A 1131299-nucleotide genomic window follows, 5' to 3' on the forward strand; every position below is an offset into this window, starting at 1 on the left:
ATTTAACAGACAGCAGCCTGCTACACTGGACATATGCACGTCATAATGTAGAGAATTTACTTAAACTCCACCCCTCTCCCCCCACCACACATATGATCAATCTGCACTCTGAGCCAACTTTAAATACAGAATAACGAACCAACAATTATCTTGTAAGTGAACCAACACTAGTTTGTATTCTTCCCTGAATAACACTTTTTTGCAGAAGGAAAATAAAAAGGACTGCTACAGAAACACAGCAACATTCAAACCCTTTAAAACAAAAGGTAGATTATTTAATGCATTAACGATGTTAATCTGAAGATAAATAAATCCACAACAGACTTTTAAGTTTCTTTTGAGATTTCCTTTTTCTTTGCAGAGAATATTTCTGATATTATACAGTACTGAGAGGGTGTTCTTTTATTTTCTTAATGTCCAGGTGAAAAGCAAAGCTCAGTTCTCTCTGCTCTCTTCGTGGAACTCCTCAATGCCCTATTCCAGGCGTGATTCTTTCATAAGCTTTTACTTGAAAGCGGAGTGGTGAGCAACATTCATTTCAAGAATAACTGGATGGTTTGGTCCCTGAGTCATCTTCTTGAGAGCCCATACTCTGGAAAGGAGAGAATTATTTCTTTTCAAAAACAGGTCTGAAGGCTTATCTTTGAGACAGACAGTTCTTTGAAGCTAACAGGTATGAAAATAAAGTGCATATGAAATAACGTGCACTTCCTTTTTGTTTTTAAGCACGATGTTTATGCATGTATTAATAGTATGTAATTAACACTGTAAATACTGACATTCAGTGCAACATACTCACTGCACTGAATCTCTTACATACTCTTACATAATACTAAATCAATTACCTTCTGCACAAACTGAGGGTTCACAGTGATCTCTTGATCCATGGCTTTCAGTCGTTCATCAAGCTCTATACATTTCAGCATCTTAAAATAAATATATAAGTTGATTATTTTGTCCAGCTTGTACACGATCTTCAAGATATTTTATGGCTGTGCTATGCAGAATCAACAACTTTTCCCATCACAAAAGTTCCATGTCAAAATGTTCTCATCCGTCATCTCCCAAACAAAAGCAGCAGACCATTTTTTATTCTCTTTATTTTAATCCATGTCTTCCTAACAAACCCTTTCAAGGCCACTGACAGACAGTCCCATTAGGGTCAACCATCTCAACCTATAGGCAGGCTATTGACAGCCAGAGGAAGTGGCTTGAAATCTAAAGCTCTAGAAACAATCTTTATAATCTATTCAATTCAAGGAATTTCACATCACCAACATTAAGCTGTCAGTCTTCTGAAACTTCTCAAACTGTACAAAAAATACAACAGGGAACACACTGACAGTAACTGACTTACCAATCTAAAACCTTTAAATGCCAGTACTTTGGAGGTGTGAAATTGTCAAATAGTGATTCAAGGTCCTCAATCTCTGCGTGTAAATTACCTACACTGGCTTCTCCCAGCAGTTCTCTGATTACAGACTAAGATTCTTCAGTAGGAATTGCAAAAGCAGTTACTATTTTAAAGATTTACCTCCTGATCAATGTTATGAAGCATAGCAGGATTGTTATATTTTTCAGGATTATCATGGAAACAGACCATACCATCTTTCTGATTAATACTTGCAAAGATTTCACCATCTTCTATCTGAAATGAGAGAGGGTTTAATGTAAGGTATCACTAAGAACAGAATTTCAGGTAACTACAACACACAGACTCCTTGTGGAATCATCTTTAACTTGTTTAGTTTTTATTTCCTAACAGCTTCCTGAAGACAAATGATACTTTCTGCCTAAGATAGGGCATGCATCTTTTAAGACTTAAGTCTTAAAAGAACACTCTAAATGCCACAGCAGACTGACAGTATTTGCTTCACTCTGAAAAATAACGGTTCTTCAGCCATTCAGCACACACACAGCCAATCTAAACACTTAAAGACTTCTTACGTTGGATCAATTTTTAAATTAGGATAGTTTAGCCAAGTCACAAGACTTACCATGTGGAGGACGTATTTTTCTGCTTCTTGGGGCCCTGACAACTGCACTCGACTTGCCATGTCTTGTAACGACAATGTTAAAAAAGTCTGAAATTCAGAAAGTATCAAACCATTAAAACAAGATGTTAAGAACTTTCCCTATCCATCCTCCACGGCCTATGCAATCTTATTTTTGAAGTCCAATGGGAACCAACAAGTGGAACACCTAGTTATTACTTATAAAAGCACCATGAGAGCGGAGTCAGTTCTTCCTCCAAAGACTTTAATTTGTTAGTTTAGTCTGTACACATGCACAGTGCAATGGGAGTCACGACTCCATCTCAGCAATTCCTTTTTACCCCAGACACAGTCCTGACATGTCCAACCTCTTCCCTCACCTTTTTACATGAATAAGGTGACCTTCCATCCCTTGAATTTCCTTCAAGAGATGCGCACATTGCATTCCTTCCGAGGTTAGTTCTACTGCAACAGGCATCATTTGAGCTTGCCAAAAGAGAGCTTTCCCCTGATCATCTTTAAGGATTAATCTGATCTCTCAGCTGAAGGAGCATATCACTCCACTGCTTCTGTTTTTTCTTTTACTTCAGACACTTCCAAAATCTGTCCTATTCACTCACTCTTCTCTAATGAAGTAGCCTGTGAAGTTCAGTTTTCCTATTTTTCAAATAGAGATGCAGGTCATTGGGTAGCAGTGCTTAAAACTTTTTTGATTATGTATGAAAATCTCATGATGGGCAAACACCTCTGACAGACATACTGAATCACCTTTTAAATAGTACGTAAGTAGCCAAATTAATTGGTTTTTCTATACAGAACATTTTAGTCTCATTTTTTTCAGAGACACAAATCTTATTTTTAGTCATTTCTGTGACATTACAACATTATCATTTTGCTGTGAATTTAATACATTTCAGAAATACACTCTGAGAAAAACTATTCACAACTTCTCAGCAAAACAAAGCCCCTACATCTTACCTTGGTTAGCCTCTGAATATTCTTTTTGTAGAGAGATGACAAGCATTGCTTAACCAGCCCCATATTGTTATCCCTTGTGAATGTTTCACTGTGTTTGTTCACGAGATTTCGAAGCTCCGAGGGTTTATTGGTTGAATAAACTTGCGCTAATTCATGGTAAGCATTGCTAAGGGGCTGCAATTAGAAAAGTGAGAGAACCCTCCTTAAAGAACAGCATGTTCAACCAGCTTCACAAAATCTATTCGCTCCTTCAACATTAGCAGCCATGCAGTCATAGAACTAAATTTAAGTAGGTCAAGAATCTCGTAAAAATACACAATGCCCATACATGGCTTCATGGCAGTGATAGATCCTCATACACTAAATCTGTACTACTGCAATATAAGATGTAGTAAACATCACTCAAGGAACTCTGTGTAACAGTACTAGTTACGGCACTGCAAGGAAGAGTCCATGAGCTGACCAGCATACGAAGTAAGCTGAATTCAAGGCAAGTAGCATATTGACTAGTCACAGCCCATTATATTTGTTCTATCCCCTAATACACAGTCATCCTTGACCACAACACATCACAGCATGGACAACACAAACTTAGACAGCGAAGACTAGTTCACCTGAATTACTTTAAAATGGCAATTGTTTGAGCTTGCTTATTAGTATCTGAAGTTAGAAGATGATCTTTGGAACTCTAAAAGTTTGGTCACAAATCAACAAAGTATTAAATAAAACCTAACTTTTTAAAGTGTGTTATTTACCTAGAATCAGAACTCTCTTGCTAGCAGTTTTGTCCTCCACCCTACACCTCCTAATCAGAATGCTTATGGACTCCAAACTTGCAGGTTTTTCAGAAGCTTTTACTCTTTATAAAGCTGGAGTTTTGGAACAAACCATTTAGCATTTCATACTTTAGCTGGATGAAGTTACAGGTTGAATGTTTTTACAAGGACACTGCATATTGAAAGCCAAGTGAAATTTGAGTCTTGCTTGAGTTCTAACACAAAACACTATCAAGGGATGTGCAGTATCAGTGAAGAGAACATTGGTAAGTACTGCTCAACCCTGAAGTTTTTTTTAAAGTTAAGTTTAAAAACCTGTATCGCCAATATGAAAAATACAGTTTGTAACAGATGTTGAAGTTGCCAGACAATCTTCAGCTACCATACGCTAGAAAGGCAGCAAGAGGTTGTACTCCAGCACATTGCGCATTATTTCCCGTGATCTGCGGTGTTAAAGTAGTACCATCAAGTGAGGGTAGGAAAAGAAGTAATTTACAAATTCAGATTTTTTTATTCTATTATTTAGCTGTATTCACAAGACTTACCTTAATGAATCTACCAACTATCTGGGAAGTATATTTTGGTAGCTGCTGAACTTTGCCAAGTAGTATCAAAGAAACTAGAATATACTTTTTATACGATTCCAACATAATATGACTGACTGCCATGGCTGGAGTAGTTATTGCCTAAGCAAGAAAGAAAGAAATGGAACAGAAATTTAGGATACTTACTGGTAAATCCTGGTAGCTACCACATTAACAAAAATCTCAGTTTAAAGCTGCGTGCAGAAAGGATACAGTGACATATGAAATTCACCTTTGAGCACTAAAGCTTAAGAAACTTCTGTCAAAATTATCAAAAAATGCCCTAAAAAGTAAATTCTATACAAACTACTCAAAACATAGCACATTACAGTGATGCCTACCTTAAAATAACCCTGTTTAGATATAGACCAAGGAAAGAAGCTTGGATTTGATCTTAAATTGTACTAGAAACCACCTGTAGCTACTTGTTACCAGGAGTGATTATACGGTTCCTGTAGAACCTGGATTTACAAAGATCCTTAACAAGGTTTTATAAACCTATTAAACCATCAGAGCTCCTATTTAAGTATGCTGAAAGAGGTCTGCAGAATAGGGAAAAGGAATTTTAGTTTACTGTGATACTGCTAGCTACTCAAGAGCTGACCCTTGTTTACAGAAAAGAAAAATGCCACACCAGTTTATTTTGCACATTTGACAACATTTCCCTCTTGTACACACAGAAAGTTTTCCCAATTTTGTGATTTTCTCCTCTTTCACAGAAAAAGTAAAAACATAAAATACTGTAATAGCCTTGAAGAAGTGTAACTCCCCTCATAAAATTAGCAAGGTCTTAGCAAAACCACTAGGCTATTTTTTCTTTAAGAACACACAATTCTGACTGTTAGCCTGTGAACTGTTTCTATGCTAGCAGTAATAAGCAGGCATCTGACAAATATTTATAGGGAGATAAATTTAACATCAACCTTTGAGTTGCATAGTTCTATGGTGGAATGGTTACTTGGCTGTAAGAGACCTTCTTAAAGGAAAACACCCCTAAAGACTTAGTTTGTTACTTCACTTCATATGCTGAAGAGTACAGAAGAGCTAATAGTGAATACTAACCCAAATCAGTTTTTACGTATCGCTATGACGAACACATGCTAAACCAAAACCTATGTGAATGATGAACAACGGTATAGATCTGTTAGCAGAATTATATCCTTAAGGTTAAATATGAAAATAAGTGGAGGCTGCTTGTACATTGTCAGGTTTACAGCTTTTATTACTATCCTCGGTGGCAGTTCAAAGATGATACGTTCTCTCAGCACTATTACACATGCTACTTTTGCCTTTCAATTGATCACACTTTAGACTTACCATTTTATTTAAAGTTACCTGTTCATAAAAGTAGAGTGCTCTTTCAAAGTTCTTTAGCCCAGTGTATATCATCCCACCATAGTAGTAGTAACATAAAAAGTGCTTCGCATCATATGCCCCATTCTCTTTACAAATATCCATCATGTCCACATCTAGATACGGGAGGGCAGGTTTAAAGCATTTTGCTAACAAACAGAGCTACAAGAAAATAAATCAAGTTTTCGTAAATTAGCCATTTCCATTCAAATTTCCATAAGGAAGAAGTTGAAACCAAGTTCATAGAATCACAGAATGGTAGAGGTTGTACTATTTAATAAAGCTCACTCCTCCAAGAGTGGAAAAACAGTGCACGTCAGTAGTGCTGTTGCACAAATTATTCATGATACCCTTAACACTGATTGTGAACTGTTATAAATTATATGAATCCTTAAGAAATTAGACTTTGACAAAGTTGCTTGTAACTCCAGGCCTTCCAGACTACCGTGTTGGCAACACTAAATATTGCACTAAACATTCCTGTCCAACCCTAAATCCCAGGAGCCAAGAATGAGACACAAGTGCAAATTCAGGCCAAAGACACAGAGACAAACATGCCTTCTGTCAAACTTGAGCAAACAGTAACTGGATGTTACACTTATACCGCCTGAGACAAGCTGTGTGTGACTTTCAGCTCAGAGAGAAGGGATGCCAAAGAACTTTCAGAAGTTACAAACAAAACCAAAGGATCTGGGGACATGCGCTGAACATTTAAAACAGAAGGGATTTTTTTTTCCAGTATATTATATTATTTATTACTTGGGGGAAAAAAACAGTTAAAAGCCATTTTTACATTGCAATATGTGAACATGCATTTCCTCAAAGGGTTATAGGTATTTTTTAAGCATTTACTTTCATAAAAAGCCCTTACGCATCCCTTACCTGGCAGAGATCTGCATGTATTGAGGTCAGCTGGTTTGTGTTCATCTGCATCTTGTCTATGGCTTGTCTGAGAATGCTAATTCCTCGCAGGGGCTGTCAGAAATTACATCTCTTTCAGATAATTTCTCATAGATGGCAGCACATTGGATCTTATGTTGACACTTACAAATGAAAAATAACACTAATTGACAGGTTCCATTAAGTAATACTTAACTTGAGGTTCCCTTTTTGTAGGATACTGCAGTCTCCCAGAAAATAAAATTAACCTTGGCTATACAACTTCTCCTGATAAACTAAATAAAGTGATCAATTCTGATCCACAAAGCCAGCCTCATCAGAAGTACAGTAATTCGTAACAATAAGAAAACCTTTCTTGACTCCATGGCACCATCTAAACTCCCACCAAGTAACAAAGGCAAGGCTCTCGCCTTACTCCACTTAGACCAGACTTGATCTCTACTTCTATTTCAGGCTAGATTTCACTGAAGTGGCCTGAAAACATCAGTATCTTAGCAACAAAAACACTGGTCAAAACCCAAGTTTCCTTTACATTTTAAAGCATTTCATTAAGAGCATTATATAACACTGGTGAGAATAACACTGAAACTAGCATCACTGACTCACCAACGCTAATAATTTTTACAACTCTCTCCTACTCACGCACACACTGTCTGAAGAACATTCTTGGTACTACACACCTCCTAGTTTGCATGACAGCACGTGTTTTCAGGTGACTCTTCCCCCCAAGATTTATCTTCCTTACGCTTTTCTTAAAGTAATGTTAAAATCTTGGTTAAGGTTCATTACCTCTCAGTAAACTTAACAAGTAAGGAACTGCACAAAAATATTTAATGTGAAGTTAGTGGCAAATCTTTATGAATTGAATAAGAGACTGCTAACATTCCCTTTAAGAGCCTGGATGTGTAAGTAGTTTATTTGTACTAGATGACACTTGCTTACCTGTTTTCTCTCCACAAGGGCATTTGTTAACTGGTGGCACAGGCCAGCAACTAAATACAGTAAAAAGCAAACAAAAAAAACGAACACAGTGAAAAAACAGTAACACCAAACTATCCAAAAACACACAAAGTCCAAAAGTAAGCTTAACTTACAAGTGTCTGTTGCATATCTAATGTGTTCCCCGTTGCAAGTGCTGATAAAAAGCTGCACCTGTGAGAATAACGTTTCGAAGTCAGGGATGCTGGGCATAGAAAACTTGACAAACCTAAAACAAGCAAACAAACAAGAAGTTTAGCACTTAACAATGAAGATGAAGCTTTTTTATTAACCTCCAAATGTCAAGTCTCTGTAAGATACATGTAGATGCTTGCAAACAGATCTGAAGTGTGTATGACAGATGGCATACCATTTCCTCGGGAGCTGCACAACATTTGAAAATACACTTTCCACACACACCCCCATTCTCAGTCTCGTGCAAGTCACAATTTAGAACAAACTATGGTGAACAAAGATCACTTTATCTGGCACAATAGTTACAATCATAATAGAAACACTGGCTAAGGATGGTGAATTGTAATACTCGGCCACACAACTTCTCTGGACACTTCTGCCTATCCTACATCCACCTCTTCCTTGAATGTGCTCAACTATTCTCAACTATTAAATTATTAGATGTGTATCTCTTGTTAGGAGCTCTTTCTCTTCACTTCCAGTTCCTCTCCATCTCCAGCGGTTGCGTAGCACCCTGCCACCTTGCACATTGCTTCTTCTGTAAGGTGAACTATGATTACACTCATCTGAGGACAATGAAAACTCTAGCTATGCCTCCCAGAAACATCATAAAAACATACAGAAAAAACTCTGTTTAATGCTGTTGGAAGGTACACAACCCTGCCCATACTGCCGTTGCTATACACTGTAATATGCAATTCAAACCTACCTAGATCACGACCTATCCTTCCCCACAAGGTTTATTATGACTGTCCAGGTTACCCGCTGTCTCTGTCTCCCTTCCAAGCCTTATTCTACCAGCACAGGAGTTTGCCATGCCACACTTCCTGCCAGCAGAGCTTTCCTATATGCTCCACTGATACCATCCCTTCAAATAATATATTTTAAATATTATTTCTTATGAACAGTTATGTTCTTCCTCCACCTGTTTTAACGACTGCTTTCATATACTCTACAATACAATTATTCTGCTAACACAGTACTAACGCCCTGCTTTTTGCAAATTCCATAATGCATTTTCCTGAGATGCTAGCGAATTGTCGTATTAAGTGCATTATCTCTATGTATTACAGTCATTTTGTTTCAAAAGGATAATAGAATGAATGTCTTTAGAAGAGAACTTTAAAATAATAGTAGAACCTGTAGATGCTTCACTTGTGGTTAGGTATAGCTAGAAACAATAGTTTGAGCTTCAGGGCCAAATATCTTTACCCCTTACCTCAGCATCACCAAGACAATTCAAGTATTATCTTAAATTACAGACAGCAACAAGACCCTCAATGCTGTCTACAGACAAATACCCAAGAACTATGATAAGAACCTAGGCTTCGCTGGAGAAGAAAAAAAAACCCACCAGAAAAAACAAACAGGGTTGCTTCATGCTTACAGTTCAGCACATTTATGCCCTGCCAATCAAGTTTCAAAAGTTAGTTTTATACCTTTTTGCAGAACACATATAAAAAAATACTTAAAGACATAAATAAGAGAAATAGATACAGCCTTAAGGAAAACAACCCCTCAATATTACCATTTGACAGTAATGGCATTTACAAGCTCCAGAGGGGTTTTTTTTCCTTTTGGAAATACAAATTTGCCTTGGTATTTTTACTAACAAAACATGCATCATTGAAGGAAACTAAGCACCATTCTAAGAAATGCAAGGCACACTTACAAGACAGCAAGAACACCTAATGAGTGTTCCTGCACATCCAGGGCACCAAGCACCGTATCCAGATGGGAAAGATTTTTTGCTAGCAGTTCTCCGCTTTTATTGATCAGTTCACAAAGCTGGGTCATTTGCCCTGAAATACAAAACATCATTGTCAAACTCTAATTAGAGAGCACTCATGCATTCCCATACTTCTGGCTTACACCATCCTTCCCTATATAACCTGAGGAAAAAGTAGCACCACCCAGAGAATTTACTTTTCTTTAATACAACAAGCATTCATTTTCAACATGAGGTACCCACCACATGTTTTTTTACCAGGTGACAGCTAAGCTTCTGGCCTTTGGGATTGCAAAGGAAGGCCCCAGAACACAAACACAACATGAAAAGTGGCATCAGCTCACCTCGTTAGAGATGGGGCTTCAGGGTCTTGTATTAACGCCAGGCTCTCTCTATGCCAAGTCTACAAAACTTTGACCAGTGTACCGTGATGCCAAATTCTGCCTCATGTGGGTAAATCTATCTGCACTTGTGCCTTCTAGGCATTATGGGAAGAAACAAAACCAAAACAGTACAAAAAATAGTGTCCTCCTCTTTCTAAACCATCCAGTACCAGAGCTTGTTCCTTGCTGCTTCTCAAGCGCCCTATCCACTTTTCACGTCTGCTCATAAGCATTTTTTTTTGGAAGTAGACATTAAAGTTACAACTAGAGCACCTACAACAAAAGAACTTAAATATCTGTTCTTAAATTTACTTTGCATACTAAAATCTACAATGTCATTTTATTTGCTGTGAGCTACGAGCACAGCATGAAAGGCAACTATTTTGTATTAGGAAGGTACAGCACGCCTGAAAAACCTTACAAAGGAAGCAGATCAATTACGATGAACTGATTTCAAACTCTTCCTCCCCCCACAATTACTTGAATCAAAACCAGGCCTTTCTGAAGCGGAGTATTGTTTCAACGTTCAATCCATGCAGATTAGGGAGAGAAAATAGGTTCTCTCACCCTCACAAAAATCTTTGTGAAATGAAGAATAGTGCCTCTATTTACAGAGATTTATGCTATCCTCGGTGCTCTGGCCTTTTCCTTTGAAAAAGAAAACCTGGGAAGCCCTAGCAATGAAATGTTATCTTTGAAGTAAGAGGGATCAGAAGTTCCAAATGGGGGACCAGAGTCCAGGAACTCCAGAAACGCATCCCCAAGACCACGCTCTCCATACATAATTAACACTCCAGGCATAAGCATGGAAAGGAAAGGAATAGGGCTTCTAAAAGGCTCTGTGGTTTGATAACGGTATTCAGGCATTGCAAAACTTGAGTTCTGCTGTCCTCCCTAGTAGAGAAATCCACCCATTCTACAGTTATCATCTATCATTCCACTAAAAAACAAAGCAAAAACCCACCCCAACAACCTTCTACCCACAAACACACTTTGAAGAACTTACAGAGTAAGTAGAAATACCCATACCAGGCCCAACTAAATGTCCATTGATAACCACAAACCAACACATGCACACAGACCTCTGCGTGCTCTCAGAACCTCCAGCTGCCTGTCTGGTGCCTGGATTTACTTTCTCACAGAGAATGTCTACCCAGCGAGCGCCCATAAGGTGAGCCAGCCCCCCTTGAACCTTCTGCATCCATAAAACCTCGTAATAAAAAGTTCTCCAGCTAAATTACACGTGTACAAAGAAATCGCCTTTCATCTGGTTTGTACCTGCACCTTGCGGGTATAATGTGCCGCTTGTATCCGATATCCCCTGTAAAAACGCTCTGTATTTAATAAGTTAAACCAAAGTATGAGAAAGATGAAGCTCCACCCAAAAGTAAAGCCTGGGGCCACAGCGGAAAGCATCAATTTTTGATCAGTTCCAGGGAGCAAACATCCCACACACAGAGCAAGGGTCAGACAAAAAGTTCAAGAACTAGGAAACGCTGTGCCCACACACTGGAAAATGAGGAGCGTGGCAATGAAACCCCAGAATTCCAGCCAGGGTTATTGAAGCATTTTCTGAACACTTGCTCATGGCAACCCTGACGGGCCGCCTGTCACACACCTCTGTGGCCAGGCGGGACTCTCCCGTCCTGCTCTACCTTGTCCCCAGGAGCCAACGCTCCTGAGATGTGTTCTGACACCCATGCCAGCACCCGCACGCTCCCCAGTTAGGGGACAGGCCGGGCTGTACAATCCCAGTTACATCCCTGCGCTGCCCGCTGCTCCCCCCTGATTTTCCACCGCCGGTGCCGGTTCACGCCGCTCACCCAGGCCCTCCAGCCACCCAAAAGTGGTACCGTGCCGCTGCCCGGGAGAGGCGCGGGGAGCGCCGCGGAGCGCACGGCCACCCCCCCGCAGGCCCCGGCGGCTAAACGGCGCCGGGCTCTCCCCGCTGCATGCGGCCAGGGAGCCCCGAATCACAGCCCGGCACGGGCCCCGCCGCAGCCAGCGGCCCCCGGGAGCGGCCCCGCGCCGAGGGAGAGACAAGAGAGTGGGCAGGCCCCGGCCCGCCGCCCTCTCGGGGCCCGGCAGGCTCCACCGGCCGCCGCCCCCTCCTCGGGCCCCCTCTTCCCGCCGCCACCAGCCGGGCCCACACGCGGCTTCCCTCCCCCCTCACGGTCACCTTGGGCCGAGAGCTGCCGGACGCTGTTGACGAACTGCTCCAGGGCCGACGCCATCTTGGCGGCTGGCGGCGCGGCCGCGCGCGCTGCGGGCGGGCCGGGCGGGGCGGGGCGGGGGGAGGAGGGGGCGGCGCGGGCCGGGAGCGGCGGGGGGAAGCGGGAAGGAGCCACCGCTACGGGCGCCGCCGCCGCCAGCCAATCAGCCGCCGATGCGGGGGCCGCGCGACGCCCGCCGCCGCGCGTCACTTCCGCCGCTTCGCCACCTCTCGCGAGAACCGCGGTCGTTATGGCAACCACCGCCTTCCCTCCACCCGCCCGGAAGCGGCGGCCCCGCGTCATGCGCAAGGGAGGCCCCTTGGGCGCGAGAAGCCGTGACTCAGCAGAGCCGGGGGGGCGGGGGGAGGCGGGCATCGTGACGCCATCGTGGCGTCACCCCTGCGCGACGCGGGCCCCGCCGTTGGGGCGTGCTCCCGGGGCCTGATCCCGGGGCAGCGGGCGCTGGGAGGCTGGATTCCATGTGGATCCCCCTTGGCGGGGGAGCGTGGTTGGTGCGGGAGGTGGCTGCCGTCACGTTCCGTAACGCTCGCCCTGATCACCGGGGACCGTCATGTCCCGTGTAACACTCGCTCTGATCACCGGGGACATGGTCCGAGTTCTTGATGCGGGTTAATTCGGTTTATGGCCGCGTGTTTTCCGTACCTGCAGGAGCATGGATGTTGAGGTGACGCGGCCCTGAGGTAACGCGGCCAGGGAGCGTGTCGGTCCCATGCCCTCCCCTCACGAAGCAGGAGGCCTTCCCCCTGCTGCGCAATGTGTGCGTATTGTTTCGCCGCTTAGTCAGAAACATCAAGTTGTGCTGAAATCCCCTTGTAATAAACAACGTGCTCCCTGTGTGAGTGAAAGCGGGATACAGATGGACACACCACAGATTCTCCCGCCTAACCTCGCTGTGGCATTTACCATCGCATACAGCCTGGCTGGCAGTTCTCCTTCCTTCATGCTGTGACCTTCCCCAAATCACCTGATCTCTACAGCCTGTTTGCCCTTTCTGTGAAACAAGGACAATATATTCCACTGGAAAACACTCTGGAATTGAAAGATGAAATAGTTTGGAACCGCTAAAGCCGTATTATTGCCGTCAACCAAAATCTTTTCTTTCCCAGCTCAGCGGTTGCCTAATCCTGTTAGTCACCCTCGGAAGCCTCCCCCTTCTTCAGCAGCTTTAATCCCCACAGTGTTTTTCGACCAGAGTGATCTTTGGTCCCGTGTCAGAACATATCAGAAACATACAGACTTTCGCGGTGTGCTCTCACTTCTTTTGGGTCGCAGACTTTCATGGTGTGCTCTCATCACTTCTTTTGGGGCCCCAGACCTTCATGGTGTGCTCTCAGCACTTCTTTGGGGTCCCAGCAGTATCTCTTAAGGGTTCCCGTCACCCGTGGGGACAGACCTGCACTACATCCAGTGAGACCCTGGGCAGAGCGTGCCCCCTCCCCATGAACTGGGAGAAACGGGGGTATTTTACGTCAAGGCTTAGCTGCACACTCACCACCTTACACAAGCCCCCACACCGTGCAAGTGCCCCCGAAGCCATACCCACATCCCGCTGCGGGCAGAGGGGGGTGTCGGCAGGGGACCGGGGGGCAGAGGGTCCGCAGGGGGAGGTGGGGCGGGGGCGCGGGGTGCCCCCGAGGCTGGGAGCCGGGGAAGCGAGGCAGGGGCGGGGGGAGCGGGCGGGGGCACCGCGCCGTCGCAGGGCGCCGGTGCCGCTTTAAGGCGGTGCCGCCGCGCCGGGCTCGGCCAGGCACCGGGAAGAGGAACTGGGCTTTGCACTGCCGGGTCGGGGCAGCACAGCGCCGGGCACCGGGCGGCACCGGGCCCCCCGCCGGGAGGGATGGGGCGGGGGAGAGGCGCTGGGGGCGAGGACGGGCCTTTGCATCCCCCCCGCACCCCTCTTGCGGCCCCTCTGCTCCCCGCTGCGTCCCCCCCCGCATCCCCCCCGCTCCTTCCTGCTGCTGCAAGGGGACGTGCTTGCCAGGGCTGCCTGCTTGCGGGGTGCTTGCGGGGTGCGTGCTTGAAATAAAGGCCCCCCTCCCTGCCCGCAGAGCCCCCCATCCCCTGCCCCGAGCCCCCCCCTCCACCATGATTTTGCTGAGCAGCTTCTTGCACCTGCGGCCTCGGCGCTGCGGCCCCTGGGCAGGGCTGGGCAGGGGGCTCGGCCCCACAGCGGGGTCCCGCAGGGCTCTGCGGGTGCTGGTGGACATGGACGGGGTGCTGGCCGACTTCGAGGGAGGCTTCCTCAAGAAGTTCAGGGCCAGGTACCCCGACAAGCCCTACATTGCCCTGGAGGACCGGAGGGGCTTCTGGGTGTCGGAGCAATACGGGCGCCTGGGACCTGAGCTGAGTGTGAGTCTGTGCATCCCCTGGCTCTGCGCGTGTTGGCTCCGCACCCTGCGGCTGGAGCTCCGGCCCCACGGGACCCACTGGCTCCCCACTTGTGGGTGCTGTGCTGGGGAGGGCTGTGGGTTCTGGCCAGAGGTCCCACCCAAACACAAGTACAGGTCGGCACACAGGAGGGCTTCCAGTAGTGCCTTTTTTCCCAGAAATCCCGCATTTTTCATGCACATCAGTCTTCCCCCCCTCCTCCTTTGCATGCATGGATACAGATAGATGTAAAGAAAGGAGATCTTTCCAAACATCTGTTTTTAAATACCCCAAGTTGCATAGCTGGGGTTTTCTAGCTTGGATTTGGCCAAGCTGCATGGATTGGTACTGCTCCTAGATGGATTATTTCGTTCCTCAACAGCAATGTGAGGGGTGGGTTGCAGCAGAGAAGTTGAGAGCAAGCCATGCAATTGATGCTTCATGTGAGGGCTTACTTAAAACAACTTCAAGCCCTCCCATGCCTGAAAATTATTGTATTCATTTTAATAATTAAAGCCTAGAAGCAGTTTTCTTTATGTTGTGCTTTATCATCCAGCGAAGGGCTGAGTGCTGTAGAAAGTCAGTTTCTGCCTCTACAAGTTCCCATCTCGATGGGATGTCTGCAGTCTCATCTGTGGATTGCAGTTGCGCTAGTTGAAAAGTGTTACAGCAAATGCAAGTATTCTTGTTGTTACTGGTATGATGGCTCCAAGGAAGGGAACGTGAATAAGGTCTGCGGCTCTCCCACTGGCCAAGTCCTAAATAGCTTGATGAGCTGAAGGAGTACTGAGTCCTTTCTAGTTGGGATTGCTGAAGGGGAAATGGAGGACATCATTCATGCAGTGAGGCAGATGCTGAAAGTTTGGCAGAGGAATGCATGATAACTACGTGGCTGGGGTTTTTTTTTTCCCTTGATCTTAACTACTTTGGATGTGTTAAATTAAGGGAGCTTGTCATGTGTCTGCTGTGATCACGTAAAACCACCAAAACCTTGGGCTTAAACAAGTAGCAAAACTTCCACAGGCTGACCTCGGGTCAGCCCTGATTTCACCTGTGGTTTCAGACCAGGGATAATGAGAGTTAGGAGGCACTCTGTGGCTACAGGCACGTGGGCTGTTCCAGTCTCCTCTCATCAGAGAGCACTATCAACCAGCTGTAGGACACCAGAAAGTAGGAGCCAAGGAGTCCAACGAGCTGTAGGTCCCAGCTCTGAGAGGGACAACAACAGCTCAGCAATACACTGAGCACACAGACCTGGAAGGATGGGGAGCCCTGGACGGGCAAGGAAGTTGCTCATTGATAGAGATAAGAAGAAGGAAATCGAGGGTCTGTCCTGCCTGGCACATGGTGGGATTCCCAGCCTGGGGGATTTTTCCATCTGCCAGGCAGCTTGCCGGGTGCAGTGCCTCAGGGAGTTATTCTGGCTCTGGGAGCCAAGCGGGTCTTTTCTTCAAGACGAGCTTAGTTCTTCCCTCATCAAGCTTGATTGCAAAATCCTTTTTGACATAAGTAGAAGCAGAATAGCTATGGAAGTCCTTGCTGCAGGAGAACACTTCAGCACGGTTTGAAGTGCTTTGCTGCATCAGGCCACGTTTCTCAGATGTCTCTTGTGCAACTACAGTCAGTATCTTAAAAATAAACCATCTTTTCTCACCGGTCTAAAGCAGAGCAACAGGAGTTTGAATGCTTGCCTTGCCCCATGGCAAACTGTTAAGGTAGCTGCTCTTGTCATGGTGCCAGGAGGCATTTCTGCTGGCTCTCTTGCACCGAATCAGTGTGTTCCATTATGACCATGTGTGAAGAAAGCTTTTCTTCCCTCCTCTGAATGACCAATGTTTGCTGCTGCTCAGGCAAAAGGAAAGAATGCAACAGCTGATCTGAGTAGTCTCTCCTTTTAAGTTGGGTGTCTGCTCTTCACATGTTATCTGGGATCTTTTGAGAAATACAGGGTTTGATCCTGGCTCGTCATGTTAAATGCTTGGTGCCCAAATAACGTAATGGCTTCATGCATTCATCTTCCTGAGAGCAGGCAAGGTGTGCAGCCAGCATCCCGGCATGGGCAGCCAGCAGGATGAAGACTGTGACTCCCTGAGTGAGCCCTGCGTTTACTCTGGGGCATTGCTGCCCCGAGCCTGGAGTTTCCAGCGAAGACCCCGTTGCTCATGGCTGCCTGCTTTCTTCCCCCAGTACCAGTGTAGTAAAGGCAAAACCTGGTGGTTACCCACTAGATTCCTACTCATCAGGCAGGAGGGAGTTGCAAGTCTAGCTGGCATGTCCAGCCAGCCTGTTTGTTGCCGTGAGCTGTAAGAACCAGCATCTAAGTGCCACCGAGGCTGCTCTCTCCTGCCCTGACACTCTGCCGGCTCCTCCCTACCCTTGCAATACAAGAAAGCTGGAATGGGCTTAGAGTTCCTTTTGTCCCAATTTCCCTACCTCAAATACAGAAACAGGGGTGCTCAAAATGAAGGTCAATCCTTCAGGGCAGGGCTTCCTTCAAAACTGCTCCCAGCTGCAGCTACTTGGCAGCATTGCAACACTGGCATGAGGCTGCTTCCACTGCCCGCAGCCACGTTGCAGCACTCCCAGGCTCTCCTCCCCGAGGACACAGCGTCTGTGCAAAATAATTGCTTTGCTTGGCAGCTGACAAGCTGTTACCTGTTTGAGGGAGTGCAGGGAATGCTGTTCCTTAGAGCTGTGTCGGACCCATCACAGGCAGCCCTTGGACTCTGCCCTTGTCCCGAGGTTTTGCTCCCTGTGGTCTCTCTGCTCCGCTCTCCCTCTGTGCCATACCGGTGCACTTGGGATGCCGACCTGGGTGTTAAGCGTTTCAAACCCTGCCTGGAGATGCTCTATTTGCCTGGTAGACCTTGCCCAGGCATCTCTGAAGAGGAGCATCTGCATTCATCCTGACATTAATTCATCCCATAATACACTTTCTCCTATGAGAGTGGTCTGGCTGTGAATTTCAGTGATCTGACGGAGACAAATAGGCCAGACAGCATCCGTGGCTGAACAGCATCACGTTACAGCAGGGCTACCAGGGCTCGTCGCTGGACCACGTGGAGGTGCCCCTCCAGATGCAGACCCAGGGTTTGGTTTGATTTTGGACAATCTCTTGTGTTTTGCCTTGAAGGACCGTGCCATGCCCTCTGTGTCTGGGGCTGCACAGGCAAAACCAAGCCGGCTCCAGGGCATCTCTCATCTAAATTGCATGGGACGGGTGCAGGCTGGAAGATGGGGAGCAGAGGCACCCACAGAGGCAGGGCAGGTTAGCAGGAGGGGACCAGAGCCAGCACTCCTGCCTTTCTCACCATCACCATCCTCTCTGTCCTAGCAAAGGGTGGGGAAGATGCACATGCAAGAAGAAAAGTAGCAAGAAGCCCCGTGCGCTAATTGCTCTCTTTCCCCTCACAGGAGAAAGCCATCAGCATCTGGGAATCCAAGAACTTCTTCATCGAGCTGGACCCACTCCCCGGAGCTGTGGAAGCTGTAAAGCAAATGGCAAATTTGGCAGAGTGAGTAGGAACATGCCCACGGGATTTAGGGATGGATGGGGGAGCAGCCGTGGCTTTGCAGGCTCATCCACCTCCTGGCAGAAGCACTGAATACATCAGCATTAAAAATACCTCCCGGCCTGCCGAACGTGGAAGGAAAGCAAGGGCTTTGACTCTGGGGGCAGTCGCCAAGAAAATCAGCCCCTTGCCTTCATCTCTGCTCCCATAAGGGTAGTCAAAGGGGGAACATGCTTGTCCTGCAGGTGTGGGTGCACATCCTGGGGTTAGGATCCTGCGAGATGGAGGACTAACACTTTAAATCACCCTGGTTTGATCTGTGTGTTGTGGGGGGTCTGCTTTGGGCGCCTGCCTGCCCAGGCACACAGTGGGGTCCTGCAGAAGCACCCAGGTGTATCTCAAGGGGGAGCAGGGTCTGATCAGCATGTTTGGCCACCGAGTGACACTCTGCCCCTGTTTTTCTCCTCGTGGCAGCACCGACGTGTTCATCTGCACAAGCCCGATCAAGAAGTACCGCTACTGCCCTTACGAGAAGGTGAGCAGCTGTGAATCCCAGCTCCCTGTCCCCTACTGCGCTGCTCAGCGCATGCCAGCTGACCCCTCGTGCCTCTGGCTGTAAAGCAGCAGTGATATTGCCCTGCCCCACAAGTTTTGTTCCTAAGCATCTTGGCAGAGCAGCGGCTCTGCCATCAGCTGACCCCTGCCACTGGCATGTACTGAGACGCTTGAGCTGAGTATTTCATCACGTCAAAAGCTGCTTGGCTTTAAAAGCACTTGTGCTCCAGCAGCATCCAAATCCTTCCCACTAATGAACTTAATTAAGAGAGATGTGCGCCTGTATGGGGGCTGTAGCTCGTGCCGTGCCCTCCTGCTGCTCCACTGAGCAGCCCCTGCCCCATCCATCAGCCTTCCCCAAGCTCACCGCTCGCCTCCTGCCTTCCAGTACGCCTGGGTGGAGAAGCACTTCGGCCCCGAGTTTCTTGAGCAGATCGTTTTGACGCGAGACAAGACGGTGGTTTCTGCTGACCTGCTTATAGACGATAGACCTGATATAACAGGTAAGAGGGTGGCAGGAGTGGCCAGAGGCAGCCCTGAGGGCAGATGGCACCTGGGGGTGATGGGTGCTGATTTCTCCCTGTTTAATCAGGCTCTCATCAGGGGGTTGTATCCGCAGGCTCCTCATGTTGGAGTAGGGACAACCTCTGCGTCTCATGGAGTTGTCTAGAGAACTGACCTCTCCACTTGCTTTGCAGGGGCTGAGCTGAACCCCAGCTGGGAGCATGTGCTCTTCACGGCCTGCCACAACAAGCACCTGCAGCTGAAGCCTCCCAGCCGCCGGCTGCAGTCCTGGACCGACGACTGGAAGGCCATTCTGGACAGCAAACGCCTGCCACCTGGCCAGGCCACCTAAACACCAGCCTCCCACAGCCAGCCCAGGCTGCAGCCAGCCGTTCGTGTCCATGTGGAGTCCTGCTGAAGGCTGAAACCACAGACAGACAGACAGACACTGTGCCTACTACAGAGAGGAAGAGGAGGGTGAGCTGAAGAGCCACAGCCACCCAGACCCAGAGAGCAGACCCCAGCCTGGCCATGCCACAAGGGACCAGCAGCAGGATTGCCCCTGTGGACCTGGCAGCTCAGCTGGGGGGGCATTTTCCACTGGCTCCTGGGGTCTCAGTGCTGCATCTGCACCCCCTGCAAGGCCACCCTGGCATTTCTGATGGACAAGGTCACCCCCAGCATGTCACTGCCCTTGTCAGTGCACTGCATGGCACAGACCAGCTCTCCATCCTCCTCTCCGCATTATGTTGGGGATCATCTGCATGGTTTGTTTTGCCCTCGCAGGGCTTCATACAGAGGAGACATCCCCCCGGCCTGTGCTGGGTCTGGGGAGAGGGGCAGCTGGAAGGGCAGGGGGAGCAGGTGGACACTGCCCAGACTCTCTGCACGGACTCAGCTGCACTGTTCCTTGCAGCTGATGAAACCCGACAGCTACATGCTTCCCCGCAGGAAGTCCCTGCAGCAGGATACAGGGACAGTACCACTCCTCCCGTGGATCTGGCTGTGGAGAGCAAGCCCTGAGGCAATGTCACACCCAAGATATAGCCATCTTCCAATTGGCAGGAGGAATCCCCACTTGCCCTCATCCCTGAGGAGCTGCCGCAGCTTTAGAGCTGAGACTTTATGAAGAGAGGGGCTCTTCTCCCGTGCTCATTACTCCTGGGCTGCTTGCCCAGGGCATCTCTGGGGCAGCAAGCAGGCAGTGGCGGCACCAGCCTTTCCTAGGAGCCAGGTAGTCCCTGGGGGTGCTTATGGCTCACCCTGCCAGCCAGCGATCGGACAGTTGCTCCTTGGATTTGAAAAGCAGGAAGGTCTGCACAGACAGGCTGCATGGTCACATCACCTCATCTCCCTCCTCCTGGTAGCATCTGACATCAGCCTGCCGGGAAAGCTCTGGGTGTGCATCTGCCAGGCACCCTGCTTCCACACAGAAGGTCCTGGGTGCTGCATCCCACCAGGGTCTGGCACAGAGATGGTCAGTGTCACAGAGCTGCCTGAGAAGATGCTGCTGTGTGGGGATGTGGGGCTGGTGGAGGAGCTACAGAGTTGCTGAGAAGTGGGTAAAGCAGACATACCGTGGGTGTCCAGAGGGCAGGCTGAGGGTTGTGTTGGTGGAGGATTGTCACGGCTGCAGCCGTGGATGCTGGTTTCAGTCCTCACGTACTGTAAGGGAAGAAGCAGAGGGGATGTTGCTCTTGAAGGCTGGGGAAGCCCAGCAGAGGGGCCTATGAGGCTGTAGCATTGGGTTTGTTCTGCAGATGCCTGCCACTGTCACTGTCCCAGCTCTGGATGTCTGGGGACGGAGCGTGCTGCTGGCCCTGCTTGCCTTCTGCTGGGACCCCTGTGGCCGAGGTGTTTGGCCACCTGGCTGGTGTGAAGGGGCTGCAGCATGTGGCTGTCAGAGCCAGCCACCACTGCCAGATGGCTCTGCTGGGGCTGCTGAGCTCTGGGAGCAGCCAGCACTGCTGGGGAGCTGCAGCTGGACACTGAAAAGGGAGCATTTGGACCAAGAGACAGCTCCAAGAGGAATGCTTTTTGCATAGCTGTGCCCACAGCCTCTTCCTGCCCTGCCTGGCCTGTTCCTGCCTCCCCGAGCCCACACCAGTCCTGCCCTGAACTGCAGCTCTGCCTGGCCCCAGAGAAGAGACATCCCAGCTGCTGGGGAGAGCCGGTGTCCCCCCGCTGCCCGTGGCACTGCCGTAAGGCAGGTATAGCCTGGCTGTTCCAAGCAGGAGCCAGTGCTGGGCTGCCAGCAAAACCCCAGGGATGTGCTGGGTGCATCAGAGCTGGCATGCAGCACTGCTGGCACCACAGAGGCTCTGTGGCCCCTGCTCCTGCCATGATGTCTGGGATCCCACTGCATGTCTCTGCTCTTCTTGCCCAAGGACTTGCTGGCTGCAGGAGAAGAATTCCCCACTGAGACATGTAGCCCCATGGGCAGCGGCGGTAGCCAGGGTTAGCCACCCCATGCTGCTTGCTCCTGCCTTTGGTTTGCCTCTCTCTCCTATGGGCCCCCATCAGCACAGCAAAAAAACTGTGTGAGCTTAAAGCTACATAGCCAACAAATAGCCTATTTCAGCAGTGGCAGCGGCCTCCCACCATGTCCAGGACACAGAGGGGCTACTGAAGGTGGTGCTTTTGAACCTGTGCCTTCCCCGGCTGCTGCAGCACCAGGGATGGAGCCTGCATCATCTCCCATCTTTCTGAAAACCATCCTGTCTCTTGGGATGGGACGTGTCTGTAAAGACAGCATGGTTGGCCCATGGTGCTGGGAGTGACATACCACAAGTTTTTTTTGTTGTTTTTTTTTTTTTTTTTTTTTTTTTTTTTACACCACCACCCCTGTTTAAAGCACTGTGTACATTGCTGAGTGGTGGGCTTGGTTTGGGGGTGTATTTGGGAGGGATGTTTGCAATATGCAGCCCCCTGGCCAAGAGCCACCTTGGCTGGAGGGTTTGCAAGCAGGGAGCTGAGATGCTACACGAGAACCATGGGCAACCACTATGGCTGCTGAGCATCACACACCCCTGGGCTCTGCTGGAGCCCCACCAGCTACCAGCCCCTTCATGCAGCTAGGATGGCCTCATGGGGTCCAAGCTGTTTCTTTTCCCAGCAGCACCATGTAAAAACAACTTGCCAAAGCTCTCCAGAGCCTTCTTGCTGCCCATCCTCAAGCCAAAACTGGAGCTGGTACATTGCTACAGCAGCTGCTTCTTCCCCCAAGGCTGGGGCAGAGCTGAGGGATGCGGGTCTTTGGGGGCCAGCAGGTATTTCCCCCTTGGTGGGACATGTGATACCAGAGAGACCATGTGAGTTCATGCCAAATGTACTTCAAAGCAGAGCTGGAGTTTCTCATGCGTGAGGCTCTGACTCGATGCACAGAAATCCCGAGCAGGTAGCTGGCCTGTTTGCTCCCACCAAGCTCAGGACTGGGAGATGGCTCTCCATCGCCCAAAGGATCAGCCCTTTCAGTGTTCAAGCCCTTCTGTGGCCAGCTAAGATGTGCAGAGCTTTTATTTTTAAATGCACATCTAAAAACTGAGGCTGATGAGGAGATTGCAATAAACACTGGATTTTATTGGCATCCAGCTTCTTAGAAATGAAATTTGGGTCTTGCAGTTTCCCACCTGTGGCTCTGCCCTCAGCATGGGGATGGAGGGGTTCACCTCCATGCTTGGGAAACTCCCCTTGCTCAAAAAGCCTGGACCCAGCCCTGCTGCCCTGGCAGTGCCGGTCCCCTGTTAGATGCTCTGTGGGCAGAAGTAAAGCTGAGGGATGGTTTTGGTAGCAATCAGCTTCCTAAAGATCTTTTGTAATAAACAAAGTTGTGAGGTGTCTCCTGTTGGGCTACAGAGCAGATGCTATAAAAGGGACTGGAACCGTCATGGGCTGGCTCTCCCCAGGGTTTCCTACCTTGTCCATCACTGCAGGCTGCTCCACGCAAGGCCGCAGGGCATCCACAGGTTTCTCCTGCCACTGTGGGGCCATGCCACAAGGACCCCTGCACTTGACCAGTGCCTGTATGCTGTGAGCAGGGAGGGAGGGCTGCAGGGCTGGGAAAATCCCCATTTCTGGATCAGGCTGCGGGTAGTGGTGCTCCAGTGGCCTGCCCTGGACTCTTCTTGCCCTGAGCACAGTAGCTGGGATCAGCACAGCATGGAGGAGGTGAGTGCTGATGCTGGGACAAAGCATAGGAATTGTTTTTTTCCCCCCCAGGTATTCAATGCAGCACTAACTCACTACCACGTGCAGCTTTAAGAACAGTTTGGTTTGCCTCTTCCAGCTCAGAGCACTGCATTAGATAAGTTACAAGTCCTTGGAGGTTCAATTTGCCCATTTACTGGTGAGTCCAATCCTGCCATAGCTCAGCCCCTGCCTAGATGCTACAGCAAGGAAAAACGTGGTCTGTGCCATAGCCCATGCCAGAGATGTGCGTTTCTGGGCCTGAGCCGTGCTTGGCGGAGACAGGACAGCGCAAGGACTGACTCTGCTGCCCCGATGCTGAGGTCAGGAGTGTCCCGCAGGAGGCAGTGACCTGCCCTGCTGTACCATGAGACAGCAGGGAGGACTGGGCATTTGCACTGGGGCTGGGGTACACTGTCCTCACACTGGTGAGACTCCAGGACACGACGCGAGGTGTGAGCAGGATTGCATCCGTGAGCTGGAGGTGCAGCCCTGCTGGAGCTGGGACACCCCAGGGGCTCCTGGCCAGCATGGGGACAGGGTGGTTTGGCTGCCAGCTCAGGCAGCACAGCCTGGACTGGGTGTGCATCCCCCCAGGATCCTGCTGTGGGGCACACAAAGCTGCCCTGGGGCTGGTTTGGGCAGCAAGCACCTCTCTGCCCTTGCAGCTGCTTCCTGGGGCTGCCTCCGAAGCCTGGCAGCAAGCACCGGGCCCCAGCTGCTTCTCATCCCCCACTACCCCTGCACCATGCTGGAGGTCCCAGCTCCCCAGAGGAGACACGGTCCTTTCCCTGGTGCAGGGACAGAGGCAGCGGGTTTGACACCAGCTCTGCTAGGAGCCACCAGCCAGGCTGGCACCAGGGCCACATGTTTCCCAGTAAAAGATGGAGCAAGGTGGAGGAACCGCATCCCTACCAGTCATCACAAACTGCTGGTGTACAGTTGACCCACGGGTCCGCGGCTGCATCTGCTCCTCCACACTCTCCTGCATACCTTTTTTCTCCTTGAAAAGCCTCAGGTTGTAGTTATCACATATCTTCCGGTGACAAGCACAGTTTCCAAGGCAAGCAGAGAGGAGCAGGAAGGTGTTGCAGTTCAAGTTACGGCGGTCAGGCTCCCTTCTCTTTGTCCTCAACTGCTCACCTTTCCCAGTGAATCGCAGGCTTTCCCCACCTGTCTCAGGTACATCGGGGACTGCCATCACCACCTCACACAGGGCACCAATTGTCACCACACAGGCAAACTAGCAAGCTGCAGCAAGGCTTTACCATGGGTGAGATTCTACTGTCCATAAATCCAGCTGCTACTACAGGTTATTCCTCGCTGTCCACATTGCTTCTCCAGGCTTCCAGAGGTCACACCACACCCTTCCTACTCTCTGCTTCATCCAAACCTCTTTCATCCCCAACTCCCCTCTCTCACCCTCCTCAGAGCTATTTAACTATTTTGTGGGAACAAGCCACAGCTGTACATCAGCCAACCCACCGCCCCTGAAGCAAGGCTACAGCTGTATATTATCAATGTTCATTAACCCACTACCTTCATTCCTCTACAGATTGGAGGTGGTGGTGACCTGGCCCTGGTCACCCTCAGCACAGGGGAGCATTCTGGGATGGTGCCAACAGGAGCCTTCGCACCCTTCCCATGGCCAGGGGTTGCAGTGGAGCAGCACTGCCATGGGGAAAAGGCTGTCAATAGCAAATATGCCATCCCTAACGTGTAAGCACTGCCCTCGGCTGGATGCTGAATTTGGGCATTGCACTGGAAAAGTCCTAGGTGGAAAAGTTCACAGCCATGGTGTGAAGCCCCTTACCTGCCGGGAGTGCGGTGCCGAGGGAATTCGCCCCAAGAGCCACCCGCTTCACCCCGGTCCGAGCTGGCCTGAGCCTGCAGTACCCAGCAGCGTGGGAGCAAGCGACGCTCACACCTGGATCCCTCGGACGCTGGCGCCATGCGGGTGTTCGTTAGCTCTTTCTCATGTTGGCCAGTGCCCAACTAACTCTGACCTGGTGCAACACCCGGCGAAGCGGGAGAGCAAGGGCTGCGGGGCCAGCTGGGGCCAGCCCTGACGCAAGGGCGGTGGGTGTCGTGGGACGCAGCCAGGGCAGGGGGCAGCGGGGGGATGAGTCACCCCCATGCCCAGGAGGGGAAGGAGCACTGATGGCTCAGCCCACGGCAACCACTGGACAGAGTTTTGCTCGGCCACCGGGACCGGTGTTGGGAGGGGAGCAGGATGGTGCCCCGGGGTCACTGCTCAGGGCCAGGGTCTGGAGCCCGGCGGTGCCCGCGCACCGTAGGCAGGATGAACATGGAGATGAAGGAGAAATATCCACTAGAGGGGACTGTACGATCGTGTGTGGGAGCGCAGCTGCCAGCCGGGCTGCGGAGCAGGATTGGGCTCCTCCAGCAGCAGGGTCAGTCCTCCCTCCGGCCCCCAGCCCTCCTGGTTATCCCAGCCCGGGCTCCCAACGCCCTCCACATCCCTCCGGGTGGGCACAGCAGCACAGTGTGCCGGGGCCATCCGGAGCACCGTGGGGTTCCGAGGAAGCAGCTGCAGGCGCTGGGGAAAGGTGCTGGGCTGGCCCCTGCCAGCAGCCAAGCCCCCCCCTCGCTCACCTGCTGCCGCGTGGCATGGGGCAGGGAATGAGGTGAGCAAAAGCATGGGAAACGTGTGGGTTAGGAGAGGAGCTAGGGGTCTATAGGGTCCAGATAGAAAATATCCTGGAAAAAATACCCCCCTTCTCCATGCCTCCCTGCTTAGCTCTGTCCCTGCGCCCCCCCGGGACCCCCCAACACTCCCAGAGCTGAGACTGTTCAACCTGCCCCTGCAAACCTGAAATCCCCCAAGGACCCAGGGCCATTACTTTGCTTTTTCTTCCCGCTCACCCTGAAGCCAGAGCCCGTTGTGGGGGGCAGAGGAGGGCAGTGCCATGGGTGGCAAGGGCAAGCGGAACCGGGATGGTTTCTGGTGGTTTCCTCTCTCCTTCCCCTTCTCCCCCAGCATCACGATCATTTCCATCCTGGTAGGATTAATGAGCTTTGCTTCTCTATTTGTGCACGAGGGCTTAAGTAACGCACTCCCTGGAGAGGAATAAAACTTCCCTTACCCCAGAAGTGCTGGGGAGGCCAGATCAGAACCCACGGTGATGGGCTGCATCAGCTTTCTCATGTCCTTCAAGGCTCCACACACGTTATGCCCGACATCCTGGCAAAGATCCTGTGAAATGTTTATTTGCGACTGTGTTAACAAACATGCTTGTGGAACATGTTGTGTTTAGACGTGAGCATGCCACCTTCTCCCTGCCTCCCCGGGGCCAGGCTTGTGGGCAGCGTGGGGCCAGAGCTCACAGCAGCTGGAAACCGACTGCTGATGCTGCTGACGCTGCACTCATGAGCACCGCCGGGACCGGCAACCCCAAGCACGAGGCCACCTCGCCTCCTGTTCCCACCAACCACCAAACCTGCTGGCGACATCCCACCAGTGGCTCTTTCCTGGAGGTTCCCACCCCACGCTCCTGGAGCAGGGATACAGCTGGGGGAAGGGTCTGACCAAGAGCTTGTACAGCCCTGGTGTGCAGCCGCTGGCATGTGGACACGAGGGCTCCAGGGTTCCATCCAGCTCCATAAATACCCGTCACAGGGGAGGGCTCTGGCCTCGGGCCACCCTGTGGGCAGACTCCCATGGAGCTGGGCTTGCACATCCTGCTCCCACGACCACCCTCGATGGGTCTGAGCTTGTCCCCATCCCCAGCTCCCTCGCCCACATGCTTCTCCTTGGCTGGCGGGTGCCAAACTGTTCCCCAGGTGGAGAGGGTGCCTTGGGGAAATGGTGCTGCTCCCTTCCCAGAACAGACTTGCCCTGAATATACAACTGTTTTGAACTTCAACTTGCCAGCTTTTCAGGGAAACTTGCCTTGGCTGTGTCTAGGTCCAATCCCCCATGTCCCAGAGTGTGTGTTCAGCATCCCCAAGTAGCTGGAACTGAAACTGCATCTGGTCTCTTGAGATCCAGGGAATGGAGATTAAGAGCAACAACTGAAAGGCTGTTAGCGGGTGAAAGCACTTGAGGGTCTATGGAAATACAGGGACTGTCCCCAAGCCCTGCAAGTCCCCTGTGACCTGCTTGGTGCCTGTGGCTTGTTTCCATCATGCCAACCCAGTGGGAGCCCCAGCCGGGCAGCACCTGCACTGCTTTCAATGCTTGCACGTCCGCCAGCGATGGTGGTGATTCATCCAACATCTCCTGGGGATGTGGGGACGGCTCCAAAATGCCGGCAGACTTGGGGAAACTCCCAAAGGTGCTGGGAGATGCAGCGGGGGCAGCTGTGGATGCCAGGAACCAGCATCTACTCAGTAAAGGGGAGGCAAGGGGGCCCCATCGCATGTGCCAGGGGATGTCCTAGGACAAGGCGCAGCTTGTGCTGCACGGAGCGAGTCCTTCCAAGGTGGAGGGATGGGAAAGGCAGGGACCTGCTACACTTGGTGCTGCAAAGCCACCTGTGCACAGTGCTGGTGCCACCCACACGAGGCTCAGTGCCATCACTGTTGTGTCACTGCGGAAGGCGCTGGCCAGGAGTGGGCAGCAGCCGGTGCCTGTCCTCAGCCAGCTCTCCGTCTCAGTGGGACTGGGATTGCTGGTGCCCATGTTACCTTTTGTGGCACTGTGCTCACCTGCACGAGGCTTTTGGCCAGGCACCAGCTGGGAACCACCTGGCTCATCACCCCAGCCCGGGGGGCTGCTGGGGCAAGCCGTGCCCCGTCCTGCCGGAGGACCGTGCTTCCTTCCCATCCCAGTTACAGCTGCGCCAGCTGATGATTCCATCAGCCCTGAGGCAGCATTGCAGGGAGCAGGTCCCCGCAGCTTTTCAGGTGTTACCACCCCCTCCTCTTGCAGGCACTGCCTTTGCTTTCAGTCCCAGACCCCTTCTAACCCCCTGCAGCCTCTGGAAAAACGAACTGGTGCCTTGGATGCCTGTTTTATAACAGATTTTCCCTTTCTAGTCCAGCAGCATGGTCTCACCGCTGTGCTGCCTGCTCATACATCTTGTACATTGTTTATGGCAGGGCGAGTGCTCCCGGCTGGGCTCCTGGGGACAAGCACTGGGGCAAAGTGGCAGCCACAGCCTGCCTGGGCACAGCCCCTCGCTGCAGCAGGGACACAAGCGCTGCCGTGCTGGGGCTGCTTCGCCCGTGCAATGGGCTCCTCTTTGCAGATGCCGCTTGATTCTCTGCAAGACATATCAGTCTGCAAGGAAGCACATCTGGCTATAAACCGTGCTGATCTGGCAACAGCTGGTCCAAAATCAATCTCTGGGCTGCCCACAAATTTTCAGATTATGAAAATGGTGGCACAAAATATGTTATAGTTCCTTCACATGTAGCGGGGTTGGGGCTGCCCACACCTATGGGTGGCAGGAAAATAGGGAGGTTAGTGTCCCACCCCCATTGGCATGGGTCAGAGACCGGCTCTGTGAGGGGGTCCCTGCTTTTGAGTGCACATAAATAGAGACCAGAGAGTCCACAAAAAAGGGCAAAGCTTTATATCTGCTCTGCCTGGTGTGGCCTTGGGGCATGATGCCCGATTGTAGCATCCCCCTTTCATCAGACCCCCGTGCACGAGGACTGTAGCATCCTCCTTTCATTGGACCCCCATGCACAGGGACCGTAGTATCCCCCTTTCATCAGACCCCCATGCACGGGGCTTTTTCAGCAGCGCTTGTTGGCTAAAAGGGTTTCAGAAATTCCCAAACATTTAGGGCTGCCTATTCCCAAGAAAACAGAAACCCTTCTGCATCTCTCCCCCCGGATCTGCAGCACTGCAGCCCCAGCAATAGCCCAGCACCCATCCAGCCCTCAAGACCGCTGCTTTCTGAGCCACCCAGCTTTGTGACATGCCTGTCAAACACGCTGAACATGCTGGCAGGAGGGTTTCTGGTACAGCACCTGCTCTCACCACGCAGCATTGTTCCCTCAGAGCCCGGAGAACAGCAGCAACTCGACGCAGTCTGACCCCCGTCAGACCCAACCGGCTCCATCCTGCTCCGAGGTGGTTGCTTCATCCCAAACTAGCTAATTCTTGCTGCTTTTTGTATTCTAGCTTTTGAAGGAAGGAGGGGAGAACAAAACAGCCCTCGGGGTGAAGTTACCTTCTTAATTAACAAGGCTGAGAGCTTTGCTGATACTGTGCAGAAGGAGAGAAAAATAAGGAAAACTGGGCAAAACCGGAAAGGATTGGGTTCAATTGTCAAACCAATTAACCTAGATCCGCGCTCTCCCTCTGGATAAATAGCTCGTTATTATGTAATTGGTTGGGCCCAGCTCCTGATTGAGTGAAATTAAAATCAGACACTTAACAAGGCAACCTGGTGTGGAGACGGGACACAGGAGCTGCCTGGGGAAGCCATCCTCGAGGCAAACCCGAGTGAGAGCCCAAGCTGTGCAGGGAGAGCTGGAGCCTGAGCTCAGAGGATGTTGCTGAAATCAGCGTTATCTGGACCATTGCACCATCCTGGACCCAAAATGTGGCCGGGATGGGGGATAATTTGGAAAGGCTCTGGAGACGGTGAGCAGGTGGGGGGCCCTGACTTAGCCAAACACTTAAGCATCTGCATAATTGCAATGTAGCTGCAAGTCTGGCTCAGCTCAGCGAGGGTTTTAAGCGAGATATGTGGTGTGCTCAGTCAGGGACAAAGTGATTCAGGAGCTCTTTTGTCTGCAGAAGAAATAAAATTCATTGTAAACCCTACCTGACCTTTTCCTTCATGCTCTGTGTTAGGACCCATCTGCCCAGAGAGGAGGAAAAATTCCCTCATTACAGACTTTTAAATCTATACCTAATAAAAAAAAAAAGCCACTAATCCTAATAAATCAACCTGAGAAAACTAGCCAGCACTGTAGCTGAGCAGGCTTTTCCATCTGTAGGATTGATGAGTTTGTATGTAGTGGGAAATTTAAACATAGTGTTTAGGAAAGGGCCGCGGGTTTCAATTAGCTTAAGACCAGACAAACATGTTTTTCTGCTGCTGAAATGGAAGAGGATCTCCTTGCGGGAGGGCTGGCCTTTCCCATCCCCTGTGTTTTCATCTACCCCTTTTCCTGCCTGGAAATTATCCATGGAGAGAGTGAAATCTGCAGAAAACCACCATGCACAGCTGCACACCGTTTGTGCTGCCGTCTCAAGGTGCGATAGCAGCTTTGCTTCCAACCGAGCCATGCCAGCGCCGGCCGGCTGTGCCCGCAGCTGCTCGCTCTCCTGGCGCGATCCCCTGCAATATCTGCGGTTCCGCCCAGAATTTTTGGGGTGCTGCCCTGCGTCCGGCTCATGCTGGTGGTAAACTTGTTTCCAGCCCCTTGGCCGAGCCCCCAGCCCTGACCCCCATCCTTAGCAAAAACCCGCTGCAGCGCATGTTGCAGGGATGTTGCTTGCTGTGCAATGCAATGCAGGTATCTTTAAAGAAACAAACACCCTAAATTATGCAGCTTTTGCTTATCCTGCTACCAGGCACCCTCGGCTGCTGTGTCTGGTGCCTACAGTGCCAGCCACGCATGTTCCCAGGGTTGGGACAGCCACCCCCTGAGGCAGAACCCCAGGTACAGCTTTAACTCACCTGATCATTCTTGCCAGCTACTTTAATTCTTGCTAATGAACTGAGTGTCCCGAGAGGTCCTAAAAACTGCCACAGGTCAAACAGAGACCAACAAAGGGCGAGAGCAGCCCAAACAAACCCTCCACCCCCAGCTGGCAAAAGGCTCCAGCAACACAACGTGTCTTCAGGGAAACCACCCGCACTCTGGCTGTGCCACGTGTGTTTATTGACACGGAAAACAACCGCCCTGTGTTCTCCAGCTCTGTTCCCCAGGCACAGCCCACAGCCACCAACACCCTTCCAAACATCCCTCTCCCGAGACGCTTGGTGTCTGCCGCACTCTGAGAGGGTCTGAAGGGTCCGTCCGCGCTCGGGCAGCTTCATCCGATGCTGAAACAGGCTCAGGATTTTCCTACGAATGCCCCAGGATTAAATTAAAGAGGATTTAAGCAGATGGTCGGTTCTCTGCTCTTCATAGTTGGCAAAATGGGAACCATATCGCTGAATTGTCTACCAGCACTAATTAATGTTTGTAAAGCGCTCTGCTCTGCAAACTGCTGCCTACGTGCTAAGTGCTATCATTAGTATTATTACTAAGCTATTTATGCCTGTTCCAGTGCTTTCTCTTCCTTGTCCCAAAGGGCTTTCCCTCTTCCCTGTGCAGATGTACTGGGGCTAGAAAGAGGAATCAGCCCTCCCAGGCTCTGGCTGTCTCTAGCCCAGGCTCAGATCCCCAGTTTGCTGGCAAAACCCTCCGGCTATGCCAGCACCACTGGGCTGGAGCCACCGGCTCCACCGTGTGAGGGCAGGAGCAGCCAGAGACCCAGAGGGTCTGCCCAGAGATGGGGTTTAGCATCATCATGCCCAACCATGGGCGAGATGGTTGTCTCACTGCCTCTCCTGACTGCAAAAGGGACATGATGCTGCTTCTTTGCCTCCTTCATGCTCCTGCAGGGAAAAGCTTTCTTGTGCTTAAGGCGCTGTTTGCATCCCTCTCTCTGTCACTGCATGGCAAAAGGTTTTGCAAGAGAAGGAAAGGATCACTCGTCCTTCCTAATGACCTAAGAGGAAGAGTGAGGCACGGAGAAGGTTCAGTGATGGATGAGCTCAGCCGTGCTCCGTTAAGAGGCCCTTTTCCCCATGCAACAGCCAGGCAGTGACGTCTGCTGCCACCGTCAGATGGGACGACACATTCCCTACAAATAGTATTCTGCAAAACTGCAGGATGGCTTCTCCCTTCCCTGCTCGGTGAAGCCTTCATCAGAGAAGCACCTGACAAGAAATCGCCGGTGCTGCCTCTGGAAAGCAGTGAGAGCGCAACGATCCACCCATGGGAACCGCTACATGGAGCAGCCGATGCTCCCCACAGCCCGTGCCAACACACCAGAGCACAAGATCTTTACCCTGATCAACGTCCCTGAGACCCTGCTTTGAACTCCTTTGCTCAATTAACCTAACCAGACAGAACAGTCCTGAACATCCCTGCTGGCATCTTTTTGATACCAGAGTGGCTTTCATGACTCGGTTGGAAAAGATGTTGCCCAAGATAAGAAACTGGGGCAGCACCTGAGCGGGAGCAACTGAAATACAGAATGCACCGAGCCAGGTTCCCAGTCTGCTACAGGGACCCAGCAGGCAGCATCCACAGCCCTGCTAATTCAGGGTGGGGAAGGCATCTGCACAAACAGCAAAACAACTGGGCTGAGGACTGATGCTGTGCTGCTGACAGGAGGTTTACGGCATGAAGCATCCTTTTTTTTCCCCCCCATAGCAAATGCGTGAGATGAAATGAGACTCAGAAAGCTGGATGTGGGATGCAGGCAGAGCAGGCAGCTCCTGGAGTGGGAGCAGAGCTCGCTCCGGCCAGGGCAGGAGCTGGCACAGGTAACGCCAACCCCACTGCCCTGGGCCGGGGGTGCATTTGTTCTGCCGAGGTTGTTTGGCCCAAACAAAGAGTAGCAGAAAAACACAGCTCCAGCAAGCGTGCGAACAACATTTTCTACGTGGTTTGAATTATCCATGACTTTTGACCCAAGATTAAATCTAGTGTGTAACTGGTGGTTATATATTGAGTCATATGAACAGGCTATTTGCGGGAACCCCATGTTCTCCAAACAGCCTGCGCCCCGCCGGGGCCGACTGCAAACCGCTCACGTTTTCTAGCCACAGCACCCTGCGGCTTTTGCATCATCCTTTTAATTCAATACTTACAAAGCATTCTTTTTGCCCAACCAGTATCTCAAGTCCAGAACAAAACAAACCCAGCAACACCGTGAGTGGCCAGCCCAAGGATGCCAGATTCCCTGTGAAGTTTTGCTGCTTGGTGGCTGCTCTGGTGTCTAGTAAAGGGCTGGGCTCACGCTGCAGCATTTTTCTCAGCAGGAGCTGTCTCTCCATCAGCAATTCCCCTGGCACGCATAGAAATAGCCTTTTGACTTCTACCTCTGTGTGCAATTTAGGTGAAAATGAGCACTGGAGTCAGAAAGTATTAGCAGGGGGTAAGTGGCAGGTAAATGGGCTCTCCCAGGGTGCGATGCCCGCCTCGGTACCCGCTGGGAAGGCAAAAGAGTTTGGCACAGCCTGGCCCTGGCTCTCCCCAAACTCATTTTTAGCTCTTTGCACCTCTGTTCCCTCTCCTTAGGGCTGTGGGAGGCTGAACCAATCCACCTTTCTCAGCCAGCCTGGGTAAGAGCGGTAAAAGACTGTTATCAGCAACAGCGATCGGGTAATACTCCTGCGAGTACAGTCCTGCGGGCTCACCCAGGTGTTTCCCAGTGCCAGTGACTGGGATGGTGCTGGCACAGCCCGTGTGTCCCAGAGCCCTTTGCCTTCCCTCTGCCCGGACAGCCTGGGCACCCAGGGAGGGCCCAAAACGGTGCTGATCCAGGGGCTGCCCAAGTCCCTGAAAGGCTCCGGTGAGCGGGACGTGTGTTGGAAGAAGTTTGCATCATGCAGGGGGTCCCCACGGTCCTCTGCACACCGGGCTGGCAGCGGGGACCTCGCAGGAGCAAGGCAGCGAGGCGTGCATGAGGGGCGCGGGGGGTGTGGGTCCCACCGCCCTGGATCCATGCAGGCTGCTGGGGAGAGATGCCTGGATCTTTCCAGCAAGGATAAATTAAGGCTAAATCATCTCTTTCCTCCTGCAATAACTCACTGGCTGGTAGAAGCCCAGTGAGAAGAGCGTGACCTCGGTGTGGGCTGGTTGTGTGTCTGGCTGCACTGGTACAGAGCTGCTCAAGAGGCATTTCGTCACCAAAAGCTCTTTGGAAAGCCAGCCACTGTCCCCAACTGTCCCAGGAGGGATGCTGGTGACATGGGAGGTGAGGAACACTCCAGCCCCGGGTTCAGAAGGGGGACAGCACCATCCTGACGGCCCCAGGGCCCTCCTGAGGTCCCCTGAGGATGGTGGTCCCCAGCAGTCCCCCCACCAGCGCTGGCTTTGCTGTGACCCCACGTGCCCCACCACCCCAGGTGTCCCCCAACCCTGCACACCCGACCCTGCCTCCCCATGTCCCCTCGTGTTCTATCCCACCTGCCGGCAGGATGCCGGCTCCTTGCTGGTCTGAACTGGTGCAGGCATCAGTGTTGGGCTTTCACCTGCTCCCTGCCAAGGTGGTTCTGCATCGCTTTGCAGTGAAATAAAGGAACAGCTGGAGGGAAAAATCCACGGTTAGTAAACAGAGCCGAGCAACTGCAGACCTCTCACCCAGGAGAGGAGGGCAGGGAAAGTGGAGCTGCTCGAGGGCACCCAGGGTTGGATTTCAACACCCTGCAGAAGACAAGATGCTGTTATTTAATCGTCTGAGTCCCAGCTCTCCCTGTGCTGCCTCGTGTGTGACGGTGCTTGGTGTGGCCGCAGAGCCCCGCGCTGGTGGGGGGAGCTGGGTGGGAAGGGGGTGGTGGGGGCCCAGGGAAGAGGCTGGGATTTGGGGTCGGCTCTCGGGGCTTGCTTTGCCCTCTCCCCTCCCCACTCCTGCACAGAGGAGGGTGATGGTACAAGGAGAAGAGGTGCCTGGGGGTGCCCCCAGGGCCTGGTTACCTGGCAGCCCCTTATTTCCACAGCCCCTCTGCTTTGCTTTGTTGCTCAGCTGATTGCCCTGCCGCCTGCCCCAGCCTGCACTGCCTTCGGGTCACCTGCTGTCCCTCCTGGCAGTGCCAGGTCCCACTGTGTCCCTCCTGGACTGGGGCAGAGGATTAAACCCCTGAACCACAGGCAAAAATGTACATTTTAAAATCTCCCATCTGTTTTTTTCCAGGAGGGGGATGGGTGACTCTAAACATGCACCCTGTCACCCATCCTGTGGATGCCACTGCAGTTGTCAGGGGATGCTTGTCCATCCCCAGGGCTTTGCCCTGCATCACCAGGTAAGGTCATGCCGGGACAATCCTGATGCCAAGGTTTCTTCAGCGCCAGCTGCGATGGCTCCATCCTGCTCCACCTCCAGCACAAATCACAGCAAGCTATAAATCCCTGCCAGCCCTCAGGGACTCATCCCCAGGGAGGGCAACAGTTCAGCCCTGAGGCAGCAAAACCAAAGATCATGTTTTTCACAGGGACAATATCACCCACAGGCACAAACAAGAGCTGGGAGCAGGGGGGTGCTGGCATCACAGCACCTCAGGGTGGCACCAATCCTGCCAGACTGGTGCAGGGATGACTTGGGGCACAAACCTCTGGCAGGGCAGATGCTTCCAGCTGGACTCAGCTCCTGACGCAGCTCCTGTGTAAATTCTTATGCCAGCACAAGGAAAAGGGACTGGCCAGTGCAATGGGGGTGCAGGGCAGGAATACTCAGTGTTGGGGGGTTCAAGGAGGTGCCGGGTGTTACTGCACTGCGGAGGGGCTGTGGCCAAAGGGGACAGGGATGGGGCTGCCCCGGCAGGTCCCCACTCCTTCCCCAGCCCCACACTCTACAAACCCTCCTGTTTCTCCAGTGCCTTCTGGCCCATGGGGACCTGTCCCCACCAGCCCTGGCTGAGCTCTGCCAGCAGAAGGATTTGGAATATTTGGGGAGACGTTGGACCAACCACCACAGGACGCACCAACAGCCCCACACCAGCTTTCCATGGCATCGGCAGCTGAGAACGGGCTTGATTTTTTCTAGTGAACTCTTCAAGTCCCTGCTACTCAGGTGACTTGGGAATCTTGATTTTCTTTGAAAATGACGTGTTTCCCTGCTGTGGCGGCTGCAGCAGAAAGCCTGAGCCTGCGAAGGGTGGCATGAATTTGTCACTCAACAAGATTAAAGGGGCTCTTGGCACACAAGTGGCAGGCAACCCCGTGGGTGAGCACGAATGGCTCCCAGGGAGTTATCGGGCACATCCCAGGGATCTGCCAGGAGGCCTCCATGGGGGTTATCAGGCACATTCCAGGGATCTGCCAGGAAGCCTCCATGGGGGGTTATCGGGCACATCCCAGGGATCTGCCAGGAAGCCTCCATGCTGCCGGTGACTGCCACATGCACCGACGTGACAGGGCCCATGTTATTCCCCATCACAGGCCAGCTCCGCAATCTCCTGCACAGGGAGCCGGCAGGTTATTTCTCTGTTTGTGGGTGGGGGAGGTTGATAAGGAGCGGGGCCAGGAAGCAGAGAGCCACTAAGCTTTTTGTCCTTGGGGCTGCGCCATGGCAGGCAGTGGGTGACAGCGAAGTGCCAGATCCCCACTGGTGATCAGAGGGATGTGGTGATTTGCCTGTTCTTCTAGATAGAGCCCTTGTCACACTAGAGATAAAACACTCTTGTCATCTACTGCCTGTCTCATGGCCGATGTATCAAACAGCAAATTGGTGCCAGCTCCGTGCAGGGAGAGGCTGCCAAGGAGCATCTTCCTAATTATGGTGGTGCCGCGTCACGCTGTCCCCAATTTCTGTGACTTGAAGGTCTCCAGGTCTTGGATAAGGACCACTGACCTTGCTCGTGGCTGGATGCTGGGCTCATGTGATGGGCATAAGCATGGCCCTGCTGCAAGCCACAGCCACTCCCTGCCCTCCTGTCCCTGGCTGCATCCCCACAGCACGGTCTGAGGTCACTGGCCAGCGGCTGCTTGGTGGCCATGAGCTGGGTTTTAAGGGTCATACAAGCTAGGGGCACCCACATTCCTCGTACGCTGGTTTTCTAGTTCAGTGCCCTGCGCCACTGAGGGCAACAGTCACGTTTTGCATTGAGCAGCGGCACAAACTCCCTGACCTCCTTGGGGCTCACTGGGCACAGGAGCTGCAGCGAGAGCCAGTGGGGGTTTCCAGCTGAAGGCTGGTCCTTTGGAGAGCTGCTTGTCCCCGCCGGTGGCCCTTGGGGGAGCACCCCCAGGGAGCCTGGCTGCAGGAGAGGACAGGGAGAGCTTTGGGCTCTGTCACTGAAGGACACCATGGGAACAACACAAGGGTGCAGGCAAGGCTGCCTAGGGTGTCAGAGCGCAGTCCCTGCCCCCACGGCAGTTGGGATGCCGTAACATCCCAGGAACAGCCCGAAGGTCCCGTTCCAGCTCCCAAAATGAAAACAAAAGTCCGTCTTGTTCCCGTCCTGTTTTCAAAGCCAGAAAGGTCAGGGCTGCGAAAGCCCTGCCAGGCTGGGCAGCACTGCCAGCTGCCATTGCCTGCTCCGACCTCGGCACATGAGGGGACTGGTGCGTGCTGCCGCTCCTGCCCGGCTACACGGCTCCTCGCAGGCTGTGCCTGGCTGGCGAGAACCACAGGCTGCCCCAAAAGCCTGTGTTTGGAGAATCTTGCACCTGAGTTCACACTCCTGTTCCTGCTCCCTGTGCTGCATGGAGAGAGGGAAGGGGAGATGCGTGGGAGAGAATGCTGCATCCAGGAGGACCACACCAAGGACCCCCTGTGCCTAGCACAGCCTCGAAGCCTCCAAACCCTGCTGCAAAACACCATCAGCTCCCAGCATCTGCCCTGCCACCACAAAGGGATTTCCTAATTCACCTGCAAATCCCCTAAGCCCAAACAAGGCTTCGTTCTCATTAGAAGGGGGCCATCAGAGGGGCTGGTGCTGCCAGCATCAAGGGCTTCACAGGCAGCCATCCTGCTGGGATGGCTGGGGGAGAAATGCAAAGAATCTGTATGTCAGGAACAGCAGCGTGGCCCTGCCATCACCACGTCAAGCTCCAAACAATCCCCCTCGTCCCTGTGCTCGGTGCCTGCATGTGCTGCTGCCTGCTCAGCAGAGATTATTAGCAGAGAAAATCGTTAAGCACAGGGCCAAGAGCTCAAGGGACACACGAGCGCCTCTGTCACTTGGAAATCAATCCCAGGCATCCGCCTAAGCCGAGTTTCCTCCAGCCCAGCTCAAAGCGACAGCAGTTTCTCTCCATTAGGGAGGAGGAGGTGGAGGTCTGGCCGGGGTGGATGCTGGTCCTGCTCCAGCCTTGAGCCCCGGGCGGCTGCTCCCAGCGTGGGCTGGGAGGATGTTGTGGAGCAGCATCACATCCTGCTTCCCCCCTCACTATCCAGGGGTGGAAAAGGTGTACAGGGGACCTCCAGGAGCAGGCAAAGCTGTTTGCACAGCATTATATTGTTATTATTAGGGATAGCCACCCTGCCCGACCCTGCAGCAAGCAGAACTCTTTCAGGGACCCCATGCCTGTTGCGCGCAGAGCAGCACACCCAGCAGCCACCACTGACCCTCTGAGCACCCTGTGTCCCCAGGGCAGCTTTGGCATTCTTGCTGACTCAAGCCAACGGGGTATTGACATTCGTTTTGACCTTTTGAATCACAAGGATGTTCTGTCCTTCCGAGCCAAGTACAGCCTGGATACCCTGTGGGTGGATTATACTGTATATACAGTGGCTGCAAATATGGAGTTGGCAGAAAAGAAATGTGTTTGTGTGCTTGCAGGGGTGCGGTGGTGGTGGGACGAGATCGAGGAACTGCTGCCAGCACCTGGATTTCCTCCCAGGATGGCCAAGCGGATGCAGCACACCAAGGGAGAAGGACTGTGATGGTGGCAGGAGAAATGCCAGCGGCTGGTTTGCTGGTGGGGAGAAGGGATCCTGCAGAAGCTGAGCGGCAGCCCAGCCCTCCGGCAGCCACCCCTGTGCCGCCAGCTCCGGAGGCTGCTCCCAGCTCCCTGCCTTTCCTGTCCTCTAGCTAATTATGCTTTTTGCTTTGAGAGAACTTGAAGAACTGCAATTAGAAGACAACATGCAAAATCAGCCATGAGGGCCCAGCTGGCTCCCGAGGATGCTGCCTTCCCTCTTGGCCACCCAAAACCCCCACCTGGGCAGTGGCAGAGGCTGTTTCGGTACAAAACCTCCCCCAGCCCCAAAAGCTCAAGCTGATACGAAAGGCAGCACGCTGCAGTTCTCAAAGGTGTAACATACAGTCACCGACAGAACGAGCTCATGGCACTAAATCAGCATTTCCCTGCTGTGAGCGTGGCCCATGCCCTGGCATGTACCAGACCCCGTGCCCTGCAACAGCAGCCCTGGCAGGAAGCGGGACAGAGAGTGGGGTGCAGGTTGCATGGGACTGGGGGAAGCCATCCCCATCACCCTTTCCTCTCACAGCCCTCGGGAGCCGGAGCAGGTTCCTGGATGGGGCTGCCTCCCCTCTGCAGCCAGAGGGTTTTGGCAGGGGGCTCCCACATGGTCTCCCCAAGCCCTGCCGCATGGCCGGCTCCATCCAAGGCTGTCGCAGCCCAGATCTGGCTGCCCTGCAGCCCCACGGCGCCAGGGAGGCCGACAGCTTCATGCTCCCGGCCCAGATGCACCACTTATCTCTCCCCTCTCTTGCCCTGACACATTTTTTCCTCTCTCTCCATTCCCAGCTGGCTCGTAGGACTCTTATCTCAAGCCCTGAATCACCCTTTCCCAAGACACTCAGCAGCATCCTTCGCAAACCCATTTCCAGGGGCTTGCGCACAACATTAGGGGCACAAGTGACAAGCTGGCAGCAAAACCCTTTTGCCTTACATCTTTAATGCCACATTGATGTCCTCAAACCCCTTCCAGCAGCCGAAAGTAGCTGGCAAAAGCAGCTTGGTCCATCACAGGGCACAGGCAGCCAAGCGTGGACCCCAATGCCCAGCATTGCCTCCTCACTGCTCGGCTGTGGCCATGAAATCTCTGGAGCAGAGGGGAAAACTGTGTTTGAAAGCTTCTGCAAGCCCGAAGAGCCCAGAGGGTTAATTCAAGGCATGCTGCTCCGAGGACAAGGTTCACACTCGAGTCAGCTGCAGCCTTATGTTTTGTAGAGAATAAAAAGCAAGTGAGGTGCAGAGCGCAGGGCTGGGAGCTGTGGGATGGAATGGGATGGGACAGGAAGGACGGGATGGACAGCCTCTGCTGATGCTGCCCTAAAACCACATTTGTGAGCATGAGTGGAGCAGCAATCCCACAGCTGGCTGCTCAATACATCCTGCAGCACTGAGCAATGACCAGCAGCCATGCCAGGTGCTGGACAGGGCGCAGGGAACCAAGCACCACAGTCTTACCTTGCTCAAATGCTTGCCCTGCTGCCAAGCAAGGCTCATGCACTAGAGCTGCCCCAGTTGTGGTCAGCCCTGCCTGGGAGGTGGCAGGTTCCTGCATCTTGCAGAGTACTTGGTGGAGAAGAAATCAGTACCTCATCAGGTGTTTCCACCACGTGGCTGGTTCCTCCACCCAGTCACTCAGAGGAAAGGGGTGATGTTTGCTGTGGTCACAGCCTAGGCCACATGTCTTGCCAGCGTGGAGCAGTGTCACAGCACTAGCAAAACCAGCCAACTACAACAAGGCTTTAACCATCACATACCAAGTTAATTTCAACAAGCAGTTCCCTCACCTTGCCGTAGCACAGCCACAAAGTCCCCACAAGGTTGCAAAAGTACATCTACCATCTAGGCTGCTTCTTCAACCTCTTCAGGCCCGTCCACCCTGCTTCTTGCCTCTGCTGCATCCACCTCCAGGCCCCCTGCTTCTCCCAGGACCTCTTCTTAGCTCTCCTACACCCAGGGCACACTCCCCCTCCTCCTCCTGCTTCTTCTAGACCTCTCTTTACCCACTCCTTCAGCTATTTAACTGCTTAGCAGGAACCAGCCACAGCTGCACATTATCCACGTCAGCCAACCCACCGCCCCTGAAGCCAGCCCACAGCTGTATATTATCAATGTTAATTAACCCAGCTTCATTCCTCTATAATTCCTCTACAGAGCAGGTCTGCCTGGTCTAACAGCATGGTGAGGCTGTGGCCAGCCCTGCTGTCTGCAACAGCATCGCCTGAAAAAAGGGGCACCACTAGACAAGAGCAATGTGATGTGTTTGAGAACACACACAGCTCTTTACACTGAGCAGTGACTGCACTGTAAAGACAATTCCTTGTGTTTTAAGGGGTGGAGGTTTCTGTTTGCTCATCTGCTGGGTTCCCCCTGCAATTGCCCAGTTCATGAGCCTGTTAGCTAGTTTAAAACACCATAAAATTTAGCACAGGGAATAAAAGAGGGGTCTCCCTCTGGAGCATATGGACACCAGCACCTGTGTGGAGAGGTTCAAACAGGGTGAAGGCTGGAGCAGGAACCCACCAGGCTGGCAAGGAAATGTGCCCGCAGGTTCCCACCGTGGGAGTAGCTCTGTGCACATACACATGCGTGTTCATGTGGATGTGCATGCCTGCATGTGTGTATGCTTGTGTGCATCCATATACGTGCATATGCACATGCATTTCCAGCCCTCTGCATCCCACAGGGACAATGTTGTGTCTAGGTGGGAGAAGCCTGGCTGGAGACACTAATCCCTGGGGATTTGGCTGGGTTTCATCAGCACAATGAAAATCACACATTTGCACACCCTCGTGTCCAGGCTGCCTCTTGGGAATAGCCCCTGGCCCGCACCTTGTCCCAAAGCATGCCTGCAAACTGGCACTGCTGTCACGGGGGCTCGGCACAGGGGCTTTGCTTCGGGTGGCCAGATCCAGCCTGGCTCAGCCTTTCCTGGCTCAGAGGAGCCGCTTTCCGCCCCTGAAATAGCAACTCAGATGATGTTCACAGCAGCTGGAGATGATGATGCAAAATGCTCGTTATCCAGCAGGAACAATTAAGACTTATGGCAATTATCTCCGCAGTACTGAGAGACGCTGGAACGGGCCGGCCGGCAGCCAGCTCCCGGTGTAATCCCCGGGTGGGAGAGACACAGGGGCCAGCCTTGCCAGGAGCTGCCATCGCCATGGGAGGAAGAGCAAAACGCAGCAGCAGCAGCAGCATCCGAAGGGCCTCCTGCAGTGCTGGGAGCACTGGTTTGGGGCAGGAGTGAGAGCAAGGACAGGCAAGAGTTTATCTGACAGCCAAACGCCCCTCTCTAATGACATTTGTTTGCATGATGAAGTGGGCACGAGGAACTGATGAAATGGGCTGAGCCACGCTGGGTTTAGAGGATGGTGTTACGGACTGAATTGCTTCACATGATGCTCCGGCCTCCCTCCCTGCCGGCTGCCATTGCGGGAGAAGCCAGGCTGGGCTCAGCGTTATCTGTAAGGTAGAAAAGGGCAAAAGCTGGCTCCAGGCTGGATCGAGCCATAGGCATCCGATGGTCACCAGGCTGGGCAGCAGCTGCTGAGCTGGGCTTTAGGGCACGTGCCTTTAGGGGGAAAAGTCAGTCTTCTAGCTGAGAAATGCCCATGGGGTAAAGGCACAACAGACAACTTCACTCATTTCTCAAGTCAGAACAACAAGGAGGGTTTTTCTTTTCCCCCTTGACATTGTTTGAAAACCTTATTTTGACATTGCTAGCATGAAGCAAGCCCTGCTCCCCGACAGCTGCTCGGAGCCAAAACCGCAGACCGATCCCAGCCTGATAAACAACTCCTCCTCAGATAAATCAGAGCATGGCCAGGATGGCGAGAAAGCTTTTGGGCCGGATGGGATGTGGCTGAGCAAAAGATGCCCTGATGCCCAGGGGGTGGCCAGGAGTGAGCGAGTGGGAGCTGGAGGGAAGCAAGGAGCCTGCTCTAGGAAAATCCAGGCCATTTTCCATTGAAAACTTTATCTGAGGCAAACATGCCGTCACATCCTGGCCTTGCTTGTGCTGGAAGAGCCAGCAGAATTCCCGGGAAAGCTTCACTACCTGGTTAGCAAAACCTCTCTGATATGCTTTGTTTATTAGCAGCTAAACATTAACCCCTTGGCAAACAGGGCTCCTTGGGGCCGCAGCCGTGTGACCGTGACAAGCCCCATGGGCTGCCAGCCCCAAAAACAGGCGAGAGCTGCCAGCACTGCTGAGGAGGGGGACAGGCTGCCCCAGGCAGGGTGACAGGAGCACCCGGGGGTCCGGGCTTGGCTGTGGTTGCGAAAGGGAGCCCAGGGCCGGGGAAGAAGGCCATGGCCTTGGTCCTGCAGAAATGCACCTTTCCCCAGATCGGGAGAAGGATTAAATGGTTTCTCAGTGGAGGTGGATGGAGACTTTGCCGTTTCCCAGTGCCTGGATTTGCAAGGGAGATGTGTCTCCCACAATGCCAAGCGCTGCCCCAGAAACCCACTCACTGCTCTGGCATATAAAACTGCAATTCCTCAAGGACACCTGATTAATCTTCCAAAGCCCACGTAAAATTTGTCTGTTTTCAGTAATTAGGCCAATTATCGTGAAACTGTATTTGCAATTAGAGCAAAGGACAGGCTAAAATCTGAACCTGATGCCTTTTCAGTGGTGCCAAAAAAAAGTCTGAACAACGCTTCTTTCCTCTCCCCCTGCATTAAATAACCAAAGAGCAACACTTTTAAGTGCTCAAACATAAGGTAATGGCTTTTGCTGCCACACTTGAAGGGAACCTGACAAACACACAAACAAAGCCTGACCCACTTTAGCAGAATAAGAACTGCACCAAGAAATGGAGCAGGGATTTCACTAATGTCCTTAAAGCAGCCCTATTAGCAAGTCTTTGCTACAAGCATCCAGATAAATTTATCTTGACAAATGTGTCCTCTGAACAGAGGGAGCTGTGAAACCCACCCTGTGCCCACGCGCAGGGCAGTGCTGCTCTGGGACCCAGGGATGCACGAGCGCAGGGGATGCACACACACACAGGGATGCACGCACACATATGGATGCACGCACACATATGGATACACGCACACATATGGATACACGCTCACTTGCAGGGATGCATGCACACGCAGGGATGCACGCTCACACGCAGGGATGCACGCTCACTTGCAGGGATGCACGCACACACAGGGATCCACGCACACACAGGGATCCACGCACACACAGGGGTGACACTCACTCGCAGGGATGCACACAGGGATGTCTGTGTCCAGGGACACACAGGTAGGTGCTGTCCCGCTTCATCACCTGCCCAACATGCAGGGTGTGCATCCAGCAGGTCAGAGATGCCCTAGGCTGGGCACTGGGCACTGGTGCAGGCTCTTGCAGCATTGCTTCAAGGCCACGAGTACATATCAAGAGCGCAAACACCGCTGCCTCGTGTTTTGCAGCACGTGTTGTGTGGCAAACTCATTATTTGTAAATAAAGGCAGGGACATGGCTGAGTCACTGCGCCGCAGGAGAGAGCCAGCTGGGAGACGGAGCTAGTTTTGCCCGGTGGTAACAAGGGCACATCCCCCCCGCAGGGGTAGGTTTCCTCAGGGACACCCCAAATTCACAATCCAAGCTCCTGCCTTGCTTCTGCGAGGTGACTTTCACCCCTTTGCACTGGGTGGAAGCTGAGGCTGGGAGTCTCAAGCCCGACTCTGGGATGACCTGGTGGGACCCTGCCAGGACTGGTGGCTCCCAGGACCCCCCGCCCCGGGATACCCCAGCGCTGCCCAACGGAGACAGTGAGCTTCAGAAACGCTTGCACCCAGAGATGGGCCAGGCTGGGGGCTGCGGCTGATCCAGCGTGTTTTCCCGGATCCACGTTTCTGCGTAGCTGGCGTTGCGCAAGCAGCCCTTGGTGCCAGCCTTGCCCACGCACTGGCATGGGTGCCTCCCCATGGTGGCACACAGCCTGGGCCAGCCTCCCTGTTTGCTCAGCGATGGGGTGGCACCAGTGAACGAACGTCACAAGATCGCCGGGCACTCCCTGTGCCCTTGAACCATCCCCATGCTCCCTCCGAGGCTCGGTGCACCAAAGCGTTGGCCTTCCCGGCCAGGCCAATGCGCTGCAGCTCCGACACCCAACCCCGAGCTACAAGCAGCTTGGCCAAACCTCCTGTGCCACCTCTTGTCCCAGGCTCTGTCCTCTGTACTGGGCTGCCTGGGAGAAGCAGCCACTCTCCTCAAGGACAGCATCTCCTGGGCCATGGGATGACAGCCCTCCTCCCCACGGCAGCCCTGGGACGGGGCACTGCGGTTTTCCCAGCAGCAAGCGGCTGTGCCAAAGCACGGTGAGCTCCCGGAGGCACCAAGGTGCTTGGGACACGTTTGGTGCTGCTTGTTGATACCAGCTGGATCTTAAACACCAACAGCACCTGGGGCACCAGCAGCTCTGGGAGCGCGTGGTGATGCAGGGCTGCATGTCCCGGGGCAGCCAGACCTCCAGGGCCTAAATCTCTTTGGCTAAAACATTACTTCAACGGATGAAGCTTGACTTACGACCTCCCCAGTTCCCATCAGCACCCCCCAAGAAGTCTGGGACACCAGGGTCCTGAACGACATCAGGACTCAGAACAGAGCCCAAGACCAAATTCCCATCTGGTCAAAATTAGGGGGATCTTGGCCAGGAACCTGAGCAGTTGCAGGATCACAGCCACGACCTAAAGAAAAGGTTCAGCGTTTCTGTGCTGCTGACCACAGCCAAGGACTGGAGCTGGAACTTCTCATTCTTATCACCCCATCCCAGGTGGCCACAACCCTGACAACACCTTCCCGACTTAGCAATACAGACTTATCCCAGCACGGCAGCACAGCAAGACTTAAATAGAAAATCAGGCTGACGATGCAGTGCAGCAGCAGGAGGAAGAGATAAAGTTCAACCTGGTGATAGCCACACAGTAAAAAATTTTAACAGAGCTGGTGGCAACAGCACAACAAGCTCCAGATGGTCCGGCAGCAAGAAGTGGAGCCCAGTGAAATGCCAGACCATCAATATAAAAATGTGAAGTCATTGTAAGGAAACAGTGAAAGGCACAGTCACCTGGTGCTGGATTAAGTAACTGGTGGTAAATCCCTCAAAAGTTACCTCTGGAAGCAGACAAGAGGTGCAATTTGTACAGAAATGACAAAAAAAAAAAAAAAAAAGAAAAAAAAAAAGAGTAACACTGGTATCGTAAAGGAAACAGGCAATAACAAAAGAGGGTCTGGATATAGAATATTTGATCAGCTGGTTTTCAGGATAATGGGTTAACCAAATGTCTGGGTGAGCAGCAAGTATGCATGATGGTTTTAAGATGCCGAGATCAGATGGTTTGGAGACATTTGCACATTTCAGAAACTGGCTGTCCAGCAAGTGAATTATACAAAGAGCCACAATCAAATGCGAGGAATGGGTTGATCATTTGCACTTCAGGTTTATTACCAAATCCAGGGGGAAATTACTCTTTTCATTCAACACTAAGCAATTTTGTTCATGTTTTAGCTGCCTCACTAGTTTTCATAGGTTGCTCATTCAAACCCTTCTGCTGAGGAACTGACAGAGGGTAAAAATAATACAGACTGAAAATGAGGTAGAACTGCAGACCAACACCAGCTCCACAGAACAGCAGATGGTCACACAGCCCTTCCGTTCGAGATGGAGACCCGACAGGCCTGCAAAGTGACATGGATGAAGAAGACCACACTGTGGGCAATATCTAATAGGAACTGCATTGCAAGGAAACAACCCAGGCCATCAGTCACCCTGTGAGGACAAGGGTCTCACAACTTGGAGCTCCACAAGGGCAGGTGAAGATTAGGGCACACCAGCACTGCTCCTCGCCTGAGGTCAACACTTGTCAGCATGTCAGCTGGGTCTCACATCCCCCTGCAGTCCTCACCAGGGATCGGGATACACCATCATGGTACAGACAACAGCTCTACTGTGCCCCTCATACAAGCTGACACTCAAATGGTGACCACACAGTCTCACCCAGCCAATTCACCAGCATCTTCAGTGATGGAGGAGCCTGTCAAACCACAACCCTACCACAAAACATCTTCACTCTCCCCTGGGCTTGCCACAAGATGTGACAAGCCCCAAAGGAGGGAGATGGGTCACCTGAGGGAGCTGGAGGAGCTGTTCCCACAAGACAGGGAAGGTGAGAGGCAGGGACAAGGAGGCACACTAACTAGATAAAGCTGTGTGTTTCAGTTGCTGTGGAAACACATGACCCAAAATGGGAACTGAATGACACAAAGAAATGCTGATTGACAGGGCTTTAGGTACGGCTGAATGGTATCTGCATGTTGTCACCTGCTCTGACGACTGCCTCACTCACCCACAAGAGGCAGGCGCCCAGCAGCCTAGCAATTATCTGCCCTCCTCCATCAAGCCAAGGGGAGAGTTTAAGATGGCACAGTACAGAGAAAAGCATCCCCCACAGAGCCTGAACGAAGCCTTGCTTTAGAAACAGCCCATAAAAAGTGACAGAAATGAACCTCTCAGCTCAGCTCCATACAAAGGACACGGCATCCTGTACCTCCTGCTTGGCTCAGTCAAGGAGCATAAATACCACCAGCCTCCCCGCAGGGATCTGCCCAGCAGGACCTGGGCTCCCCCGGGCTCCTTCCTCCTTCGCACATTCCAGCATCAGCGCCTGAGCCAGGCTCTATTCCTGACAGTAGGAACAAAGTGAGCGATTACATCTGCTATATTTAGAACAAACAGTCAATACTCCACATGTTTAAATGGTTACCAGCATTTTCATTTGATATATAAATAGCTTCTGTTTGCTTTTTCAAAAGAAATTGGTTTAAACAAGAAAATTGCCTTCCCAGTCATCCTCGGCTCATAACTGAGCAGAGGGGCCTATTTCAAATGAAAAATTAAATTATGCATTTTCTCTAGGCCAACTCAGGAAGAAAAACTCATGACTGTGGCTGGTATTATTAGTGCTGCAATCCTTTGTGTTGACAGAGGGGTTTAAAGACAGCCACAGCCATTTGCTGAAGCGAACTCTTGAGGCCGTTTGGTGCAGAGAGGCATCACCCTCCATCTCCCAACCTTGACCACACGCCATCTCAAGCCGCCTCTTCCACCCACAGGTCAGTCACCCCAGAGCCCCATTTCTTCCCCGTCTCCCAGCTTCACAGCAGCCCCAGCCCTGACACCAGATTTGTGTCTCTCTCCCTCCAGATTCCTCCAGCTTCCAGCTCAGGCTCTCAGCCAACGCTCCAGCTTGCTTCCCCTCCGACTGATGTCAGCTGTGCCTCCTCTCTTGGGCAGAAAGCCTGGTCACACATAAGTATCCATCTTTAAGGCATTACAAAGACCACGTCCCTGTCACTCAGCCCCCTCGACATATTGTCCCCAGTTGCATTAAAGTCAAACTAAGGACACCAACTAATGAAAAACCACAGCAGAAAGCTGGGATCTAAAAGCAACAGCAAAACCCTGCAGTGTTACTGATTTAACACAGAATATGTGATTTTTCCCCTAAGATTTGGCTCAAAAAGGAGGGATGCACACAGGCTCAGCTCACTGATCTGCGTGCAATGAGGGGCTGGGAGCCCTTCTCCTTGCCCTGCCCTCGGGGTGCAGGACCCTGCGCTCTGCCCTTTCTCCAGCCTCCCACCTCCGCGCAAAGCTCAGTCCTGTGCAGAGCAACGCGCCAGCGGGGTGCGAGGGGCCTGGCTGGGAGCGGGGACTGCTGGGGGGCACAGGGGCACGGCCCAGGCTCAGCCCCAGGCCCAGCTGTCCCTGGCCCAGGCCCAGATCCCGGCACAGGCCCAGGCCCAGGCCCAGGCCCAAGCTCAAGCTCAAGTTCAGGGGAAGGCCCTGCCCACACCCCGGCCCAAGCTCAGGGGAGGCCTGCCCAGACCCCGGCCCAGGTTCAGGGGGAGGGAGGCCTGCCAGACCCCGGCCCAAGCTCAGGGGAGGCCTGCCCAGACCCCAGCCCAGGTTCAGGGGGAGGGAGGCCTGCCAGACCCCGGCCCAAGCTCAGGGGAGGCCTGCCCAGACCCCAGCCCAGGTTCAGGGGGAGGGAGGCCTGCCAGACCCCGGCCCAAGCTCAGGGGAGGCCTGCCCAGACCCCAGCCCAGGTTCAGGGGGAGGGAGGCCTGCCAGACCCCGGCCCAAGCTCAGGGGAGGCCTGCCCAGACCCCAGCCCAGGTTCAGGGGGAGGGAGGCCTGCCAGACCCCGGCCCAAGCTCAGGGGAGGCCTGCCCAGACCCCAGCCCAGGTTCAGGGGGAGGGAGGCCTGCCAGACCCCGGCCCAAGCTCAGGGGAGGCCTGCCCAGACCCCAGCCCAGGTTCAGGCGGAGGGAGGCCTGCCCAGACCGCAGTGCTGGCCCAGCCGAACCCCAGCCCAGGCGCAGGCCAAGCTCAGGAGAACGCCCAGCCCAAACCCCGGGCCAGGCCCAGGGCCAGGCTCGGCCCACCTCCCGGCGCAGGCCCGGGCCCGGCGCAGGCCGCAGCCCGGGGAAGGCGCAGCGCAGGCGTCCGGCGGGGCGGGAAGGGCGGTGCGGCCGAGCTCCGCCCCGCTCCGTCACTGCGCGGCGCCGCGGCCCGGCCGGGGTCCGCCATGGCCTCGGGGGGCGCCGCCGCCCGCGCCGCCGAGGAGCCGCCGCCGCCCGAGCCGCCCGCCGAGCAGAAGCCGCCGCCGCCGCCGCCCGCGCAGGAGGAGTTCTCCTTCCTGCCGCTCGTCCACGACATCATCAAATGGTAACGGCGGCCGCGGCCACCGGGCCCCCCGCCCCGAGCCGGGCACCGCGGTGCGGGGTTGCCCTGCCCCGGGCCCGCTGATGACACCCTCGGAGTGCCCTGGACGGGGAGCAGCGCCGTGCGGTCCCCCCTCGAATGATGCTGTGCCACCCTCGGCATCCTCAGGGTGCCCTGGGTCCCGGGGGGGCAATGGGATCCTCCTCTGGGGGTGTCCTCCAACCCCCAGCATCTTCAGGGTGCCCTGGATGGGGAGCAGGGCTACACCCCCCCCCCCCAAAAAAAAAAAATGATGCTGTCCCACCCTAAGCATCCTCAGGCATCCCCTGAGTGGGAAGTGGGGTTATGGGGCTTCCTTTAATGATGCTGCCCCACCCTCAGCGTCCTCAGGGTACCCTGGCTCCCAGTGGGGCAATGGGATCCCCCTCTGGGGATGTTCTCCAGCCCCCAACATCCACAGGGTGCCCTGGGTGGGGAGCAGGGCTGTGGGGTCCCCCCCTCAAATGATGCTCTCCCACCCCCAGCATCCTCAGGCATGCCCTGAGTGGGGAGCAGGGCAGTGTGGTCCCCCCTTTAATGATGCTTTCCCACCCTCAGCATCCTCAGGGTGCCCTGGACAGGGAGTGGGGCAATGGAATCCCCCTCTAGTAATGTTCTCCAGCCCCCAGCATCCCTGGGATGCTCTGGATGGGGAGCTGGACAGTGGGTTCCTCCTTCTGATCACGCTTTCCAACTGCCAGCATCCTCAGGGTGCCCCAGGTGGGTAGCAGGGCAATGAGGTCCCCCCTCTAGTAATGCTCTCCAACCTCCCAGCATCTCCTTGGCCCTTTTTCTCCCAGCTGGAATTCCTGGGAATAGTGTTAGAGGGAGCTGGCGCAGCCCCAAGTGCATCTCCCTCTGAGTCACACCAGTACCTCGGTTGGTGTTTGGGTCACCTGGGCGGTGCAGGTGCTCCCATGTCCCAGGGACAATGCCCCACCGGTAACAGCCAGGAAGCAGGAGTGTTGTACTTGTGCTGGGTTATCACTCCGGATAACTGTACTGTTTGGCTGATAACAGCCTCAAAAAGTACAGGCATTGCTGGAGCAGGAATGCAGCTGGTTTCTGGGGACCTGCAAAAGGGAGGATGGCTTCTGCAGTAGTACAAGTTAAATTGGTCTCTTCCCAGTTCAAGATAAGTACTGTAGGGGTAACAGATCCTGAGAACTGTGACATTTCTGGCTCAGGATAACCCCTTTAGAGATGCTTGTGTGAGGTCCCATTAGGGTCATGGCTGTGCCATGAAAAGCCATCCAGGCCAGCTCTGTGCTCTCACCTGGGCAGCCTGCAGGGTGAGGTGGAGGGCATGGGAAGCATGAATTCCCTTGTTACTGGTTGTGGGCCTGGCTGCCCTTTCCCTGTGTGCTTATTTAGGAGCTGAGGCTGGTTTGTGTCCCGCTGATGTTTCACTCGTATCAAGGATGTGTGAAAGGTCAGAGAATTTCACCCTTAACAGCTCTGCAGCGTGAGCCATGGCAAGGAAAGACTGAATATCCCCAGACAGATTGGTCCAGAGGCAAAACATGAGGGCATGAGAACGCAAACTGTCTGATTTCCCTCTGTTGCCCCATTGTGCTGGGGGAACTTGTCCCCGACCTTGCTTCTGCCTGATCTGTGCAGACCACAGAAGTGAGGTTAAGCCCATTGCCAGGTACGCACATGTACATAAGCAAAGTGGGCAGTAGCCATGGGCTGAGACCTCCCAGATTCCTATACGTCACTGAGCAGGTCACGGTGACCCACAGATGACAGTCCCTGGGATATCTTGTGCCCTGTCCCACTGAGCCACCCACTCCTGCTACCGTGCTACCTCCCTTGGCTTCATACACGGCATTTTCTGGGCAGCTTGAGCAGATGTAGGTACGCTGAGCAGTGCTGCAGACGTGTAGGACCACAGAGGCAAGTGGTGGGATGTGTTGCCTCATGTCCCTGACAGATGGCAAATGTATTATCCTTTAACACTGCCACTAGTCACAGAGCCCAGCCCTGCTGTTTTGACACTGACTCAGCCATGAAGACACATCTCCAAGGTGACTCTGTGCTCAGGAGCCGCGTAAATTTGCTTACATTCAAGGACATGTGCTCTTTCCTGTTGTTTGGGTCTGGGGAAAGTTTTCCTAAGCAGGGCTTGCTGATATTTTCAACCTTGTACAGTCAAACAGCATTGCCGCTGAGGTCCCAGTGCGTGGCTCCGCTGGCAGCTGGTTGTGCTGGTAGAACGATGAACACTGTCCCTAAAGGCAGGTCTTACACACAGTCGGTCAGCACTGCCTGTGGCTGGACGTTGCGTTGAATCCTGCTTTATTGCAGGCAGCTGCAGTCTCTTCCCACATCTCCTTACCCCTGCCTGTCCGTGCCCTCAAAGAGGGAGTTGCTTCAGTGGCTTGATCCAGCAGGAAAACCACCCATCAGAGAAAAAAACAAGCCAACGAAAAATGAAATAATTATTCCTTTGGATCAACCAGCCGGACAGTCAGCTGTCAATTCTCTATGTGTGGTGAAAGGAACAAGACTTGGGGAGACGTGGAGCAGGGAGGACATCCCTCTCAAAGCCAGCCTGCAGCTACGGGGGATTAAAGACGGTGTCAGCCCATGCCTCCCCAGACGTGCCATGGGGTTGTGTGTGCGCCTGTATTTTTCCATTGCTGACCTGACCGTGAATGCCTGCATAATGGGGATACATTATAGTACCAGCTGCATTTTTATTTAGAAGAGAGTAATGAATATTTTGTTCCAACAGGCTTTTGAAACAAACGGCGACCATCTGGTTAAAAGTTTCGTTCTCAGCCGTGTCATGATTCCCCAAAGTTATGATCGAGCACCTCTCTGCCCTGGTCATGCCAAGCAGATTTATTTTTAGGTCTGGCTATTGAACAGGCTCCCAATTTTCAAAGACCATTAGAATCCCGCTCTTGTTATTAATAGGTGTCCTGGAAGCAGGGGCTCGTATTTGCCTGGAATCGGTAAAACGTCTTGCTGGTGCTAACAAAGCTGAGGCAGATACTAATGAGGGTTTGAGGGCAGACATTGCCTCAGACAACACTGAGCCTTGAAAAGCACAGAGCTGGCTGCTGAACCAATTGTGCTGCTCTTAAAAAAAAAAAAGCTGTCGCTTCTCTTTTATTAGGTATACATCCCCAGAGAGTCGTTTTAAAGCTCCAAAGTACCATTTTCTCTGCCATTGGATACTCTCTGATACTTTGGGGAACAGTTTCTATTTTCTGCTGTCAAGCTGTTTGACTGCATTGATTTATTTTTTTTATTTTTGTATTACAGCAGCAACGGGTCATGGGTGAGACTGAGATCTTTTTTTCCAGGTGCCTACACACAACACACATATGTAATCTTAACTTCCCCAAAAAGAGATATGGGAGTTCAAACAAGAGGAAGAATTTAGCCTGCTCCGTGGTAATGTTTTAGAACTGCAGGCCAGCTCCTAACACGATCGATGGGTCCCGAAGTAACCGGATTCTGTGCTGGAGATCAGCAGGAAACCAGTTTGCCCCAGAGGCTACCCAGGCTGTATATCTGTCTGTGTCCATTTTATTGGGATAGGTGAATTACCAAGGGCAAAAGTTTCCCAGTAAATTCCAGTTTAAGCCCTGGTTGTACTGGAAATTACAGTCACCCCCGTGGGCTAAAGGGGTGTTTCCAATAGGAGAATTTAACAATATCTCAATTTCCTCTCTGCAGCATGGACAAGGACAGCCAGGATGTTCACCAGGTGCTGAATGAGCTCAAGAACAAGTTCCAGGAGATGAGGAAGCTGATCAGCTCCATGCCTGGCATCGGTGTGAGCCCAGAGCAGCAGCAGCAGCAGCTGCAGAACCTGCGGGAGCAGGTCCGGACCAAAAATGAACTGCTGCAGAAGTACAAGAGCCTTTGCATGTTTGAAATTCCCAAAGAATAGGAAGGGCACAGCTCTGCTCTCCGGGTCTGAGATACCTCCTATCTTGGCTGAACAGGAGAGAAAGAGGTGGAAGAAGTTTGCTTTTCTTTCTTGTATGCTTTTTCGGTCATGTTGCTCTGAAGTTGTGTCTGAGTGGATCACAGGCACGTCACGCTGAACCAGAACACTGTGTGCTTCACATATGGTGATTACAGCAGTATGTTCACTTAGATCTGCTGCAGGACTGTGCATTTATATATGCATCTGTTTCCTCTCGGGGTGGGGTTATTTTTTGTACATGCAAGCAGGAGACATTATGTTTTCTCCTTGCTAAGGGTCAAAGTACCTGGTGGTTAACTTCAACAAGAAAAAAGGGGGCATTTTCTGCATTTTTTCCCCTTAAAAGTGGACAAATATAAAGAGAGCATAAGACAGAAGCATGAGCTCTTTGGCCCTGCTCCTGGAAAGGGTCTCTGGGACACTTTCCAGTCTCTGTGTGTTGAAAGAGGAATGATTGCTTTCAATTACTTCTGTATTTCTCTCCGTTTTTTTAAACAAGTGATGATTGTGTCTGAGATGAGCCAAGTAAAGATTTAGAAATCCCAGACTGCCCCTCTTGTGTATTCACTGAGTGGATGTGGGCTGAGCAGGGGCAGGATTTTGGCAGCACAGAGGATGTGCATAGCCTGGGCACAGCTCCTGTGTCTTTACATCACTTTTTTGGAAGCAGGGACTGCCAAGGAAGTGGATTTTGGTAGGCTTTGGGTGTGTAAGTCTCCTTGGGTGAGTGTGTCTTGTAGGCAATACGTTGTGTATCTTGTTAAAACACAGGAGGGCAAGCAGAATCAAAACAAAGGGCTTAAATGATAAGAGCTTTCAGTTATTCCATATGAGAAAGCAGTCGAGCTCAACACGATGGGTCAGTTGCACATCCAGAGTGCCCCAGGGGCTTCCCACAAGCACAAGCATTTGTGTGGCTTGAACGTTTGCCAGTGGCTGATGGAAAGCTCTTGAATGTTGTATCACACTCGGATGGATCCCGGGGCTCCCTGCCTGCTGTCCTGCTGATAGCTCTTACGGTGACAGATGACAACCTGGTAAGCAGCGCTGCATCTCACTGACTAACGAAGGTGTGACAGGACCTTGAGTCTCATGGTTCTCTCAATTATCTTGAAAGAGGGTGCAGGTCGGTAGCAGAAGAGGTGAAAAACCAGCTAGTGAAATAGAGTGTCTGTTGAGAACCAGCACCAGAGGGTGCCTTCAAAAGAAGAGAAGTGAGGTCTGGGTTGGGTTTTCCTTTCCTAAACCAAAAGGCAAGTAATTCTGCTTGTTGATAGCGGGGATGGTTGTGACTCACCTGTAGCCTAAGGATTGCTCTGTCCCGCTGGAATACTTTACTAGTACTTTCTTTGGGAAGGTGCCAGTGTGTAAACACTGAGAAAAGCAGAACACCAAGATAAACAAAGCACAATGTACACTCTTTTTATTACTGAAATTACCTTTCTGCCAGCCATTGCCTGTCCCAGCTCAATAAATTCTTGTGTCTCATGCCTGGATGGTGGTTTCCCTTTTTTTGCCAGTTGCTGTTCCTGTGAAATCGGGGCATATGCAGAGCTGGAAGAAACAACATGTTTCCAAAGAAATGTCTGGCACTTAGCACAGGAACAAGTTAAGTCTGTCAACTTGAATCCAAGTTTCAAACAAAACTGAAGTGGTTTGGTTTGCAGTCTCACTCACCCACCTTAGTTTTTGTGGCTTCAATAGATTTTTTTTTTGCCATTAATGTGTATTAAATGTAGATCTGATCTGCCAATTAAGGGGAGAGCAGGGACTGAAAATGAACTGAAAGACAAGCTGGAGCCAGAAAGAGCTCTTCCCCCTTTCCCTTTCACTTCTAGCAATGATTACTGTGACTTGTTATTGGGAAGAGATTAGAAACCATCAGATGCAAAGGTGACCTTCTGAGCAAAGTACTTCCTTTACTCATGTTGCAAAATAAAAACAATATCCCAGACTGGGTGCAAATGAATCACTCTCTGTTGACATCATTAAAGTGTGCTTAGTTGATCGGGAAAAAGCATGAAACACAATCAGCTCTTTATAACGAAGTGATGTCAGTTAGCTTGGTCTCTGCAGTGAATGGCGTGCCAATGCCCGGCGTGTCATGGGGCTGGCAGGATCGTCACTCAGCGTTAGTGAAGTGAGGAAAGAGTCCTGGCTCGGTCACCCGTTTGAGTAACTAACTGTGCGTGGCCCCTCGTTACCCTGTGTGGCAAGAAATCTGCTGCTTGCAGAGGCGGAAACCTTTGCACTGGGAGTCGAAGAAAATGGGGTAATAAAGGGATTGAGCTGAGGGGCTGTTTTTAGCAGCTTGGAGTGGGGCTTAGGTCTTTGTTCAGCAGGATCGGGTTTTGCTAGGGGGCAGGGTGAGGAAGCAAAGGCAAACCCACAGGTGTCATTTTAAAAAGATTTTATTAATTTGTAGAAAAAATAAAACATCAAGTTTCACCCACAGTAGAAACACTTGAAGATTTTTTTGTTCATGTCAATGACAAGCAATACCTACATAAAGTGCCTATTATTTTCTTATTTTAAAAAACCCTTCCTCCTCCCCCCACCTTCCCCAAATCTTGCAAATCAGACAAGACAAATGTAAACAAGAATCAGTTTTTTGGTCCATCAGGGCTGTAACTATGCAATGTCTTTGCAACAGCTTAGGAGTGTCTTCTGCACGTGTTTTGCAGACACAGACGAACACACGACACAGAGCCAGAGGCCGTGCACAGCTTCTCAAGTTAAAAAACAACAAACAAACAACAAAAAACCAATCCCAGAGCCCCAGGCAGGTGCTGGCAGACCCCTGCCCTCCCACCTGAAGGCAGTGCCCGAGGCTGGGTGGTTTGGGAGGGAAAGAAACACCAAGGTCCGTGCCCTCCACGCTCAGCCCCCCAGCTGGCTGCCCAGCAGCTCACTCTTCCCTGTCTCTCTGCCCAGGAGGCTGGTCCCAGCGACACCCCCCTCCTGCCCCCCAAAGCCTCCCCCTTTGCATCCCTCGCTCCCAAAATGCCCCCCTGGGGGAGGGAGCCGATGAAAGTGATCCCTGGGGAGGAGGGAGGCTGGGGAAGAGGCGACCCCTTCTTTGCCTGGGGGGGCACCTGCCCACCCTGAGTCAGTTCAGAAACGAGCATCTTTCCCCCCTCCTTTCTTTCCTTCTTTCCTTCCCGTCACAGGGTGAGCGGAGGCTCCTAGCTGATCACGCAGCGGTCCTTCTCCTTGCTGTGCCCACCACCGATGGCCTTCTCTCTGATGTACATGAGGTCGCTGTGGACGCTGGGCCGCCGGGCGAAGGGGGCCACGATGCCGTACGCCTCCTCTGTGCTGCCCCGGCCCCCCTCCTTCAGCAGCTTTTTGCCTTTCAGCGCCTTCTTATGCAGGATGTCGCAGTACTGGACCGAGACCTTGCGGTGTAGGTCAGGGCTCATCTCGCTGGGCAACTTGGCCATGGCGAAGAGCGCCTGGAACATCTGGTCCAGGCTGCTGTTCTTCTTGGCCGAGATCTCGAAGTAGGCGCATTTTTTGGGGTCCCCTCCCACCAGCTGCTCAATCTCCCTGGGTTGCACCTCCCGGTAAAAGTCCCGGTCGCCCTTGTTGCCGCAGATGACCAGGGGCACCTCTATGTTCTCCTTGGTTTTGTTCTTCAGGCACGACTTGGTCTCCAGGATTTGCTGCTTCAGGCGCTGCACCTCCTCAAAGGAGTCCCGGTTGTCCAGGCTGAACACAAGGATGAACACGTCTCCTGGGGACAAAGAGGGAACGTGAGATGGTTCCAGGGGTGGGGACACACAGAGACCCACTGCCTAAGCCACACGGCGACTTGGGGAGGGAAGGACCAGGCAGCACCCGGGTCCTGCATCCTCCTGTCCACCCCGTGCAGGGTGCAAAGTTGCCCACTCCCTGCACACACAAAATCCCACCTCCCGGGACTGGAGAAACATCCCCAAACTGGGCAAGAACCCCTGAAAGCTGGCAAGGGACACCCCCCCCTTTCTCCTGGCACTCCCCAGCCAAGTACCTGTGAGGATGGAGAGGCGGCGCATGGCTGGGAAGGGGTGGTTGCCTGATGTGTCCAGGATGTCGAGCTGGTAGACCTCCCCGCGGATGCTGTAGAACTTGCGGTGGAAGTCCTCGATGGTGGGCGTGTATTGCTCCTCGAAGCGGCCGGTGAGGAAGCGCGAGACGATGGCCGTCTTGCCCACCTTGGAGGAGCCCAGGATGACCATGCGGTAGCAGTTCTTGGCAGGGATGCTCAGCTCGGCCTCGCTGGGACACATCTTCTTGATCATCGCTGCCAGTTTCATTGAAGCCGGTGAAAGTGCAGCTTGTGCGGAGAGGAAGGAGGAGGAGGAGGAGGAGGAGGAGCGGGAGGAAGGCGACGGCTGCCCGGCTGCTCAGCCCCTCTCCCCTCGCAGGAAAGGCCGGTGTGAGCTCTGCACGGCCGCCGCCGCCGCGTTATATGGAGGCAGCAGCGACCGCCCCTCGGCGCGTCACGGCCCGGGGCGGCGGCGGCTGAGTCAGTGCACGGCCCCGCGCGCGGCCCGCCGCCCCCCGCCCCCCGCTCCCGGCGCTGCCCAGCCCGGGCCCGTTCGCAGCCCCGTTCGCGCTCCCGGTCCCGTTTGCCAGCCGACCCCTTCGCAGCTCAGCCCGGGGCCCCGGTGCGTTGCAGCGGCCCCGCGGGCAGCCCGGCGAGGGGCTCCGCACCCCTGCAGTGGGACCCCCGGCCGCAGGGACCCGGGGCGGGGGCTCCCGGGAGGTCCCAGCCCGCCCCCCGCTCCGGTGAACGCTGCCCGTGCCGGGGCGGGAGTGCAGCCACCTGCCCCGCAGAAAGACCAGAGAAAAGATCCTGGTCGGGGCGGGGCCGGGGCGGGGGCCGAGAGCGGCCTCGGTGTCCCCTGAAGGGGGCTGCTGGCCCCGACCCCAGCCCCGGGTGCCCAGCGCAGTGTCGCTGCAGCGCCCGCTCCGCCGCTAGGGGGCAGGCGAGGGCGCGGGCAGGGCGGGCAGCGCGGGCAGGGCGGGCAGGGCGGGCAGCGCGGGCAGCGCGGGCAGCGCACCTGCAGTACCGCTCCGAGCAGGGCTGGGGATGCTTGGCCTGGGGGCATGAGCCACGGCACAGGGCCCAGCGGGGGCCGTGGGGAGGCAGAAGAGGAGGAAGGTTGCTGGAAGGGATGCAGGCGCAGTGCAGGCAGCCGCGCTGCTGCCGGGGCAGGCAGGGTGCATGGCTGCAGCCGCGCTGCTCCCGGGGCAGGCAGGGTGCATGGCTGCAGCTGCGCCGCTTGATCTTGGGTGCTGAGTTCTTGGTTGCACTGGAGCGGGATGCAAGGGCCAGCCCCGGCAGCCGCCCAGGGCTGCGGGATGCTTGCAGAGGTGCTGAGCTGAACCAGCACCTCCCTGACCAGCAAGATGCAGGCGATAGTCCTGGGAAAGTGGGAATGTTGCTGCTCTGAGGGATCTCTGCACCATCGATGAGTGAGAGACAGAGCCCAAGGAAAGCCAAGCTCTTCTTTCACATCAAGCTGATGTGAAAGTCAATTAAAAACACCTGTGAGGATCTATTAGGAAAAAACCCAAAAACCCCAAACCCCCAAAACCCCAAAAGGTGACACTTAAATAAGGTTCAGGATAGCAGAAGCCTTACCTACACACCAAGACAGATGTCAGGGACAGGTAGAACACACAAATTTGTGCAGCACGGTGTATTTCATCAGCACTGCTTGGGAAACGGATGGTGCTGAGCTTTCCATCTCCCCCAGGTGTGGTCTTACACTTGGATATTAATTTAAACACTGTCCAAAGGTTTACAGAGGAGTTGGAGTTGTTGTTGGGGGGGGGGGGGGGGGGAAGGGAGGGGTGGTTCAAACAGCCCCTCACGGCCCCATCCCTGCCTGCAGGGAAGCATCCAGCCTGGCAGCAAAGGCACAAGGACACTTTGGGGAGAGAAAGTGGGACAGCTTCCTATGTTTATTGATCTGTGTGTGAGACAGCGAAGGAGTTTAACAGCCGATTGCAAAGCACAAATGTATCACCCCAAAATAACGACAAGATCATTTAATTGAAGCAGTTGATGGAAAACAACAGGGGGAATAGGAAGCGCCAACCTCTGGGGGGACAGACAAATCAAATCTCTCGACTGGCGTTTATTGCTAACCGTACAACTATTAATAGTGCCAGAACAGGTAAAAATAGCCAGCTTGAAGTCTGCTCCTTGGTTAACAGACTTCAGCCACGGAAAATCCATTTGCTGCCTCCAAAAGGCTCATTGGCGACAGCAAAGGCAGAGCACACCACAAGGCAAATGTGCCGCCAGGATCCCGTGGGCTCGGCTCAGGGGTGCCATCCTGATGGGGACACCCCAAAAGCAATGGCAGGGACCCTGGGCAGACGGAGGAGAGCTGATGGCTGCGGGAGCTCCGGGGGAGGGAATATGGGCACTGCCTGTGCTATTCCAGAGCCCAGCTCCTTGCAGTCACACAGAGCTTAAGGAGAGGAGCATTACAAGGCATTAGGCTGAGTCCCCCCAAGATCATCTAGAAACGTGTCTCATGGTGGAAGCAGAGCACATTTGCCGGGAGCTGGCTGCCAGTGACTGATGATGCAGGACCCACCTCGCTGTGAGGCAAAGCCTTCCCACGGTTATGACTCTGCTAAAAATCACCACCTATTTCTGACCTGACTGCAAACAGCCTGAGTCTTAAGCAGGGGCAGGCAAAATAGCATTTTCCCCACGGCTGCCATACCGCCTGCACAGTCTGACCCTGCCCTTTGCGGGGTGTTTTGCTCCTCACCCAGTTTTGGAGGATACAGGATCTTTCACAAAGGTGCTCGGTACAGCAAGAGCTGCAGGCAGACTGCTGTGCGCAAAACCCAGTGGCTGCAGACACCTTTAATGGAATCAAACACCTTCAGCACACATCAGCCCCCCTTTTCTTGCTGTTCCTCTCCCTACCTGCACCCTCCTGGGGTTTACCAGCCACCTGCTGAGGGACAAAACCCACCCAGTGACCACGAGCAAGTGGCTGAGGGAGGGAGATTCCATGAAAGTCACACAAACATCCCAGTGACAGAACATGCAACTCCTCAGGGTCTGGCTTGGACGAACTGTGCAAGAGGCAAAATAGAGCTCACAGCAGCATCAGCCTCGCAAAAATGTAGGAAGCAAGATGTACCAGGAGGCAGGAGTGTGCACCACGCCGCCTGGCCCAGGGACAGGCGAGCGGGGGGATACTTGGAAAAGAACAATGACATCAGAACATGGCTTTGATTTCCGAGTGTGCTGCAGAGCTGGGAAGTATCGTCACCCCGGGGTTGAGCTGGCCTCGGCTCACAGCTGGGTCCTACGGGTGCAAGCGGTGAAAAAACCCAGGCTGGAAGGGCTGTTCCTGCCTCTCCCGCCCCGGCACACGCAGACCCCGCAGCCTCTCCCAAGCTATGGAGAGGAGCACATCCGACTCGAGCTCCTTACCGTTGCTCTTAGGTTGCTTCGCATCCTACCAGGGGTTTGTCCCCTGCACAGCAGCACACAGCATCCCTGGGCTCTGGACCAGGGCTTTGGGAGCACGCACACAGAGCCAAGCCTGCCCCCCAATTCCTGTTTTTCCACTCCCAGACAGGGACCTGGTCTTCAGACAGGCCCCCCCTCCCAGTTTGTGTACAGCACCCCGGCGTGCTGCTTGTTAGCCCGCTCACAAATAACCAACATGGGCTGTGCGTTTCCCAGCGGCTACTGGGGAACAGTGGGGTCTTGTGGGACCCCAAATCCTGCCTTGGCTGCTCTCCTGGGACGAGAGAAGGAGCAAGGGGCTGGAGGAAGAGTGGAGCAGCTGGGTATGGAAGGGAAAGGAGGCTTTAGCTATAGCTCTTGCTTGTCCCCCTGGGAAAAAGCATCTGATTAAATCAAGATGCAACATCCAGGGTTGCTATTCATTCCCTATATTATTAGCTTGTCTCATTTTATTAAATCTCCTTTAAGGCTTTTCAGAAGAAGCACGTAATTCACAACATATAATTTTTCCCAGATGAGATATGATGCAGAAGTGGGCTGCTTTGTCGCTGGGGACCAGGGGGGTGGGTTTATTTGTTTCCTTCCCCCACCCCCTACTTCTTTAGCAACACTTTCATGTCTCTTGATTCCTTTTAGCATTTGGGATTTGATTAAAAGAGAACCTGAAAGCCTGAGACATGCCTTAAATCCCCAGTTCCTTGAGTCATCCAGGCAAGGGGTGGTGAGAGCTCCCTTGGAGACACCATCCCTGTGCCCAGCACGATGCAGCTCCCGGAGCAGCCTTGTGCTGTGCCGTGGTCTCCGGACTTTCTGCATCAGCTCCCCTTCTCCCATCTTTGGTGTGTGTTTGCTGCAATAAACTCACCAGAGTCCCAGGGATGGGGCTGCAATGCCGGTATCGCAGTGCAAAGCCAGGGAAGTGGTGTTATCCAGGGGCTCACTCGGTGCCACTGCTTTCCTTACCGGCAGCACAAACACGTGCTGGATGACCAAGCATGTGGTGAGCGCTGGATTTCTGCTGGCACCACACCGCAGGGGGCTTGGTTCCACTGCCTCACACCCCAGGGACAGTGCTCTGCTCTCCAGCAGAGGCTGTGGAACCATCTCCACTCTGAGTGCACCCAGGTGACATGAACCCATTGTCAATAACCATGAGGCACAGCTGGGCCAAGAGCTCCATACAGAGCAGAACTGGGGTTCCCCAAGCCAGGGGCAGCCTGGGAATCCTCTGCTCCCAGTTTCCATCCCACCTCATGCCAGCCTTTTGCCCACAGTTTGCTCCAAGGCAGCAGCATGCTGCCAGCATCCAGCATGGACAAAAGGCGTTTGCATGTCCTGGATGTGTCCCCAAACTCGAGTGCCTTCTGCTCCCTTCCAGAGAGCAGCAGCCTCCCTGGGATTAGAGAGAAATGTCACCTGTAACTGGAGATGGGCAGCGACAGGGCCCCGAATATGAGGCACGGCGGAGAGGGAGGCTCTGTGACCCCAGCGGTCGCATTGCTACAGATTTCAGGTGGGTTCCCTCCAGCTGCCAGGGTAGGACAAAACTCAAAGCCCAAGAGGAGGTGCGGAGCCAGCTGGGCAGCAACGGATGGAACCAGCAGAGGGATGCGCAGCCAGTGCCGAGGGCTTGGAGCCTGGAGGTGCTTTGCGTCTCGGTCCTGCATGTGCCCCCACTCCTCCGGCGGCGGGGTCCAGAGGGGGCTGAGGGCAGCGCAGGGCTTGAGGCTGGGGGTGGAGGTGTGGGGCGGGGGGGCTTGAGCTGGGTGAGGGCTGAGCCCAACACGAGGACCCTCGAGGCTTCTCTCAGCCTTGGTGCAGCCCAAAGCAGGACACAGGCAGAGCTTGGCCCCGACATTGCCTTCCTGGGGGGCTCTGGCTGCTCTGCCTCCCCCCTGCAACCCTGATTCAGAAAGGAACCGCTCGGTAAACAGTTCCCCTCTGAAGAAAACGCAACATGGGAAAAGCAGCACATTCCTAGGATTTTTTTTTTTTTTTTTTGAAATAAGATCCAAGGAGGATGCAGCACAGCGTGGCCAGCTCACTGGCTGTCCCGGGGTGGCTTTTTAGTGTGGAAATTAAAGAAAACAGCCTTGTAACTTGTCCTCTGGCACATGGCGGGAGCTCCATGCGTAAAGACCCCTGGGGTGGAGGGCGGAGGTGGGCCGGGGTGGGGTGGATGGTGTCTCCACACCGTCCCTCAGGGGTGATGAGAAGGGCAGGGGGAATGGTGGGTATGGGGCGCTGCCCTCCCTGGGCTGGGGGTCATATTGAAGCATCCCCTGGGCACTGGTGAGGCGGGGGCTGCCTGCATCCACAGACCCCAGAGCAGGAGCCTGCCAGCAGTGACTGTGAGGCTCAACCCTCGCTCTACTGAGGCAGGACGGATCCTGGTCCTGCCACAGGCATTTGTTTAGGCTCCAACACTGGTTGTTTCCCACCGGGAAATAGCTTCCCACCAGGGCGCTCTCCCATTGCATTTCTCTGTGACCATTTAAAACCCAGACTTCCTTCCCTGCACAGCAGGGACAGAGGGGACTGATTTATTCCCCCGTAAAGGTAAGTCCTGCTGTGTCTGCCTTCCCTGGATTAAGGGGTCCCTGATAAAGCACTCAGTGCCCACACTACCCCGAAAGCCCCCATACCACCTGCACTCAAAGCTCATCTTTGCTTTTGCATCAAATCCCAACCGCTGGCAGACCAGGCAGTCCCCCCTGCCCACGAGCGGCTGTGCAGGGACTCAGCCCCAGCGTCAGGATGGGTGCGGGAGCCACTGCCAGGGTCCTGAGCCCCCGTTTCCTTCCCTAGCCAAGCGTGACCAGCAATCCAAGCCTGGCAGGAGCCCAGGGACATGGTGACTTCTCCATCGCTCCACCAATGCGACACACGCTGCATCAATTGCACCATGTGTTTACTCTCCGTTCCCGGCTAAGCATGTTTGTTTGCCACCGAAGGGCCAGTGGCCGTTCTGTGAAGGCAGTGCAGCAGCGCTGGGTGAAAGCAAACAGGGGTGTGGGTTATGGGTGGTCACAACGGAGAGCAGGGCCTTTGGGGAAGTGTCCCCTGTTCTGGAGGTCCCCACCATCAGGTTGCCTTCAGGGAAAAGACCACAGGACACAGCCTCCATCTCCCAAGGTGTCCCTGGATGAAGCATCCCACGAATGTGGAGCTGGGCCCACATCACGTGCCCGTCACTGGGGCTGTTTGGGTTCGTATGGGTGATCCCCCCTCCCCAAAAAAACCCACACGCCATTTTGGGAAGGGGAGACACGTCCTGGGGAGCCATGCAAGTGGCCACGTGGAGAAAACCCGTGTGGAGCACGAGGGTGGGCACAGCCACTGTCGGGGGCTGTGCACCAGGATGGGGTGAGCCGAGGCAGTGCGGCGTGATGGACGTGGTGATCCAGCCGTCCCTGCCAGGCAGGAGTTGTGATTTAACTAGTTTCCCCTTTCCTGGTGTTTGCTCTGGAGAAATGTCCCGAACATCAAGGGAGGCGTTATCTGCAGTATCTGCACACAGCCTCCTGTGCAGCATTTCCCAAGGCTACAAACAAACCTCCTTGCCAAGCTCAGATGGGCCCAGCAAGCCCCACACTGGATTTTGAAGCTGTGAAGTTACAAAACCAGACCCATGACCACATTTCCAGGGACTCTGACTGGTGCTCGATGCCTCCCCAAGAGCTGGAGGGATGCACCTACCCATGCCAGCATGGCACCAAGGCTGCAAGCGGATGGTCCTGGGGGTCTGACAGCGCAGGTCTCTCCTTTGGAAGCAGAAGCAATCTCATCCTGACCTGGAGGCCATGAGGTCCACCCCTGCATCCATGCAGGATGTGGCCCAGCTGCAGCCAGGTGCTGGCCCTGAGGATGGGAAGGAGGGAAATAGCTGCGACAACCCCAATGCTTCATGCTCAACCTGAAGGTTTCATCCCCACCCTCTGTAAACTCCAATTCTTAGAAATATTAGGTGATTGGAGAGGAATCAAATATTTTCCCTTGTAAGCAAGGACAGCCCCCCAATACTGTTAAACAATATAACTAATGATCTGTGTTCTCCTCCCCGCAGCCCAGGCGAGCAGCACAGCACCACTGGGGACTGGCCCTGGCCAGAGCCCAACCCCCTGCCCGAGGGACAAAGGTAGGCTTGGACCCTGTGAGATGGGCTTGAACTTCACCTTCCCTTCAGGAAGAGAGCAGATGCCTCTGAAACGTCGAACTCCAGCTCCACAGCAGCCAGAAGCAGCTCTGCGAAGGCTTGTTAATCCGTGCTGGCTGCTGTGGCAAGAGCTACTAAAAACGGGGATCTGGCATAGTCCCACAACAAACCCTGTACAATGCAAAGCCAACACGGAGCGGCTGGGAAGTGGGAAGGGTTGGGCTGGAAAGAGCAGGTCAAGGGGGATGGAGTCCGTGAAGCCAGCCCCGGCGCAGCACCAAACTCCTGCGCCTTTGGGATGCTGTGAGCACAGGAGGGAAAGCAGCTCCGTCACCGGGGTTTATGGTGACAGACACCCATTTTGGTGGGGCTGATGCTGGCTGGGGATGGGAATGGTACCACTGGTGTCCCCCTGACCTTGCAGAGGGGACAGGGAAAAGTGTACACAGTCCCCAGACTGGGAACAAGACAGCAAAAATACAGCCCTCGCTGACTTCTTGTTAAGAGCAATCCTTCCCGCAGCAGCACGTGTCTCTTCGGTAAATACTGATTTCACCTCTCAACAAATCTGAATTTATTTACATCAGAGACTTTGAGCCAGGACTGGCAACTCTGACATAAATTGTCTGAATAATGCAACGTGTCCTCTCCTTGCTGGTTGCTATGGGTACTGGGCTGTTTTAGCCTCCATCTAAAAACATTAACTGTGAAGGGGATGTGGAAACTTATCTAAAAATACACTACTATGCCCAAGTCTTTAAAAGGAAGGTCATTAAGTTGGTGAAAAACAAAAAAAGTCGTTCTGAAGCGGTGCCACACAGCGTCCGTGTGCCTGGCCGAAGGAAACAGGCTGAACTGAAAAGAAACCAGCACTTTTAATTCCTGCTGAGTGATGCCCGAAGGGTGAATTACAACATGCAAAGCAAAAGGAAATCGAACCGTTTCACGGAGATGACACTGAGAAAAGGGAGGACCCTCTGCGGAGGGGACATGACATTGAGATGTGGCACCGCGTCCTGGTGCCTGCGCAGGATTCGGCAGCAGCACAGCTCCCTTCTCAGCACCACTGCCGGGGGCTTTATGCTGCTTTTTTTTTTGGTCATTTACAGCTTATTTCTCAAACTGTTCTGGGAATTTGTAAACACTGAGCCTGGGTCTGGAGCATCACCCCTGGGATGTTCCCATTCAGGGCAGGATCCAGCACCGGGCTCTTTGGGACTGGCCGAGGCTGGTGGCAGGGCTGGAGGGGCAGATCCGTACCCGGCTGCTGCACAGCGCAGAAGGCAGAAGCAGCCCTATCCCTCCCTCCCACCCACCGCCCCTGCAAGGCAGTGAACAATAGCTGGAAGGCACTGCATGGTGGGGAAGGCAGGCAGGACCCCCACCTGGCTCCCAGGGAAAAGAAAGGGGCTGGGTGGGTGTGGAGCGGGTCAGGGCACCGACACGGCCAGGGATGGGATATCTGCAGGGCACGGACAGCGACTGACTCTTCCTCTTGGTCTTCTCCAGGCTGGGGTTTTCCCGTGGGATGGCTGCCATCCCTCCATCCCCCTTGGGTGGCGATTTAAATCATACATTTACTTCTACACGTTTTTCAGTCACTTTTCTCGGAGACTTTGCAAATAGTGCGGCGATGCTACAAGGCTCCGCACAGGTGGGAAACGCTCTAGACGGGGAGGTTTCCCTCTCCCAGAAAAGAGGGGGTTTGTTGCTGGGTTGGCAGCAGTTTCCCCTCTTCCAGCCATGTTTGAATGCCTCAGGGGCTCCTGAGCCCTCGCTGTTGCTTCGCCCGAGCTTTTGTTTGCTTCCCGTGGCTCTTCAGCAGCACCTTCAGATGATCTTCAGGATCAGCCAGAGCTGGTGCTTCCCTGCGCTCAGAGCTCACTTGCCAAAGGTCCCCAGTGTCTCCATCATTACTCTGCTTGCCCTCCAGTCCAGGGCTGGCACTGAACTGCTTTTTCCCCTGCAATCTTTGCTAATCAGTGTGGGAGAAGAGGCCAGGAGGTCCTGAGCTGTGTGGTTCCTGGGAGAGCATCGCCTTCACGGCGGGAGCTGCGGTGACCCAGCAATGGGGACAGAGACCTGGGGACAGGGACCTCCAGCTCCTGTGGGCTGCAGCGAGGAGGTGCCGCCACGCTCGGGCTGCTCCTCTGATTGCTTCCAATACCGCAGGGTGCTCAGTTGGCTCATTAAGGGTTGCTGGGCTAATTAGTAGGATACATCTCAGTAGGAAAACGGGCAAATCGGACAGCGTGGGGACCAGAGGCACGCTGCACCAAGGTATCCGAGACACTGCTTTGCAAAAGACAAAGAGACAAGAGCATGTTAGGGACCTCACCGGTGCTACACCATCTGTGCCGGGGTAGAGGCTACGGGGCTGCCAAAACCTCGGCAGCGCTGTGTGCTTGTCCAGCCTCTCCAGCCACCAGCAGGCAGAGGCACTGGGAGCTTCCAGGGTGGCATTTAACCCCCGGCAAAGGAGCCTGGGCAGGGACTTGCGCTTTTGCAGAAGCCTTTGGCTCCAGAAGCAAGCCCCTGCTGGGTTACTGGGGTGAGCTGGTGCAAGCCCCCGTGCAGAAACACTCCTGGCTCAGGCAAGGAGAAGCCTGGGGCAGGGATGCTCGATTTCCGTGTGGGGTGGGGGGGCACGCTTGCCCTCTTGCACCATCGCTGGAGCACCTGCCATGGCCAATAGCTGCTTTTTTCTGCCTGATTTAGACTAAGCCTAGAGCCTTGAAGCTCCCCAGCAATTTTCCCTCATACCGACTCTCAAGTCTATAATCAAAACAATTTGGGGGCTGCTGGCTGGGTGCCAAGAGGCGGACACAACCGCTGCTGTGCAAAGCCTTCCCACCTGAGTTTTTGCGGAGGTTTGAAGCTCAAATCCCTTGAGAAGTGCAGGAAGGGCTCTGGAGGAGCCGGGGGAGGCAGGGCTGGGCAGGGGGGCACTGGGAGAGTGGATGCTGCTCCCGTCCCCATCTAACACGCTCGTAGGCGGGGGAGCCCGGCAAAGCAGCCCCTCTTGCTGAAACACTGATCAGCAAACATACCTGTTGCTACTTGTTCTTCACTCCCTTCTGTTTCTGCCGATATATTTCCTCTGTGAAAGGCCTGTAGTCGGGAGGATAGGAATTTGGGGAGAGAGGGGCAAAAGAAGGGGTGAAGAATTAAAATCAGGACTACTGCGTGCTCTCCTTTGCACCCAGAAACTCTGCCCTTCGCAGGCTGGCACAGCCTGACTATTCCTGTGCCATGGCAATCCTCGGCTCGGTCTCTCTGACTGTGAAGCAGCTCCAAGCTGCTCCCATCCCCGTGTCAGGTGGGATGAGGCTCCGAACACGCTCAGACTCCCCCTGCATGCAGAGCAGCCTCAGCTCTCCGCATCTCCGCTCTCTTGCAAATACTAAAGACTTTTCACTGCTGAAGTACAACCACTGCTTCTGGGAACAATTCTGGGCTGCTCTGTCCTGGGCTGCCGGCTATTGTGGTGCAAAACCTCAGAGAAGCCCATCCAAGGAACTATGAAAAGCAAGCTCTTCTTGCAGGGTCTCTTCAGATGACACAATGAGTCCTCTCCCTGCCTGCCTTATTGTTCTTGTACAGACGGAATCAGGCACCCGAAAGAAAAAAAGCTCTCATTTTGATAAAAATAAACAAACGCATAAATGTTCCTAGAACTCAGCAAATAGTTTCAGAGAGGAATCTGCCCATTATCAAAACAACTGAAAAACAATCCTCTGTTTTCCTTCTTCCTCGCTGAATTAATTGGAAAAAACATCTCTACTTCTGCAGTTCCCCAAAACCTCAGGAGTTAAAACTGGTAGAAATAATTAGAAGCTCTCCAGTTTTGCAGAGCTACTCACCCCTCATACAGCATTGCGATTGTGTAGGAAATTGCCACTACAGCTGTCAGCAAAAGGCCAGCTGGGCTTGCGTGCCTGTTTTGAAAGAGAAGGAAAAGATCAGGTAAGTACATGGGCTTATGCAAGACCTGGTTTAGAAAGTGAAATGAGACGCTGGGCTCCATGAGAGCGCTCTCTTGCTCATTAAACAGAAGTGAACAAAAGGGTAAGTTTTTTTCTACTTAATGTTAACGGTCTTAGACAGATGTTACTTGGCAAAGACTCTTCCCCAGCCTACTTCGGCGACTTCTTTTAAGTCTGATCCCTGCACGTCTCTGCTAAGAGAGCTTCTGCTTTGATGCTAAGTCCTGAGATTGTAAGGCTGTTTAATAGCTGAGCAGCTGCTTACGTACGGCTGTGGCTCCCAGCCAGCACGCTATAAGGGAAATGCCTGATGTGCATGGAAAGATGGGCCACCCAGGGTGCAGGAGACACCTGGCAGACAGAGCAGCATATGGTACCTATACATCAAAACGGTGACTGAGGCATTGTAGGGCTGGGGATGGAAAGGTCCCTGCCTGCCCTGTGACAGGTGCCATGGTGGGGCTGGGTGCAGGGGTGCTGGGGGCTCAGTTCACATTTAAACCCAGTTCAAGATGTTTTAAGAACACACCATATCACCCCCAAGGTCCAGCTGAATGGTGTCCTTCAGCAGGAGGTCACCAGGCACAGCACTGGGGACTGACGTCACCCATGGCACCGCACTGTCTGGTTATGGGCAGAGGCGCTTGAGGGCTGTGGATGCAATGTGGATGGCCGTTCCTTTTAGCACCAAGGCCAAAGAATCAGGACCAAAAGATCTGCATCCCGTGCTCTAAAGAGAGATGTCAATGTAGGCTGTAATCCTGCATCACCCACCTGAGGACACTTCTTTGATGCTTGGCCCAAAAGTGTCTGATGCAGATGCCGGTGAAGGCAGTGGGGGCTTTGCTAAGGCACCAGGATTTCAGCTGGTGGGTTACAGTCCCCAAACCAGGTGCCAACACCATCCTGCAGTGTGTGAATTCCCCGAGGTGAGAGCAGCCACCCCAGGAGCCGTTCCCCACTTACTAATCCAGCACCTTTGAGGTCCAAGCCCCACCTCTCCCCAGCAAGGAGCACGGCTGTGTCCAGCTCACCACAGGCACCAGCCCCTACAAAACACCCTTCCTGCACCTCCAGCTAATGGCTGCAAGTGTTACCCTTAATTAGCACACTGCTGATTGCCTTTAATTGCCGGCTGTAGCTCAGCACTGAGCAGGATGAGAGCTGGCTGTCAGCAAAAAAAAGGACTCAGCTGGTCCTTGATGAGGATAAACATCCTGCGAGCCCTGTGCAAGGCGACTGGTGCTGCTGGGAAAACATCCCTTCAGAGGAGAGACCGAAGTACCCAAACCTCCCACTGAACCCGCTTTCAGGTACCGCCTGGCCTCATCAGTTCCTGGAGAGACGCACACAGATTTTCACCTTTTCACTGTTTCCATTTTGCAATAAGTTTTTCCCTCCCTAGGAAGCATTGGGCAACTTCTTCCTCTCCCAACCCCCTGCTATTACATGCTTAGTCATGTCTCCTCCTTGATTCCTATCAGAGAGAACAAATTTGCATGATTGTTTGTTGACAGCAAGACCTCTAATTGCATCATTTGGCTGCAGCTCCAGCTCTGATTTACACAGCCTGTTGCCATGAGTTAAAACACTTCCCTACCAGAGATACACAAAGCTGTCCCCAAACAGCTAATGCTCCATTTGTCTTTCGGGAGAAGGGAGGCTGCTCCGTGCGCACGGGCGATGGGAAGCAGTTGGGTGAGTTGTTTCTCTCTTAGGAGCTCGACCTACTTATTGGGCAACGGCTTGTGTTGTAGCAGCATTGATGATAAGTCAGCCAGGAAGGTTTCATGGTCCTGGTAGGAGGTTTTTTTTTTGCAAGAAATCCGTTTGTCCCCAGCCCGTGCCGCAGCTCCCCATGGCTGCGGGTGGTCTGCAAGAGCAATAGTGGGGGCTCGAATCCTTCTGTGCCGGCGCGCTGGTCCTGGGTACTGGATGTGGAACACCTGCTTTGCCCTTTCCTCCTGGTGCTCTTCATCTTCTGAAAGCCCTGGGACTCATCTTCTGAAAGCCCAGAAGAGTGCTGGGACTCCCCAAAAAAAACTCAGCAGCCTGAGCTGGAGCGTGTCCAAAGGCCAACAAAGCTGGCAAAAGAGTCTAGAGCACGAGCCCTGTGAGGAGCTCCTCCTGGGGGAGCTGGAGGGGTTCAGCCTGGAGAAAAGGAGGCTCTGGGGGGACCTTATCGCTCTCTCAACTGCCTGACAGGGGCTGTAGCCAGGTGGGGTCGGTCTATTCTCCCAGGTAACAAGCGACAGGACAAGAGGAAACAGCCTCAAGTTGCACCAGGGAGGTTTAGATGGGATATTAGGGGAAATGTCTTCACCGAAAGGGTGGTCAGGCACTGGGACAGGCTGCCCAGGGAGGTGGTGGAGTCACCATCCATGGAAGTGTTCAAAGAACATGTAGATGTGGCACCTGGGGACATGGTTTAGTGGCATATTTGGCAGTGCTAGGTTAACAGTTGGAGTCTATGACCTTAAAAGTCTTTTCCAACCTAAACGATTCTATGAGCTGAGATCCCAAGGAAGAGAAACAGCCCAAATCACCGCACTGAGGGCTGTGCAGAGCCTCCCCAGGGCAGGCGGGCGGGCTCCTGGTGCCACTTTGCACAGCTCCAGCAATTTGTTAAGAGCAATTATTTGTCATGCTTCGCTGCCCTTTACAGTGGCAGCTTTTTAATGAGAAAAAGGAGGCAATCACGCTGTTATCCCGAGCCACTTGGAGCTGCCTTTGCCCAGGATTGTGGTGGAAGACCAGGCAACATGCACCTGGTGTGAAGCTGCTCTCTCGCAGGGGCGAAGAAGGGATTTCTGTGACAGAAACGGCTCAGGAGGGTTCAGCTGATTCTGCAAAGGTTCTAGGAAACAGTTCGATGCTCATCTTAGAACAAATAAAAATCTCATTATTCCTCCTTCCGTGCTGTTGCAGGGGTGGTGGTGCTGGTCATTTCTGCTTGCGGTGTGGTATGGGGGGGCTCATCCTGCCCCAGCTCTGCCCCACTCCCCCCAGCAATATCTGTCTGCCGTTGTGCCACTGCTGACCCCACGGCTGGCCCTCCTGCCCGGCACTGCTGCAGCCCCAGCAGCGAGCCCGCTCTGGCTCTCGTGCACCGTTCCCCAGGGTTCAGACCCCGTCCAGCACTGTGGGTCTGCCAGGCAGCAAACAGCCTCATGCAGCCAGCCCCGATGGCGCTCGGGGCAGGGGGGGGGCAGGGATTTCAAGTGCAGAACGAACAGCAGCAGCGTTCAGTGGAGAGAAGAGAGAAACCATCAGCTTTACTTATTACCAGGGGCCTGAAAGTACTGCACACGTGGCTGAAAAAGTGACCAGAAAGTGACAAAGCACTTCATTTTTTCCACCGAAGTAGAAAAGAGGTGCTCACACTGAGGAGCACCAGTGCAAAATATCTAGTGATAACGGCCTGCAACGCTCTACAGGCTCCTGGTGTAACGCAGCCAGGGGTTTTTTCTCCTGGGCAAATAAATAAAATGTGATATTAAATGAAAACCACATAAAACTTGTTACACTGAATAGAGTATATTGCTCATTTGCTGCTAAATTACAGCCTATTCATTTCCTCCTAAGCAGGCTATTAAGCTGTGTTGTATCACATGAGGAGTGTTTCGGAAGTGTTATCACCGTGCAGTGGGGGAAAGGGTGTGTGGGCTTGTTTTGCTTTTTTCGGAGGTAATTACAGGGTCACGCTGATCCCCCATATCAGTACCCTGCCCCTGCTGAGTGACACCCGGCATGAATTCGGCCCTGACTGTTGATTTTTCCACATGCAGAGCCTGCCAAGGACCTCGTTCAGCTGCAGAGCATTTGCTGATGCTTCCTCTCTCTCCCCAGCACTTGGCCGTTATTTATTTTTCTACAATTAATGCTGCAAGTCTTTTATGACAGCAGAAGACTTTGCACGCACAAAAATAGTGAGGAAGCACAAGTCAGGGCGTGTTGCGCTTTCCCTGCCATTTTATTGCTGACTGCCATCACCGAGGGTCCCTGTGGGCCCTGGCGCAGCCTGGCCCCGCGCGCCCTGCCACGCACAGACCCCACGGGCACCCTGCAACCGGTGGCGTTTGCGGGGTGCGTACTCACATGAGGGCCCAGCCCAGGTAGACAGCTGTGCTGCCCCAGTACATGGGGTTATCCAGGATGCTGAAGGGGAAGCTGGTCACTTTTGCCTCCATCAGGATGCCGAAGTAATCCCCTACGGAGCAAACAAAGGGTTTCTGGTTAGGCTCCGTGAAGCTGGGAGTCATGGGGGGGGCTTTGGCACGCTGATGCCCTGTGCCACGGGGCATCCCTGCCAGGGATACAGAGCGAAGGCAAAAAGGGGTTTAGCTACTGACTTCCAGGCTGAGAAAACAGCAACAGATAGGTTGGCTGTTTACTCTGTGTCTATCGGCTTTTCCAGGAATGGCCCATGAGGAAGGTCTGTGCATTGCAACGAGGCTACGGCAGCCACGTCCCTCATCGGGGAGCAGCTCTTGAGGTCCCAGCTGATTCTGGCATTCTCATTTGAACACTGCCCATCTGATGCCACTTGATGAGGAAGCACGTGGAACCACAGGACCAAATCCATTTAATGGGGAAAGAAGCCCAGCGCACTGTAATGGTGTTTTGAGATGTTATAATCACGACTGCCACCACCAAATGCCCTCATTCAATGTCACCCTTATCTCATAGTTCAGAGAATTTCTCAGAATTTCAGAAAATAGCACCTCTACCTACAAAACACTCAATTATCAGCATGATGGTGATAATAGGTGATTGTCATCTGTAATGAGGAAAGCTTTCAGAACTGTCAGCACCCAACCAGCCTCCTATCTACCTCAGAGTCATCCTTCCAGCCTCCTGAAAGGATCTTGGAAAAGAAATGACAAGCAAGTAGATGTTATGCAGCTTGTGAGCAGCATTTCAGGGGGAGAAAGGGCCAGGATGCAGATCGCTGACTTCTGTTGGTCTTACAAGCGAGGCCACAAAGCCCAGCAAGGACTTTGCTCCAAGTCCACTGTACAAGACACAGCATCCATCAGCAAGAAGCAGTGCAGGTCCATCAGCCCAGGGAGCTGCCACCGCCCTGGGTCGCGTTCTCAGCTTTGCTGCCAGCCTGTTCCCTGACCTTGGGCAAGTCTCCTCCATCCCTCCCGGTGCTATTGTGCACCGATCATAATAACAGTCTTTCTTATAGCACCGAGGGTGGTGAGGATTAATGTATGGTGAGAAAGTGCTTGGATATCCAGATAAAAGGCATTACAGGAGTGCAAACTATTCAAGATTATTATTATTACCTGGATCGTAGTGTAATTTCTTTGACCTCACACAGTGCAAAAACATTTATTTCTAAGGATAAACAGCACCTGCCCAATTAGACAATACTTTTGGGCTTTAACTACAGGCCACTAAGTGAGATAATTGCCTGGTATTCATACTATATGTTCTCACAGTTACTTGGCAATGCATTTCTGAGATTGTTCTAGTAGAAAGAACACATCACCCCCTGCCACAGCCCATTTCCGTGTGTTCTTATGTGTCAAAATGCTTCATTATACCCTGCCCGCCCTCGCCTTTGGGTTGAACACCTCGCTCTCCAAATGGCATTTGCACAAAGCCCTGGGTCCGTGCAGTGGCAGTGGCTTATCCGTGCCTGGCACCGGGGGGGGGCCTGGGACCCTCTGGCAGGCTCCCTGCCAGCAGAGCACACAGCAGCTGGGAAGAGCAGGCAGCTCCCCCAGGACACGAGCTTTTCCAGTTTAAACCCTGCCTCTAGACCCACACAGTTAAACGGACATGACCACCAGAGAGGACCTGCAGTTTTTCTGCTCAGGCAGGTGCGAAGGGAAAGGACTGCGCGTCGCGTGGCACAGCATCAGCCTGGCACATCTCCGGTGCCCCCGTTAAGCTCTCAAATCAGGAACCAGCTCCTTGTCAGGCTGAGGGACTTTGGTACCTAGTTTGAATTATTTTTTGCTGGAGGTCAGCCTAACTCTCGTGGCACAGGGTAGACACTTTGGATCACAGCAGCAAAAAGCCATCTAATGCACTCCACAAGGTCCCCCCCGTCCCTGGAGCCTGACCTGGGCTGAAGCACCACCTCCACTTCTCTCCACAGAGCCTCTGGCTTCACCATAGCCCAGTAACAGACTTTGGCCAAGTCAGATTTACTTGAAATCTTAGTCAGTGCTGGAAGGAACTGCGCTCGGGTGCGAGACAGATAGGCTCAGACAGGTAGAGCCACCTCTTGGTGCCATTGGCTTCCAGGAAGCCAAACCCTTGTTCCTACGTTTGTCGGGAAATAGGGCAAACGGTGAGGCAGACGGTGCTGAACTGATGCCTGAATCCCTGCCAGGGCACGGTGCGGAGACAGGGGCCCAGGAGGATGGCTGTGCTGGGGAGAAAGCTGCCGGGGCAAGGGGCCGCATCCAGCCGCCGCAGAGGCTGGGGTCGGTGCTGCTGTGCGGGAGATGGGGTGGCACAGAAAGGCTTGTTGTAGAGGGGTGACTCTCTGCACTGCTCTCTCGCTGCACTGTTTAGCCCACCTGCAAGAGACAAAGTGCTCTGCAGCCACTCCAAAGCTTAAATGTGCTGTTAAAGAGGAATCTGCCGGGCAGCCCCAACGTGGTCTCTTCTGCCCTGCCTGGTTCAGCCCTCACTGCTGTAGGAAAACCCCGAAGGAAAGGGTCAAATGTTATTCCAGTAAGTTTTTGAAGTGCTTGGGTGTCAGAGGCTCTCTCAAAACTTCTCTTGAGCTCAGATATCAACTGGAAGAAGCAGCTGGACACCCCCTTCTTGCCAAAGCAGTGCGGCCCTTTGCTACCTGCAGTCAGAAGTGCTATCACCAAGGAGGACCCTGCTCCTCCTGCAGCACCAGCACATCACTAAAACCCTGCATGCAGGAGGACGTTGGAAGTACTAGTCCAAAGGGATCCCCAAAGACCTGCAGACCCCTTGTCTTCCCCAAGGCTGAACAACATTCTCCATTAAGAGTCTGCTGACTTGGAGTCATGGGGGCTTGCACGGAGCTGAGAAGCTGTTATCGGTCCAAGGACGGATGCTACATGGGGCTCCAGCTGCACCATGCCTCTGTGGCACAGAGGTCCCGAGCCAGCCCAGCTGCACTAGCCCATGGTCTTGGCCTCTCCCCATCCCAGCTCAGCTCTGCCCCAGTGCCCGTCATGCCCCGGCTAGCAGAGAGTGCTGGCCTCACGCCCTGCTTGCATCATGCAAGGCTCGGAGCTGTGCAGCCGCAGCCCGGTACACTGGTAGCACAGAGACCTCCGCCGGCCGAGAGGATGGAGCAGAAGTGCCCGATACAGCCACTGACCCCTGCCTCCTCTGTGCCCCGGGGGATACGGGAGCCACTGGTCATGCAGAGCAGAGGGGGACAGGGCCACTCTCACTGCTTATGCTGAGCCTGACTCACTTGTTTGCCTTCCCCCAGCAGTTCAAGTCCTGTGGATCCTCCTGGTCGGATGAATCAGGCTTACATAAACAACCCTAGACCTGGCTGAACTTCAGGAGCATTCAAGCAGCTCTTGCTGGCGGGTACTCCTGTGCCCAGCCTCCCTGGACATGTAGGCACAGTGTCACTCCTACAGGCTGTGGCTGATTTTGGAGGACAGGGGTGCGCGGTAGCTGGGGGACAGGGGTGTAACATGGGGCCAGGAGTGGGGCTGCACAGATGAAGGGTAAGGGCATGTATTCGGGAGTGCTGAGCTCTATTTCTGGTGGCAGGATCTTGGCCAACTCAACACATTTCTTTGCAACTTCACTTGAAACCTGGAAGGCTTATTACCTCCCTCTCTTCTTCCTGGCGACGCTGCAGGAGCTAATTGAATTTGGTTTGTAAAGCACTTGCAAAAGCACAGCCTAAATGCAGTGTCAAAGCTGGGGCTGTGATTATTTCAGCCAGCGGGAGCTGCCCCTTTCCTTAGATATTTATTGTTCCTGTCTCTATTTTATTTTTATGAATTCCACACATACTGGCATGTTTTTAAAGTCAACAATGCTAATAGAATTACTCTCTAAATGTGAAAGCAGGCGCGGTGGAAAATGCCTTCTCCCATAAAGCGGCAGATAAAAGAATCTGTCAACGAACATCGGGTTTATTGCAGAGGGAAAAGCAAACGAGATCTTGCATCTGCCTGTGTGTCGAGTGGGTGGGGGCATAGAGCACAGCTGCCGGACAGCTCGCACCCGCTGCGCTGTGCCGACCTGGTTGTGGGGTCTGCACTTGGGGTCCCTTTTCTGGAGGGCATTTGGACTGTCAGATTATCAGGTGCTTTCCAAAATTTCAGACTTGACATGGAAGGTGATGGGACTCATTGTATAAAACCACTGCCAGGTAAGGACATGGTGAGATCGTGCTTTGGTATCATAAAGCCAAGAGAAAATCTAACAGCCCCAAGGACAGGGACAAGGAAATTCTTACAGGACTCTGCCCTAGCAAAAGACCCTTGCAAGAATTAAATGCACATTCTGCTTAAGCTGTTGAATTTTTGGTGCTTACCTAGGAACGTCCCAGTGAATCCCAGTGCTAAGAAGCTGGAGATGACGAACAGGGTCCCTACAGCCAAGATGGCCAAGCCCGAGTAATAGCCCCAGCGGCAGTCCAAGCCCTCCAGCTTCGGCTGGCTCTTCATGGCTTCTGTAAAGCTGTCAGAGAGACAACAAGGGCTGTTAAAAGCGGCGACTCATTACTAACATCACCTACCTCTCCCTGGGAGATACGGAGCTTTGGGAGAGGATGCTGCTGAGAAGGACCCTTCCCCAGGTCCCTTTTTTCCTCTAGACCTACTCAGCCTCCCAAGGAGAGAAGCAAGGAGCCGCAGCCCCATGAGCAGCCAGGGCTTGCTGGGGCAGCCCTTTCTACTTGCAAGCCTTGCTCACTTCTGGAAATACCAGCCTCACCGAGCAATATCAAAAGCTTTGCCTTGCTCACTAACCCCAGATTTCATCGTGACTGGGAGCTCTGGGAAAGCCACCCTTGCAAACACTGGAGGCTGCCATGCCTCAGCACAGGGCTTGAAGGGTTGGGAACGATCGATCGGCTGGGTTATCTCGTGCTCCCACCCCCGTTCCTCTCCATCAAAATATTTTGCAGTGTTCATGTGTTAGCCACGTGCCCAGGAGTGATTCACGGCTGAAGCCTGACAGTGAGGGGGAGGACTGGGACGGCGAAAGGAAAATACTAGAGACGCGCATTTTCAAGTGTGAACACAGCTTCTCAGCTCCCAGCTTGTTCAGGCATTGCAGGTCTGACCTTCCAAATAACTCGTTTGTGAGTGGAATAATTGTGACCCTTCCCTTCAGCCCCCTGAACTTTGCCCAGAGCAGGGCTTGACAGGCCCAGCACCTCACATAGCTCCGACACAAATGGATGACTACAAAGAAGACAACACTGTGATTAAAAAAATGCCCATTAATAATAATGAGAGGAGATAACAGACCCGCAGAGCTGTGCACAGTGTTTCTCCACATGCTGCTGACACATGAGGCAGGAAACTTTGAGCCTTTTTTTAATGAGCACCCTGGAGGCTGAAATTCAAGTGGAATCGCAGCTCTCCCACGCCTCCGGCCACCGATGCCTGCCAGGGCTGGGCCAGGAGAGCTGCTCCTGCCCGCACTCCCAGGCGCCTCAGCTGGAAAGGGCTGCCGTGACGTTACTTGCAAGGCTCGGGATAGTTTTTTTTCCCCATGATGTCCAGCCTCCCCAAGCCCTGGAAATCCCTGGATTTTCTCTGTTGCCCAAATGAAAGCTGAGAGGGACAGCCCTGCCTGCCTGGCTGACAGACAAGCGGCTGGAGATGCTCCTTTCGAAGTCTCAAAGACCAGACAGGAAGTTACATGCACCAAGCAAAGTCCAGGATGATATTTAAACCCCATAGTTTAGGGACCTGGATAATTTTTTTTTTTTTTTTTTGAGCTCGTTCCCACTAGGTTTTCTATTGTCAGAAGTTTTTAGGACCCCGGAGCAAGCCATTTAATCTTCACTTTGGACTGGAGCAAGGAAACAAAACAGAGAACAAATGTGATGTGCTTGGGAGCGAGCAAGAACACAGCATCTTGGTGATTTACACTCCCCACGCTGGAAATCACAGGGAAATTCTCTTTTCCAGGGAGCTGAGCACAGGCAGAGGAATGACAGCGTGGCCCCAGGTGATGTAAATGCACACGTCCCCAGGGCTGGCCCTCCTCCAGCACCCAGCACACCTCCTCGAGCTCACCAGGCTCACACTGGTTTAGCTTCAAATCCTTACTGATGGGAACACACAAATCTGGATGCAACGTGAAGCAGCAGCAGCTGCACAACCCTTTGCATCATTTCCCTGGTATTTATTTTTAAATTACACAAGTCTCCCCTATGAGAAAGCCCAAATACACACCCCTGCTACCAGCACTGCCTGGGTTTGGGAGGAAAGCAGTCCCCCTGCGGGGATGTGCCTGTCCCCCTGAGCCACCCTGGCCTGGCCGTGCTCTCAAAGCACAACGTGAGGTCCCTGGGGATGCTCTGGAGCTCTCTTCTCCCACAGAGGAAGATGCTAATGCCTTTTCACAGCACTGGGGGTTTGACTGTGTGTCCGGCCAGGACTTCTCTACAGGGCACCAGCACTGGGAAGGGATCTCACAGTGATCAAAAAACGCTGCTGCTGATCCCTGGGGAGGCAGGTCTGGGAGAGCAGCACTAAGCTGGCCCCAGCTGCCTGGATTCCAGCCCCCAGTAAAGAGACAGCCAAGCAGAGAGAGGTACAGCTACAGCAAAGCACTCAGAGGCTGCTTCTTGCTCTAGATGAACTGCATTCAGGCTATCTTACATCCTTGAGGCTCCTCCATCCTATGCTAGTGACCCGACTTGGCCTCAGAGCATAAGAAGGACAAAGGTGGCTTCAAGAGCATGAACTGGTTGACTGCAGACCAGCCTTGAAGGTTTTGCAGTCAGCACGTGATGCGGTTTGTTTTGGCAAAGCAGTCTCCCCTGCTCCAGATGATCCCATCCTTCCTTTTCATGGTTGGATAGACCTGCATTAGTTATCCTCATCAGCATGTCTTGCTCGGTCCCCTGCTGTTTGGCTTACAGCTAGAGAGGGAGGTGTTTGCATGGAGATAATGGACTGCCTTTCCCTCTAGTAATGTTTTATATCTTCCTAAACACACTCTCTATTTGCATTAAACATGATGCGTGCAGGAGTTTTCAGAATTGGTAAATAAACCTTTTAAGCATTTATGATGCTGGGCCATGACAAGCAGCACGGAGTCGTCAATTATTCTGGCATCCACGACTGCTCCTTGGTGGCGAGGGAGCCTCACCGCACTGCATTTCACCCTCCCTGGCAGGGGGAGGACAAGGTGTTGGCCATCTCCCTTGCTAGGGGAGCTAGTCATGCAGCCAATCTGTCATGAAACCAGTCCCTTTCACCATGTGCCTCTGAGTCACGTTTGTTACAGCATTTATTTCTGGCTGCATGACAAGGCAGCGGCCCAGCTCGGCACCCGAGAGGACACCAATTAAAACCACGCTTTTTCCCAGTACCTGGAAATGCTTTATGTGCCGAGTGGAGCGATTGCCATGGTGAGGAGCATCCCTCTTACCAACACAGGGGAGGGGTGGGTGGGCTGTGACCTACTTTAATCACATACCTGGCTGCTGGCACGAGGATGTCTGGCACTGGGGGGGCAGGAGGGGGGTCTGGAAGGTGCCCCCAGCTTTGGCAAACAGCAACTGGGGAAATGGGGCTTCCCCTGACATCTCCCCATGCTTGTCAGCACGAAGCACGACACCGGAGGTACCCATTCTCCACCCCACCAGGGAAAAGACCAAATCCATCAGCTCCACTCTGGCCAAACTGGCAGATTTGGCCAATTCCTGGCAGAGTGGGAGCAGCTGTGGCGGCTGCAGTTGGGCTGCACAATGGCCACGGCGTGCCGCAGGGTTCTGCAGGGGGGAAGCCAAGGCAGCAGGCACTGTTCTGCCCACCCTTCCCAAAACAGGGCACACTGGCTCACTCAGCCACTTCTACGTGCACATCGCTCCTTTGTGGGAATCACAGACTGGTTTGGGATGGTTGGGACCTTCACAGGTCACCTAGTGCAACCCCCCTGCCATGGGCAGGGACACCTTCTACCAGCTCAGGTTGCTCAGAGCCCCATCCAAGCTGGACTCTAATATTTCCAGGGATGGGGCATCTACCACCGCTCCTGGCAAGCTGTTCCAGTGTTTTACCATGCTCATCATAAAAAATTCATCCTTACATCTAGTCTGAACCTCCCCTCTTTTAGATTACCGCATAATAAACCACAAAAACTGGAAAACCACTCAAAATGGTACCGAAGCACAGGGACAGAGATGTCATGCCGGTGGGCTTGCAGGAAGAACATCGGAGCAAGGGAACCTGGCTGCAGGTCCTCCTGCTGGGACACAGAGGACACGCAGGCAGGTTTGCACCAACAAACACCAATTTATCCCCCCAGACTATGGCAACTGAAACACCGGAAAACTTAATCAAACCCACAGCCCCAAATACATCCCAATGGCTGCATGTTGCACAAAGCAAACCTGAGAACACCGTGCTAAGAGACAAGCTGAGCTTTTAGGTTTCTGGGCCTCTTGGTGGCCCACAGCGAGCATATTTTGTCAGCCCTTTTCTGCAGAGGAGTGTGGAGACCTCATCCAGCAAACTGGGTCGCTGCTGGGCTGCTCCCAGCAGCGCTCCCTTTGCCTGATCCCAAAAACCAGCCTGGAAACTGGGGCTGGCAAATGCAATTGGGGCAGAACTGGGCCAGGGGCCGGCAGGCAGTGAGGAAGCAGCAGCGATGCCTGCATCCAGGGCTTCCGAGGCAGCAGCCACCGCTGCAAGGTGCCGCACTCGCCACACAGGACGTCGGTCCATCCCCCACACCTGAGGTTTTGTTCCTCTCAGCAAAAGGAGGCAACGGGGGTAAAACCATCCAGTGGTGCCCAGGCAGTACACACTGCAACAAAAGATCTCGTTCATTTGAAAAAAGCAACTCCAACAACACTAAAATTGTCCTGCCGATACCAGCGGCAATTGTTACCCTGGTCATCATCTTCACAGCTTCTTTTGCCAATAATGACTCTGCTTTTCTGCCAGTGCCAGTGTGCGTGTTATTTAGGTCAGCTGGGGGCTATGGCAGCTTCTCCCCCTGCCTCGCTTCTCAGCTGCCCTGTTTCCTCATCCAGATGCCCAGCAGCCAGGCCGACAGGAGCAGGAGGTGCTACTAGCTGCCTGGGGCTTTCCGCACACAGCCATCGGAGATTGCTGGCAGCGCAGCTCAGAGGGGACATCAGCTCCTTTGGGCCACACTCGATTCCCAGCATCAAACTTGGTCACTTCTGCACAAGAGGCCACGCAGTTCTCTGATCAATACTGTTTACACCGTGCTCGTTCATGGTACTAACTTATAAAATTAAATGAGCATAAAGCCGAGAGGCTCTACCAGGCAATGACAAACAACCCGTTCCCTGTGCAAAATCCCAACCCAGGGTGGATGCATTTTCTTGAAATCCCAGTGCCAAGCAAGAAGCCCACCCATGCAGGAGGCAACACCCAGCGGGTGGCATCGACGAAGGACTCCATGCCAGCCAGCAGCGTGGTACCCACCGAGCACATTGCCAAAGGCGCTGCCCTCGCTCAGGGGGTCATTCCCACAGGAGGCACCATAGCCCTGGGCACCCCAGGACCCTCACATCTGCAAGCCCCCCCCCTTCAGGGTGTGCACGTGGGTGTTGCCTTTACAGCTCAGGCAAACACCCCAAGGACCCTTAAGGTGGGAAGTTCATCAGCTCCCTGCACACAAAGACACCTGCACACACCTGCCCCGAGATGGGGAGTTTGCCAGGGTGTGCAAAGGGAGCACGGGAGGGTGTGCAGGCAGTGCCAGTGGCAGTTTCCTGCACAGAGCTAATGCAGGGAAAAATATCAACAACACCGTAAGGCAGGAAAGAGAGGCACTGGCTCTATGTCTGGAGGACAGCAAAGGTTGTCACGTCCCACATCACACCGATAACAGTCATAAACCACTGGGGTAGTGCACACAGTGTGGGTAGTTCAAAAGTTCAGGCATTGTTTTCACAGATAAGAGCCTCAGTGATGGAAGTTCCCTTCTTCTTGCAGGATGCACACGGCTATAATGAAAATAATCATTGCACCAAAGCAATTAACGATGCTTGTCTTGTGCAGTTGACTAAGCAGGTCCCCCCTGGTCACAGGTCATTCTGGATTGCTTCTCAGAAGCAAGCCAAAACTGATAATGAAGCGCAGAGCTGGGAAGCACCTAATTGCTTAATTGAGCACAAGATTCTCCTTACACCCAACGTATCCCTTTGGAGCAAACCTTGCACGAGAGCATCACAGCACTGAACTGGGGACAGGACGACGGCACAGTGTCCCACACCACGTCACCTTGTGTGGGGTGGGTGATGAAGCAGCCATACAGCCCAGCTCCCGGGTGCTTTCAGCCACGATGCCAACCCACTCGCAAAGTTTCTGTCCGCTCTGCCCTCCCCTCCTCTGCCCCCAGCATGAAGCCTTTCAAAAATTCAGCTGCAAAAAGGAAGCAGTTTTAAAAACAAAAAGAGTCATCCTGTAGGCTCCTCAATCACTCCCTGGCATCCCCCAGTCACATAAAAAGTCCCCAAAGCACAAAGAGAGGATTTTTAAAGGCTGGATTACAGCACTAGGGGTGGAGGGACCCCCCGGGGCTGCCTCTTCTTGCTTGCTATCAGCAGCCTGCACGCTCTGTGCAAGCGATCCTGACCGCCGCGCACAGCCGAAGCATGAGGCACAGCTTATGCTTTGCCAGGTAGGTTGCCTCTGCAGGGCTGAGGAGCAGAAAACCAGCTTTCATCAGCGCACTCGAGTACCAGTGAGTCAGAAAATAAAGGGAAAAGTAAAATAGCAAGAGCAGGTGAGACATCCCTCCTGGCATCACTGGCCACTGAGAAGACAGTGCCCGTGTCGTACAAACCATGAACCCTCTCTGGGCAGCTAAACCCTCGGCTGGACCTGGCTGGTACCTTCATGCAAGGGCAAGGGGCAGGATGAATCCCTCCCAAACAGCCCAACCTCTCCAGGCTTGAGCAAGAAGCTTTGGACAGCCCTGGAGGGCTCGCTGGGGTGGGGATGGAGGCAGTGAGTCTCCCAGTTGTGTTTCAGGGCAACTCCAGCAGTTGCTGCTCTGATGACCGCCCCGAAACCATCCCGTCACTCCCACAGTTAAGGGCTTGCCTTGCCTGAACAGCCCAAAGCCTGCTAGCTGTCACTCGGGCCAACGTCAGTGCCCAGGAGAGCAAGGGAATAACCAAACCATGTTGAAACACCTGGGTAAAATAAACAGCACACTGCAATCATCTGAAACGGCCTTGGCCCACCAGGGTGGGCTAGTGTCTCATCTGTCTTCGGTTGGTGGTGAGCTGCCCCATCTGCTAGAGCCTCTCCTCCAAAACCAAGGTCCAAATGGGGCTTTTCCAGCCTCCTGGGTTGATCCTGCTGTTTCCTTCAAGGCGCAGTTCATGGGCTGCGCAGGCAGAGCCACCCCCAATGAGCCTCACAGCACCCACAAACTCATGACACAGAGCAGAGCCAGCAGAGCCAGCGATGCTAGCCCTGGCAGGGCACCGGGAGGTCTGCAGGTGGAAGGCGTGATGTGGTGCTGGGAAAGATGAAGCCCCTTTGGCTCTCCCAGCAGTTCCCCACCAGTGCCTTGCTCTGACCCAGCAAGCCTCACTGACCCAGCAAGCAGCAGGACCACTGGGAACAGAGACTGCCCCTCCATCAGCTGTGGTTTTAATTAAAGGCAGGCACAAAGCTTTGCACTGCTTCCCAGACAACAAGTGACTGTGTCATTTGTGCAAGAGACTGCCGAGACATTCCCCAGTGAAATCCAAGCCTGCTATGTCGCTAAGACATCAGCAGAACACACACACACAACCTCTGTACTGCCTGCATTCAATTATGGCCCCATTCATTGCAAGCCTTCTTATGGTTTCTGCAATAAGCAGTAGCTGGGACAAACGCAGAAGGGCAAGGGCAGGTCTTGGTGTCACTTCCAGGAAGGCAAAGCTCTTAAATACATGTGCAAATTCCAACCTGAGATCTCTGCACCTGGGAAATTACCCAGAGTACTAAACAACCCATTAGCTCTGACCCTGGCATAATTGAATTTGGGAATTTAGTAAGAGAGTCTGTCTCTCCTAACAGCATTGAAGATAAAGCCTACCAGATCGCAGATAAATTGCTGGCATTGAGGAAGTCTTCTGCAGTAAACCTCTCTGCTGCACTCAGAACGTCAAAGGACGTATCCCCATGGTGTATGGTGTATCAGTCATACAATACTATTAGCTAGCACAGGTAGTATTTAAAGAGATTGCAGATAAGAGTTTAAAGAGACTGCTTGCTAAGTGCACAGATAATCCCACTCTTCTATGTGGGAAACTGCACCTTCTTACAAACAGGTTTAACTTTGTTTATGGTTTTTATAAGAAAATTAAAAAAATTCTGCTGTTACATATGATCCATCCTGTGCAAACAGCCCTCCCGTCACCTGGGCTGCTCACAGGGCATGGGAAACCACCCCCAGAGAGTGGAGCAAGGAAACCTGCGACACTCAACAGCGGTTGATACTGATGGGTTTTGCCATACTGCTGCATCCCTCATCTTTATCACAAACCCTGCAATCAATCTGCTGCTGGCTGAAGGTATCCCACCACGTAAAAGCAATATGCTGGGGCTGGATCCAGCACTGCAGAGCAAATATCCCCCGTCCCCACCCCCACCCCCCCCCCGTCGGGGCATTTCTATGCCTCGATACATAGCAGTAGAGTTAGCGCCTTACCAATGGCTCCGCACACAATTAAGCATCAGGATAACAGCGCCCAGGCAGTAGCAGGCAGCGTGTGGAGAGCCGAAGACTCGGCTGAGCGCTCGCGTTTTGTGCTCCCATCTGGCAACCTGAAGAGACAACAGAAAACAAAGTGGGTGGTTGGAGGAGCCTGGGCACTGCCTGCCCCAGCAGCGGGAATCCCACAGCCTCAGCCCGATGCAAGGGCAGACACCGTCTCTGTGGCTTTGTGCAAAAAGCAAGCAAAGGCCACTGGCGGGACATGGCTTAAACCAAGCCTGGGGATGAAACCTCCTTCTCCTACCCATCCCCTGCTGATGCTTGCATTGCATATGCCCTAGTGCACCAGGCCAGCTGGCAGCACTGAGGCACAGGACCACGATAAAAAAACCCACACAAAATCCAAACCAAACAAAAAACAAAAACCTCACAAAACCCCAAAACATCCTACCCATCAGGTTTTGGGGAACATGTGGCTTGGACAACATGTGTCTAACAAGGCTGAGAGTGTTGCTAAGGCTGTCCCCAGGCCACCAAAGCCAAGAGGCCCCTGCCATGGAGCCAAGTGTTGCTCTCCAAAGAAACCAGATCCCTGAGTAGGGGATGGACAACAGAAACACCCAGCTCTCATCCCTGGGCTCTATCATCTCCTACAGCCAGACTTAAGGATCACACCTGGCAGGAACAACTCCTCCCTGTACACATCCAGAAAAGTCTACAAGCACTCCCCCTAAACAAGAGCTGCCAGCTTTGCCTGGAGAACTGCTTCCACTTGTACAGGCTGAACCAGCTGGCCTTCATTAGCACTCAGAATTGTGGCCATTAAGGGCTCATCTGCACTCCTCGCCCATCCCTGCACGGCCGTCTCAGTGCAACCCATACAGCACATCAGTGACAGCCCAGGACTCACACGTACGAAGGCAGCATCTCTGGGGAGGCATTAGCATCCTTTGCAGCACATTTATTTCTTTTCTGGTTGCAACGTGAAGCTTCATGTTCTGCAGAAGCTGATGGGCCCCTGCCCAAAATGCCTCACAGCTGAGGAGGTGCCCTCTCACCCTGGGAGGCTGCTGCACGCAGGTGGCTGGAGCTGCTCCCAAAATCTGCAGGAATGGATCCACCCAAGTCACCAAATCCAGGGCCCTCACTCCCAAGCTGGTGAAAATCCTTACAGCTGCTCTGTCTTCTACCTTTCCTGTACCTCTCGGAAAGCTGTCGCTGTACTTATTGCCTCTTTTAGGCTCCACTTTCAGGCACCAAGCCTGGGGTTGGGATCAGACCCTGAATTCGAGCCAAGCCGAGCACACCTGGGCAACGAAGCGGGAGGTGGGAGTCAGCAGAACATCTCGGCACCAATTTGCTTCTCAGACACGGCTGGCACTTCATTAGCTTCAAATGCACTTCACTCCCTCACATGGAGCCTGGGCAGCTTTTAGGGGGCACCTGCAACCCAGCTATTCATCCACTCTGAATGTATTTGGTAATTTATTGGCTCTATTTGAGCGGAAAAGGCAGCTTTGCAGGTCCCGCTTTCTTCCCAGGCTGATGCAGAAGCACAAAGTACTGCTGGTGGCGGGGGACTGTTGGCTTCAGGAGGGGAGAACGATGAAAACCTCCAATAAGCAGGGCACTGATTTCACATGCTGAGAGCTGATTCAATTAGTTATGCAATGATTGCTCTGAAATTACAAATCCACTCATGACAGAGAGAGCTGCTTCACTGCCTTTTTCTGGCTGGTATAAATAGTTTGTATTCTAAATTGAATTTAAAACACTGTGCGTCACACTACTGCTAAAATGGGAGCTGCTGTTTGAGTGCTGAGAGAGTGGAAAAAGAAATATGGGGTGAGTTACCACCTTTGGAAAGTAAAAAGAAGTGACCATACAGGTGACTGAGTCACAGAGGGAAAAATGCAGCCACATGCCAGTTATCTGTACCAACTTCCTAATTCCCTGGAAATTATTCTGGCGGGGTTTGCATGGATGGCAGCTCCTGGCTCACTTAAGAGAGCTTTCAAAGCATCTCAGCCGGCAGCAGAGCTGAAGCTGAAAGAGAAGGCAGCACTGCCGGGATCAGAGGGAGAGCCCATGTGCTGCCGGCAGCCTCGTCGCTGCCCTCGCCTTTGGAAAGGCACATCTGAGCAGCGAGGGGCCGTCCCTAAGCCCTCCCTAAGCCCTTCGGGGCAGCAGCTGGATCGCCCCCAGCACAGCCCAGCTCCTGCGGCATTGTGCTGCTGCTAACTCCCCAGCTGGGACTCAGACACCAACTTTTATTTAGCTGTCACAGCCTTCCAATGGGACCCCCGGCTCCTTTCCGAGGCCCTGCGAGAGCCATCCCGAGCAAAGCAGAGTGGGAGCCGGCACGGGGCTGGAAGCACCGGTGCCTGCCAAGCCTTGCAGCGGTATTTCAGTAACAATTTGTTCCGGTTCTGGTTCTATTCCTTGAATGACTAATTAGTTCTGGCTCGGTTCTAATTTTCTAATTTTAGTCATTTCTAACTAATATTAGCTCTTGTCTGACCCATGGCTACGCAGCTGGCTTCAGGGTTTTACAAAATCATGATTCGACGTGTTATTATTTACTGCATGATGGATGCAAAATGCTTTCAGCATCCTCCGTGGCCGTGTGTGGGGCACAGCAGGGCTGTGACTGGCAGCCTCCCAGGAGGGCTGCCTCCATCCCGGTGTGCCGTCCGCTCTCCCAGCCTTCCGCACTGTGCTGCCTGCAGGAGAGCACAACATAGGGGAGGGAAAAGCCCCCCACCATGGCTGTGCACCCCGGTGAGGGACGGAAAGGAGCATTTTTCTCTTTCTTCCGACCTCCAGGTTTGGAAACCGAGTTAATACAAAGTTTCCTGACTTACCCAAGGGTCAAAGCAATAGAAAAATTCAAGGCTCCTTTTCTAAAGCTCCCAGCCCTCTGCTTTCACTTTAGGATACTTGGTGAGGGCTGTAAGTAATTTTTTTAATGTTTCCCCCAATGCTCGTTATTGAAATAAATCAACGAGCGGATGTGGCTGCAAAGCCGGGGAGTGCTCCTGGGTCCCATGTTCTGCCTTTGGCAGGCCGTTCGGCACTCGTCGGGGGCAGGCGCAGCTGGCTGATATTCCCAGGGAATATCCTCTTCCCGACGTAAATTCAGGGCTGATTTCTACGTAACTGAACCCAGCCATCTCCCCAACCGCTCAGGCAAGTGCGTAAACAAAAATGAAAGCACCAACACGCATCCCCAGTGGCTGCCCTGATGCAAAATGGAAACGCTCTGAGTTTTCTTTTCTTTTTTCGGGCAGGCAAACCTTCCCGAGCCACCTCGAGAAGGGCCACAAATAACCATTTGAAAAGCAATTTCATCTCACGAACCTGTCTCTGCAGCTGATCAACAGGAAACACTCTTTACAGCTCTGTGTGTATGGCAGACCATCGCCTCTCATTAATATTTAGTAATTGTTTCAAGGAAATTGATTATTTTTGTCTGCCATCCAGGGAAGCTGGCTGTTGAACACGCTACGTTTTAACTTGCTCGACCCCAGCTCTGAAGCAGGGACTTTGTGCTGTTTCGCCCGAGTCCAGGTCTACATCTGGCTCACCCAGAGATGGGGAACAAACTCACACAGCCCAAAGGCTCAGGTCTAAGCGACATTTTGCAGCTCAGTGCTATCCAGCCGCTCTATGCCCTCGCTGCCCCATCGCCACAGCATCTGATGGCGGTGTGGCCACTGGTGAATTTATCCTTGCGGCATGCCTGGGAGCTGGGATGGATCAGCAGCTCCCTTCAACCCAAGAGCAACTGAGGCACTCGAGGGCTGAGGCCAGTGGCTGCTCCCAGCTCTCCAGGGAGCAGGGTGGAGGGGCTGTGCTCCTGCATTCCAGGAATTCCTGGACCCTTTGCCCCCCCCCCCCCCCCCCCCGGGGAGATGCTCTGCCCACTTTTAGGGATGCTTCTTGCCCTGGCCAAACTGTTGGCATAAAAATATTCGGTGCCCAAGTCTGGGCTGGAGAAAAGATGACAGTGAATAGGATATGCTACCTTCACTGTACCTGCCTTGCAGTATTTGCCAGCATGAAGGATTTTGCCCCATCACGTGGCGTCTAGGAAGCAGCCTGCCAAGGGATCCAAAAGTCAGAAATTCCACAAAAATCTCAGAGGAAGAATAAACAGCTCCCCAGGGCACATCTGAACCCCGGTCCCAAGGGGATACATGTCCATAGGGTGAGCCCTGGATACACGGACGGTTCAGCCCTGACTCAAAAAAACCCTTCAGACAAAACCAACCTGAGCAAATTTTTTAACTTTCTCCTTCTGTCTGACCTCTCCTAGACGAGCCGTGGGGACACGTCCTCCTGTGGGTGCTGGGGCAGGAGGAACCCTGACTCTGGATGGGAGCATCTCCCGTTGGGGCAGACGTGCCCTGGCTAGCTTGTAACCCAAGGAAAGGGTGGGAAACCTGACGTTACCATTATTGCACGTATGGAGACCAGAGGCACCAACCTGTTCCCATTATGAAAAATACATTTTTCCTTTCTGTTTCCCTGGAATCCTTCATTAAAGCATAACAACATTCTCTGCCCTCTGTCACTTCTTGGATGCTGGAAAGTGACCCTGCTTGCAGCTGTTACATTTGTCGAAAAGACAGGCAGGAAGAAGTTACACCTGAGCACCCAAAGTCTGACTGCGGTGCTGCCAGGAGCGAGCAGGGAAGCAGAGCCAACACAGCGCGCAACAGCAGAGCAGGCTGCAATATAAATGCACATCCACCGCCCGCCTGCGAGCACTGGGGCTGGCTGACCTTTGCTGAATGCCAGAGGAGCCAGCCTTTCTGGCTGTCCCAAGTGACCGCAGAGGAAATGAGTGTGGCCTGACCTTATCCCTCCTAACAAACCCCGCTCGAGCCCCTCTGCAGTTGGCAGCGCTTAGTGCAGATGGTTTATTGCCCACGTGCCGGTAGGGAAGCGCTGATGGTGCTGGTTGAACACCGTGGCCAGGCTGAAAGCTCCAGCCTGGGCTCTTGCAGCCACTCAAGGCAAATGTCCCGAGTGCTTGTGCCGCTCCTAGGTGAGAAGAATTCTCCTTCTCTAGGAGACTGCAAACCTCAGGAGAGAGAGGAGGGGAAACCGCAGGGCTGGTCCTGGGGAGGATTGTGCCTGGCAGCCCCGAGGGATATTGGGGGGCAGCTCGGGCAGTTTGCCGGCACAGGAACACCACCAGCCGAGGCTGGCATGTGCCCATGTGCAGCCTCATCCAAAATACCAGCCTGCTGAGCACCTGCTCTGGCATGGGACACCGGCACGGGCTTTCCGAAGGCATGTGCAGAAAACACCCGGGGGACCAGCGTGCCACTGGCAGCAAGAACATGATTAGCAGGAGCTCTGGGCAGCGAAGGCAGGAGAAAAAGAACAGAACAAACCACGGTTTAATTTGTACAAGCTGGTAATTATAGTTGCTATCTGTCTGAAATCTCTATTGAGTTTATTTAAATATGTTCTCCGTGAAGGCCATTCAGACAGGAATTATCAAGGTGTTGCAGCAGAGGAGATAATGCCATGCAGTTTTCAACAGATCAAGGGCTGATTAGGAGGAATTAATTAGCTGCTTAAACAGTCCTTGACTCGCTGCAGCAATTAGCCGTCACCTCCCCGCAGTCACGTTCCCGGTGCAGCAGTGGTGGCGATACCAAGCGCCCACCAGCAGAACTGCCTTCCCCGTGCCGCTGCTGAGCTCCGGGCCAGCCCCAAGTGGGCGCAGGGCCCTGGGAAGGTAGCCTAAACCCCCCAGGCGTAGCCCATGGCCAGGCCTTGGCAGACGGGCGTTGGGCTGCTGTGACTCCCCTGCACCCACTGTGAAGCCCGTTGGCGGTCGGTACACGTGCATCGGCTGTGGCTCCCTGCATGAAGCAGACAACGGGTGTCTTTCCTCCCCCAGCCCTTGGCGAGCCAGTCCCTTGTGCATCCTCCATCCACCATCCCTTATATGCTATGAGCCACCAGTTCTCAGCTGCGCTCCACCACCGGGGCCAGCTGAGCATCCAGCAGCCTTAATCCCATGTGCCGTCATTTGCCCTCCCTTTGGCAGGGCAGGAGCATTGCCCTCCCCTCTGCCCATCCCAGCTATCACCCAGCCTCCCTGAAGTCCCCATCCCACCCAGCCCTGCTTGCCGCAGCCCCTCCGTTCTGCCGCAGCGCTGCTCAGGGTCCCCTGCTGCTCATCCCTGTTCTTCCCAGCACAGAATCCATCTGAAGGGCGCAGCTGAGGTGGGCACCAGCTCCAGACCTGGCTGGCAGCAGGTGCCACAGGGCAAGCATGGAAAGCTGGTGTTGCCGAGCTGCCTGAGGAAAGCAGGCTGACCCATCCCCAGCTGGACACTTGCCAGAGACAGGAGGAGAAGCCGGCACTCGGGGTGACCATGAGATTGCCTTCTGTCCCTCCTGCCAGCACAGCTCCCTGGGGGACCCAGCGGCAGGCTGCCAGCTCCTGCCAGCACCCTAATGGGCTCCACTTTGTTTAATTGCTTCCCGCCTGCACTGGGAAAAGCCACGGTGGCTCCGGACTACCCAATCCAGAGCCCGAGTTATTTCTCTGAAGGCTTCTTGACTCACAGGCACTCAATTAGAGAGAGCCACGAGATGGTAATGGAGCCCGAAAGCTTTTTAGCAAATGATTAAAGCCCTGTGAAGTTCCCCCACTAAGTACTGGAGCAGCAGCTTCCAGTTCGTGCAATTAAATCACTGAAGCGATATTAGAAGAGACAGGCACCATCTTAATGGCTTCATGCAAGCTGTAAGGCAACGCAGGCTGGAGGCTTTGCCCACAAAAAGTCTTGTAAAGGTCTTTTTATGGTAATGCACCAAGAAAAGATGCACCCAGAGATGGACTGCTGATGAGCAATGGGCACTGGGGACAACGGGTGACATTCTGTGCCCATGCACATGGAAGCAGAGCAAGGCAGGGACTCCTGTCAGAGCCTGGAGGCTCCGGGCAACCCAGTGTGACGGGCACAGACCTGACATGTGCCCCAAGAGATGGGGACAGGCCAGCTCAGCCACAAAAGGTCTCCCCCCCAGGAGGCTACACCAGTTAGTTTTTCCCCTTTCCCATTCCCCCACTGGTACGATGGCAATAACAGCTGTCAGCAAGCCACAGCCAAGCAGGATAGCTTAGCTCATCCGTGTCTGCCAAGGGCTTTCAGTTTGGAAAGTAAGGCATCAATGTGACGCAAGGAAGACTTTTCCATTGCCTCTGACAAGCTCTGGATGGGGGGGCTGTTGTTTATTCCAGCCAAAAGCAACAGCAGCGGGGTTTTGGAGAGACAAGGCGGTGTGTAGACTGGCTATGCAACGACAGTGCGGTGTGGAACAGCCAGCTGGAATGATGGGGCCGCACACCCAGGTGACGGTTTCACAGAGGGAAAAAACACATTTGCAGGCTCTCACAGTGGAATCGGAGGCTTGGAAAGCACAAAGGGCTGCAAAAAAAATGAGAATATCCAAGGGGTTGAAGAAGAGAACTATCTACAAGCAGAAAGCAGGGCGAGCTCCTCTCGAAAACCAAGGGGCTGGCTGTGGAGCTGCAGCACTGAGATGAGCCAGTGTGACAAGCCCTCGCTGCTCGCAATGCCCATCGCCCAAACAAGCGAGTTAAGAGGACAAAACACAAGCTGGAGTGCCTCTTCTAGTGACTCTTTCCCAACAAATGCTGCGTTGAGGGGGTCAATAGGGTCCAGTCTGAGCACTTTGACACAGGGAGAAGAGTAAAGTGACTCAACTTCTTCAGAATCAGAAAGATGCCTATTAAAAAAACCCAGCCTGCCTCTATCATTTACGAGCTTAGCCTAAAAGATAAACCCTGCTGGATCCATCCTCAGTCAAAGTAATTGGACTGAAATGGCACAGATCACCTCAGCTAACAGTCGTGAGTTGGGGAAACAAAATAAGCCAGCAGGTAAACAGATAAGGGTTTCATAAGGACTAGGTACGCTTTACCTCAAAGCCATCCCTTGAGATTACCTCCACACGAGCCTTTACCTTGAATCTACTCATGATAAACAGCTTGATAATAAATTTCATTTCTCTAATAGTGCTTATGTGATTTGTCAAAGTACGATCTCATTAGCTGGCTGCAATGAAAACAAGCCCCTGCTTAACATACGCCAAGGCAGCCGGGTCTGTCAATGTTCCATGAGCCACATCCTCACCTCTTCAATAAAAACAAAAATGACACGGAATATGGGCTGTATTTGCTAGCAATTTCCAACACAAAATCTGAACAGTTTCTCCTCAAGGCTAGGAGCTCATGATTTATGTCCGACGAGCTGGAAGCTGAAGGCAGGTGATTTCAAGTAACCCAGAATGAGCTGTGTTAATTAATTTTGAGAGTGAGCGTAGGGAACCCTTACTAGCAGCTCCCCAAGAGTGAAGGGGAAGGGCGACGCGCTCCAGCCACAGGGAATCAGGCTGCACGGTGCAAACCCACTCTCCCGGCCAACAAAACCCATGGAAAAAGTATCTGTGAAATAATGATTTCTCCAGAGCGCAGCATGGGATGGGGAAGGACCTTTCCAGTCCCTGTCTGGGACATGATGGGGATGGCCAAGCACCAGGAGAGACACAGGCTGCATGGGGGAACGGTGAGCAGTCGGGATCCACCCAGCTCCTCTAAACCACTAATACAACCAAATAAAACAACCTCCCAAGATTAGAGAAAGGCAGAGGCTGCCCTTACACAAGTATTTGGGGCTCTGCTAGAGCCCAGACGCAAGGCAAGTGCTGCCAGACGAGCATCTAGTGTGCAGGACAGTGAAGCATTTTGCCCAATGTTTTGTTGGATTTTTTTTCATCTTCCATGCCCAGATGACTTGGCCCACACCTTCCCATTGCACACAGTTCCCATCCAGAAAACCCCAAACCTCGTATTTTCATACTTTTTTCCTGATGCTCAGAGCATTTTCTCTGAGCAAAAACAGGTCTGATTTTGCCCAGGCAGTCCACAGCAGGCACCTTCCCAAACCAACCATAAGTAAAGGTGTGGGTCGTCTCTCAAGTGACTGAGAATATTCTGCCCACCTCACATCCTGTATTTGCCTTTTTTTCCCCCTGTTGATCATACTCATGCAACACTAAAAAAAGCAAAACCGGGGAAAGTGCCTGAAGTGTTATACACACAGCTGCTTTACCCGAACAGGCCGTCTACCCAAAAGACCCATTTTCAAACAAAGCGATCCAACAATAGCACTGACAATGTTTGAACTGGCATCGATTTAGAAAGACAAGCTCTTTGCTGCACCACACTGTCAGCAAGTGCTCAGTACAAATGCCACGTTACAAGACAAACACCTCTATTTTATTTTTTTTAAGACTTCCCTTCTATTTTTGTGCCTCCACTCCATTGCGTTATTTCTAAATCAGGCTCTGGATCTCAGTGGATCCACAGGGCTGAGGTCAGGCCCCTCCAAATTTGCTGCAGACTTCAGTGCCTTGGGTTTTGTTTCAAATGTGGGGACAAAGCTTTCTACGTTTGTCACAAAGCATCTATCCTGCTCTTCAAAGCTTCCCAACGATTGCTGCAAACCTCTAGCTGAAACCGCTATTGCTGTTGCAAATAAGGTCAGCCTGATTAAAAAACAGTCATTCTGGCTGGAATAAAAACGGACAGTCTTCAGCAAGCGCATCCTGTGTAAGACACGTCCTCTCACCGAGCTGCGACAAGCCTGCACTTGCTTCAGGTAAAAGGAAACTGAGGTCACCTAAAGACTCTGGCATTTCTGGCAGCCTCTGATTCACTGCAAAGAGACCATATAGAGCTATGCCAGAGATATCAGCTAACTCAAGTGCCTTTTTGCTCTCCTGTACGACCTGTATTTAGTTGCAGATATGCGTTTGGGTACCAGTGTGAGCTCTGTCACTGTGTCCCTAACCAGCTGGACTTACAGATGTGTCACTGCCTGCGACCGAAAACCAGGGCTGGATACTGCAGTATTTCAAGTTGGGCAATTCTTCAAGCAGATGTGGCCCATGGGAGTGGAAATACTTTGGCTCTGTTGTCTTGAAGATTAAATAAGCTCCAGTTCACCCAGTGTATGAGTAAGAAGGAGCTGACAGGAGAGAAGGGGACGGAGGAAAGCTGAGGGTGATCAGCAAGCAGAAGCCTCTCGAGATGCAAACACATCAGCACACAGCCACACAGCCCCACGCGGAGGAAGAAAAAGCAGCCGAGCCATCCCAGCACTGCCTGGGATCTTGTGTTTGATGTGAGGCTTTCCAGACCCAGGCATCATCCTTGCAGTTTGCTCTCATTAATAGGTTTGCTTGGATTCCAGCTCAGCCCAGCTCATTAGCCACACCACCAAATCCGACACTAATTCTGCATCACTTCTAATGCTACAAATAAATAATAAAATTGCCTCCACGCAGGGGTTGTTTTCTTCCTCTCTCCCCCTAATGCAGGTCTGGTAGCATCTCATGTATCCGTTAATGAAGTCCATTATATCCAGAGTTTCTCAGCAAGTAAAAATTACAGTCATTAGCCAGTGACTGATGAGAGACAGAAACACCATTTCTGCCCGGGCTGGCAGTAACAGTACACCAAGTACAAGTCCCAGCAAGTCGAGCCTTACTCTCCTGTAATATGGTACCCAATGTTCTTCATTAGCATCTCTCTTTTTAATAGAGCAAGACAGCGTCCTGTGGCAGGTCGCAATTACACACAACAATTAATTCGGGGAGAAACAATGACGGGTGTCACAGAGGCATATTTTGCAGTGGGGTTGTCAAAAGGTGAAGTGCAAGATGACTAGGAACATTTTCAAGCCTAAAACCGAAAACAAAACAAGTGGATGCACAAGTGACAGCATGGTAGAGGAGACATGGCTGGTTTCCTTGTACACTGCTTTGTAAATTCTGTTTTAAATAGTAAAGAAACTCAACAATTGTTCTTTTGGTTGTAATACCCCAATGACCAGGACCGGCAGTCTTGGATCAGGACTTCTTGTGCCATTTGCAAACAACACACAAAGCCAGCTTGGCTTCTCCCAGAGCTGCAGTCGCTCTCTTGCTGCCCTTTTGTGAAATCAGGGTTTAATTCTCTGGAATAAGTCTGCTAATAAGGACTCCCAATACACCCATCCTCTGGACAGCGTGTACTCGCTCATCGCTCCCCCAGGGGCTGTGATGGGAGGGGGGACGGGGAAGGGGGGAGAAAAGAAATAATAAATCCGCCTCACAGAGCACAACATGCAAGAGAAATCTAATACCCCTTCACAGAGTAGTGAGAGTTCGCTGGAAAAGAGGTACTGGTTGCACTGGCCGCGCTCGGTGGAGTGCTGATTTCGGCTGGAGGGCCTCCCGTCCTCTCACCGCTTGACATATCACGTTCCACGCTCCGTGTTAAGCCTCCCCTGGGAACATTTCCCACGGCACCGAGGACGCACGTGTTTGCAATGCTGCTGCTGTCCCAGTGGCCAACAATAGAGAGGGACAATTTGATCTTTATGTAAGGCGGGCAGCCGCGCACGCTGTTCCCCTCTCCTCAGGGATAAGATGTTCAAACCGCGCGGCACAACAAGTAATAACGACCTGAAGGGTTAAACACAATCACTAAACTCCTCAGGCTCGCTGGTGTTACCACTGGGGTGTCGATGGGTGTACCCACACGCCCCGCGGGTCTTGTTCAATGCAAGAAGCGTAACCCAAAAGCCGAACGAGCACTCAACCCCAGACCCGGTGATCTGAACCCCAGAGGAGATCCCTTCTCCTTTTGCAGCCTCAAAGCCCAACGCCAAGACACACGTACGAGCCTGGCATGCAGTGCTCAAACCTTCTTATGGTCTTCTGCACCATGCATTTCTACCAGAGCCCTGTGTGAAAGTGGATGGGGAAGGCTGATCAAACCCTTCCAGCTAAGGATCCCCACACATCCCCACCAGGGACCAAAGCCTAACTGGTACAGGCAGGAAAGTAAGGTTCCTCCATTGGGCAATGCACTCGCTTTGGCTTCCAAGTACATCAGTCTCTGGAAAACAATTGCACGACAAAGCCTCAAAATGAAATTCATTGCTGCTCTCCAGCCTTGGGAATCAAATGAGTAACTCTGCAGTGATTAACACAATGTCCTGGTAAAAATAAACAGGAAAGGGCACTTAATAGGAATGCTTCAGAGTTAAAAATACTGTATCTCGTCTAAGGTCATTCAGTTTTTAATAGGAACAGCCATGTATGCCCCAAGGTGATCTGATCTGGTACTACTCCAGTCCTGTTAAGGGTGCATGCTGTAGTCACAGACGGAGGGATTTTTTTTTTTATCCCAGTTCAAAATCGTTCCTGGGATTCTGTAGATTGAGCATCTGCTGTTGGACTCACCGCAGAAAACACAGCGCTGAAGGAAGAGACAGGAATAGGAACACCTGACTACATGAGGGGATTTGGGGTCCCTCCTCTCTTCACCCAACAAGACTGATGAGGAAGATGCTCAACTTCTTTCTAAAAGGGGCATTTCGATAGCAAAGGAGAGGCTTGAGCCAGAGGAGATCACGCTGAGCACCAGGCAGGCACAGAGCTGATGCTGCAGGAAGGGCAGCAGGCGAAAAAAGTAGGCAGAAGGAGTACTGTAAAGGATCATAAAAGCCGCATGTACATTTTCCTTCCCTGAAAATGTCTTTGTGCTTTTATGGCAAGGAGCTGCTACAATTACAGCTTCTTTTATAACTGAAGCACAAACCAGATAATGAGCAAACCTCCCACCACACAAAGGAGGCGACGAAGGCGTTCTGTGAGCCCTGATGGTCAGGCTTCCCTGCAACAGCCAAAGGCAGAGAAAATTGCTAAAACCCATCTCCATTTCACCCACTTCAGGGGTGTGAGCTGCTCGCAGCCCGCTTTTTCTTTCCAAAAGAGCAAAAAGGATCACACCAAAAATGATTGCGCCTACACAGACAGTGTGTGAAAACCCTTCAGCCAGACAAAGCAGCAGCTTGCACGTCCCAGCCTGCAGAACAAGCGCATGGCTGCATCATCCCTGGTCTGGAGGAAAAAGAGGGAATAAAAAAGGTTTTGCAAGGAAAAAACGCAAGCAAGTATTGCCAAATACAGACGACTTGGTAATGTACTGTGGAGATTCGTGATTTCAGTGACACACAGGAAAATCAAGAGCTCCTGCCAGCCTTCCTCTCCCCGACCCCAACATTCGCTGGGAGATCAGGGGAGTTTGATGAAGCCACATGCAGGTGCAGAAGCCTGCGGCTTCCAGCTTTTCTGGCAACCAAATTCATAATTTTCTAAGAGAGTTGCCCCTCTTCCCTGCACATGAGCAAGCGTGGAGGCTCGGATAGCTTGGCAGGGAAAAGGAAAATCAGGCAGCGGCTTTCTGGATAGGGCTATTTCATCCCAGTCCACAGACCTTCCCCTGGGTTGGGGCCACCTTCCAAAATCAAAACCCTTTGCTCTGAACAGCCAGTGCACCGCTGCTCGCAGCCCTCTGCAACGTATCAACCAAAGCCGCTGCCCAAGCATGCTCTATTGTCCACAGCTCCGGCACTGTAATGCATCAGCACCAGCTTCCAAAAATCGACTATTTCTTCCTGGGTTGGGGTTCAGGAGTTTTAAAGCTTTGTCAGGATACCTTAGAAAGGGGAATGTAAGGGAGCCAACACAGGCAGGCAGCCCTGGGGGGGAGTGCAGATGCTTGTTTGCTTTAACTGAGACAAGGCTCCTAATATTTACCAGGAACTGGTGTCTGCCAAGTGCTGCTGTGATTGGGCTGCTGAACTATCTGGTTTCACACTCAAGAGGGCAAGGATGTGGGATGCTCCTGCCAAGTCCCACTTCCAGTGACTCGTATCATTGGGAACACAATATAAGTGGAAAAGAGAAGGAGGGTTTTGCTTTACTGATTTACTAATCTGCTTTACTACTCATTTGCTACTGTCACATGAGCAACTGGAGATAAGTGTCCCCTCAGAGTTCATGAAAGGGGATGAAAATAGAGGAATGGAGGAAGCGTTTTCTTTGGCGTGACAACCCTGTGTGCCACCAGCCTGCTGCAAGCCTGATCCAGCATCCCCACCATGAAACCCCAACGCCTGCCTCTCCATCATGAGTCTCCAGGCATGCAGAAGATGCAATTGCATCATGATGGAAGCCAGGCAATGGTTCTTACGGAAATAACCTCCCAAGAGCAGCCAGCACACTGCGTGTTTCTGCATTTCTTCGTCAAAGCAGCCTATTTTGGGAGATCCCATCCTTCTGGGAACTGGGCAGGCTTCTGCTAAATGGTCTGTGCCATGGCACAGCTGGAGCACACCCAGCTCACATCGTGATTGCGGCAGGCACACAACCCAGGAAGCTCCCGCCCGGTGCCTGGACAGCCCGTGTCCCGGGGGAAGCAATGGGTTTCCCTGCTCGGGGCTCCAGCAGCTCCCAGCCCCAGGGCTACACACAAACACTGCCAAAGCCCAGCGCCACGGGGAGGGGGGGACGGGACCCACTGTCTTCCACACTTCCCGGTCTGGGTAGATCATACTACCTTCTTTTTTGCCTTCAGCTGCATTTTTTGCCTTGTCCCACAGGATGCAGGTGGTTACAGACTCGCCTTTTCACAGACTAACATCTTTGAGCAGCACCTCATCCGCAGGAGAGTGTTCAGCAGCAGCATGGCACGGTAGGGAAGGAGTGGTACAGGAAAGAGCCTCTCCCTACGTCAAGGGTCTACAAGCTAAGCCTCTGATGCAAATGGAAACAAGACTCTTGGCTTAAACATATTTTTTCATCTTTTAATGTGTATGCTGACTTACTCTAGCAGGGCTCCCAGCAGCCCAGTTTATTTTTAAAACACTAAACCAGAGAAGTTCAGTACATATAACAAACACCCTGGGTTTCCAGAGACGCATTCTGCACAGAAGCTAAAAAACAGGAGGTTGTTTTCTGGGTCAGCTTGGCCATGATCTATAAGGACTGTGAGGTGAGAGACAGATTCTGACCTCAGTTTAGAGAAATGCTGAGCAGGCATATTGCACACTAGCTGGATCCCAAATTCATGCTAAGAACAGGCACGGAAACAGCTCAGCCACCCAAGCACACCCTGCTTTGGCAGGTACCTGTGCTCAAATGATTGCCACTGCCTTGCCTGGAGCCCTGAGGGCTGAGAACTTGCCTGGCTTGACACACAGATGAAGCATCTCAGCTCACAGCTGCTCAGCCAGGCTGGGGCTCTGCGTTTCCCCCCCGCCGCGGGCAGCACAGCCTGCAAGAACATCATAAAAAGACATTGCATAGCTTCTTAAAGCAGATGGAGATGAAACCACCACCACCCCTCGCTGGGAGGCTGCAGGGAAGCAGCGCTGGGATGACCGATGTGGCTTTCCCTCAAGGTGACAGCACTCCTAATTGTGTCGCTCCAGCCAGCAAGCTGGAGGATGCGACCCAGTTTTGGTGCCTGTTATGTGGCTTGCAGCGGTGCTGACACACTGGAAAAGCTAAAATTAGGAGCCAAACAGGCGCAGTGTTACACACCCAGCCAGGACTCGCTCTGTTATGAGATGGCCAGAGAATCGACGCTGTCCGCTCACCACGCGCGTTACAGCATCGCTGCAAAGCCCTCACCGCCTGAGTGGGAAGCATTACCAAGTCACTTGGAATAAAATTGCCACTAAATGCTGTTTGGGGAGGGGGGGAAGCAAATTCTCACTCTTTCTCAGGCATTGTAGGAAATGAAAACGGCTATTGCTGCCTGGTAGAGAGTCCAATTACGAATTATGTGCGTTCTCTCCCTGCACAAAGGATGAAAGGCATCAGAGCTGGTGGTGACATTTTAAGACCGGAGATGTAAGAGCGAATCCGAGCCTCATTGCAAGCCCAGCCTTACCCCAATAAAGAAACACTTTGTGCAGTCAATTGCCTTGCAGCGTAGCTTGAAGCCCTGCTATTGATCTAGCATCTGTTATAAGCAGATAATCATCGTCGCTGTGCCATGGCTTCTACAACGGGATCTAAAAGCACTTTCCAGAAGATGGTTGAGGCTGTTTTTCTGCTCTCACCCGCGGCTGCAGGCAGGCAGAGGTTTGTGGGAAAGCCCATGAAACTCTCGCAGGTTGGCAAATTCTGAAGGTCAGAAAAGATTAAATCACTGGGACTCATTCATCTCCCGACCCTGTAAACTTGAGCTAACCGAGGTGTGCTCGCCACAAGGCTCTGCCTGCTGCTCCAGCCCCAGCCCTTGCACAGCCATCTCATACCCTGCAATTATCATACCCTTTCCCCAGTCAGGTGCTAACACACTGCCCTTAAGCCACTGCTCAATCCTGCCCTTCTGTAAGACAGCGAGAGCTGCTGAAATCCCCCAGCATCAGGCATTTTTGTCTTGTCCCCAAAAGGCTTCTTGGAGTTTGGCTCACTGAGCCTCCCGGCCAGTTCCCAGCAGCCTGGGGAGGTTCTGGGCTAGGCACCTTCCTCTGAGTTTAGCAAGAAGTGGTAAAAGGTAGGTGAAATTGGGCTGCCGGCACCTGCAAAGTTCCCCCTCCTCAGCAGCACAAGCATTTCTGATCCACTTGGCAGATTCCTCCAGTCTCCAAAGAAGGAGAAAAGGATGGGAAATTAAAAATAAATGAACCAAGAGATATACATCCATCAGGAGCCAGGCGTTGTCAGCCCAGGTCCCTGTGCAACTACTTCTTTAATCAAAACCTCATGCAGTTTAAACACTTGACAGAAGTCTAGAACAGAGATCTTGTTACTCTGAACAGGAAAAGCTGCAACCTTGAAAAATAAAATCACATTTGTCTGACGGGGTCTATTTTCTTTAAAATCATGCTAAATTACACTAAGCCCATTCCTAACCGTGACATCTGAGGTTTCACCTCGCAGATTCCGGCGAGATGCATGGGTGTCTCGAGGGGGCCACTCGAGGTGACGGGAGGAGCAAGCTCCTGGGCAGCAGCTGAAGATGTGCCATTTCTAAATCGGTCCACGACACCAGGCATAAATTTTTAAGAGGCTCAAATCAAGAAAAAGATTGCTGATAGATGCGCTCCCCACTTGAAGCTTACTTGCGTGGTGATGGACGTCAGACCACCTGGCTCACAGCTGTGCCACTTGCCCGTTCGCTATTGAGTGTCAGAAACCTTCCAACTTTCTAGAAACTCCCTGTGTGCCAAGGCTCAGCGAGCTCTTTAAAGGCTCCAGCACGCAGGTTATCTGCCCCTCCTCACTTGAAAATGTTTGTCCCTGAGGAGCTGTTATTTAATACTTTCCTTAGTTACCAAGGGATGGGAAGTTTCTCCCATCGTTCTGAGGCTTTCCAAACACAGATGGGATTTATTGAAGTTTCTGCCACTCTGACCTTGTTAATGTTTTATGGCACGGCTCCGGTGACGCGCCTACTCCTCACTGGATGCCCCTCTACAGCCCCACAGCGGCTCAGGTCTCCCAGCTGCATTGAGCATCTTTGGGGAGTTTTAAGTGACTTCATCCCCCAAACCAGCTCCGCTGCTGCCTTTCGGAGCCTCACCTGCACCCAGCCTCATGCGGGACCACGGCTCCCAGCAGCTCCTTTCATAACAGCCACAGCGGGTGGGAAAGCAGAGACAGCATGAGGAGGAGAGACAAAAAAGAAAAAAGGAAAACATCCAAGAATAGTGCAGGAACACACACAAGCTGTGCCATGGACAACATAACCTGGGAGCAACCTGGGGACAGGCAGGATTTTAATTGGCATGGAGGGGTGGAAGCAGATGGGGTGCGAGCCCTGGGTTTGATGGGGAAACGCAGCAGGCGATGTTCATGGTATCCTCTGGCACATGCCTGCAGGGAGGAGGGTGGGAACTGGGAGTCCCGAGGCCTTTTTTGGAGGGCTTTTCTCCCCTGCGGAGAACAGGAGAGAGCACCAGCACAGCCTGGCTGGAGTCCTGCAAATTGCCCCACTTAGGCTCTGGTCCTCTAAATTGCTCTCCTAACCGAACTGCATAAATCGACCCGATGAGGATCAGGGTTTTCTCCAGAGCCACACTCCCCCACAGCCTCCAGATTTCATGCTTTGTCCCCAAACCCTGCAGGTTCTGCCCCAGTGAAACATGCCCAGGGCTTACCAGGGCAAATGCCTTGCTATGCTCAAGGCCAAGCACCACACGGAGCCAGGGTTTCCCCACCACATATTTATTCAGCGGCACTGCACAGCAAGGACAGCCCGGCGCCAAACTTTGCAAGAGGCAGACCTGGCCAGAGTTCAGCAGAAACGGGGAATTAAGACACTGAACCAAATCAATGCATCCCCACCCAATTTCTACCCAAATCAGGAATTTCACGCACAGGAGGGTTTTTGATCAGGGTCCCACATTACTTATTAAGCACAGAGAGCAGAGAGTGCTTGGCACTGCACAGAAATCCAGTGTTTGCACTAAAGCTTTTGCAAGCCCAAAGTAATTCAGATGCAGAAGCAATCTCAGCTGCCAGGAAGGAACTCAAATAGCAAAAGACAAAGGGAGCCTGTGCAGGGATGCAGAGGAGGAAAGAACTGCTGTCTGGGTGCAGGCAGGGGACGCAGATCACATGGAAGAAAGGATGGGGAGGAGGTAAAGGAAACAGGTCAGGAAAAACTCAGGGATGGCTGGGGCCACTCCTGCTAAAATGCACCTGACAGCGGGGGCTTGCTTACATGCGACAGCCCCCCTGCTAGAGCCTTCCAGCAATGCCTGGTGTGAGCCACACACCGGGACTGGCAGAGCCTGAAAACGCCAGTCATGTGCTCGGGAGCCTGGACAGAGCAAGCGATGGCCAGAGGCACATGGACTGTGAGAGCCACCCGGGCCGTTAGAGCCGGGGAAACGTCTAGTGCCACGCTCACCTCCCCAGAGCTTCCCACCAACACACCAGCTCAGGTTGCTCACTGCAAACCCATGCAGCGATGCCTTCTGCTCCCAGACGCAGGCCCTGCACGTCTTGCTTGCAGTGCCACCTGCCGCCAACGGCAAAGCTCTTCAGACACTGGAAGGGGACAACAGCAACGCAGAGCAATGAACTTCCTGCTGTTACATCAGCTTTCCCTGTCCTTTAACAGCAGCCAAACTCTTGATCCAAAAACAACGCTATTTCCCAAGCTGCAGGCATCCCACGAGTCGCAGGCGTAGCAGCAGACGCTAATAAAGTACTTTTTTCTTTCCCTTTTATGCAGTTTCTCGCTGGAGCCAGTCTCTCCCCTGAGAGACCACATCCTGAATCTTCTTGTTCATTGATTCTTTATGCTAAATGATGACTCCACTATTGAAATAATGTGGCACATTCTAGTTCGCATTTCAGACACCGTGAGATTTTTTAATAACAAGTTGCATGAAAAATTAGGGAGGCTGCAACAAAGAGCTCCAACAGAGGTTTCCAAAGTGACTCACAGCCAGGAGAGCCTCGCTTTTCCAAAGCCCAGCGTGAGACAATCTCAAGAGCCCCCGCACTCAGAGAGCGCCGAGCCCTCCCCCTCTGGAAAAATAAGGCCTCTATAAGGAGACTTCCCCAGGGTGAGAATCCCTGCAGGGAGGTTTGGCAGGTGGTTTTGGGAATCTTAGCTGAGACAACATCCCATTTCCACGAGTGCTCGCAAGGAGAAGGTTTCACCCCATACCTCAGCCGTGCTGCTGAGGGTGCTTGCAGGGTGGGAGTCACCTGGTGCTGCAGCCCACCTAGGCTCCCTGCTTGGCACATTGGCCCTGCAGTGCTCCAAACCAGGGCCAGCAACGACTCTCACTGCTCTTGCAGGGAGGTAGCAAACCGCAGCGGTGAAGGGCAGCAGAGACTCTTCCAGTCTCGGCTCCCAGAGTGCTACGGCACCCACAGAGACAGCGAGCATCATCCACGCACAGGTATCCTTGCTCCTGCTTAGGGAGGGCTTGCTGCCAGCTCTGCAGCTCTTTGCCAGGCTTTGCAGCATGATGGAGGGGGAATTTCTTCAGGTTAACTTTTGGCTGACTGTTTTTGCTTCTTGTCATCCACACAACCGGCTGCCAACATATTTCAAGGGGAAGCAGCAAGCAACGCATCCAGTGCAGCCCCTTGCCGGGGCTTAATGCCATTTATGCTCAGTCCCAGTGGTGACAAGTGCCTGGCTGCTGGGGTGGGAGGTGCTGCAGGAGGTGGCTGAACGATGAGTTTCATTGCTGTGCCCCCTCTCCCACGCCCAGTTTCTAATTCCTTCTGCATCCCATGCTGGCTCCCGCCTTCACCTCCCCTGTGACACCCATCACAGCCACCCCCAGCGCCAGTTCTCTCTGCAGCACAGCTCCCTGCTCACCCACTTCTAATGCCTAATAACTCGGCACCGCTCGCCCCACCCAGCCCAGCAGATTTTCCCAAAAAGGGGTTTTTCCTCCAGCATGGCCCAAGGGAGATGCCCCTGTAGCTGGGAAAGGAAGGCTAAAAACGACAGGGCAGCCGGCGTGCAGGCAGCTCTTACCATGTTCCAGAAGAGCGGGTTGAAGGCGATGGAGAGGACGGCCACAATGAAGCCAGAGTCGGTCACATCCACATAGCCGAAGAGCCGCGCCATGGCTGTCACATCCACCTGGGGAGGGAGAGCCAGTTACTGGGGGTGCAGGTTCCTGCAGGGGCACTGGGCAATTCATCTCAAACCGAACACTTCAGCTGCCCCCCAAGAGCGGACACATCTTTTAATGGCCCCAAGCAAAGCGCGATGTCAGGGTGCAAAGCCAAAAGGAAGGATGAGGGCTCCTCCAAGCCATCACCCCCCACACCTGAGGGGCACCAGGCTCTCGGGGAGCCCCACGTTTGCAGCAGTGCCCAGAAGGACAGAGGCACTGCAAGGACACTGCTGCTGTGAGGACAAGCACCAGTCCTACAGGGCAGCTGCCAACCCAAGCAGCGTTTCCAAGCTGCAGGCAAGGGAGCATCGTTTCACAGCGCTTCGGCATCCCCGGGGAACGAGGACGTCCCAGGGATGCTGGTCTGCATGAAAACTCCAAGCAAGAAACTGTGTCAGCCTCAAGTTTGCCTTCCATAAAGTAAGTGATGCAAACCCCCTCCACAGTGAGGGCTGCAAGGGTTTCCTGTCGTACTTAATGACAACAAATAGCCTTAAAGCTCAGTTTTCTCCCCTTTCTCCTTTTAAGAAAGAGGTATTTTTCCCAGGATGGCTCCCTGACATTGTCAGCGTTTTTACGTGCAATAAACCATGCTGCTTCTCCCTCCCCGCCCCCTCTCCCTGCAGTGGTATTTGGATGAAACACAGCCAATGCCTTTTTTTTTTTTCCCAAAAAACTTTGAAAAACAAAAGACAAAATAGCCCAGCCCAAGCCCTTCCCTCTCTTGAATCAGAATCAAGACAACACTCAGACGTAGAGGCCTTTTGCTTCCTAAACACAGCTGTGTTTGCAAGTCCTTTGGATGCCAGGGGACAGGAAAGGCTCAAACAGGCATCAGCTCCACCTTGCCTGTCCGGGACAGAAATTCCCACCGGCTCTTCACAAGTTCTTCAAAGCAACCAGAGCCTCAGTGGGATTCATGGAGAGGGGCTGCTAAACGCAGCACCTCTCGTAGCCAAAAGCAAAGGCCCTGGGAACGGCTCCCGCACTGTCCCGGGGCATGTCCAGCCGCTCCAGGTGCCTCCTGCACAGCTGCCACTGCCCGCGGTGCAAAGCACAAGAGCAAAGGCCGTGCTGCCCCAGGGACACGGGGGGATCCTCACAGGGGTCACGGCTGCCTTCAAACTGCTACCACCCCAGCTCCCACGGGCTCCTCCATCCAAGCCCTTGGGACACGGGTGCTGGTAAGGAATGATGGGAACAGCCCCTCGGGCCTGATCCTGACCCACCTTCCCCTACTGCCACCCTCCCCAGTCTCTCCTCCCCTCCCTTCATACCCGAGCAGCCCTTCGCCATCAGACCTCGCCTCTTCAGACCCAGCACAGTCAAGACACAACCCGGGCACCCAGACAGCCTCTGGCGCCGGGGCCGAACTGTCTGGTCTCGCTTCAATTGCAATCCCGTGGGACCAGGACAGCTTCTTTCCTCTCATTTTGTACGGTGCTGAGCACACCGCCAGCACAGGCTGAACAAAAGCTTCTTGACCTACTAACTCCTGGCTGGCAACAACCTTAACATTGCACTCCTTTTCTTCTCCTCAACAACCAAATTCGCTGCTGCCAGCGGGAGGCAGATTGGCCTGTGCCTACTATATGCTTTTAGGGATAAAGGGGGGCCCATTAGGATGAGCTGTCTTGGCAAGCTGCTGGGACAGCCACGTAACAGGCACAGAACATTCAACTTTGCCCCGTCCTCCCTGGCGGGTGAGCAATAATGGTGGCAAACACCACCTGCTTGCCTGCAGCCCCAACGTCAGGGAAGGCGAGAGCTGCACAGGCCCAGGGGAGAGCTGAGGGGCTGCACAGACAGGTGGGTGGGAGCTGGATGGGCACCCCGAGGAGAGTTGCAGGGGCACCCGGGTGGGAGCTGCAAGGACAGCCAGGTGGGAGCTGCACGGACAGCCAGGTGGGAGCTGCATGGGCACCCCGGGGAGAGCTGCAGGGGCATCCAGGGGAGAGCTGCAGGGGCACCTGGGTGGGAGCTGCATGGGCACCCCGGGGAGAGCTGCATGGGCACCCAGGTGGGAGCTGCACAGACAGCTTGGTAGGAGCTGCCCGGGCATCCTGGGTAGAGCTGCATGGGCACCCGGGTGGGAGCTGCAGGGGCACCTGAGCAGGAGCTGCAGGGGCACCCGGGGTGGGAGCTGCAGGGGCTACACGGACAGCCAGGTGGGAGCTGCAAGGGGCACCCAGGCAAGCTGGTGGCAGCACCCATGGGCCTCCGTGCGGTGCCGGCGGCGCCCTGCCGTGTCCCAGAGCCAGCCATCGTGGCTCGGGTGGAAAATGTGCCGGGGAGGGCAGCGGGTCCCTCGGGCCCCGAGCGGGCACCTGCAGGCACAGCCGGGGGGGCGGCCACCAGCGCTGCGCAGCCCCGCCAAGGCACCGGGAGAGGCCGGGGCCGGGGGGGATCCGGCCCCGGGCCGCCCCCCGCTGCCGAGCGGCAGCGCCCCGGGCCGGGCCCTTCCCCGGGGCCGCCCCGAGCCCGGCGCTCCCCGCCCGCCCCCCGGCCCCGCCGGTACCTGGCCGTACTCCAGGCCGCCCAGCCCTTCGCAGCACTCCCGCGGGAAGGGCCGGCCCCCGCCCGCCTCCGCCGCCCGCCGCCCCGCGCCCGGCCCGGGCCGCCCCGCCATGGGTTGGGGCCGGGGGCCCGGGGTCGCCCCGCCGCCGCCGCCTCCCCCCGCCCGAGGCCGGCCGAGCGCGGAGCCCCGCGGTGGCGCTGCCGGGAAGCCTGGGCCCGCCTCCGCCGGCAGGGCCGCGGCGCGGCGCGGGGGGAGCGGGGCCTGGCGGCCGGGCCTAGCGCGCCCCCGGGAAGCACTGACCTCGCCGCGGGCCCGGCCGGCTCCGTCGCGGGCTGCGCGAGTGTGTCCGGCCGCGGCGGCGGGGGGGCGGCCCGTGCTGCCGGCGCCTGGACTTCGGCCCTGCCGGTGAAGCAACCGGGCCGCGGCGCGGGGCGGCCCCCCCTCCCCGCGGCGGGCGGGACGGGCCCCCGGGCCGGGGATGCGCCCCACCGGGCGGCTGGCGGGGCCGAGCGGGGCTGGCGGCGGACAGCCCGGAGGGGGCAGTGGGCGCGAAACGGGGGGCTGCAGGGCAGAGACCCGGCCCTGCCTGTGCCCCTGCCTGGCCCCGGACCCCTGCCTGTCCTCCTGCCTGCCTGGCCCAGCCCCCCCTACTTGTCTCTGTCCCCCTGCCAGTCCTCCTGCCTGTCCTCCTGCCTGCCTCCCCTGCCTGCCCCCGCTGCCTGGCCCTGGCCCCCTGCCTGCCTCCCCTGCCTGTCCTCCTGCCTGCTTCCCCTGCCTGGCCCTGGCCCCCTGCCTGGCCCTGGTCCCCCTCATTGTCTCTGTCCCCCTGCTGGGCCCCGTCCCCCTGCCTGTCCCCCCGCCTGTCCTCCTACCTGGCCCCAACTCCCTGCCTGGCCCCAGCCCCTCTGCCTGTTCCCATCCTCCTGCCTGACCCCCTGCCTGGCCCCGGCCCTCCTAATTTTCTCTGTCCCCCTGCCTGTCCCTGTCCCCCCTACCTGTCCCCCTGCCAGTCCCTGTCTCTCTGCCCGTGCTGCCCGTGTTCAGTGCTCGCACCAGGGCCAGAGGGAGGGAAACGGCACCAGTGGCTTTCTGGTGCTGGAAAGGCTGTGGAAATTAAATGTTGCTTGCCCAGTATTACTCACTCCAGGGAAAAATGTAAAGCCATCAAGTCTGGATGTATTTTAAGGACAATTCATTGCAGCCTACTCCCTTCAGCAGGTGTAGTATTTATTTTTATTGCTGTTATTATTACTACTAATATTTCTCTTCTTCACTCCTTTCAAAGATGTTTCTGGTTGATGCACATCGTGGGCGGCAGTCCTCGCCCTGCCTGTGCATAGGAAATCAGGTAGCACCATTGCTGCAGACCTCTGAGGGTCCCTGCATGGACCATCTGCTTTTGCAGACCCTCCTTTGAGGGGAAATAAATTTTCTTCAGAAAGGAGTTTGATGTGAGGGAAGCCTCATGAATAAGCTGCAAGTGTCCCTCCCAGAGGTCTCACGGGAGTGTCTGAGTGCTCCTGCCCTGGCAGGCACCAAAAATGTGCGTGAGTGATGGCTCACGCAAAGCCCTCCCCAGTAAAATGCCATCCTTGGAGGATGCACTTCAGCAGACCCAGGGGGGCCCAGCTACAGCTCTCAGCTCCACAGGAAACCGGCTTTCCTTAGTTCTGCCGCTCCAAACCCCTCGCTACCCCTCGCTGCACCAGCACATCCCCACCTCCCGCCAGCAGGGTCAGCTCCTGCACTCGGGGGTGCTTGCACAGGGCTGGACCCCACCCCACCAGGGCCCGAGGAGCACATTCACGGTATAAATTGCAGCACCGGGCCCGTTTGGGGTGAGACGCGCATGACGGCGCCGTGGGTGGGAGCAACGTTCCCCATGGTGGATGATTTCCAGCTGCTTCCGGCCTCTTCTCCCTCACGCTGGATAATTTTGCTGTGCCGAGTGTGTAATTATCACCTCTGTCATCTCCCAGGCTGGGGCGCGGGAGCAGATGGGAGGATGTTTATTTTGTGAGTCCCACCAGCTGGGTGCTTGGGGCAGCGGGAAAGGCGAAAGGGACGGAGTGGGAAAAGCACGATGGCTGCGTTCAGAGAGGAGGAAACATTCCCCCAGGGAGGGAATTAACACAGAGGAACCTTCTCCAAACCATCCTCCCTGCTGCAAGGGGAGAACATTCCGGTGCTGCCAATGCTGCCAGCTGGGAAAGGACAAGGATGTGGTGGCAGGGGCCAGGGAATGGAGTGAGGGATGGATGGTGAGGAGGTGCAGTGGGGTGAGCTGTCTCGCTGGCTCCTCGCTCGAGGCCAGCAGAGCTGGGCTGTCGTGGACATGTCTGTCCTGTTACCCCATGTTGGGGAGCACCCAGTGAGGGCATGTGCTGCAGGACCCGAATGCCCTACCACCAGCTTGGCTGCGTTTTGAGTGGGGAATCACACTGGAACCCCCACGCTGTTCCCACTGCCAAGTCTCCTGTCCAGGGAACATTTTCCACATAAGAGGAACAGGGGGTGTTTGCAGTGGTGGGGCCCCTCCGCACCAGCCTCCATCCCACTTCAGAAACATCCCAGCAGCTGTGAAGGAGACAAAGAGGGCTTTCTGCAGGGTTGGATTTTTCTTTGTGTCCCCATCCCTCCCCTTCTCCCCATGGCGTGCCTTTTATCCAGCTCTCTGTTTCTGAGCACTGAGCTAAGGAAGAGGGCATTGCCCTCGGCTTTCCCAAGTCCCTTGTCAGCTTGAACCCCTCCAGCGCCCTTTGAAATCCCACCACAACCCCAAGAGGTCACCGATGAATATGGAGTTGCAAATGCCTCCGTGGGCAGAAAGCACTTAAACGAGGCCGTTCGTAACAGCGGGGATGAGCTGCCCTGTCGGAGGGAGGGTTGGAGCCGGCTCGCTGGTTGACAGCTGTTAACAGCACACAGGGATGGTGCAGCCGCCGTTGCTTCTGCTGGCATCTGCTGCAGCAGCACTGGAGGGTTTCCATGTGTTTGACATGTTCATTGCGCGCAGCTCAGCAATGCATGTGTGCGTCAGGCTGGTGAAGGATGCTCGCTGCCTGCACGTTAGCAGGTCACTGTGGCTCAGCAAGCTGCAGTTTGTTCAGGAGCATTTCAAACACAAGGAGACCCGGGGGACTCCCAGCATGTGGAAATCCAGGGCAAGGAGTGCCATCGGGTGGATTTCCCTTAGAAATGGGGCACTGGCTGGGAAGCTGCAGCCAGGTCAACTTAAGCACAGAGAGACGTCTCCCCTTACAAGCCCAGGAGAAAGCTTCCAGGCCAAAGGATTGGTTTCCTTGCTGAGAAAAAGGAAGAAAGGGGATATAAAGCACCCGCAGCTTCCACTCGCCAATGGTGGCTCTTGCTGTCATCCTCCACAAAGCGGGACAAGCTCATGACCCCTCCTGCTTGCTGGCAGCTCCCATAACTGCTCTCTTGCCTATTGCTCCAGCCAGGCAGACCAGACTTTATCATGGTCCCCAGCAAGCCGTTGGGGTCCCTGGGAAGGGCTACTTTCTGCTGGCAGTCTTGGTTTCTCATATCTGAGCTTGCAATCCAGCTGGTTCCACCCCAGCTTCATCCCTTGCTGATACAGAGGTCCCATGGGCACAGTGTGGGGCTGGGACCTTTTTCCCAATCCTTTGTGTCCCCTTTCCTGAGGGCTGTGTCATGGTCCTGGTGTTCTGGCCTGACCTGAAATAAAGCTGATCCCTGTGGGTTTAACCCTTGCAAGCCTGCAAGAGCTTGTACTGATGGGTCGCGGAGATCAAGGACAGAGCATCAAAACACATGGTAAAGGACAGCATTGCCAGCCTAGAGGGAAGCAAATAACACGGGAGCACAGAGCTGAAACCTTGGGCAGAAGCTGCAAAATTGCAGGTACTCTTCTGTCTTCCATCAGATAACACGTTGTCACCAGCGGTGCAATGCTGCAATCCAGACCTGCAATCCTATTGGAAATCCTGTAGTGTTTGTGCTGGAGGTTAGCTCTATTTATATTCTGATGAATGATTTACAGTTTATGAGTAATTGGCACACAGCTCCCCTATTACAGATCATAAAGAATTAATCACGAGATTTTCAATGCTCCCCTATCAATTTTATTAGGCTTGATTGAACGCAGTGGATTGGGAACATATGGTATGTGAGTCAGACTCTGCTCCCTGTTACACCCTGGTTAATGCCGGGGACTCACTCGGCTGCTGATCCCTGTAAATCCAGAGAGACAGCTGCTCCTTTCCCTCTCTTCGTGCCCTGACTGCTTCTTGCGTTCCCTTGGACGCAGGCAGCAACCAAGATCAACTCCATGTTCCTAAATTCTCCAAAAGACTGAGATGCTCCTAAACTGAAAGCCAGGCCGGAAAGAGGTTGCTTTGCTTTCATTCCTCTGTGTATCAGCATGAGCCAGAAACCAGAGCCAAACACTTGGGAGCTCGAGATCTGCCCCTGGAGCAGTTGCGGAACAGCCCCTGCGAAGGGGACGTGCCACGGCGTGGGAGGCTTGTTGCTGTTGCAAGCTGAGGATGCCTGTGTTGGCGTCAGGGCGTCCTGCCAGGCAGGTTTGCCCACGGGAGATGTTTTCTTTCTTGAAAGAATTAGCAACAAGAAGTCCTAACACCCGCAGGAGCAGGATGACACATCCCTGCCCCGAACCGGCAGCATAGCTTGATTCTCTGGAGCAGAAACCTTCTTAAAAGCCGTCGTGTATCCTGTGCTCCCCTCATGCAGAGAACCAGGAAAACCTCCAAAATTTCCATGTCGAAGGCTCGCAGTCCTTGCCTTGCTTTTTCACTTGTGGGTGTTGTTACCGTGCTAGTTATGTGCAGAGTCGTGATGCAGGGAAGGGGACGGTACAGGGCCCTGCTCCAGCTCGTGGGCAACGCTCACCCCTGGTGAAACCGTTCCCGCTGTGCTCCCAGTAACTACACCAGGCTCTCAATGCATATTTACAGGAGGGAATAGGAACTTTGGGTGTAGATGGAGCTACTTGCATAAGCCCAGCAGAGCAACCAGTCTGGCACAGCTACAGCCCACGTCCCCATCTGCTGTCTTGAGCAGCTGCACTGAAGGGCACCGAGAAGTTATTGCCAGTAACTCTTGGCAGGAGCCAGCGAGGAAAACTCCCTCCGGGGAGAGCTGATCTGCGGAGGGCAAATCAGAAATGTAACAGAGGACAGAGCAGGATCTGTCCTTCCTGCAGGCAAAGGGGAATAACAACAGTCCCCTTGCCTTTACAGTCAAAACATTTTGCGTACACGAGGTCCTGGTTCGGGAGCAGAGCGGGCAGGACCTTGCACAAGGATCTTGCCAAGCATCAGTGTGTCCTGATCACCTGGGGCTGCCTCTTCTCTGCCCTGCCCATGCTGCCTGCACCTGAACCAGCTCTCCAGTGCTGTGTCCATGCTTCTAGGGGAACATCCCTCACAAATAGCCCAGGCGCTGGGAACCCCCCAGCTGACTCCAGGTACACCTTATGTCAGCAGCGTGGGGCTGGGGACCTCCCCTGCAGGTCTCGCCTCTGTGTTCTGCCCTGGCCACAGCTTGCATTGCTTTAACCCAGGGCATTGTGCCCTCACCACGCATCGGTGGGGAGAACCGCGGAGGGAGGGGGCAGACCCAGAGGCACTGAGCTGCATCTTTCCAGCCTCAGCCTATTCCCAGGGAGCTCGGTGCCCAGGGAGCCACGCGTGCAATGAGTGCTGAGGGAAGGGGCAGGCTCCCTCAGAAGGAAGCCATGCTGTCGGAGAAGCTTCCTGGCATCTGTGCTGAGCCTGGTGGAGACAACATTTAGGGAAGGATTCACAACAGCTTCTCCACTCCCTGAGGCCACGTTCATCACCAGCATGTCTCTAATGAAGCGGAGGCTTTACTTTCTGGGATCAATGAATCCACCGATCGTGACCTGTTTGCTAAGTAGGAAATCAGGTCTCTCCCTCCCTGAACTCATCTGAGCTTGGCTCAAACAGCAACTCTGTCCCCAGGGTACTCCATGTCACTTAATTGCAAACCCCGTGTCTGATTAGAGAGTAGCAGCGAGGGTGTGCAGAAGCACTTGCTAGCGTAGCCCACAGAGCAGCGGCTGCTCACCCAGCCTGGGAGGTGGCTGCAAGGAGGGAGGAGGTTTCGGGGCTCCAGGAGGGTGGAAATCCTCCTGGCTTTCTCTTCTCCAGAAGGTCCTGACTCTTCCCAGCTGGCTGGAGTGTTTATTGCCAATCTGCTCTCCCCCAAAGCCCTAAATCCCCCAAACCATTGAAATCCCTCCAAAGTACCTTTCATGAGGACAGATGCTTTAAAAGAAGCTGAGGCTTCCCAAAGCAGAGGGCAGCTGAAAAGGTCGCTGTTACCACATCCCTGGGCCACAAGCATGTCCCATGCCAGAGGTGGGAAACAAACCCCATTGCCCCCTGGGTCCATCCAAAGAGGCCAGGCAGCTTTCCCTAACGCTACCTGCGCCTCCCAGTCCTCTCTGCACCTACAAACCACCCTGTGCAGCCCCAGCATGTTTGCCCATATGGTGCAAGCTGCAGAGGGCTGAACCTGCCCCCAAAACAATTCCCTACATATCATCAGCCCAAAGATATGGGGCATTGCTCCAGATACATAGAATTACGGTGTCCTTGTTAGCCAAGCAGCCAGGTGTCGGATGCCAAGCCATCCAGATGCTCACCTAATGCTTGTCGCAGCAGGCAGCAGAGATGATGGAGGGGGTGATGGAGGAAGCTGAGTCACAGTGCCCAGCATCAACCTCCACGGCCATCTCTCATCCCTCGCTCCGCTGGCGGCCAGCTTTTCCCCAGCAATCAGCCTTGCTATCTGATGTGACACCCAGGAGGGCTGTGGAGAGAAAAATCCTCTCTTCGAGGACTTGGCGGGGGGGGGGGTGGGGGGCAAAGCCTGCCAGTGGGGGCTGCTTCGTGCTGCACGTGACAGCCCCCGCAGCAGGCACCCGGCCCTGGTGCTCAGCGCCGCGGGGAGCTGGGCTCGGAACCTATTTGGGGCACCAGCCCTTCCCCGAGTGGCCTCTAAAAGCTGCAGAGATGTGCTGTGCCTCCAGACTTACACCGCCGGGGAGCTCCTTCGGAAGGGGTAACCTGCAGGTCTCGGACACAGACATGCGCTCGCAGGGGCCAGGGAAGAGGCTTCCATGGGGCAGGCAGGTTTATCCTGAGGAAGAGCAGAGCCGGCTATAAATACCTCCTCAGAGTGTCACTCCCCCTCCTCTTTGATGTTTTGCTTTTATTTACTTCAAACCCACTCCTGCTGCTGTTATTTTTATCTTCTCTTCTTTCCCCTCCGCTTTTGCGGCTGTTTATGGGCTGCATCACAGAAGCATCTCAAAAGGAAGGCGGAAAGAAGGTCGGGGATCCTGGGAGGAAGGTTGGGGACCACGGCAGGGCAGAAGCCCTGTGGCCAGCAAGCTCCCTGGCTCCCAGCAGTGCCCTCCCGGTAGCGCGCAGTGGGCGATAGCTCTGCCCTCGTGTCCCACTGGCAAGGGGCACGGCACTGGCCAGGGCATTGCGCTCACCCTGGGCTGGACAGATACTAAGAGCAGAAGGGATGTAGAAGCCCAGCAGAGCCTTTCCCACCTTCTCCCCAGTGCATCCCAGGGGCTTTCTGTCCCACTTCCACCCAGCCTTTGGCCAGACGCTTTTTTCTGCCAGGATGAACTGGTCCTGCTCAGCTGCTGCCCCGTACCAGTGCTGCCAGCTCCCAGCAAGGCCAGGTCCCTGTGCCAGCCCTGAATCAGTGGCTGGTCACGAGGCAGAAGGTCCCTGTAGGACTGACGTGGAGGGTGACCAAAAGTACCCCCCACTACAAGGACGCTACTAAAGAGGTCTCCTGCTGCTCTCCAGCCACAGGCGTGTTGAATTTGCAGGAAATTGGTCTCCCTGCGATGCCAAACCCCTGCCAGAGCCAAAGGAAACCAGGCGAGCAGCTCAGAAATTAATGAAAGTGGAGGCGATGTGAGCAGTCAGACACAGACGAGCTTAATTCCCTTAAATGAATTAAAAATACATCGCTCCTCACCACCATGAGCCTGAAGCCCTGAATTGCAGCGGCAGGAGGGGAGGGCGAGCTGTGAGCACCAGCTGCCCCACTGACCCCTCCTCACCCAGCCATGGGGCAGGGGGTGCTCCTGCCTCAGCCCTCGGAACCCCCAAATCCAGCAACCAGGTTTTGCTGCCATGACCCTCCCCACAGGCAGACTGGGAGCTGGGGGGCATTGCTGGCTGCCGATGCAAGGCACTTCAGCAAAAGGAAGCTGCTGGAACCAACTTTTTTGTTCTCTTCCTTCACCCTTCCAGCAAGACGAAGAGCACCAAGCACAAACTGATCTTTGCATTGTAGAAAACAGGGTCTGAAACAAAAGGTCTGGGGCTTTCCCCACCTAAACCAAAAGCAGACTGTTTACCTTGTTTAAAGTTTAAGGCATTGAATCCCCTTATTGCTAAAGACAAGATGCTGTCCCTGCTCCCTCCTCCACACATCCTTCCTTCTTCCCACACCAGGAGAAGCCAGAAACCACCTGGAATCACCAAAACCCAGATGGCCCCTTTGCCAGAGTCTCTGCCTGCAGCATCACCCACTTGCCAAGAACTGGGTTTTTTTGCAGCTCCCCGTTAAAAGGGCAACTGGCTGGGCTGCTGCTTGCCGCCCGGGCAGGGGTGCAGCGGCTCCGTGCCAGCCCCCACCATCGGGATGGATGTTTTCTTCTGTGGTTTGTTGCCCCTGGGACCCCATTTGGACATCGGCTGCTGGGGGGAGAAATTGAATCCAAAGGGCAGAGGGGGAAGGAGGAGAGGCTGGAGAGGGGCTGGGAGCACAGAGCGGACCCGGCATCCCCCAGCCGCGGCATCCCCCAGCCGCCGCATCCCCGTGGCAGGGCACAGGACATGGGCACGGCAGCAGCGGGAGGAGGACAGCCCAGCTGGAAGCGTGGCTGGAGCAGGAGTAAGGAGGCTTTGCCAGCAGATGGGTTTAGTGGGGGCTGCCATGAATTCTTCAGTATGGGGAAAACTTTAAATCCCAACAGGCTCTCCAAGGTCTGCTCCAGCCCAGACGGGCAGGCGTCCAGGGAGGTCTCCTGGCCTGGATTGTGCAGGAGGTCATGGCTGTCCCTGCGGGCTCTGCAACTGGAGCCCAGTGAGGATGGATGCCAGCTGATGGAAAACCATGCTCGGGGACAGCTCCGTGCCAGGGCATGGGGACCCCCTGTGGGGGCACCCAGGGACCTGCTCCCCTCACTGCCAAGGATGCTGTGATGGGAAGCAGCTGCCCTGGGCTGGGAAAATGCTGGGTCACCCTTGTGGACAGGCTGCCCCTGTGCTACCAGAGACCCTGCTGCTGGCACCAGCCCTGATTTCCAGGGCAGAGCTCAGAGCAGTCGTGTCTCCTCCTCCCTCGGGTGTCTGACCCTGCACCAGCTGCTGGGGATTGGCACTGGGCTGCAAGCTTGTCTCAGCTGTACGGAGAGTGGGCATGTCCCACAGCTGGTAGGGGCATGCAGGGCAACACTGACTGGGGAAAGAAATTACCTCCATCTCCTTGTGCCTCTCATTAAAGCCAGGCCTGGCAGCCTGTGCTTTTTCTCCCAGGCAGGTGCTCAGTGGGGATGGGTGCCCCCTTGGCCAGGGGACATGGGTGCATGTGGGGAAGGAGGCAGGATCCAGCCACTTTGCAGCACATCAATGCATGGCACATAGGCATTGCCTCTGTGGCGTTGGGCAGGACTCTGAGGCCTCTGCACCCACTGCAAGCCTACTCCAGCATTCTTTAAACATTGCCTTTCACCCCACAACACATTGGATATTCCCCATGCAGTCGCATCCAGATGCTTTTCCTCTGCTCCATCAGCTTACAGCATGATGGAGCAACCCAAGCAGGCTCACAAAGCACTGGGTGCTGGACCCAGGGATGCAGTGGGTGCAGGGATGGGGCATGAGGTCACAGCAGCACTCCAGCTGCGAGAAGCGTCTTGGGATTTTATGATCAGCCCCAGATCCAGACCTGCCAGGTCCTGGTGGAGGGAAGCTGCCTGCAAGCTATCACCTCTCCACCCAGCACACGGAGAGGAAAATAGGCTTGAGGGCATGCGGTATGGGTTCAGGGCGTGCTCTCTCTGCTTGGCTAAAATGACACTAATTAAGCCCCTTGCAGCGTGCAAAAGCTATTCCTACAGGGCAGACAATTAACCTTGAAACTTGGCTTTTAGTGCTTGGAGGGGAGTGAATTTTTCATCCTGTTATTTCCCCGTGCTATTAAGCTAATCCTAGAGACCACGAGGGAGAAGCAGTGTTACATGTCTGCAGCTCCCAGCCTTGCCAGGAGCACAGTGTGTGGCCAGCAGTCTCATGCTCCATCTCTCCATCATGCTTATATTTTCACCAATGGTCTCCAACATCGTCATCGCTGGGGAGTGCTGGAAACAAGAGATGTGACCAAGGGCGCACGGCAAGGCTGTGGTATTACATGATTATTATGGTCAGCAGTAAATCCAGCCTCTTCTGAGCACACTGGACATGGTGCCAGCCTGGCTTTGGCTTTTCAGGGAGTTTCCCTGGAGGGACGGCATGTCCTTGGCTCTCCAAGGCTGTGGTTGCTGGCACGGCATCACGCCAGCCCAAGCTCTGTGGGAGATGAGCCACCAAAATTTTGCTTTCCTGGAGGAGGAAGGGAAAGATCAGGGAGGTGGAGAAAGGAGAAGGATTTGGATCATGGAGGTCAAACCCTACCCTGGGGGCTGCACGTCCTGGGATACCCTGCATCCTCTCCAGAGCTCACAGCCCCTCTTCCCCCCAGCTTCCCTCTTGCCCCCCCAAAATGCAGCTGATGACAGGGCTGAGCTTGGGGACACCCAGGAGAGGAGCTGGCAGCTCAGCCTAATCCTGCCGACAGCAGAGGTGAGGAGAAAGGGGGGATGGATAACTCACAGAACCCCACCGCTGGCTGCCATGCAGGCACACCATCACACATATGAAATATTTAAGCACTAAAAAACAGAACCTGAGGACATTTGTTACAACAAGCTGCAAAAAGGAATAGAAATGTTGCTAAACTGCCCCAAGAAGAGAGCGCTGAGAGGGCACTGCCATGGGGCAGGGACCCACAGCCACCCCGGCACCGGGCAGGGCTCTGGCAGCACCGCAGATCTGAGCCAGGGCAGCCTGGGGAAGGGAGATGGGGGACCCCAAAGCCATGAGACGCAGCAGGCAGAAGCCGAGGGGAGGGCTGGGGAAGCAAACTACTCTGCCCAGAAGACACGTCTACCTGGCAACAGTCTTGGGAGTCTTTGGGACAGGGGAAATGGGTGAAAGCCACGGGAAAGGGAAACAGGAGCAGGTTTTGGGGTACACCACCAGGAAAGCTCAATGCTAGCCACGTGCCCAGGTCAAGTATTGATGAGCAGCAGGGGATTGATTTGGCAAATACAAATAATTTCCCTGTGGCTCAATTAATCTCAAGTAACACTTCCACAGGAAAGCCTTTTTCCCTGTGGTCAACCTTGGGTTAAAACCCCCTTTTCCCCCATCAGCTGTCCCTGAGCAGCTCTTCTTCAGGCACAAGGTGAGCAGTGGTGGGGAAGGGGTGGCCCCGTGGGTCGCCCACCTCAGGGGTGAGGGCAGGGCATCCTGGTGATGTTGCTGCCAAGAAGTAAGGGAAGATGTGCAAGATGTGCTGCTCCTGGCAACAATGGTGCCATGAGGTTGTAAACCAGCCTTTGGGGCTGCCCAAGCAAGGCAGGAGAGGCTGTGCTTGATGGAGCCGGGCTGTTCGCTGGGGTGCTGCAGCAGGAACCTTCCCCCAGAAAATGCATGGAGAAGCTCACAACATTGAAGCCACTGCTGAGATGAACAAGGCAGAGGCGGAAAGCTGGCCAAGCCAGGGCAGAGACAGGTTTTGCCTGTGGAAAGTTTAACATCCTTCTGCTTGCTGGGCTGCTGCTATCTGTGTCAGCCCAAGCCACCCAGATGTTTTCCAGGTGCTCCTTCAAGTAGACCACTCGGCACCCAGCCCAGGAGCTGCAGCTGATGTTCGTTGCCCCCAGGTGCATCCTCAAGAGGTCTTCCTCATCTTCAGAAACCCCTTCCCAGCAGTGGGACCTGCAAACCTCCCCCTGACCCCCACACTGATCTCAGTGCCTGCTCCCAGCCTCAGCGCCCCAAAATAGTGGCAAACCTCCTACCTGAGCACTGCTTTAAGTGCTCTCCCAGCTTGTTGCGCTAATTGCCTGGCCTTTAAATCCGAGTATGGCAGGCTGCAGCAGCCCTTCAGGAACCATTTCGTATGTGGGTGCTGTTTCTCTGAAATGGCCTGTTTTTTAAACTGCTTTCCTCTTTTTTTCTTGAGGGGGTGGTATGTTATGGAGGCTGGGTAAAGCGATGGAAGGGAGAGCGGCACTGTAAAAGCCACTCTGCTGCTAAATCTGTTGAAAAAATGATGCTGCAAAGTGCCTTTGCAGTTGTTTAGTCATTTGTTAGCCTGGCCGAAGGGTGATTTGTGTGGCTGTGCTCTGCTTGTGTGCACAAGCACCATCTGCAGAGCATCATGTAGAGTAAAATGCACTCAGTGTGGATGGGGACCAGAGGAAGAATTCGGAAAGGAGGATAAGAGAGCTTTGAGAGGAGATTTTCTTTTTTCTGGGTGACATTTTTGGCTTGTCTGCCCCACTCTCCCTTACGCAAAATAATGCTCATCTTCTCCAGGGCTCCCGCGGAGGTAAATTCAGCTCCCACCGCTTTGCAGCTTTTTCCTCCCCAAGAACCATGCCCATGAAAGACACTTTTCCTGCAGCTCTGTTGTTTCTCGCAGTTAGGTTTCATGCTTTAATAAAAAAAAAAAAAAAAAAAAAAAAAAAGTAGGTGCCTGGGGTAGCAGATGGGACTGGCTTCTCCTGCCTGCTATAAATCACAGAAGAGGTTTTACCTTCCCGGGATGAAGCTGTGTTCTCAGAGCACTGATCCTGCCGGAGTCAGCCAGGGAGCAGCAGCATGGCCAGCTGCCAGTGCCATCACTGCTCATCGCTGCATCTTTCTCTTCAGAAGAAGACAAACCGACCTGCTGCACCTCTTCTGCAGAAGTGGCAACGTCCTAATGGGATTGCTAAATCATGGCTGTACTTTGGAGCGTCCTTCTGCCAGTGTAAATCAGCCCTGCTGAAATTGCCTGCGTTGTGTTGATTTACACCAGGGAGGCAGGGGAGAAGCTGGATGGTTCATCTGAGCATCCCTGTCCTCTGAGCGGTGGCAGGCAGCCACAAATTGTCCATCGGCAATGGAAATAACTCAGCAGCCTGAGCTCGGGCACGGGGATGAGGGAGATATGTAAAGTTAAAGGGGTTTTGAGGTGGCTGTGGGAATGAGTTTCAAAATACAGAATAGAATATTTTCAGTTGGAAGGGCCCTACAAGGATCACCTATTCCCACTGCCTGACTACTTCACAGCTGACCAAAAGGTAAAGCATGTTATTAAGGGCATTGTCCAGATGCCTCTTAAACACTGACAGGCTTGGGGCACCGACCGCCTCTCCAGGAAGCCTGTCCCAGGGTTTGACCACCCTCTCAGTAAAGAAATGCTTCCTCATGTCCAGCCTGAAGCTCCCCTGGTGCAGCTCTGAACCATTCCCACGAGTGCTATCACTGGATACCAGGAAGAAGGGATCTCCCCAGAGACCTCCCGGGCCTGCTGCAGGCTGGGTTTCTCCAGGATTTTGGTGGGTTTAGCATGTATCTCATTTAGCTTGCAGGAGATGCAGCCTTCCCAAGTGTGGGTGGCGCAGGACAGAGCGAGCAGGCACTGAGCTCAGCCCCGGGCTGTTTGCAGTAGGGTGAATGGTTATGAGCGGCTGGTTGCTCCAAAACTGGAAGGGAGAAATGTGGAATGGAATTCATGCCAGCCAACTCGGCTGTGTTAAACCCGGCGTGAGTGCTTAGCTGTGACAAAGCATCAGCATTGAGGGGCTTACACGTGTGTGAGCTGGCAGCCAGGCCGTGCTTTATCGGCATTCACAGCTGTGGAGTGGTGGCACCGGCTCCTGGGAGCAGGGCTGGCTGGGGACCTTCCAAAGCCAGCACGTCCTCAGGTGACCATCAGCTCTACCTGTCCCCAGCCCAGCGGAAAAACTGTCCCCAGCCCTGCAGGTTGCACTTACCCTTCTAGATGACTACAGAGCTGAGATGCATATATCATACAGCCTGCTCTGGCTGTTCTAGAAGGTCTGTGCAGGATTTTATTACCTGCACCTGCTGGAGTAGACCACGGCTGGGGAGATCCTGACTTCCCACGCAGAATTTTGTGCCCCAATGGCACAGGAAAGGCTGTGGAACCAGCAGCAGCTTGGTGTGGGAGCACGAGTTTCTGCTCTGCACATCACTATCTTGATAAGCTGGGTGCAATTCCCCATGATAAATTCTGGTATTGTGCCAAGGGCAACACCTGGGAGGGAGCAGGGGCTGCCCTGTGTCACGCTGCCTGTCTCTCTGATCTCTCACACTGGGCTGAACTGGTGGCTTCCACCACCCCCAGTGATTTTTATTCCTCTCCCCCCTGTCCCCATTCTGTGATGCAGAGAATCCAGAGCAGAATTTCCCCAAAGCATCAGCACTTTATACAGCACAAGACCCAACGTGCTTCCATAGGCATGGACACACGGACACGCATATGGGCAGGATACATCTCCCAGGATTCATTTGTATCCCTGCGCTTCTTTACAGCATTGCAAATCTCCACGGTGGGTTACCAGGTCATAGCAATACCTGCAGCAGAAATACCTCCTTGCCTTAAGCAGCACGTTTTTATCCCAAGACACTATTTGTTTAGTGCATTGTGATTCTAATTCAGCAGATGGTACCAACAGCTGCCAACCCTGCTTCTTATCTCCCTCCTAGCAGGCAGCATTGACCCGATCTGACCCCAAGCAGGGCTCAGCCTGAACACCCATGGCTGTGTGGGTGAGGACATCCCCAGGCAGGACCCCCAGCATGATCTGCACCCAGGCAGGTCTCAGCCAGGCTGGGAGCCCAGGCACCCAGGCGATGCTGCAGCCGCCCCCTCCCCGAGGCTGCCCCTGCCCGGGGGCTGCCCCAAAGCCGGGCAGAGGCTGCCACTTAGTGTTGGGAAGGCAGCAAGACTGCTGCAGGGACCTGGTAGAGCACCTGCAGCTGGGGAGAGACCACCCCTCTGCTCCCCAGGCTCCTGCTCACACCCCGGGGTGCCTGAGCTCCCCTGGGCAGAGCCCTGCCTGCCCTGGGTGCGGGTGGTCCCACCTAACCATGGTCGGGCTGGTTCCTACTAATGGGGCTTGTGGGGTTCGTGCTCCTCCACTCCGCTGCCCTGTCCCTTGGGGTGCTGGCAGACCTCACCCAGCTGCCTTCGCCGCTGCGTAATCCTCTGCCAGCCCTGCACCCCCGAGGCAACTGACAAACATCCTCGTCCCTTGCCAGGCACTGCCCACATCAGCCGGCATCGTGTTTTCCAGCATCAATCAAGGCAGCCCCCCGCAGCAACACCGGCAGCCCCCAGCCTGTGTTGCTCCCCAGCTCCTGCTAGCCAGCTGGCACAGGCACCCCAAATCCCGCAGTCTGGGTGACCCCCAGTTCCAGCTGCCCTCCTCGACATGTTTCTATTTAAGCAAGGTGCCTCATACACCTCACATGGCACCAAGCAACCCACGGGGTGCAGGATCCTGCTGCCGTCCTTGATTTTGCTGCCCCTTGGTCACATGGGGAAACCGAGGCAGGGCACAGCAAAGCGGGACTGGGTGAGCCTGAGCTGGTCTGTTGTCCCACCACCCCAAGCACACCGGCTGCTCTCATCTCCTGCTCCTTCCCTTCATTACAGCCCAAATCCCTGGAGGCCGTGGTGGCAGGACATCCTTCCCCTGTGGTGTTATATTAGCTTAATAGCATTTTTCCACTCCATTTGAGAGGGGAATTTACGATGACGTTCAGTTAGGACAGCCTTGGCATTGCCATACGTCTGCCCACTTGGGCCAGCCACCTGGGCTCACCCTGCCCTGCTCTGGGTTCAAGGGCCGTGGGTGCCAACTGGCCTCTGGCCACTCATCACCCTATGGTGCGAAAGCCTCCAGCTCCCTGCACCCCATTTCTTACCCACTAAAGAGCTGGGAGCAGGAGGCACAGCTGTTCCCATGGCTCTTCTTGCCCATGCATCTCACCCTGGCGGTGTCTGCAGAGCTGGCTGGGCACCAGGGAAGGGAGATCTTGCACACCCTGCTCATGCTCTTGCTTGCAAACCCAGCTCACGGTCCTGCCTGCAATCCCCGCCGGCAGCCCAGCGGGCAGCCCCCACGCCGGGCAGGCAGAGCCCCTGCTGCAGGCAGCCCCAGCCCTTGCTCCGGGCAGCCCCAGCTCCGGCAGCCCCTGCCCTCCAGAGCGCTGCGGGCAGCACAGCCCTGGCCCCCTCCTCGCCCGAAGCTGCCGCTGCTCTTCCCTCACCTCTGCCACAGACGGTTCTGGGATCACTTACCAATTAGTGTGGCCTGCTCATTAAAGCTCATTATCTGCCAGTGTGAACTTGGACGGGATTGTGTGGTCTTGGCGGGGGATCAAAATCTTCCTTTTTTCCAATTGCATCCCGCTCAGCCCCCCTGCTCCGGGAGCAGCCCTGCGGCCGCACCAGAAGGCTGGGGGATGTGATGCCGCCTTTTAGAAGGAAAAAAACCTGTCCAACAAATTAAGCCGACCCCTCCCCACAGCAGGGACCAGTCACTGCACTGCACCGACGCTGCGATGGAGCAGGATGACGACTGGGCTTGTCATCTTTCATGGCTTTCCAGGAAGCTGGGGACACACAGGGGGAAACAGCTGGACTTTTTGTCAAACTCTAAATCTCAGAGTCAAGCTTACAGCCCAGCAAGTCCAGACTAGTGATTCTGGAGGCTGGGAGGCAGCTGCAGGTACCGGCATGCCTGCAAGGTCACACTTGCCAACTGGCAGTGGCTCAGCCCAGTGATGGCCTCCTGTGTGCCCAGGGAAATGGCCAGGCAGGTCCTGGTCTGGCAGCCCCAGCTGCCCCCGGGCGATGCCCAAGCCCCTGGCTGTGCCCACGGAGTTTTGGGCAGCCCTCAGCACTGTGCGACAGTGAGCTCAGCTCGGCTCCAGGGCACAGAGCCGGCAGTGAGAGGGAAACACCAGCTGCCAACCACAGAAATTAGGTTTGTTCTCCATGTGCTATGTTGTCGAAGGGTCTGGTCTCAGAGGTGTCTTGGCTCTTTTCTGCTTCTAATTGCAAGCATAGAGGGGAAAACACAAAACTCTGACAAAAATATTCTTCTCTCACCACCTCCGTGCGTGTTTGAGTTAAATAGGTGCTAGAAAACCTAACAGATTACATGGGCTGGAAGGAAACGTCTCCACTCATGAAAGGAGACTTCACTGCATGGGGACCCCTGACTGTGGTCTGAGCTGGAGGGCAAAGCCCTGCACCTCTGTCCTGCCCTGCTGTACCCCATTGCCATCAGTCAGGGCCTGGCTTTGCTGTCATCGCACTTGTCCCAGCCTCTGCCTGACACTGGGATGTCGGTGCCTGGGGGGTGACGGGTGACATGGACCCAGGTCCCTGGGCAGGGATGGGGCCGTTGCTTCACTGCCATGAGGGCCAGTCCTGGGCATCCTGCACTCACAAGGCAAATAAGCCAAAGCTTATTCTGTGCTGGGAAAATCAATCCCAAATGCAGCCTGGTTTCATAAGAACAAGGAGTATGGGAGAGGGAGCCCTGGCTTTCCCATTGCCTCATTCCCAGCTTTCCCAAAGCCGTCCCTCCCTGGGGAGTCACCAGGTCTGGCTTTCATTAGCAAATGAGCCTGTTTTGGTGAATGGCTCTTGTCAATATTCATTAAATTCCATCTTCCCATATGCAGAGAAACCCTCTTGCGGTACCTTCAGAGCTACCATCTTAAAATAACTGAGTAACAAGACCCGGTTTAACCCTTCCTTCCTCCTCCAAAAACAACCCCGCAGGGTGAAATCACCCACTAACTGCTCCTTTGTTCATCTCCCACACAGAGCCACCCAGTAACAAGACAAAAATCCACCAGCCAGTGGAAAGCAGCTGGTCTAAGTTCAAGCCAAACAGCCTGAGCTTGTGCGAGCCAGGGCTTTAGCACAGGCCAAGCTGGGAAGGCTGTGCCTGCATCATTAACAAAATCCCCAGCAAATGCTCCCCGTGGCACCCAACCAGCTCTCCAGGGCTGCAGATTGTGCCCAGGAGCGTATTCTTCCCCAGGTCCTCCTTGCCAGGGTGCCTTTCACCGCAGACATCAATGTGCCTGCGTCCCACGCTGGCCTGGATTAACTGCCTCTTTTATTGCTGCCAATTACTGGCAGCAAAGATGCCGTGGGGATGGAGCATGCAAGATGGGTTACCACCTTCCCAGCCCTAATGACATGAGGCTTTCCAGGCTGCAGCAGCAGCCTCAGCTCCCCACAGAGAGGGTGGATCCACCCACAGCCCCCCACTCTGCTTCCCTGCACACCCATCCTCTGCACCCCACTGCTGGATGCTACAAACGGGATCATGGGGAGAGCTGTATCCCCGAGCTCCAGTGTGGATCAGGGGATGTGAAGCGGTGCCCATCCATGGTGACCCAGTACCTTCCAGCGCGGGCGGGAGCAGAGGCAGCACAGGGCTGCAGGCATCAGACCACACTCGGCTGCTGCTGAATGCTCTGAGGCTTCACACTGCGAGAAGAATGAGCAGATAATAGGATTTTCCATCTCTTCAAAGGGCTTGCAAGCCAGGCCCCAGCGCTGTGCAGCACCCTGGGAAGAGCCTCCAGGAAGATCCCACACCTCCCGGCCGACGCTGCAGCCGCAGGGATGCTCCCAGCTGCAGAGCAGCCGCCTGCGTGCAGATGGGGACTGGGGACCCGAGTCCTGCGAGGGCACAAGGCTGGCAGGCACCACAGGGTGTATCACTGCCGCTACCAAGGGGAGGCAGGAGGGTGCCAAACCCCAGCAATGCCATGCCAGGAGCCAAGGGAAAGTTCAACCGCCTCTGCTGGCCGCCCTGACAAGGCATGTTTTTGCCAGGAACAGCTGCTCTGCAGCAAAAGCAAATGGGAGAGCGGACAGCGGGCTTCCCACTGCGTGCTTGTAACAGCCAGGGCACGCACACATCGCCACACCGAAGGCATGAAGCACTCACACCTCCTCTTCTGCACACATACACTGGCACCAGCTCGGGGCAGAGCCGCCGCCCCCAGTGAGCCTGGGGTCCCTCAGCCCCCGACCGTCGTGCAGGGGCAGACGAGGGACCATCTGGAGGCTCATTTAAAGAGCTCCCACATCCCTGCGTCCCTGCTCCATTTCTCCTCGGATGGCTTATCAGCAGTGACTTTCCCGACAGCAATCGATAGAAAACATTTTATCGCCTTCCCAGGCGGCAGGATCCTTGGAGTGGGTCTGATTTCTGTTTCTATGGTGACATCTTCCGGGCTTGTGAAAGATCTTGCCTTTCTTGGTTGTTGTTGGGGGGTGGAGATGGGGGGTGGAGGGGGGCTGGTGCTATATTTTTTGTTATTGTAGGTTTTGCTTTTTTATTTTTTTGCTTTTTTTTTTAATACCATTTTCAGCGTAACAAGGAAGTCGCCAGCCAGACAAACGCGATGCCCGCAGCTTACTTGCAGCGCTGCTGCTTGCTGGGAGGGGCCCCAGGGCAGCTTTCATCCCCGAAACATGCTGCAGCCTCTGAAACCTATTGAGGCTCAAATGCACGTTTGCTCTGCTCGGCCGGGGCCACCTCCCTCCTTCCCTCACACCCGTCTCCCTTCCCACCCCTCCGGGCTTCTCCTGCCAGGTCTGGAAAAAGCCACTCGGCCACACAGCAAGGATGGCCTCAAGCACAAGTTACTGCTCGAGGCGTTTTGTAGCACAGCTTATTTTGCTACTCAGCTCTGCTCCCTCCTCCTTCTCCTTCCTTTTTTCTTCCCACCACCCGCTTTAGTGGAGGAGGAGGAGGGGGTTTGCCATGCAGCCCGCTACCGCCAGCCCCTGCCCTGCCGGCTGCGGTGGCCCTGGGACCCGACCAAAGGGGCAAGGAGGGATGCTGGTGTGTTCACTTCATGTCTCTGGGACATGATCGCTTGCCATCTCCTGCATGCAAATGGCCCAGTGCTTTTGCTGAGTTATCTGCACCTGAGGATCTCACTGACTGCCTAATTAACGTCTGCATGATTCCCTCTCATTAGAGCTCCCTTTACCCCACAAATGGCATCGCCTCCTGCTGCCTGCCCCTGCTGAAACAGCCCACGTGGTCCAGCTGGAAGTCACCCTCCTCTGGGAGCTGGCTGGCTGGCTGGCTGGCTGGCTGACCTCTCATGTCTGGAGGTGCCTTGTGCTGATGCATTAGCAAGTAGCCCCCAGCTCCTTGGCCCTTGTGGCTTGGGGACCCAAAGGGGAGCCCCTCTCTACTGCTGAGTCCCCAAGGCCATTGAGCCCATGTCCTTACTGCAAAGGGAACAGATGCCCGGCTGAGGTGTACATACCCCAGGCTCCAGCTTCCCAAAAGCCTGGCTGCATTCAGCATGCAGCAACCGGGAAAGGTTGAGCAATGCAAGGGAGCCAAGAGCCCTGTCACCTCCCGGCGTGACACCGGCTGTGCCGCCCGACCCAGGATGTGCTGCGAGGGCTGGCGCAAGGGCAGGGGACGGTGCTGAGCATGGGAAGGCCGAGGTGCTGCTGATGGCTTCAGTCGAGGCTGCCAGAGGTGGGTTTGAAAGGCATTGCTGGCTTGGCAACACTCTGCCCGCACCTTTCCCGTAATGATTGAGCCGCACTGCTTTATTTAGTTAATGTTTCTTAGTGGCACAGCCTTCTGCCTGCACAAAAATAAAATAAAAGAGAGGTTTCTTCTTCTTTTCTTTTTTTTTTTTTTTTTTTTTTAATAATGGGAAACTCCAATGCTCAGAAAGTTGGAACTGCATCCTGGCATTAAGTGACAGTGGGGGATTACTCCTTGCATCGGGCACCGACCCAAAGCACTTAAAAGCAAGGGCAGGAATGGCTAATGCGGGCCTGCCATCACCTTACCCAGCAAAGAGAAATGCACCGCCTGTGACACTGATCAAAAACCCTGCATATTTCATCTCAACACAATGCCCTTATCTTTGACCCAAAATAAAAATTATTCCTTGCTCAGCAATCTCAAAATACAAAATTATCTACGTGTGCATTAATGCCATGTATCAATCAACTTCAAATGCAAATCCACCAAGCGTTTATCCCTAATTTTACCATAAAAGGATGGTTACACGCCAAGCACCTCGTTCAACATTATTCTAGGGAACGGCAGTTATGATCAGCAAATCTTCTCCTGGCCATTGACAAATACTTGGATCCTCAGCTTCTCCTAATGGAAACAATCTGGCTGGTTCCTGAGAAAGGGCAAAGCGCAGAGGCCAGGAAGGAGAGCAGCATGTCCTCTGCTCTCCTGCTTTTTGCAGCCTCCCACCCAAGAAAACACTTTCAGATCAGGATGCCAGTGCAGGGACGGTTGTTGCGGGGAAGGAGAGTGGAGCTGGCTGGGAGCTCGGGTGGGAGCAGTGAGGCAAACGCCTCTGCTCCCCCTGCGAGGGCAGCAGGGAGGACCAGCTGCTTTGGGGAGAGCCTGCAACCCGTCCCTGCTGACAGCAGCGCTGCTCAAAGGGGGCCTGTTTGCTAGGACCTGCAGAGGGTAATTGGGGATTTGCAAGGCTGGGCATATTCAGCAAGCCTTCTTCTTCCTTTTTAGAGAAACAGGGGAGCACTGGTGGTAAAAGGCGCTGTACAAGTGAATGGAAAACACCAGGGAGTGCTTAAAGAAATGGCAAAGTGCGGATCAAAACCAGACCACACTAAATGTCTTTCCAGGTTACTGCAAAGCTGCTGGCGGGGGTGCAGGCGCACAGGCAGCAGCACTACTGCAGGGCCACGACAAAGATCAGTCGGAGCTCTGGAAAAGCTAAAAGTCCTTGGGCATGTGCCATGCTCCAGCTGCGAGGAGCAAGAGCCCCCTCGAGCGGGTTGCCCCCACCAGGGCCTTCCCACTGCCGCCGCCAGCGGCTCAACCACCAGACACAGGGTTTAACAATTTCCCAGCCCCATCCACTTCGGCAGCTCCTGGGTCCCACTCACAGCCCGGGCTCAGTCCCTGGCAGGGCTGGGAGGGCAGCACACAACGGGCCCATCCAAATTTCCGCCCCACGCGCTCAAGGAACAATGGCCCGTGTGTCCCTTGGAGGCTCCTCCTGCCGCATGCGGCCGCAGCCGCCCTCCAAACACTCTCCCTCTTGTTCGCTTTGGCCAGGGAAGCGGCGGAGCAGCAGGTATTTCCTGCCATCATCCGCCATCCCTGCCTGGCCAGCCCCACGGGGGGACATGCTGCTCCAGCCCGCATCCCTGGGACCCCCAAGGGACCTGGCACCCCTCAGGGACTAAGCAGGGACCTGCTGATGTTGCTGTCCCTTGGCAGGCAGGTGGCCCTGCTCCAAAGGGACACCAGCAGCTTGACGCACCCCCCTGCTGTGCACATCCTGCTGGAAAAGATTTCCCTTCTGCAGTTCCAAGTCCCGGATAAAATGAGGCTAAAAAACGTGCAAAACGCTGTTTTCGCTTCGTTTCCTTTGTGCGTTTCACAGTGTGTTCTGCAAACAGGGCACTTCCTCATAGTTTCGCTTTGGCTCTCATGTTCAGGAATAAGAGAGAGGCTTTTATTTTCATAGAAAACCAGGATTTTAAATTAGCAGCTGGGCTGTGACAGCCCAATCTTCCCGTTAAAATACCTGCAAGCGTCGCTGTGGCCAAGGCTGGGTGTCAGCACCAGGGACACAAGCCAGGAGGGGTCCTGGGTGCCACCCCTCTTGGTGCAGAGCGGGTGCCGGTGGCTGGTGGCACATCTGAGATGCAAGCGGTTAACCAGCTGCAACCGCTGAGCAGCGAGAGCTTATACCAAATACCTGATGGAGAGGAAAATCCGAAGCGAGCATTAGGCAGCAGTGCTGGCTGCAGCCAATTTTCCTCGCTTAATATGTTTCCTGCACTCATCCCCCTCCCTGACCTCAGCTCCTCCTTGGAGCACGTTCAGCCCCAGACGCACCACTGAGCAACAGCCAAGGCCAGCGGGACCGCTGCCATTTTGTCCCTCCCCTCGGCTCAGAGGCCAGGGCTCCTGCCACGGCTGCTGCAGACCTCAGCTGCCCCCCCCCCGGGGCTCCCCAGGCTCCCCGGGGCAGGGTAAGGGGGCAGCACCCATGGGGGCTGAGCACCTCCTGGCACAGCTGGTGGTGGGATGGCTAAGGGTTAGGCATGGCACCTCCATCCTTTGGATGCGTATTCCAGACTCAGATGCAGATGCAGATCCAGATGAGGATCTGAATCCAGCTCCAAATGCAAATCCAGATGTGGATCCAAATCTTGATCTACATCCAGTCCTAGATCCAAGTGCAGACCCACACAGTGGTCCAATCCTCATCCAAATGTGGATCCAAACCCAGAGACAGACCCAGCTCCAAATCCGGATCTGAGCCCTGACCCAGACCCAGCTCCGAATCCGGATCTGCGCCCTGACCCAGGCTCCGGTGCGTGGCCCCCGGTGCGTGGCCCCCGGTGCATGGCCCCCAGTGCACGGCAGCTGGGAGCTCACCCTGCGCCCAGCGCCGCTGCCCACCGCCCCGTGCCCGGTACCCGGTTGCCCAGCACGTGCCGCCCGGTAGCCGCCGCACGATGCCTACTGCCGGCCCGCCGCAGGCTCCCGGTGCGGCCGGACCCAAGGCCCGGCACGGGGTCCCCGGTGAACGCGGTCCGTGGGCCGGCGATGCCAGGCGCCCGTGGCACCAGCTCCCCGCGGCGGTGCCCGGTGCTGGCGGCGGCGCGCGCGGAGGGCCCGTTCCCGGCGGCGCGCGGCGCGGCCGGCAGGTGTCGCCGCCGTCGCGGGCAGGGCGGCGGGCGCGCGTGCACTTCCGACGGCGCTCGGTCATGCCCCCGACTTTCCTCCCCTCCCTCCCGGCGCCGCGCGGGGCTCCCGCCCGCTGACACCGCTGAGGCGGCTCGCACGGCGCGGCGCGGCGCGGCGGAGAGCGGCGCGGCCGCCCGGGGATGGCCGCCGGGGCCGCCCCCGCCCAGCGCCGCCGCTGAGACGCAGGGGGCACGGCCCGCCAGGTAAGCAGGCTCCGGCGGCGGCTCCGGGGCGGGCGGGGGGGGCCGGGCGGGCCCCGGGGCTGCGCCGCTGAGGCCGGGCCGCGGGAGGCCGGCGGCCCGGGGAGGGCGGAGGGGAGGGGGGGACACAGCCGTGGTGTGGCGGGGGGGAGAGGGGCTGGCCGAGAGGGGCGGGGGCCGCGGTGCCCGTGTCTTGCCGGTGTGGGGGGGCCCTGCCCGCCGCCCCGCGTTCCCAGCCCGTTCGCTTCGCTTGGCAACGGCGGCGGCAGCTCCCGCCGGGCCCGCTGCGTTCCGGCTGCCGCTGGAGTGGCGGCGGCACCGCGTCCCCCGCCGCGCTGCCGGCATCTTCCCTTCCCTTCCCTTCCCTTCCCTTCCCTTCCCTTCCCTTCCCTTCCCTTCCTTCCCTTCCCTTCCCTTCCCTTCCCTTCCCTTCCCGCTGCCCGCCGCATTCCGCCCGCGCTCCCATCGCACCGCACTCGCATTTGTAACCGCAGCCCGTTCCGGCCTCCCCCCCCCCCCCCCCCCCCCCCCGCCTCGCCCCGGCCTTGACCCCCACCCCGAGCCCGAGCCTGGCCCCAGCCCGGTGACGTCACGGGGGGGGGGGTGCGCAGCGAGGGGCTCCCCGGCCCCCCCGGTCCCCCGGGTGAGCGCAGCCCGCGGTGCTCCCGGCTGGCAGCGCCGAGATGTGGAGGGGGGGACCTGGTGCATCTGAACCCCCGCTGGAGGAAGGCGCTCCCCCCCTCCCCCCCGGCGAGCCCTTCTGCTGCAGCTGCTAAATTCCAGCTAAATTCCAGTGTGCGCCCCCCCTTCCCCCCCACCCCCTGGAAATGTGCAGCTGGAGCAGCAGCCTGAGCACGGTGGTGCTGGCACCCCCGGGGATCCCAGCGGAGATGCTGCCCAGCTCGTCCCCCCGCCCAGGGGTCCACATCCCGAGGGCTCTCTGGCCGGTGCCGAAGCCTCGAGGCTGACGTCACAGACCTGCCAGAGGTTTTCATTGACGTCAGAGCGGGGGGCTGCTGGGGTGTGTGTTTGTTCCCCGCCACCTTTGATGGAGTGCAATGCCGTCCCTTAGATGTGAGCAAATTTGGCGTGGTAAAAGCTCTTGTGGCCACTGGTTCCTGCTTGTGCTCCCCATGGCTGCGAGCGCTGCCTGGGCTGGCTGCCCTCAGGTGACCTCCCAAAGCGATGTTTTGGAGGAGCAAAATCAGCAGTGGGTGTATTGCATGGGAGAGCGCGCCTAGGGCCCCGTGCAAGCGGAGTGGAGGCATCTCTGGAGGTGCCAGCACCTTCTGAGGGCTCTGCCAGCTCAGCGCCAGCTGCTCCAGCCTATGGGCATCACTGGAGCCTCCTTGAGGGTCCAGAAATGGTTTTCTGCTGGGTGCCAGGGCTTTGCAGAGCACTTCTACCCCACGGCCACCTTCCCTGGGGTGGCAGCTCATGTACCCCAGGTGGGCAAGCAGCACCGTGGTGGTTCTGCAGGTGTGGGTGCTGTCACCCCTGCGTCGGTGGGAGAGGGTGCGGGGACCCATGGGGGCGAGGCGGAGGCTGGCTGTGTGTGGCGCCCCGGTGCTGAGTGGTCAGGTGCACAGCCGGTGCTGAGACCGCATCTTCTGGTGTCTGTCACTGGCTGATGAAAATGGACCTTGAGCTGCTAGGGGATGGAGTGGAGAAGGATGGGAAGAAGCCAAGTGAGATGGAGAAAAGGACATGTTCCCCCCGAGTGCTTTTCCCTCCCCGTTCCTCATGGGAGCAAGGTGTGCCTCGAAGCATGGCAAGAGTGATGGGGGGGGGGGTTCAGTGTGGGTCTGCTCATGGGGCTCAGAGCCTGGGCTGGGGGCATCTGCACCCTGAGCTCTGCAGCCCAGGGCCGGGAGCTGTGTGAAGTTCAAGGCAGGAAGTGAGAAATAAAAAAACAATAATAATAAAAAAATATCACGACGGGTAGAAACCACCGGGCAGATTTAGGGAAGCGGCATGGCTGTGCCGTGGAGCCTAGAAGAAGCGTGCATCCTTGTCTGATGAGGAGCTGCCCGTGCCAGGGACCGCAGACCCACCTCTCCTCTCCCGGCTCTGTCTCCTCTGCAAGCCCCAGGGAACAATTGCATACAGAGTGCTTCGTTTCAGAGCCACCACAGTCATTTCAGAGACCTTTTAGGCAGGAAAAGTGCTCTGTAGCGTGTAATTTGAAGGCTCTGCTCTGAACCTTCACTGTCGCTCTGCTAAATGATCCTCTGCTCTTCCAAACCTTTGCTGCCTGGAAACCAGCAGCAGTGACCTGGTTCCTGGCCTCGCTTGGTCCCTGCTCTCCTTTCGGCCCCGTGCTAAGGTGAGAGGAGTTGCAGGTTGCAAGGAGCAGCCTGGAGTGTTTCTCTGTCATGCATGTGGCCCCTCAGATGTCAGAGTCCTGTGAGATTTCAGCCAGTCTTAATCATCTCTCGCCTCTGCCTGAGCTGCAGAGGTTGTCACAGCTCACTAAGGATTTTCCAGCCCGGAGGGTCGACTCTTATGAGGGCTCTGTGGGAAAATCTCGGGGACCCAGACTGATTTCCTCCGAAATGGGGGAGCTGCAGAATTCTTTTCTGTGGCATCCCTCTGACTTGGCAGCTCATGGCGAGAAAGAACGGTTTGTTCTGCCATCAGAGGAAATGGCACAACTTTGGTTTAACTGATGGAGCCGCGCTGCAGCCTTGCTGCGGGCATGGTGAGCGGAGCCCGGAGGTGATGGGCCATCAGTTAGCCAGGGAGTGTGAGATCACTGGGGGTTTCCTCATCCTCATCTTTCTTCTCCTGCCCATCCTGGCGTGAGTTGCCCCAAAACTTTTGTCGGTTGGAGGCACACCTGCAGGAACAGAGTGAACTGTGGGTTTCCTCTCACTGTGGGCGCTGCCTGCCCTGCCAGATGCAGGCAGGGCTTTGAGTTCCCGGCAGCCAAGGTGTGCAAGCAGCTTTGCAGCTGGGTGCAGGCAAAGGGAGAAGGATGGAGGGAAGGAGAATCACTTGCATGTGAAAGGTTTGGCTGTCACCCTTCAGCCTGTTCTCCGCTGATCCAGTCCCGTGCTGCAGCACAGGGCTGAGCACTGGGCTGGTGTGGCAGCAGCACGCCGGCTGGCACCACGCAGGCACACGCACGTCTCCTCTTGCCTTGTGTGGCTTCGCTCTGCTTTGGATTCGCTCCTGGTTTCTGCCGAGGCAGGGAGAGTCCCAGTGACGGTGGATTTATGCATGTCACCGAATCAGACACACGGCCAGGGCAGGAGGGAGCTGTCTTGAGTCCATCCTAGCAGGCTGGATCAGCTGTGCCAGGCAGATACGTGGGTCTAACCTGCTCTTTAAAAACTGCTGGTGCTGGGAACCCCACCCTGTCCCCAGGTGACTGCTGCCACTCACTAATGACTTCCAGCAATGCGACTTGGCTTCTGCTCACATCCTATCCCCCACAGCAGGGCACGAGGCAGAAGAAAGGCAGTTTCCCTTTCTCTTCTTCACCTCTCAGAGGGATGCGTTGCAGCTACAGCTCTTCCAAAGACCGGGTAGGATGCATCCCAGCTGAGGTGGAGCAGGCAGACCCGTGCATCGTCCTGCCGACATCCTGTCCCACTGCCTGCTCAGAAACACGCTCAAAATCCACCTGCTCAGCATTGCATGGATTTGGGATTTCCCCGAGGAGGCTCGTACAGCTGCTCGGGGCAGGCAGAAGGAAGGCTTTCACCCTGGGCCTGGTGCAGAGGAGGAGGAGGGAGGCAGGTGCAGGCACTGGGGAGCTGGCGTCACAGCCGAGCGCAAAGAGCCAGTTCCAAGCAGCGGTCACCACCTGCGCCCAGCCGGCAAAAAAACTACACGTCCCAGCAAGCCAAGGGCCACCAACAGCGGTGCAAGATGGAGAGCAGCTTCCTAGGGCTGGCGGTCACCCCCGGTCCCGGCGGGAGGGTGGGTGTCACTGCGGGGAGGCCGCTTTGCTGCGGGAAGACAGCCGCTTGGGTTTTGCTTCGGTTGCACGGCCTAGTTTTGAGAGCTGGAATATGCTCCAAGATGGGCTTTCTGAGTTGCTTTTTTTGGTTTTGTTTTGTTTTAAGTGACAGCATTTCCCCTTTAAATTTACATCTCTAGCTGGGGAACACAGCCTGGTGAGAGAGGGAGTGTGAGACTTTTATAAAAAGAATGAGTCGGGTTTTATTATCCCTTTGAGACGAGCAGGGAAAATCTATACTGAAGGCATGAAATAGCAATAAAAATGGACTTTTTGCCAAAGCAAAATTAATTGAGTGAATCTCAGTCCTCAAGCCTGAGCTCCGAGAGGCTTATGAGTTGGATATGAACCATGCTGCCCCCTTCCAGGCTCTCATCCCCCGAGGAGGGGAGGCAGAACCTCCCTGCAGTCATCAGCACTGAACAACGAAGCACGATGTGATCACACAGGAGGAAAGGACTCATGCTTGGGATACAGGCATCCCCACCGCTGCGAGGCTGGGGTTGTCTGCAGCCCTGATGGTTCTTGGAGCAATTACCTTCTCCAGGTCCATTGGCTTGGGGACCTGCTCTGATGGCATGAATGGGATGCTGACTATCACGCAGTGGTCATCACGCCAGCATTTCCATCACCATGAGTCATGGCATCCCACCTGGACTGCGGATTTGGGGGAGTCCAACAAGAGAAAGGAAGAAGACTGGACACAGGCTCCTTGAATCCATTGTGGAAACCAGGAGAGGAACCTGTCTTATCCTGGCCTCGGCTTGCTTTAATTAACCATTTTCCTCCCTCATCTCTGCTTCCTGCTCCTGCCCACGCTGGGGTCTGGCTCCTCAAGACACTTTCTGGGCAAAACCATCACAGGAGACACCCCCCCACTCCTGGGTCCTGGGTTTTGTTCGTCTGGACGTACACGTGCAGTGGCACCAGCTCCGCTTTCCCCCTTTTTTGGGGGGAAGGATGGCAGGAGAAGCCACCGGACAGACCAGCAAGGGGAAAGATGATTCTTTTCAGCAGATGGTGTGAAGAAGGCGAAGCTGTGTAAACCTCCTGAGTCCACCAGAGAGACAGAGATTAAATAGCGAGAGGACTGAGTGGCACTTCCAGGCGGGAGAAGGAAGGAGAAGAAAGGAAAATGGGGGTGGAAATAGGATTGGAGAGTGGAGCTGGGGAGAGGAGTGTTGGTTTGAACAGGAATCTCCTCCCACTTGATGTCTCCCCTCCAATTTGGAGGGCCTAGATTCAGTGCCATAAAAATATAGCCCTTTTCAATCCCTTATCTTGCAGGAGCAGAAACAATTGGCCTGCAAAGAAGGAGAAAACAATCTGTTTGACTGACAAACAAAAACACATTTCTGCACAAAAGGAGGAGGAGGAAGAGGCAGCTGTCTGGCTGCTGCTTCGGCTTTTTTCCTTTCCCCTCCCTCTCCTGTCCCCTCGCTGATGGTGTCAGAGCAGAGCCGCTACCCTTGCCAGCAAAACACCCACCGTTCTGACTGGCTGGGTTCAATGTCAGGCTCCTGCAGCAAATGTCATTGTCTGCCCCGCTGTCACCAGCCACAGCGGAGATGCGCAAGACCCTCTGTGATGCGCTCCTGGGGATGGTGGGGAAAGGTGGTACCCTGAGCATCAGTGGGGCAGAGCCCAGCTCCCGGGAGAGGCAACACCAGGTGCCAGCGACAGAAACTGATGCTCAGGAGACAGGGACCAAGGTCAGCGGCTCACAGGGCTGAGCTGGGGACAGAGGGGATGCAGGAGGTCCCTCACTGGGGGACCTTCGGGAAGTTCAGCCAGGTTGTGGATGATACGCTGATATTGCAGCACATGGGCAGCATCGTTGGAGCACCAAAGTGCTGCCGTTTGTGATACTGCTGGAGCCTCGGCCATCTTCAGAGTCAGCTCTGTGCCTTGGTTTCCCTGTCTGCAAAGTCAACAAGATAAGATGCAAATGCTGTAAAGAGAGCTGGGGCAGAGAAGGGCCCTGTGTGCCTTGAGTCATTATCCTGGCAAGTTGTTATCCCAACAAATAGTTATCCCTAAGAAATCTGTATGGCAACCACCATACTGGCCAAATTGGTGCTGGGGGGAATCTGTCAGCTAGGCAGGAGAAGAGCTTGTGGGATCTCAGCAGTTCTTCGCCTCTCCAGAACAAACTCCTCATTTGGAGGCTTTTATAAAAGCAAGAGAAACTCATTTTCCCCACACGATTCCCTGACTAGGAGCAGTGGCAGTTTCCTGCCTGGAATGGCCCACCGAGGGGACTCTGCTCCATGGGGACACGTGAAGCAAACAGCCACACTCCAAAAACAGGCACATGCAATAGCCGGTGCCTGCCCAAACCTGGAAAAGCAGGAGGCTGGAGCAGGGCAATTGCTGCAGGGGCGTGTTAGTGCTACCACAGAGGGAGTCTACGGTAAATAAAGGGGCACAAGAAGAAAACCTTGAAGCTACTAGGACAGTCTTAGTTGCTTTTGATCCAGTTGCTGGTGACCTGCTAGAGCTCACTGGAAAGATGATCCCGCATTGGTGCATGGTTCACGTTTTCTTTTTTTTTTAAGGAGCTGTTTCACTCTGCAGCCACGTAGCAAAATAACATGTAAGAAATCACAGATTCCAGGTGGGCTAATAACATATAATGACTCTCAGTTCCTGCGTGGTTCTCTTGATGCCTCAGTCCAGGCGTGTAACAGCCAGGCTTGCCTGTGCATCCTCAGCCAGGCTTGTTGAAATGCTGGTATGAATTGATAGAAATATCCTGAATTCAAGTGAATTCAAGAGTCTCTGCTTTCTTAGAGTACCGCAACAGAAGCTTTGGGGAATATTTGGCCTGAAGCATTAGAAGAATTTGATTTATCATTTTTTTAATTCCTGCACCTAAAATGCAAGAATTTTCTGCATTTTCCTTTCCTCTTTCATTTCAATCATTTCAATAGAAGATGAGAGGAACCATCTCTCCACACATCAAACTGCAGGCAAAAGAAAATACAAAAGATGACTGGACTCCTTTTACAACTTTGGCACTTGACTTTCCTCCCCAGAAGGGGAAGATGCATTGTCAGCCTGTCTTGTGATCGGGCTGTATCCTTTTGTTACCCTGATAAATGTCAGCTGACCAGGCTGGGATGTAAAAAGCTCCATCTCTACCAGACCGTTGCTGCGCTGCCTTGCACACAGTATTTGGGCAGGAAGAGGCCCAGCGTCTCCCCGCCTGAGCCGTGCTTGCAGGTTTTGCCTGGCGCAGGGGCAGTTGTATGCTCTACAGGGAAGCACAGGCAGCGACTACAAGAGCAGGTTTTGCCTGTGTCGAAGTGGGTGGCACCACCCTTCAGGGACTGTGGTTCTCAGCATGCAGTGATCCAGTCTGGGATGAAGGCACCTTCGACGGAACGGGTGGTCTGTGGGGGTCTGTGCACCAGAGAAGAAAAACGTGGTTTTATTGAAGTGGCGTGGCTGGACCCTGTCAGTGCTGCTCGGGGGCACTTGTTCCCTTCCATCTCAGCCATGTCACAATCATGCTGCGTCCTCTACAGGCACCTGCCCAGCTCCCCTGTGTTGGTACCTTCTCCCAACTCCTGCATGCCCTGCTGTGGCCCCCCAAGGTCCTCCAGCATCCTCTCTGCTTCTTTACTTAGTACTGCCCCCCAAATTCTCCCTGCCTTCTCACTTCAGCTCCTCCCTCCCTGAACCCTGCCGGGAGAAAAGCTAGCCTGGTGAGGGTTTATCCTCCATGCTCAGTGCCAGTAGATGCAATGCAAAGCTGATGCTGTGATAAAGTAAATCTAACAAAGACGTGGAGTTTGGTTCCCAGGCAAGAAAGACCGTTCAAGGTTTTAGCAGATGCCTGCTGGCATCTGGTCCTGCGTGCTCTGAGCATCAAAGGTGGCCATGGGAGTAGCTCTTGGGGTGAAGCCAGAGTTTGGCTTAGCCCACGGCTTGGGGAGAGGTGGCCGAGACTGAGTGGGATCTGGTGAAGCCCTGGCTCTCGGCTTCAGGCCTGCAGATGTCTGGGTGCTCACAGTCTCTGGCCGGTGGGCTGGTATTTCCCATCGCAGACCCAGCATTTGTTGAGCAGCATCCACTCTTGTTCTATCCAGGACTACCTGGAGCCTCTTCTTTCCCTGCTGACACCTTGCTCGCTGGCCACGCGCAGGAGGGGAGCAGGCATCGCTCACCCCTTCTACCAGCCGCAATCACACAGCAGAAGCTCGTCCTCAATGTTACTCTGTGCTAGCGCCTCTTGGGATTTGGCCAGTGTGTGTCAGGGCTCTGCGCCTCTTCCTCTACAGCTGCTCTCCGCTCAGCTGTGTCACCCAGAGCATCCCTTCCTCCTGCCTCAGGTTGCTTTGTACATCCCGTTTCCCGAGTTATTTTGCCCTGATTTATACTAGGTCACGGACATGTGGGTCCCTTACTTGGCTGTGGTAGCACAGCCTCTTCGATTAGGTGTATTTCCAAGCATGACTTCCATCTGTCCATCAGTCGCTATAGCTAATTTCTGCAGCGTTTACAGCCATACAGGGGCATCGTTTGTATGTAATAATTGCTGATGGTGGTAGAACTGCGATAAATGATCTATTCCATGCATTTCACCTCTTTTCTATTCACAAATTGTTTGTGATTTTTTGTAGTTGCATTAAGTATTCAAAGTGACTGTGATTTCCCCCATCGTATTCATTACTCAAAATTGTTCTCCAGATAATTTCTGCAAATAATTCGCAGTCTTCGATCTTTTGTGAATACTCAGTCTCAAGAATGAGAGTTGTTTTAATTGGGAACTTGCATCACATGATGGATTTCAGCTTCCCGATTGGGCAGACTTAATTTTTAGACTTAAGGTTTGGGGAGGGAACTGTTGCAATTAAGAATTTGAAATTCACTTTCTTCCAATATATTCAGTTGCCACTTAAAATAACAGTCTGTCTTCTCTTTTTTTTTTTTTTTTTCCCCCCCCCCCCCCCCCCTTCCTGGCCAAAAATCCCTGCCGGTAACTTGTTGGCAAGAAACACTTGGAGAATATAAACAAAAAGGTGCCACCAAAACAGCTAAATTTAACATATCTAAAAACTGGAGTGATGATTCACGGTGGTTTGTTTTGTATTATTCGCCTCGCTCTGGTAAAAATAATGATCAAAATAATTTAGAAACATAAAAAGTCACATAGCGAGGGGACATTTATAGCACTAGGTTTCATAAAATCTTCCATCGATGGCTCTCTGCGTGCCTGAGAAACATCCTGTGGGCTGGCTGGTGTGCAGCGGTGAGTTGATACCCTGGCCTTGCTCAGCACTCCGGCCCTGGGCTGAGGTTGCTGCTGGCTCGGTGGAGGCGGAGGGAAGGAACGTGCAACCAGCCTGGCTCCCCATACTGCCTTGATCTGCACCCGCAGCAGACAAGACTCCGGTTGTCTCGCGCAGAGCTCGACTCCAGGCAGAGGGTGACCGTAAGTGACTTGCCCAAGGTCACACTCCAGCTCCCTGGTTCAGCTGGAAATAGCTCCAAGGTCTGATTCCCGCCCACCGCCTCCCAGTAGCCCCCTCCTGCCAGGAGGTGAGATGGAAAGGCGCAGAGTTCAGAGTTTTCTCTAAACGACAGCCTGGCTCCCGCCACCTCTCGTAAAACCTCCTTGGCTCTGTTTTCTGCCCCCCACCATTGGGCTGAGTCAATATGACCCCACCCGTCCCCCCTTAATAGCACGGGCTCCTGTGGCATATTTATGCCTCTGAAGTGGAGCGTTGCGCCAGCATTCGTGTTCGTGCAGCACCCGCACATCCCGGCTGCTCGCTTCCACCAGCTGCTGCTGCCGATTTCCCTTAAAAATAAAACCCCTCTAAAGGTACAGCAGGGACACCTTAAATGCAGAGCTGTGGCGTGCAGTTAATCATATCCTCTTAACGGGTTTATTCGCTCATTAAATATTTAAGACTCGTTTCTCTTTATCAATAGTGTGGAGGCGTGCAGGCCCCGGTGCAAAGATTTATGCACACAATAGGATCGGTGCATTTAGATTTGTTTGAAGGGATCCGAGAACCATTTAAAACTCGACCGAGGGGGACGGTTTCTGCTGCTGCTGTTTTCCTCCGGTGAGGTTTCTGCCTCCTGACTGTGGTTGGAAGGCAGCAGGAGGAGAGGCTGGGGGTTGTGGGATGAACGGCTGCCTCCAATAACCCCCCGGTTGCTTTTGAAATAGCTGTGCTGCTTTTTGAGGGATGCTGAGGTCTCGGAGGGGGGCCCTGCTTGTGCCTGGCATGAGTGTCCTGTAGTGATGAAGATGTGCTGTGGAAAACGTGGCGCGTGCAGGCAGGACCTGGTGCTGGGAGCGTGGTTGTGGAAGTGGCATTTTGATCCCTGCTTCCTGCCGCTGTCTGTGGGAAGAGCTTTGCTGTCGCAGCTCAGATGTGAATTCCAGCTCGTCTGGCGCTGTTCGGGAGCCGTCATGCAGGTGCAACATCTGTTGTTCTCCTGTTATTACCTGGGCTCTGCTCTTCACGCAGGTGTAAGAGCAGTGGTGGCCTTTTTGGTTCATAGCATGCAGGGAGGACCAAACCCAAGCCATCACCTTGATCCTGCCTCCCATCCTTCCCATCGTCTACCCTACCCCCCTGCCCAGCGCGGCTCACCAGCCCAGCCCACCACCCAGAGCATACAGTCTTCATCCAGTACCCACCATTTCCCCCCCTGCCCCATGCCTGGCCCCCAGTCCCTACATGGAGCTCCGTGGCGTGCCAGCTGCTGCCAGATGTGTTGCCCACTCTCAGTGCGGGGAGGTGATTTCTCCTGCCAAAGTGCACCCTGTGAGCATGTGTACTCCTGTTCCCCCATCTCTGAGGGCTGTGGGTCGCAACCTGGTGCTGGAGCGATGGGGGTATTGTGATGGGGCCGGGAGCCTGACTGCGCGTCCGATGCAGTTGCACAACGTGACCAGCACCCGTCCTTCCATTGAGCGCGTTGCCGGGGCTTGCAGGGACAGCAGGTCCCAGCACGCAGGACTCTATCACCATCTCAGCGGCCTCTGTTTAGATCAGGAGGGAACATCTCATGCCAAGACCTGTCCTCCCCAGGCTGCAGCTTGGAGTCGGAGATGGCAGCAGCTGACTCCCGGTTTTTTTGGCCCCCTGTGGCATCCCGGCAGGTTCTTCTCACAGCTTTGCATGCAGCTAGACATGCCCCTTCCAAAAACTCCTCTCCGGGAGCTGCTGGGGTGGGTAGGGAGGATGAGTGGCTGCTGTGGCAATGGACAGAGTTGGCAGCTCCCTCCTGGGGCTATGAGAAATACCCTGGCTGGATTATTGACAGCCCAGAGCACGGGAAGAGTGTGCATGCGTCAGATATTTACCCAAACCTCTCCTGCTTTGCAACGTGCCCACCGAAAAAAAGAATCTGACAGCAATAAAACTGTCGGGCGGCTGCTGCTGCTTTTTTTTAAAGTTCTATGATAGCTTCTCCCCCCCCTTTTTTTTAATAGCTAATGCATCTGTCACTACTTTCCTAATGAGCTTTCCGAAAGGGCCTTGGGGACCTCTACCTATCCATGTGGGCTTGGATAGGAGCTTACTCAGGGGATGCAGAAAGAATTCAGCTCCCTATTTCACCCCCATCTCCTCTCCACCGCCCTCCCAAACTCCTCTCCGAGGGCAGGTTGTCCAGAGGGAGGGGAAGACAGCAATATCTCAGCACTCGGCAAGCTGGCGTGCACCCCCTGCAATCACAGCCAATAATGACAAAAAGACGGGGCTGCTGCCAGAGATAGAGAGCTGAGCTCCAAGCGTTACAGCAATGTCACAGCCTTGGGACTGCTGCTGGCTGCTACTGGAAAGAAATTTCCTCACAACAGGCAGAGTTATAGGAAGGAGCCATTGATTGCATTAAAAAACACCCTCCCCACCTCTTTTTTTTGGCATGGATTTTCAAGGCTTTTTTTTTTTCCTACCCCCCCCTCCTCCATTTGCCATTGAAGTTGCGTTCAATAAAACCCATCGCCCGAGAGCGTCTGTTCGCATGTTCTCAGCAGTACAATGGGCAGAGGACTGCAGTGTGCAGAGGCTCAGCCAGCCTCATGCAGACAATGAGGGGGTTGGAGCGGGGCGGGGGGGGGGGGCTTTTATTTTATTTTATTTTATTTTTCCCCCACCTGCCAGCCCCCACTACTAATTGTAATCACAAAAGGCAAGTGGGAAGGGACTGGGAGAGCAAGGCTGTGGTTCACTGGGGTCATGGTCTCCATCAGTCATTCTTCCAGCCTGTTGCTGGGTAAAAGCCTGGCTCCTTGTTTTATCTAAATGACTGTGCAGTAAAAGCCTCTTCGCCCAAAAAACCACCCCAAAAAAAGCTGTTTCAACTGACTCAAAAAGCATGAACTTCCCATTGCCATCCATGAGAGACTTTCCGTTGACTTCTCTAGGCACAGAAGGGGAAAACAGTGGGCTTGGTGACTCAGGCACAGACCTGGGATCTCTTCTTGTCTCTGACGCTGTTGGCAAATCGTTTAGGGCCGATTCAGCAAGGGGTTGAACGCTGCCATCCCTGTGCCATTCGATAGGGCACGAGAGGATGCACCACTTGGCAGGACTGAATCCCTAATCGTGCTGTGCCCGAATTCCCCTCAGCTGTAAAATGTAACGGTGCTAACCCTACGTTGTGTGATGGTGGAGAAGCTAATAACTATTAATGCCAGGGAGATGCTTCCAGATCTCTAGATAAAAGGTGCTCAAGGAGGGAAAATTATTATCATTGTGGGCCAAATAGCTACAGGGGATTCGAAATCTGTTTGTATTTGTAGGATGTAACCACTAAGGAGGGAGAGACTGGGACAATGGAGCATGCACAGCACTAATGGAATGAGCATAGGAAAGAGGATATCTCTGGAGACCCTTAAAAACCATTTCCCAGTGGTAAGATCTGCTTGGGTTGTTTGTTCTCCTTCCCAGATGAGAGCTGCATTCATGACGCTTTTATCACTTACAAAGTGGACTAGACAGAGGGCCAGAGTGTGTACTGTAGGGACCAGCCTGCGTGTCTCTCCAGTGGGTGGGTCTGTGGATTTAACAGGTCTCAGCTTCCATTTCTATCTTCTGGAGCTGTGCTTTGGAACAGAGGGAGCTGGACTGGATGTTTCAGACCTGGTTTTCAAGCTTATGGGATCTGGGTTTGGCCTCTGATAGAGATGCAAGGGCATGATGGGCATCTTGAGGCTGCAGCTGCAGCAGGAGGGTAGTTCAGGGTGGGTACATCCCTTGTCCCATCCAGGGATGGAGCCTTGGGATATGGTTTGAGCTGAGGTGTGGATTTGGAACAGCCTCATGGTAGCACGTGAGCGTGGTGGTTTCTTGAAGCAATTTCATTTGGAGATTCATCTTTTCCAGCTGATTCATGTTCCCGGTGCAAGCGGGTTTCTTGCTGTGGTGACAGTAAAGCTCTCTGAGGCTCTGCATACTAACACGCCGTGGTCCAGACTATGGTCTCTTAGTGGGCTCTGAGCCCGGTGGTGCCAGGAGCTGTACAAACACAGGTTGTTCTCTTGAGATTAAAACCAAGTTAGACAAGCTGTTTGTTGTCTGTGGTCAGGCAGTGCCGAGAGACCTGTGCATTGCTGTGCAAAGCACTGGGCAAGTGTGTGAGGGAGAGAGAGACAAGGCAGGTTCCATCCCGGCTCCCCTGGAGAGTCCTCCTTGCTTACCCACAGTTCCTTGCTTGCAGTGGCGTGCACTGCTCCGAAATCACGAAGTCGCCTTGCCTTTGCACCCTGACACAGCCCCATTTTGTGCTCTGGGGAGCTGCAGCCTTTCTCACTGAAGACCTGCAGCACACCATGATCTATTTTTTTTTTTTTTTTTCTTCTCTCCTGGACACTTTACTTAGGTTCTTTCTTCCCTCTCATTTTCTCTACCATCAAATGAAAGCCATTCAGACCAAAACGGTTCAGTCTGCTCTTTGTGTCTGGAAAACAGAACACCAAAGACAGCTGGACCTACCCGAGATGGCCACGGCCGTGGCAACAGTGGCTCTTTGTTAGCGCTGTTGTCTCTGCCCCTATCTCCAGTGTCTGGGGCCCTGTCTCTTTAAAGCTTTAGTGTGCTGTGTCAAAGCCAACAGAGAGTTCAGCTTATTAATGGATTCGCTAGGTTAATATCCCAACAGTTTGGTGTGGTGTGTTTTTTTTTTTTTTCTTTCCCCCACCAGCATAATTTAGAAAGGGGGGGAGGGGGAGAGAAAGATAACCCAGTCCCATTTCTGGGGAGGAGGGCACGCCATGGCTCATTGCTTTGGAGAAATGGAGCTGGAATGGTTGGTCGGGGCCACGAGGAGGTGGTGGCCCAGCCCTTCGCCTTCCTGTCTGTATGTACATTTCTCTCTATCTCCTTCTCCTGCGGGGTTCCCTGCATCAAAGCTTCTTCCAGTTCTTATGCTAATGAGGTGCATTAATGCTTAATGACTGTGAACAGGCTTGTTTAATTGCACCTATCTGAGCAGGAGGCACGTTGCTGTATAAGAGGGAACGACCATGTAAGCAGCTGCATGCCCTCCTGGACAGTCTTAATTACATGTAAAACTGATGTGATCTAAACCACCAGGCTGGTGATTAGTTTAGTGAGGCAGGTGGTACTTTGCAATTCAGTGCCTCAGAAACTCTAGAGCAAGTGAGATCAGATTCTTTCGTAGGCTATGGAGGATAAGGCAAGCCCTGATCATCCTTGAATTTGATGTTGGGTGGGGACAAGCACAGCATAGTAGATTAATTTAATTAATTTATTGCAGTTAGTTTGCAAAGACATTATCCGCGAGCGTCTGTGCAGAATACTGAGCAGTCCCATTAATGCAATGCTATTTTGCCTGTAAATCCTCTCCCCCCGCCCCTTACAGGAGGAATGAGCTGCGATGGTCTCAGCTTTCTGCAGTGTTATCTCGCGCTGTTTGAATACGACTGATTGTCTGAACTACAAAGGGGCCCGGCGCTAATGCAAAGCCATCCCTATTGGCACTAGACCTAGATTAATGACTCTGCATGCATTGCCTTGGCTCTAAACTGGATTTCCCTAAAGCAGCTCACGGTGCTGCTGTCTGCGCTCCCGTTTCAGTGCCTCAAGCCGGGCTGCAATTGTTCAGCTGGCGCGAGCAGCGGGTCTGGGAGCACCTCCAAGTGCGAAGGCTGTTAAGTAGGGGTGCACAGGTATGAAGGTACCTGTTATCGTGAGCCATCTGCTGCTAATTACCCGGCCTCGCTTCTTGTGATTATTTGTTTTGCTTTTATTCACCAGAGGGGGGATTTAAAAAAACAAAAAACAAAAAACAAAAACACAAAAAAAGCAACCTTTTTTAGAAATCGCTTTGGGCAGGGGAATAAACGGAATCCAGCAGTATCCTGGGGTTGGTTGAGCACCCAGGACCTGCATCTCCCAGGACAGGCACCTCCCAGCACACTGCTGCCAGGGGTGAGCCCCCTTCCCCATCCCCGCAGCGGACCCTTCCCTCGGCCTCCTCTCCCTCCAGCGCTTCCTCGCCGTCCCCGTCCCATGAACTCTCAGATCTTCCCTCTCCCTGCCCGCCCGGGCCCCAGCGGCGGCTCTTCCTGACGTTACTCCCACAACAACCACTTCCTTCCCGTCCCGGCAGCCCCTGGCTCCGCAACCGTCCCTGCCTGGCCCCGGCCAGCCCTGGCCCCTTGCTATCTCCCCAAGACCCCTCTTCAGCTTCTCCACTCCAGCCACCGCTATTTATTTTGTAAAAGGGCTTATCTCAGACACAGAGGCTCTTTCTGCTTGAGGTGAAACCCCCGGCCGCAGGGCTGCTGGGTGGGAGGCGACTCAGGGCCCTGCTCCTGACATCAAAGCTCGCTCCCGCTGTCCGCAACACCCTTGGGGTTTTGGGGTTAGAAACCCACCATGTGGGACATGTTTTAGCCAATCCACAGGGACCAGCTCCCCGGAATTAAGCATTCCCTCAACCGTGCCATGCTTCAGGCTTGCTGGCAGGGCAGGAGGGCCCGGCCATGGCAGCCGCCTGCTTGTGGCGGGAAGGCAGCAGAGCAGGAGCTGCGGAAGAGGCAGGCTAGGTGTGTGGTGGTGCGATGAGAGTGCTGCAGCATCTTCCTCGGCATCTTCCTCCCAGTCAGTGTATTTCCAGGCAGGAGAAGGCGTGCAGCCATGGCAGGGGCAGCAGAGGGAGGGCAGCAGCTGAGGAGAGGAGGCAGCAGGGGGAGACACAAGATGGCGGCTACCCTGAGGGGAGAGCAGGGCCCTGTCTGGTTTCGGGTGGGAGCTCTCCCTCCATGGGAGTGAGCCCCACTCCAGCGGGATGCAGCTGCCTGGCTCTCCATGGGGGAAGACGGAGGCCCCACCACCATCTGTCTTCTCCTTGCCCACCCCATCAAGGCTTTTCCCAGCCTGGTTCCACCACGGCATATTTTGCTGCACCAGCCCTTGGCCTTAAAGTGGCCCCAAGGCAGACTTTGAGTGGAAAAGAAGACTTTTCCTCTCAGAAAAGCCACCCTAAGCACAGCCCCATGGTGGCGGCGGCACCATGGCAGCCGCTGAGCCTCATGCCATTGCCGCTCCCAGGGGCCCTGCCCCAGCATAACGCCTCCAGATGAGACCTCGCCGCCCCAGCGGGCATGGCCACCCGCAGTGCTGTCCTCTCGAGGGGGCTGAGCACCTTGAGACACTCCATCACTGAGAAGACAGGAGTGTTTTGCAGAGAGATGCTGTGAAACCAGTGCGGCGGCGGCGGGGTGCTTCTGCCCGGGGGGGGCTCAGCCCTGCCTCATCTGCGGGCGAAACACCCTCGCGCCGAACCCAAGCCCGAGCGAAACCTTTTTTTAGCACTCCCCTATTTGCCAAGCGTACTTCCTTTCTTTTGATTCTTACCACCTACATACAGTCTGACTGCAACGGCAAAAAAGAAAAAAAAAAAGAAAAAAAAAAAAGAATTGCAACATTCAGTAGAAGGCTTTTCTGTCTAATGACGTTAAATTTATTAACCAAAACTCCAGCTGCACCAGGCTGGGATCTAATAATATTCAGGCTATGGAGACATCAAGTAGAAAGAAGCTTAAAGCCCTTTTTATTTCACAGTAAAACTGTCAGTAAATAACTGGATTGTCTTGAGACTGAGAAAATGGGGATTTATCTTCCTGAACATGAAAAGTGTGCTTATTTTTTTTTATCAGCTTCAAAAGGCCCCAGCAACCTTGATTTTCCTTCCACACCGTTCTCAGCAGCTCTGCCAAGCCCCAAAACCACACAAATCAAGAGACAGGCTCTAAAGATATTTTTAATTAAATTAATTCCTTTTCCTTCCTTCCCCATTTCTCCCTTGTCCCCTCCTCCATCCTCTCTTTCTCTCTCCCTGTGTCCCCAGCTAATGACTTCTAAGCACTGTGACATTTCAGCACTGGCTGTCACTAACACCACACCTCCGTGCTGGTTATAAATTGGGCACAGAGACATAAAATTCCCTGCAGAAGGTCCCCGTTTGATGATATTCTCCGAGGTAAATCTCCAATAGCTCCCTGTTTTCTTTAATAACGCTAATAGGCATAGATTAATTAAACTGTTATATTACTTCCTTCTTTCTACCAGTACCAGTTAGAAATCTTATTACCTGCTCCTCTCCGCTCGCCTTTTCCCCAAGGTGGTTATATTCCAACCAGTTACCAAGGTTTCTGAGAGGCTGTAGCACAAGGTGAAACGGCAGACAGTGTCTCCACAAGGCTGGATCCTGCCCCCAGCCCTTGGCTCCGAAACCCCACCGACCTCGGCAGAGCCCGGGCGGGCGTAAGCGGGGTCAGGATTAAGCCCGGTTTGTCTGAAGAGGTTCTGTCTTGAAAGCAACAGCGGGGCTATTGTTGAGTCTGGATGCCCCCTCTAAAAGGGACCACAGCTGTAGGAAAGGGAATTGTATACATCCATCAACTCCTCCAGGGCCCCAGGATGTATTAGTTAAGATTGCGGGATAGCATGTCTCGGCTCCACTGAAGGGGTCCTTTGAATGACATGTTGGATATACTGTTGCACATCTGGCTGCTGTATTATTGAATTGCTCTATGGTTGTATTTTCCAGACCGCGGGAATGTGTTGGTCTGGAGAGGGGGGTGAGGAATGAAGGGGACGACATGTGGGAAAATTAGAGGGATGCGTCCTGTGGGGTGGGGTGGGTTTGGATGGAGCTGCGTTGTGAAGGCGGGGAGGGAAGGGGGGGAGCAAGGCGATGCTTTCACACAAAATGCCGTGTTGCCATTTGAAATCCACTCCAGAGCTTCCTGCTCTAATTAAATTTGTCACCATCGTTACTATAATGCCTGCCATTCCTCTGGTGCTTTTTGTTCTTAGGGATCCCAAAACATGACAGAGGCAAGGGCAGAATCTCCAGGTTCTCTGTGTTTCCTCTGCGGGAGCTTTTTCTGAGCAAACCCAGGAAAATGCTTTGGGGCAGGAGCGCAGCCACTTCTGCTTTGGGGACACTGGACCAAGGAACACTGAGGCCGGGGGATCTGGGCAGTTCCTGCACTCACACATAAGGTACCTCCTGGGACTGCTAATTTGCAGGAGCTTGGGCGAGCACCCTGGAAGGCCCACTGCAGCAAAGAGCCCTTCTTGGGCTCTTACATGGCTCGTCCCATTCCCAGTCCCTCCAGACCTGCACGGGAGCCCAGCATCCCCACAGCCACTGCTGCACCTCCACTCTTGGCACCGCGGAGGGCCGGCCAGCCACCACCAGCCTGCCACGAGGTGCTGCGTACGGCTGCTTCGCGCCGCACTGGGGCGGGAGGAATTCACTAATTACTCGCGGCTCTTAATATGGCCCCTGAACGCTGCCAGAGTGGCGTGAAGGGCTCAGAGCAGAAGACACAACCTGCTCCATCGTGTCTTCTGTGTCAGCTTGCAACGAACTGAATGCAAAAAGGCTGTCTGAGCTGCAAACAGCGGAGCCCTTGGAAATTTAAAGGTGCAGAGCACAGAAAACAAAGGCGAGGCGATCTCGCGCTGCTGAATATTCATCTTGGTGCCTGATCCTGCCAGGAGCAAAGCCTGCACAGCTCCTGTGAAAGCTGATGGGAGGGAACATTGGTCTGAACCACATCTTGGGCTCCAGCCCAAATCTGAGGGGGGGGGGGAGCAAATTAGTCCTTAATGCACATATATCTTAGACTAAAACCTGATAAGGGAACTCTCCTATGTTAATTTACCTGAGTTATTTACTATACTGATTGCTGAAGGTACTCTGATTAGCGCATGAAATATTTCTATACCTTCGGTCTGATTAACCCATATCTGCAAAATAAATATTTGTCTCATTATAGTTATGCGATCGTGCAATCAAAGACCCTATCATAATGGGAAAGGGAGAGAGTATCCGTGTGAAAAAGGCAGGGAATGGCGACGCAGAACGAGTGGGTTTGAGAGCAGGGAGATGAAAGGCGGGGGCATAGCTCGAGGGGGAGGCTTAGTGGTCACAGCCTGTGGCCAGAGGGGTTGAAATGCCGGGGAGGGCACAATTCTCCTCCCGTTTCACGGGTTCTAATTGGGACTAATTCCGTTTGACTCAGCAGTGTTGCGCCAGTCCCAGTGAGAGGAGGGTCAGACCTTGGGAATCACAGGGGTGAGTCCCAGCAGGCTCCCAGCCTCCAGCTTTTTTGAAACAGAAGCAGGGAGTTCCCGGCAGCGCGGTGTGTGTGCCAGTCTCCCAGACAAGCTCTTAAAATAGCCCAGCGCACCAGGCTGTGGCACCGGGGGAGAGCGCAGAGGATGAAGCGTTCAGTCTTTCTGGCCCAGATCCGGGAAGAGTGGGGGCTGGCAGCTCCCAGCCCAAGGCGAAGGTGGCTTAAAGCACGGTCTGGGGAGGAGGGCAGTCGGCACCCCACGACCAGGTGGCAGGGAGCAGAGGAGTCGGCAGCCGGTGATGCCAGCACTGCCATGCGTGCTGGACATCCTCCCTCCCTTGGCGAGGGGAGCTGTAAGTCATCTGGAGGAGGGGATCCCCCCTCTGCCATTACAGGGCTGTTTTGCATATGCTCCGTTAGGAAGAGAGAAGAGTTTTATTGTGGCTGTACAGAAGAGCTAAGTCAAGAGGTTGCTTTATGGCTCGTGGATCCCAGCGTAGAGAGGAAGGCGTCCCAGATGCAGCATATAGTAAGCCTGGCAGCATTGTATAGCACTGCTGCATCGCAGAGTGGCTGCAAGCACTGCTCTGCAAAAGAGCTGAAGTCATTTTTCTTCTAAGGGCAGGGGGTAGTGGGGAGGAAATATGAAGGCAGCCCTGTTGCTAAGGAAATCTGCTCTTTGTATGGTCGTACATTTAGGTAATGCTAATGAAAGGCCATATAGTAGCGAGGTGCAGATGTCAGCACTGTGCACTCCTGGATATTTGATTAGCATTTCTTTGACTTTGCCTCCTCTAACAGAAATACCTGAGTGCATGGATATTAGGAAAATAAAATCCCCCTTTCCTCTGCCAACAGCCCAACAGTGCACGTTACGCAGAGAAAGGAAAAGCCTTACCAAAATAAGACACTCCATAATGAATGTGTGTTTTTTTCCCCCCTACACACACCCTGGAGAGGATGAGAGCAGACATGTGATGAGAACAGAAATAGTCACATCACTTAATGCATTGCTGGACGGTACCCAGCCGGCACAGTGATGAACCTGGCGTAAGACCCGATAGCAGCAAACCAGCATAGCATCCTATTTAATGGCTGGTGGCCCACAGATGTTTTAAACCTCGAGACTGCATCTCAGGTTTCCCTTTCGACTTGAGCATCAGCAGGCTGCTTTTGGAAGCAAAGGCTACGGGTGCTCTACCCAGGGGCCCAGCGCATCCACAGATTAGCTGGTGTGTGTGTGTACGTGTGTAGTGTCCAAGCCCAGATCCGGTGATCTGGCTTACGAAGCAGGAGAGGACCCGTGCTGCTGCTACAGAGCGTTGTGTCCTGTTCTCGAGCATCACTGGAAGAATGAGTCAGCCGTTTTCCTTTGCGCGGGGGTCGAGTGGATGCCCCTGTCTGAGTGTCACTAATAAAAGCACCCAGAAATGTAACAGCTCTGTGCTTGCATGTCGTGCTTGCAACTGTCTTAAAGACCAGCTGCTCTGCGTGAGACTTCCAGAGAGCGAGAGCGCTTGAATGAAGCCCTTATATCTCTTTTCCTTTTGCCTTTTTTTTTTTTTTTTTTTTTTTTTTTTTTTTTTTGCCACACAGTGCAACGTGGGCTCTGTTCCTCTTCGCCTTTTGCTCTTGCACCCTGGGGCAGCCCGCTATGTCTCAGAGGCATGAGGAGTGAGTCCTCCCAGGAGTCCTCCAGCTTGTGTGAGGAATGGCCCCTCAGGGGCTAAATCCAGCAGCGGGCCGAGGTGGCAGAGACATCTGTGCGGCAACACTGAGCGTCTCCTCGATGGCAGCAGTGCCTGGGACTGAGGTTTGCAAGCCTTTTGGTGCAGCAGCCGGGGACGCCTCCCTCCCTGCCCACCCTGCCAGCACCTGCCCCTCCCTCTCGCCGTTGTGCAACATCCCAAGGGCAATTACAGCAATGCTTACGTGGAGGAGTGATATTGGGAAAGTATTTAGTCATTTTAACTGTTCTGCTGGCGTCTCCCCTCCCTTAAGGTGGTTCCTATTTCTTTCCCTCTCCCAGTGTTTTATAGCAACTCCTTGCAGCAGCCCCTGGCCCAGTGACTCTTCTTAGTGCATCCGTGGGTACCAAGGGCTCCTCTTGGTGAGGGGGAGCCCACTCTCACAGAAGTGCCAAGAGCCGCATTCCCATCAAATGACTCTTCCTTCCTTTTCCTCATCCTCCGGTTCTTACTACTGTGATTTTAAAGCTTCTATGCCTGGACATTGATGTGTGTGGGGGTGGTTTTGAAAGCAAAAGTAAGAGTCAGGAGGATGCAAAGCTGCTTCTGCTCTCAGAGGCTTCTGGACACTTCTCCGTCTCCATCCCCAGAGTGATTCTCTCTGGGCCCAGTGTAAACAAGACAATCCGTTATAGCAGTTTGAGCCGTTACTCTACAAACACGCTGTCAGCCCCTGCCCCCACCGCAGGCTCCCTCTGCTCCTTCTCTTCCTGCTGCCATGCTGCGTGGCTAGCATTGGTGTGGCGCAGGGGATATCTGTCGGGTACTCATCCACACACGGGAGCAACCTCCAAGCATCGGCGGTGGAGGAAAGCTCCAGCAGGAGCTGAAGTTGAGTCTGCAACAGCCCCATCGGCTCACCCTGGTTCAGAGGGCCAATTGCAAAACTGAGCAGCGTTCAGGGAAGTTTAGGGACGCTGATGCACTCCCAAGGAGGAACATGGAAGAGTCCCGGCATTGTTTACCCCAGAAAGCCATTGAAAAAAAGAGACCACGGTAAAAGAAGATAAGCTCATGTGCGCACAAAAACAACACTGAAAAATACATGATTAAGGTTACAAAGTCAGGCACTGAGCGTGTAAGAAATCCCAGTATTAAAAACACCTGAGCAGCTTATGTCCGGCAGAGTGGCATGCATTCATGAGGGTGCAGTCTTAATTCTGTGGTCACAAGCTATTTCTTCTGCAGAGACTGCCTCAGGGAGTGTGTGGGAGGGATGTAGCTCGGTTAACAGCAGCTCAGTGTCCAGTATGTGGCTGTCCCCCCACTATTTGGTCTGCAGCCCCAGTGCCTCGCTTGCTGTGCGTCACACACATCCTGCTTGGAGAACAAAATTGTTCCTCCTGGACTATCCTAAAACACTAAGTCTGCTCTCACCTCTTGTTTTCCCTTCCTTCCCTCTGTCCCTTCCACCTCCATGCTGCTCGGTGGTTAGCAAGGGGGAGTAGCAAGACCCTCCCCAGCAATAACACTTACAGGGAAGGCTGGCTTTGCCCTGGGACCCTGGAGCAGGAGGAAATATACTCTGCAGCTTCAGGAGGGCTGATGCAAGTGCAGCCCACATGCTTCACACTGCCAGCATTTGATTTTTCCATCTGTTTTTTGTTTTGGTTCAGTTAAAGGCAGAGAGGAGAGGTGGATTTTGGTGTGAACCTCCTGTCTGTCTGCATGCAGTGTGCGGGACAAAGGCAGCTTAGCATGGAGAGCCCCAGAAGCACCCAGGAGTGGGCTGGGGGACTTAGAAGACATCATTTCTTCTGAAGCTGTGGGAGAAGCATACATTTAGGAGAAGCAGCCTTGCAGCCTGCTGTATGTATCCACCATCTGAGAGCCAAGCCAGCCAGAGCCTGGAGGGGACAGATGGAGGAATTAAGGACATCTCAGCTGGGCAGTAGAACCAAGGGATGCTTGCAGGGAAGCTGGCTCCCATACCTGAACCACTTTGGAGACAAGGCTGGGAGTTATCACAGCTTTTCTTAGCAAGAGAGCCCTCCACCGGAATAATGTGTTGTGGACATAAAAGGAGATCTGGAGAGGGAATATTTTCACCCTGGAAGGTGCTAAGAAACTTGCATTTAGCTGCTAGCAATCTGTTTCAAACTGGGTTTCTGTCCCAGGAAAGAGAAAGCAGAGCAATCTTGCTGTGCTGACCGACTGTAAATTCTTTCCTGGCTTTGCTGGGGAAAAACAATGCACTCTCAGTGAAAACCTCCCAGAAATCCAGGACATGGGTATTTTATATGTCAGCCCTTTACCACTGCGGAGAGAGCAGCTAAGGAGACCAGTCAACTAGATCCCCTGACTTTTATTTACTGACAAGTCTGGAGTGTCTGGTGAAGCCTCCCTCCCTGAGCTGGGCAGGTCACGGTGACACACGTGTGATCGCAGGAGAGAGGCCAAGAAACCATTCCTGAGAGAAGAGATTCAAGAGGGATATGTGTAGCAGAGCACAAAATGCAAAAGCCATGTTGAAACTTTGCATTTAGATGCCTGCAGCAGCAAACCAAGGAGCTTTCCACGAGGACCGATTGATTTCCCGCCTCACAGCATTTGCTTAAAATGTATTCATAAATATACCCACCACTACTAACCATCATTTTCTGCTGGGAATTGCCATTAGCAGCTAAATTCAGTGTTTTACATATAAAAAGCACTGAGACTTAATTCTATGTGATGCTTTCTTCAAAGTCCTTATAGAAGAGAAAACTCCAAGCTGGATTTTGGCTAAGAGTTACAGCAGGGTGTGGGGAAGCAGGGTTTGTAATGCTGCTTAACATAAAATTGCAGCACTCGGGAGGTGCACATGGTGCGGTTAAGATGAGATGCCACAAAGGATGGGGTGTACTCCCCAAAGATGTACCCTTCAGACCTGTGAATTGCTGCAAATGGAAGTAGCCCCCATAGAGCATGCACAAACTTGGAGGCCCAAAGTGCACAGGTTTTGGTGGATGCAGCAGGAAGTGCATCCCTGATGCTAATTATCCCATCGAGTTGCAAATCCCTGCTGCAGCACAGGGGGCTGCATGAGATGTTTGGCCTTTTGAATTTCTGTTCCCTCGGCTGCTTTCTCAGAAGTACCTGGTCTTCCCCAGCTGAGGTTATATCCATGCCAAAATGAGCCCAAAGTGAAAGTCCCTGTGGAGTCACTGTTTTGGAAGGGGGATGCTGTCTTGTGCTGTGGTCTGTGGAGGAGTTTCCAAACATGGGGAATTAGGATGGGATTTCATTGGAAGCGGATTATCCCATTTCTCTCTCCTCTGAGCACATTTCTTCCTGCGAAGCAGCACATGACAGGCAAGGCAGCCAAGGTGGCTGGCAGGGCAGGTCCTGTGCGTGCTGGAGGGGACCAAGCCCAGAGCTCTGGAGGGTTCCCTGTGTTCCCGGTGTGGCTGGAGCAGGAGCGGGGATGGCAGGAGCAGGATGGAGGGGGAGCAGACGGTGGGCATGGAACTGCGGTGCTGAACGGGCGGCACAAAGCGCTGTCAGAACAGCAGGGGCTCGTGCTGGCGACGGCTGCAAATGGAGATGGAAGGGGCTGGAGAGGAAAGGACGCGACACAGCTGGTCCCCTTCAGCTTTGATCTAGAAAGCAGAGGGGTGTTGGCCACAGAGCAGGAGGGGGGAAGAAGGGGAGTGACTCATAAAAATATTGGTGTTTCCATGAAGATGCTGTTACCTGAGGACAGGAAGGAGGAGGGAACTTCCTTGCAAACATGGGGGGAGCTGGAAGAAAAAGTCCCACTTGTGTAGAAATCGCCAGCCCGCTTAGGAACACAAAGCTGTTTGCTTTGGAGCCACCGGGTTGGTTATTTGCTGTGAGTTGCTGGTTATGTGCAGAGCAGAAGGTGGTTTGTGTGCTTGTTGCTCCAGGGCAAAAAAAGGGAGAAGGGGGAAAAAAAAAAGGAAGAGCTCATTTTCTTGGAGGCCTGTGTGGTGGAGGTGTCTTTGGAAGAGAAAAGAGAGATCTCCTTCCCGCTGCCGGTCGAGGCGGGTAATCCAACCCCAGCTAGCTGGGGAGAACTCAAGAGCACCCCAAGATCTTCATTCGGAGGCTCTGGCCACAGCGGTGCTGGAGGTTTCGCCTTTCTGACCACCATGGGGTTTGGGCTGGGTTTGTGCTTACCCATCCCTTCCCCTCCCAAGCTGAGGGAGGTGCCCTGTCCTGCACAGAAGGACACGAGAAGGATGGGTGGATGCGGCAGCCACCTGCCCTGCACCAAAGCAAGCTCAAACTTTCTCTTGCTAGCCCCTCCATGAGCCCTTGGGGGATTCCAGCTCACAGAAGCCTTATATGCAGTGTAGGACCAGCTCTAATTTTTATCCTGGAGGCAGAAATCACTGGAAATAATGCTTCACCACTCTGAAGGTCCTGACACCACCCTTAACCACCACATCACGAACCTCCTGTCGCAATTGTGATCTGCGTATGTGTCAAATCTTGCCTCGCAGATAAAAGCTGCTCCGCAGGCACCTTTTGTACTAAAATACGGAGCCTTTAAAATGTGAAAGAAACAACAAAATGTAGGACGCCACACAAAGCTGACCCACTGGGGACTGGGGGGAAAAAAAACCGCAAGAAGGAGGGCTTGACACACAAAAATTGTTTTGTTAACAAAGCATCATTGTTCCACTCTGAATCGGTTTGACTGGAGTGGTAGAAACACCCCATCTGGAGACAGATGGAGAGTTTTCTGGCTAAAGAGACGGCGGGAGGAGGGACGGCTGACAACCCAGCAGATAGCATTGTCTGCTGCTACCTTGGCAATGGAGAGGAGAAAGGGCGGGTGGCAGATTAGGCGTCCCCTTTGCAACCCGCCCATCATGCCGGCTCCTTCTGCGCCCTGGACCCTGTGCTCAGAGAGAGGTGTGCGCCTAGTTGGCAGCTCACACCCTGAGATAATCCTGCCTCTCTTCTTGCAGGGCTGGTTGGGTGCTGGTGGGGACCGGTGAGGTGTCTGGGGAGGCTATGAGCAGGTGCATCCCCTGTCCAAGGTGCTTTTAGTGCATGCCACACCGCCGGAGTCCGGCGCGGTGAGATGGTACCGTACCACTTGTATGCTGTGCCAGAGCTTTGTGTGATGTGGTTTTAGCAGCACTGCAGGACCAAAGTGGAAGCAGCTTCCTGAAGCGAGCACAGAAGGCTTGCTCCTGCTCTCACATCGGTTTTGCCACTAACTTCCAGGAGAGCAGGATTTGGGCTGCTGGAAGGATGCTGTGTGGAAACCAGCATGGTCAGAGCTGCAGGATGTAAAACTGGTGACAGCAGCAAGAGTTAACGCAACACTGAAACGCCCAGGCACAGGATATGCACTGGGGTGCTCAGGCGACCCAGCAGGCCTGTGGGACACCTGAGGACCAGCAGTTTGAATTGCCGTGGCCACCTTGCTGAGGTTGGGAATGAGTGAGGAAAAATCTATGCTTGAATGCCTGGGGCCTCTTAGCTACAGCACACACAACGTGAGATGGTTTATGGCAGCAGGCACTGCTGGCACAGTGTCTGCTCTGCTCGCCGAGAGCTCACCAACAGCCCCTGTTCCCTCTGCTGCCTTCCATGCCTGATGGGAAACTCCAGGGTGGGTTTCGCTCCTGCCAGAGCTTTGAGGGATCATATCCTGCCCACCCTATCTGAATTCCTGATTACTTGCTAATTGCTTGACACACTCTACTTGCAATGCAAGAGACAGGCTCACGTCATCCTCTGTGGTTTGCCAGGGGAGAGTGTGAACCTCTTTTTGACTTGCCTTGAAATAGATGAAAAAGAATAGAGCTCGATATGATTAATGTGAAAACTTAGCTTGGTTTCCTGCCTTGGCCTCTGGGCCTTGGTCGTCGTAGCATCACCATGCCTTGTTTTTTGAGGGTTGGGTGCACATTGGGGCATCTGAGAGCTGATGGTGGAGGCTGCGGTGGACTGGGGGCTCCCCTGCAAAGTCTGTCCGTAATCCTCAGCCACTAGAGACATTTCGGGTTTATGCAGCAGTCACAGAAGGATTCAGGTGGTTGCCTTGAGGCACTGCTGAGATAATACCTCCAGGGTTCCTATTCAAACCCACTGGGGCCTTTACAGTTGCACGGTGGAAATCTATTCAGATACACCATGGCTTTTCACTGAGCCGAGATGAGCAGGCCAGCTCACCCCACTCGGTTAGGGGCAGGTGGTTGCCCATGCAGAGGGGATCAGGGGACCAGCACAGCTTAGATACAGCCCTGAAAAAAAAAAGTAGGTAATAAAGTAAAAGGTGGGTTTGGTTTTTGAGCCTTGGGGCTGCAGATGCAGCAGCAGGATGATGGCAAGGGGTGTCCTGCTGAAGCCCTGGTGTCCCCAGACCCATCTGGTGGGTGCCCATGAGCTTGCAGAGTTGGATGCAATATTGGCTTCCCTGCCTGGCTCGCCAGGTTTACCTCCTGCATCACCTGCTCTGGGTTGGACCCTGCCTGGTCCGAGCAGTGCTGACTGGCCCAGAGGAACACAGCATGGGGTGGAGTGTGAAGGTGACAGGAAGGTCTGTGTCACATAGTGCTGTTCAGTGCATGAGGTCATCCCTCACTACACCGCAGGTGCCTTTGGGATGAAGCATGGCCTTAGGGAGGAGAAGTGAAGGGGGTCGCTGAATGTGACTGAACATGCAGGATGGAGTAAAACAGGTTGGATCTGTTTACCTGAGCTCTTCTGCAGGGTGTTGTGGATGTCCCAGAGGGAAAGGAGCTGGACTTCAGAGAAGCAAGATGCTTGGACAGCTGGCCCCTGCTTTTGGAGCCATTTGCTGGCCCCGGGCTGCTGGGAAAACCGTCTGCACAGCTTGCCCTGAAAAAGCATCGTTTTGCTGTTCTCCGATTTCAGGCCTGCTGTGGGCAGGGATCGCACCAGATGCACTGCGCTGGCAGGAATGAGGAGGTGAGGCAGGGCGGGCAGGTTCAGCTCATGCTGACTGCTGTCACAGCGCAGCGCCCTTGACATGGCTTTTGATGCCAGGAGGGCAGCTGGGGTGCAGGCTCCACTGCCAGGTGCTGGCTGCCGTGGAAGGAGGAGATGGGACCCGGATTGCAGCAAAGCATCCACCAACAAGGACTCTGACACATGCATGGCAGTAGGTCAGGGTGCTGTTTGCTTTGGTCTACCACTTGGAAAGCAAAATACTCCCCTGGGAACCCATGTGCCACCTACCCCACCTCCTGCACTGCTCCATCGTCGCTGTCCCCATCCCAGCTATCCCAGCATTTTGCTGCGTGGTGCTGGGCACATGGCATGAAATCTTTTGCCTTGTCTCCCCCTGTGCAGAAAGGGGGAAAAAATCAGCGTGCAAACTTTCCTGGGGAGCCAGGGGAGACGGATTCGCCTTGCTGAGAGGTGAGGGAGTCACTGGGTAAGAGGTGCTGGAATGAGCGCAGAGCGGATTAATCTGCAGCGACTTCGTTGTTGCTAATCACCCGGGGTGTAAAAAGCACCCGGGGAGGTTGGGTGCTTTTGGGTGGTGTTGTGCAGAGGCAGCACTGCCTGCGCAGGCAGCAGCAGCCAGGTCGCTCCTCTCTCTGCCTCCCAAATGCCTCCTGCGCCGGGCTCTGTGAATCAGCATTTCTGCAGTCGAAACGAGACAGCGGGGAAAGGCGGGAGGCTGTCGGGGCGCAGGGAGCCTGGCAGGGAGGAGACTGGGGGGACCTCGTTAAAAAGGGGCAGCCTGTGGGTTGGGGGTGGTCTCATGCCACAGATCTGCAATCTGCTCCCTCTAGGTTTTTGCTCATTACCACTGTACACCCCTCGTGCGCGGCAGTGAGGTAAACAAGCACTGTGGGCAATGCCTCCCCTCTTGCTCGTCCCCTCCCCGACGTCGTCGACAGGGAAATGTGACAAGCTGGCACCGGGAGAAGGCATGAAAGCGATGTGATCCGCTGTGGCTCCTGAGCCGAGAACCTGGGGAGATCCAGTTACAGCAAAGGGGTTAGAACAAAAGAGATTTGCCTCCAGGATCAATTCCTCTCCATTTTCCGGGCTGTGCACGTGCCTGTGCGTGCACGCGCCTAACAGGCTCTGTCTCCGGTGGTTAGCGCTGCTGGCTCTGCAGCACGAGCAGCCCAAGGCCCAGCCAAGCACCAGCCAGGCCCTTCTCTGAAGGGCTCCAGTGCTCTGAAATGTTTCTTTTTCCCAAAACAGGGAGAGCAGGGGGATCCCCTGGGACAGCTTTAGAAATAGCAAGGCCAAGCCAGGCTTTGCTGTGCTTGAAAACCAGGAGCAAAGCTGGGTGGTTGGCGGTTGCCGGAGCTCCAGCCTCTCCTCTGCCAAGGGCTGACCTGATGTGGGGCTGAGCTCCAGGTCTGGGGCCGAGAGTGCTCGTGGCCCCCACGGATTGCTCCCTACTGCCCAGGCATTTTGAGCTGACACCTTCTCCCCTCTATCCTCCATCACAAGGCTGGCCAGCGAGCATAAACCTAACCCGTAAAAAGCCTCTTCTGTGACATAATGGCTGTGCCAACACCGCATTAACCGAGATGCCTTTAACCGCAGCTGTGGCGGGGCTGGGGGCACAGCAAGTGTTCCACACGTGCCGCAGGACCAGCTTGAGGAGTTAGTGGGGTCCTGCACACTGGGATGCTTGTAGCTCGTTTGGGGGGGGATTTGGCTTATTTGGGGTTGGTTTTTTTTTGGCATATTGCCTTCTCTGAAATGCCACTGGGGATGAGATGTGGAGAGCACAGATGTGCATCCCGAGCATACTGCAACGAGATTCCTGATTTAAGGACTGTGATTAACCTCTTTCCGACAGTTGCTAACCAGGTGCAGAATTGTAACAGGAAGAGGAGAAAGCTCAGTGAAACAGCCAGTTTTCCTCTGTCACCTGGAAATGCACACGGATGCCATTTTCTGTGTGGAGATTAGGCAGAGTTTAGGATTTATAAAAGGCGCAGGGACACCCTGTTTGTATCAGCGCTGCCCTGTAGCTGCTCTCTGGAGCCCATCTCCTCCTTTCTGGTTTAGGATCCTGCAAAGAAGGCATTGATGCAGTGTGAATCGAGTGCAAGGCATGCTGGTGTACAGGATGATGGGCTGCGCAGTGTGTCCCACTCGGGGCTGTGCATGAGCTGGAAAAGCACTTTCCTTTGGGCAGAAAAAGCCATGGCCTCTCCCAGGCATTCCTGCATGGGATGCGTGCAGGAGCCATGACCTGCACACATGGTTGTGCATGCAGATTTGCCCGGTCCAGGTTTCCGTGGGACCTTGCTCTTTGAAAAGCTGGGAGGAGAAAAGTGGGTACCCATGGTTAGGCATGAAAAGGGGGAGCCATTGCGGTTTGTGTATTGCCCTCAAGGGTTAAACGAGGAGCTGCCAAACGGCTGTTTTTCAGGAGATCTGGCATCTGTGGGACTCAGAGCACCTCTGCCCTGCAGTGTCACTGGCCTCCCAGGTCTGGTTTTCATGTGTGACACTCACAAGTGCTGTATGTCACCCCCAACGCCGCTCTGGCATCATGGTCATTTATAGATTGACTTTGAAGTTGCCTGCCGGCTGGCCAAGCACTACAACGTGTGTGCGTGCGTGGGCTTCTGCACCTTGTTTTTCAGAGGGCTGGATTCTTACTCATGTTCCAGCCACTGGCTGAATGGTTTTAGGACCCCCTCATCGTACCTCTTCCCCTTTCCGTCTCCCCATCTCTAACTCGAGCCAAATCCCTCTATGTTCCCCCCCAGAGGAAGCTACAGGCTGTATTTCACACCGGGTCACCCCTGGGCAGGGAGCAGCAGTCACCAGGCTCCAAACACTTTGCAGATTCAAGAGCCGTCGTGTCCCTTGGGGGAACTGCAGGGCAAGAGTGGGGTGGGGGACCGGGAAAGAGGGGAGCCCCCAAAGTGGGTGAATAGAAGGTGGGCTTGGGAAATGTGAAGAGACAGAAAAATTTATTAAAAACAATTAATAGCTGCTACAACCAAGGATTTAAACTGAAACCAAAGCCTTAGGGAGGGAGGAAATGAAGTGGCTTACGATTGTTATTTTATTGCTTAATTTTTTTAAAAAAATATGATATGCTAAATGCAAATAAGCATTCTTACTGAGCAGGAGAGGGAGGGGATGGAAGACATGCCGGGAAAAGTGAGTGGGATCTAGGTTTTGCATCGTTCGCTGAATTACTGGCAGGTCTTTTGTAACATCTGTTAAAAATAAAACAAACATTCATTTCCATTTCTCGCTGCCTGAGATGGCTTCTGCAAAAAATTTCAACCTGTCCAGGAATTTGTCTTGAAAGTTGCCCTCCCTCTCCTCACGCCTCCTCTTCTCCAGGGGAGATTTCCTTCCTGGACTTCCCAGGGGCTCCATTAGCCCCACATTAAAGCCTTTTTACTTTGCTCTAAAACTCTCCATCGAAGTAAAAGGAATTCTAATAAACCGCTGGGAAGACTCTGCTATTCACTCTTTCCATGGAAACACGGCGCTGCCTCGGAGCAGAGCTCCTCTCGACGGAGCCTGGGTCACGGCAGGAGGAGACCAAGGAGGGATGGAGAGATGGTTTCCATTATAAGAGACCTTTTGAGAGAAATAATCGCTGCTCTCCCACCAAGGAAAGCCTTCGAGACGATGGGGGCCTCGGTACGCCACGGGAGCAGGGCCGGCTCGGTGGGGGTGGTAGCATGAAGTGGTGATGTGCCGGGCACTGAGAAACTCATTAAAACATCTGATTAGTGGAAACGAAGGCACCCAGGACCAATTCCTCTCTCCCAGTGGAAAGGAATGAGTCCAGGAGGGTTGATGGACCCGGCGCTGTGGGCAGAGGCTGCACGGGGGGCTTGGGGCTGGAGGTGTGGGGTGCGGTGAGGGATGGGGTCATGGGAGGACGTCAGTGGCTCTGTGCCCAGGGCCATGCTGCACCGGCTGAACATCACACCAGGCAAAGACATTTTTCCAGGCCAAAAAAAGCTTTTTTGCTCTGGGAGGGGGTTTCTGGCTGTTCTCTGGGTGCCAGGCAGCAGCTGGTCTGAGGAGGTCAGTGCGATGGCCCCCCTACCTAAAGTGGCTGCGATATAATTAATTTTGAGCCTCCTTGCAGGCACAATCGTCCCAAGTGTTGCTGCTCCGACACCACGCTGCAAGATGAAGGATTTATTATTTTTTTTTAAGCGTAAGGAAGCTCGTTAGAAATAGCCCGAAGGGCAAAGTTAGGAAATGAAAATCCATCGGATCCGCTCGGAGCTGGTGCATGGAGCTTGATGAGAGCTGAGGCAGGGCTGCCTGCTCCCTGCCGGCAAGGAGGTGCAAGCGTGGGGTGTGCAGCTGGGTGTGAGGTGTCACCCGGGCCAGGGGATGAGAGCAATCCATTGGGATCATGAGGAGCTGGGCTGGGGGCAGTTCAGCCAGGAGGAGTGATGAAGAGGAGGAAGAATGAGGAAGAGCCAGCTTAGAGCATCCCACAGAGGTGCCAGGGAACCCAGTGGGGCTGCGTGGAAGGTGGTGGGGAAAAGCTCATTTTTCTCAGCACTGAGGAGGATGCCTTATCTTTGTAGGTCACAGTGGCGAGACACTGAGGGAGCTGGAGTGCCTTTGTTTTAGCAGCTTTAGAAATGACGAGTCATTATTTTTTAGCCCCCCGGGGCAGGAGGTGGGGGGGTTACTTCCAGGGAAGCCTCCGACTTTGATCAGCAAAGTGAGCCCTGCTCCCACAGTGGGGAAGATGGGAAGAGGCTTTTTGGTGCTGGTCATGCTGGGTTTGCGGTAGCTCGGGGTGAGATCTGCTCCATGCAGGCAGCCGGTGAATGCAAGGGGCACGGGGGCATGGCTGCAGCCATGGCAGGGGGCTGTGTGCCATCCACGGGGATGCTTTGCAGCCAGGTTTCATCAAGAGGATGGAAACTTCCCCATCCACACAACTGCGCAGCAGTATCCTCTATGAGCTTGGAGGCATTAACAAGTAGAGTTAATTGCGATAGACGATGGTCTCCCACCCAGCCAGCAGTTGGGCTGAGACAGACATGGCCATGTCACACAAATGGAGGTGATGTGGGTGCTGGCACCTCTGAATTGTCGAGAAGTCATGAAATCGGCCTTTGTGAACCCGTAAATCGCAGTGGCAGAACTATAGAGCTGCTGGAAAAATCACAGCGTTTAATAAACAAAGCGTTTGGTGGTGGTTTCATTTGCATATGGAGCTCTCAGGGGCGTGTGGTTTCAACCTTTCTGCTCACCACAGTGAGGTCAGAGTTTAAGGAGAACAGGGCTGAGGTTCCTGTGAAATCACAGGACTCCTGGAGCTGGGGATTTCAAACACAGCAGAGCCAGGAAACAGCCCAGATGGACTAGGTTGCTGAATTTGTGGGATTGTAGTATAAAGATAACAAATCCTTTAGGCTTCTCAGTCCCTGAGGAGGAGCTGGGGGCGATGTCCTTTGGGTATGTCCCACCTTGGCTTTACTAGGGCAGCAGTTGCAGCCCGTGGTGCCAAACGGTGGAGGAGCTCTTCCATGCGAAGGGCAGGGGGGAGTCGGTGGTTGTGGGGGATAAATACCGAGTCCCCAGAGAGCCGCGAGGTCCCAGCTCGGTTTACTGTCCTGCAAAGAGGCACATGTGAAATTGGAGGTGGCTGGGAGCGTGCTGTGGTGTATTAGCTATAAACAGCCAGTCTGGGGCTGGAATGGGGCTGGGGATGAGGATGGGGAGAAAGGGGACAGGGGAGATGAGAGCGAGCGGTCTGCTTTGGCAGATGCTGCGTCCTCTTAGGAGGTTTGGTCTGTTTTGCAGCTTGATGCCTCCTATCTCAAGTAATTAACAGGGAAAAGAGAGGGCCTGGTTATCCATCCTTCAAGAGCAAGGGGTTGAATTGAAAGGCAGCGCCTTGGAAGTGGATCAAATAGCTCTCCAGCCCCCCGCGTATGGCTTGGAAACTTGCTGCCGTGCTGCGTTATCAAGGTGAACAGCTTTAGTTCAATTAAAGAGAAGCTCAGAGCGGAGCCGTGTGAGGAGGCAGGGCTGGGCGTTTGCACCCTTCGGGCAGGAGCCAGCACGCACAGAGTTGCACGGCAGTGACCCTGGCCAGCCCACACGGGCACTGGGGCCACCAAAGCTCTCTGCGCTGGATTTTATTTACCCCTTGGAAAAAGCTGTGTGTGGGGAAGGATTCCTCTTTGTTACTGTTTCCTTTCCCCCCCTCCTAAATGAACCGCCCCCCCAAAGCAATCGCTGCCAGCTACCGTCAGGCACCTAAATCCCCGCAGATGCACGGTGCTGGGAGCCCGCGCGCCTGTATTTTTCCTGCCGGTCCCTGCCTGGGCTGCAGCTGGCTACAGCGCGCAGAAAGCTGCAGGTGTGATTTGTTCATTTGCCTCCACCTCCCTGCACTGCCTCCCTCTTGCTTTCCTTCCCCGCTGCCGCCAGAGCCCACCTAGCTCATCCCACCGAACCCAGCTAGCTCATCCCACCCAGCTCATCACGGCAGTGAGACCCGCATCCCACCCCACGTCGACTCCAGCATCTCTCCGGTGCACTGGGATCTCTGGGGCTGGCGTGTGTGTGTCTGTGTCTGTGTGTCTCTGTGTGTGTGTGTGTGTGTGTGTGTGTGCGCGCACGCGGAGGGGAGGGGGGGGTTAATCTGATCCTACGAGGCTGAAAGAGGAAAAAAATCAAAACTATAAAGAAGGCAGCAGCCTCCTCCTTTTCCCTCTCCCCCGCTCCAGAGGATTAAGCCTAAAAAAAAAAAAAAAAAAGAAAAAAAAATGTCTGCAGCTTTCTGTTGACCCTGCATGATGGCATTTTTGCGCTCTGTGTGCTGCCTCTGCTGATTGCTATTCCTGGCACAAACACACACACACACCGCACACACACACACACGTAGCCCCAGCACGGCTCACACGGGCACGGCGAGCCCACTCCAAAACAAAAAAAAAATCCAAAAAAAATCCCCAACCAACAAACCCCAAAACCCCAGCCATCCCCAAACCCAAACCAAACCAGTGCCGCTGCCCCTCGGCATCCCTGGCCACCCCTGGTCTCTGCAGGGAGGGCCACCAGCACTGGGTGCTGCTCGCCCTCTCCTCCACCCCACTTCTCACCTCGTCCCCAGCTCCACCGAGCACTTTCTGCCGGAGCCGCCCGCAGCCAGAGCCCTCCACCACTCCTACCGCTGGCATTACATTTTCAGGCTGGATGCTATAGGGCCGTTTCTAATTACCTTATATCCCCTAGTGGTCTATGAATAATGGTTAGTGAAGGAGCTCAGAAGGGCTGCTGAGAAGGGAAGAAAAAAAAAAAAAAAAAAAAAAAAAAGGGAGAATTGTGCTATTTCTCACATTTTTTTTTTCTAAGGATCTAATCTGGCTACTGTGCTCTGGAAGAGGAGGAGAGCGAGCCAGCAGGAGAGAGAGGATGAGAGAGCGAGGACCATCGCAGGTATTGTTTGCAAGCTACATCTTTGTGCTTTTTTTTTTTCCTTTTTTTCCGTCTTTTTTTTTTTTAATTGAAGCTGCAGCAGAATTGAGAGGGGGGGGGCGGTTTAGTGTGGCGGACAGAGCTTTTTCTGGATTTATTTTTCTCCTGTGCAACTCGTGTGCCGCTGCAATTGAATGGATGCGACGGCACCGGCATCGCGGAGTTTGGGGGGGGGGGGGGGTGTACGTACGTGTGTGTGTGTGTGTGTCCGTGTTGTCCTATTTCCAGCAGCGGCAGAGGAGGAGGGGGGGTTGTTTTGCTTTTCTGGAAGTAATAAAGAAATTTGCAACCGGTCCAAAAATCCTCCTGACTTGCCGATTGATGGGTATCTGAACAAAGATACAGCTGAGACTTGGAATATTTGTGTGTGTAAGGGATGGATTCATTTTGCTTGTCCTGACTCCTACTTTTCCAAAGTTAAAATAATAACGGGCACGGGGCTGCGAAAGCCTCTGCAGAGGGAAATCTTCCAGGGAGGCTTATTTAATTTAGGAGTTGTCGATGTGCGTGGTTTTATACTTAAAAAAGTTGCGGCGGTGCCGCGGTCGGGCGCCTGGCTATCCTTGCCGTTGTCTGCACGTGAGAACGCTGACTTGATGGATTTTCTTTCTTTTATTCGGTGGCTGGCGGGGCAGGAAAAAAATGGATCTAGCAGATAACCCAAGGAATCGCGGGGTTTGCACATCTGGCTGCGCCTTTGGAAAGCCCCTTGGTGGGACTTTCACCTCCTGCTCCCTTTCTCCCACGGCAAATTTTGCCCCAAAATCCTCCGTTGACATTAATAAACAAACAAACCAGGGAATAACCAAGGAGCCCAGCAAGGGGGCTTGGAGCCTGCTGCGGGGGGTGGGGGGGGTGTGGGGGGGGTGGGGGGGTGGCAGGGGGGCGTGTGCTTTTGTTTTAAATAACGAAACGGCGATGATTGAAAACATATGAATAGGATGCAATGCAGAGCGGGTTGTGTTACGGGGGGGTAAGAGCTTGGAAAACTGCTTATACGACAGAAGCGGAGCTTGAATGAGTGTGGTGAGATGAAAGGCGAGGGGTCTGTCCCTCACCCGGCTGTGGGGGCTGCGGGGGGGGCAATTCCCAAAGGCAGAGGAACAATCTTGGGGTGGAGAAAATCGCTGGGGGGAAAAAAAAAACCAACCCACAACCTGGAGTGAAGTATGTGATTATATCCCATCCAACTTTGCCGACTGCAGCATTAATGGAGCTAATTGTACTCAAAAATAATAAAATCAGGAGAAAATATGCCTGTGCATGGAGGGGGGAGATGTGCGGGGAGCAGAAAGCAGGTCCCGAAATCCTGTCGGCCCCCCAAAAGCGCCGCCGAGGTGGGTGATATTGAGGTGGTATGGAAACGTGGCCGGATTGTGTTTATTTGGGTGGAAATAAAGATCGAGCAACTGCCCTGGGGAGGGCTGTAGTCCCCCGGGAAGGGCTCCGAAACCGCCGGTGCTGCCCTTCGCTGCCTGCCCTTCGCTGCCCGCCCTGCCTGGCCTTGCTTTTGTGTTTGTTTGCTTCCAAGGAGGGGGGAGAAGGGAGCTGGGGGGGGGGGGGGGGGGGGCGCGAAGGCGGGGAGAAGCCGTGAGGGCGGAGAGCCGATTTAAATTGGACTTAATGGATTCCCAGGGCAGCTCTTTTAGATGAAAGTCAAAATAAGAGCCAAAGTGAATCTCAGCAGACCTGTCTGTTGCATTAGAGATGCAGCCTTCCTCTCCCTCCCTCCCTCCCTTTATTCTTTAAAAGAGAGGGGGAAAAAAGTGTTATCCGTACAGAAGACAGCATGGAGTTTCTCGTTCCTATAATGCGAGCTCTAATTGAAGAACTTGCAGCCTCTTGGGAGAGTCTTTACTGATCGCTGCTTTTGTTATTCATGCTGTGCTCTGCTTCCTTGGGGTTTTTTGGGGGGGCTGGCGCAAATCTGGCTGTGCCGGGGTCAGGGTGAGATGCTGTGTCCCCCCCAAGCTGGTTCCATGGGTTGCCAGCAGGTAAGACCCCCCTGGTCTGCCCCGGGGGGGCCATGCTGGGCTCCCCCAGGTAGGCTGGGCAGCTGCTGCTGGCTGTGCCGTGCTCAAGGAGGAGATGCGTGGCTAAAGCCCCCCGGCAGCTGGCGGGGCGAGACGCTGCAGTCTGGCTGCGGGTGGCTCTCGTCCTCGCAGGACCCCCTGGGCCGCGGGATGGATCCTGCCTGGCATGGCACATGGGAACGGCCAGCAGTGTGGGGGCAAAGCCGGGCTTGTGCCTCCTGCCTGGTCTTACTGCAGTAGCGGGGAACCCCATGTGGCTTTGGGGTGCCGTGGGGTGCCGTGGGGTGCCACAGGTCCACTTGGTGCAGCGGGCACAATACAGCCCTGCTGTCATGGCTCTCCTGGCCCACAGGGGTTTGGGGTGGCTCTGCAGCCAGTGTCACCTACAGGGGACAGGCATCATGTGGAAGCCACATAGATCCTCAGCCCACCCAGGATGTAGAGTAGGTTGCAGTGACTGGGGTGGCTCTCTGCAGCCAGTGTCACCTGCAGGGGACAGGCATCGTGCCAAAGCCACATAGATCCTCAGCCCACCCAGGATGTAGAGTAGGTTGCAGTGACTGAGCCAGCAGGACCTGTGCTGGGCAGGAGAGGTGAGGTTCCCCCCTCTCCTGCCTTTTCCATTGCTCAGTACTTTGGGATGGGGATGGGCAGGGGTCTGGCAGATGGAGCTCCTCCCTACAAGGCTCTTGTCACCCCCACTTCCCCTCCCAGGCCCCCTTGGGTGGCCAGTGTCTCTGTGACCACGGGGAGGTGGTGGTTGTCCCCAAGCCCCATGTCCCCACAGCAATGCTGTGTGTGGCAGCGGACTGGTTCGGTGCAGCCAAAAGCTCTTGGGGTGCAAGTTCTTATTGCCCCCGTGTCCCTCTTCCAGCCCTGGACACCTTTTGCGGCGACACTTGATCTCTTCGTGGATGAAAACAAGAGCCACAAGCCCCAGGGATGCTCTCAGGGGCGTTTGGTGGCTACAGGGCTGAGTCTCTGGCCAGGGCAGGGGCATGAGCAGGACAGGGCTCCACCAGCCCATTGGCTTAGTGCAGAGGCAAAGCAGTTAACCCAGCCATCTCATCTCCCCAAGAATTGTGTATTGACCCTGACAGTGATGCATCAGGAGCGGCAGACTCTCCATCATCGATCCCTCTCCTCCCATCACCAGGTGTTGACACCAACGGTCATGGAGCTGGCTTTAATTTCAGGCCTCTGGCTCCAGCGTGTAACGCTTAGCTGCAGTCCCAAGGTGCTGCCAGGCTTTGCAAACAAACACCTCTGCGGGCAGATTGCTGTCCCCATTTTGTGGCAGGGATGGCACTTGCCAGGGGTGACCAGCTGAGCCTGGGATGGGGCTTGTGGAGGAGCCAGGAACCCTGACTCCCAGAGCCATTGGGCAGGGTGACCTCCCAAGGCGGCATCACAGCCCTGGGTGGAGGACCCAGGGGGGCACCTGGAGCTCCTGCTTTGCTGGTCTTTGCGAGGAAAACCCTCTGGTCTGGGTCCCCCATGTCATCGGTGCCAAGCAGCAGAGGATGTGCCTGGACTGGGAGAGTCCTGGTCCTTCTGCAGCCTTTGCCGGGTGACCTCATCTAGCCAGGATGCCACTTGCCCTCCCTGCCTCTGAAATGGCCACTGCCAAATCTGATGGGCATGTGATCATGTGTGTGTGCCACCCCACGGAGACCTGGTGGGGAGGGGATGTTTTTCTTGGGTGCCTTGATTTTGGGCAGGATGAAGCCGCTGGCGGGGGCCGGCTGGCACGCCGCCTCTCCTCCTTCCCAGCATCTTGAGATTTCCGAGACGCGCACAGCCAAGCTGAGGCTGAAAAAGCTGCTTGTGGTTCAAGAGCATCTCCTCGACGGAGGAGAGAGGAAGGCTTTTCATTCCTCCCTTTCTTTCGGAGCTAGCCGAGCTCCCCTCGCCAGTGCAGGGGCTCTTCCCGCTCCCCCCTGCAAGGGAACATTAAAAGCCAGGGGCAGCTGATATCTTGACACCCCGTCAATCTGAGCCTTTTACAGCAGCAGTCTCTGAAGGCTGGCACTCTGCTGCACAGAAGAAAACAAGTGAGAAGAGGGGGGGAGGCGAGAGCAAGCCTTTGCAGCCGGCAATCGATAATTGTAGTGTCAGTCACTGCCTAGGAAGTTCCCGCATCCCCACTGTCGCTGTCGGAGGGGGGTCGAAGGGGAGGGAGAGAGCTCAGCTCTGCCCCACACAGCATCGGGCATGGGGCAGCAAAGCAATCGCTGAGGGCGAGAGCCCGGCCCCGAGCAGGAGCCTCCCGCTGCATTACTCACCACTTGATGTAGCTTGAACCTTTCAACTCCCTCCCCTTGGGGATGGAGCGGGCTGGGCAGAAGGTGTCGACAGAAAACACTCTGCTTTCTTAGGTTTGAGGGTTTTTTCTTTTCCCCTTTCCTTCTTTTTTTTCCTTCCCCACCCCACTCTGTGTGCGCTTTGGGCTCTAATATTCTCCAAAAAATAGAAAAGAAACCCCCAAAACCCCAAGCCAGCTCCCCCTCGTGTGTGTCTCCGTCTTAGCAAAAGCTGAGGCAAAAGATCAAGGAATTCTTCCTTTTGTGCAGCTTTCAAGACCAAAGATGCGCCGGTGAAAAGGGGAGGCTCAGAGTACCAGGCACACACAAGTGTTAAAGGAGAGGCTTCCCTTTTGTCTCCAAGGCAATCAGCCGGCGAAGGGATCCACAAATTAATTAAAAATTGCTCTGTCTTGATTGAGTTATTCCTGCTCGCATCCCACCTGCCTATCAAAAGACTGGGAATGGCAGGAGGAAATTCCTATTTCTTTCCCAAACATCTCAGACATGTACTACAGACCGTCTCGCTTGCCTTTTATCCCAGACAGTAAAGGAAATAAAAAAGGAAGGGCTGGCATGGTATCCAAAGAGATCTCTCCCGGAGGATGCATCCCTCTCCTATGCTAACAAATGCTGCGGTATTTGGACGATTCAGAAGAAAAATGAACAGATTTACATGTCACACGTGGGCCAAATTGTGGTTGTAATTCCATGAAGTTGATGGAGATCCATTGGAGATTAATTTGGCCCAAGGTCTGGTGCTTGCTCCGCGGGGAATAGGCTGGATCTCTGCCTTGGTTGAAACAAGAGGTATTCAAATGGGTTTGTTGTGGCTGCACTATGCCCAAGTGGTAGAGGCGAGCAAAAATCCCAACTGGTTGTATCCCTTGTGCCAAAGCACCATAAATACACCTTGATATGTCAAGTCGTGCATGATCTCTACCGCGTTTACCACCCGGAACATTTTAAGGGGAAAGATTTATATGTAGAGGCTGTACAGAAGTCTCCCTGTGTGCTTTGCTAAGAGGCTTGAACTCCGTCCCAGCATCCTGATGTGGGGAAGCCTTTCTCCCCTCCTGTTCATGGGATTTCCACCCAAACCGAGCCTGCGCCAGGGCCAAGCTCAGCCTGAGCTTAGAAGAGCCCAGCTCCTCATCGCTGGCTGGGCTTGTGCCCGTGCAGGGCTTGGGCTCCGTTCTGGTTTGTGGAAGCATTGTCAGTCAGTGCCTCCAAGCTGGATTTGGGGGGTTGGTTTGCTGCTTTGCAGTCAGACCTTGCTTCCTCCGCTTTATTGTCATCTCCGCTCTTAGTCACCGCTCAATGCCTCACCAGGGGACACCGCTCCTGCTGCATTTATGGCAGCCACTAAAATTGGCGCTCGGTGCTTGTGCTCCGACGGGGAGAGACACTGAGCATCAGGGAGGCTCTGCCCAGCTCTGCTATGGTCCTCAGTGTGGTGTGGGGCATGCAGAGGAGCTGCAGGGCAGACCAGTCACTGGGTGGGTCCCCTGTGCCAGGGATGGACCTCTGGCTCCGCTGGGTCCCATCCGGCTCATGTTGGGAGGTGATATGGGAGCAGTGCTGAAAAGGAGCAGCACTGGCCATGCTCTCAGGTGGAGGTGGCCAGCACGTAAATGAAAATGAGATGCTCGATAAAGTAGGAAAGAATAATTAAAAACATTCACGGCTGCTGGCTCGCAAAGGCGCGGACTCTCACTGATCCAGCGAGGCACAGCCGTTCCCCCCCCCCAGACACCACGTCTTTCAGCTTGGCTGTTGCTGACTAAACCCCCGCACCGCCTTGTCCTGTAATAGCGTGTCCTTCACCATGCCTGTCGCTATATGATCTATAGGACAGCGTTGGCCTGTTCATACCACTGCCTTTCACCAGGCCGGCGACTGGATTCTCTGGAGGAGACTCTAGTCCTATCATAGCATGTCCTTCACCGTGACTGCTGCTGCGCGAGAGACACGGCAGCACGGGGCTCTAATACCTTGTAATTCACTGTGACTGCTGTGGCAGGACCTGCACCGTGCTGCGCTGCGGCAGCCCTTCAGACCCTTTGGCTTTTGCATCTGCTCTCTGGCTTCGGAGCAAGGGCTGGGTGGGAGGGGACACGTAGTGGGGGGACCTTGAAGGTGCCCTGGGCTGACAGCCTGCTGTCCAGCTCCCGGTGGGTGCAGGGAAGGTGCTGAGCATCCCTGGGACACGGTCCCATGCTGCCTTCTGGGTGGTGTGCAGGGTGAGGTCCCCATGGAGAGCAGGTGCTGGGGGCCAGACCCTGCCTGGGCAGGGGAGAAATCCCTGTCTGAGTGTGCCAGGGTGAGAAATGGCCCTTAGATGTAAGAGAGGCATCATTCCTCTGGGTGGTTCTCGGGCAGTGTAATAAATGTCAAAAGCCGGGTGCACACAAAGGAGAAGGGGACATTTGGCTACTGAGCACGTTTGTTCCAGGAGCTGATTTACTTTGAAGACTTAGAGGGTTCTCCGATGCTTCCCTCTTCGCTGGTTAACCCTGTTCCTTTGCCAGTTAAATAGAAATGCAGTTGCTGTCAATAAAGCCCTTCTGGAGGCTCCGCCGTGGACATTTGCCATGTCATTCTCTTCCCCACGGAGGTGCTGTGCCAGGTATCACGCCCTCTTCCACCAATCCAGTTTGGCTCCTCTGGGCAGGAGGTGACTGTACCCATGAGCTTTTGCTGCTGTGATAAAGCGAGGGTCCCCACGAGGGGCGAGGGTTTGCTGGTCAGGCAATGGAGATCCCCACTGCTCACCACTTTCCCTCGGTGCACGGAAGAGCCAGGAGCTGCGGTGCCGCGGCTGTGCACGGCGCAGGGTGTGGGCGACCGCGGCTCAGCCAGGAACCGGATTCGGGGCTGTTGCTTTGTGTTGCTGGGTTTTCTTTGCAGGGGAGGCGATGCAAAGCCGTGCCAGCAGGCTGGAGCTTGTGGGAAGAGCGAGGATGAAGGAGAATATCCTCGGAGGGCTCCTGGGCTGGGAGAAGGGCACATTCGGTGATGATTCAGGCAAGGGGGCAGATTTTTGGAGCCAGCGCTTCCCTGCAGCACGATGCTTAGCAGCAAGCACCAGTGTGCGGCATTGCCAGAGGAGCCGTTAGCCTGGCGATGGGAGCCTGCACTCTGGTTTTCTGAAAGATAGGGGTTTGCGTCTCCCATTTTGCTCCTGTGCAAATTGGCAGCGAAGCTGCTGCTCCTGCTTGTACTGGGGGAGGAGAAATTTGGCCCAGTGGCTTTTCTTCCTCCCGTTTCCCCAGCAGCCTGGGCTACATATCTGCAAACAGCTGTAAGAAGAGCAGAGATCATTAGCTGGAAGGATCAGATGAGATAGTTTCTTAAAAGGATTGTCTGATTTCTCTATTGATCAGCCTGATTTAAAAGGGGGAGTTGGGTCAGAGGGCATAAATTATCATTGAAGGAGGGGTGAAGGCCTCAAAGGCTGTGCTGCACTTAGCTGCAGTGCTGAGGAATGTGTCTCTCAGTAGGGACGTGCATAGCTGAGCACCGTGGCTGCCGGCCAAGTTGGGTCTCCTCTACGCTGAACTGGGAACCGAGTCAAGGGAAGTGCATTTAAACTTGGTTAAAGATCCTCTCTTCGCCAAACTGGTTTCTGCAGCCCCTGCCGGTATTGCAGGGGTGGGTGTCTGGAGTCATAGGGGCAGGGGGTGCAGCGTGTGGCCCCATGTGAAGTTTGGGGTGCGGTGATGGGTCAGGGGATCCGCGGGGTCCCGCTGGCTGCAAGCTGCCTCCCTCCCTGAGGAGAGGATGCTCTCACCCCACAAAGACCTGCGACCTCTCCCTGGCTTTCCCCAGGCTCCCTGTGTGGTCTCCGACGAGATGTTGAACCATGGGAGGTTTCTGCCTCCCTGCCTATAAAATGAAGCTAATCTGCAACCTGAGGTTGCTGCTTTCGCCGTTCTTGTGATCGCTGCCCAGGGCTCCCGCATCTTCCTGCCGCTGGAGTCACAGGACTCACAGCCTTTGCTGTGGCCCCCCCGACCCGGCCCTCTGGCTTACGGGAAGAGGAATGGGAAAACATCCAGAGAAAATAAGACACTGTCCCTGTTGATTGCCAAGGGTCCGGTTTGGGGAACGCACCACATCGCCCACAGCAGCTTGTTCTGCAGCAGCGTGGATCCTTGCTGCACCTGTGGAGCTCCCTGGACGGCCGGGGCTGTAGGAGCGTAATTACTATTCACTCAAGGTACAGCTCCCGTAGCACACGGTGCCACAAGCTGATTACAGCGGTGGCGCTGGGCAGGGAGCGCCCATTCCACCACCACCCCCAGCTCCTGGAGCTCTGTCTCAGCCCTCACCACCTGCACGGCATCTCCCCAGCCAAGCCCGGTGTGAGCCGATAGGTGCTTCTTGCTGGTTTGGTGCCCAGTGGAGGTTTTGGCAGAAGCAGGAGGGGCTCAAGCCTGGGGCAGTTCTGCAAGGTGCGTGAAACACATGGCCAGCCCTGTGCGTCATGCTTCTTCTTTCCTTACCTTCATCCTCATCCTCATCTTCAGGATGGCAAGGCCTCCTGTGCTCAGGTGGGCATCTGTCTCTGCCTTCTCCTGGGGTTTGCATCTCACACCTCTGGCTGCACTGGCCAGGGATGGTCGGTGGGGATCGGTGACAGAGTTGTGCCACCCCAGCAGGACATGAGCTAGAGCCAGAACAGGCTGGCTGGTGAGGTGAAGCTGCAGGGGCAGTTGTGGGATGCCACAACATCCTCTGATCAGGGTTTGCGCCCTTTCCAGCCCCAATGGGGTTTGTTTCTCTTTTATTTCTAGCTGTGCTAAAATAAAACGATGCAAGAAATGTGGTTTCTGGAACATCATCAGGGTGAACACAAGCAGAGCCATTCCCAGGGGCTGTGGGCAGGTCGGAGGTGTGCCCGGAGCAGTGCTGTGGGGAGGCTGACACAGCCACACTGCCGGTGTGCCCAAGCTGGGGACATGTCCCAAAGGTGGGTCCATCTGCCCTTTCCCGCTGCTGCTCCACATGCCAGCAGTGCCGCCGGTGCGGCCAAGGCTGCTGCCCACCCTGGTGCTGCCCATCCTTTCACTCCTGGCCTCCCGTGTGCCTCGTCCCCACGCACAGGAGCTGTTGGGGGTGGCAGCGTGGCGGTTCCCCGCGGTGTGCGGCTTGGGGCCCAGAGTGGGTGAGCCAAATTGTTACCATGGGTCACCTCTGCTAGGCAGAGAGTAGGGAACTGGCACCCCAGCCCGTGGCATGGCTGGATGCGGGCAGTGCTGGGCAGAGGGATCGGACCCAGTGCCAGGTCAAGCCGGGTGGTGGGGGCTTGTGGCAGCCCCGCTCCTGCCGAGGAAGCAAGCATCTCTTCCAAGCATCTGCTTGGCGTTGGCCTCCTGGCATGACTGCGGTAGTGGCCACCGGTGAGTGGCGGCTGGGCTGGCATTATCCTGGAAATGTCAGCTGAACGCCAGCCCGTCGGTGAAGCGCCAGGACGCGGCGGGAGGCGGTGACTCGGCTTGCTGGCATTGGCTACCATTTTAGAGGAAATGTGGAGCGGCGGGTAATTATTTCTCTTTCTTAATTGAAATTTCAGCCTCAGTGGTTTGCGAGAGCGGGCGGGAGAAGGAGCACAGGCGAGCGTGACACGAACACGGGGCTCATCGTGGGACAAGGGGAGGACGAGCGTGCTGAGCCCATGGGTTGGCAAAGCGTCTCACAGCTCGCACAGGGTCCGGCACCACCGGGAAGGGATTCCCACAGCCTGCGGCATGGCCTGCTAATGGCTGCAAAATAAAACCAACCCCCAAAATGCAGAGCTTTTAATTTTTTTAAGGGGGAGGATGCTTTATTGTTTCTTTATTCCTCTATTTCTGTTTTGCTTCGGATGGAGGGCCAATTAAATGAAATTACGCGCTGCAGTCTGGCACCCCGCGTCGGCTCGGAGCAATCAGGTGTAACGCAGCATGGCTGATGAGAGCCAATCAAGATGTATAAATGAGGTGTTGACATTCAAACAGCAGGTACTCGCGCCGCCCAGCCGCAGCCGCGCTCGCGGGCTGTCGAGCCCGCACCACGGATTCAGGCACAGGGCTGTGACAGGCAGCAAAAGGGCTGGTGCCCGATGGGGCAGCCGCGCTCTGCTTTGGCTCCACAGCCGTGGTGCATGAAACGTGGTGGCAGGGACATGCCGAGCAGCCCGTGCTGGGGTTGGTGGGGGCGAAGGTGGGTGGTGGGCATCCCTGCCAGGGTCTGTTTGCTGACAGCCCCTCTGCCCGGTGCCAAAGCATCAACGCATCCCATGGTCAAGGAGATGCAGCAGCCACCAAGCCCTTAGCACTGCTCCAGGGTGGTCAGCAAAGGAAACTGCTGTTGCTTTGGGGAAACTGAGGCACGGGGCAAGCCGGTGGAGAGGGGCCACAACACCAGGGCCTGGCTTGGCCCTCTGGGTTTTGTGTTTCCGTTGCTGAGGTCAGCTTTGCTTCTGCAAGTCCCCGGGATGGAATGGCAGCGGGACGCATCCGTCCTGCATGGAGATCGGCACTGCCCAGGGACCGTGGACAGGGACCTCGCTGTGACCGCTGTGCTGGCAGGTGCGGGGCCAGCACCCTCCAACGGTTTGTCACCTGTGGTGACAAAATCTCTCAGGCTTGCCATAGCTGCCACCGCAGGATGCGGTCCCCTCACTGGGAGGTGGGGGGCGGGAAGCTGCTGGCATGGCAGCACCACACAGATCGGAGGAGTTTGGAGGCCGTCCGGGGAGGATAAAGCAGCTCCGTGGCGAGCAACCTCATCAGCGTTTCCTGTCTCACGATGAAGAAATCGCATGTGGTGAGAGGCTCTAAAAATAGGCTCAGCAAACTTTTAACCACATTTGCAGATGTTAAAGGTAAAGCCAGAGCAGCCCCAGGGGAGAAAACATCCCCGGCCGTGCCTCCCCGGCGTTAACCCTCAGCACCGCCAGCCATGGCTTGGAGCTGGCACGGCTACGGAGGAGCCAAACCGGAGGGCAGCAGCCCCCGGATGGGCAGTGGGGCTGAGCCACCGTCTCGTCTCTCCTCCGCGTCCCCATTAAGCGTGCCGGGGAGGACATTAGGAGCAGGAGCACGTAGCAGCAGGCTCTGTCTAACAGCACTGCCGCCTGACCCTGATTTGTAGCAGGGCTGAGCGGGGAGGTTTGCTGTAGCGTTACAGCTCTTCCTGTGGTAATAGCCGGCGAGGCGTCGCACGCGCGGCACTGCCAGCGGCACGGCGAGGCCACAGCCGCCGGGGCTGCCGGGGTGGCAAGGGGAAGCTGCCGTCTCTGGGTCGTGGCACACGTGCTCGCCAGGGGAAGGAGGGGGCATGCAGGGATGCACGCTTCGGTGGCACAAGTGAGGTTGCCACCGGGGCTGCTTCTCCCCATGGAAGCGGTGCAGTGGCAGGGAGATGGCTGGATGCTGCCTGTCCCTGTCCCCACTGGTTCCGTGGCCCCGTGTCTGGTGGCTTGTCCCACACACTGCAGCGGGTGCATGCCAGCGGTGCTGCCAGCCCCTCACTGCCTGCCCCTGTGTCACATCACCAGGAATGGAGTCACCTGGGGACAGCGGCCAAGGCTGCCGGGTCCTCCCCCAGCTGAGGCACCAGCTCCCTGATGGCACCCAGGGGACGTTGTTTCACCTCCCCAGTCTCTGCCATGCCAAGGGTGGCAATCTGTCGGAGGGTGCCATCCCCGTGCCTGCCAGTGCGGTGGTCATGGCAGGGTCCCTGTGCACCATCCCAGGCTTTCGTGATCTCTGTGTGGGGACAGATGTGTCCCACTGCCGCTCATCCCCAGCTGCTTGTCCCCAGGGGCTTGCAGAGTCAAAACTGACCCTGGAAACGGAATGGAGATACCAAACCCAGAGGGTTGTGCCAGGCCCTGGCATTGTCCTTGTCTGTGGAGGGCTGGTGAGGGGCGTTCTGCCCACGGGAGGTGGAAGAGGCAGCACTGCCTGTGAGCATCGCTCCATGGTGCCCCGGTCCCCTGTGCCAGCCCCTCCAGCCCAAGCAGGCGAGAATGAGAAACCTTTAACCCTGCAGACCTGGAAGGTTGGCTCAGACCATTGGAAAGATGAAAAAGCCAGAGAGAGGGAACAATTCAAGGGAAGAAAACAAGATTCCTCACATTACCTTAGTTGCCTGATGCCTGATGCCAGCAACTTGCAGGCCCTTGGCACCTCTCGCATGCAGCTCGGTGCTGGCACACGGGTGGCGTGGCTTCATCCTCAGGAGGGGGCTCCCTGGGAGGTTTTTAATAGCTGCTGTTTGTGCAGTGGCTGGGGGGAATCCATCGCTTTCTGTCTGCCATTGCCTGGCTTCACCTCTCCTTCTGCCTGCACCTGCTGCATCCTCATGGCTGGGTTTGGGATGATGGTTTGGATCGTCATCAGCCTTTACCTGCAACCCTGAAGTGGAAAAGCTGCCCCTCAGCGTTTTATTTAGCTAAAAAAACCCAAACCCCAAACCAACCCTCAAGCAGGCACAAGCTGCATGGTGCCTCACGGCCGGATGGCCAGGGTGCCGGGGGTCCCCAGGGGTCTTTGCAGGTGAGAGCCAGCCAAGTTTTGGTGTTTTGGCAAAAGGCATCACCTTGCTGGTAGGAATAGTAACCAGGAGGGGGAGGGGGCCAGGGCAGGCAGACAAGCAAATCCGTTTTATCAGACGTCGCATATTTTATGAAAGCACATTTCAGCTCTTCAGCCTCGGAAAGCTTTTCATACCCTTTAATTTTCTAATAAAAAGGAATTACGTTTGCTGAAAAGCCAGTAACAAGATTCACTGTCATTGTCTTTTGTACAGACCATAATTCCTGGCTTGGGCTCCTGCCTGCAGCCCTGTGGTGTGGTCCTAGGTGTGGGTCTGGGGTGCTGGCAAGGGGGTGCGGGGGGCCACGGCCATGCCAGCAGTGGGCAGGGGAAAGTGTTGCCGGCAAGAGTTTGTGGCAAGCACCCGGGGATGAAGGGAGCGAAGGCAAGCATCGCATTTGGCTGCAACTGCGGCGATGCCTTTTGGTGCCGTACACTGAATGTGGCTCCCTGCGAAAGCAGTGTCTGGTCTCAAGGCGCACTGAGGTGGTTCCCGCTGGCTGCACGTGGCTGAGAGCGTGGCAGGTGGGACGGCTCTTTAACCAAAAACCAGTGAATTTAATGGCCTGGTCCCTGGCCTTGTAACCACGAGCTCAAGAGTGGTGTGAGGGCCCGGCTAGGCTGGTGGCTGGAGGACAGCTTTCCTGGTGTTCGATGTGGATGGGGCAGGTCGTGGTTACACGTGTGTCAGAGCGACTGGGTCTACAGGTGGCTGAGGACAGCGAGCCACGTCTCCCGGCTCTGTGCTGGCAGCGTGGACCTGGCAGGTGAAGAGGCTTGGTGGGCAGCCGGTGCTTCCCAGTCATGCCCTGCCTGCCCGGAGCATCCCTCCTGCGGGGTGCAGGATCCAGCCTGCAAACAGCAGCCATGGCATGTCAGAGCTCGGCAGGACCCAGCTTCCCAGGGCGCCTCTGAGATCCCACTGACCACGGGCAGTGCCAGCAGGCGAAGTATGCCTGGGTGCCAGTTGTGGCATGGCGAGCAGCAGCGGGGTGGCTGGGTCCAGTACCAAGAGCCACCAGGCCCCCGGCGCATCCTGACAGCACTTGCTGCCTCCGGAGAAGGGCTCCCTTGCTACCCACTTTCCTCTGGGTGTGCATCTCCCTCCAAGCGCTCGAGTTGCAGCTCTGCCTTGGCCGCGCAGGCTCCCGGCTGGCTGCCACGTGGCGCCAGAGCCACGATGCCGCAGCCGCCGGCGCTCCGTCTCCCTCCGAGTTGCTCATTTGAAGTTTCAGCTTGCTGGCTGTTTTCATGCAGGGAGGACGCAAAACCAGCCCGCAAACACCAGTAAATATCTTCTACCTCCTCCCCCCCTCCAATTCTCATTTTCATTCTTACTTCCCAGCTGGTTTTGGGGGGGAAACGGGTTTTCAAAGCTTTCCGTAAACGTGTGTAACAATAGGAAGCGTTGCCTTTTAGCCTGCGGCCGGCACAGTTTTAAATGAGGTCCCAGGTAGTCATGGTTACCTCTCCTCTTCAGTAAGAGATGACTTTTATTTCCTGCCTTTTGTATTTGCACATCTCAGATATACATTCTCCTAAACCATAATTGGTATTCACCGATAGACGGGGACGCAGGAGCGAGCTGCCACAAGAGGGGATGAGCCAGATGGACGCAGGGGGTGTCGAGGTCTCCAAGCCCCCAAACATCAGGAAATCTTAATTTCAAGTCATTTTTCCTCCCCTGGCAAGGGCGGAGAGGCAGACCTGCCTCTCTGCAGCCTCAGGGCTTGTCCTGATCCCACCTCCCTCGCAGCATCCTGCTTAGCCTGGATGCTGCCCTGGGATTCGGGATTCACCCTGCCCGTGAGCAGCGGTTCCTGCAAGGCTCTCCTTGCAGAAGGGCTCCCCAGCATCTGCTCCCAAGCATCCTTCTGTGGTGCTGGGCTGGGAGGGTGGCAGAGGGGCTGCCCTGTGCCCTCCGGCCCTGGGCAGGGTCCTGGCCTCACAGGCACGGGGAGGGGACCAACGCTACACCCTTTGATTTTTGGAGGTGAGGAGGGCAAGCTGAACGGTGGGGCTGTACACTCACTGGGCACAGCCCGGGGAGTGGGCGCGAGAGGGATAAGCGCTCGGCAATGATTGATGAAAGATCATAGCCTCATTCCACAGGATCATTGCTCAGAGTGTGGGCAAAGCTGCGCGTCCCAGGGGGACCATCCCCGGGATGTGTGCAAGCCTGTGTTTCAGGGCAGAGGGGATGGAAAGCCACATATTTTATGCCTTTTTTTTTTTTTTTTCCCTCTCTCTAAAGCACCAGGAAAACAAAAACCCAAGCTGTCTAATCAGAGACAAGCAGATTCCACCCACTTCCTTGGAAAACTTGCATTTGCTAGGAAATCATCTAGCTGCATTTACAGCAAGCAGAGTGCCCCAGCGGTAGCTCGTGCCTTTCTGGCAGGATGATAACCAGCGCTGAACAATTATTGCGCTGGAGCGGGAGCAGCAGACATATTGGCTTTTCTCAGCCAGCAGGAAGGAATTTGCAAAACTAAGCAGGCGACTGGAGCAGCTCAGATTTGCAGTGCTGGATGCGCGGTGCCGGGGATTCGCAGCTCACCAGATTTGCTGGTGGCAGCATATCAGGGACTTGCACACCGCACGCACCTGGGCTCCTATTTACGTGTTTGGGGGTTTTTTGGGTTTTTTTTTTTGCAAGGGAAGGGTCTGGTTTTGCTGCCTGGGAAATGCCTTTGGTTGCCAGCTCCCCCTGCAGACACTCAGCCCCCCAGGTGTGCACTAGGGCTGGTGGGGAGAAGTTGTTTGCTTCTTTATTCCCCCCCCCCCTTTAATGAGAAAAACGTGTTCTTTTCGAGGAGGTTGTCCTTAAAAAATCCAGCGCTGGGAAGAAAGGCAGCTGGCTCTGTGACATTTACCTCTGTGGGGCTGCGATTGATGTGCAGCACCTGGGAGCCTGTCCTGTGCGAGCCCGGCCGCCCGCAGCATCGCCGGGAGGAGCAGGGTCAGTCTCAGGGTTCCTGGGGGAAACCCTCCTGAGGCACAACCCCCAATCCCCACTCGGGGCAAAGCTCCTTTGCTCAGTTTTAACTCCAGGCAGGGATGTATGGGATTGCTGGAGCAACTCCCATCCCGCACATGCTTTTGGTCCTTCCCCAAACAAAACTCTCCCTGACTGCAGGTCCCGCGGCTGCATTCGGCTGCTGTGTGGACTGGGACCAGGGGAAGCAAGGACATCGCATCCCTATGGCGTTGTTGGGTTGGGAGCCGGGCTCTGGTCCCGTTCCCCTCTGCCTGCTCACAGCGATCCCCCTCCCAGGTAGAGCGTTTCCGAATGGGATGCTCCAATGCGGCAAAGTGGCACGGCAGGCTTTTGGCATGGATATGAACCCCGCTCCCACTGCAGGTGCCACCTGGTAAGGACATTGGGGCAGAGCCTGGCCCAGGACACCCTACCCAGCCCCGCTTTGGATGTAAACTGCACATCAGTTGCAACAGCAGCTGATGGAGACTCCAGTATATTAGCAGCATTAATTAAGTTACAAAAATTATGCATGTTATCAGTTATGAGACGACCTTTCATAAACTCAGTTATTAAAGCAATAAAGCATGACCCGCTGGTCCTAACCAGTTTAATGGCTGGCTAAGAGCGCGGTTTTTCACATAATACTTTTAGCAGGTCATTAGCTGAGCAATAAGATAACACAAGAGCCTAAGTGATGCGTGCGAATGGCAGCAGAGGCAGACACATTGCTCGGTGGGGGGATGCAGGGCTGGGGGTCACCCATCCTCCCATGCCACTTGCACGGGTGTGCACGGACCCTGGTGGTGGCTGCAGCGGGCGATGGCGGTGTGGCAGGTGCTGCCAGGGCTGCTGCCAGCCCACCTGTGCTGTGCCAAATCCCGGCGTTGTGGGGCAAACCCATCCCTGGGCTGCTGTGGGGCAGGTTTGGGGCTGGCATCATTCCCTCTGCAGCCCCAGCGTCGCTGCCCAAGCCCGCACTGCGGAAGGGAGATGGGATGTCGTAACATGGCCACCCCGGGGCTCACGGCTGCAGCCCCGGTGCTGCTGTAGGACAGGAGACACGGATCTTCTGCGGGGCTGGGGCAGGGATGGAGGGGACCCAGGCTCCTCCACCTGGCTGGTCTTGGTGTGTGGATGATGCCGGTCTCGGTGCACGGACGGTGTTGGTCCCTCTGGGCTGAGACCCTGATCTGGGGGGGCAGGTTGGTCTCTGTCTCCCCGCCCTGCCCACCGCAGCACCCTGGGGATGCACCACGTGTCCAGGGCCATCCAGAGGAAGCCACTGAGCCCGGGCCACCAGGTCCTGCTGCCGTTACCGAGCACATCCCAGCCAGGTGCCAATAACCCTCCCTACCCATGGCTACGCCATGATACCGAGACGTGCTGAGAGCTGCACCAGCGCCACCAACACCCCCAGCACCCCCAAAGCGCCTTCCCCCATCCCCACCAGCCGTTTCCAAGCACTGACCCTCTCCATAAACAAAGGAGAGGGAGAGGGAGGGTGGCTGGCATGTTAATATACTCTCCCCCCCTCTTTTCCTCCCTTCATCCCTCTGGGAAAGGCCTTTGCAGATATAAGCAAACCTTGATTAAAAGCTGCCTGACAGGCAACGGCAGCAGCAAGCAGCAGGCAAGGAAGCTCTCCAAGTCCAAAGGGAGCTGCTTCTGCTGCTGCCGCTGCTGCCTCCATTCTCAGATGTCCCTGATCCTTTAATCAATCACAGCCGCGGAAGAGAAGAGCAAACACCCGTGCCGGGGCAGAGGTATGTGCATGCATTCGTTCCAGCCGCAGCTGAGGCAGCAGGGCGGCTGCACGCCTTCAGCTGGAGGCACGGAGCCGTCCCCGAGCTTGGAGCAGCTCTTTCATCTTCCGGAGACAGCAGGGGCTGTGTCCCCGCTGGTCCCTCTTGACGTCCCCACAGGACCTGGCATGGAGGATGGTACCCCACGAGGTGGGGGCAGCAGGATGGGTGCCAGCAGCAGGATGGGTGCAGGCAGCCTCTTGCCCCTGTCTGCCCCCTCTCCAGGTTCTCCAGGGCAAAATGCATCCCTGGAGGGGAGGATGCTCCTGGCCTCCATCCCATGGGCTGTGCCGTGCAGGTGCTCACACGCCTGGGGAGCAGCGAGCAGGGAAAATGGGGTGTTTGCAGATGGGTACCCCTCTGGGGAGCTGCCGGGATGGGGACAGCCGTGGGGCACCAGCCTGGGCATTGCATCTAACACAGGGCTGGCCAAACCCCAGCCATCCTTCAACAGCAAAGCGTGGCTGGGCACGTGGTGCTGCGCCCGTGGCTCCAGCTCAGCAGAGCCACATCCTGAGCTGGGGGGGGGGGGGGGCGGGGGTCAGGGATCCACTGCGGCCCCGGGGAGGGCACAGCACCACACACCAGCCATGGCCATGCCCTGAACCAGTGGCACGCAGGGAAACTGGGATGATTTGTCACCGAGCCCCGTGTGTCACTGTGGGCCTCGCTGCTCAGTGAGGCTGGACAGGGGGGTGGAGGGAAGGGGGGAAACGTGTCGTTTTAATAAAACCCAGCAAAATCCGCTCTTTCCTGACGCGCTTCCCCAGCTCGCGGGCAGCAGCGGGGGCTCTGCCTGTGCCAGGCCGGCAGGGGCAGGCAGGGACTGCGATTTCCTTGCTTATTTTTGCCGTGGCTTATTTTTAGCGCCGTGTCTTAATATATTGTGACAGTGCCCTGGGACGTACTGCGCCTCTGGTCGTATGAGAAGGTGTCTGGGGCAGAGCCGCTTGACGCCGCAAACAAGTCACAGCCAATCGCCAGCATCGCGCTGGCTAACGAGGCACCCGCCGCTAACGGGGGTCCCTGGGGGGGCGGCGGGGCTGAACCCCTGCACCGAATGTGTCGGGGCTCGGCAGGGTGGGACTTGCTCTTGGGGGAGTCCCGGGTTTTAAAGCCCTTTGGTGTTTTTTAATAAGGTGGTGCTGGTAATGATGGGCTGATCGCTGGCAGCTGGCACGGTGGTGCCTGGCGGGAGCGGTGACTTCGGTTGGGGCCGTGGCAGGGAGGGACATCAAGGGTTTGGTGTGTCGAGCGGGGACTTAGTGGCTACTGGGGGACACCGGTGCCGCGCTGGCCTCAATCTTTCTTCCTGGAGCTGCTTTTTGGGAAGGGTTGAATGGTTTCCACGCCAAGAAGCACATCACGGTTGTTTTTGGACCTCCAAGCGGTTCTTGCTGTAAGGCAGGGAGGCAGTGGCAGAGGTGCAGGGACATCGGGGTCTTGCCAGGACCAGGGTGGGAGCCCACCAAGCTGGAGGTTACCACCACCAGCCCAGCCGTGGGTGCAAAGCCAGTGGGGACCCTGTAGCCGGGGAAGAGCCGAGCGCATTGTGGCGCTGGTTTTGGCAGCAGGCGTCTGTGCACGGGCACTGCCTACCCCCAAGCCCATTAGTAACGGATCTTTGTGGAATAACCCTCCTCATTAAGGCAAGCTACCCTGTGTGTCAAAGCCGCTTTATAAAGAAATTATACTCGGCTCCAGCCAGGCTGTGCATATGTAAATGGGGCGATGCACAAGCCCTGATTGAGACATCATGGGGCAGCTCAGCCCAGGACCCCCGGGAATCCCCAATCCTGGCGGGGGGCTGGGGGCTCTGGAGGGTGCCAGTGGTGGGGGACACACCTCAGCCACCTCCCAGGGACTGGCAGCCCCTGTGTCCGCCTGGGGCCTTAGCAGGAGCCATGGAGCTGTTTAGGGCTGGGATGTTGCCGGAGGTTGGAGGCTCCAGCATCCCAGCTCCAGCCCCCACATCCTCTCTGCTTCAGGTCCTCCCGACAGCACCGCGATGTGGCTCCTGCCCTCTGCACTGCAGCACCTCTCTTGGTCTGGGGGAGCAGAAGGGGACCCCCCTCTCATCCATCCTCCCCCCTCAATTTTACCAATATGTCGCTGTGTGCCCCGTGCTGGTAGCGGAGGTCTGGGGTCCCCCTCTGGTCCCCACCTCGTGCCTGCCCCGAAGCCCTGCTGAGCTGGGATTAGAGCTGCCTGATCAGACACATCTGGGGTACTGGGATGCTCCACACACACATTCAGCATGCTGGGATGCTCCAGGGTTTGGGAGAAGCCGGAACAAGGTGCTGGAGCTGAAGCCATCCTGCGCGCTGGGCAGCTTTGGAGCCTGTCAAGGTCCACTGAGGGACAGCAAGGGATGCTGAAGGACATCGAGGGACACCAAGGTCCTTCACACGGCACTGGCACCTGTGCTCTCTGCCGCTTTCCAGGAAGGAGAGCTCAGGCTGGGAGTGGACACAACAAGACCAGCGCCCTCGGATCCGGCTGCAGCATCCTCATGTGCCAGGGCATCGGCACCTTTTTGTGCAAGCACAGCGGCAGCTCGGCGGGGAAATAAGACCCTTCTTTTTTTTGGCAGCGTGTTGCTAATCAGCACGACCTAGCGCGCACCGCCGCGGGCGCACAGCTCGCTGCTATTTAAGGAGCCTACTTGAAATACACCTGCAAGAGGGGAGAGGAGAGCCAGCAAGTAAATAACCCAGCAACCCGCCGGAATAAAAACACCGGCAGGGGCGGGCAGGCAGAATGAGAAGAGGTGCAGCGATTTCAGGAAAAAAAGAAATTTAAGTGCAATCTGGCAATTGAGGGGCTCAATTCCAGTCACGCCCCGGTTTTCCTCAGGGATGCTCCCTGGTCCCGGTGCTTGGTGGGGAGATCTCATCCCAGTGGCTGTGGTGGGGGGTCTCACCTGCATCCCTGGCATGGGCAGGGGGGATGAATGGAGCCCCTGCCCACCTCCCCGCTCAGCGTGTTTACCACGAGCTGCTGTTCGGCTCCTGCCTTTCCCCCCCTCCTTTTCTGAAACATTATAAATCAAACAGCTTAAAATGTAAAGCATCAAAAATTCTAAAACCTTCATCTATTATTAACTGTGACAGTAAATTCCACCTCTGAATGTTTCACATAGCAACTGTTACCAGGACTCAGCATCCGAAGCTGATGTTCCAGCAACTTTCCATCACGCCACTGCCATTCTGGCGATGCTGAGACCAGCCTGGTGAGACGTGCTGCCGCTCCCGACACCTTTCCATGGGATTGGGATGCCAGCAGAGAAACCCAGCTCTGATCTAGTGAGCGCAGCCTGGCCACACTGCCAGGATAGGAAAGGAGCTTGGCACCTGCGTGTTGGTGTGGGAGCCAGCGGGGGGTCCCCTCCGTTATGGTCCTACCTCTGTGACAGTCACGTAACCCCCAAACCTCATTACTTTCACCGTTACATTATGAATCGTAAATAATGGGGATGGGAATGGGGTAGTTAAATGGATAGAGAGCTGTTTTTGCAGGGGATGGTGGTTGCTTTTCTACTGGTGCTTTGCCTTGGTGCTGGTTGTGGTGGTGACCCCCTCCCCGTCATGGGCAGTGAGTCTCACTGCTCTGAGCATCATGCTCGTGGTCTGCCGGGTGCCCGTGGAAACTGGGAGTTGGGTGTTCACCACTGGTGCTTGTTCGCCTTCCCCACGTGACATCATGGCTCCGCTCTGTGTTGTGCCCCCTTGCCTGGAGGCTGGGACAGCTCTGGCTGCCGCCAGCTCAGGTGGAGCCAGGTTGGGGTGGTTTGGGTCGGATTTGGCTGTGTGACAGCACCAGGAGCCTGGTTGGAGGTGGGGAGAGCCCCGGCTCTGCAGCCCTGTGGAATGCTGAGCCTGGTCCAGTGAGAGCCTGGCCACCACACCAGCATCCCCGGTGCTGTGCCATGACCATGGCAAGGTTCACACATGCATCCCCAAGCTCCCAAAACTGCCCAAACCCCACCAGCAGCATCCACCAGGCTATGCCTGGTGCCCCACACCCTGGCACAGGCATCCCCACCTTGCCATCACCCCGGCTGTGCCGCCATCCCTCAGATCCCAGGATCTCTGCCGTGCCGTGCTGGCTGTGGGGCCAGGCAGCAGCGGCTGCTCTGCCACCTCCCCAGGGACAGGCAGCAATTTTCCTGCTCTGAAGAAGCTTGTGAAGGTTTGAGTGAATCTGGGAAGCAAATCTAATTGGCAACCTGGTAATTCCTCGGGGGGACATGTACTTTGGTCATATCTAAGTACATTCCAGCCAGTGTTTAAGACACGCTGAATCCAAACTTGGACAGTCAAATACCGGCAGCTCTAAGCTCCTTATCTATTTCAGGCAGATTAACTCCTTAATCATCCCTTTTGGAAGTTCCCTGCCCCAAATTCTTCTCCTCTCCTCTTTTCCCCCCACCGGGTTTTCAGCAGGAACAAAAGGAGCAGATTTTGCGGTGCGAAAGGTTGGGACGGTGCCCACGGTGATTGACAGAGTCAATAACCGGGAACCAGGAGAAGGCCTTTGGAAATCTGCTTCCCTACTTCACCTGCCCCAGTATTTGTCTTTGGGATTTAGAGACAGGGAATGTATAATGCTGAAATAATTTATCACACAACACTGAACGTCAATTGATTATTTTCAACCCCCTTTTATATTCTGTTTTTTTAACCTAGATTTATTTTTTTTTCCAGCCCCTTTTTATTCTTATTTTTCCTTTTCCCCAGAGGATTCCTGCTCAGCATCCCCAAGCAGAGAGCCAGCCGGGGTAGCAGCTCCCACTGTGCGGGCTGGGGAGACACGCTGCTCTGCCACCCGCAGCCCTGCTCATGGCAAGGAGATGCTCATTTTTCCCCCTCTTCCCTGGGATGCTCATTTTTCCCCCTCTTTCCCCTCCTGGCAAGCAGGGGAGGCCGTGCTGAGCTGCTGGGACGCAGCCGGTGCTGGCCACTGTCACTCAGGGGAGTGCCGGAGCATTACGCTTCATTACCGAGCTGTCTGCTGCTGGCGGGAGATGACTTAGAGGGCAGAGCCTGGCAGCGGCACAGCCGAATTCGTCTCCAGCGGACAGACCGGTCTGCAGGCAGATGCCAAAGCGCAGCATCCGCAGGGTGCCTGTGGCCGAGGGGGTTTGCTGTGCTGGCGGTGGGGAGCTGGCGGTCGCTGGGTCTCCAGCTTGGGCGATGCGATTCGGCATGGCGGGGTGGCTGCCCCAAAGGCAGGCAGTGCCATGGGAAGGCAAAGAAGGGATGGGGTGATGCCCCTCGGAACCATGTCCCAGTGAGGGTCCCAGTGAGGGGGTCTCAATGGCACTGGGACCACTGCTAATATTTAACAGTGTTCATCTACAACAGGGGTCCTCAAACTACAGCCCGCGGGCCAGATACAGCCCCCCAGGGTCCTCAATCCGATCCCTGGTATTTACAGAACCCCCCGGCCCCCCCAGCTGGGGGTTGCGGGGGGGAACCAAGCAGCCACAGATGACTGCCTGCCACTGCATCCGCACACCGGCCCCCTGGTTAAGAAGTTTGAGGACCCCTGATCTACAACATGGGCATGAATGTTCCTGTGTGCCAGCCAGTGGGTATACGTGTCCCCCCGAGGAATTACCAGGACGTGGTGGGGACATGGGGGCATGGGTGGCAAAGCCCCGTCACCTCCTGGAGAGGAAGGTGAGTGTGGAAGGGGGACAGGACACAGCTCGGTGCCAAGGTCTGTCCTTTGCCTGTCAGCGGCCATCTGGCAGCAGCCAAGTACCTCCTCGTTTTGGACACCACAGGGTGAATTTGCTGAACGTTTTCCCGGTAGATAAACTGGCTGTGGCCGGGGCAGAGACCAACCCACTGAAGCTGGAGGGGATGGACCCAGTGGCACGTGCAGGAGAGTTGGAAATGTCCTGGGGGTGACAGCCACCCCATTGTCCTCTGGGGTCTCCAGTCCTGCTGGGGATGGAGACACCTGCTGGGGAGAAGGTCCAGGGCCCTGGCACAGGGCTGGGACACAATTCTGCTCCATCCCCGTGCTCCTGGGCCGGCATTTCCCAGGCTGGCAGTGTTGGCTGGGAATGGGAGCACCAACACTGTGCACAAACCTGGATCACTCCAGAAGTGGGAAAACTGAGGCAGGGCTGGAGAGTGGTCCCACTCGGGTTGCACGCTGGCTCTGAGCTGCGGTCCTGGGCGGGTGTCAGGTCCTGCCGCGGGGTTTGGTGTGGTTTTGCGGGGCCAGAGGGCTCAGCGGGTGCCTGTGGGCCAGCACAGCCTGGGGCCCATGAGCCACCTCCATGGCATTCCCAGGGAGTGCAGCCTCACGCGTTCGACTGCATCCGCTTGCAGCATCCGTGAGCAACCAGCTCATGAGACAGGTGTGTGCAGAGTGGATCTGGGACCAGGATGAGGATCCACTCGCTCTCCCATTTTTTTTTTTGCTTTTATTTTTGTTGCAAGCAGCATGAACCCCATGGGGCCTCAGCACCACCAAGGAGGATGCCATGGGACATTCTGCTTTCCTTGCCCAGCAAGGGGGGTCCAGCAGCGCCTCGAGGGTCTGGCACCTGCTTCCCTCCCAGTAATGAACCAGCATCTTCTGTCTGTAGTTCAGCAAAACAGCTTGTCCAGCAGCCGTGCCGATGAGCAAGCGGTGGGGAGGCTGCTCCGCAGGGAGGGTCTCGCCGGTGATTTGCATATCAGCCACGCACGAAATATTGCGAGCGATCAGCTGGCGTCAGCCCTGGGCAGCACAGCTGACGGGCCGCATCCGGAGACCGCAGAGCAGCGCTTCGTCACCGGCAGCGATCACCAGCATTGCTCCGGTTGCTCTGCTTCTCCTCCTTTCCTTGCAGGGAGGCGGTTTCTGTCCTGCTTCAAGGGGAAACTGAGGCAGGGGGCAAAACAGGGTGGGGGAGAGGGAGGGAGGTTAGTATTAGCTGTCTCAATATTGATTGGAATGGTTAATTATTATTGTAATTGAAGTGAGCCAGGCTGAGAGCAGGAGGGGAAGGAGGAAGCGAGGGAGGAAGGAAGAAGGATCTCGACCTGTCAGGCAGAAAATGAGTAAAGAAGAAAAACGGGAGCGTGCGGAGAGCCGGCCAGGCTGTCGCTTTGCACCGACGCTGTGCCAGCACCGCGCTGGTGCTTGTTTTGAGGCTGGTGGGTTGGCTGAAGGTCACCACCATGGTGAGTGGCTGCCCCACGGCTGCCCCACAGCTGCCCCACGGCCGTGGTGGTGCCTGTCCGTGCCCTGGCACAGGCTCGTGTCGCCCGTCCTTGCCACGCCAGCAGCTGCAGGCAGGTCTGCAGCAGGATTTAGGTGCGGAGGCTGGGAGAGCCAGGTCCCTCCTTAACCCCAGCCGTATTTCCAGCCTCATGACAGGCTTGTTTTCCTCTCCCTGCCAGCGCCTCAAGGTTGATGTCAATCCCCTTGCTGGGGAGCGAGAACACGCGACGCCCTCCCTCCATGTTACGTCCGCGATGAATTTTGATCCGGAGCGCACTTCCCTGCCAGAGAGGGAATTTGCCCAGGAAGGCTCAGACTGAGCATCTGCTTTGCTGTGAGCCTTCCAGCCTATTTTTTTTCCTTTTTTTTCTTTTTTTCTTTTTTCCCCTTTTTGCTTTTTTCCTTTTCCTTCTTTTTTCCTTTTTTTCTCCTTTTTCCCTTTTTTCTTTTTCTTTTTTCCTTGTTTTTTCTTTTTTCATTTTTTCCCCTTTTTTTCTTTTTTCCTTTTTTCTTCTCCCTTTTTCCCCCTTTCTTTTTCTTCTTTTTCTTATTTTTTCTCCCTTTTCCCCCCTTTTTTCTATTCCTCCCTTCCTTTTCAAATCCTTTCTTGCCAGCTCGCATTTTCCAGTAGCAAGAAAAAAAGACAGCAACTTGCTGTGACTCTCTGAGCCTCCCTGCATCCTCCCCAGCCCAACCCTCAAACCTCCCAGCCCTGACATCAAGGACCCAACCCCTCCCCCCCTCCAAAATAAAGGAGGAAGATCCAAGGGGAGAGGATGGAGCTGGTGGATGAGCCAGATTTCCATGCGAGGGGATGAGGTTGGGGAGGCCACGGGCTTCCCCTGGCAAGCAACGGAGAAACCGAGGCCAGCAGAAACGTTGAGTCATGAGTGCGGTTCGCAGGCGATGTTTTTTTCCCAAGTAAAATTCCCCGCTGGGGAGGAGCAGGGCTGGGGGGGGGCGGGGCGGGGGCAGGCAGGGATGAAGGACTGTGCCCCCAAACGAAGTGCTGCTCTGTCGATGGAGATGCACCCCACTGCAATGGGAATTCCCTGGGCAGGAGCCCCCCATCCCAGAGGAGGGGTTGCAGGGGGAACGGGACCTGCCCAGGGAATTCCCCAGCAGCTGGATGGGAGGAGCAGCGTGATCTGGGGGGGCTGCAGGAGATGGGGACCCCAATCCCTCCTCCTCCTCCTCGCTACCCGCATCCGCCCACCCCCGCGCAATGGGCGGCGCAGCCCCAGCTCCATTTATCATCATCTGCGGGCAAGTGAAGTGTGCAGGGAACAGCTGCTCCGGTCGGCTGAGCGCCGAAATCAGGGGAGGGGGGGGGGCGCGGTGATGGGGGGAAAGCAGGGGGCTGGGGGCTGTCCTGTGGGTACCATCCTCCCCCCCCCAGTCACTGCACTGGGATGGAGGGCTGGTATTGCGGGAGATGGTGGTGCTGATGGGGGGGAACTGGGGAGACGGTACGTTAATGGGGTGCTGTTGGTGAGAGGGTGTGTTCGAGGTGTGCCTTGGGGCGAGGGGATTCACTGCGGGGGGGTGTATTGGGTTCACTGGGGGGAGGGTGCCTAAGCAGGGTGCACTGGAGAGAAGGTGCATTAACATGGAGCATGAGAGGGTGCGTTGCAGGGGGGGTGCACTGACAGCGGGTGCACCCAGAGGGGGTGCTGACCCCCCTGAGCTAGGTGGCAGGCACCGCCAGGGCACCCGTGGGGTGTGGGGACAGACGGACGGGTGGCAGCTCCACAACTGCCTGCCCAGGCAGGTTCCTCCGAACTGCCGGGGGGGTTGATCTGTCTGTGTCCCCCCAGTTCCTCTCATTCCCAGCTCCTGGGCCAGGATGCCCTATCCTGGGCTGTCCCACATACCCCGACCCCCCTGGCTCCCCCCCCCACCTCCCCATTTCTCTCCTCCCTTAATAATCAAATTCTCCGGAGCAGTTTGCGGTGTGGCAGCCGGCCAGAAAGGGTTTCTTTAACTCCACCAGCTCACAATTAAACAAATCCGGGGCTGACGCTCCTTGATAGGCGCTTATCCCCCCCCAGCTCCCCCCCCCCCCCGAGAGCCACCGAGGGGGGCCAGGGAGGGTTCCTATCCCTTCCCTCCCCACTCCAATGCTGCCTCAGCATGTGGGGCTGCACCCCTGTGGGGAGGGATGAGGGCTGGGACGGGTTTGGGGTGGGGAGCAGGGGAGTCCGCGATGCCAGCTCTGCTGCGATGGCGAAGCATCCCCCCGCGAGAGCGCGCAGCTATTTTTAGTCATTGAGTCCTTGTTGATGGCGCAGCAGCAAAGGCGAGGGAGCAGCCGGAGGAGCAGCAGGGCTGGGGGACGCTGGATCAGGCCCCGCGGGATGAGCAGCAGCTGGGAAGCGAGGCTGGGATGCAGGGGGCTGGGGGATGCCCGCTGCCTCCCGGGGCTGAGATGTTGGGGGTCTTGGGTGCTTACCGAGGGTCCCCTGCCACGGAAGGTCCTGGGCTGCCTTCAGAGGGCTCCGGATCCGGCCCTGCCATGTCCCTGCCAGCCAAGGGGAAGGGGGAGGAAAGGGGAGAAGGCAGGGAAGGAAGAAGGGATGTAGGGGAGAGGAAAATAACACCAAACCCAGCCACGCAGCACAAATCCTCCTGAGCAGCAGGCAGGCTGTGAGCCACCGCGTGAGCAGGCGTCTGCAGCGGCGGGGCTGTGCTGGCCTGACGGTACAGCACGGTGCCCTGGCTCAGCTCCCGGCATCAGCCCCATGCACCGCATCAGCCCCTGGCACGGTATCAGCCCCGTGCACCGCGTCAGCCCCATGCACCGCATCAGTCCCTGGTGCCACATCAGCCCCATGCACAGTGTCAGCCCCGTGTACCACACCAGCCCCGTGCACAGCATCAGCCTCGTGCACCACGTCAGCCCCATGCACCGCGTCAGCCCCATGCGCCGCGTCAGCCCTGTGCACTGTGTCAACCCCATGCACTGTGTCAGCTGCAGCATGGGCTCATGCACCACAGCATGACCCCAAGTCATGCACTGGTGCTGGGAGGTGCAGTGGGTCCTTGCGTGTCCCTGAAGGGTGATGCTGGGGCTGTGCTGGGAGCTTTGGGGCTGGCTGGGCTGTCCATGCATCCCTGAGGATGGAGGGGACAGGGTGCTCAGGGGTGCCAGAGGTGAGCTTGGCTTCTTGTGTTGCGGGCACAGGGTCATGGTGGCTCTGGGCACTGTGATGGCCCCCAGGGCCCTGCCTCCTCCAACAGATGCCCTGGGGACCCCATCGTGCAGACCCACACTGTGGCTGCAGCCGCAGTGGCTTTGACAGGCCACTGAGGGCAGGTGACCAGCTGCAGCTGAGCACCAGCAGCCCCCTATTGATCCCCATTGCAGGGGCAGCAGGAGCCGGGCTGGAAACTTCTTTGGGGCAGGAGAGCACATGGTGGGGGGAGGGAGTGTGCAGGGCCCCCCGGGCCATGGCCGCAGCCATCTCCCCCTCCCGGGAAGGGCCATAACCTCGCTGCTGTCAACAGCTTGATTTGATGCCATTAAAGCGTTTGCTCGGAAACAGCCTACATCAGGCAGCAACATCTGTTACAGCCCTTCTCCGGCAAAGCTGCGGCAGAGCTGAGGGCAGAGCTCGCCTCCGGCTCTGCCGACAGCTCTGGGTGCTGTGGGCGATGCGTGTGTCACCTCCTGGCCCTGAATGGCAGCATCTGACCACCAGCAGAGCCCGGTGCCTGGGTGGTCTGCAGGGAGATGGGACTGTGGCTGCGGGCAAGGCACCTCACTCGGCATGGGATTTCGGCTCGTCTCAGGTGGGGAAGCAACGGGCAGCCCCTGCATCTCCTGCCTGGCGGGCCTCATCCAGCCCCTCATACCATGCAAGAAGACACCCAGGGGTGCAGGATGAGCGCCAGCCCTTGCCAGGCATCTCATGGCTGAGGCTGGCTGTCCTACAGGCACAGCCATGGCCTGATCCTGCCCGAGGGCTTCCTCCCACCCACACACATGCACACACTGCTCGAGTGCACAGCAAACCTGTGGGTTTGCATACTCTGCACGCATGTACGTCCTGAGAGCATGCAGACCCTGCAAGCGGGCAAACCCTGTATGCATGCACACCCTGCACACCCTTCATGCATGCAGACCCTGCATGCGTGCAAACTCTTGTGTACATGCTCACCCTGCACACGTGCACACCCTGTATGCATGCTCACCCTGCACACGTGCACATCCTGCACATGTGCCCCCTCTGCGTATCCCCACCTCTGCATGCCAGCGAGTGACCTGTCCCCTTGCACCGGGTGCTTTTGCTCAGCCTGGCATTGTCCCAGCTGTTTGAAAGATTAACAATAATTAATTAATAACAATAATTAATAATAAAAGAGAAAGAGGAGGAAAAAGCTCCCCTTAAAGCACCAGCCCAGGGTCTTCTCAAGCCGATCTAATTTTTCAAACCTGCTTCCACGTGGAGCGTGAGGGGCCCTTTTCTTCCTTTAATTTTCTTGCTGCCGCCCAGGGCTGCCCCAAAGGCCTGGCTTTGATTTTGCTGCCTTTGTTCCGGCAGCCCCAGCACAGGACAGAGCAGCACCGTGCCCGCACTGTGGTAGGGGATTTTGCACTGGCCTTACCAGATTTTCAATTGACCCATCTTTTCCCCGGGATCTAGGCTTTAACCGCATCCAGTTGCCCACCCAGCCTGCGATATGCAGCTGCCATACAGGGCAGCGAAACGGCAAGCATTCAAAAAGGGAATGGGGGGACGGGGTGCTGGGTGGGCACGGGTGGCACCGAGCCTGGCTCCTGTAGTGCCGGAGGGCACTGTGTGATCCATGCATCCCTGAGCTGCCAGCGGTTACGGAAATATCACTAAATAAAGGCCCACATGTGTACGTGGACCCCAAAAAGGTGCTGAGACATAGCCGGTGTCCACAGGGCACTGCAAGGAAAGAGGCTGAGCTGGGACTGATCAAACCAGCGGTGCAGTTTTTGCGGCTACAGCAAAGCCACCAACAAAGGGACCATCTGGAGCCACACGCTGTTTGGCATGTGGTGGTGGCACGAGGGTGGCAGGGGGGACACATGGACACACACACATCCCTGCCTGGGCTCAGGGCACAGGTACACTGTGGGGCTGGGCTGGGCTGGGCTCTGCCAGCCGGTGTTGGGTGCCACAAACTGCTAGCACCCTGTCCCTCGTTACACTCATTGCCTTAATCATGGCAGAAGGGACAGCACTGGGGTCACTGCCACAGCCTGGTGCCGAGGGAGCAGCACTGGGGCAGGCCCTGGGGAGCTGCAGACCCTTGGGGCTGCCCCTAAATGGGGACTCCCAAATCTCAAGCCACTGCCGAACAGGCTCCCGCTCACCCCAGCGCCTCCAACCCACTGGTGCTGGGGACGGGCAGGACATGTCCCCGCCACCACCAAGCCCTTCATTACCCTCCGTAAGCCACTCAGCTGCCTCTGAGATCAAACCGGTGACCCAGGTGCTTCCCTGCACCTAACGCAAGCGGGACTAGGAAATGGGGAGGTTCAGTGATGACGGTGGCAAGGCGCTCGGCTAATAGACGTCTGCTGGCAGGAGCAGACAGCTTCCAGATGGTATCGCGCCGGGGCAGGGGGATCGGCTGGGGCCGGGGGGGGCTGCAGGAGGCAGCAGCAGGCAGAGACAGGCAGAGCCAGCAAGTTGAAATGACTTTTTTTGCAGCAGAGCCTGCGGTTCTGGCCCTCCGCGCTGCTGCTTCCAGTAATTAGCCCAATAATTAAAAAGAGTGGTGATAAGCGGGGTGTTCGGAGGGGCTCGCAGGATCCCGGCATCCCTGGGGAGGATGTGCAAGGAGGGGGGTAAGTGATTTGCAGTGGTGAGGGGCAGTGGGTGCATTGGGGGACCCCAACACGGTGCAGGGGTGTCACTGCACCGTGCGGGGCAGGCACGGAGAGGGGTTGTTTGCCCTGCAAAGCTGGGGTGGGCAGCAGAGATGGGGAAGGCTCCCAGCAGCAGGGTCAGGAGGGCTGGCTGAGCATGCTGCAGGCATGGGGGAGGCAGCCGGACCCCAGCCACACCCCCTGCTCAGGGGCACCGTGCTGCGAAGCGGGGCGATGCAGTGTGGAGCGATGAGAGATGTGATAGAGGCTGATGCAGGGCGATGCAAGGTGAGGTGATGCAATGCCAAGCGATGTGATGTGGGGCGACACGATGCGATGCAGAGCGTTGCGAGGTGATGCAAAGCCAGCTGCTGCGATCTAGGGCAATACAGGGCGGTGCAATGCAAGGTGATGTGATGTGATGTGATGCAAGGCAGGACAATGTGATGCAGGGCGATGCAAGGCAGGGTGATACAATGCAGGGTGATACGATGCAAGGCAATACAATGCAGGGAGATGAAATGCAAGGTGATGTGATGCAGGGCAATGTGAGGTCATGCAGGGCAATGCAATGCAAGGCAGCGTGATGCAGGGAAATGAAGTGCAAGGCGATGTGATGCCGGGCAATTTAAGGTGATGCAGGGTGAGGCGATGTGAAGTGATGCACTGCAGGGCGATGCAAGGCAATGCAGGGCGATGCGAGGTGATGCAGGGCTAGGTGCTGTGCTCCAGGGTGGCAGCGAGGCGATGCAGCGCCAGTGGGGCGATGCCACGGCAGGCGAGGTGATGCCCCTGCAGCGCACGCAACGCTGCCCTTCTCTGCGCGCGGCCGCGCTTCCCGGCCCGCCACGGTGGTGGTGGCGATGCTTCATTTGAATTCTCGCCTCTCTCTCTTCGCAGATAACGAGCCCGCGCCATGCAGTCCTTTCGAGAAAGGTGTGGTTTCCATGGCAACCAGCAGAGCTACCAGCCGACTTCACAAGATACATCACGCCTGGAGAATTACAGGCATCAAAGTCAGGCAGGGCCGAACTGCGAGCGGCAGAGGCTGGTGGCGAAGGAGTACTACAGTCAGCAGCAACTGCCGTACTCAGGCTACGAGAACAGCGCCGTGGAGAAATACCACCGGGGAAACAAGCAATTAGCGGGGCAGCAGCTGCAAGGCAGGCCGGCCTTTTCTAATTACGCAGTGCAGGAGAACAGCCCCTATCCGGCCCGTTATTCAGGGGACGAGAGCCTGCAGGCGTGGGGCGGGCAGCCGCAGGCGCTGCCCGGCGGCGTGGCCAAGTATGAGGACAGCCTGATGAAGAAGACGGCTGCGCTGGCGGGTGGCCGGCCATACCACGAGCCAGCGGCTGCCTCACTGCCCTTCCGGACTCACTTTCAGCAGCAGCAGCAGCAGCAGCAACAGCAGCAGCAGCAGCAGCAGCAGCCTCCCGCACTCCCCTACCCCAAACTGCAGCGGCAGAAGCTGCCGAATGACGTCTCCTCACCCATGCCCTTCTCACAGAGCCCCCACTTCGGGCAGCACTCACAGTCCTTCCCTGCCTCCTCCACCTACTCCTCAGTGCCGGGCAGCAGCCAGCCAGCACACTCCTACAAGAGCTGCACAGCACCCTCGGGGCAGCCACCGCTGGAGCGGCCCCTGGGCAGCGCCGCCAGCCTGGCCCCTGGCCCCCGCGTGCCCAACCTGCACGGCTACCAGCCCAACCGCATTGGCTACGAGCAGCCCCCACAGCCCCCGCCGCAGCCCCCGCAACCGCCACCACCGCAGCCCCCACAGCCACCGCAGCCGCCGCAGCCACCGCAGCCCTTGCAGGGGCGGCATCATGCCCCGGAGACCCTCCACTACCAAAACTTGGCCAAGTACCAACATTACAACCAGCCAGGCCAGACCTATTGCCAGGGCGATGCGCCGCCCGTCCGGACGCCAGAGCAGTACTACCAGACCTTCAGCCCCAGCGCCAGCCACTCGCCGGCTCGCTCTGTCGGCAGGTCCCCATCCTACAGCTCCACTCCCTCCCCGCTGATGCCCAACCTGGAGAACTTCCAGTACAGCCAGCAGCCGCTGAGTGCTGGCGCCTTCCCAGCCGGCATTTCCGACCACAGCCATTTCATGCCGCTGCTGAACCCTTCTCCCACTGACGGGACGAGCCCCGACACTCAATCTGGGAACTGCAAAAACTTGCAGAAGGAGAAGCTGCCTGAAAACTTGCTGTCGGACCTGAGCCTGCAGAGCCTGACAGCGCTCACCTCCCAGGTGGAGAACATCTCCAACACCGTCCAGCAGCTGCTGCTCTCCAAAGCAGCCGTGCCCCAGAAAAAGGGCATCAAGACCCCAGCGAGGACCCCTGAGCAGCTCAAGGGGCAGCACTGCAGCCCCGAGAGCAGCACTTACTCGGCGGAGCAGGTGGGGACCCCCCTGTCCGACCCACTGAGCACCCCCCAGTCCGTCCATGCCGAGACGCAGGACGCCGACTATCTCAGCGGGTCGGAGGACCAGCTGGAGAGGAGCTTCCTGTACTGCAACCAGAACCGCAGCCCTGCCCGCGTCAATAGCAACTCTAAGGCAAAGCCCGAGTCGGTGTCCACCTGCTCCGTGACCTCCCCGGATGACATGTCCACCAAATCGGATGACTCCTTCCAGAGCATCCACGCCAGCCTTCCCCTGGAGACCTTCACCAAATATGTGACCAACGAACGGGACTGTCCCCGGCTGCTCCTCAGTGCCCTGTCCCAGGAGGAGCTGGCTTCCGAGATCATCGTCCTGCAGGACGCCATCAGTGAGAAGGCGGACAAAGCCTGGGCCAACTTGCCCATGCTGAGCAAGGAGGCCACCAAGTCCCCTTTCCAGCTGGAGAACCACCGGCCCTGCCTGGACTCCATGGTGAAGGGCACCTGGCCCAGCCAGGGTGACTCCAGCACGCTCACTGAGCCCCTCAAGCTGGATAAGGCTTCGGGGGCCAGCGCGGGGAAGGACTTCAGTGAGGAGGTGTACGAGGGTCCCCAGGTGGAGTTCACAGCTGCTGAAACCAAGGATGCACTGAAGGATGCTGCCCCGCTGGCCTTCAACTCCAAGCCCAGCATCCCAGCAGCGACATCAAGCGCAGGAGCCGCTGGCTACAGCTGCTACTCAAACACCACCGCCAACTCGGTGGGGTCCGAGAACACCATGGAGCACTTCGAGTGGCCGGAGGAGAGCCTGGGAGAGGTGTGCCTGCGGTGGAAGGAGCTGCAAGCCACCGACCTCCCCAAGGGCTTGTTCCCCAGCAAATTGGTGGGCTCCTGCAAGGAGAAAAAAAATGCCTGCAGCTTGGATCTGTGTGATGGTGAGCAGTCGGCCAAGGGCGAGCCGGCCCAGGACTTTGGCCAGCAGGCGATGGAGGAGGAGGAGGAGGAGACGCTGACCTACGATGAAGCGGCAAAGGCAGACAGCGAGAGGTGGCTGCAGGACACCCGGCACTGCTGCTCAGCTGGGGACTTCAGCGAGATCCCCATCATCTCCTCGCCAGAGCTGAAGGAGTCGGACCTGGAGGCGGAGGAGTACTCCTCGCTCTGCGAGCTGGCTGGCTCGGAGCAGAAGTTGGTGACATATGACACCTCATCACCCAAGCCCCCGGAGATACCCCCTGTGCTGTCCTCCAGCGAGGTGCCTGTGTCCGCTGAGGAGACCGTCAGCACAATGGAGAAGGAGAGCTCGGGTCCTGCCACACGCCTCTCTGGCCAGTCCGTCATCCTGCTGGGCCCTGCTGTGGGCACGGAAACTAAGGTGAAGAGCTGGTTCAAGTCCTCCCTGCCCCACATCCAGCCTGAGGAGGAGAGCGGTGAAGGGGAGGCGTCCCACCCGGAGGCAGCCGATGCCGAATCCGCCCCATCGATCGCAGTGAAGCAGCAGGTTGGCCCTGAAAATGTGCTGGGGAAGACGGAGCCTGTCTCGAGAGGCAAGAGCCTCCGCAACAAGAAGGTCCACTGCCGGCTGCCAGAGGGGGACGGCCCCGGCAGCGCCGTGCTGAGCCCCTTCGATGACCTGCCAGCAGCTGGTGGCATGGCCAGCGCCTGCCTCGGGCCAGACGGCCAGGCGGAGGTACTGAGCAAGAACGCCCACAGCCAAACACCCCGGTTCCCTGCTGAGGGTCTGCCGGCACGCATGTGCACCCGCTCCTTCACCGCCCTCGCTGAGCCCCGCGCCCCGGCCCCACTGGAGGGGCTGAAGGCCCCCCCGCACCAGGAGAAGCTGGGGAAGAAGCCCGCCTGTGGCATCAAGCAGCGGGTGGCTTTCAAAGCCAGGAAGCGCAGCAGCCGGCCAGCCCCCAGGGTGGTCCAAAACGCCAGCGACGCAGCCCTCCTGGTGCCCGGCTTGGTGGTGGCAGAGGAGATGGCAGGGCCGACGCCGCCAGAGGGGGACGTGGTGGAGGCGGGGGACAGGGACCAGCGGTCGATGATCCTGCGCTCCCGGACGAAGACGCAGGAGGTTTTCTACACCAAGCGGCAGCGGGGCAAGCGGGCGGCTGACGTCCGGCTGAAGAACTGCAAGGCGCCCAAGAAGCTCATCTCCAACAACCACCTCTCGCCCGCCTTCAAGCTGGTGGCCCCAGGCAGCCCCCACAAGGAGGGCAAGGTGGGTCCCCGGATGAAGCTGCCCAAAGCAGGGCCAGGCATGGGGGGCAAGATGTCCGAGCGGCCCCTGCACTCGCTGAAGAGGAAGTCCACCTTCATCTCCCCCATCCCCGCCAAGAAGAGGAATCTGGTCCTGCGGAGCAACAGTGGCAGCGTGAAGGAGGAGAAGCCGGAGGCTCCCCCCAGCCTCTTCAAGAAGATGCCTGTGGCCAAGAAGGTGAAAGCCAAGCTGCCTCCCAAGAGCTCCGGCGAAGCTGTTCCAAAGCCCCCCCCGCCAAAGGAGGCCCCCGATGTCTGCATTAAGATCACCTCCCGGGCGGCCTTCCAGGAGGCCACCAAGACCAAAGTGCTGCCTCCCCGCAAGGGCCGCGGCCTCAAGCTTGAGGCCATCGTCCAGAAGATCACCTCACCCAACCTGAAGAAGTTCGCCTGCAAACCATCGGCCACGGCGGCGGCGGTGGCAGCCACAGCAGCTGCCTACGGCACCTCCCTGAGCCCGGCAGCGGCGGAGAGGGAGCGGGCAGTGAAGCACAGCGGGGCAGCCCTGGTGGCGGGCGATATGCGGCTGCCCAAGCCAGCAGCGGCACAGAAGGTGCCCACCATGCCAGCAGCTGAGCAGCTCTGCCGAAACCCCAACAGCCGAGCACCGAAGGGGAAGCTGGGTGGCGGGAAGAAGCTCTCTGCTGATGGCTGCCCGGGCGAGGCCTGCGCGCCAGCCCTGGGGCCCCAGCCCAGCTCCAACATGGCAGCCAAGAGCCTGGGGCTCCTGCCCAAGAAGAGGAACCGCAAGGGCAAAGCAGCGGCGCTGGGCATGGCCAAGGAGCCCCTGGGCCCTGCACCACTGCCACTGCCGCGGGAGCGGGTGTCTGGCCCGGGTGGTGGCGGGGAGGAGGCACCAAGGGAGGGCAAGAAACCAAAGAGCGAGGAGAAGGAGGTGGGGGGCAGCGAGGGCCCTCCCGAGGGACGCCCCACTGCCGGGCCAGCGCGAGGGCCAAAGCCACGGGCCAACCACTCCAACTACAATGGCTACTCCAAGCGGCAGCGGAAGCGCCTGGCCCACGGCAAGGCCAAGGCGGTACCGGCGCGGTGCAAGAGCCGCGGCAAGCGGCGGCGGCAGGCCCAGCAGGCCCCGCTGCTGCACCCCGCTGAGCCCGAGATCCGGCTGAAGTACATCTCCTGCAAGCGGCTGCGGACGGACAGCCGGGCCCCCCCCTTTGCCCCCTACGTCCGTGTGGAACGGCATGGCGAGTTCACCACTGCCTGCACCGTCATCAACTCGCCCGGTGAGGAGGCCCGGCTGCAACGGGGACCAGCTGGGCCAGCGCCACGGCCGCGGGCAGCCCTGCCCGCCTCCTCCACCATGCACATGGGGCCGGTGGTGTCAAAGGCTCTGAGCGCTGCCTGCCTGGTCTGCTGCCTGTGCCGCAACCCTGCCAACTACAAGGACCTGGGGGACCTCTGCGGGCCCTACTACCCCGAGGACTGCCTGCCCAAGAAGAAGTCGCGGCTGAAGGAGAAGGCACGGGCAGAGGGGCCGGGCGAGGATGCCATCCCGCCCGCCGTGGCCGAGCGGGCACCCCGAGGGACGGAGGGCGGCTGTGGTGCTAGTGGCAAGGCAGCGCGGCCGGAGGGTGCCGCCGAGGCGGCCAAGCAGAGCACGCTGCGCTCCAGCCCACGGGGCATGTTTCGTAGGCTGCAGAGCTGCTACTGCTGTGACGAGAGGACAGAGGGCGAGGAGGCGGCCGAAAAGCCCCGGCGGCACGAATGTCACAAGGCCGAGTCCCCGCCGCAGGAACCGGCGGGTGACACGCAAGAGCACTGGCTGCATGAGGCCTGTGCCGTATGGACCGCTGGGGTTTTCCTGGTGGCAGGGAAGCTCTACGGGCTGCAGGAGGCTGTCAAGGCGGCTGCCGACCTGGTAAGAGCTCAGCTGCCCGCCCAGCACGGCACGGCACCGCATCCCGAGGCGGCATCTCCTGCCGGCCTCCTTCAGCTGAAGCGATTCCCGCGGTTGTGCCTCCGGCCGGGATGGAAATTAACAGGGTTGGCCCTGATGAGTCGCCCTGGGAGAGTGGGGCAGGGGGTTCAGGCACTGTGAACCCCACTGGCTTCCCACAGGATTTGTGCTGCCGCATCTCTGATAGCACCTCATCCCCCTCCCCCTTTTAGGCGCAGAAGTGTATTTCTGTTGTTACGTTTTGGGGGGGCAGCAGAGCCCCCCCGGGACCATGAGGGTGCTGAGCCTGGTGGGTCGCATCCCACGGCCCAGCCGTGCATCACATGGGGCAGCTCGGAGTGGGACAGATACAGGCTGGTGAAGACAGGATGGGAGACACAGATGGGCATGACTTGGCCTGATGCCACAGTGATGGGCGGGAGGGCAAGGGGAGCTGGATGGGATGGCCCTGCCGTGCTGCTCTCCCACAGCGAGAGGAGCATGGGAACATCGAGCGAGCAAAATAAGGAGGATGGTGCTGGGAGACTGCCAAGGGAACATGGGGTTTGTGTGCTGGGGAGAGGGAGGGGACAGCCACCTGGCAGAGCCCAGGCAGGTGGTCTCCAGCAAGCCCCCCAGTGCCAGGTTTGGGGCTGGCCACACTCCCAGGCCTGCATGCTTGCAGCATGGCTGGCTGGAGGCTGCTGCCCCCTCCCTGCCCACGCCGTGGGGCCGGGTGCTCCCATCCCGGCAGCACCCCCTGGGGATGGGGCAGGAGATGGGGAATACCACAGTCCTCTGCCACCAAGCCGTGGCACGGCCCAGGCCATGTCCCTTCACCGCCGCGCTCCTCCTGCCCCAGGAAGGGTGGCAGCAGGCTCGGTGCTGTCCAGGGCAGCGGTACGGCGGGTAGAAATGTCGTGCATGGCTGCAGATGGCTGAGTGAGGGGCAACGGTGTCGCCTGTGATGTGCCGGCACAGGAGGAGGGATGCTGCCTGGGTGGAGGTAGCGTGGGGCTGGAGAGGTGCGGGGATGCTGGTGCATTCCCCTCGCAGCCGTGGCCATCGGGGTGCTTTGCTCCTGCGCTGGGCTCTGACGGCGTCTCTCTGTCTCTCCACATCTCTCCTTCCTTGCTCCGAATTCCCGGGTGCGTTTAAAGAAGTGCTCGAGCTGCCAGCAAGCGGGAGCCACCGTGGGCTGCTGCCAGAAGGGGTGTCCCCACACCTACCACTACGCGTGTGCAGTTGACACAGGTGAGCCCGGCTGCGGGGATGGGGGCACAGGGTCCCCTGGCACTCTCCGACCCGGCTGGCCGAGGGGCTGGCTGCTCGGTGATGCTCAAGCCCACCCAAGGTCAGGGTGGGCTCCTGGCTCCCTGCCTGCCGGGGTGGTGGTGCCCCCTGCACCAGTGCCAGCCGGTGTCCCCAGTTTGGCCGGCCTCAGCTGAACCCTTCATGCCAACGCTGCGGCTGGTCAGGACGGTGGCAGGGGGACGCTGAGTCCCTGGTGCTTGGGGACAGGGACTCCCCTTACACAGCCCTCCCTCTCCTCGCAGGTTGCTTATTAACCGAAGAGAGCTTCACCCTGAAATGCCCCAAACATAAGGTAAGCCCCGAGCCCCCCCCCCCGGTGCCCCACAAAGCTCTGCAGCCCCGGGGATAGGGGGGGCCTGCCTTCGGACTGCACCCCCCAGGGACACGCTGCTCAGGGCACCCCGTGGGGCATGGGGGCCCTGGGGTACAGGTCACCCATGCGCCAGCGGGCACCGGGTCCGGGACCCCCGGGCGGGTCGTCCCCCCCTTCCCTCGGCACTGATGAGCTGGTGGGGGGTTGAGCCCGTGCTAAAAGCACTGCACGGGGGGGGGGGCGATGACTCGCGGGTGGGCAGGGTGGCTGCTGGTGCGGGCATGCCCCCCCCTTCGGGGAGCAGACCCCGGGGCCAGCCCCGCGGCGGGACCCCCGGGCTGACCCCCCCTTCTCCCCGCAGAGGCAGCCGCTGTAGCGCCCCGCGGCACCCGCCCCGCCGCCAGCGAGGGACCGGCGGAGGAGGCAGCGCCCCGGGAGCGGAGCGGGGCCGTACCGGGCCGTACCGGGAGCCGCCCCGCTGCGGGGGTCGCGGCGCCGCCGCCCTGGCCGTGCCCCCCACCCCGAGCCCGCTCCGGGCAGAGCCAGCGTCGGGCTTTACCCCGCACCGGGCCCCGGCAAAACCCGGCCTGGCCCGGGCGGGAGGCGGAACGGGACCCCCCCGGCCGCCGTCGCTGCACAGGGGGGAGGGGGGGGGGGCCCTGTACGAGGGGGGTCCCGGCGATGTTGTCTTACTGTGGGGCCGCCGGACCCCCCCGCGGGTCCCGGCTCTCCATATCTCACACTGATCTGATCTGAGATGTTGCCTTCAGCAAACCTCACGGTGTCTGTCTGTATATACGTGTGGCGGAGAAAAGGAAAAAAAAAAAAGACAAAAAAAAGCAAAAAAAAAAAAGAGGAAAAAAAGGAGGAAAAAAAAAAAAAGACAAACAACGGCCTGCTGTTTGAAACACCACTCTGCTTTTTCGGTTTTGTTCTTCCATCTCCTGTCTGCTCCCATCCTGCCTGTCCCGGGGTGCCAGCCCCTACGCCGGGTGGCCGGGTCCCCACCAGGGCAAAGGGTGCTGGGCTGGGCCGGTGGGTGCCCACTGGGGTGCCCCAGCCCCGCTCCCTCCCTCCCAACCCTGGCCCGTTGCACCCGTCCCCCTCCCGCTCCATGGGGTGCTGGCACTGCTGGGCTGGGACACCTAGTCCTGTGCCCCGGGACCCCCAAAACCCACCCTGGTCCCTCTGCTTGGCCCCACCAGCACTTCTGCGGCTCCTGTTGCTGGGGACGGGCTTTGCTCCCTGTGCTTCTGCAAACCCCAGGGCTCTGGGTGCTGAACTCCGGGCTCTGGGTGCAAACGCCAAGGCTCTGGGTGCTGAACCCTAGTGCTTTGCGTGCTGAACCCCAAAACTCTGGATGCTGAACCCTGGGGTTTTAGCCTGGGGCAAGAAGGTGGAAGCAGCCCACAAACGGCTTCCAGCGGGCAGCAGGGTCCTTGCTTGAGGAGGAGGAGGAGGCATTTGCTTCCTCCCACTGCATGGCCCTGGCTGGTCCCTGGGTGCTGGGTTTGCTCAGCTCCCTCAGCTTTTGCTTCCCTTCCCGGCCGCTGTGGTGGAGCTGGGGGCTGCCCAGCGCTGGGACGGCCCCTGCCCGTGTCCCAGCGGGGTGCCCCGCATGACGCCCCCGTCTCTGCACCCCCCAGCCTTGCACCCCCCCGCAGGTAGCAAATAACCACCCCAGGGTGACCACCCCAGATCCCAGCCTACAAACAGAGCCGCCAGCCGCCCCCGCACCTGCAAAGCATCCTGCAGAGGAGGGGCACGGTGCTGGCCCCATCTGTGTCCCCCCCAGCCCTGCAGAGCCAGCGCCCCATGTCCCCACCGGCTGTCGCGTCCCCTCCGTCCCACCCAGCCCTCACCCTCAAGGTTTGCTGGCCACAAAATGTCTGTCATTTCAGCAGCTTGCCTCGGACACAGGAGCGAAAAACACAAAAAAGGAGGGGAGGGAGGGTGGGGGGAAAGATGATAATAATAAAAATAATTAATTTAAAAAAATAAAAATCCCAGTGTCCCTGGCAGTGTTGCCTGAAATCTGGCTATTTTTAGTGACATCTTGTACATATGACTGTAAAATGGTAAACCGTGTGTATTATATATTGCCTCATTATATAGTGTATATATATGTATACATATACATATATATAATATATATGAAGACTGTAAATGTTAAGACTAGTGTTCTTATTAGTATATTGCTTCACACTGAAGATTGTGTGTAACAAGCTGTTTCTAAAAGATGTTTATTTTCCTTAAGAGTAAAAAACAGGTCATTGCATTCAGAGCGTCAATAAAGATACAACGATTGTTTTGGAAGTACGTGGCGCCCAGCTTGTGGCCTCTCCTTCTGCCGGGGGGCTGCCGGGGGTCCCCTGGGCTGTTCCAGCTCCTGGCTGGCCCTTTGTCCCCAGGTGCCACCTGCACCAAGGGTCTCACTGGAGGGCTGGGCTGGAGGGGACGCTGCAGTGGGGCTGGGGTGTGGGCGGGGGGCAGCACCCCTAGCACATCTTGGGGTAAGGAGGGTGTGGTTGGGGTCCCTTAGCACCCAGTGTCCCCATCCCTGTCACCTTTGTCTCCCTGCCATCCTAGGCAGCCCTCCCCTGCTGGGACAAGGCAGGACCCGCAGCCAAGGATGCCCAGTGGGGGTGGGGGGGGTCCCTTTCCCCAGCCAGGTGCTGTGTGTCCCCCAAGTTCGGTGTCTGTCTGTCCCCATCCCCTCCTCCCCCCGAGTCCAGCACACACCGGTATAAATAATCAGCTTTAATTGTCTGTACAAAACTCTCAAACTATGAAAATACCGTTTAAAAAGGCAAGGCGGGGCAGGGGGCTATGTACAAGAGGGGTGCAGCAGGGGGAGGGGGGCACCCACCAGCCACCCGGGAGCCCCGTGCCCCCCTGCTGCCCCTTCTGCGACAGCGCTGGGGCCCGGCCGTGCTCGGGCGGGGGGGCAGCTGCTAACAGGGGGGGCTGTTCAGTGCTGGGGGGCGAGGGGCTGGGCTGGGGGGCCCTCCTGCCTGTCATGGGCATGACTGAGGGGAGGGCCCTGAGCCATCCCCACAGGGCAAACCTCCCTTCCCCCCCCCCCGGGGCCAAAGCCGAGGTCCCCAAGCCCCCCGTGCAGCAGCGGGACCCCAGGAGAGGGGGGCGAGAACGCCCCCCCGCTGCGCGCCAGGGCACGGGGGGGCCAGGCTGGCCGCGCAGCCCAGTGCCCTGCAATGCTGGGACAGTGCCACTAGAGGTCCCCACGTCCCAGCACCCACGCAGGCTGGGGACAGCGACAGAGCCAGGAGGTGGTGGGGGTGCCACAGCGGGACCCCCCGCACCCACCGCCGGTGGCAGGGGGCATCACCCTGCCCTCCCCACCCTCCCCACCCCCCACCTTAAAAACTGCTCCCCAACACCGTCCCGCAGAAGGGGCTCCCATCCCGGGGGGAAACGGGTACACGCCACCCCCTTCCCCCTGTCCCAGACCCAGAGGGGCTAGCGGGGGGGCTAGCAGGGGGGGGCTAGTAGCATGCCCCCCTCCCCCCCCCAGCCAGCTAGCCCGATGTGACGGTGGTGCCGCTGCCCAGCTTGATGATCATCTGCTGGCAGTCGTGCAGCGTCCGTCTGTCCCCCAGCTTCTCCAGCGTGCGGGCGGCCTCGGCCAGCATGCCCACCCGCTGCCCGGGCCCCGAGAGGAAGCTGGGGGGCAGGTAGCAGCAGGCCAGCAGCAGGGCCTCGGCGTGCTCCCGCGGCGTAGGGTGGCTCTCGGGTTCACCGGCTGCGAGGGGAGGGGGAGAATAAGTGTCAGCCCCAGGGGTGCTGATGGAAGCCACCCACCCTCCCTTGGGTGCTCTGGCAGGATGATGGAGCCATCTGCCCACCCCAGGGCAGGTACCACCAACCAAAGCATCGGCAAGAAGCCCCCCCCCCGAGCCCCATCACATGGGGTGCTGCGGGTGGGGAGGGGGTGTCCCACCCCGTGTCCCACCTGTCTTGCTGCCCTGCACCCCTCTCCTCCGCAGGCTGCGGTCCAGCAGCTGGTGGGTACGGGTGGGGCTGGCGCGGGCCATCAGCCTGGCGGTGGCTTCGTGCAGGAACACCTGGACAAGGCAGGGGGGACACGGTGAGGACAGCCGGGTGCAGGGGACAAGGGGAGTGGGCAGGATGAGGGGCGAGGGGCTCACCCGGCGCATGGCAGGGCGGAGGGTCTGGGCCAGGCGTCGCAGGCTGCTGAGGTCCTGCTGGAAGCCGCGGAGCTCCAGGGCGGACGCCTGGTAGAGGCAGCTGCGCTGTTGGCTGGCACTCATCTGCTGCTGCCACAGGTTGGTGCGGGTGACCAGGAGCAGGTCACACAGCAGGAGCTGGACCGCCTGGGGGGGCGAAGGGAGCTGGGTGAGTGAGGGGGAGGGGTGGACAGCAGAGGGGGGGCCGAGGAGGACCCTGCGGGCAGGCGTTGCTGTGCGGGGCCCCCGCCGGGCTGCATGGCAGGGGCATTGCACTCCCAGTCTGACACATGCAATGCAACTACAATGCACCCCTGCGAGGACCGGGGGCACCTCCCGCGAGGGCCGGGGGCTCCCCCCAGGGTGGGTGGCCACCTTACCCCCCTCCAGCCCAGCTCACCTTGTCAATGGTGCCCTTGGGGGGGCTGCTGAGCTCCAGGCTCTCCCGCAGGCAGCTGCTGGCCTTCTCGCAGTGGCTCAGGCTGGCTTGGCTCCCATCCTGCTTGCTCAGCATGGCCCGGACGGCTCTGAAGGAGTGCAGGGCGGCGCGGGGCAGGGGCTTCCTGCAAGTGGGGGGGACACAGTCACTGCAGGCCCCTCGCTGGGCAAAGCTGTGCCCCCCTCCAGCAGACACCGGGCAGCACAGCCACGGTGCTCCGAGAGTGTTAGCAGGGGCTGTGCCAACACAAAAAGGTGAGGAGGTGCGGGATGAGCTGCCGCCCCCGCTGTTCCCAATGTCCCCCAGCACTCACTCTGAGCTCTGTAGCACCCGGGGCATGGTCTCCACCAGCGGGTAGAGGCGCTCGGCCCCCTCCTCATCTCCCTGCAGCCAGTGAATAACTGTGCCAATGATGGACGCCCACCACTTGGACACGGGGTCGGTGCCTGTGGGGTGGGAGGGACATAGGAGCAGGGCGTTCGCCACTCCGGTGGCCCCCCACGTGAAGTATCCCTTGCTGGGGGGGGACACTGGCCTCACCTGTGACGGCCGCCAAGCCGGAGCTGATGGAAGGTGCGGGGCCGGGCGTGCTGCTGGCATCAGAGCAGCCATTGAGCAGCTGGAGGTACTCGAGGGCATCGGAGAACCGCCTGCTGGGAGAGGGGCCGTGAGCGGGGCCATCCCCGCACCGGGCAGAGGGAGAGGATGACCCGGGGGGGGAACCCACCCTGGCACATACCCCTCTCCCTGGGCAGCAGGGCGGCTGGGCTCAGGCATGGCCACACAGGACAGTGCCTTCTCCAGGAGGTGCTCGCGGAACAGCTGGGTCACCTGCGCCAGCGGGTCCACTGCGGCACAGAGGAGCAGTGAGTGGCCACGGTGCCTGCTCCCCGAAACAGGGGGCTTGGGGGTGGTGGGTTACCTGGGTTGCCAGCAGAGCTGTAGATGGTCTCCCTCGGGACACCCTTGACAGCCCAGTCCCCATCAACGAAGAACCGGTGACCCAAAGGGTGACAGAGCCACTGCATGGCAGGGGGCACAGCCCCGCCATGGGACAGGGCCACACGCCGGGCGCTGCAGAGGAAGGGGCGCTGCGGGGAGAGCGGGGGATCAGGGAGGGGACCCAAGACTGGGTCCCAGGGGACACAGGGGGACCCCCCACCCACGGTAGAGGGGGCTGCCCCGCACTCACAGCCAAGAAGTGGAAGCAGCGGTGCAGGCTGGCCTTGACCCGCAGGGCAGCCGCCACGTAGATCTCAGCCAGGGCAGCCACGGAGACGGCATCGCCAGCACACTCGGCCAGGTTGACGGCACTCAGCGCCAGGTTGATGGCCAGCAGGTGCCCGCCAGCCTGCTTCCCTGCGAGGATGGGGACAGGGGGACTCAGGGGGGATGCGGGGCACAGGGGTCCCATCCCTCAGCTCCCCCCATGGCGTGGGGCCATACCGGCAAGGTGGAGCTGGTGCAGGCGGTGGTAAGCCATGGCGGCATCGCGGGCGCTCTGTCGGACGTGGGCGGGGGGCGGGGGGTCGGGGCGCAGCCCCCCAGCGCGGGCGGCCAGCCAGCGGCCCACCCAGAGGCGCTGGAGCAGGTGGCGCAGCAGGCTCCAGAGCAGGCTGCACGCCAGGTCCCCGTGGGAGGCGGGCAGGGGCCGCCCCAGTGCCCCCAGTGCCGTCCGCAGGTGCTGGGCCCCCTGGGCAAAGTCCCCCTGCACCCCCAGAGCAGGGCAGGTCAGCAAGGGGTGGGGACGGGGCAGGTGGGGCAGGTGCCATCAGGCAGGGTGGGCAAAGGCTGGGGCTTACCCGGTCAAGGTCAAGGTCGGCCTGCCGGCGGTGCCGCCAGAAGAGGATGGAGGGCTCGGAGTGGGGGCGGGTGACGGGCTCCCCGCAGACGAAGAGCCGCACCACCGCCCCCAGCACCAGCGCCGTGTTCAGTGCCCAGAAGGCCAGTGTGGGCCACAGCCACTGCGCCCACCCCCACGGCTCCTCTGCATGGGGAAGGGGTCAGAGCCGCCCCACCACCTCTGCCCCGTGCCCACCCCAGAGTCTCCATCCCAGTGGCCTGCACCCCGTGCCCACCCTGAGAGCCTCCACTCCAGCAGCACCTACCCCAGGAGCCTCCAAGCCAACCATCTCCTACCTCGGACCTACCCTAAGACCCCCCCGTCCTGACAGCCTTCACCCCCCTCCACCATGACTGCCTCCACTCTGACGGCCTCCATCCTGACAGCCTTCACCCCATGCCCACCCCAACAGCCTCCACCCTGATCAGCTCTACCCCAACAGCCTCGACCCAGGTAGCCCCTACCATGCACCCCCCCAACACCCTGCACCCTGATGGTCTTCACCTCGACAGCCTCTAGCCCTCTCCCACCCCAGCAGCCTCCATCCCAACCACCTCTGCCCCACGCCCACCACCCTGGCAGCCCCTACCCCAGACACCCCAAGAACCTCCATCCCAGTGGCCTCCACCTGTGCCCACCCCAATCACACCCCCCCCAGAGCCTCCATCCCAGTGGCCTCCACCTGTGCCCACCTCAACCACCCCCCCTGAAAGCCTCCATCCCAGTGGCTTCCACCCCGTGCCAGAGCTTACCCACAGTGCCAGCCTCAGCCATGATGCTCCTGCCGGGGCCAGCGGTACCCGGGCTCCCCACAGGAGCGGGAGCACCAGAGCCACGGAGGAGGGAGGCCAGGGGGTTGAAGGAGAGGCAGAGGAAGACGAAGGCGCAGAGGGCCATGCGGGAGCGGTCCAGCATGCCCTGGCTGCTGGGTGAGGGCGGCAGGTGCTCCTGCTTCACCTGCGCGGGCAGAGCTGCTGTGAGCCCCGGGGGCACAGGCATGGGGTGTGCGGACGGGGCACAGGCACGGGGCACAGGGCACATTTTGGGGTACAGAGCACAGGTGCAGCAGCCCACTGCACCCCAGAATGCCCCCACACCCCTCCCTCCAGCCCCAGATGGGGTGAGGAGCAGCCTCAGAGAGCAAGACCAGGGCTCACAGCTCCTTTCCCCATGCCGACAGCTGGCATGCTTTGCTCCTGGCACCCCCAGTGTGATGTAGAGGACTGGGGCAGGGGGATCCCCCTCACAGCCCCCACACACACCTTGCCATGGTCGCAGAGGGGGCTGTCGGGCTCTGAGTCGCTGCTGCTGTTGCTGCTGCCCCCGCTGAGCGAGAGTGGGCTGCTGTGGGACGGCGAGCCCACGTCCGAGTGTGGCGGCGTCAGCATCTCCATCACCTCTGCCTTCACAACCTCCATGGGGGCCTCTGCCTTGGCCCCCCCACTGCAGGAGGCCACCAGGTCCTTCAGGGACTCTGTGGGGAGCAGGGTGGGTTGAGAGGTGCTGGGGGTACGGCAGCCCTGGGGCTGAGCCCCCCCCGCCCCCGAGAGCTGTCTTTCCACTCACGGTTCTTCTGCATGGCCATCTTCAGGGAGAGGTTCTCCTGCTTCAGCTTCTGGTTGCTCTGCTGCAGGAAGCGGATGTACTCGATCGCCTTCCTCAGGATCGCTGACTTGTTGAGCTACCGGCGGGCAGGGACGGCTCAGCCCAGACATTGGGCAGAGCCTCCCCTTACCCACCACTGCCCCACCACCCCCAGGCTCCTACCTTGGCTTCGGTGCCCACCACCAGGTCCTTGAGCTCCACGATCTTGTCGTTGATGGAGGAGCGGTAGCGTTTCTCAATGGCATTGTGCGCCGTGCGCTTCTCCCCCCTGCTCTGCACCAGTGCCGGCTTCCCGCTGGGCGCCAGCCTGTTGATGGGCAGCTTCTCGGTGTCCACCACCAGCGGCACCGTGGCCAGGATGGTCCCTCCGCTCACCAGTGCCTGTGGGGATGTGGGGAGGCATTGGTGGGGGTCTCAGAGCATCCCACCGGCCCCGGAGCGGCACGGCGGTGGGACCTACCGGCACCTGCAGCGGGGTGGCAGAGCTGCAGGCACTGGTGGTCAGGGAGGTGATGCTGGAGGTCTTGGCGCTGCCAGCATCTGTCTTGACGGCCGTCAGCAGCAGGGAGTCAGCCTTGATGAAATGGGACTGCAGCAGGACCTGAGGGGCGGGGGGGTCAGTGGGGCTGGGAAGGCCACTGGGACCCCCCACCCCTGGCTCTGGGCTTACCGGCACTGGCTGGATCTGCGGTGTGACGGGCTGGGCAGCCGGGGCAGTGGTGGCAAGGAGCTGCTGGGGTGCCACGCTCTGCACGGGGCCGGACAGTGCCACAGGCTGGCTTGGCTGTGGGGCGGGCAGGGGGCTGGGCAGAGCCTGGCCTGCACCCCCCGGCTGCAGGGCTGGGCACGGAGCAGAGCACAGTATTACTGGACCCCCCCAGGGCAGCCCCATCCCACAGGGATGCATCCCCCCTCCAGCAAGAGACCCTCGCAACCAGCCCCCACGCAGGGGGCCCCGACCTCCCCTGGACCCCAGATCCTCACCGGAGAAGCTGTGCTGGTTCTGGTAGCCCACCAGGGGCTGGGGGCTGAACTGGCCAGGGGACGCAGGGACGAAGCTGGGGGCCAGCATCACACTGGGCTGGGGCTGGCTGCTGGGCACGGCCGCCGGCTCCTCCTTGACACCCGGGGCTGGCGCTGGCAGGAGCGGGGCTGGGGGCTGGGGGGTGAAGGTTGCCATGCCGGTGGGCCCCGGGTAGACGCTGCCGGTGGGGGTGGCGGGGGGAGGATTGCTGGGACCCAGGTAGGTGCTGAGGGTGCCTGGGGTAGGGGGAAGCCCCGGGGGCACGGCACTGTCAGGGGCACTGAACGGTGAGTCAAACAGCCCCGAGAAGTCATTGTCCGGCGTGCCGATCAGCTGGAGCATGTCTGCAAAACAGCCCCCCCCCCAGTACCGTCAGTGGCTGCCATGGCCCCACATCTCCCGGGTTGACCCCATGCTGCCCACCCCACAGCTCAGCACTTTGGGGACAGATCCTCGTAACTCAGGGGCAAAATTCCCCGAGAGCCCAGGAATCTGCTGCGCCCTGCTCCTCACAGCCTGCTGGCCACCCTGCCAATGGGGAAACTGAGGCACGGTGCTTGCAATGGGGGTGCTGGGCCCTGGCCACCAGCAGTCAGAGGGTTCCATCCCGGTCTGGGGTGGCAGGGAAAATCTCAGCCTGTTTGTGAGGTCGAGCGGGGCAGAGACAGGCTTGTGCACTGGAAACCCCAACAACCCCACAAGAAGCCCCTGCATCAAGGGGAGGGGGTGCTCAGGCTGGGACAGAGGGGTGGCACACCTGGGATGTGCCAGACCCCTGCGCCAGGCGTGCCTGCCCACGACGCCCCCCAGGAGGGAGCTGGGCAAGCACAGGGGTAAATACCCTCAGGGGTCTGCCCAGCTCAGTGGGAACTAGGTGCCCCAGGGTGGCACCATTGACACACCCCGACAGCCACACATCAGGCTGTCCAGAGATGCCCCCGCTGAGATGTCCTGGGGTGCTCCCACCGAAGCACCCTGGGATGCCCCCGCAGCGGTACCCCCAGGCAGACACCCCCTGGGATGCCCCCAGCACAGTACCCCCAGGTACACACCCCCTGGGATGCCCCTGCAGTGGTACCCCAGGCACACACACACCCCCCCGGGATGTCCCCACGGTGGTACCCCAGGCACACCCCCCAGAATGCCTCCGCGGTGGTACCCCCAGGCATGCACCCCCTGGGATGCCCCCACAGCAGTACCCCCCATGCACACACACCCCAGGATGCCCCCTCAGTGGTACCCCAGGCACACACACTGAGATGCCTCTGCGGTGGTACCCCCAGGCACAGACCCCCCCCCAGGATGCCCCCGCAGTGGTTCCCCAGGCACACACACCCTGGGATGCCCCCACCACAGTACCCCCAGGTACAAACCCCCCAAGATGCCCCCGCCGTGTTACCCCAGGCACACACACCCCAGGATGCCCCTGTGGTGGTACCCCCAGACAGACCCCCCCGGGATGCCCCCCTGGCGGTACCCCAGGCACACAGACCCCGGGACGCCCCCACGGTGGTACCCCAGGCACACCCCGCCAGGATAGCCTGGGGTACCACCGCAGGGGCCAGACCCCCCCGGGATGCCCCCACCACGGTACCCCAGGCACACACACCCCAGGATGCCCCTGCGGTGGTACCCCCAGGCACAGACCCCCCGCGGGATGCCCTCACAGCAGTACCCCAGGCACATCCCACCTGGGATGCCCCCGCGGCAGTACCCCAGGCACACACCCCCTGGGACGTCCCCACCACAGTACCCCAGGCACACACACCCCGGGATGCCCCCGCAGCCGCACGCCCAGTCGCAGCCCCCCTGCAATGCCCCACCAACATGCACAGCCCCCGGACGCCCCCCCATGGGGTGCAGCACCCCAAGAGGGACCACAGCAGTGACCGCGCCAGGCAGGGAGGAGGAGGGTGGCACGGAGGGGGGGTACCTTCGAAGGCATACTCCATGCCAGTGGGCACACGGGGGTCCGGGGGTCCCCAGGAGCAGGCTGCAGCCCCTGCTCAGCCCCGTGCTGGGGCACCACGAGGCACCAGGATATTTTCTCCCATGTTCTCCCTCCTCCCTGCCGCTGCCCGCGCCAGGCCTGGAGCGAGGCCGGCGATGGGGTGATGTGACTCCGCCAATCGCCGCCCCGCGCGCCCGCCGGCCGCCCGCCACCCCCAGACAGCCCCGCCGTGCCAAGGTGAGCCCGGTGGCGGGTTACTACCGGGCACCCTGCCACCACCCGCCCGCGGTTACTCGGGGTCAGCCACCGTTAACCCCTTCGCCCCGTGTCCCATCCATCACTCCCCACTGCCGGCCAGCCCAACGCGATGCTCCTCGCTTGATACCCAGCGCCTGGAGGGGACACCCCAAGGACAGGGGTCTCTGCGCAGCCCCATTTCCCCCACAAAGACATCCAGCTCTCAGCACCCATCTCTGCGCAGGTGGGCTTCCATCCAGAGGGGCTCCCGCCCTCCCCTCCTCAAAAGACCCCCCAAGGCTCCCCATGCTCCAGTGGCAAGAGAGCAATGTCTGGGGTTGCAGAGAGGGGGTGCTCCCTCCCGGCACCCCCTTTCCTACCACTCAGCCCTAGGGGTGGGCACGGTTCTCCCAGCCGCCCAACACCTACCAGATATTTCTGTCCCATACATTGCACCCGCTGCCACCCACGCCATCACATGGGCACCCAGCGGTGCCACGGGTACCTCCACCGCTGATTCAGGAGCCCGTGGGGCAGAGCCACATGGCTGTGGGTCCTGGCAAGTCCCAGCAGGTGCAGGGTACCCACATCCCTGAGTGCACATCCCATGGTCACCCCAGGATGGGCATGGGGACAGCCTGTAGCCACCTGAGGACCAGTGGCAAACCTGCAGCTCATGGAGGGACACGGTCACATGGGGCACAGGGTGGTCCAGATGGCTAAAGAAGTGTGGCAAAACCCCACAGTATGACACCCTCACCCTCTAGTGCTGGGCACCGCTCAGCCCTGAATGGGTCCCAGGGGACCCAAGGGGACACCAGGATGGCTCCTGCCTGCTTGCCTGCAGCTACCATCCTTCCCAAAGCCAAAACCTCATCAGGGGAGGCATGTGGCACCTGGATCTGCCCCAATTGCCGTTGGGATGTGCCTTCAGCCCTGGGGATGTCACTTCCAACCTGGGTCCCGGAGGAGAGACTCCCCCTGGACCCTGCAGTGGGGCAGGCGTCGCAGAGCTCGCCGCATGCTCCACCGGCTCTGCCAGACTGGCAGAGCCGGTGGAGCATGCGGCGAGGTGAGCGCAGGGCTGGCCAAAAGCCGGGAAACCCCATTCTTTTTTTTACTAAAGCCAGAATGTTACACCCAGCAGTGGAAAGTCCTGGGTGCCACGGTGGTGGACAGCAGGTCCCCTTGGCACCGGGTCCCCTCGGGGAATGGGACCCCTGGGCAGCATCCCCATCCCACAGAGCCCCGGCTGGGCGGGGAGGTGGGTGCTGCTGGCTCCCAGCCCCAGGGATGCTCCGTTCAGCCCCCCCATCCCGTCCCCGTGGGGTGGCTCAGGGAACCCAGGCGTCCTAGAGGGAATGACCGGGAGTAACCCCGCCGGTGACGTCACGGGGGGGCGGGGCTAGAGGCGACACGATGCTGCGGTCGGTGGGGGGGCGCCCGTCGCGGCTGTCCCGGCACCGGCACCTCCAGCCTGGGGGTCCCGGTGTCGTGCCCCCCCCTCCCAGCCCTGAGGACCATGCTCCTCTTCGAGCCCCCCCGCCGTGGCCCGGTAACGGAGCCAGCGCGGCCGGCCCTGCTCCGGCAGCTCGGCGTGTCCCCCACGCCGGGCCCGGTACCGACCCCGGTCTCCCGGCTGTGTCCCGGTCGTGCACCAAGCCCGATCCTTCGGCCACGCACCGAGTCCCGGTGATGCACCGACCCCGCTCACGCCGTCATGTGCCGGTTCTCTGACCGCGCACCGAGCCTGCTCTCCCCAGCCCCGGCCATGCACCTAGCCCGGTCCCGGTCCCGCACCGAGCCCCGGTATCGCACCGAGCCCAACCCCTCGGCCATGCACCGAGCACCGGTTGTACCCCAGCCCGGTCCCGGCCACGCACCGAGCCCCGGTTACAGCCCAGCCCGGTCCCGGCCATGCACCGAGCCCCGGTTACAGCCCAGCCCGGTCCCGGCCACGCACCGAGCCCCGGTTACAGCCCAGCCCGGTCCCGGCCATGCACCGAGCCCGGCCCCGCTCGCCGCTGCCCGGCTCGGGACGCACCGTCGATGTCGCTCAGCAGGGCCGTGTCGATGTCGCTGCCCCCGGAGAGGCCGAGGGTCGGCGCCAGCCCCTCCAGGGCCGTGTCGTCGAAGGCGAGGGCGCTCATCGCGGCGGCGGCGGCGGCTCCCGGGCAGCGGCGGCTCTAGGAGCGGCGGGGCCGCCCGCTCGCCATGGCCGCGCTGGCCCGGGGAGACGGAGGAAGGCGACGAGCCGCCAAGTTGCTCCCGCGAACCGTGCCCAGACCTGCTACCGGGGGGAGGGGGCGGGGCCGCCGCCGCGCCCCGCCCCGCCACTGCCCGCCCCGCCACTGCCCGCCCCGCGGCACCGGCACCGGGACCCCGCGGCACCGGGCGGGCAGCTGGTGCGGCAGGGCTGGGGCGGGCAGCAAGGCAGGCAGCAGCCCCCTGGGCACAGGCACCCGGACCTGGGGACAGGCTCACTGCCCTGGGGACAGGCACTCAGACCTGGGGACAGGCACCCAGACATGGGGACAGGCACCCAGCCCTGGCAACAGGCACCCAGCCCTGGTGACAGGCACACTGCTCTGGCGACAGGCACCCAGACACGGGGACAGGCACCCAGCCCTGGGGACAGGCACCGAATACCTGGGCTGGGCATTCGGTGCCGCCCAGCCCCAGCCCTGGGGGAGCAGCCAGGGGGGCTGGCGGGGGTGGGGGTGGTGGCGGTGGCAGCACCCCGTGGAGGCCACGTGCCGGGGTGCGCTTGGGCCACCATGTCACCCCTCGAGGCTCCTGAGGTTGCCGGCACAGAGGCTGGCGGTGACATCTGCCACCCTCCCCCCAGCCCCGGGGCCCGGAGCAGGTCCCGGCACCGCTGCCCGACCCCGGCACGGCCCAGGCTGGGAGAAGCCCCGGTGATCCCGGTCAGGGGCCGCGGAAGGACCGACGCTGTCCTGTGACCCCGGCGGGTGTGACCCCGCTGCCACGAGCTGTGGGAACTGGGAAAACCACTGGTGCCACTGGGGTCAGCACCGTGGCCGCCCACGGGTGGGGGGTCTCAGTGGGGGGTCTCAGTGGGGCAGGGCTGTGCGCTGCGCCCTGCGTGTCCTGCTGCTGGGGGGTAATTTAGGAAAAGAAAATGCTACATCGGCCCCCTGAACGTCGGCCCTCGCTTCTGCGCCACTGAGCGCAGTCTGGGGCTACCTGTGATTAATTAAACATGGCAGCACCCTGAACCCACCCCCCCACCCCACCCCCAGCCCCACTGGCTGCCATGTGGCGGCACGCTGGGCGCCCCTGTACAACACAGGGAGCCCCTGCACAGCGTGGTGCAACACGGGGACCAGGCAGAGCACCCTGGGCGTGCACATGGTGATGGCAGAGCTGTGGGTGCGCAGCCCTGCTGAACCCCTCTGCACCCTCCCCCCCCTCCCCCCCTCCGGCTGGGGACACCAGCCCTTGCCCCAGCTGGGGACAAGCCCTGGCTCAGCTCCACGCTGGCGGCTGGGGCAGTGTCACCTGCACACAGGCCACTGCAGCCGCTCGCTCGTCTCCGTCCGGGGATCCACCGCCCGCCATGGGGCGTGCAGGGGGACCGGGTTCTCCCCCCAGCCCCCCGTTTTTATGTGGATCACCGGGGAGAAGCCGGGCTCTGTGGCAGCGGGAGGTTTCCCTTGGGTTTCAGGAAAGCCCTGGCAGCAGCCGGCGCGCAGCAGGAGGGAGGGCAGGTTTCCAGCGCTGGGGGGATGGATGCACCGTGGTCCCACGAGGATCTAGGGCAGCCTTGTGCAAACACGAGGGGCACACACCTTTAACAACCCAAGCGAGACCCGGGACACAGCCTTCCCCGTGAGGCGTGGAGAAGGGAGATCACACGTGTAAACACGGCTTTATTTTTGCATAAGCTGGAAGAAAAGACGGATTTTACTGGGACCCTTCCCCGACTCCACCCCCCCCCCGGAGCCGGAGCGTCTGTGCCCCCGTGGACACACACACGATGCTCTCCCCCGCTCTGGAGGACCAAAGCAAACAAGCAGCATCTTCTGTGCAGCGGAGGAGGAGGAAGCAACGGCGGCTGGGTGGGATGGGTGGGTTTTGAGGGCGATGGATGCCACACGGGGTGGGGCTCCCCGGGGTAAGCGTGGATGCGGGGTAGGGAAAACCCCGCCTGTAGGACCAGGGCCACGCAGCCAATAAGCGCAGCGGCCCGGAGTGGAGTGATTCTGCATCACGGCTCAGGGCCTGCGATTACATCATGTCGGTCCTGCGGGGATGGTGGTGGGGCCACGTGGTTGCTCCGGAGTCGCTGAGACGTTTTCCTGAGCGCAGGCTGGGAGGAAACCACAGGGATGAGACAGAAAAGAAACCAGCCCCGAGATGGTTGGGCTCTGGCCGCAGAGCTGGCCGGGCAGGCTGGCGCGGCCACAGTGGGCTCGGACAGCCGCGTAGGGTTTGCCGGCGGCATGGAGCATCGCTCCGAGCCACACTGGCAGCAGTGATGGGCTCTGGGATGCGCTGTGCTGCAAAGTCCAAACGCAGCAGCCCCGGGGACCCTGCATGAAACATCCCCCATCCTGCTGCCCCCTCGCTCAGCCGGACGGGCTCTCCCAAAACGCTGTGCCCTGCCAGGTGCCAGCCCTGGATGTCTGCTGCATGCCAGCACACCTTAACCCTGCGCTGAAAGCAGCACTGCCCGCCCTGGGCCCCGCTGTCATGCCTCACTCCCGGCCCTCACACGCTGGGGGTTTTGCTGTGGCAGAGCGTGGCGTTAATCATTAATTCATGTCACAAACAGATTCAAAGCCTCTTCTCTCCTTCACTACCTGTGACCCTGCTTTGACAACTCTCCCTTCCTGAGCCATGGCTTGGGTAAACATGCAGCCGCGCCTGGCAGCCCTCCAGCACACTCTGCAGCCCCAGCTCGGGGTTTGTTTACCCCAAAGTGAAATAGGAAAAGGCAAATGAACGTGTGGTCGTTTCCCATTTATGCCAGGATGCAAACTCGGTGCCCAATAGTGAAAAGCAGCGACAGGCACACTATGTGAGGCTCAGCCCATGCTGGCTTCTGTGGCGTGACCCATGCCGGGGCTCAGCAGCCTGTGGTGGAGGGCAGTGATTTGTGCAAGACCCCAGCCTGTCCTGGGAACTTGCATGGCCTCTGTGGGAGCCCAGGCAGGTTTGGAGATGAGAGGCCCATCAGGGTTCACAAACCTGTGCTCGGTTTGGGGAGGCAGGTATCACCAGCAGCTGGAGGGACACACACGCAAAATGTCCCTGCAAGCTCGTCCTGCTCTTACACTTTTCCCTTTGCACCCACTTTGGCCCCTGTTGGAGACGGAATTTGGGATTAGAGGGATCTTTGCTTCTCATGTTTAAGCGTGGCACTGCAGAAGACAGTGTGGTGCAGCCCCCTGGAAGGCAGCAGCCCCCCGCTCCGGCAGCCCTCCTCCTGCACAGTGCTGGAACTTTACGACCCAGCGCTTTTTGTGTGATTTCTGCTCTGTCAGAGCAGTGGTAGCTCTGCACCTTTCTCAGCAGAGCTGGGCCATGAACCTACCCGAATATATCCCACAGAGTCAGGCACATAATCAGCGTGACGGTAAACAAGCTGGGGCAGAGCTGGATTTAATGCATGCTAATCTGCAGCTCCAAGGAGGGGAAACCCATCTTTCAAGCTGTTCCACGCACAGCCCTTCCCCAGAGCAGCTTTTAAACCACAGGCCATTAATTTTGAACTCTATGTGCAAGATGGAGGGCACTATTCTGACAGATCGGTTCATATTTGGCCAGGGTAACACGTCACTTCTCCAGGGTTCCTAGATGGCTGCTCTTCTTTCTCTGCCCATCAAAACCCCCATCATAAATGAGGATGTTGGAACAAATTCTTGGCCCGTGAGTCAGGAAGTCACCCATGGGCTGAGAACATCACCTGTATTGCAGTGCACAACAACTCCTTACCCGCCACTTTCTAGGTCACTAAGGCAGGTGATCCCAAGTTACCCTCAAGGACCATCTGGCAAGCCCTGCAAGGTGGGCAGGTGTCCCACCAAGCACCAAGGCTGTCACCTGCGCGCCTGTCTGATGTTAGCCTCAAAAGATGAGCCAAAGATTTAGCGGGGAATGAATTTATCAGCAGTGGCAACACACCACTGTGCACAGCAAGACCCATGTAAAGACACAAAGAGCATCTTCTGCTGGGGACAATCCTTTTCCCGGTGAGAATCCCCAGGCCTCTGTCATGTAGAGGAAACCGAGGATTCCCCAAAGCCTGTGTCACGTTTTGACATCTGATGGGCACCCAATGGCAGCCACAGACCGTGTGTGTTTCCCCCACACTCGTACCGTGTGTTCAGGCTGGGCAGTGAAGCAGAGCGAGACATCCCCTGAGAGACAGACGGACACGTCCTCCTGGTCACACTAGTAGTGTATTTATTGGAGTATCTCACATGCAGGAACCAAAGTAGAGATGATTTCTGGAGCAAGTTAAACAATGGCAGATTAATACGGTTGTATTGTCCTTAACGTAAACACTTCCTACATGAATACAATGACATTTTAGTGTTGGGTTTCTTTGAGTATTTTGTTTCTCTTTACATAGTCAACCTCTTTAAACAGTTATGTCCCCCTTCTCCCCCTACCCCATTCCCAAACAAAAAAATATCCAATATTTTCAGTAAATAAATATTATCCACTTTTATCTGGAAAGCCTACAGCTGTAATATACAGAGAAGCTATTACACAGGTTACATGTGTAGGGTTAACGACAGCTCATAGTAACATGTACAGAATGAGGAGCTTGTACTCATAAAAACACAGAGCAGGGTGGGAAGTTTGGCATAGGTTTGCCACGGGCTAAAGAGAACCAGCACCAGAGCTCAGCGCCACTCGAAAGCCAGGGGGATCTCGGTGAAACACAGCCTGGCCTCTCTCCTGGATGGAGGAGCAACCTGGTGCCACGGTGCGGGGGGCTGGGGCTGGCAGCCTGGGGACGGAGCAGGCAGGCACAGCCCGCTCCAGAGGCTGCGCTTTGGGAGGGATTAGTGGAAGGTGCTGAGTGGGCACCAGCAACACCTCTGGCAACCTGGCAAGGGGACTCCTGCGTCCTCTCCTCTGCTGGTGGGCAAGTGGGTGCTCCCAGCAGCTGAAGGGTTACCTCCCAGAAGGCTAGAAATCCACTCACTGCCTGCTTCATTATTTCCATAAAAATAACTCTCCTGAGCTGGTTTTTTCCAGGGTAGGCTCCACGAGCCTTGTGGTTAACATTCAGGAGGTAAACAATGACTGAGCTGGATGAGGCTGGCCTGGGGATGGAGATAGCACAAGCAGTTCCCACTCCACAGGACTCCCAGCAGCCGCAGGAGAGTTGACAACTCATTGGATGAAAAAGACTGTTGAAAACGCTGCGGTGTTTGCTCTCCTGGTCTGCATGTCCTGTCCTCATGGGTGAAAGCAGGAGGGCATCAAATAGAGAGGAACAGGAACAGGCTGCCTTGTCCGGGGTACGGGGGAGCGTGGGCCCACCTCCTGCAGCAGCTTGCGAAGGGGGCCCATCACCCCTGCCCTGGGTCTGCAGCCACCACCCGGATCTGTTCTTCCACCACTGGAGGGAAACATCTCGCCACCACAGCCAGCTCTGCCCAGTCCTCCATTTGAAAGTGGAAACGGCCAACGTACCCCATTTAAAAAAAACCAAGCCAAACCAAGTCAAACAAACGGAAACCCCCAGGAAAATCCTTCTTCAGCTTGGTGGTGCAAAACCAGCCCTGGAAATGGCAGAACTGACTTGATCAGCACATTTCAGGGACAGAGGCTGTGATCATCGGAAGGGGAAAGGTATGTTGGAGGCTACGTGACGGTCCCAGTAAGGACCAGTCTCTGCATTTACGCTGTTCCCTTTAAGAGACACCGTGCTACGTTTTTATGAGCAATTCTCCTATGAGCCTTACCTACATACTAAACACCCTAAATGTCTGTACAGCACATTGTTATCTATTACACCTGCCAAAGATGCAGCTGAAATCTACACGAAACAATTAAAAACCCCAAAAGGATATATTTAAATAGAAACCATTCATTTCTTACATCTCAGCACATGAAGGGTTAACAGAAGAGGTTAAAAAACACACTGGAAAGAAAATACATTGACAAAATAAATATTTTAACCTAGAATAGGGTATGATTAGAACTTACAAAGGACCCCAATAATAATTTAGTGTCATTGAGTCTCAAGCTGTGGCTCCTAATATGCCTAGAAAGTGTTGGGATGTTATTTCTTACGGAAAGTGGGTCAGGCTGCAGCTCCATCCCTCTTCTTGCAAGTGGCGGAGCCATGCAAGTCCTCTGCCCACTTGCACAGAGGAAGCACTTAGAGTGAAAGCGAAGGAAGAATAAATGGAGAGGTCAGTCTTCTGAAGTGAAAACCCCCTTCCCTTTCCCTCAAACAGTTTCCACCGCTCAGGTTTTCTGCAGACCACAAGAGGACGGGTGAGATGAGAGATCCTGATACAGGACATTAGGGAAGCTCTAGCGTAGCTCTTACCTGGGCTAAACCACCCGCTCTGCCGCACGCTCTGTCCCCTTTGGTGCTTCCAGCCCCAGCGTGCTCAGCCCTCAAGAGCCAGGTCTGGTGGATTCAGGCTCCAAATTTAACTCGCAGCAGGGCTGAGCTTTAATCAGACCCATCGAGGGTCCCACCAAAAGGATGTTTAGCTGCTGCCCCAGGCTGAGCACCTGCCTCCCAAGGAAGGCATCTCCTGGGGACTGCCCTACTTCCAGCAAAGCCACTGCTTGTGCTGACAGCACCTGCCACCCCCTGCAAACAGTGCCCTTGCTTTCCAGCGAATAACGTGGGGCGTCAGCGGGGACCACGGAGTGCCTGAGGTTGCAAGCACAGAAGAGAGTCCCTTGAGTTGTGCCAACACATGCTCCTGATCTCCCCTCAGCCCCAGCCTTCTTGTTTCATCAGTTTTCCTCCCCAGCCAGAGTGAGCAACCACTGACAGCTCTGTAAAATCTTCCAGAAAGGGACCAGATTCTCTCTAAAGCAACAACTTGGAAGTCCCAGGACAGGTTTAGTATGACAGAAAGAAGCAGTGTTAACAGACCCCCCACCTGCGTTTTCCTTAGGGGTGGGGGAAGAAAGCCCAGCAAATCCGCAGCAGTGGGACTCTGCAGGGGGGCTTGGTGACAGCACTGGTGATATCCCTGCCACTCAGCATCATTTGACAATGTCCCCATGCTTCAGCAATGCGATTATCTCCTCTGGCTTGGCAGGGAAGCTGGATTAACATGCTTAGAATCACCTGATGTGGCCATTTACAGGGTCAATGTGTTTCAAGGATTTAGAAGAGAAAATACACACTTAAAACGCCCACGGAGCTTTTTGCATTGACAGGAATACCAACAATTCATTCTGTGCTGGCAAGACTGCTCAGGCAATCACCAGACACTGTCTGAAATCAAATCAGCGTCACAACACAAGTTCCCTCAGGTTTCTAGGAGCTGGTGGCCACATCTGACGTACTGCAGCAAGGCAGGGTCTGGCAGGAGCTGGCAGCGGGATGTCTGGCAGCCAGTATCTAAGCATTGGGCTCACCTTGTGTGAAACAGCAAGGGCAGTGGGCGAGAGCAGCAGTGCGTATATACATGCAGCCAAGGCAGACTGTCCTGGCACTTTCCATTAGCCACAGAGAAGATGAAATGGAGAGAAACCCTCTGCAGACCCACGTAGGAGGGATTCAGCTGGGGAGAGGGCCAGCAAGTAGCAAGAAGAGGCAGCTTGATGCCCAGGCTATCTCCATCCTTACCCTGATTTCCCCCATCCACTTGCAAGCCACACTACTTTCTGCACAGCGCAGAGCTGACAGGGAGCAGTGAGCTACAGAGCAGTGACGAGGTGCAAAGTCAGGTTGGGGGGTGGCAGGGCAGCCTTGCCTGGGCCCAGCTACATATGGAGGTATCTTGGAAGAAGATGCAGGCAGGGCAGGACAGAGGAGATGAGCAGGGACAGCGCAGAGTGCCATCGGACCTGGGACGCCTGGAAACCTTGCATGAAACAATGCTTCCCTCCAAAAATTAGTGTGACCGCTCCCAAAGCCCATCAGTGCTGCAATCAGGCCATTTGGTAAAAGGTTTTGTGTGTCACAACCTATCAAAGCACAGCATACCCTAGAGAGCATGTCATGAACCGCAACAACTGTGCTCAGATAAAAGCTTCTATCACTTTCACATCAGCTGTCTGTAGCACAGCTTCTTGGTCTAGAACAACTTCTGTGAGAGCTCGACACACATCAGCATCCAGGGAAGCTCAGACATGCCAAGTCAGAGCAAAGTGGCTGGTTGCCTAAGACGACGGGTGCCCTGAGGAAGAGGGGCTGAGGCACTGCTGCCTGCACGGGTGTTCATCTGATAAAGTGCCTCTCTGTCAGGACAGGAGATTCTCCTGCCATGCAGCGTTCGGCTCTCTCTTTGATCCTGCCATCTTGTGCCACTGGCTTCCTACCAAGGAACATGCTGGGGGACGCGGTGATGGCTGGAGCTGCCCACTCCAGCTCTGCTCGTCAGCCCAGCAAGGCAGGCACACAGGCTGGAATCCCTCCTGGCAGCTCCAGGAAGAGCAGCTCTCTCAGCCATGCCCCTGGCAAGCAAGGGAATATGCTTGTTTGCACAGACAGGAGGGAGACTGCAGCCCTGTAGGAGCTGGGAGTTAATAAAGGGGCAGAGGTATCAAAGGACACGCCAAAAATTACAAGTAGCGTGGCCACAATCATTCAACACTTCCTCAGGCCCAAACCTAGAAGGAAATGAGGAGTTTCACCTCCAGGACAGGCAGGCATGGCTAATCCCTCCATGGTAACAGTCTCCCTCAGCATTTTCATGCAAGCCTCTGTGAGTTTTGCCTCTTTTTCTCATACCTACCACCAAGAACCAGCATGTCTATCCTACCAGGCACGGCAGGGAATCCAAGAACCTCAGTTCACACCCAGTCCATAAGCAAGTCCCATCCATCTGCATGGACATTATTTACAACAGCTGAGACAAACGCAGAGCTCTACGGTCACTGAGGAAGGAATCTAAGGTAAGGAAAAAATAACCTAGCTATTTTAAAAGGCAAATACACTAGAAAAAATCCTCATGTGAGAATGCTCTCCCAAAGAGCAAAATGCTTCGTGCGCTAATGTTACAGCATCCATTTAGCTCAGCGTTTTTCTTTCTCGGCAACTGCCAGAGCTACTGGACATGGCCAACAGACTGCTTTCAAATTAGAGTAAGCCCAGATAAAACACAAGGGAAAAAAATACCCTGTGAGATTTAGAATATGAAGCGCCACACAAAGTGGGGAAAAGCGACCACCATATGGTACCAGGAGATGCGTGAGTGGGAGAGTAAAGGATTTTAACTTGTGAAGCACATGTTGAAAGGGGAACAGTTGTTCCTTGCTGTCGAATCCGACACGAAAGCCAATACATTAACATTTTATCTAAAAATAAAGACACACTCCTCCTGAACATTCCAGCTCAGTCAATTACATGCTGATCGACAGAGCAGTCTACTTGGCAGGACCTGCCTACAGAAGAGGATGATCCCTACATAAATTGAAGGGCAAGGCTGCTCTCTCCCCTCTGGGCTTTTGTTTCAACACAGTGTGACGTACTCATGCATTCTAAAGGGGTTTTCAGCATCGAGAGCCAGTTTTCTGCAGCTGGGATAGGAAGGATGGGATTAAGCAAGTGCTGGAGAACTGTGGTCTGGCAGGAATAGTGTCAGACTTAAATAGAAAGAGTCAGCTTGTCAGGTGGATTGTTTGGGGAGGGGGGGAAGGAGAAGCAATCTATGAAATCAGGGGGAAGGGGGTCGTCATTAGCAGAGTACTGTGGGAGGACAAAGTGGCTGTACAGCGACATTTGCCTGCAGAGCACGGGGGTGGGAGGGCGGCTAAGAGCGATCTTCACAGTGCAAAGAGGGCATCCTCAGAGCGCTCTTGCTTTTTCCTGCTGGAAGGATTTGTCGGAGGGGTGGGGGCTTCCAGAGGAGGGGATGGCAGATTGGGAACCATCTCCGCTGCTTTGGCTCGCTCTTCTAAAAATTTGTCAAACTCTGCAATGCAAAAAAAAGAAGGAGGACAAGTAAGAACTGGGGCTACACATTTAGCCCTGGGGACAGAGGTTAGCAGGGTCTGAAATTCCAGCGCCTGGAGTCCTGTCGGGCTGCATTTGCAGGCACACATACTTGCACAGCCCGACTTCCTCAGGAAAGGGTACAGATGTCCTCTGAGACACCCGAGCTCAGGCAATCAAGCCCACGCTATGCCATCGGCTGCGACAGAAGCAGGGAAACATCATTCCAAAGGGCTGAGCAGCTTGGGGACACATTCCTGCTGGCACAAACAAAGTGCACAGCCAAGGAAGATGGCAGGAAAGCACTTACAGCCGGGAGGGCTCCTCACACCATAAATATATAGTTTTTGCTCCGAAACGCTCGCCTCCTGCCTTTCCAAGTGCAGAAGCATTTGCTGGGGAACATCAGGCTGGGATAAGTCAGCATCTCAGCAGGGATCAAAGCAGATAATTCAGTTTGCGCACGAACCTGAGAATGGCTCATAGCCACAGGCATCTCTGCTTACCTTCGCTGGTCACTCCCTCTTCCAGTTCGTTTCCTTTCTGCAATTGGAACAAAAAGGCGCGTGAACACACAGGCAGTGCTTCACCTTCACTACTATCCTCTACACATGTTTAATGCAACTGGACAACTTCCACCACTTGTTTCCACACGCTAACTATTTGAGTAGGGTAACCTGGGGAAATTGCATGGCTCCCACATCAGGAGGCCAACGGTGACTGACATTTCAGTGTGCTGCAGAGCAAGAGAATGAACACTAGAGATGCTTCTGAAGATTGCTGGTGGATGGTTAAACTTTCCCCATTGGACCTGAATGGTAGTCCAGCGCTGTTTCCAACTTCAGACAGCAGGCCTGGGCAAAAACTGAGCTGAGTGAGTCACACAAACACTGTACAAGATGCCATCTTTTCTGTCACACGGTCCTTTAAAAAGTCAGGGCTGCGGTTTGCATTGCATCTTGAAATAAAATGCACTTTTAGCTGACAAAGGACACATGCTGCAAAAATAGTTTGGGGCCAACGCTCCTCCTGCGGGAGTTCATTTTAGATTTCATATGAAAATATAGCAGCTTTCCTGGCATCCACGCCGTACAAAGACAAGAGTGGGCTGGATGAAGGATACTGATGGGCAGTTAGCATCTGTCCATGACATATGAAGGCTGGGATGCCAGGGGGTCAGTGCATTTCTACCAGCTGTGTGCATTTTAACATGTGAATTTCCAACTGTGCTTCAATAAGGAAGTTAAAAGTCCAAGGATGTGGCATCCTCGGCAATCTATCAAGATGTTGAAGATGGACAAAAATACTACTTGAAAACCTCATGTTGAACCTGCTTTGAAAAAGACAAGTATTTGTCCATACCCTCCTCTGCCAGGAGAGTGGGAACATAGGGATCAGCCTCATGAAATTTTAATGCCTGATAAAGACACCTAGCACCTATTAGCTTTCTACTGCACAGAGGTTTCCAAAGGTACACACAGCAGCCCCTGTTTCACATTCAGAGGTACTGTTTGTTCCACTGTACCCCCAAAAAGGGTAGGGAAATAAATAACAATTAGTTACCCTAATCTGTAATTTGCTCAGCTGGGAAGCAGAGAACTGAAATGAACCATTAACAAAACAAAGGAGAGGGGGAACCTGGAGTGAAAACCAAAAATCCAGTCCAAACTTTCTCAGAGGGCATCTCTACGCTGCACCCACACAGGGTCAGGATGGGGACCTAGGTACCCAGGAGAAGGGAAGCCAGTACAGTCGTGGCTGCAGCATATGTGATCCACAGGCTTGTTCAGGCATTCACATGGCACTTCCCTGCTTTCCTCTTTTTGAGCAAGACTATCTAGAGGATAACAGATGTGCAGAGCTACCTCGATATTTCTCCGTAAGATCTTATCTCCTCATAAGTTAATTTAAATGGCAAAGACAAAAGTTTATTGTTTAAGCAGAGTAGACATGCTACACTTACTGTCTTTCTTTAACAAAATGAGACCAGTTTGTAATTAAATTTGAAAATGACTGCCTGTACTGAGGCCTGAAAAAACTACCTGCAGCTGAAAAGCAGTGACATTTCAAAGACAGCCAGTCAGTCTGCCAAACTCGAACACTGAAACCCAGAATCTGTTTAAGCACTTCAGGCGGCTTTGGAGAGCACGAGCGTTTTCTTCCTTTCAGTACAGTCAGCTCCTCTGGTGCTGGAGCGGAGGGCTGACGTGCTGGAGCATGCCTGCAGCGCTGCTGCCGGAGCCAGGGAGCACAGCCCGAACCCCGCAGCTCCCAGCTAGGAGCCAAGCAGGCAATAGCAAGGGGCTGGGGGAGACCTTAAGGAGCAGAAAGTTACCTAGGAACAATATCTGAAGTTGGAAGAATGGAAGGAGACGATCCTTAGGGATATGGTGACCACAAGGAAACTGTTCAGTTCACTAAAACCACGTTTAAAAGAACAGTCTGAAACACAACCCACCACCTGTCCTCAAACTGCACTTGGTTAATTTGAGTCAGATGGTTACACTAAAAAAAAAAAAAAAAAAAAAAAGACTGGAATAAATGCGTACTAGCTGTACCACTGCTTAAACCAGATGTGTATTGGTACAGCAACACAAACCCCAGAATGAAGGAAAAGCTACTTTTAGTTCCATCTTCTCTTTGTTTAATAATTACCAGACAATAATCATTTAGGAGAAACTGGAAGTTATAAACATTGGAGAGAGACTGTTATAAAGTTTTATTATCGCTATTATGAAACATGTCAAGATTGCTTGCCAATTTAACAAAGACATCTCGATTTGAAAGGAACTAAGCCCTGATCCAGCATCTCTTAAAAGCATGCCTCAACGTATGCATGCACTTGGACCCCGTCAAAGCTAACACTGCCTTAAGCATGTGCTTTAAGTCCAGTGGAGAACACTGGTAAACTTCAGCACATGTTTAAATGCTTTCCTACACAGAGACCAGAAACGTAGGATTTCTGGAACACATGCTATTCTGTGCTGTTAACATGGAGAAGTGAAAATAAAACAACTCAGAAAAAAACATTTTGATTGAATCGCTGAACATGACCCTATCTCCTGCTTAGATACTCCCTTCAAAAGGGAAATAAGCTATACAATTCGGAAGTTTCTCTGCCTCCTGTTGTGAGAAGTATCAGTAACTCAGCAATGCATTGAAAATTATCCATACAAGTGCTATTGCCCCTGTGAAAAATGAAAATATAAAGAGTCTCACCAAGTCGGTACTGAGCCACTCCTCAATGTCATCCATGACAGAGGACTGTGCAACAGGGATCTAGGGAGTGCAGCGAGAGAACAGCAAGGCAGGCAAAAACCAAAACACATCCACAATCATGGCCACAGAGCGATGGAAAACACCAGAAATAAGATTAAAAACAAAACAAAAACAAAGATGTAAGATGTGCTGGAAAAAAAAGGCAACAAAATATAAATGGCATTTCAAATAAAGAAACACTTGGAAAGGAAATTATGAACAAGAAGGCTAAAAAAACCAAGAGAAAGGTTATGGGGAATGACGTGACTTCATGCCAGTGTAAGATGGGTAACTTCTCGACCACATATTAAAACCATCAAGATGGACTGATGATTCTAATCTTGATCGTGAAAAGCTTTTAAGGGTAGAATACTGGATATCAGTTAGGTTTTGAAATGTTAAATTTACACCTTGTATTTTTTAAAATGGGTATTAGCCACAGTGAAGGGTTAGCAAAAAGAGGAGCTCAAAGTCTTCAGGCAACACTCCTGTGAAAAGTTTGATTTTCTCCACCGGTGGAAGCAGTCAGAGCCCAGGGTACACTGTCATGTTTTCTTCCAGATCCTCCTCCCACCACACCACCGAGCCTTGACAAACCTTGGCACACCAATCTGAAGGAAAACTGTCCCAGCTCCCTGTTGCCACTCCTCTGTCAAAGGTGACCCTGTTGCAGCGCAGACAGCAGAACCCAAGGTGTGCCAGTGTGAAGTCTCAAAGGCAAAGGTGGGGAGGAGGATGGGGCAGCAGCTCCAAGAGCGAGCAGAGGAGGAGAGCACGGCACACACCTCCCAGCTCCTGCTCCAGCACCACCTTGCACTGCTGCAGCGAGGCTCGCGGAGGCTCGCCCATCAGGCCTCCACAGATGGTTTAACAAAAAAGCATGGAAGGTTTGCCTCTCCTCCTGCAATAAAACCGCTCACATTATGCTCTGCAATTGCAACAGGCGGTGCAGATGCAGCGTGCCGAGCACTGAAGTGCAGCTATTTCACAAAGCACTACAGGCAACTGGGTCAGCGAAGGGAAATTACTGCGTATTAGGTGTAGAATTTCCTGACTTAACTACACTGCTTAAATACAACAGAGGGCTGCAGAAGTAAACAGGAAAATGCCACAATAGATCTTGTAAGGGCAGCTTGAAAAACACTTGGAAAGCAATGTCAGACACGCAGGTTCCAGGCCAGAGCACGGCAGCTGAGCAGCGGGACTGACAGGCGAGAGACCTCACGGTGCTGGAGAGGCTCTCCTTAAAGAAAAGGTGCCAGGGGCTGTCCACAGCTTTGCCTGAAGCCTCTTGCAGGAAGAAGAGCTGAAAGAGGCTCTGCAGATGAATTTGCTGGGAGATGTAGTTTTCTCAGGGACTTCTAGCAGAGTCAGGCGCTGAACTAGAGGCAGCAGCACAGGCTGACGCTGTTTAGCAGAGCTCCTCAAAAACTGTTCCGTATAATCAAGTGGCCCTTTGCACTGAGGTCGGTTAAGCCCTTGCCTGAGGCAAGATCTGCTAAGGTGGGTTAGCTGTGCCAAAGGACTGGAAATCCAGGGCTCAATCCAAAGCATCTCCCACCAAGAGACGCACCAGGAAGATGGCTTGGCTCCGACTCTGCAGGTTGCACATACCAGATCCAAGAAGGGTCGGAGGTGCAAGTGGCCATTGTGCTTTCAGCAAATACATGAAGATCCCAAACAGAAAAGACGTTCCTGCAGTTTCCTTTTGGAACGGGCCACATTTAGAGTAATTGCCCCTTTTTAATTTGCAATACAGAGCTGAATCATGCACTTACAACGCTAAAACCGTGTGCTGAAGCTGCTTTGAGCTGGCCCAGATGGCCATTAATAAGAGGAGGGCTCTGGAACATCTTCCAACATGTTCCTTCCCAAGGACAAGTTGCAGCTTGTAGAACTGGCTCATTAGTTTAACAGCTTTGGAAAATACTAGCTTCCGAGATACAAAACAATGAATTTATTCAGCCTACAGCAACCTAAAACCTACTGCAGAAGTTTCACTGCTGTCTCTCTCCTGTATTGCTTAACACCACACACAATAAGTAACACTTTGGAAGATGTAGCCTTCAGAGCTGTTGGCTAGTTTGCAGCTCAGAAAGGTACTTATGTTTAAGGATAAGAAAGCGTGTATGGAGGGAAGGAGGAAAATAGCAGGGTGGGGTGGTTTTTTGGTTTTTTGTTTGTTTGTTCTTTTCTGTAAATAAAATAGGAGCAGCTGTTCTGAAAAGCGTGGTGGTACCGCAGTCCCTGTATTAGAAAGAACAGCAGTTCAAATCCTGGTTATCCTGAAAACATGACAGATGACTGAGCAAGTAATGGATTCCTGAGAATTGCAGGACTCTTGCGTTTGCAGTCCTCCTCAAAGAACAGCTCAGCAGTATAGAAGAGTCTGTGCTGTTGTGCTTTGTAAGATTAAAAAACAAACAACAAAAAAGGAATTCTACTTTCAGATAGACCTACTTCACATAACAAAACAAAAACCCTCAGAAGCGCAAGAACACTTCTCACAGGTCATACATAAGAAGCAGAGAGAGCTGTAAGATAAACATTTGAGCTGTCAGCTGTTTGCTATTCAGCACTGACCTTTTAAAAAGCTTCCCCCATCCTCCAGCACATTCACAAAAGAGTCAGGGGTTTGTATCTATCCCTCCTTCCATGCTCGAACTTCCCATTTCCTTTCCTCAGACTCTGAGCCCCATTTTCCCCATAAAACACGGGCTAAATGTATCAGGTTTACTTTGTTCAAGAATAAAGAGGCGGGGAAACTCTCAAGAGTAACTGGAAGTTTTAAAGTATTTTAACATAGTACCAATTTATATTTCATTTGAGACTGACCACACACAGAAGTTCATTTTTTGCTAGTCAGTTGTGAATTTGGCAAGTCTCCCCCTTCCAGAAGCCCTAAACTGAAAAAATCCAGAGGGGAGTTTTGTTAAAACTAATCCCCTAAAACACAACAGAAGCAATGCAAGAATAAATTAGCTAGTTTACACATTAAAAAAGACAACAGTTTCTGGGAACAAACAGCAGTGGCAGCCACAGACTACACGGAAATGGCTCCAGAATGGGATACCGTCTTGTTAATACTTTGATTATGCAAACATACACGGTCTAGTGAAGCTCTCAGTCTTGGCAAGAGAGCTCCCCAGATAGTCAGAATTGGCTGCAAGAGCTGTTTTTATAACGATACTGTGATTTCTTTTTTAAAAGTCTATAATCCAAGTAAACAGAAATTAAGTCACACAATATTTTGGGGTACTTTAAGTAACTGGCTTTAATTAAAAGTTGGGCTCATTTTTCAAATTCCTTTTTTATTTAGTCTTTGGAAAATCCTACAAATGGGATCATCTCAACAGTCCTGAAAGGGAAATGGAAAAGGAGGGCTGGGAGAACAAAAGCAAGCGTTCAATCCCACAAAACCCACAGGAACCTGGAATTCAAGTTCATACTTATCTAAGCTAGATATTGTTGCTGTTCTCACTAGCAATCAAAAGCCAAAGAGTATTGCCAATGTATTTCCTCAGAAGTCACAAAATCCAATATTCTACCCTTAAAAAGACAGTTTAAGGTTATTATTATCACATTTTATTTCTATTAAAAATGATCCCGCTGGAAAAGAAGCAGGTATGAAATGACAATTCAGGTCTCTGGGTGAGCTCATTAATGCTCTTAAAATGTTTAACAAGGTTCATACTAATTGTTGCTAGACTACTGTCTTGTAGTAGCTCAGTTAATTCCACTTCTTTCTAGATGTTTAACAAAGCTGACACCAATACCTGGTTAGCTGCTGTTCACTCCCCTGTGTTGGTTAGCAATAGTAAAGAAAGCTCTGTCATTCCTACAGCAGCAGAATGACAGCACTAAGGTGCACGCTAGCAGTCTACTCCAGCTTACTACTACAGTTTTACCATCTATTGAAAGCTGTTGTGATCTTGAAATAGCTGCCTGGCCTCAATATTAGAACACATTTGACTTGCATATAAGGATTGAATAAGCTACTTGATTACTTGTAACTGCGTTGACATCACATAAGGGGGAAGGCAAGAGCTCAGGTACAGCATGTTCCCCACCACAGCCTGTTGTGCCCCTACAACCACCAGGCAATCTGGATCTGATAGGCATGTCCAGACAGCAAAAGCGTTTGTTCACACGGGGAATCAGACTGTCCCTGTAGAGTGCTCCATAAAAGGCCATGGCTGGCCAGGTAATGAAACCCACATGCTCTCCCGAACAAGGGAGCGTGCACGCTTGCCTTCAAAAGGGGGAGGGGTCCTACCACACAAAAGAAATGAGAGCTTCGTACCTTTATTTCTCACAGTTTGGCCACAATTCAAGCACGTTTGTTGAAATACAGCATCTTTTTGGAGACTGTCTCATGTTACCCAAGTAATTTCCACATCTTCGATCCTATCTCTCTATTGAAGGCATACACAGCAGCATCCCAATTTGTTACTAATTAACAACATCTCAGCAAAGATTTCATTTAATCTTTGCTCACATACCTTCACTACAGAGAGGAATTGCCACTCTAGCAAGGCATGCTGCTGGTGGCCAAGATGCAATGCTGAAAGCATTTGTATCACTTTCTGTGAATTCTAGTTCATTCTTCTGCTACTGTCCCAAATAATGTCTGTCCTGACATGGCAGCTTAAGCCAACACCTGCTTCTCACTTTTGTAACAAATATCCATTTGGCACGTGAGTGGGATGACAGATTATTCTAACAAATGGATATATTCACGCAGATCTCAAGAGCTGGCCAAACTCATGAGAGGGGAACTGGAATTACCTGGCAGCCTTATGCTAAAGTCTGTGCCTACGAGCTGCTGATGCAGACCCTGTATGACACCTGCATGGCCGAACTTGCAAGAGCCCAGACCTTACACTGCGAACAGATCTGGTACTGAACAGCTCAGCTAGCACGCCTAAGTCACATCTGAACCAGGAACAGTTTCTGCAGATACCATTTTGTCTACGTTAGTTTTGTAGGCATAACTGGAATGGATAAAGTTTTGTGATTCCATGGCCCTGGCATCACCTTACCACCAGAACTGAGCGGTAGATTAAGCTGAAACGGAAACTGGGAGAGTTCACTGGGAGAGTACACATGGAGTCCCAAAGAAGCCTCCCTCTGCAAAGGTGTTTTGGTGAACTGGGATGCACAGAAATAGAGTGGGAAGAACTCAACCCTAAGCTTAACTGTATCACAGTTTGGACAGAACGTCAGATCACAAGGGATGTGAGTGGCACTCTGGCAGGTGGAGAACACCCTTTCAGTGGTCTCAGTGTTGTACAGGCACAGGTAACGGCCATGTCGACTCACCCCTTTTCTTTCCCCCTTCATCTCAGAAGTACTAAAAGTTACCAAAAAACAAATTACAGAAATCAAGTTCATACCTGGGATACTAGTTATTCCACTGGTACTGCAAATGCTACAAAGTCGTATTAATAAATACGGTTAAAGAACTACAGCCAGTTAAGAGAGAAACTGAGTTAAAGATTAGTTTAGTTTTATTTTAGGTATTTCTCTCATATTTAGCATACAAACAAGGTGACAGGCTTGTAAGAGCCAGCCAGACCCCCTTCCCTCCCCAAATCCATATGCCTCCATGAATGCTGCAGTATCCTTTTTCCAGACTGAATAACCACAAGCCAATGAATGAATATTGTGTTTGGTTTTTTAATAAAGCAGTGGTGCGAGTTGTGTGAATAGCAGGGTGCCGATTTCATGCTTCCCTGCTCTTGTAAACAGTGGAAAGGCAAAGAAGAGGAACTAACTCAATCACTGGATTACTCATTATGGATGAACATCTATCAGTGACATAATACATCTCTGGCTGCAACAGAGCCACCAAACAGCAAGAGCCTCTGTGAACCACAGTATCAGGGGCAAAGCAAGCACTGCTCACTTTACAGCTTTTCACTCTCATGTTACAAGCTGTGTGTCTCTGACAAGCACCAAAAGGCAGCTCTGGCTCCCAGGGGTAGGTACCTACAGTTGGGCTTACCCACGCGTGCTAGCAGGCAAAGAACTGCTTTTGGGTGCTTGCATGGGCAGGCAGATAAAACCATATATATGCACGAGTCCAATCACTGTGCATTCGCCAGCCATGCAAACTTCTGACAAATTTGCAAGATGGCCCTCAGAAATAATCTGGATTAGCCCTAGGTCTAGAAGAATAAACACAAAGTGTTTCCCAGAGTTGGTGCACTTGGATATTGCACACACTGGTATTTCTCAACCTTAACTCTCTGGGATGTTTCCCTTTTTTCAGTCTGGGACATGCAAGGCTCTCCCTGGAGCGAGGTATTCCTGCTCCATGGGCTTCCTGATGCCCAGCCCCACATGCTGCACTGCAGGCACACCCCAGCCCAAAGGGAATTCTGCCCTGCACCTTTCTGAACAATGCTGCAGTCAGGACTGTCTCAGAAGGACTTTGTACAGTTAGGTCACATTACTGGTACTAATCTCAAATACTTAGAGTGATAGATTACGTTCTCCAAAAATACAAAGTTGGTCTTAGAACTTGGCTTTAAGGCATAGCTGAGGCTATTTTTTACCTGCCTCTGACTTCTGCACTTAAAGCAGGCTTTTGAACTTCTCTCTGCAAGCTTGTTGATGAAGGACAACTTCAAACAAGGTCAAAACGTGCAGAGATTCAGTGATCTTCAGAAGCTTGGTTTTATCAGAGGACTGGCATCACTAGACATGGGAATTAAATCCTTAAAGCCAGAAACACTATCATACCTTTTGGAATCTGAATCCTAACGCCAGTGGGGTGGAAGATGTCAGGCTGGGTAGCAGTTCCCCCATTCCCTTGCTTTCATAAAGGACTATCCCTACATTACCCAATTCAATTAGGTATGAACCTAAAACTTCCATATGTTTATTCCAGACCATGAAATTAAGCACTACCAGAAAAAGGCTGCTTTAAAGACACACAGAAAGCATCCTCTTTAAGAACAAGATCCATGAGACTTGTGTTTATCCCTCGAAAAGTGGATACTGCAGAAATAAATCAAGACAGTATAAGGAACCAATTGGACCTCCAGACCACTTCTGAAGGTGATGTGGGATCCTACGTATGATTCAGTTGGTTACAGGCCTTTGTCCTGTATAAACCAGAAATTGGTGCAAATCTTTCCCCTTGCCCCAGGTAATGATGTAGGTGGGAAATAAACTCCTTGTACTGTCCGATTTCAAGCAGTTCAGTAGGGCAGGACAAGAGGTGAATGTAGGATGGTTATTCTAGGTAAAGGGACTGGGGTGGGCAGTAGGAATCGCTTCACTGGTGAAGTCCTCACCATTCCTTGTGTAATTAGCCACTTGTCTATGGGCTCCATGTCTGAGTTCCCACCTTTACCTCTCCTCTGTGTTGAGAACAGAAAGGTCCATAAAGAGAAGCCACAGCAACAACCCATGATAAAGTAATGTAACAATAGCAAGTTTAAAAAATTCACATGTACATACATACACACACACACCCCCCGTTGCCTATGGTAGCTTCTGGCAGCAGCTGCATTCTCCTCTGCTGCCTGTCAGCTCTGCCCGTGGAGGAACAGACCCTACACCGACCTCTGCACTTCCTACAGACAGTTCACAGAATTTTAGTGCTTCCCCCATTGCTGATATTAAAAGAGAAAAAACCCACAAATAAAATCACTAACTAGTAGTGAGGCTGATGTTTGTCATCTTAGAAGAAGAAGTAGTGTAGGTTATACAACCTACTAAAATCAGTCAGGCTTTACTGGAAACACTATTACACACTGTGGAGTTTCCCCGTGTTTATGAAGCTGCGAGTTGCAGCACACCCCAGTTACCTCCCCGATCTCAGCAGACAGACTCTGCCCCTGCCTCTACAACAGCTCTAATAATGGTCTTGAGCAGCAGGGTAAGTAATGGCATTTGCTGCAGTGTTCTGGCAGTCTTTCAAACTGCCCCTCTCGATGAGCGGCAGAGGTTAAAAGGAACACTCATGCATCCAGTTCCTCGGAGCAGGTTGCAGACTGCATGGCACAGCAACAAAACAGCTCTCAAGATGGCTCCTTGTCCTTCAGCATCCCACGCCTGAGCCAGGGCCCGGATGCAGAGTCACCTCTAGCTCTGGAGGGGTTGCTCAGCCGCAGCAGACCGCAGCAGTTCCAGCCCACCAGCCCTGCCAGAACTGGGCTGGCTCAGCAGAGAGCCACCGCTGTGTTTACGTCTGTCCATCAAGATACCCATATACGTGGGATACTTCTGTCCCCATTACCACAGGTAAAGGATTACAGCTGATATCCCTGTTAAGTCTCATTTCAGTACTTGTGCTGAGGACACACACACAAAAAAAAAAAAAGAGGGGGAAATCACTCCAACTTCATCTACTATCTGTGTAACACTAGAGAATTGTTTCTTGGACACCTCTCCTCCCAGTTGTGATCATGCTACAGCTCTGTGGCAACAAAAGCAATTCCCAACATGGAAAAGCAATATCAAGAAAACAGTGTATTTTTAGCTCATCTTGTTTCCAGCTGCTAAATCATATTAAGACAGCTAATGCCACGTGATCAGCCATCTCTCTACAGACCATTCTGAGAATGACTACATTAGAAATGTCGGATGTGCTGAATTTTACCACTGGACAACTGTGCTGGAACAAGATGTGTGTGAAGAATGTGCTGCAAAGCTTTTGGCTCCTCCCTAGAGCTGTTCTTAAATTAGCTCTCTACCCAAATTAACACGTGTGTTTCATTTACTGAGCACTGCCAGTTTTTTTGCTACACATGCTGCGGCTGGTAACTTTAGGAGAGTTTAATTTTTATTTCCTTTAAGAAGAGACACCCAGAAGCCTCACAACACTTGACAAAATAGCATTCAGTTGACTACTGAAAGACTGTGTTGCAAAACAAGCTATTCTGATTACATGATATAGTCATCAGGACCTTTGAAAAGAAGATGAAAGTCTCTCCAACATCTCCGAGCCCAAAGTTCCACAACCCATAAAGCATTTGCCCCAAAAAAACTTTGACCGTCAGATTAGCTTAGACACAGCCCTTTGAACTGACAACACTTCGGGCAGAGCAGCAGCTACGCGGGTGTGAATGACACGTCGCACTGGCGCCTCAAGCAGAATTGGCTGAGAACAAAAGTGTTAATAAATAAGGACATGACCCCGTGGCCACCAGGGAATACAGCCCCCTTGACCAGGAGCTAAATGCACGCCTCTTGCGTTTGATTAGCCACGAACAAAAAGCAGAATCTCAAATCCTTTCCCAGGTCCTGCCAATAACACAGCTCAGTGGTACTGGGGGCTTGGGTTGTCACACTGGCCTCAGGAATTGCTCTTGCACCCCCCTTAACATATTTCTGCCCCTGCCTCCCCACGCTTCCCCCTTTTCCCTCAGTACTGCTGCCATGAGCTGCTGTGGGGTTAAGCTTGAAACTGGTCACGGGGCTGACCTGGGTTACAAAATGCCCTTTTTGCAAGAGGACAGGGACAGGAATAAGCAGATAGATTTGTGGGTCAGAGGGATGCTCCATAAAAAAAAAAAAAAAAAAAAAAAAAAAATCATTGCTGAAGCCCTGCTACCACTGAACTATGGCCCAGGCAGGCAGGCAGCTGTGATCTGACCCCAGCTGGCTCTGAATGCAAATTCTCCCTGGCTCAGAGCACAAGCTGCCAGGCATGCCAGCTGCCCTGAGCACTCCCATTTCAACTTATGAAAGAACCAGGGCGGGATCAGCCAAGGCATGGGGAGCTAATTCTCCATGGAGGAGGGAGGCATGTACATGCTCGGCTGGCTCTGCCATGCTCTCTAGTGGTCAGCACAGACCGAAGTCAGGCTGGGAAAAGGCTCTAAACTTGCTCTGTCATCTAAAAACTTAGACACAGCTGAGTACAAAAAAAAGCAGGACAGTTTTAAACAGCAGTGTGGGTAGAAAGGGGTTGACGGATGATCTGAAAGCTCTTTTCACTTCTGCCTTCATCAAGATATGCAGACAAAGCTGGCCAAGCTCACTCTCTCAAACATATTTCTAGCATCAGCTGCTGTGAGGTGACAGCACATGGGCATCTTCTGCCCACACAAGATAGCAGGAGCCTGCCCTGGGACAGACAGAACAGACTACGTGCAAGGCGAGTTATGGCAAAGCCTGTGAAGCATTAAAAGTCTACGTAATTTTTTTTCCCCCTGTAACTTGCTTGTGTATCCATGCACTTAGAGCAAAGTCTAGTAGATTAAGACTGCATCAACTTTCATAAGCAAAACCAAACCAAACAAATGCATACTAGTGTTCACAAGGTGTTCCCCACATTCTTTTCAGCAGTGATTCCAGTCAAAGAGCTGGACCCCCCAGGCAAGCTGCAAGAACACAGGAGAATCTACCCACTATGATTCTAAAGTCTTTTAGGCTGATGTGCTAAGTAGCAGCTCTTTAGAGATCATTACTGAGCAAGTACTTGCTCCTAGATATCAATTTGAAAATCGCCAGTACTAGCGTGTTGCTGGAATACAGAATGAGAAGTCTTGGTCAAAGCAGCTGCCTACAGCTTGGATCCCACGCATGGCTTCAGATAACAAAACACAGAGCAACGACCTACCCCTCCTGTGTTCTGTTTTCGAACATCCAGGGCAGATGCTAGTCCTTTGACAGCCTGTGGATCCTCATACGTTACGCTGAAAGAAAGGAACAAACCACAGAACTAGAAGGAAGTCCAGCAGTCACCCATGCAGAACACACTTGCTACTCTGATTTACTCCCCTGGAAATCAGAAAGCACATTTTTTTTTCTTAACCAGACTTCAAGTGTACTAATGTATTCCAAGAGGAGGAGCGTGCTCTATTATATAAAGACCATCCATCAGTTTCAGTAAACATGTTGAAGCAAGAAGAGTAACATCAGCATTATGAAAGGTAGGCAAATAGGTTACGAGACACCATAAGCATGTCCAAGAGCTAGCAGGGGACTATGAAAAGAGGCCTGAGCACAGATTACATTTTGCAAAGCTCTGAAGATGACATTTGGAAGCCTGACCTTGATGCATGCATGGGGGAAGGCAGAGGGAGACTCAAAGACAGATGAAACATAACTAAGCAACTACAGCGAAGCATACAAAGAAACGCATTATTTACAGAGGTTGAATTTTTTAAAAGCTTCTTCACTTGCTATGCAAGAGGGACATGCAGCAGTCAGGTGACAGAGGCAACAGCATCATTTCTCAGAGCACTGTGGTGAACCATGAGCTGAAGCAGATGCCAACACTTGCCCATAAATCAACCCCTGGGAGGAGCTGTATGTCTGAGCAGGAGCAGCACCTTCTCTTCCAGGGTGCTGGCTTCTCCCAGGCTCTGAGCACAGCTCCCAGAGACTCTCACCTACGCACCACGGTAAGTCACACTCACATCTTTACTGCCTTGCTGCTGCTCCATTTATACAGCGTACAATCCAAGGAAGATATAGCAATCCTCTCTTGTGAAATCATGGACTGATATGTGCTCCTTGCTCCATTAGCTCACAGAAGGAGATAGAGGTGCAGTGTGGGAAGACTAGTTTCATGCTTCATTTAGCACAAGAGACAGAGGGACCTCTATTAGATCTCTCTGCAATGATTCTCCTTTCTGACTATACGTTAGGGCTTTCAGCCTGAAATCTCCAGTGGTAACGTATGCCTCAACAGTAGAGCATGTCTCCTGAACACTGCTGAGGCAGTACCAATAGCTATATTGATAATGGCAAACAAAAGATCCTAAATAAATGAGCTGGCTTGAGTTTTCCAGGACTGGTAAGTTTAGCTTGGACCTTAGCAAATTATCAAAAACTATTTAACAAAATTTCTTAGTCTGAAACAAGACACTGATGATGTGCCAACTGCTGGTAGCCACTGCATCTGAAACCAGGAGGAGGCAAGAAATAATATATGAAAGAAAAATACCTAAGTGTATCTTTCAGTGAATCTCACTTGACAGGTATCAAAGGATTTCTTAATAAGTGCATAATTTATTTTACATTAAAATAATTTGGTCTTTTAAATGCCCTTGAAAGTTTCAGATTTGCAGCTCTAGAGATGCAAGCCCTATGCATATAAACAAGTTAGGGATAGCATGGCAGCTGGATGAGCTGCACTGCCTTGACAGCCTGCAAGAGCCTGACTGCTGGGCCAAAGGGAGAGTTTAACTGGATGGTAACTCTGTTTCCTAGCCCTTGATGACAGTAATTCAGTCACCAAAGCATATCCATGACCTTCAGGTGAAGGAACCTTATGCTCCGGTATCTCAAGCACGGGCCAGGTGGATAGGATGACAAACCTCTAAGAAAGGAAGCATCTACAGAAGTAAAGGCAAGTGCATTTTCAAGTTTCCAGTGAGCTCGTTATCCGAGACAGTCAAATACCATTACTCAGTAAGCCTGCTCTGGCCAGCACTTCTCCACTGGCTCATACTGATAATGACCAAGAGGATAGGGATTGCATTAAAAGCACAAAAACATACATCAAAACTACTTTTTTAGTCTGGAATGAAGTCAAGAAGTTTCAGATTTATGCTTTTAGAAAACAGCAATATCGTGACTCAACCAGCACTAAAGACAAACTCCAACATACTTCTTTCGCTGCTCAGCCAAGGAACTGCCTCTTGTCTGTGCAAACATGTCGAAGTCATCACGAGGATTACAGTGTTGTAGAGAGCTGAGCGTACCACTGACGCTGTTCGTACCCAAGTCTGCAACCAGAGGCAAAAAAGCAAACCAATGAAATAGCAAATCACATGCAAGCACCGCTGCCATGACTATGTAGGTTACAGAGAAAGTCATTAACAACCACAGGACAGCTATAGATATCTAGTCAACAGTTGCAGCACTGAGCACAGTTCTGGCCAGAAGAGGCTGGAGGCTGCTAATCGTGCATTTCTTAAAAGACAAGCATAGAGATTGTCTTACTCCTCCTGGAAGCACCACACCATAAGTACTCCTCATCAAGAAACCAGCATTTGGTAATTGGTGAGCACCCGCTGCCATCTCATTCTGAGATATTTACTATTCACTAACATGGTCCAAAATTTTGGGCAGGGATACCAGTCCTCCCCACAACGTTGTCTCTCAGCTACTGACTGTGAAACCAACAGTTTCAAATCAAGCGGTATGATATTGGCACCATGCTAAAAGAGGTGAAGAACCTTCAGTCAAATCAAGTGATCCTATCAAACTGCTTTGGTTTGATTTAATGTAGAACAGCTAACAATTTCATAATACTTTTCATCCAAAGATTTGAAATATTATCTGTAGAAGGGGAATCAAGAATGTTCACCAGACTGATTTCATGGAGAGCTATACCTCAGAAGAAATAAAAGTAGTAGTACAAATTTTACCATGAACAAGAACTTGCACCCTTTCCTTCCATTTCCCCTTTGGTTAATAAATCCCTCCCTCTGTGCCAGCCTAGTTCCCAGTTACAGATCATTCCAGTGCGGAGGAGTGGGAAAGCCTTCCTAATCCTGTAAGTCACACACCCAAACCTTCCAAAGGCTACCGACACGACTGCATTAACCAGGCAGTGGAGAGCCAAAGGGAGCCAGAACTCCCTGACCCACAAGTGAAAAATGGCTCCTTGTAAATCCCCACAGCCCACTGTGATAAGGGCTTGTACTGGGCACTCAGATTGGTCACAGGGACCTCAGCAACCGCGCAGACTTGCTCCCACAACCACACACCTGGATTGCCTAGCAGCCCCTGTATGCTGTTCAAGATCCACATGCTGGTTAGGCTTGAAAAAGTCCATGCATCGCAGCCTCACGTTCATCAGCACTGTTTGATCAGGTACTCACCAAGCCCTGCAAGCTGTGAAGAAAGTGAAGATGGGGGTGCTGAGTTTCCAACCATTGGGCTCACTACAGCTGGAGAGCCAGGACCCAAATCTATTAAATTATCTTCTGTCACCTCATTCAGTACCTGTTGGGACACAAGAAACCCAGCAAGTTACACATGCCAGACAATTCCTGTTGCAGTGCAACATTAGCCAAAAAATAATGGGTACTTCCTAAAAAGATATCTCTTGCATATTGCCAAATGGACCAGTCTCTCAGATACTACTGTGATAAGCACAGGACAAAAAGGGTCAGGCACCAAAAAACCATCAAGTTCGACTGCTCAGCACCACAGGAAGCTCTCCTGGAGGTCACTGATATCTCTCCAGATTTAGCTAATGTGTCTGTGTTCTCCACCTTTTAACACTGGACCAACAGACCATCAGATCCAAGTCAAACTGAATTTGCTACCATCTTCCACATTAGGCATAAACTGTTTTCAGAAACAAAACTTCTTTGTTTTGACTAAAGTTACAATGCAGAGCCAGTGCTGAGGTTTGCATCACACTGGCAGTAGAAGTGGTAATCAAACAGGCAAAGCAGAGAGGAAATGGTTAGAAGAATGCAGAACAGAAAATGTAATAGTCCTACATATGAATTCATTATGAACTCAGATCTTGAACATTATGAAACGACTATAAAATAGTTTTCACTGTAAGAGTAATTAAAACTGTGACTTTTCAGCTTGGAAAGGGGTTGCTGAAAAAGGAGATGAAAGGGCTTCCTAAAATTATGAGTGGCATGAAGAAAATTAACCTGAACAGTGGTTAGGTAAGACACGGTGAAGAAGGTGGAGCAAATAAAAGTCATTAAGTGACTTGCTCAAATACGAACAAAATATTTATTACATATAAATACTCACATAAGTGTGTGCACACATAGTGAAACTGTGGAACTCACTGCTCAAGGACACTGTGAATTCCTAAAGCTCACATGGACTCAAAATCAATCAAAAAAGTTAAAGGAAAGAAAATCCATCATGGATTGTAAACACAGATAGATGTTTCAGTGTAGTGTCTTCCGAGCTAAAGCTGTCATTTGCTGTTTGCCACATTCTTACACTCTTTTCCTGGTATGCACTATTAGCTGCTACAGGCAGGACACAGGGCTAAACAGGTAGAAGGTCTGATACTAGTGATATTAGTCCAGCTAGTACAGTGTACCTGCTGATATAATAAATGGAATTTGGTACTTACTCCATTGCTGGCATTTTGTGTTGAACGTCCCGATCTGTATCGTTCAAATCTGTTTAAACAAAAACAAAAAAACCACCCAACATGGGCTATCAAAGCCACCAAAAACCAATGAAAACCACAAGTTTACAACAAAGCCACGACATGCTTGCCACTGAAGATTTTGTTGGCTCAAGGGGGAACCCTGAAAGTTTTAATTCCAAGCCAGGACAAAGAAAGGATAGTTGCAGAAGTTGCATTCTTGGCAAATGTAGATATCAAGTTGACTAATCTGATCCTGCAGCACACACATGCCTGAAAAACACTGTAGTTTTTGTCTTTGGGTTGTTTTGTGGTTGGGTTTCGGGTTTGGGTTTGGTGTTTTTTGTTGGTTTTTTGTTTGGTTTTTTTTTTTTGTTTTTGTTTTGTTTTGTTTTTTTATTAAGTGCTTTGTGATAAGACTATTCTGTTAGCCAAGGGACAGGAGGAACTGTGGCAAGATTGATGGTCCCAGCTAAATAAGCTGAGCACCGCAGCAACTCTTACTCCCACTTAACAGCTCCCTCTTGCTGCAATACACGTAAATTAGAAGCCATATGCACGCTAGCACAGCCCTACCCAGGCAGCACATGGCAAGGGAAACAACGATTAGCAGATTCATTTCTTAAAACATTCTGGGTCAACACAAAGATCGCCAGAACCTATGTTCAAATAGGTTGGTACTTTCCAAGAATGAAAAGTAATGACAGTGGATCAAAATTCTCATACTTCTTAGGGGAAGAAGCCTGGTTAGTTGAGATGCTGTCTCTACTCCTTCCCCGAACGCATGTGCATCTGGGACTGCAAACCTACACCCAGCTTTCAGGAACTCAAAAGGGCAGGGGGAACTACCTCCTCCCAATGCCTGTCTGAGGTCAGTCCAACCTCCTCCCTCATGAAGAAAATCACCGTCATTTCTCTGAGGTTAGAATTTCTCCTCATTTAAAAGTAGTTTCACATGTAACCTCTCTTTTCAGTAAAAAGCCCATAATATTCATATGACCCTGTGGGTTTTCTCCCATATGGACAAAATACAACAGGGAATCTCAAGCGAACTAAAATGTTTTCTTAATGTAACAGAGAAAAATGCAGACTTAAAAGGCAGCAAAACCAAATTCAGGCCCAAATTTCAATTTTAGGAAACTGTGGGTGTCTACTATTATTGGAAATCCAGCTCCTTTAGCTGGAAACCTAAGACACCTCCCACCTCATATTTCTCACCAAAAGGCTTATGAACCACACGTTCATTTCCATCCAAAGCTTCACAGTGAAGGCCAGAGCTCCTGCTTGAGTCACTGACAGAGCTCGGCACCCATACGAGAGACGGGCGTGATGAATGTGGAGCTTTTAGAATAGCAGAGGAGGAATGGAATTTATGGAAATGCTCAGACCAGTGCAGTTATTCTACCACAAATTGCTTGCTAACATCACTCAGCTCACCTTTCAGGGTATAACGACTACAAATACATTAGCTCGAGTCAGCAAAGTTGCAGATGGAGGAAAACAGAAAAAATATTAAGGGTGGCCAGACTAAGCCCTAGTGACAGTTACACTCTGCTACTTGTAGAATCATGCTCGTGCATGAAACATTTCACATGAAAAGCCAGCATTTGTTTCAAAGTTTGCCCCAATCTTCTCTGAAGAACTAAATCAAAGGCAAAATCGAGGCCACTGAGCCTTCTTTCCAGCCTGTGCCATGACAGCACAGATTCACAGATCTAGAGTCTAATTTATTTTTAAAAGCTTGAGAAACAAAGCCCTGTGCTAAGAGCAAGGAACAAAGGGTACTCTTAGTGCCTCACTCCCCAGGCCTGTCATTAAGGGGAAGATTAAACTTTCCCAAGACTCTGTATCACGTGTCACCTACTGCAGCAGATGTGGCTGACAGCGCCTTTGTCTAACATGTCGAAAGTCCTATGACCCAAGTCCCACCCCTGGGGATGATTCCCGCAGACCAGCTCTTCAAAACCTCAGCTCAGTGCAAGACAGGCTTTTTTCAAGATTTTATGTGTTGCTTACAAACAAAACCCTTAGGTGCACAAAGGTCACGCCCACCTCAGACAGCTTCTCTCGCACCAGTACTGGAACTAGAAAGCTCAGATACCAGAAGACAGAGAGAGCTCATGGGAGCCTGCTTAAGTAAGGCAGGAAGCAGCACAAGCACGTGTGCAGAGCCCAAGCTACCAAGCAGAACTAGTGACCGTGGCTGTGCTATTTTTGGTCCCAAGTCCCTACATCTGTACAGCACCGCATACCAGGGACTTGCAGACTCAAGCCTCTGCTAGTTCAGAGGGTTTTGCACAAGGTTGCCCTGCATTTTAGGGATAAGCCCCACAAAAAAAATCAATGGCTAGGACACACACAAAAAAAAAATATTAAAATCACAGTATTAAAGGAAACCACTGAAACAGGAATGTTACCATAAAAACCATAGAAAGACTTTGTAAATGCTTTCTGTGGTTTGGTTCTCTGCACTTTGTTACACAGGACCACTGGCCCAGATGACCAACTCTTGTCAACTGACCTGTTTTACACTTAAGCGAAAACCCAGAACGAACGTAAATAGTTAATGGAAAAGGTGCCCCACCTTTCATATCGGAGGAAGACATTGTTTAAATCATCGTTCACATGCAGCAGTTCCTCTGTGACTTCTTCATTGGACACTCGTGAGATAAGCTCCACAATTCTCTGCTGCATAGCTCTACAGGTTCGGTTCAGTTCCTAGGGGGAATGCATTGTGCACACACATTCTGATAAGCAGCTAGCAATAAGTAGATCTTAGTTGAGCCCTGTTCACAGTCAAACACCGTCCCCCAGCTGAGAAATACTAAGACAAGTTTATCTTTGCATGATTAAATGTCACCCAAAAGCACATCTAATCAAACACCCTTCAAGAGACGATGGCATAAAACCTTGAGAGCCTATTTACAATTCAACATCCTGATTCTTCTTTAACTCCGAGTACTTCAAAAAATAAATACCTGTATTTTAGTGATCTGTTTTAAGAATAAAACATGTTAATACAACAGCTTTCCAGAAGAGAGCTTTCAAGGAAAATTCAATCTGCTCTTTTTGGCAGTATCATCCTTGAAAACTAAAAGCAGAACAAGTTGGGGCCGGGGGGGGGGGCATAGTTCATCAGGGCTACCACAAGTAGCTGAGCGTGTGCTAGGAAGAGAAATGTTGGAGACACAGAACTTACTAACTACTGAGAGCATGAGGGTGAACACAAAAGACTGAGCAGGAGCATGAAAAGATGGGGACTCCACACACACTTCAGTACTGAACTACACACACAAACATTCTCTTCAACTGATCAAGTCCACAGACAACAGACTGCAAAAAGGCAGTGGGAAGTTTCAGAAGAAAATTGTAAACAACATAGGGTAAGGACTTTTGTTTTAGAAATCTCTCATGCTGAGAAATCTAGATTTGAGTTTGCCTAAACCAGGAGTTCTCATGATTCCAGGACATCTCTTACACCAAATTACTTAGCAGAATTCTTTACTCCTGAAAGGCCTCAAGACCAAAGGTCAAAACTAGTCTGCTGAGGAGGAACTACAAGAAATGTGACATATGGCATGGTGCCACTGATTAGGCCCACGGTTTTACTTCAATAAGCACTGACATTCCAACTAAAGCACGTCCCTCTGTCATCTTCTACAGCCCCCCTTCCCCCAGCTCCACTTCAGAGCAAAAATTCAGCGCTAAACAAGGATGACTTGTTGGTACACAACCTTGGGGATGAAAGCAAAAATGTGTTTGTTTTCCTTGCTTGGTCTGACAACCTAAGCTCTGGATAAATTTCACCTAGTGCAATCCAGCTGCCTTAACAGCTTGAGGAATGTGTTCTCCAATGTCAGTTTTGATCCCATCACTTTAGAAGCAGATTGTGACATTTCAGAGGTTTGTTTGCTGCCTTTCCGAGAGGGCTGACAGTACCTATCTATTCTGCTCAGAGCTGGCTCTCTAGCAAGCTGTTTACATTTGACTGTTGGAGAAAATGTCAGGAATTATTTAAGGAGAAGGCCTATATAAACCTCAAAGCAAGGAGTTCTTGCATGCAGCACTCAGCTCACAGCTTTCAAAAGACTAACCATCCTTTGTGATCAAAAAACGGGTTCTCCCCAGCTCTTGTAATTCAGATTTAAGATGCATCAGTCAAAGAAGGGAACCAGTTGGAACAAAGAATCGTTGCTGTCACTCCATTTTATGATCAAGTTCTTTCACCTTAAAGCTTATGCTGTAAGGTTACGCTGTCAAGATGTTAGTATTTGTTTCTGAATGTAAGCAAACTGTTCTACGCTATTCTAGTCTGTCATGGTTTCCTGGAAGCTTCTTTTGTTTTCAGCAGTCTGACCCAAATGGGCAGTAACTGAAAGGCTCTTTATTGCAAAGCCTCTCATCAGCTGCCATGATGGCTCTGAGACAAACACAACACCGCTGCATGGGAGAGACCAGTTTTTGGATGGATTTCAAACTCTGATGTATCAGAGAGCAATTCCCTGTCTTCCTCCAAATGTACTGCTGTGGGAGCCCATCCTCCCTGCTGGAGGATCAAAACAGAAGCCTTTTTCTGAAGCTGTGGAAAGGCAAATACCATGTTAAGGGCAGCAGCTGGAATGCTAGATCACACTATTCCTCATCTGTGTTGCATGTGGTACTGTATTACCTTCCTCAGCCAAAAGGCCACCCTGCTATCGCTAGCTTAGAGAACCAGCTATGAAGCCTGAGACACGAGCTCAACTTACATCATTTTCCCTCTGGAGATAGAAAATGCTGCACAGGACTGAGACTTTCTAGCAAAGAAATCCCTTCTGATTACCCAGTCTAACCCTCCAGACTGCACAAAACTTAGTCTGAGCATCTGCCTTAAAACACAGCCTTCAGGAGAAGCTACAGCACATCTTCTGGAAAGCCAGTTCATATATAATTAACATTTCAAGTGGCAGAGAATCCACAGACCCTTGGCAATATTTAGTCCAGCTGGAGACATGGACTGTTTTTTTCCAGCATGGTGACTGGGAATGTTTTGACACTGTACGAGTGATGATGGAGGATGTAAAAGAAGCAGAAATGCTCAGGGCTTACAGAGCCTATAGCAATTCTAAGCTGCTTTGTGGTAAAGGAGACCTTACATTCGACGTTGGGAAAAATTTCTAGCTACACTGAGAAGAAAGCACTGGAACAAGTTTCAAGGAGTGTTAGGAAACCCTTGTTACTGGAAGCTTTAACAAATGAAGAAAATCAAGTGATGAGACTAACCAGGATCAAGCACAGCCCACATTCATTACATAAACCGAGCAAACCAAAGCAGTGAACCAGAACAAACACCACCCCCTGCCCCCCGCTGACAAACTCAAGCACAGAAAGGATCAGAATCATACTGGCTAGGAAGCTGTTACCTGGAGTAACTCAAGGTCTGAGGAATCCTCTTGTCCGGGTACCATTTCTGTCAGCATTTCAGACATCACTTTTGTATTCCCACGAACAATGTCCAATTCACTGCGCAGCCGGGCAATCTAGATTCAGATAAAAAGAAAGCAAAATACTGCATAATCTTTTGGTTTTGCAGATCATTTTCAAGAGCTGATGTTGTGATACTTCTGGTTCTGTCTGACTTGATATTTGAGGCTCCAGACATTCAGGGCGGGTGGGGGTGGGAAGCAAAGATAAAAAAGTTTACCCAGGAGAGAATTTTAGAAAAGCAACAGCAAAAAGAAAAGAACTTTGTAGAACCATTCACTGTCACTGCAAACCCAGATGTGCTGTGCTTGTATGGAAGCGAAGCAATTTAACAGCAGCTAAAAACAGACCTCAGTTCCAGTATACCTTGTGTGTCTCACTCAAGCGTGGAGAAATATGTATAAGTTTTGAGTAGGATCTTCAGCTCTGAAGTTATTATTTTTGCAGAGGGAAAAGAAGATCCTATATTAGAGCAATTGCAAAGGTCTTAGAAATGCAGACTTAACTCCCTGTTACGACTTCCTGCATCTGCTGGACATTCTGTGCCTTTAAAGGAGGGAGGCTAACAAGAATAACTGTCAACCTACTGCATAACCACCGAGTGGACTGGTATATCAGATAGGGATGGCCAGGAAACCTCACAAATTGTTGAAGGCCTAGATTTCAGCGTATAATAAAAGGAAAGATTACCAAGCAAAACCAGACCGAGGAGGCAATCAAAGTCAAAAGAGTTAAAGCGAAATTTCCTCTGCAATTTGTTTTCTAATTTCATCTGCTGAAGGAGTCTAACTCAAAAAAAAAACCAACAAAAAACCAAACCAAAAACACCATCACCCCAATACCTGTTCAGAATTAGCAGTGATGGGACCAGTCACATTCAAAGCTGGAGCCTGAGGAGCAGAATACGTCGTCGGAGAAGTTGAAGAATAGGAACTGGTGCTCATCCTTTGCTGAGACTGTGAATTGTGCATATTTGCTGCAGGATCAACTTCAGGAACACTCTGCCACATCAGAAAGACAGGAGTTCAAAAGCTGAACTGTGACAACACTTGCTTTGTAAGCAACCTCAAGCCAAATGTGCTCAAATATAGAACATAATTGCACCTTGTGGAAAAGGTCAGTGTCGTTACGAGAACAGACTGGCAGGCCAGCCCATAAACGGACAGCTGCAACAGAAAATGCATGCCCATGTCTTTCGACCCAACCCACGTGCATTTTAGTCAATTTACAAGAAAAGCAAGAAGAAAAATAAAAACAAGATCCAAAGATAAATAATTATAAATTATTTTAAACCAGGAATTAAGTTGCACGCTTACAAAAAATGATGTTACGCAGTTACCAAATTTAATTAATCTTGACACAAGAATTGTAAACTTTCAGACCTTCATCACTTGCATTTACCACTTCAAAGATTCATTAACTTCAGTTCTCAGAGTAAATAATCAGAACACCTGCAATCATTAAGTTACTTCCTAGCAGCAGTTCTGTCAACCTTCTAGATCTAACTGTTCAGAGGTGTAAAAACCTCACATTACTATGGGATCAGTGGGAGGTTTAGACTCTACACCTTTAAAAAGATGGGCAGGCCTTGGTTTAGGGTTATCACCAACTCAACCAACCATACTTTTGAGCAAAAGAATTAAGTCTCAACCATATATCCTGATGGACTCTCTTTGAACAAGTTAGCTGCATTTGCCTGGTATTTTTGTGGTACAAGACAAGCATACAAATCTCCTCCAAACTTTTTTCTCTGCTCACTGATGTTTAGCTCAAGGAAGGAGAGACCATTAGCTTATCAGCCTGTCAAATGCAGCTGTATTATTCTTCTCCTACATGCCCTTTCACTATTAAAAATGTCCTTCCAGGAGTGAGACAATGAGCCAAATTCAGAGAAACAGGAGGAGAAAGAAGAGCAGTTATCCAACTACTTGGACATCTTGGGAAAATACCCCTGGAACTGCAAATGCTGCAGCTTACCCTCTGCGGTGTGTGTATTGGAGACAGAGCATCAAGATCTGCCATGGGAAACTCTATACCTTTCCTCTTGAGTTCTTCATAAATATGCACTACTCCAGTTAAATCAGGGCTACTTCGGAAGGCATCAGCCCAAGCCTGGAAAACATAAGGGATTATCCATGAACCTTCCAAATGAAGTTCCAGATCCATCCTGACTTCAGATACTGACTACAAAAGCTTTCATATATTTCAGCTTCAAAGAGAAGCTATAATCATTAGACCTGGTCTAAAATATCTTGCAAGTATTATTAAGACAGTCACACACACATTTTAATGAAATATAAAGTAGACAGGAGCTCAGTGCACAGTAGCTATGTCTAGTCCCTGACATCATCAAAATCTGTAAATGCAAATGAAAGCCACTTCCAATCTCCTCTACTTAGCGGTGATCACATGCTGATCTTTTCTTCCACATTGTATGGCAGTGACCCACCAGAAATAGTCTGTGTGAAATTAAATTGATCTAAGCAAAATTCATAAAGTCATACAATAATCTTAAATAATCTCAATTTAATTTGTGAAATATCCTCACTTGCTGCCAAAGAAAAAAACACAGCTGTCAAGTTTTCTTCAGTATTTCATTTGGACCAAACTTAAATAAAAAAGGTAGTTTCTAAGGTTCTTACGTAGTGAAACATGCAGTCCCATGAGCAGCAAAACTAACGAAGCCTGGGTGCTTACAGAGCGTATCCAACACTTAAGACACCCTGGTGTGTCAGAAAGAACAAGTTTAGAGGGAGAATTTCCCACAGGTAGAACACTCATATCTCTCCTGCATGACTTCTCTGGTGTCTGAGGAGACTTCAGTTCACATTTGAGCTTTCCCTTCAGTGGGAGTACTAAGTGTTTCTCTTTGCTAGCCAGCCTCCCGTACTCATGAAGCTGCTAGGAGCCCAGTATCTTCAAAGCCTCTACCCACTTTAACTTTTACTGGCAATTAGCCAAGTAAAATTAGCCAATAAAAATTTAGAGGAAGGAAAAATTGAAATATTATGACTCAATTAAAAATGAAGCATTCCACAAACCCCCACATATGTGAGGTAGAGTATCAGTGTGCTGGATTCATAAGTACTGTGAGACGCATGTGTGGGCTCTGAACTTAATTCATTTAGTCACCATCTTTACACTCGTTCTTTGACTATTTTTACTTTAAAAGCTGTTTTTAACCACTTTTTATATTTGAGAGGAGAGACATCAAAGATAGAAAAGCAAGATAAGAAATAATATTAATATTTAACTTACATTCCTGTTCTGTTCAATCCTAAGAAAAAGCATTTCCTACCCTACATGCCCAGGAGACCATCCATTATCAGCTGCAAAGTAGCAATTCTGGGTTTGCTACTCAGCTTTGTTAAATGTAAATTAACAGTAAAAAACGGTTCTGATGTAGTACAAGTCCAAACAGCCCTATCTGAGCGAGAGAAAACAGCTCCAACTGCAAACAGCCATTCTGTTTCCCTGAAACTGACCTTCCAAACCACCCCCAACTCTGATGGATATTGACTTTACAAGTAACTCTACCCTTGCGCTTTCTCTGCGTTTTCAATTTACGTAAGTAGTCATCTGAATGATGCTTCTACATAATGGGTGCTCCCCACTTCAATTCTATTTGCCAGTAAGAGCGTAAAGTGTTAGGCAAAGGATGTTTTAATAATCACTCAAAAGAAACTTTAGAGGCAAAAGTATGCCCCCAACTTCCAAGGAGCCTTGTTTGTCCAGGGAGATGTACTAATGCATCTTCTCTTTTACTGGATTCCTATAGATTTTGTTGTAGGCACTAATGACAGTGAACTCACTTCATTAGCACTCCACCTTTTTAATATATTCTCTCTTCTGCAATTCTCTTCCCTGGAAAAAAGGAGACACTCATTTAGAGATTTCTTTGCCTGAGCTGGAAGCATTGTCCCTGCCCATGGCAGGGGGATTTGAACCAGGTGATCTTTAAGGTCCCTTCTGACCCAAACCATTCTATGGTTCTATCTGTGTTACTGTGCATCTCAGAGGTCACAAGCAGGACAAAGTGCTCTTGTCCTAAGTGCTGTCTACACACATTGTAAGACAATCCCTGTCCTAGACAGCTTACAATTCAACTAGGCAACAGTAACATTAGCTCGACTTTATGGATAAGGAGCTACACACAGAGCTTAAAGAGACTTGCCCGCTGCGCAAATGAGCGCACACAGAGGGGAGATGGAATTCAAATCTTGTAAGACTTCGGGCCAGACTATCAAAGGTAGATACTGAAGGGTGCTGCTGTATAAATCCCACTGGGCACCTCAGTGTGCCCAAACAGGTTAATGAAATACCATTGCAAATCTGGCCCCTAAATCAGTGCTCATCCCAAGACAACTTTTCCAGTGTCAGACACTTTCTAACAGATGTACCCTTCACCTCAAAAGAATCTGCCATGCCACTAAAAGCCTCCCCATGCTTCATCTTTGATGACAGTGCTCAGCTATTGGGCAGCAAGGTGGTACAAACTCTGATGCAATACAGTTCTTACCAGAGGTGCAGCAGTAAGGAGTATTTCCAAGGCCTTTTAGCAAGGTGAAGAAGGAAGCAATATGTAATACGTGCTAATTCATATACGCTGGGAAATAGGCTGAGAAAGCGAGACACAAGATGCTCAACATCTCAAAACAGTCAAGTCTCTAGACAAGGCATTGGATGGCAGCTTTATCTCCCCTTGCTACGGAAAGGCACAGGAGTACAAGATCTGTAGGGCTGAAGACACATGCTGTTTGTACAGCTCTCTTCCCATTCTTCCAAGTCTGCACTATTAATCCTCTCATTCCTGTTCTTATTAGTTCCCCAAAATCAAATTGTAAAAAGCCTACAGAAGGGGATAAACGCAATGTTAGTGGAGCAGAGCTGAGAAGACATCAGCCCCCTGGAACAGGGTTAATGCCAACTGCAGGGAGCTCTAAAGAGCAAAGTCTAAGCTGAGCAAAGTGGTCATGACGTACGGGGTATTTTGGGTGAGCCTGTCCATAGGGCACCTGAAATGAGTGGCTGCAATCAGTTTTCCAAACTCGTTAGGCAATCTGGAAAACAAAGTCTCCTACCACCTCCAGCTAAAGAGACACTAACAGAACCCACCCACAGGCAACTTTCATAATTCTCAGGCTTTTTATACCAAAAGGCAGTTAGTACCCAGAGTAAGGCTTTTAGTTCTACTGCATTAAGTCTACTCAGATAAATCTGTTTAATACACTGAGGCAATGGCTACACTTTTTGGTTATGTTACAAACACTTCCATCTTGGTTACACCGATGACTGGGAATCCACTTAAATTGAGGACCCAGCGTAACCAATGTTCTCTAAAACACTGCAGCAGGGCAAACAGTATGGAAACACACATAGTTTCTCTTTATGGGACAGTATTTAACCTCATCTGCTGGTCACTGCATGCATCAGCTTTCCCACCAAAACAGACACCTGAGGGCTCAGTCAGATGCACAAGAATTGCTTTTAATAATTTCACTGATTAAAAAAAAAAATAAAATTAAAAAGGCCTTGAGACCAGAAATAAAGGGACCCCACAGACCCCAATGCAATGCCCACCTAATTCCCCCACCCAGCCTATCTCCTGTTTGGAAATCACTTACTTTGTCACATTCTAACAATGTCCTATCTGTGTATCCAAATAACAAACAAACCGGCAGAAATTCAAATGCATGCTTTGCCACAAAAATCAGAAGTATATTGTGAAAACTATACTGCGCATTTGTAAATACTTTCCCACAAGAAACACTAGAGCAGGTTTATATCATTTTAAATACACAGTGTCTTTTAGTCTCTGGTGTATGCAATAGCCTGTAGGAGCTTCGTGATAAAGCTTCCTATAATTGTCAGCTTTCCTCCAGGCAGGCACCAATGTTTCCTCATGTGTTGCTAATGGTTTGTGGAATTAACATGGCTGTTTATTGTTATGCTGCACAGAAGGAGAAGTGGCTGTCAGGCCTATGTCTGAACTTCCTCACTGCAGACGAGGATCTGACAGTGTACTTTTACTGCACAATAACCAGAAAAAAGAGGCACCAAAAACATTTTAATCCAATAGGGTCATTTACTTTCTATAGCCATCTTTAAAAGGAATCAGAATGCTTTCTAATGGAGGGAAACAGCTCCATTTTATGGTCAGAGAAACAGGCACAGAAAGTTAAGCGTTCTGCAACTGACAGCAAAAGCACAATCCTCTAAAATTTCCTGGCCTCAGCTGACAAGCCCATCACAGAAGCAGGTCTCCAGCTTCTAGATGTGACTGTTAAATTGCAAAGCCATTCATTTAAGTCCTCTTGCTTTACAGTAGAGTGGTACCTTTCTAACTAGAATCCAGACATTTATCCCTGGATGAAATATCTATGCGTGTGCATGTCTGCTCTTCCCTGCCAATCTGGATATATTGTTTGTTTTTACATATAAAAAACTTGCCACATTTGTAATGATGACAGCATGTTTAGCGATGCGTAGCACTGAAGCAGACAGTCCTTATTTCAGGCAGCAACATATGGAAGCAGAGACAAGCTGTGTACCTGAATCAGTGCTAGTACTTTATCCTGTACAATAGTGGGGGGATTATTCTTGGGCGAGATGATTTTCACCAGAACACCATCTATGAAGTCACGGTTTGCCACTAAGACATGAAAGCGATGGCCACAGTTCTTCACACAGGTCTCCAACACCTACACACACAAAAAAAAACATTCATTGTTGGAGCAAAGCTTGATCACACACAGAACACCAATGTGGTTGATTTCCAATTTTGTGGGGGATTTTGTGGGGTTTTTTTGTTTTGTTTTGGTTTTTTTAATTTTAAAACTTTTGATGGGAGGGAGAGAAGATAAAGATGTTACATTTGTATTTCAATTCTTCTTTTCTTCCCCAGTTTTAGCAAAAAGCTTCCCTTCTGCACATACATTTAGATGTACCTCACCCACCACATTAACATACTGGGCACTTTTGTCATCTACCTTTGCCTGTTTTCAAGGTAAAGAAATACAAAGTTTCTTCCTCTTCGATGCAGAGCTTTCCAACCTGCACAGCTGAACAGCTAAGTACACAGCATCACATCAAGAGCAGGTAAGACAGAGGACATCCTGTCACAGTGAGATATTATCATGCTGTGGCACTCTACTTTCTATGTACCTGGAACACAGCTGGAGCCAGTTGCTCTGAGCTGTATGCCATGTTTTAGAGCTGGGAATTCAGGTGAATGATCTTCACTCATTCAAAACACTCCCTTGTGAATGCCCTGACAGGTTATACTTTGACACATTTTCCCCCTGCAACCTAGCTAGAGGCACCTTCCACTTGCCATTCAACTGCCATGGAAGAACAGCTGTTGATTTTTCTCTGAAGAACATGATTAGCATGGAGATAAATCCAATGCGTCACTTCTCCTTACAGCCATGCCTAATAACCACTGTGACTCTGTATCTGAGGAGCCTGTAATTACTCTTCTACTCCAGCTACCTTCATCAGCCATGATGACACAGACACATTCCTGATGAATTTCACTCTTTCCTGCACAATGGATAATCTCATGGTTTGGTCTTTGGTAATCTGTCAAAATGACAATCCAGGATAGGAAACGGCAAGAAGACAGAAAGTACAGTTATGCTTCGTCAGGGAGATGCAACAAGAGCTCTGGGAAAGAAACCTACAGATCACCTACCCACAGCAGTATAACTCGATCTAGCTGCTACTGCTCATTCCTCAGACTGCTGTGGTGCAGAGCCTGCCCAGCACCACGTCTTCAGGAGTGCTGCATTACCCAGGAAACCCCTAGCTAAAGTCATCAGGAGGAAAGGTCACTGGCAAATTATCTCACACCTTAGCAGTGCTGCCTAAATGCACAGAATATAATTTATACTTTATTGAATTAAAATAGATCAGCATAAGTTAATGTGACTCTCCTACAGAGATCTATTCACATGGGAATTTGTGCATCAGTTACTTATGAAGCTGAAAATACGGCAAGTTCATCATCCTCGCTTGCAGATATGCCCACAACTGTTGTCCTGGGGGCGAGAAATGGCTGGACACATGGCAATGAGAACAGAAGGGAAAGTCCCAAAGGGTACACAGCCTCATTTGGGCTACTTTAACTTTCCTCAGTCAGTAGCTGGGATGAATAAGAGTCCCAGAATAAGCAGGAATCAATTGAGTCAGGAAAAAAAATCTATGCAAAGCTTCCAGCAACTCTCTCCAAGGAAGCAAAGAGGCAACTGGAGAGAAGAAAAGGGCAGAACAGTGGCTGTTAAAACAAGTACCATGTACATTCAGGAGAGTGCCAGGAAAAGGAAAACGACAAAAGAAAAGGGTTCTGCCCTTTTGAGGAATTCCAGCCTGCCCCCACTCACCGTCAGTGCCAGCATGACCTCTCTGTAATTTTTGTTTCCATTCAGCCTCTTCTTCAGTGCTCGAATGGCATCCTTTGGACTGAAGGAGAAACAGATCATTTTTAAAAGATGCCCAGACATGCTTTTCACATGCCATATACTGTGGGAAAAGGAAACCTTTACAATTTCCAGCTGGACATAAGTATGCATGTTAAGTTCAGAGCACTTGACTACAACCAAACTAGGGTCACGTAGAATTATGTGAGGAGACAAGGTATCACAGAAGTCAAGACCAGAGCAACGCCCGAGGCCTTTCAAAAAGGCAGGATGTTGATCAAGCAGGAGAGATTGACAGCCACTCAGAAAAAAGCCCAGGGTGTAAGACCAGTGATCAGCTCTCCAGCAAACTGCAAGCAGCACAGCTTTTCTGATGCTGAAGGAAATGTATCAGAGAAGCTCTCTATTCAAATGGCTGAAATTAATAGTATTGCAGCACTGCAAAGAGATACACCTGCTGAAAACAAGAACCCCAGAAATACAAATTCGGTACCCTCTCCAAAAATATGTTTTTCAGGCCAGCCCTCCAAGCAGAGACTGACCACAGAAAGTGCTGTATCATATAGCATTTTCTGAAATGTCTAAGGAGCAGGAAAACAAAGCAACCCATATGCAAACTGCATTCGAAGTATGAGCATCTGCCCCTAGACTCACTGCCCCTCCTCACATGCTGAGTACAACTGGGTGATTATTGTGTTCAAGAACCTTTCAAAGTCTGCTGAAATAGCACATACCCTTCTTCTGTCTCGTTGATAATGTCACAGATCTCCATGTTAAGTGTCCAGTCTTCACTCTGCAGAGAGCCATCTGTGGCCTTTTCTGTAAAGTAAAGAAAAATAAATCTTTTCACATCTTCCTGATTAGGTGCTACACTTCAATCCATCTTCAGTTACTCTGAGCTGAAACTATCCAGTAAAAGAAAGACACACACAAAGAAAGTCCCCACTGATTGTAAGCAATGTCAAACATTCCCTCCTGGTTTTAGGGATCAGCACAGAGGTTTCCAGACAGAATCAATTATCACTCAAGCTCACTATCTTCAGCCCACATAGATGGGCCATTCTTCAAAGATTCCTGAATTCCTGGGAGAGTAGGAAAATGTCAGCTAATTCCAATTTAAACTTCTCAGCTGCTGCACTGTTGGCAAGCTATGAGGTAGGAAAATCTCCCCAAAATGAACATGACCTCCTTGTTTTAGGAGATAATACCTCCACATGAATTGAGGGAGGAAAGAGAGCAACTTGGAGGTGGAATTCAAGGAAGTCCAGAATTTCAGCTTGAAAAGAACCACCAGCACGTGAAAGCATTTAGCACGTGACAGTTCAGGTCACAGTATCATCTACAGGCACCCCTTTTTGCCCAGGACTCATACTCCTATACCACAGTCCCTCAGTATCTGCTTGCCAGGGGCTGGGCACTGCTTCCCTCTGTCCCACACCATGTCCCCCATCTCCTCTCCACACGGGGGCTATGTACACATCTTCCCAAGCACCATCTGCCTTCCTCCTGACTCCTAAATACTCCCTCACTATTTGCGTGGCAGGTAAGTCACGCCAGCATCAGACTAAATCCTACAGCATGGATGACCTATAGCACTATGACAGCGGTAGATGCCAACTGCTGGCAGTTTAATTTACAGACATCTGCAAGAGTAGCATAACCATAACTTCAAGTAATCAGTTGACAAGAACTATTTCCTCCTTGGGATTTCCTCCTAAATCAATATAGTTCTGTCTAGCGGTGCCTAGAACACCCCCTGTATTTTTCACACTTCTCACTTGCAGCATTCAAACCCTAGCTGCGTTACACTACCCACAGTCAGAAATGCTATCGTCTACCACCAGAAAGACCTAAAAAGGGCAACCTGGAGCCCAACCACGACCTTCTCCTCTAAATTAGTCCTGGTTCTTCCTACAGATCCCTGGCATCCAATGTTGGAAGGCAAACAGGGTAAACAAAGCATTTTAAAAACATAAAATAAACCAAGAAAAAAGCCAACTTTTAAACATTTTAAAGCAGAAACAAAGACACAGGTACCATTTTCACCAATCATTCTTCTGTCTTTACATCAGTCATCAATCTGGCCCCCAGAACAAGGCAGTTTTTGTTTGAGAACACTAGGCTCCAAGGACTTCACACATCTCTGTTTACCAACAATGTCTTTCCCATTAACATTTCTATCGCTGTGACTAAGGACACAGATTCCCACAGGCCATAATTATAGGACATTATTTGGAAAAAGACTATGTGCCTGGGTAATTCAAGTTTCAGTGATCTGTCTACACCAGAATCATGGCTAATGCAGCTCCACCAAGGACAGTAACTACAGAAGTCTACGACAAACCAAACAGCTAGGCAAAACCCAAGCAGAAAGTGCTGACAAGCAGCCATGTCTCTCCAGAATGGAGAGGACGCCATGGAAAAGGAGATTACAGAACAGGAGATCATTCTTTGCAGGCCTTGTTTCCCATTCAGAGAGGCAGTGCTGCAAAGCACACAGACCACTGCGCAGGGTCTCACCCACCGAGGAGGACATGGAGGCTGCAGAACTCCCTGATGTGCCACCTTCACTGCGGGGTCTTTCTCAGCCATCACCGCATCACGGTAGAGTTCACTTTGGCAATAAAAACTCCTTCCATTTGAGAAGGAGCCTCAGAGAGATGCATGGCTTCCAGAATGTCCAATCAATACTGGACAGGTTATGGAACATTTTTAATTTATTGCATTTAGGCTATATTAGACAGGGATTTTCTTAAGGAAGAGTGCAGGCAGAGCTGTTTGATGTTTTCTGGGATACAGGAACTCATCTTTGTGCACAGCGACTTGCAACAATCACTTTTATTAGTTGCATTTTGTTCTTATACTGTACATAAGGCCTTATTACTATAGAATGTGATATATAGAATGTATAGAATGCCTTCACCTCCACATAGTCCTTGTTGCTTAGGAAAACATTTTATTTAACATTAGAAAAAAACCCTTAATATTCAGAGCTATTAAAAAAAAGAAAATCACTACATCTGCTCTGCTGGATAAGGTGATACCCAAAGCTGCAAAGGATTTATAAGCACAGTATTGAAAAATGAGGGATTACACCTTAAATACAGGGTATTCCTTAAGCTGGGCATATGATTTGGTTTCTTAATCTAAAACTATATTAACCAATTTGTGTGTTCTGGACAGCATTTGGCATCAGGCAGCACCTTAGCAGCGCTCATACACTTTGGTCTGCTATAATCACTTCTTATAAATGATTGTGGAAAATGCTGACCCTGCACAAAAGTTGTGCTACCAGCCAATTCATTCATTGGTCTTGTAAAATCCATTTAGTTAAGGTTTATTTTGACAAAATGAGTGTATGGCAGTACTCCACAGTTAAAAAGTGGTATTTTGGAGATTACGGTGAAGAGATGCTGCTGCTGCTGCACTGTATGGAGGGTAGCACAGGAATATTCGTCCACAGTCCCCAATAACCTCACTTGTATTTTCCTTCTGAGATACACTAGGGAAAACAAAATCCCCTTTCTTCCACAAAGTTTGGTTCCTGCCTTTTCAGTTTTGCATTTCTGTTCTTACGTTGGAGTAATATGTGGTTGAGAATGTGTAGGTTTAAGACGTAACAGTTGTCTTTTTGAGAATTAGTTCTTTTCCCCTTGGGTAATTTTTAATTCAAATAAAGAGTTGGAAGCTAATTTTAGTCTCTTCTTCAGCAAAAGAGAGCACACAAGACTTGTAATCTGTAGTCGTTTGTCCTTTGTAGGGTGTGTGACCCAGATTTGCTGCTGCAGTGCTCTTTCAACTGTGACAAAAGAGTAGACTGACTGCAGAGAAGGCACATGAGTTTGTGTGGATTTGTTTAAAAAACAGTATCACACCACAATAAATTGAAAGCCTGTAGAGCTCCTCTAGAACCAAAACACAGCAGGATGTAGTTCTGGATTTCTGGTGAAACACTTCTGCCTGCACTCTTCCTTAAGAGAATCCCTGCCCAACACATCAAAAATGTAGTAAATTAAAAACGCTCAATAACCTGTCCAGTATTTATTGGACATTTTGGAAGCCATGCATCTCTCTGAGGCACCTCTTCAAACAACAAATAGATATGCTTGACAAAATTAAACAGATTTTGCAAACTACCACAGAATTGCAAAGGAATGGCATGTAAATACCTTTTAAAAAGTGTCACTAGTTCCTCAGTCCCTTTCAAGCTCATTAGAAGGCATTTAAATGGCACTAGTCCACACAAGGACTCTGGAACACGACCAAAGGATTCCAGGGTGACATAAGAAATGTTACATCAGACAAGGAAAAAGGCAATGAGTAGAAGTCCCTCCTGCCCCTCCCCTCACTGAACTGAAGGGTTTATGCTATAGTTTAATCGCGTAACAAGGACTGGCAACTCCCAGCCTGGGTGCCGAGGGTGCCTTGCACGAATTCTGACCTGAAAGCAACTCCCAGTGCTGTGTTATTGCCGAGTTTGTCACTGCAGCAGGGCCAGGAGTTAGTGTCTCACACAGAGACACAGTACCACCAGTAAGATGATCAGAAAGTCTCTCTCAGAAACAAGATGCTATCAGTTCCCACCACGTTTCCTAATTTAAAGCATCAGTGTTCTGGTAGAAAGGAAGACAATCTGGCACTCCACACTTGACATGCTGCAGACCTTGGACACTGCATATGCACACAAGCATTAGCTTATCTCTGGTCTGCAAAGAAAAGGAGAAAAAATTGTGCTATTTTTTCATTCACACCTTCTCTCTGAGACCTAACTCTTCTGGCCGCATTTCCACACTCTGCCAAATGGCAATATCAGTATTTCCCTGTTCACATTGAATTTGTGTATGTTTTATGGCATTCATAAGGCACTGTTCAGTAGCATAAAGTTTTCAGTCTAAAAAGCCTCAGTGCACACACACACCCAGCCAAGCCTCTTCCCAAGCAAGCTGCTCTGACCAGAGAGATGTCACCACAAGGAAATCAAGTCAGAAATGCCCATGTAAACTGCCACATAATAAACAGGCTCTGCCAGGCAGGACAGGAATGCCGTTTTAAATGAAGGAAAAAAACGGAACAACCTTTACAAGCCATCCTGAACCCAGCTCAAAAGTTACCTAACAAAGAAATGCTAACACTGGTTGTCCTCAAGAAACCACTTCCACAGCCCTTTTCAGTCCATACTACTTTTGCTTCAAAGTTACAGTTCAACGTTGATGACGCTCTTAAAATTCGACTTTGTTCACATACAGATATGACAACAACCTCCTTCCAACGTGCATCTCTGCCCATTATACTGAACCTGCTGATGGGGACTCTGCCCATTATACTGAACCGCAAGCCTGGAGACTTGCGTTAGGATTGTGACTGCACAAGTTCAAGGCTATAATGCTACTGAACTCACATGCAGTGTGCGTGTTTATGCAGCCGAGACTGAAAAACTGACTGCTAGAGGCACAGAGAACAGCTACTCTAACTGAATGATGACAGCAGGCATGACAGGGTAAAAATCTCCCTGAAAGGTCTATCTAAGTACCAATAAGTGATTGTCATGCTGCATAATGTTCTTGGAAGACACGGGAAAAGGGAAAGTTAAATCTTGCACTAGCTAGAAATCACATGAAGTAAAAATGGGAGGAGAGCTGCACTGTTTTCTGTCTGAATACCAAAATCTTGTGAATGAACAGATCTTTGTGTTCAGAGAAATCAGTTTTTCTCTCTTGGGACTTCTCCACATGTTGCTTCAGAGACTCTTGATTCATACATTTGGGAAGAATTATGCAGGAAAAAAAATAATCACCTTCTGTTTATGCAAGAAGCATACACATCAGTGTACCGTATTAGACACAAAAGCAAGAAAGGTCCAGTTGCAAATTTCTCCCCTTCCCTCCAATAATGTTTGGTGTTCCAACAGCATAAAACTCCCCCCCCCTCCCCCCCTTGGAAGTTCAGAGGATTGTGGATCTTAGATCTTTGTCTTGCCTCTTAACAGTCCACCTGCCTACCAGCTGTGCTCCAAGACCAAAATTAGCAAATCAAACAGTCAGATGTGTTATATTTCACTCTGCATAAATTGTGACAGGGAACAAAAGCCACAGTATTAGCAAGCTTTTACTTCCATCCTACTGGTCCTCCTCCCTTCTGCACGGTGAAGCCTTCTCAGAAGCAAGGGCTATCAGCTGAGGTCAAATGCAAAATGCTTTTACAGAATGGACAAAGGTCTTTCAGGAAAATAAAAGAAAGAGTTCTGCAAGGCAATGCAAAACAGACAAGATAGTTCACAAGGGAAGATAAGCCACTGAATGAGACTATAACATCTCTCCTCCAAGCTGCTGCTTATAGAATTGTTTAGCTTTAAAGCATCATGTTTTGTGACTGTCTCTCTTGGATTCAACAAATCATCAGTGACCTGCATGGGACCATCAATAAGATCTGGGGAAAGACCATACAGAGGCCACGGAAACATATTTCAGCTGTCCAAGCAAAATGAATATAAGACTAAAGATCCTCAGCATTCACGTAGCTGCTGAGTTCAAGACATCTCACTTGCAAGACGGAGATACACCAGAATAACACACTTGGATATGTCTGGACCTAATAGTCTATTCTTGCTTTCTTTAGATTATCTTTTAAAAAGACAGTCACAGACACTTAGACATTATGGTAACCAACAGGAGGCTTTTTATTTTTTAATAGCAGCATTTTGATAAAAAGGAAATGGGACTCATTCAAAATTCAAGATCAAAACTCAACTCTGAAGTGACTTCCTCATAAAAACCTGCCAGTTTCTTTGTTAGAAAGCACAGCTCCAATAGCATTTTTCAATTAGCCACCTCACTGCTCCAAGTCCTTTTTCTACATTCCTTATTTCACACTGCTCTGAAAATGCTGAGCTTCACACTTCCAAAGAAAAAGGCAGTCAGCTAGAACAAACGGGCTCAATCTGAACTGCAAGGCATCACAGAAAAACGTGATTTGGGTTGCACTGCTGCAGCACTGGTCATCCATTTTGACCGTTGTAATTTCTCAACTGATTTTAGCTATGCTTACACTGAAACTCTTTGGGATGAAGTAATTTATCCTCCACTCATTGTTTTGCTAAAGTTTCTGGTGCTGAATAAATCAGTAATCATAGTTTGTACTGACCATGGAGTCTACATTAAAATAACAAGAGAAGCTGTGGACACACACAGGTGCAATCATAACTAGTATTTAGCTCAAATGCTGCTTGAAGGCACAGTGGTTGAACTGGGAGCTGCCTTTTTTTCCACCTAACTTCCAGGTCTTTTTGAAGGTGCTACCCAAGTGCCAAACTTCTGCAAAGCTGCCTTCCAGATCATACTTACCTGCAATCATGAATATGTCATATGCAATTATCGTGTCTTTTTAAGGACCACATGGTATTCAGAATTATGCTACAATGTTCCTGTGATTTAGACATGCCACAGAAAAGACATCACCCAACATCTCCCACAAATTCAGCCTCTCAGGAGCCGGAAACGACAGCTGGTTAACTGAGCATAGCTGTGCAGCAGTTTCCGAAGCAGAGCAAGGTGAATGGATTAATACATATTAAACAAGAATTAACAGCTGTACAACAAAGATTTTTCTTGCTTCTCCTAAACAAAAAGAAGAACAAAACAGAAATCCTTATAATAATACCAGAGTAGGCAAGAGAGCATATCAGCCTGACTCAGTTTAATCACATCTCATAGCTCTGGATGCATTTGCAGGTTGTAAAACCAGATGGACCTTCCAGTACTATGCTATTGTATTGTACAGAAATGGCCTGACAGGATAACCTAGTCCAGGCAGTTTCTGTACTCAGATGTCATTCATCTCAGGCACAAATGATGGTTTAGTCATTGTCCTTAAAAGCATTTGAAATCTGGATCCCAAGCAGAACGGTGTGTTTCTATACCATAAAGACTTTACTCATGAATCTTCTCACTGAAGTTCCCCCGTCAGCAGAAATTGTTGCTGCGGACAGCATGCTCCACTGAATGACAGGTGTATATAAGTTACTCCCTTTCAAAACAGATGGCAGAAAGACTACTGCTTCTTTAAAACAAAGTGATATCCCTCCGACTTCTTCATTCTACACAGCTTTAAAAACAAAACGCAAAAAATCTCCTTCCTCCTATGCGCTGTACACTCATTAAAGCTAACGTGTTGACCCATGTTCTGTAAATAGCTGTCCTTCAGAGCTAGGTCATACAGCAGCAGCTCCCAGCTCACCAACCCATTTGCATGATTCTGAGGCACTTATCATCCCTAAAACTCGGCCTGCACCGCACATTTCTTCGCCTCTTTCAGTGGTGACTTTGGCTCGATTCCCATCTCACTGCAAACCCACAATATTCCAAGTATGGTGCTACTTTACAATTGACAGACAAAAACCTGCTCACATCAGAAATCAATATGCTAAAGCTGCAATCAGAAATGTCAAGGCAGTTTTTAAATATACATCCTGTATTAATGGATTTGAATGGAGATGTTTACAGTGTGATTTACTGTAGGGGAGCAACAAATCAATGTTCCTTTATGACACATCACATCTTCATGACACTGTCCCTTGTACAGTTGTATTGGCAGAGACAATGGCTCACCGCTTTGCAAACATCTGTGATCTATTAGGCAACACTTTCAGTAGTCTAATATTATCACACTCTGAGTGTCCATCTTTCTTCTCTAGATGAGAGGCACAAAAGCATAAATTAAAACCTTCTGGGTGACAAAACGTTCTCCCTCAGATCTGCCTTTTCTGAATTTGACTGTGACTGCTATGACTTGCCCATAAGACTCTGCATGGGAGAATTTATCAGCACAGCATCACTTTGCAAGGTCAGTGCATTGGGATCGTTACCCAAATCTCCTCCTCCTTTGACCACAGTAAGGCAGCTAGTGCTGTATACCGAATCACACTGACATTTAGTCATTTCCATAGGCAGAACTTGACTTGTAGTCTCCTACTTGCCAAAGAGGTTTTATATTGTTTTAATTTCTCCAAGGAACTTGGATAATTTGGGGAGTGCTACCTTGTTCCTTAACTGAGAAACTCAGGTACTAAAACACTGGCATACTGGATGAATAATGCTTGTTCACCCACACTAGAAATACAAAATTTCTTAATAGCTGAGTCTTTGGCTCTCCTTCACCCAAAAAAAGCACCCCAGACAAAGAAACTAGCCAAAGAAGCTGGAGAAATAATCTGAACACCCCTTAGCAGCCAAGAAGCTTTTATCACCAGAAAGATTTCACAACAGACAACCCCAATATGCCAAAAAAAGCTCTTAAACTAATACAAACACATGAATTTGTCCTAATGCCAAAAAAAAACCTGAGAAAAAAAGCACACTCCATTAATTTTATCAGCCTTAACTTACAAATCTGAGAGAAGAGGCAGCTGGAAGTAGTGATTTATTTCTCAACTTCTTCATTAACAAGTATGCCTAAAACCTCTATTACAGTGGATTTGATATTTATAAGTCACACAGAACCAGTATGACAGTTCCTTAAATAAATTGTTGCAAATTGCTTTTTAAAACATTCCCTCCAAAATGCAGAAAAAAAATATCACCGTACAAAGCAGAAGAATGTATATAACCAGTAAGATACTACTAGGAGGTAGGGGAGAGAGAGAGAGGAATATTCTATGCATCCAGATGCAGTTTTACCACCCAGAACTACAGGCAGAATGGTATTACAATTTGATATCCCAGCTGCACAGGATGTTGCAAGCACCATCAAGAGCAAGAAGGCATCCCAATCTAGCTGCCCCATTCAGGACTTCAAAGGCATCCAGTAATTACAGGTGAGACAGAAAAATTGCCTTTATGAAAAGTTATGGATGATCAGTGTGTCAGTGAGCTATATTTGAAATCTATCAGCTCTTGATGGCTAATTTTGTACTACATGAGTAAAGCAAGTTCTAATAACTCACTTGGGACTTCACTCCAGTACTTACAAGCTACGTGCTTTTCATATTCATAAAACAAAACTAATTGCCTTTCATGGATGAAATGGTCTAAGAATCTTTAATCCAAGTCAGCTGCAAACTCTAAAAATCCATCCCCATGTATTTAAGACTCCCCCTCCCATCCACTCACTTGTACCACTGTGTTTGCTGCAAACAAACTATAAGGCAATGATGATCTATCAGGCTCCTACATTAGTTTAGGCTTTTTTGTTGTTTTTGTTTGTTTTGGTGTTTGGTGGGGCTTTATTTTTTTTTTTAAAGGTTACTCCTAAAGTCAATTGCCCACATTCACACATGCTTAAAATAAACTGAAAAGACTAATTGCATTGGGGGGGGGCACAGGGAAGGCAAAAATCTTTAATTCCTACAGTTACAAGAACAAGTTTACTCCTTAGCTGCAACAGGCTACAACAGATTTTTAAGTAAATGTTCATACATGATAATTAAAACGTGTTACAAACGAAATGAAACAACACTTGCAGTAGGCTATTTCCTGCGCGTGTTCCCACACCCAGCTCTCCTATGTATCTGCAACTACAAAGACGAGAGCTGTGTCCTCTAGAAAACCACGATTATCCTACACGCAGCAGCGAACTAGACAGCGAGGAGTCTGCAGCTTTTGAGGGCTGACAGCTCACGTTTTCTAGTGTGAAATGCTTCAGTTTGCTTTTCAATTTTGCAGCCTTCCCTCACACCGCTCTACAAGATGACAGCAGGCCTGCGCAAGAGGCAGCTAGCTCTGATCCCATTCAAGTTCTCCAGTACCTCCACGGCTTGAAGATCAGTGTCTGGAAAACACTAAGCGTTTTCACCACGGGAAGAGGAGAGAGCTGGCTCCTGTTCCACTAGGTAACAGCAATTACTTTTGCCAACGCTGCTGTCATTGAAGGACTCTACTGCCAGCTGCCCGTTCCAACAAGCCAAGCTTACTATGCCTTCAAAAGCTTAGTGGCTAAACACTTCCAAACAATCTTCTCAGGAAACCTGAGGGCAAATTAGGCAACAATAATAACAAGACACATGTGCAATTCTGTCTTGTATGGGCTAAGAAGTGCAGATTTCCTGGTGTCCCATAACCCTACTAAAAATTCTGCTTGATTTCTTCAGCCCTGTTTCTCACGTGCCACTGCCATAGATAAGCCCAAAAAAGACTGATAAATAGAAAATGTAAATACTAGAAGCTTAGATCAAGTATGCAAATGTTTATTTCTGAGACTGGCATTTTAATTTTCCCATAAACCCTCCTCATTCACCAACTTGCGTTACCTGGTCATCTGACTTTGTACATTCTTCAGGTCAGCAACTGCACCAATAAATTTCACATTCCACTGCAATCACCTACATTACATGATACTATTACTGTGGTAAAATTAAAAACAATATAAATGTATCAGGGGATTGCAGCGTACTTTTGGAAAATAACTATATTGGTCCTTGGACAGTTAAAATTCCAACTAGAACACAGATTCTGAGCATGGCTTACAGTTTGGCTTATTTACCATAGGTAGAAGGGAGGCAAATCCCAGCAAATGAAAGGGGCCGATCTAGCGCATTCCAAGAACTGCAGAGTATGGATGGGAAGGTAATTTTCCTAGTGTGAGCTTATACAATCTTATGGAATCTACAGAGAACCAGCTCTCCAGTCTTTGCTGCTTACAGCTTGTTAATCAACAACACAGGAGACGTCACAGGATACCAAATAACAAACAACAAACACAAAACGTACTGAAGCCTTTTTGGCAACATGACACTAATATATGGTAGCGTCACTGCTTCTGCTTGGGAAAGCAGAATCAGCAATAGCACTAGCCTGGCCCCATTCACTGGTGGCCAGCTCAATGACTTGACTTCACCAGCTCCAGCTGAGGTTAGCCTCTCCTGGGCGTTCCCTTCTATTTCTGGGTGAATCTAGACTTTTTCTACTTCTATTGCATTTAATGTTCATGTACACTGTGCACGTCCTTCCTCTGAGCCCAGCAGCAGCTTCCTAAGCAGCCAACAGGAGTATAATGATGCCTTTTATGAAAGAGTGCCCTTTAGAGGTGTAAAGCTTGCCTGAGCAGGGCTGCACTATTTCAGCTCTCTCCTGGTGATCGTCAACAGCCTGGAGATGATTCTGTAAGTCGGCATGCAAAGTAAGGTTTGTGTTAGGGGATGCTACACATGAAATACCTCATTATCTGCAGCAAGACTCAAGCCCAATACCCTTTAAGGAACCTGATAGGAAGAGGGATTTTTCATTACTGACTGACTATGCCAAGTTATTGGCATAGATGGGGATTTTAAAGGCATTTTTAATTATAGTAGGTAAAACTCACACATGATCAAGCTGCGGTGTCAGAAACCCACCAGAACTGAACACTGACCCATTTGGGTTGTTTGCTGAACTTTAATCACTTTCCAAGTCTGACAGCTGCTCAAACTTAATTGCTCATTACACTTGTAAATAAAAACTGATCTCACTCTCTGATTAGCCAGCCATCTTATAGTTGCCATAACAACTTCTGGTCTAATAAGTGATTTCAGATTTACCATTATTTGCACTAGCAGAAAATTTCACAAAGGTCTGAGATCGCTCTTTTCACTAAAATACCCTTCTAATTAGAAGAACCAAAACTCAGTAGAGAAAGGGCAGCTCAAAGATAATGAAAAAACAAGCTATTTACTACAACAGCTTAAACATGAGATAAGGGTACCCCAAACCCAAATATATGCTGTACCCTGTTTAACCCCTACCTTTCACTGTCAATCATCTCATTATCATACCTATACACCACAACAACTGCTCAGAAAAACACTGGACAACATTTGGGTAATAACTGGTGACAATGCAGAGACCAATTTCAAGACTCGCTCCAGATGAAATATTCCAATAAAGTTTGCATATTCTCCCTCCTAATCTTAAATTAGGGACTAACTAACTAGTTATATTCCTTAACACTGTTAATCGATCAGAGCGGTTTTTGGTGAACACCCTTGATCCTTGACAGTTTAACATAAAAAAAGGAAAACCGTTTGTACTGAGCCCAACAGATGTCCATTGCACCAACTGCAATGAAAGACGTTTTAGAAGTAAGTGCCATAATGTAGTATCTCGTCTCTGGATCACCTCAGTCAAAAACTTACTTCAGGCTTGACTTTTTGAACAGAATTATTTATTAAAGCCTTGCAGATGTCTAGAAAAAAAATAATCTGTATTTCAGTATTTGGTCATCACAGCTTAAGCAAAATGCCTCTATTAAAACATACAGACGTATTTGCTGGTCTCAAAAGACAAAGTGATTGGAACCTATGAAATACTGCTAGTCTATGGGCCTAGTACAGCACAGAGACCTAAAATTTGCTGGCAAAGCTGCTGAAGCTTGCAATTTGTTTAATCTGCTCAAGGTAGCTTTTTGTGTGTATAGGCAAGGAAGGATGCCCTTTTCCTTCCGCAAGGAAAATGCATGCGGAAAGCAATAATTAAGACAAAACTATTAAAGAAAATAATAATAATCAGGAAATATGAGACTTTCTGGTTTTACTCAGCTATGCAAGAAATGTGAGGGTTTTGTTATCTGGGTCAAATACAAAGCTGGTCACACTTCTTGCAATAGATGTAGCCAAGAAGTACAGAGGATGCAACATGTCCAAGTTCACAATATCCTCAACATTCCTGACTGCATTTGGGATGCAACAAAGTCTTGCCTTAAGAAAGCAATGTTCTCCAAAGTTCTTGGGGTTCAAACACAGTTTATAACACCAATCTGTGCCTTCACTTTATGTACATTTCCTTTGATCTGAATTTGAACAAAGAATTTCTTCCCAAAGTAATCTAACCCAGGCAGCTTTTGAGGACCAGCTGGGGAACAGACTGGCTTACTTTCAAAGAATAAGCAGGCTTATGAACTAATCAAATTATTCAACAGGTTTCTTCTGAATATCTTCTCATTTCTGAGTCTCCTGATGCTCTCTGAGACTACAGTGCAAACACTGAGCTGCCAAAGGGTTTAGGTGAACTGAGAGATACAGAAGCACAGGTAAACATCTAAATATAGCCATGCCAGGAATTGCCCAAACACTGACAGGGTATATACATACATGGGACTTTTTTTCCTTCCTTAATCCTTGATTTTGAAATTACTACTACATTGTGGGACCTACCTTCTAATTCTGGCAGGTACAGAACAATCATAGAGTGTATATTTAAATCTAAAGACACTGCTGCCAATAACAGCCAGGCTGAATTTATTTGTTTTTCCCCTTCTTGAGCAACAGGAAGAGTACCCACATATTGGCAGACCTGGCTTAACGAGTTATGTGAAGACATGTTTACCTGTAGCGATGGACCTCCTCCTAAGGGAAGAGAGACCAGTTTTTAGCAAAGCCTTTAGATCAGTGTCGTTTGTGCTCAAGAATCATCAATTTTAGAAGAGCCTTTTCCCATTGACAATAACTGAAACAAATGAGCAAAACAATTGTGGAGAACCATCAGCAGAATGACTAAGCAAATAGAGAAAATGAGGCCTACCTATCCTAGATAGGATTTTTATATCTGCAACGAGTGTTTTTACATAGAAAACTAGTAATTCCCCTAGTTCTGGATGATCTGTGGAGACTCATGGACAGGCTGGCCTTCTAGGTCACTTCCTAACTTCTCAGGGCTCCTACACGACTTCTTTCTTCCCTGTGTTCTCCAAACACTTGTGTTTTCCATTGCCTATACTTTGCACAGATTTTGAAACCAAAACACAAATTATTTACCCAGAGAAAAGCACCAGCCCTGCAGTACTATGCAGCATCCTTCCCCATGAAGGATCATCTCACCAAAACTTCTGCAAAAATGGCTGGTTGTTCCTCCACCGACCATTATCACCAAGGATACTACCCAACGCCTTGATCACCTTCAAAGAATACTTAATTAAAAACGCAACATAGTTTACAAAATCAAAGGGAAGTCTAATTTAAAACTGTTCTTAATTCAACTAAGGAAAACACACAATACTTTTTTTTGGTGAAAATGGTTTTGGATGAAACAAAATTAGTTGGAAGGGTCTGTGAGGATTTTCTAACTGTTTTTAGTCAAGCAAATTTTAAACACTCAGTTTAAAAAAAAAAATCTGCTGAGTACATGAACAGAGCAGTTTGAAACTGGGAACGAGCTGTCCTCACACTGCAACCTCTCACATATAGTTTTATATTAGAAGCATATGGAGTATACATTTAAGCGTACTGTGTTGGAAGAGATAAAACTGCCTTACTCAAAAATACATGCTATAATACCTTCATGAACTACAATCTGCTTTTGTGCCTGTAAAATAAATCCAGTCTTAGAAACCTAGTATTAAACGGTATTATACTAATTATCCAGCTTCACACATATATGTAGTTTCTCCAAGTTGCCAGATTCACGACTCAGTATTTATTTGCTCCTTTAAAAGCAAAGATACCCATTTTCATACTTCATGGAGATTTTCCTTACAACATAATCCATTGTCATGAAGTGAAAGCAGATCCAAATAATCTTATAAAACTAGAAGCACTTTATCAGACTCTCTTTTGCATGACTAGCACAATTCTATATGAACAGTGGAGGGTGGATTTTTAACTGACCAGCTACAGGAGTACCTATAAAAGTACTTAAACTCTGAGGAAAGCACTTCTTGTGCCCTCTTCACTGCAGGCAAATACAAAATTAATCTTTCTGATATAGCAAGAAAAGTTACTGTTACCTTGTACTGGGAAAAACTTCCCTTAGAACAGGGTACAATACTTCAGTGGTTATGGGTAAATGCAAAGGACTTTTTATTTCATTAGAATGCAATGAATGAAAAGAGAGATGATTCAGACCACAACAGCATGCTGCAAACATGTAATTTTATTGGTAGCAGATCCTAAGATTACAGTGTGCGCTTTGAACACTGACTTCTGGTTTTGGGAAAAGGTTTGTCGTTAAAAAAATGTTTGAATTAGAGCACAGCAAAGTAGTAAGTTTATTCTGAAGGGAACTTAGGCAAATTGTGTATGTGAACAAGAAAGCCTGGGTTAATTCATCCTGCAGGATTACCATGGACTGCTCACTGTAATGTACTTCTATTCCTGTGTAGGGCCATCAACTCATCTATTTAGGAACCATTTTTATTCAGAGACTCAAAAATCTTAAGATATAAGAAACCTGAAGAATGTTATTAAGTGCTTCTTGTGGAAAGAAAATAAAGAGGTGTTTATACACCCCGAAGCTGAGGCACTTTGTTACTTAAAAAAAAAAAAAGAAAAAGAAAGGGGGGGGGGGGGGGGGGGGAGAGGGAGGAACAAACAGCAGCTCTGGAAACAGACTCTGTCCACCATATTTATTATCAATTTAACAGCCTTGAATGGAAACTGCGAGTGCTTTGATAAAATCAATTGAAAAGCTGTCTGCCTCACTGTTGCTTCAATAAAGTGCCTCCATATCTTTTGCTGAAACCTTGTTTTTGTAGTCTCCTTAAAGAATACTCTGTATTAAATCATCCTACTGTTCCTCCTCCAAAACCAGACTTCGCAGCCAGTGCCCAGACCGGCACCCCTCATTCAAACCTTCCTTCATCAACAGGGACCAGGGACATAAACCAGCATCACCTGATCAACACCCCCACCTCCAGTTATGCAGGACACCTTGATTTCTACTATATTGTTAAAAATTAACTTGCAGGTCTCTGTGCATTCTGGACCTCACTCCCCCGAGGTCTTTGACTCCAAGCCAAGCAAACTTCAGGCTGCAGCAAGAAAGGATGACCTCAACACACTTAGGCTCTGACCATAGCCCTTACCAAAATGGACCTCGATGCTCCCATCACCACCCCAGGAGGAGCCCATTTCACACATCACTGCCCTGACCCAGCCTTTCACACCTGAGGGAGCTTGGGGGTGGCGGTGGTGTCAGCAGCATTGGATTCAAACACACACACACTCTCCTGAAAGCCTTTGCAAAATCTCCAGAGTAACAAAAATCCCAAACAAAACCACTACAAAATGTAACTGGTTTTCCTGTGTAAGCCATATGGCCTATATCAAATAAGCAGAAAGAGCAAAAAAAGTCACCAGTACTCCACATTCTTGTAATTCAATCAGCTTTAATCATCCAAGATGTTTTCACTAACCTACAGTAAGGGTATTTGTTCTAATAACCTTGACTAGAGTGGTGACACTTTAAAGATGGCTCCCTTGAACAAAGAAAGATAAAAATGCAATTTATGGCAGGATGTTGAATCTCAAGGCAAATTCCCACTACTGTGAATTGCGGCTTTTTCCGCAGGCCAGCCCCTCTCCAGACAGCAACCAGTCTGCCTCCACCATTTTACTACACATCTTCCTGTATTTTTCCTCCTCACTGGTCAGGAGTATTCTTCAAAACAGTCCCCTAAGGATCTGTTCTATCATATATACAGTATTAACTGGAAAAACTAGACAGTTCAATTGTAAGAACCAGACCAACACCCAATGCCACAAAGGCTCCTGCCAGCCCCGACATACTTGGCAGCCTCTGAAACCTGTGGCACCCAGTTCCACCCTCTAGACTCTTGCCAGCTTTCACAAAGACCTTCTCCAGGGCTGGTGGCATGACCCTCAGCTGGCCAGAGCCACGCAGCACAAGCCAGCACTGAAAGCTCCAGTGGCCTCACTGGGCTCCTCATCCAGTGTTGCTGACAGCTGCTGAATTTGCAGGGTGCTGAGCAGGCAGCACCAGTTAAAAACACCAGAAGCACACCAGCCGCAACACACAAACCTTTGCCTAGGGATCTTCCCAAGGACGCCTGCTAGGAAGCGCTGACCACCAACAAAAGCGACATTGTGAAGGGCTGAAGGCACTGTGAAGGCTTCTTCCAAGTCCCATGGGATGCTGAAAAGCACCATTTGCTCACAAAGCCTTTGGGAAGTATTGGATTCTGCCACAAAATCCTGGGTGAGATTTTATTTAGTTTATATGTAAAATGGTGCTATTACCTCCCTTCACTGCAACCTCCAGGTAAAAAGCAATACGGAATGAATAAAAAGTTCAGGAGTCATAGGCACACTGCAGCAGCTGACTGCCTTCCACACAACAGCCTTGTCAAAAACTACCCGCTCTGCTCAGGAGAGGGACTTGCTAGAGACACAAGGACAGTTCACCGTCCACAGGTCAATCAAAGCATTAAAGAAAAATTAAGTGAGGTATGTAATTAGTAGTCATGGTGATGGCTTATACAGTTTCTCTTATGCCACCACTGGAAACTAACTATAGGCTACCGTGTAAGCCAGTCCAAAAAACAGGTAGCTTTCAACAGTGAGGAACCTGGCTGCCATTTAAACTGGCACTTTAGATGCAGGAGACTCTATCCATCTCCATTACAAATCCTCTGAGCTCATCCTAGCATTACTTTCCCACGTTAAGCAAAAGAGTTAACATAAAAAGCCTGTCTAGCTTCAGACATTATCCAGATAAAGAGGAGAAAAGAGAAAATCCCTTGTATTACCTCTCTGAGCTCTCCCCAAACCTTCTCTGATATCTTTGTTCTTTCAGACCTGGCATTTATCTGAAGACATTGTCTAGCCCTAATTAAATCTTCATGTGAACCACTGCTACTTCCTGGCAGTGAACATGCATTCTTGGTGTGCTGATGGACCTACATAATTTTCTGCACTTCTCCCTTATGGTGAGTGTTAGGCCTTGCTTGAAAACATCACAACTGTGTTCAACACAATATGTTTACGCAGAAATACAAAATTATTCAGTTCCTTTTAAAGAATGAAGATAAACATAAGTGAGAATTTTATTCTACAAGCTCATGGAAAAAAAAACCAACTGTGGAAACACTGGGCAAATAACACCGTCTGAGAACAAGGCATGCTTTTGTTTTACTGTTAGAAAGAGGTAACTGGCAGTGATATGAGAAGCAGAAAAAAAAAATTCTTCCAAAATAAAATCTGCAGCTATCTCTTTGCCCTGGGAATAAAAAAACATTCTTAAACTGCAGCTGAACTGTGCATGAAGGGAAGTTGCATTATAAGCCCCTCACATACACCTAACCTTATCTGATGAAAGCAGCTCCTTCAGAGCTTTGTGTTCAAAGCCTCTAAGTTGGCAGCAACTGCTCATTCAAAGAGAGCAAGGGGATGTAAAGCTGTGAAAATCTTTGCACTCCTGAGCTAGAAAGGCAGAAGGGTAGAAAAGCAGATTTTACTGCTAACCCCTGCAACAATTCTTACGTTCTTAAGGAAGCCCCTTTAAACCATGTACTGATGCTAACAGAAAGTGACAGTAAATAGATGAGAAATTATTGCCTTCCCTTAACAGTGCTCATTTGTAGAAGGCTTGTCCAAGCAGCAAAGCAGCCAGCTGTCCTGGCAGATGTGGTCAGATGGCCAAACACAACAAAGCAAATTCACTTTAAAATCATGTTTAGCTTTCACTGTTCTCGTTATTATCCTCCAACTCTCGACACTTCTCTCCCTGAGCAGAAGAAATAAACACCCCAGATGGCTAAAGAAAAACAGCAAGCTATACATATGCTCCATATAGTCTGACAAAGCAAGAGTCCAGCCATCTTCAAAGCACAGTATGAGACTTACCCATTTAAGGGCCTTTTACCTCTGCACGTGTGGGTGAGGATACAACTATAAAAGAAATTCTGCAGTTTGAGGCCATGACCAGGTACTCTGCAAAATTTTTTCCACTTTAATTTCCGAAGACACAAGTCTTTTGTCATTCCATAAATTAATGTAGAATAGCTATAGACGAGACTATACATAGCTATACGTTATACTATACATAAACCCTAAAAATAGCATTAGAATTACTGCCATTTATGAAACAAGTCAACAAAACTAAGAGCACGGTTTCACTGGAAAGGGATGCTAGCCTAAGTGCATTCAACTGAACATCAACTTGGCTTCTGGGACCACAGGCCACAGCCCCCAAACTGCAGGAGCCTGAGCCACTCTGTTCTTCCCCACCGCAATGGGGGAGATCTTGTATCTCCTTCAGGGCTTAAGAGAAGCAAGCAGGAGGCAATACCAGCCCACCCAACTGTGGGCAAGTTACCAAACTCTGCAGAAATGGCACTCGGGCTTTCTCCCATGACCCTGGCCACGGCAACCCAGGCTGAAATCACACTTGCCACAATTAAGAGAGAACACACCTGCAGGAATGAGGGAGTAGACACAGCAACCCAGGAAGGCCTTGGCTAGCCACGCAATGAAAGTGCGCTCAAAATAACCTGCCTAATGTCACCAAAACATTAGCAAAACCACAATTCAAGCTCTGGGCTAAAGACTGAGCACATACGTGTATCTCTACACCACGTCACCCTCCCTGCATACGCACAGGCCCTGGGGGGTTCAGCACTTCGGGAAAAAGGTGGCTGGACGACAGGGTTGCCCTGTTAACAGGCCGCTCACACGTGGGAAAAGGAGCTGGGAGATACAACAACTTTCCTTCATCCGTCAACCATCTTGGAGTTGCCCCCTCCTCATGGCAAACAGCTTGCCCAAAGCCACCACTGTCCCCACAGAGACCACCACGACCCACGCTAACCCCCCGAGACCCCACTAAGGCTACAGCACCCCCAAACTCTGAAATACCACCACCACCCCAGACCCCCCACCAACCCTGAAATCCCTGCTACCTCCAGAGGCCCTCCTTCACCTCCAGAGCCCCCCACAGATGCCTCACCACCTCCAGAGCCCCCCACGAACCTCCAGAGATCCTCACAGCCCCCAAGGGCCTCCACTATGCCCCCTCCCACCGGCTCCAGAGCCCCCCGCGGGCCCTCACAGAGCCCCCGCTGTATCTCACCGACCCCCAGAGCACTCCCCTGTCTCCCAAGCCCCCCGTGCCTGGAGGCCCCCGCTCCCTCCAGAAGCCCCGCTAGCTCTCCAGCCCACCCGGAGCCCCCTACACCCGCTGGGCCTCCTTACCGAGGCTCTGCCCCACCGGGGTGCTGAACGGGTTCCCCAGCAGAAACTCCATCTTGGGATGACAACAAACAGCGGCCCGGCGGCCGCCCCCCCCCTCCCCCACGCCGCCCTGACGGGCAGCCACACGCACCAACCGCAACTTGTTTTGCCAAGCGTGACCCGCCTCCTTGCATTCGATTGGGCGGCAGCGGGACGCCCCAAGGAGTTATAGGTTAAAGAGCGTGCCCATCACTGTCAAGTGAGGGGCCCGCCTCCGCGGTAATCCCGGCCCTTTCCACGCCCTCCGGTTGATGGATAGCAGAGACACCACTAGTGCCATTCTCCATTGGGCAACAGCCAAACCATTCGCTAATATTATTGGGCAAAAGAAACGTCGATCATACGAGCCTCCTCCCGCCCCGAGGGCACTGTGCCGGAGCTGATTGGCTGACACGGATTTCTCGCGCTCTGATTAGTCGCCAGCCTTCCCACCCACTCCCTGACCATTGGCGGTTGAACCTGTCACGTGGTCTCCCTTAGCAACGTGCCTGGGCTTCCTTAGCAGCCGGCGCCGAGCCGCGAGTGGAGGCAGGGCCGGAGGAGCGGAGCGGGCCTGGAGCCTCGGGGACCCGGGGGTGAGAGGCCTGAGGGGCCGGGATCTGGGCCTGGATGGGTCCCGGGGGGAGGGCGGCAGCCCACCCAGGTCAGAGTCAGGGTCCCCGCCCCTGGCCCGGCAGCGCCCAGGGGTGTCGGGGACGTGGCGCTGCTGCCCGGGCCTGGGCCGCGGCTCGCTCTCAGCGGCGACTTCTGGTCCCGGTGGCCGAGCCGCTGTCGCACCGAGGGCCGCGCTGTGGCCACCGCGGGGTGCTGACCTCGCCCTGTGATTTGCTCTGTGCAACCGGCACTGGCTCAGGAAAGGATGGACAAATACAAGGAAAGCAGAAAATCCGGCAGATCACGGATGAATAAACCCAGAACCTGCTACTCCTCGGTCTGTCCTGCACGCAGGCAGAGAGAGGTTGCGTTTGTAAATTAAAAGCCATGACAAAGAAAGAACGCTCTAAACCCAGATGTTTATCCTTACTGTCCTCCTGTGCAAAAAAGTCAGCAGAACTTCCATAATTACAGCCATCTCATGCAACCAAAAGTTTGACAATTCCTGTCCTTCATACTGATTCATTATCTGTGCACAATTTCAGAAAGATGAGTAGTCTCATTGCCTCCTGGGCAACCTTAAGGGATATTTAAATGACAAAGCCAGGACAGAAAGTTTTGACTGATAGAATTGTATGTTTCTCAAAACGAATGTGTTTGTGTGCAGTGCTGTGTATTGACTGAACTAGACAGCCTTTGCTATGGATCTGCCTTAAGTGCTTCATCAGAAAATTGCTGTTATTGTTTATAAATTTTCCTCCTTCCTCAAATTTGTTTTCACTTTTATTATGATGTTGGTGTTTAAAATTTAGTGACCTGCTCTTGTGTTATATATATATATGTATATATGCTGTTACTGCGCTAAAAATACATGCCTCTTACTCTATAAATCAAACTTGCTTATAATGACAAATTTACATTTTAAAACTAGATTACATGGTGCACAGGGCCTTGAACATGCCCTCTTCATGAAGGTGGGTTTCAGCAGCAGGTGATTGCCATGCGATGGACCAGTGCTGTTCATAGGTGCTGCACAGGGCCTCGTTTCCTGGTCTATTTCTCTGGCCAAATTCTGGCATTTTTCATGGCAAACACTCAAATGTGGTGTGGAGCATGCCTGGCCATTTTACAGTGCTGCGGGTGTAAAGCTGTGCTTAAAGTTGAATCAATGATGTCATGATAAAAGTCAAGGTTTTGATAGCAGCTGTGAGGTATTAATCTTCCTGATGCTCAGCTGCGCTCTTAATACCTTGGAATTGTCATGCCTGTTCAATGGATGTTGGAAATAGTAGCCAGGCAGTCATTTTATTTATTTTTCTTTTCTGTCCTTTAAGGCTGTTACCATCTGAAAATGAGTCACTTATACAATAGCATTGAGCCAAACGTTATTGATGATGAAATGGTTCAGAAAGCCATTGAAGAACAGTACCCAGAGGACAAAAGAAAGCTTGCCAAAAGGGAAGATATTAACTTTAAGAATGTGACGGAGCTACAGCTTAGTTTTAGAAGTGAGTAGCAGAATATATACTTACCTCTTCTTTTGTTAGAGGGTAATAGAATTAAGCATGAAGTGGCTAACTGGCAATTAAACAATCATGATTAGCTTGGATTTATTACATGAAAAGTGACGTCTGAACTTACATTTTTAGTCATACCTGTATGAAGTAGTTTCATTACAGAGAGCTGGGTGCTTTTGCTGATGGGTAACTTAAAGCTGCTTAACTTTGCGCTATTACTGTCACTGCTATTCTTATTTAACATTTATATTGTGGTGACACCTACAGGCCACAGGCCTATTGGGCCCTTCTCTACGTGGACAAATCAAACCCTGGGCAGGCTCCGTCATAGCCAGCGATTATGTGAGAGCTATTTGGTAGATTGTGGTGATTACAGTCCAATTCAGTGGCTTCCTCTGGTCATCTGTAGCATTATCGCAGCTTGCCTCTTGCTGTCAAACCAGTCGTAAACTTGCATTCAGAAAATGAAAAGGAAGAACATTTGGGTCAATATTTGAATATTTTGAGGATATGTAATTTCATGGGCAAAAATCTGCTTTTGATTATTCATTGTGTACTCCAGTAAAATAGTAAGTGTATTAGTTCAATTCCTTAGGAGAGACTCCCTGTTACCTGATCCTGCATGTGTGTGTTTGCAAATAGAAAATACAGAACTCTGTGAGTGTTTTGGATGTGCAATTCCTTGCTTTACTCTGAACTCACTAAACAATGATAGCAGCAGAGCAGCTAATGAAGTCTTCTGGGAAGCCATTGAGGGGGTAAAGAGAATGTTCTGTATTTTCTGTCACCTTGGTGCTAATGTTTTGCTGTTGTGCCAAACTGCCTGCCCTTGTGATTCTGTTTTTGGAGAAAGCTAAATGCGGGGATATTGATTAGTTCTAAACTGCAGCCTTCACAGAAAGAGTAGACCCCAACTTACTCTCCTGTGATGAAAATCCCAGGAGCAGGGGAGTAATTTACAAAAGCAGTAGCTGGCCAACACTAGCCTGCAAATGCGGAGAAAAGCACTCATCCCAAACCTCCCTCTTGGAGCTGGAAAGGAAAATGAAGGTCAAGACCTCCTAGTAGTGGATTCATAAAGCCACTCTTGACTGCTGGGCCGTAGTCAGCATCCCCTCAGTGACTCATTGGCATTGCTGATGAGCAGTGTGTGCTGGAGCAGGACACTGAGGTTAACTAGGCTGTTTCATTGAAATCTTGTCCAGCCAGTGGACCTCTCAGCTCTCTAGGGCAGTCATCACATGCTATCATAATCTGCTGGAAATCATTTCTGAGGTAAAACTGGACGTGTTTTCCTTGTGCAAGATAGTGTGTCTGCTAAACTGAAAGCACATGAAAAACAGTTTTCTTTTACTTTTTTTCTGTGGCTTTAGATATCCTACAGATTGATAATCTGTGGCAGTTTGAGAATCTGACTAAACTGCAGCTGGACAACAATGTCATTGAGAAGATAGAAGCTCTGGACAGTCTGGTTCACCTTGTATGGCTCGGTAAGATACAGGCATATGAGGCTGGATGCCTTCGCAGGTATAAAGTAATCTGCAATAAAGCCAGGGTGTTGCATTCCTCCTCAAACACAACTTATAGGAGCTTTCCCATGGAAGGCTGTCGGCTGCCTGTGTGTTTCCTCATTTGACTGTCAGCTATCAAAATGCTTGAATATCAGAGCTGCAAAACAATCCTTCAAATGTTTACAAGCTGGTTTTAATCCATTTGGTGTGGCAGGAACAGGAAGTTGAGATTTCAAGGTTGTTTCCAGGGTTTGTACTTGTATTTGGAGGTGACTTCCAGAAATATTTACAGAAACACATCTGTGATTTAGAAGCTGGTATTCTGTTTTCAAAGTTAACACAGGCATTTCAGAGCCTAGAATCCACTGCCTCTATCCCTATATGCTTAAGGGCTCGTCATCATTGTTGTCCCAAGAAGTGACCATCCTTGTAGTCTTAGGTGAGTACTTTCAACTAAAAACTCAGAATGCTGATAGCAACATCCCACAGTGGTGCAGGTTTTGATGCTAGGCAGATTGGTGAGCTTGCTGCTATGGATGTGGGAACTGCAGCCACGTTGCTGGCTGGCAGTATAAATATATCCAGCCGTCTTTGAAAATGGCATGCAGGGCTTCAGTTCATAAGCACATCTTGAAATGTCTAAAGGGTTCTTCCGCCCAGTTGTCTGCACTGTTCTGCTGCACGGATGACATGCACTTGTGAATCAACAGCTGATCACCACAATGTAAGCAGAGTGTTTTGAAGCACACTCATGGGTTTCGTTTGCCCAAAGGCTGTGGGGTTCAGCAGCTGCTGCATGAATGTCTTGGCCATCCAGGGGCTGGGGTGGTGCAGACAGCTGGCAACCTCATCAACTGTCTTTGGACTCCTGAATTACTCAGTACTGGCCTGAGGGCAATGAATGTAGGTCTTAGGATAGATGTTCTGGCAGGATAAGAGGAAATTTCAGTGTGTGAAATCACTAAAGTGAGTATATGCCTTTGCATGCCTCCATTGACAACAGGGTGGTTGCAAGTGTGGAACTGGCATATGTTAGTCCTGTGGGAATGACCATGACAGTGGGCATTGGTGTGGCAGGCAAGAGTCTGCAAGAAACAAGGCAAAGAGTGTCAAATTTGTCACAGAATTATCACCCTTTTAGGGCAGTTCTCCACCTCCTTTCTGGTATTTTGGGTTTCCCCATAAAGGTAGAAATCACTTTCAGGTTGCGTATGTGGACTCTGCATGGAATACCAACTGTTCCTCTCATTTAAAAGTTGCATGGACAGTTGCAAGGAGGAGATGTGAATGAATGATGATTTAATGCCAAGCCTTTCCTGTGGGACACTGAATGCACCTGAGGAAAATACGTATTACGTAAACTTCTAAATTGAGAGCCAGGCTAAATCTGAATCGGGGTGTTCTGCTAGAAATAGTTAAACTTTTTCTTGTTAAAACTTTGGATCTCTGGACTCTTCCCTAGACCTGTCCTTCAACAATATTGAAGTAATTGAGGGCCTGGATACCCTTGTCAAACTGCAAGACCTCAGTCTCTACAATAACAGAATATCTAAAATAGAGCACATGGACATGTTGCAAGAGCTACAGATTTTCTCCATAGGAAAGAATAACCTGACCACTCTGCAAGATGTGAGTGCTCCCTGTCTTTGCAAATGTTCCCTGTCAAGGGATCAAATATTCTAAAACTGATATTTGCCACTGTGTCCGAGCCCCTCCTTAGAGTAGAAAATTCTGCTTAGGATTTCACTGCCTCTGTAGTCTAAGTTATTGTTTTGGTAAGCTGTCCTGGTGTTAAAGTACATACTACAGCTAATTCTCTTGTTAGATTATTGACTCATGGGGGCCTGGTTCTGTTACTGCCATCAGCTGTGGCAAAACTCCTATTGGTTCCCATGAAAGCTAGAAAAGGAGTAAGTAGCAACATCTGAGAAAAGGAGGGAGTGAAGAGTAGGATTTATTTGGGGTTCTTTTGAGGGCCGTTTCCCAATCTAAGACCCATGATTTGTCCACCCTATCTGCCTTCTCTCTACACTTTTCATTTATATATTCACAATGTAAATTTAAGCATTTCCTTTCCAGAAAGCATTAGAAACTGATTTAATGATGCCTGCTGTTTCGCAGCAGGGCAGGATATATATTGTAACATAATTGTAGTAAGAGCAATGAATTTTAAGGCTGTGGTTTCCCCAGCTCTAGGAAGTACAGTGTCTCTTTCCCTATGGCATAGGTGATCTATCTCAGGAGGTTTAAAAACTTACGGACACTGAATCTCATTGGGAACCCTCTCTGTGATGATGAGCAGTATACGCTATTTGTTGTTGCACACCTTCCAGACCTAGTATACTTGGACTTCAGGCTCGTGTGTGACACCATGGTAAGCATTTCTGCATTCCCTGCTTGTGAAAATGGGCAACAGCATCTTACAGAGCGTTTGCTTTGTTGGTATGCCAGCAATATTCTAGCATTTGGGGCAGGTTCTCTGCAGAAATTAGGCTTACAGAAACACACAGTGTTTATTCTGCCTCCACCTAACAGCTGTGAACCTGTAGGCCAAATTCTATCAAATCTGACAGCGGGGTAGAGGTGTCAGAGGCATGATGTCTTCACAGATTTTGTGAAAATCAGCAGCTGTGTGTGGGAGAGGGGCCTGGTTAATGTTGCCACAGAGAGGCTGCAGTGTAAGTGCAAGCCTTCTTAGAGATCAGAAAATCTCAGAGGAGATCAGTCTCGAGATATAGATCCAGGGGAAAGGAAGCTTGGTGGTCCTGCTGCTTGCTGAGCAATCTGTTTCAGTAGCAGGCTGACAGGCTCTCCAGGCAAGCAGGTGTCATCAAATGCACTTCCTGCTCTTGATTCCTGAGAACAGGACAGTGCATCTGCACTGGTGACACATGGGACTGCTTTTTGATCCCAGGGCTCAAAGGAACAAAGAAGGGTTTTTTTGTTTGGGTTTGGTTTTTTTTAGTAACCAAAGAACATGATTGATTGTAAATTTGCTTGGCACGGAGAAGAGCTGTACTTGGAATACACATTACTCCTACCATAGGGCTGATAGGGCTGTCCAGGTCATTGAGGCCAGTCCCTGCTCATACAGACAGTACATCATAGAATTGCATACTTAAATTTGTCAGGCTTCAGTTTCAAGCTAATTAGGTTCATGTCCCTGCTACTATCTTGCCATCCACTCCTCCAAAGAGCTGTCTTCTCCCTAGTAAGTGTGTTAAACACGCTAGCTGATCATATCAAAGTTCAAATTTTAGAAGTTAAACATGGCCTTCTGCTAAAAAAATAAAAACAACCCTAAAGATGAGGAAATGGGGAGAGAAAATTTTCCTGGGACTGTATCAGTTCAGATCTATTGAATGCAGAGTAATATGCCAACAAAAAATGGGATGAGGAATGGATCAGAAACTTTCTAAGTAGTTTAATAAAAAGCCCACAAAGAAATGGAGATGCAGATGTCACTCAAGTGCATGTTCTGAAAAGATCAAATGCTTATGCCCAGATTTGTAAAGCGATGCTTGATAATCTAATAAAAATATTTTCTCTGTTTGCATTTCTCAGCGAGAAGTCGCAGTTTTAAAGTATCAAGATCTTACTGAGCTGTTGGAAAGTGAGGAGGCTCAGGCCCTGGCTCAGCTGAAGGAAAAACAGGCAAAGCAGAAAGAGCTGGAGTACCACAAGGTATGTTTTCTTTGGCTGGTTGTATATTGTCTCAGGAGAAAGCAGCGCAACACATATTGACTTCTCTTTTTACCTGCTTGAAGATTTAATGAGAGATTAACATAAACTGTGCTAAAACTAAGGCTAGGATTAATCTCTGTGATCTCTGAATCTCATCTCTTGAATGAAAACAGCAACTTCTGTGGAATACCTACGACATGGGGGAACGTAGTTCTGGCTGAACAATGAAACTACAGATACAGATCCTGTGAAGCCAAATAGTAAATCATAGCCGAGGATTTTATCAGCCTGACATGAGATTTAGACATGAGAATTAAGAAAATTAGAGGTCTGAGGGAACTGTTAGCATTTTCATGGGCAGTGACTTTTTATTTTCTCCTTCACACAAAGTTAATGCTTTCCATTATTTTTATGGTTAAACTGTTCAGGGCTTTCTGAGACCACTGTAGCCCTGTGAACAGACTGAAAACAAGACCAGGCAGAATGATGCTTGCAGTTATGGTCTGGCTGTCTATTCCAGACCTCCAGAAGATCAGACTGACTGAAGAGCAGGAGGAGGTTCAGTGACAGGGAGGACACCTGCAGCTCTTACCTCCATCCCTCCGCACAGTCCACTGACTCCTTATCTGAAAGGCCTAATAGCCTTGCAATATGCAGTTGTATGTAAGATTAAACAGTGGTTTCTATCCTTAGGCTAGAGAGTTCTAGAAGCAAAGCCACCAGGATGCTTTTCAATCCAGTTTCAGGGTCCTCTTGTGACTCATGTTGGTGTAACTGTACCTGCAGCAGTGTCCCTCCACTGGTAAAGTGCTTAGAAGAGAGACACATCCTGAGGACTGGCAGCCTGTTGGGAGTCTTTATTTTACTTATTTTGCTCTGATTCTCTTCAAAGACAGCCTTTGTTGAGTACCTGAATGGATCATTCCTGTTTGACAGTATGTATGCAGAGGATACAGAAGCTGCCAAACTGACTTGCCTCCCTGGAGTGGGTGAACTGCTGCAGGCATATCCTTCCTGGGTTTAGAATACCTACAGCTAAAACGTAATGCCTTGAGAAAAGAAGGAGGTGCATCCAGAGGGACTCTTCATCCGTTGCTTTTGTCCAGGGCACATTGATCTAAGATCTGAGATGGTCTGTGTTCAATTTTGGAATGGTACCAAAAAAACCACTGCAAGACCGTGAGACCACTGACAGCTGTAATGCTTGATATCTCATGAAATATGAGGGTTACAAACAAATGGTTTATATTACTGGCAAGCTGGCCAGCCCAGCTTGAAATATCCCATTTGTAAAACCACTCGTTTCTGTCACCAATAGGTCATGAGATTCCAGTGTTTTAAATTCTCACCATTGTAATTACCATATTCTTTTTCCTTCGCTTGAATCAAACACAATTTCGGTAGCTGCCTTTCCTGACCCTTCAAGAATCAAGGCTTTGTACTTTCCTTAAGTCTGCAATCCACTTAAAGTTTAAAATGAGCTATAAGATAAATCTCTGTCAGTTAGATTGTGAGAGCGCAGTTGCTAAACTCGTGTTGAAATTGAAGTGGTAGGAGATAGGAACAGACTAATCAGAATGATATGAGCCGCATATCTCATAACCTGCCAAAGCTGGCAACTTGAAGTTTTCAGGCCAGCACTTCTTTGTGATCATTGCTCCTACACGGGAGATCAGAAAGCAGACACTTTTTTTTCTTTTTTCTTTTCTCATTCAGATTAATAGAGCATTGTCAAGGCCAGTAACTTGACCTTCCTTAAAATTGCATTACACTGTTGGGGAAAAATGCATCACAGCTTAACTACAATAGACTCCAGAAACAATTCCATTGCCAAGATAATAGCAGAAGAAAAATTGACGTTATTTTTGTGATGCTACCAAGTCAGTAGTTTATTCTGTGCTCTGGCTGTAGGCTCCAGAGCTGTATTTATTAACTATGCAGGCATTGTATTCACACTTGTGAAGACAGATAGGGTTGTATGCTTTATTCCTCTGTTATGTCAGAAAAGTCAGAGAAGGATATGTATTTCCTTCTCTTCCTCAAGGCCTTTTCTCCCTCAAGTTGCTATAGCTTTCTCCATACCCTTAAGGTAGCAAAATCCTATGCCTAAAATGTGAATGGGTGACCCAGGCCTGCCACAGACAGAACACTTGGCAGGCTGCTCCCGGTGAGAAACCACAGAGGTTACCAAACAGTAGCTTGTAACTCTTGTTGCTCAGATTTGCAGAGGTAGAAGGAACATAGCATGTTGCTCCACTGAACAAGCAAAATACCTTGACTCTGGTGTCACGTACAGGAAGGAGTTTGTCTCAGTTTGTGAGAACCTTTTCAACTACGGTCTGAAAGAGTATGAAAACCGAGAAGCTGAAGTCTCTGATTTCTACAAAAGCCTTCATGAAGCATTAACAGCCAACCAGCAAGAAGGCAGGAAAATAATCCTAGACTTTGAAAATCGGAAGAAAAGGGTAATGTTATACTTTTGTTTGTTTGAGACATGATTTCTCTACATCATATCCCAGCTTTTAATTTCACTGAAAGTAATGGTAACTCAAGTAAAATTAGGAAAACGATTCTGGATTTACACTGCTGTAATAGGAATCAGTACTTGGTCCCTAATGGCAGAATCAGAGAGGCTGAGGTTGGAAGGGACTAGACAGTCACCTGGTCCAACCCCCCTGCTCAAGCAGGGCCACCCACAGCAGGCTGCCCAGGACCACATTCAGCCAGCTACGGAATACCTCCAAGGTTGGAGACTCCACAACCCCTCTGGGCAGCCTCTTCCAGTGCTCATTCACTTTCTTTGCATGTTTCTTAGAATATAAACCTATACGAAGAAAAACTGTTGTGTTAGCTAATATAATGTCATTAACTAACATAATGTTGAAAGAGTTTTAGTACTTTATGTAGGAAAAGAATTTGGGGATTGACATCTCAAGCCTTTGGGTAAACCATAACCAGCTAACACTGACAGCCCTTTTCTATACTGGAAATTCAGTGCAGGACAAAACTAACATGTCATAGTGTTATCTTACTGTCCACAAAGGTAGGAAAAAAGTGGTTAAATGTGGTGGGGGTTTTGTTGGTTTTTTTTTGCCATCCAGAAAAATTACCAATCTTTAAGAAAATGGAAATGCTCAACCTTTCTTTTAGTTTAAATATTTCTGCTGAAGTCGATTTAAAATACATAAATAGATTTATTAGATTTAATGCCACTCTCCTTCTTTTTGAGGCCTCCAATAGCTCTTCCTTCGTTGAAAAATGGGGAAGAAAGGAAGGAGATTGCAGGGTATTCAGTTTGTTTCCAAGTAATTTTCTGCTTCAGTTCATTTTGTCATCAACAGCTCAAAGAACTTTAACAAAAAAATTAGATAAAGTTATTGTAATGTATTTCTAGTCTTTTTAAAGTAGAAACTATCTTTTTTCATTCCGCTCAACTACAGCCACCCATTGTGGCTGCTAAGGGCGTAGCTTCTAGCTGGATCCCTTTCTAACCATGTATAATAGCTGGATCATTATTTTGTTTTCACAGAAAAAATAAGGGGGAGGGGGGAGTGGGGGAAGGGGGCTAAAGCCTGGTAACACTTTCAGCTGAGCAGAGCAAGTCCCTGACAACTGACACCAGGCAGTCACGAGCGCTGGCTCCCTTTGAAAACCAGGTCACTTTTATTTAGGTGCCTTGTCACATGCTGGCAGCCTGCTGAGTCACTCTGCTCCCAGGTCCTTGAACCTTGCTGACTCATGTTGGCAAATTAACTCCATCAACTCCAGTCAGACACGAATTTGCAGCCTTACCAGAAGGCAACTTAGAAAGATGGTGATGCACATTCGGTTAACTTGCACTTGAATTCCCAATACATCTCACATTAAAAAAACAAAACAATCAAACAAACAAAACAACCCCCCAAAACCCCACTAAAACAAACAAAAAACCCCAACAAAACCCCCCAAAAATCAAACCCAAAGAAACATGGCTGAGGCCAGATTTTGGCCTTTCGTCTTTGAGGACCTGCAGGCTCAGCTATGGATTGAGCTGCAAGAACAGGACACAGCGGTCACCTTAACAGTTTTCATATAAATACTGGAGAAATTGGTGTCAAAACTGAACAGTGTATTTTAACAGCATTTCCCCATTCATTTAAAATTACCGGAGGAGTTCTAGAGGTGCAGAGGTCCCAGCAGGCTGACTGTAAGCCATCCTTAGGGGCTGCTTGTGTCACTGTAATCCTTTCACGTAAGCTTGGGTAACCTGTAAAATAACTCTGCTCTCTGAAGTTGGTTAAGGAACGAAGAAGCATTAAAGGCCTTGAAGTTTGAAGTTACTGCTCCCAGCAGCATGGCTTGAACGGCTGTGGAGCTTTTTGAGCCTTCTAGCTTGTTTAGATTAGAAAAGAAGATGCCTTGCTTTCCGCTTCCCTCCTGTTAACTCTGCAAAGTTTGGGTAATCTAGTCCATTTTCAGACACAAGTCTTGGCAATGGTTTTCATCAGAATTCTCAATTCTAGCTCATTCCATTCACTCTCAGAAGTGGATTAGACATCTTTAAATGCATATTTTTTCCCCTCCTTTTAACACTTGACTGTTAACTTATTTTGAACAGACTTGAAAATAATATATTGCTCAGCACAAGAGGATTTTTTTATCCAAGAAATCATAAAACTTGCCTGATACAAACCTGACGTCAATATTTAATTCTGAAGGGCAATAAATCCTTGCTGTAAGAGGAAGGCAGGCAATGATAGGTATTCCATATTCAGAATACTAACTCCCAACCCTATGGAAGTCAATCAAGATTCTCCTTGACATGAAGGGGATCAGGATTTAGCCCTGCATTTCTTTCTATGAAGTAATAGTTAATCTCTTCTTCACGGCCAGCGATGTCAAGAATCAAATATTTTTTTTTTTTTTTTACTTGAAATGTGTTAGAAGGGGAACCAAAGTTGGAAGCATAGAAGGGGCACAGTCTTCTGCTGACTGGAGGATGAGGAAACGTTTTCACCAATTCCACTGCATTGCCTCTGGATCGTTAGTGCAGTAGCACACCTCAGCACTGTTGACTACCCAGTATGTAAATCTGGAGACTTCCTGAATCATCACATTTCATTTCAGCTAATCATCAGCAGGAACTTTTCTCAAATATGTAACAAGTTAATTAAATTGCAATGGAATGCTGAACACAAACTATAAGTAATTTATGTATCTCTGTGTTTAGAGGCTGGATGAGATTCATAATGCCAGTAGTTATGATATTGCTGAGTCTAAACGAGCCAAGTACAAGGAGGACATACTTCAGCTGTCAGAAGCACTCATGACCTTGGAAATGCTGATAGCTGACCATCTGGAGGTAAGGGTCAAGCACATACCTGTGAGACCTCACATCCAGAATGTGAGGGGGTCACTCTTCTGCTGCTGCAGCCCTCTGTTTCGTAGCTCATTGCACAAAGAGGGGGCTCCTGTCAGGCTGATGTTTTGTCTCCATCTTATTCTTTCTCTGTTCAAAGTTGATCTTGGGTGAGATCAAGCCCCATTGATACGTTGCAACAGATTTCTGTTTCTCAGAGCAGAGCAGGGTATGTCCCTCACATCTATCCAAGCTGACTGCTTCGACTTTAGAGAAAGGGACTTGAAGTCATTCAGTTGTTTTATAGGTCTGCATACAGAAGTCGCTGCATAACATGGAATATGCATTTGGGATTCTAAAGGTGTAACTCTTTGAAGCTGATCTTTGCTATGAATAAGATTACACACATTCCTGCTCAGCTTACTGCATTTGCTTGCATAATAGCTGCCTTTTTTCTCCCCAGACTTTTCCTCAAAAACTAGGGCAGGGCTGCTAATGTGCATCTTCATTAAAAAAATAAAATAAAAATTAAAAATTAGCAGGCAGGAGCTGTGGCCTGTGTGCAAGCAGATGCAGCAGTTTACTTTTGTGAATGTGCATGACAGAAAGCAGCAGCTTAAAATGGATTCCTCACAGCATTAGGATCTTGCCTTTTCTGAATTGGTCCTCACATATCTGCAGTCACTGATGGACTGAGCAGAAGCATTTCTCCCTGCGTGCCTTTCTGGATTTGCAGGATTCGGGTGGCTGTATTTGAACTGTTGTTATCGAGACATCTAAGGGCAACACTTCACAGATTCTCCATCAGCCATCTTTGAGAGAGGTAATAGGCAGCAGCAATTTTAATTTCTGAGGACTAAAAGAAAAGCAGCAGTGAGCCCAGGCATTGGTTATGCTTCTGACAAGAGGCTCTTCATGCACACAAGGAGACTGCAGCATGGCAGTACACGGGAGTACAGCCCTCTCCATGCATTGCTTAGGTGAGGGTACAAAAGGGTCAGCTGGCTTGCTCCGGACACCAGTTAAAGGTATAATTCAGTCAGCTTCCCTCCAATAAATTGATTCTGATTTTCTCTCCCTGAAGGAGGAAAGAAAATCTTGTAGCACTTTCAAAATGCTTCAAATGTTTGAGACAGTTGTTTCTGAATGTGCTAATAACAGGAGTGAGCCCAAATTATAATCAATTGTAGACCCCTCCTAGACTCCCTGAGTCCCTTTTATGTTTATGCAAGTTTTCATTGTAATATTTCCTCTTTTTCCCTCTCTTAAGGAACAAATAAAGGATTTTAAAGGAAACATTGCTGTCACAGCATCAACATTGATTGAAAATGTTAAAGGGATATATCCTTTTGATACGTTGGCCTGGACTTCCCAGTGACGTACGTATACCTTGCTTCTAAATCCAGAAATGAGCCATCAGTTTAGAATTTGATGGTGGTTTGTTGGGTTTTTTTAATCAACGGAAAATGTCTTCTCCCAGCTTTCTAGGAATGGTCATTTAAGGTGCCCAGCTTCTTTCTGTGGATACTCTGGAGAGCACAAAAGGATCTAAGTTCTTCTGTGCTAGAAGTCTGTAGGACTTTACCAGCTTTCTCCCACTTGGGAATCTTGAATCTCCCTTTCTTCTCCATACAGCCATGACAAAACCCTGGGAAGATCTGGTTAGTCTGTCTCCTATATATATTGCCGCAGCAGCCAATGGAATACCTACAATTCTTATTAAAGTTTCTGTAAATGGCCTTCGTTTTTGTGTTGTTGAAGTTTTCTCAAACATAGTGAGATGAGAATACCAAAGTGCTTCAGTGACAGGCTACACTAAATACAGAAATCTGTTAGCCTGGTGCAAATAATTGCACCGTATTCAGAGCTTAGCTTATATCCTGGGAAGCCGCCTTCAATTTCCTTTGCAAACCTTGGCCCCCTCTCAGTTCTGTATAATATATGGCAGTAAGGATGAGACCCGGTGTGTGATTAAGAGCAGAAAGTGCATATCCTGACATCACAGCAGCTTCTGGCAGCAGCCAGGCTTTTTCCTGCGGGGGCCCACTGGGTGCACACTCGGTCTCTAGTTACAGGAGATCATTTAATCAATTTAAGTGAGTGGTGTGGTCAGCTTTTTGCCTTAACCATCTTCTGTACGATGACCCAGTGCCGGGACCTGGAAAACCGTCACCATGAAAAGCTGCTGGAGATCTGCATCATGACACTGGAGAAATCAGTCAAGAATGAGCTTGATAAGGATTTGCCAGCTGATGTTCAAATGGTGAGGGCACCAAAAAAGTCCATCTCTGCTAGACAGTCAGCAAGGCCACAGTCTCTCTCTGAAGGGACATGATTTCCAGGAGGCTTAGTACTGGTAGAGCCATGCCTAAACCAGAGCATAACCTCCTCCCAAGAGGCTCCAGCCACTTGGCTGAATTGCAGTGCCACCGGACATCTCTGCTGACTAGAACAGAGGCTAGCTGCACTGCAGGTTTCCCTGGGTGCTGCCAGAGCTGGTGGCAGCAACCCAGAAGAGGTGCTGAGCAAGTCTCTCTCCTGCCTCCAGCACAACTCACTTCCCTGGCTGATTTCCAGACAGCCCCAACCCAGTCGGCACTTAAGCAGCATCTTTGCTACACTCACAGCTGGTTTTCTTCCGATTGTCCCTGCTCCCCCAGGAGAATCCAAGCACCACTCTGACTTTCTTGCATTGGGGCTCTGTTTGCCTCCGTGATTTCAAAAGCCCTTCCTAGAGCTCCCCAGCCCATGAGCTGATCTGAAGGCAGGACATGACATTTTATACGGAGCCTTCCGCTGAGCCCTCGGTCTTGCTGTGATAGCAAAGATCCCAGGAGCCTTTCAGAAAGCACAAAAGATTGTTGCAGTGCTCCAGTCAGCAACACTGCTGACCTTTTCGCCTCTGTTATTCCTTCATTTAGTGACTAAATGACTCGAGTTTTGCATTCACAGTGGTTTTACTCTTGTCCAGATTATCCCAGCCCCCCGTTACTCCAGGTAATCAAGAGCTGACAGACACAAAACAGACCCCTCAGCCCCCTCCCTGGGGGACCTCCCTGCTTTATGGCCTGTGCAGATGGCTGCAGTTACGCACCGTTGCTGTGCACCCATTTTGCCTCACTGCCATCCATTTCCAGGGAGAAGCAATCTTCATTTGTTCAGCAGCAGCACTTGGCTGCAGGAGGAGAGTCATTATGGTTTAGCGAAGCCACCCTCTATTGAGAGCCGCAGGGGGAAGTTACTGCTTCGATTAGGAGCTGGGACTTTCCAAAAATGAAGATTTACAGCCAGCACCACCAGTGCAAGAGACCTTTCCAAGTGCAATTTTCCACTTCCCACACATGCTGGCCCAGGCGTGCTGGAGCATATGCAGCCTTGCTTCAGCACCAGCTGCCCACAGGACCCTGACATGTGCTGCAAGGCAGCACTGCCTGCAGCGGGGCACTCAGCAGCAGGCATTTGCTCCCAGTTCTAGCAGGTGAGGCCGAGGGTGCTGCCTCAGTTTCCCCCACCTGTACTAGGGATAATACTCCATTACTCCCTAGGGAGGCCCAGACACATCCTTGTGAAAGGTAAAGCACTGGATTCATCCCAATGACTGGGGCTTTGTCAGTCAAACAGAGGGCTGATTTTCTCCCCCTGAGCACTGCCGTTACTGTGCTGCTAGTTCTGAGCTCTGCTGCTTTCGCTGCACGCCCACCCCCTCCTCTCATCCTGTCACGTTACCTCCTAGCTTCTTGTGGACAAAACCACCATTGTCGATGCAGTCAACGCGTCCCATGGCATCCGCCTGCTGAAGATTGATAAGCGAGAGAGCAACATCCTCAGCAATACCTACCGCTGGCAGGCCTCTGTGACAGAGAAGGTAAGAGACCCTCATGCTCAGGGGGATGGGGCACAGATGGATCTGGCCCAGGTGGTGGGGACACTGCTAGGAAGGATGCTCTGTAGCCTTTGCTGGAGCCCTCTGTGCGCCAGGGACCCTGACAAACCTGCAGGTTCACTGCTTGGCTTCAATCTGTTCAGGCTTTCCAAAACGAGATTGACAGAAACCGCAACCGTGTCAAAGAGATCATTCAATACATTGACCGTCTCCAGGAGGAGCTGGATAACTTAGAGATCCTGGAGCCGATGCAGGCATGCAAGACATCCCCTGACAGGGATGGCTGCCTCTTTATGCCTGAGCTGCCTGGGATACTTCAGGTCGAAGGCATTACTTCTTCCATCCCACCATGAACTGCAAATAAAAGATACTACTTGACTCTGGAAAAGCGTACAAAGCTCTGCCTCTTCCATCATGTTGGCATGACGCCCCTGCAGACAGAGCTCAGACCTGGTCACAAGGGGTTATGGATCAGCTGTGAACTGATTGAACCAAATCATCATCGTAGCAGATCATGCCTGAGAGCTTTGGTACCTGCAAGCACAGTGGCAGGAACCTGTGAGCTGAGGGCACGTGGCAGCAGCCTGGGAGAGGAGTGCTCTCCATCAAAACACCCCCAAGATAACAGCAGGTTTCCAGCTCAGCAAGCACAGGGCTGGTGGGGGCTCTGCGTGCCCAGGAGCCTTGTCTGCTCACCGCCTCTCGCAAAAGCAGCTTTCTGCAGCGTGAACAGAGCAGCCCCCAGCTAGCAGGAAGGGAAATCAATGGTTCCACAGGAGCTCACACACTGCCGCTCGCAACAGCCAGATGAGGAGTCATTAATTCCCTTCCTTGCTCAGTGACAGCAGCTGCTACGCTCACTTGTGGGCAGCTTCTGAGGAATAATGCTGGCCGGGGCGGTACTGCTGGAGGCAAGCAGAGAGTAGAAAGGTGGGAAGGTTAAACGAGAGGGTGGCTGCATACGCGCTCTGGGGAGACCGGGTCTCTCAGAAAGCCCTGTGGCTGGTGCTGCCCATCATACACAGATTTAGCTCATAGTGCTCTGTGCTTTTGAAGATGGCTGGAGCCCAGGTTCCCCCATTCTTGCTCCAGGACCGCACTGTTGTCTCCCTGCTACTCCCTGGCTACAAGGACAGAGCACCTGGCACGGCGAGGCTCACACAGAGATGTGGAGGGAGCAGATCTGTTTGGTAGTTATTGTCTGCTCTGCTCCATCATATTTTTCTGCCTGTAGCCAACCCAGCACCTGCCTAGAGCCTGGCAGCTCAGGACCTAGACCACAGCTTGATGATTAAAACAAAGAAATACTCAGCAGCATTGGCTTTCAGAATCTAGCAGGGATGTGCCTTTAATCAGACAGAGAGACCCTGGTGTTACATACAGGCACACTGAGGGATGAAGAACAGATGCAATGGAGTCTGTTTTCAGATTTCCATAACAAGTGTGTGTCAGGAGCTGGCAGCTATGAAGACATGTGGCATATGCTGGGTATGTCTGTGCCGCGCCCTGCCCAGGAAGCTGTTTCTTTCGTGAGAGCTCCTCTGATGAGTTACAGACACCAGTAATGGACAGAGCTGCTGTCTTGGGGATGCAGAGGAAGCTCACCTTGACCATTCCTCCTTGTGGGCTCAAAACTGCTGGTGCTGCGCTGTGGCAGTCAGTCCAAGCGAGGAGTTGCCCACAAAGTCGCAGCTTCTCAGCGCGAGGCTGATGCCAGGAAAGACACGGTGGAAGGAGGGTGGTTACCATCTGCTGGGTCATGCCAGCAATTCACAGCTGGGCACTTTCCTCCTGTGCCCAGCCGTCTCAGTCCTGCAACAGCTTGTGCTTTACAGTCGAGCTCTCTGAACAGAGGTGAACAAAGAGAGTCCCAGCTGCTGCGCGAGCACGCAGCTCACACAGATCGTAGTCATGGGCCCACTCCACGCTGCCCCACCGCTGAATCTGGAAAGGAGGAACAGTCGGTTCAGAACTGGATTATACATAGAGCTGCTCAGCAACTCTCAGCCTGCCTTTTCATGTTTATGAAACATGGGTAGCCCCCCAGGAGCTGTGCTGATCACTGATTACTGGGGCAGGGGGATCTCCGGACGAGTTCAGTGGAATGACATGCTTCATCTGTACTGGGGTCTGAGGCAGCGTCCCTTAAAGGGAGGATGAAAAGATTCTCATCAACTTCAGCCACTTTGAGGTCAGGGAGAGCTTCACGCCAGGCCAATTTCCAGCAAGCAAGTTATTAGCTTGGTGTCTACTAAGGCCTCCAGGCTGGATAACCCACAGCAAGAGAAGCCAGCCACGACTTTGCAGTTCAGATCAGAGAGGAAGAAAAGTAGCCATTTGGGTTCTGCAGAAAGAAACTGGCAGCCCCAGGAGCACACTGGGCTGCTGCACCCGTGACGTTACTCTACAGCGGCACACTCCAAACTCTCTCAAATGGGGAGACTGGCAGAGTGGAACCTCTCCTGCAATACACTTCCCTTGCCAGTTACTTGTGGTGGGAGATGCATTTGTCATGCTGAGATTATTGCTATTTGAATTATAGGGCTGTTTTGTAATAAAATTTACCTGGTATTCTTCCTCCAGGCGAGACAGAAGCACAGCTTTCTCTACTGTAATGTGCCTGTCAATCAGACCCATGGACAGAATCAGAGATTTCAGCTGGGTGATTACATATTCTATACCTGGAAGGGAATAACCCAAAACAAACAAGATTCATGGTTGTTTTCTGCAGCATTACAGCAGCATCTTCACATGCTCTGAAGAGCCAGTCAGGGTGTGGTGCCTCCTTAGGGAGGTCACGGGGCCAGTGATCCTCACACTTGCATCTGGGCACTTACACGTCAGATCTGCAGTTAACAGCAAACACAAAGCACTGTTCTGGCCACCGTCACTGCAGTGACAAAGGTTACGCCTTGGAAACCGCCTCCTTTTATTCCACAAACCTTCCTTGTGCAAAGGGAAGAGATACACATCCAGGCCCGAATATTCTGGAGCTCAGCTCAAAGTCCAGGGTGAGAGGGACTTGTACACACTTGGTGCTAAAAGAGCTGTCCACATCTATAACCACTCCTAGAAAAACACTGTGCAAATGTGTGTGGTGTGCCGTGCCCTGGGAGAACTGTGCCAGCAAAGGACACAGCTGCTGGGCTCAGCTGATAAAACAGAGCTCTTTTCTGCCATACCACCAGCTACTGGCTTGCAAGACACCCGTCTTCAGGGAAGAAAAGCAAGTGCCTGATGGCTGAGAGACCTGAGCAAATCCCACAGGCACACACAGCCAGGAGGAGGAAAGGGCTCAAAACTCTGAGCTGCTGAGTACTCATGGTTCAGCTCAAGCTGACATGGAGATGCCCGCACATGGACAGGGTCTAAGGAAGGAACGAACTGAAATCAGACTTGCTTGACACTACCGGTCTAGGCCAGACCCTGGATTTCAGGTTTAAAGTCAACGAGCTGCCCAGAGGCTCCCCTTCCCCAGGGAGGCATATGCCTTTCCCTTCCAGCCTGCCTGAGCATTATAAATCATGAGGAAAAAAAAAAAGGGGTTTTGCAAGCCCTGTCCCAGGAATCAACACTTAATTTCCCATAGCTGCAGAGCCAGGGGGGTTTATGAGTTTCACTGTCTGCTGCTCATTCAAGCCTTGCATTTAAGGACTTGAGCAAAGCAAGCATTACTTCATTTCTTTCAGTGTCATTCACCAGTATCAGATAAGATCAAGTGGGCTACAAGGGTGAAAGAGTGAGGACACTGCACAGAACCATGAGCACCTGGAGTACTAAAGCCCATTTCTTTTCCTGGTAAGAAAGCTGGGGATGAAGTCACTAGAAGGTTTGGCATTAAGGAATTTATTTGTGCTAGGGCAGAGCAAACAGCTTGCGAGCCAGCGCAGTCAGATCCTGAACTGACTGTGAACTTAGTGGCACTAAAAGGAGAACCCCTACCCATGACAAATACAGCCGAGGGACTGGCCTGCAGATTTAAAACGTAAACCTCAACACTCTGATTATCTCAGCACATCATCTGGAGAGGAAAACCAGTAGTCACTCTTTGGCCCGGTGGAGAGGAACCGCTTCTTCCACTGGCACAGCCCAAGCAGATGGCTCCCCAGCCCAGCCCCTCTCACCTTGCAGGGCCCACATGTTGTAGGATGCCAGATGGCTGACAAAGGTCTCCTTGGTGCTGGCTGGGATGTTGGGCCCCAGGATGCTGGTTGAGGAGCCAATTGACACATTGTACCTGGAACGATCACCCAGCCCCTCAGAAAAGCACAGGGCTCATGGACCTTGCGGCTCTGACAGGCACAAGCACTATAGCTCCTGGCCTCAGCAGGGCAGGGTACAAGCAGACAGAAACATCTCTGATTTCTTACCTTTTCTCAGCCCAGGTGACAATGGGATCCCATTCATTCTTCTGCAGCTCTGCCAAGGCGGCTGGCTCCTCCACACGATAGCTAGGACATTGCAGGACAAAACCACTCTGGATATTCGCTCCCAGGCTGCTCCCTATCAGGCTGGGGGACACCTCTGGGATGGAAGCTGCCTGCCACCAGACCACAGCAAGAGGAACAAAGGCAGTGGCAGCAGTGACTGGGAACAATCCCCTCACTCTTCCCCAGATTAAGTAATCTGAGCTGCCTGAACTCAGGCAAAGGAGCATTGGGGACTGGGCTGACAGATCCCCTGAGCCCTTTCAAAGATATTTTCTTTTCCCCAAGGAGATCTTCATTTCCTGCTGCTCCTGCCCTTGCCCAGCATGGAGGCATCCAAAATAGTTCAACAGAACCCCATTCTCCCTCGTGGGTGCATGGACTTCTACTAGGTTTGCAAATGTAGGACTGTCCTAAAGTAATTCAAATCCTCAGGCCAAAATGAGAACAGATCAGGCTCCTGCCATAGCTGGGTTACAGTAGACATTTTCCTTCACTTCCCCCAACCACCTTTCTGAAAACAACACTGCAACAAGACAACCTCGCCTTTGTGCCAGTGGGGCCCCCATCTCGTACCAGACAGTGTCAGTCTCCAGGAACTTCACAGCTGCACGGATCAGCTGCATTTTGTTTCGCTGCGTGGGATTGTCCAGCGCTGTGTTGCACAGTGTGGTCTGCAGGATAAAGGCAGTTTAAACCGCTGTTACTCAAGGTTTGGGGAAGCAGTAGCTCCCATTGCACAATGCCAGGAAGAAGCAGAGGAATTTGTGGCAGACAAAGAACCGAGGGGTGCAACTAAAGCAAGGTGCAGGACCAGAACATGGCTTGTGTAACAGGAATCTTCTCACTGGTTTCAGAAGCCTCAAGAGCTGGCGTATCAAGCGCCAGGAAAGAGGGCTCACAGACTGCTCCAGAGCTCATAGTTTCCTCTTGCCCCTTGCTATCCCAAATAACACTGTCCAGCCTCTTCTAAAGTCCTCCCAGTGACACAGATTCCCCCTAGACAGTCACCCAGCCAGTATCTAACTGCCCTCACAACTGCAAGGTTCTCCCCAGTGGCCAGCAGAAGTCCCGACCTCTTGGGCCTGTTTCCCTGGGCATTAGGACAACCATGCTCTCACCATGTTCTCCGTTTGGAGACTGTTCTCACATCTACACAGTCACGCTTATTTTAGAGTAAGCCATGCCAACTCTACTGCAAGTACTCAGGAGAGCTGGCTTGGGGGCACGATGCAGAAGGAAGCATTCTCAGGAGAATCTCATCTCATGCATCCCAGTGCAAGGCTTACACCCCAAAGCTGTTCTCAACCCTTGCTCTGGAATCCATTCTGCCAGCTGGAAAAGCCCTCACCAGGTGGCAGTGGCCTGCAAACCCACCTTTAGCCCCCAGTATTTCTATTCCCAGTCTTTAATCCTGATTTCCTTGACCTGACTGCTCCCAGCACACTGCATTCTGCCCTGCCAAGGCCTTGGTGTCCCAACCTGCCATGCTCACCAGGTGCATAGTGTAGAACTTGATGGTGTCTTTCTGGGAGTCCCACTCTGTTGCCACTGCAATGGCCAAGGCCTCACTGGGGACAGTGAAGAGCTTGGCCTGGGGTGTTTTCAGCTTTCGGTGGTCCAGGTTTATTTCAAAGCCTCCTGGGGAATCAGAGTAGAAATCCTGGGGGATCAAAGAGGAGCAGGCACTAAGGAACAACAGACAACCCCACAGTGGGAGCAGATTCAGAGCTGGAGCTGATGGGAGCCAGGGACCAGAGATACTCAAGTTTTCCACCATGATTTGGACATACTTGGTCTTGGAAGCTGTTTCCCACCACACAGCTTTGCTACAGATGAGGAAAGAGCACAGCAGTCTGGTGACAAATACCCAACTCGCACAGCCTGGGTTACAGGTGTTGCTCCTGCTGAAGCAGTGTGGGGGTGGTAACGCCCATCTGGGGGACCAGCCCCTCCATCCTCTCCTGGCAGCCATACTCACCTTCTCCTTGCGAGATGCTCACATTCTGGTAAAACCGTTTCCTCTCTGGGGACAAAAACAGAGCCAGTCAGAGGGCAGTCAGAGGAGGTTTGGTCCCTTCCCCTGCTCCCCATCACAGCCCAGAGCACATGGAGCCCTTGGTGCTGTTGAGGTGCAAAAATCCAGCCCAGTCCAAGCACTACACCACTGCAGTGAGCTCCCACCGTACAGGGGAAGCGTCATGAAACTGGTGAAAACCACAGTGCTGCTGTGCACAATCAGCAAGTGAACGGGACCAGCTTGCCTTCTGCCAGGCTGGGGTCTCAGCTTCCTGTGAACTGGGCTGCACCAAGTTTCTACAGCCTGGCAGGAGCGGTTTCCAGAGCGGACCTGCCCTAGCACTCCTGGAGTTTTGCTTTGCAGTCAGTCTTTCAAGATTCTCCCACTGTACTCACGTTTGACAAATTAATCTTTGTACTGCCTTGGCTAACTCTCTCTCTGCTTGTTCCATTTCAGAGCAGTAAGAAATCCAGCAGAGCCAAGTTAGAGGCAGGGCAGGGCACAGCAACCTCTTTCCACCCCCGATGATGACAAACCCACCCTGTGCCAGCCCACACGCTCTCCCTCAGTGCATCTCACTCATTCTCTGCTTTGACCTGCAGCTAATGCACCCACTGAAAGAATCACAGCTGCCAGCTCAGTGTGTGCAGGGGCAGGACCAGGATGCCATTCCCTCCACCGTGACTGCCCACAGAGGCAAGTTCATTGCCGGCACACACAGTAACAGCTGGATGGTGTTGGGGACATGGTGCACACACTGCAGCATGCCACTGAGTCACCAGGGCAGGAATCACCTCCTGCAGCTGCCTCCAGCCCACACATCCCAGCTCCAGCTGGGGAGTATGCCTGCTCCACCAGCAAGGTGAGCCTGAGGGAACCGCAGGTCTCTGTTTTAAGAGCAGCCTCCTTTCCTACCAGCACTGTTGCGTGCACTCCCAACACCTGAGAGCCAGACTACACGTGATGCGAAGGCTCGTATCCCTCACACAAGGCAGGAAGAATCTACAAGCCATTCCCCTGACAACAGCCACCAGATCATAAATCCTGAACCCATAAATCTGCCTCGCGAAGGGTGAGGCAAGCAGGCCAGGCTGCAGGTCTGTTATTCTAGGCTAAAAAAAGCACATTCCCCCTGGAGAAATGGAAGAGGATTTGCTCAGGCTCAAAGACCTGCAAGCTTCAGGGCCTCAGAAAACACCACGCTGTTAAGGAACAGCTCTAAAAAAAGATTAATGTATGCGTACCCCAGAGGAGTCCTGAGTCACATTGGTGGGCTCCCAATACCCCGTGATGAGTCACTGCGACTCTGCAGCCTCACCTCAGAGAGAACCAGCCTAATTTTACTGTCCTCAAACCCACACGTTTCCAGCAATATCTGTGGAAGGGATACGTGGCCCAGAACGTGCCTGAACCGCCCTGGCTGGGTCCCATCCCCCCCAATCCCTGAAAAGCAGCAAAACACAAAAGCAAGTACAGCCAACCGCCACGCTGCGGGCTGGGCCGTGCCGCCAGCGAGCCCCGACGCTGAGCACCCGCCAAGGCCGGGAGAAGGGGGCGCGGGGGGGGCGGACCCAGCCACCCAAAGCGCTGACGGGCCTGGGGGCGCCGGGCCCCGCGGGGCTGCGCTGGAACGGCTGCCCGCCCGCCTCCCGCGCTCCCACCCGCCCCCAGGGCGCTCAGCCCAGCCCCTCCCCGGCCCGGGGTGACCTTGGGAGGTGTCACCGCCGCGGAGGGGTCCCCAACGGGACAGGGGCAGGGCCCCCCGAAGGGGGCTGGAGTCGCCCCAACGCTCCCTCACCTCCCAGCGGGGCGTAGGCCCGGCCCCCACCCGGCCCCAGCGGGCCGCTCCCGACAGCGGTAGGAAGCGGGCGGGGGAGCGGGGAGCGGCCCCGCAGCAGCCGGCAGCAGCCGCGCCACATCGCACCGAGGAACGAGGAACCGCCACCCTCCCTGCCCGCCTCAGCGCGGCTCGGCGGGCGCCGCCATGTTACCGCGGCAGCAGCCAATCCGCGCCGCGAACGCGTTTTGCCCCTTCGCCCGCCCCGTCCCATCCTCGGCGGGGCGGGCCACAAAACTGCGCTTCCCAGCAGCGCCCGCGGCCGCGCCTGCCGGGAGGAAGCGCGTGCCCTGCGCCGACGGCCAATCGGCGCTCGGTACCGCCCCTCCGCGGCGCCCGCGAGGGCCAATGGGAGCGCGCGGAGGCGCTGCCGGGAGGCCCTGAGCCAGGCGGCGGCGGCGGCGGCCTCGGCGTGCGCGGAGCCGAGCGGAGCCGAGCGGGCGGCGCCCCCGGCCGCGCTCGGCCCCGGCCACGCTGGCGCCCGGGGACCCTCCCGAGATGCCGGTGCGGAGCGAGCGGTGCCGTGCGGGCGGTGCGGCGGGCTCGGCCTCCTCGGCGTCCTCCGGGGCGGCCGCCAGCAGTCTGGTGCCGCCGCCCCCCATCAACACGGCGCAGCCCGGCGTGGCCACCTCGTTGCTCTACAGCGGCGCCAAGTTCCGCGGGCAGCAGCGCAGCAAGGGCAATGCCTACGAGGTGGAGGTCGTCATGCAGGTGAGGGGCCGGCCGGCGGCCGCCCACACCCCCCGGGGCCCGACGGGGCCCCGCTCTCCTCAGGCCGCGGTCGCCGGGTCCGTCCCGCCGGGCCCCTCAGGCCGCGGTCGCCTCGCCGGTTCCCTCCCAGGCCCTAAAACTGTCCGCCGCCCGGTTTCCCAGCCCCTCAGGTCCGGGCGCTGGTTCTCTTCCCTCGGCTGCCGCCGGCCTCCCTGCGCTCCTTCCCTTCAGGCCCCAGTTGTGCCCCCCTTCCCCCGGCGCGGGTCGCTGCCAGCCCTCCGCCGGTTCCCTCAGGACCAGCGCCTGGTGTGTGTCCCATCCCCAGCGTCCTAGCGAGGCCTGTGGAGGAGGTGGGGAGACCCCTTTCCTTTAGTCCCAGCATCCCACTTCCCCACAGCCCCAGCAAGGTGGGACCGGGGTGGCGGAGGCCTCAGCAGGAGGCTTCCCCCAGGCTTGGAATGGCCTGTAGTACCTGCCCCGCTCGCCTCTGACCTGGCAGTGCCTCCCTGCAATACCTCTGGTTCCATCAAGCCCAGTAATGACTGCGGGTCCTCAGGCTCTGGCGATATCTCTGCCCCCCGTGCACTCTGCCTTCCTTTCATCACTGGGGAGAAGACCCTGTCTTTTTCCCTTCAGACCCCAGGAGAGACTCCTTTCTCTCAGACCCAGTGAAGTCCAAGGCCACGCCCTTGCTCCCTTCCCCTCAAACCCTGCGAAGGGCCCACTGCACTCAAGCTGTTCCCCCTCATCTTTTTTCCCTGTTCCCACTGGGCCTGGCAAGGTTTGTAACCTGGGATTCCTCCCTCATTCCCTTCGGGCTATGGAGTGGCCGTGCACCTCCATGCCACAGGGTGGAAGGGTAAGAGCCCAGCTTAAGAGTGGGTGGTGTCCGGGGATGTCTCTACCAGCGGGACAGCCTGCATTTCAGTCCTGGCTGGAAATCAGCAGGGATCCCAGTCCCTGGCTGGCTGGCAGAGCATGGCTCAGCTGGCCCAGGGACCCAGGGTTCCCTATCCCTGGGGTGCTGGAGGCTGCCCTAGGCTGAGCAGGGAACCTGGGACAAAGTGCAGTGGTTTGTCTGTGGCAGGAATGCAGCCAGACAGCTGTTGTGCCCAGCTGTGGTGGGGAGTCGGGATGCTGGCTTGTGTGGCTTTTCCATTCCTCCCTGTAGTCATTGTCACACTGTGTGCTTTATTTTTAGTCCTAGGCATTGGCACAATAACTTTGGGCAGAGCTGGCGAGGTGTGGAGTCATTAGTATGCGGGCAAGCCAGACATCTGATACATGCTTTCCTATAGAGCACCCTGCGAGTCACAGCTTTGTTCCCAGTTTGGTGGCATGGGATCTGGGGAACCGTGGTTGAGCATGTAGCGAGTGCAGTGATGAAGCTTGACACATGTGCTGCTGTTGTGGAGTAGTGTCAGAGCCCCAGGGTCAGCAGATGGGGCAGCATTTGAACCGGACTGTGTTTTCATGTCCAGTCCTGCACTTGTCAACAGCACAAGCATACCTGGTTTGCTGTGGTGGGGACATCCTATGGCTGATCAGTTTCACTGCACGCTGCCTTCTCACAGGGGCTGGCGGTGGCTTTGTGCTTTGTGCTAAAAATGCTGCTGTTTCATGGGTGTCAGCTGAGAAGAGGTGGCTGCCCTCTCTCCCTGTGCTGAGCGCAGAGAAATGTTGCTTTTCTTTGATCACAGGTGGGGAAGATCCATCTTTTCATAGTTGATGTTTGTGCTTCCCCAAATAAGTCACTTCTTGTTTTGATAATGGATCTGGAGATGTCGGGGAAAAGCTTGGAAAATCCCCTGGTTTTAAATTCCCTGCTTGGAACAGACACAGCCCCCTGTTTAGTTTCTGCACAACAGAAGCAGCGAGATGCAGCCCTGTAACTCTTTCAAGGGTGTCATAAAAGCGTTCGATCTGGGCTTCCTTCAGAATATATGAGACATCGTCTGGCTTCTGAGCAGGCTTTGGCATGTGCTGTGCCGCCAGACTGGGTTCTAGGCAGAGCGTACAGGTAGCATGTTAGAGAGGCATGGGTCAGGCCTGTTAAATAAGCAGATGGCAAAGCTTAGGGCCTTGCTTCCTTTAGCCTGAATTATCTCCAGTAAATAGATGCTTTTTACTCTTTTTCTCACCTGAACACCAGTTTGCTGGTGGCAGTTGACTGGTAAGTGTGAGGGCTGGGCTTATGTGTGATTCTGCCAGTGGTGCTTTCATTTGGAGAAAGCTGAGTCTGCTTCCTTGTGAGTGGGGAGCCGGGGGTTGTTACTGTTGGGGACTTCTGGGCAGAGGGTGCTGCCTCGGTGTGCTGGAGCTGGAAGCAGGCAGGGTGTTGTCAGGCCTGGGATGTGGGGGCTTTCAGAGGTGAGCTGACCTGTAAATGATCTTTCTGAGTGGTTCCCAGGTGTGGGGAAGGGCTGCCCCTGTGAGCATTGGGCAGTAAGCTGCACTGTCTGTACTGGCTGAAGCTGAAATCAGCCTTGGAGGGGTTAGAAACTGTTTTGGATCAGTGGGGTGCCTTTATGCTCATGGTTGGACTTTGCGCTCTTTTCTAGCATGTGGATATGGAAAATTCCTATCTCTGTGGATACTTGAAGATTAAAGGCCTTACAGAGGTGAGTGTTAACTGCAAAACAACAAGAAAAGGTGCTGTGTAAAGGCTTTTCTTTTTCCTGGTGGGGTGGGAGAAGCTGCCACCAGAAATAGGAAGTGGAGGGATTGAGCGTACAGTAGATTTAACCACTAAATTGTTTAATAGCTTCAGTCTGTTGTTCTTGGCATGTCAAGCAAGTACGGTGGGCCTTGATGGGAGTCCTGAACAAGGAAGGCTTATCTGGCATACCTTAAGGTCTGAGCAGAACCAAATCTGACCCTGCAGTCAGCTTTAGGCACTCTACCAGTGGTGGTGTGTTGCTGAAAGTAAATAAACCAGGACCTGAACAGTCAGATCTTTGCATACTTCCTTCGCTATCCATTCTCTAAGATTGCTGGTAATGTCAGACAGTCAGTGAGAACTGTCTCCCAGGGGTGATGATGCTTTCAGCTGTAGCGCACCACATGTCTGTCGTTACATGGGAGTGCTTGGAGAGGTTTGCTCTCTCCAGCTGAGTCTGCTGTTCCCTGCCTGTGTTCTCCTAATTCGGTGCCAATGTGAAGCACCTTTTCCTGTGGTGGGGTGGCTTAATCCAGCTCTTGAGCTTTGTAGCACTTGTGCAGCAATGGCTGAGGGGCAGTGCTGGCTGTAAATGGTCACTTGTGATTGTCCAGCTGGGAGCTTCCCTGCAGTCCAGCTCTGGTGCGGCTCCTGCTGGTTTCATGAACGTGAATAGAGAGGCTGGAATAAGAGGGTGGAGGCTGTGCATGCGAGTCAGACTTTTAAAAGGTGTGGGGCAGGACGAGTCAGTGTGCTGCTTGGAGGCATGGGAGCACTGGCCTGGGATTGCCTGAAGCTCTCGCTCTGAGATGCTGCTTTTTGCTGAGCGCATGCACCTCATCTGCATTTGAGTTTCTGTCTCTAGATGACAAACCTTCTGACCTCTCATTTGTGTGTCTCTTCTCTCCTAGGAGTACCCAACCCTCACCACTTTCTTTGAAGGCGAAATAATCAGTAAAAAGCATCCTTTCTTAACGCGCAAGTGGGATGCTGATGAAGATGTGGATCGTAAACACTGGGTAAATAAATCTGGGGGGCAGATAGGTGTCTGCAGTTCTGGCTGAGCAGCTGGTTTGGAGGTGAGGTGCAGCGTGTGCCCATGCAAGAGCTGCCAGAAGGGCCTGGAAACCTCTCCTTTTTGGGTGTCTCCCTCCTTCCACCGCTGGGATCTTTGCAGCACCCTTCAGGAGGCTGTTGGCTGTGATCCGTGATGAGGGAGGGGGCATCTTGTTTTCCACTTGCTGGCCCTGGGGCTGGAAGGGAGCAGGAGCAATCCCCATCTCTTGACCCCCTTAGGAGAATGTGCTCAGGATCAGGGCTGCAGCAGCCAGCTGGTTGCCTGGCTGCCTTGACCTTTACTGTTTTTTGCCAGACTTTGATGTTTATTATGTTTCCGTCAAAATATCTTCCTCTGGAAGTGTAGGAACTTCTCTAGCTGGGCTGGATATGGCTGTGGGTGACTGGCAGTCCTTTGAGCTGCCCTGTGCTAGTCCTGGGTGTGCGTTTAGCACTGCTCTGAGGGAAGAGCAACCCCTTTGGTGAGGATGGTCCTTTTCTGTAGCAGTTTTTCCCTCCTAAATAGCAGCTGGCACTAGTGAGCTCTACTGGTATAAGCATCCTGGTTTTTTCTTTTCTTTTTTGTTTCAGGGGAAGTTCCAGGCTTTTTACCAGTATGCAAAAACATTTAACTCTGATGACTTTGATTATGAGGATCTGAAAAATGGGGACTATGTCTTCATGAGATGGAAGGTAAACTCCACATGACTCCTTCTCTGATGTGCTGCTTACAAACGACTGACAGAGGCTTGTGGTGCCTGAAAGCTTTTTCAGCAATGATGGTTTAATGACACATCTCACCCTACCAACCTCGTAACCCACCATAGTTGCAAATTCCAATGTGACTCCTGTCTAGCCAGCTAATTGCATCCTTAAGGGCTGCAGTTGTGGCTAAAAACACAACAGGAAAATCTGGCTTGGTGGTGATCCAGAGGATGAGAGAATTGGTGTCTCCAGTCCCTGTGCAGGGCCTGGGTGTTTGATGCAAACTGGACAGTCTGCACATTTCTGTACTGTAGCTGGATTGGTTCCTCCCTCTTTATGTGAGCCTTGTGCAGCTGCCAGGGGAGGAAGTTGTAGGGTCACAGAATGGTTTGTGTTGGAAGAGATGGCTGAAGATTGTCTAGTACAGCTGCTCCACCATGAGCAGGGACATCTTTCACTAGACCAGGTTGTTCAGAGCCCTGTCCAACCTGGCCTTGAATATTTTCAGGGGCAGGGCATCTGCCACCTCTCTGGGCAATGTGTGCCAGTGCCTCACCACTCTCACAGTAAAGAATTTCTTCCTTACATCTAATCTAAATCTGCCCTCTTTTAGTTTAAAACTGTTACCCCTTGTCCTGTTGCTACAGGCTCTGGTAAAAAGTCTCTCTGCACCCTTCTCATAAGCCCCCTATAAGTAAGTACTGAAAGGCTGCAATAAGGTCTCCCTGGAGCCTTCTCTTCGTCATCAGGCAGCTCCAATTCCTGATTTTGCAATTGGCTTCTGATTTGCAGGGGGAAGGTATTGAACTGAAATTGATCCTGTGCACTCTTAAAACTGGTTCTGTTCTCAGTTGTCTGTTTCCCTGTAAGATGCCTACAGTGGCAGGTGGTGAAAGAACATGCTGGTCTGTGGTTTGGGCTGCTGCGAGTGCAGGGAGTGCTGGGGCAGGAATGCCTTCGTGTTAACGGGTGCCAGTAGTCAGTTTGGGAGGGCAGGGCAGGGGGGTTGTATTTGACCGACATTTTAAAATGCAGTCTGTTTTGTGTACAGGAACAGTTCCTAGTCCCAGATCACACTATCAAAGACATCAGCGGTGCTTCCTTTGCTGGTTTCTATTACATCTGCTTCCAGAAGTCAGCAGCATCTATAGAGGGCTATTACTACCATAGGAGTTCAGAATGGTAAGGAAGCTTTCCTTCCTCCTGCGGACTGAAGGGTGGCTCCTCAAACCAAGCCGTGACTCCTCTTCTGTTTGTCTGCAGCCTTGGGAGTGTCCAGGCAGTGCTTCTCTGGGCTGGGAAGGAGATTCAGTCTGGTGGCTGGACCTCGGGGCAGAAGGGAGGGCTTTTGTGCCACGCTTGGCCAGAGCAGTCTAGTGCAGTCCATTTGTGTGCTCTGAAGTGCTGCCCTTTTTACATGGCGGGGAATAATTGGGCTGGCAAGGTGGAGCAGGAGAGATGCAAGGTCTGGAGGTGCGTTGTGGCCCAGCGAAGCAATGGTCTGGTGCAGCAGTGAGGTACGTTGGGAGGCAGACACCAGCTGTGGTTCACTAGAAGCATCCCTCCAGAAGCCTTGTCTCCAGTGCAAACACTCGCAGGGCTTGCCTGCTTCTGCCCTCCTGTGAGGATAGGCAAGTGTAGGGCAGCTTGATATAGTGAGCAGGGTTGCACTCCCTCAGCTTATGCTCTGCTCAGTGATTCAAGCTTCAAGCTTCTCCATGACTTGGCCCTCACATGTAACAGCTTGGCTGTTGTTCCCTTCAGGCAGAAATCTTGTTAGGCCAGTGCTTTGTAGTCCAAGGTCCTTGGGGTGTTGCTGTAAGACAAGGGAATGGTCCAAGTTAATTGGTTGATTTCTTGTTAGAACCAGCCATCTGACAAGTAGCTGTGGAAAGCTCTTTTCCCTCTGACAGCCTTGGATATTTGTCTTACACAGCAAGTGAATCTGTGGGGTGGCTAGAAGCTCTCGGGGGTGGGGGTGGGGGGGGCGGGGAGGGAAGCTACCTGGGAGGCTTTCAGACGCATCCCCTCAAGCTAAGCTTTGAAAGACCTGAGTGCAATTTGCAGTTGTAGCAAACACTGTTTGAACATGAAAGTCATTGAACTTCAAAAGGTGTCCAAAAACCACAGTCAGCCCACCTCAAACACAGCCTGGCTGCAAGTAGCTCAGAGGCACGGGAATGGAAATGAGGAGCGATGCCAAGTCCTCACAGGGTTTTGGCACTGTGGGTAAGTGGGTGTTGGGTGCATGAACACGTCCGAGGTTTGACTCTTGAGACTGTATAGGGGGAGAGAAGAGCCAGCCACCAGGATGTCTGCACTGTGGCCTGCCAAACAGGAGCCATTAGTGCTAGGGGAGTTCTCTTGCTCTATGTAATCCTCTTATCCATATTTTCCTTCCGTCCCAGGTATCAGTCATTGAATTTAACTCACGTTCCTGAGCACAGTGCTCCTATCTACGAATTCCGATGACAGCTGTCCAGAACTGATACTGCACAGAAGAAAACCGGGCAGGAGAGCATGGCCTGCCAGGAGAACTGTGTCCCTGCTGGAGCACGGGAATGCACGCTTCTCTCCTGCCCCTCGGACTCACGAGAGAGAGCCTGAATGTTAACTCACTCAGCCCGAGGAGTGTGGCTGCTGGAGCTTGATTCTCCCTCCTGTCGAGTGGCGATTTGATCTTTAATCTGGTTTTAAGCTACCTTTAAATGCACTTTCTTATTGCACAGCTAGTTTCTCTATCACTGAAGTTTCTCCCGGCTCTCCTCTGGAAGCTGTTTCTCAGTAGCTGGAATCAGTGGTCTGTCCTCCAAGTAATAAGAAAATATAAGCTCGGTGCTTATATTTTCATTGTTACGGCCTGATAATGGGTTGAAATCGCCAGGACTCAGGTTTGTGGCCCAGATTGCCAGCTCTGATGCTCCCAGAGCCGGGACCCATGTGTGAGGCTCTGCTTGGCAGAGAGCTGCTCGGCTGCAGAGTCTGTTGGGGGAGTGTTGGCTGAGACAGATAAGGCTTGAATGAGTCTTTGCTTTGCGCTGGCTAATGAGGTTAGCCAGAGCTGCAGATCTTTCAGGAACGCCAGCCCTTTGGAGCTGGGAGCTGTTCCGGTGTCTGGATACGCCACTGGGAATTAATTTGACGTATGGACTTCCAGGCTCTCAGTAAAGTGGATCTGAACTCTGCTTATAGGTGTATATTTGCTCTTTACTTAAGTTAAGGGTAAAAAAGAAAAAAAAAAAAAGAAAAAAAAAAGACTTTTATTAAAAAAAATATATATTTTTATGGTTCCTTTTCCAAAGGACCCTATGGCAAGTGCACAAGTACTCGACTACATTTTACCGTTTTCACATTGAAAACCAGGAATGTCTGTGTTAGTTTTTATATACATGTATGTAATCAGCTAGCCGCTTTGGGAAAGTAATGGGAGTGCAAGTGTTGAGCAGCATTGCAGGGACAAGCTCTGGGAATGTTCAGCATTTGTACTTGCTCTTCATACTTCACCAACACCACTGCTTGATACCTTTCTACAAGGCAGAAAAAAAAAAAACCGGAAAAAACCCAACAACCGACAACCCCCGCCCTCCCCCTCCCCCCCCCAGTAGCTCTCCTCTGACTTTGAAACGTTTCAATGGATATAACTTAAGGCTTGTGTGCCAAAGTGTGTGTGTATGGCCGTGTGGTTTTTTTTTTTAAAGACATTTTAAAAATTGGCCTTGGTTGTATATTTAATGTGACAGTCCCACCTGCAGGGCTTTTGTGAAGAGTTTAGTTTGCATTTTCCTGGCTGTTTTAAAAAGAACCCCATTGAAGCTGGCTTGTTGTCATGCGCTAACCTGGTGGGTGTTGAGGGCGGGTTTGCTGCCTGGGAGAGGAAAGCGAAGCCTCTGCCTGCCTAGCGCCAAGGTGGTTTGGGTTTTCTTCTTTTTAACTAACTTTTCTTCCTATCTGCATAGTGTCTGTCTGGTTTATTGCAGCAGCTGAATTGCTAGTTTAAGCCTTAACAAGAAAGTATTCAGGTCTCGGTGAGCCCATTTCTTCTATTCCGAGTAAGTAAGGATCTTGCACGATCGGAGAAGCGGCAGGGCTGGTCTCAGGAGGTGATGTGGAAGTCACCTGCCTTGTGTGCTGTTTGCTGCAGATGAATCCTTTTCCCCAGCACAAACGGAGAGACACCTGCTACAGCAGATGGGGGACACCTGGCCCTTGGTGGCCCCCTGCAATGAGGGAAGCATGTGTCATTGCCCTGGCCGTGGCAGGTAGATTTGTAGAGTAGTGTGAAGGCAAGTGGGGTTGCGATTCGAGGTGTGGAGGGAGAGCAGCTACGAGCACAGCAGTTGGGAAGCAGATTCCCGTTTTATTCAGCTCTTCTTGGAGAAACTCTCCCTTTGGCAGTGGGGAGAGGAGCTTCCTTGCGGGGGTGCTGGGAGACATCCTGGTTTTAGTGGTGAAAGCTGGTGGTGCTGCTCTGCTGTGACCAAGTGTGGGGGCAAAGCCTCCTCCCAGGTGCTGTGTGGGCGCAGGGACCCAGCTCCCAGCGGCTCTTCACAGCCCTCCGGAGCCGTCTGTGTGCAATATTGGTGGCGGCACTGGTCTCCTTGGCTCCCCAGGGCTGTCAATGCCAGTGTGACACTTGGGTTTCTGACGTGATTTAGTTGAATTAACACTGTGGTCGTTGGCAGAAGCTGGGTTAGGAAGGGTCCTGGGGTTGTTTAATGTGTATAACTACTCCAAACCCTCTGACGTTTTTCTTTTGAGACTTGATATGTTGCGAGAAGGGTGGGGAAGGAGCATCCTGCTCTCTGCCTGTCTCCTTCCCACCATTCCAAAGCCAATTTTGGCTGAAATCCAAAACTGCCGGGGTGATGCCGCCCCGTGGGATGTGTCTGGTGGGTGCAGAGCAGGTCGTGGAGCAGAGAGGTTTGCCGGGGCTGGTGTTCAGAGCTTTCCTCCTCTAAGGCTTTTGTTTTGGTTTTTGTTTTCTTTTGACCTGTTGTTTGAGCTAAGGAGAGATGTTACGTATGTCGTGGTGTGGTGAGAGAGAGCCGACCGGGGGAGGATCTGGGGTGCGGAGGTAAGAGATGGGGTGTTTGGCCTTGGAATAGGCTGCGATGTCTCTTTTGACCCGCGCTGGCTGCAGAAGGGGGGGTACCGTGGGCAGGCAGAGCAGGGGCTGAGGAGGCGTTTTGTGGAGCGATCGATGTCCAAATTAAACATGAAATGTATTTAAGAGATCTGTGTCTGCCTGTGTTTGTCGAGCAAAGCGCGTCTTGATTCTGGGGGGGAGAGCTGTGCTTCATCTCCCTCAAGGACTTCTCCAGGAATCCATTAAGCTGCTGATTGCCTTCACTGCAGGATCCGGCCTTAATTAGAGGAGCAGGAGGGGGGGCAAGGCCTGTGTGGGGGGGCTCCCTCTGAAGCCTGCCTGGTTCCTTATAGCTTTCCCTCTCAGCAGCTCCCGTTAGCCCCTTCCCCGGCAGCTGGCGTTACCAGCCGCCCCCCCGCGACCCCGTTCCGAGACGCCGGGCCGTGCCCGGGGCTGGCGGCGGGCGGAACCCGGAAGGCGGGCGCGGGAGGCGGCCGGACGGCGCGGCGGGAGCGCAGCGCCGGGCGCCTGAGGGGGACGGACGGAGGGGCCGGCGGCGCTTCCGGCGTGCGGCGTGCGGGGCCTGGGGAGCGGGCCCGGCCGGCCCCGCCATGGGTATCCTGGAGAAGATCTCCGAGATCGAGAAGGAGATCGCACGCACGCAGAAGAACAAAGGTCCGGGGGGGGCCGGGGTACCCGGGGATGCCGGCCGGGGGGCTGAGGGGCGGCCGGGGGGGGCTGAGGTACCTGGGGATGCCGGCCGGGGGGGGCTGAGGGGGGGCCGGGGTACCTGGGGATGCCGGCCGGGGGGCTGAGGGGCGGCTGGGGGGGCTGAGGCACCTGGGGATGCCGGCCGGGGCAGAGCCCCTGGCGGGGGAAGAGGTGGTCGGGGGTGTGAGGGGCAGCGGGGGTATGGCTGCCAGGTTATGGGGGCGCTGGGAGGAAACCGGGGGAAGAGAGGATGGCCTGGGCTGTGGGGAGGTTTGTGAAGCTGGGGGACGTGAGGGGGTACAAGGGGCTGGATCGGGGGGCTTGAGCGGCTTGGGGGGGAGGCTGGGGCAGGCTGGGGAGCAGGGTGGGCCGAGAGGCTGGGGAGCAGGGTGGGCCGAGAGGCTGGGGAGGGGGGGCAGTATGGGGGAGAAGGGTGTCTGCGCAGAGGTGGGTATGGGGAAGAAGGGTACCTGGGATGGGGCATGTTTATGGGGGAGAAGGGGGCGGGGGGCTGTATGGGGGAGAAGGGTGTCTGGGGCGGGGGGGGCTGTGGGGGAGAAAGGTACTTGGAGGGGATTGTATGGGGGAGAAGGGTGTCTGTATGGGGCAGAAGAGTGCTTGGGGGGGGGGGCTGTATGGGGCAGAAGAGTACATGGCAGAGGGGTGTATGGGGGAGAAGGGTGCCTGGGAGGGGGTGTGGAGGGCTGCCCCTCTTGCCAGCCGCCCCCTTTCCATGCTGTTGATGCCCTGGCCTGTGTGGGTGGGAAGCCTCGGGCCACATGCCTGGAGGAGGGGCGGGCTGCAGCCCTGGTGGCACCCCTGACTCCTCAGAGCTGGGCTGAGGACCCCAAGTGCTACTGGTGCAAAGGGCCCGGCGCTGTCTGCTGCAGGGTCCCCAAGCTGGTGTTTGAATGCCTTAACCTAAAGGGGGGACTGGGGAGCAGAGCTCCCCACAAGTTCTGCTGGTGGTGCCCAGCACCTCACTCCTTCTGGAGGCTTTAGGCGTGGTAAATAATGGAAAGTGTAAAAACAGTAAATGCCATAAATGCTTGGGTTTCTTGCCCTTCTCTGTTACAAAGAGAGCTTCTACAGAAATAAGTACCTTCTTTCTTTTTTTTCCCCTCTATCGTGTAAATTCAGGTGTTTTGTTAAGAATAAGTCAATAAAGTACTTTTACGCATGTGAGGTCCCAGTTGAACATGTCTTTAAAACTTGACATGAGCAGAGGGAAAAAACCTTGTGGTTTCAGAGTGCTGGATGCGACCGGGTGTAAGGAGGGACCTTTGCTGAGGAGTGGCCGCTCCCCCTGTGTTTTCTCCCTTCTCAGCTGGCTCCCTTCACCTGTTCATTCCTTCACCTGCTCTCCCTCTGGCTCGCTCCTTTTACTTGGGAGGTTTTTGGCTGCTTACTTCTTTTGAGTCTGACTTTCTGTGCAGGTCCCTAGAAGCTTTGCTTTCCATGGCCAGTATTTTAAAAGGTTACGGAACAGCAGGGGGGTAGCTCGTGCATGTGACAGTGGTTAAGACGTTGACCGAAAAGTTCTTATTTCTAGAAGTGAGTTATCGGCAATATTCTGTCAACCAGTTGTTGTGTTTGTCTTATTCCAGCCACTGAGTACCACCTCGGCCTGCTGAAGGCGAAGCTTGCAAAATACAGAGCTCAGTTGCTAGAACCCTCCAAGTCCTCAGCTGCTAAAGGAGAAGGCTTTGATGTGATGAAATCTGGAGATGCCCGGGTGGCACTGATCGGTTTTCCTTCTGTGGGTAAGGTCAGTGAGTGTCTATGTTAACTGCGTGGCATGTGTGTTTCCAGTTTGTGGTTAGCAGTGGCTGTAAAGTGGATATCCACCCTCTCCTCATCTTTCATCTTCTTGCCATGAGTTAGCAGAAGGTTATTGTATGCTGAGGGGTGAAAGTTAGAGCTGGGGAAGACACTCCTTCATCTTGTGTGCGGTGTGCTGTGGTAACAGTCTGAAACCTGGGCTTGCTCAGCCATGGCACTGCTGAGGAAATAGGTGGGAGGATGAGATTTACCTTTGTTTGGTGGAGTTGCTGGCTGTCCCATCACTGCTTCAGTCTCTGTGCCTGGAACAGCCACAACACGACTTTTAAAAGCTGAGGAACACACTGGTGTTACTTGTGTTGCTGAACATTCACTGGTGCTTTCATTAGTGTATCTTTAGTGATGCTGATCTCTTGCATTTCAGTCCACGTTTTTGAGTTTAATGACCTCAACTGCCAGCGAAGCTGCATCTTACGAGTTCACAACCCTGACGTGTATCCCAGGAGTCATAGAAGTAAGTAGGATTCTCCTCCCTTTGGCATAGCAGTGGTAAGAAAGCCAGACATATAAATGTGTCTGTTTGCACCAGATACACTTGTGCTGCTGTTAAGAAGCACTGTTACCCAAAGGTCTCTGCTGACTTCTGCTTTAAACTTTGGGAAGTCTTGAGTGCTTGTGGTATCAGGTCTTCTGCAGCCTGCAGTGCTGATTTAGCACTTCCCTGGGCTGCATAACTCATCAGGCAGTCAATCCTGAACAGGGTTTCGTATGTTGCCGTTCGACTGACCAGAGCAATACGACAATTCTCAGCTGAATTTTTTATAACCGCTATTGGCGCCATTGACCAGATGGCTGGAAACCTTGACAGATTTGTTTTTAATGAAGCTTTAAAAGAGGCAATCTGTACTGTGATCAGTTTTGAAAGAAAATACAACTACTCCTGTCCTTGAGGAGTTTTATTAGTGGTGGCCTAAGCATCCATCAGTAAAGCAAATGATAAAGGGCATCAAACTGAAAAGTGTCCAAGAGTAATGAGAAAATCTGGGTCAGAATTGAAAGCGGAGTTAAATAATGGCAGTAACTGTGTTGGTGTTAGAAAGAACACAAATATTGTAATGCATCCAAATGCAGCTGTGAGCTGCAGTCAGTCGCTAAAGCTGTCACTGAGGACTTTGCTGCAACAATAGCTTGAAAACTAATGCCCCTGCAGATGTGCTGGATGAAAGTCCCCTGTTATTTCCTGGTAAGACCCGCAACACGTCTGAATAGTTCTGATCCATCTCAGTAAGAGATGGTGGCGCTTGCCTGTTACTGTGCTTTCTTGTTAGACCAAGAAAGTAAGGTGGTTTTTTTCTTTCCATTTCACCCACCCAGGATAACGTGCTGTTTTCCTGGTGCTTTCTCACACTGCAATCATGTGATGCTTTAGGAGGTCAGGACCTAACGTACTGCAGTATGTGGTGTTTAATGCAGCTTCATAGGAAACACACTGGAGGTTGCCTTGACAAAACAGCCACCAGCTTTGTGCAAAATTGTCCTGCTCTGTCAGGTTCATTCAGTTCCACTCTCTGCAGGCTTTGGACCCCAGCGCATGCTTGGGGCTTTTGAGGCAGCTCAGATGCCCTGCACAAGGCTTTCAACTTCCCATCCTTCTGTTTCCTTTTCAGTACAAAGGAGCCAATATTCAGCTGCTGGATCTGCCTGGAATCATCGAAGGAGCGGCACAAGGTTGACTGATCTCTGTGTTCATGTAAAGTAGGCATTTGCCCTCAATAGTGTACCTGGGTGTCTCAAACATTAGCAGGTTTCCTGGGCCAATAGTTCCCACATTGGTTTTCCAAATTTTAGAGTCCTTGATCTTATGTGAGGCACGATTCTTATCCCTGAGCCCACATAAGGTTCTATATGTAGCAGAAAGATGCTTTTCTGGAGGTGGGAGCCAAAGCAAGCCAGTCACTTCTCACCTTCTTGCGTGAGTGTTATCTTGCTCATCTGTTTTCTGGTACTGAGGAAATCTAAAGAAAGATGCTGGAGAGGCGGAGGGGGAAATTACAGCTAAACAGTAACCTCTTTTGACTAATTTCCTGGGTTCCTGCCAGTCCTCCCATGACTTCTGATTCTGGGAAGAGGTGTTGGCTTTGTCCTTCTGCTTCATCCTTGTCCTGATTGGCTGGTCATGTCAGAAGATGCCTTATGAAGCTTAGGAAAATCATGTCAGATTCCATAATCCTTGGGAAACTTAGGAAAATCTCCTAATGGTCTATTCTTGGAGGAACATGGCCTGGCATCTCTCTCCTTTTTGGCCAGAAAGTTTATGGAACGCCTCTGCACAGCGGCCCTAGACCCACATCACTGATCTGGGTAAGCTGTCTCTGCTGCCTAGAGCTGCTACTGTTGCACATGTCTGGGGATGTCTGGCCTGATGGCAGAGATGTCATTTCCACCCATGCAGCCGTACTCAGCTTTACACACAAGAGTTCGTGTAACCTGTGGTGGAGGAGCAGCAGCAAAGAGTATTTGTGCTGGACATAAGACAATATGGGTGGACCAGATGTGCTTGCTCAGGGCCGTTGAGCAGCTGACTACAGCCAGTACAGCACTGCGGGATCTTTTTCCTTGCTTCCAAGCAGCTGAGCAGTGCAGGAGTCCCTGTCTGTCGCAGAACTCGTAGCTGGTTTCTCTTGCTGATGTATGGCCGTCTCCTCTCTTCTCAGGGAAGGGCAGAGGTCGGCAGGTGATAGCTGTGGCCAGGACGGCAGACGTTGTTATTATGATGCTGGATGCCACAAAGGGTGAAGTACAGAGGTGAGCGTGTGCTTGTGGGCATGTGGAACTGTGGTGTGGTGGGCCAGGTTCAGGGGGTCCCTCGTGCCCAGAAAACATGCCAGCTCCCTGAAGTGTTATGTCCTGTACACATTGGGGTACCAGTACTTAAGCTGTTGAGCATAAGATGGAGGTTGTACTCCGTTAGAAGCATGCTAGCTAACTGGCTTGGGCTTCTCAGCTGAAGGATCATTCCCACAGGATGGCTGTTCAGAGATGGGGATTTCAACCTAGATTTCCACTGCAGACTGTCCTGCGTTAGCTGTGGTGTTCAGGTTGCAGTGAAAGCTTACGGCGAGGCTCTATCGATATGATAGTCAGAAAGGAAAGGGCATGGGTGTCACCTAACTGCGCTCAGTCTCACAGGTGCTAATGTGCAGTGTCCCTGCAGGGCCTTGCTGGAGAAAGAACTGGAATCTGTAGGAATCCGGCTGAACAAAAGTAAACCAAATATCTACTTCAAGGTGAGGTTTCCTGGACTGCTGCAAGCACAGCTTGTGTCCCCCTGTGTGCTCAAAGATGAAGGTCACTGAAGGGGAGTCTGTAGATTTTGCAGGCTGTTCTTAAGTTGCTTTGTTGCCTCCCTGCAGCCGAAGAAGGGTGGAGGTATCTCCTTCAACTCAACTGTCACGTTGACTCAGTGCTCCGAGAAGTTGGTGCAGCTCATCCTCCACGAATACAGTATCCTTTCCTAAAACGGGAGACCCTTAAGCCAGCAGCAGCTCAGGAGTTGAGTGGTACCTGCTGTGGGACAGCCTGGTGTCTTGGGCGCTCGCTGGGTTGACAGCAGGCATTCACAAGCAAGCTCAGCCCGTTGGCTCACCGTGGTGTGTAGGTGTGTTGGGGTTTGGGCCTTGACAGTGCTCACCTCAGAAATCTTCAACGCTGAGGTCCTCTTCAGAGAGGATTGTTCCCCTGATGAGTTCATTGATGTGATTGTAGGCAACAGGGTCTACATGCCGTGCCTCTACGTGAGTATTTCGGAAACAGCCTGCCTTCTGCCGCGCCGAGCATCTCCGTCCTTTGCTGAAGGAGAACTGGGCTCCTGGTTCCTCGGGCAGTAATGCTTTGGGGTTTAAGAGCTGGAAAGCACAACTCGACAGGGAGATTTTTATAAGCTTTTCGGTGCGGCAGTACTGTGTGCGTGTTCCCTGTGCCATCTTGTGGCTGCCTGCGTGCGCTGCTGTCCTGGTGGCATGGGGTTTGCTCCCCCGGCCTGGAGCCTTCGGGTCCTGCGCTGCCAGCTCTGCACTTGGGTTTTCATCACTGGTCCCTTGTGCCAAAGGTCACTTAAGATTTGTGTTTGATAGTGACTGGGTGTGAAATCAAAGGTCCTGGAGAATGTGTTGCAAGTCATCCCAAAGGGAGAACTTTAAAAGGCCCAAACTTACCTTTGGGCTTCTGAATTTTAACTTTGTTTTACTAAGAGCCTTGGTTGGTCCTCTGGCTGACAGGATCTGAGTTTCTGTTTCAGAAGCTGGAACTACCTTGTTATACCTACATGACCTGTCTGTTTTTCTTGTGGTGCTGCTGAACTGACTTCCTAAAGGGTATGTTGTTTTTCCTTTGACTTAGGTTTATAACAAGATTGACCAGATATCTATGGAGGAAGTGGATCGTCTCGCTCGGAGACCTCACAGCGTTGTAATCAGGTAGGAGCCTCTCACGCTGCCTGATGTGCTGGGCCAGATGGTGTGGTGGTTTATTTCATACCCCTTTTACCAGCTTCTCCCAAGAAGGGGCTTCTCACAGTGCTGTCTGCAGCTGCTGGGGTGAGAAGCGGAGCCGCTGTGTGGCTTTTTCCAGGCTTCCTTCCCCTGACACAGCAGGCTGTTTGGCTTTTCCACGCTGTCTGCAGGCCAGAGTAAGCCAGTCTAGCTTGTTTCCTTGGAAGTGCTGATATATCTGACTGGGGCTTTGCTGCTTCAAAGCTGCTTGTGTTTTTCCTTTGCCAGCCTTGTTAAAAGACTTTTCTCCTTGTTCCCTGGTACTTTAATAAGAGGTTTAACCTTGTTCTTCTGGATCTCTAAATCACAACAGCAGTAACCATGGAGATGTTCCTGGTGTTTTGCAGCTGTGGCATGAAACTGAACCTGGACTACTTGTTGGAGAAGCTCTGGGAATACCTGGCACTTACCTGCATCTACACCAAAAAACGAGGACGTAAGTGACCGTTAGCTGAACAGAAGGTTTGAAAGGCACAAAGGGCTGCTGCTCATCGAAGGCAGACAGGCTGCCAGCAGGGCTTGGATGCCTGGCTGTCAGCGGTCTCTTGTGTCCTGGAAAGCTGCAGTTGTGCTCTCCCTAACCAGCTTTCTGCTCTTGGGAAATGCTTTCTGTTCCATCTGATCCAGCCATGCATGTATCCCGCCACAGCCCTCCCATTCTCTTGGCACTAGAAGAGCTGAATTTTCATAAGACTTTTCAGGATGATATAAGGAAATAAAGTGTGCACGTTCGCAACATTTTTCCTTATTATGCATGCTCTCTGATGAACTGTTCAGCCCATCACTACCCAGAATAGGTCTCTGGTTCCTACTGCAAGAGGTTTGGTGATTCCCATGCCAGGCTCCTGAAGGCTCAGGAGTGCCTTTGATCCTCCTTTTGCTTTATAATTCACTTGCAGCTTCTCTCAGTGATGAAGGCATGTCTATAACTTGTGCCTGTTTGGTTGTGCACAGCTGTGACTGAACTTGGGTGGATGTGAGGAGGTTAAGGAGCTTTCTATGAGCTTGTTAAGCTGTGAAATCATGGGGATTTTACAGAAAAATGCAGAGTGGCTTGGTTTTACTTGAGCAGGTGTGTTTTGACTTGGGTGGTTTTGTTTGTCATAAGTCGAGTATTTGGAATGGCATTGGAGGAGGTGGATTGTGAGGAAGCTGTTGACTGTGTGGCGTGGGTAACTGTGCTTGTGGGTACTGGAGTGTCTACAGAACTGATTTGGTGTTCTCAAGTACATGGATACCTGTTCTGTCTGGGAGCTGGCAAGTGTAACGGGAGGAGGAATTTGGGACTAGTAAGCACAAGGCAATGTGAGATGGTGTCAGCATATTAGAACACACTTGATGGAAATCCAATGCTTTTCCCCCCCCTCCTGCTTCTCCACAGAGAGACCAGACTTTACAGATGCCATTATTCTACGGAAAGGGGCCTCTGTGGAGCATGTGGTAATTTCTCTGCATCTTTTATGTTTCCTTGTCTGTAGAAGGCAAGTTCCTCTTGGAGCCTGCTATGATTTGTGCTTCATAAAGCTTGGGACATGTCAGTGTTTACTTGGGCTTCTCCTTTTGTTACCTTTACTGATTCTGTCTGCTTTAGGTTGCTTTCTTAGCTGCTATAAAAGGTTAAAAAAAATTTACTTAATGCAGTCCAGTGAAAAAGCGCATGGAAGCAGTGGAATGGGGCTTTATGTGGACTGGTGATTCCTGTGTCTGTTCTGTATTCTTTCAAGTGCTGTTAACTGGCTCCTAAAGTCACTTTTGTAATTTCTAACATAGGCCTGAGTTTTTCCTAGTTCCTGAATATTGAGCCAGTTGTTTGCAAAGCAGCGCCACTGAACTGCCTCACACGCTGTCTGTCTGTCTGTCTTGCAGTGCCATCGGATTCACAGATCGTTAGCCAGCCAGTTCAAATATGCCTTGGTGTGGGTAAGTGTTTAAAGCAAATGAAATCTGTCCTCAGGTGTCTCTGAGTGATCTTCTCCTAACCTTTCTCCCCATTTTGCTTTAAAGGGGACAAGCACAAAATACAGCCCTCAAAGAGTGGGCTTAACTCATATGATGGAGCATGAAGATGTCATTCAGATCGTAAAGAAGTAACCCTCTTTGCTGGTGCCTGGCCTTGTCTTTAATCACTAGAATTGGAACTGACCACATAAAAGCAAAACAAAACAAAAAAAAAAGAGTAAAAAAAGAAAATGAAAAAGAAAAAGGGAGATGTGTTCTACAGCCAAGAAAGCAAGAAAGCTTCCATGAAGTTCCTTCTCTTGGAGAAAGGCAGAAAATGAGGCTACTGTACTTGCAGGTGGGGATGGGGAAGATGAGTTTCCATCTTGCAGCATTTCAGGCAAAGTAATGTTTCTTAAAAATAGAGGAGCCAGTTTTTCTAGGACACAGTTCCCACAGCCAGCAAAATCCTGCCTCGTAGGGTTTGCATACAGATCCATGTGTTAACCTACCAGTGGCTTGCTTAACCAGTGGGCCGTTTATGGGTTTGTGTGAACAAATATGGCCCTGTGCTTGAGGACAGGGAAGCCAGGGCTGAGAGAACATTGCTGATGCTTTGCTGCTGATCCATTCACTTAATTTAAGTATTGATCTGAAACAGGTTCTCCCTCCCCTGCTCACTGGACACGTCTTTGCAGCTTTCACCATTGGAGATGTTGGTCTCTGCATCTGAGACAACCCCTGGTGAACTTATAATGGTCCCACCTCAATTAACGCTAAAATGTGGCACTCTGTGCCTCTCCTTAGCTCTGCAGTAGGGTTTGTGGGACATCCTGGTCCAACTGGTACTGAGAGAGATGAGAAATGAAATTTTTAGTGAGTGATTAACCTGGCCGAACTGCAGCAGGTTACGATGAACAAGCCGTAGTCTGCAGTGAAGATTTCCTTCTGGCATATCACTCGTCGAGGAGCTACCGTGGGAGTTTTCTCCTTTGCTCTCATCCTTCCCATTAGTCCCCAAGAGTATCGCTTGGGATCTCCTTTCTCAATCATGCCCCTAAATTCCAGTAACAGCTCTTTGAGCTCCAGGTACCATCCCATGCCGTGGGTTTTAGCCCAGCCCTGTTAAACATTGTTGCTTGTCTGGATATTTTTCATCAGAAATCTGGGATTTTTCTAATCATGCTTTTTCATTGAATACTGATGCTAAAAAAATTCAGAGTGCCTGATAGAGAACAGCTCTTTCCTTCTGGGATCAAGAGTTGCCAATAGCTTTTATTTTCTTTCATTGAAAAAGGGTTCGATCTGATGTGGATTCTTAACTGTGAGGACAGGTCTGATGGCAAACTTGTCTGAGCAGGGCTCCTTCCCTCTCCTTTGTGTTCCTCCCCACCCCTCACAAACTGATCGAGCAGAAATGGAAGGATTATTTTATTTGAGAAAATAAAAGTTGCTATTTCATGTGAACTGTAGCTGTCTGCCTGCAGTGGGTAAATGGTTTGGTGTGTTTTCGAACTCTCTTTTTTACCTTTGGCTGCCGGAGGAGGGCTGGATGCTGTTGCAGGAGGTTGTAGCGCGGAATAGATTGTGAAGGGAATGGCTGCAAAGCAGGGCTCTGTGGCTGGAGGGGACTTGATGAGGTGCGATGGGAGATAAATAGATGCTATGCACAGTACCCAAGCTAAGAAGGTGACTTTGAACTCTGTAAGTTCCCTTCCCTGTTCCTGGCTTTGTTCACAGCTGGAGTGCAGAGCAAATCTCGACCGCGGAGGCAGCTAGCGGAGAATGAGCTCCAAATTAGCCGCATTATGCCTGAGCTGGCTGCGGAAAGCAGGCACTTCTCTGTGTGAATTGGGTGGGATGCCGTTCCAGCACATTAACTTGCCCTTTAGATTTCCTGTGAAGGTTGCACAGGCAGGGTTGCCCGCACAAAGAGGTCTTTTAGTTTCATTTTGTCCCTGAGTTTCTGACTTTTCACTTCAAACCCAGAGGCCTGCCAAGCCGTGGCACATGGACGGGCAGCCAGAACTGCTGACTGGGCTTGGTCCTTGGGCCAGGTAGTGTGTGGGGCCGGGGAAGTGGCTGGTGCTGTGTGAGGCCGAAGTGCACAGTATTGCCTGCTAAAGCATGTCCTCGGTCAGTGAGTGCCTACCTCTCAATGCGTTCAGGTTGCAAATTGTCTAGTCTAGTCTGCCATCGTTCAAAAAACCCTCTGCCTAATTAGCCTTACTCTTCATTTAGGAAACTGGACATTTTATCCTGTTTAAAATGAACTGATACATGATTAAATTTGGAATAGGGATGAAGTAAAAATAGTTAAGCCAGAAGAAGCTAACTTCTTTTTTTTAGTGAGAGCAGCTTTTTTGCAAGCGAGTTTATAGCTGTATTTGAAAATGCATGCATTTAATTGCAGTATTCATTCTTCCAGACGGCTTCCCTAATTGTTCTGCACTGACGTTAAAAGCTGCAAACATTGCAGTTTGGAGCAGGTTTGCCTGAAGATCTCTCTGAATCCTGAGAAAGCAAGATCATAAGGGCAGGGGGGAAATCTACTGCAGCATTAGGATTGTGCCGGAGCCTCCTGTGGTTTATAGAATTGGTCAGACCCCTTGTTAGCTCCGTGGAGGAGCTCCCGAAGGGGGATGGGCTCAGAGCCTCCTTGCTGAGCACATTTGGAGAAAGGCAGGTGTTGCCTCTGGTTTGCAGGCAGGAGCTGTGGGTTTGCCCCGCAAAGAGCAGCACGCTGCATTTTCTCCGCTGTACGAGGGAAGGCTTGGCTGGGTGATGCTCGGAGAAAGCTGCTCTCGGCAGCCTGGCTGGCGGTCTGCTCTTCTGCTCTGCAGCCCCCTGCCATTCCTCTGCTCTTTCAGCTGACTCGGGTTCCATTAGCGCCGTACCCCGCTCCCAGAGGGCTGCACGGATCCTGCCCTGTCCCACTTTGCTGGCGGAGTGCGGCCGTGCGTCGCTCCTGGGCGGCACTCCAGGTGTGAAGCGGGGTGGATCGGCTGCGATGCAGCCCATCAGCCACCCTCCATCTAGCCCTGGAAACGGTGATGGCCCGAGGCGTGCTCTGTTTAAAATGCCTGTTCCAGGCAATCAAGCAGGTTTGATTGGCTGAACACTCCTTTTATAATTTAATTTAGTCAGGAATCGTTTGCAAGGTAATAAAAAGAGACTCTGACTCCAAATACATTCATTTAATTCAATGAGAGACAGTTACTGCGGCGGGCTCGCCTCAGCCAGCTTCCCTCACCCCATCACGCTGACATCTCAAAGTGCTGCTCAGGGCTGTATATAAGAGTCACGATCCGCAGTGACAGCTTAATTGTTTCAAATGCTGACAAGGGTCACCCCAACCAGCCATCGCGTGTTGTGCGGGGCTGGCTGGGGAGGCTGCGGCGAGGAGGATTTATGGCTGGCAAATAGTTTTGAATTCCTCTGGTTGCGCCTGCTAAATGATGAACCTGCCCCTTGGGGATGGGGGGTATTGATTGTAATTTGCAGTTAAGCCCTTGCTTTCTGAGGAATCAGCATAATAAATACCCACCGCATTACAGCAGGGACGTGTCTGCACGGAGGAGAAGGAAGCGGAGGTTTTCCCGGGTCGGGTGGCGCAGCGCCTGCGGCAGGATGCTCTCACTGCCCCTGGCTTTGGGAGAGCCGTGGGCTCCATCGCTGCTGGAAAACGGTCCCCGGGTTGGGGTGGGGTGGGAACACCGTGCTGGGGAGGAGGAAGCTTCGAGGCACTCGGATGCTTTGTGAAGGCAGGCGGGGATGCCCTGCACATCCGAGGAGGAGAGGGCAGTCCGGTGGTGTTGGGATGGAGGGTGTCTAGGTCCCTTCTCTGTGCCTGGCCTCAGGACCACTTGGTCCCAGCCCTACTTTGGAGGGGGGGTGTCTGTGTGTCCACCCCCATGTCCCTGTGAGTTCTTCTCCTAAACTTGCACCCGTTTGAGGGCAGGAATGGGTCAGGGCCATTCACCAGCTGCTCACATCGAGGGCTCGTGACGCTGCGAGGTGGCACAGCTCTACCTCCTGGGAGGAAAGGGGCTGCAGGGCTGTCCAGCCGCATCACCAAGGGATGAGGATCAGGCTGGGGGGCACCAGAGCTGGCTGCCCCTCCAGCCGCTCCCTCCCTGATGCTTCCTGGCTCTGCAGAGGGAAGATTAGCTCTCATCCCTCCGCTCATGAGTGGAGATGAGAATAATAGCAGTCATCAAATATGCATTGGATGGCAGCAGCCTGCAGCTGCCACGCAGCAAATATGGTCCCGTGGCTGCCGGGGGAGTGACGGTCCCTGGTAGAGAGCGAGGCCGAGAGCACGGCGCTGGCAGAGCGGGGGGCTTTGGGCAGCGCCGAGCTGAGCCGGTGCCATGCGGGTGAGCTAGGGTACCCCAGGTGAGTGGCTGTGAGCCCCCCAGCTGGGCGGCACGTTGTCTCTTGGGCTCGTGGAGGCTGTGATGGGAAGGACCAGGGAGGGACCTTGGTGTGCAGGGTTGGTCCTTACGGAGACACTGGCGTGGGGCTTGGTCCTCTGGGTGTGAGTGTATGGTGTCCTCATCTCTGCTTCTCCCTGCCTGTCTGCTCGCTGCCTTTAGGTCCCTTATCTCACCTTCTGACTTGCACCTTCCTGACAGTCCCCGCATTCCCACTGCCCTCCAGAGCAAAGCTTCCCGCCCTAAACACCCCTTTTTCCCCAGGAGCCTCTGCCCCACGTGTTCTACCACCCTGTCCCCAAATTCCTTTTACCTTGGGGCTCTTTTACCCCAGGACAGCTGCCTGGCCCCGCAGCTGAGCTTCTGCAGGACCCCTGGGCTTGGCTCCGGGGCCAAGGTGGTGGCATGGGGCTGTGACCTGGCTCCGGGGCTGTCAGCCAGCGTTCCTGGGTGCACGCCAGCACTGAGCCCAGGACGCGTCATGCCCAGCTGGTCTCTGCTTCCAGCATCTGCTCCATCCTCTCTCCTTTCCACAACACCTCCCTTGCGGGCAGCTCTCGGTGTCGGGCAGCAGCTGGTAGGCAGGGACGTGGTGTGCATCACTGGGAGGTGCTGGGTCCCTGTCCTTGGTGTGGAGGGTGGAAATTGGCCAGTTCAGGGGGGTGATGGGTGCTCGGGGAGGGGCAAGGGGAGACACCCTGCAGTGCCTCGGGGGCTTGGAGGGCCACGCTGCTGTCATACTGCCCATTGCTGGAGGTGTCCAGCCTGTCCACGTGCTCCCAGTGTCCCAGCGGCTCATGGCTGGAGCAGCGAGAGCTGTGGTGGGGCTGCCCGCTGGGCACGTGGGTGCTTGGAGGTGGGTGCACAGCAATGCAGAACTGGTGGGTGCACAGCAATGCAGAACTGGTGACGGGAAGGGGATGTGATGAGAGGTGCCGCAGCTGGGAGGTGCCTGGCCAACTGGGCTGGCTCCTTGGGGCTGGGATGCAGAGTTCTCGTGAGACACAGCAGTGGTGAGGTGGCATGGTGTGATGTGGCTGGCATGGCACGATGTGGTGGCACAGAGCCCTGCTCTAGCTGTAACTGGAAACAGGATGTAAGCGGACCCGGGGCTGGCTGGTGACCGCAGACCTGCCTGGAGACGGCAGAGCTGCCACCCTGGGAGCTCTGCCTGCCGATGCCGGTGTTCCAAAGGTACAGTCCCAGGCAGCTGTGCCAGGCTGGGGCGAGCGAAGCAGAACGCTGGTGGCCAGTGTCCCTCCCCTTTCTGCACCCAGCTGTGGCACAGCCCTGAGCTGCGATGGTGGGACAGGGGCTGCCCTGGACCACATCCCTGGGACGAGGGGCTTTCCTGGCTCATCCATGTGGCTGGAGCTGTTCAGGGGTGACTGGATCAGAGGATGTTCTAGGCACCTTCTCCCAGAGTCTTGGTCCCCATCACCACCCCAGGGAAGTGCCCTTACTGCCAGGTTTTGCACCCAGGGTCCCTCCCCTGTCCCGCTGCTGGATGCAGCTGTGCCCAGACACCCTGCAAACAGCTGCCAAGTGTGGGTACCCCACGGTCTGTGGTTCATGGTCGTGGGTTCCCCCACCAACCCCCAGCATCTGCCACCATGCCACTGTGCCTGGGCACGAATGCCCCTTCCCCAGCTCTGCCAAGGCAAAAACAGGTGATCGCTGTGCCCATGGATGAAGAACCTGGGGAGGTGTGTGTGGGGGTCCAGTATGGGGACTGGGACCATGGCAGGCAGCCCCTGCGTGGGTGAAGCGCTGGGCAGACGCCAGGCTGCCCCCTCGCTCTTGCTCTCCCTGGAGAGCCCTGATCACAGGCAGGCACAGCCATGGCAACGGCACGGAGAGCCATGCCAGTGGCGCAGGGCATGGAGAGCACTGCCAGACCCTCCTTTGCCCTGCCCAGCTTGGCTGAAGATGGCGGGGACCAAGGTAGGGACCACTGAGGGCAGTAGGATGGAGATGGGGATGGTATGGGTGGTGGGACAGAGGTGGGGACTTGCAGCAGCTTCTCATCAGCTGGGTACCCCTGTGCTCCAAGGGAGGGACTGTGTCCGTGTCCGAGGTGGTTCCTCGCCACATCGTGGTGCCCAGGTGTTGCTCTGGGCATCCATGCTGGGAGGAGGGATGGTGTGGTGGCGTGGGCAGAGCAGGTGGCATCAGCCCCGCAAGGCACAGTGGTGATGGCAGACCTGTGTGTGGCCCATGCTGGTGCTGTGGTGGGGCTTCTGCGAGGCAACGCTCCCCGCACGGCTCAGGCTCTGCTGATGCTCTGTCCCACTGATCCCATGTTTGCGTCACCTCATAGACCCTCTCCTGGGACCTGCTGGGTGCCTCTCCTCCTGCTCCGTCCGTCTGCTCTCCTTGCAGCTCCAGGGCAGCCCTCCTCCGTGCAGACCGTGCTGGGGTGTTTCCAGCCCAGAAATTAATGCAGGGAGGGGGCCGAAACCATCAGATCATGGTGATACCCCACCCCCACTGCAAATGTGGCAGGGAGGGACCAGGCTCAGAGGAGACATTGCCACAGGGTGCCAGCCAGGGGGCTCTCCTGGTCCTGGAGAGGGCCAGTGGGTTCAGTCCAACAACTGCTGCTGATTCTTGGGTTCCCCAGCTGCTGCACAGCTGGATGCTGCTGCTGCTCCTCCCCTGTGTCTCCCCAAATACCCCCTGCAAGGGAGTGAAGCGGGTGCTGCCCCTGCCTGCTGGCAGCCCCTGCCCGCAGCCGTCCTGCTGCTGCCCACAGGTGCTGCGTGCAGGGCAGCAGTTCCCACCGCTTCTGCTTAAACTTTTATGAACCTGCAGCAGCAGGAATCCAGCCCTGGCATTAACATTTGATGCGGTCACCCCACGCCTGGGCACGTGTGTGTGCAAACACGCTGCTGGCACTGCCACGGGGGACACGTGTGGCACATGCGACTCCCCTTGCCGGCTGCATGTGGGCATGTGTGGCATCCTGCACGCATACGCAACGTGTGTGGCTTGGCATGGGGGGGACCCCTGTGGGCTCCCAGCTCCTCTCCACTTCCCAGTGCGGCTGTGGGATTTGCTGTGGTGTTGGGCTCCTCCCCAGTGGTGCTCCCCTTGGCCATGCTCCCGGTGCTGGGGCAGCGCATGCCTTGGGCTCTGCAAAATTGTCTCCTCTCCCTTGATGCTTGGTGTGTCCTTGGCTTCATCCTCCTCTGCGCTGACCAGAGGAAGAGGCTGATTCTCCAGAGGAGAGCACAGGGAGCACCATGGTGCGGGGAGGTGGCAGGGTCTGGTTTTGGGGTGTGATGGTACCGTGTGCTGTCCCCCTGGGGGATGCTCCCAGCAGCAGAGGCCCCTTTCTGCTGCTTCGGAAAAGTCTCCGGCCGGTGTGGCGCATCCCTTACATTATTCATGCTGCCGCGAGCCCCGGCGGTTGGGTTACAGACAGAGCCCAGCTGCCAGCACTGCGCTGCCCAACTCGCGGGGTGCCGCGGGAGCAGGAGGCAGCTCCCGCCGGGCTGCACCAGGGCTGCCGTCCCGCCGCCCCAGCGCCATGCCAAGCTGGGGGCTGCCAGTGGCCGAAGGAGCCACGCACGGGCATGTGCCTCGCCACAACCCAGTGCAGGTAAATACCCTCCTGGGGCAGGCTGCGGGGTCGGGAGCCAGCCGGTGTGCCGGGAGCTGCCTCGTGCCGGCGCGGGGCATCATCTCCCAGGGCCCCGCCGGGGCTGGAGCATGAGCACCCACCACCACCAGGATGGCTGGCAAGAAGGGGGAACCCAAAAAGGATGCGGGGGGCAAAGGGAAAGGGAGGAAGGGCAAGAAGGAGGCACCCAGCGAGTCGGAGGAGACCTCGGATGCGGAGCTGCTGAAGGTGGAGGAGAACGGGGAGACAGAAGCGGTGGAGGAGAAGGAGGATGAGGAGGTGGCGGCTGTGGAGGAGGTGGTGGCTGCAGAGGAGGCAGCTGCAGAGGACCCCAAGAAGGGCAAGGGCAAGGGGAAGGAGAAGGGGAAGGAGAAGGGGAAGGAGAAGGAGAAGGAGAAGGAGAAGGAGAAGGAGAAGAAAGGGGTGCTCAAGGGCATGGCAAAGAAGCCAGGCCGGGGTAAGAAGGTGCAGCTGGAGCCAGAGGCGGAGGAAAGCGAGAGCGATGCTGCACCAGCCAAGAAGAACCTGAAGGGCACCTCCAAGCTGCTGATGGGGCTGGCGCCCAACAAGAAGAAAGGGGCCAAGGGCCAGCCCAAAGAATCTGTAGAGCCCGACCTGGTCAAGGAGGAGGCGGCGGCGGCAGCACCAAAGGCTCCGATTCACCCGGGTCTCCGCAGCACCTCGAAGCTCTTCATGGGCTTCAAGAAGCTGGGGCTGCGTGGGCCCAAGAAAGGGCAGTTCAAGAACACGTCCCGCTTCTTCTGGGGGCTGCAGAAGCACAGCACCAAGGGGCGGCGGAAGAAGAAGAACAAGGCGGTGCTCAAGTCCACATCCAACCTGATGGTTCGCTTCAAGCGCGTGGGCAAGAAGAGGAAGGAGGCAGCCAGCGATGCCCCACTGGCGAAGCCATCCTTCCTGCTGCTGCGGCGGGGCGGGCAGGCGGCCGAGGACGGCGTGTCCCTCTTCCGCCGGCGCCCGGAAAGGAAATTCAAGCCGCGGGCGCAGGTGCTGAGCAAGGCGGCTGCCGCCACGGGCTGGCTGGCCAGGAAGGTGCTGTCCCGGCGCGGACGGCTGGTGGGGGGTGGCCGGGCAGCCGATGCAGCCTGGCTTTCCCGTATCGGTGCCAGAAAGCTGCCGTTCCCTGCAGAAGACGAGATCCTTAGGCACCGGGCCAACATGAAGCGGATCCCCAGCGGCAGCGGGCTGTCAGCCCCCGGTGCTGCGCGGCACGTCCAGGAGAGACGCAGCAGCACAGTGCAGCGTCCATCCCGGCGGCGTTCCCGGCACGCGCCTGCGGAGCCACCGGTGCCGCGCTACGGGTGGGCTGAGGAGGAGGATGGAGCCTACAGCCGCCGGCGAGGCTGTGCCAAGGAGGAGGATGGAGACTACAGCTCCCGCCGCAGCTATTGCAAGAAGGAAGATGGAGACTATGGCCCCCGGCGTGGCTATGCCAAGGAGGAGAGCAGAGCCTATGGCCCCCAGCATGGCTACGCTGAGGAGGATGGAGCCTACAGCCCCTGGCGTGGCTACACTGAGGAGGAGGATGGAGCCTACGGCCCCCAGCATGGCTACACTGAGGAGGAGGAAGGCTACATCCAAACCCCAGCCTATCCACCAGGGTACGGCTTTGAGGATGCAGTGCTGACCCCCTACGCTGACTACCCCGGCTACGAGGCAGATGAGGAGTACGGCTTCTACAGGGGGGTTTGGGAGGAGGATGACCCCCTGGGGCACCCCTACAGCTACGCGGAGCTCGAGGATGAGGGACCGTTTGGCGGTGGGTACCCCGTCACCCTTTACGACCCTTACAGCAGTGACCCAGAGTATGGCGAGGAGGTGGCGGGGCCCTTCGGCTACAGGGAGGACCCCTATGAGGACTTTGGGGAGCCCCTCACTGGGGGGTACCCTGGGGGCGAATACCCCGAGCATCGCATCCAGTACAGCGAGGGGGGGTGGGCACCGCATGCCCAGTCCTCCTGCAACCCCTACGCTCTGGCCCTGGAGGAGATCGCTGAGGCCGAGGAGCCCGAGGAGTGGGAAGAAGAGGAGGAGGAAGACAAGGAGTATCCCCTCTCCATCCTCAGTGCCTCCTCCCTCCGGGGCATGCGGGAGACGCTCTCCTCCAAGCTCTCCCTCAATAGGAAATTCAGGCTCTTCCCCAGGCCCCAGGTCAAGATCTTTGGCAAGGACCGCCTGGATGTCCCCCTCCTTCCGTCTCCCCACCTGCCTGCCGCCCACGATGAGGATGACTACGATGAGTACGAGCCACCGCCAGCAGCCCCCAGCCCCACGGCACCCTCAGGCCGCTGGGTTTCAGCAGCGCGGGCGTGCGGGAGCCCTCTGGGGCAGTTCCTCCAGCGCTCCCTCTCGCAGTCGCGCAGCCGCCCGCCACGGGGTGTGGGGGCACTCCGGGACCCCCACGCCCCCCAGCCCTCCTACAAGCGCTCTGCCCGCAGGCTGGCGGGAATGGAGAGCGCTGGCTCGGGGGGCCGGGATCCCCTGCCACGAGCATCTCCAGCTGGTGGCATGGCCGCGCAGCGGCTGTCGCTCCGTAACCCCTTTGCCAACCCTGGGCGCTCCCCATCGCTGCCGCCAGCCCGGCAGCGCCCCAGCAGTGTGCGGGGCAAGGGGCTGCGGCGATCCCCCTCCCTCGGTACCAGCCTCAGGCAGCTTGGCCCCGAGCCCCCTACCCCGCCGCCAGCCTCCCCCCGCTCCCCGGGACCGGTGGGGAGGCGTTTGGGGGTGCCGGCGGCGGGGTCGGGGAGGCCTCTGTCATCGCGGCGGAGCAGTCCCCCCGGGCTGCCGCTCCCCCAGGCCTGGCCCCGGCTCCCTGAGCCCCCCACCAAGGCTGTGAAGCCGCTGCAGAGGAGTCCCTTCCTGGCACCCAGCCCCCGGCCCGGCAGCCGCCGCCTCAGCCCCCCAGGCCTCTCCTGGGACCAGGACCTGCCCCCCTGGCAGGGTGCTGCACGGGGTCGTGCCAGGGTGCCGCCCCCCCCCAGCCCCGCTCCTAGCACCCCTAAAAGCTTCATCCAGCGCATTGGGCAGCCCCTTGCTGGGATGGCCCCCCGCTCCCCCCCGGTGAGGCCATCTGCTGCTGAAGCGGGGGGCCACAGCCACTCCGTGGGGCAGTCCTTGGCATCACTGCTGGTGGAGAGCATGGCCCCTGCTGAAAGCCCTGCGTCCCCCCCACCTGCCCGCCGACCTTCCTCCCGCTCGCCCTCCCTGCCCCGGCACCCGTCCCAGAGGAATGGCAGCTCTGGCAGATCACCAAGCCCACCGCTGGGGCGCCAGGGCTGGGCTGACACTGGGCGTTCCACCCTCCCCTCCATCCCGTGCAGTGACCGGAGCCCCTCACCCCAGCGTCGCCCCACTTTCCTAGCACCCCGTGGCCAAGCCCCTGGCTCGCCGGCCACCCACCGCCACGGTGCCCGCGGCCTGGGGCCAGCGGAGGCCATCGAGGGCGATGGGGCAGCCGGGGAGGAGGGCGCGGGGCGCTACGCGGTGGTGACGCCGCAGGTGCAGAGGTTGGGCTCCTTCCGCCGGGCGTCCCGCATGTACAAGCAGCACTGGTCCACGCAGCACGTCGTGCGGGTGCGGGAGATGCCGGACGCCTGGACGGCTGAGCAGGGTTCCCCCCGGCAGCCCTCCCAGCGCAGCCAGCGGTGGGCGAGCCAGCGGGGAGCCGGCATCACCCGGTACCTGAGCCAGGCGGCGGGCGGCTGGCGGGACAGGCACCCCTGGGCAGACGGGTACCTGGGCACCAAGCAGCCCTGGCACAGCAAGGTAATGCTGGCGGGGAGGGGAGCCCACTGTGGGGGCCGGCGGTGGGACGGGGACGGGGGGCGAGCCAGCAGCTGGTGGGACCCAGGGTGAGTGGCATGTTGATGTAGCTGCTGGCTCGCTGCGGCACAAGACCACCAGTGCTGGGGGGTTGGCAGCACCCGCGGTGGGGGGTAAGTGGGTATGGGTGCACTGGGTGCTGTTGGGGGTCCTGCCGCAGGAGGTAGGCTGGGGGGGGACGGTCATCGCCCATTGTGTGTCCCCCCCATGCACGGCCCCCTTGGGGACACTTGACTCTCACATATGGAAATGCTGAGACCCGATCCCTGGCTGGGGCGGGCGCAGGTGGCACGCTGACCCGACGGGTGTCCGCTTTCCTGCCGGCTGCCTGGCCACCTGCCAGCATGGGCTCCTGCATGCCACCCACCCGGCATCCCCCCCTGCACGCCACCCACCCGGTGTCCCCCCTGCACATGGCTGTGGGGCACGGTCGTGAGGAGCAGCTCCCAGCCCTACAGCTCAGCCTCCTTCTGTCATCTCCCCTAGAGGTGCCACCCTGCTCAGGGGTCTCCATCACCCACCTCTCGCAGCACCCTGTGGGGGTAGGGGTGAACTGTGGCGTGTTGCGGTGGGGGGTGGCACAGCCGCCTCTGCCTGTTCCCACCTGCCCATGGTGAGTGGGACTGGGGGTCTCTGGGACCAGCCTTTCCCAGGACAGTCCCCACAGATGCCTTGGTGGCCCCACGTCCCCCCTTTCAGCACTGCTGCTCTCCCCTAACACACAATACTCTCGGTGGGGAACCTGTTTAGGGGCCGTGTGATACTTGCTCAGGGTCCCTGCCGTCACTGGCCGTGGGATCCCTGGCTTTGTCACAGATGGTGGTTTTGGGGTGGTGACGGTGACGGGGTGGGATGCCAGAGGGTGTTGGCACAGCCCTGCCGTGACGAAGCTGGGCTGGGTTGCTCTGTGCAGATGCAGTCGCTGTGCAGCCTGCCCATCGTGCGGTACCAGGAGGCACAGGAGGAGGATGGGCTGGAGGACATGACCCAGCTGGAGTGAGTGTCCCCATCCCCTTTGCCCACCCACCGTGACCCAGTGCCACGGGGACCAGCAGGGCTGTGCCCTTTGCCCAGGCACCCTACAGCCCCCACTGCTCCCACCCTATCTGGTCCCAACACAGAGTCTGCTCTGGCCTTGTGGGGCTGGGGACATGCCTGGGGACAGAAGACACCTCCTGTCCCCCTGCCACCCCCTAAGGCAGCCTCTGCTCCATGCCAGGGACCTCCAGGAGGCCGCGGTGCTGAGCAACATCCGGACGCGGTTCGAGCGCCAGCTCATCTATGTAAGCTTAGGGGTGCACAGCATCCCCTGAAGACCCTGGGCGTAGGGACTTTGGGGGGGTCATCGCACTCCAAGAGCTCACAGCCCCAACCCCCGCTGTCCCACAGACCTACATCGGCAGCATCCTGGTGTCAGTGAACCCGTACCGTCTCTACAACATCTACGGGACGGAGCAGGTGCTGCAGTATGAAGGCAGAGCCCTGGGCGAGAACCCGCCGTGAGTACCAGGCTGTCCCCAAATGCTCTGTGGGGACAAGGGCACCCCTACCCACCATCACCCACCCCTGGGTCCTACAGCAGCCCCCCGGGTGGTCCCAGGCCCTCGAGGACCCTGGGCTGCAGGGTGCTGGATCATCTGTGTCCATGCACAGGGATGCTCGGGGCGCAGTAGTGGTCCCTGTGCTGGGGTGACGTGGCACCACCCCCCCCACCTCTGCTTCCCCCCCCCCAGGCACCTCTTTGCCATCGCGAACGTCGCCTACTCCAAAGTGATGGATGCCAAACACAACCAGTGTATCGTCATCAGGTGGGACAGGGCTGTCCCCACACACAGCGCTCAGCTCTCCCTGGGGTGGCCCCAACCAGAGCTGCCCTAATGGCCGGTTGCAGGATGCTGCTGCCACCCTGGGGCCGACGGGTGGCCCTGGGATGGGGCGCTGGGTGGGTTTGGGGTAGGTGCACCCTGCTCAGCTGGTGGTGGCCCCGGCCATGCTCCTGCTCTGCATTTCAGTGGGGAGAGCGGCTCAGGGAAGACTGAAGCCACCAAGCTGATCCTGCGTTACCTGGCGGCTGTCAGCCAGAAACGCAGCACAGCCCCACAGGTAGGGTGCTGTCCTGGGGATGTCACTGTCCCCATCCCCTTGTCCCACCTCCCTGCACTCTCCTTCACCCCCTGCTCATGGTCTTGCTCTCTCTTTGTCCCCACGCTTCCACCCGGACCATGGCAGATAGAGGTACCGGGGGGGACACGTGGGCTGGGACGGTTCAAGGGGACTGAGCATCATGATGGCATCTCTGTCACGTCACCCCAGCTGCGGGGGGATGGCAGGGATGGACAGCAGGAGCTCGGTGCATGCACGTGCATGGGGTCCTTGCGCTCTCCCACATCCTTGTGCATCCTGGCTGCAGTGCACACCTCGAATTTTGGCAGCCATGGGTGTCTGCATGGGGCAGGGGGTGGCAGGGAGGGTGGCAGGGTCACAAGGGGGGCTCATCTGCCATGGGGACAGCCCGTGGTGCGTTGGGGTGGCTGGGCTGACCTCCTGGCTCTCCCCATCACTGCGGCAGATCCTGGAGGCGACCCCCTTGCTGGAATCCTTCGGCAATGCCAAAACCGTGAGGAACAACAATTCCAGCAGGTTTGGGAAATTTGTGGAAATCTTTCTGGAGGAGTAAGTAATGCTGAACGACACCCGCGTGCAGCCGGCCCCCACCCCCTGTGTGTGTCCCCTGCCCCAGGGGTGCCCAACCCAGCCCCAGCCCTGCTGCCAGGCTGCCCCTCGGCTCTGGGGTGGGACACACGTGGGGACACTTGGGGACAAACCTTGGTGGTTGAAAAGCGACATCACCTGAAGATGGGCAGCGTTTGCTGTCCCTGGGGCAGGGGTGCTGTGCCCTGGGCTGACAGCCTGACCACTCCCAGTCCCTGTCCCCATGGCCTGTCCCACCCTCACTCAGCCCCACTGATCCCAGTTTAGGGGGGTGCCCAATTTCACGCTGGGGTGCAGCAGCTCCAGCCCTTGCTTGGGACCTGGGTGCAGGCACCTCTCCCTGTCCTCCCATCCCTAGTGCGGGGCACCTGGGGACCAGCACTGACCCCAGAGTTCCAGGGGGAGCATCGGGGCAGGGGTGGGCACCATGACAGCGGGCACAGACCCTGCCCGTGCCAAGGTTGCCAGCTGGGTGCCTGCTCTTGCTCCCGCAGTGGCTTGATATGCGGTGCCATAACCTCGCAGTACCTGCTGGAGAAGTCCCGTGTGGTCTTCCAGGTGGGTGGAGAGAGGGGTCCCAGGCTTTGCCCCCCACCACTGCCCCCTCTGCTGCCCCCGCCCCAGCTTGGTCCTCTGCTCCCCAGGCCAAGAGCGAGCGCAACTACCACATCTTCTACGAGATGCTGGCAGGGCTGCCCGCCCAGCAGCGGCAGCGGTACTGCCTGCAGGGCGCCGAGACCTACTACTACCTTAACCAGGTAGCAAGCCCCCTGCCCAATCCCCCCCCTGCTGCCTCCTCTTTGGAGGGGCTGGCCAAGCTCAGGGTGCCAGTGGGTTCCTGAGTTCTCCTGGATTCTGTGTGCGGATGGGGAGGGTGCTCAGGGTGGGGTGTCCCCCCACCACCTCTGGGTGCTGCCCCTGGGTGCTGCTCCCCGGGACCCACTGATGCTCCGAGGGGGCCATGCCAGGGTGGGAACTGTGAGATCCCCGGCAAGGACGACGCGGAAGATTTCCGTCGGCTGCTCAACACCATGGAGGTGCTGAGCTTCAGCGTGGAGGAGCAGAACAGCATCTTCCGCATCCTCTCATCTGTCCTTCACCTGGGCAATGTCTACTTTGAAAAATACGAGGTACCCTATGGGGAGCCAAGCCACGTTCCTCGGGCCTGATTTGGGATGTGGTGGAGGGGGGTCACTGCATCCCACCGCCTCACCATCTCCTGCAGACCGACTGCCAGGAGATCGCCACAGTGGTGAGCGCCACAGAGATTGGGACAGTAGCTGAGCTGCTGCAGGTCTCCCCTGAGGGCCTGCAGAAAGCTATCACTTTCAAGGTGACGGTGAGTGCAGGGGGGGCACAGGTGGTGGTGGTGGGGGTCCCTGGCCCCTAGGGACCATGGCTGGTGTTGCCAAAACTCCATTGTGCCGTTGGTTTTGTGTGCTCCAAACAGGAAACGCTGCGGGAGAAGATTTTTACCCCTCTGACTGTGGAAAGTGCCGTGGATGCCAGGTAGAGGGGAAGGGGGCTGTGCTGGGGGTGGGGCGCCCCTGGGAAATGGTTGGGAGGGGCAATGCCAGGCTGGGAAAAGGGATGGTCAGGTCCCCCAGTGCAGATTAGGCTCTCTAGTGATTAAAACTGCAGCTCTAAGGGCTGCCCCATGCACTACATGGGGCTGTGATGAGTGCTGGCCACGGAGGGTGGGGGTGTATGTGGTGCCGTGCCATGCTGTGCCACGCCGGAGCTCCGGCACTCTGCTCATCCCGCCTCTTCCCAGGGATGCCATTGCCAAGACCCTCTATGCCCTGCTCTTCGGCTGGCTCACAGACCGCATCAACAAGCTGGTGTACCCACGTCAGGAGGCCCTCTCCATCGCCATCCTGGACATCTACGGCTTCGAGGTGAGCAGGATCCATCCCTGCTCCATCCCCCCGGCTGCCAGCCCCAGGACTGTGGGCTCTTGGGCTCCACGGACCTTCCTTCTCGCAGGACCTCAACTTCAACAGCTTTGAGCAACTGTGCATCAATTATGCCAATGAGTACCTGCAGTTCTTCTTCAACAAGATCGTCTTCCAGGAGGAGCAGGTGAGCCAGCAAGCAGTGCTGGGCTCTGCCCCCACGCTGAGCATCTCCACGGGGCCAGGGGCATGGGGCTGACTGGGTGCTGGCCCCGCAGGAGGAATATATCCGGGAGCAGATCGAGTGGAAGGAGATCCCTTTCAGCGACAACCAGCCCTGCATCGACCTCATCTCCCAGAAGCCCTACGGCATCCTCCGGATCCTCGATGACCAGAGCTGCTTCCCCCAGGTGAGGGGCTGCTGGTGGTGAGGTGGTGAGGATGGCAGCACTAGGCAGTCACTGTGGTTGGGGAATCGCTATGGACAAGGGCTGCTCTGCTCCTGTGCTGTCCTGGACAACCTGGGAGATGCTCTGGGTTTCTCTAGGCTGGACAAGCCCTGAGAGGTCCCAGGTTGGTGCCACAGGAGCAGCATCCCCCAGAGGACTTGCTTTTGCAGGAATTAATGAAAAAAGCCCTCTCAGCTGCCCTGTAAAAGAGGGAAGGGTGGTTGCACCCTCTCTGACAATGGGGAAACTGAGGCACAGAGCAGCAGATACCCATGACTGTGCAGCTTCTGGGTGGCAGAGCTGACAGCAGGGTCTGGACAGTTGTCCAGGCATCCCCATCCCGGTGCTTACATTCCCAAGGCTGCTGAACTGCTTGAGCCATGTCTCACCCCTGTGCCCGTCCCCAGGCCACCGACCACACGTTCCTCCAGAAGTGTCACTACCACCATGGGATGAACCCGCTGTACACCAAGCCGAAGATGCCACTGCCTGAGTTCACCATCAAGCACTACGCAGGGAAGGTGACCTACCAGGTATGTGGCAGTGGGGTACCCAGCTGGGGTTTTAAGGAGGCTTAAAAAGAGCTTTATGGGGTTGATCCCTGGGGCAGGTGGTCCAGCTGGGGCCCCTTATCCTGGCCTGGAGCTCCTTGCCTCCCCCCACCACGCCACCCGGCTCCTCACCATGAGGTTTTGCTCTTTGCCAGGTTCACAAGTTTTTGGATAAAAACTATGACCAGGTCCGTCAGGACGTGCTGGACCTGTTCATCAGCAGCAGGACCAAGGTAGGGCCCTGCCTGGTGGTGGCTCTGCTGATGGGACACCAGGCACTGATAGCCCCCTGCCGTACACATCCCTTTTTATGTCCCCAGGCATGTGCCCCATGGCCAGTGAAGCCCAGGGGGACCAGAAGCAGGGGATGCCTCCAGCTTCACCCTGTGCCCTTTTCCCACAGGGTCTTCTAGGCTTGACCCCTCAAGCATTGGCACCAAATGGGCACATGGGCTGCCCTTGTGCTCCCCCATCCCTATCCCCATCCCTGTTCGGGGAATCCAGCCACAAATAGGGGATACAACTCGCTCAGGGCTGGGCAAAAAGGCAGCAGCTGGTCTGGGAAGCCAGGAGAGCTGCACCATCCTGGTCACCTTCCTCCTCCCTAACCCTCGCCATCTCCCCAAGGTGGTGGCCAACCTCTTCTTCGGCCATGCCCAGGTGTTAGCCCGGCAGAGGAGCCTGGTCAGGAGGAGCAGCACCAGGACGCGGCGGTACAAGGCCCCCACCGTGGCTGCTCGGTTCCAGCAGTCACTCCTGGACCTGGTAGAAAAGATGGAGAGGTCAGGGCAGGCAGGGTGGGCAGTGCGGGCAGGCTGGGCAGCCAGGCCATGCACTGGAGCTGGCAGGAGCAGGGTGGACAGCCAAACCCAAGCCCGAGGTGGCCAGGCTGGCTTTGTCCCCTGTCCCTGATGGCTGATGGGGTGGGTACCTTTGACACAGGTGTAACCCCTTCTTCGTGCGCTGTCTCAAACCCAACAACAAGAAGGTGAGAGCTGCCAGTGGCAATGCCAGTGCTGCCTGCCCTTGCTGGCACTGGGGGTGTGTGGTGGGCAGGGGTCTGCCTGCACGGCTGCCGATGCTTCTCCCCATCTTCTCCCCAGGAGCCAGGGCTCTTTGAGGCAGACGTGGTCAGCAGCCAGCTGCGGTACTCGGGTATCCTGGAGACCATCCGCATCCGCAAAGAGGGCTTCCCCATCCGCATCCCTTTCCTCGTCTTCATCGACAGGTGCCTGGGGGATGTGGGTCGGGTACCACCATCCTGGCATGGGGACACCACAGAGCTTGTGGATGTTTTATGGGGCGGTGTTTGGCCCAGGGTTCCCCCATGGTGGGAACTGGGAGCCGCCTGTTTTGGTGCACAGCACTGGGAGAAGGTGCTTTCCCAGGCGTGGTGCTCATCACTGCAGGGAGGGTCCATGCCGGTGTCCCAGGGGGGATCCCGTGTGGTGATGGTGACAGTGTCATGGGCTCGCCCAGGTACCGCTGCCTCGTTGATATGTGGTCCAGCGTTATTCCCAATGGGGCCAACTGCGTGGAGATGCTGAGGAACCTTTGCCCCGTCAGCCCTAGCATGTACTATGTTGGTGTCACCAAGGTACTGTCCCACGCTTGGCTCTGGTGATGCCCAAGGAGAGGGCAGCTGAAGTGGAGGGCTCACAGCATCACCCCCCCCCACCTTCCCAGCTCTTCCTGAAGGAGCAGCTGTACCAGGCGCTGGAGAGCAAGCGAGCCCGTGCCCATCACCTGGCCGCACTCACACTCCAGCGCTACGCTCGCACCTTCTTCATCAAGAGACGCTTTCGCTCCCTCCGCCGAAAGATCATCCTCCTGCAGAGCCGGGCACGAGGCTACCTGGCCAGGTGGGGGTCCTGGGGGGGCAGTGGGTGGGCACTGGTGGGTGGCAGAGGGTGATGAGTGCCCTCCCACAGGCGGCGGTACCGGCGCATGCGGCGCACGCTCATCAAGTTCAGGTCGCTGGTGCACATCTATGTCAACCGCCGGCGGTACCTCAAGGTGAGGTGGGGAGCTGGCACATCCCAGGGGGGTCCCGGACACCCAGTCCCACCCTGCTGCATGTGTGGTGGTGTGTCTGGAGAGGGCACAGTGGCACCCCCAGACCCTGAGGCCCCCCAGACACCATCCCCACCACCTCCTCCATGCCCCATGGGGCATGGGCAGTGCCTCTTTGGGGTGAAAGCCTGGCAATGCTGGAGGGGGCAATGGCACCCAGGGGGGTCCTGCTGCCTCTGGGTCTCCCTCCTTTGCTCCCATCTGGGGCTCAGTGTGGCTGTTCTGCTTGCAGAGGAAGGAGGACGCCCGCCGGCGGGCAGAGGAGGAGAAGGAGAGGATGAAGCAGGTAATGGGGTGCAGGTGGGCAGCATGGGGGTGAGCACACGTGTGATGTACATTGCAAACCGTGTTGCTGTGCTCTGGTCCCTGCCATGTGCTCGCCCATCCCTATGCTGCCAGCTGAGGCACCTATGGGTGCTGGGGCAGGGAGCAGCGTGGCAGTGGGTACATCCCTGCGCTGTGCCACCAGGAGCTGACGAGGAGGGAGGTGGTGGATGTCACCCACCTGGAGATCCCAGCCGAGCTGATGGGGCTGCTGGAAGCCGCTGCAGGTGAGTGTGTCCTGCACTGCCGCCGGCACCACTCCCAGCCCCTTGTCCCCATCCCTGCGGCCGTGCCATAGCTGCCCGCTGTGCCGTAGCTGCCCGGGAGGTGAATGCCGGCTGTGTGGTCCTGGTGCCACCACCGGCGCTGCAGCCCGACTCCCAGCTCACCCTCCCACTCGACATCAACGACTACCCCATGGCCAAGTACGTGCGGGGCCACTTCCAGGTAAGGTGGGCGCCGCGGGCTGGCGGCGGGGAGCCTGCCCCAAGGGGCAGCCAGCTTTCGGGGGGTCCTCGATGCCTCGGTCGTGGCTGAGCGGTTAGGTTCAAGGTCCCCGCAGTGGCTCTGCCCGGCGGCTCCCCGCACCATCCCACTGTTCTCTGCCCCGGCTGCGGCCCCAGGGATGCCGCGGGGTGTGAGAGGGGCCGGATCCGGGGCGGCTGTGGTGCTGCAGGGAGCCGGCCGCCGCCTCCCTCCCTCCCCGTGGGTTCCTGTCGTCTCCAGAGGCCGGGGGGACCCCGCTGAGGTTATCGGAGAGAGACCCGCCGAGCCCTCCTGGACGCCCGACGCGGGGCAGATCTTGAAACGCTGGGGCGGGAGACCAGGTCGCTTTGCTCCTGGGACCCCGGCCCCATCAACGATCGCTTTACCCCCTTCCTCCTCCTTGCCCCCTATTTTTTGCCGTGTGTTTCCCAGTCCCTGGCATCCCCAATGCCAGCACTGGGGCCGGATCCTGCTCTCAGCCTCGCCGAGGTGCTGGCACCTGTGGTGCTGGCAGCACAGCTAGAGCCCGTCCCCGTCCTGCTGCCAGGAGGCTGCCGGCCCCATCCTGCACCCCAGCCCTTTTGCAGCCCCATAGTCCCCATTCGGCACCAACGCCATGCTCAGCGCCATGGGGCCGGCCCCTCGTTTCCTGGGGCTGTCCCCGGGGCCTGGGTAGCCACGGGTGCGGGTGTCACCGCAGGAACCGGCGTTCGGGATGCTGACGGCCCCACTGGCAGCCCCCCTCACCCGGCTGGACGAGGAGCTGCGCCACGAGGCGCTTAGCCTCTTCCAACTGGTAGGTAGGGTCCAGCGCAGGATCCGGGGCTGTGGTCCCCTGCCCGCTCCCTGGCCGGGACTGGAGGGAGGACCTCGCTGTCCCCGCGGCAGATCCTGCGGTTCATGGGGGACCCGGGGCTGGGCGGCCCACAGGAGACCCTCTTCGGCAACTACATCGTGCAGAAGGGGCTGTCGGTGCCGGGGCTGCGGGATGAGCTCCTGGCACAAGCCGCCAACCAGGTCTGGCGGAACACCAACGTCAACAATGAGGAGCGGGGCTGGCTGCTGCTGGCCGCCTGCCTCAGCGCCTTCCCCCCGTCCGCCACCTTCGAGAAGTACCTCCTCAAGTGAGCTGGGGCTCGGGACAGGGACGGGGACCGGGGCTGGCTGGGACTCTCAGGGACAGCCTGGCACTCTTGCCTGGGGATGCTGTGGGGGCTCTCCAGGGGCTCCCCGGGCCAGCCTGGCACATGTGCCTGAGGATGCTGCCCAGGTCCCTCCAGGTTCCCTTGGGTCAGCGTGGCACACGTACCCAGGGATGCTACCCAGGTCCTGCTGGGGATGCTCTGAGCTCCTCCGTGGGCCCCAGGGCCAGCCTGGCACATGCAGCCAGGGATTATGCTCAGGTCCCTCCACGATTCCTCTGGCCAGCCTGGCACAAGTGCCCAGGATGCTGCTGAGGTCCCTCCAAGGATGCTCTTAGTCTCTCTGTGGTCCCCTGACCTGGCCTGGCACACGTGCCTGTGAGTGCCACCCATGTCCCTCCTGCAGCATTCTTCCTTCCCCACAGGTTTGTCTCCGACTACGCCTTTGCTGGCTACAAGCCAGTGTGCCAGCGCAAGCTGATGCACGCCATGGCACAGTCGCAGCTGGGTGCTGCGGCTGCCCGTGCCTTCCCCCCCTCACTGCTGGAGTGGACGGCGAACCGGCAGCAAGCCAGCATGGCACTCGACCTCCACTGCTTCAACGGTGCGGGGTGGCACGGGGCTGAGGGCACGGTGGCAGCAAGGGTCGGTCCCAGCTTGACCACCCTGCCGCTGTCATGGGCAGAAGGGGACTGGTGGGACTGGCTCGTCACCTGTCCCTCCACAGGTGACCAGTTCTCCTGCCCCATCCACTCCTGGAGCACGGGCGAAGACCTGGCAGGGCATGTCCTGAAGCACAGGTACGCGCTGGCTCAGCACCCACCCAGCCAGCACAGTGAGCACCGGGCACAGCATCACCCTGGGGCTCTTTCAGGACCTGGGAGCCGGGATGCCCAGCTCATGGGCAGGGTGTCCCCCCAGAGCCAGGGCACCGCTGGCAGCCCGTGCCTGTCCCCAGCGTCCCGCTGTTGGCAGGGGGCTGACAGAAGGCTGGCGTGGCTGGTCCGTGGCCATGAAGGCGGGTGCCCAGTGGGCCGAGCTGGCCGGCCACGACTATGTCCTGGACCTCATCTCTGACCTTGAGCTGCTCCGGGGCTTCCCCAAACAGAAGTCCTGCTTTCTCATCGCATGGGAGGGGGCCGAGAGCCACGGCGGGGACAGCTGGGCGTAGGTACCCGGGAAGGGACTGGTCCTCTGCTGCGGGGCTGTTGAGGGAAACACCAGCACCAGGCTGGATGGGTGCTGGCAGAGGTGTGGGGCAGGGTCCAGGGGGGTCTGGCACCCAGTGGGTGCGCAATGAGCGCATCCTCCCTCTCTGCAGGGTGCTGGGACACAGCCTGGACTTGGATGATGTGCCTCCTCCCCCAGCTGTGAAAGCCCCCACGCTGCCATCCACGGAAGCATACCAGCCCCATGGTAAGGGATCACCCTGCCGGCCCCTCGGAGCTGCTGGCAGGGCTCTGCCGGTGAAGCCCTGCTGCCGGCAGCTCATCACTCCTCGTCCCCCAGCAGACGGGGAATTTGGGGAGCCACGCAGCCAGAAGGGTCTGGACCGGTATCTGGACAGCCTCTTCGACCCCGTGCTCTCCTGCGGCAATGGGGTGAGGGGGACATCCCTCTGCCTTAGGCAGAGGGAGCCCAGCGTTTTGGGGGTGCAAGGGGCTTGGCCTCCATCCCCTGACACCTGCCCCCCAGGAGCTGGAGAAGCCGGCTGCCCTCTCACAGAGGATGAAGGGAAGAGGTGGCGTGGGAGGTGGGGACAGCAGTGGTGATGCCAAGCGGAGCGGACCCCCCGTGCCTGTGGAGATGCGTCAGCCGAGGGGTCAGCACCTTGATCACTTCTGCATCCCGACGCAGCTCCCTGCCTCAGTTTCCCCACCTGGTCCCTGGTGTGAGGCACAGCCCTGCACCCAGCACCCCACAGCTGTGATATGGGGCTGCAGGACGCCCCGGCTGAGCTCTCCTCCTTTGCTGTCGCAGCCCCGGAGCCAGCCCCATCCCCGCAGCGCCGGGTAGATGCCAACCAGCTGCCTGGGCCCTCGGTCAGTGGGGCAGGCAGGGTGTGTGTGTGTCAAGTCTTGCAGTCTCCACTGCAGGGCAGCTCCCTAGGGATGGGGGCATCTGGGGGGTGCCAGATGCTGACAGCGCAGTGTCCCTTGCAGGGAAGAGCAGCGGAGGGGACGCCAGCCCGTGCCCCCCAGCCCCGGCCCTACTTGCAGAAAGCTGGTAAGGGGTCCCAGCTCAACAGGGTGGCAATGGGGACTTGTGGCACTGAGCCAGGCCCCAGGCATGCCTGGCCCCTGCCCAAGATGTGTGCTTGGCCCCACAGTGCCCGTGGGCCGACAGTGGCCGGGTGAGTTGGTGCAGCATTCCCGGCTCAACTCTGAGCACTTCCCACGGCCCACGCATGACATCCGCAACATCATCCGGCAGTGCCAGCCAGCCCCGCGTGGATCTCAGCCCCCCAGGTACCCACCCCAGCCCCCAGCTGAGCCACCGGCCTCTCCTGCCTGTGGGTGCGTGTGCTGGGGTACAGGTGATGCCAGGTCACAGGTGATGCTGGGGATGCAGGTGATGCCAGGCACAGGTGATGCCAGGGTGCAAGTGATGCCAGGGTGCAGGCAACATCAGGATGCAGGTGATGCTGGAGGTGCAAGCGATGGTGGGGTTGCAGGGGTTGCCAGGTACAGGCAATGTCAGGGTGCAGGTGATGATGGAGTTCAAGTGATGCCAGGATGCAGGCAATAGTGGGGTGCGCGCAATGCCAGGGTGCAGGTGATGCTGGGGGTGCAGGTGGTGCCAGGATGCAGGCAATGTGGGGTGCTGTCTTTGCAGCAAGCTCTTTGGGAAGAAGCTGGACCCCCACGAGGAAGCCATGCAGATCCTGAAGGAGCAGCTCTCTGCAGCCCGGGTCCCGGCAGCTGTGGTAGGGATGTGACCACCCTCGTGTCCCCTGTGCTGGGCTGGGGGAGTCACCGGCCCTGGTGGCAGCCAGCTCTCTGCCTCGCAGGGGCCCAAGGAGCCGGTGGCTGCGGTGAAGCCGGTCACCAGCGGCAGGTACCAGCTGCGAGCACCAACAGGGCGTCTGGCAGCCACCCGGCCCCCAGGTATTGCAGGGCAGAGCTGCAGCACTGGGCGGGGCGGGCAGGGCAAACTGATGCCCCTCATCCTCCCCAACAGCACCGGGCGATGCCTGATGCAGCCAGATGTGGGTCTGGCTCTACAGCATCCTCATGGGATAACTGCTGTGTCCAGCTAAACCCTCCCTGCCCCACAGCTGGACCCTGTGTCTGTTTACCCTGGTGGAGGGGGGCTGTTCGTGGTCCCCCCCAGGGATGTGCAGGGTTTTCTGTCCCTTCACAGTCTCTGTCTCGCGGGAGCTCCCATCTGAGGCACAGCAGGTCCAGACCCAGCTGCACCGCAGCTGCAGCGAGGACTTCTACACCTACCACAATGTGCCCTGGAAAATATACATCCGCAAGGAGGTGCGGGGTGCGGGGAGGACAGGCTGGTGTCCAAGGGGGATAAAAGAGGCTTTTCGCCAAGCCTGAGCCCCTGCAGAGTGGGTAACGCCAGTAATGCTGCACTGGTCTCGCTCCTGGCAGGTTTTCTACCCCAAGGACAACATTAACAACCCATTGCTGCTCGACCTCATCTTCCGGCAGGTGAGGCACCGAGCTGGCCCCAAAGCCCCCCCTGGGGTCCCCCGGGAGCTGGGGGGTCCCCCCACCAGGGTGATGGTTTACTCATCCCACTATGGCTGTCCTGTCTTCCCCTGCTGAGCTGCGGTGGAGGAGCAGAGGGTGTCCCTGTCGGCTGTCCCAAGCTGGGGGCGGGGGGGAGGCCAGGCAGGGCAGAGGGGCTGGAGGGCACACTGCTCCCCCCACACTGCCCCACTGCTCCTCACCCCCTTCCCTAGATCTTCAATGACACGCTCTCCGGCACCTGCATCCGCATCAGCCAGGAGGAACGGCTCCGCTTGAAAGCCCTCTTTGGTAACCCTCGCCTGCTGCTCCTGGGCTGGGGGCTCACACCTGGGGACCCCAAACCTGGGGGACTCACACCCAGCTCCCCCGCCTGCCCATCCTCACCTCCTGCGTATCTCCAAGCCACAGCTGGCTCTGCTGTTTTGGGGTAGTTTTGCCTCCAAATACAACGAGCCCTCTGTGGTTTAGTGCTCCACAACAGCATGAGTTGTGTCAGGTCTCAGCCAGGCTTGCTGCACTGAGGGGGACACCTGGCTCTCCATCATGGTCCTGCCAGGCTTGGGAAGGGGATGAGCATCCCTGCTCTCACTGTGAACCCTGTGTCTGCATCCCTCCTGGGGAGGGGGGATGCTCACGAAGTGGGTATTTCTCCCCACAGCGGAAAACAAACTGGACTCCTTCAGCCCCGTGGCCACTGAGAGCGTCAAGAGGGAGATCATCGCTGCAGCCCGGGACAGCTGTGAGGTGTATTTCTCGCGCCTCTTCCCCGCCACGGTGAGGGTCCAGCTACAGAGCAGGGCAGGGTGGGGGGCACCGCAGCCCCGAGCCCGCAGCTGAGGCAGCGTGCCGGCCCGCAGGGCAGCGTGGGGACAGGCGTGCAGATCCTGGCTGTGTCCCACGCTGGCATCAAGCTGCTGCGGCTGGTGAAGGGCACCAATGTCCCTGGGGAGCAGCTGCGGGTGCTGCGGGTGTACAGGTAGGGATGAGGAGCCTGGGTGGTCAGGGTAGGATGGGTGCTGTGGGTGCTGGGATGGGTGCTGTGGGTGCCAGGTGTTACAGCCTCCCCTCACCCTGCCCCAGCTATGCCGACGTGCTGTTCGTGACCACCCCGTCCAGGAACATGCTGGAGCTGAACCTGCGCAGCGAGAAGCTCATCCTCTTCTCCCCCAAAGCCCCCCAGGTCAAGGCCATGGTTGACCACTTCATCACGGAGCTCAGGAAGGTGGGGAGGGGCTGCCCCAGGGCCAGGGGGCTGGCGGGGGGCACGTCCTGGGGGCTGTACCCTGCCTGTGTGCCCACATTTGGGGGGCTGCGGTGAGCAGTAAAGGCACCCTGCCAGTGGGACTGTCTGGGGTGGGCATGGGCACCCTGGGGTGGTCCTGCAGCCATGGGTGCTTGAAACCCCAGTGCTGGTGGGATGCAGGCGTGCGTGGGTGTGCATGCATGTGCCCGCGTGCACGGGCTGTGCCAGCCCCTGCTGTGCCCAGGACTCCCAGTACGTGGTGGCCGTGAGGAACTACAGCCCGGAGGACGGGCGCCAGCTCAGCTTCCACAAAGGGGACATCATCCACCTGCAGCCACTGGAGCACCCAGAGAGAGGTGAGCAGCCCTGCCACAGCCCCCTGTGCCAAAACACCCTTGATGAGGGGCACAGGGGCAGCAGGACTGGTGGCTTCCCCAGCCCCCAAGGTGGCTGTGCCCTGGCCTCGCATCCTGGGACACCCTGTGTCCCCATGATGTCCCAACAGACCACTACTATGGCTGTGTGGTCCGCAAGAAGGTGATGTACCTGGAGGAGCTGAAGACAGGCACCCAGGATTTTGGTGGGTGTCACGCTGTCCCTGCGTGTGTCCCTGGTCCATCTACACTGCCCGCAGGCATGTCCCTTCCTGGGGCTGGGGCATGTGGCAGTATCCTGTTTCTGTCACCCCTCAGCAGGATGATTTGGGCTCCTTTTGGTACCAATCCAATGCAGAGGGATGTTCCCCTGCCATCCCCACCCTGGGTGGCACCGGGTGCTGCCCCACGTGCCTGCAGGCAAAGGGCTTTGTGGCCCCTGGTCTGCACCTTTACCTCGAGCAATGCTCAACCGCAGCCGTCTGCAGCCAAAACCTGCAGCCAGACCCCTGGAAAGGGCTCGGGGAGCAGAGGCTTTTTAGGGGGTGACCCACGGGGCTGCCAGCCTGGGGCCATCCTCACCACCTGCCTGGAACAGGGTGGAAGTTCGGAGCCATCCATGGCAGGTCAGGGCTCTTCCCTACTGAGTATGTCCAGCCCGTCGCGGCCCCTGACTTCGTCCATTTGCCGGTGGAGAGGAAAGAGGAGCCCAGGGACAAGCAGGGCAAAGTGGCAGCTTCGGCGGCCGTGGCCGTGGCCGTGGCTTCCACCGCCGTGGCCCAGGAGCTGGACCGGAAAACCGAGGTGGGTGCTGGCCTGGGGCGGTTGCCAACACGGTGCCGGCTGTGCCTGGCGCCCACGGCCCCGCTTCACAGGCATCCCAGGCCAGCACCGCCTTCGTGGAGGGTCCAGGGGGAGATGGGGGCGAGCAGCTCAGGGATGCCGCAGGGACCCGGCCCATGCTGGCTTTTGCCCGGCAGTATTTCCGCGTGGCACAGCACGGGACCACGTGAGTGCCCAGTAGTGGGATGGGGACACCCCGAGGTGGGGACACCCGTGCCCAGCTGCTCCCTTGTCCCTCTCCTAGGGACTTGGGCGAGATGAAGGCCAGGAGAGACGTGCCAGGTGTGCTGGAGATGCTGACATTCACCAAGGTATGGGGAAGCAGGGGACCTCGGGGTGCCCCTGCCCTGCTGTCACCTGCAAGTCCCCCTGAGGTCCCAGCGTGCTCGAGAGCTCCCCGAACGCCACCCCAACAGCCAGCCCATCCCTCTGGCTGCTCCCAGGAGCTGACCCTCTTGCCCCATCCCCAGATCCCCATCCAGGAGTCGCTCATTGAATTTGTGGATGGTGGCATCAACAAACTGGCCACTGAGGCTTTCCAAGGTAGGCGGGGGCACGAGTGCCCCGACCCCCTGTCCCACAGCCACCCCCAGCCCCGTCCTTGGAGAAGGGTGGGGACAGGACCAGGGTGGGCAGATGGGGTGGCCTGGGGGGGGTTTAGCTCCTCTGATCCCACGCCCTATGTGGCCGAGTTGTTGCCCCCACTCAGAGGACCATGTCCCTGGGGAAGTAACAGGGTGAGCTGTGTCACCGTGTGGCTTTGTTGTCCCCAGCCGTGATGAAGTTTATGGGTGACCACCCTCTGCGGGGACAGACGGAGCTGGATGCTGTCTGCACCATCCTCAAGGTAAATCCGCCACTGGGGCGGTGCGCCTGGGGGTGGCTTGGGCAGGGGGTGGCAGCCATGTGGCAGCCATGCCTGTCCCCCAGTTGTGTGCAGAGCACGAGGTCCTGCGGGATGAGGCGTACTGCCAGATCATCAAGCAGATCACCAACAACACCAGCTCCAAGCCGTGAGTCCCTGCACCCGTGCCATCCACCCCAGCTGGGACAGCAGAGGCTGGCACTTGTGTCCCTGGCCAGGCTGAGCTGCCCCAGCGTGGGGGGAGACCAGAGACCCCCATCCTGGCAGCAGGCTGTGCTGCTCCCTGGGGCGATGGGTGCTGTTGCAGCCCACCGCAGGCACCCTTGCCCTCCCTGGGGGCTCAGCCTCAGCTCTTCCCGGCAGGGACAGCTGCCAGAAGGGCTGGAGGCTGCTCTACATCCTCGCTGCCTACTACAAGTGCTCCGAGGTGTTCAGGCCCTTCCTCTTGGCCTTCCTGCAGGATGCCAGCAAGCACCCGGAGCTGCCTTTCCATGGTAGGGGCTGTGCATGCCCCAGGGTGCTGGGTGCATGATGGAGGAGGACACCCAGGGCTGTCATGGGGCTCAGGACGTGCTTTAGCAGAGCCAGCATCACAGCTCTTCCCCGTCCTTCACCCTGGTCCCTGTCCCTGCCAGGCATCGCCAAAGCCTGTGAGCAAAACCTGCGGAAAACCCTGCAGTTCGGTGGCCGCAGCATCTTCCCCAGCAGCATGGAGCTCAGGGCCATGGTGGTGAGGCTGGGTGCTCATGGGTGCCCATGGGCGTGGGGCAGGGCTGATGCCAGCTTCGGATCCCCTCGGAGGTTCTGGATCCCCCCATGGGCTCAGGATCCCCCTGGGACAGCGCCCTGGAGCTGAGCTTGCTGGCACGGGGAGCACAGTCCTTTTTGGGGTCTGCTTTCCAGGAACACCGCTTTGGGGGTGCCCTGAGCTTTCTGGGGTCCCCAGTGGGGATGCAGCTCTAGGCACATGGGGTGTGGGGTATGATGGCTCACTCGAGCAGGGTGGGCAAGATACAGGATGATCCCCATGGGATGGTCCCCACGGGATAGCTTAGGGGCTCGGGGTGTCCTCTGGGGTCTTGCTGTGTAAGGGCCCCCCTGCACCCCAGCGTGTCCTCCCCACGCAGGCTGGACGCAGTGCCAAGCGCCAGCTCTTCCTCCTGCCCGGTGGCATCGAGAGGCACCTCAAGATCAAGACGTGCTCGGTGAGTCAGAGGGAGCAAGAGGCTCGATGCACCTGGTGACCCCTGGCTGTGGGCGCCCCGAGGGTGTGGATGCTGGGGGGCTGCACCCCTTGGCTGTCCCTGAGCTGGGGGACTTTGTTCTCTGGGAATGGGAGATCCCTCCCTGGGGACCTGCATGGCATGAGCTGCAATGCAGGACCCGTTGGTGGCCCTGAGCGTGGCAGGGGGATGTGGCCACGTCCCAGCTGCCTGTCCCCGTGCCCAGGTGGCTCTGGACGTGATCGAGGAGCTGTGCTATGAGATGGGGCTGCAGCACCCCGAGGCTTTTGATGAGTACATCCTCTTCGTGGTGACCGACAGAGGTGAGGGGCTGGTGGGGACGGGATGGCCATGCCACTGTTGGGTTCCATGTATGGCAGCCGTGCTCAGGCTCCCGGGTGGCGCAGGGCAGAGCGTGCGGCCACTGACCCGCCGGGAGTACGTCCTGGATGTGGCCGCCGAGACGGAGCGCCGGGATGCCACCTACACCTTCTGGTGCCGCCGGGTGGTCTGGAGCCAACCCCTCAAGTTTGACAATGAGCTCTACGTCACCGTCCACTACAACCAGGTCGGGCCACCCCTCCAGACTCCCCCGGAGCCACCTCCCTGGGTCCCCCCCCAGAGCGTGCCCCATCCCCAAGCCGTGTCGCTGTGCTCTGCCTCCCTCAGGTGCTCCCCGACTACCTCAAGGGGCTGTTCACTGTCCTGCCGCCTGCGAGGCCGGGAGAGCAGCACTTCCCGCACGTGGCCAAGCTGGCTGCCCTCCAGCACCGCGCCAAGGACCACCACCAGCTCCCCACTGCGTATGGCTAGGGTCCGGGGGGGCATATCCCATGGGGTGTGGGACCCACTGGCCGGCGCCGGCCCTGACCCCTGGCTCCCTGCAGGCGGGAGGTGCAGGACTACGTCCCCCCGCAGCTCTTCCGCCTGCTGAAGGCCCAATCCTGGCTCCAAATGGTGACCCAGCACATGCAGCAAGCCCAGGCGCTCAGCACCCATCAGGCCAGGGCACAGTTCCTGGGTGAGTGGGGATGGGACGGGGACAGGGAAGTGATGCTGCCGGCGAAGCGATGCTGCTGAGGATGCAGTCCTGCCAGGGATGCAAGGCTGCTGGGGATGTGGTGCTGCCCAGGAGGCAATGCTAACGAAGACGAGATGCTGCCTGGGGTGTGATGCTGCTGGGTGGCTCCTCCGTGGGGAGCCTGGGACAGGCAGACCTTGGCCCCATGTGGAGCCTGGGTCGCTGCATGGCCAGGGGAATGCTGCACACGGAGGACAGGACTGCAGGGGCAGGACAGGGCAGGCAGCTCCCAGGACCCCTCGACTGCTCCTGGGTCCAATCCTGTCCCTGATCCAGAGCCTGAAGTGGTGCAAGGCTCTGGGGGCTGACCCAGCTGCTGCCAGGCATAGGGATGGCAAGGACCCTTGGCAGAGCCCCCATGACGGGGCCCGGGCAGGAGGGGGTGGCAGCAGGTGCTGAGCCCCCATCCTCCACCTCGCAGGGCTGCTGAGCGCCTACCCCATGTTTGGCTCGTCCTTCTTCTACATCCAGAGCTGCAGCAACAACGCCATCGTCTCACCCTGCATCCTGGCCGTCAACCAGAACGGCCTCCACTTCCTCAGCAAGGAGACCCATGTAGGTGGGGGCTGTGTCGGGGATGGGGTCCCGTGGGCACCACCTGGCCAGGGCACCCCCCGCTCCTGCCCCCACCCCGATCTCACTGCGGGGACAGAGCCAGGCACCCCGTGGGGTGTGACAGCAGGTGGGGGAGTGCTGTCCCTCGCCAAAGCGGGCAGGGGTCCCAGGTCTGGCCCCAGCTGGCCAGCTTTGCCTGCCCGCGCCCACCCTGTGCACGGGGCTGCAGCACCAGCACCCTCCATCCTGCCTCCATCCGCACCCGCTCCCATCTTCAGTTCCCTCGCTGGGGTCCCTGGGGCACTCGGGCCACCCCTCCTGTCCCCCCATCCCCAGGAGCCCATCACCAAGTTCTCGCTGAAGGAGATCCAGTCGACGCGGACGCAGCGGCCGACAGCTGGATCCAGCTACCCCTACGTGGAGATCACGCTGGGTGACCTGCTGGCCCAGGGCATCACCCAGCTGCAGCTGGAGCAGGTGGGGGGGACCCATGGGGGACCCCCTGCCGGGAAGCCCACAGCGGTTGCCCGGCCACCAACAGTGTGTCCCCTCGGCAGGGCCTGGAGCTGTGCCGCGTGGTGGCCGCGCACATGGAGATGCTGCTGGGTGCCCGGGAGAAGAGGCTGACACTGCCGCCCAGCGAGATCACCCTGCTCTGAGCCTGCCGCGGGGCACGGCGATGGCGGCCATCCTGGGGTGGCCCCAGCTGGGCCGGTGGCTGCCGTCCCCCGTCCCCTCGGCGCGGCTCACCCCGCGCTGTTGTTCTTGGCTTTTATACACCCGTCAGCCCAGCCCGGGGCGGCCTTGGTGGTTCTGTGCTGTGCTTGCTGCTGGGGGGGGGCTGCTGTCCGCTGTGCCTCAGTGTCCCCGTGCCTCAGTGTCCCTGTGTCCCCAGACCTCGGTGTATCTCTGTCCCTGCACCTCAGGGTCCCCATGACTGTGTCCCTATGTCACATACCTCAGTGTCCCCATGCCTCAGTGTCCCTGTGTCCCCAGACCTCAGTGTCTGTGTCCCTGCGCCTCAGTGTCCCCATGACTGTATCCCTATGTCACCATGACTCAGTGTCCCCATGTCCCTATGCCTCAATGTTCCTATGTCACCATACCTCAGTGTCCCCATGTCCCCGTGCCTGTGTCCCCACGCCTCAGTGTCCCTGCACCTCAGTGTCCCCGTGTCCCCATGCCTCAGTGTCCCCATGTTCCTGCGCCTCAGTTTCTCCTGCCTCAGTGTCCCTAAGTCCCTGTGTCCCCGTGCCTCAGTGTCCCCGTGCCCCAGCCCCTGCAGTGCCCCGTCTCCCCGCCCGGGGTCTCGGTACCGGCGGTGACTCCCAACCGGTTGTGCTGCACCTCCCGCCCGCCAGGGGGCGCTGGCGCCCCGCCTCCGCGCTCCCGCCGGCACCTCAGCGGCCACCCCGACCCCTCGCCGCCCCCCGCCCCTCCCGTTAGGCCCCCGCGCCGACCAATCAGCCGCCGTCTCGTGCCGCTCGCGCTCGCCCCTTCGGCCAATGAGCGCCGCGCCGGGAGGCGGGGCGGGGCGGCGCTGCCGGTACCCGTTAACGGCGTGAGGCGAGGGCGGAGGTGGCGGCAGCCGGGTGGGGCGGGGCGGGGACGTACGCTACGTCCGGGGGGCGGGACCGAGGGGGGCAGCGGCGGCGGCGGCGGGGCGCGTGCGCGGCGGGGCGGGGCGGTCGCGGTGGGCGGCCCCGCGGCGATCCGGGATGTCGGGCTGGCTCCTGGTGACGTAGCGCGCCGCGGGAAGGGCCGCGCGAGACCCCCGGCAGCCGCCGCCCGGGCCGGCCCCCTCCCCCTCTCCGTACCCTCCCTCGCCCCCGCCATGGGCAGCGCCGCGGCGGCGGGAGCGGGCAGGGTGCCGCGCAGCGCCGGGGCCGCCGCTGGGCATGTGCCAGGCCCGGCCGCCGCGTGAGCGCCACCGCCGGCACCGGCAGCATTGTCCGCGCCCGCCCCGGGCGAAGCCGTGAGTGTGGCGTCCGCCGGGCCGCCCCCAGCCCCACGGGAGAGGCGTCGCGGCGGGAGGGAGGGGGCGGGCGGGAGCCGTGCCGCCGGGAGGGGGGTCCCGTTTCCGCGGGGGTGGGGGGGGTAGGCGAGCGGAGCTCCCGCGGGCCGGGTCGCGGTGCCGGTGGTGGGGGGGGTCCGGTCCTCACCTCCCCGCTCCTCCGGGGTTCTCCCAGCAGGGCGGCGGGTGCCATGAATAGCAGCTGCGCGTCCCCCGCCGCCGCCCGCCGCCGCCTGCAGCGCCGGGATCGATAGAGGCGGGGGCTGCGGACGCACTATGGCCGGCAGCGGCTACACGGACCTGCGGGAGAAGCTCAAGTCCATGATGCCCTACCGGGACGGCCACAAAGGCGGCGGCGGCGGCAGCCTCCCGCGGGAGCCCCCCGAGCCCCCCTACGATCGCAAGCGCCGGCACCAGGAGGACTCCGGTTCCGAGCCCAGCGACTACGAGGAGCAGAAGGAGGAGGAGGAAGCTCGGAAAGTCAAAAGCGGCATCCGCCAGCTTCGCCTCTTCAGCGCCGAGGAGTGCGCCAAGATCGAAGCTCGGATCGAGGACGTGGTGTCCCGGGCGGAGAAGGGGCTCTACAAGGAGCACACGGTGGACCGGGCGCCTCTGCGGAACAAGTATTTTTTCGGGGAGGGCTACACCTACGGGTCCCAGCTGCAGAGACGAGGCCCTGGCCAGGAGCGCCTGTACCCACGGGGAGAGGTGGACGCCATCCCCGAGTGGGTGCACGACCTGGTGATCAGGAAGCTGGTGGAGCACCGGGTGATTCCCGAGGGCTTTGTGAACAGTGCCGTCATCAACGACTACCAGCCGGGAGGCTGCATTGTCTCCCACGTGGACCCCATCCATATCTTTGAGAGGCCCATCGTCTCCGTCTCCTTCTTCAGCGACTCGGCGCTCTGCTTCGGGTGTAAATTCCAGTTCAAACCCATCAGGGTCTCGGAGCCCGTTCTCTTCTTGCCGGTGAAGAGGGGAAGCGTCACGGTGCTCAGGTAACTCACCCGCATCGCCAAGGCCTCGGCCAACGTGCCGGGGCTCGGTTGTGTAACGCTGGTTGTGAGGCACGCGGCTGCACACCCCGACGGTGGCTCGGGCTTGATCTCACCCGCCTGTAGGCGTGCAGGGTCTTGCTGCAGCAGAAGGGGTGAAGGAGGGATTGGCGGGGGGAGTCGTGCCGCTGCGGTGGATGGCGATTTGGGTGGATGATTGATTCTGGGGGGGTGCCCGCTCCATGTGGCTCAAGGCGAGTCTGGCGGGAGCGTGGCCACTTGCGGAGCCGGGCTTTGCCATAGTTCCCATAAACAGTTAAAATAACGCATTGAGACACAAAATGGATCCTCTGCCCAGGAGTGGTCAGAGCGGAGCAGCTGGTTGGGACGGGGCTCCTGGGTCTATTCTTAGCTCGGCCGGTGCCTCCACGACCTGACCTTAAGCGTGGAGAGGAGGTGTGAATGGCCTCGTCTTCCCAGTCTGTAAACTGGGAATACTAAACCTTCCCCTGCCCGACGCTGCTAGGGAGACCAGAGTGCAGAGCCCTGCGGGACTGTCACTTGGAAGCATGGCGGGTCACAGGCACGAGAAAGGACTTGACATGTATTCTCGCAAGCGGGGAAAGAGCTGTGGAGGTGAAATGACCTGCCCAAGGTCATGCAGCTGGTCGGTGGCAAAGCTAGGATTGGCACTGGGAAACGCCTGCTTCCTAATCCCGGCTGCCTCCCGATATGCACTGGGCAGGCAGAGCAGGCAGGTAAGGGGGCAGGCAGGGTGCGCGCAGCCCGGTACACACGGACCCACCGGCGTCCGGCTCTTGGGGAGGCAGCTCGAAGCCCAGCGCTGGCGCTGCCCGGTTCGGTGAGCACCAGTCCCTCGTGTCCCTGAAGGTCAGAGTGCTGCCTGCCAGGCATGGGGATCGGCTGGACTCTGCCAGCAGTGCTCTGCACTACCAACTGTATCCTCATTTGGGGTTTTATTTTTTGGATCGGTGAAGTTCCAGGCTGGTTTTCAGGGCTCCCAGGCCGTAACACAATCCCCTGCTTTGGCTTGTAAAGTGATCGCCGCAGGGTTCGGGAAGGAATTTTTTCCCCCCACATACACACAGCCTCACACCGTTGACTAGTGCATCAATAATAAATGCTGAGATCTCGCGTAGCTTTTATCTTGGAAAAGCTGCACAAACATTAACTAATCCTTGCCGTACCCCCGGCGTTAGGTAACTTCTGTGGATTAGCGAGGGGTGAGGGAGGCTGCGGAGGGAAACGGCAGCGGCACTGAGGACGTTTTCTTGTTCTCTGATGGCTTGGCTGGGGCAGGGAGTGTGTCGGGGTGTCGGGGTCAGGGTGATTTTGTGAAATGGGACCGGGTGGGACCTGTCCTGCCCTGTGTCCTTTTACTGCAGAGCAAGCTCCGTCCCCAGGGATGAAGACTGCTGGGAGGGAGCCGCTCGCTGACTTTCCTTAATCGCCAGGAGAGAAACTTTCTACCCTAATTTTCCTGCTGGTGATGTGAACCCCTGTGCTGCCTTTCCGTGGCAGGCCTGGAGTAAATAGTTGTGCTTCCTTTCACAGCCAGAGGTCTTTTTCTTTTTTTCTTTTTTTCTTTTTTTTTTTTTTTTCTTTCAGGACTGAGAGTTTTTGCTTGTTCAGAAGCATGGTGGCAGAGCCCTTAATGCAGGGTCAGCCTGAAGTCTTGTAGTCAAAGCCAGTAGGAGAACTTGTGGCCTTATGTCTGAAGGAGGATTGGGACTTTGCAGTGGAGGATGGTGGGAGGAGGGAGAGAGGGAGAGGTGAGAATGATGTTCTCTCGTCTCAGACACTCACTCTTCCCTCAAAACTGCCGGGAAGACGTGGGTGGCTCAGGGCTCCGGGAATCGCAGTGGGGTGTCTCTTGGGCCTGTGCATTTGGGTTGTTGGCCGGCATCACCTGGGTGCAGTAGTCGGTTTATTAATGTGGCTGAAGCAATCATACGAAGTAATCCTACAAATCAAACGAAGATACCTTTCCCCTCCAAATAGAAGGGTTGCATTCTGACTGACCTGCCCCAGGCATTTTCTAGCTTAATCCACGGTTAGATGTTCTGCTTTCTAGCAGATAATGGACTTTAAAACGGGGATTATTTCAGTTTTGGTACAGCAGTTAGCAGATACTTAGCACTTGCTTAAGAGAGATTCTGCCGAAGCGATTGTTCTGTGATGATAGGATGCTGGCTGGATTCTAGTTCCTCGACTCCACTTTGCAGATCTCCTGGGAGGAGCAGGGAGAGGTGCAGACTTTGGTAGGCCCTCAGGGATGTACCTCCAAAATCCAGCCCTTGGTCATGTTTAAGTTAACTCCCCAAACTTGCCTTTTTCTCCTCTCAGTAAACAGTTGCTGAAGGCAGTTGCCCTGGAGATAGGGAAACGGCGCAGATAGAACCAGCATGCTTGCAACGTCTGTGATTCAAATATTGCTGGGTCAGTGGCTGCTGCTGGCGTGCTGCCTTTCTGGGGAAGTCAGGGGAGCTGCGTGTGTTTGGTTACCTTGGGGAAATCGTGAGGACCTGAAGAAAGCTGTTGGATCTCCCTCTTTGCCCCCACGTTGTTCTTGGGTTGTCCCCAGATCACACGTGTCCTGTTCCTGCTCTCAGCAGCCTGTTCCACATTGTCCTCCCGGTTTTGTAACCACCTACCCAGCAGGGAGTTTGCAGAGGGGCTTTCCCCATGTCCTCCGCTTGATTTCATTGCCTACCGTGAAGCAGGCTGTGGTGTTTGCAAACACTGAACCCACCTCGAATTCACTGGAAAATACTCAGACCTCAAAGGACACAGGTTAGTGTTTAAAAGGTGGAATGGAGATTCTCCTGGCTGGGCTGTGCGCCTCTGCCAGCAGGACAGAGGCTGAGCCACCCTGTGGCCTGATGATGAGCCCTTCGGTTTTCAAGCCAGGCACTTACTCCTCTCCTTATGCATCTGCGGTGAAGATCTGGCCTTGGAGGTTTTGACCTCCTCTGGTCCCCTCTTCTGCTGCAGCCCCGGCAGGTGGGTGCTCCTGCAGGTTTGTCCTGCTTGCCAGCCCGGCCAGGAGAAAGCAGCCGCAGCACCTCAGTCTGTGCTGCTCCTCTCAGGCACTTGGCGTTAAGCTGGATTTCAGTCCTGTGGGCCAGCAGCTCTCTGTTGGGGGCTGCTGGCTGGACCGTGCTCATGGGGTTTCTTTTTTTAACAGTAATTTGATAAGCATCAATCGATAGAAGCAGCAGGGAGGAGAGGGAGGAATTTGCCCATTCAGCTGGGGAATACGTGCTGTGACAAATGCTTAGGCTGGAAAAAAGGGAGGGAGCTGAGGGGGGGTGCAGAGCTAGCCAGGGCAGACCCCTGCAGCTTACTGTGCCCCACAGGCGCTGTCGTAGGTAGCAAATCTCAGCACCGAGCCAGCTTTGTATAACTGCCGGGTGCTACGTCTCAGCACCATCGTTGGAAATTTGGAAATAGTGCAGCTGCAGGTAGCCAGAGGAGCGAATGACCAAAGGGAACGTTTCCCAGGTTCTGAGAGCTTGCATGCTCTACGGGCATCCCTTCTGCAGCTGGTGAGTGCTCCAGGTTGTCCCCCCATTGTTTGTAACAGCAGTGGAAACATCGTGATGTTTGTCTCTCCTGTTGTCTCGAGGCATGCCCGATGGTAGCATAATCTGAGCTGGCTGGAGTCTCTGGAGGGTGAACCTGCTTTCTTCCCAGCTGGAGGAATCTCTCTGCAGCTGCCTGAATTAGATGCTTTTCCAGAAGAGCCTGGTCCTTCAGAACAGGCCGTTGGTGCAGAGGAAGTTCTGCATGTGCGTGCCAGTGGTGATGAGGCAAATGGATTTTTTCAAGCTCTGCTTGAACTGGTCGGTGTCACATCCGTGGTTTGTGGCAGCAGCTTTCCTGAACAAGTAAAGCCTCGAGCTGCTCAAACCCTGTTTGAGAGATGGGCTCTCTGCCTCTGAGCTGGCCTGGCTGTCGTCAACCCCTAGAAATATTTCTCATCAGAGACTCTGCAGAACTTCAGGGCCTCCTTTCTGGGTGATGTTTGTACAAAAACATCTACTTTCATCTTCACGTGCATCGGTTATGTTATGGCTCAGCAGCAGCTCTTCTGGACTGAGGAAGAGACTTGGGGAGGAGATGGGGGTGTAAGATCCCACAGGTTAGTTAGGAGTTGGGGTGTTAGTTTGAGGAGTGTGTGGGTAGCATCTGCACCTCCCTGTGTTCTTCTGGAAAATACTCTAAGGTGGAGACATGCTCAGGTGTTCTCTCAGGCAGGAATTTAGGATTTTGTTTACCAAGTTAGCTGTCGCCTCCTGTTTTGGGTTTGTTCTCTGGGCAAGAAATCTCTGGGGTAGACCCTTGGTACCATTACGGGTGTTTTGTTCCAGCCTCTGCCCCATCACCCATCATCAGGATGCGGCAAGGCCAGGCAGTGGGCAAGAAGTTCATGCTGGCATGAAGTGGAACAAGCGTGACACAACCAAATTATCTTTTTCTTCCATTTCTCTGCCTGGTGTCTGTGCACACCCTTTTGCTGGAGGGCCCTGCATAACTATATCTGATGTGGTGCATGCTAAATTTTTCCACACCAGCATGGCACTGGTGCAGACCAGTGGGTCCCCATTAGGGCCCCAGACTGGAGTACTGGGGCTGTTGCTGTGGTGCTGCCCGTGTGCTCTGCCTCTTGCCGCTCTGCAGGTGAGCCAGAAGGCAGGTTCTTGCCTGGGGAATGGGAATGAGTGGCCACGCTGACATCTCGTGATGGAGAGCGCAGGTCTGGAAGCAGACCTCGTCCTGATGTTCAGGGTGTTGCTGAGGATGTGCTGAGTTGAATGTTAACAAGTGGGTGATACTAATGAATTTGCTGGAGCTTGACACGGAGATTCCTGCAACATAATAGAGCATCATTATAAACCCCTTAGCATAACACTGTCTTGTTCTGCAGTGCCCCGGGGGGTGGTGGTGGACATCAGCCCCTGTTTTAACTGATCAGGTCTTAGACTCTTACCTCTTCTCAAAGCAGTAAATCTGTCTTTGAGAGGTGTGCATTTCTCAGCGAGTGGGTGGGTTATCTAACCAGATAAAGGAAACCCGGTCCCCTCCCCAGAGAAGACTTGCATGTGAGCGATCTGTTCTCTGCTCTGAGTGTCCTGAATAACCAGCAAGCCGGTGACCCGGGCTGTGCCCCGGGAGGGCTGGCTGGCAGCTGGCATGGTGGTAGCTTCACGGTAAAGCCTCGTGGGGAGAGTGGGCTCAGTGATCTCCACTTCAGGTTAAACCAGCGTGGGGGTGTGCTAGCTTTGTGTGGCTTGACCAGCCTTCCCCCAAGTCCCTTCAAAGGTATTCCTGTCTTTGTCAGCTGTTTCAGGAGGCTCTGAAGGTGTTTAACTTCTCTTTTCCCCATACTGGACTCTAGAAGGCTCTTTTGTGAACAGACACTCTCCAAACAGCAGGTAGAGGGCAGGACCACCTCTCGGACCTGCTCAGATGTGCTCCTGGCAGGGTGGTTTCTGTGTTGGAGCAGCTGTGATAGCAGCTCTCCACGGACCCGCCGTGACCTCATGTGCTGCACTGGACCCCAGGAGTTGTGCTGAACAACAGAAGCAGCCACAAGAAAACCACTCCTGTGTTTTGTGGGCAGCTGGGGCCCTCATTGGTGTGGCTTTTCTGCTGGGAACTTGGGGTGGGTGAAGTCATCTCATAGAATGAAACACTCCTGCCGAGAACAGCTGCTGTGTGGCTGTGTAGCTGCTCAAGCCTGGTGTGGTTTTCCTTGGCCCAGGTGGCTGTCTCGCCTTGTGAGCCCTGTGGCAGGGAGGTTTTAGGGGTGCAGCTTGGTTTGCAGGTCTGAATGTGAAGGTTACCCCGCATGCATTGTGTTGGGGTTGGGCTGTGCCGGGGGGTGATGTTTGTGTGGTGGCTGAGGACGTGCCACGTGGGGGGTGGCAGGGAGGGTGAGCATGCTGAGATGGCAGCATCTGTGCCCAGGTGAGGGGGGCGACACACTCAACTCTTACCTCCGCTAGCCCCCTCCTCAACTAACAAGTTTCATCGATCCTGGTACATGTTTGTATCTGGGTATCTCAGCCATGAGAGATGGTTTTTGTCAAGAACACGCATGAAAAGATGCTTTGGTGCAATGTGCTGATTTTTTTTCCCCTGTTGCTCTCTAATTTCTTGATAAGTGAACCGGCTGAATTTACATTTCATAAACTTATTTCCTAGAGGTCTTATTTCACGGTGTTGTGGCAGGTGGCAGTTTCCTCTGGTGTATGTTAAAAAATTGAGTAAAAAAAAAAAAAAAAAAAAGTCCTGATTGTCCTCATTCTTTGTGAAGCTTCTTCTTTCCTATAAGTCTAGCTCCCGTGTGCCTGGGGAACAGTGTTTGGAGGAGGAATTCCTGGTGGAAGTTAGGAGGTGACTGGCCAAACTGAGTTGTTGAGGATGGCAACCACTTTCTACTTCTGCCTGTCATCTTTCTCACAGTGGCTTTTTGTTTTTGTTGTCAGTGGATATGCAGCCGATGAAATTACACACTGTATTCGACCACAGGACATAAAGGAGAGAAGAGCTGTCATCATCCTTCGAAAGTAAGTGTTGAAGCCCTCCAGACAGTAAGATAACCTTGGATGTGGCATTGTGGTGTTTCCCAATGTGCTTCTGAAGAAACACTTCAAAACTGCCTTGCTTGTTAATTTGCTGGCTCGATCTTCTATCTTGATTTAGGTGTCATTCTGATGCTTACTTGTGTCTTGCCGTGGAAATAGAAGGAACTTGTTACTGCAGAGTTAATCACTTCTTGGCTCTGTGCAGCAGCATTTCATTGTAATGTCTGGGTTTGCAAGCCCTGTTCATGTCCAAACACCTGGCTTTCACTGCCTGCCGAACTCCAAACGTCTAGGGTTTCAAACTGTCTTGTTTTGGGCTGTGTATTCAGGTGTCATGATCATATGATCATATGATACCCACATGCTGCGTGAGTTACCTGGACAGTCCTTTGAAGCTGATGCTTATGATGAAGAATCTCCTATAAAGCAGATAGTTTTCTTTGTAGCATGGCTTTTGTCTCCTGGGGAGGGAGAGGAAGATGCTGGCTTCGAAGGGAAGCGAATGCAGTGAATTTAGCGATCACTTTACAGAGCATGTCCTTCAAGTTGGTGTTGGGATGTCAAGCTCTGTGAGCTGTTTTAAAAGATTACGCTGTCTTGATGGCGTCTTACCAGCTAGTGCTTGTTCCTAAAGCTCTTAAGAAAATGGAGAAAAAGATAAACTAACCCCATCCCAAACTCCCTCAGTGTTTTTGTTTGCTGAGAGACAGCCTCTCTCATCAGTTCCTTCTACTAGGCTACCAAAAACTGTGACTACCACACGTTGACCCATGTCGATTGCTAACACTTTCTGAGGCACAGTAATTCTGCTGTCAAGAAACCTTTTTGCAAGTGAAATCACACAACTTGAGTCCTGTAAACCCAGCCGAAAGCATGGGCATTGGTGGTAGGGCTGAAGGTGTGGCCCAGGCTGGCATAAGGCTAGCAGGCAAGCGGTCTAAATTCAGATTTGCTGAGCTTTCAGGTGGCTTAGTTCGTTTCAAAACAAGTCTGGCAACGTTACGAAGATACGGCACAAAGCCAGTGGAGTGGAGTTGGACATCTGGTTAGAGAGACCCATGAAATGAAGGTAGCAAAACCAGCAGCCCTGAGGCGTTAGCCAGGCAAAATCAGCTCAGACCCAGGGAGCCAGGATGAGATGTGGCAGGTGATAGAGTGGGATGAAAGAAAGATTATAACCAAACCACCCAGTCACTGGTTATTGCCACGTGAGGCTTAAGGTGAGAGTTGTGATAAGAACTAAAAGGCGGTTACATTCACATTGTTGTTTACTGCAGCCAACAAAAAGCAGCGTGGGCACTGACGAGCATGAGTGGAAGGCATTTCCAAGTCCTGTAGCTGCTTTAGTTGGGCTTTGGGGTAGAGAAGCTGCCTGTCCTAGGCTGTGGAGGAGTTTCCTAGGAAAGACAGACTTGGCTAAATAAGCCAAAGTTGCCCAGACTGGTGCAGATGTCTAACATACTCCTTTAAACTGGCTATATCTCTTGCTTTTGCCAGCCTCTGTAAGCTGAGGCTGTTGAGTTATTTCAGCCTAGCCCATCTGCCCTCAAAATGCAACTGGGCAAGCACCTAGCTCTGGCTCAGATGCACCTGGCTGACCTGGTGCATCACTGCTGAAGAGACAAAGCCTGTTAGCTCCTAGCAGAGTTGCATTGGCTGTTTGCTTAGCCATCCTTTTGTGGCAGCGTGTCCTTCTGTCTTCCCCTGATTTTAGGGGCCGGATTTGCTTAGTGTTTGAGCCGAAGTGTCTCTGCCCAGTCATATGCAGACAGCAATGGGCTGACTTGACTGGCAGGCTGAATGAAACCACAACAGGATTTTTTTCTCTTGAGCAAAGTGGAAACCCCCTGGTAATTATTTTTGTGTAATCTCCGTAGAGCTTAGCAGCCCTGGTGAATACATGGCAATTGCCCGTTTGCCAAAGGGTGCACTCTGCTGCCAAATAGAGCTTATTAATTGCTGCTTATCCCTTGTGACGGCAGCCATCTCCTTGCCGAGTCCCATGTGCATGCATGCATGCACAGCAGGGCTGCGGTGACCTTTGTCTGTGCTTGCATCCCCGCGGCATGTATTGCTGCAGCCAATGCCATTCCCTAGCCCTGTATCATGCGACTTTGTGTAGTCTGAAATAGTGTGTTATGCAACCAGGAAAACAGCTCCTTCCGCTGGTAGCCTGCTAGCACGAGAGGCTTGGGAGCAGCCAGCGGCCGTGTAAAACCCCGCTTCCTCATCTTCGTGGTAAGGCTCAGCCCTGAGCTTTCCAGCAGGATCAGATCAGCTGGGTCATAGAGCAGCCTAAACTTTGCTGCAGCTTGGAGCTGAGATATTCAGCTCTGAACAGGCTGCCAGAGCCTGCTGAGTCCCAGACGTTTGAATCTGCTCTTGCCTCTACTCTGTGTGATTCTAGAGACAGTTTTTGCTGGCAGCGGCAGGAGAACAAAGCTGGGCGAGCTGGAGAAGTGGCTGGGTTTCGCAGGATGCTTGAGAGCGGCGTGGTTACCAAGTAGGTCATAAACACTTCAGTGTTGTAGCGTGGCGATATTTACAGTGTTTCCTGCGTATCGGAGTGCAGGACTGCGGGGAGCCAGCAAGGTTTGGAAGCGCTTGGAGCAAGAGGCTGGGAGGGGGGAAGAATGGTGCTCTCGATTTCATGAGATGCTGAAAGAGGTGGGAGGTGGGGACAGAAATGAGACCTATTGAAGCGGGTCTTGAAAGTCATTTTAGAGGGCTTGTGCTGCCATTTGTAAGCACGTCTTTGTAAGCAGTTACATCAGGGAGTTACTCTATTGAACTTGAACTTTGATAGGTAATCGGCTTTCCATTTTAGTAGAGCCTCTCCTCGTACCTGCTCCTGCAGCTCATACCTGCGTTGCTCTGTGGACAGAGTGAGTGTGGCTTGTGTTCCCTTGCCCTTGCAGTATATTTGGTGGTTTGTTTGTTCTAATTGCAGGCCTGTAGTTGCTGTTGTATTTGAGAGGTGTTTAAACCACCTAACTTGTCCAGGGCAGGATCCACAATGCCTTCGGTGTTGTAGCTGGACTGGGTCCAGTCCTGGAGCTGAGAACAGCTCAGGACAACAGCACTGTGGACTTGTGCAGCCTCCAGCCTGGTATCTGCCTGTGGAAGTTCCTTGTTTCTGGCACGCTGGGCAGACTTTGGCTGCCCTGCCCAGCTTCGCGTGTGCCAGCCTGGCATTGTCCTGATTAACTGAAGAGGTGGTGGTGGAGAGGAGGAAGCCTGGCAGCTGGGTCTGCTTCCTAATGGGAGTTTAGGTTGGGATTCTCCTGTGGAAACCTCCCTCAGGAGTTCAGTGCTAGAGAGCAAGCAGTGATTCTTCCCTTTCTTTCACCCAGACCGCTTTCATATTCACCCATGATCCCAAGGACGGAGACAGGCTGCAGCAACAATGTCAGGGTGCCTTTCCTTCTGGGAAGTGGCTTGAATCCTCCTGAGATCAGCAGCTCTGGAGCACCGGCACCACCTTTTAGCATGTTTTGCCCATTCTTAGGCTTCAGTCTGTGTTTTAAAATAGACATTTAGCAGAGCTTGTAAGTTGAGACTGGTAACTGTGCTGTGCTTGGAGATGGTGATAGCACTGCGATAAGATGCTGTGCTGTTGAGTTTTCGTTGCTGCTGCTCAGCCTGCTGCCTCCCTCCACGTGTGCATGGCTACAGTTGTGCCTGGGCCAGTGACAGTTCTGCTCTGGGACATGCTGTGCTTGCTCTCTGGTGTACCTTGAGTGTGTGCTGCACTGCTGGAAGGGATGTGGTACAGCTTCGGTTTGCCAGACCTTCTGACTCGTACTTCAACTCTTTAAACCTCTTAGTCAAGTTGAGAAATGCTTGACCCCGTGAGATCTCTAGGCAGTAGGGAGTTTCCAGATAGAAGCAGTTGTTACTGTTGTAGGTGATGATGGATTTTGCAGGGCATCTCCCAGGTGGCTTAACTGGAGCTACGAGTTACTGACGAGTCACCGTGATTTCATAGGATTTCACAGGTGCTCAGTGCCTCTACTCTGTATCCCATAACTGGCATTGCAGTGAGCCTAGCGCCGTTTGCGGTTGCCTCATGACTACCTATGTCCCTAAACCTTCCTCTTCCCTCTAACTGAGGCAGCAAAGGTTAAAGCTGAAGCTTCAGGTACCAGAAAAGCTGCAGTTTGTTCTGCTGTTGAGTGTAATAGTCCTGACCTGCTTCCTGAGCTGTGTGGCTGGGATTGAGGGTTCTGCTTCAGCACATCTAGGACAGACGTCTGCTGCAGCATGCTAATAGTTCTGTCGAAACTCCTTGCAAATTCTTTTCTCTTTAAATATTTGCAGAACAAGACTAGATGCACCTCGATTGGAAACAAAATCCCTGAGTAGCTCTGTGTTGCCACCAGGTTATAACTCTGACCGTCTATCAGGAAGCAACCGGGACCAGATCCTGAAACCGAAGCGGTCCCATCGCAAAGCAGACCCTGATGCTGCTCACAGGTAGGATGGATGATCTCTCCAAAGAGCCATGTTTTGGATGGTATTTCTAGGTCAGTGTGTATCTGAGGTTCCTGGCCTCTGACAAGAGGCTGCACAGCACACTTAAAAACACATTAGCTTGCACCTCTGAGGTGCTTTCTGTGGGGTACAGATCTGTTTTATCAGAATGAGGTTCCTTATATATTCCTCCTAGGCTTGTGGAGGCTAATCTCTGGCTGTAAGCAGCTTACATTGTTTATCCTGTGAGTGGCATAATGAAGAAGCAATAGATTTGGCTGGCTTTTGATAATGCAGTCATTCAGAACAATAGTTTCCCTGCAGCTAATTATTTTTGACCTCTATTGCCAAGCAACCTGTGCAGCTGCGTTAAACTATATTATGAAAACAGTCTTGGGAAGGAACGTGAGGTTTTGCTATCTGGGAAAGGTGAAGGCCGCCTTGGGAAGCTTCTTAGACCTGTTTTGGTTCCAGAGCTGCCTGTGTATATTTTTGTGTGTGTAACCAGACCATGTGAATGTGTAAGCGTGACCTTCAGGGTTGCTCCTTGCTGGGGTTTCGGACAGCTTGAGCTCTGCAGCAAGGCTTCCCTTAAACACCACCTTGCTCTGTGTGAACGTACTGATAGCTGTCAGCGATAGCCAGCCTGCCAGCTGTCATGCAGCGTTGCTGGTATTCTCCAATTCCAAAGCTTCCCAAGGATCAAGACTGTTCTCTGCACATCATGTAAAAACCAGAAGTTGGCTTGGTCCTGGGGCTTGGCTGCAGTGCGGTCCCAGCCCGTGTTTCAACCTGTCCTGGAGGGAGGAGGGTGGGGATGGCTTGTTTATGAGCAGTGTTCATTCACCTGGACTCGGGCTGGCTGGGAGGATAGATAGAGAAGGGAAGGTAGCCTGCAAATGGAAGCTGACCTCTGAGCACGCAGTGGGCTGGTGTCTGAGTAGAGAAGCGATCATGCAGGACAAATTTGCAGATCTGAGAGAGCTGTTTTTCAGCTTGATGTGACCTTACAGGGGTGGGGGAAATCGCATAGACTCCTGCAGCAGATAGGTATCAAAACCACGGTTTTTTCTTCCTTTGGCCTCAAAGACTCCAGTATAACATAGGCAAACAGCTTTAGAGGAACTTGGCAGTTGCCACCTAGGATAAAATAAGTGGTCTGTGCAGCCCACCAGCCCAGTCCTGCGAAGGGATCACAGGTGTGGGCAGAGGCAGCTTTGCAGAAGTAACAATTGCAGTGTGCTCATGTTTGAGAGAACTAGCGAGAGGACAAAGGAGTTGGGAGCTGTGGTTTGATCCTGCACCGCAAGCACCTCAGCAGCTTCAAGAGGAGCTCAGCTCTGTGCTGCAAATTCTGCTGTAGGAGAGACAGACCTCTCTGCCCAAGGGATGTTTCTTGGGGCCACCAGCTGCACTTAGAAATAGGTGACTGGGCTGTTAGGAAGTGTTCCTGGTGGAGGTAAAGACCAAAGCTTGCACTGGTAAGGGGAAGGACTTGCGCCATGGAAAGCAAAGTTCTCAGCCTCCTCATGGGAGGTGCAGCTTGGTGATCTGTTCCTGCTCTGCTGAGTGCCCAGCACTGGGAAAGCAATGTGGAAGCAGTTGGTCATATTGCTCAAAGTAGGCAAAACTACAGATATTGTCCATACAAGGAAGGTCTAAATCCTGCTGTGAATGTACTCTCACTCCCTCTTTCTCCCTCTCCTTAGGCCACGGATTCTGGAAATGGATAAAGAGGAGAACAGGCGCTCAGTCCTCTTACCAAAACATAGGAGACGGAGCAACTTCAGCTCCGAGAACTATTGGCGAAGGTCTTATGAGTACACAGAGGACTGTGACGAGGAAGAGGAGGATGGCAGCCCAGCCAGGAAAGTTAAAATGAGGCGACACTGAGGATTGCACTTTCCAGGATCGTGGAGCTGATGAGATTGGCCTCCAGTCTGTGAAGACTTTCTCCTCCCTCTGGCTATCTTCCATCTAGCTTCAGTTTTGGTTTTTCCTTTCAGGCTGAAGAGTAAACAGGAAGGATCTAGCGATTTGTTTTTATGAATGGAGGAATGCTGAGACATATGTAAGGATGGAACATGTCCAGTGCACATGGTGTCCTGAGTCATGGGTCAAACGGGCATCTCTCCCTTAGGAAGCAGATAAAGTTATGCCAGGCTGTCTGTTGGGATTTCTTTTAAGAACACCAAAAAGTTTAACTGTTTCATTGCGCAAGGTTCAAGAATTGTATTTTTGTTTTTTTTGCTTTAACTTTCTTCCTTTCCAAATGTTCTAAATATGATGTTTGACCCCAGGAGCTGAAACTTTGTGGTGGCCTCATATTCCTTGTTTCACCAAAGGGCTCCTTGGTCTGTTCTTACCTAGTTGTTGTTGGGTTTGTTTTAAGGGTGCCCTGCAGTAACTGGAAGTCTAAAGCTTTGCAGACCCCTCTTACTGCGATTGATTTCAAATGATTTAGGACGTTTTTGTTGCACTTTAGTACCAGTTTTAAATGCCGTAGGTTTCCTTTCCAGTCCCTTTTCCCAACCCAGCGTGGGCTCGCAGGCTTGTGTCCCTGTGCTGCCCTCTCCGAAAAGAATGTACTTGAGCTGAGCTCTGGTTTCTCAGTGCTGATCTGGCCAGGCACGTGTTTTGGTTGAGGAGGGAGGAAATGTGACTGGCTTCAGAGGCTGGCCCAGCATCCACCCGAGGTCCATACTGGAGCCTCAGGGCTGCCGAGTGAGCGATCGCATTGAGTACGTGCTGCTTCCCAGAGCTGGAGGTAGCAAAGAGGAGTAGGAGTGATGCTGTTCTTGTGAGGATGCTTGCCTTGGGACCCCCTGAGAAGAGCCGGGGGGACTGGCTTTTGGCCGCTGCCCTTTCTAGGTATAGAGATTTGAGACTGCGCAGCATCCCGGCACAGCATGCCATCCGAGGGACTTGGCTGCACTCCGCCAGAGCAGGAACGGATGCTGCCGTGGCCTTGGGGGAGCCGGGCAGCCAGTCCCCTCCGAGGCTGGCTCTGGGAGTGGGGACACTGCAAGGGTCTAGTGTGGCCCCAGTGCAGTGCATTCAGCAGCTAGTGCTGCAGTGGTTGCCGCCTCCTCCTGGCTTTTTCCTGCCCACGTTCCTGGGGTAAGGAGTTTTCTGGTTGCTACAGAAAATGCTGAGAAGAATTGGGCGTTCGGCCTTGTGGAGCTAGTGTTAGAAAGCCTGCCTTCTTCCTCCTCTTCTCCCACCCGGTTTGCATTAGCCCAGACCAAAGCCTCGGCATTTTCAAAGTTTGGGGCCCAACAGCATATTTAGAACCATACTTTTAGGAAAGTTCCTCCAATTGATACTTTGAACCCAAGTGTTGGCAGTTGTAAGGAGTAGTTCTTATTTTAAAATTTTTACTGCTTTGCCCTCCCTCAAAGTGTAGTTTTTCTTAGTGTTGTGTCCCCCACACACTTCATAGTCTGCACGCTTGGCAATAAAAAGATGTAATATATTTTGAAACCCATTTGCTGCTGTCTTGGGGGGCTCCTGGTCAAAAAAACCCCAACAAAACAACAAAAAAACCCCCCAACCTCAGGCATTGTTCCCTGGAGCGCCATTCCTTGGTGACTGAGCACGTTTGTTGACATCTGGGTCTCAATGTACTTTTCCTTCACCACCAACTTATGCAGCTCCCACCACTCGTCTGTTGTTGGGGTTACTGCTCAGGCTGGATCTAGCGGTCGCATCAGTACAAAGGAAATGACAGTCACCTTCAGAACAGCGTTGGCTGTGGGGGGTCGTAGGTGAGGTCCCCCAGTACCTGTCTGTGATTATCCAGTTGCTTTCCTGGTGAGAGCTGCTCGTTGGCTCTGTGCGGAAGTACAGGCACAGCCTCCCGGCCAGGCTTCAAAGGAACCTCTTGTCTGCCCAGAAATCTGAAAGTTCATGCTTCTGTTGCTTCTGAAACCTTTAAAAAGCCATTTTCAGATCACACTTAGCATTTGAAGTGCTGTTCCTCACTCTCCCAGCGTTTTGCAGATTCCGGGCCAGCTCTTAGCCTCAAACCCCCTGTTTGGGAAGGCTTGGCATTCCCCTAATAGCAAAACCTGGTGCAGGGAGCAGCGATCCCTCTTCCTCCTCCTTAAGGCTGGTGCAGACATCTCCAGCAAGCTAGAGACCTGCTAGCAGGATGCCTAGCAATGGCTGTTTCTAATTGTCTTTCTGGATTCATCCTGGACATGCCCCGTGCCCTCCATGGTGTCGGGCTCTGCTGTGGATGCTGCTGATGGTGGCAGTGGTCACTGCCAGAGGTCTCAGCTCTGCGCAGCCTGCTCTCCCCCTCTCCCCTGCCAGCTCCCAATGTTACGCCTACCTCTGCAATACGGATACCGTACCCTGCTATCAACTCAAAATGAAGCTGGAGGCAGGCTCCAGGGCTGCTTCCCAGAGCAGGACTCCCATGGGACAAGGTGTTGGCCCTATCTCCACTGAAGGCTGAACAAAGCATCATGAGGTCTTATCTCTAGCCTGGTACCAACCATCATCTCATTCTGGTCCTTGTGCGGTCTGTATGTGTGCCAGTATCCTTCCTCTCCTAGTTTATTTTGGTATTCTTGCATGCCATGGTTGGGAGCTCTCCCCTCCTGCCTTCCTGCCTGCCCTGCATCGGTGCAGTGTGTCTGAGCTGGCAGCCATGGCTGGAGAGGCAGGAGGAGCTCCTCACCAGAGCCGCTCTCCAGTCACTGTCTGTTCTTGCGTGCAGTTGGTTTTTAACCTGACTGGTTGGGGCTTGACACTTTGGAGAGTGAGTGGGACGCAACCGGTCTGACCCATGGCATCTCTTGGGTGAGGAGTCCCCAGCATGTAGGCAGGCCATCTCCCCCACTTGTACAGACATTTTCTATAGACACGGATGTATATGTGTAGATAACATGGTTTTTTAACTCTTTTGCACTGAACAACATCGGAGTGAAACCTTGATTTGAAACCAGAAGACACATTTTACATGTGGATCCAGATGTCTAGATCCCTTACTGTAACCTGTCTGGTGAAACTGTGGCACAAAAATACTGGCAATGCCTGTACCTGTTCTCTGTCACCGGCCGCACTGGGCTGCCTGCAGGCTTCGGGTCAGGCTGGTGGCATGGGCCTGGTGCAGAGGATGGAGAGTGGTGAGCTCTGGTTCGGAGGCAGAACTCCCCATCCGCTCCATGGGATGGGCTCATGCACAAACCTGACCCTGTCGGCTTTGTCGTGTCTGGTCCAGTGGTGCGGTCCGACCTCCTCTCCATCCACCCCACCGGCTTTGTTCGTGTAACCTGCTCAGCCCAAAACTGGGAATAAGGCTATGTCCGACGTGACGATCCCATGCATCCAGACCCACAGCCCAGACCATGAGAACTATCTTTCCTAAGGAAGCAGGAGGAAGGGTCAGCCCTGCTTTGGTGGGATTTGTCCCTGCTTTTCTGCCAAGAGCAGGAGGAGTTTGGGTTTGTTACTGTTGCCCGTATCTCAGGAAGGCTCAGTGATTGAACTAAAGCTCTTGCATCAGTCCTGTGGGCTCAATAAATCCGTAGGAAGAGAAGGAAAGGCTGATTGCTGGCGGTGAGAGGTGAGCTGGCCTAGGGAGGGGCTGCTGGTCTGCGAGCAGGTCGGTGCCCGGCTGGGCTTGGCAGGCCAGCTGCCCGCAGCAGGGGAGCACGGGTTGCCACATCTGGTTCCACGCAGCTCTCATCTTGCTGTTTAGTCAGGCAGGAGCCGTGGTGCCTGGGAGCTGTGATCCCGATACTGAGGCTTGGCTCATCGCAGAGGTCGGGGGGTTTGCTGGGGCGCGGCGCTGCCAACCTGCTCTCCGGGTGAGCCGGCATCAGCATGAGCCGGCTTCTGCCGGGGTGAGAGCTCAGGCCTTTGGCTTTCAGTGCTGTTAGTACCTAGCGCTCGCCACTACCTGGTCCGAGGCCCATGGGTGGAAATGGCTGCCATGCTTTGAGGGGGGCCGGGGTCTGAACCCCTGCCAGTGGCAAATAGTCTTTTATCTGCCGAAAGCGTTCCCTTTCCCAGTCAGGAGAAATGTTCAGCCTAGAAGTGTGTCTCTGCTCCTTCCCGTGCCCCTGCCCACACTTACAAGTTCCGGCTGACTTCAATTTTGTTTTTTAAAGATTCTAATTTTTTTTTTGTTACGAATAAAAATAAAAAAATAAGAAAGTGGCAATATTTTTTTCTGTAAGCTTTTCCTAGGAAAAAGCGTGGTTTGTAACAAAGTTGTACAGTTCTGAAGTTTGAGATACGAGAAGTACTGTGTGAAACGCTGTAAATGGGGCAGAGATTATTTTATGTACAGTCTGACATGGGGGGAATCTTTTAATTCTGGTTGATTCTTAGGAAGAATTTGGTTCTTCACTGTCAGGGTTTGGAATTTCATGGTTTCATTATTATTATTTTTTTTTCTTGTATAGATTGCTGCATTAATTGAATAAAAGCAGAAAGCATCACTCTGCCTGCCTGTGTGGTGGTGCTGGTGGCTGGGATGTGTGCCTCGCTTCACTGCTGGCAGAAATGAGGTTGCGGGGAGTGGGGAACAGCTTCTAAATAAAGGGAGTCTCTGACTCCCTGGGGACAGGGTGGCCAAATGCAATGTCTGTTCCTCCTGCACTGCCCTAGAAAGCGGGGACGGGGCTCGCTGCTGGCTCTTCTCCTTTTCTCTCCCTCCCCAGGGGCTGGGGAGCAAATGTGGATATTTGCCGTAGCTGGTGCCTAAGTGCCCCAACGGCCCCAGTTCGCTGAGGGGGGACTGCACCCCGTGCTTTGATCCCATGTGGAGCTCCTTGCCCTCCCTGCCCTGCACCTTCCTCCTGCAAGAGGGAGATGGCAGTGGATGGGTGCCAGAGAGGGGATGCCATGGCTGGATGGCATCTGCTGACCTGGCATGGTGGCCTTCTGTTTGCCAGCAATGAGCTCCTGTCCTGGAGCCCTAGTGCTGCATGTGGGGTTAGCCCCCTACCCTCCATCCATCTGGAAGCCCATTGCTAGGGCATCCCCTGCTCCCCCCAGGCTCTTTTCCCACCCCAAAGGCTGCGTCACCCCAGTGTGGCATCTTCCCTGGGGCTGGGGTTAGTCAGCAGGGAGGGGAAGCCCTGCCCTGCCTGGGGTGACTCACCCCAAACCCGGGCGCAGGGCAGGGTGCTCCCCCACCCTGGGCCACTGCTGTGGGAGAGCAGGGCATGGCGGTGCCAGCCGCTGTGGTGGGAACAAGCAGGTGCCAGCCGGGGGACAGGGCCCGAATACTAATGGTGGGAGCCGGCAGGGTGCTGAGCACGGCCCCGCTCAGCACGTCTGCTGGCACAGGGCCCCGTAGCCAGGGTGCCGCCATGTCACTGAGGCGCCCCATGGCGTTGGGGCCCATGGGGCAGGATGAGGCCCTGAATCCCCGACACCTCATGGCTGTGCAGGCCCTGTGGCTGGGAGCGATGGCCTGGGGGTGCCCTCGCTGTTCTGGCCCGCCCCACCCCGTACGTCAACACCATCCCGGAGAGAAAAAAAAAACGGAAAAAAGAGCTAACAACAACAACAACAACAACAACAACAACAACAACAACAAAAAAAAAAAAGCGCCCACAGAGGGCGCCTCAGGGTGGGAACTACATATCCCATCGTCCCCCGCGGCGGGGCATGCGCAGCGCCGGAGGGTGGGGCTACGCCGCGCGGTGTGCGTAGTCCTACGCTGATTGGTGGTTCGATCTGTCAATCAAGATCGTGCCCCGCCCCGCCGCGGCGGTGCCTGCCCGGGCTCGGCGCGCGGCGCTCGGCGCTCGGCGCGCGCACCGGGACCCCGCAGCGGGAGCGGGACCCGCACCGGGACCGCCCGGCCCCGCCCCCCGCCCCGGCCCCGCCCGTCCCGGGAGCGGCCCCGCCCGTCCCGGGAGCGGCCCCGCCACTGCACCGCCCCGGCACCGGCCCCGGGATCGCCGGCCCCGCCCGCCCCGCCCGGTACCGCGCCGCCACCGGCCCCACCATGATGAAGTTTCGGTTCCGGCGGCAGGGTGCCGACCCGCACCGCGACCGCCTCCGCCACGACCTCTTCGCCTTCAGCAAGGTGCGTCCGGGGCGGGGGGGCACGGTGCCGGAGCCCGGGCTGCGGGACACACACGCCCCCCCCCACCGAGAGCCACCGGGGGGGTCGGGCAGGGTCCCGGGAGCGGGGTGCGGGCAGCTCCCTGGTGGTGCAGGCTCCGGTACCCGGGGAGGGGAGCAGCGCACGGGGCACCGCCCCCCCCGGTACCGGGGTGCAGCGCCGGGAGGGGGGCGCGGCGCACCGGGCCCCCAGCTCCCCCGGGAGCAGCTCTGAGGCCGGGCAGCGGCCACCCCCTGGAGGGGCAGCGCCCCGGCTGCGGGGGACCCCCGGCTGCAGGCTGGAGGGGCGCCCCGCGGGGGATGCACCCCCCCGGAGGGGTACCGGGACCCCCGGGGGGGCGCGCTGGGGGGCTGCCCTCCTCCTCTGGGGCGCAGTGGGCACCCCCGCTGCAGGGTGCAGCCCCTCCTGCACCCGGGGGGCTCCCAGGGGCAGGATGTGACCCCTTCACTGGCACAGCACCCCCCTTCTCCAGCCCCCCCGGGGCGGGGGCTCCCCTGAGCACCCCAGTGCCCGCACTGCCCCTGCCCCGGGGCTTCCCCAGGCATCGTTCGCCGGCAGCAGTGTTTTGGGGTGCCCCACGGCCCCCCGCCCTGTCTGGCCCCGGAACACCCCGGGCTGCAACCCCTATGGGAGGGGGGCTCAGCCCCTCACCACAGCCCTTCCAGGGGTGGGATATGGTGGGGCTGGACCCTTGGTGCCAGAGGAGGGGCTGTGGTGATGGGGCCTGGGGCTGGGGCGTCCCCTTGCACCCCAAAGATGTGTCTCTGGGGGGCTGGAGGCATTGAGAGCCCAGAGCTTGGCCCCCCCTTGCCGCTGGCACTGGGGACGTTTCCTGCTCAAGTCCCATGATGTGTTTTGGGGACCCCCCCGGGATTGTCAAACAACCAGGGAGGGACCCTGTGAGCCCTCGGGTGCCGGACCCTTCCCTCGGCGCCTTGGCACAGCGGTGGGTGCCCCCCTGGGGCTGGGTGCGCCCCGTCCCGGGAGCCCCGCGGTGTTGGGACCACCCTCCTGCCCTGGCCCCGGGGCAGAGGAACTGGCCGCGGCCCCGGCTGAGCCCAGCCCGTGTCCGTCCATCCTTCGGCAGCATCCTGGCACCGGCGTCGGGCGCTTGCCCAAACTCACGGTGGGAACTGTGGCATGCACCGGAGGGACCCCCGGATCCCCTGCAGCGCAGCCGGGCCGGGAGATGTTCGGGTGTGCCGGGGGTGGGTGGGGGGTCAGAGCCGGCACCCACTGCCTCAGCACAGCCCTGCCCCCCCACACTCACCGCTGTGGGCAAGGGTCCAGCTGCGGTGCGATGCTCAGCCCAGCCGGAGCCCCCCCTTGCTTTTGGGGACCAGGGTCCCACGGTTGGATCCTGCCTGAGCGGGCACTCTGGGGGGTCTGCACCCTGGGGGGCATCCCGGGGGGGCCGGGAAGCAGCCCAGCTCCGGCCGGCCCAGCTCTGGGGCCGCTGGCTGCCCACCTGCCTCCCATTAACAGTTGTTTTTCCTCCCGAGCTCCAGATCTGCCTGGGATTTGCTGTAATTTGGCCGGCAGCGCGCCTTGGCTGGGCCGGCACAGCCTGCCGGATGCGGCCCCGCTGCCGGGCGGAGGAAGGGCTGCGTGTGGGGGGCTGCCAGCCAGCTCCCCGCTCCAGGCTGGGGGTGCAGGGCAGTGGGGAAGATGCTTTTAGGGGAGTGCTGCTGGGTCTTCGCCATCATCGGCGTGTTGGTCCCCAGCCTAAAGCATCACCAGGGCGTCCCCACGCTGCTGCTGCTGTCCCAGCTCCCGCCGCCATCCTGTGGCGCAGCGTGCATCCCCGGGGGGATTCGGGGTGACCCTGTGTGGGGCTGCCACAGGGATCGGCACCCACAAGCATCCACTGACTTGCCCCCCAGCCTGGCTGGGATCCCCTGGATGGGCTGGGGATGTTGGCACGCTCCTGAAGGTGGCCCTTCGGAGGGGACCGGGGAGCCACAAGGGTGATGGTGGCTGTGCCGGCGGGTGTGAAAAGCCACCCCGCTGCGCCTCTCAGCCGCCCCAGACAAAGGGAGCGGGTCAGGATCCGGCCAGTCTGGCTCCAGCGGCCTCCGTATCGTCTGATCGCGCCGCGGCTGCTCAGCGTAGCTGCCCCCGGGAGCCCCGCGGTCCCCTCGCCGCGGGCCAGGGCGGTGGGTGCCCCCCGCGTCCCCCTGCTGCCAGGCGGGCAGCCCTTCCCCAGCCGGCAAGCCCGGGCACGCCGTCACCGGCCGGGACTTCCTTGGGAAGGTGCCTGCGGGCCGCATGCGGCTCCGGCGGGGATGTCCCTGGCGCTGGTGGGTCCCGCTTGCCTGGTTCTGCCACCCTGCACTGCGGACCCCTGGGGATGTGTGCAGTGGGGTCCTGCCTGCTTGTGGGGGGCAGCTGGACCCTGCTAACCGCGTCCTGGGGCACCCGTGCCTGGGGCAGGGGGTTTGGAGTAGGGGGTCCCTTCTGCAAAGTGGCAGCATGTGCTCGCGGTGTGGCTGTTGGGTTTGGTCTGGTTTGGGGTGTCAGGTGGAAAGTGGGGGAGGAGTGATGTCCCCCCCTCCCCGTGGTCCCCCTTGGTGGCAGTGGGGCACGAGGCAGCATCCTCAGGGTTATCCACCGCAGGGGTGAAGCTCAGGCTGGTGCAGGATTGGGGCCGGGGGGGCTTGGGGGGGGGTCAGGGGTTGGGGGTCCCGGCTCTGACGTGCCTGTCCCCGCGGCAGACGGTGGAGCACGGCTTCCCCAGCCAGCCCAGCGCCCTGGCCTACGACCCTGTCCTGCGTGTGATGGCCATTGGCACCAAGGCGGGAGCCGTGAAGCTGTATCCTTTTCCCCCTGCCAGGGCAGGCGGTAAGGACCCCCCCCCCAGATCCCCCCATCCTGGGGGATGCCGGGAGATGTGGCCATGCTCCTGCCGGCCCATCCAGCAGCGCCGTCCCCCAACTCTGCTGGCTGCTGTCCCTCCGTCCAGCTGGGCTGCAGCTGGGGAGGGGGTGGCCAGTGGAAACCCCAAAACGCCGGGGGAGCAAAGGGGCTCGGCCACCCCGGGGGGCATCCTAGGTGGCGGGTGCTTCCCACTGTCACCCCCCTTTTCCCACCAGACTCGTGTCCATCCTGGCCTCCTCCGTGCAGCCTTTGGGGAGCGGGGCGGGGGGAGCAGCGGGGCCTCTGGCCAGCCTGGCGCCGGGGTGGGGGGCTGTGGTGGGCGCAGAGCCTGGTCCCGGGTGGGGGGTTCGGGGGGGCTGGACGACGACGACACAGGGCCCGGCTGGGCTTTGTTGCCGGCGGCGTGCAGGGAGACTTCAGAGGGCTGCTGGCGGGCGGCCAGGGCTGGATGCGGCCGTGCTCGGGGGCCCCGCGCCGCAGGAATGCGGGGTGGGCGTGCGGGGGGGCGCGGGGGCGGCTGTGCCCGGGTTGGGGTCAGGGTAGGGGGGGGCCCGCTGCGCTCCCCCTCCCCCAGGCCAGCAGCTCGCCGCCTTCTGAGCACAAAGATGGCGATTTTTTTTTTTTTTCTTCCCCCTGCCTGGGCCGCCCCAGTGCCAGTCCGGCCGCGATGTCGCCGGCTGCTCCGCTTGGCCGCCTCGCCGTGGGACGCTGGCTCCAGCCACCGCCCCCCCCCACCGTTAAACCCCCTCGGGGGTTGCGGAGCCGCTGTTTTGGGGAGCTACGTGCCCTGAGCATCCTCTGCGGGGATGCTTTTTGGGGTGGTACCCGGCTCGGGGCTGGCAGTGGGGTGGCACTGTCCTGCCCGTGGCACTGCAGCTGGTGCCCACCTGGCCCCATGCCGGCTGCTACTAAGAAGATGCTTCTGGAGGCTCATGGTGCCGGGGCCAGACGAGGCAGCAGCTGGAGCTGGCTTGACTGGTGCTACTGGTTAGTGGGGGCACCCATGGGTGCTCCCTAGCCGGGCTGGGTGGATCTGGCTGCAGACAACCTGGCATCACAGGGCTGCCAGCGCCTGAGGCATCTCCTGCAGCATCTGGGGGTCCCTGGGCTTGGACCCACATTGCAGTGAGCTGGTGCCACCAGCATTCCCTGGCCACTTGCCCTGAGGGCTGCCTGCCTTTTGGCCTGTGGCACCGTTTTGGGTGGGGAAGGACCCCAGGGCGAGCGAGGCTGGGTGGCATCCCCTGCCCCCATAGTGCCCAGAGCCCCCTGTGCACTCCCCCTCAGGTGCTCTGTATCTGGCCTTCCCAAAGCCTCTGTGGCTCTGGCCCGGCACGGCCAGCCAGCTCCTGCTTGTTGGTCTGGGCAGAGCTGCCGGGCTGGTTCCCTGCGCCGAGGGCACCGGGGTGGCTCTTGGTGGCGAGGACCACAGGGGCTGGCTGGCATGGCTGGCAGAAGCCCCCGGCACACTGTGTGCCGAGCCATAGCTGTGCAGTGCACCGGCGACGCCGGGCTGGGTGAAATAGCTGGCTAGACCTGGGGGTGTCGGGGGGGTGACAGGTTGGGGTGCACGGTGGGGTGCTGGAGCTGCTGCACGGGTCCTGCCCCAGTTCCTGCTGAGCAGCGTTGCCGGCGGAGGAGCTGGGACCAGTCGGGTGAGTGAGGCTGTGCCGGTGCATGCCGAACCCCACCCTGCTGCCCGTGTGCCGGGCTGGCCGGGGCTGCTGGCGCCTTTGCACAGCCATGGCCCCGCGGCCGGGAAGAAGGAGTTGGCAGAGGGCAGGAGCCAGCTTGGCCTTGCACACCCACCCCGGCCACGTGTCGGCCGCATCCTGACCCGGGGCGTCGCGCTCGGAGGTGCTGGGTGGATCCCAGCTTGGGATGGTGGTACCAAAGCCGGCTCCGGCGTGGCATGCCGCCAGGGATGCTCTAGCCCTGCCTCTCCCGAGGGCCATGGGGCTGAACTGGTGCCTGCTGGCAGAGCTGTGTCCTGGGGGAATTTTGGGGGGGTCTGGGGGTTTGCTGAGGGTTGGGGGGTGGGGTGGGCTCTACCTTCGTTATTTCTTTGACGGCCCCCCCAGATACGGTGCGCCGGGCGTGGAGCTGACGGGTTTGCACAAGGAGACGGCCACCGTCACCCAGCTGCATTTCCTCCATGGCCAGGTAGGTGGGTGTCCCTGGGGGGGCCTAGCAGCAGCCCCCCAACTCCCCCACCCACCCCACTGTTGTGTGTCCCCCCCCCCACCCCCAGGGCTGGCTCCTCTCGCTGCTGGACGACAACACGTTGCACCTCTGGGAGGTCTGCCAGAAGGAGGGCTGCTCCCACCTGCAAGAGACCCGCAGCTTCGGCCTCCCGGGACGCCCAGGGTCCGACAGCGCTGAGTACTTGCCTGGGGGGGTCCCCACCGCTCCCCCGCGGGGCTGCGGCTGGGAGCGATACTGATGCCGGCTGGGAATGGCGCGTGGGAGCAGCCGTGGGATGGTGGCCAAGGTCCCTTTGGTGGCGGTAGTTTCCTCACCGGGACGCTCCTCTGATCCTGACTGGGATGCTGCGGGGGGCGGGGGAACACAGCCCCGGGACTGTTATAGGTGCTGGCAGGGCCTGAGGGTGATTAATGGCTCTAATTGCTATTAGCGCTGAGGCTGTCCCTGTCCTCCTGGGGCAGGGGGGTTGGGGATGCAGCATCGGGGCAGGGGAGGTTTGGGGTCTCTCTGCCCTGCCCCAGACCCAACTTGGGGCTGACGCAGCCCCCCGCTCCCCCTTCCAGCTGCTCCCCCGGCATCACTCGTGTGACGGTGGTCCTGCCGATGTCCACGGGCGCAGTGGCCTGCCTGGGCACCGAAGGCGGTGCAGTGTACTTCCTCGCCCTGCCTGCCCTGACGCTGCTGGAGGACAAAACCCTCTTCCCAGATGAGATCCTGCAGAGGTGAGCCCTGCCAGCCCCACACCCCCTCCTCACCACCCCCAGCGCCCCCTCACCTCCTTGCGTTGCCCCCCCTTCAGTGTTCCTGATGACTACCGCTGCGGGAAGGCGCTGGGGCCGGTGGAGTCCATCCAGGAGCACCCACGCGACTGTAGTCAGCTCCTCATCGGGTACAGCCGGGGGCTGGTGGTCCTCTGGGAGCAGAGCACGCGCGCCGTCCAGCACGTCTTCCTGGGGAACCAGGTACCGGGGCTGGCAGGGGGCTGGCAGGGACACGGCCTCGTGTCTGTGTCCCCCATCCTGGGTATCGAGCCCCCTGTCTGCCCCCGCAGCAGCTGGAGAGCCTGGCCTGGGAGCAGAGCGGGAAGAGCATCGTCAGCTCCCACAGCGACGGTGGGTACATGGTCTGGGCGGTGAGCGGTGCCGGCCAGAGGACCCAGCAGCCCGTCATGTCCACCATCCCCTATGGTACGGGGGTCAGCTAGGGGAGTCGTGGGGTTGGGGGCCGGTTGCCCTGTCCTGGTGCTGTAACACAGGGTGGATGTTTTCGTTTCAGGTCCGTTCCCTTGCAAAGCCATCAGCAAAATCCTCTGGTGGACCTGCGAGTCGGGGTATGTCCCTGAAGCATGGGGGGGATGCTCTGGTGGGCACCTCCCCAGCAGCCAGGGTGGGCTGGTGATGGACATGGGGACGGGGGGCACGTGGGCTGCAGAGAAAGTGCCGTGTGAGGTCTGGAGTCTGATGGAAGCTGCTTCATCCCACCCAGGAACCCCTTCATCATCTTCAGCGGGGGGATGCCGCGGGCCAGCTACGGCGACCGGCACTGTGTCAGCGTGCTGCAGGGCCAGACCCTGGCCACGCTTGACTTCACCTCCCGTGTCATCGACTTCTTCACCGTGCAGAGTGCCGAGGTGCCCGAGGGAGGTACGTCCCGCTGGGGCGGCCCTGGGGAGCGAGCGGTGCAGGGGGGTCTCTGCTAGCAGCAGCTGTCTCCCCCTTGACCAGGCTTTGAGAACCCCCGTGCCCTCGTGGTGCTGGTGGAGGAAGAGCTGGTGGCCATCGACCTCCAGACACCGGGCTGGCCCACCATCCCTGCCCCGTACCTGGCGCCGCTCCACTCCTCTGCCATCACCTGCTCCTGCCACGTCTCCAACGTGCCCCTCAAGCTCTGGGAGAGGATCATCAGTGCTGGCGAGCAGCAGAGCCCCCGGCTCTCCTCCGCCGTGAGTGATGGGCATGGCGGGGAGGGGGGATCCCCAAGCCCCCCAGGACAGGCTGACTGGTGAATCCCTCCCTCCAGGCTTGGCCTATCGATGGGGGGAAGAACCTGGCCCAGGAGCCCACACAGAGGGGGCTTCTCCTCACTGGGTGAGTGACCTGGCAGTGGGGAAGGGGCCTGGGAAGCCCAAAATGTGCCGGGGAGGTGGGGGGATGCACATCCTCAGCCCCTTCCTGCGGTGGGGAGTGGGATGGGGTTGGGGGGGGGTGTGTGTGTCCAGCCACTCGTGCTGGGTGGGCTGACCCGCTCTTGTTCAGCTTGATGGCTGGGCAGGAGTGTGTCATCCACTGCGTTATCCCCCTTGTCCCCCTCCCTTCTGGCACGGTGGCCGCCAGCACACAGGCGGCTCTTGTTAGCTGGGCAGATGTCAGGGCCCTGCGCTCACAGGGCCTCCCCCCCGCCCCAGGCACGAGGATGGCACGGTGCGGTTCTGGGACGCCTCGGGGGTCTCCCTGAAGCCCCTCTACAAGCTGGGCACCGCCAGCATCTTCCAGATGGACTGTGAGCACAATGACAGCCTCAACCAAGCGGGCGAGGAGGAGTGGCCGCCTTTCCGCAAGGTGAGGTCCCTGGGGGGACACTGCTGTGGACCCCAGCATCCCCCTGCCTCTGCCGTCACCGGGAGGGGGGCACAAGCCCGGAGGCGGGCACAGAGGATGCACCTGCCGGAGCCATCCCGGCTGGGCCCCGGGGACGTGTCCTGGGGCTCGGGGCACAGCTGCTGTGTGATGCCCCGTGGGGACACAAGGGACACTTGTTCCACATGCCCTGTCCTGCCGGGTCTGCCCCGGCACGGGGGGAGAGCTGGGGGACACATGGGGACAGACCTTTCCTGGGTGCGATGCCCGGAGCAGCCCGTGCGCCACAGCCGGTACTTGCCAGCTGGTGGGGGGATGTGGGGGTGCACCGGGGGGTTGCCCCACAGCTCTGTGAAGGTGCCAACGCCCCCCCCCCCCCCCCCATCCCTTCCGCAGGTGGGCTGCTTTGATCCCTACAGTGACGACCCACGCCTGGGCGTGCAGAAGATCGCGCTCTGCAAGTACACAGCCAAGATGGTGGTGGCCGGCACGGCAGGGCAGGTAGGGTGCTGGGACGCAGAGCAGGGGGGCTGCTGGGCACCTCCTGGCTCCCCACCTTGGGACCCACAGGACAACGGGGGGCTACAGACCCTGCAGAACCCCACGCCGGTCCACGAAGGGCTCCTCCCTGCTGGGTTTAGCCCCTGGCTTGCAGTGGAGTGGCTGTCCTGGGTGGGTCTGGCATGTGTCCCCCGCTATCCGTGCTTGTCCCCTGCAGGTGCTGGTGATGGAGCTGAGTGACGAGAAGTCAGAGCATGCGGTCAGCGTGGCCACGGTGGACCTGCTGCAGGACCGCGAGGGCTTCACCTGGAAGGGCCATGACCGGCTGGCCCCCAGGAACGGCCCCCTGCCCTTTGCCCCCGGCTTCCAGCCCAGCGTGCTGGTGCAGTGCGTGCCCCCCGCCGCTGTCACCGCCGTCACCCTCCACTCCGAGTGGAACCTCGTGGCCTTTGGCACCAGCCACGGCTTTGGACTCTTCGACTATTACCGGCGCAACCCCGTGCTGGCCAGGTAAGGGGGGATCTCGGTGCCGGGGGGCGACGTGGTGGGGGTCCGGGTGCTGAGTGGTGTCGGTGCCTGCAGGTGTACTCTGCACCCCAATGACTCGCTGGCCATGGAGGGGCCCCTGTCCCGCGTGAAGTCCCTCAAGAAGTCCCTGCGCCAGTCCTTCCGCCGCATCCGCAAGAGCCGGGTGTCGGGCAAGAAGAGGCTCAACGCCAGCAGCCCCTCCAGCAAGGTGGGCAGTCAGTGGGGGCCGCCACGGCTGACCCCCATCCCCGCTGGGCAGGGGCTGACCCCCGTGTCCCCCTCCCCAGGTGCAGGAGGCCAACGCGCAGCTGGCAGAGCAGGCAGGACCCCCTGAGGTGGAGATGACACCTGTGCAGCGGCGGATCGAGCCTCGCTCAGCTGACGACTCGCTCTCAGGGGTGGTGCGGTGCCTCTACTTCGCCGACACCTTCCTCCGAGACGGTGAGGCTCCCCCCTCCCCGGGAAAAGCCCCCAGGCTGTGTCTGGCCGGTGCCACGCTGTGGGGAGGGGGCTCTGACGCCGCTCCTGTCGCTGCAGCCGCGCACCACGGCCCCACGATGTGGGCAGGCACCAACTCCGGCTCAGTGTTCGCCTACGCCCTGGAGGTGCCGTCGCAGGAGAAGTTTTCGGAGCGGGCGGTGGAGGCGGTGCTAGGGAAGGAGATCCAGCTGATGCACCGGGCACCGGTGGTGGCCATCGCGGTGCTGGATGGGCGAGGGAACCCCCTGCCCGAGCCCTACGAGGTCTCACGGGACCTGGCCAAGGCCCCCGACATGCAGGGCAGCCACTCCATGCTCATCTCCTCTGAGGAGCAGTTCAAGGTGAGCGTGGGGCTCAGTGCCGTGCCATGGCAGGGATAGGGCCCACCACACACACGTGTCCCATGTCCTCTCTGGGTGTCCTCTGGGTGCAGCAATGGGGCTGGAGGTGACTGGCCAGGTCCCGGGCACCCCTGTGCCTGTCCCCAGGGTGCTGCCCTTTGCCAAGGGTTTCCACTGCGGGAGGCTGCTCGGGTGTCCCCCAGAACCAGAACTCTGCAGGTTCCTGTTCACGCCAGCACCTGGCTCCTCCTGCCCCCCCAGGTCTTCACGCTGCCCAAAGTGAGTGCCAAGACCAAGTTCAAGCTGACGGCGCACGAGGGCTGCCGGGTGCGGAAGGTGGCCCTGGTGAGCCTGGCCAGCGCCGGCTCCGAGGAGCGGCTGGAGAACTGCCTGGCCTGTCTCACCAACCTGGGTGACATCCACATCTTCACCGTGCCCAGCCTGCGGCCCCAGGTCCACTACGGCTGCATCCGCAAGGAGGACATCAGCGGCATCGCCTCCTGCGTCTTCACCAAGCATGGCCAGGGTGAGGGCACCAGCCCGGCGCTGGGGGTGATATCCCTTGTAGATGGGACGTTGTCTCCAGCTGCAGCCCCACGAGGGGGTCCCTGAGGCTCTTTGTTGTCCCTGTTCCTTAGGTTTCTACTTAATTTCACCGTCTGAGTTTGAGCGCTTCTCGCTGAGTGCCAGGAACGTGACGGAGCCGCTGTGCCGGCTGGAGATCGCCCGGCTCCAGGACACCTCCTGCTTCAGGTGGGACGTGCCGTGGTGGCATGGGGGCTTTGCTGTGGCAGCACCCCTGTGCACCCGCCCTGCAGCACCGGCTCCAGCAGTAACTTCTCCCTGTCTTTCCTTCCAGCAACAGCTTGACCGTCACACCGAAGCTGCCGCAGGCGAATGGCACCCACGTCCCACGCAGCCCTGAGGGCCAGCACTCCCCCACCGACAGTGACCGTGAGTGACCACCCTGTCCCAGCCATGCACGCTGCATCCCCGTGGGCCCTGCTCCAGGGGTTGCCCCATGTCGTGGCTGCCCCGCAACACTTCTGTCCCTGTGGCTCCCCAGGGTCCCCCGAGGAGCACCCAGACACCTTCTCGCCTGGCCCCATCGACTCTCCCAACAGCAGCATGGAGAACCCGCTGGACACCACCGGGGACATCACTGTGGAGGAAGTGAAGGATTTCCTGGCGTGAGTGGGGGTGGAATGGTGGGACCAGTGCCCGCGGCAAGGGGCTGCAGCGGTGTCCCCGGCTGCCTCTCACCCTGCTCTGCCCCAGGTCCTCAGAGGAAGCGGAGAGGAACCTGAGGAACGCCAGCGAGGATGAAGCCCGGCTCACGGGGATTCTCATCAAGTGAGGTGTGTGAGGGGCTGGTGGTCCCCAGGGTGGGCACAGGGCGGGGACATGGCTCTGGCTGCAAACCCTGGGGCACGTTGGGGTTCGGAGCTGGGACCCCAATGCAGCGCCCCGGCATCCCCGTCCATCACAGGGAGGATGGGGCGGTGGTCCCTGGGACTCGTAGAGGAAGGGGGAGCGGGGGGGGATTATACCCTGGGGCCCCCCAGCCCCTTCTTAAGGGCTGTGTCACCCGCAGGCATTGCTGGCCTCCCCGACCCATCTCAGTGCTCGGATTCCCGGGACGCGCGACTCGACTGGACCCCCCCCACGCCCCCTCCCCATGTAACGTAGACGCGCCTCTTGTCTAACATCCACGCTGGCTGCCGGCTCGCCCCGGCTCTGGCTCACTCCCCCTGCGCCCCCCTGCCCGGCCGCCGGCCCCGGCCCCCCTGCTGGCCCCGAGCCGAGGGTCGTGATGCACAAACTCTTCCCGGGGAAGATAATTTTCTTTTTTATACGTGGTCGAGTGTCACTGTCCCCTGCTCCAGAACCCCCTTCCCGCGGGATGCTGCTGCTTCCCTGGCTCCGTGAGGAGGGCTGGGGCTCGAGGACCCTCCTTGTCCCCTGATTCTGGTCCCTCGGGGAGGTGGGGGGCTGGGAGCCCCCAGGCACGGCCCCCCACTACCCTGGTCTGTGTTTACATGCCCGGCTCCCTGCAGTTTACAGCCCCGTCCCTGCCCGCCGGGAGGCTCTGGCTGCTGCACAGGGACTGTCCCCTTCCCAGGGGAGCCCAGCGTGGTCCCCCTGGCTCCCAGGTGGGCACTGGAGGGCTTGAGCAGCCCGGGGAGGGGCACGGTGGGGGGTCACAGGTGGCCTTTTTCTCAGTGGCTTCTCCAAGGGCTATTCTCCAGGTTGGGCTCCGTGCCTGCTGCTCCTTTCTGACACTAATTCCTGCCACGGGTGGGTTTGGGATGGGACGGTGCTGCGGGGGACGTGCCGGCTCCTGCCCCTGGACCGTGCTGGTGCTGGGGGGTGTGTGGATGGGGCATGGGGCTGCCCCAGGCCGGGCTGCCCGCCCCCCCCCCCCCCCTTACCCCAGGGTGTCACTGTGCCAAATCCCCCCTGGGCTCCCCTCACAGGGGGCTGTGGTGATGCCAGCTGTCCCCCAACCCATGGCGGCTGTCCCTATGTGGCTCTGGGGCTCAGCCTGGCACCTGCCCCTCTCCTTTTTGGGGACCTGTGGTCATTCTGGACCCCCCAGGCTCTCTTGCGGTACGTGTGTGGCGGGGGGTGGGGGCCAGGCAAGGCAGTGCTGCCCTGGGTGCAGGCGCTGCCTGCTGAGGCCGGGGCTGTAGTGTCCCTGGTAGAACCCCCCCCCCACCTCATCCATTTTTTTTGGTAAGATGAATTTAGCATTGTTTAGATATTAAAAATACTGGTTTTTAATATTGAAAATAAAGCATTTAATATCAACTGCCCGGGCTGCAGCTGTTCGGGGAGCCTGGGCGGTGGGCCAGGAGCGGGGTGGGCGCCAGTGCCCCCTGAGCTGTGGAGGGGCAGGATTGAGGTGGGGGAACCCCCACTTCGGAGCGAGACAGGCGCAGTCAGAGCTTGGCACGGCCTCAGCGTGAGAAGTGCAGCCTTTATTGATATGATACTGACAGGCTGGGCCCCTCCTTGGGGGTCTGTGCCCCCGCAGGACAGCAGGGCCAGCTGTAAGGCCCAGGGCTGAGCCCCCTTCGCCCCCCCCAGTGCTCTTTAGCAAAGCATCCTCCCACCCAAACTGGGAAACACTCCTGTCCCCCAGTTGTAGGGGGAGCTCAGCACTAGCCTGGGGCAGCATCATCCCAGCAAGGTGTAACAGGGGCCCACACCACCATGTATGCGCCCCCAGGAAGGGAAGGGGCTGAACTGGACCCTGGGCTGAGAGAAGGGGGGGACAAAGGCTTAGCCCCAGTGCTGCCTGCTGGCCCCAGCTCGGGGGAGAAGTGGCTCCAAGTGGTGCTTGGCTGGGAGCAGGCGTGTGTGCAGGGTGCTGGGGGGTCCGGCCATGCCAGGGGGGCTGTGGCCGGAGCACGGGGTGCCCCCAGCCCTTAGGCAGGCGGCTTGCGGAAGACGCTCCAGGCGTGGAAGCAGCGGGTGAAGGGCCAAGGCTCGTTGCCTTTCCGCACCAGCCGGAGCTTGCGGGGACGCGTGGGGTCCTTGGAGCGCATGTGCTGGATGTAGACCTAGGGCAGAGCACAGCTGTGGCGGTCCCCAGCGCTTGCGCACCTCCAGGGCTGGTGCTCCCATGCACCGCCGTCCACGGGGGCAGGATGAGGGCCCCGAGGAACAATGGAGATGCCCAAATCCTCCCCCCGCAGCAGCAGGCAGGAGGGAGGCCCTACCTGGCACGCCTTGAGGCTCAGCTTGATCTCCACCTGGCTGGTCTGCGTGCCCACCCACATGTAGACCTGTGGGAAGGATGTGCAGCCACGCTCAGCTGATGGAGCCACCGGCAGACCTGGCCCCCCCGCTGCGTTGTCCCTGGTCCCCTGACAGCCTGCCGCCCTCTGCTCACCTCCCGCCCGTTGTCGAGCAGCATGATGTCGTCATCAGCTAGATCGTCCTGGCAGAAATCAGAGCACTTCTCTGACACGGAGAAATAACCCTTCTCATTGGAGCACCTGTGGGGAGAGGTGGAAGGTGGTGGCATCGATAACAGGAGTTTGTTAGGACTCAGCTTGTACAGAAGGAAGGGAGATGACGGAGCAGTTCTGTTTCGGCTGGATGATGCCTGGGAGATGTGGGAAACTGCCCTGGCTAGCTTGGGAGAACCGAGCCCCTGGCAAAGGCCAGCATGGCCTGGGACACTGCAGGAGGATAGGGAACAGCACGGATCGGAGCAGCCCCTCCTGGGCCAGGACCCACCTGAAGAGCCGGGAGTGCTTCATATACTCGGCGTCTTCATCGTAGGGCTTCTGGCTCCCAATGCCCACCCAGAAGAAGTTTTCAGGCTCTTCTCCCTCATTGATCACCTGCAAGAGCAGGGACAGGGCTGAGCGCGGCTGTCCCCTGCTGCAGGGGTCACAGCCACCCAGGTAAGCCAGGGCCCAGCCCCGCTGTGCTCCCAACCTGCTTGCTGTAGGAGTCATCAAACATGTGGTTCATGATGTCCTCAGCCAGCTTGGCCTCATCGGGGTCGGCTGCCCGGCCCACCCAGGTGTAGACGATGCCCTGGTTGTCCGTGCTCTCAAAGGGCACCTGGGGGAACACAGAGAGGCAGGGTGGCCCAGGTTGGGGGGGAGGGGGGGGGCAAATGGCTGAGCATCCCCGAGGGGGCTCAGCCACAAACACTACCTTGAGGATGAAGCAAAACTCCGAGTTGAGCAGACCAGCATCTGTGTTGATCTGGATGCACCTAGAGAAACACGAGGCAGAGTCAGCCAGAGACCAGGCAGCTGCACGCTGTACCCCACCAGCAGCCTGGCACCCATGGGTGCTGCCCGGCCCGGCGTGGCCCCCGGGGGCTGACCTGGTGCAGAGGGCCCCCCCGTTGGTGCGGATGTGGTAGAGGCTGGGCTGAGGCGGGCTGGTCCTCTCCTTCCGCTTGCCACGGTGGATGACAAACCTCCTCTTGAAGTGCGAGAGGAACTTGGGGTTCTCCTGCTGCTGGGTCATGCGCACGACCTGGCCAGGGGTGGGTGTCAGCAGGGCCGGGGGGGGGGGCCCAAACACAACCCCAAGCCCAGCTGCACCCCTCTGCCAGTACCCCCTGCCCTTAGCCTGGGGGGCAGAGAGGGGATGGGGGAGCAGTGAGGCAAAGCTGGGGGACCCCTGTGTCACCCCCCAGGAGCGTGCAGTGGCGTCACCTCCAGCTTGCCGGGGAAGAGACTCTCAAACTTCTTCTGGAGGCTGAAGGTGAAGGTGAGCCAGCCCATGTTGGAGGCCTCCCGGCCTTGCCAGAAGTAGACTATGCACTGGAAATCTTCCTCAGGCTGCTTCTCCTCCTCCTCTTCCTCACATTCCTCCCCTGCTTTGCCTTCACCCTTCTTCTTCTTCTCCTCCTCTTCCTCATACTCCACTGGCACCCAGTACCTGAGGGCAGGAACAGGGGATGATGTGAGTGATGGGGGAGGTTGGGGGTCTGGGGAGGAAGTCGAGGGGACGAGGTGGCTGTCACCTGCAGAGGAAGACGTAGCAGTCATGGGTGTGGAAGTGGCCAAATTCCTCCTCAGGCAGGCGAGCGAATTTCTTGCCCTCCAGCACGAAGCCCTCCATGCCGTCCAGGTCCTCGTTCCACTCCTCCATCAGCTGCTCTGCCTGTGGCCCCACGTGCTGCATCAGCCAGCGGCCACCCAGCCCCTCTGTCAGCATCCGGCCCAGCACCGCGGGGGACGCACGGGATGGTCCCCAGCCCTACCTCGCTCAGGGCCATGGGGGGCTGGCGGGGCAGGAAGAGCGCCGTGAGGTCGGCCTTCATCTGGTCCTTCTTCTCAGCATCCTTGCGGACCTTCCCGGCGAGGCCGCCCTCCTGCAGCACCGTCTCAGCGTTGCGGGTGTAATCCACGCGCAGGACGTCGTCCCAGTTCTTGAACTTGGACTTGAACACCTAAATCGGAGAGCAGGTAACACCGCTGGGGCCACAGCACCCTCCCCAGCACCCTATCCGAGGGGTCTGTGCCATCATCTGCCTCCCTGGCACTGCTGCCCAGGGGTCCGTGCCCCTTCACAGGTACGGGGGCTGCCCTACCTGGCACTCTGTGCCCTCCAGGTTCCGGGTGACCATGGCGTGCTTGGGCCGGTGCAGCATGCCGCACAGCTCCTGGCTCAGCTTCAGCGCTGCCGCCCGCACCAGCCGCGGCGACTTCCTCCCGATCCAGATGAAGACGTCAGACCAGCAGTCCAGGATGTACACGCTCTTGGTGTCCAGCAGGCTCTGCAGCTGCGGGCACCGCAGGGAAAAGGCGGGGAAGGGGGGGTCAGGCACCTGCAGGCTTTCCTGCCTGGAAAACGCCCTGCCTGCTCCCAAAGAACAGCCAGGAAGAGCAGAGCATCCCCCAGCTGGGCCCCGCTGGCCAAACCTGCCTCTCCCAGGGCTCAGCTGGAGGCAGAGGGGGCATGAAACCAGTCTCACTCGTCAGACTGGGAGAACCTCCCCACCCCATCCTACCAGGCGCATCTCCGGCATCAGATCAGCCTTCAGCCTCTTCTTGTGCTCCACCGAGAGCCTGTAGTTGATCTGGGGCAGCTCCAGGTAGCCCAGGCCCAGGCCGACCTGCAGAGGGGATGGAGACACGGGTGAGGGGGGCCTGCGGGGCGCTGGCAGCTCCACCAGCCCCACAGGTGGCAGCTCCCCACCTTGTAGAGCTTGGGCTTGTGGGGCTGGAAGTCATCGGGGACGCAGGGCCGGATCTCCTCGGGCTGCCCCCCCAGCGCCTCCCAGAAGTCGGGGGTCTCCTGGCCCTGGGTGAGCAGCGTGATCTCTGCCTTGCCCTTCCGCTCATTCTTGTTGATCTTCTCAGCAAACAGCCTGCGGCAGCAGCGTGTGAGATGGCAGGTGGGGGCTCCCCGCACCCCCAGCCCCCTGACCGGCCCTACCTGGCCTTGGTGGTGCTGCTCAGCGTGGCCTGGTTCCCGCGCCACACGAAGAGGTTGAGGCCATGGTCCAGGAGGAAGACGAACCTGGTGGATACAGAGGTGAGAGGACAGTCAGGAACGGGGTGCACCGAGTGTGCTCCCCACCCGGGGGGTCCTTAGCTGCTGGGGCTGCCAAGTGGGGTTTGGACCCACATCCTTGTAGGAAGGTGCTGGCATGGCCAATTTTCACCATGGAGCTGCAGCTATGAAGTCTCAGGTGGACCCTGCCAGCACCCCGTCCCCCCGCAGGGACCCTGTGCTCCCTGGCTGCTCCCCCTGCTCACCGGGGATCCAGCGATGTCCCTTTCAGTGCCACCGGCTCCAGCTTGACATTCTTCTTCCCGTAGACACGATACAGCCTGGGGGAGAGACAGCCACGGTAGGACACGGGGCACCCCCTGCCCCACACATCCCCCAGCCCCATGTCCCAGTGGTACCTGGTGATGTACTGCGTGTCCTCGACAGTGAAGAAGCCGCTGGCCGTGCCACCCTCGATGTAGGAGATGTCATTGTCAAAGACCTAGGGACAGGGACAGTGTGAAGATGGGACAGGGAGGGCTGGGGGCTATGTGGGGCCAGGGGTCAGCCTCACCTGGAGGAACTCATCGCTCTCATCCCCCATCTCTTCGCGGATGCTGCGGCACTCAGCCCCCAGGTAGTTGCGGAGGTTGACGGCATGGATGGCGGAGCAGGCCTTCTTGTCCAGAGTGGCCTCCTGTCCGATCCAGTAGTAGATCTCCCAGTTGAGGGAACCGTTCTCATCCAGGAAGGTCTGGGGAGGTACAGTGTGTGAGATGGGATGGCTGCAGCCCTGGGTTGGGGATGTGAGGGACCCTGGGTCCTCCCCACATACCTTGAGCACGATGTAGCAGTCGGCCTCGTAGAACTTGCCGTGGAAAGCCTCGTCCACCAGCGTGGGCACAAAGTTCTCGATCTGCCAGACGCAGAGGCCAGGCAGCTGCCCCACATCCTCGCTGAAGAACTCAGAGTAGTCCAGCTGTGGCTTCTCCAGGCCCTGGTCCCAGCGGCGCGTCTTCAGGTCTGGTGCCTTCGCCTCCCCGCTCTCCTGTGGGGATGGGGACAGGTCACCAAGCTGGGGGCAACTAGGTCCCTGCCAGCACCTGGGTGGGCTGGGGGCACTGCTGTGATGCCGCTCGGGGCCCCTCTCCCACCCCAGAACTCACCTCTATCTTCTTGTTCTTCTCCTGGGCCACGTCTGACATCCCTTTCAGCACCTGCTTGGCCTGGTCGTCCTGGGCAGAGTCCTTGCGCCGCCGGAGCCGCATCTTGCGGGCCAGCGGGTCCTTGGTGCCGCTCCCTGGGGACACAGGGACAGGGTGAGAAGCAGCCAGGACACCTTGCGTGGGGCACAGCTCATTTCCCAGCTGCTCCCAAGGTGCTGCCCCCCACATCCCTGCACGCTCACCTGCTGCAGCAGCCGCAACAGTGGCCGGGGAGGCTCCGGCCAGGCGGAGCTGGTTCTGCAGGGAGAAGTCGATGTTGTACCACTCCGACGTCCGATCCACCGGTTTCGGGGGCATCACCAGGTTGGGGTTCTCCCGCACATCCAGGATCTGCCAAGGAGAGGGGACAGGAGACCTCTCACTGCTCTGCAGCATGGGCTCGTGGGGACACTGAAGATGTGGGGTTGGACAGGAGACCTCTGGAGCACCCCGGGCTTTGCTGAGGGGATGCAGAGGGAGCCCCAAATCCACCGCCTGCCCAGGCCACACCGGGGGCCAGACTGCATGTGTTGGCCCCAAGACCCCCTTGTCCTTACCTCACCCATCCCACCCTACAGCCCTGGGATCCCAGGGACATGCTGGGGCTCTGGTGGACCCAGCCAGGGTGGAGCAGGCACTGGGCTCTCACCTCCATGTCTGTCAGGAAGTGGATGGCTTCTGGCAGCGTCACCAGGCGGTTCTTGTTCAGCACCAGCTTCCTCAGCTTGGAGCACCTGTGGGACAGAGACACTGGTGAAGGGCCAGGCTGGGTGACACCCTGTTACCACAGAGCCTCCGCGTCCCCTCTTGGGGACAGAGCAGATCTAGCTGAGGGCTGTCCTCTACCTGCACAGGCTCTCGGGGATGAGCTCCAGGTTGTTGTTGGCCGCCATGAACTCCTCCAGGTTAGCGAGCTTGCCAATGCCTGAGGGGATCCCGTCAAAGTCGAGCTTGTTGGAGTTCAGGTACATCTTCTTCAGCTTGGTCAGCTTACAGATGGCTGACTGGGGAAGGAGATAGCGGGGTGAGGGACACCCAGTGGCATGGAAGCATGGGCAGGGACACCATGTACGGGCAGGGACATACAGGCAAGGAGGTGAGCTGGTTGCGGGACAGGTTGAGGGTCTCCAGCTGGGTCCACTGGTCGATGCAGAGGGACAGCTCCGTGATCTGGTTACTGCTGAGGTTGAGGCGCCGCAGGCTGCCCAGGGTGTAGAGGCACTCAGGGATGCGGATGAGGTCATTGCAGGACAGGTCCACGTCTGGGGGAGGACAACAGAGTGACACCGCCGGCCGGACCCACGCCAGGGCTTAAGAGAGCCTGTGGAGGGCCCCACGCACCGTGGGGCTGGGCACCCCAGCCCTACCTGCCAGGTTCACCAGACCCTCAAGGCTGGTGGGCAGATTGCTCTGTGTTCGCTGGGTGTTCCTGAGGTGGAGGGTCTGCAGGGCCGTCATCGCTGGGAGCTGCCTGCGGGCCACGGAGAACCACGGGGCAGAGACACGTCAGGCCTGGAGCAGGCACCTGGCCCAGCCCCGGCATCATGGGATCCAGCCTGGAAAAAGGGGCCTTACCGGAGCTGCGCGTGCAGGAGAGGGTTGTTGTTGAGGATGAGAGTCTGGAGGTGGACCAGGCGTCTCATCTGCGGTGGGAGGCTCTCCAGCTTGTTGTCGCTCAGGTCGAGGTAGAGCAGGTCTGTCAGGTTGATGAAGAGCTGGTTGGGGATGGTCTCAATGCTGTGGGGATATGGGGATTGTCAGGGCTGCCTGGGACCTGTACCAGCCCCAGGTCTCCCTTGAAGAAGGGCAGACAGCAGGATCCGGAGTGAAGAGGAAGGTGGCGGAATGGAAGTGGCCATGGCTGGGGAGGGATGGCTGCTCTGGCCTGGACCTACCTGTTGTGGCCAAGGTTGAGGACCAGCATGTTCTTGGCATTCTCCAGTTCCCGGGGACATTCTGTGAGCTGGTTGTAGCTCAGGTCCTGGGACAAATGAGAAAGCAAAGGAAGGATCCCCCTCTGACCTGCCTGCAGCAACCGGCACCCACACCTGAGGACAGGGGCACCACCAGGGACGAGGTTGCCTGCAGCCACACTGCGCCCTGCCCTGCGGACCAGTGCCCAGCAGCAGGAGCAGGACGAGTGTGTGGGAAACCCAGCCGTGGCATCAGCCTCTAGAGGAGACATTGCCACAGGGTTATCCTGCCCGCAGCCAGCTTCCCCAGTGCTCGGGCACAGGGCCGGGACTGGCGCTGAAGGGGCACAGGAGCTCTTGCTGCAGGGAAGTTAGGTATGGCCTGGGCACCTGAAAGTCAAAGTGGACCAGGCAGCACTGAGCCCTGATTTACTCGCTGCACCTTTCCCTCAGACGCTCCTCAGCCCCACTGAGTTCCCCAAGAAGCGTGAGGGGCCACCAAGGTGTGGGAATGGGACCCCAGAGCCTGAGCTGGCTCCTGCGCTAGCCGAGGAGGCTCTGCACCTACCAGCACTGAGAGGTCATCCAGCTGGAAGATATCATCGGGGACTCCCGAGTTCTTCAGGCTGTTTGCACGAGCCACGATCGCCTGGAAAGGGGAGGGAGAAAGAGGCACGACTGCAGCTGGTGCCAGCTCGATGCCTGCTGAGCCCCTGGGGGTGGCCAGGCACGATCCTCACTTGTCCCCAGAACCAGGGGCTGGCCAGGAGGTGCCTAGGGACACCAGCCCCGATGCAGTTGGGACACACAAGGGCGACACTTACCCGGAGGCAGGGCAGGCCGGAGAGTTCCCCATGGAGTGTGGTGAGGCTGTTGTGACTCACGGAGAGGTGTTCCTGCAGGGAAGCCCCAGACAAGCTCCAGTGAGCAGAAAGAGCAGCCGGGGCTGCCCAAGGCAGCGGTTGGGCCCCCACACCAACATGGGGGCTCCTCGATCCCAGGAGAGTAAGGGCCTTGTGGAGGCATGGGGTGAGCTCAGCCCTGACCCACACAATGTGGCTGCTGGGACACTCTCCATCTCAAACTGGTTGGTTGGCCCCAGTATGCCCACGCTGCCTCCACACCCCTCGTAACTTGGGGCAGAGCTGGCTGAGACACCCCAGCCCTGCTGCAGGGTTTGGGGTGCTCTGAGCCGCTGCTGAGCCAGCTCGCAGCACTCCCGTATAGTCCCCGAGCAAACAGACCCCAGTTCTTGGGAACACTTCTCACTGGGTGATCTGCAAACGGGCAAATGTGTGGGGACCAGCAGGGTGGGAGGAGGGCCCAGGGGAAATTTTTTCCTCTGGACATCACCAGCCCAGCTGTTACCTGCTCTGGAAAAGGAGGAACTATCAGGCTGTGGGCAAGATGCCAGGCTTTAAGTCTAGCCGTGGCCCCTGAGCATCTGGCAGGGCTGGCAGGAGCGTGGCTTCGAGCAGCACGGAGGGCTTCCCCGCTTGCTCCCACTAAGCAGGGCGCACCAGGCACGGTGATGAGGACTTTTGGCAGCATTTAAAGCATTGCGTTTGTCTACACCAACTGAACAACGTCCGTAACGTGCTGCAGGACACTGCCAAAGCAAAGCTTAGCCACGGACTCCACCAAGGGCCTGGTCGTGGACAAAATTCGAGCCACCCAAAAAACAAAGCCAGGCAACTGCCAGCTACTGCTCTTTGTATCTTTAGCAAAGGAGGAGAGAAAAAAAAGCCCCAAAACCTTAATCCTCCCCTTACAAAACCTTCACCTTCCCCTTCTATTAAAGGGCAGAGGATCTAAGCATGGTTTTTAGTCTGGTTTTCTAGGAAAACAAGGTGAAACCGAGTACAAGCCTGTCTCAGCCCTACTCCCAACAGCTCCTGCATCCAATTTCAACCACACGTAGCTCAGCCCTATTATTAGACACCAGAGCATCCGCTGATGAGCCACGAGGCTGGCAGGCACCAGGCTCTCGGCACTGGCGTGCAGGGCCCCATCCGAGCCCGCAGCCCCACTGTGAGCCGTTGCGACCCATCCCCTGCCCAAAACGTGCCACTCACCAGCTTCTGGAGGGCAGCGAGCTCCTCGGGCAGGTAGCAGAGCCCCGTGTGGTTCAGCTTCAGCCAGCGCAGGCTGGTCATCGCCTTCACGTGCTCTGGGAAGTAGCCGCCCTGTGAGGAGGAGGAAGGTGAGGAAAACACCTGGCCCACAGGGTGAGGGGTCTGGGGACCTGAGTCTGACTGACCCTGCATGGTCAGGGGGTGGTTTGGGATCGCCTGGCCCTATGGGATTGGGGGCTGGGGGCTGGGATTGCCCAGTCCCATGAGATTGAGACCTGGGGGAGCCTGGGATTGACCTGGGGGTCCTGGATCACCTGATCGTATGGGACTGGGACCTAGTAAGCCGGGATTGCTTAGTCCTATGGGACTGGGACCTGGGGGTCCAGGATCACCTGGCCCTATGGGACCAGGACCTGGTGAGCTGGGATTGCTTAGTCCTATGGGACTGGGACCTGGGGGTCTGGGATCACCTGGCCCTGTGGGACTGGGACCTGGTGGGCTGGAATTGCTTAGTCCTATGGGACTGGGACCTGGGGGTCTGGGACCACCTGGTCCTAAGGGACTGGGACCTGGCGGCCGGGATCGCCCGGGGCTGTGGGACCGGGAGCTGTGCGGGCTCTCGGGGCCCCGCGGGCTGGGAGCCAGGGGCTGCCCAGCCGTAGAGGCCGAGGGCCAGGGCCCGCCAGGCCCCACAGCGCTGTGGGGTGCGGTCAGATTCCGGGGCTGCCCTGGGCAGACACCCCCGCCCGGGGGCCGAGATCACCCCGCCCCGCGGCGCCGGGGCCGGGCCTAACCAAGCCCTGCGGCCTCCGTGCCCGGGCTCGCTCGGGGCCTGCGGCCGGGCTGCCCCCCGCTCCCGCGGCCCCCGTTCCCCCCACTCCCCCCGCCCCGCACCTTGAAGTCGTTGCCGCTGAGGTCGACGCCGCGGACGAAGGGCAAGACGCCGGTGGCCGCCATGGCGGCGGAAGGGCGGGGGGACCCGGCGGCCGCCCGGCCACGCCCCCCGCCTGACCACGCCCGCGCCTGGCCCCGCCCCGGCGGTGATGCCCTGCGGGGGAGGGTGGAGCCAGGTTCTGTTTCCTTGTGCCGGTGGGCGGGGCCGCGCCGCGCTCCAATTGTCTGGGGCGGCGGAGCGGGGCGGGGCGGAGTGGCCGGGCAGTGGGTGAGTGCGGGGCCGGGAGTCGGCCCTGCCCTTGAGCGGCTCGGGGGCCGCCCGTGGCCTCGACAGCGCGGGGCTCTCCGCCCCAGCCCTTCCCGGGGGCACGGGCCGCGGTACTGTCCCCCCCCCGCGCCGCCGCTTGCCCCCCAGACGGCTGCGGCAGGGCCGGGCGAGGAGCCGGTGATTCTTGCCCGGGTGACCCTCGCTCCCCCGCCGCGTCCCGGCGGGACCCTTTGCCCTGGAGGTGAAGGGCAGCGGCGGGGCGGGCTCCGTAGGGTCGGGAGAAACCCCAGTTCCCCAAAAAGCTCCCAGCCGGCGGGCTCCGAGCCCCCCGGGGCGGCTGGTCCCGGCGCCGGTGCCACCTTCTGCTGCTCTCCTCTCCGCAGGGCACCATGGCCGGGCTCGGGCGACCGCGGGGCGAGCGGCAGGCGGGCAACGGGCTGGGCAGCATCCTCGACGTGCTGTTGGCCAACGCCAGGCTGGTGCTGGGTGTCAGCGGTGGGGCTGTGCTCGCCATCGCCACGCTGGCCGTCAAGCGGGTAAGGCTGGGGGCTCAGCGGCGGGGGGCAGCCGGCCATCCCACGGAGGGGAGCTGCTTTGGTTGTGGCTGCAGCAGGGGAAGATGCACCCAAGGCCTCACCGTGCGGCAGAGCTGGTGCTGTGAATCAGGAAGGCTGGTGCTGGGGGCACGGAGCTGCCCACTCCCACCCTGCAGGGGCACAAACAGCCCCACGCCCCGTTAGCCCAAAGCAGCACGTGCTTGGGGTACAGTAACCCACCTAGAAAGGCATTTTGGGCTTAATTTACATTTGGACGCCTGGTTTCCGCTTAAAAGCCTACAGGAAGAAAATATGCACCTTTGTGGTCCCATAAAATACATGTTTTTGCAAGCAGAGGCACCGCATGGGGCTGTATTACCCCATGTGTGTACCAGAGGGGCTGTTGTCCCCCTTAGTTCAGGGTGTGACTGGAGAAATGCCACAAAGGCAGTAAGTTGTCCACAGGGGTTTTTCTTTCCTCCAGCTGATAGACCGAGCCACCAGCCCTCGCGATGAAGGCGACCCTAAGGCTGAGCAGAAGATGCTGGAGGAGAGCTGGCAGGACTTGGCCTTGATCAAGGCAACACCAAAACCCCCCAAGAAGCAGAGAAGGGAAGACCTCAGCCAGCCTCTACTCCCTCCGGTTCAGCCACCGGCACCAGGTAAGGCTCATGGTGTATGTGCCAGCTCCCACTGCGGTCGGGAAGATCACCTTGATGTGCTCTGGGTTGGCTGCACCGCTGCTTGTGGCGGTCTTGGAGCTCTGCGTTATTTTTAGCTGAGTGCCCCGAAAGCCGACCTGGTGAGCCTCCCAGGAGGGCAGGCTCAATAAGCCACGGCCCCTTTTTAGGCAATGCCTGTGGTAACAGCACTTCTGATAATGTCCAAGGCGTCTCGGCCACCGTGGTGTGGTGGAGGCTGTCGGGGCTTTGTTTCCTCTGAAGCGGTGTCTGCTCTGTTCATTTTCTGGGTCAGCTCTGCCTGGAGGAAGGTGTGCTCAGGAGCTGCTGCAGACAAAGGCTGCCTTGTCCGGCTGCCTACGAAGGCGGCATTTTTCCAAGTGGGAAAGCAGCCCAACTCAGTGCAGTGCAGGTCCTGAGATTCTGGGCCAGGAGCAGGATTGTTTGCAGGACTTGAGCGATGAGGCAGGCATTGGGGTGGGCTGGATCAGCCTGAGCAGTCTGTGGGGCTGAGGCTCGTAGGGACCCTGGCAGTGAGTTGAGTCCCTTGCCCAGCTGCTGGTGCTTAGCCTGATTTACCCATCTGGCTGGGAGGTAAGGCCGGGCACTGTTGGGTTTTGGGGTTAGTTTGGGCTCTGCCTTGGCTGAGAATCACTGTTAACATCAGAGGACCACCTGGCAAGGTCAGTCTTGTGTCCAGAGGCGGGCTGAGAGCTGGGCGCCCAGCTCACACCTCTGCCTCAGCCGTGGCAGGAGAAGCTGCTGCTGTAGGTTGTAGACGATCTGCTCAGAGCTGTGACTTCTCTCTTCCCTCTGCCCCATCGTCTGCTCTACCTCTCCAGAGACTCCTCAGGTCAAATCCATCTGCCTCACACTGCAGGAGAAGCTCCTCTCGCACTACAGCAGCTGGCTGGCCGTGCCTGAGGTGCAGGTGTCCATCGCCCCACAGCTGGCCAGGAGCATCGGCACCCAACTGCAGAACTTCTTGTGGAGCAAGTGCCCAGAGATGCCCTTTGGCAGACTCTTCCTCAGCGGTCCTCTGCTCGATGGCCTCGGAGCTCTGGCAGCTGACCATATCCACCTCATGCTGCCGGTGGTCCTCGACACTGCGCTGTGGAGCCTTATCCCGGGAGAGGACACCGTGGTGAGGAACCCCCAGTACTGGCTGATCAAGAGGACTGATCTGGAGTATTTCCCTCGTGGGTGCAGCCCCTGGGACAGGTTCATCGTGGGCCAGTACCTCTCCTCCAATGTGCTTAATGAGACCCTCCACAAGATGCTGGTGGCCTCCATCAACTGGCCTGCCATAGGTAACCTGCTGGGGAGCGTCATCTACCCGGTCGTGGCCTCCCAGGAGCTGAGGCTGGAAGTCAAACATGATCAGGTCGAGCTGAGCATAACCCTCTTCCCAGTGGTGGAAATGGAGGGCAAGGTTCTTCTAGCTGTTCCTCCTGAAGGACTGGTGGAAAACCTCTGGCTTGAGAGCTTTTACAAGGCAGAGGTCTCAAAGGTGAAGGAGCTGGATGCAGCTGATGCTGGGGCTCGACAGCACTGCCTCCGCATCCTGAACGGCATCTGCAAGAGCCATCCTGCCCTGCACAAACTGAGCGGCAGCCCCTTGACCCATGTCATTCTTCACCTCAGTGCCACCAGTTCAGACTGGGCAGAAGAAAGCCTTGCTGACAGGTTCCAGCAGGTGCTTGAGGAGCTGGTAGGCTACCTGGAGAAAGGGGTCCTGCCTTCCTATTTCAACTGCAAAATCAACCTCTTCTGTGAGCTGTTGGAAGAGGAAATCGATGAGATGGGCTTCCTGCTTTACAGGGCCATATCGGAGCCAGAGCTCCTGCTGAGGGAGAAATGACTGGGGTGTTGAGAGCTCCCGAACACGGGGTGTTCCTCGCCCATCTGCTGCTCCTCGCTGCGAGGATTGTGATGGTTCTAGTTGAGTAGTCAGTAAGAGGCAAAGTTCTTGCACTTTAAGAGAAAAAAAATATATTTAATGTTTGAATAAAATGTGTCTGAGTGGAGGTGAGCGTTGGCGTATGGAGCCTCTGGCTGGGAGGCTCCGCCAAACCCGGGGTGGGTGCAGCCCATACCTCGAGCACCTTCAGGTGAGTCCCATCCACTGGGCATTGCGAGCCAACACAAAGCATGTTTGGTCTCTGGTTCCCAGTGTCCCCTGCCTGTCCCAGCCGTCAGGTTCCCCTGTGCTCTGAGACCAGCTGGAACTGGAGAAGAGCAGTTCCTTGCTGCTGCTGTGTTCTGCAGCATGCTGGGTGGGTCCTTGCACCAGCACCCAACCGGTCTTACTGTGCCATCCCCTCAAGCCAGCCTTTGGGACAGGGTGGGAGCCTTATCCTTCTGTAGCATGTTGCCAATCTGAAATAAAGCCCCAGCGATGACCTGGGTGGTTGTCTGGGCACTTGAAGGTACAGCCATAGCAAGCGGGGCTGGGGGTTTATTCTTTGGAAACCCTTTCAGCTGCCAAAAGGGGCGAGCTGAGCCCTACCTCTTCATTCTGCCAGTATTGGCTCTGTCCCGAGGAAGGGGCGTGCTTCCAGCACGGACCTGGGGCTTCGTGGCCTTTGTCCCACACGGTGTTTTGCTGGAAGATGTCCTGAAAAAGACGGAGGCAGGAAGAGAGCTGCTGACTCCTGGGAGGCTCCTGGAATTGGTCCCTTAGTGGAGGCTGCAGCAGTGCTGTGTGTCCCCTCCCCGGTAGGTAGGTTGCTGCCAGCACCCATCTGGGGGTACTCGCTGCTCTGCAGTGTCCCCTTCCAGTCTGTCCAGTGACCTTTTCACACATGTATCGCTGCTGTCTTGAGGTCCTGTCCTGGAGCTCCAGGGTATGGGGCAGGAAAGTAGGACAGAAACGATGCTCTGAGCAGAGCACTTGCAAGAACTGAAACTGTTCATGCTTTTTATTAAGAAGGTATGTTTTGTTTGGGTATTTTGTTTTGTTTTTTTCCTTTGAGTGGCTGCTAGTAAGCTTTGGTTCTGGCCGTAGCCCCAGGGAGATGAAATGTATTCATGTATTTAATGGGAAGAGCTAGGTTTGCACAGTGGTGGAGGTGGAGAAGTCCTGTGGACTTCAATGTGAGCAGCTGTTGCGGTTTACTTTTCTTTACAGCTATCATCTTGTTTATGGGAGGAAAAAATGCACTGCTTTTCTTCCCAGTCTGAGGATTGCTTACTTTGTTCCTCCAAACCACTTCTGAGGTGTTAGTGATGAGAATAAACCTTCCCTGTGTATATTGGTTCTCTTGTGTCACCTCTGTTTTGTTTGCTTTCCTGTGATCAGGCTGAAGCGATCCCCCAGCTGTGCTGGCATGCCTGAGAACCACCCAGCACTGCCCAGGGCATCCCCCGCTCTGCGTGGAGAGCTTGGTGGCAGTCAGACCCCATCCCGCAAGGTCTTCCTCCTCTTCCAGACCCCTACGGCTGCAGAGTGCCTGGCTGCAGTACGTGAGCTGTTGGGACACTGAGCTTGTGCCGCTGACCCAGTGGCTGTAACCAGCTGCCTGAATGCTGACCAGGGTTAGACCAGTAAAGCTGGTAACAGCTGATGCCATCAGCAATGCTTAACGTGCTGCCTGTATGCTACACAACTGCATTCTCCTGCTGTTGCCGTTCAGAGGCTGCTGCCCGGGCTTTTGCCAGCTCAGTGATTGCATTACAAAGCCTCATAATCCTGTTATTTTAGCCTGTAGGGCTGTATTTTTAGGCCACAGCTGTTAATCGTGGGAGTGAGGGGTACAGGGAAATGCAATCCGAGCTCTCCTGACCTCACTCCATAGATTTAGGCCTGATGGCAACTGTCTGCTGCAGAATTAAAGGCTCTCTCATGCAGACCTTAAAGCGAACTGGTGCTGCTGTGGTCTCCTTTGCTTCAAGCTAGCCTCTATAGAATGTGCTTCAGGCTCCTGCCCACGCTGGCTCCATCTGCTGCATGTCACCTCAGTACTGACCCAGGGAACTGCTCTGTGCCCAGAAGTAGGGTCCCAAGCATCAGAGGCCCCAGGGAAAAACTGAATGCTGTCCCCTGGCAGCAGAGGACACAGGAATCTTGTGGGTCTACTTTCTTTGATGTACAGAGGAAGCTCCAACAGAGAGGGAGGAGGTAGCCTGGCTTCCCAGGGAGTTGTCTAAACGAAGCGCAGGAAAACAGAACCTCTGTTCAGTTCAGCCAGCTGGCTGGCTGTCTCTGGGCAGCAGTGCTACAGCAGATGCAGCTGAGGAGATAAAACCACTTTCCCTACTCCTCTGCAGCTCGCTTCTAAATAACTGCAGGGAGTTTCTGCCAAGAAAGCTTCCATATTGTTTGAATGAGTGAGTGGAAAGAGCAAGATTTAGGTGAATGCTTTTACAGTAATAGCCTAACTATTTTAAGTAAGAAGAAATAATACGGCAAGGTTAAGATGTTTAATTATTATTAAAATAATCTTTTAATAAGAAACTTAATAGTTTCACAAAAGTAACTTGCATTAGCTAGCAGCATCACAGAGGCATGTCTCAAGGTTTGAGGAATTGCTTGGTTTCAAATTCAGGAACTGTCTGAAGTGAATGCTCTTCCTCAGCACTGCAGCTGAGCTTCCTTGTCAGGGCAAGCACCAGACCCAGCTGCTCTGCACTGGCCCTCTTCCACAGGCAGGGACAACCAAGGCAAGGGGTAGACGCTGTGACCAAAAAGAAAGGGGAATGTTGCTCAGGTAATGTTAACTTAGAAAAGAACTTAAAATGAAATTCCACACTGTGGAAAGCCAGGGACTGAGAAGTGCTCAGCAGTGCTGGTGTCTGTCCTTGTGGCGACAATCCACTTCTGCCTCGCGTAGAAAGGCTGCGTACAGCCACCGCTGTGACAGGAGCTGCAGGTGGACTAGATCCAGTGCTGTTTTCTCTGTAGGTTCAGTTTCCAAATGCTTCCTTGCAATGTTCAGACTATCCCAACTTGCTCAGCAGAAGAGCAACTGAAAACAAAGGCTAACGGGTAGTGGGGCCACCTTTCAAAGCTGGTTGAACGCTTGCTGCCCTGGCACGTAATCGTGTGTGAGGGTGGTACCCCTTGGCAGGAGCAGCCTGCAACCAGCCCTTCCAGAAAGCACTGGACAGACTTGTTTCTAGACCCCAGTTCCTGTCAGCAGGAGTTGCTCCTGTAGCAGCTCACAGCCCTGGACCTTTCAGGCTCTCAAGAGATGTCCATCCAGGCTCAGTGGTTTTGAGGGCAGGTTTTTCTAGTGTGGCCAGGCTGGTGGCAAATGCTACAGGTCCGTGGTTTCTTGGCAGTGGCTCCTGAGGAGAAACTGTTTGGTCTCTTGGCTTTACTTCCCAGCTCTCTTGAGTATTCACTGTTGCCAAAGTGGTTCAAAGAGGCATCTCCAAAAGGGCCTAGAGAGAAACAACTTGTGTGTAAGTACCTTTGAAAATATAAGTGGGTGACAAATGGAAGATAAATTCAAAATGGCAGATCAAGGATTTTACTATCCCACCCTCTAAGATTATTCCTGAAGTTACAACAGCTTCAGATTTGTCTGAACAGTTAAATCTCACCCATCTGTCTTGCAGCATTAGAGAAAAGTGGGAACGGAACAGGGGAAACTGATCTGCCTGGTTGCATGCTCTGGTCTACAGCTGAAGCAGAAACAACAAAATATGCCAGAGGAAAACTTGGGTTTTATGTAGTTTTGAAAACTTGATTCTACCCTTTCAGGCTCAAATGTCTGAGGGGGAGGCAGTGTTGAAAATCTCTCTCAGACCACATCTCCACCTCTGTGCTTTGCTTACTGTCCCTTTGTGTCAGAGCTCTTTCTTTCACATCCTTATTTTGTGATTATTTATTTTTTAATGGGTACTTTTTTTCAGCATTTTTCCACAGCAGCCACACTCAGTTTCTCAGCTCTAATCAGAAAGGCTTGGCCTTTCACTGCATTCCTGAACCTAGGGCAGAGGGAGTAGCACCGTTTCCTTGGCATGACAGAATGGGGTTTAAGATCTCCAGAAGTGGTGCTACCACTTCAACTCTATACCAAGTCAGTGCTTGGCTTTGTGAGAGCTGTTACTCTAATTTGGGAGGACAAACTCCCAAAGAGACTGTTGGAAAGAGTGCTGGGCTTCACCCAAGTAGTCATGGACAGACACTTGAGCTTTACTGCACATGGAAGCAAAGCATCCTACTCGGAGCTCAGCAGATGTGTGCTATGAGGACATATCCTGCTAACACTTGGAAAGGTAAGCCAGACTCAGTTGTTACAAGCAACATTTGAAATGCTATAATGCTGCTGACAGAAGTTCTAAGACAAACGAAGTCTGTTAAATATATGAGTTGTTACAAGAGCTCTCACACCGTGGAAGCATTCCACATGTGTGAAAAGTGTGTTCAGTTTAGCTTCAAGAATAGCCTCCAACCCTTGTGTCTCACCCCAAGCCCAGTCTTACCCGGTGCCACATTTTCATCTGCCCACTGGAAGAAGCCACACTGCTGCTCTCGGGGTTTAGAGCAGGTGTGGAACTGCCGTCCTTTGTTGGGCCCATCCTTTTGGACCGTGCGTGTGACGGCTGGCTGGTTGCACTTGCAGACTGCGCCGCCTCCTGAATTGGAGCTGTTGCTTCCAAAGAGTTCTGGGCCTCTCCTTCCTCCTGGGCGCTGAAATCCTGCTGGGTCCCTTCCTGCAAAGGGCTGGGGCAGTGCAGAGCCCTGTGGAGCCATGTTACTTCTGTCCTCTGACTGCTGATCAGCCCAGAGAAAAAAGTTGCAGGTACCGGCATTGCATTTGTAAAACTGCCTGCCTTGATTGGGCCCTTCTTTGCGCACCGTTAACAGCAGGGCTTCGTTCCCACAGTTGCACACCACTGCGTTGTTCCCATCATCTGGAGCAGGCCTGGGTGTTCTCGTTGAGCTCAAGGAGAATAGATGTCCCGGTGCCGGGTTTGTGGTCCCCCGCACATGCCTGGTTTCACCGCTACCTCTGTGAAAGGAGTTGTTGACCTGCACGTGATTAGCTTGCTGGCTGGCTGATGATGTGGATTGGGACGACCTGTGTAAATACTTCAGGTCCAAGAGCTCTTTTAGCATGTCGTCACAGCCTCCAATGCAACCAACAAACTCCAGGGGCATAGTGGGTGGAACACTGCCTCTCTTGAATTTAAACTTCAGTCTAAAAGGAAAGGAAGAATAAAAGTATCCCAGTTTATATAACTTCTCATCATCAGACCTTGATTTGGAGTTGCATTTTTATGTTTGGTTGTTTTTTTAAATTCTGCTATACTTACACCGGTTTCCCCAACCCCTCTTCTTTCTATCCCCAAGCCATGAGTGCTGCTCCAGCTTTCCAAGACTGGAATGGAAAATGGTTGCCCAGCCTAACCCATGGACATTTCCAACCCTGAAGGCTAACACACAGTGTCTGAAGAGCTGCATTTCCCCAAAGGACAACTGGTAGGACCTACTTGTGAACTGGATGTGGATTACACACAGCACAGATGCTCTCGTCCCTGGCCACGTCCAGCACGAAATCAGGAAACCAGACGGCAGTTTTACAAGCTGGGTAGCCCATACAGCTCAGATAGAACCTGCCATGGGGCAAAAGCACCGGATGAGGAAGAGGCAAAGTCAAGACAGTCAGTGATCTGTTCTGCCGTCTTCTCAGCCATCAGAAATTGTCAAAACAACAATTTTTAAGGGCAAATATGTACTTGAGAGAGAGGTTCAGCTGAGTCCACACACCTTATGTAGCCGGTGGAGTCAGCTAACTGCAGCCCAAGTTTTCATGCTTGCTGCAGAGGGGAGGTAAACTAAAAATGCCTAGAAACACACAAACCAGCAGAGAAGGCTATTTTTTACAACAGGGAAGATCACCAACCCGCCATTCTTCCTGGTCTTCAGGACCATGTCATTGTTGCACTGTGGACACTTCCGAACAGAAAAGGGCGTTGCTGGGTAGACCTCCTCTTGCTCTGCAATTTCTGTGGCTTCTCCAAAATACTGAGCCAGGGCCTGGTCCAACCTATGAAGAAACAAGCAGAGCATCCTGTGTGTCTCATCTGCAGTGATCAGGTAGGGCAGTGAATTAGTGCCTGCTGCTCTCTACACAGCCCCTCTGAGCTTCTGCATGAGTATGTTGATTCAGTACCATGTCTCTGGAACAGGCTAGGTGCGGGTTCAACGTGAAAGGAGGCAGTGCATGCTGCCATCTCCTTCAGTCAGCTCTGGATTTAATCTTAAGGATTTAAACCAAGATGAGCAGTTAGTTGGCACCAACCCTAACTTGTTGTGTTATGTGCCAGGCTGCGAGTCATCCCTTCCCATGAAGTGCCTACACACGCTGGGCAGAGCTCCAGGGAAAGTGTGACAGGATCCCACTCCAGGCTGAGCCTCAGATGAGAAGCTAGTACCTCCCAGAGCAGCAAAGCAAATAGAAGAGGGCAAAGGCAGGGCTCACTTGTTGGCTCTAGCCACAGCTTCGATGAAGACTTGCTTGTACTTTTGGAGCTGCTGCTGCAACACTGCATATTTGTCTTTCTTCCCCTCACAGATCAGTTTCAGATCAGCCTCCAGCTCAGCTCGAAGGTCAGGCTTGGACATCTCGTAGCCCATGGAATCATAGCCTGAGGAACATAGTGCATGGTAAGCGAAACAAAGGAGCAGGTAAGGACCTTGCCATCTTCCTTGTGGGCACTGCCCTTACCTTCAACCAGCCCCATGCCCAGGTGGCCTGGGAGGAATCGCTGATCTGCTGTAAGGCCCACATACATCCGCGTCTTAATTGTCTCAATGTGCTCGGCATGAGTGGCATCCGTCCCTGAAAGCAGACAGGTTATTTAGTCGAATTAGGTGCCAAGAAGTGATTTCCCCTGTGCCTAGGGAAGAGTGCAAGGTGGTAAAGGGACAAGGAGACAACTTTCGGTGAGAGGCAGCACTGCCCTCATGTCTCCCACTGGCACTGAGGCCAACAAGGTGCTGGCAGGCACACCACAGATCCTAAACTGCATGTCTCCCTAGATACTGGAGACACTGCAGACTCCTCAGGATCTCCGGACCTTGCCTACAGGCCTCTACTAACCCTTTGTTCTGTGCATTTAAGTGATTTTTTTTACCTGAAGTGACATTTAGAGCATTCCCTGCTCTTGAGTGTGGGACAGAACTGGTGTAAAAGAAGCTGAGAAGCTTATGAACAAAGCTCTCCCAAAAGCAAGAGGCCACACTGCCAATACTGACCAATGCCATGTTTCTCCATGAGAGCAATGAGATCCGCTTCTGTAAGGAGCAATGGAGGGCTGGTTTCCCCATCCACCATCTCCACTGTAGTAGGCTGAAAGCGAGACCCTTTCTGATACAGTGGGATAACCTGAAGGGAAGGAGAATCTCTTTGAAACTGCCTTCTAGTTCATTCACTGAAGACAAAGTGTCACACTAACGACAGGCCCGTGCAGTAACAGAGCAGCACCCTGTTCTGGAGGAGATCCAGTCCCAGGATCCTTGGGATTAGCTAGTAATGAGCTCCCAGACCACGGAACAGAAATTTCAGCTCCTAGTGAGTAAAGCCAACCCCACAGCCCTGTATGGTCTCTGCTTTGGTATCAGAAGGGGAAGAATCTATCCAAGGCTGGCACAATAAAGCTGCACAGGTTTTTAGCAGAGAAGGCTCTGAATGAAACAGCCAGTGGGCCAGAAATTGTCAAAGGACCTTCTGTACAGGGGTCTGAAGCTGGCAGTGAAGTGCTGTCTCAAACTCCAGGTATTTTAGCCTCTCCTATCTATGTTATTCACGTGTATTACCTTATCGCTCCACTTCTCATAAGGATAGACTTCCAGATAATTTCGGGCCAGGATCATTAGTCCTTGAGCAATGAATCGCTCATTAGCAATGTCGATCTCCACAGTTGTTTCCTGTCCTTTGGCATCTTCAGAGCAACAAGCCAAAAAATGGCGCACAATAAATTCATATAGTCTCTGCTCATTGCCCTAATATCAAACAGTAAAAAAGAGTCAGTGTCCTCCTGTGTTAATGATATCAAGAAATATTAGTGAGATCTCAGATGAGTATACTGTGTAATGACCATACTATTAAGACTTCTATTTTTATTTATCAAGCAATACAAACCATCCAGTTACCTCTGCCTTCATTAAACTCACCTGCAGGTTAGCAGTGTATTTTGTAGGGTGGATGGGAGGGTGAGCCTGATCCGATTTGTTTCCACTCCGAGGGGTTGGCCCACCCTGATCCAAAATCCTCTGTGCAAATGCTCCCCAGTTTGGGTCCTGTATCTGCTCTTGTACTAAAGCAGAGAGGTTCAGCTCCTTGGGGAAAATGTTGGTCTCAGTTCGGGGGTAGCTAATGAATCTTAAGAAAGACAGAAGAGCACTTTAAGAGGTGCGCTCCAAGATGCTTCCCATTTTGAACTAAAGGCACTTTACTCTTGAAAGAATTGAGTTTACCAAGCCAAGTCTTGCTTTCTTACCCTTGAGTATAGAGTACTTCTGCTATTCTCATGGTTTCCTTTGCATTTATTTTCAGTTTGCGGGAAGCCAACTTCTCAAGTTCCTGTGTTCAGAGAAGCCAGGGAAAAAAGAAAGTATTTGTGCATAATTCAGAGTGGTGAGTAAAATATCTGTTCAAAGTTTCTTTCAGATAAGTCCTTTTAGCATAGTTCAAACGTACCACAGTGTCCAGGGGCAGGGGCCTCCATTTGCTTTTTGGCTTGCTCCCAACCTCAACAACAGTTGCTACTGGATCCTAAATGCAGAGTAAGGAAAATGCAAAATCTCCTTTAAGAGTTTATGTAAACTGTTCTTGAAACATCTTGAGCAAGACAGATGCAGGAGATGTTTGGCTGATACTGGATTATATAACTATTCACAAGCTTTCCTACCTCCATACACATGTGGTAAAGGACCAGGCATGCTGTGTGATTGAAGAGCCGGTTCCTCTTCCAGTTGAAGACCACGTTGCCGTCTTCATGATCATGTGTCACTGTGTTGAACAACAGATCTCAGTGATAAAGCAGTAATACAGTGGAAATATAGCAGAGTCAGTGGGGCCACACTGTTGGGAAACCTTTAATTCCTGCTTAGTGGTCAAAGCAAAGGAAGACGAAAACACCTCTGCAGCATTATTTGTTTGTTGCCCCGATGTTTTCCCTTTCTATGCACATCAAGCCCTTTAAGATGGAGCGCAGGACTCGTTTTCCCCAAGCATACCTTTTATTTTATAGAAGGCTTCAGGAACAAAGGCCTGGATGGCTTTAAAGCGTTCAACTACAAACCCCAGTGTTGGGAACTGGCAGCTACCATAGCTGATCAGCTGATCTGCTAAAATATTGGGAAAGATCTTCCGGAGCCTCAGTGTTTGGAATCTGGTGAAGGCAGCGCCTAAGAAAACAAAATGGGCACTAGAACTGAATACAACAACACTGAACAATAAACACAACGCTTCAGATGGTTCTTTTTAGCATTCTGAGTGTTGATTTTACTCTTAAGTTTAATACTCGGTTGCAGAAACTTGTCAGTGCTGCATGAGATATAAACCCAATATTTGCTTCAAATAGCACATTTCCAGTAAAACATGAGATGTGATTTAGTTGCATCTGATCTAAAAATCCGATTTATGACACTACAGAGGACATTCCTGTCTTGTGTGGAGGATACAGAAACAGATGATTTCTAAACACCCCTCGCTGAGCTTTAACAATGTGCATTCATTGTGGTTAGGCGAGAAGCGAGGAAGAGCCTGATGGATGGCCATCTCATTTGTACAGCAGTCTAAGGGAGTATTTATAGACAGTAAGCTATACACTGAGAACAAAGCTGTCCCCTGCCTACCACACTCTTCCTCACTTTCTTTTAGGAGAGGAGTATGCAGCAGCTCAGGCTTGGCAGCCTGCTGTTACCCCCAGCACGTGTTTACATACCTATCCTGAGGTCCAGCTCCTGCCTGACGTCAACAGCATCACTTGTTTTTTGATCTGGTTGGGTGAGGTTCTCGCAGGCTGTTCTGACGGCATGCAGTGTAATCTCTGAAAAACGGGCTCGGAAAACCTGGAGGTTTGGCTTTACTGTCAGATGCACACAAAAACCCCACAAAAAATCAAAGAGCAACTCAAACACCAATGGAAAGGAATAATTAATAAATAGCTATCTTCAAAAGAGCATGCTGTCAACCTATTCTGTAGCTTTCCAATAGCTGAATATACTTCTGGTCTATCAGAGCCACGTATTTATCAGAACTATATTAAATATATTTCACCTGGACACAGTAAGATTGAGAGTATGCCTCTGTTAAGAGACCTCTGAGCAGTGATACCTGTTAAATCAGTACTTTAATGGAACTCAGGGTGATGAATATGATGTCTACGCACCAGCTTTGCAAACATGAATTATCTCAAAGCCGATGTTCTCTCCTTCTCGATCGCAGTCAGTCCAGATCACCAGAGCTTGGCACTGCTGGATTTCTCGTTCAAGGGTTCTCTGAGATGAGAAAACAATGCAGAGTGAGACGCACCAGGCCACTCTGTCATTTTATTTTAGAATGACTCACTAATTGAACATGAAATGCAACGTGTATCCATAGAGATAGATTGTTGCAATAACATTTTGTAATTGTGTGTCTCATGAGATCAGGCAGCTTTCAGAAGAATTGAGTCATTTATTTGTGTACATATGAGTACATCTAACTCTGCAAAAAAGCATGGCTTGGATTGGATTGCACCACAATCTGTTTTCTGAAAGTGTCGGGTTTTTGTAAAATTGAGATGCAATTAGCAATTCCACCTTGTTGAAAAAAAACCATTTCTACTTTTAGCAAAGTAGTTGTTCCTTTACCGTGCTAATTTTACATGAGCAGGAGACTTCCAATGTCACAAATGAACAGCATATGTAGACCTAGGAAACGCAGGAGGAATTTGCTAAACTCTAGAAACTCAGACGTTAAGGACAAAGGTACAGTTGTCCTTCTGTCTGAGACAATATTTGTAGAACTAACCTGTGAACTCAAGTGTTTCAGGAAAACTCTTCAAAAACAACATACCTTGATAGCCATGTAATTTTCAGGGCAATACTTCTCGATTTCAGCATCAAAAAGAGCTAGAGGGTTGCAGCCATACCTGGTAAACAGAGGATGAACAGTGTGAATAACAAAAGCGAAAACATACGTTGTGAGACACTAACTGGTGCTGTCTTGTGAGGAAGTGCTGTTCAAGTACTGGAATTCATAATGTTTTATTACAGGTCTCGTCTTAGTCAACTCAGGATTCAGATCAAATGCCAAGTTACACTTAAAAGCAACAGAACCAAAACGCAACCAGAGAAAACAGCAGATCTGCAAGGCCACCCTGAACAAGCAACTTCTCTTATTCCAAGCATAGAGAACAAATGGGAGGGAAGCTAGAGAAAGCACCTCATATCCCAGGACAACTCCTGGTTGAACAAAGAACACAAGAACATCAATCAAGTTTTGGAATCAGTTTAATTCCTTGCATCTGCCTTAATGTATTTTAACCAGTATTATGACCTTGGGGTTTTTTAGTGCTCTGAAGACAGTAATTTGAAACAGTATTTTAGCTATTCAGTGTAAAATTTGGTACTCATCACGCTGCTCTGCAAGTGATGTCAGAGACCCAACGCTTCGAACTCGCGGTGCCCCCCTCATCTTAGGGCTGAAAGCGGAAGATGACAGCCCTCCTTCCTGTGAGGGGCTAGTAAGTACTAACCATTTGCGAAATGGCATCTTAAAATCATGAGCCAGTAAGTGTCCCGACACAGATGTCATCACCATAGTAACGTTCTACAAGAGACAGAGCAAGGTAATTAGTGCCTATCATTTGCTAAAAACTGCCCACAGCCCCAAGATCTTCATGCAGTTCTCAATTTACACCACCAGTGACACCTTCCTCCTGCTAATGCATCGTAACAAGCTCTTCTCTCTACTGACAGCTAAATCTATGGCCTTATCCTCAATTTTTGTAGGAGGTACCCTGTTCTAAATAGCAACATATTTTTGACGAATTTGACAAATTTTGACATTTGAACCCAGAATATTCAAAGACTTAAAGCAACAAAACAGGTCAGTGGTTGACCCAAGAAAAGAACATCTGACTTCCCCGTCACTGGATATGTGTTTCGTAACTTCTGACAAATGGCTTTTAATAATTAGTATTTTGCATGTCTCTAATCCAGCAGTAGAATGAAAGAAAACTCTACCTGGCCAAACATCTGGTAGTCATATTCGTAGATCTTGTTGAACTTGGAAAACCCTTCTCGCTAGAAGGAAAAGAACAACTGCTGAGTTTCTGGCTTCTAACAGAAACCAAATGCATTTTGCCTCACTTTATACACGCTCTTATGACAGAGCACAGAGAAGTGTGGGGCAAGTGAAAACCAGGTACTGTAGCTAATGGAAATTACAGCAGGATGAATGGAAATTGCCTGTATTGTTTATGGAGACATTGAAGTGGCACTTTACAACGTAAGAGTATTTTAAACTTGTCTGAAGGGGATGCCAGGGTTAACTCCCCATGGATAGCAACAACATTGAAGAACAGATTTGTTTTCATGGGGTTGGCCAGTTACAGTCCCAATAAACAAATGTCCTGCTCCAAATGACAATTAGTGTGCCCGCTCCAGGTCCCCAAGACTACGCTCCACATAACTGAGATTTGTGGAAATTTCTAGATTGTGTATTTGCTGCTTTTACTGCAGAAGCAGGATGATATCTTCCTTGACTGGGACTGTCAGCAGTCAGGTTCTCAGTAACACCTTCCATTCAAATACAATTCTGGTCTAGAAGCATCTTCGAGCTCCTTAGCTTGGAAATACCAAGTAATTATGCAAACTGTTAAAGGTCACCCAAAAAAGCAAGAGATCTTCGAACTCCTCTTCTCCAAACCACAGACCATCTTGGCTTTATTATGTGAACTTCAGCAAACCTCTGACACTTGCTGATGCTGCAGAAGCAGTGCTTTTTGACTGGGAGATACACGCCAACAGATGGTTTCAGTTCCCAAAGCCTTCTGCATACACTGCAAATCTAGGAATGACACTGGGAGCCCTCACGGTGGAGTCCAGCAGAAGTGCAGCCGGGGAGCTGAATTCCAACAGGAATTAAGTCACAAGGAAAAAGGGGTCCAAGATTCTCAAATACATTTGGGCAAGTGGTGTTTGTCCACGAAAAAAAGCCATTCTTGTACCCTTAAGCAGACAGAAGTGGCCAGAGACAAAAACAGCGTGAGATGTTGCACATGCCGATGTGAGATGCCCGTGCCAAGCACTGCCGAGTGTGCTGGTGTGGCCATACAAGACACAGACTACACCCAAGACCTGGACTGTGCTGCACAGTGACCCTGGTGACCCTCTGCAGCCAGCTGAGCCGGACCCGTATGCCTATCAGGAACCTGTAAGGAGATGCGGTGCATTCCTACCCGTCGCATTCTGCTGTTGGAGAGCAGATCTGCAATCCCTCGGGCAGCATCATTCTTCTCAGCCACGCACAGGACCTTCCGGATCCTCTGCAAAGCCATATCATCTGCAGCCCGGGAGTAGAGACGCCAGGGCTGCAGCAGCATCCTGACCCTGCAGCTAGCGAAGAACCTGGCTTGAAAGTTCATTACAAGGGATGGTGACAGCTCCCGCGGAGCCAGGGCATGCTGCTGGGGCCGGATCCTGCCGGGGGTGCAAAGCGATCGCTGAATGTCCCGCAGGACCCTGATCTGAGTTTAACCGTTGACCGCGGGAGGCCCCTGGGCACCCTCTGCCCGGCTGCCCCGGCGCCATTCGCAGTGCAGCCCCCTCAGAGCGGCAGGAGCTAGAGGCGGCTTCTCCCCCCGCCAGAAACCCCCACCCGGCGGGTGCTGCCCGACCGCCCCGCTGGGCCCTTCCCTCAGGCCGCAGGGCAGCCTCCCGCCGGCCGCTGCCGTGCTCCCCCTCGCCCGGGGCAGCCCCACCCCCCCCGGCAGGGCTCTCCCTCGCCCCATACCCCCCAGCAGGGCTTTCCCTTGCCCCGCCCCGTCCCCCCCGGCACGGCTCTCCCTCGCCCCGTTCCCCCCCGACCCCCGGCAGGGCTCTCCTCACCCACCGCCCTCACTCCTACGCTCGCTCTGTCGCAAAGCGGCGGGACGCGGCGCGCTTTCCCTCACTGTTACGTCCTGCCATAAAGCGCCACCGTGGCGGGAGAGAACTACCGCTCCCAAGGCGCCGCTCGGCAGCGCCCCCCCGCCGGCCCGCCACCATTTGCCATTGGCCCCCGCCGCCGGGCTCGCCCCGGGTTAGGTAACGTCAGGGGATGGGGATGTTTAAAAATAAACCCAAAACAACCTCAGAGGGCTGAGAGGAGGTGACGGCTTCGCTTCCGGGTGTCGGGGTGAGAGGTCGTGGCGTCATGTGACCCCAAGATGGCTGCGGGGCTGCGGCGTCCGTGAGGGAGGCGGCTGAGCGGGGCCCGGTGGGCAGCGGGGCCATGGCGGCGGCGTGAGGCGGCGGCGTGAGGCGGCGGCGGCGGCGGGAGAAGGGACGACGGCGGGGGCCCGGCGGCGGGCGGGCCGGGGCCGGGGCTGCGGCGGGGCCTCCCGCAGGGCCCGGCGGTGGCGGGGGGGGGCTGGGGGGGCCTCGCTGCTCCATGTCGGTCCCCTCCTGCGGGAAATATGATCAGCGCCCCTGACGTGGTGGCCTTCACCAGAGAGGAGGAGCTGGAGGATGAGCTGTACAGTGAGCCGCCCCTGCCCGAGGAGTACTCGGTGCCGCTCTTCCCCTTTGCCGGCCACGGCGCCAACCCCTGGGCCAAGGTCGCCAGCTCCAAGTTCACCCGAGACTTCATCCTCATCTCCGAGTTCTCGGAGCAAGTGGGGCCTCAGCCCCTCCTGACCATCCCTGATGACGCCAAAGTGTCGGGCACTTTTGATCTCAATTATTTTTCCCTTCGAATCATGTCTGTGGATTACCAGGCTTCCTTTGTGGGTCACCCTCCCGGCTCTGCCTACCCGAAGCTGAATTTTGTGGAGGATTCCAAAGTGGTACTGGGGGATTCAAAGGAAGGAGCCTTTGCGTATGTGCACCACTTGACTCTGTATGACCTCGAAGCCAGGGGTTTTGTGAGGCCCTTCTGCATGGCCTATATTTCTGCTGATGAGCACAAAATCATGCAGCAGTTTCAGGAGCTCTCCGCTGAGTTCTCCAAAGCCTCTGAATGCCTAAAGACGGGGAACAGGAAAGCTTTTGCTAATGAACTGGAAAAGAAACTGAAAGATCTTGACTACACCAGGACTGTCCTGCACAACGAAACTGAGATACAGAAGAAAGCCAATGACAAAGGGTATTACACGACCCAAGCCATTGAGAAGGCCAATGAGCTGGCCAGTGTGGAAAAGTCTATCATTGAGCACCAAGATCTGCTGAAACAAATCAGGTCATATCCCTACAGGAAGCTGAAGGAGTCTGACTTTCACCCCTACGAGCCGGAGAGTGCGCTGGATCACGCCAACGTGGGCTGCGATCAGGACCTGACTACCTCCGACCTTGCTGAGCCTGGCGAAACCCACCTTTACACCCACATGCCATCCTATACCCCCAAGCTCATCAAAGCAAAATCTGCCAAATGCTTTGACAAGAAGCTGAAGACACTGGAAGAACTCTGCGATATTTATTTTTTCACCCAAACCCTTGACCAGTTGCATCAGATCGAGAGGACTTTCAGAGGGGATGTGTGCTACCTCCTGACAGAGCAGATCAGCAGGGCACTTTTAAAGCAACAAAGCGTAACTAACTTCCTCTTTGAGGATGTATCTTTTCTGGATGAAAAACAGTACAGAGGCTGCCAGGGCCTCAGTCAAGATGCCATGGATAGGAAGTGTTCAGAAGAGTCCCCCGCTCCTAAAGTGGTCATCAGCCTGGGATCCTACAAGTCCAGTGTGGAGTGCGTGCCCATCAAGATGGAGCAGGAAATCGAGGACTCCCAAGAACCAAAAATGACTGAGTCTGTGACATTCGAACACCAGGAGAACCTGGACTATCTCGATGCAGATATTAAAGGCAGCATCAGTAGCGGTGAGAGCATTGAGGTTCTCGGAACGGAGAAGTCTGCACCTGGCTTGACAAAATCGGAGAGCCAGGCCAGCCTGCCTGTCAGCCCCAGTCCCCAGGCAGGCAGGAGCAAGGTGGGCAGCCGGCGGACCGTCAGCGAGGACAGCATCGAGGTTCTCAGTACATGTCCCTCAGAGTCACTCATCCCGGAAGATTTCAAAGCGAGCTACCCAAGTGCCATTAATGAGGAACCTTATGTGGATGATGAAGAGGGAGGCCTTCATTTCACCCCCAAAGTAAACCCTGACAATGCTGATGAGCAGGAAGACATTTCAAAACAGGAAAACTTAGTGCAGGTGGATTCTGCCTGTTGTATCGGGAAGGAGAGTCCCAACTTCCTTGAGCCTTTGCCTGACCTGGGACAGAAGCCCTGCGATGACGACGGGGTGGTCAGGATCCCCCCACAGCCATACCGGCAGGCTGAGCAGGGGCTGCGCGGGAGCTTTGGGGGCTTCCCCTCCCACGATGGCATCTCCGGGGGGCTTCTTCCCTACGAGCTTGACCCTCGCTACCTGACGGGCAGCAGGGAGGTCAGTAGGAGCAGCTTGGACGAGTGCTCGGACTCCACAAGCTATATCAGCAGCGCCGCCTCCACGTGCTCCGACAGGACCCCTTCTCCTGCTCACTTTGCCTGCCAGGCGAGTGAAAGGCACAAAAAAAAGGCTGGCCAGAACGCACTGCGGTTCATCAGGCAGTACCCCTTCGCTCACCCCGCCATCTACTCCCTGCTCAGTGGGAGGACCCTGATCGTGCTGGGGGAAGAGGAAGCGATAGTCAAGAAGCTTGTGACGGCGCTCTCCATTTTTGTGCCGAACTGCGGCATTTACGCCAAGCCTGTGAAGCACTGGGTCACTTCCCCTCTGCACATTGTGGATTTCCAGAAGTGGAAGCTGATCGGACTCCAGAGGTAAATCAAGGATCTTTGTGCTTTATTGGTGTCAAGATGTATGATAAAAACCTCATCTCCTAAGCGGGAATTTCAGAGGGGCATGGGTGTGCAGCGGGGGTCTCTGTCTAATTACCTACACAGCTGCTGTGAATTTCTGCTTACGGGATATATTTTGAAAGGGGATAGATTTGTCTGTCTCTTTATATCTAGCCTCACTTGAGAGAGAATACTTCAAACATCTGCTAGGAGGTTGCTGCCTGGCTCATGCTAGTTATTTGGCCAGGAGGTTTCCTTCTGGTTTAAGCCTTAGCCTGGCAAGCAGGAGTCCTGCTGGTTTCATGGATGATTTGATAAAGAGTGCTCCTGGAGTCCCTTGTGTGCTCTGCTTTCCCCCCATCTCCTGCTGAAACTCTTCCGGATTTCTAGCTAGAATTTCGTTTTTTAAATGGATGCTTTGATATAGGGAGTATTTTTCCTTCTGGACCTTGAGGAAGTGATGATGCACTGTTGATGAGATTGGTAGCTCCAAAATTGGAGTGCCAGCACCTTGGGCTGTGTTGGTGTGCTGGCTGGGTGTTGTGGGGAAGGGCAGAGGCGCAGAGCCTGCGGAGCTGCTGGGATCTCTTCAAGGAGGTGTGGATGGACAGACACTTATTTATAACAAGCCTTAGTGCAGAAAAAAAGGTCCATGGAGCTGTGCAGGCTGCAGTCTTGGGATTGCAGTTCAGATGCAAAGGAAACTTCTGCTCAGGGTGAGGACCATCACAAAAGCAAGCACCCAATCCTGAAACATGGCTTCATAGTTTGCAAATAGCAGTTGCTCAGCTCTCAAGATTTTGGCCCTGCCTTTGTTGCTGTTATGAAAAGGTTTTTCTCTGTGTGTTACCAGGATGTGTTTGGCACTTTGGGTGCAGGTATGACAGGGAATGGCCATTGCTGTCACCAGTGTGGAGAACATGAGTCAGAGTGGCAGCCCATTGCTCAGAGCCAAGCTGGAATAGCTCCTGAAAGAGTGTTTCTGAGCGGCATGAAAATCAAAATACAGACATCTGCTTTCTGGGCTGCTGGGTATTGTGTTGTTGGAGGTTGTGGATGATGAAATTATCCAAAGCTGTGAGTTTACCCTCATTCCTGTGCTCGTGAGGCAGGATGACAGCTCTGCCAGCAGCTGCTCCTAAACTTCTCTGTCTGTCGGTGAGGTTTTTAAAAGCCCAGAGTGTTTAGTCATTGCTCAGTGTTTGTGGTTAGATGCAATTTTTATAAACAAAAGTTTTGTTGGGTATTTTTTTTTAAGAACTGCTTGTGAGATGTGTCAGTCATTCAGACTCCTCTATGGAATGTTAAGTGTTGAGTTTAATGTGGGTGCTCGCAGCAAACCATTTATACAAGGGCTTTGGAAAGGAATTTCCAGGCTGAATTAATTATTCTGGTAAGGGTGCTGCATTTCCTAAGGCCAGACGCTGCCTGGGCATGGGGACAGCCCTTACACCAGCAGCTGGGCTCCTGGTTTGAGGCTGGGAGCTGTGTCTCATCTGAGCGACCTTAACCACGCAGAATCAAGGAGCAGAAGGTAGAGTTTGCGTAGGCTTGTAATTTGCATTTAAATAACATTAATTTAGACTTGTTGGATAATCGTATGTTGTGAACATGCTGTGGGTTTGCACCTGAGTGAAAAATGCCCAGGCTCAGCCAGGGAATGTTCTGGTTTAAGGATGGCTTTGTTAAAGGAAGGGCAGAAGGTTTTGCTTTACTCGGGACTTAGACCACCTCGGAGCAGCTCCCTCCCGAAACAGCGATATGGGGGGAAAGTGGAGCTCTTGGCAAGGGGGAGCTGGTTTGGGTTTCTGAGGCCTGTTTGTCACATCCAGGAGCTACCAGCTGCTGCAAGATTTGCTTCTGTTCACCAGAGATGTCCTGTCACTCCCTCTCCGTGTCACTGAGGGAGGAAGCTGCCCCGAAGCGGGGTGGTTTATGCAGTAGTGCACACATGGTGTGGATCAGTGCATGTGGGGATCCCAAAGAAACCTTGATCCCCTGGATCTGGCAGGCTGGAGAGACTATTTGGCCATTCTCTTCCATGCTAGGCTTTATTTGCCTGCAGAGGCTCTCGCATCATCTCATGAGCTAAAGGGAAAATAAGTGCAATACAGGGGCATGGACACAGTCTGCTGCTTAACTGTCGGGTTGCCTCCAGCTGTGACCTCTCTCTTTGCTGTTTCAGGATGGTGTCGCCTGCTGGGGTGAATGTGCTGCACACCCTGAGCCGATACAGCCGGTATGTCAGCATTCTGGACGCTGACAGTAAGACTCTCCGCTGCCCGCTTTACAAAGGTACCTTGGTGTCCCGGCTGGCAGACCACCGCACACAGATCAAACGAGGAAGCACCTACTATATGCACGTCCAAAGTATTCTCACCCAGCTGTGTTCAAAAGCCTTCCTCTTCACCTTCTGCCATCATTTGCACCTTCCCATTAGCGAAAGGGAATCGGAAGAATCCATTGTGAATCGCAGGATGAACTTCCTGAAGCTTCAGCTGGGCCTTGCCAATGAAGATATCAAAATTGTACAGTATTTAGCTGAGCTGCTGAAGCTGCAGTACCTTCAGGAACCCAGCCAGGGGGTGAACCCTATGCTCAGATTTGACTATGTTCCCAGCTTTTTGTACAAAATCTAGCCTTGCGCAGGCTGTCTGCCTGCGTACCTGGAGTCTGACAAAGCTCATCCATGCTTGACATTGACACTGTCCGCAGTAGCTCTCATATGTCGGGAAGGGGTGAAGAAGCTAATGCGTTCGCAAGAGTCTCTGCTCCACAGAAATCAGTGTCTGAGGGACACCAATTCTGTGTGGTTCCCTGTAGCCAAGAATTTAGATGTTCCATCACATAAAACACTGGGCACTCTTTTTTTTAAATGTTAGAAGGGGCGCTAATAACATTTGAAGAGTATCATGGCAGCATCCCAGGGGGATTATGGCATGGAGAGAGAGGTGGGCTGTCTTGGGGATCAATACTAGTGTGCAGCCCCTGAAATAACACAGTGCTCTGCATGCTTCTGCCAGAACCCTGAACTGATGGTCCCTTCTGTGGAACCAGGGTGGAGACTAGAGGGGAGATGTAAAGGCCACGTGCAGTTTTTTAATCCACTGGTGTCTCACATGAGTGTAGCTCTTGGAAGCTCCCTGGCAGGGTGGCAGCTTGCAGTTACCTGTCTGTGCACAGTGGTAGCGGATGGTGTCCCTTCCTGCATTTTTCTGAGTTTCCTGGTGCTTCCCAGGAAAAGGTTGTCCCTGGGTGGGTGGGAGTGCAGTGGAGGCACACGTGCTTCTCTCCAGAAGGTGTTTGCCAGTTTCTCTCAGTTTTGTTAAAATCTGGAACGTGGAAGGACTCCTTAATGCTAGCGAACACCGAGGCACCCATTGCTGTGAATGTAGAGCACTGTGCCTTGTTAATTTGTCATGTCCTATTTGCTGGGCCACCTCCGAGAAGGGGGGGTGGGAGACTGGGAATCCTCAAAGCGTGTGAGGTCGAGGGTGGCCTTTTAAGGAGAGAGAGGAACTGACCCCTCATTTGGAGGTGCTTTTTGTGATGGGGAAACAAACAGTGCAATTCAGCTGAAGCTACGCGGTGAGACAGCAGGCTGTTAGAGCAGGCTGCCTGCCTGGTGAGATACGAGCACTCAGGAGAGATCGGGGGTGAATGTAGTGGATTCCGCGTTGTAGCCGTAAAGTTTCTTCTCTTTTTAGTTTTTTTTGTTGTTGTTTTTGTTTTTGGGGTTTTTTTTGGTCAGAGAGTTGACTTTTGTGCTTTGTGGTAAAGCAGGGTCAGCATCGCTGCATGCTGCTTCTGGCCAAGCCTTCGTCGTGTCTCAACTACCTCTCCCAGGGCGCTCCTGGGTAGCTCTGGATGGGGCAGAACTGACACTCTGAGCCTGGATGCCAAGAAGCTTCCTTTCAAAGCTTCTATGCTGCTGCCTGTGCCATAAAGGTTGTGCTACCGGCATGGTGACACTCCCAGATTGTTCCTGGCAGTGCTGAAAGCTTTGTGCCCAGGCACAGTGCTTCCCTCTGGAGTCTCATAGGAGATGCTGCTCCTTGGCCACCCGTCCTGGGCTGCGGGCTGCTCTGCCCGGTGCCAGGTGGCAGCAGCAGTCCCCATGGTACTTCTAAGCAAGAAAAGCCTTGCTAGGAAAGATAGCCTTGTTTTTATTTGTTTTTAGCACTCTTCTGATTATGGAGTGAGAACAGCTGAGATTGTACAAGATGAGCCAATGTGTTGTTTGGGTTGGGTTGTGGTTGTTTTTTTTTTAAACTTCTGTTTATTCTGATGATGTGAGGCAGTGCTGGAGATGAATATGATGTTCCTTCTGTGCCCAGGGAAGTTCCTGTGTACAGACAGGTGCGTCAGCGTGGCTGAGACCCCACTGAAACTTGCTGTGAGAACCACGCTGCTCTGAAACCTGTGTCCTGAAGGCAAGGAGGCTCTGTGGGGACATTGTTGTCTGGCACCAGCATCTGCGCTTCCTTGCTGCTGCTGCCCCTTTCTCTTCCCTGGAAAGGGCCCTCTGGGGTAGCGCAGGAGGTACAAACCAACTGGGCAGAAAGGCTGTTTTAAATTTTACTGTTGTTTCTGGTGGCGTACGGTGAGGCCAGCTCAGCTGGGCAAGTTGAGCTCGTGGTACGGTCCAGCGGGATTTCCAAGGTCAGGCGTTGTTTGTGATGGTGGTTTTAGGTTGCAGTTGGGAAGCAGTGTGGCATCACCCTCACAGAAGGTGAGCAGTGTGCCTGTGCGTGGGGCTGCGCACTTTTAAAGCGTGTTTTAAGGCCTTTTCCTTTCATAACTGTGCCCTCCTGTCGCATGCAAACTAGGTCTGCTGGTGAAAGACTTCAGTGTCCATCCAAAACACCTGCTTTCTGAGGTGACTTGAGGTGTCTCCTTATCGATTCAAGTGCACCCAGATGGCTTCCACACTAAAGCTGAGGAGAGATTCCCTGGGGGAAGAGGCATCCCAGTAAGTGAGTAATGCAGGTGACACCGGGCAGATGAAAGCTCCCTGCGTCCTGCCTGACACAGCTCTGGAGAAGTGCTCAGCATGGGAGCTTGTTTCCTGCTGCAAAACAACCTGATGCTATTTGGGGGTTTGAGGAGGGAGGGGCGAACCTTTTTCTGCTGCCTCACTGTTGTCTTCCTCCAGGCTGACAGCGCAGGGCGGTGGAGCGGGATGGATGGTCTCTTAGACACACGTGGTCTCAACCTGTGGTGTTCAGCTGCATTCAGAAATTGATAAGTAACTCAATTCTCGTTGCTCCTTCTATCAAACCTGTAGTATCTGATATTCGAGGCTGTGTTGAGCAATACTTGCACTATATCACCTGTCTGACCTGCTTCATTTCTTCACCACAAAGCAGCTCTGATTTGGGAGGGTGCCCTGGGGGCTTTGCTGGGACATCACCCATTTCAAAACCGTGTTATCTGCAGCTCAGCTCTTAAGCAGGAGCTGTGGGGAAACATGCCCTGGAGCGCTCATCCTCCTAAAGCTGGCTCAGGCAGGGTAACCTCTGAGCTCAGACTCTGGGAGGAGGGAGTTACATCAGGCTGTGGCACCTCGGTGCAGCCGGAGCCCGGCCTGCCCTTGCTGCTTGTGCTGCCCATGATGGCAGCAGAAATCGGGGGGAGTCTGAGCACAGCTGGTGGTTTGGGAGCTGAATTCCTCTTTGCTCAGTAATTTCTCGGTCTGATCTTCTGCTCCTGTACAGTAAAGATCCCTGTATTGGCACTTTAAGACTTTTTCCTCATCTTCACTGTGTTACCTCACTAGTTTCTGATATTAGCAGACTTACAACAAGTTACGATCTTCGCACTAACAGCTCCCGCAATGAATCTTGGCATGTGTGTTTGTCGGCTTGCACCGCCCGAGCGCTGCTGTCCAACCGTCCTTCCACCACAAGCAGGGCGGGTTCCTCGCAGCGGCGGTGCAATACTCACCAGCCCTCCTGCACCAAGCTGCCAGAGCCAGCGGTGCTGTGCATGGCTGTCGCCTGCTTCTGTGAGTGCTACCAGCATGCTCCCGCCTCCCGCATGGCTGGCTCTGGCTCCCTCCTCTCCCTGCTGGCTGCCAAGGAGAGGAGGCTTCAAGCCTGACCAAGAATTCATCAGAGCAAAAGTCTCCCCCAGCTGTCTGCTGCCTGGCCAGGAGGGCAGGGCTCCCTTTTCTTACTCCTCCGCTTTCCTGTGCTGCTGTGCTCTAGCTAGTGCTGCTTTCCGATCCCACCCTGAGGAGGGTCAGCCATAGGAGTAGGCAATATTAACCCTACACAGGTTTCATTTCTCAGAGAATAGTGCTCGGATTTACTTTCATCCAGTAGCAATCGTTTCTAAGCAGCTCCGAAGCTGCCTTGCCTTGACTAGGGAAGTACTGCCTATACTCTAGCAATATTCACCATTTTGTAAGGGGTGGGAGAGGCGCTTGAGGGGTGCGAGCTGACGGCTCCGTAACCCCAGGCCAGTTCTTTCATTTTCATCGAGCTAGGAGGCCCTGAGCCCCCGGTCTGGTGTTGGTGACAGCCCGTGCTGCGGATTCAGCGTCTCGGGGAGCTGGGGCTTGTAGCAGCACTTTGAAAAAGCTCCTGTGAGAAGGTGCAATGGGAAATGCAGGGAGCGGCCCAGGCTGAAGGAGTGCCTGCTCCGCACGGTGCCCTGGTAGCACAACGTCAGAGCAACAGACTGTACCCCAGTATTGGAAGGGTCACAGACCCACTGCACACTGGTCCCCGAGATGTGTTTTAACTGGAAGGCAGAAACACAGGGTACCTGGTCCCGCTGGCCGCCTCGCTGCCGGCACGGGGATGGGGCTGGGCAAAGCGCTGCCTCCAAGGGGTGCGAGGAGGCTGTGATGAATTCTCATCTTATTTTAAAGCACTGTATCCTATTACTGCATGTGGAGTTACGTGTGTGTGCCTGTGCGTGCCGAATGCTTGCGTCAGTAGTTAGTGCGAGTGTGACCGGGAGAAATCAAAGAAGCATGTCTTAGTGTCGTGCTGTAAGTGTTACTGCACAAGAGTTTAACAGATGTTAACACCAAATGACTAGTCTGAGAAATGTACTTTTTAAAAAAAAATTATTTATTTGGGTTCAGATATTTTTGAAATACAAAAAAAAAAATTGGTTGTATTTTTTAAAGCTTATAATTCTTGTCATACATTGTGGTTAAATTCTTAATTTTACCGTGCTTATTAAAAAATGGTTCTACCTAAGCTTTGTGCTCAGAGGTGTGAGGAAATACCAGAGCTGCTGGCTAGGATGGGATGGTGATCCCAGGAGGGCTGTTAAGGCCAGACCTTGTCCCTGTCAAAGCCTGTGGAGGCTGGAAGGGACAAAAGGAGAGCAGGCTTGTGCGCATGAAGGCAATCCTCAAGGCTGAAACCGGGGAGGCTTTCAGCAGCTCTTGTGCAGCTGAGCACAGTGTGTGGGACTGCAAGCCAAGGACGCCCAAGGAGGTGGGCCCCCACGACCATCCCGGTGCTGCGGGCAGGGGTGTCCGGGTGACCGTGGGCAGGCCTGCCTAAACCTTGTCTACTGCTTCCCCAGCCAGCCAGCGCCGCGTCGGAGCCGGCTGTGGGGCTGAGGGTTGCCTGGTGCTTGGTTCCAACTGTAACACTGAGTGGTGAAAGGGCTGGTTTCCCTGCGGGGGGGGGCTGTGCCCCGAACGGGAGGGGAGAGGTCAGTAAGAGCCAAACCAGGAGCTGCTGCTGCACTGCAGCCAGTGTCAGCAGGGAGAGGAAGCACCGGGGTGCGAGTGTGCCGTGATCCTGGGTACTTCCTCGGCTCCTGGCACAGCCAGGGGTACCTCCCCTTACAGGACAGGCAGCCCCGGGAGTGGGAAGGTCGCTGCAAAGGCCTCAACCTCTTCCTTCAGTGACTTCAGCTCCCTCCGGTATTTCTCCTCCTCCAGTTTCTCCTTGAATTCCTTCAGTGTGGCCTTGGGGCTCATGTCCTTCTGCACGCGCAGCGTCAGCTCGATCCCTGCCAGGATGGGAGATGGTCAGCCCTCGCAGCGGCAGCACCTCTGCCTGCATCCCACACTGCAGCTGCCGCATCCCATGGCTCTCCCAGCCCTGCTGCAGGGAGCCTGGGCTGCGGGCTTAGCCCTGCACATGCCGCAACAGGGCTGAGGCTGGCCCCGAGGCATGTGGGAGGGAAGGAGCAGGGCTGAGAGGGACCTGCTGCCCCGGGAAACCAGTATGGGACTCCTGAGGACAACTGGAACAAGATTGCAAAAGGTGCAGGCTTTCAGCCCGCTGCCTGTGCAGTGGGGAGGGTTTGGCCAGATCCAGCTGTGGCCAGATGTTCTCTCCCACATCCAGATGTGCAAGTGGGACAGTTACTCCTCATTTGTGCGTGTGCGCTCCCTTGGCAGCTGCTGGGGAAGCCACCCAGCCTGGCTCAACTGGTGCCTCCTGGCCCTGGGGTGCTGCTGGAGCTGACGTGGCCCTGCGTGCCCCAGCCCGAGCCTGGCCCTGGCCTCACCTCTGTGGATGTACTGAGCCACCATGCGGAAATCATCCTGTCGGAAACCGCGGGAGGTGAGAGCCGGTGTCCCAAACCGTAAGCCACTAGGGCGCAGGGCGCTGACATCACCTACACCAGAACAAGTCACGTGTGACCAAACCCAGTACCAAAACTGCTATGCATGGGATTTCAACCTGGTTCCCAGCATCTGGAGTGGGCCGAGAGCTGGGAGCCCCACGGGAAGCTCTGCATAGGCCGCGGGAGATGCCCAGCGTGCGGGGCAGGACACAACAGAGCTTGTGGGATCCCTCACCAGGGCACGTGTTTTTGTTGCAGGCGATGGAGCAGATCTCCAGCACCCGCTCAGCCCGGCCTCCATCTGTGCCTCTGCTGCGCAGGTCCAAGAGAATCAGGTGGTTGTCGGAGCCCCCTGCAAAGAGAGGGGTTTGGTGGGGGACGTGGGATGGGGGTAAATGCTGCTCCCATGGGAAACCAGCGCAGAAGGCTTGGGACTGCGCTGGGGCCTGCCCCCTGGCTTTGGGGGCAGAAGGGTGCCTGCCCTTGGGAAGAAGGGCTGCTTCAAAATAGTCGTGTGGATGCCCTGAGGAACTGATGGCAGAGCCCTGCCTGTCACCTCCCTGCATGTGCTGCCCTCACAGCCTGGGTCGGAGCCTGGGCCACACACAGGGGTCAGCCCCGTCCTGCCACCGAGACCTGTCCTCACCCGTGACGATGTCATAGCCTAGCTCCATCAGTGTTGCCGAGAGTGTCTTGCAGTTGGCGACCACCTGTTGCTGGTAAGCCTTGAACTCAGGCGTCATGGCCTGCCGCAGCGCCACAGCAATCCCTGGGGGGGAAGGCAGACAGCGTGAGCTTCTGGGGGGCTCCTACCAGCAGCAGAGCTCGCAGAGATGTGTGGCACCGCCAGCAGAAGTCATCCTGGAAGCTGAGCAAACTGACAGACAGTCCCTTCCCCTAACCAGGCTGGCAGTGGCACTGTGAGCCAGGAGGCAGGATGGGACCAGCCTGGTCACTCCCTGGGCAATGCTAGACCAAGATGGCTGCTCTTTGCCATGGCATCTCCAGGCTGCAGGCCCCTCAGGGCAGCGGGAGCCCCCTGCACTGCTGCTGGGGCTCAGAGCCCAGCCAGGACACCTTTGCCAGCTCCTTTTGCCATCCTGGAGCTGCTGGCCAGCCTGGATGCGTACCTGCGATGGCATGGTTGTGCGGGCCTCCCTGCAGCCCAGGGAAGACTGCCTGGTTGATGAGGCTCTCCAGGTTGTAGAGCATTTCTTTGCCTGTCTTGGGGTCCACGCTGCGGGTGCCTGCGGGAGGGGAGGGTGGGGTCGGTCGTGAGGCAGCATGGCTGCCCTTCTCCCGTGAGCTGCTTTCACCCCCTGGCCACACAGCAGGGATGGTGGCTGTTCCTCTTCAAATCTGGGCCACAGTTGGCTCTGGGAAGCTCCCCAGATCCTCCCAGGAGGCCTCAGACCTTCCAGCCCTCCCTCCTTCCCAGCTAAAGCAGGAAGGAGCTTTTCACTCACAGCCCCCCGGCCTGGGGTGAACATTTCTCCTAGCTCCGTGGCCAGGTCAGGCACCTTTGCGGTAGAAGATCATGCCAGCTCTGCAGCCCCGCAAGGTCTTGTGTGTGGTGGTGGAGACAATGTCACAGTGGTCGAAGGGGGAGGGCACCACGCCGGCGGCCACCAGCCCACTGATGTGGGCCATGTCAGCCATGAGATATGCACCATTGGCGTCGGCAATCTTCCGCATGCGGGCATAGTCCAGGTTGCGTGAGTAGCAGCTGACACCTGCAGGGAGATGGGGGGGGGGACGGGGCAGGAGCAGATGCGCAAGGACCCTCAGACAGCCCCGGGTCCAGCCCTACAACGGGGACACACAGGAGCTCCTGCCGGCGTGGATGTGTTAGAGGTCTCCTGCAGCATCCACGGGCTTACCAGGGTGTGTCACCAGAGCGGTCAGGAAAGGTTTGATCCTTACCTGCTATGATCAGCTTGGGGTGGAAGAGGCGGGCATTCTCCTCCAGCTGGTCATAGTCAATGTAACCAGTCTTGGGGTTGACCTGGGAGAGGAAGAGGAGGGTTCAGCCACCTTGGTATGGGTGAAGATGAGCTGCAGCACCATCGTGCAGAAGCGGGTGCCAGGAGCCCGATGCCAGTACTTTAAGAGGCACCAACACTTATGACAACCGCCTGCTGGCTCCAGCTGGAGCAGCTCTCTGTACCTTGTAGGGCATGGACTCAAAGAAGACAGAGGTGGCAGAGATCTTCTTCTTGTCTGTCATGAACCCGTGGGTGAGGTGGCCCCCATCGGGCAGGTCCAGCCCCATGATCCTGCCGTGGGGTTCCACCAGGGCCGTGTACACCGCAAAGTTTGCGGGTGACCCTGCAGCGAGAGCACACGGGGACAGTTATGAGTGCTGGGATGTGCGGAGGCCAGTGAAACTGGCCTGGCTCTCCTTAGCGCCCCATTACCTGAGTAAGGCTGGACATTGACGCCCCACTTCTGGGGGTCAAGCCGGTACGCCTGCAGGGCTCGCTTCTGGCACAGCCTTTCCAGCTCATCTACAAACTCTGTCCCACCGTAGTACCTGCCAATAAAGGATGGGGCAGGGGTTAAAACCAAACTCGTTACTCAGAACGGTCCAGGTGACCAAGCTGGGGAGAAACCAGGGTGGTGCCATGTTTGTGGCAGCCACTGGGAGAGAAGCTGTGGCAGACATGAACCTCTGAGCTTATCCCACGTGTGGCCAAGGGCAGAAGCAGAGATGATCAGATCCTGCCCTGGAGGAGCTTGGCTCCCAGCACAAGCACTTTGCTTCCTTCGCAGAGGTCCAGGTCTGGCAGCATGGATGGTTCCTCTCCCTCCCTGTGAGGGTTTGGGTTGAGTGGGACTCAGCCCCAGCCCCATACCTCTGTCCTGGGTAACCCTCGGAGTATTTGTTGTTCAGGCAGGACCCCAGGGCCTCCAGGACTGCTCGGCTTGCAAAGTTCTCTGACGCGATTAACTCCAACCCCATCTTCTGCCGCTGCTTCTCCTTCTTGATGATGCTGTGCACCTTTGGGAGGGGAGAAAAGCAGCTTCATCCATGCCGGCTCTGCACAGTGATGTGGATGTTCCACCACAGGGGATGCACCCTCAGAGGGCACAGAGTGTGGAGAGGGGCCTGGAAAGGTGCTGGAGAAGGGAGACGAGATCCCTTCTTGGTACAGGTGATTCCAAACAGTTCATATGTCCAGTCACAGGCCATGTTTTGGGTTTCTACCTGCCAGGAAGGAAGCTGCCAGATAATTCAGCTGTCATTTGTGCTTGAGAGTCAAGGGCAACTGCTGTATGGCCTGGTGGGCTGGCTGCTCTGGTGTAGACATTAGAGCTTCAGGCAGAGGGGTATGAGCAATAGATGCAAAGTTATGACTATGTTATCTGCAGATGGTTGGAGGATGCCCTCCCTCTCCACCTCTTGCTGCAGGACTGTCTGCCTGCCACATCCCTGGCTCAAGGAAGTCAGCATCCCCACAGCTGTCCGGGAGATGGATGAAGCAGCTGCTGGGCAGGGGCCAGAAGGGGCTCTCACCTCTGGGTCATTGGTGTCAAGTGGCTCCAGTACCATCCTGTTATGGGAGCACCAGAGTTCTGCACTGGGGAGGCCCCTGTCACCCAATGTTGAGTTTGCCATCCTTCTGGTGGGTCCAAGATCACCTGCCAGTGGAGAGGGGAGTTTTTGGGATGGCAGCAGGGCTGGATGCCATTGCACTGCATCCCTCAGTGCTGCCTGCTCCCATCCTGTGTCTTCCCTGGAAACACAGAGGGGCCAGCCATAGGCTGGGGCCCCTTGCGTGAGGAAAACACAGATAATTGTCAGGCTTCCCCCACTGATCTAAGACCAGTTCATTAATGATAGTGCTTTGATTATTTCTGATACTCTCTCATCACCGCCCTGCCCTGCCTAGTTCTGCAGTGCCTGGCCAGACACCTGGGGACGTGGTGAACCTGTGCACGGACCAGACTGTGTCAGCAACATGAGCAATGCCTTTCCTTCTCTCTCCCATATATCTGTGAGTCTTAGGGCTTCTAGGAAATTCTAGCAAATGTCCTCACAGACAGAAAGGTGTCTCATTAAAAGTGCTGTTTCCTTTCAAGGGCAATGAAGCACTCATACCCATAGACCTCAGTTTTAATGCACCTTGCATTCCCCAGCACACTTAAACCTCTCAGCTCCTTTTCCTTGTGTGTAGCTACAAGGGCAAACCCCAGCAGGTCCTGCCCCAAACCCTAACTGAAGCAAGCACGCCTTGTGGAGCAGCAGCTCTGCTTCAGCATGATGCTCAGGCCTGGCAGCAGCCCTCCAGCTCCATCAGTAGGACTGCTGCTCCCAGGCAGCCGGAACAGCGCAGCTACTGCCTTGGCTGAAAACAATGGACCTTTTTACTCATTAACCCTGCAAGGCCAGCAATGGGCCGTGAGCAGGTTGTTAAGCAATTGCACTTTGTTTGCTTGCGCCAAGCTGCTGAAGTCCGTTCAGCATGGGCCTGTTGTGTGCTGCCCTTGCTGGACAGGGATGCTTGGCCGCCCTCCTGCCCAAGCCCAGGGCCTCACTGGCAGGGTGGGAATTCCCATTGCCAGAAAAGCTGGGTTAGAATGGGGAAAGCGCTGCAATGGACAGGGCACAGCACAGTGCTCTGGCTTGGAGCAGGACGCCTGGGTCCAGTCTGTCCCTTCACTGCAGGTCGCAGCTGTACTTGCACCCAGCACTTCTGGCAAACCTGCAGAAGGCTGCGGGGGGACAGAGCTCCCTGTTCCCCAGCCAAGATGAAACATCCATTTTCATCCTCATGGTGGGACACCACTCCAGCCCTGCCAGTTTCCCCGCTGCAGGGGTGAAGACCACCCCAGAAGCTCCAACCCTACCCGTCTCTGCACCCCCAACACCCCGGCTCCATCACTCCCCTCCATCCCGGCTCCATCACCCTCTCCATCCCTGAGAGGGTCCCACTGACGCACTCCCCCTGCCCTGACACCGGTGGTGGAGAGCAGCGCTGTCTGCCCGGCTCCCACCCTGCAGCAGCGTGCCTGGCTCCTACCCTGCCCTTCCACGCACCGCACCGCACCGCACCGCACCGCACCGCACCGCACCGCACCGCACCGCACCGCACCGCACCGCACCGCACCGCACCGCACCGCACCGCACCGCACCCGGATCCCAGTCCCGCTGCACACCGCGCGGGAGTCCGCGCGCCTAGCATAGACCGCTCAGACACGCCCCCTCCGCGCCTCGGCCAATCAGCGCCTCCCTCCGCCCCTGTAGGCCGGCGGCGGGAACACGCTCCGGAAGTGCCTGGACCAATCAGCGTCGTGCTTTCCCCCCTCCCCGCATCCTATTGGTCCGCACTGAGGCGGGGCTGCGGCGCTGCCCGCACGTGTCTGTCGGGGCGCTGGTGACCTTGGCCGGGGCGGGCGGCCGGCAGGGGCTGGGCTGCTGTCACCGCTCTGCCATCGACCCTCCACCATCACCCCTCCTTTGCCATCACCCCTCTGCTGTCACCCCTGTACTGCCCCTCTGCCATCACCTCTCTGCCGTCGTCCCTCTGCTGTTACCCCTCTGTGGCCGCTCTGCTGTCACTCCTCCTCTGCCATCACCCCTCTGCTGTCACCCCTCTGCTGCCCCTCTGCCATCACCTCTCTGCCATCGCCCTTCTGCTGTTACCCCTCTGTGACCCCTCTGCCGTCACCCCTCCTCTGCAGTCACTCCTCTGCCATCACCCCTCCTCTGCTGTCACTCCTCTGCCGTCATCCCTCTGCTGCTCCTCCACTGTCACCCCTCCTCTGCCGTCACTGCTCTGCCATTACCCCTCCTCTGCCATCACCCTTCTGCCATCACCCCTCTGCCATCACCCTGCTGCCATCTCCCTGCAGCTCTCCGGCCCTGCCTGCCACTGCCTGCTGTGCACCCCAGGGGACCTCTTCCCCAGCCCCGGGATGCTCCCTGCACTCCCAGCCCTGGGGTGCCTCTCGCTCTCCCACCGGGCCGAGACCAGGAGCCCCCCCCTGCCCTGTGCCAGGCAGGGAGCACTTCCAGCCACCCCAAGGCCCCCCTGGCCGGGCTGCTGGCTGAAGCCATGTCTCCAGGCGAGCAGGTGTGCTGGGCCTCGGCACAGGTTGGTGGCACCGGCATGGCACCACTGCTGTGGGGAGCAGAGCCTGCCCCGTCCCCCAGCTGCAGCAGGGCAGCCCCTGCACCCAGTGGGGTGTCCCGGTGCTGGGGAGGAAGGAAGCTGCCTCGGGGGGCTGAGTGGTGCAGGCAAGAGAGGGGCCATGTCTGCTTCCTACTTTGAGTCTGGATTAGTGGGTGGGCTTGGCCAACCGGCCTGAGGGAGCCTGCGAGCGCTGGGGCATCAGGGGTTAAATCAATGCACCACAAATTGAGGAACAAGATTAGGGAATAAAGTGATCCTACTAAATTCCTCGTGATCCCAAGCCATGGGAAAATGGGACGAGGCAGCATGAATCACTCCAGGGAGGAGCAGCGTCTCAAAGGGGAATCAGCCAGGAGATGAGACCACCTACTGCGGGCAGAGCAGCAAAGGAGCACGGTGCCGCGGTGAGTGCTGCCAGGACCTGCTAAGGCAGGGTGCTGGGGCATGCAGCAGGTGAGGAGAGGAGAACCGTGGGCTGGCCAGGAGGGTGGTTTGTGGGTAAAGGGCTGAGGGTTACACCAGAACACACCTCGGGTATGGTCCTGCTGGTAGAGCGCACCACCCAGGAAGGAACTTGTTGAAGGAGTAGTCTTTAAACTTAATCTTTATCAGTCTAGATGGTTTTTGCTATCTTAATTTGTCATTGGTCATCTGATGAGGACTGGTCACAGCTGTGGCATTTGTGTTTCCATGGTTGTCCTGCTGGCTCACATCAGACTGCAGCTGTAGGCCCTTTATGGAGATGCTCTGACAGCACCCACACCAGCAGCAACACCTGGGTCATTTCTCTGGCAGTGCTGGTTTCTCTTAACTTGCAGATCCTATAGAGAAGGACTTAATATTAATTATATATTGTTATATATCTGACTTTGTGTATACATTTTGTGTGCAGTTGCTAGCAAAGATTTTCACCTCTTTTGAGCTGTAGGAGCTGCAGGTAACAGCGGTGTGTACTGTTATGGTTTCAGGACTCTGGCTTGCAAGCGATGGACAGTGTCTCTTCTTCCCCTTCACCCTTCTCTGCCAGCTCCCCCACCACACAGTTTGAGAATGCTACTGCCGAGGACTACTACTCTGGCCTCCAGAAGAGCATGCACATCCTCTCCATGGTGGTGTACAGCATTGCCTGTTTGCTGGGGGTGACAGGGAACGGCCTCGTCATCTGGATTGCAGGCTTTAAGATGAAGAAGACAGTGAACTCTGTCTGGTTCCTCAACCTGGCCATTGCTGACTTCATCTTCACCTTTTTCCTGCCCCTCAGCATCACCTACACCGCCCTGGGCTTCCACTGGCCGTTTGGGAAGCTCCTGTGCAAGCTGAACAGCACCATCGCTTTCCTCAACATGTTTGCCAGTGTCTTCCTTCTGATGGTCATCAGCATGGACCGCTGTGTTTCTGTGACCTTTCCCGTCTGGTCTCACAACCGCAGGAGTCCAGAGCTGGCAGCCAGGATCGCGCTGGGGACATGGGTCCTGGCTCTCCTTCTCAGTTCCCCATACCTTGTTTTTCGGGACACTGTGGTCAGTTCCAGGAACGTCACCAGCTGCTATAATAATTTTGCACTGTCGGATGACTACACATCCGAGGCAACACGGAGGCTGTGGAGGATGCGGCATAAAGTGATGATTGTAACACGATTCTTATTTGGGTTCCTCATCCCTTTCATGGTGATTCTCATCTGCTACAGCATTGTGGCTGTCAAGCTGAAAAAGAGGCAGTTAGCCAGCTCTGCGAAGCCATACAGAATTATCATTGCTGTCACAGTCTCATTTTTCCTCTGTTATTTCCCCTATCATGTCTTCTCCTTGTTGGAAATATCCAAAAACTCTTCCAGTCATGAGATGAAAATGGCCCTTTACATAGGGATCCCCTTGGTTTCCAGCCTTGCTTTCTTCAACAGCTGCATCAACCCCATCCTGTACGTATTTGTGGGGCCGGATTTCAAGGAGAAGTTTCGCCAGTCCATCCTGTCGACCTTTGAAGGGGCCTTCAGCGAGGAGTCGGTCCTGGGCAGCCTGACCAGCAGGCGAAAGTCCAGGTCTGCTTCGGAAGCGGAGGTCCCGAGGGTCTGAGTGGGCACTGGTGTGCAGGGGGCAGTTCTTTTCTCTGCAATTTCCCCTCATTCCAGAGCTATAATCGCAGGACTTTGGGCAGCAAAGGGTTGTGCATGCTAATGAAGATTTGATGGTTTAGAGGTATCTCAGATATACTATGACTTAATACACTATGGAAATGAAACAACTTGCTGGAGCTGCAGCAGGGTGGGTTGAAGTAGCAGCATTTTACTCCTTGTGCCACTTCCTTGGCTGCCTTGTTTCCCTGTACCATTTCCATCCTCTATGATCCGTCACACCTGGAAAAATGTCTCCCCGGCTGGCCGTGCTGAGAGGGCAACCACAGCCTGGGGGGTGGCTGCGTCATCAGACTTGGCTGCCTCAGTGCTGCTGATCTGTTCCAACTTCCAGTTTTTAACAGGGGATCCTTTATAAAATTTGCTGGGTTTGTGACTCCACTGGCAGAGCTCCCTTTGCTTTCCTATCCTCCTGGCTCCCAAGGAGGGAGCCCTTAGGTGCTCTCCACACTGCCCCCCAGCCCAGGGTCACTTTGTACACTCCAGGGGGAGGCATCTGGGGAGAAATTCTTTTTGCATGTCTGTTGGGTTCACCTGCCTGCAGCGCTTTTGCACATGGTGAGCCGTGGGGAGACCTGTTCCCTGCCCTTACCAGACTTCCTGGCAGCTCATCTTTCCTGGGGTTCCACTGGGGACAAAATCAGGTGCAGCTGCACAAGTGGAGTAGAGCTGTGGCAGAGGTGTACGGCTGCACTGGAGGCATATGGCTGTGCTGGAGGAATACAGCTGCACCAGCATTTTGGCTGTCCAGAGGGGAAAAGGAGGGAGGGGAATGATATTCCATAAATCCCTTGTAGTTAAATAAGTAAAGAAAATACAATAGTATCCCATCTATCATTCCATGTTGGGCTGCTAATGCTTAGGGAGAAAATAATAATAAAAAAAAAAAGCAGCTTGAACGTGCAGTGGGATCCATCCAGAGGCACTGTTACACTAGTATCTTTTAAAGATATAGGGTTAAAGGAAATGGCTATACATATTTTTGTAGAGTCTGGAATAGCTACCTCACCTTTTCTCTCCCCAGATGTGTGGTAGGACAAATTATTGGTTGTGCTCCAGTTACTCAGGTTTGATGTACAGCATAACTATTTCTGAGCAATGCTTTGTGTTCGTGTTTGACAATGTTTCCGGCCCTCAAACAGTGGAGATCTGACATTTTGTACTGCTGGTGAATGAATATTAAATCCCAATAAACTTATGTAAAACATACCCAGCCTGTTGTGTTGCCTGTCTGATAAAACACTTGTTGATCTAACCTGACTGAGCATGCTCATCCTTGGTAACAGAACAATTAGATAAAAAGATAAAATACCCAGAATTTGGAAACAAACCACTGGCATTAGGAGCAACTCTAATGACTGAAGCAGACACGACTCGACCTGGATGTGAGGACTTGCCTGGGGCACTCTGTCCACGTGAGCCTGATTGCCAGACTGCAGTTTTGGCTTATCGTTGGGTTTCAGACCTTCTGGTACATTTGAAATCCAGTGGTTCAGAGAAGAAAGAAGAGCAAGTGTGGCTGAGCTGGGCCTGGTCAAGCTTCACATTTGCAGACTGCTCAGGATGAAGATGGTGGGGGTTTTCTTTCCAGGCTTTGCCAGCCTCTGAAACTCTTGGATTTTATTAAGCAGAAAACGTTGGTCACATAAAAGGGAATGGCAGTGTTGAGGTGCTGCCATTCCCAGCCCATCCCAGGCAGCTGAACAAGCCAGTAACTGTACCACACCTCCCTCTCCTGGCCTGCCCAATCCGCCTGTAAAATGGCCCAAGCTACCGTCTGTCCATTCATCCTGCCAGAAATCTGCCCCAGAGCCTTACTGCTCCGATAGCTGGAAAATCTCTGACTCCCAGCCGGAATGTACAAATTTACAAGTACTTCACGGTTCTGCATGGATGACATTACTGAGTGAAAGCTATCATTTGAATGTGTTAGGGATTAATTATGGGTCTGTTGGGCCATGCAATATTAAATGAAGGTCATGATCCTACAGGCATGCATGCACTTAACCTTAAATTCATGCATAAGCCTGCTGAGAACAGGGAATGTAACAAGACCATCCATATGTCAAGCATGAGTGAGGAGAGAGATTTACCTTTTGCCACAAATTACTGCCTGTCATCAGATAAAACTGCAATGTTTGCTATGCAGCATGCAATTCTAGGGCTATTTACTTGCTCCTGGTGGTAAACTACAACATCGATTACCATGTCAAGGTTGTGCAGACCAACGTTTGCTCTTTCTGTTTTTCCTTGTCTGTTTGCAGAGCCCACGTAATTCCTTGTGACAAGAGCCTTTGAGAGTGTTGCGCCAAGGCCTTGGACTCCTGCCATGCCTCTCTCCTCACCCCAGCACCCTTGAAGGTCAGGACTTGAAGTATTGACATGGTTTGTGGTAGGAAAGCAAATAATTTTCTGGGTCATATGGACATCCAAGGTGGGTACAGGATTTCCATGAGACAACATGACTTGAATGCAGCAGAGCGTCTGGGTGATCTAAGGGATTACCACTGGAATACCAGTAGGTAATTAACTACAGAACACCATCTCCTCCCTGGCATCCTAGCCAAGCGCAGCATGCCTCCTGCACCGCAGCTCTGTTTCATCAGCTCACCCCATTCAGCTCCAGACCTGAGACCAAGCTGCTCTTTCTCTCTCCCTCAATAACCCTCCCAGAAGTTACTTCCACTCTAAGTGGCATGTTATTATGGCTGAGCGAAACAGCAATTCTGTACAAAGCTGAATGTCTCTCTGCCTGATGGGGAAGGGGCTGAGAAAGCTTTTAAACAGCCATTCCTGAGAACGCTTGCCAAAATACTTTTGGGAGAAAAAAAGAGGGAAGTAAATCTTTTATCGATGGTAATGGCCATTGCTGTATTACAGGATGCACTTGAGATATGGGTCTGCCATGCCGGGTCTGATCTCTAGCCTTTGTGCAGTGAGAAACCGTGCTGACATCAACGCAGGGTCAGGCTGCCAAGGGACTCGTTCCAAGATAAATCCCCCATTGTACTGAATTCCCTCATATTCTGACTATCTCATTATCACAGCAATAATTGTGATAGTCCCTTATTCCCAACCAGGAGGCAGGCTGTTCATTCTCTCTGATACTTGTGCATGTCATCCGCTTATCTAGAAAAGCTTGAATGAAAAAAGAAAAAAAAAAAAAAGAGGAGGAAAATATTTTCCAAAGGCATGCAAACAATCCAAAGAGGTTGAATGACTCTTTTGGCAGCTGTGCCCCCCTCTGACGCAGCTTTGCTCTCAAGGCTCTTTCAGATGCGATCGGAGGGGTGGAACAGCCTGAACCCCCCAGTATTTGCAGTCATTGGGAAAGGTGCTGAACCTGCTGCCCCGCTGGCGTGAGGCCCTCATTGGTCCCGCTGAGGGGCCGATCCAACTGCCCCGCTCATACAAACTGCGGGCAGGGATGTGCAGAGCTGTTGGGGCATGCGGGGTTCAGGCTGTGCACGGCAGAGCCTCAGCTGACAGAATAAGCAAGTTTTGATAGTCAGAGCATTTGGTATGAATTAGCAGGCTTTAATACTTTGGTATTGAGCAAGGTAGATATGGAATCACCAAAACATCTTGGGGAAGAGCTCAGAAAGACTTGGCAGGTGATTTTTGGCTAGAGGTTTTGTCACAGGATGTGTCTTCTGAGTGCAGAAACTGCGCTGGCTGGAGCTGTGGTCCAGACCTACCTTCCAAGAAAGGTGGCAAGGGACAGTGACACTTCACTAGCTGGCACAGATGAGAAGAATCACGTCATGGGGCCAGTTCGGGTGATGGATGACAGAACTTTGTATGCTGAAAAGAGAATTTGCAGAATCCAATTACAGACTGGTTGTGTCCTGTACTGATTCAATCACAGACCTAAGTGGCACTGGATCAGCGTTACACTTTTGGTCAGACTAGGGTCTAGCAGGATGGTAAGATATTCTTATACTTTTAAGCAAGTGAAAGTAACTGTGTTTTTTAATCATGCTGAGGGACAACCATGGTGTAAGTGGATCTTGCAACAGAGCTGCTTCTGTAACAAAGACAGGATCTTAGATGATGATGTATGAAGAATCTCAAGGAGTTAAAGTCCTTGGGTGAATCGCAGCACACAGTGGGTCCTCAGCCTCCGTGGATTATTGCTACGTCTGGCAGTTCTATGCTGTTTTAGCAAGCACATAAGTCAGGGATCTCAACAGGAGCTGTTGCTGCCTCGCTTTGGAGGAGAGAGCGCAGCAGGTGACTCTGGAGCTGGGAGAAGCAGCAGAGGTATCAGGGAGGAAACCAGCCAAGAAGGACGTGGCAAGCAGTAGCTCAAGAGGAGAAGATATTTTCTCCTTGGAACCTGGATGAAAGCATGGAAATAGAAACTGGGCTTAGAACATTAAAGAGGGAGGAAGGAGTGGGAGCTGAGACAGCCTTGAAAGTACCAGCAGCATGATGGTGGGTGCTAACGAATGGGAGGGAGACTGCAGCAGATGAGGAAGTTCTCATTAAGGAGAACTTAATGAGACAATAAAAGCCTTTGTGAAACCTAGTAGTTCCCCTGCCTTTCCTCTGGTGAAGCTCTCCTAGTAGGTAAAACTTTTAAGTGTCCTACTCTTGAGCTTGGGGAATCAACTTGCTAGGTAAGGTCAAGCAAAAGATAGTGCATGAAGGTCTGACAGCAGAACCTCTTCCAGATCTTGCCGAAATCAGTCAGGTAACAATATGGCAAATTAGAGGACTGATATTAGTAAAGAGCTTCTCTATGAAGGAGAGATGTTGATAATAGTGTTAGTAAGTGGTGCAGGCCAAGTGTTACCCAGGTCTCTACAGCATTTCTTGGTGTAGCAGCTGGGTGAGGGTCCCACCCAGCATGGGAGTTAACCTGCTATCACTCATCCAGGATCGGTCCTGATGGCACCAAACCGGGAAGGGAACAGGCTGCTCTTTGCTGGTTGCACTTTGCTTCTTCCCTGCACCTCACTCAGCTTCTGTTGAGCTGTACAGGGCAGAGTTGGTACCAAATCTTTCTTTATGCTCCCTAGTCTGTCTGTGTGCATGTAAAGCACTGGATCTTTTCTCGCGTGCTCCTGAACTCTGGTTTAATTTGCAAGCTTGCTGTACAGTGACCAGTGATGAACTCAGGCCCTTCCTGTGTGTTTGCTAAATGCCCGTACAGGGCATGATGCATGTGTGCTCTCTGTTCATAAAGGAACTGTCGCTTAGTGCAGTAAATGGAAAGTCAATGCTGGGACCCAGTAGGTAGAGCAGAGAGGAACAGGGCACTAACCTAGTGTTTGGCTCTAGCTGTGTAGCTGTTCAAATTCCCTAAAACGACATGACTTCGCCATCCAGTTCAACTGCTTTTGACTAATGGCAAACCATATCCGTGAACGGAAGGTGATGGATGTTAACTGGATGTTATACAGACTTTGCAGGACAGAACGGCACACAGATGCAGCAAAGCAGAGAATCTGAACAAAGCAAGAGGTGCTACTGCTGGTTCTTGTTTCAGGGTAGTGTTTGTTCAAACCCTTGCCCTCTCACCCAGCCTGAGAGGTTTGTCTGTGCAGTGACCTGTTAAATGCTGGGTATTCTAACAAGCCTCTTGTCTCTTTGTTTGAAGGCTGGTTGGAGATAACCCCGTGTTGAAGCTGATGCGGCAGATCTGTTAGTCACTGCAGACTGACCCAGAACTGAGAGCGTGGTTAGAAACAGGAAAATAAACTGAACTTGGTGAGTATTTGGTCAAAGCCTTATGACTCAGGAGGAACAGACTGTAACAGAGTAAGTCTGTGCCTATTTACTGCAGACAGCCAAGCCATGGCTAGGCAGTAATATTTGATAAAACAATAAGAGAGTGCTGTCTGCTTACCGAGCCCTTCACAAGGGTAAGACATGTTCTCTGCTCCAGGGCCTTTTTTTAAGGCACTTAGATTCCCAGACATGGGGAATGCTATTTTCCAGCTGACTCTTAAGAAATGATAAAGCTACTTTTCCTTCCCTTGATTCAGAAATGCATTTATAGCTGCTTTGAGTTCTGCCTCCCTAGCTGGATAATATCCAAGCCGTCATCTTCTAGAAATTAGACCCAGTTGTTCCCAAGACAGTAAAGCTCAATGCAGGGAAGAAGGGAGGTGGTGGCTGTTAGGCTGTGCTCATCGTGGAGGTGCCAGTATGCTCCAGAATCCCCCAGCAGGCTCAGAGGGGCTGTGTAGGGTAGAGGACACTTTTAGGATACCTCGTAGGATCAACCGTTGAGAGAGACCAGACCTATTCACACAGCTCTGTTGGATTAAATAAAAACATTTCTTTAGTGTACTATGTCTGATAATTCTCACCATCAGGTGGTTTGGTAAAAAAAAAAAAAAAAAAAAAAAAAAATCCACTTTTTTTTTTTTTAACCCCCGCTTCCCAGCCCGAAACAAACAAAAAAGCCAATCTGGCTGAGCAGTGTGATGGATGGAGCTCAGGAAACTGGAAGACAGTAACATTTGTCTTCTCTCAGGTGACAGATGCAGGCTGTTGTCCAGCCAAGCACTGGATGAGCAGTGCCCTTCACCTTGGCTGGACTAGGTGCAGGGGCTTGTTTTGTACAAGTCTGCTTGCCAGGGTTGCATCTGGATTAAGAACAAGAACCAGTATATTCACACCCAGCAAATTTTCAGAATTCCTTAGATGACCAATTGATTCATTGTAAATAAAGTAAAATCTGGGTGTTCACTCGAAGCAACTATTTCTTAAACTCCTAGCATTTGGATAGCATATTGTAAAATTAACAAATCCCTCTCCCTTGGGAGTGGAGATTTAAATTCACATTCCTCTGACCAGGAAGACAGAGGTGGGAAAGAAATTGATTTGCTCTGAGAAAACAAAGGCAGTAGCCTTATAAAAAGGATCAGAGGATAGAATCTTTTAGTTCCTAGTTCTGTGGTTTGCTTAAGCAATGTCAGGAATTTGGGGCAGCACAAATCAAATAGTCAGCAAATTTTGGGTGCCCTAGGGTATTGAAAAATGCTTCTGGGGAAGGCTGCTAATTGCATTATGGGTCAGTGCTTCACCATGTGTTGTTTCTAGCTGTTCTGCCTTAAACTGCTCTGCCATACCAGCCTGTAGTGAAATCCTGTGATGAAGACTGATGCTAAGAGAGAAATCTCTGCTAACAAAAAGTTCAAAACACCCTTTCCCTTTGTCCTAAAACCCCCAAAACAAAACAAAAAAGAACTTACTAGGGTCAATGACCCCAAATCAACTGTGGAAGCACCAGCCATAAACAGAAAAATACAGACTGAGAAGGGTAGGGGTGGTGAGGTGTTAAGAGAGGTCTGCTCTCTTACACCTAAGCGTAGTTCAGAAGAGACTCTAGGCAAGGCAGAGGATCGTTGTTGCATCTCTGTGAGGGTACAAAGAGGCTTATGGCCTCTCTGCTCACATATTTCAAACAGATGTCTTTGCTTTGTATGAGTGCTGCAAGTGGAGTGCTCTACATCTGGCAGCTGCCCCGCAGCTCCAGGTTAAAGTGCTCTCCTTCCCCATCTCTGAGTCTGTTGAAAAAGCAAAACAGGAGACAATTCATGCAGTCTTGGAAGGCATGAAGCAATAAGCAAATATTGTGAAATACGGGGAAACACTGGCCTGTGAATATCTCAAATGGAAAATGCAGCTCATAATGGCAGAAACCGCAGTTTCAAAATATGAATATAAACGTGGTCCTTTTGCAGGCAAGATTGGAGAGCAGTCCCGGCAGCTGTGGCATTTCTTCCTCTTTCACGGTATGACCAGCACAAACAGGGCTCTCTACGGGGGTGCTCAAGGCCTTGCTCCAATGCACCTTGCAGTCCGGCAATAACTAAGCTTAAATGCTTTTTGTCAGAAAAACTGCAACAGAAAGTACCCAATTTGTACCTTTACGCTAAACGTTAAAATTCTGATCCATAACATGCTGTTCATCTTGGGCATACTGAAAAGTGTAATTTAAAACAGCTTCTAGCTACCCAGGTAGTGGGAAAACATGGTGCTTGGTTTTTTATTTAGAAGGTGGTGGGCCCTGGCAAGAGCTTTGTCCTCCTGTGTCTGTGCAGGGTGACTGTAACTTCGTCAAAGCAGTGAAAGGACCCAACTTTTATCGTGGGTGCTGTCCTGCGTATAGCTGGGCTTTTAAACAGGGCAACTAAAATAAGTGTCTTGCTGCAGATGTCAAATGCATCTTCATCCAGTTTAGCCTATGTATATTGCAAGGAGGGCCCTGATATGTATCAGGGCCAAATGACGTATGCTCTTGACAACTGAGACCACTGCTTGTTTCTCTTCTTTCTTTCCAGAAAAGCTTCCTTCTCCACAAACACCGCTGGGCCCGATGGCAAAGGCGGTGCTCGGCGGGGCTGGTGAGGACCCACCGCTGTGGTGGCGGTGCCCGGAGCAGCGCGGCGCTCGGCAGTCCCTGACAGGGACGTGATGTGGGACCTCCGCTCCCCGGCACCCCGCAGACTGGTTTACTCCGTATAGACTTTGCATCGGAGCTCTCCCAACCCTGCTGGGGGGCCTTACCCACCCATCGTGCTCTTTTCTTATTTTTGGGGGGGGGAGGTGGGAAAGCTGAACTGCGGCTCTGGTACTGGGTCCCCCCAGCAGGTCGGAGGCCGGGGGAAGATGGCGGCGGCTCCCCTCAGCCGCCTCGGGGCCGGGGCGGGAAGCGGGGCGGGGGGGGGAGGGGGGGGGGGGGGGGAAGGAGAGCGTCGCGTCGCCCCCGCCCCTCGCGTGCCCGCCCTCCCTCCCGCCCTCGCCGCCATCTTGCAAGCAGACAACCGGAGGGGCTGAGCTCCGCCGCTGCCTCTGCCTCTCCCCCTCCCCTCCGGCCGGGCTGCCTTCTCCCGGGGCCGGGGGGCCGGAGCCGGCAGGTAAGGCCTTCAGAAAGGGGCACGCCCGCCCGCACAGCCCACTTCAGCCGGCTGTGTGAGGGCAGGACCATCCCCCTTCCCCAGCGCCTCTCTCCCCTTCCCCGCACAGGTTTCCGCCGCCTGAGGAACGGGCTTCGTCGCCCTCCCCTCAGGGCCCTTGTGGGAGGGGGCACTCTCCTTGGCGGCCCCTTTCCCGGGCTGCTCCGGGCTCCCCGCCGGCCGCCAGCCCTACAGGTGAAGGGGAGCGGCGTGCGCGGAGCCACGCCGGGGGCTGCGGCGTGCCCAGGCCTCTCCCCTCGCAGGAGGGAGCGGATTGTCAGGTACCTCGGGGAGCCAGGGCCGGCTTCCCCTCCCAGGGCTGTGTATCCCACCTGGAGCAGCTGAAGGACTTGTAGGGAGGTGTGGGGTGGAAGGGTCTGCCCTCTCCGTTTAGCCCAGGGGGACAGGTTAGTGTGGAGGGCCCTTCAAGGCCAGGGAAGTTCCCTGTGGAAAGATGGGTGAGAGGGTTGAGCTTCCCTCCAGCCCGTGGGCATCAATTCTTTAGTACCAGGGTTATCCTGTACAGTTATTCCTGCCTCTGTTGCTTTCTGTGTGAATGTGCTCCGTTCATGGAGGTGTAAAAGCCAGTAGGAGTAGGGCATCATGCGTACCCAGTCCAGTAATTGTCATGTTTATCATGATGTGTCTGTGTAACTGCAGCTCAAAAGAAAGCATAGGAGTTCGTGGGCTGCAGCCTGCTCCGGTGCATGTGTTCTCCCAGATTTGATGCAGGCTTGGAAGATTTATCCACCTCAAACCAGAGGATTATGGTCCCATGTACCCTTGTGGAGTCATGTCTTTGCACATCTAATAAAGTTTTTTGAGCTTGCCATCATCCCAACACCTGTTTCAAGGCTGATACATCAATATTACTCTACAAATGCCACTTCTTCCCCCGCCCCCATCTGTAGCCCGCTTGTTGCTGCTGAAGTACATCCACGAGGTAGTCATTGGCCTGTGGTTATCTGAAGAGCTATGTTCAGTGTTGCTTGTGAATATGTCAGTATCTTATTGTGGTGTAAAATGCACCCTGAACAATAATCAGGAACCGACAACTCTTGTCTTTCAGCAGATCTCTTAATTCTCCTCATTTCCCTAATCCATGGAGCAAAGACAGTAACACAGTTGGAAAAAACTGTCTCAAAAACACCATATGAATGTTTTTAGTAACATTGGAAGTTGTCTCTATGCTGCTCCCATGTAACCACACAAGCAGGGTGCTTTCAGGTGGTGTTTTGAGACCTAAATGCATTTTTAGTGCATACTCACTTCGTTGGATTTAAGATGTGTCTTTAACACCATTATGAATATTTGATGAGTGATGGCCATTAGTTAACAGCTGGGAGTTACGGAGAGTAAGTGTGCAGCAGAACAAAGGAAGAAACACTAGCCAAGGGATGGGTTTCTCCTTAAATTGTTGGGTACTTAGTTTGGGGGGGATATAGTGATATAGTTGAGCTTTAGACTGGATGCCTGTAACCATAACTGCTTTCTGGGATTTTTTTTTTTTAATTGTCTTGTCTGAAAGAAAGGGGTGAAAGGGGTAGAGTCTTGCTTTAAGTGGTATAGGGGGTGCCACCAGGTTCTAGTAGAGCTGAAACATCTAGGTGTTCAAATTCTGTTACTAACGCTCTCTTTGTGCGCGTTTTGGAAGTTTTGATGACAAGCAGGTTTTCGTACACAGCAGTTGAGTGTAGCTCAGCCTCTTCATGAAGAGATTTGTTGTTAGGACGTTCCTGACTTCGCTTTGGCTCTTAATTGAGAGTGAATCGGGTGCAGTTTCTGTGGCAAGGTCAAACTGAGCAAGAGTGTGTGTAGTTGCAAAGGTGGGCTGAAGGAGTTTCTTATATAGAGCTAGCCAGCTGTTCCTGTAAGTATGAAAACTTGTTTTCCATTTAGATGCTGTTTTGGAGTACGTAATAGTACCATCAGTTTTTTATAACAGATAACCTGTGACTATTGGATAATTATATTTCTCAGCAGGGGGATGTTTACCAGGAAAGAAGCTATTGGTTTATCTAACTTCACTTTGTTTTGAATTATGCCACTTGTATTTGATATTTTCGGTTTCACATGTAATGCTGAAATGGATGATGAAGGAGTGGGCTATTTATACAGCAGAAGTGAAGTGCAGTAGCCTAGGAATTTTTGAGTGGAGTGTTACTTTGATCTATCAGTGGCTGCTGGTCAATGTGTTGGTTTTTTTCTTTTATTTGAATAAAATGTTATAGTAGAAGAAGTCATGAAAATGTGATGTTACAAAGGATAAAAGGTGTCAAGATGGAATCCCATCAAATCCTTGGTGAGATTAGTGGTTTGTGCCTTTATTTGGAAAAAAAATTGTATATATTTCCTCTTGATATTTTTCTCCTGTTTTCACAGGAGAAATATTAGTATCAAAGAATGACAGCTACTGCTTCACCAAGTGGATGCATTGTGCAAGAGGTCATTATTTACAGCTACCAGCTTTATTGAACTCTTCTTTACATTTCATCCTTATTTGTAAGTTTATAATTTATTGCAAAGTGATGGAAAGATATGCAGCTATGGAAATAGACTCTTGTAGCCAGTTTAGCAGAGCCAGGACCCAGGAGCTCTGTTCAGCTCAATTCTACCTCTGACTGGCTTTGTGATCTTGAAAAAGTCAATAAATGTTGCTGTGTTTTGGAAAATGAACTGGACAAGTTGATGGAAAAGAGAAACAGTATTACTAGATGGTAGGCTGAGGAAAACATTTTAAAAAAGGAAAAAATGTTGAAATTCAGAGGTTGTCTAGGGTGGGGTTTGGAGACCTTGAGGGAGGCATTCTGGTGGAGGGCATGTAAAGCTTGGGGGCAGGAGAAGGAAGGCAAGGCAGGCTGGAGTCCCTTTCTTTGTGCCTTATTGTTGGGTACGCTGAGCTGGGTCAGTAAACAGTATGGCTTGTAGGTCACAACATTCTGTCTGGATATATTCATGGTACTGTTAAAGTGGTGATAGATATTAAAGGTGCTGGAAAATACAGGCTTATGAGAAACTCATCACTTTCTAAACAGAGCAGATTTGTTTTTTGTTTTTAACAATGTGGCTCTAACAGACCTTTGATCTCTTGCAGTCTTTTAGAAGCGGAAAAAACAACTTAGGTTTGATGTTTTGTGTGTCATCGACTGAAATTGGGGCCATCATGAATATAACCAAGGGTGGACTGGTGCTGTTTTCAGCTAATTCCAATTCGTCATGCATGGAACTATCGAAGAGGATTGCTGAGTAAGTAAAATCTCCTGCAGGGCAGCTTAGGATCTTGGTGTTGTTATGATGGGACTAATTTTACTAAAGACTGATTTCTCTGTTTAAGGACAGTTCCATGGGGAAACTGCCATGGTTTGCAAGAACATCTAGTGTGCTGTATTGCACAGTGTGTTTCAACAGGTCAATAACAAAGGAAATAACTTGTGTTTAAATTGTTTGATGGCAGGTTGTGATTGGCTGCAGTATTTTAGACACATGGGAAGGCTAATGTTTGGATAGCGTTAAATAGTCATGGCAGAAGTTTTTATCGTTTACTTATTCTATATAGCGGAATTTTCTTAGATGGCAAAACTGCATCCTGCTCACTGTGTATTTTAGGTGGGAACATTTGTTGAGCTTTAAATGCATGAATAGCTTCAGCAAAACTTTTATGATGTAAGTAAATTTTTACCATGCTACTGTAATGGTATTAGGATGCATAAGATAACCAGGAGTCTTGCACGTGATAGTTTCTTCCTGAGGCTTATGTACCCATGGCTAGGTGTAGATAGGAGGAGAAAGGAGAGTGCCAAGGAACTCAGGTTACGCATGGCAAGGATTTGGGCATAAGTGCACAGCATACTTGGCTGTCTCCTTTGTTTAGTGATGGGGGTCTGTTCTAGTACTAAAGTGGAATAAATACAGCAGACATTAGTCTTCCATTATTCATCTAGTAGAGCTCAAAAGTATTTCCTATTCTCTATGTTGATGTTTTTTCTATAGAGAAGAGCGATGTAGAAATGGTCTTTTAAGCATTGTGTATGTTGCCATGCATATGTACATATCTATGGCAACATATATAGAAATATGTATTAAAAAATAGAAATTGTTACATGATTTAGTATTCATTATTTTTTTTCTGCTGCCTGTTCTTCTGAGCTTGACTTGATAACGAGTTTAGCTTAGCCTGCAGTGGAGCTTCTGGAAATTGTAGCTGCTTTATTAAGAGGTTTTCACTATAATTACTGGTTTTATGGTGTGGGATTTTCTTCCCTTGGTTTTCTTGTATGAAATACAGCCTTTTCAGTAATTGTTTTGTTGTACGGGCTTTGCATTTGTTTTGCTCTTCATATTCCCATATTGACTTCTACTTTTCTTTTTTGTGCTCCTGCAGGCGCTTAGGAGTGGAGATGGGGAAGGTTCAGGTTTATCAAGAGCCAAACAGAGGTGAGCATTTAACTGGCAAACCTGGAACTTGCCTAACTGTGATGTGCATGTATTGGCTACCCTTTTCTTAAGAGTTTGAGTTTTGCTATTGCAGATATTACATATTTCTCTTCTTGGCAGAAACAAGAGTGCAGATTCAGGAGTCTGTGAGAGGAAAGGATGTATTTATCATCCAAACGGTTTCAAAGTGAGTAACTGTTTAGACACTGTGCTAGCATTTTGACATGGACTGTACATAGGAATGCTTCTGGTTTAGATTTTCTTCGCATTTTATGTATATGATGCAGTATAATAAGCTTAGATTACCTAGATAGAGGCTTCTCTGTTTTTTTTGTTGTTTTGTTGTTTTGGGGTTTTTTATATGTTCAGAATGAAGACTTCAGCATAAGCTAACTGCTCTTGTTTTAGTTTTCAGTGACTGTGTCAATGAAACTTTTTCCTGGGTCTCTGCATTCATTTGTTAAGTGCATGCTTTTGCTTATCTTACTCTCTTTAAATCCTTTCCTTTTCAGCTATCCGTCTCCAGCACCATTACAAAACTCTAAATATAGGAGGAGCATTTCCTAGGCAATGTGTCCTGTGATTCAGAAAAAAACTTTTTTTTTAATGTGAAAAGAACTTTACAAATTCTAAGTCTTTTTTTAAATGGCAACAGAAGTAGCAGGTCTCTTAGTTGATGACTAGTTCTTATCTGAAAAGATACCCTCTCAATCTTTCCATTTAGGGCAGAAAATGGATAGTAAATATTTAGCCTGCTGTTGGCTTGAATAAGAGGAATGTGTTGTAAAATGTGAAAATTTTTTTTTTTAAAAAAAGCTTATCTATATCAAAAATACATACATACTGGTTTGTGCACGGTACAAGGAGATGTTGGAGATAAATTACAGACTACTTTGTTACAGCAACACAGTATAACAAAAACTGCTGAATTGCCCAAAGTAGCCAAATGAAAAAGTGAATGAAGTGTAATTCTAGTGAAGAATTAAAATGCTGGGCCCAGGGCAATTACCATCCTGAGGTGCACAGCTGGATTCTTAGTGAAGATTGCTCAGTCACTGTAGGCTCCACTACCCAGGAGTGAAATTCCTGGAGTGGGTATAAGTACTGTGTTGAATACAGGATTTTTATGCACGAGATACAGAACTAGATGCTTCTCGTTCCAGGGATGTGAATACTACGATCATGGAACTCCTCATCATGGTGTACGCTTGTAAAACCTCCTGTGCCAAAAGCATTATTGGAGTGATTCCTTACTTCCCGTACAGCAAACAATGCAAGATGAGGAAAAGGGGCTCCATTGTCTCTAAATTACTGGCTTCAATGATGTGCAAAGCTGGTAAGAATGCAGGCTGTTATGAAATAATCAGGGCAATGGGGGCTTCCGCTGTCACCTTGCAGGTTTTGAGAGGTCTCTGCAGAGAGGTTGTTTAAAAATAACTGCCAAGTTTTTTGTGCATTTAAAACCCACATAAGAAAGGAGAATGTAATTAGAAATGTTTCCAAATTACAAGTTTGTAAAAAAAACCAAACTTGTAACAGCCATCTTCCATTGTGTCCCACTAAGCTGGCAAGATCAGTCTGCTGGACTCTGCTGCTTTGGGCCATGGTATCCATCTCTCATAATACTGTTGTCTGCCTTTGTGACACTCTCAAACAGTTGTGCCTTGTCATATCTATTCTTTTTTTAAACTATTGGGTGAATGCACTTTGTTTCCATCCTTTACATTTGAGATAACATGGGAGAATGGGATGATTCATTTTCACAGCCTTCTAGCACGTTTTCTGCTCCTTTCCTTTTGCTCCTGTCCCTGGGAAAAATGGGCAGCTACAATGGACACTGGGATCTGGTTTCTTATTTGGAGAGAAGTGTTTTGATGATTATGATTTGGGCCCATTTTTCAGGAGTTCAGAACTCTAATGCTAGCTGTGCTGGGGTCTTGCTATGTGGCATAGGACAATTTATCTTACTAGTGCTTCCATTTTGTCATATGTTGAATGGAGAAAGATCTTACCTGCCTCAGTGTGGCACTACTGAGTCAGTTATGTAGTGTTCTGAGGTTCTTTTAAAAGCAGCACTGTAGAAATCTTGAAATGTGATAATGCTGCTGTACTTGAGGCACACAGTTAATATGGTACATACATTCACTAAGTACAGTATTCTTGTTCTAATGCAGTTTAGAGATTTTGTTCTGGGCAAACTTCAGTGAAACTTTATAGAGAAATAGAGTGTATCTATTGTTCTCTCTTACTTTTCTTGACGAGCTTCTCCATATGTCTTTTAATTTCTTTTTTAAAAGGACTGACTCATCTTATTACCATGGATTTACATCAGAAGGAAATACAGGGCTTCTTCAATATTCCAGTTGATAACTTGAGAGCATCTCCATTTTTACTACAGTACATCCAAGAAGAGGTGAGGAGGGCCTGCTGTTACAGTTGCTTTTCTAAATCATTTTTTTGTCATGTCTCAAGGCTTCTGAAACAAAGTCCTCTGAAAAGACTAACTCTTCAAACAGAATTTTAAAGGGGGAATGGTCATGTTGGGGTAACTGGTTCTTTTCTTCCCCACAGGTTTAAGTTTTGCTTTTGTGAAGAACTGGCATTTTCTTATCCATGCAGTGATGCTGTTCTGTCTTCTTACATATATTCCCCTAACCAGTATTAAAAAAAAAAAAAAAAAAAAGGGATTTTCTTGCTCTTGATGTCCCCTTCCTTTCCTGTTTCCAGTTTCCTTGACATTTATAGGATGGACTGCTTGTGTAGGTGTAATTTATACTGCATTATGAAAACACTTCGAAAGTAAAGCTGTAAACTATGAGAGGGCCTATCGGTCATGCTCTGAAAGAAAGAACAGATGACTTCTTGTGTGGAAATCTACACATGCTGTTTGTTCAGCATGCCTTGACTTGAGGAGCTTAACTTCTGATGTTCCATACGTCCATTTCTCCATTTTATTTTTATAAGTACTTTGAGAAGTGCCACCGGTAGATTCATATATACAAATTGTGCAAGTGATAATTGTAGGTATAAGATGCGTATTACACTTCTGACTAATGAAAACTTGGAATAAAGCAAATGCTTTTTTCCTGGTGAGAGAAAACATTTAGCTCACACTTGAATCCAGGTTATTTATTTCTATAGAGATATTAATGTCTCAATTTAAAAACAAACAAACAGAACCAAACCCAAACCCAAAGCAACATGATTTTATTATGACAGTGTTAACATCTGTTTGGGGAATCAGTTACCATTTGAATCCATTGTTACAATTTCTTTTGGTAATAAGAGTCAAAGAGGATGATAGAAAAAAACTCCAGGCTCTGCCTTTGCCACAGTCATTCATCATGTATACCAGGAGAGAGGAGTATTGCACACTGTAAGCACTTCAGAAGTTAAAAAAAGAATAGTGGAAAACCAAGTATGCAGACACAAGCAAGTTGTGCCTTTATATGTTGCTTGAATGTATGGAGTATGGTTGTTCACAACATCATGGTCCTGGTTTAGTCTGGAAGCACATTTTGATACATGAACTCTTAATGGTTTCCAAAGAATTGTTGCAGCTTTGAGTCTGGCACTGCTGTGCAGTCTAACAAATTAACATTTGTAGAGATCTGCTGAGGTATGTGTAGAGAGGTCTTAAAAGATCCTTTCACATTTTAATTTCTTTGTTCCTCTGCTTGTCCATGAGACGACTTGCTAAAACTAGAGTTGACTGAATGTATCGATCACCTGGGATCTATATTGGCAAGTACGTACCTTCACCAGACAGGTCATATCTTTTGTTAAAAGTTTCATCCAGCGCTGCTCAGGAAGAATGTAGTGTTTATCTTAAGTTCACAGTGGCAGCAGCTTGCTGTATGTCCTGCACTGTGGATGCCAAAGCATGAAAAATGTTTCTAATAGGAGTTGTGATGGGGTATATTGAGTAGCATGAAATAGAGTCCAGCTTGATAAGAATGAAGGTCACTTAAAAGGGATTTAACTGAAAGGTAAGAGGATGAGGGCTTGTAGTTGTTCCCTGTTGGAAATTTATGCATAGGTGTAAAGAGAATTCCTTGGTGTTCTGGGATGAAGACAGGCCAATCAGTGAAATTAATGTGGTGTAAAAATAATTTGGTGTTTCTCCTTTGTATGCTTAGCTAATGTTTGATACTTAGTGACTTCTCTCTTCTATGTGTACATGTTAATCTTAGAGTGATGTAGCTCTTTGTTACAAGGAGTTGTTGATGTCTTACTGTCTTTGGATGACACTTCTAGCGTTCTGACTTCATTTTTGAAGAGCTGAGAACAAATTTGATAATTTGGCAGGGGAAAAATGAGGCAACTGTCTGAACAAGATCAAAGCGCTTATTATGTCAAGTGACAGGCCCTGCCTTGTCCATACCTTCCATCATGTTAATCTTTATAGCCTGTTGTATAACTAAGTGTTTGTAAAGGACAGAGCATGCTGAATTCCCAGTATTATAGGTGGAGTTAGTAACAGTCGGGATTATTAATGTTGCCTGACATGTCCTCAGAAAAGCTCTTGTTTTCAGTTGGTTAGGCCCATGCCCAAGTTCAGAACTTTTCCCACAATGTATTTCAGGTAGAGTACTTTTGGAAATACTCAGCCAGTGTGGTTTGTATGTTTGACGATAAGATTGTGGAAGAATTTACCTTGCTTGTGTTTGAACAAAACCCAAGTATTTCTATGCTCTGGATCTGGTATTTGACATCTGACAGCAAGGCAACGAACTGCATGTCAGGGTATCATCTTCAAAAATCTGTGAAATTACATTTGTAACAGATAATCTGCAGGTATTTAATAAAGAGTCTTCTGTCCCTTAACACTGGGATTCTGAGGATTGGATCTGCTCTGTAGGACTTTGCTTGCTATTGCAGCTGAGAGTGGCTGTGAACTATCGTTACAGTGACTGATAAAAGGACAGAGAGGTTCTCTGTACGCTCTGTGGCAGACAGGTTGTCTCAGGGCAGCACAGTGAAGAACAACACTGAGTTTGCAAGGAAGGGGGGGTAAGAGGAGATATTGGTAAGACGAGAGATTAGAGGGAGCATAGATTGCTGCTGGAAAGGAGGACTGACAGGGCAAATGGTGGAATACTTGAGAGTTTAGGGAACAAGGAAACATGAGTCTGATGTGGAAGATGTGGAATCAGTGTTTGCAGGGAAAATGGAGATGAACTTTTGAGAGAAGGAGACTAAAATGGTGGCTAAATGGAGATGAGGAGTCTGGAGTGAAAAGCCAGTGTGAGAATGGGGCAGGACAGGAGCAGCAAACTTTGGAATGGATTGTGCTTGTGAAGACTGACTGAAGGACCCATCAGACCTTGAAATGAAACTCTTGACTTCTTGGCCTTACCACTTTGCTGCTGTTGGCGTTTGCAGCAGCATCCTCTAGTGCTGGCTGGTGCGGAAGCCGCTTTGCAGCAGTGTTAGACTGTGATGGCAGGATCAGTGCAGCAAATAGGGGATTTTTATCCCTTTTGATAGTCGATATGAAGAGTCACTATGATGTGATGGATAGGCATTACTTTTTTTGGTGTACTCTGAAAATCAATAGGAAATAGATGAAATGCTGTGTTTTCAAGTGATTAAAGACTGCCATGGGTGCACACAAGACAATTTAAGTTGAACTGGAAACTTCTTTCTTTGATGGTTTCCTGTTTCTTTTAACACTTGTCAGTGTAGCCCTGATGTTCTTTTAAAGCAGTTACTTTCGTGTGATCTACAATATAACATGGTGTTTGTGAAAGGTACAGTTTTTAAGTTAATACCTGAATTTCCTAAATACCTGTTTTTACTGAGCTGTGAACTCTGATCATGTACCATGGATTCTTGAGGTTGCTTTCTTATGTTAGGTGGAATGTTCGATGCTTAAAATTCTTCTGGCAAAATAAAGTTCTCTGATTCTTACTGAGTTTAAATTTGTCTAAAGATATGAAGTAGACATTGCTATCTGTTATTTACTACAGATACCAGACTACAGGAATGCTGTAATTGTGGCCAAATCACCTGCGTCTGCAAAGAGGTGGGTAAGATCTGCTCTCTTGTGTTAGAGCAGGAAATCTCTATCATGATTTTGTTCTTAGGATCAAGTGAAGGACAGATACCTGGTAATTAGAAGATGCAGCCTTCAAATCCCTCCCAATACTGTTAGATGTGTAGTTCTAACATCATTGTTATAATAAATCTAAGGAGAGTAAAAACCAAACAAGTGAAAGGATGAGGTAGATCAATTTGGCTCTTAGGATAAAGGAGGTATTTAATCATATTATATTTCTGTGCTTTTACATTATAAATTTCCTCCTGTAAATGAAGAAAAATTGCTGGAAGTATAATGCCATTAATCCAAAGTATTTGCTTAACATGGTCGTAACTTGGAACATGGTTGATCAGACCCTAAATACAGATGGCTTACCATTTCGCGTGGTGAAACAGGATTTGATGTTGGAGATTATTTTGACTGTGAAGTCCTTGTTGGCTGAACGACTGTTATTAATCCATGAAGCTTTTTGGTTGACTGTTCCTAAACTCTTTGGGATTACACTGCTCTCAGCAGGTGGTGTAAGAGTTGGATGATGGTTTAAGAGATACTGTATTTGCTGTGGTGACAAACCAATAGTTTGTTGAAAAGTTATCTAGACTTTCCTGCCAAGGAATCAGGGTACTCTTTGTAAGAAAGGTTTTTGTTGATTTTATATAACAAATCAGAGATACTTTAATTTGTAGAAGTATAGTGAGGGGAACAGTCTTTGTCATCTTTGTTTTCCAGCAGTACTTTTAATGTGATTTCTTTTCTTTTGACCAGTTATTTTACATTTGCTTGTCTTTGATGGTTTCTTTTACTTGGTGTCCGTATTGCCTCTTGGGTGTAGGCTGGCATTTGTTGAGGCATTTTCATACTCGTCAAGTAATTGTGCATGCCAGCAAATAGTCTACACATAACCTTTGATCAGACAGATAGGTTGCACACGTAACTGATTTGTGTAGGAGAGGATCCCAGAGCTGTATTGTTAGCTTCTTCATGTGTACATGTGAGCATTTAAGAGCAGTATTTGAGGAGGTATTTTGTATTTGGAAAAGGGTGATTGAATGTTTCAGCCTAATCAAGGAAAACACTTTTCAGATGAATGCCTACTTGTGAAAGAGAACCTATGCTTGCTGAAGTTCAGAATGTTTCTGTAGTTTCTGAGCTTACTGGAAAATGAATAAATCATTTTACAACATTTGAACTTTACTCAGTTTAATGCTGCATTTTAAAGTAATTATTATAGTTTCGTTGATAGGATTATGACTTCTAAGTTATAACTTACTGTTTTGAATCATAGTTTATCTGTAATTAACTACTTGGAAAAAATATCCTAACTGTATGATAACCACAGGGCAGAAGATTCTTCATGTTTAATTAACTGAGCATCATGATGGGCAAATTATTCTCTGGACTTCGAGTTGTTTGGATAGTGAAACAGGGCTTAAGTGTAAAGGAGGTGATTTAGGCCACAGGTCTTAAATGCTGATATTAGAATGGAGTGACTCACTGTAGACATAATAGAGGCTGGCTGGCTGGCTGGCTTAGGCTGGATACCAAAATCTTTGGTGTGCAAGGTAAGGTAGGATGAATCTGCTAATTTTTACTTGCTGCTTCCAGTATTTGGGATACAAGCTCTATCTGTGCAATTCCTATTTTCCTGACTCTACTTTCCCTACTTCCCCAGATAACCTTACACTTTTTTACATAGATTTCTAATTTTAGTTGAAGAAATACAACATGGTGAAGGAACTTCTTGTAAGCTTGTAAAAATCCAGGCTGTTTAACTTTGAAGTGTGGTTTGTCAAGTGTGGCAAAATGATCGTCTGGATTCTCTTTTCTGTAGGATTTCTAAGGTTATGTCTCAGAAGTTCAGGGATACTGTCCTTAGTGCCCGTCTTGCTTAAAAATAAATAGGTGGGCACTTGTTTCTGTTTTCATGTGAATATTTTTTTCCTATTAAATGTAGACAATCCAGGCATCTAGGCTATTCTTGGCTACTGTTAGATGAGACCTGCTAAAGTGTGGGTGAAATCTCAAGAATGCTGAAGGCTAGGAAATGTTTTTCTGACTGGGCAAAACAGAAGGGAGTAATCAGAATTATGTGACTTGCAGCATTTATCCTTTTGCTTCAAGGCCAGTATGGGTCCTTTCAAGGTTATTCTGACTCTCACAAGCCTGGTGAAAACAAGATACTAAGGGGCAGGTGGGTTCTTCTGTGTGTGTTCCTAAAATTTTAGGATCATTCCATTTTTCCTCTGAAACATGAGAAATAAAATGGAAATAGGTTAGGACTGCATGTATGTGAATTATTTTAAATGTAACGTATTTCTGGTTTTGTGGTTTTCTTTTTTAACCCTTTCCCTACAGGGCACAGTCATTTGCTGAGCGCTTACGGTTGGGAATTGCTGTGATTCATGGGGAAGCTCAAGATGCAGAGTCTGACATGGTGGATGGTCGGCACTCACCACCTACGGCCAAAAACGTAGCTGCTATTCATCCCAGTTTGGAGATACCCAGTAAGTAAGTTTGTGTGTGAAAGTTTTCACCTGTTGTATTTTGTGGGTTTGGGGAATGGGACTGGCAGTGATGGACCATCAAAAATGAGTGGTTCTTTAGGGGGAAAAGAAGATTATTTTTTTCTTAATAGGGAGAAAAAAAGATTCCTTTTTGATGCTTTATCCTTGGTTTTAGTGCTAGGCTGTATGTGAGTTCTGTGCCCTGGGCAGGAGGCGCTGTGTCATTACAGGCAGTCAGAAAAGCCCTTGGCAGAGGGTCCCACTTTTTTGCCATTTACTTTTCCTGTTGGAATTTTTCTGGGACACAGAGCTAATAAGCTGAACTGAAACTGTTTTTGCGTGTGGCTGTAGCTGTATAGTGTCGTGGACCTTGACAGAGTAACTTTGCTGAACGTGGATCTATAGCTGTGCATGTAAAACTTCATTGCATAAACCTTAGCATGGATCTCAGTAGGGTCTGCAGACTGGTTGTATCTGCAAGCTGCTATATTCTCTGAACTAAAATTAAAAATTAATTGAATTGGTTGAAGAATGTGGGTATAAATGAATGTAGTTAATACTTTGGCTAAGCCTAAATCATTTATGTATTAAAATCCTGCTGATTTTTCCCAGTAATGCTGTGATGATTGAAATAGTTGTTGCTTCTTTTCTGTCTGTAACAGTGATGACCAACACAAAGTGTATGTTTCCATGCTTGAAGTAAATTGTATAAACTCTCTCTTTATTTCTCTTTTTTACCCCTCTAAAAAAATTTGCCATGAATCAGTGCTGATTCCCAAGGAAAAACCACCCATCACAGTTGTGGGAGATGTAGGAGGAAGAATAGCTATCATTGTGGTAAGTAAGATGCTGTCACTTCTGATAAATTATATTAAAATGTTAAAGTTGCAGGAATCAAGTAGGTACTCTGCTGTATCAGCAGCTAAACTTTTGTTGATGGTGAACTTTTGATACTGCGCTTTTTGTACCGTGAGGCAGTATTCTGCAGTCACTGAAGCTGACTGTGTGAACTATGAAGTGATCCGTGCTGAAAACCAGCATTTGGGCCTTGTTGCTATGAATAGACCAGATGAAATTCTGTTCAAGTGCTTGCCTGAAGGTGAGAAGTTTCAGGTGGTGCTTACACATCAGATTAGGGGGAAATTACCATGTTTCTATTCTGTGAATTTAGAAATGCCAGTGAAGTAGAGATGATGCAGTTATACTGTTTCTCCAAAGCAGAGTGTAATCTCTGGGCTTGTCACAGAAAAGGGCAATTTTCTGTGAGTCTGGTTTTTGAATGAGTGTTGGTTATTTTGGCTTTTCCCTCTTCCCCTCATGGAGCAATCCTTTGGCCCCTTGATGTTGCAGTAGTTTAGGACACTCTTGTGCTTTTTCGCCCTCACCATCTAGCTCAGGTCTCAAGAACAGCATGAATAAAAATGTCTGTTTTGCATCGGCTGTAAACCATTACACTTGAAGAAGATGTGATATCGGTCTGGGTGTGCTGTGCTGATCTGTCTGAAGACGTGGTGAATCTTCACTAACTCAATCTTACTTTGACAGGATGACATTATAGACGACGTTGACAGCTTTCTTGCTGCAGCTGAGACCCTCAAGGAGAGGGGGGCTTACAAGATCTTTGTAATGGCCACGCATGGCCTGTTATCTTCAGATGCTCCCAGGCTGATAGAGGAATCTGCAATTGATGAAGTAAGCACGGATTCTGAGTTTCTGGTCCAATGATTCAGTGTTTTTTAAGCAAGCAGTTTTCTCCTGACTTGATTATTAAAATGTACTGGTATTAAGAATTTAGCTGGGAGATTCCTGGGTTCAGGCTTTTTTACCAAGGAATTGCATGTTAAGAGTATTAGCATCTCCGTGTCCTTAAACTATAGCGATGGGAAACCAGGGAAGTAGTGAGCTGACAGATGCCAGGATTAGCAGACTTTTCTCTTCAGTGCAGGGGATATTTTTCATACCTTCCTTTGGGCCTGCGCGGCAGAATGAATGGAAGGAAGGGACAGTGCCATTAGTATCCATGGATATGTGCTATCCTATAGCAACACATGGTTCTTCCTAAGATTTTGACCCTGACAGTAATGTAAAATCTTGTTCTTTTACCAGCAAGGGTGGCTTCACAGGATCTGGTGCGTGTACATGCCCTTTTGCAGTTCTAATATGGGGAGGAGGAAAACATAACAGAACTTTCCAATCATTTTTTCTTTCTGTAGGTGGTTGTTACAAACACAATTCCACACGAAATACAAAAACTCCAGTGCCCTAAAATCAAGACGGTGGATATCAGCATGATCCTCTCAGAAGCCATTCGCAGGATCCATAATGGGGAGTCCATGTCGTACCTTTTCAGAAATATAGGACTGGATGATTAATGCTTCTTTAGTCTAAAGAAACGTCCCGGGCCAAACTGGAAGCGAACAGATAATGAGCTGTGAAGCATCATGCTTACCTTAATATTTCTATTGAGCCACTTTTTATTTTCTCTTGGTTTAAGTATCAAGGTAGAACAGTTTTTAAGAGCTTTTTTTTTTTCTTTGCAGGTGGTTATTTTTTTGGGGTGGGTGGGTGGGGAATAAACATTTTACAAAAACTGTTCTAGTTGCTTTTAGGTTAGTTGCACTATATACATGATGGAAAAAATCCACAAAACACTTGAGGCAAGAATTTGGCTTCTAAATTAAGCATTCATTTTCCAAAGCTGCTTGCTACAAGTGCTTTAAAAGATAATAAAATGAAGTGACTGTATAATATTTGCATTTTAAAAGCCAAAAAGGTTGTACTGTTGTATGCAGTTCAGTGATTTTGTAGGAGTGCTTTTATAGAAAAGCATATGAAATATGCACCTGTATTTATTTTCTGCGACAAAGAATAAAGACTTGTTTTGTGTGAGCTTTCTAAAAATCTTCATGTACTGGTCACTTGTCTTATAAAGTGTGTCCCCTTAAAAATGATTTGCAGGTATGAAAGAATTTGAGGTGAATTGATTCTTTTATGCTAATGTGTTACTTTGGAGTACGAACAGGTTTCAGGCTTCTTGGCAGTAAGGAGAGTAATGTGTGTTTTGCTTGTTGTTACAGTGAAATGCCTGCAGAGGAGGTGTAGAGGCTGCTTTTCCCTAAAACTGATACTCGTGGCCATTTTTCAACCTGTCTGCTGCTGAACAGTCTTGTAAAATGCAAAATGCAACCTTTCACCATCCAGTTGCAGGTGCTGTCGAAGTGTTTTAGGTTAGTTGTAATTTGGCAGTTACGGCACACTTCCAGTGCACTGCTTTGCTTTGGGGAATGTGGGAGGGAGTGAAATCTGTGGCTGGATGTCAGGGAGCAATGGGGACTTGGGAATACTGGTGGGGCAGAGGTCCCAGCTGGTAAAATCCGAATCGGCTCATCACAGGTAAACCTGTTTTTTCAGAGGTTTCTGGCCTGGCCTTAATGCATGAATGAGCTAAAAAATATGGCCATAGTGCAGTGCTGAACTTGTTCACGTTTGTTTTTCCAACCGTCCTTACGTACGTGCAAGTGGAGTGGCCGGCTAGCTGCCAGACTGAGCTTCCAGCCTCAGAGACTTGAAGTTCCTGACCTGTTGTGGAGAAACCAATGGTGGAATTAACGGGCGTTTAGGGGTGGCTTGGTCTAATCTCTCCATCAGAATGGCCTAGAAATTAGTATAAAACTTTTGCCATGTTCAAAGCCAGAAGTGAAAATTAACCTTTGACACGATTTCTCTCTGTTTGAGACAAACTTCCAAGGGCTTCAGAAGGTTCATTTGCTTTTGAAGGTAAAACCTGGGGTTTTCTTCCTTCCCTTGTCTGTCTTGGTACAGCGCCGGGCCCAGTGGAGGCGTGTGTCTGAAGAGCTAGATATTGCTAGTAGATCTATAATACTTGATCTTGGTGCATTCAGCAAGTGAGACGGTGATTTTGTTTAAGCAGCTGCACGCTTCTGTTCAGATAATGCTGTTCTTCATTCCGTGAACTTATTTTTCATAAGGTTATTTTTTGATTTTTGCAGAGTCCTGTCCAGAGGGGTATGTTCTGCCTCTCTGAAATGACCAAATGCAAGGCTGTACCTGGTTGTACTTCAATGACAGTCAGTTATTAAACCATTCAGCGATGTTAATAGATATACCAAGCTGATGTATTAACACTTGTATGTACTTTGAAAGTGTTAATGCAGGTTAAATTCCAGCTGAGCAGTGAGGGAGACCTTCAGTTCCTCTCCCAAGTGTACAGACCTGCTCCTTGGTGCGTCGGCGGCTGTTTCAGAGAGAAATATGCTGAGCTGTCTCGGTGATGGGCATATTAGTTGCAGTGTCTTTATTTGTTAGTGAGACCTTGTGATACATGGTTGGAAAGCGTGCTGCCACTTGAAAATGCGCCAGCCAAGCATCCAGTGCAGCCAATAGTATCATTACTAAATACCCCAAACCATGACATTGAAAGGTAGTTTCCGGCTGCTTGGTTTGTGTTGGCTGTTGGAGGAACAGCTTCATCTCTTCTGTAAGCATTTCTGCTGGCCAGCCCTCACTGGCATGCTGAGGCTCCGCCGTGTAACTCCTGTGTTCGATCGTTGCTTTAGCATGTAGAACCCCCCCAGGTTTGCCTGGTTTTGTGCAGTGTGATTACTGTGTTGTTTAGAACTCAAGAATTTGGGAACAAGTTGCACTCCTAAGACGGGGTTGTTGGTCCTTTGGCTTTTCATGGTGTTGGGAGTGGTTGAAGAGCAAAGCATGTGCATCTTCACTTGGACGGTTTTTCACACCCCTTTCATTGCAGCATACAACTGCAGAGCTACCTGATCTCTACATGCTTTTTTCAGAAGCAAAATCAGATCACCAGAAATGCTAGCTATTCTTAGAGGTATTTCTCTGAGAGCCTTCAAATGTAAAGAACCCTTTAAAACCTCTGCTTTATTCAGCAATTTCTACAGTAATTCACAAGTCAGAGGATCGTGCAAATTCTTTCCAGATTTAGCATCTGCAAGGAAAATATTGGGGTTTGGTTTGCAGTTCATAGAAGGCAAACCTTAGCAGTTTCTTGTCCAGCAATAGCTGGATTTAAGGCACCTCTGCAAGAGGCTGCTGGGAGCCCATGTCCCGAGAGCCTGCATTGCAGAAACGCGTTGGTGGCTTGGGCTGCAGCCGCTGCTCTTTGGGGTCAGTGCAGAAGGAACAGAAACCCCCAGGGAAATGGGGATTAAGTAGCTGCTTGTTTGTGAGACACTAAAATCAAGAGATGCTCGCCTGAACTGTGTGCGCCTGGGGTGCTGGCGGGAAGGGCGGTGGGGAGGCTACAAGGGGAGGGAGGCAGCGGACAGCCTGGCTGCCCACCCAAGCGCCTCTGGAAGGAAAGCTGCTGCCGACTTGTTTAATGATAAATGCCCCTGAGCCACTGACGAGTTACTGATTCAGTGACTGTGAGGCTGAGGATGAAGAGGGAGGCAGAGGGATGATGGAGGGCAATTCCACTGCTGGATCCTTTACGCCTTCGCAGCAGTTCAGTGTTGCTGACCTTGTCGTCATAGTGGTTTATTTTTCCTTAAATGTTGCAGTGGGAATATGGGTAAGAGTATTTCCTCTTGTTCCTTTCTGCTTTCCCTTTTTTAATAGTTATTTTTTTCTTTTCAGGGCTGGCTTTTCTGTGTGAAATACTTTGAAAGCCTCTTTTATTTTCTTGTTGTAGTTTGCGCTTGTTTGGGTATTTTGTGTGTTGTGCTGCATTTGCTCTGTGCTGTTGTACAAACCCTCTGCCTCTTTCACCCCCTATAGAGGGACTCCTGTAGCCTGAGAACGAGCTGGAATCAACCACGGCACAAACCTCTCCCCCGGCCGCCAGTCTGCTGGGTGTCAGCAGATCTGCTGCTCGTCTATTAAAGGGTGCTGAGACAAATGCCCTGTGTAACAGAGAGAGCCCTGGGCTACCCACGGTTCCAGACAAAGGCTCTCCAAAGCCATTTATTCTGCCTTGCAGAAAAATCGTAGCCAAAGCCAGGCCCTATTAGCCATCCTGTCTGCTCGGGATGGCGGTAGGCTGGGCGCATCCTCCATGCTTCCCCCTCTCGGGGTGCCTCCTTTGCTATTCATGGCTCCAGGTACTTGGGGTGGCAGCCGCTGTTCCGTGTAATTAAGCTTGTGTTGCAGAGCTCCCATTAATTATCCAGAGTCTCCTGTCTCTTGGCTTCTTGTCTGGGAGACTTGGGTCTTGGTTTCTTGGGGTGTCTTGTCTGGGTTTGTAGGGAAAGGGTGCTCTGTGCTGATCTTTTCTCCTCCCAGTCTTCGTGCAGGGTGAACAGGAACACGATCAGTGGCTATTTCCTTGCTGGCAGAGACATGGCGTGGTGGCCAGTAAGTAGAGACCTCTGTCCCTCTTGTGAAACCCTGGTCAGCAGGGACACGTGGCACCACTGTCCCACCCAATTCCCTCTTCCACACCCCTGCTTTCTCCACCACGCCCATGCTGTATACCCCCTCCTGCCAGGATTTGTGTCCTCAGAGCTGTTTCCCTTCTTACTGCACGGTGGATGCTAGAGCCCACCTGGCTGTTGGGTCTCCTCGTAGGCTGCTCTGAACTTGGGGAGGGGTCATTGGGGTCAAATGTCTATCTTCACCGGCCCCGTGTATTCCTGGTGGCTTCAACAAGACATGGGTGTCCCAAGGTTCCTTTTTTCCCTCTTATTTTGGTATGATCTTGACAAACTGGTTGTAGGTCCTTCCTGTGTCTGGCCCTGGCTCCTTGCCACAGGGTCACCTCTGGGCAGGGTGCGTGGTCACTGTGGCAGATGCAGCATCGTGTGGCTCCTCCTCATACTCCCTGAAGACAAAGTCCATCCAAACCCACCAGGGCTGCCCGGATGAGCAGAACACGTGGGAGCACTGGTTGTGGGGCGCATGGCTGCCTGGCTCAGAGCCTGTCAAGGTTTTTCTTGCAAAATACATGCACGTCCCTCACCACACGTGGTGTGTCTTTGGTCCCACTTTGCTTTTAGCAGTGGCAGGAGGTCTGCGCTCTGTTGCTCCCGTTCAGACATTGGTTTTGCTGCCTCCTCTTTACCGAGTTGCCCCCTTGGGGCTGAGCTGCTGGGGTAGTACCAAAGCTGGTCCAGCTGGCACAACTGCTGTGCCGTGCAGGGGGGGCCGGCGGCCAGGCACCCCACCTGCCGGCACCCGCAGCGCCTCCTTCCCTCCGCAGATCGGCGCCTCTCTCTTCGCCAGCAGCGAAGGCTCGGGGCTCTTCATTGGGCTGGCTGGGACTGGTGCTGCTGGGGGAATTGCTGTCACCGGCTTCGAGTGGAACGTAAGAAACGTGTCGTGTTATTAAGGAAATTAGTTTCTCGAGCTGTGTCATAGCAGATGGCCCATTTCGCAGCAGCGTCGTGCAACGTCTAGAAAAGGCTTGGGAGGAGCTGTGCAGGGGGTAATTAACACAACCCTGCTAACTCAGCTTCTCCAGCTCGTGTCTAGTGCACATATGGTGAGTTTAGAGTCAACACAAGTCCACGTGCACAGGGAAACGGACATTTCAGAGCACAGCTTCCTAGTCCAGACCCCACCAGTAAGACGGCTGAATAAGTCACCCATTCCCCACTTCCCCACACCTTGTATCCAAAGTCCTTGGGTTCTGCAGCAAAAATACGGCATTTGACTGGTTTGGTGCTCAGGGAGTTAGTGGGAAATGTCTGGTTAGGAGCTGAAGGGCTGAGGGGAGTGGGCTTCTGCTGGCAGGGTTGTCGGGGGGGTCTCCACCATGGCCTCGTGCACCCGTGCCTGCTGTCTGAAGCCATTTGGGGATGTAAATGTGCACTCGAGGGTGAGCCAGGGCTGGGTCAGGGCTGGTGGACGGGGTCCAGCACTGCAGTCAGTGTTGGGCCGCAGCAGGATGAGTGTTTTTTCTGGCTGTGCCATGTTCCTTCTTCCCAACAGGCGACTTACGCTCTTCTGGCACTAGCCTGGGTGTTTGTGCCGGTCTACATCGCCTCTGGGGTACGTACAGCTGCCCTGAGCCTGCTGTGTGGCCCCAGCCAGGTCCCCTGCTCCTTGGAGGGAGTCACCACTGTCCTTTGAGATTCCTTTGAGACTCCTAAGCCCTGCTCTGGGAATACAGCTGTCCCCTTGCCTTCCCTGGGGGAGGGGGCCTGGATAGGGCAGCCATCGCTCTCTTTTCCCCTGGCAGATCGTCACAATGCCAGAGTATCTCCAGCGGAGGTTTGGAGGAGAGAGGATCCGGATGTACCTCTCCAGCCTGTCGCTCCTGCTCTCAGTCTTCACCAAAATCTCTGTGAGTAGCTCCCACACAACTCTGACAAATCCACAACCGATTTCCAGCAATTCAAAGGTCATTTTGGGGCTCAAGCCTTGTGTAGCCAAGTCAGGGGAGAGCAGCTGCTGCAGGATGCTGCAGGAGGGAGCAAGATGAGAGGTAGGGATTTGTGGGCAGATGCTGCCTGCGACAGCAGGTGGGTAGATCCAGCAGCGATGCTTATATCCAGGGGGCCCCAACAGATGTGGGGCAGCGTGTCAGGATTCCCAAACTAATGGTGCACTTGCCTTGTAGCAGCAGTTGTGGGTGAAACTGAAACGTGCTCAGAGGCTGGGTTGCATTGTCTGGGTTTTTCTCTGTGCTCCAGCAGCGATGCTTTCCGGCATCCCTGAGGGAGCTGGCAGAGCTGGGGACTGAACTGGGAATGCATTCATTGCTTTAGGGCCCACGAGTTTTCTGAGGAAAGGAAGCCTTGCTGCAGCTGTAAGATGCCCAAGCCTGTACAGAAAAGTGCCTGGTTTTTAGGGACTTTTCCACAATTTCCGCCCATTTTGGCCTCATTCGCAGTTCCCTGTGTGCAGCCTCTGCTCCTGCTGCCCACTTGGTGACTGTTGGAGAGTTTATCTGAGGTAACACAGCTAAAAAGCCTGTGACACCAAGCCTAGGGCGAGCAGGAGAGCTGGGCACAGACAGCCCTGGGGAGCTGGAGGCAGAGATCAAGAGCGAACAATTCGGAAACAATCTGGAGAAGAAAACCTGCCGGGGGGAGCAATCCTGCACCATCGCCTCTGATGGAGCAGGTGGATCTGACCTGGGGTCTGCTGGGGCTTCTGCATTTCACTGGCTCAAAGAAATATGCTTTTGTAGGTGGCTGGCTGCAAGGAATGTGCTTTTGCATGTGGCTGGCTGCAAGAAGTGGCTGGCTGCAGAGCAGGAGGGCCGGTGCTGGAGCCCGTTCCCCACGGCGAGGCGCTCAGCACCTGCCTCTGCGCTTGCCAGCTCCACAAACACCAGCTTGGCTGGATGCAGCATCGCTCCCTGCACGGGGTTTCTGCCTCCTCCATGGTGGCTTCACAGCCCCGTGCCCTGGGCTGAGCTGCGGGGGGCGCGGCGGGGGGGGGGGGATCTTCTGGATCTCCCTCCAAGGGATGCAGGGGATGGAGCAGCCTGCAAACAGTGCTTGCTGTGCCCATCCGTCAGCGCTTAATGCAAAAGGAGAGGCTGCACACGCCTCGGACAGACCCTAGCGCTGCGTGGTGTGGTGTCCCCGGCTCCAGGAGATCCCTGTCTCATTCCTGGGAGCTGCTCTTTGACCTTGGGCAAGACACTATGCTTCGGGTTGTAAAAGCAGGTTGCAGGGGAGATGACAGCCCCTCCCGTGTTCCTGCCGGTGCAGAGCTTTCAGTGTGGTGGAGGTGATGCTGGTGACTCCGTTAGTGCAGCTGCCGCCCCTATTTCCCCCCACAAAACCGTAGCCTGTCATGCTGGAGGGCATTCTTCTTACAAAACTGATATTCTTTATACCTTTGTCATTTATGGTGTTGAATATCCTATGGCATTTCTTCTGAAGTTAGCCTGGTGGCTCCTGGAGCGCCAGTTCAGTTTGCAAGTTTGGGCTGTGACACTTGGATTGTTCCCTGATTGTTTTAATGTCCAGCAAACCATTGTCACTTACTCCGCTCCTCTGTGCCGCTCGGGAAGGCCATCTCTCCCTTGCTCCTGATGAAGACCCAGGAGGAGCTTGAGAGAGATGCTGGAGCATCTGTGTCTGTGGTGTTGGTCCCCGGGATCTGTGTGAATCCCTGCTGGCATTTAAAAGGAAAGGTTGGAAGCTGGACTAGGATTTCTGGTGGGGTAGCTTGTTCTTCCTGGTCTGAATTTGAAGAAAGAAATTACTGAGGGCTGGTTTTCTTTGAGTCTCCTTCCAGACTGTCACAGATGTCACTTCTCCTACAAAACAGTGCCCTGGCATGCCATGGGGATGGATGTGCTTGCTCCCTTGGGTTTCCAGTCTCCGTGGCTTTGCCCAGAAGGGACGGGTGTCCTACAAATTCATTCTTAGCTTGGGAGACCGTTGTGATATCACCCCTTGCCTAACACCAGATCAACCTGTAGATGACCTCTGCAGCTCTCCTGACCCTTCTCAGCGCAACCTTGTGTTTGGAGCCTGGTGGACACTCCCAAATGCCTCTTCCTGTGCCTTTTCTCAGCCACTGCTGGAGTTTCTTTGGTCTGCTGAGTTTTCTCTGATCTCTGAGTCACGCAGGATGCAACAGAAGAGGAATCAGCCTAATAAGGGGATTATCTTGGCATCTGGCTCCATTCAGGGTGAATCGCACAAACAATGGTTGTTTCCAGCAGCGGGTTGGGGTGAATGTCTGCGGACACGAAGGGTGTCGCCATACTGGCCCAATGTCCCGTCCCTGGTGGTGACTGCAGCCGGGAGCCTGGGAGGAGAGTCTCAGAGCAGTTAAGCAGGACTGTCCTCCCCGTGGGGGTTTTCTTTGGTCCTCACTGGGGGCTGCCTCAAACCCTGGGACTAGCTGGGCTTTTCCTGGCCCCCCTCTCCCTGCAGACACTGTGTTTATGGATGGATCTCTACTTCATGTTCTCCCCAGCTGAGACGTGGCATCAGTGTTGCTCTCTTGGCCCTTCTTTTGGGGCAGGGGGGATGTCAGTCCCTCCTCTCCTGGAATTTCCCCTTTGGTGGACCCCAACCTTCCATGTTTCATGGCAGGGTGCAGCAGGGCAGCCCAAAGTCCCGCTGAGACATGGTGTTCCTCCTGGCTAGGAACACCTGAGGGGTTACACAGGCATCCTAGCCTTGGCGAAGAGCCCCTGGAGACTCCTCTATACCCTGGGCAACTTGTTCTACTGAGGCTTTGGCTTCACCGATTTTTAAATCTAAGCTGTCTCTAAAGTCAGCTTTCATTGGGAAGGCATCAATGATGTTGCGTAAGAACGAGTTTCCAAGTGAGGTCACTGGTGGAGGCAGGGATCTCACTGGATTATGAGGCCTGACTTCAAAGGCTTCTTCTCTCCTTTTACAGTTGAAAGGACTTATTTTATGAATAGGTCATGCCTGGTTTTAATTAGCTTGTTTTTGTATTTGGGATGTCTTATTAACGACTTGGTCACATGCACTTTTATTTTTTCCCACCCTAGCAAAATTACCAGGAAGGGAGGTGGAGATACCTCTGCTTCCTCATAGCAAAGGCTTAGACTCATTTGCAGACGACTGCAAAAATGATTAAGCATTGAGAAAGTCAGGAGAAGCACGTTATGAAATATCTTGTCCAGGGCTGAATCTTCGCAGCTGGCCTCTGTGCAAGAGTTGTCGGAGGAGCAGGCAGTCACAGGGGGCACTGCTTTCTGGCTGGCGCTGAGATGACAAGTGATGGATCCCTCCAAGGGACACTGGGAGCTCCAGAAGATGTCACATGCTTGGCTGGCACTGTGCTAGGGGGGCTCAAAGTATTTGGGTTCCTGCTTCAGGTTGCATTGGGAGGAGATGGCTGAGGGCCCCTGGTTGGGGCTTTGGTGCCTTGTAGCCAAAGCTTGCACTGTGCAAATGGCTTAGTTGTCCTCCTGTGAGGCTGCTTGGTGGTCTCAGTGGTATCAGGCTGTGGCTGGATTGCATCAGAGGAGCCACTGATAGAGGTTTTGGTGTGGTTGCCCATGAGCTGGTTCCTCTTCAGCAGGACATTCCAGGACTGAATTCTCGGTGCTGGCAAGGGCTCTCCTAGAGACATGGCCAAGCCCAGGTGCAGCTGAGGACAGGTAGTGACTCCCTTGGGAATGCCAGGCATGACTGTGGTGTAAAGCCTGGTCCAGATATTGTGGAACAGTCTCTGAAGTAGGATACTCGAGATCATGGTGTAAGTGCTCCTCTGGTTGGTTTGATTTGTGATTTAATCAACCTTATGCCTAACGGTGTGGACTCATCTGCTAGGGAACGGGCTTTCGCCTTGTGCTGAAGCTGGCTGTGTGCTCACCTACTGGGGTTGTGCTGATGGAGCCCTGCTAGGGAACATACACCTTGGCTCTGCCACTGTGTGATCCTGCATGGCCCCTCTCCATCACCTGATGACAATCCCCAGCTCCTCAGGGCGAGCTTGCTGGAGCAGCGCTGGGAGGAGGAAGGGAAGAGTTGGGAGAAGGAAGTGTGATATGGGAAATGGCACCAGTCCTCCACGTTACTAATCCCAAGCGACTGCTCCCACATGACTGGGCAAGAAAGCCCTGCTGTCTAGGGGATGGTTTCTGGGAGGTGTGTGAAGAAAGATGTCAAATCTGAGCTGATGTCTTGGCTGTGGGAAGCTGTCACGGCTCCGGGCGAGGGTGCGGAGCCAGCTCATCTTGCCTTTTCCTGCCCCTTCTGGCCTCGTTTCCTTCTCCAAACAGGGTTTTTGTGAAGATGGCCCAGCCGAGCGCTGGGGATGGCTGGATCTGAGCTGTGGGTGGAGACACGGTGGTGGCATGGGCACTGCCTGCTGCACCACGTCCTTTCCTCCTGCGGCATCGCTGCTCTTGGAGGAGCTGCCCCAGCTCACTTGGAGTCTCTGCTTTACATTTCATTCCCACAAGACCGTGGCCGGGCCTCCCTCTGTGGGTCCGGCCCTCCCACGGGTGGGAAAAGTTGGTAACTTTGGGGTGTCGGTCATCTTGAGGGAGTTTGGTAGCTGAGCGAACTGCAGGCCTGCGCACGCTCCTCCGGGCAGAGGCGTGCTCCCAGCGTCCCTGTGGGACATGGTGCGGGGACAGGAGATGCTGGAGGCAGCGTGTTGACCACAGAGCGAGTCTGTCCTTCTGTGGCCAAGCAGAAACCCCAAGCCTCTTTCAGGGCCTTTGCAAGGGGGGCTGCAAAGGTCAGGGGACACGTTGGAGGATGCATTTGTGCTGGTCCGTGGTGGGGTGTTAGGACTCCTGGGCTGCTGCTGCTTTCTCGGGGCCAAAAGAAGCTTCTGCCGCTTGCTCATGCCTTGGTTTCCCCATCTCTGCAAAACCAGGAGGAGATATTTTTCCAGGGGTGCTCAGCAAAGAGGTGGCTGCTTGTTGGAGCAAGGCTCAGGAACGGCATCCTTGGCGTCTTGTGCTCCACCCTGGGGCTGCCCACATGTGCTCCTCATTGCGGAGGGGCTGCAGAGGCTGCAATGCTGCTGCAGCCCCCAGCGAGCAGGACAGCACCCTGCTCTGCCCCACCAGCACCCACCCGAGCACCGCGGAATGGCTCAAGCGACATGGCACAGAGCAGCCCCATCCATCGCTAAAGGCATGTCAGGTGTCAGCGAGTACCTTGAAAAGTCCCTTCACCCTGGAGGAGGTCTCCTCCTACCCCCAGCAGCATTTTTAGGCTTGCTGCCACCCTCCTGACTGGTCGGACGGGCCAGGCTGTTGAGCTGCAGCTGGGGAGGGGGAGCTGGTCCCTGGCAGGCTCCTTGCCGGCAGCATGGCTGCCAGGAGGGAGAGTCCTGCCAAGCAGAACGTGAAATACCAGCTACAGCCACCCCCGTGCATCGGCCCAGCCGGGGCTGTTGGGGTGCAGCAACAGCATGGGTACGCTGCCTGGGGTGGGGGTGGGCTTGGGCTGCCTCTGGGGAGCACCCAAGGGTGCTGGTGTTCGGGGGCAGCACAGCCCCTCTGTGTGTACCAGGTGCCCCACCTTCAGGGCTCTGCAGAAAGCATGGTGAGATGCCACCTGGAGAGCAGGGCAGTGCCAGTGGGGGAGAGAACTGGGCACGCTTGGGGCAGCAAGGAGGTAGCTCAGGTCAGGGTCTGATCCTGCACAGGGCTGGGTATCTCTGGCTCCCTGCTCTGCTCCCGAAGGCTGTGGCAGCACTGATGCCCTGGGACATCCCGTTTCTGACCCTTACATCCCACTGTCTGCATCCAGCTGAGCCCAGCTCCAAGTGACTGCTGGAGCTGCTTGCTCTGCTCTTTGGGGGCTGGGGGAAGGTGGCCTGTGGCACCCACCTGCAGTGGGGACACGGCCACTCACATGGGGCCCTGGACTGCAGTGCTGGCTTCAGGAGGTGTCCTCCTGGCATGTGCAGTACAATGTCCTCGCTGCACCCACAGTGCTGCCCCTTTCCCTGCCGTGCCCTCTTGCAGGAGCCCTTGGGTGCTGCCTGGCCAAGTGGATGTCACCTGTCCCAGCCCCTGTGTTTCTTCTTCCCCGCACAGACGGACCTGTACTCGGGGGCCCTCTTCGTGCAAGTCTGCCTGGGCTGGGACCTCTACCTCTCCACCGTCCTGATGCTGGTGGTCACGGGCCTCTACACCATCGCAGGTAGGTTGTTCGGCATCTGCTGGCCTCAAATCTTTCTTCTTTGGTTGAACCACACCACTTATGCTCCTGATTTGTTTTGTTTGGTTTGTTTTTTCTCCTGGAAGGTCTTTGGGGATTTATACTAATGGCATTTATATTCTCTTGATGCCTGTCCAGCCAGTATCTGAGCATCCTTCTTGAGTGTCAGCTCAGGCAATGACTCAATGCATGACCTCTCCCGTGTCATTACAGCTTTTCATTTGTAATAACTCCTCCTCCATCATATAGTTAAATGCTTTCTTGTGTGTGTACCTATTTGTCAGAGCAATAATCAGGGCTTCTCCTATTATGGGACTATTACTATGGAATCTACAGTCTGAGTGTCCTTTACCCAACTCGTTTCCCTCCCACTTGCCCTGCCTGCAATTCAGCTTGCTGCCATCCTTCCTGCTCTCAGGAATATTTCTTGCCCATGCTTCCCCATTGTGGGATCAGCTATTCTTGCACAGGGTCAATCTGTACGGCTCTTTTGTGATCTGGAGATGATGAGGTTTTGATGCTGGAGCTGGAGTTGGAAATTGCGGGTTCCCACTCTGAGACCGTGGGACTGTGTATCCCTGCCAGATCCTTCAGTTTTTATTTGGGCTGGGACATTCCCTCCCTGGTAGTGCCAGTGGAGACACTCGGCAGCAAATTCTCCCTCACTATCTCCTCCCAGCCATCCAAATGGGAAACAGTTTAAGTATATCGGAAACATGGTGGATTTTGCAAGACTTTGGTTTTAAGCAAATCCCATCTCGGGTTTTTTTCCTGCCCACAAGGCTTGTTGTGACATAAGGCATTTTGGAGTGAGCTCAGGCAGAGGGTGTGAGCATTGCGTCACCCTGATCCTGAGAACATCCCTCCAAATCCCAGGCATGGCCAGGGAGTGTGCAGCCCTGAATTCCTGGGATGTGAGTCGGTGACTGGAGTTGAAACCGGTTCAGGTTTTGACCCATTTGCTTTAGCTCCGCTACTTTTTAATGCTTTTGTTTATGTGCTGAGTAATTGCTTTCTGGCTAGGTAAGCAGGTCCTGCCTACGTGGGGATGTGGGGCTGCATCCCTCCCGCCCTGCCATCCCTCAGCTCCCCTTCCCTGCCCCGGGTGAGACTGCAGCTGCTGTGGCTATCGGCTGCTCCCCTGACCTTATCTGTGGGGGTGCTGTCACCCCTTGACACCAGACCCACCGAGAGGTTGTTCCCCCTGCACGCTCCCGCTGCAGCCCCCCATCGCCGCAGTGTTGGCAGGACGAGGCTGGTGGCAGGCACATCCCTGCGAGCGCAGGCAGCTTTATTGGAACTTGCTGGGGTTGTCAGCGGGGGCTGAACCATGACAACAACCGAGCGAGCCCGAAGCCAGCGGTGCTCCTGATGCTGTGCCTTGTTCTTGTGCAGGGGGGCTGGCAGCCGTCATCTACACCGATGCGCTGCAGACGCTCATCATGGTCCTTGGAGCCATCATGCTGGCGGTGAAAGGTAAAAGCTGGGACTACACAGATCCTTCTTCCAGGGGGACCTTCTCTCCCCACTTGAGTGGTCTGGGAAATAAATAAAAAGGAATTCAGTGGCCAAGATGTCCAGCAGGACTTTGGCCTATAGCAATCACCTGAAGAATGTCTGTGGTCCCCCTGTGTCCCATCTGCTGCTGTGCTTCCCCTCTGTGCTGTTCCTCTGGGTGAAGATGCCATGAAGCATCCCTCTGGTCCTCCATGTGGGGCTGTCCCCAGCACTGGTGACCTTCCTGCGGTCATCACTGCTCTGCATGTTTGCCTCTAGTCCATGAACTCCAAGAGACTGATGAAGCATTTGACACCAAAGCAGCATTTCCAGTTTTGCTCCGGGAAACTTGCAGCAGCGTTGTGTCGGGCTCTTCAGATGGGATCCCTCTGCACGGGGATGTGCGTGGTGTGAGGGGGTGGCCTGGGAATCCAGAGCCTGGTGCTGTGCTTTCCTCTTGGTTGGGGTGAGCACGGTTCATCACCAGCCCTTTTTAAGCGCTTGGTGCTGTTGTGTCTTGGTGCGTTTCGCCGCAGAGCACCCTGGTGAGGCTGGGAGCTTTCATCAGCCTTGTTCTGCCATCGGGGCTTTGGCCCTGAGGAGCAGGAGGCAAAAAGTCAGGTCCCAGTTCAAAGGCAGGTGTTTAACTACAGAGGAGGATTTCCAGAGGCACTCCTGAAATGATTTCCACCATCTCCTGGAGAAGGCTGCTCAGCAGGTGGGTGGGAGAGACTTTGACCTGGTGCTGCACGGGAGCTCTGCTATGGGGATGGAGCAGCTCCAGACCTGCAGCCAGCCCAGTCCTGCGGCTGCTCCCCTGTGTGAACGCAGAGCTGGCTCCTGGGCGAGGCCGGTGTGCAGCAAGATATATTTACAAAACCCAAATGAAAGGACAGCTACTTCCTGGAGAAGGGACAATAACACCAGCTCCCCCAGCAAAAGCCAGGAGCTGCGGCAGGCAGAGGAGCACGTTGCCTGTGCAAGCAGATCTGAGCGGTGGCTGCAGCCTTTGTGCTGGGCGAGGTGCTGGGGCGGTGCTGAGGGTTGTCTGACGCTGCAGTTGCCCATGGGGCTCGCTGAGGTTTGTGTCTGGTGAGCTTGGCTGGGCCGGAGTAGGAGGGTAGGGAGGCAAGGTCTGGAAGATCCCCGCCAGCAGCAGCAGAGCCCAGTTTTTCTTGGCTTTGCCAACCTGCAAGCGTGGCAAGGTGTGTGCAGGGAGGTGAGGGCGCCCAGGAGAGGGGCTGATCCAGGCGAGCCAAAAGACGAGGTGCTGGTCACACAGGCTTTTTTTAACTCGGGTGTCTGGAGACCTCAGCACCTGGAGGCTGGTATGGCTTGAGGATGCTCGGTTTTCTCCAGCTCTTGCCAAGCTCAGGTAATAAAGGATACTCGCCATGTTTTACCTCGTTCATATCTTCAGACCGTGACAGCTGCAGCAGTGATGCTAACACTCACCTGCTGCACTGCAGCTGCTGCGGACCCCCTCTGCCTGTGCCATCGCCTCTCTGCTGCTGCTGAAGGGATGAGGAAGCGCATCGCTGGGCTCTGGACTCGCCTCTCCCGAGGGAGAGCAGGAGGCTCGTGCAAATCCTGTCGGATGCAACGCTGGGCAGAGCAGCCTTGAGTCTGACAACAAGCGGGTGCCAACCAAGGAGCTGTAGACAAATGACTTTGCTTAACAGAGAGCTCGGTGGCTGTTTCGGCGGGTGGCAGTGCCGGCGGTGGCTCTGCTGGCTCCGGCATCACAGATAACAGACTGTGCCACCCTACGCCCCACCTGGCATCCACCATGGGGCTGTTAATCCCGGCGGAGCCTGCGGGCTGCAGCCTGGCATCCGCAGGCTCAGCTCCCGTTGCCCTGAAGCTTTTTCCCCGCTCTTCCATCTCGGTAGGCGTAGGTGTCGTGACTTGCCGGCGAACACCTTTGGGAAGGGAGCAGGCCCACACCCCCGGGCACAAATCTCCGCTCTCGGTGCTCGCCCTCTGCCTCTGGAGAGCCTTTGTTGGTGCCCAACGCCCATGCAAAGCTTGGGAGTAGCTGGTGCCCGGACAAAGCAGGTGCTGGAGGGAGGCCAGGGCTGCTTGCACAAGAGCGGGAGGAGCTGACAAATGCTGGCTCCTCGTGGCATACGAGGGGCCAGTTTGCCAAGGGGGGGCACAGTGCGTGATGCCCCTTTGCAAGCTCCCCAAAACGCTCAGCTCAGGGGTGCCCTGTGGTGGGGAAAGGGCTGCAGGTCAGCGATGGAAACGGAAGGGCTGCAGGGAAAACAGCTGTCCTCAGGCAGGAGGGGACAACGAAGCGGGGTGGCTGTCTTGGAAACTGGGATTTGCTCAAGCTGGCGCTTGATGGTGATCCCAGCATCCAGCATCTGATGCCTGAGGGATTTGCTCTTGGTCTCAGACAGCAGGGTGCAGGAGTGCCGTCCTGCAGGAGGGCAATTTCTCAGGAGCGTGTTCCCACCTCACGCTGCTGTGTTGGAGGGGGCCGAGCTGAGGGTCCGGACTGTGGCCCATGGGCAGTGGTGGAAGGGATGCAGGATGCAACAGCTGGACCAGATGGGGAATGCCACTGAGGGATGCTTATGGGTCTTGGTTTGATTCTCCCCTCCACGAGACCCATAGAGGCCCCAGAGCCTCCTCTCTTCTCCCAAGCACCTGCAGCTGCTGTGGGTATGGGGGTGCCAATGCACCTCCCTGCTTATCTCCTCCACAGCCACTGCATGGGTGGCCGCAGCACGTGGGGGCAGCGGGGTGGGTGCCTCCCATCCCTCCCTCCTCCAAAAAGCAATGCCTCTGGCTCCAAAATTCTCCTGCTGGAGTTAGCGGGGGAGCTGCAAGGAGCGTTGAGCCAGTGCCCCCCAGGAGCAGGGAGGCGATGGTGGGTCAGGGCAGAGCCTGGGGCTGGTTGGCAGCTGCTGGCAGCTGCGGCGCAGGCAGGAGGAGCACCAAGGCAGCTGCCAAGGGCTCAGAGGCTCGCTTGCTAGGGCTTGTTCATGGCACGTACTCCTCAGGCTAAAACCCAGACCTTGGATCCCATTTCCTAGGAAAAATGCAGTGAAGAGGGTCTTTTTTTGTGTATTGTTTTTGTTTTTACTGCTTGCTGGAGGTTGGGGGATGGAGCTGCGTGGGGGGTGCTGTGGAAGCACTGAAAGGGGTAGAAAACGTTTGGCCGGACACTTGTGCCAAGGCACCTTGAGCTGTCGTATATCAAGTCAAAGGCTACCTAATCTTGCATTTTAATAGTCCTAGGTGAGTTTCCCCTGTTCTGGGACTGGGGAGCTTTAATGAACAGGTTGCTTTTACAGTACGAGGTCAAAAGAGGAGGGTCCCTTGAGCTTTTGTCCCAGGACACAGGTCACCCTCTGAAGGGAGGGCGGACTGCAGTGGGACCTGCTGTGCAAAATGTTAATAGAAGAGTCTCTTAAATAACTAGAAGACAACACGTTCACGAACAAGCCCTCCCTCTCTGGGCAGCACTTCTGAGTTAACAAGTTGGCAAGTGTTTTGCCAGCTGATCTCACAGGCCACCGGGTTTTGCTCGACTCTAACCAGCGTCTCCCAATGATGCTTTCCAGCTTTTAATGAGATCGGAGGTTACCCCAACCTGGAAGAGGCCTATTTAAAAGCCATACCATCCAAGATTGTTCCCAACACTACGTGCCACCTGCCCAGAGCGGATGCAATGCACCTCTTCCGAGACCCAGTCTCTGGAGATCTGCCCTGGACTGGGATGACTTTTGGGCTGTCTATCATGGCCACGTGGTACTGGTGCACCGACCAGGTAAATGTAAACAAGAATCCCCTGCCCCATGTAACATGGCGCTGCCTGGGGTCCAGGCACGCTCTACTACTGCTCTTGCCCTGGAAGTCCACCTTCATCGGTGCCTAGTGCTCCTTCTGGCTGGTGGTCTCGGGAGGCTTCTTTTTGGAGTCAGTAGAAGCACCTGGGGTTCCCGCAACCCTGTTCTTGAGGTGCTTGGACTGGGACAGTTTAGAGAGCGGGATGCCGAGGGGTGTCCTCATCTCCTCAGTTGTCTTCTGGCTTTCCGGCAGGGAGGTCAAGCGTTTGCTGGTTGCTCTGGGGTTGCTTGGTGAGAGGTGGCCGGGCTGTGTGGGCTTGCTGGGGCTGAATGCTTTGCTCTGCCAGTAGGGCTGGCTGCCTGCAATGGTCTTTTTGGGTTCGGCTCCATCCCCTCTGTATTTGGTGGCCCCGGGGGGTTTCTCGTGCGTTGGGGAGCAGGAAACCTCCTTGACTTGTTCTCTGCCTACGGGGTTCCGGGGTCGGTAGCGGTAGATGTGTGTCCCCTGTTTGTTAGAGAGCAGAGAAAGACATGAGCCATTGCTGTCGTAAAGGTGCTGCTGCCCTGCAAGGACACCCCTTCGCATGGCTGTGCCACAGACTTGTTCCTCATGGACAAATCCCTCTGCCACTTGGGGTACGCCCTTGCCCAAATCCTTCTGACACTGGTGACAGCTCAAAACTGCCTCAAGTCTTAACCGTCACTGCTCCTCCCATTTCTTGCTCTGGCAAGGCACTGTCCCGCACATCGCAGCATCTCAGTGGCTGCTGCCCAGGCAGCCCAACAGCTCAGTGTCCTGAGCCAGGTCACTGCCGCCTGGAGATCCAGGACCAAGGACACGAGCGGCATCTCAACACCTTCTCTCCAGCAGCAGCCTGAACACCTGTCTAAATCATCTAAGTGCTCATTTCAGGCCCAAAGATCATTCAGTCATCCGGACCCAACCTGCGGGATTAGGTGGCCGCTGAGATCAGATGAAAGGAGGGAGGGTTGGGAGACGAGGTGGGATCAGGAAACAACAGTGAGCTGCAACACTACTGCGGGGGTGGCTCTGATTAGCTGGGTTGAGACACACGTTTGGGTCAGGTCTGAGCACCATTAATCTTAATTTTGGACTGGGTAAGGCCTTAATGCACGGCTGTGGTCACCAGATATTTATCTGCCTCCTTGGGTGTGTCTGCACCGCAATCTGGAGGTGTGATTGCACCCTGTGCAGATGTACCCGGGTGAGATTGGATCTGGCGAGCGCAGGTGCTGAGGGCAGGATGAGCTGGGGCTGGGAGGCTGCGGGGCTGGCTGCACCGACCTGCCCTGCCTCTGCCGCGTGCTGCCAGCACCACATCTCCACCATGCTGTGGGCATCGTCTTGGCATTTAGTCATTTAATCCCGATGTCCTGATGACCTCTCTGGTCCTCGAGCAGACACCTGCTTTGACCGGGAGGGCTGCATTAAAGCAGTTTAGCTTAGGTAATGCTAGGTTCCTTAAAATCAGTGCTAAAGTCTGAGATGTCTTCAGGTGGGAAGGGGTAGGGGTGATTCAGCTCCTTTCTCTTCGAGGTCATCATGTGTCTGATGTGGTGCACATGGTGCCTGAGCTGGGTGGTGGGTCCTGTGGCTCCTGACATGTTCTAACTCTCAGGCAGAAGTTAAACCACAGCTTCCTTGAACATCCCACCCCTAGGAACTGGCACCTTGTCCTTCCTGCCCACCAGCGGCATAAGCCAGGGGGCTCAGGAGTGGCTGAATCCTGCCAGGTGCTGAGCAGTTCTTTGCAAGTCTTTGGGGAGAGTCTAAGCTCTTTTAAAGTCAGCGTTTCCTACGGATGTTGCCTATTTAAGGGAAATTGCCTTAAAGCCCAAAGGCTGGCTGCGCGGTGGATGAACCGCTTGGCCAGAGCTTTGAGGTGGGATGGTTTGAGCAGTGTGAGTGGTGGAGCTGTGGTAGGAGCAGGCTGGGCTCGGTGTCCATTTCATTGTGGTCACTCTTTGGGGAGGAGATGGAATAGAAGGGGCAAGAGGGGAGAGGGTTTTGGTGGGGAATGGTTGACACTGGCGGGAGGACACCCTGCTGTGGGTGCGCTGGGCTTTTGTGGTGCTATGGCATCACACCAAGCGGTTGCTGGTCTGGAGAGAAACCCAGCCCGTGAGTTGGGTACACATCTACACCGCATTTGGGAGATGTGTTCGGGCCCTATGCCCAGTGGCTCCAGCATCTGGAGATGCTTGGGATGCAGTTTGGTAAGGAGAAAGCTGATGTGGAATACAAAATGTTGGTGGCTGCTCAGCTGTCCTGTCTGACTCTCCCACAGGTCATCGTCCAGCGGTCGCTCTCTGCAAAGAGCCTGGGTCACGCCAAGGCTGGCTCCATCTTGGCCAGCTACCTGAAGATGCTGCCCTTGTTCGTTATCATCATGCCGGGGATGATCAGCAGGGTCCTGTACCCAGGTGAGAGCCCCTCTGTGTGGATGTGGAGCTGGCAGGGTGGGTATTTTGCCTGTCTCTGAATGGGAGGGGGACTTGTCTGGAAACTTCTGCTCTGCACAGACCTGGGGGCTCTGCAGGAGGGAGAGGGACAGGAGAGGACCCGAGTGTCCCGGGCGTGCTCCTTGTGCCTGGTGTGCGTCAGCCAACGCTACTGTACACTATTAACCACGCAGCCAGGTGTGGGCAGGGTTGCGTGTGTTTAGGCAAGGCGATGCTCCAGGGGTAACTTGGGTGCTGTGTTCTCAGTGTGATGGAAAATGTGATGTTTGCCCTGCGTGAGCCTCCGCCTGTGGCTTGGGCTGCGCTGGGCTACGGGCCAGCGTGTGGGAACCGTGGACCCAGAATAAAAGTGTTTGGTGGGGGTTGATGGTGGTTCCTGTTGGATTCAAGGTTTCTAGAGAGTTAATCAAAGGTTGCTTATATTTGTTGGGTTTACACATGGGAGAAACTATTCTCTGTGCATTTGCATCAGCTGAGTGCTGGTTTTCCTAACCCTGACGGCGTGTTAATTATCTGCCTTTCATGAAAGGGCCAGAACAAGTTATTGCAGGAACACCAACATACCTGGCCACCCTGAGCAAGGTGGCACCCAGGACCTGGGTGACAGAGCATCAAAGGGCTCGGTGCTTCTCACCCTGCGCAGCTCTGCAGGGCATGAGGGGACATTTGATGTGCAAAGGATTAAAACCCTGCTTTGAGATCTGTGTCACTGGCTGGGAAGGGAGAAGCAAGTGGACTCTGGGCTAGTAAATTTAATTCCCTGTAAATACAGATTAGATGCTCAGCTGGGGTAACCTCAGGTGGCTTCAGTGATTTCAGCTGCTGATTTAGTGCTGGGGGTTTGAATGCCCCCAAAACAGCGGCTGGGGAGCCTTGAGAATGCTTCGCCGTGGTGCAACAGTCTGCAGCGCTTGGGTGGAAACAGGGGACTGACCCTGCAATCCCCCTGCCTGGACAGGGTGATGCCCCTGCTATGGCGGGGACGGTGGCACTCACCCCCTGCTCTAGCAGTGGGGACGGTGGCGTGCACCCTGTGGTCTGTCAGTGTGGTGCTGGCATGCTCCCCGTGGGGTGACAAGGTCTGGCGTCACTCGTGGATCAGCCACAAAGCTGCTGACTGCAGCTCTCGCCCACAGAGGCTGCTGTCCCTGTTCCTCTGCTGTCTTGCTCTGCCTAATTGTGTGTCCGAGTGCTTTTACTTTGATACTAATCGCTTTTGCAAGGAGCTAGAAAACAAGCCTGAGAAGGACACGCCTGCACGCACAGTCTTTCCCTGGCTGGGCATGATGCCACCGCTGACGGGCTGTGGGACAGAGCACAGCAGCTCCAGGCTCAGCTGTACAGCTGTGCCTGGAGCTGCTGGGCTCCATCCCATAGCCTGATGCCATGGGATAATCTTTAATTTCTCAAAATCTCCCCTTTACTAGCCATTCCCATTGCACTCCCAGACACCAATACGGACACCACCTTCCTGACCAAGAGCACCTCTTGGGTGACTCCTGCCATCGCCACGCGTAGGGCGTTATTCTCCCGCATAGGAAGCCTGATCTCAGCATCTAGGACGCGACACCAAAGCTAGGGATGATGCCACACCTTGGCTGAGCTGGCTGGGTCACCTCCAGGTTTGCAACCTTTGTAGGGTGGAGAAACAGGGAAGGTTATAGCAAAAAGTCCTACCTGCGTGGTACTGCTGGGGTAGGAGCTGTTGCCATCCAGAATGGTGCGGGGCAGCACACACCTTATCTCCACAGCGTTGCTCCTCCTCTTCGTCACGTCCTCCATGCGGACATGCTTCAGGGACGGGAGGCTCCCCAGGGGGCTGAGGAAGGTGCCCCGGCTGATGTGAGGGTCGCTGAGCTTCCTCTGCATGGGCAGGATCTCCCCATTGTGGGTGACATCTGAGTTGGTTCGTCGGAGTGGCCCATAGCGATCCCTCACCTCAAAGTACTCATCTGAGATGGAGGAGGCATTGGAGCGTCGGTAGCTGTGGTCAGCAGAGCTGCTGGAGTAGCTCTCCTGGTCACTGAGAGTGATGTACTCCTCTTCCTCCTCCTCCTCCTCTTCTCCCAGCCCATTGTGGGCACAGGGAGGCCCTTTGTCTTCCTGGGGCCCTGCCACTGGCTGGTCTGGCTGCAGATAGCAGGTGTCAATTGAAGTTCTGTTGGGGTTCTCCTCCGGTTCCTGCTTCGCAGCTGTCTGGTCAGCTGGTGGTGGTTGTGTGTCACCCTCCAAGGCAACGCCACTGTCACAGGGCGTAATGACTTTGGTCATAAGGATGCCAACAGGGACAGTCCTTGGCTTTGGAACTGGTGGCTTGATGTCTTCTGTTGTTTCCTCTGGTGGCTTCAAGCGGTGGCCCAATGGTGAAGCAGTAAATGTTCCTGCTTGCCTCATTGTCCAGCTGGTGCCTTCGACGGGGCTGGTAGCAGGGGCTGCAGGAGCTTCCATGGTGGTCTGTAGGGTCTGTCTTTGGCAGGGGGACACCAGAGGTGGCTCTTGGTCTGAGTTTTTCTTGGTCTCCATCTCCCTGTTCTTCAGCATCTGCCGGTGCTGGGCACTGGCCTGGGAGACATCACAGACTTTGATGCGGTTCATCTGCGAGAGCTTCACGTTCTTTATCTTGGGGTCAATAATGTTGATGTAACCCAAGACTTCGCTCCCGGGCTCAGGGTCGGGCTCAACCCAGGTGGGCAGATAGTCAAACATGTTGGCTTTCTCCAGATTCAGGAGGCCGGGGTGGATGAGCAGGGAGAGGTCTGCCATGTCGCCGTGCCTGTCGCCTCCCTGGCCCTCAGGCAGGGCTTTGCCTTTGTTGTCTGTCTTCTGGTTCTTGTCCTGGTTCTCGGATGAAGTCTTGCTGATCTGGTCGGCGCTCTTGGCCTTCACCAGGGCGTATTTAGGGTTTATCAGCTTCTTCACCACAGCGTTGGCAGGGGTCACTGGCACGACGGAGGGCAGCGTTACGGGCTCGGGCTCAGGCTCTTCACCCATGGAGATGGACTTGAGGCTCACCCCCTTGGACATGAGGTAGAGCTCCTGGAACTGCTTGTCAAATGCCTCCACCACTTGGCCTGAGAGGACTGTGATGACATTTCGGTCTGTCCTCGCCGCAGACCAGGTGAAACTGGAACAGAAACACATTGGGAACTCTCTGAGTGCTCACTGGTAAATAACACGCCTCTCCCCAGCCCTGGCTTTCGGCTTTCCCCGAGGGATTGATCGTGCTAGCAGGGACATGATCTCACTGTAAACATTAATAATAATGAGATCGAAGAAATAGCTCTCATTCCAAATTAGAATGAAGGGTTGAAGTCTTGAGCACCCTGGAACTTGAAGTAAAAGTAGAAGGTGTTTGCTGTTGGCCAGGTAGTTTTTTGCTTTACTGCTGGCCACTTTTCCTTTCTCAGTTTGGGCTCGTTAAGAAAAGCGACTCATAAACGGACGTAGTTTTTGTTGTGGCCAGAAAGTAGGAAATGTTTCAGTTCCATGTTTGTGAAACTTGTTCTTTAGAGCTGAAAAGCTTACCAAGACTGACTATCTCTACCAAAGTAAATTTTCATTTGGACAAATTGGAAAATACTTTGTACTGGGAATGTTTAACTGGAAAAGCTGAGGTCAATGTAAGAGCTAGGACTGGCTGCAACTGGGTGCTTTTGTCCTTCCTTGTGCTCATCACATCCATTGGCAGAAGCACTTGGTGTGTCCCACCACCTCCGAGAAGAAGGGAAGGGGTGTCCTAGACCTGGCTGTGGGGTGGTGGAGACCCCTTGGGTCCTACTCCAGATCTCAGGTGGAGCCTTGCAAAATCATCTCCTGGTTTAGGAGGAGGGGAGCATGCCTGGGACAGGGTCCTGGGGCCATGCTGGGCAGGACCAGGAGCTGGACCATGTGGGTCCATGTCGGCCCTTTGACCAACACCTCCATGGGGTGGGTAAGAGGAGACACCACTGATTACCTGTAGGATCCACACATGGCCCGGTCCCCGTCCACAAACATGAACTTCTGGGCCAAAGCCCCTTTGAACTTGGTGGCCGAGCGCGTGAAAAACTCTGTCCCCCCTGTGCTCCGGACTCGCAGGTTCTGCAAAGCAAAAGCACAAGGGTGAGCAGGCACAGGAGCGAAGGGCTGGTCTTCAGAGCATCATTCACCAGCATCGGTGCCCCAGTGGATGCTCCACAGCCCCTCAGAGGACTGGGGAACACTCTTCATGGCCAGCTCAGAGCTGGCCACAGTGATGGGAAGATAACTTGCCCGAGGTCACCCAGCAAGCCATGGACTTCAGGGATTTCCTGCTCTGCCCAGGTGTTGGGCAGTGTTTCCTACGTCCTGCACTCAGCGCTGCCTGCATCCATGGGCAAGCAGTGTGTGATAGCGCTGCCAAATGCTTTCCACCTCCTGCAATCTATGCAAATGCCACCATGGGAGAGGTGATGCTTCACCTCCTCCCTGGCAGGAGACGTACAAGGGGCTTTAGGGGGAGGTGGTGACCCCAGGACAGCGCATGGGGACCCAATGGCAGTGGGCTTGTCCTCCACCGGGCTCCCTCCTTGCTGTGCTCCTAAACCTGAGCATCCAGCCCTGGTTGTAGGGGTGGCTGGGGAAAAAAAGACAGTGGGGCAACATCTTTTCACCCCTGGGAAACAAAACTGGAGGATGTGGGCCAAAAGGCAGCAGGTCCCTGCGGAGGTGGCTGGGGAGCGGCGTGTCCTCCCCCCAGGGAGACCAGGCAAGGAGGAGAGGCTCCAGCTCTGAGAAAATGGGTTTTGTCTTCAGTCTGGCTCATGCCTCCGTGCATCTCTGTGGAGGGCACGGGCACATTTTTCAGTGGAGATAGCATCTTTGACCGCAAATGGTCTCCCCTGGGTGGGGAGAAAATATTTTCTTGTGAAAGTACCTGCATTCCTCCTGTTCCTGCTGGGATGTTGGTAATGCTGTTGCTAAAGGCACTGTGTCGTCACTGGGTCATGCCCTCCATGGCTGGTTGTTTTGTGTTTGTTTGGTTTTTTGGTTATTTTTTGGTTTTGTTTTTTTTTTTTAAAAAAAAGCACGAAAAGTATTTGTCTCCCTGGCCTCCAGCTTTCCTCATTTGCTTCCCTGGGGTCTCCCCTCTCCCTGCAGGCCATGCCCTGGTGCAGCCCTAAGGCTGGTCCCCACTCCTGCGTGCCTGGCAGGAGGGACGGTGATTCAGCACTGGTTTTAGCGCGATGCAAAAGCATTCCTGATCGGGTTTCCAGGGAAGTTTTACACACTGAATGGAGAAGTTTGGGTGGGGTTTCTTTTTGTGCATTTCATTTTACTTTTTTTCTAGCATTTGCCTTTTTGCCTGGTGTGGCTGGGGGGAAACTGGTGCTGAGCACCACAGTGGGCGGCACTGGGGGTGCTGGGAGGTGCTGGCAAGCAGGTTGGGGTGCCAATTCCCATCCCTGTCCTGTTGTCCCTACACATGAGGCTGCCAAGGGCGGTGGTGGGGTGCACACCGGCCTGCTGTCGAGTACCGCTTGCACCCAAGGCTGAGCCCCCTGCCCGTCGCCAGCCTGGGCACCCCCAGCAGCTCTGCCAGGGCTCTAATCTCCCCCACTTGGAGCTGAACCTTCGCACAAAGGCACGCAGCAGCCATGGGTTTTTCTCAGGTAACACCCAGGGGAACAAAGCTCCCTAGAAGCAAGATGCCAGTTACCTTTCCCTTCCTCCTTGCTCCTGGCGTATCGCTGCTGTTAAGTAAGATCTGTTTATTTAATCTCTCCCAAGACGAACGCGCAGCAAGCAAGCACCCAGCGGGCTGCCGAGCCCGGGACAGGGTGAATCACTCCCCAAGCACTTGCCATTGCTCAACGAAGCGACTGCCTTGCCCGAGCCAGCTTGCTAATTGCGAAGTGCAGAAGGCGCTGAGATAACGACGTAGGTTTTGTTAGCATCTCCTGGCTTACAAAGCAGCTCCCAGACACTGCCCTAGTTTCCTCACAGCCTCCTGCCCTGCTGCATCCCATGCCAGCAAATTGGCTGCAATATGCGGCAAATCCTAACTTCTAGGCATTTGCCGAGCTTTGCAGATGTTCTCCTGCTTTTCCAGTCCTGCCGCTGGGCTGCTCATGCATTAAAACACCGGTGTGCGTCAGCTCTGGCTTTTCTGGTCTCGGAGCCACAGCAGTCTGCAGCATACCAGACTCTCCGGGGAGTTTGGACTCAGCTGAGTCTGCTTTAATTTGTTGTGAGCACCAATTAAGCTGGGCTGGCGGGCTTGGTGGCTGGGCAAGGCATGCGGCTCGGGTGGCTGGTGCTTTCGGCTCCCTGGGGTGGGGGTCCCCGCGCCCCACTCTGTCCCAGCCCTGCCGCAGGCTGGTGTGAGGGTGTCGTGGCTCCTGCGTGTTCCTGCTCAGCTGGGGGTTTGCCCTCACTGTAAGCACATTTGGCGAGCTTGCCCAGGCACGGGCCTCCCTGCCGGCCATTTGGCAGCCAGCACACAGCTGGGTGACGTCAGGCGTGGAACCATCACTGTTCTGCCAAGCAACAGGCGAGGCTGAGCGACTCACAGCCGGCGGGGGAAGTACAGCTGCGAGAGGGGTGTCTGCAAGCCCCAGAGTGAAACTGCTGGGCTGCTCCGGTGTGTTTGCATCCGATGCCGCTGATGGGAGCATCTCGCCCAGCGGAGAGCCTGGGACTCTGTCCTGCAGCTGGAGCGAGGGTCCTTGCTCCTGTTGTTGCCCCTGTGGCTGATACACCCCCCCACCCTCTCCTCTTGCCCCTTTGTTGTCTTCTGCCTTTGCACAAGCACCGTGCCAGGTGATTTTCTCTGCACCCCATCATGCACAGGGACATGTAAGGGCTTTGGGGCACTTTGGGCTGGCGATGGAGCCCCTGTGCTGCCAGGCATCCTCCGTGCTGTTCTATCTTCCCTTGTTTCAAGCAGGATTCGTGCACAGGAGCAATGTCACGTGCAGCTGCCAGCACCCCCGGGGCCAGGTGAATGCGGCATGTGCGGGCAAATCAGTCCCACGACTGCGCTGCCCGGTGTGGGCATCCTTGGCAGCTGCCGGGGCCGCGGGCAGCGTGGGTGCCTCCCTGCTCTGCTCCGAGCCCTGTGCTGGGGCGGAGGCTCCAGAAAAGGGGAAAATCAAGTTTTTTAATTCCTGCCTCTGATTTGCAGGAAAGCCCGAAAGGAAGAGAACTGGCCAGCGATTGCTCTTGCCAGTCCTGCCCCTGGGGCGGGAGCCAGCGTGGGGCTGGTGACAACGTGGATCCAACCCTGGCAGAGCATCTGCCTCGTGCCTTCCCTCTTCCTGGCTTGTTCACCAGAAGGAGCTGAGCACGTAGCTCTGCCCTGGGCTTTGCAGTGCCCTGCTTGACTCCTGCCTCACCCCGTGGGGCTGCAGCTCCCTGAATGCCCCCTGCCCCAAAGCTCTGGCTGGGTACCAGTAGCCCCCTGGGCTCTCCGCAGCCAGCTTTGCTGGGTGGAAATCCACGTCTGAGTCTCTCATCCGTTCCCCTCCATCCTGCTGCCTCTGGCTTTGGGCATCACTTTCAGCTTTGGCTATAGGAAAATGGACTAAACTCATCTAGCACTGCCCAAAGTTTGGGGGCTGCGATCCCCCCAAGGACTTGGTAGCCCTGTTTCTCAGGGAGAAGGGCTGGTAGATCTGGTCATCTCCCTGTGTGGAGGGGGTTACCCAGCCCCGGCCCTTTGGGCCAGCCTTACCTTCAGGTGTCCAGCGTGCATCTGGGCTCGCTCGCACATCTGAAGGAAGTGCTTCACGTTGGTTTCATCCAAAATGATGTAGACTCCCACTTTCCTCTTGAAGCCTGCGTCCAGGAGGTCCTTGAAGATGTCTACATCGGTGAACATGTCCATGACCACCGCAATGACCTGGAGAGGGGAGGAGAGACATGAGTCTTGGTAGCATGGCCCAGTGACAACCCCAAGATATAGCCAGCATTTGTTTTGCAGGAGCTTCTTTCTCTAGAAGGTCAGGATTTGGTGTGGGGGAGCCTGGGCTCCCCCCTTGGCTCTGGCCAGCCTGAGGGTGGAAAGCAGGAGCCCCCAGACCCATCCCTGTGCTGTCACTATGGGAGGTTTGGTTTCTGCTAGTGGCCTGTAACATATACATGTGAAAAATTGATTTATGAGGGTGAATCTAACTTTCATGCCTTTAACAAGCTCCGCAAATTTTAGAGTCCCGTTTTGGGCTGAGAAGTTTGGTGTCCCTTTGCTATTGGTGCTGCCCCTGGCCCCATGGCAGGGAGCACCAGGAGGGGAAACCTGCAGTGCAATGATGTGTCTGTCTGTCCGAGGGCACGTTGCATGGGGTGGCTGCTGTCTCTGGGGTTACCGTGCATGCTGTGATGAGAGAAGTGGTATAAAAAATAGCTGAAAGCGATGCTAAACTTGGTAGAAAGTACCCGGATACCTCTGAGGTGCATTCAGGAGCTAAAACGACTTTTAAAAAACAGGTCTGGGTGGGAGCTGACAAGGTTGCTTAAAAGCAGCCGGCAGTTTGCAGCTCCCAGCACCTGCGACCGCCTGCTGTTCCAAGTCCAGGCTGCTGCTAGCAGCGATGTGGCTGCGTTCAAAGTCAGCTCTCCACCCTGAGGCCGAAGCAGAGCACCGGGGGCAGGCAATGTTTCTGTCATCGGGGCTGCTGACATCTCTCTCTGTCTCGCTGCTTAGCCCTTGCATGGCTGGGAGCCTGGTGGGTGCCTGGGGTTCTGCTTCTTCCTGCCGGGCTGGTGAAAGCAGGGCAGAGCTGGGCTGACAGTGCCAGTGCTCTGTGCAGCGCCGGTAGGGTTTGGCACGTGGCAGTGTCACCATTCTTTGCAAGGCAGAGCTGCCTTGTACCCAGGGTGTTTGTTGCTGGGGCGAGTCCCACATGCAATAGGAAGATGCATCTGTGCTGCATCCAGCTGCCCTGGGGTTTTGCTGGGATGGCTGTCCCAGCATCAAAATTCACTCCATGCCCATGGATTTTGCCTTCCTGGGGATGGCATTGCCCATGACAGTGAGCAGCAGCGGTGCAGCACGGGACAGGTGCAGGCGAAGGGGCTGGAGGCAGCTGCTCGTAGCCCAGCTGAGCATCTCGCTGCAGCCCCTGGGGTAGCAATAGGGCAGCGCAGCCCCACAGCATGTCTGCCTCCCCTCATCCCACACGGGGTGGCAACAGCCATGCAGGAAAGTGGCTTGTCATCAGGGCACTGGTATGTCATCCATCATCCCATGCTTGGAAACCCATCGGTGCCCCCATCTCTGTGGCTGTCCCTGGAAGGTGCCCTGGGTCAGGGGGAGGTGGGTGCTCTTGGCCCATCGCCTTTCCAGGGGGGCTCTGCTGGCCACAGCATGTGGCCAAGCCCCGAGGACACCAGCATGGGAGTGTGCATGCCATGGGATGACACAGGGAGACCCTGGGGTGCTCCTCCCTCAGGAGGGAAGAGATCGGGATGGGGCCGGGCACTTGCACACTCAGGCACGTCCAGTCTGGGGTTCTCAAAGCACCAAGCTGCCTTTTAATTAGTTTTGTGCCACAGGAGGTGGAGAGCTCTAATTAAGAAGAGGATCATGCATTATGACACTGCTGGCTCTTCCTTTTCTGCAGGCGATGGGGTGAGGAGCAAGGCTGCGTGGGGAGCCCTAGCCTGTCTCTGATGCTGCCCTGACCTCCCCAATGCCAGGGGAGCATTTTGGAAGGTGCCAGTGAGCCATTTGAGAGGGGACAATACGTCTCTGCCACTCGATTTTAACTGAATTCCCATTTATCCTCACCTGAGGGCCTCTCAGCAGGCTTTGCCATGAAAGGATAAATCCTCACTCCCTTGTGCACCTGCTCCTGTGTTTTGCCCATTCTTGTTGTTCTGGTGGGGAAACTGAGGCAGAAAACCAGGTGCCAGCTTTGCATGGGCTGCTTGCCTCACCAGTGATGTGAAGCGGGACAGGTTCAAAGCTACTCTGGAAGCTCAGGGCTTGGCTTTTCCATTTACAGCAAGTAGCTGGTTTGGAGCTGTGCTGCCGCAAGTCCCGGGTGAGGGGCACCTGAGCTGGGATGGCGTCTCCGCAGCTCAAGGAGGTGGGTTTGGTGGCAGGTTGGCTCCTCGTGGCTCTGGTGGTGTCACTGTGCCTGTGCACCACGTTTTCTCCAGGAGAAGCTGAGGGCTTTTCAAATGGGGATGAGAATAGTACTGGCCTTCATTTGGGGAGGAAAAGAGCATTTTCCCGCTGCGGTCCTGGCATTCCCTAGACCTTGGCTTGCTGCTATGGCTGTGCAGACAGGAAGGTGCTTTGCGGGGACGAGGGCAGGGCACGGTGATGTCCCCCATCCCAAGCACCGCTCAGGTGGGGCTGGCGAGCAGGCAGCACGCTGCGGGCAGTTGCCCAGGGTGGCTGGCTCGGGCACTGGGGAGGCAGCCCGGCTTTCACCCGCTTACCCACGTTTTCAACCCGATTCCTCCTGCTGGGCTGGTGCATCCTGTTGCCACTCAGCGCTTCTGCTTCTCTCCCCGCCGCGTCTTGCCTGCGGGACAGGCTTGGCCTCGGTTTGTCACCCGGATCTCATGCCAGTGTGCCAACGCGCTGCACTGGCACAGAATGGACCGGTGAAAGCAAGGACAGTGCTGGCAGCGCTCCCAGTGCGGTGACTGTCCAGGGACCGCAGGGGTGAAATCTGCTGCTGCCTGTGCTTCAACCTCGGCTGGGATCGGCTGCGTCTGTGCCAAACCCAGGTAGAGGGTTTAATCTGCAAAGGATGGAGGTCGATCTGCTCCGGAGAAGTGAAATCCTGTGTGCTACTTGTTTCCCAGCCTGGAGAATGGGAGTGCCTGGAGCAAACCGTGCTGCAGGGAGTGAATCTGGCGTCCTTGTCCCCATCACCTCTACCAGGGCAGCACTCAGTGCCCCATGTGCTCGGTGCCGGGGAGGTCCTTGGCAGAAGAAGAGATGCATCTCTTCCCAAAGCCCCTCTGCCACTGCATCATCCCAGCTTTGCTGTCCTTTTGCCATTCATCTGGAGGGTGTGGAGAAAACCAGCCCCAAATCTACAGCCAGATGCTCCCAGAGGCCAAGCAGGTGATGCTTTCCTTCCCAGGATCCCAGGAGCTGCCAAGATCTGCTGGACGCAGTGGATGTGCAGGTGCCGGGTCCCAACACCTCGAGGAGCAATGAGCATTGCAGCCCCTTGGACCCTGGGCAAATGGTATTGGGATCCCTCTGAACAGCTTTGATGAGCAGACAAACTGCAGGATCATGTTTTATAGAGGAAATTACAGCTCTTTATTAGCTCAGTCTGAATCATCAGATAATGACTTTTGGGGCGCACCACGTGGGCATCTAATAAATTAGTCAGGCACCAAGGCACAATTAGAGGAAGCGTGTTGGGATGAGGGAGAGGTGGGACAAGTAACATTAATAATTGCTCTCCCCTGACGACCCTTTCATCCAGGAACAGCAGAAGGTTTTGTAAACAGTAATTAATAGGGCCTCCCAACCTTTGCTGGAAGTTGCTCAAGGTAATTATATCACCACAATCCCAACCTGGAACCTCAAGTGCAGAGAAGAGGTCAGACTCACTGCTGTCTCTGGTGGCTTTGGCCAAGGTCGGTGTTTTCAGCCTGCTCTGGTTTCTGGTCAGATAGAGCCAAAATCTAGAGAAGAGGAGAGGACGGAGATCTTCCTCCCTACCCATCCTGTGAGCTTTGCAGCCCGAGGGGATCCGTGTCAAGGGAGAGACAGCCGTGCAATGGCTGGACCTGGTGAAGGTCTCCAGGGTGAAGCCCGGTGGTGCACCACATCCCTGACCACCTCTGTTCGTTGGCCACAAAGATGGGGATTTGGTGGGAAAGCAGGGACGTGGCTGCAGGATCCTGCCTCTCTTCTCTCCCTTTTATTCCCAGAAAGAGGAGGGGATCATTTGCATCCCCTGCTCTGGCTCGCCTGGGGCTGCCTCTCTGCAGAGCAAAGCAGAGGCTTCAAACTCAGCAGCGTTTGGCCTCGTTCCTGCAAGCAAGTAGGTTCATCTGCACCATCAAAGGGGCCTCACATCTCAGCTCCCAGCTTCCTCGCCCCAGCTCTGAGCTGCCGTGAGCCTGCCCAGCGTCAGCAGCGTTCACGTGGGCTCTGAACTCTCCTCGGCCAGGCTGCCTTTCAGGTGAACTTTGCTCTTCTGGCCACGAGACAGCAACCTGCACGGCGCTGTTTGGTGTTTGTCATCTTGAGAACATTTTGGACCAAGTGCCTTTGATAGTGGCTGGAGCAAGGGTCATCCTCTGGGGTGCCACGCTGAAGCTCTCCCAAGCCCACACTCCTTCGCAGGCAGATGAAGAGCATGGCCATTGCCTGGTGGGATGGGACAGGGATCTCCACAGGATGACCCAAGGGATACTGCAGAAGGACAGGGCACATGGCCAGCCTACATGACATCTGAGGGGGTGGCAGCTGGACTGCTCCTCTGTCCACTCTTGGCTTCCTCAGCCAAACCCCTTCACCTCCGAGCTGCCCTGAAGACCTTAAGCCTTGGCTGAACTCTCTGGGTGCAGAGGAGGGTGCTTTAGCCCAGTGTCCCCACTTAGTGGCACCCACACCAGCCAGTCACCTGGGCTCAGCTGTGTGACAGCAGATTCAGCTGCAATAGCTATGGTCCTCATATACGGGGTGGGAGACCTCTGGAAGAGACCCACTTGTCAGACCCCCTAACTCCTGCCACCCCCAGCCCCTGCAGACTGCAGGTTTGAAGCACACACCCATCTTTACATTTCCTGGGGTGTCCCAAGCTCCAAGCAGGCTCCTGCATGTCACCAGTGGTGTCACCATGTCTCATCCCACTGACAGGGACCACCTAGACTAGGAAGCAGAGCCCAGTCCTCCTCATGGGACATCAAGGTACCAGTGACAAGCACGGCAGCATCAGCTGTGGCTGTATCCCTGCAGCTTGGAGATGCTCCAAGGCGAGGTGGAGATGGTGCAGGCAGTAGGGCCGGGCAGCTGCCTGACTCAGCCCCTGGCTCTGCTGAGCAGGAGGAGGGAGGCAGGATGACTCAGGAGATACCATTTGCGTGGGGGCAGGTGGGAAGCGGTGAGTAGGCAAAGCCAGGCAGGAGCTGCAAGCCTGGGTCAGAGGCAGCTGGGAAAAACCCGAAGATGAGACATTATTTGTCGTGGGGGAGTTCTCCCATCCTCCATCCCATGGGATTTCAGCCTTCTCTTCCCTTTGCCCTCACTGCAAAGCCCTTTGGTCGGAAAATGTGACAGGTAAGGACAGGTCACCTCAACTTTTGCAAGGTGACAGTGGCCAGAGATGGCTCCTGCCTGCAGCCCCAGCACCCCGCATCAGCCGTCCACGTGAGCTGGCTGCCTCGGATGCATCGGGACATCAGTTCTGCTGCCTAAGCTGGGGCTCTTTGTGCTCAGACCCCCGTCCCTTTGGTCCTGGAGAGGCTCTGATGGCTGCATGCCCCAGGCTTCCCTCGCTCCTGCCAGGATCTGCGAACCCCAGCACTGTCTCTGGCCCCAGCACAGTGGTCTCTGGAGCCACATGGACCCACCGCATCCTAGCCTGTCTCCCTCTGCTCCATAGCCACCCTGGTAAGGATCTCCTCATTTTCCTGATGGAGCATCCCCAGGGTTGGGTCGTTTCTCCATTGGATCTGGATTTCTCAAGGGAGTGGACACACAGAGCTCAAAGGGCTTCAAATCACTGCGAGACTGACATGTACCAACCCTTCCCGTCCTTCCCAGCTGGGACTGGGTCACTGCAAAATACCAGCAACTGCTGGCCTTCAATGCATGTCATCCTTCTCCTCCTTCCCTGGCCCTCCTGCCCATGACACCAGCCTGACCCCATCGCTCACACAGCCCAACTCCCTTGCTTCTTGGTTTGATGCCACAAGGAGAGCAAGTCTCAGCCCAAATCCCCTTGGCACCTCCGCAGCCTTGTCCTGCCCATCATCTCATGGTTTTCCTCTTAAAGGCAGGATGAGGCCAGCTCAGAGCACCACAGCAATCTCAGGCCAAACTTGACCCTCGTATACGTCAGCACCAGCCGGTGGCTTTGGCTGCTTCGCCCCAGGGCTGAGTTTGGCGGCTCCGGTTCCTGCGTGTTGCCACATGCAGTCACACAGGGCTCTGGGAATAACGATCGTGGGCTGCCTGGGACCATGGGCTCGCAGCTGGGAAGCAGCTCAACTCATTTCTCTCCCTGTGATTTTCCCCACAGCCCCATAGGGACCCTGGGATTAACGATGCTGCCATACGGATCATGGGAAGGGTCGCGCTGCTCCCAGCGTGTCGTACCAAGTTGACGGCATATTCAGCAAAACCTGATCCCCAAACACTGAATGAACATGGAAAAAACTGAGCGCTCGACCCCGATGCCTTTGCAGGGGCAGAGCTCCCCACAGAAGAGGGATCGCGTGGCTGAGCAGGACCTTAGGATCTGTCCTCGGCAGGACAGAGCGGGGCTAATCCTGCCCTGTCCCGCAGCGCACCTCACCTTCTGAGCCTGGCAGATCATCTTCCGCACCACCTCCTTGATGTGTGCTTGCCCCTCGATGGGCGGCTGCATGTAGACGGTGGCGCGGGTGACGCCGCGGTAGGCAATGGTCTCGGGCCAGCCGAGGTCCAGCTGGGGGATGGAGCGGTCGGACCTCTGGGGCCAGTACTCCAGGGAGGGAGCCACGTCCTGCTCGTCCCCTTGGCTGTTGCGCTCGCCTTCGCTCTCCCCCGTGTTGCTGCCGTGGTGCGGGATGTACTCGGAGCCGGGGTCATACGTCTCCAGCGTGTCCAGGATCTTCTTTAGCTCCAGCTCTGAAAGGAAGTCCCTGATGTTCTCCTTCTTCAGGACCTCATAGAAGGCATCGGGGCCACGGGAAGCCAATGCCTCCAGGGCCAGGCGTTGCTCCTCGCTGTAGAAGAACTCTGGTTTGGACTCACTGGACCTCCAGTTGACGTGACTGTCATCCAGGCACTGCACCTGGGAGAAAGCCATGGTGACCGCACGTGCCAGTCCTCTCTCCGAAGGGAGCTGTGTACCCCCAGCGAGCGCTGGATGTCGACAGTAAAGAAGGAATTAATTATTCCCCAGCCTTTAAATACGCGTTTTGCTTTACTTTGCCCTCCCCGGCTCGATGCACAGCTGGGGAAACACGCCGCTCCCTTCTCCGCCTGCTCCCGACACGCCGGAGCTCTTTGCCAGGGAGGAGGATTCTGTTTCTTGCTCGCTCCCAGCTCTGCGTGGCAAGAGGGCTCCAGGCAAGGGAAACCTGGAGCTTCCCACCGCCGGGGCAAATGTGCACCGCTGGGAGGGTCCTCTACCTCCGGGTCCACACTCTGCTCATCCTCCGCTCTTTCAACGTAACAACAATACTGGATAAAATAAGAAGTGGAAGACAAACGAACAAAACCCCAGCTTAATAAAGGGCAGAGAAAAGCAGGATTTCTCGGCCCAAACGCCGTCCCTGGTTATCGTTCCTGGAGAACTGGGTCAGCCGGTGGGTTTCGTGGCGGCGAATGTCTCCGTCAGCCTCCGGTGCATTGCCCTGGCTGGCAGGCGGGTTATCGTGGGCTCCTGCCAGCGCAGTGCTGGGGCCGGACAGGTAACAGCAAGAAGTGAAAAGAGGAAAAGCAAAAGAGTGATTCATCACTCCGCCCTGCCCCACCTGCAGTCACATGCTGCCTTCACACATTCCCAGCCCTGCCTGCACATTAACTCTTTCGGCTGATGCCATCCTCACACCTCTCCCCGGCCCCAGCATCCCCCTGGGACCATGTGGGAGGTCAGTGGGGGGCTGGGGAGGGGTTGGGTGTTTGTCTAAAAAAACACCCAAAAGTGGCTCCCCCCTGAAATCTCCCCCCTCCTGCTATGGCAGCTGGTAAGTCACTATTTTCCAGGAAAGCAGCTCTGCCTTGTGGTTAACCCCTCCTATGCCGAGTGCAAGGACCCCGTGCTGGTGCCGAGCTCGGAGCCCAGGTGAGTCCCGGGGGCAGCACTGGGTCAGAACTGCCGTGGGAATGGTTCAGAGCTGCACCAGGGGAGCTTCAGGCTGGACATGAGGAAGCATTTCTTTACTGAGAGGGTGGTCAAACCCTGGGACAGGCTTCCTGGAGAGGCGGTCGGTGCCCCAAGCCTGTCAGTGTTTAAGAAGCATCTGGACAATGCGCTTAATAGCATGCTTTAACTTCTGATCAGCCTTGATGTGGTCAGGTAGTTGGACTAGATGATCCTTGTAGGGCCCTTCCAACTGAAAATATTATATTCTGTTCTAAACACCCCTCTCCTTTGGCATGAGATTTGCAGCATGGACATGGTCACGTCGCTAGATCTTGCTATGGCAGACTGTTAATAACTGGGAGGTGGGCAAAAAACCCACCCTGCATTCCTCAGTTGGTGCTCACAAGCCAGAAACATGGAGCTTTTTGCTTGAAAGCTCAGATAAAAATGAGTTTCAAGAATCGGGGTCAGATTCTTGCACCGATGCAAAAAAGGTAAGTGCCAGGGGCTGCGTCTCGCTCCCTGGCGTTGGTGCAGCTCATCTGGATTTGCAGCTGTGTAAATGAGAGCCCCGCCTGAGTCAGGCTCCTGAGGCGAAGCCACCCGTTGGCCTGGGTGCTTGGCCATCAAAGCGCTGCTCTCGGTAGACACGGTGGCCATGCAGCGTCCTGGCCACCCCGTCCCCAGCTGGGGCTCGCAGAGTGGCGAAGTGCCGAGCCCAGGGTGGGTTTAGAAGAAAAGCCGAGTCAGAAACATGCAGAAAGGGGAGAAACTCCAGGGAGTCTTTCTCCAGGCTAGGCTGTGATGAGGAGGGGCTGACACCCGCTCAGCTTTAAGTTGCAGTAATGGGCTGCTTTGGGGAGCCGTTGGCTTTTCTCCCCTTGCATTGGATTAAAGGGGTTTATGTGAGTGCACGGCAAAGGCTGGCAAAATCACCCCCTGCCCACCCCCCGGTGTGGAATTGTGCACTGGGCTGTGCTTAGCCCCGGTCTGTTGTGTGCGGGAGGTGGCAGTGAGGCGGGGACGCACACCGGGATATGGGGATGCGACAGCTGTGTGTTGGGATCAGAACATGAAGAGGAACGAAGCATTCGGCTCCTGCTGCCTATCAGTTCAGGAGGTGTTTGAGATGGAGCTGATGACTTTATGTAAAGGCTGCGCTGCCCCCGTGGTGGGATGTCACCTCCACATGGTGGCCTGGGCAGCGAGGGGTGCAGCAGAGACCGAGGGTGCTAGAGCCAAACCTGGGTATTTGGGGTGAGGTCCCAGCCCTGCTGAGCTGGCAGGGCCCCTTCCCCCCTGGCTGATGGGGTTGCACCTGGGACAGCAAATGTGACAGAGCCGAGCGCCCAGCCACCACCCACAGGGGAGCTCCGGCACCTCATCCCCCGTTGTTGTCCCCCTTGGGTGGCCCAGCCCCGGTACGTTGGGAGATGCCCTGGATCAGGGCAGGCGCCTCCAGCGTGGGTGTGCATGGCGTGGCTGGAGCGTGCTGCGGTTGTACCCACCTCAGCCACCACTGACTGCCCTGGCTCCATTTTCATTGTGCAAGGAGATTTATGGTCTCTTTAGTGGGGTGTGTGTGCTCATGATTTATTACACAGCGGCATAAATGTGGCATCCCATCCATCGTGCGATGTGCTGGCTCCTACAGCTGCGCTGCTGGGCGGGGATTGGGACCACAGAGCCCACGCCTGGAGCATCGCCTGACCCTGGGTGGGGTGAAGATGCCGGGGTCACCTGTCCCCAGTCCCCTAGGATGGAGAACCCAGAAGTCTTCACCCCACGTGGGGAATTCAGCCCCTGGCTTGCATGAAGCCCGGTGCAGGGGAAAAGCCGGCAGGTCCTTTGTGATCCCCTGCCTGTCTGCAGGGACAGGTTGCTGTGGCCGAGCAGGTTGGTCCCTGCCATCACAGGTGGCCCCACTCGACCGCCACCAGCTGACCCAGCCGGACAGGCAGCACCTGGCGCAGACACAGCCCTGCTCCCACAGCCAGCACCAGGGCCGGCTCCTCCCGGCTGCAGATGGAAGCATTAATTACAAGCTCCTAATTAATTTCCCATCTCTAGCAGAGGGCCTAATGACAAAGCAAAGCAGCGGGGTAGGACGCTGGGTCCTGCTCCTGGCTCAGGGGCTCCGGCTGCCCTGCTGGGCTTGGCTCCTGCTTCCTGCATGCTCCCGGTCCCACTGAGGGGTTCAGTGACAGAGCTGAGCCCTGGAGTGGGTGTTTCAGCTGGGCTATAACGCCCAGACACTGCTTTGTCCTCTGAAGCATCTTCCACCTGCCTGCCGCCAGCCATTTGCATGCAGCCGCACGCAACGTGGTGTTTTAGAGAGAGGGAAACTGAGGCACAGAGCGGTGATGGCAGCTTTACTCAGCTGCTGGAGGGCAGAGTCGCTGGAGCCCCAGTGCTGACTCTAACCCTGGGGAAAGACAGCCCAAGCTGGGCTTTTTTAGCGTCCTTGGGATGTGCTGAGCATTGCCTGTGGTTGCTGCCTGCACCCTATGCTGCATTCCCATCGCATCCCCATCGCAACCCGCGCTTTTTTACTGAAAGCCCCAATGTGTTCCCAGCTAGTGTTTGCCTTCCCCAGATGCTGCTGCTGGGGGGCTGAGGGCTGCACCCCACTTTGGCAGCAGCCACCATGCAGGGGGGCTGGGGTGACGGTCCCAGCTGCGTGCAGAGATCACCTGTGCTGCTCCCTGTGCTTCTCGCCAGGAGCATGCTGACCGGAGAGCCAGGCAGCCCATCCATATTTATGCCTGACATTAATTTCCATCCATTTCAATATTTGATGAGCATAACAATAAAAAAAAAGGGTTCAGCACTCGTTGAGACATAGAAGTAATTGGGCGTTGACGATCCTGGCCAGCTGCCACGCGCGTCCTGCGAAGCTGCTGGGTGCTGCCCATGCTGGGGTAATTGCTGCAACGGTGCATGAACCCGCCTGGCCCCGTGCGTGGGGAGGGCAGCGCCTGCCCGCCGGGCTCTGCCACCTCCGGCCAGAGCCCCAGGTCCTGGTGGGGCCCATCTCAGCTCTGGAGGTCCCCCCCCCCGGGGTGGCTGTCGCTGGCTTTAATGTGGAGAGGGCTCGGTGGGGGTAGGTGGGACTGGAGCTGGGCTGGGTGCAAGAGGGTGGTGCTGCTGGGCTGGATCCTGGCTGTGTTGAGGATGATGGAGGGGAACCAGGCTGGGGGGGAGGCAGAAGTGGATCTCCATGTGGGATGTGCTCCCTGTTCCTCCACCCAGTCCTCTGCCGAGGTCTGGACGTTGTGACCATAGCAAAGGGGCAATATCTGCCCCAGTGGAAGGGGCTGCCAGGGGAGGGAGGGGGTGCTGGGCTGGCCCCTGCCCCAGGAGGGGTCCTGACACTTCACCTGCCTTTGTCCCTTAGACACCGTGGCCTGCGTGGACCCTGAGGAGTGCACCCGCGTGTGCGGGACGGCCGTGGGCTGCTCCAACATCGCCTACCCCAAGCTGGTGGTGGAGCTGATGCCCAGCGGTAGGTGGGTGGGAAGGGGCGGCTCTGCCTCCACCAGGCTTTGCTGCAAATGTTTGTGTAACCTATGAAATGTCATGTGCTAAGTTTATATTATAAATACATGACGTGCAGCTCGTCGCAGCTTGGATGTCGGGGAGGGCGGGGGAGGGATGGGATGACCCCGTGGACGGTCTGGATGGGTTTGTGCCTGGGGTGGCCCATGCAGCCTCTCCAAGGGTGACTCTTGAAGTGAGGTCAGGGGATGTGGGTGACCCCGGGGCAGCGCAGGGTCCCAGCATCCCGAGGTGCTGCTGGGTGTCCCCAAACCCTGTGTTTACCCCAGGGAGAATCCCAGTGTGTGCATGCGGAGGGGGAGGCATTACCCCTGGGTGAAGCAGTGGGGCGGTCGCATCCCACCCCATCCCCTCCCCTCCCCCAGTTCAGCTGCTCCCTGACAGTCCCTCTCTTCCCCAGGACTGCGGGGTCTGATGATTGCGGTGATGATGGCCGCGCTCATGTCATCCCTGACCTCCATATTCAACAGCAGCAGCACCCTCTTCACCATGGACATCTGGAGGAAGCTTAGGCCAGGGGCTGGCGAGCGAGAGCTGCTCTTGGTGGGCAGGTAGGGAGCGGGGTTTGGGAGAGCCCCTGGGTTTCAGGGAGACTGGTGGGGCTGGGCTGGCCCTCTGACGTGCCTTTGCGCCTGGGAGCCTGCAAAGTGCCTGTGCTCAGCCTGGCTTATGAAAGGAAAGCCAGCCCTGGGATTAACGCACGTCTGGAAGCGCTGGAAGGGCAGACGGGGTGCTCGGGGCGCTTGGGGGAGCTGAGCTGTGCCCGGCGTGAAGTCTCTCCCTCGCCACCTCCACCCCGTTCTCCAGGGGAAGCCAGGGGCTGCTCCCCGCCGGGGTTGCAAGCGAAGCACATGGGAGACCTCGGCCGAGCCACAAAGCGCAGCGCTGCCTGCACATGCCCAGCTGCTCCGGGGGCTGGTGGGTGCCAGCGGGGAGCCCGGGACCCTGCCCGCAGTGCCACGCTCGGGGCGGTGGAGTCAGCGCTGGGGAATGCCCGGCGTGGTGCCGGGGTGCGCGGGAGTGTCCTCGGCGCAGGGCAGACAATAACAAGGAGGGAATCTGGGTCAGGGCTTTGGCTGGGCTCTGCTGGGGCTGCGGGGAGGGCTGGCTGGGCTGGCGGCTCCAGGAGCAGCCGTTCCTTGGCATCCTCCGTCTCCGCAGGGTGGGAAGGGGATGGGCAGCGATCCCGGGGAACTGCAGTCCTGCACGGCTCCCCCGTGGGAACCGGTGGGGTGCGTGTCTCGGGGCCTACCTCGCCCCTCCCTGACACTGGCTTTGGTGCTGTGACAAGGGGTGTAATAACGCTGGAGAGCTTTCCCGGGGATGGCTAATGAGTATTTGCAAAGGGCTTTGCCTGCCCTGGGCGGGAGCCGCTGCTGCGGCCGATCCCGGGTGATGCATTAGTGCATCGGGTGATTTGTGCAAGCAGGGCGCTGCGCATCGCTGCCAGACGGCCCTGCAGGGACACAGCCAACCATAAATGTTTTGGAAAGGAAAAAAAGAAAAAAAAAAAAAGCTGCTTAAGTTGTTTAAGGTTTTTCCACCTGCCAGCACAGGGATAGGTGGCGTGGGGTTATTTCTGGGTAGCTGTCCCGGGGGTCCCAACCATCCCCTGGACCTGCCAGGGTGGGGGTGCCCTGGGGCTCAGCACAGGGAGGGAAGGGGTTTGATCATGGACCTGGAGAGAGGTCCCAGTTCCTGGACCTGGGGGCCTGAGCTCCTGCCATGGCTGTGCCATCAGCTGGAAAACCCTGCTGGTGTTTGATGCATGCTCTGTGCTCAGGTGATGGCACAGTGATGAGAACACCCGATCCTGCCCGAATCCCCCCCAGGCTGTGCCAGGCTCTGCCCCCATCCCTGCCCGGATCCCCACCTCAGGCTGTGTGCAGAGCGGGGTACGGCCACGCAGCACCCCCAGCTCACCGCCATGCTCAGACATTCCGGTATTTTTCCCATGACCTTTTAGCATCTTCTGTGGCTTAAAGACATACCAAGCACAGGGGTTTCCTCCTGCCCTTGGGTCAGGACACGCATTCTGTGCTCAGGCTGCTTCCTCTTTCCAAAGCACCAGGCAGGCAGCGGGGGTTCTGACTAGAGATGCTTTCATTGCTTTTTTTTTTATTTTATTTTATGTTATTTTTTCTACTTCTGCTTTTCGAGGTGAGCAGATGGAGATATAGGTAATTCTGCAAAGCTGTAAACAAGCCAGGCAGAGCTATAAATACAGCAGCTTGCAGGACATGTCCTGCCCAGCCTGCTCAGATTGGGCCCAAAAAGCTGGGGTCTGGCCAGCGCCTCCCGCTTCGGAGGAGGGTGATGCCGCAAGATGCGGCTGGGCTTTGGGTGAGGATGGGGACAGGATGGTGTTGGGGGACAAATGCACCCCTCCGTTGCAGCCAGGCTGGGGGGAGCTGAGCACGAGGCAGCTCAGCCCACGTCCCTGGCTCTCAGCTGGGTGCTTTGGCTGGATGCGGGGGTGCTGAGGGCATCACCCAAATCTGGCCAGAGCACCCAGCCTCCACAGCTGGGGACTTTTCATAGCAAAAGCACCCATTGCCCAGTGTCTCCCTATGGGGGTCCAACTTTGCAGCCTCTGGGGGTGGATGGGGGCCTGGGGAACACTCACCTGCCTGGGATGGAGCCTGCACTGGCATAATTAGCATCCTCCACAGCCCTGGGGATGTCACCTGGCAGTGAGCATCCTCCTGCTGACCCACCTGCATCCCCTGGCCAGCTTTTCTTCACCGGTGCTGGGACCCAACCCCTGACCCTGGGGAACCCCCACCACCACGGTGATGCCGCGGGTGCAAGGAGGTGTAGGTGGGACAGGTTCATCACCCTGCAGAGCATTGCTGCTGCTCACAGGGTGGTCACGGTGGTGCTGGTGGCTCTCAGCGTGGTCTGGATCCCCATCCTGCAGAGCTCCAGTGGTGGTCAGCTCTACGTCTACATCCAGGCTGTCACCAGCTACCTGGCTCCCCCTGTCACTGCTGTCTTCATCCTGGCTGTCTTCTGGCCCCGAGCTAACGAGCAGGTATGTGGTCGGGGTGGCCCTGGGGATGCTTGTGTACATGGGGTGGTGCCAACACCTCCCTGCCCACCCTGCTCCCAGGGACTCAGCAGGGTTCGGGGGGTTGCTGGAAGGAGAGAGGTGATGCTGGAAGCACTGCAAAGAGGAACTGAGACTGGCTGGTGTTTCCCCAGGGAGCTGGTGGGTGACGAAGAGGAGGAGGAGGAGGAGGCAGGTGCCACCATGCATGGCCACCAAGTGTAGCACAGCTGATGGTGACATCCCCTGCGGAGGGGATGCAGGATTAGGCCAGGGGTCAGCCAGCTGGGGTGCAGAGTGACTGTTCCTGCTCCAGACATCCCCCCATAGACCTTTGCTTTGCAGGGAGCTTTCTGGGGCCTGATGGCAGGGCTGGTGCTGGGACTGGCCAGGATGGGGCTGGAGCTGGTGCACCCCCCACCCCGTTGCGGAGTCCCTGACAGGCGGCCCTGGCTGCTTGCTGACATCCACTACCTGCACTTTGCCATGCTGTTGTGCGCCGCCACGGGCACCATCGTGGTGGGGGGCAGCTTGCTGACCTCCCCACCACCTCTGGCCCAGGTCAGTAGGGCACCCAAGACCCCTCACCCTGGCCCCCACAGCTGCATCCACCCACTGGACCTCCTTGGCCAGAGACACTGGTGTCACCCACGTGCACCCCAAGCTCGGCCAGAGGGGTCCCCGTGGAGGGGTCTGGCCTGTGGGTGTTTTCTCACCAAATTTCATCCTGGTTTCTAGCTGAAGGATCTCACCTGGTGGACCCTCTCGCGGAAGCCCCCCAAGCCCTCTGTGGATGGCATATCCCAGGGACCCCCTGATGGTGAGTGTGTCCCTGGGGGTGTCTAACAGGGGAGACATCTTCAGTGCCCCCAGCTCCCTGCCTGCGATGGGCAGCAGGACACCATGGATGCCCTGTGCCTCAGTTTCTCAGGGACTGTGCCACCCCCAAGGAGGTGGCTGGTCCCCGTGGCCTTCCGTTCCCCACACTCCCCGTCCTTCTGTGACAGGTTCCTGCTCAGCCACCCCGGGCAGCCAGCAGCCGTCAAAGGCAGAGGGATCCTCGGCCATGATCCTCAAGGATGCGACGGAGCCCCCCTTCTGGGCCCGCATCTGCAGCATCAATGCCGTTATCCTCATGTGCATCAATATTTTCTGCTATGCCTATTTTGCCTAGCGGCCTGCCAGCCCCCAGGGGTGGAAAGGTGCTGGGAAGGGGAGAGAGATGGGAATTTGGGTGATAGTTTTTATCTCACATTTGGGATACAGGATGTTTAAATCCACTGGTGCAGTGAGCTGGGTGTTCTCAGCAGTGTGGACCCTGAATACATCCCATGGGGCTGTGAGATGTGGGGGGCACCTGCGGGGGCACTGAGTCCCGCGGGGGGTCTGGGGAGAAGTATTGGGGAGGGTGAATAAGGGCTGCAGGGGAAGCAAAACCACAGCAAAGCAGCAGGTGTGTGAGTGCGACCACAGGATCCCCGAGCTGGTGGTGGAAAAGGAGCAGCCACACTCGAGGGTGTCACCCAAACATGTTTTACTAGCTCTAAATAAAAAAAAATATATATATATATTTAAGAAGAGCCACAATTTGCAGCTATGAACAGCACCCACAGGACTGAATCCCCCCGGATCAGCCTCCCCCTGGTGCCCTGAGCCCTGGCACCCCTCTGAGGAGGTACCAAGCCCGGCTGTACCCTGGCTGCCTGCAGCCCTCCCTGGAGCCCGGGCTTCACTTACCGGGTCTGGCGAGGAGCAAAGGTTTGGGGTACATGCTCTTCACCTCCGTTGCTGCCACCTGTTGGGTTGTGGCTCTGGAAAAGTTTTTATGGCCCTGGTTTGATGCTCTGTGCTCCTTCCCAGGGGAGCGCCGCTGCCAGCCCGCAGCAAGAGGCAATGCCTGGGCTGGAAGCGGTGGGGGTCTCCTGGGTCGGGGAGCAGGTTCAGCCGTCGCTGATGCTTCAGAGCACCAGAGCTGGGCAGCCCTGGATGGGGATCACCACCAGCCTGGCCTCTACCTCCAGTACAGCCCACACGGCACCAGGACCTGGTGCGCTGGCAGCCCAGCGTGGGGACAGGCACCGTTCGTGGGGATGCAGTGCAGTCCGCGGGCAGGCACAAAGCAGCTCCGGTGAGTGGGGGGCAGCGGGGGGACCCACAGCGCTGGCGGCAGCTCACTTGCGGATGGGGTGGACGTAGTTGCGGGGGAAGAGGCCGACGCGCCCATAGATCTTCCCCTGCCACCAGTTTGGGTCGGGGCAGTCCAAGACCTCAATGATGTCCCCACGGAGGAAGGGCAGCTGGGAGCCGTCATGGGCTGAGAAGTCAAACTGGGCTTGCACGAATTTGGGTCTCCTCACCTGGCGGGAAGTGGAGGGCAGGGGTTGGTGGGGGGAGAGGTCTCCCCATCCACCAGCCCCTCTGCAATGCCTTGCACTGCTGGTGTCCCCAGTGTGACAGGGATGTCATGCCACTGCGTGGCAAGGACCAGCCTTGGGCAGCCAGAACGTAGGTGTGGGGGGGCCTGAGGTGCCCGCTTTGAGGATGAAGGTTTGGAGCTAGGGAAATCCTGCCATGGGAAAAGCCACAGTGCTAGGGACAGCCCTGAGTGCAGGGCAGAGCCTGGGGTGCAGGAAACACCCTGGGGTGTGGGGGAACACCCTGAGGTGCAGGGAAGAGCCTGGGGTGCAGGGAGCACCCTGGGGTACAGGGCAGAGCCTGGGGTGCAGAGGAGCATCCCAGGGCACAAGACTCCCTGTTCCTGCTTCCCAGGAAAGCCAAGATGGGTGCCCGGGGGAGCCCTGCCCCGCGGAGGCAGCTGGCACCCCGCTTCTTCCCAGGTCCTTCCTGGACCCCCCTGGGTGCTGGAGCTGCCCCCAGCCCAGCTCCCAGGGCCCAGTTTCACCAGCTCCACCACCACTGCCCCAGGGCTTGGCTTTGTTGGAGCTTGCCTGAAGCTGCCTGCGCCCTGTCCCAAGCTGGTCGGGCTCTGTCACCCGCCCTGGGCATCACCCCTGGCCCGAGGGACAGTGGTATGAGCCCGAGGTGAGCTGCCCTGCCCTGCGCTGCTGAGCTGCACCGGGTGGCTTTTCTCCACCCTGATGGCTTCCCTGCAGCACTGCCTGTCACCTGCTGTCGCACCCTCTCCTGTTTGACACCACCTTGAAACAAGCCTGAGCACAGGGACAAGTGCCAGCCAGGCACCTGGGATGTCCCTGTCCCCCTGGGTGGGGACACTGCAGCCAGGGGGAGCTGAGCCTTGAGGGGGCTCACGGAGGGGTTTGGGTCCAGAACCCCAGGATGCTTCGTGTGAGGGGAAGCCTGCACCCAGGGGCTGGAACCAGTCCCAGAGCTGGGCCATTTGCTTCCATTCCACATTCCCCAGACAGGGGCTGTAGCCAGGTGGGGTCGGTCTCTTCTCCCAGGTAACAAGCGACAGGACAAGAGGAAACAGCCTCAAGTTGCACCAGGGAGGTTTAGATGGGATATTAGGGGAAATATCTTCACGGAAAGGGTGGTCAGGCACTGGGACAGGCTGCCCAGGGAGGTGGTGGAGTCACCATCCATGGAAGTGTTCAAAAAACACGTAGATGCGGTGCTTGGGGACAGGGCTTAGTGGTGGGCTGGGCAGTGCTGGGTTAACAGTTGGACTTGGTGATCTTAGAGGTCTTGTCCAACCTAAATGATTCTGTGATTCTGTGTTGTTGTCCCTCTCTGTTTCTTAGCTGTCACCAGTGTCCCGTGGCTGGCAGGGAGGAGCAGGAAAGGTTCAGGCAGGAGGAAACCCCTGTCCCCCAGGAGCTGCAGCCCCGTGATGCCTCCCTGCGAGCACAGTCCGGGGCAAAGCGAGACCATGGCAGTGCTGCTGACCCACCGGCCTGTCCCGTGCCTCAGTTTCCCCATGGACCATAGCAGGGTGGTGGCAACCCTGGTACCAGGGGAACAATGTGGGATTCCAAAGGGGATCAGAAATGAGCTCCTAGCTGGGCCCTGCTGCCAGCCATGCCATCACCCCACACCCCAGCTCCGTGTGTCCCCACGGCCCCATCCCCTGATGGTACCTCCTGGGTCTGGTCCTCATCCCGGAGGAAGATCTGCTGCTTTTTGGCAATGGTGGTCGTCCTGTAGAAATCCACCAGCTCATTGAGGGAGTTGAACTTTTCCTCCCAGAGGAAATACTTGCCGTTCCTCTCCCTGAGCACCTTGAAGTGCTGGACATGCTGCCCATAACTGTGGAAAGAGGACAGATGTTATTCCGGCCTTGGGATGCTGGCAGCATCGAGACCCCATTCCAGCTGGTCAGGCTGTGCGGGGTCCATCTGCGCCCACCGGTCCCACTACACCCATCCTGCCATAGCCAGGGGTGACAGTCAGCCCGAGGGGGTCCTCAGCACATACAACAGCCCACAGCTGAGACCTGCCACAGCTCATCCCAGATGCAGCTGAAGCTCAGCACCCAGCCCCGGCACAGCAGGATGCTTGTGGGCTTGGGGCTGGCAGCATCGGTCCCGTGTAGGGCAGGTGGCTTTGTCCAGGGAGCAAACAGGGGCCATATCTGAGGAAAGTGTGGTGAGAGCTGCAGGTCTCAGCTCAGCACGTACCAGGAGGGGACTGCAAAGGCTGGGCTTAGGCTCCTAAATCCGCTGCACCCCTGGGGACCCCCAAGCCACGGGAGGACGTGGTAGGTGGGGATTTCCCTCGTCAGCCCCGCATGCTGGCACCCCTCGGTGTGTGCCTGGGGGTGGCAGGTTGGGGTGCCCGCACTGGCATGGGGCTGCTGCAGTGACTGGCTGCTGCCAGGCCCCCGGGCAGGGGCAGGGACCTGGCCATGCTGGTGACGCACTGCAGAACACTCTCCCTTTCATTATGGGCAAGAACCTCCTTAAACACTTAATTAGAGATTAGCAGCGTGAGAAAGTGCCTGGTTGGCCTGGGGCTGGCTCCTGCTACCCTGGCCCCGGGCAGGGAAGGGGCAGCGGTGGGGTGAGAAGCCCAGAGGGCACGCTCTGCCCGGGGGGCACGCTGCCTTCGTACAGCCCTGGCCGTCGATGCCGAAACCATCTGCCCCACTGCACTGGGATGCCGAAGCCCTTGGTCCCTGGGGATGCTCTGGGTAACTTGCTCCTCCAGGCCACGCCCCCTGGGCTGTGCTGGCGGCTTGGCCCCAGCCCCATCGTTACCCGTGTGGCTGTATTTAGGGGCGCCCCAGCGAGGGACACTGGGCAAAGCAGCGATGCAGCCCACTGGTGTAGGAAGGGAGCAGAAAGCAGTGGGGGTGGAGGCAGAGCATGAGGCTGCAGAGGGAAGAAGGCGGCCCTGTGCAAGACTGTGCCTGGACGTGTTGGGGGACACGGCTCTGCAGCCCCCAACCCCTTCAAAGCAGCCGGAGCAGGGCAGGGCGTTCATCCCTTCCTCGGCACCGCAGCAGGGAGCACGCACAAGGGTGGCCTGATTCCCTTGGTCCCCAAAGCAGGGGCTGCAGGGGTCCCTTGCCCATCCTGCCACGTGCCCATCCGCATCCCGTGGCCACTTACTTGACGGAGATGGAGAACTCCCCTGGGGCACTCTCGCTGTCGCGGATCAGGAAGGCTCCCAGGTACTTGCGCTCGAGGAGCCGCTCCTCTGCCAGGTGCCGGGAGATCCTGCCTGCGTACCACCTGCCAGGGGCACCGGGCTCAGCCATGCAGCCACCCCTCGACATCCCAGTGCTGCATCCCCACCCCGCGGGATGGAGGCACCAACAGCCCCGGTGCCGGTGGGAGCGGGGTCCCTGTCGGGTTCCCCATGGGGCTGGGACCCCCTGGCAGCGGTTTCTCCCTTCCCCTCCTCCCCGATTTACCACAGCACTTTTGCAGGGGTGGATCACAGGGTGCTGTGGGTGCCGATGTGTCCTCATGCGCTGCCTGGGCGAGTGCAGCATCACCAACAGTTGCAACCGCATCCTGTCACCCACCTTGCCGCACCACATGCCTCATCCCCCACTTGGCTGCCTTTCCCCCTACTCCTCCCACATGTCCCACGGGGACTGTGAGAACAGCCCTGCAGGTGCTACAGGGGGGTTCACAGAGCAGGAATCCCTCTGTGCCAGGATGAAACCCTTCCTGCCTGCATTGCTGGCAGCTGCCAAAATGAAGTGGAGGAGCAGAGTCCCCACCTCCTGTCCCTGCCAAGGCTGAGCTGGTGTATTTGGGAGCCCCAGGCCATGGAGACTCTTTTAAAATAGCCTCGTGAATGATCAGGCATGGACTCCAGCACAGAGCAGCTCCCAGTGCCAGCCCTCCAGGTGCTGCACAGGAAGAGGTCGCGTCTTGCCCATCCCGGCTTGTTAACTGAAGCCGGAGAGGCAATGGGATCTGGGAGAGGCAATGGGATCTGGGAGAGGCAATGGGATCTGCCCCAGGCTGCCCCGAGCCCAGCATTCCTGCTCCCCAGCCGCAGCCCCGAGCAGGTTTTGCTATGGCATTTAAATGTGATTTACCAGGGATAATGATACATAAAACACAGGTTAAAACAGGGGTGGATTATGCTGGGCTTTAATAACACAGTAATAGGATTGTGTCTAATGCAGTCGTAATCCCATAATGCTTTGTTGTTCCCCAATTATCATTTGTTTAGCGGGCAGCCCAGCGTAAGGGTTGAATTTCTGTGTGTTGGGGGTACATGGGCATGCTGCTGTCTCCCATCCCCTCTGGCTGTGGTGGCAATGGCAGAATGACCCGGCAGGCAGACCCCATTGCTGCTGCATTGCCCTGTGACTCAGTTTCCCCATGTGTGGGACTACCCTGGCTTGTGGCAAACCTTTGGGCATCGGGATGCACCATTGGGATCGCTGCCTGGGTGGTGGGAGAGGATGTCCTGGAGCTGGTGGGTGCTAGCAGAGCAGGGCTTTGAGCCACCCTTCCCCACAGTGGGATGCTACTTACGGATGCGGCTTGACCTTGATGTAGTTTTTGGGGACGAAGCCCTCACAGCCGTACAGCTCAGCCTTGTACCAGTTCTGGTCATCTTCCATGTTGAGGATCTAAGGCAAGAGAGGATCAGGGAGGGGTCAGCCCAGCTGCTGTCTCCCTGGGAGAGAGGCCAAGTGGGACCCCCACTGCTGCCCCAGACCTCACACCCCCCACTGAAACCTGGGGAAAAGGGGGCTCTGACAAAGGTAACATGTTTTGGGGGTGGTTGGGGCACCTGTACCGAGCTGGCTTCTCCCTCCAGCCTTCCTCGGCTCACAGTCTGGCTCAACATGGGTGCTGGCAGCTGGGGGGTGCCCAGTGTTACCCCAAACTCCTGGCCAGGGAAGAGGGTAAATTCTGTCCTTGGAGGAGCTGGGGTGGCAGCCAGGCCCCTGTGTCCCCCTGGGGTGGTGGCAGCTGGGTGCTCCGTGGGAGGAAGCTCCCTGGTGCGAGCAGGGGCACTGACACCCGTTTCTGTGCGACACCATTTTCCAGCCTCCCACGCAGGGGCCCGCGGGCCGGCACAGCTGTGCAAACAGGATCCGAAACCCCGGGGCACAGCGCCGGGGCCGTGGGGAAAACACGCAGGGACGGGCATGGCGGGTCTGGGGCCCTGGGTTACAGCTGGGTCATGCCCTCCCCCTCCCCAGGGCTGGCTGTACCCCTGGGGGGCTGGAGGGTGCTGGGGGTCCAGGAAGAGCTGCTGGCTTTGCAGCATCAGCTCCATGGAGAAGGGTGAGCGGCTGGGCAGCGTGGGCCAGGTGGCCCTCACCCCCATCGCAGGGCTGCAGTCCCCTGGGGATGTTCAGAGCCCCAATGCAACTTTTTGGGATTCCCAGGTGGCATCCAAGAGCCTGTCCCGATGCCAGCACATGGGTGGGCATTTGGGCACATGCTCCCTGCCGCGGGTTCCTGACGGCCCCCAGTGCCTCTGTGGGGTGGGGAAAATATGTTCCAGCCCTGGCGGGGCTGCTGCAGAGCACAGCTGGTGGCACTGATGGCCAGGGAGGCCACATGCCATGTCCCAGCTGGGTCCTCTCTGGAGATGTGACTGGTGGCAAAGACAAGCGGTACCTACTGCTGCTGGGGATGCTGCCCCACACCCTGAAAACCTCAAGGATGGCTCCTTACACGGCACAGAAAGTCCCAAAGAGGCAACAAAGGTGCAATGAAAGGGCCGGTGTCACCCCCATGCTGTGTGACCATTCTGTCCCCCAAAGCAGCAGCATCTGACCCCCTCCATGGCTGGTGACCCCCCTGCCCTCTTACCTTCAGGGTGTCCCCTTTCTGAAAGGGGAGCTCATCCTTCTCCGTTGCCTGGAAGCTGTACAGAGCCACTGACTCCATGGTCCTGGCTGTCACAGGGTGGTTTCAAGAGGTCCTGGGGGCTCACCGTGCCAGAGGTGTGGGGCTGCCTGGGGCTCGCCGCCCCACGGCGTGCGGCTGTGGGGGTAACAGGGCGAGCACACGGTGCAGAGGTGCCGGCAGGCAGGAAACCGCGCTGATGTCAGCAAGCTACTGGGGCGAAACGGTGAGCACCACGCGGGGATGTTGCTGGCGGGCACAGCTGCCCAGATGTGCTGGGAGGAGGGGGGAGCCTTGCCAGCCTGCCTGGATGCCAGGGCCCCCCATCTGGAAAAGGACCCAGGCACGTCGGCTGGCAGCACAGTTTGGCATCACCTCTGCTGTGGGCAGCAGCATGGGCATCCACAGGGTAAGGTGGAGGTGGGGCTGGACACACAGGTTGAGGATGTGGGTGAAGCATGACTGGAGAGCATGGCTAGCAGGGTGGTAGTGCTGATGGGGGAGTCTCTGATGTCTTGTAAGGGCTGAGCAGCCAGCACAGCCTTTGAAAGGTGGCCTGGTGGGAATGGCTGTTTTGGAAAAAAAAAACCTCACAGAGGGTGGCATGGGCAGAGGTGCAGGGAGGCAGGGTGGGTGCACACACCTGGTTTGTTTGGAAATCTGACCAAAACCTACATGCCAGGTCCCAGCTCTGAACAGCGAGGTTTCAGCACAATTGTTAATGGCTTTTTGGGTTGTGGCCCTCAGAGGGTTGATTTTTTCCAGCTCTCTTTTGCAGGGCTGTGGCAAAAAAAACACCCTTTTAGTCTAAAACGACTTCCTGCAGCTCTCGTGGAAGTCAGGCACTGAGTCTGCAGGGCTCGCACGCAGGGCATCATTCCCAACAGCAAGGTCTGCTATGCTGTGCAGCCTTCCCGTCATGCGTGTGGGCCGGGGCATGAAGCGCACAGAAAATCCGCTGGACACTGCCTGGCTGTGAGGAATTAAACTGGGGACAGCTGCAGCTCAATCCCTGCCCATGGATTTGGGCATTTTCCGGCAAGGAGCAGGACGCTGCCATCTGCCTGGGGAGGGATGAGCTGTGGTACTTGCAGGGCCTCTGTGGGGACACCATCTCTGTCATTTGCCTCCTCCCTAACCTCGCTTCCCAAATGTATCCGAAAAGCAAATGCCATTTAACACCCCACCAAGGTTATTTTCAGGGTCCCAGTGCCCATAGGAAGCAGAGAGGAATGTGTAGGGTGGGCCTAGGTGTCCCCAGACCTGGCAAGGCTCTGGTCCCCAACCATTATCCCCAGCATGGCCCCAAGACCTGCTGGTCCCAGGGGAAATGGAGATGCTGGGAAGGCCGGGGAGGGCAGGGGGGGCCGTGGGAAGAGGCTCGGTATGTGCATGCCTGTCACGAGGAGGACTGGACTCAGCAAATCTCTGTGGCCCAGCAAGACCCTGGGCTGTCTCAGGGCGAGCTTCCTCCGCTGCTAGGCAGCCTGGGTGAGAAGCGGAGCTGGATGATCCCTGGAGAAACCAGCCCCAGCAGCGCTGCTGCTCCAAACCTGCTGCCAGCCAAGGGTCTGATCCTGTCCCTGCGTCTGCCAGCACAACTGAGATGATACTCAGCCCGTGCTCAGGCAGGCTGCTTGTGAAGGGTGTATGATAAGGTGGGGAGTGAGCTGGGCACAGAGGTGCCTGAGCACTGGAAGAGGGGTGGTGTGGGGGAAACCAGCAGCCCAGTGAGCAGGTTAGAGTGGGATGAGGGCCTGCTGTGCTTTGGGTGGACGCCGGGAGCAGTTTTGGGGCTCGGCTTCCTTGGGCTCGCTGCAGGGAGGCTTGAAGGGCACCCTGGGGGGTCTGGCCAAGAGCCATGCATGGTGCCATGTTGCCCTGTGTGCCCGGGAGCAGGCCACAGGACAGTGGGGTGACAGGGGGTCCCCAGGCCTTGGCACAGTGCCTGGACTCAGGACCAGAGCAGGATTGGGACCTGCCAGCAGATGGCAGCACAGGGACACTGGGGACACTGGGGACAGTGCCACATGCCCCATCTAGTCATGCTCTACCAAAGCAGGCAGCTCCTTTGGCATCTCTCTCCTGCCACCTCCTACATCACATCCCCTTCCCTGTCCCCTCTTCCCTCACCTCCATCCTTCCCGCTGCCCTGGCTGACGTCCCTGCCAAGGGGCCAGGTCCCTTCTGCTTGCTCGTGCTCGTGGCTCCTTGTGGTCTGCTTATGGCTTGCTGTCTCTGGCTATTGGCTGAGCACATGTGGTCACTGCGGGGGTGACAGCAGCACCCAGCACCTGAGAAGTGAGCTGGGCGGGATGGCGGAGCAGTCTGTAGCCCCATTTCAGGGTTGTGAGCCAAAGACTCCTGCATTCAGCTGGTTTCTGGATGCCCCATCCCAACTCACTGCCATGGAGCGGGATGGGATGCCCCGATACCAGGAGGGAAACAGAGCCCAGCATGGTGGTTGGTACCCGTGCAGCGTCATGCTGCCTCCAGGTAACCCTCGAAGGGACCACAAGCATCCTGGTACTGCAAAACCAGAGATGCCCATCAGATCCTGTCCTCCAGCTGCTTAATTCCCTGGGAAAACCTTTCTGCTTATTCATGAGCAGCCCCAAATCCACCCCATCTCATGCTCTCCAGAGCCCTCAGAAGAAGCCTGGGACTGCCCTGATACCCGGCTGCCAGCCATGAGGCTGTGCTGCAGAGCCCTGCAAGGCTCGGTCTGGGAGCCAACGGCTGACTAACCACCGGCCTGAGACATCCAAGAAACACAAAAACAAGTTTTCCCCCCCCCCCCTCCCCATCTTTCCTCTTGTGCCTTGTCAAGTAGCCATGTTTTGTACAGCACACGCTGTACCGGAGCCTGTTCCTGCAGTGCCAGCCATGAGCGGCAGGTACTGAGCTGATGCCTGGCAGGGTGTGATCCCAGGGGGTCTGTACCCCCACCCCTGCCTCCTCTGTGTCGCCAGTATTCTGAGAGGCCCAGGAGGTACCACACGGTTGCTGCTGGTTGGGTGTCAAAGCCTGCAGCCTGGAGTAAGGTGCTTGGTGCTGTGCTGTGAGCATCAGCCCAGCTTGCCAGGAGATCCCAAGGGCCATGGAGGTGCAGGGGCTCAGCCAGGGGCGCACAACCAGGGAGCTCACCCTGCCCTGGGTTTGACCTCAGCCCATGCTGCCTCTCCCTCCACACAGGGTAGTTTTGTGACCCTGGGGATGGCAGAAGGGGGTGCAGCCAGCTCTGGTATCACCCATTCCCCTCTGTACAGCCGCCGCTGGGCTGCTTGGTGGGCGCTGGGAGTCCTGCTGACTCCAGGGTTGCCCAGTCTGCGGAGCTCATTTCATCAACATCCTGTGTTTACCTGGCTGCAAAATCCCGGCGAAGGAGGGAGGAAGAGGAAGGAGGGGAGCCTCTTCCCCTTCCACTGCAGACCTGAGGAGCTTTGTTAAGGAGGTGACCAGGGGCTCCCCAGCTCCTCTCCAGCCGGTGCCCCCTGCAGCTCCTCGCTGCGCCATGGCCCACCGTGCTGTTTGGGGTGGACAGGAGGGGGGGGGGTGTCTCAAGCCTGGCTTTGGCTCCCATGGAGGGGCTGTAAGCTGGGCCTGGGTGGTGGCAGGGCTGGACAATGCGAGCTGGCTCATACCGCAGACCCCAGTGTGTCCAGGGGCTTCACTCCTGGCAGTCAACAGGCAAAGGGACGGGTCCTGTCCCTTCGCACAGTGCTGTGCCCGCAGGTCGGCAATGCAGCACAGCCCAGCACGCACCCTGCTTCCCCTCTCACCGCTGCACAAGGAAACCCACAGCATGACACCACCCTGAGTGAGCTGCAGAGAAAGGGGCTGCTGTGACGCTACGGGTAGTTTTCCTGAGAAGAAACCCTGCAGCCCGTTTGCCTCCAGCTCTGCCCGTCCCTGGCAGCAAAGCACTGCCTGCCGAGCCGAGGGGCTGTGCAAAGCGTACGGCAGGCTGGTTGCGGTGGCTGCCACGCTCTCCGCACACCCACGCACACAGTCTGTGCACCAGGCGTGGGGCAGCTCCTCTTGCCACATTGGGAAGGCAGCTCCGGCCCTGCTGAGTCAGCGCTGCTGGGTCTGCATTTGGCTGGGGATGGAGCTGGCGAGATGAGGTGATGGGGAGGAAGGGTCAGGGAAGATGAGGTGAAGAAGGGAGGAGAACGGCTGATCCACTGCACTGACCACCAGCTGCCCCCCAGCAAGTGCCTGGAGACCAGAATAAATGCCCTGCACTGGCACAGAGAGTGGGGACAGAGTAGGAATACTGGCCTTGGGCTGCTTGTTGGCAACCAGCTACTCCCCGGGGATGCCAGCAGTGCTGGGGCATGGAGAGCGAGGCAACAGGGCAGTGCACCCCGGCAGCAGGGCTGGCCTGGGGGTGGCTGTGGTGATTCAGCCCGACTTTAAGCTCACACCTGAGATGCTGCATGTAGATAAAGCCAGGCACACAGGTCAGCAGCCGGCGCCGCTGACACGTGCGCTGTGCAGGGCTGTCACGTCACCGGTAGCTGCCTGTGTGCCTGGGGACCAGCCTCGACCCACGCCTGGGGCACGGGATGTGATGGGGATCCTCTGCCTCTCAAGGAAGCGGGTGCCCCGCTGAGGCCCCACATGGAGAGGAAGCAACATCCTGGGCTAGAAAATGCCACGTCAGTGCCTGTAAACAGGATTTCAGAGTCAGCACTTCCCCTCTGGAGCAGAGGCCACATCAGTGACTCCTGAGCATCAGACTTGTCCTTGTGCGTAACCCTACTTCTCTACAAATCCCAGCCCACAATGAGGAGCTTGCATCACTGTTTACACCCTGGTGTAACTGAGAGCAGAGCATGGTTGGCACTGGGAGGGTCAGACCCCTCTGAACCTCTCATTATCCTGCAGGACCCATAGAAAAACAGGAGGGGCGGCTAGGAGACCCAGAGCCAGGTGGCCATGCTCGGCCCAACGTGGCTGTGAGAGGTCCCATGAAGCGCTGGTGGCATCCAGCCATGGAGCCACATCTCCTTGGGGTCAACATGGGTGGCTGAGGCTGGTATTAGGTTTTCTAGGTGAATAAATCAGAGCGGGTCTTGTTTGCCCATGGTGTAGGTGGGATGTGCACCCCAGCTCCTGTGGGGGAAGCCTGAGGGCAGGAGGCTGGTGGTGGGACCTCACTGTCAACACGCGGGGCTGTTGATGGCTCTGGAAAAAGGATTGGAAATCCTGAAGTCTCAGGTGTGCAATTCAACCCCCAAACCTGCAGGAAAGGGTCACTTGAGGAGGCAGGTCATCCCAAACAGCCTCCTCAAGGGGTGTGCAGCCTTGGACGGTGGCTTGGGACCAACCTCCTGGGAAAGGGCCAAACAGCATTTTCATGAGGAGGGAAAGCCCAGACACACGAGCAGCAGCCTGAGGAGAACTGACATAAAGTGCTTCCCACAAGGCTCCCAGGACTCCCTTTTGGGCTGATGGATGCAAGCGGTGCCGGTGCCTGGCTCTGGGGGCAGGCACTGCCCCTGTTTTGGTTCAGCGACATGGCTGTCCTGGAGACTCAGGTGAGGATCATTTACAGAGATGTTAACCATTAATGTGTTAATCATCAGGGCCAGCAACAGCTGAAGGCTACTCAGCTCCCTGGGCCCTACAAAAGGACATGAAGGCCACTAGCAAGGCTAGGTTTGAGGAGTGCTCTGTTTGTGGCTGTGTTTTGGAGATGTTGGTGAGGTCCTGTTGTTCTCTGGGACTGTTCAACCATGGCAGCCTGGGACACCCCAAGAGCAGAAGGTGGGCTGTCCCTCTGTAAGGTGTCCTCCCTCCTGCTGCCTGTGGCTTCCTTGTGTGTGACCTGGAGAGGACTGAGCTGACCTGGATCAGGCACTGGGTGCTTAGCTGGAAGCAGTTCTTTTGCGCTCCATGGTTGCGGTATGCTGGTCCTGGGGTTTTACTGTGGCCACTGACGTATCTGGGGGGAATTCTGAGACCTCCTGGGTGCTCTGATCCAAGTTAACCCAGGCTCTGCTTTAGGCTGTGTGAGCAATGTTTTCTGCTGAACCTGCCGAGTGCTGCTCTGGAAACATCTGATGGAGGCTTCTGTAGTGAGAAACTGCTCTGGCATACGGTCTCCAATCTTCCTCTTTGGTGTTGGGCTGTCTACATGGGTTATGGGGAAGGCAAGGTCTCCATAACATCATTATTTGGGTAGAATGATGCTGTGGCATGTACGGGAGTGGGGACTTCCCTGCTATCTCTTCTGGGTCCTCTGGAGCCATCCCCAGATATTTGGGGCTGGAAACCCACTGTGCTGCATGCCGTGAGCACAGCATGAAGGTGAAGAGGGTCACATCACTGCTTTGATTTGCGCAGGAGAGAAATCAGAAGTGTCCCTTTAACTGAAAGCTCCAAAGAAATCAGGCAGGGAGGCGTGGGGTTTGGGTGTGGAGGCTATTTGCTGGCAGTGTTTGCTGTGGAGGAAGGCTCCTCACCCTGAGCAGGCAGCATGGGGTGGCATGAGTAACCACCCATGGGCAAGGGAGCTCTGCAGCTCCCAAAGGGCTTGTTCTAGGGAACTGTTTGGTCATATCCAGACACAGCCTGGTGCTTGAACAGATTCTGAGAAGCTCCCCCTCAACTACAGCATCTGTTATTTTTCTAGGATTTAAAAAGAAGAAGCCAACCAAGCAGCCTTGCAACGCTGTGTGTAGGTGAGGGGACCATGCTGTCACCGTTGTGACTCACTGGGGAGGTCTGCAATTTCCGAGAACAAAAATGATGTAGGGAGAAATTGTGAATGATTGCTTGCGGAGGGGTGGCTGAGCTCTCTAACAGAGAAGTAGTCAAATTTCAGTTCCTCCTTAGGGCTGGCTTGTTAACAAAGAAGTTATTAATAACCAATTAAGCCAGAACTCACGTCATGCTTTCCTCTGGAATTGTGGCAAGTGTCTGTGGTTCCTCCTTTGGCACTGTACCTACCCTGCTGCTTGGGCTGGAGGCGTGCGGGGGCCTTCTTCGGGCAGGTGTCTTGTCACCACAGGGCTGCTTGCGCAGCATGTGCCCAAGTGACACTTCCCAGGCAGGGATGTGGGGGGGGGCCACGGGTGCAGAGGTGACTTGGGACTTGGCTGTAGTGTGTTTGGCTCCCTTTGGCTGAGCTCGTGGCACTGAGGGGAGCGGGTGTGTGGAAGAGGAGCCCTGTGTGGCAGGGTTTTGGTCAGTGCCAGGGCAGATGGTGTGAGTCAGCCGTGGGGACAGCCCGGGGCGGAGGGCCAGTGGCTGGGAGGAGGCTCGCTCGCTTGCTGCTTCCTCGGGCTGAGGATGTGCGTGTTGCTGCATCCCTGGGCAGGCTGGCGATGCGCCGGGCAGCGGGGAGGAGGCAGGGAGGCTGCTGGAGCAAGGCCCGCCGGGATAATGCATGGAGCGCCGGATGTGCTGTAAAACCCAAGAGAATCCGGGCACTGTGCTCCTCCTGAAACCGCCTATTCAGGGGAAAGATGGGGAAGAAAAGAGGGAGGAAGCGGAGGGAAGATGGAGCACTGAAGCCCTCTGTGTCTGGCTGAGGACGGATGCAGGTGCAGCTGCGGATTCCCCGGATGCTCTGGCTGCTCTGCACCGCCCTTTCCTGCAGGGAAGGAGGAGATGTGCTCAGGAGTCCCCCCCAGGCTCCCAGAGCCCCCAGTTCAGCTTGCACTCTGATTTATTCCTGTTACTGCAGTGTCCAGTACGGCCTTTTTTCCTATAGAGCTAGGCCCTGAAGTGGCAGGCCTGTGTGGATTCTCTGAAGTCTGATACAGGGTTGAGCTGTTCCTCATTACTATGACCCCTCTTCCCCCCCCCAGCTGCCCATCCTCAGGAAATATTTAGAAATTACGTAGCTGTAAAAACTCTGCCCAGCCTGCCATCAGCTTGTTCTGAAATGAGCAAACAGCTTCAAAGGTTACAAGGGGGAACCCACATGCATGGCCTCGCCCGTCCCTACCCACACAGTGCTACTGCATCTGCTTCCCTTCTCTAGAAAACCAGGCTAAATAGAGCTGCTGTCACTGCTTTGGCGGCATAATGCTCTCTTGCCATCTTCCTGAGTGGTGCTTTTGCCTGTACAAGGCAAGAGGAAGGAGTGAGCAAAGACTTTTTTTGGGGAGGCTGCAATAAAACTGCCCTGGGGCTGTGTTGGACTGTGATTTCTGACACATCAGCTGTGGAAATGCAGGGTAATTTCACTGAGGCCTCTCCAGATATCCTCCTGCGTAAATGAGATCAGGATCTGGCCTTACTCTTTTAAAGAAGCACTGCCTGTGGGTTAGCTCAAAGATGTATGCTCTTGCTTTCTGCCTTTCGGCAAATGCTGCGTGCAGCACTCCTACAAGGCAATTCTTCATTTTTAAATGGAAAGTCAAGGCACTGCTTGCTTTGGAAACATTCATGCAGTGCTGGAAATGACAGTATTTCTTTCAATGAAAGAGTTTGAGATCCCCAGGAAACTGGGGACCTGGGCCACCTCCCTGTGAAGGTGATGGCAAAGAAACAGTGTGGCTCCGGCAGGGCTCATGGGTTGAGTGATGTAAGGTACTAACATTAACACAGGTAATAAAAACCTTTTCCCATGTAGGTGTATGTATGGTGCATGCATATAGGTGTTCTTGCCATACCTAGCAAAATATATAGCAAAATACTGTTATGTAGTGGGTTTTTTTTTCAGCAAGCATCTGAAAGGCAGATTTGCTGTCTTCCTTCCCTCCTTCTCTCAGGCTGAAAGAGGAACTGGGTTTGGGTTTTGCTGGCTTTGGGGCTTTGCTGAGTTGCTATGGTTGGTTGCCAATCTTGGTCACTACAGGCTTTTGCAGGTCTGAGTACCTTGCCACCTCGTGAAGCTAACTGTTAAGCTGCAGCAGGATGTAATGGTGTGTTATGTCCTCTTGTTGTCTTGTCATATTAATGTTACGTGACAATGTCCTGCTGCACTGGAGACTGGTTTGGGAGGGGGATCCTGAGTGCATCACACTGAATGGTCCTGTCAGTCCTCCCTGCTGCAGGGACTGGGATTTCAGCTTCTCTGGTATTGCCTGGGAGCAGGGTGTTGGAGGCACTGCAGGGCACTGGATTCCTTGCAAGGGCTTAGATGAGCACTTAGGGCAAAAGTGTGATCCTGGGCAAGCTCCAGCCCTAAGTGGATTAGGCAGAGCAGTGTGCAGGAGAGCAGGGCTGGCTGCTGTCCTTCCCTGGTAGCAATGTGGAGGAAGAGGCAGCATAGCGAGGTGGCTGAAGGAGATTGGAGAACCTGTGGAACAGCAGGAACTGCCAGGATTGAGAGTGCTGGGCACAAAGGACTGGAGTTGCTTCTGGGAGATCCTCAAAGACAGCTCAGGAAAGGGGTACAGCCCCTCTCCAGCTTGGGCATCTGTGTCTTGCTCCTCTGGAGACCAGGGGACGAAGTCAAGATCTGCAGCCCAAGCTGGTGTCTGCTTGCTGCTTCCTTAGCTGGGATCAGCAATGCCACCTCCAGTGGTCTGCAGCCATACTGTCCTTGGCTCCCTGGGGCAGAGGTATTTACTGGTTCAGTAAATCATTTTAGCGTATGTTTAAATCTACTGGTGTAGGACAGGCTCTGAGCACCCGTGGGTGCTGAAGGCTTAAAAAGTATGCTACCTGCCTAAAGGCTTAGTAGAGGTTTTGGCCTCAAGTGTGTAAAACATGCCAGTTAATGGAGCATTCCAGGGAAAGGCACACAAGGATGGAGCTTTTGGGAGAAAACCATGACAGCCTGTTCAGAAGAGCTGAGAAACAGCATGTGAGTGCTGCACTTGGCCTCTGCTCTCAAAGATGATATACATGCAGGCTTGAAGCATGGAACTGGGAGCCAGCATGTGGGAAGATAAGAGCATCCATCCTGCTTAAAACCAAGGGTGTGCACTCCAGAATCCCAATACCAGTAGTGGTTGACAGTGAACGCTGGAGGACAACTTCTGGAAGTGGGAGAGCAAACAGATTTCCTTGTTATGTTCTCCTAGGACCTGGCAGCGTAGGGCCTGGACACCTCCTGAACCACAGCTATGTCTGTAGATGCATATTGAAAGAGGTGGCCATGAACGATAGCATCTGCAGTTTCCTGACTTCCCTGCCAGGTTCTGATCTCGGAGCAAAATGGGAGGTCTTGCCCTGCCTGGAGGGAAAATACTGGAGTTTCTGTTTCATGACAACCAAGTGCAAGCTGGAAAGGCTGATGCAGACCCACTTCTGTAACATGCCTGTAATGAAGGATTGCAAGCAGAATAATAGAGAGCAAGATGCGCAAGGTGTTTGTGTGGAAGCATGTCAATTTTCTTTTGAGGGTCAGACTGGTGGCTTCAGTGGAGGAATTCATCTGCACAGCCCTTCCTTTCCAAGTGGTTAAGATCCTGCTGAGTGTAAAGCACTTGTAAGCCTAGCTGTGCAGGTGTCACGAACTGTTTTTCCGGCCCACTGGTGACAGATGGAGTGTTTTCAATACATCAGACAGTTCAGGCTTATTTGGCTTTCACCATCACTGATGGGGTTATTCAGTTTACGCATCTCACCGAAGGCCACTTTCAGTATTGCTAAAAATCTATTGTGGGTGCACCATGGTTTGCACACATACACCTCAACATGCTCTGAGTGACGTGCAAGCATAAAAAGAGGATTCTTGAGGGACAGAGGAAACCTACTGTCTGTAGCAACTTGCTGTGCAGTTATTTTTGATTGAGGTTGAGGCCGTTGTGGTTTGTGCCCCAGAAGAAACTGGGCTGTGCACTGTCAGTGCCCAGCAGTGCTGGTGTTTGCCTTTTACCTCTCTGATTGCAGAGATGTTTCATTTCTAAAGATCAGAAGGGAATGAGTTCCTTTGATTTGTTCTAATGTTCACAAGGTCAGGGAGCAATCTTGTATTTCTCAATCTCATTCAGTCCATAAGAATGTGGAAGCTTGTAGGAGTATTAATTACAGCCAATTAAAACCTGCTCGACTAGCCAAGATGCTCAAATGGCTACTGAAACCTGCTGTCATTGAAGATGGATGTTTTTCTTCAACCAAGGAAGCCTTCTGGTTTTGAGGAGCTCGCAGAGCAGTCCAGCAGGACTGATCTGTGGAGCAGCTTGGTTAAATAGTGTTAGAATGGAACACGTTCCTGAGAAATTCTTGCCTGCAGTGCTGTGCAGTTTGTTTGCTTTGTGGAGTCCTGATGGCTTGTTGTGAATCTCTTCTAGTCCAGCTGGTGAATTTTTTAATCTGCTTGTTGATCACACAGGGACCATGTATTTACAGCTTTGTGCTGTTTAGGGGTTTTTTTTTGCATTATGAAAACACCTGGAAAGCCCTGTTGAGGATGAGGTGCTCTTTGTGATGGGGCAGCAGCGACAAGCTCAGAGTCACGACCATGAATGCAGATATGAAAGTTGCAACAGGATTTGTGAGCCTGGGAATGGAGGAAGTCACTTGCAGAAGTGGGAATCGGAAACCTAGAAACCGGGCCAAGTAATTAAGCGACTGGCTGGGTGCTGTGAAAACACAAACCAAATAGACAGCCCTCAGTTTTCATCTGTCAAGGGGAAAAACAACTAGCTTTTCAGCTGTGATAATCAGTGGTGGGCATCCAGCTGTAATCCAGGGACATGGCAGCACTGTGTTACCAATCCCTTGGTTTAAAAGAGACAGAGCTCAAAATGCCTGCAGCTTCCAGCACTTGGTCTGCTTCAGGGATGTCCTGTCTTTGCTACTATGACTGAGAACAGTGTTGTGAAGCTTGAGCTAAAAAAGGCTGTAGCTATACAGTTTAGTTCCCAGGGTTATAAACTGAGGTGGCTTTTCAGGCATAGCTTGCTGTCAGGTGCTCTGGGAGCAGCATGCACATGAAGGAAGCTCCTGTTGACCAGATGATGCCCCATGTCTCTGTGTGGTGTGATAACGCTGATTTCAGTCTTGGTACCCGATTCACCCCAGCTAAGTGGTAGATGAATGACTGCACCCACCTCCTGTGGGCCAGGTGGTGTTTTTCTCCTGGGTCCTGAATTTTTGTGCTTAAATGTGAAACTCTTTGTATTTGAACGCACCATGTCCTGTGGTAGCGGTGACCACTGGATGGCTGCTTGGTTGTAGGTATGCTTCATTTCCCCTGTTCCCTCCTCCTGTTAATCTACAAAGTCTTTTGCCTCCCTCTCCAGCCAGATAGGACCAGACTAAACTGCTGCCCCAGCCCCCAGGAGGAAAGCAGACCCAATTTCCAGAGGATGCTACAGAGCTAGAAGCACAAGTCCTCTTGCTCTCCTGATACTTTCCTCATTGGGAGCCCCACAGGGCGGTTTCCCTCCAAGGTGAGAAACAGCTGGGAGGAGTGAGGATAATCCCTGGCCATGTGAGATCCTTGTGCAACAACACAAGTCATCCTGAGGTTTGGCTGTTATTACGAAGCCTTGATCAGTCTGATGATGGGCCTGGGGCGAAAGGGAGGGCCTGATTATTTGGGAGACATTCTTTGGGTGGCTGCAGGAATGATGAAGAGGAACTCTGATGGGTGATGTTGTCCATGAGCTCCTTCCTGGCAGGAAGTCCTCTTGTCATGGCAAGGAGGAAGTCAAGAGGGATAGTACAAACTGTACTGACCGCAATTCTTGTACTGACGAATTCTTGTCCTCCAGCATAGGCTTATGGGCTCTGACTTGGTGATTTGCTTTGGGGAACCAGATGGCAATGCTGAACAAGCCCATCTTCACTACAAATGCCCTGGGAGCCTGCTGCTCGAAACCGTCCCAATGGGTGAGTGCTCCCAGCCTGGGAACAAGCAGCAAATCCAGGCTCTTTATGCCAAATGTGCTGTTTGTCTTATTAGACAAGAAAAATACCTCCTCACCAGCCAGTGAGGCATTGCAGTGGTCCTGTCCCCTCCTTTCTGCTGGTGTGTGTGCTCATCTGACCTCCTGGTGAGCTGGTTCAGAGAGCTAAACTGGCTGAGAAGTAACCCTCCCCCCCAAAAAAAAGTGATTAGTCTTCATCACAGATGGTATAAGCTGGTGTTGATGGTAGGGAGGGAATGGGAATGGATGGTGGAGGTCAATTAAAGCTGTTGTGGAATTTCACCCTGAGGCTTTAGTGGGATTTAATGTAAGCAACGCAGTAGCCTTGGCTTCTCCATGTGGCATGGGGAGAAACTGCACCTACAGAGCAGTAAGGAGAAAGGAATGAGGGAAGGTGCCCACAGATGAGAATGGCTCTAACTTCTAAAGAAGCACAACACTTGGTAATTACTAGAACTAAGTGTGTTTCAAACGTCCCTGCCTCTTGCACTGTCAGTGCATATTCATTTTGAGAAAAACAATGTGCTGGGGTTGCAGTCTCTCTCTTTTCATGAATCTGCTAACGTGTTCAGAAAAGGTCTGTTTTGAAAGCCCATGTTAGAGGTGTATTAATTTTGAACTTGACAAAATGAACACTTGCATTGGAAATGGTTCTACAAGTTTGTCTGCATCACAAACAAAACTAAAACCCTCATGCTGGCCACAAGCATGCTCTATTCTGATGAAACTTGGGTCAATTCCAGCTGAACTCAGGCACAGGCTTACTGGGCTGTACTCTTCCCTATTCACCATCTTTCTGATTTTGTTCCTTGTAACTACACTTAAAGGTGTTAGAAGAAATCGGACACATCACTGTACAAATCTGAATATATTCTGTATCACCATTGGCAATGCGCAGATGGCTCAGAAAATTCAGAAGAGGGCCTGAGCTTGCTGAGAAATGTCTCACTCCTTTGGCTTTAAGGACAATAATGATTGCATTTGCCCAGATTCTCATTTAATTAGCAGATTTCCAAAATTGGGCACTTAAGGACTTAAGTCCCCACTTACCCCATGTGGAAGCATGTGGCTTCCCAGGGAGGCTGAGAAATGCTGGCTCCCCCCGGAGTCAGTGCGAGTGGAGGGTGCCCAGCCTCCTGAGACATGAGGAAGGTTCTCACTTAGCTACTGAATACAGACCGAAGTGCTGAACATTTAACACACCTTTGTTAGATGATGCTGGTCTCTGTTTTTGAATTGATTCCTCTGAAGACCTATAGGCTAGGAGTGGGAAGGAAAATCGGTAATGGAGCAAAAATGACTGCGATTTAGAGATCGGATTGCATCCAGCTAGAGCCATGCATCAGGATAATAAGATTCAGTCTTGTTTGGTTACAAGCACTGGAGGCAGAAGCAGAAAACGTGATCCACCAAGCCAGCTCTCAGGAAATGAGAAACAATAGAGCAAGGAAATCAAATTTCAAACTGCAAGGATATATTTATCAAGTTTTCCTTCGAATTTTTGCAGAGCTCTCTGGTGTTCTCTGTGCAGCTTTTTTTTTTCTGTATCTTTTTTGGTCAGCCAACATATGGCTGGAGGATTAGATCACTGTAAAGCACTGTTGTTTGTGACCTATTTGTTAATGCAAGGCTGGGGTCAGCAAGAAGAGACGAATGTACTTGTCATTTTTCAGTGCTTTTCAAGTGCTGTTCCTGTTGTCACTCACACTGTGGCTAGACATTTGGAACAAACTCATTAGCTAATTAGTGGTGTGCTCGGCCCCACGTGGCAGTAGTCACAGTGTGGGCGATATTCACATTATGGCTGCGGAACAGGCCCTCCTGTGGCTTCCTGGCAGCTGCTCTTCACTAGGTTAGTTGGGAGGGCAGCTGTGGCTGGGCAGAGCTGGAGGAGGTTATGCCTGTCTTATTTTTGCAGGCAGTGTCTCCTGCATACCAGACGTTGCACTGCACTACTGCTCCTTGCCATGCAACAATCCCTCTACTCCCACCTGCTGAATTTGCTGCTGCCATCTGCTTTCTCTGTATGGACTGCTCTGTTGCCAGTGTGGCTACTGGGGACATGCTATGGCTATCGGCTTCTGATGCCAAACTCGTACTGCAAATAATGGCCTTGAACTGTGGCTCTGCCAACGCAGCTGAAATGTTGTGGGCTGGGAATGATTTGATAGGGTGGCTCGGGTCAACATCCAAGGCGTGGTACAGCCTGCTCAAAAAAGGGATGGAGCAGGATGTGGACAGGTTTCCTACACTAACTGCTGGGTTTAAAATCACAGAACAAATAGCAGTGGCCTTCTGTTGCTAATATGAAACAAGGGCTATAGATTCACTGCCACAAGTCCCCCCTCACTGTGGGTGTCGTCATGGGACCACCAGAAGGGATGGCCCCTTTGCAGCCTGAGCAGATCTCTGCTGGTGTGGCTGTATCAATCAGGTACCTGACCAGTGTAACAGGAACACTGTGATTTAAGGCATTAATGTGAATGTAGTAAAAAAAAATAAAATAAAAATAATATGTAATTTTACCAGGCTAGCTTGTTTTGTTTGCACTAAGTGGCTTGATCAGGTTGATGGAAAATACAGTTTTATTGATAGAGGTGTGCTAGCTATAGGAGCTCTTTGCTGGGTTCATTGGTTTGTACACTTATTGCTGTAGATGCAGACACCTGAGATGGAAGTGGGAATGAAGAGGAAGCTGCTTCCTGCTTTGGAGAGTTGTCTGTCCAGACCTGGAAGGAAGACACCAGGAACAATCTTGTTCTTCCCATTTTATTTTAACCAAAAGCTTTCTTCTCGTTCTTTAGAGCTGTCAGCACCTAATCATTAGGATTAATGAACATGCACAGAAACATTAGGCTTCCATCATAGCCATTTTCTTCTAAAGCAGAAGAGAGGGAGGTATTCTTTCAGCTCCTACTGATACAGAATTGGCATGCATCTGATTCTATGTTTTTCACCTATAATTTAATTCTGCCTAGCTCTCTGAGCTCAAGGTTAACAGCTAGGCCAGCATCATAACTAGCTGCAGAAGAGTTGGTTTCCCAGCTAGCAGATGGTATTCAAAGCATTTGAACTTGCAGCGTTTCTAAACAAGTCGCTTTTAACGCAGCTTATTCAGTATTTCACTGCAGTCCCTGTTCTCCTGTATTTAAACCATGATTCCGTGGCAGTTTTCCTACCAGCTCCACAGGAGAAAGGGCTGGGTCCTAAGTTTGCAGCACTTGGTCTGACCTTCCTTTTGCTTGAAAAGCAACACCTTACGAAGTGGATTTTGCTCTGAGTCTCCTTTGTTTTGTTATGCTTGAGTAAGGCAACATTCCTCAGGAATTTGGGTTTTAAATGACCAGTAGCACTACCCAGAGCCAGCTGTTACAGGAGTAGAGCTCTGCTAGCCAGCTTCTCCCTCACCCGCGCCCGCCCTGGCCGTCTCCCCATCAGCCATGTCCCATTTCCTTGAATTGTCTCACCATTTTACGAGGGGAACAGAGATATTCAGGATGAACTATGAGGCCACTGAAGTTCTTCAACCTGCCACCCCTGTGGACGCAGGTTAGTCATCCCTGGAGGGAAGGACATGGCTGCCATCCCACCCAGATGGCCCAGCTCCCCTCAGATCGCCGTCGCCATCCCCAGCTTCCCGCTGCCTGCAAACACTGTTGTTCTGTGTTGGCGGGGGGCAAAGGCGCAGCAATGGCGCTGTGTGAGGCGATGGGAGTGCCTGGTGACCCCAGGCTCTGTATTTTGGGGGCTCTATTTTTTTGGGGAGGGGTCCCCTCTCCCGCCTGGAATATGGGGTTTCCCCTGAGGTGTGAGGAGGAGGGGGCTCCCCTCGGCTTCCCAGGCATTTTCCTCCCCCGAGGCGTGGCCGCGGGCCGGAGCAGGAGAGGGGCCCTCTCCTGGGCCCGATCCTGCCGTGCTCCCCACTGGCGTCAGCCCTCGGCGCAGGGGGGTGGCGGGCCGGGCTGCGAGGAGACCCGGCAGCGGCCTGCCATGGCGAAGGCCGTGAGGCGGGCGGGGAGGGCGCGCAGCCCCCGCGGAGGCCGCCGTTCCCCCCTCCCCTCCACCGCATCCTCTCGCGCCGCTCCCGCCCGCGCCGCGCCCGGGCCGGGGACGCGCCTGAGGGGCGCGCGCGGCAGCCGGTTCCGCCTCCTCCGCCACCTCCCCCCGGCCGCCGCCATGTTGGATGGTGCGTGTGGGTGTCAAACCCAGGCAGAGGCGGCGGCGGCGGCGGCCGGGCAGCGGGACACCCCCCTCCGCGCCTCCCGCGGCCCCTTCTCCGCGCTTCTCGCACCGCCTGCACTGCAGCGCCAGGTCAGTCCGGGAGCCGCCGGGTGCGGGCAAGGCGCGGGGGGGAGGACGGGCTGACGGCGGCGGCGGAAGAGCCTCCCCCCGCCTCTCCCCTTAGCAGCGGGGTGCGGGGTGGGCGCGGGCAGGGCCCCCCGGGGCTCCGGGCCTCCCCGCGGGGAGGGAGCGGGCCCGCCGGCCGGCTGTGGGGCGGCGGCTGGTGGGCCACGGGCCCGGGGCAGGCGGGGCGGGGGGCGCCGGTGCGGCGGTGAGGGGAGGCTGGGGGCCGGCGGGGCAGCCCCGGCGGGGGGCCGGGGTGGCCTTTGTTGTCTCCGTTGGGGGGGCAGCAACAGTTCCTGCCCGTCGTGGCAGCCCGGCCGCGGGGGCAGGGGGCGCGCCTCCGGGGCTCCGCCGGGCCGGTGTTGCCGGGGGTGGGGGGCGATCGCCTCGGCTCCTGGGCCGTGGGCTCCGTCCTGCTGGGGGCCGGCGGCCGCCGGAAGGCTTTTGGCCGCCAGCCTCCGGCCGAAAGTTTGGGCCTGGCTTCCCGGCCGGCCGCGTCCCCGCCAGCCACCTGGGCCGGGGCTGCGGGGGATGGCGGCCTGCTCCGGTGGGGGGGTCCCCGGCCGCGGGGCCCTGCCCGCCGCCTCCCCTCTGCCTTACTGACCTGAGGTGGGGTGCTGCGGGGTGGGTTTGTTTTTTTTTTCAGCGACGTAGTCGGTTTGGAAGATGTGTAGTAGTGCTTTTAATTATTTTTTAAAGGGCTTTTTATTTATTTATTTATTTATTTATTTATTTAAATCTTCACCTGCAGTACCTTTGATGCTACAGATTGGTCTTGGGAAGTCAGTGTGCTGCATTATATTAAGCATTATTGTTGTGAAGCATATTGAAACAAGAATTATCATAGGCTACCCACAAAGGAAGTTCCCAATTTTAAAGCCATAAAGTCTATTGATAACGTTTGGTCTCAGCTTTATCTGGCCAAGGGGTATGTAATGCTTCCCCCCTCCCCCTTCGTAAGTACCGTGTCATCAGTGATCTGAAAGGCAAGGTCTGTTTAAAACTTACGCGGATTGGATGTGTTTCTTCATCTACTAAGAAAATACCCTGAATGATATACATACATACACATTTTCAACAGGAGGCCTAAAATACTTCTTTGGATTATTAAGTTGTGTTGCGGATGTTACTGGCTGTCGAGGCTGATTTTGGGGGTTCACCATGCAAATCAGGCCACAAGATTAAGTTTTCTTATTCTCTTCACTGGAACACATGTTTTATGGTAATATGGAACTCTTGCATAATTCCAATGTATTGCTGTGCTTTGTGTGAGACAAGGTCATAGAAAAATGGATTGTTAGGATGTAAAATAAGGGATGTTAGAATGATTTTTGATTAAGAATATAAAGATATTGTAATGATATCTGTACCAAAATACTGCAAAATTTAGGAAGTACTTCTAAATATGTTTGTCTTGGCTGATTCTCAGACACATTATTTTTGAACAAACTGATATTTAATGTTATATTGTGAAGAATCAGAACTTCTGATAAATTTTCTATTATAAACTCAAAGTAATGGTAAACTAGCTAGATAGAATTTTGAAGATAATCTTCCGTATATTAAATATTTAACTATGTTATCAGAAATTATCAAGAGCAAATTAACCATGAGTATGCATTCCTGAATGTGAATTCTGATAAGGCTGAACTGACTGCAAGTTATACTTCAGGAAGTTTGACTTATGGGTGCTGATTGTAACTTCCTTGATGCCATAAAGTAACTATGCGACATCATCCTGCTGTGATGAGGGTTCTCCTAAATGGTAGCTCGACTTTTACATGGACTGACAAATGAAAATTAGTATCTGCCTTTAAGAAATGAAATAAAATGAGGTACTTACATGATGGAACTCTTGTCTTTAGAAAAGATAACTGACCTGTTGCTTAGGTAGGAGCTAAGTAGAATTGGATAATATTTGGGCAAGAAAAGTCCAATCTGCAAGTTGCCTCATGGTCCCGTCCTAATAGGAGAAGAGATACCCGAGACCTGGCTGTCGGGTAGCCTGGATGGTAATGTTCGCGTTGTTTTTCACGTCCATTATTCCTACAGTCATTTTTAATGAATAGTTGACAAACATCTGATGTCCAGTACAAGCAGTGCTGTATAATGCAATGAGCATAAATGAATTCAGCTTGTACTGACCGCATCATTATTTACATAACTGGTTAATCATGCTAATTTTGTTCCAGCTGTCAGCCATTTGATTGCTTTAAAACTTGGAGCTTTTAAGAAGCCTCAAATCTTGGATCACTGCTGTGAAATGCCAAAGGCCTAATTTGCTACTTCATAAAAATGCTGATAGTCTTTCTTTCTTGATACAGAAATCGGTGTTTTGTTTTTGTGGGTTTGTTTTTTGGTTTGTGTTTTTATTTTTTTTGTGAGAGAAATCATTAAATGATAATCTGTTTTAGGAGAAATACATTACAGAGTAGTTACGATATTCATGATCTTGCTTTTTTTAGGTCGTGTACGTAGGATGGGGAAATGGCTATTGGTTTTGCCTGGTCTAGAAGAATATAAGTTACTGTAAAATCTTTATTTAATGACTGGTACTCAGGAAGCAACTTTCCAGTCTTCCAGTGCCACATTTGCAGAGCGCTAAATTGTCTCTTGGGATCTTGCTAATAGAAAATGAAAGGTGCCTGGTTTGTGTGAAGGTCTGTAATGTTCTTTTTCCACTTTGCCTTACTCTGATCTATGCAGAGAAAGTATCGAAACGTACTAGTATCCTGCTGTCTTAAGTGCTTCAAAGAACAGCGGGTTTTTTTTGTGTATTTCAGTAGCCTGGCTGCTCATTATGAAGGCATGAGATGCTGTGGAGGAGAGCAACATGTATGCTGTCCTCCAGAATAAAACCTGCTAGGTCTAATTGTAGGTCTGCTAGCATTGATATACTTCAGTTTGGTTACATACTGGTACGTGCTGAATAGTAGACCATAAAAAGTCCCAGAATTAATCGGTTTAGGTGGCTGTTACAGGGTTGCTTTTCTGTTCGGGGCGGGAGGGACGCGCGTGTGTGTGGAATTTAGAATGCTTGTATGTCATAATAAGTGAATTCAGAGACCATAAGCTTCAGGATGAATCTAGAACTAGGTTGTTGCAACTGAGCCTCTCGGTGAGTAGTGCAGGAGGTAGAAAGCTACAGAAAAGCTGGTACTGCTTATTTATCATTTTGCAAATCACAGTTCTGTCTTTCGTTTTCAAATTTGGGATTTGGTTGATTCTATGACAGTGCTCCAAATGATTGATAAAAGGCAAAAGAGTTGGATCAGACAGTTCTAAGATGTGTTTTGTAGGTAACTAGAAGGTTGTAGGCAGTTTTTAAGGAGAGTAGACTAAATGACTGAGTTCCTTCAAACTGTAGTGTGTATCACAAGAAATTAAATGTGTGTAAATATCTAGTATGATATGATTATACTGTTTAGAAAACTATTATAAAAAAGTATTTTGTGTTTTCTAGCTGCAGTGTCACTGGCAGCTGGGGATGTTTAGCAGAATTTGGTTTGTCGTGCATTTTTATATGGAAATACTGCTTTGAATCACTATGCTTGGCGAAATGCTTTTTGTCTGTATGGGTAACTTTTTGATCAATATTTTGGGTAGTATTACAAAAATTGAATTTAAAAATTGATCTCAGAACCAATGCCCTGTACTGTGTTAATTGTTAATAGTGTGTCTATCTGTTTACATGTCATCCAGGGCTGTTAACATAAATACCTCTAACTAGTGCCTTGAGCTTGTGTTCAAGGTCAGGCTTGGTCTGTTCGCACTGCCTGTGCCTTGGCTTGCATGCTGACTTCAAAAAGCCAGCTCTTCCCAGGTGGGGAAACACGAGTGCAGAGCAGGGGAGAGCTCAGGCATGAACAGGTCCCCACTGGCAGTGTGAGTGCGGCTGGTTCTAGCAGTATGACTGGGTAAAACCAGGCCCAGCCCAGAACTAGATAGGTATCTGTGTTGGAGGCTCCCCTTATCTACATTTTACGGTGGAGGTAGCTGGGTAAAGTTTTAAAGAATCTCAAATGCAGTATGTTTTGTTGTCCTGATGCATGCAATTTATTTTTGAGCAATAATTCTCCTTCCACAGTCAGGAGGAGAGCTCCCAGAGCTGCCTAAAGTAATTAGCTGAAATTTTTGCATGAGGCCTCTGCAGTTTTCTTCAACATTGTTGGCTGCTCCTGTCTTTCCTCCAAGTGCTGTTTTATTAATGTTGTCTGCAGTTGCTGAGTCTTCTGTCATGTAGCTGTGTAATAAAGACTAAATATACAAGGCGTGAGAAGTAAAATGGTTTTGGAGGGTGACCCACGCAGGAGAACACTTGCATGCTACAAACCTGTCTTTTGTCTTTTAGACTTCTGTCTCCTCCTACTTTCTTGCCTTCATAATTACCTTGTACTTCGCACATGTATAATCTGGTTTAGTGTTGATTTGAATAACAGTCCTGGTTCCTCTCTCTGGTCGGGTCATATACGTGTTTCCTATGGCACAGGTTTGATCACCTTTAGACCAAATGCTTTGGTGGATGTTCTGTTTCAGTGGAAATTTCTGTTATCGCTTACGGTAAAACATTAATCTGTGAATCATTTTCTTTTTCATGCTTACAGTGCAGCACTCAATGAATGATACTTTTACAAATTAAGTAATTTTTTTTTTCAAAGTTTGAAGCTGCTTATTAGTTTAGAAACATACCAGACACCTTACCTAGAGATGTTTTAGGTCCATCCTTCAAGACAGAAATCAGAAGACTTGCTTGCCTCGTTTGTTGTTCAGTGTAGCCATAGTTATTACACTCATGGCCAGTTTTTGGGCCTGTTGTTCTAGAAGGGACTACTTAGAGATGGTGCAGTCTGGGGCTCATGGCTAAAATGCCACATCTGTTTCTCCAAAGAAATTCAACAGCCAGACATTGATTTAATCTCTCTGCAGTATAACCTTATGGAGACTTTCCCGCCATTCTGAAGATGTCACTTGCATAATGTAATGTCTTCTAAAATCAAACTGGTAGTTTTCATTGTTTAAAAGCAGAAACCCAAGCAGACCAAGCTCAGTACTTTTGTCTGTTTGGGCTGTTCTCTTTGGTTGAGTTTTGCCACTGAGAAATGCTGTAATACACGTTGTACTCATGCTAGTTGGAAATGTCAGCATGGGCGACAAAGACACTAATGATGTCAGGGATGTTCTTTTACATTTATTTCTTTACTTGCTTTGAAATCATATTAATTTCTAGACTTAACATCAATTTGGTAGTTTCTGAACCTTTACAAGGGCAACGGTCTTTTCATAGCTTTGCTGGAACAAAGACATTTTAAGAATCTTAATAGAGAATCGTATAATCTTATTACAACTGCTCCTGACTGTTTAAATCACTTCCTTGTACTTAAATAACAATCTGTCACCAGCTATTTCTTGATTGTAGTTTTTGTCAGATGCAATTTACCCCCCTCTGTGTTTTTGTTACATTTTTTTTTTCTGATTGTGCAACTCTTAGGTTGGCAAGAAATTTCTTTCTCAAACAGTTCTTCTGACTTCATTGGGACTAATTGCATGAGTAGTTGCTCACTGGTGTAAGGGTTGTATAGTTCACAGATAAGACCTTTGTAGGACCTCATGGACAAAAACGCTAAAATAACTGATACGTAAAGTTCTAGTATTCCTTAGGGAAAGGCAAAACAAAGTATTTTTAAAGGTAACTTCCTCCCCTGAGACGTGGGCACGAAAGACTCCCTCAAACATGTTTCCTTGTAGGTAGGAAATCTGTTCGCAAGTGACTAGTTGTGTGTTGCTTGCTGGGTGAACAGGCCACAAACAGCATTTTAGTTTTGTTGTTCTCCTGCCTTTTTTTTTTTCTTCCCCCTTTTAGTAGTGAGGATTTCTTCAACTAAATCTGTTGACCCAATTGCTGCCGCAGCTGCCTTTCTGCTAACTTTCAGCTCTGTTTGGACAGGGATGAGGCTTGCGACAACAGCAGTAAAGCACAGATGTTTGATCTAACCCTATGAAATCACCCAAAATTTAAGATCATTAATTAATTCCTATCCTTTGGTTCTAAATAGAACTATTTTAACACGCCTGCCTGTTCTCTGATGGATGGTCAAGCAGAATGACTCTGCCATGTACTATATGTAAAGGAAAGCGCTTCAATTATTATTTGAAAAACAGAACTTTAATGTTTTTAATTATTCAGTTAGCTAATTAATCAGTGAAACACCCTACCATTTTGTGACATTGCTGGAATGTGACTACTAATGTTTGTTTAGAGAGGTCTGAATTGTGCATTACCAGCAATATTCAGGGAAGATCTGGTCAATCTTTAAAATGACCCTGTCCAGATACTTCATAATTTGATTAAAAACCTCTTTCTGTAATGACCATTTGAAAGCATAGGACTCACATCTACTCTGTTATCTAATGAAATATTTGCCTTCTGAGCCCATATTGGCTTATTGCACGGTTTTATGATTACTTCTTGTAATACTATGCTCCTTGCAGTGATTTTTTAATCATTATTTTTTTTTAAGGGTTTGGATTGCTTATTACTGATGAGAAGTGTTACTATTTTTTTGCTGCTGTTGTTGAGCAGAGTTCGTTTAGTTAAACTTTGTCTACCAATTTAGGAGAGTGTTTCTCAGAAAGTAAGATAATGCCTCTGTTGGAATGTTTTTAGATAAATAGCATAGGTGGCACCATGTACTTTCCTTAGAAGTATGTAAATGCAGATCAGAAATCAATATTTAATATTGTAACTGTAACTTTTTAGAATCTATACAACCTGCTTCTGTGTATTTTTAAAGCAGAAATGTCTGCATGCTACTTCAGAAGAACAGGAAGACTGTCATTGCACAGGACTGCAGTTATGTAGCCCATATTTTTTTATACTTTTTCAGCAAAGCAACTGCTTTCTGAAGATTTTAAAAAGATTGGTACATGGGTGACTCCTCTGAAAGATATTTGTGTTTATATGTTTACTGATTCTTTTGGGAAGATTTAATAAGGAAGTACTGTAATTTTTAGTCTGTAATTGCTTTTACTTGGCTTTCAGAATTCTTAAATTTTAGAGAAACTGAAGTTTAAAAGCTCGTGTGATGGCAAATTCACTTTTAAACTGCTTTATTGCAGAGGAGCACTGAAGTATGTCATCAAAGGATGCGAGGGTTTTTTAGTCTGCAAAACTGCTTAAGTGTTGCATTTAAAATTTACAAGTCGCTGACTCCTTTGTGAAACATTAGGACAGACTGAAATGTCTGGCTCTTTTTTTTTTTTTTTTTTTTTTTAACGTTTGACTACCTAGTGAATAATCTTCTTTTGCTTGGCCTGCTGGTTTAAGCACACTGAATAGTATAACTAACATTTTGGTGTCTGTCTGCCAACTAATAATGTCTACGTACATTTAATTTCACAATAATATGAATATATGATGCCTCCAAGAGAGTATTTACATGGGCTTTAAAAGACAGAGCATGTTATACAACTGAAGATGTGTAATACTGGGGAGTGCATGGCAGGAACTCTGCTTATGTGGCAGGCTGCTGAAATGTTGGAGAGGTGAAGAACAGCAAGATAATTTTGTAGGCTGTCTACATAATACTGTTTCTAATATGCGTTCTGAGGGGTTTCTGTTCTGCACTTCATGGTCTGGATCAAGCGAAGTATGTCAGCGAGTACTTCGCCTTGAATGTGTGAGGGATCTGTTGATCTGGAACTGGTCATTGACTTGCAGTCAGTGCCGAGCATGGCAAGTCATTGTTTAGTACTGTTAGCTTTCCAGGTGTAAATGCAAGAAACATGCTTGGACATCCTGAATGCAGAAATATTTTTGTTATGTATGTGTCTACACAAAATCGTGTCTGGATGCCTTGGGACAGAGCTAGGTTTTTAATCTCCCCCCCCCTTTTTTTTTTCTGGTCAGCTTGCATAGTGTATAGAATACTATAGTGCCTTTTCCTGTCCCTGGAAATGCTGATTTTTAGTTTCATTTTGAGAAGGGACTTCTCTTTCTTATTCCAAAGAAAAATAAACTTTAAGAAAGCGAAAGTGTGCTTCGGGCTTTTTCTTGTTTTTTTTTTTTTTTTCTTTTTTTTCTTTTTTCTCTTACACTTTATGGGAAGGTCTGAAATATGCTGTCAAAACTTTGTCTCTTTTGTCTCAGAAATTCAAAGTTTAGAGATTGAGCAGGGGAAGGTGAGTAGTGGTTGGTGTTGAAGTAGTTGGAAAAGAGAAGGGGAGAAACACGCTGGTGTAAGTTGCCTTGGTAGTAGCACAACATGCTCATAGTAGAACTTCTACTGGGTAGCAGAACTAGTAAATTACATGTACGTCTGTGTCTGTGTGGATGCATGTGTATATAAACTGGAGCTTTAGCTGACTGAATTTATGATGGTAATGCCGTTGGTACAGGCAAAGCTTCACAGTTAAAACCACATTCAGTGCCTATCAACGTGTGAAATGGATGTGTCTCTAGATGCTACAAGGCTTATGCTTCCATCAAGCTCAACTCATCTTTTGTCAAAACAATTTTAACTATTTTATTAAAAATATGGTGACTTCTGCATTTTCTCCTTTCATGGGAAACCAGAGTAAAAAAGAATTAAGCCCCGCCTGCTGCTTACATGCTAAACAGATGCAAATAAGAGCCCCTCCCTCCAAGTTGAATCCTTTCTCCTCATGGGTTTCTACATTGTTTTGATTAAAGCAGTTCTATTGCCAACTCCCAGCCCAGAGGGCAGGTGAGAGGAAAAAAATCCCTGATTACAGCTCAGTGATTAACATATCTTTTGGAGCTTGTAATGTCATCATTTCACAGAAAACAAAGTTCCAGCAGCTTCACAGAGTATAGGGTTGTCAGAAAGGCAAACATCAAAGTGGAAAGAAAAGAGTTTATTTAAAATATGGTAGAAAGACTTAAAACATTTGTGCTAACCTATAAGAGCTACTAAAAATTAAAAAAAGCCTTTGAAGCTAAGCATTAAAGATTTAATAGTATTAATTGAATTAAGCCGTGGGAGTTAAGGATATGTAGACACATGTGTAAGTGTTATGTATTCTAAGACATTATCTATATTAAGGAAGTTAAGGTATTGAGAGTTGAATTAATTGTACTTGGTTTATAAAGGTTACCTTAACAAAAACCTTTTTATTCTCGGACTTAATTAGAGTAGATGCCATTATAACTCAAAGTGTAAACAAAAGTGCAGTGTACTTACTATCATTTTAAAAACTGCAGTGGAGCAGAGAAGACTGGACTTGGCATACCTGAACAAGGCAAAGCAAGCAAAGTAGTTTCTAATCTACACTTTAAGGATATCTTTGTTTCTTTATATTATTAAGTCTGATTGAGATATATATATATATATGAATAAATACCTTTTCCTTTCACTGTTATGAGAGTGGTAACTTAATACCGGTGTACTCCATAATAAGGTTTCTTCCCTTCCCTTTTACTCCATGATACTCTGCCTGTAGGTGTGGGGTTTTTTTGGTAGCTATGCTCTCATGTTAGTTCATAATGTATTTTCTCTTAAGAGTGGCTGATTTTGGTAGCTTTTCTCTTTTCTTACGTTTAGAACTTATCACTGTTATGAAAACTTCTTGCTGGTGGAAGAATGTGGTCAGTTCCTCCATAGCTTTGTAAATAGATAACAGAGAAAAAATCAGTCAAGTCCTTAGCACTGTAACAGTTGCAGTAGCCTGGTGTTGAGGAAACAGTCTGTGTGGGTGTTTTGTATTTTTGCTCTTTGCAAAACGAGAACTCACTGCAATACTTAACGTATTTGACCTGAACGTTAATAGGCAGGGAAAAGGCAGGTCCTTAAGTCATTTGCAGAAAAATGAGCAATGAAGGCTTCTTGCACAAATGTGCAGGTGGCTTGACAAAGGAAGCTGATGTCCAGAGGGGAGCAATATCAGACAGGATTTGATTGGTGTGGAAATACTGGTGTGTAGAGACACTACCAACCTTGTCAAGAGGGATAACGAAATTGAGGGTGATCTTAATACATTCATTTTTCCTCCTTCAGGAAGATGGTTGCTGACAGTGTAAGGCAGGTTGTTTGAGCTCTTCTTGCTGCAAATGTAGTTACTAAATGATTCAGCATGATACTGTACCCACGCATTTTAGCAGTATTGATGAATTCATTACCCTTCTGTTAGCTAATGGATGTTAATGGGCTAGAATTTCTTCTGTGCATTTGGGCTAGATGGAATGCTTTTGAAAAAAGATTAGAAAATGGAGTGGGTGAGTTTTTAAGTCACTTTCTTGCTCTGTTTATAAATCTAAACAGAGAGAATGTTTTTAATGACTTGCATTAATAGTGGTTAAAAGAATCATCAGCAGTGCAGGGATACCAGGCAGCTATGGGAGTACAGATAGTAGTAGTACTACGCAGGGAATTTATTTCCATTTTTTTTACGTGTCCCCAAGCTGTAATCAGCTGCTTCAGAGGCTTGAGTTTTGGATGACATACCATAGGTATTGTCTCCTGCATGTGGACTCCTTACAGGACATACGGAGTTCTGAGGACGTACATGGAGTTGCTGGTTGTAGAGTATCGAAGCTAAAAGCGCTTTGTTCTTTATATATGTTCTCTGCAAGAGCTGAGTGGAAGAAAATGACCTTTAATAATGGAACAGGCACAGATGCTTTTGAGTAACAAGTCTTTGTCATCCTCTTCGAGAAGAGCAAGCTAACTCCCACTCAAATGATTTTCCGTCTAAATATCCAGAATAGATAAGAGAGTAGGTAGAATATTACTGCTGAAGGGTGGATTCAGAAACTTGAGGAATTGTTCCAATGACAGCTGAAAATTTGTGTATATCTGCACGGGAGAATGTGGGATTCACTGGCATCTTCAAGCCATTTTTTTCCCCCTAATTGCACAAAAATCAACAAAATAATAAAGCAAAATAATAACAAATCTTTGCATTTGTGAATAGGGATGATTCTTATTAATGCCTGAATGAAGGAATTGAAAAGTTCTGAGTAGCATAATGTGGAAAAAAGTCCTTATAGCAAATGATTTTATTTTTATTTGTTTGTCTTCCAGTGATTCATTTCCATCAAAGATGAACTTAGGAATATAGCTCAAAATCAGGAACTGGGGCAGCACGGAAGTAGACCAAAGTGGCTGGCAGTATTTTTGAGTGCTGTTTCATGGTAAGCATAACCCAGTCTAAATCCAGGCTGCTGATGGCAGGGTTGTCGTGCCCTCTCCTCTGGCTGCACGTACTTTCTGCCCAGCAGAGCTCCTTTGGATGGAAATGCTTTTCCTTCCAAGGTGGTAATGCTAGAGGTACATTAGACAGCTCTTTTAGGAAGAGGGAAAAGAAGTAGGACTGTTTGGAAAAAAATTTGTAAACTGTGTGGTGTGTGCAATGTAAAAAAAAGGTAGAAGATATGGAGGAATAAGAAGGTAAGCTGAACAGCAAGTGTTGCAGGACAGATAGCTAAAATCAGTGTGTAAAGTGGACAGGGCCAAGATTTTGAATTGTTAGCCAATTTTGAAAGAGTAGAGGACCAAATTTATATGGCTCTTCAACATGAAACAAAATGATTGTATTGGTGTTACTGGCACCTAGGTAGTAAAAGGTGATTTCCCAGAAAACCTGCTGTTTACAGTTCTTGTGCTGTCACCTGCTGAAAGGAAGCCCAAAATCTAAACCATCGTATTTAACTTTACCATCAATTTGAGCTTTCAAGGTGCAGCTTTACATTTTGCCTGGTGAAATGTAACTGTAGATTGCTGTTGAAATGGATGTTACTTCCCTTATTTGTGGTGTACTTTAAGGTAATTAGAGTGACCTTGGGATTAATTGCTTTGGTGACCTGATCGGTCAGAAATGCCAGCTATCCATCTTCCCCTCACCTCCCCCGGTTTGTCAGATCAGCTCACTGAACCGATTCTATCTTGAGATCTGGCATGAGGGGCAGGGAGGTGGCATGTGACAGCAGAGCAGGTAGGAGCAGGTTGCTGCCTTCAGAAGCAGCCCTCAGCCATCTGAGAATGAAGTGTAACGTGAAGCCACATCCTCTGTTCCTCTGCGGCCCGACTGCTGAATAGTAAAGCCTAGTGTAAAATCCTGGGTTTTGGCCAAAACATTCCTCCGGTGGGTTGCATAGAGGATTTTAGGATATATGTTTCCCACTGTATGGTTTTAAGGCAACTTAATTAGTCATGAACATACAACTGCATGTTGCTTAATTTCTGAGTGTTAAAGTAACCTTATGTTAACTGTTACCAGTTGTGATAGTTAAGACCATGTGTTGACTTTTCAAGATGAATGCAGGATGGCACTTGAAGTTTTATACCATGAATGGGCGTTGATGAATATAGGTAGGATATTAAATCAATCTTCATTTTCCTTACAGGCTTATAGTTTGTGCTAGCAACCAGTATGCTTAACAATTTAAACTGAAGAAAATAGTAATGTTTTGGATGTAGGACGGATACGGCTTTGCAGATCTTGCACTGTTCCTTAAACAGTCCTTTATTTTACAACATGAATTTTTAGTGAAAAAGTATTAATTAGTCTCTCGGCTTCTACCAGTAGTAACATGGAGAGTTAAACTGTTGTTTTGTACCCCTAATCTTTGTAATGATGAGCATTTGCCTTTGGCCTACTGAGTTTATTAATGTGGTTTCGTGTCTGTAGTGTGTAGGCGGATAGGAGAAACTGCACATGGTGATGTCTGCTTCATAATAATAAAATGCAAACTGAATTTAGTTAATAAAATCATTGGGTAATTGTAAGTAGCAGGTACCTTCTCAAAACATTGTCTGATACGTGAACACAGATATATATGAATATAGTAGTTCTTGTCAGCTTTGAATTTTAAAAATTGCATTTGTATAGGAAAGCACTGTGGCATAAAGAATATAGCTAACATTTTGTGGTCTTGCAAGCTTTTACATTGTATTCTTTACAGTTCCTCCTGTCTTCAAGCTGATCAATCAGGGCTCTGATCTGTTATGAGAGAGGATATAATGGCTTCCCTTTGGTAGTTGTCTGTCACCAAGTAAGCAGCCTAAGTGACAAGGCTGGACTTTTCTAATTGACACACCTTCTGGCAAGAATATCAGATGTCTTCCTCCCTTCCAAAATGAAAATGTGGAAGGAGAGTAGTGTCTCCTGCTGTTTTTAATTCAGTTGAAAACGCTACTCAAATATACCTGATAAACTGAATTTATTCCAGATTGTTACCTTTTTGTAAGGCACACATTGGGTGATAATTTTTTTTTCTACTCTGTTTGTGAGAATAAGACTTAAGTGCTTTCATTCAAGTAGGTAATCCCCAGCGAACAAATTCCTTTTGAGAGTTTGGGTAGGTATTTTCACTGCCGTGTTGGATTAATTTGCATTTAAAATTTCTGGTTCAGTGCATAATGGCTTGACCTTATGCTGTTTTGTAATTCTGCAATATTGTATTGGGTGTGTAATGAATAACACTTGCTGTATTACTAGTGAAAAATAAACTGAGATCTGCTGCGTAAAATGCAGGTGGTACTGTCAATGACATTTGACCTAGCTGTAGAAGGAGGAATGTGTTATTTTTAAAGAGATGTTGACAAAGCTTGTAATCCTAAAATTAGATCTCCAGTGTAGGTCGGATTTGGATTGTTTGTGGTGATCTGTATGGCTCTTACAGAGGCTGTCCCCTTTCGCAGCATTTCAGAAGCATATTTGCAGCTGCTTCCCACGCTGTCAATAATTCCAGCTGTGTTATGGGCCGTAGAGTCAAATGTAACTGCAAATGTCAAAGCACCAGCAACTTTGGCTTGGCGGGTCCTAAGATAAAGTGGCCAGGTAATGCTGCCATGTTCTTGGCTGCAAGCTGAAAGTTAGATTTCTGCTTCTTACCCGCCCCCCTTCCCCCTTCCTGTAGACTCCGAGAGTAAAGAGGTAAGCTCTCCACTGAGCTCAAATACTGCCCTGGTAATTTAAGTATACATGTAGTAAGAAGAGGTGTTACAGAGAGAACTTGAGCAAATTTGTGTCTGTAAATCTGTTACATGGCTAAATGGCCATACAAGCTGGAGTTAGTTTTTCTCTGTGAGTCTGAGGCACGACTGTAAAATCAGTGTAGAATCTAACCTTGGGATTCATGAATATGCATAAATTTGAAGGAGAGTTATCTTTCAGCATTAACTCTTTAAATAAAGAAATAATTTGGCCACCTGCTGTCTGTGAAAGCTGACCTTGTTCTCTCATTTGTAAAAGGGAGTGGAAACCTTCCAAAACTTTTAATTTTGAACCATTTCCTCTTCTCAGAGATTACACTGAAGAAGACAAGCATTTAAGCTGTGAAAAATGGAAATTAAACCTTTCTTCTGGAGTTAACCCTGTTCTTCAAACCATTTGCCAGTCTGTATTTGTAACTCATTTCCTAAATAATTCTGAAGGTTGAGGAAGGACATTGATGGTAATTTCAGTGTCTTCATTTTACGGTTTTATTCACATGAACTGCTGGTTTTTTTCTGCCATATAATAGCAAGAGAGAGCTAATAAGTATGCTGTTTGTTGGCTTTTATGTATAGTGCCAAGCTGCTTCATTTCTCTTAGTACTCTTCTCCAAGTGACCACAATGTACAGTTGCCTCTTCCTGTTTCGTTTTGGGAACAAAGTTTGTATTGCAGTAGGATATTATACTGTAGGCAGTATAATGATATCCTCTGGTGGTCCAGTTGTTCTGTAAGAATTATTTGTGAATGGGGAGGGGGAGAGGGATGTGAAAGAGAATTAATTAAGTTTGAAAATGTCTCTAGCAGTGTGGGATCCAGCATCAGAAAAATGTCTCTGCTGTAATTTTTTCTGGATTACTATATTCCGGAATTTTAAATAAAGGCTTGTGCTCAGTTTTTTTTGTCAAAGATTTCTGCTTCCTTTTTGTGGAAAATGAGACTTTCTAAAAGCACAGCGGGTTTGGGTTTGTACATGTAACGAGCTATCACAAGAAAACTAGGATGTGAATTTACAGTGTCAGGCAATAGGAATCCTTTTTCTTTGCCATAAATAGAAGCTGACTTACTCTTAAGATTGGGGTTATGTTTGAGCGTGTGCTTTTTGCTCTGTGCAGGTGCGGTGTCGGTGTCTGTCTGGGGGAACTTCTTCCTTAGTCAGAATCTGGCAGTGCTTTTCCCTTAGCCTGGTTCTTTGCAGACTGGCAAGAAGCGCTTTCCAGGCCCTGGGTTCTCCTGATTTATCCTGGAGTACAGGTCCCCGAGGATTATCTGCCTCTCTCATTCCACCCTGAGAGCAAGGAGAGCAGTTCTCTAGCTATTTTATGTATTCATGTCTTAGAGGTAAGGCACATGCTTTGGCTTTGTAACATGTTGGAAGGTCTCATAGCAGCTGCTTCAGCACTTCTTGGGTAGGAGAGGCTCTTGGTGTCTCTTTAAGGCTTTATATTTCACTTACGTTCCTTTGAAATTATAATGGGGTGCAAATATCCTGGATAGTGCTGTTCGAATCCTTGATACTGAGGATGTGCTTTCATAATACAGGGCTGCCTAGTTGCATGGCTGGCCTGAGATAGCCTGCCTGTGCCCCCAGTATTGCAGCATTTTGGGGTCTCGGTTGCCAGCATAGCTGTTGAGGACTGTCCTAGGATCTGAGTAAGGGAACCTGCCTGAGCTTTTGATTATATTTCCTAGTGATGACCAGAAAAATCTCTTTGTGTAATTGCAATATAAATCTCAGGATGTAAACTTGTAGTTATCTTTCTCAGTATTTTGTGAAAGGGAGGGATATTTTTATGTAGATTAAGATGTCTGTAGAGACTGCCTTGAAATCACAGAATAAATTAAGAAGTTTTCCAAAATTCACTTTTTATGCATGTTACTTACAGTTACTTGTCTAATCTAACGTCTATATTTTGTCTGTAACACTGTTCATTATTTTATGCAAATATCTGGTGAACTACTTATGTTTAATATTAATTTTCACACTTTTTATTGCCCACTAGGTTTTAAAGGCTTTTCATGTATTTTTGGTCCATACTAAGCTGGACTATGTATATATTTACCTTCAGGCTTGATATAAAGGGCATTTTATCAGTGCAGACAAACCCTGGTTTGAGTTCTACGTTCCAGAGATCTGAATGAATTCTGCTGAAAGCCTGTATATAGGTGGATTTGTATGGTTGTTTCTTTGAACTAAGTTTATTAAGGACTTTGTGGCTTGGCCTCATTTCTGGGTTAGTCTTAGCAAATTAAAGATGGTTTCCTCATGTAGATTTCTTTTACTGAATTTAATCTCTTGTGAGAGCTGTTGAGAAGTTCAGACAAGAATTCGTTCTGTCTGTACACTGTATCTAGAAAAGCACCATGAGAATTCATCAGGGCTATTTGTATAATGAAACTATTGGAATAGGAAAAAGGAAATGGGACATTTCCCCCCAGGTTACCTTTGTTAGCACAGGTAAGCTTCACCATCTTGTCTACAGAATTGTATGTTTCCTTTTGTATCTATTTAAAGATGACAAACTACTTATAAAACAGGGACAATGGCTTGTAGGGACCAAGGAAGACAAAATGAGGAAGGCTCACCTAAACTGAACAAGACTTAACAACTCCCTCTTCCCCTCTTTGTTTAACCTTTTAAAGAAATCTGTTCAAGTTGATAGGCTTTTTCCTGTTGTTAGCAAGGAATAGCAGCTTTAATCAACTAAGTCTTTTCTGTGTTCTTTGCAACTTGTGTTAAAAATGCAAACTTGGATTTTTGCTGAAGTTGCAAGTGCATTTTACTTCATGTGGTTTGTTGTGAGAAGTTAATTCAGTGAGGTCTCTGGAAAAAAAAAAACCAACCTCTTAAACTTTCTATGCAGGTTCATGTGTTAGAAATGGTTTCTCACTTTTATGCAGTAGGGATATTCGTCTTTTTGATCATAATGTAGGCTGTTATGGTGCTCCAAGACTTGCAATAATCAAGTAAAATGCTTCTTTTCTGTGGTGTGGAAGCAGAGAGTTTGTAAAGCAGATACAGAAAAGCATACAGAGTTCTTAGTGGAAGTTACTGCCACTGCCAAAATAGTTATCTCGAATATTGGTACAACTGGGGGGTGGGGGGTGGGGATAAAAATGCCATCATTTTTCACTCCAGTCATGCTTTGTGTTTTTAATGGAGTAAATAGTGTAATATGAAGTTTAGAACAGATTGCCTTCAGCAGGTTAAAAGTAGAATAGATTTAGAAAACATATCTTTATATCAAAAAAAGGAAAGAACAGACATTAGTATGATTCTCATTAAATTCTTTTGTTTTCATGAATCAAAGATACAAAGTTAAAGAATCATGGCAGCATTAATGTATTGATGGTCTTCAAGTCTGTTACAGAATGACAAGTGAAGTCTTTAATTTTCTGGAAGAGTAAAAAAAAAATGCTCATTTCACTTAATCCAGTGCGTTCTCTTCTTGAAATGCTTGCTCTATGTTTGTTTTTCCAAAACACTACTCGAGACAGTCTCTGCTAGTAGCCTTCTTTGAAAGCTTCACTCTAGCAAAGCTTCCAGTTTGGGGAATGGTGCTGCCATAACCGGGGCCTCCTGCACATGTAGGTACTCCAAGTTCACTTGCTTTTGGGGTGCACCTTTGTTGGTAATCCAGCTAAGTCCTAAATGTAAACCTAAGCATTTCCCAAATACAGGGTTCTCACCAAACCATTTCTGCATTTGGTGAGGCTATACTTCTTATTCTGCTTCTTGCTTATGCTTTACAGCAAAACCATGAATATTTTTCCTTCATTTAGCTACAGCCTGTTTGGAGAGCACAGCAGGGCCTTGGGTTCTGCCTTTGTTCTTTTGGTTTCTTCTCTGAAACCAGGCACGCGGGTTCCTAGTGTGTGTGGTGTCATTGGACGGGAATGAGGACTCTTCACTTTCTGGTGCTGTTTTTTTGGAGCTTGACAGCTTTAGGTTGTGTTTAATAGGCTGCTTCAAATGTGAGGTTGGGGTTGGGTCATTTTTACTCTTCTCGCAAGTCTGACTTACAGCAAAGCTTGTGACCGTGTGGCTGTGCAGCCTGGTCACCTCACTGATGTGACAGAAAACAATCCAGTGCTAAAAAGTTAATTTTCTGTGAGAGTTTTAGGTTGATTAGTTCTACTGTGCTGTTGTGTAATTGCTAGATTTGATGCAAGAGAGGGAAAGGGGAAGTGGTTGAAAGGTTGCGAGGCCACTGGGTTTGGTGCTGGCTTACAATTAGCTTGGCAAGGCATGAGAAATTGCACCCTGATTGTCTGTGTGCCTGCTTATATTGTGATTATGATTAGTTCTTTAGATATTTATTTCTTTGGCAAAAATTGGTGATGTTTAGGACTACTAGGTGTTCCCATGTACTGTAAAATTTACCTTTCCCAATATATTGTTTGGTATTAAAATTTTTTCAAAATCTCGTGAAGTTGTAAGAAGTAATAAAACTAACTTTGTTTTTTCTTTGGTTGGGGAGGTACATGTAGGTGAGGCATTTGCTTGTATAGTGTACTTCTAAAAATATTTTGATAAGGCCTTTCATCCCTGGCCTTTAGAGAAACAAAACTCTTACAAGACAAGAATGTTTTTCATAATTTACAGCAGGTTAAAAGACAGGAAACTGGGTTAGGGTTAAATGGCTGGTTCTCACAGTGAAGTGTCCTGTCAAAGATCAGTGCTCTTGCAAAATGCTCCATTTCCTAGATCGTTTCTAAATAAGGTGGCCAAGTTGAACCAAATCGGTCAAATTTGAAACGAATCTTAAACTGAAAGGAGGGGTGCAAGATTGAGACCACCTAAGTGATAAAATAGCAGATGAAATAGCTTCAACGACTGACATAGGGAGAAGAAATGACCCTGGTTTCATGTGCAGGGGTAGAGGCACAACTAGCAAAGGGCAAATATTTTTAGAAAGTATTTGATAAAGAATGGGAAATCCTAAGCAGTAAATGACCATGTTTTTATACAAACTTTTGTTACTGCCAAATCTGAAATGTAGAGTGCTTGGAACTATGTATCTCTCAAGAAATGGAAATGTAATGCATGCATGGGAAGACATCAGGGTTGATTGGAGTTTTGCAGCAGCAGCTTCTAAATAGAGGGATTCAATTTCAGGAGATCCTCGGTTCAGAAGGAGATGGCCAATTTCTATAAAATCATGAGTGACATAAAGAAGCTGAAGGTGACTTGTTCTTTCTTCAAAAGCATGCCTCCTGTCTACAGCTTGGGGAACAAATGTTCAAGGTTAAAATAAGCTGAAGTACTTGTTTGTGTTGTGTGGTCGCTGCAACCGCTGCTGCATAGATGCTGAGGCTGAAAAAGGAAATACAAGTGGCTTCAAAAAAGGGGTTGGTAGAGACATTGTTGGCTGTAGAGCCTCCACCACAGGTTGCACCTAAGATGCCTAAGCTGATGATAATATAAGGCAAGGGAATGTATATATTCTTTTCTCATACACTTTACATGAGGATTTGTGGCTGAGGATGTTGGGCTTGGTGGACTTTTTATCAGAGTGCTTTAGGAGGTTTTGTAGTTCTCATGGTTTTGATTTTTCATGTTACTTACTGCTCTTCTGGTTGGGTGACACACTCAGTCCTTATGGGGGTGTTGTATTCTTCTGATCTGGGATCCGTATCATCAGTGTAGTTGTGTCATGATTAGGCTGGTATTTGTACTGCTGCTGGCTCTGGCTTTACCAGCTAAAGAAGTTACTGCCTGCAGCCTGCTCTTAGTTTTTTGTCACCATCTTTCTACCAGATGCTGCCACATCCTTCGGTAATTTGTTTCAGCTTTGTCTGTGAACTTACTTTAATCTGTTATTGACAAAAAGAAATGGTTTAGATTAAACAAGATGCATGTATTTGAGGGTGGTGGTGGTAATTTTTTTTTTTTTTTTTAATTGGTGCCTTACCTTTTGAGTAATGCATCAGAGTGATTGCAAGAGCAGGTGAACCACAGATTTGGACAGTGTTAGCTTCGGGAGTGAAGCAGCGATCACGGATACCTGGAAACGTTTATATAGGATCAGCCTTTCCAAATTCTGGATTTATAATGCACAACCCTGAGGATGCCCCTCTTTTATTCCTTTGGCTACTAACCATCTGACAACAGATCAACATTCTTCTACAGCTGGCTTTAAATATTGGGAAGAACAGCAGGATGGTACAGTTTACCTGAAGTTCAGTGTTGATCTCACTTAAAGTTAATTTTCCGTGATGTCGTAGGAGTTTTTTATCCTGTCAAAACTTAAGCTTTAGTGGAGCAAGATAAAATACAGTAATGCATTGGACCTGCTCTGTGGTAGTTTTAACTTGCCCAGGATGGTTTTCTAGGAAGGGTATATGCCTTGATGCTGGGAAAATTGTGATAGAGCTGCTCGTTGTCCAAGTTGACTCTTAGTTCTGCTTTCATTCTAAATTGCACCACAATAATTTGAAGAATTATAACAATTTTAGGCTTGAAATCTGTGCTTTACTTCTCTCTAGTGTCTTTTGTGATAACTGTTGCTTCCTTGGAGCGTTCGGAGAAACATTATTAGAGGACATCTTGAATATGCAATCTCTATTAACATGTCAAGTTCCATTATGGAATCAGTGCTTAGTGTTCATGCAACTGGTGAATATCAAAGACTATTCCAACTGTGTTAATGTAATAGCAAAATCTGCCATTTAGGAATGTATTCTGAGCTTAATAGCTCTCTGTTTACTTGAAACAATGACCTTAAATAAATAACTGAAACAGCTTTCCAGCTCCAGAGCTTGTCCTTGGGTTTTCTTGCCAGTCATTTTGATTTTACAATTCCATTTTCATATAATTAAAAATTTTTCTGTGCTGTGTGAAAGACACACAGAGCAGAAACTGTGGATCTGATGAGTGTTGTCAAACGTACAAAGTAAATGCATTTGGAAAAAAAATATTTCCATCTAATCTGCTTAACATTAAAGGTCACCCTGAGTTGGATTGTGTTGTTCTGGTGCTCATTTCTCTTCCCTAGGCCTTGACTGAATGCAGAACACTGTTTAAGGTCCCTGCCTACAATTAAGTGTACTTTAAATATACCTGAGGTTTCAGAAGTAGCTTGATTAAATTTTAAGGAAGTTTGCTTATTCTCTTAGTATGCAGATTCCCGCAGCAATGGTAGCAATCTGCAGTGGTCAGCTGTTAGAGGGAAGCTAATGGCTGCTAAGCATGGAATTTCTAGTTTCACCTCAGCTCTGCAAGCTAGCGTTGTAATTTCTGTTATTAAAAATTCTAGGTAGGTTTTACCTTGTTGGAAACTAAACCCATAAGTTATTTCTTGGACTTTGTTTCTGTTTTGCTGTTAAAATTTTGCGTTTGCATCAGTGGGAATATGTTCTTGCTTTTGTCTAGTTCAGCAGTTTAGGTTTTTGATATGTAGTGTTTAATATTACTTGTGAGAAGACCAAGTTACTTTCAAAATCAGATGTCTTGAGGAAATTCAGGGAGAAAATTCATCAGATAACTTTAGAAGAATTTCTCAAAAGTGTATGTAGATGCTTTCCATGTAGGAATAATTAAAGACAGCTAACATGCTTTGTTTTCTTCCCTTTCTCAGGTCATGATTTTCATTTTCTCGTGTCATTCTCTCGAAGAGGGGAAATGATTGTAGTGGAACGTGTTACAAATAAGCCACAGATACGGAGCCTTTGCAGTTCAGAAACGTTCACAGAAGAGCAAATATAGCCCTTTTTTGTTTGTGTTCTGGAATCTGTCTTGTTAAAAAGGGAAATAAAAATGACGACTTCATCTATTAGACGGCAGATGAAGAACATTGTGAACAATTATTCAGAGGCCGAAATAAAAGTTCGGGAAGCAACCTCTAATGACCCTTGGGGTCCCTCCAGTTCATTAATGACTGAAATAGCAGATCTGACTTACAATGTTGTGGCCTTTTCTGAAATTATGAGCATGATCTGGAAACGACTGAATGACCACGGCAAGAACTGGCGACATGTATACAAGGCCCTTACTCTGTTAGATTACCTGATCAAAACTGGTTCCGAGAGAGTGGCCCAGCAGTGTAAAGAGAATATTTTTGCTATCCAGACGTTGAAAGATTTTCAGTATATTGATCGAGATGGTAAAGACCAGGGCATTAATGTGAGGGAGAAATCCAAGCAACTAGTGTCTCTTCTGAAGGATGATGAACGACTCAAGACAGAGAGGGCCCAAGCCCTGAAGACCAAAGAACGCATGGCTCAGGTGGCCACAGGAGTGGGTAGCAATCAGATCACCTTTGGCCGAGGCTCCAGTCAGCCAAACCTATCCACCAGCTACTCAGAGCAAGAATATGGAAAGTCTGGAGGATCCCCAGCATCTTACCATGGCTGTAAGTACAAGCAAACACACATAAAAAGTTCCTTTTCCTTTTCTTTTGAGAGATTTTGTATTCTGATTTGCTGTTAGATGTGAGAGTAAGTGGTACCTGCTTGCATATACGCTGCATAATACGCTGACTGCAAGGAGCTTTTTTGCAATGGCCCAGTCTTTGGAGGTCTGCTCTGTGGCACTAATGTCTCTTTGAATGACTGCTTAAATGTTTGTTTTGGAGAGGATGTGAGTATTTACGTAAATCAATTTAAAAAGCAGTTGTTTACTGTTGATTCCCAAAGGTAGCATTGTTAAGCTGCTTTTGTGAACATGTTCCAATGTTTGACGTGATAAGCCCCCAGTCTCAGTAGGGAGGTTGTGAATGGATTTTTTTGTTTGTTTCTAGTTTTAAAAGAAGTGCTTGAAAATTTGTTGTGTTGAGCTTTTTGTTACATAGAAGTAAAAAAAATAATACAGGGTATTAAAAAAAAAATACAGAGTATTTCCTGGATCATTTTGCTACTTTATGTTGCTGCTATTTCACTTTGGGAAGAATATTAGTATTTAATTTTGTTTATTGCTTGCTCAGTAGTTCTTAGAGTAGTAATGCTTTGAATATGCCTGTGCCTAAATATTTATACTATCAGCATATGGTATGCAAGTATCAGTACTAAATACTGTATTTCATTCTTAAAAAAATAATACAGTGATGTGGAAAGAATGGATTCTTTATACCACAGCTTGGGGGAACTCCCTGTCATGTTAGGAAGAGGTCTGATTTGGCACTAAATCCTTCTTAATATAAGTAACGATCTGATGAAAGCTGCTTTGGCTGGAATGTCAGTGTTTGTGGTTTAATTCTGAAGGAAAATCTTTTCTTTAAATGAATGCTTATAGTGTGTGGAGGACTGTAACTGAGCCAGTGTGGTGAATCGATTGAGCACCAGTTTTAAGATTCGTAAGTTTGTCATGTCCTGTGTCCTAAAGAGCTTCTCAAATTATAAATACGAGAATGGTGTCAGTACCCCTATTGTGTAAAGACATTTTCTGTGGAAGGCAGTAGGAGGTAGCAGGACAAATCAAGCTAGGATGAAGAAAATCTCTGTCCATTTAAAGCTATGGAGAAGAGCAGGAATTTTTTTTTTTTTTTCAAAAGGAAATATTTTTAGGATTCAGGGTTCAAAAAAAGTGCATGAAGTTTTCCAGGTATGAGAAATTTTATCTTGTCTCTTAATTAGCAGTGGAATAACAGATATCTTAATTTTTCTGTAGTAACTGTACTTGAGCATTGATTCAGTGTGAATTTTCGATCAACAAGATATATGTTGTTATCACAACAGCCATTCTTCCTTTACAACAAAAATTCTTAATTTATAAGATAGCTTGAAATGTTGTTGTTTTGAATTTACACTGATGGACTGAAATAATAATGCTCAGCATACCTTAGTGACATCTTTGGTTTGTTCCACAGGGTTATTTCTTCACCAGCTCTTAACTTTAATTAGCGCATGTCACTGTTGTTTGTCATGTTAAATGCTACCAGAAGTTTCCAACTATTCCTCACAGCAAGGATTGAGCAATGCAGGCTGTGTTTCTGAATTGTAGTTCCTTGGACACTTCAAGAATTTTCGTGGGGGACTAGATATCAAGAAGCAATTTTGGTTATTTTTTCAGTACAAAGTGTTGATTTACTGGATGCTCTTATTTGCCTGCATATGACTTTGCTGTATATCTCTATTTGCAGGATTGCTTTTGAGGTAATGATTTCTTAATCTTTTTTTTCTCCTCCCCCATAAGCATGTACCTAAGAAGCTTTAGAAATCTCAGGCTGCAGAAATTTCAGGCTGCTTTTTCTTTTTTTTTTCTCTTTAGGATCTTCTTCTGTTGTAGACTTTTGTGGACTTAATTATCATCAGCAAAAATACAGATGGTTGTTAGTTTTTATGATCTGTATCTTTTGAAGCTTTAATATGTTTCTGGTATGATTTAATTGAGTAATAGCGAAGCAACACCACCTTACGAAGCAGCTGTGCTAAGTGCTTCTGATAATGGAAAACTTTGTGGAGAGCTTTGTCCTTTATCCTAGGAAATGAGGAAGGAGTTTCATCAAAATCCAGACATTTAATCTGTTACATAAATGTAGGGTTATTCTTGTGCCTTCTAAATTTAATGGAAAATATGATTTTCATTATTTAAAGTGAAAGAGATTGTATCCATCATATTTTCTTTTATTCTATAACGATACCCTTTTGTTCTGAAAATACAGACTTGGTAAAATATGTAAAAGGAATTAAGTTATGCTTAACTCCTGGGAAATACTCTCCTTAACAGTTTTAAGATGCAGTTGCTGTGCTGTGTATTCTGGTAGAATTGTCTTTTATTCCTCTGAGCCTTTGAAGAGGAGATCAGAGGCATTTAGATTTGCAAACTATAGCATGAGATTTGCCTATTAAAAATGTACATCCACCCTCTTTGCTAAATATTTAACATGTCTTATTAACATTCAAATATAAATAAAGTTTGGGAGAGCATAACAGCCTTTTTATCAACATACCTAAATGAAGTGTTTAATCTCCCAGTGTTTTGGTATTAATGCGTTTTACTTTTGTTCCTTGCTAGATGCAATGGGTAGGGATTGCAGATTTTGAGAATGCATTCCACTTACTTGAAAAAATTGTGTTTGGCTATAAAATCTCCTCATTTTTTGATACTTTCTGGCAGAAGAAAAGAGGTCTGAGATGGCTGAGAGAGCTTAATAGTTACTCCAGGACAGATCACTAGGGGAAAAAGTGACTTCCAGTAGATAATGTGTCTGGATTATGCATGAGGGATCTCTTCCGCCTTCTGTCAGTTAGTGAAAGTGCCATATTGGATAACTCAGTGGACCCTTTTTTGTTCAGTTTCTTCAGAATGTTGAATTAGCTGTGCTCTACAGCATCGACTGTAAACACTGCAATACTCTAACCTAGCTTCTTAAGCATGGGTGTAGGTTTGTATCTGACAGTGCATGTAAGAATTGGGTTTTGCTTTTGATGTTGAGCCAGAATTTTTTTCTTGTAGAGCTACAGGTCTTTGTGTTCCAGATTTATCCTTTACAAAAAAATAAAAGCAGTATTGATAGCCTGTGTAGCATGAGAGCATTCAAGATGGAAAAAGGATCTCTTGACTGATGTACCACTATCCCTCTGATACAGGCAAGACACACTGGCAAATAAGGACATTCTTCCCTGTTCCCTTGCAGATATTTTCATCTCTAACAGTCCTTTAGAAACTGTGGAAAGTGAAATGGTGAAGCATAATAGTTTTTAATAAAATCCTTTCCCCCAAAGCTTTGCCTTAATGGCTTTGTTGGCCCTGAAGATCTCTGTGCTGTAAAGCTTGTATAATTCTAGGGAATACATTAAGCATGTGAATATTACTGAGTATTGATGCAAACATTTATAAAAGTATTAGTATGGTTTTGCTATCTAGACTCATAATCTGTAAATGGAAGCCAAGAGAGGTACTGTAAAGCTAAAGCAAAAATAAAGCTCCTCCCAACCTCCATCTTGTCAACAATATCTGATACTGGGGACAATTGGCTGTCTTCCAGCTTTAAGCCAGGGGCAATTAATGTTCAGATTATGAGCTATTAAGTATTTAATGTCAAAATACATAGAAATTTTTATTTATTTTGGAAAATATGTAAATTGTTTTATTTTGTGTTAAGGGAATGTTCTTACGTGGTGCTGAAACTAAACCTACTGAGGAGAGGAAGGAATGCAAGGTCAATATTTGAAGTATTTTGGAGTAGTTCCCTACCCCAATCTGTCTTTTTGTTGAAATACTGTCTTTATGCTAGATCAGTCACCCAATTTTGAAAACTTGTTCCTAGCCTTGTTTCATCTGCAGCTGCCAGTGACCACTTCCAATAGGATTCTGGATTTGTGGCTGCATGGGGAGAAGTAGGGTGTTCTTAATATAGACCTCTTAAGTCTGAACTATTATACTGTTTCAAGCCTTGGAGTGCATTTGTTGCAGTTTATTGGTCTTGATAAAGCCGTTCATGTACTCTCTTTTAAGTATTCTTTCAGCAGAGGCTTACACAGGAGTATTACTCTGTCGCTACACTGGAGGGGTCAGCGTGGCAGAACTGTAACCCACAGTCCCTGCTGTGTGGCAGACAGTTCAGAGTACCTGCAAGATGCTGTGGTTGGGCACCTTGGGCCTGCAGAAGCACTTGGGAGAGGGGGCAAGAGTGTAGGGACTCGGATTACTTTGTTCTTTCTCACTGTCTTGGGAGCAGGTTAGTGGTGTGGTCTTTAGCAGACCTATCTGGGTTGTCACAGTTGAGCTATGGCTGCTCGTGAAGTGAGCAGTGTAGTCTGCTGCAGCTGCTTGTGGCTGGGATGGTTGCAGAAGTTGGAAAAATTATGGAAAAATACTCTACCTAGAGGGAAGTGACTGACAAAGCCAATTCCTTGGCACCCCTGCCCCCCAGAAGATAGTGCGTTTGAATTAGTTTCAGCTTTGAAGGATCCCTGGAAAGTGCTTGGTCCTCTCCCTGGACTGCCTTCATCTTTTAAAACCAAGTTCACTAAAGCCCCACTTTTTAGATAGGTCCAGTCCTCTTATGCCTAAATGAGGACCTACCTTATTATTTGGCATTGTACACATGTCGTTTGCTTTAGCCATCTGCTGCCTTGGGTTTGGATTGCACTTAGAAATGTTGGCAGAGCAAGACTGGTGTGCGTTTTAATGTCCTGATTTCATTTACACAAATGCAGCAGAGTACGGAACAACGCAACGTGCACAGTGTGACCTGATTTTAGAGGGGCACTTTGCCTGGAGGTAGGCTGGTTGGCTGAGAAATCATATTTATTATACATACAGCCTATTTCATAAAAGATTGGTGAAAGATGGACTGAAAAGGGTTTTTATGGATCTTGTGAAATGCAGTCTGTTAACCTTACCTATAAAGATTTTTGGGAGCAATTTTCTTTAGCTGAAATAATGAGGTTTTATATTTCCAGTCATTATTCACATTAAGTTGACTCATTTAGAAGCAGTTCTGTGAAGCGTCAGCAAGTTTGTGTTCACTCATCTCTTTCAGCTTTGTCTCCCCTTTTGCTTGGAGTAGAAAATAATTCAGAGGAAATACTGATGTGGGTTTGACGCTATAGGAGATTCATAACACTACTGTCTTTAACATTATTTTTTTTTTTTTATAATCTGCTCTGCATCTTTGCAGGTTGGAATATATTTCTGGCCTTCGGCATATCATCCAGTAATGAGTCTAGATGAGCTGTATGGATAATTTCTGTAGTTTGAGTGCTGAAGAACGTGGTAGACTCCTGTGTTAGCTGTCAGATGTCACTTGACAACTTGAGTTAATCCTCTCATCATACTTTTTTCTGGTGTTCTAAGTAAAGGTGGGAGATGCCATTCATGTAACCCGGCTCCTATAGTTGCAATAAATTACCCAAGTCTATTAAGATGAGCATAGGGATCACCTGAGAGAAAAAATGCTCTTTAACCAAAATGAGCCTTAAGGATTTGTTCAGTATTAAATGAATTTCAAAAGTGCTGTCTGCTTCAGTGCAGTTAGAAAATCATGCAGTAAAGCTGATCAGCTCCACTGTGTCACTTTAATAGGTGCAATTAATTCTCTTCTTGTATTTGAAAGATCTCTTTAATTCCCAGTGGAAAGGTGGATTACACAATTCCAAGATTAAGCAGTTTGCACATGCTCTTTCATAATATGAGAGGTTAGTTTGGCTTTTTGAAGTACCCTATCTTTATTTGAATAGTCTTTCATTTGAAGACTAACAAATGGGATCTCCACTTGGTTCCCAAGTGAATTGCTGTCGGTTTGTATCATTCTAATTTTTTAAGTCAGCCTTGGTTTTGCTTATCTTTTGTAGGTGTACCAGTTGAGTGAGGAGGCAACTTTTCTTTCTGAACAAATTGACTAAGAACTGAATTTAATTCTTAAGAATGCCACCTGCTGGGGCTTATTTTCCATGGTGCTCTGTGCCATCACATGGTCTAGAGTGACATTTTAAAAAAATCCCCAAACCAACAAACAACAACCCTAAAAAACACCACCAGCAACAAAAAAGACCCACCCAAAACCAACTCAAAAACCCAAACAGATGCTTCTGAATGAAAATACCCAGTCTGATTTATACTGGGACTGATTTTTATCATTAATGTAGGCAAGGACTCTGCTTTCTAGCTGTGCACTGTATATACACATCAACTCACTAACTTAACCAAACCTATAGACATCTACAGAGGGCTTTTAATATAGTTGAAATATAGTAGATTACCCATAGATATGTATCAAAGACGTCATAGCTGGTACTAGAGACAGATGGTGGAGCTGAATCCTGCTTTAGTGATTAACTGAGGTTGGAAATCATTTCCTTGCACTGCAGCTAGAGTCTTGATGAGAAGACAGCCCGGTGGCTTGTCTCCCTGCAGAAGCAGATACCCACGCAGTTGCTTCTGAGCAGCCTAGGCAGGCTGGGATCTCCAAATTCTCAAAGCAGCAACAAAGCAGGGCTTAGCAGGTCAGAATTGATCTATTGAGTCCCATCTTACATAAACATCTGAGTTAACTGTCATGTGCTGTGGGATAAGAGATTCTTTGTGTGGCGGCGATACTGTTACTAAGGCAATAACCTTTATGCTAGATCCTCGCAACTAAACATTAGTGCAGGATGGGGCCAATACAGAAGGGTAGTTATAATACTGCAGGAATTTAGGAGTGAAGGTGCTGGATAAAACATGTCAGATTACTACCAAGGACAGTGTTTAGAATTTCCCTTAATTCTTTTTCAAAAGATATGCTGGCAGCTATTTAATGTAGATGGTTTTATAACCACTGTGGAAGTTTAAATGTAAAATAGGAAAATTTTTTATCATTTTTTCTTTGTAGTGTGAGGCCCAAGGAAGAATGTAAAATTGGCCATTTTTTTTAAATTTTTTTTTTTTTTTTTTTTGTAAAAGGAGCTCTGAAGTGCCTTTAGAGTTAATAAAACAAAGTAGAATGAATTGCTGAAAAGCCTAAAAGTGAAAATCAATAAGCTATATCTGTGAGACCCCTTATTATCTGTGTTCAGATCCTGGAGCCACTGAATGCTGGTCTCTGTTGGGAGCTGTGAGGTAATGTAGCTCTCTGCCAAAGCAAGCCTGCGATTCCCCTGCGCGGCTGGGAGGCGAGGACCCACCGTGGGAGGGCGAGTGAGATGCTTGGAGCAGGATGCGGTCCCTGCTTCTTGCAGCTTTTGAGTGCAAAAAAGCTGCACGCTGTTAAAAGATGAAACTGATGAGCACTTTGAGTAAGCAGTTCTTCTTGTGGAAATGGGAGGAAAATCAACATTGAGTTAACCCATTTCACATCATCTTAAAGTCATTCTACTATCAGCTTCTAAGTTGTTATGGAATGTAGTTCTGTCAACAGAGATGGAAAAACTCGTATGCAGAAAGTACAGGAAATCACATTCTTTCTCACAATTGCAGTTCAAGAAACAGAAGACTGGAGGGTACCTGCTTGATCATAGCCCAGTTGCCATCTGTTCTCAGGTGACTGTGCTGGTGTCCCATATGTACGCTTATCCAGCTTGGTTTTTAAACCAGTTACGACTCTTTCCTTCTATAATTCCTGCTGGAAAGCTGCTTCTATTTGTCACTCAGCTTTACTCATGGTCAATTTCTACCGTCATTCGTTCTTGCCCCTTTATCTTAAATAGCTTTTCTCACTCCATAGTATTTGCAAGCCTGATGTATTTAGCAACCATAAACTGCTCAATCTTCCTTTGGTGAAGATAAACACGTAAAATATTCTCTGTGCTCAGAAGGGAAGTGTTTCTACATACATTCTGTTTTGAAATAGTCTGTTGTGGATTTGAATGACTAGAATTGGATTTGGTACGTCTGAATTCCATCTAATGCTTTGATGCAGTAGTGCTGATGTTAGCAATAGCTGGTTTAGGTTGGTGGCTGGGAGTTACCATGTACTAAAGAATGTTCTCTACATCTCTGTCACTTGCAATTGATGCTCCCAGTTAGTAGAAGGTGGTTGTCAAAGGAGATATTTTTCTTTCTCTGTATCATTCCATTTGCCTTTTCATGTTTTTTGTTTGGTTGTTTGTTTATATTCCTGTTTCTCCCTCTAGTTTAACAATGCTTCTTAGCATTATCTTTGCACCTTCCCATAACATCCTGCATTTGTTTATTACATACTTTTTCTTAAGATTGGTCTTGAAGCCAGTTCTTGAGAAACTGTTACTAAACTTCCTTGGTGGTAGGCAGCATGATGTAATCCCTTCAGCTGGTTTTGTACCATTTCAGTTCTTACACTACCCTCTGTTTAACAGTAACATGCTATTGAGCATCAAAAAATGCTGTGCTGAGTCCACATAAATTAACTTTACTGCTTTTCCTTTTAACTGTCAAATTGGAGAAGGATCTCCATTTTTCTGTCATGGGCTACCTTTTGGTAACTTTGTGTTGAGTTTTATCCTGTTTAAAATTTTCTTTATGTTCATATTTAAGAATATTCAAATTTTACAAGCATTTTAAGGTTGTATTTTCTGTGCTGTCAGACATCCTGTTATCTGATGCCCTGTTTATTCCTACTCATAAGTCTCTGATAGTCCATATAATGTATTGGAGGGCCTGTCTTGAGACTGTTGGAGCAAAAAGTACTCATGAAGCAGGCTTAATTTAGATAACTTATATGTGAAAGTTTGAAAAAGTAATAGAGTTGAAGTACAAGTAACATCTTTATGTGAAGTAAGGAGCTTGTCTGGTTGGCTTGAAAACTACAGGATCAGCACAACCTGGAAGAATTGTTCTGGGCAATTAATTTGTCCCTTTAGAAATGGAGTGGGATGGGATGTCACACTGGGTGTATGGTAGAAAGGGAGGTCATTCCTCATTTACGGAGTGTCACCTTTCTTCTGGCCTGCCAGGTGAGAGAGAAGGTTGCACTTTTTATTTCGTAATATCATTTTGGCCTAAAACTGAGGAAGAACAAGAACAAGTCTGGGAAATATTTGGAGGATGAACGTAGTGACTGAAATAGAGGTTTTTAAAATTACAGTTTGGCACTCTAGTTTTAACATGCCCAGCTGACCTATCAAGAAGGAACTTGATTTCTTTGAGCTTGACATGCTAGTTCAGACATATGGTTCCTCTTTATTAATATGTCAATATATATTTTGCCAAACTGATTTTCATTCCAACCATTAAATACAAACTTCCTTGCCAAAGGAAGACAAAATTTCTGTGTAAATGATGTGGATGGTAGAGAATTATTTGAGAGAGCAAGTGAGCACAAAAGTTGTTTAAATACTGTGTAGTTATACACCTGCTAGTGTTGTCCCATTGAGATGGGAATTTCTGCCTGCTACCGTAGTGAAAACATCAGTAAAAGAACATTTGTGTATTAGGAAACTGTGTATTCTAGCTGTTAAGCTGGACTGTTACTCGAGGAGGAGTAGGGCAGATTAGCAGCTAGTTCTCAGCTAATAGAGGCCTTCATCCAAAGGAAGACCAACCAACCACAAAACCCAAACAACCCTCTCAACCTATATACCAAACTTCTTTTAAACAGAGAATGGTAGAGTATTTTTTGTAAATTTGGAGTATGAATAGCTGTCTTGTTTGTCTCTGAGCCTGTTTAGCAGTTAAGAATAGTTCTTTATCTGTCCCATTAAGATGGTATTATTTTACAGAAAAGTGGGTGGTATCCAATTTTACCCTGGTATTGGCCAACTCCCAGCAAATCCTTGCCAACATTGGAAGATGTAAGAAATATCAACAAATATTTTCTTGAATGATTAATTCTGTAGTTTTTTAAATCAGTGTCCTGCCCCTCAAAACTCTGATATGCTGAGACATGGTACCCAGCATTTATTGGTAATACTTCTTGATATTACAACCACAGTGACACAGAAAGCCTTTGTTTTCCAGGAATGTTTTTCCTTTAAAGAATTGAACTGTCTTGCAGAGTTCTTCCTGCTTAATTGTTCTGGCTTGTTAACCTCAGCCTTGGTACAGGCTTTATCCTTGACAGTTGAGGGAGCTGATGGTGGTCAGCAAGTTGTTGACCTCTGGCTCCCAGGTAGCCCGTTGCTGGGCTTGGGGACCTTTGAGAATGGCTGTCTGAAAGTGGGGTGGTCTGGTCAGAGAAATAATGAAACCTATATCTTCTGGGGTTCTGGTGTGTTAAATTTGCTGATCTTTTTTTCTCCAACAGCTACGTCCCCTCGAGTTTCCTCGGAGCTCGAGCAGGCCCGGCCTCAGACAAGTGGGGAAGAGGAACTCCAACTGCAGCTTGCGCTGGCTATGAGCCGGGAAGTAGCAGAGCAGGTTAGTTCCTGTGTAGGTTTTCCAAAGTGTCCATGCTTTGATAGTTGAGACTACAATCCTGTTTGGTTGTTTTTTTTCTTTTCCAATGGCAGCTTGGCTTTGTTCCAGGTGGAACAGGGGGAGAGAAAAGCCATTTTGGAAGATACTTGTTTTATTTTTTTTGTTTAAATCTCTTTTTAAAGTAACTTCAGCCTCCGAGCTGTTGAGGCTAGTGGAAGATGACAATCACTTTGCAAGAAGACTTTGTGTGGGAGGATGTTAATCATCACATTACTGAAGATGTTTTCAGTTAGGAAGAACTGAAAACATTACTAGTCCTTAAAACCTTCATTAATGGGGACAGCATAAGAAATGTCAGTGAATTCTGATTGCAGTGAAATGGAATGATGTGTTCATTTGGTAAGACTGTCTGGAACAGAAGGGTGACCTGATGCAAAGTACTGGAATATGTAAAGAACCTGGTTTAAGTAACTTGGCTCCTAATCTATCACATGGGTTATGTTACTGTGATAATTCTTAGGAGGTTCGTTCTGAATCTGGAGTGAATGCTGTAGTGGTCGATAAGATTTACTGCATGTTAATATGGAACAAAGTTGTTGAATCTCAGCTATGAGTGAAAATTCAAGTCAGCAGTGTTGAGTATATGTAATATTTTAGAGGCTTCCTGTGACAACTTTAGCTAACTGCTGTATATTAAGCATTAGTATCCCTATGCTTGGAAGGGGAGACTATCACCCAGTAAACTTTGTCATTGTTGAGCAATAAAGTTAAAGAAAATAAAAATCAGAATCTTATTGATTGAAATGGCTTAAAAAAAAATCACAAGGGAAATACCAGCTGGGGGATTAGTCAACCTCTGAAAGATGATGCAAACAAAGATATTTAAAGTAGTTGAATGTACCACAAACATGGTAGTTTACAGATGTTTAAAACCTACATAATATACGTGGAGTTGGCTAGATTAATTCACTTAGCATTCTTTACAACAGTTGCATTGAGTGTGGAGGGAAGCTGAGAAAAGCCAGGAAAATTAAAGTTTAAATCACTACATACTTCAGTGGTGATGTGAATGCTTAAAAACGTTACAGTAATTTAGAGGTGGGATATTTACTTTGTCTTTAAGTTCGGTGGTGTTTCTAGCATTGTAACTGAATTTTGGAAAGAACATTTCATTTATAGCTTTCCCATTAGAAGTAAAACAACACGAGGGTAAATTTCAATCAGCAAAATAGATGTTACGGTGTTACAGGGTCAGCGTGCTCCTGACCTCTGTTTGAAGCAAGAATTACAAGAAAATTCCCCCCCCACACTTGTGCTATGTACAAGTTACAGCAAATAACCCTGGTAATCCCACTGTGCGTGCCTGTGGTGCACATCGCTCCTAGGGTGGCAGGGATTACTGCCCAGGCCTTCCCTGGCAGTGTCCTGCCAAGGGGGCTAGGACCTGGAGGGAGCAAGCAGCACAGTCTAGGCTAATGGTCTATATCAACAGTGTTGATTTCCTTTGCAGGAGGAGCGCCTCAGACGCGGAGATGATCTGAGATTACAGATGGCTCTGGAGGAGAGTCGCAGAGACACAATTAAAATTCCCAAAAAGAAGGAGGTAGTGCCTTCGACTAAGAAATTCCCGGTTATGCTGCCAAAAGCTGAAATACAGTAACACAAAATAGCTTAATAATGAGCTCTTTTATGCTTTTGGGTTTGCTTTGTTGTATAGCTTAAAGCTTCTTCCATGTGGGTTAAATTTCAAAATACTAGTCAATGCAGGTGTATAAAAGGAAAAAAATAATTGCTTCTTCACTCTCATGGGTTTTTACTTCAGACTGGTAATGCTCTTGATTAAAGCTCAGATTATTCCTGCCCTCAGCATACCACTTTGTTGGACCTAATGGATGCCCTGCCCTCGTCGGCACCGGCCCCGCAGAAAACGGAGCCTTGGGGACCTCCTGCTGTTGCAAACCAAACTGATCCCTGGGGAGGATCCACAGTTGCAGCTACTGCCTCTGACCCATGGCAATCATTTGGTAAGTATAAACTGCCAGAAGGAATGCTTCTTTAAAAGTTTTTGCTTTTTAATGTTGAGCTTTTCGAAGTTTCTCAAGGTACAATGTCATGCTTGATAACGATGGTGTGTTAGTCCAATTTGTTTGTTTCCCATACTCTAGAACTAACGTTCCTCTAACGCATTTCCAAGCAGAAACAAATGGAAATTGCACTCTTTTTAAGCAGCTGGGTTTTTGTATGTGCATTTTGAATCTTAAAGAGGAAAAGAGCGAAGCTTCTGTCATCTTTATACAGCAAAAAAATTTGTCTCAGCGGGAGCATACTCATGCTTTGACTGCTAGTTGTGTCCAGTGTCATGGATTTAGACTCTTGTCAGTACGTAAGAGTACTTAGGCACAAGGTGCTGTAGTTAAGAAGGCCATAGATCTGAATTACCGTGTCTTTAATTGCTCCTGGTGAAATATGATGTGTATACTGTCAGTACCAACTGGATTATTCTTTAAATGGAGATTTTTATACTGAACAAAATTGAGGTTCCTATTTTAAATACTTACTGTGTTCCATAAGCTTCTGATGCTAAATTAATGGAATCTATTTCTGAAGTGAAAGATCCAGTCCTTCACACATTAGAGAGCAATTAAACCCAGTTTTTTGCGTGTTTGTGTGTGTTTTGCTGCCTGTGTAGTGTGCTGTTTTATAGGTTAGCCAAGGTCTGTCCAAGGAGTTAATTCCTTTGCATAAGAAAGTTGATGATTCCTCACAGTACTTGTTAAACTTGCTATATCTGTGGAATTGGAGCTGGATCTAATTTTTGTTGGCTTTGGATTTTTTTCTTTTTGGAGGGACAGGGGGTTTCTGTGCAATGGAAGCTATTTCATGAGGACTAACAGCTTAGTTCTGCAAGTCTTGTTTCATGCTGGTGATTCTACAAGCTCTGCTATAAAGTGCTTTGAAGTCATTTGCATTAGCATTCAGCACGCCACTATAGAGATTCCTGATGAAAATTTTGAAGTTTAGTAATGAAATGCTGCTTCTTCCCCCCTGGTGGCATTAAAGGCACCTACATAGTTACTGGGCCAACTACAGTTCATTGTTCTAAGTGAAATCAGAAAAGCCCAAGTTTTTTTCTGTGGTTAAAAAACAAACAAAACCCACCTTCTTCAAATACCGTGCTCGATCTATCATCCTCTGACAAGATTTTTCTTGTATCAGTTGCAGCTGTAGCATTTCCTCTCATGGCTCCCAGCTTTATTAACGCCATAGAACAACCCCTTGTTCCAGCTTGCTGGTTACTTGGCTCCCAAGTAACTTGAGGGAGCTTGAAGATGTAAGATTTATGAATTGGACTGCTAATAAAAGAGTGGCTCATTAAACTGTATTTCTCAAATCCTGCATGTGTTTTGGCATTTCAGTAGAGATAATGGAAGCTACGGGAAGGTATCTTCCCAAGTGCTCTAATTCTGTGCACTCTTTTTTTATGAAAGAAAAGACTTTTCTTTTTTTTTTTTTTTTGAAAGCTTCCGTTTATGGGAATGCTGTCATTAGCATTTCTTGTGTGACATTGCTCGTAACTCAGCACTAAGGGTAGATAAAGGAAATGTAAGTACTGGTGTGGGAATAGTTGGACTTGCTATGAGAATTGCTATGAATAGCAATTGCTACAAATAGTTGGACTTCCTACGAGAATTCTTGCTTGGAGAATTTTAGCGTTGCCTCGTCTGAAGCTGTAGCAAGACCATGCTGCCTGTTGATGAAACAAAGACCACATTGCAAACTGGAATTTGTGCCACTGTGTATAGCATTGAATTATTTTTCAAGAAAATTGTGATGCTGGGGGGTTTGTATGTATTTTTAAAAAATAAAACAGTACTCATTTGTAACTTGAAACCCACATGGTGGTTAAAGATAATAGCTATGTACTACATGGGTAATTCTGTCCTACTCATGGATTATACAGCACTCCTTTAGTAACTAAGCCATGACTAGTTGGGAAGTTTCATTGGGATGGGGGAATGTGTTTGCATGTGCTATCTGACTTGAAGGTAATTGATCACCGCAGAGTTTTCAGGCTGTGCGTTTCAAGTACTGGGTTCCCATTCCTGCACTGTGGTGGGTGGGGGGCAGCGGGGATGAATGACATGGGAGCATAGCAAGACTGATACCTTCTGACAGAGGCCTGGCCCACTGCAAATCTGAAATGTAATTTGTTAAGCCAAAACAGTGTTATTTAATGGTGGAAGGAAGAAGTCATCACCTAAGCTGAAAAGCAACAAATTAGTAGGCTAAGGAGGAAGAAGAAAAAACTGGCAGGAAATTGTTATGTAGTGAGGCAAGTTTCTTTCTCTTTCCTTCTCCCTTTACTGCCTTAATTTTCTACTTCCCACTAGGAAGACCTAATCTTGTGCAGAACCTGGAGCAGTTTGGTAGCCTGAATTTGTAGGAATGAAGAGTTTTCAGCATCTTCCAATAAAAATGGGAATCCTGAACATAAAGGCATGAGGTTTAAAAGAAAAATACAGGAAGAGGTATTAGTGGACAGCTTAGATCTGTGCCAGGAGGAGTCTTACAAATGGGAATAAAAAGCACAACTAGCTCAGGGAAGCTGATTATATTTTTATAAAATGACAGTATGGTTAAAAGAGTTTGAAAAATATTCCCTTTGAATCTTACATATTTCTGTTCTTTGTCCAAGCCTTAATGTTGTGTATTTCATACCTTTTACATATAGACTTTTTAGAAACCTCCTTTCCCATGAGTTCATAAATTCACCCTGTGATTTAGGTCATCTTCAGTCAGATGTTGTCTATTGTGGTGGCAGCGTAAAAAAAGCAAGTTTTCTTGTTGGAACTGCAGATTTTTTTATTCAGCTTCAAATGGGAGATTTTATTAATTTCTTGCACAGAATTTACTTGTGCTTGTTGTTCAGTATGTAGGACAGAAATGCTGAGACATCAGTATTCCTAATATTGAACTGCTTCGCCTATTTATGTTTAGTATTAATTGGCAGTAATGGCTCATAAGAGAGATTAATCTCCAAGGAAGGGTTTCCAAAATGAAACTGTGCTGACTTGTATTCCTGTTGGCTTTATTTGCAGGTGCCAAACCAGCTGCTTCTGTCGACCCTTGGGCAGCACCAGCAGGATCCACAGCTCAGTCTCTGTCCAAAAATGTTGACCCTTGGGCCCCTGCTCAGCCATCTTCTACTGCAGCAAAATCATCTGTGGATCCTTGGGGACCAGCACCTGCAAACAAACCTCTGTCTACTTCTGGTGAGAAATGGTCTCATCCCATATCCATATTATTTGAGTAATGAAAGTGAAATTTCTTGCATTGCTTGGTTAAAAGAAGCTGTGTGCTGAACAATTTGCAGAACTGGTTGGTAAAATAATAAATGGGAGTTGTAATGGCTAGCAGCAAAAAGAACTTAAGATGTAATTATTCTGACTTGGAGCTCTGAATCCTTGTTACTTCTTCAGGCTCTGTCCCTTGTATGTTCTTTCATTGGTATGTGTGGATGCATGCTGAGCACTTACGGCTGCTGCTGCTGTTGGTTTTTAAATGGGTTTTATCTTTAATTAGACAAGGACTTAATTTCTGGAAATGAATGATACTGTAATTTTACCTTTCATCATGATAAATAGCTATGCAGATGGATGTCTCTGCACACATAGATTGACAGGTTGAACAGCTTCATGCTCTGAGGAGACTTTTAGAGGTGCAAATGTTAATTCAGACTGAGGGTGTGAAAGCTATCCCTAAGTCCTTGTGTAGCAAGATGCAGAAGGTGCTGATGTAATTGTCTATTCATGCTCTGTAACTAATGCAACCTTGATGAATCTTAATACCTGGTATTTTCATGTTGGCACCGTGGCTAAATGCATCCTAAATGCATTTTCTGCTAGTCATTCATTTCAGTGCATAATAAACAAAGGAATCTGAGTACTGCAAAAGGTTCTCTCATCAGCTTTTCACTGGGCAAAGGGCAATAACTAGATCATTATGAGAATGATTCTTGAACTATGGTGGGTCTTTGTTCTTGATAAGAAGTATTAGTGATGCACAATCTTCACTCATTCTCTTGGGATTTTGTCTTTTTGCCCTTTTTATGGAGCTAAGCGGTACTTCCATTTGCTTGAAATGTGGTGGAGGTTAAAACTAAATTAGAAAAACATTTCAACTAATTAAAAAAAACCAGCAAACTTTAAAGCTGTTCAGGATGGTGATTGCTGTTCATTTAGGTGTGGTTTTTCTTCCTCCATTTTGAGGTGAGTGTGTCCACGTTTTGAAAGTGTTAACTTTTTCATTGGTTGCAAGCTATGGGCAAGTTCTGGTGCTTTAGCTAACAGGGCCTTACTGTCTCTACATGGCATAGATAACCTTTTCTGTTGCATTACTCCTCCTTTTAACTTGGGAAGCGTAAGTCAAATCATTGCTTAAGTTGTAGCAATGCTAGATTTGTCCTTGGAACCGTATTCAGGAGTGTGTTTTACTTGAGGGCTGTTTAACACTTTATAGTTTAGGCTGTAAATTCGTTGCTGTTGTCTTTCTCTGCAGCAATATCTGCCTGCCTATAAGTCTCTCTAGTGCAGACACTCAGTAAAAACCCAGCATGCTAAGGTGTGCCTCGCATTGTGATTTAAAAGCACATTGCTCTGAATTAGTTGGCTAATACTGTAAGAAAGGACAGTTCTCTGATGTTATCCTTCTCCCTGGTCCTGGGTAAGAGTAGGAGCTGATCTGAACTGCTGCCCTGGATCCTGACAGAGCGGCTTCTTGGTAACGTGAATGGATTAGCAATTCCTTTCAGTAGGATCAGGTGTGTGATGCAACTGAAGATCTGTTAATGACAGGGCTGTCTTGTTGTTTTGAACAGGAAGTACATCTTTTGACCTCTTCAGTAATTTGAATGGTACAGTTAAAGATGATTTTTCTGAATTTGACACACTTCGAACTTCCAAAAAGCCAGGTATGAATCAAATTCTTAGCATGCGGACAGTTTGGGTGATAGTCTCAGCAACAAATGTCTCTACTCTTAAATTTTATTTTAAAAAAAATAAAAATTGACTTTCACAAAGGAAGAGACTAAAACTGGTGATGATGCAGCAGTAAAAGCTTGCTAGCATTTTGGCCTGTGCATGAACTTACAGGGAATAGGCCTTTTGCATTGTAGGCCATAGAATTTCACTCTGTAACCTTTTGCTGCATTGACCCAGAAATCTGTTTGACTTCTAAATTTACAGTATCCAGTGTGATTGTAGCATGGCTCATGCTCAGAGTGTCACACAGAACAATGTTAACTGAATTTGTCAAATGTGTAAATTCTAGTGTGTAACAATAGCAGGAAGATGAGAAAATACACTTCTATGAATGCTTTAATTTATCTTTTATTTGGTTGTTAGGCACTACAATAAAAATTGCCAGCCCTTAACATATAAGTGCTGTGTTCTTTCAGGATGGTTCTGCCTGAAAGAATGGTGACTAATTCAAAGCTGGGCTAGGCTTCTTTAACACAAAAGAGAGAACTGGGTGGAATTTAGCTAGGAAGGGTGCAGCAGTGGTGTAGTGCAAGGGCAGAAGCAAAGGTGTTTGAATATCTTTTCCTTGGAGACTCTTAGTCCCATCTGTTGCAGCATAGCTGTGAGAATATTTGTCAGGGCAAATCAGGTAGCACCTTCAGTAGAGCACTGCAACTCTTAACTGTAGCTTCTTCATACTCTTCTAAAGAACATTTATCTGCTTGCATGCTATAAGGGTGTAATGTGTACTGAAATGTATAAATCTGACTAATACAAACAATAGGTTTTAAAACGTTTCTCTTGTCAGAGGCTTCAGGGTTTCTTTGCTTGACTATGTAGATTAATGAGGTAAATTTTGTTTTTCTCTTTGTGTTGTTTCAGCTGAATCAGGTTCCACTTTGCCATCTCAGCATAGCGGTACCACAAGTCCTGATCTCTTTGATTCCCAGCACTCAAGCATGACATCAAGCAAACAAAGTGCAGCTCGGAAAACCCCTGAGTCTTTTTTGGGCCCCAATGCTGCTTTGGTAAACCTGGATTCACTGGTGTCTAAGCCACCGCAACCTGTTACTTCACTGAATCCATTCTTGGCACCAGGTCTGTTCCTGCACATTCCTTCAGTTTTCTGTTGTAGCTTTCCCTTCCTATAGGAAAACTCTGCATAACTCAGTCCTATTTGATTTAATGTCAGTTAGTTTGGCTTGTTTTTCTTGATTACTTCAGCCAACAGATCATGACTGTGAGCAGGAGGGCAAGGCATCGTGGTTTCAAGGCATACTGCGGGACCCTGAAAGCACAGAGTTTTTGCTCTTGCCTCTGCAGCTGATCTGCTGGCTGAGCTCTGTTCAAGCAGTTTCTCTTCCACTTTTACCCTTGCTCTCTCAAAATTATTTGTGTTAGAAGACTTTGGGTTATTAAAAATGACTGAGCTAAAGCTGACATTGCAAAACAGGTAAGATGTGAAGTTGGGCCACCAGAGAATCCCTTGGGAAGGTAATAGGTGGTAGGTTCCTGTGGAACCAGGTAGGAATTGTGCTTTTGCTTGTGCTGCAGCAGGCGCAGTAGCACCTCTGACTGCAGCCTGAGGTTCCAGATAGCAAACTGCAGTGTAATTTAGTGGGTTGTTAGTTAGGCTGTCTTTAGGCTAGCTTGACAAACTAGTTTTGATCAAAACCCACTCTCAATGTATTTTGGGGGGGGGGGGAAAGAAAAAAAAAAAAAAAAAGTAGGTTGTTACAGTTCTGTAAGTTGGCCTGTGTGATAAAGTGAGCTTGTACTTAGAGCAGCCATAGATAGTGACACTGAGCACATGGAAGATGTATGTATTTTCTAAAAGCTGTTTGTATGCACTGACATGTCTATGTGATACTAGCATGGGCAGATAAAGTGCTATTTCAGTATTTATTTTCTTCACTCTTCCAATGAAAAAAAAAAAAAAAGACGGTTTATTAAACTCCTTGGGTAGGAAAAAACCAGTAATTCTGGACAACCTTGGCAGTGTTTAGCAAGAGGAAGTCTGTGTATCTGCCATTACCGGTTACTACAAGAAGTTTATAAGGGGTCACTGGGCCATCCAAATAACACTATACATATATGGTAAAAGGAATTTGTAGTGTTGGCAGCAGTCCAGAGAACCTCAAACGCTGGGAAAGTTATTCTCTGATTTCTCTAGCACCGCTGTAATTCGGAAACAACTTGTTTACTTTACGAATTCTTGTCAAAACTCAGTGCCAGAAACATGTACAACTTCTAAATGGAGTTGACTGGATGAGATCTTGAAGCAAACGCACAAATCTGCAGTAGTCAGATTGCAGTAAAGGAGTACAGAGAGCCTGCAGTTCTCTTCTGCAATGCAAATTTAAAGTAGCATTTTAAAAAATATAAATTGGTGATCTGGATGTAACCAAATTTAGAACCTGGCTCTCCAGTGACCACTATCAGAACTGGAAACTGTTGGTCAGCAAAGGGATGTTTTGTGGCATTGGACAGGCTGGACTGATGGGCTGAGGCTGATTTGTATGAGGTTCAACAGGGCTCAGTGCCGGGTTCTGCATTTGGGTCACACCAGCCCCAGGCAGCGCGACAGGCTGGGGGCAGAGGGGCTGATGAGCTGCCTGGTGGGAAAGGACCTTGGGGTGCTGGTCAACAGCCGGCTGAACAGGAGCCAGCAGTGTGCCCAGGTAGCCAAGGTGGCCAGCAGCATCCTGGCTTGTGTCAGAAACAGCGTGGCCAGCAGGACCAGGGCAGTGCCCGTCCCCCTGTACTGGGGGCACTGGTGCGGCTGCCCCTTGAACCCTGGGTTCAAGTGTGGGGCCCCTCACTGGAAGAAAGACCTTGAGGGACTGGAGCATGTCCAGAGATGGGCAGGGGGCTGGGGAAGGGGCTGGAGTACAAGTCTTAGGAGGAGCAGCTGGGGGAACCAGGGCTGGTTTAGCCTGGAGAACCTTATCACTCTCTACAGCTGCCTGACAGGGGCTGTAGTGAGGTGGGGGTCGGTCTCTTCTCCCAAGTAATGAGTGATAGGACAAGAGGAAACGGCCTCAAGTTGCACTGGGGGAGTTAGGTTGGATACCAGGAAAAGATCTCTTCACTGAAAGGTTTGTCAAGCACTGGGACAGGCTGCCCAGGGAGGTGGTGGAGTCGTTGTCCCTGCAGGTAATAAAAACGTGTGTAGATGTGGTGCTTAGGGCTGTGGTTCAGGGGTGGGCTTGGCACTGCTGAGTTAGCGGTTGGACTCTGATCTGAAAGGTCTTTTCCAGCCTAAATGATTCAATGATTCTCTGATTGATAGGTTCAAGGAAACAGACTGTACTTGTGCACCAGTGCAGCCCCAGTTTGCTGAATGCGTCCACGCAGGTTTCTCTGCAGGGTGTTTTGGGGTTGGGAGCACGTGGAGATGGCCAGGAGGGGATTTGCCAGAAAAGATGATCTCCAAAATCTTGTGTTTATGGTGTGCGATCTCTTTCCCTCTTCCCGCTTCTTGTCTCAAAACTAGGCGCCGCTACAGCACCAACTCCAATCAACCCCTTCCAAGTGAATCAGCCTCAGCCACTCACTCTAAATCAGATGAGAGCGAGTCCTGTGATGGGAACCAGCCCTTCCTTCAGTGCTGTGCCACCGATAAGCATGGAGCCAATACCTCTGTCTTCCATGGCCCCAGTGCCTGTGGGAATGGCACCGATACCAGCTATGGGCACTGTGGCCTCTATAACAAGGATGGGCCAGGGGCTGAACGTGAGCATTGCAGGATCAATGACCCAGCCTCTTCACAGTACAGGAATCCCGCCGTCAGCATCCCAGTCTACAAATACAACTAACCCTTTTCTCCTATAAAGACCCAATTAAAGGAACTTTCTTTTCATAGTGTTTCCAGGCTGAAGTCTTTACAGCAAAATGAACGTGGCCTGTGTGGACTGAACGGTGTGTAAGAGACTTGGAAGTAGATTTGCAGTTTACAGTTATGATCTTTGAAGAGTTGTCTCTACTTACCAGTTAATCTAAATCTAGTCTTTGCTACAGATGGTACCTTACTTTGGCTTGTTGAGCATTATGTGAAATGTTCAGACTTTTCACCAAAGTTAGATTCTGCCCATTTTGTTACTTTGTTAATCATTTCAATACACTTTCTAGGGAGAACCTGCCATTTTAAACTCCGTGGGCTATTTTGTAGATGTCAGATGATGTGCTGGATCCTGAAATTACTATTTACCTGCATATGTCACTTCTTATGCCCATATGATAGACCTGAGATTCAGAGTGCTAGTGAATGTTTTGCACATAACTATACACAGTTCTAGACTGTTGGTTCACCCATAGTCCTTACTCTAGAAGAGAATGATTCGGAGGGCCCAGGTGGCTGGTTTTTATGCATTAAACATTGCAACGCAAAATCACACTGCTTTCGTATAAGAGGTTTGACCGAGAAAGCAAGCTTGTCTCAAAAGCAAAAAAACAAAAAAACCAAACTTCCCCAAAAAACCCAGACAAAAAACCCCCAGAACATTCTCAAGTTGTCAAGTATAACGTGTGCTGTTGTATGCAGTGTTGAATTTGTACACTACTCTTTAAGGACTCCTGAGGAACTCTCTGTGAGTGGCATGCTGCACTCGTGCTGAGTGAGTGTCCTGCTCTGTGCTTGTCCAGTACCAGCTTCGTTTGGAAGTTAACGTGTATTTTGTTTTTATTTGACTTACAATGTGAGTTGAAAGAAAAAAGAAATACAGTGGGACAACTCTGAATTCAATTTCACCGGGGCAAGCTTTAAAACTAATTCAGGCTTAACCTTGCTATATGCAGTTACTCTTGTATACTTTTGCACATATTTTGTTTAGTACAGTTTCATATTTGAGTTTGCAGAGTTACCTAATAGTCCTTTTTTTGCTAATTTTTATAATGTGGTTCTTATTTAACTGTCTGGTTTTGATAGATTTATCAAGTCTGGCTGAAAAATTAAGATATTGGCAAATGTCATTTTTATGGTTTTAATGCCCTCTTATTTATGGTTTTAGCTCTTTGTTTCTGTAAAGAGAGTTTAAAAGGGAAGATTAACACTAAAATATTTACTTTTAAATGAAGTATTCATAATGCAAATCAAAACAAATTCTCGTGACTAATTATTTTTAGATGAATTAAATTTGAGCATAACATGATTTAAGACTGCATTAAAAAGAAAAAACACTAAAGTCGCCTTTCCCTTGATTTGTTCCCGTTTTCCAGTTACCAAAATGGACAGACGTTTAGCCTTTATGACTGTCGGAAGAGAGGCTGTTTTTTCTTGTAATACTTGAGATGTTAAAAATTCTAATGTACAAACACGACTCATTAATTTTATTGACTAATTTTTCTTAATGAAAGGTGCGCTCCATATTGATAACCGGTTCCATTTACAACTATTAATTGTAAGCTGAACTATTACATTTTAACTTGCATGCCTGGACTCATCGGCACTAAACCACGCTCAGGTTCCAGCCAGTGTTTCTGGTGGAAACCTGGCCTTCTCACAGATGGCAACGTGTCCGAGCTCTGCTTTCACAAGCAACGCAAACACCCGCAGAGCATGTGGAAAGGGATGTTCCCGTGCTTGCTACTGCCTTGAGGGCGTCTCTGTGAATGAACTGATGCATCTTGGTGGCCTTTCCCTAATGACAAGGAGGGGAAAACAAAACAAAACAAAGAAGATGAAAGAAGTTGTCAGAGTTGTGTGTTCTGGTGTAGTGATGCTGTGTGGGACTGTGCCAGTCTAGGGTTGTGTGCCACAGGAGAGAGGGGCTGGCTGACGTGGAAGGGACTGGGTTATATCTTTTGGTGGGTAGGGGAGGCTGAAAGACTATCAAATCTAGGGTACAATCACAGATTTTAGCTGTGTAGGTCAGTGTAGCTCTATTAGTGTACGGAATGCTAAGTGTGTGGATGTTTCTATGCAGATTGTTCTATCCTCTTGAATACTATTGAATTTGCAAGTAGGATTCAGAATATTCATCTGCTCTTGTTTTTATATAGGAGGAAAGAGAATTGCTGTCCACACCCAGTATGTCTTTAAAAAAAAAAACAAAACAAAACAAAAAACCATTCATGTTGCCTTTCAGAATAAGGAAAAATACTTTACTTTTTTGTTGTTGTTGAAGTTATTGAAAAGTGTAGACCAGGAAGGGTGTGATTCTTGCAGATGGAGGGGGGGTGGGGGGTGGGGAAGTGATTTCCACTTGATCTGTGGCAAGATTTATCCATCATTATTTTTCCAATTTAATTTTATCAACAGTGGAATTGAGGTCACTTGATGTTTTTCCCTTGGTCTGTCACCTGAATGCATTTGCAACTGTTAGATGGGGCATGGTCTGTTCAGCCAAAAATGTGTAACCGCATCCTGTCGTTAAACACTAGGTAACATTTTGGAGGCGAGGTGGAGTTTGATAGTAAGTATTCAAAATGATAAAGTTATCTACGGTTCAGAGTCACGATTTGTCACCGTGAATGATAAAACTGTGCTGTTGGTCTGGTAGGGAGCCCTAGCTTAATGAAACTGCTGAATGGCAAATTGTTGCTTTCACCAAGCCACTTCTGTAAGAGCTGTATTACTTTATACCTATCTATGTATAGATATATATCGCACAATAAACCAGGACAGGGCACTCTGAAGAGCGATCGGCCCAGACTGTGGTGCTGTAAAGCTTTAGGCTAAGGACTGACTGTGCCGAGATTCCCAGCCTGGCGTGGGGGTTGTGGCAGGAGCCGAGTGGAAGACGATACGAGCTGGTTTGGTGAATGTGCTTGGTTCCTGGGCTGGAGGTGCGCCCGTGTCGCAGCTTGTGCAGGTGTGGGGCGCTGTAGCAGTGACGCTGAACGGTGGCTGCTGTCCTAGCCAGGTGAACCTTCAGTTGTGTCCAGAATGGTCAATCTCTTTTCGCGATGATTTAACTGCTTTCCAGAATAACTCTTCCTCCCTCCTCGCCCTCCCACTTCTTTTTGCATGGAGGACACGTGCGTATCCGATCACATCTGCTCTGGCATATTTCTCCAAATGCATTTCCCTCTCCCCCTTCTTCTCTCACTTGCAAATACTAAAAGTGCTTTTGATTTTTAAAATGTTAGTATCCCAAAATAGCCTTACTGGTCAAATTGACCAAAGATAAAGTGTTAAATATTTTGTAAAAAAAAAAATAAAAAAAAAATCTTGGCATAATTTTAAACCCAAAATAAGCTCAGTTATTTATTCAGTTTTATACTATATAGAAACTAAACTACATTGAGGGGACAGGGAAGGAAAACCATGGTGGGTTGTGGTGTTTACAGTCTTTTTGAAGTCCCATAGCTAAGACAACTATTCTTATCCATCTTCCCTTTTGCTGTTACGGTTTCTAATGTGTACTGTATGTATTAATATTGCACAAATTGTGGAGAAATATATGGTTTATTTTTCACAGCAGAATCTCACAAGACTTGCTTCCTTTACAACTGTTACAATTTAAATATTTACCAAACTGTTTTCATAATACTGGGAGCCGGCTGCTTTTTATGAATTTGTGCTGACTATTGACATTATTTACTGTATAAATAATTTATCATTTGTACTATTGTATCATAATGTCTGTATCTTTGTGTCATTTTTCCCAAGCGAAGTCACAGATGTGATATTTAATAATGCCATCAGAACAGTGGAAAGACAAGGGGTTTGTAGGTGACTGGTCAGAATTAAAATTGTATTGCTTATATTCCAGCCGTGTTGCTTCTTCAAGACTCTGCGTAGTGTTTATAATCCCATTCAAAAAAACTGTTGCTGCCATGCTTGGTTTGGTTTTCGAGCAAGTTGATGGCTTGATTGAGATAATTTAAGGTTTGTGCTAAAAGTCCTAGGTGCTAGGAGAAATCTAACCGTTACGGAGAGTAATGCTTCTTGTACATTGTCAATGTGATTTCTTCGATGCTTTCATCACTTTCCTGGGGCAGGCCTGCTCTTACTATGAGAAAGGAGAGTTTCTTATAGGTCACTTAAATCGGAATCAGTTGAGACCTTACTAACTCAATAAAAATGAAGACTTGTGTTGCAGGTGACTGAATTGCTTCTTTAAACCACATAACCCTTTAAACAGCACTTTTGGAGGGGTAAGCAAGGACTGTCTCGTGGAGGCTTCTGTGTTTATGTGAAGACAGAAGTCTGGGGAAGGTGTGACTTAAAGCCAGCACTTGTGGAGTAAGGGCTGGGGAACTGTGACAAAACGTCTTCGCTTCCCAAGTTTGCAGTAGTACAGTCTTGCCCTTCCTGCAGGCTTGGCTCCGTCCCCTCGGTCAAGTGGCCCGGCAGATGGGTAACAGGGAGCCTGGCTCCAGCAGGGAAGTGATTTCAGCTTCTAATTCTGGACGGTTTAAGTTGAAGGGTGCTTAATTAGCAGGCTATTTCAAGAGCTACCTCTCCAGAGCCCTTCCAGGTTTTCTGTAGTTTGCTGCCAATCAGGCTGATCACTAATTGAAAAGTTAATTTCTTAATGCTGACACTGCAGTGGTGCTAAAGACCCGACTGTCAGAAAGGTGGCCACAGGGAAAAAAACATCTGTTTTGGTTTCCGATCCGTGGTACGGAGCTGGCTGGGGGTGTTGTGCAAACCGGCCGCCCCAGTAGCATGCCAGTTTCCCTGGAGAACGAGGCTGGCTCTGGTCAGGTCTTTGATTCGTTTTGCTTCTGTGTTTGGGCCACTAATAAAAAGAGGAAAAACGTCCTTTGCCAGGGTGGCAGCCCAGATACCTGTGGCTTTTTGTACCTCTCATTTTTACAGAAGGATGCTTTCCGCTGCTGGGGGGTGGGGTGGGGGGCTCCTGTGCGTGTGTGTTGCTCTGGCTGCTCGCTCTTCCTGTGTGATCAGCACTTCTGCTCTGGTTTACTCTGGCCTCTTGACATCGCATGTTAAATAAAGCTGCTGGTTACAGGAAAGGTTTAGGAAGGACTCAAAGTGGAAACGTGGGTGATGACTCTGTGATGCTCCTCAAAAGGAGCTGAATGCCGCAGGCTGGGCTGGCCGAGGGGCTGCTGGAGGGAGCCGGAGCTGACAGGGCCTGTTGGGAGCTCTGGCTGTGGCCGAGCCTTCCTCTGGCCTTGGGCAAGCTGCGCTGCCCCGACCCGGCTCTCCTCTTCCTCTTCTGTGAAGTGGGGCGGTGTTTGCCCACTGCGGAGGAAGAGGCTGGCTGGATGAAGCATTATCTAGAGCCTTGCCCTCATCCGCACCAGTGTTGCCAGAGTGTTTCTGCTGAATGCGTACGTTGCCGTTACCTCTTGTTTGTGCTGGCCCGAGTGACGTAACTTGGCTCTTCCGCTCCTTTTCGTCGAACTGTGAGAAAATGGTTTGAGTCGGCTTGTGCCGTGGCTTTGGCAAGACTTTTGCAACTGCCTGCCATCTACATTGCAGAGAACCAGTGTGATTTATGGAGCCCTTTGTGTTTAAAACTTCTGCCTTGTTGAAGTTAGCTGTCATCCACCTCCCGGGTAGTCCCTGTCCTGGGAGCTGGGACATGGACGAACGCGGATTTCATAAAGGCAAACGTTTGGGAGCTCAGGATTATAAATGGTGAGGAGCCGGGGTTGTACGCTGCAGTAATGATCCTGTCTTTGCTGTCAGTCGATTGTACCCTGTAATGGGTGAAGAATTGGGGTTTTGATGAGTCAAGGTTCCCTCTGGTGCTTCAGACATCCCTGTCAATTACCCATTAGGGCGGTTAATTGGCAGCAGTCTGGCGATCGATAGGGGATCGGCATCCTACCCGTGTAACACAACCTAGTGATTTGCAGCGGTTGAAGTAGTAATTGATGAATGGGGGAGCATGGTGATGCCTTTGCGGGGAGATAGCGCGGCCTTTGGCTTTGCTAGGGGGAGCCCAGAGCTGTACCAAACCTGGAGTGAGCAATGGGACCCTCAGATCCGTGGTAAATTTTAAGATCGGAGATAATCTGTCCTTCCCCCAACAGCTGTTTAATGGGTGGGACAAGGAGGCGGTGCAGACTTTATCCACAAGTAAACTGGTGACCAGCAGGATTGTTCGGTGTGATGTGCATTGAAACTCGGCTCAAAAAGGCTGCTTAAAGCATGTGAACGTCTGCATGGCCAGCGGAGCGCGGATCCTGCCGTGCCGTGCTGAGGGCCGCAGGCAGCGTGTGCTGCTGGAGGTGGATGAGATGCTGGGCTGGAGGGAGCGGGTGTCTGTCAGCCACTGTGGCTGTTGAGCAGCACTTAGCACGTCCAGGCTGCTTCTCTGCTTGATCCGTTCTCAACGTGTTGAGCAAATGTGTTCCTGTTCTCAGATGAAAGAAAATAAATGACATTTCAAATAGACAGAATAAAGCTGTAGTATAAGGTAGAGTCTGTCTTCTCAGCTCCCTGCCTGCTGCTGCCTGACGTGAAGCCTCACTGGGACATCAGCACTCCCAGCTTTGCAGTTTGATTGCTTAAATATGCTCTAGGAGATCCTCACAAGCCAGTATCATGGTTTTAAGCCCTGTTTAAACATCTGGAGCTGCTGTAGATCCGATCAGGGCTCGATCCAGCTCAGGGTCCTGCTTCTGGCGTAGAGCCCTTCGTAGAGCAAAGGCGTTGTGGCCAGTAGCCACCAGTACAGCTGCCGGACGGGCCCTTTGTGAAACCGCCGTGTGTGGGCTGTGGGAGCAGCGTGGCACACGGCTGCGTCGGGCAGGGCTGGAGAACGCCATGCACGGGCAGAGGTGAGGGCCGAACAGCCCCTGCGGGACACCGACTCCGCGTGGAGCTGCCCCACTGGCTGTGCCGTTGCTGCCCCACATGGGATTCCCCGCAGCGCTGTGGCCGAGCCACCTCTAGTAATTTCTAAGATGGAAAATCGTGAGATGCTTTGCTTGTGTCCCACCGGGGTGGGAACGTGGAACCCGTGAAAATCGGGCAATGTGCTCCCTGTTCCCCTTGAAGGGCTTTTTGGCCAAGGAATGAAAATTGGGTGGTTTAACCAAGCCTGAAGGGAGCCAGTTCTGCCTCGGTGTAACAGCACACACGGCCTAGGAGACCGTGGGCTGGCTGGGGTTGTGCTGGCTGATGGCGGTGGGGGTTTCTTTGCTTTTTTAAATGCCTTCGTTAGCAAGTCTGGCACTAAATGTGGTGATACTGAGGTGAATTTAGGTACTTAAATATCTTGGCCTGAATAGAGGTATAAAAATAGAAACCTGCAGCAGTTACATGCTTCTGCTGATCATCCCTCTGAAGGACGAGAGACTGAATCCCTTGCACCCCGCCGTGAGAGCAGGTTCTGTTGCACTCTCACTTCTCTGCAGCCTCCCTCCTGGGGGCTCGGGCCTGGTTTGGTGGCCGAAGGACCGGTTTCTAACAGGATTTGTGCCCTAAAGATGGCCACGTACTGGAAATTTGTTGTCTCGAGCCCAGCCCTTGTAACCTGCTGTCCTTGTGCAGGGCAGGCTCTGGTGCGCTGTGGAGGGTGCTGGGTGTGCTCTGGTGCACTGTGGAGGGTGCTGGGTGCGCTCTGGTGTGCTGCGGAGGGTACTGGGTTCACTGCGGAGGGTGCTGCGGACGTTGTTTCTGGGTTTGCAAACACCCATGAGTGCCTCGGCTCTTGGGCTTTGAGCTCAGCCACATTTGCCTCCCAGAGGACTCCCCACCTGATGGACAAATCCTCGTGGGTCCCCTCTGCAGCGTGTGCCCCATGGATGAATAGGACTGAACGTCCCCTGCGGGGCAGGCAGCCTCTGGTCTGCTCCTTGCTGGTTCCTGCTCAGGGGTTTGTGGGGTCTGGGAGACACTGGGAATTGCTGGTGGCTGCTCCAGACCGGCACAGGTTTGTGCGGCTGGACCCTGGGTCCCAGCTGGGCTGGGTGGTGGGTGCAGGAGGGGGGAGTCATCATGTTCTCGTGGGGGTTCGCCTCCTGGAGCACGTTTTAGGGGCACCCTGGAGACGTCCTGCGTGGGCTCTGCCGCAGCCACCCGCTTGCCCAGCTGCTGCTCCCTGCCAAAATGGAAGAGCCCCAGGGGTCGGTGGCTCCTGTTGGTGCTGCAAGGCCCCGTGTCCCCCCAACACTGGGGAGCTGGCGGTGCCTGGCCAGACACGGGCTCTGCACTGCAGCCTTAGGTGCCAGCCCGGCTCTGTCACCGCTGATGCTGTTTGTTCTGTGTGACCCCCATCTCCCACCCAGCTGCCCCATCCTGCTACTTCACAGCCCCATGTCCGGGACTGCGGGTCCGGGGCGTTCAGCCCCCCTTATCTCCTGGCATCAGGTCCTGGCATGATGCTCCGGTGACCTCGGCACAGACGGGTCATCCTGGGGCTGGTCTGCAATGGGCTGATACGCTGCTGGTGATGAGCCTCGGTAATGCTGGAGCCAAAGCTCTGCTTTTTCTTCAAATCTGGCTGTTCTGTGATTTTGTGTTTATTTTTTTTTTCCTCTTTTGTTTTCCTTTGGAGTATTTCACAGGAGGCTCCTGCTCCTAAACCGACACTGCTGCCGGCGAGCAGCTGCTGTCAGCTTTAATCCATTTGCAAGACTCACTTTCAGATGGAGACACCTTCTAGCTGCTGCAATACTGCTGCTGTAAACAGCCTGGTGGGCCCCAGGGCAGTTTCTGGAGTGCTCGCTGCTGCCAGTTTCTGGCTCGGTCCCACTCCCTGTGAGGCAGCTCGGTGGCTTGTAGCACTGGGAGGCGCTTGCCCCATGCTCGGGACAAGGGGCAGTGGCAGGGACGCTGGTACCATTGCACTGAGCGATTTCCATGTGGGAACAGGAAAAACTTGGGTGTCCTTCATGCAACCTTGTTCGCCCGCTGTTACTAGTAACCTCCAACGTCTTCCTAAAGGTTGCAAACTGCCACGAGAGGGCAGGAGCTGATGCTGCTATTTCTAGTGTTGGTAGAAAGGGCTGCAAATACCGGTTCCTAAAGACTATCCAAACGATTTTCCTTTTTCTGGAGGGTGTGATTCACAAGCTGCTGCTCAGTCCGTGTCCTTGGCCGTCTCCCTCCCAGGGTGGCTTCCACAGTGATGGCAGGAAAACTCTGCCATGAAGCGGGCACGGTCCTGCTGGGCAGCTCGCTCCAAAGCTCCTCCAGAGCCGGGGAGCAGAGGAGGGCTTCTGCAAAGCCCCCAACTATCTCACATTTTCCTCTAACAGGTCTCTCTTGTTTTGATGGCCTTGAACCCTCATCTTGTGTCAGGACACATGTTCTGAATGAAGATATTTTATTTTCTTTCCTCTGCCCATCTTGAATTAGGAGGTTAATGGCCAATTTCACTGTCTGGGAGAAACTTAAGCGTAACAAAACAGAAGCTACAGTGCCAGCTGACAGCCTCATGCTGCCATCTGTGCTACAAGGGCTTGGGAACTTCAGTTTTGAATAAAAGGGAGAATGATTAACTAGTAAACGAGCAGGGTGGTTACAGCTGCCTGAAGAGTGGGTGAAAGGAAATTACTTTGAGACTCCACTGTAACAGGGCTGTGTTTTTCTGGGTTTTGGCTGTTCTTAAAGCCTGGGGTTCTTTTAACCTTTAACACTAACTGCAACCACCATTTACGTGTCATAAATCCCTTCCTTATGAATGTCACCTGGTCTCAGCAGCACAGTGTCATGTCTATCCGTACTCCTCTGCCATGAGTAGAGATTCTCTGCAGGGTGAAACAGCTGCCAATGCTCTGCCATGCCCAAGTACCAGAGACAGCTTTCCAGAAAATTATAAAGGCAGCAGCGAGCCTGTCTCTGGGAGAAGAGTGTGTTTGTGAGAGATATCAACAGTTGCCTTGGAACAAAGGAATGGCATTGAACTCAGGAAACACACTGAAAACATCACCCCCACACGTGCCCTTGTGTAAGGAGCAAACTATCAGACTGAAAAGCTCCTGCAGTGAAATGCTCACAAGCTAAACACATTAAGGCCTTGAAGAAGGTATGTGAGGTTCTTCATAAACATGCTCGGGACACTGAGGAGTCAAAAAAACCCCCAAACAAACCCACCAAAAACAACCAACCAAACCAGAGAAAACAGGCAAAAAGCCCTCTTAATGCAGGTAGCAGCGGCGGGGATCTATAGACTTGCATATCTTCAATACTGTTCTATGGACTTTGGGGTTTTAAATTTTTTTTTAAACCCTTGCTTTTCAGTTTTCTTTTAACCTTTCTTCTGAGGGTCCCTGCAGCTCAGCTGTGAACAGCGAAGCTGAGCAAACACACGTGTTGGTTTTGCTCAGTCTCAGTGTGTTAAGCATCCAACTGCTCATTTGAAATCGGTGCAATTCAGGAGATCAGTTGTAGCACCACACTGCAAAGCTGCGCATGAATAAATTCACTGCACCCCTGTGGGCACAAAGTCTGGGCTTTATCTGGGTTTAACAGGTTTCTCATGACTAGAAACTCTGCTGTGCAGTTGGGCTGCAATTGGAATGGGGGCAGGTAACTGTGCTCAAGGGAAAAAAGATATTTAAATGGTAGCAGGTTTAATGTTTGCCTTTCAAGTATTTCAAACACAGATATTTATCCTGCTACTGTAGGTAACAGCTTCCCAAATGCTTTTGAAAAGGAAACAAAATTCCTTGTGTCTCCTCTGAGCCAACAGGAAATACTTACTAATTTGGATTCCAACATGACTCAGTTCAGAGATTACAACACTTGCCAAAACAGCTGGTGGAGGAGCTTACTGGAAGCATAGAATCAACAAAAACAAGATCAGAAAAAAAGAAAGAGATGAAAAGTCATCTGTAACCACATTTGGAAAGGTATTTATAAATAGTATAAAAGCTGCTAATGCTCACAGCAAAATTACAGTGATCGCATTATCTTTCCTGAAATTATATTTATTCAATCATACTGCTCAGCGTGACATAACGACTGCCCCTAACCGGATGCTCTACTTGATAGGTGTCCTGGAGGCTCTGCAGTTCTGTGTGTTACTACTTGTATCTCGACAGTTTCAAGGTCTTGGTATCGTGTTAAGTCATTCTTACAGTCATCTCTTGGTGTTCGCAGTCAACACAAGAGATTACATGCCCAAATTTAAATATGAAAATGACTAAGCAGTTAGTCATTTCACTGTAGCATACACCTCTCTCTCTTTTGTACCTGTAAGAATAGCAGATCTGGGATGATCTAGGCCTTGGAAGCATCCCTTCTGGCACAAACAAATAAAAACCCTAGCAGCAGAAAGACAAACAGATATATTTAGGCAACTGGGTTTATTCAGCCTAGAAGACACTCGCTCAGAGGGGCACTCACTGAGGCCACGATAAGACATCAGAAGCTCTTCAGATGGTGGCCAGCTCGGCCTGCCTCACGCTGCAGCTATCCGAGAGCACACACTGGCGCTGGGGCTCCTGTCGCACACTGCTAACAACCAGCAGCGCTTCGGTCCTTAGCTGAGATTGTGCAGCGGGAAAGAAAACCTGAGTCTAGCAGACTAGATCATCACTATGCTGCTGTTTTACTGCCTTTCTTTTGATTAAAAACAAAAAACCCAAAAAAACAGTGAAGGGAAGCCATGGTGTTGTGATGGCTGGAGGGACTCACTGAAGGGAGATGGTACTTTCTGCTCCTCCCCACGCTCCTGCACAGAACTCGGTGCTGCTTGTGACTGCACACAGAGCTGGCTTAGTAAGACTCTACTTTCTTTGCAGAGCCTTCTCTAAAGCTTATTTTTTAATTAATATCTGCATTTAAAACGTAATTTGTTCTAGCAGAAGTTAAAACCATGCAGCAAAGATTTGTTTAACACCACGGTCTCTCTAACTCCTCTAAAGTATGCTGTCCTCTTCCCCTCTGGCCCTTACTGAAGCTTGATGCAGAAATAAAATCTGGAAGTGGAAGAGTTGTCATCTTGTTCTAAATGCAAAAACCCAGGTTGCTTCACTGAAAACTGTGGAAAGGTTTGTTTCTACAGTGCATAAGCTATTTTAATTAGTTGCATGAACTCTAAAGGACTATGTGGGATTATAAAGAAAACTGCTGTTGCTTTTGCGGAGGGAAGCACATGGCACAGAGAAACACATGTACATTTTACTGGAACATTTCCATATTCCCTTCCTTTTAAGAAGGTGCAATAATTTCAATTTCCCGTTTCTACCACAAAAAACATTAGTAAAAAGAACTGAGTTTGCAATGATGTTTTAAACACAGGAAAACTGCTACAACTATAAACTTACCTGTTCTGAAGTATATAAAGAGTGTACAAAAGGCTGTTACAAAAAATATTTTTTTTTACAGGTCTTACTTTGAAATACTCTGATATTACTCAAAAAATGCTAAATGACATTAATTTACACAATACTTCAACCTGTTTGCTTACTGAAAGGATTACACTCGGGTAGTTATTCCAAAGCATCAAGGCGTTGTGTTTCTTTTGGAATAATGGTCCCCACTGACATTTTCTCAGTTTAGTCAGATACTCATTTCCCATTGCCACAAAAAGCCCCAATGTGGTTAACTTCTCTGTGAGCCTCTGAGTATCTCACACCCAAGTTCAGTACTTATGAATCCCTTCTGTAACAGGCACCAGAGCAGAGTTCTGCATGTCGCTCGGGCTCACATCATAGCCCAACTTCTTCATGTCTTTGGTCACTACATTGAAGGAAATGGTCACAAAGCCTTGAGATCGCACCCTCGTTACTAGAAGAAGGAAGACGTGAATAAAACCGGTTAAGAGATGTTTTTGAGTAGTTGTTGAACTCCTTATACATCCAGGTAGGACTTTTCTCAGCAGGAACAACTTGTCTTTTTTATCAGCAGAAGATGGGTGGCCAAGCTGTGGCCTGCTGTCATGCAAGGGTTGCAGTCAGGAGCTCCCAGGGACTTACCTTCTCTTCCTTCTCCCTGTGCTACCACTTTGGGGTCAGTAAATTCTGGACGTCTCCCTGTGAACCAGCTTGGAGAAGAAAATAGAAAATAATTAATTGGATACATTCGCTAGTGTTTGGATTTGATACAGTTCATGATATGCATATTAAAAAAGCAAAGGGAAGGTTTAATGAAACTCCCAGCTTTTGTTTGCAGTAGAGGGTTTTGAAGACTGACTCACTTTATTGCCGGTCTACTTTGATCAAAGATAAGTTTGTCTCTCTAAGGAGAAAAATATTAAACCAATTTCACACACATTATGTTAAATTCAAGTTATTTCTGGGCTAGACAGAATCTTTTTATGGCAAAGAAGTCTGAAACTAATTCAGCTCCTGATTACCCAGAGTGATGGAGGGGCTTGGATACTCTCGATACATCAGAGGCGCACGTAATACAAAAGTGAGTATTACAATATATATCTGTATACAATACAGATCAGAGTGTAGATCTACAAAAAGGACATCGTAAAGAGAAGTAAATCAGTGGAATCCTGACCATCAGGCACAGACTCCCATGCTGCCTCTGACCCAAAGTGCTCAAGTACCACAGGACCAACTCTGCAAGGGCAGGCTCTGCTGGTACTGGCAATCCACCACCGAACAATCAGCTCACAGGTCATTCAGACTGTACTCAATACAATGGAAGGAAAAAAACTTAATACACTCAGTTGCTGTGTATAGACTGCTACTTTGGAAGGTGTGTGTGTGTAAACAAGACAAAGGCTGCAGAAAATGCATTCCAGATGGAAGAAAAGGTAGAACTGGGAATTGTTTTTCCATGTTGCCTCTGCTTTCCAGGTTGCTCTTAATGTGGCTGTCTTTCAAGAAAAGCCCCCAGCTACAGTAAGATTTAGGGATGGACTGCAGCATGCCTCCTTAGAGTCCAGTGGCAACTAAAATGCTCAGTAAAATGAGCTTTAAGTAGTGCCTCTGCAAGTCACATCACTGACGTGAATTGACCTGTGGAACATAGAGCTACCACTCAGTACAGGAACTCATGTACCAGTCTGCTCTGCTGAAATCAGTGTTCAAATGTGAGGATGAAGAAAAGATGAGTCAGCATTACTGCAAGCAGGTAGTTAGCATGTTTTAAGAAAGCTCCTCAGAAGATCTAGACACCTAAAAATGTGATTTTACTTACAAAACTCAAAACTATCTGGTTATGATACAAAGTATTCACATGTATGCACCAGTGAGTAGCTGCATATACCTTTGTGACTAAGAGCAAAAGGACTTAAAAAAAAAAAAAAGAAAAGAAAAAGTCTTTTAATTATTACCTTGTAAACTTCTGCAGCCTAGAGGTGGACTCTGGAACAAACATAGCAATGGTTCTTGTATGCCTAAAACAAACACAAGATGTGCATAACTTAAGAAACTAACCAAACAGCACTGGCAAGATTTCCTGTATTTATAAAGGTACCAGAATTTCAGACACATCAGACCACTGAAGTTCTTCATTATAGCACCTTCCCTTCCACAAAGAAAGGGTTTGTTTGCATAGGAAAAGAGTATCTTCCTTCATTTCCAGTGGTAGGAATGAAAGCTTAGCATGTGCTGAGACAGATGAGGAGAGGTAACATACTGCGCTTCATACTTGAGCTTTCTACATGCCAGTTTTGACTTTACAGTTGTCTACAGGATTACCAAAAATTATTTGATAACCAGGGGCAGCTGCTAGAAAATCCATGCTCTTTGTACCAGATGGAGAATACACGATAAGGAGATAGGGGAACATTTCTGTTTCTGAAACAACATAGTGACTAGAAAAACCCCCCTCTGTTTCTGTCCTGAAAGACAGGTTGTCACCTTACCTTCCAGGTGTGATGGGAACATGAACAGCTCCATAACCTCTGACCACATCGTTTCCAAAAAAGTCAGGTCCATAGACGCTCACTATGATCTGTGGCCCTGCAAACAAAGCGTCTGTGAGAGGTGTGCCTGGTCTGCGAGCTGCATCCCACCACCCCCAGCACTCACAGCCGGACGGGTTGGTGCTCTTGAAGGTAATGTCGATGGGGAAGTTCCAGACGAGTGTGGTGGGCGCGACGTCGCTTTTGGAGGTGATCTGGGAGATACCCTCCTCCAGGCCCTGCGGGGAGAATGTGGCATAAGCGGGGGGCTGGCACAAAGTCCGTTACACACATGCCACGCTGCCAGCGGGCCTGGCAGGCGGGCTGGGTTTCAGGGCCGCACAGTGGTGCCTTACCGCAGTGGGAACCCAGTCCTGGCCATAGACGAAGCAGAACTTGCAGTACAGGTCGTCAAATCCGGGGAACTGCCGGAGAGAGAGGCTGTGCTGGTGGGGGGATGCTGGGGCTGAGGGCCAGCCCCAGTCGGGGGGCTGAGGGTGGCCTGCACCGCCACGACTGCGGGTCAGGGCTGAGGGGGGGTGGGCGAGTCAGGGGGCTGAGGCCGGGGGCTGATGGGGGGACCCCCGGGTCAGGGGGCTGAGGCCGGGGGCTGTGTGGCGGGGCCCCGGCTCAGGGGGCTGAGGGCGCAGAGGCCGGGCCCGGCGGCCACCCGGGCGGAGGCAGCGCTGCCTGGCGCCCGAGGCCCGGCCGCCTCACCGGGCCGCACTGCTGAGGCCGCGGCCGGGCTGTGTGGCGGGGCCCCGCGCTCCCCCTCCCCGCCCTGCGGCCGCGGTGCGCTCACCTGCCCGCTCTCGATCTGCCCGGTGACCGCCAGCAGGAACACGCTGGGGCTGCCGGCGGCCGCCATGACGCGGCCCGCCCCGGGGCCAGGGGCCGCGCTCCCGCCGTTGCCATGGCCACGGACGGCGCGGCGGCGGGGACAGCCTTCCTCGGCGGGCGGCGCTTCGCGGAGCTGCCGCTCGGAGGCCGGCCCCGCTCCCCAACCCGGGGCGGGCCGCCGCGAAACGCGGGGAGACCCCGCCCCGGGGGCAGCCCCCGCCAGGGACCCGCCCGGCGCCCCCCGCCGCTCCCCTCGGCTCGGCCCGGCCCGGCCCGGCCCGGGGGGCCCCTCGCACGCCACCTCGTAGCCTGAACTGTCCGGATTTATTTTTATCGTTATTATTTTCACATGAGCTCAGCCCCCGCGAGCTCGCTGCGAAGCACAGCCCGGGGACGGCGACTGCTCCGTGGCCACTAGATGTTGCTGCCGGCTGGGACAACTCGGCTCCGTCTGCCCCTGGCCGGGCCGGAGCCGCCACGTGTTTTCCAGGGAGGAAAAGCCTTTGGGATCGGTGGGAAAATGGGCTTTGTGGCCTGCGGAGGGTCGCCCTCCCGAGCCGCGCTGCTGCGGGAGGCCGGGGTCATCCCCTCGCCGTGCCGTACCCCATCCGGATGTGGCCCTGCATCCCGCGGGAGGGGAAGTGGGATGGTGCTGCTTTAATTAGCCTGTGCTAATTAAAAGGAGAGGGTAAATTTTGCGTGTAAATGAGGCAAATGAATGTGCTGGGGCCCTGCAGAGCTGAAACCACTGAAATCTGCTGACTGGGACTTAATTTTCCCCCACGGAGGCTGCACCATACCGGCGCTGGGCCCACTGATGCCGCCGTCACGCCAGGAACCTTTGTCACACACGCGCATGCCGGTGCCACCGAGGCTTGGTGCCTCAGTCACCATCTGCTGCATCCCCTTGCCTCGTTTCTGCATCCTAGACCATGCTCCTCTTTTTGAGAGCGATCCGGGGGCATTTAATTGCCACCAGACACTCTGGGGAAGGGTGGAGGGATGAAGGAAGACCTGGCTCGGCGCCTGTGTGGGTTTCCCGTGCTGTGGTTTCAAGTCAGAGACCTTTCACACATGGGCTGAGCAGAGATGCAGATGAGCATGGTTGGGACAATGCCTCAGTCCTTGTCCTCATCCACTAGCTCCATTTATCTCCCCTCTGGCAGACCTGGTGGAGATGCCTTTGCTGCTTTGCTCGCTGCGGTGCCACACGGTGAACTTCGTGGCCGGTGTCTTTCCTCAAGGGACACCCCAAGATACCACCTGTTGAAAGAGGTGGTGTGTTTTATACTGGACTGAAAGTAAACTACCATTGCACTTCACACCAAAAAATATCTTCCATGTTCCAACAGACATTGTCTCTGTCAGTATCTTACCTCAACTCCATTTTTTAGGTTTTGAGGGTTTTTTTGGTTTTGTTTTTGTATTTTTGTTTCTTTTTTAACATTCAGCGAACAAATTTGGCCAAGAGAAGAATGAGAGGAAAGCAAGAGGGGTGGGAGGGAATGGCTGAAATGTTATCCTTTATCTCCTCCCCCTCAAGAATGCCTGAGAGAAAATAATTTATTTGAACTGAAAATTATCGGGGGGGGGGGGAAATAAAATAGTTCTAGACCAGCTGTCCAATGCTTCACTTGGCTACCAGCTACCTCAGAGCCAGCTAAGAGCCAATTTAAGGATTTTTTTCTTGCCTGGCAAGTGATATACAGCTGCTGGAGGAGTTATTATCAGCACCAGGAGACCTTCCCCATGACAGAGAGAAGGCAGCAAGGGTTTTTCAGCAGCTATGAGTCGTCTGTACCTGCTTGTGGAAGGACTCTATCCCCTCCCAGTCATAAGAGACCATTTTTTCTTTCCTCTCTTGCATGCCAGTCTTGTTCTAATTAGCTGCATTTTTGATCTTTGTGAGTAGACTGAAATCCCAAGCAAGGAAGCATTTTTACCCTGCTGGAAAACTTAATTAATGATCCATCAGAGAGTTTGATTTCCAAGCATAATGAAAACTCAGGGGTCACACCAACTCCATGGGTGTTACTTAACGATGTTGTTGTTTCTCTTGGCCACGTAAAACATTCACCTCTTCCCTTGGACTTGCCCTGATCCTGTGATATGTGAAGGGACTAATGGGAAGCCTCCCTGGGGAGTCTGGGGCCGCAGCCATTGTCGTGGGGAGGAAGGGCGCTTGCCTGCTGCTCGCTGACTTGTCTTCTCTTGCAGATGCTGTGCCCATGTCGAGTCCTGGCTCCAGAAGATTGACTCCTGGCCTAGTGAGCTCACCAGTGTGCATTCAGCACCGACCTCTGTGCACGAGGCATGTTAAACGACTAAGGGAGTTACGTTTTCTTCATTCCCAGAAAGAGCCAGGGGTTGGAAAAATCCAAATTGCTTGGAACTCTGTCTCTAAGAGCTTCTGAACCAAGCTGGCGTACCTTGACCTGATGCCCAGAGCCGAACAGGCTGCTTCCCTGGCTCCCGGGGCAAGGGGCTCCCAGGGAGGCTGGAGTGTGGTGGTGCTCTCAGAGGGGTTCGTGTGCCGTCACTGTCTGTTTCCGCAGGGACTGACTCCGCACTCGCATGGGTGAGGGCTGAGCTAGCTGCTGGGAGAGGGGGAGCAAGTGGAGGCTCATCTCATCCTGGGAGAAGCTGTCAGGCAGTGGCCCTGTGACGGAGGTGACACAGCCTGTGGTGTGTATCTCGTGCCATACCTGGTGCCCATCGCCCCATCTCTGGGCTCCTTCAGGGTAATTGCAATAGCAATAGTAGAGCCCTGGATGTGAATGGCAGGTCTGGGCACTGCTGCTCACTGCTGCCTCGGAGAGCAAGCGCTTAAAAGCCCTGTGCTGCAGGGAGATACCCAGAGAGCAGGTACTTTGTCACCGTTACATTTTCAAGTATGATTAAACCAACCCTGGGGTTGAATCATTGCTTCCAACAGGTGCTCGGGGAAGGTGGGTGAGACAGAAATGACAGTACAGTGGCTCGGCAGAAAAGTTTATTTTTAATCCCAAATATTTATGATCAACACCTGCTAAATGGCCAGTGAAATACGTTTTATGGTGTCATTAATCTGCAATAAACCAGTTTTATTTTTAGAGTGTTTGCACAACGTTGCCAGCCTGACTCATCCCTGCCTGCGTTTTATCTCTGTGAGGAGGCTGCAGAGAGGTTCCCTGCCCTTTGTCTTAACAGCCTTTTACTTCTGTTCTCAGAGCTCTTCCCACCTGCTGCTCAAATCAAACAGCACGGAAGGAGGATAGTCTCATAACATCAAACGTCATATCAGGGGGAGCACATTCCTGTTGTCATTCTTGCTGAATTTATCTACCCAAAGGTTTATTGTGGTAGGAAGGTAACTGGGGTTACAGGTGGGGTAAACTTCTGCGTTATGTGTCTGAATGTTGTGAGCCAGCCAGGAATGAGGCCCAAGGGGTCGCGACTACACCAAGAGGGTCCTCGTCACCCTGGGCTCAGCGGGGAGGGGGCTTTGCTGGGAGGGACACACACACTGTGTGTAAACCAGGCCAGGCGCGAACCTGGGGAGACTCGCTCCATCCTCAGCCCAAACACGTTTTGCAAATATACCCCCTGAGCAGAAAAGCAGGGCAAAAAGCCAAAGCAGACATTTCGCTATTCGGTGTTCTGCTCCCCCTCGTTACACTGGGTAATTTAGCAGGTTGGGGTCCAGCTCTGACACCCCCCTGGCCATGTGGCTGCCAGCCCTGTGCCAGGCAGAGCACGGCTGGGGAGGGGAGGTGTTGCTGCCAACGAGCTGTGAAATGCCTGGTCTTCTATGAAGAATTAATTTGTATTGGAACTTGTTACCATTGGTGAGATTTTTTTTGTGTTTGTTTTTTGTTGTTAATGAGGAAAATTAATTAGTGCCTTGGTCTGAGCCAGTCAGAATAAATTAACGTGCAGGCAGGAGGGGGGAGAGGGTGAGGAGAACTGGAGAAGCTGGTTCCCAGCGGGGCCATCAGATTTGATAAGGACATCAGGCTCTGGGGAGAAGAGGGGAAGGGAAGCGAGCTCCTTCCTTCACTGGACACAAAGCCCTGCTGCTCTCAGCCCCCTGCCCCGGGGGTGGCCGTGATTTTGGGGGGTGACTCGGGTGGGAGAGCTGGTCTCTGCTCGTGTGTCTGTGGCAAACCCTGGAGACATTGCCACTGGCCTTCCGCAGCTTGTGCCTCTGAGTGGGGCAAAGCAGAATCAAAAAAAAGCTGCTCCAGGGGATTTCAATCAAATAGTCAAATAATTAATCTGGTTTCTTTCCCGTGGTGTGACATGATGAGGATTGCTGGCATTTTCTCTCTTTCCTCATGAACAGATATTTTTTTTTTCCACTGAATAGTCCAATGGCCACAGCTGGGAAAAACCCCAATCCTGACCTACAAGTGAAGGGTCCCCGCACCAGGAGCAGCCCAGCCTGGTCACAGCCCCAGCCTGGGTGTGAAACCCTCCGGGTGACATTGCCGCCTGGATCAGTGTTGAACCAGGGAGTACGTCTGTGCTGCTGCATGTCCCTCAGCCCAGAGCAACCCCTCTGCACCTCCCAGCCTCCACAGGGAGCTGGTGCTGGGACTGGCCTGGCTAAAAGGGCTAAATCCTGCCGTGGGAGAAATGGGGCTGCCTACGTTAACACCGTTTTGCTGGAAAAGGATCAAGCACTCACCTGGTGTGAGCGTGAGTTACTCCACAGCCCCGGCGGGATTGCAGCAGATATAGACGTGTTGAGCTGCTTAAAGAAGCCAAAAAAACAGAAATGGAGATTTCAGCCCCTCAGCCCGCACTGGTGGTGCTGTGGCTCCAGCAGGCTGTGCTAAAATTTCTAATTAAGCCCCCTTGTATGGAAGAAGAGATGGCCCCAGCCGTTAAAACACAGCCGTGTGTTTAAAGCTTAATAGGGAAGGTTTAATGGATAAAGTCAATTTAATTATTCATCCTAAGAAAGCTTGTACAAATATCAAATGCTTATTAGTATTCATGCAACCTGTATGATCTCGCAACACTGACAGATTAAAGGTTTTATCTAATTACTCTGGGGATGGATTCAGAATTGGTTGTTGGGGTTTTTTTTTAATGTTTTTTTTTCTCCCCAGCCTGACAAAGAGGGTTTCAGATCGATGCCATCCGAGATGTAACCTTGAAACAGAGACCATCTGGAGGCTCTTCAGGTTGCTTTGTGATAGTTTCCTCTGCCCCTTCCTCAACATGGTGGGTTTTAATCCTTGTTTGATCCCCGCTCCTCAAAGGCTGCCAGAGCAGCTCTGGGCAAGCCCAGACCGACGCGGCGCTGCTGTCCCTGCGGGCTGTGGTTTTGCTGAAATGGAGAGCAGTGGGGCAGAGGCTGGCTGACAAATGGACACGACTGAATTATCATTAAAAATGCAAAATAGAAATCGATCTAATTAAATAATAATGACTCACATTTACCCGGTGCTTTTCACTTCTGGTCTTGAGCAATGCAACCCTTGCAGACAGCCCGGTGGAAATTGCTTAACGTTGCAGAGATTCGATCAGCTGGGAAATTAATGCCGGGCGATGTTAAACTGTTTCTCTGTGCAGTTGGGCACAGCCAGGTTTGGGCTGAGGACCCAGCTCCAGGGGCTTTGCACCTGTTCAGCCAGGTGACCGTCCCCAAAAGAGATGTCAGGGAGCAATTCCCAGTCACTGTCTGGCCTTAGGAAATTCAGTCGGAGCTTGACTCTCCCCACCCGGCCAGGATGTTCCTGCAGGCTCCTGGAAGGAGTTGTTATGGGTCCTGCTGAGCTCCATTTGGATTTGGGAACATGTGGCTTTGTCCGAGGGGACAGGTGAGTCCCCTGCCCTGCAGCCACAATGCAAAGGCTTGTGGCCACCTCCGAGGTGACAAGGGCTTCCCTGCACCCTGGGGATGGAGGCCGGCAGGGAAGGAGGGAGCAGGAGCCTGGTGGGCCTGGGGCAGGACCCCCACATGTCCCGGGAGGCATCACAGAGCTGTGATGACATTGCAGCCCTGGGACCAGCGCCTGCCGGGAGGGAGAGGAGGGTCCTGAAGCCACAGGGCACATTCAGATGCTCTTGGCTGGGAACATTCGATCTGCTGCAGGTGAACGAGTTCCCCGGGGTCTGACACACGGTAAGGACCCGTGCCCTCGCGCCAGAGGCGCAGCTGCATCCCCGTCAGCATCTTCTTTACCAGCAGGGTTTTGCACCCAGCAAACTACAAAACCCACCTTGTCTTCACTAATTGCTCTCAGTACCAGGCTCCTGCCTTGTCCTTCCGCTTTTCCAAGAGCCTGATCCATGTCCCCAGACCCTGGGGATGTCTTGGTGGGTACCTGATCCAGATGTCACAGCTGCAGTGTCATCTCGGGGGATGGCTGTGTCCCGCAGGCAGCTGCGGTGGGAGGCCAGGTCCCCGGGAGGCGGTGAGCCTCTCCAGTTGGGCAGAGGCAGCAGAGCCCGTTCAATTCCTTCTCCTTGTGGCTTGAAGCAGCTCTGAACCTGCAATTCCCAGCTGACACTTGTGCCTGGCGTATGGGTGGTGTCTGGATGCCCCACACCTTGCAGGAGCGTCGTTGTGGGATGGAGGCCATATTCCAGTCTTGGCAAGCTGCCTGTGCTTTGACCGAGGTCACAAATAAGGAAAGGAAAAGGCTATTTTGCTCTGCTGATGCCCCTTAGCCGATGCATTTGGTACCCAAGAGCGGCGCTGTCGTCGTGGTGTGGATTGGGCCAGTAAAGACCCATGGTGTGGCCTCTCCATGCTGTCAGCCTGGGCCAACCATGTCATGGGTCTGACGTGTTTCATTCCTGGGTTTTTACCTGTGGGATCCCAGGAGGTGTCCCGGGAAAGGGATGATTCCCAGAGCAGCCCAACCCCAGTGCTCCTGAAGCTACCGCAAGCTGTAACCATGGGCAAGGAAAGCCTTTTTCCAGTCCCCCGTGCTTCATGCTCCTGCTTGTAATTAAATGGTCTGATTTAGGCTTATTTTTAGCCTAATAAAGCACAGCTTTGCCAAAAAAGCTTCTAACAGCAGAGGTTCCTGCCTCAGATTGGATTTTTCCTTCCTTGGCTGGAAACCCCTAGTTGGGAAGGTGACAAGTGGCAGAGAGACTCGATTTGGAGTGACACTGCTCCCATGATGTGGGACAGCACTGCCATTCCCATGGCTCAGCCGTCTGCTGAAGCTGGATTGTGGATGCAGCTCCCACCCTTCGGCGGTGCCTCAGACCCCCGGGAATTTGGGAAGATGGGAAAAGGCTCTTTCGCTTTTGTCCCTGCTCCAAAGCAGACAGGTACAAATGCCTTCTAAAGTTGTTCCTTTTTTTATATATACAAAAACGTTTTATAATTGAAATTTAAGAAAAATAAGAGGCTTTCCCTCCTCTGCTCCCCCTGGTAGTGGGGCAGCTCCCCTGGAATTGCTGCCTGACTTTCCTATGGTTGCCCACGGCATCCCGGGGCTGTGCTGGGCCAGCACTCCTCTGGCCGGGACTTGGCCACGGTCTATTCCCAACGTAATAAACCCCCTTCCTGGTGGCAGTTTTTTTCCAAAGCTCCTACTCCATGGAACATGTTGCTTTTGACAAATAACCTCTTTACAAAGGAGACGGTTCATAACATAACCCCCACCCCCAGCACTCACTGTGTATTTTGGGTGGTCTCCACGGGTTTCTCCTATGTCTCCGGCTGCAGCTGTGCTGGGCTCCTGCCACAGTGGTGCAGGTGCTGTGTGTCCCGTCCCATCCTGATCCTGGCCAGGTGACAGGCAGAGGGAGCCTCTTCTTTTCCTCCCTTTACATTTCTGCTAGCATAAAATAAAAAAAACCCCTTGGCTACTTTTTAGTCTGCTGGAGCCTCATTTAGTGCACTCCCAAGCTGCGGTTCCTGCTGCAAAATCAAGGCTTTGGTACCTGGATCCCGCTGCCCCCAGTATTTGGCCACCTCACAGATGGTGCTGGCCCATGGCCTGGGGCTGGCGCAGAGCCAGGACCAGGGGCTACTGGAGCAAAACCTCTGAACTATCCCTGACACCCTGCCGTGGCCTCAAGCCCTTCTGACGTGTCCTGCAAACCAGCTCTCCATCCCTGCGCAGGGAGTCACTATCGGTGGCCACCCGCCCTGCAGCAAGCGGCTTTTCCTTCAGCTCTGAAGGGGGGATTTGGGCATGGGGGACGCTGCCTTTCCCAGCAAAGCCAAAGAATTCCAGCAGTAACACCACCAGCAGCTGCGCAGTGCAGCCGAGGGATGCGCCAGGGCATCCCACGTGCCTCCAGGCAGGATTCAGCCCGGAGGATTCTCCTCCTTTCCAGTCTGCTGCTTAAACTGCAACAAAAGGAGTTTGCCATCATCTCCAAAGCGCGATTAATAATTACTTTTATGGTGCTTTTCTGGAATTCCTTGCTATCCCACTGAGACAGGATAATTATTTACAATAATCCTAAATGATTCTTAATTGCAACGGCACAGGTGCTCGCAGGCAGCCAGCACGAAGCCACTCGCTTGACATATGGAGGCTCTTGCGCCGGGCGAGGGATTCGCTGAGTGTCGGAGCCGAGCGGGAGGTGGGACCAGCTCCAGGCGCAGCGGGAAGGGGATGGCTCAGGCTCAGGGCCCGATGCCCCAACGGCCGCATCTAGAAAAGAGGCTTCAGGGGATGCTGAGCTCTGGAGGCAGGATGGGACCCTCAGCTGGATGCGATGCGCTGGAGCAGGGCTCGGCATCCTGCCTCAGCCCGCCCTGCGGCACAAAGTCAGGCCACGCTTCCAGTTTATACAGTTTAATACATGTGAAACAAGATACATTTCCTTTTGAGTAATGAATGCATAAATAACAGAAGATATATGTGAATGCATAAATATGAGGCGGCATGGAACGAACCAAACAAAAATGATTGTTTTTTTTTTTTTTCCCCTGTACGTCTTTTTGTGGCCGCTGCCCAATGCTCAGGCTGATGGCGCGGCCTTGCTGCTGCTCTTATTTAACATCAGCTTTCCACGGCAAAGCTGTCCCACGGTGAGAGGGTCTGGATGAGGGGTGGGGAGGGAGCAGGGACTGGAGGCTAAAAAAACCTGAAATATCAACCCCAAAACTGAAAATAAAAAATAATAATAAAAAAAAGTGGAGTTAACAGGTGACCTGAATTCCTCTAGAGGCTTCTCAGCTGGAGCTGGCACCGAAGGGCCTTGGGAGGCGAACGCGTCTGTGTGTGGGTGCAGGGGGTGCAGGGGGAAGACCAACAGAAAAAGCGCAAATGGGAAGGATACGGCTACCGCCGAGGCTCCGAGGGCGTTCTGCTACGAGGAGGACAAATCGTTAGTTGAAATGCTCACAAAGAACATCACCTAAGACAGCTCTTCATACCTTTACATACTGTATCAATAATTTACTTTGAACTGCAGTAAACAAAATACATTTCTTAAATAATTTACTATTTATTTGTTTTTTTAATCTCTCTGTAAATTTAACTTTTTTCCTTTTTTTGGTCTTTTTTTTTCTTTGTAACACAAGAAACCATGTTTGTGCATGTCATTTCAGATTATTGCGACATGTAACCTGAATTTCAGTTAAAAAAAGGAAGAAAAAAGCAACAGGACAGTTGTACAGACAAGAAGAATGAATAACTTATTATTGCACTGGCTACAATTCAGTAGTGATTTGGTTTTTTTTTTCTGTAGTTAGGAAAACCTCTGAAGTACAAAAGAAAAATCAGACATTGAAAGCATCAACCGTGAAAAGAAGCTGGTGGGATGATGGTGGAGGGAAGAAGAGGAAAAAAATGAAAGCAAAGAAAGAAGAGAAACATTTGGAAAATGAATGGCCGTAATAATTAGTTCCACATAAAACCCAAGGAAACACCACCCAGTTGCGGAGTCACATGTAATGCAAAAACCAGTATCGTTTCTCTATAAAAATATGTGCATTATGAAGAGAGAGTTTTTGTGGGTATATTTTTTTTTGTCTTTTTTTCCTTGTTTTGTATCTCACAAATACATTATTTCTATTTATATAACTGCTGATATACAGACAATGTACAGCTCCCATCTCCTGGGCACTCCCGTGTAATGTGACATCTCTAAAAGGTGCCTTGTTAAAAGTTGAGCATCTTTAAAAAAACAAAACCAACAAAACAACAAAACCCAAAGAGAATCCCCCAAATCCCAGCCGCCACCACCTCAAACCTGAATCAATGTGATTGAGGCCACGGAGTGGGGTGGGAGGAACGAAGCCACCCCCTGAATCGGCTCCACCGATTCTAAAGGGAAGGTCCCTTTAGAAAAGAAACCCCTGAACCGCTTTGCAAATCTGCTCCCCCCACCCCGAAACCCGTCAGCGTTTCGTCCAGCCGTTTGTTTAGTTTCTTTTTCTTTTTAATTGTTTTTTTTTCTTTTCGTTGTGTGGTGTTGTTTTTTGTTTTTTGTGTGTGTGTGTGTGTGTTTTTTTGCAAACCTCCACAGCGCTTAAGAACAAGTGGCTGCGAGAAAGGAAAAAAACCGAGAGCAGCCACCCACGTACGCGTGGCCACTCGGTCCCTTCGGTTTGGAAACCCACATTGGTGTCAAGCCCTTGAGACCCCCCCCGCTCCCCCCTCCCAGAAAGCTATACTGGGTCATCTATGTCTTCTTCTGTTGCAACAGTCACGGGGACCAAGTCCTGCTTCTGGAGGGGGCTCTTGGCCATGCCCAGGAGCTCTTTGCTTTTCTCGGTGTTGCTCCACTGAGTTTTTAAGTGATCTGGCTTTTTCAGTTCGGAGGCGGCGGGGTCCGGCCGGGAGTCCACGGAGGCCGGCGTGGACTGGCCGCTGTCCAGGAGATCCGAGAGGCTGCTCAAGGAGCTGCCGTCCAACTGCTCGAATGAGAACTTGGGGATGGCCAGGTGCTCCCCGCGGCACGGCGGCTGGCCCCGGCGCTCTGCTTTGGAGGCCGACTCCCCGGGCTGGCTCTCCATGAGCTCCAGGGACTCTCTGTAAGCCGGGAACTCGCAGGATGGGGTCCTTCGCCGCAGCATGCTGTTCTCGGAGGGTTTGGTGCGCGAGGCCGCCCCGCTGTCGTCCTCCATGGGAGGATCTATAGAAATGCAGGGCGGGCTCATCTTCTTCTTCCTCCGGGCTCCGTGGATGTACTCGGACTCCGTCTGGATGTGGGCAGGGGACCGCTGCTTTTCCTCAGCGGGGTCCTCAAAGCTACAGTCCCCATCGCTCATGGAGGGGCAGATCTCGATGGAGTGTCGCCTTTGGTCGTCTGCCCAGCTGGGCTTGTTGAGGAAGCCCTTCGTATCGACGCTGTAAAACTTCTTCAAGTCCTTCTCCTTGGTGATGCCCCCAGAGAGGCTGGTTGTGCTGCAGTTCTTGAGGGACACTGGCGATGGGGCCGGGGAGATGAACGGCGAAGTCGAGCGGCTCCCAGTGTCTGAGTGCTCCCCTCCCCAGTCTTTGGCCGAGCTGTTGATGTGGCAAACCTCCTCGTCAGCCAGGTCAGAGGACTCGAAGAGGCAGCCCTCAGGGCTGGGAGGGCTGCTGCTGGGGCTGGCCGGCTGGCTGGGGATGCCGTGGTGGCCGCAGCTGTGCTTCCGTGTGAGTGTGCTGGGGTGCCGATGTGGTGAGGATGGGGGGGAGCATGGAGGGGAGGCAGCTGTGGGATGGAGTGGGCTGGTGGTGAAGGTGCTCTGGGGCTGCTTTGCTGATGGTAACATCTCTCCAGGCTCTGCTTTCAAGCTGTCCTTGCAGTCCAGAGCCTGCCCATCCACAGAATCTGTTTGAACGGCCTCCTGGAAGGTAAGGAGAGAGAGAGAGAGGGTGAGAGCCTGGGGATCTGCTGGGCCAGCGGCACTTCCAGCGATGAAACATGGCACGTGGCAGAATGGTTGGTGGGTCTAACGCACCCTGCACCTACCCTATCCCTGCTCCATCGTGCCAGCTGCTGGCAAACCCTCCTCCCGTGCATGAGGCTTTGCCAGCCAGCAGACCCAGAGCTACGTGTACAGGGGTTGTACCTGCCAGCTCTTTCTGCACCATCTTGCTCTTGCTCTAGCACCACCTCTTGAGTCAGTGTAACCTGCCTAAAGTGACACAGTGCAGTGCTGGCTGCAGGCTTCCCACAGCACCGGAAAAACTGAATTGGGTGCCTTCTCTCTATGCTTTAGCTAGGCTTTCATAGAATAGCACATCCACAAAGACGAAAGTAGGTAAAAAGGGCTTTCCCCTGTGTGTCACTTGCTGAGACTGGAGTGTGTTAAAAGTTTTGTTCTAAAGCTCCAAGTAAAGAAACCCAAGAGGGGACTGGGAAAGAAGGGAAAGACCCAGGTGACCAGACGAGTTCACCTCTGCAGGCTCTTGGCTGCTCACCTGTCTGCACAGCAGCTTGTTAAGAGTAGGAGATCGAGGTGTGACATGTGGGGGAAGGATCTTCCAGCGATGGCGGCCTTCATGGTTGGGGGAACGGACTGCCAGCTGGAGGGACTCCGTTGGGACTCTCAGAGAGGAACATGTTCCCACAGGCTGGGAGCGGATGGAGGTGATGGATCCTGGGAAACAGAGAGAGAGCAGTCAGCACCACCACTGGCGGGGGGCTGTGGAGGTCTGAGGGTGCCCACAGACTCCAGGAGGCAGCAAACACAGGAGGAGAAAGGAAATGCTTGTCTAGTCTGGTGGAAATCCCAAGCCTCAGCATAAGCCTTGGGCAGTGCCAGGATTAAAAACCAGGTGTCCCTTGTCCTGTCTCCTGCTCTGAATACCAGGCCATATCTCCTCAGGGATGGCAAGGAGGTTGCAGATGAAGTCTCTGCAACTCAGCAGTGTTGCGTCTGGCTCTGCCTGCTCCAGGATATCGACTGTTACAAACTTTATGCTCATAACCTCTATTTTCTGTTTCAGGTGACAGGAACCTCCTCCTGCAGCCGCTGTACACTCAGGGTGGATGGTGACCACCAGGACCACGTGGCAGCAAATGAAGGGCAGGAGGTGGGGTTGCATTTGAAACCCTGCTATTGCCACCTTCCTGTAACATCGCATTGGGAGGATTTGTAAAAGGATGTTGCCTGTTTGGAGAACGCGGATCAGGGACTTAAGTCTGGTGGCTGTGCTGGATCGCCTGAGTCAGGACACCTGGGTTTGTTTCTGCAGTGCTGCCAGCGAAGGGCTTGCAACCTTGCGTTGCTCCGCCAAACGGAGGCAAGAGCAGCGCTGCTTAGCTCCCTGGGAGGCTCCGTAGCTTGACTTCAAAGTCAAACCTACCTCCTTGTACGGCCAGTGGGCACCCTGCTGTACCGACACCCGCGGTGTACGGACACTGCTGGCATGACCAGGGCAGTTTTCCTGTTCACTACAGCCCAAACACCACCAGCACTGCCTGTCCACGAGGCAGACGTTGGCTGAATGGGGTCTGATCAGCAGCATGGAGACCGCTACGAGTGCTTTGACAGTCCCTGAGCTCATGTATCAGGCAGGAATCGCTCTCCTCCTGAAGGCTCCCGGTCCCCTGGCTGAGTCTAAAGGCAATCCCTCCTCCCCAGCCCCTTTGTGGTGCTGCTTTACTGCAGTTCTGTGTTGTTTGAAAGATCGTTTGCTTTTTTATTTTTTTGGCTGCAGGATTTATTGTCCTCATTAGCTTGAAACCCAACGTCTGTTTCTACATTGCTGCTCCATGTTAAAAACACAGCTATCCATCACTTCAAGAGATCTCGCCCAGAGGTCAGGGAACTTGAACCTATGACAAAAGCCATCCAGACAGATTGCAGTTGCATTTCAGAAAGAGATTTGTTGTTGGGAAGAAAGAAAAGTTAGTGTTTAATCATTTTTCTTTTGGAGCTTTTCTCCAGAACACCACAGAAAGAGCAGCGTAGCAAGCTTCCCACTCCCACCCCACCCCACTTCTCCCTAGTTCTTTTTTGGGCTCTCCTACAGCCAGAATTTCAGAGTGAGTCTGTGCTGTTCATGTGCTAATCCAGGCTTTACAAAATGTTTTTTATGATGTAGAAAAACTTTGTCATAAAATCTGTCACAAACATGGTCATAAAATCAAACCCCTATGCTCTCCTCCCTGTCCTTAGTTGGAATTCCCTTTTGTTGAAAACTTTCCATCTAGTTCTCATATAGGAAACCAAAAACCCCTCTAAACTGCATACTCGGGAACACTGAATATCTCTGGATTTGTATATTTTTTCTCCTGTTTTTCTAGTAAATCAGGAAGCATCTAAGACCAAAACAACACAGTATCTGGTCATCTCACAATATTTTCACTGTGTTGTCACCGAAGTACTGGGAGAAGACCAGACATCCTTAACTGACGCTGAGAAGTCGGTGAAACACAGATGCTAATGTGAGTCTCTACGTGCTCAGTTTTACTTGCACATAACTTATGGGACTGTGACTTAAATCGCAGTTTGGTCAGCTCAGGAGTAGCACAGCCCTGGTGACACTGGTTGGGTGCATGTCCCAGACCAGGGAAAAAGCAAGCCCCTGACGTATCCATCACTCAGGTGCTCTTGGGGAGAAATTTGGGAAACATGAGAAAGTTCTTCATCAGTTCTACCCACCCCTGCCAACATCACAGCAGTTTTATACTGGTATAAATCCTGATTTACACCCACTACAGAGATGAAAACCATCCCCAGTAGTCCGGCCATGAAACCCAACCTCTGTTTTCTTTGCTTAGCAAAGAATTTGCAGGTGAAATAATAATAAATACTGAGCAGAGAACATTAACTGGTGTCCAGAGAGTTTGAACAAATACAGAGTTACTTCATCCAAGGAAATCAGAGCAGATCTTGCCAGCCCCACCAGGGTTTGCAAACCCACTACTCATCTGTCCAAGCAGTTCTTACATTTCAAACAACGTTGCATCAAAGGAAACCAGGCTGGTAAGTTCTTGGGAGCTGCTCAAGAAGCACATGTGCTTTTAGGGAGGCAGATTCTTTCTTATTGATTTCCCCTTCAAGCCAATGCACACAACAAAAGAGGTGGAGGTGCTAGAAAGGCATTTTAGGGGAAATGTATTTGGATGCAGTCGGGTAAATGTATACTCACAGGCTCTGTGTAGCTTGTGATTCCCTGACTGCGGGGTCTCTGCAAAGATTCATTATAAGGCCAGGCTAGGGGGGCACTGGAAAGTGGTTGCTAATCTTTATGCTCCCAAAGAAACTCCTGCATCTTTGAACTCAAAGTACCGTGCTAAAAAGATACCGCTCTGAGACTGAAGACTGCCTGAAACAATAGCTGTAAAGGAGCTCTGTCAGAAAGTAATACCGACCCTGGCCCAGATTCATGCTGATTTTATTGGTTCGTAGTTATGATGTCAGGGCTGATCGCTTACTTCAGCTTGTACCCTTTTCCTCAGATAACAGCCTGTCCTCTACCCTCCATGGCTCAGGAACCCCACTTCTCCCCAGTCAAACACCTGACCCCCCAGCTTTTTCTGCTGAAAAAAAGCAGTGATGTGATGAAAACACACAACTGGGCAGCGTGTGGGAAACTGCAGTCGTGCTGACAGTACCGAATCGAAGCAAGCCCTGGTTCAGCCCGTGTTTGGCACGGGTTGCTTACTCCCCATCTAACCACCACGCGTACCTGCCGCCTCATGGTTTCAGCTAGGAGAAGGAAGGGAAAACTCCATGAGCAGTACCTCTTTGGGATTTGCAGGGATACGTTTCCATCTCCACCTTGTGGAGGGGAAAAGGGGCTTTCGCTGGCATCACAGGCCGGAACATGTAGCTGTCGTTGGGCAAGGAGTGCATGCGGGAAACAGAGATCTTGCGGACTGTCAGCAGGTTTTGAGAGTCCTGGGGCCTCAGAGAGGCTGCGCCGCCCTGCAAGGCAAGGAGACAGGGAGATGGGGTCATTCAGCATCTCAGTGGTGAATTTACAGCGATCTCCTCATCTGCTTTTTCTTTTAAAACTGTATGCAGATGTTCCTCTTGGCATCTTACAGAGTCTGCAGCCCTGGTGACTGCAACGGGATACCAGAGCTGTGCTGTGCTAGCTGAGTAGAGCTCGAGTTGTGGCTGGAGTAAAATGAGGCATCAATGACCCACCACTAAGATTCTTGGACACTGCAGAGAAAAAGTAAGGTCCAGGAAAATGGGGCCCACCCTCTAAACACATGAGAAAACCAGCATTCCTCACACCATTCCCCTCGGATTTTCCCAGGGATGCTTTCAGCCTGGCCTGGGTGGGGATGCCCGTCTCCTCAAAGCTACCCTGGGACAGATGGGCAAAACTGGCCAGTCCTCGGCCACACTGACCAGGGGTACCAAGTGTTTCTGGAAATTCCTGTTTTATCTCCCCAAAACACACATACAGGCAGACATTTAAACATGGACATTAACACCACTGCAAACCCTGCTGCCTCTCTCCTACAACGGGGAGCATTTTGGGCACCACTGAGCCCAGAAGAAGACAGCCCCACGGCAGAGGGCAGAAGGCGACACCATGGCAGCGCGAATGTGGTGCTGTTTGGGGGTTGAAAAGGGATTTCTCTGTGTTTGCTCTCACTGTGAAATGGGTCTGGTTAGAAATACCTGGACAGAGCACATCAACCTTAAACTTGACCTCTCACTGCTTCTCCGAGGCCCTTGTCACTTCAGGCACCTCACAGCAGATTTATCCTGGCGTCTTAGGAAGCTTTAGGGGCTCAAACAATGTCTCTGTGGTGCTGACGGAGCAGCTGTGAGAGGCAGTGCCATGACTTGGCCAAGTGTTGGGGGACGGGGAGCCCTTGGAACAGGACCTGCAGCCTGGCTCCTGGCCCCGAGGTTTTGGTCCCAGACACATTCCCCTCACAATTTACCCTGTTATCTAAAGTACGACTAATCGCTCTGGTTTTCCTTTAACGTCAGCCTTCCAGTGACTGATTGAAAACATTTTCCCAGCTGCATGTCTTAAATTAAATGTATTTTGCTTTGCTCTGCTGGGCTTTTTTCCCTCTCTGCTAGCAAAATCTGAGCCGGAGATCCCTCACTGGATAGTTTGGAGGTCACCAAGGATCTGGTTAAATCTGTTTTTTTCCATGTAGTTCTGGCTCTTTATTTCCTCAGATTCCTAAAGAGACACATCCTGAGACAAATTGCTTGATGCTTTTACCCTGTTGAGCTTGGCTGAGAAGATGGTGGGAGGATCAGCAGCGGTTATTTGCAGGTATTTGGCGTCCAGCGCTGCCTGCTGCCTTGCCCAGCAGCCTTCCAGGTGCAACCCAGGTCTCTCGTCTGATATATTAATGCACCAGCAGGGTGGCTGTGCCAGTTGGCCTCTGGCCATTACAACTAATAAGCTCTATCAGCATCACAACACCTGAGCTGAAGGCAGGTGGGCAATTGTTAACACCCGGGTGCCACACAGAGAGAAAAGGTCTTGCTCCACTTGCTCAGTAGGCTAACAGAACGATCACAGTGTCTAGTAACAGTTCATCTTTACAGCATCTTGCATTGGTTGTGTCTGGCTGGCACAAATGAACAGAAATCCCTTCTTGACATTAACAACTGCAATGTTTAAGGTTTCAGCTATTGAGATCCAGTAGAGTTAAGGATGTGGGCACATTTCAAATGGCTTCAAAGCTACTGCAATAAGTATTTGAAATATGAAACATGGCCAGGAAGCTCGTTGGCTCACACCTGGTGAGCTGCTCTCAACAGCTAGGAAGGTTTGGAGACACCCCACCAATGCCACTGCTGCTCCTCCTCTTTAATGGGAAACACCTCGCTCACTTGGGAGCCTGATCCCATGCCCTGGAAATCAATGTGGCTCCTTCAAAATCCATGAAAGCCCAACCTGGACCAGTGCTGCTGGGACTGCACATGGTGAACCCTGCCTGCAGGCACCCTGGGGGCTTGGGAGGGTCCCAGGCATCTGGTAGAGATGTGCAAGGTGGGACCCTGCTCACCATGGGACCCCTCTCAGGCCAAGTAGAAAGGCAATAAACTGACTGCCGACAGTCTTGGTGATGCAGCTCAGAGGCTCAGTTGAGCACCTTTAATCGTTTGAGCCTAACTCCTTCCTCTTGTGTCTGGGAATCAATAGTCTGTTCAAGCTCTGATTTTGCTCTGGTGCAGAGGGAGCTCAAGAAGAAATAATCCTGCAAATACCTCCACAGGACATGACCCTTCCTGGGTGATTAAACAGCCAGAAGATCCTCTGTAAGCAAAGGTGACTGGCAGGATGCTGTGGAAGAGGGAACACTGTAACTTCTCAGAGGCCTGGAGCCAACAGCCTACAAACAAGCCATGGGCAAAATTCCCAGATGAAGGACTCCTCCTGATCCCTTTCTGAAGATGTGTGTCTTCAGCACTGTGAGTGAGCTTAGCCATTTCTCACAGCATCTGCGGTGGGGAAGGCAGAGGCAGAACAAGGGCAGGTGTAACTCCCTGCCTGTGCCTGCTGATGCTGGCACCCCGGCACAGGCCAGCTCTGGTGGCAGTCAGGGTCATGCTGTTGGTCCCTGTAGAGGTAACAAGCTCTCAGCTCTGCCAGCAGAAACCCAGGACCCCTTGCAGTTGTATTTACAAAGTTGGAAATTTTGCCTGTCCCTGAAAGATGCCTTCCCTGCGATCTCCCTCTGAGCCTCTGCAGCTTCCAGGTGGCCAAGCCAACGGGCACCCTGCAGAGCTGTGGACTTCCTTGAGGATTATACTTTCATATCACTCATCTTGCACAAGGAAAACCACATGGTCATCAAGACCTTAATCTGAGCCCAGAATTTGCTTGGAGACGCTGTGAGATACCTGCCACTAGAAGGTGCCTTGATAGTCATGACAGAGGTCAGGTAATGAAGGGGAAGATGGCCCAAGCCTAAAGCAGATTAATTCTGGGTGGCCCCTGCAAGTCCTCTGATGACAGCAGATGTGCTCCCCATCACAGTCAATGTGCATCTTCATCACGGACCGAGGCTTGCATGTTTCTCACGCCCACTGTGTCCACATCTGGAGCTCATTCACCCCAAGGAGGGTACTGTGCTGCAGCGGGGCAAACTGTGCAATATCCTTATGCAATGCGAGCTGGGCACCAGTTTGTGGTGTGATCGGGAGGGACGGAGCAGAGGGGGCTACAGCCCTTCTTGTCTGCTGGGTGATGTCCCCAGAGCATCTCCTGAATCCACAGCTCTGGTGCTAGCTGAAAGCCTAATGTATTGATCTGCTTAGGCCTTTGTTTCCTCAATACTGTATCATAAACAAGTTCTTACAGGACAGAGGATGGAAACAACTGTTGTGGCTGTGAAGCGACAGGTTTAGGACAATTCAGACACCACCACTAGTTGCACAGCACCAAAACACAATGCCACAATGCAGAAACAACGGCACGATGTCATTCACCTCAGCCTTGTGGCCTGGGGTTTTGTGGGAAGGTGTCAGGACATGTTGGGAAACAGAGCAGAAGGACGGGATTTCCATGATGGGAGTCTCTGCCCCCTCCAGCATGTCTGAGTCTGGGATGGCTAAAGACACATTCTCACAGCTCAGCACCTCCTTCAAATTGGGGAGATAAAAAGCATCAGTAGCAGAGCAAGGCTGGGTCTTAACACTCGAACATGTTTGCCCTGTGGCATTTCCTAGTTGCTCCATTCATCCAGAGGAGGAAGGAAAAGCAAAGCAAATGGGCTGCCAAAACTGTGGGCTGCCAAAATTGTCATAAATGGCAAGAAAATGTAGCAGATATTGCAACACCTTCCAGGGTGTCCATGCCACCATAAGTAGCAGGATGAGTCATACAGGGCCCTATGTATTTAACATCCTCAATGCAGCTAGCAGGGAGCACAGGACCGAGCTGCCAGCCACCCATGCCTGCCTGGAACAGCCTGGGTGTCTGAGGGGTGAGTGAGGGCATTGCCACAACCCAGCCCCGCCCCCCCCCCCCCCCCCCCCCCCCCCCCCGCCCCCCAGTGCCTCTCTGCTGTGCAGGGCTGGCGGAGCTGTGGCTTGCAAATCTTCACCTGCATTTGAACAACCTCATCTGCAGGGGGAAATCTGTGGCCAGCTCCCTGCTCAGGCTGTTCTCCCTCTGGGGAGCATCACCTCTCACCCTGCAGTTTCTAGGGCTAAGAGGAGACTCTACACAGCTCCTGATGGGCTCGGAGGTAATGAAAGATGAGAAAAACCCAATGGAAATTAACTCAGTTTGCAAACACAGCCTACGTGAAAGGATGTGCCCTCTCTTCACACAATAAGAAAAGCAACCTGGGTGTTTATGGTGCATTTTCCTGCAGAAACGTCTGTTAGGAACTACATTCAAATAGTGAATTCCCCATTGCCGTGTAACTAAATTTCTTTTTACTTAATAGTGTCTGATAGATTCTACAAAAATCTAATTTAATGTAATTTAGTCTCGAATCCCCCATTGATTTTGTGGTAGATTTATTTGCAATCATGGTGACAAAGCAATTTCATATTCACTCTGAATCGTATGCTGCTGACATGGAATGAGACAATTATCTCACACCTCTCCTTCCCCCCTGACTTCTGATTGCCCTATTTCTCTACAGAACTAATAGACATCAGAGACCAGGCAGTGTTTATGTTTAGAAAATCAACCCAGGAACCTCCAGTTTCTTGCTGAGGGGCTCTGAGAATCCCCAGGGTCCGTGTCAGCCGTGCCCTAAGCAGAGCATGAGCCAGTGGGAAGCTGCATGCTTACACCAGCGCCAGACATACCCTCCTGAGCTGCACATCACCGTTTGCTTGAGGGTCCTCTGGAAATCCCAAAGTGGGATTAAAAAGAACCTGAGCAGTGCATCTGCACCTGTGTGAAGGGAATTATGCCATCCTTTGCAGTATGTGTCAGGGTTGACAGTGCCGTCATTACGGGCTTTATGAGATTGCTCGCCGGTGCTGCTGCCCATGCTAAAATGACAAGGACCCATGTGTTGGCTGGGAGAGCAGGACAGGGACTGTGGCTATTACGGTTTTTAATTTAAAATTCATGACCTTTGAATGAACTGGAAATGGCAAGAGATGGACTTCCTGCCCTCCCCCAGAACAATGGTCAGGACAGCATCAGCCCTTGGCGAATGCATTTCAAGCAGCCTTGCACCTCAGGGAGCCCTCCTGAGATGACTCAAGATGCGGAGGTGGTGGTGACATCTCTGCCGTAGGGGGACCCAGGAAAGCTGCCTTCCTCCCACGCTGCCTCGTCTCCTGCCTCTTTGGCTCTGTGTCACTCAGGATCTGACTGCCTGATGATCAGACAGCAGTGACTGGTGAGAACCATCCCCTGCCTACCCCAAGCACAAGAAAAGCAGATGCTTTGTGTGAACTGTTACCAGGGCTTGGTGCTTTATCTGCACCGCTGACTCTGACTTCATGGTCTCCTGACTTCTGTAGGGTGGTCTGCTCTCCGGGGCCACTGCACCTCCTCGGCTCCCACTGGTGGCTGAGGTGGTTGCTCCTCTGGACATCTCCAACTCAATCTCAGCATCCATCTCAGCATCCTCCTTGGCTTCCTTGTTGCTTTCCTCCAAGTGCTTCATCAGCACTGCCACCACCACGTTGACTAGGACAAACTGTGCAATGAGGACGAAGGTGACGAAGTAGACAGGAGAGATAACAGGCAGGTAACTGAGGCAGTGCTTGTCTTCCCGAGTGCATTCCCGGAGAGTGTCCTGCAACAGAATGGGAGAGGTAAGGGATTTATAAGGTCAGGGGCTCTACTTGGGCTCCAAATACAGAAACATCAAAGATAATCTGCCAAGGGCTGAAAAGCATCCACTAACATATCCTGGACACAACAGCTTGTAGGCACAACTGAAATGAGTAGAAAAAAATGTGGACACCATGCATCCCATCATCTGTGAAGAGGAGGATCCTGTTACATCCCAAAGGCACAGGACACAGACTACATGGTTACTCCTCTCAGCCACAAGAACAGGCATAATTTTCACAACGTATTATATATACATTAAAAAGAATGAAGTTTCAGGTCGGGTGAGACTTAGGACAAATTATCACTTGAAAATACATTTGGCTTTTAAATGGGAAAGTTTAACTTTGATGTTTTAAAGGGAAACCTTTTTTGTTTTCACACAAGAGTTGCCTAAATTTGTTTGAAAGTTGTATCTGTATATCTACAGAGAGAAGAAAGTACCCAGACAGAGATTGCACACACCTTCATGATACCATTCCAGTTGTCCCCTGTTGACACCCTGAAAAGGGTGAGAAAGGCCATGCCAAAGTTGGTGAAAGTTGCATGCCGGCTCAGACCTTCGCAAGGGTTTTCTTCACTGCAGTCTGCAGGAGAGAAAGGCAGAAGCATGTCAATGAAGCCACATTTACCTTTGTTCAGAGCAGCCCCCCAGACCTGGTGGTGAGACCCTGAGCTATGTCACACTGATACATGGCCTCAGGGAGGGCCGCTCACTGGTGATCTCGTGGTGGCCTGCAGCTTCTCAGTGGAGGCAGATGATATAAAGGACAGAAAGACACCGTGGCTTCGGGGGTCCAAGCGGGACATTAGGAAAATCATTTTCATCTGGAGGGCCCAATGGCCCTGGGACAGGCCACCTGAGGGGCAGGGGAGCTCTGTTGTTCAAAGTTTTCAAGATTTGCCTAGACAAAGCCGCTGCTACTCTGAGTTAGTGATGGGGCATTGAGTGGGAGGAGGCTGGGTGGGGGCCTCCAGAAGCCTCTTCCACCAGCATTTTTGTGATTCTCTTGACTTTACCCCAACAAGCAGAGCCCACACAAAGAGATCAAAAAGGAGGTGGAAAGAAGGAGACTTGCTGGGCTGTCTCAACAAATACTGCTCTACATTATCCTTTGTCTATTAGCTTCTTGATTATGTCCTTGCCTTGATTATTTTTTACAGGGTACATTTACCATGAGGGATATTTCACTGAGATAAAGTGGAGCAATTTGACATTTTCCCCCTGAGAATTAATATACTAATGAATGTAAATAGAACATATGAGATATCCCTCTTTCCATAAAACACAGGCTCATTAAATATTCATTACCACAGGCAGCAATGTCTCTTGCTAGGGCATTTCACTAGTAGGTACTTATTTCAGAGGCAAATAGGAAGGAAAAGCACAAAAGCAAAAAAATCCTACAAATGACCAGTCTTGGGAGAGCGAGGGCTGATGGTTCTTGTGGCTGACATGGACTTGCAGCGATCGAGAAAAAGAAGTGAAAGTATTTCCCAGTTAAATCAGGATGGGAAGCAGTGTGCTGACCACCTGCAGCTTGTCCCAGACAAGATCAGGGCTTTCCCAGTCTCTGACCACATGCTGTGGTTACCTGAGGGCTGGCATCGGCAAGGTGTGTGCGTAGAAACCCAAAAAGGATTCAGAGCAGCAGAACGTGCCTCTATGAATAAAACATTTTCCACCTTTGTGGCTGAACAAATACATAGCTATATATCTAGATATGTAATATAAACCCCACAGTATTTCATTTAGGGTGGATGCAGAACTAATTTTTTTCCAGAATTTGTTGGAGACTGAAAAACAATTTGTCTTTGGTTGAAAGAAATATTCTGCTTTCAGGCATTTGTAATCCAAGCAGAGGGCTGGACTCATAAAGGGGATTAATGACAGCCATAAAACCACCGCAGAGGAAGGGCCCTTCTGATGCTCTTGAAGCCTTAATTGGGATGCAGACATTGAGGAGGCAGACACATCTCCTCTGAACAGCATGTTCAAAGGCAGTGACTGCTTTGGCCTGGCTAAGCTGGGCAAGATAGTGCTATAGTGTTTTCTCTCTAACTCCACCTGATTATTTTTTTTTCTTAGCCGTGGACACATGCATGATCAGCTCTGCAGTATCCTCAAGCCAGAGGAATAAATGATGCTGGACAATCAGGAACCAGTGGATGCTTCCTGAGTTATGCAGAAAGAGGAAGGTGATGCTGAGACGAATGGACAAACAAGACTTGGGCAGCTGGAAGAGCAATGTTAGCCAAGTGCAGAAAACTAATGGAGTGTGGTAGAAGCTCCGAGGAGGGACATGTTTATGGTGGCACCTCTCCAGCACAAATCTGACTACCATCCAGCTTTGCAGACTCATGTTCTGTCTTAAGGAGCAAACTTCCATCTTTGTTAACACAGCCATGTTGGACAATTATATTTAAACAGTAAATAGTTCCTCTACAGTATTACATCCTCATGTGTCATCCGTGACCCTGAGATCAAGGGAAAACCTTAATCTTGAGACCGTGAGCTGTGGAGCTAAGGAAGGCCCAGGAATGATAAAAAGAAGAAAGGAAACAGCTAGATATCAAATAAACACCAACCGGATGAAATAAATTGTGTCAGGCACATTACTCACCTAGCTTGCCAAACAATTCCACTCCCAGGGCAGCATAGATAAAAAACAGGAGCATAAAAAGTAGGCCAAGGTTCCCTACCTACACAAGGAGAAAGCAGAACAAGGGTCAGGCAAATTGAGGTCATGAATTAAATTGCTCCATAACATTTTAAACACAATTAAAAGAGAGACTGGTGGCCAGAGGCTGATCATCATCTCCCCTGGCTTCCATCACTCTGGTCCCCTTTCACAGTTCTGCTTTAATAGATTCAGAGAAGTCTCCCATGTGGGGGAAGGAGCAGATACTTCAACGTGCAAAGCAGTCTCTGTGGCTGGTGCCTCTCCCATCACCCTTCCACTCACCTGGGATGCTGCCTTCATCTCTAATTTGGCCAACCTGTAGCTGTAGCCCCAGCGGCACTTAGCACTGCACTTCAGTGCAATGGTAGTTTAAGTGACCTGCTCCTCTGGTTTGAGTTTTAAGGGCCTTTCCCTTCTGTTTGCCAGGTTTGAGACTCTGAGCACGAAGGCTGAGGGTGTCAAGATGTGACACTAACAAGACATGTCTCAAGCCACAAGAGGAATTGCCTGGTTTTCAAAGGTGTCGCTGGCCTGAAGGGCTTTCAGAAAAGGAACATATGCTCCAGTAAGATGTAAAGCTCTCCTAGCCTTGCCACTTTACAGATATTTCTCAACAACTACTTGAATTTTAGCTTCCGGTGTCTCAAAAGAAAAGCCTTATTCTATATACAAACACTCAAATGCAGGCACCTTGCAGTTCAAACACTGTGCGATGTGCTACTATTAGGTATTAACATGCGCTGCAAGGTGGCTGAAGGGGATGTAATAGAAGCGCAAGGATGCTAAAGGGAGAACAAAGGTTCTTAATAACAATGGCATTACACTTAAATGTACTGCAGTCAATCACTACATGGGGTCTAAACCTTTAAACCATCTCAAAGAGCAGATTTTTTTGTGATTCAGGCAAAGATCATGAAGGGCAGAGTAACCTGACCAGCTAACCGCCTGCATTTTACCTGCAACTAACTCTGGTGACATTTACCTTTCCTGCTACTTTTAAATGCCTCGTGTCTATCAGCTTGTAATGGAGATGGAGCAGTTGAGTTCTCCAGTTAGACATGGTGTCACAAGCATCATAAAAATGAACTAGGTGGTGATTCAGGCAGTCAGGCTGAGAGATTCATGATCCCCAAGGTATCTTCTAGCGAACTCTTCAGTCTGAGAGAGCTTTCTTCTCTAGGCAGTGCAGCCTATTTTATATATATATATATATATATATATATTTATGTATAAATATTGGGTATTTTGACCATGCAACTTAATTTCATTAGAAAGGTTATCAGTATGATACCTGTTACCATAAAAATTAACAGAGCTATCACTTATGAAGTAGGGGTTTTTTTTGTATTAAAGAAATGGGAATAGTCAAATCAGCCAGTGGAGACTGTAATTGCTGTAACGCCTAAACTGGCTACTACACGTAGAGCTTTACAATTCCACTAACATTATTACCATACTCCAGGGAGTAATATAGATAATACAGTGATGTGGATGGCTGGTCTGGATTATTTCACCTGCATGTACTGTCTTCTGGAATAGTGCTTCCCTAACTCCTGTCTGCTAGACCACTGATGGTTTGTAAGACATTAGAAGGCACTCTGCAGATTGACTGCAAATTAGAAAACACGAGAAAACAGGCATATGTGCAAATGCACACACATACACTGCTGGGGAGGCAAATGAGCAAATAAAGGGAAAGAAAAAAGTTTTCTAGGTTGAGTGTATATTAAAACCTGATGTTGTAGCACTGCAGAAGAGGGTGCTGGATTTTTTTCAAAGAAGCCTATAAACTGAATATTTTACTGCTAAATATTTTACTGCTATTTTAATGCCTAATAAATCAGCGTGCAAACTTTTGGCATTGATGAAATTCCAAAGAATTTAGACTAACATCAAAGTTATTACCAGATTATCAGTCAAAACTATTATCTATCTCTCAACATGCAAAGCATGTTATGAGCTGACATTCACTCATAAACAATTTGCCTCCTATATATGTGCATTTATAAAAGATTCTGTTTTTTTCTGATTTAAGATTGTGACTAATTACTGAACCAACATGTCTCATAACAAGTCCTTCAAAGACCTGTTTACACTCATGGGTTTGCCGTATCTGCTCAAGGCATCACAGCCATAGGCACACTCTACGAGCGCTGAGAGGCGTGTGTGCTAATGCGGTGTCTGCTGGTGTCTAAGGCTGCGTCTGCCCTTGGCTGACAGCAGACACATGGGTATTTCCAAAGCTCAGCTGGTGCACAGGATCTCTTGGGAAGCGACGGAACATCTGAATCTGATTTGGAAACACGGCTATGTGAAAGAGAGATGTGGGAGACAGCAGCAAGTGACAGATCCTGGGATGGATGATGGGACCACCTTCACTGTTAAACTCCATCCCACCCTGCACCTAGGCATCCAGAGCTGCTCTCCATGTGCACAAGAACAACCTGGTGCCCTGACCACCCCCTGCAGATGCAGCATCCACATGGATATGTGCAGGCAGTTGGTGGCTCCTGAGGTTGGAGAGGGCAGCCCACAAACACCTGATGCTCAAGAGAAGGTGGCTGAGCAAAATGGCTCACCTCTTGTTTAGGTGCTTCAGCAGAAGCTCTTGGTCTATTTGTGTAGCTTCTGGCTGTGCTAAATCAGTACAAGCCAGTGCCACATTTAATATTCTGTCAGTGCTAGCCCATGGCTCTCTGCTACATGTCCCTCAGAAAGGAAAGGAAAGGAAGGTCCTCTTCAGCCCATGGCCTTCTCCAAGGCCTGAGCATGGAGAAGGACCCAAGGAATGCTCTCAGAGACGGGCTGAGGTGGAGGCAGTGAGGTCAGCCAGCGGCTGCTGAGTAGCAGCGAAGGCAGACTATATATATGTCTGTGACCTTGAGTGAGTCATTCCTCTCCTGTAACTCAATGTACCCGTTTGTAATACCCTTGTGGATAGGTAATTAATATCTCTAAAGCACTTCGAGATCTACTGAGACCAGACAAGAAAAAGATCGTGCATGAATCATGTTGCTGGGAGGAATGGGCCAGGGCAGGAGCACGTCCAGGCTCTTTTCTCCAGCAGCCAAAGGTTGGGATGCCTGTGTGGGACTCTCCATCAGGGACAGGGATCCAGCTCTGGTCAGCAGCCTCAGCTTTGGCAGCCAGTCACCCAAGCAGGCTCTGAGAAGTGGTTCTGCTCTAGCAGCACCGAACAGGTCAGCCCATGCTCTGTTTATCCATCAGACTCCCCCTGACTTGGGCTGGTGCCTTTGGCTGGGCAGAAAAAACTACAGATAACCCCTCTCTCTGGCAGCCAGTGGCTATCCATCATTTGCTGTGGCTCCAGCATTGAGGGGAGGCTGTGGCCTATAAGGAGTGAAGCAGAGATTAAGAACATCTTGGAGATGTTCTTGGTGCCCTAAAGTACCTCAGAGAAGCTACAAGAGAAGATGGAGGTATTGGTGAGTGTGTGGTCCTTCCTGGACATTAGCTTTCTGGCATCCTGGCTGTCATATACTGCTGGCAAAAGTGTTTGTGGGCCTGGGACAGGCACACAGAGAGAGGCAGAGTCCTCCATCCCACCCAGAGGAGCAGGGAAAGCCTGTATGAGGAGCTACCACCCTTCACCACTGTGCATCCCAGCTGGACCTGTGATCTACCATTGCAAAAGCCCTGGAATAACCCTGCTCAGCAGTAAAGAAAGAGACCCTTCTCTCCAGACACCCAGAAAACCCCTTCTCCCACCTCCTCTGCATGGTCTGGGGAGACTGGCTCTGATTTACTCTTGCAGACTTCACTGCTATTAGTATTTTGCCTCCTCCCAAGTGAGTCTGCAGTAGCTAAACACCACTGCATGTCCCATCAGAGTTCAATCTCTGACTTACACCAGTAAGAAGCACCTATCTGCAGGCAGATAGAGCAACCGTGCCAGGCTGTGTTAGCTTGACATGCAAGTGTGTTGCACTGATCACATACAACAGGACACCAGTCACCTGGGCATTATCGCTCCTCTGTTGCAGCATCAGCTGTGTCATCCTGCCCAAATCCTTCTAGATCCTGCTGGCCTCTACTCTCCCTGCTCTGGGAGAGGTATTGATGAAATATGTGTCTTCTGATGCCCCACTCTTGCAATGGCTGGCTGAAGCACAGTACAGTTCCTTTTGTGTTTCTTCCTGCTCTGACATCAATTATTTCTGTATCACTGGCCCACACCTTGGCATCTCAGTTGTCCATGCAGGCAACGCATACAGCTCGCCGGGACGGCTGTCAAGAGCAATTTCTCATTAAACTAAGCCCCTGCCAATCCTTTCCAAGGACATGAGTCCTCCTCACCTTCCTTCCAGCACTCTCTAGCCAAAGCAATAATTCTGGCAGCAGGAAAACGCGGGCTAATTTATGCACTAGACCCAAAAGAAAATGGACACATTTGTCCACTTGGAAAACAGAGGCCATCCGTATGAATTCCAGGACTAGTGGAAAGGGCCAGACAGACAACTTTGGAGGCTAAAGACATCTCATTGGTGCAACCACAAGGCCACTAGCTGAACTGAATGAGCTCCCATTTCTGTGTATCCACTCAGTCCCACAGAGCCCAGTGCTAACAGCCAGCCCAACACTGGTTTCTTTACCTAGTGATTTCTGCTTTGCTACTCAAATCTCTCAGGCATCTCTGTACTTCTTTCCAGTGTGCAGCACAGCACATACCTACCTATCTTCCAAAATCTGTCTCATCTGCAGTGCTTGCTGCTAAGACATTTCTAATCTTGCTCTCTGAACTTCACAGTCACTGTGGGTTTTCAGCATCTGGCAAAAGCAGACTATTGTTTCTGTCCCACAAGTGCTGTTAGACAATGACAGAAAACCTCTTCAAAAGCTGAAGTTGAGATAAGCACAGGAATTACATCACCAAGAAGAGTTAAAACTCCTGGACAGGAGCAAACTACAGATTCTGTCCTTCAGGGCACTGATAGAACAAGGAGTTCTTAACTTTCTTCTTGGCACAGAGTCCATCTGGGGGGAGTTCCAAGCTTTGAAGTCAAGGAAGAGGTATACTGTACAGTTCTGCAATTAATTAATGTGCCATACAGAGACCAAGCGAGAAAAAAGAAGGAAAAAGAACTCAGATCTTTTGATAGGAAAGTTCCACATTTTACTGTTGTTGGCCCTGTAGAGCCAGGATGGCAACTGGACTGGATTCCACTTTGCCTCTCCATCAGGCAGAGCACTGGCAGCTTAGCACTGACTGCAGGTTTTCTTACTGGCAATCGATACTGGAAGTGCTGTGCGTACTGAGCTGGGCTGCTCCATAGGGTGGATTCACTCACACAATGAACATTTTAACCCAGCCAAAGTTACAAATCCAGCAGCGAAGTGCAGACCATGCTACAGAAAGGGTGAATTGTACTTTGGAAAGCAGAGGATGTGAAAAGGACTAAAAGGATTACCATCAAATAGGAGCCTTACAGAGCAGACATTGCTTACAAAACCGATGCAGCCACCAGATGTATAAGCAAGGGAATATTCAGCTGAAGCATGAGTGGTATAATTCACTATATAGCCTTAATGGGGCCAGAGCTCATAAAGAAGAGGAAAACACTTGAAACAGGTCTTGAAAACCTGCTTCATACCGAGAGATTAAAGGAATTCAATGCTGTTCTGTTTGCCAGACTGGAAGATTATTTTATCTCTTATTGCTCCAAAAAGGAGACGTTCTAGAAGAAAAAAAGCAAATTTACATCCGATGAAAAAACATACTGGGCTAATTCAGACTAAAAACACTGGATTCTTTTAACAGAAAGAGTAAACTTCTACTGAAAGAATGTACTTCGTTGATAGGGGATGGCTGGTTCCCTAGCACTTTGGTCCTTAAAACAAGACCAGGTGGCTTTTAAAAGACATGCTGAAGTTCAGTGCAGAGCTGCGTGGCTTATGTTATGCTAGGAACAAGCCCCTGCCACCACAGGGGAGTTTTGAGGCTGTGAATGGCAGCACTGAACTGGCTTAATTAGGACTGGCAATGTCTAAGTGATGAAGTCAGAGCTGGTCACACTAGTGCAGCTCTTTTTAGCTGCTCAGTTTAAAGCAGTGGATCTATTTCAAGTTTATACCAGTGTAGCTGATTTTAGCATTTCATACTTTAAAGTCCATGGCAGATTTTGTTTGTCCTCCACAAGGGTACACTATGAGGGTCCACCTTCAGACCTGAGGCCGGTAGTGCCTTTCTAGGTGACCGTGGCCTCACTACTAGCTCAACCTCTTGGTCAACCACCTGTGAGACTGGAAAACCTGCATTCTTGTTTGAAAAGGAGATACTGCCTCAAGACTGCACAGTAGTGGGTAAAAGAGCCAGTGCTGCACAAGCACCAATGGCCTTTGGCAGGAATGTGATGCTCGATTCACACTATCCCAAACATTTCCTGGGACTAAGAGGGCATGGAGGTGGTGGGCAGAGAAGATGCCTTTTTGAGATCTTTCCCTGACCACTTTTTCTCTTTCTTGCCTCTCCTCACTTGTTCTCCCCAACTCCATCTCTTTATTTTCAAGAGGCACCATAGAGAAGATCTCTGAACTGGTAGACACAAGGTTACCAGACAAGCACGATGCAGTAGGGGAGGAAGTCTTTCTGCACTGAAAGCAGCAGCTCAAGGTCAGTCTGAAGTTCCAGAAGAGGAGATTAACCCTGTACCATGACAACTTCAGTCTTGGATCAAAATGCTACCATTTCTCCAAGTTTGGGGACAGCTGGCTCCCTAACTGTTACTTAAGCTGTATCTACTGCTGAAGAAAACAACTAGGAAGCTGATGAAAATCACCCAAAAGAGAAAGAAAAAAAACAGTGCGCTGCAGTGACAATACCTTGTCATCACAAGCCCATAAATGGACATTCTACATACACTAGACAAAGAATTTCCCCCCAAACCTTAATGAATAAACATCAAATTAATTTTTATTGTCATTTAGCAGACACATTCAATGAGAATTTTCCAGCTGTGGTTTTAGGCTGCTACATAAATTGGAGTAGGAACTCTTCCCCTGCCTTTGAAATGAAAGCTGCAACTTTATGAGGAGTGATTGTTGTTGGAGAGGTCTTCTAAAACTTCTCTTCTCATTTTCTGAATTTCACTGGAGGACAAAATGGCATTTTTATCTGCACAAGATCTGCCTGGAATATCCCTGGGGATTCCCCTTTTAAGAAAGCCTTTGGTTTGAATGTGAACTGCAAAAAACACTCCAAAGAAACAAAAAACCTGGCCTGCAGCCACCCTATTGTTTGGGGTGGGGAGGGAAAACAAGGAGTGAAAAGAAATATGCTCTGTAATCACGGTGCTTTTGAAAGAAGAAAAAAAAAATAGACACAAATCAAGTGCTTTCTTGAAATATCAAAACAGGGATCAGGTTGGTAAATACCATGCTTTAGTCTCAGCCAAAATCCTTCACTGAAATCTGGATACGAAAGGGAAAATGTCTCAGATTAGAAATATCTTAATGGCACTGATGAAAATTAAATGGGTCTTTCCAAGAAAAAGAAATTCCCCTTGTTTTCCAGGTCATTTTGAACAGATCATGGATTTCTTTGTACTTAGCAACTAACTCATAGGGGTATATTTGGGTAATTACATGTACTAGTTCTACTGATTCTCATAAGGCCACAAAAATTCTGGAAGAGATGTCTACACGGTGTCTGTTTCTGGCCAAGCCACGGCGCTATCATCCTGTCTTTGAGATGTGATCCCACTGCAGACAGCTGGAGCGGATCAAGATGTGACTGCCCAGCATGGTGCGCTGCCATCTCCCTGTGCCTATGGGGCTGGGGATCCCCTGAATCTCCCAGTCCATCCCAGGACAGACTACACTGCCTTTTACACAGAATGGAGTGGGTCCACTCATAAAGCTCCTTCCAGCGACTCAGCTGTGGGATGTTTTGGAGGGGTTGCTAACTTGTCTGACAATGCTTGTGCCTCCTAAAAGTGCTGCTTCTGAACTGCCAGCTCAGAGAAGAAGCCTGCAGGGTTCCTCTGCCTTGTTCTTGGTGGCCTGGCACCTCATATTGATACTCACTTCTGTGTAAAGCATGGCAGTAAATGCTTCCAGTACTGTCTGGTGGGATACAGGGTCCTCGTGATAAATGAAATCGAAATATGTAGACAGCTGAGCTGACTGTAAAGACTGAAAGGTCTCAAACCACCAAACCCACAAACTAGCAGAACACAGCTTAAATAGCATAAGTTTTTAAAACCAAAGGAACCCTAAACTTCTTGGAATTCTTCAGATGTGCTTTAGATCTTTTTGAGGGAGAAGTGCAAGTCAGCAAAAAGTTTCCTTCTTTTTTTCAAATAAATGGATCTATGAAAAAGTGGTCCCAGGAACTGAACACTTGAAGGATCCTATCAAATATTGTTAAGACTGGCAGCATCTTTGTTCCTCTTGCAGCTCATGAGAATATGGTGATTTGAGACCTCACTTCAAGCTTTTAAGATTCAGGAAAGTCTCCCCTTGTTTGCCTTTTAAAGACTGCAGCTCCTCTGTCAATAGGTCTCAATAAATATGCTTGCTCCTGTCTCACAAAGAAAACTGCTAAGTTGGAAGCTGTCTTACTTCCAATGCTTTCACCAACAGCTTTCTCTGCCTATCCTTGTGTTTCCTGAACTTGCTGTGAAATCTGTGTTTTATAAGAGCTCTGCCTACAGCAGCTGGCTCTCTGTTAACTCTTTTTCTGTAATTCTGGATCTCCCATCTAGCACACACTATGTGAGGAGGATATGCCATGCAAAACTCCGCTACCGAGGCACCGGTGGCAGCAGAGAAAGCTGATGTTCTCCCCAGGTGACTTCTAGTGCCCACCAAACACGGTGGCACAGAGCCGTCCCCAGGCCCGAAAGGCATAGTCCACCAAGGGGAACAAACTGGGCATGGATGAAGTCTGGGGGCTTACCTGGGGAAGCGCTTGTACCACTGTGTCCAGGAGCGCTCGCATCCCAGTGGCCATTTTAAGCAGTTTCAGCACTACAATGAGAATCAAAGCCTGGTCAGCAGGGCTGGGAAATATTTCAAGCAAAATCCATAATGGAAATCTGATTTCAAAGCTTGTAGGGAGGGTTCACATCTCTCTTGCATCTATTCATACAGATGGCAAGCTCACTGTATCCTGGCAGGGCTCACAGAACATTTGAACATCCCAACTACTTCCCACACCAATTAACGTTAATGACATCAGTAAAACAGACCAGAAGCCACAAAAATTCCAGCATGCCCTAGCAGGAAAATGGGGGAGTGATGGGGAGACAATCAGTGAAGAGCATCATCCCAAGCTCTGATCCTGCCTTCTCCACCACTTCCCACTCTTGTCTGGTATCAGTATAAAAGGTCTGTGATCCCAGGTTTGAATTGGAGGCCAATCTAAGATGCCACTGGAAACACTCATGAAACCCCACCTAGATTCTCTCTGAATTCACATTTTGCAGCCTCAGCGCCTAACTGTTCTCAGGTCAAACTGAAACAGCAGGAGTAATAGCCAAAGGCCAAATAGCCAAACCATTTTCTGACGTGTCTGGAGTGATGGCTGGAGACCTATGGAGCAGGCCGTACCTCTTGCTATTCTCAGCACCCGCATGATGCGTATTATTGTGGGATTGATGGGCAGTGCAGCATTCATCTCAATTTCCTCCAGTGTGATTCCCACAATAGATAAGAGAACTATAGCCAAATCCAGCTGATTCCACCTGACAGACAAAGAGGAAGCACACACACACACACAAAAATCATACATGGACAGAAATGCAGGAGTAGAGAATTATTGGCTAAAAACAAGCACAAGCAAATCCCAAATGCCTCTCCTCTCTCATATCCCATGATCTTCTGTGTGGTACAAAACCAACTCACTGCAGTTGGCACAGACAGCCTCTGAGCCACAAGCTGTGACTGGGAAGTGTCCCTGCCTATTGCCCGGTCCCTATTGTCCCCCTGCTATCCGCTCAGAGCCACTTTCAGGGACAAGACACTAGGCTAGAGGGACCTTTGATGTGATGTAATACAGCTGCTCCCGTGCTATGTCACCTGTCTCTTGAATTACTCCACTCGAGTATCTCCATTAATTTATAGCCTAACACTTGTAAAGGGCCTTCCACAGCAGCACTTGAAAGAAACAAAGATGTGAAGAAATGGAGTGTCTTTCCTACCCAGTTTCCCTCAGAAGCAATATTGCTCATAGCAGCTTCCAGCCACTCAGTCAAGATAAACGAAGCAAACAAGCTGATCTTGTGAAAAAAGTGTCCAATCTTACCCTGCTCTCCAGCAAGTCACCAGACCACATCATGCTTTCATACATATTTGCTTCTGGCTAAATGTGAGGCAGAGTAAGATCCGTAGGTCTCTGCAGCTGGGACCTGAAGGCGGTGGGGCCGAACACAACTACCTCTGCCTTTGCCAAAGGTTTTACAAAGCTAGCAGTCTACCAAAGGACTGGTTTGGACTGCAGAGGAGACTTGTTGTGAGGGGCTCTGTCACCTTAGGTTGCCAAAACAACACTTTTGAGGACTGAATTGATGCCAACAGGTTGTTTCTGACCTCTAAGCTGAGCTGGTCAGACCTGGTGGAGAGGCAGATAGTGGGGGAAAGAAATTACCTAGAATTTTGTAACATTTCCTGAATTCCTTCTGCAAAGCAGTTCTTAGAATGTTTAGTTCCTACATTTGCACCTGTGGAGAGACAGCCCTTTGCTCTTCCTTGCAAAAAGCATGTAGTACGATCATAGCAATGCTACATTTACCCAGCATCTGGCTTTGAAACTGGGTCAGGACAGCTCTATTCCAAATGCACAGGAATTTAAAATACTCTCACCTGTCCTTAAAGAACCTTCGAAAACCAAATGCCACCAACTTCAGAACTGCCTCGAACACAAAAACTATGGTGAACACGTAGTTGCAGTACTTCAGGGCTTCATCCAGGGACTGAAAAGAGAGACACCAGTTAGACAAGACCAAGCTATCCTCTCCTAGACCCCCTGCGGAGGTACTGGCAGGCACAGGGGTGGCATAGGCACAGAGCTGCAGGAAGCAAAGTCATAAAAGCTTGCAGAGATCAGTTACAAAACTGCATTAAATCACACAGCAAAACTCAAACAAAGGATTAGACACTGATGCAAACAAAAATTCGTAAGCACTAACACTGGTTGTGCTAATTCTGTCAAGGGCTATCAAACCTCCAATTTCAGTGCATGAACTGTTCAGTCTGGGTCAGAAAAAAAATTTTACCCCTTCCCCATCTAATGTTTACTTCTTCTGAACTGCCTAGCCTTGGATAGAATAGAAGCCTTGATGCATCATCTCTTTATTTCAGCACGGCAAGCTTTAGGACAATGGCTTTGTTTAAAATGCTCAAAAAAAAAAATAATGTTGGAGATGGATTAAGTCTTGCCTTCTTGAAAAATGTTACATCTCTAGAGTCAGACAAAGTATGTCCATATTTGGTGCAATGTTCACGCTCTTCATAGAGCTGCTCTCGGAAGTCAGGAATCCGCAGTGTTTATACTTGAAGATGATGAGTGTTTATAATGGATTTCATTGGAACCATAGGCCAACAATAGCAAAAGAATCTTGCTGCGATCTTAAAATAGATAGTTGCAGAGTGAAACAGCTCCTTGGTTGGGTAGGGATTTGGGGAGAGGAGGGAGGGAAGCGGAATTTAGTTAAATCTAGTATAGGTCTCTTACAATAAGAAAATGACAACAATGAACATCAAAACAGACACAACTGGAAATAAAATGCTATCGAGGAGAGTGCAAAGCAGTGTCTGCTTTGTTGACAGGGGAAGCCTCAGGCCACAGGAAAGCTCTCCTCGTCACATTTGTGTGATGACTGTGCTTTGCTGACCCCAGATATGTGGGATGACCATGCACTGATTTTTTGGGAACAAGAGCTGAAAGTTTTTAGATGTTGGCATTCCTCAATTCACTACTATCCCTATTTTTGTTCCAGTGCCTAAAATAAATAGAATCATAGCATCATTTAGGTTGGAAAAGACCTTTAAGATCATTGAGTCCAACTGTTAACCCAGCACTGCCAAGTCCACCACCAAACCACGTCCCTAAGTGCCAACATCTACATGCCTTTTAAATACCTCCAGGGATGGTGACTCAACTACTTCTCTGGGCAGCCTCTTCCAATGCTTGACCACCCTTTCAGTGAAGAAATTTTTTCTGATATCCAGTCTAAAATGGCACTTAAAAGAATGTGGGACAATTTACTATTTCATCTGAAACACACTGCCTGAGCCTGGATTCTTGTATCATTTGTGATGGTTTGCATTCAGATTTACAACGCTGCATTTTACATGAACATAAACCAATTATAAGTAAGACCTAATCTGGATAAATAACATTTATGTGCAAAAGAAAGGCTGTTATGCAAAGGAATTATGGAGCAGAACAGCACACGGTCAGCTGGTGTAAAACACACACGTTACCCTGTGGCTTGGTGCCGCTCTGGCTTTGCTTCCAGGAGGCATTTGCAGGTTACCTGGCAGACCATGCAATACTAGAAAAATAAACACCAAGTCTAGAGCTCCATGAGTGATAATGTGATAGAAGATTAATATATGTGGCAAATGGACAGGCTATATGATTTATGCCAAAGATTTTCTTGGGAAGGAATGATTTTATGATACATAAAGAAGGGTTGTACCTAACAGCTGATTTATTCTAAATTCACTGAGGAAAAGGAACGTTGCTCTGCATGCATTAACTTCATGCTTATATCTCTTAGTGGAATATGCTAAAACTCTGGACTGTTTTACAGTTTGAGGGTGAGTCACATCTGGTATTAGGAGAGGAAATATTCGGACTGGTCTTCTTCTAGTAAAAGCTTAGTTCACTCTCTCTTAGCCTTATTCTCTGGGTTTTTTAAGGAACAGCAGGGAAATTGAGGTTTTGGCTGAGGCAAGGGGCTCCCGGATGGTAGAGCTGCCCTAGAGTCAGATGCTGAGGGTGGAGCCTGCCGAGGCTTTCAAACAACAGGGACTGGTCCCAAGGAAGCAGAGCTGGCTGCAGACCCCGCTGCTCAGTGGTATCCCAAGGGAACAGGTCCCCTGCCCTGGGTTTCACAGCTGACACGTTGCAGGGTGGCTCTTACCTTTGGCTGGTTGTAGTGCTCCATCGACATAGTGATGACATTGACCCCAATGATGAATGTGATGAAGAGGTCGAGGTAGTGGCTGGTGCAGAGGGTGTGAATGTATTTCCGCGCTGGGGAATAGTCAGCGTAGTAAGGCCTGCGTTGGGCTTCTGCAGAAAAAGAGAAGGAAAGGCAGTGCAATGAGTGCAGCAGGGCAGCCAGTGCGACGTGGCCTGCGAGTCATGTCTCACACACACCTGGCTGGATGCAGGGCACAGCCCGCAGGAGAACTGATTCAAGCAAGCCCTACGAGATGGCCAAGTGATTCTACCTAGCAGCAAGGCCTTCAAGAACCGCAGTGGGGTCATCAGGCTGAGCCAAACCTCTTGTCCCTGCAGAAGGGACCTCCACAGCTTTGACAGCCAGGTCCTTTTTTCTTCCAAGCACTCTCTGTCCTTACTGCTCTGTCTCAGGCTAGAGGACAAGCTCTTCACATGACTTGTCACAAACCAGAAAAGGTGAGAAGCAGGATGGAAATGAGACCCAAAGCCAAGAGAAAGGCTTCAAACCCAGCAAAGCTTCAACTGCAGTTTAGAGGAAAGGCTTATGACAGGTCTCGTCAGTCTGGACTCTGATATGCATGTCTAATCCTGCTGATGTCAGGCATGTTCCATGTAGGAGATGAACACGACCTGAGCTCAGCTTCTGCGACAGAAGGCTTTTGGTGTATTTTAAAGGCCTAAAGGAAACAGCAATGCCTGTGGCACAGTAGGGCACATGCGTGAGGGTTAGTAGCACACAGGAGAGCATCAACAGCAATGGAGCGGGGTGCTTAGCATTTGTCTCTACAACAACTATCAGCACAAGCTCCTCTGGAAATATAACACCAAGGGCATAGTTGCATCTAAAAACACACTCAGACTATGACTTTTATATACATACAAGAACTTGATATCCCTGCCTCTGGTCATGACTCCTTTCTCCTTGAAATGGGGAGATTTCTGCACATGGACCAAGCTCCTGGGGCTGTTCCAAGGAGAGTGTTTGGACACTGTGACCAAGCTGTATTCACTGCGTGCGCCTCTCTTAAATTAGACTGTGACCACAAGATGGCTGTGGGCACTCAGATGGAGTCAAATTCTTTTCAAACTTAAGAAATGTAAATATTCAAAGAGTGTACTTAAGGCCAAAGTCAGCATTACTGTAGATTTTGCAACTGAAAGAGACATGTTAGGTTCATACTAAGTCAGAGCAGGAGTGCTCTTAACAGAAAGGGTTTTTTTTGCAAATGTTGCAGCAACTTGAGCTTTAAGTATATGAGGAGCTAGGAAAAAGGAGTTGCTTCACCTTAAAAATAAGGAGGGAAGTAAGTTCAAAAGTACTCAGTGCCCCCCCGAAATGTGTCTTCCACTCCTCTCATCCTGCTAATATCTTTCAGATGGAGCGACTCTTGAAAAGTGGGCTTTTTTTTTTTGGTAGCGTAACTGATGCCAGATTAGAGTCCAAAACCCTAAAATAAATTGGATAAAGGGAAACTGAATCTGTTACTCTCTTTCAACTACTATTTTTTCTGGTAGTTAAAAGTGGAGTGGAGGTATTTGGAAAACATTTCCTTCTGACCAGGGTCACCTAGACTTATTTTTTCTGCTAATGGGTGTGGAAAAACAAGATGAAAGCAAACACAATTGTTTTTGAATGTTTTTCTGTTGCTTTCATGTGCTTTAGTCCTACCAGTCATTTTGGACTGGCGGGACTGTCTTGGCTACCGAGCTCAGATAATCTTCCGATGTGTCTAAAAACCAGTAATAAAAACACTGCAGTATGATATTTACTTAAGCCTGCACAATGTGCTTTCATGTGTTCTCCAGATTATGACATACTTTTTTTTATTTTTTTTTTTAAATGTCTTCTTGGAAACACAATAAACCAGCTTGTTGGGAGGTCTAAGAATACCCTGAATAGTCAAGCATTATATTAAGGGACTACTTATTAGTGACTAATGGTTGATCAATGGATCTTAGAAGAACATTAGCAGTGATGGGCAGTGCGTGAATACACTGCCTAGCAGCACATAAGGAAAACAGGCTGTAGGTGACTGCAAATGCTTTCTAACCTGTCCAAATGCAGCCATTGATTAATTATTCAGCCTAAGATCAGGCTTTTATTATGTTTTATAAAGTACTTATATACTTTTAAAGCATAATCACAAGAAGACATTTTCCACTGTAAAGCTGCTGAACAGAAAACTTTCCAGGCTGCCTGTCAGCAACACAGCTCTCTTTTTATATGGGCTGGATATAGAAATATAAGAAGGAACCACCTAGCCATAAAGGTGGGCCTGTTTTATTGTGTGAAAGCATCTCAGTGGTCTGTGTCTGTATACTCTGCCAGTGCTCAGAGCTGGCTATGCCTGGTAAACTGGGTGCTCGGGAAAGTTGGGACAGGTTTAACTTGACCTGGGATGCGGGAGCTCTAGGACTGCCTTACTCATTTAGGATACACTACCCCCCTGAAGCCAGGTTAACAGATGAAAAAGAAATTTCCACTGGGGACACACATACAAGGACAGTCTGGGATAAAGTTGACAACGCTTTGAAACACATGCAACAACACTGTCATGCTCAGTGCAGTAACCCATGCAATGTCCATTAGAGGAGATACTGCTCATGCGAGGCCAATGGTAGTGAGCAGGGGTGTGCAGGGAGGACAGGCCAGCTTCTGCTCTCGGCGATGCTGGTGTTGGGTCAGGACAATCCCATGAAGAAGAGGGGTTGCAGCAGGGTGAAAGCAGTGAGAGATCAGCCACACAGCTTCACTGCAGCTCTGACCCACTCTGAGCAGGAGGGAGGCTGTGGTTCATTGCCTCAAGGCCCCCAGCTCTGCTGGATCACTGTTCATCCCTGGTCCCTTTAGGAACAGGAGTTTTACTTCAGTCAACAGCACAGCAAGTGGCTCTGGCCTCCTCTCAGTTCAGACACATATTTTTACCTCTTAGTGAGACTATATTATGTTATTCTCCCCAGTCTGGGTAAAAGCGTTCACTGCACACACCTACTGCTACAGCCTGCTCAACGAGAGACGTGGGGTCTGCAGGAGAACAGTGGACCATGGGGATGTGGGCACAGCAAACAGGGGAGATCTAATGCATCATTAATTACAGTAGCCAAAATGCAACCTGTACCTGGTTTCTCCAGGGAAATGTTTTTTGGGATGAGACTCCAACCAACTAGCAGACTTATATCAAACACAGACAAGTATCCCTTCATCTGCAGCTGATGGTTTGAGTTGGTGGAAATGCAGGAGGGAAAGGAGAAACCATCAAACACATGCAGAAGGAAAACCACAGATCTTTCTCGCCCCCACTTCTACATGTTGGCTAATGTTTGAATCTCATCTCTCTGCAGAGTATTTAAACTTCTTTGTTTGTGATTCTGCTGACATGAAAATTAATGAAGCACTGTCTTCTAGCTTAAAAGCATTTAGGTTGGCATTACAATTGTTAGCTACAGCTCCTCCATTATTCTCCTCTGCATGAAACATTAGAAAGCCCTAATGGGTTTATATGCATGCTTGGCACAGAGAAGCTCTATACCTGCAGCTGCCTGGAAAAATAAGCAAGACGGTTTGATAATTCCCTAGTTGGAAATACTAAACACTCAGATATGCAACGCCCAAAACGTTAGTTACAGCTCGAATGTTTCTGCTGGATACAGAGATAGCTGTGGCATTGAGAGGATGGACTAATTTAAATACAACCGTGTGCTGCCCACAATTGCTCACCCCTGGAGAGAAAGGCTTAGACTCAGTGCTTTGAAAGGCATCTCTGCTGGGTCTTAAAACAAAACTGGCCTCTTCCTTCTACAATGCCCAGATACTCAGCTCTGTGTTGAGAAATGCCTCAGAGAAACATGGCAGTGGCCACGTTCATCTCATACAGAGTGGAAATCAGGAAAAAGCATTTCCTTCTCCAAGTTCTCCGTTTTTGGGGTCTTCCCAGGGACAACTGACTTGCTGATACTCTGAAAGACACCCTCTGCTCCCCAGCTAGGGCCTCCCCCCAGCTATGTCTGGCATTTCCAACTCTTTCTGCGTTGCCTGCACTGCTTTCGGCTCCCAGTGTCACCCAGACCCTGCTTGCAGCCTTGGAAGCCCAGAGCACTGCCTGCGTTTGACCAAACATTGCGCTCTGCCCAGCGAGCCAGGGCTGCTGGCTTCACAGCAGAGACAAACCCGTTGGATTTGGCCCCATATCCTGAATACAGAGGAGACCAAGCCTATCCATGTGGTTTTAATCAAAAACTTTAATGTGGGGAGGCTGGTTTTGGTCTATGTCTTCTGAGAACCTCATTAAAAGGTTAGGAGCTGCAGGATTATTAAATTACACTACACTTATTAACACAGTAGATACAGTGGATGGAGGTAGTGACTGCGTCAGAAAAATATTCTCATATATCTTGAACTTGTACCTTCACGCGAAAAAGTACGCTGTGCAGTTCTGCCTTTGAAACCACAACAAATGCATTTCTATGGTGTGCTAGCCCCTTGCCATCTTTTCTCACGTGAGCAGAGTTAACTGGCAAACCCAGCACCTTCTTTCAGTGCTGGCCCAGGCCTCAGCTGTGTTGATCGCAGCCCAGTCATGACAGCTGGACCCTGTGGCTGACATGCTGGGTCCATGAGCTCTGTTGCCGGAGCCTCGAGTGATGTTTGTCACAGGAGCAGAGAGTCAAGGCACACTGACAAGGGGCACGGGGTTTTACCCTGTCCCAATTCTTTTGTGGAAGTGGCTCTCAGATGGGAGACAAGAAACTTTTTGGAAAGGTCTGAGGTGGTGCCTGACAGCAGAGATGTGGGCTGAGAGGGACCTTCCTGCCAGGCTCCTGAAAGGCCTAAAAAGTACCCCAAAACAGACAACGGATGATTCCCCATCCCTCCTGCACGGGGTCTGATGAAGGAGCTGTGTCCTGCTGCAGGACTGTCCCCTCCACGGAGCGATCCCTCTGCCAGGGTCAGAGCTCTGCACACAGGGTCCAAATACTGGACCCAGCCTCCAGAACACAGGATTTGTACCCAGGGCCTGCTGGGATGGCCCCCACTGATAAACAGAGGTCTAACCCATTTCCAGGCCTGAGCCCAAGCCCCCTGTGGCTTAATGGTGCGTTTCTGTGTGTGTAGGGACCTACAGATGCCCAAAGACCCCAATACACAGAAACACACAAAGAGGAAATCACAGACAGGACACAGGGCACAAAGACAAGATGCCAGGCAGACAGGGCGAGTCCAGATGGATCGGTGTTGCTCAGACAGTACATCTGTTAGCTGTGCTGGATTTTGCTCTTGTTAACAGCCCTAATTCTTCCTCCCTTATGGTGTCTTCAGGCCAAATGCCAGAAATGGCAACTGAAGTAAAAGCAAGGCTCTCTGCTAGGCTTCCTAAGGTAGGCTCCTTGCTACTCCACAGAATTACTGGTCTCCTGTACCCATCCTACCCCATGGCAAGTGGCCTCTTGCCCACTCCTCCATACTAGTAAGACGCACGGTGCTGGGGCACACGGGAAGCTGGCCAGCCTGCCGTCACTGTGCAGCATCCCCCATCTACACGTGCACATAGACACCCCCCCACAGAGACTCTGCCACACATGGCACCAACCACATCTCACATCTTTCTGAGTCTGCCACATTTTTTCACCAAATCTGTCATCTTGTAAATTATGCAAGAGGTGAAAACGTCTCCCATTTAAATTAAAAATAGCCATTAAAATATAAAAAGTAATGTGTATCAGATATTTGATTTCACCTTGTTAACAACTCAAATTTGGATGCCAAGCTGAGCTGTCCATGTGGAACAGAGGTGGGTAGAAGACCTCAGAGCCAGGCAATCTGAGGTAACCACCTGGAAGCCCAGCACATGGCCAAACGTTTAGCCTCACAGTTGTTATATCGGACTTGATCACCTTCCAGAAAGCTGTGTTCCTCCCTGCGTGCTCTCAGTCAAATGTTACAACCCACATCTGTGCAATGCCTGGGTCTGCGGTCTGAAATATCTCCTTGACTCTATCCTTTGAGGTAGCTGGATAAAGGAGGGGCAAACAGTCTCCATCACTTTGACAGGGACTGGCTCTTTTTGGTGTCTAAGCAGTGAGCCACAGACGAGCGTGTAATAAGATTTGCTTACTAATCAGGAACAGCACTGGGATAGCACTGGCTGTGGTTAAGCTAGCCCTCCTCACCTGTGCCCCAGTCTATTTTCTCTAAGGATGCTGAATGTTCTTTGCAAATATGCTTTTGTGTGTGTGGTGTGTGTGCGCACATTGGGATAGAAATAGTGGACAAGCAGGAGGACACTTAGGAGCTTGAAACTGATTTCTTATCGTGCTGGAAATGGTGCCTTCAGGACCTCCACTTCTAATCCTAGCTGCAATCTCAAACTCAAAAACCAAAACGTGAAAAAAGAAATGAAATTGCATTTGAACTCTTCTAAATTTCTGCAGAGATCTGTTTGAAGCTGGCTAGTTTGATCTAGATTTTCTTTTAACCCAGCTACTTAACTGACAGCTAGCTAAAATGAAATGGGCTTGGCCTTCACTGTGGAGACCATGGTGCAGACATTTAGTGCTGAGGTCTGCCATGGCTCTAATAAAGAGGAGCACAAGAGCAGGAGAGGAACTCTGAGGGATACAGCTGCCGGCCTTCTGACTCATATGTGGATGGATGGAGGAAACTGTCTGGGGTTTGTACTAGCAAAGCCTCCGACTGCTACATCTTTAGAGCCAGACAAAAGGCTATTTGATCTAACTGCAGTTTTCCCACCTGTAAACGGATACCTATGGCTTGATGTGGGGGAGACACTAGCCATTTGTCACAACAAGATATTGGGTCTTACGCAGGGCAGCACAAGGCTAGGCAAAGAGCCACAGGACTGCTGCAGCAAGCAGGGCAAGGAGAAGCTCTCAAGCCTTATCCCTGACTAAGCTCATCTCTGATCACAGTGGCCAAGCCATGTTCCCTCATTTACCTCTAAAAATGCTTGCCAGCATCTAAGGCAGGCTATCCTTGTTCATTAAAACTGGCTGGAAAGTCAGCATGGCTGGTTTCCTGGCAGTTTCTCTGGAAATACCCACCAGATGCTATAGGCAGCTTGTTCCTAATGGAGCCTGCCAAGGAGCGGTGGGGATGAGAATTAATACATGAGAACCCCTGGGAAGGTTTGGGTCAAGAAAGCAGCACAAGCTCAGGTGTTTTTCTGCTCTGGTCTGACAGTCTCTACTAAGTCCACTAAGAAGCACATTTTGGCTAAAGTCCTCCTGTTGCACCCTAACAGCCCTGCATCTGCCCAGTATCTCCATGTAGACTGTTTGCAAGGACAAACCCAGTTCCAGCACATTGCTCAGCAATAAAGGGCTCCCCCAGCGTGTGATGGGGCAAGCATCTCTTGTAATGGACATCTTCCAGAGAAGAATTTTCTGGACAGCCCCATCTTGGGGCTCCATTCCTCTCCCCAGGGCTGTCAGTTTGTTCATACCCTCATGCAGCATGTTTGTGGCATGCGGGGCCATGCGCTAGGACTCTAAAAAGCATCACAATTATTGTGTCTAAGAAAAGAATTAATAAATAAAACCACCACCATCATCAGATGCAAGCAGCCCCTTAAGTCAGAGGGCAACCCTTGGGACTGGCCTTCACGCACACAGTAAGCATTGCAGCTGTTTACTCACTGCATCCCTCAGGCACACCGCAAGCTTCCGCTCGGTGCTTGGGACACCTTTGCCTTGCAGAGTGTGATAGAGGACTCTGCTTGGAGGAGGATTTTTCTCCCCAGCCAAGTAAACAGGTAATGCTTCACATCAGGCTTATAGAGGACAATTCCAGGGTGGTGGCTACCCAAGACTTAAGGTGCCGCCGAAGAGGTAATGAAGCAAAACAACCTCTTGAATCCCATGGAAACAAAACCAAAGGAAAATGAAACTCTTGCTTTGGGAGCAGGCAGGGCTCAGAAAGATTTTGGTTTGTAACGCAGTCTACCGACCAGACAGGTATATCTCCTTACTCCTGCGCTTTTTCTCCAAGCGTCTCAGCCGCTTCTCCTCCCGACGTCGGGCCTCCTCTGCCTCCTGGTGCTGTCGGCACTTGTGAAAGTTCTCCACCACCACACCCACAAACATGTTGAGCACGAAGAAGCTGACGATAAGCAGGAAGGAGATGAAGTAGAGAAGCATCCAAGGGTTATGGTTCTGGATGGGCTGGTGACGTGGGGAATTAAAAAACAAGAGAGAAGAGACATAGACAAGACGTGTATAAGTCAAGATGTTGGGCACTCTGTAGCAACAAGACAGCACAGTACCCTTTTGTGGAGAGGAGGAGAGGACTGGGAGGAGTTAAAAGGTTTTTCCCAAAACAGTTTCCTCTCATTCACTTTCTCACCGACTAAAATTTTACTTTTGTTGTAAAACCTGTCCTAGCCTCTGCAAGTTGGCTTACAGGATTTAATTATTTTGGCATTTATTTCATACAGCTTAAGATAAGTCTCGGTGGATGTGCATCATCACACCTGCAAGATCATTTTAGTTAAAGGTAGGGTCCAGATTACTTTTTTTTGAGATGTGGGCTCATGGTTAATGTTTCTCAGTTGTAACAAGATCTTCAGAAGCAGGGGAAAATTAAGTACAAAGTTAAGTACAAAGTTAAGCTACCTTACTGTAGCTCTGATGGGGTACTTAGTCATCTAAGACTCTTGACTTTGCTTTGCAAATGCTACATAACACACAAACTTAACAATGTCTCTTTCACAACATTCCTGGTTGTTTCCCACATTGTGGAAGTTTGCTCTTATTCATCATACCTTTCACGAAGCCACAGTGCTATGGCATGTGCGGCCCTCCTCAAGTAACATCATTCTAATTAAAAATCCCATCAGTGCTTGTTTGTATACTACAGGGCACAGCCACTGTAAAAGCTACTCAGTGGAGAATGGAAGACCTTGGCAGCCCAATGGGCAGGCAAGACCTCAGGACAGTCCTATAGTGCTGCTTCTTCCTGGGACGTGAAAAACAGCAGTCACCCAGGCACGAGACTTCTGAGAGCAACAGGTCTGGACTCTGCAGTACATTTACCTGTTGGTCAATACCCACGGCATCCAAACCATCGTACATGATGTTCACCCAGCCATCTTTGGAGGAAAGGACAAACAAGGACATGAGGGCCTGTAAGAAAACAGACGAACAAACAAACAAACAGAAAAGATTGGCCTTGCATTTTAGTCCCCAGAAAAGAAACTAACAACAGACACTTCTCAGCAAAACCAGCCCACAACTCATAACACATAACTGGCCTGGAGCTGGTGGAGAATTACAACTTGTGGCTTGCTTTTACCTGTTTCCATATCTAGCTTAAAAGTGAGCAAACTACAGTCATTAATGCTCCTTTTCCCTCACATGTAAGCTGACTTTTGCTCAGACACAGCAGGGTTTCTGGTCACCAAAGCATGATTAAAAATCAATATCGCAGGCTGGCCCAATGGTATGGGGTTTTAAAAAGCAGTAATATATCCCTGTTCCTACTGTGGGCTGTCTTGCTTTTCAGCCAATATAAAATACCTTATTTTTTTTCATTTGCAAACATAACAGCTAGACGTCAAGAGACTAAAGTGGCAGCTGAGGTCCACACATGAGGGACGGCATGCTGAAGCAGTGGCTTTAAGACAACACTCCTATAAACAAGGAATTGTATAACCCTAGGAAATCTGGCTGCAAGAGCTCAAGAGGTGACCTGATCCATTTTTACCCAGCTAGGGTTGCTTCTGATAGATGAGTACCTGTGTCATTCTTGAAAACTTCCTGTGGTGGAAGTTCCACATCCTGCTTAAGGAATACATTTTAAGTGCTCATCCATTAAAAAGTGGTACAGAAAATCCCTGCAAATGAGGACTTTACCTGTCCCAGATTGTCAAAATTGTACTTCCGCCGAACCCATTTGTAGCGTGCATTAGTGCAGTCAGTCTTTGTAGTGATGTTTTTTACATCAGGACCATCACAGTAGTAGAACTTGCCTTTAAAAAGCTGTATTTGAGAAGCAAAAAAAAAAAAAGAAAAAAAAAAAAAGAAGTAGTTTTGAAAAGTCTGTCCCAGGATCTATTTTTCTTTCCCCTAGTAGAGTTCTTTGCCAATTTCAAATTCCTTTCCTTTCCTTCCAGCTTAGATACCTATGTTAACAGACGTGGCAGGAAGACACCTCTTGTGGAACATCAGGCCCTGAGACATTGTTGTGTATTGCCTCAGACGGAAGGTGATCTTGGAGGCCAGTCCTGCCTTGTTGGGAAGATGACAACGTCCCTTCCAAGGAAAAGATATTATATATATTGTAGCACGCTATGCTGGGAAGGATCTTGGGAATCTGTCTTTTCCTTCCCCTACTTTCAGGCAGGATTAGCTGGTGCTGTGTTGTTCATCAGGGAGGACTCTCTTCTAATCCCGAGAACCTTCCAATGAGCAGATGCCAACCCCATCCCAGAGCATTTCTTCTAGGCCCTGTCTCTTATTTCCTAACACCTAACTGAAATCTTCCTTTGGAGAGATTTAAACTCATTACTTCCACCTTAACCCCAGATGGCAAAGAAAACAACTTCTCTTTTGCAGCAGTCACTTACAGATGGCCACGGTGGAGGAAATACTCTACCTGGACCCCTAAAATCCCAAAGATAATGAAGAAAGCGCAGCAGATGAGAACAATATTCCCAATAGGCCTCAAGGAGGAGATCAAGGTTTCCACCACCAGTTTCAGACCTGGGGCTCTACTGATGACTCTGGAAAAAAATGGCAAAATGATAAAGCTTTTAATTTTTATGCATGCCTGTTATTGTATGGTTGCTTCTCCTCTGCTTGGGCTGCAGTAGAGCTAACACAACCCTCCTCTACCTGCAGGCAGAATTCAGAGACAATTAGTGACTTATTTGGACAACCAGAACATTCACGGTCACATTAGATGAAAATAAAAAAGTGTAAGACACCCTGTCAGCAGGGTGTTGGGAAACTGCTTACTAGTAACAGTGAGGAGGGAATACTCTCTATGAGCAGAATATCACAGAGGTGCCTGCTGCAGGGCTATTTGTACCTTACTCAAGAGAGCTAATCACCTCTGAGGTCTCTCTGGTCCAAGCAGAGGGGCACACACCAGGCAGGAGCCTGCTTCCTAACACAACATGTGTAAACAACTTCATGGTGATACTACAGAGTGTGTCTTGTCTTCTTTCTACAGGCATAAGTGCTCACCTGCCCTGCTGGCCTGGGCCCCATCATAACTTTTCAAAGTAATTTCAATTTGTTCCCTAATTAGTTCCTGAACTGACTCTTAACTAACAGGAACATGTGATCAACAGCTCCACAGCCAAAGGGTCACCCATTAAAGAGCAGCTTGCTTGCCTGCTGCGAGGCCATGAGAGGCCAGGCATGCTCTGAGCACAGCCTGAAGCATGTTTTGGGTATTACGGAGAACAAGTGTTTTGCTTTCCTGTATGAGTGCCTGGAGAATGGCTCTCCCATGGGTGTCTAAAAAATGTGTTTGCACACATAAATGTAACTAGCCGAAGCAAGCTTTCCTGGGAAGGTGGGTGTTTTGACTGAAGAACATAAAAGTTTTTTTTTCAGGAGGGCCTGCAAAGGGGAGAGGGTATGAGTCCTTGCAGGTGGCATCAGCTTGCACAGTTAATGATGCTTTCATGCCTGTCAGACAGAAAAGAGGAGAGTGGTGCACTGCAGGGACAAAGCATTTCAAATAGGGTCTTGTTTGGCAGCAAATGATGTGGCAGTCTGAACTGCACCTACAAAGTGTTAGGAATGGTCCCTGGAGTAATCCCAGAAGAGGCTGTGATAAGTGGAGCTGTCGTGAGAGGTGATGAATTCCTCTCTATTAATAGGATCTGGCCTAGTTATTCTCCAAGACCAATTTCCTTTTTTTCCTTTTACATTTACTTACGAACTGCCTGTGCCCTGATTCCTGTTCCTAGCTATGTGTGCTAAGTGCCCCAAGAGCCAGGCCAAGGCTTGTCCCGGGTGACCCAGAGTGGCTCCTGGTGAGGCAGCACTGCAAGGAGACCCTGAAGCCACCAGCAGAACAGAGCGTGGGAGCAAGAGAAGCGACAGAAACACTTGCAAAGTTACCTGTCACTAAGGAAATACACAGCAGCAAATAGCTGTTGCTCTTGTGGTCATGGGCCTAAACATGATTGCCTCTTCTTATTACTCTCACAAGCAAGCAGCTTTTAATCAGAAAGCCTACAGGTCTCTAGAGGTGCCTATGTTATTTCCCCTGAAATGTCACGAAAAAAGGCTTGTGTTTCTTGCCAAGCAGGATGGAAATAGAATAGGAGCTGCAAGTTGGTAAAAATCCCCCAAGCATTAACACCCTCTGTTATTGCATAATTGTGAAAAAAATACTAATTCTCTTTATTCCTTTTCTGAAATACTGAAAGCATCTCACCTTCCTCTGCCTAGCTAAATTGTTCTGCGGTAATGTTAGATATGCAGGCACGGGAGAGCAGGTATAGATGCTGGAGCTTATCAAATTCATGTCAGCACCTGTTCAGTCACAAATTCTCTCCCAGCCAACACGACCTCTTTGCTTGGGAATGACTGTGAGGTTGTGCAGTTTAACAAGGAGCCAGACTGATTTGTAAAACAGTGATAAAAATGCAGTGTGGAGGAGGCATTCACTGCACTAACTGCCTGAGTATGACAACACCTCTCACTCCAAACTCCATCCGCTCTTTTCCATGCTGGAGAAGATGAATTATATTACAACTCATTTCACTGTTTTCAAACAGTTTCACTAGTTAAGAGCTCCCCAAAGATGCTTCTACCCATACTGTGTTTCAGCTTTTTGTGTTACTAAGCAAGACCTTGACAGATCATGTGCATGTTTTCAAACTCTTTGATCTATCAACACAAACAGCCACCCTGTCGGTGAACATACCGGAGAGGTCTCAAGGTCCGCAGAAGTCTCAAAACACGAAGGACACCCAGGATCTTGGCTCCGCCTGCTGACGCCATGGAGACAATAATGTCAATGATAGATACGAAGACCAAGACTCCATCCAGGACATTCCAGCTGCTCTGCAGATAGGTGTTCTCCCCAGAGAAAAAGCCAAGAGCTACCACCTACAGCCAGGAGAAGAGAGACATTTAAATCTTCACCCAGATCATAACTTTGCCATGTTTTGTTTTTTGCTAGGCCTTACTATGGGCTGTGGGATGAAGATGTAATTACCTTAACCATCATTTCAGCCACAAAGATTGCAGTGAAGATATAATTAGAAACACTTAGGAATATCCTTTCCTGTAAAATGCAAAACAACAAAAAGAGGCAAGTTACTTAAAGATGCTAGAAAACAAACATCTTTCATCTTGCAGGGTCTTTCCCTGACAAGACTAAGATCTGGATGCTGGATCAAGGAAGAAAACGACTCAGGTACTCACGGTGCTGTGTGGGTCTATGTCTGGTCGCTCCAGTGCTATAGTGATGCAGTTGAGAAATATGAAGACCAGCACCACATGATCAAACATTTTGTGGGCAATGACCTTCTGGCACATCACTCGGAACCTGAAGAAACGGTGGGGAGAAAAATGTCCTTCAGATGTTTAAATCAGCAAGAGACTCCCACCTGAATGTCCCATCCCTGAAAACCTTCAGCAGCTGTGCCACCAGCAGCAGTCCAGGTGGTGAGCTAGTGTCTCCACAAGCTTCAGCTGTTATTATCAGTGCAGTAAACAAGATGTAATAACAGCTATTATTAATGCTGGTTAAACTACACTTCATAGGCAGGCATGGAGTGAAACATGCAACAAATCTGCCCACATGCAATGAAAGAGTTACCTAAAAATCAGGAATTGGATTTCTAAAACTCTCAGTGCTTCTGCATCAGAGAGGGATTTTTCTCAAGGGAAGTCTAGCTAGAAATGCAGTATTCCATTACCACAAAAACCTGGTGGACTGGCATTTCACTGGGATTTCTTACCGATTCTGCGGGGAAAACAAGTAGAGGGACCAGTCTTCGTGAGTCTTGCACCACTGCGGTTTGTAGGGCTCCAGGACTTTTCGAATCCGGTAGCAGTAACTCTGGATAGAAAAGAAGAAACACCTTTTCTTCCTCTTTTATTTTCCTGCCTCTTCCACTTTCACAGTCCTTTTGTGAAAGGGGGCAGTACATGGCATTTCATAGCACCTGTAGGCAGTCGTGACTTTTGGGACAGAGCCGTGGCCAGCACTGTCACTTTTATCCAACAAAACAATGAGGAAAGGGGTGGGAGAAAGGGGCTGCACATGGTGAGATATGAACATGACAAGGCAAGACCTCTAGGCAGGTACCATTTTGAGATCCAAAGTTGTGCCAAAACCAAAAAGGCCTCAAACAACCAAAACGTTAAATAGAAAACATTCCTTCTAGACTTTCAAGCCTTCAAGATGCCAAACAGCTCTTGTGAGCAAAGACATTAGCTAGTTGTGCCTACAGCTCATTTTTGCAGGCATCCTGGGCAAGTGGGACAATCTCAATCAGTCCAAAACCCTAGGCAAACGCATACACATCCCCCTGCAGTTTTACCTTCTAAGAGACCACTGCAATGTAACAGCCCAACCCATTAGCCAAAAAAGAAAAACCTTTTAGGAAGTGGAGGCCCATCCCTTGGATCTGGATTCATGTTTTCTACATCAGCCATTAGGCAGTAACACCTTTCCAAGCTGATTTTTAATCAGCCTGCTTGGAGTGGAAAAGCCACTTAACGCATGAACACCCGATTTCCCCGTCAACTCACATCCTCCATGTCATCCTCATAGTCCCCAGAATCCTCCTTGTGCCCGTCGACATGCAGGAAGAACTCGTTTGGGACATGAACCATCTTGCCGTTGCAGTCTTGGTACTCAGCAGGCAGAACGGCCATGGGGCTGACACTGAGCGAGTGGCGCATGGTGGGCAACTGGAGCAGCTCAGGCAGGTCCAGGGTGCTGCGGTAGTCCAGGGACTCTGCCCGGCGGTGCAGGGAGGGCCTACTGATTGTGCTGGACTTGGCATCATCAGAGTCATCGTCTGTGCTGCCTTTCCCCTCCCCAGAGAGCAAGGACTCTCTTTCTCCTGACTGGTTCTTCTTCTTGAGGCTTGGGGCTCTGCCCAGGCTATTCCAGCTTGAGCGTCGGCTTCCCCAGTTGCTGCTGGTGCCCCAGTTGGTGCAAGGGGAACTGCGGAGGCTGGACTGAGAGCAGAAAAAGACATTTAAGAGTTTGTTTGCAGGAGGAAGCCAAAGGATATGGCATTTTACCCAGACTGGAAGACCCCTCACGTTGCAAGTTCTCTCTTCCCCTTCCAGCTTTCCTCACTGCTCCAATTTCATCATGCCAATGGCTGGAGATGGGAGCCAAGCACCCAGCTAAGCCCACACTGAAGGTACTCGTTGAACCACACCTGCAGCACAGCCACCCATCCCCTGTTCTGCATTGCCTTCCTACTGTCCCGGCAACATTAATTGTGCATAAAAACCGAACCCAAGCACTATTGCTGAAATGGCATTTTCTTTCCTTATGTTCAAGTGTTTTCAGCACACAACTTCCCTGGCTTCCAAAGGGGCTCTGGCAACTGAGTCACCCAAGTGTCTGTTAGAAATTGTGCCCCTATTTGCACTACTTTCTCTTCAATTTGCTGCATAAGGAGGTGAATGAATGTTTCTCTTACAGCAAATTTCTGGCACTGATCAGTCTGTCAGTGCACTGTGGCTGGTAGGTGGTTGCCAGGATGAGAGCGCTTCAGGTCAGAGCAGAAAAGCTAGAAGGAAAGCTCTTTTTCCCTCCATGGCTTCCTCCCAGCACAAAACGAGGCAACCTTTTCCTTCCTCCTCCCTCTCGGTGTTGGCCAGCTCTTCTCTGACTGCTTCATCTTCCCTTGGCTAGTGGCACTGATGTGGTCTCAGAGAAAGGATTCAAATGATGAACAACCCTCTCCAGCAACTCACAATCCCATGAAACCCCCAGGCAAACAACAGTCATCTCTATTTTCTTTTCAAAAGAACTACCTTGACTAAGCAGCTTACCAAAGGGGATAGTGCCTCTGTCTCTGTGTGAAGTGCCTTCACAGTCCGCCGCCTTGATTTGAACATGATATTGCACTTACAGAGCAGAGGAACGGGAGAGATAAGCAGCAGCAGAAATCCACTTTGTCTATTAACTCTGCTCCCTCTGTTTTCATAGAGCCACCCTCCCGCTCCCCTGTAGCAGGCAAAATGCAATCACTGCCAAAGCAGTCAGCTCCAGCCAGAACTCTGCTCCGTGAGCTGTGCCTGGTGGCAACTGGTCAGCTTATACCTTGTTTCCTGTTTCCCCTCTGATGGGGCTGCTGTACTGTAACTGGAGCTCAGCTGCTGTGTTGGTAAGGTCAAATGCTTAATTTCCCTTGATACAAGGTGGGTTCAAGGTCACTGTGGGGGGAAGCAGATCTCACCCTCACTGGAACACCTGATAGCTTCTCCAAGAGACCACAAAATGGCCAGTGTGGTTGGCAGAAGTTGCCTGCTCCTCCTCAGAGGGGTTTGCTGGAATAACTGCAAGAATTTACGACTTGTCTCAGGTTGTGTCTCTCCAGCAAGGTGGCATGGACTTCCAATCAGATAATGGGCAGAAAAACACTGAATCCCAGTACATCCCCGTCTCACCTCTTCATATAGTCACTGTCCTTGACTGTTACATTGTCACTGTTCTGCCCCAGCATAGCACACGATTCATTTCTCCCTCTTATCTCTGTTCTCTTCCTGCCTTTCCACATACTTCTCACCTCTATCAACCTCCTTTTTGTTTTCCAGCAATGTCTGCGTGCACACACCCACACACTTGCTTGCAGGCACTTGAGGGAGAGTTGCTAGCAATAGGAACCTACCAAGGACTTCTGATCATAGCTCAAGGGATCTAGCGAAGCATTACTCCCTCTCCTTGAGTCCACAAAAGTGTGCACTGAGTCCATGTGTGGGGAACACTTCGGTGTGGGCATCGGTGTGGCAGCAGTGCGCATGATTATAGGAGGTGGCATGCTTCCCCTGCCCTCCAGGTGTCCATTTGGGGTGACAGCAAGCGAGTACATCTTCATCTCTGGAGAGAAGGGGAGAGAGAATACAAGGTGAACGCTCAGCTACAGCTACAGAAATCACTCTTCAAAATGGTCATTGCCCTTTGGGTCTTCCAGGAAGTCTGCCAAATGGAGATGAAATGTTGTAGGCAATAAGATCTCTCCCACCATGTTGAAAGGCAAATGTCACAACCTTTTAAGAGACCTTCAGCCCTGCCTGGACTTGGAACTCATTGCTCTCCAAAGGAAGCTTCTTTCTCACTGTTTCTTGGGATTTAGAGAGTGAAAGTTTTGGGGGACTGGGAGGGTTTTCAGGAAAAAAAAGGCTAAATTCACCCTAGGGAGTTAATCTCTTCTCCTTGTCTCGCACAGAGATTTTTTTATGCAGTTCTGATGTGCTCAAAGTTCCTTCATGGGGAAGGCGCTACGAAAACGTTAGTCATTGTCTTTAGTCACCTGTCAGGGGACAGGAAATGGAACTTGCTTTTACACATTTTAGAAGAGTAAACCTCTTGTAACAGAGAAATCTAATGGCACATCCCTGTGGTAATTGCAGAAAGCATCTATTTCAGCTATATGGCAAGTACAGACCGGAAAAAAACTATTCACACTGAAGACAAACCAGACATAACACATCCAGCCCTATGGAGTGCTGTAATATGAAAAACCAAAAGCCTAATTTCAAACACAAAACTAAAGTTGAACTAACTTCTGTTGTATTTGGCTTATTGGGTTCTGGTTTAATAACTGCAGAATTAGTCTTAAGGAGGGGAAAGTATGGGAGCATCTGTGACCAGCAGGAAAGAAGTACAAATCTGTAGTGAGAAATCCAAGCGAGTGCATTACCCCTGCTATTTTTCTTCCACTGGCTGCTTCTGTAATGCAGCGTGCTTCTATTGTATCATCTGTTTAGATGCTGGCTTGTGCACAAGTACCTGATCTGCACCACAGGAGTCCATGGGAACACTGGCATTCACTCTGAGGGGTGGAAGATCCAGCTCGAAATTTGATAATCTGCAATACACATTCCTCTTGCCATGTATCTGTTTACAGACCAATGGCACTGTAATAGAATTGTTTATGTCCTTATGCTGTTTAGTTGCCGGTTGGCACCTATGAGGCTTATGGAGACACACAATTAATCATGGACTTTGATGGCAAGTTTAGCCTTGTTTTCTGTTCGTGTATAACCCGAGAAGCGGTGACAATATTTCTTTCCCCTAGAACTCTTCTATTTGAAGCTGCTCAGCAAATAGCTGGTGCAAGGCTGCTGTATAGTTGGTGCCATGTGTTAGTTGGTGCTGTGCATTCCTTGCCAACTATTTGCATTGGACATTCATTTGATCGCTCGGTGTCCGGAATTTGTTGCTTCATCTGCAGACTGAGCAGCCCATCACCTTGCTGTGACACAGCTCTCTCTCAGCTTCCCCAACAAATTATTTCTGCCCTTTCCTCAGCTGAATTCCATCTGCTCACCACAATCAATACCATTTCCTTAGCTGAAGCAAATCCTGGCTTAGAAGCATTTAAAGTAACCCTAACAAGAGCACAAGCTGATAATCAAAGTACAGAGGAGCTAAACCTGCTCCTGTTCGCCATCATGCTAGTCACGCTGTTAAAATGTGTGATCCCCTCTTGTTCCCTGTCTGGTTGCAGACTCTACAGAGTGAAGGCTGTCACCTACTATTCCATGTTTACTGTACACTAGTACAATGTGGCCTTACCTCAAATCAATTGCCAGACCCTCCTGTAACACAAATGAGCAGCAACATTTCCATCAATCAGACCTCACATAAATGCATTTGTGTGAGAAACCAAAAAGAACAGATGAGAACATGATTGATGTGAAAAGCTGCTGAGAAGTAGTGTGAGAATACTGCTGTCAGCAAACCATTCTGTGGTAATGATACATAAGAAATGATGAGACATATCTAAATATTCTGGTATAGTTTAAATTAGAAAAACATCTGTTTAAAGGAAATATCAGTGCTCATTTAGCTTTCCCAACACTTTTTGCATAGCTGCTCTGTTAAGATACCTATCAGATTAGTTGCCAAATAAAACTGATTCTTCCACTTTCCCCCATAAGTTTCTACAAAAAGATGACTGCAGAAGCAGAGTTGTAGCTCTCAAGTGTCCCGGGAAAACTTAGAGACAAAATCCTACCTGTTGCTCGGAGGTCTTTTAGCTTCTCAAAATCATCATCGAAGTTGGCTGATGTCTTGTCCTCATCTGTGTCTGACCTATTGGCATCACCCTGCAGAGAGGAGAAGGATCATTAACAGACCCAATTAATCTAAACTTTAGCACAAAGGCCATTTGTATTACTTAGCAGCTCAGAGAGACCTCAGCTCCCCACGGTTAGTTTAAGTGTGGCCCCAAGAACTAGGAGGGCAGAATGCTGAATTCCCTTTGACACTGTCCTGGGGAATGAGCCCAGGTAAGTCCTTGTTTTGATTCATTTTCGTACTTGGACAGAAAAGATATTGTGATTGCGACTACTGTTCCTGCAATGCCATCATGATGTTTCCTACACTGCACCCAGCCTCACTGAACAGCGTATCCCAGGGGAGAACATGAAAGTGCAGCTGTAATCAGAGGAGTGGCTAAGAAAAATTGGTATTGTGAGGTTCCATATTTGCACTCTCCATGATACCAGCTGAAAGCACTTAGGTTTTAATGTCAAAGGATTTCGAAGGGTTTTTCTTCTTTATTTGACAGCACTGTAAATTTGACTTAGATCTGAAAACCCAGTTCTGATTTGCTTTCTTCATGCTGGCTGGTAATCGAGATTGTATTGGGAAATCTCTTGGCAATATTGAAGCTGAGGCAGAAGGAATGTGGCTAGCTTGCCTGGCAGCACAGCATCATCTCAGGACAGAGAAGAGCCAACCACCCTCAGACTGGCTTTCCTCCTGGAAGTTCAGTTATTTTTCCCTTTCATATGTATCTGCCTCTGCTACCAAAAATGATCAGCCTAAATAATGTACAAGCCTGGGACAGAAGACCTCTCTCTCCTCTGCTGGGTGAGGTCTGCAGAGAGGAGAAATTCTAGCAGGCTGCTGCCAGCATGACTGGTTTGATCCATCAAGTGCAAAAAAGCTGTGCAAATTGATAGCAAATGGTTGGATTAAAGCAGCTGATCCCAGAAAAAGGAGCACAGTTCCTTAACTGATGCCTGAACAATCACCATGGTTTCTAGAGACGTGGTGGTGAAGTGGCAGTGAACTTAATTTCATCTGTGATGTATCGCTAACTGGTGCAGCCAAAGAGACAGGATGACTGAAAGGCTTAAGCTCCTTTATTCATCTTCTCTGTTTTGGAGCAGAAGCACTAGTGCAGAGTAGATGAAAGATCTGCATAATTTAGGAAGGTTTGTCTGCTTTTCCAGAGCAGCTCTCAGGTAGATTTCAAAATGACATGGGAACAATGTAAGGACAAATATGCAATTGCACTCCTGTTTGAAGTCTTGTTTGTTGTCCTAAGCACAAATGTACTAAAAATGGTTTTGTGGCCATTTAAGCTTATTCTCTTCTAGGGATACTCCTGCCAAACTTGCTCCACAGGCAGATCAGAACCTGAGATCAAGCAGAGACTTTGTACTGCGATACACAGTGCGACTTTTAGAGTTCTTGCTGAATCACCACTGATAGCTCAGGGCTTAGAGCAGCTCTGATGTGCACCCTCTTAGCTGCACAAGTCTCCCAGGAGTCACTCTCCATTGAAGTAAAAGAAACAACTGAGCAAAGGGAGAAGTGCAGTCTCATCTATAACTGCTAAGAGCATCACTCTGTAAGAAGGCAAAGTCTAAAAGGCCAAAGCAAGAATTTCTGCCATATTCCCAACATTCCAACAGAACCAGAGATGACAAAAGAAACCCCAGCTCCACTGATACTTCTTCCTGGGAGTTGTCCAAGGAGATTGTAAACGTCTTTGGTTTGCAACCAGAACTAAGTTACACATTTATAAGTGCAAGACCTGAACTGAGCCCTGGTAGCTAAAATACAGCCCTCAAAAGGGTTTTCTGTAGCACAGCTAATAGCTCACTATGAGACAACTGACAAGCCCATAGGCTTAATATCAGGGTTTCTAATAAATGGGAGTGCAGAGCACAACATGCCCTGCAAATGTCATGCCTGTGGTTGCTAGCCTTTTCTGAGGCAGCACTGAGTGAATAATACAAGTTCTGAAAACTACTCCTCGCACACATTTAAATCATGGTCCATAACAGCTCCAAAAGGAGCCATTAAGCCTGAGCCAGAGAGCGACAGCCACTTGGCAAGGTCTGTAATCACGCCCTTGGAGAGTATTGCATGAGGCTGCCCATTTCTGGCTTCACATTAGCAGGTGATTCAACCTTCCAGAGGGCAGGTAAGGAATGGGATCTACACCGCACAAAGATACTTGCAAGCTGCCAGGTTGCTGAGTGGACAAAGCTTTGTTCTGCTTTAAAGCAATCAGGAACAAACTGCTGTACAAGGGCTCTCTGCGCCTAAATGCAAGACTGCTTGAGCATGAGCAAGTTCCAGTCAGTCAGGTCACGCATGTCGGTTATCAACCGTTTGGGTCTTGCTGGCATGAGCCAGATTTGCTGATTGGTGGCATCTGAGGATATCTTGACACGTCTGGTCACTGAACACTCTGAGCTGCCATATGGTCAACAGTTGCTTCTGCATTCAGTTCAGGAAAATCTATTACTTTAGCACAGACTTTAGTCTGTTATGGCCTGTGTTGTTTTCTAGCAGAATTGAGGTCCAGCATAACCACCCTGAATACAGCTACAGCTCTCCTAGAGGAGATGCCCTTCTGGGTTGGAAGACAGTAGCTACTGCAGAGCCTGTAGAAATACCAGCAATTCCTTTGCTTTGGTCTTAGATTAGTGGCTAAAATGTCCACCTCCATCTGCAACAGGTTGCACTGGAACAGGAATATGGCAAAGGTGTTATCCAGAGCAAAGCCAGGATATGGTGAGACTACTGACACTGAGAAAACTACACAAATTTGGAAATAAACAGTGTCAGCATGAACGCCAGTCACTGACACATGGAGTGCAGGCTTGTTCTTGAAGAAAACCTTCTTGCTCTTATTGGTCAGCTATGCTGGATCTTCAGGGCATGGACCACATTGTTGAAGACATTAAAATGCTTACTAATGCAGTGCAGAGCTGTTAATTTTGAAAACGATGAGCTGGACTACTGTCTTTTCTGTGTGTGCAGGTGGCACTCACCACCCCCAGCATCCATGAAATAGCCCTGAGCGACATAGCTCAGGGTTGTTTTTTTCCAGACTGGGGTTTGGCTCCTGTTGTTTCAATTAATTTGCCTCTGCTAGTGCTGTGAGGAAGCTGGGAGGGATGTTTTAATAATGAATCTATGCAGGCATCCTTGAAAGACATAAATGTGGCTGTGCTGGCTTAAGCGAAAGGAATTTTTAGTCCATGAATATTTCAGTTATATTCCATGGTCAGTGAAGGTTTGTCTAAGTGTGATCTAAACACAGCAACTGAGAGCATGATACCATTTCTGGGGAAAAAATGAAAAGTGAAAAAAAAAAATCCTGTAAAAATTATTTCTTTCTCCTCTTTCCCTTGGGAGGTAAGGCAGTGAAAACTAAAGCCATTTTCTCATTTTCTTTCCGAGTCTGTGTGCCTCTGAAGCCAATCTAGCACTAAGAAAACTTTCCCTTCTTGATGGTTGCAGAAATAAAGTAATAATTAAAATATCCCAAAGCACAATGTAAGCCCTTTCAGTGCCACTATTCTTAGCTTTAACCGGGACTGGATGATTTTCAGTAAGTCTCAAAATCATTTCCATTTGCACTAGGAATTTGAAAAAAGTAATTTTTTTTCCTGGATAATATATATGTGTGCATACATAATTTTATTTATAAACAAAACAGATCATCCTCACTTGAAATACCCCCCAAATGGACTTGCTGTGATCTGAATGGAAGACGGAGAAGAGTGGGATAGGGCAGGGGATGGCTCGTTTCATTCTCTCAGAATGCTGAAAGTAGATCTGGAGTCGACTTGCTAGTGGGGAGGAAAACTTAGGAGACTGCAGGGGCTCCCCACTCACACTAGTGTGGCCTGCTGCTCTGGATCATGTGGCACAGGATTGCCTGCACAGCTGCTAAGGTTCCTGCCTAGTTCAGATCAGGACATGGCATATCACTTCTGACTGAGAAAAAAAATAATTTCTCTAATCCTTTCCATGTGAGTCCAGATGAGATGCCTGCAGTTTATCTAAATTCCCTGCTCATTGACCTGATACAGACATTATTTTCAGGTGTAGGTAAAAATCTCTTTACCATTTGTATGTCATACTTCATCCTATGTATCTCAAAATATAATGTTTGTAACCTTGCAACACAGCTTTTGAACAGCTGTGCTACTAGCCTCAAATAACATGTAAGGGACAGAGTCACAAGGAAAGGCCTGGACTGAGAGCCAGTTCACATCCTGCCTGATCCCCATGACTAGCGCTGGCTAGATACATTGAAGGCCTGAGGCACACCATAAAGAAACACAAAACACAGGGAGATTTGGTGAGCTGAATTAATCCTAAATTATTTCCTCTAGGTCACACAGAAGACGCTGTTGCAGATCAGCCGAAGTGTTGGTCTCCCAAGTCCCATGGGCCTTATTTGCAAAAATAGTTTCATGAGAGCTTCATGTGCCCAACCTAGCTAATCTACACTCCGTAGGTTTAAATTTAGGGCTGCTTGCATGGCTAGATGTTTGCATTGACATGGGTTCATCTCTGCACTCTTGCCTACACATGCTTCTCAGTTTTCTCCTTCCCTCTGCTCAGACCTCTTACCTCTGCCTGGAAGCCTTCTACCAAAATGGCAACAAGAAGGTTGAAGAGCACGTAATTGCCGAAGGTCATCAGGGCCACAAAGTAGAGCGCTGCCCATGAGGATGTGGATGCCATCCCATTGTACAGGACCACGTTCCAGTCCTCTTGAGTGAGGATCTGCAGAGAAGTGAAAGGGAAGACTCTCTAATTACTCCACCCCTCTCACACTCAGCAGCTGCTTTCAAATACCGACTCATCCATTTCTTCCTCTCTTTTTGACCTTTTCTCAGCATAATCATTAGCAGGTTTCATGAGACGAGACAGCAAAACAGCCAAACCTCTCCTTTCGGCAGGAAGATCTAGCACACCACTGCCCATAGAACTGACTAGTTCAGGTCCTAGATATGGTGACAGGAAGGATGTACTGGTACGAGTCCCATTATTTGGTGGCAGTCTTGCCTCCTTTAATAACCATCAGAAGATAACAGACCTGAGGCCAGAGCTGTTGTCTCCTTTCGGGATGCTCTTTATAAGGCATCTGGAGCTGAAGGAGAGGGTAAGGGACATGATGTTTGATGAGATAAATGACACTGGGTGGCTCAGGAAACTCAGGGAAGCAAAGTGGTTTCCATTAGGTAAAAGCACTGACAAGCTGGGCAAAAAAAATACACATCTTTGCAAAGCCTTGCTCCAAGGGACCTTCCTCAGGGATTCCATTCTCCTAGCTTTCCTGGAGCTCAAAACTCCTGGGGCCTAAGAAAAATGGATGACAGATTCATGTTCCACATTAATTCATGCTCACAATGAAAACAGCCTCTAACCTTCCTAAAAATGAGGTAGCTTTGGGGATAGGAATGCAGGCAGCTGCACTGAGTCATGCCACTCGTTAACCTTCACGGGATGTAGGACTGAGCTCTAGTGCTCTATGCCAACTGTTTCCCAAGGGACTGTTAGAATAAATGCAGAAACCTGTATTTATGTTGGTAAAAGAAAAATGTGAGCCTGTAAGACTAATGTCGATTTGTCCTTGCTCCTTTGTAAGATGGAAAACTTTGTAAGAAGTTACATTCTTCACAATGAAGACACTGGACTGGTTTCTACCTTGAATGATACTGTGGTGAATAGCTACTCCACATTTAGAAACTTAGCTTAACATTGTTTACATTGTGCTCCACTTGCTGTACTTGGGTTCTAAAGACCGAGCTTTTAAAGATAAAAGACTAATCTTTATATTTAGAATGTCCTGGGAATAGCAACTTATTGCTCCATTGTGGAATATGCCTGTAATGTCAAGCACATAACAGATCTTGTCTGCAGAGGAAACACAACTTTTTATATAAAGACTTTCCCAGTACCTCCAGTGCTGATTTGTGACAAGATTTGTCACTCTCAGTTAATTAAAAATGTTTGCAAAGTGTGTTTTTGGGGCAGCAGAGGCAAGTAAGGAGACAGAGATCTACAGAACAGGAGCAGAATGGACAGCAGTCTGTAGGTCTTGGTCTTACTGACTATATTAAAGAAAAATAAGGGTGGATTTCCAGGCCTTCTTAGACTTTACTTTTACCAACAACAGACATGCACAGTGATGATTTTGAGTAGACTACTTCTCTATCAGGGCTTATAGAGACCAGCTAACTCAGAAACACAATCAATTTGCCCTAACAACTCTACAGTGCTATTCCAGTCCAAATTTGACATCTACTGGAATAGTTTTGTTTTTTTAAAAACTGAAATAACTTGCCCAGGCGGTCTGCATTACAACTTCCCAGAGGATCCAGAACTTACCTGAAATACGGTCACAATGGCCCAAAGTAAGGAATCAAAATTCTTTCTATCTGGAACTGTGTCTCCTGTATCAGTTTTCAGGCTGAACTTGCATCCAAAAAGATGCATGCCGAGAATGCTAGTGTGGGAAAAAAAGGAGATGGAAGAAACACATTGTTGTGTCAAATATGGTTGCAGGGAGGATTGCAATAGTTTTTGAGACCCTTTTCCATTCCCAGTGTTTTGTGTGTCAGTGGTATTGCCCAGAAGGGCTCTGCTCCACCACTGACATGATAGCTGATCAAACCCTGTCATTTGGTTCTTCTGTGTCACATTTCATTACAATGGTCTACACTGAAGTAAAACCAGGGATCTCCTTTGTCTAGAAAATTACAAACTATATTTCCAGCTCCCTAATTCAACTGGTTTCCAAGAAGTCTTGGAGTCTGTACAACCTCCATCTCAAATACAACACTGGTAGAGTCCAGTTACTGACAGCTTCCCGAGACACAGCTAAACGAGCCTCCCAGGTACTCCAGAGCAATTGTTGCCTGTTTTTATACTTCATCTACAGAATTACAGTAATGCATGAAAAACTGAAGCTGAAAAGTGGTAAATAGTCTGTTGAGTGTCTGCTTGTCAGTCTACTGTGAGCACTTTTACCATGTAGGCAGCCTAGCAAATGCAGCATATTGTTATTCTAATCTACATATTACTTAAGCAAGCTGAACAATTAATCAGAGAAGAACTGCAGTCTCTGGCACCTGAAGATAAAGATGAAGAGCATAAGCAACATGCAGAAGGTGGCTACATTGTCCATCGTCTTCATCAGGACCACCAGCTGTCGACGGAGAGCGGGCATGAAACGCACCAGTTTCAGCACCCGGAGCAGGCGAAAAGTTCGTAGCACAGAGAGGCCTCCGTCTGACTGGCCGATGATCTCCCAGACACTGCAGGAACACCAGAAGGAGAACTATAAACAGCAGTACTGCACAGTAATAACTCTGAAAATTCTGAGCAGGCTGGTTTCTTACGGGATATCACACCACTTAAGCCCTAAAGGGATAATTTATGTGCCTGCTACTTTCTTGCTTCTGAAGAACACCTTCACTTCCCAGTTGTGCAGACACACGTGCTTATGCACAGCCTGTATCTGTTATAGCTGGTTTCTCAGTTCTTTAATTCCCTTGCTTTCTGTGGCTCTTCATAACACAGCATGTCTCCTGCTAGTCTGCATCACTACAATCCCTCATCACTCACAAGCCTAGCCACAAAATGCGGATCACAATTTTGTACCAAGCTAACATCCAGATGGATTTACATTTGTAGGGTGGGTTGGTTTGATCAGGCCACAGACTGGCCTTTGTTCTGGGCCTCTATTACTCCTCACTTCTCTGAATCAAAGGGATGGGCCAGCTGAAGCCAAGAGTACTATCCTGGTTTACACTTCTGTGTCTCCCTTGCCTTCTGTACCCCACATTACTGATGGTGCAGTGAACAGTACTGCTAAAAAGAACCCCAGCACTGGGAGGTGCTGCACAAGCTTCTCACACACATGCTGTGACATCCCCAGTTTAGGCTGGGACAATGTTACCCTGGGAGAGGACAGCAGAACAGTGCCCTCTCTTACCCTCCTGCTTGCCTTATTCTGGCCTAAGTTACGTGTGAATTTCGGAGCGGGAGGGCACATTGCTGGGATACGGACACACACAGTACTCCTTTCCCAGGACCAGCTATTCTGCGCTTCAGTGGAAAATTGACCACAGTGCCAGATGTGTGGCGTAAATAGACTTTGTTCTCCATCTGCCAGGTCCATTTACTTTGGACAGCCCTCTTAACAACAGGAATCCAAAAGACCAGCATAATTATAGCACATCATAGCCAGCAAGCCCTTGATTAACACGTGCCACGCCATTCCTGTTCCCCATCTTACTTACTCCCCAACTGGTCTGAGCCTTTGGCAGAAAAGCCACAGTGGAGAAAGAACTGGCACTGACCTGATGACAACTATGATCCCGTCAAAGATGTTGTATGGGTTCTTGATGTAGCCAAAGAGGCCAAAGGCAAGGAGTTTCAGGAGCATCTCCAGGGCAAACATGCTTGTGAAGACGATGTTACTGATCTCCAAGGCATTGGTCAACTCATCCGGCTATGGGGCAAAAAACCAACATGGTCAAACAGATGCACAGAGGAAATGGCTAAAGGCTGGTATGTCCCTCCTGCCCTGGGATTTGTGCTAATGATGCACAAATGCTGCATCTTCCTGTGCTCCTTCTGGAGAGCCATGGAGGCAGATAAGTATCTGAAGAGAACAGCCGATAAGCTTCATGGATAGTCCCTGGAAGTCTTACTGGAAATACACAATCCCAGCCCATTTCTGGAGCAGATGCAGAACAACTGTGCCCAATACATGGGCCGAAAGAACTAAAGCTATACAAAGGAATGAGCAGGCTTGTTCGCTGCTCCAAGGTACAATTATCCAGGTGAATGGCTAGTATGGTTGTAAGGCTTCTATTTGGACCTGCATTGGTCAGGCTGTTTTTATTATATTAACTCCATCTGAGCTTTAGGGACACTGCTATATCCAAAACAGGACTGTTGTCAATATAGCCCTATTCATACACAAACAAAGCACTTTTCTTGCAGACATCTCTTAAGAGAATTTGGAAAACAAATACCAGTCAAAGTCAGTAGGATGAATAGATTTACTTCCCTTGAGATACTTGTCTCCCTTTGGAAACTGTCTTCAAAAAAACCCAAGACGATTTTTCCTTCTGAAGTTCTGGTTGGTAACATACAGCAGATTTTGTTAAAATGACAGCAGTATGGCCCTGAGTGTCAGGATTCCCCTCAGGATCAGTGTGAGTTTCTATGAGTGTACAAGGCTGCACGCAGCTTAAATCCAATAACTTACTTTTCTATTCCTCTCCTCTATCACCAGCACCAAATTACCTTGGGCTACAGTCTTGCTTTTCAGACAGAGCCTTCCCCTCCTTGGAAGCACAGCAACGTCTGCCCAGCACGCAGGCTCCAAAACGTGGCACAGCAGGGACAGATGCAAAAGGTGGGATGGCGTTTGCTCACTTATCTACTGCCTCACACAGCAACAGGCTCTGCAATGCGCATTTCTAACGCTTAAGGCCTGTTCCTTTGCAAAAGAAAATGAGCCTTTTTCATTTCCTCAGTGTAATAATATTGTCTAGAAAAAGGTGTTATTTTCATATCTGACTCATCTCCCGACTGATAATAGCTTCCTTTACTCCCCATCCATCATTAGACAGTATGTTAAAAGTTGGCAGTCTCTTGGGCATATTGTTGCATTATTCGAGGCTCCGAAGGGAGAAGACCATTGCAATACTGTGGCACAACCACATTTAACTCCACGCTCTGCAAACCGAATCCTTGGCAATTGAAGGAGAGGCTGAAAGAGTTAACTCAAATGCAGGAGGAGCCCACACATCCCCTACTATAGGCAGGGACAGTCTGTGGGCTGCTAATGAACCATCATTTATAGGCTAAATTACTTTAGGCAATAGACTGTCTTTTGCTCAGCCATTTATCCAGGAGAAAGAGCACTAAGAGCCTCAGTCCTCATGATTATAATCCGTATACGCTAATTACTAACAGACACCAGGGGAAGGACAGTGCAATTTTTAGTTCTTCAGTCTCTAGCAAGGAGTGGCCCAGATGGCTGCAGAGTGCCTCTGAACAGCATGATCAGGGGCTGCCCTCCTCACACCTTCCTTGCCACAGGGCCAGTGATTCCTTCCCCAGCCTCTGCACTCATCCATCATATTCCCTTCCCTGATGATGCCAAAACAATCTGGGCAGAGGTCTTCCCTTTGCAATGAAAACACAGCTGATGAGAAGGGCTGCTCTAGGATGGCATCTAACCAGCTCCCCAACAGAGCCTGAGCCTGAAATAGCCCCGTGGGCTCCCAGGCGTCTGTCCTGCTGTAAGCCACAGTGGTGATGGGGACACCATGCTTGCAGCGTCCTCGAGCTATTTGTCAGGAGCAGCACACAGCTGGCACGTTTGGTCTCCCCTCAGCTGGGGTTATATAAGGGCATTCTTGACAAGAAGCAAAAGAACTTGCAAAATTCTTGCATCCCTCCAGGCAGCAGACTGAGGGCTCCTTGGGACAGGGTGTTCACAGCACGCCGAGTATGGCTCGTTAGCGTGTTGAGGCTGGAAAATTAATGACACAATCATCAGCGAGGAAGCTGCAGCTTGGGCGTCTTTGAAGGGACAGGGTTGTTCTGTAGCACTTTCTGCTGGGAAACAGAGACCTTGCCTGGTGCTGCCTATAGTACCTTGTAGTCTGCAATACAGCAGCAGCTGTTCTCCAAGTTCACCTTGCTGCTGCCAGATGTGCTGCCAAGAGTCACAATTTTATAAAAAAAAATGGGATAGCTGGTGATCATTTCAAAATCCCTAATCCTGGAGTAACACAAGTATGACAAAACAATCTCAGGAGTCATTACTAAAAAAGTCATTGTCCAGCCTGGAAATCCTAAGCCAAAAATCTTAAAAAAATCCTCAGGCAAACTAAAAGAATTTCTAAGTTGTTATTATCTGAAATTCCATGTTTTCTAAGCCAACCCCAAGATTTTTCTGTGGCCTGTTGAGCACATGGCATTGCAACCAGTTAATCTGCTGATATCATTGCCTGAATTGATTTGCCAATTCCCTTTGACAATTTGGTGCCCCTATTGCTTGCTCTCCAGCGCCGTGACTTGCTTCATAGAGGAGTTCAGAGAGTACAAGAGAAAAGCTGCAGCAATCTCTCAGGGGACGGAAGGGAGAGAGGGCACAAGGAAGAAGGAAAGGAAAGGACCAAGATGTGGCCCAGATGGGATCATCGATAGCAGTGATGAGGAGCTGATCCAGCAGATCAAGAGCACAGGGGGATGCCTGGGCAAGGTTGACGGACAGCAGGCTGATGCTGCAAAGCCAATCATGCTTTAGACAAGAAATCTTCATTATTCTTTAGTGATCATACTTGGTGCGAGGTGGAACTAATTTGATGACAAGGAGTGCTGTAACGAGAGACATTTGGAGTGCAATCCTGCAGTGACACGGAGGCAGAACCCACTGGGCAAAGACAAGGATGGATAGCTCTGCATGCTGGCTAGGCTGCTGATGTGAGCTTTTGTATTATTAGAGTGGAAGCTGAACAGCAGATGAGCCAAGCATTCAGCGATACAGCCTTCAAATGTAATTACCTTCTTTCAACACCAACCGGAGCCTAGAAAACAGCCTGCCATAGATACTTTTATGGCTTATGAAATGGTTTGTTGCTTAGAGCACAATTCATTTCCCACTTCTCTCACTCACTCCCTGATGATCAAAGATCTAGGAGGAGGGTCAAGGAAGAGACACTTGAAAGCCAGGATGGATCTGGCCATTCCTCTGGAGTCAGCCACTAGGAGACACTGTTGTTTTGTTCAAATTTAAGCCAATCTCAGAGCAGGAATTTTTCCAGAAGCCTTTTTCTTTGGGGGGGCGGGGGGGGAAGTTGATCTACTGAAAACAAAACTTTTCATGGCAAGGATTATTTTTGTCAAACTTCCTGGCTGGAATAAAATGAAGTTGCAACAAAGCTTTAAAATCACTGCAATGTCTTGTTTTGACCTTCTCAGAAAAGAAAATGTCAGGCTTTTTGCTTGAGATGTGGCTGTGTCACAAAATACAACTTCCTTTCTAGCAAGGAATGGTTAACCAACAAAGGTTGGCATCAAAATGATGCACTTCCAAGACAGTAGGTCTAAAGCGATATTGTTGGCTCTTTACCAAATACTTTTAAAACCTTAACAATACTGACAAGGGAAACTACTTGCCTACCACAGGGCTCCAAACTCCATCAGTGAAAACTTCCTTCTTCAAACAACAGTGAGAGACCATGACCCCTCATTAGCTTTGGATATCTCCACATCTTTTGCTGCTGCAATGATTGACCTTTACATTGGTCCCAGACTTCCAAGACAGGCCAGGCCAATGGCAATCAGGTGGCATTGCACGAGGCTACAGAACACTCAGGAATGCCCACAACAGATGAAATACAGGAGATGGTGGGCAATGCTGTCCTGCTGGTATGAGGGTCCAGAGTGCCAGATGTGGAGGCTGGAGTGGGAACTGCCATGCTGGAGACAGTCAGCAAAAACAAGCACAGAGAGTTGTTTAATCCACAAGTCCTAAGCAACGTTCAAAAAAGGTTCACATCTGAGAACAAATTTTATAGATTTCAGATTCAAATGAATCCTCATGCTTTGGCTGCAGGAGTAAGTTTCCCACCACCCAAGAGAAGGGCACAGACTGTATGGGATCAATTTGTAAGAGTTCAGCATCCTTGGATAAGAGTTTAAAGTAACAGTTAGCCTTGACTCCAGGCAAAATATGTCCCAGGAAAGCACAACCACCTCTGCTCACTTTGAAGGCCACATTTATGCTGAGGAATATTTCAGTGATTCAAACCCATGTTTTTATTAGGGACAAACCTCAAACGTTTCAGCAGTTCATTCTGAGTTCAGATAAACAGACAAAAAATCCTTTTCTAAATAGTTTGGGTCTGAAAGCCTTGGAAGACTAGTCTCTTTCTGAGATTCTGATACTTCTGGTTTTAGCAAGATGCAGCACAATCCCTGAGCCTTCCTGAAACTGGGAAAAATTCAGTAAGAGAGAAACTCACAATGGTCAAATTATTGATGGTGCCTACAAGCAGAGGACGAAGAACAGGAGTAGGACTTTGCAGCCTTAGATTCTTTTTATGCAACTGAATTACTGCAGTTCCTCAGAGAAGCCAGTATCTCTTTGTGCCTCTCTTTTCCTCCTGACCATCTTCTACCTTGTGTCTTTTGATTGCTGTACCCACAGCCACCTATTTTACATAGCTTAGGTCCTATAACCAGCAGGACGGCACCATGCCTTGGCTGGGGCGTGTTTTTGCGCTGATACTGAGTAGAAATAATCATTACTGCATCACATTGGAGAGAAGGGCTGTTATACACCTGGTTCTTCCTGCTGAATGAACAGGGAAGGAAGTTTCTGGAGTAAAAGACGTGCTTTGCCTCAAACCTCCCCCCTCCAAGCCCAAAGCAGCCGTTCAGCTCCTGAACAGAGAGCTGAGGCTGGCAGAGATGCAGAGGAGTGGTAAACAAATCCAGAACATTTAGTCTCATAAACATCCTTTGCACTTGTGTTGTTTTTTCTCTAGTCCTGAGCCTAAAGCTGTCAATGGGATTTTGAGCACTTGCTTACATTGGCTTTTCTGCTTTATATTTTAAAGTTCAATCTGCAAGACTGACCAGGAAGAGGAAACATAATGAACTGTCAATTTGTGCTCAGCTTCCGGGTACGCAGTTATTTTTTCTCTTCACCACATTTTTGAGAGACTGTTGTCTTCCAATTACTCCATTAAAACAGATTTCACCTGTCTGCAGTCTCTGGCATCATCCCCATTTCACAGAATTGCAGACTAAAGGGAATGCAAGAGAGAGGCAGGGAGCAGGGAAGAAGGCACTCAGACTAATTACAATGAGGTGGAAGAGGGAGGGAAAATCCAGTCACACAACTTTATTTAAATAAACCCAAACCACAGCAATGAGTGCAATACTGGATAACCTGCCCAGCAATGACTTTACTTTTTAGTATGTTCCTAGGTTGCAAAAGCATTTGCAAGCTGTGCCCAAGGACTACAGAAAGGACTGCTCCTGCTACTTCCTAACAAAGATCCAGCAACAGTGATGCGCAGAACACCACCCAGGAGGAACAGGTCTAGCTTCAAGGACCTATTCTCCCTCCAGCACTTGTGCATAGCCTGCTCCTTCCAAATACAAGCTCCTGCTTTCCAGAAGCCAGGCAGTGGTGTCAGCTGTGGTTCTGCCTGACCTATGGTAACAGGGTGCAAAGGCTCTGCTCCACCCTATTGAAAGAACACTTAATTATGGGGATTTTAAGATTCACACAGTGAGCCATAGGCAGGGTCCAGAGGGGAACGCAATAATTTCTACTTTTCCACTGAAGGCTTTTCCAAGTGGTGTCTGCATGCTGTGCAGATACACAGGTGATACCAGGACACTGGTAGCCTCAGTCATGATGCTACCAGCTGCAAAAAGGTTATAGTCCCAAAAAATCATGCAAAGGGCTACCAACTGCAATTGCAATTCTCCTGCTCTTACAGTGGAGGGGGGAAACACTGCCTCTTGACAGCTCAGCCTCACATTTCACCTTTTCATCTTGTGATGGACATCTGTGGCTGGCTCATCCAAGAGAAGAACCAGCCACCCTTCACAGTCCACCCCCGCCATGAGATCTGCAAGGTGGAAGGAAGCCCTTTGCATCTCCAGTGCACATCGACTGCAATGCATGGAGCTACACTGGAGTTAGCTTTTCCTGTACAGAGGGAGCGTAAAGTCTGCTTGCTTTACTTACTGAGCCATACAGCCTCCTACATAACTAATCTGTTTAACTGATGGATTACTGGGCTCCATATTACATTTGTACGGTTTACGTGCTACTGTGAAAGCAATCGTGAGATGAAAGCCAGTTTTCTGGGACAGATTAAAGCTATGGTTTGGGAGGGATTAGACTTTTTTAATAAGAAATATTGTTCAAAAATTGTGGAAAACAGCTTATATGAGTTTGAAGCCCTGGCACCACAGGAGGGAAGCAAATCAATGAAATTGCTAAAGAGAGCTCAAAATTACAAAATATTCTTCTTTTTCTAAAAAACTAGAACATGTACAAAATATGTGTACAATACCAATATTACGGGCAGACTCCCACTGTGCTAGGCAGTAAGCGTCAGTTTGCAACCCCAGACACATGTGCCTTCCAAATATAGGATGGAGGCTTGGATAAAGCATTGCATGGGACTGTTGGAGGCTGTGTTTAACCCATTGAGAAAGTGTGGAGATCTGTAACCCACAGCTTGTCTCCTTTCTTTCCTCTCCTTGGAGATGGCTGAATTATCCTGGTCCTCACAGCACCCAGCGGTTCCCCCCTCCCCATGCACCGCAATTCACCTGCCTCCAGAGCAATCCCCAAATCCTCTGTACTCTTACAAGCTCAAGCTTTGTATTTGAAACCCTAAGCTGCGTTTCTTGCACGCTTGCTCCTTTCAAATCTTACATCAGACACCAGTTTCTTGCCCATATCCTTCTCCTATAGCAAATTCAACAAAAGAGGAGCCTTAGTCTCCTCAGGCAGGCTCTGCTCATGGGTCAGCAGCTATAATTAACACACACATCACAGGCATTTTGCTACAGAGCAAATTTTTGCCAAAGGACGAGAAGAGATGGGCAGCACTTGCCCTCCTGGGCACAAGCTCAGACCCCTCTGAAGTCAGCCCAGCAACCAGACATGGCATGGGACAGGCTCAAACTGAAAATTCGAAATGCTTACTGGAACGTATAGAAGAATCTGTCACCTGGAGCACCCCTGAGGCTATTAATTATTTATCATATCCAAAACAATGTAATCAGCCATTTAGCATGGGAGTGGATGGTCTACATGGCATCTGGGGGCTGGTTTCTTCCCTCAGCCACAGCAGGTATTTATCACATAGGCAGGGGAACTCTGTCCTGCTGCCCTCAAACACCGCCAGCTCCCACTCCACATGTCTGGGACAAGAGCAGTCTGAACATCACGGCAGATTTCCACTGGGATGCAGAAATGATGCAGTTAGAGGGGCTTGTGTGTCCCGTCCCCCCAAGCTTTCGTGCAGCCTGTGTGGAGGCTGAGCGCTGGTGACTGCCTTACTGAAAATAATAGCACATGCCTGAAACCCCAGGAAATCAGCAGCTCAAGGCACTACAGGCAGACAGTGAATTTCACACCTGAGTAAAACCAAGAGTGTTTAGGCCCATATGCTCTGGGAGTGTCTGCAGGCTTTGTCAAAAGGCAGCCTTGGCTGGGCTGAGATGCGGAACACATTTCACACACCAGTAATGAATTGTAAGTGCGTAGCATGGCTTAACTGCAATAATAAACATGAACATCCCCTGGCCCAGAAACTGGTGAAGGAGTGAAGCTGTGACATCTCACAAGCGGGCACTCGATACTGCAGCAATTATACGCGGAAGAGACAAGTTGCCCTACACTCTGCAAGCTGTATGTTTGTTTTTATTTACAGCTGTATGTTTGTTTTTATTTACAGCTGTTTCATTCTAATGCCTCTGAAGCAATTTGGGAAAAGGTCCTCTCTGAGGGAGTTTTAAGAGCCAGAAGCTCGTAGCTGGAGCAGAGAGCCGTCAGGGAGTGTAAGGGAACGTCAGGGACTGACATCTCAGAAGACTGCTAGCAAATGTGAAGCCCACATTTTGACCTTTATTTTTCTCCCCTTTTTTGCTTGTCAAAGACCAAATAGAATAATTCTGATATTTCTAAGGTAAGTAAACAAACGACCAAACAAAAAACCCCCAAGGAATTTAAGACCTGGCTTCTTTCCTCCTCTGCATTCCCTGCCCTTAAAAAAACATGAAGAATAATGCAAGTGGGCCTTCCAGTTTCTGCATTTGAAAAGATTTCCTTTGCAAACCATTTTGATGTAGTTTATTTACTACAACATAGGATTCTTACTGTCTTAAAATCAACTTCAAACCAGTTTAGTCAACCTAGACTATGGTTCAAACCACAGAAATTGCCTTGCCTTCATATGATGTAACTTCTTTTACTAGAAAAAAATGTTTGATGGTGCTTTCCCATGCACATGAGCATAGCTGAAAGTTATTTATGCTCTGTGGCCTTGGAAAGGGACCAGGGACTTGAACCACGATGCCCCAGCTCCTAGAAGACTGCCCTGGTCACCAAGATGTTTGCTATTTTGAGGTGCCTTCTGCCCTGTGTTTAACAGCCAGACACAACAACCACTCAGAACCAAAAGCCCTTCTCAGGAGGGTTTAGCTGTCATTAATGTCTCTACTAAAAGGTGTGACTTTGTTGAGTTTGTGCTTTCTGATAAAAAAATTAAAATGTTTTGTTGAGAGATTTACAAATGGGTTCTACTTAAAAGTAGGCTGGAAACAGAAGGAAAGAGAGATCTCCTCCTTATGCCTACTGATGAATGCTCACTCTCTGGCTCTGGAATTAAAAATGGAGAATTTATTCTCTCAGTCACCTCTACTCAGGTTTTATGCCTTCCTCTAAATGGGATCCTTCATGTGGAGCGATAACAGTTTAATTGAAGATAGCCGATGGTAATTTTTCCTACTTTCAATTGACCTACTTGATCTCCTAATGCTCTGTGGAATTGCTTTTACCTCTCTGCTCTGTGGCATGAAAGTCACTGCTAATAATTACTTACCCAACTCATATGGTCAGCCAAATGCAAAATGCACTGCTCCTTTCTGGAGCTACAAATAGGCCATCAGTGGAGGAATAGAACAAGCTGCATACAAGTGTGAAAGACTTTGGCATTAAAAAAAAAAAAAAAAAGCCATTAGAGTTAATGTTATCCAGCAATGGCTATATACCAAAGTCATATACTCCCTAGGATTTTTGTGTGAATCCTTCAGGTTCACTTGGTATTGACTCCTGGCTGGGAGTGTTTTCTACAGAAGGAACCTTGGCAGCTGCACCTCTGTCTCTTGCAACAAGAGCTATGGATCAGAGAGCCTGTTCTCTGGGATAATCAACGCCGCTGTAGCTTCCTTAGGAATCTTCCCAGGCAGAGGGTCCCACATGGCACAACATATTTGCAGTATTACTTCCCCATTTCTCAGTTTCATTCAGCAAAATGCAATTTCATTTCAAGTGGCATAAATGCCAGGCTGGATTAGATCAATTGCTGTCTTCTCCACCCTCGGGAGGAAAGGACCTGGGCAATCTGAAATGCTATCAACAGTAGTGTACAAAACTAAAGCTACTATTCTTGAAAAGTAGGCCAATCAGCCGGATTATATCTTGATGGACAATCACTTGGTCTGACAGATGGCTGAAAAAATAAGCCTTAAAATGAAAAAAACCACCCAAACCCTATAACATACCCTCCCCAACAAGGCCAGAAGTGCTCACGTTTAGTTATTGAACAAGAAGTCACAGAAGGAAGGAGCCAACTCTCCAGATAACAATCAAGGATGAATGCCTCCAGCAATACACCAAGAGCACTGTAATCTCACCTGGGGAGAGATGCTCCAGAGCAGACTCTGAACTGGTCATCCCTGTTGGCACTAATACACTGATTAGTTTCATTGAAAAAAGAAGAAAAATGGAAATATGCCTGAACTGAGGACAGTGAATACCTAATCATTCCTCCAGTGCTGCGTGCAAGCAAGGAAGTGCCTGTTCAGATTAAGCTTGGTGCCAAGAAGAGCCACAATCACCCCTTCAGTCTCAGCGATGCTGCAGCATCACACGGGAGTATGCAGGACAGGTGGTACCTGTACAGGAATACCAAGGACACGTGTCCCCACTGTACCAGGAGATACCTCTGGCAACTTCCCAATATTTCAGCAAAGGACCTGTTACTTGTACCCCTTCCCTCTTAAGGAGCTGTTAAATATGAGCAGGCTTCTCTCCACGAGCAGACTGCCATCCCACCCCGCATGGGCTTAGTTCCTTTAAAAGCCTCTGGCGAAAATCCAGGGAAATTATACAGACTGAATCATTCCCATCCATATGCTAGTGGAGTCCTTCAAAGAACCAGCAGATCTGTGAGGCGTGACATCTCTTAGCAAGGCCTGTGTTGACTCTCATCCAATATATTTGGCTTATCCCTTGCCATAAAAAAATTACACTCACACAAGGAATTACAGTCACACAGTTCTTGCCCATTGCAAAACTGTCTGTTCTTGACCACTATCTGTGCTGAAGTCAACAACAAATGGTCAAAAATCATCAGTCTAATGCCTGAAATCATCCTTACTTTGCTGGCTAATCACAAAGCATGCATTTAAAAAAACCACAATACATCATTCATACTGATTTTTTTCTTTCCCCCCCCCCTTTTTTTTTTGATATTTAGGCTGAAAATATCATACCATTTCATATGGCTGTATTTCATACCATTAACTAGAAATAAGAGCTAGGGTCTATCTTTTGCTTTTAGATGTAAACTGAGTCACAGGATTTCAAGAGCTGAAAAATTTAAGAAAACACATACAATAACGTGAGACATGCTATAAAAGGATACAGACAAAGAACATGGAAATATGCTGCAGCTTCTTTCAGACAAAAATGAACACAGAGGCCCTGCCTCAAGGAGTTTACGCAAGAAATTAAGGTTAATTGTTGATTTTCTTTGCTAAAATCTTACAGTCACACTACAATTGCATATTTCCGACTGTGCACAGCAGTTACAGGATGCCCATCACAGGTGGCTCTGACCACGTCCATTAAAGGTGGCAAGAACATGAACATCGAGAGAATAAAGAACAGTTTCCACACTCTTTAATTGTACTGCAAGAGGCACCTTTAGCAATGATTACAAGATCTTTATCCACATCCAAGCAACAGGCTCACTCTCTGATAACAGAGAAATCAAAGACTTTTGGGTTGTCATTAGTAGGCAAACTCAATAGAAGTTGTTTACCTCACCCAAGCTAATGGGACTGGAAATATTTAATCAAAAAATGGACATACTCTGTCTATTACTGCCAAGATGATTCAGAAGAGGCCACTTAAATCTATTTTGTCAAACCATTACTCATCCCTTGCTAATAGACCTTTTTGGAGAGTCCCTTTGAAAAATGCACATTCGTGATCTGCGGGCTTGTATACTGGTATTAGGAGATGAGGCACATCAAGAAAACATGATAGTAACTGCTGATGGGAAGAACAAGATGGAGAAGATGTTTAGTCTATATCTGACAAAGACCTTGACTTAGTCATCTTTTAAGCCCGAGAAAGCTGAAGTGACCTCATGGGGAAATAAGTTCAAGGAGAGAATAATTCTTTAGAAAAATTTGAGCAATCTACTGTAATTGACTTCTGAGCACTAAGTGGAAGAAGGGAAGATGGAAGATTAAGAGAGCTTTTCTGAGGTTCGAGGATCTTGGGGTAGAAGAAGAAAACAAAAATGTTGGATGGACATCAGAGAAAATTTGGTGGTGCATCTTACAGAACAGTGGGTTGCTGCCCACCCGAGCCTTCATTTCATTCTGGGGTCACCGAGGGAAGATTCAGTGTCTACAATAAGATGTCAAATGTCAGACTCCCAAGTTCTTTTCCTAAACTAATGTCTAGTCTCTCATGTGGTCCTAAACGCCTATTAGACATTTGGGCACCAGCAGTTCTTTGTGGGCTTCCCTTCGGGAAGTGCAGAGACTTTCATAACCAAGGATGTTCACGTTCTGAGGTTGTCTTAAAAGACATGAAACCACTTATGACCCTGATACAGGAAAAGTTGATCCTGCCTTAGAGCAAGAGGATGGACTTGGTGAGTTGAGCTCAATCAACTGTGATTTTTGTGACACCGGACTCAAAAGATCCCTTGGGTTCTTAGGATCCAAGCCACTGCTACATCTTATCACCTTTTTCATAAGCTGATGATGCTCAGGGACATCCCTGTGAGAACAACACAGCTGGGGGAACCTCCAGCCCTTTTGTGCTCTAGGACTGCGCTTGGTACAGACTCTGCTTTGATACAGTTTCTCTGCATCTTCCAGAAATACTCATGAAAAGCTTAAGATTCAAAAGCTTCATCAGCATGGAAATGATTATCTGCAAATCCACATCTGTAATACAGGCAGTGACTCCTCTCTGCTCTGCGTCAAATATAGGCTAGGAGCCAGGAGAACAAATTCAGGGGAAATCCACCTTTTCTCCCCTCTAGCAAACCTAAAGCAACCCAAGAAATTGTTACAACTTATTTTTGTCCCTGAGAACACAATGCTGCCAACAGCCCAGGGTGCTCTAGCCTGCAGCCAAAGCAGGCAGATGGGAACTTCAGAGCTGCCACGCTGTTCTTGCAAGTGAATTATTGATATGTTCTTCTTAGCCATGAGCATCAGACTAAAGTGGCAATTAAAACCATCCACAATGATCAAAAAGAAAAAGCAAAGATAGATAGGTACAAAACCAGATTGAATCTGTATTTGCCAGCAGCCTGCAGCATGTACTGTTATGACCGGCAAGGAAGGCTTCTGGGTCCTGATCCTTCAGGAGCATCTTTAATAACAGTCTGCATCAGAGCGGGCGGACAGTGGTGAGCAACGTCATTTCTGCTGGAGACCAGGGAATGAGCTGCTCCTGGGAGGTCACTGCCCCATTTTAGCTTCTGAGTGTGCGCAATACAGGCATTAAAACTCAGAAATGTAAAAATAACAACTGCAATCACCGTCTTCCCTCTTGCTCCCTGAGACAACAGCGATTTGTTTTGCTAAGGCAAGAAAGGACAAAAGAGGTCAGAAAGGAACAAACTACACGACAGAGCTGACCTTCAGCAGTCGCATCACTTGGACATTGCACAAAGTGAAAGCTTGGAATTACTGAATGTGAACACAAACCAGCAGGAGAGCTCAGCAACCCTTGCTCCTCCTCACATCAGCTGATTGTATCTTACAGACAGCTATTGGATTTTCACCTGGCAGAATTCCTCGATTTCAGTGGAACTGCCACTGAGTTTGGAGATGGCCCAGTGTTTCCACATCTTCACCTTCTTGACAAAAATACCCAATGAAATGAAATTATATTCAACTACCACTAATATTCAGAGAACAAAATTCACAGAAAATAACTGTGCTGGTTTTGCAATATTTCTCTCATACTTATTTCTAATATTGGCAGAAGAACACAAAAGTCTGGAAAACAGGACTTAAAAATGAGGAGGTGACTTCCCATTACATTTTTCTCATTCCCCTTGCATGAAATATGCCTCACCCCCAAGCATGCCCTGGATTTTCAGTATGTTTCTATTGTTACGAGAACAAATGATTCAGAAAAAAGTTTAGTCATTCTGATTTTACATAATGAAACAAAATCACCGCTAAAATAATGAAATTCAGTTATATTAGCCCTAATAACAGTAGTGCTAATTAAAATTATTGTAATTCACTACTACTAGGAGGCTGCAGTGCCAAGCTGCAGCAGATGTAGGACTGTTGAACACCTGAGAGTAAAGATTCTCCCCAAACTGGTAGAATGGATTTATTTGGTTTTGGAGGTTGTTAGTTCAGCCTTGGTGCGTTGGGCAAAGGGGACTGTTATGCTAACACTAATTACACCGCTAACGGCAACAATAATAACACCTCTCAAATCATCAGCACTGATGCCATGAATGCCAAAGTGATGCAATTCTGTGCTGCTGTCATTTCAAGGGGAGCTGCAAGGTAGAGAAAAGCAAAGGTCAAAGAGGCAGCACACTCCTCCTGATTTACCATCTTGCAGCAATTCCTCTACAGAAGTTGCCTGGTTTGGGTGAAGGGCCAGGTAGCCCTTTCCCTTCCTCCTCCTGCATGACGCCAGGCTGTGCCCGGCCCTTGTGCTCTGCGCAAGCCATGCTGTGCTCTGTGCTGCCTGGCCACGATGCCCCCACCCTGATCCTGTGCTGTGTGCAGGAACCATGTCAGGAGAAACCCTCCAGGCATAGGAGATGAGCTCTGGCTCACCTCACTGCCTGCTCCTCCATGACAGCACCGGGGCAGTGCCCGACCATACCGCAGACCTACTGAATTACACGGCTCTGCCAACCCATTGCCCACCTCACGCATTCACCTGGGGAAAATCTGTCACACAGCGACAGCTCAGACAAACAAACCAACCAGGATTTAATTTGCAACCTGCCTTCATGCCACATTCAAATTTTCCTCCTGGCAGCTTTTCACATCCCTGCCATGGCTCTGACTAGCAGAGGTGATGCTGCTCTTGCAGCAAGAGCCACGAGGAAGAGGCACGCAGGAAGAGTTGCTCCAATGCTCAGCACTAACCAGAGCTCACCGCTGTGCCAGCCGCACCAGGGCTTTGATCCAGCTCACTGCCCTGGGAGCTGGGCCAACCACCCCCTGCTGAAGAGGCAACCCCAAGAATAAGCCAAACTGATCCATAGCCTCCAAACAGCTATGTCAGTGCTCATACGAAACAGGCAACACAAGGTTTTATTTGTAGCAAGTGGGAGTGAAAGAGAATTTAGATGCAATCTCCAGCGTAGTGGCTTTAATAAACTACTAAAACTAAAACAACCACGTGCAACCAGTGAGCCCCTGAGAAAGCAACTGAGCTCGCAAATGTTTCTACCCTGATGGAAATCCTCCTCATGGGTTCCCAAAATGGACAGATTACAGGGAAAGCTGTCAAATTATTGTATTTCTTAGTTCCCAAATGTGCCAAGGGGTGGGATACACTGTGGATCTCAAGCAATTATTTACTAAATATCAGGACTTGCTCAAATACTTTTGCTTGAGAAGGTCGTGAGTGTTTCCATGGCAATGAGCTATTGCCTTGGTGACCATGGACCTGGACTGGTGCTGCTAAACCACTTCGACCTCTGGACTTCTGAGCACAGCAAGGAGTTCCCTCCTTTGCTGTCTAATGATGGGTTTTTTTATTTCTGAGTTCATCGCTGTCTAAAAGTTGCCTTAGGTGGTTGTGCTAGAGATGGAAAAGCATGAATTACTACAGAGAAGCATCCTCTGTTCATGCCTGTCTCTCTGCTACTGAACCCAGAATTAACTTTTCTATCAGTCAGGTGCAAACCAACGCTAGGTTCAATCCTGGCTACTCCCAAGCAGTGCTGACCCTCAATCTATCAACTAGAAAATTAAGCAGAGGCAGCACAGGATTTCATTAGCCCAGACATCAAAAGTACATTAATCTATATGCATTTAAATCTTTTAAGAGAGGTCAAACTGAGAGACAGTTATGTTAACAAGGAGAAGAAACGAGCTTGCACATTACAAAGCTGCTTTGCACATAAACAGGTATCCTCCTAGGCAAGGAATTTACCTAGATTTCTGTGGAAGAGTAAAAATGCGTGTCTCCCTCCAAACAATCTTCAGATAAACTTTGTGCTATCATTAAAGCTTTATCCTGGGCTCATATAGCAGAAAATTGTTTCATCTCTGCCTCTGAGAACTTCCACTGCTTTTCTTCCCAAATTTATTGTTGAGATACGCACTCCTTTCAAACGACTGGCAGTCCAAAACCTGATCGAAATGAACCATTACATTAGGTTCTTTTTAAATTTGCACAAACCCTACACTCTGCAACTCCAGAGTGGTTTCTATGGAAATGCTAAAAAAAAAGGAATGGCACCTTCTGGGTGCCAAATTTGGCATAGCAAAAGCTTGGGTGAGCAGCAAATGCTGGGTGAGAGGAGTGTGAGGAGTGAATTAGAGGCCCAGAATACGAGTGCTTACTCGGAGCCACAGATAACAGGGGTAAGTTACTGGTTTGGCTGACAGGCGTTAACCAAACTGACAGCTGCATTGAGTATCATGCAGAGTTTAATTAACTGCAGGCAATGGGGCATTAAGACAGCAGACAACAGCCTGCCCGATTTCCTTATGGTTTGAACGTGATAGGGAGAGGGAGGGACGTGAGCATTTGCAAGGCAGAAGTGATCCTCACGCATTAAGAGGTTTCTCAGAAGAGCACTGGAGCTGCGTTTGGCTGCCTCTCAGAGCAGCTCTATCTCCTTAATCTGCAAAACTGGGCAGAGGAGTCCAAATCTTGCAACTTCCTACATAGTCTATTTTAGAATCTTAGAAACAAAAACAACACACAACAGGAAGGATGCCATTACTAGAAATATGTCTGAACTCTCCCACACCCCAGCCCCATCAATCTTGATGGCTTCACCGTTTGCATCATTAAGACAGAACTTTCACATCGCATCCCATCAGGATGGTCCTGCTGGATCAGAGCTCTGGCCTGCCCCGGGTGCCCACCTCCCTCAACACCCATGCTAGGTCCCAGCTTGGCTCTGCTCCGCTTTTCCCAGGCACTGAGTCAGACACAGGAAGGCCCATAGGCATCGCTGAAATGTCACACCTTGTGTTGACACAACTACCTTAAGCCACACAGAGCTCCAACCTGAGTGCAGTGACCCCTGGAGAGACACAGCCATGAGCCCTAAGGCTCTAACAAGACCACCTATACCAAGTACACTATTCCCAAGTACATTTGATACTTTTCAGGCTGAAGTTCTATTTAAACAAAGGTCAGAAGCTGTTTTGTCTTGTTTAAGCAAATCTCCATGAAAATCAACCAACCAGGCCTTCAAACCATACACACGCAGGAGTAAGAAAGCTCACAGAAACAGCACAAATGTGGCAAGAGGGACCAAACGGCACAGTCTGCTCTTGCTCTGGGTAAGGGAGGCAGAGTATCTCTTCCTTCAGCCATGGTAATCAGGACATCTGTTTTTAAGTGAACATGCAATAAATGGTATGGAGCATTGTCTGCCTCCTGGTGAGCGGTCACCCCTGGGATTTGAACATATGGCTGCATCAAGTCTGGCTAGTGCCAGCCTGATTCTTAAACTATTAAACCATCCCCTCAGGCTCTGTATCCTGTACTTTCTGTGTATATTGTACAAGGGAAAAGAATTTGATTTGGGGTTTTGAGAATTTCAAACAAGGATATACAATTAGAAAAGTATTTGCTTCAGATGATGATAAATAACCCTGGACTGGAGAACCTCAGAAAATATCTGTTCTTCACTCACAAAAGTCTTCTGCAGTGCTGTTTTACATGCTTTCCCGAGAGCCCAAACTTGTTAACCTTCATTTCACTGCATGTTTTCAGAGGAGTGACAGCTGCAGCCATAAAAACAGCATTCAGATTTCACGCTATAGTTAAAAAAATCAAATATGTATGAAACCCTCTGCTATTACACGCCGACTAGCAAGGGGAAAGAAAGGAGTGGGAGGAAACCCATATCATTAAATCATTTCTGAAATACAAAAGGACTGCTGCAAGTTCAGGTAGGAAACATCCCCTCCACTGTTAGGTGCAGGGTCTGTCTGCTGGTCTCAGCCTACCTGTCACAGGTTAAACTTAGTCTCATGAACAGGGAGAATCTGTGCATGAGAAAGTAAGGAGCAGAGGCATGTCCTCAGCTATCAAACTCCCCACACTACAGCAAGGGAGTGATACCTGCTACTTTGGGAGTTATCTGCATACGCTGATACTCTGGCATGAGAAGGAAGGGATGTAAATAACATAGTTCCAGCCTGAACCTTAGGAGACCTCAGCGGCACCCTGAAGAAAGGATACAGCTAGGGAAAGAAGAGCAAGGAACAAATAGAGGAATGGGAATGCTTTTTCGGCTATCTTTGAGAAGTGTTTTGGTGGGCTGTGTTGTCCTCAGAGAAGTGGAGAGCCATCCCCTCACTCACCTCTGGCTCTAGGGGATTCCAGAGGCATTTGCAGCTCCCAATAGTCCTCAGCATAAACTGGGATTTCTGGCATTTAATCTCCCTGCGCTTCCACACTCTACAGTTCAGTCCCTTGTACTTTGGCACACATATCAGCTGATACCTGCCAGCACTCCAACGTACCATATTAGTAATTCTGCTTTAAAGACATTCAAGATGCTGATCTCTTTATTTTGGCAGCTTCAACAGACCTTAGCACAAGCGAGAGATCTTCTGCAATATGGCCCCCATAACACAGGCCATTTGCAAGGAGACAATTGCCCAGCAACCCACGCTGCTTTCACACTCTAGAGCTGAAACTAATTTACACAAATGACTTTAAACTGTTTGCACTCCCAGGCAGCAGTGACCAGGGATGAACAGGAATGCTGACAGGGTTGACGTTTTGCCTCTGAACTCTTCACGAACAAAAGGAAAACTCTGATTCTCTCCCATATCGAGCAGCACCTTGTGGTTTGATTTATTTCCTCTTATTGATCAGATTTGGGGCAAGTTGGAGCTGTAAAGTTTCTGCTTAGACTTCGGATAGCTCTGAGAGCAAGGCACTCCCTGGGGAACAAAAAGCCATGGCTTTGTTCCCCCAGTCCCATCACTAAACTCCAGGTAGAGCTCCTAGAAGCAGCCAGCACACTCTGGCTTCATAAACCACCTCAATCCAAACTAACTTTAAAGCATAGACAAGTCCATGTATAGTCATGCCAAGAGTCAGAGAACCACAGGATCCGTCTGTCTGCAGCAAAGTCAATTCCCTTTGGAGTATACAAAACAAATAAAACTCTTCTCTTTCTGCTGCTTTCTTCAGGGGCACTATAGGAAGAAGTTTGGGATTTGTCTGTGTGTGGAACAAGGACAGGACAGGCAGAGAGGAGGTATTCATTTGTAGAGGCTTTAGGCAGGAGAGCGAACTACCAAGAAATGCCTTCATTGGGGGAAAGAAGGCAAGCAGTCTTCCTGCCCCATCCTCCTTGGTGGCAGACTCCCTGCTCTAGCAAGCTTTACCACTGATGCTACAAGGCCTGCGCACAAAGTGTTTTTCCCAAATTGGGAGTCAGGCTGTCTTTAAGGCTGTAAACCAGACAGAGCAAACAAAAATAGAGCTTTAAAAGAATGTATGCAGGCATGCCAAATCTCCTTCATTTTTGAGTAAGAGTCTCACTCCTTTCAGATGCAAGCTTTCTCCCCCACCTCTCAAAACCATTTATAAAAAAGCATCCTGATCTTGTAACAAAAGATCCAGAAGGAGGTTTCAAGGAGACATTTAAAGCTTCATTCATAATTCTGGAAAATCTCACTGTCCCAGATGGAGAACCCTGGCTAAAACCTGAGGAAAATTCATGACTTGGGTTGACAGCAGCAGTAAACATATCTGTTTCTTTCCTTGCAGTGGTTCTTCTCCTCTGGTGTAAGGAGCTAGATTTCTGCCGTGAGCATCTTTAATCCTCTGCCTGCTGATGGGGACAGCTGGCTCTGCCTCTCAGCTCCAAGGTACCCAGAGAAGGCTGGTGTACAGGCCACCTGAGCAATACCACTGAATCTCCACGCAGAGCTTTCAGACTAAGTTGCTGTCATTTCACATGTAGCGCCAGATACTAACTCCACTTTGCTCTCAGGTGTGGCATGACTGTCTTTGCTACACCTTCCTACCGTTTTCTCAGTTAAATCTATTTTTAAGCCTTTCTGTATTTTCCAGGTCTAAAGAGAAAGCAATCACTCACGGGGGGGGTGTGTGTGGTGGTGTGTGTGTGTGTGAGAAATACACAGAAGTGTTAAGTTAAACATGACTATTTCCTTTGCCTCCTAACAGTTGAGAACCACCAAGCTATAGGCACCATTAGTCCATAGCACAGCACCATCATGTACCACCCTCCCCATCCTCTTATCTGCATATCCCCTTGTGTTAGACTCCTGTTGCATTTGGTTTGAATTTGGGCTGTAAACTCAATTTCACAGAGTCTACCTGCAACCTCCACGCATAAATACTGGTGCCGGGAGAGGCACAGTGCTCTGTTCCCATTCCCACTGTTATTATTACTTGTAATAACATCTAGCAGGCCCTGCCTGGGAGCCCCACCTGGCAGGGTAATGTACACAGAACAAAATGCAATCCCTGTCTTATGGAACAAAAAATCCTAGAAGACAAAAGATGGATGGAGACAGACTGGGGGAATGTAAAAAACCAAAGAGACAGCCTCAGCTAACATGGGAGGTGGTATTCCTGGTAGACCAGTGGTTGAATCCTCCTCAGAGCTCCTGAGACAATCCAAGCCATTTCTTGCTTCCCACCACTTCAGAGCACGTTCCTCTCCAAGCCTTGCCAATGATGCCTAAGCATTCTCCTGCCCCACATCAGTAGGTTTGGCTGTCTCAGCCTTTTGCATTTCCTCCTCTGCTAACCCTGCTCTCATCCCCTGCAGCCCAACTGCCTTTCATGGAGGCAGCTGGAAGGATGGCAAGCTGCTGCCATGCGCAGTACCAAAGGCACGTGGGCTGCTCGGAAGGACCTGGCTGGGGCTCTGCATGTTGCCTGCAGGAACCATCATGTCTCTGGAGCCACTGATCACAGCTACCACGAACCAGATGCCCGAGCTCTTCCCTGAATTTGTATGTTATCACTCAGGCAATGGGCTACCAGGTACCCCTGCTTTGGAGCACTGAGCGTGCTCACCCCAAGGGCTGCTTACCTGATCAAAGCCAACCTCCCTCTCACCAAACCCACTCCCACATGAAAACCATTCAGCTGAGAGCCAGCAGGAAGGCATAGACTCAATGCAACTCCACATTCTCTGTTTGCGAAAGCCACCTTCTTCATTACAGGCCCCTGCTCATCGCAGTTTCCTGTTGCAGACAGTGAACACCCCACTGCCCAGCTGTGTCAAGCCTCCCTGCCTTGGAGCACATTAGACCGATTGTCAGCATAACGTTTGAAGCTGGCTGCCCATGGCTGTGATTTACGCACATTTTTGCAATGAATTGCAGCTGGCAAGTGCACTCTGCTTTCATTCTTGGGGCTATATTACACTTGGTTTATTTTACCTGCCAGTTGAAATGCAAACAATCTGTCTACGTTCTATATATAACCACCCGTTGCCATCATGTAAGTTTGTGAAGCATGGGGCTTTCATGGATTCAGTCTCAGAAGCCTTGCAGGGCACCGTGACTGTTTCAGCTGACTCACTGCATGACCTGAATGGAAGAAATGAACCTGGTGGGTCCTGCACGCTGTGGCTACATTGTGTGCATCTGTTACTGGCGTTCTGCAGATCTCCAGTTTCCATGCAACAGCTTATGCTGGGAAGCATGTTGCTATCACCTGCTTAAGAAGTCTCATCTTGGCAGAGAGCAGATGTGATTTATATGGCCAATCCCTCACCATAGAGAACAACTAATGGCGTAAATGAGGGAAAGGAATTGAACCATTGGTGGTGGTAAAACGTGCCTACAGCTCCACAGGGAATATCCTAATATTATTCCCTAGGCTAATGAGCACATCTACAGGAACCAGATCAGACTGCAAACTCCCCTTGACATGCCTAGCTCTGTTGTTGTCCGAACTCCCCTGACTGCTCAGTATGTCAGCACTCAAATGAATTATTACACTCAGTTTCTGCACTGGAGAGGTGCTGTTCCTGTCTGGTAGGAGGCAGAGGAATGGAAGGATCTCTAGTATGCTTTCCCTTATATAGTAAAAAAAATATACCGAGAACATACAATCCGACAGAAGGAAAACAGAGCAGTGGAGGAGTTTGTTAAATTATAGGAGAGAGTAAGAGAGAGAGAAGGCTCCACGAACACGACTCACAGTAGGCTCCCCCTGGAAGGATTTTACACACTTTGCCATGACAGCTGCAAAGTAAGGTCCAGCAGACAAGTGATCTAGCCCTGAGCTGGGACACAGGGCTATCAGCTGTGGATATTTGCCATCAGTTCATACTATCTTGCCTCTCATCCTTGATTCCCTCTATCACGGGAATGACATCTTGCCAGGTGTAAATGCTCTACGTATGAGCTGCTGCTGGCTCTGATCAGAAGCCTTGCAGCCTGAACTGTGCACAGGGGATCCCAAAACTGTTACCAGGTGTGTTAATGTCCCGAGAGAGTGCCTGTCTGCAGAAAAGGGGGCCTGGATAAAGGTGGCCTAGAGAGCACTAAAAAGGTGGTATAATCTTGGAGCACAAAATAGGATGGCAAAACCACCCCTCACTTCCCCAAGGTCGCCAGACAAAACCATTTTCACCTTCCCAAGAGGTGGAGACAGAATTCAGGTTAACACAAGTTGTCTGTTGAATGAGCCAAATTTCTGTCACTCTGCTCCCGAGACCTAGTATATGTTCTCAACATACGCAGCTTTCCTACCAAACCAACACTTGGGGAAAGCCGTCTGTTTGCTGCTGGGACCTCAGAGGGGGAGCAGGGAAAGTACAGTTTGGTATGCAGCTGACAAAGCCCAAACACATAAAACAAAGGAGTACTAAGGGCAGAACAAGTCTCACATCATTCATGCAATAAGCACAGAGGCATTGGGCTGAATTTATACATCCTGGGTTGAGGGAATCTGTTTGCTTCAGGTCCAGCCAGCGTGTGAGTTCTTAACATTGGCTCATGCAAAAAGTTGGAAGAGTGAACAAGTTTTGCTAGCTGAAAGTGAGAATCTCAGATCAGGATAATATTTTATTGACTCACAACTCAAAAGGAATTTAAGCAATTTGCTTCAAACACTGCTGAAAGATTCTCCCCTGCTTTCTGAGTAAGTGCTGAGCTTTCCACACCAAACCAATTTTTCAAGCCAAAATTGACAAATGCTAAAAGAGAACATCACTGGAGAAGCTAGTTGCGGCCTTAAATCACACAGAATTGCTTTTACTCCAGAATAATAAAATGTGCTACTCAAACCCAATACTTCTCTTTCACTGATAAGCAATGGACCCCTGGGTGCCCACCAAGGTTAACTCCAACCTACTCCAGCCAGCTGCTCTGAACAAAATATGTCATGGATGAGGGATCAGAAAAGCAATTAAAAGCTCTTTGAACAGCAACAGCTTGGAACAAATACTAATTTGTACTTCTCTTCTGAAAAGTGAATATAAAATAGCATTTGTAGTGCCATTTGATGTAAATTGAGCCTTTTTATGTGGATCATTACAAGTATCAACAGCTACTTCTGCAAGTTCCTCTGGGAAGCCAAGTGGGAGTCTCTCCTCACAACTTAAATCAGAGGTCCTCATGGATGAATCCAGAGCTCACCCTTCTGCAGAGGTAACACCAGCATCTCTTTCAGACAAATGAACAGGACTCTGTCCTTCTACTGGACAGCTGGGGAGCTGCGAAGCAAGGCAGACTGAAAAAGTAGTAATTATTTCTTCAGACCAGCCAGTGAAGCACACCCAGGAGCTGACACTGAGGAAAAAACAGTATTTGCTTTCAGTGGCACAGAGGCACCTGCAAACACAGCTCCTGCCTGGGCCAGGCATGTCTTCCCACTGCCCCAAAGGCATGGCAGAGTCACGTTTTCAGAGTGCACTGTTCCTGCTTGGTTGCTGCAGTGCCATGGCACGTTCTCAGAGACTCTGGAGAATTGTCAGCTGCAATGAATGCATAACAAAATCATCCAATGTATTGAAATTGCCTGGAAGATTAATGCAAGGATTGCCTTCTTCTTTGTACTTGGCTTTCCTCATCTGTGGGAGTGCTTATTTGTGCTGGAGATAGACAAATAAATAAATAAAGCATGAGAGGAGGGGGGAGGGCGGGAAAGGAACTCCAAACCAGCCAATTAACCTTTGAAATACGAGTTGTGCTGCTGCTAACTAACAGCATCCCGTAACCTCCTAATTACCAGCCATGTACAACGTGGCAGTTGGAGACAGAGCTGGCCGTTAACCCCGCGGATGCGCTGTGCAGGAGGATCCGATTGCCGCTAATGACTGAAGTCCCAAAGAAACTCGCTTCCCATCATCAGCTGCCTCCTGCTACCCGGATCTCCTGCCGCAAACCGGCTGTGCTGCTATGAGATCTTCAATCTGCCTCTGAGAAGAGCAGGACTGATAAAGGACAGCTCTATGTGAATCAGTTCCAGCATCTCCTCATCTTTCCCATGAGTCAGCTAGCTGCTACAGCAGTTATGCTCTTAGCCATAGGGCAGGAGCCTTGCCTAAAAGCGTACTAGGTGGGCTACATGCATTAAATGGGGTGGTGCCGGCTATGTCTGTTAGCCAAAAGCAGCCAGAGTAACTGTGTGAGCAGACTGCTTCGAGCTTCACATTCCCATGAAAACATTTATTGAAGCCGTGAGAGGATTTGGATATGGACAGGTCTCACTCAGCTGGAGGCAGCGCCCAGGACGGCAGCAGTACAGACACAGATCACCTTCCTGCCGTGTCAAAAGGTGCTACCCAAGTGCTGCCCACAGCACATGTGCCCCTTGTCCTGCGGCTACGCTAAGGGCCAGCAGTAGAGCCCGTTGAGTTTTGCCTCCAGCCTGACCTTGCAACCTCGATGTCCTCATCCGGAAGATACAGACAATAATGCTCGATTGCCTCAAGAGGGCTCCGTGAGACTTCTCTGCAGAGTGCTGCTGTGTCCCGGGATGGAAGGCAAACTAACACACCAAGGACTAGTACTGCTCTGTCTTCCATGCCATATGTTGTTCAGTACCCTCCAACCCTCCCACACACAGAGAGCATTTATGCCTCAGCTTTGAATAGCACTCCGAAATAAAAAATTATATGGTGTGCTCATCTATTTGCAAAGCCGCTGAAGACTCTGAGTCTGAGAAGCTGGAAAAGAAAAGCAAGGAGCCACTAAGAATTTTTTATAGAAGAGATTGGGCATTTCCTTACAGACAGTGAAGTTCAAGGAGTGCTTCCCTGTGGCTGCTGCACTGATTGCAGCCCAGTTCAATGGCTGAAAACAAGCGGCAAGACTTCAGACCAGGGAACCCCCTTAAGCTGTTCCACCCAGAGCAAATGTCTCCATGGCAGGTGATGTTTTGCAGGGTGTCAAGGCCCAGGAGTCCCCTGCTCATGCTGCTGTCAGCAGGTGCAGAGCACAGGAGGCTGTCCCAGTGGGAGCCCCTGAACCCTCCTCTCTGGGTAACACTGAACTGCTCAGTCAGAGCAAGGAAAGCAGAGGAGAGTCATAGAGTAGCTATCTTTGTAGCAGCTCCTAAATCCTTATGACTTGGGGAATGGCCTCCAGGTTTACTCTTGGGAGGATGGAAGAGAAGATGATGGCAACACCCACACCTGTTTAACAGCCTGGGGAAGGCTCACACCTTCTCACCTTGTAATACCTGCTCTGAGCAGAGGTGTGGAGTGACCGGGCAGCATCTACCACTCAGTAACCCGAAAGCTGTGATTAAACTGTTTTTCCTGGCAAGCATATCCAAAACGATCCATTCTCACCTCCCCCTCTGTCCCAACACCACGCTGTGGGTTCATGACAGCTTTGCTCAGGCATCTCCCCCTTATCTCCACACAAAGCCAGCCCCCCACCCTGAGTCTTGCAGCCAATTCTTACACAAGGAGGGTTCTGAGATCTGAAATCACCCCGCATTGCTCACAGAAGACCCACACTTTCAGGCCAAACAGTCTGGGAGCCTAGAGCCATTTTCTATCGCTTTCAGAGAGTGCCTCAGCCTCTAGCAATGCCATGGAGGTCACTCCATTGATAGAAGAGGGCTTGTTCGAAGCTGGGCTCTGACAGCTCCATGGCTCATTATCCCCGCTGCATACCAGAAACACTTTGCAGTCAGGCACGTGGAGGAACTTTTACAGGTCTCACTTCAAAATTCCTCCCTTTTTACGGGCCCATGCTGGGCAGTGCCTGTGAGCAAAGCTGGCGGGAATCTGATGCTCTGTAGCCAAAAGCTTTGGAATCTTTATTGCCATTGGCTTTGAGATGGTTTAAAGCAAATCTTTTACAAGGTAAAATCCAATATAAACCTGATGGCTACAGTTCTCCTTTGTTAGTAGCAAGGATGTAATTATCACAATTTACTTTTATATGAGCAATTGTGGACAGACTCCATATGATCCCTGGGCTTTCTCACTGCAGCGTGCCTAAGGTTTTCCCCCAGCACCCATCAATGGCAATATCCAAGGACTGACAAAGCTGTATCTGCCTGACAAAAGGGTATCCATGCAGAAACGCAGCCGCCGCAAGGAATGAATGGTCTATTCAAAGCCTACTGACAAGGTGTATTTCCTAATTCTAAAACTTGTGGAACAACTAACCAGACAGAAAGCTGACAGCGACAGCTATTTCTTTGTTGGGTTTGGACACTCTCTACTGTAAATGTGAACTAATTTATTGTTGAATGGCTGAGGTTCATGTGTTTTAGCTGAGTACTTGCTTTAGATAGGATAGAATATGGGGGTTTAAAGTACACAAGTAGAGAGAAAATAAAGTAGCAGCACTCCAAAGTATTTATTGCTGGGGTTCCAAGCAGAACTTAATCCTAGGAAATAGTGGAGAAGAAAATGCAGAGCCTCTTGACCTGCTTTTGGGTACACTATGCTACTCTGTCTGCCTTTCCTGCTCACTCCTGAGCGGACAGACTGAGGCAGAGAGGAGGAATAGCTTTATAAATAACCTTGATCTGGTCCTGATCCTGCAGGGGAGATTTTGGGAGAGCACTGAATGAGCCTTTCACTATCCATCTCACAGATCATCAGTATGAGGATCTCCTGGCCTCACTGGGATGCATTTTCCACATCTGATACAGAGGTGTCATGAGAAATTCCAGAGTCTTGAGAAAACAGTTGAAAGCAAGCAGTTTTTCTGAGAAAGAAAAGCCCAGAAAGGCTTAACTTTCCCCAGTGACCAACTGGAGATACTCAGATGACTCACCTCCTTCTCCTGTTGCACAGCCCCTCAAGCTCCCATCAGCCAACAACAAGGACAAGCTGTCCTCAGCTGCCAGCACTGCTTTCTGCCATTACCATGTTCAGACTAATACTGGGAACAGCACAATTTCCATTTCCTCCCTCCAAACACTTAAAAGAAAGACCTACTTGGACCCTATGAGACCAAATTAAAGATTTTGGAGCCCTCAAGGAGAAACTTAACTTTTTTTTTCTTTGCTGCTTTTAGCATTGTCTGACAGTTTAAGTCTTTAAATAAAGGCCCAGGATCAAAGAATAAACTTTTGCGTGGGTTATTTGCATTACAAGGTACACTATGCACCACCACCATCCGACCAAAGGGATATTTCCACCAGAATAATTCACGCATATATGAATAATTCAGAGCAAACAAGCAGTCAGGCTCTAAGCTGCCATGTCCTAACACATTTAAACTCTCCACACCTCAGCAGCGCTGCCAGCCACCTTCCAGGCTTTTCTTGCACAGAAAGATGCTCCCACTCATCGCACATCTACAGGATTACATGTTTATGGGGCCTCAGCCCCATTTGGTATTTCCAATCTACATGAAAACCGCTTGCTGCTCCTCTGGCACGGCTTCACCAGAGTCACCCCCAAGCCACCACGCCAGCAGCACCTGAACCCACAGAGCCTCAGGGCTCTGCAGGCCAGTCCCACACCCACCTGCTCGTGGTACTCGATGCCCATGCTCAGTGTGTTGATGAGAATGGCTATCATAATCCCCCGGTTGAAGTACTTGCTCTCCACGATCCTCTTCAGCTTGCTGCCGAAAGCCTTCCACAGGCGGGTGACCTTGTTCCTCTCCTTGGGTTTTTTCTTCTTCCTCCTCCTCCTGCCCCGCTGCTGCTGGAGCTGATCTCTGTGGTCACCGTGCCGCAGGTCCTGGGTGAACTCGTAGACGCCATTGCTGTCGGAGTCACAGCTGTCAGACTCGCTGAAGGCAAACTCGGGGTCCTCCAGGAGGCTGGCACAGAAGGGACAGTCCTGCAGCTCGCAGGTCAGCGTGCCGCCTGGTGGGCTGGGCAGCGGGCAGGCGGCGCTCAGCCCTGACAGCCGGCTGGGTGTCCGCTGCAGACCTGCAAGGGGAGACAGACACCATGAGCCACCTCACACCCTCAGCATGGCGGATGGCCCTGTGCCCCCACTCGGCCAGCCCTAGGCCTGTCCGGGGCAGAGCAGCTTCTGCCGCATGCTCAAGTAAATGTAATACCCTAAAAAGCTTTCTAGCCATCTGCCTTACCAAGCAGCTCTTGCTTTGCATCATTTCCCCCTCTGTTCCCTTCTCCCCAAGCCCTGATGCCCACCCTCTAGCCCCTCCACAGATGCATGGCAGAGGGGCCTCTCTCCATACAGCATGGCAGCCATTTTCTGCACTGCTGCTGGGGGAAGACTGACTAGCACATCTCTCACTTTCAATTATTTTTGATTACATGTGACCAGGCTAACATCATTAGTGGTAATCTGAGCGCTATCAAGCTGTTACACCCAATTTAGATAGCGCTTCCATTTAGCTAATAATGAGGAAGGAGAGGAAGAAATGGACCAAAGGTGGCTACAGACCACAGATCACAGCTTGGAGAGTCACGTAGTCCCTTCAGTCTCCTTCATCCCACCTTCAGCCTTTAATAAAGCTCAGGTGGATTCTTTGCTTGAGGCACAGGACTGAGTGTTCAGGGTGTTTTAAAATCAAACACATTGCCACATGTTTTGTGGTGTGAGGAGAAATGCCGACTGCCCTCGCAGAGGCAGGGTACAGAAAAGAGTACGGACAACGTGTATCACGGATGATTCGAGTGGAACAGGAATCAAATTTTATTCCCTCATATTTAGGAAACAAATCCATAGTTTCTTCATATTTAGGGACCGGATATCAATGGCAGAAAAAAAATCCCCAACGTGAATGCAAGACCGCGAGCATGGAATCCTTCCTACAAAATGCCATTCAAGCATCAGCAAAAGCTTTCCTTGAGCTTCAGGGAAGTAAGGTGAGGGGACAGTTCTCCCCTGCAACATGGGCCCTGTCTGGAGGTTGGATGGGGACACTTGGATCAGGTTTGGGGAGACCAAGCAAAAGGCAGTGGATGCTCCTGGCTCTGGGCCCAGGAGCTTGGAGCTCACCCAGCAGTAATGCTGCTGATTTCAGCCACTCCTGGCTGAATATGTCTTTAAAGAGAAGGCAGCACCAAACAAAATAAAAGCACCCTGTTAGCTTGAAAACTGAGTTGTGACAAGAGTCAAAATACCTCTAAATACCTCTTCCTTGTTTGAATGTCACTCAGATATCACTGGCCTTCAAAACAGCCTTGCAGGAGAGGACTGTCCTGCTCCCGATCAATACGTCAAAGACATCAGGAGGATCAGATATATTTGCCCCTTTACTGAACCTGCAAGCAGCACCAGTGCAGCACTGCACATTAGTACAGCCTTTCCGATCAGGACTCATCTAACAAGGAAAGACTACAGCACAGCCATGGTAGCACAGATAGCAGAGGTAGTGGGCTTGCCAGGCATCTTTTAATGCTATCAAAGTGTTAAAAATTATATGAAAAACACTGGCGCCACAGATGTCTTCAAAATACCAGAGTCTCCTTGGCTGCCTGCTAAAATAACCTCACAGCATTACAGGGCACGAGAACAGGGAGGAACAGGCTGTACTTTATGCTGTTCAATTCCACAACAAAAGAAGGGAAGAGAATACTCTCTCCCACAATTGCATCTTTCCCAGCAGACACCAACCTTGTTTCCAGCTGGGACTGTGAGTGCCCTGGCTGCTAATGCCTCCTTAATGCTCTCAATTATCACTTGTGTACTCTCCTTGCACAAGTCTTGCAGTGAACAGGCTCTGCTTGTTGACTTGTAAGAGTAGAGATAGAATTAAGTGAAACAGCTCTTTACCCAAGGAGGCTGAGGCCAGGAGGGCTGGGAGAGCTTGTGAGCCCACCTCACCTTCCCCACCAAACACAGGGTAGGGATTTAACATGGCTCCTTTGCCAAGTTTAGGCTGGGATGGAGAAACATGAGATGGGAACTGTGCCTGGCAGAGCTACACTGTCACTTAAAGAGCCTCTTGAAGCCTGGAAGACACATCCATCATCCCTGCTGTATGAAGGTGGTTGCAGTGCAGAAGTGAATCCAATTTGGCCCTGTTGGTGTGGCAGGAGGGGCTGCGGCAGGAGTGAGAAGGAGGAGTGGAAGTGGAAAGAGCCAGAGCCACAGAGGGGAAGAGCTGGGGACTGACACATTGTGTGACAGGGTCTCCAGATGGACCCAGCTGACTTGCTTCCCTTCCCAGACCCTGTGCTCCTCAGGGTGCCAGATAAACCGCTGCTCACCAGCCAAAAGCTGTGGCATCCACCCCTTCCCCTAGATATGACCACGCTTCTGAAAGAGACAAAACAATTTCAGGAGATTTTTGGCATCCTCTGGGCTGAAATGCCTCTGTAAAAAGAGGATACTATAACTGCATTATTAATAACAACTCCATCTAACCTCTGCCTTTCAAAGAACCACCACAGGCTATGTGAAAATCTCCTAAGTCATCAGAGCAGCCCTGGGATGTCACAGCTGGGACTGAGATCCACAACTGGGGCTTTCTTCTCCTGAAGAGGACCCCCACAGCAGATCCCCTTGCAAGCATGAAGAACCAAACCTATGATTTAAGCACTACCTTCCAAGCAACAGCTCTTCGGCTCATCCTTGCTTTCCCAGTTCCAGATTTTTGCAGAGCCTGGGCTTTTATCGCAAGGTAAATACACATTCTCGTAATAACTTTCATTAACTTGCATAGTTAAAAACGAACCAGTGATTCATATAAAGCCCTTGCTTAACAACAGAAGAACGTTGCAACTAACCTTGCCCCCTTCTGCCCTCCTGCTAAGCTCCCAAGCATACAGAAATGTCTGCCGAAGGCAAGTTCTATAAACAATCCACTTTACCCTTTTGTATGGTCACTTGAAAAAAAAATTAACAAAGACAAGCCACCCAACATATTTGGCAAGCAACCTTTACTGTGACACCCCCAACCCCCAGCTAGGCTTGGTATTTTTTCAGCACATACATCACTAGGATAAATATTTGTGTCCATGCACACACAGATAAACAGTTTTGGAAAACACAGGGATTTAAAAAACACAGATGATGAGTTTGGCTTGAAGAGATTAAAAAATAGAACTTACAGCTTTTGACTTTTTACTGTTTGAGGGCTTAAGACCCTATTTTTCACCCTATTTAGCTCCAGCCATAAGGACCAACAGTATTTTGCAAAACAGAAACCTATGTGTTGCATGTAATCACTATTCCAGCAGTGGCTGACTTACATGCAAAGGGATACAAAACTACACTAACTAGCAGTGCTGGTGTGGCTGCAATCTGTACAGATAGGGATGGGACAGAGGTACAGAAGAGTCCCCAAGACGTTCCTCATTCACTGAGACTGAATGGAGCCCTACATCTGCAGTCCTATGTTTCTTCTGCAAATGGGGAAAGACGAAAGGAAAAGCCTGAGAGCTGTAGCTCTGCTACACTGCTGCCTTCACACGCATCCTCTGAGGACCAGCACAGAGCAAGACACTGCAGCAGCCATGAGCTTTCCTCCAAACCTCCTGCTTCCTCTTGCCAAAAAAAAAAAATAAAAAAATCAGAGGCTCAGGGGCCCCATCAGAGCAGAACTAGGGGTTGCTAGAAGTGTCTGGTTTGAGTTCATTCAGTGCCTCCCTGTTTTAGATTTCTTATGTTTCCTATACTTTATGCTTCTCCACCAGCTTCCACCTGCTCTTTCAAGGTACCATGTACAAGCAGGTGGGGATTCTCTGCTGGCAGGTCTGTTATTCACCAGAGATGTAATTCCAGGGGCTGCATAGATCTGTTTTTGGGTGGGAACAGCGGGAGAATCTCCAGGACATTGCTAAGCACATGAGAGCAGCTCAAAAACACATGCTTTGTAACCACAGGAGAGTGGCCTCCAGCAGTGGCCTGAACTCACTGACCATCCTGTCTCCTGCTTTACCCAATGACTGCATTAACAAGGGTAGAAGGACCAGAGGTCTCAGTCCCTCAACCTGTCCTACTTTGGGCTTCAGTGCTCAGTTCAAATAGCATTCACAAAATAGTCTCCATATTCAGCACCCTACACGGCTACAATCACTAACACCTTAACTCTTCAGCCCTTTGCACAGTTTTTCTAAGAAAAAACAAAAATCAGCTTGTTTGTCCTTACCATGCTCTCCTACCAGTTGCTGTAGCTTCCCATAAGAATCCGTGCTCAAGTTTACAGGGCTATTAACCATGGCCACAGGTGAATTACCATTCTTCTTTCCTTTGGGAACAGGAACAGAACTAGCTTTGCTAGTTGGAGAAGGCAGGATGGTAGGATAGTTCATGCTGCCATGGTTGGAGAGTCCGGCAGTCAGTTTGATGCTTGCAGGGACATTGGAAGACTTACAGTTCACTTGTGGTCCTTCAACATGACAGTCTGCATGGTAAATGCTGTGCACAGACTCCGAATCTGGAGGAGCAGGGCTCTGCAAGTTGGGTGATGGAGAAGGAAGCATCAATTGGCCTCCAGGTTTCATTACCTTGAGTTCCAGGTCGCAAATCTCAGGGTTGGAGCGTGGCCCCCGAGGGCTCCCATTGCTGATGTGATAGTGATGATGGTGGTGGTGGTGGTGATGGTGGATGAGGTGGTGTATGGAGGTGATGCGCTTTTTGCCTCGGTGGCTTTGCCCATTTGTGGTGCTGTTTGGGTTAACTTTTTTCCGGCGCTTACTCTGCCAGTTATTATACAGGCGTATTGTCCGCCGTTTCACCTTCCTGAAGATGTGGCAGATGTACTTGAGCAGCTCCTCGTAGCAGCTACCTGGCTCTGAGAAGCTGGCAATTGTGCTGTCATTGGAGAGATAACGGGCCCGCTGCTCCTGCATCAGCTGGTTCTCCCGCTGCTTTGTTTCAGAAAACTGTGTTGCTATCACAACCAGGCACAAGTTAATCATGAAGAAGGAACCAACCTGGAGAAAACACAGGGAAAGGAATTAGCAGGGACTTGACAAAACAAGGCATGCTCTTCACCACCACATGCTGTCTGGGCTTGAAGCATGGTTCTTAGAAATCCCGAGATTTCCAAACATGCCAAATCTCAGGGTCTGCTCACCAAATGTTATGTCAGCATGTGCCTGAGCTGCTAAATTTGCTCCTAAGCCCTGTTAAATTATCTTGGCAATGGCACAGAAAGCTGTTAACAGCAGCCTTCACCACTTTCCTTCCCTCAACAACGATGACATTTGCTACTAACACAGGGTGTATGAAACACAACGCAATCAGTTACCACCACAAAACAGATCACTAGGAAAGACCTGGCCAGTCTGCAAGGAAAGATGGTCTGAAGTTCCATTTGTGCTGTACTGAAACAGCCTCTTCTCTTTCTCTATCACTGCACACCCTGGCACACCCTTATTTTGAGGAAGACAGTCAAGGTCCATGCACCTGTGACCTTGTACTCTTCTATTTCACTGACACAGAGATATGCATCTCCAGGAGATTCAGTGCTCCTAAAAAGGCTTGATTTATTGTCTGGTTGAGTTGATGTGTTCTTGGGTGATACCAGCTTTTCAAAATAAAGTCCCAAGGACAAGAATGTGAAGTGACCTAAGGCTACATCCTTCCCTCAGCTGTTGAGTCCACAAACTGTTTTTTTACCAGTTGGGCTTATAAATCAGCCAAAGGAAAATGTCAGCTATTCCCATCAGAGAATCAGTGCCCTTAGGCGTGAAAAGGACTGACGTCAAGAAAGTGCCACTGTCAACATGGCCAAACTGTGCTGTGCTCAGTAGGAAACGTATGGATTTAATCTGGACCATTGTCTGGTGAATCCTCAGGGGAAGCTGTTGGGAGATGGTTTGCAGTGCTATTCTCCAGCTTGTAATATCAGCCTGGATACTGTTGGAGAAACAGCAAAGGTGCCTTTCCCAGCTCCAAGTGACTTGGAGATTAGTCACCTTCTGGCTTTTCTGCAAGGATCCATACGTAGAGAAGGGCCCAAAACGGTGGAGTTTGGATCTACTATGCATGGCCCATTGCTAAAGGCTCAAAAATCACTGGCTTCAGAATGCTATCCATTACCGGAAAACTCTCACACTGCTCTGATCCAAGCCTTTCCCACTGGTGGTGGGAGCTGTGGTGGTTTGACTTCCCAAGGCCTTTAAAACCACACTGATGAGGACAGTTATATATAAAGAATATCCAGCCACAAAACCACTTTGAAGCGCCTGCGTCCCATGTCCTGCCTGACATCTACATGGTACTTTTCCCTCTGGTCTCCTCGTGGGTTAAATACTTAACTTTTCCACAGATGTAGACCCCTGGAAAAGGTCATGCCCACTGTAAAATGGAGAACCTCGCTACCATGGGATGGCAGCTTCTGAAGGTAACCTCCAGAACCTCCAGTGAGTAATACTTTGTTTTTTAGGTACAGCAGCACCGTAAGACCTCAGAAAGGTGCACTGCTGTTATTACTGTTATTTAAAGGGCTCAGGTGAAGTTTAATAACTTGAGGACCCTTCACTGAAGTGAGGTGTCCTCTGGCACACTGAGGAGGCTAAAGGAAGGAAAGCTACCGCCTCTCCACTTTTTGATCTGATTAGCAGTTGCTTGGCCAAGGCACAACAGTCAGGACACATCAAGGTGACAAGACCAAGACTGGGAAAGTAAGAGGGAGGGAAGACCATATGGCTCGACAAGCTGTGACTATGCATAACATGTGACGCTAAAAAGGGCTGTCGTAGCCAATAATCTGTCCCCACAACCTGCATGATTATGCTTTACGGTGGGAGGAAGGTCTCCCGCTCCGAATCCTAGCTGGCTCTTCCCGGTGAAAAGCTCAGGGACCAACTTTACCCCACAAGGACAAAGAACGAGAGCATCTTGCAGTTCATACTTACTATTATAAGCAATATAAAATATATAAAATTGTAAAAAGAATGTGCATCCATCACATAATACATGATGTCAACCCATCCTTCCAGGGTTATAACCTACAGGAAGACAGAGAAAGAAAGCGTAAGAACGAAAGTCAACCAAAAAGTTAGTAAACGTCAATCTGATAGTGCTTGGTACACATCACTCCACAGAATCTCTCAGGATCCATCCAGACCTGCTGCACTTCTTTTCCCAGTTGGCTTAGGATAGCAGCAGTGTGTGACCAAAGGACTGGCCTGAATCTGGTACAATTACATGATAAAATATTTCAAGAAAAATCTGAAACACTAGTTCTGAGCCAGTGCAAAGAAATTCCAAGGAGGGATTATAAACAAAAAAAAGCTCTGTGCAGAGATCTGGGCTTTTACCTCAGGCTCCTGGTTTTGTAACGCTACCCATAAAATTCCTAAGTTTTTAAGTCCATTTCGTTTCTGTAACACCAATTTCTTTGTGATTCCTACTGGCTCACTGCTACAATGCATCACCAGTATCAGTGGGAAAGCATCTGAATGGAAGAGTTACTTTAATTAAATGTAGAACTGATTTCATACTCGTTTTCTCAGTCTTCCTTCCACTAAAAAAGAAGCTGAGGATTTAATTAACACCACACAGGCTGTGTGCAGAGCAAAGCGGATTCTGCCATGTAATTTACACTTTTTATTTAGATAAAACATACCAAACTCCTAGTGCTGTCTTGCTACTAGTCCTAGAGCTGAAATTCCAGCACAATTTCAATCAAAATCAAAGATCCAGTCTGAATTTACTTGCACTGACGTACTCTATATATGCCAAATGTGAGCCTCGGTGGTCCTAGCATAAACCCAGAACTGCTGCCTGCCTCCAATTTCAGTGGCATCATTCCTGATTTAAACCATCTTTGCAGTGAAGGAACTGTGAATCAGCTTGTCGTGAACAAGAAAAGGATCAACCCTTATCAGTGTAGAGGACTTTCTGTATGGTGTGTACAGAAAAGCCGATCCATAAAGCACTTGTTGTTGAGACAGTGAATAAAACAATGTCCTTGGCATAGCTGGAGCATCAGGGCAAAACACTTGCAGGGAAGTCAGGCATGAATCCTTGCCACTTTTCTCCTGTTTTTTTTACTCAAGGAGCTGGAAAAAGCTCTTAGATACGGATCTTTGGTATATGACCACGTCTGCAAGGGGAAAAGCATTGCTGTACTTGCAATCATCAGTACTCAGTTTCCCCAAGACTGTCAAGAGCACCTTGCATCAGCTTAGGGGTGCTGGAAGAGGAACACTGCCTACTCTTGATTCCTCTCACCCTAAGTCAAACATGGTGACGTCTTACCAGCAAGTTTTCAAACCCACCTCCCATGTTGAAGCACGCATAACTTAACACCCACCACGCAGCTGAGTGAGAAGCAGCCAGCAAATACATCTCCACACTAAAACCAATAAACATGATCTGCCAAGGAGCAGGTAGAAATTGTCCCTGCAGCTGTTCTACTCTGTCAGCACCGCTAAAGACTTTAAGCCATCAGGTCTGATGACATGCTGGCTGCATTCACACAAACTGCACCCACCTCTCCTGTTCCTCATCACATGCCTTAGATACTCTTTCATATCGCATACTCACCGCTGGTTAGCAACATACAGGTATCAGACAGCAACGTTATGGTTCCAGGGGCATGGGTTTAACAAAACCAAAAAATCCTTTTGGTCAGCCTGAACCCCAGATATCAATCTGTGGTAGAAAGTCTTCAGCAAGAGACCCATTTTTTTGGTGTGGATGCAAGTGCTCTCATTCACCCTGGAGTCTGAGAAGGGGTTAAGCTGCCTGGGCAGACCCAGGCAGTAATCAGCCTGTTCAGCAGTGTGAAACGGACAAGCAATCAAACTGGAATTGCCCTTTTCTGCCTTTCCTTTAACACGGTTGAAACATTTATAGAGCACAGAGTTCTTTTCGGCCACATCCCTTGCCTGTGTAGGTTGTGCACTGCGGCAACAGATCATCTCTTGCACTCAATGCCTGTGTAGGTTCATGGGGAAGGTAGAGGGATCGAGTTAGGAGGTGACACAAGGCTAAACCACATCACTGCCAACTACCCAAGAAATAGACTCCTTTGTGCTGTTCCAGGTTCCCTCCCTTCCTTACCCTCTATTTGGATGGGCACTTCAGAGTCAGGCTGCCACAGCAGGTACTCCATCCATTTACACTTGGGTCTGAAAAATGAACCCAGGGACTCCAAATGTATTGGATACATCTCTTCATCAAATTTGCATTTGGCTGACAATTCTCAAATCAAAGGTATTAAAACGATTGAACACATAGCCCTCTTTACAGAAGGAGTTACCTGAGGGCTGCTGTTGGGCTTCTGGCAGGCACTGCCAGCTCCCCACCTGGGAAACAGCTGCTGAGACAAGAATGAGGGCCAACCAATATTTATAGAGGTATTTTTCTTGCATGCTAGACAGCACTTTCAGCAAGAATCAATCAACACACCACATTTCTCCTCTGGAGGGCTGAAAATGCTCATCTGTCTCTCAGAATATTTAAGATGTAATTAGAATTTGCATTATTTACTACTCACTTGTAAACCAAAGGGATACAGGAGGGATAAACAGACTGCTGGGCTTTTGTTCTCCTGTTTGATGTTTTATGGATTCATTCTTGGACTCCTCACCCAGTATAAATGCAGCAGTACCTAGGGGAAGGGTTCCTGAGCTGCCGAGGATTAGACAGCGCTAGCAATCCTGTAAGAGAGTGTGCTTACAGGCCTCTGTCTTCTTTTTTCAATCAAATAGCTCTAGAGAAATGCAGGACGATACACATACATAGCTACCTGTCTGGACTGAAACAGTGTCAGTGACCATTACAGCCTGATTCTTGCCATGCTGTGGACTTCTTGCCTGCTGTCCTTTACAGTGCTCCAAATGACTTTAGGAGTACGTTTTTACCTACTCCAAGAGCTCACCGCATATCCCCAGCAATGCCTTGGTGTAAATGGGAACCAGACCATTTGAATTTGCCAACATCTGGTCTACACAGCACAAACTAAACTCTTTTACTCTTTTTGGAACCAAGTCAAAGGCATCTGCACTGGTGCAAGGTTTACTGCTGCAATGCACGGTTTGATCCTATACACTTACGCTCAGACCAGATGAGCTCAGAGGGAAAACTAGCAATTCTCGCTATTCTCCCAAGAACACGGATATATTTTTTCAGCATTGCTTTGCCTGCTGTTCCTCCCTTGGGGCACCCTGAATGCAATATCACCTACTGTGCTAAGCAGAAATGACTTCCTCCTCTCTTCACTTTCCAATCTGATTAACACAGTTGACTGCAGCTCCAACATTTGGCCCTCCAAGCCCTTTATAGATGTCTTCCAAGGACCTGGAGCACCTTTCTTCTGCTTTCCAATCTCAGCAATCCAGTCTCAGTAATTAAATTCTGTTCAAGCCATGGTTGTTCACAGACAGACATATTAAACAGTTTCTCCAAACATACCAGTTCAAAGCTTCCAAAAATGCAACATACAATTATTTATCGACAGAGATAAGACCGCAAGAAACAAGTTTCCTAATTCTGCTCTGATGAAAAAGATGCGCAAGATACGTGGCACACTAAAATTGGCAGCTGCAGGGAAATAGCTGAAAGATTCAATTAAGATGATTGGCAGGGTTGTCCTGGAGGGTGCTGCCAACTGTAATCACATGCTGCAGACCCAACGGGAAAGGAGACTGCCCCCTTTGCATGGGGAAATGATTTTGTCTTCAAATGACTGAGACTCTGGGCAGAGGACAAAGCTGTCCTCCGGCCCAACAAAGATCCTGTATGATGCTCAGTATGATTCTCCTTGCCTGCTCATTCAGTTTTTTACCTCTTACATGGCACAGGCAAGGGTGTGATAAATCATTTGTCTCCCTTTAATACCTATGAGGCCACGTACTAAAGCCCTGAGTCTTCTGCCTAATCTTCTCTCCCATCACTACAAGAATTTAACAGAAAGCTCACTGAGGTGAACATGAAGACAGATTTTTATTTCATTGATCTTTGGCTTAGACACCATTCATGCAGTCCCCAGTTAGGCACTCCCTGGTCCCCATATTAATATGAGCGGTATGAGAGTGGACAATCAGATTTTTATTTTTTTTTAATGTCTTCTGTCCTGTGATTCTGATCCTCCTGTTTTTTTCACGCCACAGTAATTTCATCAGTTGTAACAAAGATGCTCATCTGATTTATGGTAGCATAATCGGGACAGAATCAGGTCTTTAGTCAATCTAAAACTCCAGAGTGAAAGTCACAAGGGAGATGTAGATTAAAATTAACTCAGACCTCCTCATTGTTCCCAGGGAGAAAGGAGGTTTACATTATTTTTTCTGGGGTCACTTCAGAGGTCTCTGCAGAACAGTTTCTTTTATTATGTCAAGAAGTTTTCATCATAAAAATTCTTGTCTTTGAGCTCTGCCAAAATTTTTGCAAGTTCTTGGCTATAATCCATTCAAGAGCAGGTTATTTTTTGCTTTAGTGTCAGTTAAGAAAACAAAAAAAAGAATCACCTGGGGGGAAAAACCCAACACCCAAACTGCAACCCAAACTACTTTAATTAGCAAAGTCAAACATTGAATTACTTTCTGTGTATTAGAAAGCACTAATGGCTAGTGCCAGATGGACTGTTGCAGATAGAAATCAACCTTGAGGTGCCTCTAATCAATCGAGGAAAGTTTGGAAAATTACTGTGTGAAGTGAAGCTGGAAAGATTATAAGAACAGAACGCACAGCATACAAAACCGCAGCCTTGCTTTGCAGCCTGATCTTTCTCATGGCAATATTTTACTTCTGTGATTACTTCAACAAACTTCATTTGTAGAGACAGTCTCCCTAAGTATGAGAACCAAAATCTCACACTTTGATCAAAAGCCCTATAAAGCATAGCTTTGAGAAACAGACATTTCCTTGGTGGCTGAGTTCAGAATTGCAGGTGCTTGTCCAGCTCAGCGCCTGGCCAAAGCAGGACACACAGAGATACAGAGAAACCCGTGTTTCCAAATCATTTGAAGTGTTCATCTTAATTGACATCTGTAGCTTGCACTCAGCCACCTTTTCTTTGGCCTAAACTGGGTCCTTTGGGGACAAGAGGGGCATTATCTGCATCAAAATCAGTTATAGTGAACCAAACAGCAGCTCTGAGGACTGCCACGATTATTTGGTTTTATTTATTTATCTCATCATTTCCTTGGCCCTGTTGCAAGTTTGTTGTGTGGTGGGGTTTTTTTTGGTTTTTTGTTTGTTTTTTTTTTATAAACCTTATCAAGACAAGATCCAATGATATAAATTGAGAGCTATTAATTACTATGATGGTCTCAGTAAGCTTTATAAGGCCTTCACTATTCATTGCTCTTATCTATGTATTCTGCCCTCCTGGGCATATTGATTTGGCTAGCAAGCACTGACCAGTGAATAATGGAGTATTCCTTTTCCATATACAGAGTGCTTGGCAGCTAATCAAATCACTATTTTTAAAGTCAACTTCCAATTTTAATTATTTCCTCATGACACGTAGCGTTAAGTAACCTCTGTGGTCAAAAAACCAGGTTTTATTATAGTGAGTAAGGAATGTCCTTTGAACAGATGCTTTTCCTTTCACTTTGAGGACCTGCTTACTTTCCAAAGTGACTTTAGCCATTTCTTTATAAATTGAATCTTGCAAACCATGCATCTGCTCTGAAAAGCGGCCCAGCAAAACAGAAGAAGGTAAACTGTGCAACCTTGCATGTCTTACATTTGTGACCTCTCAAATTTGTTCCACAGAAATGAGATATCTGGTCAGTGTTACTAGTTCACAGTGAACCTTGAAAAACAGAGTGCAGCCAGCGTGCAATGAAGTCAAACACATCCCTGTTATTGGTGGCCCAAAACCTCACGGAAGTCAATCTACAGGCTTAAAAATGGCACAAAAACTTCTGCTACAAAAGGAAGGTGAGTAGCTGTCTCTGTTTCACACTAAATAATGTAAAATCCTCATCTGATAGCAAAACATCACTGATTTCAGAGCACTGCTGCTTATAACAAATCACAGCTCAGTCCATATTCATGAGGTTTGATTTACTGTGATAATTATCCTGTCTTCATTGTTTGTGTAAAGTATCTTATGCACAGGGAACTTATTTAACTTATTTAGCTTCAGCAATAATGAGTCCATTATCATAGAAAGTGCCATAAATCAGTTTTATATCAGAGCAAGGCTGAAAGATGAAGAGTCTGCAATGAGGAGAAGGGAAACAAAGCCAGACTGAGATCCTTGTTTACAGATGAGTGTACCATTGTACCAGCAATTATATGAATGACAGCGCTTCTCCAGACACCACTGTCTGGAACACAGCAGTGGTTTAGGGTACTGGGCCAAATGCAAAAAGCAAGGACTTTTGTTATTTGTATATTTCAAATTATATTAGAGACTATTAGGGACAAAGGATGTATAGCTTCAAGCACAACCAGCCCTCTGTGCAGGACAATGACACAAAGCACATTTCAGGTGTCCCAGTGTCTAAGCTTTTTCCATTCACACTAATCAGACTGTGCGGGGTGTCTCTTTCGCCTGGATGGGTCTGCCAACTCAATGCAGTCTGGAGAGAGTTGTGTCGGGACGTCAGGGTAATGGAGCTGAACCTTTCAAGTCTCCCCTAGGCTATCTACAACTCACAGTGCAAGGTGCAACAGCAGCAACTGATCATGGAGCAGGTTTGGGGCAATAAAACAAAATTAAGATTTCCCTGTAAGAACTGTGTTTGATGTACCTCAAGACCAGTAGCCTTTTCATCACCTAACTGGACTCCAGATCAGGCCATGGCTTGCTGCAGGCACTCCTCTTTCTACTCTGAACACAAGAATCTAAGATTGAGGTAGGATGAAACCCTTCCAAAACTACAGAGGTTGCGGTAGGTTTCTGTGCCATGCTGGGTCCCTCCAATACCTCCCATAGGTTAGCAGGCCCTGGCATCAGGATGGCCTCTCTGACTTATGCAGTATGGGACAATTCCTTCTAACCTTCAAAATGAAGAAGATTTTTCAAAAGCAACTAATCCTCTTGGAAGCACACTCTGAGGTGCTTTAAAGGGGCTGGATATTTTTAGATTTGGTATTCAGCATGAAAGCTCTTCAAATGCTGAAAATTATGTTTATTTCGCCAGCCAAATTAAAAAAAGCAACACCAACAAAACTCATACCCCATCATTTCCAGTGAAATATTTTTGGTGATCCAAAACAGATTCAAGTCTAGTGACAAAGCATCATCTTGAAGCAGTGGAAATTAAAAGCTTAGAACTCTTTTCTTGCCAAATTCAGCACAGATAAGCATTGTTGACATGTATCTCCAATTTAAAGAATGAACCATTTAACAAAAAAAGTCCTTTTGGCCAAAAAATTATCTACTCAATGAACTCTGAAAACACTGGGCACCCAGTGTGACAGCTGCTTCTAAAAAACATGGCCCACAAAACTACATTGCATGCATAAATAAAATTGCAGTTGAAAGCCTCAGGCTCTTTCACTTCTTTCTGCTTCAGCATGCCTTTTGGCTGTTCCCCAAAAACATTTAAGACTACTGGAAGCAGAAGAACAGAGGTTGCAGCAGACAGGCAAGCAAGAATATTAGTGGCATCTTACATACAATACTTTTGAGACACTGGAGTAACCATTCCTGAGTTGTCATTTTGTAAGGAACTTGGCTGAGCTACCCTGGGGTCCCAAGCAACTAAGCAAGAAAAACAGGTCCCCACAAAGGTCCCTATAAATATCCATCTGAGTTACAGCCCAGCTAAAAGGAAGATGTGCAAGTAGAAACAAGAAGAATGACCCCGCCAATTCTGTCCTGCCAGTAGGTTCCAGAGCAGAGGTTTGTGCTTACTCTAAAGGAAAGAAATGGTAGAGCTTCAGGTCTTGTCTCCCCACACGACATCTTTTCTTGACTGAGTGACAGTATAGATGAGGAGGGACTCCAAGCTCATTCTTGCACTTGGCCATAGCAGAAACACATTGAAGTGCATGTAATTTTTTCCTTTAATTTGAATGGAAGATATAGTTCCCATTACAGATTTAGCTGAAAGATTTCCAGGCAGGGGAGTAATCCTCAGGGAAGGATTTAAATCGTGATGGACAGAGCCTGAAACAATGTGAAGCGGGCAATGGCTGTGGAACAGATCAGGGCATCAAACAATAGTGAAATGAGACAAATGAACCTTCCCCTTTCCAAACATGACATCTTCCCCCAGTCCCTGTACCTTCTCAGCTGGCCCAGCCACAGGCACAGCTAGGAGGGGTGCAGATCCTGGCAGAAGCAGAGTCAGCAACACGGAGACAAAACAAGCTCCTCATCAGCACATAGCACAGGGTCAAAAATGAATAAATCCATGATTGGATTGAGAGAGCTTACACAAGCTCCCAGTTTTTTTTTTTTTTGACAAGCTAGAGCACAGAAGAGGTAACTTCACATCCAAACAAAAGGGCTATTTCAGCAGGTGGCCTGCAGCACACGGCTGCCACTGCCAACTGCTGCACCTGCTCAGGCAGCCTGCCATTGCTTTAGGAGTAAAGTGTCTGCAGAAGGACAAATGAAGGAAGAAGTGCGTGCATCAGTTCCCCTACTTTCCCACCCCAAGCTGGTTCTCTCTCCTGAGCTGGTCATCCACCTTGGTGGCTGTAACATACTCCTAGCTTTGGTGAGACCAGGTGCAAAGAGGTTCTCCACCTAAGCACCCTATCAAGACAACACCTTGAACTCTTGCTTCTGCTGACAGTTCCTTTAATGCTGCTCTATTTCCAGACATCTTTCTTCAAAAGGTGATTCAGCTTTTCCTTTCTTGGGCATTCTTATCATGTCGTGTGCCTGCTGGGCTGTCTTCAGCTCTTGTGAACACAGCCAGGCTTTTCTTTTTTTTCTTGACAGCAGCAAGGGGGGTGCTGAATGCTAAGCAGTCTCCTCTGAGAATTCCCTCGCTAGGGCCTTCTGATGATGGGCCAGAGATGTGTTACTTGTATGACTTGATTAACTTGTTAACTGAGATGTCTTCTTAAGCAAAACCTTGTAGAAGCAATAGGCACTCAGAACAACATAAGCCAGAAACAGAATCGTGAATCTGAGAGCTGTACCCAAGTATGAATTTCAAGAGGGTCCTTCATTAAGGAAGCCCCTTAGGAAATGCAACTGCTTCTGAAACAAACATGAAGAGGCCATAGAAAAGGTAACTCAGCCACACCAGCAGCGTCATAGCTCCTCTGAACTGCCAGAGAAATATCTCTTATTTGATAGACTTTTTGTGAAATGTCCATGTAATTTTTCCCATACATTTGCTCTCAGCGTTCAGTCCTTACAACTATATCCTGGAAGGAGGCACAGAGGAACACCTTGTTCCCTTGATTTCATCTTGGTTCTGCCTAGCTGATGGCTATAGCTCCTTCAAATTTGCCTCACTGGTTTTGCCAAAAGCATTGCCTCCTGATGTAACATGCTAGTATAGGTCTTACTTTTCTGCAAGTCAGACATGAAATGATCCAAGCGATGTTCTGTGGTTTGCAAAGTAGCCTAAATTATCTCTTCTTCCCAAACCGTGCACCTTAACAGCCATCCAAACCTCTTTTAACAGGATTTCTGCATTCAGGCCTGGCTATACTGAGACTGATGGCTAGGAAGGTGGCAGTGTTTTGGTTGCTGTACTCAGACTGTCAGTAATTCGAATTAAATTGGACTTTGGTTAGGTGGGTAATTCATCATTTGCAGTGTGACAACAATACCTGTAATTACTGCTCTTATTGTTGCGGCTGAAATTCATGTGCAATAAAGGGATCTTAATATCATGCCAAACCTCACAGTTAATTTAGGTTCCATCTCCTTTCATTTATTCTGTAATAAGCTAATTAGTTCACATAATTTGCCATTGAACATGCCTTTGTAACAAATATATACATGAATTAGCCTATTACACAACAAATGAGGGGAATCAAAACATGAATCATTTGCAGGATTACATAAGGAATTATTATCCTTTCAACTAGATGCAGCCATCATCTTTATTCCTTCAAGATTTTTTTATTTGCACTACGTTGGTTCTCCTGTCCAATGCCTCTGACTTACTCTGCTTGGAAGGTCAACAATGCATTTCACTGTTTGGTATGCCCTGCTGCCAGCTCTACTTGCAAGTAAGGATCACTACCATGAGGTTAAATGTCTTTCAGCTTGGCTGCTTAAATCCAAATTCCAGCAGCTGAAAGAACTTGGCCGTACTGCCAGCCTCCTGGTGCACCCTTCGCAGGGATGTTTTGGCGTAGAGATCTTCAGATTTCCCTGTTGAAGTCTGCTTTTGGTTTTGTTTGTTTGCAGTCCGCACAGTATTAAACTGTGCCCTTGGAAACTCTTGGGTATGACTTGCAGTCACTGCACTTGGAAGCTTCCTTCCGAATCTCACCTGTGGGGCTCATTTCACCAACCTCCCTTCTGACAGGTCTCAAACCATGCCAGATTTCCAACTCATTTGGGATAAATCATGAGGGATGCTCTATCCAGCTGAGTGTTAAGATTGCCATTATGCAAACTGGAGGCTTGCCAGACCTTGAGGTTCAGTCCACCATTATAACTCTTGAAAAGTACCACATATTCATTAATCCCCAGAAGGGATCAGGACAATTGGACTTGTCTCATCCAGAATAAAGCAGTGTGCTTTCTGCCCAGTAATTCAATACTGACTCACAGGGAAGCTCCTGAGTGACTAAAACCATCAGTTCTACTTTCTGCACTACTTACTTTAAGTCTCATCTAACTGCTGACCTGGTGGTACACAGCTTCAACTATTAAATGTAATGAGATCACAACTCAATAGCTTTATTTGTTAAATGTTCTCTGCTTACAGCAATTGTTTTGATTTAGCACCCCACCTCTTTCAGTAATTATTTACTCTTTCCATATCAAAGGTAAGCAAGCACCTTACTCCCAGCTGCTGCTGCTTTACCTGGAGTTACATTGTTTTCAGTTTCTAAAAGTGAGTCCTTCTAAAAGGAATAAAGATGTAAGAAGAGGTTTTGGCTAGAAATACTCTTTAGCATTTGGATGGCCAAAGCAGCACTAAAACCAATCATAAACCTCCTGGCAGCTGCCAAAATGATCTATGAATACAATATCCAACTTTGCCAGACACTCTGCTCTGCGCAAAGGAATCTGTTGAAACCTCTGCTGCGGCTGGTGTGTTCTTCCTGGGTTAAAACTGTACATTTTCAGGCTGAGAAAATGAAATACCAACACGAAATGAAAACTTTCAGCCTGCAAAAAGGCTCTGGAAGTAAAACCTCTCGAGAAGCACCCGCTCATTTTCAGTGCACTAGCACAAGCACTCTGCAATGCATTGCCCTCTGCCCTTTCTCTGGCAAGAACATTGCTGCCCCGTGGTGGGAGCCAGACAGGACCTCCTGGGCACATCCATCAAGCTCTGTCAAAGGACTATGCAACAGCAGAAAAAGGAGAATGCAAGTGCATCCGGAGGTCTATCTACTGTTCTTGCTCTGATTTCCTTCTTTCCTTTACTCAACACTCACTACCAGTCACAAATATTCAAAGTTACTATGGCAGCTCCTCTCTTGACATACTAATTCCAGGAAAGAACCAAAGCATTTTAAAAAACACAGCCTAGTAGAAACTTGGGATCTGTCTGAACCCTTCTGGATTTGGTTTTAAGCCTCTGACACCAGCAGCAGTGTGATTCGGGGTATGCTACTGCGACAACACAAGAGCAGACAAGATGCCCAGAGCAAGCAGTCACCTCTTTACAACTCCCAGATGAAAATCTGAAGTTATTAAGTTCCTATTATAATAGGAAACTAGAAGCAAATTCATAAATGGAATCGAGAGCTCTGAATAGGTAATTATTCATCATTAACAAAACTAAAAGGAGAATTTTCTTCTCTTTCAGGAATAGATTTCACCTACACGTCAGGAGGACAAAATAAAACAGGGCATCTAGCCAAAAGCAGAAAGAAATTTGTATTAAAAACAAAGTGCAAATTAAAAATGGAAAACAGTACATGGATAATTTAACGTAGGCTAGCCCTAAGTGACCATAGCCTTTGGACTGTGTAGATCAGTTATCCAGCGTTCTAGAACTACAAATGCTTTGAAAGCACTTCAGTTGGTGGAGTGTTTTTGTCACCTGTAAAGGCTCCTCCAGTCTGAGCTAGAAGCACTTTGGTCTCTAGCGAAAACCTGTATAGGTGTGGATCAAGACGGACTCAAATTCCATGTGAGTAGTCTCTTTGCAGGTATTCTAGCTGGAACAGACTTCTTCCTCCCTCCAGCACACCATACTACCCAGTATAACCCTGTAACTCTAGAATCAAGCCCAAACCAAGCCATCGAGCTAGCTGCTGCATTTTAGAGTGATACTAAGTCTAGCTTAAGGACTTCATCAACACTTTCCATTTCCCGATTCCACAGCAATAAAGATCCTAACTCTCAAAAATCCCTGGGATTTATCCAGGTCTGATTTGCAGTGCTAGACCTTGCCATACTTTTGTCTGCCTCAAGAAGTCTTTTCCCCCCTCTTCCAAAATGCACTGAAAAAATGGCTGTTCTCTCCAGATGCTCTCTTGCAACATTTGTGCGGCTTATTGCCTGATTAATTTACTCATTGTGTCTTTAATTGCAGTTTCACACAGGTGCAAGCGAATTCCTTTCTCCTCTGACACATCTACCAAAATCTTTCCAAACAAAAGATGACAAAACAAAAAGAAACAGAAAAATCTTTATGAGAATCTTACCTGAAAAATAGCTATCCAGGCATATCCAATATTATCAAAATTGATAGCTCCGTTGTGTGGGTTTACATCCCCTGCCATGCATACATTGTAATACTGGTTCCAGTTTATGCAGGCATTCCTGCTGCTGAAGTCAGGGTTGTATAAACTTGGGGTGTAGGAGTCCATGCTCAAGGTGCACTCCACCTTGTACTCCTTCCTGTTTGGGATGTTGGAGCATTTCTGCATGCCGTTCTCACGATGCGATGAGCAGATGAACGGGTTCTCCTCCGCTTCATCTGTTCGGTAGTACGGATGCAGGAAGGTAAGGTTGTATGTCCTGGAGGAGGAAAAAAAGAGAAGGATGAGAATAAATGATACATCCCTCGTTTCAGCAGCAGCTAAAAAGCACTGGTCTCTGTTTCTGGTTTGGGTGTGTTATTTCTCCTTTGCCCTTCAGCCCCATCAGACTGGGGACAGCAAGCCCCTACCTCTGTCTACAAAGCTTTTTGCATCCTGAAAGGCACCAGTGATCTTTCAGTTAAAGATCAGCCTGAGTTTTTTTCCAAGTGAACAAGGCAGCTGAAAGTTGAAATGAGAGGGTATCAAGAGAAAAATCCCAGCAGGCCAGGTGTGTCCCAAAAATCTAGGGAACTTCTTTCTATCTAAGGATTCTAAGATAGCCCTTCTCATGCTCAGAACATGCTTCAGAAAAGCTGATGGCAAAGCAGCTTTCCAATAAATTTGCCCCTCAGCATGACTCTGTGATGAGTGAGCTGAACTAACAAGGAGAGATCCAGCCACAGGCTACCTCAAATTCCTTCTGTACTTACATAAGAAAAACTAAGAGCTCACATTAATGGGAACTGTATGCTTACTGCATATCTGATTTAATTGGCCTGGATAAAGTTTATGGCTCTGTTACAGCTAAGATAAGCAAGTGCTCTAATTGCAGCATAGCAGGGATGTGCCTTTTCCCAAGCTATGCTCTGGGGCAGATCAGCGAGCAAACTGAGCCTGGGACTTTTCATGCTGTTTGATTAGTATTAGTGAGACCCACTGACACGCTGCTGAAGCACTATTCAAAATGAGAAGGTGCAAAGTCCTAGAGCCGACCTTATCTGCTGTGTTCAGAGCTGCAGGGATCTAAGATGCGATATAATCAGTCAGGAGATAAGGGAAAAGACAATACACAATTATACGACCAAGTGAGATATGGGTAGAAGATAAGCAGGTAATTCTCCAAGCCAGGACAGCTGTATTTCTATCTGTTTCTGAACGTATCCAACATTTGGCTCTAATGAGTACCAAACTAGTGTTATTCCATACAATTGCTTGAAATTGCTCCCCGAAACCCTTGAGTCAAGCAGGAGTCACTCAGCTATTGCACTTTGAGAGAACAATTGCTGCAGGGCAGAGCTGAGGGGAAATTAACCCTGAACAGCTTTCCCAGGGAATTTGGTTCTCCTCCATCAATGAATTACTTGAGATGGGTGTTGAGGGTTCATCCAGCTTCAGGAATAGGCAAGAGTATTTAATCAGAGGAATTGGGCATTGTTCACTGGTAATTAAATGTATTCACCAGCTATTCCCCTCCCATTGCACAGTGTACCCACACTTCTAGACAAAACTGCAATATCTTCTTCCCGGTTTCTATGCCTTAGATTCAAGAGGCAAGAAAAACCTGAAAAATGTTTTTCCTCCCAGACTGCCTAAAAGCCTTGTCCTTCCCCTCCCACGAATTGGTTTCAGTTGGAGGAAATTTCCATATGAAACAAGCTGAAGAAAAGGCTGAGTGTCACCCTAGCACAGTGTTTGCTAGTAGATCAGATACTACAACCTGCAGAGTTTGTCACGCAGAGGGGGGTACTGCAAAGGCTTGCAAAGGCTTAAAACACACCAAGGCACGGGGATGAGTCTGGGAGTGCTAGATTTTGGCAGAGACAGCTGGGGAACTTGAGAGAAGAAACAGAGGGAGGAGGAGAAGAGACATCTGAGAAGTGACTTCTAACTCACAAGCGGGAGGCAGCTCTGTTTTGGGCTCAGTGAGTATGCAGAGAGGGGCTTAGTTCAGATGCAAAGATGCTCTGCACCCTCAAATGTGCTGGGGACCTCACCACACCTGGGACATCTCTGCTTACAGCCATAGGGCCTGCCTGAGCCTGCTCACCCACAGAGGTTCTGGGAGGGCTCTGCACCTCGACACACAATGCAGTCCAGGGCAGAACCATGCCAGCCTCACCAGGCCCAGGAAGGACATTTGCCTCTGAAACCTCCAGGCTGGAGAGTCTATAGGTGCGTGTCCCACTAGCCTCCTCCCAAGGAACTCAGCAGCAGGTACTCAGGAGCTCTGAAGTCTTTCAAATAGGACATCGGGATCAATGGTGGTGACGACAGGGGTCTAACAACCCCAGAGTAAGCCTGGACTATGCTGTGCACTGCCTGATACACAAGGCAGTATGGCCACAGGACTCTGGCGTACGCCCAGCTTTGCCAGGGCTGACTTCGCCACTCTTGAAACCAGGATTTTGTGGGTTACAGTCAAAGAACTACTCTGAGTCCCTAAGGTGGTGGCAGGAGAGGTCTCATTTGGTACCGTCTAATCAGAGCACCTGGACCTCCAGCTCAGGCTCAACAGATCTTTGCAGTTCTCAAATCCCCAGTGTGACAAGTCATGCAAATGTGAAACTTTGTTTGGGCAGCTCAGTGCCCAGCCCCGGTCCTTGCAGTACAGACAGCCACAGAGGTGAGTCTCAGACAGTAACCTGCAACCCTGAAACTACACACTGAACATTCAGCCCCTGCAGCAACGCTGTGTGATCTCAGGAACATCCCTTGCTCTTTCTCATTTCCCTTAAAACAATGCTGACCAAGGCTCCCTGATCTGGATGTGCCACTCCGCTGACATACTCTTTTAAACTACAACTGATCTTCCAGGAAAACCTGCTCTAGAGCCAGGTGAAACTACCTCAGCAAAAACTTATTTCCTTCACCACCCTGGAAACAACACCAGCAGCAGAAACCTCCTGATCACAAACACCTTTTGGCAGCAGGCAGGACAGGAAGGCTCAGCGCACCACAGCTTGTGGGCCAGTGTAATTAGGATTCTACCCAGAGCAAAGCCGGACTTGCAGAGGGAGATGGACCATCTGGAGGGATGACTGTGTAATTAGCAGCTATGGCTGCACAAGCTCCTTTCCTGGGAGCAGTTTCATGTTTAGATGCAGACACACACATGCCTGTGCCAAGAATGCTGACCATGGAAGAAGTGCTCAGACTGAATGGCTGATGCACCAGCACGACGCTCCACTCCGACCTCATGCCCAAGCTCCCCTGTGAGCTGCCTCTCCCACCATGGCACAATATACACAACGTTCAATGCCACACGTGACTCCGCATCTGTCTGCCCTCCCAGCCGCAGGACGCTGGCACATATTCATTATTCCAGATTAATCATCTTTATTTCAGCCCCCAGAGCTGATCTCTGATTTCCAGATACGCCCACCCCAGCTAGGCAGGCTGGACAGGGACCCAGCTAGCCAGAGTGCAGTGTGCCCACAGTTCTGCTGGAGCCCATGCACCCAGTTTCATTGGAGAGTAGAAATGCAACCAGGCTGCGGGAACCTACAGGACCAACCTCCCCCTCACGCAATGGTTCTCTGTTCATGACATACTGCAACTAGAAGGGCTCTTGACAAGCCACATACACAGATTTGAGAGGCTGCATGTTTCCCCATGAGTCACTGTTTAGGAAGCCTTGGGCTGAAGAAGAAATACTGCCTGCAGACACAGTGCCCTGGGCTGTGATCTAATAAGCTGCGTAGAGAAGATCCGGGCACAGTCTGGAGAACCAAAAGAACGACACACTTTGGTGGCTGTGGGAGGAAAATAAAACCAGGAAAACAAAGCACAGCTTGACTGCAAAGAGTGGATGAAGGTTGATTTATTTTTGCTGCTGCCTAACTGATCTTATCCTCCCTTTTTTCTGCCTTGCTCATTTTTGCAGTTGCCCCCAAAAATAATTTACAAACTAAAAGTCCTCCCTGTGACAGGCCAAAATCAGTCACATGGGGCCACTTTCTGCACAGCCCTTTTCAAACCCTTCCTTCTTCCATGTCTGCCCCAGGTGCAGCGTAACCACGAGCACCTGGCTGGCTGGGAGGGACCCACACATGCATGATGCTCTGCCACCACCAAGTACAGTTGGGAAGGGACACACCAAGTGGCAGCAAGCACTGCTAATTTAAGACCTTCTCTTTGTTCCTCTGCTTAAAGACCTTTCTGGTAAAACCAAAAAGGGAAAAGAAGGAAGGAGAGCAAGGATGAAAAATGAAATTGTTGCAGAATGAGGGAATCCCCAGTATCCACAAAATAAATCAATTTGCTCTGCCAAGACCATCTACCTCCACGTGAAGGCCGATCGGACTTTCTTGTTACTTGCCAACAGGTATAGTCCAAATAACTTATTGATGGTAATGAATCCACAAATCATGAGACCTTTGTGCTCTGGGGCAAAGACATGAGAAACTAAGCCCTGGAAGGAATCTTGTTATCACATTAGAAAGGATTATCACCCTTTTCTTAGCCAGCTGCCCAGTGCACATCTTTCTCTGGGCTTGCAGCAGCTTTACAATGTATTTTCCTTTCCCTGTCCCTTGGCATGTTCATGTGCAGGAAGAACAACAGTGGGGCAGGAAAGTCCATTGTCTCCCTTGTCAAAGGAGGCCGAACAATTATTCTCTGCTCCATCTTCCCCCAGGCTCAGTCCTGCCAGCCCAACCATCCCATGCAGGGCATCATCCACAGCCACTGGAGTACAGTGTGTGTGTGCTGAACACAATCCTGCTACAGCTGTATGAGGAGCAGAGGAGGAAAGGGAAAAGGTGGAAGAAACTCAGCACCAAGCAGGATCGATTCCCTCCAAGAAGAGGCTGCTCTCTGGAGGAAATCCTGCTGACAACCCAACGTTGCAGCACAGAGTGATGCCAGGAGGAGCAATTAAACAGAACTCAGAAGTACCTTTCAGACAAACTCAGAGCTGTCTGCCTTGGCTGTCTGCACCTTCTCGCAGCTCTACAAAAGCCAAGGAGCCAAAGGCAGTACAATGCCAAGCAGGTACGGAGTTAATTAAGACTGAAGTACTCACATTATAACTGTCCTGCAGCATTAGATAAATACACAGCATTTCACATCTCTCCTGCTTCTAACCCACTGAGTTCCTCGAAAGGCTCCATGAGGGGGGAAACGGTACTCTGCGTAACAACACACAAGTAAGGAGCAGACCCAGCAGCAAGAACCCAGACAAGCTGGGGGTGACCAGTTCCTTTATTTATGGTGATAGCAGCTTATGATGGCAGGAGGGAGCCAGAAGGGCTTCGTGGGGCATACACATCCTGGAGATCTTACAGATAAGCTGCTGGCTTTGCTTGCTATTCCCATGCATGCATACCAAGCCTTCCTCACAGACCAGACCACGCAAAAAGCCCTTGAGAAATTCCCCTTCCAGCTCCCACTGCCAGGGATCTCCTGCACTTGCTCACAGAGCCGTGGAGACCAACCTGGCGCTGCTGTCCCCCAGTGCTGTGCAATGCCAGGGGAAGCAAAGAGGTGTCTGAGCCACCAGGGCCCTCTGGAGCACCGCTCTGGGCTCCAGTGCTGGCTGGGCAGGGACAGCTTCTCACATGCCCTGAACAGCAGTGACCCACTCCAGTTTATTGTTTGCCAACCTGCTACTGCAACAGCCCAGCAACTGCCTGTAATTCTTTCAAAGTCACCTCTCAAAGAGAGTCCTTAATAAAACAACCTCCTTCCAGCATGATACTGCATTGCAACAGTGCAATTTTCAAAGGGAGAGAGAAAGCAGGTATTTTCAGTGCACCTCAAAGAAGTCCCCACATTTCTATCAGAATGTACTATATTTAAAAATAGTTTCCTTACTTGAAGCGGCCAACTTTCAAGGGGGATTTAAAAGAAAAGATTTCAACAGGAAGAAGAATGATGGCAAAATCAAAGTCAACTCTTCCATCTGATGCCTGCTGTAAAGTTGAATGGCCCAGAAAGCTGCTGGCAGTGAGTGTGCAAAGAAGCATGCAGCAGATAAAATATATTTGAATCACCAGTCTCTGAGCAAGCTTACACTTCCTTTTCTCCAGAAAAGCTTTGGGGTTATGACCCTTCCTTGCCTGGCACCCTGGATTGTGTTCAGATGCTCACCCTCACTTTCAAGCAGTTCTATTCCCATCTGGGAAGGTTTGACAGCCCCACCAAGGTGATCCCCACCAATAACTCAGGTCTTCCCCTTCACAAGGCTGTAAAGAAGATCTGAGCCAGGACCATCACCTGCTCAGCCCCAAGCTGGGTGCACAGCATGCCTGTCCATCCTCCAGCCCCTTGCAGCCTGCCGAAGGGGTGGTAAACACTATTTTAGACTGAAGACACCACCACTGGGACTTAGTAGACAAAACTAAACCACCAGAATCTCACTCCCCCTTTTCCTGCAGAATGCTACTCTATTTACTTCTAACCAAACCCAGAGCTTAACATTAGCCCTGCATCCCCTGGGTAAAGGTTTTATTGTTTCTGTTCTCTTTGGCAGCTCTCCCTGGAAGCGAATGGGTGGTCAGGGCTCTCCAGCACCAATGCCAAACAGCAGCTTGGCACAGGGATGGAGTGTATGAGGACACGGTGATGGACCCACTCCAACCCAGTCCCGAGCTTGACTTTGCCTGTAACTCCATACTGTCTGCAGGCAGACCACATCTTGCTGCTGGTCCCCAAGACCTGCCAGCTTGGGCTCAAGGCTGTATATTTTGGTCCCTCTATACAACAGCAGGAAGATGCAACTCTGAAATGCATTCCCTGGTACTGCCACTCCATGCTTTTTCCCCTGATACAACTTGCTGTTGGGTATTAAAGACCACTGCAGGGGTCAACCATATCCCGATGCCTGGCACTATGGATTCAGAAGAACAAATGACAGGAAAGATGGGAATAGCTCCATCTGGATTCACCAAAACTTCCACACCAAACTCCAATCAACCTGGGATAGCTTCTAGCTGGAAATGGAGGGACTGGTCCATTGCAGGCAGGTTTCTCAGGTCTAAAACCAACTCAGCAAAACACAGACCAAGACAGTAGCTTCAGTCTGGGTGATGGTACCAGAGCAACCCACATTTTTTATGCTGATACAATCACCACTAGAGCTGGAATAGCCCAGTCCTGCAACAAAGCTGCCCCACAGGCATGCCAGAAAACTCATTTCTCCCCGTTTCTCTGGAATGCTGTAACTTTGTTCACAATAACCCCAACCACATGGCATCAAGCAACAGGAATCGGGCAGAGGCAATGGATAGCCCACAGCCACCCAAATCCACCACTATCTGCTGCTGGAGGGGACACAAGAACCAACACAGAGCTGCAGTGAAGTGGGAAGGAAAAGATCCCTTCCAAACCTCCTGTCCCTTCAAACAGAGCTCCTGAGGCTTAGCACACAGAGCCCTGACTTTGCCTTCCGTGACCCAGACCAAGACCCCGATAAGAAAATCCTGCGATGCTTTTGATGCTGCTAATGGCCATTACATAACAGTCTGCTTAATATCTGTACTTAGCAAACCTTTCCCCCTGTGGTTAATTTTAAAAGCTCTACTTCGCAGGAAATCACACAGCATTTTAGAAACCTGGTCAACGAGATGAGAGGGACTCACTGAATTACAGCTCTGCACTCCTTGTGCTCAAAGCACACACTGCCTTCCCCATGCAACCAGGCCACCAAGCACAGCTTTAACACCACTCTTCGGGCTTTTCAGTGACAGCTCAGGAGTTACTCTGAGTGAGAGAGGGCCTTGGTGACCTGCAAATACCTGTCATGGATGCAGGAGAGAGCTTGCAAGGTTGGCACAGCTAGATGCAGGAGCAGAAGTGTACACATGACAGACTCATCGATTTTCTGCTCTTCAGCATCTCTGATGGGATGAGTAAGTATCATCAGAGACGGTCTGCAGTACAGCGAAGGGCTCAGAGAGCTGAAAGCCACAGGACTAATCAGGGAAGCAAGAACAGAACCTGGGGTAGAGCCGAGGGATAATCTCTGCTTGTCTTCCAGACGGAATACAAGTTGTAGACAGCAGATTATTACAAACAGATATAATTACAGGCTCTATCTTCTCTTAGAGAGCTAGAATTGCCCAGATTAGCTGGTCTCAGGCATTTCCTCACCTCGGAGGCACTGACATCTCCAGCAGTCTCTGACAGGAGCCCTTTGGAAGGATTTTCCTAGGCAGACCTCCCTTTTCTGTGGAAGCTTGCAGGCTGCATGTTGTTTTGATCTTTTTGTTGTGCTGACGGGTTTTAAGGTGTGTCCTTACATTGCACCTCTGAAGGGGCAAATGCAGAACAGCCCAAGCTCAGTATCATGCTGAGGGTTTGCTGGGGAGCAGCAAGAGCTGGACTGCCCCGTGACAGGGGATAAGCCAGGAGCCAAGAGTCATCCCAGTGCCAGCAGCACCTGCACAGACAGTCTGAGCACAGCCCAGGTCCAGCAGCAGGGTCCATCCAAAGCCCCAGGCACGGCAAGTCTTATACCAGATCTAGGACCCATCCAGGGAAGTCAGGCAGGAGCCAAAGAAACCAAGAACAAAAAGCTAGAGACAAGCACACCAACAGCACAGCTCAAACCAGAACAGGGTACCCCAGGCTAAGCTTAAATAGAGCTCCTGGGCCATGGGCAGGGTGTGGGTGGCAGTCCCAGGTGAGGCTCCTCAGGGCAGTTAAGGCCTATTAGCACCCTCAGCACCTGGCAAGGATGCTGGTCCCTGCAACAGCCTAGACTGGAAGAAACAAAACTTAATTTTTGTGTCAAAACCAGCAGGTGATCAAATGTGCTGCCCATCCTGGATGTCTGTCCCAGACTGAGAGCAGCGTACAAGTGTCTTTAATGCATTTCACACCAAGCTTCTTATCTTAATATGCCTGCAAAGATTTGTGTGTTTCAGCAGTATATCCATGGTGCTGTCTGCACCAGCATGCAGACCACCTCATCAAGCCCCTGCCAGGTGGTGTGGTGTGCTAGGTGACTTCCCAGACCCGTACAGTTTTGGGAACTGGCAATTCTAGGAGAGTTGTAATGTGTTTGTTTGGTTTAAATCCTTACATTCCCAGAATCAGGGATCTCAGTTTCCTCAGACAGAGGTAATCCAAACCACTAATGTCCTTCAGGTACAGAGAGAAACCAAGAAAAAGCCACTCCAAACGTTCAGCAACTTGCTGACAAGTGTTTTTTCTCATACAAAAAGTACCTAGCCAGACTCAGAGCCCTGAAGCCAAGAAACTTGCGAATCAAGATGACAGCCCAGTTAAGAGCTGCCATTGCAGCTGTGCAGCGTGGCCACCTTGTGCTCTCACCTACAGTGCTGCTGGATCCAGCCCTGGCTGCATCCTGGCTGGACACCAACCCTGCTGACCGCCGGGCTTTCTCTGGCAGGGGAGAGAGAGAAAAAGGCAGAAAAAGTGGAGGAGATTTTTTTGCTGTACTTACATTGCAAAATTCCTGTCTAGGAAACACCTGTTTCTCAGCAGCCCTGCCCAGAGCTGCACACCGACAATCCCAAAGATGAAGAAGACAAAGAAGCACAAGAGGAGGACGTTGCCTAACATAGGCAGAGTATCTAACAGCAGGGTGACGAGTATTCGCATACCTGTAGGGAGAAGGAGAAAACAGGTCAGAGGAGTCCTTTGAGGGGGAAAGCAGGAAGGCTGTACCATTCCCAGCTTGGTTGTGCAGCCAGTGCATCCTGGGCAGAGGAATTGGGATGTTTACGTTTTCCCCTAGGCCTTAAGGCTGAAAAGGAAGGTAGAGAGTGCAAAAGGCTTAGCAGCAAGTGGGAACAAACAGTGTACGTATCTCCAGAGGGTGGACTTAAGGATGGGATTTTCGGATGTTTTCAATAACGCAGTACTCAACAACACACAAACATGGGCAAAGCTGTGAGACAGTCTTTCCTGGAGAAACACCTCCACAAACCATCAGCCTCTTAAGAAATTGTCAAAATATATATCTATAAACATATTGAACATCTCTCATGAATCATACAAATTGTTCCCCTAAACAATACATAGCCTCGCGTAGGATGATAGCTGTGGCTGCTCTCTGAGCATCCTCCCTGGACACCTCCTCTTCCACGGAGGACTCCTCTCCTTGCTGGCTACAGGACTGCCAAACAGGGAAGGCAAGGGAAAATTTGACTTTTTTGAGGGGGAAAGCACTGTGCAAATGTTTCTTTCTTGTTGAGGAATGAGTCAACCTTGCAGAGCCTCAGCTAACACTTGAATTCCCATTCAGCACGTTCCCAGCATCGCTGCCTAGGGGAGAGTGGGCAAGGAGGCAAGGACTGGGCTGGCACCTGAGGGCTGCCCTGTCTCTGTCTCACACATCAGGGCACCTTTAAACTCAAGGATAAAACAAGAATAAAAGGTGAATAATGACTTGCAGCTCAGTAGTTCAATAGAGGTTAAATGAACCTCTGAGACACTGACCAGCCATCATTTCAACATCTGATAACTGATGAGGGGAGAATTAATGAAAAGCGGAAGAGGCAAAGGCAAATACTAAATTATAGCAAAGAACAAAGCCAGCAACCAAGCCTTGGGGTGCCGGCACTCAGCAGAGAGCAGGGCTCCAGTTTATGGCATGGTGGAAATCAAAGTGGTTGCTGGGTAAGGCGAAATTGCCACCTTTGGAGGCATTTTATCCCACGAAAATTCTGATCTACAAACACTTTTTCCTGCCTGCCTGCATGGAGTCTTTTCCCTGTTCATTTCCCCTAGCAGGATGCTGCTCTCCACCACTCATCCCATTTGAACAGAGCCACGTTTACACTGACACTGTCTCTCTTCCCCCACCAATTTCTACACTGGCTTCTTCCCTCAGCCGGCTCCCAAGTCATACCTGATGCCTCTCCTGCTAATTCAGTGATGATGCTGGGCTGCAGCCTGGCATCTGTAGACCCCAGAGATGGGTGCTGGGAGGAGCAGGGTCTCCAGGAGAGAAGTGCCCATCTGACCTGGCACCTCCCAGGCTGCGGCAGGCAATGCTGAGCCCCATCGTGCCGCTACACCCTCCTCCTCATGTCGCTCTGCCAGCGGAAATGCAACCCAGCCAAGCAGGGCTGAAGCTGACATTACCTTGTCAGCATGGCATGAGTGGATAAACTACCCTGGCCAAGAAGTCTGCACTAATAAATAATTAGGTGTGAGTAATAACCTCTGCATCGCAGGGCAAGAGCCTTTCAAGGTCTCCATGCCCAGCTGCGTCTTGGCTCCGGCACGGCTCCCTGCTGCTGGCGCCGGCAGTGGGTGCCTCTCCAGAAGAGCCGAGATCCTGGCGCCCAGCCCCATGCCAGCCCTGCCGGCTGCTCTCCAAACCCCATCCCGGTGCCGCCCTGGCGCCAATGCCACCCTGCGGGGAAGGGACACGGCACCGGCAGCCAGCTGTGGCAGCAAGCACCACGGGTGGTGTGGGATGCCAGCCAGCATCCCTGCCATCTCCTGTAACCGCAATGCCGGTGCCAGCCACAGGGACAGCACCAGCCTCTGCTCCAAGTGCAGAGGGAAACCCAGAGCAGGAGGCAAACGGTGGGTTGATTTTGTCATGCTTGTTCCCAACATGTGCTGTCACAGTAAGCCCCCCAGGAGCACATCCCACAGCACTGCCCTTCAGACTCGCCTTGCAAATCTATTTTGGAAAAACAGAAAAGGCTCACTTAATTCCCACTGGAAAGATGATGCTGGGCTTTTCGCACACCACCCCCCCACCCCCAATATCCTCACTCTTTTTTTTTTTTTTCCAAAAATGGTTAAAATTTATCTCTCTGTGCCAGACAACTTTTTTCCGCTCAGCTACTTTTGGTATTTTGGGTTGTTTAGTGGCACCATTCTCGAGATTGAATCCATCTGTTCGCTATCCGCTAAGGGTGCTCTGGGCTCTCAGCAGAATGTCAAGTGTGCCATGGGAAAAGAGCACGAGCATCGGTTAGGCTGAAATGAGGATCAGCATTTCTTTTCGTTCCCATTCCATGTGATGCCTGGTTTAAACAACATAGTAGAAAAATAAAAATAAAGCAGTGAAATGGATTTGAAAAAAGTGACCACTACTACAAAAAAGCCCCTTACTGCATCTCCTGCCAAACATACAAATTGCAGGAATTACATTTTTCCAGTCATTTTCAAAAAATAATTTCTAATAGAGATGATGTTTTTATTGGCTACGGTTCTCCTTTCTTTTCTTAACAAATAAAATAAAAATGAAATAATCTTGCGGGTGAATTTATTGTGCCTGGAAGCGAAGAGCTAATAGCACTGGCTGGAACCCAGGAAAATGCCCAGGCATCACAGGGATAAATTGCCAGGCTATTTCTCATAGATTCTTGCTTCCCCTGTGCTGTGACTGAACACCAGGCTCATCTCTTCTGACCTAGCTGTAATTTGTATCTGCTCGACATCCTTTTGTGACTGCCACTGAGCCAAAAAACCCGGCTCCTGCCAGCGGTGCAGTGGCCAGGGGGGTGTTGCTGATCTGGTGCTGGGGATTGTACGGATGGGGCTGAGCGACCTGCGGCTGCACCGCTGGCTGGGGCAAGGTGGATGTCTGAGGTCAGCCCCAGGCTAAGCTGTAGCATGCCCATGGATCAAAGACTAGAAATGTAACTCTGTTATTACTGGGAACTGCAAAAATACAACAAAATAGAGGGCTGTCACTATCCATTCTCTGCACACCCTGGATTATATCAGTAAAAGTACAGAAGTTAAAAGTGTATGGAGTTAGTGTCTCATAAACAAGTAAAGGCTGTGATTATCTGCCCTCCAGGAACAGAGATATTTCTAAGAATACTAATCCTGCCCTGGCACTTGTTCAAGACACGGGCAGTGTTGTAAGATCAGCCTAGCTGCTCATCAAGCTGGGCAACTCAACTCCAAACATGGATTGAGCTCTTTGGATTTAATCTCACATACTATTAACAAAAAATTGAATATTTTCTATTGCCTCTCTTTTGAAAAAAAAAAAAAAAAAAAAAAGATCCAAATGGCAAGTGTAGCAGAAGACAGCCTAAAAGGCTTACTTCAAAGCTTCAATATCAGACTCCTAAGGGAAAGAAACACAAGCTGGACATAGATCAAAATTTCACCTAGACTTGGAGGCATTTGGATCCCTGGGCCTCGGTTTAATAGGCATGTAAATCCTCAAATTCCCATGGCTTCTGCTCTCAGCCCAGCTGAGTCCCAGCCTGAGACTCCCACTATTTCAAGGGAGAGCTACAAAGGGCTTTGTGGATTTAAATAACTTCTGAGCCTGGTTCTCACCCCAGCCTGAAGCCTCAGCAGAGCTCTGAGCTGAGCACGTGCCAGCGTCCCTCTGCTCCTCCCCATCCCAGCGAGGCCATGCAGCCACCATGCTCAAAATCCTGGAGGAAAACTTTCTGTTGTGCTTTCCGGCTGCTCCAATACCCTGGTAACAAAACCTCATTAGGAAAACAAAGCCCCGGTGGGTTTCATTGTCCCTTTTAGCCTCTCATTTCTTTTTGCCTTGTTTTTAACTTCTAATGATGTCACTGTTGAATGTAGAGATTTATTATTATTTTTAAAAGAAAAATCCTGAAGAATTTGAGCTCAGAGAGAAACTTCAAAGACTCCTGTGCGTAAACATCCATCTGTTCTGTTCCTTTGCATGTTCATCTGAGGTACTGGAACCAAAGCCCTTCTGGAGGAGTTTGTTTTGCTGTGCCTAGCTGTGCAGACATGATTGGCAATTAATCTAGGCAGGATGTTCAGCGAGGACCAGTGGAACTGTGTCATTTTTTTTACAAGGAACCTCTATGATTTCCATACAATGCTGTTGCATTTTGGATTGAGTGGATTTTGGTTAAAAAAATGATGCAAGCACTATGAAATTAGTACCTTGCAAAAGATTGCTTAGCAGACAGCTGATTCCAGCAGGAAATTATTTCAACTCGTTGGTTCATTTTTCAAATTGGATTTAGAAGACAAGCAGCTGAAGCCACTTGAAAATAGATTTAGGGCCCACTTGAACTTTCTATCATGGATGAACCTAATTTTGTTCTGCATGACAGCAGACCCTCTGTGGTATTTTACCAGCAACAGAGGCTGCTGCACTTCTAATCCTGAACACAAAGAAATGGAAAGACCTTAAATAGCTGAGAGGGGAAAATGAACCCATCCAGAGCAAGAAGATCTTTCTTATAACTGACCTTTCCCCTTTCTTTATAGGGACTTCCTTATTTACTTTACACTAGGAGCAGAGAGTTACTTGCCTCAAAGAACTCATGAAAATGGAAAACAGCCACAAAAATTCCACCCCCCAGGTATAAAATCTACTTGCCCTTTACTAACACTGAAAATCATAATACATGATCTCTGAATTACCATTCAAAATCAAAAGAAATGAATTTGCTCTCAGCAGCAGGAGAGTAGGCTACTGCTGCAAGGTTTAGCAGACAACGCTAGCTGAAGTAGCTGTAACCCCCTGGTTTTCCCAGGGGGTGAGCCAGGAGAGCCCCAGCTGCAGCTGTGTGGCTGTGGTGCAGCCAAAGGGGTGACTTACTTGGGACCCTGTTAATGGCTCGTAGTGGCCGAAGTACCCGAACGGTTCGGATTGCAGACAAGCTCACGTTGTGTCCGTCCAGAGAATACTCCATCATGCTGCAGGGGAAAGAGGAAAGGCGTCAGGATGTGGGATGCTCGTTGTCTGGGCATGAGGGTGCTGGGGCTGCCTGGGGTTGGGGCTGTTGCTGCCTGCATGTTCTGGGAGTCATCACCCATGTGTTTGCAGCACATGATGTGCATCATGCTGTCAATAGGGGATATAAGGGATATTTCAGCGTCTAAGAGGCTGAAAATACCCACAGGAGCAGCAATGGTGCAGGGGCTGGCAGTCAGGTGTGCTCCTGGGCTAACGGGCTGCAGGCACAACTAACACACCAGAAAGCAGGACTTGGCATGACAAGGAGCTCCAAAGTTGGGGCCACAGAAACTGGGGCAGAGGGGAAGCCCTTGACCATCTGCTCAGCTTCCGCAGCTCTGTTGCTCTCCTTTTCCATGAGCTTATCACACTCTGGCCGGCAGCGCATCCACGGCATTCCCAGGGAGATTACTGCACAGCTCCATGCAGCTCCAAGTCAATAAGATGTTTCTGATATTACACCCCCTACTAGCACCCCAGCGTATTTTCACACCAGCTTATCTCTCCCCCTATGACAAAAATGTGAATAATCAAGCCTACAAATGATGTTGAAGTAGTTTGGTTTCCATTTTACTATTAAGAATAGGGAACATTTTCTTTTTCATGCTCCATCTCCATTTCACATAAACATTTCTCTCCCAGGCTGGGAAGGATGTTAAGTCAGTTTTCTTGCTCTTTTATAGCAATGAGTGGCAAATGTGTGTAGTGTTGCTTTTTTAATGGGGTTATGGCTAGTTAGCATGGCTGTAATTACAATTTATGAGTTTGACTACAGGGAAGCACTTGTAAATATGTCACAAATCTCTCACCACGCCTGTTCAAATAACATAACAGCATCAAAAGCAACCCTGCGAGTAAGCTGTTGGATCCCATGGAGAAAGAGCTTTTGTTTTGCTTTGTTTTTTTAAAATAAACAAACAGATATCGAAGGAGGAAGGCAGATACGAGCTGAACTGCTGCAACCATGCACTTCAGAAGCCTCAGTGGAAAGAGAGATCTTGCAGCTGAAGCATCCTGCAGCCGGGATGGACCAAAATTGCTACGTGCCATCAAGAAGCGACAGCCGAATGGACTGAAGCAACAGCTGAATGGATTTCAGGCAACAGCACAGGGAGGTTTGGTTTCGGGCCAGCCTTGCTCAGGCACATAATTGCCTGTGTGCCCATGCTCTGCTCTGCTGGAGCCTTGCACTCCGTATTTGATGCCTGCCCTGCTCTACAAAGTTTAATTGGGAATATCTAGATGTTCTGATGTTTGCTTCTCTTTCGTCTTTGTCCTGAAGCTGTTCGGTGTAAGCCTGTGATATCATTGGCATTGCACTGAGGTGACTTTGTCCTGTTAGCCTTAATTTGCCATGCAGAGGCCAAGGTGATTTTGAGTTGGTTTTGGTGATAACCTTCCAGAGATTTTTTTTCTTTTTTTTTTTCTTTCCCTGAAGTAGTTAGTGAGTCTTTATAAATCAAAACCACCTTAAAGCTTGTACGTAGGAGCTGAGCCGGACATGATGAATAGCTTTAAAACTCAACACGGCACAAAAACAGGTTTTAAATCTAACATGTGTTCACTAAGCAGCCAGAGCAGAGCAGTGGGAAGCAGCCCGGAGCCGCACGAAGGACCACCCAGCGCGAAAGCCATCGGAAATGCCCGTTCACACCTGCAATGAGGGGCCTGGAGCCAGCCCCAGGTGTCTGCTCTAAACAGACCTTGCAGGAATAGACAAAGCATTGTTTAAAGTCCCTGAAGTGAATAGTGCTGAAGCCTGAATCTGCTTGCTGGCGTGGTCCCAATACAACACATTTGCAATTTATCGGGTGGCTGAGTAAGTGAATTTTAGTGTAACTGATACAGTTTTTGAACTACTAATAGCATGTAAAAGGAGTATGAAATGCCCCAGTGGGAGCTGGTTTTGTACTCCAGAGAGCTCATGCAACTATTAGCATATTAAAGGGCCAACTCCAGGGGCCACACTTTTACTTGGCCCTTGGAGTTTCAATGGGGCTGATAAAAGATGAATAATTCAGGATTTGAACTAGAAAACAGACTTTCTGACCCTGATAATTTGGAATTCTGTGATACTCCATCTAGGATTTGAAAGTAAGTCTCAGGGGGATCTGCACTGCCCACCGAAGCCAACATGAAACACTTGATGGATTCCAGATTAGACCTTCTCCAAGTAGTGAAAACATTTGAAACCTTCATGAAAAAGTCAAAGGTGCCTTTGTCAAAGCCAGGCTTAGGGTGTTGTTCTCATATCACACTTGTAAACCAAGAATACCCTGGAATGCCCAACAGAAACTTGCTGGAGCTGGAAATTTTGGTTATGCAGGGACTGGAGGTCTGGGTGGACTGGCATTTGGTAGGTGATTCTCTACAGCCTCTGGGTACTAAAAAGAAGGAGGCACAAGCCTTTGCAATGTCTTCTGCCATGAACGGTTTCCAGTCCTTCAGCTGTCAAGTTAAAGATGTCCAAAGCATATCATATGAGCCTGCAGAGTCTACAGGGACTTGAGGCACAAGGAACGTCTCTGGTTTCAGATCCTGTGGACAACATTTTTGATGCTCAAGAAATGCTCTCAACCTGGCTGCTGGACAGATTGAAAAGTTGTAAGCTCCATTCAGTCTGAAATTTTCCTGGGTACATTTCTCAGGCAAGGAAAACATTAAAGGCCTTTCAGTGCTAGAGCAAACTTCAGACACAATCTGTTGCTAGAGGCAGAAGATATGTTTATTTTGTAGTATCCCGGCTTACCCTCCGCTTTCTTTGGTGTACTTGCTAATAAGCCAAATCAGCTTATTTGAGGAGACCGAATGGGACAAACAAAGCAGGCAGCACTGCCTATCACTTGCTTCCCTTCTTATCAGAAAAAGCCTCAGAATAACTTCAACACATCCACCCACCTGCTAGAAAAAGCAACTCTTATTCCAGTCGTGTGCTCCCTGCTAAAACCACCTCCAGTTTTTGGAGCAGACACTGGATCTGGTGGTGGTGGGAGAGGTGAAGAACCCCAGCCCATCACACAGCTCCTCCTTGCCTTCCACCAGTGTTAGTGGCCAGCACAGCCTCTCTTCTGAGAGATGGGCAATAACGCCACAGGTATGCCCTGTGAATCATCTGGAGATGGCCCAGGATCAGCCAGAGAAAGGGCTGTTCCTCTTCTCATCTTCAGCCTGAGTAACGCCAGACTGGCAGCAGGGCTTCCCATCGAGGTCTCCTGGTGCTTCTGCTGTTTTCATTCTTCTCAAACACATTCCAGCCACAGAGGGTGGGGAAATACACTGGAAAACTACCCATCGACTCACCAGCCACCTTCCCCCTTGTCCCAGGTGCTAGTGAATAAAGATCCTGGTGCCAAACCTGGCTCCGTGGTATGAGCAGAGGGCTCAGCCTTTCTGCCCACAGGTGCTATTTTATCCTCCCACTTTGCTGGGATGATCTGGTCGATGATGTGGGGAATCTCTGCATGCCCATCAGGAGAGCTCATCCTGCAGGTTCAGCATGGGGAAACACTGTTGGCACGCTGGTTACAGATGGCAGATTTCTGATCCCAAGTTCCCCCTGCAACCACAGCCTTGTTCTTCTGCTACTTCTGGCTTAAATGCTGCAGCGCTTTGGAAAGAAAAATAATTAACTGCTCCTTTTGTTGTCCCTGCTGTTCTTTCTTAGGCTGTAACTGCACATGGGTTCAAAGGAAGCTCTGCTCAGGAGACCTCATGTTTTATTCAAACCAGTAAGGCCATTCCTAATTGTATTCAAGACAAATAACATGGAGCAAAACAAAACTCCATTAGTGCAGTGAAGATTGTACATCACTAATGTAAGGGTAAAAATGCCCCAACATATTACAGGAATGTTCTAATTAACCCCAGGCTGGTCATTATAAACTCAGGAATTCAGAAATAAGGCAGAGCTCTGTAATTAAAGCAGCCTGTCCCTTTCTAGGGTATACTTAGCAGGTAAGAGAGCCTGGCATTTCTAAAATCCATGTATTTATAGAAGAAAGTTTTAGACTTGCCAAGCTTTTAGTCCACTCAGTTTTCCCCTATGGGTGTGAGGGAACTGGTGTCAAAAGCACCCAGATCTTCCTTATATCTGTTTATTAACACATCCTGCACAAGCAAGAAGCTGTAGGAGACGGTGTTAAAATGTAACTAAGAGAAGTTTATAGGAGGCATTTGCATGCACTTGTAATTTGGGTCAACTTTTGGCTAGCTTCTTCCACTGGGATTTCAAACTTCTGAACCAATTTTTGGGCTAGGTTTTCCTTGTTTGGCCAGTTTCTGTCTCTCTGCCTCAGTAATGGTGTCACATAGCAGGAGTGGGGCTGAGCTGCTATATTTTACCGCCTGTTCTGGAGACAGCAGTCTTAATCGCGATCACTGGAACATTCTGGCCATCACAAGGACTAGATCAGTGTGCGCTTGATTTGACAGAGATGACACTGGCGAAAAGATTGCCATGGAAAAGCAGATGGCTTTTGCCCTGACGTGCATACCCCACCCCATCATCTGGTGTGGTTGCCAGAGGCGACACCAAATGAGCCTTATGAGACTTTGCCTTGGCTTGAGCCTGGCAGCTCTCACAAGATGCTATGAATACTGGCCAGGACAACCTAGAGATTTGGCTCTCTGGGGACTTCTTGCCTTCACTGCAAAGAACAAATTTATGAGGTTTTGTTACTGACCCCGCCATCACGATGAAGAAGTCCAGGCGATTCCATGTATCTCCAAGGTAACACTTCTGCCCGAAGATCCCCAGAGCCACCATCTTGATGACCATCTCCACCGCAAAGAAAGCGAAAATGAAGTCGTCAAATGCCTGGAGACCAGTAAAAGATTATTACAGTCAGTTCTGCTGTGCTCTCTTATCAGGGAAAGGGAAAGCAGAGACGCGAGCACTCCCTCCGCAGCGGTACTCTGTACACCCTGGCAGCTGCTGCAAGGCAAAGCCCTGGTACCAAAGTGCCACCTACTGAACTCAGAAATCAAACCTGCCATACCTGATGGGTGACGGCAACCCCTGAGCATAGCTCCTGGGTCAGCCCACTGCCTGGGAACCATTAGCAGCTTCTGTTAATCTACCGGCAAAGATAAAAGACGTGGCTGTTGTACAGGTTGGGTGTTTTTCTTGGCATTTAAAGCCTATGCATCCAACAGCAACTTGTGGTTGGGTCCATGAGGTCTTAGCAACTTGCAGTGGAAGCTGTGTCTGCAGACTGGGCAGCTCATACCTCCTAGAAAGAATTTGTCCCATCTAATAGGGAGATGTAATTCACCTCTGATGCCTTCAGGACTCCCAAAGGGATCAAGGTTCCTACCCATGGACCCAGACACAGCTGGGAGTGAACGGGCACATCAAGCAGAGGCTGAAGCAGTAACTATAAAGGCAGCTCTGCTGCATGCAAGGAATGGCTGGAGTGGTTCCTTGTGGTGCAGAGGCTCAGGGCATCCCCCTGGCAAGCCTGTGTGCCCAGCACAGGAGTCTCTTGATGAAGGCCAAAATTTTGGGGTTTAGATTACTGCGAGAACAAGAGAAAATAAAGGTGTGTAATTGAATCCATTGGTGCCCTATAGAACATGCCTCAGCCTTTACTTAAAGAATGATTTCTGTAGGGTAGTGGGGAGTTGGACAGCTGTGATTTCTCCAGTCTTCCTGGAGACTATAGGTACCTGAATGAAATGTGTATGCACTTGAAAATACCATGAAATAGACTCTATTGCAGATATTCTTCTACATGTTGCCTGTAAACTTGAACATCGGGAGATACAGATTGCTCGTAAATCATGTGCAGAGGCTTTGTTGTTTTGAATGACAGAATTGGTAAAGCACAGGAACTTCTCGATCTACAGACATGACTGCTGCTGTCCAAACCACTCTCTTAATGACTATACTGTTTGCTATTGTGTCTCTGACACTTCCATTTTTAGGTCTGAGTGGATTAATGGTAAAATTAACAAAGCATCCACATGGAAGCCAAGTTCCCACTGCGCATCCATGTACCTCTGCGTGGCTGTGTGTGAGCATCATCTTCTCTGGCTGTTGGCTTTATCAACCAACCTTTCCCTTGTTAAACTACACAGAAGTTTTGCTCCATTATTTCAGTTCATTTAATATCTGGCATCTGAACACCTCCAGAAAGAAGTTCAGGTTTTCTACCTCATGTTCTGGCTTTCATTCCCTGCTGCAAGCTGTGACAGGGTAAGGGATAATGATGGCTTTACTTGCAGCCCTTTCCTGCCTGCAAATGCATCAGGATAACACTTCAGGTTTTGCAAATATACTCAATACGTTGTCATCATTCAGCCTGTATTAGAAACAGATTTGGTGCCTGGGCTCCTTGCAGGCTGTTATGTGTATCTATTCTGGGGAGAACAGACCATGCAAATCGTGTGATTGCAACCTGATTAAATTATGAATAAAAGGAAGCAAATAATAAGCATTCAATAATGTCACCTCCTTGTCCAGGCAGGATTCACTTTGTCTGCCTGGACATTTTGGCAGGGATTGGCATCCCCCAAAGCCCCACATGGGCGTATACATGCAGAAAACCAGCAGGCATGGGGAGTGAAACCTTTCAGGAGAGATCGGACACCCTCTGATGGGCTCTCTGGGGCAGCTTAGCCCACAGCTCCCTGCAGTGTGACATTTTCTGGTGAAGGAGATGGACTATCCACCTCTGGGTCCTGCTCCACTCCAACCCTGAGCCTGACCCTCTGAGGCGATCCCTATGCTGCATGCAGCTGGTGGCAACATTTTCTCCAAAACTGATCTCGTTCTGTGACAAACCTCTAGTGCCTTCTCAGCTCAACTGGTTTACTTGGCTCTGCATTTAAGAGATCCTCTTCTAAGACTGAAAGAGGGTTTGATGGTAAACTCTACTATTGCTGGCATTTGCAGGCAGTTCTGGACCAACCTTTGCAAGAGGCAGGAGAAGCTGGTTGGAAGGATCCCACTGGCATTCCTGTACTGCTGAAATGCTCAAAGGGAAGTAAAGCAGCAGATATATGCAGGACTCAGCTGAACCAAGCCTGCTAGCACTACCACGTGTCAGTAGTCCCTGCCTAGGTTGATGTAATGCACTAGAAACAAGGAAAGTTGCTTCCAAGCCTGAGAACCGAGTTGCTGCAGGAAGCCCAGCGCCAAGGTGCAGCCCACACACCAGATGATGCTGGGATGTGCTTCCAAAATGAATCCTGTGGGCATATGGCAGCGAGGGGATTGCCAGGACACAGTGAAGGATGAAATGACAAGTGTGATGCCCCACTAAGCTTGGGATGGCCAGCAAGGGCCTGTGAACTCTGTACAGGTATGCATTTCCCAAAGGGCAGTTAACCCGGCACTCGGCAATGCAGCACTTCAACTGCTGGGCTCTGCTGTGGAGGACAGCAGGCATGGCCTTGTCCTGTGCCATTGTGTTCATAAAGAAGGGAATTAAATGTCAAAGTCACCAGTGCTGTAGTGCACAGACCAGACTGCAGCAATCTGAGAGATGCTGGCAGTGAGCTGGCTGGGGTAGAACAGACCAACTGCAAGCAAGAGGTTCCCTGTGGCATTTGCCATCCTGTAGTTAAAAAGTGTTCAACACCTCCAGTGGGAGCTGGATGCCCAGTTTTGAGCCCCCCTAACCTTATCAAATGTGTAGAGAAAGGATCATGCTGGGTAAGTCTAAATCAGTCAGCCTTTGGGTCGCATCTAGGGCCAGCAGGTCCCCTCAGAGGACAGGCTTTGCATGCCGAAGCGTGGCTTATTGGGAAAATCAGCCTTATGGGAAGGGCTTTCATGGCTGGATCCGGGGGGAACACAGACAAGATGGGGGTCCCAGCTCCCAGGACGGTCACCCCCCTGCATCCTGCACGTCCCAGGCAAGCAGGGCTGCGTAGGATCCTTACCTCCAGGATGGTGCACCGCTCCGACTGGCACTCCACATCCTCGCAGGGCTGGAACATGCCCAGGGTGACGCAGTTCAGGAGGATGACCAGCATGCTGATGTGCTCGAACCAGGTGAGAGGAAGGTGTTAAGGAGAGCACACACTTCAAAGTCAGGAGGGGGGGAGCTGAGGCACCGTGCTGTTTACACATCAAAAAGCCTTCACTCCTGGCACAAGCAAAGAAGAAAACACAGCCAAACGGCCCAGATTTGCTGAGGTTTGAAGTTTTTGGCAACTGAGGAAAGGGCCTGGGAAAGGATGCTCCTGTTGAGATGAAGGAACAAGCCATGCCTTTCATTTCCTACACAGCAGCAAAGCCAGAGAAGTGCAACCAGGCGCACAGCTATGCTTTCCCTCTCAGGTCCCACACACTTCATCCTCTTCTCTTCTTCATGCATGCCCAGGGCAGCTGAGAGCAGAGCAGCCTCCATCCTCCTCCCACAGCAACTTTTATCTACAGATCTCAAAGAGTTTTAGCAGTGAATCACCCCACAGGTCTGCCAGAATTAACTCTTTCACTACCAAGCTAAAGAAAGCAAGACAAGGATAGATTAATTAATTCAGGCACCACCACCACCAGAAAACCCGGCTTGTGCCTGGTTCCTTGCTCCAGCCAGCGAGGTTTCTCTGCTGGTTTCCGTCTCGAGTCATGAGAAAATGTGCTGAATACAGGTTACCTCATTCCTACCTGGTTTCTAAGTCTCATGGATCTATAGAGTCCATTTTGAGTTTTACATCATGACCGAGGATGAAGGCAAAACAAAGCCAAGCTGGTGGCACAAGTTGGTAGCACCAAGGATGGCATCGTGTCGGGATACAGATATAAACCAGGACCCAGGGTGCACAGCACGGGCTTTGAAAGGGAAGGAAAGGGCTCAAGGCTGGATGTCTCCAGGCACCAAAAATCCCCCAGAAGACCGTACGCTCTTACAGGACCCACCAGTGCTCAACTGCACTACTATCAGTAGTTTCAATGTAGTAAGTGGCGATTTGCATCACTTGATTGTTGAAAAACAGGCCCAAAGCTTATGATTACTGCTGCTGGTATGACTATTAAAAATAATAAAATAAGACTTGGGAGAACTAAATAGGAGTTTCACAAATTAAGCATGAATGAGAGATCTGTTCTTAGGAAAATAATTGGAAACATCTGTGTATGAATAAACCCTTATGCTTTCAAACACACAAACATATGTGAGCAAGGGATCATGCAGAAAGAACCACATAGACATTGTCTTATTTCTGATAACAACAGTTCTTCTGCTTTGGAAACCTGAACAAAAAACCCTTACTGTATTTACCTCTGCTGCTTTTAGATATATTTTATCTGGCATTTTATTAGTTCAGTGTAAGATTTATGGCAGCATAGGATTTGGTGTGTACAAGGCTGCAGTCTCAAACTCCTTTTGCATACACACTCTCATTTACCCAGATTAATAGAAAAAAGAGAAATCAGCAGGGTCTGGTCCTGCAGCTTCCTGAAAACCTGCAACCAACCCACTTCTCATTTTAGAGAGGGCCTTAATTTAAAAATTCAGAGCTAGGATCACCTTCGAGCCCATGCTGGGGACCAAACACATCAGACTTGGAAACGCAGTTGTCTAAAATGGAAATGCATAAAATCAAATAAACAAATTAAAACAAAAACCCAGGTCACCTTGTCAGCGATGCAGAAGGAGCTGGAGCAGGCAAAGCTCATGGCCACAGCCCCAGAGGACTTGTGCATTGCTGAAATACCAACATTGGTTTACTTTAATTCCTCCCTCCCTTCAATGATCTCTTTCTGATTTTTTTAGGGGCTGTTTGGATGCCCTTCCCTTTTGCCTAATTAGATGCAGAGTAGCGATCCTGCTCCACAGAGAAAATAGCCTGCACTGGACCCAAACAAAGCCCAACCCGTGGCCATATCCTACTTACAATATTTGCATTGCTTGATGGGATTCATGTGGAACTCCCTGTAAACAGGGCTCCTGTGCTATTCCCAGGGTGCCTGCAGTTGCATTCATTTCAGTTATTATACTTGCAGATAATTTTTTCCCTCTAAAGTAAAAAAAATAAAAGCACCTGTATTTTGAGCTGTTAAAAAAGGTGTAACTACGCTGATGCATTAGGTCTCCTGCTTCCCCCAGAGGAGGGGAGCACACTGGCCCTGTGCCTGGTTGCTCCAACCTTGCTCCTGCCCTGGGACACTGATCATGGGCTTGTGCCAACTCCATCCCCTGCTGCTCCAGCACTGGGGAAGTGTACAACGTAGGCTTTTCCCCACCACAAGGTGATAAGGCTTTTGACCCACCATCCACCAAGGGTTGCTGGTCGTGTTCCTGTTCTCCGTCCTGCTCCTCACCACCTGAGCCCCTGTTTCTAGCAGAACTCATCAAGAATTAGATTTTGTTTTCCATTAGAAAACACTGATTTGTCAAAAGTGAATCATCAGCAAGGACCGGTTTTGATGGCAACATTCAATTAAGACAGACTTTTTTTTAAAAAATATGGAAGAATCTGTCACTTGAAAGGCAGAAGCACAGCCCATTGCTGAAGGGAGTCCTCAGGAGCATGGGAAACCCTGATGGATACCAAGGTCTGCCATGCCCCAGGTGCTTCTGTCTTCTGGGTTGGTGCCTGTTTGCTGCTCAGATCACTCTCATAATGATATAAAATGACAGACATTTCAAAAAGAAATTTTTCTGAGCAGAAAACCTGCCTGCCCTCTGGATTTGGCATCTGCCCCTGATTTTTGGTTTCTGTGGAGTGACTGAAGCCTAAGGCTGAAGATATTTGTGGGATGAAGCCCCTGTTCTGCTGAGCTACCCCGGACATTTGTTCAGGCACTCTGCTCGTCAGATTTCTAAAAAACTTCCTTCCTTTATTCTGAATGATCTAATTAAGTTTTTTATGGTTAAATAATCACCTGCAGGAGAAGAATTGTCACTGGAGTGGAAACAAGTGCCTTGATTCCTTAATGACAGGCAGAACCACCACTGTCCCCTGTCCACCTAACATCAAAGCCAAATTTGGTGTATTTCAGGATGTCAGAAGAGTTGTTTTAATTTTCTAAGAGAAAAAGAAAGGCTGTCCCACAGCTTTGTGGTCACAGGTGTTTAGAGGCTGTCAGCGTAGTCAGCAAGGCTCAGCCACGACTGTGAGATGGAAATGACAATGCTGCTGCATGTAGAAAGGAAGGAGACAAAAGAAAACTTGTGTTGCCTTTGAAGAAAAGGCTGAAAAGATGGAAGAAAACCCACTGTAGGGAACAGTTTTGCTTTGGCTGGAGGAGGGAGGAGGAATCCCCTGCTCAGGGCTCAGACATTTTCTGGGGATGCTCCTGTCCTCCTGTCATACCCGAACCCTTCCCGAAGGGATGCGGCTGAAGGGGTCTGAGCTGAAAGGTCCTGTCCCTGCTCAGCCCTTCCAGCCCACCTTCTCCTCCTGTGCCTGTGGCTCCCTCGAAGGCATTAAGCTCCTGCCCTATTTATTTTCACATCTGATTAATGACAGTGAAATCCCTAATTTGAAAGTGGGATTACCCTGAGTGGTCTGCCCCAACAGGACTAATCCTCCCTCCCTCCGGTACACAGATATTCAAGGGAATTTCAGTTCATTGAATTTCAGTTCACTCCCCACTTCGTGGCTCCTGGCTCCAAGGAGCCCCCAAAGCTGTGATTTAACACCCTAGAGCCCCCCAAAGCCACCCGGAATTCAGCAGCCATGTGGATACATCCCAAAGCAAACCCCTGGGGGGTGGGAGATGCTGCTGCTTTTCAGGATGGCATTACAGAGAGCACCTTTGTGCAGCATCCTTCCCATGAAGCCTGGGCCACTTCCAAATGCCCATCAGGAAAGAAAGGTCCCATTCTAATAATTCTGGGAAAATACCCAGAGGAGAAAGACAGGAAAAGGTGGGAAAAAAGTCTGAGAGCAGCCCAACACTGGGCCTGTGTCAGCAGAAATAGCAGAGAAGGGGCTGGGGCAGAAGTCCCACGGCACAGAACAGCCTCGTGGGTGACCCTGCAGCATTGCTGCACACCCTGCCTGGCTTTTTTGGCCATCAGGAGGTCAAGGAAGGTGAGGGATGGTGACACCCAGCTCAGCCATGCAGGGCTCTGGCTCACACCCTGAGTGGCACTGGAGATGCTGAAGCTGCGATGGGTTAGGGCTGGCTTAGGGCTCTCCTGGTCCCCCGGCAGCAGCAGTGGCTTCGACCCGCTAAAACCGTGACTCTGCAAAAATGGGTACTTGTGAGTTACCATGGAAACTGCTGCTCTCCAGGCCACCGAAGCACCACCCAGTTTAAAAGCAACCAACTTCGCAACTAGGAGATTTGAAAAGCAAAAGATGCAAAGGGGAGATCTAGACTAACTGCTGGAGGCAAAGATAATTGCAAAAGATTTGCTTAATATTTCTTCCTCTGCCACAAATTCCAGGGTAATGACATCTCAAGCGTATCTGGGCCAAGCTCAAATCCCCCAGACACCCTTCAGGCAGGAGCTGGGGAGTGGCAGAGCCCTGTCCGCCCGGGGGGAGGGTTGCTTCTGGCCGCACAGCACTGTGTGCAGGATTGACACAGTTTCTTACACTAAAATCTAGTCCTGAGTTTAGAAGTAGCATCACAGAAACCAGGCTCTGCCCCAAAATGTTTTTGGCCCCACCTGCTGTTAGTGCAAGGGCTGATGCTGATGCTGTCCTGATGCCGGTGCTCTCCAGCAGCTTTTCAGAGGGTTTTACTAAAACCAGCTCCAGGAAAAGACCAGGAGCTTGAGGATTAAGAGCTCTGGTTGCCAGAAGATACCTCTGCATGGGCAAGACCTGCTTTTCCCGCTAACCTCTGCTGTGCCAACATAGCTGGTAAGGCCTTGACTTGATTTTAAAAGAGAGATGGGAATTCAAGGGTGTGTTGAAGCAGTTGCTCAAGAAAATCTTGAGTGTTTCCAGCAGGAAAACCAAATGGCATGAGCCCAGTGCAGAAAGCTGAGGCTGGCTGGCCACTCGTCGACTCCCTGTCACCTAGCCACTGGTAGCAGTGCCAGCGGATGTGTTTGAGGAGTTGGCAACCCAAAATAAAGCTGTGTAGGAGCTGTGCCTGCGTTCTGCCCAAAGGAAGTGCTCCCAGCACCTCCTGCCTCTGTCAGCAGCCCCTGCCCTCTGCCACTGGCAGTGGGGTTTGCACAGCTCCTCTGTCACCAAGGCAGTGACACAGCAAGACTCTAATCTCCTAAGGAAATTACCGATTAATTAAGGAATCCAGCTGACAAACACAGAAAAAAAAAAAAAAAAGTCTTCAAAACTGCCGTCTGGTGGGTCCAGAGCAGAGCGGGATGTCAGAGTCAGTTTGCATCTTAGGATGCAGAGTGGAGTGAGGATGCCTGCAGTGGTATGTCATTTCATACCATCAATTTGTCTTAATGCAGCCAGTGTTTCCTGTAGACAAGTTTGCATTCAGCCTCGGATTTAAATTTTTCTTTTCCTCTTTCCCTTTTTAAAGCAGTGCATTTGTGACTTTTTGCATTACTGACCTCAGGCCCTAAACCAAGGAGCAGAGGAATGGGGCAGACTCCGGTGTCACCACAGCACCTCCGGCCAGCAGCACACAGACCTGCCCACGGGTTGCAAGGACAAAACCCAGAGGGAGAACATTAACAGCCTGGCATGCAGACCCTCACATTTAGCTTTGGAAGAGACTTAATTCCATTGAGTTTATGGCAACAGAACAAACCAAAGCAAAAGCAGAAATAACCAGTGTCCTCGCTGAGCTCAGCGCTCCTGCTGTATTTTGCAGCCATTTAGTCCAACCAGTTTAAGCACAGATCTAAGTACAGTGAGAGATCAGCTGCAGCCCAGCCTGACAGCTCCTGACATCTCCTCTGGAGATGGTTTGCACACCATGACATGGATGGTTGCAGGCAGAAGCAAAGAATGACTCTGCTGCACTGAAGAATGCCAAGCCCAAATCCAGCGTCCTCCAGCTCCTTCCCACCATAAACCTCTGCTTCTCAGCTGAAAGAGAAAAGCAAAATTAACTGCAATGATGCAACTTGGATCTCCGTTTCACACATTTTAGCCAGCAAAACAAAGTGGATAGTTCGTGTTTCTAGAAGACTTTCAGATCCTTACATATTTGTGGAATGCTGTAAGGGGATTTCTTGCACTGTAGGTTAAAGTCTAGTATTTTCTTTAAAAATTTAAAGGCCCCCTTAAATACAAAAGTGAAAGAAAAATAAACTGCTTGTCTTGAAGACTAGGTTTTCAATATCTCTTTTAAAATTGTATAGGTACAGAGTAGACTGCCATGCCTGCAACCCTGGTTTGGGTCTCGTCCGCTCCGCATCGGTTATTTTGCCACCCCAAGTAACGCAAAGAGAACTCCAGTGACGTGGGCGTAGGTCAGGCTCTGACGTACCATAACGCAACCAGTCTCCTTCACTGGGCAGCTCAGCCAGTCTGCACCTCCCCATCTGCAGGGAGATGCTCTCTACCATCCGTCACTCCAGTTCTAAAAATATTTCTGCCATAAACACAGTAAAAAATGCCAGGACCACATTACCACTGTGTTGCAAACTCCCTTGCTTTCACCCCATGCCTCATGAAAAAGGACATGCTGCTTCAGATTCCCAGGTCCTTCACAGGGATCAGTCTCAGCTTCATCTAAAAGTTCCCCTCCCTAGCCCCAACCCTCATTTCTAAGTGCCCAAGTTGGAGAGAGGCAGGAGCCAAAAGCTTAAGTGCCCAGCAACTGAAAAGCAGCAAGACAAGATCATGGCACTTACTATTTTCACATAATCTTATTATTTTTAAGCCAGTCAGGGGATTTTGGAGACTTAACCCATTATTTTAAACACTCGGATTTGGCAGTATGGTGATTATTACTGTTATCGTATCCGTACGTACTGCACACGATGCTGAGGAATAACACAAAGCAACAAAAGCCAAGTTATAGTTACAAGGAGAACATATGTTTACAGAAGGAGCAGCCAACTGAAGTTTCAGTTTTTATAGTCTAAGATGTGACTAATGCACTAAACATACATACACACTTATATATATACACACACATATCTGAGAGACGGGGATTTTTGGAGTGCTCTTGGTGAGCTGGGTATGTACTGCTCACCAGAGAGCAGCAGGACTCGGGCATGTAATCCCTCCTTTGCAGAATCGCAGCCTTATTTTGCCTTTAGCAACAAGGTTGGTCGGAAACCTGAGGACCTGCTTGTAAACCACCCAGCCCAGCACCTCGAGTGCAACCAGCTGCAGGAGGAGAGGCAGGAGAGGGGCTGGGTCCTCCAGCTGAGTGGTCCAGCAGACCCCGAGGCCAGAAGGATGCCCACATCCTTGGTCAGCCCACAAAGCAGCTGCTCCATGAGATGGCAACAGGGCTCCTGCAAAGCTATGGAGCATTGAAGCACTTGCAGGAAAAAAGCGATGGGGATGGGGGGGGAGAGCAGGCGCTGGGGTGGGCACTGCTGCTGCCTTGTCCCACCGAGCCTCACAGCATCTGTGTGTCCCTGTCCTCTGACTGACCACTCTGAAAGGTCTGGGTATGGGTGGGAGCTGCTCCGGTGCAGAAATACTGAAGTACCTAGTGCCTGTTTTACTGCTGTTTAGGGGTGCTACCCAAATACCAGCAAATTACAATAATAATGCTTCCCATCCCTTCATGCTACCAGTAACAAAAATAGCTTTAAAAGTCTGCAGTATCCACCTCATCCTGTATGCTAAGTAACGGAAACCAGTCCAAACTCAATGATATTTGGTAAATAGGAGTGGGAAAAAAATAAAAAGAAAGAAAAAGAAAGAACAGAACTGGAAGAATAATGAGTCAGAATAAAATTCCCAAGAGGCAGTGCTGGCTGGTGCTGGCATAATTTTAAGGAACATTCTTACTTTTAAAAAGTTGATTGATTAAAGCTATTTTTAGTGCCCATACTGCACTGGATCATTTGGGTGCGTTTGCTTATGAATTGTAAAACAAAATGAGGCAGCCATACTTCAGAAATATATACCTCCCCAACAGCACCACAAACACGCAGACCAGAAGCAATATTTCAGCCTGAAAGACACCAAGCTGGCACATGTCTTTGGAGATGGGACTGGCTGCAGAGAATTCTTGTTTAAGAAAGGATTAGCCTGAGTTACTGGAATAATTGCATCCCACTAGTTTGTTATAAAATAACCATAACGGGACTCCAACCCGGTACCAGCCCCAAATGGATCTTGAGCAACAGGCTGTTCTGCTGATCTGCTGCAGGGTATGCCTTTCTCCCCCAAAATGCGAATAATTCCCTCTGCCTTGCACAGCCAGAGATGGGGGAGCTGATTTTGGGGCAGATCTGTCCTTGCCAGATGATTTTTGGCTGAAGCATGGCAGGTTGCAGCCCTGGCCATCCCAGATGTGCTGTATGCATTGCAGCCAGGGCATCCCAAACCTGTAACACTCCCCTGTTGCGATGTTCATCGTCATGCAACGCAGAAACCTTCCCGCAGCTCCCGAGAGCCTTGCACAGCTCCCTGCAAACCCCAGACCTGCTGCACAGTGGCTGTGTTCAGTGCCCAGGTTTCCCACATGCCCTTCAGATGCCTCCTCTTTCATTTTGGCACTCTGGGCAGCTGAAAAGAGTATTTGCACCTAAGGTAAAAAGCACCAAGATGTTGGCATTTGTCCTGCCGCGGAAAAGTCACTCGTGTGCGACGGAGCCACCGCTGCAAATAGCCAGCGGTCCTCAAAGAACCCACCCTGACTGACAAATCTTGGTAGTGACTGTAATGCAGAGATCAAAGCTGTTCACAGATCATTCACTGGCAGTAAAAGGAGGCTAAATCCATCTTATTATGCACCTGAAATCATTCACCTTGCTCAAGCCAATCTTTTGGAGCCATAATGAATTTAAAAGCAGTTAACTCCAGGTCCTTGTCATGTGTCATTTGTCAGACAGCTTCATTTTCCTTGCCTGTTGTCACAGCTTTGTAAGGCTGTTAAAAGACAGCCGATGCAGCAAGTCGCAGCTATTGGGGATTAAGCTTCAAACTAAAAGGATGCTACAGGCATAAAAGCACCTCGAGGGGTGCACATGCTCGCGCTGCCTCCTGATGCGGCTCAGTCAATGCAACACTAATCCTCCCTGTTCTTGGGGCTTTCTGAGCATACAACCAGGCTCCGTAAAACCTGACCACTACCATTGCTCTTCCCTGCCACGTGCCTTCCCAGCACAGACCTGTCCCGGCAGAGCTCACACCTCCCAAACAAGCTCAGCAGGGAAATCAAGGCAATGCAAATCATTGCTACGCCCAAACCCAGAGGAAAACCCCCTCACATCAGCCTGCTGGCATGCATCACCCTGGAAAAATCACCTCCACTGCCTGTGTTAAATTAGTGCCTGTTAATACCCAGAGTGATGATAGCAAATGGATTTAGCACGTCGTTAAGGCATCCTTAACTGCTGTGAGATGCCCCACAAGCAAACAAGGTTGTATCGATTAAAGTGACATAGAGGGACTTTGGCAGACCTGTGCTGTGCCAGGCTGGCTCGGGAGCTGCCCTCTGAGTTTTCATTTTGATTATATGCTGGAAAACACCACCTTGCATGATTTAAGTTCTGCAGCTGGAACCCCATGGCTGGCCCATGCCAGAGGAGTTGGGGTTAGCATGGTTTTCTTGCCTGTGATGATGGCTCTGAAGCCCTTGAGCGGTGGGTTCAGGCCACCCAGGAAAGATTCTGTTCCTGCCACCTCCATGTACTTCGATAAAATCCCTGAATAATTCAAAGGCGTTATTGCTGATTGACGGCACTCGCAGATCTCAGGGCCAGAGATCAAGTCCCTCCCACTTCATCCAAAATAAACCCAAATGATCTCTAAACACATCACAACCCGTTCAACCACCAAATCCACTAAATCCACCCAAATGAGAGCGTTTCACACTCACTAAATTCCCAGCTATCATTTACCCAGCAAGGAGACAAGGACAGAAGCAGTGTTTTGCCTAGTCCGCTCCGCCTGCATGACTCACTTGATTAAAATACATATAAGCACCTATCTAAGAAGTGACATGTGAGGGTGAGCAATCAGAGCAGGTAATTGCTTGAGAGAGACGGGTGCGTGGGTGGGACGCCAAATCCTCAGGAAACGGGTCACGGAGGGCAGAAAGCTGCAGCCGCATCCTCGGGGGTGGCTCAGTGTCATGGCAACTCGGGGCTGCCGCTTGGCTTCCCAAAAGGATGCTGCTGGGGGTGTCCCCCTGGGCAGGAGGTTGAACCCTAAATATCTCCTGTGCCAGCTTTGCTTGGTGGTAGGCGATATGGGAAGGGGCTGTGGGGAGAGGAGGTGGGAGATGTGGTTCACCAGCCGCCTGCCACCAGCCCTGTCCTCTCTGAGTTCGGCTCACACATCATATGAAGCGACAGGCTACTGCTTCTGGGGTTTGTTCCGCTTTCTGATTTCTGCTTTCTGTCTGTGGGTAAATACAAACGTGCTTTTCCTGTGGGGAGACACACAGGGGGGTTCAGAGTAAATATCACTGGCCTCATGCAGCTGCCGCATCAGCAGATCTGGACCAAGTGCAGCTTCTCCCATTTACACCAGTATCCTGGTGAATTAGATGGACCAAGGGGGGGAAGCAGCTTTCCCCGTGCCCTTGGTGCTGAGGACTAGGAGCTGTCACCTGCAGGAGACCATGCAGCATCCCTTCTGAGGAAGGTCAGTGCTAAGATGAAGCCACTCCAGGGCTGCAAGTCCCCTGGAAACATGTCACCTTTGCATCCCATTTGCCTTTTCCCTACATGTGCCCGTAGCAAAATGCATGCCATTCCCAGCCTGCACTCAGCTAAATTGCTCCACCAGCTCGCTGCCTCAAAAACACAGCCCTTGGGAAACCAAACTCAGCTGGAATCCTGAAAATAAAGAGAAGATGATGACTTTGTCTTCTCTGCCTCATCCATCCAGCCAGGGAGAAGTGCTTTACAAGAAAAAGCAAGCAAAGAAATTAATCTTTGCAGAAGCACCGTGTGGTGGGTAACACCCCCCACCCCCACCCCCCTTTTACAGATGGGGAATATGAGCAAAGAGGTTGGAGGGATGGTTTGCGAGGGCCAGCACTCCTGCTCGCAAGCCCCATTTGCACCCACATAGTGCAGTATAAAGTAAAGGAGACAAAACACCCCCCCCATGTGGGTCTTCCAAACTGAGGGTGGTGTGGTGTGTGTGTCAGGCAGAAATTGCACCCCATCCTGAGCCCTCTGAGCCTCCTTCCAGGCATCATCCAAGGCAGGACCTCAGGCTGTGTTTGCATTAGCAGGACAGTAGCTAGTATTTCCCATGGAAATATCACTTGTGGGGATGTGGCTTTCTAGGGATTATCAGATCAACTGGCCCGAGTAATGCTCTCACAGCAGGCACAGGACTCTTGTGCCCACTGCCGATCACCTCCAAACCCAAATGCTCCTCCAGGTTTCTGAGGGCAAATGAAAGGTCAAAAGATAAAAGATGCTGGAAGAGCAACAGTTGTACTTTTTCTTTCCTCTGTCCTTCACTTCAGCTACAGACAGAGCTGTGTGGGACTAAGGATGCAATGCACCCCAGCAGCCCTGGCGATAGCGGGAACTGACCTTTAGATGACTAGAGTATGAGAAAAAGCTCCCGAGGGACCAGTGACCCCAATGCCACTGTGCTTGCCCCAGCAAACAGCCCACAGTTCCCTAGTGCAGGCTCCTAGATACTCGCCTCGTGCCACGATGACCTATACTGCAATAATTTTAGTGAGAATTTTGAACCTGATTCTCAGGAAAGAGAAAAAGTGTGGTTTTCTTCCCTACCTTAGATGCTTCAGGTGTTTTACACACTGTTAGTGCCCCACCATGGCTTTCATGGCTGGTGGTTGCAAGGGAGAGAGCAGCCACGGAGATTTTTTTCTTGTTTCTATGACAATTCAGCTATGTTGGGTCCAACTGTTTTTTAAAAAAGGTCAAGTTTGTAAAAAAATCTTATCTGCTGCATTTCAGCCACATCTCCCCCTGTGGCCCCAGCCCTGGCCAGTTCTGCCATTGGGGTCCTGGGCTGAGACACAGGGACACACAGCGGAGGGGTGACTTACCCCCAGCAGCCCGCAGCCAGGATCAATCCTGTCACAGCCTCAGAGTAGCCTAGGGTGGTTTCAAACCCCTTAAATATTACATTTATTACCAACACTGATCCCTGTCTTAATGAGCCAAACTGCACCCAGAGAGGGATGTTTCCACCAGCCTGATCTAATCTCCCTCCACTTGGCTGTTTCACGCTAAAATCGGTCACTCACATTAAAACGTTGTTGCCTTTTCAAATTCAATGTGCCCTGTAGCCTTTATCCAGGATTTCTAAATATTTGCCGTCACAAGAGATCAGTCCCAAGAAGGTAACGACTTGGCAGGGGGCTTCTTGGCTTGGATTTGCCTCATCCCTGCCCATTTCCAGCCATGCCTGCAGCAGTTCCCTGCGTGGCCGGTGTCCATACCAGGCAGGAGAACCAGCCACCATTAAAAGTGATGATTTCTCAGATGGCAAACAAGGCAGAAATTTGGGGCATGAATTACACAAGTGCTGGGGCTCTCCCTCCAGCTGGGTATGAAGCATTTAACAGCTGAGGAGGGATGCTGTGCTTCCACACCACTGCTCCGGCCCCCACCCTGCCCCTCCTCGTCCCACTCTCACCCCATGGGTGATTTAACCAGCGACACCCTCAAAACCTGCTCGGCCGCCAGCTGCCTGAGGAGCCAGCGTTTTCCGTGCATGGATGAATCCTCATCCTGCGATGGGATCTGGCCACTGGCTGCTGAGCCGCTGCGCCCTGAACTTCACAGGCTTTTGGAGAAAGCCAAAACACTCTTTGCATAGAGGGACTAATAATAATAATAATGATGATGATAATAATGATGATGATGATAATGATAATAACAACAACAATAATAATAACAGCAATGAAGCAAATGGTCTGTGGGATAGGACAGGCAGAGGATAAGCGTGGTATTGGGGAGGAACCATGACCCAGCCCAGGGATCTAGGGCTCATCACGACAGCGGAGTCCTGCTGCCCACCACTCAGGGCGGAACGGGATGAGTCACTGAGCAAACACCACGAATGAGCAGCAAATGGCTCCAGCACATCAGAACAAACCTGGTCCTCTGCTCATGCACAGAGAAAATCAATTCTGTCAACATCAGGACAGCAGGATCTGAGACAAATGGAGGCAGCGAGCGTGGCTGGGCTGGCTCCCCTGTCTTTGCAGCTGGGATTGCCACCCTGAAGGTCCCTGAGCCCTGGCTGCTCGCCAACACCAGCTCTCATGGCCTGGCAATGGGTTTGCCAGAAATATGGTCAATCAATGTTAAAACTGGCTGGGTTTTTTTATTTTATTATTTGTTTGTTTTGGTTTTTTTAAACAGTATCAGCATCAATAACAGAAGCTGCCCTTCTTGCCTCACATAGTTAATGCTGTGTCATAAACTTGGCTGCCATTATCGATATCAATGTGACGTCGGTGTCCATGTAAATGTCACTTGGTAGCAATAATGTCAACGCTGTGGTCCCCAGGGTCAATAAACAGCAATACCAAATGTCATCCAGTCGGAAAGCATTGAGCAACTGGGAAATGCTAATACAAAGGTAAAAATCAGGGATGCACACAGGGCATGAAGTTTGTTTAGATGAAGAAACTAATTAGTCCAAAGCTCTGACAGTGTCTGGATTCAGTCTTACTTCTGCTGTAGCTCCTGCTCTTTGCTGCCGCTGTGGGCAGGGGCTGCCTGGATGCTCTCTCTGCCTTTGCACTTTCCCTGGGTAGAAAATCTGCCCTGACCAGCACGTGCCACCCCTGTGCTCCCCAGGGATGGCTCCCAGCTGCGGTCGGGGACAGTGCAGGGCACAGGCACCCACCGCCTGCCCTGCCAGCCCAGCAGAGCCTGTCAAGGGCCAGTTCCTGGCATGCATATGGATCCTGGATGAATTTACGCCATGCCATTTCTAACGATCCTTCCCGGGGTTACTTGAGAAGTAGAGGGGAGAACACATTCTGGCACGGCCACCGAGTGGAAAGGAACCGCAGCCACTGCCTGGTGCTGCATTTGGTGCACAGGGGCTGAGGGAAGGGTAACCCACTTGAGCTGGCAGACTGCTCAGGGCTCGGAGGGTGGCTTCAAAACAGCAAAATGTTTCTGACTTGTTGGCTGTAACATCTGCTCCTGCCGTGTGCTGTGCTGGGGAAGATGAATACATCCAAGAAGTGTGGCTGCTTTGCACAAGAAATGCCCTCTTAACCTAACTGATGATGTTCAGATGTGTTCACTGTAACTCTCATCTCATGCTGGAGCTCAGTGAGCAGTTTTCTCCGCTCGGCTGGTCTCTGCGCAGGGTCTGGACAGCTGTAACTGGTCTCAGGAAGGCTTTCAGCCCTGCCAAATGCCTCAGTGCATCCAAAAGGAAAGAGGGGCAGTCCAATTTTGAGTGAGTAAAAGAACACAGCCGGGCATTTGCAGCGGTTCGGCCAGCCCCACAGCACTGCATCTACCTGGGGCTTCCCTGCCTCTGGGATGCAAACAGCCTGGATGCAGCAGCAGCACTGCCCTGTCCCGGCTCTGGAGAGGAGCCATAGCCAAGCCATTGGGGGATCTGGGCTGGTCATGGACCTGGGCATGCACAGAGCTAAGCGAGGTGACAACTGGCAAAAATAAAGGACAATAATAATTGCAATCATTAGAAACAGATGGGATTTTGGTGACTTTCATCACTTTCCATTTACCACCTGCTCATCTGCTCATCCTCAGTACCCAAGAGACATACCTGCTACAGCACAGCTTTGAGAATGACCGTGCTGACACTGGAAGCCCCCAAGATCTGCCCCAAGACAGCCTCTGTGCTCGCTCTTCTCGTCAGGACAGCTGCATATTTTAATTCAGCTGCGGGAAACCGAAGTCCTGTTCCCTAAAAGCCAACCGCTTTTGCAGCCAGGGTCTCGTGATAGATTTGCATAAGCAGCATCTGTCACAGACAGATGAAACCCACCTGTCTCAGCATTCCAATTTGATGGATTGACCTGCTCTTTTAACAGAGAGTATTACTGGCATAGCAGAGACTTTTTTCTTTTTTTTTTTTTTTTTCTTTCCCTGACTGCAATATTGAAAAAAAAAGGGGGGGTGGGTAATAAAACTAAATCCCCAATCAAACACTTCATGTTATACTTGGATCCATGGCACATTCTTCTGATGAATAGAGGCAATTATTTTTCAGAATAATTTAAGCAGCTTTGAATCAAGGGGCAGTTTAGACTGACATTTAAATGAGCTCAAATTTAAGGAAGCTGTATTATCAGCTAGTGATTTTCTACTTACTGCTTTAAATAACTCCGTGTCCCACGTTTGCAATGTAATAACTCCCTAAATTACAGCAATCTCAGGAGGCAAAGGATTTTAATGACAGAGTGACCCGCTTTGTCATGGGAGGTGCTCTGGGCTTAGGCAGGTGATGGGGATGCCATGCAACAGCACAGGGTCCCCATGTGACTGGGGACATTCCAGTGCCAGAGACACAGTCACAGCATCCCAGTGCAGGATACTGCTGGTCCTGGCAGCATCGCAGTGTGGTTTAAGGGACTTTGGAGTTAACCTTCCTCTCCCACCCCTCTCACCCTCCCCCAAACCTTCACATCGCTATCGAAGCATTTATGCTGTGTGGTTAGGTTTCCCCTGACAAATTTGGGTTTGGCTGGATGCCTCGGTGCTTTTTCTCTGCTTTGCTGTCCTGGATTAGCTGGCGAATGATAAGGACTGGCGAGCTGAACCTGAACCGCTGCTTGCTGGGGATGCCACGCAGCTCAGATGCCTTTGAGCAGTGCCCTATGGACCTTCAGCTAGTAACACTGCAACATTGCTGAGAAAAGGACTTTGCTAGGGAGACACTGGCCAGGAGCAAAACTAACTGGAAATCCTGCCTGAGGGTTCGTTTGTCCCCGCTGCAGGTTTGGATGCCTGGACAACCATTTCCCATTGACTCCTGCATCGGTCCTTCCCCCTTCCCTTGGGCTGACGCAAGGGGAAATGTGTTTCTGGATGGCTGAATGAATCCCAGAGCTGCGACACATCATCTACTCTCCTGTGGTTTAACAGCTATAATGCAAATATAAATACGTTCCTCCCACTTTCACAAGGATGTTCTTTGTGGCTTTTCTATCCTGGGAGTTAGCAGCCTTGCTGTTGTGGTATCCAAGAGCCTCATGATCTTTAACGGCTTCTTTGCATGAGTAATGCATTTACATGCATCTCACCCAAGATGATCTTTCATCCTCTCTATGAGCTTTCCCTCCCTGGCACAACTCTCCAGTTTTATTCCCTTTTATCTGAGCTGTAGCCTGTGCTGGGATGACAAATGCAGCCCTTAATGCCAAAGAAAATGAGGCACATTTCAGATGCAGCACTTCTGAGATAACAACTGATCCCAAATACGCCAAAATAAGGGGAAATGGCCCCAAGTTTCCCCCTGGGAACCTGCAGGCTGCCCCACAGGGACCAGCTGCAGGATTCAGGGGGACAATGCCATACACTGCAGGCAGCAGTGAGACAGTCCTGGCTGCTTTAGCCATTGCAGGTCTCTGTATTTCAGCACAGCTTATGGGAGCTTTGGCACATTTGGAAGGGATGAACGGTATGTTAATACAGTAAAACTGAGAAGCATGATGATTTTATAACAGATTTCTTGAGGTTATGGGACATAAAGCATCCACCTCCAGATCTGGATGCTCCAGGCCCGGTACATCCAGCTACGTGATGCATACATTTAGTAATGGTGTCAACATGAAAAGTCTATCAGTTTCCCCCTTCCTCTGCTCTACAGCCTGCTCCAGTAAAAACATTTCACTACCAGCATTTTGGCAGGGCTCACTGGTCCACTCCAAGCTCAATGGGAAACACCCTCTTCAGTGCCTCCCGCCCCACCAGCTATCACAACGGGGTGGAAGGGGCCAAGCGGGAAGAAATCGAGTTACTCTGGTCCATGGTGATGTACACATTGCATCACCCGTGACAAAACCAACATGCCAGCGCCTGGTTGGTACCCTCACAGTGGTGCCCCGATCCCTCTGTGTGGCACCCACCGCAAGGCACCAGGGCTGGGGTCAGGCCTGTTTGATGTGCGCACAGGGGTGCCTAAAACCGCCGGGTGATGCAGGAACAAGTGGCTGCCTTGCACCAGATCGCACTGTTGCTCTGACAGATGGAAAAACAGGGGACTCAGAAACCATGTTCTACCCACCCAGTTTTGAGTTGGGTTAGAAATATCAACTCCTTTTTTTCCTATCAGAAAGAGTCTGGCCCTGCGACTGAATCGCTAGGTTAGAAGTTGATTTCCAGAAAATGTTTTCTCTGCTCCAAAGACGAGCCAGTCTTAAAAAAAACCCAAAAAACAACAACAAAAAAAAACCCACCAAAAAAAAAAAAAGCAAGGCAGCCTCTGAACACCACCTTTGCTAGGGATGGAGACTGGGCACTGCGCCAGCATCCTGGTGAGAGCAGGACTTACTGCTCCATGCCTCACAACTGGGCCATGCTAGGAGATTGCTGAAAACTGTAATTGTGCTCAAGTGCAAAAGGCAACAAGCCAGCTCCTGGGAGCCTCAACCTATCTCCTTGTGTACAGTCCTCCAGGCACTCACTCCCGCCCAGCCAAGGACTGAAATCCTGCAGTGGGGACCACAGGGCTACAGCAAGGGGATGCGCAGTGGCTCTGAGATAAGGGTGCTGCAATGGGAAGGGGCAAATGTCCCTGGAAGTGACTTTTGCAGCCATCTGCAACCAGCTGTGACCCTCACAGCTGTCCTAGCTGGCCACACCAGCACAGCCAGGCTCTTGCAAGCCAGGAAAAAACCCCAAGAGACTTAATTTTTCTCTCTGCTTGCCTCTGTTATCTCTTGCTTCTGCCTCCAACTGGAATATTATCAAAATAAACAAACAGTGTATCTCAAGATAAAGCTGACAGAAAAAAAGAATGGGTGCTGGCCATCCCTTTCTAATTGAGGGAACACAAGCCAATTCTCCACAGATTTTCAGGCCACACAAGGGTCAGACACGCAGTCTCTAACCCAGACCTCCACCACCCATTTGCCTAGCCAAGCTTTGATGGAGAGCTAGATTTTTCTGCAGTCTCAAAGGATTACCTCTTTTTTTTTTTTTTAATTTTATTTTGGTACAACACTGTTTCAATTTTGTGGATTTGTTTTGGAGGCTTTTTTCCTTTCTTTCTTCCTTTTTTTTTTTTTTTTTTTTTTTTTTACCCCCATCCCCAGTGTTGATTAGCCGAGCCTGGTATTACATTTGCTAATGATGCTTTGTGCTCAGCACCACAGGGAGAAGTGCAGTGCGCCTGGTTTGGAGACCATGAGACCTTTGCATCCCAACACTGGCAGCACTGCTGAGCCTTCTCTTTACCCAGGCTCCTCATTACTGTAATGCTGATTAACACCTGCAGTGCTAATGAAGCAACAGGGTCAGGAGGGACTGAGGCAAAAGGAGGGGGAAGGAGAAGCAGACCCTGAGGGAATGGTGCAGGATGGGGCAAGGGAAATCCAAGGGATTGAGTGGGCCCAGGGCCCCAGCTGCATCCTGAAGGAAGGGAAATGCACTGCTGCATTATCTCAGAGTTACTTTTTTGGGGCTTGCAAAAGCTGTGCCATGCTGGCGTGGCCAGTTAGGACAGCTGGTTGGGTGACAGCAGATGCTGAACAAGCCATGTCTATCTCCCACCTATCTCAGAGCTACAAGTGGGGAGAAAGCGGCAAGCACTGGGGCTGTGAGGGCAACTCAGGGGGGCTCACAGCATTGGGGGGGTGGGGTGTCAGGTTTGTGTCTGGAAAGCAGCTCCACAAAAGCCCAGCTGAAAGCAGTGAGCAAAAAGTGATGCACATCTCACCGAGGACCTGATTCTTCCCTCTACTGGCATGGTCCAGCCGGCCTTGGGCAGGATGGGCTGGGGAGCCCACGGTAAGGATGCTGCTGGAGATGGGCTTTCCCTTCCAGCTTTATTTAGCCATGTGTTGCAATCCCCAAATATCTGTGCTGGATGGAGAGCCCTTCAGATGCAGGCAGCATGGCATGCAAGGAGCTCAGGCAGTGCATAAATCATCCAGGTCCCCAACAAAGCTCTTCTTTCTGCATTTTTTTTTATTTTATTTTTCATTTAAAACCTATCATCCCAGTCAGATCCTCCCCACTAAGCACCATCGAGCACGGAGAGGAGGGGAGCGAAGGTGAGCAGCGACACGGCTCCTCCCCAGCACTGCTCTGCTCCCCCTCCCTGGATGGCGACCCATCAGGGAATGGCCCCATCCATCTCCCGCTCATGGCTGACAAGCGAAATTGCTTCACATCCTCCCTAAAACGCATGGAATGAAACCATGATCTATTTTAACACATATTCAAGGGGACACTGTCAAATAGTTTAGATCCGAAATGAGAGATTTTGTAAACAAACCAACCAAACAAAAGACTTACAAAGCTTGATATTAATAGAAAAGTTATTGGGCTGCCTTTTTTTTTTTTTACACAGCAATAAAAGAAAGCTTTTTAAAAATTCCCCCTGCAGTGTTTGCAACCCAAATAAAACAACATTATTCTGACACATGAGAAATGACCCCACCGGGGAGTGGGAGCTGCAGAGAAGGCGTGTGGAGGGCAGCTCCAGGAGAGGTGATGCAAAGCTTTAACCCCCTTGTCCCCCACCGTTCCACCCTGGTCCCAAAGCTCTCCTACCTCAGCTCTCACAGCCTGGAGACCCCCCAGCCTCAGCAGGGCTCCCCGGGAGGATGCTCCAGCAGATGGGTGCAGACACCCCCTGTTCCTCACAGGGGTTCCGACACTGCCTGCAAAGCCGGCACCAGAGAAGCAGAGCCTGGGTCAGGGATGAGCAAAGAAATTTGGGCTTGCAACCAGGACATACATCGGTGCAATCCCCCCCTCTCCCTCCAGAGCAGGCCAGGCTGGAAAGCAGCCAGCTGCCTCATGCTTCGTTAAGCTCCTGATCATTAGTGGTGGGTACTGATAGCTGCAGCTGGCAGAAAGTATCAGCTGAGGGGCTGGGTAGGTGTTTCCTTGGTGCTGCCAGAAGATGCTGGCAGGCTGGGCCTTGTCTCAAATTGGGGACCCCCCCAAAAAAACCAGGCTTGCACAGGGCTTACCCTGTCACAGTCAGCAGGGATGGCACATCGCAGCTCCCCTCCCACAAAGGAGGGCTTGGAGGGGTGAGGAACAGCATTATCACAGAATCATTTAGGTTGGAAAAGACCTTTAAGATCATCAAGTCCAACTGTTAACCCAGCACTGCCCAGCCCACCTCTAAGCCCTGTCCCCAAGCACCGCATCTAAGCATTTTTTGAACACCCCCAGGCATGGTGACTCCACCACCTCCCTGGGCAGCCTGTCCCAGTGCCTGACCACCCTTTCGGTGAAGACATTTCCCCTAATATCCCATCTAAACCTCCCCTGGCACAACTTGAGGCCGTTTGCTCTTGCCCTGTCGCTTGCTCCCTGGGCGCAGAGACCGACCCCCCCTGCCAGGCAGCTGGAGGGAGCGATCAGGTCCCCCCCGAGCCCCCCCTCTCCAGGCTGACCCCCCCCAGCTCCCCCAGCCGCTCCCCACAGGGCTTGTGCCCCAGCCCCTTCCCCAGCCCCTGCCCGGCTCTGGACATGCTCCAGCCCCTCCACGTCCCCCTGGCAGTGAGGGGCCACAGCTGAGCCCAGGGTTCGAGGGGCGGCCGCACCAGTGCCCCCAGTACAGGGGGACGGGCACTGCCCTGGTCCTGCTGGCCACGCTGTTTCTGACACAAGCCAGGATGCTGCTGGCCACCTTGGCTACCTGGGCACACTGCTGGCTCCTGTTCAGCCGGCTGTTGACCAGCACCCCAAGGTCCTTTCCCACCAGGCAGCTCATCAGCCCCTCTGCCCCCAGCCTGTCGCGCTGCCTGGGGCTGGTGTGACCCAAATGCAGAACCCAGCACTGAGCCCTGTTGAACCTCATACAGTCGGCCCAGCCTGCTCAGATCCGTCTGCAGAGCCATTACTTAGGTTGTGGCTGTTGGGAATATGGGATGGAGAGGAAGGGGGTGAGAGGAAGACAGTGGTTGATGGTGGGGCTGGCGGATCACTGCCAGACAAGCTGCACAGCACCACTGCTGGGGGCAGCCAGGAGGTGATCAAAGCTGCCTGGGGCTGCCCTAGGACAGACCAGCAAAGCCATTCCCAAATCCTGGCCCCTGCACAAGACCCAGATGCTTTGGGAATGGGCAGACACCCAAATATCTGCTTGGGTGTAAGCCCTTAAAAAGCCCAGCTTGGTATGGCAAAAAAGAAAAAACAACACCACAAGCCCATTGCAGTTCATCTGGAAGGTCAGCGTTCGGCAGTGAAGCTGCCCATGGGTCAGCAGTGCCCGGTGCAGGCACCGCTCCATCCCAGTAAAACACACATTTCAAGCCCGAGCGAAGGACCAAGTACTATCAGCTCTTTCCAGAGCCACACAACCTGCTGAGGGACAAAATAAGGGGAAACCTTGAAAAACCACAGGAAGCTTAAACAGGGGTGCTGGCAAGGTGGGGTGCATGGATCCTTTGCTTGGAGACGATCTGCACATCGCAACGCCTCACCTTCCAGCCGCTCCAAATGGGAACGGGAAAACTTCAAGCCAAGTGTGCTGGGGTGGCCAAATTGCTCTTGTGTTTTCTTGATTTTCCTGAACTGCACTAAAACGAACACCTGAGATGCCCTGTGATGGATGCAGGCAATGCTGCTTTCCCCTGCAAAGCCCTTCCCAATACACTCACCCCCCTGTCCCTGCAAGGTTAAAGGGAAAATCTGCTACAGCATGCAAGGCAACGGGCAGGAGCTCTTACAAAGAGGAGGGAGCAGTGTATTTATCATGAGGCTTTCTGACTGAATAAAGTGACTCAGATAACACATGCAGGCTCTGCTCTGTGCACGCTGCAGCCTGCTTGTGGCTACCCCCAGCTCCTCTGTAAATGAAGATAAAGGGGCAAATCAGTGATGGATTCCATGGGGCGCTCGGGCTCAGGGAGCCCTTCATACCCTCTGCACCCCTGCAAACCGGGGCACCCACCACTGCCACAGCACATGGACCATACGCCATTGGGGATTAGACCTGCTAGGAAAGACCAACCAGCTTCACAAGCGACTTAAAGAGCTGTGGGATTTTGCCTTGATGGTGCAGTGGATCCCGATGCAGCATCGGGGATGGAAGCACAGCAGCCCAGCTCTGCCCCAGCTTGGGCAGCGCAGCTGTTGGGGAGATAACTGCATTAACCTTGGCCAGCCCAGGTTCTCTTAACTGCTTACCTTGGGTTGATGCTGGCACCGGGGGCTAGTGGGAAAGGGCTGGGGTTTTATTAAAACCAGGCTTGTTTTTCATAAAATTGGAGATTAAACTAATAATATTACTCTGCTGCTGTATAAACCTTTACGTCCTTGGGCTTTAATAAGTTTTGCAATGGAGAGAAAGATTATCAGCTGTATTTTGGAACTAATGGAAAACAGCTTGGGTGCAGCAGCTTGGGTGAGCGCAGGAGGGAGGGGTTGAAGGGACCTGCCCCCCCACCCTGCAGCTGGCTCCTGTGCCACCCAGCACTGATGCTTCTCCAGCTGTTTTGCCAAATTCTGTTCTGACTGATGCTGAGGGCAGTGATCCCAGCCTGCTCTGAGCTACCTGCAGCAGGGCAGCTCTGCAGGAGCAAAACTACACGTACCCCACAGGCAGCGGGGACCCCGAATGTCAGGGTCTTAATGGCCCAGTTCTGCTCCAAGGTGGTGTCACTGCCACCACAGCTACATTTCTAACCCTTCCTTGCAATCCTCACCCCGCAGCACTGCTGCATGGAGGTGGGAGCACGCAAAATTCCTCCTCAAATGGAGAAGCCTTGCTCCCTCCACTTCACCTGCCGGCAGCTCCAGCTCTTTGGTGTCATACAGGCATGGGAGACACTCGGAGAAACCACGAGCAAAGCTTTGCCTAGCCAGGTCCCATGCTGGAAAATGAAAAAGGAGTTGCAATTTACACTTTAAATGAGTTAATGCTCATGAAGTGCTCTTGTATCCGTGCAGGCAGTTGTCAAGCCAATGCAACAAAATGCTAATTCAGCTCTGCAATCAATGGTGCCTTTCTTGGAAGTGGCTAGATAATTACGTCTAAACAGAAATGAGTTTTTAAAAGAGGTAAACAGCTGAAATTCATTACCTCCCTCTCCAGTTCTTTGGAGTAAATTGGTGACATTGGCAAATGCAGGAGGTCACTGGGGGTGGCCCATGGCCAAGTTCAGGTACCACTGGTAGCCGTGATGCCTGTTGCAGGGAAGGACATGATACCACGCTCCACACTGGATTTCACTGGCATGAAGAAGACTTACAGCACCAGAGGATGCAATTATAACCAAAACCTCATCAGATGTAAGTCTGACCCGAGTTGGACGGGGGTCACGTCCCCAGCACTGACCCATGCAAGCCCCTGTGGAGGGATGTGCCTGCAGGGAGCAGCAGAGCTTGGGCCAAACAGAGCTGCAGGCCACCAGCCTACCCCCTGATGCACCAGGTCTCTGAAAGGATATTTATTTACCAATGTCTTGCTTACCGAAGAAAAAACATCAGTTAGAGCTATTTGGAAAGATTGCAGCAAACTGTGGTCTTTCCTGGAGAGATAATTACTCATCTGGTTTCCCCATCTAATAAGCACACTTCAGCAATAATGAAGCCCCTCCTCAGCACCACTTACAGCTTTCAAAAGAGCATGTCAGCAGATCACCAGGAAAAAAGTCACAGCCCTGGGACGCACAGGGATGTTAGCAAAGCTTTGCGGGAAATGCTTCAAACTCAACCTCTCAGATTTTTCCCAGGTGCGCAGACACAAACAAGACCCACAACGCCCACAGTGAGCAGCCAGGCACAGGGCTGGGCTCAGCGCTGGGGATGCCCCCCCTTCCTGCAGCCGCCCCCGCCACGTGAAAACCCGAAGTGTGTTTTGCTGGGAGCACACATGCCCGACCCGGGCTCTTAGCAAGTGTTCTTGCCAGCAGAGCAGGAGAGCCGACTGGGAGAGCAGGGCTGCGGGGGGCTCTCAGACATCAGACTGGCATTCAGAGGCGAGGGTCCCGGGGTCCCCAGGGGAACACCGGCTGCTCGGGGAGTTTGGGGTCTGAGCCTCAGCCTGCTGCTGTCTGTGGGGAAGCTCCCCCTGACCCAAGCAGGATTGCAGCAAGCCCAAGGAGAACTAATACTGACCTGGATGCTGAACCGAGCGTGCGGAGGGGTTTTGGCTGCTGGCTGCTCTTTACTCTGGCTAAACGGTTATAAAAGTCAGTGGCTGTTTGCAATGGAGAGCGATAGCTACCAGTCAGAGCGAGGTGAAGGCTGCTGAGAGCCTCTGTGAACTGGCCTTTAAATTTTGATAGAAACCATCTGGACCTGAACCAGCTCCTTTTTGTGTTTGTCTCCTGAGGGTGCTGCAGGGAAGAGGCTTTTTGCTCAGAGCACTGACGGACATTTTAACGTTAAGCTGCAACAGCGATCAACGGTGTTTAGGGTTTAGTATTAGGTCAAGCACATCTGTAAACTCGACCAGCTCTGGCCCCAGTCCAGAACAGCACTTAAACGTGGCTGCTTCTGTGGATTTTGTCCAGGCTTAATGAGCGGGCAGGACAGTAAATGGGGGGGAGGGGCGGGGAGCCTGATGCATCGGGAGGGGAGGATGCAATGCTGCTGCCTGATGGCAGGGAGAGGATGGGGTCAGCACGGAGTGGTAAGGCAGGAGGGGAATCCCCAGGGGATCACCGGGGGTGTTATTTACCCATATTTCAGAGGCAAGTCAGGACCAAGGAAGTATGTAGTGACAGTAACTGATGGCACAGAGATGATTAAACAGTTTTTCAAGTTCTGCCAGTGCAGTTGTCTGTCTCAGTTTTCTCCTAAAAAGTACTACCTTGGCTTTATTTGCCAATAGCGAATGAACCCAGGGCTTTCAGCTTTAATTAGGCAGTTCTGTGGCAACGAGAAGTTGGCATCTTGAGCAGGTAGGACAGCAGGGCTGAGTGAGGAACAACCCACATCTGGTGGGCCTCCCAGTCAGTGACAAAACAAAGATAAAACAGGGCGTTCAAATAAAAGCGAAGGGCATCGCAGGAGCACGCAGCTGCAGGGAGGTTTCCAGGCTCAGCGCAGAAGCTGGAAAGGAATAAATAAGAGGCCAATGCAGCGATTCCCACCTCGGGCTGAACCTGTTCTGGGCTGTATATGGCAACATCCTTCTCTTGCATTGGAGAATTGTCCGTCATGACATGGGTATAAAACCAAACGCCAGACAGGTGGCAATTCATGCGCAAGCACAGGGTGGCTGGGAAAAATGGGAAACGACACTCACATGAAGTGGCACGGGCAATCCCTTTGAAAAGCCTTTGCAGTGCTCCTCTGGGAGAACTCGTCTCATGGCTTCAGTACTAATGTACTCAATGTTCGAGTCATTAAACATGCATAATAAACCCAGGGAAATACCTAGACCCATTTCTCTAGGTTAGTTCTGGGCCTTTTTCAGATGTGACCGCAGGGGCCGAAGGTTTAGTTTGCTGGCAGGGGAAGATGGTGCCGAATTGTCCTTTTGGGAGCTGCTCTGGCCTCCAGCCTGACAGCTCTGCTGCCTTCCCAGCCACCCAGGAGCGTTCACTGGCCTCGCTTCTCCCGAAAAGGAGGACATCTCAAGGTGTGGACACTGGCACTTGAGGCTCTTCCTAACTTTTCCTTGTGTGTCTCCTCCTCCAGGGATTTTCTGGCAGCTCCAGCCACCAGCACACAGCCAACCTGGTTAAGATCCCAAGCTGCAGTGCTCTTAACCTGATGAAAACCCTTAAGACCTGGTGGTACTAAAACTCATTTAGCGTAGTTAATTGCAGCCGTAATGAACACAGATCTTGCACCCCCGTGGTTTTGATGTGATTGCTTTCTCTACCTGTTCTCATCAAGAAACTCTGGATAGGATATCCCAGGCTTGCTCTGTTGTAGCCAAGAGATGCCTTGGCTACACCTGCAGATGGGTGTGATGCTACAAGGCAATCTCCTCTCTCGGCCACTGGTCCATGGCAGTCACAGTCATGGTGGTACATGAGGTGGGCACACTGCATTGCATCCGTCACTCTGCCCATGGGTAATGCATTTCTACACACTGCTCCCTCCTACCACCCCAGCTGCTCAGCACCTGCGCTGGGAAGGCCCCCCTGTTTCTGTCAATGGCAAAGACAGAGCTCCCCAGCTACGAAGCTGCCCACGTCTGTAAAATCTTGTGTGGCACAGATTCTCAAAATCATCTGGAAGACTTACCCCACTGACCTATAGTGTTTCTTTGAGTTCAGCTGCAGCTCATGAAGCAAACCTGTCCTCTCGAAGACTTCTGTGCCCTTCTCCACGCACTGAATGGAGGTGAGAATAGCAACAGCCTTCTCTTTTGGTTTTAACATCAGGACCAGAGTTTTCCATGTTTCTCATTATAAATACCAGTTTGGGGACCAGGACATCAGCATCTCCTGTGCATCTCTGCCTCTCAATGGCTTCAGCCCACAGCCCAGTTGTACCCAGTTCTCCTGTAGCTTACTACCACACACAGGACATAACTGCTAATGAGCTGATGCTCTGGCTAAACTCATTTTTCACCATGAAGCCATTAGAAAGTTCCCAGTCTGTTTGCAACCAAAACCAAAGCCATACAGTAATAGTGCTATCCCCAACAACAACAACAAAAAAAAACCCAAAAAACAAACCCCAGAATTCTTCAAAAAAATTGCCCCTAACCAGCTCTAAGCAGCAGAAAGTCCCCAGCCTCGCAAGGGGGCTGGCCACCACTTCTACTCACGAGTCAGATTCCATAACCCACTTTTCTCCACCCAAGATGTTGCACCGTCTGTAACACCAGACTCGGCATGACAGAGCCCTCTCTCCCTGTTGTGTGTCAGGACCTGCTGGTTCCTGACTGATGGAAATGACCCCTCTCCCCGGGACAGGACATCATGGTTTGGTGCTCAGAGCTGTAATATTTAGTATTGTTCCTCTCTTGACCACGCTTTGCTGCGGCCGTCGCAGGGCTGCGGTGACAGCGAAATTTGCTTGGCTATGCTGAACAGCCAAACAACTTTTCCAGAAAGAAAAATATTTTGCTGTTTCCAGATTCTGCACTGAGTAAAAATAACTCTCAGTTCCCCTCTCAATTAGTCGAATGTCATGAAATGTGCATCTAATTGTGCCTTTCTTGCCTCAAATTATCTCTGAGAAAGCAGCTTGGTGCCCGGGAGCCCCCTGGTACGGCAGGGCACCACGCCGGGGCTGATCCCTGCGGGAGGGCAGCTAGGATGGGGGCAGCAGGGCAGCCCAGCCAGTGAGGTCTGCAGGGGGAAGGGAAAAAGGGTTTGGGGGAAAAAAGGGAGAGAAAGACATTGCAAAGGCAGAGGAAGGGAAAGCCCTGGGCCACTGTGTGTGTCTGGGGGGGACCGGAGCAGAAGTGGGGTGCAGAGCTGTACAACTTACTTCGGAGAGTAAGACTGAAAATTCAGAAGAAGCTCTAGCTCTAAGGCACGTGGAGAAATATATTTGACTTTAAAAAAAAAGAAATCCAAGAAGAAAAAAGAACGTTTGCTTGTCTAGAATTCATTAATTGCAACTGACTTAAATTTGGGAATTGTGCTTCACTGCCCAATAAACTGATGGAAAATATTTAACCAAAGAATTGATGGGGAAAGCCTGTAATGCCCATCACAGAGAGGCACACCGACACCATGTGCCCGCACGCAGCCGTGCTGCCGATGCGCAGCTCCCCGGTGGCCGCATCCCCCTCGGTGGCACGAAGCCACGTGGAGGAGGTGACACCCACGCTGGCTCCCGGGGAGCCCTACAGCAGCACTTGCTCTTAATTCTCTCTGGCTGTCGTCTCCTTTTTTTCTCTCTGGGCGATGAATAATGAGAATAAAAATGAGAGAGAAAGCGGTATGACAGTCAATTACTGCCTTTGTGATTAACCACCCAAGAGCAGCCCCTGCTCAAAACAGCACTTGATGCTCCTTTTAAGTGAAACCATTCCGCTAGATCCCACGATGGACATTTAAACAGGAAGACAAAGTATCTGCTGATTTATTTTCTTGTTTTCTTATATAATCACAGCTTCCTAAATGTTAATGACTCCACACTACACAACTGCCAGCAGTATTTGCATACGAGCCTTGCTTCTGTATGGGTGAATGCACATCGCTCTCACTAGCAGAGGTGTTGGTGTGTTGGGGGGAAGGACAATACTGCAGCGCTTGGGGCTTCTCACTGGAGGAAAGGAGCCCGCGGCTCTTTGCTGACAAAGGCAAGAAGCTCAGCTGCTCAGCCCCCGAGGGTTTCAGCATGGTGTGACAAAGCTGGGACAAAATGCAAAATGCAGCCTCCTGGGATTCAGGTCAGGAGCCGGGGGCTGCAGGGGGATGCTGAGTCTTGCAGCAGCCCTGGGAGGTCATGCCAGCCTGGACCGAAACACCCAAACTGACGTCAGTCCACCCTTTCCCTGGAAAAGAACACCAGCAAAAAGGAGAAAACTGACTCTATGGAGAGAGGTAAGAGCTCCAAGGAAAAATTTTTTCCCCAGCATCCAATTCAAGGTTTTGTTATTCCTTATTAGCACATCAGGAAGAGCAGGATACCTAAAGCAAGGAAAGTCTCCCATATCCAGAGACTGGCACTGCCCGCACACGTTCAAATCACACACTGAAGATACACAAAACTAACGGAACTGCCCACCCAGCACACATTAATCCAGCGCCCCGACACAGCACCGTGCCCAGATTCCAAGAAGGAAAAGCAGGATCTCTGTTCAAGGCGAGCAAAGTATTGAACCTGATTGTTTCACTGCAGATTTCTGCTTGTCTTTGCATTCATTTCCTAAAAAGACCCGATTTCTACCAACTTAGTTTTGACCAGAACGAGCACCTACCCATGTAACCCCATTTGGAGTGCATTTTCCTCCACCCAGGGCTGCTTTTGTATGTACAGAGAATTTGCGTTGATGGGCGCAGGACCAGCACAGGATGCAGCCGGCGGCTCGGCTTTACAGTGGTGTTTGGGAAAACCACTTTGCGTCTCGGTTCCCCCATCTCTACAACCAGGAGGAAGCAAACAACCTCTTTTTACAAAGTGCTGTGAGCCCAAGTGATAGGAAAAAGTAAAGTCTAGATATCAACGTTGATTAAACTTCAGCACTTTACCCCCAAAAGTTCTGACCTTCCCCATTGTCCTCACCTAAATTCACCAGTCTGGGACCAAAGTCATTTGGCCCATCTCTTCTCCCTGGTTTTGTCCAAACATATGATAAAATCACATTACGATGACCCACGATCACCACCAGAACAAACACTGCTACAACGAGAAACCTCATTTTGGGGTTACATCAGGGTTTCAAACGAAATGTAATCTCTGCTCCTGACATTTGGGTTGCGAGGCAACCTGTCTGTAATGTAATGGCTTTCTCCAAGGCTTCTCCTGTTCTAAAGTCTCGGGGATTCCCTCTGTAATTAGGGATTCAGTTTTCTGACAGCTAAACTTTGGTGCCATACTTGGTGACCCTATTGCCACCACGAACACTCCCGCGCTCAACAGCCAAGCAAACCAACCAACCAACCCACCCACCCCAAGTTATTTTAACCCTTTGGGGAATCCAGCCAACACATTTTCCCTCCCCACAAATCACCTGCCACAGTTTTCATTGCAAAGTGCTGGCTGCGGCTGCCTGACCCCTGAGATACTTAAAACACAGCTTTTACCTACTTTTTTTTTTTTTTTTCCCCCTGGGAGAGCTGCGTCTCCAAAGAAGTTACAAGTTACCTGGAAGTTTATAGCACTGCACTGTAAGATGAGGAAAAATTTAAATTCTTTTTATCAGACCTTGTGCTGGTCTCGCACAGCTCAGAAGATGCCAGCCTGCGTGTTGCTTCCAATAAAATATTCTGAATGAAGGTCCCATTTAGAAATGCTTACGAATATGTATTAAATGATTATTAGAAGCAATGACTGTGCATTCTTTAAGAGCTTATTGTAAATCATCTCGCAATAAAATACAGCAAAAATAAACTCTCAACCACTGATGCTTTAATAAGCTGCAATAAAAACACATATCAGAGCCTGTAAAGCTGCTGAGCATTAACTACCTGCAGCTTTAAGGCACTAATTTAAGTCTGTTCAACACCTTCAGCCTGCAAACACTTGGGCACCCCTCGGGGAGCTGGGAGCAAGGGGATCTGCTCCTGTTCATGGGTGCTCAGCCCCACGGGACCCCTGGTCAGGCAGGAGCAGGACCCCCCCCCCGCCTGACATTAAAAGGCTGGCAGTAAGGGAAACCTGGAGCATCCCAAGTGCTGGGAAAGGAGAGGTTGTGCAGGGAGGGCCAAGCACCAGGCAGAGCCACCGGTTGCACGAGAAACTTGCTCCTGATAAATTTGCTCCAGGTGAAACTGCAAAGCTGCTGTGTTTTTTCTGCACAAGGATCACAGCACATCTGAGCCCTGTGGCTTGGACAGTGGGCAATGATGGTCAAGTTTGGGGCAGAGGGAAAGAGTCAGGAGCCATCCCAGCGGATCTGCAGCCCTCCCAGGGCTGGGGCTGAGCCTCCTGGATGTAAGAGTGGAGAACAGGTTCCCATGTCACCTTAAAACCAAAACACCAGCAGACAAAGGCACCTCCCCGCACACATCCTGGTTGCAGACAGCCCCAGTTTTTTCAAGCATTTTACTCCCACAAACACCCCTGTCCTGTGAATGAATTCTGCATGAGCAACAGCTTTTGCCTCCTTCCCAAATGCAACTCTGGGATACACCTAAAAACACTGGGGTGCAAACGGGAGCTCTGCTCGCCCCTGTGCAAAGTTCCCCCAGCCAAGCTCCCAGGAGCCACCCAGGCAGCTGCTCTGTTCATCCCCTTCTTGCTTACTGATGGCAAGGAATCATTCCACTGAATCATTTTATGGTTTATTATTTCTAGCAAGCCTGAGAAAAGAAATCACTTCATTTAACTCAAGAGATCTGCTGTGCCTGTCTCTCGGGGACATCCATACCGCTGCATCGCATCTCAGCTGAGCTGAGCCACGGGCGCCTCTGCCTGTGGGTGCTGCCCGTGTCGCTAGTGAACCTGGTACTACCTCGAGATTTTTACCTCCCTCTGGGAAATCACAATTGGGTTTGAGTTCTTAAAATTAATGGCTGGTGCATCCCTCGGTCCCTGTTTGCTGAGAGCAATCTGCAAACACAGTGAGAATGAGCAGCACAGTCCACTGACATTTCCCCGCTTGAGCTCTTCTCCTTTTTCTGGTTTCTTACTTGGCAAAACAAGTTTCCACAGAAGATGGCTGGTTGGGTAGCAATAACAAAATCTGGGTTGCCAAAAAAAGGAAGACAAAATTAAAAGGATTTTCACCAGTCACTGACTGGGAATCGCGAGATGCTTTGGTGGGAATCTTCCTTCCGATCCATCCTGGGTTCCATTCTGCTGATCGGTGGCTCTTTTACCCTCTCTGGAAAATTTGTCCATGAAGTCCACTTGTACAGAAAGGACAAACCCCACAGCCAGCAACATCCCGTGCTGGGCTGGTTTCTGTTTATCCCAATCACTGCTTGCTGCTTGGGAGCAAACTTCTGACCTTTTAAATTGCCAAGAACTCCTAGATTACACCGATAACAGTTAAGAGCTTTTAAGGAAAAGCTCCTGGTGTTTGTTTCCAAGGCCCCTTCGATCTCCGGGCTGCCCCTGTAACTGTTTGCTGGGGATTTCAATAGGACACCACCAGTTTTTTCAGCTCCTCCAAGGAGATGGGGTCGGAGTGAAGGGGGAGGCAGAGCATGGGCATCGCCGCCATGCCAGGGTCACTCAGGAAAGCCCCAGCGCTCGGGTCATTTTCAATTAAATTATCAGGAGGATTGCAGCATCCTCCTCTGGTGGGGGTGAGAGAGGAGCAAGCCAAATGCCTAGCTATTTTGTAACCCTAGTTTTTATGAGACTTTATTGCAAGCTGTTCTGAAAACAAACAAACAATCTGTAAGAGCAGAGGAGCTGGCTGAAATGCTGACGGCTGCCTTCGGTTCCAAACAGAAATGGGAAATACCTGCAGACTGGAGCAATTTGCTCCAAGTAATTTTCACTGAGAGACAGAACGAGGTTTCAGCAAAGCAAAGGGAAACACAGGGCAGGTGGCTCATCAGAGCCGCTTTCATGTTGCAAAACTACCTTCCCTCCATCATTTCTCTGAAGAGGGAATTTTGCCTTGCAGGGAGGAGCGGACCGTGCCTGAGCCTGGATGCCAAATTGCATTTTGATGATACCTTTCATTCCCCAAATGAAAAGGACTGGAACAGCAGCTGCAATTTAGCCCTGGTTGCTGAGCCCACCCGATGGAGAAGCTGCCCCACTGCTTCTGGAAAGCCCCCCCCCCTTCCTGCCACCCCTTGCTTTTCTCTGCAGGAAGGGTTTCTATGGGGGGAAACCAACCCAGGGAAGGAAAATGTGTTGAAATTATGCAAAAAGCTTTCACAGCTGAGAAGAGCAGCCCTTCATCTATGCTGTCATCTGCTGTTTAGAGGTAAGCAAGCCAGTCCTCTGTGCGCCCGGGGACACCAGCAAGAAGCTGCCCAGCACGGCTGACCGGGACTTACAGGCAAGGAAGGGTCATAAAAGCACCAGATGTTAATGGTGAAATCATTAACCAGCATCAGTTGTAGCCCAGCACAGGACCTGCACAGCACTGAAGCATCATATGTTCCCTCCAGGACTAAAACAATGCTCTGTCAAGTATTACAGCACAAAACTTGCCTGGCTTCACCTGAGAACCAGAAGTCAAGCATTATTCCCTCAGAAATAGGTCTCCCCGAGATCCTAGTTCCAGCAAACAGCAGCAGCAGAGCGTCCATTCGAGGCAGGGCTATAACGGCACACGGGGGTGGCACTGGGCTGTGCAGGAGGCACCACCGGTAACAACCAGCATCAGAGAGCTTTGCATTTCAGCTGCAGCGCTGCCTTCACCAGTTAGCACTCTGGTAATTGATTAGGCCAGTCTCGATCACCAGCAGGCTGATCTGATATTTGTCTGGCCCGAAATGGGGGGATGCAGTAAAAGACATTTTCTGCAGTCAGGAATTGCGCTAAAGCTCCTTGGGCAGGAGTCTCCTGACTTTCAGCACATGCTGGAGATGATCCCATGTTTCTTGCCCAGATGACCAGACGGGCTGAGGGGTGGCTGTGATGAATGGTCCCAATTTACCTGGACAAAAGAAGCCACTTTTGCATGTTATGGCCAACTTGCACTGCAGGCACTTTGCTAAAAGGTGGTGTCAAGTCTGAGGGCTGGGGATGCTTCAAGGCATCAAAAGACCCTGATAACAAAATCAGACAAAAACCTAGACCCAGAAATCCTCTGTGCCCTTCATTTTCGGCACTTACATAACCTGATGGACGAACCAAGTGAAGAGCAAAGGGCTGCAGAGTGGGGCCTCCTGGCCCCCACGTTCCCAGCCCAGACTCACGGACGGATAGCTGTGACAAATAGTCACATTTTGAGGTCTCCATCCAAGCACCCAACCTGCCGCTGCTGACCGAGCACCATGCGTATGCCCCCGTGTGATGGCACCAAGCTGGCATAAGCATGAATCAGATTTATTGTCTGAAAGGCAGCACAGCGGGAGGCTGGAAGCCGATGCCTGTGGACGGCTGATAGCGGAGCAGCCGTTTCACCTCTGTTGACGGCACAGCCCATCAATCCTGCAGAGTGGCAAACGCAGAACTGCCTCCATATCTATATTAACCCACGCTAATGTGGCAGCCCCGGACAGCACCGGCGTACAGCTCAATCAAAGTGTCAGAATATGAATGAAATTAGGATTTGATGAAATTGCATTTACAGCGTAGCAGTGACAGCAAGGGCATGTGCATCTGTATCCTCTTCTCATCTCCCATGCCTCACCAGAGCAGTCGGAGATAAATTTGCTGAAGGCTCCAGGAGCTCAGCAGTAACAATATATCTCACTTTTCTGTCTTTCATGAGGACACAGCGATGGCTTGTTCAGGAGAGCTTAGGAGATACATGCTGTCAATGAAACCTAAATATCTGCCCATGCTTCCTGAAACGCCAGAGACTGCAAAGAGAAGGGAACAGAAGAAGAACAAACTGCTCAAATCCTGGATCCCAGCAGAGCTACGCTCCTGGACCTGCTGCCCTGCCATCCTCACCAGGATGGTGCTGGTTTCCACCAGCAAAGTCATCAACCCAGAAGCCCTGGTGAGGGGCTGCTAAGAAGATGAGGCTGCACCACGGATGATGAATCTTGGCTCAGGAGCTTTTGCCCAGGGATCCGCTGCCCTGCATACACGTGCCTGAAACCTCAGTGACCAGCTCAAGTTCCCCATCGCTCTTGTTAAAGCCTCCAGTTCAATTTAGCAACATGCATTTAGCACAAGATTAAAAACCTGAGTTTTGCACCCTGCAGTCTGCAGGCACAAAGCGAAAATGCTGCTGAGATAAACACGTGGCACAGAGCCCTCCACAGCCACCATAAATTCTTTTGAAACATTAATATTAATTATTAACTATGTTCCACTGCATTATCTCTTCTCATCCCCTTCAATGCAACTTCCTTGTCTCGCAGATTTGAAAGTGAGTATGAGTGGCATAAAACGTTAATACTTGGGGACAACATCTAAGTAAACAGATAAAAGCATCCCACCCCTTCCTTTATCCGTCTCATGATTTATTCTGTTTTTGCATCTGCCATACAGTTGTTTTGCAATGACAAAGTTGCATCTTTCACAAAACACAGAAACACAAGTCCACTTTGAGTCGTGACTAAACAGTCCCTTGAAGGATTAAAAATAAGGGAAAAATCTGAGGTTTTCTTCCCTGCCAACCAAATTCAGTGTATTAAAATCTGAGATGAAGGCCACGGCAGCAAAGAACATTTTGGAATGGCAGAAAGTATGTGCCAAAGGAGATGTGGTTGTTTCAGGGCACAGGGGTGGTCAGGGATGAACTTTTTGTTGTTGTTTTACTCCGATTTGAAGAAATAGCTTGAAACAGTCAGAACAGACTTGGACTAAATCACCACGGGGTAGATCAGAGGTAGACCAGGCATCTGCTGTGCATGCACTGGATCAATTCAAAGCCCGTTGTCCCTCTTCCCAGGCTCCAGAAAACATGGTTTTACATGGCTCAGACTTCCTCGGGCACCACATTACTGGTTCAAAAAACCAGGGTACACCATTCATTTAAAAACTAATCAGCAAGATAATCCCCCCTGCACCAAAAGAGAGCAGATGTGGCTGACCCACGGCAAAGAGCAGTTTGCAGACGCAGCGGGACACACCGTGGCTGCAGCTCACTGAAGCTGATCCCACAGAGTCATCAAGTCCTCCTACTTCAGATGTTTTATCAGCATCGTCATCAGAAGGGAATGACTTTGGTCTCTCCCTCTCGGCAGCTCTTATCTGCCCTTTGCATTGCTCGAGCCCATTGCTTGTTTGTTTGCTCTCTCTCCAGCTGGAGACAGAGCTTGAACTGAAAAATATTTGCATTCCAGTTCAGAGTCATTGCAAAGGCCTCCAGACCTCTTCTTCCTAAGACCTGGAACATCTTTGCGTTTAAGACCTTATTGGTTGCAGAAAACCTAAAGAAACCCCTCAAAGCCACTTGTCTGTGGTGCTCACGAACAGGGCATGAATTAAAATGCATATAAACCCTGCAAGCCCTCGGGCTTGGGTGAAGCAATCCCATCTGCCGCTCTCGGTGCATTTCTACCCTCGTTATTTCTTTAATTGAAGTGGGATTGCTCCATTGTGGCGAGAGGAATGCAAAAGCCTGCTACCCTTTCAAGGAATCCCAAGAATATTTGCAAGGGAGCTCTGTTTTTCCTTGGTTTGCAAGAAGCTCGTGCCTACTGAGCAATTTTACTAAAAATACAGGGAGTGTTTTGACATTGAATGGTGCCAGAAATACACCCCGGCCACAGTGTAACAGGGGAAGCATATGCTAGGCTCCGTTTCAAGGTCTTCTCCAAAAGCTGGGCTGGGAGGTTGGGGGTGGAGAACGTGCTTTAAAATAGCGTTTTGCAAACTTCTGGGGAGGTTATTGGCAATAGAACATGTAATTCTGGAAACATCTTAGCAATTAAAAGTGACTAACTGCAAGAGAAGGATTTCCCCCGTTACCTCATTTGGTTTTATCAATGCGGTGCCTTCCCCTGCTTGCACCATGCCCTGCACCTCACCGCGTGCAATGCCCCACGTCCCCGCGCGCCTGCACCATCAGCCTTCAGCTTAATTGCTTCTGACAATCTACCCATCACTACCTAATCACTTGTCATCTTTAAGTGGCAATTTTGCCTTTCCTTTTTGTCCCCCCACCCCCTCCACAGTACATCACCAACTCAATTAAAGCTTAGCTGTAAAAATTAACACCTGTATAGATAGAGACAGAGCTGGATCCAGCAAAGGGGCTTTGCTCCCTGATCTGCGGAGCACGGCTCCGGTGGGCACCCGAAGAGCGATCCTGCATTCTTGCTGTTCCCTATATTTCACCGCAAGCAGCTGAGTTTCATGCCATGGAATGCTTCCACCAAGAAACCCCCTCAAACGTGGTTTGTAGCTTTGTACCAAGTTTAGCATCTCTCCTGCAGCGTCCCCCTGATCCAGTTACAAACGACAAGGTCACAACGAGCTTTTGCAAACAAGTTTGCAAAAAAGATGAGCTGAAGCAAACGGGAGCTGAAGCCCCGTGGACAGGAGAGGAGGCACCGTGCCCCGGCTCCACAGAAGGGCATCTCGGCTCTTGATTTGCAAATTATTACAGCCTGGCACTCTCAGATTTCTTTGTAACTGTGGGGTGCGGGTCTCCATGTAGCACACAGGAGGGGAAATAGCAACACTGCAGCCTCCCTAGTCTCGTCATTCCCAAGATTTGGGTAGGAAAAAAGGGCAGGAGCCGTTGGGCTTTTGTTAGGGACCCAAGCAGGGAGGAGGAGAGGAGAGGACACGAGGAAGGGGACTTCAGTTTCTCTGGTGTTTTATCTAAATTGAAGGTTACAGACTGACAGCTCCAAATGAGGAATTGCTGAATGTTGGCCTCCTCACTGTCAGAGCCTAAGAAAGTGTGACAGAAGTGGTGAGTGTGAATTTTAATGTTTTATTTTGCCTGATCTTGGGAAAGCTTCCCTCGTTTGCATTTGAATTTCCTTAGTAAATTATTCTGACTTCGCTCCCCCCTTCCCCCCCGCCCCCGCTCCAAGGAACAACATCTGGAGTGTTACAACAATCCCTGCAATTTTTAGGTACTTCTGAAGGATGGGAATGGGTAAGGGGCAGCCCTGCTGACTGACCTAAACAGCAAAAGCCACCCCTGTGTCCTGAAATCTGCTATCAGCAGCCTTGTGCAGCACAGATCAAATGCCATTTAGAGGAGTTTGGGGCTTCAGCAGGACCTCAGCAGAGCTCAAAGTGCCTTCAGAAAATTGAGGAATGTCCCCGTTCTGCCCTGACTGAGCAGCTGCCTCCTCCCTGCCAGGCTCTCGCTCCACACAGGGATGCACACTCAGCAAGGGGCTGGAGAACATGGCTTGGCATTAGCCATAAGAAACAGGGCTGCCACCGCGGTCCTTGGCCTCAGCCGCTTATCAGCATCGTGCCTGGCCCGCTTGCGCTGCTTCATTACATGGTTCTGTGCCAGGTTCCTCAACCTGCAGGGCTTCAAAATTCATTAAAACCTTCAAGGAGTCCCAGCAAAATTAGGACTAAATCTATATGCTAAGGCTTGCAGGTGGGTCAGGGTTCTCCTGCAGCACTCCCAGTATTCCCAGCCCCTTGCCAAGGCTGCAGCTGCCCAGGGACCTTCGCCCAGTGTCTCGCTGTGTTGGGCGCTGATCTGAGGACCTGCGGCTTCCAGGCAGGGCTCAAAGCTCCGCTGAACAGCCCGCCTGCCTGCCGTTTTGGCAGAGGGCTGGTGTTAGCAGTGAGCCAACAGCCACCATGGGGTACAGCTGACTGTATGCAGTTCTCAAGCTAGCTTGACCGGGTGCAGAAACACAGCAGAGCTCGAGCCCCCCAGCATGGTGTGTCTTATAGCACACCCCCTCTCATTTTGCTATAAACCTGTATATAACATATAATCACTGTATGCATCTTCCAATCTAATTTTTTTTTTTTTCCCCAAAAAGAAAAACCACCTAGCAATGGTGTTGCAATCACCTAAGGACAACTAGCTGTACTGGCTGGGGCCAAACAGATCAGTACATACAAATGTAAGCTCAGCAGCCAACCCATTAACTTCCAAATCAATTCAGGTGAGCACTCAGGGAAGGAGTTTTCGCACCTCCCATGCTGCGCCTTGCCAGGTATCCCTCCCCCCAACTCCTCGCCCTTATCTGGTAAGAGGCTTTGCTGAGACAACAAGATTTGAGCCCGTTTTATGCACTAAAATGCTCATGTTGCTGATAAGACTCAAACCGACTTACCAAAACGCATTACCATGAGCAAAGGGGAACAGCAACATCCATGGAAGAGAAAAATCTGTGGAGGTTTATGAGATGCACCAGGACAGATCTGGCTCCAGCAGTCTGGGACCTGCCAAGTGCTGGAGGCAGGGCTGGCACTCGAGGTAACACCGTTACATGCTCGCTCTGCTCCTCACCCATCACTGGGTGATATTTCACTTTGTTTACTAGGAATTGTTAACAGAGTGAAAGCAATAAACCCAATAATATAGAGAGTGAAGTGGTATGTGCAAGGACATATGCTCAAGAAGTTTCTGCAAAGTGGGGCAGCAGTTTCCAGCCCTGGACCTGAGTTTTCACAGAACAGACTATCACCCAGCAACCCTTTGCAACCCTGCATTTGATTGGGTTGGAAGAGAAACCCAGGAGTGATCGTAAAAAATTGGGGTTATTTTCACACATTTCTGTGGAGTGAGTTTTCTAGCTCTCCTGTCACTTCCACAGAACAGTAATTGGATTCCCCAGACTTTATCAATGTCTGTGAAATTTTGAGACGCACAAAACACATCTTTTTTACCAGCAGTTTCTTAAGCCAGCATAGCACTATCAAACTGGGAGCAGCTGACCCCAGCCCAGAGCTGGACCCAAGCAGCAACACAAGGCTTCTGCACGGCCCACTGCTCCTCCATCCTTTCCATCACCTGCTTTTTCTTTCTCCCTAAAATTGCTGGTGGTTTTGGTTGCAGCCTCCACTCGGGAAATGGCAACCCAGACAGCCCTTTGGCCATCGCTTGATTCAGAGAGCTGAGATGTGGAAAAGAAGCTATCAACCCCATATGGATGTGTCCACATGGGCAACCATGCAAATGCCTTTGGGCAAAGCATCCCACCCCTGCAAAGCTGCTCAGAAGGGCTGGAGACAATTTCCCAGTTGCACAACCCTGGGGAGAAAGGTCAGGTCCTTCGCACCCTTACAATTCTCTTTTTCGACAGCTCCCATGACCATGTCATCATTTTTAACACCAGAGTGACCACATTTGAGTGGTTTCTGTGGAAGATGGCTTCTCACACCCTGGTCTGCTCAACGTGCTTCAAAAAGCCACAGAGGAACAAGATTGTAATGGAAGGGAAGCGAAAAGCCATTTTCATCAAGATAATACTGCAGTTACAACAGCCACGCTCCAGCTCAGCACACCCCTCCAGGCTCACGGCAGAGCACGCGACTGGCCGGCTGTGTCGTTGGGATAAAAGCAATGACCAGTTTTAAGCCCTGCTCCAGCCCTGACCTGTTGCCATGTTAACTCATCTCCATGAAAGCCTTAAACGCAGCCCTTGTCATCCGACCGCTTTTGGATGGAGCAAGCGGCGCCGACTTTTCTGCCACGTCACCCTGGCGATTTACTCCCCATAATAGCCTTATCTTTTCCATGGTGTTTCCTTTTTCTGGGTTAAGATTACCGAATGAAAAAGCGGCAGCCAGGTCTAATTCATTGAACCAACTCATTTCCACAGCTCTTACTCCACACTCCGCTTCAGATGAACAACGAATAAGCTTAAAGAACAATACTCACTCTTAATTAAATGGTGCTGCAAAAAATATGCATTGGTGTTGGACCATGGCCATGCTGCTTAAGATTTATTAAATTTGACAGTTTAATATGCTCTGAATATCCCTGCTCCTTCGTAAGTAGTGCTCAGAAAACAGTTTAAATATGCTTTCAATTTAATTATACTTCATGCCTACTTCCCTCGTTGTCAGCAGAGCGGTGTGCCACGAGCTGATCTTGCCGGCAAAGCTCCTGCTCAGACAGGAGGGCAGTAAAGCTGTGCCAGGTTCCAGCAGCAGCCACAGAGCAAAGCAGCGCCGATGTGAGCCGGCACATCCCCAAGGCACGTGGAGGCTGGCGGCCACAGTGGCCACCTCCACGTAGCCTTGGCCAAGGCCACCGAGGCTGCCCTGCTGGCAGGGTCCTGGCAGCTCACGGTGCCATGTCGGTGCCAGGAGCAGCCGCTGCAGCCACGGCAGTGCTGAAGCTCTGAAATGAGCTGCTGGACTGGGGCCAGCATCCTCCCACCATTGGCAGCTGCTGGCATTTCCCAGCTCAGAAACGCACTGGGAGATGAACGGGCGCAGAGCCCCATCCTGCACTTATAGACTCACTTATTGTGCTTCCCTGCGGCACCTCGATTTCTGCTCTAAAAGGGAACCCGGTGTCCAGACCTACCAACCACGAGATGTGCTCTTGATTCAACAAAATACAAGACATACGCCTCACTTCAGTGCTTAACATGCCATCCACCTGACTGCACGCTAAGTCAAGGCTTCAGAAATTAAACACATGGTTAAGAGAAAAGGTCCCAATGAGTGGTCTCAGAATTCATAGAAATAAGGACTTGAAAATAATTCCTCCCTTCCCCAACTGCTTGGACATGTCTTTGAAAGTTGACAGCGAAGAGACAAAGCTGCCAGCACTCAAGTCACTGATAGATTAATTATTCCCACGTTTAGAAGAGAGATACCTAATTTAATCAAACACACTTCAGAAAGCACTAATTGCTGTAGAAGTGACTATCATTTACCTAAAGGGCAGCTACACTCAGAGAAGCAGAAGTGGCTTTGCTTTCACCCCACCACCATCGTCTTCCATTATCTGACAGCTACTCATGACATCACAGACGTGGACAAACTGCCCCATAATTATGAACCATCTTCCAGAGAGCCAGGAAAATAGGCAACTGAAGCTACACCACAACATTTCCCTTTGGTTCTGTGAGCTAGTGGCAGACCTGGCAATGAGTGATGGCTTGAGGGAAACTGCCTCCCTTCCCAAACGGATGATGAGCTTTGGGGATGCAGGCGGAGAGTCCTGGTCCTAAGCCTGGAAGACACACGCACCCTTGCCCGGTCCCTCACGGTTGAAGACAAGCACCGTCGGGGAAAGACCTGAAAAATTACATTTTTACTGATACAGGAGGAATGTGGATTTGAAGAGCTTTGGTGATATCAAGACAGACGTGTGAGTTTATGCAAGCAGACATAATAAGCCCAATCCCTAGATTACTTTCCACCAGTGGAGGATTTTGGCTTGTGGCTTTCTCTCGTCTGTGAATTACGACTTCCTTTTACAACGCCCTGCTATTACAAGGAGTGGCAATAACAACAAGGAGGCACTTCATTCTTCCTATCATCTTATTCTCTCTGCTGCTTTTACGGGTTTCTGCCCTGCACAGTGGATTCATCACCTCGCTGTGCCACGGGCTCAGCTGCTGGCACATCCCTGCAGCACAGCACCTTGGAGCACCTCGGAGCTGCCAATGGGTTTATCCTATAGCACCTTACGGAAAGCTACTTTGGCAGAGATTATCCGCTGGTTAAGCACAAAGAAAGCAGGACATAATGAGGTTGAGTGACTGGCACAAGATCACACAGGGAACTAATCGCTTCTGGGTCCTCCCTGGGGGCTTCAGCATCTGCCTTTCAGAGCGGAGCATGTGCATGAGGGCAATGGAGGGAGGACAGGAGATGCGACAGTGCTGGCTGTGCGATCCCAAGAGCTTTGCAGAGCGGTTACTTAATGGTGGACAAGTCCCCAGCCATAGTGATTCAGCAGTCACCCCACTCCTCCAACCACTGGACACCAACATGCTTTGAAGCAAGGAAATCCTGCGACATTAAGAGCTCCTGCATCACAGGCAGGGAACACGGCACAGCTTAGAGCAATAGATCTAGGGATGGGGCTAAAACCAATTGAAAAAGGCTCCTCTTCTCCACCCTTTAATTATGGAGCACTTATACTACAGTGACCTTCAGGGAGAACAGGAGTTGAACTAAGGACTGCCCGAACTGGCCACCAAAATTCTTCCTTTTATGGCCCAGCAGCCTCACACAGTGCTAAATCCAATATTCTTTGGGAAACTGAATTGCCCAGTGTTGTCATAGGCTGTCCTTATTTAATCACGTTAAAAGCCATGGAGATAGTATTATTCTGGATTAGAGATGAATAAGGCTTTTAAAAACAAACTCAAACCAAACCAATCTGCTTATAAAAAAAAGCATTACAATAAGTAAAAGTCAAATTGTTGCTATCAAATGCATTCTAAACCAATAAAACTTGTAAATGCAGAACTGTCGGGCCATGAAAGGGCTTGTGGAGGAGACAATCTTTCCCCAAGTTGCAGCATTTATACATCATTTATAGCATGATAAATGACAGACAGCAAGTAATTTGGGTCAGTGCTTAAGACATTAAACCATTGCTGCAAACCTTTGGATTTAACAAGCTTTGGGACTTAGCAGGCACGGGATAAAGCAGCAGAAGTTTATATACTTCCAGGGACATTCGTTCTCCCTGCTACGCTGCACCTTGGAAAGTCCTGTAATACAGCACCTCGGTCCCTTTTTGGGGCCGTCCCTTGAATGGAACTTGATGAACAGGGTGAAGATGAAGGGTGACATTTTCAAACTGCCAGGAGATTTAGGAAGCTGAGCCTTGCTGGAGGTAACGTATGCACTTGCAACCAACCCCGGCGAGGCTTGTGGCCCTTGCAGACCCTGGCGAGAGGCTGTGGCTGATGCAGAAGCATTTCTGAAAAACCACGGTGGAGTAAAACAAAGACAAGAAATTAGAAGTTCTGATTTCCCCCCGTTATGGTTTTGTAGATTATTTTGACGAGGTTCCTGTAGCTCCCCGGTGCAGTACTGATACCAGTATGGAATTATTCACTACTGGCATGTGCTACTGATGCATGAACAGAAGCATATTTATATTTTTTTCACTTTTTTTAAAGTCATTATGGGCAGACGCTACATGGGACAGACCAAAGCCTTTGGAGCAATGCCTCATCTTTGTGCAACACTAAAACAGTTGGACTCTGCTACTTCTGATATGCTACAGAATAGCATGAAGTAGTGTGGGGAAAAAAAACTCTCTGCAGAAAATTCCCAACAAAAAGCTTTGAATTCTTAAAGGAAAGTTCTGAAATACCCAATGACACCAAATTCAGAAAACAAAAAGTGTTCGTTTTATCAATCCCCTTCAGGATTTTTTTAATTGACACATTTTGGAAAAGCATATACATTAATTGAGAGCAAAGAAACCGATTCTATTCAAAAAAGATTCACTAGAAAACTCACTGGTCCTGCAGTCCCTGAAATTGCCTTTTACTTCAAAATCTTGGCTCACCCTGTGCCTGCAATACCGCAGAATGGCAGTGGTTTGATTTTACAACCAACACTTGTTCTGGTGCTCAGATCATCAATTTAAAAGCACTTTAAGACTGCCAGCTGATGTACATCAATATTATATATTACTTTTATCGGCAACAAGTGTAACGACACTGAAAGCCCTACTGTGACGCACACGAGGCATCACAAGATGCCTTCTGCAGGGAGGCTGGAGAGAAGTTAGCAGCGTCCTTGGCCATATGGCTGGGATATAAAGCTCCTCCTAAAGCTGAGGCTTGGAGAAAGCCCAACTCCATTGCAATTTAATCCAGCTCGCTGGGTCCCTGGTTGTTTACCTGATGGGTAGGAGCAAAGCACTCCGGTCCTCACTGCAGCGGGGCAGCAGCATTGGAGCCGCCTTGAATGCCCAATGACCGCAGCATTGCAACATGATGCTGGAGGTGAGACCTGCTCCTCTGGATGCTGCTAAATGATGGGAACCCACAGAAAGACATTTTCTTAATTCTTCAGTATAAAAGGAGAAGGTATTAAATTCCTTCTTATAAATCATAAAATATTTCAAGCTGGAAGGGACCCATAGGGATCACAGAATGGTTTGGGTTGGAAGGGACCTTTAAAGGTCAGCTAGTCCAACCCACTGCCACAGGCAAGGACCCCTTCCACCAGCCCAGAGTGCCCCCAGCCCCGTCCAGCCTGGCCTTGAGCCCTGCCAGGGATGGGGCATCTACAGCATCTCTGGGCAGCCTGTGCCAGTCTTTCACCACCCCCACCTTAAAAAATTTCCTCCTTATATCTAGTCTGAACGTATCCTTTAGTTAACGTACCCTCTTTTAGTTTAAAACCATTCCCCCTTGTCCTTTCAAGGTGTCCTACACCCTGCTGCTCACAGGGAGTCTCATGCTGCATCTGTGCACGCCTGGCATAGCTGTTGCTCCGGCAGCAGTGCTGGGTGCACGGGGAGATGGGTGCATGGGGCAAACTACCCCTGGAGCTCACTCTTCAGAGACGCTCTGCCATGTTTGATGTTCAGAGATCCCAATCACCCTTTTGCTCACAGGGAGTCACCCCAGTTTCAAAAGCTGGTTTCACACCAAAGAAAAGAGAAACCCAGCACAGAGCCAAGAGCTCTGGCCAGCAGATGTGTGTGTCCCTGCGGCCGCCGAGCAGAGCATCACTGCCACCGCTGAGCTCCGGGGCTGCTTGTTTTAACATGGGTTTACAGGGGAGTCCCACAGCCCTCACCTCTTCTGCTTCTGCTGCCTGATGGAGCTTGTACAATTAATAAACCCCTCTCCAGCTCTTCCAGTGAACCCCCAACCACACATTGGCACAGGCTCAGCCATTCAAAATGCCATTTACTCCCACCAATATTCAGCAACAGTGAGGATTTGGAGACCAGCTTGACATTTGTGATGATTTCTACTTAAAACATTTCGGCACTTAGACATTCCTATGGGTTCCTGTTCAGCCAAGCACTTAAGCATGTATGCAACATTAAGCGTTTCAGGCTAAAAATCTGTCGGGCTGGACACACGATAAGCTAAGTGCTTTCTGAAACCCTAATCCTGCCATACTGTACCAAGAGAGACCCACAGAAGCTTTTCAATAAAGTAAATAATGGTGGTGCCCAGCCACCTCCTCTCCGCTCCGTCAATAAGTGATGCAGATGGAGCTGCAGAGATGGGAAATCCCATTTGCGAGCCATAAAGTTTGTTCTCGCTGGGAAGGGCTGAGGATGCATGCCTCAGCTCCCCACCACTAGCACCCCAACACCTGATGGTGGCCGATGCATGTGTTTTGGCAGGGTCAGCGAAAGGGGGACCCACTGGAGGCACTTTGGCTCAGATCCGGTCAGCAGCAGGGTGCTGGAGCAAAACTCCAGTCAGTGATGCACAGTCTCGCTGGTTGGTCCAGATCTGGGGTGGCAGAGAGGACACCCCACTGCCCTGGTGATGCGTGCAGCTCCGCACCAGCTGGGATTTACTGTTCCCTCCCCTGGGATTTTACAGGGGTCTCCAACAGTGCAGGAGGAGTGGGAGGACTTGCCCAGCCACGCAGCAGTGCTGGGGCAGCATCCATGTGTCTGGCAGCAATGCAGCCTCCATGTTCCACCCGACCCAACTCCCTCCCACCCCGACATCCCACTTCAGCCACCAAACCCACCAGGTATTCCTGGGGGCTTTGGCTCTGAAAGCCCCAAGCGCTGCGCACCCACGCAGTAGGAAATTCAGGTGTTCATGAGAGCATTGTGGGAAGCAGAGCAGCAGCAGATAAACGCAGGAAATACATCTGAGGGCAATGCTCTTGTGCCCGTCCTCTAGCTCAAGGCTTTGCTTCAAAGCACCTGGGAGCAGCAGAGGGACAGGGACAGTTTATGGAAAACATGGGCAGAGTTTGGGCTTTCTCTTAGCTCCCAGCCTCCGAGCCTGAGCTGATCTTAGTCCTCAATTTGGCCTGTTAATAATGGATTTCCATGTTGGTACTGAACTACCACGGTGCACATGAGATGCTGCAGGGCAGGACCCTGGAGCTGGGGTGTGACAGAGCAGGGGCAGCCCTTTGCACCCCATGCTCCGGGCTGACTTCCACCCCTGCCACGCCGCTGAGCTGCACCGCTAATGCAAAGAGCTGTGGTGCTAATGCAAAAAACTGCACCATCCCGGCCTCATGCATCCCATCCCCATATTCATCTTGCTTCCCCAAACCCATTTCTCCTGGCGGGGGAGCCAGCAGCAGCCCCAGGCAACACGCTCTGAACAAACGGGTCACCTGGGCTCACACAAGTGTGATTCTGTTGCTGTGGTTGCTGCTCACCAGCCCCTTTGGAGAACCAGGGAAACAAAACAACATAGAAACCAAAGATTGCCTCCGTTAATGGTCAGGGACCTTGCTGCAACGACACAGATGGGGTTTTGCTTCCTAGTTGGAGAAAACATTTCTGACTGCTTTAAAGTCTGCTCTGGCAAGTGGCTCCTGGTCCCCAGGGAGGTGGAGGTGCTGGCCGTGCCCCGTGCTCCAGCAGCTGCTGGGGGACAAACCATGCAACCCCTTCCATGGTGGGCACAGGGACGGGCTGCTGTAAGCCACCTGCGCCCAATATTTCCTCCTGTATTATAAAACACGTTCTGCAGCATCGTAACCAATATCAAAGCTGACTTTAAACACATATTTACTGTGCTGAACAAATACCAAGCAACCCACTGGTGGACTAGCAATAACACTGCCACCTTGTGAGACCTTGCAGGGATAACAGACAGGCTGGGGGTTAGGAGGAAAAATCCACATTACGGGTTTCAAGAAAGGTTCAGATAGAAGAGGGTGAACTAATGCAGGAGAGGGCACAGAGCAACATGCAGAGCACAGGGGAGCCGTGTCTCTCCCTCCCATGGGAAACTGTGAGCAGACATCCCACGCTGGCTGCAGTGCACACCTCTGAGTCCTGCCACGAGAGCAGGGAACTGCGAAGTTTGGGGCTAATGATGCGATTAAAATGAACTGGCAAGAGGTTGCAGGCACCCAATTCAGACTGCAGGGACGGAGTTCACATCAAAGCGGCAAGCTTGGAGTTTGCAGGAAGCAAAACCCAACAGAAACCCTCTGGGGGTAAAAAGCTAAGTGGAGGTAGCTGTCAGGTGGGATACGTGGGCCAAAAACCCCCACAGCCTGAATGTGCAAGCCTTCACCTTAGCGATACGTTTATCCTAAGGTCAGGGATGCTATTGGGGCAGTGGCAGGAGTGGGGTGGCTGCAGGCACCGCTGCCCTGCAGCCAAGGCTCGAGGAAGGGACACGGGAGCGATTGGCAGCGGCCTCCCCACAGCGCCCAATGTGCAGAAAGGACAGAGATTTCCAGCAAAATATCAACTGTGGGGGTGGGCCGCTCAGCCCACACAGCACAACCCCTGCCAGCGCATCATCTTTGCCAAGCCCAGGGATAACCAGCCTTCCCGTGGTGCCCGCACCCGCCTGCCCCGGCCCCTCTGCAAACGCCTTTCAACTGCTGCAAATGGGAGCAGAAAAAGGACAAAACCCACAGATAAAGCTATTTTATGCCCAACTTGCTGCTGGAGAACTATTATCAGCTTTCTCTGCTTTCACCTGCACTCTGCGCCTGCTTGTTCCAGAAGACTGAATAAAATAAGATCAAAATAAAATCAAAAGAGTGAGACTGAGAAAGAAATGGCCACTTTCAAATAAGCTCAGCTTGATGGTTTCAAGATCCAGATCGAGCCACAATGGGATGGCCTAGATTTCCCAGCTGATTTTTTTTTTTTTTCCTCTGGCTTCCCAGACTGGAAAAGGAAAGAGAAACCCCCCCATACCACTTCAGTCACTCACCCTCAAAGCAGATGGACAAATTAATAAAATGAGCGGCTGGTAGGAGACCAGAGCTGGCAGGGAACTATAATGAACCCAGATTGCCATGGATTGAACACTAAGTTCATTTCCCCTCCCCCGCTTTTGCTTAAAAACCTTCAGCGTAAGTAATTTTGCACTGTGTTGGCCATTCCTTGGGACGGGGAATGCTGCACGGAGCAGCGGGACAAAAGCCTGGCTGCACCCATGAGCACCTGCTGGAGGTGGCACCAAGCTCACAGTGAGTGATGCTGGGTTGGACCCCCCAAACACTGGGCAGAGCTGCAGCAGACCCCAGGACTGGTCCAGCACAGCACTGCTGCAAACCCAAACCCACCCGGCACGCAGCAGCAGCCGGTCAGGATGGCTGGGGAAATCCAGCCTCATCCTTGGCAGCCGGGTCCAGTCTTAACTTACACGGTAAATCCCAAGGGTTCCCCTGTGTGAATTCCCCGGCACCACGTCGAGAGCACCCGATCCTACCGGTTACTTGATACTTGCAACGTGTCAGAGCTAAAAATAACACCTGCATTTAAGAAACGGGAATAGCCATGCATTTAACGTGCTAACAGAACAGTGCTCACCATGCAATCAAGTGGCTGGATGTAGAGTTCAATATTTCTCCAACACATGTTGTGATCCACATCTGACAGTGGTACCAAGGGAACACTGCTGAAGCATTTAAAAAGTACCTGGCAGCTGCCAAATGGGAAAGGGCACCCTGCCTACGTGGGCGAGCTGAGGCAGCTGCTGCCTTTGCCTGTCTCCCCCAAAGGCGTGCGGATGAGAGCTGCTGGCTACCACCTGAGCATCCTTCAGGTGAGCCTTGTCTAAGTCTTATCAGGTGACTCTTTGCACCATCAAATCATCCCATAAACTGCTGGCAGAGGTGGTTGCCAGCCCTGGAAAGCAGCCAGCCCTGGGCTCTTGTTCTTGGCTTCTCTTTTCTGGTTGTTAAACTAAATGCATGGCTGTCTTGCTCCACCCTCGCGTGGTGGGGAATGAACTATTGACTCCAAAGCACTGAGCACCCAGAACAAGCCTGGATAATCAGAGCTCATCCTTCTTCTACTCACGGGCAGCCCCTTGGTTTATTTCTTAAATGCCAGCCCAACTCACTCACTGTCTCCTGTCCCCCAAATTCCCTTCTCCTCCACTTGGCCCTATCGGTACATCCATTCAAAAGCAGCAGACACAGGCCTGTACCCTCAAACCATTCAGTTAAAGTCTCCTGCTTGATTCTATCTGCTGGAAAACCAAAAGCCACGATGCTTCATGAAGCACCGGGAGACCTGAAGCCGAAAGTGCTGTGTGAAACCTGCTGCTGCTGTCAGCAGCCCCTATTGCCCTGCCACCCCCCCGCCCCAAGCCCACCTTCCCTGCCACCGCTGTGGCACAATGCGGCTCCGCCGCATCCCCTCCTTGTACGGCTTTCTCCACTGAGTCTGCAATCTGCCAGCCTGCCTTCATTATTAAAACAGAGCTGGCAAAACTTCCACGGCTGGCAACAACAGAGAGCACGGACTCAAAACGCTCGTACTAATTCAGGAACAGCCCCGTCACCGGCAGCGCTGGGTGCCAGCTTGCCAGCCCAGCTCGGAGCTGACCCTGTGCGCTCCAGGGCACCTTCCCCCGAGCCAGAGGCTGCACGGGCAGCAGTGAGGTTTCTCTTCAGGAGGCATTTCAGCGACAGTGGATGCTGAGTTGCAGGTCCTGGTAAAGGCAGTAAGTGCGAGCAGAGAAGCACCAAATAGCCACGTGTCACACCTGACTGCACACACGGCAGCTGAAGTCCAGCACATATAGCACAACCTGGGGTTTGACTTCTGTCTGCTATAAGGAAATGAATGAGCCCATAGATGTGTGTGGGGGGTGGTCTGCAAGGCTTGGATGAAGGCTACCAGCTCACACCACACCAATGGGCTGTGGGAGGGTGAAGGTTGGATGCTCCCAGAAATAATGAACTTGAGCAAATGAGCCCAACAGCATGGAGGACTTCATCCTACTCCAACAGCTCTTTGGGTATCCAAGTCTTCCAGACACGCTGGGGTGAAGAATTACAAACGCCCACTTCTCCAGTCATGCCAGAGGGCTCCATAGCTTCTTCCAAACCTCAGCCAGCAGCAGGGCTGACCTCGGCAAGGTGGCCCAGGCTGTGAGCAAAGCACACAGGGCAGCTGAGTGTCACCGGCAGCCACGCACGAGCCAGACGGCTCTTCCTGGAGAGCAGCTGCAGCAGGCTGCAGCCCTCATTTCTCTCTATCATCACATTTCTGGGATAACGGAGCTGCAAGGCAAGTCTATCGCTCTGGATGACACATTTTATAGTGGGCTGCACTCTTCATAATAAGCCACTCTTTAGGACTTGGCCACACAACTCTTATTATTGCTAAAGTGAGTAATGGACAGAAACCTCCCTGGGCATAAAGACAGGAATTATCTCCTCCTGTAAGCATCTCTTTCCATCCTGGACTGTCAGGCATTGTATTTTCTCATTGCTTTACCTTTCTTTCTCACTGTCACATTCTTATTATATTATCATCCTCTCCCCAGCAGAGTTTCCATAAGGGGCCCCGGTATCTGCACAGATAAAAGCGGCTCCCGACAGGCTCAGGGAATTCTTTCCACCCACTGGAATGGCAGTGGGACCCAACAGGCGGAAAACTGCAAGAGCTGGGATTTAGTCACCCTCTGCCTGAGCGCTGGGCTTCATGGCATGCGCGGGGGTCCCGGTGCCAGAGACATGGGGATGAGGTCCCACCAGCTTCTATGAACCAGCTGCTCTTCTGGGTCTTGCTGTTCTTGACAGCATTATTTCACTCAAGGTAAAAGCGATGGGCTTTGATTTGTGTCTTTAGGCAGGCACGCTCCTAACTTATATCGAGCGGGAGAAGAGGGAAGAAAAAAGCCTGATATTATACCCTTATCTCAGCAACAAGGGTCAGCAATTCTTTATACTTGACTGGTGACATGACTTTTCCTTAAAGGCTGAAGGAGATACAATTTCATTTTGCTAAACAAGCCCCGAACAGCTTTTCTGTTATCTCTGTGTGTGACACTGGGAATATGAATGTGTTTGGTGGCAGAAAAGCAACAGCAGCGATGGAGAAATTATTCCTCCTTTCCATATGTCAGCCAGGGAGAACCTGGCACAGGGGCAGGGCAGGGATTCTTCTGCTTTTTTTTGTAACAGTTACTCCTGTAAGCCATAAACCTCAATTTTATAATTTTATATATATATATCACACATATATACCTCAGTCTTCTGGCTAGATGACTTCTGGCATCCTGTGTTGTATGACATACCCAGGTTTTTCATTATTTGCCTCCTTATTGCCCCTCTTTCTCTATTATGTGGGGATTGCCCTTCGGTAGCTCAGCTTCTACCATAGCAAAGGTTGTAACTTTTCTGTGGGAGCTTTTATCCGAACAAGGGAAAAGTGGGTTTGTGAATGAAGCAAAAGCATCCCTGAGAGTTCCCTCTTCGGAGAGGAGCCCCGTTGCCATTTAAAGGTTTAAAATCATTTTTCATTGGTTTTGCATGGTGTTTGTGGGCTCAGGTTTCTCACAGTCAACTTTTTTTTTTCCCTGAGAACATAAAAAATTCACTCCTTCAACTTCTTTCCTTTGAGAGGCGTGTTTCTGTGAGAAAACCACCAGGACCAACTCTGCCCTATCTGGGGCATCTGTGATGAGGGGGACCAAGAGTTCTCCAAGGCACAGGGTGACTTGAGGAGCCGATACCCATTTTTTTTATGCAAATAAAGAAAAAAAAACCTAGGCTGAAGCATCTTGGAAAAACTGAACACTGCCTAAAAACCCGGTGTATTGGAAACAGCTCGAGCAAGCACAACTCTGGCAGCAGCTGTGGATGTGGGAAAAAAACCCAAAGTTCAGGGGACAGTGTGGATTACACAGGCTATGCCTCTAAGTGACGGCTGCACGCTGGCCCCAGGAGCAGGTGCTGCTTTACGGAGCTCCACCAGCCATGTCCCGGGGGGGGGGGGGGTGGGGGGCGAAGATGCTCCAGCTCTCCCCCACCACTGCAGCTGGAGCATAGCAGGGATGACAGGACAAGGAGGGACCTCTTGGGTCATGAAGATGCCCCACCAAAGGCAAACCCACCGTGCAATCCCCAGGAAAACTGGGGGTGGGGTGGGGGGAGTGGTGCATGTGTGTGCCTCCCCCCAGGAAAAGAGCGCATCTCATTCTAAGCCACAGCATGAGAAAACAGCAGCAAACGCCGTGACATGGTGCGTCAGCAGCTCCCCCCACGTTCTCAGCTCTGCACAACGTATATTCCCTTTAATCCCCAAACTCAACACAGAACAGTGAGATAACAACTCGGTCTTGTGACAACCAACAGACGGCTCGGTCAGTGAAAAGCACCTGGCACTTGGGGGGCATTAGGTTGGGTTCGTCTCCTTACACACACGCTTTGGTTTCCCACAAACACACAACAGGCAGAGCCACGGCGAGTGATTCCTCTGCACAAACACAGTGCGTCTTCCCCAAACCCATTTGTTATTTTGAAATTAGGATTTTTTTCAGGACCCCTCCAGCATCACTTTTTCCTTAAAAGAAACTCAACGGGCGCATTGGGAAACAATTCAGTGCTGAAATGTCTCCCACCAAGCCTGGGAGAAACACAGGCTGCGGCGGGGAGCTGCGATCGGCCACACCACACAATGAATGAATGAGCATAACTCTGAGGTCAGGAGAACCACTGGAAAGGAGCGAGCAAGCAAGATTAAGGAACAGCAGAAAATTATTAACACATAACTTTCCAATTTTTTCTTTAGGTTGCACAGCTGTTTAAGGTATTAGATGCCTATGGATACATGGGTTGGGCTCAGATTTTGGGTATTAACCCCCCATCCCTTGCCTTGATCTGGCCACGAGGGCACAGAGCTGCAGGGTCCTGCTTCTTAGGGTTCACATCTCAACCACATTCAGGAAAGGGGATGCAAAAGGACCAAGGGAACGGTTTGTGCCTTGAAGATCTGGGGACCTCCTTTCCCAAAGGGCACTGGAGCAGAAAGACAACCTCTGAACATGAAGTGACGGATAGAAACTTGGGGTAGGACCATGCCCAGCAGCTCCTTTGTGCTCCCAGCTCTCCTTGCAGGTCACCACCACTGCCCTGCCCATTCCCTGGCCAGCTAAGCACCACCAGGCAGAGGCCCCAGGGAGGCACCCATGAAACGATGTGCAAAGCTACTGGGCAAGAGAAGCAAAGGGCTTTGCACTGGGATATTGGGTTTGGATGGCACAAAGGGAACCAAACAGCTTTTACCTCTGCTTGAATCTTGCCTGAGTTCTAGACATATGGGAGAGCATCTTCGGTGCCTGTAAGAAGTGCTGACAGCAGCAGCTGAAGACAAATGAAGTAATAAGAGAAGCCAGGGGAGAACTGGTGGGTCCGACCTGATCAGGCTTTTCCTCCTGACAGCACATGAAAGCTGCTCAGCAGCACGAAAGGTGCCAGGTTCTTAAAAGCAACTAACAGGAACAAGGATAAGTATTTAATTAAAACCTCACACACAGCCAGATGACAATGATTACTGCTGCCAATTTTCTTTCTCTAGTTAAATAAGGCTTTACTACCTCAAAATCCAACTAAGACCAACCTGCAAGGGACGCATTTCAGATATGTGCCCAAGTGTTGCTATCTCCTTGCCAAGGCATAGCCCAGCAAAGCATCCCTCTTCTTCCATGGCTTTATCCCCGTTCCCCCGTGCACAGGATAAGGAGGTTACAGGTTTTGGAAAACCTTGTGGCCAAAATAAAGCATCCTCCCAGAGAAACCCATCAGGAAAAGAAAAGCATCAGCTCATGGAGCCACAGCAGCATGGTCTGATAAGCAGCAATAACAACAGGCTGTTTGCGCGTTTGGCCGAGAGCAGTTTGCCCTCAGATGTGGAAAAAAAGAAAAGCAGGTTAAACCCAAATCTAACAGTAACTGCAGATGGGCTTCCTGGTAAATTAAAGGGGTGAAGAAAGGAAGCAGGTCCTCATTCATCAGCCCTGGGATGAACGCAGCGTGAAAACCATCAACTGCCCAGGGAGCATGAGGATTTGTTAGGACTCGAGCCTAAGGAGATCAGTTTTATTTTACTAGCCCTTCCCTAATTACACACCTCCAAAGAGCCTCATTTTGCAAAGCTCGGGTATCAGTCTCCTGCAAACATGAGCAATGACAGGCTCATGGAACATAAATAACCAGCTTGAGCTGTTCAATTCCCTGCTCCCTCTGGACTTGGGCACTGCTACGCCTGGCACTCGACTGTCCCCAACCCACAGCTGTTCCAGCAGCTCGAGGGCAGCTTATCCCAGCCATAAAAAAAGGGGAAAAAAAAATATAGAAGTAATACCTCTACTCATGGAGCAACGGTACTGCCTTCTCATCCGTGGCAGCAACATGCTACAAGGAACAGCTGAGAAACAGCTGAGTAATTGCCTGGAGAAGGACGGAGGATGGGGAGCTGCGGCAGGGGGAAGCCCTGAAAGATAATACAGGAGTGGGAATCCAGCACACGTGATGTGAGCACTGCTCCTAGAGGATTGTGCGTTGCCACACAAATCACCCCAAATTATAAGCTTGCAGAACCTAATTTGCAAATGTCGATGCCCTGACTGGCTGAGTCGTGCATTGATATCCTCTAATAACATGTTATTCTGAAAGTGGCCATGGAGAAATGAAGTGCTGGGGAGCAGGGTGCTGCAAAGCCACCGACGAGCTAACCAGAACCAGCCCACTGTTACGATGGTGGTCTTCTCTTCATGCAACCCAAATTTTTTATTCCCTGCTAAACAGAGTCATAGAAGAACCATCTCCCTCAGCATCCTGCAGAAGTGACCTACCACACGGTGACAAACATTAGCCAGACCTGCCTGTCCAGCTGGCTGCTTGACTTCCGATGATGGAGAATCCGATGGGGATTTATTGGGGTGGGAGGGATGCGCAAAATTTAAGCTAGCTCTAAATTCTTCAGGGAATCCCAAGGCAAAACATAACCCTTCGGAAAACAAACCTTCTGCCTCTGAAAAGCAAGTGCACAGACAGACACCAAATCAGCCGCAGTTTGGGCCACATCCAGCCCCACCTTTCAGTCCAGGTTATTATTTTATGTGAAAGTCACACACCAACCTGCTGCATCTTCAGTTCACCCAGTTACCCTCATCCTTGTGACCCCCACCCACAACCCCCCTCTTTACCAGCGATATCAGTGTTTATTCAACATGTCTGCATCTTTCATACCTTCCCTGCCACCACTTTGTCAAGCTCCCATAACCCAAACCCCGAGCCTTCCCCGCCTAACAAGATCTCATGAAGTCTCTCCCATCCATCAGCACCTGTTGGCCACAGCAAGCACCGGGGCGGATTCAGCAGCTCCCAAAGGAAAGCCCTGTGAGCAGCACCGGCTCTCTGCTCCCAGCCTCTGCCCATGACAACTTGTTCATTAGGGAGATGGCATGACGTTAACTTGGTGAGCACGGCACACTTGGGCGGCCTCAGGAACAGCAGCCGCGCTGGGAGCGTACCAGGCATTATCCCACCCGCGCTCCATCCCACCGGACAAGCCATCCACGTGCTCTTTCTCCGGGCTGCACCTGCACTCTGTGACACCATGTTTTGTGTATAGCCTCCGGCAACTGTGTTCTGCAATAATTACAACTCTGCAGCCAGGCAGCTCCAGTGATGTTTAATGCCAATTACTTCATAAGCGCTCTTTAATTAATGCTCCTTCCACGCTGCTCCTGACGCTTGCCCTCCGTGGAGCTGCAAGGACCGCTGCCTTTGACAGACTCCTGGTGGGTACGGCTACATGGAATAATTTTAGTCGAAAGCGGTTAGAAGTAATCTCAAGCATGCACACCCGACAGCAGCATCAGGATTCTGCTATTTTTTCAGGTGCTTTCTTAGGGCTGGTACTTCACAACACAACCGCTGCCTTCCTGCATTCTCAATTACAAGCTCTGTTTTCTATTCCAGGTACCATAAGCATCATCTATCTTCATTACAGGACCTCATAAATAAGTTCCCAACTGAAGACCACGCTCCCACTGAGCCAAATGAGGTTTCTCATCATTTGATCAATTGTCTAACAGCTTCTGAGAAAAAAACCCGAATGTGAGCATAGTCGCTGCTTTTCTGTTCAATCAAGGGATGATTAAACATTGTTTCCTGAGCGCAGCATCTGCATGGGAATGAAAAGCCCTTCAGGAGAAAAAGGAAGAGATTCAAAATGGGGGTTTTTCAATTTGCAGTTCATCTCTGGTCGTCCTCAAAGGGCGAGTGCAGGTGGGAAACACCACTGGGGCACTGAGGGGGGTCCCAGGTGGTGGGCTTAGTGGGAAACACACCGTGCAGGGACCCAGCCAGCACAGAAAGCAAGGTATGGTGGAAACAGCAGGGGAAACACAAAGGCTGTTCAAATAGAAGGAAGATTTGGGATCAGGAAGAGCAAAAAAAGCCTCTCGCTCACCTGACAGCACATAGGAAACATGAGGGGCAGCAGCTCCTGCCGGCATCTGCAGTGGGCTGCGGAGAGCCCACGTGGCTGGGGGGGCTGGAGCACTGCTGGTGAGTTACTGGGTAGCCACGAACTTCAGCAGCCCCACGATTCCGAACAGGAATGCAAAACACGCTTAGAAATACAGACAAATTCTTTGCGGGAAGTAATAGGATTCGCCAGCATATACACCAGAGAAAAATTTGGCCCTTCAAGTATTATTCTGTTGTTTAAACTCAATTTGACATTTACTCTCTCTAATGTCAGATTCCTAAATCTAAACACTTCAACAAGATTATTTCCCAGCCCTTCATTTGCCTTCCTTGATTAAGGTTAACTGGTCCCCCTGGTCTGGACCAAACAAACACATGTGAGCGGTGTCAAACGACAGAGAAATTCAAAGGGCTGAAAAGCTTCCAGCACACCAGCCAGCTGCAGTGCCAGCGACCTTGCCACCAAGGAGACCTGGACTTTGGTCCACAAAGAGCTGGAAAAAGCCTGCTGGAAGAGGTTTGAAAACAGGTATGACAGCCGCTGGTGCCTGAGCTGGAGACCCCAGGAAGGCTGGAGGGAGAAGGGATGTGCGGAGTTGCACTCCGCTCCTCTGTCAGAGCAAGGGGAACAGATGGCTTTTCCACTGATAACGTATTATCATCCAAGGTTATTTAAAGAAACTGCCCGAATGCATCTACTGAGACTTAGAAAACCATGTTTCACAAGAATACAAATGTATAAAAGATAAGAGATTTAACCTTATGTCAGCCACTGCCAAGGAGATCACATCATCTGTGGCAGTTTTGGTAATAGATACCACAGGAACAGCACTTACAAAATTATAACTGTGTAACCGTAACGGGTGATGGAGCGAGACTTTTTACCAGGGTCTGTAGCGATAGGAGAAGGGGAATGGTTTTAAACTAAAACAGATTTAGATTAGATGCAAGGATGAAATTCTTTACTGTGAGGATGGTTAGGCACTGGACCAGGTTGCCCAGAAAACTGGAAACTCTATCCCTGGAAGTGCCTAAGGTAAAGCTGAACAGGGCTTTGAGCAACCTGATCCAGTGGAAGATGTCCCATCCTCCAGCAGATGGTCTTTAAAGGTCCCTTCCAACTCAGACCATGCAAAGACTCCCCCGATTCTATAACAGCCTGGATTCAGAGTACCCCCACATTGTCTATAACTATGTGGAAGCGTCCAAAGAGAAAAGGCAGGAGCAAGACACTCATCCCAGCCATTAGAGAGCTGGGGAGCATTCACATTTTGGGAGCTGTCTACAAAGAGAAGACCCTGACCTGCTATGATGGGAACTGCAGCATCATTTAGAGCAACACAAAACCTCAGCAACCCTGGCGAGGTTTCACACGAGCACCACCCAACTGTACAGAAACCGGGAGTCCCCGGCCACCGCGCCCCGGGAGCTGCAGGGACCAGCAATGGGGTTGGCAAGGGGCTCCCCTCTGTCTTCCCCTGTGTGGGACGAGGATCCCCCCAGCTGAGGCTGGGCAGGCAGGAAAAGCCCAGGAGGAGATGTCAGCTGGGTTTGCTCCTGCACCGCACAGGAATGGCCAGAAGCAAAACGTGCCAACGGCAAATTTTTAAATAGGTGATTTTGGGGAACTAGCTGTGATTTTAGCAGCTGGTTCTACCAAACAGGAACAAACTGTCTCCAGCCCAGCCCAGCGAAGGAGCCTTCCCATGGCTGACAATGGAGCCTGAATGAGGAACCGCATCCCAGGGCCATTAATATGATTTAAGAATGTGCTTTCAATTTGGGGCCCCAATCCTGTCTGCTTCTAGCAAGTGAGAAGTCTGGTTCTCGGCATTTCTTATTTAGTCTCCGGGTAGAAACAGAGCAGGAATTACATTCATCCGAGATTCTTTATTACTTGGGTTGCTAAGGCTCCTTGCATACCCTTGTCAGTTTAAATTTCTCCACAAAAATAATTAAACCGAGTAAAAATTAGTTTGCACACACATGCAAACCCAAAACCAAACAAAAAATCATAACAAAAAAAACCCACCGGTGGGTTTATTTTAAGGGTTCACAAACTCTGGTGCCTTGCTTTGTTGTCAGCCCTGCGGGCCGCATCCTGCATTCCTTCTGCACCAGCACACAGGCTAAGTATGGAGCTATGTTTGCTGGCTGGATTTATCCCTCTCCTCCCAGCACGCGAGGAACGCCGCACCGGGCTCCTGTCCTCACCGCGCGCATCCCTGCCGGCTCTCCCGGGTCTTTATCCGCCTGTCAGCCTGGGAAACTCAAGCCCCACTAAAAATGGGCTTTTACAAATTAAAAGGGAGGTTTAAGATGACAGTAATTGTTTACGCATGCCATCAGGATAGGAAGCAGAGAGCTGAATGCAATTCCCGCTTCAACGGCTGAGTCACAGGGTGAAGCTGGAACAGCATCATCCCCGGAGCATCCCGAGAGCGGCAGCTGGAACAGCATCTACTCACTACAGGCTGGAGGAATGGGGCTGTACAGCTGCCACCTCTGAAATTACTACCACCCTCCCCGACACATTTATCATGGGGCCGAATGAATATTTCAAAGCACTTTGTGACCCTCGTGCAAACACACTCAGAAAATACAACATAAAGGGGGGATGCGGCTTCCCCGCTGCTTTGTGATATGAAAGTCCCTGCAAAGAGACTTGGCACCAAGTCCTGCGTGCTCCTCCTCACACAGGTAAAGCTTTGCAAACAGACTGTGTTTAAATTGCTTTTAGGACCATCATGTAGTTTCCCAAGTTAAAAAACAACAACTCACCAACAACAAAACCCAAACAACTTGTATTTCATTTTTCTTCTCTGCCCTGTGACTTTGAAAGTATGCAAAACATTGCAATCTAAATGACAGGCCCAATTTTGCTAAAAAGGGGGAAAAAATAAAAAAGCAAGAGTTGAAAAAATAAATATAGTGATCCCAAATGATTTGCCAGGGGGAAAATAACCACCCTACAGTCTAGGTCAATCTCACTCTTCAGCAGTTTTTCTATTTGGGGGGTGAAGCAGCAGAGTATATGTGTTAGGTACTCATCTGATCGATTGATTTAATCAAGTTTCTGTTTCATCTTTGGGTTGTTACCATAGTTGCAAGCTGCTGACAAGGTATAAAAGCAAAAAAATAATAAAAAAAAATAAAATCACATATGCATAACAATCTACGAAGTTCCTCCTTTATTGTTTAGATCCCAATTAAATACATTCCCAGAAGGTTTCTAGGGAAGCTAATTTCTAATCACTCTGAAAGGGAGGTACAAACTCGCTCTCAGCCTGGCAGTGCAGGCAAGTGAAGTGCAATCACTGGAGCATTGGAAAAACGAAGAGCCCGGCTCTGAAACACCCCCCCACTACCCCTGGATCCCCCTGACACCCCTGCACCTCTGTGCTGAAGCCCGCTCCGTGGCAATGACCTGCAAGCAAAGCTCAAAAACTAACTCACAGCCCTGGCTTTGCTTTTCGTATCATTTGTGGCTCCCTGCCTAAAACATCCCGCTGGCTCTGTGAGGAATGCCAAACCCACTGGGAAAAAAGGCATGTCATTTTGAACTCAGAGGACAATATAGTTTTGACCTTGCTCAGGGGTGTTGGGAGGTATATACCCACCATTTGCATATATGCACATATATATATATGCATGCATATATCTGCGTATGTATATACCTCCATATATATATACACACACATACACTATATTCCTTAAATAACAAGGAATTGAGTGGAAAAGTGGGAGAAAATACCTAAAAATGAAGCATCGGTGCATTTCTCATTTTTTGAGTTACACCACCACCATCCCCTTCACTACAAATCAAGGCAAGGCAACAGCTCTTCGAAATCAGAGAGGGAGTTTGACACGATCCGAGAGTCACACGTTAGTGCTCTGGTTTGCTGTCACTGCAACACCACAGCCCTGGTCCTCCAGAGCCCCCTTCTATACTTCACCACATACGTTTCGTCCCTATGAATTCAGCAGGACTATTTATGGGCGCACATGCAAACGTGAATTAATCTTAACATGACGGGAAGAACTAGGACTAGCTCAGATTAAAATAAATTGAGGTTTTCTTTCTTTGTGCCACTATGATTCCCATTGGAAAATGTAAATGAATTTCAATTATTTTTTTCATTATTTTGAGGAAAAACTGGCTGTGGGCAGAGGAAGGAGCCCACTCTTTCGGTGGAGGAGAGGATGGGGTGCAGGTGTGGACACAGGAGACCCAGGGCTTGGCCAGGAGCTCCAAAGGGCTCATTCCCTCAGGATGCCTTGGGAGACGTGAATTCTTGTTTCCCTTCCAGCCCTGGATCCAACCAGCAGATAACTGCCTGGCTGAAACCAACTCAGAGAAATTAAGAAAGGACCTAAAGCAACAAACGCTTTTCCAGACTGTCAGTTTTTGACAAGAAAGGTATCCTTAGAAGAACTGCGTGGAGCCAGGAAAGCAATTAGGGGACGCACAGGGACAGGGTGACAGCCAGAACCCCCCACCTCCAAAATCGAGATGAACCCAAGGACAGGCAGCAGTTGCAAGCCCAGTGTTTCAGCACTGAGCCCACCTGGATTTTGGTGCTCGGTGGCCACATACAGCTCCCGGCCACTCTGCAAGTTCTCCTGCAACAGTCCAGCAGCTCTCCGTGGCTGGCAAAGCCCAGGGAAATAAAAGCACATGTGGAAAATCCTCCCCCCATGACAGCAGCACCCATTTTGGCAGCAATTTGGTCAAAGCATCATGTACCCCCCAGCTCACCAGGCTGCCCGCTTGCGATTCCTTCCAGCTGCTTGCAAAATACCTGCGCCATGCAGGATGGTGCTGGAACCCAGCAAGTGCCCGGCCCGTGAGCCCATCACATCACTCATGTCTCCGAGGATGAGCCCTTCCAGCCCCGATTTCAGGACCATTCCTAGGCTCCCCACACCGTTCACAGCCCTGCTCTCTTACCCAGTGTTTTGCAGGTCTTGTGGGAGGGATTCCCCCTTCCCCCCCCAAGATAAATTTAATCTCACAAGCCTAAATACAAATCTGAATTTTGATAAAAGGACTCACGCTATAGTGCATGGGAAACAGAGGCAGGCTCAGGCACCTTTGCCCTTTTTTTTTTTGTTTATTTGAAACTCCGATTTTCCAGACACTGTGAGAGTTTTCCACCTAGAGAGCTCAGCGTTACCACCCAGCAGAGAACCACCAAGGAACAGGAAAGATGAATGCAAAACCATTTCAGTTAAAGGCCTTTCCCTAAATGGTTTTAATTAGAGTGTTTGGACATACATACAAATAGACCGTTAGCTTCATCCTCTCCACTAAATCAATAGATTTTAACTGCAATTTAGGGGAAATCACTGAATTCTAATTTAAAGGATTTATGAGGCCGTCAAAGAGAAAAAGTTGGCAGCTGGAACCTTTGGATATCGTATTTTGTGAGATAAATAAAGAAATATAAGCTATGTTAAAGGCAGCACAGTCTTTCTTTCCTTCCTTCTTTCTTTTTCTTCCTTTCCTCCTTTTTACACTTTTTTCTCCTTACTGGGCATTTTCCAGTAAGCACAGAAGTATTAAATCCACTCTCTGGGCCAGGACTCTCTATGCACACACACGTGTGTGTGTTTCTGACCCTGAAAGAAAAGCAGAGACATTTGATTTTCCACCCGCCCCACAAGTGCCCACCCTGGTGGTGGGGACACCACTGGGGCGTCACTGGGAAGAGGCCAGTTGAGCTGGAAACAGCAGCAGGGGCAGGTTATGGTTAGGAAATATCGGGGACTGCTGCTGGCTGGTGTTGTGCAAACCCTAAAAAGGAGGTTTTGAGCTTGAAAACTGTCTGTTTTCTAACGAGGCGTCCTTAGAAGATGGACTGGGGATGGGGCAGAGGAGGGGAGTTATGTAACTTGGGTAGAACTGACTGTGTTGCATGTGTAACAAACTGACACTCTTACTCTGGGCTTTGGGGCAATTTCTAGTGACTTTTATCAAAAAGTAAATAGGCCTCGGGAAGCCTCTTCAGCACCTGTGCTTTGCTGGGATAGGTTTCATCCCAGCACACCACTGTCAAGGATTAACTAAACCAACAGTAATCCCCTGGAAATGCTCCCCGCAGTCCTAAACATCGGACTTTTCTAACACTTAACATGTGAGTAACTTAAGAAGTCCACAGCCAAAGGAAACACACCTTCATCGCTGGTGGGTCATCATAATTTAATTTCTCCTTTTTTTGGAGAAACAAATAAGGGTTTGGAGATGTATTTGACTGATTCAATCCCCTTCGATGCAGCAGAGTTTGTAGATTTGTATCTATCGATGCCAAGGAGCCAGGTTTTTGTTGGCTGTAAATCAGCAATACATGCACACCATCCTAGCTAACCGTCACACCACTATAATTATACCTTTAAAGTTATCTCTCAAAGTGCAATTTTACAGAGCATTAATTAAACAGCCTGGGCAACTAGCAGAATAGCCTCCACTAATTTTTATGCTCATCTACCTCCCAAACTCACTGCCCAGGAGAATTAAAGCCAGAAGTTATCGTTTGTGTTTAAATCCACCACACAGAGGGCAGGGAGTGAGGAATAAATACATCCTGGTCGTGCCTTGGGCCATGTTTAATAAGCTCCTGGGAAAATGATGCCCCCTGCTTGGGAAGCACCTGGGAGCGTGCCACATGGGCATCGGCATGGCACATCCATCCCAGGGCATCACTCCCCCCTGCTTGCCAAGGAGCTCAGACTGCCCAGCAAAATCAGAAAATGGGAAGGGAAAAGGAAAAAAAAAAAGGGGGGGGGGGGGGGAAGCCATCTGGTGGCTGAGGTCATGTGAGTGGCTTGTCTTTTGTTGTGTCCAAAACTCAAGTGCAGACCCTCCAGATCCCAAGGCAGCTCAGCCTGGTATTTCTGTTGTTCGGGAAGGGATTATGATGAGTCACCCTTTAGCAAAAGTTCATGCAGAGAGGGATGGAGGGGGGGGGGGGGGGGAGGGGGGGGGGCACACCAGGGAGATTTCCAAACATGGCAATGTTTATTTGAAATTCAGGCTGAAGCAGATATTCTGAAAGATCTATAGAAAATATTTTCTTGTGATTAAGCTTGCTGGCTACTGGATGTCACCAGCGGTCCAAGGAAACAGAACTGAGAGTGCTGCAAAGCACAGAACACACAGGCACAAAAATAACCCAGCAACATTTTTCCTTTCCATAAAGAGCATTATCCCAACAGAAGCAGGTATTTCACAGGTTGGCTGATTACAACGTGATAATTTGCTTTGTTTAACCAGGCCAGATGTTGTTGGCATCACTTAAACAGCTGTCTCCTGAGCTGCAGCCCAGGCTGCAGCCACTGCTTTTCTGCACCAGGACTCATGACCTGAGCTCATGTCATTCATATCCCACCAAGACAAGGCTCCCAGTGAGCCAAGCTCAGCAGCAAGCTTGGCTCTGAGGCACGGAAAACTCAGAATAATTATGGCAGGTAGGAAGTCGCAGCTACAGCCTCAGCATCATTTCTTATGGGACACACATCAAGGATGGTGGGGGGGAGCTGGTCGGGACTTGGGGAGAGGGGACTGAGCAACAAAGCAAAGCATTAATTCACTGACGGAATTAGGACTGCAATTTTCTTCTCTGCTCGGAGAAATCCCTCAGTCCAAAACCACTCTTCCAGTGCACCACCTAATGCGCACAAATACAACGCGAGCATGCTGCAACGTGCAAACATCAGGCAGGTATTTTGGGCTGGGTTTAAAGCAAGGACCGTACTGGTCCTGCGTGGATTCCCCACTGTTTTGCAGTGGAGATGCCTGTGGGGGCAAGAAAGCAGCAGCAAGTCTCTGCCAGCCCAGCTGGTCCCCTGGCATTTGAACCAGAGCCAAGCCCAAAAGGAGGCAGAAGATATGGGAGGAAGAAAGCTCTTGGAAAAAGTCTGTATTTCCACTACCACAAGAAGTTGGTGTGCTGCTTCCCAGCCCCAGAACAGCCAGCTGAACCACACAGTTTTCAAGTGCAAGAGGTGAAGCAAAACACCAGTTCCTCGACCCTGGTGTGTGTGTACACACAGCAGAGCTGCTTCACGGGATATGGCAATTAGTCATCCTGCAAACAGCAGTCACGTTGCAATTATACTGTGATACCTATAATTACTCCTAATTCATTTAACCAGGAAGTTCACTACCTGATGGAGAATAATTACACGTCAGCACAGTGTGGTTAACGTACCTGGACCATACGTGCAAGCACGGGGTGATGCTAAATGAGCTGTTTGTGTGATGAAGTGCTATTTCAACTGCTGGTAAATGCATAAAGAAAAGCAAAACTTTAGGATGAGGATGCCGTAACCCTCAGCCATCATTGTGGCCTCCTGGCTGCAGGGGATCCCACAGCCAATAACAGCCCTTGGGAAGAGAGCAGAGGCCTCACAGTGCTGTGTTTAGAGGACGTGGGGTTTGGGGGGGATGGTATTTCCCATCCAAGCTGCCCCTGTCTCAGTTGCAAACGCCAGCATTGCATCCCACACCCCCTCCTCACATCCCCACTGTGCCGCAGCTGATTCATTGCCTTGCAAGCCCGATAAAGTTTGCTAAAGAGAATTTCCTCCAGTTTAATATCAATAGATTTCCCACACATTGGGTGCACACGCTTCTCCACTACCTTCCTAAATCCTATTTTAAGTTACAAATACATCTGGCTTGGAAATATAACAGTGGAAACGTTGGCTGTTGCCGCACTAAGGAGGGGGCGAGCACGGGGGCAGCACCGGGGTGACACAGAGCCGAGTGTGCCACCTGCCCACGTCCAGGCATGCCTGGATGGGAGCAGACCCTGCTTGCACCAGGCTTTGCATCAGCAAAGAGAGCAGCCTGTGCTCCTGGTTCACTTGGGAAAGGAGATAGTTCCACGCATTCAACCCGCTACCTAAAAATGCAGAAAAACTCCAAAGGTCAAACTCCCTCCAGCTTCTGCTCCTCCTTCCTGACCATAGACCAAGAATAAAAATAGCACCTGGTGTAAAACCTTTGCTTTCAGCCTCAGACAGAAAGAGCATCAGCACAGGCAACGGCATCCAAACAGGCAGCCGCAACTGCTTTCGTGGCTTCAGAGGTGGCTGTGGGCTTCCCTGACTGAGACCCCCACAAGGGGCTCGAGGAAGCCCTAAGGAGGGTTTAGCAGGAGCTCTGTGACTTCAAATCTACCTCCACATGCTGCCGACAGCAAACCCTCCCTGGTGCAGGGCTCGTCCTGCTGCATTTGCTCTTCCCCTTGAAGGACTTTCCACCCAAGCAGCATTCTGTGATCTCACCCCGTGCCTGGCGAGGGGGTGTATTGCTGCTGCTGGACCCACCTGCCCCCACTCCTATGCTCAGGGTGTGGGTGATGGGGGCTGGGGCAGGAGTGGGAAGTGCAGGCTACCCAGCATTCCGAGGAGGAGGATGCATTCCTCCTGTTGGGACTGACAGCGACGTGCCAAACCTCCCGTGGCGCAGCTGTCCCTGCATGAGATACCTTCCCCCCGCAAAGCCACGGCTTGAGGCACGCACACAGTGAGGAACGGGGCAGCTTTAACGCTCCTCCAGAGAGCAAAGCTCTGCTGATGCATCACAGCCCTTCTCTGCTGCCGAGTATTCAGGCTTGGCAAGGGCTACGCAGACACTTTGGGATTGCTCCATATTTTCTTGCCGTGATGGGATGCAGCTGGAGACCCCAGCAGGCAGGAGTCCCCCATGCTCCAGCCTCCCCAGGAGATTCTTGGCCATGCAAAGGGAGAGCTGGGGGCCCCAATGCTGCTGGCCGGGGCTGCTGCATCCCGCCACAAGCACATACCTTTGGGGACCACTGTGATGCCCTGCTGGGGGGGATGGAGGAGGCTTCCCACCACCCGACTGTCACACGTGCACCAGGGACAGAAACATCAGCTGAGCCCCGTCAGCTGGAGAGGAGTCATGCTGACATATGTGTCTTGTATAAAAGGAAAGGTTAGAGGAGTGTGGAGGAAAAACGAAACCTTCATGACAGTGCACATTTGACCTTGATATTTTCACCGTCGGGGCCAAGGATTAAACTGTCCTATCTAGTTTCTCTGCCTGGGAGAGCTCCAGTGTCTCGAGCCCAAAGCTGCACAAGGGTGTAGTATGTCTGTGCAGATGTCACCAGTGACAAGGAGAACAGTCTCTCTGGACCAGGATCCCAGCAGAGCCTTGGTACCACTCCCACTGCGAGTTCCAGCACAGCACCCTGCCAGGAAAGCATTTTGGGCTGGCAGCCCCACAGCGGCTCTTGGGGGGGGGGGGGGGGGGGGGGGGGGAGCTGCCAGTCAGCTGAACTCAGCCCCACACACACAACCATCTCCCAGCCATGCTGCACAGGCTGCCCCAGCCTGGGTGCTTTGCAGGGATAGCGAGAGCCTTTCCTTGCGGAGAGCAGGATGGGGCAGAAAGATGCTTCCCTGGGACAAGGCTGCAGGAATACAAGCCACCGCCTATGAACACCCCGGAATTATAGCCAATAAACTCCCTCCCAGCGCAGGCTTTGCTGCTGACACCTTGTTGCCTCCTGCCATGGCCCTGTGGCCACTGAGGTTGGACCAGCAGCCACTGCGGGCAGCTGACGTGCCATGACCTTTGCGAAAGGGAGCAAACCGAGGTTGCTCCAGCTGCAAAGGCAGCTCAGGCTCAGCTTTGAGCGAGCTCTGGCATTGGGGATTACTGTGTCATCACCTGCAATTTCACAGCGGCCAAAAAATGTGCTGGGGATGCTGCTTTCCCTTCCCGCAACACTCCCTTCTCTGTGCCTTCTTCCAGCCGCCCTGGCACATCACACTGCAGCAGGAGAGCTGCTGTAAAACCCCCCTGCATGAGACTTTTCGTGCCCCTGGAAGGACAATTTCAGAAGCTGAAACAGATATCTAAAAGATATTTTGAAATTCTAAGACCCAAGCCTGCTTTCCCCTCTGCAAACCTTCTTTTGGAACAAAGGAAGACCCAAAGATGTACTGTAAACCATAACAAGCTCCCCAGTGCTGCCCCGTGGGGGGCCAGCAGGTGGGATGATGCAGAGATGGTCCCTCTGCTTCCTACACAGCCCAGACCTGCTGCTTCGCTGAGCTGAAGCAGGAGGATTTGGGGATGGCTCAAATCGGGTCCAAATCAGGGAGAAAAGAGCCTTTCCAGTCTAGCCTTCCCATGGGCTGCCTCGGAGACACTGGCCCCACTCTGCCGACCCATCTGCATGCAGAACTTTTGCTGCCAATTGCTCATTAATGCCAGTTAATTACCATAGGTGATTCCTGTAGGTTGGAGTCACACCTGTACTTAAACTCAGGCACTTTAAGTTTCTTCTTACCCGATGCAGTGCAACATACGCACACACATCAATAAAATACATCCCCGAATGCTTCATGATCTGAGCTCTCCATGGATGGACACGCAGACACTGAGGCACAAGCTCCTCTCTCCCCTTCCAAACCCTTTTTGAAGCCAAATTTGCCATTGACAGCTGGAAGCAACTGTTAAAAGACAGGGCAAAGCTGGCAGCTATGGTGGGAGCAGGTGCCCGGGTTGTCAGAGGTTTACCCCAGGCTCAGCACCCACCCTGCACCATCACCCTACACGTCACCACTTGTCTCACGCCTGTCACTTCCTTCCCGACCCCTTATTTTACTGGTTGGGATGGGAAATGGAAGAAAACCAGCAGCTTTCGACAACTGGCTGCTGGGTTGCTAAAGTGAGGATGCTCCATTTAAAACCATTGGGTGCAGAATACTTTTCTTTTTGTTCCACTTCACAAAATGGAAGTTTTCTTCTCTTGTAAATTTATTTAAAAATAGACCCACTACCCATTAATGCAACAAGGCTCAAAATGAGATTCTTTTAAATGTTGCCTTATAAGTCCATATTTTCAAGAAGTTTATAGCTCAGCAGTGAACACACATACGCTCAACTGGATTTTTCTCCCTTTCCCCCAACTCCTCCATTAACCACTTTAAAGCTGTGTAGGAGGCAAAAGTAAGGACCTGCTGCTTTCTCCAGCTCCCAGGGCCCCCCCCACCATGCCCCAGTGCACCCCAATAGCCATGGTGCAGAGCAAGGGCAGGTACACTTCTCACAGCCTCAGAGAACCCCCCAAAACACAATTATTAAAATTCTCATAAATTATTCAATTAAAAATTTCTCCAGGAGGGTGGTAGGAGAAGGTTTTTCCACAGCATTTTTCCAGCATCTCCCAGCTTTCCAGGGCATGCTCACGCCTTTCCAAATGGAAAGACAGAAGAGAGCAAAATGACAGCCTTGGAAACCAAGGCTCTTCTGTCGCACAATAACTGACTTTAAGGCTTTTTTTCTATCGCATAAATGCTGGATCAGGCATTTTTGGTCCTCTCTGGTCTGCAAGGCACCAACACCAAAGTATAAAGCTGACACAAACTCTGTATTTATGGCTCTGGTCAGTTGGATAGAAGCTCCCCATGTGTTCCTGCCAGACCTAGACCCAATTTGAGCTGCTGGAGGGCACTGACCAGATTAATCATCACCAAATCACGCCCAAAGTAATCCTGGTCCACAGCAGCTGCAAAGATGCTGCAGCTGGACCCATCCCAGTGCTGCTCTAAGAAATGGCTCTAAAACCACTGCTTCCTTGTAAAGATGCATGTCCCTGGGGGTGTTTGGTGTCCAGACCTGGCTTTGGGGAGAAAACAAGCCTTTCTGCTGCTTTCCAATCCCTTTAGCTGTGCAGGGGGTGGCAAATCTGTTTCGTGTCCTGTGCTGAGTGACACACTGAGGGACAGCAGGCATGATGCCGGGCAGAGGGGCGTGCTGGGGAGCTGGCAGCTCCAGCACCAAATCCTGCTCAGCTGCAAGCCCAGGTTAGGTCAGCAGGGCTGGCAGTTTCGGAGCGCAAATGCAGATTTTGCCACCTCTGAACTGAGATTCACCAGGAAACACTGGAAGATGTGGCACTCCGACAAAATAACTTGGCAGAACTGCATCTCCTTATACTCTGGCACACAAGAGGGTTGCTGTGGGGCTGCTCAGGGGTTTGGGGATGCTTGGGGGGACACAATGACCTGTGACACATGGACTGCTGTCACCAACCTTCAGTCCCAAGCAACAAAAGCAGGTCCCAAAGCTGCACCCAAACCCTGCCACACTCCTTAGCCCTCTCTGGTCACCCTCCTTAGTTTTCAATTCCCTTGAGAGCGTTGGTTGTTTCCAACAACCTTTAGGCAGACAGCAGGACTTAGATCTGCTGGTGATAGTGGCCTCTGAATCCAAAACCCTTGAGTTACAGCATGCACCATCATTTTAAACACGCATTTCAGCATCCATATTCACATCAACACAGAAGGGCCCCTGCATTTCTTACCAGCATGATAAAGAATATGTAAGAGCACCAGAGAAGACGTTGCTGACTGCCGAGTACCTGATTCATCTCTGAAAATGCAAAAAGACGTACTTCTACGATAAACACTGCTATCAAGCGATGTCTCAGACCCGACCAAGGAGAGGCTGCACTGGCTTTGGCTTCACGTCTAATGCAAAGTGACACCGTAAATGTATTTTTCAACATCAAAAATTATCCTCATCATCTAATGGGGACAGAGTGGGTTTGTCTGGCCTCATTTCAGTCCTATTCAAACCTGACTGCAACTACGGTTTGAACTCAGAGGGTCTGGGAAAAGTGGAGCAGGGTAAAAGACAGGAGAGAGGATGAAAGAATAAGAGGAGGAAAGGAAAAACTGTGAAAGTGCCATCGTTGTTCAGTGGTGGGATTTTACCAGGGCCCAGTGGATCCAGATTAGGAAAAGCACCACAGAAAAGCAAAAAGAGAGCCCACACCTGCCCACGGCACATGGGCTTATCTGCAGAGGTAAAAATCACCTTTCTAGGTGGAACCATCCAAACTCAGCCTCTAAATGGCCAAAGCCTGTTTGCTGCCATATGTCAACTTAACCCTTTAATTCTGGCTTCCCAAGAGCGAGTTACTCCCAACAGAAACCGCTGTCTGTGGGAAGCTCCAAAAGCTGCAACCAGCACCGCCACGTTCTGGCGTGCGGATGTCTATCCTGTCATAACCAAAATATCCCGTAAGTCATCAGGACTGATGATGCACCCGCAGCACACGTATCCCATGAGAGATGGGACCCACCCCGGCACGAACTGCAGAGCCCAAAGCCTGAGCCTGGCTCCGGCTCCCAAACCATTCCCTCCTGCCAGCACAACTCTCCCAAGCTTTTCATGAAGTAAGACTTTTGTAGGATGTGTACGAGATGATGAGTCAATAGAATTTGATTGTAAGATTAATATTGAAGAATGTGCTCATTAACCCTGCTGCTCACAATGACAGGGTGTGTTGCCAACTTTCTGACAAAGAAACGCAGGAATTAATTTAGTGACTAACTACATGGAGAATTGCATTACTCCGGTATGCTCCCTGTATCCCAACGGGTAAACATCCCTAACAGCACAAGAATTTTCCTTCTGAAAAAGAGGCAAGAGCTCAGCCAGAGCTGTGCCATTGGCTTGTTAAGATGTTTTCTTCCTGTTGCCCTTCCATTCCAAAACCAGTCATTAGACAGCTCCTGAGAACTGGCGTTTACCTAGAATTTAACTTGGGGCTAAATTCCCAGCTGGTTTTAAGCAAATACTTCTTTCCAGTGCCTACTCCTGCCTGAATGTTATCTTGTCTATCTCGGTATTACAAAGAGCTGACACACTCCACCCCAGAGTCAGCTGTACTTCAGTCACCAGCATCTCTGAAGGCTTTGGGAAGCCATCGGAGGTTTTTGGAGAGCAGGAGTGCTGCCTGAGGAACCAGGGGACCTGCCTGGAGCTTCTCCAGTGCCAGCTAATACCAAATACAACGTCCACAGCAGTGATAGACGCTAGCCTGACTTAAGGCTTTGTCTTTGCTGCCATAGGAAGTAGAAAAGCAAACCTCATTACAGCAGAATAGATCACTCACGTCAGAGTCACCTTTTAAGATGCCAGTTTGCTTTTTCTTGCCTGTATTTTTAGTTCTCGCGTACCACAGCAAGTCAATAGTTCAAGGCTGCAAAGTAAGTGGCTTCAAGTCAAATATCCAATTGTTATTAGATAACTTTGCCTCCATGCGGCTGCTGCATGTAGGTGGGTTGCCAGGTTATGCACGGCACGTAATGCCTGAAATTACATTTCAGAGGGGGAGAAAACTCTCCACCACAGCCAGCCAGCCACTGGATTTCTGCCTTTGGGTAGGGTATGGCCAACCTATAAAGACAGAGGGATGAAGAATACAGAAGCACTCTTTATCAGCTTTTCACCTGCCTCAGAGTTGCAATTTGAGTTAAGATGGACAACAAATATCGCAGTACACCCACATCTATTAGTTGCAACAGCTCACCTCTCACAGGGTCTGTTATGGGTCACAGGTTCCCCCACTTGTCTCAGCTACGTTGGGCACCAGTTGTTGCAGTTGGAGCCCAACTCAGTCAGCCCCACACAGGGCACCCATTGCTGCAGCACAAACAAACTAGCAGGCCACAACAAGGCTTTTACTGTCAGTCAGATTCTACTGTCCATGCTGTTTCTCCTTCCTCCAGAGGTCAGACCACACTGCTACTCCTCCATCAGACCCCCTCTCCCACACCTCAGGGCTATTTAACTACTTAGCAGGAACGAGCTACACCTGCACATCATCCATGTCAATCAAACTACTGCCTTCCAGGCAAGGCCACAGCTGCAGATTATCAGTGTTAATCAACCCACTGCCTTCATTCCTCTGCACCTATCAGCAGCTGATGTTAAGAGACATATAAGCACTGTCCTGTCCAATATTGTATCCTGTTCTAGCTGTTATAAATCTGCCTAGTACCAGTCCACCACACGAGCACTGCACAGCCCCAGAGATGATCTCATTTGAATTGGGAAGCTTCACACGGTACCATTGATCTCTGCTAATTAATGCTGTAGCTCAAGCTGGCCATGCTCCTGGCCTCTCCCTCACACTCGGACTGCAACAATGTGAGGAGTTTCTGCTCATCCCCTGTGGAAACAGAGGATTTCGAGCAGAGCATCTTTTTGATGCAAGACCTTTGCTTGGATTTGCTCCACATTGAACTAACATTAAAAGATGCAATGGTTTAATCTCTCAGCCAGTAATTTGGGATAAGGAGACAGCCACAAAAAACTCTTTCATATGGCAAAAGAGACCCTGGCTGGGATATTCAAGGCTCGCTGCAGTCCCAGCTCTGGGAATGACACACGTTGGCTTTCAACCTGTCAGGCCCACCAAAGTCCACCACCTCCATGCTGGCTCAGGTTGGGCAACATCAAATATTGTTCTGTGCCCTGAGAGTAAAAAAACATTCTGAGAGCCACTAAACACGGTGTGGATGGAGCACTTGGGGGTTTTGCCTCCTCCCGTGGAAAGTCATTGCAGATGCCAACAGATTTGGGCACCTCCTCCAGTTATTTGGTCAACTGCTCTTATTCAGCTGAAGATAACAGGTCTTGGCTGTGCAAAGTCCAGGCCAGAGCCCACTGGTGTCCATGCCACAAGACCAGCCAGCCTTGCTTCTGCTGCCTGCCTCTTGGCCCATCATGGCATTGCTCTTAGTTCAAGTCGAGCCACCTGAGTGGGGACTCTGCCTGGGAAACACTTGCACAGTCTGAAATATCTACACCAGCTTGGTGGGCTTGCACATGTTGAGGCAATTCAGTGTAGCACATTTTAATAAGTTCAGTGAGAAGGAAATTACTATCACTGATAGCCCCCTGGCACTGAAGAGACATAAGAATCAGTTGAGGAGTCTGTCCTAGGAAATTATAATCTACACAATTGCTTGGGTAAGCAAAAACCAGGCAGAAAGTAATTTGCACATGAAGTTGGAGCAATGTGCAAAATCAAAAACAAAACAGCCGCAGACTTCCCCAAATCTAAACAAAGAATTCCTGAACATATGCACAGTATAATGTCCGTTAATTTATTTTACCAACAGACTAGGGAACAACCAGTGTCCAACCAGCTTTGCTGGCAAAGAAAACAAGAGAGCTAAAACTTTTGTGCCCATGAAGGACACTGGAGAGGAAGAAACCTTTGGAGAACCTCCATCGTCTCTGCACAGCAACACCAACGACACAGCATGATTATTTAAAATGCCTTTGTACCCCCGGGCCCTCCTCATCCTCAGCATCACCCCAGAAGCATGGGCTCTGCAAACACACAGCAGAATCAAGCTGTTGAGTTTCAAGAGCCTTAAAGGTCATTTAAAATTGTTCTTCTTTGCTTGATGTTGAAAAGCATCACCTGAAAGTGGTGGGTGTTAGAGGTCACAGCAACACAGGGGCTGCTGCTGGCTCTTTGCTAAATTTGCAAGAAGGGACACAACTTTTTAATGCAGCGGAGGAAAATGGGGATAAAAATGGGGATAAAATGGGGATGTAGCCACCCTGGGGGTGCTCTGAGTTCCTTGGGGAGGGAGGTGGCTGGATGCAAAGCGATGTCGGAGCGGGGTTCCTTTGCCAGCATCTCTGCTCTTTTTATTAAGAGTTTTTATGGTACTACAAACGTTCCACTTGCCCTTTGCTCCTCAGAACGTTATTTCTTTGAAATAGGGGAGAATCCAAATCTTATGCAAGTCAGCCTGCATCCCACTGCTGACTCCAGTCTCCTGAGCCAGGCCCAGAGGATGCTTTACTTTTCCGAGTTCCTAACCCATGCCAGTGACATAACCTCCCACTGAAGCATCTTGCCAGGCAGGTCAGCACTTTCCCTCATGCTCAAAAACGTGTTTCACCCCACTTCACTACATTTATTTAGGCATTTATTTTTCCTAATGCATGCTATGCTTTATGTTTTACAGCAACAGATATTGTAGAAACTGTTTACTTCACTTGAAAACCCAGCCCAGTTAAAATAAACAGACAAAAGGAATATCTCATTATTTACTGGGAACTAGAGAAGGTCCATTCACTTTGCAAAGCAGTTGGCTGCAGAAAAGCACTTATTAAAAAAACAAAAACAAAAAAACTGACAACCAAAAACCAAACCCCAAACTCATTTATCCCAGCTTTGCAGCTATTATTTTGCTATTTTTTTCCCCAGCCACACAAATCTGATTAGTTTTCTTTATTTGCAGTATGCCCCCCCCATCCCAGGTCCTCCTAAATTGCTTAGTGACTACACACAGGAAGAGAGAAAGGGGAGGCTGGTGGTGAAAAAAAGGGGAACAGCTGCTCTCCAGAGAAATCCTGACACAGTTCACATGAAGAATTTCATATCTGTCAGGCAACCCAGCTCAATAAACAACAAATTCATCTGGCTCGCCTCTGCTGCTTGACAATATCTGTGCTAAGTTGCTGCATTTTTCCCCTCCTCCATACTTCTGCAAGTAATAAAGGTGGCAGCTCTTTGCTCCGCTCACAGGGAGAGTTGCCAGCTAAATAAAACACTGTCATTTAAAAAAAAAATTAATAAAATATTCAGCCTGAAGTTCCTTGGTTTCATACATGCCATTGGTTAAAGGCTACTGCCACCCATAACCCAGCTGTTGCCTGCCCTGAGTCTGAGCATCACCTTGGAACCGGCTCCAATCCACTGCTACTCAGGGCATCTTCATGGCACCCACCTCTCTCGATGCCTCCTCTTAATGCTGAGTCACTTAACGGGTCAACCCAAAGTCTCACAAAAAGACCGAAAAAAAATCCCATGAACGCCTATGGTTTGGCATCAGACCATACTTTTTCCAAATCGCCTAATCTCATAACAATGTTCTAATGGGAGAATAAAAGAGCTGGTCTGGACCAGAGCAACACAGAGGTAAAGATGCCAGGCAGTAGCTTGGGAGCTTCTGGTCCCAGTCCCGAATCCCAGTGAGCTGGAAAGCTGTAGCGCTGCTGCTGCAGCAGATATTTCAATATATCTTTGTCCGCATCATGTGTAGAGCAGACTGGGGCAAAAGCAGTTGGTGTTTAACATTTATTAAGGCACAAAAGAAAAAAAAATCTTAAAGAAATATCTTAATGTATTATGAATGGGAAATTTCAAGCTGGCTGGCTGCAAGGGGAAAGAAAAGCTTAAATCAGGATTATTTTTATTTTTTTCACTAGTAGTTATTAGGTAAAAGGGCTATTTATAACTATTTATAGGTGCCTCCCTGCTCCTCCCCATCCAAACCCAAAGCCTCTGGCACGACACCACAAACCTTCCCTGCTGTCAGGACGGGAACTCCGATGTCACAAATTCAAGGTTACGGTGTCACCAGCCAAGTTTAAGTTGATGTAAAACCCACGATCCCCACGACTCCCAGCCATCCTTATCTGTTAGGTTAAGGAACACCCAACAGCAGGAAGATGAGGTAACAGAACCAATATTACTGGTCCCTCACTGGATTATTTTCCCCATTTTTTGCACATTGTGAGCTGAAGAACTTTCTCCCTAATCTCTCGCTGTCCCTCGGGAGCCAGGTCCTCAGGAGGCGTGGGGAGAGCAAAGTGAGCCCAGAGGCCCCAGCTACTGCAGGTGAGAAAAAAAATCCAGTGCTCCAGTTAACCCTGAAAAGCTCAGTCCCTGCCAGAACTCACACGGGGGGACCTGGTCTTGTGTTTTGCCGTGTCCCATGTCCCCTGTCGCCCACCAATATTCCACTTTCTAGGGTGACAAGCCTGAAATATCCACAGCCACATTACCCCGTAGGCTACCGAGGAGAAAACCAGCAGCATGTAGTATTGCTGATTAACAGCATCACCATGGCATTATTTACTTTAAAATGTTGCAGGTGGGATCCGTGACAGCAGATGGGAGTGGGAAGGGTCCCTGCAGCCCTGGGAGGAGGTGTCCCCCCATGTCCCCAGGGCAACCCCTCCAATTCCAGGGGCTCTGTGGGCTCACAGCTCCTAGCTGACATTTTTCAGCCTCGTAATGCACACACACAAACATATATACATAGAATCATGCAGACATATTCCCCCACCTCACCCCCAAAATAGGGGTGGGATTATTTGGACTCTGGAAAAGTCCTCAAAACCCCTAAAATCGGCATGTGGCATTGACAGTGCGATGGGACATGCACATGCAGTTAGTTTGGCATCAATTATGGCAGTAAGGACCTTACCCGAGCCCTTCCAAACGCCTTAACGTGAAACATACCGTCCCCAAGGACACCCCTGGTACATGAACAACAGATGACAGCGATGCCTACCCCTTTCTTCTCTATAAGCTTTAAAGTTTTATCCCAGCGCCCTGCAAAGCTTGTGCCACTCAGAGACATGTTGGCAGCTGCGGAGCCAAGTTAATTGCTGCCATCGACTCATTCCCAGACAAATGAATTCATTCATGATACACATACTTTGTGAACATATAAAATATCCTGGAGTTCTCACAGCGATGCACAAAAGCATCAGTGGCTCCAGAGCAGGGTGGAGGGTGCTGCTGTTTTTCAAATGACAAATTTTTTGGGCTGATCACAGATTTCCCATTGAGTATTTAGATGGTGGGGAGTGCCGCATGAAAGCATTCACGCGAAGGGTCTGCTTTTCTCCACAGCTTGCCACTTCACCCTCAAAGCATGTCGTCCAAATCAAAACAAAAGGATAAAACCCTAATTGTCATGAAGTCAGAAGATTTTTGCAGTAATAAACCCCGTTTCTACGTTTCCTTCAATGGGTATACACCAGAACTCCGAATTCCACCCACTGCAAAACCACCAGCCACCTCCAAACACCATTTCCCTGCTTGTTTGCATGACGGGACCATCGGTCCATGGGGAAGCTTCTCCTCCCAGCCAGCTGCAGGTGGACACCTGCGAAACGTCACCCCCAGGCTACCACGGACCTGAGTTTCAGCAGGAAAATATTTGCACCCGCACTATGCCAACACAGACGTGATTTTCAGAAACTTCTTTCATCCTTTGGTCAGCGATGCCATTGCTGAGCATTAGTGTGGGTACAGCCTCCCCTGCCCACACGTGGGGGCACGGGCATGGGGAGAGGGAATATTCTTCTTCTTCCCCGCCTGTGCTTCTTTGTGGTCTGACCACAGAAATCCAATAAATTCTGGATGCAGCATGGTCCTGTTATGAGTTTAATGGCATAAATGCTACAATGTAATCTCTGCAGATGCAGGATGCATTGCAGAAAACTAGATACGGATAGTTAGCTTCATTTAGCAGAGGTGGGAGCAGAGCTTTGTATAGCGAAGAAAAAGAAGGAGAGAAAAAGAAAGAGAAAAAGGAGGAGGGAAAAAGAAGGAGAGAAAAAGAAGGAGAGAAAAAGGAGGAGAGAAAAAGAAGGAGAGAAAAAGAAGGAGAGAAAAAGGAGGAGAGAAAAAGGAGGAGAGAAAAAGGAGAGAAAAAGGAGGAGAGAAAAGGGAGGAGGGAAAAAGAAGGAGAGAAAAAGAAGGAGAGAAAAAGGAGGAGAGAAAAAGGAGGAGAGAAAAAGAAGGAAAAATCCTTAAAAATGAATACGCAATATATTAGCTCAAATCCCACCCGCTCCTGCATTTCAAGTAGACAGAGGTTTCTTCCTTTCAGATTTCTAATAATGTCACAGCTACTTAAAAGCCAACTGCCAGGTGGGGTTTTTATATGAAACAAGTACTGCTCGGTCTTCCTAATAACCTCTTAATTTTAGTTTGAGCCTGTTCCCTGCTGCTGTGAGCGGGACGCTGTAGTTGTACATTTATGCAGAAGTGCTGGGATGCTGCCACTGTTTAGATTACAGCCCTACTGGGAGGTTTCTCCTGGAAACACCCCGTATATGGATTTCATAAGGAGAACAAAAGGCAAGAAGGGAGCAGCATTTCGGACTCGGCAGCCACAAGCATCCCTGCTGTCACCGCCGGGGTTTGCTGGCTGGTGTCCCGGGTGGGCTCCCCCAGTCGGGAGCAGAGGAGAGCCTGCGAGGCCAGCTCGCTGGAATGGGCCATGGGGGACAACTGCCGAGGAAGAAGCAGGAGGGAAATTAGGGCAATTCTCTGCTATTCTCTAGCAAATCTCTCCTGTGATCTCTCAGTGTCCTGACTGACCTCCAAGTCGGAAGTGAGATCTGGCAGTTGCTGCCAGAGGGAGACGGAGCTGGGAGCAACCTACAAAGTGCTACTGGGAAGAGTCAGAGGGTTCACGCGGGGTTGGAGATGTCCTTCCCCTCTTGCCACCTGGTCATTTGATTACTTAACAGTTCAGCACAATAAAACATGCGGTGCTTGTGCCACAGGTTGGAAGGCACTACCTAAATCTCCTTTTCTTGCTGCTTTTACCCTGCCAAATGGAAGGAAACACTGTTCCCTCTGATAAAAACTTGTTGCCCAATTCCCAAACTGTGAGTTTGTTCTTGAAAGTCAAAACTTGGGATGCGCAAATCCCTGGACCATGGTCCCCTGCTGTCGCTCCTGCATTGCTCTTGGGTCAGATCCTCGAAAGCACATTTGGCACTATGTTTTTTAAAGCAACCCATCCACATACAAACAGAAATCGCCCTTTTTAACATATTATTCATGTGAAAGGAGCAGGAACTGGGGTGGATTAACTCCCCTAGTTGCATGGTCCATAAGTTCAGGCAGCCCAGGGCCAAATCCTGCACTGGAAATCCATGGCACCTCTCCATATCTATGAAAAGAGCCATTTGGCAAAGCCTGCAGATCCTCAGCTCAACCAGAGACATCTCCCTTAACATCTGATGTTACTTCCTTTGGCAGAATGTTGTTTCATATCTGTTACCCACCTCACCATAAGAGCGAGGCTGTGTCGCGTTTCTGGCAAACTAGACCCATCATCGATCTGACTGATGAGGTCAAACGCTTTCGAGCACTCGGGCTCGTGGTGGTTCCTCAGCCCATCAGAGGAAAACAAGAAAAGCCCAAGCAGGCCAGGCAAGACCCATTCTTAGCAAAAACACAGCAATTTTCACCAAGACCTCTGTAATCACCTTTCTGAGGCAGCAGAGTAGGAGAAACAAGGATACTTCTCCTCATCCTAAACGCCATCAGGGCCAAGGCACCAAAACCCACCCGGAGGTCCCCTGGCCTTGACCACAGCCAAAGCATGGAGGATGGACACACGGACAGGTCTCCCTGCACGAACACTTTTTGCTGATGCCTCCGTCGTTTTTTTGGGGTCCTTAGAAAAGGAGCCGAGGCAGCAGCCAAGAGGCTCTGCCCCACAGCCTGCTCAAAGCACAGGGCTTTTAACCCCCGCCACCCCCCGCCAGACAAGGCACATGATGCTCCACGTCAGTATTAATGCCTTCTGCCTCGTTACAAATTGCATTCGGATAACAAGCTGCTGAAATACCAAAGTTTTCTAAATCTTTCCTTTATCCCTGCTCTCCACTTGAACTATAAATAGCCCTGGCATTTATAGTGGTACAGCCTGCCTTGTTGAAATTTGATTTAAAAGTAAAATTGGCCGGACTCCTTGTTAAATTATCATTGTTATTCATCTTTACAGATGTCCTCCCCTCTAAACACTGTCTAAACTTGAAGCTAAGAGCAGAGACGCGGAGTGAAGTCATTAGAAAAGATTTCCTGACAAACCTCAGGCACACAGAAAGGTTTGGGGCATTTTTCACCTTAGGAGAAAGCCCGGACATCTCCACAGCTTTTCCAAGCCCTTGCCATAGGCAGCCCTGCCCTTCTCCTGCCCAGCTCGCTGCCTTGCATGAGGGAAAGGACAAGGCTTGTGCACAGGCACGTGGCTTGATGAGAGATTTCTCAGATTTTGGAGAAAGTGGTGAAAAATAAAGCTAAACTTTCGTTGAGTTCTTTTTTTACTTTGAAAGCTTCCTCCCTCCTGCTGTCACAGCTTACAGCCAGCTTTAAGCAGAGGTATTTGGGCATCTAACAGAAGCTTTCCCAGTGCAAGGCTCACTATTAAACTCTTTTCTAGTCTCTCCAAGCTGTTAACACTGCCCCTTTATTCCCAGCACTCCCCACATTTGCAGGTGGGCAGTGCTGTGAACCCGTGGTGGTATGATTTCCTTGCAGTTATTTAAAACAGCCAGCACTAACCAGCAAAGCCCTGCTGGGTCAGTGGGTGACATGACGGAGCTCTGCAGTGCCTTTTGGAGAGTCCCCAGCACCCATCGCCAGGCGGGCGCCGTGCCAGCCACCAGCAGGGCTTGGGCTGCCTGCAGCTATGTCCATAGATCCTGTTTCAACATCCCCCCTCTTCCCAAAACACACGACTACGAACAAGAGCACCCATTCATGCGTCTTTCTCAGGGAAAACAAAAAATAATAATAATAAAAAAAAATCACCCGGATTTCTGGCAGAGTTTATTAGCGGCAGAGTTTATTATTGCTCCTGCTGCTGTGACACCTTGAAGCTTTCCAGACTCCATCGGTAGGGTGGGTAACCTTCACTGACGGAGGGAAAACCACGGGCTGGGGATTAATGCCTGCGCCTGGGACTGCAGAGCCCAGCTCCACTCCCCGCACCACTATTCTTGACCTCAGATAAATTACTACCTCTTTCAAGTCTCCAACCTGCCAAGAAAGGACAGTAGGACTCCCCCTCCCCAGGGTGCTGTGAAGATAAATACATTAAAATTTGTGAGATATGGTGTCAGTGGGGATCATATAAATAGCTCTCGGGCTCTTTCTGCTCCAAACTTGACCTTAGACACAGAATAACTGTGGTCGGTGTGTTGTTAGTGACACAGTGGGAGCTGAATGCATTTATTTAAAGGACTTTCCGGGCTTTAAATTGCAGCCTCTGTTCCTCACATACGTCAAAGGCACCTCTCTTGGTTGGAGGGGATAAGCAGCATCACTGAAGTACACGCATGCCCTTTCTTTACCTCTACATCAGCACTTACTGTACCTTTCCCTACCGTGAGCACAAGCAGGGGTACCAACCTGCATTCAAGCATCCAAATGTCTGTGCCTTATCCGAAGCCTTATCCGATCAATAAGAACAGATTACAGTCATCAATTGCCTTATTCCAGCAGTCTCCAAAATTAAAAACCCAGAAATCTCATAGCTGTAACTCAGGCTGTGATTATTTTTTTAATACCACGGTGCAGCAAACTTACCCAATTGATTTTAAAGATTAGCTCTGATAGACTAATTCTGTATTATTTTTTATGTAATATACACATAGAATGTATGTGAATAGAATGTATGTGCATATATTTTTAGACATCAAAATATCTGCCCAGTAAGGTATTTCGTTAATTTTTATAAAAATCTCTGCCAAGACACATAGTGTGTTTCTGTGCATGCTCCAAGTTCTGGGGAGATCAGGGCTGCTGCAGGGTCCCACAGGGACCCACGCAAAGAGAAGCTGCAGGCTACTGGCAGCACCCACCAGCACCACACCGCCCACACCCTGCACTTGCAGGATATTATCAGGAGGCAGCAACCAAACCCAGCCCCGAAGGACAGCCTTGCACCGGGACCATCCGCTTGTCCACGCGGAATACTCACATAGTGGAAGACAATAGAAGGAAAGGATCAGAGCAAAAGTGCTTTCATTTTTATAAGGCACTCAACCAGCCAATTCACGTTTTGGATCAGGTGTTAATTGGTGTTCTAAGTGTCTGGCGCAGACGGTGCCAGCACAAATATTGCAAATGTCACATTATTTTTGTTTAGCGGGTGAAACGTGCTCCATTCCTGGTGGACGAACCCAGCAAAACTATTCTGCCACCAGACTTGCTGAGAGGGGAGGTGGGGGAAAAGTAATAAACACTGTATTTAGAAATCATTAAGTGCAAGGGACTAAAATGACACATTGGGAAAGCCAGCTCAAAGGACTTCAAGCAAAGATGTTCATAGAAGAGGTGCACAAGGTTCAACCCTGCTTCAAAACAAAAGGAAGAATCTTGCACTGCCCTTCCCAAGCATATTTGCCTCCTTCCCACTATTTCAGGTACGGCACAGCAAGGCTGGTTGGAGCTTCAGTGGAGCAGCAATGGGCATGGACCACTGAACCATGCGCTGGGGAAACCTCCTGGACACCGTCCAGCTCAGTGCACACAGCAGCAGGTCAACTGAACCTGCAAACCGTGAACCAGGATTCAGCTAGCTCCGTCTTGCAGGGACAGAGTGGCAAAAGAAAAAAATCCTGTTTTTTTTATATTTCACATCAAATAAATGCCTTGTTCTCCAGATACTTCGTATAACCTAACCCCTGTCCCACCAGAAATAGCATGGTGACCTGCTTCTTCCCAGCCTGTGCATATAAAATCAGGTTAGATCATTTTACAGGGGGGTTGGGGGGGAGAAAGGGGGACCCCACAAAAAGCTTGTCAGAGTAAAGGTTTGGGTTGAACATCTCCTCTAGCTCCCCTGGGCATAGAGCAGAACAGGTAACTCAGGTCATGCAGCTCAATCAAACCACCCATGCCAAACCCTGGCCGCAGCGGGAGGACCAGCGCCAACCCTAGCTGCGGGAGGGGAGTAAGGGCAAATGCATGAATTGCTCCAGAGAATTCAAAGTGTTTTCTCCAGCAGAGTGGAAACATGAACTGGCCTAGATAGACCAATCTATGGCCACTGTGACGTGGCAGGCACTTCAGGCTCCCTTCACCTGGCACAGGACCAATTCTGGAGGATGAAGGACATCCCAGGCATCCCCATCCCTTAAACCATGGCAGCTCACGCTTTTAGGTCTGAAACAGGTACGACCAGCCCCCGGGTATCAGCCAAAATAGTCTTCGTAGCCAAGATACAGAAGAAAACACAACTCCTATTTAAATTATGCAACATTTAGTCTAGAATTATGGACAGAAAATACAACTTTTAGAGTTTTAGATATACAGAGCAGATCCCAGACCAGCAGCACGTTACTGATAACCTCACGGAAGAGGCTAGAAGACAGAGGAAACACTCTGACTTCATTCACCTGGGGCATTCAATTTCATAACTATTCTTAGGTCAAAAATCCCCAAATTCATACAAAAGCAGAAAAAAATGTAATTTTATGCTCAAGTCCTGAATTATTACTAAAAAAAAGGATTTCCCCCAGCTTAAAACTGCTGTCAGCAGAGCCCAGGAAGAGCACTCCTAGCCAGTATAGCAACAAAGCAATATTAAAAAACAAATTACTGCACTGTTTTACTGTGGAGGGGTTTTCCCATGTCTCGGAAAAGCTGGCTGGATTTTCAGAGGTGACGTTTTGTCAGCTGGGAGGGGACCGCGGGGACCATTTTGCTCACCGCTGCACAACTCACCATATTACTTTTAATTAAAAAAGGGAAACTGGGATTTAGCTGCCTACTTTACCACCAGATCAAATCTGATTTTGAGCTAAAGGTGGAAAAAAAAAAATAATCTCAGCCATACAGTCTGTAACAGTATTTGACAGAAAAAGAAAAAAATGGAGAAGAAAGGAAATTTGAGGTTTGCTTGCTTATCCAAGGCCACCACCACCGTGTTCTCTGCTGTGTGGTTCTCACCCATCAGAAATACACTCATGCAATCAGATGTGATCGGGTCGGTACATTTAACAAAGTCATCACCCCTCTGGATCCCACCTTGTCTCACAACCCCAACTGGTTCAAAATGTTTCCCAAAATCAGCTCTTCCCTCCTTTCTTTGGTGGGCTATGGGCAGCTCATGCTGTGCTCCTCTGTCTATCTCCTCCGAGCAATTTCTCTTCCATTAATCCCATTTACATCCTCTGTTGTCACCATACCGCTTTCAAAGGTTCAGCATCAATTCTCCCGTGACAACGTGCCTTAACCTCAGTCACTCGCTGAGGCTCCATAGATCAGTTTTAATTTTTCCATTAAAAGACGTGTTTTCATGAATACAAAATTTAATTAGTTAATATGAAACAGGAGATCACAGAACATTCTGGATCTGCTCCTGATCACCAGCATCAGCTGGACAGAAGAGAGAGGGGTGACCCAGCACAACCCAGACAGAATTTGATCTGTTGTTTCTCTCACGCCCACGCAGATACTTTTAATTATCTCCATGGAGCTTAAAAAGAGTAATTTGTGCGGTCACTGTACATATGCCAAGCCGATCCATTTATTCCAATATTCAGTGCTTGCTCCACGGGAGAATGTATCTTCTGATCATAAAAATTCATGAACCAAAAAAACCACCCAACATCCCTAAACCCCCAGATTTATCAAATTAATCCATTGGGGTGGGGTGTAAAAAAGGGGGTGGGGAGTGGGGTGACTGATTCTGTCACAAAATACAACCAATACAAAAGCCTTTTGATAGCCAAAATCAACACCTACGGAGGGCTGGAGGCTCCCCAAGATGTTTTGGGTTGGTACCTATGTGTGAGGGTGAGCAGCATGCGCTTTGGCAAGCAGAACAATACCAAGTGATCTCAACCACTGATAATTTATTGATGGGTATCAATGATGCTGCAACAGATTATCCATCGCTGTCATGCTCACATGCCACCGCTGCACTGCAAATGGAGAGCAGCACCCTCCGATGATCAGGGGCTGCTGGAAATATTCCCTGCTAATGGCAGCAGCTGCATTCCCCTGATTATTTTTTTTTCCTCCTTCTTTATTTTTTCCCCTTCCATTTAGGGGGTAAAAGCAGCCTTTTCCATGACGCACCATGTCCCGTGCGAGCCTGGCCAGTTCATTCACTCCCAAATTAGCAGGAGAGGGAAATCTGAATCCTTTGCAGTCCATTAAGTTTATGGAAGAGCTTATACAGGACGCAATGCCTGTGATGGGAGGGGGCTGTGCTGGCTGAGCAGCCAGGAAGCTACGCTGAATCTCTGTTTTTTTAAGGATTTGTAATTTTTGATTCTTGGGTAAGGATATTGGGAGAAGGATGGGGGCAGGAAGCAATTTCACGATAAAACAAAATTAAAATGAAGCCATGGGGAAAGGAAAAATCTAATAAAAATATTCAGCATATGTTCATTTTATATTTACAGACTGGTTTTTGAGTCACTCTTATTTTTAATTCAGCATCCGGGCAACTCTGGAAATAAAACTTTAAAATAACCCACACTGAATGCAATCACCCTGGGGAAAAAGAAGAGGAATTAGAGCCTAGAGGTACACAGATATGGATTATTTCATACTTTTATGAACGGAAAATAAATCATCCTGTTGCCTTAGAGCAAGATCAATGCAACGAGGCTCCTAAACACCCGGTGGGTCCAGCACCAACAGTCACAGGAGCAGAGGAGGGGGCAGATACACGGGGCCGTGGTCCCCACACAGCTCCTTCCAGCAAACCCAGGAGCATCCTTGGGATGGGAAGGATCAGCTCGCCAAACCAGCCTAGGCAAAGACCGGCCTTCAAAATAGTGCGATGTGCTGCCGGAAAGTTTTAAGACCAAAATTAAAAAAAAAAAAACCAACCAACCAACAAAAACTACAACCCCCTTTTTTTTTTTAATTAAAAAGAATTGGCTTATTTCCCTAATCGCATGAAAAAAATCAAACAATGGGTAATTAGTATGTGGAACAGCAAAGCTGCAATTTAGGCGTCTCAAAGGGGAGAGCACAACAAGTGGCGGTTCCACCCCAGCGCCTTGTGTCTCGGCATATATTTATTTTCCCTCTTGCTTTGATCTCCCTCGCTGGCAGGATAGCATCTACAAAACTGGAACAACCAACGGCAGCAAAACCCACCACGCAGAGATCAGCTGCTCCGTTTAACCTCCCCCTCCCCGCCCCCCTCCGAACACCCTTCCCTGCCCCCCGAGACCCAGTTAAACAGACAAACCCCAAACGGGGATCAAAAGGTCTGCTCAGCTCCGGCAGCCTGCGCTGTGCCGACTACACTGGGATGTTTTACAAAGTCAATGTCGAGCAATAAATAATGAATCAGAGCTGGGGCGGGAGTAAATAGATTTATACCCTCAGCACCAAGAAGCTCTACAAGACACAGCATTGGAGAAGGCTGGGAGCGCTCGATAATCAGCATTTCAGGCCCAAACACAGGAGGAAACCCCAAACTGGTTAATCCCTCCATAATCCACCTTAATCCAGTGGGAAACTGTGCCTCTTTCTACTGACTGGGCCATAGAAGAAGGTCCTGACTGATCCTTGCTAGGAAACCCCGTTTCTTAATTGCAGCAAGGTCTCCAACCCTGGGGTGTCCCCTGATGTCCTCAGATGAGGGTTACTTCATCCCAATTTCACTGCAGAAATTGCTGATAAGGGTAAGGACTGGGCTGAAAGCCCCGACCTGGCACGATGGGCAAGGGGAACGCCAGGTCTTTGCTGTCCAGCCGAGCCCCCGTTACACCCCAGCACCTTCTGAGGGGTCCAGGGTCTCCAGCTTGGGCAAGACATCTCAGAAAAGCAAGTCCTTGCCTAAGAACTTGATGAAGACCAGACAAAACACTCAAGAAAATCCACACAAAACCAGGACTGAGCTGAGCAAAGGGACAAAGAATTGAAACAAAAAGGTGGCAGGGCTCTCGGAAACAAACACAGCTATTTTCTCCATCAAAAAGGGCTCCAGGTTTGACACTCAAGGCTGGGCCAGTCCCAGCTCGGTCCAAGTTGAGATAATGGCTCTTCTCATTCATGAAGCCACTTCTCAAAGCTGCTGCTGCTTGAAAGCACCAATGAAAACTTGGGGATGGGGCAACCCTGGCTTGGCAGTGCCTGATGCTGTGGAGCATCCCCACATCCCCAGGGACCCCCATTACACATGTGGCCAAGAGCCAGAGGAGCCTCTCAGCGGGAAGGTGACCTGCACTTCACCTATCAGAGAAACACCTGCATCGAGGTACGGATGCAAAATGTGGCAACAACTGAACACTGCAGGGATGTACAACGGATTTCCATTCTTCAGTCTGACCCTGTCTGAATCAAGTATTTGTCATTAGGGAAACCTCTGCGGTATTCCGGCAGCGGGACTACGTGGCCAGTGGGCAGAGGTTTACAAAATCCTCTCTTGCTGAAAGCAAACAAACCGGGGGAGCGGAGAAAAGTGATAGTAGGGGACAGGCTCTGCAGAGAGCCTGTCATATTGGCTCTTGAAATGCCAATTAGAAAAATCAATGTTGCTGTCAATTAAACAGCAGCTGTACTGGTTTTCTTGCTTTTCCTCCCCATTAGCTCCTCAGACCGGAGCTTAGCTTAGCGTGGCCTTTGCTTCAGCAGCGATAAAGCCCTGGCCAGGACATTGTCCCCTGCAGGTGCCAACATGTAGACGTCCTTCACATCCTCACTTACACGAGGTTTAAAAGACACAAGAGGTGTGGACGTGTCCAGAATGCGTCTCGGTCACCTGCTGTCCCCCAAGCCCTCCAGGTTGTTTGGCTGCCATCAGCAGCATGAGGGGCTTAGGTGTCATCCCTGCAAACCCAAGGGACCCTCTCCAGAGGGTTTTATTGGAAAAGCAGCATGGCTGCACCACAGGTAAATGCCTGGTAAGAAACCACAGCCAGCCTCCACTTGCCACCAAGCAGGAGTTATGCGGGATTAGCACCAAAGGCACAGGGAGCCACAGAGGAATTAACCACCGCCACTGAAGCTACCCCTGCACACCATCCTGGTGAGACTGGTGACTCAGTGGAGAGAGAGAGGAAGTAAAATAAATATACATATGTGTACATATACACACACACACAAAATTCTCCTCCCAGTCCCCTTCTGGGAGCAGTTGGAGGTTGGCTGCACCTAGTTCAACCTCTCTACCAAAAAATCAAGGGGTTTATCTGAGGGTTTCTTCCTCTCCACATCCATAAATGATCCACAAATCTTTGAATTCAAGGGCTTGATTTTGATTTTTGAAGGGTTAACTTGAAGCTCACTGTTCCTGAGCATCTCTTGTATCTAGACACATTTGTTGCAGAGTAAACCCGTTGATTCCTATGTACGTCAATCTGGTTTTAAGGTGGGTCCCTGAGAAACAAAGCCGTAATAAATCTGTGGCCTCGAAAGCATCTTACAGCCAGTGTTTCCCTGGGTGGAACGCAACCCAAGCAAGTAACAACAGCAAGAAAAAATGTAGGTCCTGTGAGTTCTGGGACATCAGAAAAACTTCCTAAAGAGAGCTAAGAGCTGCTGGTACCCAAGAGGGCAAGTAATCCTGGAGGGCGACAATCCTGCTGGGACAAGGGCTTCACTTTCCAGCTGACGGGTGCTTCTCCCACCCACGTTCATGCCATGTGTATGTTACTGCACCAAGCCCGACCAGCCATCCAGGAGCTACTTTGCCCCAGCTGTGTCCCAACCCAGAACTCAACATAATAAGACACCCAACAAAGCCATGCCAGGAGGTGACAGAAACTGAGTTACCTCACACAGTGAAGAGCTGCTGATGCTCCTCCTGGAGAGGACCTCACCAACAAACCACCTCAGATCTCAGGGTTTCACCCTCCATTTCCATAATCCTCACCCCTTTGCTCACTGGGGTCCATGGTGAACCCCCGGGGTGCAACTGTGAAGTTACAAAGCCCAAGAAGATTTGGTGACAGCAGCCAGACATCCTCCATCACCTCCAAGAGCAGGCTGGTGGCTTTCCTCCAGCAGGGCTTCCCCATCCACCTGCTCACACCAAGCACCAACAAAGCCCCTCATCTCCATCACAGCCTTTTGGGCCAACAATAAAAGCTCCCAAGGTCTGCACATGCCATTACTGACCAATCAATGCTTTTGATTAAATTATAAGGGAAACCAGCAGGACAAAGATGCAGCAGGAATTGTTAATCTCATTTTGAAGCAAGCTATAAAACACCACCACTTTGCTGCTCCTAAGCACGCCGGTGGCTTCCTCTCTTCCGCTGGCCAACCCTGTGCAATCAAATGCGCTAACAGCTTGCTGTCAAAACTGAGAGAAGATTTTTCTCCCTTGATTCAGGGAGATAGCCCTTCAGGATGAGAAGGCTGGGGAAAGATGCTGCAGCCGTGAGCCAGCACACTGGGAAAACATCAGAAGTCTCCCGGGAATCAGGACAGGACAACCAGTGCTTTTAGGGACACTGAAGGTCAACAGCTGGCCTCAGGGCAAAAGACCACAGTAGGTCAAGAGCATGCAAAAGAGTTAACCGGAAGAGTCAAGCTTAAAAAAACCCAAAAACCTGGTGTCACAAGCAGGCTCCTGCTTTCACAGCATTTTCCAGAGCTGGAATCGCCACCCCGTTCGGAAGCTGCTGGCTTAATTATTTGGCTTATTTATCTGCTGTCCCTCTAAGGCAGAGGACTGGAAAGCCACCATCCTTCTGAAATCCCTGGGACAACCTCAGGAGCACATCAGGCACCAGACACCCTCAGGAGCGGAGCCATCTCCAGCAGGACCAGCAGGACCCTGGCGAACACTGGGATTTCAGAGAATCCCAGCCAATTTACATAATTTTATGGGAATAACCTTTCTTGGGGCTTTTCTGCTTCAGCATAACTTCTGAAGTCAGCTATCTGTCTAGAAATCACCTTGCTTTCCTTTTAGTAAAAGCTCCAGTCCACGTAGCCTTATTCCGCCCGAAATGCATGAAGCCAGCCCCAGCCAGAAAGCCACAATGAAAAGCAACATCTTAACATCTTAACTGCTCCAGTTGGGAGGGTTATAGGGGATTGGCTTTTGGGAGGCAGAAGAGATTGACTTTTGGGGGTTTTTAGGTTATCATTTTGAAGCCAGTTTCATCCTTTTGGTCCTGAAAGAAATAGAAGAAACATTTACAAGTCTCTTAAAATGGGAATGGTTTCCATTCAGCATAATGCTTAGTGATTTCACATTTTTCTTTTTGCTTTCTACTGATTGTTGGGTAATAAAAGCAGATGGCTCTACCAGCCTTGGTCCCTACTATGTTCACTGACCGGTCACCACGTCTGAGCATCCTGCTGCAACACCTGGGCTGCACCCAAAAGCCAAATAAACAGTCACACTTACTAGTTTAGTTGGGGCAAAGGTCTGCATAAAATTAATAGCTTATGAAAATCTTTCTATTAACATTTGGTTTTACAGTTTCTCTCATTAAACAACAAAGGCAGGTTCTGTAACACACGAGGATGTGCTGCTAATTCAAACACTGGTCGCACATAAATTTGTTAAAGGATTTTCTAGTTAGTTCTGTTCGATTAGAGAAAGTACAACACCAAAATCAATTTATGAAGTCCATTAGTAGGTTTGCCCCCATCAAGAAACAAAAAACTGTACAACCTTCATCTCACCTGTTCAGCACTATTAAATTTGAAATGAAAGACTGAACACCCTCAGCATTTAAATGTTCTCTAAAATATATGCAAAGTCCTTTTTTAATTATATTTTTCACATTTTGGAGACAGGCTTTGCGTTCCAACTCATTCATGTGTTTTGACAGAAGCTGAAGCGAGAAAATTTGTAAAATCTGGATCATGCTAATCAAAATCATCCCTAGTAATGCCATTGACCCACAAATTGAATCCGGCTTAGCTGTAGGAGGTTTGCTCTTCCAGGATAAGGACCAAAAATCCCCATTGATTAGGGGCCAGATCGCTGCGTGCAAACTGAGGTTCCCGTGGAGGATTCTCAGCCCTCCTAAGGCTCAGATGAGATTTTTCCCCCCAAAAGCCCATGATCAGGACCCTACACCCCCCATCGCCCGTCTGTCCTTCCCTACACCCTCTCTGCTCAGCCGCTGCCTCTCACCCTTGCCCAGCATCATCCCTTGGGATGCTCCTACCCTCCGTCAGGACATGGTGGTTTGCCATTCAGCTTTTCCCAGCTGTGCCTACCAGCCCTTGGGGCCACCACTCCCAGCTCTGCGTGTCACTCATTTTCTTCTGTTCTTGCCAGACTTCTCGCTCTCCAAGAAGTCCTGTGTGCCCCAGGAGAGCTCTCCCATCCCTTCCCCAGCGCCATGTCCAGGTGCCACCCCTGCAGCAACCAGGGTTTGCAGAGGAGAAGATGACAACATGGCACTATCCACCTGGTGCTGACTTGTCAGTGCAATCAATAAAGCTTTGGATGCATGTCTAGCTTTTTATCAGAATAGTTCTACCTTCTTTTAGACTCTTCTAGAGGGTCTAAAATCCAGGAAGAGTTTGTCAGTGATTTCCCCAAGACCATATGGCCACCCTGTGCAAAGGCAGGATTCAAAATTCAAGTCTTTCGACACCTGCCAGGCCATTATTTCCAGCACTGAGCCTTGAGAGATTTTTTTTGTAATCCACCGCCTTTTATCCTCCTCCGGTTATTGAATGTCAAAGTAAACTGTTGTCAGCTCAGGGCTTAATTTCAAATTTGAATATTGGGTTTTTTAAAGAGAAAAAAAAAAGCTCTACTGTAAACAAGTTTGATGGAAATTTTAAAACCCAAAGTAGATGCCAAGAAAAGTAACCATACGGTTCTGTTTTGAGACATCTGTATTGAAAAAATCTGATTATCTTCTGCTTTTCCCCATGCAAACAACTCAGAAGCAGCAAGCCCAAGCTGCAGCCCACTCTCTACTGCCAACCCCCCATCTTTGATTTAAACCTTTCTGCCCATTTACCCCTCCCAGCTCCACCAGCAATAAAAGCAAATGCAAATTTCAGTTGGATTTTGGAGTCAACACTGTTTTGTTAAATGCAACCATATCATATCATTATTGAGGAAGACACAGCAATCATAATTACTTCAAATTACGAAAAGGAGTGAAAAGTCCGCCAGTTCCACCAAGTGTTTCTACAAGGCCTGACACAAAGCAGGACAATCCTGGCACAGGGAGGCAGCGCATCACCTGGCAGGAGGCGTCTGGGCTTCCCAAACTCTTCACAAAAAAGGAAATGCCATCAGAACCTGTTCCTGATTCCCAATCCTATGTAAAAGCAATAAAAATCCAACATCTGTGTGTTGGGATTTGTGTGACATTGTGTAACGTGGGAACAGCACCAAAACTAATCAACAAAATTATCTCCTTGTAAATCACTGCTGTCCAGCTACAATTCTTTGATGTATTCCATAGCTTTTTGCATTTTCCCCCACTACTGAGGTTGAATAAGAAATAAATATCTTTGTAATCCAAAGCTGCAGTTACACCAGGGTGACATAAAGCCCCCACACCAGTAGGAGACCAACCTGAATCCCCTCATCCCACACTGCTGTGTTTCTGTACGTAGATAATACACTTGAAACATTTCCTTCCAAAATTCCGTAGGCATGCAATTCATATATAATAAAAAAAAATTTTTTAAAAAAAAGCAATGACACCACACCCCATGAATACTAATGGAGCATCTCCCACTGTCTGCAGCAAGCACGGGATTTTTCTGACACTGTTCCTTTCGCCAGCTTGGTGGGGACACGGTGACAGCCCCAGCAGGAGCTCTCCAGCAAGAGCTGGACATGAACATGGGAGGGGCAAAGTCACAGGGGCTGCTTGAGGGGCTGCAGCCTCCATCCCGCAGTCAAGAGGAACATGGGAGGGACAAAAGTCCTGGCACTGGGCTAGACAGCCACACACATCATCTTCTCGTGACTGCAAAGTAAAATCCTCGTAAGTGTGGATTAAATAAGGGGTTTTTCTATGTAAAGGTGTCTTGCCTGAACCCCTGCATAACTCACCCCTGCTACCCGCAGCCTCTGAACCCGTGGCCGAGAGATCATCCTTCCTCGGCTGGCTTAAATCAGTCCATCAGCCTGTTCCCGGCAAAACAGTTGGAGCTTCACCCCACGACGGCTGCATCCCAAAAGCAGAGTGATGGATAACCCTCCTCTGTAAATCACGCAGGGAATCTGTGGCACTGAGCCAGGGGTTGCGCCAGCAAGGACCGAGTGCGGCTCGACCGGCTTTAGGGTGGCTGCACGGAAGACTTCGGATTCGTTGGGATTTTGCTGAGGTTCCTTTCCCTACTGACTGATCCGCTCCCACAGCACGTGGATGGACCTGCCACAAAGAACTCTTCCACAGGGCTTGAGCAAGGGCTTCAGGAGGCACCTAGTTACTGCAAGACGACTAGTCGGGCTTAATCAGCCTTGGTCAGGACCGCAAAGCTTTGTGTCTGTGGCTTCTGTTGGGTTTATTTGCTTCTTAAGTAATTACAATTAAATCCCAACCTGAAAATCAGACTGTTTCAGTCGGGGGGGAAGGATGGGGGAGAGGAAAAAGGTTTTCCAGGAAACCAGCCCAAATCAGACAGACTTTCTGGGCCACCTTATTTTGCCACAAGAGTTTTGCTGCTGTATACGCTCAGGAATCTCACGCCGTGTCCCATGTCACACAACCAACTCAAGCAGACAGCTCAAGGACTCGCCCAGCTGAGATCTGCAGAAAAGAAGCGTTTGGGGGGAGAGGGGAGACATGCTGCTTGTTTGCTTCTGCTCCGATTTTGCAGTGTTCCCTGTCATCCCCGCTGCTCTACTCATCTCGCCGTGACTTTCCGTAGAGGACAGGCATGAATGCAGAGGGACTCTGCAAGGGCTCCACAAACTACATTAGCTTTAAAAAATAAATAAATAAATAATAATAAAAAAAATCTGCCTTTCAATCAAGCTAGCCTGAATACCTAAATAATAAAATCTCCTTTCAAGATGATGTGATCAAAAGTGACATAAGAGAAATAAAGGGGGGAGGAAAAATAGAGATTAAAAAAAAAAAGAGAGAGAGAGAGAGAGAGAGAAACGGGTTGTCCTGGCAACTGACATACCTTTCCAGCACTCCAAGATTATTGGATGAAATAAATGTTTTCTAATTAAATTCATAAAAGGTGGCATTTATCAGAGGGTGACCACTTAACATTTTGTTGCAGAAATGGTTATTTTCTTACAACTGAAGGTTTTAATAATAGTCTGGCTTTGATCTAAATGCAATACTTGCATCCTCTTTTAATTGAACGGAGGACTTTTTATTTTTTTTTTTAAAAAAAAGCTTTAACAATAACAGTAGAAATTGCGACTAAAGTCTAAATCAGTCCTTCAGATTAAGACGATCTGGCTGTGAAGAGCCTCTCACATGTAATGATATAGTTCCACTGTCATTTTCCCGGATTTATAACCCTCTGGTTGAAATGAAATCACACCCACTAAATTGAAATCTGAACCTCACTGAAAAGTTTCTACCAAGCTTGACAGGCTGGGGGCTTCATGCCAATGAGCCAACTGGCAACCTGCAGTCCTGCCCATCAGCCTCTCACCAAGGTCAAGGATGGCAGAACTGGAACGACAGCCTTGGAGGAAGGCTGCCAGATTTAATAAATCTTCCTCAAAGATGACCTTTCTTCTCTGGGCAGTGCTTGGAAGCCAGCAACGGACTGGTGGGAGCCGCAAACACCAGGAGAATGGCAACATCATGTCTGTTGGTGTGGTTTTCCCTGCAAATTTTGGAGTCCCAGAAGAAAGGAAAAGCAAGAAGCACCAGGCTGGGTTATCAGACTCTTAAATAGAAGTCCTGCTGCAGATGGGTTGGCACGCTCTGGTCTGCACAGGCATGACAAGGTGGTTCAACCTGCAGCGTGGAGCGGTGCTATGAAAAGGCAGCTGCTTGGGAGAGAGAGAACAGCTTCAGCGCATCTCTTAGTCTTTGAACTCCATGACCTCTTGAGATAAACAGTCTAAATTAAGCAGCAAAACATTCCAGGCTCCCTAGTAAAGCCATCCGTTTCAGAGAAGCCCTTGGAAAGCAAGGCGTCTACCAGAGATGGCCACAGGATATCAAAACATTTTACAGTGACTCCAAGTGGCCTGCCACAGATTTAAACACAAAATGACCCATTTACTCCAAACCTCAACTTTCTTTGGAAAAGCAGACAGCTCTTTCGAGTGCTTCTCATCTAAATAAATCTATTTAGATCACTGCACATACCAAACTGGAAAGCATTGAAGAGCACAGGCTAGAAGACAGGCATTTGATGAAATATTTATCATTCAAAACCAATGAAAAAACAAGAAGGGAAGCATATTTTTAAAAAGGCTTCTTTGCAATATGCAGTTCTGAGGAGGAACACTGGGAACGATAAAAATCCATCTGTGAGGTGTAGCAGGTAATGGGAGTGGATAGGGAGGCAGATGGAGACCTCACCAGCAGGGACCAGCCCCTTCGCAACCCAGCTGTACTGCTGCCACTTCCTACGGCACCGCGAGAAAAGATGGGCTGCAACCAGCCAGAAGCAGTGGGGAAGCAAGACATCACCCGCATGGTCCTTGCCACAGCCAGGCAATCCTGTGAAGGGAGGGAGTGGGGGGATCATCTCTCTTCCACCCGTTGTGCTTGGCAGGAACATCAGAGCAGATGAGAGGAGCCCAGTGACAGCCCAACGGCTGCCTAATGACGAGATGAGATGAGAGTTTTTAATTCTGGAGGAGCTGTGTGCAGCACAGTACTTGCCAGGAGAGCCGAGTGCGTGGGATGGGGAGAACCGCCTGGTGCACACCAGGTCAGGAGGTGACGAACAGCCTCCAGGAGAAATGAAGTGGAAGCTTTTTTGCCTACAGATCCTCCTCTGAGATGCCGCAAATGCAAATAACCTTTTTCAGATGGCAGACTAAAGCATTCAGGAGATATAATCACAGCTGCTGGCACCAGCGTGCAGCTGAATTCAGACTAGGGTCCCACTCCCTCTGTGGAACATGGGAAGAGCACGTAGCGATGGTCAGTCTGGCCACAGAGTCCTCCCCCAACCTCCGTAAACCTGTTCTCTTCAGGGGCTCAAAGAGCTGATGCTCTTCTGAAACAGCTGATGGAGAAAGAGGCTTTTTCACACAGGGGCCTATCAAAGATGACTACGGCCTTTCCACTGTGGCCTTTTTCTCCTCCTAAAACTGATGACCTGAACTGGAGAGATTTCAGTTCCTATCCACATCAGCAGGACACTGATCTCCTTCTGCGTCTTCCCTTCCTGAGGGCAGATTTTTTCCAAAGCTCTGAGTGCTATAGTGGTGTGTGAGACAACCCAGCACGTGGGGACGGACATGGCCCATGAAGTCCTGTGGTGGCTTGTGTACCACAACACAAGGAAAATAAATAAGCACCATTTGCAATTCATCATATTTGCACCACTCATTTACTGAGCTAAAATAAGACAATAAACAGCACTGAGCTGGAGCACGTCTTTCCCACGAGGAATTTTTGTCCATGTGTCTGTCCATCCTCTAATCATACGTGATTCCATGCAACTACAGTGCAACAACTATTACCTAACTGCTGGGAAACTGGGCAGCCACAAACAAAGACCGACTGGCTCTGCCGAATGCCACCCCACCTGCCAGTCACTTGGTGGGTTGCATTTATTTACTTTTCCTTTCCCTGCACCATGATAATTTCACGCTGCCAAGAGCCTACCTTTTCTTTCAGATAAACAATATCAACAGCAACATCCTGTATTGCAACACATTCAGTTTATTTATGATCTCTCAATGACTCAATTAGCTTCAGTTTACTCATCTGTGAGATGGGTACAGGATCTCATATCTACTTCAGAGCTACCATCAATCACCAGATAAATTATTCATCATTTTACAAGGTATCATTAGCCATGCTCTTTCATACCTGGGAGTACACACAAAGCTTTAGATGATCACCATTAATGCTCAATAGCTTTCACCTCAGTGCTAGTGATCCCGGGAGAAATGCCCTCTGCTACCCTGGTTTTCTTAAGGAGCCAAAGTCTGATCATGGAATAAGGATTTGGGATTTCTCAGCACCACTAGTCCTGTTCTTGCTCTCCTGTAGTATTCCAGCCCTCTTGTGCCTCAGTTCTTCCACCTCAATTCCTGAGGTTTGATTTATTCACACCTACAAAGTGCTACCAAAAAAAAAAAATTTGGTATGAAAGGTGCTACAAGAGGGAAAAATACCATCATGTTCAAAGCCCATGATGAGTGGCGACTTGGCTTTAACAGATTAGTCAATACTGCCTGGTGAAAAATAGACTTTCTGATGGATTTCAGTGTCTGCTCTGCCTTGAATAGCAAAAGCACTTAAGTGCTTACACAGAATGCTGTTCCCTTCATTGACAATTTACAGCCAGGGCTAGTGGCTGGGAGAGAGCTGGCACGAGCAGATAAACTGCCAGGCCCCTCAGATACTAATGATCTATTACGCTCCTCTCCATTGCTTGCCAATGAGACATTGCTGATACAGAGGAGATTTCTGTCCTGTTGCATTCATCCCATAAATTAGAAGAAAAACCACATTTTTATTTTTTTTTAACTGTACATTATTGGATCTTCTCAATTGCTCCATTTTTGTTCAAACACCCAGTTTTCCAGTGGAAAACCAGCTGGATGGGTGGAAAACTGTTGACCAGACCTACCAGTCCAAGCAATGCCACATATGTGACTCTAAGGCAACCCTCGATGTCAAGGATTGCCAATAGAGCCATGGTCTCTCTTAATGAGTATGGACTACATAACAAGCTGATGGCACCGGGCTTTGCTGGCCACTCCAGAGGACAGTGGCTATCAGGCAATTACACAGAGGCACATTCTCCGTTAACGAAATGCACCTCATTTACCATTGCCACCAGCAAGTTGGGCTTCAACAGGAACGCAAATGTGTTTTTTCTTGCCTCCAACTGCCTTTCTCACAAAAGCAGTTTGCATGGCATGGTGCTGCCAGAACATCAGTCCTATCATGGATAATTAATCTTGGCACAGTAAACCAAACCCACAGTTTTTTTGCAGAGAAGCGTGACCAAGTGGACACGCACACAAATCTGGTGTCAGTCCAGCACGCCGACCACCCAGCGGGACCTGGCTCTCCACGCGAGGTGTCACTCGGGCACCCTCATCTGTCCCCTGTTGTCCCTCCCTGGGAAGCCAGCGCTACCCACCACCACAATTAGCCCATCAGCTAAACCAGCAGCACCAGGTCTAGCTGATTTTCAGAGCTGAAAATCCCCTTTAGGAGGTGAGAAGAGTTTTGGGGGTGTCCAGGATGATGGATGCACATGAGACTCAAAACTCCCCGTCTACAAGGGGTGCCAGGAAAATCCTGGGAATCAGAACCCTGAACTCCTCCAAAAAAATCTCTCCACAAGGAGGTTTAAGCTGAGCTTTTGGCTGTGCTCAAAGACATTGCCCATCCAGAAATCAACAGTGCTTTTGGATGCCAGCAGAGCAGGGAGAGGGACCATTTGGTCCCCACTTTATTTTCCTCCTTTGCTTTCTAGCTTTTCAAAAGTAAGGATGCAGAGCAGAGAGGCTTCTCCCAACTCCGGCAGCATCAGTACCTACTTGTGAGAGCTGCTGTGGGATCCAGGCAACAAGGACTGAAAAAAACTAGCCTCAAAAATTAAAGAAATGCAGCATCAGCCCTTGCTGGCTTGGGCACAGCTGACCACAGTGTGACAATGGGGCCCCATCGCACAGCACCTCCCGGCCGTGGGGCTGCTGCCTGCCCACAGGCACAGAGAGAGCCTGGACCAGAGCTCCTGAACCCACCCACTTTATAACATCCAACAAAACAGTTGGGATCTGAAGCTGAGCAGCTTTCATAGGACAGGTGATGGGGAGCTGAGCATGGCCCTCACCTCAAAGTCCCTCTAAACTCTCCTGGTTCCAGCCAGGGATTTCAGCTCAGGCACTGCAGGATTTGGGGCAGCATTGCAGCATCTTCCTGCTCCAGGCCTCAGGGAAGGAAAAACAAAACAAAAAAAAAGACCAAAACCCAACCAACCAAAACTAAAAACTTGGTTTAGGGAGAAAAAAACCCAAGACCAGGTAATTCCCTAGTATAACTCATTCAGCTTGTGCCCCCTCCCACCATCCCACCACCGCTGCGCCATGTGCTGACCCCATGGGGTGCTCCCACCTGATTTCCAAGGGCTGGAGACAGGCAAAACATATTTTTGCGTTTCCTTCTCCATCAGCAACATGTGTGTAACTGTTCAAAGACCCACAAAGAGCCCAAAGCACCCAGCTAAGCACCCAGCCAGCTCACAGGCACCACATCGCCCTTTGAAAAAAAACAACAACACAGGGCTGCAAACTAATTACCTTGCTGCTAATCACCCCGCACCCTGCAGCTGAACCCACCACAAAGAGCTGGAGAGAAGTTCCCACATTTCCCAGGGTTTCCTCCCCAAATGCCCAGCACTGGCTCTCCCCAGCACAGGGCCAGACAGGGAGCTGGTGGCTGGCAGAGGGGACATGGTGAGGAAGAGGAGGCAGCCAGGGGATAGCAAGCACCGATGTGGGAGGCAAAGGTGGCAGCAATGCTGGGCTTTAGGTGAAAAACCTAGCAGAGAAAAAGGGATCAGATTTGGAATTTTTGGTAAAATTTATTCAAAATTGTTTGTTTTTTTTTTAAAAAAAATAAACAGAAGACAAACAAACACTCTCCAAACTTGCAGGAGGTATAGGAGAAGGGACTGCAGTTTTCACAGCCTACTTCCACGATATAAATCCCCCTGGCTGACATAATAGGGAGCTTTCTCTGCCCATCCGAGGCAGTGGCCCAGGAGCCAGCCAGGGTATCAGTGACATTCGTTGCCATGGGAACGCTATTACCAGGAAACGTGGCTCAAGGTGGAGAGGAAACCCCAGAGATTCATTAGCAACAGGTTCCCATGGCAACCGCTCCAAACTCATTAATAATTCTCCCTTCCCCCCAAATAAAAACCCAACCAAAAAAAACCCCACTACAACTTCTTGCTGAGCATGGGTGTGAAAATCCTCTGGGAAGGTGATCAAAGGGAGGGGAAGATCCAGGCGGTGTGAGGAGCAGCAGGGCTGTCCCCACCACCCACCTCCCCAGCCTGCCTTTTTAACCCAGGACAGAAATTAAAAGCAAGTGCTGAGGGTGGATGCACCCCATTTGCAGGGCAGCACCTGGCTAAGGGTTATGCTGTGGCCTGAGAGCTGCTGCAAAGGGCAAAAATAAGAAGATTTCTCCTTTAAAACTGAGAAGAAGCAAAAAAGCAGGTGTGATGTGGCTCCAGCCCAGCCGCTTTCTCCCTCCCGCTCGCCCCACTGGGCGCTGCCACATCCCCCATGTCCCCTCTATTCATCTCCTGCCAGAGACCCACTTTTGGCGGCTAAATTTGTTTGCCCTGGATTTCAGACCGCAATTCTCTTCTTGTCCTAAAAATGCAGCTGGGCTGCAAGAAGTGTTACTACATGCGAGAAAGGAGCAGAAGGTGGGAAATACGGGCAAAGTCGAGCAGGGAGAACGGAGACCCAAACTCCAACACTGCTCCCTCCCTCCCGGCTTTCCCAGGAATCACGACATGCTCCCTCGCTCCTGAAAAATGACTTGTCTGGACAGGGAATACCCCAGCTTCAAGTTTGTACAGCTCTTCCAGGAAATCTTGCTGTCTTAGACACATGCCAGCTCAGGCATCAGTGAGACAAGTGGGCGTGAGTCTGACTTGGGAGAGGACAGGGAAGGAGACGCAGACATTGAGAGGGCTTGGATAAAAATGTAGAAAACCTCCAAGTTCTCTGCTGTAACAATAAATTTGCTGCAAACAAGGAAACACCTGTAGCGGAACGCTGCTGGGAGCTGAAAAAGGGAAACAGTAAATTATCTGGACCAGAATGCACAGCCCCTGTGAACACCTGCAGAATACACGCTACGGTGTTGGGCAGCATAGAACCACCCCTATTTCTTTCAACAAACCTTTTTTTCCAGCTGAACTGAGGTTTCCTTTATTTACATCTGTTATTCTCTTTTGTGGAGCAACAACCGTTTGAGGGATGGCAATACTTGACCCCTACAGGATAAATATCCCTGGGAGAAGATGCCCCCTCGCATGCCTTAGTGCCTCTTTCAGTCCCCAGCACCCCAGGCAGGCTGCAACACGTGGAGCTTGTGCTGAACTCACAGCCCAGCCAAAAAAGGGGCTTGAAAGCATCTGCCTCTCTTTGTTTTGCTGACAGTCTCCATGTGTTTTCTCAAAACGAGAGCTCTAGCATTTCAAACACCGTCCCAAATCCATAGTTCAAACCACAGCTAATATCAAATCTGTTCCTATAATACTTCCTATGGATTTCAAGGAGACTGCTCGCAGGACAATTAGGTAGTGCTTGTAGTATTAAGTGTTCTGGAACACTTCTGTAACAATAGCTATTCCTCTCAAAGCCAAATAATATTGAATTAACTGTAATAATAGTATAATAACTGAACAAGCCTGGGGGGACAATGTATGGCTTCTATTTTTTCATGTTTGCTTGCTTTACCTAAATGAGATATAATCTCTTTTGATAAACTAATACGAATATCAAACAGATCAAACCATCTCCATGGTTTTTATCCTCTGCAGTTACAATAGAGTCTCAGGCAATATCAACCAAATACATTTCACATGCAAATATTAGATCCCAGCCTACGGCTGTCAAACTTCCAGGAGGAGGTTTATTTCCTATACCTCCAACCTAATCTCTCAGTTAGATGCCAAATAGTAAAATTGACATTTCGGCTGAGCGAGCTTCCCACATCAGAGAACCTGTCAGATAGTGCAGATTAACACATTTGGGATAGATACATACACACACACATATATGAGTTCCTTTGTTTACATAAATAGCAAAATGCATTCATCATGCGAGACTGCTGCTATAAGACAGAAATCTGATAAAATCATAAATATTCAGCTCTACGGTCGTTTCTCTCTACCTGTTAATGTTAGGCCAATGCTTCCAAACTTTTCCCTCTGTAGCCTCTCCTTCGGACAAGGAGATCTCCCTTGGGAATCTCCGTGTTGCAGCAGTGGAAATACATCTAATACAGTTCCGTTACAAGGTCCCTAAGTTACAGATAAAATCCTCTAGCATTTTAAAATCCTCTGAGCAGCAACGACCATAAACGGATTAACTGAACAATGATGTATTCATAATGCAGAAGCACCCCCAAGCCCAAGACAGAACGGGATCCCATCACACTAGGTGTTGCACAGACTAGAAAGCCCTTCCCCTGAAGAGCTCCCACAATCTAAAATTACTTGTTATTTCAATTTTAATCTAGTCCCAGATATCATAAAACCTGGCATCATAACTGTTTTTCCTTGTAGCAATTAAATGACAAAGGCAAGAAGCTACTTCAGAGCCTCTCTTTATTGCAACTGCTTGAGATGCTGTTAAAGTTCATCATAACAGGGGGGCTGAAAAGAAGGAGACAGCAGTCAGCAAATTACCAAGTTGCACACAGGAAAGCCTTCATCTTGGTATATTCTTAAGTCTGTCTTTCTTTTAATTCTGTCTGTACAGGACAGAGTCTTTTTCCCATCACATGACGAGTCAAAAATACATATACTTGTTAGAATGCAATTTGGATAGACGGAGCAAAGGTCAGGGAATATGCTTTCATTATTCACCATAATAAGACTGTGAGACTTGTAGAAGAAAGATATTAATAGTACTCAAGAGGGAGTTGCTTGGCTAGCTGCTGTGGACAGCACAGCTGTGCTGTGTGAAGGCAGGACTGGGACAAGAGGCAGGGGCTGAGGGTACCCAGGGCCACCCAACATCGCGAAGGATGCCCTGTGCCGTGGAGGGATGCCCTGTGCCGCAGAGGGATGCTCTGCAGAGCAAGAAGCCCCCGGTAGCCGGTGGGGTTGGACTTGCAGCATCCTTACAGGGAAACCACGCAAACATGAAACACCCTACTTCTGTAAGTCCTGGAGTCAAGGGAGGTGACTGTGTCTCTCTCTCCTGTCACACATCCAGTGACACGAGCAATGACCCCTCAGGCCTCAAGGACAGAGTCTACTTTAGAAGATAGCAGAGAATGGTGAAATGCTCCTGTCAATCAAGTCTCCACGTCTCTCAGCTCTGACGTGCCTGTGCGGTTGAGGCACACAATAAATACCACCTATGATGACATGTCCTTCAGGAAAAAATGAGGTGTAGAACTACAAGATAGTTTTAGAAACATCTATAGCTTTAACCTAAAGTATTCCTCTAATAGTGGTGTTTAACTGACATAACAAGTGGAATTAAAACCAACCTACCCAGGGTAGGATTAGACTAAAGATTTTAAATGCTACATGTTATGTTCTATTAAATACTGCTGTTGGGTTAATGTAGGTTTTTAGAAATTGTGGTATTGTAATGCCACTACGGCCCTAAAGAGCTAAGCTTCCCAGGACACCTATGCTGCAATTACCTTCACTTGCACAGACTTCAAATCGTGGGGACCCGTCCTCCTCCTGCAAGGGTAGAATTTGAGATGTTTTGGCTAGCTGATAAGACACCTTGCACCTTTTCTGCCCAAGCTGTGTTTTTCCCTATAAGATAAAGACTTCCATTTCAAGGCTATCATTCCAGTACCTCTCACCGCAGCCAAAATTCACTTTAAATAAGCAGGCTTCCAGAGAAAAGAAAAATCAAGGTATTTTAAGTCATTGTATAAAAGAGTAATTCCTTTCCTCAAGGACAGTATTTTATCTGCTGCATAATGAGATGAAGAAATCCCATCAGACTAAAGCAAGAGTTAAAAGCACTGCAAAAACTGCTTCAGGTTCCCAAAAAATCCCTCTGAATCTCTACAGCATGGCTTCAGGAGATGGTTTCATCTTTCAGCATATAAAAGCCCTGCAGGCCTCTTTCGGCATACAAATGGCCTAAAAACACGGGGAAAGCCACATCCCTCCTGAGCTCTGGCATATCTGACTTTGTTAATGATCGTTACAAGGAAGATTTTCCAGAACACCAAAACAATGGGAAATAAGAGTGTGGAGAGGAGGGAAGACAGTTCCTTGTCTGTGTGCAAAGTCTGCTCCAGGGAAGGACGGTTCACCAAACTGTGACCTTTAAGATTGTTTTAAATGCGAAGAAACCCAAGTATTCCCATTTCTCTTTAAGCAAAGCCCTGAATGTATGCTTCAGCTCAGATGCTTCAGATGCCCAACGGCCTCAGCTCAGCATCTGGCTGGCACAAGGAAGCAAACCCAATCCGGAGATCACTCAGAAGTGGCTTATGGATCTCTTCAAACAATCTTTCTACAGGAACAGCAATAGTGACATGGCGAGCCAAAAACTCTCCAGTCAGAGACCCCTAGGTATTTACCTCAAGCCTCTTTGTTTCCAATTTTCAGCAGCCCTGAACATCAGTAAGTCACCAACTTCTGCAGACATCAAGGTGCTCAATGGCCCTGGATTAAACCAGAGGCCACCCAGCCCTGCTCAGCTGATGAGGACAGGATCCTGCCCCTCTGCTCCACTCTGGTGGGACCCCACCTGCAGCACTGCCTCCACCGCTGGGTCCCCAACATGGGAAGGACGGGGACCTCTTGGTGTGGGTCCAGAGAGGCCACCAAGATGCTCAGGGGGCTGAAGCAGCTCTCCTGTGGAGACGGGCTGAGTTGGGGTGGCTCAGCCTGGAGAAGAGCAGGCTCTGGGGAGACCTTACAGCACCTTCCAGTGCCTGAAGGGGCCCACAGGAAAGCTGGGGAGGGGCTTTTGACAGGGGATGGGGTGACAGGACAAGGGGTGATGGCTTTAAGCTGAAAGAGGGCAGATTTAGATCAGCTATCAAGAAGAAATCCTTCCCTTTGAGGGCGGCGAGGCGCTGGCCCAGGCTGCCCAGAGCAGCTGTGGGTGCCCCATCCCTGGCAGGGCTCAGGGCCAGGCTGGACGGGGCTGGGGGCACCCTGGGCTGGTGGGAGGGGTCCTTGCCTGTGGCCGGGGATCTTTACTATCCCTTCCAACCCAAACTGTTCTGTGATTCTGTGAAACGGGCATCTAAAAATCATTCACTCTTATTAAAACTTCCAGCTTTCACATTCATCATATGACTTAGAGCTTTCAAAATCCTTAAGTCTGCAAAACTGGCAGAAACCCAGCCTTCTGCAAGGTCACCACCATGTCCTCCCTGCAGCAGCGTGTCACGTCTCATCCTGAGGCAGGCATAAATCCCACTGTAAATTTTGCTTCTTCCTTCCTGAAAATACCGTTTCTTCCTCAGGCTACTACTTTAATACCAATAACCAAGTTACTGGAGTCACCACAGACTTTTAGTGGCTGAGTTTGGCCAGGCGAAGGGAAGAGCCACGCAGCAGCTGCCTTCCACTGCAGCCGCAGCTGTAACTCAGGCACAGAGCTCTTCTTCTCAGGACCTGCCTGGGGAACTCCTAGCATCTGCACTGGGACAAAAACCATCAGCTTTTGTGTCATAAGTTGCACATTCTGCTCAAGACATGGCTCTGAACCCAAAAGCTGGACATGTTTTTTTCCCCATTGATCTATCACTTGGCCTAAAGAGAGGCAGTGTTTCCCCCCACCTTGTCTTGCTTCTAGGCTTGGACCACGACACCTTCGTCCACATTTCCATTCAATAAAACAATCTGGCTTTCTCAAAGCAAACAACCATTCAGATCAACGTGCTAAAAAAATAAACAAAAAAAATTGCAAACTGAGAAATCACAGATGCAACAGCAATTAAAAAAAATAAATAAACAGGACAGCACATCTCACAATAGGCTTGGCTATTTAGCGAAGGTCCTGTGGGTTGGCTGATGTCCACTTCTGAAACCATGTAACTCCAAGGAAAATCTATGTCGCCTTGTGCTGCTCTTGCAGATGTGTCCACCATAAAGGCTCATGCTGGACCTTAGGTGTGGGTTCCTACCACCTGTGGGGACAGCCTGGGGGTGAGTAACAGGCTGAGTCCTGCAGGGACAGGGGAGGAAGGAGGTCATCACCACGAGAGCATCCCAAAGGTGCTGGCATCCACGGCAGCTCTCTTCTGCCCACAACATGAGGTTTGTCTGAGCTCTGGTGCTCACCCCTGGCTTAGAAACTTCTCTTTTTTGTTTTCTCCTTGTGATGCTAAGGCAGCCAGGCCCAAATTTGAGCTCTGTCCTAGCAAGGCAAGGCACAGACCCCCAAAGCTCAAACTGCCACTGATTTCGATGCATCCAAGATTAGCCCCATTAGACCCGTGGGTGTTTTCCAAACTTTTTTTCGCATACTCTTCAAGTTTCCCCAGAGCATTAAGTCAAAGCTGGAGGATTTAGCAGCAGCCCTGTCTCCAAGGATGGAGAATAAGGAGAAAAGGGTCAACAGTCCCTGCCTCTCCTGCCCGCGGCACTGCAGCATGCCATGGTCTGGCTGTATTTCACATGCCGCATCTCCATGGCACGGCCCAGCATTAAACACAGCTACAAAGTTAGCATTAAAAATAATAGCACCGAGGAAAGCGAGAGTTACAGGGAAGGAGAAAAAGTTATGTTTTCTACTGAGACTTAAAGGGAGCTGCTGAGTCAATGAGGCAGAGAGGGAGTGGAAGGGAGAGCTGCGATGCAATAGCTACTCTGTCTTCAGCCATGAAAGGGAAAGATGAACAAATTGGCTCAAAATTGCCCTCCTTAATTTTCTAGCCTGCTGTACATACCTCATCCATCTCGCGGCTTAGCTCGCTCAGCCCGCGCTGCGTTGCTGGAGCCCTCCATCCTCCCTGCCCCACGCAGACGGGCACGTCCCCTCCTTAACACCCACAGAGACGAAACCACCCAGGGGCAAACCAGCAAGGAGAGCCGAGGCTCGACCCGAGCTCCACACAGTGCCTGCACAAGCAACCTCAGCTCTTCCCAACCTCAATTTTCCCCGCTTTACAGCAATATACATCCTTTCCTATTAATTTGCTCTCCCAGCGCGCTTATTATTTAAGCTTTTGCATTACTTAACTCTCCAACGTGTTTTGAGACACAGTTTGCAGAAAAGGCACTATGCAAAATAAAATTGTGTCTTCTGTTCTAATTTGTTTCAGGGGCTAATTACCAGTTTTATTGGGTTTCTGTGCATGAACGTGTGCTGCATATTATGTACGGCACAGCTGCATACCAGAAAGTGATCCTCTGAGCATCAGAAGTTTCATGCTTTGTTTTTAAAACAGTACGGAAAAGGGAAATAATAGGTGGTCATTAGGCACTGAATAAGTTCTATTTTTCAACCTGGTTTTTTTTTTGCTTTTAGTGTCAATAGATGGGTTTTCCCCACGGTCCCTTCCAAGCCTGGTGTGGTCCTTCAGCCCAGCAAAGCTCTACCAAACACGTACCAGCTGCTCCCAAGCGCATCACACCAAAATGTTGATCTTCAAGACAAGATGAGGATAAGCAAGTTTCAGCAGCACTTTCTTAAAAAGAGGCCTCAGCCCCTTGCAGCCTCCCGGGGGGTGAATAAACATCAGCAGAAACTGCTGCTGTGGGGAACCAGCCTTTGGGAAGAGCGAACCTGAGCTCACTGCAGCAGCTTGCGTGCTCTGCAGCCATGCATGGGCTGCTGCCACGAGCACATCAAAATGAGCTAAGCTTAAAGAGGGCATTATTGGGATTATAATGGGTTTGTTGCTCATCTTAAACCAATACGGAATAATCCCTCTGTGAAGAGTCACCATGGATGAATGCGAAGGGCTCTGGGTCCATGGGACAGCCGCACCCTGTGCCTTGCTGCACTGATGCCAGCAAGAGCCAAACCCAAACCACGCATGGAAACACACTCCTAAACCCGGAATCGGTTTCAGCACAGCTCTAAACATCCAAAGCTGTAAAAAGGATAAAGACACAAAGATGGGCCTTTTGCCTTGCAAAAGGGGAAGAAAACTTCTAAATGTCTCTTTCCCCCTCTGCCCACCCCCAGAAAAAAAAAAAAAAAAAAAAAAGCACCAAAAGATGTCCATGAAAAGACTCATTTGCAGCACAAGGGGAGAAAAAGGCCTTTTCTGCATCCAGAAATAATAAAACTACATAGTTCCTCTTGGTGAGAAGGGCCGTGACAGGGGTGCGCAAGGAGGGCAGTGCAAGGACATGCACCCAGGGGTGCTCCATGGACGTGGACACTTCCAGAACCCCTCCTCACCAAGGGAAACACCTCCCTTCTCATAAAGCGCCCCCACTCCCGGGCAGCTGCATGTGATTCACTCACATCAGGCTGGAGACAACGAAGCTCTGCCTGGAGAGAGAGCATGGCTGCAGGAAAGCCTTCCTGGAGCCAGGCTGATGGCATCTTGGCAAAGCGGAGCCCCAGGGAAGCAGCACATCCCGCTGGCAGCCTGCCACCCCATCCCTCCCTCCTATTAACACGTTGGCCCTTTGCTATTTGGAAAGCAAAAGGCCAGAGAGTTGTTTTTACAACACAGTGTTAGCTTTTCAGAGAGGAATGAAAAGAAAAAGCATCAGCAAAACAACTTAGGCATGTAAAAATCACAATTTCCATCCCCCAAGCAGAGCGGTGCCAGGGGCCAGGTACTCTGCAGGGGACTGGAATGCACGTGGGACCTCGGAGCAGCGAGGATGGCATCATCCCTGGTGAGGACAGTGCCTAAGCTGGAGAAACGGCACTGATGGAAGTCATCAGAAGTGATGGAAGAAGTTGCAGCTGAGGTGCGATGGTGGCACCAAGCCCCTGTTCCTCCTGCTCTCCATTGCCCCTGGCCGCAGGTGCCCCAGCGCGTCCCTCGGGGACAGCCAAAGCACAGCAGTGGTTTTGGGGGACAGTGCCTGCCACACACACAGCTCTTGCTCCACAGCCAGGCTGTCCTGCACCTCATCATCCCCTCCGAGGGGCCCGTCCCTGTGATGGCTTGCCCAATGAAGCCCAGACAAACACCATATTCCCAGGACGATTTATAGCCGATCTCACACGGCTCAGCTCTGCCACTAATTCTGGTGTAATTCCCATTACGGACAAAGCACGAGCTCCTGCCTGTGCCAACCTAAGCACTGCCAAGGAATGGTGATGGAGGATGAATCTGGGATCTGGTGAACAGCAGCCAAGCCCACCCCAGTAGGAAAACGGACACATGCCTCCACGCCCCCTCTAATCTCACCCACTTGTCTACCACCGCAACCTTTCAGACCATTTACCCTTTTCCATATCCCTCACATCTCAACCTGTTTGTGTGCCCGGCAGCAAAAGCACTGGCACTGTGGATATTCAGCTCATCACCATCACAGGGACACCCAGAAACACACCCTGGGAAGATGCCATTACAGCGCCAGCGCCTCAGAGGGGGAGGCACGAGCTGTCCCTCGCAATGAGGAAAGGCTGTTTGCCCCACTCCAAGCAACAGGCTTTTAATCCTTATCACTATGTTTTATCTTCAGCTCCCACTGGGGAAGGCTTTGGGGGACGAGAGGGACTGAACAAAAACGGAGCTTTTGCGAAAGAAGGAGACTGCAATCATAAAAATCGTATCAGGTCCCTGAATCATCACAAGCCAGCCCAGGGGAAGCACCCAAAATCATCCCCCTTAAGTGAGTTCTGCATCGACGTGCAGGAGGGAAGTGGCAGCTCAGTAAAGTTCTGTCGCAGCCACGGCAAACATGGGAATGGCGCTGTGGGATGGGGGTCCATCTCCTCCTCCTCTGCATAACCCACAGCAACACAACTGGGGGGGTTACTGCCTTTGGGAGCATAAGCCCTGCCCACCCTGGGACCCCAACACACCGCCTTGGTCCACCCCACAGGGACACCTTGCTCTTCTCAGCTCTGCTCCTCCCAGGTCCTCGCAGACAGGGGTCAGAAGGCATAAGGACCATTCCCGAGCAAACCGACACCACCTGTAACCAACACCACCTGTAACCCCTGGGAACTGCGGTGCAATTGCATGGTGTCTAACAACAAACATTTTCCTCCCTCACAGAGCTCCTAAAATGACCAATTTCATGGTTGATTTTTCTCTCTGCTCATTTCTCTCACACACCCCACACTTCCCCGGTCCCCAGTGAGATGGTGCACTGCGTTCGAAGAGCTGCCTTGTGACGGGACAAGTGCTGCTGGTCCTGTGCATCCCAGTGCAGGAATAATTCCCTTCCAAGTGTAGCAAGAGACATTCCAGGGCCATGTGTGCACGGGGGGTGGCATCTGCAGAGCTAGTGCAGGATCCCTGTCGGCGCATGAGAGCAGTAACTGCAGGTGCCTGATGCTGCACCGCACAGCCGTTCACTGCACCGCACCCTGGCAGCACAGCCAGCCCAACAGCAAAGCTCAGCCACTTCCAAAATGCTCTTCATGGTCCTTAAGGCCAAGATGTTCCTTCAAATCACTGGTCTTATAGAAAACTCTCCACGCAGGATCCGTTTTAGCTCAAGGGAAGAAGGAAGAGTCCTACAAGAAGCTCCCGACCTGCCATGCAGTTGTTGGGTTAAGGTTTTACTCTCCAGGCCTGATCCCCAGGGTCTGAGAGGTATTTTACACCCCTTCAGTGATGGATTGATGAATTTCCATGGCTATATTTCCACTTGTATGACAGTCCTTCCATTCTGGTGCCTGCATACAAAAAGCGTTAGTGCACATCAGTGATGCTCTGCCCAGCCAGTCCCCTCCCCAGAACTGCCAGGTCTCACTGTACCACTGTGCATTTATTTTCTTGCTCAAGACTCTGCACTGGCTTCTTCAAATACTAGACGAGGCCAGTAACGAGGCCAGAGATGGAGCAGCACCTCTGTATGGCACAGCCTGGTGCTCCACCAAGACCCCAGGATGCCAAACCCATGTGCGTCACCTTCCACGGCCTGTCTGCTCTTTGAATGAGATCTGAAAAATGGGAGTCACATCAAACCCAATACCAGATATTCATTTCTGGCCAACCAGAACCTATCTGGCCAGTTGGGAACAGGCCTGATCAACCCTGCACTGATTTCTCACATCAGTTAGTTTTTCTTGAATGGTATGGCTCTCTGAAGTCATGTATCTCCAGCAGCGTCAGCTGAAGGAAGCGTCGCCTGACGTTTATAGTAACAAATTTAATAATCAAATACAGTCTGGTAAATGACAAACTGTTTATTTTTCCCTCACATGAGGAATTCATATAAAACTGCTGAAACATTCTGTTTAGAAGTCAGTTAGACGGCAATGTGCTGGGTATTGTCATAAATCAGGGAAAACAGCCTCATGAATAATTTCAGAGACTAAAAATAATCCCAAATAGGAATCTTCTCTTCACACTTTAACTAAGGAAAAACCAAGTATTTTCTTAATTAAGTCAAAAGGAGGCCCTGATTGATGGGAATTTTGAGGTCCAAGTTGAGCAGCACATGCCAGGGGCTGGGTGGATGCTTTCAGCTCCCCAGCCTGGTGGGATCACAGCAGACTTTGGACTACTTATGATTTCCTTCCTTCGGGCACCCAAGCATGGGAGCCCAGACAAGCCTTTAGAGGACAGACACACAGAGGGGAACAGCTATAACACCCTAAATTATGTCCATAACTTCATAATTGGTTCCACCAAAGGGTCAGCCCAAAGGTTTATCCACCTCCTGTCTTTGGCAGTGCAAATACACAGAGAAAAATAACATAAACCCAAGGGGAAGTGATAAGCTTTCTTGTACTCAGGAACCGGTGGGATCTCTTGACCCAAAGGTCAATAAGATAAATAAACCAGAATGAAACTTCCTGACTTTACCAGTAGTACCAGAAATATTTTATGGAGCAATGGCACCAGAGACATCCAGTCTGCACGAGAGCAGAGGTCCTGACCATAGTCCAGCCCCACCGATGTCCAGCAGTATCTCAAGGGGGAGGTTCTGCTTCAAATTATGCTGGTGATGATCATGTCAAAGCAGGTGCTTCCCATGAAGAATGGTGTAAAAGTAAGATCATGAGATCAGAATCCGGTCCCCATAAGTTTACTTCTAAATCTGGAAGTCTCTTTGGCAGCATGCCTGAAGCCTTCAGCTGGAGGACAACCGAACCCCTGAAACATTTCACTTGAAATAATTCATAAACTTCCAGGAAAAAAGAAAAAAAAAAAAAAAGGAAAAAATTCATTCCTTTCCCACTCTGCTTTAATTTGAAATATGTCAACAAGGAAAACCAGCTGATATCCCAGACTTTCCCCAGACGAGCAGTGAGGTAATCTGTAATCTGTGGATGTCCGCCCATGTCAGACTTCAAATCCCATTTTGCTGCCTACACATCATCATCTGTGGCAGCAGCCTTCCCCGTGAGCTGGAGCACCCCTTCTGCAGCAGAGGTTTGACATCTAGTGGACAGACTGCTCCCGAGAAGCTGTCACTGCACAGCCAGGGGACATGGGTGCAAAGTCACCTCAGCAGGAGAAGACCCAAGGAGCAGGGGTTCACCAGGCACCCATGGGAAAATACACAAGCAGCAGGGTGTTTCCAGGTAAAAGCCATCAAGCAACACCAGAACTAGAAAGACCAGGGCAGGCTGGTGGGAGAGGTTATCCAGGTTCAGCACTGGCAGGAGATACAAGATGAAGGTGAGTGATGCTCAGACACCACGCAAACACAAGAGTCACACATCTCTTTCTGAAGAGCTGCAAGCAAGCTGCCATCTCCCTGATGCCCGAGAAGCACTGCTAGAAACCTGGGGCACCCAAGGGGCTGCATAGTCCCATCGGGCCCAAGGGATCTGGGGTCAAAAGTGGCAGCTCAGGAGAGTCACCCATTATCGGCTCCTCCCAAAAGCTGGTAGGAGCTGCCGGGTCTGTCCTAGGAGCTACAACGTGACCTGGGCCACCAGCTTGGGAGCTTGGATAAACCCAAGCACATACACCCACCAGAACGGCAAACCAAACCCTGCCCACAGCCAGATGACTTTATTAGTTAATTTAGCCCATACTGCTCAGACACAACACCCTCCTCCTGAACTGCCCACAGCCCTCTGCAAACAACATCTTGAAACAAACAGATCAATCATACTTCCATCAAACAGGCACGGGACACAAACCCAAGCATTAAGGGCCATCCCAGACACCCAGCCAAATGAGGACCTTTCTTCAGCCCTGAGTCAGTGTGATTCATTTCAGAAGAGGCTGAGATCTGCATAGCTGCCTAGAGATTCGGCGTGCCCAATTCCCGTTAAAATTTATGGGCTGGAGAGGACAAGAACTTCCACAGGAAGGCCAATTTTTGCTCAAACTTTCTTTCCAATTTACAGACTAAAGCAGCTCAGGATGGAAGCTTGGGTGGGTTGTGAATGAGAAATTGAAGCTTTTGAAAGGCTCTCGGCTCTCCAGCCTTCCAGAGAGGGCAGCATGTCACAGTGTGCCAGGGGAAGCAATGCCACGGGGTGCGACAGCAGTGCAGAGCCTGAGGGACCTTGTTCTTCTTGGCAGCCCTATTAAACACAACAGGACTGTGTGCTTTTTTAAGGATGCTGGTCCAGGTATTATAAAGAGAACATCCTGTGGATGCCTGGTTGCCTCGCTACGGCAGGTCAAGTAACAGTTGTTTGGTAATGGATTGCACCAAGAGCCAGCTGAAGTTGCAGAAGACCTGGACAGCATCCCACACGAGACTGGATCAGGACACACTGCCAGGGCCAAATGCATTCCTTTACGTGCTAACGTCTTGGGGGGAGGACACATCTCCCTGTTTCATGGTCTGATGATGGGGAGCCCAGCACGACCCCCACCCCTGGCTAGGGCACGTCATGCAAACAAGGAGTGATGGCTCTGGAACGAGAGCTCCAGGAGATCCACAGCAAGGGACAAGTCACGCCTCACTCAGGATTCATTCACCACTGCCTGCTCCCAGACCCCCTGCTCCGTCAGCCTGCCGCTCCGTTTGGCTGATACCTTATCCTGCTTTGCACGACGGGCTCTTCTGCATCATGACCATGACCTTGCCTTGCCTGCCAAGGACACGCACGGGCGAAGGGAGGACTCGGCGATAAGGGGGTTTCAAAGGGCTCTCGGAAGGGGCTCAGAGGAGGCGAAGCGAGTGCCGCAGACCTGACAGGGAAGACTCACAACTGTGTGTGCAGAACAAGACTTGGTTAAGTCTACAGACATCACAGGACAATCTAATGTGGAACTGTATTGTCTGGGGAATGCTTCAGAGGAACCCCAGCACCCAGCTGCAGAATCCTATATGTTTTGATAAGAGACTGTTAAAGGCACACTTCTATAAACATAAGTCACATTTTGTATAGCTATGGGCTGTAAACGTTACGTTAAAATACCTCAATTGCCTCGAAGCAGATTCATACTGCCAAGAAAAGGGAAAAAAAAACCCCAAGGCCGGGATATTTCAGCTTGCTATCTGAAGTTATTTATAATAAACTCCGACTGAACTGAACACGACAGGCCAAAAGAGCAGAGGAAGCAGCGATGAAGGGTGGTAAAGCTCACACTGCAATCCATCACCCCTGCCGCAAAGGCAGTTTCAAACAAGGCAATGGGTCTGGCTTCCATCAGGCAAAGCCAGGAAATGCAGGGTTAAGGCCAGCTTGAACTTGGTCCTTAGGTGACCCCTGACATTACTCCTCCAGCAGCAACACCGCTGAGAGGGTGACTCGTGCCTCGCTTGCCCTTGGCTCTTCCCTGAGCAGAGGCTGCAGAAGGACCCGGGGATCCCTGTCGCAGCCCCCCCTTTCCTCACAGGGATGGAGAACTGGGATGCGGGTCAGACTGCACCTGGCTGGGGAGCAAACAGCTCCATCCCACCCACCGCAGCTCCAGCCTCACCGCTACAACCCAGTATTAGGGCTGACATTAAACTGCAGGGCTGACTCAGAGGATATTTTATCCTACCGAATTTCTCTCCAACTTATGAAAGATCACAGGCTGCCAAGAAATGATGCCTCAGATGTAGCTTCCTTTTCTTGTGATGAGCTGGTGGCTTAAATCCATCCTTCAAGTAATACTGCTGCTGACATTGACCCATCCTGGAGAGCAGAGATGTGCTTTCAAACACGGCATTTAGAGCTAAACTGACAGTTTATCAGGACAAAGCGATACAGAGCAGACAAGGGATTGATTTTGCTTAACTGATCCCTCGTGTCTTGCTTAAAGGCAAACTCCACAGCCCTTACCAAAATGAAGAGTCCCACCGGGTTGCAACGGGACCACGGGAATGCACAGGCACAGTAGGAAACAGCCACCTCTCCATGGTGAAAGCTTCATGCCCACGGAGCCCACGCGCAAAAACCAGGTAAGCAGCAATGGTAAAATATCAGATAAGCTCACAGCAAGATGGGACTGCTGATGTCCATGCGACCAAAGCTTTGCAGCATTTATTTAGCTCACGTTACTCCCTTTGCCTCACCCATAAGCTCATGTCCCTCCTGGAGCATCTGGAGAACACCGACCACACACGCTGCATGGCTTTATAAATTAGTCCTGATTTCTGGTACCCATTTCTTAAATGAAATTCTGCTCTGCCCGGGTGGATACGAGCAGTTTTGAAGATTCTTCACAGGAGGCATTACAGGGGCCCAAGTTGCAGCCTGTCCCCCGCCGGCTGCCTGCCTGCCCCCTCGCGAGTCACCCCTTGGTGCAGGTCCCTTCTCGCTCTCTGCAGGACACCAGCTCACTCTTCCCAAAGCAATCCCAGCCCCAGGACACCTCTTCCTCCTAGCCCTGTGGCACCAGCAGCACACTGGGCTCAGCCTAAGCACTGCCCTGCTGCAAATGCTCAGCATGCAAGTGGCAAATGAGCTCTGGCACCCATCGCCCGCACGCCGGAGAAGTGGCTCTGCCAGCTCCCTTCCTCCACGAACATACACAGAAAAGCCTGGAAGGTAAGTGTCGAAAACTCAACAGAGCTACAAAGAAACCAGCCATGACTCAGCAAGGCCTGGGAAATTTTAGGGAGAGACGTGTTTGTTTGTTTTTTAAAAAGACACATTTTAAAAAGTGAAAACATAATAAATATGGCCATAAGATGACTCTCCATTCTGCTATCGTTGAGCAGTGATTTTTTGCAGTCACGGCACACCCTGCTCCAGTAGTGGGGCAGGACTGCAGCTCATTGTAACAGGGGCATCGAGCTTGAGGATGGAGCTGGAGCCATTGGAGCAGGACTCGTAAGTGACACACGGAGATGGGGTCAGAAAAGCAGGGTGAGCCCGTGACACGGGGGCAAAGCACCTGGCCAAGACCCCAGGTGTGAAATCCCTCTTCACCCCTCACCCTGGCCTCAACAACTGAGTTGCCCCCAACCTCGGCAGCTCCGGAGCTCCCCTTCTAAACACCACTTCAAGAATAGGCTCATACTTCATGGTGAAAATGAGAAAATATCTTCAAAGCCTATAGAAACATAGCATTTTTTCTGTCCGGAGTAGGTAAATTCCAGATCACACGGACACTAAAAATAGGCACTTTCACAAGCAAACATTTTACTGATCCTCATCAGAGAAGCAAAGGACAGTAACATGCAGAAACTAAACCAACTTTTGCCCAGCAAAGCCCTTGGGAGCCAGCTGCAAAGTGGTGTGAGAACTTACCCCACACTCCTTTGTGCCTCGATAAGAGATTTACGAGACTGTGGTGGTCAATCGAGCCCTTCACGAGCCTCTCTTCATTTAAAATGATTCAGCATCAAGTGACTTTTTACGGTTGCCTTATCAACCCCTGTGAGGTCGAGGTTTGCACTGGGGTGGCCAGCAGATCCGCGCCAGCAGTTTGACTGCAATAAAAGTGTTTACAGCACTGGTGCACACTTGGAAGTGCAGAAACAATACTCAGGATCACCAATAAAGGGAAAACGCTACAACCACATCCTGAAACAGAATGCCCTGCTGACTTCTGCTCTTCCATTACCAGTGTTGATAGAGATGAAATTAAACTCTTCAGCGGGAAGCGAGGTGAAGGAAAACCCAGCATATTTACAGACATGGCATTTACCAGTGCCCTTGGGAATGGATCCAAATCTCTTTCCTTGGGAGCCTATTTAATAGGACAGCAGCCTTCCTAGGGTTTGCTTCCCATCACCGGTGTCGCTCCCACCCATCTGCCCATGCCCAGAAACCCAAGTATGTTAAATATCAGCCTAAGGAGAAAAAAAACCCACAAACAATAACAAAAAAATATCAGGAGAAACAGGTGACGTTTTATATTTTTTTTCCCTTCCTCAAGAGTTGATCTGTACAGTTCAGTCCTCCAGGCTATGAAATTCAATAAGCCATAATGTTCCAATTGCTACAAGTTGCCTAGTCCCCACCATGCCAAAGTAGCTCAGATTTAACAACAAAATTACAGTGTACATTATTCCATTATAGGCTGTGCACAAACACACCTACAAAAGGGCCTGGTAATGAGAGGCTGGAGATATACAACGTGTTTAGGGCTAAATCCTGCTCCTGGACCCATCAGCTTGGCTGGCATTGAAGTTACCTGACCTGAAACACATGGCTGAAGAATATGGTCTTAGTTTCTTTTCCAAACCCAAACTGATGCTTCCCTATGCTCCTCCACAGGTGGGAACCCAAAGGCAACGACAAACTCGTCACAGATTCATTATTTCACCCCAGGACTTCAATCAGCACCTCCAAGTCTGACAGCATTCTTATGGACAAACCCAACCAAAGAACAAACTTGCTTGCTACCAACCTCCACAAGGAAGGTTTTCATTCCTTTGCAAAAAAAAAAAAAGTGAAGTCCATTCTGCTACAAGCAACAGCATGGGCACACATAAATATATACAAAAACATGCCCGTATTAAGCATGTACACACAAATGTTGCATTCCTGTGTTCCTATGCTTTCCCCGTCAGCTGCACGCAAAACCTAAGCCCTGGGGAAAAAAAAAAATAAATTCTATTTGCAGTACTGAAGACCACGGTTTGCTTTGTCTCCCAGTGAGCTCCTTATCCTTTCCTCCCTGTCATCCCCAATGAAGGAGGTGTCACTTCAGGCTTTCCCTCCTTAACCACGTCAAGAAGCAGCCTGGGCTGCAGCTCCTCCAAGGCAGGAGCAGATCTCCGTGCAAATACCTGCGTACCCATCGCACACCCCAGAGGGTTTAACTGAACAACAGGAGAATCAAAACAAAGGCATGGGTGAAGAGCAGAGCAATGGGGATCGAAGAGTTTGGGTACACAGAGCTTTGCAAGAGTCCTGGGGGATGCTCCCCCCCAAAACATCCCTGTTTGCAACCTTCATCCAACACCCCAGCTAATGTGAGGCTCCAGCCTCCTGGACCACAGCAGATGTCCCAAACGCCCAGTACCGTAAGTTGCAGTTTACTTTCTGCAGCAAGGTCTACCAGAATATTAAATATTCAGGCAAATCCTCCTCCTTTGCACCACAAGGAGGGAAGAGAGGGGCCAGGAGCAGTCACGCAGCTTGAATTCACCCTCCGAAGGAACCGCCATCACAAATAGATGTACACACATACAAAGTCATCTTATTTCTCTGGATGGCTTTTGGAGGCACTGCTTCTGAGCAAAATTGCAGGATACTAGTAGCATTGTGAAAGCACACAATTTCCATCTGTCAATTGAAACGGGCAAAATTAGATCTCAAAGCTGCACATTTAATCCATTGCCAAACTAGTCTGCCTGGTACAGTGCTCAGAACAGATTTTTATGAAGGGAAAGAAAGAGGAAAATTGTCTTTTACAGCTGCATCTTGTCAAAGCTCCCCTCCTCCGCCCTCAGCACGGCCAGGCAGCTCCGGAGTGACCGCTCTGATATTTCCCTGCAGCAGGAGGCTGGGAACAGCCCTGGAAGCCCTGCACAGAGCTCATCAGCCTCTAATTCACTTCCAATTTGTCTCTATGCAGGCTGATGACTCCTAATTGCCGGTTCAGAAATACAGTGCAGTGCATACCCTGATGATTTTAAGTTGGTCCAAGTTATCTCAGAATTAACTATTAGGGGAGACCACATCATAACTTTCCTCCTATCCCAGGCAGCTAAATATTCAGTTAAAAGTGTATCTTAAAATCACAAGGCTGCTTCGGCGACTGGATTAACGGATTGGACACAAACGCCAGATGCTACCTTAAGAATTAAGGGCAAAATCTGAGCTCAAGTTCTCTTAAAACATCTGTGTAAATAGAGGTAACATATTTCTTGCATGAGTTTTAACGCTGGCGGTGAAGGTTGCTGCTGCCCGGGTCAGATGCCCAGCCGGGTTGAATTATTCACAGTGATACAGGTAAAACACACCTGTGTGTCTGTGGGTGTGCAGTCCCCGGAGCCACGGCTGTACCCCTGGGACTCCTCCCGATTTACACCAGTGTAAGGAAATGGCAGACCACAAGATACGTGCATAATCCAGTGGAAAACTAATCAGTGCTCTGTGAGTAGGCAGCTCAACACTGCTTGCCTGCAGAAGCAATTTAAAAACAAAACAAAAAAACAACAACACACAAACACGCAGGAAAAAAAACCACCCCATGATTCAGAGTTCATTCACTGTAAACTAACGTGATCCCGGTTGCTCTAATGGAGTTACTCCAAACGTATCATTTACACAGAGCTGAGATTTTGCTTCCAAGTAAACCTGGGTGGGTGCTGCCAACCAGCCCCAGGGGAGCACCCCCAGCCCCGAAACATCAAGTGACAAAAGCTGAGAAAAGGTAAGCTGAAAATCAATTAGAATGGATCCAAACCTACTTGTGTATCTTAGAAAACCTCACCGAAATATAGTAAAACATCTTAGAGACAGTAACTCAGAAAATATCTATATCTAACTGTGTAAAATTCATCTGTAAAACCAAGAAGAGGTGGTTAGCTCCCGGCTCCGGTCTGCTCCTGCTCAGCAGCACAGTCCAACTCATCTGATATATTGTTTTACATTTCTAAGCGATTTCCCATGTAAACATGCTGGGGAAAAAATACATATTGCCTCAATCCGTAAACCAAACTTGTAAACAAACTGCAAATTGAAACTGTGTTTATTGGTTCCCACCAGATTTGAGAGGTGAGAAAACTGAAGGCAATTGGAGAAACTTCACAAAGTGGGTCCTGGGATGCATCTTATAAATGCCTTGAAAAGTAGCAAGTTAATTGCTCTGAGGGGTTATAAATTACAGCCTGAAAATAACCAGTAAATTGTAACTGTTTCACAGAGATTCGAAGTAAACTTTACTAAAACATGCTGCAACAAGTTAGGGTCTCCCAATTTCTCATTGGGGGGGAATACCCAGTACAGAATAAATTAAAAAATAAATAGTAGAAAAGGAAAAGCATGCACAAAGTCATCCTAAAATAATTTTAAATTACTATCTTCAGTGAAATCATCCGCATAGTGAATTTGGATATATGAATGTAGAGTTAACTTTTGAATCCATTGGCTTCTGCAGCAATGAACGCACTAACTACGTTAAAGGCTGAGGAAGAACAAGGTGGGCAAAATTTTTCTGAGTGCATTTGTGAATTAAACCTGCTCAGATATACCTGCTGCAATCCTGACTTGCAAGAACAATGAGAGAAACCCCTAAAACTCAGAAGAGCTCTACGCTCAGCTCGGAATGCAAAGACAAATGCAGCAGGGCCAGAGACGAAGGGGCTGCCAGGGGCACCAAGCACCGCCGGTGAGCAGGGGGTGTAAGGGCAAGATCAGCACGGGGGGGTCAGGAGGGCTTAAATACAATTCTACTTACTGAACATTGTATTTCATTCAAGTCAAAGATCTAATTTGATTCTCCTTACTTATAGTTCTGATTTACTTGGTACATTTTGCTCAGATGGACTTTTCGTTGTTGTTGTTATGAGTCAACTTCATTTCATCAGACAATGTCACATTTCCATTCCTGGGCACCAACATCGTTTTGTTGGCTTTTTTTTTTTTTTTATGGTTTCCCTACACTCACACTTCTGAACATGTATGGGTATTACCATACGCCGTCAGTCCTTGCTGCAAAGTGCTATGGCAAAAGCTCATCTGCTTTGGAAGTATTTTTGTAATTAGCTTTCTGACACTTTTTTTGTTGTTGTTGCAAAAGGCATTTTGAAAAGAGGAGCCAAGCACCAGCTAATGCATGTTGAGTTTGCAGAGAGCTTAACACCTTGCTCTGAGCAACCAGCCACCCCCCTGCCCACGCCGCTTACGCTGACATTTTTCCTAAATATCACAGACTCCAACAGCTTTGCCACAGGACAGGGATTTCCAGCACGGATCCACGCTCCCCAGTTTGGCTTGAAGACAGGAATAACAAGCGTTTCACAGAGGTACAAGCTATGAGCAGTGCTTTAGGAATTCAGGGTGCAATACAGAGATGATGGAGTTTGGTTGTGCCAGGGATGCAGGGACCACAACGAGCAGACAAAGACAGCCCTGGTTGGTATTAAAGGCAAAATTCAGGACTAAACTGTTGATTAGATGTATTGAGCCAACACAGAACGCTGAAATGGAAGGAGCTAAAACACATGTGGACAACATATTTTTAGATTAGTTACAATTTACAAGACTTTTCTTCCTTATGTTTCCTAATTGCTTGTCATTCAGTGGGAGATGCTGCTGGATGCACAGCACCTGCGCCTCTCACCAGATTCAGTGGGCGTCGTGGATGCTCAGCAGCTCCCAGGATGAGGCCAGAAATACATTTATTCGCTAACGGGTTTTTCCACAGCACGCTAAATATTTTAACTGCAATATTTATATTCGGAGATGACAAATTATGATTTGGTCAAACCCTCCCATTGCACTTGTCAGGATACAGCCTGACTAAGAACAAATTAAAAGCAAAGGCTTTCTGATAAGCATGTATCAGATTTGAGGAGCTTTATTACAGGCAATCAAATGAAGTTTGTCAAACTGATGGGAGCCCAGACCCGGTCACTTTTACCTGCACTGCTGTGTGCTTCAGTATAACCCCCCCCCAAATCACAAATTGCAATGCTCCCAGAGATGTAGGAGCCAGGACACATCAGTTGTGCAATAAGGAACAAAGAGAACTGCAAGCTTCGCATCAGAGAACAATTTATAACACTGCCAAGCAAACAGCTTAGCCCAGTGCGAGGAATGGGAAGAGGGAGCGAGGACCAGAGGGTTAGAGCAGATGCACCATTTTGCATTAAACGCATTTTTTCACCGTCCAAGTGCATAGACACCTATACTGAGGGATGCTTGGACATAACACACGGGATGTTAGTGTGGATGTCAGGTCTGCCCTGAAGCGCTTGTAAGGGCAGTTAGCGAGTGCTGCAAGAAGCACTTTGGGGGGAAAAAAAAAATTAAAAAAATTATCCCCAGATTTGATGCAAACAGGGACTCTACCCAAACAGAAGAAGAGAGCCAAGTCCCACAGAAATCAGCTGGCACCAACAAGCTCTGTAGCCACTTGAGAAAATAAATCAGCGGAAGGTTTTTTTACTGACTAAGGCACACGGAATTCAACCTATAATGAATCACTGCATGTTTTTATGAACCACGAAATAACCAGCAAAGTTGCTCGAACCTTATCAAAGCCACACTGCAAAGCTGACACCCGGCGCTGTGATGGAAAGCAGGTTTAATCGTGGCTGCGCCTCGCACCCTGGGTTACAGCCCGTTTCCCCAGCCAGTCGCACAGTAAAACCGCTGGCAGCAATGCAACGTCCTGGCGATGGCCAGCCAGCGCTCCCCCCACTGCCGCTCGCCACCTCAGCCCATGGACCAACAAGAGCCAGGAGCTGCATCCAAATCCCCCCCCTCATCCCGAGGTGCAGGGACACCGAGGGATTGACAAAACGTGGCTCAACACTTTGTTGATCAAAATGTTAAGAGCAGCAAAATACCCTATTAAAGAAAAGACCCATCTGGACCCAGGCGTAGCTCCGTGTTTGTGTAGAGCCGCCCATTAGCAGTGGGGCCAGGGAAAAGCCGGGGAAGGACCCTGCAGAATTGCAGACACCAACCCCCTGCTCTGAACCACTCAACGTGCACACCGAGTACACACAGTCCCACCCACAGACCTCTATAAATAAACCCACGTAGGAGATCCAGGACTGGAGAAATAAGTAAGTTTGCTTCCAATTATATATCTTGTAAAAAAAAGGCAAATTAAATCAGTAATAACAGAGGGAAAATACCATACAACTTGACAGTGAAAATGCAATTTTAACCACTGCCCGTATCATAAGAATGATATTTGGGCTGTTTAATTGCTCTAAACTATAGCTTTTTTTCTGGTTGAAGTTGGGTTTGGAGGGAACGCTGGAGCTTGGAAGGAGACTCCTGCGCTGGAGCCGTCACTTAGACAAGCTGTAGAGTGACACTACACAGCAAACAGCTCAACAAGAGTCAACCGTGAAAATCAGAGCCAGTCCGAACACTTTCTGCTCCTTTGATTAAACTTTAATGGACACAACTCTTTGATTACTGCTCCCACACCTGAAAAATCAGCTCCTCACAGACCTTTTGCTTTCTGTTGTTGAAGAATTCAGAAGTTTGTTGGTTTTATTAATACAAAACCATGCAAGGGGAGGGAGGAGCCAGGGTGGGATTTTTTCCAGGTTGCTCTTAACATTCCCAAAGGCAGCGCAGCTATTAAAAAACACAAACGTGCATCTACTACATCTGCCCACTCCCCCGTTTTCCCTGGGATGCGCAGCCCTTTGGCAGACGCGTGCCTCCGGCTGGGCAGGCTCCCGGCCCGGTAAACTGATCCCAGCCCCACCTGTCCCCCACCAGAACCAGGCAACAGCTTTTTTTAGCTATTTGTAAGCCTGGCAGTAACCCCCTCTGCTTAAGCCGCAGAGGCAAACCATGCTTTTGGCCCAGCCATGGAGGATTTCCACCTGCTCCCAGCCACAGGTCTGGGCTGTCTCTGCTACCAACAAATATTCCAAGGGGCTGGGCGGCTTTTGGGTTTCAGGCAATCTGGATTGTCAAAGGTTTGCCAGGAGCCCCACGTGAGATACACTCGATGGCGCTGCCAGAATTGCGGTGGCATTTGGACTTTTTGGATGCTGATGTGCCCAGGTCCCCAGTACAAAGCCTGTGGCACGGTGGGATGCAGCTCCCTGCCTCTGCCAGGAGCATCCCACAGGACCACCCCCCAAGAACCAGCAGGGACCTGCTGGGAACCAGACCCTGGATGTGCAGGATGGGACACCCTTGCTTTTGGACAGACGGACAACCCTGCTGGCAGCCCAGGGACACAGGGGTGAAGCAGTTCTGCTTGGCAGCCAGGTGCACAAGTTCTGGAGGTGAAACATGCAGAGATGTGCTCCCACACCAGGAATCACTCACTCAGCACGGGGAGAGGAGGGCATCAGGGGGCATGGAGCAAGACCTTCTCCTCCCCTTCGCCCTAACAAAACAAACCCCAAGGAGAGCAAAGGACAACCTCCCCAGCAAGGAAAAGCACCACTGAAGGAGGACACCTGCTTTTCCAAAGGGGCTAATGCTTCCCAGGTGAGCGAGCACCTCGGTGAAGCTCTTCAGACTCAGATTTTAGGAGACTTCAGAGTCATGTCCCTTCCTTCTGTAACAGAGGGAGACTTTAATACAAACATAAAGCTCATTATCATGGTTTATGGATCTATGCTTCTGGGCAGGCAGGGTCACCAGACCTGCAAAACTGGCCAGAAGCCACATCTGTGTTGCCATCTCCTCTTTCAAATTGTTCTTCCCCCAGGACAGGCACCCAGGGAATCTCAGCCCTTACGGCACTGATCCACCCACGCTCCACCTCGAGCAGTCCCCTATCTAGCTGCTCCCCAAGTGTCCCAGCCCCGTGGCAGTGGCACTTGTCCCCGAGCTGCCCAACCTCCAGCTGCCTGCGGTCTGACACGCACCCAGCGCCACCAGCACAGCACCAGCTCCAGAGCGAGGTGCACAGCTCCTTGGAGGTTGCTCCACACACTTCATTAAGCTGCTTCAGAAATCACAACCACCAGCAAAGTGAGCGCTCTCGCCAAGAAACTTAAGAGTCAACACCGAAGGATTATTCTCACCGCGATGCGTGGGACTGCTGGCATCCAGGAGAAAAGGAAAAAAATCCCAGCAAGGGGCTCATCCCTATTGCTGCGATACATCGTGAGCTTTGTTCTGCTACAACCAAAACATACCGGCTCTGACAGCAATAACACTACAACATGGGGCTTACACAGTTTTATTACATTTCTGCTTCACTATTAACCAACCGTCACAATTTCCATCTAATACTATGTCAGATGTATAAGTTTTATAAAGGCACTCACTCTCCTGTGAAATCTTAGGAGAGATGCTGAAAGGCAAAATAAAAGCACAGCCTCACCCCACAGCAGCACGAGCACACCTGAACCCTCTTCTACGCAAACCTCCCTCGCTCGGTGCCGACGCTACTTTGTTTTCCTCCTGCTGCGGGTTAATTTGTCAGCAACACCAGCCACGGGGATGCCAAACCCCGAGCACCGTGTGGGACAGCGAGACCCCATGGGTGGGGAAGGCTTCCCCCTCCCACCTGCCCCCAAAGTTTTGAAACACAATAACCTGCTTTCAGGGAAGAGATCCGTCTGGATTCACTCCCAGCTGGAACAGGAAGGCAGTGCCCTCCCCAAGCCCCTCCAAGACCAGGTTTATCACTTTTTTGTTACGGAACCATCATTCCCATTTAATATTGATACGGCTAAAGCACCACTGTGGACATCAACTACTCGTTTACTTCTCCCTTCCACCCACACGCACATAGGAGCCCCGTTCCCCCCTCACAACAGTGTAAAGGAGAAATACCTCTGCAAAAGTCGATACTTCAGGTAAACCTAGTTCAAACGAAAGGAGACCCAAGGCCATAAAAATTGTGGGTTTCCCCTCCAAGTATTTCTCCTAATAACAGACCAAGGCAGCTTTCTGGGGAGGATTGTGCAATTCCTCCTAATGACAACACTTGACTTGGTGGTGTTGCCGAGGAAATCTGTGATCTCAGATACACAGGGGTTTCTTTGGTTAACTGAAGCAAGATCAATAATAACCATATTAATAAATAATGCTTTTAATAGCAGCAGCAGGATATAGGCAGCAAACTGCAGGCAGGTATCAGGGATAGGTAAAAGCATTAATTATCTGCACAATGTCAACGGTTCGGAGCTGATGTGCAGAGCGAAGCTAAAAGCTCACTTTCTGAACATTATCAAGACAGACTGACAACTCTGCTTGCACACGAGCATTTCGGGTAAAATTCAATTTTCTGGATGTCACAATCGAGGGGAACACACTGCTCTTTTTCTTTCAACATCAATAAATTGGGTAAAGGACACAGGGGAGGGGGAAAGACCGAAAGGCTTGACTGTCCTCTTCCTTCCCTGGCTGCAAGTTGCAAAAGAACAAAAGCAAAGGGGAGTTTTCGGGACCTGAGCGAGCAAGGCATGTGCCTTCCCCAAACCAACTCCAACCTGCTCCATTTTTCTGTGACAAGAAAGCGCACACACACTCTGAGCTCTCTTATATAAACAGCAAGAGGGTCAGCTCCTGTCTGAAATTCCCCACCGCATCTAAAATAAATAACGGGGTTGTCTTTAAACTTCACTCCTTCCCACCCCACCGAGAGGTCAGTGAAGTTGAGGGGTTTCTCCCCTCTGAGGGTCCTGGGGGGCTGCGGCTCAGCATCCTCCATCCACCCCGCTGCGATGCTGAGGCTGGGCACCTGGTCCTGCGCCCTGTCCCTCCCGCACCGGACAGGCGGGCGATGCTGGTGCAGCTGAAGGAACCCGAGGGGGGTGTAAGGTTCTCGCCCCCCAGAAAAAGGGTCAGTGGGATAAGCATGGGGGGCTGTGCTCCCCACCTGTCCCGCTCCTGCAAAGCCCCACATTCCCCTCCCCGGTGGGGATGGGGACAGCTGGGAGCGGAGGGGGGCACTCGGGGACCCCGGGGGCTTCGGGGCATCCCCAGGCGCTGGAGGGAGCGGGAGCCCCCGGCACGCAGGCCCCCGACGGGGAGCTCCGGGCTCGGGAGGGGGTCCCGGGGAGGGGTGAGGGGCTCCAGCCGGACGGAGGGGGGTGCGGTGTCCCTCGGGGAAAGGATATGGGTTACAGACCAGCCTGAGGCACCAGCTGCGCGGGCGGGTGGTTTGCTTGAGGCAGAAGAAGGCGGTGGGTGCCAGAGCCGGGTAAGGCACCTGCTCCCCCTCCTCGGAGGCCAGGTCGGGCGGCGGGTCGCGGCCGGGGGAGCTGCCGGGGCCGGAGCCGGCATCCTCCGGCGGCTGCTCGGCGGGGGGGCGCGGCGGCGCGGCGATGGGCACCCGCACCTCGCCGCCGGCCGGGCGCGGCGGCTCTCGGCTCTCGCCATCACTCATGGTAGCGGCCAGGACCTGCGGGGCAAGGGCACGGGGTCAGGGGCGCCGGCCCCCCCCGGCAGCGGGGCGCACCCCGCCGCGGCGCCCACCTGGCCCCGCCGCTTAAGCCACAACAAAGACGGGCGATGGGGGTGCAGCCTCCTCCCGGGCGCGGCCGCTCCCGCCCCCCGGGGAAGCTGGGTCTCCCCCCCCCGGGGAGCCCCCACCCACCGGCTTTTTCCTTTTTATTTTCAGTGAATGGAAAATTGATGGGGGGCCGGAGGGGTCCTACCTTAGTTTGGCGGAGCGCGGTGTCCCCAGGAGCATAGCCGTGCCTTCCAGTTCACATGGGACCAGGCAGCAACCGGGGCGCCGGGAGGCGGCGGATCTCCCCCCCCCCTACACCACCGCCACCCCCTAAATCCAGCCGGGGGCGGGGGGGACGGGGGGGCTCGGCGTGCGGCGCCCGCCCGCCCGCGGGGATGGAGAATGGAGGAGAAGCGGCGGGGTGGGGGGGGCCCTTCCCGAGCCGTGCCGAGCCGAGCGGAGCCTCTCCCGACGGTAATCCCAAGGAGCGAGCAGGCAGCTCGGCAGCCGCTTTGCAAAGCTTCGCCCGTGCTTAACAGGAAACTTCGGATTTACCGGGGGAGGAGGGAGAGGCGAGGGGAGGAGAGAAGCGGGGGCGGAGGGGGCTGGGAGCCCGGCGGGGCAGGGCGGGGGCGGGCAGCCGGGAGGAGCCGGGGCAGCCCCGGGTGGTCGGGGGCGGGGGGGCCGCCGGCATGGCCCCCCCCCGCTGCCCTCCCCCTGCCTTTGTTCAGGCTCCGAGGTGCGTGGCCATGGGCAGGTCGCCCAAGCCCTCTCGGGGGGTCACCCTCACGAGGGGAAGGCGGCGGTGGCGGCGGGAGGGGTTTCCACCTCCTTCACACACACACAGCCCCCCCCGGCTAGGCGGAGAGGACTCGGCAAAGCCGGCGGAGGGGGACACCGGGCTTGTCGCCCCGCTCGCTGCCGCGGGGGATGCGCGGCTCCGCCGCCGCCGTGCCCCCCCCCCCCCCCCGCCAGGGGAAGGTTTACCCCCTTGCCCCGCCCCCCCAAGGGAAGGTGTGCCCCCCCCCAGGGGCTCCAGCCGGGGGCGGGGGGAGCCCGGCCGGGCGTCCCCCCCAACCCCCGGAGCCTGCTCTGTGGGAAGGCACCCAGCACCGCTCCCAGGGGGGCTGCCGCCTGCCCCAGCCCCCTGGAAAGCCCGCTTGGCCCCAAGGCATTAACTCATTAGTTTTAATAAATAAATGTATAAGCCCAAGTTAGAGGTCGGAGCATTTTAATAAATAAAGATCGGCTCTTAAACGGCAGCGATTTTTAGCTGAGTAGCTAATCTGCTCAAGGGCTTAGCTTGGAGGGATCAGAATAAACAGATAATGGAGTCGTTACAGGCGCCGCCCCCCCTCAATTCCACTTAAGAAGTTTTATTCTTTTGAGTTATATCAAATTCTGTGAATTATAGCTGTATGTAGTGCAGGTGGAGGGGGGGGGGGGGAAGAGATTAAAAACTGTTAGCTAGCTACATTCCCCTCAACTAGAATGTTTTAAAGTGAGAGTTCATTATATACCACCACATTCAATTTGCAAATGCAGTTCCCAATGCTATTCTTCATGGTTAATAGCTGGGAATTGATTGAAAAGGGAGGTCACGCAGCTTTCAAAGCAGAAAGAGCCGAGCCTAACAAGGCTAGCAAGGAGATGGTTTTACATACACACTTTCAATGGTTGTTTTATTAGATGTTTGCAGGTTGTGATTAACAGTATGTGGCAATTTTATTATTGAACAAACAATGCCTCTGACAAGCAGGACGCAGCCTGCACAGCGAACTGTGCAACGAGGAGATTGCACTTGAAGTTTCCACACGTTTATCCAGGCTAATTAGGGCAAATCATAAATTACTGTGGGAAGGGAAGATTTGTGTGTGAGTTGGTGGAGCTCTCCTTGAGCAAACTGTCTTCCACTCATAAATTATCTTGCTCAGGAAAATGTCCTTTCCAGGAAGAGAGGTTTACAAAAATGGGAATCAGGAGAAGGAAAGGCCAAGCCTCAGGAGCACGCGGCACCTCCTGACCCTCTCCCAAAGGCAGAAACTGCCCAAGCAATAAACTTCCCTCCATGCCTCCCCTCCGGCTCTGTATTGGCAGAGCGGGATGTGGCTCCCATGACTAATGAATCCATCTTCAAAGCTCTTCCCCCACCGTGAGCACCGGCTCCTGCCCTTCCCCAGGCAGAGGCCGGGTGGAAGCTCCAAGCTGCAGACACCCTTCCCATAGCCAGACCCAGCACGGGGAGCCTGGCATTGTCAAGGTCTTAACCTGTTGCCTGATGGAGAGTATTTAAAGCCAAGAACCTTATTAGTAAGTTCCACACAACAATGGGGACTGAGAAGGACTTTTATTGTAAAACAGAGGATTTGGAAGAAGCCTGGCAAAGAACCGCCCCAATCCTGACCCCAGCAGGAATTTCTGGCTCCTTCTGCAAAGGACCAGGATTAATTCCAAAGGTGGTCGTTATTGAAAAAGGACAACATTGTTGGCAAAGGTATTTGCTTCCTCCCGTAGTTCCTGCTTAACCTGCAGACCACGGTTGGAAGGAGTAGGCCAGATTCTGCTCCGTTTACTCCAGCTTTGTCCCCAGCTGACTGCACGGATGGCAGCATCACTTCTTCACGTTTCCACGAGTCAAAAGGATCTGGCAGCAGTGTTTCTGTCGTTAATAAACCACCAGAAAATTTAAGATCAATACCAATCTGAGAATACACAATATACCCTGAATGGGTGCTTGGCTTGCAAAATCACAGCTGACATAATGGGATGTGTAATGCTCTTAGCTGGTCCTAATAAACCGTCCCCCACTGGCACGCACCCGGCTATATGCCAGTCCACGTGCAACATGGATGGGCTGGAGCTGTGCACACCTGCCCCGGAATGGCACAGGTGGGAGAGAAGAGCTGTCCTGGGCTCACAGGTGAGCTGGGTGAGCCTGGGGCAGGCAGTGGTGCTGGGTCCCGTCACCCATCCCAGGTGCTTGCTGCGGGGGAGCTCAGCAGGGCAAACTCACGGGGCTCCTGGAGTTACCGGAGCCACAACGGTTTCACCAGCTCAGAAACCAGATCTGCTCTGGCCGTGACAGCCAGCATGTGGACTGAGGACCCCTGACCTCACCCGATGCCTGATCTCCCCCATTTGATGTCACTTAGCATGTAGCAGCCGTTGGCAAGCTGTCACAGAAAGACAAGGTAGGACTTTACAAGAAAATCTGCAGTTGTCTCAGGTATTTTTTCATAAAGCAGCCAAGTTCTATTTAATATTCCTCCTACAAACCTGCCTACAACCCCTCAAAGGCTGTAAAGGTCCCAGTGACCCCGCAGAAGGAAGGAGCAGCGTCTCCAGCCTGCCCAGCCCTGGCTGCTGAACCTTGGGTCAGGGGCACCCGAAAGAGACCCACCGCCAAGGTGACACCCCACCAGGATTAAAAAGCAGTTTCTCAAGGTCACGGGCATGGTGAGAGCCGGGACCTGGCATCCCTGCACGACTCACGCCCTGCTTGCTAGCGAGGCTCACAGAGGAGCTTTGCCAACATTTATGAAATGTGCTGGGTGTGCCACCGTGGCGTACTGTCAGATGAAACCCAGACAGTAAATCAAGTGGCGTAGCACAGCTTAATGCCCTCGTCTGTGGCTGTACGTGATGCACAGCCTCTTCCCATAGAGTTGCGAGGATCAGCTGGGGGGGGGGGGGGCGGAAAATCCCATTTGACTTTCGGGGTTTGATGCTACAGCATTTCCCAGGCTAATATAAGATCAGTAGGTCAGCCCCATAGTTTAAAGCTTCTTTGTGTTTTTATGCCTATTAAGCTAACCTCTTATATATGAAGTCTGACAGAGGTGCTGAATACTTTATGTAATATTTTTTTTTTTACTGGATCTAATTCTAGCTGACTCAAATCTGGCTTTTTCTGATTGCAGAAAAACCTTCAAACAAGGAACAATCTAGCTAATAGTGCTTGCATAAATCATCCTCAAAATAATGAGTATCTGTGGAGTGAATTCATTTAGCTAAATAGATGGAGGACCACTTTAAAGTTATTTAGAAAGATTAACAAAAGAGAAGGGAAATGAAAAACAGATAATAAATTGACAAGAGAAGGGAAAAATTGTATTAGAAACAATGAATTTATAATAAATTCAAAATGTTAAGGAGAAATTTCCAAAAAAGGAGATTGGCACCATGGCAGTTTGGCTAAGCTGGTGCTAAAATGTATTTTTAATTAAAATACACGGATGTTAAAATGCATTTTAAAATAGATAGATAAATAGGTCCCCAGCCAAAATTATATTTTTACTTTTATGACTTTCAAAATCACCCATAATGTATCATTTCCTTGGTACAAGAAGACACTCACCTACTCTGGGGGTAGTTCTTCCGTCGCACTCAACTTATCTCCATCAGCCCGTGACTACAGAATGCCGAGCTGCACATCCCGCCTGGCGGACTGCAGAGCTTACTCCCTTCCCACCTGGAACACGTACCTTCTTCTGACAAAAAAATCCAGGATTTTGCTCCTGCATTCTTTCTTCTTCCCTCACTTTTCCTTTCCTTCTCCCCTAGATTCAGCCCCCATCCTATTCCTTAATCTGTTATCCCCCCCTCGCCGCTGCTCCCTGGCCCTTTCTTTAGGGGTGGCTTTGCGAGATGGCGACTGTCCTGGGCACAATCCCGCAGGAGCCCCTGCAAACACTCTGAGTTGCCCTGATGGGTTTGGGTGCCTCAAAGCCCCCACACCAGCTCTCTATCTGCATTCCAGCGGCATCAGCAGAGATGGATTTTCTCGCCTTGCCTTCAGCAATGTAGCGAGGGTTACCTCCCCATGGGGTCTCACACTCCACTATGGAGCAATATTTAAGTTCTCAGTAGCCAAGCCTGGAGAAATCCACCAAGTCATCCACACAAGGAGTACAAAGGCTTGAAGTCCCACCTAAATCCTGAGGAAAACTGGGATGATGCCTCAACCAATGTAATGCTTTTGACATCAAGCCTACCATTTGTGCTTTAGTCTCTGGAAAAACATCCGGAGAAAGCATCCCCTAACAACTTTTGGCATTGCGTTAGAGCAGCACAAGGCTATCCATCTTCTAAACCCATCATCCACCTTGCGCTGTGTTTCCAGTCTCACAGCTGAGTGTGCAGCACTTCCAAATACATCCCTGAGTGAGCGTATTTCAAACCCACGCATTTTGGACAGGCTCAAAAACTGTATTGTGGCTCCTCTCTTTCTTCTGTTGTGTTTGCTGCTTTGATTTATTTACTTCTTATGTCATGTTTAGACTTGCTAAATATAAAAACTGTTCAAAATAACTGCAAAATATTCTCCAAGTCCTCAAGGAAAAAAAAATTGCATTGCTCAGATCTGCCTTCTCATGTTTTATGGTTTTAGTACACATTGTAAATAGAATATTTCCATAATAAATATTTGATAAAAATAATTTCCACGTGAAGTTAGCTCTAAGCCAACAGCCCCAGAAAGGCAGAAGGGGAGCTACCAGGTTGGCAGCAACATTAGTGCATGCCTGAAAAAAATTCCCCAACTTATTGGAAGAGACCACCTTGAGTGGGAAGACAAATCTGATCTCCACATTCCCCCTTCACCTTCCCACCTCCTCATCTCCTTGATGTGGCCACCTGCTCAGCAAGAGGAAAGCGATGTCCTGGGGCCCGAGAGCTGCAGATGTGTTTTCTGACAGTCACAGCATCCACCACTGGGTATGTCGTTTCCCTGCCTTCACGCTCAAGCCTTCACACAGCTGGCTGGTACCTCTCCTCTTCCACTCACAGACTTGGAGCATCTCTCTCCAAGACGACCTTTAAGCACAGGTTGTTGCCCCCTTGAAGTCCTTGGGACATTAGTCTTGGCCCACATTTATATTTGCAAATAAGTTCATCTCTAAAGCTCGGAGGTTGACCTGAGCACCGTGTACCATTTACTGGCGCCTTCCCAGCACCTTTTCTAACAATCGGGCAGGCTCTGGTGAGCCAGGTTGCCTGACTGCAGTTTGAACAACATTTTGAATAATGCTGCTTGTGGCAAGAAATCGCCGTGGCCCTGATTTCCCCTTTCATGGAGCTGAAATTTCATATTCTTTAATTTCACTGATTGCTCTGTAGTCTCTTTCAGTGAGAAAGAGTGGAATTTCACTTTTGCAGGTGCCTGGTATGTTCCCACTTGTTTATTAGATGGGCAAGACAAGACAAAAATAATGAATTTTCAGTTTGTTGCCAACATAAAAAACAGTAAAACCACAAAGGCTGCAGAAATTTGATTTCTTGCTGAAAATTTATACCTCTTCTACTGAAAAGACAACAGATAATTGTAGACAAATGTAAGACAATTTAACCAAAGAGGCACCACAGCAGTTTTAAAATGAATTAAAATTAACTTTTTCATTTAAAGGACTCCAATGTAGGTCAGGCCCCTTTGGAGGTAAAATTATTCCAATTGATTGTATCATTGGTAAATGCATTTGTGATGTGCAAGGTATTTGAAATCATCGAGGCAAAACTGCTGATGGTGCAGATTAGTTAATTTACTGCACAAAATGACCTTTGTTGCACTAAGAACCAAATCTTATGGGACAGAAGTCTTTTAAATAGCTGCTAATAGTTTAAATGAATTACCCAAGAAGATGATGTTGAAGAGCTGAATGTATTAGAGGACTTAACATAGTAGGGGATATATACACAATATGTACGGGCTGGATGTATTAGAGGATTCTTCACATAAGAAATAACTTGATTTGGGACCCACAGGCTTCTGCTGTTACGTGTCTGTAGAAGGGAAGGCAAGCAGATACCTCTTCTACACGCTAAATTGTTTGACATTTCTCTCCCAGCCCTCAAAGACAATTGTTGTACTGCAAATGCAAGGGTAGGGAGTGTATCCAAAGAGGCAGCATATTGCTCTATATTGCATTGCTGTAGAGGTTTGGCTCTCGAGTAGGAAACTGTTCAGCTGGGATATGCGCGGGTAGCCTGAGGGATGCACAAGCATGGAGCGGCTGCGCTGCCCCAGCCACCTTGCCATGCTCCGGGCTCTGTGTTGTGCAGGAGGACGGCGCGGAGGATTAGCAAAAGCTCTCTAAATGCAACAGGAAACAAAACCTAAGCAGTGCTGCATCCTTCTCCAGCAGTAATTTTCTTGTGCTATGAAAGTCATATAATGTTCTTTACACAATTTATTGTAAATCACTCATGGCTTGTTTAACACTCCACTGATTTTATCTTGATTTATTGCATTGCCACCCTGCACGGCAAGGCAACAGCCGTGGCTTTATGGTCTTTAATCAAAGCCCAAACACCTGTAGTTTGCAGCCCATGGCTGAGGGTTCCCATAGCCGAAGTCTCGGCATGATGCTCAGCATCCCATGAGCCCACTGCCGGGTGCTGAGCCCAGAGCACCACCCAGGCACAGGCAGGGGCTCAGCTCCACTCCCCTCCTCCTCCTGCAGCCCACCCCAGCCCAGCGCTGTGAGGACCACACTGCACAGCCCTGGGATTTCATCTCCCCATTGCTCTGGGGGGGGGGGGGGGGGGCAGAGACAGCGAGCCCACTCGTGCATCTGCCTGCTCCTGTTGTCCTTTACCTTCCTGTTTCACGGTGGCTCCTGCAGATCTTGGATGAGATCGTGGTCCTCCAGCGGTCCATACAGTCCCTGGCACAGAGAGTCCACATTCCTTAAAAAGCTGACAGTCTGGCGAGGCAGAAATCAGGAACACAAAAGCATTATCATCCTCAGAAAGACAATAGTGTTTTTTTCCCTAGAATTTACCTGGGGGTCACACAGGAAGCCTGGGGCAGAGCCAAGAGCAGATTCAGTCTCCCTCAAGACCTAATTACAAAATTAGTGTCTCCCTCCTTGGACATTAGGGCACGATGCAAGAAGACAAATCGATGCTGGTGACATCTGAATGATCTCCAGCTCCAAAGAAGTGAGCAGAAGTAGGCACTGGATTACTGCAAACCCATGGAAAGCATCTGGAAGTCAGGAGAGCATCTTTTCCTCCCTTTCTGTGGGGCAGCCAGCAATGCAAGATGTAAGGAACAGCTGCCTGAAAGAATCCTTTCATCACTTCAGACAGCTAACATAGCCAAAAATAAATATTTCAGCTTGGGCAGTATTTAAAAAGATTTTGTTGCTGTAAGGCCAAATTTTCAGTCTATCAAAATCTCTTTACACAAACCGAGTTGAATGAGTAATTGGTTTAGAAAGAGTCAGGCCAAATGCACAGCAAAAGCGTAAACTGTTCTCATGAAACTGTTAACTCCCCCCATACATATATGTGTATATATATATATATATATATATATATAAAATAACGTGCACTGTACCATAGGTCATACTGCAGAGCTCTGCAGATGCCCATACAACCGCTTGCCCCACCGAGCATGTCTGGATGAAAAGCCCCTGCGGTGCCCTTGGCCAGGGCTTGTCCCGCTCAGAGCCCCCCCGGGCGTTGCTGTAGTGCCCTGCTCCGCACACGCGAGCCGGAGCGCGGTGGGACACGAGGAGCATGTCGGCTATGTTAATCCCAGGCAGTAGACACTGAACAGCTGCACGTGCCCGGCCCAGGCCAGGCGCAGTCACGTCCCCGTTTGCAAACCTTGCCTAAAGCACCTGGCGCTCCCCTCCCGGCCGTGGCACTGTGCGGGGATGCCGGGATGGCTGGCTGGCTCCACGGAGGGGTGCGGAGCAACGCTGTTCTAGCGAAGGGCGAAGGACGCCCAGGACGCCCACTCTACATCATCTTCTCCAAGACTTGTGAGATGCAGAAGGTCAGAGTGACAGCTGCAGGGGACAAACGTGCAAGGCAGAGTCAGAGTTATTTCAGTTCCACAAACTCCAGGGTTCTCCAGGCAGATGGAGGTGAACGTGGGTCCAAGGTGGGATGGGAATCTTACGTGGCCACAACACGCTGCTGCCACGAGCTCCAGAGCTGATTTACACCCATGCAATGGGCATGTCTGTAAGTCCTGCTGGAGATGCAGCTCCAAACCCCAGACCTTTAAAGTTATGCCCAGATAAAGCTCCTGAGCAAATCCAGAATTGCTATAGCCTTAGGGATGACATAGTTTTGCTATAAAGAAGCCTACGGATGGCAAAATTGTCTCTGAAAGATCTCCCCGTGTCTGCTGTCAACGAGCATTTCCATCAGTGTCACAAGCTGTGCGCAGCAAGAAGCAGTAGGGAGCAGGAGCCTGCACCCACAGAACCCGGCAGAGGTGTGTGCCCAGCCTGGGTCTGAACAGCCGCGCTGCCCCCAGGGACCTGCTGGGGAAGGCAGCGGCATGTTTCAGCAGCCAGGGAGCAAATCCCCCATGCACCCAGGTACGTGGGATCACCAGCTGAAATCTCTGCAGCCGTCTCTTTGCTCAAGAGGAATTATTTAGGGTAATCCTACAAGGGAAGAAGGATGTAAAATCCTCTTTGGCAGGTAATTTAGAAGTGGGTAGGGGAAAATGCTCCAGGGACTGGCTTATGGGACAACCCTGTGATGGCCGCGTACAAACCAGTGACACGCTGGAGTTTTCCATCACCCATTTTCTGCGTGTCTCAGGGCTCCAACAGATGTGGGGGACAGGCACAGAAGGGGATATGGAGATTAAAAAGACAGAGTATGCTTACAAAAGCAAGGCTCTGGCTAACTCAAATGGGAGCCATGCAGCTTAATCTGTATCAAAAGTTTTGCAGGAGTGCAAGTCTTCTGCAAACCAAAGGTGAATGAATGTTAAAAGTGCAGCTCGAGCTTACCTTTGTCCTTTCGTCAGCTCCGTATGTGAAATTGTTCTCATTTATAGACCTATGGAGGCAGGCGAGTAAATAAAGGCACAAACAAGCTAGAAGCAACAGGTTAAACATATTTGCAGGACAAAGACCAGCTTGGTCGGGGCAGCTAAACAGACATCAGGATGCACAGGAAAAAACATATTTCTGAATAATACAGCCTGGATGCACAGCAGCACCGAGAGGAGGCGGCCGATTTGTGTGTTTAAACGTGTGTGTGGGGGGGCATTTTAGCACATGCACCCCAGTCTATGAGCCTTCTGAAGGCAGGCAGGGACTTCTGGTCACCTTTCCGTCTGTCTTACTGACGGTGTCACCTGAAGCTGCTTCAGCCTTCCTACAATGAGTCAGGGGAAGCAAACAGTCGTAGCAAAAGCAAGTATTTTTACCGATAACTTCTCCTGTTAAAAGAAATCCAGTTTGCTGAAAAACTGAAAATTCAAAAGGTTTGATTTATGGGACAAGAGGTACAACATATATTTTGTGAGGGGGGTAAACAGGTCATTTGCAAAGCAGCTCAAACATATAAAGATTTGCTTTCATGTTTGCTGCCATCTGGGTAATTCACAAGAATAAAGCCACCTCTTATCCCGCTTCAATCGATAACTTTTTTCTCATTCCCATCATGCAAGTTACAACAGTTCCTTCTCTCCCCGCCCGTGTCTGCGTGGGGAGAGAGGTAGGCAAGTCCTGGCTCCATCCAGGCTCCCTCCTGTCCTAAACTGTGTCTCTAACATGATTTCAAACCTGCGCTACCTCATCCTTAGTGCTATTTTAAGCAGAACTAGATCACTTGGTAACCACCAAAACCCTTGAAGATTTGCAGGTAGAGACATTTCTATTAGTTAAGGCTTCCACACTGGTCTACAAGTCAGCATTTCACATCCCCCGGGGCCCCACGGAAAACATCAGACCTCTGCTCTACCAGCCTCCCTCTTTCATTGCAAGGGGCTCCACCAGCGACCCACCAGCATCATTAACTGTTCCCTTGGAGTGGGGCACACTTATTGTTTTAAATAACTCACAGGGATATATTTCAATCAGCTACTGTTCATTAGGATTTATTAGGCTGGACCCAAGGGTGGGCATGGAAGCTAATTAGAATTATTATTTTCAGGCGACAAGTATAAGGACCTCCCAGGGAAATTTTCAGCCCTTCATTTTAAGGCTGAGGTACAATTTTCAGGGTTATTTCCTGGAATTATTTAATGGGATGGTTCTCTGTAATAATGTAAAAGACCTGAGAGAAGGGTTGTAGTGGGAAAAGAAGGAAAACCAGACCCTGCTGAGAAATTCTGGGTGGATAAATAAACAAAAGAACATTAATAACAGGGCCTGACTACTGCACTGAAAGCTGCCACACAACCAATTTCTGGCCCAGCATGGTCACTTCACTGCACACAGCTTCCCATATTGGCCACGGAGGAGGAGAACTGGGCTCAGAGCTCATCACAGCTTCACTTGTGTTAGCTTTGAGGCTCCATATCTGGTGGAGCTGCAAGCATCGTTATTCCCTCCCTCTCCTCTCACCTCTATTTCGGCATATCCAGCCCTGGAGAACCGTGCAAGACCTTCTGGGGTCACTACTAGGTCCACCCACTTGCTGCTCCCTCTCCAGAAAGTGCTGGTGCAAAAGGAGCAGCACCATTTCCACGTGCTCAGGACCAGCATCTTTTCCACTGCTGAGCTGCTGATGCCGAGGCAGGACTTGCTGCCCTCAGCTTGTGGCATGGAGAGAAACCGAGAAGCAAATTATTTACACAGAAATGACCTACTCAGCAGTTGTTAGCCCGGCTCCAAAGAGCTCACTGCTCCTAATGATGTCTCCAGAGCTTTGCTGGGAGGGAATATTAACGAGAAGAGCAAGAAAACAAGCTGGTTATCTTTGGTGACTGACTGATGCCAACAGACTACAACTTGCTAAGCATTTTCAAATAGCATTTGCAGTTGATGACATTTGGAAACCCTAAGGACCTAGAAGGAGATGGGGTAAATTTCCATTCATGAAGGCTGAAGTGCACTAAACTGCTTTGGATCAGAGCTGTCTAGAAACGAGGTAAGAGCTGACAAACACACGTGGTTCAGGGACACCTTTGCCTCTAAGGGCAAAAAGGTATTTGGCGTGTGGGCTAACAGAGGGCACAAAGGCATCCAAGCTACAGAAAGGGTTAAACACCCATATTTTGGGTATCATAGTAACTGCTACATCCTAGCTCCTGACCAAGGACCGCCAGATCCTGGTAGAGGATGGAGGTCAGCAGATCCTCCTGTTTGACCCCACATGTACATGCTCATGCCCCACCGTGACAGGGATGCAAACAGGAGGAAGAAGGCTGCAGTGAGGTTACCTCTGTCTCCATCACTTCACCTTGACACCTCTGGGGTGAGCACCCCAAAAAATCCTACTGGCCATTGAAAATTTAGACTTTAAAGGCCTCAGCATGCGTCCTCAGTTCCCTGTAGTCAGGCAGAAGGAGAAACCCCAAAAGCAAAATACAAAGGGAAGGAAATAAGGGGGGACCTTATCACTCTCTACAGCTGCCTGGCAGGGGCAGTAGCCAGGTGGGGTCGGTCTCTTCTCCCAGGTAACAAGCGACAGAACAAGGGGAAACAGCCTCAAGTTGTGCCAGGGGAGGTTTAGATGGGATATTAGGGGAAATGTCTTCGCTGAAAAGGTGGTCAGGCACTGGGACAGGCTGCCCAGGGAGGTGGTGGAGTCATCATCCCTGGAAGTGTTCAGAAAATGCATAAATGCGGTGTTTAGGGACACAGTGGTGGACTTGGCAGCGCTGGGTTAATGGTTGGATTTTATGATCTTAAAGGTCTTTTCCAACCTAAAAGATGCTATGAAATAAAATTAAATCAAAGCCTACTTTTGACAAGTTAAGTAACTCTCTCAGTTTTGCCATGCGGGATGTGCATTCTGCTCCCGACACTCTCCAACCCTAGGCAAGTCACTTCGCACCCTGCCTCTGTTTCTCCTTTCGGAAAAGCATCTCAAGATGCACTGACAACCATTAGGAGGCAGTTACTGCCAGGACCTATATAGGATCTACATATTCATATATTGTGTGCCCTCTGCTGGCAGCCTCATTTTCCAGAGCACAGGAAAATCCTGCCCAAAAGGGCAGGTGGGACTTGGGTCTTTCCTTCAAATATCGGACAATAAAACTGCAGCAGTAGCAACAGAAAAGGGAATTTCCTTTTGCACGTTGCACAGCAGCAGGTAACGAGATTACACCTTTCCTTTCTGTGGAGCAGGCTGGTTCCCACAGGATCTCCTGCATCCCAGCAGCTGTTGTTGACCAAACACTCAGCAGACTTTTCTTCCAAGGAACACTCTTCTGATGTAACAATATCCCTGAAATACATTTCTCCTTTGCCCTCATTTAAAGTGATTTATCCCATCACCTATCAGGTGATGCCCAGGTTCAGCAGTGTCACAGCAAGTATCCCAGATTTAGTGATGCAAAGCATAGATCAGATGAAATACCCATGGCTGTGTGCGGACGCAGCCGGTGGAGGATCACACATCACCTGCAGAAAGCAGTCCTGCCCTTCACCAAGGTCGTTTCAGCCATGCTCACAGCCTTAGCTTTGACCTACAAATATTTGGGCCCCTAGATTTGATTTGCATAGAAGTCCAGCAAGTTTTGCTTTGCTTGATCCTGCTAATCCTCCCTGGCCATCCCTTTTGGCTCTGACATCACAGACGTGGTACCTGGGGGGATGGAGGGACCTCCTGGGGCACCCAGCCCTGGGCAGCACCGCTGCTCCAGCCCCTGCTGTGGCCACTGCACCCCTCAGCTCTGCTCAAACTCATTGCCAGCAGGGGCTCCAACCCCAGCAAAAGGCCTCACTTCGGACTGCTAAGAACCAGTTTTCCAGGCTGAATTTTTTTTTTTAATCACCTATTAATACTTCTCGATGCCCCAGCATTGTCTTTTAGTTCAGATGATTCATTTCTCTCCATCCACTGAAATATCCTCGAAACATTACTTAACCAAAAGCCGGCTGGAGAAGAAATGCATTTTTCTTTTGTGGAGGAAACCAGTTCCCCTGCCAACAAAAAAATATCAAGACAAGCAGGTTCAACGTGCTTTTGTAAGTCTGGATTGGACTTGGTCCTATTTTCATCCCATTATTCTTTCCTTCACAATTTGTCTAAAGCTTTGCAGACTGTGAAAGGCCAGTCGCTGCTGGGATTGCTTTTCCTTCTCCTTTCATATGGAGTACTCTGTTTGCCATTCTTCAGTTATATGAACCACTCCTGAATGACACATCTGTGAAAATACTTTGCCAACGGACTTCGTTTACTTTTTTTTTTCTTTCTTTTTTCTTTTTTTTTTTTTTTTGCCAGCTTCACTCCCTGCAGGATCCCTCTGCAGAGATTCCCCCATTTCCAGGCCAGCAATACACCAAGGTCTGCTTCAGACCTCAATTATTTTCACACAGCTGAATCCCCTACGCTTCCTGCCCCTTGTAGCGCTGTTTGCTATCGAAAAAAGGATGAGCTTGTGTGAATGCCGAAGGTTTTTGGTTGTTTAAGCTCATGTGAGCACCACAAAGGTCTCTGCCATGTTGCTACCTTTCACAAAGTTTTGGGGATTTCTGACTCTGAGAAATAGGCTCCAAAAATGATGAGGACCATCCTTGCCCCAACCACATCACCTTGGAAATGTGATTTTCCCTTTCCGTTTTCCTTAAAAGCCCCATTTCCCAGCCACAGCACCAGAGCTCAGCCACCAGCCCAGCTCTGCTCGAGGTGGCTTCCAGGAGACCGTAACAGCTTCAGGACTGAACAGGGCAAAAGAACCCCCCCAAACCCAAGAGTCGAGAGCAATGAACAAGGGAGAAAGCACTATAAAAAGGACTGCAAAGAGACTAATGACACTGTTCAAACAAAGTTGCCTCCTGCGATAGCGTTAAATCCTTTTAATGACCTTTCAGCCTTTAAAAAGAGTTTATAAGACAATTTTCTGTTTGCTAGGCTTACTGACAAATAGTCAGTAACTGCTTAGGGTGGTACCAGGAGCCCCATTACAGAACAAATAAGGTCCATTTTACCATTTTCCCCTCCCTCTTGTAAAAAACTTAACTATTTCCCTCCCCAGCTCATTCACTGGGGCACTGCACAACCAGAGCTGGAGCGCAGGTAGAAGGCGAAAAGCACTTGGAGAAAAAGCAACAACCTCCAAGAGCAACATCACAGGAGGCAGCAATAGTTGCTGGGAGAGATAAAGCACATTTTGCATGAGATTACTGCATGAATGATGCTTTGATCGGCAAAGCAAAGAGCAAGACGACAGTTTTAATGGTCTGAAAACACATGAAAAGCTCATGTAGAAAGCAGCTTTGATACACAAGACAGTGGCACAGCATTTATTTTGTGACCTTTAACAAGTATGGGCAGTTCAACAACAAGATGATTTGATAGAAAAAACATATCAAAAGGAGGGAGAAAAATTAACTCGAGAGCTTTGTGGCAGAGGGAGGAAAGGAACAGCTGGGGCTGACGGCGCCTCTGAGCTGGCTTCCAGCGTGGTGAGGACCAAGCCCTGCAAGTACCACATGTTCTCAGTCCCCACCGAGAGCAGCAGGAGCCCAGTAGCTCCCAGGAACAGGGAATTTGGGATATTTAGTTAGCAAAACCCCAAAACCAAAGCCTGCTAACAGCAAGTATTGACAGTTATACCTTCACACAGCCCACAGAGAAATGCATTTTGAGGGGAGCTTTTGTGGGGGACACCCCAGAGCTACCAGCGTACAGAAAGACTGGGCGCTGGGAAGGACAGCAGGCTTGTGACAGGCATGGTTATAGTCCCCAGGTCCTCAAATGCAGGAAAACCAGGGGAGAGAGAATTTGAAGGCAATTTGAAGGGATGAGGGCAATGACGACATTTTCCAGGAAATAAGTTTTTAAGAGAACTTTGAATATTGGGGAAAAAAACAAAAGCAAGACATGTGCATGTGATAACTTTTTAAATCTTCTCTACTAACCGTTTGAATACGATAAACCAAGGGCTATGGAAATAACGACAGGTTTCCTTCTTGCACGTGCAAAAGGGTGATGTAGTCGAGGCCCCAGAAGCACAAAGTCCTGCACAGGGGCACATGCGCCCACCTCTCCCCAAGAGTATACCCTGGCCATTTGCTACCGACAGCCGCTTATATGACTGGGATTTTTTCCTCATAAGGACAAGACAAGAAATCCTTTCATTCACAACAGCCATTTTTGCCTGAAACCTGCAGGAAGAGCACTTGCTATATGCTGTTCTCCAGCTGAAAGCACAAGTCACCCCTGGGAGAGAGAAAGCAACCTGAGCAGACCAAGGCCACCCCCTACCTTAAATAAATAGCCTGAGCAAATTGTGGGAAACTGCCATCAAATTTGGCTGGCATTTCTAAGCAGTGAATGTCCCACCTGAAAAAAAAATTAAAAAAATCTCCATGATGAACAGTCACAAAAAGACAGTGCCTATCAGCTAATTTATGCACTATGAATAATTCAGCCACCTCTATTTAAAAACTTCAGCTGAATAAAAACCACATGGAGGAGATCATCTGGAGGTAAAGGGGAGAACCGTCGACCCCAGAGGTCTCTCCCTCTTCCCACACCTGGATCTGAACTGCACCAGCTGAACCCAGACATTCTAAAGACATGAAGAGGCAGCAGAGGGAGGAACCCAGGAGATGAGCAAAAGGACCTCCCACTGTTTATAAGAGCTCTTCAATATGCATCTTTCTATGGTGGACATAAGGGTTCGGGCTGTTTCAGTTAAGAGCTAGCTCATCCTCCTCCTGCAGATTGTGGTGCTTTCCCCCAGCACCTTTCCACGTGTGGGGGAGCAGCCCCCAGCTAGGTTTAACTCCTTGTGCTCTCCCTTCAGGTTCTTCCTGCACCATGGAGGGTGGAAGGATGTATTGCAAAAGCAAACCTCTTTTTCTAACATTTTCTGTGTGTCCCCCATTTCTTTTACAATCATAAGAATATTTCAGGGGACCCTGAGATTGAATGGGGTCCCTCCCTCCAGCTCCCCACAGTCACCTGCTTGGGACATTTGGGTAGCTTGCTAAGGGATAAAAGAGCAGGACCCACAGAGACTGTGAAAATCTGGCACTGCTGGAATAAATAAATACTGCCTCAACACCTTCCATGGAGGCAGGAAAAAGCCAGAGCACATCTGGATCCCCAGGACCACTGGAAACTCATCACAGCAACCAGAAGTAAAATATTTCCCCCTCCCTTGCAGCACACCTGCAATATGACACAGGTGATGGAGGCAGTTGCCTTCACTCATCCAAACTTTGCATTTAATAACCTCAGAGAAAGTTCTGTGCCTCCATCTTCCTGAGAGCTCCACTTCAGACCACTATAAGCAAGGTTGCTATTTTTCCAGAAAGCTCAGCATTTCTTAGACTAGGGGTTTCAGGCTGAAATGGGGTCACAAAACCTTTTTAGCTGGGTTACCAGCCCCGGGCAACTTCATGTTTATTCCAGATAATCTGCAAGCCTGAATTCAGGGAAGAATTCTTGTTGTTGTGGCAGGATGGCCAGTCAAGCATAATTTAATTTAAATTTATCTTTGTTAGCCAGCATATTTGTCTGCCTCCTCTACTGGCCTATATTATCTTTTCTTCAGGGCTACTAGGAAATATCTGCAAAGCGTTATGCTGGCGGCAAGAAAAGAAAAAAATCTGTTCTACAGATAAGTGTGGTGAGGTGCCCATCTGGCTCTCTAAACAGTGGGAGCAAGAGTGGGTCAAATGAGACAAAATTGTTTCGTGACCATAAGAAATGGGGTGAGACCTGCAAGGCTGCACCCCCTTCTGCTACGCACTCGGTGGTGCGTGCATGTGGAAGGGCTCCAGCTCTTGGCCAGAGCATCCTTTTGCTTCAGGTAGCAGCAGCACAGAGAGGAGATGCAGCATCAGGCCCACCTGCAGGGAGACAAGGCATTGCCCTGGAGCAGATGGAAGCCCTGATGCTGCTGGCCATGGCTCTGGGGTTGCCTGGGCAGCTCCTCATCCCTGTTTTCTGGCATTGCAACAGCCAGGGATGCCTCCCACACAGGTGGCATTGCCAGGGACATGTTTCGCTCTGCTTTAGGGCTCCTTTCTATTGCCACCGTGGTCTCAGGGAGTGTTAGCAGACAGTGACAGAAGCATCATACATATATTGAGGGTGAAATACTTCATAAACCATCACTTTCAGAGCCTTCTTTCCCTCTCCAGTCATGCCTGTCTTGACTTATACCTGCTCTACAGAGAAAATGGCAGGATTTAATAGCCTTTTATTAGTACGTCAGCTTTCCAAATGGTCAAAGTGTTATTCATAGGGTAGGTTAAAAAAAAAAGAAAAAAAAAAAAAAGGAAATGCAGCACATTTAGGAGAAATACATCTTGTTCCTGCCCATGAAAGGGGTTAAGTGCAGCGGTGTGTGCCTGGCCCCTTTCTGTCACATCTGGAAAGGAGCCATCACACTTTCTCTCCCAAGCCAGCCTCATTTTTACTTCATTTCCATGCTTCATGCCCCTGCCACTCGGTGAAGCAGCTTGCTCTGGGAGTCTGGGGATTTCATTCCCCTGAGCAGCAGGAGGGGCACCAGTACCACCAGCGTTAAGGCAGCAGCAGGGCTGCACAGATACAAATTGGAAGTCTCAAAATATTTCTGACTAATGAAGGTCTGCTCCATCTTTGCCCCTTCCCCTCCCCAATCCTTTCTTTTCACTGTGCCTGAAAAGTGTTTTGATTGAGTTTTTTTCTTTTAAGTCACTTAAAACCCTTATCTTCTCAGTTCTTTTCCCATCTGATCGTGCCCAGACCCGAAGAGCTGGCTGTCAGGCAGAAAAGGATATTTTTTCCCACCAAAATGCAACTTTACAGCCTTTGACTAATAAGAAAGAACAGGCACCAAATACTCTCAAAGCTTTCTTGCTCACCAGTTGCCTTTCAAAAACCCTCCAGGACATAAGAATTTTTTTACTACTCTGGAGCAGGTTTTCTTGTCCCAGCATTACAGGACCATGGATGTCCAGGGCTATCAGCGTTCTCTGCTCAGCCTGGCAAAGGCTGAACCTGGTGTCCTGGTTCCCATGTCTACACTCAAAAGGGCCAACTAGTTTTTGAAACAAAACCTCATAGCAAAGGTATGAAATGAAATAATTTGTCCTGAACAGATCTTCTAGTAAAAGACATTTATATTATGCAAAGATAAATGAGTGAATGATTCTTCCCATGCTTGCTCAGAAAGGATTAGAGAAAATCATCCTTGCTTCTCCCCATGTTTAATTTTCTTATCCATTCCACATCTTTTCCCTCCACCTTTCAGAGTTTGGGGTTCTACCTTCAGCTGGAAAAGGTGAAAGGCAGCATCTGCTCCCAGGATTTTTCTGGCTCAGATAGGAAAATCCAGAATAAAACCTGCTCCTATCACAGTCCCAGCCCAGACACAAGGTGTTCCACAACACATCCGTGTTTCCAGGGGCTCACTAAAAACAGACCTTCTGAAACTTGGAGGCTCACCCTTCATTACTGACAGCACTGTCCTGGAAGCCTATTACCTTTAATTGGCACAGAGTTGCATTGAAAACATGGAGCTAGCTCCACTCTAATCCATGCAAGGACTGCCTCTAGGTTTTGATGGAGGCAGGTTTTCACCCCAGAGCCTCTTAGAAGCAAATTTTATTTGGGTCAGCAGTGACATTTTCCTTTCTGAAATAGTAGGCCAAATGCCAATGAAATTGGAGCACATTAGTTTGAGCAGTCAAGGGATTTACTTTACAATACTGGGTATTACACCCATGTGAACACTGAAAAAAACCCACGACCTGCTGTGCTGAACTTCCAACAACTTATTCGTCAGTGCTGGTTGAACATCAGAGTTTCCACTCCAGAGGAAACCCAGGTTACTGTTAAAAGAAATCCCCTTTAGCCCTGTCTGGAACAAAGCCCCACACTAAGGTTTCCCATCAAAAGTCTCAATTCAGTAACAGACCTGCTAGCTCTCATAGCTATTGGAATATGTATAAGGAGACCTTATAAAGTCCAAACGGAGAGCTCAGTGGTTAAAAAGTTGCATTTCAGTATAAATCAGGGTGGGTTTAGGATGCATTTTCATGCAAACAAAAGCACTGGCTCATACGAGGAAAAGCCCTGCCTCAGGACAGTTTTGGCAGGCAGCACACACTGTAGCCCTCTGGGAGGGGAGGGCAACATTCTTTAAAGTTATTAAAAAACTGAGGTTCCTGGAGCTTCAATGACTTGCTGAACAAGACAAGCTGGATGGGTGATAGAACAGACAATAAGACCTTTTTGCCCCAAAAGCTAGATGAATCCTGCATCCCTCAAGCTCTTTCCATGGGAATTGGGCCATCCTCTGTCCACAGAAATGGTTATCATTAATTCAAGAGGGTCTCACTGTGGCCCAGGGACCACACACCCAAAAGCTCTGTTCCTATCCTCCAGCCCCAAGGAATTAGGGCAGGTAGATTTAGGAGTAGTTATAACCAAGGAATGCCCAAGATCTCAACGCAGCATGCACCTACCCTTCCTCCTCAGCCAGGGTCCGTGCTCCTTGCTTTGCCACCTTCTGCAGCCCGCTGCCTCTCCGGCTGCTCTGCAGTGACACCTGACAAGCCCTCACTTTGACAGTCACGCCAGATTTACAGCTTGTTAGACACTGCAGCTGTCCAACTCCGTGGAGCCACCTGGAGATGGGGAGATGGTGGGAGGACCAGAATCCTAAGTGGTGAATGACTGTATGGTGATGGATTTGTGCCGCGATCCCAGTACATTACCAGTTACACACACATCACCCCCCATCCTGGTGATTCCCGATATCCACACACAACTCCAGGGCCAACGAAGTGATGAACTCCCCTGCTTCAACGTCTCACAAGAAACACTCCAAAACCAAGTTGACTTGAATAATAGAAAGCATCGAGCTCCTGCCTTAACCAGAATTACTGACAGTGATTGATCAATCCATGAAGTTTTATTAGCATAGCCTGACTGCAGGCTCCTTCCCAACAGCAACAGCATCTCGAATCAATAGCTTAATTGTCTTCCTGGCTTGTTTTGCTTCTGGTTAAACTCACTGATTAATCCTGCAGACTAACAGAGGTCACTCGGCTGAACGACTTAAACCTTCACAGATGGATGAGGAGGTCCCCCTGGATTTTCACGTCTGAGCTTGGCAGGAAGACAGTCGGCAGCCGACAGAGCAAGATGTGCCATGGGAACACCATGGCCCTGCGCTGCCCTGGGACCTGTCGCTGCAGCATCGCTGCCTGGGAAAGGAGGGAGGCTGGGGCAGCTTTGCCTGAACACCTGCCTGAAGACACTCTGACAGGTAGCACGTCCTCTGATGGGAGATTCGCCACATTTCATCATTGCTTTTCCACTGCCTTTCCTTCCTTGTTCAATCCTCCCTCCTGAAAACAGCCTGGCACCATCTGATCTACACTTGTTCTCAAACAATGATCTTTAAATATTGATCAGCATCACCAATAGGTCAAAAATGGGAAACAAGCTATCTAAAGCAAATATTGCCTGTAACTCAGCCACGACAGATGTGAGGGCACTTTTTAAGCCACACACTAGATCCTCTGTTAAGACAGCTCTTTCCACTTAAGACAACTTGCTTCAGATGTGTCATCAATCCTATGAATAAGATGTCCCCATTAGACAACTTCTGTCATGCCTTTGTAATTTGTTAGAAGGTAGCAACGCTTTTCTGCCTCTCTCCTAAGCATTAATCTTCTGGAGAGACTAGAAGAGCTATTTTTTAAGTGTGACCTGGAAAGCGAAGACAGTCTTTCTTTGAGTCTCTTTGTTACTTAGATCCAGAGAACAGGTAAGGAATCAGGCTGTTTTGCTTTTCCTACTTGGAGTTAACAGTGGTGTGCAGATTTATGGTACCTGAGGATATAGCTTTTGATTCCTGGAAGACTACAGAAAGGACAAAATGGTAGATTTATGATTTCCAGTTACCAAGGAATTGTAACCTATTAGCATTCAATCACAGAAAGTTAAATGGCAAAGGAGATTTTGGCTGACTTAGAGAACATTTGTACAATGTTGGGGAAGCAGCTTGTGTAGGAACAGGCTCACCAGGTTGGATGTGATAAAGCTTAACATCTCTAATGTCTAAGGTGAAAAACGAGGCAGAGGAAAAGAGGTGAGCTATTGCTTTGGGTTGTCACAAATCAGCCATTTCCTAAGTGGCTCAGCAGAGGCTGGGATGACAGGGTTGACAGGGGCACTTTTCATTGATCACACTTACACAGCTCTGAACGGCAGCCTCATCTCATCACTCCCAACAAAGCCCCGTGGCACTACAGACAGGGGTCCCAAACTGTGATCCAGGCATCATGAATGGTCCACCAGCCACTTCAAAGAGTCACGCAGCCCAGTGTGAGTCAGCACCTTTGATGTCAACAGATCCACAACCACACAGCGGTGCAGCAAGGGCTTTATCCCTGTAATTACTCTACTGCAACCACAGAGAAACTTCTTGCTTTACAGCAGCCTCAGCAGCTCTGAGCTGTTGCTTGATGAGCCAGGGTAGGATGAAGCCAGTAGAACCAGGCATCTGCTCTGGACATCAAGGATGACCAAGGATGGATCACAGAGTTGCCTTTTATTTTATTTTTTTTTTTGTTGAGGATCATTATCAGAGAAATTTCTAGCCATGCCATTTGAGGGTGGTAGAAGGATTTTCAGCATGAAATAAGCTTAGTTACACATCTCAGATGAAGTCTTTCGAGACAGGAGATGTGTACTTGTCTGCACATCACCTAACTTGTATTTAAAGCCTATTCTGAGGGTATTTTATTTCAAGAGGGTTTAAACTCACACACTGCACTGGAGAGTATTTCATCCTTGAAATATTTCTCTAGACAGGAAAGTTTTCGTACCAAAGGTTACAAGAAACCAACTTCTGACATTTAATCATGGTGATTTGCTTCAGCAGGCTGATATAAAGTACCACTCAGCATAAATAAAGACATCAATCTGGCTGAAGTTTCTCCAGCTACTCCTATTTCACAGGGCTAACGATGAGTAATGCTCTGATCTTGACTCTTACTGAAGTATCTCATGGACAAGATGGTCCTTATGGTGAATCTGAGGCTTCCGGTGCAGGCAGCAGGAGAAGCATCCAATGCCTCCTAAAACCAGCAAGGGGCAAGACTTTGCTTCGCCCACAAGGCAGGAGTTTGTTCCCATCACAAGCTACATGGTGGCACAGCAGCCCCATGAACCTGCCTCCCTCTCTCTGCACCTCCCCACCACTGCCATTCTCTACCTGCACCTGAACACCTCCAGCACAAAGCCCAGTGACCAAACTGGTTCCTGTGCTCAGCACCTGCAGACTGTGGTGCACCATTGACTCATGGGCTTCAGGTGGGGATTAGTAAGCATCTAAGCTACAGCTTTACCAAGAAAAGGAGGCATCACCAAGGAACAGCTCAAAGACTTTCTGCTCTCTTTGGCTCTCAGCAACATGAAACATCAGTTTGGCTGAAGAGAATGAACAGAATGAGGAAAGAAGCGACTTTTCTGCTGTTGCTTTCAAAATAACAGCACCTTCCTGAACTCATAGTAAACCCACGACTCATTGTAAGATAAAACAGAAGCATCACCTTCTCTACCCCATTTCCACGATCTTTTTATGAAAAAAAAAAAAAAAAAAAAAGCCTGTTGTTTTTATTAGATGCCAATATGCATCCTTGATACAGACCAGGAGTCCCCTCAGCCAACCTGCAATCTAACACCTACAGCACAGCTCCCAGGGTGCGGTGTTCGTACAGCACTGAGCTCACACTATATCATGTCACCACTTGATGCTCTCAAGTGTGACCGCCCAGGACCACAGCAGCGCTGCCTGTGCCCGGCCAGTACATCTGTGTGGATTTAGGGTGGCCGTTTGCAGCTGGAACGGCTGCAGCAAAGGAGGAACATGGCTACGGCAAGAGCATCCTAGGGGATTCTGGGGTGGCAGAAGAAAATGAGATACGTACATCTGTTTCAATGGAAGATACCTCAGTATTTTAATAGGTTTAACATTTAAATTCGCTCAAATTTTGGAAGAAGCCTGATTAGCAAGTCGGTTGCCTTGCTCAGGCCCATAAGGCATGGTGTACCTCTAGCAGCGTTGCCAAGGTTTACTTACCAGCTCATTGTAGCTTTGAAGATTGCTCTGAAAGCTACTGTTTACCCTAATGAGTAAAACACCCAGGATAGGTCGTTAAAATTGCAGGCAGGATGGTGCTTATGACATGCCTGCTGGCCTCTGAGCTTTGATTTCTTCACGAGTGAGACACATTCCTCCAGTATCCCTATTCTCCCCCAGGTCAGCCACTGGACCCTCCATCCATCTTCCCCCATGTAAGTGCATTTCAGGGGTTCGTTTGGGTAGCGAACTGGGAGGAAACCCAGTTAGAGAACCAAGAGCACTAAATTGCTCACAATTTGTAGTTTTACTGCAGACCCAGGCTTTTAGACCATGACATTTACACCCTGCTGCCCACCAAAAGACACATTAACTGAAGGTCACAAGCAGCGCTGGCCGGGACAGAGGCCACCTCTGCAGGGCTTGACTCCGGAGACACTTCTCATTTCAGAGATTCAGACACACTTCCCTGCTGCCCCCAGCTAATGGTGTATGAGCCAGAAAGACCAACAGCCTTTGTGACAGGGTGCCTTAGCACAGAACAGCTACCTGAGGAATGTGCTGGAACCCACGAGCTGGCTGACCTGGCCCCTGAGTATCTCAGTAGAAGCTGCATCCGGATATCGAATGCAAGGTTGAGGTATCTCAAAGGTCAGCTGTCACAGGAGGACAAAGCACTGAGAGGAGTGGGGAGGCTCCACAAATCCTCGGTTGTGTTTTTGGTTGCTCAGAGGACAGGCAGGTTTGGCCCTACCTGAGAAGAGCTCCTCGCACTGCTGTGTTTCCCTTCACAGCTGGAAAAAACCAGGCACGATCAGGCTGAACTCTCAGAGGAGCACTATGTACAACATAGCAGTCCCTGAAGAAGCAAAAGCCTGGAGGCTACGGTACATGATACAAGAGCACTTCTCATTGACCAGAGAGGAGCCAGCTTGCTGTACCAGCCCCAAAGTGGATGTGTCTGACGAGGCAGGTTGGGCTCCTGGGCTGGGATGGCTGCTGTGCTCGTTCCTCCTGCTCAGAGACACGGGACGCCCCTTGAGCGAACATCTCTGCAGATGGAAAGGCGTTAGAGCCACCGCTGGCTCAGCATAGAGGGGGAGAGCAGGAAGGCATAAAGGGTGTCCCCAGAGAGAGCAAGGCGGCTCTGCGGGCAGCGGAGCACAGCTCCCGGCACAGCTCCTCTGCTTCCTTGTTTAGGAGGCACAAAAGGTTGCATTCTCCACTCAGCCCCAGAGCAAGAGATAATTAGCAGCTGATTGTTTTAAATCCTAATAAGCGTTCCCCAAACTGACTGGCTGTGTTGGACATAATGTAAATGATTCTGAAGAAAACACTACTTGTAGAGCCGTCTAATTAGGTGGCCGTGAGAGCAAGGAGCCTGCGCAGCACTCGCTGCCGAGGGACTTGATTGCACAAACCCTGGAAGACTCTCGCATAACAGCAAGAGCCAATTTCTTTATTTCCTAAATGCCCAGCAAGCAGCTTACAGGCTTTATTCACCCCTTGTGTACCCCAGAGTTAGCTACCTAGGAGACTTACTCCTTCTCTTTGAAGGAAGTAGATGGGAACAGGCATTTTGGAGTTTACCAAGACACAGCAGCTGCCCAGGTAGCTCCATCAAACCCCTTGGTCAGCTCAGCAGAGTGGGTAGCACAAACCAGAGCTTTGCAATGGTCCTTGGTAGGGCCAGCACATGGAGAAACAGAGAAGTTTCATACCACACAGAGGAACAGCAAGAAGGGCCCCTTCTCGTTATGGATGGGCTGTTGCAGCTCCCACCCAAATCCCCAGGTCTAACAGGACCCCTGGTTTCTCCAGAAGAGGGAGGGAGAATAATTGTCCTTTGATATAAATTGATGCAACAACTTCTTCTCAGGTCTTACCTGTCAGTCTGTGATAATCTTGCATGGGCTTAGCTCACTGCTGAGGACTTCAGGTTGGAGACCTTGCCCTCTCATGTCCCAGAGGCACAGGAGGAGGGCGGGGGGTGGGACAGGGGTGTCTGCTTTCCTCGGGTCGTAACTCTTTAAATAAAGTTCAAAACTATGTTCTTTACAGCTGCAACAAGCAGTTACAGCTTGATTGAAAGCTGTTGGTACCCACAACCTTGGCACAGCTTGTTTTCCAAGGCACCGATGGAGAGCAAATAAGTATTTTGTCACAAATCAAGACTGTCCTAGAAAAGCCAAAGCATCCACAGTGCCACTTGGATTAAGAGCAGCAAAAGTCACGAGGCAGCACAGGACAGAGATGAGGTACATTCCCTCTCCATCCCCAGCCTCCCAGGATGAGGCCGAGTAACCTCAGGCCAGGTCTCAAGCTGAGCTCTGACAGGACCAGGCAGACGTTGGGTGCAGCATAGAATTTATGCTCGTGTCAGCTTAGGGACACCTGCATTTCTGCTCAAAGCATCAGGCTGCAATTGCAATTAACCAAACCATGGATTATTGTTGAGGGAGATCCCACTCCATCTCTGGTTAAATCAGTTCATCTCCACACAAAATCCCTGAGTACTGACCCAACCACAGCACAATACTTGCAATGTGAGCAATTCTCTGCTGGGTCCTTTCCCTGGCCACAGTGGAAGGACCCAAAAAAGCAAGAGAGAGCAGGTAAGGAAAGCACAGCAGCCCCTCTCCACTCTGCTCTATTGGGAGCACAGTCAGGACAGCAAAGGCAGAAGGAAAGGCATCCTTCAGGGACCATGGCTTCACTAAGGGCGAGTCATGCCTGAAAAATGGGGGGAACCTTCTACAACAGGGTTACAGCGTTGGTGGGTAAGGGAAGAGCAACTGACATCATCTACCAGGACTTGTGCAAAGCATTTGACACTGTCCCATGCAACATCCTTGTCTCTAAACTGAGGGGACATGGGTTTGACAGAGGGACCACTTGGTTGTTAAGGAATTGGCTGAATGGTTGCACTAAGAGTGGTCGTTAATGGCTCGATGTCCAAGTAGAGACCAGTGACAAGTGGTGTTTCTCAGGGGTCAGTACTGGGACCAGTGCTGTTTAACATCTTTGTCAGTGACATGGACTGTGAGATTGAGCACATCCTCCGCAAGTTTGCTGACAACACCAAGCTGTGTGGACAGTCAGCATGCTGGAGGGAAAGGGATGCCGCCCGGAGGGCTCTGGGCAGGCTTCAGAGGTGAGCCTGTGCAAACCTCATGAAGTTCAGCAAGGCCAAGGGCAAGGTCCTGCACATGGGTCAGGGTGATCCCAAGCACAAATACAGGCTGGCTGGAGAATGGGTCAAAAGCATCCCTGAGAAGGACACAGCCCTAGGGAGGAGGACATGGGGGTATTGGTGGACAAGAAGCTCAACGTGGCCCAGCAGTGTGCACTCACAGGCCAGAGAGCTGACTGTATGCTGGGCTGCATCACCAGCAGTGTGACCAGCAGGGTGAGGGAGGGGATTTTCCCCCTCTGCTCCACTCTGGTGGGACCCCACCTGCAGCACTGCCTCCACCGCTGGGCCCCCAACATGAGAAGGACGGGGACCTCTTGGTGTGGGTCCAGAGAGGCCACCAAGATGCTCAGGGGGCTGAAGCAGCTCTCCTGTGGAGACGGGCTGAGTTGGGGTGGCTCAGCCTGGAGAAGCGCAGGCTCTGGGGAGACCTTACAGCACCTTCCAGTGCCTGAAGGGGCCCACAGGAAAGCTGGGGAGGGGCTTTTGACAGGGGATGGGGTGACAGGACAAGGGGTGATGGCTTTAAGCTGAAAGAGGGCAGATTTAGATCAGCTATCAGGAAGAAATCCTTCCCTGTGAGGGCGGCGAGGCGCTGGCCCAGGCTGCCCAGAGCAGCTGTGGGTACCCCATCCCTGGCAGGGCTCAGGGCCAGGCTGGATGGGGCTGGGGGCAACCTGGGCTGGTGGGAGGGGGCCCTGCCCACTGTGGGGGGGTGGAACTAGGTGGTCTTTAAGGTCCCTTCCAACCCAAACCATGCCATGATTCCATGATCCTGGAGGGTGACTGAACAACAGGAGGACACAGCTGACTGGATTTCAACTGCTGCAGTTTTCTTGCATTCTTCTACAAGAGGGAAATCAGCTGGAGGGGGAATGCTTTAACCCTGTACAGCAGCTAATCATGGTTGCTCAGGATCATGTGAAACCATGCAAGCATGGTGAGAGGTGGCAGGGGGATATCTTGAGCAAGGCCAGCTTTCTCGCTTGGCCAGCCAAGCTGGACACCAGCTCTTGAGAGGCTGCAGACTGACAGTGCTGCAAAATCAGGGAACTCCATTAGCAGTCACGTATCTGAAAAAGCAGTCTCCAGTCCATGCAGGGACAAAGTCATGGCTGATGGGAGTTCAGACCTCACGGAAGAAATAGTGTTTTGCTACAAAAATGCTGAACATCTGCATTTTTCACTCCAGAGCCAGCTTTCCCCAGGGAGCCTCTGACCTTGTGTGCAGGGCACTACTGAGCTGGGCACTGAAGTCCCAAGAGCATCCAAGTGACTTTGCAGCACAAAGCCAGATGAAAGCAAACAAGGCTTATGGAAAAGTTACTTGGGCACTTCTGAGCATCCATCCATCCCTGCAACTGTAAGGTGCCTGACCTTTGTGCTCCCTTCTGCCTAAAATATTTATGTGGTAATAAAGGTGGAGCCAGAGGAGCCTCTGAGATCGCTTAGAGAGGCAGACTCCACACTGCAACTGAAATAGCTGAGATGGCGAGTAAGCCAGAAACGATCAAGAGCAATTAGAATATGCCTGTACTACATAACATTTACTTGTTATGCTAAAAAGAGTCCAAAAAGCAAAACAAAAGGGGTTTTGCTAATTCTTTCCTACTCCATTACCCTTGCAACCAGGAAAGCATATTAAACACCTCTGCTCCGCTCACTGCTTCCTGTGTGTTCAGTTCAGCTCTCCCCTGCCTCAGTAGCTTAAAAGCCTGTTTTTCCCTTTAAAAGCCAACTTGCCTGCCAGGTAGCTTCTCTTAATCTCTCAGTCTTGGCTAGAAGCCTCTCTAGGCTGCTGAGAGATAGCTACTTCCCCTTTGTTCTTGCGACAAGAAAAGCCTCAGCTATCAAATCATTCCAAATTCCTTTGTAGTCTGAGACACTCTACAATGGAAAGAATAAAACCCCCATGTATCAATCTAACAGATTAATAGCTACTAAGGCTGGTGGTTAGACCAGCTTATAACCATGCCACACCTTTCCACAAAGCAAGCCTTTTCTAGATCAGATAGCTATGAGACCTGGTAACAGAGTCATTGACCTTGGGCAACAATCCTTGCATCCTTGCTCATGTCAGCGGTCAGCCTGAGAAAGGAGTCAGAGCCTAAACCGGTGCTTCCAGCTGTGGCTTTTCCCCCAGGGCAGGTGCAGGAGGTCCCCAGGAACAGGGCCAGGTCAGGAGCAGAGGACTGCAGTACCCAGACATCTTCTGTGAGCAGGCTGGACCAACTAGGACATCCCACCAGGATGGGCAAGAGAGGAGAATCGTGTCCACACTGGTCCATATTGGTCTAGGGCTGTCACTATTTCAAGGTACTCTGCACACTGTAGTTACACAAGCTCGTCAATTAAGAAGATGCACATGGATCCCATGAAGGAAACACTCATTTCTACAAGCTGAGAGCTGTTCCCAGAAGTTGCAAGCAAAAATAACACCCAAGCTACCAGTTACTATAGTGCAAACAAATAATTTTGCCATTAAGTTCTCTGTAGTTTACATGGGATTGCTTCAAAAAGCCTTTTTGAAAGTTCTTTGTAGAGATCATTCACCACGGTGAGTGTGAAGAGGCATGTCTCCCCTCCACATGCCCTCACAACAATGTTTTCTTCCCTGGAAAGCGACCCACCACCTAGCTACTTACACACCAGTAGGGTCTTGGCCCTCCTGACATAGATCTCTGCCACCTCTTGTGCGTGAAAACCCTCTCACACATCTTGATAGCAAGAGTCAGAGACAGTCCCAAAGGAGAAGCCGCCACAGCCAGCTGCAGCAAGGTTTTCAGAGCCCTGGAGCACATGTCCTGGACCTTCATTCCTCGAACAGGGCTGCAAACTGCGTACGACTGACTGCTGCTGCTTTTCAGAAACAGCCTTCCCGAGAACAGCTCTTCAGGTCCAGTCTCAGTTCAGCACAGATTCCTGAAAGTGTCATTTGCTCTTCTGCTGCACCGCCACTCATCATCAGGGTGTCCATCTCCACGCCATTCTCCCCTGAGCTGCTCCCTCCCGTGCTGCAGGGACACATGGATCTTCTCCCTGCTCCCTGGGAAGCAGCTTGCCCTTCCCCAGCAGCCCGAGCATGCTGCCCATCCACATCTGTTACTGCTCCTTCTACAACTGTAAAATGTTTCTTCTGGTTCCTGCAGCAGAAAAGCTTGAGAGAGAGAGTTTAGCGGAGTTTAATGACATTGTCTCTGCCGAGGAGCAAGGCTGCTCCTGGGCTAAGAAGCACAGTGTCCCCATTTCGTGTGGGGACAAATGCTGCAGGCAGGAGGCTGCTGTATCCCACAGAGAAGCAGCCAAATACTTTACAAAGGTACCAAAAAGTTTTTGGAAGCCATCTCAGTCAACAATCCATCATGCTAGTTTCTCTAGCATTTCACTCACCCCAACCAGCTGAAGTGACAGGTAGATGCTAGTGTCACTGCATGCTGTAGCAAGCTACACGAGGCATCTTTCTGCTCCTTGGTTAACAGCCCCTTTGCAATATGCATCAGGATCACTGGCTAGCGAGGCTCAGGCAGGCAGCATCTGTCCAGGTTTGGGGTCTGGAGCAATGGGTTAAGTTTACATGTAATGATATTCTCATCTCACAGTTAGTTTCTTCTTGTGTTCAGTTGATATTAGAGGTCTTTGAAGTGTATATATGCTTGTGGTCCAGGAGAAAGTCTCCAGGGAAGCAATTTGCTACAAATACTCAGCTACTTAAAAATATTTATATATGCTAGGAAAGGATTAGAATTCATTTAGTATTTTCTCTACCTTTAAACCTCATTTAATGCAGCATTAAGCTCCAGCTGCATCAAATTGGTTCTGAAGTTGTAAAGGAGAAAGACTCTTGAAACAGCAAGATAGTTCAGTAAGGAGAGAAGACTGCTCATTGGTTTCTAGACCATGTTTTATTAATGGAAAACTAAAGGATGTCTGAGGTCTTCAGTTCAAAAATACTTAATTACAGGATACTGCTCCCAAACTAGGGAGCATCACAAGGACACAGGCACCTAGGACAGCTTTAAAGGGTCAAAACACGAGATATGTCCAGCCTGCCTAACATACTACAGAAGAGGCATTCAGATTGTAGCTGGGTACCTTCTCATGAGACAAGTTCCACATTTAAAGGAAGAAACACCATATTGTTTGCCATCCCTGCAGAGTCTTCGAGCAATAGCCAGAGGGGCTTTCCCAAGCCAGCATGCTAAAGGAAGGAGCACCAGGACCGCAGCTTGCTCTGCTCTGGGCAGACAGGAGCGGTCATAGCCAGCTCTGAGCAAGAGGCTTTGGCACAGCCACCTCAAGACTGATGGGGTTGCACGAGGGGCTGGGAAAGGCACTAGAGGGTCATGAGCTCATTAGCAGGACCACTGAAGTCCTCTTCTGACCCAAGCCCCACCAGCACAGTCCCAGAAACGCATCCTGGGGGAGCTTTGGAGCTCAAAAAACCATGGTTAAGATAAGTGTCTGATAATAGAAACTTGCTGCTTTGATGTGCACCATGCGGTGCATTCTGGAGCTGTGCCCCAAGCCCAGTACCCACCGGGCAGAGCGTGCCAGGTCCTCTGCAGATGGGTGTCTGTGGGAGCTGGAGCCAGCTAACCAAAATCCTGGTGTTCAGGCGACTGGAGCTGGTTCTTAGTATTTGAAATAAAAGATTCATAGCTATTTATTGCCAGGTAGCTCAAGTCTCAGGAGACTCCTGTTTTCCTACTTCTGCTATCGACCTTTTCAACCATTACCAAAATACATCTCCAGCAGGCAGTTCATACTTTAACAGTTTGCACACTTTTAATAAAATTGTTTTTCACAACTAAAACGCAGCACGTGTTTTCACAGCACTAGCCACCATCAAATATTTACTCTGTTCAAAGAACCGTCAGTGACCTGAACAAAACCATTTTTCAAATACTGAACAAGAGAATACACTCCAGTCTCTTTGAGCCTAGTTACATCTGGCTCCAAGTTAGCTGGCAGATGGGAAGAAAACTGGCTGCAAATGCTTAAAAAATTTAAGCTTCTTGCATTTGTGAAGTCTGTAAGTCAGGAAAACACACTCCGAGTGAGGTAAGCAGGGTCCGTTTGTAAAAGCATTCAGTTTTCAAAGGCGATAGAAACATGCCCTGGAGAGACACGCAACATGTTTACACCCTGCAAGCAAGGAGAGCTCCTACTACTCCTTGTTTGGCCACCTTCCTCTCACTCGCAACATACAGCCTCCCTGGACACACAGCACAGAGCAGCCAGGCATTGCAGCCCACCTCATCTCACAAGGGTTACAAAAAACATCCATTTTTATGGTAACGTGCAGAAAACTTGAGGAAAACATGACCACAGGAACGTTTTACAGAGAATCCCAGCTCACAGGTCGATGCTGTATGCACAGCAGCATTTGGGTACGGCTGCCTGACAGGCAGGATTTGCCTGGATTTGTGGAAAACTCGAATTTCTCAGATCTGCTGAGGTACCATAACTGAAAGCTGAACCACACGTGGGTTGTCATGTCACTGTCACCCCCTGCAGCCACCACAGCTATTGGTGTCCGCAGCACCTGCGCCAGCCCAGCTGCAGCTCTGCAGCAGGGAGCACCAAAGGCAGGTCTAGGAATGGCCCAAATCTGCTCTCTCTCAAGATACTCATGCTAGAATATTTTGCATGGGGATAAATAAAGGATTTGCAGCAACCCATTTAGTGTGGGAAGCCTGCTGCCACAAAGACACTTGAATTCCCTTAACAGAGGGCAAGATCTGCAGCATCCCAGACACAGAGGGCGTCTCATATTTCTTGGCACAGGTTTGGGCACCCTAGGGAAGCAGAAAGCCCTCACCCCTGAGCCTGCACGCACACCATGCAGTATCTCTTGCTTGAAGAATTTCAACCAGCCACCCAGCATTTCACCAAACCTTTCCTTATCGCTGAAGGAGGGGAGCAGCCTCACCTAGCCCCAGCTTGGAGCCACCTGAGGCTGTAATCCCCTTCCCCCACACACCTGGGGATGCTGCAGAGCCAGACCTCCCACCCGTGGGCAGCTTTTACAAGCTTTACCACCCGCTATTGCACCCTCCCCTCTGGCCACAGAGGTGCCACACCAACCTGGGTTTCCCCTCAGGTACCTTTCATCCTCTTTGTGCTGTCCTCCCAGCTTGAGGCAAAGGGATGTTCCTTCCCACTGACACAAAGACACCAGACAAGAACCGGCACTGCTTCTCCAAGGCCATTGGCATGAAATCCCTTAGCTCTGTGCAGCAAGCCAGCCCTCAACCAGCCACCCCCAAGACAGCACACCACCCGCAAACCTCCTTCTGCCCTACATTCATCCCCTTATATACCCACCCACCTCTCCCAGCAGCCCACTGGTCCCTGCTCCTGGGGGCAGGGGCTCCCACAGCTCCCACAGCTGTGCCTGACCATTAAGGCTTGTAATCCTGATGCCTGGTCCCAAAGGAAAAGGGCTCAGAGCAGGGCTTGGGGACCAGGTCCAACTAGACCAGGTACCCCTTTCCAGGCAGATATGCGATTATTTTGCAGAGATCCCCCGTTCCTGCCTTCTCTATTCCTGCCTTTTCATTGCAAGGGTCTTTAACAATCAAATGCTCCAAGGAGCTTACTGAAGATCTCAATTGCAAGATGGAAAATTAGGGCTCTGCCAGCTGGAGGGAGGAGTCTGCAGACCCTGGAAATAGGTTTATCGTATAAGAATTGTTGTTTATGAGCCCTGGGGTGTCAAGCGTGTGCCTCATTGTGGAAAATTGTTTCTACCATTCACTCAGTTCCAGGAAGGAAATTTCTGTGGTTCAGGAGAAACTAACTGTGGCAAATCCCTAATGTAAGGAAAGCCAGAAAGCTTTTTCTATTCCTAATTACACTGTGTTTCTAAACTTTCCCCTATGGCATGCAATATTAGAGTTCTTTTAGCAGCTTTTCCCTAGGAAAACGCTAACAAAGGAGGCATTGTTGTAACACTGATGAGTGCTGAAATCACAGGCACTGCCGTGGCTCTGAGCCCACCAGTTATGGCAGATGGGATGGCTTCTTCCCATGGGATGCACAGGGTCAGCTTCAGCCTGGTTGGAGAAAATGGGCAAATTTAGAAGAGTGAAACTGGAAATACTGACGGGAGGACTTGCCAATGGGCAGCCAACGCTGTATGTCCCACAGCCTATCAAAAATGTTGTACCAGCGACCTTGGCACTCACCTCTCCCGCTTGACCTAAATGAATGATTCTACCTTGAGACAGCAAACAGCGGTGAAATATCATCAGAAAAGGGAAACATTTTAGCTGAACAGGAATATACCTGTTTAGTGACAAACAGAAGCCCTCCGCTGTCCCCAAGAGTTAACATTGGTTCCACATCCATCCCTATATGTGTGCAACGTCTTCTGTGTCACAGTGCTCTGCCATCCATGGGGTGAAGTCACTCACCATGGGGTGAAATCAATAAAAAAAAAATAATATTGATTTCTTTATTGATAGCCTGTAACCCCCCCAGGCAGTCCTCTTTTGTCGTAAGCAGGGTAGCTCTGTTACGTCGGTGGCCTGCTCATCTCCAAAGAGAAAATTTGCTTCCATGTGGAAAATAAAATATTGCCCATGGGAGACGTGTTCAAGAGATTGGAACAAATTCATTCATGCACCACCAGATCCCTGCAAAATGCCCTGGTTTTATTGTGTGTTGGTGAGTGGAAGAACCAAGCGTTCCCTCTGTACTACTAAACTGTCACTCAGAACACAATACTGTTACCAATGTAGCTTGGAAAATGTTATTAAAGGCAGCCAGTTATTCCATAGATTACATTTTGTCCCTCATGCACAAGTAACAATGTTAATGCACAAAACCATCCTGAAGTGTAGTCAGAGGAAGGGAGCGTTTCCTACTGTACAAGGGATGATAGGAGGGGTGTGCACAGCCCAGCCAGCTGTTCTCCCTCCAAGCCATCAGGATGCTCTTTGCTCACCAAGTTCCCAACAAATTAATTCCCTAGAGAGCACGAGGAAACTGGAGGCACAGAGAGGTGGCTTTGTTGAATGAGCTTGCTGTGCAGAGCCTGGGCCAGTGGTGTGGGGTCTCCAGACCTTGGTTTTTCCTTCTCCCTGGGAAATTTCAGCAATCCCAGGGATGTCCAAGGGCACCTGAGCCCTTCTTGAATGCTCGCCAACCTCCCACTGTGTGTCTCATGGCACAAGCCTGCTTTAAGTAGAGCTTGATTACTAAAAAGGCACAGAGCAGGATTTTCCAAAGCAGCTACAAACTCCCAGACCCAGTTCAGTGGGAGCTTGGGATGCAACCCCCTCCATCTGGAGCCTTTGCAAGTCAGCTCACCCCACGCAGCTCTCTGCAGCAGAAGAGGCAGATCGAGAGGGACGGTAGCAGGAATGGCTCCCAAAGACTTGTTCTTGAAGCCCTGCTCAGGCTGAAGTTGTATTGGCCTTCACCAGAGGAGAGCATCCTCAGGGGTCTGTCCCCGTGTGGGTGGGAAGGACCATGGCTCTGAGCTGGGCAAAAGAGTCACTTGCCACAGGGCACCTGGGTACCCAAGCCTGCAGCTGGGGCTAGTGGTGAGGCTAGGGCCAAGCTTTCCACCATAAACCCATTCTTAAAATACTTTCATGTCAAACAGTGTGATTCAGATCTCAGGCACTTCTAGGGTTCAAGCAGCACTTAGGTAGGATGGAGACATGAAAAGTCCACCCCTCCTGCTCAAGCCCTTCATCTGATCTAGCCCCAAGTGTTAAAAGCTTCAAAGGAGAAATCGCTTTCCCACTCTTTCGCCTTTCTTTGATTCAGACTTTTGTTAATATCAGCATGGAAGAGAAATTTGGAATGTTTTCTGAGAGTTTTATCTCCTTTTCAGGCTCATTAAAGTGGGTGAAAAAGGCATTATTGTACATACGTCTCAGGACTGTTTAAATGCATTTACTTTTTGGCAGGAGATAGGTTTGGAAATTTGTATTTAAATGATGATTTGAATAGAGTCTGGTTGAGGAATTCACTGTTTATGAGCAATTTCCTTTTACTGTTTGCTTATATCAGTGTTGCTATTGCTTTTGCTGGAGTTCAGAGAAAGCACAATTCTTTTTAACTGGGCTGGTGGAGGAGATCTGCTTCATAGGAATTCTGCAGGGTTGAGCATCTGCTCCAAGAGACTTGAGAGTGGCTTGGTGTTTGTGGAAACTTCTGAATACTAAAAATTAAGAACCTTTTATAGCACCTCAGAATAAACATTCCAAATTAAAAATCAAGCTGTATGGGAAAAAAAAAAAATCCCCAACAAATGCTGGCCTATCCGATCCTATCAACTCCACTGAAATCTCCACTGGGAAATTGCAAGAAAATAAAAAGAGAAAACAAATTTTAGGTCAGCCCCAGGCATTTTGTTTTAATTGAAAATATTGAAACAAGATGTTTCAGCCTCGTTCATTACTCATTTTTATATGTATTTGTAACTTTATTCTCAGCAGAGTTGAACAACAACTGCTGAAAGCAGAGATCCCTCCTGGAAGGTGCTTTCTCCACCAGCTCCCGACACCCAGACAATGCCGACGGCTGGGGCTGTGGTAACTCCCTAGAAATGCTCACGGAGGTGAAAGCTCCTTCCTGATGATTAAAATATACCTGTTTATTCTGTGTTTGCGGCAGACAATAAATACGCACAGTGCTTGCTTCCATGGGATGGAAGATGCATGAACCCACCTGCTGATGATCAGGTGTAGGAACGTCCAGTTTCCCAAAATAAAACTGCTGACATTAGATGGTGACCCAGCCCCAAATGGACACACTTTCTTGCAGAGTGACTTATTCTAGTTCAACTCTTAAATGAGTAAATTGGAATAAGCTGCAAGGTTTAACAGGATCATGCGGAACATGCATCTTAAACTAAGTCCTTGCAAATCCAAGCAGGGACAAGCAGCTTTTTCTTATCCCCAGGAAGCTCCATCACTTCACAAGGCTTGAGCTTGGTGCCCTGGGTTTGAGCTGCTGCCGCTGGAGGGATGAAGTGGTGCCTGGCTGGAACTCTGAGAGGGGGATCAGTCCATCACGTACCTCCACGACTCCAGATGAGCAATTGAAATTCCTCCATTGTACATAATTCACTTATAATTATTTGTAGAAGGGAGGAGGGAAGTGGAAATGTCATTACCCTGCTTAATGACTCAACCATGGAGTCCTCCTGGGCATTTCTCTTTCATTTTCTATCTTTTTTTTTTAATAAACAAAAATGTGCTTGATTGTGAAATTTAAATATTTAACAACATTTACTTGCAGAGCATTTAGCAGCTGACTTTTCAACCTCGCTCTCTATTTCCATTTTAATTCTGTTTGCTGTTTCAGAGGAGCACTAATCCTTCCTCCATGTCTCCTGGCTTCTCCTCCGTGTCTCCTGTCCCCCTCTGCATTGTTTGGAGGATGCAGGAATGTCCCGCATGTATCTCTGTGTTTTTCCAAACTCCTTTGCTTATACAAGGTTCTTCACTATAACGAAAGCATTTTCAGGCACATTAGTGGGTTAAAATAATCACTGCCCAGCCACACACAGAGAAGGAGAGAACCCCCAGTAACGAGTCACTGCATTGCTCTTAGCCCAGACACAAGTGACACCCAGATTTCGGCTTCCCCGAGGTCATACGTGCTGCCTGCTGTTCCAAACCCATCAAGCGGCAGAGTTTGGATGGGACATGGGAGGAATGAGGCCAACAGACCTGAGCCCCTAGTGCTGTGTGGTACCCGAGGCAGCCAGCATGTGTGATGGTCAGCAACACCGCTGTGACTCCGGCAAACCTCTCAGAGCAGAGAATTCCCTGTGGTTTTCTTGGGAATAACTGAGAGCACGTCCACTGCCCGGCCGAACAGTGCTGTCACAAGGTATCCAGGCACAGGTGGGGTTTTCCAGGCCCCTGACACCAGAGTCTCAGTCCTGGCCCAAGTGCTGTAGGTTCTACTCCGGGCAGGATTGTAGGTGCTACTGTAATAACCCCAAATAAATATAGCAATTCCACATTTCTTGACAGACATTTCACATTTTGAAAAAGTTAAAATAAGAGAGAGGGAAAAAGAAGGCATTGGGTTTCTCTGACTTCTGAGGGCATTTGACTAGAAGACCTGAAAGGTCTAGCAAGGAATTTGGCCCGTGATAAAATCCTTGTGGGACTTGGGAATTGAAGTGTTGGCCACATCTAGATTAGAAATTCACAGCTGGTGTTTGGGTCTCTGACCAGTATTTCCAGGGTGTTTTCAGCAAACCTTCTCTGTCACAGCATTCTCCAAACTATCAAGCTGCAACAAGGCCTTTTACCACCTCATACCAACACACTCTTCATGCCAGTCCCTCTGCTGCCTTCTCCTCATCTCACCTCATCCAGGGCCCACTCTCTCTTCTCTTGCTTCTTCTCTTCTCTTGCTTCTTCCCCTCTCTGCTTCTTCCTCAGCTGCTCCCCCTTCATTGGTTCTCAACCCTTAACAGAACCAGCCACAGCTGCACCTTAGCTACATCAGCCAACCTACCGCCCCTGAATCCAACCCACAGCTGTATGTTATCAATGCTAATTAACCCAGCTTCATTCCTTTACACTCCTCCAGTCTCCACAACTGTGTTCCACACTCACCATGGCTAGGTTTGTAAGGTGCTCCCCATCCCACTGAGCTGTCCCAGAAGAAAATAAATGTCTGTTCCATTTGCTGATCTCAGCTGAGTTTTACAGGGAGAGCATCTGAAACTCAGCCATGGGGATGTGAACACAAAGTGTGTTAAAAATGATAACAGAAAGGGAAGCAGTTGAGGGTTTATTTAATGAATTCATTAATGTTTACTCTTAATACTGTTTTTATTTAAAAAGCAGCAGTACAATTCATCCAAAGCCCTTGCCTCTTCGCAGCAGACAGAGGAGGATGTGTAATAATGCTAGAGGACTTTGGAGGTGGATCATTTTTGTATTCAAACAAAATGAAGAAAAAAGCAAATGAATTTTTGTGCATTGTATTTCTAATCCCTCCAGTTAATTACTTTTGTGGCCAGAGTGGCTTTCACAGAATGGGTTTCCCTATCATTTTCAAAACCACTGGAGGTGCTCAGCAGTTGTGTTCAGGAGAGGTTTATTGGGTATAAAAACAAGCCACAAAATGTCACTCCTTAAAAATGCAACCCTCTCCTTTCCCCTTGGGAAAAGAAACCAGAGAAGGGATATTACTATGAGTAATGGGTGGAATTGGGGAAGGAAAGAAATGATACAGAATATCAAGAATAGCTTTTTAACAATGAGATGTATCAGGCTGAGGAACAACTTCCCAGGGGAATAATAAATAATCCATTGTCATCGTAAGTGCACTTAAGCAATGCTTTTCTCCTGCATGTCTCAGAGGACTCCAGAGAGGACGGAAGCACCATTTCTGTTTTACTGGTGGGGAAACTGAGGAACAGAAGGCTGCCCAAGGTCAGAGCGGGCAATGGAAGCCTGGAATCCTGACAGCCTGAAAACTGGCGATTGAAGCTGGCAAGTGAAGTAAGGGCAGTGCGTAGGGACCGGGAGGTTCTCAGGCAGAAGGACAGTCATTATCCTCCCAAGGCTGCCAAAATACTAAGCTTGCATTGTCCTGGAGCCAAGAAGCCACAGGCAGCAAAGGCTGTGAGTGCTAAAGGGCCAGTTCAGCATCGCCGAGTGCCTTGTGTCAGTGTCAAAGTCATGTAGAGCAGCTGCAAAACTGTCCTCCCTACCAGTGTGTTACCTCCACTGCTTTCCCTTGCTCTGTGTAGGTGTAAATGGCTGTACAAGTCACTGGTTTACAAAAAGAGGCTGTGGATAATCTGCCTCTAAATAGTTACTTATTAATTTGAAACGCAGTCTTCTCACATCACAACAGAGGTACAGCGCTCTCCACATGAAGGGGCGCAGGAAATCCCTGGCCATGGTGGGTTTCAGTGGAAATCTCTTCTGCACTAACGAGCTGGGGGTGAGCGAAAGGTGCTTCATCGTGCCAATGGTGCAAAGTCTTTTGTGGGAGTCACAAGATTCATTAGCCTGGCATTTTTATAGTTGTTCTTATTATAACAGCAAATGATCTTTTTCTTTGCTGAGCCTTGGTTTAGGCCAGATGCCCTCAGCCAGGGTGAATCAGCTGTGTGACATGCTGCCCGCGCCCAGCGCTCGCTGCTGGGAGTTTGCACGTGGCGACCTCTCAGCCTCATCCCCTGGTGGGAACACAGCCGAGGATCAGCTCCTCTTCCTTGTCTCATTCTTGTAGCTGTTGGACCATGTAATTCCTCACATTTAAGAGAGTCCTAAAACTATCTGTGAAGGGGGCATGTATGCCATGAATGTATTTCAGTCAGGGATGTCCTTCTGCAGGGTCTTCCCATGTGGGACACGAATGCCAGGATATTCCAGTCCACGTGAAGTCCACGTGAAGTTCATGTTCAGGGGCTCCACACCAGCATGAAACGGTGGGGGATGTACTGGAGGACAACGCTGGAGGTATCTCAAGGTAACCTGGGCCACCGCTTGCAGCCAGTGCAAAAAATGCATGTGAAGGACTGGGAGGGAAAGCAGCACTTCCAAGGACTTCGTAGGTGCCTGCCAAAACACCCCAGTTTGGCCATCTAATAAAAGTCTGCAAACCAGAAGTGAGATGTCCGAATGCTACAAGGATGGGAGAAGTTTTACTGTTGCCTGAAGCTCCCCAAGGCAGCAGACTATCCTCCTGTATCCTCCCACCTCTCTCCTTCTGGGCCCAGCACGTGGGTGCATCGCTTTGCACTCAGAGTCAGACTGGGAGAGCAAAGCACTGGCCGCCGCATGTGCCCCGTGCTGCTTCCCCAGCAGCCCGCATGCCCAGCGGCTCTTGTCTGGATGCAAGGCAAAGACTATTTTAAATTTTCACTGTATTTTCATTTGTAGGCTCAGGTTTGGGCTGGGATATTTCTTTTTCTCTGTGCAATTTGATACTGGTGTTGTTGTTCTATTGTGAGAAAATTTATCTCCTCACCACAAGCAGGCACTTGGGAATGCCTCCTTTGGTTGCCAGAGGGATTTTCACTTGTTCCTGGCCTTTGTGCTTGCATTTCAGCCACGGCTCTGCTCCCTGTCCATGAGTGCTTGCAGCCCCAGTGCAGAGGGAGACACTGAGCCTCACAGTATGGGGAGGGGAACCAGGGCTCTGAAGTTATTAAACACCCACATTTAACAAAAAAATCAGTGCTGAATCTGTCTGAGTCCTCTTACCCTACAACTGTCAATGGTCTCTGTCTCCAGCCTCTGTGAGGTCCAACTGGCCCACAATGGTGGTGTAACTTCTGCATCCCCTTTGATGCTTCCTTGGGTCCCTCATTGCTATTCCACTCGTGTCCAAATGGGCACTGCCAGCCCTGTGGCAGCTCCCCAGTTTGGTTTCACATGTCCCCCTTCCTCTCCAGCTGAGGCTGCTAAAGATTTTATCCCTAGAGCTGCTGGTGGCACATGGGGTCCTTCAGCTGGGGGCTGCACCTTTGCATGGAGCTGGCAAAGGCTGTGTATGCAATGACTGAAACATTTTTACCCATAAAACTTTATTGTTTAGTCATATTGGAGGTCCCAAAAGCTTCCTTGGGACTAAAAGACATTTAAATGCATCTTAGCAACTCTGTCACTCAACATGTTGTTTCTAGTCAGCTGGGCACGAAGAGGAAAGGTTCAGATTTAGTGACCTTTTATTTCTCATGGTAGATGTTTTAATCTGGTATTAGGACACCAGCAACTAGCTGAGATCAGAAACTGCTTTAAAGGTCAAACATTCATGACTCAGTGCTCAACACTGACCGAAGATTCATGTGAAATTGGGAGTAGAAGCCCCAGATGTCCAATGTCCTGTCCTACAAGCACCTGCAAGGTCGTGCAGTTCACCATGGAAGGGCTGCCAGGTTTTCCGGCAAGCTTTGTCATGAGAGACAAGATCAGAGAAGACACTAATGATGGATATCCATCCAGAGGTTTGCATGATGAGTGTGTGCATTTCAAACCTGCAGAGCAATTATAGTGATAAAGAAAACAGTGGAACATTAAGCATTTGCCGTGGTATCAGGCATAGAAAAAGGCATGTTTGGCTGCAGCAAAGGCAGAGAGATGATTGTTCGCTATGAATACAGTGGAGAGGTAAACATTAGAGAGGGAGTAGTGCTATTTAAGCTAATGGACAATTTTGGCATGAGAACAAATAAGTATAAACTATCTAGAGGCTAAAAGGATGTTTTCGTTCTCCACAGAAGGGAATTTCTAGACAAGCCATTCAGTGGTGGGGATAGTGAAAAACAAACAAGCTGGACGGATAATGGGAGTTAATATGGGATGCGAAGGGGACGGTGGGACACAGCACCAGGGAGCTGCCTTTCAAGGCCCAGGAGGCTGCTTTCACTCCCATTCCCACATTACAAGGGCACTTAGACATTCCTGCTTTTATCTGCTTATATCTCCTTCCCTTGCCCACGCTTCAGCCCAGCATCCATCCCACACTCTTGCAGCAAAGTTAGCTGCGGGAAGCAGCTCCATGCTCCTGGGAACAGTGTTCTCGGTGACGGGGGATGCACAGCCTCCCCCTTGCTCAGCAGTGGTGCCAGATGTGCTTGCCTGGACCTGCTCTTCTGAGCAGCATGGCCGGTGAGCTGCCCGTGCGTTCAAGATAGCCTTGCAGACAAGTTGAAGGGTATGTTTAATTCCAGCAGGTTTTAGAGGGAGAACTGGAGCAGGTTTCCTTTTTCTCAAGTCAATTCCCAAGGTTTCAAGCTGTGCATAATGTTAACTCCAGTTTTATTAGGCCTTTAAAGTGCACTTTTATAACATTTTGGCTCAAACAAATTTACCAACCATATCACAAAGTAGATAAGGAATAATAAAGTCCCAATTCATATGCAGTTTAAAAACCTGTTCTGTTTTATGGCTAAATCAATGGACAGCTTTTTGAAAAACAACGTTTCCTCCGGGTAGAGATGACCTCTGCTTTGTACAGCTCAGCGCTGACATTGGTGTCATGGACGTGGAGGTCAGATCCTTGGCTGATGCGGACTGGCACAGTCCGACCGATGTAAATGGAGATTCACCACCTGATAAGACAGCCTTCACAGTTTTATTTAGGTTATCAGCTCTTTGTCAGAAACCAACCTTCTCAAACTCCCCTGTAATCAGGGGGTGAATTGCTGTTGCCCACAGCAGAAGCTGGCTCAGGGTGTTGGGTGTAAGTTAGCAGTGCCATTGCCATCTTACTGATGTGCGGAACAAATGACTTGGGAATGAGCTTTGGACCTCGGATTGTTCCTTGAAAGCCAGATGCCCTATGGTGTAAGCGGCTGGGGCAGGATGGGTGAGAAGTGGCTGCCGACAGAGATGTAGATCATGGACAAGATGTCCCAGCTGGGCACTGGGAGAAGAGCATCGAGCACTTCAAAAGGTGATACTGCCCCACGGCTTGTCAATGACAGGACTTTTCTTAATACAAATATCATGAAGTGTTAAATCCTGATGCCTCTGATCATACTTGCAGGGTGCTCTGCTTTACAAGTCTGTGGTTGGCATGTGCTGGGAGCAGTGACAGAGTCTCTGCAAGCCACAGAAACACTAACATTTCAGTTTGGTTGTCATCCAAGAGGGTCCTTACTGCACCTGGAGCGGTGCACTGATGTTGGGGTACCAACGAGTTATGTGCAAAGCCTCCCGAGGAGACTTTTTTTCCCAAATCCATCCATTAGCGAGGCCGCACGCAGCAGCGTGGAAAGCTCCGCTCTGTGCCCTGCCACCCCCACGCCTTCCCGTGGTGGGATTCCTGGGTCACCACGAACTCGTTAGTCTCCATTTCACTGGAGCAATTTGCATACATTGCCCATCTGTTCCTATTCAGCATCGTTCTCTGGCCACATGCACTAGCATAAAATTGCAATATCTCAGCTGCAAGAGAGGGAGGAAAAGGTTTGCTTAGGAGAAAAAAAAACCCAAACCCACCACTTTTTTTTTTTTTTTTGTATTGTGCTTACATTTTATGAAAACATTTCTTTTTCTGAAGTTAGGTAAAAGCATGTTTTACAAGAACTTAAACGTGGTTCAATTTGCCTTGCTTGCATTCCTGGAATGTGGGGGGACCTGCCAACCTTGGCTCGGTGTCTGCAGACCACGTATGTTATTAAATGACGAGCTGCTAACAGCTTCCTGCCATACAGATGGCAGCTCCACATCCTTATTTTGATAGCGTCGTCACTCCTGAGACAGGCAGGCTGAAAGGAACCTGCAAGTAATGAAGCCACTGGCAAAAATCCCAAGTGATGGGGAGGAACAGGGAGTGTGTACACGGCACAGTTATTGAAAATGCCACTAAGTAAAATTAATTAAAATCATTAAAAGAAATTACGGCTACTCATTACTTAATGATATCTGCAACTTTTAGACAATCTGGAGTTGTTTTCCATCTATTAGCTTAACCCTACAAGTGTGTTAGAAAACCCAAAGAAATAATTAATGCATGTGAAAACCACGGGAAGAGGAGCATTACCTGCTTGGGCTCAGTACAGCACCTGGCATGACAGGCTGCCTGGCTGCAACGTGAATAATAATGGATTATAAACTCAATAAGAATAAGACTTGTGGGAAATAATTAGGGTGTTCAATGGCCCAGTTTGGGGCAACGTAAAGTCTAGTAACACCTCGGCTCATCCTGCAGGCTAAGCACAGCGCAGGTGCTGTCTCTGGCTGGATGGACACCAGCATGAACTTCCCTGCCCAGGATTATCTGTTGGATGAAGGAGCAGCACGGAGGTCTTCCCGATTCCCCGTGGGCAGTCTGGGGACAGCAGGCCCACTTGTGGGTGGATTTCCTGGGATTGCACCAAGCCGGCCGGCTGCCTGCAAACCACCCCGGCCATCACAGCGGGCACGGCTCTGTGTTCCCAGCACTGCTGCCTGCCACAAGTTCATATTCTCAGCTGAGTTTGTAGTTCATTATGTTTTCCTGCGAGAACAGCTTCATCAAAGGCCTCCTGAAAGGTTTTATCTTCCGCTGGCTGTACGTAGGAAAGCACAAACAAATCCTCGCTTCCCGCTTTTCACCTTCGCTTCTGTTTTTGCAGCGCTGTTTTCTTGGCAGTGCCGCGGCGAGATCACAGCGTGCTCATACATCTTTGCTGCCGAGCAGACACCACGACAAGGCTGTGATCAGGCGTGCAAATGACTTTATTTTGAAATTGCTGAGTTAAAAGTGTGCTTCTTTCCTTCTCTCTCCCACTTGCCTCACACCCATGGGACTGGCGTGATGAGGGGGTGCAAATTGCATTGGCGTGGCACTGCTGGGATGTGACCTGCCCTGCACGTCGCCCTCCACTCCCTGCGAGCTCCTCCAGCTCTTGTCTGGTTTGCAGAGCTGCTGCTTTAGGGAAAAAAAAGGCAAAAAGTCTAACACAAGCCAGGGTGGCAGTGCCGAGTGGGCTGCTCCATCCACACAGAGAGGGAAGATATATGAGCTCTTCATTCATCTTTGCCTGTTTGGCCTCGAATCCTGCTAATTAGCCAGGAAGCTTTCCAAAGTAATGCAGATATATCTGATATTTCCCCAACAGTGTTTTCTTCTTCTAACATTTGCACAGTTAGACACAAATAAAGGCATCTGGGCTTTCCATCTTCTTATTTCGGGTGCTTAAAGGTTGCTTGTCTGCCTGGAGAGGTCTGACCTGGAGCTGTACAGGGGAAAAAAGTCTCTTCTTTGCTTGAAGACAACAGGAGCTGCAGATCTCCAGCATTTCAAAAGCCTTTGGAGGTGGCTGCAGTGGAATGGAGGCTCCGCAAAACAAAGAGCCCCTTTAGAAACGCATCCAACAGCTAAAGATGTGGGAAAATTGTCCTGAGCTTCTGCAAGACTGCTATCTTTATTGCTAGAAACATTGTATGATAACACAAATACTTGGAGATTTTTGCTCACAGCTATATTTTTTATTTTAAAAAAAAAATCATCCTAATCAAGTAAACTCTGTTGGAATGGTGTGAAGATCAGATGAGCAACAAACAGCCAAAACACAGTGCAGGGATTTTGCAAAACCAAATGCGTCTCCAAGAAACGGAGCCATGAGTATAACACAGAACCCCTCCTTCGATGCTGAGATGCAAAACAACTGCTCTCAAGCACCCCAGAAACCTGCCTGGTGCCCTGCAGAACGTGGGAGAGGTTATAAAAGTCTGCTGAAGCCAAGCCAAGCCTCCCATGCTGTTACGTGCTAATTACAACAGTCTGGCTCTCGCCAGGCAGGTGCACATTGGCGTCCACGCTGATTTCTGCTCGCGGCAGAGCTGTTCGTGCTATTTCCATCTACCTTTACGGTGCTTTCCCCATCAGAGGTACATTCTCCTTTCGCCGCTTGAAGCCCTCTTCATCATGACGGGAGTTACGTATCTTATTCCCTTCTCAGCATGACCAAGCCCTTCGAGGGGAGGATGCAATTAAGATCACTAAATCGTAGGACTTTACCTCATCTTGGTGAACACAGAGGGATTTGTTATTGTTGTTGTTTCCCACTTGTAGGAGGAAGGAAACCCAGGGCCCGGTGGGGATGTTGCTTAGCAACTGAGCTGGACCCGCACACTGTTAAATGCAAAAAAATAAAATGCAAAAAAAATAAAAAAAATCTCACTTAAAACAGCCTTACATGTCTCACCTGACAAAGACTGAGCAGGTCTGCCAGAGAGTATCTGCAGCCTTATCAGTAAGGGGATGCCTTGCACATGGCAGTGTTTTGCAAGCAAGGCATTACCCTCTTTTTCAGTATTTTATGCTTTGTTAACTGCTTGGCTGCCAAATAAAGTGCATGAAAAACATGAGTGCTCCTTGCTGCCTTATTTCTCACTCAGACTCAAAGAGGAGTCAAGCAATAAGAGCTTGATGTGCTTTGGAGAGACCATGAACTTCCAGCACAGCTGGCAACAAATTCTTTTTCCATTGCAAAAAGCACATGTACCCCAAAGCCAGTTTTGCTGGAACGTGTCCAGCCAGACATGGATTTTTACTGAAAGCCAGCTCCTTCACAAAATAAAATCCCCAAATATTCCTTCTTCCCCTGCAAAATCCCACATCCCCATGTTGTTCTCCAGCAAGGCATCGGCTTACTCAAGGGGTTCAGGGAGCTGATGCTGTGTCGAGGTTCCTCGCTCACCAAACCTTGCAGGCGCAGGGAGAACCAGGGTGATGCTGTGATGGTTTAAGGGCTCAGGGCATCACTGAAGAAGTGGTGGGAGCTTTGCTGGTTGGCACATCTCGATCTGTATCGGGTGAGAGACACTGGATACGTTACCAGACCTTTTCTATCTCTGATTTCCAGGAAGCTTTAAAAAAGTATGACAATGATAAAAATAACAATAAAAAGAATGCAGAGCAGCAAGGCATCCAGAGAATCTCGGTTGAGTTCTTTAGTTTAAACGATGTGACCTCTAATCCTGCTCTCCAGATAGATCATTGCTGATGGCTCCGTGTCGGCATTTTGAAAGTGGCTTTCTCTGCAAGGAGATGCACTCAGAGGATTATAAAATAACAATAAAGATAATCCCAGTCAGACAAAAGAAGCAGTCAAGCCCCTGGCTTTTTGTGTATTGCTTCAAGTGGGCTGTTGCATTTTCTGCTCTTTTCTGCTAATTGAGAAGGTGAATAAATAATCCTGCGTGGGGAAACGGTGACTTTTTTGGGAGCAAATTCCAGACGATGCAATTTGTATCACTGGCCCTTCAGACCCGGGCAAGTCCTGAGGGACTGTGGAGAAATACTAGAGTCAGAGATTCTGCAACCATTACCTATCCAAGGGTGAGCCCCAAGATCTCATTTTAAGCTTGGCCTCTGACTTGCCTCCTACAAGCAACATGAAGCTACTCTATGTGCCAGGTTCTCCTAATTCTTTAAATGTTCAGTCCATTTGGGTTGAGCAGACTCAAGCACCAAGCGAAGCGCATCTGTTGTATAAGAAGGATTGTTGTTGTCTGCCTGCCTTCTAACTAGGCATGGGAGAGGTGGGTTTGATGATGAGAAGATCCAGTGAAGGATGTTAATCCATATTTACAAAGGAAGGAGGTAAAATCTGACTGGAGAACAGCTGCAAAATGACAAGGCATTGAGAATTCAGCATCAGAGAAGCTCCTTTCTACAGGCACTGCCAAAGCACAGTGAAACACAGACTGAGCATATGCACTTGAAGGGCTTCTTAGGTTAAAATCTAGCATTGTGGAAAAGGGTTAGAGTGAAAGCAGGCTTTTAACACTTTCTCTTTCCCCAGTGCAAGTGTGTGAACCTCCTGGCAGAGGGAAACCGAGGTCCCTTTGTGGATGTGTAGGATGAATGTGGATGAAAACTGACTTGGGGAGGCTGGCTCCAGCTCTGAGGGCTATCACCCTTCCACAGGCTGTTTTCTACCCCCTTCGCTGGGGCTGCTAGCAGGGGTGTGAATTAGTGCCGTGGGTGGAAAGGATTCTCCTATGGACCTGTGCTGATCCTGTGGGAATGCCTGGAGCCTCGACACATTCTTTTCCATTTTGTCCCCAATCAACTATTGCATCCTATCAGTAGTGGATCAGCAATGACCTAAACACTATTGGAAAGAAATAATTTCCAGATGGGAAGGGTCTCTATACCTTTTTTCCAGGTCTTGTGCTGGAGCGATGGGCACTGCCACTCACATCCCCGCCAGCGTGTGACCTTGTGGCTGGGTGATGCCTCCCCAGGCTGCTGAGAATTTGAAGCCACCAACCAAGACTGACCGGCAAATTGTAGTGTCAAGACTTTGCTTAGCTATTTAGTTAATAGGCCTGATTTCTTGGTGTGTGGCAATTTCTTTTGCTATGAAAAGTCCGCAGAGGAGTGCACGCACAGCCCGAGTGGAAGGAATGAACATTTAAACTCACATTTCATGTGGTGTGACACACCTTCATTCAAATGAGAATTGAAGGAACAATATTTCGAAGCCATAAACATTTTTATTCAATTAACACTTTGAATGTAAAGTTAATTTATTTGGGACATTTAAGTTCAATTTCTATCTAATTGGAATGTTATGGTATTTTAAATGGCAATTGATTATTAAAAATATATCTGCTCTTTCGAGCCCTAACAAGCTGGAACTGATCAATATTTTACTGCAGAGATGCTAAAGCCTCAATAGATGTTTTAAATAATCTTAATTGACATTTAACATAGAGGAATGAGGTGTTATTTTATATCTAAGGAGACACATCTATTTGCAAATAATAATGCTGTTTATTGCATAATACTGAACCACCAGCTGATTTTTTCCATGTTTCCTCTCGACCCATCTTATGAATCCCTATTAAATCTTAATTTCCAAAGCGGCGAGGGCTAAGTGGGCAAAGCATTAGTGCCAGCGATGGGATGAGAGAAGCCAGCATCTCTCTAGAGGACATACTGTTAGGTGGCGTTGCTGTCATCTAGAGGGCAACACGCATTGCTGCTTCCTGGAAAAGCTGCTTAACGCAACCTTATTAATAGCGGTGCTGCTGCCTGGCCAAGCGCGCTCCGGCTTCCCTTGCTGGCGGGGAGATAGCCAAGCTGGAGTCTCACTCCTTGCTGTATCGATCGTACACAGCGCTTTGCTCTCCTCTCCCCTGGTTGCACTTCCGTGCAGCTCAAGGCAGCATCTGCCTTTTTGAATTATGAATGTTTTCCCAGCTGCCCCACGCTATAAGGATTTTATATGATTTTTTTGTTTGTTTATTTTTGGTAGGAATTCCTGATTTGAGGATTGCACTGGGTACGTTTGTCCCATTTCCTGTAATTGCTCTCCCCTAGGAAACGCCGTGTTATCACTTAATTTTGTGTGCAGGTGAAAAACCACATTTATATACCCAGTCAGCTTTTTGGGGTTCTCTGGGTCTTGGCAGTTTTTCTGTTTGTTTGGTTGGTTGGTTTTGGGGTTTTTTTTTGTTTGTTTGTTTTTTGGTTTTTTTGGTGAAGGCATTGTGTCACCTTGAAATAGGTTCCTGTGAGCTTCTTTGCCTGCTCCCCCTGCATAGGTGTGTGTATGTATCAATGGCGGATGACATCAGGCAATGCAAAAGTTAATGACATCTTTTCAAAGAAAACCTCCATCTGGGTAACACAGCACATTGTTTTCCTAAAAAATGAAACTTGAAACTTTAAACGGTGAGTTCATCTCTAAATGCTGTTGAATCCAGTGTCTGGCCAACTGCATTTTAAAGCCCATTTCTGGAAGTCTTCCACACAATCTGTCATTCACTCAGTTTCCCTGTTATCCTTGGATTTGACGTCAGGTTTGTGTCTATAACACAGCTCCTGAGTGACAAGGATATTATTTTATGTATGACTCCTAATTCATAATCATATATAAAAGGATTTCAAGGCCTTTTCGCTTTCTAGTTAAACAATACTGTATATTTTATGAAAATGAACGTCAAAATGATGTTCAGTCAACACAGCTTTCTGAGTCTCGTTGAGGATGTGCCTTGTACGAGGTACGTACCAGGACTCTGCTCCCCAGGGAAAGCCCTGGGCTCCATTCCCCAGTCCTGCACAGCACGTTTGGCACCAGCTCCACACCCAGCTCCAAATTCCTGTGATTATCCAAAACATTGGAGCATCCTGACTCTGCACAGTGATGTCAGGAATCTCATCTGGCAGGATTTCCTCCTGGCTTCCCTCCTCTAAAAAGAATTTCTGGTTCCGCCATCTTCCCGGAGAGCTCAGGCCAGCTGCTCGGAGCTTTCTTTTAAATATTCAGTGGTCCAGGGCAGATCCTCAGCTGCCACACCATGTTCTGGGTGGAATAAATGTGACTTAGAAGAACTTTGTGACCTCTTACCCGACAATTTCACTCAAACTGATCCCTTCTGGAAAGCTTTGATTGCTTGGTTTTGTTTCAGAAGAAAACACCTTTCTCTCCGATTTCCACCATTTCTCATTTCTTTCCCAGTTGCTGGGCGGAACAGGGGTGCCATTGCTTCGTGAAATGTCTCCAGCTGACTGGGAGGACCAGAGCCATTGAGGAAAACCGTTCCTGTGAAATTTTTGCAAGGACAAGAGGAGGTCCCCCACTGTCAGCATGATGTCTTCAGCTCTGTGCCAGCGCCTCTGCAACTGCAGAGACCCACTGAGTGCAACTGGCCCTGGCAATGTCCATGCTTGGCAGATATCCTCCTGGAAAAGGATTTGGGGTTTTTCTCAGCCCCAAACCCCCAGGCCTGGCATGAAGCACATCCTCCTGCCAGCCCAACATCTATTCCATGCTGCCACCCAGGGACACAGAAGGAAATGGGTCAATGGGTTTGCCAATTAAAATTTCAGGAAACGTCATCCTCCCCAATGCCAGCTGATAAGGCGCAATTAAAAATTAAAGGTGGCGATGCTTTCACATTCCTATGGTTGAACCCCGCCTGGCATCCCTGAGGATATGCCCTGTTATCGTGTTATTCCATGCATTGACATGGAAAAGAAACAGCCCTGGGTGGCCGGAGGGGCTGGGTTGGCGTCCCCCACTGCGAGGTGGACTCAGGGAAGCTCAGGAAGTTTCACAGAGCATGATCGATTCTAAACCTCCACGGTGTGCTCGTTGCAGGTAAGGTGCAGAGAGCAGTGACAGGAGGTAATCCCATAATCATCTGCAGAAGATGACTCTCCTGATAAGCAGATACACTGGCTGAGCAAGCAAATGCTTCATCATAATTGTGTTCTGAAGCACTTAAACCCGAGTGCTTGAGCGATCCAAGATGTGCAGAGGAAAAGATAAAGTGGCCGTGAAAGGAGACGGGGCTTGGTCAGGAGGGCTGCCATGGCTGGGCGCCCACCCCACTGCCCACTGCCGGCCGCACGGAAGGCACTTCCAGCCTGTCTCGCCGTCCGCCCGGAGATAATGCCGTTCAATTTAGTTTTATGTTACAGACATCACAGCATCAATCAGGCAGTTGTAAATTGGTAGAGCTGCTATTCATTTTGTCTGTAAATCAGGAGTATGTGGCATGACTGCAGTTATGCTTTTCATGCATGCATAAAATTAAATTCGAAGCCATTGGCAGTATCGTTAATACGCTGTGTTAAAGACAGATGTCTGGGTTGACTAAACTCCAAAAATAAATGAATAAACATTATAATAAGGTTTCAGCTCCAACACTCCACTGAAGCCGGTGCAGGTACAGTAATTTATGCCCGTTAGAGCCTTTTCAAGAGCTGAGAAACACATTGGTTATATCGCAAAGTGTCATCTGCTCACTTGCCAGTCTGCCCAAGAGACCCCCCCAAAATGATCGTCTGCTCCTCATCACTATGCTTGTTGTTAGTGGGGTCAGAGCGCACTGGGATTGTCTAGGTACGGATGACATCTGGCCCCTGACACATGAAGTGCTCCCTGTCCGGCTTTGGGAAGGCAGTTACAATGGAATAGGGAGCCAGGCAGCTAGCTGTCTCCAGCTGGAGACCTGACTCACATGCCTGGAGGCTGTGGGGTCTGAGCTTCGAGGTGGCAAAATCAGAAAAGCCAAAGCGACAGCTTTCCAGAAAGGTTGAAGCAACGGCGCTGTAAGCAGATCATTCTTGTTTGTTTGTGGTGCCCTTGGCCATTCTTGTTCCTGGGAAGGGCTGACCCATCTCCACCCTTCCTGAGCAATTAATTGGAGCTCATCAAGCTCAGAGCAACCAGCTGTGCGCTGAGATAAATGGTGATTGTGTCAGAGCCGTGAGAGCCATCAAGGACCTAGAGCAACGAGTCTGGTTTGATCAGGCAGGTACCACACCAGAAGGGCGGCGGGGAGCGGTGTCAGGAACCGAATGGAGTCTGCAAGGGAGCTGAGGAGCAGCTGTCTGGATCATGAGCCCTGCTGGCAGGACAAGGGCTGGAAGAAAACTGCTGGCCAAGGAATGAGCCTTTCAAGAGCTTGGTGGGGGCCAGGCTTGGTCAGAATAAAAGCTGTCGCTCCATGTGTGGGTGTAGAAGGTTATTCAATGGTCCATCTGCTTCCCTGAGGCCATGCTACTCCCGTCAAGAGCATTTGGGAGGGTGGTTCTGACCATAAGTCCTCCAAGCGCTGCTACCCACTGCCTGCAAGTCCAAGGCACTATCTGTACCTGGGAAAGACTTTGGTGTGCTGCTGAAGAAAGTCTGAAGGTGCACCACCAAGCCATGGTGCCCTTGGAGGAGGGTATCACTGTCTGTGAAGCTGGATGGATGCACCCAACTGACAGGAGACACCAGGACCTTTCACCAGACCCATCAGCTTTCTTTGTAGCAAGGCTGCTCCTTCCCAGCCTTCCTTGCTCCTTGGGCCAGCCCCCACAAAAAATACGAAATAGAGAGGTAGGATGGCAAATGCATCCTTAGATGTCCATAGCATCTACATCTGAGCTCATCCTTGAAACTCCCTTGCTAGTCTGTAGGAGAAAAAGGCATTTTTAGAGCATGATTCATTGACCTATTTTAGACAGCTCCATAAGGACAAGATGAATCACCCTCTTGGGTGCCCACTTCTCTCCATTCATGGGGAGCTGGGATGACTAGTGCAGACAAAGGCATTTACACTGCACACCACGAAAGAGAGGTGTGATGAGTGTGGCACATGGGGTCCCTTGGTGGTCCTGTTGCACAGGCAGGTTGAAACAGCCCTAAAGTCTACTGCAGCCCCATCTCATCTGCAAAAGGGGCTGCAGATAGGTTCCCCTCTGTTATCTACCCCTCTCCCCAGTCCAGGCGTGAACTGGGATCTCCCTGTCTGCACTGCTGCCAACACAGGTGCCTGGCTGTTTTGGTCTCTGAATGCTCTTGCAACATAGCAGACATGTTGGGCAGTCGCCCCTCTCCCTTGGAGTTGCCAGGCTGCTCTCTGAGTGATGGTTCTGCCATGTGAATTTGCAAAACTGTGCTGGAAATTGAACGCAAACAGCTTTTTTGGTGAGTTCTTCCTTCTTGGTACATCTGGCCAGGTTGGAGAGGTCATAAAAAACAATTTTTCTTGGGCATTTTGGCACTTTCAGCCCCCACCAGCGAACAGAATGAAAGCAGAAGAGGTATTTATAAATAGAGCTGCGCAAAAGCTTGTGTTAAGCTCCAGGTTTCCAAACTCCCTCCTCCAAGGTCAGGTTCAAGTCTTGTCTGAATGTTCATATTAATCAAACGCTACTTGCACATATAACACCTACCACCTTCCACGGGAGAAATATGAATTCATTAGCAGGAAATGTTAACAGCTGAGGGAGTATTGTTTTCTGCATTGAACAGCAACCAAACCAGAAAATAACAGAGATGTTTTAATTTAGCCCTGGCACCTGGATTCCAGCTTCAGCCCTCCTTGTGCCCATGAAGTCCTGCACAAGCCCATCACCCGGTCTTTTGCCCAGCAGGGTTCCTTTTACTTTTCCTGTTAAGTAATAACCTTTGCAATATCTCCCCATTTTGGCAGGTGAAGAAAGGTTCGTTATGACAGTTTTCTTACTGTGATAGCCTTGGCACAAGGAAAAAACAGGCAATTGGTTTTAGAGGCTGGTTTTGATGGATAACCCATCCTGGACACGGATTTGTTTATGCAGTCAGTTGCTAGAGCTAAGCTATTCTTCTATAATGATAGCAATGGCTGTTTCATGCAACAGTGTGTCAACCTTAGGAACGAAAAGCACTCATATTTTTTCTTTGTTGAAGAAATGTGAAGACATCAGAACCTAACTGCGGTACCCAACACACAGCTTGGCGTGGGGCAGCGTGCCTGCCCATGCGTGGGGAGGGAAGGGTTTGCTCAATGCCAGGGGCTGGGACGTGGCACAGTGAGAGGGAGAGCTCCCTTTGCTCTGGCATGGGATGCTGTTGGTGCCTGTGCTAAGCTGGGCACCCTGGGACGCCCTCGGGCACCTGGCTGGGTCTCCACTGGTGAGCACCAAGGGCTGTGAGCTTCTCGCCTCCTAACAGACCGCTGCCCCTGGAGAAGCGCCGGGACAATGCAGATTCACTTGCAATGAAGGGAGGGGATTCCTTCCAGCAATGCAACAGGTTTCATTCTCAATGGCAAAGTTGTGAAGGCGGCAGGAGATCAAGAAAGCACCAAGCATGGCCAGCCCAGTCCCAGCTGAAGGCTTCCAGATGTCATGGAGGGGGAATCTGGCTTCAGAGCTGCATGTTGAGGACCAGTCCATGCCCCAGCTCTTTACCAGTGACCACAGAGGGGAAAGCATTCCTCTGGCTTTAATTAAAGTAATTTTTTTCAAAGCTGGGCTCATTGCAGATACATAGCTGGCTTGCCTAAGCCACTTCTACCTCTCCGTCTCTGTGATAAGGTGGGCAGGGAGCTTCACACAAGCAAAAAAAATTTTACATGTCATGATGTCATGTTTGCAGCAGCTGCTAAAGCGCTGATGGGGTCCGTGCCACATGTGTGGGCAGGGGAATTGCTGCACCCACTTCAGCCCTCGTGCTTCCACTACAGCCTGAAGGAAACCCTGGTGGGTAACCAGCCCAAGCGTTACACAGAATAAAGTAAAAAACCGCCTCCTTTATTTGATGTGATTATAAAGCAAATATTGCACCCATGAAGGAAATGGAAGTGACAAGTCCCTGTGCTGCCTGATTTGAAGAAGTAACACTTAATACAGCACTGCCAACTGATGTGTTGTGTGAGGCTGCTCACAGGCGTTAAGTTGGGAAATTGGTGGCAGTACACATTAGCTCAGTCATATTTCATTACGTAGGTTTTACCAGGATGGGGTATTTCTCTCTGTCTTTTATTAGCAGGTCCCTGTGAAACGTGGCAGCAGGTGATTAAGACGAGCTCTGTGCAGCCGAGCAGGACAAGAAGCCTTGGTCAAGTTTCACATGTCAGGCCTTGTGGAGCTCATTACCATGAAGGCTGACCTCTTCCTCCTTCCCTCTGTTTCCTAGTCTTTAACCTGATGCCCTTCTGGAAGGACCTTCCTTCTCATTTTGTAGTGAGTTTGGTGACTTTGGGTTACTTAAAGATTTCTTACAGCTCCTTTGATTAGAGAACCTGTTAAAAATCTTTAGGAAATCCAAGCACATTATGTCAGCTGGATGCCTGAGCCCTTGCTGACTCCTTCAGAAGCTCCTAGGAGTTCCTAACGTAGGGCTTCCATTCAGATCCACCCCAGGAGAACATGCCCAGGGCTGCCTTCCCAAAGCAAAGGGATGGGAAACCCGGGCATTTTTGGGGGTTGTCCATGAGGCAAGGCACACACCAACTCACTGCCCTTCCAGTTTTTTCCAGCAACATTTTTCCTGAGAACTGTGAAATCTGGAAAGCTGCATGTTATCCACTTATATCTCATCCTTGCCGAGATTTTTTTTGACCAGAAGCCTTGACTTTTTTTTTTTTTTTTTCTCCTGTGGACAGTGTTGGCATAATTTGTTTTGGTTTTCTTTGTTTGCTTTGGTTTTCTTTGTTTGCTTTGGGGTTTTTTTGTTTGCTTTTTTGCTTGTTTCCTCTGTTTTGCTGATGATATTTTCAAAATGTTTCCCTTTCTCAAACCTATTTGCTTAGAGTGGTCACCCAATTCTCTCCTCTCCTCCTCACCAAAAATCAGCTGGAAATACTAATTTCTCATTCTTCAGAGATTTTTTCACGGCACAAAGTTGAGAAAAAAATGGGGGGAAAAGAGAGCTGGATTCTTCCACCCTGTCTACTATTTCCTTCACAGTAGCTCAATTTTCAAATACTCTTATGAAATCCCACGGGATAGTTAGCGTCTAATGAGAAAAAGTGGCCAAGTTGAGTCCATAAGGGATAGACCTGCATCCTAGTTCATGCTCATAATTATTCTGAAACAAGCCTTATTCCACTCTTCAAGCAAATTACATAAGCTTACCTGTGCTAACAGCTAATTACCAAGGAAAGGCTTTCACAATTTCACCCTATGAAAGTAATTGCATTAGAAAAAGATCTGTGTAAGAGTTTGATTTTTTCAGTCATTCCAGTAAATCTCTGTCCAAATACATTTCACTGTGACTTTTGAACATAGAGTTTTTCTCAACTAGTAATGAAAGCCACAGTCCATTAGGGTGATTGTTGGGTGAGCTCAGTGTCTCTCAGAGGTTACTGATGCTGGAACCTTCAGCATGGGCAAGGGTATAAACAATACTCAGAGGTATTTTTTCTGGCACAAAGCCCAAGAAGCTTATATAAAGGCAAGCTTTTTAAAAGGTTTTGAGTAAATAGATTTTCATTCTTTTTCAGCATTCCTGACAGAAGTAAAATGAAACTTAGTTTAGGCCACATTATGATGCTAGGCTTGAAATGTGCTTTGCAGCTGGGGTGGTCGCACTGGGGCTTTGTTTTTCCTCCCAGTGAGCATCAAAGCCTCAGGCTGGAGGACCAGGGCCAGAAATTAGCTGCTGAAATCAGCTCAAGGCAGGGTCCGTGCCAACACCAGGGCAGCAGAACATCTCAGTGCCAGCCATGGGAAGGGCTGGCCAAGCACCAGGCAGCCTCTGCTCTGGGAAAGCTCCCCCATCACATCAGGAATGCTTTGTGCAATAGCAGCAGCCAGACAAAACACGGTGATACTTGTGTGGCTGCCCAGGTAACAGCCCATATCAAAGCACACGCTCACCGAAGCATGTTCCCTGCTCAAACATGCAGCTGGGGTGCCCATCAGACACCTCATACAGCAAAACACTTGTTACAGGAATGCCTAGGAGCATGGAGCACTGGTTTGTGGATACCCACTGCCACTGGCCTCCTCAGCGTCACACAGAGCTACCCCCTCCACCACTCTGAAAATCTTCTAATTAAAGCTAGGGGCAGCTAAAAATAAGCTGATTTAGCAATTAGCATAATATGAATAAGAGGAATATGGGTGTTCTTATGTCCAAAATGATCCCAGGCAAGGGGGGGAAAAAAATATCCCCATCTTAATTTGAGTATGATTAATTTTACATTTTAATTAGAAAGACAAAGCGGGAAAGAATGGAGCAAGTATGGGTTTTGTTAGTGGCTTATAAAACTGTTTGGAAATTTGGCTCATAATGAATTCTGTCCTTTTTGTTGGCAGTGGCTACAGGGGTGCATTCAAAAGGAAAGAGTTCAATATCTTCTCAAGAGATACACAGAGTGCTGTGCTTCCAGCTGCCTGCAGATGCATTTTTAAGAATACAAAAATTTGCCTTAGCAGAGACAGATTTCAGCAGCCTTGCACCAAGTCCAGGCAGGTGGTTTGTCCTGCTCCTCTGAGGTGTGTAAAGCCAATTTTGCAAATAGATGGGAAAGGAAAGCCCTGGCAATCAGGCAAACATACCTTCAACGGCAAATACTTTCGGGGTAGGAGCAGGGATTTTGGGTTGTGCTCTCACCCAGGACTCACAAGTTGTACAGCAGAAAGCAACAACCCCCTGAAAGCGAACACCTCTCCACCACCTTGAATTGCCTGCTAACCTAACTGCTGGCCCAACGTTGCCACAGGTCTCCAAAGGTTCCTTGGTCTGGTTCCCACTGGTTGCAGTTCCCCACACCTTCACCAAATTCAGCTCTTGTCCTTCTTGAACTGAAACCATCACCTTCTTCTCTTTTCCTTCCTCCTCCCCTTCGCTGTCGGGACGTAAGCCAGAGGAGCGCTGCTGGCAAGGGGTAAGGTCTGTGCTCCTAGCTCTGCTGCCTGGGATCTTATAATCCAGGCTTGCAATTTCTTGTCTGCCTGCTGACTTCCAGCAAGGCTCATTGTATACATGATCTTCAGGGATTTCTTCGCAATGTTCCACTGAGTCTTTGCAGAGTGTATGAAAATGGCAATTTTTAACACCATAACTTCGCAAAATAAGAGATAATTTTCCCAGGGACAGCACAAAGCACATCCATGACATAAATGTCATCCTTCACCAGACTCCAATAAAGAGTGTAGTTAGCTTTATAGATTTTTCAGAATTCGGTTAACTTTTCAGGAAAAATTCAAGTGAGAGAACTCATTAATTTCTACAATGGAATTTATTTTTTCTAAAGCAAGAGATTTATTTGGAGGGATGAGAAACTTAGAACATACTGAACATACTGTTAATTCCTTCCTGTAAGATGTCACAAGTAACCTAGATTAGAAGATTATTATTTGAGTTTTCAAGTATCAATTACACCTTTATTGGAATACATTTGTTCAATTACTGTTTCTACTCCTTCCACTGCATTATATGAAAACAGTTCTTGTTCTTTTCAGGCAATTAACATCCTTTATGATTTGCAATAATTAAAACTTGTGATTCCCCCCACACACCCCCATCATTTTAAGGCAAAGTTCAGCTCAGTTCCTTAATTTTAACTGCTGTTGCTTTCCTGTCAGTGTGGTTGGCTAATGGGTAGGGAATCCCTGTTCCACTCAGGGAGTCCTGCAATTAATGTTGCAGTGTCAGAAGGAGGTTGCCTATAGCAACCTTTTCATTTACTTGAGTGTTTTTAAGTGGGTTAAGGATGAAGTATTGTCAAGGTGCATGTAGGATGCAAAAGCACCATGTTACAATGGGGCATAATGAAAAGCCATTTCTTCTTTCAAAAATGGCCACTAATATTGCATCCGAAGAAAATAATGATGAGGCTGCTTGGTGGATTCCTGACCTCCCAGCTCCTCCTCTCTTCTTTATTTTTGTCAGTGCCATACAAAGGGCTCCTCAGCACCAGGCGACAGCACCATTGGTTAGTCTGAAGAAGTGATTTCAAAACACTCTTGAATAGAAACCCTTGAAAATAACCTGCAGAGTGTTATAACTGTGATCAGCTCCCTGGAAATGTGCTCCAATTCTAAATGTTTATGTTGATCAACCCACCCCATTGGATTGAACAAAAAATAAAGGTGAAGAGCTCTTTCCTGCACAGATCCAAGGAGGTGCCCAGGCTTTTGGGGCAGCTGTACTATTCACCACCGCAGGGCTGGGCAGTAGCTGGCTGTGGGATGGGGAGTGGAGGTTTCTCCAGTTTTCTGGGCACACTCAGGCTTGCTGACCCATCTGTTCATGCCAGAGCATTTGGTTTGTATGGCCAGGAACTGTGTATGGAGGGGGATGCTCTTCTGGCTCAACACACATCTTGCGGTGATGCAGGTGAGAGAAGGTCTGAGATACTTGATCTCTTTTCTGCTGCTGCTGGTGCTAAAATCACTACCAAGCGCCTAGGTAAGGGAAAGGGGCTTGGGCAAAGCCCTGCATTGCACGGCTGCTTTGCAGGAATTGTGACATTGAATGCGGTGTTAGTCAAAACTTCAGATCATGAAAGGTATTCCCAACGCATGGAGTCTTCCTTCGGATCATAAGTAAAACAAGGGCACTAAAGGGTGAATTTGGAAAAAAAAGTGCTATGGGCAGAACAACCCCACAGCATTCAGATGCAATGAAATCCACACAAATGAAGCATATGTGGAAGAAGTCCACATGTGACTGCTTCCCCCCGCCTGTGAGGAACGTAAGGGTAACTTTTCCTTTCATTAAAATATACCTGCTTGGAAAAACTAATCTTTTTTTAATAAGCAACTCACACTGTCTTCTCCAGCAACCTCTGCACATGGTATTAATTAAACATGGCATCCTCTGACAATGCATCAAGCTGGCAGCAGGAGGCAAAATATGCATTGACAATGCCTGAAAAGGCCAACTGTGAGCCCAGATACCCAGTTGCCACGACTTCCAGCATATTTTCTCTTTTTTTTTTTTTCTTATTCTTGAAGTTCTGCTGTGGTGTCACTTACAAAACAAACATGTGAAGGAAAAACCAACACAAAACCCAAACCAACCTGTGAATTTTCTAGTGGCATGAACAAGACAGCAGTGACCAATTAACCCTTGTTTCATCTCACATGGGTTCAGTGGGTTGGAGGAGCATCACGGCCATGAGCTGAAAACTGCCTGACAAGGACTTGCCTTTGCCAAGAAAGATTCCCAAGGGACATTTAGCAGCACCACTGGGGCAGACACACAAGAGCATTAACTCCCTTTTGCACGATTCTCACCTGCAGCTTCACTCACGATATTCCCTAAAGGTTGTTTCCCACAAGCAACCCTGGCAGCTTGAACACCCAGCCCTTCCCAACAGACCCATACAGCAGGCTGGGCATCCCAGCTCTGCATTGCTCTGCTATTGCTTTCCCACTGAGAAAACACCCTTCATCCCCAGGGCATTCCAGGAAAGAAATTCTTCTTTCTCTCTACCTCCCCCTCTCATCTCCCATTTCAGAGAGGGTCTCCCCCAAAGCCCCAGTTGCCTAAAAATCATGGCGTTACTGGAGCAGGCTGCCCAGGGAAGAGGTTGAATTGATATCCCTGGAAGCATTTAAAAAACACATAGATGCAGCGAGCAGGGACATGGTTTGGTGGTGGGCTCAGCAGTCCCAGGTTAATGGTTGGACTCAATCTTAAAGGGTTTCTCCAACCTAAATGATTCTGAGTTTGCCATCTCTCTCCAAAGGCTTTAGCTAAAACTGGCTGAAACAAACAGAAAACTCTCTTGATGATGAAAACTGGAATGCAAAATGGGAAGCTGAATAAACAAATATTCACCGAGGTCTGGCCCTCTTGTAATATCTTAATATGCAGATGGAAAACTGCTAATACCCTTCAGCAAATGCCTGAAGAAGTGAAGGACAAGCTTCAGAAATTAGCATCAGTCAAATACTCATTCCATTAATAGATATAAATATGTTGCTAGCCACAGCATCAGGATTTAATAATATAATGTAACATACTGAAACCAAACGGCTGCCAAGCCCAGTAACACATCTGAGCCTTGTACCTACAGCACTGCACACACCGGGAATGCCAGAGGCCTCTGGAGGAGTTTTTGGAAAATGCCATGTTGTTACAGAGACTTTTGGTACCTTTTGATTGGGAATTTGTAATGCAGTGCTACCCAGCAGTATTTTCTCACTACAGTAAAAATCTGTCCTATAAAATCTCAAACCCCCCCTCCAAACCTGCCGGGATTTGTTTTTAATGACTAATTCTGGGTTTATGCCAACAGCCTCTGGGGTGAGGCTTTGCTCTGTTCTTAACAAAACTGAAAACTGTTCCCATTTGGGGCAAACAAAGAGGAGTGGAGGTCTAGTTGCTGCCTGGTCTTTCCCCAAGCCCAGCCGCAAAGGGGAAAGCATCCCTTACAGCCCTCACTGCCAGCAGCACCTCAGCTCAGCACCGAGCTCAGCTCCACAAGCAAGGGGACAGGCTGCAGGTAGCACTCCGGGGGGTACATGGCATCACCAGCCATCCAACGCTGCTGCCATCCCTCTGCCTAGTCCAGCCACTGGGCAGCAGTGGGGCACCCACCGAGCATCACCAAAATAACACCTGGGTGAGGTGGCAGCTCAGCAAGTGGGGCTTGTGGTGCCTCCATCAAGGCTCCTGCTAACTGACATGATGCAATGGTGACTGATGCAAAATACACCTGGAAAGCAATAAACATGCCGGGTCCTCTTTGTCAACCAGCCCAAACCTTTTTTCTGCAGTAGTGATAGCATAAAGCTGGGCATTTAGTATTTTTATGGAAACCAAAATTAAATTGTTTTCATAATCATTATAAACATCAGCTACACAAAGATGAAAAAGGACCCATTGAAGCTAGAGGTCGTCAAATAAATACACCAAACCTTCTAAAGTACAGAGGCTCTTTGAGTCAGCAAACCTTTAAACACTGGTTGCCATGCAACATCAGTAACATTAGATGATGAACAGCTCAGCAAGTGCACTGAATGTGGTAAATACACGGTTTCAGTGTTTATGTATCACTATTTATTAAGTTATTTCTTTACACTGTTGACAGTCCTTGATAAAACAAGGACAGGGATGCTATTAAAAATCAGATCTGTTCCTGCAAGGAAAGATTGATCGGGGCTGCACAGACATAGCATAAGCTATATGGTACAACATACAGTCCCTATAGGTCTGGAGGTTGCCAGAAAATGAGAAATTGTCCCAGCCAGCAGCCATCTGCCTGGAGCAAAATGTGTTTTCACACGGTAAATAATTAGCTGAGATACATCTTTCACATCACAAAATGTAGAGGGCAGATCCACATAATTTTACATTAAAATGACAAAAATCCTTGGCCAGGGCAGAGGAAAACATCAGGTTCCCTATCAGCAGGCAGGTAAGTGGGTTTGGGGTGGGTGGTGCTGGTTCCACTTCAAACTTGCAATGCTTTTCCAGTGGTGAAGCTTTTCTGGGTTTAGTGAGGTTACCTGGGGGAAAACTAGGGCCCTTTTCATGTTTGAAAGGCATCCCTGAAGACAGCAGTTGCAGAAATGATGATTAGAGCACAATAAGGTAACAGGTTTGCCTGCCATACTTGCTTTCCCCTGTAGCCTCAGTTTTGGAAACTGTAATTTTCAGACACTCAGCTTTTCAGGTGAAAATTCTCATTAATCTGTGGTAGATCTGTCAAGGAAAAGGCATCGTTAGGCTTTGCAAATTAGTAAAGACATGAACCTTCTGGGTTATAAGAGGTGGCAATGGTTCTGGGGAATTCAAGTCCTCTTAAACCCAGGAAGCAGTACCCGTAAAATGCAGTGCTTTTGGGGTGCATCGCCTGGGATTTTGCACACAGAAAAAAAAAGATCCATCCTTGTTATGTGATAAGGAAAATTAAGACAAGCTCTTAAAGACTTTGGTTACAAAGGAAATAATGGAAGGGTTTGAAAGAGTTCTCATATGGAGTGAGCATATCTGCATGTGTAGAAAATCTGCACATATGGAGATAACAGCACAATTTTACATTTGAGAGGCAACAGCATTCTATAAATATTGAAATATGATGATGTTGAGCAACTTGTGCCTGGCAATTCCTGGTTTCTGCTCCCATTTGGCTTGTGCTAGATCCCCTCCCCTTGCAATCCTGGGGATGCATTTTGGTCCCAGCCCAGGAGACACCAGCACTGGGGCTCTCAGCTTCCTAACCCAAGAGTATCTCTTGTGCATCCCTTCTGAATCACAAGGGGGCTGGAGGAAGATCAGTTTAGTTTCATAAATTAGATGGCAGTTGCCTAAAGGGGGAAGAAAACATATGGTCTTTAAATAAGCCACGAGACTCAATGCTGAGGGACCGATACATTAAAAAGGTGATAAAATGCACACCAGCCTGGGCAGAGAGGAATGGGAGGATGCTACAACCTGTCCATCCTTTGTGAAAGGGAAAAACAGCTGCAGAAGGGCAAATAACCCCTGAATCATTTTGCCTGCGTTGCTGTAGGCGAGCAGGTAGCTGGAGCCAGGGCTCTGACTCACATCTCTGGCTGAAAGCAGGCAAGTCACGCCCAGTTTTCAGTTGGGAGACTTGTGGGGCTGAGAGTAGATCCAGGTTAAAACCCAGATAAGGATCGAGGTTATGCGTTCCTTGAAGCTATCACCTTACAAACCACAGCTCTGACCTAGAGATATTGGTTCCCCTAGTTCCTCCAGCTCCCAGACGTGCAATCCAGCTGTCAGGGCTCAGCACATGATGTTATTAGCTTTGTCAGAGATGATGTAAGGTGCAGGGGCATCTTAAGTGTGAAGAGCTTGCATAACTGCAGCCACAGTTTCAGAAACTCAGCTGGTGAGCAGTTTCCAACTACCCAGGGTTTTTTGCAAAAGCAAAAACACTGGCTGGTGTGATGCAACCTAATGGACTACTTACAGACAGGATTATTATTTCCCCACACACACACTATTTACCATATTCTGCTTGCTGTTCTGCATGGGATTCCAGCAGATCCAAAAAGCAAGAGAAAACTGGCACTAGGCTGGCATATTTTGATATGGCACAGTTGGTGGAACACGGGCAAAACTTATTTGGCTGTTTCTGCTTATTAGTGCTTGCAGCTGGCTTGTGGCATACTGATTAGGGCATTTCCAAAAGCTTTCATGTGTGCAGATGTGATAAGATGCTAATTTTTCAGCATTTTCACAGCTGGGTTTGCTGCACAGAGGAGCAAAAAGGAAACAGAATCTCTTTCTCAAAAGTAAAAGGGACTTCCAAGTGACACAGGTCGGGTTGAGCTCTGCAGTGGCTGAGTGGGAAGGCAGTGGCTTGGGCTCAGATGCTCAGTGATGTGCTCCCAACAAAACCCCTTCAAAGGGCAATTCAGGGGACCCTGGTTTTGCTCCTCTGCCAGTCACCATGGCTCTTGCCTCTGAAGGCATCATCAGAAGTTGCAGGGCAGTCAGAAGCAAAGATAAAGGAGATGCTATGCATTTATTTTCCTTGATAAAAGGAATCCTGTGTAGAAAGCCTTTTATTTATGGCTTAGTTATCATGAATCCTGCTTTTCTCCATTTAAAAACACTGGTTTCCAGAGCCACACAGCGCACATTCCTCCCCATGCAACCTGAGAGGGAGTTTCATTTGGTTACACCAGGCACACACAGACCCCTACTACAGCAGGGAACGATAAGGCAGCCTTAAATCACAGCAGAGGAAGCAGCTTTATTTCCAGTTCACCACTCTATTATTAAAAGCTGCTTTCCCAATTTGTTTACTTTTCATCTCGTGGCTGAGGTATTTAAGGTCTACAGTTTCAACCCTATTTCTGTCCTTTCTTGTGAGGCCAACTCTTTTTACGACCGCTTAAATCTTCTTTCAGGCTGTCTGAGAGACTATTACTGTTCATAGTCAAGATTATTCCCCAAAATTATCTCTCATCAATATATTGCCTAGTTATATGTTTACCCCAAGGGGTGAGTAGCTTCCCTGTAAAATTCTCCTTCACCTCTTGCATTTCATTTTTCTCCCCTGTCCATGTACCCAGGCTACCCATTTGTTATTTTTCTTCCATTTTCACTATTCTGTTCTCTCACAGCAGTAATAACTCTCACCACAATTAAGACAGTCCAGTGTACTAACCAATCTATATTAACTGCCCTTCCTGGCTGGCTTCATCATATGAAGTGTTCCTTGTTCTGGAAGGTCATTTGAATATCTCCTGGCAATTACTCTGCTGAATATCGATCTCTGCATCATTCTGCATTTATGTGCCTGTCCAATGCTTTCTGCTAGATTTATATGAGTACATAGCATTGAAAAGCAACAACCAGTTGTTTCAGTATTGTTTCTTTAATTAGAATAGAAAAACTGGAAAAGGTGCTCATTTCTCAGAGGCTTCCAAAGTGCAGGTCCCTCCTCAAGTGGTTATATTCACCCTTGCTTTATTGTTAAATCCCTTTTCATCCATTGTCCCAACCTCTAGGTAGATGGACGCACCAACAGGTGTTTGCTCAATAGCTGAAGGGAACTCTCACACTCCCATTGCTGGGAATGGCCCTATAAAAGGGCTGAGCACAGCCAGACACAAGTGGAGGAACACACCACCCACCTACATGAAGCAGCAGCTCTGCCCTCGCAGGGCACCCTTTGGTGTCTCCTGTCCCTGTGTCCAGTAACCTGCCTGCAGTGAGGATCAGGCAGGTCTGCCCTGGAGTAACAGCTCAGCACTGCTCAATTTAGGTGGCTCCAGACACAAGAACTTTATTTCCCCCTTGCACTGCATTTAAAGAGGGTGAACCCACCCCAAAACAAAACCCAAACAATTCCCAAATATTAACCTACAGCTGGGCACCTCAATAGCAGAAAACAAGTTACCCCAAGCTCTTCAGCAATTCACCAGGATGCCCTTACCTTTCTCTTCCTCCAAAGACAGTCTTCCTGGAGCAGAGAGCACACCTCAAACATCCCTGCTGTAGCCTAGGGGGTTCAGGGCTCTACCAGGCATATGCCAAGCTAGAGCTGAACAAGGTGCTAATTACTGTCCTTGCAAGCTAAAGGAAGGGTTGTTAAGGCCTCCTTTTATAGGAGAGGGACCTGGAGACACTCAAAACTACTAACCACGGGCACCTAGTGAAGGCAGAAGTAGGCAGGAGCATCCTGGGTTTGATTACACATGGGTAGGTCAAAGGAATTATGGCAGAGTTGGGTGTTGGCTAATGGGGAAAATTAGCTCAAGCATGTGACTTAACAGCTCAGCAGATGCTTCAAGGTGATCCTGGAAATGGGACTGAGAGAGCTTTCACCTGTATTTTGAGGAAATAGCGGTGTATGGATGTTCTGGAGAAATACCCCCCATTGCATCTCTGAGTGTATCTGATGTGTTTCATCTGCTTCTCCTGACAGAGGAAAAAAACCCAGCCAGGCCCCAAGGACTTGCCAAGTGCTAGGGCTAAAGTGACAAAAATCCTGTCAGTCAATTTAAAAAGGGACTGCTGCTCTTTATTTTGTCCTCTGCAATAATCTTTGGCAAAACAAGATGGTCTAAAAGAAGCAGGTGAAAGCTATGAAGAGGAGAAAGGTAATGACAATGAGTGACACCTGCCCTGGAAAGTGCTGGCTTCTGACCTGCAGGGCTTGCCCCCTTCCAGCTAAAATATCCCCATTTTGGGTGTGTATCCATAGCGCGTTCCTCTGAATCCCCCAGAGCTAGGCTGAGCAAGAAAGGACTTTCTGATGGGGTGATGCATCAGGACTGCACCCCCAGCACTGCTCCAGCAGCGCATTAGGGCTTTTGCTTTGCAGACACGGCAAGGACAGATGCTGCATGACACACAAACCCAAAACTCATGTCCCTGTCTCCCTGGGGATGGGCTGTGGGGCTGCTGGATGTGTGATCTGCTCTGTGCCCTGCTTCAGCTTTGACTGTGGCCTCCTTGATAGCAAGAGATGGGAAGGAGCAAACACTCTGCTGTGCACAAAGGCTAGCAGGAGCAGGTCTTTTGCTCGCCAGGGCAAAAATATTGCCAAAAGCAGGGAAACAGCATGCCGTATCAAAGTAACAAGAGGGAAATACAAGCGAGAACAGTGCCTGGAGAAGTGCAGGATGCTGTGATGGCAGCTGTCAGTTCAGGGGGGCCTGCTGCAGTGGTGCCCGATCCACATGCAGAGCTGTGGCAGCGATAGGCGTGCCGTGATTTATGCAGATGTCACCTGCCAATGAAGAGGAAGCACGCTTGCAAAATGTGCAGATTTTTATACTCAGAAGTCAAATGTAGTCAAGGGGATTCTCTTTTCATTGGGCATATAATACATGTTCGTGAATCCTCTGGTGGGATATTTAAATGGTATTTTAAGAGAGTAGTTATTCTTCAGCATCAAGTAAATGGCAGGGAACTGTCAGAGGAAGAAAGGAAACATAAATCATTCCTGCCACGGTGATGGTGCTTTTTCTGCAAATGCCAGCCTTATATGGTCTTATATGACCCGTTTGTGCTGGGAATCCTCTTCCATCCTCACATGCTTGGGGTGATGGCGGGGGAACTGGGTGGCAGGGGGTAGAAGAGGGGATTACAGGTGAGTAGTGACACAAGGGGAGGTCGGATCCAGAGACGTGTGAGAGAGATAACAGTGTGACCAGAGAGTGGGAGAGACACTACCAAGGGAGGCTCTGATGAGGTCAGCCTGGGAATCCTCATGCTGTAATGAGCAGCCAGCTTGTTTCTATAGAAACACTGAGACAGGATTTAACACGTTAAATGTACGAGGTTTAATGTCAGTGTTTAATACAAAAAACAATAGAAATACAGCGAGGGAATCCTTATCACATATGCACCCCACGGTTTCCTTCCAGTGTGTCAGCAGTCTGCTCTAGCAGACTGGAAAATAAAAAAATAGTTTTTAAAAAAATCTTCAGAAATTACTCAAAACAATGCCTATGGTTTCACTTGCTCTGTAGCGTACATATTCTTTAAAAGTCAGCCCACATTTCTCTGTATAATCTCACCACTGGATTCTTTTTTCTTCAGCCCTGGAGGTACTCGCCCTTACCAGGCTGCTAAGAAAAGCAGCCGTGGCAGCCGTATTTGCACTTCAGGCAAGATGATAAGATTGAAGCAGCTTTTCAGCTGATGACATACAAGCAGATGGGCCAGCCCTGACCTGGTCATGGGGACCAGGCTGTCCCCTCAGGGAGGGACAGTCACCTCTACAGGGAGCCTGTTCAGAAAAAGTAATTAAGAAAAAAAAATGCTTCAATCCACTGGCTCGCACCTGGGAGGAGCTGTGCTGTTTCAGGAGGCAGCACCAGGTACTTTGGGGTACCAGGTAGGCACTAAGTGAACATGCAGTGCTATTGCAGTCCCCTATTTGGGGGCATATAGCAGAACAGCAGGAAGGAGGACCCCAAAAACCTGCCTCTCAGTGGTTTAGAACATCCCCATTTCTGCTGGCACAGATGTTCAGCCTTCCGAGAGGTCAGCCAGGCACACTTTGTAAGCACTAAAACAACTTAAAAGAAATACAGAGTGTTTTGTTTCATTTTCCTTCAAAACCTAGTGAGACAGCAGCTGCTCTGATATAACTTGTCCTACCATCTTCCCCAAAGAAGTGCAAATTAGAGCTGGGAAGGTATGAAATGCAATCATCTTGCCTTAGCAATAGGAGGCTGCTTCAGCAAGAGGAGAACAGCTGCCCCCTTTAAAAGTGTCAGCGAAGTGAGTGCTGCCAGAGTCCCAGAACAGAGGCAGCTCAGCACGGCTCCCAGGGATGGATGCTGGGCAAGGGGCACCCACTGGCCCACCCATGGGTCCCTAGCAGCAGCCAGGTGGGACTGAGTGCTGCCTGCCTGCCCCTTTTCTCCCCATCAGTTCTGAGCCAGCATGGAAAAGTTGCAGCTCCAAATTGCTGCTCACCAGACAGGGAGAGGAGATGGGACCTGCCATCAACATCATCAATCCCAACATACTCCCATCCAGCCCCTCAAAATGAGGGGCTTTGCGCATGTGTCCACCTTGATCCATCTTGGTGGTTGAATCCCCTTGACATAGGGCACATCAGCAGCATTTGCTGACTTTTGAATTTCTCTTGGACTGTGTTTGCTTTTGGGTAATCCTCACAGACCTGTGCCATGACACCCCACACCCTCACTGAGCGCTGAGGAGGGAAACTCTCCTCTGACAACCAGAGATAAAATACAGACCTCCACGTTTCTCAGGGTACTGCTGCTTTTTGCCTTCTTTCAGCAAATCTCTCCCCTTCCCATGACCCAGAGCAGCTCCCACCCTAGACCCTCCAACACACATCAGCAGCAAACGGGACCTTCTTGCTCCAGCTGCTCCCCTGAGCTCAGTGTCATAGCCTTCGTGTGGCACCAAGGTCCCTCCCTGGGCACAGTGTGCACGAGAGGCTGGAATGAAGGACCAACCAGTCTGAAATTAAAAATGAAATCTGCTTTCCAGCCATTCAGAGGGAGTAAAAACAGGGCTAACTGGCTCTTTTGCAAGAATCATTTGCTAAATGACAGCATCTCTAGGATTCTCCAGGAAACCATCAAATCGTGTAACGAACTGTTACCAGATGTCAAATCCCATTCACTAGGAAATTTGCTGAACGTTACAAAAACCAGCCCTGAGTGAATGTCTTTCTTAGGGGTCTCATCTCTGCCATGGAGAAAAGGAGGGGACTGGCTCCTGGGGACAGCAGCATGGTCCCACGCTGTGCACGGGGCTCCGGCTCAGCCCCTGGAAAAGGTCAGGCTCAGGTTTGCTAATGAGCGTGCCGGGCTCATGGCCACCTTCCCCTGCTCTCTCAGAGGATTGCAAAACCCTTGCAGAGTCAATCACATAAACAAACAAGATTTTAGGCAGTGGTAAGGAACAAAAAAAAAAAGGTGGAGAGGGAAAAAAACCCTATCCTTGAGAATCATCTATGCAGCAGAAACCCCCAAATACATGATAGCAGGTAAACACAGGAGTGTGTAAGCTTTTCAAAGGAGGCACTCTTTTATAGCATAGATGATCATAACAGCAAAATAAATCATCTTTCTTTTACCATAAAAATGTTTTACACCATTCAATTAAAACCTCTGAGATAAAATAATTTCTCCTGGGTGTTTTCCTTTGCTCTTCTCTTTCTGTCAGAAGTCATTTCAATATTTTACTATCTTAGTAATAAAAAATACATAATGGCTTGCCAGCCAGTATTATTTCAGCAGCTCGTTCACTACATGAAGAAATTCAGAACAGTCTTTTGCTGCACTTTACACTGGAGATAAAAATGTGTGCCCGAGTGCCAGGGGCTGTGACAGGAGCAGGTCATTTTCTTGGCATTGCCCCGAAGGCTCTGGGCAGCTGGGGAGAGCCAAGCCAGATTTCTGTCCCTAATGGCTGCGGGTAAGGCATTGCACAGCCACGCTTCCGTTTCTTCCCCCAAATCCACATGAAAAAAAAGAAAAAGGGAGGTGAATCAACACTTCTCACTCAGCACAAATAATAAATCTGTGCTGCCCAATTGTATCCTTTAAAACACTATATGCTTAAGTGGTCCCAAGTGGAACAACGTATCTTTCCCCTAGTATTAAGAGCAGCAATAAATCTACAATTACTTTATTACTCAGTTGTACTAAAAAATGCATTAAGCCCTTCTAGCAAATTCGAGTTTTATAAAACAATTACTTGATTCTGACATTAGAAAGAGTCTAAGTCGAATGAGATGTCGCTGGATACTTTTCAGACCACGTGTTTCATTTTGAAACTGATCTTCTATCATTGAGCTGTGGTGTCACTAGAAAGAAATTCCCTAAGTTAAAAAGGGTAAGGTACATCTAGGGTAAATATCAGGAAAAGGACTTACAGTAAGGAACTGCAGGTCCACACAAGAAAGACTTGCTTGTGTTTCAGGAATGCGTGTGTATGTATATAGACACGCATATGCACACACACATATAAATAAAAACATCTAAAATACTTTTCTGCACATCTTTTAAGAAAACTCCCTTCTGTTAGATGTAATGGTATTTTCCCTTCTTGTGCAAGAACAAAGGGATAAAAAGCCCCTTAGGAAACAAACATCCCGTCATGTCATGCAAAGGCCCCATTAATAAAGGATGAGCAAAGAGGAGGGCAGAAGATGCAGGAAACAAAAGTAGAGCGCTGAGCCTAATTAGACTGTTCCACAAAATTTCTCAGGAGGCATTCACTGAAGCTGAGGAGGTAAATATTTTATAAGGGGAGCTCCCTTTCTCTTCACGCTTCTCCTTGTGCCCTCTCCTGAACTAATTACTTGCTTTGTAGAGGGAAACACTGCTAATTTTAGCTTTATGGGGCCCTGCGTGGAAAGCAAGGGAAGTTCCCTGGATGACTGGGATTGTGGCTCACATCTGATTGCAGGGGTGGCTGTTGCTGGAAAAGGGGTCTGTGCAGCGACTTGGCAAATGTGCTGTCCTGGGTATGTGGGGTGGCCCCACATTGTGTGGCCAAGGACAGGGCTGGCGATGCAGCAGGAGCTGTCCCTGGCAGCTGGGGATGACACAGTGCCCTCTGCTTGTGTCCTCCAGTTCCCACTGTTCATCTACTGGGCCACCTTAGCTCTCCCATCCACATAAATCATCCCTATGCTGTCCCACCCCATGCACACAGGTTGGGAAAAGAAGAGACAGAGAAAGTAGCTACTGAGGAATTCAAATTGTTTAGATAGCAGACAAAGAAATAAAGACAGAGAATAAAAGGGAGAGAAGGAGGAAGAAATACTCCAGCCTTCCAAATTAAAGTCACTTAGAAATCTTTTTGTTCTTTTTCCCAAAAGAAAGGTTAAAAAAACCTACAGAAAATATTTGCAGCTTTAACAGAAAACACCTGGAGCCAGCCAGGTCATGAGGGAAGTGCCTGCACATGGGAATGCGAGGTGCTGAGCATGGCTGGATGGGTAAGAGCACCGAGGAGCTGGGGCAGCTCTTTCCCTGACCTGCCCACTGCTAATGAAAGGACTAGAAGGGGCTTATAAGCATCCAGCACAAAAACCTGGCTATAAACTGGTATTTTGGCATGTTCCCTGATGCCTCAGCATTCAGCAGCAGCTTCAAGGCCAAGGCCAGGCTGGGGGAGCATGTGTGGGCTCCTGCACGTGGCTGGAAAAAGCCTCTTCTCCGTAAGTAGCTGCCAGCAGGTTCCAGGGAGGGGAGCGGACCCGGAGTCCCCACTGAGCCCCAGCTGCATCCAAACCACAGTGTTGGGGGAGACTGTGCAGATCTCAGTTTCCCCACTGGGAGCTCAGACAAGCTTCTCCATCCTCCCAGGATGCAAGGAGTCAAACCAAGCATCTAGCCAAACCCTGCCCAGCAGTGGGAGTCTGAGGAAAAATATAGAGCGGTAGTGGCGGGTCCCTGGTACATAATCCAGCATCCCACACTGTGTGCCTTGGGACCTCCTATTCCCTCTCTGCCCTGTTCCCCACTCCTTTGAGGGCACAGCCGGAATAAGTCCTTGGGCTGGCACAGCCCTGCTTACTCTTTTGCTCTCTCTGACACCAGAAAGGAGAAAACCTCTGGGGGATCAGCACTCCCTCCTTCTCCTGATCTGCCTGGCTTTTCCCCAGCCTGGCACCTGCAGACCAACCCTGCCTACATTTTGTTCTTTATCCCAAAGGAGGGAGGATGCTATGCACCGAGCAACTGCCTGAAGCACTGGGGCGAGACCCCCGGCTAGCCCCACAGGGCTGCGCACCACTCGGTAGGAAAACCTGATTCATCCCTGCCTGCATGGCGGAGAGTGTATCTCAGTTCAGCAGACTGGGGTTCACCTTCTCATTGTCTGTGCCCAGCTTAATCCATTGCTTTTTAGGCTTCTCAGATGCTTTGCCTTCATTTGTTATCTCTCCTATTTCAGCTTACAAAATCCGAGCCCTGGGGTTCCCACGATGTTGGCAGCAGCCCTGTCGCACCTGATTTTTGTTCTTTTGCCAGGGCAGGTGCTTCTCCCCTTAGCAACATGGCATGAAGGAAACAAACAATATGAAATCAGCAATTGCAAGCAGCACACAGTTTTTCAATGTATTTTTTTTCCCTTTTCTCTTTGAAAAATACTAAGAAAATGAAGAACTGGGCTGACAAATTGATCAGTGTGTGGCTTCCCTGTCCTTTGTTCAGGGATTTTTTTGCAGTGGTTCTGTCCTCGTGAAGCCTGGCTGATCCGAAGGACTCCCTGACTGAGATGTAACATTTCCCTCAACTCAGAAAATCCGCACTGATCTTTTAACAGGATTTCCCATGGTTTGGCTATAATGTGGATTAAATAAAATAAAAAAAGCCACCCAGCTTTTCCCTTTCAGCTATGGGCACTTGCTCAGTCCAGTGTGCTTTTATGCTAGGGAGGAGATTTGGAAGCTGTGGGGTGGCAAAGCAGAGAAATGGTTTGATCTGCAAACGCACACTGAAGCTCTGTAAACTCCTGTAAGTTTACAGCACAGCTTTCTGTGCTAGACTGAAAAGCTGCCAGTGGAGGAGAAGGCATTGCACCTGACTGCAAAACACTTTCCACTGAAATACATATGCACAGATTCTAAAGAGGTGGCATCTTAGCAAGCCTCTTCATGCTAATAGCATCTCGTCTTTACTGATTATGAATAATAACTAAATACTAGTAGGAAGTGAATTTTTCCCTCCATTCTCATTCCCTTTGGGCCTCCCCAGGGTTTCCATCCCCAGGTGCTGTTCACCTTGACCTGGACTCCTGTTGGATGCATACCCCTTCTGCCGCTCCAGTAGCACCATACAGGCAGACCTACAGCTTCAAGAGCTTTCAGAAAATGTGGCCTCTTCACTAAGCCCAGGGCCAACACGATGGGCCAGAACTGTGTGACGGGGTTGGGTTTAGGGGTGGGAGCAGCCACCATGCCCTGGATGAAGTCTTTCCTACAGGAGCCTCGAAGCCTGCACACTTGAGAAAGGCACAGACATGCACTGAGACACCATCCTACTGTACCACACTCCCTGGGGACTCCCCAGGGATGATGAGCTCCATCTCATCCAGCCCCTGCTGTGATAGAAGAGATGGACAGGGCAGGGTGGAGGGCAACATGGCCTTTCCCCGCCTTCTGAGGGCCCCGGGGCACAGCAATGTCCTGATGCAGAGCTGGCCCCACAGAAAGCATCAGAGACAGCATGGTGCTGGGATCAGTCAGCAGCAGTGAGCCTGACACTTCAGATGGTAAAAATCCTCCTGCTCTTGCCCCAAAGCCCACTCCAGACACCTTCACTTTGCTGGCTTTTCCTCAAAGCACAGCACAACCAACTTTTGCATCTACCCCCTGTGCATCAATAGCTAAAAAACACCCGATAGCAACAGCCAAACAACTCCCCAGAGCACTCATTCCTGTGTTACAATTATACTTCAGGCCATATGAAAAATTCATCACTATAGCACAGCCACGCTCATTAATCCCCCCCCCCCCCCCAAGCTTTTCTTGACGCTGCTCCCTCACCCCCTTCCCCCCTCCCTCTGCATGGGTGCATAAGAGAGACAGAAAGGAGGACTAGGACTTCTCCAGTCATGTTCGTTTCCTTCCCTGTTCGAGACAACTAATGAGATCTGCGTGGGCGAATGTCTCCTGCACCGTGTCGGATCTACTCTCACATGGATCGACGCATGTGATGGGAGCACCGTGGGGCATGTGTGCATGTGTGTGTGTGCCGGATGCGCTCACGCCGAGCTGGGGGCTGTGCATACAGCAGCTGATGCACAGCCACGCTTGCCTCCCTTAAAGGTTAAATCAATCCATTATCCTTCTTATTAGGCTTTTTCAGGCTGGAATAGCTGTGCAGAAGGGAAGGGGGTGGTCTCTTCCCCTTCCTCGAGCTGTCGAGGGAAGGAACTTGATAGGATTCAAGCTTTAACCCTCATCCCCACCTCCCAGATCTCTGCCAACATGTTGCCAGCCCTCTATCCTCCCCCTCCACAAAAGCCCCCTAAAAGGAGCAGCAGTGAAAGGCTTTTTGAATGCTGGAGCACTGGCACTACCAGGCTAGCCGGCTGGGAGCAAGTTACGGACTCAGACATCTGTATCCAATGCTGATGTAAGCTGCACATTGTTTCTCGCTGCTTTGCTCCCCCATAAAAGCTTTTTCTCAGTGCTAATCTGCTCTTTTTCCCCTGGACAGGCTGGAGAGATTAGCTCTGTGCCATGTGAAATGAGCTGGGCAGGTCTCAGCCCTTCCCATCACAGACAAGCAGTAGGAATGAGCACCCACCGAGGGCTTCAAAGATGAGGTGCTGGCACTCTAATAACATAGAATTTATCATATCAAGGAGAGGAGGAGATGAACAGATTTTAAAAACACTAACAAAATGGATACCTGGTCCCACAGAAGAGAAAGAAAGGCTGAACCCATGGGTTGTTCATTTCTACGCATACTTACATCAACCACGGGTCCAGATTTCTGGATACAAGTGGATAGTTGCTTAAGGCCAATTGGTGTTTTTCTGTCATCATGATTTTGGTTTGATTTTTGAGCTGGAAATTCATCTTCTGCAACACACAATATTTCCATAAGAAAATTTAGACTTTTCCATTGTTTTTTCAAGGTGCTGTCACAAAAAAATCAAAAGCCTCAGGTTAAAACTGAATCAAAACCAGTGCTTTTCTCTTTAGCCCAACATTATTTGCTGCTTGAAAACTTCATGGATGTTTTAATTTGCCAGTCTCCAGGACTGTCAGTTCATGCATCCCCCCCAGCCTTAGGTATTTAGCTGGGTATGAACTTTTCTGGTTCCACTCTGTAACTCTTCCTTCAGATTAGGTTCTATATTAAAAGCAAGAGTTAAAATTTTATACTCAATTACCTAAGAAACAGGACACCCAGCAAAATCCATTTACACAAACCTCCAGCGAACTCTTCGTCTAAAAATAAGCTCATTTCCTGCAGTTAAACCTCATACCTGCTGCCGGAAACCTGAATCATGCTGCCAGCAAGATATCAATCTCAAAAACACAAAAAGCACCTTTGGCTTTTGAAAACTATTTGGAGATCAGTGGGTGGATCCTAATAGATTACATAAACTATCCTGGAAGGTCTACGAATGAAAATGTAGAGTGGTAAAGCCAGTGCAAATCAGAACCAGCTGGATTATCCATCTGGGGTCAATCAGCAGGAATCCATGGTCCTCCATGGAGCTCTGTTGATTCATAGCAGTTGACCCACGTTTTCCCTTCAGAAGCCTTTAATTTCAGTTGGTGTGAAAACAATGGGCAGGGTTTAACTCTGGCCTGTGGTGTTAAGAGTTCTACCCACTACAAAAAACTTGGTAGAGGCAAGACATTAGGAGTGCTCCTCTTGGAGAGTGATGGATTTCTCCTACATGGACTGTTCCTTGGTGGGCTTCTCACGAGAACAAAATCACCTTCTTACAAAGTTAGCTATTGTTTAGCCAGAAAATTTGAACGTGCCATTTTTTATGAGGCATGGTACCAAGCGCCTTTACTCAGCTCCTTGCATATACCCAAGTACAGCTGCTCTCTTCCCTTCCTTCAGTTCACTCTGTAATTATATCACATAAAGGCAATCAAGTTCCCTTGGCAAGATTTATTCAATTCATCCTCCTGGGCCTAATCTTCTAACCCTACGTGAGTTTATTTAAGGCATCACGATTGGAGTGCTGGAGTGCCTCCTTGCCTGTCATGCAGGGCTTTGCACAGCTTCTCGAGGGAGACAAGTAATGCCACTGTCTTCAGGCGGCTGGTGGGAAGGAGATGTGAAGGAAGTGGTTCCAAACCCACTCTCCTTTATAGCTTTCCTCTCCTCGGGCACAAGGTGGTTTTGGTGGCCAGTGACTCTTTACCCACTTGGTGCTCTTATGCTCCGTCAGAGGCACGGGGTGTCTTCAGGAGACCAGAGAGAGGTGCATCTGCAGCTCCTCCTGGCCTTTATCCCAGCCACTTTCCATCTAGTATTTATTCCATTCAGGTCAGGGAGTTATTAATCGCCAAGAAGTCCTGTTCATCTTTTTAGGACACCACTTCTGCTTTCGGTTTTCTTCACCGCCTTGCCACTTTTTCAGTTGCTCACTCTTTCTGGGCTGGGTAGCATTTGAGGACTGCAGGAGGAGGTAGCTTCTCTCTCCTTTCTCATTGGCAATATCTGGTTTGATGCAGGTTTCCTTTTCTTCTCACCACCATCGTGACTGCATCCAGCCCTCAGCTCAGTAATCACTGACATCCAAACAGGATGTTTATGAGCTAATTAAATCAATAGCTTAGGGTACGCAGGTCTACAGATCTTACCAGGTCTTTCCCTCTTCCGTGCAAGAGTTTTTCTACAGAGTTCTTCTCACACACTACTTTTGAAGCCTTGATAACTCCCTCCCACCTCTCATATGGCCAAAGGTGAAAGCCTTTTATTACTGCAACACAATGAGCAAAATATTCCCACTGTTGGACATGACAGCTTTGGATGACCAGTTCTGCACAGTTCACAGGTCCCTCCTCATGAACATACCAAGCTCCATTATAAAACTAGATCAGCATCTTGGTCTCCTTATTTCCATGTGAAAGTCATCCCAGAGTCTTTCTCCTCCCATGATTAGAAAAGGTCAATTAATGTCTAGCCTAAATTACAAGGCTGGGTTCTCCCACACCTTTGTTCTTTACAAAGTTTTCTATTCTCTGTACTTACTCTCAGCATCTTCTATTAGGAGCAACTAGTGCTCATTTTGGTGGGAAAGGTGTCTCTTTATCAGCTCCCGGCAGTCAGGCGGGTCTGGCCCTGGCTGACCTTCTGTACATTGCCTCAGCCTGAAATTCCCCTTGAGAGCCAGATCCCAGGACTGTACACAAACTCCAGTGAAGGTCCTCTCAGTCCCTTGTACAATGAAGCAACATCACAGATGAAACATTTGAGGAACACTTCTGCATTTTTTTTAATCTCAGCTTGTTTATAAGCTGCACTTTGCTTTGATCTTGGACAGTGATTTCTATCATCCTTTCCTGAGGAGGATGCAGTGTGCGTTTAAACAGGATGTGGTGTGTGTGTGCACATAGCACTGAGATAGCCAAATAAATGATGAAAGGAAAATAAAGAGGCCAGAGCACGGTGTTTGAAGGTTTCCCTTTGAGGCAGCTTCACCTCACCACTTGGCAGGCAGCTAGTCATTTTATTTTTTTCTCAGTGGGATTAATTACATGGCAGGCAGAATTCAAGGAGTGAGATGTCAAAACTTTTAGCTTTAATATGACTTGTCCAGGTCAACACAACCCAGCTGAAAATCAGCATGTGTTATACAGCATGTTCAGTGCCTTACAGCAAGACCAACGTGACAGTAATGGGCACGCTACCCCCGAGGAGTCTCAGTTCTTGGGCTCTCCCTGTGAGCATCACTCCGTGCTGCATCCCAGCAGAAGTATCTGGCCTGGCACACACTGTCCCATTTGTTTGGTCTAGACAACATGAGTTCTGTGACTGGAACTGATTTGCAGATGGAGGTTTTCTCCTCTTTGCTTATACTGTGTCATAGGTATGAAGAAATTGCAGGAGAGTGGATAGACTGGCTGTGCCAGTCCTGCAGGCGTTTCCAGTGCTGTTTTCCCAGCAGTCCAAATGCACTAGGCCACAGTAACCCTGGGGTGTCCCATGGGAATTTCCCAGGTGACATGTACACAGGACCAGTGGTAGCTACACAAACATGGGGAGCTCACACGGGTCACCTGCCCAGGCAGCTGCTCCTCAGCCCCTTGCTAAGGAGGCCACTTGCTGTTACCCACAGTTTACTTCCACACATAACTGGCCATTTGTGAACTTCTCTTTGCCATGGCAGACTCTGATTTATACTGTTATGTGATGCATTAATTAACAGCAATTTTGCCTTCATTCGAGCTCAAAGAGAGCAGCTAGTGAAGCATTCACACATTCATATGCTGCTTTTGCAGCCTGGGGAGAGGTGCTTGCCTGCTCCCCTTTCTGAGCTGCAGCCCACTTGCGCTGACCTTGCTAGCTCAGGGCACTTTGCCGGTGGCTTTTCTCATGTTCCCCAACTGGAAGGACTGTTGGTCTGTTTTCACATCTTACAGTATGTTTATGTGCTAGTGCTATTTTTTCAGTTGGTTTCCCAAGGAAACCAGGCTTACGTGATTATCCTGTGTTTGTGTGTGTGTGAGAGAGAAAGAGGAGTAGTCTCCTTTTAATAACTTTTAAACCTGTTGGGCAGTTGCACCCAAATTAGGCAGCAAGGTTAGAGATATCATCTTCTATAGACGTTATTTTCACCAGACTGCATTGAAAGTAAACCCATGGCATTTGTGTCCATACTGAGAAACAGCCTCAACCAGTGGGAGCTTAACTCCACTGTAGATATCAGAGAATCCACCCAAAATGATCCAACTGCCCAAGTGAGACCAGTTGCCTTGTGTAAAGGAAAATGAAGTGTGTGAAGTATTTATGCAGTGACCTTGTGCATCACATATACATGAGAGGGACAGAGCTAGTGAGAGCTAGGCTGGGAGTCATGTGGGGGGGGGAACCTGATGCAGCGTACCAGCCAGCGTCTGCCTCTTGAAATATCGATTGAAAACCCAGGTTTTCAAACCCTAACACCGCTGGAAGTCTGAGTCCTTTGATAAACACCAAAATTGCCTCAGGGCCCTACAATTCAAAAATTAGAGCCTTCCTGAAGAATTCCTCTTTGTTACCCTCCTGACAATGCTTCACTGGCTCTAGGAAGCAACCGCAGACAGCAATCTCAACGCTGCAATTAATTTTTTAACCAGCTTTCAAAGAATCTTTCAGTCAAGGGATCTTCCTGGTCTGCCATGTGCTCCCTTTCACGCGGGCCCCAGCTTTGATGTTTGAGGGGGAAGGCTGCTGGGACGCGAGGGCAGCAGACAGTGGTGTTCGGTTGCCTGTGTAAAAGGAAATGAAGAAACAGATCCAAAGTGAGAAACAAAAAGGGTTTTTCCAGCTCAGAAGTGGGAAGTTTCAGCAGACAGAACAAAGAGATTTCTTTCCTTGCCGGTTTATTCTTGGGCTTTCAGGCTGTCTTATTTAGGTTATATTCCAATACACACTGAGCTTGGATTAAACTGCTTTCCCTTCCTCCTATTGACAAGATGGCAAAGGCTCAGGGCGCTACTGGCCTGTGCAGTGAGCAGCAGCTCTGCCGAGCGCTTTGCTCACCTGACACACCCCATTGAGTCCAACAAATTCTCTCCAAGGCTGTGCTAATGCTTTCTGCCTAAGAGGGGATTAGGATGGTCTGCCTCAAACTTCACACCCCCCTCCTGCCCTGCTCTCTCCTTCCTGGGCCCCGGCCTTTGCAATAAGGAATAAATCACTGTAAAGTTTATCCCGGCTCGTGTTCTTTTGCAGTAGCAGTGGCTTCTGTTGTTTAGCCATTATGGCCAAAAAGTTTATTTCCAACTACGCTCCTGGCGCTCCAGTGCAACCCCAGCCCTTGGGTTTGCTGTGGCTTGACACAAGCTCACTGAATGGCAGCTTCTAAATACACGAAGCTCCAAACAGCCCCATATTTTAGCCTTAGATGCAGGCAGGGAGAGCTGCGGATGCTCAGTGGGCAGGCGCAGGCAGAGTTCAGGCTCCTGGATCTCAGTCTTGTCTGCCTGGCTCTTTGCCACTGATGGTCCTGCTCTCTCCCTTCCCACTTGGTAATACTGGGATTCAACTTGCAAAGTTTAACTCTTTTGTTGTGTTAGGAGGGAATATTAATTCCAAGTCTCTGCCTGTTTGTCCTGTCAGCTCCGCAGCCAAGCTAGCAGCAGAGGCAGGGCTGTCAGCCCCCTCCCCTCGGCGCACTACACGCAGCCCCCATCCCGTCTCACGTCATCAGAGCCCTCAGAACTGTGATTTCCTAGCTTTTCCCAGAGTCAAAGATCACAATAAGACCTTGGTAGATAGTTTCTGCATTTAAATCTTGCAATTAAAATTCACAACTCTGCTGGCTGCTAAAAATCAAGGACTAACAGAGTTGCTGGTGTTATGATATATTGTAAATTTTTCCATCCCTGCTTAATCCATTAGCAGGGCAGTGAAAAGCAGCTGGTTGCCTCTGTTCAAAGAAGCTTTGTGACTTTATTCCTGCCCTTCTCAGATGATCTGTAGGTATCAACCCCCTTTTCCCCCACACTAACAGATGAACATAGTGTAACCTCAAAGCAGTTAAGTCTCAAACTCTGTTCAGCTTGGGAGATGGTGGCTTTGATTTTAGACTAAAGAAATCTTTGTGTGTCCAAAAGCTTGTCCCACTTCCCCCCCTGCTAGTATGTACATGGTCTAATAAATGATGCTGTCTCTCCCTACAAACTTTGCTGCACTTTATCCTCATACCTCCAACAATACTGTTTCTGCTGTGCTGATGTTGCTTGGTTTTTTTTCAGCTTGGATGGCATGTTTTGAATTTACCTGCCAGGTGGTTGCTGTGATGGATAGATTTCCACAGAGGTAAAGGCTGAGCCAAGAGGAGGGAGAGGAAAGCCCTGTGCAGCTTTCCCCAGCACACAGGGGGAGACTGAGCTGTCACTGCCATTAATCAGAAAGCTGTCAGCACCGAAAGCAACCACTCCAGAGACCCACTTCTATTACAGAGGGAATAACAGCCCTGGGGAAGAAAGAGCCACAGATAGGAAAGGCATCTGCAAGGGACTCTGCAAATGCAGCAGCACCCTGCTTCTGGTGAAATTTAGGGGCTGGCTTCATTTTGTAATGAGCAAAGAGATTATTAGAAAAGGAAAGTTGCACTGGATGGAGCTGATAAGGTGCCCTGCACATGCATGAAGAATAATCCCCAGCTGCCACTCATCCTACTGTCCTGAGCACTGAATTCCTACGGGGAAAGCATGGAAAAGTGGAACCTCAGTGCCCACCTCTCTCAAGGCAATGGTAACAACTTCATGTAACCTGTACTCAAAACCTGCCTCACTGTGTCAGAACACTCAAGCCTCACTGGGCTGCAGCAGAAGATGGTGTAAAAAAGCACTGCACAGGCAGCTCTGTGTCTTTCTTATGTTGGTAACACATCAGGAAAATACTCCTCCAAGCTATACTAACCTACCAGTCTGGCAGCAATAAAGTATTAATGCTTGCAAAATGCATAATTTACCCATATGGAACGTTTACAAGCCACACTGATTTCTCATGAGTATATGCATATGTTCATCTAGGTACCCATGCCTATATATTTAGCTGTATTAAAAAAGCCGTACTTTGATTGCATCTGATTTGTTGAGTGATCAAGCTCACTTGCATCTATGGCTCGTTGTTGTTATTTACCACTTTCCCAATCTGAGTCATCTGCATTCTTTATTAGTAATGATTCCAGATTTTCATCCACGTCATTGACACAAGTATTGACAAGGCACTGGGATGAGAAGCCATCCCTGAAGGCCAGCACTGGGCACACCCTCACTTCGTGCTGGCTCTCTCTCATTGATTATATCCAGAGATCTATTTCCATATGCTAACAACGAGCTGCAGATGTTTTTTTGCCAAGGATTTCAGGGGAGGTAAAACTCAGACTCATGTGAGCTGTCACAATTGATTCCATAAATTGGATTGTGTTGAGTTTTTGCTCAACTGCCAAGATTTTGCACTGGAGGTAAGGCAGGGCAGAAGCAAACAGATTTCATCTAATTTCATGGGAAATTTACTTCTTTTGGTGGGTTTTTGCAGTGGAAGAAATGCTCATATATAAGGAAGTGTAAGCAATCAGCACACTCCTACCATCCTTGTCATTGCCTGCAACATCTATAACCTGATGAGCAGAAATGTCTTTCCAGGTATCATGGAAAATGTATCAAAATACATTTTATATTGTCCAGAGAAATAATTAACACAAGAATAAATTTGGCCTTGCATATGTTTTTTCTTAGTAAGTCATTGAGCCATTAACCTTGAGAAGGTCAATACATTGTCCTTGTTGAATTCAAGTAAAGCAACATTTAGAGTAATATTTAAAGGCAAAATTTATTCATAGTTTCTTAATACACTATTGGTTCCTAAACTACAACACCAAAGTAGCCTTTCTGCTTCCCTTGCCACCTGCCCAGCATCCCCATCCTCTCCTCCCCTCCTCAGGGAAATGAGATAAGATGACTGAAGAAGTAGACAGGCCCATCTTTCATCTAAAGAAAGCCTGAGTGATGCAGGTAATTTGGAGGCAGATTTATTGTCATGGTCCAGCACAGACTGTGCCACATTTTGGTGTAAAGTACAATTTTTCATCAAGGCTTACAAGCCCTATTCAAATTTCACTAAGTCACCAAATAAGTGCGAGGGTTCCTATAAGGTCTTGGATCGGGCACTCAATACAGGTTAGTATTGTTAAGGCATAATTTGATGGTGCCTGTTCCAAAGTCACTTCAGTATCAGAAAAATATTCTCATCTGGTTCACTTTAATCAGCCAGCAGTCCAGGACAACACCTGGAGCGGATACCAAGCTATGCAGAAAGAAAGAGGAAAATTAGAGGAAATTAGAGACATCTTTGGAGAGCTCACTGGGAAACAAGGCAAATGCAAAGGCTGTCCCGCTCCTCCAAGGATCAAGAACAAATGCCTTCCTCTTCTGTAGCACAGACACGAGTCCCTGGACTCTGATTCATTCCTAGACCCTGCCTCATCCCTGGTCTACTTTGAAATCACCCTTTCCTGGGTGTAGTCAGATCACCGCCCAGTATCCTTATGTAACTGGTGGGACAGCAGGCACTGAGCTCTCTGCAGATGGCCCAACTTTATTTTGTTACTCCCTGTACTCAGGACCAGTGCTTGCTTGTCTTCCGTTCTCTGAAAAGGAGAATCAAGAATGGCGTTTCACTGCCCTTCCCAGACTCAAACCCGGCCACTTTGGGATGCCACGGCCATCTCCAAGGCATCCCATCCTCCCTCCTCTTGATGGACATGGGGAAGCCAATGGGTCTTACGTGTTGCATTGGTGTTCTGGGGATGTGACAGCAGCATGGCCCAAACTGCTGCAAAAACCCGGTTGTTTTGTGTGTATGGGCAAAGTCTCATGGGTTGAGACTGTAGTCCAGGTGCTCTTACAAAGTAAGTAGAGCCGCAGGGCAGGAGGGAGAACTGCCACGGGGTGCTTGCGTCATGTCCTCTCCTGGAGGCAGTCTCACCCATGGAGGCTTTTGTCTCCACACCCACGAGGGATTTCGCCCATTTCAGATGGGAAGAGCCAAGTCTTCAAACTGAGAAGTTCTGAATGCCAGAGGGGAAGAAACAGCTTTAGTGACCTGAAGTGCTTTCCAAACTGCACCCCTAAAAAAATATCCCCTTTCAAATAAGACAAGTACTGAAACCAGAGATTTTTCACGGCCTGAGAATGAAAATAATTGTTAAATAAATAATTTGGGGCTATAGGACCATTGTATGTAAGTGATATGAAAATAGGGTTTATTTTGATTTAGATGTTTTTGTCATTTCTTCTTTTAAGCTAAAATAGACTCTTTCCTTTGTCCTACATATTTTCAACTTATTCTGAACCCTAAATCAAAACATTTTTTGTTTGAAAAATACAGATGTGCTTGTTTCAACAGTTTCAATGCTTCCCCCCAAAGGAAATGGTTTTGAACGGAGAAATTTGTCAAATCAGCTCCCATCAACAATTTTGGCTTTAATAAATTATACTTTCCTAATGGGAAAGAAACCACAACAACTAACATTACACTAAAAAAAAAAGAAATAAAATCCTGACCAGTGACCAGTTCTTGATGTGGGGAACCTGAATTACAAGGGGCACACCTTGGGTTTGAGTGACCTCGTCATAAGTTTCACAGAAACCAGTGAAAAGACTAGGAAAATGAATGCAAGCATTGCAGGGATCTGGATGAAGACTGTCTTGGCCAAGTTCAGTGTGCCTTGGTCTCCCCATCTGTGCAATGAGGGCCACAGCAGTTAGAGCAGGGTCCAGCTGGGGTGAGGACAGGAAAGAGGGCAGAGGAGTTAGGAAGCTACACAGTGAGAACACGCTGCTGGATGAACTCTGCAGAAGATGCGGTTCACAGCACAAATTCAGATGTCTGTCAGCTGGGTGCTGGGTTAGCAGCTACACCCGGAGGCACAAAGGGTCTTGAATGGTTTCTTTTTCTCCAGAAACTCCTGTGCTCTTATATTCATTCTAAGCAGAACAAAACTAATTTTGAAAGCCCTGAATTCTTCACTCACAACTTCTTGCCTCCATTGTATGGAAAGCAAATATATATTCCAGGGCCATGACTTCTAATGCCTGACTTGTCCCACGGTGCACAGAGCATTGCAGAAGACAGCTCTGGGTCAGGGAAGGGCACTGCTCAACTTTGCCAGTCAGTCCTCACCCCAGGATCCTGGAGAGGAAAGCATCTTTTACCACACTCTGCCTGCACAGCTCTGGGCTTTGCATTGTAAATACTCTGCGGAAGTGATTCCTTCCCTGACAAAGAAATGAAAAAGTGTATTTGCTTAGGAAAAACAAACTTGTGTTTGCTGTCACAGAGGAAAACTGCAAGCTAAGATAATATGTCACTGTTTTGTTATCAGGCCACATAGGCGAAGTCAACAGCAGCTTATACAGGGCTCGTCCTTGAGGGACCCCTCAGAAAAAACTACTGGTGAGAAGAGAAAGGGACTGATCTGCTATGCTTGTTGCCTGGGCACAGGTCAACAAATAATGAATTTTGTGCCTGGAAAATTTAGGCAAAAATGTAGGAATGACAGCTGTCAAGAGGGAAGGTGAAGTGTGACAGGATCTGCCTGGGGCACTGCGGGATCTGTCTCCAGGGCTCTTTGTTTCAGGCTGCTCCCATCCTTAGGGATGGTATCATGGAACTGTAGAATTGTTGGGGTTGGAAGGGACCTTAAAGATCATCTAGTTCCAACCCCTTGCCATGGGCAGGGACACCTTCCACTACGCCAGGCTGACTTTGAACACTAATATAGAATAATCTCAAGGATAATCTAGAGACGTCTCAGGGTCCCTCCCAGCCCCTTTTCTCAAGGTCTATAAAAGGTGTCTGCTATAACCAAGGCTATAATGTTTCTCATTTGGCTGTTCTGTCCATGGAGGGACTTTAGGAGGGTGCAGAAGACACTTTCAGCCAACATGAGGCAGCCTGGTGATTCAGGGCAGGGAGAACTTGTGGGTGGTAAGATGTGCTCTGCAGACATTTCAATGCTTTGTCACTGTGCTGCTTTAACTCTTCCACAGCCTGTTGCACATCCACAACACCCAACAGTTGCAGTGCCACTCCCTCGCATTTTTTGTGTGTCTTCCACAAATGTCACTGTTGGTCTGGGGAAAATCCAGCAGCCAGCAGAGATCCAGGAAGCCTCATCTTGTTGAAAAATGCTTGGATTTTTAAGGGGAAAAAATCAAATTACAACATGACTAACCTCACAAAAAACACAGTCTTGAAAACAGTCGATCCCAGATTGGACCTAAAATCTAGTGTGAGAATGGAGGTGGGACCCACAGTATAACTGGTTAATACTTTGCAGAGGAGAGAAATGGAGGCAAAACCCTAGGAACTTGTAAAGTACAGGCTCCTCACAGAACATATTCTGGACAGATTTTATTTTTTTTTTTGGTAGCTCAGGACCAGAAGGGACCCAGTCTATAAGGAATGAGAAAGCAGTCATCACTGAGGGTGAGAAATAATTACTTTAAAACTGCAAAGTAATGTTAACTAAGATGAAGAGGCAAAACGTGGTGCAGCCTTGACAGAAATCTGGATATATGTTGCCTTTCACAGAATTACATGGGTGACCTCCACAGCTGTAAATGGAGTGACAAACAGCAAACAACTCAAGAACATAAAAAATAACACTGAGATGTCATTAAACCTGAAGTAAATAGTTGATGAAGCAACTCGAGCAACCGCTTCCTCATCAAGAATGCCACAGTCCTGACCTTGGCAAGAAATCAAGTGGACCCATCCAGAATAATCTTGCTACTTCACATCCAGCATAATTTGGAAGTTATGAGGTAGTCACGTCCTCTAGTGCCCTTGTTGAATTTCCATTTATTAAGTGGAGTATTCAGTATCATTCTCCCCTTTTCATGCCACAACTTCTTGTTAAAATACGAAGGTGGAATGGAAGAAAAAGTCTCTGTGTAAAATTCTGGCTGAAAGATCATGACCTCAGGAATAAACATCTGTCAATTGAGGAGTCATACAGACTGCTTAGAGATGGGAAATGCTGTGATAAAGCTGGAAGAGTGCTACAAAACAAAAAGCTGCACATATAATAACTTGGTTATTACAGAAGCACTTGCCAACTGCCTCCTTTGAAGAAATGGCTTGTTCAGTCTTTTGCAGAGATAAGAAATACAGGAGCTGGGCCCAGAGGTGTGTGCAGAGCCCAGTGGACAGTTGTGGGCAGCCTCCACCCAGGAGGACACAAACCCAGGCGTTGGGATGGAGGCCAGCCCAAAGCGAGGTGTGACTGTGGGCTCACTCTGCTGATGCAAGGACGACAGTGTCCTACTCTTGGCTCCCTGCTAGACCCAGCCTCAGGGCAACCTTTGCAATTGATTCTTTGCCTTGGGCCATTTCCACATTGCAGAGAAGACATGTGTTCACATACCATGCAACTGAGTTCTCCCAAAGTGTCTGCAAAGCTTCTGCAAAGCACCACATCAATCATCTCCTACTTTTCTACTGCTCCGTTAATGAACAGAGTTATTGGTATTTCAATACTGTGAATTAACAGAATCAGAAAATTAAATTATTCAATCCACAAGTGGTTTTGCAGGTTCATGGTATTCTTGTTCATTTAAGTAAAGCCATTCTTTGAACATGTTTGGGCAACAGCATTGCTACTGTAGCAGAATAATTGCTGTAATTGTCACAAATTGTTAACTCAGCAGGTGACACAGTGAAGTGCAGTTTGTTCAAAAATGAGATACGTGAACCAAGCAGCCCTGGAAAACAATATACTCCTCTGAATAAATATCACAGGAAGCTTTACATTTCATCCTGCTCTTGGTAACTTTGGATGGCTTTAATTTTAACAGTTGTGCATTCAATTAGCAAGTAAACCACCTGCCTGAAGAAGACTGGGCACAGTCAGTCATCCTGTCTGCAGCACAGTCGAGGCTTGCACTGAAGCTGACTTTGCTTATATGTTTTTACTGTATCTACATCTGTGCTCATTTAAGTACAGGAGCTGCTGAAAGTGTCAGTCAGGCTTTGCTGTGATTGCTGTACTCGTCAGTGATGTCTTGATAACACCAATAACCTTCCTTCCCCCACTCTGTGTGCCTGCACTATATAATACAAGGCACCACAACAGCTGTCACTACCTGGATTTCTCGTTTGGTCAAACCATCACACGCACTTCCCATTTGGTAAAGTCATTCTGTAAAATTAAATGAGAAGAAATCTGGAAACAAAATCTCCGTATCTAAAAGCCTTTTTTTTAGGGAAGGTCAACTCTATGTCTAAGCAGATGGAGCCCTTTTTCATCTAAAATTTCTGGTAGTAAACAGATAAGGGTAACAGTCTTTAACTGATTTTACAGCTCCGTGCATGTACCTAATAGTGAGCAAAGGATTTCCTGCAAACTCCTTCCTCAGGCAGTGGCTATGGAAGGTTGAAATTTGTCAAGGTGATTTTCCAATTTTAAATGTGGGGTTTTTTTCCCTCCTGAAGTCAGACATTTCCATTCTGATGGATGTTTGCTCATTTTCTGATTTCTTTTTTAGATATCACATCCCCACTGTTTCCAGAGGACAAGGGGGACAGCTGACTAAAAACAAATGATTTATTTTTTTTAACTTACAATTTACAAAAGGAAGACATGTCTTTGTAATTATAATCCCCCCGACCTCTTTTACTGGTGAATTGTTACCAGCTTTGACAAGTTTACTGTGACAGGGAGATCTGCTGAAGAAATGTGATGTTCCATACAGACAGATGACTGAAGATCACCTTTTCCCATTTTTTCCCTTATGAGGTCTCTTAAGCTGCCACCCTTTAGTTGCCAGGTGGGTTGTATGGTGATCATCTAAGACACAAGCCTAAATTCCCAGTGAGTCTGGAAAACCTTCTACAGAGTGCTGGCACTGCTGGCTGGCTGGAAAAGGCTGGAGGGAAGGCAACGTAAGAGCTAGCTCCAAGGCAGGGGAAACTCCTCATCGGGTTGTACTCTATTTGGAGTTCTGTTGGAAATAAAGTGGTGCTCTTTCTCCAAAAGCGATGTGCTTTTAAGAAGCCAGACTCATCTGAGCTAATCCAGTGCCTGCACACATGACAGTGCAAAGGCCAGATTCTCATTCCTCTCATTCTGGGGTAAGACAGTGTCGTGTCACAGCCAGGCACTAATGAGAGCAAGTTTAGGGTTTGGAACTTGCTTCAGGCGTCACAGTGTTTCCCATAAGATTCCTACAGACACTCTCTCCGATAATTGCAGGGATGATGTTTTACAGTAATGATGAAATATTGCTTTTGAGAGTGGTGCTTTCACAAATAACAGCAATTGTGTTCAAAATAGCAATTCTGAGGCTGGCTGTGCAGGTAAATTACCCGAAATATCTGTAAAGGCAGTCAGATAAAATAACTGGAACAACACTAGGGCTAGTATGATGCTCTGGGGGCAGCTAAAACACTTCTTCCCATAAATCCTTTAAGTCCAACTTAATAACTTCCTCGGCGAGCTGACAGCCCTCCCCACAAGGACTTTTTCTTTAAATTTCTTAATGTGCAAAAGTGAATATTTGATTTCATCTGACAACAGCAAGACAGATGTTTCGCTTAAGGTTGGGAATGAGTCAGGTTCTTCTCTGCCTTCTTTGCAACCTGTCCTTGCCTACTTATTACAGGAGTAACAATGCCTGCAAGCATACACACAGAGGTCAGCTGGAGGATGGGGATACAACAGCCATGACCAAAGGCTATCTGGGCAACTCTTCACTCGGTTAGATCCAGGTATATTAGTTTATGAAAAGGAGTCAACACAGCTTATCCAAAAGAGAAGGATAAACTGTATTTAAACAGCTCAAAGCTTCCTTGATTTCTACTGCCTGGTGCTTTGCTTTGGCTGGCTCTAAGCCTTCAGAGTGGCCCAGCCACCAGAAAATGAAATAAGGCTCCATTCAGGAAAGTCATTCAGACTGGAACATTTGCTTCCAGTCCTGCAAAACTGCTGGTGCCCGAGCAGGGAGTATGGACAGCTTGTTTTTCAAGAGAAGAAAACCACCAGAGATGTCAAAAGGGAAAGGCTAGGCAGAGTGGAACTGTTCTCTGTACCGTTATGAACCTTGTGTAAGAAGAGTTAAAGGACATAAGATCCAACAAAAACAGACATAGTCTGGAAATTAGAAAGTTTTTTGACTGTCAGAGGAGTGGATTTTTGGAGAGTATCTTCACAGCAATAATGAGGGCAGGCTGTCAGATACATTTATGGGCAGGTTTATGTGACACGGCTGCTTGCAACAGCTGGGGTTGGTCACCACAACCCAGGAGGGCTCCTTTGGTCTTATGGCTCACATGCCCTGCGCTGGCAGACGGGAGCCCAAGGAGGCTGTGGAAACACAGCCCCCAGTCCCTCTGTGGTGATCTGCCCAGGGACTTGAGATTGACTCCATCTTTCATGCACACTTCTGAGATCAGAAAAAATTATAAGTCCTGTAACAAGGATAGTGAAACAAAGGCAAAGCAGGGAGGCAGTTTACAGATACATTTATTGTCTGTGCACTCTGCCTCTTACTCTCTATTTTTGAGCTTGCGTGAACAGACACTCAAGACGGAGAGGAAATGGAGTCGCTGCTGTGCTCCTGCTCAACTCCCTTATTTCTGACTTCTGTTCATTTTTATACAGGACCAGGAGGAATTTGTGCCCTCTGCACTTTTCTGGGATCTAAATACATTGTACACTTCATTCAAACTGCAACAACCCTCAGATATTGGTGCGCCCCCAAGTCAGTGCTATTTATTCTGGGAGAGAGTCCATTTTGCTTTGGACTTTGCTTTTGTTTCTCTTGGAGCTGCATGACATTGCACAGCTTTTCTAAGGATAAGATCACAGACTATGCACTGTGAAGATTAAGGGGACTTGTTCATGGGGATACTGTGGTTTTGTTAATGGACAAAAAAGGAGATTTTTGTGAGCTCAACTTACATACAAAATGAATGTACATTACTGTATTCTAATTGCAAATAGCTTGGCTGGGGCTTTAAAAGCCTTTCATTCCAAGTCCAGTGTTTGTCAAATGTCTTTTAATACTAACCATGGTCATAAAGTGCACATTATTATTGTTAATACTTACAGGAGTCTTTTCAGCAACTGCCCTGCTCCCACACAGTCCAGCACAAATACTCTCCCTAGCATGGAGGATTGGAAACAACATGAATTAAAAGGGACCCAGATAAGAGGAAAATAACTGGTTTCATAAAGACTGTGAAGACTGAAAGAACTCTTAAAAGGCTGAAGACCCAGAACTGCCTAATCTGAGTGCGGACACCCCCTCCACTCCCCATCCCGCAATGCTGAACTTGCAGAACTTTACCCTTACCCTTCTTTGTCCCTATTTTAGGTTTAATTTTCATAGGCGAAAAAAACTTGCTTCATTTCACTCACTGGATTTCATGCACCAGAACAGCAGGGGAGGGTTTGGCTTTTCAGTGCTGCCAGGGAAGATCTGTCTTGTCTCATTCTGGCCAATGCTGGGCAGAAGACCCTGGATGAACATCTCGCAGCCACCCTTCCCTGCCCACTGCCAGCACATTTGTGAAGAGCAGAACTGCCGTTAGCCTTGCTACACAAGCTCCCATGTAACTTTGATTGTGAGATCCCCATGTTCAGAGATTAAGACAGAAATCTGGATGAAATTCAGATGTCTCAGTCTGTGAAGGATTAGGACTTAGGGTAATGAATCCCACTGAGAGTGGGATTCCAGTGAGACTTCAGCGAACTCTTAAGTGTTGACATCACTTTTGAAAGTACTCCCAAATTGCTGCAGGACTTTATAGTTTCAGTGACTTGACCAAGGCCATGAAAGAAAGCCTGTAGCACAGCTAGGCATTAACTCAGGTCCTCTAAATCTCTGTGAAGTCCTTTAGATTGTAAAGAGCTTGATTAGTGCCATGCCCCATGTAGGTCTTCAGCTCTTTTTCTTAACACTGGGTTAAGCCTCATCCCACTATTATCTCTTTAGGAAGCATTATACAGCAGTAAAACAGTAACATGTAGAAAAAGATTAAAACCCCTTAGTGTTGTTAAGTGGTTTAATTAGTTGTGAAACAGTTGAATAAGAAGTCTCATTTTGGGCTGTGATAAAGAACACTGATTAGCAAATATTTACCTGGAGGAGGTTGTGTGGGCACAAGAGTAGCGGAGCTGGGGAGAAGCAGGCAGAGGCAAAGGATGAACTAGAAGCCACTCAGTGCATTACAAACACAGCGGGTAACATCCACAGCCCTGTTGGGTCATCTAACTCCACCACAGCAGAATTACAAATGGAGTTGAAATTAAATATAAACCACATGTAATGTTATTCAGCAAGCGTGATACAATGCAGTGTAATAGCCTGATATTGTATATTAACCCTGGGAATTAGTAACCAAATTGCCCATGCCAACAACAAACAAATATCTGGTCTGTAGGGCTGAGAGAAGAGACGTTCTTGCTATGCAAAGTCATAATCTGATCATTTTGCAAGGGACTTTGGAGATAAACAGCCCAGGAAAGAATGTCAGTTCTATCTACATACATTAGTGCAATTTACATAAATTACTTGCTGTGAAAGATCAATATATGATTTTGTTCATGGCTCATATGTCTTCTTCTCCTGTCACCCCAGAAGTGAAGCAGAGGGTGATCTGTGTGTCAATGCATGCATGGTCTTGTCTGGCCAGGCTGATGTCAGCCCCCAGCTCTGCCCCTGCCAAGACTGGCCAACCTCCAGTCTAGGCTTTTTCTCTGGGCATTTAACATACTCTTCCAAGCAAATTAAAAAGTATAAATTTCTGCTTACACTACACTCAGGCACTGTGTCTGAAATCACTTCAGCTGACAATGTCAACCATGACCTCTTTCCTCAGCTGTACAAGGCCAGCAAGGGCAGACTGAATGTTTAAGCTCTTTGGTTTAAGTTGGGAAAAAAGCGCAATTGTCTGGAAAATGTGAGACTGCAAGAAACTGTGTGATAAGATTATGAATGCCACAAACTGTTTGCATGAAGTGTTCAAAAGAAATCCTATGTTATTTTTTTCCGGCTGAGAACTTCTAATTGGAAATAGCCTCTCCCAGGCTTGTCCAAACCCTAACGAGAACTGATGAATCCAACAGGAGCAGGGGGAAATCTCCAAGCCAGCAAGTCCAATTCTCTCCTTTCACAATAGCCTCATTCAAACATACCAACCTCTACCTTAATGTGAGGCTTTGGGTACAGAGGGACTTCAAACTTCCTTCTAGTCCTTAAAATGGACAACCTCATTTGTCCAAATATTTCTTGGCTTCTAGAGAGATTAATAAAACAGTAACCTGCATGTCAGCAATTCTCGGGCTGTCTACCACTGTGCCTCTTACTGTAGCAGCCCTTGTGGAGAGTATGTCTAGCTGTGCCAGAACCAACCTGCCTTTCAGATGTGCGGAGATTTCCTCTCCTTTTTGCAAGACTTAAAACCTCTCCTTGAAACCTGGGCTCCCTTGGCAAAGTATTTTAGCCTAGGTTCCCCCTCCCCTTCACTCTCTTGACTGCTGGTCTAGCAACACAGACTCTTTTACCCTGAAACTTTCTTCCCCTAGCCCCTTAAAAAAATCAACAACAAAAAAAGCCAGATGGCATAGAAATGCCAATGCTAGTTTAATGGTAAATGTGAGAAGTAAAACAGAAGAGGGAAAAGCAAAGAAATTTGTAAGCAGTCCCACTCCAGTCAAAGCAACCCAAGGAAGCAGGTTCTCCAGAGATGTAGTTCTTCTGGAATCAAACATATGGCAAATAGATTTTCTATTTTAAATTCACAAGCAAATGTTGGAATTTTCAAGCCAAAACCAATACACTATTATTTTCTTTCCACCCAGCAGTCATGAGGGTCTTCTACTCTGTTTTGCTACAATTACTGAAAGGGCCAGAATCGAAAACTGTGGCCTCACTGAAATCAATGGCAAAAAAATCCTCAAGTTTAACAGAAGTAGGGTTTCAGTTCAACCCTGGCAGACTTTCACACTCAGAGTAGCTGCTCAGCTTTGGCATACTGAAAGCAGCAGAATCTCCTGTAAGATCCTGGTGGCATTATCATGACATTGACGACCCCATGCCCTCCCTTGGCAAGCAAGAATTGACAGCTCACTCTAATTTTAGAATAAGTTCACTGAGTGGACATTCTTGGGACTTAAAACTAAAATCTTCACACTTCTAGCAAACGTACGTCTCCTGCTCCTCCCAAGCTGACCACACTCCGGCATGGTGGCACTTTGCATCGCAGAGAGCAGGTGCATGTCAGCGTGTCACTTCCCACATGCCACCTCTCAGCTAACATCCCTCTCTGTCAGATGGCAAGTGTGATCCTCATTGGTACCAGGTTCCTGTTAGATAATATTTATCAGCAACACCTTCCTTTCCACAGCATACGCAAGCTCAGAGCAGCCAAACTGCTAATTTATCCTATAAGCTGAGAGCCAGCGAAGCACAGGGCCCTGCCTCCATCCCGGGAGCCTGGCAGCGGGTCCTGCCTGCTCCTTTGGCTTTTTTCCTTTCCACCAGCTGCCTTCTAAGCCAGTTTCCACAAAAGGGCTGGGAGATGCTGGGACTGAGCTGCTGCTTTCCCCCAGCCTAGCAGAGGCTGCGTTTCAGACCTGGGAGAAGGCATCACCCTCCGCTGACTTGAATCTGATGAATTTCTTATTAAAATTATTATCAATTGTATCTGCACTCAGGACTAGGCTGACAGTTATAAAGCATTCTGGGGTCCTTTGGGAAGAGAAGCACTTTTTAAATGTAGGATGGGGTTATTAACGATAAGGAAGGCATTATAAGTATATAAAATTAGCCTGCTGGAGACACCCACCTCCTGTTCCTTATACAGTGTGACATCCTTATGTGTCTCAGCTCTTATCAACAAGGAATATAATTTCATTAGTAAATTAGAATAACTCCAACTCTCCTAATTATTAATTATTTCCTATAGCTTGTTAAAACCAACTTAGGCATTTAAAAACTGGCTGGGTAAAGACCACAGCCAGGCCTCCCCACAGCCCCCTCCCTCTGGCGTGCCTCCAGCATGGCCCCCAGCCTCAGCGGCGCGGCCATGGGAAGCAGTGAGACCCGCTGCAGCCCGGCCTGAGAGAAACCTGCAGCCCGTTGTCACCTGAAATCTCCATATTTACTTTGAAGCTGCAGGAAAACGGCTGCCTAAGCACAATCCCGGCCATGCACAAGGGTCCCCTGAGCATGCTCTGGAGCACTTACCAAGCAGGACAGCTGCTGACTAGGACGGAGTAGTGTTTTTCATCTGGGGATGTTTTTCAGGTTGGTCTAAAGGGAGCAGAAGGAAGAGCTGCTCCACAGCCTGACCACCCTGCTGCCATCCCGCCCAGCCCAGGCAGCACCAGCTCCCTCACGTCGCCGGCCGCGTCCCCTCGTACAGCTGCGTTGTGGGTAGCTCTTTATTAGAGAGGGGCGCAGGCTCCCAGGCCTCGCTGGGCCCACAAGGAGCCTTTTGACTAAAAGCCCCGCTCTCTTAGAACATGCAAAACCAGTTTGTGAGAGACTTTGAAGGAAAAATGGGCTTTTTGTTCGGCTGTCCCATAGGCAGGCTGGGGAGGAGATGCAGTAAGCCAGGGGGAGAGGAAATACCGTGACTGAAAGGCAGGGCTCACCATGACGCTGTAAAATGGCCGCCCTGCTGCCCCTCTGTCCTCCTCCGAGCTGAGCACCAGCCCAGCACCCATAGCCGGGAGCAACGAAACAATACCCACACCATTTTAAAAAGAGAAACCAGAATGAATTAACAAATACTTCCAGCAGTTCCAATCCTGTCCCTGTTTGGGATCACCACCTGCTTCTGACCACCCAGGGGAAAAAAACAAGTCCAAACTGTGATGAAGAATGAGGGGATTCTTAATGATTTGTATTTACTACAGAGGAAAAACTGAGCCTGTGGAGTGAGGCAGGATTATGTTCCTTTGTAAGGTTACGGACGTGCAACACAAGAGTTCATGGCTAATGGGGTTAATCCTTCCATCGGGGAAAAAAATCGGATGGTAGCACCTTTAAATTGGCTCTTGGCAAGTACTCAATTATTGCAAGAGACCAATTAAATCAATTCAGGGTCAGAGTGTCTCAGAACGGGGAGAAACAGTTCTCAGCCTCATCTGGCTTGTCAGAAAGATGACGGGGGTTAGCAGTCTGCTGTGAATGAAGTTCAAGTCAATAAACTCCTTGTAATTAGATTCACTCTAGTGTTTTGTTTTCCTCAAAATACATATAATTAAATGAAGAAAAAATAAAAGTGTGAAGAGGAAAGCCCATCCCCTGCATGCAGAAGCGAGGCAGGCGGGAAGACAGGCGCACGTGGTGGGGCGCCAGCTGCACTCACGCTGCGCCTCCTCGCCACAGGCCTCACCGCCAGACAATGCTGCAATTACCTAGGGGTGGAATTCATGTCTGTCCAAAGCCCCCTCCATCACCTAAGCACCATGTAAGCCCTTGTGTTAGGGCTTTACAAATGCTTTAAACAATGTAGTGAACTTTAGATTTGCTGTCTGTACTGGGGAATGCAGTCCCCTATGAGACCCATTTAAAGACTGCCTGTTATTAAAGACTCACTAAAACCCTTAAACACTTGAGATAAAATGATACCTAAGTGGGATTCTCATTACGTTGAGAAACACAAATAACTGCCTCATTGTCTTCAGAGGAATTTAACAGCTGCTTGTGGAAGACTGCACCTGGGTCACTGCTCATCGTCTGGACAGGGGTAACTCGCTGTGAGCAGAATGTGCATGACTTTTGCTCCAAAGCAGGCCAAGGACGGAACATTGGCCAATGACCACAGTGACTCGTGCATTAATATGGTCAGGACCTGTCTTGTGCTTAAACAATTCAGTGGTTGCAAAGACAGAACAAAGAGGCCAAGAAAAATCTCAGGCCGCTTGAGAACTGCTGGGCTTCATACGCTCCAAGAGTCAGGCTTGTCTTGATCTGCTCTCAGAGACCTGAAACTACAGGTCACCAATTGATTTGGATTTTATTCTCTAACAGCTCAGAAAGATTTCTCTCGCATTGGATTGACAGAAGCCTCTTCATCATGCCAGTTGGATCAATTGAATCCTGCTGATAACGCTGCAGTCTTTGTTACTTCCTCTACTCTTTACATCTCCATGTAAAGAAAATGTGAAATAGGATCCTCTCAAGATATTAGGGGAAAAAGTAAGATATCCAGTATTAATATGCTTAGACATTATCTCAGCATCTCAGTGGGGATTGTCTTCACCTGATTCTTAATTTAGTACTTTAATACTTCTCCAGATCAGGTTACATAATTAATAAAATCTCTCTGTTACGGAGAATTTTATTGTGCTAAAGAACATCACAATAAAGCAGTCTTCTATTATTATTTTTTTAATATAAGTCCTTTTAATAAAAACACCACCCTTCAATAGAAAAATGCTACCTTCTGAACCTGTGTAGGATTGTTAAACAACTATTGCCTTTCCAAAGGTAGTTGGGGTCATTAACAGTATCTATGATCCCAGAATATAGGGCAAAAGCAGGTAGGAATGAACTTCTGATTTTCAGAACACACAACATACATTTGAATTAAAAAAAAAAAAAAACACAACAAAAATAAAAACCCCACAACAAACTAACAAAAAATCAAACGCATTGGTTTCATAAGCAAACCAATATCATTACTGACTGACATTCACGGGAAACTGAGACTCACTTATGCCAAAAGCCAGTGGCCAAGGTCACAGGAGCAGTATTTTTGTTCCCCAGGCAAATACTAGATCCTTCATGTTTTTCTCAATCATGAAAGGACTACTCTTTGGATGGGGAAGGTTTTATTTCATACAGGTTGTGACGTGCTCAGTGAGACTGTTGTTTCTACTAACAAATCTGTGAGAAATCCTTCTCCTCATGCAGGGAGCAAGCCTTGGTGCTTTGTCTTGGGTCTGTCCCGCAGCCACCGTCGTGGCCAAGGGTGGCTTGGGTTGGGTTTGAATCTATAACTGCTTTACGGGGCTTTGCATCACTTGACTGTCTGTAACTGCATTACCTGTGACTGGTTACTTTGCCCAGATAGGCTGTAAATCTCTTTTTTCCCTCTGTCCTTCACCTATAGTATGTTTGTTATTTGCTCTTCGATCTTTAACCTTTGTTTTTGCATCTATGGACATCTATGGGTAGTACATGCAGGGTTAAAAATAATAACAACTCTTATAACAAATGGATAAATAATTGCAAATCATCATGGATTGCTCCAGTGTTTGCAAAGGTGCTTATAAATAGTTTATAATATGCTAATCAGAGATGAAGAGATGTTCTAATAAATAGTTAATCAGTGATGGCTATCTGTATATATTTACAAAGTTACAGCAGTGTCTCTATTGCTTTTCACCCTTCTGCTGCTTACTGCGTCTTTACAGGATGGTTTGTGATCTCCAGAACTAAGCAGGAATATGTTTTTTTTAATTTACACTATTTATTTACCACTTATTAAAACAACTCTTTCCATTCATTAACAGTTTATAAAAAAGCCCTGGAATGAGATGCATTTCCTCTTGCTCCTGCTCCCCTCAGATCAGAACAAAGGATGCGTGTCGCCCTTCTTGTTTCACATTCCAGTTACAACAAAAATCAGTGACTTCTGAATGTGCATTTGTGTTGCCACCTTTCTAAAATGGCTCTCTGTGTTAGCAGCACTTGAAATAAACTTGGCAGCTTTCTGCCAAAGATTGATTCGTAGCAGCACACAGTTAATTGGTGAGACAGTAGTCACTCAGCTGATCGATTCAAGTTTGGCCTGTTTGTCTTTTTTTTTTTTTTTTTTTTTTTAAAGAGATAATGGGTTCTTTCGTATACCCAGGGCAGGATGGCTCATCTGTACATTCTGTACCGAACTCCTGCCATAACAAGCCACATTTTGAGGCAATGCCAGAAGAGCGTAGTAAGGTTACAGGCATGCCTGGTTTTTGAGTGTTTGCCTAGTGTGATAATAATCTCTGAAATTAACTTCAGAGCCATCACGCTGCAGTGATCGTTTAACGGGCTTGCTAGCCTTTCTGGCCTTTGGAACCAGATATGAAGAGACAATTGCTCTTGGCAACAGATTGCCCCACTGACGGCTGTGATCTTCAACCTCCCAGATGTACTAGGAGTAACTGAATGGGATTATGATGAAGTTAAATTGGCAGAGACTTGTTCTCTACTCTATTTCATTTGAAGATGAAAATGAAAAGAGCCCAGCCTGGCATCGCCTTGCAACAGTAACCTGAATCTATTGCGAGTTTTCTACTCCTGCAATCTGGAAATATTTGTTTTGCTCAGACAGACAACCCTGGAAAGCTACTGATGGTGACAGTTGACAAACCCAACATGTTTTCTGTGGCTGTTTTTTCTGTGGTATTATTCCCCTCAGGCAGTGCTTTCACATGATGTCTGTGTCCTACAGATTTCACCGGTCTCCACCAGAAGCTATTCTGAGTCTCGCAACTCATGCCTCATAAGTTATACAGGTTGCCTTTCTGGGGAAGAACACACTGCCTTCTCACCTCTGCAAATGCATCTTCCAGTTCCACCAAAGATGAAATGTTGATCTGGTTTGATCTCTCAGTCACCATCCCCTTTTATTTAACGTTGCTAACATGTCTAATTTCAGAACCAGAACAACTGGGCATGCTGTAGATGAGAGCTTTCTTTTACTTAGGAATATGTGCATGGAGCTCTTCTTGGTATCAGTGGGAGGTTTGAATACATATTTAATATCAAAGGCTTATATTTAAAAAAAAAGTCTGATGATTCTTGCTGCCCAGCTTTGAGGCACATGAAAGGAACCTGATTTTGAAGTAATGCTGAGCTTTGAGAATCAGGCCAGCAAGTTATACACCCAAAACACTTGTTTATTTTTATAAACCCAGCTGAAACATGGAAAAGGTTTTAGGGAAGCAAATATGCAAAATATTTGTTATGTATGTAATGTTTGTAATGGCAGCCCTCTGCTTTCCCTAATTTCTTCACAATTTACATATAAACGGGACATCATATCATGTTTTATTTCTCAAAACCACTGTCAAGTATGTTGACAAAGCTTTGAGGCTCTTAAATATTTGCGCTAAACACACAATTCATCATTCAGTTTAAGAAAGAACTGATTTAAAGATACAGTGAGTGCTTTGGGAGCAGGCAGCACAGCAGAGCTAAAGCCCAGGAGATTCCCACTGTGGCTACTGGTCTGCCTGGGAAAGCAGCAGTCACCTTTCCCCACGGCTTCCCCAAATACAAGACGGTGACAGCAGAGCCTCCTCTGTGATCCAGTAACCTGTACAGAAGTGCTGTTGAGTCTCACAATTGGAAGGAAAAACTATTGTAGGGTCCTGTGAAGTTTCAAGAGGAACCCATCCCCAGGCCCCGTTCTGCCCACATCACATGAAATCTAGGGTCTGCAACAGATCATGTCCAGCAACCAGCAGGTCCAGGAGAAGGAAAATTTGTCAGCTGAAGCAATGGTTTAGGCTAATTTAAAGTCTTTTAACAGCTATTGGTTAGTGTTCAGCAAAAATATTGCCATTTAGGTGCTACTTAACTAACATGGGAAAAATCCCTAATTTTGCTAATTTCTAAAGGAAACCTTTGAGGCAATTCATGTAGGATGAAGGAACTTAGGTAGGACAAAAGATTTTTTTAATGGCTGCAGATCTAATCCTTTCATATACCTGTTGCTTGTTGCTAGGGATGTGGGCAGGGAAAAGGCTTGCTGAGGGGCTACGTGTTAGTGCTGCTAATTGTTTGGTGCATCTTTATTAGCTGTGTCTCTCCAGCTCTCTGGTGTGCTCATTACTATTGCTGAAATCAATCCCCTTTAGCTGAAGTAGGCTTCTTGCTGATCCTCCTCTCTTCTTGAGATCAAGAGTCATGGGCACAGAACCTGCCTGGGTCCACATGAGAGAGGAGTACTAGCTCTGGGGATAGTCCTTATTCATGCAATGTACAACACGTGGAAACCACACAAAGGAATTACAGCCTGCCTACCCAGCACATCCCTACACAGATGAATACAGTAAATCCCTGTGTAGCACCTAGTTGCAGAAGAAAGACTTTCAGGTCATGTTCCACCTTGAAGAGAACCCAAAACCAGCAGCATTTGTGATTTAGGCTTTGTTTTGATGCAAAGAACGTGCAAGCATATACATCCAAGTATATGGTTAGTCACCAAACCTTTCTCAGAGCTCCACAGGCAGAAGGAAGCACAGGATCCATTAAAAGCAAATGATGGGAGAAAAGCAGTTAGCTGCGATATTAATAAAGCATTGCTTGCCATCAAAGCTGAATTATTTCAACATCTAATCAGCTTCAGAGCATAAAGAGACTCTGGAGCAAGCATGATTGATGACTGAAATTCTACCAGCGCTGTTGTAATGAGAATGCATATCTGTAATCCTTTCTGTGGTGTTACCCTAAAACTCAGAGGCACTAGAACAAGCTGGGACAGACAGCAAGTATGAGCCTGAGACTCTGCAGACCTAAGGATCCTTTTTTTTGTATGATCTACCTTTTTTCAAAAGTATGAGTAATCCTCCAAAGAAATCTCTGCCAGGCAAGACTAAATTTCAGGAATGGGTGCTGAATGGGGAGGTGCTTTTAAAATTCACACTGAGTATCTGGATCCGTCAGTGTCTGTGTAGTTCAGAAATCCTGCCACATACCTACCTTAATGTCACTCAGCGGTTTCTTGCCTAACTTCTGCCATCTGCAACTCAAGTATCTCAACTAAAGTACCTAGCTAGCCACTTCCACAGAAGCTAATAAAGTTCAACATCTCCTGAAGGAGACCCAACCCACCAGTCCTGGACATCTTCTAGGGCCACATTAATTACTCCATGGTCCTGCTTCTCTCTGCAAACATGCTGGAAGAGGTCTTGTGGGTAGGCTTTAGCTAGGCACCTACAGCTGGTGAGATGAACCCATCCAGGACGTCATGGCTCTGCTGTGTCCTAGTGAACATAGGTGCTGCCTCCTGGGACATGACTTTCCACCTGCACTGGGGGATGCTTTTCCATAGCAGGAAGCCAGTGAAGGCAGTTTGCTGTAGGACATGGCTGATATTCAGAGGCACGTGCCACGCTTCTGACTCCAAGATGTAGCAGAAGTGTTAGGCTGGGAGTGAGGGATTTGCAAGTTCACGCTGTGCAGCGCCTGCCTTTACTGCGTGGCAGCAGGAGCCTGGAGGCACAGGATAAGGAAAAAACATGGGGACAAGAGAAGTGGCTAAAAAAGTGGAATCAAAACAGTTTCCAACCTCTGGTCTTTATAAATCAACAATATCCTGATATATTGTTGTATCTTCCAAGCAGCTTTTAATGCCTATTTCTTGCTACTTTCATGGCTTTTTTCTCATATTTGTATTTGAGTCATTTAAATGCTTCCCCTACTCTACCACCTCTAAATTTCCTTCTGGATTTCACAGAATGGTAGCTATATTCAGACCAGAGGGGCATAAAAAATAGTGCCAGAACGTACACATAAGGCCAGTTGCTGATGGATTCGAGCTGATTTATTACCCATTGCTAGATTTGGAAGTTCAAAATTACTTCAAAAACAATTTACAGTGACACTTAGAGCCACGAAAGAGAAATCGGGCATACTCTGCCAGATCTGTGTACCATCATCTATCATTTGTCAGTCTGATCCAGTCAACCATCTAACCTAATTCACTGCCTTTATAAAGGCCTTTATTTTAAGGTCTAAATGCCACATCTCTATAAAATTGATAACTCTGTTTCAATGTTGGTCCAGCATGGATAAGTAATACTAGGAGGACTAGCTTCTCCACTCATTTTACCAGGTCACACCATTGTCTTCCATCAGTTTGGCATATGAACTAACTGTAAATAAATTAGATCGGTGTATATAATATTTACAGAAGGAATGTGAGGTTGGAAGCCACTGCAAATGAAGCAGAAATACATACCAAGCTAGAAAGTGTTTTTCTAGCCAGCCTGGTAGAAGATAATGCATACACACACGAACTAGTTGTGACTGTAGGCACCAAGCTATAGCACAAGTGCTGGAATAGCTCAAAGCATTCACAACTAAGCTTCCCAGGGCACAGAGATTTCCCTCTTCACTGAAGTTTTGACAGGGAGAGAAGAAGAAGCATCTAATTTTATGCAAATGAGGACTCTGAAATATTTCACTAGTGTTTGTTGTTTCATTACTGTGGATATATAGCAAAGCATTGTCAAATCCAGACTTCCTAAAGTCCACATTTAAAATAGTCTTATTTCTGCACAATTGTGGTTCCTGGGTACCCCATCAAGAAGCAGGATCCTCATCCTCAATGCTTTACAAGCCCTAGCAGTTTGTTGAAGACACAATACAGTAATCATGAAGAGGTTCAGGTGAGTGCTGGGTGTTGGGTACATACAAGATAAAGTAATCCTTTTCCTGAAGATTTTCTAGTCTAGATGAAGGAAACATAGAAAACATCTTCCAAAGGGAGAGTGAATCAGCAGAACCAGAAACAAAACCACATTCAAAACACACCTGCCCTTTCAAGACACAACTCCTCCCTCCCCTCACATACATGAGTCTCCATCCACAGCAACAAGGAAAACCTTACTTTACCTGACATTTGTAATAAGTATGTTGTTACATATTTTTGCCAAATGCTAGATCTGCTGGTAGAAGTGACAGATAAAAACGCCAACTGTTTTCAAAGGACTGAATTTGCTTTTCCCATCCAAAAGCCAAAAGCCAAGGTGCAAACAAATATCACCTGGATTCCTTGGCAACACTGAAGCTAGGATATGATGTTCTTAATGGGACCCCATGTGCTCTGCCGTCCCACAAAGCCCAAGATGAGGGCTTGTGTTTCTTCCTTGGGGTTTGCTACAAAGGCTCTACTCCAGTTCCTTTTGCAATTATGGGAAGGATTCCTAGGCATGCAGAAGGGAATTGTACCAGACCTCGCAAGGATAATGCTGCCATTGTATTCCTGCAGTAGAAGAAAATATACAATAGTCTGCCAATGTTTTCCACCTGTTCATTACATCTTGACTAGCTTTGAGAGCTTGCCAGGTATGCATTAACCAACTAGCTGAGATTACCTTGCAATACTGTCTTTACATCCCTTTAGCTGCTAAAGGGAATAGCTAGAGAATGTCAAATATGAGTTCAGTGCTATTTAGCAAGTCTCTGGCAAAAGCTTAAGGGCACCAATGGAAAGCTGAGCTCAGGGCAATGCACTAACTAGGTTTTGCAAGTGTATATGAGTATTTTACATGCACCCCTATAGATACATAGCATTCATTTTAAAAGGATTCACCTCTTTTGGAAAATCTCCAAAGACTGCATGCTGGCTTTGCAAAGAGTCAGCCATATTACACTGCGTTCTAAGTAATCACTTTGGCTTGAAGTCCTGTGACTAATCACAAAGCAGTGGGCAAACTGCATGGCCAGACGAGCATTTTTAAAGTAGGTGTTTCATTGCAGCTAAAGCACAGCTGTCTTGGTAGATGAAGGTTTTTTCCCTCCCCCATTATCCAGAGTGGCTTTGCAAAGCCCTTTGCCATCCCTGAATGCAAAGGCTGGGATGGACTGACTGTCCTTGGGCCCTGTCAGAAGGAGAGGGTGAGGAACAGAGAACTTACGGATTGGCCTTAGGAACATTTGGAAGAGGTTATTATTGAGCTTCTCCCACCTTAAGACTTCTGGGAAGAGCTCTGTACAATAGGAAAGAGATACTTTTTGAGTGGCTGAAAAAGGAAAAGTACCAAATTCTTCTAGATCACAAAGCCCAGGGGAAATTAGCTAACAGGAACCAAGTGGCCTGTGTTTGGCAACCTGAAGACATGATACAGCTACTTAATATCCAGGCAGTTAATGTGCCATGTGCAGAAAAAGTCCATAGTGTAATAGAGACAGCTCTGACCTTTCTCAGCAGGTCAGCAAGCTCCTCTATGCGAGGGCTTAATCAAGTCACATATAACCGCGGCTGACAGGAGCTCGTGATCCACACACGTGATTCAGAGAAGACTCTCCTGCAAGGCACTTAGCGTGGTTATCGCTCCCATTTGGCAAATGGTCAGGAATTACACCTGATTTGATGAGGTGCTGGGAGATAAATTTCCTGTCGCCTCTCAAGATAGACGTCGTGCAGCAATCAGCGCCAGCGAGCAGATACCGGGTGTGCTGCTACAGCACCGGCTTCATGAGCAGCACTTGCTCAGAGCTGAGCTGAAGGGCATTCACCAGTTATTTTACCTGCTAATATTCTGATGCAGAGGGGCTACCCCTGGCTGTGGGAGCAGCCTGCTTCGTAGTCAATCTGTGTGCCCATGCTAGGGCTGCAAGGGCAGGGGCTTGGGAGCTGCTCTCTGTTTAATCCCAGAAAAACTAATGAAATTCACTGTGTTGGAATGCTATCTTGCAGAGAGATTTTTATTTCACCAGTTTTATCCCAGTATTTCCTGTAGATATATGAATGCTACATGTCATAGGAACACACTCTATTTGTATGATCCAAAAAATGCCTCACATGCTAGCACAAGACCTAAGTATCCAATTCATCTCCTTTCTGTCCCAGCAGAGCTTACCCAACAGCTTGCACTTGGGACCAACATTTGCAGCTTTTAACATTTGGCACTTCAGCCACAATGTTGTGCAGACCTTTCTATCACAACGCTTTAAAGGTATGATACTTGCTGAGGAATAGCCTGCCTATTATTTCTGTACATTGTTCTTTGTGCATTAATTAATGTAATTCCCTTAGAACAATTTTCAAAAGTCTAAAAGCCAGGGAGACTATAACTGAATTTAATGGAAATAGATTGTTCTGGTATTACTTGGTCTATAGTAAAAATTTTGAATGATAGTAATAATTTTTCTTTACTGAAAAACCTGCATAGCACAGTTGATAGTCAGCCTTTCCGTCAAAAGACTCCCCTTTGTCTTGCTCTATCTGTCAGCATTGCTGAGTGTACCATATTCTTCCCTAGCATCCACTCTTTGGTGTTGTCACTTATTGAATTAGACATCCTGAAGGAAAACTGCTGTGTCAGATGAGCCCAGGATGCTGGGCGAGTGCTGGGATGGATGTCATGCTCGCTAAGATGACTAAATTATCTTGTCGAGGAACATTACGGGATAAAGTTGAAGTCACTTCTTAGGGAATGCAGGATGCTTTGTAATGCACTGCTGCAGGGCTAAAATTCCTTGTGTGCATGTTTGCACTTCCAGTTTGCACTTTCCTACAAGTCCACACGCCCTGCGGGCAGGGGGATTGCAGGGTGCAGGCCAGAGGCACAGAAGAGCTCTGTTGGCACAGGCGATTAAACCTCAGACCTGAGACAGAAAGACTTCGTTTGATATCATGACTGAGCTGATCTAATACCTCATTGCTGTCAAGCTCTAGCATCTTCCTCCTATGCCTGCCCTGGTGCTCCCAAGACCTTTCACTGAGCTGGTTCAGCTCACTAAACCAGCAGAAAACTTCCCTGGCTTTTCCAGTGAAGGGTCTGATCTGTAGTGGAGGCAGGAGCTTGTAGGTAGCCCTAGGCAAAGAGAATGAGGACAGAGGGAACACCAGAATTGTCCCTTTCAACACCAGTGAGCCCTGAGATCACTTTGACAGTGCAACTCAGCCAAACTCCAGTTACAGTCACTCCCATGAAACTAATTCAGTGATCAGCCTTTAAATGGATGTCAGTGCCCATGTACAATATCCTTACTGTGCTTGCTGCTAAGTCATATTTGTCCATTTATATATGCAGTGGGTTTTTCCCTGCTAATAATCTAAGGTGCTAATTTGCATATGCTGCTGGTTATGTCTTTAAAATATAATGAGGGTAATAAAAGCAAAAGTCTTGCCTGGAATTTTAAATTAATAGTTATCTGTCTCTCCTGTAACCTGCAAGCATTTTCCTCACTTGGGCAGAATTAAATCTACACCATTTAAGGTATCTCCAGATGTAAATGGATTGGGAAGTAATAGCCATTTATTTCCCAGCCGCTGATGGTTCTTTCTCCCCCTACCCCAGTGACAAGCAGTGATTTGTAGTAGGGATTACACTCTGCTCCTGGGAAGTGGTGGCGAACAACATGATGCTGCGTTATTGCCCTCCTGCAATAATGTGAGGGCATGTTTAAATTGATCTCTGTTGACTCCCATTTGGGAAAGTGCTTGAGCCAATTCTGCAGAAGCCAGTGAAGCCGTCTGACTGCGGACCGACACGTTTCCACTAAAATAATTTATGCTGTAGACAGGAATGCATTTTGCTAATGGAGATTATCCTTGAACATGAGTAAAATTGTAGTATATCTGAGTGTGGGTTGGCGTGTACAGCCATCACCGACTGAGCTGTTCAGGGGAATTCACTCATCATATGCCCCTTCAAAGGACTTTACCTGGTTACCCCCGATGGCAGTAGCGTATTGCTCTTCATTCATGAAGAGAATTGGATTTATGAGAAAGGGGTGCCAGAGACAAATTAGAGATTGTACTGTCTGGCCAGGCATCAGTGTCCAGCCATCATCAGACAGCAAAATAGTTTAGAGTGTCTAATGAGTGAAATCATCCTAGGAAAACTCAGCTCTCCACTTTCACAGGCAGAGGAGGGGATGTTCCCCAGTACCATTCCCTGTCGTGGTGCCTCTCCCTTGCTCTTGCACAGCTCAATCGGTGCCCGGCGGAGCAGAGGCTGCGGGACGAGGGGCTGCCTGGGAAAACTGCTGCGGGAAAGCACGGATCCAGCAGCCTGGTAATGTGGGCTCTTGCCTGCCATGCAAGGGGATGCACGGGGGGGTCTGGCTGTCGTGTGACCCAACGCACTGGCACAACTCCTATAATGACCCTCAGTCCTGCCCTTGTCACACAGCCTGACACCGGCATTCCCGGGACCTTAGGAGCCCTGGGCAGCTCGGTTGGAATTGCACTCCACAGCAGGCAAGGGGTCTGCAGGAGGCAGCGGTTTGATGCCTTCCCCAAGTGCTCATGAGGAACTGACACGGCTGAGTCAGATGTAAAGACGGGCAACTGATGGGGAATCCTTCTTGTATCGTGGGATCATTGCAATGCATCCTTCATAGCACGAGACAGGACAGGAGCCTGCTAGAAGGATTGATGGGCAGGAAAGCCAGGTGCTGGCTGCTTCTCCAGAGGGGGCTGTCTGCTAAAATCTAGCAGAGGGAAGATGGAGAGGACACAAGTTAACAATAGCTAAAACAGACCAGGCCAGGCAGGCTGCCTGCTACGACAGAGCCTTGGATCTGAGGCCAGCGTGCAGCTGAGCAGGCACAGCTCCAGCCACCAAATAGCCAAACAAAGCAATGGCAAAACGTGCACTGTCCAAGAGGCTGCGGTACATCTGTGAGAGCAGAGATGAAACTGGAGCATAGGAACTGGCAGGCAGCTCACCCACACTGACGAGAATGGGACTGGAAAGAGGGGAACACAGGGCCTCCATCCCTGCCTCGCCTAATGGGGAAGAGCTGAAAGAAGCAATGCATCAGAGCAACAGACCAGGAGAGCATCTTTCCGCAGGCTGAGCACAGCCACAGGGAGAAGGAGAGGAAGGAGGCTGGAAACCAGCTGCTGAGAGCTCCTTGCAGGGGATTTGATGTGAGAAATCCTCTGAGAAGAGACACTGGAGGCTCAGTGTGGGTGCACACGCCTGGCCAGCCAGCTGGAGCCACAGAATGGCTGGAACTGGTTGTCTCTGAGGTCATCTGAGCTTTAGATACATGGTTTGCCCACCTATTATTATTCAGGATGTGTTACATGAATAGGCACAAGAGACACAAGAATAGAGGAGGAAGAGGGGCAGAAGTGGTTTAAAGCTACCCTTGCTCACTCTCTTGAGCTGTCAGTTCCTAGACCTGCCATAGAAATGCTGTGACACCACTTTCTGCAAATCCATGGGGGGTTTTTTTGTGCCCTCAGCAACACGTGGGCTCTTGGCCTCAGTTGGATAAACAAATATGTGTTTCGGTTTTAGCAGCTTGCAGTGGATAACCCTGGCAACAGGAGAAATGGAGGAGTATGTAACAACCTGACATGCTGCCTCTCCTCCAGGCATTAAGCCTGAGACCAGGACTAATGTGTGTGAACCAGCCACAGCAGATCTAGATTTCATAGATCCCATGAAATTCCTGTGCCAAGCATCAAACAGCACTATGTGAATCCTAGGCACTGATATAATAACACACAGCAAAATCCAAGAATATCTTACAGTGGCACCAAAAGAAAGAAAACAAAACCTGAACAAGGCTTTATTTCCCTTTCTCCCTCTCCCAAGAATCAAGCAAAGGACTTTATCTGACATTAAATTAATAGTTTCTAAAGGAATAGATTGAGAGACCATTTGTGCTTAATTATCCACCTTAGAGCAAGAAAACAGCAGAGAGAAGCTGTTAATGCTGCAATCTATATGTTTCAGTATTCATTGGGTGCTTTGGGGGTACAGTGAGTATCTCTGTGCTTGTTTTGCAATGAGTCTCTCTTGCATCTGTCCCATCTCGCCAAGGTTTCATTCTGCACTTCTCACAGCAGGGGACTTGCTGATTACTCTCCTCTAATTGAGTTTGGGTAATGAAAGTCACTAAAAATGTCTTTCATGTCGTATGTTGTCACATATCTCATTAAACCATTAGATTTGTTCTAGACCCCTTAAAAAAGAGGCCAGGAAAAAAAAAAAAAGAACAAAAAAAGAACAATGTGCTAATATTTTTCAAATGTTTCCAGAGAAACTGCACAGTGTAATTACAGCTGCTTTTGCATTATTTAACCTGCCTACACACCCCTGGGGCTTTGAAGAGAGAAAGTCAGACAAGATCCCAAAGAGCTGTTTTGTCACACATGGATGGGGGGGGGAGGGGATCAGGTTACTGAAGGGACAAGAGATTTAAAAAATATTCACAAATGCAAGTTTTCCTGGGTTAGTTCAAGGTCATCTGGGTACAAGACAGTGTCAACACCAAAATCAGACCAGACTGGGACTAGTCCAAAGGGATGTTTTATCTAGCTATCCCCCTATCACTTTCCTGTTTGCTTTCACTGTTTGCTCACCTTTTTTAGCACTTTCTACATCTTTCTGTGTTTGCATTTCACTTGTAATAATACTATTTACTACAGAAACCACTACAACAAGTGAATGAATTCCCTCTTCTTTAAGAAGAAAAGATATTACGTCTCCCTACAGGCTTTGCTTCTGCCCACAGCCCATCACAGCCAGCCCCCCACCCCTCCGACCTGCACTTTCACTTGGCTGGAGAACAGCACAGTGGGTGTCCGCGTCTAGACAGCGACCTGCTTGGGTTGCAGGTACAGGCACTGCTGGAGTAAGGAAGCTTAGTGCTAAAAGTTGCGCTTGTCTCTCCTTGCACATCCAGAACTACTGTAAAATTATTTGCAGCTGAGATCATGGTGGAGACCTGCGTCCTCCATCTCTCCTGAGACTAGCTTTGCTCACTGCACCGCAGGGACATAAGACTCGTCACTAACCAGAAAAGATTTTGAACAAGCTTACAAAGATCACGTTCATCAGTGTGTTGTGCCGACCTGCTGTAACAAACCCCAGAGACGTGACAGTGTTAATGCACAGTAATGCTCCTTCTGGTACCCAGTACCCCAGCAGGTAGAAGCAGGAGCATGAATATTTGAAATTTAACTTTCCCTAACATCACCCATTTACGTTATGTCAGACAGTGTTTATCTTCCACTGCTCACATTTAAATGTCAGAGTATCAGCATGTCTAAATTCCTCTTTTCACAGATGGAAACTGTTGATTTTTAAACACAAAAGGCACCCGGGAATGTGATGTACATATTACCCTGGCACAGAGTTTAACTTTTAAAGTCTGTTCTTTAAGAACCTGTTTTAGGATAAAGCCAATCACTTCAATAAAATGATAATTTACTGTTCTATAAATCCTAGATCCTGAAGAAACGGTAAGTACTTTGCAAGGGATAAAAGCAGCACAGAACACACTCTAAATAATATTAATTACTGTGGAAGATAATGGAGGACTAAAAGTTTATGCTTTCCAGGTACCTCGGGGTTTTCCTGGCACTGGCAATGCAAGAAAGTGAAAGTGGAGGAGGGCTCTGGCAGAGCCCGGAGGATGGGCCCTTTGCTCTCTTGCTTTTCTCCTTGAAAGACCAGACCACCCTCTGGACCCTGCAGCGTGGATGTGGGTGCCGTGGTGGCCAGCACCCAGAGCTGCAAGCCCATGGGGGCTCCCACTGAGCCACGCAGCGCTGCCCACTGCACAGCCCTGCAGAGCCCAGCAAGGACACCCACAACGGGGCAAAGTGAGATTCAGACACATTTGGGGTGTGTGGGGGATTATTCAAACCCTCCACAATTTCAGGCTGTGAATTTGTGAAATACTTGTAAGATTAAGATTCAGAGACACTTGCTGGAATTTGGACACCTAGGTTCAACTCTCAGGATTGCTGCCTCATCCACCTACAGTGTGTCATCTCTCCCCCTGGAGTCCTTCGGTCTGGAATAACCAAAATAAGCTCCAAGTCAGACTCCAACCAACACAAGAACGCAACTTTAGGACCTATTTTCAGGATACTTCTAAAGTCTTTGGATCCCAGCTAGAGAGGGGATAGCCGAAAATATAAAATAAGGCTCAGTAAATGAACAGATATTTTAAAAAATCAGAGTGTGCTTTGGGCATTTTGTGAAAGATTAAAGCAGTTTTGCTGTTTGAGGCCCAAAATTTTCTGTGCCTTTTGGGTGACAATGGCTGGTTATTAAAACAGGTGAATTTGAATGCAAATTTGCTGTCAGGAGTAGGGAGGCAAGGGACCTCAGTGACATTATTTTAAAACACAAAATGTGTTTTAGCTGAATATTCTCCACTTGGCTGGCTCTTCACTTTACAGGGTTTGGGACATAAAAGCAGCGCTTGCCTCTTTGGTGTGTCACAGGGCAAAGCCAGATATCACATAAGCAAGAACAGCCATGGTGCAGAAGTTTTTTCCATGTATTTTTGACCCTCAATACACTCCAGAGGTCTTGGATCCTTCCTTGCCAAGAAGTTAATTCCAGGGATGCTTTTCTACCACAACCACATAAAAAATCTCTGAGCCATTAAATGCCAACGCTCAAAGGAACAAGGTTTCACTGGTTTGGACATCAGGTGGAAATCTATATGGATCCCTTTAATTTGGGTAATACCTCCCCTTTAGAAAAATATGCCTTTCCATTTCATGGTGGGAAAATCTCTCTCTTGCTTTCACTTACGGAGCCCTGGAGATATCTCCACCAATTACAATGTTATTAGCTTCTTTAAAGGACAAAAACAAATGGGCAATTGAGGTTTGATTGCATTACAGAATGGTCTTTTTTCCTCTGTTTATTTTTGTCAGCTATGCCTAGGTAATATATTCCAGGAAATGAGACAGCAGCGGTGCTATCTGGGGGCAAGTTTAGCTCAGATAGGTCTGCACAGGCTTTTTGTCTCAGCTCTCTGGATCCCCTCTGGAGTTTCATACTCTGTCCTGCCGTGGCTGCCCGACTTGCCCTTGCTTTCATCTCTGCCAAATTCATTGCAAAGCTGTATTGAGGAAATGCAGTTTCACAAGGTTTGGGAAAAGGATTGCTCACATGCAAGAGTGGAAACAAGGTCTGGGATCAGTCCTAAGCTCTTTGTGTTATATTGGGCAAATTGCTTCATGGTCTCTCTCAGCACCATGGCTCCTGTCCTGATCGCTCTTCTGCACCCATTGACCCCAACCAGCCTGAGGAAAGGGTGTTGCATCCCCCTGTGCTGCTTTTGTAGTGGGCTCTAAGCTTTCACATGGACTGCAGGGAGGCCGAGTCTAGCGAGGCTCATGCAAACAACCAGGCATTAACGGTAGGACTGGCACAATTCATCCCTTACCGATTTGTATGCTAAGCCAGTATGCTGCATTTCCCACTGATTCCTGAAATACATTCCCGTAACCATTCCTTGATGTCTGCGTGGCACAAGTAACTGCTCAATTAAATCACAGTGAAATGGTTGTTTGATACCCTTCATTAGAACAAAGCTATTTGGCAGGAAAAGTTGAAGAACGGGTAAAATAGTCTACTAATTGCATTACATTTCATCCCATCCGGCACTGTAGCCTCCCCCTTATAATACAATAACTCTGAGCTAGAGGTTTCATGGGATGAATGGGATGAGTAGTAGAGAGTGTAATACTGCTGAGGAAGCAGTAACTTTGTTATGGTGGTAATAGGAGAAGGGCTGGGTAGGACATATGCCCAGGATGGCACAGTGTCACTGAAATGCGGTTGTCAGCACAAGTGTAGAGCTCTGCCTGCACGCAGCTGCGGTGACCAGATGCTATGTAAGCTGATTTGCTGTGTAATTTTATGGATCATCTTTAAAATATGGCTGCTGGGCAGTGATAAGCCTACAACTTTATCTGCAAAAAGAGTTGTTATTTATCTCGATTGATTGGATTATGAAGTCAGGACCTTTAATTAAAGAATATCGTAATCCAAAATGAAAATAATACAAGTTGATGCCCAGCACATGGAGTGGGTCTTCCTTAAAGCAGCTGGGCTCTCTCAGTTACGAAAAGTCTGGACATTCACGCTGTTAAGAGCTTCTGTCCATCTTCATATACTGGCTGGATTTTTAATAAAATCTATGCTATTGAATTCACCGGCTCATATTTGTGTATGCTCAGCAGATGGCTTTATGAAGAGGTGATAGCAGCTATTCCACAATTCCCAAGCATCCTGTCGGAATTCACCCCCAAAAGGCAGCTCTCCCCGCCCCAAGTTTTAATTTGCAGTGCAGTGGGAGCGGTGTTGATTCATGTCCCAGCAATGGCTTGTCTGTAGGGTGCAACTTAAAAGAGCAAACCCGACTGCTGCCTGTTGGGAATGCTCCAGCCCGGCGCAGAGCTGTCTGCCAGCAGCTCCTGCTCTGTCCCAACACAGGCAACTTTCACAGGGGGAGAACAGCAAATCCTTGACCCCCTCTGAGGCTCACACTGGGATTTGAGAGCTGGACTGCTAGAGTTCACGGCAAAGCAAACTATTGCCTTGGTTTAAAAATGAGGAATATAATGTATTTTTTAATGTCTCTGCTTTTTTTTGAGCAGCTGGAATATTTTAGGGAGTTTCTTCCTTTTTTTTTTTTTAATTTAAATGTTACAGAGGAAATTTCAAGCTGATTAGTTGGAGTCTGGTAAAGTAATAAAGTGACTGAGAATAGTGTATGAAGGCAGAATTCCCAAATCAGCAGCAGTTGTGTGGTTGCCAAGGTGTTGCAAGGTCCCAGGACAGACGAGAGCTTCACAATGCCCTTGGCTGAGCTGGCAGGAAAAGGTCAGGGACTTCGCTGCGGAGGCAAGAAGCAATTCAGGCTGAGGTCACTACAAGAAGCTTTAGCTTCCCCTGAGCACTGAGCAATGCAAAAAACCAGCAGTGAGTGCTCACAAAGCCCAGATGATCCTGGTGGAACAAATAAAGCCCCAAACCTCTTCTGCAAGATGATGGCATCCTGCAGCCACAGACTGCAAATGAGGCCGCTGCATGCTTTGTCGGCTTGCAGTCCTTCCCTCTCCTCCCCTGTTTCAAGCACTCCCCTCCCCAGCCCTAAGATTTGTTTGCTTTTCCTTCTCTTCGCTTTTTTTTGTAGGTCCAGGCTCAGGCGGGGAGTGTGCTGCCTTCCAGATGCTCAAAGGGATTACTGGATTAACTCCTCTGTTGGCTGTTCAGCCTCGCAGAGGCTGGAGGTCAGGGAAGTTATTAATCCACAGCCTTTCCATTTGCTCATCGTGAAGGGGCTGCAGCTATTGCCTTAGCAGGTTCAGTGGGATCTTGCAGCCGTGCATTTCTGTAGGCAATAAATCAATATACATCTTTTGATGGCTCTTGTTATCAAACGAGAAGGAAACATATGCAATATTATAGAGCTGTACACATGCCAAGGGAAAAAAATGCAGTGTGTGTGAGATGCTCCAGCCTTTCCAGCAGCAGGGTGCCAGCTTTGAGGCTCATGCCTGCAGGCCAGGTGACCATGGCATTGCCAGCAACGGAGACAAGCCCTTGGCACCGTGTGACACCCTGCAAGGCAGCACTCCCACCCAGGGGTCAGGGGGGAGGTGGGTGGCAGTCCCAGTGCCTGTCTGGGTGCTGGCTGCACCCTTGGCCCCGGCAGCCATTCCCTGCATCCTCCCATGCAAGGGTGACGAGCCAAAAGGGAGGTGCAGAGCCTGTGACCACGATAAACATGAAAACAGCACACTGGGTAGGTGGGAAGCCAGCTGGCTAGGCACAGGGGGTGAAGAGTCACAGATTTTAAGCAACAGTGCCAGTGCTCAGGCAGTCCAAGCGGAGGGATAAGCCTGGCTGTGCTGGCTTGAAAAAAATTGGGTTTCCTAAGCCTCTGCAGCCTGCGGCATGGCCATGCAGCACTGCAGCCGCCTTTAGCCCTCGTGTGCTCCCCAGGACCCTTCAGTGGCCTGTGAGGACACCTGTGTCTCAAGCTGCAGCCAAGCCACCTGACCAAGCTCTGCAAGGAGGCACAGCCAAGCAGCAAGGCGGTTACTCGCAGCACGAAGGGCCAGCATTTCCCCACGAAAATCATACGCTTCAGAAATTACACGCAGAGGAAGAATTTGCTGGTACATCATCTCAGCAAAAGGAACATGAAAGCAGGGATGTTTTCTTCTACATCCAGATGAATTGGTTCCCGGCCATCACCAGCCCTTGCTGGGCATCACCAGCTTTCAACCTGCTCCAGGTCCAAGCCTGGGTCAAGAACCCATCCAGAGCTGTGCTGGTTTGCTACTGATGGGCAAGCAGGGGCGCGTGGAGGGGGCACAGCCACAGGTGGGACCATGACATGGCAGAAAAGTGCAAGGACAAAACCCTTCCCCCGGGAAGTTCAAATAACAAGAACCGCTTTGAATCACATGGATGATGATAGCTTGATTACAGCTTATTAGTGCTGGCAAAGCAAGAAAGCTAGGCCATTTTGCACTGTGTTTCCTCCTCTAAAGAAGAGGGATAAGATACCCTCTTAAATGTGTCTTTGTGAAATAAAGCTCTTCAACATTTCTAACTTATGCCTGTCCTAAGAAACACTGACAAATAACTCTCTCCTTACACCTGAAAATAGGCATATTCTTGTGGAAGGCAGATTTTTTTGAAGATTAAATAGTTTCAGCTGTAGCCTTTTGGTTGCTGGGATGGACAATATCCCCTGGAGCCAATAGAAGCAGTTTCTGTGCATCTGGAATTTGTCTTTAACATGAACTTTATTCTGCAAAGAAGATGGATTTTAATGCTGTACAATCCAGAGCATAAGAGCTGATGTATTCTGATAAGAATACGAATAAAGAAGCCCCACTTCTGGCAACTTCTGGCCTCTCAAAAGCAACACGCTCAGCAGATAAAGGTCCAGATACCTTTGGATTAAATCAGTGGCTTTCTGATTTCTGTTCCTGCTATGAAGAATAGTAATGTGATGGAAATGTGGTGCCTTGGAGATGCAAGTGTCCCAAGAGGCAGAGCTGGCCAGGGGGTTCGCTCCGCTGGGATGGGCAGCCCCAGAGCCCATGTGCTCCCCAGCTGGCACCACCAGCCCAGCCTCCGAAGGAGAGGTAACAGTGGGGCTGATCTGCAAGAGTTTCTGTTTCCATTGCGCTACAAATTGTACATGACCTTACTGACTGAGAAGTGTTCTGGTTTCAGTTAAATTAACATCTATATTGGCTGCTCATCTGCTCTTCAAATGCAAATGCCCATTAGTAAAAAATACCATCATTTGCTTAGTTAACAATAAAAATAGGGATTTTTGACTCGTTCCCTGTCCTCAGTCTAGACAGATTGTTAAATATAATTTTTTATTTTTGTATTTCTAGTATTACTTATGTGGCAACGTGAATCAACTGGCTATAAATAAATTAAGATGGAAATCAGAAGTGTAATTCTAACCATCAGAGGCGTGAGGCTCAGGAGCAGCTCTTTAACGTGATTAATGAAGCAAAAATCTAACAAGTTTGAAGATGGAAACTGATACATATAAAAGTTATGTGACATACTTGCATACAGAGCGTCATGGGACTGTCCTTTAGAGCCGGTGCTGCTTTGTAATCAATAAAAACATAATTTCTGTAATTTGTAAATTGTAAAATGTAATATGTTCAGGGAAGCCACTTGTTATGGCTTTTTTTAAGGGAATTCTGCACAAGTGCATAAGAAACAACTTGCGGAGGGGAGCAGTGTTCCAGCTAGCCTAGGGCTCTGGGAAAGCAGATGGGTTTGAGGCAGCAAGCAAATGAGTTTGGAGCAACTGATGATGGCTTGGGAGAAAGAGTAACCGACGTGTTTCATGTGGGCTTTCGTCCTGCTCTGTTTCTTTCTGAGCCACCTGAAACTCATGAGAATTACTGCTTTAGGGTTTGGCTGAGTATGGACAAATTCTGGATGATATGAGCTGACTTGGGCACCTTTTGAAAATCTATTTGTCTATTAGTACTCCTCAGGCAACAGGCTTTGGCCAGACAGCTAATCCCTAATAAGGATTTAAGGTTGCAAAATGAACTGGTACATCCCTACATGACTGTTCCCCTCTCGGTGTTACTTGTCAGCACAGAGCTTTTTATTGAGACACTGAGGTGTAGAAGGAAGTAATGACATTTTGGATTTGCTATGAATTTTTTGAAAGCTTTACTATGAACACCCACAGGCTGCGGACTGATTAGTCAGATAGTCAGGAGCACAAGACACAAATACGCCTGCGTCTCTCGGGCACCTCCAGACCTCTCCACCAGCCGTGGAGGGTGTTGCAGGAAAACCAGCCTCTCCTTCTGGAGCTGGTGCCAGTGCCAGGAGGAGCAAATAACAGCTCATCAAGCAGAACTGAGAGAACCCATTTAACCCCTTCTGTGCATCAAGGCAGAGACTCAAGGAGACATGGAGCTTCATGGCCCTGATGAGATGCTGGCAGAGGATGGGGGAGGTGGGGGAAGAGAAAGTGCAGCAGGCAGGATTTGGTTTACAGATGGAGATCCAAAGACACAGTGCTGAGCATCCAATAGAAAAGAGCCTAAAAAGTTAAAAAAAACCTCTTTCTCACATGCACCTGTTAAATAAAATAAAATTTTCAACTCAGAGATGATCCAAGACCATTTTCCAATAAGAAATAAACCCAGGGCTTAGAAAATGCACACACACAAAGCAGATGAAACTTAAAAGCATTTTCCCAGCACAGTAGTAAAAAAAAAAAAAAAAAAAAAAAAAAAAAAAAAGACCTTTAGCAAAAGCCAGTGAGAGTTCATTTGCAGTAAAAAAAAAAAAAAATAAATCGGCTGGGTTAATCCAAAAAGCCTTACTTCTGAGACACTCTTCTGCCATAGTTTAGTACTCTTTTTAATAGGTGTTTTAGCATTAGGATTTAAAAAGTCATTTTCTTTTAGTGCTGGATTGAATGGTAGTCAAGGGCTGAAACAGCCCTCTCCTTTCCCATCCCCCTTTCTCGGTGGAGCACAGCCAGAGGTAGCGGCTGCTCTCTGTCCTTTCCTTGCACATCACTTTCATCCAGGTGTTTAAGCCCTCACTGGCATACAGGTGGTAAAAGGGAAGAGGTGGAACATCTCCCACTCTTCACTCTCCTAAAGGTCAGCTCTGGAGCTGAGAAAAAGTGCATTAATTCTGTCCAGGATTTCTTTAAAATGGAAAAAAATGCTGACCTAGAGCTTTGCTCCACACAGGGCAATGCCCTAAGCAGATGTTGGAGCACTGCAGAAAGACACTTTCTTCCTGGGCAAGCTCTCTGATGTCCCTGGTGAATCTTTTGCTTGCTCCCTTCAAAAGACCCACTGTTGGTGCCCACACCATCAGCCGTTTATGTGTTTCACAGTCCTTCAAACTATGGGATAAAGAAAATATTAAGCACGGACATTTACTGCAGAGCTTTGAGATACTTGTAGCTGGGAAGGTCTCTGTCCCCTGCTCTGAGCTGTTGCTCCTGCAGCAAGAGAGCCCGGCTGTTCTGGTGTAAGCATCATCCTCCCCAGGACCAGACCAACAATATTTAGCTCCTGTGGAAGATATTACCAGGACGGAGCAAAACTGATGTAAACCGACTGCTTTCAAAATCTCTAAGGCAGTGGTCAGCCTGCCTCCTCTTTCCTGATATGAAGCACATTTGTGTTTAAAAGGACAATATCTAAATTAAAATGTCAGGCTGAACAATTAAGCTATTATCTTTACAAATAATATACAGGATGTCCTTGCCTTTAAAATATCAGGAGAGAATGATATGTCTCTATGTTATGTTTTTCAACGTTGTCAATTCACACAGCTTGAGGTTCTTCACATAAAGCATCAGTTGCTGGAGGCGTGTCACATGGTGATGGTCTCATCATTAAAAAATAACTGAGTGATGAAAAATAAAACTGCAAGTTCCAGGTGAGGGACTGAGCTGGGAATAAGGCTCCTGTGCACTCCCTGATGGCATGTCTGTAGGTAAGGCCTGACAAACCAGAGTAAATCTGTACTAATCCTGGTGTGGTCCAAGGAATTACAGCAGGAAAACCCGGCAGGAGATGAGGAAGGTGCCATCCACAGCACAGCTGTGAACACAGCTCCTGCTCCGGCGGGCACACCAGCACTTCCAGACCTCTGCAGAGCGTATGCTCACTGAGTGCTGACTGACACTGCAGCCTGCACACCTTTAAATATGATTATCCTTGATGTCTGTTACAAGTTTTATTAATTTTAAAAGCTTTCTGATCTCTTCCAGTTAAGCTTTAATTACTGTTCTTCATTTTCAGCCCATAGAAAGATCAAAACCAGTTTTGAGGAAGAGGCTTTTTATTGCTTACCAACCCTGCCCCCTGTCTTCACTGGGGATTATATTTCTTCATTTTGTGCATCCATGAGATCATTAAGTATAAAGCAGCAGTCAGGTAGCAACATCTACAGAACTTTATTCCCATCGCCTGTGGCAGGATGCCAAACACAGTAAATATGACTGTAAGGTTGTGCAGTTGGTCTTTTGAGCTTTTACAGTTTCTAGCTGGAGGGGGGAAAAAACAAAGAGATCAGCTGGTGCAATTACTCAATGTTTTCAATTGCCAGCTATGCAACAGACAGGTACATGGATATGCTTTAAACCCTTCCTATTTGGTGTGAAGGCCACTGCCACCTTCATCTTACAACAGCAAGAAGTGGCCAAGAGATGTCACAGGTTGGGGAACTCATTGGTTGCTCTATTTGAAATGCAGAATTGCTTTTAAAGGGTCAGATTTCTTCGATCAGTGCCCAGTGGCTCTGACATTCAGCTTCTTCTTTGCATCTTCTTACAACCACCCATACATTTGTCAGCTCTGCAGAAGGTGACTGCAGTGTGTGGTGGCTCACCAAGAGCCGCGGTCACTCCTGTGTGTGACAGAGGTGGTCTGATGTTTGGCTGGCGGACCTAATCTCCCAAGCTGATCTTCAGCTCTGGCTGTGGTGCTTCAAGTCTGAAGAGTAAAAAATAAATCTAGCAACTTCCCAAATTCCTAAACAAGCCACTTGTCCAAGGGGTTGGAGAACTGAGACGCTGCTGTGCTTCTGAATGGGCCAGTTCTTAATGGACCAACCCACTGGGTCTCTCAGTACCTGGCAATGACACAGCTACTACGTCAAAGGGCAACAGTTCCTACCACCTGCATGCATGAAAACTGGGGAACAGGATTTTTATATGTAGCAGGCCCAATTTGCAGCAATCTCCATGACAGTGAGATACCTAGCTACTTTTAAGTCTGATCCATGCTGCCCTTCCTGGGAATAAATTGATATTTCCTACAGTGGGAATGTTTTGGGGATGCTGGTGGCTCTTACATCACACTCTGGATGCACAGGTGTCCCTGTTGGAGGGCCAGTGGATATCCATCACCCCTCTGTCTTCCTTACTAAGGTTGGAAAGCAAAATCTGAACAGCAAGACACTGTTATTCTCAAGCGTGATTTCTACCACGACTTGTCTGGGATTCAGAAAGCTTTCGCTCTGTTCTCCAGCTGCCGTAAGATCTCTTGACAAGGAGTCACAACTCTTTCCTCTAGGCTTCACCTCAGTCCAACAACAACTGCAATGAAGAGAAAAACAAACAAGCTGAGAAGTACGCTGAGCAAATGCGGGGGAAACATTTTTTACACAAAGTCTAAGCAGTTTTGCAGAGCTCTTTTCAAGTGCATTTACTGAAATTTCCCCTGGGCCTTCCTAATGTAAGTACCGTTAGAAAGATCCTAACTAAGAGAAACAGCTCCTGCTGAGTGATAGTCCATAGCTTTATTAGTGGAGATCAAAGAGAATAAAACAATTACTGTAATTTCCAAGGAACAGTTTTTCCAGGGGCACAGGAGATGAAGGCTATGAAAATGGGCCCATGTGTGCTTAAGTAATGGGTAGGCATTCTGGTCTTTAATTTTTTTGGTGGCAGGGGGAGTCACCTCCTATTCTGGGACAAACTAATGCAAACAAGAAGCAACTTTTTTTTGTTTTCCATAGAGTGCTCACAGTTTTAGAACTCTGTGTGTGTATGGAAACTGCATGATGCAGGACACAGGCTGCATCCCACTGCCAGGATGCGGATACCTCATTGTCTGGCAGGGGACAGGACACCTTCACCCCCACATGTCCCTGGATCAGGCCTGATTCAATCCTGTGCTTATTTTGGGGGTCCCAAGAGACAAATCCCGATGAATGAAATGCTTCCACTGCTGCATTTGCAGGTCAGCACCTGGGGGGTGGTGAGAGCTGTGGCTAATGCATGCTCTGGACGTCGGGCTGGGCTACCCTCCATAGGTGCACTGGGAACCATCCCCAGACTTGCCCTGCTCTTGTCTCGGGGACTGAAACCACCCTACAGCTGGTCTGTGCAAGGCAGCTCCTCTCCAGCAAAACAATTGTCCTTTATCCTATTACATCGTAACGTGTGATTTAGAGATGATTCATCCCTTTTATTTGAGCCTTGACTTGGCTATTATCTTGCATTTCAGCTAAATATTATTAGGAATGTTGATGTGTCTACACAGGGACATTTTCTGCAAAATTAATCTAAGAACTTTTAAAACGAATAAGCATATATAAAATATTTCTTCGGAATACAAATAGACTTAATTTGGTTTATCTTAATGCATTTTGGCAACAAATCACAACAAACCAAATAAAGGTCTCTGTAATTCTGTCCACATAGGAGCAAATGCAGCTGAATGAATCTACTTTAAATCCCAGCCTTCAGTTAGCCCAGGTTAAATTTCCCATGTAAACAAGCCCTAAAGCAAAAAACTTTAAAAAGCAGAAACAAACCCCAGTTCAGTTACAACAGTGATATTCTCAGCTTTGAAATCCGCATATCAGGGAGGCTGTGTCCGATGTTGTCTTTTACAGAACCGGGTATGCCCGAGGAGCGAGTGGTGTTTAAAGGTGCTGCCTGCTCTCTCGATGGCACGGCCAGACTCTTGCTTCTACTTCACCCGCTTCAGAGCAGCAAAAAGCCCAAAGCAGCGGCAAGGTTGGCAGGTCCGTCATGTAGAAACCTTCCTGCCAGCTTCAGGTGACAGAAAACATGAGTGTTAGAGCAGACGTGGGAAAGCGGCACTGCCTGGAGATGGTAACTCCGTGCGGTCTGAAGGAGACGTGCGTGCACCAGGAGTGAAGCAGAAAAGCCCCTTCCTCTATGGGAACCCTACAAACAAACTTACAACTCTGAAATCTTTCTCTGGCCTTAGGAGATGAATAAATGGACCCAGAGTTTCCTGAAAAGACACAGGTATGAGGAGAGAGGCACAGCAGACGGCTCTCCAGGAGGTAGGCAGCATCACATCCCAGACTGGGAAATGGTGGGGGTACATGTGAGGCAGCACATTCCCCATGGGGCTCAGTCCACTACAAAAGCAATATTAAGAAGATGAAACAAATCTGACAGCAGCAGTGACTAAAGGGGAACAGCAAATTAACTATCAGTGCTAATGAGGGGAAAAAACTGCCAAGGCCTCTCGCTACAAAATGGGTCCCCATGTATAGCCATGGCCCTGGGAAAAGTGTTAATTTGGCGCATGTCCACTCATTTGAGAAAATCTTCTAATGAAATTCTGGCTAGCAGTCATGGGTATCACTTAGAGAAGCTCATCTCTGTTAGAAGAGTGAAGGCACCTCAGAGAGCTGCTGCCGGTCAGAACAGCAGGTGAGCAAACTCTGGGACACGGACCTGACAGAGCAGAGGATGCTTTTCACCAGCACGTGTCACTCAGAGAAAGAGCCTTTAGTGTCTTCAGTAAAGAAGCAAAGGATACAAACATTTTAAGATATCACCCACGTACTGTAAAAGGCACTGGTCCTTTGTTAAGGATGGGAGAGACTGACATGCTCAAGAACTAGAGAGAAAACATTTCTATCAGAATGTTTTTTTCATGTAAACGTCTGCTGTTGCACAGTTTGGAAGCAAAAAAATGCATGGAAAGTGCTGACCAAATGTAATTTTCTTAGAAGAAAGAAGAGAAAAAAAGTAGTATTTATCTTACAGGTGGTTAGCCAAAAATATTGGTGCCCATTACCAATAAGCAAAGATCTCAAAATCGTGTACATTTCCTTAAGAATCTAAGTTTGGTTGTTGATTTGTTTTCAATTAATTTCCATTAAATTTTCACTTCCCTTGTTTTACCATTTATCGAGTTGTTCTTGTGCAGTTCTCTGGAGGGACGAGAGTCTCTCTCAACTGTTTCCAGACAGAACGTTCATTATTTAGTTGAATGGACTGAAAACCAGAAATGCCCCGCCACAGCCAGGGCCACACAGCAATGCAGTAACTCAGCTGGGAGTGGATCCAAGCCGTGGCTCTCGGTCTCTGCTCTCATCACGAGGACAGACTCTTCCCCTGAAGGCAAAAGGGGAAATGAAAATGATTGTAGGACACTCTCCAGGGCACAATCACAAGCTAAATAGGCTTTGTTTATGTAGACGGCTTTCTAAAAGTCAAACCATTGATAATGGGGGATCTTAATATCAGGCTGTTGTCTGGGATAACCACAGTCGACTCGCTGGGGACGGCTCTTGGAGGGCGTGCAGCATGCTGTATTTATACTGATGCTCTAGCAGTCAAGATCAGAAGCAGTTTTGGACTCAGTCCTAGGAATTGAGCCAGGTATGATAAATAAGATATATTCCGGGGAATCTGTAGGGCCAGTGAGTTACAGAGGCAGGCTTGGTATCAGAGCCGCCTTGCCTCTCACCATTCCCACTGGGAACACAGCCCAGTGTCCTCCAGATGGTTTTGTAAATCCTGAAGGAGTACACTGGCCTCCCCAGAGCATCCAAGACTCGGGTCCTTTTCTTCTGCCATCTACAGCAGCTTTCCAAGCTGCTGAGCCAACTCAAGACAGCGCTGACTGGGTGTCCTTAGCAGACAGACAGAGGCAAATGGCATCATTCTGGGCTAGCTCACATACGCATGACTTGTTATTTGAAAAGAGACCTTTAGCTTTGCTGAACCCAATGTACTCATCTTTAATTTTCACTTTCCCAGCAGAGATACACCCACATTTCTCCAAAGAATTACAGTTAGTTTGGTCCAGGCATTTGTTGAATAACTGCACTTCTCATTGCCCCTGCTTTAAAGCGTCTGAGAGAATAAGCTGATCTGGAAACACACCACTTTTTGTTTGCTCTTTCCTAAGGGAACATTATATTATTAATGTTTTGTCATAAGTATCTGGAAGTTATGGAAAATGTTCACCATCTCTTGCATTCAGGGCTTCTAGAACCGAGTTTTTATCACCCACAACAATGTGCCAGAAAGTCCAACTGCTGGTGTCAGCCAGGAAACAGGGAGCAGAGACAGTGTTGGCAATGCAGGGGACCGACCAGGCATCAAGAATAATAATACGAAGATATCAGGAACAAATGATTCATGAGAAAAGAAACAAGCTGAAATGTCCTGATGCTGCTAAGTAAATATTTACCAACGGCTAATAGCTTTGCAGAAGATCTGTTAATGTCAAATTTGCTAATAATAAGAAGAGAGTAATACATATTATGAATATTACTCAAATTTACAAATTTGAATAAGCTCCTTCCCAAGACAGGCACATTAGTTTTCCTTGCAATTTATGAAGATAAACTCAATGGCTGAGATCAGAAGAATCTTAGAAAGGAAACACACTCCAGAAACTTTAATTTGTTGTCCTTAAACCCAAAACACACATCAATTTTAATCTCATATTGAACGCCACCCCTCTTCACCTCACAGACAGTGGTCTGATGGAGCTGGAGCCTGGCCACCCAGATATAATCAGCCACCCACAAGAGACAGGAGGGGAAAGAAAAAAAAAAGCTTTTAGTGCTGATCAGTCAAAAACTGATATAAATATCATTTTCATTAACGCTCTTGCACTTAGTGACTATGAAAGTCCTGCCGTATCCCTGTGAATTTTCATACTAAGTACTTCCCAGCAAGCGAAGTACACACTGAAGTAATAGATCAGTAATTCTCAGCTTCCTAAAAGGAAATCTGGTTTGTGGATTTCTCTATGTATTTAAGAAAATTACTTTCAGATCCCTCTTCATCTTCACACTTGGGCTTTTAATTTCTAATTCCCCATCACTCATCTCTCTGCCTGAGCCTGGTTTTCCTGAGAACATTTGAGGGATTCATCTTCCATACTTGGAAATGTTATGGGGCTTCAATTTTTTTCAGAAAAGGAGAATAAAAGTAAAGAGCTAGAATGGTTGAACTGCGCAGGGTTGCGGTTTTGGTTAGACAGTCTGAATCTAGAATTCTGGAAAAGGTACTGACCATAACCTAAAATTGAGATGATTTGTGCAAATATTTAGTGCCATTTTCCTCACCGTCTCCTTGCCACCATGGCCTGAGTGAGTCACGCTGTCGTGCAACCCTGAGTGCTTGCTTGCTGTCACCTAGCTCAGCTCCCCTCTGCTCACAGCTGCCTGTTCACAAAGGCTTTGAGCACTGAACATTTCTGATAGGAAATAGTATCTCGGCAAAGTGCGGCAGCTCAGCAAAAGCCACTTCCAAGTGATTCACTGCAAGGTGCTGCAGGAGGTGAGAACGTGCATGGTGCAGATTACCAGCTTTCTCTCCTGCTGACTAATTCCCTGGTATGAAGTGAAATTCGCAGACCATATTGTGCTTTTGATTAGTGCTACCAGAGATATGGAAAGCAGCAACATGTCCAGACTCTGGCAGCAGATCACAAAGACACAAACCCACAGAAACTACCTGCAGCAAGAGGGTTCTGCCCCCAGTAACGCCACTCGGCTTGGGCTCACCCTCCTCGCCCACCTGCCCAAGGGCAGCCCTGGCCCCACGTGTGCTCTCTCTATCTTCAGGACTTAAAAACCCAGATGTATTAAGTGCAAACTGAAGCTTTCACCACCTCCCTCAGATGACCTTCCCAGGGCTTAACACAGCAGTGTGCAGCCTTGCTGCCCAGGCAGGAGCTGGGGGTGCCTGGAAAGCCCAGTACACAGACTGGTTTGCCCAGGACAAGGACTGGTTTGCCCTGGTGGGAGCAGGGACAGCTTTAGGAGTGCTTTTCAGGAGAAATGCGTAGCTCTGCAATAGAAAATACTTTCCAAGACTATCATGTACTGAAATTCCCACCTACTCAAGTCACTTCTTTTGAAGATTTTTGTTCTTCATTTCCCAGTTTGAAGATAATGTGAACAGCATGGCATGCAACCTTAGCCCAAGTTTAGAATGGAAATTAAACATTTTTCTACCTCTGTTTGCAAAGACCTTCAGGCTCAAGATTCTATACATTTTATATATCTGCACATTTTATATCTTGCCAAAACAAAAAAAGCAGGAGCTTCACTTCTTAAATATCCCTCCTTTATGGGGCAAACACCATCACTGGAGCTTCAGTGAATTTCTCTTACGTACTAATGCAATGGATGAGGAACACTCCTTATTTACTAACAGGTGATTAATACCAGGTTGAGACATGCCAAGAAAAACAATTAAACCTTTAGCATCAGCTCCCTGACGGTTTCACCTGGCATAGTTTTATTATTGGAGCCTGCCTGGGTCGGGCAGGAAAGCGGTCAAGGAGACGACCCTTTGAGGGGGGTCTGAAGGAAATAGAGAAAGGCCCAGGAGGGAAATGATTTCGCTAAACCCCAAAGTCCTCTGCTTATTTATGCAACTATTTATGCTGAATTTATGCTAATGTATTCCATGATGTAGATAGACTCCAGCCATCTATCATAAATCTCAGGCACTGGCTGGCTGCGTGGAGCCCATAAGGAGGGTGGACAGTTCTGAGGAGGCTCCATGCCAGAACAAGGATCTTCCCAGGATGTCTCAGTGCAGGATCAAGGCCCTGGTTTGTACCAGACCAAATCCTAAACAGGCCTGAGCTTGTTCAAACAGAATCCCTGCTTTCTGCTCTGCCTGCAGATGTACATTTTGGCTGCAGAAAGAGAAAGAAGCTGAAGGAGAGACTTTGTTTTCAACTACAAAGTTGGAAAAAGCTGGGAAAATGAAGCTAACTAAAACTGACGGCCTATCGTTCCAAACCGCAGCAAACCTCTGGGCTCCGTGCAGGGAAAGCAGTGGCCTTGGGTGATAAATTGATTGCTTTCCTGTTAGCTATGGAATTTGTTAGTGCTGTAAAACTGCTGTCCATGCTAAGGACTCCTCCTGTTACTCTCTTGGACCAAGAGAATAATAAAAGGCTTCTCTGGAAATTCTTTACATCTCGGTTTTAAACAGATGGCTGCTGAACTCTGTAAGGTCAGCAGTACACTGTCTGATTATCACCACGTGCCTCCTTTAAGCAGAATAGATTAGGAAAAGAGAAAAAAAGAGAAAACCACCAAGACAGCCCAAAACTGGTTTTCTTCAGAAGAGCTTGGTGCAACCACACATGGACTTAAATTCTGAAGAAACACAGGACACACTTCTCTCCCTGATAGCAGTTGTTGGAAAGCAAAAATAAATGTGTGACTCATCGCTCATGCAGGTCTAGGGGACAGGGCATTGTATCCTTGATGTGGGAAGGCGATTTGGTGAAGGAGACACAAGAAGCTCAAAAGACTCAATCAGGACTCAGTGCTGTGCTTCCCACACCCACACACTTACCAGTGGGAACCCCGCTCACGTGCCAGGCATTTGATCTGGAAGGAAGATATGCTCCAAAAATAGACATCAAGATGATGTTTGGATGAGCATAAGGGAATCTAATAAGACAAAGGTATATCAAAAGAAAATAGCTAAGTGAAATTTGAAAGTCAAAAGCTGGGAAGTTTTTAAAGAGAGTATTTTGTCTTGCTATAAGCATGAGATCAGATTTTCTGCTGATAAACGTCAGTGTAATTTCGTTTACCTACTGGAACTAAACCAGTTTATTCCAGTGAAGGTCTGAACAACCAGACCGCTTTCTCTTTTTAAATAATGCAAGAGTTATCTCCACCCATGGCTGCACGAGGGGCTGCCAGCAGCAGGAAGTGCCCTGGCAGTACTGGGTAAGGACAGCATCAGTTTTGTTTCAGCAGCTTGGTGCCCACGTTGCCAAGCCAGACACCGACAAGGCACTCGCCAGCTCCTGCTTCCAGTCCTTCTGCCTGGCAGCACACGGTGGGCAGCTCCTTGCCAAAGCAAGTTCTACCACAGCACAGCTCTGGGCCAACACTGCCGCTGAATTTCCTCGCTGACCAGCCTGGCGTAACGGCAGGGCAGCAGGTCCCAACTGTTGCAAACAGCTACCTCCTGCCTTAGAGGGTACGGCAGCTCTGACCGGGGTGGGAGAGGAGAAGGCAGGGATTTTAGCTAATTATTCTCAACCTCCAAGTGTCCCTACTATGTGCATTGTCAGTTAAGCAGAAATGTCCTCACTTTTCTCATTGCCACACAGTCCTGGTTCGCCACTGCCAGGCAGATGGACACATCAGGGGGCCACGGAGGTGAGACAATCTCTGCTTGCTGCCCCTCTCCCTTTTGGCCCAGGCTCGCTGCTCTCCCTCTAACTCCAGTCTCTTTACCCATGTCTAGTTTTAATCAAACCTGTTGGCGCAGAGACCCTGACCTTCTGAAGAACCTCCAGTCCCTGCACTATAATTAAAAGGTTTTGTCTAATTCTGCCCCATCAAGGTGGATTTCAGGAAGAAGAAAGTTCAAACTCCCAGAGCTGGTGGAAAATGCAAATAAACAGAGCAGTGATCTGGTATAGAAAGCTGTCACTCAAACTGATCTCACCCTCTGGAAGGATCTGATCAAACACAGTCTGCCTCCGAGATACAAGGCTGGGAAATGAGGCTTTAAATGGTGTTTTCATCCATGCTGGAATGGCTCAATTTATGGTTTGTTTTGTTTGTGAAATAACTGCTTTTTAAAAAGAAATGCTAATACTGCTAAAAATAATTAATGTTATCTGAATCTATCAAATTCTAGGAGGGGGTGATTAGATTCAAAACAGCAGAGACATTTCTAATCTCAATATAAGACAATATAAAAACAATGCCTATGTTCTTAGATAACCTTTGGTCTCAGTCTTTTGCTGAACATCAGTGCTCCTGAGGCTGGCATATGTTTATTTCTTAAGCTGAAACGTAACACACTGCCCATATGTTGATACTGAAACAAAAATTTCACTTCCAAACTCTTTCATCTTTTTATTCATGTACTCTGTCGCTCTCAGGCAGGGCTTGTGAGTACCAGTCACTGTCTTCTGTAAAATAATTGACTGTATTTTCTGTCCTCTGAACTAATTCACCACATTTTCTCCCTATCTATCATCTAGATGAATGCACTGTTTTCTATTTATCACCCTGCTAAGGTACTCATCACTAGGGTATGCAGCCAGCAGATAAAAAGTATAATGGTGCTATATTAAACAAAGAAAATCAATGTTCCACTCACAGTAAAACTGAGCCAAATTCTGACAAGTGTGTTGCCATGAGGAGAACTTGGCCCTCTGTTTCAAGCAGAGGGTTTTTCTGAAGCAGTGCTCCCAGCCCATGATATTCCCAGGCCTTCCCCTGCAATGTCATATGGCCTGGGAAAGCCAGGGCTCATCTCTTCCCTCTGCCCCAGCTCTGCTCGTTGGGGCTCACACAGCCCTCCCTGTCAGTGGCCAGTTTGAGCCCAGGATTTCTTGTCCAGGTCAGTGTGGACATGGAGGATCAGGTGCTGCATTCAGGAGAGCCAAGAGAAGACATGAAAGTGGTGAGATTTAAGAGTCTGGCATGTGGCTTCTGTGCCTTTAACGGCTTGGACCCAGCCAGCATTTGCCAATAAGTTCTCCTCGGTCCGAGTCTGGGTTAGAAGCTGCATTTCAGAGAGACAGGCCCAGAGCTTTAAGGGCTGTTACACGACTCAAGAAACCGGATCATTCTAACAGCAGCAAATATGACAAAATTACATAAATTGAACAGGTTTTGTGAATATCTGCCTGATTCATAGAGGTAATAAAAGCAAATCAGGATCCTCGGAGGCAGTGTTTCTTCAATGTAAAATGGTGCGTCGGTTACGGTTGTTGGTGTGAACTTTTATGCGATGGGAGTAGTAGTCCTAACTGCAGGACTGGGGTCTGGGAACTGAAATGCAGTGAAAGCAACCCCTGGCTGCTTCACAGGCAATTCATCACAAGAATGTCTATTGCGAACAAAAAAAGAAAGATCAATTTTTGAAGCAAGTGTGTCCTGAGAATGGGCAGCTCAGGCCAATGTCCCTCTAATGTACCATATAAACTTTAATGTACTACCACTCCATTTCAGCTATGTTTTTTCCCCCCTCATTGCAAAATGCTGAATTACAGTTAAATGCTAGATGGTATTTCCTGACTGTGTGACTGATTGCTTGCTTTTGTGCATGGCCGGTTATTTGTTCGCAGTGAGCATTTCAAAGCCTAGCAGCTGGTCCAGTCACCTGGGAAAGTGGTTCAGCTCTCTTCGCTCACCCCACTACATTAGTTGAGAGAGAGGAAACATCTTCTGGCACTTTGCAACAGAGATATGAAAAGTGACTGCACTGCTTTCGACGCAGAGGCACCACATCTCCCTACCAGCCAGCACATCCAGATATTTTCCTCATGGAAATGGGGACAGAGCTGGGAGGGGAAGGGGAGTAAATTATATTTCTGCCAGGTGATCAGTCTGTAACCTGTCTGCAGTATACCTCTTTATACCTTGCCAACTATAGGAGGTTTATGATGTGCTCTCCACTCTTAGCAAGGTTTCCCTACATTAAACATGAGAGCAGAGCTCCTTCTTCCAAGAAAACATATGCCAGGTGGTCTTGTTGGCCTTATTTCTGATTTCTCTGCTGATGGGAAAGCATTAGATCAGTAATTATGCTTACCAATTCCAAGAAAGCCACCACGATATAGCTCCTTTGTGATGAGATTTGTTAAGCTTAGAGCTACAAAGTAAGTTGGGTTTCTTCCTTCAGCAGGTCTCCACAGGCAGCCCCCAAAGCATCAACACAGCTTGGAAAACAAATGTTCAGAACGCTGTATCATGTCCTGACCTCTGCTTGGAGGGATGTTTGGATAGAAGTAAGTCACATTTTGATCGCCCTTATAAGGAGAAGGAATACATTAAAAGACCCAGACCTGCTTTGGAGAAAGTGTTTGCAGTACTTCTGTGCTGTAGACAAGGCACGAAGCTCCCAGCTACTGGGGTGTGAGAGGAATCTTTTCCCTTCTACATGCACCAGACCTACGCTACTCCACCGAGCAGTTTGCAGTCTGTCCTACAGACGGCAGCACGGAAGGAATTAAACACAAACATGAAAACTGGATCCAGGTGACAACATTGCCTTGGCCTCTCATGCTAATTTCAGAAACTCAAACAAAAGAAAGAAGTCAAAAAGAAGCAGCAGCAGCAAGTCAAAATGCTCACAGGGCACCTGACATAAACTGGAGCATTTGCTGTGGGAAGGGGAACCGGTTTCCTGTAAAAAGGATTCTAGCCAAGAGAAATCTTAATCTATTGCATGTCAAAAGATTTGAGCTGGAAAATACGTCTGTTCTTTTCTTCCAGTATGTTTTATCATCTTGTGCTCTGAGAACATCTTGAATAGCTGTTAATAATTTATATGTTACAGTGGCATATTAAATTACTTGAGTGGCAGAATGGCTTTGAAACACAGGGTCCCTGAGTCTGAACTGGGTAATGAAGGCAACTCCTGAATCTGCCAAGTGCCATTAGGTTTTGGTTTTATTTCTTGCAACAATGTGATCTGCAGCCTGTTAGGACATGATGCACCTGTGAACACTTGAAAGCAGGTTTAGACTGATAAAAAAGCCCAAACAAAACACATCCTGATGAAAATACTCTCCAAAATCTGTCTGGTCCTAGGAAACATTGAACAGTTGGGATAACAACCCTAAAACTGCTCATGGAAGCAATCCTTGCACTGGATCAGAAAGATTTCACATATTTTTTTGTACCGTGTTTCCCTGTTGCAGATTATAATTTACTGGTCACATTTAGGGCCTAGAACCCTCGGCCGCTAATTTTCCAACTTCAGCCACATCGCATCACGGCCCTAACTGACCCACCTTCAAAAGTGCCTGGGTGACACTGAATGGGCTGTGGCAAGACGCCACTAATAAAAGTTCTTTTGAAACCTTCAGAGAAAAATGCTACTTAATACCAAATTGTTACTGCCTTTATTTTCAAAAAAATTATTTCTCATACCAAGCACTTTCAATCTGAATAGCTCAGCAGGGCTTTTCCTGTAGACTTCTGTACTTTAAAAATGCAAAATTTACATAGAACATCATGCAGAGAAGGCCACAAGTAGAGGAAAGAGAAAGAAAAGTACAGGCTGGGGGTAACATAAGGTGAGAAACAGATAAGACAGTTACAGTTAAAGATGCGTGAAAAAGGAAAGAAACAAAAATGAAGTACAAAGGGAAAGCAAAAGGTGTCATTCCAGTGACTTCAGCAGTGCAAATATACCATCCACTGCTGCTGTTTAATTGGAGGGCCAATTATAAAATAATATTTGCAAAAGGGAAGGTGAAGGATTTCTTATCTCTGCTGGGACTGAATCTCCTTTTTCAACACTGTCTCTGTGGATGGCAGCCTTTGCTGGGCATGTGCTGCCAGCTGTGGCACAGGGTTGGTGGGCAGCAGCTTGCAGCCGGCGCATGACGCATCTCTTGGATGCAGGCTCTCTATCAGGGAGAACCACCTGATCTTTCTGAAGAGTGCAAGACCCCGTAGGAAAAACTACCATTGACTTTCTGTGGGTTTAGAGCAAACTCTCCAAAAGCAAACTGTCTTCTGCAGAAGTTTGTGCAGTGTATAACGGTACCTCTCAGCAGCCGGGGAGTCATTACTCCATGCCCACGGTGTGTTTGTATTATCTGCCGTGCGCACCTCGATGCAGTTCAAGCATCGCTCTCCTCAACACCCAAGGAGCCGATTAGCCTGGATGACACTGGGCGGGCTGCAGTGCACATGGCTTTTTCCTCCTTTTTATTTTCTAAATCAAAATGATATTGAATACAGAGGATCTGTCGCAGTGCAAGGACGAGAGTGCCCTCTATTGTCACTGTGCCCTCCAGCACCTTCTCTCCTTCCTAGGGCTCTGAAGAGACGCCTCTTCCTCACAGGCTCTCCTTTAATTTCCTTTCCTTGTTGCACAATGATGGCAACCCCCAAAATTTAATATAATTCGAGTATAAGCTACCTGTTTCTCTCTAGGTGAAAAGTAAACAGGGAATGCTGCAGCAGCTGGATTTAATAGAATCACAGAATCATAGAACGATTTGGGTTTGGAAGGACCCCTAAAGGTCAAGTTCCAACTCCCCACAGTGGGCAGGGCCCCCTCCCACCAGCCCAGGGTGCCCCCAGCCCTGTCCAGCCTGGCCCTGAGCCCTGCCAGGGATGGGGCACCCACAGCTGCTCTGGGCAGCCTGGGCCAGCGCCTCGCCACCCTCACAGGGAAGGATTTCTTCCTAATATCTAACCTAGAACTACTCCCTTTTAGTTTAAAGCCATTACCCCTTACCCTACAGCTACAGACCCTACTGAAGAATCTGCCCCATCTTTCTTATAAGCCTCCCTTCAAGTACTGGAAGGCCTGAAGCGCATGCACCTGATCTGTGACAAGGCCACAGTCACACAAATGGTCCTTAAGAAAGCACAGCTGGGCTTAAGAATGGAGTGAGATGCAAAAACGTGTTGAATTTAAAGGGCTCAAAACCAGCGGATGTGCAGGCCCCACGCAGGACCCCGGGGGCTCCACAGGGCCTTGCCCACCGCCCGAGGGGCTCTCTGGGCCCCGGGGCAAGCAGGGTGGGGGGTGGGTGGGGTGGGGTGGGGGAGCATGCAGCGCCTCCCCCTCGCTTCCTCTGTTTGCTGGGCAGGAACCAGACTGAAATGCTGCCAGCATCCTCTGGTATTTTCAAAACTGGAAAAAGCGTTATTGCGCGCAGGCGGTGGTTGGAGAAGTTCCTCAGCACACAGGGGAGCCAGAACGCAATCTAGAGGCTGCAGCGTCTCTTTGTTCTCACCCACACAGTCGCACATGGGAATTACAAACATTACACCACGCACAAAAGCCTGTGTGGGGAACTTCTCCCGCCCCAACCCCCGAGGGGGGGAGCGCGCCGCTCCTCCGGCCCGCCCGGCGCCGCCATGACACCGCCGTGACACCGCCAGCGCCCTCCGCGGCCCTGCTCCTTCCCGATTGGGTGGCCTCGTCGCCATAGCAACTGTGAGGTACCGAGGGGCGGGCTGTTCATCCGCTAGTCGCGTCGGGTTTCCCTTCGCAATGGGGGGACCCGCTTCCTCATTGGCTGCTGTTGTTGCCCCGGCAACGGGAGGACGCGGTGCGGCCTAGCGCGGGTCCAGGGCGTGCGCTGCGGTAGGCCCCGGCGCCGTGGCGCATCCCTGCGCCCTGCTGAGCCAGGGGCCGGCGCCGCAGGCCCTGCCTGCCTCCCACCTACCCGTGAGAGTGTGCGAGGTGGCGCGGAACACGGGGCCCGACTCCTCCAGCGGGCTGGCCATGGCCAGCTTCCGTACCGCCAAGCACCTGCTCCACGAGTGGCACCAGAGTAACGCTCATCTCTACCGCGAGGCCTTTACCGGCTGCGAGCAGGCCCAGCGCGGCCGGGCCGAGGCCAAGGAGCTGGCTGAATGTGCTGCTGCTACTGCCCAGCGCACCCAGCAGGACTCCATGACCAGCCTGGGCCAACGGCTGCAGGACATACACTTCTGGAAGGCTGAGCTCCAGAAGGAGACTGAGGACCTTGAGGCCGAGACTGGCCTGCTGGCAGCCCAGAAGCTGCGGCTGGAGAGAGCGCTTGATGCCACTGAGGTGCCCTACACCATTGCCACTGATAACCTAAAGTGTCGGGAGACGAGGCAGCCACCAGACCTGGTCAGTGATGAGGTGGAGGGAGAGTTGCTGAAGGTGAGCAGGATGTTAGGATGTTAAGCGTTGTTGGCAGCTCGCTCTTCGTGCTGCTCTGGTCTCTAAAATGATAAGCAGCTTGGTCAGTAGGTGCTAACTGCAGCTCATGAAGGTATCTTCTGATACCAGACCGAGGTCTGGTGCCCCTTCCTGGCAGCCTAGACTCTTCTGGCACTCCTAGCTTTAAGAAGGATTCTTTGAAATCTATTCTCTGTTTAAAAAGTATTTAAAATCACGAGTATGACTAGAGAACACCAGATCCCTCCTCTCAGACCAGATCCAAACAAAATCAAAACAGAGGTTTCCTGAACCAAGATGGGCATCCTATTCTGGCATTAAACTTCTTCCAGCCTCCACTTGCTTAAAGTGCCCTCATCTCTGCAGGTTACACTTTAAAAATGCAGTACCCAATAAGCAGACTATTCAGGACCAGTGAAACGCTCCTTGCCTGTTTCCGTGCTCAAGCTGTCCAAATCTGTCAGTCTCTGCCATTACCTTTTACTACCGAGTCTGATGCTGTAGTCTTGCCAGGGTTCATGACAAAGTAGTGATTCAACACTGTACTACAGTGTCACACAAACCATCATTTTAAGTCTCCTGCAGGGCGGTACAATGAAGAGTGCATTGTAGTCGTGTGACACATGCATGAAATGATAGCTCCAGGCAAGCTGCGGGGCACAGACATGGTGTTTCTGACAGTTCAACAAACCTGAGACACTCCTGAAATTTGCTTGAGCCTTTTCCTCCCATAGAGGACTCCAGCTGATCCCAGTTTATCTGTCACTGAGATCCAGCACTGCATGTAGATTGCTTTCAAAGCTGATGTAATTATTGTGGCTGCACAGGGTACAAGGGACAGATTCTGGGTCATTTTTCATTCAGGAATGATACATATTGTAGTTTCCCACAAATAATGGTTATTTGCCTGTGGCCTTGAATATCCTATCAAAGTTGATTCATGATGAGTTACTGATTAAACCCAATGATTAATTTTTGTTGTCAGAAAAATGCTGAAGAAACTTATATAGTTGTTGGCATGATAGCATTTAGCACAATAGTTTTTAGCAATATTTTGAATAGGAATTGTGTGCAATTGCTGAATTGTATTCAGTATTTAAGAGGCCATTCCAGTCAAAAATATAAGCATGTGAGAGTCAGTGTATAGGATATTTCAGTGTGTGAATTGTTACAAAATTCAGATTACAGAAAATAAATTATTTTCATCAGCTGCTGGTATTTTAGAGGAATCATGAAGTGTAAGATTTACCAAAGAAAATAATTTTCTGGCAGGATTTCTCTCCTGTATTTCTTTCCCCCTGATCTCAGAGAATAGTTTGTTCATTGCTCAGAAGTCCATCTGCTGCTGCTGCTGCTAATTCTTCACCTGAAATTGTGATTGTGTGCTTGTGACGACAGACCATCAACAGCCAAGAGGGATGTCACCAAAAAAGAATGATGTGAGTTCAGATGAGGCGTGTATACCGGCAGCAGATGGACTCTTGAGAAATGAAGATTTTGTTGCCATGCCAATGACCTTTGCAGTGCAGAAGGAAGAGGAGTACATAACATCAGAGGAAATCCTTCCCATTTTCACAGAGGAATAGATTTTATGGCACGAATGTTTGCAAATAGATGTTAAAATGTGCCCTCTGTGGCTTTGCTAGCTCTTTAAGCTGCAGCTATACTCTATACTGCTTTCACAGTAAGAAATCAGATGGTACCTTGTATTTCTTACTCCCTCCAAAACTGACTAATAATTCTTGACACTTGGAGCTGTTCTTCCAGCTCCAGTTCACTGTGCAGATTTCCAAGTTAATGGTCCAGTTCACTGGTAGCTCTGTGTTACAACATTTGCTTATTTGGAGGGTATGCAAATTTTATCACTAAAGTGCTGACATACTTTTTCTGGATGTTGCTTACTTGACCAGTCACTTTCTAATTCTAACCCTCTTAAGAAATAGTAATGCAAAGGAGGAATTCTCTTCCCATGCAAAAACTGAGAAAAAGAAAGAGTTTCCAAAAGCCAGCTGTGTTAGGAAACGGACATTCTTTTCCTTGCAGCTTTAATTACACAGTTAATTGATATTCTAGGGCATTTCCCTTCCCTTGAAATTCTTCCTCTCCTACTAGCAGCCCAGCCTTGTGTTGGCATCGTTCTCTGGTGTCTTTGCCATGTTCCTGTCAGCTGCCATGGACACATGCATGGGGGAATCTGCAGCTGAGGGAAGGGCATGCCTGGGCAAGGGTCTGCCTTTCACATTGTCATGGAAAAGCTTTTCGTAGGACATAGGTTTCGATCCTGCTTTCAGCTTTCTGCAGCAATGAAGAACATTTCCCAGTTGCCAGAGCATCCTGCTGAGATAATCACCTTTCAGCAGCCCCTTGGCAGATGACATTTAAAGAGACAAGATCAAATACACAATACAAGCAGTTTTGAGTCTCTACATGTAATTGCACTTTTATTATCTGTTCAGTAGGATTCACTTAAGATGACTCACAAAGAAAACAGAAGTGTCTCTGGTGAAGGTTTTATGCATCCAGATATTTGGGCTTTGCCTGTTTTTTGGCACACTGTCTATTTTTTTAGGGAGTTTTGGTTCCAACTCATCTGTCCTATTTGCTTTGCAGTATGGAGTCATATTTAGATCACCCATTGTGATATGTACCCCAACTAAATAGCCACTGCTGGAATGAAGGATGAGGGTATTTAAGTGAAAGCTTCTCACATGCATAGTAAAATCAGCTGTTACTCAGAAGTTCATGGACTCCACTTAACAGCATATTAATCTTTCCTTAATGCAGTTCTGTTTAAAAAAAGAAGAAGCAGACAGACACAACTGTTTTTCCAGTAAAGAAGGATCTTTGACGACTAGAAAGAAGATAAAATCTCTCAAATAGAATAATTTTATTTCTTTGTGCTGCTGCATTTGCTGTAGTTGAATTCATAAAAAAGCAGTGCATGCATATGTTTCATATGAGGTTTTTGACTTTCATAACCCCTATGACATCTCTGAATCCCCTTTGCATCAGTTTAATGACAGTTCAGTATGTTTATGTGCACACATTTAATATTGAAAATGTAAGCCCTAGCAAAGGACTTGCCACATGGTGATATACTGTCAATAAATCATGTTTCAGCTGCATATTTACTGCATTTCAAGGTTATTTCCGCATGTCCAGTGTCCAGACTCATTAGCTGAGAGCCAGATATGTCTGTGGAATAAGTGGAGGTACTTACATTTATGCAATTTTTTTACCCTAGGCTCAGAGTGTTGATTTGTTGTGTGTTTGCTTCAACAATGAAGTCATCCCCAGCTATTCCCTGATGCTGAATACAAAAGCATTAGCCAAGATCCTGTCAACTGTGAAAAATTAAAGTTTAAAAAAGTGGAGAAAGGATGCATATGTATGTATTCCTGCAGACTGCAATAATGAGGCAAGGAAAACAACAGAATACCATTTCCAAACACTGTGATCTGTAGCTTTGCCAAGCGAACCAGTCCACAGTAGGACAGTCCTGTACACAAACAACTTGGTTAAGAGTGCAGTGCTTATTTTCAACATCTGCAAATCATAGATTTTGAAGTAACTCTTGGTGACCAGCAGGAAAAAGGCCAGTCACAGAGCTTAGATTTTAAAGACTTGTTACCTGCTTTCACTCCCAGCTGTAATGAATAATGGTCTTCCTGTTGCACGCCGTGTGGGGGTCTAAATCTAGTGAGAGCTGTAAGCTATCTTGCTTATATTTGCTGTGCTGATGTGTGGGACATCTGGTGTCATGTTGTTACTGATGGATGGATGCAACTGGATTTGTAATCGAGGGTGACTGCACAGCCTCTCTCACGGGGTTCTACCAGTTCTTCTTAACTGCTCTCACTGTGTCATTCTGGCCCGGGGAGTATTTAAACATTGCTGACATCTGCAAGTCACTGATGTAAAAAGTCAAGCTGCAAAAAACCTGAATTTGTAAATTCATGGAAGGCATAAGCATCTGCTCTTAAATGTTTTCTTTGCACCATTAGTTAGACGCTTACAAAGTCATGAACTGGGATGGTTTTATCACTAGATTTGAGTAAAATCTAACTTTTGCATCATAAACATTAAATACTGTAATAAAGTAAATGGCATGCTAAGCTATAAAATGTTCTCTCCCTGTTAATTGACAACCATTTATAATAACAGAGGTTTATTATTAGTAGTAACTGTGGAGAAGGCCGCTGAGAAGAGCCAAGATCACTTCAGATTTGACAGTATTTCATTTTAATAGACAGCACATGAATACATATATGGGAAAAATAAGGAGAGAAAAAAGATGTTTCATCCACCGAGTCCTCTCGTGAACTGAAGAAATGCAAATCTCAGTTAATGTCCCCGGAACCAGAGATGCTGCTAGCTACTAAAGCTCTTTCATTTGCTTTTCCTCTCTTAATGCGGGCTGGGCCTTCACATGAATTGCCAACAGTTTGCTGCACATACTGCATAAAGGTCATCTATTCTGCCACGTGCTAAACCCCAGATCTGCCCCCAGGATTTTAATGTGGAATCCCCCACATTTTTATGGCTGAAATCACAACTGGGGAGAGCTGTGCTTCTGGCTGCAGCTTCCTCTGCCATGGTTATTGATGGAATTTACTCGGCAAAGAATATGTGAAGGCACAGACCCGGCATTTTATAAGTTCTCCACGTGGGGTATGAGGTTCCCAGCTTCTGCTCCTCTGCAGGTGGTGCTGCCCGACAGGCATTCGTCAAGTGTGGACCTTCTCCCACATCAGTCCTGTCAGCCAGCCACAGCTGTGGGTGGGCAGCAGGCTGGATTGGACCGTGACGGCTAACAGTACGGCCAGGACTGTGGGACCTCGATAAAGGGATCTTAATCTTCAGCCTAGTACCACAGCTCCTCCCAGCTATACAATCTAACTTTTAAACTGTTTTGAAAGTTCAGAAAAATCATTTAGTAAATAAGCATTGAAAATTCATTGCTATTTGCACCTGCTTATTCACTCTTAATTAGTATTAGACTGTCATTAATTATGAGAACTATAACTTCAGTTTTAAATGTCGTATTTGAATGCGTATCTCCTCAAGAGGGAATCCATTTTTAAATTTTATCTTAGGTCATTCAACAAGGGAATTCTTTGTTTTTGTATTGTTTCACTCTTTCCGTGTGAGAGACCTTAATTGCTAAAGGAAGGCTTTTCTCATTCAAAATGGCACACATTACTCACAGGAAACTGGCTGTCTCTTTATTTACATGGAGACTGACTATGCAACACAAAATAATATCAATTACTATAAATGTAATTTCGAGTGCTGGATCTTTCTAACCCTTTAAAATCCTTTTGAGTTTTTACTTTGACAACTCAGCTATTGTAATGCTTCCTCCCTGCAGAAAGTGAGTTTTAGTGTTTCCACAGTTTGTAAAATGATACCTGCAGCTATGTATTTACTTTAATGTGCTGTTTTAGAGCCTTAAAAATAATTTTTCTTTCCAATCATGATTGTCCTTTTCCATTCAGAATAAAACGATCTTTTTTATGGTCCCTGTTGGTTTCTTATGATGGAGAAACTGACACTGCAGGGACATATGCACTCATTTACTTGTCAAAAACAGCACAAGGATCAATGAGGGCCAGCAGTGTTCTGGGAGTAGAGTTTATTAGTAAGTATATACTCCCTTAGCTGTCATTGGATGACTGTCGTTGATGTAAACCAGCAAAATTAATTAGGAGTTTTTCATATACAAAACGTTTTTAATATCCGAATCTCAAATATTAAATTCCTTTAAATAATATAAAAGAAAATTCTTGCTGGACTGGCTTTTATATAATAATATGTAATCACCAGGTCAGTAAAGTCACTTCATAGAGCATTGATATTTAATCCCTAAAGCAGCATTATTGCAGTCAAAGATGAACACCAAGTAGTTTTTGTTCAACAAGAGATTGTTAGAAAGTATGGTCTTTTTTGGTTTGATCATGTTTGTGTTGAAATGACCATTCTTGCTAAAACCAGCTTGAGCTGAAACTTCAGGCAGTGGGTCCATTATCAAGGTGAGGCAAAGCTTTGTGACTTTGAGCAGTCAGCCTTGCAACTCAGAGGACATTAACCCCTCAAACAACATCAAGTATTTGAGATACCTCTGCAGTCCTCGATACTGTCCATCACCAGAGGGAAAAAGAATTCTGGAATAAATTTATCTAATAAAAAAAATCAAAGCTGTAAGCGTCCTTTGGTTTATATTATGACAGCTTTCCTATACCTGCTGAAGCAGACAATAGCCATTTAAATCATTGGGTAGTAACTTCTATTTTTAGTTAATACAAAGCACTGAAAGGAGGCAGGAAAGTAGAAAATTGTGATACTGCCACTTCTTTATGTTAAATAGCACCTTATCACCATACGTCAGGCAAACTGTATTTTTGGAGATCTGCAGGAATCTGATGGGAAGCCTCTCCCTTGCATACAGATAAAAACACGTAACTACAGAACATGGCAGCGGGCTCTGAAGGTACCTGCAAGGACTCAGCAGGTTCTGGAAGCCAGTGTCTTGCCAGAGAAGCTGATCTGTTGTATCATATCCCTGCACAAGGCAGCAGCCCCTGACATCTGAGTTTGTACTTGTGGGGCAGACAGTGTCCTGCTCAGTTTTAAAGTGGCACCTTGTGTTTGTGCAAGGCAGTGGTCTCCTGCTGAGCATGATGCTGTTGCCTTATTTTTTGCCTACTTCAAGACTATGCAGGTAATTCAGATATTCCGTTTAATCTGATAGGCATTAGAAGTATTCCAAGTATTGCTGCCACCTTAGACTGATAGCTGAGTTACCTCAATATCTGCTAACTCCTTGGAACATCGTGTCTTTCAATAATAGGATAAGAGTGGGTAATGAATGGAAGATTTAAGTATTTATCCACTACCATTGATATCAGATTGCTGTGCAGGATAGTATGTGCTGCTCTGGATATCACAGAAGTCTCAATGTTTTTATCTAGGAAGCTGAACTTATCAGAAATATCCAGGAGCTTTTGAAAAGAACTTTGACGCAAGCTGCTAACCAGATGCGGTAAGATGTTTTTCACGATTGGTTAGTAGCTAATTTATATAGCCAAATAATACCTGGCATATAGTGGTACAATGACCAGTGGATAAAGATCTTACCAATGCCAGGCTTATGAGCCATATGAAGTCTATTTAAACCTGAAAAGAGGTACTCGGTGATAAAAATTCAGGATTTTCAGGTAGGGTAAGGTAACGTAAGAGGCATGCCATAAAGCCATGCTTTGTATTTTCAGTCCTCGTTTCCAGTACGTGCATTCAGTTCTCTAATTTTCCAACACTGAATTTAAATGCAATAAAAGTATTATCTGGATATCACTCTGTCTTGGTGCACCGCGTGATATATTTGAGTACAGGGTCTTTTATAATAATTTGTCTGATCAAAGGGCCTTTTCAAGATGAGTTTTTTGCCTCCAGATGTCAGTATGAACTCACTCTACCTCCTGTATCGGTATGGATGTTCATCGCATTTCAAAAGGAATATTTGCTTTTAATTTAGAACGAGCCCTTTGGAAAGATGTTACCTGAATCCTAAGGTGCATCAATATGAAGGTTTTAACTGCTGGAAAGCTTGATATTTTAGGTTTTTTAAATGTTTTAAACTGCTCCAGTTTATGCTATTCTACCAGATACAATGAAATATTGTTTTTAGAAAAACTGTCTATAAACACAAAATAAAGTAGTTCTGTTACATCAGTTAGAGTATGAGAGGAGTCTGTTGGGTTTAGGTTTGTGCTGTTTATGATTAAGATCATTTTAATACTACATAGTATCATCGTTTAGTATTGTTGGCCAGCAGAGTATTTAATTTCTTAGGTGAGAGTGACATCTGGTGTTAGCAGTTTATAACGGCCCCACTCTTTTGTAATCTGCAGTCATTCTAATTAAGTGATGTGACTCACTATTGACATCAAAGCAGCATTTTGAAACTTTGCATATCATTGTACTTGTATCTTCCAATGAGAAATTACACTGTGTGCTAGAGTCTTTGAAAGGCTAGATAGGAGGGCTGGGAGAACGGTATAGTGTTACTTTATGGAGGTCTTAAATTTGAGTCACACTCAATGTACTAGTGAAGGACCAGGATGAGTCTTCTGCTACCTCATGTCTTGTCATGGGAAGAGTGTTCTGTTGGGCAAGCCTCCTACCTATTCTCCCCATAACAACATTGAAAAAAATCCTCTGTGTTGTAGTATTATTACATAAAATCCCAAGTTCAGCCTCTCCTTTGCCTCAGGCTGTAAGAGCTGCAAACCTTCAGCAGGCACAGAACAGCACTGAAAGTCTAGGGTAGTGAATAACACATCAAGCTTACTGTCCTTCTAACAGATAGTTGTGGGAGAGAGAGTTTGGTTAGGATTTTCAAGACAAAAAGGAAAGTTTATGTTCTTACTGCTCTTTGAAAGACAAAGCCTAGCTTCACAAATGTCTGTGATGGTTTTGCTAATTGTATTGTTTTACACTAACCATGTCATAATAATGACTTTTCAGATTAAACCAAGATCACAAAGAGATCTGCGAAATGGACTGGTCAGACAAAGTTGAAACATACAACATTGATGATAAATGTGGAAGATACAGTAACCAGAGCACCAACATCCAGTTCCATCCTCATTCAGTGAAGTTTGAAGAGAGGTGGGTAGTTACTGTCATTATCCTCCACAAATAACTCTGGTAAGATACAATACATCCTTTGTGTCAGTGAAAGCTGTCATGCTGGTCTGAATCAAAGTTCTTTGGACATACAGTGTCATAGCATTAATGTCATACTTACATGGATAGTAAAAGTAGTGCTACCACCTCAGCATGGCATACAACTGATGGCAAAGTTGCTTCACCACATGCCAGCTGAACTTGTACAAGTTTTTCTTGGAAATAATTGGCTTTATACATGTAAAGGCTGATTTGAATCCGATTGAGATTTACCATTTGACATCAGCAGGCATGCCATTCTTTCAGGATTACTATTTCAATAAATCTTGCTGCTTCCCCCTCCCATTTCAGGCAGTGTTCATATGATGCAGTGTCCCAAGTGCTATGTAGTTCCTTCTGCTGCTCAACATGGCCCAGTATAACCAGAGGTGATCTTTCTTTTTGTTTCAAAGTAGACAGAAACTGTAAAGCTTGACTATATTCATGTGTTTATTTGCTAGTGACTTAACAGTTTGTGCATTGCTTTTTGACTTGGTAGTATTAGCTACAGATGGAAGAACTTTGGATGATTTTGTGTCATATATTACTTCCCTCAGAAGCTGCAAGATGAATGAGAGTTTATTAATATAAATATTAATAAAAGGAAAAGGATTATTCTTCTTCCTTCATGTTAAGTCTAGACTGCATGCAACAGCAAAAACAAATGGAGGTTGAAAACAATTCTGCAGGGAGAGAACCAGCTTCAGATTGTCTTTAAGTGCAACTTGACCAAAAGAGCAAGGTTCATATTTGTGTACCATTCACCTCTTCTTCCAGTGCCTCAACGCCAGAGACATGGGCCAAGTTCAGTCATGACAACATCTATAGGGCAGAACAAGAAAAACTGGCTTCCATCAGTCTTCGTGCCTTGATTGACAATATTCTTCATGACGTATCTGAGGACCTGAGGATGCAAAGCGCTGCTGTTAATGAGGCTTTTGCCAAACACTGTGAGGAGCTGGACGATGCAAAACACAAACTAGAGCATCATTTGAAAAATGTAAGTGTTATTTTTTGAATGCTGTCTATAGGCATGATAGTCTCTTTTGAGAAGATCATGGTAGATCTGTCCTCTAGAAAAAAATGTCTTACTGTCAGGTATTGAATGCTGTTTTGTGTCAGCTTAGTATCTGTAAGAGTCTTCAGAGCTGGATTGTGGCCCGATTCAGCTTTTTCTGCTTCTGTGCTTCTCTAAACAAGAGATGGACTTAAATATGGAGAAAATTAAACACTTTCTTCCACATCTGGCTGAACTAAAACCTAAAACTGTGTGATCGAGGAACTGATCTTTGGGCCAGGATTGCCAGGCTAGCCTGGTTATTGCTTGTATGGAATGAAAGCCATGCTGTGCTGCAGTAGTAGCAGCAGCAGCAGTTCCTGGCAAGTGATGAGAGCATCTCCAGCCTCTGCCCCTTCTCCTGTGTGGAGCAGCACCTACTTCTGTGTTAGGCCATTGGCAAGTGTGGAAAAAATAGCCATCCTTATCATCTGTTGGATAATGACAGCTGGGTAGACTTTTATTTTTTGCATGGGTGTCAGTGGTTATGAGGGAGAAGGGATTCAGAATTTCATGTCTTTTCCATTTTCTTCACTAATGCCAGAAATACATGCATTTCCAAGTTCATCAGCAGTTCCCAATCTCACTCAAAATGACTTTATTTTTAAAATATAATTTACAGTTAAAAATTTACAGTTAAAAGCAATGCATGGAGGTGGGATGTGTTGTCAGGAAACATGGAAGAGTTTTTGAACAGGCTGCAGAATATTTTCTGCTTCTTTTTAGACCAAAGATCAAATACACAGCTTAGTGGTAGAACTAAAGATGTCAAAACCACCTTTGTACTTCTATTTCTTCTATATTTTGGCCAAGTAAGAGGTCAAGACTACAACTGATTCACTAGGACCATGAACAGCATGCACAGACACAATATGTATCTTTTTTTAAACAGTTCTTTTTCTTGATTATCCTCTTTAGATCCTTAAAGAGATTGGAGAACAAGAAGCTAATATTGCTGCTCTCAAACAAACTATCAAAGACAAAGAAGCCCCGATGAAAGTTGCTCAAACAAGGCTGTATGACAGGTCTTTCAGGCCCAATGTAGAGCTCTGCAGAGATGAAGCACAGTTCAGGTAAACACTATTAAACAAGTCCTCCAGGGTGTCTGTTCTACCCAGAAGTGATGTTAGACAGTTTTTGCACTTTTTATCGGTGATGTGTAGCCTTTAGCTTTTATTGCTAGATTTGATTCTGATATAAGTCAGAAATAATTCAATTGACCGAAATCACTATGAGGAAGATACCATTTTAATCTAATGAAGGGGTCCTCAAACAACGGCCCGCAGGCCGGATACAGCCCCCCTCAATCCGGCCCCCGGTATTTAGAGACCCCCTCGCCGCCCCCCCCCCACCCGCCCTGCCGGGGGTTGGGGGGGGAATCCAAGCAGCCGCAGATGACTGCCTGCCACTTCATCCGCACGCCGGCCCCCTGGTTAAAAAGTTTGAGGACCCCTGATAATGTATTGACAAATAGAAGTGCTATAGGCTCAATTCTGCCTTTTGTCTCTACGCTTTCTTCTCTGAACTGTGTGGTTTCTTTTTTTATTTAAATGAGCCAAAAAAATACAACAGCAGGTCGATCACTTGCAACCCTTTTGCTGTTAGCCAAAGTTCACCACGAGGTGGACCATGTGCCCAAAGAATTACGCTTTGCTGCCGAGAATATAAATGGGCTGCACATACTCATAGTCTGAGAGGAGTCCTCAGTATTGTGAAGCATTGGGCTGGTGGCATTTGATTTTCAGTAATAATCCGTTTTAAAACTGGGGGTCAACAAATCCTTTCAAATTAAAGGTCTGAATGTCACATTTGTCAGTTTTGATCTCATTATAAGCTTTGTAATTGATTCTCCTCCTTCACATTTTCCTATCCTTAGGAAAAGTGGGGAATCAGCTTTTGCGGGCTTACAGTATCCTTGTAGCTCAGGTGCCTACCCTGCAAAGCCAATATGCTGTTCTTTAGACAGCAAGGAAGAAGTTATAATTAATCCAGATGTGTTATAGCAGCTCAGGCACCCTCATTTAAGGTCCCGCTTCAGCAGACCATGTATGTGCAGTATGTGCACGGCATTTAGTGGGATTTAGGGACACATGCAAGTCCTTTGCTGAATGGGCATGTGTTTAATTGCCAGGCTTATACTGTTTGTAGTTACTCAGTTTGCACAGCACATAGGGATCTTGTTTTCCCAGGAAGTAAATATGTGCCTTCTCTGCAGGCAGATTGCAGTAAAGCACCTGACCCCCACTGACTTTTAATTGAAATGATGTGCTGCTTAGAAATGGTTTGCTGCTTGTTTTAAAATGCTTCTTTTTAATTTTTTTTTTAAATTTTTTAAATTTTTTAAAATTCTTTTAATTTTGTTTTTAATATGCTTCTACTTCTTTAAAAGCTTATCTGCTTTTGAAGTAAAGACTGTTTTCTGATCTCTGGTGCAAGTATCATCTTTAATACTTCAGTTTTATACCAGTGAACAAAACGCTGATCCAGTCAAACTGGACTTACCTAACAGTTTTTGCTCTGTAATTCTTAGTACAAGTGTCCTACGCAGTGGGAAAGGATGAGGATGGATAGGTCCACTGTGCTTAGTGGTAAAAGACGTTCTTGGTACTACTGAAATCATGGCAGACTTCTGTACAGAAGCTGTGAAAACGAACGCTGCTTTTGACCAAGTATGTGTATGCAGAACCTCTCTGAGGTCCTTCGTTGTTGAGTATTGTGATTCTATGGCTGTTGGTCTTCATTCCCATTACAGTTCTTATATTTTTTTGAACACCAACTGGCTACAGCTCTTTTTTTTATTACTTAACATAATTCTGTTCAGGTTGATCAGTGAAGTTGAAGAGCTAACGGAGTCCGTTGAATCCCTGAAGAAAAAACTGCTGGAATCTGAACAGTCTCTGAGGAACCTGGAAGACACACGGATGAATTTAGAAAAAGAAATAGCTGTGAAAACAAACAGTATTTTTATTGATAGACAAAAGTGCATGGCCCACCGCACACACGACTCCCTTATTCTTAAATTAGCAGGTTACCAGCAGTAATCTCAGTACGAACTATGCAAAGTCTGAAAGAAAAATGTAATCTAGGATCTCTCATATAAAATACATGGATGGTGTTATATACAGAAGTACTGTATTCACTGTATTTTCTTCTATTTGGGTTAAAATGCATTAGTTTAGCATTATGGTACGCTTTGAGTCTTGTCTTTAAAAGTTCTGTAAAACCTTGCCTGTGAAAGTATAGTGAGTTTAGAGCACAGCTTACAGGTAATTCATTACATCTAGAATGTATCTATATCATAGATGCATAATTTATACCGTACGTACTATTTGGGATTTTTACTCTAGTAAGAGAATATATTGAGTGAATATTGATTGTGAATAATAATGATAGAGGCAGGTGCAGATAGAACATTTATAGCTTGCTAGCATTTTCAGGCAGCCTGAAATGACAGCAGTGAAACTGCTTGCCTGACAGATCACATGATCAGCAAGGAAACAGATGAAAAACTTCTAAGCTGCTCAAACATTATTCATTAAAAAAAAGCCACAACAGTTTGTACAGGTTAAATGACAGTCTGCCTGTTGGTAAAAACACTGCCAGCCCGTGACACCTGCGTGTGTAATCTGAAAATCAGTCCAGGGATTTTTAACCTTCAAGTCAATAAAGTTTAGATTTTTTTCAGAAAAAAAGAAACCAAACAACCCTAACCAGCTTGTGAGTAGCAATTGTGACTTTCAACTTAAGCACGTAGATGTTGAATTGGGCTCTTGAGCTGTTCCAGCTATTCCCTGGAAGCAAGGCATGTGTTTGAATTATTACTCATAATGGAGAGCACATCAGATTCATCTACTCCAGGAGAGCAATGTAACAAATGTCATTCATCCATTAGCTTAGTAGGCCACTTGGTTAAATATGTGACATGTCAAAAAAGGGGAGAAGATGACACAGAACACAATTCCATTATGGTTTCCCATATTACAGGTATTTACTTTTAAAAAGCAGCTGAGAAAAAAATCCTCAAAAAGCAAAACACACAAAAAAAAAACCCTAGCAAGTGTACATTTGTGAATAACCCTGCTCTGTTAACCAGAGAGGAGAGGCCATTAGCCTATCTGTTTTTCTCACAGACAGCTATTTGTATTATCTTAACTCAGGATGTGCAGAGCACTATTCAGCAATTGTCCTACTGCTAAAAGCCACTACCTTTTCTTTGAAAACCAGCTGCGTCATGAGGGCTTTTGACCCAAGCTTCTGTTTTACAGGCTTTGTGTTCAAGAGTTTTGTTTTGCCTTTTCAATAGATTTTCTCTTTGTGATTGTATTTTTATAGTCCAGATGCCGAATCCTTATTGGAGAGAAATGACATGTAAATTAAAAATAAATAAATAAAAAAGTAGCTCTACTGTGCTTTTCTATGCAAGGGACTTAAAACAGTTACTGAAGATTATTGTTGCAGACTGAACACATTATCCTTCATCCTGCCTTTCTTAAAACACCTTCAGCACCTTTCTTATTGGCAGCATATTCTAGCCTGTTGGTCGTGCTCAGATCATACAGCCTAATCGGTGCATCACACACCTTGTGTGCAACTACGCAACTGCACGGTTGTGTATAAAACTGACTTTAGCTCCACCAGAAGAGTGAAACACTGTAAAGGGTGGTCCAGTATTCACAGCTGTGGTGTTAAAAGAGTTTTGGTCATTTAGCCCCAACCTCTAGCCAGTGCTGCTTGTTTGGTCACGTGCACACACAGAATAGTGGGGGGAATAAGACAATGAACCAGGCTTTATTCCAATGGGAATATTCACAGAAACCTTTCAGAAAGCAGCAATGTGTTCAAATTGACCTTACTCACCCACTAAAGAAAGTCGAATCAAAGAGGAATGTGGGTTATGATGGGATATAGCAGGTGGGATCAGGAGAATATGCAGCTCAGGACCCAAAACTATTATTTTGATTCAAGAGTTTTGCATTAGAGAGAGGAAAGGAAAAATGCTGTCATCTCGGAGACTGTGCTGAGTACAAATAACCTTATGTCCTGTGTGGGGTTGTAAATGGAGCTTTCCCTAATCAAAGCCTATCAGTCTAATTTACCTTTGGAACTAAATTAGTCTGCCCTTGCTTCAGGCCTATCAAGGAACATCCTGCTCTGGTGGTAGAGTGTAATCACTGCCCTATTCACATGGTGATAGATGAGTATGAGCCAGTTGTAAGAGTGAGAATCAGACGGAATAGCTTCAAGTTTCAGTAATTATTTTTTTCTTTAATTACTGATTAAAAAAAATAATAATTAAAGCCACTGCTCTAGCATGTAAATATGTTTTTATATATTTTTAATAATTCATTCTTAAGCTGAGAATTTCCCCAGAACTGTTTTAAAACATGTTTTAGCTGGCTCTTGTGTGAGCTGGAATCACAGGTGAGCTAGAGCTGCCAATTGTCTTGAGCGCGACTTGCTAATCTGTATGAAAAATGTGGACTTTTTTCGCCTCTTTAGGATTATTTTGTTTATTAACCTGAGAGATTTCTGGTTATGAAGGCAAGGTTTAATTTCTGGAAAGTCTGAGAGTTTTCTCATCTGCTTACAGGTAGAGGAAGGAATTAATGGTGTGATAAATGATACCTTATAATGCCTGGTACAGCAACTTCAGGAAAAGGCAGGAGTGAAGACCCATTAAAAACTTATTTGTTTCTTAAGAGCAGATGCCTGGAAGGGGAGCAAAGAAGGTTACAGAGAATGGGATATAATACCTGTGAAGTGTTATCATGAATAATTGATTTTCTCCAAGCCTGAAGCTTAGAACTACTGTCTAATAATTTCAACCTTGTATGGTGTCACAGGTCACTAACAAAGTCAGTACCAAAGTGGCAGACACCTGCACCAAGATGCCCAGGTGAGATTTTTCAGAAGACTCTGTCTCTCCTGACACATGGTACAAAGAATACCTGCTTAAAATATTAATCTGTAATTCAATCTACATAGTAAATAGCCATAAGGACAGCCAGCCCTGTCTTAAAGAAGAGATCTGAACATGGGCAGTTTTTTCTATTGTTCTTCAACATTCTGTTTGAGGTAATTTGCAGCATAATTACAAAATAACCTGCAGCGAAATGGAAATTATTTTAAAATCTTTTCCTGAGCAATTTTTCCAAGTAATTTCTGGCTAGTCACTTAGTTCTGCTGGCCTCTCTCAAGTAAATTGCATCCCAACATCAGTCTTAGCAGTAATGAAACTCACAGTAACAACTTTAGGCTATATTCAGTGCTCATTAGTGGCCTGTTTCATTCCTAGGATGTGTCTGAGAGCTGGGTTGCACACCGGGTCCGTGGCAGGCTGAGAACCGGAGCAATGAAGAACCTTTAAAGCAGGTCCAAAAATGCCTCGTTCAAGGGTTGTTTGCAGGACCATCGCAAGGTTGTTTGCAAGGCTTGTTTCCTTATATTAGATCCCCTTTTCGCTGACCAGGAATGAGGAGAACTGGCTGAATAGTGGAAGGTCAGTGGAGCTAATATGTCCATAAACAAACAAACAGAGCTGGATTTGCCGTTCATAACATCACTGGATATTATTTAGTAGCTAAGTAGCGTTTGGTAAACCTACTCATCTGGAAAATTTCTTAAAGTTTGTTTGGAAAATAGCTATCTCATATTTGTTACTTGCTCTCCTGTTCAGAGTTTATATACATGAGGTTAACAGAAATAAAATATTTCATGTGCCCAGGTACCCAAGCAGACCAGCCAATCCACACTGTGAGCAAACTGTACTTTCATCCATTGTTGTTCCAGCTATTAAATCAATGCTTAAGCCCACAGTTGGACTTGATGATCTTAAAGGTCTTTTCCAACCTAAATGATTGTGTGATTCCATGAAAGCCTGGAAGGAAGGATGCCTTCCACACGGCACCTTTGTTACTACAGGCTTTGCACTGTCCCTTCTCTGGGAACATGCTCATCACCAAATGGATGAAAACTAGTTGTCTCACTGGAAGTTTTTGCATCCAGTTCCTTCAAAGAAAGTCTGCCTGAAGAACAGCTTCAGTGGGATTCCCACATCTATTCTGCTCATCCTGATCGAGACTGAAACACTCACGATACACCGGAATGACAGCTCATCCTCTGAGATGCTGAGTGCCTTTACTTGCCACTATTGCCTGTTGTCTCAGGAGGCCCAGTAATGATGGGCCCCTCAGGATCACATCCCAGCTGCGTTCCTCTCCGAATGAGGGACCAACAGTCTGTTCTTACCATTCTGTGGGTGATGAAGGCAGTTGTTTCTATGACAACCTCACTACCACATCCGTATTTCAAAAAATCATGTGCATAGGGGGATATTCTGGCTACTATGACTTGGTATATGTGCCAGGCACATGCATTTCAATCCTACAGGCTCCTCTTAAGCTTTCCTTGAAAAAAAAACCAAAACAAAACCCCAAAAAAACCCATGGGAAGAGTAAGCAAGTTGAGCATTTAGGAGGACTAGACAGTAAAGAAAATTCCTGTTTTGATGCAAGCCCATGTTGACAAACTATTTTAGACACCTGGCTCCTAAGACAATATTTTTCAGTCCCATGGGTTTTGACAGGAATTAAGAAAATCAGACTTTTGTATCATCCATGGTACTGTTGTGTGGTGAGGAAAATCAGCTGCTGCAGGAATGCCCTTTCCTGCAGAGATGGATTTTACCCCAAACACTTACAACAATAGCAGCTCCAAACTGGGGTTCTGGAAATGTGCCTCAGTTTGCCTGATGTGCAGACCACGCTAGGACATGCTTTGTTTTAGACACAGCAGCAGGATTTAGCCTGTTGTTTGGAAACAAAGAAGTGTGGCAAGTTGATGGAGAATGATCCCACTTTGGCTCCATTTGCTCCTTTTCCCTGACCTCTTGCAATTCAGTCATATTGAACAGGCTACATCTCTGCTTGTGATGCTCCTCTATATATGGAGATAAATTTTGTCTTTTCTCTTTAAATACCTTTTATTATCTGTTTGGAGAATGAAAAAAAGAAGCCAGACTAAGTCAAGCCTCCATGGAAGAACATCTATGCTCCTCTCAAATGCCACACCAAGATCTGCTTCAAGAGTGACTGCAGTATCAACAGCCCGGCCACTCTGAAAGTAAAACAGCAGCAGGAATGAATGAAATCTTCAGGGAGAAGGCCACAATGGGTAAAAAAAAAATAAATTAAAAAATAAAAAAATTAAAAAGTGTAGGAAAACAAAGTATTTTATTGCTGATTTTTAGAAGATTTATATAAACATAATGGCAGGGAAGAAAAACTGAATGACCTTTTCACATAGTCTTGCAGTTAATCAAGACGACTGAGGTATCCATCGTAGGGTAATTTGGGAGTTTTTTTTTAAAAAATCTTCCAGAAAAGAGATAACTCTGAAGATGGGGAGAAAATTCATTTGTTTCTTTAAAATATTGATTGTTCCATCATTTAAAAGTTCATAATGTTGTCAGTGACCTTCCACATTAAGGGACAAAGATACAGAGATGTCTTTCAAATCAATGGCTTTTAAGTTCTTTAAACCAAAGCAGCACCAAACCATTTGAGATCTGCCCAGAAAACACCCCGTCTCTGTTGCTCCACGGCCAGGGGAAGAGGAAACTGCAGAATAGCAAAGGCCAAAACACAGCTAGCCTGGAAGGGAACAATAATTGCTGCTGGAAAAAGAACAACTGCAATTTTACTAATTATTATGAAATACTCCCTGCTCCTGCTGATTCCTCCTGGCTTTCTTGCAGGCACTGACAGGAGCTGGTAGCTATTTCTGATGCCTTATGGACAGCGGAGGTGCACAGACGGCAGTGAACAGCTCTGATTCAGCCGTGAGGCTCCGAGAAGCCGGGGCTGTGGGAATCCATCACCTCCCCAGCTCAGCCTCCTCATGCCAACACACAAAGTGGGGCCAGACCAGCACTTCTGAGCACCCCACAGAGAGAAAATATCTGGGGGTTACAGACTGAAATCAGTGCTAATGCTGCTGTCCTTCCCAGCATAGGCAACTTTCCTTCCCACAGGCTTTAACCATCCTTTCACCCTCATCGTTTCAATATTTCAGACTTTTTCCCACCAGCCTACGTATGAGGAAACATGGAAAGCCAGGAGATGGGTCACCAGCCTCCAGGAGCCTGTCAGCTGGTATTCCCCAGCTCTACCTCCTGCTCCTTGCTTTGGGATTAGATAGCTAGGACATGCACAAGATTGTCGCACATCTTGCTAGCGCAGCCCCAGGATGTGAACGATTGCATCAGCTCTGCTGGCATTTAGTCAAGCCACATCATGCTCCCCTGGACGTTCCCTGGCTGAGAACTTCATCTGCCCAGTAACTGCAGGATGAAAGGGTACAGGATGTGGGCAATCCTGAGCCAAGATTCCTGGCATTTTATGACACCAGCTTTTGCCCAAGGATAAATTCAAATCTGTAAAACGGAGGGAGGGATCATAAAGCCTTGTAACTCCCATCCATGTGAATCAGTTACAGGCTGCAGTCATGACAGAGCTCTTAGGTCTCCGTGTACGTATTTCAAGAGCTTTAAACAAAACACCCTGTAGCAGCAAAACAAACCCAACCTGCGAGTCGTGCGTGGTTTTGGCTTCATTGCCAAAGGACAGGCAGGAGGTGGATGGAGCAGAGAGCAGCCAAGAGCTATAAAACCGTGACCCTAAAGCTTTCTGGATCAAAGCCAGGCCATCTCCAGGGGGCTGGAAGGCAGCAATGCATGTATTACAAGCCCCCAGACCCCCAGCTGCAGCTGGGGAGAGGGCAGGCTGGCCGAGGGGCGCAGGCAGGGCAGAGTGCTGGGTGCAGGTGGGGATGAGGAGGTGGGGAACCAGCACCGTCACTCTTGGGCATCCAAAGGGCTCTGAGCAGGGCTTGGTCAACATGTCCTTCCCAGGTGGGACATCTGCAGATGCTCCCCGGGTGCTGTACCTGTGAGGTGCAGGATTTGCCTCCTGGATGGTGTGAGGCAAATCAGTGCTGCGAGGAGCTGGGGTTGCTGCCTGCTGGTCTCTCACAGCCTTTCCTTTAAACCTCTCTGTTGCCCCTTGCACACGAGGTGGAAGCCTGCCTAGGTGCTGAGATTTCTCCTCACATGTGGTTAATGATCTTCCCATCTTTCTTTTTTGAGTTTTCGGGACATTTGAGAGAAGTTTCCTTCAAGGCAGGGGCTTTCCTCCAGGAGGGACTGTGGCCACTCCTGCCCACCTGTGCTGCCAGGATGAAAGGCTTACCGGCATCCCAGGAAAAAAGATACAGTCCCTGATAATTGTGGGGCTGTAATCAGCTCTCACTTAGCTGGAGCTGCGCTTAGCTGGAGCTTTTCTCGCTGTATACACATATACACATTTTCCAAAACCCATCAGGTGCCGCAGAGGAAACAGCACAACAAAGCTTCGAGCCAGCAGGACTCTGGTGAAGCTGTATGTTGTGGCAACACAGTGTCTAGACCATGAATTACCACCCAAAATTTTCATTTCATGTCTGTTTAGGAGACAAAATGGAGAGTGGGATAACAGGACTTTTTTTTTTTTTTTTCCTTTTTTTTCCTAAATATCACACAGCTCATTTGAGCTGTATTCACAGATTGAGCAAAAATATGGGGTTTAGCCCAGACCTGTAATGGCAGAAAAAAAGTGACAAAACAGAGATTAAATGTAGGACTTGTTATTTGGAAATATTTGCAGTTTCTTCCTCCTTAACCAGCTCTTTTTGAGAACCTATTAACTGGGTGAATCATTACTGGAGGGAATTAGATCAGCCAGAACTGAGTCAAGGCTACTCAGCAGCTCGGGGAAGGTGGGATGCAGCGAGGGAAAGGGAGAGGTTACAGATTTCATCCATAGCTGCTCTTCCCAGAGATGGCTGGTCAGAGATGTCAGTGATATGGGAACATGGTGGGATCTTCATTTTGGGGCAGTTTCTTCTGCCAGGCAGTGAAATTACCTGCTGCAGCATGAGCCCACCAAAACAGCTGTGCTCAGTCCTTTTTTAATCCACGTGGGAGTAACTGGGTGCCCTCGTTCCCCAGTGAGGCACATCTGGCAGAGGTAGAACCCTCAGCAGTGGTCCCTGAGGTGCCCTGTGTGCCCAGCACCCTGGGAACAGCCCATCCTGGGTGCTGGCACCTGCGGTCCCAGCTGTGGGCAGTGCACTGAGCTCCTGTCGCAGCTTTTGGCACTGCGTGGGTGCAGACATGGGGGCAGCCCCCCACACTGGGAACTGCAGAGCAGGATTACACATCGAATACATTGAAATCCACTAAAGTCTTTGGCTGTATTTCCATTTCAGACACTTATCCCATAATGATGGAGTGCCTTGTTCAGATGTGCGCTCATGATTAAGGATTGCCTTCAGGCCTTGTAAACTGAAGATCATTTTTATGGTTGCTGCAGTGTATGAGCTCTTCATAGGAGAGGCTTTTAAAATCCAAATGGGTTCAAGCGTGCAAGAGATTAATGCAGGTCTGTGTGCATCTGTCTCAGCCTGTAAATTATTTTTTTTTTTTTGCGAAGGCCAGTTCAGTTGTAAAACAGCTCTGTGCTTTCTGGGAAAGTCTGGGAGACTTTCTCTGCCCATGCACAGTGGTCACTTGTCTGGAAACCTGGCAGTAGGTTACCGTTAAAAGCCAACCAAAGTCTATTGCCAAAAACCAGGTTTGCTGCAGTGTCTACACTGCTGATGAATGCAGCAAGCAGCTTTTTTAGATTTTCAGCAGAAGATCCTGTGTTCACAGGACAGCATCCTCGCATGGTTTCTGGCCTGAGGAGCAATGCTGAGTTACAGTGGAGTTCGCAGAGCCGTGGAGTCTTCACAGCACAAGATGGACTGAGGCACCGAGGCTAAGGATATTCTCAGAGCAACTTAACAAGAGCTGCCCAAAGCACAGGAGGGGCAATTTTGCCTCCATAGGTCATCGCTACCAAGTTGCTCAGTAGCAATTCTGCCTGGGAATGGGCTGCAGGCAGCATGTGGGGGCATGAGCAAACTCCGTCATCACTCACATAACACAAACAGGGCTTGTCCTCCTAGGAGACTGGCCTCATTCAACCCCACTGGCCAAACAAATGTAGAAAACATCACAGAAAAACAAGTGAATAGCTAGAAAAACTTGTGTTTGGTCTCTGCTGGCTTCCAAAGAAGAGGGCAGGGCTTTGACTGTGCAGCTCAGCTTATGCTGAGAGATGATAAAACTGAGCAAGCAAGTTCTTATATTTAATTAATTTCAAATTATTGCTTCCTGCCTCATGGGACTTGTGAGTCTAAAACAGAAACTTCCCAACGGTCTGTTCTCCCTGCCCTAAAATCTGTACTGGGAAGGATCAGACCTCATCCTCCTCCTGGACACCTTACTCTGTCCCCCTCCTCCTGGCTGCAACAATATTACTTGGTCACTGCAGTTATTACACGCTCAGTTTGCTTTACAGGCAAGAATGGTTTTTACAAGGTCTCTGTGTCTCTGGAGCTCATGATGCAAAACTGTATCCAACTGTCCTCTTCAGTGAAATGAAGAATTAAAACTAGGGAAACCTGATGCTTTTTGAAGCTGGAAGCTGAAGCCTGTGACAGAGTAGGCAGGCACCCGGCAAACAGCTCGAATTGACTCTGCCGGTGCCATATCCTGATCTCCTGTGTGCATCACGCTGCTCCATCCCCTCCCCGGTGCCAGCCCTGGCACCCAGCAAACCTCTCCCATCCACATCAGCATCCCCATCTAGGCTGTATCCCTCCAATGCAAATAAACTTACTGCATTACGTGGCTTTATGTGGAGTGTCCTTTAACATGGACTTAGTTCTTACCATGTACTGAAATCCTACCAAAATTCCTGGGAAGTAAGCGCTTTCCCGAATTGTAAGAGCAGGAGGACCGGCAGCAGCACCGCACCTGCTGTGAAGCACGGCAGCAACACAAGATGATTTCAGTGCCTGTCTTCTGATGGTGGCCCTGCAAGGTGAAAACTGTGGCAAAAATCCACATACACTAGGAAACCAAAAAAGTTTAGAAGTAACCTTGTTGAGCAGGGACACTACATTTCCCATTTCCCTTTCTATTTATAAAGAAGTGGTCAGAGTGAATGATCTGATGTGCCCAGGGCACATCTGCGAAGGCAGAAGGGCAGAGGATTCCCGTTCAAAGGGTGTTCAACACAGGACACTTATTTACAGCCTTATGTGCCTTCACTACCATTAATATAAATAGTTTAAATTGGCATCCCACTATTCTTTTTGGGGAGCAAAAAGGCAACTGGCCCTAGGAATATCCAGCCACGTTGGCCACTTGCAGCCTAAGGACCACCCTGCAGAGGCACCAGCCTCATCCTGCTGCCAACACTGACATTCAGAGGCGTCACTTCTAATGTTGGCCTCTCCTTGGGGCAACACCTGACTAAACCCTCCTGTATGATTTCAAATTGCCTTCCTAATTGCTTGGTACAAGTTTTTCCAGAGCTTAGTTCACACTTTGCTCCAACCTTGAACCAGACTGGTCCATGGGCTGAGCCACTGCTTGGTTTTGTCACCAAAGTCACCTCCTCCTGTGACTCCAACACTTTTCTGTCACAGCACAAACAAACTAGCAAGCAGCAAAAAGCTTTACCATTTGTCAAACTCTAGTGTCCATGCTGCTTCTCCATCCTCCAGAGACCAGACCACAGTCCTCCTCATGTCTGCTATATTGGGGTTCTCCTTCTCCCCACTCCTCCTCCATTCAGGGCCCATCTTCTCCCACCCTCCTCGGCGCTATTTAACCACTTTGCAGGACAAGTTACAGCTGCACATCGTCAAAGCAAGGCCACAGCTACATATATTATCAATGTCAATCAACCCACTGCCTTCATTCCCCTACACTTTCCCATGGCTGTACACTGATGCTGGAGAAAGGGAAATTTTTTAACGCATGCAAGAGAGCATCCTGCAGAAACACGAGCATCAAGCCTTTGTGATTATACACATGGCCACCTAATTCTTCATTTGTGTCAAGCACAAGATATGTGTAGGCACTGAGAGGTAAATACATTCCGTAGCTTGTCCCCTAAACTAACATTTAAATTAAAAGAATTAGGCCTCCCAGCACTAAACAGTCTATGTTTAAATGCTTTGCATCTGCTCCAAAATTCCAGCTGACAGTTTAATCAAAGCTCTTACAAATACATTTTCCACCGCTTGCTGCCAGCCCTGATTACTGTCATGTTTTCCTCGCTGCTTGTCGCACGCTGCGGTGAACTCAGAGTTCTGGGGAAAACGTTGCTTTCAGCCCCGTTTGCTGCGCTGTGCCCGTCAGCCTGGTGCAAATCCCTTTGTGGCAGTAAGGGAAACCAGGACAATGACAGGAGGGCTCTGGTGTGGCGTTATGTGCTAGAGCGAACAGACCACTCATGCTGATGGTCTCATTCGGTGTCTCTTTGGAAAAATGTGAGCTGGTTGTAAGAATGGCTTTTTTTTTTTTTTTTCCTGTTATGTGTGAAAAATCAACCAGAAATGCCAAAAAGATCATCGTTTGAATATTGTTATTGTTGCCGTAGAATTGCAACCGTGTCCTGAAGGTCAGGTACAATAAGAAGATGTTCTACAGCAAAGAAACAGGCTGGAGGCCAGGGACTGCACACAGGCTGCAATTATTTTGCGTAACCTTGTCCTGGCCAGCTGCTGCGAGACCGGCTGAGCATCTTCCAGCTGTGGAGAAGGATGTAAGTTGAGGGTGAACCTCAAAAACAAAGGAGAAACCTGAAAACACCTTTACTGGGTTAAAACCTTGCCGGGAATGTGCAGCACTCCTCCTTGCATTCCTTTCTGCTTCTCTTCCATCTCCTGGACCTTCTCTGGGTGCGCAGCCCTGGAGCTGCTGTGAGCCTGAGCCCCAGCATGCCTGGCACTGCCCTTGCACCGGCTTCACCACCAGCTGCAGGAATCCGGAGCCAGCTCCGGTGTTAACGCTTTGCAAATGTTTAACAAATGGTCAACTGCTGCCGCTGGGTGAGACCCTGCCCTGGCCATCCCTGGGGCCGCAGAGGATGGAGCATCCCATGGACCACAGCCCTGATGCCTCCTGCCCCTTGCATACATGGGGGGAAATGTCATTTACCCTCTAAAAAAGCCATCACGGCTTGATGAGGCCTCAGCCACACTGCTGGAGGAAGATCTGTTGAGGTGTTGGAGGCTGAAACCTTTTTTTTCCTGCCAGACATTGTATTTAGTAGATCACGATGTTTGGTGCATTGATAAGAGATTAAGGAAATTAATGAAAAGGTAAAACCAGCCCAAACCCATCTTTCCCTTTCCACAGAAAGCAGAGTCATGGTACTGCCATTCATTTCAGTTGATGCTTTTAATTGTTCTCTTCTGACATTTCAATTATATGTTTTATGTAAATAAATGTCAGTTTGGGCATGGTCCAGAATAGTTTTGTAGAGACTGTCTTCAAATCCTCTTTAGTCACCTGTACCAACTTCCCAGCTATCTTTCCATCTCCGTACACTGCTGGTTGGGTTTTACAGTGGAGGAGGGAGACTTCAGAGTGCTCACAGCCATCTTTTCCTTATGGATTCAAAACACTCCATTTGGCAGGGCAGAAAAATATTTCTCTAAATCAAAATTACTGCTGACACTTTTCATGGACTGACGTGGTAAGTGCAAAAAAGCTAAAAATCATCTTGCAAATGGAAGTGGGGTTTAGATAAACAATATTTTTCTTTGGCAAATGGCTTCAAGGGAAACAAAGAAAGATGGAGCTGGAGTTTTGCCCTAAGTTTGAACCAAATAACTCTTGTGGCTCTGAGAAATTTAAGCAGCATTACAGCAAAATGGATGCAACGCTTCCCGAAGTGTTTGACCCAGCTCATTATCCTGCAGCCTAAAGGGTGACTCAAATGATTGGTTCAGCTATTATTTTTCATGCTGATGAATGCTCACCTCCACTTACACCCAAAATAAAGGCTTTCTTAAATCAGGGAGAGGGGCAGTTCCCTTGAGGCACTCGGCCCAGGGTGAAGGCACCCTGCATTGTCCCTGCCATCCTCCAGCAGTGGCGGAGATGTGGCCTTGTCTCTGTCACTTAGCCTTCCCATCTGACACCTTTCAGGTACCACAGGATGCTGCTCTGTATTTGTAGTCTTTGGAGGAAGAATTTTGAGCCTATTTCTGAAGGCTGAGGCTGCCTGGGTCTCCTCTGCAACCTTTGGGCACCATCAGCTGACGTCTCTGTGCAGACGAGGTAAAAGAAAGTTCACAAAAACTCCTTCCTTATTCTCACTCCTGCTCTGAGATTGGCCTAAAAATATCTCTCTGGGAGCAAGATCTCTCCTGCATGAGCTTGGGTTTTGGCTCACTGCAGGCAGTGCTGGCCCCCAGCCCCGGTGGGAACCTCACCTGCTCCTGGCACAGCGGGGGCAGACCCTGCGCTTCGCTTTTCCAAGCCTTGCGGAGAGGCACCAGGCAGTGAATCATGGATGTTTTCCTGGGTTTGGTGGAGGGCTGGAGCTTGGCACAGCAGCAGAGAGAGCGCAGCTTGGCCAGCATGCCCAGTTCTGAGCATGCAAATCCACCTTGGCGTGCAAAACCTCCCCCCTTGCCTTCCAACCCCCTTTGCCAGAGGCAGCTGGAGATGTGCCAAACCCACTTATTAGCTGTTCTCTTTAAAGCCAGAGTTGTCTCCTCAGCCTCTTCCTTTCAACACCGCCCATCTTTTATTACCAGGATCAGAGGCATCTCTCCACCTTCAGCCTCTCCAGCTTTTCTTGCAGGGCCAGGTCTGGGGAGGGGAGATGCCCCCAGGCACTCAGCCCCGCTGCCCAGCCCTGCATGGACCACGGGGGATGCCCCCAGGCACTCAGCCCGGCTGCCCAGCCCTGCATGGACCACAACTAGCACGAAGGGGGCTCTTTGCTCCGTTCACCCACAAATAAAGCTCTCTCAAAGCCTCCCTGGGCAAAACACCACATGTAAAGCACAACCCCCCAGCCTGCACGACACGCAGCCAAACCCCGGTGGTGGTGCCCTGGTCCTCTGGTCCCTCTGCCCATCCCCAAGGGATGCAGGAGGGCCACCACCGCCTGCTGTCTCCGGCTGCCGCTGGAGCGCTCGGGGCATGCAGAGTGCTCCGCCTGGGCCAGAACTGCTCCTCAAATACACCATCTCAGTGGAACTGGGAGAATCCAGTAATTGGGGAAGGGGAGGCTTGTGTTCAGCTCTGATCAGTGCTGTGGTTAGCAGTGGCCAGGCACCGATGGGGTGGGGAACAGAGAAACCAGCACCCATCAATGTGTCCTGTGAAAACAGCTCCACTTTTCTACTTTAATCTCTGAATCACTGCACTGAAATCCACTCAACTCATCTACAGCATTTTTTGGGGAAAAAAAAATAATAAATTGATGAAGAGGAAAGAAAAGCCCACAGGCTGTTTTCATGCAGGAAAAGGAATATGATCTGTCAAAAAGATTATTTTTTACAAATTGTTTGTCTGGTTATGATGCTGAACAAGGGTTACATTTTTCTCCCTGACAGCTCATCATGAACTGAGGGCTGAGCCAAGGAGCACTTAAAAGAAATGGAGCAACTGAGATGCTGTTGTCTGGTTTATCTGCTCTCACTGCTTACAGTCCTAGTGGGTGAAGAGGAATTAAATTGAAGAGACAAACAAACGAATCCAAGAACAGCAACAACCTGCAAGTCCAGCTCTGTTTTTCCCTCCTGTGCACTTTTTACACTTAAAGAATGGAGCGAATTCACAACTGGAAGAGACTCCAGGACACATTCACTTTTGAGTCTTCAGCAAGGACTTTGCAAACTTTTATGGGTAGGACAAGGAAAACAGTGCATGAGAATTTGCCCCATCTCCTGTGCAGCTGCAACCAGCAAAGTGCAGGTCCTGCCCACACCGCTGCGCGGGAAACCGCTGCCTTTAATTCATAATAAGTAAAGGAAGATGGAAAAATGGGCTGATTAAAAAAAAATGCAAACAACAAAACCCATCAAAACACATTTGTCATCCTCGGCTGATACGAGATTATTTTCTTTCACAGAATGTTTGCCTTAGTGAAATGAAAGCTGGGAGGGGGAAGTATTTTTTTACAAGTGAAACATACTGTGTGACCTGCTTTGAAATGTCTGGGTTCATTTGCTGATTCTGAACCTTTTCGACACCCACCCACACACTTAAAAAATAAGATTTGGTTATTTTCAGAATGGTGAAAAATCCACAATGAAATGTCCTGGCTTCTTTCAGTTTTTCTCCGCAACCTCTTGCAGATAACTCTGGCTGCCAGGGGAGCTGCGGCTTTGTTTAATTTAGCAGAAATTATTAAACTACCCCATCTCAGCCCCCCTGAATATCATTTTGTTCAAGAAATCAGTGGATTTTCTTATCACTGGTTAAAAAGACGGGCTCCTGGGTGTGTTAGCAGAGGAATAACACCGGGGGATGCAGCCGGTTGTTTTCCCTCCGGCTTTCCCATGTCTAGCAGCACCCTGGCATGGATCAAATTATGGCAGTCACCAGAGCTTGATGGGAATTGGTCCGAGCACTTCCTCCAGTGCTGGATTGAGCCCTCAGGGCTTGGGGTTGGGCTTTCAGAGACATTTAGCAGCAATGAAGTGATTAGGAGTGAAGATGAGAGTGGGGAGATGCCCCGCACCCCCCACCCCGTTGCTGACCTCAGATCCCAGTTTCATGCCCCAGGAAGGACCAGCAGCAGCCGAAGGGCTTTGCCCCCTTCCCCAGAGCCCACATCCTTGACTGAAGATGAGATCTGGCTCCAAGCACTCAAAAATAATGATTTATGTAAATGTGGTGCTTTTATTAAAAAAAGGAGGAAAAAAAAGGCAGCTTGCAAACATCACTGAATGGCATAATGGTATGTAATTTGCCGGAGTTTTCAACGCCGTGTTACAATGCCTATCTTAATTGTGATAAATTACTTCAAAATGAGTGGGTGTCAAAGGAATTGATTGAAATAGTGCAGCATTACCACTTTCAAAATCTCTGTTAATTATGGATGTTTTTTGCTTAAGTTTTGGGTTTTATGAGGTTTTCTGTCTACAAACTCCCCCCGAAGTTTCTTTCCTCTTCCATTCCTGTTCACACACGAGCAGATGCTGAGCACAGAGTTTCTCTGAAGACTTTTTTTAGGAACACTCCTACTTCTGGCATCAATCCCTGGGGCCACATGACCCGAGAGCAGGAGCCAGGTGGAGCACCCAAAGGTTTCTGTGCAGGGACCCACCATGGTCATCACTTAACACACAACTCCACGGTCCCCTGAGCTGGGAAGCTGCCTCCAGCCCAATTTCTCATCCCACAGACATGAACTTTTGTCTGCTTTGCCATTTCCACTGGCAGTTCATGGAAGGTGAGGCCGGAATTAGCTGCAGCTCCTTGCTCCATGCGGGCTGGGAAAGCGGCTCCTGAGGAGCTCAGCACCCACTGTGGCAGCAGCATGTGCCTGTTCCCGGTAGCAGGAGGGTTCTGTTCTCCCCACTGCTGCCACACTTCAGGACTGGCAGGTTGAAGGTGCTGAGCTGTGCACTGCCAGACGGGAAAAACCTGCGGAGGATGCTGGAGCTGGCAGGTCCGCTGGAGTAAGGATTGCAAACCCCTCTTTTTAAGGATTCCTGTGCTCTTTTAGAGATTTTGATTGATGATCATTCCCTCTGTCACTAAAAACTAAACTGCTCCTGCCATTTTGCAGCATTTTGAGCTGAAAGAGAGCACATCACTAGCCAAAGCATCAAAGCAATGACACCTCTATTATCAGCAGACCTCAAGCATCTCATGGCAGCGCAACGAAAGCATTTCCAGAGGGCTCTTTGCCAGCAAAGCGTGTCCAAATCAATCATGGTATCTGATGTGCTATGGGCCACCAGCCTGGACACCTCTTTGCAGGCAGCAGTGCCAGAGACTGATGGGTCAAATCCTGTCTCACCAAATCTGGCCCCGGGAGCTCCCAGGAGTCATGGCTGAATGGCAGCATCCTTAAACAGCCAGAGCCACAGAGGCTGTGGTACGAGGCTTGGTATGCTGAGCACAGAGTTTCTCTGAAAACTTTTTTTAGGAGCACTCCTACTTCTGACATCAATCCCTGAGGCCACATGTACACTGGATGTACACAGCAGCACACATTCTGCCTCAAGACAGCCGTGTTCAGAGTATCCAGAGTACGAGAGTCTGTGCTTTAGGTTGGACATGAGGAAGCATTTCTTTACCAGGAGGGTGGTCAAACCCTGGAACAGGCTTCCTGGAGAGGTGGTCAGTGCCCCAAGCCTGTCAGCGCTTAAGAGGCATCTGGACAATGGCTTTAACTTTTGGTCAGCCCTGAAGTGGTCAGGCTGTGGGACTAGATGATCCTTGTAGGACCCTTCCAGCTGAAAATTGAATTCTATCCTATCCTATCCCATCCTATCCCATCCCATCCTATCCTATCCCATCCTATCCCATCCCATCCTATCCTATCCTATCCCATCCCATCCCATCCTATCCTATCTTATCCTACTCCTATCCCATCCCATCCCATCCTATTCTATCCTATCCTATCCTATCCTATCCCATCCCATCCCATCCTATCCTATCCCATCCTATCCTATCTTATCCTACTCCTATTCTATCCGATCCGATCCGATTCTATACTATCCCATCCTATCCTATCCTATCCTATCCCATCCCATCTCATCCTATCCTATCCTACTCCTATTCTATTCTACTCTAGCCTAGCCTAGCCTATTGGGTTCAATTTGATTCGATTCGATTCCATTCCATTCCATTCCATCCTATCCTATCCTATTCCATTTCATTCTATGTGGTACGGTTCAGCTGGTTCAGTTCGGTTCTATCCATGTGCCAGTTTTCACTGAGCTAGAGACTTCCCAGCCCTGCTTTATGAAATGATTCAGAAGTCAAGTCTTACCCAGACTCTCAGGCTATACTGGTACCTCTAGCCCCTTCAGAGCCACAAAGTCACAGCTTGTGGCAGGATTGCGGTGCCTTTCCCATCCAGAGGTTTCTCCCAGCCCCAGTTGGCAGGGTCAGGGCTGGGGCTCCCCAGTTTCCAACAAGCCCCTGGCACCGTGCAACCGTGAAATCCCGCAGAGCTGCTGCAGTGGGCACAGCCTTGCTGGCTTTACAACGGGCCACCTGCCATTTTCCTCATGGAGTTACAAAAGCGAAACCCAAAAAGCATATACCTAACTGTTCTGTCTTCTGGAACACCGTAATGTGCTGACATTTCTGCAAGTCCATCAGCAGCAAGAGGTTAACTCCCCAGCAGAGAAGACGCTCATAACATAACAGCAAGGACACAAGGAAGCCTGAGAAGCATCTCGGGCCGGTGTGTGACCCAAAGGGAGGTGTTCACCTCCTTCAGCTTTTCTCACCAAACCATTTTCGTTCTTTCCCTATCAAAGGTGACAGTTGTTTTCCCAGCTGTCCACCCAGGGAGCTGCAGTGTCAACCCCTCTGATTGAATTAGTGTGGGTAATTTATATGGAGCAAAAATGGAATGAAAAGTAAAGTAACCAGAAATTAGATTATTTTCCAAGGTACGTTTAACTTACTGTGACATTTGAGAGCATGAACCTTTAACAGAAATAAGCAAGACCCATTTGCCTGAGAGTTTAAACATTTAATTCCCAGGAAGACACACACAATTCTTCAGATTGCAATAATTATTTTAGACTTGATCAGCAAGAAAGGGAAGCTTGGAGCTGGCATAATAAAAAAGTCAAACGGGAAAAGTAACAGCAAATCGACCACGTGCTGGAAAACCCTGCACAACCGCAGGGATGAGCAGCTTTGGGATGGGGATTAGGGGACCAGAGCTGTCCTCCTCGTTCTGCTAATTACCAGTTTTGCAGCCATGGGAAAATCTTGCCATCTGGTTGCTTTCCCTTCCTGCTTTCCTTTCATTTAGAGCATGAGCTGTTCGCAGCCAAGGCTGCACAGATCGTGGGAACCCTCTCCCCTGCATCAGAGGGGAGCTTGAGCCCTTCAGTCTGCCTCTGGTTTCCAAACAGAACAAATCCAGGCACCCAGAGGGAAGGCATTTAACTAAATTGTTTTTAATTACCGTGGTACTAGCTGGCTTAAGTCTGAAGTGGGTGCATGGAGGTTTATTCATCTGATTCCTGCCCCTTTGCTGATGCTGCCCCAACATTACTCAGTGAGATCCATAGGTGCTCGCCACTGCGGGGGACATTGCACGGTGCAGCTTGACCTGCATTTTTGGTGAGTAGACATCAGGATCATGAGCAATGACACTTCAACCTGCAAGAAGCTGCCCTGTTGTTGATAAAGAGTTGAGAGCATCCTGAGGACAGGCTCTCGGTTGACAGCAGCATTGTCCTCCCAGGCTTGCCATGGAGCTGGGAAGCTGCCAGCCAGGCTCCTGGGATTTAGTTGCCTGAGAGAGATTTGGCAGACAGAAAGTACAAGAGACCAGGTCTGGAAAATAATCTCGATCCAAAAATGTCTTGGGTGAAGCCTGATGCTCTCAGGTGGCATCTCTGCCACCTAGCCCAACAACACCCTGTCTTTTGGGGGATGACACCAGTGTATCTATCAGTACTGCACATCTCCAGCCCCAGCACTCCATGCACCAGCTGTCTATCACGACGATACTGCTCAGCTATTCACACCCAATTTTATTTATAACCCTTGAAAGTCAAGGGAAAGACCTGCCTTTGATTTCAGCGATCTTAGGATAAGCTCCTAATTTCATGCTTTCTCCAAGAAGGAGATAAAATGCATTTGAGAAAGGCTTTTTCCCTTGGAAAATTAATCTTCCTTAAACTACTTGAAGACACAGAATTATTTCTAAAATGTCCCATAATAGAAATAACTAGTATACTTGAAATAAATATATTTTACAGTAATCAAATTCTTCAGCCTGGCTTTTTATCCTGTTTATTGCCCTGTGAACTCCTCCATCATAAACAGCAGCACTTACAAATACAGAAATAAGTCACCGTCCGTAAGCTCAGGGGAGCTGAAAGATTTGCTATAATCACACAACCGGTGCTTAGTGTCACCTGAATATCGCTGTATATTCCACGGGTTTATCTGATTCAATTACAAGGTGCACTGAGGAACTGAAAATATATTCCAAACACATTTGTGCCAGAGTGCCAAAACACTGGAATTCCAGCTCCTGCTGGGATACTCCCCAGCCTGCACCCCCTGTTATCCTGATGGGAATATGGGTGGCTGGGATATAGGCGGCTCCGCTGAGTTGGGATGGATCCCACAGCTACCAGGTATCCTTTGTGTTTGAATATATTTATTTAATAAAAAAACCCTCTTCACTGCAAAATTAAATTTGCCAACAGAGATTGCATGATAGGATTCAGAATCTGTGTCCACAAATACCCCATTTTCAAAAATTCCCAAGGGAGGAAATGTGACTGACCTGTCAAAGCAACCGGAATGGCACCTGGGAAAGGAGGCATGCCAGGTCATTATTTTTTTTATTTCTAACTCACTGAATTAATTTCCATTGTGAAATAGGAGTAATCTTCTAGGGAAACAAAATTAAAATTAAAATCAATACAGCTTGCCAGCCAAGCCAAAATTAGAAAGTTCATTGATTGCGGCTACCAAAAACATTTGAGATTTTCCATCCTCCCTCAGGTTCAGGGTGGGAAATCCTAAAAGCTCCTTGGGGAAGTAGGAAATCTGCTTTCCCTTCTGCTCTGCTTGAGATATAAGCTTTACAATGCGATCGAGGTTTATATAGCAAGGATGACAGTGCAGGGTGAAATAGGCTATACAGAGCAGGTTTAGCTTTTACTAGAGGTGTGAACACTGGAACTGTGTTGCTTTCCTGTGTTTTTGGCTCACCATGACTCAGGGTTATGACTTGGATCATGGGTGATGGTCTGACCATGGTGATGTGTCTGCTACTGCGTCGCCACTGCCCCCCCCTTCTGCTTCCACTGGGAAAGATTGCCCTCTCCAGCATAAAGTCCACTTTTTTTTCACTTGTTCTTCCTGAAAATATTGATGAAACTTTTTTCCCCTCTATCCTTCATTTTTTGTTTAATTGACTTTTTATTTAATGTATCTATTTTATTGCATCCATTCAGGAAGCAGAAGCAATATCATCTGATAGGTATACTAACAAACAGCTGGAATAGATCGAGCAAACATGTTTGTGAGCAATCCAGAGACTGGAGCATGTTTGCAGAAAAGATCTATTGAACAGTTACAAACAAACAAATTAGTAAAAATCTAACCCCAAATCTCGCACCTTAATGATGGCAAGAAAAGCTGTAATCCCATCAATAAGCCATTAACCACAATGACGCGGATTGTCGGGTCCCAGCTGGTTATGGCTCTGCTGCTCACGTCTCCCTGCAGGTGGGAGGTGCAGGTTCCACCTGTGTGGAGCCAACGCCTTGGCGACCACGAGCTCCCTGTGCTGCTGGCACCTGGGACCCTTCCCCCAAGTCCTGGCATCACTCTGCAGAGGAGGTAAGAAAGCCAACCCCTGTCCAAATGTCCTCTTCTGGCCCTCTCAGGAGGGAATGCATGCATCGCTGATTATTTTGAAATTAAACGGTTTCCTTCTATGCACCAATATTTATCCCTAGAAACATTCAAGGCCAGGTTGGACGGGGCTGTGGGCATCCTGGTCTGGCTGAAGATGCTCATGGCAGAAGCCTGGGGTTAGATGGCCTTTAAAGGGCCCTTCCAACCCAAACCATTCAATGATTGTATGATTTTATGAAGTTTGAAATGCACAGAAAGCATTGCATTTGAATCACAACATTTCTTGATGTTTACTTTATTCTGCTTCAAAATAAGAAGCAAATGGGGTGGGATGTCCTGCGCGGGGGAACCCAGCTCCTGGCCAAGCCCGTCGGCCTTTGACACTGCCACGACAAGAGCCATATTGATCCATGAAGATGATTTATTTCAGGACAAGATTCGAGATACCTGCTGATGTGAATCCATCTGTTGTAACAGACATTCTTTTCAGTTAATAACATGACCCAAAATGGCATGTCTCACCCTGGTATCCTGTGCAAAAGCTCTAATAAAATCCTGTCCTGGCATCAGTGAAAAGACTGCCTGCACTAATGAGGTACAGCTCTGTATTCTCTAGGGCAACAGAGAAATTATGCTTAATTGCAAGAATAAAGCATCTCTGCCCATTGAATACAGTGCTTTGCTGGCGAGAATGATTCGCTTTGCTCACGACTGCGGTGAACGCGGAGCAGAGCAGCCCCAGCTGTGATCACACGACAGAGAAATGCTCCCTCATCCTGAGGCAGAGGTGCAGGTCCCATGCCTCATCTGCACATGAAATAGTTTGCAAACAGATCAGCTTAAGGAAGGATGTGAAAGGGATCTTAAATCTCTTTCCAGGAAGCCTAGTGATGCTCATTGACTGGGACAAGAATTTTTGACATAGGCTTTATAGTAACTTCTGGGTTTTCCCCTTTTATTATGGGTTTTCTGAGATGCAGCTGTGAAATGCCACTGAGATTCTTCAGGACAGACAGCAGGGGATGATACTCAGTTTCCAGCGCCTGGAGGCAATAGGCTCTGTGCTCTAACTGGTCCATCACTGCAGGTAAACTGAGGAAGGCAGATTTGTCCCAGCCCTGCCAGGGGACTGTGTCACCCTGGGCACACCCCACGCCTGCAGTCCCCGTCCTCTGGCTTTCTGCCCTGAATAAATACACCCCCTATCCAAGGCACCCCAGTGCTGGGGGTACCTCTGGGGCCCACCACAACATATTAGTAATAAATCCTCAGCACCCATTCATCAGTATTACAGGGGGAGTACTTAGTGCCAGGAGTATTAATCTGCCGAACTGCAGCGTGTCGGTGTTGTGGAAAAGTAAGAAAATGGAACTGACAGCAGCTCTGCTCTTGGCGAGGCAATGAGGCTGCCTTAATTAGAGCTAATTGTAGCTTTCCATCACGTTAAATTGTAATGCAGAATGTTTCAGGTTAGCCCATGGGTGAGTCGGACTGGCTGTCCTCCTTCTCCTCAAAACGTTGGGTGACATTTGTTTTTCTGCCTGTACAATGTGCAGAAATGGCTACTCAGAGAAAGCAGCATGGACAAGACACCTTGAGGTCCGAAATAGAAACTGGTAACAAGCCTGTTGTACATGGCCATGGGCCCCGTTAGTGCTGAGCCCAGCTGCAGCATCACTGGGGCCAGCACGCAGGGAAGGAAAGCTGAGCCTTGCAGGATGGTGAGGAGAGAGCTCGGGGCAGGCTGAGGAAGGAGAAAGCAGTCCTGCTTCTCCAGGCATGTGGCAAGCTGGCTGTGTCAGCACAGCTCCATCCTCTGCCTCCCAAAAAAATCAGGAGGTGAAGTTTCGGGTCCATGCTCATCAGTGGTTCTCACCTGTGAGTCTGTGGCTCTCACAGAGGTGGAAGCTGACCCTGCGAGCTGAGCCCTGCTCCGTGGGTCCAGTGGGAGCCAATGAGATGCAGCACTGTGCAGGGTTGTCCCCAACCTGTCCCAGGGGACAGCCCCTGGCAGCACCCCTCGGGGCTGGGAATCTGGCTCTGGCTGGGTTTTAACCCGGAGCGAACACTCATTTCTTGGCATCTCCTCAGGGTGTTACTCAGGAGTGAGCACTCATTGCTTGGCATCTCCTTGGGGTGTTACTCAGGATTGAGCAGTCATTCCTTGGCATCTCCTTGGGGTGTTACTCAGGAGTGAACACTCATTCCTTGGCATCTCCTCCGGGTGTTACTCAGCTGGATGGCTCTGAGGTCCTGCCCAGGAAATGAAGGCAGTGCTGGAGCAGGGAAAATGCTGCTTTACAGCCTGGACCTTCTGTATCTTCATGGTAAATGTCTGCTTTTCATGGAGAATTTGGACTCTTGTTGAAAGACTTCAATGCCAAAAACCTTAAACCCCTTTTTTCCAGCCAGAAACATGGTGCTTTCCCAGGCTTTCTCCTTCTGTGCAGCACAGAAAAGAAAGGATGAATCACTCCCCCTCTCTTCACCAAAAAACTCCCCATGAAGAAGCTCAAGGCACCCCACTGCCAGACAGTCCTAGAGACTTTCTGCCCCCAGCCCCTTTCCCCTGGTTTTGTCTAACAAGCATATGCCTTATGGCAGAACCTGAATACGCAAAGCCATAGGGGATTGGAGCGCTGTTATTTATAAGACAGTATCTTTTCCAGGCATGTAGGCAATGTAATTTAAGACCAGACGAACATCTGTCTGTTGACAGTTTCTGCTCGTGGTCAGGCAGATCTGCTCTGGCTCGGGCTGTGCTCCCCGTTACGCCCCTGGCAGAGACTCTCCTCTTTGCACCCTGAGCAGGAACCCAGCCAGATGACAGGCGGCACCGAGGTCAGTTGTAGACTTTGCTTCCTGGCCACATGAATGGGCAGCTTTGTCTTCATCCTATGCATTGGATACATGACCAGCAGGAAAATGTCAAAGCAAAGAGACATGATTTTTATTTAACAGAGGAAAAGGTAGGCTCAGTGCGGAAGCATCTCGCCGCAATTGCTCATTTGATCCATGGTGGTTGTGCAAGAGCAGGGGTTTAAAACGCACGGGCAGTCCGTTGGAGGCTTTCGGCTACAATAGCATCGATGAACGTTCCCAGCAGCTTTGCTTTTATGCTACCACCGAGGAGAAAACAAAATCAACCTTTGACTGTCACACTGACCTCATTCAAACCAGCCTGGAAGTCATTAACATGAGAGATCCTGAATGGAGATCATTGCTGCTCCCAAAAACATTCCCCAGGACTGGATTCCCATCAAAGGCCAATTGCCCAGTATCAAGATGTCCAATACAAACTCTTTGCTTTGCTTCTTATCCGTTCTCCAGCTATTAATAGCCTCTCGCAGAGGCCAGTGGGAACAGAAGAGCTTCAGCTCTTTCTCTGCCAAAAACTCAACTGCTTTTGCAACTTGCTTGGACCAATGTGCAGCAGTTGCCTGCCCTGTGTGAGTGAAATTTCACAGAGGTAAATGACGTGCAGGCTGTGAGGAGCTCAGGCAGCATTGCACCATGGCACTGGGAGGCAGCAAAGTCCTGGGCCCAGCCCCAGCACTGCCCCACAGAGTTGCATCAAGGCTTTGCTAGCCCCAAAGATTGGACACAGGATGGCACTAACCAGGTGAATTCGACCTCTGAAATTTTGTACATCGGAGATGTGAAGTGCTGCTTGAGGGAGCTTCCAGAAAGGGATGCAGTGTCTGGTCTGCGATGAGCAAGAGGCTCAGCTGGTGAACACGTGCATTTCCCACCTTGGCTTTGAAGTGTTCCTGGTGCTCTGCCACTGCTTCCCTTGGGCTGCTCTGAAATGCTGCTACTGCGCCTACAAATTCTGGTACTACAGTGTTTTGTGGAAGTATAGTGCTGAAATGCATTTGATGATGGTTGGGAGCTGCACTGGCCAAGCTGGGAAGGGCACTGGGTATGCCAGTGTCACAGAGCTGATGCATTGCCTGCCTTCCCGACAAAGGTGCCTCCGTCAGACCTGCTGAAGAGCGGCAGAAACAGCAGCTAGCCCTTGCACCACCTGTCTGCCCATAGCCTCCGAGGGTGCAGTGGGGGGGCGCATGGAGATCCTGAGGTTTATTCCCAGGTCCGCTGCTGTTGGACTGTGCAGATGGAGAGAAATCATTTAACCTTTCTGTGCCTCCCCTCTCCTGTCATAAAACCATTACCCTTATTCTGATGTTGTAGGCGTGGTCTCAGGTGTCGCGATGTGGCCAAGAAAAAGTGCACTTGGATGCTAAAAATACTCATGGTATATGTCAATGTCAAGGGCTCCCACAGACGAATGTTACATGCTGCCCTTCCTCCTCATTTTCTCCAGATGCAGGAAGAAAAACGATGCTTTTGGCCACTGCTAGCTGTGGGTACGGGGCACCCAGCTGAGATCCTCAGTCTGGCAGCAGCACGGAAGAAAGAGCTGTGTGGTTGTTCCTGGTGCTAGGTCCCCCAAGCAGACACCTCCAGCTGGACAGCTGGAGACCTCTGACCATCCAGGTCTTACACTACCGACAATGTTGCATCTGCTTACAAATGAGACCTGAATCAATCTAAAAAAAAAAACAACAAAAAGTCTCCAAAATTATACCAGACCAGCTGAAATCACCACTCCCTGCTGCCATGGGCACGTGGATTCCTGCCTGATGCTCGATGAATGATGTGGCACTGGAGTCGTATGAGTTGTCTATGTGAGCGCCTGTATCTTGGCAAGTAAGAAAGATTGAAAGTGCTAAACTAAATGCCAGGGAGAGAGATTCAAATCTGTGTACTTTGCTCAGCATTTGATGTGAGCCAGGAACATGCATGTCTCACAGGGGTAAGATGTCCCTCCTGCTCTGCCCAGCCTGTCCCGAGCTTTCTGTGCCCACCTCTGCCCCTGGCTCACCTGAAGATTTTACTCTGTGTTTCCTTCAATTACAAGTTCTTAAAAGCAAAGACTTTCTTTCCAGGGTTTGTGGCAATTCAGGAGTAATATGAGGGCAGCAAAAGTTTTGGCATCGTATTTGTTTATAAAGCACATTCTGCAATTTTTTATTTAATTATCTGACTGCCTCATCTCTGATTCCCTCACACAGATGAGTGATTTTTGCTCCCATTTTTAAATCACAGGTCCTTGCTCTTGGAAAACTCTCCAGCTGGGTATTCTTTAAACGTTAAGAGCAAAAAGCTATGACTCCATGAAACAGCTTCAATTTAAGAAATGAGGAATAATTCTCAAAGGAACGGAGGGGACAGATTTAGTTCATTGATACTGCAGCCAACTTGCAGCTGCCACTGGAGAATTAAAATTTACTGATAGCTTCAGCCCTGCCTGCCACGGTGCAGGAAATAAGTGTGAAGCCTGAGCAGCGTTAGCCGGGGGTGTTTAGTGGGAGATTACCGGAGCAGCGTGAGCCACCTGAGAGTGGCAGCGCTGCCAGGGATGAGCATCCCGAGCTGCCCAGCTCAGCCAGGGAGGGGAGGGCAGGGGGAGGTGGGCAGCATTGAGAGACCCTCTGGGCAAGGGCAACCTGGGCTCCTTGTTCCAGGGAAAGGTCTGCAAGGACGGTGTGAAATGGCAGCGTATTGATTGTGCCGGGGTGACTGACACATGGCGATGCGCTGCCGGAATCGGCGGGGTTGAGGTGAGCTGGCCAGGCAACGCGTCCCCAGACAAAAAGACTTGTCTTGACCCGTCCCATGCATTTATCCCCCGGGTGAACAGTTATTGCAATCTATTTTCAGTTTTCTTTTCCGACAGGAAATTCTCACGCGAAAGGTGGGTTTCAGACGGACATTTTTATGAGGGGATTGAGCGTGTTCAATAGAGGTTAAACCTAGAATGTGCCGACATGGTTCCTGGGGCTGTGGACGTGAGGACACCTTGCCCACAGGGAGAGACAGGACCTACAGCTGCTCCGGCAAGCCTGTGGAGGGGGAGCGTGGTGCCCCCCCGCCCAGCAATTCAACCAGCAAATAACATTTTAGAGCTGAAAACTAGAGGTTCAAAAGAAAATAGAACCTGAGAAGAAAACCACCTTCCGTTATTTTTACTCTGTTGTCGACAACCCATCTCACTCTCATGAGTTTAAACTTTTTAAAGGTTATTCTGAGAACATGCATGCATCTCTCTGTGGAAAATAGCAATTATTATGTGCTACAGGGTTCTACCCATCATTACTTCTGAATAAGCAGGCATGGTAAAGCTATTCCATTCAGCCTAACAAATTAAATAAGCCCAGTTGCTGGAATACAGAGCAGTGGCGTGATGAATGACATACCATGTGAACCCTACCAAGGGATTAAAGAAAATTTCCAAGTCATTTACAAAAAGGTAGAGCACCATCTATTTGCTCGGCACCATTTAATTACAAGTAATCTAAAAACTGGAAAGGCAATGAAAGCAAAAAATCAAAACTCTCTTTTGTCCTGGAAACAAAACAACAAAGAGAAATATTTTCCTTCTCAGCTCATTTGTGGAGACACATTATCTCAGTGTGATAAACCTATCTGAGCATTGAATGCTGGTGCCGTGCCATGGGCTTCTTCCTGGGTTTAGCTATTTTGATTTGGGTCTGTCACCGCATTGGATTTTTAAATAGTGAATTGAAATTCACTGATAGCTTAATTTGCTCATCCAGTTCCCACAATTGTGTATGACATGTGGGTAATGGGGTGACTGGTTCAGAAGGTGAGAAGCTCTCCCAGGAAGAGAGCCCTTGCAGGCACTGGATCCTGGATGGCACAAGCCAAACCATCTGATACTGGCCATGCTGTCACTGAATCACCAGCAACTGCCAAACCACCCTGTCAGTTAAAGAGAAATGTCCAGCCACTCAGGTATCCCTGTATCAGCCTGTCCCAAAAAGCTGGGGAATGGGATTTTTGACCTTCGCGAGCACAAAATGCTGTTAGGTGAATCTGTGTACCTGGTTTAATCTACCTTTTCCCGTTTTATAGGAAAGAGGTTACCAGCTAGTAAGATGCTCTGGACTTTTTATGAGATACTGGAGCAAAGTCAGAGAGTTGAAAGGCAGGAGCAGTGCCCATCGCCTAATATTGCCCTAAGTAACAGAGGGGGGGTGAGAAAATGCATGGAATAAAGCCCACCCACCCTTTATGCTATGTGGTAAATCCCACAATGTGTGCACAGACCTGAGCAAACACTTTTCCCACCATCAGATGAAAGCTGTGAGAATGGCTACAAACCCCGGCCCAGAGGTGCTAATCACACTGCACCCCGGGTTGAAACGCTCTAAGTCCTGCCCAAGAGGTTATTCAGCAAAACAAAGCTGCTTCTTATGCGGAGGGACAATGGATACAAGGGGATCTGCTATTTGTGACCTCTGTGAACTCCCATTCCCGTTGCATGAAGGCTTAAATCAAAACCAAGATTCAAATCTTTCAGGATTTCCAAAATCAGACTGCAGAATGGGGCCTGAAACGTCTAAAGTTTGACAGCTTTTAGGTGAGGTTTCATGATGCATCAGCCTGGGCACTTAGTGCAGTTAGAGTCAGTTTGAAGAGTCCCACTTGGTTACTGAGCAGGTTCCCGGGAAAGCTGCCCCGGCTCAGCATGCTCCGGCCCTGCGGCATCGCGCCTGGTCCGCCTGGTCAGCAGCAGAGATCGTCCCTTCCCAATACGCTGCTGCCAACGCACTCAACCATCCCTCCCTGCCAGCCTGCATTAGTACCACTTCCATTTTTTAGTTAATAGATTTGATCAGTGTTTTGCCCAAGTCTGCATTCCTGCATCAAATAAACTTGGAATATATAATAGAAATTGGTTCTAGGAGATCTGCTTCCCACCAGTCCCAGCTGATTGGCATTGGCCACGTTACCCTCCATTAAATCTTCATTAGAGATCATCAGCTGTTCTGTTACTTTGACCGGTTCACCGTAAGGCTGATTTAACCTCTATTTATCCAGGTTGCCTCTTTCCCTGGTGCCAATCTTGCTCAGCGCTGGCAGGCTGCGGCAGCCTGGGGAGGGACCCCCTGCTCCTCCTTGTCACCCGCTGCCTGCAGGTTCCCTCTCACCCCACAAGCTTCCAGCCCCCCTCGGGACCAGGCTTTAGCCACGAACGTTTTCTCACTCTGTTGTGAAATCAGAGCTTTCACGCTACTTAGTACGTTACTCTTAACCAGTTCCCCATTACCGTTCACACACTGCTCTTTAAATTCCAATTAGCTCCTCATCATTTGAGGCTTTGTGCAATTGGCCGCTTGAAAGCACCACACGCTCGCACATGAACCAATACACTTCATTGCATGAAATCATATTATGGGTTGGGGATTACTGCATTAGAGGGTTTAACCACCCTGCCCGGGCTGCCTGGCGTGCACGGCAAGGCACAGAGAGCTCCAACCCCTGTGCATCGCCTGGGCTCCCAGCTCACCACCACAGGGCTCTGGCTGCATGTGGCCAATGCCAGGGGAAGAGTTGTGATCCAAAGTGACACCCCAGCCAAAAGCCAGGAGGAAACTGAATTTAATATTTAATGTTTCTGTAGGAATCATCTCTGTATGTCTCTGCCACGTGGTGCAGACGTTGTCATGGCACAGAGCCCTAGCCTTGAGCGCAAGGAGAGAGCAAACACACATCACTCTCACGAGTTCAGCACAGTGGAAAAATCCATATAAAACATGCCTTTTCATTTAAAGAGCTGGTTACAACTCAAATAGTTTCAGACATTATATATAGTGTGTTTGAAAACTTAAAAAAAAAAAAAGATGCCTTCACTTAAAAGGATAAAGGACTCGCGTGCCTGCGGACACTGGCTGAGATGTTTCCAACGCCTTTTTACGCAAGCAGAGCTGTAATTGTGGCCTGACCACGCAGGGAAATGTGTTTGCAGAGCACGGAGGCTCCAGCATCCTGGCACACCACAGCTGCCCCACATCCCCAGTTCAACGGAGGGTCACTAATATTGGCTACCTGGAGCGAGAGCTCGTGTATGGCTGTGTCTCTGGGTCTCCTTTCCAAGCCATAAATGCACATCCTTGAGCAGATGCTCCTGAATAGGCAAAGCTCCTGCTCCTGCAGCACGAAGCCAGCACCCTCCTAAAACCCCAGCTACTTCATCAATTAATTGATTAGAAAGAAGCATTCACTTCCCTGCAGAGCAGACCAATTTTAGCACACCAAAGCTGCAAAGAAAACCGTGGTTTTGCCAGCTGACCATTTATGTCCCTTAAACTTACTATAAGTGCATCCGTTTTCTAGCTGGGGATTGTTTAATTCCTTTTTGCATTCTCTGCAGTAAGTGCGCCTGCTCTCTCTAGCAGGGAGGAGGCAGACGGGCTCAGCACGCCCTGAACTCACTGCTCTATCACACACAGAGTTTCTTATTAATTTGTTGCAAGCCTTCAGCAGTGTACAGAAATGATTTTTTTTTTTCCCTTGCTCCCTGCACGGACAAAAGCCAAGCTTTATAAATCAACTGTGTAAACAGAAATATCCTTCTTCCTTGAATGTGATTATTATTTCAAAAAAGGAGGTTGTCATTTTAAGAGGCAGAAAACTTGTTTAATCTGGAGACACTGGCTCTGATGCCAGGCGCTGGTTCCCATAACATTTTTCTTCTGTCCTAAGTTTCAGAGCAAAAATAAAAAAACTCTCCTACAGACTGTTTTTGGACGGGTTTTGACCAGCTAAGATAATTTTTGGAGCCCAAACCACTCTTTCGACTGGGTTACACCTATAAACTACTTTTATATCCATGCAAGTAAGCTCTCCGTGGCAGCCTTACATCCCCCCTGTGAAACCCGAGCTCTGCCCGGCTGCACTCCCATCATACATATTTTTTGCCTTGAAGAGCTTAACCTAAAAATAGTTGATGAAGAATGGGAGAAGAGACGTGCCATCCCCAGGAGGGCGGAGGGGAGCTTTCCCAAAACCCTACAGCAGCAGAGCCAGGAACCAATCTCCAGGGTGACGTCCCTCTGCTTTAAGTGCTTTGGCATTTGTGTTTGCGCTTCTGTTTGCATTGGTTCTTGTTGCAAGGACATACTTGATGCAAAGCAGCTCCCCTGTCTCAGCAGGGCTAATAGATATTATTTACTAATTGCATTCTAATTATAAGTATTTGCTGCATGAGAAAGGAAGAAAGAAACTCTCTGCAGCGTGCGCAGGGTGCTGAGGACACTGCTGATCTACTCAGGGAGGCAGATGGACCCAAATCCTGAAAAAGCATCGATGTCACTCATGTCATGACTCTACTGACCGTCACACAAATGAGTTAATGCAGAACATTTGCTTGTGGAGCCCAGGTTATTTATGGGACCAAGTAAATGAATGCAGCAGCCCCAGCGGGGTGGCTTTGGGGGCACTGGTGCAGGACACACAGGGGAACATCTCCATTCTGTGAAAGGTGCTGAGCAGTGCCAACAGGAGAGCAGGGTCCTGGAAAACACGATGGATGAGAAAAGATAGCACAAATCTGGTGTTTAACCCAGAACAGAGAAGAGGACAGAAGAGGCTTTTGGTTGGCACTTGTGAAGCAAAGTAATTTCTTTCCTTAGGGGCTGTTTGAGGTCTCTCCAAAAAGGGATAAGGAAGGTTTTTCTTTTCCTGGCAGCTTTGGAAAGGCTGCAGCTGCATTCCCTCCTTGCTGCATGGGCTCCGTGTGCCTGTTCCCAGGTGGCTTCTGCCTGGCACAGCTGCTCCTGCCCACCCATGCGGGGCTGGGACGGGGACCACTGCCACAGCGGGAGGGGACACGGATGGGGTGGAGGGCTCCAGGAGGCCTGGGCTGGAGCAGGCCAGCACCAGAGGATGACTCATGGAGAGCTGGATGTTGCTCAGGTTCATGCTGGGACAGCAGCAAACCTCTGCATTTTGCCTCCCTGGTCCTGGCTAACGGAGCCTCCCAGTACAGCACCAGCAGCACACGTAAATCCTCCCTCGCCCACGGTATGGGGGCAGCCCTCGCTCCCCAACAGCCGCTGTTCCCTCTCCTCATCACTCTGGATGCAGATTTTTTAATTAAAAAAATAAAATAAAATCATGCTGCACTCTGTTTTAATCATCTGCTAGATTTACTTAACACCACCAATACAAAAAAACTCCCAACATAAGTCATCTGCAAACGGTTTGAGTTCTCTCTTGTATAACCCAGGTCCACCTACAGCTTTAAAGATTGTTTTTTTTCTTACTTGATTTTGAAAAGTCATACAAAAACCCTTTTCCATCATGACAGCCATCTCTCTGCCTCTGGTCCAGGGCTCTGACCTACGGGGGATGGGCAGCTGCTGGGCAGTGGCATGGTGGTGCAGAATGTTTACCCAAAGGGGTCCACAAGAAGGCTGGAGGGGGACTTTTTAACAAGGATATGCAGCAATAGAACAAGGGGTGATGGCTTTAAGCTGAAAGAGGGCAGATTTAGATCAGCTATCAGGAAGATTCTTCGCTGTGAGGGCGGCGAGGCGCTGGCCCAGGCTGCCCAGAGCAGCTGTGGATGCCCCATCCCTGGCAGGGCTCAGGGCCAGGCTGGACGGGGCTGGGGGCACCCTGGGCTGGAGGGAGGGGTCCCTGCCCACTGCGGGGGGTTGGAACTTGATCTTTAGGGGTCCTTTCCAATTCAAACCATCCTGTGATTCTATGATTTAGGAGCCGGGGCACATCAGCATATGGAGCAGAGATGGAGAACCTTTCTGAGGACCGCGGCTGAGATGTCCCCTGCTCGGGTCAGGAAGGAAGGGAGGCTTTGAAGAGGTTTTTCAAATGCAGAGAGCTGCCCAAGGTGCTCTCACATCTCATCCCTCTTTACATAAGGCAGAGGCTGTTTCCAGAAAAAAAAAAAAAAAATAAAATGACCTGGCCAGCACATGCCCCCGTGGACTGGTGAGGGGTTGAAGTGCTGGGGTCTGGGGCAGAGCAGGAGGACTGCAGGGGAGGAATATTTAAACCATCACATTGTGCCCTGAAGTGGGGAAGGGCACTGCAAGAGGACAAAACACACCTTTCCCCTCCTGATGTTCTCAGGACTATCAAAGCGTTGCTTTTCTTTGTCAGTCTTAGTGCAGGAATGATGCAGGAGCTCACGCTGTACAGGGTGCCCATCGCTTTCAACCTCCTCTTCTACAGTGAATGGGAGGCTGCTGCAAAACAGAAAAAGAAAACAGAAAGAAAAAAAAACCCAAACCACCAAACAACCCAAATTCAGAGTCTAAACCTAGTTTTAAATAAAGCCACCCATTTGCTTTTTTCCAAGAGCTGGGCATGACCAAGTGTGTGATTTCAGCTACGATAGTGTGGGCACTAAAATCAAGCACCACTGGTGCAGCGCTGCTCTACCCCGGTGCCGGGAGGTGTGGGGTGTTCAGTGTGCTCTGATCCCCCCACATCTGCTCCCCGCTGGCCCCAGAGACTTGGGCTCAGCAGTCCCTCGGACAAGAGCAAGCTGTGCCGCATCCCACATCACCTCCTGGCTAAGGGCTGACGCTGCCGGCGGGCAGCAGTGTGCCATGCTGGGCTTGGGTCTGTGCCATGAGCACAGGGTCTGTGGCAGCCGCCGGCTTTCCTGAGGGTCACACATGTGGCCAGGACCACTGTGTGCTGCTCAGTAGGTAGGCCAGCCCAGGCAGGACAGGGCTGGGCAGCTTCTCTAGGGTGCCCTCTGCTCAGCCTCCTTCGGAGAGGGTCTCCATGCCTCCCACGCCTCAGAGAGCCTTGTGGCACCCCAGCTGCCGTGAGCCCGGGGAGCCGGTAATTCAGTCCCAGTTATGTGAAACAGTGGCAACTTGCTGTCCAGCCATTTCTGGGTGTCCTGGAAAAATTAGGGCAAAGCACACCCCCAGCAGATAGGCAGTGGTGGGAGAAGACTCTGCAAACACACACTGAGGAAGATTCACCCTTGTGCTTGTGTTTGACCTTCCCTGCCTTTCCTGTTCATAGGATGTGACCCCCAGCACATCCTGCCAGGAATGGTTTGGCATAAGACGTTATCCCCTAAACCTGTGAAGCAGGGAGGGAAAACGGCAGCTGCTCATCACCCTGCTGAGGCTGGCCCCGGACCTGCTCATGCAGAAGCGAGGTGCTTTGCCAAGAAGCATGGAACCGTGGGGGCGACACCTTCCCTTAGCACTGGCCTGTTCCCAGGCGTGTGGCCGTGCACCTGCACCTTCCCCCAGCACCACTGCAGGGGCAGTTTCCATTGCTGCTGCCCTTCAAGACACTTTTGCCACCTTTACAGCTCATGCACAAAAGCCAGAGATTTTATCATGGGTTTGTGTTTTTTTCTCCTTTCTCCTGCCTAAAAAGATGCTGAAATCTCCCAAAGCAAAATTATTTCCATGTGATCCCAGCACTTTCTCTCTTGGCTGGAACACTTGCTGTGGTTTTGGGGCTGTGGTTTTTTTGATACATTTTTTTTTTTCTATTCACAGATTTTTTGGTCTTCATTTCCATCGTTGTGAGAGGCACCGTGCAATCCGACAGACTGCCTGTGAGTCCTAAGGAAACTAGAGCAGGACAAAAGCACAGGAACCCAGCACAAGTTGATGCAAGCAAAGAAACAAAACAAAAAAAACCCAACAACCCAAACCCTGTTTTTGCAAACAGCCTAGCTGCTGGGTTTCATAAGGAGTCGGCCTGACTTTCAGTGTTTCATTTGGACTCCAGCTAGGAAGCTGCAGCTGCCATCGAGAACTGAAATACCTGGATGAACAGCAGCTTTCATATTATGCATCCTGCTAAGCAACAGCAAGGACAGTAAGAGACAGGGGTTCTGAGTCACAAGGTAAGTTACACGGATCTGAATAAGTTGGGGAAAAAAAATACTATTGCTATAGGGAACAAAGTGTTCCTGCCCTGCAGAGGCAGGTTGCTTGGATGAGTCATAAAGAGAGGTGCTCTGCCCGTGCTGCTTGTCTTGCTTTTTCTGCTTCACTGCAGCAGGCAAAGTGCGTGCAAGGCCAGGTTATTGCTGAGCTGGCTTTAACATGTTCCTGCTAACACTCACCATTCCGTTAACCACCCGCAGCACTCCAGAACAATGCTTTCTCCTAGTCTGATTTTGCACTTAGCTGTGTCTGGGCGGTGGGACGGGGATGGTGCCTGATCTGATGCAGGCTCCTCCGCTGCTGCAAGAGCCCAGGGCAGGAAAGAGCCTTTTCCTGGCATCCTCTGCAGACATGGAAACTTTCAGGGGACTTGGCTTTTCCAGCCTTGCCAAGCAACAGTAGCTGTTTGAAATGTGCTGCTCGCTCCTGAGACGGGGTTTGCAGCGGTGCTGGGACAGGATGGTCCTGCTGCTGCCAGCACCTGTGTCCTGGTGCTCCCACCCACGCTGGTGGGACAGCACCCGCTGCAGGGACACTGCTGCACGCTTTATTTCAGCACACAGACAGCCAGGTTCCCAGAGCAGCTGAGTTAGTAGCGGCAAGTCACGGGAAAGCTGCTTTTCTTCTGGGAAGGGTGAAGAGGGTTGGGTGCCATCCACTTCATCAGGGTGATTTGCTCTGTTGGAGAAGCTGCCCTGGAAATGACTTACTGTAACTCGCCTGTGCCTCAGCATCGCCAGGCTGAATCACCGCCCGGGCTTGCCATGGGGCTGGGAGCGCTTTCTGGGAGCCGCCCAGCCCAGAGCAAGGCTGTTTCAAGGACATTGCAGGCATGTTCCTGGCATCAGAGCTGCAGGCAGGGATGAGGAGGAAAGAGGGAAGAGCTGTTTACTTAGGAACAGGCAAACATCCTTTTTCTCCCTGTCTGCATGAGGTAAGTGTGATAACAGCCCCTGTCACAGACCAGGCAAGGTGGTACCACACGAAGATGCAGGTGCCCACCTGCACGGGACCATTTCCATACAGGCACAGCCTCGCCCTCCACAGCACCTGCAGGGGACTGTGTTAAATCCACAGAGCCCCCCAGGTCTAAGCGTGTACAGGTAATAGGAAGGGATGCTTGCTTGGGATCCTCGTTTCTTCCTACGTCTGGCAGATGAAATCGCAGCTGGATGTAGCACATGGTGACTGCATGGGCTGCTGCTGCTCAGGGACAGCTGCTGCTCAGGGACAGCCTCTCCTGGGACAGAGGAATTAGGGCAATCCACCCTCACTGGAAACAGGCACATGCTAAAAAAGCACCAGAAAATAAACCCCAAACCAAACAATTAGAAATGGAGCTACAAACTTGCTGACCAAATCTTCACCCAGGCCATTCCAAGTAGGGATGCAGCTAACACCCCCCAGCCCCCTCCATAGTTGAATCCTGGCTTTGCCTCCGTCCCTGCCCTGCTCCCATCTTGCAGGGCTGGAAGCGACCCAGCTGTCTCTAGCAGCACGGCCAACTCCTCTCCCGTATCACCCCAGCGCGTTGTATAAACACTGTGGACAAGAGGGCGTTAACATCGGTCATCTGCAAATCACTACAGACAGTGGAAAATTTTAAACCGCGTTGCTTTTTGGGATCCAAATACTCTTGTCTGTGAGCCCTCAGATCACTTCACGGCTGCAGACAGGCTCCTGGTGCTCAGCCTAAGTGAGGCATCTCTGTGGCATCGTGTCAGAGAGGCATTGCCCTGTGCTCAGCTCTGGCACCACCGGCAGAGGAGCACCTGAGCTGTCGTGTCTTCATCTTGGAAAATGCACAAGTTCCTTCAGTGTTTTGGGCTTTTCTGCAATAAGTTGCTCATGAAGAAATTTTAGATCCTCCTAGGGAAGAAAATAACAAAAATCTGAACAAATCATTTCCCGAGGAAGTCCAGTGTCCAGACAAACCTGGCCCTAATGATGCCTCATTTCCTGCTGCTGGTGATGCAGGGAGCTCTGGAGCAGTGAGGAGGTCGAGGCTTGAAAGAAGACAAAAGGTAAAAAAGCAGAACTGAAATATTTTCCAACTCTGGAATGATGCCGAGGTTTGTGGCCGACACATCCATGTGTTTTCCATCTCTATGGTGCGAGAAAGGTTTTAGTCTTAACGGCCCTCTTGGGTTTTCAGTCAGGACTTGTCGCTAATTAAAATGGGCAGTGACTGGCGTTGTCCTGTCCACTGTGAATTTAAAGCAAAGATAGTCATAGATGTTTTTCCGAGTAAAGCCCTAGGAATAACAGGAAGGAAAACATTAGCAGAAATTTAAAGTGCAGCTCAGGGATCCAAGAGCAATTTTTGCCTCGTGAACTCTCAATATTGCAGCATGTGTGCTCAGCACAGTTATTAGCGGGATTTATTCTTCGAACATCCCTGCAAGGTAAGGACATATTTCCACTGTACCCAGTGGAAACATGGGCTGGGTAAATGAAGGTAGGTCTGTGCCTTTGCCATGACCTAACCTCCCACAGCAGCTGCCCACAGTGCCAATGGACCAGGCAAGGTCTGGCCAACGTCACAAACTCCACATTGCTAACCAAAGGGAAAACCTTTTGGGCCAGCCTCCAGGCTGGCTTGCTTTGCCTTCTTGCTTTATTTTCTCCATGAGCCAAACAAGCAAGCTATTTTTGCAGATACTATGGGGATTTCTTATCATTTCTATTGCCCAGATGTGTTACCCTATATCAAAGTGTTAAAATTCTTCAGGTACACAGAATGATTAAGCAGCTTTGCATGAGCAAATGTGCCTCGTACATAAGCTGTCTACCTTGAGCTATAAGATTAAACTCAATCATGAACCAAAAAAAAAAAAAAAATCAATCAAGATGCTCTCTCCAGCTGTAACAGTGTCAAGAAAATATATTAAATAAGAATTTGCACACAGGAAGAAAGAATCACATAATTTAACTCCCTGAACTAGAACTAACGGTTTCTACCCTTCTCTAGCAAAGGTTCGTGGTATCTCTAAGGTCTTGCTTGGGAGGAATTTGGCTTTAGTGGCAGTCACTGGGAATGCCAGGTGTCACTGGAAAGCCAGCACTTCCCATGCAGGTCATTCATAGCAGGTAAACCATGTGTAAATAAAAAGTTTGATGGATTATATTTAAGTCAGGGTATTTCCAAGGTCAGCTCAGAGGAAAAATACATCATTTAATCCTCTGTTCTGCTTTGGACTGAGCATGGTAGAAAGCAGCATCCCTGGCTTGGGCACTGCATCTTCACCAGCACTGCGGGGCAGCAGCCCTTAAGGGGTTCACATTGCCAGCTCCAGTTAAAGACACACACCCCCTTTCAAAAGGGTCCAAACAACGGGAGTGTTTGAATTTAATGCAAGGAGACTGGTGTTTTAAATGGCTTTTTCTTCTTGTTTTGGGCCAGGCAGAAATACCTGAAAAAACAATCCCTTTTGGTAATATTTTAATATTGTCTTTTGACGCAGGAATTCAGAGGAGAAGAAAAGGGACAGAAAGAGCAAAGAGTCTTTTTAAAACCTTAGCTAAAGGATGGTTTCAGTCAAAGAAACCTTTCATTATGTTTAAAGAGGTCTCCAACAGTAACATACAGCCTAATGTTATAACGTACACAACCCCCAGCAATCATCATCAAAACTCACTGATATGAACTGCCTTTTCATCAGGTTCAGGTGTCTCATTCCATCATTCATAAATTTTCATTTGGTTTGCCAAAAATATTGCCCAAAAGATAGATCTACCCATTTAGCACATGCAGAATTTCCTCCTCAGCATCAGATTAAATTCACGCTTATTGCTGGGTTTCATCCTGGTCCCGCTTGCAGAGGCTGGGGGCTGCCTGTGCCTCCTGGCTTTGGAGTGTGGCGGCCTGCAAGTGTTTTGGGAAGAGCAAATAATTTATCTTGAAATTACCTATTGCAACTGAACAGGCTGCACACTCAGCCCATGGTGAGTTTTCTGCTTCGCAAGCATTATACAGGAAGCATCAGGAGCATCAAAACAATTTATGTTTTTCTACATGTCGCTGCAAGCTTTTCAACTGAAACATTTCAAACTCATCAGCTGTCAATCAACTGTTTCAAAATGAACCTGAGCTAAAGCAGAGCCAAAGAAACCAAACTAAAAGCAACAGTTTTGCAAGACTGAGGGCTGAGACCATCTTCCTGCCCTCAGGGAAAACATTTACAGACTGCATCGCTTCCAAAGACAGGAGACCAGTTCTCCTCCCAGCCATTAGGATGTCTGTGATCCAGCATCATCTCTGGGGTTCTCTACCAAACTGCAAAACCAAGTTTTCTGAATCGAACCAGTTTGCAATTTGCAGGTTTCCAGCCCAGAAGTCAAAGACAATAATTTATAGTTCCAGATTTAATCTGTTGCTTTCAGGATGCGCCTGTCCATCTCCAGAGAGGTGTCATGAAGGATGACCAAGGAGGAACGTACTCAGTTTTGCAGCCTCAGGGCTCTCAGTGCAGTACTAATGCATCATTTCAGGCACTAACGAGTGTGTCAGATGGCGGTGGGGAGGAGGATGGATGTTCGCCCCATGCAGGGATCTGAATGATGTGTGGAAGAGGCAGTGTCCCAGCCTGGGCGCTGGTGAGTCATGGCCACAGTGGAGCGAAGCCCAGTTTGTTGTTCACTGTCTTCTGAAGAAGATAAACCTGTGCCACCGAAGTAAAATCCATCATCTCCACATTTGACAAAATAAGGTCACAATAATTACCTTTAAGGGAAAAAACATATGGCTAAAGCCAACCTCTTGCTTCACCTCACAGATCTTAAGTTACAAGTTTCATCCTTTTTATATCTATTTTTTTTTTTAAGGTATTAGATTTGACTTCACTGCTACCACAAGCATTATATTTGCTTCTCCTCTGAAATTTGGCTCAAATCATTCTTTTCTCCAGATTGACACAATCTCGTTCCAAGGAAACCCTTACCAGGTTTGTTCCCTTTCCTGCTGCACATTTGATTTCTCTGGTTTGAGGTTCTCCTTCACCTGACTTCTGGGTTTGTGCTGCGTGTCTTTCAAACATGAACCCACACTGCTGGATCCATCATTCTTTTCTTGCAGTCCTCTTGGGCTCTTTTCTCTCTGCTTTTTTCCTGATTTACATCTTCCCCTGTCCTCTGCCTGTTACGAGCAGACTGTGGATCTGAAACTCTGTTCAAATGCATCATTACGGTTTCACCTGACCACGGATATCACAACCAAATACATGTCAGGCAATGGAATTGTGTGATGCCATTTAAACAAAACAAAGCTGAAATATGATCTTTTTAAGATTTCTTGAGGGAAAAGACAACATTTGTTTTAAAAACCTTCAGTCACTTTAAATCCTTTTAAATGCCAGGTTGCCGAGCTAACCTCACTGACTGGTGAAGGAAAATGTAGTGGGGAGTGTCAGCTCTAGGATGCCCTGAATTACCTGGATCATTGCATCATTTGCCCCCCTTTTTTTTTGTTCCAAATGCTATTTCTAGGTGATAACTTGAGTAACTGTTCTTTCATGAATCACACAAGCAGCCACGAATTCTTCAGTGGGTGCTTGGATTGCTGTGATGTAAAACCTGCACAACCCGAACACTGGGTTTTTTCAGCCAGACTTTTTTTTCCCCTTAACTTCTAAAAATAGGAAAGTCATTCATCTTTGGGACAATAATGGCCTATAAAAAGGTAATTTCTTCATATTTATTAATCCTTTCCCTTCTGCCTGTTATGAATATCCCTCCTAATGAATGCTCTTTCTCCTTCATGAAGGTATTATGAGCAATTATGTCCTCTGGCTTTAATGTTCTGATAATGTAAACACACCCCCTATATTTTATCCCCAGGATATCGACTACCCACACTCCCCAGAAGGGCTAAACAGCTTTCAGTCCCAGAGAGGGTATATTGGCCCCAGGACTCTGAGCAGACACAGGGTCTTCTTTAGACCACCATGTATATGCACAAACATTAATTTCTGCAGAGACCCCAGAAACACTATGCAGACCCCAAATGCCCCCCCTGCAGTGCAAACTTTCTGTTCTGGTGATACACAGGCTGGTTATTTATGACCCCTGCTGTCCGTTTAGCCTTGCATTGCTGTTCCTGTTCGGCAGCACAAAGATGGCTTAAGTGGATGAAAATTAAAAAGGATCTAATGGAAATGAAATTCAGGCCCTGAACGCTGACATAAAAGGAATATTGATCCCTCCTCAGACTTGTACCTAGAATGAGGTACAACAGAAAGATCATTTCAAGTTATGACAGATATGATGAAAGAACTTTCACCGCTGTCAGAAGGAAAGTTACATTGCTGCTAATAAGTACTCATCAGGTTTCCAGGGAGCTGGGTTACACCAAGTCATAAAAGGTGTGAATTACAGTTCTTTTGGGGCAGGTAAGAACTAGAAGAAAGCATCTCCCAAGAATGCCAGTACAGCTCAAGTACCTTGCCCCATACTGACACTTTTTTTTTTTTTCCATCTTCTCTCAACTGGTTCATTTTGTGCCCTGTGAAGCCTTTGCAGCGCTCCAAGGCAGGAATCCCTCCCCCTGCAGATGGGACCTGTGTGTTCACTGAGCTATTTCTGAAAGTCAGGACATCCCACCACTATCTTCCTCACCTATTCCAGGAATTAAAGCTGGTAGAAGAGAAGCTGTAATAGCTGTTCCCAGCCCGAGGTCAACAAGAGTCCATCTGACTAATTGGAGTTTGGATAAAGTTCAAAAAGGCATCGGTCCAAAATTTGTCTTCTATGAAACACCTCTGCAATCGGTAGAATGGCACTAATTATCCATGATACAAGGAGGTAGTTGCCTGTCTCCAGCTCTACTCCCTCCCTAGGGAAGAGGCTGATGGAGAGCTACAGAAAACTCACCCCCTTTGCACCACCTGAAACATTTTCCTTCTGTTCCTTTCACCCAGCATTCAGGGCCATTGGAGCTTGCCAGTAGCAGATGAAAATGTAATAGATGATCTCAAAAACTAGTGCTTGTGCACAGCAAATCCAAGTTCAGTCTGTTGCAGCTATTTGGCTTTCATTCTGTGCGTTGGAAAATAAAAATGGGAAGCGAACACAGAAATTCTGCTAGGAAGAGCACAGGGGTATGGTCAAAGACACAAACTGCCCAGTTTTGAAAAGAGGTCGCCAGCAAGAGGCTGCGAGAGACTAGCTAAATAGACAAATGTTAAATAGACAAATGCTAAATAGACAGATCCTTTTGATTTCTTCTAGTTTCATTTCCCTTCAGGTTTTTCCTCAAAAAAAAAATCCAGTTTAGGCTCTATATATTTAAATCAAGTTTCATTTTCTGCATCTGATTTTGACTTTTTCAGGATGGCAATGCAATAAAACCAGCAGAGCCAGCGCTTTGTGTCTTTTACCCAGCACCTTTTGCAATGGCTGTTCCAACAGCAGCCAGGCAGCAAATGTGCCTTGGGCAGAGCTTGCTATGACAGCTATAAGAATCTCAGCCTTAGCTGCCCATCTCAACAGGTTTGGGATTTTTTTATTATTATTTTTATTTTGTTTACCTGATGCCTCTTGTCAGATATTTCAGCTGTGGGTAATGAGACAGGGATTGCCTTTTCCGTTGCTTGTAAGCAGTACACAGTGGGGCACCCTTCCTACCTGGAGCCTCCCGATGCCACTACAAGATAAGCTAATAATTAATCAGAAGAAATGCACCTCGTGGTAACATTAACAGATGGCCCATCAGAAGCTCCGATTTGAATCACCATGTTAATCATTTCTATTCCTTTGCTCGGTCCAGCTGGCTCCGCTGAAGATGAGTGCTGTGCTTCTCCTGCTCGTGGTGTCCACCATGAACGTCAGTGCCCTGCTGGAAAAGGGTCAGCCGAGGCGAGAAGCACGGCGCCTCTCGTGCGTGCGATGCTGCGGGCCTTCAGAGCAGCCCACCTCCATCATCTCCTCACGGTACACAAGGATGAGCAGCGACCCTGCCTATTCGGTACCCAAAGTCCAGCCCACTATAGATATCACCATCCTCAAAGGTGGGTAAAGCTGACTACAGTGGTAGTATCCTTTACCTGACTTGCTCACCCTCATTTTGCAAGCTGTGCTCCTCCCTACACCGAGAAACTCATCCATCTTATATTGACCATAAGAGAAGGTCAAGGGGTGCCAAGGCACGGGCTATATGTGCGTGCAAGTGAGAAGAGTAGGCAAAAATCTCTAATCCATCAAAAAGCAGAATCACTGGGAGCTCAGGTTAGGTCACACTAAAAACCAGATGCAAATGTTATCACAGAACTACTAAATGGAAGAGTTAGAAACTGGGAAAGATGCTCACTCACTTTTTCCATTGCACATTTGTCTCGGCCAGGCAGGCAAACAAAAGTTAACTGTGTAATACAGATGTGCCAGGAGTCCCGTGAGTTGGGGTACACAGAACAAACCCAACCTCCTCCCCCAGGTCCAAATTCAACCTCAGCAAAATGAGTAACCTCTGCACCGAGGGGCTGGGCTTACGCATGCTGGAGTCACATAACGGGGCTGGTCCAGCTGTGGAACTCCACAGCTGGACACGGATCATCGGCACCAAAGGCTCAGTGAGGCCAAGCTTTCAGCTGGCATTTGCATCATTTGAGGATGAGGAAGGTGCCACTACCTGACCAATGCCTCCAGACACCTGTACTGGTAAATCAGAGCTGTCTCCAGCAGGATGTGCCCGCAGCTTGGCCTTCACATGCTTGTTTTTCTTTACACTTGCAGGTGAAAAGGGTGAAATGGGAGAGAAAGGGTACCCCGGGCCAGTTGGGAAGGAAGGAGAAAGAGGGCTTCGTGGCTTCAATGGACGGAAGGGACAGAAGGGCCAACCTGGCCCACAAGGCCATTCCTGCAAGCAGCTGTACGCTGCCTTCTCTGTGGGTCGGAGAAAACCCCTTCACAGCTCAGACTACTTCCAGCATGTCACTTTTGACATAGAGTTCGTGAACCTCTACAAGCACTTCAACATGTTCTCGGGGAAGTTCTTCTGCTATGTGGCAGGGATCTACTACTTCAGCCTCAACGTCCACACCTGGAACTTCAAGGAGACCTACCTGCACTTGATGAAGAACGAGAAGGAGGTGGCCATCCTCTATGCCCAGCCCAGCGATAGGAGCATCATGCAGAGCCAGAGTCTGATGCTGGACCTGCAGGAGGGAGAGGAGGTCTGGGTGAGGCTGTTCAAGCGGGAGCGAGAAAACGCCATCTACAGTGAGGAGTCTGATGTTTATATCATCTTCAACGGCCATTTAATCAAGCCAGCCATAGAGTAGCCATTTGTCAGCTTTAGGCTCAAAGCTTTGGTAGATACATTAGTGTCTCCCCTCTTAGAAACGCATATGTCTAGTTCCACTTGGAACGGTTACAGGCCTCCTGGCCTGCTGACAGGGCGGTCTGTCCATGCCAAGGAGACCTGTGTGGGTGGAGGTGACTGTTTCAAGGCGATGCAAGCTACACAAGCGCTGAGAAGGCTTCAGCCCCTATGTGCCCTGGAGAAGACACATGCAGGAGGCCCTAGTTCTTCAGCCCTGTATAAATCCCCAGTAAGATCCCTAAAAAGTTTGCCAAGCCAGTAGCAAAAATGTGATTCCTTTGCTCTGCTTTAGAGAATACATTTCAATTACATCTGAGGATCGTCTTCAGATGCCAGTTATCTGGGTGCTCATTAAGGAATATCATTACCTCTATACCACCACTTGGGTATCTGTGCAGGGTGCAATATTGCTAATCAGAGCCCACACTCCCCAGCGTCAGGTCTGCTCCACTCAGGTAGGCAACAATGCACCAGTGTTAAGAACAATATTTTGCACAGGACATTTAGTCTAAATCACATTTTTTGTTCCATTTCATATATTATCGCATTCTGCAAGCATAATACTAGAATTAGATAAGTAATAGCACATCAGTCTGGCCAAGCTTTTTCAGAGGCACATAGTTTCAAGCAAAGCTGTAGCCACATGCTATAATTTTGCTAGACCGTACTGCTAGCAATACCCACACCAGCACATCCACCACGGCTGGGAATGTGCGTATTGCCCATTTTAAGGAAAATGGTGAGCCCTGCCTTAGGATCCAATTTGAGTGCTCATTGCCAAGCTGGAATTTGAGGCCATGTTCATGTCTGATAATTACCACCTTAATAGCACCCTCATTTCTGGAAAGTGCAGAACACTGGAAACTAAAAAGGTGCTTTACTGCAGTGATATTTTAGGGGATTTGGTTTCTTTTTTCCTAAAACGTTATTGACGTAACAGGGGAAAGGTACATGCAGCAGCAAGAAACATCATTTCCCCCAGTTCCCTCTTACCCATTCCCCCAGTCTGTTTGCATCCCCAGCCATTTGTATGAAGGATGCATGGAAAGCTCTCGCTAGGCAAACCGCTTCACTGCTGTACCTCGCCTTTCCACAGCTGTTTGGAAAAGTAGCTGAAATAAAGATATTGCTTGAGTACACTTGCTTTGAGTGTCCTGGTTTTGTTTTGTATTTTTTTTCTCCATATCCTTTGTCACAGTGCAGGGCTAAATGCACTAGACCAAACATCCATTCCATGTAACGGTCTTGGGTGGCAACTGTAGTTACTTTAACACCAAAGGACTCCAGAAACCAGACTGACACCAACTCCTCTCTTTGCAGGCTAGTAAACAGCCATCATCAAGTATGAGGATGGAGAGAGAGGGGTTAATGACACCTTGCTGCAAAATAAGTACCAAATCTTTCAGATCTCACAATCTTTGTGAAGATAGGAACTTTTAAGAACCTATCTGCCAAGTAAATGCATGATGAAAATGGGTCTACAAGCCCTGAAACATGTCTGCTCCTGCTTCCTTCATAGCCTGCAACCCTGGAAGGGAAAAGTGGGAAACTTGTCTAGCTTTAAAAAACACTCCCAAGGGCATTTAATGCAGATCCTCCACCGACCTGCTCTCAGCTGCCCCGGCTGCTTGGGTCAGGCCATTGCACAGCATTTCCACCTCACCCTCCTTCTAAAAAAGCTTCTTAATCATCTGTTCCCACCAGGGTGATGGTAAAAGCCCTGATGGCTGCATTGCTTGTTTGCAGATACCACTTAGTGCTGAGAGCACCAACAGGGAGACACAAGCCCTGAGCAAACACACATGCCAGCAGCAGCCTTCCCACTGCACCGGACCCAGGACATTTGCAGACTCTTCCCCAGCCATGTCCCAGCTGTGAGAGCCACAAAAATCTTTTTTCCTCTCTTTTGTCCTTAATCCTAATCATCCCCCACTCAGACCTAGATTTTGCAGCTACAGAAAGTCATACTCTGGGTGCAGGGTACTGCTGGCCAAGGACCTCATGAGATTCCTGCAGGGGAGCAGGGATGCTGCACTAGGGCTGATGCGGCTGCAGGGCTGCCCACCATTCCTCACACATCAAGCAGTTTCACCACAGGTTCAGCTCACTCCCACCTGCAGTTCACTGCATTGAGTGTAATTAAAAAGAAAAGAAGGATCCAGCTGGAGTTATTGACAGTGCTTAATCCAGCACTGGGAAAAAAAACGCACCCAGAATGTGTTTATGTTCAATCCACACTGGTTTTGGAAAAGTTACTTTCTACTAGGAAGCAAGAAAAAAACCCATCCATCCATATCACTAGATAGGCACATCTCCATAACACCTGGACACACAGTTAGAGATAGTCTGGTTATCAAAGCAATAGGACACACTCAAAATGCTCATGACTGATACGCCAGTGGCATCAGCAGGTAAATCATTAAAGCCACATTGGTTTCAGGTGCAAAATAGCTTTTCAAATAATAAAAAAATGTTGTCAGGTTGCATTCATTATTCAAATTAGTCATTTATAGCATAAAAGAACCATAAGTCTCAACTGACCAAGTTCTTTGGGGAAAAAAATAGAAATATCTAAACAGCTTAATATACAAAGACATTCCTATTGCCACATTTTGAATGCATCCATCAGTTTTTTCCAACTTCAAGAGCTGGGACAATCATCCCTCTTTAGAGAAGTTTAACGAGCCAAATCCAAAGCACAAATATTTGAGATCTGCTCATCAGCATACAGGCAGCCTGCCAGGGTCTCTCTTATAGGAACAGAATTTTAAACCCTTTTTCCCCAGGAATACGTGGCTTGGAAGTTAAACTTTGAAAAAAGCTAAGTTCTCTTTTGAAGAGAAGAAAGTGTGTGTGTGTGAGGGTGGGGGGATTAATTGCTGATATCTAAATGAAAAGGAAGAAAACAATTGTATTTGTTTTTCCAAATATTTCCCAAAAGCAGTATTTTTATTTCATGGTTTGAAATAAATTGAGGGTCTGTCAGCAACTTTTTTTCCAAATCCTTCAGTGAACAGTATCACACAAATGACAAAACTGCCTCAGCTGCCATAAATTCCCGGAGTTTATTAATAAATATTAGTTCTCCTGTAGGTCCCCCTCACCCCAGGATCCTTGGGGGAGATGAAACGCCCACAAAACAAGACAAATAAGGGAAGTAAAGGAACCTGTTGAGATCATATACAGGGAACTATAAATGGAGAACAGGACCTTTCTATACAAACAGAAATATTATGGAAAACACCAGGTGCAAAGCATCTACCCCCAACAATCTCTTTTGATTGGCACAGGGAGATTAAAACAGGCTGTAAGACAACATACCTTTTGTCTTCTGACTGCAGATCTGAGATTTACACTTACTAGTCCAAAATTTGGGAACAGGGAAGAGGTAAATGTATCTAACATCCTCTCCTTTGTTTCTTTGGCATCAGAGCCCCAGAAGAGCACCTCAGAAGGTGACAGTGTGCTGGGACAGCACATGTCCTTGTGCCAGGAGGGTGATGAATGGAAGAGAGCAAGGAAGTGACCTGCCCATATCCACTGGGGGTAGAGCAAGGTTTATACTCAATACAAGGAAAAAAAGTACTTCAGGTAAAAGGAGAATCAGACTGCAAGTGGCTGCAGCATGAAAGACAAGCTCTCCATCCCAGGAAGCCTTTGATGGCATCTTAGGATCTGCCAGGAGCAATAAAGGCAGTTCTGCTTAGAGTGGAGGAATGCACCACATCATCACACACAGCCCCTTTAACCTTCCTTTTCCTGCATGTATAAGTTTCATCTTCTTTTTCACTGATAAAAACTTGAAAAAGCTACAAGACATAGCTCCCAATAACCCCCCCCTACAAAAAAGCTGAGCCAGGCTTGCTTTTACATTCCTCTCCATGTGCCTCAGCTGCAGTTTCAGCATCACAAATCCCCATATAAGAAAACTCACAGCTCATGGATCACAGGGATCTATCTGCCCCATTGAGACCTCTGCTTAAGGCTGTTTCACAACTTCCCCATGTGCTTTCGCTACCCTTCCTGACACAACTGTGCTAAATGAAGCATTGTGTTAGGACTTGCAAGGTGTCTGCAGAGCTCTTACTTTGCTATGTAAATGCCCTATCACTTAGTTTTGCTCTGCAGATATAAAACTGGGGAGAACATCCTTGCACTTACAGACTTAGCCTAAAACCACTACTTCCTGAAGTTCAAACACCGTAACACCCAAATTTTAACAGTCTGACCCTATTTTCCCTAGAAGCTCAAAAATAGCACACTTCCTTTCCCTTTTTTTAATCTCCTTCCTTCTTCTCCACCTTTCTTCTCCTACAGCAGCTGATGTGCAGGTGCTCCATCTCCTCTTTATATGCAGAAGCAGCAAATGACTTAGAGCCCACCTGTGTCTGCCTTCCCAGGCTGAGGGGCTATATAAGGCAGCAGGAAAGGCAAGGGAGCCTCTGGGACTTGCTGGAGAGGTGAGTGTTATGTAGGTTTTTGTGAGTCACTTTAGAGAAATCATAGGTGGTGCTTTTTCTCTTAGGATTTACTGGAGTGTTACAGAAGGCAGTATATTTCATAGCACACTAAGTACCTTTATGTTTTTTCTGTTGCTTGTGCTGAGCATGAGAGAGTCATTACAAGAATCTGTTGCTGGTCCTACAGTTTCTTTGCTGACCTAGCAGACCTTGCTCTTAAAGAATGTAGTGCCTTTTTGTGTAGTCTTTTAATAACACTAACTAATGCAGGCAGACTCTCTTGGAAGAGGTGTTATAGGGCTTGTAACTCTGGCTGTAGCAAACAAGCAGTGTTCAGGTTAGTGGCTCTTACAGTGCTGTTGCAGCTCCTTATTCTGGCAGAGCTAGGGACTGGGCTGGTGCTTAGTGCTCTTGATGCCAAATGGCATCAAGGAAACTAAAACCTCTGTGTGCTCCCTGTTTTTTTCCTAATTATTCATGCTTCCTTACTTGTAGCCAAACCCTGCTGCTCTGTACAGTCAGTCTTTTCTAAGTTGATTAAACTTCTAAATTCATTCATTGACTCATTGAGGCTGTTCTGGTGAGCTGCAAGGCAAAAATCATGTCTTTTAGGAAAGCCCTTATAGCACTTTCTAATTCTCAGTAAAGAGTGCAGCAGGTGATGATTAGGTCTTCATCTTGCTGTAGGTTTAGTAGTGAATCTGAAGCACAAGTAATTGCTTTGCTTGCACTGCTATGATGATAATGAGCAGTCAAAGCCAGGTGAGAAGAGGACCTGGGAGGACTGATGCTGTCCCCTGAGCTAACCTGTATGCTCTCCTGCTCGCTGTGTGCTTGTGCTGCCCTGGGGAGGGGATGGGCTCATCCTGGTGCTGCTCCCTGCTTTGCAGCAGCTCTCTGAGCCAGGATGAGGGCTGCAAAAGCTTCAATCTTGCTTGGTGCTCAGTGTTAGCTGTGCCCTTCAGAGGCAGCCCAATTCCCTGATTCAATTCAGCCTGTAGCAGTAAGCCACCCCTTAGTAACTGCTGAAATCACAAGTCTCTTCTGGCTGACCATAAGCTTAGTAAGGGCTGTGAGCTAATATGAAGTGGGCTTTTCCCAGCCAAACGAGACTGGGGAAAAGCCCTATTCTGCCAATTGTCTCTCAAAATGTTAAATTTCCTTAAAGTCTAGCTCTGTGTGGTTTTTTGTCTGTAAATAGTCAGAATGGGACCTGACAGCAAACATGCTGCTTCTCCCCAGCAGCAGTCCAGTGTTGCTCCCATGGTGGGCATGCAGTATTTGGGAGGGCTGTGCTGTGAGCCTGTCCAGGCACAAAGCAGTTTGCTCTGAGGATGTGCTGGACACTTTCAGCATTCTGATGACTCTCCTCATCCTTTTTGAAACCTCTCTTTGGATAACCATGTCTTAAAAGCAATGGTCATGTGAAAACTAAAACCTGAAAAGTTCTTCCTGAGCGCATGTATGGTGTGGTGTGAGTTGCAGGTGTGTGGCACCTCTGATACTCAGTGCTTACCTCTCAGCTGCTCGGTGGATTAGCTGATATTGCAAACAGGTGTTGCCATGCCTTGCTGCATCCTGCCTGCTCTGCTCATGGTGTCCACCTCCCTCTGTTATGGGGGTGCTACAACCTGTTGTATCCAACAGATGCTGCATTCCCCTCTTGCAGCATTTTTGGGGAGTAAGGGGGCTGTTTCTGCTGAGGTTTCATCCCTCCTAGCTTTCTGGAAGGACTGTTCCCTGTCGGTCAGGGTAAGGACAAAAAGGAACCTTTGCCTTCAGCATACTGTTTTTTCCTCTCAATAAGGAAACTTACATTTTACAACAGGAACAGGCAGATAACATCAGTGCAGATAAGGAAACCAGGCAACAAATAAAGCTAATGGGTTGCGTTTGGATGAGGTGAATGGAACTTAATGATTCTAGTAAGAACCTAGTCACTAACAAAGATCTAAAGCAGGAGATAGAATAGGAAAGTGTTAAAACAAATAGAAACCGATTAAAAGCCAGGGAACAATGTGTAGCTAAAAGGTTGGAGACTTTGGCCTGCACATGCTATGAGGGCATCACCTGCTTCCCTCGCCTCTGCTTGGGGGGAGGTTGGGAATGGCATTTCCCAAACCTTTGGGCTGTGCCTGCAGATGGAACAGCAGGGGTGTCCCAGGACAGGCAGGGGAGCCCACATACACCCCCAGGGGATGCTGAGGGAGAGGTGGGGAGCAGTGTGTGGGGGTATGTGTGTCCCTTTTCTTGCCCTGCACAGTGTACTGTGGCTGTCCCTGCCAAAGCCTGGTGATGCCACTTTCTCCTCGTACATTCTCATTTTCCATGGTGCTTTTCACTTCCATGGCAAAGTCCAAGCAGCAGCACCTGGAAACAACAAATCTGTGTGCTCTCTCTGGTAGTTCGCCCTTCTTGGCTCCTCAGCACCTTTTCTTTGCCTAATTTTGTGAGATTTTATGTGCTTTCTGCCTAACTGGGCCTTAAGGTAGAAGACCCTGGGTAAAAGAGCTCACACACTGTGACTACAGCAATGTGGGACTGATCTCATGGGGAAAGCTCAGAGCTGGTGGTTTGTGGCCTCCCAATGCTGGATTTGGCCACATGTGGGCAGAGCTCTGTCTCCTCTGCCAGCACTAGCTGCAGCTTGGGGACTGGCAAGCGGGGAGGATGAGCTGGTGGTGACGGCGCTGTGGTGATGAAGGCTCTGCTTCCCCTCTCCCCAGCCAACGGATGTTTTCTTGACAGCAGCTGCGCTTCATGCTCCAGCCAAAAGCTGCTGCAGAGGATCTGGGCACCCTGACAATTGCTGCCATACGTTGGGCATGACAACCTAATGCTATTTGCAACTCCTTTCTTCCAGGGAAAATTGCATTAAAGCCAACTCACAAAGAAATCTCTTCCTCCCTTGCTCTCAGAGGGAGCAGGCACCTCTTTGCTGGTTCGGGGTCCTGAATGCTGCAGTGTGAGCAAGTGGCAGATTTCCTGCCTTTAGCACAGAAAAGCCTTTTCAGGAGCGAAACTTTTGTTGCAGGAAACAGAGGAATTGCTACTGCATTTGGTTTTTTGCTAATGCAAAATGCCAGCACTGCATGGCAGCTGAGCAGCTGCCTGTGTGCAGCCAGGGAATGGCGCTGCCCTGTCTCCAAGCAGGAAAGAATGCAGATCAATTACTCCTCAAGGTCATTGCTCTCTCTGTTCCTCTGCCTGTGCTTTTCATCCCCTTTAATGTAGAATTCTGACTTTCCCGTTGATTGAAAAGGCATCTGTACAGTGAAGTCTCAATCACACTGTTGTGTAGCTCTTGGATGGCAAGTCCAGACAAGTGTTAGCATCTAGGAAATAAAACAGTGTCTGCCTGCTTTTTGGGGGTCTGCCACACTTGTTTGTAGTGCCTGAATCCTGTTGATAGGAATTTCTCTGAAATGGCCTGGGTGGGAGTCCCCACTGCTTTTGCTTTCCTGGGTAAAATCAAGGGGAGCAAAGTGCCTAAAGTGCTTTGGAAGGCAGGAAAATGGCAAGACTTGCAAACTCTAGTAAAAATGCACAACTGTGAATCAGCACAGGTTCTGGCCCTGAAACCTGCTCCCATCTGCAGGAAATGCTCTGTGGAGCCAGACCCAGAACAGGTACTAAGCAGGACACTGGTCTCAGCTGTGCTATTGCAGTGTCACCTGTGTCCCTCAGACCATGTGCTGATGGCAACTGCTCCCTGGGTGGAGAAATGAGCTGACAGCAGTGTAATGCTGCTGTGGTGATGCTTGCTGTGTGCAAGACTTGTCATCTGCTCTTTTTAAGATCTATCAAAATATAAAAGGGAACCGCTGGGATAGGGGATGTGGATGCCAGCTCCCCCTTGCTTGCTCCTGCCGTGTTTTCTGTGCCTGTTTAGCAGCAGTGCTGCATGCCTTGGCTTTATTATACATTGCAGAGAGAAAATGAGCCTTGCTGCTGTTCTGGGAATGGAAATACAGGGCTGGGAGGAGTATGTAATGCAAGAAACATGAAAAAACCTACCAGGCCCATTTAATTTGGGATGCTACAGCCACCACGTTGAGTCACAGAGGTTTCTTGCACAACCTTAGCTCTAACAGTGGACATGACTTTAGTTGCTCTCCACCATGCTAAACCAGGGGCACTTAAAACAGACCCAAGCAGCTGATGTATTAGATCTCATTAAGAAACAGAAGAGCTTAGTGTGCTGAAGAGCCAAAGTGAAAGTGAACTGGGGCTAAGAAAAGGTACTGGTGTAGTCAGGGTGTTGGCAAGGTCTCCTCCCCAGCCCTGCTCCCATTTGTGAAGGCTGAAGAAACAGCTGGGGCAGGTGACACAGCTAAAATGTTTGGAAAAGTTATGACTCTACCTGGTAGAATCCCCTGTTGTTCCCCTAGCTATACCCTTGATACCAGGCTGAAGTAAAATCAAGCAGATGGATAAGGAGGACCTGACCTGAATGCATGGAGCCTGGGCTGTAGAGCTGGCACTGCCTGTACCGATCAGACCTGGCCCGTTATTGGAGATGAGTCAAGTTATCGTGTCCTGGGGATTTCAGGTATTTAGTGACAGGTTTCCTAATGGTTTGCAAATTAGCAAATGTTCAATCATCAGTGTCTCTGGTGTGGCTGGATTTCATGCTCAGTATCTCCCAGTGCCTGGGTGTTTTACCTTGGATGATTCTGAAGTGGAGCAAATAGCATTTATTTGGTATATTAACCTCATCTAATTGAGTCTCTCTGCTCATTAAGAATAGCAGTTACAATTTCTCAGCCATAAAACCACTAACCACATTTGCTTAATTACTGGCAATGTCATTTGTTAGGGGCTTTGGGGAAAAAAGCAGTGGGTGTTCAGAGCTGACAGATACCACATACTCTGTCAAGCTGAAAAACTCCTTCCCCAGCAAGGTGGTGGGCAAAGCTGCTTGCCCGCTTCATATCGCCCGCCACGCTCTTCTGCCTGTGCAGAGCGATTCAGCCTCTTGGCACCCACTGCCTTCACTGGGAACCAGACAGCTGCAGGTCAATCCACAGCACCTCAGGCCAATCCTGTGATGGGCAGGATAAGTGCTGACTGGGCGATCTGTCCCTAGAATCAGCAGTGGCACAGACATCCCTCCGGTTTTGCTGTGGCTTGTTCACCTGGGGCAGGAGCTGTGGCTCAGCATGCCCTGGACTGCTCCTCTGGCGTGGGGGCAAAGGAGCTGTGACAATGCCATAGGCAGAACCTGTCATGCTCGGAATTCCTGTGCTGGCACATGGCCTTTCTCAGCTAAAACAGTGACAAGGAAAATACTGAACGCTTTTTTAATTAGGTTGCATTTGTCAGAAGTAGAATGGCTCTGTAAGTCAAGCATTAGGTCTTTAAAATGCAAAAAGAGCTGTGGCACTCGGTATAAAATGCCCCAAATGCTTTCAGGTCCACACTGAAGAATACTCAGTTCAAAGCTCAGCTCCACTTCTATATCCTGGCTACCTCAGGTCAGAAATGTGATGCATCTTGTGTAAGATTTTACAGCTGTTGAAGAAATCCAAATAGAAATTGGTGACATGGATTTATTCTACTTAAATGGCACTTTGCTGTGCTGATTCCTGTCTGGAGTAGTCAGGCACATGCACTCCAAAAAATATTTGCAAGGCTGAGATGTGAGGCCCATCAGACCTCTGTCTGTCACCTGGCACTAGATAAAATATTGTTCCAACATGATTTATGAGTTGAATAGGATCCTGCTTTTATTTAAGCTAATTGCAGGATTCAGTGCTCTCTGCCTGGGATCTGTTTTGGATCCTCAGGAAGTGTCCTGTAATCTCCTAGCCACAGCTGCTGGCTTGCAGCCTCAGCCGCTTGCTGAGCAAAAGGAGTTTGTGTGTTTGCATTTGTAACCAACAAAAACAGCACCACTTTCTGTGCCACGTGGCTCGTGTGCAGTAAGTCCTGATGCAAACAACTACTTGAAAAGGGCCCTTAGAGGATTTCGGGTGCAACAGCGCATCGCAAGCCAAGGAGCAAAGGGATGCTTCCCCAGCTTTGCGCTGCAGGAAGAGTTTCTTTCAGGATCCTTGAGCCTGCTGTGATAGTTACTCACTGGAAATGGCACTTGCTAAACTGTCAAGTGCCACAAATTTGTGCTTTTCTTTCCCTCTGAAATTCAGTTTGACTGGAAGAGTATCAGTGACAGCCTGTGTGTGCAAGCTCCTACTGTGCTTCTCACCTTGGCGCTTACCTTCACTAGAACTTAGACACTAAAACTCACTGTAATTGCTATCACTATTAAGACTCAGACCTGTGGTGCAGCCAGGCAAGACAAAATATCCCAGCTGAAATAATGCCTTTGACACAAAAGAGGCTATGTGGATTTATTGGCGAAAATACCAAAAGATAGTGTCTGAACTGGAGCATTCACAGCAGTTTGTGCCTCCCCTTCCATTTGGCTGAGCCCAGCTGACTGCGGAGCAGGTTATTCCCAGTGCTGAGCTGAGCCCAAGCGAGAAGTCCAGGTGTGTGCTGAGCTGTCCCCAGCCTGGCTAATCTATGTGACATCAAGAAATCAGTGCAGAGCAATTCTTAACTACATTTTGCAGAACTCTTTCCTTTCCGGTTTTGTCATGCTAAAAAATAATGTAGCTTGTACCTGCTGAGAGATGCCCCCATGTGCTTTCTGTGCACCTGAAGCCCATCCCTGGACCAGCAGCACCCTCCAGGCTGGGCCAGCTGAGCTGCCACAGCACCCAGTGCCCAGCATGGCTTGGGTGACACATACACACCCCAAGACACAGGTGAAGGTCAACTGCATAGCCTGCTCTGTCTCAGTCAGATGGAATTTAGCCAGCTCTGCTATGTGTCATATGCATCTCACTTTTTTAATGATTTACCATGATCTTCCTCAAGCTAAGACCTCCCCAGTCCAGACCGAACAGGAGAGTTGGCGATGCATGGTCAAAAATCTTGAGAATATTGTATTTTTTTATCTTGGTGTGCAGGATATGCTGTGCTTTGAAATTTTTCAGCTTTTTAATTAGATTATTAGAATCAGCCTCAGCTTTCAAGTTGCACCTTTTAAAGGCTGAGGAGGGAGCATGGTTGGAAGAGGGGGAAACAGCTTTGTGTATGGGCTTTTCATACAGTTCCATTTTCCACACTTTTTTTGTGCTTTCTGGAAATTGTGAATGCTCTTTGCTAAGTGCATCTCTAACAATGCTGGCTCCTGCTCACTGAACAATATGGAGGTGTTTTGATATCCTATTGGAAAATTTCTCAGTGGATTCACAAAGGATGAAATCCACCCCCATGCAGCCAGCCAGCATCAGGTCTGTCACTGTGAGACATAAGTGGTTCATAGACTTTACTCCGGCCTCTTGCACAGCAGGGAATTTCACCTACATGAACTGCCCGGAGTGATTTGAGACTAAATTCCTGCTGGTTTTAGCTGGTATCTATCATATTGGCTACCAGCACTGCAGAACCTGGTCAAGGATCCCAGACCAGGAGGGAGGGTTGATGTTACCCTGCCACTAAACTTAACCATTTCAGGGTGCAGGAACCCCCTATTCACATTGCTTGGCTTGGTCTGTATGTTCCAGCTCAGCTCCACTTCTATATCCTGGCTACTTCAGGTCAGAAATGTGATGCATCTTGTGTAAGATTTTACAGGTGTTGGAGAAATCCAAATAGAAATTGGTGACATGGATTTATTCTACTTAAATGGCACTTTGCTGTGCTGATTCCTGTCTGGAGTAGTCAGGCACGTGCACTCCAAAAAATAAAATATTTGCAAGGCTGAGATGTGAGGCCCATTAGACCTCTGTCTGTCACCTGGCATATGGGACTGGGTTCACACATGTGGCTACAGAAAGCGAACACAGCCTGTGGTGTGAGGCTTCACCGTGGTGCAAACAGGAAAGCAGAATGCTCGCATTAATTCTGGAAGCTGCACAATTAGCTTCCCCCAGCCCACGGGAGCTACTGTCATCACATCTCTTCAGAGCCAACATTTCTCCTCGTGACATGACACTGCTCTGCCGTGTGCTACCTGTCTCTGCTGTGCCGGTTAGAAGCAGCAGGTTTGCAGAGAAGTCGGGGTGCGACATGCATGATCCCCCCGTTGTGCGGAGCTGCTGCAGCCCCGAGGTGCTGGTGATGGCCGTGCCTCACGTGTCAGCCTGAGGTGCTAGGCAGAGCCCATGCAACACATCATGTTATTAATTTGAGTCCATATGTGTCCATTGATCCCACTCCTTATTACTTTGTGGTGGCTACAGGTTCACAGGCTAGATATCATGGCCAAGCACAGTCTGAAAGGTGCTGTCTGCCAGAGGGATGGTGAACTTGGATGATGGACCTAGACCTCTGAAGCCTTGGACATTTTACATGGTGTTGCTAAGAGCCCTGCATCTCCACCCTGGTTTTGTTTGTGCTTTCTGGGCATGCTGTATACTCCCCACGCAGGGACACAACACATTTCAAATTCCAAGAAGACAAGAGGATGTTATTCTGGGAAAAGCCAGGAAGGCATAATTAATTAAGACCTTGAGCTGGAAAATTTTGGTTGTTTTTTTTTCTCCAGGTTCTCCACAGAAAGACATGGTGGGACTTGCCCCTGGTGCACTGGGAGGGGAAGCCCAAAATCTCCTTCTGGAGTTCCAAGACAAGGAAGCAGGCACTCTGGACCAGTGATGGCTGCACACCTGGACCTCCCATCCAAACACCTTTACTTGCACAAGGAATATGAAACCCGGGTGCAACAGTTTGCACCTCAGGCTGCCTGGCAGAGGGACATCCTAACCGTATGAAGAGGTACAGTGAAACACTTGTCCCTGATGGCAATTCCAAGACCACAGCCGTGCTACATGTCCAGGGCTGTGCTGTCCGTACATTCGCAGCACGGAGGCTTGTTGAGTCAAACTCTGATGCAGCCTGATCTGTTGGCCTCACATCACCAGAGGGCAGAACTGTACATCCCCTGTAGCACCCAATTCTTTCAAGGGCTCTTGCTTTTCCATTCCCATGTTGGGAAAAACCAGAATAGTACAGCAACTCTGAAAGTTCATCCTAGGAGACGGAGAGTAGGCTAAGGGAACAGGACACATCTGATGTTTAGGATAACTTGTTGCTCAAGGTCAGAAAGCTGGATTGAGAGCTTAAAGGCTCAATATAGAGATGGTAAGAGAGCAAGGAGAGAAACCTTTCACCTTTCGTGACTTTTCAGGGAAAGATGAAGAGATATAGAGGATTAAGTGTTACGAGATTACAGCACTAAAGAGCGAGAGAACACAGAAACCCCAGAGCATCATCCATCTCATAGCAACAAGGCTGGATTTAGATGGAATTATTCAAACAATACAAAAATGTGCAGGAATAGATGTGACATGAAGACAAAGTGCAGGCTGGGGTGACCAACTAAGACATTTCAGGTAACTGAGATGGTGGAGCTGGATAAGCCATTCTGGGAACAAACCACAGAAGTATAAAATGAGCAACTTTTCCTTCCTTTCTGGTTGCAGAAGGTAACAGGCAGTTAGGAGGACCAGGGGAACGGCACTGATTGCACATTAGCATGGCCTCACTATTTTGAAGAATGCTGCTGCACGCCTCAAGGCTGTGCCAGGACCGTGCATCGTAGGAAACATTTGGATCCCAGTGCTGACCCAGTCCCTGGGGCCAGCAGCATGCAGAGCCTCAGGGAGCAGAGATGTGGGTTTGCCAGATGGGCTCTTAGGATGGTGTTAGTCCCAGGGAGGTTTGCATTAAGGTGCTCATGAGCAATATTGATTTCGGAAGTTAGACTACATTTAGCTGCAATTCAAAGAGGGAAGGAGTAAAAATACCATCCCAGGCTCTGCTCTTACTCCTGTGTAAATCCATTGGTCTGTGGATATATTCCTGCCTCAGGCTCTGATTCGGGTATGTGGCTGGGGATTGCAACCCTTAGAGAGCCACCAGAGAGTGAGCCTGATGCCAGTGCAGTCAGTTGTGACCCTACTGAAACCCAGAAGTCACCGGTGAAGCACATTAATCCCACGCCACTCCTGACCCCTCTGAGATACCCACCTGGGAGCTGCCGTTTGGAACTGCTGTGTTCGGCAAATGCCACTTGTGCAAACTGAGTATGTGACTTTTCCCTTTCACTTACACACATTTTTATTGCAATAAAAAGCCATATGCCTAAGAAAGATACTCCTTTATCCCAGCTGTTGCTTGTTTTACTTTTCCACACATACTCCAGCAAAGCACTTCGGTGTCCAGCAGTTGAAAAATCCATTTATTGAGACTTCTGCATAAATCTTAATGAATATTCCTAACTGGGGATTTAAACAGAAGTGGAAAAATACATTTTGCAATTTGTGAAGGTCAGATAGACACAGGCCAAGGCTTCCCTGACCTTCATGCATGTTTGGGTTTTTGTTTTCAGTAGTGCAGCTGAAGAGCTAACATTAGTAATACTTCAATGAATCAAAGGGTTGGCTAAGAAAGGAGTATTTAAAGCTGAATAGGAAGTTTTAATTTGAAAAATTGTCTGTCGGGGTATTAATAATGTCAGCCAATCCCTCAGGCTTGGTGACTGGATTTGAGATGTGTTAAAAAAATAACTGCAGTGGGGAGTGTCGCTTCTGTCTCTTGCTTTCTGGGAATGGCTGGCTGGGAGGACAGATTTTCATCTGAATTTGTCAGTCTTTGTCACAGCATGACATGTTTTGATGAAATGTGTTCAGAGATGCTGTCAGCTTGCCTAGTTCCTCAGAAATCCACCTCCAAGCTGCTGGGGAAACTCGTGTCTCCCCAAGAACAGTGTACAGGCTTTGGAGAAAGAGCAAGTGGAGCTTTTTAAGGCACAACTTGAGTGTGAGAGAAGTTTTCTTGGAATGAGGAAAGGATCCCACAGGGCAATGGCTGCATGGCACTGGGGGAGATGCTCTGCAGGAGCCGTGGAGGGGACCTGCGAGGAACAGAGCTGCGCCCAGAAAAAAAGCCCTGGGCCAGGAAAAGAGCAGCCAGATTCACACTGAACTGCTTTACCTGTGCCACGCTGAAGGGATGATGCTTCAAAGCCTGGCAGGGCTGAGCCAAGGGCCGGATTCTCCCTGGCAATAGAAAGCAGAGGCTGCGTGCGCTCCCGGCGACAGCTGCCGCTCTGCTTCCTCCTCTAACCCCAGCTGGGGACAGGCATTCATTACGAAACCAAATTCCCAGGACAGTTGCTTGTTGGAAAGGTCATTTGGCTGTCTTATCTGAAAACTGATGCATTGAAAGCTTCCCTAAATTTGCTCATTAAATATGATGCATTGCAGCATTATCGTCAAAATTGTTGGCACGCAGGCTTCTGGCTGGAACATCTCTTTTCTGGCAACTGTGGTCCCAATCCTGACCCAGAGATAGAGGGAGCAGGGCTGGGGTAGGTCTGGTCCCTGTTCAAAACCAGGACCCAAATTTATACCTTTTCAGACCAACTTCATTTGTAAATTCTTTTGGTACATGATGTGACATTATGACTGCGGCCAGTGCTGGGACAGAGCTCCCTACAGGGTCAGGTCAGGCCCGCAGATCTCTCCCAGGGGCAGGGCAGAGTCAGTAGGATTAAGATAGAGATGAGACAGATCCAAGGATGAGGAGAAGAGAAGAAAAGGCCAAAGCTGCAGGAGAGGTGGTGGAGTGGGGGGAAGGTGCAGGAATGCTTGTGGGTGTCTCTGGACTGGGTCTGATCTGAAGGAAAGGCAAAGCAAGTGCAATCAAGGAGAAATCTCTGATCCCTGCAGGACATTACTACTCCTGCCAGGAACTATGGGATCTGGGACACGTTTCATGATGTGAAGAGCCCTCCAACCCACACATGGCCCCTGGCAGCCCTGCATTTCTGTTTTAGAGACATTCAGCGGTCGTGTGCAGCTGTGTGTGTACATCAGGCATTTCCATGACTGGCCTTTTGGATACCAGTGTCCTCCCCAGAGGAACACTGTGTTTGGGACCAGCTTCCCAGCTCCCCCATCAGCTCTCCTGCCAGCAGTAGGAGCCGTCCCGCCGTCCCTCTCCCCTCTGCCAGCCTCTCGTAGCAATTTTTCAAAGCAGCACGGGAGTCAGAAGCAGTGCTGAAACACTTTGCGCTGAGATTTTCAATTAGGGAACACAAAAGCCTGTTTAATAAACTCTTAGAGGCTTGTTAGCTGAGACATAATTAAGATTAATGTTGACTGGGGACCAGAGGAAACAGGGCTGAAAGTGAATCAAAGCAGGGCAGACAGTTTCTACCATTACGATAATGCAAGAGCGAGTTTCCCTCCTGCAGCAGCGGGTGGTATCAGGTACATCGCTGTGCCGGAGGGAAACCCTGCTTATATTTCCCTATTCTGTTAGAAGGCAAATGTTAAAAGGCACAAAAAGCTGTTTTCTTCTCCTTGTTCCCCTAAACATGCTTAAAGCTCTCGCATAAGCAGCTGTTTTCACAACAGCTGTGCACACTCCGAGCCCAGGCAATTGCAGGTTTGCAATAAAGCTCCACACTCCAGGCTGACAGTAGCCGGCTGTTTGCCCGATTGATTTCTGATGCTCCCCCCGAGGCTGTGCTTGCTGGTAGGAGGGATGGCAAAATTAGGAACACCAGCACATGAGCACAACTACTGCCTGTTTTTGCCAGGTGGGTCTCAGCCCTGCCTCAGACAGCAGCTTAGAGGGGGGCAGCCCCACACAAGGGTCACCCAGACTGAGCCAGCATCTGTGCACCCACGTCGGTGCATGCCCTGCTGTGTATTTTCAGGTGTCTCACTATTCCCTTCAGATAAAAGTTTTCTTGGTTAATTCCAAGTATGATAACATTCTACAGAGGGAGGAGAGAAATAACCTTTGCTCTGCTAATGCAATGCCAGATTATAATTCTTTCCCATACATCTTTATTTATTGAAATCCCTTTTCTTGCCAAGGCAGACAATGTTCCTGGCTGAATTCATAAATCAAGCCAAGGTAAGTGGGTGGTAAAATCCACAAGCAGTTGCACACCGATGGTGGTGAAACAGCCCTGTGAGCTGGGTTTTCAGGTGTCACCTACCCAGCCACACACTGTGGTCTCCAGCGTGGCTCCCATGGATGCTGAGCTGCCTGCGGTTTCACTGCCGGTGTTTTTCACACAAAAAAACGTATTCAGGGGTTTGCAAATTCAGTTCCCACTTGTGAGCATCCAGAACCACCTTGGACACCAAGCGCTGGCTCTGGCAATGCCGATGTGGAAGGGTGGCCTTCCCTGCCCCAAAGCTGGTGCCTGGGTGCTGCAGACCCCTGGTTCTGCCAGAGATCAGAGAAAGGCAGGAGAGAAAATAGGAGAACTGGGCTGTTTGGGGGTTTCTAGGTGACACCAGTGCAGATGAAGGTAGCACAACTTGGGACCAAGCAGGAGGCAACAGCAAGGAGTAGGAAAAAATTCAACACAGGCACCTATTCTCTCCATAGAGCAGCCAAATCCAGGACCACGAGGCAGAGGATGGGACAGAGAAAGAATGGAGGGCCAGGGTGCAGAGAAGCACAGCGGGAGGAGCAGCGTGATGCATCGAGGGGGACACATCCCAAAATGACAACTGGATCGCACCCCGTGAGTCAAATCCTGAAGCCCACAAATATCCTCCTGAGGTGGGAACTGTTAACATGCTGGCTCCCACACTACCACCCCAGCTCTCCCAAATCTCTGTGCAAAACAGCCTGAGCTGTGAGGCAGAGGGTTTAGCAATTTTTGTTTTGTTACCTAGAATCTCGAGACATGCCTTATCATAAACTATGCACATACAGAACGAGCTGACAGGAGGTTACTGATGTTAATCACAAGCTGTGTGGAGACAGAGGAAGAAAGAGATGAAAACCTGAAATGTGTACAAGCCACAGGAGTCCTCGGAACTGCCTGTCTCACTGCCATCCCCATCCCTCATCACATGCTCGCTCATTTACACCTTTTACAGGTAAAGGCCAAATGCTTTTGCATGTGTGCGGTGCACACATACAGCAGCCCTGCCCTCCTGGGGTGCCCTCTGCTTCCATCACCTCCCGCTTCGGGGCCCCACTCTGTGCTGGTGCAGCTCCCAGCACCAAGGAGTACTATTCCTGGTGCACAGGCACTACAGCAATGAGCATGCTCAGTACTAGCTGGCTTTTCACTAATATTAATGAAAAATAATGCTGTAAATCAGTAGTTACATCGATATTGACCAGAAATGTAGAACTACTGTCATGGGCCAGCCAAGCTGGATTCGTGTGGCTGCTTGTGGCTATGATGGCTAAGTGTAGCATGATGGCTAAGTTAGGCTTTAGATGGGGTGGTACAACGATGCCAGACCAGTTTGCACTTCTGCCTTTTCCTGTTACACTTCCTGCTGGGTGCAATTGTGTTGTCTCTGTGGGCTGACAAGTCTCGTGGGATGGTCCCATCTGTTTTTACCCTACCTAATAGATTTGGCACACAAGTTAGTGCCAGACCATGAGTCCTCCCTGTCATAAACCCAAAAAACTTCGCTAAAATACCTGTGATCTACTCCTCTTCACTGAGCCCAGGGCCAAATTCTCCTTTCTTGAAAGTCTGAGACAGTTTTCCTGCTGCTCTTGATTTGCATGGATGTAATCTGAGGAATAGAGCTTAATTCACCATGTACTGACTATACCACCTTTGTACAACTAGTGCATGATCAAAAGGGAGAAAACCCAAGAAAATACTCAGAAATTAGTTAAAAAAAAAACCAAAAACCAAAACCAAACCCCAAACTGAGGGTGCGGAGAGGGTGGCTAATCCTCACTATTGCTGTGTGACCAAGAGCTGTGACAACACTGATGCATCTATTGCTAAACGTGGAAAGTAACACACATGAATGAAGCAAAACCTGTGAGCTCGTTGGAGCTCAGGTCAGCAAAAGGCAGTTTCTAACTTGTCTGGTTCAGACTGAAATGGGTTGTGGAGGGCTCCCTGAGCTGCTGCAGCGGCAGGGAGCTGCATCGGCTGCTGCCAGCCCGAGACAGGCAGGTGAGGAGGGACCGAGGCCAACTTCTTGGCAGCTGTACGTGGCCCAAGTGGCTGTGGGGCTGAGGTCCCCGTGGGACAGCCCTGACCTGCTATTGCATGTGGCAGGTGTGCTCCGTGCAGGCAGGTGCTCCACACGCCCATGCTTTGCCAGCCAGCTCCTTTGCACATCAGCCGAGCTCCTGGGAGTGATCTCAGGAGCTGGCAGAGACAGCACTAGCATCTCTGTGGGACCTCTTCCATCAGGTTCTCAGGATAGATGATGGATTTCATGATTAATAATATGCCCCTTCTCATCATCCTTTGGAGCATAAATCTTGCTCGCAGCGGAGCGAAAGGCTGAAGAGAACAGCGGCTGCATATAAATGCCTTTGGGCTGGGCAGGGGCATTTCAGTGCTGTGGCTCAGCTTGAAATAGTTAACGGTAGCCAAGGAGAGGAAATGTGTTCTCTTTTGTTCTGTCATTGTGGGGGAAAAGAGAAATTAATAATCTATTTCTGTTCCTAACTGGGCAGCCTTTGGAAGCCTGCTTTAGCAGGCAGACCTGAAGCCCAGCTCTCAGCAAACCTGACTGCCCCAGGCTTGAATTTTTACACTTGTCTCCCACCTGAGCTTCTAGGAGGGACCCTGACCCCCGTTAACCAGTGTGGGAAATGGCTAGATTGGGTCACAGCCCTCGTTAATTTTCATCTGATGGGAAACTACATCATGGGGGAAGAGGGAAAAGTGTAAAGCCACTTTTCTTTCCAGTGTTGAACTGGATGGCAGCTGGATCTGAAAGCACTTCTTTGGTTTTGGCAGCTGAAAATATCTGCAAGAACTTTCCCTTTATCCCAGAACACCCTCCCCCCTTCATCCATCGTTGCAGACATGGCCCTGCTTGTTGCTGCCACCCCTTTAATTTTGCAAGCCCTTTTGTCCCTCATCAAGTTATGCATAATTGTTTCAATTAGAAGCATCAGCTGGCAAAAGTTACCCAGCCAGCAGTAGCCTGCCGAGTCTCAGTTGTCTTGTACCCCTCAAACCAAGCTTCCCTCTCTTAATTGTTTCCTTAATGGTTTAATTCATTAAAGGGATGACCTAACTGCAGGTAGTGTTTATTCACTGTCACAGTTCTGCCAAATGAAAAGAGACAGTCATTGATCATGTCCCACACCTTTGGCCCTCCCAGCAATACCTGAAAGGCAGAGAGGTCACGGTGGCAGGGAAGAGTCTGCACGGAGGGGGCAGCCCAGCCCCCTCCCCCTCCCCCAAGCCGGGTGCCTGCCATGTCTCTGGCCTTAGTTAAAAGGCCTCTGCTTTGCTATGCCAGTTGTTCGATACTTGCAGCTTTCTGATGTCTAAAGAGTCATTATCCACTGTCAGCTTCTGTTCTCCTGATTGTCACCTCAGTGCCGCAGCTGGGGATGATTTGCAGCAGTTGTAACTCACCAAAAGGTACCACGGCTGGGGCCAAGCTGATCCCAGCCTCTCTTCCTCCCCAGCACACTCCTGATCCCTTGAAGGTGAAAGGGACTGTACCACCTAAGGAGAACATCACCTTCCTGCGCCTGGGCTGCAGTGGAAGATCCATCTTGCTCCTCAGCAGGTGCATGGCAGCAGCCACTGCTGCTTGCAGCCACCAGGGAAGCTGCGGTGAGACCTGCCTTGTGGTCTAGCCAGAGCAATAGTCACCCTTTCAGCTTAGACTCTTTTCCTCACTGTGTTTTACATCCTTAAGGAGAGAAAGTGCATCAAGCAGACAAAACTCTGGATGTTGGGGTACAAACCATCACACATCTTGCTTTGCAGTGTGGCATCTCCTCTAGCTCAGCGCACAAAAATTTGGGCTTACAGCACTGGCAATTCCAGAGTTGGCCCACTAGCAACGGTCATGTCACACCAAGTAAGAGGGTGCAGACGCTCTTCTTGCAAATCAAGACTTGTCCAAAGCAGGGGACTGGGTTGCACCCAGAGAACAGATGTACCACCTTTTCCAGCTGCTCCACCACAGCAAACCATGCCAACAGCAGGAAGGATGGTGTCCTCTGTAGACCAGGAGAGCTGACTACAGTCATTAAGGTTGGTGACACTTTGCTTCCAGTGAGACCCCAAGGACCGTTGGCTTGAGCAGAGTGACTCTGGATTGTCTCAAGGGCAGGAGAAAGCACAGCTTCACTTGGTTGCTTTGGCCTCCTGTTATAGGGAGCAGCCCCATGCATTTCAGGCATGTCTGGGTTGAGAGGAGAGCGGTTGAGTCAATCTGGCTGAAAACCTGCTGTGTCCCCTGCTCAATCTATTTAACCAGAGACTCTGCTCTAATGCAAATTAGAAGCATGCCTAATTTTTTAATGTATAGAAAGAGAACTTGGAAAAAAACCAGTTCCCTGCCTTTTTTATGTTGTTTTAGCAACAGAAAGGACATATTTCTCGTAGATTATACTGCCACTTTGCAGTATCCTTTCTGTATTTTCACAGCACAGTCAGTCTTTTATTTGCCAGTCATTAGCAACCGGCAGAGAACAAAATCAGTCAATACTGTTTAGATAAGGCATGGTTGGTTATAAAGCCCTGGCAGAATCCTTCCATGGGCTGTACTTTGAAATCAGCTATCAGCACAGCCTGGCAGAAGCAGGTTGGTAACTCATTCCCTGAAGGTCTCTGGTGCTGTGGCCCTGTTGGTGACACTCACCTTGCTCGGAAAGATGGGATGGTAGAAAATCTCCAGACAGGCTACTGAAGAGTAAAGCCTGTACTGATGTTGGATGCAAAACCTCTTATAAAAGCCAAAAATGCCTGGTTATCTGCAGGGAGAAGGAAAGGAAGATTTCATTTTTCTTTTCGATTTTAATTCAGACAAGTCTAGGGGCTTTGAGGAGGTCTGAATGAAATGCCTCAACACACCAAGCGCAGCAGCATCCTGCTCACGTCGGTCTGCTTGGAAGGCAGGAAATGTGTTCATGGCTCAGAGATAGGGAGGGAAATTGCAGACAGGGCTGAGTGTGATCAAACATGGACCATGACAGATAAAGCAGAGTGTATATCAAGGGCAAGTCTGGGTACAGAAGGACTAAGGCTCTGGCAGCCTGGGTTTCATTCCTATTTCAGGATTCAGGATGTCAAAGACCCTGCTCCATGCTGTATGCTGAAATGCTCCCTGATGTGCTTCCGAGATGTGATTTCCAAGGCTTTACCCAGATTTCATTCCTCCTCTTCTGTCACTCTGTACAAATTACCTGCATTTTCTCCATAAGTGAGAATATTATTTCTAGCCTGTGCCGCACACACATATGTAACCAACCCTTAAGCGCTGGCAAGAGTATCTAACTCAGATACCGTCTGCCTAATCACTGTTGTGGCTGTTGAGTATTGCACGTGTCTGGTGTCTGTGACACTGAGTACTTACCCAGGTTTCATGGGGGTATTGCTTTGCACGGCTTAGCATCATCATCCTGGCCGTGCCACTGATGGATGGTGTGTTACCGTGTTGGTTGGTCCATCAAGGCCTGGTTTGTGTGATCTATTCAATCCTCTTTGTCCCAAGAGAGCCGCACTGAAACCCAGTTTTCTTTCGGAGTGGTCCCTCATGGAGAGGGTAATGACAAGCAGGCTCACCGTGCCCAGAGCAAGCTGCAAATTTTCCGGAGATGCATTGTCGATGAGAGGCATCTGATTGCCCATTACCAGCAAAACCCCCACCTGAATAAGGGAAAGGAGACTTATGTCAAAGAGACACAAAATCAATGCACCAGAACTTACCCTTTTCATAAAAAGTGACTATTCCTGCAAGACTTCAATAAAACCGATGTAAACCCCGTGGTGCTGGCACCGAACACGCACTTTGGGATGGGACTTTCAAATCTCTCTGCCATGTCAGACAGGTGTCAGAAAGAAAGCACTGGGTTAGTTTCACAGGCAGAAGACTTTGGGAATCACGGCCTACCTCACATCAAAGCTGTAAGGTTAAAATTAGGAACTGAACCAAGATCTGTGGAGCCCTAAGCTGACGCTGTAAGCACAAGTGCACAAGCCCATCACTTCTTCACAGAGAGTGCATGGCAGGGCAGAGTCATTCTTTCCTCATTAGTTCCCCCGTTTTTATGGGAATATATTGCATTAAATTAAATGTGTTTGCAAAACAACAATTCCTTCTGAAATGCACATTTATTCATTCACTGGAGCGTGACCATTACTGTCTGCTTTGTAAATAAAATCAGTTTTGATCCTTTTTAAATTAGAAAACAAATCAGTCATTAGCCTAACGGAAAGCTTTTTTTCAGTCTCATGGGTATTTGCTGCACACATTTCTAAAATGCTTTTTTTTTTTTAATGGCAAATTAATAGAAGCCAAGTCCTGCTGCCCTGCTGTAGGTCAAGAGAGGAATCAGAAAGATATTCAGACACTTCAGAGTTCTCTGTGTTCTGGTGCCATTCTTTCCTGCAAGGAGTTAATCTTCAGTGCTTTATCAAGACCAGTTTCCTTTGAAATCAAGGGGAAAAAAAGATCCCTGACTTGATCAGCAGGTAGATCGTGGTTTTCAGCATCCTTTCTGTCTTTCTGATAGGCTTGTGGTCAGAGCACCAAATGAGCCATTAAAAAACCCAGGTGATTAGCAAGGTGTAACCCTTCAGCATGGACTGCAGATTTGATTTCACACTGAAATCAGCACTGATTTGCTCCACTTCTCTTCAGTCTTGACATGGGAGTAAGCTCCAAGACTAGCTTGGACATGCCAGTGTAGCAGCCCCAATGTCCCAGGGGGCTGAAGCCTCTGTGTCCCCAAAGGGACAGTGCTGCCACCAGGGCACTGAGCTGGGGGCTGAGGCAACAGCCAGCGAGGTGGGCTTGGGCAGGCTTTTCACGGCACGTGAGAGACCAAAGAGCTACCGTCATACGCCACAGCCAAATTACTTGGAAAAAAAGACTTTTTAGGATCCAGAAGATACCCAAACAATTTTGGCGTTTGGTTCATTTGATGCATAAATTGTATACTTTGTCTAGAATATTTAACAGAGGATAGTGAAGAGAATCTGTAGCAGAAGCCTGAAGACAATGTTAGATGATCAGCACGTGGTAACTCCACATGATACCTGCTCACCTGACTTGGAGTCCCAGAAAAGAACAGAGACATTTCTCCGGATACACAAAGAGCTTAAAGTTTGCAATAAAACTCTTCCTCTGTGGTGAAAAATGATTCTTTTGTTAGCACAATATTAATGTTTATGAAGCGTCCTGGCATGAAATGCTGTTGGCTTTTCTTTCCAGCATGTTATAAAATCATCATGGAAAGAAAAACAAGAGTGTCCCTAATGCACCAGATTACTGTTGCGCTGGTGTCCCCTGATAGTGCACCAGATTAACGTGACAGAGCAATAAAACTCTGGATCTTCATTTATCACACCTCTTTAGCCCTCTCGCATGCTCAGAGAGGTTTGAAATGAATATTAGCTTTTGCCCTGAAGAGCAAACAAGAAGTTAGCCAGAAATCATCGATATTTCAACTCTGCCAGTTTTTACTCAAGTGTTGGTCTTGTGAGTATTCTTCAGTTCTTCTGTGTTCTTACCTAATCCACCAAGGGAGGGGTCTATTTTCCTTGGGTTTGGAGTTTGTTCCTCCATCTGCTTCTCGTTATATTGCTTAATCTCTAGGTTTGTGGGTTATTCTAGCAATTTGGTTTTATTTTTGTTTAAGGTAACACTCACACAGTCCCTGTGGGTCTGATACACCTCAGTCTGAACAATGTCTAAAAGGGCTTTCTGATCCTGGGATGAAATGTCTGGAGGGACACCTTGGGTTTGCTACCTACCCTCTGTCCTCAAGCCACCACTCTGAGTCCTCTGGTGGCTTCTGGCAAACCAGTACCCAACTCACAACTTCTCTATGCCATACGCTGGGCAAAGGACGAGCCTGCTGCTCCTTTTACATTTTAATTCTGTTGGTGCTGCTGCCAGTCCCAAGCATATCAAAGGTTTCTCATGAACTGCTGGTTTTGAGGCAGGTGGGTGCACTTGCTTCAGGTTTATCAGTAATACTTTATAATCCCCAGGTGAAATGATTTCTCTTAAAAATGAAGACTGAGATACCCAAGCAGTCCTCTCAGACAGCCTTAGGAAAATACTGGTGAGGATGGGCGACAACACCATTCCACTTCTGTCCCCGATACATTGCCTCTCTCCAGGACTGCCAGCTCTGATCCTTATGGAGCTCCCAGCACATCAGTAGGAGACAGCAAATTGTAAGGGTTGAGGTTTTATTCCCAGTGCTGCTTTCAGCCCTGAAAGCTGTATGACAGAGGTCAGCACTGTTCTTCCCAGTTTTACAGATACAGAAGGTGGTGTACAAGGTAGGCAGAGTCTCACAGCCTCCAGGGCAAATTCCTAACTCTTGCCCTGGCATTTTGGCTCTTCTCACAACTGTGTCCTGCTACCTCCATAGCAAATACTAGCAGAGCATATAGCTGGTGAGGCAACCAGTGTTGCTCAGCCTTACTGCTAGTGTGGATGAGCCTCTGGTTTCTTCATTCTGCTAATTTTATCTGTGTTTAAGAGTTCAGCTGCTCCAGAGGATCAGGCTGATGATGGACGATGGCATAGATGTACTCAGCAACACACTTTGACTTCAATTATGCATCCCTGTGCTTCTGCAGAAGAAACTACCAATGCTGCATACGTGGGGCACCCTCCCTCTGTGAGAGCATTAATGATTACTGCTGCTTGCAAAATGATCTGTGGACTAAAATGGGTTTTTCTAATTCTGTCACTGGAGAAGAACTTCTGGCTAATCAACTGGAGGCAGATGGAGTTGGCAGAGATGACATAGAGGCCCACACTAATTACTTCACGTGTCTCAAGAACTGATAAGAGAGTTGATTTATGCCTGGAACAGCCTGATAATTCCGGAAATCATAGATATTGCATGACTTAATTAATCAATGTAAATCTGGTTGTGCTGTGAGTTTGAATTAACGGCCATGGTATAGTGCAGGGGTATGGAAGGTGGGCTACAGCCTGTTACTGCGAGAAGCCTAAATGTACCAGGACCAGGCTCTGGATACATCCTGCAATTGTCTCTCATTGTATCTGGTGAGTTCTTGTGCCTGGGGAACATGATGTGGCCACGTATGTGGCACGGAGAAGGACAACGGTGCATACATACACAGCAACAGTGGGTAGGAGCAAGAACTTATTTAGGAGTTGGTCCATCCTATGAGTTCATGCAAAACAGTTTCATCAGGAGTAAGCAGTTTTAAGGCCCGAAGGGTTTTAGCTCAGGCTGTTGTCCTGCCTGGTGTACTTGGTCCTCAGGGCTGGTGGTAACGCAGGCAGGACTGTTCCCTGCACAGATGAGAGGGGACACTCTTGGGTGGGAAAGAAAGCTCTGCCCACCCTGAGCTACAGGTCCTGCTGGCTGAAGTCAGCCCATGGGATAAAACACGTTTTGCTCTGGCTGTTGTCCTGCTTTTTCCATTCTTCATACACAGACCATTCCAGCTCCGTGGTCCATTGTGGGAACCCCCCTGGAGTACCCCCTACCTCTCACCCCAGGCTGATTTTTTGGACATAACACAATTTTACTGTTTGTTTTTGCAGATGCACAATGTTTTCCTGAACCAGCATGGAAGGATGGACAGCTTTTACTCAGTTTTCACTCTCCCAAGAGCTTGTTTTCATTCCTCCACTATGGTTGTTGAAGTGAAGATAGATATACGGGCTGGCTGGGTCCCACCCATGGTAGCCACAATATACATATATATATATATATATCACTGAACAGAAACACATGCTTTTCCCAGCTCAGACAAACGACAATTAGAAATATCTCTGGCATAATCACAAATCCAAAACAAAAAGGAACTTGCCTGCTAGGGCTGATGGAAAGGCAGATAGATCTGGGGTCAGTTTTAGCCTATTAAGCAGCCCAGTGACCAGGTCTATGGGCAGGGATTTAACTTCTCCTGCAGATCATTTTAAGAAGTATTTGTGTACCACAGTGCCACATGTTTTAACAAATCGGACCTGCTTTTAGCACTTTATGGCACAGGTGACCTAACACTTGAGCGGAGTTTGAACGATGCATGTTAGGACAGGTTCAGACTGGGAACTGCAAGCTCCTGAGGACAGTTAAAAGAAGCAACCGGTCTCCGCTCCCAGGCAGTCCTGAAGCCCTCGGCCAAAAGGACTGATGGAAAAATGCTGCTGTGGACTTGCTGAAAATGGTAACTTGGCTTCAAAACAACATCTTCAGGCTGCTCTGCTGAGCTTGTTGAGCCTTTGCAAAGCTGTAGGGTGGAGAGGGCTGCAGGCTGGATCCCAGTTTGGAAGGCTGCCAATGCCCAAATCTTCAGTAATTTCAACATGGGGTCTCTCACTCTAATAACTCTTGTCTACCCTTCTCCAGGTTGCACTCCAGGGGTGACCCACATCAGCATCATGCTCCATTTAGAGGTACTTGAATAATGTGCCTTGCTTGTACAAATACCAAGTGGATATTCACTGCTGGGCTGGGACTCAGCCACATCCCTTAGAAGGTCACCAAAGGTTGGAAGGACAGCTGAGATGCCCTCTCCTTCTGCATCCCCTGTCCTGCTTGCTATTACGTACAAACAAATGTCCTTACAGAAGGAGTTTGAACTGTGTGGGTGACAACGACAGTAGAAAGCAATTTCTAAAGAGAATAAATAACTTCTGCCTGGATTAAAGCAAACATCTGATTTGCTTTCTTCCTTTTCATGTATGAAGAGTTCTCACTTTACAGTGCAAGTACGCTTGGATCAGATGCAAGGCGGGAATCAGGTCTGGGTGCTGATCCTTGCTCCCCTCATCCTGCTATATGGTCTCACGTTAATCATTTTCTCTCTCTGTATCTGCTGAGCTCCCAAGCACCATAAGGCACAGAGACTTTCCTTTTGGTCCTTGAGCAGAACAGAGCCCCATAGTTCCCTGTACTCAGCCCAATCATACTATACTGTATTGCATTTACAATGCTGCACCAAATGCATCGAAGACTCAGCTGCATCCTTTTTGCGCAGGGCCTGACAGTGCTTGGCAAAGCCACGAAATGGGTAGTCAGAGGGGATTGAACTTGTTTTAATTTCCAAAAATACAGTTTATATTCACGTCCATACTTACATTCAGATCCAATAAATATACACAACAGCTTTCCAGGACTTCATGATCGGTGTCACTTACATAATAATAAAGTGGTTACATCACATTTTATATGCAGTTTGGTTTAGAATGTGAAAGTACTATGAATACATTGAATCCTTTCAACGATATTTTCCTAGTCTTGTTTTTATCCTTTCTTATCGTGTTTGAAAGATTCCCGAATACTATGAATCTCTTACAAGGGTCAACGACAGTAAAACAGTGTGAATAGACTATGCAGCACTTTGTAACCATGGCTCGTACACAATTTCAAGATCAGTGCTGTGGCCTTTTTTGTATGAAACTTCCTCTTAAGGAGTAGTGTTTTTCTTTTAAGAGATCCTCTTGAAGATTTCCAAAGGTATTATCTGAGCTGTTTCCTGCTTTGAGCTGATCCCAACAGCGCAAAGCAGCCATAAACTCTGCTTAACCAGGTAGTTAAAACAAGTTTAGTATTGTTTTGCATCACTAGGGCAGTACAAAGCCAGCAGCGTGTACCGGTAAATCAGTTCTCTAGAGTACAGAAAGTGGTAACACACGTCCAGCTTAGCTAGAATACCGTAAGAGCTTCACACAGCCCAGTACAGCCCGTAACACTTTTAGCTGGGAAAGGGAGGGGGGTGAAGAGAAGTCTATGTACATTTATTTGAGCTTGTAAGTCTCCAGATTTTAGCTTTGCTATGAATTCATCTCTCCTTTAAGTCCCCAAGTTCTCCAGGTCTACAAGAACTTTGCAGTACCGAACCATGCCCTCAGACCTTGCTGGTCTGCATATGTCCATTGAATTCAATATTTCTCTGCGTCAACATTGACTCCTGCAAGCGACTGCTGTTCTCTTGCCTGTGTTCAATGGGGTCACCGTCCTCTACACCATTGCCCTTTCGGAGGCAAAGGACTTTCTGAAAACTCTGCTTGAAGTTGTCAGAAAGAAATCCATAAAGAATGGGGTTGGCACAGCTGTTTGCATAGGACAGGACCACCACGAAGAAGTAAACCCCTACTAACACAGGGTCTTCTGGCAGTATAAATATCAAATTGACAATGTTCATCATGTAAAATGGGAGCCAGCAAAACACAAAGACCACCACAATGATCACCACCATTCTGGTCACCTTCCTCTCTGATCTCCTGCGCCTCGTAGACCCGACTCGGATGCCCGAAGATTTGACTTTAATCACGATCAGCAAGTAGCAGAGACAGATCACCAACAAAGGACCAAAAAACCCGAGGACCGACGTGTAAATGATGAATGCTGCTGACCAGATGTTGACAGGCTCTGGCCAGTTCATGTTGCAGGTGTGAAAGTCTTCCTGCACGTCTGAAAAAATGATGACTGGAAGCACCACCAAGAAGGAGAATGTCCAGACAGTCACGCTGATGAGCTTGGCCACCCTGGGACGTCTCCATTTGGTTGATTTAATGGGATGAACTACTGCCAGGTAGCGGTCCATGCTCATCACAGTCAAACAAAAAATACTAGTGAATTGGTTAATACCATCTACAGTCATAACCAGCCTGCACAAAAAGGAGCCAAAAGGCCAGTAGGAGATGGCGTTCTGGGTGGCCAGGAAGGGCAGGCCCAGCATGAAGAGTACGTCAGCAACGGCTAGGTTCAAGATGTATATGTTGGTGACTGTTTTCATCTTGGCATAGCGCAAAACCACATAAATGACCAATGTGTTGCCACTGAGTCCGACTGCGCATACCAGGAGGTAGCAGATGGGAATCAGGACTTTGTGGATGTATTTGAATGAGGGCTGCTCTGAAAGTGTCCCGTTCTCTGTCACATTGGTCAGCAGTGAGGAATTCACATCGCTAGAGCTAGCTTCTGTGCTAAATGTGCTGGTGAAGTACAAAGGATCCATAACTTCTCCTCCTCAGTTTTTCTTTTCAAGCTAAGAGAGATTAAACTTCACGGGCATCTTGCTCCTAGAGAGAAAAAAAAAAAAGGCCGGGGGAGGGGGGGTAGAAAAAGAGAGAAAGTGAATTCCAAGTAGATGCCTTACACATCATTTAATTCTCTGTCTGTAATCAGAACTTGTGTTTGCATTATGCAGTTAGCAGATGTGATGGGATCAATGCCTGAGCAAAAGAACTGCACAATGAGAGCGCCCAAGTGCTCATCCCAGTGGATGGCGGTGTCCATTTAACTGTCAAGCTCCGTGCAGTGGTGTCAGGACTGGGAGTAACTGTGAAGATGGGAGGCTGCACGGCAGTTGGACGGCACGCACCCCACCATGTGAGGGCAGAGGGTGATGGGCAGCACACTTCCCAGTCAGAGGCAGCAGCTTTCCTGCAACAAAGGAGTCTGAACGTCCCGGCATGTGGGCTGCCCAGGTCCAATGCTGGCTGGAACAAGGCCAGTCCTTCCTCTGCTGATGAGAAATGCTAATTCTTGCACACCTCCTGCGCCACTTGGCAAGCAAGCTTCACCGTTTGACTGTCTTACTTTCTGTAACCTGTCATACACACATTTTACTTTTACGAAACCAAGGAGAGGGCGATTAATACCCTCCGCTTCCCAGCTTGCGCAAAAATACACAAATCTAGCACCCACCTTCCCTCCTAGCTTGCTGTCTAAAAACTGATACCGAAAACATCAGACAATAATTTCAGAAGACTCTGACCGAACAGCACATCAGAGCGAGACTGAAAGCACAGCCCTGGCATTAGTGCTGAAAGTTTTAAAGTCCAATTTGGGGCAATTCTGCTGTTGCTTAGCGGAGGGTGCCTGGAGAGGCTTAGCGACTGACTCAGCCCCACCACGCTCCCATACAAGCTCTGAGTGCTTTCAGAATCCGGAACCAAAGATAGTTCCTGGGTTTTTGTATCTGAAGCTCCACCACGATGTTTCACAGGTCTCCCTGTTTACATAGAAACAGTCTCAGTTTGATATATTCAAATGCCACTTACAGCCTGGCAGAACCAATTGAGAATCCCCAGGGAACATTGGCAGCTATGTAGGTGGGGAAATAAAACCCTCTAATAACTGACAAAACCCTAGGGAAAAAATAAAAAATAAAAATGAATGAACTGTGAGATGGAAAGGACCATGTCTGAGAACACTTGTCCCTCGGGTCAGACCACGTGCACACAGATGTGAAGTCCACGATGGAAAGGAATGAGCTGTTTCTCCTCCATCTCTCAAGAGGTTCTTCTGTTAGTGTTTCTGGATCCCTCTCCTCTCACCCTAAAGTGTGCTTTTTGTCTAAGAAACACCTTTCTTCTGCAAGAAATTCAAACTGCAGCAAGCAGCTTCAGGACACAGACAGCTGGTTGGATTTGGTGATAGAAGAGGTTTTATTTGACAATCTGCCAAGGTTTGAAAGTTTCCAATGCTCTGTTTCTGCAGCATGCTTGATTCACGTGAGTATTTTTTTCATTGTCTGAACATGGTCTAAGGAGGTGTTTATAAAGCTTCCCGTTATAAAAAGTTTAAAGCATCTGCAATAAAAGAGTGGAGATTCAAAGCACCAATCTGGCCCAAGATCACTCCAAGTCTGGACCACAGACTGTGGTGCAGGTGCTCCAGCAGGACGTGCCCAGCAGCTTCTGCTCCCATCACTCAGTTAGGTTTCCATAATAATCTGGGGACATAATCTGGATTCAGAAACACCCAGCCCACATCACACCCATGCCTTTGAAGCACAAGTAAAATCCTGTATCATGCAAGCAGAAAAAGTGCTTCTTGTCTCCAAGAGGAATGCAAACGCCTCCACAGGCTGGTTACCATGCTTTCTCTTTGGGCGAGAAAAACTGCAGTGGGTGAGAGTAGAAGTCCCTCCAGCTACCAGTAGTAATCACAAATATGCTGTTCCGATTTGGAAATGTGCAGATGGGGAGTAGGTGTCTCACATGTAACTCTGTGGCTGGGAGGAGATGTACCAGAGAAATCAGAAATCAAGGGTGGCTGGGATGGTAAAGCTGAGGGAGCTTCCCAAGGCTCAAACAGATGCTGGCTTGAAGATGGAGATGAGAAAGGGTCAGGGAGGAACTGCAGGTTCCGAATATGATACCGTGGCTTTTGGAGTTTAGAAATTGCAGCCACAGGCACAGTTCTGACAGCACATGGCAGGGAGAGGTCAGCTGAGAAACTTGTGAAATAAATAGGATAGGATTAGTCCTTATGCAAGAAAAGGCAAACTCCAGTTCTGGCCAAAGAGCAGGCTCCTAAATTTTGTTCTGACACTAATTTTAAAATACTGAGTTGTATTAAACTGCAGATTATTTGTGGGGGAAATGCAAGAGAAGCCAAAGCAGCTGCACACTCCTCCTGGGCTGTGAGGGTTTAGATTGTTGGGAGATCACATTTTCCTGCAACCCAGATGCTGTGTGACCCAGCTGGTTAACTAGTCTCTTTGAGGGGAATAATATAAAGGAAATGGGTGGTGGGATGGGGCAGTTGGTGTTTATAAACTCATTCATGGAACTGCATCTTTGGGACAGAGTATGGTGCTGAGAATAGGAAGGCACTTCTCCCCAGGAGCAGTCCAGACTAGCTCAGCAACATCTAATCTGGGCCAAAAAGCAAAATTTTTTGTTCTGGGATTGCAAAAATAGGAGGATGGGAAAAAGAGCTGGTGTTACCACTCAGCAGGGGAAGTTCAGGAAATGCAGTCACATGTAGCTCTCATCCTAGTGCTGCAAAAAATGAGGATGTAAATCTTTCGTCTAAAGTTACCTCCTTTTCCCCCACCGTACCTACCCTTGAAATAGGTGACTATAGAAATTTCACAGTAAGTTGGAGCCTGTTGCTCCTTCCACTGCATTTAGAGTTGGAGCCTTGGGGGGAGCAGTGAGGAAGAGGAGTTCCTTTATTTGGATACTCTCAGATTTCTTCTCACCCTGAAGATAACCCACGGCACAAAATCCCTGCTTGCAAAGGGCTTCAGGCTCTACCAGCCACCCATTGCTGACATTCCTGGTGAATGAAAAGGTTTTCTTGAGGGACCTTTGTGTGGCTTCCATGGAGGAGGACAGCTCTTCTGGTCTCTTTCACCAGCCGCTGAGGGTCTCTGCTTGCTGCTGTGCTGTCCCCAGGAGTCAGTGACACTTCAGCAGGCTGTCACTCTGTGGCTTTAGTGTTTTGGAACTCTTCTCTTGGTTTTATGTGAACATTTACCTTTACTCTCAGATTTTTTGTTCCGTTGGATGAATTTTACAACTTTCCCTTCTGTAGCAGGTGGATTCAGAAGGAGCCGCATGTGCTCAGGCTTTCATGAAGTCTTTAGTCTCTTTATTTGGTGACAGCCTGCAGGCTGGCAGCGCCAGCAAGGAGCTTACAGCATCAGAACATTTCCCAAACACTGGCTGGGGAAGTGATGTGCTCAGAGTTGTCCAGATCTGAAAATTGAGCCCAGATCTCCAGAGCCCCCATTCATTGCTTTATCCACTAAGCCATTGAAACCTCATTGCCTTTGCCTTGGAGCCACTGGTATTTTGGGATTTGTTATGGCATGGCAACAACAACAAAAAACCCCTGAACAGCTGCAAAAGCCTGTTTTCCTGGCTGTCTTTGATGAGCATAGATCATTTTTCCCTCTGTCTAGCTGATAGCTTGCCCCTCACTAGCACAATTTTGCCTGAACTGATATTGCCACTGCAGCAGTTAATGACCATGAACCTCAACAAAGGCTGACTAAATACAATTAAGGCATGCTGACTGATACTTATACACTTGTTTTGGTATTCTTAATTAATGGATTAATAAAAAACACACCTCTAGGGGACTTTCATCCAGATTTTTTTCCTTTTGGTGTTTGATCTCCAAGTCATCATACTGGTATACTCCATAAATTATGTGCTTTCTGCTAAAAACACACAAATCAAAAAGGACAAGCTAAGTAGCCAAGAACATAGATCCAGAGTCATCACTAGTGTAATTCCCAGTGCTCCTTTTACAGAACAGCACCCTGGGGAGGAGAGAAAAAAAAAAAGAAAAAAACAGCATCCACTGCAGCTGCCCAAAAGAAGTTGAGAGAAGAAATTGAAGCAATGTTATGCTACAAACCATTCTGCTCCTTTGTGAAAACTTCTCTAACAGACATGCTTTTGCTGGGCACAAGAGAAGGTTTCCCTCTAACAGCATGGAGTGGCCCATCAGTGACTGAAGCACTATCACAATATAAAAACAAATCTTAAAACTGTCCAGGCAGATCAAGATTGAAATTCTTTCTGGCTGTGGTTAAAATAGTAAAGCAAAAATAACCCTATGAAGTGCATTGCATCAGAGTGGCTGAGTATAGCTGGGATCAAGAAGGAATTACATAAAGAAACCTAATTTTAATGAGTCAAGATTTGATCTAGCTGCCTATTCACCATTGGAATCATAACACTCTCTTATGCAGCATCACACGTAATTACTGCGAAGAGAATTACAACAACAGAACAGCAGATTACTGCTTCCAGGTGCAGAATAACTAGTGGGAACAGACAAAATGCTAATCCAGACAGATACACTTTTGTAACAGATGGCCTTGGTAGTAATGGGAAGAAAAGCACCGTGGATAAGCATCCAAGAAGTGTGTCATAACAGCAGAACTTTGTGGGTTTCCCCCTGTCCCATGGACTTGGCTGCAATGTGGTAGTGGAGCAGTTTGCTGTAACGAATCTACTAAAACCATTTCTGGTCCTTTAATAAATCTGCCCTTTTTGGGGATGAGTGTTCATCACCTGCTTCTTCAGCTACAAGCCGTGGGGCCTCAGGCTTTGTCTTTGCATGGATGGAGCAGGCAGAGCCAAGGGCTGGTGCCGCAGGAGGGGGAGTGAGCTGGTGATGGAAGGGGGACAGGGAGGGGAAGGCGGTGGTGTGAAGGTTGGTGTGACCAGAGCAGCTCCAAAATAACGCAAACACCCAGGAAAGGCTCCATGTGAGGAGGAGGGAAACGCAGCATCATGCCAAGCCCTGCTTCAACTTCTTACGGTTATTATAATGTTCTTGTACTAAACCAGTAGCTCCCTGAGAGCACAGAATCATTTCATGTACAGAATTTTTGGGTGTCCCCACTACCTCCTCTATTCCACCACCTGGGGTAAAAAAAGCAAAAGGATTCAGTTCAGGTGGGAGCTTTCTCCTTGTTAAACCCTGCCATTTGGTATTTCTCAGGGTGTTTCTCACTCCAAAAAAAAAAATTGAGAGATTGATTTTTCTCTACAGCAGACATAGCAAAACAACTTTCTTGCACTAAAATGGTTTTCTGTTTTGACTAGCTCTATGGGTACTAGAACTGATCAACTGAAATCAAAATTAAATATTGTCTTGCCACTTTTAGCACTATCAAAATCTTTAGCAACTGTATTTTCAAGTTGGCACCACTTTGTTACCAGCCTGCACAGTGTTTCTCAGAGCACTCTGCAGAGCTGTTACCTGATAACTTCATCCTATTTTTAGTTTGCAAACAAACAGCCCATAAAACACTTTTGCTTTTGCCAAATATTTACAAAATACTTTTTTTCCCCAACCATGTTTCAGGCTTTGTTATGCTCAGAGATTACTCACTTTGGCTGAGCTGGTCCTGTCACACAAACTGGTGTAAATCACACGCTGCTGGTTTTGCTCCCAGATCAGTTATTTAAGCATCTTCAGCCAGAGGGATGCAGACCCCGCACCACCGCACTCGCAGGGGCGATGCTCCAAGGGCTGTGCAGCTGCATCGCTCTAACCAGGGGGGTACCAAAATGTTTTCTCTCCATCCCTTCCTCCTCTGCAGTCCGTTGATATCAACTGATCTCAGGGATGTGACAGCTTCACAGACAGTTCAGCTAAGGAGCAGTTAACGCCAGGCGGTGCCTGCTTCCAGGCTGAGGGACAGCTGAAACACCCGCAGGTCCCTTTGGCTCGGGGACCCCTTGCAGGAGAGCCCCAGGCTGGGAATCGCTCAGTAACAGCTTCTTTTGCTGTAAGAAGAGCAGCTCCAGGAGAGGAGCCTCAGGGGGGGTGTCTCCCAAGGCGCGAGGTCTCTAGCTGGGGTGCACCCCACAGCAGCAGTGCAGATCCGCTGAGCCCTGGTGACAGGGTCCCGCAGGAGCTGGGATTCCCAACACCAGTGCTACAAGACTGATCCCAGCACCCCAAGTACTGGCTGCCTGGTGTAACCTGCATGTCTCCCCTGCCCCAACTATCAAGAGTCTCTAGCTGACCCCAACGCCAGCCTACAAGTTCAAAACACCTGAGCCGGGTTGTTCTTTCCCTGCTTCCCAGTGCAATTGGGAACAAGCTATGCCCGGTCCTGCGGATGCTGGGAGCCGCAGCGAGGCACATGGACACGCCGTGCTACCCCCAGCACAGCCCCATGATGACCCCAGGACTCCTCTTTGACCTTGATCGTACACTTCTTGCTGACCCCCCCGGAGCACATCCGACCCCCTGCGCGCACCCCCCCCCCCCCCCCCGTGTTTTATCTGTAAGGAGCGCTGCGCACTCGGCTGTAGCCCCCCATGGCTTTCTGTGCCCTGGTCCCACCAGGCTGGGCAGCACCCAGGGCTCTCCCACCTTTTCGGGCCACGGCGGAGCTCAAGCAGCGCCGGGTGGGTGGCGGGTCGGGCTGTGCCCCCGCACCCCTCCCCAGGTGCCTTTCTCCTCCTCCTCAAGCAGCCGCTTTAAAGCCCCGCGCAGGATTCTCCTGCCTTACACCGCGCATCCCTCCGGCCGGGATGGGGTCACCCCGCTCTCCAGCGGCAAAAGCCCCCCCAAAAGGGGCAAACTCGGGCGGGCTGTGCCGCCCAGTGCCTCACTCCTCCCAGAGAGCCCTCCAAAGCGGGGTGCGCTTTGCAAAGCCTCAGCCTGCCCCGTCCCGATCCTTCCTCCCTCACCCTCCGTTACGCCTGTAGCTCCCCCCAGCCCCGCTCGCTGTTCTCTTGTCGTCCCCCCCCCCCCCCCCCCCGGCAATGATTACCTGCAGCTCCAGGGACGCTTCCCCGCCAGGTGAAGGCACCAAGCCCCCCGCTGGCCGCTAGGCTGCCGAGCTGCTCCGGCCACAGCCCCCCGCCCCGGGGGCGCATCCCGCGCTCCGCCGCTCCCCTCCGCCGGCGGGCGGGGACGGCGCCGCTCCCGGGGGAGGGACGGGGCTCCCGGCGGGGACACACGCACGTAGCAGCGCCAGGGGAGGGTGCACAGCCCGGGAGGGGACAAGCCGGGGCCACCCACTCTGCAGAAAGTTGAGCGGAGGGAGGGAGCCGTCGATGCGGGAGGCAGCAGCCCTCTGCCGGGATGCTTTGCCCACGCCCCCGGCGTCCCGTGCCCCCCTCCCCAAGCTCAGGGCCGTCCTTACCTGGCTCGGCTGCCTCCCTGTAGCTGCCGGTCCCGCTGCCCTGCCCCTGCCCTCCGAGGGGGCGGCAGCCCCCCAGCACGGGTGCGGGGGCTGTGGCTGCTCCTGGGAGGGGCTGGGAGCACCCACCCTGTAGCCGCGGAGAAGGGGAGGGGGTATCACAGGAGCCCTGCATTTCCTCCCCTGGTCTAGCTCTCTTCCAGCTCCAAGAAGTCCTTTTAAAGACTCCTGCGAGCTGGCTGGCAGCGATTCCCCGCCCCCCCCCCCCCCGAGCGCGGGGTCTCACTGAGGCTCCGCGGGGCCAGCGGGGAGCTGCTGTCTCCCCCACGGCGGGTTTACACCTCTGTCCCCCAGCATGAGGGAAACTGAGTGACAGGGTCACGCTCGGCATCCTGCCTTTCCGTGGAGAACGGGGGCTGAATCCCACCTGGGGATGATTTACTCCAGCTGGCTCTGGATCAGGCCCTACCATTACCAGCTGGTGGAAAGATGCCGGGCTTAATATCCAGGCTGTCAGGCTAAACTTGAGGTTAGATTTACTCCCTCTTCAACTCCCAGTGACTCACCAGGTTCTGCTGGGCGGGAAGAGCCCAAAATGTGTTGCACTTCAAATGCAACAAGTGGAATAAGAGTCATACACAGCCCCTCTCCGCTTTGCACTCTCCCTCTGTATTATCCATATAACCCCTGGCCCGTGCCAGCTAAGCCCCCTTCTTGCCCTCACGCGTGTCTAGGGGTGACAGAGCGGTGGCCGTGCAGCCCCGGCCCCACCAGGCACTCCTCTTCCCATCAGCATGCACGGGGCATCCTGCTCCGTAATAATGTATATGATCTTAATCCACTGCTGAGGCTTTTCAATTAGAGATCTGTGATTGAGTCAGATGTGTGAATGCAAAAAAAGAGAAGGAGAAAGCTGCTTTTGGCATGTCGCTTTCTAATTCAATCTGCTGATGTATTTACGGTCATGTATTGCTAAATTGAACTAAGACTCCAGCCCGCTCTTGCCATGACAATGGGGAGAGTCATCTGATAAAAATAGAGTGGGGATGATAAACAGAAAAGAAGAAGAGATTTTGATTACCTTCTTTGAAAACACGCCAAGCAAAATGCGATACAATAGCCCCACTGTGAATATCAGCTTGAATCAAAAGAGGGCTAATTTAATGAATTACCCTCATATATTTTATGAGCATTTTATTATAATTCATGATATAAAAGAAGTTGCTGAGAAAACACCTTGGTCCCTAAGTTTCCCTAAAGAAAACAGTGCTGCTCTTCTAAATAAGCTATGAGAGAGGCAGGATTTTTAAAAGCTCTCAAGGCTTGTTGAATTCTTTACCCACTCCAGTCAACAGCGGCGCTCCGTTTCAGGGTTGAGGAAGCGAACACACGGCTATCTGAGAGCACTACCTGTTATCATGCTTTTAATGGCTAATGCCCCATGCCCAGACCAAAGATCAGTTACACCAAGCCTAGAAAAAACGTGGGAGGAAAAATAACAGCGTGGGCACAGGTGCCCGGCAGCATGGGCTAGGCACCCAGACCTTCGGAGGCGCATGGAGTGGGTGATGGCCCAGATCTGTGGCACTGAGGTTCAATGTGTGAGGCAAATGAGATGTGTGGAGGACAAGCACACAACAGCAGTCTTTTTTTTCAGTTCTGCTAGGTCCGTCCTTTTTGCTGCATGCAATATTTCATAGCTGTATAATCTAGATATCTTTAACATTTCTGCATGGCGGTTATAGAGAGGGGAGAGATCTAATATTAAGCTAAAAGCCTCAAACTGCATTCTTTCGTTTTGCTCTACCTTTCGTGTAAAACAACCCCCCAGATAGCTGTAACTTCGATACAAGTCTATTTATTTTGCTATTCCTTGTTACAGACCGAAATTCTGTGTCATAACACAATGCCTGAAGGGTGCATTTCTTACTGTAATGCTGAATGATGATGAAACTGCCGACAAATGGAATGGTAGTAATACATTTTAAAGCAGTGCATATGTGTAACATGGGGGAGGCAGCAGCTCCAAGGGAGCTGTAAAGACAGGTTGCACGGGGAGCTCCCCCCGAGCTTTCAAAACTGCCTTGTCAAAATTCAGCTGAGGCAGAAAGGCTGAGTTGTGATCAATATTTTTAGAAGGAAGAACTCCTGGGGAACTTGTATCAGCAGCCTCTCCTATTGAACCTGGCAGCAGGGAACAGAGACTGATTGCTGGCAAGGGAGGAATTATCCATGTGTAAACCGTCTCAGTGACAGACTGGGGTTCAAGGCTGATTTGCACTGGTTGGGGGTGTTGGAACTGGGGTCCTAGGCTTGGATTGCCCCTGGTCAGAAGAACTGAAGTAGTGCAGCAGAGAAACCTTTCAAAGTTCACATTCAGACTCCAAGAAGGAACAGGAGATGCATGGTTTGCTCCTGGTTCACTTCTGGAGTCATTGCTCTAAAAAATTGCTTGTATGCTAAGGATTAGACCCAGACTTTTCATAACCACAAGAGGACTAAGGTCAAATCCAATGAAATCAGCACTGAAAGGCAGGCAAGGCTGCATGACTCTGCCAGGCTGGAAGTCGACTCTTTGGTGCTTCAGTATCTTCCCAAGTGGTAAATGTGTATATTTTAAAAAATGGGAGTCCGAGGCACTGGCTAAGGGGGAAGTATGTTCTTAATTAAACAGCCAGTGGGGGCTGGGAGACATGTCTGTCCCTCATCCTCACAAGCCTCCCTGGAGCGCAGGATGGCCATGCTGTGAAGATGCCCACCCCAGCAAGCTGCAACACTGACAGATTCAGCAAGTGAAGCTGTGGCTCCCGAGACTCAATTCTGGCCTCCACTTGAAGGTTACAGTATGTTTTTCACTAAAGATTTTAAACATTTTATTTGAATTATACTAATCTTAAGAAAAATAAAATATATGGGGTATGCTCTAGCATGTTACCTTGAAAGAAGATCATCAAGCTTGCTGGATGAGAGTGGCTGCTCATCACTTGGAGTTTCCAAATCCAGCTGAGATTTTAGGCTGTAGTGTAGTCCTGAGTTATTCATGTTGCCATAGAAATAAATGGATCCATTTTCTCCCGTTCACTGTTCAAAGCTTCAGACTACACTGGCTACAGATATCTATCACCCCTCCACCTCATGAGCCCTGGCCATGGCCATCGGGTTGAGTTTCCAATCTTTCCTTCCCCCAGGACCTCCACATGCAGCAGAAACTTTTCTTTTCTTTTTTCTTTTTGATTGGCTTGCATTCAGCTCAAGCATTTTTGAAGCTCACAGCAAACATGCTTCAGCTCAACTTCCAACTGGAAGACAGTTACTCTGTTCAACTGCATCCACAGTTCGGCTGGCTGAAGCTGAATGTTTTCACTTTGCCTGCAGAATATGCTGTGAAAAGCCAGGCATCAGGAATCTCGGTGAGGCTGAGGTGTTTTGCTTCTCTTTGTCATTCTTCTTACGAGGAAGAAAAATCAATGCCTTTCAAATCAGTGCATTAAAAATCTCTCAAATGGGCTGTAATTACAGGCCCATCTGTTGTCAAATTGTTGAATTGCCAGCAGCAGAGATGCGTGAAGATCTTCCCAGTTGGTCATTAGTGAGCAGCTCTGGGTTACTCCCCACTGTGGTGATGCACTGACAGCCTGCTCTGCCTCTTGGAAGCCTTCTTGGAGGAGAAAGCATGGGCTAAGGGACTGGGTTTGATCATCATGGCCTTGACTGAGCTCAGCTATTTGCAACTTGGTTGGAAAAGAAAACTGCTTTTCTTTCCACGGCTTTCAAATCAGCTCTTCTCAATAGCCATGGAGCAAACTCATTCTTTCAGCCCTAGACCTGGTAGACAAACTGTCATTAAAGCCTTGATTTTTGCCCAGTCCTTCTAACAGAAATGTGTATCTTTACACAGAGCTTACTCCCCTCTGAATGAACCCACCTACTACTCTTTGCCGATACTGGAGTACAGTTTTCCCAGCACTGAACAAGAATCGCTAGCCTTAATATTTAAGTGGCAAAATTTCACATAGACCACTTTGTACCAGCAGCATCTTGTGTGTTTCAACTGATTTTTTTCTGGCATTGTAGTTTTTCAATGAGAAGGTCATTTTCCCTCAGGAGGACTTCATTGGATGGGATTCAGGTTTTTTAACCAACCTAAAAACCAGTGAGCCCTTTTTTTAACCACGCTAAAACCAGTGAGCCCTTCCTGCTGTTGGGACGTGCCTCAGTGGCAGGTATTCAAACTGCTTTTTGCTCCGTTCATTGGTGATAAAGGGTTTCGTAACCTGCCAGCATCTGGCTGGAGGGACACATCAGCGTCATGTGCCATCGTTCCCCACCATCCCTGTCCCTCCTCCTTCTCCTATCCTCTGTAGATCACTCCCCAGCAGCAGAAGTGGTACTGAGCAGACAGGAATGGCCCTGGAGCTCTGATTCTATAAGCTTTCTGCAGACCACAGTTTATAAAATATGAATAATTTATTAAAATAATTTTACCCAAATCCTGCTCTTCTCTATAGTCTTTAACTGGCACCCTGTAAGAATCTCTCACAGAGACTCAAGTGACATTTGAAGAGAATTTTGCCATCACACTGAAATGAAGTATTTCAGCTGCAAAGCAAATCCTTTCCAAAAAACTGCTGGATCTCATCAAAGGGATGAAACAGGAGAAACATTTGAGGTGGCCAATGGTTAACTGCAGAATATTTGTAGGAAGACATTTGTATGTGCACATTTTTTCCTGTATTAGAGCAGTGTACTTCTCTGTATTGTGTTTGGAATTGTTTGCATAGATTTTTTTTTTCTGATAGGCTGTAATAAAACATAATTAGATGCATTTTCATTTAATTAAAGTGCTTTGCTTTCAAAGAGACAATGCCTAAGCAGCATATTCTCTTCAGAACACGACTTTCTTCTGTTAACCTTGTGCTTGCATCTGTTAGGAGAAATGTGAGATGCTGTATTTTGAAACCCAGGTGATTTGCAGACCTGTCGCTCAGGTGAAGGTATTTCTCTGAATTATCACAATTTTCTGCATGATGCACCTGACCCTCAGGCAGCACTTCTATAAAAGGCTCTGTCACTCTACATCACATAGCTACCCCAAACCAGGGATATGACCATGCACAACATGCAGGGAGTCTGGGGCTGTCAGGAAAAGACTGATTTTTCTGTGAAAATTTCTTGTCTTCTATTACTGCAACAGTGACACTATTATTGTCAGTTAGTAGGAAGCATGTAACCATTTCCAGCTGTCTTCTAAGGATAGCTCACCATAATTCTTTGGGGTTTAGTTGTGCAAAATACTTGCCCTGTATAAATGTCTTCTTCCTCCCCAAGTATGTTGATGCTGCTGGGGTGCTCAGAAATTGAAATGGAGATGGCACTGGTGCTGGCACTGCCAGGAATGTGCTCTGTGGGCTGAGGACTGGAGTTGGTGGAATCCACAGGTTTCCCGTGGCCTCTGTGGGTGGCTTTTCATTGTACTGTGGTGACCAGGAAGCAAAGCAACGAGGTGAGTTACTTAATGATTCATTTTGTAGTTATTAATGTAAGCGGCAGCCAGCATCTCAAGCCTGCAAAGTTGTTTGGTTTTCTGCCAGATTCCTCATTATGCGCATGTAAACACAGGCAAATCATTTAATAGAACAGCCTTTATTAAATAAGGAGAGACGCTTTATTAAATAGAAAGCTCCTAAGCTCTAATGACAAATATTTACAAGCTTGGGGATTTGTTGCAGGATTAGAAGGGCTAATAAGGGCAACTTGGTAAAATCAAGTATTTGTTTGTTGTAAAAAATCAGTATTTATTTGCAGTAAAATACTGCATGGTTTAGGATTCCTATCCAGAAGGTGCTGCTCTCTCCAAGAAGGGTTGGAAGATGATCTTTGACTTACAAGTGCTCTCCAGTGAAAAGACACAGAGTGTAAAAGTAACAGCATTCCCTAGCATCTGATGTAACCGTAAACAAGTGTTTCCTTCATGTTATATTAAAATACCCCAAGCTGAATCCTAATATTTCTGGTGAACTAAACCAATTTTTTAGAAATTGAGTGAGAAAGACTTGTAAGATGTGAGTTGTTTCTATGCAGGCCTGGGAGGTTTTCACACACGCTGTACTACCTGCGACAGACAAATCCATGCCTCAGTCAGCTGTTTAGGGCATCACTCTCTGGGGAACAAGGCTATAAACTGCTTAAAACAAAACACAAGGCAAGGGTGGTTTTTTTATTTTTTACAGTGCTTAACCTGCTGTCAATACCAAATAGAAGTGACAATAAATATTTTTCCGAAGTATGGAAATAAGTAGTAAGAGAAGTTAGAGGTATTACAAAAGAATTTGTAAATGTAAAGAATCCTGCATCTTTTGTGCTGAGATTACGTCAAAGTTGCTTTGATTAGATTTAATCTGCAATGATGCACTGTGTGCACTGCTACCACAGGGAGACCTTAATGTGAGTTATCTCACAGAGCACAAGTGAGGAAAACAAACCAGATTTGTTAATGCTGACCAGTCCAGCGTGTCAATAAAGAGGTGGCCATGTGCTGGTGGAACTGGTCTCCTGCCTTAGGGACAAATAGTGCCTGTGAGGATCAGCCGATATTTTTTACTTTTGTCTCATCTTTGAAGCAAAGCTTAATCCTTCCCAGGAGAGGTGGGGTGAAAGATTGTAACCTGCAACCTTGACCATGTCAGCTCTGGATGTTAACGGTATGAGCTGGTACATGCCCTACAATACTGCTGGCAGGTACTGGTATCCACCTGCACACTCACACAGAGGGGATGTAAAGCATGAGGGCCACGTATGTACACACTCATTCAGATCTTATTCCTGTCCTGAAGCAGCATTGTAGGGTGAGGTAGGACACAATGGGATTTTCAGCTAGAAGGGCCCTACAAGGATCCTCTACTCCCACAGCCTGACTACTTCAGGGCTGACCAAAAGTTAAAGCCATTATCCAGATGCCTCTTAAACACTGACAGGCTTGGAGCACCGACCACCTCTCCAGGAAGCCTGTCCCAGTGTTTGACCACCCTCTTGGTAAAGAAATGCATCCAAATATCAAGTTTGAACCTCAGTTTTGGGTAGTCCTTGTGGATCTTTGGTCACAGAGGGCTGCCTGTGTCCCTTGCATCTGTATCTCTTGCTGGGGGCAGTCCTTCCCACACCTAGAACATCTGGAGCACAACACAATGGAGTTTGTGTGTTCTGCATATCTTCTTTTTCTTGGCCTCTACTGGCACTCTAGCTGTCTTTTAATGGAAATAATGTGCAGCCTTTGGTCCTGTTAGGAAATTATGTCTGCAGACAAATTCACTCCAATTTATTGCTTTGCTTTTAATGAGAAGCAGATGCAAAAAAATGAAATATTAAAAACAATCTCTATGCGCATGTGCCAATCTGTGGAACATAATAGCCTCATTATTAAATTCAACAGTCAAATTTGCTTCAGTACTGAAGTGAGCCAGTCTCATTAGCAGGCTCGCTATTGCGGATAAAGGGTTGCTTAACGGGTAGAATACATCTTCTTGGATTCTTCCAGGCACTTTGCACGTCTTGCTGTGTGAAGAACAAACATTATACAGATATTTTTATCAACTATGTCTTGCACTTAAAATATTTCAATTCACTCTTTTGAAATGCTTTATCAATACTTATTTCATTTCTGTCCCTGGGAAGTATTCTGCCCATTTTGCTGGCACACAGTGTTCTGCAGAGCCTTGACTGAGCTGGTAACAGCACTGAAAAAGCAGCACTGATACTTTTCCTTGCGTTACATAACAAAAGCCAGCTCTTTACCAAAAAAAGCTCTATTATAGTGACCAGAGGGTGTTACTTCAATGTTTGTAGCTCTTATGAGACTGGTTTTTTGAGACCAACATTTAGAAAACATTTTTTTTTACTTTTGATTTACTTCTCTATAGTCAAAATGTTTCCTTTCTGTTAAATTGGCAAGGCCTATTGATTTCTGGTGAGGTTTTGTTTTGACCCTTAAAACAAAACCTCGTTCCTGCAGCTCTAGTTGCACCTCTTGATTTTTCTGCTTCAGGAAAATGAAAGTGCTTTCATCAGACTGGGAGACAAAATTTGGTTGAGATGGATATATTTGTTTCTAAAGCCACATTTCAAACCGTGACTCAGGCTGGTCAACTCCAAATGAAATTTCTTTAGAACAATGTACCTCTTTAAAGTATCCAGAAGTCCCACTTCTAAAACCACACGGCAGGGCACTGGCTGAGATTACAGCTGCTATTAATGTACAGGAGAGCAGGGCTTAAGCCCGCTTTTCAAAATATTTCTGATTTATACTTTAGCATCCTGAAAACACATTTTTCTGTCCTTCCATGCTGATAGCCTGCCTTTGCAGGTGGGTTCCAGCATGTGGAAAAACGACTGGGGGAAAGGAAAAAACCCAAACTCAGACATGGAAAGCAGAACTTACACACATAGAAAAGTTTGATGGTAGGTGAAGGACTGATTTTCAAGTGGCTGGTTGGAATTTCTCCTGAAAAGCAGCAGACAGGGAGGTGCAATGCATTTGTGTGTGAGGATTATGCCCAGTATGAAGCATAAACCCTGATGGTGTTTAGTAATTACTCCACTGACTAACCAAGATTTGAAGTGATTACTAAAAACTGCTTAGTTAGTGAGCTTCGGCTGAGGTTTCTGATCTCATCAGAAAGGCTTGACTATGTTGTTTATTCCATGCCACAATGGAAACAGACAGGGTCCAGCCGGCAACTGGTCGGGTTTGGAGGTGGGAGCACAGCCTGTGGAAATAAATAGCTGGGTACATGCAAACAAGGGAAGTGTTAGCTGGAGTTGGGGTTTGCTCATGACAGATTCGTTGGACACGAACAGTGCAATATCCCTTCATTTTAAGACTGTCCATTTATGCTTCATGTCTTGCCTGCCTTTGTTGTACAAGCCATACAAAGCCTTGATTTCTGTATATTGGAAATGCTGTATACGTGCCAAATATCATGATTATTAAGGTCATTCGCACTGAAGGGAATCTTAATGAAAACATGAAAAGCCATGACGTTAAGCCAAATTATCCAGGCTGCAGAAATAAAGAAGCTGAGGCAGAGCCATCCCTCAGCCTTCATCCCAGCCTGGATGTGAATGTAACACCTATTATTTCCCTGACAATGAATGAACAAGCAGCTGTGAGACTGTGACTCCTCCTGGCTCTTCCCTGGGTAATTAGATGGGGGTTTAATCTGTATTTGCTCATTGTGGTGTCTCAGGAATATGCTTGAAGTTTAAGCCATGTGCAATTCCTGATTACTTATGTAGTCAGCCACTATGGAGTCTTTTGAAAGTGAGCTACTTGCTCTGCAGCACGGAGACCAGGGTGAAAGGAAGAAGAATGCAACACATGGAAACATGCAGGCTTTGTGCTTGAAGCCTCATCCATTTGCACCCTCCCCACCTGAGAAGGCTTGCTGTCAGCTTTCAATCAGAAAGCACCACTGCAGCCACTGGCAATGGGAGCTTTCACTCACCTGGGTTATTGGGTGCTGCCCTTGGGTGCCCTGTGCCAGCTCCTTGCTTCTGGGGGGAACTGGGATAACCTACGAGGACTCTGCTGGGAATGATCCTGCACCACAGCAGGGGAGATAAACCTCATCAATGCAAGGTTTAGTAACATGGGCTTCCTCCTCCACCACCTAGCCTCTTCCCATCAGGTGCCGTGTCCTGGCCGAGGTCCAGGTGAAGCTTAGATCTGCTCTGGATGAGATATAATGCTCTCCGATATGGCAGGTATTTCACCCAGCATGGGTGATGGGCAGCACCGGTTTAGTGCTCAAGGTAGAGCCTTAAAGAAGCGTTAAATTGACTTTGTGATGGATGTGAGCCTCTAGAAAAGGCCATATCTTGGCTACAACCTTTTTTAAGGCTTATCAGCTTTATTTTACTGCTTCCCTTCTTCAGCTTCATACTAGTTAAACTTCCCCCTGGCTGCTACGCTTGAGAAGCAAAGTAGCTTTTCCTTTAATAGAAAAAAATATTGCTTTTGGCAAGCAGGACTTCTTGTCAAATAGGTTTAATCTGTGGCTGTAGCATCCTACATAAGAGCATGGAGATTCATAACTTACATAAGTTTGTCATCTTCTCTGCCCTTGTTTCCTTCTTATTATAGCATTTTATTGAAGAATCCTGGGTTGGTAATTTTACCACTGCTTATCTTTGTGCAGTTTTTAACAGATTTTTTTTTCTCCCCTCCACAGAACAAATGTCAGAAACAAGATGACAGATTTCCCAATGAGATTCACACGCAGTCAAGGCAACAATTTCTTGTAAAATAGTGTTTTCTTTAAATACTTCAGTGTTTGCAACCTTTAGCAGAGTATTTCATCAGGTGACGGAAGATTTATTATAGTAATTTTACTTACCAGTTTTAGACAACAGTCCTGCTTTGCATTGGTAATCTCTGTCGCTTCTCAAAACCACGTAATTGTGATAAACTTCGTGCTGCAACTTTAGCGAACATCCATTTTCTGTCACTGTTTGGCAGTCAGGATATGAATGAGCAGGGTATTAATTTCTGTCTCATTTTGCAGGCTTTACACCTAGTCAGTCCTCACCCTTCTTTATTTTCTGAAGTTGAAGACACGAATGATCTAGAAGCTTTTGTGACTGTCTGTATGTCAGGATTTGAGCATCTTGCAGCCACTGGTGTTATTTACATGCGACTCCGGGGGCTTGGCAAAGCGTTCTTCTCTTTGACAGATGGGGAAACAAAGCACGGGGTAAACTAATTGATCTCCCCAAAGTCACACAAGATTGTTGCGACTTATCACTGCTTTCACCTCCTTCTTGGCTAGAAATTGGGGAGAAAATCCCCAGCTATTGCTGTTCATGTATGCAGATGAAATGCGAAGTAAAACAGCGCTGAGAATTCTGGAATTATTTTGGCTCCACAAATTTTACAGGAAGAAAGATATTGGGATAGGAAAGATATTTTTTGTATACCACGGTGTTTTAAAAAATTAAAAAACTATTTCAGAGTAATTTCTATTTTAACATTCTTCTGATGTTTTGCTTCCGATTTTTTGCTTATTTGGTTTTCAAGGAGCAGGAGAGACACTTCCACCTTCCTAAGAACTGAAGCATGGCCAGTGCGAAAGGTCAGACCCTGGGCTGGGCTGCACGGCACCACAGAGGTGCTTTGGCCTTGGAGCCTCTGCCATGAGCCAGGAGGGAAGGAAGCAGCATCTTGGGACACAGAGGTGCGGGGAAGCTGCCAAGGTCACTTCTTGCTTTCAGCATCATGCTGTGTGGTTGAGCAAAGAGGAAGGATAGGAGCAATTGTACTGCCAGCTTCTCCTGGCAGTTATTTCAGTCCATTGGGATCTTTAGCGGATCCTAGGACAACCCATGCAGCCTAATAGAAGGAGGTGGGTGATCTGGCCAGCCTCCCTGGTCTCCTCTGCAGCTGGTGGAGATGCAGGAGTTCTCCAGGGGCTGGTTTGGAGAACCTGACTTCACATCTTGCTCCTCAAGGAAGGGAATCTTTACCTTTGGCTAAAATTGTGGTCCAGCACAGGCATTTATTTTGCTTATGCTGAAGCCACGCTGCCTGGCAGCTTATCTGCAAAGTGCAGCTGGACAGAATGGGCAGGAGATGTGTGCAGAAGGAGGCAGCTGCAAGGGCTGGAGGCTTGGGAAACAACTAGCACATGCTTGCAAGATCAAAATTCACATCTCAAACTGCTATAGAAAACATGCTGCAAAGGAAAAGCATTTCAGGGGAAGATCTTTCCAGAGCAGTTTTTAGCTCGGTTGGCTTGAGTACACCTTTTATCTGTCACTTTACAAACACCCTCTACTCCTCAAGGGAGTGGTGGGATCCTGGTGGCAGATTGCTCTGAGGATCCTCCTACGAGGAGGAAGGGTGTCAGTGTTCCCATGTCAGGAAACATTAACGTGCTCCAGGGCTTCCTATCACTCTTCTGTGCTCACCAAGCGGCAGGAACTTTGTGCCATCTGAGGATTTCAGAGTCTGTACCCTGCTCTTTCATCTCTGCTGCCCAAAGGATGGGATTTATTCTGCGAGAGGCACAACCTGCTCTTCCCAGGGAGAGCTATTGCCAGCCAGGGTGATGCAGGCATGTGCTGTACAGGAGCAACCACCAGCTGGTGATCCCTCCACCTTCCACTGATGTCACAAGCTGTCGGGGCTGGGCTGTCCCTCACAAGCACCAGGTCTCTCCAATCCCAATAGTTTGTCTGGTTTGAGACTCACTAAAATGAAAGAATGAGGAAGTGGCTGAAAAAAATCCAAAGGGAATAAAAATTGGGAGGGAATATAGCTGATCCTCAGATGCCACATCCAAACTGATGTGTTTGAAGATATCTTTTACAACAAAACCTCCTTACCAATTATTTTTTCCTATTTTTCTTTCAAATATAGAAAGAAATAGAGCTCTGAAAATATTTTTCAGTGTTCTGAGCTCTTTCTAGTTCAAGATCTACCACAGAGTCTCCTTGTCTTACCTGTTCCCTCACTCTCCCTTGCCTTTAGGGGTCACACTTTTGAATTGGAATTTTTCCTCCACACAGCTAAAACAAGACTACACCCAAGATCAAGTGATGTCCGTGTTCCACCTGGAGCCCTTCATGCTATCTAAGGACAGTTAAGTGGAGTTCTTGACACTTACTGACTTTCTTCTTATTATTCCATCTCAGATTTATCTACCTCCTTCACTATTTTACTTGTATTCTGCATCGGGAGAGTTTCTGCATTGGATCCAGTAAGTCAGCAACACAATCTATTCTAACATAAACTCAATTTGCTTAATGTCAGGCTGCAGGTAAAGACACAGACACTGAGCCTGAATTTCCAGCTTACCAGAGGACGGGCAGCGAGCCCTAGCTGATAGAAACAGGCTTGCCTTCTCTGTCTCCACTTCCAGCAACAACAGGTGCCTGACAGCCACAATTACTATCTGCCTAATTTTCCTTTCTAGCTTTTATTTAGAGTATTGACAAGCTGGATTGGATTTGGAGAGTGGCAGGGAGCCAAGACTGAGCCATCAGAAGAAATGTGTTTGATCACCCAAGTCCCTGTCTGGCACTCTGACCTTCACTGCTCCAACAGCTCAGCACTGGGTCGATGCAAAGCAGAAGGGAAGTTTGAACCGAAGGATTTAGATCTGGGGAGCATTTTTTTGTCTTTAAACACAAAATGTTGGTATCATTATCTGGCCTGACGCAACACACAGCAAGGAGTTTCCCTGGGCAAGTCCAGTTATCCAGTCTCAATTTAAAGCTCTCTGATGCTGGAGAAACCCATCCTGCCCTTTAGCAGTTGGGATCAGTAGACAGGGATCACTGTCACAGCAGTCTGTACCTTGTCCCTAGCCTGGACCTGACCTTCTCCAGCATCCAGCAAACATTTGGGTTTATCTTCAGTGCAATGCATTGTGCTGGGATGAAAGAAATCTTTCAGAATCACAAGCTGTCCCCACACTGCAGAAAACAGACTGATATCCTATAGATATTCCAGCTACGATGGTTAATATTTAATTCATCCAATGTGGTCAGTAGCATAAGAATATCCCTTTGGCTATTTTTATAGACATTTTGACCAATCTGAATTTAAAAATTGGAAGTGCTCAATATCTTCTAGTGCTTCCATCTCATTACCCCTAGTGATATCCTATTGCATTATTTCATCTCAGTTCTTTCACATTTGGGTCATTTTTTGCATCATTTGTTTGCTATGAATAGCATTTACCTGCAAATGTGCTAGATTTCAGTCGTACATCTTTCTCTTGGTGGCTGACCTTGATGATTAATAGCATAGACTTCAAGAGCTTGACAAGTATGAGTAAATGCTCATCATTATGAGTAAATGCTGAAGCATACATCAACTTTCAGAAATGTGTAGACCATTAGGTTCCTTTTTATCAAGCTTAGTTCAGCTGTGCTTTAATTATCTGTTAGGCTTTCCTCCTAAATGAATTTCTTGAAACTCCAAGTCATGTTTGTGTTCTGAGTGTGAAACGCCGCTCATTTCCAAAACAAAGTCCAACAAAAGCACCCTCTTATGAACATCAAGAGGCCTTAACTCTGCTTTCTCAAGCACTGCCGTACACATCTGTAAGATTTATCAAGCCCTAATGAAAGATGCTGTCCAAATTTTGTGACTAGCAGCCAGCTCTCAATACCTTAGATGTAAAATTAGATTATACTGAGACTAATGCACCACAACATCTCTCATTAGGTGATTTATAGCTTTGTCTTGAGGGCCTTAATATGGGGATGTCTGCAAGGGGCACTTAGCACGGAGGTATATATTTAAGAGATTTTAGTTAAAGCCCATTAAAGCCAGGATGGATATTCTTATTCAGAAGCACAACATCTGCGCCACTGGGGGGGAAATGCAAACCCAACAGCAAGGATTTAATTCCTTTTTGGGGTAGGACTTCTGCTTTTTGAAAGGATTTTGGCTACAAAGATTTTACCCAGATTTTGTACAATCTTTGTTATCTGTAGGAAACTGCTGGAATGCAAAAAGGTTTAATGTCAGTATTTCTCTGCCAACAGCTACAAAGGCTGCCCTGCGCTGTTGCTCAGCTGCTTTTAAAGCTCTGCTGTATTCAGGGTGCAGAGGTGCTGCTTCATGGTTAGTGTTGAGGGGACAGAGGCAAAAGATAAATTAAGTCCTCGCCTGGATCACACCTCCGTACATGTTAGCTGTTTGCATCTAGATAGGAGCACGAGTCCTCTGAGACTGGAAGGGAATATCACATTTACTCCCCTGCTTCCAGAACTTGGAATGGTTCAGTAAAGATATACAGCACAGGTTAGAGACTGTTTCCTGATATTTAATAGTAAATTTAAAGCCCCTGGGAAAGACTGAAAGCTACAATATCCATGCGATATAAATAAGAATCCTGTGGAAAATGCAGGTGTTTATACACATCACGTTAGCTCCTTTCACATTTCTACCAATGCACTTTGGGGTCCACATAAATATGCTCATCTACACCTCTTCATGATCTTATTAATTAATACAGTTGTCTAGCTGACAGCCTTGGGGTAACAGAAGAATTACGCTGTCTGAACGTGACAGCCCCAACGCAACGTGAAGGCTGCTGGTAGGGGAAGGGGGCTGTGTGTGCAAGGGCCGTGTGTCCTTCCTGCCACACCAGGTAGCACTATGATATAATCAGTTACAATATAATTACTCTGTGCCTACACGCAAAGCTTCAAAAGGGTAAGGGAAGAATATCCAATACGAGGCACCACTCGCTGCTGCTTTTATCTGCCTTGCTGATAGTGTTGAAAAGGAAGATGAAAAACACGTCCCATGTTCCTCCAGTTCCAGCCGCTGCAGCTGTCATAATAAAATATGTTTTAAAAGGAAGAGAGGCTTCAGATCCACAACTGAGGCAGTTCCAAGCCAGACAGACAAAACTTTCCATCCTAAATAAAATGGAGATTATACGGACAACCTCGGCTGCACTGAGGGGAACTGATTTGTCAGGAAACATGGGCAGAGCCCTGAGCAGTTTTACTCTGCAGGAGATCTCTATGCCTGAATGTTTTTCTGCTCCCCCTGCCAACCACGTCTGTTGGTCTGACACAAGATGTCACTCCTTCCTGCCTGCTTTGCCTCCCTTTGGCTGAGTGAGGGATGACATCCAAGGAAGGACACTCTCCAGGTGACTAAAGGTTGCACCTGTCATTGTTGCTGCTGGTCTGGGAGGCAATTTAGACATGTTAGGAACTAGATACACCAGCTCCAAACAAGAAAAGGAACAAAATGAGGATGATGTAAACCAAGTGGATCAGACCTCTGATGGTGGCCAACAGTACAACTCCCAGTCTGGAACTGCTACGCTGCCAAACAGTTTCTCTTCCATATATTATGCAGGTTGAAAAAAAGAAGCTCCAAACCCAAAACATCCTAATTTTTTCTGTTTGTGTGCAACACCTCTGCTAACCTCTCTGTCAGCCCTCAGGAGAATAACAGGTGTTAGACAGCAACAGAAGACCTTCCTCCAGGGAAGAAGAGAGAGGTGATCCTCCCAGGGGCTGCTTGACTTGCTCTGTGTTCTCTGCTTTTAATCCCTCAGCTGTAGCGCTGCTGTTCACTGTTCAGGCAGGGGCAGACCTGGTCAGGCCCTGCTTGGAGGGCTGAGGGACTGTGACACCTGTCATTCTGAACGTTGAACTGGTTCTAATGAGTGAGTGATTCTGGACAGATGAACTGATCCGTGACAAATGCTAATTGTATTCATGTAGAAGCTTCTTTGCCTCAAGACGATCACAAAACCCAGGGAAAAAGGAAGATATTAATAATGGTGGTGGAAGCGATGAGCTTGTCAGGAAGCCTCTGCCTGGAAATATCTCTGTGGTGGGGTCTGTCAGTGCCTGATCTGGAAAATGAAAGGATGTACATTCCCAGCAAAAAGCCTCTCTGACTTTGTCATGCACTTGACCTTCTGCAGTAAATGTCCACAGACTGCATGTTTGACAAACACTGTGCCATTCCAAGTAGATAAGAAATAGGAAGAAAATAAACAGCAGATTTTACTTTTGAGTTCTGTAGGACTTCAGAAAAGTTCAGACCCAGTTCCTCAGCTGCAGCCTGTTTGCTCTGGAGCAAAACTAGCAGTAGTATCAACTTCACTTATTTTCAGAAAAAGCTTTCTTAAGCTCTAACCTTGAATCAGAGAGGCATAAATCAGATTTCTGCAGGTTAGCTGAGCTATTTGTGTGCACTCTTTTCAATTTGAAATCAACTTATTTTAGTCCTCACTGGCAAAGGGACAAACTGAGTTATATTCTCTCACAAGACTTTGAAAGCATTTAACTGAGATTTCCTGCAGAAAAAAAACCAAACACCAAAACCAACATACGAGTCAGGAGTGCTGTTACGAAAAAAGAAAACCCCATCTCAGCGTATGAGTGTCATATCGTGTCTACATACGAAATTATGAAGGGCAAATACAGCCTGTAAAAGGAAGGAAAGCCTTATCTGAAATAGTGAGCATGCTCTGAGTATTGCATTTCAAGAAAGATGTGAACTGGTTGCTGAGAATCCAAGAGGAAGACAGATGGGAGGTTCACAAACAGGACCAGCAAAGAGTATTGAGAATTAGCATAAAAATAAATGACTGAGAGAAGGGATCAGAGCAGTCTCTGAATTGTATATGAGGTGGTTGGTCAAAGCTGGTCTTTTGGAAGAAAGAGAAGAAAAAAATCAGTCCCACCCACAAAAACTCACAGCACCTCCTAAATCCCTCTAGGCTCTCTTCCACATCAAGAGACAGCTAGAAGACATCAGCCAAGGCTGCCTACATCCCTGTGCCCCCTAACTGCTCTCCAGACATCCAAGCTTTCATCACTCTCCACCTTCACTTCCCCAGATTTACACCACTGTGGTTGCAAAACTGAGCTTCGCCCTCTCAAGGGTCAGAACAAGGGTGACAAAGTCCTGCCTTGGCCCCAACATCATTAAGCAGCCTTGGACTGATTTTAACAATACGGTCAAACACAGATCTGGAGAATGTCTTAAAGAAATGTTATCCTGTGGCTCCACCTAACACAAATTGAGTTACATTAGATAATGCAGAGGTGTCTTTCACAAATCCATTCCCTTTTGGGGGAATGTTTTTCAGAATAAGTGCAAGACAAAGAACCACGTACAGAAAGTCCTTCAGCAGTGCTGTGTAAAACGACTCATAATTTTTCTCTTTTTCCCCTCCTTTCTACATATTTTCAGACCATCTGAGCTCCTTGAATAAGGACAGTATTTTGTCCAGTGAGTTATATGAAAGTTTCCAAAAGTTTTATTTTAAAAGAAGAAGCAGCGAAAGGACTGTACTTACCCCATTTGTTTCTTCTAATACACTTGCATCAGAATGTTCAGGATGTTTCTTGGTAAGAGATAGTGATGTCAAGGCATGTTGTGATTGAGTGATGTTGCTTGAGTGCATGGCAGCTGACTCAAGAACCATATGTCTTATTCCACTGCCACAACTGAAGTAAGGATGAGACGTACTCCATCAAACTCTGTCATGAACACAGATTTACTTTTTTTTGTAGGCTATGCAAAAAGTTCTTACTCTCAGCAAAGCTCATTCACAAAAGGGGAAATTCTTGGATCTACCAGATGAGTATAGCAAACTCAGCACGATTCTATAGGCTGAACTATGTTTTTGCACTTGGTTAGGAAAAATGCTGCAACACTTGCTCTATTTTTATATTTCTATATCTTGATATCACCAATAGCCACATAATGTAAGTCAAAGAACTCTTTCTGGGGTACAAAAAGCAACAAAGCATTGTAGAGGAAGGCAGGCAGTGGGTTAATTAACATTGTAATATGCAGCTGTGGCCTTGCCTCGAGGGCAGTGGGTTGATTGACATGGACGATGTGCAGCTGTAGCTCGTTCCCACAAAGTGGTTAAATACCTCTGAGGCGCAAGGGAGAGGAGGCTGGATGGAGGAGGAGCCTGGAGAAAGAGAACCTGGATGAAGCAGAGACAAGGAGGAGGGTGGTCTGGCCACTGGAGAATGGGCAAACGGCTTGGGCAGTAGAATCTGACCCACAGTAAAGCTTTTGCAGCTTGCTAGTTTGCCTGTGCTGCAACAAAGCATTATTTTTAGTATATAGGTATACATTTGTTTGAAGAATTCCTTCCTTACTTCTGCTTTCTTCTCTAAAACAGGCTTCAAGAATAGCTGAATGAATGTCTCTCAGAAATTCACTGCCTACAAGAATGGCAGAAGTGGTTACAGTTGTATCAGTGTCTTCAAAATATTAACAGTATTTTTAATTGTGGTCCAGTGTTCTCTATTGTGGTCCAGGGACTCTGTCTCCCCAAGGAAGCAAATGACCTCTTTGTTTCTGTTTTTATTTCTTGCAGCAGATCTGTCTTTCCTGAGTACATTTGAGATACAATCTGATTTTCTGAGAAAAGTCATGTGGGAGATCACAGGGGGTCGTTATAAAAAGGCCAGTGTATATCGATAGTCTTATAATTCAAAATCCAAGTGCTTTGGGCTCTTATGCCCTTGGAGATACACTTACATCTTTTCTTGCTTGCATAAATGAGTGCCTGAGTGATATTGATAAGAGCCAGGGTATTGTTTTCTTTGCGAGGCAGAAAGATTTAACAGATACATTGCAACTGGCTCTGCAAATTTAAGATGCCCAACAAGCAGCATTTGCTACTGCTGAAGGTAAAAGCAAGAGCCCAGAAGTCATTTGCAGCCATGCTCTGTGGAAGGGAAATAATTCCGTGAGACCATTTCACTTTCAAATGTTACTAACCTTTCTTTAATATTATTCAAAGAGTAGCTTTCCCCTGAATATGGTATGGGGACCTGCAAATTGGTGTTATCAAGCAAACCTTTCCTCTGCTGCAGCTGTTGAAAAGTGAAGATGCTCTTGATGCTGACAGCCATGGGACTTATGGGCAACAGGTCAGTGCATGGTGACTGAAACCACCCAGCTTAAATCAGTTGGTGACTTCATCAGTTAAGGACCACAGCACTACTGGAAGGGGGGCACGGTCTTGTTTAGATGATCCCCCCCTGATCTGGGCTAACCTCCCCTCCAACCAGTCTTCAGTCTGTGATGGCCACCCCTTCCCTAGCAGGGTTATACCTTGTATCACAACTTGTACCGACACTCCAGATCCCTTCTTGTGGAAACAGAGCCATTCTCTTCATTCATCCACAGTGATGTTCAGATGTCAGAAAACCTCTCCGCAAATCATTTTTGACATAAAAGTACTAAGGGAGCTTAGTCTCCTAAATGTGTCAGCAGGGACGCATGTCTTACATCTTGCTCCAGAGGCACCGAGAATAGTCTGTCTGATCTATTTACCTCCTTTTGACCAACATGGAAGGAGGTGAAACTATGGTCTATCTATTGTCTGCCACACATCTCATTTACACTCTCTTAAGTAGTTGGATCCAGGACCTGTCCCTTATGTTCTCATACAAGCGACAGCAAGGCAAATGATTAATTGTCAGAACTGGCTTCAAGATTGCTTTTGTTGCATTTCTTTTCATATGACTCTCCACCTACCAGGACATGTTTATGCTCTAAGATAAAAATATTATTACATAGTGGAACATGAAAGCAAATGTTCATGGAAGGCCTGAGCTTTACCATCTTATTCAAAGCAATGATTAAATGTCACTACCTTTATCTGCGTAAGTGTTGTAGTTTGAAACATGATGACCTAAGTATTTTACAGGTGCATTTTTTAAGGTCAAATAAACTTTCAAAGAAAAATGATTTTTCACTGAAGAGAAGCTAGCTCAATATAAATTTGAATAGCAAAATAACAAGCTGTTCTATGCCAAAGGCAAACAAAAACCCCCTACTGCTATGCCTACTGAAGATTTATGCCTTCATAGACCTTGGGTTTTATCATTTATTGACACTTCCATTTCCAGTGTAATTTAGTAATAATTCAGCCATTCTCCTTGATAATAAACATTAAAAATCATGGTATTAGCTTATTTTAGATATTAGAGACTCTAACTGACCCTTTGAAGAAATCTAGCATGAAGTATGAGTCATTCAAAACTCTTCATATTGTCATTGTGAACATCTGAATTTATTCCCTTCCCTGCAAGCTGGGACAGCATGAGACCCCGCGGGGCTGTGTGGCAGCACAGACGCAGTGAGGCAGCTTTTGTAAGAAGCATTCTTTGACCCCACCAAACTCCAGGCTATCCTCCTGACGGGAGTTGTAAAGCAATCACCTTACCTATTTGTTTCAGTTGATGGATTAAATATTCATAACCCAAGTCCTGGATCTTTCTCAGCTGACTGTGGGCGTCCCCGAGGGCCAAGCCACCCCCGGCGGGCTGGGGGGGCTCCAGGTGGGACCCAGGTGGCCCCCGCGGCCCGGCCGCTGTCCGTGGTGCTGCAGCGGTGGCACCGGTGCGCCCCGCAGCCCGGCCGCTGTCCATGGTGCTGCAGCGCCGCGGGCACCCACGCTGCCTCCGGGGCCTCATTCCCGCTCCAGCTCCGCAGCCAGCCCTGGCTTGTCTCCCGCCCGTTTTTTCCATGTTTTCCAAGCACCAGCACTTCGCAGGACAAGAAGAACAGTATTTTATTCCTGCTTTATTTGCGTACCATCCCAGCTTTAAACCTCACAAAAATCTATACTATTTTTTAAACTTAAAATACACACCCAGCAAGTAAAGATAAATTCCTAGGTGGAATTTTTCTTAAAAAAATATTTTTGTGGCTGAGGTGTCTACTACCAACACTGAACTTTTGTTCACACAAGATTTGAATAAACCTCTTTGTACTTGAAAATACTAGATATTCAGTGCCTTATGGGACCATACTTTCAAACACAACAAAACTGAGACTCACTGAAGAACCCATCATTTTCAGAGTATCTTCTCTCTAGTGCCCCAGAAACATGATGAAACTTCTGGAAATATATCTGCTACCCTGCCAGAGATACCCTGCTAAAAAAAATCAATTGCAGTTATAATCTTAATGTATCATGTTCATTATTATTTTCATCTGCATTGACCAGGGCATTTTAAATAATGGCTATTTGCATTCAAATCCAATAATTTAATATCTGTGATGCTATGCCCCATGAGTCTATCTATTATTGAACAGCTTCAAGTTTGGAATGAAGCTTTAATTGAAAGATTAGTACTTTTCAATGAAATTCAAGATAATTCAATTAGATAAAATGGCTAAAAAGGTTGCAGAGAATTTTCATAAGGACTTTTTTTGTCTACAGTAACAATTTTAAATCAGCAAAATTACTACTTCTGGCTCATTTGGTGACGGATAGAACCCCTGCTTTCAAAAAAAAAGATTAATTCCCTTCTGTGTGGAAGCTAGGGTCTGGGCACTTCTTTCTGATGATCATAGAATCACAGAATAGTCTGGCTTGGAAGGGACCTTTAAAGATCATCTAGTCTGACACCCATGATGAGCCTGTGGATAGACTCGGTTCCCACCCACCATTTCTACTGCTTCAAGTTGTCTTGGGGAGAACAGGGTGGTGTCTTTTTCTTCACCCTAATCTGTAGTCCTGCTTTACACCTTCCTTACTAAAGACCTTAGATCCAGAAGTAAAGCTTTGGAATAAGGTCACAATTCAATTACCGCGTCATTCATACAAGTAACTATACTATGACTTTCATGGGGTTATACACATGTAGATAGTGACCATTTGGTCATATGGACCTACTTATTGCATGTTGTGGTAAGGTGTAGCTGTGGCCCAGTTATCAAAAGAAATACATTTCAGTAGATTTTCCAGAGTGGAAGTTGGTAGACCTGATACCCTAAGGGTTTCTTCAGGAGCCCAGTTACAGATTCAATAGTCTACTTCTTAAAATCACAGCAGCAGGAACCCTTTGTCTTCTCAAACATGTCTAAGATGTCTTCTGGGCAACCCTCCCAGATGCTGGGAAATCCCTGTGCTTTGGATTTCAGCATCACTCTCTTCTGCAGGAATGACACATGAAAATGCCTACAAGCAGGACTAACACGGCTTTTGTACTTGCTTAAACCCCAGATGCATGCCACACCAAGGACTGCAAAGGCTCTCAGAGCACGTGAGCACTCAGGTCTGTGTGTTTGCCTCAGTATGGAAGAAACAAGCCCAAGCATTGCTAACTATTTTAAGCTCTTGCTTGAGAAGTTTGCTAAATTCAGATCTCCCAGCCTCCAATGGAAAACCTGGTGTTATTTTGAGCTAGTGTAGTCACTCAGATTATTGAAAACAAGTGTGTGGACATCTCCAAGAGAGAACAACAGGAGTCTATGAAAGTACTCTGTGATAAATGTTTTTCCTCACTGGAATTTTTAATTAATTTGTTGGCCTGAGGCAGTTTAGATTTTCTGGCTTGTAGTAAGAACAGCAAATGATGGAGTAGTTTTTGTGTCAGGTTTGTTACCATTTGTGCAGTGCCCAAGGGGCAGTTGTAAATTAACTACGCTGAGGAGCAACAAGATCATAGTCACTTAGCGGATGTATTGTTATAATACTTTCATCTGATGCTTATTTTCTTTTTGTCTCTGGTGATGCCAGAGATGAATACAGGCAGTGCTGAGGCACCGATATTAACTCACAATCATAAAAATGTACATAAAATTAAGAATGATCCAAAAGAACAATTGACTGGCACAGGGGAAATCAACCTGTTCTGAAGCAAGATCTTCTGCTCTTGATCAAGCTGAGCTTAATCAAGATGCCCCATCCACTCACTTGCATTTTTCAGTATGCGAACACAACTCCCTGAGAGCATCTGTGCTTGCCCTGGGAGCCCCCACAATGCCACAGTCACACGTATCAACCTGTGCACAGAGGGCATGAGCCATGAAAATCCATGGAAATGTTTATTTTTGGTGTCACAGGCTTAGGGATGATTTAAATGAGAGGCTTCAATGTATATAAAGCTTGCATTCTTTCTCCTGGCACTTTACACCCTAGGAAACCTTGTTAAAATGTGATATTCCTGGTATTCACTGTTGCGTGTTCAGGTGGTAAAAGGAAAAATATTTTGGCACAGAACTTCCAAAAAAAAAAAAAAAAAGGAAGGGCACAAAGGGACTAGATCCAGATAGGTCTATAGTCAGACATAAATGGTGTTATCAAAACACATTAAACTTACCAACAGCTTGGGAGCCAGGATGGACCTCACCCTTAGTTGCAAGGGAAGAGGTTATGCTGCTCTATGGCTGATAAGTCAGATAGTTAGGCACATGGTCCCTCTTCATGACAGCATAGCACAGAGGTCTCTTAGAAAAGGAGTTGGTCTGAAATATGCTGCTATTACTTCACATTATTTTCCCAGTAAAAAATTACTTCAAGAATTCTTTCTACATTGCCTCCAAAAGACAAAATGCACCTCACCACTTGAATGCTAAACATGATGACCTACTTAGCAACATCTTTACCGTAATCAAGAAGAGTTTGACCTGAATAATAAGGTGAAATTTAGTATCACGCAGAAGGGCTATTCTACCAATACAGTCATTCAAGGCCATTATGCTGTCAAAACAGGACGTAGGGATTAAATAGTCTGTAGATTGCCCTGTAGACCTTTGCACAAAAATAACTCAAATCCATAGAGATTTACTGTGGTTTACATCTTACCAATTATCTACACAAGGTGAATTTCAAACAGAACAAAAGTCACTGTGTGTATGTGCATCAACTTTGAGGAAAGAAGTCTCCAGTGGTTGTACTAATGCCTCTTGTTGGTTCATAACATGATTCAACACTATTGCTCAAGATGGTGCTTTGATGTAAAGTTTTCACTGAATTTTCTTCTGATATTTATATGAAGGAATTAACATAACAGATAAATGGAACTTTCTCCACCATTGTTGTTTTAAGTTAGTCTACAATGAAAATAACAAAGCTGACAATATCTCAGACTTCAGTGGAATCTATTTTAGGATCAAGCCAGTCCATATGTTCTGCTGTTGTACACATAATATGAAATAGAGCTTCACAAAATTGCCAATTTCATCCCCTTCTCCTGTTTTCAGCCCTAATTTGTTCTGGGATGGTCTGATGCCCTCAACTGCATGAAGTTATCCTCTAACGGTTTTCTAATTTTATTGAAATTGGTGCAGATAGATGTGAAGGTTTTGAAGTTACTATGGCTATAAAAGGCGAAATAGAAGATGTGATGATGCAATTCCTCTCAAAAAAAAAAAAAAGGTCTGGTTGGAAAACAGAGCAATAAACAAATCTATCTTAAAACTCTTTTCTTGATACCAGTTTTTGAAAATGTCACTGTCCCTTCTGGAACAAAATTCAGGCTGGTCTCACCAGAATAGCTCTTTGTCTAGTCTCATGCTTGATAGGAATAGTGGCTGATTCGGAACATTCTTTTAAGACCTTAACAGGTTAAAAACTGAGAATTGCTGCCAAAAATTCATGAAGTCTCATTAATTAAGGACCTAAAAAGAGCTTTAAAATTCCCCCTGCCCTCCTTGGAGGTGATTCCAGCCTCACAAAGTAAATGTCATTGAAATAGTTTGAGCTCATGGAAAAATAAATTCTCTCTGACAGAAGAGAAAATTTGAGGGCCCCAAGAGTGCAAGAACATAAAGTCTAGCCAGAGCGAACCAGATCTGCAATATATTAAGCCTGAATCATAGTACTGAGTCATTCTCCACACTGAAGGAAACCAGCTATTTCGAGTTAGATCATGAAGTCCCCATGCTCAGATTTTACTCCAGTAATACTCTCATTGAGGATTACATGCAATAGATTTACACATTTGTTTAAACTTACTCACTTACTGGTCATAACCCCCAGTCTGGGTAAGCAAGAGTCGGGATTAATACTATTGGATATCAAAGGCTGCTCAGGCAGGATGAGATGGTGGATGGAGAGCTCCACATCTACCCCAGCCTGGGGCGCGTAAGTGTCTCAGACCCTCAATCACAGCAGAGGAAATCAGAAGATAACTGAATCCAGGAGAACTCTGTACTTCTGTGCTTTATCTGCCCACAGAGATTGTGCTATTATGTCTTTATTTTCTAGATATTTTTTCCCCCCTCCTCCCTACTCTTAAGCTATGAATTGTGTTTTTACAAAAGGTTCTTGGCAGGCTGAAATTCAGCTTGCCAGCATGGTTTCCTTTGACAGCAGCACAATGCTTGAATTAAATACCAGATGTAGTCTCAGTTCAGTCCTAAGCAGATTGGAGACCCCAATTTGAAAGTGCTTGTGTTTTTAGAAGCAGATTGCTTTACACCACTTTTCCACATCTACTGTTTTTGTAGCTATCTCTATTTGTCACACTGAGTGCTTTTAGCCTTACAGAGCTCATATATATGAAGTGCATAAGGATACATGTTTGTGTATACACATGCAAATCATATATAATTGTGCATGCACATATGTAAATGGATTTAGACAAGTGGGCCTGTGAGGAGCAGGAACACTTAAACTCATTTTATTATGTTTCCCTCCTGCGTATGTTTTCTGATATTGAAAAGTTAAACCTTCTAACCCTTCTTCCATTTTTTCTGGCATCTGTTTTCTACAGATTTCTTGAAAATAAGGGACTGAATGGACGTGGGTCCTCTCTCTTTCTGCTGGGTGATGTAGATTAAATGATGGGCCCAGGAGTTACTGGAATCAGAGCGGCTTTTCATTTTCCCACTCCACAGGCACTGTCCTACCCCCACGCGGGACAGCACCAGTACGTGCCACCCTGCGCACAAAAAAAGTTATTGCACAAATCTTTGGTCACTTTCTTACCCAACAGACACTTCAGAAAGGGAAAGTGTGGTTTAGGAAGCATCTTTCTGATGTCCTTAAAAATATCCTGGCTTTGTTTCAATAGTCCAAGGGGCTATTATGTACGTTGGTATTGCAGCACACATTGCAATCTAATCACTATCATTAAAAGTTTCATCACTTATAATGGGTTAGATTTCCCCCTTATAGGCAGTAAACCCATGAAGGAGGCGTGGGTCTGCCTTAGAGTTCTGGCTCCAAATCTGGTTTCAGGCAGGTTAAATAGCTCTCAACTGTCTCAGAGTGTCAGTATTTACCTCTTTTCTTGCTCAAGAAACAGAATTTTAAATTCTTTGCAGCTTTGCCATTTGCCAGTGCTACAACATTCATAGCAGGCTAATTACTCTGCTCTTTAAAGCAGAGTAATTAAACTGCAATTAAACTGACACCCAGAATACGGTCCTGGTCAAATGCAAACAGCAATTCATTCAGGTCACCTTGTCTAAATCAGAATTGTAGCACACATCAGCCTCAGTGAAAAGGGATAAAAGCATTCACAGCGATTGATAGGCATGAGGGAGCAGAGGAAAGTCACCAACACCCAGCATGCAAAGCTGAGCTCTGCCATACTGGCCACCCCACAGCAATGTGTGAACCCTTAGATTAGGATTCTCTGCTTCAGCTGACAAGTGATATTCAAGGAAGCACCAGGCAGGTTTATTAAAAATCATTTCCTGGAGCACAGCACACACCGGTGTCGCTGCTGCCCAGTCTGGAGAACCGTAGCTATTTGCAGCATGTTGTAGGGATGCACCAAGCTGTCTCCTGCTCAGGGCTGCAGAGCTTCCTCGTTGAGGACAGTGGAGACCTGTGTGTATGATGGGCTGCTCTGGTGTTTGAGTCAAGTCCCATAATGAGAAGTGTAATTGCGCTGTTTCATGGCAGCTCCACTGCCTGGCAAAACTGCCCCATTATAATAATATCCATGGAGGAGAGGCATAAATAAAAAGCCATGGGTTAATTAAGGGAACATTAAGGGGTAGATTTGCAATTCTTCCTCTTGTTAATGGAGAATATCTCACAAAAGTAGCATCAGATGCCACCTGGAGAGTCAAGTAAAAGTGGACCTGCCTGCTTTCCATCCTGCTGGTCTGACTCCCCCCAGGTGCTGGGAATCAGGATTAAACCCTTTTGGCCAAATTAATTTGATGAAGTAGACAAGAACTCTGCTTGCACATCACTCCTATTGGCTATTTAAGGGCTTGATCGATGTGGCGTGGGGATCCAATCACAGTCAGTTGAAATCTAATTCCAAGGCACAGTTCCTATAAATTGATCCTTCATTTAAATCACTGGTTAACCAAACGTGGCTTAGAAAGTCTTGTGGGGAAGCAGTCTAGAGCTGAGAAACAGGAATACTTTCAATAGAAAATCGGTTCATGGGAAAGAAATAATCCAGGAAAAATCACTGTGATTTATGAACAAATCTCAGATCTATGAAGGAGAGCTACTCCAGTGAAGTCCAAGAAACAATTCCATAAACAAGTGTGTTAGTTCTAAGGAGTAAGCAATAAAAAAACAAACTAATTAGCCTCTGTGCCTCTGCAAAACTCAGTATGTGCCAAAGAGAAAGCAATAAACATTTTCTGTGATTGGACTGCAAGAAATCTGCATAACAGGACTAAATTATCAAAAAGAAAAAGAACATGCCCTGAAGAGAGATCATACAGAGCTAAGCACAGGTTGTGCTGAAAAAAACATGGAAATGAAAGTAAATTTGGATGAGAGTTAGACTAAACATCCCGGGTTTAAGCATGAATATAAGTTCTGTTGACTTCAGGGCTTCATTACATTCAGAGACATTTTAAAATAATTTGCTGTCTTGTTCATAGCACATATATCATTAATAACTGTGCTCCTTTGGCAAACCGTTTATAGATACGTAACTGGTGTTGCGGTAAAACACAATCAAGAATCCCTTGTTAAAATGGGTCTATATTCCAGAGGAAGAGAGGGCAAGAAAACATTCCCCGACTGGTTAGCAAGCCCTTTACTCTGCCAGCTATTGCTGCTTGTTTCCTTCTGTCTTGAGGTATCAGCATTTATGTTGTGCTTTAAATCCATCGTTCACTTCTGCAGAAGTTGTGTCTTCAGCCTTTTATGCTCTGTCACCTTCCCAAAGGCAGGACCAGGAGCCAGGCTTGGCTGCAGAAAGCCCAGGCAAAGATGCCAAGCATGCAGAGTATGCGGAGCGAGCCTGCAGAGCACCCGGAGTGCATGTACAGCAAGCCTGCAGAGCACATAGAGCTTGCAGAGAGAGCCTGCAGAGCACATGGAGCACATAGTCCAAGCATGCAGAGCACACACAGCTTGCAGAGTGAACCTGCAGAGCACATGGAGTTGTAGAGCAAACCTGCAGAGCACACGGAGTGCATGTAAAGCGAGCCTGCAGAGCACACGGAGCATAAGGTTTGTGCATGCAGAGCATACAGAGCTTGCAGAGCAAGCCTGCAGAGCGCGTGGAGCACATAGAGCCAGCATGCAGAGCACACGGAGCTTGCAGAGCAAGCATGCAGAGCACATGGAGCTTGCTGAGTGTGCAGAGGACACAGAGCATGTCTAGCACTGAGCTGCAACACCCAGGGTGCTACTCACCCAACTGAGGAACCAGAGGCGCTTCCAAAGCCAAGGGAAACCCCACCACAACTCCACCGAGGGGTTTGGGAACCATCCCTTGCTGTGGCTGCTGGGCTCCTTTGCTAGAGCTTGTTTGTTTCAGAAAATGTTTCAGATGTTTCAGGAAATCCATCTCCAAGATAAGAAAGCATGGTAAGCTGGCTACATTAGCTGGGATTTCCACAGGAATTAAGGGCTCAAGCGATCAGAATCCCTTAGGCTCCAGTGCAAACAACAGTCTTTGTACCTTGCATTTAATGGCATTACAATTTTCTTCCCCTTCAGCAAAAAAAACACTGGGTCTTGTAAAGAAAACAGATATAACAGGGCACAATGTGTTTACCACCTTTGCACATTTTTGCCATGAAACTTTTATTCATACTGTGTTAAATAAATGTAACCCACACCATCCTAGATTAAGTTTCATTTATTCCCAAACAACTGTGTTTATTTAATTCTCTCCTTTTTCCACATGTGGAATATCTCTGTCCCACTACCTCTCAGCAGCAGATGTTCACTGAAACCTGATGATGTAGTCACAGCAAGGATAGCTGCTACTTCACATGGCACCATCCAAAGGACAGGCTTGTGTGGAGTTTGCTCAGGTTTCATCTTGTGTAACTCTCCCTTTTTGTGTTAGACATGTAGTAAGACACCTTTCTTTACTCAGCAAGCCTGGAAGAATCTGGGCTTTTTTTGTTCAGCTAGGAAGGAGGTGAAGGGACAGCAGCAGCCCTGTGCATGACTGAGACTTAATGCCCTCATACCCCAGCTCTCCCCTGGGTGTTCACACTTGGAACTGCTCCCTAGAAAGCCATGCATCCTGGATGAGTGTCCTGCTGCAGTGGCTGTGTTCCTAGCCTGGATACTGCAGGGCCTGTGGGGATGACGGCTGCATCCTCTGGCCCATCTCCCTCTGCTTGGGAAGGGACCTGCCATTGCAGCACGGAGCTGAGTTAAACCTGCACCACCTCCCCCAGGGATCCTGCAGCCCTCCTTGAGCTCTGCCTGTGCTTGCAAGTCCGGAGCCAGCCAGAGGTTCAGCAAGAAGCTTTGTAGAGCCATGCCCTGCTTCTCCTTCCCCCCCCTCCTCCTCCACCCTGCCCTCCCTCCCTCACAGACCTCCCCATCCCACCGCTTCTGCTGTTTCACCATCCGTTACAGAACACGGCCACTGCTTTCCTTTATCGCTTTGATAAAACCACTTAATCTTTGAATTTGGCTGCTTATTTTGCTTTGCTCCGTGATGCCAGTTCAGATTAGGAGAGAGGAGACAGCTTGCTAGCAAGAAAGAACAGAAAGCCAGGTTTGTCACACTTGTACTGTCCCCAAGCAAGCTTCATCTCCAGGGACAATTTCTCCAAGTTGTTCAAGCTTCATTCTTGCTTTGAAGCAAACAGATTCAAAAAGAGACATTAGAAGTGACCTTTTTAATCATTGATGCCTGGATTTGGACACGACAACTTGTGGTTTGAAGTAGCCAAACAGACACTTTGATTTCCCACACAAATTAAAGCAGGCAGGTTAGAAGCAGCTGGCCCAAACTTCTCCCCCCCCCCCCCCCCCCCCGCAGACCCCCAAGGTGCAGATCATCCCCCCTGCAGCCGGCCCGTGGCACCAGAGCTGTGTGTGATCCCCACCTTGCAGATGCTGCTGCTCACCTGGATGACAACGTTTATTCGCTTGGGATTTCTCATCATTCTTCAATCCATGTTGTTGTCACCTGGAAACCTGGCAAAGCAAAGCCAGAAGCAGCAGGGTAGGTGTTTACTAGGTAGTTTGGTAAAATCCTGAGATCTCTGCTTTCTCCGAATCAGGAAGGTGCGTCGTGGTCCCTGGGGCTTCCAAAGCTCCTGCGTTCTGCACAGGAAAGGGCAACACATTTCTCCAGCATCTGGTCCTGTAGCGGCTGAGGTTGCTCACCCCAGGACTGACAAGCTTCACATTAGGCCTGACATTTAAACTTGTCTTGACATTTTGCTCCTCAAAGCAAGAACAAGGCAGACATCCAGTAACAAAGGGTCAACAGGAATCTGCCCAAATCTCTAGCTCTCTCAGGGAGGTGTTCACCCTCAGTGCTTAAGGCTGAATCGTTTGCCATGCAGAGAGTGTAGCACGCTCCCCAAGCAGAACAGCTGGTGCTGTAAAAGGATGGAAAGACATACGAATCCTGCATCTGCAAGGAGTTGGCTCAGAGACAGAGATGTGTAAATGACACCCAGTTTGCTGGACCTGAGCACTGACTCTCATGTTAGACAGAGCTGTAGGTGGTAAAAAGATGTCTGTGTCATGAAACGCGGGGAGGTTGCAATGAGCATCAGCTGAGCTAGCTATGTTTGCAAAATGAAGGGTTTCTAGCAAGCTGGCACATGCCAAGGATTAGATCCTTTTACCCACGTGTGACTGGGATGCTGTCAGTCCCGTGGAGCTACGCACTGTGCGAGATTTCCCTCTCCTGCATTTCAGTTGAATGAGTCCACCTCACCCACTTCTGGTTTAGCCCTACATGGGAGGACTCAGCAGGCAGACAGAAGAGGAAAAACACACCCCAGGTGGTTTATTACATTTTGAAGATCCCTCAAATGAACAACTAAAGTGCTTCTGTAGAGGTCAGCCCTCCTGTCAGCTAGGCACTGATGCAGCCGCACGGAGGTCTGTGTGCAGGTCAGAGTCCCCGTGCCACACACTTGTGTTCTGGCTCATCAAAGAGGAATGATGGTGTGCTGGGTCCATGTACATGGGCATGCAGCCCTGGGTAACACACGGTCTGTGGGTACACTCTTGTGCACCCTGGGAAAACTCCTTCATCTCCCTGTGCCTCACTTCATCTATACATGGCAGTGCTGCCTGACTTCACCGAGGCAACGTCAGAACACACAGGATTAAACAAAATAAAGATTTATGCTATGCTCATTCATCAGAGAAATAGGAGATAACAAAAGAATTAATTTTGTGTGTGTGTGTGCATATAAAGTGCAGATGTGACGGACCTGTTAGGACTTCCCCATTGGAGCAAGGCTTCATCCACTTATTTGTTAATTCTTGCCAACCTGATTTTGGAGTGGTCCAAATGGCAGCATCCCCAGGCTGCTCAATGCAGTCAGTGCAATGGGACAGGGCTCTTCAAAAGCACCAGAGACTGGCAAACCTGGGCCGTTACTCTTTCTCCAAGAGGTGAAAAAGGGGGACACAGGTGTTTGTGCTACAGCTGTACTGTGCCTGTTACTGATGTCCCATCTGCAAATGCTCGTGTGCATCACAAGGTTGCTCTTCTCACTCTTTGATGACATTGGTGTAGCCAATTTTTGTAGTCTTTCTGTGGCTTCTTTTCCCCTTTGAGTATCAGCGAGAATCATTCTCTTCTACCTTGCCAAAAGGGGTCTTTACTGACAGAGTGAAGTATTTATAGCAAAAGGGATCATTTAAATACCTAAGACAGACAGCATATTGCATCAGAAAAATAATTTTGGCATGTACTTTTTGTAGTCAGGTGTCCTACGTGCCCATCTAGCCTGTGATACGTACTGTGAGTGCTATTAAAACGCTATCATTTACCTTTTCCCAGCTGTTCTTGTGCTTTAGAAGGAATTCCCTGGGCTCCATGCTGAATAAAGATTTCACCACCACAGTAACACTCTCATCCCCAAATAATGAGCCTAAACATTTGGTTCGTGGCTGAAAACCCATTTTAGAGGCAGCGTTTGACTTCAGTGAAGTGGTGTTAAAATTTCACACACAAAATTTATGTCCCATTTCCCCCAATTACTGATTACAACCAACTCAGCTTCAAAGGTCAGCACCTGCTCCATCCACCTCCAATGCTAATGCTTCATGTTTATGGCAGTGTCTTTAGCCCAAGATCCTCAAAACACGGCTCTGCATTCTTGTTTTCCCCATTTCTATGCACCAGGATGGCAGGAGGTGAGGCTTACCCTCCTCTCAGCACCCACTGGGTGTGAGCTGTGGGTGCCCTGTTGCCTGTGTTAACTGGCCCCAGGATAGCTCACCGCTTGCCCGTTACTCATGCTGGAGACTGGCCATAGGGAGGGCAACAGAGCCCTGTGCAGAACAGATGGGCTCAGCCTGCAGCATGGGGTCACAGGCAGAAGAAAGGTCCTTGCTATAGCAAGAAGGAGGCTCAATAACCCTCACTGTGATTTTTATCTTCAGTGGCCGAGGGTGCGGAAGGTGGTGATCTTTCTCTTCCCGACTCGCAGGAGCACCTGGCAGGATGCAAACAGTTGCATTTTATTCATCTGAAAGCCCTCCTGGCTTCTGTGCTCTGATCCTAGAAGTTCAACTGTGTATTTAACAGGGCTGCACCAGAGACAGAACGGGCTCTGCCGACACCAGCGTTGTGTTTCAGTCAATTTGGTCAATGCGGTTGTTACTCGCTTCATCAGTCCTTCCCTTCACCATCCAGTGTGGCCTGCGTTTTTCCTCCCAGCATGAAATCAAAAAACAATTCGTAGTAAATAATCCACTGCTGCAGCAGTTGTTTGTAAAACCCAGGAACGGAGACCCTGGAATTTGCTTCTGACTTTCTTGCCAGGTTGAAGTTTAAAAAGCTGAATTTCCTGGAATTTTTGCTTTCCCACACTCCCTGCACTGGAAGGTGGTGCAGCGGGCCAGGCCTGTAAAGGAGTGCAGGATGCTATTGATGCTGCAGTGTGCCACACACAAGCATTGGGAGTTCCTCTGCTCTTTCAGTTCTTGACACGGGACATTCCTGTGTGTATCTGTAGCGATGCTCTGACCTCCCTAAAGCAGCCCTGCCATGGGCGACCTGCACCCCGACGAGCTCGGTGGGAGGGACTTTGTAGGTGCCAGTCAGGTTGAGGAGACCTTGATGAGCTTCTCTGATGTTTTTGTCCTCATCTTCCAAGTATCTGCATTCTTTCTGACATGTGCCATATATATTTATTAATTTATCCTTTATCCTGTGAGTTACAAGAATAGAATTGCCATTATTTTGGAGGCAGATGATACTATTTGCTTGACATCCAACAGGGAGGTGAACTTTGATCTTCTGCCTTTCAGCTCCATGTCCGAGCTATAAAACCTGCCCATCTCCTCGCTCATTATTTTCTGTACTTTACAGCAGATACAGTCTGAGCTGGCAAACACAGAGCCTGGGTATAACCAAGGCAGGGTCTTCTCCCAGAGAGGTTGCCGGCTAAGTTTGTAACAACAGCAAGCAGATGGCTACAGCAGACAGATGGGTAGCACGGGGTTTGCTGTCGTTGTTTGTCATGTTTTATTCAGTCCACGTCAGTTATCATCTGATCTGAGACTTATCCTGAACCTCGGGCACAGTCAATTGTGCTTCAGATGGATTTGCACTGAAGAGGAAAGTTTCTAGCTTACAGGAATCTGCCTGAAATGGCAAAGGTGTGATGGGAAATGGGGTTGGAGCTGAGGACAGAGAGAAAAAAGCAAAGTCCTTGGCTATTCATTCATTTTAGGGAAGGCACACACATGGGTTTGGAGAAGTCTGAAGTGTGTTCAGGAGTCTGTACCTCGCTGGTGCTTTGAGTCAAACCACAACCCCGAAGGTAGGAGGCCAAGTACCCAAGCTCTACCCATGCCCCTCATACACCTATGCAGCAGGGTACACGGCACAAAGCATTTTTGTGCTCTCCCTCTCCCTGGCTGGTACTTACCATGCTCTTACCACTTCCACACAGGTAGAAAAACCCCAACACGCTTAAAAAATGTAAAGCCCAGCTCTTTCTCTTCCCCCGCCCAGCAAAACACCATACATTAATGAAGGCTGACTCTATATTTATCTTTGCAAAAGCCTTGAATCAGAATTAATTCCTGCGAGCCGCATTTATTAAGAAAACACAATTTCAGATGGGGAAACGATGCTTGCAATTATTTAATTAGAAACCCAGTGCCAGACAGCAGAACAGGATGTGCCCTGGGCTAATAACTGCAGGTTTCACAGCTCCCCCTTTGCCTCGTGTCCCCTCCTTTAATGTGCCTCCAGACAGATGCACTGAAGGGCAGGACCAGATGACACACAGCTACAAATGCACCACGATGTATTTCGTTCCCGGTGAGCTACGTTCACTTCCAGCATCTTGTACCTTTGCTCATATATTGTGATTGAATTTTACATGACCTCACTGTCTCCAAGGGAGAAATGAGGGTGTGAATTGGGACAGGCTGTGGTGGCACAAATTCTGTTCACTTTAATTGACAATCCAAAAGATCCTCAGCTCCTATATTTTATTTTTTGGTATTTTGGAATCCCTGAAAGGACTGTGGAAGACCCTGCAGACTCTGTCTGAGTTGCTCCACAGCTCATGAAGAAGCTTTTTCTGGGTAAGTTTCCTAGAGCAACTGCAACGTTCAGCACAAAAGTGACTTTGAACAGCAAGAGCTCCTCTGCTGTGGGAACAGCTTGTGTGCTGGAAGGTCAGGGGAAGATCATTGTGCACCTGAGGAAACTGGAGGTGGGTCATGCGTGGTGAAGCACAGGCTGGGGACAGCTTTCCCTGCCACGAGTGAGTGGTGGAGAGTGGGCAGAGCTTCGGTGCTGGCCTCCCGCGCTTCTGTTCGTCAGGGTCTGCAGAGAGCGAAGGTGACCTTTCTCCTGCAGCCATCAGCTCTGCCTCCCCAAGCCCCAGACCTCCTCAAATGGGCCCGTGGTGCTTTCTTAGGGGAAATTCCTCCTCTAGCCTGGTCCAGGGCAAGGAAGCCCGCTGTTCCTCCCACAGCCCCACCAGTTAAGGTGTGGGTATCGCCATTGTTTGTGGGATGCTCCCACAGAGGGTTGGGGTGGATTTTCCCTGGCTTTTGCAGAGTTACTCCCCATGACAACAGGGCCATGCAAAGAAGAAACAGCAGTGCAATGTAGCCACCATGTCACGCTTCGTGCAGATTCACTGTCAGGGCAAAAAGTGTCAATTTTCAGCCCCCAAAGCCAGATCTAAACATTTCTATAAATCCAGGAACCTTGGGAAAGTTTGCTATGCAACTTCTCTTTCCACTTCTTATTTTTCCCCTTTGACTGAAGGAATTGTGGTAGAAATAAGTGATGCTTTTTTGTGAGATGTCTACTTCTGATAAGCTCTTGCCAGCCAGGAAGCACCCAGCCTTACACAGCCCTTCTTTTTCACTTTTGAAAGGGAATAACCATGATTTACTGCTTCACCCATATCTCCAGAGAAGCTCTTGTCATTGTCTTCTTTGGCTTCATTATTTACCATCATTTCAGTTCTTGCTGTAGCTGAGAAAGAGAGCACCGTAGTCAATTGCCAGGCAATTGCACAAAGCAGAGGGGCAGGCTGGCAGCAAAACAACCCCAAAACAAAACAAACAGGGAAATAAAACAGGAGTAATCAAAATAATCACCTGGAGTGATTAGCACAGCTTTTGAGAGAGCTGGAAACAATTGCTTGTTTCTCGATGCTCTAAACCAATTTAATCAGGCAGCCAGAGTTTGTCTGATGAGGTGGAAATCAAAGCCTACTGTTGGATGAAGGAGACTCCAGCTCAGACGTTTTGGAGTGTCCTTCCCCTTGTAAAGCTCTGACGACAGGCAGAGGTACGGTGTGAAGATTTATTCTGCAATACACTGACTTTACAGCACCCTCTGTGAAGTGTGGAGATGGCAGCTCTTCAGCTGGCCCCTGGGGACGAAAGCAAGCCAGGCACATGGCATTTGCTGCTAACCTTCACTGGTCAGATATTAAAAATGCGTGCTAATACCTGGGAAAAGGGGTTATTTAAAGTGTACAAGCACACAGCTTTCCTGGCTGCTCTGTCCATATCCTCCATGGCAGATTATTCTGTTCCTTTTCCCGATTAGGCTCCTAGAAATGAAGTGCAATAAACTCTCTTCTGAAACAGGATGATAATTGTTAGCTAGGGTTTGGGCAGTGTTTTCCCCAAATGCTCTATCTACTCTTATCCATATCAGGGCTTTTTTCCCCTTTGCCACATGAGCATCGTTTTTCTTTCACATTAATAGCAGGGAAGGGTCTCCAGTGGGACCAGACAAAAGCAGGGACAACTGCCTGATTGCCTGGTGGAGGTGGGGGTGAGGAATATGAGAAATGATGGAGGTGGGGGTGAGGAATATGAGAAATGATGGAGTAACAGGAGAAATCATAACTAGATTTTTAATAAAACTTTGTTCCAAGGCTTAATTTGTTAAAAAAAAAAAAAAAAAAAAAAAAAAGGAAAAGAAAAAGATATTCGGAATTCACTTCATTACCCACTGTAATAGTAGCTGGCAAGTATGTGTTAACAGCATCAAATTTCCAAACGATACCAACTTACAGTTTCCCTACTTTTGATGTAAAGTTAACTTGGAAAGCTCAGGACTAGCAAGGAGAAGAAAAGCTATCGGGCAAAGAGGCCTGTATTCCCAGAAGAGTTCTTCAAGTCCTTAAATTGTTGTCTAATTACGTTTTATTACTCACTGGTCATGGGATCCCCTTTTTCTTGGAGCAGAGCGGTGGGAAGGACCACCCAGGAGAAGGAACCACTAGAGGCCACTGTTGTAATTCAGCAAAGACGCCTCCGAGTTAAATATAATATTATTACGATTAATATTTTAATGAAGTATTTAGTAGGTGCAGACCATGGAGCCAAGAAAAGGGATTTCATTTGTTTGTGTTTCTTTCCTTCGGTTCTGAAGGCAGAGTTTAGATAATCAGCTGGAGGATTTGCAGGGAGGGTTAAACAAATTTTGTTGGTTTGAACGTTCAATAAATATTCAAATGTCCCAAAGATGCTGTGCTGAATTGCTGCTGTTACCACCAAGGGCTGAGCCAAATGCTAGTGGCAGAGGGCACGTCTCCAGCCACACACACGCCAGCGCTCCCACTTTCCTGAGGCAAAGCCAGCTGGTGACACCAGGACACGGGGATGGCAGCTCACGGTGGCACCGGCTCATGGTGACACCAGCACAAGCAGGAGCACAGATGAGGGTGAAGGTTCCTGCAAGCTCAGCTGAAAATGGAAGAAGAGGTGCCAGGCGCTTTTCGCTGCTTCAGTTCTGCTGGTGGAGTCAAAGCCAAAGCCGGTGTTTGGGGAGCTCTGGATCCAGCTTAACCACAATTGCCAGAAGTCCTTAAAAACAAAAGAAATACTTTACATTTGACAGATGTCAGGATTTTCCCCTCAATGTTGTTTCTTCTCTCCCACCCCTGTTGGGTTTCAACATCTCTCTTTTGCTCAGCTTGCTTTAGAGGGCAAACCCATCAAAGCCAGCCCAGCCAGACACTGCAGGAGTGTGCCCAACCCCAGACCCCCGAAGCAGAGACCCAGGGTGGTCCCCTCTGCCCAGGCCTGTGAAGGGGACACTAAGGGGTTGGGTGGGCTCAGCTGTCTTCCCTTGCAGGAGAAAAGTCACATCAATCTCCAAACAGTTTCCCTCCAGCTCTCCAGGAGCTCCTCAAGCCCATTTTCCCATTCAGGGGAAGGGGTGGGGGTCTCATCACATCAGCCCGAGTTACCCCCAGCACTGCTTCAAGGCAGGTGATGCCGAGTCTCGTAAGCTGCTCCTCTTCCCCATTAATAACCCTTCTTCACTGACTCCAAATGCCTTCTGATTTCACACAATAGTGAGTGACGGGCAAACCTCTCCCGAGACGGCCCGTCGTGACACCCGTGCTAACCCTGGTGGGGTTGGCAGCTGGAGGTGGCTCCTACGCCCGTGGTAGTATGTAGGTATGTCCCCTTGTCCCCTCGGCGTTGGAGCTGGGAGCCTGCAGGAGCAAAGCATGAGTATTGCCCATGCAGGAAAAAGATCTGAGACCGGAGGAAGCAGCAGCTTGGACCCTGAGATGTGTTTTGGGGATATGCCACTAGAGGGGAACAAAGATCTACAATATTTCCTAGACGTGCCATGAGCGCTGGAAAGCCTCCTGCAACCTGGGGGCCACAGCGCCCGCCTGGAGATGGCTTCTGTGCCAGCAACATGGGAATGCTTTTCCTTATCACTGGCAAGAAAAGACTCACTCGATTGTATTAATTGTATTTATCACCGGAAAAAAAGAGCAAAAGTAATGCTTTCTGAGGATCCGTGAATTTTACTGAACGCTGACACTACAGCGTGTGTAAGGAAAAAGCGAAGGAAACTACGCGGCCTTTGGCAATACTTTTTCTGATAACACTGTCCCTAAATTGGGTGTTTGTGATATATATGGGAGGTACATGTGTAAAAAATCACGAAATTAGTTCCAAACCATTCATACTTCATGTTGAGAGCTTCATAAATGAAGTGTATGATCATTTCTTTGCAGTGTGTCTAGAAATAAGAAAGGTTGATAACGTGATTATTAGGTTATTCATTATGGAGACATCATTCATTTGCAATAATCTGGAGGCGTTAAAGATGAAGATCTCTAATTACTATGCTTTTAGAGGAAACATGCATAAAAGAAAAGTAAGGGGTAGCTTGTAATTCTTTCTATAAAATTAGTTCCTAGATGAAAAGGAAAGGGTCAGAAAATTAGTTAGTGACTTAATTAATTTAGAGAAAAACTGTGAATTATCTGACAAAATAACATTGGAAAGCTTTAATGCATCGAGAAGGCTGGTAATATGCAGAATCACAGTAGAAATCTGAGTTTGGCAGTGCTTTGATTAGCACAATGGAAACACTCCGGACATGAAAAGGGGACAACTGCCACTGATTTCTCTTTGGGTCCCTTGGAAGTTGAATGGGTGGCAGAGGAGCACATCGCATCAGGCAGAATGGAGGAGCACATCGCATCAGGCAGAATGCACTCAGTCCTTGAAGTTGTCGAGAGACCTCTCCTGCCCCAGCTGCATGTGGAGGAAAGCTCGGGAGAAGCATTCTCCCCCAAGTCCCACAACAGGACTTGGCTGTGTCCCTCCTCCAGGTGCTTCCCTGCCCTCTACCCCAGCGGCTATCAGAGCTCGCCGGTGATCCTCTGCTCTTGCAGCCAGTGCAAAGGGAAGGTGGGAAGGTGGCACATACAGTCTCCATGGTGGGTTAAGGCACTGGTCTCAGAGGAAACGTGGATTTCTCATTTGCTTCAGCTTGCTGCAAAATGCAATGTCATGTGCAGGAGGGAGGAGGCTGGGTGTCCTTGCTGGATTAGCACAGAAGGGAAGTACGCTTGCTTGTCTCGACATAAAAGTTAGGCAAAAACCCAAAGGGATACTCACTTACGATCCAGCAGATTTCTTTAGCAAAATATAAACTTCTTTCCTCCTCTGTGTCCTGGCAACCCTTGTTCCTGGTGGCACAACAACAATTGGAAGCCAGCTGAAAGACCTAATAGCAGGAACAGGTACAGCCTACTGCTGGGCTTGGTTTCTGACTACTGTACAAGAGGAACTTGAATCTGAATTTATTTCTACTTGATATGTAGTAAAGCAAGAGATCACCATTTTGAGTCATGAGCTCCTCCAGTATGTCAGCCTCATGTCCAGGTTGGAGTCTGAACCTACATCCCAAATCTTAATGGCTTACAACCCAAAGAGCAGGGAGCTCCCTAGGCTAGGTAAGGTATGGTCCATCTCAGTCCAATGTCAGGTGTCATCGCTAAATGGAACAGTTGCACACCAAAGGTCTTCTCCATTTATTCAGGAAAAGGATCTACCTTTCCTCCAAAACCAGGGAGCTTTGTTCCTCCCAAAGCATTTAAGTGGCTTAATCTAAACCCCCAGAGCCAGAAAATACCCACAGCAGAACAGGTTTTCATTTGTGCTGCAAACACCTCTTAAAATTCCCACAAAAATACAGCCCCATGGCCATGATTAGCTTTTCTGAGTTTAAATTCTCTCCCCAACATTTGTATTACAATTGCCCCAAATTGTAATTTGCAATGAGCAAAATGACCCATCAGAAGTGACATTTGTTCCTTCTGCCTTGTTGAAAATGGTCCCTGCCCTCCTGCCCAAAAGGGGGTCACCTCCCTCAGGATCACCCTGATGGGTGAGGACACGACGCGTCTCTTCCCCAGCCGTGGCGGGCATGTTTGTTTGAGACACTGAACGTGAGTCACCACAGAATTATGTTTCCCCAGAGGACTGAAAAATAGCTGGACACTAAATCTCAATATAAATCAGCCAAGAGTTAATGTTTATCTTTTATCAGAGCAATGGGAAAAGTTCGAGCAAGCCGGCTAGATTCAGGGTGAAGTCGAACTCCCAAACTTTCTCTTAAATTAGGCCCAGCGGGGGCGTAAAAGCATCCTTAGGGACCATGGAGCTCTGCAGAAAATTATGCCAGCTCCACCAACTCGTGTTCATTATCAGTGTCACTCACTCATGTCACCTCCACAATTATTTTAGGACCTGTCACTAGTAACATTCTCCCACCAGCAAATGTTTCCAGCTCGCTCTAATGGGGAGGCTGAAGTTCGAAGCAGAAGTTACCTCTGCACCTACTCCTTCGCACTTGCTGCCTTCTCGCACCCCTGCTGAGCAGCAAGGAGCCTTCTCCTGTAATCCACCCGCTTCTGGCAGCTGGTGGGGGGCACTTTGGAGGGAGGGGGCTGTGCAGCTGCCCCTGCTTGATCAAGGAGTGGAGCTGGTGGAGTTGGGATGGATGGGCAGCGTCAGACTCTGGGAAATGGAGCCTGGGCTAAGCTAGAGTCTGTAATACAAAAAGCTTGAATCCACAGATTCCAAAATTTGAGGGAAATTAATGTCAGGCTCCTATGGAGGCACTAATGATGTAGGTAGGGGACAAAGAGGACATAAGTGAGGTCTACCCTGTTTTTAGGACTGTCATCCAGATCCTGAGGGCTGATCAGCTTGGAGACACACTTATTTGTTTTCAGAAGATTTTTGGAATATTGTGGAAGATGGAAAAAGTTACTCATGTCACACAAGCACACAATAATACAGGTTTGAAGAGACCCCACAGGTCTGGAATCCAGCCCCCTGCTCAGAACAGGTCTAACCTCAGGACGAGCTGGCATTCGCTTGGGTGAGTGTCAAACAGCTCTAACGATGGAGGCTCCACAGGTTTCCTCTGCCCCTCTGCCAGGACTTAACCCCTCACACTGGGACCATCTTTATCTGGCATCTACCTCATATCTAGCTGCAAAATACGCCCGTTGCCTCCTGCCTGGGAAGATCCTGGCTCCATCTCTCCTAGAAGCACCCCCTCACCCTCTCCCTGCCAGCTCACAGCCACCAGCAGTCCCCTCTCCGCCACTGCAGGCAGGGTCCCTGCACAGTGGCAGTGTGTCCCACGCTGCTTCTTGGCCATTCCTGCTCTGGAATAGCGGAGGTTGTGAAAAGCGCTGGCTGCAGCTCCAGTTCAGATGTGAATATGCCAGATGAGCCACCATCGGAGGCTCCAGGGATGAGCCGTGTGCTGGAAGGGAGCAGCTTTGATTAAGTGGATTATGCTGGAAGTAAGCACCAGACAAAGCACTGAAATGTTGACATGAGCTATAGCAATGAAAAACAGCAGTGATTAATAAGCTGCAGTACTGTAACTAATCAGTGTTTGCAAGCACTTTGGACCTGGAAAGCATCTGCTGAGAACTGTTACTGTGAACGTTTCCTATGCGATGTTGACAAATCATATTGATATCCTCACAACGGGGAAAGGGACTGATGACTCCTTCGGTGGGAAGGATGTTTTAATGAGGTTTTCTTCACGCAGGCACGCCATGTCCTCATCACGGGCTGCAGGATGTTATCCACCCCTTGACACACGGCTCCACGGGTCTGTATGCATCAGGGGGTTGGGGTCCTGATGCCTTCAGCTCTCAGTGTGCCTCCCGCACGCCTAAAACTGAATGGGGCGGCAGGCTTGGGTGCAGGCAGGATGGCTGTGAGGTATATTGGCCCACAGGAACCTCCAGGTACAGTAGCTGGAGCCAGGTTTTCTATTACATCTCTTCCAGCTCCATCATCTCCCTCCCGTCCCATTCTCCAGCCAGCAGACAATTTCCCTGGGTTAGCATGAGTGGCGTACACAGACAAGAGCCTGCTATCAAATTTTCTTCCGTGCCAAGCTGAGCTGGAGCTAAATTTTCTAGAGAAGAACATATAATTTCATTACTGTATAAGCCAGCAAACAAAAAGCTCCTTGCTTGTGAGAAACCTCCATCCTTCCTGGAAACATTTTTGGGGAAAAGAGTCCTCAGAGTGAAACTGATGGCCCCGTCTTGCCACTGCCAGCGCAGACATCCCACCTCCTTCCCCAGACACCCTGTCCTGAGACAACAGGTGAAAAGCAAGTTCACGGAGAAATTTTTTCTTCCTCGTTTCCCTTTTCTCTCCCACCCGCCCCCCCCACTTCACCCGCCTGCCTTTTATAGCATAACACATGTCAGGGTTCATGTAACAAAAAGAATTTCCAATGTCAGGCAAATAATTTTTCCATCTGTGGGGTTTTTTTCTCCCCATTTTATATTTTTTAACGGAAGTGGCATCTGCGAGGTGCTGGCTGTAACTGATACATCCAGGAGCTGCGCAGTTCATCACCAGCAGCCCGCTGTCGGCGTGCCATTTTTGGCTGCTCCAGCTGTTGTTATGGAGAGGGCATGCATCAGTTCAGCCGACAGCTGCAGGCTCCCAGAGAAAATGAAAGTTGTTTTTTCCTGTTCAGCAGTTGTCTTATCCTCCCAGCACACCCTGATGGGGTTTTCTAGTAATAGGCTAAGGTTAGCAATCATGAAAAATATGCACAAGTGTCTTCTTGACATGGGTCAGGTTGTGCTTTTCCTGCTGTCTGTTTTCAGAGCAGTGCACCCCCAAGGGCGGCCGTGTCCTAGCCGGATTTACCTGGCTGGGAAATGCTCGGGACC

The 1131299-nt window shown here is 50.0% G+C and overlaps 31 protein-coding genes and 5 long non-coding RNA genes across 78 annotated transcripts; 19 read left to right on the top strand and 17 right to left on the bottom strand.

Moving 5' to 3' along the window:
* Nucleotides 1–240: 240 nt before the first annotated feature.
* On the bottom strand, nt 241–12206 carry COPS3 (COP9 signalosome subunit 3). The gene is made up of 12 exons (XM_056335639.1): nt 12050–12206; nt 9431–9560; nt 7680–7792; nt 7528–7577; nt 6568–6660; nt 5668–5847; nt 4294–4434; nt 2973–3146; nt 1998–2084; nt 1535–1648; nt 846–926; nt 241–592 (listed from the first exon to the last, which is right to left on the bottom strand). Exons 1-12 carry the CDS (start codon nt 12102–12104, stop codon nt 539–541), a joined length of 1272 nt encoding a protein of 423 aa, XP_056191614.1. The 5' UTR covers nt 12105–12206; the 3' UTR covers nt 241–538.
* A 1622-nt stretch (nt 12207–13828) lies between these two features.
* Nucleotides 13829–22962, top strand: NT5M (5',3'-nucleotidase, mitochondrial). The gene is made up of 5 exons (XM_056335640.1): nt 13829–14453; nt 17886–17986; nt 18458–18518; nt 18927–19041; nt 19237–22962. The coding sequence occupies exons 1-5, from the start codon at nt 14190–14192 to the stop codon at nt 19392–19394; spliced, it is 699 nt and encodes a 232-aa protein (XP_056191615.1). The 5' UTR covers nt 13829–14189; the 3' UTR covers nt 19395–22962.
* A 23251-nt stretch (nt 22963–46213) lies between these two features.
* On the bottom strand, nt 46214–49332 carry LOC130148358 (uncharacterized). The gene is made up of 2 exons (XR_008821539.1): nt 49245–49332; nt 46214–48095 (listed from the first exon to the last, which is right to left on the bottom strand). It is a non-coding gene; the product is annotated as an uncharacterized LOC130148358 (long non-coding RNA).
* Nucleotides 49333–49343: 11 nt separating this feature from the next.
* MED9 (mediator complex subunit 9) lies at nt 49344–55008 on the top strand. The gene is made up of 2 exons (XM_056336831.1): nt 49344–49527; nt 53257–55008. The coding sequence occupies exons 1-2, from the start codon at nt 49388–49390 to the stop codon at nt 53471–53473; spliced, it is 357 nt and encodes a 118-aa protein (XP_056192806.1). The 5' UTR covers nt 49344–49387; the 3' UTR covers nt 53474–55008.
* An 899-nt stretch (nt 55009–55907) lies between these two features.
* Nucleotides 55908–57936, bottom strand: RASD1 (ras related dexamethasone induced 1). 2 transcript variants are annotated; one of them, XM_056336829.1, is made up of 2 exons: nt 57525–57936; nt 55908–57248 (listed from the first exon to the last, which is right to left on the bottom strand). In XM_056336829.1, exons 1-2 carry the CDS (start codon nt 57808–57810, stop codon nt 56698–56700), a joined length of 837 nt encoding a protein of 278 aa, XP_056192804.1. In that variant the 5' UTR covers nt 57811–57936; the 3' UTR covers nt 55908–56697. The 2 variants fall into 2 exon arrangements, with proteins under 2 accessions (XP_056192804.1, XP_056192805.1); XM_056336830.1 differs by having other exon boundaries at nt 56928–57177.
* Nucleotides 57937–59464: 1528 nt separating this feature from the next.
* LOC130148159 (uncharacterized) lies at nt 59465–65802 on the top strand. The gene is made up of 2 exons (XR_008821482.1): nt 59465–64215; nt 65074–65802. It is a non-coding gene; the product is annotated as an uncharacterized LOC130148159 (long non-coding RNA).
* Nucleotides 65803–66019: 217 nt separating this feature from the next.
* Nucleotides 66020–109544, bottom strand: PEMT (phosphatidylethanolamine N-methyltransferase). Of its 3 annotated transcripts, none has more exons than XM_056336417.1 (8): nt 109389–109544; nt 106426–106533; nt 86004–86119; nt 77662–77807; nt 73248–73359; nt 69027–69101; nt 68214–68274; nt 66020–67455 (listed from the first exon to the last, which is right to left on the bottom strand). In XM_056336417.1, exons 2-7 carry the CDS (start codon nt 106516–106518, stop codon nt 68220–68222), a joined length of 597 nt encoding a protein of 198 aa, XP_056192392.1. In that variant the 5' UTR covers nt 106519–106533; nt 109389–109544; the 3' UTR covers nt 66020–67455; nt 68214–68219. The 3 variants fall into 3 exon arrangements, with proteins under 3 accessions (XP_056192392.1, XP_056192393.1, XP_056192394.1); XM_056336418.1 differs by having other exon boundaries at nt 66020–67458; XM_056336419.1 differs by lacking the exon at nt 109389–109544 and adding an exon at nt 109089–109242.
* On the top strand, nt 69108–74423 carry LOC130148158 (uncharacterized). The gene is made up of 2 exons (XR_008821481.1): nt 69108–70847; nt 73567–74423. It is a non-coding gene; the product is annotated as an uncharacterized LOC130148158 (long non-coding RNA).
* A 23524-nt stretch (nt 109545–133068) lies between the features above and the next one.
* RAI1 (retinoic acid induced 1) lies at nt 133069–210231 on the top strand. Of its 4 annotated transcripts, none has more exons than XM_056336009.1 (6): nt 133069–133247; nt 168829–168912; nt 200633–206267; nt 207446–207539; nt 207842–207891; nt 208274–210231. In XM_056336009.1, exons 3-6 carry the CDS (start codon nt 200649–200651, stop codon nt 208286–208288), a joined length of 5778 nt encoding a protein of 1925 aa, XP_056191984.1. In that variant the 5' UTR covers nt 133069–133247; nt 168829–168912; nt 200633–200648; the 3' UTR covers nt 208289–210231. The 4 variants fall into 4 exon arrangements, with proteins under 4 accessions (XP_056191984.1, XP_056191981.1, XP_056191980.1 ...); XM_056336006.1 differs by lacking the exon at nt 208274–210231 and adding an exon at nt 167269–167436 and having other exon boundaries at nt 207842–208262; XM_056336005.1 differs by lacking the exon at nt 208274–210231 and having other exon boundaries at nt 207842–208262.
* A 426-nt stretch (nt 210232–210657) lies between these two features.
* SREBF1 (sterol regulatory element binding transcription factor 1) lies at nt 210658–221523 on the bottom strand. 5 transcript variants are annotated; one of them, XM_056336014.1, is made up of 19 exons: nt 221264–221523; nt 216992–217375; nt 216678–216847; nt 216474–216608; nt 216170–216388; nt 215969–216083; nt 215665–215876; nt 215155–215359; nt 214362–214546; nt 214006–214267; nt 213752–213918; nt 213482–213650; nt 213299–213407; nt 213100–213209; nt 212873–213005; nt 212521–212683; nt 212082–212267; nt 211886–211997; nt 210658–211675 (listed from the first exon to the last, which is right to left on the bottom strand). In XM_056336014.1, the coding sequence occupies exons 1-19, from the start codon at nt 221367–221369 to the stop codon at nt 211452–211454; spliced, it is 3366 nt and encodes a 1121-aa protein (XP_056191989.1). In that variant the 5' UTR covers nt 221370–221523; the 3' UTR covers nt 210658–211451. The 5 variants fall into 5 exon arrangements, with proteins under 5 accessions (XP_056191989.1, XP_056191987.1, XP_056191986.1 ...); XM_056336012.1 differs by having other exon boundaries at nt 213100–213212; XM_056336011.1 differs by having other exon boundaries at nt 216468–216608.
* Nucleotides 221524–223092: 1569 nt separating this feature from the next.
* On the bottom strand, nt 223093–225341 carry LOC130147790 (uncharacterized). Its single transcript, XR_008821346.1, has 2 exons — nt 224434–225341; nt 223093–223552 (listed from the first exon to the last, which is right to left on the bottom strand). It is a non-coding gene; the product is annotated as an uncharacterized LOC130147790 (long non-coding RNA).
* Nucleotides 225342–225628: 287 nt separating this feature from the next.
* On the bottom strand, nt 225629–284506 carry TOM1L2 (target of myb1 like 2 membrane trafficking protein). 4 transcript variants are annotated; one of them, XM_056335463.1, is made up of 16 exons: nt 284412–284506; nt 264259–264343; nt 263489–263567; nt 261659–261808; nt 257085–257219; nt 255950–256108; nt 255047–255163; nt 252229–252362; nt 249627–249675; nt 248392–248515; nt 247173–247290; nt 245175–245250; nt 241900–241965; nt 234557–234616; nt 231844–231880; nt 225629–231317 (listed from the first exon to the last, which is right to left on the bottom strand). In XM_056335463.1, exons 1-16 carry the CDS (start codon nt 284461–284463, stop codon nt 231169–231171), a joined length of 1590 nt encoding a protein of 529 aa, XP_056191438.1. In that variant the 5' UTR covers nt 284464–284506; the 3' UTR covers nt 225629–231168. The 4 variants fall into 4 exon arrangements, with proteins under 4 accessions (XP_056191438.1, XP_056191439.1, XP_056191440.1 ...); XM_056335464.1 differs by lacking the exon at nt 241900–241965 and having other exon boundaries at nt 284412–284498; XM_056335465.1 differs by lacking the exons at nt 234557–234616; nt 241900–241965 and having other exon boundaries at nt 284412–284498.
* Nucleotides 284507–284913: 407 nt separating this feature from the next.
* Nucleotides 284914–302160, top strand: DRC3 (dynein regulatory complex subunit 3). Of its 2 annotated transcripts, XM_056337549.1 has the most exons (13): nt 284914–285025; nt 286379–286552; nt 287935–288051; nt 289535–289701; nt 290300–290446; nt 291637–291756; nt 292649–292761; nt 294047–294221; nt 296966–297097; nt 298365–298435; nt 299234–299357; nt 300828–300959; nt 301121–302160. In XM_056337549.1, exons 2-13 carry the CDS (start codon nt 286396–286398, stop codon nt 301328–301330), a joined length of 1665 nt encoding a protein of 554 aa, XP_056193524.1. In that variant the 5' UTR covers nt 284914–285025; nt 286379–286395; the 3' UTR covers nt 301331–302160. The 2 variants fall into 2 exon arrangements, with proteins under 2 accessions (XP_056193524.1, XP_056193523.1); XM_056337548.1 differs by lacking the exons at nt 292649–292761; nt 294047–294221.
* A 134-nt stretch (nt 302161–302294) lies between these two features.
* Nucleotides 302295–309409, bottom strand: ATPAF2 (ATP synthase mitochondrial F1 complex assembly factor 2). Its single transcript, XM_056337550.1, has 8 exons — nt 309223–309409; nt 307386–307430; nt 306900–307045; nt 305981–306078; nt 305348–305428; nt 305102–305214; nt 303543–303658; nt 302295–302921 (listed from the first exon to the last, which is right to left on the bottom strand). Exons 1-8 carry the CDS (start codon nt 309341–309343, stop codon nt 302784–302786), a joined length of 858 nt encoding a protein of 285 aa, XP_056193525.1. The 5' UTR covers nt 309344–309409; the 3' UTR covers nt 302295–302783.
* A 209-nt stretch (nt 309410–309618) lies between these two features.
* On the top strand, nt 309619–319624 carry GID4 (GID complex subunit 4 homolog). The gene is made up of 6 exons (XM_056337574.1): nt 309619–309972; nt 312534–312593; nt 313543–313650; nt 314279–314380; nt 315444–315574; nt 316801–319624. The coding sequence occupies exons 1-6, from the start codon at nt 309760–309762 to the stop codon at nt 316862–316864; spliced, it is 678 nt and encodes a 225-aa protein (XP_056193549.1). The 5' UTR covers nt 309619–309759; the 3' UTR covers nt 316865–319624.
* Nucleotides 319625–319997: 373 nt separating this feature from the next.
* Nucleotides 319998–329926, top strand: DRG2 (developmentally regulated GTP binding protein 2). Its single transcript, XM_056337577.1, has 13 exons — nt 319998–320153; nt 321797–321957; nt 322396–322485; nt 323639–323699; nt 324686–324776; nt 325186–325258; nt 325385–325475; nt 325668–325765; nt 326370–326446; nt 326869–326957; nt 327903–327961; nt 328388–328441; nt 328526–329926. Exons 1-13 carry the CDS (start codon nt 320090–320092, stop codon nt 328610–328612), a joined length of 1095 nt encoding a protein of 364 aa, XP_056193552.1. The 5' UTR covers nt 319998–320089; the 3' UTR covers nt 328613–329926.
* A 7269-nt stretch (nt 329927–337195) lies between these two features.
* On the top strand, nt 337196–361414 carry MYO15A (myosin XVA). The gene is made up of 64 exons (XM_056336078.1): nt 337196–340303; nt 341274–341356; nt 341580–341643; nt 341750–341859; nt 342094–342168; nt 342373–342463; nt 342590–342595; nt 342930–343033; nt 343567–343630; nt 343717–343830; nt 344041–344202; nt 344298–344411; nt 344523–344581; nt 344847–344970; nt 345059–345154; nt 345246–345377; nt 345824–345949; nt 346123–346200; nt 346595–346749; nt 346910–346955; nt 347071–347195; nt 347447–347564; nt 347654–347829; nt 347899–347983; nt 348273–348326; nt 348510–348591; nt 348681–348811; nt 349551–349646; nt 349739–349974; nt 350418–350596; nt 350720–350792; nt 350968–351159; nt 351314–351408; nt 351505–351593; nt 351688–351814; nt 351973–352034; nt 352155–352218; nt 352322–352460; nt 352828–352918; nt 353003–353099; nt 353356–353477; nt 353598–353657; nt 353912–353987; nt 354358–354473; nt 354557–354675; nt 354780–354921; nt 355187–355298; nt 355448–355522; nt 355915–356120; nt 356192–356325; nt 356404–356470; nt 356630–356702; nt 356933–357006; nt 357090–357172; nt 357388–357518; nt 357660–357754; nt 358152–358229; nt 358474–358570; nt 358655–358815; nt 358917–359050; nt 359135–359268; nt 359750–359883; nt 360220–360360; nt 360441–361414. The coding sequence occupies exons 1-64, from the start codon at nt 337214–337216 to the stop codon at nt 360540–360542; spliced, it is 9870 nt and encodes a 3289-aa protein (XP_056192053.1). The 5' UTR covers nt 337196–337213; the 3' UTR covers nt 360543–361414.
* A 129-nt stretch (nt 361415–361543) lies between these two features.
* Nucleotides 361544–380434, top strand: ALKBH5 (alkB homolog 5, RNA demethylase). 5 transcript variants are annotated; one of them, XM_056336080.1, is made up of 5 exons: nt 361548–361858; nt 362073–362895; nt 369408–369488; nt 373827–373982; nt 375689–380434. In XM_056336080.1, exons 2-5 carry the CDS (start codon nt 362174–362176, stop codon nt 375870–375872), a joined length of 1143 nt encoding a protein of 380 aa, XP_056192055.1. In that variant the 5' UTR covers nt 361548–361858; nt 362073–362173; the 3' UTR covers nt 375873–380434. The 5 variants fall into 5 exon arrangements, with proteins under 5 accessions (XP_056192059.1, XP_056192055.1, XP_056192054.1 ...); XM_056336079.1 differs by having other exon boundaries at nt 362076–362895; XM_056336083.1 differs by having other exon boundaries at nt 361597–361619; nt 362076–362895.
* A 1273-nt stretch (nt 380435–381707) lies between these two features.
* Nucleotides 381708–394394, top strand: LLGL1 (LLGL scribble cell polarity complex component 1). 2 transcript variants are annotated; one of them, XM_056337973.1, is made up of 23 exons: nt 381708–382035; nt 384789–384886; nt 387033–387114; nt 387203–387333; nt 387720–387878; nt 387956–388118; nt 388208–388343; nt 388432–388486; nt 388642–388799; nt 388881–389098; nt 389176–389243; nt 389561–389714; nt 390129–390233; nt 390451–390743; nt 390816–390969; nt 391049–391202; nt 391299–391582; nt 391844–392108; nt 392221–392335; nt 392442–392536; nt 392649–392772; nt 392861–392940; nt 393177–394394. In XM_056337973.1, exons 1-22 carry the CDS (start codon nt 381955–381957, stop codon nt 392937–392939), a joined length of 3171 nt encoding a protein of 1056 aa, XP_056193948.1. In that variant the 5' UTR covers nt 381708–381954; the 3' UTR covers nt 392940; nt 393177–394394. The 2 variants fall into 2 exon arrangements, with proteins under 2 accessions (XP_056193948.1, XP_056193950.1); XM_056337975.1 differs by having other exon boundaries at nt 387203–387318.
* Nucleotides 394395–394524: 130 nt separating this feature from the next.
* Nucleotides 394525–404772, bottom strand: FLII (FLII actin remodeling protein). The gene is made up of 30 exons (XM_056337972.1): nt 404645–404772; nt 403751–403861; nt 402500–402571; nt 402244–402324; nt 401658–401743; nt 401338–401499; nt 401130–401233; nt 400849–401024; nt 400609–400766; nt 400412–400496; nt 399966–400113; nt 399724–399857; nt 399393–399605; nt 399132–399311; nt 398977–399059; nt 398824–398898; nt 398501–398584; nt 398261–398432; nt 398073–398177; nt 397653–397844; nt 397323–397511; nt 397083–397222; nt 396772–396997; nt 396435–396589; nt 396260–396320; nt 396035–396163; nt 395831–395937; nt 395481–395586; nt 395308–395373; nt 394525–395148 (listed from the first exon to the last, which is right to left on the bottom strand). The coding sequence occupies exons 1-30, from the start codon at nt 404705–404707 to the stop codon at nt 395014–395016; spliced, it is 3798 nt and encodes a 1265-aa protein (XP_056193947.1). The 5' UTR covers nt 404708–404772; the 3' UTR covers nt 394525–395013.
* Nucleotides 404773–404906: 134 nt separating this feature from the next.
* Nucleotides 404907–409387, top strand: MIEF2 (mitochondrial elongation factor 2). 2 transcript variants are annotated; one of them, XM_056337988.1, is made up of 4 exons: nt 404907–405153; nt 405296–405448; nt 405933–406110; nt 406971–409387. In XM_056337988.1, exons 2-4 carry the CDS (start codon nt 405302–405304, stop codon nt 407987–407989), a joined length of 1344 nt encoding a protein of 447 aa, XP_056193963.1. In that variant the 5' UTR covers nt 404907–405153; nt 405296–405301; the 3' UTR covers nt 407990–409387. The 2 variants fall into 2 exon arrangements, with proteins under 2 accessions (XP_056193963.1, XP_056193964.1); XM_056337989.1 differs by lacking the exon at nt 404907–405153 and having other exon boundaries at nt 405319–405448; nt 405914–406110.
* A 1144-nt stretch (nt 409388–410531) lies between these two features.
* On the bottom strand, nt 410532–422370 carry TOP3A (DNA topoisomerase III alpha). The gene is made up of 20 exons (XM_056337976.1): nt 422190–422370; nt 421537–421777; nt 420320–420379; nt 419830–419903; nt 419148–419223; nt 418480–418588; nt 418033–418176; nt 417323–417493; nt 416995–417095; nt 416784–416858; nt 416584–416666; nt 416258–416465; nt 415901–416086; nt 415340–415469; nt 414810–414923; nt 414564–414729; nt 413985–414128; nt 413572–413694; nt 412561–413279; nt 410532–411513 (listed from the first exon to the last, which is right to left on the bottom strand). Exons 2-20 carry the CDS (start codon nt 421720–421722, stop codon nt 411335–411337), a joined length of 3048 nt encoding a protein of 1015 aa, XP_056193951.1. The 5' UTR covers nt 421723–421777; nt 422190–422370; the 3' UTR covers nt 410532–411334.
* Nucleotides 422371–422414: 44 nt separating this feature from the next.
* Nucleotides 422415–432328, top strand: SMCR8 (SMCR8-C9orf72 complex subunit). 3 transcript variants are annotated; one of them, XR_008821692.1, is made up of 3 exons: nt 422415–425096; nt 427300–430090; nt 430270–432328. XR_008821692.1 is itself a non-coding variant. In XM_056337977.1 (2 exons), the coding sequence occupies exons 1-2, from the start codon at nt 422755–422757 to the stop codon at nt 427751–427753; spliced, it is 2796 nt and encodes a 931-aa protein (XP_056193952.1). In that variant the 5' UTR covers nt 422415–422754; the 3' UTR covers nt 427754–432328. The 3 variants fall into 3 exon arrangements, 1 of the variants encoding a protein (XP_056193952.1); XR_008821691.1 differs by having other exon boundaries at nt 427300–430086; XM_056337977.1 differs by having other exon boundaries at nt 427300–432328.
* SHMT1 (serine hydroxymethyltransferase 1) lies at nt 432176–438867 on the bottom strand. 8 transcript variants are annotated; one of them, XM_056337984.1, is made up of 12 exons: nt 438798–438867; nt 437179–437303; nt 436517–436662; nt 436079–436194; nt 435829–435989; nt 435585–435666; nt 435182–435394; nt 434792–434908; nt 434308–434430; nt 433897–434013; nt 433602–433712; nt 432176–433097 (listed from the first exon to the last, which is right to left on the bottom strand). In XM_056337984.1, exons 2-12 carry the CDS (start codon nt 437278–437280, stop codon nt 432928–432930), a joined length of 1458 nt encoding a protein of 485 aa, XP_056193959.1. In that variant the 5' UTR covers nt 437281–437303; nt 438798–438867; the 3' UTR covers nt 432176–432927. The 8 variants fall into 8 exon arrangements, with proteins under 8 accessions (XP_056193959.1, XP_056193956.1, XP_056193955.1 ...); XM_056337981.1 differs by having other exon boundaries at nt 438793–438862; XM_056337980.1 differs by having other exon boundaries at nt 438778–438862.
* Nucleotides 438868–438949: 82 nt separating this feature from the next.
* LOC130148885 (chemerin-like receptor 1) lies at nt 438950–443114 on the top strand. Its single transcript, XM_056337990.1, has 2 exons — nt 438950–440202; nt 440767–443114. The coding sequence occupies exons 1-2, from the start codon at nt 440155–440157 to the stop codon at nt 441868–441870; spliced, it is 1152 nt and encodes a 383-aa protein (XP_056193965.1). The 5' UTR covers nt 438950–440154; the 3' UTR covers nt 441871–443114.
* A 2232-nt stretch (nt 443115–445346) lies between these two features.
* On the top strand, nt 445347–466726 carry PRPSAP2 (phosphoribosyl pyrophosphate synthetase associated protein 2). 8 transcript variants are annotated; one of them, XM_056335455.1, is made up of 16 exons: nt 445347–445855; nt 447338–447424; nt 447535–447644; nt 449630–449680; nt 450230–453146; nt 453227–453346; nt 453939–454090; nt 455226–455278; nt 455399–455465; nt 456442–456614; nt 457576–457691; nt 461251–461306; nt 463677–463825; nt 464592–464662; nt 465371–465517; nt 466039–466726. In XM_056335455.1, exons 7-16 carry the CDS (start codon nt 453972–453974, stop codon nt 466195–466197), a joined length of 1110 nt encoding a protein of 369 aa, XP_056191430.1. In that variant the 5' UTR covers nt 445347–445855; nt 447338–447424; nt 447535–447644; nt 449630–449680; nt 450230–453146; nt 453227–453346; nt 453939–453971; the 3' UTR covers nt 466198–466726. The 8 variants fall into 8 exon arrangements, with proteins under 8 accessions (XP_056191430.1, XP_056191429.1, XP_056191427.1 ...); XM_056335454.1 differs by having other exon boundaries at nt 447338–447398; XM_056335452.1 differs by lacking the exon at nt 447338–447424 and having other exon boundaries at nt 450230–450805; nt 450915–453146.
* A 2548-nt stretch (nt 466727–469274) lies between these two features.
* Nucleotides 469275–510628, top strand: SLC5A10 (solute carrier family 5 member 10). Of its 3 annotated transcripts, XM_056334206.1 has the most exons (15): nt 469275–469385; nt 470096–470167; nt 471012–471116; nt 471743–471802; nt 471993–472097; nt 478263–478368; nt 479782–479862; nt 483459–483664; nt 485993–486128; nt 505524–505631; nt 506085–506235; nt 508550–508718; nt 509079–509294; nt 509472–509561; nt 509824–510628. In XM_056334206.1, exons 1-15 carry the CDS (start codon nt 469275–469277, stop codon nt 509905–509907), a joined length of 1800 nt encoding a protein of 599 aa, XP_056190181.1. In that variant the 3' UTR covers nt 509908–510628. The 3 variants fall into 3 exon arrangements, with proteins under 3 accessions (XP_056190181.1, XP_056190183.1, XP_056190182.1); XM_056334208.1 differs by lacking the exon at nt 505524–505631; XM_056334207.1 differs by lacking the exon at nt 479782–479862.
* FAM83G (family with sequence similarity 83 member G) lies at nt 483660–501282 on the bottom strand. The gene is made up of 5 exons (XM_056334200.1): nt 500630–501282; nt 493861–494028; nt 490123–490247; nt 487845–489291; nt 483660–484188 (listed from the first exon to the last, which is right to left on the bottom strand). The coding sequence occupies exons 1-5, from the start codon at nt 501122–501124 to the stop codon at nt 483769–483771; spliced, it is 2655 nt and encodes an 884-aa protein (XP_056190175.1). The 5' UTR covers nt 501125–501282; the 3' UTR covers nt 483660–483768.
* GRAP (GRB2 related adaptor protein) lies at nt 510246–517171 on the bottom strand. Its single transcript, XM_056334209.1, has 5 exons — nt 516950–517171; nt 515654–515751; nt 514265–514387; nt 512792–512960; nt 510246–511090 (listed from the first exon to the last, which is right to left on the bottom strand). Exons 1-5 carry the CDS (start codon nt 517025–517027, stop codon nt 510905–510907), a joined length of 654 nt encoding a protein of 217 aa, XP_056190184.1. The 5' UTR covers nt 517028–517171; the 3' UTR covers nt 510246–510904.
* An 85-nt stretch (nt 517172–517256) lies between these two features.
* Nucleotides 517257–581829, top strand: EPN2 (epsin 2). 4 transcript variants are annotated; one of them, XM_056334203.1, is made up of 10 exons: nt 533923–534084; nt 545157–545266; nt 555650–556423; nt 566654–566766; nt 568277–568369; nt 568634–568790; nt 571866–572039; nt 573644–573736; nt 574668–574883; nt 577282–581829. In XM_056334203.1, exons 3-10 carry the CDS (start codon nt 555829–555831, stop codon nt 577617–577619), a joined length of 1779 nt encoding a protein of 592 aa, XP_056190178.1. In that variant the 5' UTR covers nt 533923–534084; nt 545157–545266; nt 555650–555828; the 3' UTR covers nt 577620–581829. The 4 variants fall into 4 exon arrangements, with proteins under 4 accessions (XP_056190179.1, XP_056190178.1, XP_056190177.1 ...); XM_056334204.1 differs by lacking the exons at nt 533923–534084; nt 545157–545266 and adding an exon at nt 517257–517394; XM_056334202.1 differs by lacking the exon at nt 545157–545266.
* A 6660-nt stretch (nt 581830–588489) lies between these two features.
* B9D1 (B9 domain containing 1) lies at nt 588490–593396 on the bottom strand. The gene is made up of 7 exons (XM_056334210.1): nt 593268–593396; nt 592822–592890; nt 592593–592704; nt 592427–592523; nt 591893–591955; nt 590577–590644; nt 588490–590388 (listed from the first exon to the last, which is right to left on the bottom strand). Exons 1-7 carry the CDS (start codon nt 593331–593333, stop codon nt 590243–590245), a joined length of 621 nt encoding a protein of 206 aa, XP_056190185.1. The 5' UTR covers nt 593334–593396; the 3' UTR covers nt 588490–590242.
* An 8661-nt stretch (nt 593397–602057) lies between these two features.
* CACNA1H (calcium voltage-gated channel subunit alpha1 H) lies at nt 602058–856655 on the bottom strand. The gene is made up of 35 exons (XM_056337895.1): nt 856335–856655; nt 855795–856078; nt 728876–728987; nt 725671–725804; nt 720851–720948; nt 715772–715931; nt 706264–706579; nt 693462–693554; nt 690746–691532; nt 686194–686606; nt 658333–658484; nt 657100–657285; nt 656357–656474; nt 654593–654748; nt 649938–650028; nt 647586–647794; nt 645481–645915; nt 644685–644785; nt 644146–644269; nt 643937–644005; nt 643643–643827; nt 641351–641477; nt 640609–640734; nt 639790–639879; nt 638727–638919; nt 630698–630849; nt 628410–628519; nt 627159–627292; nt 626506–626576; nt 617529–617607; nt 615370–615491; nt 614528–614866; nt 608906–609089; nt 605632–605810; nt 602058–605054 (listed from the first exon to the last, which is right to left on the bottom strand). The coding sequence occupies exons 2-35, from the start codon at nt 856061–856063 to the stop codon at nt 603888–603890; spliced, it is 7281 nt and encodes a 2426-aa protein (XP_056193870.1). The 5' UTR covers nt 856064–856078; nt 856335–856655; the 3' UTR covers nt 602058–603887.
* Nucleotides 856656–924678: 68023 nt separating this feature from the next.
* LOC130149298 (uncharacterized) lies at nt 924679–952524 on the bottom strand. Its single transcript, XR_008821854.1, has 3 exons — nt 952293–952524; nt 932320–932429; nt 924679–927331 (listed from the first exon to the last, which is right to left on the bottom strand). It is a non-coding gene; the product is annotated as an uncharacterized LOC130149298 (long non-coding RNA).
* A 38673-nt stretch (nt 952525–991197) lies between these two features.
* TEKT4 (tektin 4) lies at nt 991198–1005482 on the top strand. Its single transcript, XM_056335093.1, has 7 exons — nt 991198–991324; nt 991900–992444; nt 999434–999504; nt 1000989–1001132; nt 1001967–1002189; nt 1003165–1003319; nt 1005068–1005482. The coding sequence occupies exons 1-7, from the start codon at nt 991198–991200 to the stop codon at nt 1005285–1005287; spliced, it is 1485 nt and encodes a 494-aa protein (XP_056191068.1). The 3' UTR covers nt 1005288–1005482.
* Nucleotides 1005483–1042171: 36689 nt separating this feature from the next.
* On the top strand, nt 1042172–1050948 carry C1QTNF8 (C1q and TNF related 8). 2 transcript variants are annotated; one of them, XM_056338671.1, is made up of 4 exons: nt 1042172–1042520; nt 1045321–1045439; nt 1048259–1048499; nt 1049221–1050948. In XM_056338671.1, the coding sequence occupies exons 3-4, from the start codon at nt 1048274–1048276 to the stop codon at nt 1049766–1049768; spliced, it is 774 nt and encodes a 257-aa protein (XP_056194646.1). In that variant the 5' UTR covers nt 1042172–1042520; nt 1045321–1045439; nt 1048259–1048273; the 3' UTR covers nt 1049769–1050948. The 2 variants fall into 2 exon arrangements, with proteins under 2 accessions (XP_056194646.1, XP_056194647.1); XM_056338672.1 differs by lacking the exon at nt 1045321–1045439.
* A 27440-nt stretch (nt 1050949–1078388) lies between these two features.
* SSTR5 (somatostatin receptor 5) lies at nt 1078389–1080295 on the bottom strand. Its single transcript, XM_056336789.1, has one exon. The coding sequence runs from the start codon at nt 1080236–1080238 to the stop codon at nt 1079126–1079128; it is 1113 nt and encodes a 370-aa protein (XP_056192764.1). The 5' UTR covers nt 1080239–1080295; the 3' UTR covers nt 1078389–1079125.
* Between the last annotated feature and the right edge of the window lie 51004 nt (nt 1080296–1131299).

This window comes from Falco biarmicus, chromosome 4 (assembly GCF_023638135.1).
Source record: "Falco biarmicus isolate bFalBia1 chromosome 4, bFalBia1.pri, whole genome shotgun sequence".
NCBI lineage: Eukaryota > Metazoa > Chordata > Aves > Falconiformes > Falconidae > Falco > Falco biarmicus.

Coding starts and splice junctions, on each gene's coding strand:
- COPS3 (XM_056335639.1), bottom strand. CDS start 12,104: ATGGCGTCGGCCCTGGAGCAGTTCGTCAACAGCGTCCGGCAGCTCTCG. Junction 4,435..5,667: donor CACTCTACTTTTATGAACAG/GTAACTTTAAAT, acceptor TTTCTTGCTTAG/GCAATAACTACTCCAGCCAT. Junction 593..845: donor ACCCTCAGTTTGTGCAGAAG/GTAATTGATTTA, acceptor TCTCCTTTCCAG/AGTATGGGCTCTCAAGAAGA.
- NT5M (XM_056335640.1), top strand. CDS start 14,190: ATGATTTTGCTGAGCAGCTTCTTGCACCTGCGGCCTCGGCGCTGCGGC. Junction 17,987..18,457: donor CAAATGGCAAATTTGGCAGA/GTGAGTAGGAAC, acceptor TCCTCGTGGCAG/CACCGACGTGTTCATCTGCA. Junction 19,042..19,236: donor CGATAGACCTGATATAACAG/GTAAGAGGGTGG, acceptor CTTGCTTTGCAG/GGGCTGAGCTGAACCCCAGC.
- MED9 (XM_056336831.1), top strand. CDS start 49,388: ATGGCCTCGGGGGGCGCCGCCGCCCGCGCCGCCGAGGAGCCGCCGCCG. Junction 49,528..53,256: donor GTCCACGACATCATCAAATG/GTAACGGCGGCC, acceptor TCCTCTCTGCAG/CATGGACAAGGACAGCCAGG.
- RASD1 (XM_056336829.1), bottom strand. CDS start 57,810: ATGAAACTGGCAGCGATGATCAAGAAGATGTGTCCCAGCGAGGCCGAG. Junction 57,249..57,524: donor CCGCCTCTCCATCCTCACAG/GTACTTGGCTGG, acceptor CTTTGTCCCCAG/GAGACGTGTTCATCCTTGTG.
- PEMT (XM_056336419.1), bottom strand. CDS start 109,199: ATGGCGGGGCGGCCCGGGCCGGGCGCGGGGCGGCGGGCGGCGGAGGCG. Junction 106,534..109,088: donor GCGGCCTGGAGTACGGCCAG/GTACCGGCGGGG, acceptor CTCCCTCCCCAG/GTGGATGTGACAGCCATGGC. Junction 86,120..106,425: donor ACCCGCTCTTCTGGAACATG/GTAAGAGCTGCC, acceptor TTGTCTCTTCAG/GTTGCCAGATGGGAGCACAA.
- RAI1 (XM_056336006.1), top strand. CDS start 200,649: ATGCAGTCCTTTCGAGAAAGGTGTGGTTTCCATGGCAACCAGCAGAGC. Junction 206,268..207,445: donor TCAAGGCGGCTGCCGACCTG/GTAAGAGCTCAG, acceptor GTGCGTTTAAAG/AAGTGCTCGAGCTGCCAGCA. Junction 207,540..207,841: donor CGCGTGTGCAGTTGACACAG/GTGAGCCCGGCT, acceptor CTCTCCTCGCAG/GTTGCTTATTAACCGAAGAG.
- SREBF1 (XM_056336010.1), bottom strand. CDS start 221,369: ATGAGCGCCCTCGCCTTCGACGACACGGCCCTGGAGGGGCTGGCGCCG. Junction 216,389..216,467: donor CCACCCCGCTGCAGGTGCCG/GTAGGTCCCACC, acceptor ACATCCCCACAG/GCACTGGTGAGCGGAGGGAC. Junction 216,084..216,169: donor TGGTGGGCACCGAAGCCAAG/GTAGGAGCCTGG, acceptor GCCCGCCGGTAG/CTCAACAAGTCAGCGATCCT.
- TOM1L2 (XM_056335463.1), bottom strand. CDS start 284,463: ATGGAGTTTCTGCTGGGGAACCCGTTCAGCACCCCGGTGGGGCAGAGC. Junction 255,164..255,949: donor TCACTGCTAATTCTGAACAG/GTATTGGGGTGA, acceptor ATCTGAATCTAG/ATTGCCCGGCTGCGCAGTGA. Junction 231,318..231,843: donor AGAGGGAGTGACCAGCGAAG/GTAAGCAGAGAT, acceptor TTTGCATTGCAG/AGTTTGACAAATTTTTAGAA.
- DRC3 (XM_056337549.1), top strand. CDS start 286,396: ATGAGTCACTTATACAATAGCATTGAGCCAAACGTTATTGATGATGAA. Junction 289,702..290,299: donor ACCTGACCACTCTGCAAGAT/GTGAGTGCTCCC, acceptor CCTATGGCATAG/GTGATCTATCTCAGGAGGTT. Junction 299,358..300,827: donor TGCCAGCTGATGTTCAAATG/GTGAGGGCACCA, acceptor GTTACCTCCTAG/CTTCTTGTGGACAAAACCAC.
- ATPAF2 (XM_056337550.1), bottom strand. CDS start 309,343: ATGTGGCGCGGCTGCTGCCGGCTGCTGCGGGGCCGCTCCCCGCTCCCC. Junction 307,431..309,222: donor GGCCTACGCCCCGCTGGGAG/GTGAGGGAGCGT, acceptor TTTTGTCCCCAG/AGAGGAAACGGTTTTACCAG. Junction 302,922..303,542: donor GCCTGGAGGAAGAATACCAG/GTAAATTTTATT, acceptor CCTCCTTTCCAG/ATTCAGCGGTGGGGCAGCGT.
- GID4 (XM_056337574.1), top strand. CDS start 309,760: ATGCCGGTGCGGAGCGAGCGGTGCCGTGCGGGCGGTGCGGCGGGCTCG. Junction 312,594..313,542: donor AGATTAAAGGCCTTACAGAG/GTGAGTGTTAAC, acceptor CTTCTCTCCTAG/GAGTACCCAACCCTCACCAC. Junction 314,381..315,443: donor ATGTCTTCATGAGATGGAAG/GTAAACTCCACA, acceptor TTTTGTGTACAG/GAACAGTTCCTAGTCCCAGA.
- DRG2 (XM_056337577.1), top strand. CDS start 320,090: ATGGGTATCCTGGAGAAGATCTCCGAGATCGAGAAGGAGATCGCACGC. Junction 322,486..323,638: donor GTATCCCAGGAGTCATAGAA/GTAAGTAGGATT, acceptor TTTCCTTTTCAG/TACAAAGGAGCCAATATTCA. Junction 328,442..328,525: donor TCAAATATGCCTTGGTGTGG/GTAAGTGTTTAA, acceptor TTTGCTTTAAAG/GGGACAAGCACAAAATACAG.
- MYO15A (XM_056336078.1), top strand. CDS start 337,214: ATGGGCTTCAAGAAGCTGGGGCTGCGTGGGCCCAAGAAAGGGCAGTTC. Junction 347,984..348,272: donor ACCGCCGGCGGTACCTCAAG/GTGAGGTGGGGA, acceptor TTCTGCTTGCAG/AGGAAGGAGGACGCCCGCCG. Junction 354,922..355,186: donor TCATCACGGAGCTCAGGAAG/GTGGGGAGGGGC, acceptor TGCTGTGCCCAG/GACTCCCAGTACGTGGTGGC.
- ALKBH5 (XM_056336080.1), top strand. CDS start 362,174: ATGGCCGGCAGCGGCTACACGGACCTGCGGGAGAAGCTCAAGTCCATG. Junction 362,896..369,407: donor GGAAGCGTCACGGTGCTCAG/GTAACTCACCCG, acceptor TTTTGTTGTCAG/TGGATATGCAGCCGATGAAA. Junction 373,983..375,688: donor GACCCTGATGCTGCTCACAG/GTAGGATGGATG, acceptor CCCTCTCCTTAG/GCCACGGATTCTGGAAATGG.
- LLGL1 (XM_056337973.1), top strand. CDS start 381,955: ATGATGAAGTTTCGGTTCCGGCGGCAGGGTGCCGACCCGCACCGCGAC. Junction 382,036..384,788: donor ACCTCTTCGCCTTCAGCAAG/GTGCGTCCGGGG, acceptor TCCCCGCGGCAG/ACGGTGGAGCACGGCTTCCC. Junction 389,099..389,175: donor GCCCCCGGCTCTCCTCCGCC/GTGAGTGATGGG, acceptor CCCTCCCTCCAG/GCTTGGCCTATCGATGGGGG.
- FLII (XM_056337972.1), bottom strand. CDS start 404,707: ATGGCGGCCACCGGCGTCTTGCCCTTCGTCCGCGGCGTCGACCTCAGC. Junction 400,497..400,608: donor ATCCCCGAGAGCCTGTGCAG/GTAGAGGACAGC, acceptor TCTGTCCCACAG/GTGCTCCAAGCTGAGGAAGC. Junction 396,164..396,259: donor AGTTTTGCTTCATCCTCAAG/GTAGTGTTTGTG, acceptor GTGTTCCCCCAG/GTGCCCTTTGAGAGCACGGA.
- MIEF2 (XM_056337988.1), top strand. CDS start 405,302: ATGGCCGGGCTCGGGCGACCGCGGGGCGAGCGGCAGGCGGGCAACGGG. Junction 405,449..405,932: donor CCACGCTGGCCGTCAAGCGG/GTAAGGCTGGGG, acceptor TCTTTCCTCCAG/CTGATAGACCGAGCCACCAG. Junction 406,111..406,970: donor GGTTCAGCCACCGGCACCAG/GTAAGGCTCATG, acceptor CTACCTCTCCAG/AGACTCCTCAGGTCAAATCC.
- TOP3A (XM_056337976.1), bottom strand. CDS start 421,722: ATGAACTTTCAAGCCAGGTTCTTCGCTAGCTGCAGGGTCAGGATGCTG. Junction 416,466..416,583: donor GAAGTACTCTATACTCAAGG/GTAAGAAAGCAA, acceptor GTCTTTCTTAAG/ATTCATTAGCTACCCCCGAA. Junction 415,470..415,900: donor ATGAGAAGTGGAGCGATAAG/GTAATACACGTG, acceptor CCTTCCCTTCAG/GTTATCCCACTGTATCAGAA.
- SMCR8 (XM_056337977.1), top strand. CDS start 422,755: ATGATCAGCGCCCCTGACGTGGTGGCCTTCACCAGAGAGGAGGAGCTG. Junction 425,097..427,299: donor AAGCTGATCGGACTCCAGAG/GTAAATCAAGGA, acceptor TTGCTGTTTCAG/GATGGTGTCGCCTGCTGGGG.
- SHMT1 (XM_056337979.1), bottom strand. CDS start 438,847: ATGCTAGGCGCGCGGACTCCCGCGCGGTGTGCAGCGGGACTGGGATCC. Junction 435,395..435,584: donor CCCCAAGCTGATCATAGCAG/GTAAGGATCAAA, acceptor ATCTCCCTGCAG/GTGTCAGCTGCTACTCACGC. Junction 433,713..433,896: donor CAACAAAAACACGTGCCCTG/GTGAGGGATCCC, acceptor GTTCTGGTGTAG/GTGATGTCAGCGCCCTGCGC.
- LOC130148885 (XM_056337990.1), top strand. CDS start 440,155: ATGAGACCACCTACTGCGGGCAGAGCAGCAAAGGAGCACGGTGCCGCG. Junction 440,203..440,766: donor CAAAGGAGCACGGTGCCGCG/GTGAGTGCTGCC, acceptor TTATGGTTTCAG/GACTCTGGCTTGCAAGCGAT.
- PRPSAP2 (XM_056335455.1), top strand. CDS start 453,972: ATGTTTTGTGTGTCATCGACTGAAATTGGGGCCATCATGAATATAACC. Junction 456,615..457,575: donor TTCAATGATGTGCAAAGCTG/GTAAGAATGCAG, acceptor CTTTTTTAAAAG/GACTGACTCATCTTATTACC. Junction 461,307..463,676: donor TCACCTGCGTCTGCAAAGAG/GTGGGTAAGATC, acceptor CTTTCCCTACAG/GGCACAGTCATTTGCTGAGC.
- SLC5A10 (XM_056334206.1), top strand. CDS start 469,275: ATGGAGGGCAATTCCACTGCTGGATCCTTTACGCCTTCGCAGCAGTTC. Junction 471,803..471,992: donor CGGTCTACATCGCCTCTGGG/GTACGTACAGCT, acceptor TTCCCCTGGCAG/ATCGTCACAATGCCAGAGTA. Junction 509,295..509,471: donor CCCCACCACCTCTGGCCCAG/GTCAGTAGGGCA, acceptor CCTGGTTTCTAG/CTGAAGGATCTCACCTGGTG.
- FAM83G (XM_056334200.1), bottom strand. CDS start 501,124: ATGGCTTTCTCCCAGGTGCAGTGCCTGGATGACAGTCACGTCAACTGG. Junction 490,248..493,860: donor TGCACGCTGGACACCTGAAG/GTAAGGCTGGCC, acceptor TTTGCTTTGCAG/AACCTGCGAGTCCGGAGCAC. Junction 484,189..487,844: donor ACCCCAGCAGTACCACGCAG/GTAGGACTTTTT, acceptor TCTAACAAACAG/GGGACACACATCTACCGCTA.
- GRAP (XM_056334209.1), bottom strand. CDS start 517,027: ATGGAGTCAGTGGCTCTGTACAGCTTCCAGGCAACGGAGAAGGATGAG. Junction 512,961..514,264: donor GAGTTCTCCATCTCCGTCAA/GTAAGTGGCCAC, acceptor CTCTTTCCACAG/TTATGGGCAGCATGTCCAGC. Junction 511,091..512,791: donor ATGAGGACCAGACCCAGGAG/GTACCATCAGGG, acceptor ACTTCCCGCCAG/GTGAGGAGACCCAAATTCGT.
- EPN2 (XM_056334204.1), top strand. CDS start 555,829: ATGACGACTTCATCTATTAGACGGCAGATGAAGAACATTGTGAACAAT. Junction 556,424..566,653: donor CCCAGCATCTTACCATGGCT/GTAAGTACAAGC, acceptor TTTCTCCAACAG/CTACGTCCCCTCGAGTTTCC. Junction 573,737..574,667: donor TCGAACTTCCAAAAAGCCAG/GTATGAATCAAA, acceptor GTGTTGTTTCAG/CTGAATCAGGTTCCACTTTG.
- B9D1 (XM_056334210.1), bottom strand. CDS start 593,333: ATGGCGGCCGCCGGCAGCCCCAGCGTGTTCCTGCTGGCGGTCACCGGG. Junction 592,891..593,267: donor GGCAGATCGAGAGCGGGCAG/GTGAGCGCACCG, acceptor TCTCTCCGGCAG/TTCCCCGGATTTGACGACCT. Junction 590,389..590,576: donor ACAGGGAGAAGGAAGAGAAG/GTAAGTCCCTGG, acceptor TCCTTCTTCTAG/TAACGAGGGTGCGATCTCAA.
- CACNA1H (XM_056337895.1), bottom strand. CDS start 856,063: ATGAGTGATGGCGAGAGCCGAGAGCCGCCGCGCCCGGCCGGCGGCGAG. Junction 720,949..725,670: donor TTCTTCATCGTGATGGCGGG/GTCAGTAACAAA, acceptor TTTCCCCTGCAG/CATGATGGAGTATTCTCTGG. Junction 614,867..615,369: donor ACTGGAATGGTATCATGAAG/GTGTGTGCAATC, acceptor ATTCTGTTGCAG/GACACTCTCCGGGAATGCAC.
- TEKT4 (XM_056335093.1), top strand. CDS start 991,198: ATGCAAAAACGTGTTGAATTTAAAGGGCTCAAAACCAGCGGATGTGCA. Junction 992,445..999,433: donor TGGAGGGAGAGTTGCTGAAG/GTGAGCAGGATG, acceptor GTTTTTATCTAG/GAAGCTGAACTTATCAGAAA. Junction 1,003,320..1,005,067: donor AGAGATGAAGCACAGTTCAG/GTAAACACTATT, acceptor AATTCTGTTCAG/GTTGATCAGTGAAGTTGAAG.
- C1QTNF8 (XM_056338671.1), top strand. CDS start 1,048,274: ATGAGTGCTGTGCTTCTCCTGCTCGTGGTGTCCACCATGAACGTCAGT. Junction 1,048,500..1,049,220: donor AGATATCACCATCCTCAAAG/GTGGGTAAAGCT, acceptor TTACACTTGCAG/GTGAAAAGGGTGAAATGGGA.
- SSTR5 (XM_056336789.1), bottom strand. CDS start 1,080,238: ATGGATCCTTTGTACTTCACCAGCACATTTAGCACAGAAGCTAGCTCT.